The sequence below is a fragment of the Drosophila gunungcola genome, unplaced genomic scaffold (genome assembly GCF_025200985.1).
Source record: "Drosophila gunungcola strain Sukarami unplaced genomic scaffold, Dgunungcola_SK_2 000001F, whole genome shotgun sequence".
Lineage (NCBI taxonomy): Eukaryota > Metazoa > Arthropoda > Insecta > Diptera > Drosophilidae > Drosophila > Drosophila gunungcola.
This window is the reverse complement of record NW_026453197.1, coordinates 12,257,383-13,205,022: the sequence shown is the minus strand read 5'-3', so window position 1 is coordinate 13,205,022 and position 947,640 is coordinate 12,257,383. Positions and strand designations below refer to the sequence as shown.

At 39.8% G+C, this 947,640-nt stretch overlaps 88 protein-coding genes, 3 long non-coding RNA genes and 3 other non-coding genes across 214 annotated transcripts; 49 read left to right on the top strand and 45 right to left on the bottom strand.

Moving 5' to 3' along the window:
• Nucleotides 1–16,540: 16,540 nt before the first annotated feature.
• Nucleotides 16,541–16,680, top strand: LOC128263578 (U4 spliceosomal RNA). Its single transcript, XR_008268446.1, has one exon. It is a non-coding gene; the product is annotated as a U4 spliceosomal RNA (small nuclear RNA).
• A 1,115-nt stretch (nucleotides 16,681–17,795) lies between these two features.
• Nucleotides 17,796–17,919, bottom strand: LOC128263580 (U5 spliceosomal RNA). Its single transcript, XR_008268448.1, has one exon. It is a non-coding gene; the product is annotated as a U5 spliceosomal RNA (small nuclear RNA).
• A 1,092-nt stretch (nucleotides 17,920–19,011) lies between these two features.
• Nucleotides 19,012–19,208, top strand: LOC128263594 (U2 spliceosomal RNA). Its single transcript, XR_008268462.1, has one exon. It is a non-coding gene; the product is annotated as a U2 spliceosomal RNA (small nuclear RNA).
• A 3,586-nt stretch (nucleotides 19,209–22,794) lies between these two features.
• On the top strand, nucleotides 22,795–176,566 carry LOC128262927 (protein sickie). The gene is given in 17 exon segments (XM_052997512.1): nucleotides 22,795–22,877; nucleotides 30,525–32,246; nucleotides 64,251–64,421; nucleotides 95,932–96,308; nucleotides 120,948–121,078; nucleotides 122,032–122,140; nucleotides 122,725–123,882; nucleotides 123,884–124,246; nucleotides 139,562–140,118; nucleotides 140,185–140,329; nucleotides 140,693–140,995; nucleotides 143,289–143,659; nucleotides 144,270–144,421; nucleotides 171,930–173,785; nucleotides 174,620–174,875; nucleotides 174,938–175,417; nucleotides 175,475–176,566. Coding segments are annotated over 16 exon segments (8,145 nt in total). The 5' UTR covers nucleotides 22,795–22,877; nucleotides 30,525–30,650; the 3' UTR covers nucleotides 175,595–176,566.
• LOC128262928 (xenotropic and polytropic retrovirus receptor 1 homolog) lies at nucleotides 99,409–102,185 on the bottom strand. The gene is made up of 6 exons (XM_052997513.1): nucleotides 102,012–102,185; nucleotides 101,599–101,951; nucleotides 101,066–101,400; nucleotides 100,271–100,978; nucleotides 99,827–99,993; nucleotides 99,409–99,769 (listed from the first exon to the last, which is right to left on the bottom strand). Exons 1-6 carry the CDS (start codon nucleotides 102,078–102,080, stop codon nucleotides 99,455–99,457), a joined length of 1,947 nt encoding a protein of 648 aa, XP_052853473.1. The 5' UTR covers nucleotides 102,081–102,185; the 3' UTR covers nucleotides 99,409–99,454.
• Nucleotides 126,067–126,593, bottom strand: LOC128262929 (protein Turandot F). The gene is made up of 2 exons (XM_052997514.1): nucleotides 126,492–126,593; nucleotides 126,067–126,431 (listed from the first exon to the last, which is right to left on the bottom strand). Exons 1-2 carry the CDS (start codon nucleotides 126,512–126,514, stop codon nucleotides 126,077–126,079), a joined length of 378 nt encoding a protein of 125 aa, XP_052853474.1. The 5' UTR covers nucleotides 126,515–126,593; the 3' UTR covers nucleotides 126,067–126,076.
• A 418-nt stretch (nucleotides 176,567–176,984) lies between the features above and the next one.
• On the top strand, nucleotides 176,985–178,423 carry LOC128262402 (cytochrome c oxidase subunit 4 isoform 1, mitochondrial). 3 transcript variants are annotated; one of them, XM_052996640.1, is made up of 3 exons: nucleotides 176,985–177,050; nucleotides 177,682–178,106; nucleotides 178,168–178,423. In XM_052996640.1, the coding sequence occupies exons 2-3, from the start codon at nucleotides 177,695–177,697 to the stop codon at nucleotides 178,302–178,304; spliced, it is 549 nt and encodes a 182-aa protein (XP_052852600.1). In that variant the 5' UTR covers nucleotides 176,985–177,050; nucleotides 177,682–177,694; the 3' UTR covers nucleotides 178,305–178,423. The 3 variants fall into 3 exon arrangements, with proteins under 3 accessions (XP_052852600.1, XP_052852599.1, XP_052852601.1); XM_052996639.1 differs by having other exon boundaries at nucleotides 176,986–177,046; XM_052996641.1 differs by having other exon boundaries at nucleotides 177,017–177,100.
• Nucleotides 178,424–178,585: 162 nt separating this feature from the next.
• On the bottom strand, nucleotides 178,586–179,433 carry LOC128263501 (uncharacterized). The gene is made up of 4 exons (XM_052998581.1): nucleotides 179,240–179,433; nucleotides 179,067–179,174; nucleotides 178,859–179,011; nucleotides 178,586–178,796 (listed from the first exon to the last, which is right to left on the bottom strand). The coding sequence occupies exons 1-4, from the start codon at nucleotides 179,413–179,415 to the stop codon at nucleotides 178,586–178,588; spliced, it is 648 nt and encodes a 215-aa protein (XP_052854541.1). The 5' UTR covers nucleotides 179,416–179,433.
• A 1,179-nt stretch (nucleotides 179,434–180,612) lies between these two features.
• Nucleotides 180,613–181,285, bottom strand: LOC128262512 (uncharacterized). Its single transcript, XM_052996815.1, has 2 exons — nucleotides 181,075–181,285; nucleotides 180,613–181,017 (listed from the first exon to the last, which is right to left on the bottom strand). The coding sequence occupies exons 1-2, from the start codon at nucleotides 181,120–181,122 to the stop codon at nucleotides 180,688–180,690; spliced, it is 378 nt and encodes a 125-aa protein (XP_052852775.1). The 5' UTR covers nucleotides 181,123–181,285; the 3' UTR covers nucleotides 180,613–180,687.
• Nucleotides 181,286–181,408: 123 nt separating this feature from the next.
• LOC128262511 (uncharacterized) lies at nucleotides 181,409–182,793 on the top strand. The gene is made up of 2 exons (XM_052996814.1): nucleotides 181,409–181,563; nucleotides 181,643–182,793. The coding sequence occupies exons 1-2, from the start codon at nucleotides 181,534–181,536 to the stop codon at nucleotides 182,669–182,671; spliced, it is 1,059 nt and encodes a 352-aa protein (XP_052852774.1). The 5' UTR covers nucleotides 181,409–181,533; the 3' UTR covers nucleotides 182,672–182,793.
• A 401-nt stretch (nucleotides 182,794–183,194) lies between these two features.
• On the top strand, nucleotides 183,195–184,412 carry LOC128261370 (uncharacterized). The gene is made up of 6 exons (XM_052995035.1): nucleotides 183,195–183,327; nucleotides 183,386–183,412; nucleotides 183,473–183,628; nucleotides 183,694–183,825; nucleotides 183,881–184,054; nucleotides 184,110–184,412. Exons 1-6 carry the CDS (start codon nucleotides 183,277–183,279, stop codon nucleotides 184,344–184,346), a joined length of 777 nt encoding a protein of 258 aa, XP_052850995.1. The 5' UTR covers nucleotides 183,195–183,276; the 3' UTR covers nucleotides 184,347–184,412.
• An 8,329-nt stretch (nucleotides 184,413–192,741) lies between these two features.
• Nucleotides 192,742–193,482, bottom strand: LOC128261599 (uncharacterized). The gene is made up of 2 exons (XM_052995381.1): nucleotides 193,383–193,482; nucleotides 192,742–193,326 (listed from the first exon to the last, which is right to left on the bottom strand). Exons 1-2 carry the CDS (start codon nucleotides 193,437–193,439, stop codon nucleotides 192,781–192,783), a joined length of 603 nt encoding a protein of 200 aa, XP_052851341.1. The 5' UTR covers nucleotides 193,440–193,482; the 3' UTR covers nucleotides 192,742–192,780.
• Nucleotides 193,483–193,977: 495 nt separating this feature from the next.
• Nucleotides 193,978–195,374, bottom strand: LOC128261442 (uncharacterized). The gene is made up of 2 exons (XM_052995143.1): nucleotides 195,217–195,374; nucleotides 193,978–195,154 (listed from the first exon to the last, which is right to left on the bottom strand). The coding sequence occupies exons 1-2, from the start codon at nucleotides 195,292–195,294 to the stop codon at nucleotides 194,594–194,596; spliced, it is 639 nt and encodes a 212-aa protein (XP_052851103.1). The 5' UTR covers nucleotides 195,295–195,374; the 3' UTR covers nucleotides 193,978–194,593.
• Nucleotides 195,375–197,171: 1,797 nt separating this feature from the next.
• Nucleotides 197,172–244,123, bottom strand: LOC128261441 (uncharacterized). The gene is given in 6 exon segments (XM_052995141.1): nucleotides 197,172–197,974; nucleotides 198,343–199,149; nucleotides 199,702–199,956; nucleotides 199,958–200,306; nucleotides 229,961–229,997; nucleotides 243,672–244,123. Coding segments are annotated over 4 exon segments (1,773 nt in total). The 5' UTR covers nucleotides 200,144–200,306; nucleotides 229,961–229,997; nucleotides 243,672–244,123; the 3' UTR covers nucleotides 197,172–197,449.
• Nucleotides 244,124–251,461: 7,338 nt separating this feature from the next.
• Nucleotides 251,462–252,302, bottom strand: LOC128261589 (arylalkylamine N-acetyltransferase-like 2). Its single transcript, XM_052995365.1, is given in 2 exon segments — nucleotides 251,462–252,102; nucleotides 252,105–252,302. Coding segments are annotated over 2 exon segments (675 nt in total). The 5' UTR covers nucleotides 252,258–252,302; the 3' UTR covers nucleotides 251,462–251,580.
• A 1,121-nt stretch (nucleotides 252,303–253,423) lies between these two features.
• LOC128261463 (arylalkylamine N-acetyltransferase-like 2) lies at nucleotides 253,424–254,256 on the bottom strand. Its single transcript, XM_052995177.1, has one exon. It carries the CDS (start codon nucleotides 254,210–254,212, stop codon nucleotides 253,544–253,546), a length of 669 nt encoding a protein of 222 aa, XP_052851137.1. The 5' UTR covers nucleotides 254,213–254,256; the 3' UTR covers nucleotides 253,424–253,543.
• Nucleotides 254,257–255,867: 1,611 nt separating this feature from the next.
• Nucleotides 255,868–287,399, top strand: LOC128262478 (short neuropeptide F). Of its 2 annotated transcripts, XM_052996757.1 has the most exons (5): nucleotides 255,868–256,227; nucleotides 284,992–285,136; nucleotides 285,194–285,657; nucleotides 286,134–286,361; nucleotides 286,426–287,399. In XM_052996757.1, exons 2-5 carry the CDS (start codon nucleotides 285,028–285,030, stop codon nucleotides 286,471–286,473), a joined length of 849 nt encoding a protein of 282 aa, XP_052852717.1. In that variant the 5' UTR covers nucleotides 255,868–256,227; nucleotides 284,992–285,027; the 3' UTR covers nucleotides 286,474–287,399. The 2 variants fall into 2 exon arrangements, with proteins under 2 accessions (XP_052852717.1, XP_052852716.1); XM_052996756.1 differs by having other exon boundaries at nucleotides 284,992–285,657.
• A 2,244-nt stretch (nucleotides 287,400–289,643) lies between these two features.
• On the bottom strand, nucleotides 289,644–292,513 carry LOC128262060 (condensin complex subunit 2). The gene is made up of 3 exons (XM_052996089.1): nucleotides 291,953–292,513; nucleotides 290,347–291,888; nucleotides 289,644–290,218 (listed from the first exon to the last, which is right to left on the bottom strand). Exons 1-3 carry the CDS (start codon nucleotides 292,259–292,261, stop codon nucleotides 289,874–289,876), a joined length of 2,196 nt encoding a protein of 731 aa, XP_052852049.1. The 5' UTR covers nucleotides 292,262–292,513; the 3' UTR covers nucleotides 289,644–289,873.
• A 601-nt stretch (nucleotides 292,514–293,114) lies between these two features.
• LOC128261823 (ovarian-specific serine/threonine-protein kinase Lok) lies at nucleotides 293,115–296,116 on the top strand. Of its 2 annotated transcripts, none has more exons than XM_052995711.1 (6): nucleotides 293,115–293,721; nucleotides 293,811–293,968; nucleotides 294,409–294,517; nucleotides 294,597–295,037; nucleotides 295,102–295,336; nucleotides 295,396–296,116. In XM_052995711.1, the coding sequence occupies exons 1-6, from the start codon at nucleotides 293,535–293,537 to the stop codon at nucleotides 295,703–295,705; spliced, it is 1,440 nt and encodes a 479-aa protein (XP_052851671.1). In that variant the 5' UTR covers nucleotides 293,115–293,534; the 3' UTR covers nucleotides 295,706–296,116. The 2 variants fall into 2 exon arrangements, with proteins under 2 accessions (XP_052851671.1, XP_052851672.1); XM_052995712.1 differs by having other exon boundaries at nucleotides 293,120–293,670.
• On the bottom strand, nucleotides 296,099–297,944 carry LOC128261824 (protein valois). The gene is made up of 3 exons (XM_052995713.1): nucleotides 297,310–297,944; nucleotides 296,876–297,252; nucleotides 296,099–296,743 (listed from the first exon to the last, which is right to left on the bottom strand). Exons 1-3 carry the CDS (start codon nucleotides 297,847–297,849, stop codon nucleotides 296,548–296,550), a joined length of 1,113 nt encoding a protein of 370 aa, XP_052851673.1. The 5' UTR covers nucleotides 297,850–297,944; the 3' UTR covers nucleotides 296,099–296,547.
• Nucleotides 297,945–298,248: 304 nt separating this feature from the next.
• Nucleotides 298,249–305,818, top strand: LOC128262848 (alkaline ceramidase). Its single transcript, XM_052997400.1, has 5 exons — nucleotides 298,249–298,803; nucleotides 300,525–300,781; nucleotides 300,861–300,998; nucleotides 304,373–304,665; nucleotides 305,436–305,818. The coding sequence occupies exons 1-5, from the start codon at nucleotides 298,663–298,665 to the stop codon at nucleotides 305,504–305,506; spliced, it is 900 nt and encodes a 299-aa protein (XP_052853360.1). The 5' UTR covers nucleotides 298,249–298,662; the 3' UTR covers nucleotides 305,507–305,818.
• LOC128262843 (uncharacterized) lies at nucleotides 301,005–304,289 on the bottom strand. The gene is made up of 2 exons (XM_052997394.1): nucleotides 303,533–304,289; nucleotides 301,005–303,480 (listed from the first exon to the last, which is right to left on the bottom strand). The coding sequence occupies exons 1-2, from the start codon at nucleotides 303,895–303,897 to the stop codon at nucleotides 301,905–301,907; spliced, it is 1,941 nt and encodes a 646-aa protein (XP_052853354.1). The 5' UTR covers nucleotides 303,898–304,289; the 3' UTR covers nucleotides 301,005–301,904.
• Nucleotides 305,819–306,999: 1,181 nt separating the features above from the next.
• On the top strand, nucleotides 307,000–323,429 carry LOC128262842 (uncharacterized). Its single transcript, XM_052997393.1, is given in 6 exon segments — nucleotides 307,000–308,096; nucleotides 318,773–318,903; nucleotides 318,989–319,102; nucleotides 320,125–320,289; nucleotides 320,356–320,510; nucleotides 320,581–323,429. Coding segments are annotated over 6 exon segments (2,925 nt in total). The 5' UTR covers nucleotides 307,000–307,893; the 3' UTR covers nucleotides 322,738–323,429.
• A 1,384-nt stretch (nucleotides 323,430–324,813) lies between these two features.
• LOC128262849 (ubiquitin-conjugating enzyme E2Q-like protein CG4502) lies at nucleotides 324,814–335,887 on the top strand. The gene is made up of 5 exons (XM_052997401.1): nucleotides 324,814–325,110; nucleotides 333,847–334,342; nucleotides 334,454–334,577; nucleotides 334,741–335,090; nucleotides 335,163–335,887. The coding sequence occupies exons 2-5, from the start codon at nucleotides 334,014–334,016 to the stop codon at nucleotides 335,245–335,247; spliced, it is 888 nt and encodes a 295-aa protein (XP_052853361.1). The 5' UTR covers nucleotides 324,814–325,110; nucleotides 333,847–334,013; the 3' UTR covers nucleotides 335,248–335,887.
• Nucleotides 335,888–336,546: 659 nt separating this feature from the next.
• Nucleotides 336,547–341,820, top strand: LOC128262847 (uncharacterized). The gene is made up of 3 exons (XM_052997399.1): nucleotides 336,547–336,672; nucleotides 337,740–338,621; nucleotides 339,962–341,820. Exons 2-3 carry the CDS (start codon nucleotides 337,750–337,752, stop codon nucleotides 340,614–340,616), a joined length of 1,527 nt encoding a protein of 508 aa, XP_052853359.1. The 5' UTR covers nucleotides 336,547–336,672; nucleotides 337,740–337,749; the 3' UTR covers nucleotides 340,617–341,820.
• A 2,475-nt stretch (nucleotides 341,821–344,295) lies between these two features.
• Nucleotides 344,296–347,261, top strand: LOC128262844 (myeloid zinc finger 1). Its single transcript, XM_052997395.1, has 3 exons — nucleotides 344,296–344,716; nucleotides 345,132–345,932; nucleotides 345,997–347,261. The coding sequence occupies exons 2-3, from the start codon at nucleotides 345,137–345,139 to the stop codon at nucleotides 346,923–346,925; spliced, it is 1,725 nt and encodes a 574-aa protein (XP_052853355.1). The 5' UTR covers nucleotides 344,296–344,716; nucleotides 345,132–345,136; the 3' UTR covers nucleotides 346,926–347,261.
• LOC128262845 (calcium uptake protein 1 homolog, mitochondrial) lies at nucleotides 347,259–350,925 on the bottom strand. 3 transcript variants are annotated; one of them, XM_052997397.1, is made up of 8 exons: nucleotides 350,511–350,925; nucleotides 350,246–350,438; nucleotides 349,579–349,738; nucleotides 349,109–349,146; nucleotides 348,881–348,995; nucleotides 348,666–348,826; nucleotides 347,785–348,244; nucleotides 347,259–347,658 (listed from the first exon to the last, which is right to left on the bottom strand). In XM_052997397.1, the coding sequence occupies exons 1-8, from the start codon at nucleotides 350,801–350,803 to the stop codon at nucleotides 347,504–347,506; spliced, it is 1,575 nt and encodes a 524-aa protein (XP_052853357.1). In that variant the 5' UTR covers nucleotides 350,804–350,925; the 3' UTR covers nucleotides 347,259–347,503. The 3 variants fall into 3 exon arrangements, with proteins under 3 accessions (XP_052853357.1, XP_052853356.1, XP_052853358.1); XM_052997396.1 differs by lacking the exon at nucleotides 349,579–349,738 and adding an exon at nucleotides 349,251–349,413; XM_052997398.1 differs by lacking the exons at nucleotides 350,246–350,438; nucleotides 350,511–350,925 and adding an exon at nucleotides 349,251–349,413 and having other exon boundaries at nucleotides 349,579–349,713.
• A 774-nt stretch (nucleotides 350,926–351,699) lies between these two features.
• Nucleotides 351,700–379,601, top strand: LOC128262494 (protein FAM102A). 12 transcript variants are annotated; one of them, XM_052996791.1, is made up of 12 exons: nucleotides 351,700–351,884; nucleotides 352,479–352,556; nucleotides 370,187–370,375; nucleotides 370,436–370,705; nucleotides 370,774–371,085; nucleotides 371,147–371,382; nucleotides 372,076–372,365; nucleotides 372,431–372,513; nucleotides 374,217–375,446; nucleotides 376,706–377,290; nucleotides 378,060–378,265; nucleotides 378,333–379,601. In XM_052996791.1, the coding sequence occupies exons 4-12, from the start codon at nucleotides 370,530–370,532 to the stop codon at nucleotides 378,449–378,451; spliced, it is 3,237 nt and encodes a 1,078-aa protein (XP_052852751.1). In that variant the 5' UTR covers nucleotides 351,700–351,884; nucleotides 352,479–352,556; nucleotides 370,187–370,375; nucleotides 370,436–370,529; the 3' UTR covers nucleotides 378,452–379,601. The 12 variants fall into 12 exon arrangements, with proteins under 12 accessions (XP_052852751.1, XP_052852743.1, XP_052852749.1 ...); XM_052996783.1 differs by lacking the exons at nucleotides 352,479–352,556; nucleotides 376,706–377,290 and adding an exon at nucleotides 362,501–362,565; XM_052996789.1 differs by lacking the exon at nucleotides 374,217–375,446.
• Nucleotides 379,602–379,926: 325 nt separating this feature from the next.
• LOC128262496 (probable cytochrome P450 6t1) lies at nucleotides 379,927–381,756 on the bottom strand. Its single transcript, XM_052996792.1, has 2 exons — nucleotides 380,295–381,756; nucleotides 379,927–380,239 (listed from the first exon to the last, which is right to left on the bottom strand). Exons 1-2 carry the CDS (start codon nucleotides 381,588–381,590, stop codon nucleotides 379,958–379,960), a joined length of 1,578 nt encoding a protein of 525 aa, XP_052852752.1. The 5' UTR covers nucleotides 381,591–381,756; the 3' UTR covers nucleotides 379,927–379,957.
• Nucleotides 381,757–382,267: 511 nt separating this feature from the next.
• Nucleotides 382,268–400,699, bottom strand: LOC128262492 (probable basic-leucine zipper transcription factor Q). Of its 8 annotated transcripts, none has more exons than XM_052996775.1 (12): nucleotides 400,575–400,699; nucleotides 398,977–399,657; nucleotides 396,913–397,019; nucleotides 394,717–394,790; nucleotides 393,123–393,239; nucleotides 385,894–386,023; nucleotides 385,744–385,830; nucleotides 384,239–385,672; nucleotides 383,549–384,182; nucleotides 383,363–383,486; nucleotides 382,696–382,825; nucleotides 382,268–382,630 (listed from the first exon to the last, which is right to left on the bottom strand). In XM_052996775.1, exons 2-12 carry the CDS (start codon nucleotides 399,483–399,485, stop codon nucleotides 382,497–382,499), a joined length of 3,480 nt encoding a protein of 1,159 aa, XP_052852735.1. In that variant the 5' UTR covers nucleotides 399,486–399,657; nucleotides 400,575–400,699; the 3' UTR covers nucleotides 382,268–382,496. The 8 variants fall into 8 exon arrangements, with proteins under 8 accessions (XP_052852735.1, XP_052852736.1, XP_052852732.1 ...); XM_052996776.1 differs by having other exon boundaries at nucleotides 400,585–400,686; XM_052996772.1 differs by having other exon boundaries at nucleotides 400,279–400,655.
• LOC128262498 (gustatory and pheromone receptor 39a) lies at nucleotides 386,627–393,166 on the top strand. Of its 5 annotated transcripts, none has more exons than XM_052996799.1 (4): nucleotides 386,627–387,505; nucleotides 392,763–392,825; nucleotides 392,881–392,970; nucleotides 393,028–393,166. In XM_052996799.1, the coding sequence occupies exons 1-4, from the start codon at nucleotides 386,627–386,629 to the stop codon at nucleotides 393,112–393,114; spliced, it is 1,119 nt and encodes a 372-aa protein (XP_052852759.1). In that variant the 3' UTR covers nucleotides 393,115–393,166. The 5 variants fall into 5 exon arrangements, with proteins under 5 accessions (XP_052852759.1, XP_052852756.1, XP_052852755.1 ...); XM_052996796.1 differs by lacking the exon at nucleotides 386,627–387,505 and adding an exon at nucleotides 387,839–388,785; XM_052996795.1 differs by lacking the exon at nucleotides 386,627–387,505 and adding an exon at nucleotides 388,971–389,965.
• A 441-nt stretch (nucleotides 400,700–401,140) lies between the features above and the next one.
• On the top strand, nucleotides 401,141–410,322 carry LOC128262500 (activating transcription factor of chaperone). 2 transcript variants are annotated; one of them, XM_052996800.1, is made up of 5 exons: nucleotides 401,141–401,318; nucleotides 402,354–402,644; nucleotides 402,701–402,811; nucleotides 408,863–409,140; nucleotides 409,211–410,322. In XM_052996800.1, the coding sequence occupies exons 2-5, from the start codon at nucleotides 402,476–402,478 to the stop codon at nucleotides 409,793–409,795; spliced, it is 1,143 nt and encodes a 380-aa protein (XP_052852760.1). In that variant the 5' UTR covers nucleotides 401,141–401,318; nucleotides 402,354–402,475; the 3' UTR covers nucleotides 409,796–410,322. The 2 variants fall into 2 exon arrangements, with proteins under 2 accessions (XP_052852760.1, XP_052852761.1); XM_052996801.1 differs by lacking the exons at nucleotides 401,141–401,318; nucleotides 402,354–402,644; nucleotides 402,701–402,811 and adding an exon at nucleotides 405,580–406,981.
• A 10,923-nt stretch (nucleotides 410,323–421,245) lies between these two features.
• On the top strand, nucleotides 421,246–426,434 carry LOC128262497 (protein dimmed). Its single transcript, XM_052996794.1, has 3 exons — nucleotides 421,246–421,526; nucleotides 424,261–424,479; nucleotides 424,587–426,434. The coding sequence occupies exons 2-3, from the start codon at nucleotides 424,306–424,308 to the stop codon at nucleotides 425,670–425,672; spliced, it is 1,260 nt and encodes a 419-aa protein (XP_052852754.1). The 5' UTR covers nucleotides 421,246–421,526; nucleotides 424,261–424,305; the 3' UTR covers nucleotides 425,673–426,434.
• Nucleotides 426,435–428,882: 2,448 nt separating this feature from the next.
• LOC128262261 (CD63 antigen) lies at nucleotides 428,883–432,736 on the top strand. Its single transcript, XM_052996423.1, has 4 exons — nucleotides 428,883–429,023; nucleotides 431,161–431,272; nucleotides 431,732–432,310; nucleotides 432,367–432,736. The coding sequence occupies exons 2-4, from the start codon at nucleotides 431,210–431,212 to the stop codon at nucleotides 432,430–432,432; spliced, it is 708 nt and encodes a 235-aa protein (XP_052852383.1). The 5' UTR covers nucleotides 428,883–429,023; nucleotides 431,161–431,209; the 3' UTR covers nucleotides 432,433–432,736.
• Nucleotides 432,737–433,958: 1,222 nt separating this feature from the next.
• Nucleotides 433,959–439,563, top strand: LOC128262105 (dynein axonemal assembly factor 1 homolog). Its single transcript, XM_052996168.1, has 5 exons — nucleotides 433,959–434,148; nucleotides 434,207–434,676; nucleotides 434,744–434,808; nucleotides 434,894–434,979; nucleotides 435,048–439,563. Exons 1-5 carry the CDS (start codon nucleotides 434,013–434,015, stop codon nucleotides 439,385–439,387), a joined length of 5,097 nt encoding a protein of 1,698 aa, XP_052852128.1. The 5' UTR covers nucleotides 433,959–434,012; the 3' UTR covers nucleotides 439,388–439,563.
• An 818-nt stretch (nucleotides 439,564–440,381) lies between these two features.
• On the bottom strand, nucleotides 440,382–441,862 carry LOC128261781 (putative gustatory receptor 39b). Its single transcript, XM_052995643.1, has 3 exons — nucleotides 440,978–441,862; nucleotides 440,525–440,692; nucleotides 440,382–440,463 (listed from the first exon to the last, which is right to left on the bottom strand). Exons 1-3 carry the CDS (start codon nucleotides 441,860–441,862, stop codon nucleotides 440,407–440,409), a joined length of 1,110 nt encoding a protein of 369 aa, XP_052851603.1. The 3' UTR covers nucleotides 440,382–440,406.
• Nucleotides 441,863–442,498: 636 nt separating this feature from the next.
• On the top strand, nucleotides 442,499–446,638 carry LOC128262035 (cytosolic 10-formyltetrahydrofolate dehydrogenase). The gene is made up of 3 exons (XM_052996044.1): nucleotides 442,499–442,627; nucleotides 443,094–445,199; nucleotides 445,861–446,638. Exons 1-3 carry the CDS (start codon nucleotides 442,622–442,624, stop codon nucleotides 446,488–446,490), a joined length of 2,742 nt encoding a protein of 913 aa, XP_052852004.1. The 5' UTR covers nucleotides 442,499–442,621; the 3' UTR covers nucleotides 446,491–446,638.
• A 3,470-nt stretch (nucleotides 446,639–450,108) lies between these two features.
• Nucleotides 450,109–462,142, top strand: LOC128261807 (sodium/potassium-transporting ATPase subunit beta-2). Of its 2 annotated transcripts, none has more exons than XM_052995683.1 (8): nucleotides 450,109–450,302; nucleotides 452,420–452,906; nucleotides 458,023–458,163; nucleotides 458,373–458,492; nucleotides 458,937–459,103; nucleotides 459,169–459,279; nucleotides 459,345–459,510; nucleotides 460,157–462,142. In XM_052995683.1, exons 2-8 carry the CDS (start codon nucleotides 452,780–452,782, stop codon nucleotides 460,258–460,260), a joined length of 936 nt encoding a protein of 311 aa, XP_052851643.1. In that variant the 5' UTR covers nucleotides 450,109–450,302; nucleotides 452,420–452,779; the 3' UTR covers nucleotides 460,261–462,142. The 2 variants fall into 2 exon arrangements, with proteins under 2 accessions (XP_052851643.1, XP_052851644.1); XM_052995684.1 differs by lacking the exon at nucleotides 450,109–450,302 and adding an exon at nucleotides 451,476–451,864.
• A 2,586-nt stretch (nucleotides 462,143–464,728) lies between these two features.
• Nucleotides 464,729–472,678, bottom strand: LOC128261805 (UDP-GlcNAc:betaGal beta-1,3-N-acetylglucosaminyltransferase 9). 3 transcript variants are annotated; one of them, XM_052995677.1, is made up of 4 exons: nucleotides 471,996–472,678; nucleotides 466,906–467,572; nucleotides 466,580–466,846; nucleotides 464,729–466,161 (listed from the first exon to the last, which is right to left on the bottom strand). In XM_052995677.1, the coding sequence occupies exons 2-4, from the start codon at nucleotides 467,378–467,380 to the stop codon at nucleotides 465,092–465,094; spliced, it is 1,812 nt and encodes a 603-aa protein (XP_052851637.1). In that variant the 5' UTR covers nucleotides 467,381–467,572; nucleotides 471,996–472,678; the 3' UTR covers nucleotides 464,729–465,091. The 3 variants fall into 3 exon arrangements, with proteins under 3 accessions (XP_052851637.1, XP_052851638.1, XP_052851639.1); XM_052995678.1 differs by lacking the exon at nucleotides 471,996–472,678 and adding an exon at nucleotides 468,335–468,614; XM_052995679.1 differs by lacking the exon at nucleotides 471,996–472,678 and adding an exon at nucleotides 468,422–468,614.
• Nucleotides 472,679–473,017: 339 nt separating this feature from the next.
• On the top strand, nucleotides 473,018–474,261 carry LOC128261809 (beta-lactamase-like protein 2 homolog). The gene is made up of 2 exons (XM_052995685.1): nucleotides 473,018–473,178; nucleotides 473,237–474,261. The coding sequence occupies exon 2, from the start codon at nucleotides 473,254–473,256 to the stop codon at nucleotides 474,130–474,132; it is 879 nt and encodes a 292-aa protein (XP_052851645.1). The 5' UTR covers nucleotides 473,018–473,178; nucleotides 473,237–473,253; the 3' UTR covers nucleotides 474,133–474,261.
• Nucleotides 474,247–476,187, bottom strand: LOC128261806 (beta-1,3-galactosyltransferase 5). Of its 3 annotated transcripts, XM_052995681.1 has the most exons (4): nucleotides 475,989–476,187; nucleotides 475,639–475,904; nucleotides 475,463–475,588; nucleotides 474,248–475,388 (listed from the first exon to the last, which is right to left on the bottom strand). In XM_052995681.1, exons 2-4 carry the CDS (start codon nucleotides 475,862–475,864, stop codon nucleotides 474,445–474,447), a joined length of 1,296 nt encoding a protein of 431 aa, XP_052851641.1. In that variant the 5' UTR covers nucleotides 475,865–475,904; nucleotides 475,989–476,187; the 3' UTR covers nucleotides 474,248–474,444. The 3 variants fall into 3 exon arrangements, with proteins under 3 accessions (XP_052851642.1, XP_052851641.1, XP_052851640.1); XM_052995682.1 differs by lacking the exon at nucleotides 475,989–476,187 and having other exon boundaries at nucleotides 474,247–475,388; nucleotides 475,463–475,581; nucleotides 475,639–475,751; XM_052995680.1 differs by lacking the exon at nucleotides 475,989–476,187 and having other exon boundaries at nucleotides 475,639–475,975.
• Nucleotides 476,188–476,291: 104 nt separating this feature from the next.
• LOC128261804 (protein MON2 homolog) lies at nucleotides 476,292–483,607 on the top strand. The gene is made up of 13 exons (XM_052995676.1): nucleotides 476,292–476,598; nucleotides 476,886–477,017; nucleotides 477,083–477,643; nucleotides 478,082–478,653; nucleotides 478,712–479,142; nucleotides 479,204–479,919; nucleotides 479,983–480,321; nucleotides 480,383–481,036; nucleotides 481,149–481,336; nucleotides 481,514–481,676; nucleotides 481,740–482,662; nucleotides 482,739–482,821; nucleotides 482,876–483,607. The coding sequence occupies exons 1-13, from the start codon at nucleotides 476,464–476,466 to the stop codon at nucleotides 483,067–483,069; spliced, it is 5,091 nt and encodes a 1,696-aa protein (XP_052851636.1). The 5' UTR covers nucleotides 476,292–476,463; the 3' UTR covers nucleotides 483,070–483,607.
• Nucleotides 483,608–485,309: 1,702 nt separating this feature from the next.
• On the bottom strand, nucleotides 485,310–500,887 carry LOC128261810 (uncharacterized). The gene is made up of 8 exons (XM_052995686.1): nucleotides 500,791–500,887; nucleotides 499,149–499,367; nucleotides 498,179–499,066; nucleotides 495,827–495,941; nucleotides 494,385–494,545; nucleotides 494,207–494,314; nucleotides 493,934–494,137; nucleotides 485,310–493,312 (listed from the first exon to the last, which is right to left on the bottom strand). The coding sequence occupies exons 1-8, from the start codon at nucleotides 500,870–500,872 to the stop codon at nucleotides 493,176–493,178; spliced, it is 1,914 nt and encodes a 637-aa protein (XP_052851646.1). The 5' UTR covers nucleotides 500,873–500,887; the 3' UTR covers nucleotides 485,310–493,175.
• An 18,027-nt stretch (nucleotides 500,888–518,914) lies between these two features.
• Nucleotides 518,915–528,139, top strand: LOC128261803 (CD109 antigen). Of its 2 annotated transcripts, none has more exons than XM_052995673.1 (7): nucleotides 518,915–519,115; nucleotides 521,533–522,435; nucleotides 522,604–526,348; nucleotides 526,412–526,605; nucleotides 526,665–526,839; nucleotides 526,899–527,004; nucleotides 527,075–528,139. In XM_052995673.1, exons 2-7 carry the CDS (start codon nucleotides 521,546–521,548, stop codon nucleotides 527,284–527,286), a joined length of 5,322 nt encoding a protein of 1,773 aa, XP_052851633.1. In that variant the 5' UTR covers nucleotides 518,915–519,115; nucleotides 521,533–521,545; the 3' UTR covers nucleotides 527,287–528,139. The 2 variants fall into 2 exon arrangements, with proteins under 2 accessions (XP_052851633.1, XP_052851632.1); XM_052995672.1 differs by having other exon boundaries at nucleotides 521,528–522,435.
• A 238-nt stretch (nucleotides 528,140–528,377) lies between these two features.
• LOC128262991 (TBP-related factor) lies at nucleotides 528,378–529,415 on the bottom strand. Its single transcript, XM_052997612.1, has 2 exons — nucleotides 529,207–529,415; nucleotides 528,378–529,141 (listed from the first exon to the last, which is right to left on the bottom strand). The coding sequence occupies exons 1-2, from the start codon at nucleotides 529,362–529,364 to the stop codon at nucleotides 528,622–528,624; spliced, it is 678 nt and encodes a 225-aa protein (XP_052853572.1). The 5' UTR covers nucleotides 529,365–529,415; the 3' UTR covers nucleotides 528,378–528,621.
• A 721-nt stretch (nucleotides 529,416–530,136) lies between these two features.
• On the top strand, nucleotides 530,137–547,552 carry LOC128262968 (protein purity of essence). The gene is made up of 13 exons (XM_052997571.1): nucleotides 530,137–530,371; nucleotides 530,560–530,654; nucleotides 530,782–531,197; nucleotides 531,427–533,596; nucleotides 533,658–534,185; nucleotides 534,249–540,234; nucleotides 540,294–540,498; nucleotides 540,555–541,241; nucleotides 541,304–542,967; nucleotides 543,039–543,515; nucleotides 543,648–545,604; nucleotides 545,665–547,261; nucleotides 547,325–547,552. The coding sequence occupies exons 1-13, from the start codon at nucleotides 530,253–530,255 to the stop codon at nucleotides 547,405–547,407; spliced, it is 15,984 nt and encodes a 5,327-aa protein (XP_052853531.1). The 5' UTR covers nucleotides 530,137–530,252; the 3' UTR covers nucleotides 547,408–547,552.
• On the top strand, nucleotides 534,716–588,538 carry LOC128262990 (probable 39S ribosomal protein L24, mitochondrial). Its single transcript, XM_052997611.1, has 5 exons — nucleotides 534,716–534,725; nucleotides 587,460–587,593; nucleotides 587,709–587,862; nucleotides 587,926–588,315; nucleotides 588,379–588,538. Exons 2-5 carry the CDS (start codon nucleotides 587,510–587,512, stop codon nucleotides 588,492–588,494), a joined length of 744 nt encoding a protein of 247 aa, XP_052853571.1. The 5' UTR covers nucleotides 534,716–534,725; nucleotides 587,460–587,509; the 3' UTR covers nucleotides 588,495–588,538.
• Nucleotides 547,592–559,579, bottom strand: LOC128262969 (multiple epidermal growth factor-like domains protein 8). Its single transcript, XM_052997572.1, is given in 8 exon segments — nucleotides 547,592–550,157; nucleotides 550,726–552,487; nucleotides 552,489–553,145; nucleotides 553,210–555,612; nucleotides 556,071–557,993; nucleotides 558,128–558,202; nucleotides 558,204–558,545; nucleotides 558,946–559,579. Coding segments are annotated over 8 exon segments (8,748 nt in total). The 5' UTR covers nucleotides 559,348–559,579; the 3' UTR covers nucleotides 547,592–548,973.
• On the top strand, nucleotides 560,125–561,545 carry LOC128262983 (eukaryotic translation initiation factor 3 subunit I). The gene is made up of 3 exons (XM_052997602.1): nucleotides 560,125–560,214; nucleotides 560,393–560,882; nucleotides 560,938–561,545. Exons 1-3 carry the CDS (start codon nucleotides 560,212–560,214, stop codon nucleotides 561,423–561,425), a joined length of 981 nt encoding a protein of 326 aa, XP_052853562.1. The 5' UTR covers nucleotides 560,125–560,211; the 3' UTR covers nucleotides 561,426–561,545.
• On the bottom strand, nucleotides 561,516–562,252 carry LOC128262992 (DAZ-associated protein 2). The gene is made up of 2 exons (XM_052997613.1): nucleotides 562,079–562,252; nucleotides 561,516–562,020 (listed from the first exon to the last, which is right to left on the bottom strand). The coding sequence occupies exons 1-2, from the start codon at nucleotides 562,166–562,168 to the stop codon at nucleotides 561,640–561,642; spliced, it is 471 nt and encodes a 156-aa protein (XP_052853573.1). The 5' UTR covers nucleotides 562,169–562,252; the 3' UTR covers nucleotides 561,516–561,639.
• On the bottom strand, nucleotides 562,711–570,888 carry LOC128262970 (cilia- and flagella-associated protein 44). Its single transcript, XM_052997573.1, is given in 12 exon segments — nucleotides 562,711–563,359; nucleotides 563,421–563,744; nucleotides 563,806–564,030; nucleotides 564,572–564,994; nucleotides 565,054–566,046; nucleotides 566,280–566,907; nucleotides 567,254–567,361; nucleotides 567,414–568,058; nucleotides 568,579–569,626; nucleotides 569,629–570,391; nucleotides 570,450–570,612; nucleotides 570,668–570,888. Coding segments are annotated over 12 exon segments (6,006 nt in total). The 5' UTR covers nucleotides 570,766–570,888; the 3' UTR covers nucleotides 562,711–562,771.
• Nucleotides 570,983–573,812, bottom strand: LOC128262975 (SWI/SNF-related matrix-associated actin-dependent regulator of chromatin subfamily A-like protein 1). Its single transcript, XM_052997587.1, has 7 exons — nucleotides 572,979–573,812; nucleotides 572,426–572,916; nucleotides 572,218–572,368; nucleotides 571,985–572,149; nucleotides 571,640–571,922; nucleotides 571,385–571,579; nucleotides 570,983–571,323 (listed from the first exon to the last, which is right to left on the bottom strand). The coding sequence occupies exons 1-7, from the start codon at nucleotides 573,746–573,748 to the stop codon at nucleotides 571,108–571,110; spliced, it is 2,271 nt and encodes a 756-aa protein (XP_052853547.1). The 5' UTR covers nucleotides 573,749–573,812; the 3' UTR covers nucleotides 570,983–571,107.
• LOC128262988 (serine protease 1) lies at nucleotides 574,591–575,458 on the top strand. The gene is given in 2 exon segments (XM_052997607.1): nucleotides 574,591–575,345; nucleotides 575,347–575,458. Coding segments are annotated over 2 exon segments (798 nt in total). The 5' UTR covers nucleotides 574,591–574,611; the 3' UTR covers nucleotides 575,411–575,458.
• On the top strand, nucleotides 576,480–577,395 carry LOC128262986 (serine protease 1-like). The gene has a single exon (XM_052997605.1). It carries the CDS (start codon nucleotides 576,514–576,516, stop codon nucleotides 577,351–577,353), a length of 840 nt encoding a protein of 279 aa, XP_052853565.1. The 5' UTR covers nucleotides 576,480–576,513; the 3' UTR covers nucleotides 577,354–577,395.
• On the bottom strand, nucleotides 577,501–578,530 carry LOC128262994 (serine protease 1-like). The gene has a single exon (XM_052997615.1). It carries the CDS (start codon nucleotides 578,498–578,500, stop codon nucleotides 577,724–577,726), a length of 777 nt encoding a protein of 258 aa, XP_052853575.1. The 5' UTR covers nucleotides 578,501–578,530; the 3' UTR covers nucleotides 577,501–577,723.
• Nucleotides 580,553–581,394, top strand: LOC128262993 (serine protease 1). The gene has a single exon (XM_052997614.1). It carries the CDS (start codon nucleotides 580,579–580,581, stop codon nucleotides 581,359–581,361), a length of 783 nt encoding a protein of 260 aa, XP_052853574.1. The 5' UTR covers nucleotides 580,553–580,578; the 3' UTR covers nucleotides 581,362–581,394.
• Nucleotides 581,716–582,638, bottom strand: LOC128262987 (serine protease 1-like). The gene has a single exon (XM_052997606.1). The coding sequence runs from the start codon at nucleotides 582,631–582,633 to the stop codon at nucleotides 581,758–581,760; it is 876 nt and encodes a 291-aa protein (XP_052853566.1). The 5' UTR covers nucleotides 582,634–582,638; the 3' UTR covers nucleotides 581,716–581,757.
• LOC128262984 (F-box/LRR-repeat protein 15) lies at nucleotides 583,127–584,702 on the top strand. 2 transcript variants are annotated; one of them, XM_052997603.1, is made up of 2 exons: nucleotides 583,127–584,024; nucleotides 584,131–584,337. In XM_052997603.1, the coding sequence occupies exons 1-2, from the start codon at nucleotides 583,249–583,251 to the stop codon at nucleotides 584,312–584,314; spliced, it is 960 nt and encodes a 319-aa protein (XP_052853563.1). In that variant the 5' UTR covers nucleotides 583,127–583,248; the 3' UTR covers nucleotides 584,315–584,337. The 2 variants fall into 2 exon arrangements, with proteins under 2 accessions (XP_052853563.1, XP_052853564.1); XM_052997604.1 differs by lacking the exon at nucleotides 584,131–584,337 and adding an exon at nucleotides 584,344–584,702 and having other exon boundaries at nucleotides 583,130–584,024.
• Nucleotides 584,575–587,206, bottom strand: LOC128262980 (geranylgeranyl transferase type-1 subunit beta). Of its 2 annotated transcripts, XM_052997598.1 has the most exons (4): nucleotides 587,079–587,206; nucleotides 586,736–586,847; nucleotides 586,520–586,670; nucleotides 584,575–585,742 (listed from the first exon to the last, which is right to left on the bottom strand). In XM_052997598.1, exons 2-4 carry the CDS (start codon nucleotides 586,843–586,845, stop codon nucleotides 584,813–584,815), a joined length of 1,191 nt encoding a protein of 396 aa, XP_052853558.1. In that variant the 5' UTR covers nucleotides 586,846–586,847; nucleotides 587,079–587,206; the 3' UTR covers nucleotides 584,575–584,812. The 2 variants fall into 2 exon arrangements, with proteins under 2 accessions (XP_052853558.1, XP_052853557.1); XM_052997597.1 differs by lacking the exon at nucleotides 587,079–587,206 and having other exon boundaries at nucleotides 586,736–587,049.
• Nucleotides 588,539–588,561: 23 nt separating the features above from the next.
• On the bottom strand, nucleotides 588,562–590,216 carry LOC128262981 (uncharacterized). The gene is made up of 5 exons (XM_052997599.1): nucleotides 589,878–590,216; nucleotides 589,523–589,798; nucleotides 589,055–589,455; nucleotides 588,808–588,993; nucleotides 588,562–588,748 (listed from the first exon to the last, which is right to left on the bottom strand). The coding sequence occupies exons 1-5, from the start codon at nucleotides 589,974–589,976 to the stop codon at nucleotides 588,562–588,564; spliced, it is 1,149 nt and encodes a 382-aa protein (XP_052853559.1). The 5' UTR covers nucleotides 589,977–590,216.
• A 1,641-nt stretch (nucleotides 590,217–591,857) lies between these two features.
• Nucleotides 591,858–595,206, bottom strand: LOC128262971 (mucin-2). Of its 3 annotated transcripts, XM_052997575.1 has the most exons (3): nucleotides 595,121–595,206; nucleotides 592,534–595,048; nucleotides 591,858–592,482 (listed from the first exon to the last, which is right to left on the bottom strand). In XM_052997575.1, exons 1-3 carry the CDS (start codon nucleotides 595,146–595,148, stop codon nucleotides 591,945–591,947), a joined length of 3,081 nt encoding a protein of 1,026 aa, XP_052853535.1. In that variant the 5' UTR covers nucleotides 595,149–595,206; the 3' UTR covers nucleotides 591,858–591,944. The 3 variants fall into 3 exon arrangements, with proteins under 3 accessions (XP_052853535.1, XP_052853534.1, XP_052853536.1); XM_052997574.1 differs by having other exon boundaries at nucleotides 591,858–595,048; XM_052997576.1 differs by lacking the exon at nucleotides 595,121–595,206 and having other exon boundaries at nucleotides 592,534–594,664.
• A 1,136-nt stretch (nucleotides 595,207–596,342) lies between these two features.
• Nucleotides 596,343–600,091, top strand: LOC128262973 (P protein). The gene is made up of 7 exons (XM_052997577.1): nucleotides 596,343–596,692; nucleotides 597,180–597,593; nucleotides 597,655–597,827; nucleotides 597,939–598,281; nucleotides 598,343–598,731; nucleotides 598,796–599,122; nucleotides 599,180–600,091. Exons 1-7 carry the CDS (start codon nucleotides 596,467–596,469, stop codon nucleotides 599,852–599,854), a joined length of 2,547 nt encoding a protein of 848 aa, XP_052853537.1. The 5' UTR covers nucleotides 596,343–596,466; the 3' UTR covers nucleotides 599,855–600,091.
• A 669-nt stretch (nucleotides 600,092–600,760) lies between these two features.
• Nucleotides 600,761–622,236, top strand: LOC128262974 (P protein). Of its 7 annotated transcripts, none has more exons than XM_052997580.1 (12): nucleotides 605,406–605,528; nucleotides 607,546–608,119; nucleotides 617,569–617,675; nucleotides 618,435–618,579; nucleotides 618,657–618,717; nucleotides 618,781–618,919; nucleotides 619,057–619,961; nucleotides 620,385–620,714; nucleotides 620,778–621,125; nucleotides 621,327–621,474; nucleotides 621,537–621,630; nucleotides 621,698–622,236. In XM_052997580.1, the coding sequence occupies exons 2-12, from the start codon at nucleotides 608,043–608,045 to the stop codon at nucleotides 621,780–621,782; spliced, it is 2,439 nt and encodes an 812-aa protein (XP_052853540.1). In that variant the 5' UTR covers nucleotides 605,406–605,528; nucleotides 607,546–608,042; the 3' UTR covers nucleotides 621,783–622,236. The 7 variants fall into 7 exon arrangements, with proteins under 7 accessions (XP_052853538.1, XP_052853540.1, XP_052853539.1 ...); XM_052997579.1 differs by having other exon boundaries at nucleotides 605,406–605,544; XM_052997584.1 differs by having other exon boundaries at nucleotides 605,407–605,528; nucleotides 607,549–608,119.
• A 2,138-nt stretch (nucleotides 622,237–624,374) lies between these two features.
• LOC128262989 (uncharacterized) lies at nucleotides 624,375–627,065 on the top strand. Of its 2 annotated transcripts, none has more exons than XM_052997609.1 (4): nucleotides 624,375–624,529; nucleotides 625,262–625,363; nucleotides 626,173–626,259; nucleotides 626,320–627,065. In XM_052997609.1, the coding sequence occupies exons 2-4, from the start codon at nucleotides 625,297–625,299 to the stop codon at nucleotides 626,943–626,945; spliced, it is 780 nt and encodes a 259-aa protein (XP_052853569.1). In that variant the 5' UTR covers nucleotides 624,375–624,529; nucleotides 625,262–625,296; the 3' UTR covers nucleotides 626,946–627,065. The 2 variants fall into 2 exon arrangements, with proteins under 2 accessions (XP_052853569.1, XP_052853570.1); XM_052997610.1 differs by having other exon boundaries at nucleotides 624,426–624,554.
• Nucleotides 627,066–630,240: 3,175 nt separating this feature from the next.
• LOC128262979 (sialin) lies at nucleotides 630,241–644,508 on the bottom strand. Its single transcript, XM_052997595.1, has 7 exons — nucleotides 643,926–644,508; nucleotides 641,710–641,768; nucleotides 632,678–633,220; nucleotides 631,822–632,192; nucleotides 631,628–631,760; nucleotides 631,238–631,479; nucleotides 630,241–631,167 (listed from the first exon to the last, which is right to left on the bottom strand). Exons 2-7 carry the CDS (start codon nucleotides 641,747–641,749, stop codon nucleotides 630,988–630,990), a joined length of 1,509 nt encoding a protein of 502 aa, XP_052853555.1. The 5' UTR covers nucleotides 641,750–641,768; nucleotides 643,926–644,508; the 3' UTR covers nucleotides 630,241–630,987.
• Nucleotides 644,509–645,667: 1,159 nt separating this feature from the next.
• On the bottom strand, nucleotides 645,668–649,017 carry LOC128262982 (uncharacterized). 2 transcript variants are annotated; one of them, XM_052997600.1, is made up of 3 exons: nucleotides 648,888–649,017; nucleotides 646,728–647,052; nucleotides 645,668–646,533 (listed from the first exon to the last, which is right to left on the bottom strand). In XM_052997600.1, the coding sequence occupies exons 2-3, from the start codon at nucleotides 647,016–647,018 to the stop codon at nucleotides 645,784–645,786; spliced, it is 1,041 nt and encodes a 346-aa protein (XP_052853560.1). In that variant the 5' UTR covers nucleotides 647,019–647,052; nucleotides 648,888–649,017; the 3' UTR covers nucleotides 645,668–645,783. The 2 variants fall into 2 exon arrangements, with proteins under 2 accessions (XP_052853560.1, XP_052853561.1); XM_052997601.1 differs by lacking the exon at nucleotides 648,888–649,017 and having other exon boundaries at nucleotides 646,728–647,450.
• Nucleotides 649,018–652,268: 3,251 nt separating this feature from the next.
• LOC128262976 (serine/threonine-protein kinase RIO3) lies at nucleotides 652,269–654,713 on the bottom strand. Its single transcript, XM_052997588.1, has 3 exons — nucleotides 654,397–654,713; nucleotides 653,624–654,338; nucleotides 652,269–653,572 (listed from the first exon to the last, which is right to left on the bottom strand). Exons 2-3 carry the CDS (start codon nucleotides 654,335–654,337, stop codon nucleotides 652,454–652,456), a joined length of 1,833 nt encoding a protein of 610 aa, XP_052853548.1. The 5' UTR covers nucleotide 654,338; nucleotides 654,397–654,713; the 3' UTR covers nucleotides 652,269–652,453.
• A 459-nt stretch (nucleotides 654,714–655,172) lies between these two features.
• LOC128262977 (chorion transcription factor Cf2) lies at nucleotides 655,173–661,378 on the top strand. Of its 6 annotated transcripts, none has more exons than XM_052997593.1 (4): nucleotides 655,173–655,374; nucleotides 655,890–657,028; nucleotides 658,088–658,266; nucleotides 659,541–661,378. In XM_052997593.1, exons 2-4 carry the CDS (start codon nucleotides 656,001–656,003, stop codon nucleotides 659,714–659,716), a joined length of 1,383 nt encoding a protein of 460 aa, XP_052853553.1. In that variant the 5' UTR covers nucleotides 655,173–655,374; nucleotides 655,890–656,000; the 3' UTR covers nucleotides 659,717–661,378. The 6 variants fall into 6 exon arrangements, with proteins under 6 accessions (XP_052853553.1, XP_052853550.1, XP_052853552.1 ...); XM_052997590.1 differs by having other exon boundaries at nucleotides 655,743–657,028; XM_052997592.1 differs by having other exon boundaries at nucleotides 655,173–655,402.
• A 2,308-nt stretch (nucleotides 661,379–663,686) lies between these two features.
• LOC128261742 (probable G-protein coupled receptor 158) lies at nucleotides 663,687–690,679 on the bottom strand. 5 transcript variants are annotated; one of them, XM_052995581.1, is made up of 15 exons: nucleotides 690,385–690,679; nucleotides 688,363–688,777; nucleotides 674,981–675,999; nucleotides 669,243–669,482; nucleotides 669,124–669,182; nucleotides 668,564–668,683; nucleotides 668,409–668,489; nucleotides 668,001–668,349; nucleotides 667,722–667,790; nucleotides 667,262–667,663; nucleotides 666,698–666,892; nucleotides 665,456–665,637; nucleotides 664,605–664,716; nucleotides 664,203–664,223; nucleotides 663,687–663,884 (listed from the first exon to the last, which is right to left on the bottom strand). In XM_052995581.1, exons 3-15 carry the CDS (start codon nucleotides 675,821–675,823, stop codon nucleotides 663,687–663,689), a joined length of 2,871 nt encoding a protein of 956 aa, XP_052851541.1. In that variant the 5' UTR covers nucleotides 675,824–675,999; nucleotides 688,363–688,777; nucleotides 690,385–690,679. The 5 variants fall into 5 exon arrangements, with proteins under 5 accessions (XP_052851541.1, XP_052851543.1, XP_052851542.1 ...); XM_052995583.1 differs by having other exon boundaries at nucleotides 665,456–665,583; nucleotides 690,385–690,678; XM_052995582.1 differs by lacking the exon at nucleotides 664,203–664,223 and having other exon boundaries at nucleotides 690,385–690,678.
• Nucleotides 663,783–667,373, top strand: LOC128261744 (uncharacterized). The gene is made up of 3 exons (XR_008268283.1): nucleotides 663,783–664,730; nucleotides 665,424–666,949; nucleotides 667,240–667,373. It is a non-coding gene; the product is annotated as an uncharacterized LOC128261744 (long non-coding RNA).
• A 216-nt stretch (nucleotides 690,680–690,895) lies between the features above and the next one.
• On the bottom strand, nucleotides 690,896–692,914 carry LOC128262312 (vacuolar fusion protein MON1 homolog A). 2 transcript variants are annotated; one of them, XM_052996488.1, is made up of 3 exons: nucleotides 692,207–692,914; nucleotides 691,991–692,142; nucleotides 690,896–691,927 (listed from the first exon to the last, which is right to left on the bottom strand). In XM_052996488.1, exons 1-3 carry the CDS (start codon nucleotides 692,806–692,808, stop codon nucleotides 691,086–691,088), a joined length of 1,596 nt encoding a protein of 531 aa, XP_052852448.1. In that variant the 5' UTR covers nucleotides 692,809–692,914; the 3' UTR covers nucleotides 690,896–691,085. The 2 variants fall into 2 exon arrangements, with proteins under 2 accessions (XP_052852448.1, XP_052852447.1); XM_052996487.1 differs by having other exon boundaries at nucleotides 690,896–692,142.
• Nucleotides 692,915–693,196: 282 nt separating this feature from the next.
• On the top strand, nucleotides 693,197–694,215 carry LOC128263077 (28S ribosomal protein S2, mitochondrial). The gene is made up of 2 exons (XM_052997767.1): nucleotides 693,197–693,282; nucleotides 693,340–694,215. The coding sequence occupies exons 1-2, from the start codon at nucleotides 693,258–693,260 to the stop codon at nucleotides 694,110–694,112; spliced, it is 798 nt and encodes a 265-aa protein (XP_052853727.1). The 5' UTR covers nucleotides 693,197–693,257; the 3' UTR covers nucleotides 694,113–694,215.
• LOC128263076 (putative uncharacterized protein DDB_G0284695) lies at nucleotides 694,122–695,867 on the bottom strand. 2 transcript variants are annotated; one of them, XM_052997766.1, is made up of 2 exons: nucleotides 695,363–695,867; nucleotides 694,122–695,329 (listed from the first exon to the last, which is right to left on the bottom strand). In XM_052997766.1, exons 1-2 carry the CDS (start codon nucleotides 695,757–695,759, stop codon nucleotides 694,308–694,310), a joined length of 1,419 nt encoding a protein of 472 aa, XP_052853726.1. In that variant the 5' UTR covers nucleotides 695,760–695,867; the 3' UTR covers nucleotides 694,122–694,307. The 2 variants fall into 2 exon arrangements, with proteins under 2 accessions (XP_052853726.1, XP_052853725.1); XM_052997765.1 differs by having other exon boundaries at nucleotides 694,122–695,866.
• Nucleotides 695,868–696,135: 268 nt separating this feature from the next.
• On the top strand, nucleotides 696,136–703,071 carry LOC128263072 (eukaryotic translation initiation factor 4E-binding protein Mextli). 2 transcript variants are annotated; one of them, XM_052997756.1, is made up of 9 exons: nucleotides 696,136–696,231; nucleotides 697,362–697,938; nucleotides 698,354–698,672; nucleotides 698,763–698,834; nucleotides 699,163–699,223; nucleotides 699,614–700,106; nucleotides 700,258–700,660; nucleotides 700,745–700,863; nucleotides 702,158–703,071. In XM_052997756.1, the coding sequence occupies exons 2-9, from the start codon at nucleotides 697,537–697,539 to the stop codon at nucleotides 702,269–702,271; spliced, it is 1,983 nt and encodes a 660-aa protein (XP_052853716.1). In that variant the 5' UTR covers nucleotides 696,136–696,231; nucleotides 697,362–697,536; the 3' UTR covers nucleotides 702,272–703,071. The 2 variants fall into 2 exon arrangements, with proteins under 2 accessions (XP_052853716.1, XP_052853717.1); XM_052997757.1 differs by lacking the exon at nucleotides 696,136–696,231 and having other exon boundaries at nucleotides 699,614–699,966; nucleotides 700,033–700,106.
• Nucleotides 703,072–703,143: 72 nt separating this feature from the next.
• LOC128263075 (major facilitator superfamily domain-containing protein 1) lies at nucleotides 703,144–706,201 on the bottom strand. The gene is made up of 7 exons (XM_052997764.1): nucleotides 706,106–706,201; nucleotides 705,451–705,948; nucleotides 704,478–705,005; nucleotides 703,920–704,397; nucleotides 703,739–703,857; nucleotides 703,578–703,677; nucleotides 703,144–703,426 (listed from the first exon to the last, which is right to left on the bottom strand). The coding sequence occupies exons 2-7, from the start codon at nucleotides 705,656–705,658 to the stop codon at nucleotides 703,378–703,380; spliced, it is 1,482 nt and encodes a 493-aa protein (XP_052853724.1). The 5' UTR covers nucleotides 705,659–705,948; nucleotides 706,106–706,201; the 3' UTR covers nucleotides 703,144–703,377.
• Nucleotides 706,202–706,918: 717 nt separating this feature from the next.
• On the top strand, nucleotides 706,919–709,588 carry LOC128263074 (etoposide-induced protein 2.4 homolog). Of its 5 annotated transcripts, none has more exons than XM_052997758.1 (5): nucleotides 706,919–707,074; nucleotides 707,292–707,325; nucleotides 707,390–707,688; nucleotides 707,766–708,440; nucleotides 708,674–709,588. In XM_052997758.1, the coding sequence occupies exons 2-5, from the start codon at nucleotides 707,311–707,313 to the stop codon at nucleotides 709,182–709,184; spliced, it is 1,500 nt and encodes a 499-aa protein (XP_052853718.1). In that variant the 5' UTR covers nucleotides 706,919–707,074; nucleotides 707,292–707,310; the 3' UTR covers nucleotides 709,185–709,588. The 5 variants fall into 5 exon arrangements, with proteins under 5 accessions (XP_052853718.1, XP_052853723.1, XP_052853719.1 ...); XM_052997763.1 differs by having other exon boundaries at nucleotides 706,923–707,070; XM_052997759.1 differs by having other exon boundaries at nucleotides 706,930–707,074; nucleotides 707,140–707,325.
• A 550-nt stretch (nucleotides 709,589–710,138) lies between these two features.
• LOC128263071 (ionotropic receptor 25a) lies at nucleotides 710,139–714,930 on the top strand. Of its 2 annotated transcripts, XM_052997754.1 has the most exons (9): nucleotides 710,139–710,322; nucleotides 710,844–710,993; nucleotides 711,049–711,324; nucleotides 711,759–712,197; nucleotides 712,258–712,372; nucleotides 712,447–712,692; nucleotides 713,184–713,776; nucleotides 713,845–714,360; nucleotides 714,417–714,930. In XM_052997754.1, the coding sequence occupies exons 1-9, from the start codon at nucleotides 710,208–710,210 to the stop codon at nucleotides 714,808–714,810; spliced, it is 2,844 nt and encodes a 947-aa protein (XP_052853714.1). In that variant the 5' UTR covers nucleotides 710,139–710,207; the 3' UTR covers nucleotides 714,811–714,930. The 2 variants fall into 2 exon arrangements, with proteins under 2 accessions (XP_052853714.1, XP_052853715.1); XM_052997755.1 differs by lacking the exons at nucleotides 710,139–710,322; nucleotides 710,844–710,993; nucleotides 711,049–711,324 and having other exon boundaries at nucleotides 712,132–712,197; nucleotides 712,260–712,372.
• Nucleotides 714,931–715,155: 225 nt separating this feature from the next.
• LOC128261527 (protein farnesyltransferase/geranylgeranyltransferase type-1 subunit alpha) lies at nucleotides 715,156–717,147 on the top strand. Its single transcript, XM_052995263.1, has 3 exons — nucleotides 715,156–715,391; nucleotides 715,452–715,812; nucleotides 715,965–717,147. Exons 1-3 carry the CDS (start codon nucleotides 715,253–715,255, stop codon nucleotides 716,470–716,472), a joined length of 1,008 nt encoding a protein of 335 aa, XP_052851223.1. The 5' UTR covers nucleotides 715,156–715,252; the 3' UTR covers nucleotides 716,473–717,147.
• A 90-nt stretch (nucleotides 717,148–717,237) lies between these two features.
• On the bottom strand, nucleotides 717,238–724,739 carry LOC128261526 (uncharacterized). Its single transcript, XM_052995262.1, has 5 exons — nucleotides 723,420–724,739; nucleotides 720,598–720,701; nucleotides 719,586–719,702; nucleotides 719,052–719,527; nucleotides 717,238–718,738 (listed from the first exon to the last, which is right to left on the bottom strand). Exons 2-5 carry the CDS (start codon nucleotides 720,697–720,699, stop codon nucleotides 718,339–718,341), a joined length of 1,095 nt encoding a protein of 364 aa, XP_052851222.1. The 5' UTR covers nucleotides 720,700–720,701; nucleotides 723,420–724,739; the 3' UTR covers nucleotides 717,238–718,338.
• Nucleotides 724,740–728,520: 3,781 nt separating this feature from the next.
• On the top strand, nucleotides 728,521–731,334 carry LOC128261853 (probable ATP-dependent RNA helicase DHX35). The gene is made up of 5 exons (XM_052995760.1): nucleotides 728,521–728,715; nucleotides 728,780–728,871; nucleotides 728,939–729,032; nucleotides 729,088–730,835; nucleotides 731,193–731,334. Exons 1-4 carry the CDS (start codon nucleotides 728,587–728,589, stop codon nucleotides 730,807–730,809), a joined length of 2,037 nt encoding a protein of 678 aa, XP_052851720.1. The 5' UTR covers nucleotides 728,521–728,586; the 3' UTR covers nucleotides 730,810–730,835; nucleotides 731,193–731,334.
• On the bottom strand, nucleotides 731,143–734,455 carry LOC128261854 (short-chain dehydrogenase/reductase family 16C member 6). The gene is made up of 4 exons (XM_052995761.1): nucleotides 733,902–734,455; nucleotides 732,165–732,282; nucleotides 731,418–732,018; nucleotides 731,143–731,361 (listed from the first exon to the last, which is right to left on the bottom strand). The coding sequence occupies exons 1-4, from the start codon at nucleotides 734,055–734,057 to the stop codon at nucleotides 731,259–731,261; spliced, it is 978 nt and encodes a 325-aa protein (XP_052851721.1). The 5' UTR covers nucleotides 734,058–734,455; the 3' UTR covers nucleotides 731,143–731,258.
• Nucleotides 734,456–746,986: 12,531 nt separating this feature from the next.
• Nucleotides 746,987–752,964, top strand: LOC128261538 (uncharacterized). The gene is made up of 3 exons (XM_052995275.1): nucleotides 746,987–747,139; nucleotides 749,151–749,283; nucleotides 751,926–752,964. Exons 2-3 carry the CDS (start codon nucleotides 749,151–749,153, stop codon nucleotides 752,486–752,488), a joined length of 696 nt encoding a protein of 231 aa, XP_052851235.1. The 5' UTR covers nucleotides 746,987–747,139; the 3' UTR covers nucleotides 752,489–752,964.
• Nucleotides 752,557–755,101, bottom strand: LOC128261537 (U2 small nuclear ribonucleoprotein auxiliary factor 35 kDa subunit-related protein 2). Of its 2 annotated transcripts, none has more exons than XM_052995274.1 (5): nucleotides 755,037–755,101; nucleotides 754,160–754,978; nucleotides 753,590–753,693; nucleotides 753,312–753,468; nucleotides 752,557–753,254 (listed from the first exon to the last, which is right to left on the bottom strand). In XM_052995274.1, exons 1-5 carry the CDS (start codon nucleotides 755,048–755,050, stop codon nucleotides 752,975–752,977), a joined length of 1,374 nt encoding a protein of 457 aa, XP_052851234.1. In that variant the 5' UTR covers nucleotides 755,051–755,101; the 3' UTR covers nucleotides 752,557–752,974. The 2 variants fall into 2 exon arrangements, 1 of the variants encoding a protein (XP_052851234.1); XR_008268266.1 differs by having other exon boundaries at nucleotides 753,243–753,254; nucleotides 753,312–753,438; nucleotides 753,562–753,693.
• A 791-nt stretch (nucleotides 755,102–755,892) lies between these two features.
• Nucleotides 755,893–820,985, top strand: LOC128261960 (neural cell adhesion molecule 2). Its single transcript, XM_052995937.1, has 7 exons — nucleotides 755,893–756,338; nucleotides 816,565–816,759; nucleotides 817,500–817,610; nucleotides 817,699–817,836; nucleotides 817,917–818,069; nucleotides 819,020–819,511; nucleotides 819,725–820,985. The coding sequence occupies exons 1-7, from the start codon at nucleotides 756,296–756,298 to the stop codon at nucleotides 819,937–819,939; spliced, it is 1,347 nt and encodes a 448-aa protein (XP_052851897.1). The 5' UTR covers nucleotides 755,893–756,295; the 3' UTR covers nucleotides 819,940–820,985.
• Nucleotides 820,986–821,102: 117 nt separating this feature from the next.
• On the top strand, nucleotides 821,103–823,046 carry LOC128261303 (uncharacterized). Its single transcript, XM_052994924.1, has 2 exons — nucleotides 821,103–821,238; nucleotides 821,294–823,046. The coding sequence occupies exons 1-2, from the start codon at nucleotides 821,148–821,150 to the stop codon at nucleotides 822,940–822,942; spliced, it is 1,740 nt and encodes a 579-aa protein (XP_052850884.1). The 5' UTR covers nucleotides 821,103–821,147; the 3' UTR covers nucleotides 822,943–823,046.
• A 12,008-nt stretch (nucleotides 823,047–835,054) lies between these two features.
• On the bottom strand, nucleotides 835,055–866,493 carry LOC128262356 (uncharacterized). 2 transcript variants are annotated; one of them, XM_052996546.1, is made up of 6 exons: nucleotides 866,237–866,493; nucleotides 854,975–855,290; nucleotides 846,727–846,893; nucleotides 840,537–840,673; nucleotides 838,049–838,225; nucleotides 835,055–837,254 (listed from the first exon to the last, which is right to left on the bottom strand). In XM_052996546.1, exons 2-6 carry the CDS (start codon nucleotides 855,059–855,061, stop codon nucleotides 837,142–837,144), a joined length of 681 nt encoding a protein of 226 aa, XP_052852506.1. In that variant the 5' UTR covers nucleotides 855,062–855,290; nucleotides 866,237–866,493; the 3' UTR covers nucleotides 835,055–837,141. The 2 variants fall into 2 exon arrangements, with proteins under 2 accessions (XP_052852506.1, XP_052852507.1); XM_052996547.1 differs by lacking the exon at nucleotides 854,975–855,290 and having other exon boundaries at nucleotides 838,049–838,223.
• Nucleotides 859,869–860,465, top strand: LOC128262357 (transcription initiation factor TFIID subunit 12). Of its 3 annotated transcripts, none has more exons than XM_052996551.1 (2): nucleotides 859,869–860,077; nucleotides 860,150–860,465. In XM_052996551.1, exons 1-2 carry the CDS (start codon nucleotides 859,880–859,882, stop codon nucleotides 860,357–860,359), a joined length of 408 nt encoding a protein of 135 aa, XP_052852511.1. In that variant the 5' UTR covers nucleotides 859,869–859,879; the 3' UTR covers nucleotides 860,360–860,465. The 3 variants fall into 3 exon arrangements, with proteins under 3 accessions (XP_052852511.1, XP_052852509.1, XP_052852508.1); XM_052996549.1 differs by having other exon boundaries at nucleotides 860,147–860,465; XM_052996548.1 differs by having other exon boundaries at nucleotides 860,123–860,465.
• A 4,616-nt stretch (nucleotides 866,494–871,109) lies between the features above and the next one.
• On the top strand, nucleotides 871,110–872,887 carry LOC128263209 (protein ovarian tumor locus). The gene is made up of 2 exons (XM_052998039.1): nucleotides 871,110–871,243; nucleotides 871,294–872,887. Exons 1-2 carry the CDS (start codon nucleotides 871,198–871,200, stop codon nucleotides 872,844–872,846), a joined length of 1,599 nt encoding a protein of 532 aa, XP_052853999.1. The 5' UTR covers nucleotides 871,110–871,197; the 3' UTR covers nucleotides 872,847–872,887.
• A 308-nt stretch (nucleotides 872,888–873,195) lies between these two features.
• LOC128263220 (early boundary activity protein 3) lies at nucleotides 873,196–875,037 on the bottom strand. 2 transcript variants are annotated; one of them, XM_052998052.1, is made up of 2 exons: nucleotides 873,406–875,024; nucleotides 873,196–873,352 (listed from the first exon to the last, which is right to left on the bottom strand). In XM_052998052.1, the coding sequence occupies exons 1-2, from the start codon at nucleotides 874,481–874,483 to the stop codon at nucleotides 873,336–873,338; spliced, it is 1,095 nt and encodes a 364-aa protein (XP_052854012.1). In that variant the 5' UTR covers nucleotides 874,484–875,024; the 3' UTR covers nucleotides 873,196–873,335. The 2 variants fall into 2 exon arrangements, with proteins under 2 accessions (XP_052854012.1, XP_052854011.1); XM_052998051.1 differs by having other exon boundaries at nucleotides 873,344–875,037.
• A 2,741-nt stretch (nucleotides 875,038–877,778) lies between these two features.
• LOC128263500 (early boundary activity protein 1) lies at nucleotides 877,779–879,456 on the top strand. Its single transcript, XM_052998580.1, has 2 exons — nucleotides 877,779–877,826; nucleotides 878,306–879,456. Exons 1-2 carry the CDS (start codon nucleotides 877,779–877,781, stop codon nucleotides 879,401–879,403), a joined length of 1,146 nt encoding a protein of 381 aa, XP_052854540.1. The 3' UTR covers nucleotides 879,404–879,456.
• Nucleotides 879,457–880,373: 917 nt separating this feature from the next.
• On the top strand, nucleotides 880,374–898,324 carry LOC128263242 (uncharacterized). Of its 3 annotated transcripts, XR_008268420.1 has the most exons (4): nucleotides 880,374–880,476; nucleotides 880,536–881,515; nucleotides 881,593–881,919; nucleotides 897,395–898,324. It is a non-coding gene; the product is annotated as an uncharacterized LOC128263242 (long non-coding RNA). The 3 variants fall into 3 exon arrangements; XR_008268419.1 differs by having other exon boundaries at nucleotides 880,386–881,515; XR_008268421.1 differs by lacking the exon at nucleotides 897,395–898,324 and adding an exon at nucleotides 883,151–883,342 and having other exon boundaries at nucleotides 880,386–881,515.
• Nucleotides 898,325–907,057: 8,733 nt separating this feature from the next.
• LOC128263227 (trypsin-1) lies at nucleotides 907,058–909,229 on the bottom strand. The gene is made up of 3 exons (XM_052998109.1): nucleotides 908,972–909,229; nucleotides 908,107–908,498; nucleotides 907,058–907,514 (listed from the first exon to the last, which is right to left on the bottom strand). Exons 1-3 carry the CDS (start codon nucleotides 909,183–909,185, stop codon nucleotides 907,161–907,163), a joined length of 960 nt encoding a protein of 319 aa, XP_052854069.1. The 5' UTR covers nucleotides 909,186–909,229; the 3' UTR covers nucleotides 907,058–907,160.
• A 4,488-nt stretch (nucleotides 909,230–913,717) lies between these two features.
• Nucleotides 913,718–915,567, bottom strand: LOC128263222 (proline-rich protein HaeIII subfamily 1). Of its 50 annotated transcripts, XM_052998055.1 has the most exons (12): nucleotides 915,460–915,567; nucleotides 915,050–915,404; nucleotides 914,928–914,981; nucleotides 914,816–914,869; nucleotides 914,704–914,757; nucleotides 914,592–914,645; nucleotides 914,480–914,533; nucleotides 914,368–914,421; nucleotides 914,275–914,310; nucleotides 914,153–914,206; nucleotides 914,060–914,095; nucleotides 913,718–913,991 (listed from the first exon to the last, which is right to left on the bottom strand). In XM_052998055.1, exons 1-12 carry the CDS (start codon nucleotides 915,538–915,540, stop codon nucleotides 913,813–913,815), a joined length of 1,065 nt encoding a protein of 354 aa, XP_052854015.1. In that variant the 5' UTR covers nucleotides 915,541–915,567; the 3' UTR covers nucleotides 913,718–913,812. The 50 variants fall into 50 exon arrangements, with proteins under 50 accessions (XP_052854015.1, XP_052854016.1, XP_052854019.1 ...); XM_052998056.1 differs by lacking the exon at nucleotides 914,060–914,095; XM_052998059.1 differs by lacking the exon at nucleotides 914,368–914,421.
• Nucleotides 915,568–915,802: 235 nt separating this feature from the next.
• Nucleotides 915,803–916,555, bottom strand: LOC128263240 (uncharacterized). Its single transcript, XR_008268417.1, has 3 exons — nucleotides 916,450–916,555; nucleotides 916,287–916,380; nucleotides 915,803–916,198 (listed from the first exon to the last, which is right to left on the bottom strand). It is a non-coding gene; the product is annotated as an uncharacterized LOC128263240 (long non-coding RNA).
• Nucleotides 916,556–947,640: the final 31,085 nt, after the last annotated feature.

Genomic DNA, 947,640 nt, shown 5'->3' with positions numbered 1-947,640 from the left:
TATACACCAGTGGCCGACCCGGCAAATTCGAAAGTTTTTCACCCCCATTTCCGTTATTTCCGTTCTACCCCAAAATCAGCTGATCCCGAATTCACCACCTCGAGAGGTGAACTCCACAAAAGGAGCGCGTAGGAATAACAGTTATTGCTCTTAACCGGCGGCGTGTGGTGGTTTTAGCGGGTGGTTTCTGCGCTCGAGATTTCTAAGTTAAAATCTCTCGTCAGAATTACGTCCTTTAAATAAAATGTGGGCCCGTGCTCTGTGTTTTTAATCAACGCTTCAAGTGCAATGAGATTAAAGTGCGCCTCAGATTGTATGGAAGCCATTAAACGGTGAATGAGACGCCCAAGTGTTTTCGTGCTTTCGCCCGCGCTTTTCGCCATTTGTTGCGGTTCCTCAGCGTTTATGTGCCGCAATTCTCGCTGTGCCAAAATGGAATAGGACGAAGAGGCCCGAGAATGATTTAGTGCCCGATTGCTATCCGCGAATGCCGCAATTATGTTTTAATTGGCGCTAAATGGTTTACACACGCGCGCACGCACAAAAGGATTAGCAGCAGGAGTCAAAAGTTCGTTGTGAAAAAGGTGGGCCGTGATGTTGGTTTACGGCAGGTATTTAACATTGTTGATTTTGGCAAATTGGAAATATATTGAACAAATTGGCAGATGTGTATGAAGTGTGTTTAAAACAGAAAGCCAGTCAAACGGAATAACGAACATTTATAAAGATGGGGAAATGGTTTGGAAGCAACGAAAAATTCGATTTTTAGTAGTACATAAAGTACATATGTAGTGTTTATGAACGATAGCAATGTTTTTGTATTATTGCTTTTATTATTAAACAAATGCTAAAAATATATTCGAATTTATTTGAAATAAAACTAAATAAGGATGTTTGTGCACTTATGTTTTATACAAAATTTAAAACCCTACATATATTTTCAATTTCAATAAAATATTCTGATAAAAAGATAGCTTCTAAAAATATGGGCAGAATAAAAGTTTTTTTTTTGAAGATGAGAATTAAAAATACTTTCTACTGTCGCTATTTAATTGACGAATGCCGGGTACCATTTTTTTAAATCATATAAATGTAAAAAATAAACCAATTAAAGTAAACAAATTATAGAAAACAAATTAAAGGCACATTTTTAATTTAATTAAAATGTGCATACAGAAACTAACTTCGTTGAATTTACCACAATTTCCTAAGCAAAGAGAGAAAAGTTTATATTTTGTAACAAATATTTAATTTAATTTTATAGAGCACCTGCTTTTGTGGACTCTTCGCGCTTTGTTTCGTCGGTAGCGGAAACCTTAGTGCCTATAAAAATATTTACGAGTAAATATTACAGCCTCTGACCGGGGCCCTTTGACCCGGGGACTATCCAAACATATGTCTGAGCTCCCCGGGCTGCCTGTTTTATTTATGTGGCGGGCGTCAAAAAATTTGCCAGCGCATGAATCATCTGCCACCTTCAAAGGCCTCCATTCCGACCTGCCATTCCCGTCCCCGTCCTCCGATGAATCCACCTCATGTAATATGAACCAGCCCACGTGCATTGGGATGGGGGGCGAGATCCTGATGCGTTTGGCATAATAATGAAATAATAATGTCGCCTTTTGTTCGGCTGGAGGTGTCTCAATGTCTCTGGCAATAAATTAATGGGATCCGCACATAAAAACATAAAAAGCACCCTGCAGGTTGTGTTTTCTCCTCAATTTTGATTATGTGACACGCAGCTTCCTCATGTGGCAAGTACTACTTGCCTACCAGTCAACTTAAGGGGGGTGAGCTCGGGTTTTCCGTGATCTTATTTCCGGAGGGGTGCGGAATTCCTTAAAACATTGTCAGCTGTTGCCGCATCTTAGCAAAAACTAAATTACCATAAAGATGGCCAAGTGTTTGTCCTAAGACACGGCATGAAGGATCCGCTGATAAAATGCTAATCATGGCAACAATGTTGGCTTACTTGCCACTACAACATAAAAGTATCCATCCAAGTTGGGAATTTTTTTTATGATTTTTTCGGTGGTTGTTGGTTGGGCAGAAAAAAACTCCGTTAACAACTTTTGCACTTTCGCTTAACACAAGTTTTGCGTTTTTTTTGTTTACTTTTGTATTGGGTAGCATAACATAGTTGGGCAGCAAGGAGAATTTCCATTTTATTTAAGAACTTTATGCTTGTTTTCTCGTCTTCAAAACCAATGTTTGTATGTCCAAAGTGCTTATTAACTTGAAATGTTAATAATGTAAATTTAGTGTAATCAATATATAAAACCCATTTATTTCTTTAACTTGTGCTTTTAATGGAAAGCATATATAAAATAACCTTTTCAAATTATTTTATACTTAGTTCTAAACAAAAATTCTCCAATTTTAAAGAAAACATTTTTTTTTCTACAGTATGTCCAATGCAGAGCCTCGATAAAAGAAGTAGCTCACAAGGATTTTAGATTTTGAAGTAAAATAATTTCATAAACATTTTTCAATAACAAAGAAAGTGTAAAATAAGTTCGTGGTAAAAGAAGCAGAAACTCCATTTCCTTTTCCTCTCCTTTCCCTCCTTTGTGAAACATTTTTGATTAGCTTCAAGTTCAGAACAAGAAAAAGGGGCTGAGAGTTCGTGGACATCGAATGGGGGAGGGTAGGTGTTTTAATTTTTGTTTAAACTTGGTGGGGAAAACACCTTGGGGCATCTGCTTGGGTCGAGTGTCTCTTTGTGGCTTTGACAGCCTTTGTTTTTGGGCGGGTGTGTGTGTTTTGGAGGGCAGCATCATCATCATCATCATATATCCTTGTTAATTTGTCTAGAGGGTTGATTTTTTGGCCAGCGACTGGCGTTCATAAATCATTATAATGCATTTTGTTTGGGACAAGTTGTTACGGTCAAGTGCTGTGGTCATCCCAATAACGAATTCATCATCTTCATTATGTGTATTAATGGAAGATGATGGCGGGCAACAGACATTTATAACGAAGAAGTGGGAAACTTAATTTTTTTTATACAAAATTAAAACTAAATTTTTATTACTAAGTATTTTTTTTGCTCGTAAAAATTTTTTTTTAACATTTTAAATTTACTTTAAAAATTTTTACCATAAAAGCAATCTAAATGAAAAGGAAAAAAAATAATGGCAATATATTGAGAGTTATAAACCAGACTTTATAGTCTTATAACCGCATACAAAATTCAATCAAAAATCTAATTTATGCTCAATATTTTAAAATAATTGTTCGTGATAAAATATTTATTTGCAAATTGCTTTAATCTGATAAAATGGGGCGCCATGTCTACCCATAACCAAATATAGCAATAAAATGTGAAAATTTTCACGTATCAAACATTATTCACTTTTATTTTTGGGGAGTTGTGTGCTCAATTATTTATTAAAGTCGATGACTGTGCAGTGAAATCGTGGGGAGTGTCCGGGCTTACGGATAGGGCTTACAAAGGGGGAATCCCCGGACCAGCACCAACGCGCCAATTACAAGTGCAAATAGAAATCTGCTGCCAGCCACAATACCAGCATCATCGGGCTTCCTGTATTCCTGTATTCCCGTAATCCTGCTCGATAATACAGTCGTTGCACCCTTCGACACAAATCACATTAATTTTGTTCGTGCTCATTACGGACGAGCTGCTCGGCTTGACTGGTGTCGGGCGCACTTTCCACATTCCACTTTTCACTTGCCACTTTCACCCTGCCCATCCTGCCCCTTTTTTGCAAGGGGGGGCGCAACTCCCTTGGTGCAGCGCCGAATCCACCCCTCTAATATCATTTTGCAATTTGCACTTGGCAAATAAAGGAGTGAATGCTGTGGCAGATAAAAACGATTCTCTCCTTTGTTCTAGCCCCGGGGCAACAAATGTTTCCCAGCCAGCTCACAGCCCACAGCTCACAGCTCACAGCTGGCCAGGCTAACACATCTCCCAATAGCGTTTACATTTCAATGGACAATAGCTTCGACTCGGGCTCCCCAGAAAAACGCATGCCACACATTGTTAAATAAATTATCGCCTACGCTTTGGAGAGCCATCGATGAAATCGCTGCCATAGAGTCTGCCTTTTATGATACCCTTTAAGAAAAAGGTAGTTTGACTGACGAAATCTTTTCAGGAAAATTAAAAAAAATCGTTTCTTCTACATTTTAGAATCCTATATATTTTAAGTCTATTTAAAATATCGCATTCCTATTCAAATACAACTTTTAATCATTTTGTGATTAGAAAAATGGGTAGAACTTATAATAAAATTGTACTACCTTCTTAAACCTTTGATATTAAATTGCACATATTGTGTTTCTTTTTTATTCAAATTGTTTCAAAATCAAATTAAAAAGGCAAAATGTTGAATCAGTAAATCCAAAAACTACGGAAACACTTAATTCATTTCTTGAGAGTTTCATATGTTTTAAGCCCTTTTTCGTAAGGTATAACTGAAGTTGTTACAACTAAAGTTGAACTTGACACCCACAGCATGATTTTTAGACTGGTCCTTTCTCTTCAGTTCACTCCCTTTGCTCTGCCCGTTGTTGGGTGGTGGTGCAGCCAAGGTTGTGGGTGCGCATGGTTCCTTGTGGCTTGATTGACATGCCCCCATCTTGGCCAACCCACACACACACACACACACACTCGAACACATTCTCATTCACCCGATATGCTTTGTGACAAACAGCTGATTGCGTGTTCATCCTGTCTGACGTCTTGCATGTTCGTCTCGCTCATGATTTATGTTCGCAATTGAATTTCTTGACTTTTTCTTGGCCCAAGTCTGGGGGAAAGTTGGGGGTCACACGTGGCCACTGGAGTTGGCCAAAAGAAACGCAGCACAAATTAGCTCATTTTCCGCTACACTTGCCTCACGTGCTCGTTAGCATTTAGGTCCAGGCAAAGGAGCAGCAGGTCATTGACACTCGACTAGCATCTCCCTTATTCTTGGTCCTGGACTCCCCCGATTTGGTCTCGGGTTGGGCCACTGGTCAGCAGATGTTTGCATTCTGCACTACTCAAGTTCAGAGTTCTCCTAACAACACACTAGTAAAAAATCGTTAAAAGAAGTTTATTTGATAAACAACACGGAATTAAATACATACAATTTTAGAAAATGTTATATACGCTTTAGTTTATTCAATGCGGTAATAAGAAAATATAAGATATCTTTGAGGGAACATCCAAAAATAATGTTTAAGAGAACAATACCATTATTTTTTATATTGTCTTGGCTATTTAGTGTTATGTAAAACCAAAATATGGTATTTCAAATACTGTTAAATTTAAGAGGACATCTAAATATTTTTCGAAATGAAATGCAATTTTTTTTAAGCTTTCCATTTTTAATATTTAATTTTGCTTTTCTTCTTTATTCTTAAAACCTCATAACTTATAGATTTCATTACAAACAGTATGTGCATCATTCTTTCTACAATATTTTAGTAAAAATAAAAATAAATAGATAAATTCAGTTCTAAGAGTGTACATGGCTAGCCACATTCGAAAAAGGAGTGAGGAAACATCTCTTGTCACGTACTCCTGCCAGCTGATTGCCTCAAATTGTTTTCGCCCATTTTTTCGAACACATTTGACAGGCGTTTAACTGTGACAGGGTGAAAGGGGGTGGTCGTGTGTCAATGGAGGCAATGCCGAAAATTCTTTCTTTTCATTTAATATCCAACTAATATGAGTCAAAGTTCCCTGGCGCAATATCGCTAAAAGTTCTTTAAGGACTCCTCCTCTCGGCTTAACATGAGTTTGGTTACTTTTGTGTATATTTTTTGGGTTGCCTAGCAGTTTATCTGCTTGTTGACAGCTGCCCAAAGGGAATTAGTTATCAAAAGACGCATAAATCCATTTTCATTTTACAGAATACCCTGCTTAGTCTGGCTTCTATTTCTTTCTACTTGCTGTACTTGAATAAAATATGAGTGGAATTGAAATTCGAGATGCTAGACGCAAGCACACTAGCTATTTACTTTGGTCTCTCTTCAAAGTAAGAAAAAACTTTAAATGCGTTAAAATACATTTAGATGACTGAAACTTTTACTTAAAAGGTAATTTCTCATATATATAAATATACTTATAAATACATGAGTTAGAGTATTTTAAGCCAATAAAAAGCATCTTGTGATCTTTAAAAATTATTTCTAGATGTTCTATACATTTACCATAATTTTCTGCTTAGCTGGTAAGAGGAAAAACATTCCTGACCTTTTTTCTCATTTGCACTTTGAGTGACATTAATATTAAGGCCACAAGAGAGTGGAACAAAAAGTGCGTTCGTCCGTTGCTCAGGCGACTTTTATGGTCTGCTTGTTAATGCAAATAGCATGCCAAGTGTAATAAAATTATTTCCGCTATTGTTTAGCTTTGGTTATTAGCCCCACCCACAAGATTTGCCCCATCCGCCATCCTGTTTTCATTGGCACGCGATGGGAAAACGTTCTTGATTTAACTGCCTCGAGATAAGTTCTTAGTCTTTGTTTGGGTTTCTTGGCTGTTTTCCTGTTTTGATTTTTGGCTTGGGCACAAACAGGGATAAACATAAATTGAGGCAAGCCGTGGCATTGGCAGCTGCCCAGGACACAGGCCGAAAAGGCAGGACACGTGTTCGGATTCCAGTGGCATGTCAAGCTATGCCACGGGTCGCCGACTCACCAGGACCCCAGTAGCAGGACCAGGACCTGTGGCTACCCCTGTCCCATGTTGCCACATCGAGTATGTTTGCATTTTAAAATCCACCCTCGAAAAATCGTTTGCCAACTTCAATTTCAACCGCTGTCATTTGAAGCGAATGCTCCTCCTCTTAGTATTCCCAGAGGGCTGTAGAATGACAGTGGTATACATTTTATGCTATTTTGTTTATTGATTTCAATGGAAATAATCAAATTCTATGGTCCCTTTTTTTTAATGGACTTTAACTCTATAGAGCAAGCAAAGTTTTTTCCTATGCGACATATTTAAATATTAATTAATATTAGAAAAAAATATTATATTCAAAAATTAGTAAAGAAATTAAAAAAAATTGTCTATTGACGAAATTTTTGGCTTAAATTGAGATCTAGTTATAATATTCAGTTATAAATATAAATAATATAATGTTTTTGAAATTGAACAACGAATACTCAAAAAAAATGATGTGGCTGAATTTTTCGGTTTGATTTAATTTTAATTTTTTATTTTAGGGTCTTATAAAAATAACTTGCAAATTATTATAGAGCTTAAACCTTAAATTTATTTGTTTCTTTTTTTTATCTATCTTTTAATTTAGAGAATTGGACTAATTGTCACACTGTTTAAAAGCCTGATACCAATGCTCTGATGGGAATTGACAGCGTTTGTGTTTTTGTAACCCCATTTGGCCTCCATTTTGCGCGCATTTTGATTTCGTATTTTCCCACTGCACATTCCTATGGAAAAAGTGGGTTGAAGGAGCGGGAGCGGGAGGAGATGAGCCCACTTGTCCACCTGCGAATGGACAACAGCCAAACTTGAATTCGGATCGCTACATTCCGGATTTTGTATGTTTTTTCCATACGATTTTTTCCGTCTGCAGAGTTTCTATAATTTTGTTGCCTCGGTAGATTGTTGCTTTTCTTTCCCATTTTCTGTTTCCCTTCTTATGAAAAAAAATTCAATCAAAACACTACAAGCGTAAACAAGTGGGGTAACATTGGACTCGCATCCTGGCATATCCTTGCTCGCCAGCACTTCAATGTCAAGTGTTTTCTTTTCAATTTGAATTTTAGGTCGTTTTTGCCTTTTATTTGGAAATTTTAGCCCAAAATTTCAGTTTGGGGCCGTTATGCTTTTACGGTTATGCGTGCTTTATTCTTCTTGCTGTTTGCACACCTGTTTTGATACTCTTGAAACACTTTGGTTCACTTTGTTGGTTGAACAAGTTGTTTTTGGTTTGTTTTTATATTTTAAAGTGAGTTGAAAGAATATTGTTTTTTTTATAATGAATATTAGCTTTTGATTTCAGTAAGAAAATATTTTTCTCGAATCTTTTGTTTTTGCTGTATAAGGCTAGAGGGCATTGAACCTTCGTTAGTCAAGACATACGAGCTGCCTTTCACTTGAATTAAAAATCGCAGATGGCTCGTTACGGTCTTGCCAAGTTTAAACTGCCGAGCTGGCAACTTTGCTCTTTTGGCCCCACCCCAACTGGCCCAGAATCCCAAGCTTCATCTGCCTTATATTTCCGAGTAGCAGCTTGATACACCTAACAGCCGTGCTAAGTCCTTGCCGGATTAGGCTAAACGCCCCCTCATTCCGGACCAAGTATTTTCACGCGCTTCTGCGGCCTAAAAGTACGCAAAGCTACAATTACTTGCCGAAAAAATGTTGAGGATGGGTGAGATGAGGCATAGAGGGGAGAATGTGTGATGTCTTTTGATTTTCCTAAATGTTGTTTAACTTTCTTCTGACATTTTCCTTTTTAATCTATTGCGGAGGTTTTTTTTGGGTCTCAGATTGTGTTGGTAAATCAACTTTGCAAGTTGTATTATATTTTTGTTTAGAATACTTTAAAATATTAAATATATTAAGCATCTAGAAAATATTGTTACTAAGTGCATTGAAAACATCTATATGTAATAAGACAATTAACTTTTTAATTGCCTAAGAAACTTAATTATGTATATTAATGCAAAACAATTAAACATGATTTTATTTTAAATGTAATTCTTTACCATTTAAAATGGTTTTCAGTTTATTTTTTTTTATATTGCCATTTTATAATTTTAAAGTAATACCTGAAGTATTTTATTAAAACTGTGGCTTTTCAGTTACTGATACATAGAGAGTTTAAAACAATTTTGTATGATTTTTCTGCGCATTTCAACGACTTTAAGGTATCCAAACCCTGCCAGTTATTTGACTTTTTATTTTAGGTTTTTATTGCTGATTGTTTCACTTTTCTTTGGGATAACCATCAATTTTTATTGTTGTTACGGCCGCATTTCGTGTGTACTTGTTTGTTGGGTCTGTATTTTTGGATTTGTCTGGTTGTTCTCTCATTTATTGATTTTTTGTTTGAATTTTCCAATGCGAAGGAATTCTTTTGCGTTGCGTTTTTTTTTGGCAGTACTTGCGGCAATAACTGTGGCTGACAAATGATCTGAACTTTGTCAGAAAGTTATTTCTTTGCGGTTGTTCAGCTTGAAAGTTTATTTAATCTAATTAAATTGCTGCAGTGCAAACTGTAAACTTCATTAGGTTTTTAATTTTTGCTGTTTTCCTTTGCCCGTTTGTCAAATTTTCCGTCTGCAGCACAAGGACCAAGTTAATGTCCCTGAACAACAGTAAAGGATAATGGTTGGGGCTGCCAGCTGACTTGTGCAAATTGTCATAACTGTGGGGACTTTTTGTAATTAACATCGGCGTCTGCTTTTTCTTAACCTGTTGGGCTTTCTCCCATTACAACTGTTGCCAGTTTCTACACTTTCGTGTAGTTTCTCTGAATAAAGTTATTGTGACTGGGGTGCGAAGTTTTGTAACTTGTTGAGGAACCAAATGTGGCCAAAAAGATAATGGAAATGTTGTGCTGTCTCTAAACTGATGCAAGTGGGATTAAGTGGGGTTGAAAGTTTCTGAAGTGTAGGACAATAATTTAGGTAGTTGACTGTTCCTATTCATCCCTTTTTTATCAAATAGAATTTTATAAGCAATCGTGGGTTCATTTATTTTTAATCAGACTCCCTTTTGACACCTTTACAACATTTAAGCGCGCTAATCCGATTATCTCAAATTATGCAAGCTAATTAAAATTAAATTTCAGGTTAATGTAATGGAGTTTTTAATAAGCTTTAATAGGATTATTGTATAGTGTTCGTTTTTTTCAATCAGCTTACATTAGCTTACTCTTAAAGCTTACGAAACTTGCTATCAGTGGATTGTATTGTGCAATCACTAATAACATTATTTATTATTCAGTTTAACTATGATTAGCTGAACATTTGTTTGTCTTTTAATTTATAAACTTTATTGCATCAATCCACATTATTTAAGTGGTCATGGTAAATGGTATAAGCAATTACATTTTATTTTCCTTATAAATCGTTTTATTTGTTAACCTATCCAAAAAGGAGAGTAATCACCTACCTAAAATAATGTATTATTGGCTCTTATTATTGGGGGACTAAATTAAATTTAATTTAATTTATCGTTTGATAAAAAACAACTAACAGATAGTGTGAATGAAGTTCGTTTTCTTTGATGTCAATCAGGTAACTTTCAACTGAAATTTCCATATGGCTGCGCCATGCAAGCCGCAGTGTTTTAATTGAAAATAGTATCCTGTATGGTATATATTCCTCTGTAAGTTAGCGCCTCTCTGGGGCCTCCTTTGCGCCGCCATGGGGCACATTCAACCCGTTCAACCCGTTCAACTCGCCTCCTGCCACAGCTCTTTTCACTACTTTGTCATAATTTGCAACTGCTGCACTACATCGTAGTCCTTCTCCTCCTCCTGCACAAGTTGTTCTTATTAACTGCTCAGCCATTTGAGTTCTCCAGAGGAGTTAATAGACTGTGATGGGGCGCACAAGGAGGGGAGGTCCTAGGAAAAGGGACAGCTTGACTATGCAACTGCATATCCTTGCTGTTCGGCCGTGTCCTGGCCTGTTGTCCTTTGACTATGTCGCTGCATAATTTATGACTGCTTACTGGCTGGCTGGCATTCAAGCTGTTTTTTGTTAGCCAATAACACAGGGACAGGACCTCCGGGCGGAGCCTTAAATCAGTTGTAAATCGATTGATATATGGCCAGGTTATTTACACCAGTCCGAAACGAAACGGAACAAAACGAAACGACGGCTTTAAGTGCCCCAGGACGTGTTGGGGAATTTCCGCAGCTAACTCAATTATTGAACAATTTAATTTGGGCCTGCACTGCTTGACTTTCAGGGTCCGACTTCCTGTTGCTCTTGGCCATCTGAGTGTTTCGAGATTAACATGTCCTCAACACATTTGCGTGCACCCCACAAATATTCACACACATATTCACTATACATTTCTAATCCATAAGCAGCTAATAAATTTTGGTCATGCATCGTGTGGAGAGATTTTGGGCGGCGTTTTGCTTCCATATCCTGGCCTAAAAGGAACCCCCACTGGAGGGCAAACATTGATGTTGTTCTGGGCGTAATTAGTGAAATAGACTGGAACCACCAAACCACTCCGCAATTTATGATTAAAGTTGCCCCGTTTTCTGGCGCCGCCAATGAAATGCATCATTAATTTGAAAGCACTGCCAAGGGAGCGCTGCAATATTATTAATGGTGACTTGAACTTGATATATGACAAGTTTGATACATGAAATATTTTAATATATTGTAAAGTGGTTATGGGATAATAAGTCCTGTCTATTAAAAATTATTTAAGCATGTTCTTTACAATGATTTCTAAGTATTGTTGCCATATTTTGTGTAGTTAGTACACTAAATTCATTTATTGCAATATGGCAAAAAAAAGGAATTTAATTATTTTATAAGGCTTTTATTTAAGTAATATCTGAAAGTCTTTTATCAGTAAGTAATTTAGTGGAAGAACTCCAAGTAAAGTGTCCTTAAAACTTAAACTAGCTTATTATTTCCTTACTTAACCCAATTCTGAAAACTATTTCGCCATTAATATGGAATTAATATTATTGTGGAAAAAGCACACGGCAGTCAACAAGTTTTACTCTGCTTGACTTTTACGAGGCTAAAGAAAACGAAAGCATAACATCCACTTAACGATATAATTTCTCATAGCTTGTATTGGACGTAAATTTGGCCTGTCTACGCATAAAACTTAATGGGCATTACAAAATTACAGCTGTTGCACGCCCCTTGCCCTTTGCCCTTTGCTATGGATATTACTTTGTTTATCGTCCTTATTTTGTGTGTCAACATTTATGACGGCAACAAAACTCAATTAGCCATGTAAAAGCGATGCTGGTTGTTTAAGGCAATCCCAATACTTCAGTATAGCTTGGATACTGACTAATTAGTTATTTGAAGCGTATTAAACATGATGATGAATGCTTAAGAAGTTTAGTTGCACACCAACGGAATGACATTTCGACAGGGAAATGGTTTTGTGAAGGTTGAGGGCTTGTCTACAGCTTAGCGGAAAGTTTGCTTTTGGCTAACTTTGGATATATACTGCACGTACATTGTAAGGAGATACATTTTAAGAGATTTAAGTATATATTTGCTCACAGCAAAAGATAAAACTTTAGATTGAAAAGTTGTTGTTGGATTTAATCAGTTTATAAGTTACTTTCTTTAAGGACAGAATTTTTGCTGGTTAAACTAATTATGTTAAGAGCTTAATATTTTTTAGGTTTTCTAAGTCAACATAAAGCAATTGGTTTATATCATGTCATTGTTTGCATTTTTTGACATTCCTTAAGTTGGTCAAGGGACTTTAAGTTCTGAATTATTTAACGAATTAAACTGATTCAACTTAATTATTTTAAATAAACTTGAGCTTCCTTCGACTTAAACTGGTTTAAAAAATCATTTAAAAAATGTATTCGTAGATTGATTTTATTATTATTAATTTAAATTTAAGCCATCAAATGTCAAACCATTATCTCCCGAGAAAAAATCGTTATCCCCAGCATCGTTTAGCGAGTATCCGCTTCTAATTGCTTGAATACAACTGTATTCGAATGTCTTCTTAGAGTACATATTTGTGTGTGCGTGCTTATTTGTTTCTGCCAGTGCCTTTGGGCCATTGCTTGATTCTTTGTGCGTTTTCGGCTTATAAATTTAGTCAAAGCACGTAGCGTAAACTTGGCAATAAATCCGTAAGCCCAACCGTCCATGGACCCACCACCACCACCCAATATCGCCGACTTACATGCATCCCGCTGTGGAACACGTGGCGTATTAACAATATCGACATGAGTAAACAAATACCCAAGGGGGATCAGAGGAGAAGTCCTTAGATTGCTCGAAGTAATTTACACTTTTCCAACTTTACAAACTTTTCTCGCTCTCTCGCATTGCAGGAAACCCACAAAAAAAGGCGAAAAAGTGGAACGACAAGAGAAATTAACACAAATGCCTCATAAACTGGCATATCTTGATGAACAGGCAAGGGAACAGGAAAGGGAACCGGAAGAGCCACCCACCAGCTCAAGGACACGTGTTAAGTAGCCCTATCCATAGTCATTATCAGTTTGTAAACTGTGAGCAAACATGCCGAACCTCCATCACGTCGACTACAATCGAAAGTATTCCGCCACGGAAACGATTCAGGTAAGTTAAAGCTTAAGCTTTCCTTCTGCTCCGTCAATTTCCTTGCCATTTAAGTCGAATCGCCTGCTGGGCGGGCATTAAAAAAACACAACTTAAGTGCGATAATTAAAAATGAAACGAACAATTTACGAGTACGAGCTGAGGAGTCTGGCACGCGACCATAGTTGTGGGCGTTTCCAGCTCCAGCTATCTATTTGTCCTGGCGATTTTTCACACCCAAGACATCAGCAGGACCCAGGTCCGAATGTAGACTTTCTGTTTGACTTGCTCCTCGACTTGATTGATGTGCACTGCGTTTTGTTGTTTGAGCAGAGCTCAACAAATTAATTGAAGAGTTTTCGTGTTTTTTTCGGCAATGAAGTGTGGGCAATGGCAGTCCTGGGAGCAACCCCCAAGACACGCCCACTGTCCCGCTAATTGCTGTCATAAATTTTGAACTCAACTCGCTGGGAAACATTCTTTCGGCAAATTGTTCTGTTTTGGTCGACGGGGGAAAATGGCATTAAGGGGGTAGATACGCTATCACCGAAGGGTTTTGTGGGGCAACTGAGAAGATTGAGCAATTAGAAAAGGAAGTAACTTAATGGAAAGTGTTCTTGAGGGAAATAAAAATTGTCTTTACTTAATCCTTTGAAATACTGAATTCAGAAACGATATCTTTGTGGTACTTCTGTTGTATTTAATAAGATTATTTATTGTACTAATGAAGGTATTTTTGAAAGGGATTTAAGTAAAATTATGTCCATTAAGTTAAATGTTAAAATTTTGTAAGTACTTTACTACTATCTACACATATTTTTCAGTTAAAAAAAACTTTAAAACTTCAAAAATAATTATAAAAAGTTTAATCAAAGTAAGACTTGTCAAATTTAATCTTACAGCTCTAAAAATATTTAGGGGCTCGTGAAAGAGTATCTTTTATTCGACACAATATGACTCTTCAGCTACCAATTTGTTTTGGTTTGCATGTTGTCTCAGCCTTGGCTCTTCCCGCGACAACTTTCCCCGCACTTTCTCCCCTGTCACCCAGAATGAAAATCGCTAAAAACAACGTCGGGAAAGTCTGTACTGGCTGCTGTTGCTTTTTATTCCTCAGTTGCTTTTGTTTTGTGTTTTTCTTCGTGGAGAACGTGGCTTCCGGATTCCTTTGGTCCTGTGCTAAAGCGAGATGGACTTACCAGGAGAAAGAGAAGGGTGGACTTCGTCTCCGAAACTTGATTAAGTAGTTTCCGCGTGCTTTTATTTGCACAATAAAAACATAACGTTTTTTTTTTTTGTTTCGCTAGAGTTGCTTGTCTAGTATTAAAGTTGGGTGAAAAAAGCGCCAGAGCAAAATGTGTGAAGTGGACTTTTCCCGTGGAATTGCATCCCTCCGTTTTTCATGCTAGACGTGTTGGCTGTTGCTATTTAAGCCGCTATTTTTATGGCTTTCGCGTTGGAATGATAACGTTATGACTCCATTGTGACAAGTTGCGAACGTGGTTTAGTTAAAATGTCTGGTCATACGGGATCATCTGAAAGGATGGTTTGCTCTCACACATGAGATAAGCAGCACAAGTAAGCTACAAATAATGTAGGAGAGTGTGATATTTATTTTTTATTTTAAACATGTTAAAATAAATGCTAAAAGATCACTTATCTAGTTTCCTAAAATGATGCTGCAAAATATTATACAAGAAATTTCCTAGAGTTTAAAAAACCTTTATTTGATTTGCGAAATAAAAATTAAATAATTGTGTAAGATACATTAAAGATTTTAAAACAGTTAAAGGAGTTAGAGACTTTACTATCTAATGTGCTGATCACCCATTTCTTCCCGCCTAAATACCATTAACAGTTCTCTAATATTGCCTAACAGCCTGAATATTCACGAAATAGCGGCCATATGCCGTGTTACTATACCCGCAGACGACGCGGCCCATTAAAAATGATTACAGAAATGCCTTAGCACACCCTCCGAACGAATCTAATTTCACTTTTCGCCGCATATGCTGCCCGCTTGGAACTTGCCAGTTTTGGCAATTTCTTGTTTTTTTCCTCTTTTTTTTTTTGGCAAAACAAACAACATAAATATGGATTTCTCATTAAATGCCAAAGTTATGCCGGCACGTAGATGGAAATGCTGCGAGTCCTTTGAGTCCTGCGAGAGCGGCGCCTGCGCCTTCGACTTGTTTTGCTCTCCCCCAATGTCAATGTCGCGCTCTCTTAGCCTGGCCGCTTTCCTGGCTCTCTTTTTGGCCAAGTCACGTGCTGCCATTGAAGGAATTTCACTGCCGGCTGGGTCGTAAAGGAGAGAAGCCGGAAAAGATGGGGGCACGGGCTTTGGCTTGGCTTGGCTTTGGCACTACCACTTCTCTTAACACTCAGCCAGGACGCCAGGACAATGTGACGCATTTGTCATGAAACGGATTTCCGGTATTGTCGTCGCTGTCTCTGGATACCACTACCCACCCATCCACATCCCCACTTGGCTTTCCCTAGGAAAACTTGTTCAATTTTTTATGACAAAGCCGTGGAGGAGCAAAGAACGATGGAAAGTCGCAAAGAAAAAAGAAAAAAGTTTGTCGTGCCCGGCCGCAAAAGTGGCTATTTAGCATTTTAGAGTAGGCGAACATGACCTCAAGGAACCTTGTGCCCCCCATTCACCGCACTTCTCTGATTCATTGCCATTTGGGCCTCTGAATTTTTCATTAATTGTATTTAGAATGGTTCGCCGAAAAAACAAGAACAAGTGGAAATTTAAATGAGCAAATTGTGAAATAATTTTGGGTAATGGGTATCATTTTAAAGGCATTAAGATTACAATTAAAAGCTTATTTAAACTTAAATGTAAATGCAAAAGGTTAAATTGCTATTAACCTATTTAAAAAAAAATGCCTTTTTATAACAAAAAGGAATTATACTGATATATGTCTTGTGTTTAAATATAATAAGTATTTGACAAATATAATTAAATATAAATATTATACAATATCTTCAATTCCAAAATTATTTTATTTAATTTGAATAAATGTATCTGCCAAAATAATGTTTTTAACTGCATAGGATATATTTTACAGTACATGCAAAAGAACTCATAGGTTGTTTTCCCCGCTCTGAAAATACACCCTTAAAATGCATTCCTTTTGTTTTCGAAACAGTAGGTAAAAACTACTACTCAGGTTGGGTGTCCTTGAAAAGTATGCAACATTGCCCTATTTCACAATGCACCCTTTGCTATTTGCTTATAATTCCCAACTAGTTCTATCCTCTTTCGAGTGGTATAGGGATTGAATCGGTGTTAAAAGTTATCTTTGCGCAGAGGCGATATCGTAACCAATGAAGTTCTACTGAGGTGCGATTATTGCTAGTTGAAAACTTTAACCAATACCCCGCCATGGGGACGTGAAATACCGTCCACTACGGCAATTTTTGGGAGCCCGAGAGGGCCATTAATAATACATTAAAATATTAGTTTAATATACCCCTAAATGTAGAGTAGTTGAGCTCAGCATAATCTTGTCTTCCAGAGCTGTCCTTAAAATGTGTTAACCCGACACTAAAGGCAAATCTTGATGAGTCATAATCATTAAATGACCATATAACTAAGATACTTTGGATTAACTAAGTTCATTTTAAGAAGGACATGAAACCCACACAAATGGCAAATCATTGTGTAATTTGGCTCCAACCATTTATTTCAGGCCAAGCAAAGCCAGGGAAAAGGGTTCATGGACATTAGACAAATTAAACTTAATGTTAACTCCCATTTATAGCCTACTTCAGCCAAATTACAACAACCATTCCTGTGCATACCAATAATGCCTGTTGGTGTGTGAATGCGGGAAAATTTTCCAAATGTTCCTGACCGAAAATTACTGTCGCAATTTATGTTTATGTGACTGGAAACTTTTTCCTCCGGTTAGATTTTTGTGTTTTTATAGTTCAAGTTCGACAGGGGAAGGAAACCAGATAAACGGAAACCTTTAACTTCTATGTAAATTTACTACTTGGTTAGTTTTGGCTTTCGAAAAACTTCAACCGAGCCTTTTTGGTTTTTCCCTTAGCCAATTTAGAATTCAGATTTTCCGAGGCGTAACGTCGTTTTAACTCTAGAGACTGACGGCTGGCTTCTTTTCCTTTTTATGAACTAAGCAAATGTAATTCCGAAGCGACCCATGACCCCGAACATATTTCATCTTTTACGCTTAGTAGGCTAAGGCCTACTTTTTTGTCAATGCCGAGCATGTAGCACTGATTTGGATTGTTGGCCTTTTCTTGGATCGCCTCAATTTATGCGTTATTTATGCAAAACAATCCCGCATTGATGAAGATGCTTTCAAATAAAGCAGGGACCGACGATGAGTCCTGGGAAAAGCCAAGGAAGAGATAAAATAATTCAATTAAAATTTATGGGATTGGCAACAAGGAAGGTGTGTGCGAGCGTTCTGTTTTTGATACCATCTTTATTTGAAAGCAATTCCGTTTTTTTTTATTGAAAAGAAAATAAACAGTGTGCAAATACCCTTTCTAGCTATTGTTTTAAAATTTATTATTAATGCGCCCGGCAACTTAAGTCGCCAGGCCTTGCTAAAAATTCAGTTTAGACTCATTAGAGTGCTCCTCTCCACGGAAATCTTTAGTAAAAGGCGAAAGATTTATTCGACAATTGAAGAGAAACCAGAGTGATTGTACACCACGAAATATTCTGCCTCTACATTAAATATTGGCTAGAAATGGTTGAGAATTATTAGGGTTACTATTCACAATGTGTTGAAACTGAACAGTCAATTCACTGTTAGCTACCTGAAATAGCTGCGAAAAGGGAGGAAGTTAAATTTTACAGCTGCCACAGGTATAGTCGAGTAGTAGACTATATATATATATATATATATGTAAACTAGATTCCTTAAACTTTAAAAATCGAATATTCCCATATGTACACATACCATGTTAAAAAATCATGCCGATCGGACAACTATATATTTTTGCTGCCATAGGAACGATCTGGTAAAATAAGATAAATTTGGTTGTTTTCTAAGAATTATGAGTATTTAGTTTCCGAAAACATATACCGATCCATTCCTAGACTGCAAGGGTATTAAAACTTCGGCTTGTCGAATTTAGTTAATTTTATTAACAGTTAGTTTAAGCCAAATCGTAAAAGAAGGTATTGCATTTTAAAGTAAAATTGGAGTGAAGTATAAATAGGGTTAATAACTTTAGTTTTGGTTATCATATCGTAAAATTATATTTCGTTTCGCTGTGAATCAACCTATTTAAAACTAAGAACTCTATTAGAGGCACTTAATCAATATATTTCAAATTTAGAACTTTATTAGAGGAACTTAAACGTTTTTCACGATGAGGACTTATTTACTGATACTTGTTTTGGCCTTACTAATTTCAATACAAGCTATAAATGTACCTAGAGGTCGTAAAAGGTGCGGCACTTGGAGAGATAATTGTTATATTAACAGCCAGGGGATTTGTGTGAGTGCAAGCGGAGGACCATGTGGTTTTGACATTTTTATAAGAGAGTATAAATGATTCAAGCTGCAAAATAAAAATAATTAAACAAACAATTATATTGTTCTATTACTGTTGTCGACCAATTTGCGTTTGTTTTGGTGACAATAAATTAAATGTTAAAGAATGCTGAAAACATCCCCCAAAGTATACAGCAGTATTTTTGTATTTTTTCACCATTTGAAACGTTATAATTCACAACTGGTTCTGGCTTTATTCAAATGATTTTCTTTGGTTTGTGCTGCTATAGTTATCGCTTCTCGGCCTTATGGCTAAGATCAAAGTGTAGTATCTGTTCTTATCAGCTTAACATCTGATAGTTCCTCCATTGGAGGACAACAAATGTTAAACTGATTTTTGGAATCAGACGGAGTGCTAGGGGCTTGCTCCACCTCTGTCAGCGGGTTGGCCCGGTATTGCAGTACCGCCGGGATTTCGGCCCAACTGATTGATAAATGCAAATATAAGAAGGAAAACGGAACTATTAAGTTGTGAAATTCTGCTGTTCATAGTTGAAGTCAATTTCTATGTTGTATGCAAATTGTCTGCGAGAACAGATTTGTTTTAGCTGACATCACAACTGTGCTGTGATTTTGTTCTATTTTGGCGGGGCGGTGTAAGGGAAAATATTTTGCCGCACTCCGTTTGCAATTGTTAAGCTAAGTTAAATTAAATGGGTTTTATTGTTTGACTGACAGTAGTATACTGATTGCCTAAAGTTTAAAGCTTAAGTTCTTACTGACACTGACACCGATACTTTTTACTTTGCAAATATTAAAAGACATAAGTTAGAGAATAAACAAATTTATTGGATATACAATTTTATTTTTTCCAAACCAGTAGGACATTACCATTAATAAGTGTCTAAGTAAGTGCTTAAAAAGAGTTCACGTTCTTGTTTTAGTCATAATTTTTTATAAATTGTAATTTGTTAAAACGTTCTATCAGTACGCAGTACCGCCAGAATTTCGGCCCAACTGATTGATAAATTGTACTACTTGTGGAAGACATTTTCCTCAATTGAGTTGGGAAGTCCTTGCTGTTCATCATTGAAACCAATTCCTGTTAAACATGCAAATTCAAAGGATGTCTGTCAGGATAGTTTCCTGCTGACATTGCAAAGTGTCCTTGGCCTTGCTCTGTTTTGGCTACTTTTGGGCGGAGACAAGCTGCTTTTCAGTTTCAGTCTGTCGAAAATTGTTTTCCCGTTCGTCGTTGTCAAGTGATTTGGAAAATTGAATTGATTAATTGTTTTGTCAAATGTCGCCACTTGTCCTTGCTTGTGGACTGCGGATGGCTGGTTTAGCTGAATTGATTGCCCCCAATCTGAAAGTTCAAGAATCGAAATACTTTTTATTGCCAGCCGTAAGTTTTTTCCGCAACTAGTTAACTTTGACTTAAGATTAAGTCTGAGTACGGCTAGATTGTGGCCTTGAAGAGCTCTTTTAGTGGGCAACAAATGAGTGAATTCTTTATAATATGTTTTTATTCAATGTAAGGTTGAAAACAGTAAGAAACGCGTACAAAGAATAGGTTTTCAAACCAATCCAAAATAAGAAATGTAATTTAAGGAGGAATTCATTATAAATTGATTAAAAACATTGCAATGATTTTCAGCCCAACATACATTTGATAAATAATGAGTAAATGAACTTTTACGAGTATTTCCTAGCAGTCGCCATCTATGAGTGAGACCAAACTGAAAAATTCCCCTTTGTGAGCGGCAGTAATTTCCCAGCATGGGACAACAAAGGACAAGGTTTGAGTCCTTACTATACCAATATTTACTTTACTTTAAAAATTTTTCTCTCGCTTTTCCTGTAAAGGACGAATACAGGGAAAGTAGGAAAACTTACTAAAATGTATCCCAACGTTGGTACTTAAGCTCAGGTCACAACCGCGAAGCTAAGTTTGAGTTATTTCTTACAGCAAGAATCGTTTTATACTCCAGCAGTTTTATTCTTCACTTAAGTCTATTTAAAATTTGATTGGAATCTTATAGGAATTTGTTTGGACTACAGTGTAGTTTTATAAATAGATCCAATCATTTCATCTTGAGTTGCAGTTAGAAAGTGTCTTTTTAACAAAAGGGTTAAAACTACGATCTGACCATAGGGCCAAGTGTTATTTTTTTTAAGGGAAATACCACATTGCACCAATCCACTACATGCCACCTCTGCCACAGGTATTTTGGTAAAGGCAGTTTACTTGTTGAATTTAAACTGATGATACGATTTATGCAACTTATGTCACTATTGACTGAAAGAAAACTTATTACAAAGCTAATGAGGCTAAGGATTAATAAGGATTAGTAAAACATATTAAATATACTTATAGCGTACTTCCTAGATACATAACAAATTTAAAGGACTTACGCAGTGTAGATTGAATGCGTAATTAAAAGCCAACATTTAAAAAGAGTTGCAACTCTCTGAGTTTGGCCTTTACCTAGTGTTATCACCGCCCATTTTCAATTTCTTTCATCGTTTCCGGCTTTTCTGTTCTTTGCGAGGCTTTCTATCTGCGTTTTGCATAAATTTTCACTTTGTTTTTATCAAAGTCTGTCCTTAATTCTTCTACCCCTCGTTTTTTTAACTTGGCTTTTGTTTTGTCCATGTGCCTGAGATTTTTCTATTGAGATAATATTTTGTTGTCGCCGTTGCCTTGTTTTTTAATCCTTTACCCATTGACTGCGACAACGAAGGACCTTTTTTTGTTGTTTGTGTTGTCCTGCGTCCTGGTTGACTGCATACACGCGACGCGACGCGACGCGACTCGACGGACATTTTATAGTTATTGCTCCGAAATTCCCTAGATGGTTTCATCCATTTTCTATGTCGTTTTGGCTTTATTTTGTTTGAATGAATGTGCAGGTCCGTGCTATGGAAATTGGGGCTCTATTGTTTTATAGTCGCAACGGGGAGTTATCAGTGCATAGACATAGACACATGATGAACAAGTTATGGAGAAATGGGAGGGCAAAAGACTGAGAAGGGTGGAAAACAAAAATCATTTAAGGCTGTCTTTCTTCGGTTTTATGGAGGGCTTTTACTCGTGTATGGGACTAATCAAATTGGAGCTAAAAAAAGAATGAGATCTTAAAATTGCTGATTGGAAATGGGCAGGCCAAAAAGCCACACGAAGAGGTATATATATATATATATATTAGACACTTTATTCAAAAATTGACTTAATTAAAATATAAGAAGACTAGTAATGTAAACCATTTTTATGGCACTAATCACAGCATAAACTTTCAGCGCTAAAATTAAAACAAAATTTTTTAGAAATTTCTTAATAAATTATTTTTTTACAAATCTAAAACTGTAGGATGAAACAAAAAAGAAAGGCTTATTAAAATAATTAATTTTTGTGCTTAGGCCTGAAAGATTCCACATTTGTAACTGCCTGGTATGTCACAATCATAAAATAACTTTGATTTGAAACCTTTTAGGTAAAATAATAAATTTATAAAATCTTATGGCATTTTTAAAATACCCTTCACAAATTTTTAAATGTAAAAAAATATAAATAAGTATGTTCTAGAAAATACCTATGCTTACAACTTATTCGCATAAAAACTTCCTCTTGGAAACATTAACTAAATGCCTCATAAGGGACTTCCATCCCCGCCGAAGCGGTATTCATATCCTTGAACCCCTAAAAATAACTATCCCTTGGTGACATTTCCCCTGGCCGGCAGTGACGTCACGGATCAACCTGTTAAACCTGTGGCATTCAACGGTACGCAGAGCAAGGACCTAGCACAAGGCTAAAGGGGAGAAAATTTCCCCGAGACGAGAGAGGCAGCACAACCCTCGTCCTGAACTAATGGTGTTGGTGGTGGTGCATTGAACCGAAGCCGGCTAGCGGGCGGATATCCTCGAAGGCTAAGGTCAATTGCAACCGGCGAAGGGGAAAACCGGCAGCGCTTCCAGTGAGCGACAAATGTCCTTGGGAAATTTCCCTGTTCTTCTGTGTTTTTGGTCCTGCGAGTCCTTCGAAGTCCTGCCAGTGCTTTTTTGACTGTGGTGGCGCGCACTTCGTATTCATTGCTCGACGCACGCGTTCGCCATAATTTCACTTGGCCGCTTTTGCCGTCATTTTTACGTCATTTCGTGAGTTTGGGTCCTGGCCAAAGGGAACGCGGCATTCTTTAACAACTGTGGATTATCATAAAGAAATGTCTTCGTTATTTTCGACCCCCAACGACCTGCAAAAAAAGTGAAGAATTAACAAATATATGTGCAATCGTCAAGTGATTTGTTATGCAAACGTGGCAAGAAGTTCGCGGCACAGGCAACACTTTATGCATAGTAAATTAACCCCACTGCCAACCTCTGTTTAACCCTTTCCCCTGCCACCGCAAACATGTGAAACAAAAAGGGCGGCGAAAAAAATCATAAATGCCAGAACACACACTCGCCAGGATAAGCGAGTCAAAATAATCATAACCACCGCCACAGGACATTGTCTATGAATGTCGGTTGGCCATTTCGACAACGCCGTGACTTCCGTTTCCTGTTTTAATGTTTACTTTATGTCCTGCTCTCTCTCTCTGTCTAGTGTGAGTGTGTGTGTGTGTGTGTATGGATTTTTCAGCTAATGTAGGAGCCACGATATAATAGATAATAAAATGTAATGTCGTCTTTTTGGCTTAGGCCTCTCGTTTTAAGGAAGTCTCCTTTTTTGACATTTGGTGCGTGCCCTCGCTCGATTATTGCGCTTGTGGGCGTAATAAAAATCAGTCGCAGAAAATCTCTCGTTCGGCGAAAACGTTTCAAAGAAACACCAAGCCATTGTCATGCCTTAAATTAGATGGTATGATGTGCCATAATGAGGATCTCAAAGTGCGTGTAAGGGCGGATTTCTTGAGTCAAAGATATAGGGTGTATTAATTTGTAAGATTTTGGGGAGAGCCTACTGTGAAATGGATTTTACAAGGATTACGGATATCTTTATAGCCAGTTAATGCTAAACTTTATGCATTTGATTCTATTAAAAATCTTTCTATGGAAACAATCAAACAAAAGGGCGAATTAAATTTCCCATATATGTATCCTACATATTTGATTTGTGATTTTTAGGTAAGCCTACGTATTATTTCCTACGTATTATTTCCGTATGTTTAACTATGCAAACATATTTAAAATTCAATTGAAGTTTAATTCACTAGTTAAATTAGGTTCAGCTTGTGAGCTTTAAGGCTTGCGCATTATTTATTCATCCAAATTTTGTGTACACCAAAACACAGCGCTTTGATAGCTAAATTACCATTGATTCTAAAAAGATCATTTCAATTAATTCAAACAAATCCTCGAAAAAATCCATTCATATCCATCGGCATTTATTTTCTTCATGTGTGTTTCCCTTACTTATTATGCGTCAAATGCCGCCGAAAGTAGAAGTGCACACAAGAGTAAGACGTGTTTGTCTAATTTTCGGAAGCCAAAACTTCCGCGAACGTGTTGAGCAACATAAAATCAGCTTAAAGTTTATACAAACAATATGTTTTTCCAACATTTTAAGAAAGCGTTTACATACCGCTATACATTATTTATATACAATGCGTTTTAAAAGCACTTATTAGGAAAATATTTTTGATGAGAATAGTAAACAGTGAGTACAGAAAATAATAGGGCTTTAGGTGTCGCCAGAGCCACAAAATTTGGACTTATGTTAATTACTTCTAATAAAATGGTTCGAAAAATGAAACGTCATACAGATAACAGACTATAAGATGTAATAATCTGCTTGTTAAATCTGGTTGTTAAATCCCAAATCTATGTGTTTCATAGTTGTTGAGATCTTGAAGTTTATACGGACAGTACAGAAATATGGACTCATCCATTAATCTTGATCTAGAATATATGTTACATATTTTTCACGGTTAGCTTAAAACAGGATTTCAAATTTACATTTCAATTGACAACTTTTAGCTTACCATACATGTGAGAAAATGGGTCTAAAATTATTTATTTTGTTGGATTTTAAATTAAACATTTTTAATTGGTAGCCTCGTTAAAATTACCCATAAGATCTTATATAAATTTAGTTAAAAATGGATTATTTTTATCATTAAAGCTTTTCTTAAATTCATTTGTTGCTTCATTTTAAGGACATAGGAAACATACAAAACAGACTTGGCAAGTTGAAACTGCATTAAGGATGTGTAACGTGCTTTCCGCACATATGGAGACATGGAAGATGAATTCAATTTTCCACTCGTAGCAATTAAAGCCCCAACAGACCACCCAGCCCCCTCCCCTGACATGCGTTTGTGTCCCACTGTGTCTGATATGTGCTCCTCTCACTTCCGGCGTAACCGGAAGTACTCAAGCAGGCATGTAAAGGAAAAAGGGCAAACAAATCCAAAATAAACAAAAATCATGGATACAAAGAAAGAAAAAAAAAAACGAGTACAAGCAAAAGGACGAGCAAAAAAAAAAAGATGCTGTGTGTGAAAAAGAAATGCTTACGAAGCGGAAATTAAGACCCACTCCAGTGAAACGTGGCACGCCCCCGAAAACAAAGCTGCCAAAAGTTCGTAAACAAACACATGTCTCGACTGTCTGCTCCCGTTTACTCGCCCCAACACCAGCGATCCCCAAAAAACTCCACCGAACTGTGTGTAAACAATCCCAAACATATCACATTTTAATCCGATGTAGTGGAAAATTGCGCCATGCGAAACAAGACCCGAAACAGCCATGGAAAATTGTTTTCCTTGCACTGTGAAATCCTTAGGATTGATTGTACGCAATTTTTTGTGTCCTTAGCGGATTAGTGAAGACACGTAATAAGTTGGAAATGTCTTTTCCGCTTACGTAATTAAAAACACAGGGCGGCGAATTGAATGCGAACTGGTTGTTATCCTTGTTAGCTGCCTTCGTTGCGACCCATTTATGTTAATGGCCTTCGTGCACCTGGCCAAATCCTTACAAATGTCCCTCTTGCCATCCTCAAATTGAATAGTCCTCGTTGCGTCCGTCGTCGTATGGTGCTAATTTATGAGCTTGAGGCGTGACCATATGGTTGCACATCCGTCTGCAGGGACATTCGCCACCAGCTCCGCCTGTTTATTTGCTCAATTTATGAAGTTGAAATATGCTTTTGCTGTCCACGTCGACAATGACTCGGAAAATTGTCGAGGCGGGAGCATGGAAGTAACTTTAAATTAGTGTAAATGGTATGCGGTCTGGCTAATGAATATTCAAAAGGTTTTTTCGATTGTTATCAAGGGCGCAAGCGGTGGCTATTTCACTAATGGAGAAACAAATCGTCTTACACACCTAACAAAAGACGGGCAATTTTAGTTTGGAACTAGCTTTGTTATTTTCGGGACTATGAAATGTTTTAATTACGGATGATCTCAGAATAACAGCAGTATTTTAATTTTTGTATCATCTGCATCTGCTTTTAATATTAATAAAATATTGGAGTTAGTATATCCCAAAAATTTTTTTTTAAATAATAAGAAACATTTTTTGTTTCTAAAGTGTTATCTGAATATGTTACTTTTATAAAAATAACCTAAAAATCGATTAAGCCTTACAAAAGTTTTTTTTATTAAAACCCGAGTTCTTCTTTAAAATTTTTTTAAAAATGCATAATTCCTTTTTGCCATTTCCAATACTTAATAGACAACAGTTGTCCCTTTTAAATTCCTACAAGAATTCGATTTTATGCCAAGTGACAGTTCTCTCATAAATATTAATATATTTCCCAGCTAATTTCGATTGCAGCTGACGCTTATTAAAATGTTCTTGATAAATATTTATACATCATGGCTGAATTAGCACAGGGCCATTAAAATTCCGCTATGTTTACAGAATTTCGCAGGGTAAAGGAAACCAGAAGAAAATCTTGTTTTCATTTCCGCAGTTAGTTTGTTTTTTTTTTTTTCGTTTTTTCGTTTTCTCGTTTTTCTTTGCTTGCCCCCACCATAAATTGTCTATTGCTGTCATACTTTTAGGCATTTAATAAATTTTATGACTTTGCTGGCGCAGAGGGAAAATGAGTGCTTTGCTTCTATTTTTTAATAACATTCGACGTAGTCCCCGCTGTTTTTTCGCCTTTTTCTTCCTGTTCCTCGCCGTTGTCCGCCTGGGGATATACGCCTGTCTCCAGAAGACCCTCCTTCTGCCTTTTGCCATCCAACTTCCACTTCCACTTCCACTTCCACTTGTTCGAATTGCAAATATGGGTATTTATGTCCCGGGATTCCCCCCCTGGTTGCTCCCCGAAGTATGCAACAATCTTTTATATGAGTTTATTATGTATGCTTTTGCTTGAAACACACAATTTCCTCAAGCGATTTCCGTTTTCCCCCACTCAATGGGTCTTATTAAATTGCACAAGTCCCCAACGCCCCCCACGCCCCCTCATTATCCACCAAATGCCCCCCGTAGTTGGCTCGTTAAGTAACGAAAATATGATGACTGCTTGCAAATTGCGCTTTAATTGAATTGCACATAGATTCTGTTTTAGGGTTTTCGTTTCTTTTGTTTTTGCCCTCTAGCGTTGGGGTGTTGGTTTTGTGGTACTTTGCCACGCCTACCGCCCCCCAACTTTGCGGCATATTTCAAAAGTCTTTAGAAGTGTTTCAAACTGTCATACGCACTGTAGTTCGCTTTTTCCTCTTTCTTTGATTTTTTGTTACATGCTTTACCACTTTATAATACCCTATGTCAAAAAGTTTAGGTGCTAGAGTGACTTCAAATTATTAACCAAAGTGTTGGGTGTATTTTTGGATAATGCCGAGACTTAAGAAACTCTAAATTTATAATTAAAAAACGTTTTATTTAACTAGAACTTGTCAATATATTTATTTATTTTTCACTGGCCTTTTTAAAGAAAGCAACGAAATTAGTTGTTTTACATTTTAGAGTAAATATCAAAATATATAGTTGCATAATTATAAACTTTTGTAAGGGGATCGATTTTTTAAAACTTTTTTATAAATTGTTCTTATAAATTAAAAATCTAATAAAAGTACATTTTTTTTTAAACATTGCATTTTGCTTAGCTTATAATAGAAATAGACTTTATAATACATTGACTTTGTATTTTTTATAATTTCAATTTCAAGTTTTAAATGTTAAAATAATATATAATTTTCAAATAAAAACTATTTGATAGTGTATCTAAAGGGTTTTTGAAGGGGCTTCCACAACTAGTATTTATTTCTGCATCGCCGTACTTATACTTTTCTTTTCTGTTTGAATAACATTTTAGGTTTTGTTGGGCTTTTCGTACAACAAGAGCAACTGGATGAAAGAAAGAAAAGCGTGCACTTTTCTAAGTGGACTTTGTATGAAAAGGGAGTCGAGAAAAGTCGGAGGGGCGGCTGGTCAACTTACCAGCAAATCAAAAGCATTTCTAACCAACTTGGCAGCGAAGTTTGCACAGCGTGTTGGGCGCAGAAAGCTCCACTAAGGGAGCTGAGATTGAGTGCAAATAAAATGATGTCATGAAGTGGGTGGGTGGGCTAAAAGCGCCCCAATGCATGCTCCACTTTATTTCAGCTATCAACTCGTAAAGTTTGCGGCTTGATGGCCTAGAGCAAAATGTCTGGTTTCCCAGTGGGTGTAACTCGGGACTTGGGACACTTTTTTTTTCACTCCGCAGAGCTGGAAAAGCTGCAATTACAAGTTGAGAACTGAGGGCGGGCACAGTGCGCCCAGAACTCAATGCACAAATCATGACAAGTATTTTGTCAACTTTGACTGCTGCCAGCTGGAAGCAAAGCAAAAGCAGATGAAGTGCGAGTAACTTCAACCTCAAAGCAAAAGTGTTTAACTTTGAGTCCCGCCTTTCTTCCCGATGTCTTTCACTTTTTTCCTCCTCCTTTATGTGAGTAGTCATAGAAACTGAAAGTGTCAGGGATTAGGTGATTCCGAAGTAGTGCACTATCTTTGTGGCTTTGAGGTGGTTTTAAAGCTTCAGGGAATAGATAAAGTCTTTGATTTTAGAGTTGTATAAGTTCAAATGCTTAAAATATATTCAAAATTCAAAACAACTTGAAGTTGAGATAAGCTTACTTTTATTAACTTTTAAAGAGTAATTAAAGCTTTATAAATATTAAATATATTTATTATATTTAATTAAATTTTGTAAAACACAAGATGTCATTTAAGTTTCAAATCATTAAAAATGACTATCAGAATTGTAATTAAAACGGCTTAAATGGTTAAAAAGTCTACAGATTTCTTTCTTTCATCAGAAGTGGCATTACAATTATTCGCATTTATCACCAGTTAATTTGCATACTTTGTTCTAATCTGGATTAATCAACCTTGGAGTGATACAGGCACCCTCTTTGCCCGATCCCTTCTTTGGCACTAATTAACTTGATTCAGTATTCGAGACAACTGCCATTGCCTACTGTCATCTGCAATTCAATTAAAAATTAACATTTTAATTGCAAATTACTTTGTGTATACTTTATGGGGCGTCGCACCGACCGACACCGGCAGAGAAACTCCACTTAAGTGGAGTAACTTCTTTTATATGCCACCTGCAGTCTGAGAAGTGGCCGGAAACGGAAGAAGTGGCAGCAGGAGCTGGAAAAAGCAGCAGAAGCAGAAGCAGGAGCCATTTGGGACATCGGCTCATTTCAGGGCGTTTAATTTTATCATGCGCCAACAATTATGCAACTTGTTGGTTCACTGGCTCAAATGGCCAGGCGGTTTTCAATTTGTTGCCAATAAAACTTTTTCCATTTCGGTTTTCCCTCTCAGTTGTTTCCACATTGGCCAGGCAAAATTGCTCTTTTTTACTGCTGGTGCCTCGTCATAGTTCTGTGAGTGGGCTAAAATAAAAGAAATTAAAACTCTAGCTCGAAAAGTTTCGTGTTGGTTTTCCCACTGGAAACAATGGTGAGATAATCGCTTTTTGGTTAACAGCGATATGATATGTGCTTCAATTATTCCTGTTCACTACATGTTTACTAACCAAATCTGAGCGATTGTAGTGGAAAAGATATCTGCACTTGGCTGTTCAGCAATTCTTTTGTTCATTTCGCTTTCCACTTAATAAATTCATGTATCCATTTGCAGTCAATTTGTTATTGATATCTCCTTCATGCTTTCACTGAAGGTAAAACGAAACTTAATCAAATGTGAAACTTTAAGGAGCACTTGATATGCATTTTCGTATTGAATTTCCTTTTTTTCCATCCATCGCACATTCAATTTTACTCGAGTATTTTTAAATCAATGAAAAGAATACCTGTGATTTTGCAGGTATGAGGTTTAAATAAAAAACAAAAATTCTTTTAAAAAAATGTATAGCAAGAGGTGGAATTGTGTTTATTGATTTTAACAAAGCTAGATATATTTGGAAATATATGACGCTTCTAAGGTTTTATTCTGTAGCTTTATTGCAATAATTTAAGATAAAACGGAGTGTGCAGTAATTTAATGTGAATTGTTCACCTTTTTTTCATAACCCTTGAAGCGTGGGCTTTCCTGTTAATTGCTTTTGTAGACAAATTATAAAAACCTCGACTTTGGCATTGTTTTGGGGCTCCCGAAAACACTTCAAAAGCAGACAAAACCACGACGTAACCATGACCATGACTTTGTCCGCAAAAATAACCTTTTTTTCCCGACTCGCTGGGTCAGTTTTAATTTAACTTTGACATGCATCAGCTCAAAAATCCAATTACACACACAAATGCAAACAGAGAGACAGAGAGAGAGTCCCTTTTTTTTTGTTGTGAGACTAGAAAACCCATTAACGCCTTTTTGCCCACCATAAAGATGAAGATTTATGAAACCATTAATTTTGCCCCAGCGTGGAAGAAATGTATACAAAATTCTAAGTGAGTGAGTGAGTAAGTGAGTGAAAAGTGCTGAGCCCATGGAAGCAGCAATGAAATCCTAGAAATGTCCAGTCAGGCGGCGGGTAAACTGCGGTCGGGTTCGTCGACCAAGCCCGATCGCAATGCGAACGAGGAGAATCAACTGGGCGCCAAGCCCAAGGGCCAAAGAACTGACAATCAACAGAAATTGCTGCCACATGCCAACTACATGGAGCTGGAATTTCTGCCCACGGAACCCAGCACCACATCGAGCACGGCCTATCCGGATTTGCCAGTTAGCTATGCCACCTGCTTGGTGGGTCCACCGCCGTACAGGGAACCACCGCCACCCACACCACCGCCCCTTTCGCAAATGCCCTCGCGGCTGCTCCACTCCGCCCCCAATACGCCCAGTCGGGGCAAGGTCGTGCTCAGCAAAAAGGAGCGCAAGGAGCTGAGCAAGCAGCTGGGAATCGATGAGGCCTCCATCCTCAGTAGTAGTGCCCAATCGAGTCCCTATAAGGGACGTGTGAGTGAGCTGAAAAACTGCATAGCACGCGGCCTGTTTGCCACCTTGCATCGCGGTTCGCAGAAGTCCTTGCAACAGCAGGACGAACGACCCATTAGCCAAGAGATATCTCCTCCACCGCCGGCTCCGGAATCGGCAAATAATAATGAAGATGCCGCTGCTGACTACTCCGAAAAGCTAAAGAATCTGCCCGTAAGACAACGCAAGGCGGCCACTTCGCACATGGAGAACTATTGCCTCTTCGATCCGGTGGATTTTATCAACGAAAAGGCCATGAGATATCCCAGCTCCATTGTTCATGGCTTGAGGGATCCCCTCTTCAGTTCCAGACAGCATTTGGTTTGCGAGGATGAAGATGAGATGGTGCCGGAAGTCATTTACGACAACGAAGAACTGGAACTGGAGGAGACAATTATCATAGAGACCTCGGCCATGCCAGAGGCAGAATCCGAAGCAGAACCAAGGCCAAAGAGCCCACAGATCCTGGCCAGCTTTGATCACCACAACTACTTTATCATCGAACCAGGTGATTTCTCTCTGGACATTGGCATACCCAATCCCTATAGCAACGAGCAGTTGGTGAATGCCAAACTGGAGCAGCAGAATCTGGAGAAGCTCTTCGGCGAGCTGGAGCACACGACCAGCATGTCGAATAGCCAGGAGTCCAAGGACACGGAGACCACCTCCACTGCCCTGGTGGAATCATCGACATCCACAAATTCCGCTAGTTCCGCGGGCAGTTGCTCCCTGGCCAATCCCGCCCAGCAATCGATGAAAAAGAAGCTTACTTTCCTGAATCTATCGCCCTTTCGGAGTGGCAAAAAGTCCTGCGACAAGAACACCTATGAGCAGCAGAGGGCCATTTCCGAATTGGTCAGCACCGATCACATGCTGCACCTGCAGCAGTTGTTGCAGCAACAGCGAAGGGATCAGCGATCGCACACAGTGCCCACGGAGTCCAATTACGTGCTCTTCAATCCCGGCCCGGTGCCCAGTCGTCATGTCCAGTACAAGATACGGAAGCCACGACCCCTTTCAACACACAGCGATGCGGACAGTGGGTTTCTGTCGCCCTGCTCCCCCGACGAACTGAGGGCCAATCCGGCCATCCTGGTGCTGCAGCAGTGCGACAGTGTCCAGGGGTATTTGGAGGTGAGTTTGTAACAAATTTTATTAGAATATGTTAATCAATAAGTTATATTTGGGGAACATTTACATAATATCACTCAAAGATTTGTTAAACATTTGATATGAGTAATTTTTATATCCTTGCGGAGAGTTTTATAATTTTAGTCAAAACTTTAGTCAAAATGTAAATTCTTGACCAGACGATTTGATTTAGTTATGTTCGCTTTTTCGTTAAGTCTAAAAACACAAAACTATTATACAGCCGCAATTAATGTGACAAATCATAGTTTAGCCTCTCAAATTCTAAATACTTGTTTCATTCATTTGTTTTATTTCTTTATTTATACATCCAATCTAACTAAACGAGCTGAGTATTAAAATCCTTTGTTTTCTGACTGCACTTGTATGCTAGTATTACCTAAACGTTGTCTTCCTTAGGTAACCATCTTTTTCCAAAGCTTTTAAAAAGTACATTAAATCCATTTGCCAACAAAAAACCATCTTTAATACCTTTTAACTTTGAGCTTTTCCATAAGCACATCCAAGTTCCCTATTGCTCTATGCAAATCTAAAAAGTGCCACCGTAATGTAGACAACGATGGGGTCGCCTTATGACTAACTTTCATCCATTTCGCATCTAATCCTCTTACCGTAATGTGAATCGCAGCATTAAGCATTGGAAGCACCCCGCACAGCAGGTCACATCGACTTATCTGCTATATATGTATAATTTCGCATATCTTAAGCCGGTAATCATTGCGGGCTGTTTCCGATGTCGCACTTGTCGCCATTTGCCGGCTCACTTATCTTAACGAGCGAGCAACTTAACAAGTCTTATTATGCATCTTCAAACACCCCAGGGGAGGTGTTAGATTGTCCCTCACATCCTTTATAGTACAGCCTTGCCTCGCCAACCCCATGGCCCAAAAACCACCCGCAATTGTCAACCCCCACGGCTGGGTATAAATTATCAAAAAATACAGCCATTGCAGTGCATTTTCGAGGCACAGTGCATTGCGAATGATTTCCCCGGAATTTGAAATTCGGAATTCGGAATCGGGTGGGGTTTTCCGAGGACTTCCTTTGGTTCTGCTGGGCTGCATCTGGCTTTCCCAATTTCCCTTGCCCTCGCCCTCCATCTCTCTGTTGTTCCATTTGCCTCTGGGGAGCAATCAATCGTCGCGTTTTCGCTGCTCGCTTCATTAGTTTTTCCACCGCCGAACATTAGTTTGATTGTGTGCCCAAGCGAGGGGGACAGGTTGAATGAAAAGCGCGCGGGGAAAAGTCAGTAACAACAACCAACCAACAAACACCCAACCCACCCACACCAGCTGTGTGTGTGTTTCAATCTTAGCGACTCTTTTTTTAATGGAATTGAATTAAAATTCGTTGCCATGGTGTTGAGTGCTCGGTAGTGGGAGTACGTCACATAAGCTTTTCCCCTTTCCAATTTTCCCAGCCACAGGCATTTTCTATCATTTGCAAATTGGAATACGCGCTGTACATTTTCGCTTTGAGGCATGCCACCAATAAAGAAGCAAGAAACAACACAACCCTGAGCGATTGCTTCTAAATCTAAAGGAAACCCCTGGCGGCGATTTTTAGCTGTCTGGACCAACTAATGAAACGACGACAGGACATCAAGTGAAGCACACTTTTTGGCCCACTGGAGTGGCCTGCAAAGTGTCAAGTGCATTGCTTTTCATATCCTTGTGGGCGGTGGTGGTTGGTTGGTTGTTTGGCTGGTTGGTTGGGAAGATGGCTGGATAGATGGCCGGAGCTGCAAATGAAGGTTTGCTCCAAAAGGCCAGGAATGAGGGGGTGTCCTGCAGCAAATGGGATGTAAATTGATATGCGCCATGGCGGGTGGAGGTCCAGAACAGGATCAGCTGGCGGGGTCAAAGGTAAAATGCTGTCATTGCCTGCAGTGGATGTAGTTGAGAAGGGAAAATTAGTTCCATAAAAGACAGTTATGAAAATAGATTAAAAACGAAAATTTAGGAAAAATAGGTCATTCGAGAAGGTGGTATATATTGACCAGATAAAAGGATGACCTGGCAGAACAAATTTGAACAAAACAAAGAACATAAAGGTTTTAACAGAACAACACCTAAGAATTTATAAATAATAGAACAAATATGGAATACTAGGAAAAAGAATATTGTAAAATAAATAAAGTAGTTTAATATATATATTTCCATTACTTAGTATAGGTAATACTAAATTACATTTTATTAAGTTCTCAAGCTCTTTTAAAAAAGTTATTAAAATACACGTTTAAGTTTTAATAACAATATGACAATATTTTAGCCACCTCTTTTAAGAAAGTAAATAAAGTATAGATATATATTTTTTTTAAGTAATAAATATTACTTTTCTTGCTTACAATTCTTTATTATAATTTATGCAACACAACCCTAAAGCTACTCATTTGTTTTAAAATTTGTATTACCAGGAAAAACCTGAAGTTATAATGAAGTTCAAAACAATCTTTTTGATTATTTTTTGACCATTAGTCTTAATTAAAACAGAATAGTTCACTATATTGTCCTAACAAAAAAGGTATTCTTGATTATAAATTACACACCACAACCCTGAAGCATCTCATTTGTTCTCAAACTTTTTATCACCAGTGAAAACCAGAAGCTATAATCAAGATACCAACAGCTGCAGCATCAAGAGTCAAGTGTTGTAATTGTCTGCACAATTCTGCTTGCGGACTTAAACCACAGTTTTCCACTTCACATATTCCACCCCCATTGTTCGAGTCCACTATATCGCAGCACCGACTCCTCAACTCCAAATGCCACTTTCCATCAAAGTCAAAGCAAACAAAAACATTTTTGGAATTTATGCAAACGGCGGCTGGCGTTTGCATAACCATAAATTACTGTCCCATCCCCGTTTTTGCGCTTGTGGCGAATGGAAATGGGAATGGTCAATGGGTTTTTGGCCTAGGTCTACTAAGTTTGGCTACTGCCCATTTTGTCCAAAAATGTTTGCACTTTTAGCCCCTGCTTGAGCGAAAGTCTCAATTGCAAATTGCAAAACAGCAGCGAGGCATGCAATTTAGCACCCGCACCCTTGACGTTTTCCTCGAATTTTCCCGGAGTTTTCCGTAGAGAGCGAACTTGTCGCGAGGCGCTAAGCTGTCAACTGTCAGGCATAGTTGTGTGTCCTTGCCGCAGCGACAGGATGCTGCAACCAATAAGGGGGTGGCTCCCAAAAACCGTTTACCCTTTTGGGGAGGAAAAGTGGGTTGTTTTTCCGCGGGGGAGGATGCTTCATCCCGGTGACGGCCATTCGCAAGTCGCGTGTCGTGCGGCTACTTTATTTTACAGATCCCAAACACACACCCTGCCCTATCCTGTTTCCCCTCGAAAAACGCCTCTGATTAGTCCAATAAGTTGTAAAAAGTGTCGCTACGGCTGCTGCATTCCCTTGGTGATTATCAGATGTTCTGCCATCCCGGGGGTTGGGATTTCATTTCGATAACTTTTTGATTTATGACCGGCAATAAATGTTCAATGCATTTTATAATTATGTTGCGCCTGGAGCGACAAATGAACGGAAAATGCCATTGCCATATGTGCGAAATTGCACATAATTATGAATTGGATTTTTACTTATTTTGTTTTACTTCTTTTTTGCAGTAAAATTATGCTTCATTTTATGCAGCTCGTTAATGCACTGTTCAAAAAGGCATTAAAGTGCTCGCTACATGTTTTTATTAAAAGGGTGACATAAAATCAAATTGGTTTTAAAACCTAATTAGTATTGTGATGTCTTTGCAGAAGTACATATTTAAAATTTTTTAATTTAATATTGCAAAAGTTTTCATGATTGCAAATTGTATGAAGTACCTGGGAAAAAAATGTATATGCTTTTAGTAAAGCACAAAGTTTTAGCTTTAGTAATAAAAAATTCCGCAATGTTTTTTTATTAAAAGGGAAAAAGTGTGTTTTTACTATAATAATAATTAATTAATTGCAGAAAAGTATAAAAATGTTGAATAAGCAAATATAAGCTTTAGAAAATATGTTTTACACAGCAATGAAAAATACACAACATTACACAAAATTCCTCCATAAAAATCATCAGGATAAAAGCTGAATGCTGTAATAAAAAAACTCAGCTTTCAACTTATGGTGCTCACGTGAATCCATTTGCCATTCGCATTTCAGGCAACAGCGAATTAAAAAAAAAACCAAAAACAAAAGCCTGCATGCAAACAAAAAACGATAAATTATTTTCGCTTTTGCATTTAACAATTAAGCGAGCATGAATGTCCTCGATAAGGAACTGCAACTGCAACTGTCAATATTGTAAAAGCTGCATGTTTTCCCCAATGGACATTCCATTCCCCCACAAAATAAGGAGATTAAGCTGCAGTTTATAGAGAAAATATATTTTTATTTCATTCATAATTATATTGGCGAAGAAATGAAACAATTTTAATTTTTCTGTATTAATTCGGTGGGCAGTCGTTGCGTCCTTCGAGGAATTTTCCAGCTGGCGGCACTGAATTATTAATGCCAATGTTGGCTGCTCATGTGATGGCGACAGTCGGAGCAGTCGGACAAGGACAACGACTTCCTCATTCTTGCATTTTCCGGCTCGAAATGCGAAATGCCTGGCTTAAATGCACATTTCATAATTTTCCGGCACACTTAAAGTTTTCAATTTGCCGCACTATAAGCCACCAGTGTACCAGAGAATTGTCCTTTGCTGCAAGGGCTCGAATTTTCGTTTTCGTATCCATTTTATTTACATGGACGGCGGCTCCGTCGACGTCACTTAGTGGCCGCATGCGGGACATTAAAGGCTGTGGCAAAGGCAGAGGCAGAGGCAGTCAGCCAGGACGAGGAAGGCTCCTCCTAGCGCAGTCCGCACTCCGCACTGCACTGCAAAATGCAGCCCTGACAGCTAAATGCGTTGCACTTATGCTTAAAACATGTCAGGCCGTCCAGACAGCACTCAAACAGACGCAGAAAGAAGCTCTTCCTGGAGCGACTTACCCCCAATCACCCACCCACGCCAACTTTTAAATGATAGTTAGAGTAATAGACCGGCAGAAAATAGAACAGTAGCCGAAGATTAGGTTCTCAGGGGAAATGGGCTGTGCTGCAAATAGTTTAAGGATAATTAAGGAAAGTCCTAATTTATAAAAGTGAAATTGCTTAAAAGAATTTTTGTTGCTAAGGTCTTTTTTTATGTTTTTATTTTATTATAAAGCTTTAAAACGTATTTGCTTTGTACATTAAAATAATCAAAGCCATGAAACAATGAAGAAATGTTTTTATTCATGCAGAAGTTTTGTGTAGAGTATTTTATTTGTTACTTTATTTCTTTTAATTTCCGTTCAAAGGTATTGCAAATATAAATATAAAATACCTAAAATACAAATATATTTTTTTTGTTAAATTATTAAAAGCATACACATAGAAAAATTAAATAATTAAGCAGGTTATTTCATTATATGTTGGAATAAGCATTTTGCAGAACATTTTTAGAAATGTAATATTTGAAAAAATATGAACATTTGTTATCGTTTAGATATGCAAGCTGTAAAAGCAAACCTGATTTCAAATTCAAAGAAATACATAAAGAAAAGTGCTAACTAGTTTAAAAGTTGCTAAACTTTTGCGGCAATATATCCCAAACGACTTGAAACTGTGAGGTAAGCCAACAAGTTTTAAATTTAAAATTAAAATAACACCGTCTGGACGGCGACTAAGTTGCTTTCCGTTGGCCAAACAAAACATCAAGTCCTATGCATTATTTAACAATAATCGTGACAGATTTATAATGTCCCCAGATCCTGTTTTGCTTCCTGGTTTCCTATTCCCTATTTCTATTGCAAGAATGCATCAGACCAGCAATGTTGAAAAGGGAAAAGTTTCAGAGTTATTTTTTTTTTTTTCCATTTTTTTTTTTTTTTTACTTTTTTGCTTATGGGATAATCGCTAGAGCGGAGCTGGGAAAGTTTCCTGGGCCTCGTTCCGGCTGTTCTGGTTCTTTTGGAAGCTGTGAAAAATTATAGCCATAATTTTTGGCCACTAACCAGAATGGGCAGGCTTCCACGGAGGCTTGCAGTCGGCGCTTTGTTGGCGCTTTCGACCAGTTAATGCATATTTTAAACTGTTCTTGCCGTCTAGTTGCAGTGGGTAACTGAAATTGCGCATTTTTGGCTTATTGAGAAATTTATTTATTAAATTCTACTTCAAGTCTGAGGCTGCTTATGTTGTTGTTGTTTGTGCAACTAATTAAAAGTTTTTGGTTTTTTGCCCTTGGGTCGGCACAGCTTGCATTGGCGCTGGCGCCATAAGCCAGAGCTTGGCCTTCGAAAATATGCAATTAATTTACAAGTCAATGCAGCCAAGTATGCTGGGCACATAAAATAATTGCATTGTTTCTGGCATTTCTTGGCGAACAGCAAAAAGAATTCTCTCGTCGCAGTTATTTACATTTCTTTTGGCTCATGATGCCCTCTGTCTTCCTCATTTTTCCCTTTCAAGTTGTTGTATATTTGTGCACTTGAAAGGTAAGAAAACATGGCAAATAAATCTGTGCGAAATGCCGGGAAAGGAGTTTTCTCTTGTCTGTTTAATATATTTTTAAGCCAAAGAAACTCGAGAGTCAGAGATAAAATTACCTCGGCAAAAGAGCTTTGCTGACACACTTTACATATAAATGTAAATGGAAATAAACAGAAATGTCGGCAAATCTGTAAAGACTCAGAGATTCTTAAACATTAGTGATGATTGGTATTGGTAGGGGTAAGCACCACCGAAACATGTATAAATAATACAAACTACATAATTTTTTTTAGCTTAATCCTGTCATGGGAATATTTTCAATTAAACTCAAATAAATATTTAATTATGTTAAACATCATTTAAAATTCATTAAAATTTTCCTATTTGTCTATTATTCTCACATAGCTTCCTTAATAAGGGTTTCCCAACTTTGAATGAAAATAAGCAAGAAATATTTTCGCAAGTAAAGTGAAATGCAAAAAGATTCTTTTGTACCTTACCTTTTGCTCAGATTGTGAATCCGTTTCGGGTTTCTTGTCCAAATGGCTTACTTTGAATTTAAGTTCTTGCTTGGAAATGGCTGGCTTTTTGTGCAAATACTGATAGCATTAAATATTTATCATGGTGAGCTGTCAAATAGGAAGGGCAAAAGCAAATGTCTGAGATTTGTAGCTAATTAGAACAGACAACAACTCACAAAAATTGACAAGATGAATAGCCACAGACGTAACCTAGTGATAAGAGTTATAACAAGCAAATAACAACTGAAACTAAGGGTGGAGAAGGTGTAGGAGTATGAAATTTATGATGTGCACCCAGAATGTAGACAACACATATCCTGCAACAAGGGGGCTATCAATAACGATTTTTTCCCTGTCTCCCGCTGTTTTTGTGCTACTTTGGGGTTGCGACATAAATGCCATAAAACTAATGCCCAAATGTGTCCCCATGCAGAATCATTATGGGGAATAAAATATAAAAAAATTGTGGAAGGGATTTGGAGCCTTGAATACCCTTGAAATTTTATTTTAATTTAATTTCTTAATTAATTTCTTTGCTGATTACCAATAAGAAATTCCTATTTTAGTTTTTTTTGTAAATTGGTCTATTTAATTTAAAAAGGTTTGCTGTCAATATACAATTTATTACGATACAAATGGGGGATCTTTTGTGAGAAAAGAACTACCTAGTTTTTTTATTGCGCTAAGTTTTGACCCTTAAATACTCTTGGAAAACTGTTATATTTAAAGAATTCTAAATTATATTTTTGTATCTTTATACCAATACAATTGTACAATTTAAATTTAAATTGAAAACTTTTTGTTAAATTCTGTGCTCCTTTGAAATCGATATACCCCTTCATCTGTCAAAGGTTAGCCATATAGATACATTTGTGGGGACCCTTTGTGAGAAATTAATAACCTGGTTTTACTGTATTTTCTTTTTTGTTTTGCTGTTTGCTGATCCTGTTTTTTTTTTCGCCCCGGGGACGGAGTGCTGGATGTTGGCATAGGGTTTGGGTGTAGGTTTGGGGAGGATTTATTTGCCGGAAATAAATATTAGCCGCAGTCAAACACACTTAAGCCTACGCAGGCGACATCGCCGAGTCCTGTGTGCCATTTATAGTTTTACACAGGCTTAGAACTTGCTTTACACGCACGTACAGTTCGAAGGACCTCCATGATATATGGTATCAGAATGTGTGTGCGTTCCCAGGCGCGCTGATTCCCATAATTGATTTTGTATTGGCCTTCGGTAAGGGGATGTTGGCCAACCAACGTTGGACCCAAACTGCATATTGAATTTCAAAGACTTTTCTCAGTAAATGGAAACAATTCCCTCCCATCAATTACGCCCACTGAACAAGGGGGAAAATGGTGAAAGGGTGTTGAAATAAATTTTCAGCCAAGATTACACTCATCGACTGAACGTCAACTACAGTCAGCAGCGCCATATAAAATGCAATATGTGCGCCTCTATCATAATCAAATTGAACTAAATTTCATTTAAAAACTTTCAAACAGGAAAAGTTACCCTCTTGCTCATGATGTTTCTACCTGTAATAGACCTGCCATAGACAACTCCCTTTTCAGGACATTTGTGCTAGTCTAAGCTCAAAAATGATGCTGGGGTGCACATCCGGATAAAGAGGGCTGATTGAGCAAATTATTCTAGATGGAAATGGACAAAACATATGGGAAATATATGAAATACCTTATATTTCGGATGCGGAAAAGGGAACTTTTTAACTTAGGTTAAAATATTTTATATATATTTGAAAATTAAATACCTAATTTTAAGACCAGTTAAAATAAATTTTATTTTAAAACGCCACTTTCCAAATTTCCATTTAAAATGATAAATTACATAAGTTCTAAGCCAAATAGGATAGTATCCATCTTATGACTGTGGTTACTAATAGTTAAATGAAATGAAAAACGTATTAATTGCAAAAAGAAGGTAAAACAAAAATCTACCCTTTTGATGCATAAATTAAAATCAAATTTAGAAATAAGAAACTCTTATCTGAAATTTAAAATTTTTCAGAGCTGTCAGATCTGAGAAGATATGACAGATTAAAAATAATGACCTTTGAGCAGTATTAAACTACAATCTATCATTAGATCAGTCAAAGATCTTATCTTTTGAACAATATTAAACTACAATCTATCATTAGATCAGTGAAAGGATAACTCCTGAGTCCACCCTCGCGTTTGCAACCACCGAAATTCCCACCGCAAAATAAAGGGGACGAAACAACAAAGAGCAATCTGCGGAAATGGAGTTTGAGCATTGCAGACGGGCGGAAAAACAGAAGCCTCACCTAAGGCGGCAGCAAAATGTTGCACAGCACAGGTTGCCCGGCCAACAGGAACTGGAAAAGGAATAGGAACACAGGATCATGCGGACATATCAAGGTTGTCTGTTGCAGTTACCCTGGAGTCTAGGCCACTCACACACCCAACCACCCACCTTCTGGGGCTTATAGAGTGTTGAATCATTTGTTTTTATGTAGCTGGAACTCATCCCTTCGGATTCGCATCTTTTTCCTGGCGACCGTAAACTATATAAACAGGGGTTGTCCCCAGTCCTTTTCCGATTTCGAGCCTTAAACTTGATGTGGAAAGTATAACAAATATTTATGCTCTGAGCTGTGTTATTAGATTTTAATTTCTTCTTGCACCCATGGAAATGATTGCCCACCCTTGTCGAACCGAGTTCTTTCCGGATCGGATTCATCCTGCGTGCGAATGTTTCTGGCTTGTATTTGCATTTGCCTTTTGTATGTGGGTGTGGATGGCTCAATCCCCCTGGCAATAGCCTCCCCTCAATTTTCCGCCAGCATTGTTGTGAGGTGTCATGGCCAGTAATTGAGTTTCCGTCTCTCTGCTCATTTTGGCATTTGCTGATGCAACTTGCAAATATTTGACTAACTGCCTTCGTTAAACAACAAATTTTTTTATTTTCACTTTGGCAATGCAAATTTCTCCCCCAGCTGAACGTGATGAAAGTGTGGCTAGAGAGTGGGGCAGAGAAAGTTTTCCACCCTCGAGGGGGTTGTTCCCTGTGCAAAATGACGTTTACCAAATTACATTATTAGAAATTGATGGTTCAGTTTTTTTGGGACAAATTGAGGGGCGAGCTGGAATGCGGGTTTCGTCAGCACTTTCTGCCAAAGTGTTTCAAATGTTTTAACCAGTTTGGAAATGGGTTGTCACACTTTTAAGAGAGAGAGAGAGAGAGACGGTGGGGAAAAAAAGGGCCACGGGCCACGAGTAATGAGCTGGGTATTTTCTAACACCTCTGCGCATAGCTGAACTTCACTGCCACTGGCATTGCGAGAATTTTTAATAATATCCCCAAACCAACCGCATTTCAACTCAGTTTAGCCCTCCATTTTTCCAGCTTTCCGTCTGGCTTGGCCACATTTCAACTGTGCATAAGCAACAGCACCGTGCAACCTCATTTCAAATGTTTCGTGGTCGGGTTCCCCGGGTTTCACTAGCTTACGCATGCAAATGCAAGTTTTTAGCTCTCGGGGCGTCATTGAAAAATGCATTTGCTCCTTTTTCGTTTTGCTAAGCGGCCAGACCCTTTGGAATTTTTCTCACCCACTTTGCTGCTGCATTTACATATTTTTAAGATATTTGAAAAGACTGTTGACGGCGTAAATAATGATCCGAGCCGTAATAATATAAAAGATATTTATTTGGTTAAGGTATGCAGCTTAGCTAACGAGTTTATGGATGATCATTTATTAAGTGCTTTGTTATGACAGGAAATAAAATCTTGACATAAAGTAGATTAGAGAATTAAAGTAAGTTTTTGGATTTATATATTAATGTTTATGTTTAAACAGGTTATAAATACTTAATACTTAATACTTTAATACTTAAACACCTATGAAAATGGATCTAGCTTAGATTATAATCTATATAAAATATCTACACTGCCTTTTATTGATACAAAAACAGGCAATATTTATAACACTCTTTAAATAGATTTTTAAATGAATTCTTACTCAATGATTTAAATCAGATTTTCTGGAATATTTTAAGACTGCATAGCGGAAAAAGTATAAAACATTTTATGCAAACTCCTATCCCGATTTTGAAGGCATAACTGTCGCCGAGCTTGGCATAGATTTGCATGGCAATGAGGAGCGAGTGGGGCAGAAACGGATACGGATGCCATGGATATATAGATAGGAGTGGCCATATCGACTGGCGACATATTGCAAAAACTGACTGTGGCGTTTGGCATCCGTTCGAGTTCCGGTTTCATTTTGGGTCCTCGCTTCATTTTTTTCCCCGGACGGTGGCAATAAAAATGGAAACGCCCGGAGTGCAACGCCAGGAAGTTGAACTATTTCGAGTCCAGCTCGGTGTTCTGTCCGTTTGATAAGCCAAAAATGGGATGGGGATGGGATTGGCGATGGGGATGGGCATGGAGATCTTTTTGTATCCCCAACTCGGGAGTCGCAGGTGACACTGCTTTTGTTGGGTTAATTGTTTGCTTTTTTGCCATTTATCTAGCGGAAACAGACGAGTGACGAGGAGATTTCGAGCTGCCTGCCTCTTGCACACTATTAATCAAGTAGATTGGGCTTTTCCGAAATTCCCAGCGGATGCGGCTGGCTTGTTTATAATTAATGTGATGCGTGTGTCTGTGTGTTTGTTTCTGTTTTGCCGGCTCTATGTAAATTCCCCAGACGTGCTGTCCTGTCCTCCTGACTTCAGTATTCAGCTTTCAGCTTTTCTCCGCCTGCTAATGAAACGTCGTCAAGTTTTGATGGCTCCTTGGCTTCTTTTATGCCGGAGCAGGCCAATCTAACTTGCAGCTAAACTTAATAAACACTTTCGGCGAAAATTGCAAACTGCACCGACGAAAGTTTTTCATTAATCTTTGGCCCCTCAGCGAATTTGAAGTTTAATCTTTGCCGAACATTTCTTAGCTACACAGCTCGACGTCATTTAAACTGGGTCCGCCGCAATTAAATTGAATAAAGTTGGTACTATTTTGGCGGAGCAAGGGCCACCTGAGCTTCCCTGGAGTTTTCCGCTTGTCAAATTGATATTTGATTCATGACCAGGGCATTTGTCAAGTCATTCATCTTTCTCCAGACTGAACTCAACTTTTTCGCCACCTAAGTCCCCCACTTTTTGCTTCCTCAATTTTTCCGAGTGATGAATGGACAGTGTTAGCCGTTAAGGCAACCATTGAGCTTGTCTCGGTCGTGATTTCTAGCCTCTACAGTGCACTCCTTCAAGGCAGTCGATCTGAGTATATTAGCTATAGAAACATATTTAGATACCTGTTTGATATTTTTATTTCTTCAGTAAATTCTGTCATAGTTAAAATTTATGAAAAACTAAATTATAATATAAAAGTGTTCCCTTTTTCAGCATTTTTTTTTTTATGTGGATTTCAAATTCCATTCGCTTTTTTCAGATGTAACCTTACTTTTAATTTGATCTGGCAAACGGGCATAAGTCAATTTTATAAATGCTTTAAAATATTAAAAGTATTCAATTCACTAAAAGTTGAAGATAATATCCTTAACGACAAGGACAAACTTTTAAAGATTAATATTTTGAAATATTTATATATATACAAATTTTAAAATAAACACACAAAAGGACATGGACCCAACTATACCCCAAAAACTGTAGGGTATTTTTCGAGAGTCTCACTGCATTTGATTGCTTATGATTTCTTACTTTAGATAAATGGATATATTTCTCGTTGATTTCACTTAAGCTCAGGCCGCAAGCCCCAGAACATATTAGGCCGTCCAGAAAGGTCCCTTCGGGTCGTCACTTGTGCCTCCTCATCATCATCATCAGTGGGTCCTCCGAATCCTGTGACGATTCCGTGTTTGGTAACACGCGCACGTAATAAGCAAAAAATAAAGGGGCATGAATATAAAGAAAGAAGCAGAGTGGAATAAAAGTTTTTGTATGTAAAGGTTTACATTTCATTCCTGCACGATTTGTCAAGTCAGCGGAAATCGTGCGGGCCTATCAGCGTGGCACAAAATTGAAAAATTGCTTTGCGTGCGGACGAACTTATGAGAAAGTCATAAAAATGTTCTGCAACTTTTGCCTTGATTTGTGGTCGAGTCAAACGCAAACTTACCTAGGCAACAGTTATAACTTGGCCAACTAGCCGCAGGTGCCAACCGAAACGAATACGTACATACATATATCCCTCAGGAACCGAGGGACTTTTGCTTTGCAGCGGCCGGAGTGGGCTGCGCCTCCATGCCAAATTGTAGTGCAAATATTTTGTTGCCTTCCGCACTGGCACTTGAAATTGTTTGGGGTTAATTAAGGACGTTTTCGGTGCCAGTGTAAATACCCCTGGTTCCGCCAACCACACTCCAAACCCCTTTCATTACCCCAAAAAGTGCCTGGCAAATGGAAGTTAAAATAAACTTGTTTCCGATGATTCTGCTGGGAGTGTTTAGATTGTTGCTTGTTTGCGTTTTATTTATTTGGCTAAAAGCAACAGTGCCATGGCTTTAGACTTAGAAAGGGAGGGAATTCCCACTAATTGGTGATGTGCTGAAATTCCCGAAATTAACATGTATTTTTTTTTATTTTGGAAATATTTACATTTTTTTTGAAATAATCTTTATTGTTAAATATTTAAAACATTTGAATTTTAAAAATGGGTTATATTAAATACTTCAATGATATATTTATAATGCTTATCAACACACACCATTTAAAGCTAAACGATGTTTAAGCTACAGTTTTTACTTGGCAAATAAACGTGCAAGATTATTATCGCTCTTAAAGTGAGCATGCTATTATAATTTTGTCACAAAAAAAAAATTGCGTGCTGTACATAAATATTTCTAAAGTTAAGGGGACAAAGTTGTATGAAACTAAGACGCAAGGCTTTGCTTAATTTTTTTGAGTTGGAGTTGGATAAATATATAAACAGGCAAGAATGGCTGTCATATTTATTTTGAATCCCCCACAGCAGTGACATTAATAACATCATCTGATGAAACATAAAACTGCTTCCTTACATGTTTTCCTCACTCCCCAGCCCATATTCCCCAAGTGTTTGCCACAAATTTTGTCGCTGTTGTCCTGGTGCGTGTTAAAAAATAATTTCCCTAGATAATTTGACAGGACAGTGTCCTCACCCTAGAAACATGCCATCTCAAAAACCTCCGCCCATTTCCCTTGCTGTTTCAGCTAATAGCAGGCAAAGTTTGAGTTTGCCCAAAGTTTTGACAAAACTTCCTTTCGTTCGCTGGATTGTTATGTTTTTTTTTGGTTTGCTGTTGGTAAAACTTTGCCATGTTGTTGGTATTATTGTCAGAACTTGTTTTGATTTCATTGTTTATTTATTTAGATGTGAATGTACGTTGTGTGTTGATTTAATTGAGCCAAATGTGTTATGAGGCCATCAACTTAATTGTGGAGGCGGGGAAATGGGCAGGATCTCGTTCAGTTAATTATTTATTTTTCCATTCTGGGGGCAGTGAACAAAAAGCGGCTTATTTGTGCGGCACCCTAAAAGTATGCAGCGACAAAATATACAACATGCCAATTGACTGAGGGACCAAAAATAAGAGGGCGTATTAATTTAACATTTTGCGGCAGGCACAGCGCAAAATAATAAACAAAAAATATGCCATGTATCGCTTAAATTGTTTATACAACTGGAGAAATGTTTTTCCCGAAATTCCAGACCCACCACCCTCTCCTCTTCCGCCCTCCACCCCATTTAGTTTGACAGGCTTAAGCCCAGGAACGTGACCTGAACGGGCGGCACATTGTTTGCCTTAACTGTTGTTATTATTCCCTTTCAATATTTGCCAATGTGTGTGTGTGGGTGGCAGGTCCTAGCCAAATGAAACTGGTCTGGATATATGTATATAGTGTGTGTGTGTGTGTGTGTGTGTGTGTGTGTTTGACCCAAAGCTACGTCCGGTTCGGTTCTTTGTCCTTCTGCTTTTCGAAAAAGAGAGAGAGAGAACCAACAGCAAAACAGCAACAGGAAAAAATTGAAAATTGCGTTAAGCCCAACAGGACTGGCAGGAATATTTCTATTTTCCGGTGAAAACACCACACGCTCCACTCTGCGCCTATTTTTGTGTAAACAAGTGAGAGTGATTTATGCATAACGAACCGTCCTCCCACAACCGCTCAACCTGTCATTGGAATAACGCCCCGGCCGCCAAAATGCGTGGCTCCCAAAGCTCCAACTTCATGTCCTTGTTGACTCAGCCGAATGATTGTTTTCGAGTGTCTGGATTTGCGTCCTTTTAAGGCATAAGCATTAAACAAATATCTGACAATTTTGGGGGTCTGTTTGGATGGGCTTAATGCGTTCCCTTTGAAACAGAAATTTTATATCCTGAATTCGAAATGGGAATATTCCCTTAAAATGTTATTTTTAAGAGTGTGCCTCTAGAAATTTATTTTTAAAACCCAGCGATTTTTTTTTTCATTTTGTTTACTAATTATATAATCTAAAAATACACAAACTTTATTGCTGCTTAAAAGAATATTTACTAAACCCTCTTTTAATAGAAATGGCAAAATAATGCCACATAAAAAAAAAAACATTTATTTAGAAATATAAATTCAAGTCCTTCGCCCTGATGTAAATGCTTAATTAGCATTGCTATATACAGCCAACTCGAGTGTCGAATGTTTGCAAAAGCCGAAGAAGTTATTAGCCAATGGCAGACCTTAATGAGCCGTTTAAGCCCGGTCGCAAAATCCACTCCGCCAAAGGCCATATCAAAGGCAAATAAGCGCTCATTTTAAGCCAAACCACATCACATACTCAAGCTGGCACTCAAACTCGCACTCCCTCCAATATTCAGGACCCATGTAATGTAATCAAGTATCCACTCCATACATGGCCCCCAAATTAATTTAATACCAGGACAAAACAAAAAGGGAAAGCCAAAGGGGGATTGTGTGGGGGAAAAGAGTCGCCAGAGTCGGGAAACATTATAATAAAATTAATCTCCATTTGTTTGATGGGGTGGACGGCCAGTCTGGCTCGGGTCCCGCTTTATTAGCATCCAACGAGCTACTGGATCCAAAAAGTGGCAATTATTCATTTTATGAGCCCTCGCTGAACGTGGGGAAAGCATGTGAACCATAAAAATTAAAAATTAGCCCGTGGCAGCTCTAAGGGGATTATGTAACACGTAACGCATTCGGGAGAGTCAACAGGAGTAGAGCTGCTTGGCCATGGAAACAGTCACCCTTTCACCGACGTTAAAGTCAAGAAAATGAATATTTATGCGACACTCGGGGAAGTCCCACCCTTCCACTTCCAGTCCATTGTTATATGGCAAGCACATGTCAAAATTTTCACAGCTCAAAAGGGAAAACTGCTGCTGGCTCATAGGGCCTTAGAATTTCGGATCGAGGACTTAGGGGTAAGGTGACTCAAATTTTAATGGGTTTTGTCTTGGCCCCGGTCCAGTCAAGTTCGGGCGTCTATTCAAAAATTAAATCCAATTATCAGTTTAAAGACACTCGTTTGCACCGGGGATTGGAAAACTCATATGCATGTCGGGATTTTTGCCCGAGAGTATGGCATGAGCAGCCCAAGGTCCCAGGCCCAGCCAGTTTTGATGCAACAAAGTTTCGGTTTAATGATAAACTTTTGTTTGGGCCACACTCCCTGAGCCGCAAGATGTGCAGAATATGGTTTCCTCCTTCAGTCGGGCTGCAGTGAATTAAACTTGGAGATGTTAGGAGTTCGGGTTAAGCTTGTAAAACTAAACTTGAAAGGTTATTTCGCTTGGGTTCCTAACTAGAATTTGAAAGGTTTCGGAAAGTTCAGAAACGAAACTAGAAAGGTTATAGTGTCTGGTTGCTTAATGGGAGTTGAAAGGTCTGCGGGAGTTAGAGTTTCTGTCTGGTATTCAAAAGGTTAATTTGTTTGTGTTTCTGGTGCAAAGTTAAGGCAATATTTTATTTGTAAAATTGGGATTTTTCTTTATTTTGTAATATTCAACTAGTTTAATTTAATGTTTCAGTCATTTTTAAAGAAAAGTAGTGCCATTCACTCTTTAAAAATATATTCAAAAATCGCAATATATTTGAATACCATTTCTATTGTTACATTATCCTAATGCGATGATTGTTAAGGCTCAAAACTTAAACTCAATTTAAAGTTATAATCTTTTTCACATGTGTCCAAAAGTGGGAAAGTATCAAAAAGGCTGTATTTGACTGATTTGTTGCCATCCCCTGTCAAAAGGTGAAAACGACAAGGATCTATTTAAGGTAGCGAATAACTAAAAGATTTAGCCTGAGCCAGGAAGTAGGCAATGCCTTTTTTTCCCCTGTAAAAGGCCTGAAGAAAGGATTTACAATTTGTAAAATGGATTCAACAATTTGTAGTATGGGTGCAAATAGAAATACTTCTTGTTGTTGTTGCCTGACCCTCCCGAAAAATATTAGCATAAGTGCCCCGAATTCAGGACGAGTCTTGAATTTCTGGGCAGGTTGGAAATTCAAGAAATGTAAATAAAATCAACTGCGGAAGGACAAAAAGGGACAACAATGGAGGGCAGCAAAAAGCAGAAGGTGCCGCTCGACAGGAAAAATATCATTCTGAAAACGCTTGACAGCCACTTACACATGTCAAAAGCAACAACACCAAAGTGGATAAGACTAGGAAACCGAAAAAAAGAAAAGAAATGCCGAAAAAGAAATACAAAGAAAGGGGATAACGAGTGGAACGGATATTAGAGTATTAGACAGGAAGCTGGTGGACATGGTTGGCTGTTCGTTTCTCCATTTTAAGGCCAAAATGGTCGCCAGATGGCCAATGGACAAAGTTCCAAGTAGTAGCCTCTCTTTTGTTGCTCCTTTTTTTTTGGTTCTTTTTTTTGGTTCTTTTTTTTGGCAGACCAAAGGAATTTTCATGGCATTAACTACACTTGAAGCGTAAAATGAAGCCACGAAGCTCATGGCAAATGCAAGGAATTTCCTAATATTTACCAAGCCAAAGAGGAGCAGATTTCGTGGTAGATGTAAAGGGAATTCCACGTATTTTAAATCATGCCCTCCTTATTGCTGTTGATATTTGGCCTAAAGCCTTGGTAACTTAATCTGTTCGCGTCTTGAGTCTGTTACCGTTAATTAGCTTATTGTTTCATTTTCATATTTAAATGAACTTTAATTGGGTTTTCTCATTAAAATTCTAATTTTCATCGTCTTTTCTTTCATTTCAGGTAAGCCGATTTCGCGATTTTGTTTGTTTCCTCGATGTTGTCGATGTTAATAATTTGTAAGTGGATTAGAAACGTATCAAAAAAGCTTGGCAAGTTGGAGGAATGAAAGCATTAATTATGCATAAGTATCTAATCAAATTTTCTTAGTTGTTATAACTGAAATGAGTCGATAATGGCTTTTAATAATTAATTTTTCCTTATAATAGTTATGAAAAAAAACAATTTAAAGGGAAAAGTAAAGTTTATGACTTCAGCAGAAAGCAAATGGAATAAGCATATATCCAAAAATGCGCAGAACCAATCAAATTATATATTTTATGTTAAAAGAAATTTTTTATTTTTATTTTGCAAAGTTAGGCTTATAGAGATTCAATAAATATGATTACTTAATTAAACTAGGTCGAATATACTTAAAATGCCTTTAAAAATAGGGAGTCATACTTAAAGCTTTCTTATTTCGTTACGGCATAGTTAACCTCTGAACTGATGTCCCATTAATAGTCCCGATTTCATGATTCGCATGCGATTATTGTATCGTATGTGCATCAAAATCCCCTTTAAGCACCTAGAGACAAGCCGCTTTCATCGCCCTTTGTGCAGTGCGCATTACGGGCTCATTAAGCTCCACCGGCGTCCTCATTAAATTTATACACATTTAATTGACTTTATGACCAGACACGACCACGGAAGCCAAAGGAAATCGCTTGTCGTAGTGGCGCTTGTCGAGGCCATCGCATCCTAGTTAGCGCATCGTAAAAAACAGGCATATTAAAACACAAGCTCATGCATATATACTCGCCGTACACGTTATATGCTGCCACGATGCATATAGTTCACATGCTCACGCATAAAGGCTTAAATAATAAAGCCAGCTGCCTCAGAAGCGTGCTTTATGCTCATAATTATGTGACATCCGACGAGCTGCCGCATGAAAGTTTAAAAATACTGAGAGCCGAGGCGAAAAGACGAAGAAAAGGCCACATGACATTGTGTCAAACATTTTTCGACTGAAATTTACCTTATTCAGCAGGAATATGAGATATTTTATTACCCCTTTGCATTAGGTTTGAAAAATTAAAGGTAAATTATGTTGCATTGAAAGTAAACAAATTTTATATCTAACGGGCTAAGATTTTAAAATTATATTTTTTCTGTACTTAAGGCAATTTTTTTTATGTTTATTGTAACGTTAAATATATGAGCTTATAACTTATATTTTAACTTTTACTGAAAAAGTACTGGCATCAATTCTATATCTACACAGCTATTTATAAAGATTTTTATCATCCTTTTAAACTCCTATATACTCTATCAATGTAGTGCATTATATTCATGTTTTTGGCATGCCCTAGGTACCACAAAAGCGACCTGAGTGAAAAGGGCCTGAAACTGAAACTGTCATCACACTGGTCTGGGCCTTGCAACAATGTTGCCGGGCAACATGCAAATGCCTCATTGGCCGTAAAGTTAAGAGGGCTCTTTCTTACTTGTTCTTGCCCTCCTTTATGTTTTATTGATGTTCTCGGAATGGTATAATATGCTGTAATAATGTGTGATTTGTGGTTTATTCGTAATTTACGATGACGGCCCAAAGGGTGAGTAGTTCTTGAAGAGGTCTTAAGTTGTGTGCCCATAAACTTGTTTCGCAATGGTCCGCATAAAAACGTGACACAATATTTGGAAGTGTTCTTTCGAAAAAAAAACTATTTTGTGATTTAATTTAAAGACTTAGTGGCAAAATTAATTACGACGCGTTGTCACATGCTGAACCCTTTCCTTGAAAAATTATGAAATTATAACAACTCCTAACGAGAGACCATAAATTATGTCTCCGTGAGCTCAGCTGGCTGAAAATCCTCCCCCTTCTCGGGTTATATTTTCCGCATCCGTTGCTTCCGCATGTGATCAGTCAAAAGTTTTTCCAGCTTCGCACATTGGTTTTATGTTTTTCTCATTTTCTCTTAACCTCGCACGCGCTGCCTCTCTAATAACGAAGCAAGTTGCCCTTCGGTCGGTGCAGTGTTGCAATTAATTATGAAGCACGTTGACAGTTTTTTCTCTGTTCGGCCCTGCTCACAACTTGTCGCTATTTCATAATTTATTTTTAGCAGCGAGTTTCCCTATTTCGCCTTCGACATTTGGCGGCGTTGAACTTGACGCAATTTATTTTGTCAAAGATGCAGCGCCATCAGCCAGCAGACACGCCTAGTTGAGAGTGTGGCACATGTTTTTTTCTCGCCGGCTGTGTTACTTGTGTTATTTCTATAAATAAGCATAGTCAAATGAACTGGCACCTTGTTTTCCACTGGGGAATACCCAGTCATTGACTCATAGCACTGACTATTCTGGAAAAATGTTTATCAACTATTACTTGACGTTAGATTATATGCAAGCACATTAAATGCAAATATTAGCTTTCAAGCAAACTTTAATAAAACAAACAATTTATTTGACTTAAGCATATACTAATTATGTTTTAATAATGTTCGGTTGAACGATCAGAATACCGATATATCATCCGGAGTAAAAAAATTGTTAAATTAAGAAATAGTTTGAAACATTCATTTATTTTCTTTTCAAGAATTCAACGAAGTGCAAAAGATACACTTGCTTTTATAATCGTATTTTAAATGGTTCTAAAAAAACTAAACAAACTCTGATAGTTTTTGTATTAATTTGTGTTTAAATACTAGCAAATTTTGATTTAAAATTCTTTAATATTATTTCTTTGATAAAACACATTGGTAAAACATATAGGCAACCCAACATTCTATAGTTTCTCTTTAGCTTTTTCGGACCTTGAACTTTATATGAACAAAGTAATTTGTTTTCGAAACGATTTGCCCACTCTCAAGTTTGTTGACTTTCCCCTTTGATTCCCACTGCCTGTTTGCTTATTGGAGGAATTTTGGTTTTGAAGTGCCTCTTGTCAGCGTCCTATAAATAGCTCCAAATTCGGATGCCCCGAAATGCGCTTTGCCGCCCTTTTGTTTGTCTTTTGTGTTAATTAACATGAGTAGTTTACTTAATTAGGCGTAAACTCTTCGCGTTTTCCCTTTGTTTATGTCTGCAGTGGAAGGAACGCTGGTGGTGGTGGTGGTGGTGGTTTTTCACATATTTTAGATTCATAACTTGCAACACTTTAAGACCCGATAGATGACGCCGTTTTCACGCCACATTAACTGCAATTAGTCTTCATCAGTTGCCAACGTCAGCAGTCAGCAGTCAGCAAAAATGTGCTGTATTGACTTTGGCCAAGCCAGAGGGAAATTTGCAAAACAACTAACTAGGTGGAGGGCCAAAACATCCACAGGAACCAGTCACTTGAAGGGGCCACTTAGTTGCCATGTTGTTTTGAGGACTCCATTCCCCTGGATCCCGTGGATTCCCTGGCTCCTCAATTCCCGATCCGTACTGCCTGTTCCGTGTTGTGGTTCAATGTCGTGTGCTCCATCCTAGACGTCTCGTTGTTCTGCTCCCCAATCCTTGTCAACTGGCAAAATTGTTTGTAAAAATAGCGTGTGGCACTGGCATAAAGTTAGTGGGGCTGTGGCTGTGGTTGTGGCACTCTTTCCATTGGGTATGCTGGCTAAAAGAGTGGACAAGCTGCATATATTTAGATATTGTTGATGCATTGTCTGGGTTCAGTGGCGTTGAATGGAGGGGGTTCTCCGTTTAACAATTGCTTTTGATGTAGATGTAGACGAAGTGCTGTCAAGGTGGCATGAATTGTATGGAAAGTCTGGGGGGGGTCTCACGAGTGGCTTCCCATTAAATCGGTTGCATCGATAAACTTCAGCCTGGGTTAATCAGAAGTGGTCTGCGGCTGGTTGTCAAGTGGTGGTTTTAGAAAAAAATACAAAAGACAGCGACAAATTGGCAAAATGCTAATGTTATCGTTTTTGATGTTCGATAAGGGAAATCCCTTAGGAAATCTATTTTAACCTAACCATATTTAAATATATATTAAATATTTGATATTGTTTTTTTTTCTTAGCATTTTCAACTTATTCTATTGGTAAGCATTTAAGTAGTATTTATATAGTTTGTATACATTTATTTTTAAACAAAAAAACCATAAAATAGTTTAGTTCTATAAAACAGTTTACCATTATTGTTCGCCTAATATTAAATTGGGAACTGGATTCCTTTAAAAGTACCCTTTTTTTTGTTTTTCCCTTTTATGTTTATTTGGTTGTAATATGTAGATTTAGTTAAAAGAAATTTCAGCCAACTTTTATTTTGAAATCATGTCTACAATTTGTAAAGCCTTATTAAAATAAATCATATTATTCTTTAATTTGTTTGTATTTTTTGTGCAGCACACAAATCAAAATCATTGCAAACTCCCTTGCCAAACCTAGGATTTCGAATATGCTCGTTCACCTCTCTTATGACTTTGCATGTTTTGTGGTTGAAAAGGGAAAAACTGTTGCATGACTGGCACACAAGTTGTAGTTTTTCATTGTAGGGGCTGCAGCGCTAATTTCACCCCAGCTTGACAGTTGACTTAACAGAAAATTAAATAGCAGCGTTTAAGACGGAAAACTTTTAAAGTGCCTTGGCTTAAGCATAGAAAATGGAGCTGGGCATCCTTTGCTGACTTTCCATCTTGACTTTCACGTCTTGCCTTGTGTCCATGCTATCAATTTGCTGTTCGGAACATCCCCAGAAAGTATGCAAGGCATTATTTTCTTATTTTTTGTTTAACCATTTGCTTTGAGTCAACATGTTGTTGTTGCTGCTGCTGCTGCTCCCGTTGTAAAATGTAAATTAATTTTAACTTGACTTATTTGCATTGGCCACCATCTTCTCCACACCGGAGTTTCGCCACTGAAACTGAAAACTTTTCATCTTGAGTGATATTGTATTACAGGAACCCCACTAGCAACCCCATTTTCCGCCCGGTTTTCCCTGTTTTCCCTGCCTCATGAATATTTTCATTTTATTGTTTTTCATGCTACTGCATTTGATATGTTGGCATTGGCATTGCTGCTTTTCCATCGCTCACTTTGGCCCAAATCTAATTGTTTATTTTGTAATTTAAATTTGAGATTTTTTCCGAAATGGTTTGAGTAATTGAATTTTCGGTGAGTGTGCACAGATTTTCCATTTGACGATCGCATAATCCGGCAAGCAGTAACATTTCCGCTTTGCATGCATTTATTTTCGTATGTTTCGTCGAAATGTTGCCGGCCAGTTCGTAAATGTTGCTGGCATTCTACCAAAAATAGATTCCCCATCTGGAAGAGGGGCAAGATGCTCCCATTTCTCTCGGATTCTCAGTTCGTTGTTGATCGCGCCGCGTATCGGATGGGAAAAAGTTCTGTTCGGTTGGAAATAGAATTGAAAAGCGTGCCTAAAGTTTCCAACCGCCTTGGCTTCTTTTTAATGAATTAATTGCCCCTTCGTTTTTTGTTTAAAACGCATTCTGAGAAAATAGTGCACAAAATGGTTTAATCAAGTGAAATTTATGTGCTCCGGAAAATGCAGTTAATTAAGTGTATATAATAAAGTTCGCTCTGCGGTTGGCGGGGGCGGAAAATGCCTCTTTTCCACCACATGAAAGATAAATTATTGAACACTATATATGTTCGATTAAATGATAGTGCCACCAATAATAAATCAATTCTCGGAGTGCTGAGAGCTTACTGTTTATCAAAACAATTAAATTGAATTCACATTATAATGAACAAAATGCATGGTAATTGGTGTGGTTAATAAATTGCAAATTAAATAGTTTTCAGCCACTACTTGTGACAGTTAATGAAATGGGTCGTGGTGAATGTCAAACAATAAATTTTCCAAAGTTAAAAGCAAATTAACATTGTGCGTAAAAAGCTAAATTAATGTCAAACTACATTTAAATATTAATTGAAACTTAAATTGAATTAAACATCGTTTTCAAAATTAGTAAATTATTTAAATAGGTATTGGCAGTGAAATTAATAACACAAACATTTAAACTAAGAAATTTTTAAGAAATTCTTCTCCTTACTTAATCAATGAACCACAAATCATTTTTGAGGGTGAATACCTAATTGTATTATATATGTATTTAAATAATCCCCCACGCGTCTGCCGAAAATGGAGCATTTCAAGCTCCGACGAACTCGTTTCTAAAACCCAAACCCTTTTAACCCATCACCAATGAAGCCATTAGGCAACAATTTCTTTTTAGCCCCACTCATTTTCCCGTTTCCACTTAGCTCCTTAAACTCGCAGCCCTTTCGCACGCTGTGTACTTTGATTTTTCCCTCTTTCTGCCAAGCTGCTTTAAATTCGAACGTAAAAACAAGCTGTTAAAAGGAGGCACCCTTTTCGAAACATTTTTTCCTTTGCCTGTGGCAAACTTTGATTGTTTTCCACCCCGGGCAACTTTTCACCTTGTTGGGGCCTTCGTAGGCTCGTTGCTCGTTGCGTATGCGTAATATAAGCCTGATGCTTCTTGGGGGGGTCTTAAGCTTGCCCCATTCCCTTGACGTCAATTGCAGGTGACTCATGGCTGTTAGGTTGGCCCAAACACGCCATGGCCTTAACAGCTGTTAACACGGCCCTGCCATTCGTGTGGCATAATAATAAGCAGTTAAGCCCATTCCGCATTTTAGAGGTAATTAAATTAACGCCAAAAAGTTTTTCCTTTTGGTTTTCTTATATTTTTTAAGGGTGCCACAGTGTGGCAGGCGCATAATTAATTGAAAACATAATTAAAAATGTTTTCTACTTGGGCTGCAAGTTTTGGGTCAGCCATTTTGGCCATTATGAAATTGGGTTTTTTGTCGTAAGCTATTTTTAGTTGCCCACATATCGATTTCCATTGTGTTCCAGGATGCATTATGAAGGATGCGGAGGGTTTGGCTTGTCAATCCAACCCACGTGTCACTCACACTCTCACTCGAATTCGGATTCGAGCAATCCAACTCGCATCTGTGCCCAATTGCCCGAATGGCCATTGACTTGGCCGCAGTTGCCGGTTTTCGGTCCTTTCGTGTGTTTCCTGCGGTCCAAATGCGGTCATTCCGCCCTTCTCTTCCTGCCTGTGGTCATCCATTGCTGTTTTTTCTTCACTATGTGCAAATTTTATGCAAAATTAGGCAAGCAGCTGATGCGTCAGGCAATTAGTTTAATGTCTGTATAAAGCAGCTTTCATTGGATTTCCACCAGAAGAGGCTGGTCAAGCAGGTTAATGGTCGGGAAAACTACCAATAACGTTTTCCTGGTTTAATCAACAGCTGTCGATGTGTGAATCACGATAATTGCCTCAATAATGCACATTGATTTTAAGAGATGAAATTAATTGAAAGGCTTCTTAAATTGTCATCCCCCGCCATTCGGTTTTAAATGAATTGCCAAATTTTCAAGGCTTTCCTTAATAAAAAAGGTGTGTTTGTGTAGATAATCGAGTTTGTAAAATTAATTTTGTTTTTAATTCTTGTACCTTGTACGCTTAAATGATATTCAGTATAATAAGTAATCAGATTAAAATTTCTAATTTGTTATTTTTAGTGAAGTTTGATCTTCTAAGATTTTAATTTTAAAGTTTTTCCTTTATTGTAAATCTAAGGGAATCAAATGGTTAACATACTTTATTTTCCAAATATTTTCTGCTGAAACCTTACTTTATGGTATCACTCATTGACATATAAAAAATACATAAAACACTTATTAATAATCAATATCAATTTCGATGGCCCATGTATGTTATTTTTTGCTCCTCATCTGACCCGTAAATACTCCCTCGATGAGACTTTTTAGGACCAGCGACCCCCGTGCATCGCTAATTCGGGCACTTAGCCCCAGCTGGGATCTCCCCACCGAGGACCTTATCCAATTGCCATAAAAGTGCCGGCGGCACTTCAGCAAAACAGTGAGGCAAAAGTTTGGCCAACTTACCGGATGATATATATTTTTGTATATATATATTTTTGTTTTTTTCGGTTACGCTATTTTTTATTTGTAAAAGTTATTCCTTTATTTTTGGTTGGCATCTTTTAGTTTGTTGATTTGTTGGGGGGTGTGAGGATTCAGGCAACTGGGTCACATACATTTTTGATGAGTTGTCATTATTAAATGCGACAAGTCATCCCTTACCTCTCCTTTTTTTTTAACATCACTAAACGAAGGGGAGGGAAATTCTGCTTGCCTTCGCCTAAAAATATATTTATATATTTTATTTATGTGACAGTTGACAAGCGTTTCTGTCTCAACTTTTACTTTTTCCTTTCTCATTTCTTTTTTGCCTATCAGCAGAAATGCTGATTTTTCTGTTGCTCCCTCAGACGAGTTTTTGCAACTTTTGTTTTTCATTATTTGTTTTGCCTTGGGCTTCTCCTAGTTGTTATGGGTAATAAAAGAATTGAGGCAAAGCTTTCCATTAATTGTGTCACGAATTGTTATCAATTAGTGAACGAGACGCCAATATAGAAATACAAATAGCAATAGTCTGTTATTTGAGAGGTTCTATTCGAGCTTCTTTCACGAGTTTTTCTGCGTGGGCATTGGAAATTGCCCATAATCATTTTGGGCTCTATTTTATTCACTTGACACACCTACACAAATGGATGAATTGCGAGGGAGGGAGGGGTTTATATGGCGAAGACAAGGGTTTAGTTTATTGGCCTTTGTCGGCTATAATGTGTGGTGGGAAATGTGTCTGTGAAAATAAACGAAGGGAATTTGTTGCCGACCATTTGAGTGTCATAAAACATTTGAATTGCCTTTTTATTTAAAATTGTACATTCGAAATTGAAAAAAGCTCCCTGCGAAAAGTAATTGGCACTAGAGATGCAATTTATTGCATTATTTAAAACAACTACAACTCTTTTCTGCAAATGTTGTATGAACGTCTGCTATTTATGTAACACGCTTTACATTTTTCCTGATGCTATATTTTTTTTTATTAATAAATAAAATCAGTTTAGTCTAGATAAATTAAAAAGGAAATGAAATGAATATTTTAGTGTATCGGTCACAAAGATATTACTTGTGTCAAAACTAGTAGATTAAAAACTAAATTTAATGTTTGTTTTTATGGGGCTTTAAAACTTTTTAAGTAGGTATATAAATTGGAGTATCACTCAATGAATTCTTTATAGTTCATAAAAAATAAACGTGTATTTTGTGGTTTTTATATGTTGCAATCTGTAAACTCACTTTAAAGCATTTTAAATGTATTTATCGTTTAAAGACTGTTTTATGGTCCTTTCATGATTGACCCATCTTAAGTGATGTCATATTTTGTGCCCCATTCCGCCCCCCAACTCTTGGCAATGCCAACGAACTTGCCTTTGATATGAAACTCAGTTGATTGGGCACATCAACACATTTGCCCAATCAGTCCACTTGCCTTATATTTCAGCCAGATCCCCTTCCTTCCTGGCCAAATCAAAGTTGCCGGCCAAAAGGTGTCCAAGATTGTTTTGACATTACTTTCAAATGTCAATCGCCTGTGATTTGATTTCTTCTTTTGAGGCTTTCAATTGAGTTTGGGCAAATTGAGTTTCAGGTGGATGTGGAGGTGGAGATGGAGATGCCTGAAACTGTTGGGGTCAAATGCGATAAAAGCCGATAATACAATCGTATTTAATGAGGTTAGATGGGGATGGCAGCTACACAGCCGTACATTGGGGTAGATTTTGCTCAAGTTCCGAAGGGGAGATTTGGGAGCTCCATTATCAAAGAGCCTGACAACAGGTTGTCACTGGATGCCATTGAGCCTATTCGATTTTCCAGGGACAACGAATTTGAGATGCTTAATATTGAAAGCCCATTTACACAGCGTTTCATACATGTAGGGCATATTCTTTAAGGGCTTAAGTATATTTGACTGTTTATTATCATTTATTACTTCTTTTATAAACATATAATTTCTTTGGTTTTTTTTAAATATTTTTTTTATTTAATATTAATAAACTATACCCTTCTAAAGGCAAAATAAAATAAAAATTATATACATTTGCTATATTATATTATTGGAAAATTATGTATACAGTTACTGCTGTAATAACTCTAAGTTTATTTTAAAAATAAAATTGCCTTATCGTTTTCGTAACGCACTGTTATATAATCAACTTTTCAATACCGAACTGTGCTTAAATTGGGACGAGTGCTAGCAGCTTACACACCTGAATTCACATTTGGGGCTTTTGGCCCAATCCTTAAAGCGGCTTAAAGCGACTGTTTACTGCGAGATAACCCAAACTCAATGGTTCCCGGGCCACACATCGATGGAGTTATTTAACAGCCGGCAGACAACATTTACGGGCGTTCGATTTAACATAAATTTGAAGTGAAATTCCCACCACGCAACGCCAATCACCTGTCGCTTTCGCTACTGCCATGCAAATTCCAATAAACTAAAGTACCAAAGTCGCGACATTTTTTGATAAAGAACAGAGGCAGCAGGGAAAGCGACAGCAAGCCCTCGGGGGCGGTTATTTTTTGTGTTTTTTGTTTTTTGCACATTTCTGACAAGCCATAAAATTTTTATCAGCATTACTTTTATTCTGACATTTCACTGACATTTCACAGAAAGTAAAGTTAAGTACTCGGGGCCAAAGTTCAGCCAAGCCCACACCACTCAACCCCCGAAAAATGTTCACACACTAGATAAGAGACTTTCAGACGGTGGGCGTGGCTGGTTTTTCATTTCCTAAATGGCTGTTTGACCTTTTTCCGTACCCCACCGAAATTGATTTCCTGGACGATTTGTCAACCCCTTTTTCAGGCGCAAACTAAAATTTATCAGGCTAACAAAATTGCTTGGCCTACACAAATCTGAATTGTCGCTGACAAGGGTGTCAGCCCCAATTATGCATAAGCCTTACCTCCACCAAAAAAGCGGAAAAGTTGGGGGAGCAGACCGAAACCCGGACCCAAAAACCCATTTCCGGGAACGCGGGTTCAACGCCAACCGACCAATCGACCAACCTGTTGTTGGCAAAATGATTACGGTGGTGTTGCTGCTACTGTCAGTTTTGGGTGCCACTTTCATTTTCAATTAGTTTGCCCAAGTGGGCGTGTGATTTTCAACACGGAACTTCAAAAAATATAGAACAAAGCAAGTACAAACGCTGGTATAAAATAAATCGAATTAAAAATACCCATTAAAGTGGAGAGTCTGAGTGGAATATGCTAGTTAGTTAATGTAAATAACGTAGAACACAAATGGTTACAAAATTTGAAACAAGTCGACTTCGTCCAGATACAGGACTGTTCGTTTAAAATTCATTTCAGAATGTATTTAAAATTTATAAACCCTTCTAAATGCCAGTAACATCTTTCTCAAGAAAGCAATACACCCCAAAAAGTACCTGACATATTCAAAAGACGAGAAGTGTTTTTGAAAAGGGTGAAAGCGAAAACGTTGCCTAATGTTTTTTATTATTATTATTACCCGAGCTGGTTCCGTTCTGGCCCCGCTGATAAGGCTTAATGTGTTCGGCGCTCGGTGTTTCAATAAAACTTTATCATAATTGACATTTTAATGGGGATGGCAAAAAAAATAATAATACATTTTACAGCAAAGAACACACAATGTTTGGGGCATACTTACTTGCGGGCAACCGTTGGAAGTAATTTAATATTTATGAAACGGTCTGGAGAAAATAAAAAGTGTTGAGTGGGCTTACCCATAAACACGGCTGTGGTTGAAAGGTGCATAATGTGTGATAAGTACGCGAGTATAACAAATGGTTTCGGTTAGATGCTGGTGCTCTGGATTACTTTTATGGTCTTAAATTCATAATTTAAAGAATAATTCTATACTTTTGATATTCATTTGTTTTTGAATTGGTCGGTAAAAGTAAGCAAATGATGTATGACCTTTATAAATAAATATAACAATACTCCTTTCAAAATAAAAGTCTTAAATAACATTTATTTCTAATTTTTTTAATATAACATTTAATATAGTATAGTATAGTATAGTATAGTATAGTATAGTATAGTATAGTATAGTGTTCTATAAATGTATTATTTATTTCCACTGCCATAGAATTTATTATTTAACTCCATTCTTAAAGCCATTCTCCCATTCCGATTGATAAATGACTCTCTGTAAATGCAAACAAAATGTGTAAAAAAGTGTAAATAAAAAAAGTAATCAACTTCATCAATCAGTGAACCTTTTAGCTGAGAAAAAAATGCTGGGTCGCTGTGTGAGCTATCAAGGCTCCTGCGATAATATCAACGGCATCCTGACGCGTGACTATGCAGAGGTTTGTATAACAGACGAGACAGTCAACTAATGAAACTAAATTAATTAGCGAAAGAGTAGCTTTTTGCGCTCAGCAAAGCTAACTAAATTTAAGTTACAGTGCGAGTGTGTAAAGGGGAAAAATGTCGCTTCATAAACAAAAGTATCTCTTATATGCAGACACAGAGGGGAGTCCTTGCAGTATATGTGCTATAAGCCAGTGACACTGACATTCGCCCAGCTATTTTCCACTAACAAGTTTTCAGTTTATTGTTCAAAAAGCCAATGCCAAAGCCAAAGCCAAATCCCGAGCCTAAAGAAAACACCAGAACGAACTGAAAAATGTGAAAAAGTTGCATAGGCGAGCTCAAAGTCCTGGTCCAAGTCCATTGTTGTGTGTCTGGCCCTTTGAGATGTAAAGCCCGCTCGTAACTTGGTCGGAAATGGAATATGGCTAAACAGTAGAGGGCCAGAACCGAGGGACAATAACAGAATGGCAGCTAGACAAACAGAAGGCTGGCAAAAGATAGCAAAAGATAGCAAAAGTACAATGCAAGATATTTTTATTGCCAAGCAAGGCGAACATAAAATGTGTCGCATGCATATGCAGAGAAATCCGGGGGATGAGGACCACATTAGGATTACCAAGGGGGGGGTTACACAATAAAAACTATGTAAGGATGTGGCTAACGACGTGAGGGCAGCCAATGTCTGGCAAGCTAATAATGCCCTTGCCAAGAACAAAAAGGAAAGTTCAAATACCCTAAAGATCAGTAGTTAGGCAAAAGAAAGTGTACAAGATATGCTTTCATTTGAATCATGATTTAAGGATTTCTTTTCAGATTTTTTATTTTCAATTTTTTTCTGATATTGACTATGTTTATTTTTGACTATGGATATTTTTCTTTTTAATACTTTTACCAAAACAATTTAATTATTATTTTTTTAAATATGAAAACTGTTTTTAAATTGTTCTTATAAAATTTATTAAATTTTATCATCCAGCTTAACTGACCTAAGGCATCAAGAACTCAAATTACCCCATAAAGATCCTATTCCCATTGGCCATTATATATCAAAAAACTTGTAGTCATAGCAGTTAAATTTATGTAACCAAATCTAGCAAGACGGGCAGACAGATGAAGGATAGACCAGGCCAAGGACATTGCAAGACAATAAATGAAACTTTGCAGGACACTGCGGAGCATGGGAGATAGAAATAGGATAAGGATAGGGCCACTAGAACTGCCAAAGAAATAAAAAGGATTTTTCGTTTAGCCAAAATTGTTGCACAGATTTTCTTAACGACTTCCAAGGGCTCTTTTGGGGCGGAACTGTCTTCAATTTTAATTTGTTTGCTCAACTCCTTGTGCATATGTTGCTTTCGCCAAAGCGGGCAGGATGGCTAATGATTTCCTGATAACCAAATTGCGTAAGAGACTGCAATTTGTGCAGCACCAAGGGACAGCTGGGCTGCCTCGGCTCTTAATTACAATTTAGAATGGACCATTAGGCCGTCGTTTAGTAAACATTTAAATTCATATATTTAAATTACTTTTCAGATTTACACAGACTGGGCCAACTACTACTTGGAACGTGCCAAATCGAAGAGGAAAGTCACAGATCTATCGGCCGATTGTCGGGATGGCCTTCTTTTGGCCGAGGTCATCGAGGCGGTCACCAGCTTTAAGGTTCCCGATCTGGTCAAGAAGCCTAAAAATCAACAGCAAATGGTAAGTTTACGGAACTTTTTTGAACTTTAAGTCCAAATTTTGGTTATTTACTGCTTATCGATTTAACCTTTGGCCTAAATAAAAACCCTTCCAAACTTGATTAATTTGATTTAAAGGCATACCTTCCCAGTCCAATGCAGGAAAAGCTTCCATTAGACGATGACTAGCTGAACTCCTTTGGCATTTGCTCATTTTCCGCACCAACGAAATACCCTCGAAAACGTGAAAAAATCTAAGCGTTGATTATTTCATCCGAAAGCCTCATGAGTCACTCCCATTTTTTGCGTTAATTGTTTTTTACATGACAAAAAAAAAATGCGGTAGTGGTAATGGAAATGGAAAAACAGAGAGAAAGCGGCCAAAGCCAGACCATTATCCGGCATATGCAAATGCCGGCTCAACGTGAAAATATTCCACACACACACCGATCACACACACACACGTTAGTTCGAGTGTGGCGTGCATTTGAAAGGTAGATCCGTCATCCGCCGTGTTGTCCGTACCACGGGGCGTATGACAAACTTTTTCATCCGTGCTGCGGCGACAGCTCCCGCAATTCAGTTACGAGTTGGAAAATCATGATTTCCGCCGCACTAAGCAATTTGGCGCCAGGTGGTAGTTTCTCCGCCGGTACCTCTGATTGAATTGGGATGATGACAGCGATTTCGAAACTGCAGCAGCGATGCCTGCTGCACTTCACTGCATTTATGAAATTAAAATTAAAATTAAAAAGTTTGGCTTTAGGATGCCGCAAGGATCCTGCACAGCGGTGAAAATGTCGAGTATTTTTTTTTTTGTTCTTTTCTTTTACTTTTCTGTCTGCTACGTGAGAAGATTGCCAAAAAAAAATGCTTTCGCTAGGCTCTTTTACTCAGCTTAGAAACCAAAAAGGCTCCCCAAGGTTTCGCACCGAATCTGCGGCAAGTTCATTGCCGATATATAAACAGAGACTGAAAACGGGTCCATGAAATAAAAATTTATTTCAACTTTGTCAGTTTTTGGTTAGTTGACGTTTTGCATATTAAATAGTCGACGGGGACTGTGCGACACAAAGTCTTTGAGAAAATGATAAGCTCAGCTAAACGTGCGCCGTTGTGGCACGTGATGCAGCATGAGAAAATATAAGAATCGGAAAAACAAAAACCAAAAAACAAAAAAACGGGGGAAAAAATAGCTGACAAATTGCCAGCGAAACTTGCCCCCAAGTGGGCGTGGTCCCGTCGCGTTGACGTATGTGACATGGGCGCCAAATTGGGTTTATTTGAGATGAAGAAGCTCGGAGCCATGCAATGCATTGCACATTTCTCTATATATCTATATATTCAGTTGACGAGCAGGAGCTTGGACTAACAAACTCAATTTGCCAATTTGCCGCTCAAATATAGACGAATAAAAGAATGCCAAAAAATATATAACCAAAATTAGTAGGTAGAATGCGAAAATTTTGTGTTTTTCTCTGGCTGGGGAACGTTTATACGTTTAGGTGCTAGTTTACGATTGTATGGCGAACAAATTCATTCCGCTCCGAATGGAAATGCAAATAACTGCGGGCGGAACAGGAAAACATAAAAATATATTTGCATGCTAAAATGAAATTCAAAAATTTAATGCTCCTCTTTTGAAATGTAGCCACATTTGTCCAACGAATTGTCCAGGTGCAACTTCTTAAAGAGTCTAGTTGTTAATGAACTCTTTTGTTTTGATACTTTGTTCAATAAATTTCTTTAGATTTAATTTTTTTAATTTTACTGTTTTTTTATAACAAAAGCTTTAGATTTCTAATCGATAGTTCTGAGGCCTTTATCTAGTTATTTATTTATTGATTGTCGTTCTTATCCTAGCGGTACAATTTAAGTCTTATAAATAAACTTCAAATTCAATCTGTCTTAAATAAAATCAATAATCTCATTTTTTTTAACTCTGCTGTTAATTAGTTGAGTCAAAGTTTGTTTTAGTAAAAATAAAATAAAATAGTCAAAATATACAATTTAAAAAACTTTATATTTTATAAAGCAAAGATTTTAAATTGATGAACTCCGGAAAGAGGTAAAATTGCGATTGAGTTCAATTGTAATTCCCTGTTCAATCATTTTGCGTTGTGTGCCATTTTAATTTCAGCTTATTGTGTCTTTTGATTCCCCACAGATACTGCCTTTTCAACTTTATCTATTACCCAAAAGCGAGTGCCCCCAGTGGCCTAATACCTGTTTTACAACCCCCTTGTGAACCCCGCCACTGCATTCATATCCTGGCTCATAACAATGCCCATGCTCTATCCCATTTTATCGCACTATTCGTGTTTTCCATTTCAAAACCAGCAAACAATGCATTTGAAAATTTTCCCATTTTCAGGGCAGTGCTTTTTTGTTGCAAACCGGCGGCGACTTCTCTTCACTGCACCCTTCTTTCATTTCCCCATTTGTTTTTCATATTTGCATGGCGAAATGGGAAATCCACGTGGTAGCCAGGACGCAAACCAGGTGCAGCTCGGCCAAAAAACTGAAAACCTCAGGGGAAAGGACCAAAAAAGGGACGAACTGGGGAATCTGGCCAAGACACATTTGAACAAATTCAATAAAAACAAATAACACCGGGCTGAGTGCATTGAGTGCAGACTAAAGTAAATTTTATCAACTTTTAAATCAAATATTAAACTTTAGTTTGCGCTCTCCTTTCTTTTGGCGCGTGTTTCAGTCCAAACTTTGTAATAAACTTTTCTTGGTCTTTTCTTCACCATCTTTACCTTTTTGTTTTAGCTGCCAGCTACTTTTTGCCAGTGCAAACTTTACATGAGGGTTTTCATTGCCGTTTTTTTTCCCCTGCAACACGTAGTGCACATTTTTTTCGACTTTGCAACGTTTTTCTAATGAGTGACGACGAAGCAGGCAGCACCAGCAGCTGAAACAGCGAAAGGATCCGGACTAAAGTCAAATGTGGCTGGAACCACAGGCAAAAAAAAAGAAAAAAGAAATGGAAAACGAAACTCTTGAAAAATCAGCGAAACGTAAAAGTGTTCAAAGTCAACTTTGGCGCAAGCACTTGCCAACGCGTAGGAGAAAAACTGAAAGCCAAAGTTCTCAGGCATCCAAATTAAAGGCCGCAAAAATTGAGTTTAAGCACAAACGGGTTGAAAAGAAGGCTTAAAGTTTGCCAACATTGGAATGCAGTTTGAACTGCACTCTTGTTAATACGGTGGGGTTAACAGAGTCGTTAAAATATTTTTGCGAACGTCGATCTTGCAGTTTTTCACTGCCTTTTCCAGCCTATTACTCTAATTTTACAAATTAAAAAAAAAAATAGAATACCATAATAAATGTAAATACCATAATAAAGCTAGCAAAGTTAATTTAAATTCAAAGTACCTACCGCTTAGGCAATTGATTTAAAGTCAACCCAATAATTATATTTGCCTAAAACCACTTTGGGAGAATTTCCTGCTGGAGCAGGTTAGTAAAACCTAAAGTATTCTTTCGACTGCACTTCCACCACATTGTCCTTAAAGTCCTGTCTTCAGCTGAGTCATTGCCGTAACAAAGAGCAATTTGTGCAAATTTACTCAAATGAATTTTACTACGCTTCTAATTTTATTTCCACTCTCAAACTAAACAAAGGGAGCATGTGGAAGCTGCCAGTCGAAAAGGTAAAATGGTTAACGCTCCCTCTTTCTGCCATACATGAAGATTTTCCCAATCAAGTATGTAAATAACGTGCAGGCAAAGTCTTAAATGGGAAATTAAATCAAAATAAGCACATGCTGTGTCTTATATAATTGCCCGACTCGCTTCTTCTTTGTCCTTTGTCCTTTTCGTCCTGTCTTTTACAGGCCAAGAAACGCCTGTTGTAGCCAATTTGTAAAGCCATTCTGCCTGCATTGATTACGCTTTGCTGGAGTTGTTGTGGGTTTTTCCATAAGCTGCTTTCAGTTATAAGCAGAAGACAAACATGAATAACAACCTACAAGCCAATTATTATGTAATTAAACTAAAACAATAGCACAGTTTAATGCGCTTGACTGATTTGCCTTTCGAAGGAGTTATGCTTGCCATTGTTGTTTTTGATAAACGCCCAGATTTAAGTGCAATAAGTGAGTTTGAGGTTTTCTTTACAGGCTTAAAGGCACTTGAGTGCTTAAAAAGTTGAGTAAATATTAAGCGAAGAAAAACTATGCAGAAATAATTATTCGTGTGGTAATTTTAGATAGAAAATTTAAGCAGCTTAAGAGCTTTGCAGATTGATTTATTAAAAAAAAGGCGTTACTGATTTTTTTGAAAGCAGTTCTTAATCACCTTTATGGATCAACAAAGTTCCTTTTAAATTTCTAATGCGACTCCCAACAATATCTAGGCAAGACTCTTAAGCAGTCATCCAATTTTTATCTTTCCAAAAAATTACTGCTCCAATCAGTTTACACATCGGAGCCCACTTAAGTTAAATGCAAATGCATAAAAATTTCGTGCACAAGCCTTATTTCCACTCCACTCCAATCCCTTTTCCTAAACCTATTTCGTTGGCTTTTCCATCTGTTCACCTGTCGGGCATTTTCAATGTTCGCAGTTCAATGGAAAAGCTTACGTTTGCTTTATCTAAAATGAAATCTGCTTAGGTGGCTGGCAACTAAAGCAGGGTATACGATTTCCTCCCCCTTTTTCCATGTTTGCATCCAGGATGCAGCATCTGGCCTCAAATTGAAGTTCATTAATGCAGCAGACTTTGATTTATTTTTAGGGAAATTCCTCTCGTTGCCCAAATACCTTCTCTTTCGTTTTTCCAGCACCGTTTCCATGGTAAACAATACATAGTTTTTTTTTATGGCTACATTAAAGTTAACAATGCCACAAATTATGGTCGGGGGGCTAAGCTTTTTTTCTGTGTACATTTCAATTGTCTAAATTTAGTCGACTTCTCAGCTTGCACAATCTTCTGCAGTTTTTACGGGTTAAACAAACAAAATGAAAATCAACTGTTCCCTTTTACAATGTTTTGCAATTCACAATTGCTTGGCGGGGGAGAATAAAAAAAAAAAAAAAAAGAAATACAAAAAAGTTTTGTAACCACAAATCAGGCGGTAAAAACTTTCTGGGAGGCCCAACCAGGCACATTTTGCACGTGCAGCATCCATAAATTCCGGCACACAAATTAAGTTGCACGAGAAGAAAAGATTTGGAGGCGGGAAAATGTGGGTGGAAAACCGGGCGTGGCAGCCAATCAATGGGTGCGCCTTCTGTTGCATAAATTAGTCGCGGCACGTGATCCGGCCATCGGAAAACTTTCAAGTACAGTTGCCGCACAAAAACTTTAGTTACCCCGCCACTTCAATGGCAATTCTTTTCACTTAGAAATATTACAACTCTAATCCTGCTTTAAGCGGGTCCCATAAGCCAAGTTTCTGTTGGTCAACAGAACAAGTGCACTTGATTCGCTTTGAAAGTTTGTTTATCATACGCCATGTAAGCCAGGGGAAATGGCAAAATAAAGCCATCTCGAAAACTGTTTGGACCACAACATTATTTCATTAGTTTGTTCTCTTTCTCTGAAGTGCTCTTCCAGCAAATGGGAGGCATTAGGTGAAATAAACAAGTTGGTTACTGAAAGTTTTTTAATTGCGTTTGCTTGCTACCAAAAAAAACTTCAAAAATGTTAGACTTAATGTATATTTATATAATATAACAGAATAAATAAATAAGACAATTCATTTTTTCATGTGTTCAACTGAAATTTATTTTATGAAATTATGTTAATGTGTAATTTTTTATATTTGAGTAAAGCAAAATAATTATAAAAATGATCGAATCTTATTGCATTTAATGAGAGCTCAGATAAAACCTTATTTTGTATTATGTTTGCGTTAAGGGTATCCAACTGCAATGTTCCAAGTTCATTTCGATAAATTTTCTGTTTTTGTTTTTTTGGCTGTTCATTCGTCAAAGTTTCGCCAAAGCTTTCTAATTACAAATGTAAATCCCCCTTCGGTCGTGTGTGTTTCTGTGTGTTCGAGAACTTTGTTTAGCCTTTTCAGCAGCTCAAAGTGGGGGAATTAGGGGGCGGAGGCACTGGATACCCCAGTCTGGTACTTAACTGCGGTTGTGCCCCGTTAATTGTCATTGGGGAAGTCCAGACTCAGAGGCAAAGGATTGCGACTGGTCCGGGCATTAGCTCCACTGATAACTTGGACAGATGTTTGCTGGTTGTCGCCTGCTGGGCCAGTTGACATGGACATGGTCATGGACATGGACTGGAACTGGATGGTCTTTGGTCCGCAGTTCGTCTGGGCTTTGTTTTCGCTGCGGTTATGGTTTTTGGGTTCTCTGGCTTTGCGACTGGTTGTTTGGCCAACAAACAAAAGCGGAAGTGAATTACACTTCAATTGGCTGGCTAAGCTGCTCGAAGTTTGGACCGAGTCCAAAATGTGTGTAATGTGTGGAAATACATTTCTATTTTCGGTCTGTTTTTTTGAGCAACTCTTGCCAAGATTCACGCACTTAATTAGACACGGGGCCCCCAGAATCGTTATGGATGCGGCTGATGCTCCTCTAATTGCACTGGCTGCCTCCTCGAAAACGACTTCAAACAGCGGAACATAGCGTCGACCTCATTTCGAGTGCTCTGCAAGATGTTTTGTCTAAATTTAGACGGACATGCTGACTTCCAAAGGCCTCTACATACACTTGGCTGTCTTTGCTCTTTTGCTACAGGTTGACCCAGCCAGCATATTTATTTTCTTTTTCTTCACCCCGATTTCTTGCACTGTGGTCTGGTTTTTCCAAATTTATGAGCAGCGAACTTCTTGTTGACATCATTTTTTGGAGGCCACAGCGAGAAGTTCATTGCAATTTATCATCGATTTGGATTTTGTGGCCAAAGCCACCCACATGATTTAAGATTGTCATTGTTGGGGTTACAAAAGGGGATATTCACAATCTGCGGAACGATCTGGGATCGCAGCATGTCGCAATTGCTTGATGGTCTTGAGATGGCAGTATAATAGCGGGGAGATAAGATTCTATCATTCATTTTAAGAGGATTCGGCTAAGTAAGAACAGAGATTGATTTAATTTAAAAATTTCATCAAATTATAAAACTTACTTAATTAAGAATTCAACTAAGGCTTCCCAAAAATAACATAAGAAATATCCGCTTGTTTATAAAATGTATAAAATGAAGAAATAGGGTACAAAAGTACTTTTTAAAAGTGGCTGGTTCTGTTTAGGACTTCGAAATTTAAATTTAACTTAATTACCTCGTTTGATATGCTTGTTTAGGACTTCGAAATTTAAATTTAACTTAATTACCTCGTTTGATATGCTTAATGTATAAATTAATTAATAAAATCTTCTTTAAATATTATTCATTCACTTGTCTAGTCTTTGTCCTTAAACGTTATTTTATTTTCAAAGCACAAATCATAATGTTTGAATTTAATAATGCAACAACATAATGTAGTAATCAAACAAAATGTTGAATAATATAAAATTCAGTAGAGTATTTAAGAAAACCGAGTCAATTCATCTCTTTATTTCAATAGCACTTATTTTTTGGCGATGCGAACAGTTCGTGATCATCATATAGATTTATCGATTGCCACTTTTGCCATTCATTCGGTAGTGGTTGTGGTTTCTTTAAATGCCTGTTGACTCGCGGGTTCGTGGTGCCATGTAAATCACAACTCAAAAGAACGAAATGCACAGCTTGGCCTACTTCTTTATTTTGGCAGTGAGTTTTGGTTTTGTTCTTTGGGCATTGTCGTGCACGTTTTTGCAATTAAAATTTATGAAACTATTGAACTCGGCAATGTTCATTGGATGATACCCTCGAAATCATGTAGTTTATCTCGGGAAGTGTGGCATGTGGGACAGTCGAAGTTTACGAGCCCATTCAGGAGAACAAAAACAAGAGGTGATCCGTCAAGACAAAGGCAACGAGATGCTGCGCGTTATATGTACATACGTATCGGCTGCGTACCTCTTTGATGACTTATTGAAAATTCCATTTAAAATTTGTTTACTCATTGCAACCAGAACGATATGGCAGACAGTCCCGCACACCCCCACAACTGTCAAAAAAAGTAGAAATCAAAATTGAAGAACTGAAATGTGTTTATGTCTGGGCAAGGCAGCAACAACAAACACAATTTCAGGCAGTACAATATTTAGCCTGCAACATGTTGCCAAGCTGCTACTTAATAAAAATTGATGGTTTCGTTCACACGGTTGCGGACTTTCTATACATATTTATTAATATTAAAGAATGTTTCTAGAACGTGAAGACCTTAATTTGTAAAAATAAAATTACCATAAGCATACAATGATTTAAAACATACGAACTTATATAAATTTTTTAAATTTATAATCTAGATGATTTTCGGTTTCGCCCCACGCTCTATTAAAAAAAACCAAATTTAACGGAAAATCCAACAAACCCAAGTTTTTTATACGTACAACTTGTTAAAATTAATTTGAAAGTATATTACTATTTAATTGGGAAAAAAAACGCTAGTCTCTAGAAAGCCCGCCAAACAGTCAGCACTGTCAGAAAAACATTTCCATGCCCGGCAACATTTCCCAGTCGTCGTTTCTGTCTGTCAACACACGAAACCTGTCTGCAAAATGTTGCTGGGGACTTTTGGGCCTCACAGCTGTGCGATCAATGGGCAAACAAAACAAAAGGCAAAAACAGATGATACCCATCCAAAACAATCAAAACGTTTAACCGAAGTTCGAGCCGAAGTCGGCCGAAGAATCGTTCGCACGATCGATGATCTTTTGCCGGTTACGAGTTAGTAGAAAACCAACTGTTGCCGCAGTAAGTTGTGGTTTTTAACGGTTCAAAGTCTCATGTGTGTTATAAACGCGCTCAAAATAAAACACAAGACAGAGTTTACGCGGGATTTAAATAAATACGAGCGTATGAAATTGATTGCTAATTAAATGCATCTGATTGACCAATTAGAAGTGCTAAGTGTTCACAAAAAAAAAAATACAAATAAATAAAGTGCCTAAGCTCGAGTTTTCTGCCAGTGTAAATGCTGATTTCATGCAAATTTTGTGGGATGATTTCTCAAGCTTGAGAAAGAAAATTTCATTTGTTTAATTGCGAGCGTTGATTGCCTTAAATGTGCATATTGTACATACATATTTGTGCGCGAATTCCACAATAGATTATATCAATTAAAAATTTCGTTCAAGTGTCTTTTGCCTTGCTCCAATTAAACTCGAAAAGAGTCGAAATAACGAAACTTAAAAACAAACAAGAGAAACAAAAGCCATTTCGTGCCACCGACGTATGCAGGTCAAGTAACCTCAAGTAGCTAACCCAACAACAGCAGCCAAAAAAAAAAAAAACAAAAAAAAGTTGAAGAGGTAAATGAAAATGTTTGACCCATTCCCCCCTTGGTTTCCCCCTTTTTATGTCTGAGATATTTATCAATTTTACGTTAAATTAACATCAAATCAACATAAACAATGCGAGAGGAGTCATAAAAAAGAAGTCACCATACGGACACGCATGACACCCCCGTGTGTCAGTTTTGGAAAAGACCGGGCTAAAAAACTAATTATCATGACACAACTGTCAAAAGGTGAGGGAAATATAAAAAAGGAAAGGAAAACCACTGGCAGGCGCGATTGCCACTCCCCTTGTTAGCCTATCGTCCTGGATCTCTGCCTCCTGTTAGCCACGTCATTTTTATGACTTTCCCCCTTACTCTATGCTGTATACCTCCTTTCGGCTCACCTTTTCACCTACATCCATCCACATGTATACCATACCTACTATATAGGTAATTTTTTGGCCTTTTGTGGCTAGGCGTGTGCGGCAAATCTTCGGCTACGTGCCCATCTATTCCGGCTAAAATCGGGGCAAAAGGCACAGCTGCGCCGTATCAGTGGCGTAGTATTGGCCACGGGGGTTCAGCTGCAATCGGTGTGAATGAAGGTAGAACACCGCACAAAAGTAGCAAAAGGAATCGAAGTCAATAGGTCAATTGGAATTTCATGGATATTAATTGGGACCGGAAAATCTAGGGGAACACTGTGTTCGTTGGCCAATTGTGTCCTTTTTAAGAATCATTTAAAAACTCAATCACCAATTAAAAAAAAATGCGATACGTTGTATTTATAGACACGAAACTAATATTAAATTTCGTCTCCAAAGATACTGATAGTTTTAACCGAAACTAAAATTAAATTGCGTCGCCAATTTCGATACTTGAAATTTGGGCTAGATTTTTTGTTCAATAGTAATGTTAGACTGTTTTTTTTTGCTGCTAGGTTTCTTTTTTTTTTTTTAACATTTACCACTAATTTTATAATTTAGTTCATTTGAATTTATTTTTATCCCCCCTCAAAATCGAACACCCAAGCCACTGCCTCCAAAACCACTCTTAACGTACTCTCCATACATTAAATTACCTTTTCATTCCCATTTCTCCGTATTGTTGGCCAAGTTTATTGTCATTCTATTGCCTCTTATTGATGATGCCAATGGCTATGCTGGCGGTCGCTCCTCAGAGGTTGACAATAAAATGCCCATTCTAACTACAAATTACATAATTATTGCCATTGACCTTTGTTAACGCGGGGGGATTATTAAATTTCGTTGAACAAATCCCCCCGAGAGATCGACTTTTGGGTGGCTTTTTGGCCAGATTTCGTGTGCAGTTAACGTGATTTTGTAGAGCTACCCGCTGGGCTTGCTGGTCTTTCTGGGAACGGGAATCGAAAAGCCAATGGCTGGCTATCTGTCAAGATTGTCCGATTGCCGCTGTTTATTTTTGGGGGGCAGTGGGAGCCAAAGTTTGGGCCAACTAATGAGCTTTTATTTATCACTGACACTGCGATGAGCTTCGGCCACCGCCGGCCATTCATCATCCGTGGATGGCTAAGACTCGAGCTTAACTCTAAGCCTAAGCCACCAAATTGAGCGTTAAATCGAGCCCGACTTGCCACTGCATCGAACTGTCTCAGTGACTGGCAAGTTTATTAATTTAACAAGCTTTGGGCGGTGTGGCGAGTATTAAATTTAATTTTCCCTGGTAGTAAGGCCGTATTCTCCTTTTAGTGGGAAGCTAGTAGTCATACATATGTGCGGCATGGGCACAGCTGACAGCTGCTTGGCCAGACGGAATTAGGCTTTGTGTTTTTTGGCCTCTTGTCTAGCCGGATAAATGCTGAATTGAAGCCGCAGCCACGAGACAAACAACTGTTGCAACTGTGTGTCTGTGGACTTTGGCCCGCGGGCCAATGAAGTTGCAAAGTGGTAGAGTTGAAGTTGCTCTCGATGGTGAGTCATCGTGTGCGTCATGTGCCCCCAAACTGGCTGAGAAATTGGATTAATTGAGACTTCCAAAATGTACAAAACCAACAAGTGTGATCCAGCATACCAAAATGAAATTAGGGAGAAATTGAAATTAATCCAAGAGGAGATTTAAAGTTTGGAAATGCCATTTGTTATTAAACATAACTCGAACTATAAATTCTGTAAGTTAAGGAATTGATTTTACTTGTATCTCTTTGTCGATAACACTTTCTTGTCTTTTCAAATGCCCTTTTTATAGAAACAGCAATTTGCTTCTGCGAAATCCCAATTAAATGTATAATTCTTTGCCAAAAAGTTTATTGTAATTTAATTTTCAACCACATCATTTAAATCCAACATTTTCGTGCTTTCTTTCTCCATTTCCATTTAATCCAAAGAGAAATTTAAAGTGCCATCGAAGCGGAGAGAAGACAAAAAAAACCTCTTGCTAATCGTCGATGCGCATTGTCAAGTTAGTTACCCATTAATGCCAAAGGCGAAACTTGCTCACAACACGGACATGTCAGTTGGTTTTGTCTGTTTCCGATTTGCCACTCAATGGCATGGCAAATGGAATTCTGTGTCTCGCATTTAGCCAACCCCCCTCCTTGGTTCTCTAACAACTTCCGCAACACATTTGTCCAATTTGCAAACGGCAAACATCGCTTGGAGCCCGATTGTTCCCAATTATTGCTGGCACATGGTGGCTGGCAAAGGTGTGGAAAGTGTTTTTCAGGGCCATAAATTGTGTTTGCCAATTAGGTGGAGGGGCCCTAGACCTCAATTAGTGGGTGGCGAGTGGGTTAGTGGGTTGCTCTAATGCTGATTTTATGACAGCCTGTAAATAAATTACTTTTCTTGCACTTTTGGACTGTAATAATTAAGTTGACAATATATTTGGGAAATATTTTCATATTAACTCAGAAGTAATGCATTTATCATTATTAAGCACTGGATGTCTAAAGTATTTTGAACAATAACTGCTTTAATAAGTACTTGCAGTTTGGAGTATAGAAAATAATACTAATAACGAGTAATTACCTTAGGCTTGTTTTTTAAAACTCCTTTTTGAGTTTAGTTTTTCTTCTTTAAAATTATTTAATTGACCATTGAGTGTTTAATAACATCTGAATCATAGGTCATCTTTCTCGGAAATCTTAATTCTAAACTCCTTTGATATATGGCATTTTAAAACTTTATAAGGCTACGAAAAGCGTCCCATATTTCATGGAGATTTCACAGAGATACTACCCCGAACGTTCTTTTAATATCTCATCATTAACGCAGCCCATTAGTTGTGTCAACTGGCGCGCTTCCCTTGAAATAAATTTGGGAAAACGGCACGCGTTGCTCGACTCGACAATCGGCCGCATTAAACACAAAATAAATCCATCAACGCGTTCAGAACGGAAGGTTCAAAGAACCTTTTGCCGTCCCGACCAAATGTTAAATGTAAAACCGGTTCCCTCCCAGTTAACCAAAAGTGACTCACTTTGGCTGCAGTTTAGCGGTGGCGGTGGCGTTGGCCAGTGGTCATCCACATGGCCGGTCGGATGGCTCGCCCAGTGGTCTGCAGTCAAGGTCGCTGGTTTATTTGCGGTTTGTGTACTTTGCTTACCAAGTATCGTAGTCTGGTTAAAGGGCGTTAAGCTTTGTTTACGACGGACGGCGGTTGGCTTTGCGGCGTGCTAATTGTGGGGCATCAATAAAGAAAAACTTTCGTGGACCGCACAGCGCGAATTGGAGGTTGCCAATACAAAAGGTCTCACCGAAGGATTCGCGGAGTGCTCGCCGACACATAAAGAACGGAAATGGGCGCTACAAATTAGCACGACTCCGATTGTCTCGCCTTGGCTCTGGGCAGTGTGTGAACCAAAATCGGAAATACCCTGGAAGCCAGGGCTATGCATAAGGTATATTTGACTTTATAAACCATAGTTGATGACAAAATTGTACGTGAGGCATCTAAAACAACTCTTGCTTTTAGGAAAACCCTCAATAAATTGTATATAATTAAACTTAAAAATAAACTGCAATCAACAATCATAAACTGCAGTTAGCATAGAAATTAGAAAATTTGACCAAATTGTAAAAGTGTTTCTTTCAGAATTATATAAAACAATGTCAGTTATATATGTTTCATTTCTAAAAGAATTATATAAAAAAAAGTCAGTTAAATATATTCATTTCAATACAAGGGCTTTAAATACCAGAATTAATTTCATTGCTTAAGAATTTTTATCTAAGCTATTTGTTGAATTAAAACACAGAGAAACAATTAGTCGTTCCCCGTTTTTGGTTACCCTGTGGTATTTTCTGTGTGGCCACAACAAATTTCTTGACAAAAGTAAACAAATTATTTGATTTCATTTATTATGGTTTGCGGTTATTTTGTTTCGCTTTTTCGGTGGGCTTGTTAGAGGGCCCCTCGATAGTCGGCGAACTTCAGTCAACAGCAGTTTGGCCCTGTTTTTTTTTTTTGCTGGTACGCTAGAGGGCAAAATATTGGCAAACTTCGTGGGCGAAATTCACATTAATTATATAGGACTTTGTCGAGGAAGTTACTTTTTAGGTAGCTCAGCTAACCGGCAATCAAAATACGTTTAATAATAACTAGAAAGAATAAAATATAAACGTAGGCGAATTTTGACAGTGGCACAAAGATCAGATAAAATAGAAGGCTACAAAAAGGGCGGTAACTTTAACAGAAGCGAGTCGTAGACATTAAAGAACCAAATCTTAAGTGAATTTTGGTTGAAGGTTGGACTTGGAAGTCTATTTATATTTTTTTGCAAAGTAAATCTATTTTTTATATATTTAAAATCATTTGATTATTGCTACCCCTGTTCTCAGTTATTTTTGCGGTTTTAAATGATTATATTTAACTAAGTTAGCCCTTTCCAAGCTCCTTTCATTTTATATTCCTCTAATATAGTTCCCCTTTGTCTGTGTTATTGGCCAATTGGACTCCTCGATCCCACCTGAACAGAACCTAATGGCTTAATTAATTGCACGTGAATGATTTTCCCCGTCTTTAGAGCCCTTCAAAGGAGCTCGGCTCAATAGATAGCCGTCCACTCAATCAGCTCAAGATTAAACAATTGCTGCAGCACGTCATTTCCCTGCTATCCTTGCCACTCAAAGGCAAACCAAGTTGTGCACAGTCCCATTCATTAAGCCGAACTGACTTCAACTTCAACATCAAGTTCAACTCCAACTGCAATTTCAACTCAAAGTGCAATCAGCTCGTCGACGTGCCTTATCATTTATCGCCCTGGCTTGCATTTTATTGTTTGCCACTTTGGTTCACACTGTCACTCTGACCAGATACGATGGTTTTGTACTATTTTTTTTTGGTACGTGCAGATTTTATTTTATTTTATTTCTTTCGCGCTTCGTCTTTTGATTGAAGAAGCGCAGCGGAAATGTCAAGCAGCAGCATAAACACAAGCATAAATCTCAATGACGATGATGATCGTGCCGCAGATTACAATGCTGTTGATGATGATGATGATATGGGGACGTTGATGGCACACAGTCAAGCCACCCACATATGCAACCGCCTCCGGTTGCATGGCCATTTCCATTCCACATCCACATCCATCTGCATCTGAATCTGCATTTGCAGCTGCATATTGTGGTTTCAGTTTTCGCCTCTTTAGCATAAAATATTCGCCAGAGATTTGACAAAATCCAAGCGGCCACCCACGCAATTCTATGCGCGAATGGTGTGACACATTTTACAATTCGAGGAAAACTGAATTACGGGAACTGAGTAATTATAAATCATGGGGGATTGGCCGGAATATTGTTGTCTTTTTAATTTGGCCGGCTGCCCGAAAAATGACGTGGAACTTACAATTTAATATTGTTTTTCAAACAAAACGAAAAGTTGCATACTTATATAGATTAAATATAAACAATGACTTAAAGAAATACTTATTTATAAAGAAATAAGAATTACCATACCTTTAGAATAAAACATTTAAAGGCTTAAAATAACAATCAATCTATCATAAACTATAATTAACATAATTTTTAGAGGGTATGTTTTTCTTAATGTAGATTTATATTTTTAAAGAAATACATTTGTGAGAATTTCTATCTTTTTGGACAGCAAAAAATTAATTTAATCGTTTTCCAACCTGTTACAAGACAAAAAACCTATAATACTAATTGAGTAACAACCTTTCGAGTTGCATTCCTTAATGTCTGATTAATTTATTTAATTTACAAAGAATCTACCTTTCATTCTCTGTCTTCGGTTGCAAGGAAAATGAATTGCACGCAATCGAAATGTTGATTGAACACATTTTTAACACGACAACTCTTATTTCGTGCGAATTTAACAAGGAAGAAAGGTGCGTGCCCCACTCGCCGCACAGTCTGCCCCGCCTAAGAGCAACCACTCCTTATTTTCCCCGCCGAGTTGGTCACGCATTGTGCAACCATAAATCTTGTGGCAAAGGCGTTGAAAAATCGTAAGAAGTAAAAAGTTGAAAATGGCAACAGTTGGGCACCGAAGGCTGCGCCTTCCAGACGATTTTGGCCTGGCCCAAAGGCGCCTTCTTGCCATTGTTATGTCAGGTCCAACATGGGAAAAGGGTTTTCGCCGATTTGCATAGTCTGCATTCTTGTTTATGACTTCATTAGGTGAGTCGACGTCGACAAGTTTTCACTTTGAAGTGCTGGCATTCAAGTGCTGGCAATTAGCCACGCTTCATCGGTCGACAAATCAGTTCGTTGTTATGGTTATTACTTGTTTGCTCAAACGATTTCTAGCTGCTCTACTGTATGTATATGCAGTGCAGTTAGAGACATTCATTAAGATTGACAGGAAATCATAAGACTATAATTTGAGGCCTGGCTGCGCCGCGTTTGTTCGGGCTAATTGAATACTGCTGGGTGGGTTGAGAAAACTAATGCAGATTGGCAATTCGAAACCATAAACAAAACGTTTCTACAAATAGGGAAACTATATTCCATTGATGAAACTCAATCAGCGATTTAACATCTGCCTATTAGTAATCACTATTAAATATCTGGCACTCTCTAGAATCGTTGCCGTTTTACTGCATAAGTCAACAATTTCACTTATGCTCTGCAACTCCCCTGTCCGATAAAACCTAATTAAATTCACAATTGCTGAGTAGTTGGTTGCCTGGATTTTGGCAAATATTTGTCAGCTCGGCAAGTTGACAGCAGCAGCAAAAACCGCATCCCCAAACGAAATTTAAGCGATGGCACAGTAAATTATGTTTCGGCTTCAAGCAGCCAGTTGCAACTTCCTCATGTTCTCTAAACGTCTATGCACAGACAAAAATAGTCTTCCTCATACATTTTTTAAGCAATTGAATGGGGCTACGTATTTGGAATAATAAATAAGTTATAGTATATGATATTAAAGTATCAACAAAATATGACTCAATATGACTATTTCAATTTTTACTTAAGTAAAAAGACTGTTTTTATTTGCTCTTGTTTTTGTAAAGGAAAACTGGCATATTTAATAACATTACTTATTTTAATCTCTATTTTAATTTTTATCGATTTTATTGTTATGAGATACTTTTCAACATAAGAACGTCTTTTCTTCTGAGTGCATTCGTGCCGCCTCTCTGGATACACGACGTTAATATTGACATGACAAATAAATTGGCCTGGCTGAGAGTGAGTGAGTGAAAGGGGGAAGCTACTGATGCTGCTGCATGCGGTTTGCCTGCCAGGCAAACAAACCTCAAAATAGTTTGGCAAAATTATGCATTAATGTCGGCCAGGTCGGCCTCCATGCCACTGGGGGGTTGTACGTGCAAATAATGCAGGTAAATTTGTTGCTTTGGCCCGGCGCGGCCCAGACCAATCCAAATCCACATCCAAATCCAAATGTCGAACTCAGAGCTCTGGGTGGGGTCTTAGGCCATTGGCTAATTTCGCAGAGAGCGACTAAACTATGCAAAATTCTCGACAACCAGGTTGATGTCGACAGGTGCCAAAGGGCATTCATTTGTGTGCAGTTCTGTTCTAGCGGTGCAATTGTCTCTGGCTCTGTTTGTGCATGACAACCTCCGCCCGCGGCAGTGGCTCAGTCCCAATTATGTGGCAAGGGGGCTCCAAATCAAGCCACTGAAATAGCGGCAGTTTTTCAAAGTCTTCACGATATAGTTTCTGGTATATTGATTAACATGCCTCTATAAGATTAAGACTAATTACGGCATTTACAATCAGTTAGAATTACAGCACACCTTTACACAAGAGAATCTTGCTTCATTTTCAAAATCATATATTTTGAATATATGAAATTTAAAACAACAACATGGCTATCTAAGAAAAAAACAAAACATGTACAATTTAGTTAAATGAATTATAGGTATTTTAATTCAATTATCAGCTGCTGCATTTTGAAAGTTTAAACATTTTTTCGACCTTTTTTTTAATGTATTATCCAATTAGAAAGTTTAAAATGGTGGATATATTTCTGTTTCTATACATTTTTCATAAATTTAATAAAATAATTTGTGGATAATAAATGTTTTAATGGTTAGCCCATTAAAAGAGCGTCATTAAACCGTATCAAACAAGTTTTTCCTTTTAGAAATGTAACCATAATTAGATTTTTCTTTAATATATAACAACAACAATTTTTTAATGATGTCCCTTATGCTTTTAACGATCCCATAGTAATTTTGATAGCACCGCCCTTGGCTCGAAGCGTGTTTTCGCATGAGAATGTGTTTGTCTGTGAAACTGTTGACAACTACCGGGCACAAATGTTAATTGCATTTTCGGCAGTTGTCAAACATGACCAGAAAACGCGTGTACAAGGATTTTTCCATGCCCTCTAGTCATTTGAAGAGCTTTGCTTGCTAAACGCCATATTAAGCCGGGGAAAACGGGATTCCACTGACAATTTGCGTTGGCCATGAACTAGCCGTGGCCTTTAAATTGAATTGCCAGCTTTATGCAGCAAGATGCAATTGTCCAGGGAGCCATGGGAAAAAAGGAAAATAATTCATTCGGTCTGAGAACCATCACTCAATTTGTTGAGTTTATCTCTCAACTGACTGATGGTGGCACTAAAAAAGTTGTCAAATTGATGACTTTCCGGATCAACATCGAAGTGGGAATGCTCTGAACAAAATAATCTAAAAAATCAAAAATCATTTTTGATGAGAAAAAAATTGTGATTGCTATTATTAATTATTGTTTATATATTTTAAAATAATATACACTTCTGACCAAGGTGCTGTATTATGTAGTGAACTGAGTGGAACCAGCATTGCTACCTACTCATGCACTGCACATATATCTTCCATCCTCACATTTATAACCACAGATGCAGATATATATTCGCTGTATGCATATACATATATTTTTGCAGTTGCCACAACGCTTGACACTGACAATTGCACGTTGCGTGTTCAAGAGGAATGGACGCAGAGCCATGGTCGAGCTGCAAGACCGACCGACAGACAGTCAGACAGACAGACAGACAGACCCAACAACCAACAGTTGGACATGTTAACAGGAGCGAGAGCAACAACATCACAATAGCAACTGCAAAGTGTCAAAGTCAAATATGCAAAAAACCGAAGGGAGATGGTGGGGCGGGTTAAGAGCCAAGTTAAACAGTTGACAGACGAGAAATGTAAGCTTCAAGGATATGTCCAGCCGTGGAACCTGGGAATTTCGTTCAGGTATTATGGTACCTGCGAAAGATAGCTGTGCGTGATGGCCTCAATGGGAGCCACAAATCGTTAACATGACTTCCTGGAAAAAGTCTCAATAAAATCCAACCAGTGATTTGCATTGATCTTTCGTCGATCTATGAAATTACTGATTTAAGCACTGACTTATTATCTAACATCGTACTGCTAAGAGATTTATTTTCTAGATTTCTTTATCAAAACTATTTGTTGCCTTACTTTAAATTAAGTTTGATTTTTGACCTAAAAACAAAAACAGTATAGACTTATGATCGAAAAAAGGTCTTTTTTAATTGCTGACTTTAATATTTGAACAAAAAGTACCTTTTTCTCTGCCTTTCTAAGCACTACTAATTAATTTATTTAAGGAAAACAAGCCCTTTTTGAAGGAATTTCACCTAATCACCTTTTCATAAATGAAATTTAATCTCATGCGCAATTTTTGAATGAAATTACCAAACGAAATATAGTACGCCGCAGTAAACATTAAAACCGCATATCAATGCATAATTAAGTTGTCAACACAAACGTACAGTTATAGCTATAAAAATCTGAATTATGAAAATTACATTTAAAATAATTTTTTACACGCAATAATATATATAAAATTCTATCAAGCGATATAATATATTCTGCGTTCGCGTTGCGTGGTAAATTTTATTAATTTTGCATGCGTAAGTTCATTATGCATAACAAATAACAGCAACAAGGGGAGTTTGTGTTAAATGTAGCCTATAATTAAATATTGTGCACAGCGAGATGGCGAAATTGAGGAGGTTGGTGGAGGAGTAGGTGTGGGTTTCTGGGAGTAGTAGAACGCCTAACGCATTTTGACAGCGCAATTATTTAAACGCCGACGCTGACATCTCGCCGAGTGTTACATATATGTCATATTTCTGGCTGCTGCTCATTGGAGTCGGTTCCAAAGTACAAAAAACATTGGCTGTGACACACCTTGGTGTTCGTACTCCTATCTAAATCTCGCTCACTTTGCCCATAAATGCAAAATTACAAACGCCTTGGCTCCACCAACTCGGAGTTCTAACGATTGTCTCGATTGTTCGGCGTTATGGCAACCTTTGATTGCTGACCTGATTTTACAAATTGCTGATACGTTGCTCTAGATTGATTATTTAAAATCTTCTTGATTTAAAGTCATTTTATATCTAAACTGTATCTTAAAGTATAGTTAAAATAGGAATGCTGGTATACCATTGTACTTAAACAGTTTTCATTGTATAAATATTAATTTAAAAAATTTAATAAATAATAGTTTTACCTTATTTTCTAAGCAAAAACATTTTTTTCCTGCTTAGTCAGTTGTTATTAAAAAACATGCAATTGCCTTTAATCCAAATGAACTCCCAAAACCAGAAGACCTTTACCAAACTGAGCTACAATTTTACTGTCGTTTTGGGTAAATACATGTACTTATAAATTAGCAACTAAACTTTCATTGACTCGGCACCTAATTAACTCAAATTGACCACGCGTAGTTGATTTGTAGCTACATTTGTTGACTGTTGATTCGACGAGCCCATTTACCCAATTAGCCATAATTATCTGTGTTACCATCTCGCTCGAACCGAGACATTTTCTCCGGCCATAAGCTACAATTTGAGCTTTCCCAAATCACGACTTCCGTTTGCGTTGGCCCTGTCATTAGCATGAAATTAGAAACGTTTCAAGTGCTATTGGGCCTATTTTGGGCAAGGCTCTAACGGCATTGCCCAGTTTGCTGGCCAAGTGGCAAGTGTCAAGTTCAAGGCACAAAAGAACCGAAAACAAAAGAGCCAACCGCCGACAACAATTCATAAATAAGTGAGCGTATCGAATGCTGATTGATTTCTGGGCTTCGAATTGGCCTGGACACCTGCAAAGTGAAAGAAAAACAAAATAAAAGAAAAAAAAAAATCTGGAGAGAGGCCCGGGTAAATAAAAAAAAATATATGGGAAACGTAAATGAAATGCAAATAATACAATCGACTCGACTTGTCAACTGAAACCTCCAAACGATGACGTTGACACCTGTTCCAGCTTGTTTAGTTTCAATATTTCATTTGCTTGCACAGTCCATTTGTTTGTTTACATTTCAGTGTGTCCGCGTTGCTGTTGATGGAATCGCAAAAAATACTATATATATCTGTGTGTTTTTTTTTCACGGAGCCACAGAGACAGAGCCTCGGATTCACGCTTGGCTGCAGTTTTAGCACAACCAAAATGCTGGGAACGGATGTGCTATGTGCGATGTGACTATGGACTATGACATCGCAGCAGCCTAAAATATCATTTAATGAAAATATCAAATTCGGATTTTTATACCTGCCTCAGTCCATTTGTTTCGGGATTCTCCTACGTGAGCGGCAGTCAGGCAGAGGAGCTAAAACAAAATTTGAATTTTGGTAAATTTTATGCCCAACACGTTTTCACATTTCTCATTGGCCAAAGGCATTTCTTCGTTTGCTTATTTTTTGTCCGTCTTGCTGTGCCATTTTATTTATGTGCCTCATAAATACATCTCGCTCCTAAGAAAAAGATACAATTTGAAGTTGCCAGAAGTTGATTATCATGTTGAAGTACATTGCCTACCTCATTCCCGTCCTGTCACATGCTAATCAAATGAGTCTGGGGCCTGACAAATGGCACGTGTTCTGCCTTGGAGACTTCTCAAGAAGGTTTCCAGATTTTTTATAAAGATTTGGAGCTAATAGGCAACTTAAAAACAAAATAAAAATAGATATAATTAAGAAGTGTGAACTTCAAATGACAACCAAGTCAAGAAGCTAAAAGTTAATACAAAAAAAAAATTCTGTTTATTGTCTGAATTTACTTTCTCATGAAATAAAAGTCAGATATATAAACTTGTTACGATTCAATGGTATTAACAACTATAAATGAAATAATTGTTTATTGATTTTTCAAATTTTGTTTGTCCATATATATATTTCAATGCTTTTAATTGCATGTTATTTTAGCCTGTGATGCAAACAATTGATGGTTAAAAGACTTTATTTGTTTTACATTTTTATTTCACAGTCAGTTTCACTAATTAAAAAATGGCAAAACTATTTTTCACAAACAACTTCAAAAGGCTAATCCATTTACAAATTGCAGTGAGCTTTAAATCAAAATCTAATCGAGCATTGAGTTTGTGCGATGCTCGTGTGAGCTTAAACAATGCCCCCATGCATAAATAACTATACATACGTGAAAAAAACTAGCAAATCTCCGCACAATGTATTCATGTAAATAACACTGAAAAAGTGTAGGGGAACGTATCTAACAGATACACGCGCCATAAACTTCGAAAATCGTATGCTTCACGCCAGTGCCTCGTTTTCCCCTTTTAGCCACGTTGTTGCTGCAGATGAGCATGGCCATAAAATATCAATTTCGTTTTACAACAAACGCCAAAATCGAACGAAAACTTATGAGTCTCTCTCCGGGTAAAAAGAGATTCCAAACAGGATAAAATATCGAAATAAAATGTTCGCAAAGAAAAAAGAAGTAATTGAAAAATGCATTGCAGTAAAAATGAAGCAAAATATATTTGGTAATATATTCATGTATTTTTCTGGCGTTTTTCTATAGACGATATTTTGAACAACACTTGCGGCACATGCTGAAAATATATTATAGGTGATTTGGCAAAAAACTGAGAGACAATGGTGGGATCTATTTTGGAAATGCATGCATGTGATTGATGTTTGAAGTGGGAAAATCTTTTAGAACATGAAACAAATGAATGCGTGAATGGGCTTAAAATAAATGCAAGAAAACTTTATTTTTTTAAACTTATTAATAATTTGACAGATACTTTCAACGATCAAGCCCATAAATAAAAGTTGAAAAAATGATGAAGCAATCATGTTTCATTTGTCAGCGTATCCTCGTTTAAATTTCAATGGCTGTCACTATTTATCATCGATATGAAAGCAGCTCACGCTCTCAACATATATGTACATATTCCATATTTTTTTTCCATTACCATTTGTTTGGCGTTTCGAAAAGATTCTCGCTTTAAAGCTTAACACTTTTGCCACATCCATATTCTGCCATTCTGACCAAGCACTTTTCTCTTTCATTGCAGGTGAGTGTCGAGCTTGATGACGTTTCACCAACACGGTATTTGTATTGATTTTATATCTGTAAATTTGTAAAACAAACGAATCTTTGACTATTATGCAAACAATGCAAATTGCAGCTGGCACTGCTGTTCGTTCTCTGAACAAAATGAAATTTAAACTTAAAATGTTTGCATTCAACTCGTCGGTTGTGGAAAGTCAGCAACAAAACAAATGACTGGTTATTAATTATATGATTTTTGTGCGCCGTTTCATACATATTTATGGGCATATTTTGTGCTCAGTGATTACGCTAGCCAATTAGTGATTTTGAAAATGCTGCGACCTGGGCAAATATTTTCCAAATGACCCATCGATGCAGCCGGGTATGAAACAAACTCTGAACGCATATTGATATTTCTAATTAATTTTATAAATTTTTTGCTTTTGATTCTGGCCACACGTCGCAGCCAATTTGAGAGCCATGTTTTGCGGGGAATTTAGTTTTCATATTCGATAACCCACCATTTTGCCATAACATTAGCTTGCATTCCGTGTCAGTCGGTGTAAATATTTTGACGCAACTTGCAATTTCTCGCAATCTAAACATTCGCATCGCAGCGCGAGGATAAAAATGAAAACAGCTTAGGGCAGCATCCGTGTTGGCTGTTGCCTGTTAGCTGTGGATGTTGAATGTTCAATGTTGGTAGTTGCTTCTTGGCTGTTGGTTGTTGGGTGGCAGGACGCCAAAGTGGGAGTTCGGGGCGGAGGGCGATACTTCCACAGCATAACTTAAGGCGTAGCTAAGGCAATGGTGTTGCGACCCGACAGCCCAGAAAAGAAAAAAAATACAGAATTCACCCAATTGTGTGCCAATGGCAAATGCAGTACAAAGCGCTTAATACACTATGAGAAATTCATGAGCAAAAGATTAGGAAAGATTCGGCTAGGAAAAGAGCTATGTATCTGAAGCTGGTAAAAGCCTTGTAGTAAGAATATTCTAACTTTGTTTGTTTTAAATGAAACTGCATAATTAAAAAAAAGATAGTTAATGTTGAAAATTTAATTGTCAAATGCGGTGCCTGGTCATGTTTATCAGCTCATAAAAAACAAATAATTCGAAATCGAAGTTCTTGCTATAGACTTTGTCATACAAAAAGTTAATAATATAGTCAATGTAACATTTTTGTGATTTACCTACACAAAATTTCAAATTGCTAGCACATAAAATAGTAAAGCAATGTTGAAAAGGATTATTTGATTGCGAATATTCATAAATTTGTATTTAGTAATAAAAAATCACTAAATTATAATATAATATAAACTAATAATAATAGTAATATAACATTCGCAAAACGAATACTATTTAGAATTTAAAAGCAGTCAATACAACTATAAAGATAATTTGATTTTAATTAGGATATAAATTATGATTCTGGAATGAGCTGATTACTATGTCATATCATTTTGGGAGGAGAAAATATGACTTCTTAGCCTGATTTTCACAAGTGCAAGTTGCGAACACGTTCGCTGCGAATGCTCTTAGCCTTCGCTGCACTTTCTTCGGACGCCTATTGAAAGCAGCCTGAAGTGAAACGAAACGTGGAGCAGAGTGGAGCGGCACCTTAGCATACCATATCGCCGAGGCTAATCTTGGTGAAGGAGCAGGAGTAGGTAGGAGAACTAGGAGGAGGAGGCTTTGGACCCCGGGAACAGAGGTTCGACTCCACGGGCGGAAATTGAGGGGCTTGCGTGAGCAATTTGCCTGCTTATGCTTTCCTTTACCCCCCCCGCCCCCTTAGAAAACCCCACAACCCCAGGCTTATCATCATCTCGAGCTCAGACCCTCTTTATGCACATTTTATTTTTGTACTTTTTTACTGTATTTTTATTTAACTTGCGCTGGCAGTAAATAATCATAATACATATTTAAATTGTGACCGTGTATGCGAATAGAGTGGCGTGTGCTTACCTACGTTCCGCACTAGTTTTCCCTCTGACTTCCTTCCTGGGCATTTCCTGATATCGTCAACTCATGGCTGCAGTTTTATTAAGACGCCTCTTACACTCCTTCCCTTTTCGTTATCAATAATTTCATTTTCTTCTGCTACAGTTTCCCTCAGAAATAAAAGAAAAGAATGCCGGAGAAAATTGGCGGGGAGGGGAGCAGGAAACTTAAACTCAAATTGGCAGCGCCTCATCTTGGAAAATTTTTATCGCAATCAATTTAATGCGCCGAAGCACACGCACTTTGCTTAAGGTCGCTATAGAAACGATTTTGGAGTGGAAGTGGGAGTTGAAGTGGGTGGATTTCCTTGTGGAGAAGCCCTAAAAGTGATTTCGTTTGCTTGCTGAAAAGTTGCTACAAATGCTGCGAATACGCTGAAATCTTACTAAATATTTCAACACAGAGGAAAGTAACGATGTGGCTGCTGGCAAATTTATCGGAGTGGGGTGGCAATGGAGGATACAGCGGAGTTTTGTGTTGCGCAATTCAAGTGGGAGGTCCCTAGAGTCTTTAGAAAACCATACAAGTTTCTTATTAACTTTATTGATATGAACAGGAATTAAGTTACGTCGGAACACTTATTACTTTTGGCAGGATATTGTGTGTTTTACAACAATCAGTTTGGTTTTCTCTTCCTCATTTTACGCTAAAAGTGGTTTTTAAGCTGCCAAATTCAATACGATGTGCTTAAGATTATCATGAAGGTTAAGAAGCTAGCCGAGGAATAACAATTTAATATGATATTTAATAATAAATTAATTTTTTAGAAAATAAAATCAAACCTTTAATTTGCCCCTACCATAAGTTCAAAAAAGGATAAATAAATTATGCAACTAGTCGTTTTATCTTAGTACTTATTCTTCACTGAGTAGCTTCGATAGCCACTTTAACTTCAACAATTTAAATTTGGAAACTTGGGCAAAGTGTTTATATCCCATTGCAGCGGCGATTGCCGTTTTAACTTTCACTCGATTGCACTTGCCAAATTAAACTGGCTCTATCAACAAACAACTCCCCGGCACTTTCTACGCCTTTTCCTGTCTTCGGCACTCACATATGTCCGGCAATTTCAATTACATTTCTTCACTTCACTTCAATCAAATCGCATTTCGCTTTGGCCTTTTGCCTTTGGCCAACTCAGGGAGTCGAAAAAATAGTTTGTGCAGTACGCGTGTTGCACTTTCAGTCATTCGTAAATTGAATTTACAGTTCAGTCTTAGCTGGCCTTATTTCCTCGTCTCCCCCTGAACAATTTCCCTTTGATTTTTTATTTTATTTGTCGATTTCTTATCGCCCGTTTGCTAGACTAGTCGTGACTTTGGCGACAATTGTCCGAAATCGTTCTCGAATCCTGGTGGGTGTGAGTGAGCCGGCCACGAAGGACACTTGAAATTATTGAAATTGTTTTGCCATTTTGCGCTGCCCTGTTCCGCATTCCCAAATTCCCAATCGAGTGGGTGTCTGAATGCAATTGTCTGTCTGCTCATCATTGCCTTGGAATTTTCTCCATTTTGAGTGATTCGAAGAATTTGTGTGGATTTTGGTTATTGATTTCCGTCGAATGCCAAGATGTCTGCTCTGCAGCACAAGGATCTATCTATCTTGGCTTCAAAATGGGTGTGAGTGTGTGACTTTGAGCTTTTAATTAGTTACTAATTGGTTTAAGGGGGAGCTTTGAGTCTGCAAAAGGGATTGTTGAACTGAAAACTGACGTGGGAGTAGTTGAAGATCTCAAGAAGGGCAATTCTTGGCTTTAAACATGAGAACAGATAACTCTGTTTTTTCTCAAATCTGAGATTAATAGATTTAAGTTAACTATCAGCAGTGTATTTATAACAAACCAATATTTTTAGTCAAAGTTTGGAATGTTTGCAAGCCACGTATCAATATTTCAGCTAACAAAAAAGGCTTTAAGTTGTATAACTAAATTTAACTTATGTCATTATTGACATTTAAATATAAACCATTCAAATAAATCAAATCTAAAGTAATGTTTTAAAAATCATTTTTAATCACTTATTAAAAAAACAATTGAATGATCAATTTGCCAAGTGAATTCCCATTAAATAATTCAATTTTCGGCTGTCCCACCTGACAGATTCACAGATATAACAACCATATTGGGATTGTGGCCGAAATCGCAGACGAAAACACACATATATTCAGCTTTTTTTGTTGTATAATTCCTTTGGCCGGCGGTTAATTAAAAAAAGGGGCTTGGCCGCTGGGTTTTTGGGATGAGAAAGCAGACGCCCACGTTGATTTATCGCAGTAGGCTTTAAAGTGTATATAAATCAAACGAAATGAAAGGTACATATGTACAAGTAAAAATATATATATAAATATACCAAAATTAAATTAAATGACATATAGAGCGTTGGTATAAGTTGACTTCATTGGTGGCCACCGACATGTCCTGTTCTGGCCGGACAACTCTTTAGCACCATTAACAAAGGACTTTCCCTGCCGGCCGACCGTTCGATTCCGTTTGCCTTTTCATTTGCGTCGTCTTTGTTGACCACTCTTAATCCTTTGGCGGAGCGTGGAGCCTCCAGTCCGATGAATGGATGAAGGCGCACTGCATTCTGCGATAAATTCGCATTAAATGAGTGAAGGAAAGGACTTAAATGCGGACTCACTGGCCATGGCCACCACCAACAATGCGTCGACGAGTGCGATTCAGAAATTCTCTGCGCTTGGCACACAAACACAAAGATAGAAAAATCGAAGAATGTCAATAATGGCTGCTGCAGTTTCTGTCCAAGGACCTCGTCCTTTCCCGAGCCCCATTTTTCCCAACCATTTGGGCTTTAATGACGCTGCATCCTGCGACAATAAGCGTCACTTGGTCAGTTTGTTGTCTTCATTTTCGATCGCACAGAAGGCGAGTTGGAAAAAGTCCCCCATCATATCGTTACTTACTGTGCTTGCATTGCACAAGCGATGTGGAAAAGTAAATAAGTTTGAAGACTTTATTGCAAATTAAATGTTTACTTTGCTCAGCATTTGTTTGTTCTGGCATCAGATAATCAACTGTGCGTTTTCTGATTTATTCAATAAACATTAAAGGGTTTACGCAGCCTAAAAATATGAATTTGAAAAAAAAGAGAATTAGTTTATTGTTAAAATTTGTTTTCAAAAACTATTTATATATTTACAATACGTTAGTCAATACAATAAATGTTTTAAATTATTATATGAAAATTGTAATAGATGCATAAACATTTTTTTTGCTCAAAATATTATATTAATACTTTTTGAACCACTGTTCACCCATTCGGTGGAGAGGTCATTGATAAGACTCGCGCTCTCCATTGCAATTGACAACTTCAATGTGAACAATATTATTTGCATTTATTTTTGTTCGACTTTTCGTTTTTGCCACAAAAGAAGGGGGAGTGGGGTGGCCAGGAAAGGAGATTTCCCAATATTTTGTTGTTCAACCCGTTTGTGTCTGGGTATCTGAGTGGAGTGCAGTGGAGTGGAGCTCCTTACTCTGCGGCTTCATAGACTTTGCTGGAGTATCGCATCGGTTTCGCGAGTTCGCGATTTCATTGCACTGAAGTTGCGGTCTTTGCCTTCTTCTTCTGAGAGGCAACAGCTGCCGCATCTCGTTGCACTTTCTGCCCCCTCCTGCTGCCATCTATTGTGGTTTATTTGACTTTTGTTGCATATTACGTAAGTCGGGGTCTCAATGCTCTTTGCTGGCACCAACTACGCGATTCAATGGTTCTTAACTGTGCCACACACACCCGCGTTCTTGATTGGAGGCACCCGTGTCTGCACTCGAAATAAGTACTCACAACGGAAAAAGTAAAGAAAAAATATTAACTTTACTATTTTGAAAATAAAAGTTTTATTTACGATTTTAAACATTTTTTGTACGGAAGGCCCTGATTTAATTCTAACAGGGAACCTATGTTTCTCACACGTTTTGAGGGCTGTTTAGTTCTTAATACTATTTCACTTTGAAGAAATGGTAGTCTTAAATATATTTAAATTTGTAAAAATCGACTTTAAATTCTCATATATAGAGAAAAACATTTTTTGAGTGTACTAGGCTACCGTGGCTTTGTGGCTACTGTGGGCGGTGTTCATTGTGGAGCGTAGTAAATAAGTGCACCGCTCTGTTTGACACTTGCAGCTGTCAACGCGGTGCGTGATTGATCGAGCGATAGTACTTGGAAAAGGGGTTCCATGGTTCCATGGATAAAATGATGTCGTCAGGGCGAGAGCTAATGGAGGAGTTCCCCATTAACATGCCCCATAACAAATGGTCCGATCTGTTGGCTCAATCGCAGTTAGACAGTTTGATTAAACGCAGGGAAATACAGGAAGGAAAACGCGTTTCGTTGGCAAATGAACGTTGCATTTTTGGTTGCTTGATAAATACACCAAATTTATAATTTAAAAAAGAGAATCCTTCTGTATATGAGTATATTGTTCTTTATAATTGCAATAGTCTTGTTCTTTCATGCTTTACTCATTGATTACACAACAATTTGTTTGAGATTTCTTTACAATTTCCTAAACCCATTAGTGAGTTTCCAAAGTTTGTGTCCTTAAAAGTTGAGTCAAAACTCTTACCAATTAGTGCAACATTATAGTAGTTAAAGTTGGTTCGGATAACAGCAAAACTTCCATCGGCAACTACAAAAGTTAATGTGGCATTTGGAAGAAGGTATCTATCAGTAGATAAATACCCACCCATCGATAACGGGCAACAGATACAAATTGTAAGTACGTAAGTGGGAGCTCTCCTCTTTCCACAAATGGCCCCGATTTCCTTGAACAAAGAAGAGGAGGCAAAAATTAATGTAAATTTATTGTCTCAATTTATAATGCCATACAAATCGAGCTGAGTGAGCCTGGGCCAGGATACTTTGGCCAAAAATGAATGTTGACAGCAGCCAGAGACTGAGTACCAGTGGAAAGTATCTGGTAGATACGCGTTCTGACGCGGCATTGAACTTGAACTTATCTGCGATTGCAGTTTTTCAATTGTTTGCCAAAGTCATTGGGCGCAAAGTTGCTGCCATTTTGTCTCTCTCAGAAAGTTATTATAAAGTTTGCCATATAAGTTTGGCAGCCTTTTAAAGTTTGGCCTGCACAACCCCACTGTCATTTGGTTAGATAACTTTGGGCCCTTAGCAGCTTGCATGGGATCTCATCTCAGTTTCGACTTCTCGACTTCTCGACTCGACCAGCAAATTGAGTGCACACAGCCGGCAGACGTTTGTCATTTGTCTGCCGTCATGTCAGTTGTCAAGTTTGATTTTTCGACATTTGCCTCCCAGTTCTATTTTACTATATGCGATATGCTTTTTGTGTCTCTTAAATTGTTGCAGCCACTGTGACAAAGTGGGGGAAAAAAATATGAAATATAGTGCTCTACAATATACAAAAGACAAATTTGTGAAGCTTTTCGGCAGCGCGTTGATATTATTCTGTACAATCACAGATTGTGGGTATCTCAGCAAAGTGGTTTGTCGTGTCGCCGGTCAAGAAATGATTTTCGAAACTTGGTAAAACTTGAAGTTTTTCTTAGTTCAAGAAAACTTAGAGCAAGAGCTTCCTTCCTTACATTTTGTTGTGTTTGTTTTAAGAGTGAATTTAAAACAAACTGTCATGAGTGTTTTTAAATCTAAATTGACTTATAAGTTAAGCAAACTTATAAGTAATTAACTGCTAAGCTGTAAAATTGAATATAAATGTTAATATAAAAAAACATTGGTAAAAATGAGTTTTCATTTTTATTTTAAATTTTGAGATTGCCTTTGTAAATTTAAAAAAAAAGTTTAAGCCCCTAATGCAATCATTTTGTTAAACGAAAAGTCTGAAAAGTATACAACAAAGTATTCCAAAAAGACTCCTTTGTCCAAAACGACAATATATATTTTATTAAAGCATCTTCGTTCCCCAACTCCATACCGACTTCTATAAATTTAACAATTTTCAGATTAGCCCAAGCTTCTCCGTTCGTTAATCCCAGCCCAGAGTATCTTGAAGTCGTGATACCTGTCACTCTGGATTCTCCTGGTGTTGACAAATGGGAAAGGGTGCTGAAGAGGGGCAGTTGATGTCTGAACACTTTATCTTAATGTCAATTTTTTGTTTCGTTCGGCTTGGGTTTTGATTCGAAGGGGTTTTTTCAGGCCAGAGGTCGTGTGCGTGAAGCAGTTAGTGAACGACTGGAGAAATTAGCCATAAAAAACGCATTTGAACATCGGTCGTTGGTGGGGCGCCTCATTTGGGAGCCATGTCAAAATCACGACATCGCAGGCGCCCGGCGATAAAACAGCTCGAGGATTTACATTTATATTAGGCAGCTCAAAGAGCTGCGCCAATGAATCATCGCTGTACTTAAATAGCTTTAAGTGTTGGCATTTTCCGTGCTTTGATTTCATTTGCATTCTCCGCTCTTCTCCGTGTTCCTCTGCTAGTTTGACAACGTCAACTCGTGTCTGCATGTGCTGCGCAGTCAGTCGGTCGGCGGCTTGGAGAACATCACCACCAATGACATCTGTGCCGGTCGCCTGAAAGCCGTGCTCGCCCTTTTCTTCGCCCTGAGTCGCTTCAAGCAGCAGGCCAAGCAAACCAAGTCCATTGGCGTTGGCGTTGGCTGCGGCGTCGTTGGAGTGGGCTCCTCCGCGACTCTCACGGGCGGCTCCGTTCTGGGAATCGGAGTGGGCGGCGGTCTGAGGACCCCGGCATCTAGTCTGCACCAGGATAAAAACCAACAGGATCAGCAGCAGCAGCAGCAGCAAACGCCACAGCAATTGGCCCAATCGTTGGAGAACGGCAATGAGATGGTGAACCGGTAAGTGCATTTCGAAAAACATTTTATAAAGTTCACAGAACTTTTCTGGAAAAACCGCTGAAAATGAGCGGAAAAGTCTCAAAGTAGTTTTTCTAACCTCGCAACTCAGTAATTTTACTTATATTATACATTTTACATACCATACCCTTTATTGCACAGCGCCCTCTATCTTGACAAACTTTATGTAGCAGTCAGCTTTTTATCGGACGTGGTTTGTGTCCATGCTATAAATATTCTTTTCCACTCTTATACTGGTAGCACGTGTACGAACCATAGAGGGCGCTTTACATATTGAAAGAAAAACGTTTAACAAGAATATCCTTTAAAATTTAATAATTATATATTATTATTATTTATTAAATTTATTTGTATTATTTAGCTTGATTTTAAAAGTATTCCGAATGATATCACAGCTTAGTTAAAAATTCTTTTTAATTTGGCATTCAAGCCTTTCTCTTTCTCTTATCAAATAGTTTTATAACTGTCCAGCTAAATTAATAGACATACCTGCCCTTTCTCCAACAAGACAATACTCATTTTGAATTAACATACCAATTATTAAAGTACATCAATTACAAATAAAACCAAATCCCATTCAATACAAAATAATTCGAATTCAAATTAGCTGCCAGCACTTAATGAAACTCAACTAGCTTTCCCTGCCACTTTCAGCATTTACCTAACAAAAAAACCTCCCCCATCAATGCCGAAATCCTGGGCATGCCCCCCAAAATATTGCATATCCAATGTCAGGGATTTCCTTTGAATTTCGCTTAGACTGTCATAAGACATCCGGCACGCATTTCTTTGTGCGCTTTCTCAAAATTTCAAGCAAGTTTAATATGATTTATTGGTTTGTTTGCCGGAAATTACAGGCAGTTGGGTCCTGGTTTAGCTTACTTCTTTCGGAGGTGGAGAGGGTGTTCCACCTCACACCTCGACCAACAGATGTCATCGGGAAAATGGTTGGGAAAAACTCCAGAAAGGCAAACAAAATTGGCGTGCTACAAGTTTAAAGAGAGGAAAATCTCAGCTAAGGGGCAAAACTCCGCAAAGTGCTCTCTAGCGAAATTCAAAGCAAGAAGATGGCAAAATTAGAAAACTTTATTTGCCCAATGTCTGTTGGGAGGTCTTCGGTTTTGACTCCGGCTTGGGTTTTCCTTCGGTGAGCGCCGTGTTTGCAACCCTCGGGGAAATCCTCGGAGTTGCAGACAGGAAGCGGAAGCTTTTGTGTGGGGACCACCCATTCCATGCCCCCATCCCTCGAATCGGTCGTTTAACTGGGGGCACGGGCCACAATGTGTTGATGACTTTCACTGACTATGAAATTTAAATGCGTTACGGAAATGTTTTGCGTTCGCCTCTTGGTCGAGAGCAGACACATAAATTGCAAAGGATTTTTATGGTCGTCCTTGCGCCTAGTTTGTGGTAGGCTGCGCCATCAGGAGGGTGCAGCGGTCGGTTCATTTAAAGTTGCGCCATTAAACTTTCACTTGCGCGCCAGGCAGCGACCCTCCAGAGCGTTGTTTATAATGTCTGCGGTCTGTCGACCTAGACCCAGCTCAGGGATCCCCGCCAGCCACCCGGAACGGTGACAAAATAGCAACCCCAAAATGGTACACCTAAACGAAAATAGTAAGAAGTCAAGAACTTTACATGCGCTGCTATACAATTTCATTGTGGCTACTATTCTAAATTCTTTCCAGAATTCTTCACTTTATATGAATAAATATATTTTTATTTTTCTTATCCCATATTTTGACATAAACAGTTTCAAGCATTAAAAAACTATAACTTCTTTAAATAGTTTGATGATTCGAGAATAAAATCTATCAAGAAAGGTACAAAATCTTTTGGTCAGCCTTAATACTTTTTATAAATTATATCCTTAAAATATTTACTTCACTAACGTAAAACTTAAATATTAATTTTAGAATTTAGAATTAGAAAACAAAATAAAACTAAATCCGATTTCCATGTTTTTTGTTTGCCGTGTACCATTAGCGACATTCGTTGCCTAGAATTTTTCAAATGCAAAATTCAAAAGCATTTTAACGACGGCAGCTGCTGCTGAATTTTTCAGGCGGAGGTGGGATGGTTTGCTTTTGGGGAATTCCAATTTCATGGCACTTCACAAGTTTTCTATATTTTTTAAAACGCTGGCTGTGATTTGTTGAGGACAACCTGCTGGCAGGAGCAACATGTTGCACTGACGCACATAATTAAAATGGTAGGACATTGCCAAACTGCTGTAGAATCTCCTTAAATATTCCCAAGATTTCAGCAACAGCTGATGACGATACAACCCTTAGAGTGCAGAGCTCCCACCATTCACCATTTATAACTGCAAATTGCTTTGGCAGACATGCCAACAATATGTTGCCCCCACGGAAATGTATTTATAGCAGTTGTAAGCGAGCTTTCCTTCTGGAATTGGCTTGAAAGTAACCCCTGAAGATGGGGACATCCTTTAAAGGGGAGGAAATTCCCATGGATGTTGGCCCCCGAATCCACCCCCTGGATTGGGATAAATCCGCCCACGTGCGTGTGTTTCCTGTGGCCCTCTAATTCGCATGCATTTATGCGTGACCATGAACAAGGAGCCATCCCCCAGGACCGAATGTCCTGCCTCTCTGCTCCACCTAAAATGCACTCGTCCTGGTTGTGTGGCCACTCTTCACTGGCAGATTGTCAAGTCCCTTGGTCGCTCCGCTCCGATGTCCTTCCTTCTCTTGTTGTCCTCAGCCTCGTCTGGCTTAACTTTTGTTGTCCTGCGGGCTTGGTTTTTTCCACATGGTCTGCTCCTCTGTGCTGAATTTATAATTCCATTTGTGGTTTTAATTTCGTAAATGTGAGATTAATTTTATTCAATTTGTGTGCCCAGAGTGCGAAAAGGGGTGAGTGAAAGTCCTGGAAGCCTGTGTTTAGGTCTGGGCTTGACGCTTCATTGACTGTCAATTGTTGGCAATTGAAGCAGAGAGAAAGGAGACTGGGAAGTTAGGAAAGGAGTTCTGGGCAAGGCAATAAAGACATTTCTAGAGGATGAATTTAATTCTGGACACAGAAGGTAAGATACAAAATTTTTATATACAAAGTAATAGAAAGGAAAACCCCATTTAAGCACAAATCAAGTGAAAAGTTGCATCTTAGAAATACTTTTTATCCAGCTTGTCCATCGCCAAGTCATCTGAGCCATCCATCATATCCTCCAAAAATCTTTCCTCCTGCGGATCCAATCTGGTTACGAATATGTCCCGTGTGGCTCTAAATTGCCCGCAATTATACAAATGCTCATTCTCCAGGCGCAAAAAGTTCCAAACGAAGCGTCGCACTATCTCGCTAAAACACACAATCGATTTGGCATTGTAGGGAGCCACCAATTCCTGATGGACCAGAACAAACTCCAAGGTCCAAGCTAATCGCAACAGTGTGTTCTCCACAATCACAAGGTAGTAGAACCACTTAAATTAGAGGTTTTCATTAAATATTAATTTGTAAATAAAGAATTTAGGCCCTACCTTGGGATAGACTAGATTGTCACGCAGAAATAGGTTCTCGCCCTTCCACACTCTAAATAAACCAAAGTCCATTAGGAAATCCCATAGCAAAGAGTATATCGACGAAACAACGCATATCATTATATAGGCCCAAGTCCAGGGATTCTCTAAAAGATTACTGTACTTGCCTGGAATGAGATGTTAATAACATAATTAATTATTAATACTTCATATAACAAAGTTTATGTTTAGTACTAAACAGAAAATATATTAATAAATAAATTTTAGATTTCTTTATAATGAAATATTATTATAACATTTTGTATTACTCAAATTATTTTAAGAGTAAAAACTTAAACAACAAATCATATCCTGATTAAAAATCTTTTCGAAAAACTAGAGCATGTGTTTCCAAAAGGGATTTAATAAGGTTGCTTGTAAGGTTATTTCTTCTTTGCCACTCACCAATCGTTTCCATTTGGGCTGTTGAAACGATAACCTCCATCATGGCCAGGAAGTACTTTAGTGCATTTATCAGATAGTCCGTGGACTTGGATCCGCTGTCCCTGAATCGACGAAGACTCTGGCAAAATCGAAACCATGCGGGAAGGCAACGAATGACGGCCACCGCGTAGTCGGGCTCAAAGTCGAAGGCATCGCTCCGATCCAGAAAGTATCTTACATTGAACCTTATAAGATGATAGTGATCGACTAAGCAAATTACCAGCGAAGTAAACTGATCGGCCACCCAGAAGTCCACGAATTTCACAAAGAAAAATGGCGCCAAAAGAATGCGACCCAATGTGGTCATCAGCCAAATCCTGGCCGAGTAGAAAAAAATGGGTATGGGATTGAGGAACAGCACAACCGCAACTGCCAACTGGACAAGTGGTATGTAATACGGATCACTTATGAAGAACTCTTTGTGGAGCAAATAAAGCAAAACGCTTAGAGCGCTGAGGTATCCAAAGAAACCAACCATTTCCAAGGCTCGCATGGCACTCAATGCGTTCCTTCGCTCCACTTCGAAAATCAAAACATGGTCGATGCCCACTTTCTCGAAGACTTTTATATTGAGTACCAGACAAAAGCCAAAAGTCACACCTGCTATGGGTCCTCTAAACAGGCTGGCAAACATAAAACGAAACTCTGGGCTCAGATCAAGGCAAAAATCTGAAAAATAAGAAAATAATGTATTTTGTTTATCAAAAAAGCACTGGTTTAGGTATCAATTAATAATCCAACTGTGAAACCACCTACACGAGATCAGACAAATGATGGCGGTCACCACAAAAAGTCCGAGAAAGAGTCCTGCGCAGAAAACGTGACCGGGTGCAGTGGGTTGACCCAAGGGAGGTACTCGGAGTTTGGCCATCGCCTTGGATCGATCTCCATTGGCCAGGTACTCCGTATACAGATCCTCGACGGTGGTAATCATCCGATCGAGACGCGTGTCGATGGAGAAGGACGCCCTAATGACGAAACGCTCGTACCAAGAAAATCCAGCACCTGATTTTAGATTCTTGTCATACTTTTTGCATATCTTGCGAAAGGCTGTCATGTTTAGCGTCTGGTAATTCTGGAGCATAATAAGGCTAAGGTGGGGTATATTTTTGCATTAAAAACATGTTTTGTGTTATTAAAATGAGTTATGAGTTTTGGAGTTTTTATTTCCTAAGCTTTAATTTAAAGAATTCGCGTTTAATTTAAGTTGTACAAATTAAGACAGTATGCCAATTCGACTTTAGTTCCCTAGTGAATTTGTAAATTGTTGTTTAATTTAGGACAACTACCTTAGATAAAACTCGCTCATGGCCAGCCGAAGTTTGCTTTCTGGCGGCTTCTGACGGTTGTGCTCCAGCTGGCGGCTCCTCGACGAGATCGATGCCCGTGATGTCGACTGCGATCCTCGAGGATCCTGTTGACGACGGGCCAGGAGTGATAGCTGATAGTTCAGGCTGGCCAACTTGCGGTGCGCCTCCGCCTGTTTGTAGGCAAAGAAATCATTTACCTTGTTCAGCTCCTCATGGCAGGTTCTGAAAAAGAGCGCCTCAAAATCGTTGTAATAAGCGGCTATCACTGCACTATTTGCCCGGTTAGAATCAGGAGTTTTCTCCACGGCATTCAATATCATAAACTTCAGTTCCTTTGAAAAGCATTTCAAATGTTAATCATTTAGGTAGGATTTGCAATAAGTCAGAGTTACATTGTAGTTCATGTACTGATACCGCCATTCGGCTACCATAAGAGTCTCAAGGGTCTTGCCAAACTTCATTTTTATTCGTAAGGTTTTAGTTCTGATATTTTTGTAAGCTCAGATTATTTGACAATAAAGTCTACTTCTAATACGATCTGTAAATAAAATCTAGAAAAACGATGAAGTGTTGAATTCTATTCAAAGTAAAAATACCCCTTTGATCATTTGAGATTAGCCCTAAGGACTATCATTAATTTGCTCAATGCCCATATTATCTATACCTTAACCACTTTTTGGTACGAAAAGCAACCGCCCTTGAAATCTCTAATTGGGGATTTTTCATCCCTTTCGTGACGGAAAAGCGCTCTCTTTCCTTTTACCAGAATGTTCCACAGACAGGAAAAATTTGCTATTGTCCGCGGACAACCCACGCAAATTTTGACATGCGTTTCCCTTTCCTTTTCGTGAAGAGTTGACAATTTCGCTTTTGTTTCAGAGGACGATGTCCGCAGAATAACAGCTCCACCTCCTTAAACTTTTCTGGCTTTTCATGTTTTAGCTGGATATATATATTCCCTTTTTTTTGAGTTTTCCTGCGTTTGGGTGTATTATTTAAAATGAAGAGAAAGTCCAGGGAAATCCAGGGTGGCTAAGGGTTGGCCCTAGATTTGGCAACTCTTTAAGGTCGCTGGCATTGCTATCGACTCCCACAATTCGATTTCAGTTGCTAGCCATTAGTCATAAGAAAGGAAATTGGTAAGCGGCAAAATGTCGTCTACAGGCATTCCATGATGAGTAGTGGGTGGCCAAAAAGGACTCCCATCTCACCTTATACCTCAATCCTCAATCCTCATCATCAAAGCCGGCATTCATCTACCCCTCTGCGCCGCAATGTGAAAAATGTGAAACAATTGCAACGATGATTACTTTTTCCAACAGTTTCCCCCCTGTTGTTGTTGTTTGGTCGTAAAGGAAAATTGAATTGCCAATGGGCGGAGCATGAAGTTTGTCCTGCCCTCAGGGGACCTTTTCCTGGCGGGGGAGTTTTGGGTGGAAAAATAAGACACGGTCAGACCAAGATGAAAACAGGTAAACTCCATAATTATATGCTAAATACTCGGGTAATTAACTCCCCCGGGAACATTAACTATTTGAAGCACTTGATTAAGCTGATGACTAAGGCTTGAGAATATCCCAGGATGATGATGATTCAGGAAAACTAACCCAGTGAAAAGTGGTAGCATGTGCAAAATATAAAACCCAGCATCAGTGTCCTTCTGAAAAGGGGAAAAATGAGCTGCTGTCAGCAGTGTTGCCTTTACTCTTGATGCCCTCTAGTTGTAAAGATTAGTAGATTCTTACAAAGTAAGAATTCTTGTGAAAATTCGTATACAGGTCTTACTTTAGAAATACTTCCTAGAAAAACCCATAAATTTAAAAACAAATATATAAAATTGGTTATGAAACATAATATAGATCAGTTAAAATATAATATTATGTATATATTATTTTAATTGATTAATAAACCAGGACTTCCTATGATGAAAGTTTATCAGAAATAATTAAGTGCATTCTTTATTTTTAGCTTCTCTGTAAAAGTTTATTATTGGTATATTTTTAGTAAAACTAGAAAAATTTATGGTTGATCACGGGGTATATAAAAGTATTTTTACCAGATTTCATTTTTATGCTGCCTTCTAGCTGGACAACCATAACCAGAAGGCAAATAAAAATATTTGCATAGACGAACCGCCCGACAATTGGATAGACGGGCAAGTGAACAATAAGGAGGGTGGTATCAGGCTGCGGAATCCGGGGACAGAGTGTATAAAATGAAAAGTAAACATTGCAGTGTCCGCCGTTTGCCATTGAAATGATAAAGTGCCCGGCTGAGCTCCACTCCGCCCGTAGAGTTCCCCGGAGTCGGACAAAAGGCAATAAAATGCATGCTTAGTGTTTTTGGAGCAGGGGCTTAATGGCATTAGATGGGGAGGGGGGAAGGGGGGTTTCGAGTCAGTCTGGAGCTACATCTGGTTATAACCGTATGTTGTGTGTGTGGCAACTCAGGCGAAAAGGCTTTCATGCTTTTTGGATTTGTCCAAACAAAGATTTATTGGGTCTAGTTTTAGTTTTTTTTTTTCTTCAGAGTGCTAGCATAGAAGGTATAATGTTGTTTTGTAAAACTGATTGTAGTTGTTACAAGTTGAGGGGGGAAAGTCGAGGGAGAGTTTAAGATACTCTGGTTTATGTGACATTTTAACAGCACTTGAACTCCTTTTGATAAAACATTTATATATACTAGCTACCTTAGAAATATCATACAAAATACTTTGGATAACTTGAATTCATAACTTATCTTTCATTTAAATAACACTCACTCGATAAAACACACAATTAGTTGGTTCTCCTTGACTGTCTGATGACATTCCAAGATGATATATCTCTGCAATAAATTCAATTTGCTAATCAGCTTAAACTCGAATCTAGTTATTTCAAGGCTTGGCACCTTTTTTCCACTGTCTGCAACAACTTAATCGCAGGCAGCCACTTTCTTTGCCGCCCACTTCTTGTGAAAACACTAAATCCGAACTTCAATTATAGTTGCAAACCCCGGTGAACACTTTCAGTCTGAAACTCGTTTGGCCGTTCAATCATTGCGAATTCGGGGCTACATCGCACACGCCAGTAATTGCAATCATATTTCGACACGCTGCCCAGCATGCATTGGCCATAAACTTCAGGCCGATCAAAAAAAGAAAATACACAAAAAGTGTCAATATTAGTTATCTCACGCAAAACCGATGATTGTATACACTTTAGAAGGGAAATGCTAATCAAATCATTTTTTTTAGTTTTCCAAAACTTTATAAGCTATCAAACATTTTAAGTTACTTTTGTAGTATAAATTGTTTGCTCCTGATTGTTTAAATTTAAAGACATTATTAAATTAATTTTTTTTAAATTTAAAAATCTTAAAATTAGTTTCTTTATATATTTTATTTAAAATAGATTTTTAAATGTATATAAAATTTCTTCAAAACAATGTTTAGATAGTTTAGTTCAGTTCACCAGCTTTCAATTAAAGTATTTTTAAAGAGTTCGTTTGCATAAATGAAATTGGATGATTCTTTATAACAAACAAAAAATTTTTGTTTATATTGATTCATTTTTGAATGGTCTAAAAGATGGTTGGTTTTTCCTTTTTTAGGGTATAAGTAAAAACACCACAACCAAAGTCGTAAACTAGATCGAACGAGTGGAGTGTGTGCCTGATCGGCTTATCGTCAAACGAGTTTCCACGATTGAAATTAAGCTCAATGATTAAACAATTTTACTTTCTGAGAGGCCCCTCTGCCGCTGCCTCCACTCCAATCCTGCGACAGTTTATGTGACACGATACTATTTGCTATAATTGCTTACTTTGTTAAATTGCGGCGATTTGTTTGCTGGCCAACAATAACTTCGGGCAGCTTAATTGGTCTCGTTCGCCGTTCGGCTCACTTGACCCCCAGCAGCTGGGGCATGTGCATTGAACTTCAGTGGACTCCCTCCTCAGTTCGTCTAAAACCCCTCCTCCTCTTCAGAAGTGCAAGTGCCAAGTATTTTTAGACCAGCCAAATGCAGCAAATGCAGCTAAACAACAAGCAAACAACACAAACGTCTCCAGTGATTCAGTGCACTATGTGAAATACGATTAATTATGTAGAAATAGAATCTGCTTAAGATATAAAAATGTTTTAATTTATGTAACTTTCTTTTTTGTGAATATTCCTTAATTCAAACATTGACCCCAAAGCTAGAAATGCTTGACTAAAATATAGAGGTAAATTAAAGAAAATAGTCTATATTTTAATTTATTATATTACTGCCATTTAAAAGGCACATTTGCCGTTGAATGGATGTACTTTAAGACTTTACACCTTTTTTTTAGTGTAGCAATCCAACCGCTTTTACTTCGAACCTCAAACATGTTGCACTGTAAACTGTAAGTTGTCGACTCTTTCGTTGGATTACGGCTTTCTCTTTCTTTCTCAAACTTTCTCTCTTAAACATCCTTAATGGTTTTTAAGGAAATTCGTAAACAAATCAAAAAACAAATCTATTAAAAACTAAAAAACGATATCTTTTTAATTTAAAACTTAAATACAGAAAACTTTAATTTATCCATAAAACTCATATATATCATTATAATAAGGTAATTTATAATATAAAACTTATTAATCTTACAAAAAAAAATTTTAGAAAAACGTTTTTCAAAAATATAATTTAATTAAATGGTTTTACAATTTTTTGTCCGACATACACAACAGTTTAAGATAAGTGAAAATAATATTTTGTTGACCCTAGAAAATCAAGTGCTAAGAAAAGGCAATTTATAAAATAATGATGGGTTTTAAATATTGGTCTATTGGTTATTTAGTTGGTCTGACTTTATGTGGCAAAATATTGTGAGGGTGGATTTGAAGTCTCTGTGCATTATTGAGTATTTCTGGCAAAGAGAATTAAGAGAGCACGAGGTTGTTTGTGTGTTTTTCACCCGAATGGAAGGAAAAGAAAAACCCCGGCAAAAGCGAGTTTTTGAAGCTACCATAAACAGTCGGTCGCTTGATTTTGTTGCGTCGAGACGCGGATGTTTTGGTGCGGTTTTCGGATTGTTTTGTTTTATTTCGCCGGCTTTTGAACGGCGCGTGCCACTCGCAAAAATAAATGGCGGCAAATCAAAGAGTCTGTGAATAAAATTGATTAACGACAAGCATCGTTCAACAGTGCCAAAATAGAGTTGAAGTGCAAAGTGATAGATTTTCGTAGAATTTACAAAGTTCATATACAAAGTTCGTCCATGAAATTTTCAATGGGCTGTTGCATACTTTATGGCTTTAAAGGGCCCCCGTTAGCATTATCCTGAAACTCTTTAGCACCCTCCATAATTATCGCCTTATCGCGATGCCCACAAATTAAAAGGCTTACGGCAGACAATGACCAAGCCGAAATAAACCAAACCAAACAGAACCCAAAAAACTGTCAGTCCAGACGACTTTGTCTCCATGGACCGGCGGTCAGAATGTTTTATATATGCTAGATAAGAGTCCTGCTTCACTTAAATCCTATGGGAACAAAAAGTTTTTTGTAAATTAAACAAAAAAGTACAGTATTAATTATATTAATGAGACGACGCTAAGCTCGAATCCAAAAACTGAGTTTGTCAGGGGTTATGTGGTTGTCCTTCAATGCTGTGCATTATTTAATAGTTTTAAATAATTTATGTCGATACGTTTTTGCTTAATTTATGCAACTGACGAAGTACAGTAATATAACTGCTATAAACGGCTTTAAACATATTATAGTCATATAATCAATTGTTTTTATTGAGATCAATGCCAAATGAAATATGTTGCCATAGTTTCTGGCATTTTCCTTAAATAAACAAAATAAATTTACAATCAAATAGTGTTTTTCTAATCAAAGGTTTTCCAATGAAACACTGTAATGCAAGCCAAAACAATGTCAATAATTTATCCATATCCAATAAATAAATAAAAGTTAGATTTCATGCCCTTGGAATACAATCCCATCTGTTAACCACAACACAACGTGTTTTATAAGGGGTAAATTTTATCTGAATTTTTATCAGCCAATTTCACCCTAATTTACCACCTTTCCATGCCACTGACTTCAAAGTTGTCAGACAACTTAAAGAAAATGGGAGTTTTCTTTAATTTAGAGCCCACTGGTAATTAGTCGCAGACAATAGGAAGAGAAGCTAACCAAAATTGGGATCCCGAGGGGTGCTAATCTTCATTGTCATCGGCTGGGATCACAGATGCTGCAAAAGATGCAGGGCCTTGTGTCTGATGACTGGTTGTTAACCGGTTTTTTTTCGGGGCTTAAGGCGCGTGTCTTCAATTAATCACCGCCTCGAATTCAGAGCTTCTTGAAGCGTGTTCCCTTAGCTCTCTAATTTAATTTTATTCAAGTGGCAGCTGGGACCGAAAGGATTATGCTTCTCCGAACAAAGACAAGAAGATATGTGGATATGTTTGCCATATTTGGGATTCCAGCTAATTATGGCTACCACGAGTTGGGCCAACATGGCCAAAGATGCTCCGAAGGAAGCAGCTAAGTCGGGGATTTTCAATTTTCCAATCCTGTTCTGTACTTGACATCTGACAAACTGACAAACTGACAAGCGGGTAACAGGCAGCGTCAAAATCCTTATGTGGGGGAGCATTGAACTCGAACTGGCATCAGCAACCAACCCTCCTTCACAGAAGCCGAATCGAAATCAAAATCGAGTCCAAAGCCCCGCCAGAAATTCGAGATATCAGAAAGCAAGCTGTCAAATTACCAAACAAGTAAAATCAATTGTGGAGGGAACCAACCAGCGATGAATTCCCCTCAAAACATTGGCTAATGATAGGGGCATAATAACTCCAGGCTAAGCGTGTGAATAACTCGAGGTAGCTGACAGTTGAGGGAGAAATGTGTATTAATAGTTGATGGCAGCGTTACGCTAATGATTTAATTATGATAATGATAATGGCCAAGGGGCGGATAGTTGCAGAGCGGGTTAAAATACTTATGGTTACGATGACAATCAAGTTAGTTTCTGTGACGGGCTGTTGGCATCAACCTTGAATTGGCTTGAAGAATTACATCTTAAATGAGAAATAGAGAAAACTATTTATCTCTACATTACTGATTTTATGTGTAAATTAAAATATCTGATCTTTGTTGCTTATTTAAAAATTATTCAAACGCAATCTTAGCGCACCAAACTTTTCAAACTCAATACCGGCAATTACTTTGCCTTTTACTTTTGTAATAAACTATTCAAATTTCATGCAAATTGCTGAACAATTTATAAGCCTTATATGTGGGTTTTATGTTTGGATGAGTTGCATTCCTTTGTCATTTCATTTCGAAAGACCACCCAAGCCTTTCATTCAGAAATATTGATTATCTTTATGCGTTTCTTGTCGCCTTTTCAATTGGCCAGCCGAGCGGAGAATCAAGATCCCTGACAGCCTGCGGAAATGTCAATTGCAACTTCAAAAGACACTCGAACGATTATGAAATATTGATGTATATATTTTTCTGTGTTTCTCCGATTTAAATGCAAGAAGTGGGCCACACCTCGCACATTGATATTTAGGCGGCCCTTTCAAAAAGTTAATTGTTTCACTGGCAGCAAAATAGTTGGGCAAACAAATGTCATTTTGAGTTGCCCGAAAGCAGTGAAATACGTTTAAATCTGTTCACCCTACCCAACTTTGCCCTGCTTCCTGTCATTCCTCTTGCACCCATTCAATGCAAAATGCCGTGACAAATTGTTGATTTGCTTTGACATATAAAAAGAAAAACGCTTTTGTCTTCAGGTTTCCTTTTTGGATACCCAGTAGTTCGGTGGCGAAGAAGAAGGGAATCTTAGAATGACAGTAAAAAAATCTAGGTTAGGATAATAAATATTAAATATTCATTGTAGACTCTCAGCAAAAAAAGTGATAAACCTCTAGGTCCCAAACTTAAGAAAAGTAATAAAAATACAGCCTTTTTAGTTATTTAGTTTGCTAGTAAACTGTTTGCAACTATAAAAGCTTGAAATATTAGTTTGCTTTTAGTTGGTTACACCTTCTTTGGAAGGCAGTAAAAGAGATGGACTTCCTGTCCACAAAAGTGCAGTGCTCATAATTTGAAGAAACGAGGGTATCGCCAAGTTGGGACATTCTCAAATCTCCGCATTCGTTGACGCTTTTCCCTTTGTTTTCATTCGTTTTTCCACTTTGTATATTTAAGCGGAAGCTAAAAGACTCTTTCAAGTTGATTTCTGCTCCATAAACTTGTCTATTTTTGTTATGGTCCCCGCTGTTCGCTGGAGCGCAAAAGGCAACCCCCTATTTTCCCCATTTTCCCCCAAAAATCCCCTCTCATCTGGCGTTACGAAAATTTGGAGCAGCACGTGCATTTGCACGTTTTAAATTCGTTTCCCACTCTCCGATCCCGCCCCCTTCATTTTATGCCTTTGCCTTTGCCTTTTGTTTATATTTAGATGGAAGTATTTTTTTATGTCAGTTAAGAGGGGATTGCGGCGGCTTGGGGGCGGACTTTTTGCCATAAATCTCGCCTAGAATTTATTTGTTAAAGCCAAAGACGAAGTTCGGTTTGGTATGCACTGCATGTGCTTGTAGCGCCACGTTGGAGTTTCTAATGGGGGAGTTGTTCTAGTGGAGTGATTGAACGCTTGCATTGTTAGATTTATGTTTCGAGACGCTTCAGGACAAAGACTAGCCAAATGGGCTACAAAACCCGGTCCGTTCGGTCCGTCCGGATCAGTAACAACAATGGCAAACTTAAGCCATTTCGGAGACCCATTAATTTTATGTGTGAATTTCCTCTCAAAATTTCATTTTAACATAAAGGTATACCCGAAACTAGCTCAACAATTACCAACCGCGCTCGTCTCCATGGCTGGAAAACTATGTTCGTGACTATATCACTTCCTCTGGCAGTTATTGTATGCATACACTAAAAAAAAATACAGAACTAGATAATTTTTTTAATTAATTTAATTTCTTGGCATAGTCTTTGTTTCTTATTTTCTGATTACATTTGTTCAAAGGTTTTAGAAGATTTTTTTTCAGTTTTGATTAATTTGTTTGTTTTTAAAAATTAACAATATTTGGTGGCTAGAAATATATTTGTTTATAAATTTCTATATATTATCTGATAATTTTTTTAAGAAGATTTAAAAATTTTTGAGTTTTGTCATAATTTTTCACAGTGTTATTACATATATTGGCTATGTATGCGTGTCTTTCAACAACTTTTTGCCACTTCTTTTGCCGCATATTAAATTATTTTCCTTTGGCCAACTTGTGGGCACCATTGTACGTGACTAAACGTCAATTTCCAGTTCTGCCCCCCTCCGGGCACTATGCAAAATGCATTTCAAACACCGATTTTAATAATTCCTCGGAGCGCCCCTCGGGAGGCCTCTTATGTGTCGGCATAGATAAGACCTGGGTAAACGACTTGGCCACTTTTTATGCAGTGTGCGAAAAGTGCAATGCTCTGATAAGAACATCAGTTTGTCCTTCCTCTCCAAACTTTTCCTCAACTGTCGGCCGTCGGCCATCGGCATTTTAAGTAAGTCAAAAAAGTTGCGGTTCAAGTTTTGTACGTGATATTTCTCAAATCGAACGATTAGTTATCGTAGATTATGGGGGGTGGGAATGGAGAAAATCGGTTACAGAAGTGGAAATTATTGAATGGGCATTGTAATAAAAGTGTCAATGATGCTCAAGGGATTTTTGTCCACAGATTACTTTAGTTTACTTAGACGTCTATTAGAATTAAAGAGAAAATACAGTATTGTTTAATGAATAAATGCTTTTTGGTTTACATTTTTAACATTGATACCTGATTAACTCAACACTTTTTCCTTTACCTCTTCTTCGCCCACTAAAAACCCAGTCATCTTGGGTCAAAAGTCTTGTAAGCCCATCGTTTCCACTCCACAAATTTATTCAGCCTGCCAAGACTCCCCGTGTGCTATTCATGGATTTGTATAGATGCCCGCTTAACTTCCTGTTCCACATCTTCGCTTTGCCGAGCTCTTTGGGCCTAGACTTGAGTGACAAACAACAAACAGCAATTTGCAACAATTTATGGAAATTATGCAGTCAGTCGGGACGCAGTTGAGATTGAGTCGAGTGGTTTTCGGTCTGGCCTAGTCCGGGTTTTGAGCTGGGGTTCTGATTGTCGTAATTGTTGCTGTGACAGTGTGATTACGCAACCGCTGCAAAGTTTCAATAAATCAGAAAAATGTACCCATAAGTCAGTCAGTCGATGGAAAATAACTGACAATCCGCGTGTACACGTGTCGCCGGATCCCTTGTTACACTTATCGAATCGCATTCAGCCCTTTCTGCCCATTACATTTTACGACAAATTGATTAAGCATGAAGTTCGCACCCTCGCAACTTTGGGGTGCTGGCAAAAATATGACCACTTTGAGAGCATTTAGCAGGCACTTGAAAAATTCCTAAAAAAGGAAAGTACGAAGTGATCACAGTGGGTGGGCCCAACAGCCACCCACTCACGTGTCACGCACACGTGCGTATTATTTACACGCAATACATTTTTTTTCTGTTCGCTTTCCATCCTTGTAATTGAAGTTATTGATTTTCATGCCAAGCACCAGCAAAACAAAAAAAAAAAAAGAGCAGGGAATCTGCTCAATCTTGAGGCTCTACAATGCAAGTTGAACAATCTACCCCGTAATTTTTTTGGGTTATTCTCGATTAGCCGCATCGTCGGCAGTCATACATCAAAAACAAATGTCGGTCCGTCTGGTTCGGTTTGTCTTGCACGGAAGTTGCAAATATGTTCACTTAATTGCATTAAGTTTGTGCCCGTCGAACAAGCAACCCCCATTTATTTTTGGGTTAAGATCAAAGTGCTCCGCAAATATTTCGCTTTGGTCATCCCAAAATGGATTATTTTTTCCCTTTTCGTCCTGTATTTGACTTGGGGGCGTTGCGTCCAGACATTTGTCTGATTTCAGTCCATTTGTACTTGTATTCCAGCATCCCCCACTTAATTGCAAACTAATTACACAAAGTAAACAGTCCGTTCCGATATCTGAGCTTAGAATTAGTGTGAAAATGGTGTGTTTATGTAATTAAATGCGAGTAATGGAAAGAAGGAGACGGAAATCGAGTTCGGTTTAATATAGTGAGCAATATTTTTATAGATTCCCCTTAAGAACAGAGTTGTTAACGATAGAATTTAACGAACTGGAAACACAAAAATTCTTTATTTAATCTTTATACAAACTGACAGAATTCAAAAAGACATCATAAATTTCTAACAAAAAAGCCATAAAGTATACAACATTAAATCTCTAAATATACACAAATGAGTCTATTAAAAAGCCATTAATTATTTATCTCTGAATTATTAGTGTAAGCAAATATTTTCATATAAAACATATACAAATTGTATAAGCTGCCAAACAAATGATAAACTGCCAAGCGTAATGTGAGAAAGCAAGAAATAAAACCAAACCTACTTCAGTGCCAAAGTTGCATCTAAATGCCAAAATAAAATTAGTTAACGATAATCACCATCAACCCAAACACAAAAAATGGGCAATGCATCATCCTCATCGGCGAATGGTGGAAAAAGTTCACGGAAATGTCGCAGTCTGCCCAACTCACCGGATGTCAGAAGGTAACCAACGAATTGAACTTTCAGCTAATATATATAATGTATTTCTCCAGAAAAATGTCACTAATGAGTGTCATGATGCGTACAAAAAACATTCGAATTGAGCCAAGTGTCAGCACAATAAATCAAGTCAATCATCCAAGACTTCTGGTCTATCTTTATCTTTATCCCAAAAATGAAAACAAGGTTCCACCAAATTTACGATAATTTCTCAAGCTAAGCGAGTTATTTTTAGCTGGAATATCTTTCCGGGGGCTAATGGAAATGACATTTTGTGGTTCCCAAGATGTTTGCGGGCAAGTGCAAATTTTCCCAGCTCACTCCAGATTCATAATTAATGTCTGCGCAGTCTGCCCCGACTATATAGTCTATATCTTTGTGGGCTTCTCTCGCATGTACACATGTCTGGAGGTGCCGAAAGCGACACAGAAGATGACACGCAACTGTCTCGGGAAGTGTAGTACTATAGGACTTGGACCTCAATGAAATGCTGGCTGCCAGCCAGACGGCATCTAAATTCTACTGGAGCCATCAGTTTGTTGCCCTCCCCGCGAAACGAAAATTAATTGCATAATCCAGCGATCGCCTGAGTTCAGCTGCCTCAAATATCTATGTTATTCAAAAATTTCAAAGTGCATTTTTGATACACGAGCGCTGCAGGGACCCTTGGCCAACCCCCAGAAATAATCTTCAAACGGGAAACGCATGCCGAAAATCAACCACCGTATCTAAAAACCTTTCAGTTATGATGGAAACGGTGTGACATTCCCATTATGCTCCTTCTTTCAAAGTCAATAAATAAAACATTGGCGAAAGTTGCATAATTGAAACCGAGAGAGAAAATGCTTGGGAATCTCGGAGTGCGTAACGCCTGAGTGCTACTTTTCAGAAGTTTCGGTGCAACCCTTGGCCATTTCTATTTGTTTGAACAACCCCCGCACGTTGCATATGTGAGACTCGTCAAACAAATATGTATAAAACACAAAATGTTGTCAGCTGCATTTTGCTCTGGGTGTGAAGAAAATGTCTATTTTATGTAATGTTTGGTAACGCTATAAATATCGTCATTAGAGTGGCGGAATAAGTCCTCTGAATATGTATGTATCTAAAAGATGAAAGTAAACATCACAAAAATTTATGTATATTATTGCTTTCTGCAAAGCTAAAATTATTTATGTTGTTTCTTAATGTTGACTCTATTTATATTGTGAAAGTGGGCTAGTAAAGCAACATACAAATAAGTTTTAACTAATTTAATTTAATTTTTTAATAGAATTTAAGTTGTCTATAAGATATAAGGTAAATCTTTCAACTTTATTAAGATTAAAGAAGTTATTTAGCTTACAGTCATGTTGCTTGTAATCGAAATAATTTCTTAAAAAGAAAAAAAGTAACAAACAATTTGAATAGTCTCTTAGCCTGATTGAGATGAAGGTGGGTTTGAGAAACACATAAATTAAAAACATAACTTTAAAATAAAATAATATTTTATTGTTTAGTACTATCAAAGAATCAAATGAAATAAAATATCAAACAGGGAACTTCCCTTTTAAGAACTCATAAGAAATCAAGACTTAAAGCGGTTGTTCTCTTAAAAATGTGATATCCCTAGCTCAGTGGCATGGTAAATCCGTACTTATGTAGGCTACATCCCGAGTTGGATGTACTGGGACAAAGGAGTGGAAGTCGCCCCTTGAGCTGGCCAAGTGTGGAAGCTGTCGAAGTGGGTCTTTCTATAGAGACCTCCATTCTGCCCACTTGATGAGGGGGCGGGAGCTGGGCTGCCTGTTTTTACCGCCACTGTTTACTCGGCCACTCTCCATTTGCGGCTTGTTTACTAGGCGGCGTAAGCCAAGCCAACCTGCTGCATATTTAAAGATGTCAACCAGCCAGCAACAAAAGGTGGCAGGCCAACGATGACGACAGCCATTAGCAGGCCAAGAAACATCTTTCAGCTTGCCGATCTGGAGTGGGTAGGTGTATCTTAGCAGACGCTATTAATTGTTTCTTGTGGCAGCAGTAGCAGCTGCAGCTGAGAAAATGCGTCGTCGTCTCTGAGGTCTCGCAGAACAGAAGTTTTGCTGGCTCCGTCTAATAACTGAAAATCGTGACTTTATGTCTGCACTTGAAAACGGAGGCACAGAACACTGAGCACAATACCATGTAGTTCTGTTTCTTGTTTTGGGCCAGAAAGACAGGATATTCTCTAGGGGCGATGGAATGGGACACTATGTAGATGACGGTACACGACTTTTAAGAATGAACACGTTCTCCGGGCGTATCGCATTACCAACATTTCTGAGGGCGGAGACATTGTGACATGGCTTTCAGTTGTGCACAAAGCTGGTGTTGATTATGAGCTAAATGAAAGAGATATCTCCCCCAAGACTTTCATCAGCGAAAAACTACGCGGAGTTGAGCAAGTGTTTTTTAAAGTCAAGCAAATGGTTTAGGTGGAAAACAAACCAAAGGCTTGCATACCCATATAAAATTGCTTTCTTAGAAAGTGCACTTCCCTCTGATTTGTTTGTGATTTCATTAGAAGCAGAGGCAAACAAACATATCGAATCGGTTTTTATACTCTTTAGAATCCCTTGAAGCGTAAACATTCTACACTGACTCTGCCTGTGAATAGCTCTTTAATTTGATTCTGCACTCTGTTAGTTGGCCACTCCTTGGCCATATCAATGGTATATAATTATGCTTATTACCAGCCATTCAACACCTACTCGAAAAGGCCTCTGCAAAAGGTAAAAATAAAGCACTCCTAAGACGAAGTAACTTATTCTCGAGTGCCCCAAGTTGTGGTGGCTTCTTGGCCAGACCCACTCGCATAAATTGCAAACAGGCCTTGGTTGTTGATTTTTGGCCTGACAGGCAGGCACAGACGGTCCAAGTGGATGTATCCGATGGATGCGGTTTCGGTTCGGATAGCGGTTCCTCGGTGCTTTTTGCAGTAGCCAGCCAAATTGCTGTGCCAAATTTATGAAAATTCTCTGCGCTTAACGGCAAACCGCCACAACAACTGGAAATTCGGTTGGTTCAAGAGGTTTTTGGGTTAAGATGGATGTGAAAATTGGCTGAACTTATCTAACGTGAAGAGTCTTTAGAGGTGCAGTCATTTGAAGGAGGACCGCTTCTCTCTTTTTCTCTCTATATTGTTGTTAAATAACTCAAATGCCAAAGGGCCAAGCCGGATTTCGAGTTCTAACCATAACGGGCAAACTCCGTGCAATACTCTCATGTGTGTGCAATTCAATAATAAAAGCGAAAGATGCTGCATAAAAGGCAACAGGCAGACTCCCAAAATGGTCACAGCAGGCACAGCCAGCAGAGCCTTCTTATGTCCATACACGCAGCCTCACTCTCGTCTTAATTGCACTTGAAAAAATCGTACCTTTATTATAGCTTAAAATAGCTTCATAGCTTCAAAAAATCTTATAAGATATTGTATATATTTGGCACAGGATAATAGAAAGTTATCTAAGAGAAAGGAGCAAATCCGATTATGTCTCTTTAAATAATTAAGGAGTTACATCGTAAAAAAATCTCAAAATTTGAAAATATAATTTAAAAGCAGATTGTTAGACACTTAAGCCATGAGACTTTCAAGATATACCACTATGTAATCGGACGCCTGAAAGAAAAGTATTGGATTTAAAACTGCAGTCTTTTGGTCACTTTTCTGCAAAGACGGTTTTTTCGGATATTTAGAAAGGGGTTACATCATAAAAATGACAAAAAATCGACCCCAAATTAAAAACCAATTTTTAAACGCAGAGTTTTAGAGACTGAAGTCCCAATACAATAAAGATATGCCATTTTGAAATCGGATGTTTGCAAGAAAAGTTATGGAATTAAAACTGAAGGTTTTGGTACCTTTTTTAAAATGATTTTTTTCGGAATTTAATTAAGGAGTTATGTCGTAAAACTATCAACCCAAACTTTCAAAACAGAATTTAAATGCAAATTTTTAGAGGATTAACCCACAAGACTTTGAAGATATACAACTTTGAAATCGGATGCGTGAAATAGAAGTTATGGACTTAAAAACTGCAGTGTTTTGGTCACTTTTCTGCAAATACGATTTTTTCGGATATTTAGAAAGGGGTTACATCATAAAAATGACAAAAAATCGACCCGAAATTACAAACCAATTTTTAAACGCAGAGACTTTCAAAACAGAATTTAAATGCAAATTTTTAGAGGATTAACCCACAAGACTTTGAAGATATACAACTTTGAAATCGGATGCGTGAAATAGAAGTTATGGATTTAAAACTGCAGTCTTTTGGTCACTTTTCTGCAAAGACTGTTTTTTCGGATATTTAGAAAGGGGTTACATCATAAAAATGACAAAAAATTGACCCCAAATTAAAAACCAATTTTTAAACGCAGAGTTTTAGAGACTGAAGTCCCAAAACAATAAAGATATGCCATTTAGAAATCGGATGTTTGCAAGAAAAGTTATGGAATTAAAACTGAAGATTTTTGGTACCTTTTTTAAAATGATCTTTTTCGGAATTTAATTAAGGAGTTATGTCGTAAAAATATCAACTCAAACTTTCAAAACAGAATTTAAATGCAAATTTTTAGAGGATTAACCCACAAGACTTTGAAGATATACAACTTTGAAATCGGATGCTTGAAATCAAAGTTATGGATTTAGAACTGCAGGTTTTTGGTCACTTTTCTGCAAAGACGATTTTTTCGAATATTTAGAAAGGGTTACATCCTAAAAATGACAAAAAATCGGCCCGAAATTACAAACCAATTTTTAAACGCAGAGTTTTAGAGAGAGAACTAAGCGAGAAGACTTTTAAGATATGCCACTGCGAAATTGCATGCTTGAAAGAAAAGTTATGGATTTAGAATTGTGGGTTTTTGGGTACTTTTCTGCAATGATATTTTTCGGAAATTAATTAAGGAGTTATATTGTAAAAATAACATCTCAAAATTTTAAAGAATAATATAAATGCAGATTGTTAAAGACTTAGGCCAGAAAACTATCAAGATATACCACTTTGAAATCGAAAGTCTGAAAGAAAAGGTTTGAATTTGAAACTGTAGGTTTTTGGTCAATTTTCTGCAAGGACGATTATAAAAATAAAAGGAATTTGGAATTGTGACATTCAAAATATATTAGCTTAACTACAAAAGTTTATATTTTTAAATTTAAAATAGTGTTTGTTCTGTGGACATTTTTTTCCAAGTGCAGTGCTTGGCATTCCAGTGAGAGTCAGGTTTTCAGAAGCTGTTGCCATGACAAATGCAACTCAAGTGATACATTGTACACAAAGCAGCAGCGAAATGCAATGCAAGCTTATGGGCAGCCAGAATGGAGGCAGGATGGCAGGAGAGGAAGGACCTCAAACATATAAATACAGATGCCATCAACATTTCCCCCCGCTACACGGAAATGTTTAGTGACTGCTGGTCCAAAACTGCGTGGGCTTCTGAGTTTTGTGCAATAGCGGAGCTGTGTTCGGGGGGACAGAACACAGGTGAATGCCACCAAGAGGCATTGGCAGTGGCGGATTCAGCCATATACAGTGGCAGCTATTATGAGCAACACACACCCGTGGCCCATTCAGTCTGCCAGCAAAGGTCAAAGACATTTGGCAGCTGCTGTTTCTCGTTCTGCATCTGTGCAAATCTCCGCATCTCCGGCAACAAATCAAAAATGCGTACTAAAGACGTAAATTCAATTTGTACAAAGAGGGGGAAAAAGTGCGGAGGGAAAAATAAAGCAAATAAAGAGATGTCGAGGCACCCGGCGCATCACCTTTGACATGCGACACCTGAAAGAGGAGATGCAGCCAAAAGATACGAAATGCATTTCCCACTCATAACAAGCTGAACAGTAGTTTCCAGAGGATACGGATGGAGAGCAGGGGCTCCAGCGAAATATTCTGTGGGTGGGTGAATGTCAAACAAAACATACAGATCCATCATTAGGAAAATATAATAATATATAGGGGAATTCCCTTTTAGAGGACTTAAAAATCCAAAGCACAAATTCGATGGCAGTTAGGAGCTCTAAGTTTGAACAAACAAAACAAATTTATATATATTATGTATTTCAATAAATATTCTATTGTGTTTTCAAGACTTTCAAACTTCCAATGGAGAAAAATTAAAATTATTATATATTTGAACTATAGAAATGATATTTTTTGTATTTATAGTTTATATTGCCTTATTTAAAAACTTGGACATATTGAAGTATAAGAAGTATAAGTTCTTCGATTAAAAGTGCTTATTCATATTCCATATTCTTGTCTGCTTAATGTGCGCTCAAATATTTTTTTTTATAAATTTTTGAATTCCAACCTACCATTATATACAAGAGTCTACTTCCTTAAACCTCACACACTTACAATTCAAAGATACATCTGTGGAAAGGTACGCACCTCATATGGGCAAATCGACATCCTTTCAAAAATCGCACCGACAAAGGCGAACCAAACTGTGCAGACGTCTTGACGAACAATATAAAATGCAAATAAAATAATATGAAAGTAATTTTGTAAGATTTTGCCAAGTTTCGTTTGCTGTTTGTCTGCACGATGGCAAGGAAAAATGCCTTGACGACGAAGTAAAAGGTAGAGGAAGCATCCTTTAAAGTCTGGCATGCGTATTTAATTTGCAGTAGGAGCCACGGCAACTTCGTTTGTCTGTCAGCTTTGTTTTTATTGTCTGCTTTTTACTCATTTAATACAATTGTTACCAGTTCTCCGCCTTTTTCTGGCTGACTTATTAATGGCCAACAACAATTGTGTGGCGGCAGTAGAAGATACATTTGTATCTTAGGGCTTTGTCTGCCAGTTGGCTCGGTATCCCGCCCAGAACTTTATGTGCGCGACTTATTAAAAGTTAGTGCGTTTTGTATTTTTATACGCTTTTTTACTTCCCTCTTAATTTGCCTTCTTAATCAGTCATATGACTAATTGCGTAAACTTGAATGAAAAGCTCTGGAAAATTATTTTGTTTGTCTGGGTTGCAATTTATGTGGAATCCAAGAAAGGGAATACCTTATTAGAGCTGGACGCAGACTAATATTATTTGCAATGCCTAATTCTTATTAAATAACTTAAAAATTGCATAAATGCCAAACCTTGAGCAATTAAGAATGAAAATTTCTACTTACTTTTCTGAAGGCCAATTCAAAGCCCGTAAAATCTAAGCTTGTACTTTGCTTATGTCCGGCATAAATAATTGCATTAACAATGGCTACTTAACTACGCTTTTTACATGTCTGCAAACAAAAGTATCTTTGTCATATGACAATCAACGAGATATGCAAATTTATGAGCCCGATCATAAAAAAGTTAACTGCACTGTTGACTTTTAAAGTCGTTGTTGTTTCTCTTCGGGTTTTGTTCTTTTTTATTGCACCGAGGGGCTTGGCGGCAACAACAAGCCATACGTTCACTAATTTAAAAGCGTAAAATTATTTTTAAAAGTATCTTACAGATACTGTTATTGCAGTCCATGCCAATCTGCGATTGCGACTGCCTATAAATATTTACTGGGGAAGGGAGACGTGGGCGTCTGCCATTGAAACCATAAATGATTGCTTTTAAAAAACATATATTTGTACTTTTGTAATTCCCTGTGAGCTCTTATCATATTTTTATAATTCCCTGTGAATTCATACCATATTTTTGCTATTTTGTGCAGTTTAATATCTTTATGTGTTTTTTCCAATTGCAGACAAATTGCGCCCGCCTACGCAAAGGTCAATGGCGGCACTGCCATTCCACTGCCAGCCACCGTGATGGTGCAACGTCGTTGTCCGCCGGACAAAGTGCGTCCACTGCCGCCGACACCAAATCATACGCCATGTGAGTACTCGCAGGGTATGGGAAATTTATTAAAAAATATTTTAAGTCCTTAACCACCCCGGGTGCGTTTTTAGGGGAGGTGAGGGACCTCCCCCTTGTTTACCGGGAATAAACAAATTTCGGTCTCGGGGCACGGTAAACAACCCCCAGCGAGGAAAACAGGGACTGCACTTAGCCCTTTCAGATGCGTTCCCTGGGTGGGATTGTGACCGAGATTTTGCCATCGGAGGGGAGATCCTTACTCCGCAATCAAAGCTCTCTGGGGACCCCTTTTGGGGTTAGAATTCCGCATTCGCCTTTTCCAAAAAGGTGACGTTGATTTGTGGAAAAGGTAACTGAATTCATATTTTAATTAGGAGGCTGGAGAGTACTTAAAAAAGCAAGGAATTCAGAGTCTCACATATACAAAAGTTCCTTTTTTCAAACATAAAACCATAAGACAAGCCATTTTTAAATTAAAATAAATAATTTAGTTTCATATATAAACAATTTTAGTTATGTAAGTGAATGTTGGGGAAGTTTTACTTTTCTGATAGGTAATGTTTATTTTTCTTTTGTTAGATTTATAATTTATTAGTGGTCAAAAAGAGTGAGAATTTTCCAGTCTGTCTTGCATTTTTGACCCAATTTGTAAATGAGTGCCGCACAAAACGCTTTGTTGTGCTTGAGTCACGGTCTGTGGGCATATTTATAGAACATTTACACTCTCCTTAATGATTTATATTCCAAATATTTGGCTGGTCTCGGCGCAGGCATAAATCTCGAAGCAGAGACTCCACCCAATCTGTTATCAGCCTCACGCAAGGCAATTAATTAACTTTAACGTCCGCATTGCCCTTTTGCATTGATTTATAGGCTGACTCTTTCGGTTAAGTGGGCGCCGAAGATCGAGTGGACTTGCAGTTTCTTAAAGCAATCTGTAAACCTTGACTTTGCTCTTGTTTTTTTTTTAGCGATACCGGGCCTGGGAAAGAGCGGAAGTGATTTCAATTCGAGCCGTCCAAACAGTCCGCCCACCAGCAATCACACCATCCAGAGTCTCAAGAGCGGCAATAATAACAGGTAAGCAACACTCCACATTAATCGGTATTTATTATAATAATAAATTTTTTTTGTAAATGTAATAAATTTACCAAGGTACAAACCAACTAAAGTGTAAACTCATAGAAAAAATGGAACAGTTAAATCATATAACAATTTCATATTGAAATAACTAAAAGCCGCAATGGATGATTTACTACGTTTATTCCAGTAATAGGCAATACAGAATATTTCTTATTTAACTTGTTTATCAGTTCATTCCCTTTTTATTTAACGAGGAGTGAGAAATTTATAAAATGAAAATTTTTATAGTTACTAATTAAATACTAAAGAAATGGTTTTTGCTTATCAAAAATATTGTTGGTTCTTAAATGAAATCATACGCCCAAAATGTAAAACTTAGAAAAATCAAGGAATTATGGACTACAATTTATTAAATAAAATTTTAAACTACTCATGAACTTAATAATGTCCGTAAAATCATATAATCATACTTGGAGTACTTTGCAAGTGTATGCCACAATTTAATTATTTTATGTATTTAGTGTGGTTTTTGTTTTTTTTAGCTTTATAAACTGTAACTAACTATGATGTTATCCTTGCAGCCTGCGACCGCCGAGCGTGAAGAGTAGCCACCAGAGCGGCATTCCCTCGCCGAGCAGTCCGCAGACCGCTCCACAGAAGCACTCGATGCTGGACAAGCTGAAGCTGTTCAACAAGGAGAAGCAGCAGAATGCGGTGAACGCGGCGGCGGTGGCCAGCAAGTCCCAGATCCAGTCGAAGCGCACCTCCTCCTCCTCGGGCTTCAGCTCCGCCCGTTCGGAGCGATCCGACTCCAGCTTGAGTCTCAATGATGGCCATGGTTCGCAGCTAAAGCCACCCAGCATCAGTGTGAGTGCCCAGAAGCCGCAGCCCAAGACGAAGCAGTCCAAGCTGCTGGCTGCCCAACAGAAGAAGGAGCAGTCCAACAAGGCGGCCAAGCTGGACAAGAAGGAGAAGAGTCCGGCGAGGTCGCTGAACAAGGAGGAGTCGGGCAATGAGTCGCGCAGCTCAACCATGGGCAGAATGGGCAAGTCCTCGCTGGCCCGAGGAGTAGTTGCTGGGGCTGCAGAGAAGAATACACCCAAAACCGCCTCCAAGTCCTCGCTGCACTCCAAGTCGGACTCGAAGAGCTCCCTGAAGGCGCCCCAGCTGCTCCAGAGTCCCAGTGGTGCGGGTCTGCCCAAGCCCATAGCCGCCATCAAGGGCACCAGCAAGCTGCCCTCTTTGGGTGGCGGTGCGCCCACTGCAGAGCCGCAGCAAACGCCGCAGCTAATCAAACGTGAAACCAGCGACATATCCTCGAACATATCCATACCACAGCCAGCGGTGGTGGAGCCACCCGGCAGCACACATATCCTCCAGACGACGTCACCACCTCCACCGCCCTACTATGCGAATAGCCAGCCACCGAGCCACATATCATCGCATGGGTATCTGAGTGAGCCCAGTACTCCCAGTATATACGGCAGCAGTCGCTTAGCGCCGCCAAAGTCCGCTCTCAGTGCACCCCGGAAGCTGGAGTACAATGCCGGACCACATATCCTGGCCTCGCCGCCGCACCACCAGCAGCAACGACAGGGTTTGCCCCGACCGCTGGTCAACTCGGCCCCCAACACACCCACCGCTTCGCCGAGCAAGTTCCACACGATACCCTCGAAGATTGTGGGCACCATCTATGAGTCCAAGGAGGAGCAGCTGCCCCCAGCGCCACCTTCGTCCGCATGGCAGCTCCGTTCTGCCCATGCGGCCGCTGCTCAGGGGCTACAACTCGCACGTGACGCTGCCCACGAGGGGAGCACGCGGTGGCCACCACCACCACCCAAACCCACATCACCCGCACCAGTCGTATCTGGACTTCTGCGAGTCGGACATTGGCCAGGGCTACTGCAGTGATGGCGATGCCCTGCGCGTGGTCAGCTCCCCGGGGGCATCGCGGTTCCATGACATCGACAACGGATATCTTTCGGAGGGCAGCAGTGGACTCGGCGGACCGAGCAGCTCCGCCGGCGGAGGCATCTCCCACGGCAAACACTTCCTCAGCATGATGCGGGCACGCACCCAACTGCCCACCACCATCGAAGAACGGTGAGTAGCAGACTTTCCTATTACTATTTGTATTAATTTCGAATGATGGGGTTTTTGAATAGCTAATACACTGTTTTAAATGCCCAAACCCATTTTAAATGTAAGAATCTAGATATTTGTTTTGAATATCCCACCCTAAAAATAATATTTTTTTTTTCGTCTGCAACTTTATTTTTTATTGTGAACAAAAATTAGATAGTGATGTACTTTTTGCATTAGATTATAAACTATGAATAGCAACTTATGCTACAGTGCTATGCAATTTCTTGATATTTAAAAACACATACCTTTCTTCGTTTTCCTTCCTGCCAACAACCTAATTGTAATAAGCCTTGATTGGCTATGTGGTTCTTTTAGACAGCACTCACTTTCTCGCCAGTTGCCATGACTCATCCGAAATGTGCCTCTTATGGCAGAGTCGCCTTCACTGACACCAATGAGTCAATGAGTCAACCAGAAACTGCCGTTGCTCGAGTATCGCCTGGTTATCGCCTGGTATCGCTGGTCTTTCCAAGAAGATGAGCCCCGCTGTTGCGTTGTGTAAATGTGGCGTGGCTCTTTTGTCGCTTTTTGCGGGGGCAATAAAGCGGAATTTAAATGGAAGAATTGCCTGGTCGGCTACGACTTTGTCTTCAGGCCTCAGTGCACTTCAATGGTTTCGGGTGTCATTTCACTCAGCTGGCTTCAGTTTTATTCTAACAAGTTTTTCTTGCCAGAGCGCCACGCACAATTTGGACACACTTTTGGTGTCAGGGGCACATACTAAACATAACTGGCGTTCAGTCGAGGGCCTCTCATCAGCCTGTGAAGCAGTTAATTGCGATGGCAGCCACTTGACTGGCTTAACAACTTCCTGCAGGATACACAAGAGTATCCACTTCACCAGGGCGAGCCCAGATCCCCAGCTCAAATTCGCCAATTTGCATAAAATCCACTCGATGTCGACTGCCAGGTTTTCAGGCTCCAGGTTTCCAGGACCACACTCCTGCTGCGGCATGTCAAATGTCATTTACAAATTGTCAACGGCAGGCGACTTGACAATCGACAATGCTCACCTGTCAACAGGAAACGCTCCTCGCACAGGTATTGACTACCACTCTAGCAGAAAATCCCCATAGATACATATTCAGCCATCCATGGCCAACCCACTTGAGCCTCTTTGTTTAGAAAAGAATCGGAAAATTTAAAGACACTCTTACAATTTGGTTTAGGAATTTCTCAGAAATTTTCGTCAATAAGTTCAAGTTTATTTTAACTATATTTTACAAAAGTTGTCTTTCTATTGCAGGTAGTATATAAGTCGGAACGAGCCGGATCGGACGACTATAGCATATAGCTCCCATAGGAACAATCGGAAAAATAAATGAAAAAAAATTATAACTTTTCTGTTTTTTATTTTTTTGTTTAGTTCTTCGACATTTAGTAATGGTTAAATATTTCCGATTTACGGATTAAATTTCATCAAAGTCGGACGACTATATCATATAGCTCTCATAGGAACAATCGGAAAAATAAATGAAAAAAATTATAACTTTTCTGTTTTTTAATTTTTTGTTTAGTTCTTCGACATATAGCAATGGTTAAATATTTCAGAATTATGGTTTAAATTTTATCAAAATCGGACGTCTATATCATATAGCTCCCTTAGAAATAATAAAAATATATAAAATAACTATCAAATAATTGAGCTGCAAATCATCATAGCTTCAATGTTTTAAACATATACGAAAGTAAATCATAATTTTAATGTTTTCAAAAATGTTTAATTCTTGCAATAGCTGTTAATTTTATTATATATATATATATATACATATGTTTATAAATGTTCTCTTAATTGGCAACAGCCCTAGCAATGCCTTCCACAATTGAGGCTACAAAGGGAAGAAGCAAAGGTAATACCAGCCAGAATCCTCCCTGAGCGGGAACTCCATCCACAGTTTGGACTTTTTGTGCCCGATACCTCTGCACTACATTATTGGCATTTGCCCGTTCCTGATTTGTTTGCAGACGATTGTAGTATTTCTCATAGAACTCCACCAATGCAGGCAAATTTCGGCTTTTGGTGTTACTGTCGACTGAAGGGTTACCAAAGATTGCGAGCATTTGTCGAGCTTTAATCGTGAATTCAGCATTACTTTGGGCTTGTCCTGTTTGCAAAAGGCATCCAAAAACTATCACAAGGCAGCTAAAAATAGTTAAGATATTCCTAATTACTGGGCTTACAAGTACTTTGAGAAAAGCTTACCTTTGTTGAAATGCGGAACTCATATTGTTCCTTTGTGTTTTATTGTGTAAGAGTCGATCGAAACTGTATATGCTGCACTCAAACGCTTCAGTATTTATACTCAGAGGTACAATTGCCTGCCTTATCATATTCGGATTAATTTCTTGGAAAGTATTGTCTCTTATCAGCAGCATATAATAAGAAATATTTATATATTTTCTCGTTTGATGCAAGGTCAATTAAAATAAACTTGTAAAATACTCACAAAATGAATTTTAATTGATAGTTAAAATTTTATACCGTAATTTTCCCTTTGTATAAAAACAATATGAAACAATATTATAAAGGGAGTTAAATATCAGGGACCGTCACATAATCAATGAAGATAATGATTTCTAGGAACTGTTTTTGTTCTTCTACAATATATGTTTAAGATTCAATTAATTCCCGCAAAATGGACTCAATGTACAATCTTGATTCATATTTACTAAAACCATATATTTTCACGGAAATATTTCTCTTTATTTATTTTGAAAATAGATTTTTGAATTTGCTGCAGAGTCCAACCATTTTGAATATTTTCTAGATCTATTAGGAAAGTTATTTATCAGTCTAGTTTTAATTGAAATATGCCGACACTAAGTTTAGCGAGATAATTAGTCTCAAATTAGTGCACAAGAGCAGCTGTTCCTGCATAAAATATAATTCTAGAAGTTTGTTTTTTTCATTCCACCAAGAACTTGTCGGAATGGAGCTGCTGCCCACACATCAACGCATTTCATTAAAAAGCGCTTATGGACTGTGGATGGGAAATTGAGTAGAAATAGGACTGGCAGAGGACTTTCCACATTTTCATTAGCTTGCGGTTCTGTCAGCGCGTTTGATCTGTGAAATTAATGCAGTAGCATGGGCGAGCTGAGCGCTTGTAAATAGGAACAGCTGTCGCGAAGTTCAAAGGCATCGTCGACCAGCCATCCACCCCCAACCCCAGCCCATTAATAAAAAGAGAGTGACCCTGGAGCGACTTTTGAGCCTCGGTCACGTAGTGCAGTTGGAAAATATTTTGTAATTGAATTTTAATGCACGTCGCTTGGCTGGCAACCTGTCGCATTAGTGTCAGTGGCACTGCCACAGGATTCCACAGGATACGGACTGCCAACTGCCGGTGAGTCCTCGGGGGCAGGAGCTAATCAGTTGCGGCCCAGACACCTGCAGGACATAATTTCTCGAAGCCCAACAAGTGAACCGGTCTTATGACGCCTCAACATGCGTTGTCTAGCCATGAAAGTAAATCAAAATGCAGCAGGGCGCAAAAATATTTCCAGAGGGATACAGAAAAGGAGTAAAGTGTGGCGAAAGTGGCAAAGCAGACAGTTAGGTGCAAGCCAGACAGGATGTTTTGCAAAAGGGGGGAGATGAGAAGTTGGCCAACTGGACGCACATATGGCGGCATCCTTGGCATCCCGGCTCGGACTTTGCTGGCCATCGGAAATCCCAGCTACCTCCGTTTTATTTAATAAAGCATTTTTCAACTCATTTGATTTATGGCTCGGGCGTGCCGTTTTTACACTACTACCAGACATGGTAACTGAAAAATAACGTTTATTGCATTTCTCAGCAGAGAGACTGGTTTGCAGATAACGTTATAGTTTCTTAACCAATTTCACTTGAACAGAAACCAATTGTTAGAAACTATATTATTTTTGTATGATATTGATTATTAGGGTAAATTTTTTTTCAAATATAATACTCGGCAAACTTGCGAATAAATTTTATATAAATTACATTTATATCTAAAAATCTATTGAACCCTGCTTAAACACACATAGGGTGTATTAAAGAAATTTTTCGCATTTGTATAATTTTGAAAAACCACAGCGCCACGCACAAATTGAAAATAAATTTCGCACTCAACTCCCTCTCAAATCCGACGCACCACAACATAATGCCTGGAAATTGTTTTTATTAATTCAATCCGAAATTCAGTGAACCAAGGCCCGGGGACTAAAATTGTTTCCTGACCGGGCATTTCCACCTGTCTGTTGACCACTCGACTGTTCAATGACAAACTGACCCTCGGCTGCCTCGTTTTGATACGCTTTATTTGGGCCCAATTTTTTTTCGACACTTTTTTTAGTCGACCCTCGCTAGGGGTTGGGTGTCGAGATGGGTCAAATGAACCGAAAATTTTTGGGGTATTCAATTTGTTTGAACGTCCTTTCACATTAACGCTCGTGTGACGCATTTGAAACATATTTTATTTAGTTAAGTGGTTAAAAAGAGGTTTAATAAGGGGAAAACCCTAAATACGAAGATATTGGCTAACAATGGGCCTTTATGCATTCTGTTGGTATTATTGATTGGGCTTGTTAATCCTAGGATTTGTAGTTGAGTTTTGTAAATAATTACATCTGTTATATAAATTTATATTTTAAGCATATTTAATATCTTAGTTATATTTTTAAAACTAGATTGCCAAATTTTTGAAAATATACAATAATATTACATTCTCCCTACATGTATTCTACATTGTTTTTACATACATTTGGCATGGTTGTGATACTTACTAATATGGCAACGCTGGCACTGGTGTGTGCACTTGCTAACGAATGGAGCTTAAATATGGTAGCCGTATAATACATAACAATTAATTATCAGACAAATATAATATAATATCATAATATAATAAATGATAATAATACTTTTTTAATAGTCAATGTGTGTTTTGATATATGTATGTGATAAAATGTCTTACCTTAGAACTTAAATATTTAATATTTAAGTTACATAACTTACTTTTTTATTTTGATAATAAATTTTCTCTTGCGTTTATAGTAATCTTATCGCATAATATATATATATATGTTTGCTTTATGCAAAACGTTTATAAACAAATTTCCTGAATCGACAAATAAATTGCAACAGTTGCCAGGCTTAGCCAATCAAAACCAGTTGCAGTTTTCCGTATGCCAGAAAACCAAAGAGATAAAAATGCAACCGCTGTTGCTCCAAAGTCAACTATTTTTCTATTCAAAGCCACCCACGGCATGTGCCAAACAATTAAAAGCAACTCAAAGCGTGTGTCAAAGCAATCGTAAGCCTTTAAGCCATAACTGACCTTTCCACACAACCCATGCCTCAAACTAGCATTCACGTATATATACTTGTGTGTTTTTGTATCTTTTGCGGCTTAGACATGGCCAACAGCGGATGGAGCTCGGATTTTCGCTTAATTGTTTTCCAATAATTCTGCCATAGCCGCCAGCTACTTTTCTCAGTTATTATTAACGCTAGCATCATACACTTTTAATCATTATTCTAAATAAGATGGTAGGGATTTAAATGATTGATTGCCTTGGAAATTAAATTACAACTACTAATTCTGTTTTTATTGCCTTTTTAAAGATCTCAAATAAAAATTTGTTTTTTTGATAAGGTAAAGATATTTCATATAGGCTTGAAAATAAGTGCCAGCATCTTAAATGTGGTATTACCAAAATTTGTATAATTATTTTAACATGTCGAATCTCTTTGATTCTTTCCATCACCGAATATCCCATGATTTTAATTTATTTCACACAGCTGTGACCCTTCTACCCATTAAACCTAATATCTTCCCAGTGCAAATCGATGATTTACTGTCTGATTGGAATTCCCCTCCAAAGCACTGTTTTCGCAAACCATTCCACAAGATTAATGAGCTCCGGCAAAATAATGAAAAGCAATGAAAAGTTCTATGTGTGCATATGGTGCTTGGATATCGCTGTCAATTAGTGAATTTCCATCGTCGTCCACACGATTTTTAGCAACTTGCCAGCCAATCAAGTTTCGCTTTTCATTCAGCAAACACTTGTAAACATTTTTTAGTTTTTTTTTTTGGTATATTGCAATAGCATAACCAGCCCGCCCTTGGCTCAATTATTTTTGGAGTTTAAACCGGGCTGAAAAACGCCCAAACAGTGCGAAACGAGTTTCAATTTTTTTGACTCACAACTAAGAGAATTTGCGAATTTGGTTTTCGAACTTGACTTCTCTCTTAAGTTTAAGCGCACAGCTGTATCACACTCTCCAGCGAAATGAAATGTGGCTGAAAGACATTTGTTGCTTTGGCACGCCAGACTGTTTGGCTGAGAGTGGGTGGAAATGTGGGAGAGAACTACCACCGCAACCCACCCACTTGGCAGTCGGAAATTCCCTTGCTCTGCTCCTGGCCATGATTCATATCATATGGCAGGACTCAGGACTAAGCCGAGAGAGAGAACTGCGAGGAAAAAGGAAAATATAAGACCGCTTTTTATATGCACGTACTGGGGAAGCATAAACCCGAATAACTGTCGTCCTAAGAGAAAGGAATATGACGGTTTTATTAGTAGTTCATATCCTTTTGGCTTTTGGTAGCTGTAAATTATAGTGTTTTCTCTAGAAAATACAGAAACAATAATTTCTAGTTTTAAAAAATTTCTATATGAAACTTTATTTGTCTCTTATTTACTATTAATAGTCTTTTTATTCTTTGTTTTTAGAATATATATTATAAATAAATCCATTTAAGGTTAAAATAATTTAAATTGGCAAGTGCTTTTTTATATATTATTTATGCACTGAATAAAATCAGCAAATTCTCTATCTCTTTATTGAACGACTTTCCTAAGACAGCTCAATAAATTTCAATTGCAAAATGACAGCTTGAGAATCATGTAACGAAACTTTATCCAAACTTCCATTTCGGCAAACTTTTCTGCCCACCGCCACATCCGATTCCCCCTTTTCTCTGTTCTGGCCCGCCTTGGTAAATTATTGTGCCTCCGGGCTGCTTAACTATTAAACAAGTGCGTGGCCAAGAGAGCACAAAAAATACGCCCAAAGCGACAAATGCGAAACTTCGTAGTTGCAAACAGACAGGTATGCAGTATAGTCATACATAAGTGGCGGCCAGGTGGGCAGGTGTCTTGGATTCGACTGGCGTTGCATGTCACAAAACCTTTTACTTTCAACACAAAACGCCGACAGGCAGGAAGCACAGTTTCTCTTATTCCCGATGGTTCTCTTATTTCACTTCTCTTACGTTGGCAGTTCGAATTTTCCCTGCTTTTCGAACTTTGAGTTTTCCACGGCAGAACTGAAGAGCAACCCCAGAAACGCATTTGAACACTCGGGCTTTGCGGTTGCCACATTAAAATGCTTTGGCTAAAGCGGAAAAAAACAGCGGATTCGTTAAATTATCTAAATTTATTAATTACAATAAACGGTTCGATTTAATAAATATTAAATGAAAAGTTAACAATAAATTCAAGGAATTTTTGCTTAGAGCAGAACAAATATAAAGTGACTTCTGGCAAATATAGTAATTTTTTCAAATAAAAGAAAGTGTATTAAAATAAATTCCAAAAATATTGCCCTCGAAATAGAAATGTTCAAGTGAAGAACCAAGTGCGATTTATTTTTGAGTGCCGAAAAATCGAAACGGTTTCCCATGGGCTACAAGTATTTGAACACTTTTCGACGTGCGGATTTCAATGTTTTTGGAGTGAAAACTCTTTCAATATTTGCCGACATCAGATAAAGGTAAATTTGTTTAATTAACATGTCCCAATCTGGATCCAAATGGCAGAGCAGTGAGTGTCAACGACTGCCCCAGGGCATTAAACCCTCGGACCGACTATGACTCCTATTCCGAACTCCTGCCTTTGTTTACCCAGTCCTCGTGTGTGTGCTTTGAGTTTGTGTTCCTGTATTTGTCCTTCTGTTTGGGCTAGTCATATGCAAAGAGGGTCATAAAAAAGGGGTCCCGGGCACAGGTAAACAAACACGAGAGCTGGAGCTCGCTTACATTTTCCCACAAGTCACCCTAATCAATTTACTCGCTCTGTCTATCAACTGTCTATCAATATCAACGATAACTTCAAATGCTGGACATTTCATACCAACCTGCCCCAGAGCCCATAAATCTTAAAAGGGCAAAAGCTGGCAAAATATAAAACAGCAACAGGCAGTGTGTATCCTTTGGAGGACCTGCTTTTCCACCTCTCATCCCCCACAAATGGCTTAGCCAAATTGTTTCTGTGCTCGGCTTTAGCCGGAATTTACAATGAGCTAAGCGGCTTTGGAGGCACGACTGACTGCTGTCCGAGGAACACCCAGCAACCGCAGAGGGTTAAGCGGGCTAAGCGGGTTAAGCTCGTCCTGGCGCCATGTGGTTCTCAGAAGTCGGTGGTTTAAATTCCGAATCAGTTGCAAAACTGAACTGGAGTCAGTTAATATAGCATAAGCTAGGTAATTGGGGAGTGGCTTCTGTATACACTAGAACTTAGCTGAGATTAAAATGTTTGCTATTTTAATCTTTACTTTTGTTTGTAATTAAAACTAACTTTTTACTTTTACTTAACACAACACACACTTGTTGATTTTATATGATTGATTCTGTTAAAGCTTGCTTTTTAGTTTTAGTTTTCCTTCACTCAAGGGCAAATCTATATTTTAACTCTCCCTTTCATGTTAAATTTGGCTTTTTCAAATAAACAACAACGGAGGGACATGAACTCCTATCCTTTCTTAAAGCCCAGCAATCTGATACACTCTCCCCTTTCAACTTCGGGAAAGTGCAATGAACTTCGGAACTCGTTTGGGGGCTAAGTTTCCTTTAATTTGGTTTTCGCCGGCATTCCAACCCCCTGTGAAAGGTAAAATGGCACTTAATTTAATGTTAAATTTATGTAAGACAGTCGGAGGCTAATAAAAACGCCTCAAATGCCAGGCTGGCACATATAAAATTTTTATATCGGACAGCCCGGAGAGATTCACACCATTGTGCCAGGTGAAGGGGCGGGAAAGCACTGAAAGGAAGGAAGGACACAGGAATCGGGGAATCGGGTCGGAACAGGACGGGATGGCCCGAACGGCCCCATAAAATGGGCTAAACGAGTTGGCCTAAAAACGACAGAACTTTGCCGCAGTGGCAACTGTCAAGTGGCGAACCAAACAACAACAATACAACCGCAACGAAAACACACTTTGCATGATTTAGGGCCATAGAAAAAATTGCAATCTACCTTGCGAAGGAACCACCAAGAATCACCCATTTCCCACTTATCCTGCTTATCCCGCCGACTCACACATATTTGGCCAGTCAATTATGTGGTCCGAGGAGGTGTGTCCTTCCTATAGAAAATCGATGGCGAAATGTGATTAGCAACACAGAATTACATGCCATGGAAGTGGGCGATCGGGGTGGGCGTGGCATTTGCGTGTCCTCTTCCTGAAGTATCCAACTGACAAGCGAAGCGAACAAACTAACTAACTTAACAAATGAGTTTATTAATGAGCAAGCTAAGTAGCTTGATGGGGAAGTAGGTAAAATCAGTCTTTAAATACTTTACTGTATAATTAAAACTGAACAGGGTTGAACAGAGCTAAACCAAAAACAGCTTTAATTTGAATGGAAATGATTAATTCTTAGCTTCAGTTTTTGTAACTTCAATTTAAAAGCTAACTTTCCTCAGTCATTACTCTCTGTCTGGTCTCTTATAAACTTCGTATTTATCTTATTCCTTTACTTAATTGTTAAAGTCAAAGGGAATAGTCAACTTGGATTTGTCCCCCTAATTTCCGGCTTTCATCATGTTTCTCTCCTCGTTTTGCTTTGTCTCTTGTTTGTCTGTAATTTGTTGCTTTTTTAATTAAAATGTGCAACCAGAAACGCAACTCCCTTGTTTTTGAGCAAGCCGAGGAACAGGACTTTCCAGAGGACTTGAGCTAAGGTATGAAGTTTTGTTTAGCATATTAACAAAGTTTTGTGCCTAATTTAATTTGCATTCGTTTGTCGCTTCCATTTGAGGAATCTCTTGAACTTCAAAGTTGCTGGCCAGGAATTTTTATTTCGGCCAAAACTTGCTAAAAAAAAGTTGTGATCTGAGTGGTGTAGTGCTACCCAAGGTTTTAGCTCAACGAAGGCCGATTCGTTTTACCAACTGGACCCGTTTTCCTTGCGGCCATAATTTATGACCCACTGTAGTCGGTCGAGTATCGTAAAAGGCAAACAATTGCTTTGGGGAAATGCTCCCTGTCGGTTGCATAATTGATGTGGGCCTGCTCGTAAGAGTGTGCAATTCTTTTTGCTACCCAGTAATCGCTGGTTGCAGGGGTGAATCGAGTTGGATAATGGAATTGTGTCTACCAAAAAAATACAATCTCAACCATACAAGTATGTATGTGCTTTTTTCTTGTGATGTATATACAACTATTATAGTTCACAAACATAGGCATTTAGTTCTAATTGATAAGTGTGTAATTTAATTAATAAAATTTACAAATAAATTTAACAAAAAATAAGAAGGAAAGGTACACAAAATGATTATAAGATAAAAAAGAATCATAAACATTTATTAAAGATTTCTTTTACTAGTGTTACATTTTTATCTTAAATTCAAAATATATCTACTGAGCAGAAAACTCGTCTAAAAAGGATAGACACTTTTTGAAGCTGAGTTGCTGCTACCGCTTACTAAGTCCTCCATAATATCCTTGACACAGTCCACGCTTGTGCCTTGTTTCGAGTGCTGCCTGCTTTTAGGCGCCTTTTTGCCTTGTTTGCTGCCACTTGCAAGGCCATCGCGAAATAGAAACAAAATAAGCTGGGAGGAACTCGGCTGAAGGTTGCGTGCCAACTCATCTCGGATCGGCTCCTTTCCCCTGAAAACCAACCACCCACATTCCGGCCCACATGTTCGACACTTTTATTAATGCGCTTGTAACGCCCGTTAAGCTGTCAGAATTCCATTCATAGAACGCTATCGTGTTCGTGGAAGAATAGCGAAGGCAAAAAAGACTGTAGCATTGTTCTCTGTTTCCTGGGCTGATACTTTGTCGCCAGAGCTTGTTGATTTGCCTGCTGACAGTTTTAGTAAATAAAAAAGCTTGCCAAAGGATTGCAAGGATTTCAAGGATTTTAATTGAAATAAATAGCTATACTTGCAAATTTCAATAATTTGATTATACCCTATTTCAGGTATTTTTTTAAGTAATCATTTTCATTAACTTTTCCGCGCAGGAGTAACTACCACTTTGTTGCTAATTTCTTCCTGCTCATCATCATTAGTCACTTTCGCATGCAAACGCCTATAAACACAAAAATGCCTTCGTGAATTAGGGTCACTAATTTTTGTCAAGGCCCTAAATTGCACGCCTAATTATCTACATAAAAACCCATAGCACTTCAGCGAATTCAAGAGCCAACTGTCAATTAAAAGCGGCAATTACGCCAATGTGTTGCCACCTCTAAAGCAATCCCCTTTTTCGGAAACAGTGGCGCCCCGAGTCCTCTCATTTAAATTGAACACGTGCTTTTGGTCAGAGAATAAATTAGCGCGACTAAATTAAAATTTACACCAACACAAGCTACGAATTTAAATAGCCATACACTAAAGCGCAGAGACGACCGCTTGTTTATGGCTTTTCACTTTGTTTTCCCTGGTTGTCCCGGTTGCTTCTACGCTGCTGCCATGCAAATTACATTTTGTGCACGAAATTAGGAAACTCCAGTGGAATAAAATGGCCGAAAAATGGTAGAAAAATGGTAGAAGCCATGGAACAAGTGCGAGGCAGACATGCATGGAATTTCATTTTTGCACTCTCGCCTGGGGGGGCATTTATTTTTTGGCAAAATATATGCTCTATGTATTCGTGTGTGGGACCAAAAACTAAAGCATTTGTGCATTTACGTCGATACAAGAGCAAAACAACGGCAGGACGAAGCTCTGCCATGAAAGGATGCCATTTAGGAGATGGCACGACGTTTTCCCAGGCCAAGCGCAATGAACGATGACGATGTATTTTTAACATTAGTGGCTGACAGAGAGTCATGAGCGCGATGACGGGAAAAGCCATCTGCGTGTCGATTTCATCAAAACGAATGTTTACAAGAATAAAACAGCATAAAATACTTTAATACCGATTTTATTAAACATCTTTTTCAAGTGCTTAACTCTAAACTCTTTATAGTAAACCCTCTAATTTATATGTATTGATTTTATAGGAAACATATTCAGTGTTTAACGTAAAACTGTTTAAAGTACCCAATTTAAGTGTATACAATTTTGAACTGCACTTATTTCGTCTTCTCGAAGTTCATTCTTATCAACTGCAATTGACAAATATTACGCACTTAATCTGCCACTGGCAGGTTTTTTCGTAAATTTTGTACTCTAGCATAAGGTATTCTGATATTTTTAACGACTGAAAAAAATGTAGCAAAGTTTTTTCATTTCTGTAAGCAATTCAAGCCAAAGAAGTTTAAACTGTAATAATTAAAAATTGCAATTTCAAATCCTCTTATTTTATATTGTTCGAATATATACACAGCCTTGACTAACAGCACATTTAAAGTGTATAAAAACTTTGGCTGTCCAAAGCTAGCTTCCACTTCCAATTTTTTCCATTTCTTTCATTTCATATAATGGCTATAAATCCGCTTTCCGTTTGCTCCTTTCGAATTCCCTGCTTATGACGTCTGTTCCGGAATTGGTTAGCGTTTTGTGTGTGTGCCAGCTTTTTTTTTTGACTGCCCGCAAAAAAAATATATGCGCACTTTTTTGCAGAAGCCTGGCGGTAAAAAAAAAGGAAGCAAAATGCTTCCACTGCGAATGCTCCAGTGGCTTTGCGTCATTTGTTTCGCGTTTGCAATGCACAGAGAGTTCAATTGAAAACGGAATTTAAACTGAAAAGAGTAAATGAAGCTGTATGTATGCAAATCCTTAAATAAGTTTTAAATTGTCCGTTTGTGTAAAGATTTTGCTGGTCAATAAATACAATATAATTATAAACCTTGTATTGTCCCCTGAGAGAACAACATAAAAATACTATAAATGAACCAAAAACAACTTTTTCAAATATTGTGTTATTATTGTGTTACAAACAATTGAATTCAGTTAATATATTAATGCCAGCGTTTGCATTAAATAAAATTGAATTTAAGGTGGTGGCCACTCCACTTCGTGGCCTATCGATTTCATCCACTTGCGGTTCAGAAGGGATCGTGGGTCATTCCACCAGCTATATGGTGATAGGGCAATCGTTATTGATTTTTTCTCCCAGCTACCTTTACCCCACTTTTTTTTACACCCCCCCGACCCAGCTTATGCATATTGAGTGTGCGACAATTTATGAGCTTTATGTGTCACTTCTGATGCCACTTTCACTGGCATTTGCCGCCCACAGTTAACCCCCACAAACACCACATACATACATATTCACAGAGACAGAGACAGTCACGCATTCTTCGGGGGGCTGAAGACCCAACCCTCCTCGCAGCCAAATGGACGTCTCAGTTTCAGGGAAAATGTAATGTTGTTTTTCCCTCCAGTTTTCCAGAGGCCGTCTCTTTTGCTTTCGTATCGGGTTGGGCATATCTAAACTGTAATTGCTTGCCAGGGTGTAGTTGGGTTTTACGACCCAGACAGCTGTTTTTTCTTTTTTTCGCTTCTATTTCATTTAATGCTGCCTTAATCATAGCATACAATTCAGGATTTAGGCACTTTAGTCGCCTGGCAAAGCGCTGTGAAACGCAACACCAATTAGTTAATTTATTGGCTCGCTTTTCCCTTTGTTGTGAAATCAAATCCATCTAAATTGGTAGTTGTTTTAAATTGATATAATACCAGCAACAGAAGCCTCATGGAAATATTCGTTAGTGCAGCTTTGATAAAGTCTTTTGTTTGGCACTGCGTTTTGCATTGTGTCAGGACTTGAAACTTAACTATAAACATTTTTGTGCAAAATTGGGACTATTGATAACTGATTTTATTTTAATATTTGACCATTTATTTTTATTGTTCTATTAAATAAAAATAACCATTTCAAATATGGTTATATTTTCGCGGTTAAATAATATTGCATATACCTAAAATAGTTTTAATAACTTCATTGTACTTCATCGCGGTGAGGTTTTTAGTATTCATTGAAAGCCAACAAATTATTACTTCACTCAGTTTCCGAAATGTTAATTGAAGTATATCCTTATTGCAATTAATAAATAATCATTTATAAAATAAAAGAGAAAAAACGTGTTTCAATACAAATTTATTTGTTTATTTACTCAAAGACTCACTTGCGTATGCTATTAGTGCTTAGGGCAGAAAACAAACTGCACCAACAAGCTGCTTTCCACATAAATAAACAACATTATTTATTGGAGCACGGACACGCCCAATTAGTTTTGATATATGCGAGGCAAAGGAGACATGAGCAGTAGCCCAAGAATAAAGCAGCTTAGACATGCAATTTTCCGGCTGACTCTTGACTGTGAGGGATTCTTGCCCCAGCCGGAATATCTTTTGTCATTTTAATTGAAAATTGCAGCCGTTCCCCGAGACGTTCCCCCTGCTGTTCGCCGTAACACCTCTTTCGTTAGCCACTTGCCAATTGTATTTGCGGATTGTCTGTCAGCCATCTAGCTCAGGTCTTTTGTTCGCCTTTGTCACTGTCAGATTTCTTGACTTTTCATGGTTTGAATTCAGTTTGTTTGCCCGCTGATTTGGGCATTGTTTGAAAAATGTAGCCTTGAATGGAATTTTGATGCTTACATTATAAAATAATTTTGTGAAAGCCATTTAAAGCTTTAACATGCATAAATTATCCATGAAATTGATGGGGGAAGGGAAATTATAAAAGGGTCCTTGCGGCGTATACTTAACGTGTTCGCCGTTAACAGCTTCCTTTTAATCTGCTGCTTTTGCCCTTAATAAGCTGCTGTGCAATTAACGCCTCGTAATTAATGCTTATTCTTTTTTATTCATAATGAAAGGCAAAACATTCTCCTTATAACGGCCATTTTTCATTATTGCACATGGGACCTTGTTTAAATGCTTTTATCTCTGCACTAAAAGGGGTGTGATTTTAAATTTGCTTCCTTAAAAAGATTTTTTAACACAAAGTATTCACTCATTGTTGCAATAAAATAAATAACAATAAGTCTTCTAAAATCTGCGTTTAAGTTTTGGTCTTCCGTTTTTGGTCAATTTTTTCATAAACTTAAATTTTTTAATTTTATTCAATATTTTGGTTGTTACATAATATATGGCATTTTCTCTCCTTTGCAGTATTCGCAATAGTCGCGGCTCCTTGGACAGCATTGGAACCGCCGCGAACGGCAGCTCAGCGGCCAGTCAGGCCAGCTCCAGCGGCGGCTCCACCACCACCCACGCCCACAACAACAATAACAACAACAATAATAACGGAGGAGGCGGTAAAATGGATGGCAGTCCCCATCATCGACCAGGATCTCGAAATGGTCGTGACAACTGGGGCAAAATGCCAGAGCCGCTCAACGGCCAGAAGGCGGAAAAGTCAGAGAAATCCTCGCCATCGCGTCGCAGCATGGGGGGCGGTGGGAGTGGCAGCTCCTCCAAGCAGGGCTCCCCATCGTCCTCCTCGCGAACCAAGGGCGTACCGCCCAGCTTTGGCTATGTGAAGCGGGCCAATGGGAGTATAACCTCCACCGCCGAGCAACAGAACATCGCCATGATGATGGCCGCCGGCGGAGTGGCAGCCAATGGTCTGCCCTGCGGTCGTACCGCTCATGTTTCGGCGGTTCCAAGGACCTCCAGCGGTCGCAAAATCGCCGGGGGCACTCAAACCCTGCCCAATGACATGAACAGTGAGTACAAATTGGTCGTTGTACTCATATATGTACAAGGTTATTAATATTGGCAATTGTTTTCAGAGCTACCGCCGAATACTCAGCATCGGAGCTTTTCCTTGACCGGACCAACGGCCACCCAATTGAGTCAGTCCATCCGGGAGCGTTTGGCCACCGGATCTCACAGCCTGCCAAAACCAGGCAGTGACTTGCACGTATTTCAGCACAGGTAACAAATAATATACATGCAACTAGACTAAAAAATGGCCAAGTTAACGTTGCCTAAACAGAAGATAACTGTATATAGAATGCTTAAAAAATATAAAGAAATTATATGATTTTAAAAAAGATTGTTTCCTTAAACTATAAGATATAAATTAATACTTTCTTACTCTAACAATGTTTCATCTTTATGGCTCGTTTTCTGAAAACGAAAACGTGATTCAATTTTTTTTTAAAAAAGTCTATTAGAAAAGTATAATTTTATAATTGTAAGCAAATAAAAGTAGAATTTTTTAGAAAATTGTATTTAAGTTCTTTGTCCCCAAAATAAGTGTTTTGCAATATTTTTAATTGTTTAATTACTTTCTAGAATATCCAGCCGAGGAGGACCTCGTCACGATGGCTCGCTCTCTGACACGCAAACCTATGCGGAGGTTAAGCCGGAATATAGCTCATACGCCATGTGGCTGAAGCACAGCAATACGGCCGGAAGTCGATTGTCCGATGGCGAGTCCGTGGAGCAGCTGCAGATTGGGTCACCGGCGATGACCAGACACGGCCACAAGATGATCCACAATCGATCGGGACCACCGGGTCAGATGGCGGGTCAAATGTCGGGCAATGAGTCGCCCTATGTGCAAAGTCCACGCATGAACCGCAGCAACAGCATAAGGTTGGTACCTATGAGTACCTAAGTTTATATATTTTCCCCTCCTGCATGTATCTCTATTTGTATTTTTCTCTCTTCCCTCTGTAAACTTGGTTAACCTTGAAAAGCTACTTGAAAGAACGGACATACCAAGGTGACCATAAAGTTTCAACACGGTGTTTTGCATCTTACCCATAGAAACTTTTCCATACTTTGTCTTTTTTAAGCCATCACCACTTTTCTGTCACCAATTTGCATTTTACATGTTGCATGCTTATCACCCAAGACTCGCATATTTTTGTTTTTCAGTTTGTGTTTGCTTTAAAATGTAATTTTATGAACTTGCATATTTTGAAAGAGGATTTTATATAATGAACCACAGAAATTGTTTTGGGAAAGCATAGTTAGGAAGGTCTTTAAATAATAAATATCCAACATAAAGTAGAACTTAAATAATATTATAATATTGACCCTTTAGAAATGTTTCCAATTTTTTTCTACTAATGGAACGTAGCCCATGGTGCTTTATAACCTTTTTCGATTACCATACACGTACACGTTTTTTCATCCTGTCAGCTGTATTTTACTCGTTTGCTCTCCTTTAAGTATGCAAACAATTTTCGGTATTTCTGTTTTTCCCTGGGTAAAAGCCAAGCGAAGTCAGCTTCGGCTTGTAGCTTCCCTGTCGCCGGGACATATGCTTGTTTTTTCATGTGTCGCTGTGCATATTTTAAAGATTCACTTAAAACCAAAAAAGTTGGGTAGAACGACACGCCCAGATCGTTAAAGAGCAAAGTTCTCCGATGCCTAGGGCAAGTTGTCGCCCACGGACAATGCGAAAGCTCTTTGGGAAAACGAGTTGGGAAAAGCCAGCCAAAAAAAATACATACAAAAAACTGAAACGGCAAATCGAGATGGTAAGACATAAAAAAACAAAGAGTAGCCTGGTAGCCGGGAGGTGTTGTGGATGGCCAGATTATTATTTGACATGTCAATAGGTTTGTGGACCTCTGACAGGGGTGCAGATGAAATGAAGTTAAGTTTTTTGTGTGCCACGTCAGCGGGTTTTCAACGGTCAAGTGCTTCATTTAAAAGTGTACCACAGAGAAGCGGGAAAATTGGTTCCAGAAGTTGGAAAATGCCTGAAAGAGAAGCTACGAAAATTGGAAAAGTTTGACTAGAGTACAGAGCAGTTATAAAATTGTTATTAAAATTTGCAAAATATTTGCTAGTTTATTTAATGAATGCAGTATAGGAAAAATGTTATGTTGATAATCAAGATTTAACTTTACAACAAGACAAAAAGGCACAAAGTTGATAACTTGTTCCACAAATATTATTTTACTAAAATATAATCAATTGATGTTAAATATACATAGACAAAAATAAATTATGCCATTGAATTAGCCGAATAATCACACTGTTTCTGGCAGAAGTCCTCACTTTTCTATACAGATTTCCTAAACCTACTTTCTTCGTTTATATGAGCCAGACATCAATTATGCAATAGGAAGTGTGGAAAGGATTGTGTGAAGGGAAGTGGAAGGTGCCCTCGAAACCAGTTCGGTGGCTTGTTATCAAATTTTACAGTAGCATGCACACACCCAAAGTTTGTGGCAAATAGCCCCGGAGAAAAGCGACAGCCCTAACCACCGAAAGCAAACAACACAGTAACCACTCACACTGACAGGCGCACACATGACGTATACGTAATATTAGATTTGCATGCAAAATGCCATTAATGTCACAGTTATCAGAGCAGCGCAATTGGACAGGACAGGATGTGCCATCCACATCCACAACCACCCTTCCTGAATCCGATTTCTGTTTGTGGAGCGGTCATTGTGTGAGTCTCGAGAAATCTCTGCATTTTATGACAATTTGTCTGGGGACTTAAACGCAACGATGGCTCCAACCAGAACCCTTATCATTTGGATACACAGTAGCTCCGCCTTGTCCACATTCAATTTGTAACAGAATTAAACGGAAATGTGTGCTTTTGAGTCGGCCACAAGAGTTCAATGTTTATAATGGACTCATAAACTAGTCCATATTTACAAATCACACATATGCCAATTGAGATATTAAAACAAATAACTAAACGAAACAGTGAAACAATCTACTTTGGTCATTATTTAACTTTACGCAATTCACACTATGTACATTGCCTTCTTATGTGTTTATTTTGTATGCTTTCTCAATGACTTGTAATTGCAAACACATCTGCTTTTGAATCATTCACGCACTGAATTCAATATCGGGCGGGTATTCTGTCAAATCTGAAGCGCCACACGAGACTAATGAGATTCCATTTCAGATCCACGAAATCCGAGAAAATGTATCCCTCGATGCTGAGCCGTGGCGGCGATGTGGAAATCGAGCCGTACTACTGCCTGCCCGTCGGCACCAACGGCGTTCTCACGGCCCAAATGGCAGCTGCCATGGCGGCCCAATCGCAGGCGGCACAGGGAAATTCCGGAGTGGGCGTCAGTGTGGGGGGCGTGGCCTGGAGCCAGCCCACCTCGCCCACGCCCCTCAACCGCGGCCCCTTCACCACGGCCGCAGCGTCCTCGATTCTATCGCCCACCCATGGATCCTCTTCAGCCGCAGGACTCGTGGGTCCTGGCGGAGGAGCAGGCGGCGCAATGGTCGGACATCGGCTCACATATCCAAAGAAGAATGACGAAGGTGAGAAATGGCACAGCACTAACAAAAAAAGAAGAGAAAAGAGCTGATCAAATCTTTCAATGTTTTTCTTTTATGTTCCTCAAAAAAAAAAATTTGAAACAAAGTGTTACAATTGTTTTATACATAATAAAAAAAATCTGAAAATAAAATGGTTTGCTAAATATTTTACCATCAGTACCAATGTCAATCAATTTACATATTCAAACACGTTTATAAATTCTTAAGGCATAAAGAAATATGTTTTAAAATAAAATAGTTTGTCAAATATTTCACAATTAGTATCAGATATATCTAAAGCTTTTATATTACCTTGAAAACAAACTGTATTAAAAGATATTTTTAAATTTTAGTAAAGCATTTTAAATAATTAAAATATAAAAACACATATATTTTACATGATAAAATTTCTTGTTGAATATTTTAAAATCTCTACCAAATATGTGGCACGGCCGTGTATTTTCTGAACAACAAAAAGAACTTAAACAAGTTTTTCTTACAAGGGAATAATAGCTCTTCACCTACATTGTTCATAGGCTCTGTTTAAGTGCAGGTTTAAAAACGGATTAATGCAACTTTACCCATCCCGTTTTCGTTTCCGCTTCCGTTTCAGTTCACGGCAGTGCCGCCTCCTTGCTGTCCGGTGGCAGCTCCTTGTACGGAAACGCGGAGGAGCGCCAGGCCCACGAAATCCGGAGACTGAAGCGCGAACTGCAGGATGCCCGGGATCAGGTGCTCAGCCTGAGCAGCCAGCTGTCAACCAATGTGAGTAGCTCGACCTGGAAACGCTTAGTTTAAGTTCGGATGAATTGTGAGTGCATTCGAATCCATCTGCCCGACTGCACATGCTGCCAGAAAGTTAACCGCTGTCACTTTGGTGGAAAACCACGCATTTCGGTGAAAGAGTCTTAACGACAGGAAAAGGAACTTTTGGTGTCATGTTCTAGCACATGAAGCGTTTTAACTTGAAATCGTTTTATCATTTGGCCAGTTCCTTTCAATAATTTCTTAAATGTTTTAGCATTAGAAGAAATGATGACAAATTGGTCTAAATTAGAAATGTTTGGCATTTGGGCGACTAAGTGTATGAATTTACCGAATTTTAAATATAATTAAAGCTTTCTTTGTATGAAGAATGTTTAAACAAGTTTACACTAATTTTGGTGTTATTTGAAGCTAAAGTTCTAAATTCAAATCTATTATTTATACAAATGATTAGGTGCTGACCAAAAACATTTCTGAAAGGAAATAAACAAAGCCCCATTCACCATGACTTCTGATTTCCATTACAAACCGAAAAGCATAATATAAAATATTTTCAATTGCAATTGCCACTTGCCAAAACAACAACAGCCACCGGGCAATTTAATTTAACCTGAATAATTTACGAACAAAAAGGGAAATTCTTGCCCCTAATCTGGGCCACCACATCTTTTATAGTTCAACCTCATCGTCTGCATTGTGCCTGGCCATTAATTCAAGTGGTTATGCCGTGTACTTTGGGGCACAATTTATTTCGGTTCCCGCAGCTGTTGCAGCATTTTGCGCATTTTCATGGCCTACGTTCAGGGGCGGTGGCAATGCTGAAAAAATGTGGCAACTGTGTGCTCCACTCCGCCGCCTTCATTTCCTTTTTGCCCACAGAATGTTGTGCCAAAAGCTTTGCCGCTTTGTAAGATTCATTCGCTTCGCTTATCAGGCAGTCAGCTTGCATTCAACTTCTCAACTTTTTCCGCCAACTTGCCTTCCGTCATATCCCATTCGAGATGCTCAATACACAGAAATAAACGTCAGAATAAACTATAACTAATTCGAAATATTCCTTATAAACATATCTGCCTTTTGGGGCAAATCGTTAGGCTCATAATTTAAAACTATATATTTAACAGTTAAATAATAATAATCTATACAAATTATATTATTAAAATTTCACTAATATTATTAAAGTAGTTTATTCAACATTGAGATTGTATGAACTATACTAATAATAAATAAGGAATTTGATAGACATTTGAAAATAAGCAAACTTATAGCAATGTTCTCAGGATAACCCCACTAGTAATTAGTATTTAAAACTAAACAAGCAGTAATTAAATTTTCAGGGCAATATTTGTTATGCTTTTTTTTCCCAGTGTAAGGTTTCTAAGGCTTAGACCGTGACTGTCTATAAAATGCTATGTGTGCGTGTTGTCAACAAAAGTCAGGAAAAAGTCTGATAAACTTCCGCGGCAGACAAAAGTACTTGAGCAGAGTCTAACTTTTGCCTACTTTTGGGCGTCGCTCATTTTATATACCTCCATATGGGGCTAAAATTGATTTCATTTACAAATTTTCTTGCCAACAATTTTCATTACAAAACAAAACAAAGTTTAAATTGCATTCCGCGAAGGAAGGAGAGATTGAGGAGCCGTTGTACATTTTATGCCTTTCTACATTGTCGAACGCCATAAAGTATTTTATGGCCTTTCCCCCAAAGCCACCCACACCTTTCGCCATCAAATTTATCGGGGCCAGACAGGCAGACAGCATAAATCTTGTATTTTTCCACACTTTCCGCAGCCACTTGGTGGGTGTGGGAAAGTCTGGGCCCAAGGTCAAGGCGCACGTGTGAATTGCCAGAAATCGCCGTGATGGATTCGATAGCGATTTGATGGACGGAAACCTTAAGCTGATTGCAACTTTTACCAATTTCCCCGACCACTCGAGCGTGAGTCGTGTCATTTTTGCCGGCGGTGCGAAGAACTTTCCGCTGCCCAGCTGCCATAGAAGTGCAAACAATGTGGAAACACAGAATAATTGCAACTGGAGTTATGCCGCCTAGAATCTCTCCCAGCTGATATGGTCTGATATGCGGTCTGGATCCGAGTGGAGCTGCTTAAGTGGATTAGGTGCTTGGGTGGGGAAAATGTGGCCAGGGAAATGGGTCGCCTTGAGCATGATTTATCTGTGAGTGGGTTGAGCGGACTGAGGCACATTGGCCATAATGCGAAAACTTGAACTGGGATCGGAGCTGGCCTGGTCAAACTTTTCTTTTATTTAAATCGCACCTTAGATACGAAAATGACAAATTGCCATTATTTCTTTGCTGGTCAAAGAAAACTATATTTCTTGATCAATGTCTTATCTGTTGATGCTCTAGATAATTTACAATATTGTATTCTGAACATTTGATGGTTAAATTTGTATTGTTTTTTAGAATAACTTTAATCAAAGATTTTCTTAAATTATTTCAAAAAACTGAAACTTCGAATAACAAAAAATCAATTAGTTTTATTTCCTATGTGCTTTTGTTAACTTTCCTTTAGCTTAATTCAATTAAGTTAACAAATACTCCAGTGCTTATGCTTTAGAAAAAAGTTTTAAATTGCCTTAAAGTTTTTCTGGGATTTTTAAGTACAGTTTGGCTACTTCTTTGGCATTTCTGTCTCTTTATTCCCCCGCCCAATGTGGATTAAAAACTTTTTAATTGCCCATTGACTTTGATGTCGTTTTCTTTTAGCTTTCCCTGCCATTGTCTTGGCCAAAGTCTCCAGCGTTAATTAAATTTCTTAAATTTTTGCCTTTTGTTATAATGGCATAAATGCCGATATGTCGCTCCCGCACTTCCTCAGTCTGTCTATCGATCTATTTCCCATCCTGAGTTCCATTTCCCCGCCAGTCTGTCAGCAGTTTTGCCGCATATTATTTGCCAATGGCTTTTTTTTATTTATTACGAGTACGAACACGAGTATTTTTTATTGACAGACTCCCGTTGTGGAGGCTTCAACGTCATGAAATTTCACTTTGCGGTAGTTGGGAAAACTGAAGCCTCCACACACTGGCAGTTGGTTTGGTTTTTCGCATTTGTTCGAGGCAATTGAGATGTGGAAGGGGCACACGGCACTGAAAGTCTGACAATGCAGTTTGTGAACTTTTCGCAATGCTCTCGAGATGTGTGGTGTAGTGTGGGTAGTTCCAGGAGGAATTGGGAATAAATATTGGCACTATGGTCTTTATTTTTGGAACATTTGCTCATATCTTAAAGCGTGGCTGGGGATATGAATTGTGAGCTTTATTTGTTAGAATAAGTATTTCACAGTGCACACATTTTCAAATTGATTTATTAAGGTTTAAGTTTAAATTCAATTTAAATCTCTTTGTACTAAATGTTTTAAAAACGTCATATTCTTATTTATAAAATTAGTAAGTAATTTAATTTAAGCTCAAGATGATTAACTGAAGCCAGCTCTTTTTGCTTTATAAGCTTCTTTGTGATTCGCACTACTTTTTCCCAACTTTAAGTTGAGCCAAACCCCCCAGAGAACATCCCATTTTATGACCCACCTTATCAGACTAAGCTTTATGGTGGTTCATAATACGCTTTATTTAGACAGTCACATAAAACCCAAGCAGCTTATAAAACTTCCAACCTACATCAACTTTAAACAGCTTTCGGCGGAGTCGAACTCCATTCAGTTCGTGCCCCTTGCCACACTTTGGGTGTAGAAAAACCCCAATTGAGCAATCTTATCATTGGCCATAAATACTAAACCACAACAAAAACATCAAAACTATGGACGGGGATGGGGAAGGCAAAACGCCACGCAACGCGCCCATTTATCACGCACTCGAAATTGACCCAAGTGACCGGGGGCGAAACGGGGAAAACAGAACCGACTTCATCCATGCATGCCAATGTAATAGCATTAAAAGCGTGATAGTGCTCCTAAAAAACAAGCCTCCCTTCAACTAATCCCCCTCTACGACCCGGCGATAGGACAAAGAAGCATAACTATAAAACATTAGAGTGATCGCCTCGAGCGCCAAAACAAAAAAACACACACGCCAAATCACAGAGCAATGCCAGATGACTCTATCTGGCTGAGTCAATTTGAAAAACAGATAGCAGAGAGCTAAGAAGGTGTCTATGAATAGTAAGGAAGGGGTAAAATGCACATGCTAAGATGGAGAATGTTTTAAGTTTGTTGTACTGCTTTATTATTAAGTGGAAAATGCATATCATTTAGACTAGAAATAGGGACTCAATTAAATTACCTATAAAATAAATTATACAGAGCACATCTATTTACTAAAACCTATATTTAATAGAAGGGGTCTTTTTTATTTACCTATATTTCTATTTTAAATATAAAATTGTTGGGATTTGGGACTTTGTTAAATTACCTTTTTATAAAAATTATATAAAACCAAAGTATTCCTTTAAACCCATCTTAATTTAAGGTTATTTCTTAAGTTTTCTTTATTGCTGCCAAAAATAAGATCTCTTTTCTCCTTAGACATACTCACCTTTTAAGTGACCCTAAGCTACAAGCTGAGCAATCATCTAAATTGCTTAATGGGGGTAACGAAACTGATGTTGATTGTCTCAAGTAAAAAATCAGTCAGGGAATTCAGGTTCAGGCTTACTAGTATTTTAGTTTCCTATGTCTTAGCTTTACCTTTAAGTGGCCATTATGACTAATAAAACTAATGTATTGCTCTTTTTCTTTTAGGTAAGTGAACATTTTCATTGTCTATGCAATATATATATCAATTGGGTATGTACAACAATAATATAATAGAAGCGAATTCAACATTTAAGTGAGTAACATTTAAAAACCATTTATTTATATTAAAAGGGGTAGCCCATGTTAAATTCCATGTATATATTTCTTTAATTTGTCATGTTTATCCAAAGCATATTTATGCTTATAGCTGACACCCACTTGAGAATGAAATCAATTCTAGGCCGCTTTTTTCTAATAAACCATTTCGGATATAAGCCAATGACCTTACCCGAAAAACAGTTAAACTAATGCCAAGTCGGTAATTTATGCTGGGCTCAGCCAAAAGTCAGCGATAAATGTAGGGGAGGTTGCAAAGCCAATAATCCAGCTTCATCGCGATTGGGGATAATCAATCATTTTTTTAGCTGTCGCCCAACTAGACTCGTTAAACAAACCACCCAGCAAAGTTTTTACAACTTTATTATGTCCCAGTCCTTGTCGCTTGGCCTCCATGCAGAAGTACCATATAAAAGTGTTCAAGTGTGTGCAGACAGTTCTTTTCAGTGGCGCCGCGGAGTCTTGCGCCAAAAATAAACGACAGAGGCTGCTCAGTGTCCCCACCGGGCTGTCCTTCACTTTGGCCTTACAACCAGCCCCAAAACACAAAACACAAATTTGCAATTTTTTCCACTTTGTTGTTCGACGTCCTGGCCGCCAAGGAAGCTGCGTCTGTAATTTTTTCTTTCTGCATAGTTTTGCGCACATCTAAATAAGGAATAGTCGATGGGGCAGACGACTGACTGCGACGGGGTCCACATAAACATACGTATTTTCCGGCAGTGCCGCCACACTGGCGCCTGACTTTGGTCTGTGGCCATCCTGCAGGATATTCTGGATCAGAACATGCTGACAGGCGTAATCCCCTGCGCGGAGAGCGGTAGATTAGAAAGTTTTGAGTGTCTACATAAGTAAATATCTATAAACGTTGAGGATAAACGTTTACAATTAAAAGTAAAACATTTCTTTATAGAATTTATATGTCATGGAAGGTCTATTGAATAATTGAATGTACTCAAAAGGTATACGAAATGGAATAAAATGCAATTTTTTGCTTTGCAAGCTTATCATTTTTCAAGCCCTTGCTTAATAATTATATTTTTAATTCCTCTATTTTTCCATACAAGCATTTATTATAAAACCTTTCTTTCTCTGGAATAATATTACAAATTAATAATGACTATAAAATTTCTTTTGACGAAACAAAATACCAATAATAATTTGGATGCCCTTGGATTTTTGAAAATCCAATTATTTAATTTGATAATAATATTCTTTATTATTGACTTATCAGAAATATCCATATAATTATCAAAACCCTCTTTCAAATAATTGTAAAATTCTTTGTGTTCAGTTATACCGCCTTTATGTTACAATTCAGACCCAACATAATTATAGGAATTGAGTTTTTTCACACGCTGGATAAATATATAGGGTCCATTCTCGGGATGTGGCTTCCGCATCGCGTGATTACCTATGTCCTGTGTACCCTTCTGATGTAGCGGACCTGAAAACCGAGAGGCCCGGGTGCGCTCTACCCAACTTTAAGAGCATCCACCCCCCCGTTTTGTTTTCCGCCTCGATACTGTTATTTGTTTTGTCGCCGGCAAGTCGGCGTCAAATCGCAGCTGCTGCTGCCGCGCAGTCGACGTCGTCGCAGGAGCTCTTGCCAAAGGATTTTTGGAGTCGAGTCGAGTGTGCCATATTCAGTTCCGCATTTGAAGTCGAGGCATACGCACAAAAATCGGAGTTACAAGTTTTACAGGGTAGCCACTAGCAACATGTTGCCTCTGCAACTAGCAACATGCTGTTGATCGCGGTGCTCTTTTGCTCTCTCACTCTCTCCCCGGGGTTTCGTTCTCTCTTCCTGTTAAGATACCACAATTCTGTTAGGAAAACATTGTAGTTTTTACGTTTCTTATGGGCAAGCGTTGTAGTTTTCTGTGTTGTGTTTTAACATTTCTGTTAAAAAATCGCTCAGTTTTAAATGTTCTGTAAAGTGGCCGACTCTTTGCTGAGCACCGAAGTATCTGTATCTGTAGCCGCGCATTCGAGTATCTGACGGGTCGTTTCGAGCGGACGTATCTGCTAGTGCGCGATCGCAGGCGGCTGTTTACCCAACTGATTACCGAAGTGTTGCGTGAAGTGAAGATTTGTAAGAAATACAAAAGAATTACGCGAGCTAAAAAGGTTCATTGAGCAGAGCTGCTAAGCTATAAATAAATGGCTTAAGCCGAAGCCAATCGTGTTTGTGACGTGCAAAAACAAAATACGCCTTGAAACGAATTGAATGGATAAATAAATGTGTATTTCAAAACCGGTCAGCAAAAGTTCTCCCACAAAACTGCTGACACAGAAAGATAACAAAACGCAAGAGTTCACCTACAATTAACAACCAGTGAACGAGATAAAAACTGATAAGCAAATAAACAAGCATGTTGGCGCACAAATTAACCAGGCGGATGCTGTGTTGCCCCACAGTCGTGTTCATTGCCAGGGTACCCCATTTCCCAGGGTATCCCCTTCCCGGGGAGAGTGGCTATAAAGTTACCCGTCACTTGAGCCATGCAAAGTCAGCAGATTACCTTATGGGCACCGGGAAAGTCTGCCAAATCAGCTAGCTCATCACTTTCCGTCTATTTGTTTTCTTTTTTATCCACCAAAATAGCTACAAATTAAACGGGCTCCATGGAGATTTGCATACATACAAAGGTGCAGGGAGAAGTTGCAACAATGGCCAAAACATTTAATGGAGCGTGTCGAAATGAGTTGGGCAAATTGTTGAGTTCAGTTCTACATATGCAAGTGATGGAAAGGTTGAAACAGTGGCGTAGTGGCAAAAAAAAGGGGGTTGGCAATTAGTTTATAGACAAATAGATTAGATAGACATATTTCGACATAACTTGAGTAGCAATTTCACTGTAAACTTAAGACCTCATTAGATACCCTTTTGCCGAAAATTACTTTTATGATCTTTTTGAATGACTGATCATTTGTATGTTTGTCCCCCATAAAATCCCAATACCTACACACATTTTGATATCATCTAAAAAGTCCATTAGTGCAACCACCCTCTACAACGTTTACAAGCAATATCACTTTATGATCTCCAAGCCAGACCGTAAATCACCCTCTCAACCACGTCCATGTGCCGTGCAATTGAGCCGAACAGTAGCCTACACACAAATTGCACAAACATGTCAAAAAGGGGGAACCAAAAATACGGGGATAATAAAAGACTTTGTCTGCTGCATTGTGAAGTTTTATTGGGTTTGTTTTTTGCTCAATGTTGTTCAGATGCAGTTGCAGTTGCAGTTACGTAGCCAGAATTTATTCCCACTGAAAGTGGATTATTTTTGTTTTACCCATGGATTGCATTTCAAAACGCTGGTGGGAAATGCTTTACGACGTTGCCGAATTTCAGCCAAACAAATATGCCTTTGTCTTCATTGATTTTCCGCTAATGACTTCGGTTCAACAGCTCACAAGCCAAACAAAAATAAGCGAATTAGCTCTGACTGTACTGGCATATATTGTGTGTAGCATCATTTGGAATATAATCCAGGGAAAACATATGGGTTCTCTGTTTTCCGGGGCAGCTGTCCCAAATATGCAGAGGTGTCACTGTGTCACCCTCCCTCACGATTCCGCTTTTCGCGTTGCGTGCGTGGAAAGCGATCAATTAACATCGGGAAATGAAAGAGAAAGAAGGAAAATGCCACGGTTCCCATAATTCCAATCATCCCTATATCCTTCGCTTTGACGAAATTTGTAATAAATTCCTATTGTAGGGGAGTGTCTCCCCTTAGCAGAAACAATTTATGAGGCTTCACTTTCGTATGCCCCAAAAGAACCGTTAATATAACTGAGCGTATATTTTAATTGAAGGAATATTGCAATTAATTATGCACTTCTTCCAGCGATCTTTTGCCAGCATCCTTGATGAAGATTGATTTTACCAACTACGCTCTTGCCGGGCAAAAATTTTCATGCGCAGCTAATCAAAATTAGTCATGCCTGAAATTCGGAGGTGGAGTGTCTTGTGGGGGAAAAGAAAATTAGTTTTTAATTTGTAATTTTTCGCACACCAACAGGCGTCAACTTTGAAGTTGTTTTTTGATTTCTAATAGTCGTTTCTCTTTGAACTGCTTGGCCGGCGAGAAAGTGTGAAAATCGTCGAAGGAAAAACTGCTCGAGTTTTCCAGTTCAATTAGCCGCCTCGGATGACCGATCGCACAAGTCCATAACAATTTCCGGCCAAACGTTCCATGGGCAATCTGAGATACACATGTTCGCAGCTATCACGAAAGTATCCCAAGATCGTCGGCCTTTCCCTGCAGAAAGCCGACTTCCCCGATATTAAGGCTGCAATTTTGCTCACTTTTCCTTGATTGACTCTCTGGAAATGGCACTGTCTACTCCAATTTTGTTTGTCGAGAGTTGAGTTAAGTTGAGGAAGAGGAAAACGATGTCAAATGCCTTGCAACTCCACCGACTTGGATGGATGCCGCCAAACAGTCTGTCTCCATCTGCCAGTAAGTCGCCCTGTCGGGTGATTTGCATTTCACCGTGTTTGATGTAAATGCCACATAAATATTTGATCAGCCCGGTAAACAAACTTGCACATGTGTGCTCTGCACACAGGGCCAGCCCAGAAACACTTAAAGAAATGGGTAGCAAAAGTGGAATGAGGGTACTTAATTAATGGGCGAATTTTATGAGCTGGGACCTGTGTGTGACCCGCATCGATTTGCCTGTGCTACTGTGTTCATCCGCTACGGGCTAATGACCCTCGAAATCCCAGATGTCGGGACCTAGGGCGCATGTCTGGCATGCTTAAGTAGATTCCCATTGAGGCGCTACCTGATTTGCCCACCAGCGATTAAAGGGTTAAGGCTCTTCTTTGTCTCTCTTAATTGCCGAACAATATTGTAGTCCCGGAGAAATGATAATTATGAAAACGAACCAAGACGCGATTGCGGAGAGGAAACTATTAAAAAAGAAAATTGTCATGGGAAAATGAAACTGGCTTTAGTTAAGAAAGTAGACAAAGATAACATGAAAGATATAATTTGAAAACTAAACAATCTTACATATTTTATAATACTTTATAATTGTGAGAAATGCTTTAATATGTCTTTCGTTTCAGCAGAGTAAAAATTATAATTTCTACCTAAACCTCTAAAAAGTGTTCTTTAATATACATGATTAAAGTTTTTTTGTCTTTTGGTATCTCTGGAAAAATGTTAAACAATTTAAATGTCCCGTTACTAAACTCGGAACTAAACTTATCTGAAATCATTTTAAATTTCCAGAAAATACAGTTTAGATAGCTTTTAAGTAATTAAATTAAGGAAGACTTCTTTAGAATGTCCTAGTTTAGCGGTTATGTCTAAATGGAATCCCAGAGCAAAGTAAACAGAAGTATGATAGCATATTACCTAAATTGAATATTTAGTAAATACATACCTGAGTTAATTCATTTGCTGGCTGGATTCCCAAAGACCCTTGGGTAATATAATAATTACGTAAGTGCTGTTCAAACCTCTCTCATTGACCAAATTACCGAGTAGCCACAAGTCAGGGCTACTTTTTTGAATGTTTACCCTATCGTTGCACCTTTTGATGGCCGGCGTGTGCTTCCTAATTGGAGCTGCACCTTTGGCCATCATGTTGCAATCTGCAGCTGCCAGCAGGATGCAGCCGTCCTTGCGGCTGGCTGACACTCAATAAACAGGCATTAAAGTCGCCTTTTGTCTACTTTTTGTTCGCTCGCGCGAGAGGAGTGGCACCTTTGGAGATCGAGGAATGCGCTTCAGTCATTAATCAGCTGCAACTAATATTGTGGCAGCTGCCAGATGCAACCCATTCCATTCCATTCTCCCCCACCACATTTCTAATTGCAGTTGACAAACACTGAACCCATTGAGCGAGCATCAAACTCAGACTCGGCCCCGCCTGCTCCAGATCCACTTCATGATGGTTCTCGGAAGGGCCAACTCCCCAGCCCAGTTCTTATCTGGGGCTTCCATTTAGTGCTTGAGTTTCCACAGAAGGCGCTCCCTTTGGTTCTTGAAAATTTAATTATCATTCTGCCGGAATTATACTTGTTCTCCGCGAGGTAGATGGCTTGGATCAATTTAGTAAATTGAAACGATCGCTAGGCGGGGTGGAAAGCAAGGCATTGTTTCCTTTTTAAAACGATTTAATAAACGACCATTTAATTGACTTTCCTCACTTGATTTACTAACACCCAAGTATCAGCCATGTGAGTGGGAAAATGGATAAGCAGATGGCGTATCTGAAGACATCCATCAATATGTCCAGACCATGTTAATCGCATAGAAAGCATCGCGCAGACACCCGACTTCCACTTCGCTTTCAATCGAAAACTGGTAAATTTGCATAAGATCCAAAACAGAAAGAGAAACAGAAACGGACAAAAACAGGAGTCCATTGTGGAATCATAAAATAACGAGAAAATACCAGCAAGCGTCAAGAAATCTAATCAAAACGATAGCCCCTTGAAAATGGGAATCGAGTTGAATTGAGTTTCTGGTACACAAATCACGTCAGCAGACAATTTATCAGCGAGCCCTGGTCGGACTGGGCTGAATGCTTAAAGCAAATGAAATGCAATTGGAAATTTATTGGTTTGCATGGCGATAAGGCTGCGTCTGAATCCAAAATTTCGGCTTGGTTGGCTGTCCTGGGCAACTGGAGTTCCACTGGAGTTCCACTCGAGTTGCCCGTAATTACGACTTACAAGGCGAGTTCACATTCACATCTGTGGCCATCCACTTGATGGACAACTGGAATTATTGTATACACACAAAACAATGACGACAACTGCACATCAGACAGTGTCTTCATGTTGCATGCAACACTGCCGCCCCTGTTTTCCCCTGTTGATTATGCTGATGAGTTTTCCCTCTTTTTTTTTTGTATCTGAGGCCCCCATCTTCAGCACTAATAATAATAATGAAAAAGTTTTCCTCTCTCGTAGTTTTCGGGCTTTGCATTTTTCGGGCCACGGCTTGGGGTTAGGGGGTCGACTTTGTTTATGCCTGCCGAACATGCAGCCCCATGGACAATAATATAAAAGCCTGAGCTGCTGCTGGAGCAGAGTTCTATGCCTGCACCCACATTGTTACATTTTACAGGGGTCTCTAGTCAGTTTTTTTTTGTTATGTGCGTCTGCAGCAATTTTTATTAACTATATTTCTAAAAAAAGACAAAAAAAGAATCTTAAAAGCTAGTTTTACCTCCAATTTTGTCTGCCAGAGATAAGCACTTTTAATCACCGGTCATAAAGGAAGCATTATCTTGCAAAGTTGCTATCAACTCTCTGAAATTATATAATCGGATTTGCAAACACTTTCAACAACTAAGAGACTGCAGAGATAACTTAAAATTGCAGTCTTTTAATCTCATTAAGCGGATATTATGTGTGTGCCTAGCTTTTATCGTGTATTTTGCTTTTTTCTTTTTACATAGACTAGCTTTTTGCCCGACCAATCAGCTCGCTATAGACTGAAAACTTCGATTGAAAAAAGCCAGAATGGCTTTTATATTAATCGAATTGACCTTCGTTATGCAATGGCTGGCGATTTCCACCCCCCCATTGAATAGCAAACTCGAATGCTATTGCAGCATCTCGCGCCTCAAGTGACTCTTAATGAAATGCATTAGGTCTATATATAAACCTCTCTGACGCAAAAACTCATTTTCCCATTCGAGCACTGCTCTCGAGTTACATGGCTAATGTTGTTATATAGTCTACGATGTTGCACATCTTCCAGCGTTTGCGAGCAGACGAAGAGAAAAAAAAGGAAAACTTAAATTAGCCTCAATTGTTTATAATTTCCACAAAAGTGCTCATGCGGTTGTCAAGTGCGTCGAGTGAGGAAGTGGAGAACAACGGCCGGCGATCGTCGTGTCCCGGTCTTCTGGCCGATTAAGAAACTTAAAACTGCCAAACCGGTTTCGCGCTAAATCCACCCGCTGAAAAACCTCCAACAATACAGACAGCTGGCCCAGACTGCACAGAGGCAAAAGCCTTTAATTTGTTTCGATTTATCCAATAAATTTGGAGAATACCGAACTTATTACAGAGACTTTTAATTAATCGCATTATTTTTACATTCTCTTTAAAAGTCTTCTTTCTATATAATTTTAAAATATGCTTTAATTTAAATATTTTTAAATATAAAAAAAAATGTGAAAGAACTAAGAGTAATTTTCTTAAATATTACAAAACCTTTCATCTTTAAAATGCCATCTCTTAAATCATTAACAAGTTTCTGATTTATCTTAAAGTTTCATGCATACAGATTAAGCCTGAAAATCATACATTCAGTCAGCATTTTTTTTGGCAGTGTAAGATTTAAGCCCGTAACGGTGGCTTAGCCCCTTCTTTTATTTTCTGACCCTCTCACACAGCAGGTTTCGTGCCTAATTAATGCAGGCCAAAAAATAAATATATAAAAACTTTTAGTTTCGTAGATCTCCGGCGCTCCCTTTTTAAGCCTCTTTTTTTATTGTGTTATTTTTTTTTTTTTTTTGATTTTTTGCATAAATACATAAATTTTATAATTTTACGATCGGAGCTGAGTCGCGGCGATAACCGTTCGATGATAAGCCAGCCCGAGGCAAGTCGAATTTCGGTGGAAACAACTTTGGCAATTTAGGCGCCGCTGTCAACAGACACATTTTTCTAGTGCTTAATTTCATAAATTTGAAATAGGAGCCATAAAACACTTTAAAGGCGGGCATAAAATTGCTCTTTCCTAATTATTAACTTTTATGGTTTTTCTTTGTTGTCACGTTTCGTAACTTCAACACACCTTGAATGATCTAATGAAAGAACTTCTTGATCAGCCGAATGAAGTCAAATAAAGCGGCAAACTGAATGGCTCTCAAGTCGATTGATGTGTGGCCAAAAATTATTTTCAACCGCACACCTCGCACCTGTCAAAATCGCCGCCCCAACAGCACTGAGCTACTTAACTATGCAGTTGACAGCCCCAAGACAGCCTTTTGGTATTTGCGCACTTCACTTTTTGTTTTGGCTTTTTGTTCAACCCGTTTTCGCCATTGAACATTCAGAATATTTTGGATATTTGGTGCCTGACACAATTAGCCAACGAGTTTTTATTGCCCGCAAATTGCGTAGCTGGAAAAAAAAAATCGATCAACGGGGGGTTCCAATGTCAGCATCATCGGTATAAATAGTTTTTCAGGCGACCCCCAGAACATGTGTTGAGCTGATCTCTCGATGCCTCGGGGTATTCACGCTTTAATCGTCAACGTTTTATTTTGCAAACACAAACTTGGTTCCATTTCCTAAACACATTAATCAAATGAACCTCTTGGTCGCAGAGTTGTCAGTCAGTTGCTTATGTTTTAAGCGCTCTTTTTTGTGTGTTATATACTTTTTTCGCGTCCAAGTCTAAGGCAATTTCCTTTTGAGATTTCAACTGGCTGATAAGACAGACTCCGGCAGCCTCGTAGTCTAGACTCTGGAAGTAGGGCCCTTTTCACAGCTGCCTGCCCACAGGAAAAGCACAGAAATCTAGACAGTCTGCGACAGACACTCGCGATAAGTCTGAATGCCTCCCAAGCCGCGTTTTGCATTTCGGCGAAAGTTGTCAATGCTGTCAAAGGTGCGTTACAGATAAACCACAAATGCAAAAATGAGAAGAGAAAAAAATACAACGCCTTCCTCCGCTCAAAGAAAACCAGTCAGACTGAACTCTTGCCATTTAACCAGCCGCAAAGTTCAATTTTTATTTAGTTTTTAGCATAACAATAGATACCAAATGAACCATTAAATGCCAATGCAAGCTGCAATTGCATAAATTTCAATAGACAGAGAAAAAATGCAAACAATTAGACGCCCACATGACCCACAAAAGTCAAATTTCGAAAGAGGAAAAATCGCAATCATTTTTGATGCCCTGTGGGTGCTTGAAGTTATTGAATTTTGACAAAATTTGATTTATTTCTGTTCAAATTCGCTTTGTTGGAATTAATTTGCACGATTCGTGTTTGGGTTGATTGAATTTATTCACTGTGCCAGTTCATGCCAAACTGTTATCAGTGCTGCTAAAACTCTAGCCGCAGGGTGACTCACTCTAGAGTTTTACCACTTCTGTTTTTCTTGGGCCTTTGCATAGGTCATAAATATTGTACTTTGTCGCAAACTGACTGCAACATTGTGTATACATACACACATGTAGTGATTCACACTGTAATCTTCTGCAAAATCTACATTGAAAGCTTTGATTGATTGCGTTGATAGTTTGTGGGCAGAGGGGGAAAAGAGGTTCTGCAAACTTTGATTTGGGAAAAATGCTCTTCTTTGTATTGAAAATGGATTACCAAACCTTTTAAAATGTTTTTAAAGCTAGATTATATATTTATTAGAGTGTTGATTCTTATTGAAACTTCAAACCAGAATCATAAAGAACGTAATGATGCTTTCTTTTTTTATGAGTCTGCGATTTACAGCTAACTTATTAAATAAAACTAGTTTAACTACATTTTTTAGTAGATTTACTAAACCTAATTGTGATAAAAAAAAAGTTCTACTTAGTTCAGAGTGTTACTCCGATCGCTGAAGAGCGTTAATTTGTACTTAATTTCTTCATCCACATTGAGCAATTCCGAAATGATATACATTCCGTCACATCGCCACTCCAAGCCCGCAATTAAAGTTGCTCTTTATTAGAAGCCTCGAGCTGGGCTGAGTGAGAAGTGTGAGTCTGAGTGTAGCACACCATGAACTGCAATCAAAACAATTACAGCCAATTCACGCAGCGCTAAAAACAACAGCAACTGTCCGTAGCAGTCACTTCTCACTTCTAACTTCCCTATCGTCCAGTCACAGCTGCAAAAAAAAAACCTAAAATATATGAACAAAACAACAACAAAAAAAAAGAAAAAATCAACAACAATAAAGTAGAAACATTGAAACGTCGTTCGTATGTTGATGACATTAGAAAATGGTTGTTTATTGCATTTCCTTGTTATTGTTGCCGTTGTCAGCTAACCAGACGCTTGGCAAAAGTCCGGCAGTCATCGTCTGCTGGTGCTATATGTGGCCCCAGCTCCAGCTCCAGACCCATCTCCATCTCCATCCCCATCTGCAGACCCACAAGGAACCAGAACTCCTTCGTGCCGACTTCCAAGTGTCAACGAACCGAACCGAACCGAACCGACAAACCAATTGACAGCCAGTCCCAGCAATAGGAATTGGATTCTGAATGGAAATGGAAATGGGGAAGGGGAATGGGGAAAGGCTTTGGCATGGGATTTGGCGACTCCCATGGATCTCGGGATGCCACATGCTTATAGATATGTTTAAGTGCCCGTTTGCGTCAGTCGAATGTGTCAGGCAGATGATAAAACTTATAAAACAGCCAAAGTAAAATATGAGACTCACTCTTACTGAGAAAAGGGCATTCATTTTATTTTGTTTTTATTTACAAATTGTGACTTAAAAAGTGAAAAATGTTTCATATCTTCAAAAGTACTTATGAGAATAGAGTGTTTAATTATTGAAAGTGAAATTTGTAAATAAAATATGGCTTTTAAACAAACTAAAGTGATTTTAAGAATAAATCAACTAATACTGCGTAATTGAAATAAATCATTGCTTGGGATACAAGATATAAAGAAATAGATTTATTTTAAAAGGCAACTGCTAAGAGGTTTTATTGGAACCCTTTTACCAAACAACTTTCCATTTCCTTGGGACCCATATTTCCCACTCCAATTTACACCCACTCAAGGTTTCAACATATTGCCCGGTTTTGCCTTCATCGAAGTCATCGAATCCATTAGACTGCCCGCCATTGTGCTGCTCCATTAAGATGGGCAAAGGTGCGCGTTAGATTCGCTTTTATTCCATTTTTCTTTTGAATTTGAGGATGTCCATCAAAAACCCCGAGCAACGTGCGTCATGTGAAATAGATGCTAATTAGGCGCTAATGAGACAACTTGGCCATAGAAACGAACCGAATTTGAGGGACAGGCACGAGTGCGATTCAAACTTCAGAGAGAAAATGGGGAGTTATTAGAGTTATTAAAATTTCAGGGCGGGGCAGGCCGAGTTCATTGGACGAACGGCTTCAATTTATGAATCCCGGCTTCAATTAAAAATGATTGATGCAGTCTTATCTGCGACTTAAAAGTCCCAATGGGGGGCCCTAGCAATGAACAATCGACGTTTTATATTTCCCCGCTCATAAATGATAAACCTCGATTCAAATGCCGCAGCAATTAATCAATGTATGAAGTGTATGAAGTGAACGAAGTCCAGCATGAAAACCCACTGAGGAATAGCCTTAAATTTCGAGAGAAAATAGTAATAGAATAGCTGGAATAAAGATGTCGGCAGCCAGTGCCACAAATCGACCGCCACCGTCGCCGATATCGGCGCCCATATACGATGGCTATGCCACGATACGAGCCCGTGGCCTGACCCGATCGCGATCCATAAGGGCGGAGTCGGAGTCGGCGGGGTCACAGCCTCATCCTCCTCCTCCTGCACAGCCCAGTTTGCAAAAGGCGAGGCGTCAGCGGACCATTTCCCTGCGGAGCAACTATAGTTTGCCGGGCGGCCAGCCGGAGGAGATCTATGCCAGGGCCAAGCCCGTGAGAACTCCCACCATCGGGGACCTGGAGCCCATCTACACCAATCCCGCGGCCTTTCGCCCGCTGTCGGATGCCTCGAGTTCCTCGGGCGGAGGCAGTATGCCCTGTGATTATCAGAATGTGAAGAAAAACTCACGCTTCTCGCTGGACTCGCTGCAGAGCAGTGCTACGCCGAAGACGCCGGACTATAATACCGCTGGCGAGGAGGAGCCCATCTTCCTGTACACGGCACCGGAGAGTCCAAAACGGAGGCTGGACAGTGGGATCCGTAATTCCTATGACAGTTCCGATCGGGGATGCTATTCACCGTCGCCCAGGATGAGTTTCGATATGCAGGAGAGGGATTGCCCGCGTTTGAGACCGCCCACATTGCGGCACAATTCCGTGAGTTCGACGGGCAATCGGCGACCTTTGACCCTGTCCCTGAACGAAGCCTGTCCACGGTCACCCACTGGTCTGCCACCACCTGCGCCCGTGCGGCGGGAAAGTCTGTATGCCAAGCCAAAGATCTATGCCACGCCCATGCGACCGCCGACCAGCCCACGCCTCAATCTGTACGAGCTGCCCATCGTGACGCAGCGGAGCAGCAGTGCGGAGCTGCTGGAGCGGTCCGGCACCAGCCACAGTCTGGCCACCATCGACCAGGACGAGCTGCTGGTGATGCCCAGTGCCATGCCCATGCTGCCGAGTGCCGTGGACCGACGCTACCACACGCTGGGTCACATGCGGGTGAAGAGCATGGGCGCCGGACTGCATCGCAGCTTGGACGTGCCCACGGGCTCCATGCTGGACATGGCCACCGGTGGCCACTGGCGGCACAACCGCGGCGGCAACCAGTCCGCCGGCAACATCTACGCCTCCGCCGAGGCGGCTGTCAGCGACCTGAACCGCATGGCGCCCGAGTACATGGACCCGCTGGACTTCAAGATCGGATGCCAGACCACGTTGCGGAGCAAGCCGGTGATTCCCTGGTACGAGCTGGCCATTCGCAGGGACTTCAAGCGGCAGTCGTGTCCGCCGATCAGTGGCTCTGGAGTGGGCGGAATGGTCTGCGGATCGTTGACCTTGGCCGCTTCGCCGCAGGAGGAACTTGAACAGGTGATTTGGGAGTTTAGAATAATGCAATATTTAGTTTACTATTGAGCCTATTAAATAAATGTTTTTTAAATGTTTAAAATTAGATATTTTTTTTATTTGGCATTAGAGAAAATGTATTATTACGATTACAATCAAGGGGTAAACATTTTTATAAGTTAAACGAATTAAATAGGAATTATAAAGAGTATTAAAATGAAAAATGAAATCCTTTAAAATTAAAATGATCGATTCCCACCTTAGATTGCTGACTATACTGAAGTTTAATTTTTAAGTAAAAAAATCGTTTAACTGATTATGTATTTAAAAGTTGCCTTTTATTTTAAACAAAATGTAAACAGGTCCTCAAAAAATTGTAACTTTGTTAAGCTACTGGACTCTTTAAACTTAAGTAAAAGACATCCAAATGGTAGAGTAGGCCAGGCCTTCCTCCTCCTCCTTCTGACATTGCCTTGAAAGGCTGCAATGCAACTTTGGATTCAACAAATTCCATGTGGCTTGTGTCTGCGGTTATACGATAAATTTAATGTTGTGCGTGTTCTGTACCCGCTGATGTCTTCACCTGGCATTCCTATTCCTATTCCTCATCCGGCTTTGGCATTACGAATGCAGCTCATCGAAAATGGCCAAGAAATGCAGGAGCACTAGGAACCACGTTGTGGACAAGAACACTCGACAGCAACTTGTGACTAAAGTGGCCTTAGAATATCAGGTAAACCGAGTTCCATTCAGAGTTGCAGAGTTGCAGCAACTGTCAGTCGCCGTTAGATGCTTTTGTGCGCTGATTGATTTAATCAAAGTTGCATGAGGAGCCCGGCTACAAAGGCCTGTGGCACATTAAGCCTGCCCGGCTGAACAAAGTCTTTGCCATTAGGTTCACGTCCCATGGATTACAGTTTTAGTGGCACTGGGCTTTAGTCCCACGACGACAGCAGTCACATCTGTAGTTTCTGCAGTGGTGGCCCCTGCTGCTGATGACCAAAACCGATGACCTGATTTCGCAGAACATGCAATTGATATGTCCACGAATGAAATCAGCCATTCGATGGGGTCTGCCAAGCCATTGAAATGCCTGGCAGTAGAAATGGAAATATAACCGATGCACCATCGATATTGTTTTTAGACATCCACACCGGGATAAATGAGAATGGCATTTACTGTTTATCAAAGATCATATTTGAGACTTACAAGAAAACATATGTTAATAGTTTTAAGTGATATATGAAAGTGGGAAATATAAATTATTGCTTTCTAAATTATTCCTATTTAATATATTTTAATATCTGTTTCCATTAGTTGCGACATAAAAATGAGTTAACATATATAAAATAAATTTCAAATTAAAAATGTGATGTATTCATTCCAACTATTACTATTTAGAATAATCATCAGCATAATCGATTGGAAGCACTCAGTGATCTTAATTATACCCACAAATGTTGAATGAATTAAAGAGATATATACCCGTGTATATCACCGTATACCCTACTCATTCAGACAGACACTGCCAAAGCACTAAAGACAACAAAACCCAGAGACTTCGTCGCCAATTGCGGGTCCAATCAATGTCAACTTTCAAAACAAATAAAGTTGCCATTAATGCCGCACGCTGAGTACGTTTGTTTTTTCCCCAGTTCATTTTCCTCAGTCGTTTTTTTCTTTCGTTTTTTTTAATGTTTTTAGTAGTTTTTTGCTCATATTCGATTTGGCGCGTTTTTAAAGCGGTTTTTAAGCTTAGCCCCAGCGACGCCGCCGGCTGTTTTTAAGGCGTTTTTCATGTCCATTTCATGTTTATTTATGAGCGGCTCTAACAGCTGCCATTCCTCGACGGCAGTGTCGGCAATGGTAACCCGAGCTGGCCAAGAAGTCAACTATGGAAAGTGAAATTGTCAGATGGCGTGTGAACAAGCGCCGCCGACAGTTTGAGCAGCACTGATCCCCAATGGTCAGAGGTGATATCACAATTTTTATTGGGGAGTCAATGGGTTGAATGCCAGAAGTTGATTGCTTTTAATTGATTTAATTCACCGAGGTATTTTGTTTGTTATAATTTTTTTTGGAATTTACATATTTGGCAATTGGGCATTGTGATCGAGAACGAATTTGAGAATAACTAGACTGAAACATGATTGATGTGATTTTGATTATTCGAAGGGGCGAAAGGCTGCTTTTGTAATTAATGAGTGTAAATGGGCTTTTGTGGCCTGTTAAATTAATCTAATTGAGTATTTATTGTCACCTGACAACTTAAGTGAAATCGTTAAGGTTGGTTGATATTAAACTTAACATCTCAAGTGATATCTCCCACACAGTGACAAGACCATTTTCATAGAACTTGTAAACCAGTTCGGAGCTCATTATGTGGCAAGGACAGTTCGTCAACCGTTTGTGCCACTTTCAAAGCGCTGCGCCATGCATAATTAATAAATCTTTTGGCTGACAAAACGCCAACAAATTGGCAACTTCAGCTGGCCTCAAGCAACTTGTTGGCTTTTATCTATCGGGGATCGCTTATTAAAACAGTTGCTCTCTGATAAACGAGATGGCAAGCGGCGATTGTGGCGAGTGGCATGAGTGCACATGAAATATCTTTATATCTCGCAGATAATAATTGCCACTGCGGCACAGAGCCAACAAAGAAACTGGTTGACTAACTGGCTAACTGACTGACTGAATGTCCGAGTGTCTTTCCGAGTGTCTTTCTCAATTGCCAGCCAGACTTGCCTGGTTTTTCACATAGACAGTATATATTCGAACACGAATCCAAAATACTTCTCCGGTTTTCACTACAGCGGCTGCACCTGAGTTCGCCCCGTTCAATTTGTAAATAAATGATAATTATTTATTTATTTCACTAGGCAAGTCGGCAAATTATTCCGTGATGGGCACGTGTTTGGACTCTGTAGTTGGTTCATTTGTTCGTTCGCTTTTTTGTTGTGGCCCATTCGACCTGTCACAGGTGGCTGAGGCTCAAAACCAGTTTTGTACAAGTAGTTCTTCGACAGGGTTCCCAAAAGACCAACAGCCAACAGCCCAACGAACAGAAAAAAAAACAAAAACAAAATGCAGAACACAAAAACTTGTTTCCCAACCGCAAGACAAGCTGGAAAAGTAGAGAAAAACGATGGTGAAGGTTCGGAAACAAAGACGTGACCATGATGAAGCTGTCGGGGAAAAGGACGACTGAGTGTCGACTGAATATACACGTAGGCTGCCCGTCTCCCCGAGGAAATCAGCGGCTGGCAAAGTAAACTCAATTCGACTCAAGACCAGAATCAAAACAAACAACAATGGTCAAACAGAATCGAGCTGCAGAAAACCAGAAAACCAGAAACCCAGAAACCCAAACCCAAGTCCGAATCTTTGGTTGTCTCTTGTTTGATAAGCAACAAAGAGGGGCAATGTAAACAAGTTGAAATCTTTTAGCTGCGATGTTGATTTGAATGCTCCACACCAACAATATATTGTTATCATCGTCATCGTTGCATCTTCGTTGTCTCTGGTTGGACGTGCCTCTTGTGGCTTCCGGTCTTGAAAGAAATCAATAAAATATGAAAACAAAACACAAAAATCCGGCAAAGTAAAGGGGAACGGAGGGCCCTTGAATGGCCATTGATCGTGTCATGGGCAGCCAAAGCCAGTCATTGTTGTGATTGTCCCGACAGCATTTCATAAAGGAATCAACTGACAATCAGAACATCGGGGAATAAATTCAGAAGTAAAGATTTGGAAATGCCCGTTTGGGCTGATCCGATTGGAGTCTATAAACGAGCCATTAAATTATTATCTTTTGATTGGAGAGACATCAAAAAATGTCAAAGGGAGTTCCCAAAAAAATAACAAAAATAAGGTATTAAGTTGAAAGCAAAGTGAGGAATTTAATATCTTGCTTGTTTTGGCAATATTATAAATATCACAACAATTTAAGGGAAATACTGGATGATAAGCCAGTAATTTCTTATCCTAATATAAAATAAATGTTTCGGTTGGTGAGATAACTGAGTTAAAAACAAAGTGAATGATGTATACTTTTTTCCTAAAAAATATTAAGTTAAAAACAAATTGAGGAAAATTATATTTTGTATGTTGTAAAACCAATCATTAACGATAAGAGGGTAAACTCCTATCTTTAAAAAGATATACAAATCTGTTTGTTATTTGATTGCATTTTTAAAAATATTTCTTGTACCATACCCAATCTCAGCAATGCCATTTGCAATCAACTAATTTTGCAATATCTTTTTCTCTCTCTTTGCAGGTAAGTTCACATGCGGAAAAATTGGAAAACTGCGATGGGGTTGTCGTAAGTTTGTGGTGGTGGATACCATTAGCCAAATGGCATATTTATCTGGGTAGCATTAGTTTTCGACTTGAGCGAGACAGCGAGAGGTAGCGAATCAGCAATTGTACAAATAATGGAGCCAGCAATCTTGATCTTTCACCAGCCACTGGGACAGCGTCTTCCATTCTGGAGAAAAAGATATTTCGAAGTTGCAGCGGCGACTGCGGCGGCGGATCAAAGTGGACTCGGACTGTGGACTGTGTGGATGGCTTGATATCTTCGTTGTGGGCTTGCTGCCACTTCGCCACCGATCTCCCCACAGAGCTGTCCAAGATTCTTAATGATGATTTGCTATTTTTTCTCCGCCCGCGGCTCCAAGTCGCCTTGCCCAGGATCCTCGGTGTTTCGCTTTATTCAGCCACTTCGATGTGCGACTTTGTGTGCGCCAGAAACAATCAGAACGGATTAGTTTGTTGATCATTTTATTGTGTGGCAGGCCTCAGAATTCGATTGGCTTCGAGATGGAATTATTTTCGGCCTGGCACCGAAAAGGAGAATCGAATGAGAAATCGAATCCAAAAGTGGTTGAAAGGAATGCCAAACAGGAAATCATTCTTAATTAGGGAACACCAAATTTTACTTAAGTCCCCTTAAATAATTCCAGTTCTTTTTTAAATGTTAGCCAAGTGAAACGCGCGTTTAAAAATTGTTTTTTACTTAGCACACGCTATCTTATCTAGTTGAAGTGGCTAATTCTCCTGTGATAGTGATTGTGCAAGGCAACATTTTCTAATCTTAATCAGCAATCAAACAGTAGAGGCTTTTTCCATCATGGCAGAGTCACATAGGTCAGAGTCTTCAGCTTCGATCTTCATTAATTTTCCACTATCTGGAAAATTCAATCAACTTTGTAGAAAATATGTCCATAATTCAGCAAGGTTAAAGCCATCAGACCTGGCCGAAAACATCCCAGCTCCAACTGATTGCTGACCTTGGCAGGCCTTTCTCAATTAGTCATCGGGCATCCGCCCATCCTTGGAATGGGAAACTTTCACTGTTTTCTGGAGGTCAAGGAGGAGGAGAGGAAGCCCTCATCAATCATTAAATATTCCAATGCAAATTAGATGGAGGCACACGCCCACCTACTTGCATAATAAATCAGGAAACCATGTGACAACTGCTACAGTTTGCTTCTTTTGTGTAAACCCAACAAATGTCAAGAGTTGCAGTTGCAGGTTGCTGCTGCTGGTGTTGCTGCTGCTGTTGCTGCGGGGCATAAATCATTGGAAAGGTCAAAGTGCACACGCCTACGGCATGTTGCCGACACTAGCACCAACACCAACACCAGAACACCAAGAGGCAGGGAACAACACATGGTCGCCTGATGTCTGCAACAATTGTCAAGTGGGCAGCAGCAACAGTCGTTGCTGTTGCAGCATGATTTATGCACAGCAGCAACACAGGCGTACAATTTCGGTGGCTGGTTGAATTTATTGAATTTTTGTAGTGGACACGAACAGAGCGACCTACTTCAGTCACCCACAATCAAGCGCATTTAATCGAAGGCCAACGGTCTTATCAAGTTGTGCTGGCCATTATCAGTTGCCTATCAGCAACCAGCAATTCCACTGCTTAAACGCTGGTTTTTCAATAAGTTTCGGTTGGAAAAACTCTTTTTCTGGCTGCCATTGAACTTGAACTTTGTTTTGTGTCTGCAAATTGCCAGCGATAAATTCAGCAATGCATCACTGGCAGCAGCAACTCCCCCGTCCGCCAGCAACATTGACAGTCAAATTAAAGTTGGCAATTTCGTTGTTGGTTCTGTTGTTGCCTTAGCCATTTAGCATATGGCCCCTTGCACCGACTGCCGACTGCCGACTGCTGACTGCCGACTGCCGGTTTTATCCCCTTCTATTCGTCGTTGGCTTTTTTATTTCTGACTGCGTGTCGCTCGCAGCTGATGCATAACCGTTTTACGCTTCGTTGCCTTCAACGTGCAAATGAACTGCAGCAACAAGAGCAACAGCAGCAGCAACATCAGCAACATGAGCAACATCCACTACAGCAGCAACATCAAGCCCCCTTCTAAAGTCCAACTATTGCAGTTTGAGAGGCATTGGCTGGGGGTGTTTGGGGAAAACCAAACAAGCAACAGCGTTGTTCGTTTTAAATTCAATATCTCTTTTTTTCTGGTTGTTCTTTAATTTCCCTTCTCATTTTGCAATTTTTGGTTGCCTTTAATGTTTGACATTTTGTGTTTAAAGCGTATTAGTCTGAACACTAAGCTTTAGGAAGAAAAGTGAAGCGTAAATTATTTCAAGTAGCATTGTAAGCTTATTAAAAATATATCAGCTTAAATTCCATGACATAAAGAAGTACAAATTGGTTTACTTTAAATTGCAAGTATAAATACAATGAAAATTATGTTTATTATGTTAAAAAAGAAAAACCTTTTTGGTTTTTCCTAGAAATTTTATCAGCTAAAATTCCATGAAATAAAATTTTACAAATTGGTCTACTTTAAACTGCAAGTAAACACATAATTAAAATTGTTTCCACCATTAGTGGGTGGCAAACCAATCTTCTCTTTAAGCTCATGCCGCTTTGTATTTAAACCAATTTTTGCTACACAATGTTCTTGCCATTTACGGCTGCTACCGAAAGCTATCGAGGGTATAATTAAAATAAAATTAAATACTTATCGCAGTTGGTACAGGACCGGAAAATAGAAGCTCGCTTAATGCTATAAAACCAACATTAGCATTGGCATGCGGTTAGTTAGTTCATTGGACATTGGCGTGACCTCATCGAAATTATAAGCTACCGGGCAAAACACACACCCGATTGAAAAATGGAAAACAAATAGGGAGACATATACACACACTGTTGCTAATTATAATTGCTAGATTTGCCGCAAATCTGTATTTCTGGCCCTCCCTCGAATTCCCACTTGTTTATTGATAACCATCTAGCACGTTTCGCTATTTAATTTGCCGCTCATTTATGCAAATTGCGATGGCACGCTCTGCTTTTTTTCCAGATGGAAATCCGTCATCGCTGAGATGAGGTTTTCCTGAGTTCAGGGTCAGTGTGAGGCAATCTTTTCATGGACGTAGTTGAGTTCATGCCTGCCTCTTAAATAGCATCACTTGGAAGTGGTTGCCACTTTATGATCCAGCCGAAAAAGAAAATGGCTCGTTAATGCGGCTTAATTGTTGGGGCGTCGGTGGCTCACAATCCTGCAGGTGCCGACTTATCCTGTGTGTGTCACGTTACTCATACGCACCGTAATCAATTTTTATGCCCGCCGCTTACGTGAGTTGGCAGCCAAACGAATCAGTATGCAGATACGGAGAAAGTTGAAAGGGTTCGCCCCTTAGAGGGTTACTACGTGATTTTTAAATGTGAATGTGTTGGGTATTTGGCATAACACTTGTTGTGATCACGTTTGCAAATTCATAATTTAATTAGTCTGGTTCTGGTGCACTTGAAATTCGCGGCATGTCGCCCAATTTAATAACAATAAAAATGCCAAATTACTTGCTGAAGCATTTTACGATAAAAAGGGAAGTTTGCCTTTGAATTGATGGTCTCATCTACCCGGATTGAGCTCTTTCTTCATTACTTCCTTGGTAATTACACAACATCCGCCCTGAGTCACCACTTCTCGGCACTCTCCACTGAATTTCTCTAATGGCACTCATCAACTTGATGCACATATATATTCGTATAGATATTATGGCATTTACCCAGAGTTCTCTCTTCTTTATTTGTGGCCAGTCACGTTGGCTCATAAAAAATAAGCAACGATGGCGAAGTGCTGGCACAACAAAGCCCACGAAGTGACACAGGTTCTAAAGTTCACGCAGAGAAATGTGGGATTGTCTTGACTTAAATGAAATTAAAGTTACACAAATGTTATTATTTTAAAAAATAAAAAAATAAATAAATACTTCTAGAGCTTCATGTCACATATAATTTAATTTTGCTATCTTTTGCAATAAACTAATCGGTTAAAAACGTGCCTTAAAATGTAAAAACTTCTTTAAACAAATTTAATTTATAATTTTGTATGCCTAAATAGTATCTGTTAAAAAGATTTGTTTTAAGAAAATGCCTTAAAAATGTGAAAACTTCTTTAACATTTTAGTATACATTTTTGGCTAGATAGTGTAACTAATTATTTGATGTGTTTAAAGAGCATTAATTGTTCGAAGACTTCTTATTTCAATAATTATGGCTTTTCCCTTATGAATTGAAATGCAGGTCTGAGCACATAGAACTTTATGATGGACATATATATTTCACATAATCCAAGTCAATGTTCATTAGTGTCAAACTTTTGTTCTTAAAATGAACTTAGGCGTACTAGATATTTAACCATTGGGAAGTAGAAAATAGTTTACGTTCTCTGAGTGCACGTATCCCAGAGGAGAGACAGAAGCTTTTGGAAAAGTTCTTAAGACCCGGCTTAGAGCCCGGCTCCATGAGTCCGTGAGTCCGTGAGTCCATGAGTCATGTGGTCGAGGTGAGTTGCAAGTGGCGGGTGCAGCGCCTTGAATGCCAAACAGCCGCCTCACTTGGCCTCAGAATGCGAGGCACGAACGAGATGTGCTCAAAACGGGCGATGATGGATTGTACAGACAATAGAGCTGGCCTAACCCCCTTCTCCACTTCTCCTCCTCCATTTCAGGCCCATGTGGTGACCGCCTTCGAGCAGTCGCTGTCCAACATGACCAACCGACTGCAGCAACTGACGGCGACGGCGGAACGCAAGGACGGCGAGCTGACGGACATGCGCCAGACCATCGAGCTGCTGCGGAAGCAGTCCATCCAGGCGGGCCTGACAACGGCCCACATGCAGAGCATGGGTGTGCAGACGCAGGGTCAAGGTCAGGGGCAGGGTCAGGGGCAGGGGCAGGGTCAGGGTCAGGCGGGGTCAGACCAAAAGCCACCGCAGTCCGGCTCACAGCGCCCCATTAACCCCAATCCGAATGGCTCGATGACCGTGGGAATGCAGCGACAGCACAGCACCGACTCCATGTGCTCCCTGAACTCCATCAGCTCCGGCTGCTCGGCGGCGCAGGACAAGAACAAGGCCAACAAGAAGAAGGGCTGGTTGAGGAGCAGCTTCACCAAGGCCTTCTCCCGCAACGCCAAGATCTCGAAGACGAGTCGTCATGTGGGCCATCACCATCATCACGGCAACCACTCAGAGTTGGGTTCCGCATCCGGCAAGCTATCCCTGGCCAACGGTCATGGTGAGCCCTTGGGCCTGGCCTCCTTGGCCACCCAGCCGGCACCTCCGCTGCCCAACAGCAAGCAGAGCAGTCCCGCCAAAACGCTCACTCTGATCGACAATGCCAAGCCCATCGATGCCATCGAGCAGGAGGAGCTGCAGGTGGAGGACCTCAAGAAGCAGCTGCGCGAGAAGGACCTTGTGCTCACGGACATACGGCTGGAGGCTTTGAGCTCGGCCTCCCAGCTGGAGAGCCTCAAGGAGATGATGAACAAGATGCGGGCCGAGATGATGTCGCTAAAGCACAACAACGAGCGGCTCCAGAAGCTGGTGACCACGCGATCGCTGGCCGGATCGGAGGCCAGCTTGGGCCAGGCCATCAGTCCCAATGGCTCGGTGGCTGGCAGCTCCGAGGTATCCCGGAGATACTCCCTGGCGGATGGCAGCAATCGGCCGCCCATGGAACTGCCGGCTCGTCTCAGCGAGGAACTCGAACTGGAGGAGGAGTGCTTGCCGCCGGCTCCGGCCCCCGAACCTCCGCCACCGCCGGCTCCGAATGGCGTCGGTGCGGCGCCCTTGAGTCCCAGTACCCACATTGACCTGACGCCACCACCGCCCGCCCTGGAGGCCGCTCCGCTGGCCAGTCCCGTGCACATGGCCAGTGCCACCGAGGAGCTGGCCGATGTGTGTGATGGCAAGAAGATAGCCATTGCCTGCTATCTGGGCCAGCCGGAGGCCTTCGCCAAATACTGCGAGGAGCTGCAGGAGCTGGACGGCTTCTATGCCAATGGCCACGAGGCGGATGCGCAATCGCAGAGCGAGCGGAAATCGAACTATGCCAGCGCCAGCGCCAGCTGCAACGAGTTCGTCATCGCCTGCACCTACATATCCGGCAAGACGACGTGGCAGAACCTGGACTACGTGGTGCGCAAAACCTTCAAGGACTATGTGGCGCGCATCGATCCGGGCACCAATCTGGGCCTCAACACGGACTCCATCACCTCGTACCACCTGGGCGAGGCGAAGCGGGGTCCCGAGATGGGCTTCCCGGAGCTGCTGCCCTGCGGCTACATCGTGGGCAGTGTGCGCACCCTCTACATCTGCCTGCAGGGCGTGGGCAGCCTGGCCTTCGACAGCCTCATCCCGCGCAGCATCGTCCATCGGTACATCAGTCTGCTCACGGAGCACCGTCGCCTGATCCTCTGCGGCCCCAGTGGCACCGGCAAGTCCTACCTGGCCCGTCGACTGGCCGAGTTCCTGGTGGCCCGAGCGGCCAGGGGCAATCCCTCGGAGGCCATTGCCACGTTCAAGTAAGTCTCTTAAATATTGTCCGAAAGTTGAGTTTAGAATCAGCTGCTTTCTAAAGATTTATTAGTAACAGCTTCTCCTCGATTTGATTGACTCGTTTGAAAAAGCTCAGCTCGAGTAAAACAAACAAACAATAAATTTAAGCTCTCAAAAACAGTTTAATACTTGCTGGTCAGGCAAAGAAAAGCTTCTATTATAGTTCTTTAATATATTTATTGAAAACTTTTTGGATTAACACTTTAATCCTTTATTTTTTGTATTCGCGAGAATTCATTAGTTTAAATTAGTTCTATATATTATTAAAGGCGGGTGCGAATGCCAATAATGTACTAAACAAATGGAATAGTTAGAGTAAATATCTGACTATTGAATTCCACATTTTATGATCTACTACTTTTGACTAGTGTAAATATTAGACTATTGAATTCAAAATTTAATACATAATACTTAAATGAAATATTAAATCATAATGTGGGGAATATACGATTAAAAAAAGTTCTTTTTGATTTCAATTAATTTTATTTCAGTTAAATACAAATTAAATTTAAAGTTGCTTTATTTTAACATTTTCATATTTAAAGCAACTAAATACAGCAGTAGATATTGTCGGCATCTATCATAGAAAATAAATATAATAACAATGTAAATATATTCCGAAGTTTATTTCGAAATTTGCTAATTTTATGATTCCAATGAGTCCTTTATTTTAACCCATTCTAATGAATCCAAAATTTTTGTGAGCTGATATAGGCTGAGGGCTTTTCGAGCACAATCGTGCAGGGCTCTATCATCCACCTATTCTCTAAGTAAACTAACCCATCTTCCTGTTTCTCCAGTGTTGACCACAAATCCTCGAAGGATCTGCGTCAGTATCTGGGCCACATTGCCGAGCAGGCGGCCATTGCCAACGGCGCCTCGGAGCTTCCCTCTGTGATCATTCTGGACAACCTGCACCATGCCTCCGCCTTGGGCGATGTCTTCTCCTGTCTCCTGAGCGCCGGACCGGCCAACAAGCTGCCCTGCATCATTGGCACCATGTCGCAGGCCACGTGCAACACCACCAACCTGCAACTGCACCACAATTTCCGATGGGTAAGCGTTTGTAGGGTCTATCAAATAACTTAAAAATTAATTTATATATACTTATATGACAGGTACTCACGGCTAATCACATGGAGCCCGTGAAGGGATTCCTCGGTCGCTTCCTGAGACGTCGGCTCTTCCAGCTGGAGCTGCAGTCGCAGCATCCGCAGCCGGAACTGGCGGCAGTGCTGGCCTGGTTGCCTTCCGTGTGGCAGCACATCAATCGGTTTCTGGAGGTGCACAGCTCCAGCGATGTGACCATCGGTCCGAGGCTGTTCCTCGCCTGTCCGCTGGATCTGAAGGACTCGCAGGTGTGGTTCACGGACATCTGGAACTACCATCTATCGCCGTATCTGGTGGAGGCCGTTCGTGAGGGAGTCCAGCTCTATGGAAGACGGGGTGGCGCCTGGAACGATCCCTCCGCCTTCATCCGGAACTCCTATCCCTGGCCCTACGGTCCGGACTCGGTGCCCCCATTGCGACAGATCAATGCCGAGGATGTGGGACTCGAGGGCGTGGCCCTGACTAACGGGGAGCAACAGGATCCCTTGGTAGGTTAATGGTTGTTTTCCCCTAACTTTTAGCTAATAAAAAGAATTTATCTACAGCTCAACATGCTGATGCGGCTGCAGGAGGCGGCCAACTATTCGGAGGCTCAGGATCAGGAGTCCGATTGCGCCAGTCTGGACTCGAATGTCACGCCCGACAGTTCCGCCGGAGCCGAGTAGAAAGCCATATGATCGAACCACTTCACTACATGCCAAATTCAGATGGACTAACTGAGAGGAACGCGCTGGCCGAGAACTAATCCAGCATACTACTTTTCCCCGCACAAATGAGACTTCTTGCACTACTTTCGCGGCGAGGTTCAAAAGCAGTTCCAAGAGCTTTCCATTTGCACCGTTAAAACCAACCCATTTCTAACCACTCCCCCTGCCATCTAGAGTAAATTGCACTTTTTAGCGCACTTGTTAAAAATGCAAATTGTCCAAGCCCAACAAAAAAAACCTTATATCGAAGCACTACCAACCTAAAAATAAAATCTTGGCCCCAGCTGCGTTTCCAAAAGCCCAAACTTGAGAGAACAAACCTTAGCTAACATGAAATGTTAAAGAAAAGTAAATCCATAGAAAGGAAATTGTACATATATAGAACACAAACTAAATCCCCATATGCTTAAGTGTGTGAAACTGTCCGGCGGTTTAGACTTTTTATACCCTTTATCCAAGCCCAGAGCCGGCAGATCATATATAATTAAATTGCAACTAATATCTAACTCTATTGTAAATGTAGCTATAAGTTTTTGCTACTACCAATTTACATGATATGTATAGTTGAAGTTAATGGAAAAAGCTTTCACTTTAGTTTAATTATTTGCGTAATTATCATTAAATATTGTTACAAACATATTGCATATTTATAAAACACAATGAAGCAAAATACCATTTAAATATTTATTATGCCAAGCCGCGCTTAAACACAGGAATACGCGAAAGTGAATACGTAATGCCCCATCCTCGATAAAATAGCTAAATTACCGACACACCAGAACCCAATCGGAAGGTAAAAACATATACTACCAATACAAGCAGTAAAACTATATGATACGATAAAGCAAATTATGTGTCTCTGTCTAATTTAAATGTGTGCATTTATGAGATATGACATCAAATCAAAATAAAATATAATATCAAACATAACTTGAGGCTTATTTTCTTATCAGCGGAAAAAATTGATCTATTGAATGGGTTTTCAATCATTTTGTAAATCTTAACATTATCATTATTTTAAGGCATTCATCAGAAAACTTAAGGGGGAAATCTATACTTTCAATTTGAATAATCCGCCACTTATCGATATTTCTTCCCGACTACCGATATTTGTGAAGTGACTGGGGTCACAACTTCCACCGATTAGCTTATTTTTCTGGAATTTAATGTCGATAGTATCGTACGAATAAATAGCCAGATTTTCTAGCAAGATTTGCAAGAAAATTTGTTTAGATTAAAAACAATGATAAACAAACATTAAGTTCACTGACAATTTTATTTTTTAAATATTAAAACTATTAATGGTGTATTAAAATATACAAAATGGTATAGAAGTATATTTTTGATAGCCGGACGGTATATTTTATCGATAACACCACGGTCACACTGATTATTTAGCAGCGAGTCGAAGTAGGTAAAAGTGCAAAGAAAATAAGTTTAAATAGCGAAAACTGGATAAAATCAGTGAGCAAACGAATATAATTAGTGATAAGGCAGATGCACACGCCATGTTGTAATATAAAACCCCGCTGCCACCGGTTTACGAGCGGTTTTCCGACAATTTAAGCCGCCCACCGATTACACAACAACTGTGGTGGCAATGAAAAATGGGATAATTATGCGGATATAATGCCACCTACAGCACGAAATCGAGGAAAATAAACGACATTGAGATTTGCTAGAAGTTCTGAATAGCCGGCGCTTTATGGAAATGGATTTAATCAGTTATCACGTAGTCCTCCAGCTGTTACATAACCTCCAACTAACTGAGTTCTATATGTCCCATCGCAGACCCCGTGAGAAATTGGGTCTGGCTAACAAAGTTTTATATAAAGTCACACTTTTATATAACTCGAACGTAGTTAATTGATGGCCCTTATAAGTAAAATGATTAAAATTCACTTGTTTCTTGGTATTTGTTATTGGGAAATAGTGGTACGATTTATGCAAGTAGTGGTACGAGTCTTATCAACTTCATTGCAGACCCCTTGAGAAATTGACACAGAGACTTAAAAACTAACCGTAAACTATATCTTCAATTGCAGATCCCTTGAGAAAATGGCCCTGAGACTAATCAACAGCGCTGTGCTGCGCCAGCTGGCTTCCCAGCTGCCCAAGAGCGCCCAGGTGGGCAGTGTGGCCGGCGTCCACACCCTGGACAAGATCGGCAAGCGGGAGATCGTTGGCTACGGCTGGAACGGCACCGCCTGCTATGCAGATCGCGTGGACTACCCCATGCCCGCCGTCCGTTTCCGTGAGCCCAACAACGAGATCAACGCTCTGCGCACCAAGGAGCAGGGCGACTGGAAGAAGCTGAGCCCCGAGGAGATCAAGGCCCTGTACCGCGCCAGTTTCTGCCAGACCATCGCTGAGGTCCAGGCTGGAACCGGCGAGTGGAAGCTCCATCTGGGCGTTGCCCTGCTCTTCAGCGCCGCCGCCATCTGGGTGGCCGTCCTGATGAACCTCTTCGGTGAGTGCTTGTTGGATACTCCATAGTGGTATACCCTTGCTAATCAGTTCCTTCTTTGCAGTGTACGATGAGCTGCCCGTCACATTCGACGAGGAGCACCAGAAGGCCCAGCTGCAGCGCATCATCGACCTGGAAATGAACCCCGTCACCGGCTTGACCTCCAAGTGGGACTACGAGAACAAGAAGTGGAAGAACTAAGTCCGCTACCGTTTAATTATTCCGCTGTTGTGTGTGATTAAGTTAGCCGACTTCTATGTGTATTAAGTGGAAGCAAGATAGTCGAAATTAAAGTTATGGCTGCTGCCTAAACTAAACGATCTTGAATGTACCATCATGTTCAGTTCCTGAAAATCAGGCAATCAATCTTGGTGATCATTGGTAATGAAGTCCCTTATTCAGAAACAGTAAGAGACACTAAATATTATAAAACCCTTTATTAATAGTTTGCAAATCGTATGTTTATAGCTACAAACGTGCATCTACAAATTCGGTTCGGGTTTGTGTTTGTGATGCCTGGAGCGCCTGTGTTTTGAGGCTAGACCCTTTGATGTTTTCATTATCTCGTGTATTACGACCTCCAATGCATGGTAGGCATCTGGATTCATTTTAATTTTGTCCTTGAACTTTCGGTATATTTTCAAAGCTGCTGGTTTTAGTTCAGGCGTCAACTGGGATCTCTCTGCCTCGGTTCTAAAGTAAAGTCACGATTTAGTGGCATTGCTATAAATATAAAGATAATAGGTGCAACCTACATAGTACCCCTTTCTTTTACCGCCTTGATCACGCTCACGATTTTTTTAGCATTGCTAACAATTTTCTGGCTGTTATGGTCATGTCCTTTTTTCTCTTCCGAAGTGGTCCAGTCATGGAGCTCGTCCCTATCTTTTTGAGAAAGATGTTTTTGCCTTAAAGAGAAATGGTTCCTGGACTACGGGATAACTAAATTGAGGAATGCCGTACCTTTTTTCTTTCAGATCTTTGGGAGGAGAATCTCCCAGCGTTTTCTCGTTGCCCGTTCTGGCCTTGACGTAATTGGTGTCCTTTCCCGGATCCGAGTCTCGTTCATAGCTGAAAGACGTACAAAGACGTCGCAAGATTATGTATCCTTGAACATGAAAGGATCCAGTACTTACTGTTTGTACCAATCATATCCCTCATATGGAGGTCTATGGAGATTGTGGGGACGCTGGTGACGGCTTCGGTCATTCGGCGAGTGTTCCTGGTTGGCTCTGCAGTCCACGTAGACGAGGAGAAATAGCAGGCATCCGAGGATCGCCAAGTGATTAAGTCTTGATCCCATTACATTCATTTTTAATGTGACAACACAATTTAATATGGATAGGAAGTACGAATGGAACCAATCGATTTCTAGTGTCAGAGATTAGATTTAATCCATTGGAATGATATTCCATTTGTTAGTACAAATACCGTGCAGTCTTTTTTACATTTTTTTATTGAAAATATTTTGTTGCAACTAATACTCTGTAGTTAATATGATCTTTTTATTCGTTTATGTATTATTTAAAGTTTACTTTAAATTAAAATGATAAAATAGATTTATTCATACTTGCAATAAGCTCAATTGTATTGAATCTATTTTGTTGCAATTAAGCTTTGTATGACCACAACGTTCTTTTAAATTAGAATGGTTTAACAGATTCCAGTATCTAATCACCCAGTATTTATTTGGAAAGTGCAGAATTTTGTATTAACGAAAGTATTTTCTACTTAATGGAAATTTAAAACAATTGCTTAGTAACAAATACATTGAAAAACTGATTTGTAACTGAGGGAATTGTTTTCATGAAGTGTTTAGTGAGTAAAGGCTACCCGATGTATCAATAATGCATTCAGAACATTTAAAATGGCCAATTAATCAGTGATCCACAGATATACATAGATGGACAAGGTTTCCGCTTCCCATTGTTTGATGAAAACTGAGACATTTTTATATATACGTAGCTTTGTGAATGATTTTTGTAACGGGGCAACAGAGATCGCATGCAATTTCGACCTTGCCAACAGGTCTTCAGCGGCTTTCCTCTTCCATACAAAATATAAATATTAAAATATAAAAATTCCCATTCAATTTCTTTAGAATTTTATTTAGCAAAATAGCAAACCAAAAAGCGCATTGTAGGTAAAAGAACACAAAAACTATTACTTGGCAATATTTTTTTACAGTGACAAAAAAACTGCGTGTCATCGAATCAAATTCGTCATGTTTCAATTTCTGAGTAATACCGTATAGGGTGCCTCAATTTTTTTAGCCAAATTACCTACCAACAGAGACTTATTCAAAACCGCAGTGAAATTATGAAAATGGATCTTAAAATAATAAGGAAACAATTATTTACCATTTGAAAAAAGCTGTTTTTTATTAGGGTAAAAAATATAAAAATTCTTAAGACTTAAAAAAAAAAATTCTAAGGTAAATAAAAGTTTTTTAAATTTTGAAATTTTTTTTTATTTACTTACTATAATTCTCTCTTAAATGGAAAATCGATTGAACTCTTGACTCGTGTCCTGGATTTTGTTTTATTAGAATAATATAAGAAAATAAGTCACAAAGGCACGATTTTCAAGGGGTCATAAGAGCTGATGTGAAGGCGTCGTTCCAGTGGGCCCAATACTTCTCCGTCTTCAAATTGTGGAAGCCATCGTGGGCTCGAACGTGACGTAGACCTGGTCTATGTTTTCCTGGCTTGACAAATGGGTCTCCTGCATTTTCTGGAACTTTTACGGGTTGCTTGGTAGATTCAGTTATCGTGGACTCATCAGGTATGGTGGTTTCTGCGGTGGTCACTGTAGAAGTTTCCCCCGTCAATTCTGTGGTTGGTGCTGACTCAGTCGCAGTGACAGGGGTTTCCTGAGCCTCTAGACCGGCTACCAAGAAGAGAACAACTCCGATCTTGGAGACAAAGAATGTATGCGATTATGTGTGCAAAAAAGAGGAAATACCCCTCACCAGTTTAAGTTCAGGTATCGCCATATCAACGTCACACCTGATACACATACTTTGGCGAAACCAGCCGAGCCAATTGGGCAATGCCACCTTTTATAGTCGCTGCGCAGGTTGAATTGATTACAGCAGCTCGAAATCGATTGGATGGATGGGTTGCTGCCTGATTTTACGGCCAGAACGAATTCTCTTTGTGACCAACTGATAGTCGCCGATCTCTGTAAGCATGATGTGATGAACGCAGTCCGGGAAATTCCGGCCAGACGCATCCAACACCTGATGCCGAGCGGGTTTTTGCGAGAGAGAAAGAGAGAGAGTGCTGATGGCTCTGGGGCTTAGTTTAATTGTGGGCTTAGCTATTTCCATAATTGTGGGCGATTCTGGGGGACTATATAAGTCGGCTCCGACCGGCAGATACCAAGCAGTTCTCGCCTAGCCCTTGCCAGCTGCAGTTAATCGATAGAGATGTTCATCAAACTCCTGCTCATTAGCCAGGTGGGTGCCAGATCTTGACCAGACCACAACAGTTCATCAGCGTTACAATTTACTAATTATATATTTCACCCAATTCTAGCTTCTGGCGCTGAGCTATGCCCAGTTGTCGCTCGAGGAGGCTAAAAAACAAATCGATGCCTCAGTGTATAGTGACGAGGAGACCGGCGATGATGCAAATTTGGCGGAGCCACATAGTCCTCCTGGTTACCAGCCCCAACATCCACCCCAGTTCCCGCCCCATCATCCACCCCGGTACCAGCCCCAGGATCCGCATAACTACGAGCCCCATCATGATCCCCACAAGAAGGTGACGACCACAACGACCACTGCTCAGCCGGAAACCACCACGCCCAAGTTGGAGCAGGAAGGTGAGGGCACCGTTGCTCCCGACGATGGCTTGGCCCAGCTGGACGATGGCTTGCAGCAAAACAACGATGGATCTGCTCTGCCAGAGTCCACCACCACCACTCCGGAGCCGACCACCACAACCACCACCACGACGACTCCAAAGCCAACGACGACTCCAGAGCCAACGACAACGCCAGAGCCTACGACAACTCCCAAGCCTCATAAACACGAGCCACATCCCCATCCGTACCCCTACCCTCAGCTGTATCCCCATCCCTATCCGCAGCCGCACCCGCATCCCTATCCTTATCCCTATCCTGGACTTGTATTCACTCCATCGGGACCTAAACCTGCACCTCCGCCGGACGCTTCGGCCACTCCCAAAGGAGACAAGGAAAAGGAAAAGGACAGCCCCGAGCTGAGTGGATACCCCTCGTACCCGACCTTCAGATCGCCCTACTCCCCCTACCAGCCACCCGTTTTCCACCAGCCCCACAATTGGCCCAGCTTCCAGGGATACGGTCCTAGGCCCCAATTTGGACACCCTCACAATCACGACGATGATGAATCCGGCGAGGACACGCACAAGGACAAGTCCGGCGAAGACAACAAGGAGGAGGAGGAGGATGTGGCTCTGAAACCACCTGGATACGGCTATCCCCAGGTCTACCTCGTTCCCCGAAGACCAGTGATCACTGTACCCAGCTATCCGCGACCGGGTGGCGGATACGGTTCGTCCTACGGCTATGGACGCTACTAAATACTCCGTGCTTAACACTGTGAAAAAAAAACCTTGAGTCAAGAAAGTCATTGTTGAATTTATATTATTTCTTTGTTGAAATGTACTTCCTAACACATTATTAAATACTCTTTAAATTATAATTTCTGAGTTTTTACTTTTCTTGTGCAACTTAAAAAAAAATTAATTTAAAATAATATAAATAATGATTTATAAAGAATGAATGAAAAAGCTTAGCCGTTACACTTTTATTTGTGAAACTTCAGATTTTTCATATCATATCTAAGTTTGTTGATTAATTCATTGAGAAAGTGTTAGCCCTATAGTTTGTATTAACTTTGCTCCCAGTATTTCATGAGCTCGTTTCAAGATTAGATTCGGAAAAACGATTATGGCAAATTTGCGCATATGAGCGAATTAACTTATTGATTTCTGATTTCTAATTTCCTTGTCGTGTATTCCCCGGGCTGATAACCCCGGGCCCCGACTCTCTCACCTTGGTGATTTCCAGTCGGGCGGGTTGAGATCGTCGGTGCATTTAATTGCAGCGCATTCCACCCAGTCAACTCATAGTTCCGTCGATCGTCGGAAGCTCGAGACGTAAGTGGCTGTCGAGATCTGTCGAGATGTTGCCGCTCCAATTCGTTCTATTTGGCTGTCTATTCATCGCCCAGGGGGTGAGTTAAAGTCGACAGATTCTAGAATTTTTACTTCAATGCATCTGGAATCTTTCAGCTTTGCCACACGCTGCCACAGCCCAAGGTGAGTTGATTTGCTCTCGTATCTAAGGTTATATGCAAACGTAATGTTTCATATTTTCAGGCGAGAACTGCACGCGATACATCTAATATACCTACGCATCTGTTCAAGCCAGTAGGAGAAAAATCAAACAACGAAAAGATTTCCAATAGATCTTCCTTAAACGGAAATGGCACAACATTGGTAGATCCAGAGGATGATGGAGTGGAGTTTTTAGAGGTGATATATATATATATATATACATATACATATATATATTCCTGTTGCTTACTAATTTTCTTTAGAGAGGTAGCGGAGAAGTGGAAGAAGTAACCAGCTCTTATGAAGACGAAGACATCCGTTCCAACCGATTTCGACCTCCACCTCGACCATATTTTCCTCAGAACTCACAAGGGAATATTGGCCCTATTCGCAGAGTTGGTGTAATTATGTAATAGTAAAACCCGGTGATTCATGATTAAACTCTTTCAGCCGCCCCAATACGGGAATGGTTTCCTAACGGACTACAGTGAAGACCCCAGGGGACAATTTCGTGGAGGCAGCAGCTTAAACAATAGACCCTTCATAAATTCACCGAACTTCCCGAACCGCTTTGCTGAACCGCAATACGGCAGCCAGGACACACCATCGTGGGTATCTAGATCGGTAAGAACTGTATATCTTGTTCATTGCCCTTGTTAACTTATTGTCTCCTTTGCAGATCCCCATACCATTAGGTAACTCGATGATCCCTTTATTTTCTGGAGGTCCTAGTTCTTCCATGGGTCAGAGTGGCCCCAATGGTCGCAATGGTCCAATCAGTTCTGGAAGCTCTTCGAACAACTTTTACCGCACGGAGTCCTACAGCTACAGCTCCGATGGCAGAGGACCGCCACAGGTCGAGCGGAATGTCTACGATTCACGCGATGGACTCGGAGCTTCTTTCCGTAACTTTTAGCTAATCTCCATTCGAATAGCCTTTGGAAATAATCTAGAAAATAAAAAACTAAGCTCGTAATAGAAACGAATCGATTTTCCCCCTCTCACCACTTGCTGATGAGTGATGATTTTTGACTTCCCGTATCACTAGTTACTGGCGCTTTAATTTGCATAATCGTTGCTGACTATTTATAAACTTGCATTTGAAAGACTTCAAAAATTAGAATTTTGCATCTAAAATATGAATTGTGCATTATTTATTAAATAATCAATAAAATCATTGTGGTCTGAAAATCTTTGTTGGAGAAGGATGAAGCTGAAAATTGTAAAAAGTGTATTTATTTAGTCGAATTCTTTATAATTTGTTGTCACCAAATTTAATATCACTGTTTTGTGGGTTAAAAGTCGATTGGCACGATCTATTGATAGATAAAAGGAACACAAACATCAGTCAATCAAAGGAGGTACTTTGAATGTCTGTTTTCTTAAATTTTTAATTTAAATTTCATTCTAATTGTAATATCAGGTTCCGATGGACCTTGCCGAGAGTAAAAAATGCCTCATTTCCTACGTCATCCATACACTAAGTTGTAAACAAAAACAAGTCTGTTTAATAAAAAGTTAGTATTTGTGAGATCGGCATCAAATTACAATTTGCCTGTTCCGAACGTGAAACTACTTATACAAATAATGCCCTCTGGATTATTCATCTTTGTATTTGCATTGTCGGTAGGTGAAAACCATGTACTTTGTAATTTTTTAGTTGAATAGTACTTATATTCAGTTGGCATCCGCATCGCCAAAGGGCGACAGACATCGGAAATTTTTTAGGAATTTGGAAAGGGGTTACCTCATAAAAACTACAAAAAATCTATCCAATATTACAAACCAATTTTTTGATGCAGATTTTTAGAGACCAAAGCCACAAGACTTTTAAGATATACCACTTCAGAATGGGATATCTATAAGAAAAGTTATAGAATTATAACTGCAGCTTTTTGGCCGTTTTTTTGCAAAGTCATTTTTCGGAAATTTAGAAATGGGTTACCTTATAAAAACTACAAAAAATCGATCCAATATTACAAACCAATTTTTTGATGCAAATTTTTAGAGACCAAAGCCACAAGACTTTTAAGGTATACCACTTCAGAATGGGATATCTATAGGAAAAGTTATAGAATTAATCCTGCAGCTTTTTGGCGCTTTTTTGCAAAGTAATTTTTCGGAAATTTAGAAAGGGGTTACCTCATAAAAACTACAAAAAATCGATCCAATATTAAAAACCAATTTTTTGATGCAGATTTTTAGAGACCTAAAGCCACAAGACTTTTAAGGATATACCACTTCAGAATGGGATATCTATAAGAAAAGTTATAGAATTATAACAGCAGCTTTTTGGCCGCTTTTTCTGCAAAGTCATTTTTCGGAAATTTAGAAAGGGGTTACCTCATAAAAACTACAAAAAATCGATCCAATATTAAAAACCAATTTTTTGATGCAGATTTTTAGAGACTAAAGCCACAAGACTTTTAAGGTATACCACTTCAGAATGGGATAACTATAAGAAAAGTTATAGAATTATAACAGCAGCTTTTTGGCCGCTTTTCTGCAAAGTCATTTTTCAGAAATTTTGAAAGGGGTTACATCATAAAAATTACAAAAATTCAATCCAATATTACAAACCAATTTTTTGATGCAGATTTTTAAAAACCAAAGGCACAAGACTTTTAAGATATACCACTTCCGAACGGGATATCTATAAGAAAAGTTATAGAATTATAACTGCAGCTTTTTGGCCGCTTTTATTGCAAAGTCATTTTTCGGAAATTTAGAAAGGGGTTACCTCATAAAAACTACAAAAAATCGATCCAATATTACAAACCAATTTTTTGATGCAAATTTTTAGAGACGAAAGCCACAAGACTTTTAAGGTATACCACTTCAGAATGGGATATCTATAGGAAAAGTTATAGAATTAATCCTGCAGCTTTTTGGCGCTTTTTTTCAAAGTAATTTTTCGGAAATTTAGAAAGGGGTTACCTCATAAAAATTACAAAAATTCAATCCAATATTACAAACCAATTTTTTGATGCAGATTTTTAGAGACCAAAGCCACAAGACTTTTAAGATATACCACTTCAGAATGGGATATCTATAAGAAAAGTTATAGAATTATAACTGCAGCTTTTTGGCCGTTTTATTGCAAAGTCATTTTTCGGAAATTTAGAAAGGGGTTACCTCATAAAAACTACAAAAAATCGATCCAATATTACAAACCAATTTTTTGATGCAGATTTTTAGAGACCTAAAGCCACAAGACTTTTAAGATATACCACTTCCGAACGGGATATCTATAAGAAAAGTTATAGAATTATAACTGCAGCTTTTTGGCTGCTTTTTTGCAAAGTAATTTTTGGAAATTTAGAAAGGGGTTACATCATAAAAATTTACAAAAATCGATCCAATATTACAAACCAATTTTTTGATGCAGATTTTTAGAGACTAAAGCCACAAGACTTTTAAGGTATACCACTTCAGAATGGGATAACTATAAGAAAAGTTATAGAATTATAACAGCAGCTTTTTGGCCGCTTTTCTGCAAAGTCATTTTTCAGAAATTTTGAAAGGGGTTACATCATACAAATTTCAAAAAATCGATCCAATATTACAAACCAATTTTTTGATGCAGATTTTTAGAGACCAAAGCCACAAGACTTTTAAGGTATACCACCTCAGAATGGGATATCTATAAGAAAAGTTATAGAATTATAACTGCAGCTTTTTGGCCGTTTTTTGCAAAGTCATTTTTCGGAAATTTAGAAAGGGGTTACCTCATAAAAACTACAAAAGATCGATCCAATATTACAAACCAATTTTTTGATGCAGATTCTTAGAGACTAAAGCCACAAGACTTTTAAGATATACCACTTCCGAACGGGATATCTATAAGAAAAGTTATAGAATTATAACTGCAGCTTTTTGGCCGTTTTATTGCAAAGTCATTTTTCGGAAATTTAGAAAGGGGTTACCTCATAAAAACTACAAAAAATCGATCCAATATTACAAACCAATTTTTTGATGCAGATTTTTAGAGACTAAAGCCACAAGACTTTTAAGATATACCACTTCCGAACGGGATATCTATAAGAAAAGTTATAGAATTATAACTGCAGCTTTTTGGCTGCTTTTTTGCAAAGTAATTTTTTGGAAATTTAGAAAGGGGTTACCTCATAAAAACTACAAAAAATCGATCCAATATTACAAACCAATTTTTTGATGCAGATTTTTAGAGACTAAAGCCACAAGACTTTTAAGATATACCACTTCAGAATGGGATATCTATAAGAAAAGTTATAGAATTATAACTGCAGCTTTTTGGCCGCTTTTTTGCAAAGTCATTTTTCAGAAATTTGAAAGGGGTTACCTCATAAAACTACAAAAAATCTATCCAATATTACAAACCAATTTTTTGATGCAGATTTTTAGAGACCAAAGCCACAAGACTTTTAAGATATACCACTTCAGAATGGGATATCTATAAGAAAAGTTATAGAATTATAACAGCAGCTTTTTGGCCGCTTTTCTGCAAAGTCATTTTTTCAGAAATTTAGAAAGGGGTTACCTCATAAAAACTACAAAAAATCGATCCAATATTACAAACCAATTTTTTGATGCAGATTTTTAGAGACCAAAGCCACAAGACTTTTAAGGTATACCACTTCAGAATGGGATATCTATAAGAAAAGTTATAGAATTATAACTGCAGCTTTTTGGCGTTTTATTGCAAAGTCATTTTTCGGAAATTTAGAAAGGGGTTACCTCATAAAACTACAAAAATCGATCCAATATTACAAACCAATTTTTTGATGCAGATTTTTAGAGACTAAAGCCACAAGACTTTTAAGATATACCACTTCCGAATGGGATATCTATAAGAAAAGTTATAGAATTATAACTGCAGCTTTTTGGCCGCTTTTATTGCAAAGTCATTTTTCGGAAATTTAGAAAGGGGTTACCTCATAAAAACTACAAAAAATCGATCCAATATTACAAACCAATTTTTTGATGCAGATTTTAGAGACTAAAGCCACAAGACTTTTAAGATATACCACTTCCGAACGGGATATCTATAAGAAAAGTTATAGAATATAACTGCAGCTTTTTGGCCGCTTTTTTGCAAAGTAATTTTTTGGAAATTTAGAAAGGGGTTACATCATAAAAACTTACAAAAAATCGATCCAATATTACAAACCAATTTTTGATGCAGATTTTTAGAGACTAAAGCCACAAGACTTTTAAGATATACCACTTCAGAATGGGATATCTATAAGAAAAGTTATAGAATTATAACATGCAGCTTTTTGGCCGCTTTTTCTGCAAAGTCATTTTTTCAGGAAATTTAGAAAGGGGTTACATCATACAAATTTACAAAAAATCTATCCAATATTACAAACCAATTTTTTGATGCAGATTTTTAGAGACCAAAGCCACAAGACTTTTAAGGTATACCACCTTCAGAATGGGATATCTATAAGAAAAGTTATAGAATTATAACTGCAGCTTTTTGGCCGTTTTTTTGCAAAGTCATTTTTCGGAAATTTAGAAAGGGGTTACCTCATAAAAACTACAAAAATCGATCCAATATTACAAACCAATTTTTTGATGCAGATTCTTAGAGACTAAAGCCACAAGACTTTTAAGATATACCACTTCCGAACGGGATATCTATAAGAAAAGTTATAGAATTATAACTGCAGCTTTTTGGCCGTTTTATTGCAAAGTCATTTTTCGGAAATTTAGAAAGGGGTTACCTCATAAAAACTACAAAAAATCGATCCAATATTACAAACCAATTTTTTGATGCAGATTTTTAGAGACTAAAGCCACAAGACTTTTAAGATATACCACTTCCGAACGGGATATCTATAAGAAAAGTTATAGAATTATAACTGCAGCTTTTTGGCTGCTTTTTTGCAAAGTAATTTTTTGGAAATTTAGAAAGGGGTTACCTCATAAAAACTACAAAAAATCTGATCCAATATTACAAACCAATTTTTTGATGCAGATTTTTAGAGACCAAAGCCACAAGACTGTTAAGATATACCACTTCAGAATGGGATATCTATAAGAAAAGTTATAGAATTATAACTGCAGCTTTTTGGCCGCTTTTTTGCAAAGTGATTTTTCAGAAATTTAGAAAGGGGTTACCTCATAAAAACTACAAAAAATCTATCCAATATTAAAACCAATTTTTTGATGCAGATTTTTAGAGACTAAAGCCACAAGACTTTTAAGGTATACCACTTCAGAATGGGATAACTATAAGAAAAGTTATAGAATTATAACAGCAGCTTTTTGGCCGCTTTTCTGCAAAGTCATTTTTCGGAAATTTAGAAAGGGGTTACCTCATAAAAACTACAAAAAATCGATCCAATATTAAAAACCAATTTTTTGATGCAGATTTTTAGAGACTAAAGCCACAAGACTTTTAAGGTATACCACTTCAGAATGGGATAACTATAAGAAAAGTTATAGAATTATAACAGCAGCTTTTTGGCCGCTTTTCTGCAAAGTCATTTTTCAGAAATTTTGAAAGGGGTTACATCATAAAAATTACAAAAATTCAATCCAATATTACAAACCAATTTTTTGATGCAGATTTTTAAAAACCAAAGGCACAAGACTTTTAAGATATACCACTTCCGAACGGGATATCTATAAGAAAAGTTATAGAATTATAACTGCAGCTTTTTGGCCGTTTTATTGCAAAGTCATTTTTCGGAAATTTAGAAAGGGGTTACCTCATAAAAACTACAAAAAATCGATCCAATATTACAAACCAATTTTTTGATGCAAATTTTTAGAGACGAAAGCCACAAGACTTTTAAGGTATACCACTTCAGAATGGGATATCTATAGGAAAAGTTATAGAATTAATCCTGCAGCTTTTTGGCGCTTTTTTTCAAAGTAATTTTTCGGAAATTTAGAAAGGGGTTACCTCATAAAAATTACAAAAATTCAATCCAATATTACAAACCAATTTTTTGATGCAGATTTTTAGAGACCAAAGCCACAAGACTTTTAAGATATACCACTTCAGAATGGGATATCTATAAGAAAAGTTATAGAATTATAACTGCAGCTTTTTGGCGCTTTTTTTCAAAGTAATTTTTCGGAAATTTAGAAAGGGGTTACCTCATAAAAACTACAAAAAATCTATCCAATATTACAAACCAATTTTTTGATGCAGATTTTTAGAGACCAAAGCCACAAGACTTTTAAGATATACCACTTCAGAATGGGATATCTATAAGAAAAGTTATAGAATTATAACTGCAGCTTTTTGGCCGTTTTATTGCAAAGTCATTTTTCGGAAATTTAGAAAGGGGTTACCTCATAAAAACTACAAAAAATCGATCCAATATTACAAACCAATTTTTTGATGCAGATTTTTAGAGACTAAAGCCACAAGACTTTTAAGATATACCACTTCCGAACGGGATATCTATAAGAAAAGTTATAGAATTATAACTGCAGCTTTTTGGCTGCTTTTTTGCAAAGTAATTTTTTGGAAATTTAGAAAGGGGTTACATCATAAAAATTTCAAAAAATCGATCCAATATTACAAACCAATTTTTTGATGCAGATTTTTAGAGACTAAAGCCACAAGACTTTTAAGGTATACCACTTCAGAATGGGATAACTATAAGAAAAGTTATAGAATTATAACAGCAGCTTTTTGGCCGCTTTTCTGCAAAGTCATTTTTCAGAAATTTTGAAAGGGGTTACATCATACAAATTTCAAAAAATCGATCCAATATTACAAACCAATTTTTTGATGCAGATTTTTAGAGACCAAAGCCACAAGACTTTTAAGGTATACCACCTCAGAATGGGATATCTATAAGAAAAGTTATAGAATTATAACTGCAGCTTTTTGGCCGTTTTTTTGCAAAGTCATTTTTCGGAAATTTAGAAAGGGGTTACCTCATAAAAACTACAAAAGATCGATCCAATATTACAAACCAATTTTTTGATGCAGATTCTTAGAGACTAAAGCCACAAGACTTTTAAGATATACCACTTCCGAACGGGATATCTATAAGAAAAGTTATAGAATTATAACTGCAGCTTTTTGGCCGTTTTATTGCAAAGTCATTTTTCGGAAATTTAGAAAGGGGTTACCTCATAAAAACTACAAAAAATCGATCCAATATTACAAACCAATTTTTTGATGCAGATTTTTAGAGACTAAAGCCACAAGACTTTTAAGATATACCACTTCCGAACGGGATATCTATAAGAAAAGTTATAGAATTATAACTGCAGCTTTTTGGCTGCTTTTTTGCAAAGTAATTTTTTGGAAATTTAGAAAGGGGTTACCTCATAAAAACTACAAAAAATCTGTCCAATATTACAAACCAATTTTTTGATGCAGATTTTTAGAGACCAAAGCCACAAGACTGTTAAGATATACCACTTCAGAATGGGATATCTATAAGAAAAGTTATAGAATTATAACTGCAGCTTTTTGGCCGCTTTTTTGCAAAGTGATTTTTCAGAAATTTAGAAAGGGGTTACCTCATAAAAACTACAAAAAATCTATCCAATATTACAAACCAATTTTTTGATGCAGATTTTTAGAGACCAAAGCCACAAGACTTTTAAGATATACCACTTCAGAATGGGATATCTATAAGAAAAGTTATAGAATTATAACTGCAGCTTTTTGGCCGTTTTATTACAAAGTCATTTTTCGGAAATTTAGAAAGGGGTTACCTCATAAAAACTACAAAAAATCGATCCAATATTACAAACCAATTTTTTGATGCAGATTCTTAGAGACTAAAGCCACAAGACTTTTAAGATATACCACTTCCGAACGGGATATCTATAAGAAAAGTTATAGAATTATAACTGCAGCTTTTTGGCCGCTTTTTTGCAAAGTAATTTTTTGGAAATTTAGAAAGGGGTTACCTCATAAAAACTACAAAAAATCTATCCAATATTACAAACCAATTTTTTGATGCAGATTTTTAGAGACCAAGGTCACAAGACTTTTAAGATATACCACTTTAGAATGGGATATCTATAAGAAAAGTTATAGAATTATAACTGCAGCTTTTTGGCCGCTTTTTTGCAAAGTAATTTTTTGGAAATTTAGAAAGGGGTTACCTCATAAAAACTACAAAAAATCTATCCAATATTACAAACCAATTTTTTGATGCAGATTTTTAGAGACCAAGGCCACAAGACTTTTAAGATACACCACTTCAGAATGGGATATCTATAAGAAAAGTTATAGAATTATAACTGCAGCTTTTTGGCCGCTTTTTTGCAAAGTAATTTTTTGGAAATTTTGAAAGGGGTTACATCATAAAATTACAAAAAATGGACCCAATATTACAAACCAATTTTTATATTGCATATGTTTCAAATATATTGTTCAATTTTTAATTGAATAAATCAAAATTTGACAACTTATCTAATTTCTCGTAGACATCCTCCTCGTTCTTGAAGTCTTTGAACTGCTTAACTAAATCCGAATTCCTGGCCAACCGACTGTCCGACCATGTGCTCAAATAGTTCTGCACCTTCATCTCGATTGCTTTCAGAGTAGTTTCCAAGTTTAATTCCAGAATCTTCTCCAAGTCATCGACGCCATGCTGTATGAATAACTGGAGGACAACCTCGTCCGCCTCAGATTCGAATTCCCTGCTGTCTGCGATTTCCATTACACTTTGCATTTCCTCGAGAGCCTCCTCCAGGTTGCTCAGCTCCAAAGAGTCATCGAAATTCAGCGAATCCACGGCTGCAACCAATTCCTTAAGCTCCGTAAGAATAAGACTTTTTGTGTTTGGGGGTAAAATAAGTTCGGCCTCGTCTATAACCAGTTGAAATACATTTCTCAACTCTTCCAATGCCTCAGTTATCATTTGAAAGAGTTCGTTGGTTACCTCGAATTGTAACTGCCATCTGTTTGCTGGAGGTGCTGCGAACTGCGATTAAATTAAAACCTTAGTCCCAAGAAATGTTTAAAGTTAAATGATTTTACCGATGACTGCAGGGCAGCCAATGCAAATATAAAAGCCCAAGCTATTCTGTTAGCCATTGTCACCAAACTGTAGCGTACTTTACAAAAACATCTTGCTTTTATATTAATTCTCAACGTTGTGAATAAAAAACAGAACGCCTCCATAATAAATAGTCAGTGATCGTGAGATCGGCAGCAGACTGTATCATCAGTCTATATAATGGAAAAAAAAGAACGTAGTAAAGTCAAATATTTTGTATTCAATTTAAATATTTTTCGCTTTGATTTTCATTAATTGCGGATTTCAGTTATTTGTTTTATTATCTGTAACTGTAATTCAAATTTAAGCCATATCAAACTTAAATAAAATGCTTTCAAATCTAATAGGAACTATTTTAAATATAATATTTTCCACGCTAGATAGAATATTTTAATAGTTTAATATGCATTATATTTGATATTATGATTAAATTTTTTATTTAAATTTTAATATAACATTTTGAATTCAATAGTCAGATATTTAATTTGAGTATTTCATTTTTCTATCGGTGTAGAATTCGGTGAGCGTGATAAAAGCGTTTAGACAAATGCTGCCCCTTAGTATTTTATATTTCAATTTTGGAGGAAATCATATATTTTGTAATTATATAGGCGTATATTGCTTAGGTCATGTTTATATCTTTATTTCCCAAAGGTGATAGTTTCCGCATGTTACGCAAGTTTACAACTCCGCAGGATAATTCAAACATTAAAATAGTTTATAGTACAATAGTAAAACAAATAAAACTAAGCCCAAAAAAAATATCATAAAGAGAACTATAATTGTATAATTGCAATAATAATCTTAATTAATTGTGTTCAGTTTTGATTGTGGTTCGGAATCAAACGAAAACTAATGAGACAGATTAACTTAGGTTCATAGCTTTATAAAACATTGCGTTGTCAGAAGTTCCATATTAGCATTGGTAAAACCTAAAAACTTGTAAAACGAATTCAAAAGATAGGTTGTTTATTCTTTAAGTATTTGTTTAATTACTTAAAAACAAGCAAAAAATTTAACTTAAAAACTACAATATAAACAAATTATTTAAGTTTTCTTTTTCTAAAGAAAGTACATAAAAGTTCTTGCAATTTAAATCGAATTGTCTTAATGTATTATTCTGTTCAATAACTTGTTTTAAATATATTGTGTTGAGTTCTTAAATATTTAGGCTGCCATCCTAAGAGTTTTACTATAAAGTCGACCAAATCCCCCTGGACAAGCCCTGCATTAGAGCCTGGGCCAACTTGGTGTAGTCCATCAGATGGATCTCAGGAAGTTGGCCCTGGAGGTTTTGCGGGAACTCCAGGTAGGTCATGATCAGACTGTCCTCTGTTTCGGCGGACCATCGTGTAATGTTTGCGACCAATTGTGGCCTCTCCTGCCGACTTTGGCGCAAATATTTGGTCAGATGTATCTTGACCTTGCCGAAAAAATTGCGAATGGCAATCTTCTCGACCGGCAAAACTTCAACGAGCAGTTTATCCGGAGTTTTGTGGGACATCAAATCGCTGTTGATCCAGGCGAAGATGTAGTAGGCAGTGCTGTAGTAGTCTTCATTTCCCGCAATCAAGTCCAGTTCCTCGAAGTACTGCCTATCGATGGTTTCACTGGCATTCAGGTGCGGAAGTCTCTGGCGGGCATCCTCAATGGTGGAGTATAACACCTGATTGAAGAGTCTCTCCACCGCCTGTACTGTGGGTCCGGTCAGAGCCGCATATCGTTCTGGGATTTGGGCGGAATCAGCCAGAGCCTGGCAATGGCAATCGAAAAAAATCAATAAATGCGCTGTCTAATCAACTCGAAGTCACTCACCAGACAGATAAGACCGTAGAACAGCACCCAGCAAGTGATGCCGATAAGGAGCCTCGAACCGCGCTCTGATCTCGCCATGCTTCCGTGATCGCTGCTCAATGGAGACTGAGACTGATCCCCCAGAGCAAAGACCCCTGCCCAAACAATCTGACAATCGGTGCCCGCGATTTGGTTTCGTTTGTTTTATTAAGCGCAAGTAGAAAATATCTCAAGTATTGTATATTCGAATTTCGTAGAGTGAGCAAATTAATGGCCATTAATGTTCGTTCGTGTACGATTACCTAATTAAGCTAACTCGAAGAAAGATGCCGTCTTGCCCGAATGGCAGGTACAATTTGCATACACACGTATAACATTAACAATTATATTTTTAAATTACACATCTTAACATATACTTAAGTTATTTGTCGGCTACTGTAATTCCGCTTGACGCGATCGGTACAATCGGTATAATAAATGAGGATAAATGTAAAATGGCTTATAATTTAAACGAATAAGATGCGGAGGCTTTAATTTTTTTTAATAATTTGTACAATTAAAGATTCTTATTAAATTTCTTAATTCATCTCTTAACCGTGTAATACCAAAAAGCGAAAAAAGATATAAATATAAATTTCAAGGGCCCTGTTAATTAAAAGGGACTTTTTCTATCTAGCTGATCAATTAGTTATGAAATTAAATCATCGAGTATTATGATATCAATGTTATTTACTTCTGAAGAAAGAAAACAAATATTTTTCACGATTTACTTTATATAATAACTTACAACTAATTAATTTAGTTTTGTTTACAGCTGCAATAAATACTTATAATTTAGTTGTTTTACACTTATGTTCAGAATAACACGCTTTACCCTCGATTGTCAACAAATACACTGTAAATGCATTTGCCACAACCTGCTTAAAATAATTAAATTAACGTCCAAATTGACTCAGGAATTCAAGAAGTTTTAATTACCAATTACTTATACCTGCTTCTATAGCATTTTTTAACATTACGTATGAATATTCTTATAGTACGATTCTGGAAATTTAATCATTTAAAGTTTAAATCTGCATTTTGAAGTAACACACATAGGTACACATTGTTGCTATAGGACATCCACTGAAACACCGAGTTGCACATTGATATTACTTGATATTTGTATTTCCGAGTATATAGCTTTGTTATGTTGCAGCATTGTACTGATTTGGATTTCAAACATTTTTATTTTTCATAATTTTCATAATTGAGACCTGATAGCAGCCATTGTCAAAGTTCACACCAAAGTGGATTCTAACTCATTTTCTAATATTAATATTAATTTTGGTTTTTGTTTTTTATCTTTACAATAATTTTACGAGCTTTCAAGGTACATCTGACATTTAGGACTTTGGGGTAGCTGAGACCCCAATAGTCGATAACAAGTTACAAAATAATCTTCATAAAATGCAAAAATAAAATGTGTTTTTTTATTTTTCTTATGCTAATTAAAGTTATTAAATATTTTAAAAATAGCTAGTAATAGTTAGTATGAAAATATACTCATATATATTTATGATCAATTGTAAATTCTGTTATCTAGAAGACAGTCCATGGAGTAGAGCTTACAGCTAGGTTGAATATCAATAGAGAATTGAATATGTGTGTATAGTAGAACAGCTGAGAGAAGCTCTTAAATGTTGCGGAAAATATAATACTAGTAACATTTTGCTTAAAACTATGTATTTGTTCTTAACTATTATTTAATAATACCTTGAGTAAATTTTTGTAATATCCATTCTAGCCTATATTTCACCAACAATTCTGGGACTGACTGGAGCTACTCACCATTCAACTTTCGGGTTTTGGAAATATTGTCCTCGAGTACGATTTCCGTTTCTTATGTAAAATATGTGACTTACGGTTTTCAACCACATGTTGACGAAATTTTTCATACGCTTTTTGTTAAGTGAAGAAAAAATCATAGACAGAAACAAGTTTAAAAAATTATTTATTTGTTTGTGAAATTATGTGTAATGTTAAGTCGAAATGCAGTTCCGTTTTGTAAAACTAAAACTAAACTTAAGTAAATGCAAAGCTTACCAAAAACTAAGCACAGGATAATTGTCAAGGAAACAAATGTTACAAAAGAGAATCATGTTAAAGCAACTGAAGTAGACACAGTACAGTACAGTACAGAGACAGAGGAAGGAAATGTTTTCTTTTTTTTTTACTTTTTATCACAATTGCGTATGAAAAATTTCTTTAATTGCTAGAAGCCGCCACGCCCACCGCCCCCGCCGCTGGAACTGGCCAATCCCGCAGTCGACTGGCGGGGCACCAGGATGCGCGGCAAGGTCAACGACCTCTTGGGAAAGCCATGTCTGCCAGCCTGCGGCTCCTGGGCGGCCGCAGTCGAGGTCGTTGGCTCCGCACTCTCTCGACGAGGACGAGCTGCTCCCACACCCGTAGTCGCCGGAGAAACCTCCGCCTCCGGCTGACCTTTCACCTCCCCCTCCTCCACCTCCACCTCCACCTCCTCCTGCGCCGTTGACCTCTTCTGGGAGTCTCCCTCGTCCGACCGCTGCAAATGTCACGCATACGACTGCGCCGTCTGCGGCATCATGCCGCCGGAATAGCCGCCATCCAGGCCAGGTGCCCGCTCCACCAGGTTCTTGAGACGCCCCCGCAACTCCTCCAGACTCTTTGACTTCGCCTTGTTGATGCGCTTGTACTTCACGTCCTTCGGTTTCGTCACTGACCGATGGTTCAGCATAACCCGATTGTAGTTGGTGACCTAAAAATAGAAGTTTAAATTTAATAAAATAAAATTTAATATAATTTCCCTAATTGATTTAGAGAAATTATTATTGGCAAAACGTTGAATCTTACACCAACGTTTACATCATGAATTCATGCAAAAATTGGTCTAATTTAAAAATGTTTAGCCAGTAGATTAAAATTGTGATGACGAGTTCAAAGAGTTAAGACATTCCCAGTTTTGAGCAATAAAAATAAAGAATTTAGTTGTGGTTTTTTTCCGTTTTTTAAGGATTTAAAATATTTATTTTATCTATGCAAATCAGCGCCAATAAAAAACTTTTCTTTCTAAGTGACGCACGTAATATTAAAGAGCTTCGCAAACTTAAACTTTATTTTTATTACCTGATTTTTTCCATTGAGCGGTTCCGGCGGTTGAGATGCCGTTGGTGGTGGAGGAGATGGTGGCTGCAGCTGGGGAACCTTAACACTGAGCGTGGTGCAGGGTGAATCGTGGCTGGGCGATCGCTTGAGGGCTCCCAGTTGGCGTCGCGGAATGCTGGGACCGCCACCATCGACGGGCGATGACTCTTTGGCTTTGTCGACGGCCGAGGGACTGGCGGCATCTATCTGACCCTCGGTCGAGCTGGAGCTGAGCGCCTTGTCCGAGCGATTCTTAAACTTGTCCCGCTTCTCGGCCAGGTCCGTGGTGGGTTCGGGATCCTCCTCGACAGAGTAAACCGTTTCCAGGATGTCCGGACGCCGCAGGAAGCAGTTGTTCCGCCTGGCCGCTCCGTACTTGTTGTGATTCGTTTCGATCGCATCGGATATGGAGCGCACTATGGTGATGCCATCACTGCCCAGCACACCGCCACCCAATCCCCCCGCCCCACTGCTCTTCCGCCGCGTGCCCAAGGTCATCGGGCTGTCCGAATCGATGTCCTCCAGCACCACCGCCGAATCGGAGTCGTTCAGGGAGTCCAACTCATTGGCGTAGCTAGCCTCTATGGTCTCCAATCCGTGATCCACCAGACGAGAGGACAACGTGTCGATGATCTTCTGCTGGCGCTGGATAGTCAATTCCCGGTGGTTCAGCAGGCTGGCTATTTGCTTCTGCTTCCGCTTCAGTCGGGATTCCAATAGCAGGAGCTGTGAGGTGAGCGAGTTCATCTGGTCCGACTTCTCCTTCTGGTATCGGTAGTGCTGCTGGACCTGGGGGGAAATTAAAATTTTAAACAATTTTTAAAAGGATATTTAATTGTTTTTAGTTATTCCGGGGGCAAAAAAATTGCATTACTTTAAAATGTTCAATCATATAAACTGGCCAAATATTTTTGCTAGTCACACCGGTAGTAAAAAGAAGTTAACGGTACAAAATATAGCCAACCTATGCTTAATTTTCGAGTATCACATAATTTTAGATTATAACTAATCTAAAAATAGAAGAAAGTTTTTTTTTTATCAAAAACAAATTTTAAGCTTAACAAAAAGAAGTAAGCAACATCTTTAAGCTTATCAAAAAAATGTTGTCTTTTTAAAAATGAATTGAAATATTTAATAATAAAAATTTAAAAAAAATCTGTAAAATCTAACAATGGAAAGTTACACTTTTCACGATAGCTTGCAAAATAAATGGAAATTTCTTAAATGGAAATTTCACAAAATATATGTTTGCCTCAAAAATGATTAATTAAAAACCTAAGTTCTTTATAACAATTTTTCTTGTGAGCTGGTGAAAACCCTCATTAGTCTTTGGCTAATCACCTGCATGGCATACGCCTTGCGCCACTTCATGATGTGCTCCGTCTGGAATCGCACCTTGGAGCGCAGCTCCTCGATAATGGCCCTGGCCGTGTGGAGGTCCTTGGGGTCCTGGTTCATCATGTTCAGGCGCAAGTTGCTGGTGTGTATCGAAACGGGCACGGGCGGTGGCCATTGGAATTCCAGCGGTGGCTGGTTGACATCCGTCGGCAGGGAGCCCCTCGGCTGGGCGGTCTTGGTGGTTTTCGGCGTGGAGGGTAACGGTGCCGGCTCCACTGGGGCCACCACCACCACCACTACCACAACCACCTAATCCTCGACCCAGTGGCTCTGTTCCGACAGTGCCAGGATCAACCGATTGCGGAGCCTGAGGAGATTGCTTCTGTATGCTGCACGCCATGCTGCTTATGGTTTTGGCAAATTGTGTGGCCCGGCCGGCATACATTTGGCCGAGTTATATATAGGTATACGATGTGTCCGCAGCAGCGGCTATATCCTTGCCCGCCCGATGTGTGCTCACGCCGGGGCTATCTGCCCGGCCAGCATGCAAAACACGGCTGCTCCTCGACAAATAAATGTGCAGTGGCCCGGACTCGAGAACGTGTTGCCTGCAAGGATACGGAAGCAGAAGTGTTTTATTAATAGTCAATATTTACCCCTGGGGCGAAAAGAAAAACAGCAACTAATGGAAGAGGAAATTTCCTGCACATATTTACTTAACTAAAGCCTTTTTGAGTGATTTCTTAAGCACTTTATTGTCCAGTAGGCGATTTACTCATTTGCAGTTGAATAATTTTCCTAGATTTCAAGGGGAAAAATGTTTTCAACAATCCTTTGTTAAAAACTTAAATTACGCATTCGCCCAGTGGGCCCAGATGCGACACGTGCCACAATGCAAATTCCATTACAATGTCACGCAGCGAGCAGAACAGAAAATGGCATTATGCATAAAATGAATTACATAAAGCTATCATTAAAATTAAATTCGGGAAATTATATTCATGCCGCCCACTTTGCACTCCTTTAAGCAATCATATTTAGTGTTTTACGTACGCATTTTGATTTGAAATAAAGCTAAATGCGAAACTGACCGTAAAATTCTGTAACCTCTGGTTTGGTTTCGCAGATAAGAGTCGGGAATCCTTTTATTAGTTTTCTCTGTTTTGAGGGCGCTGACGTAAGGCCGAAAATTTATGAGCTTATTGCAATTGTGGCGTTTTCTGATAATAAACTGATTAGCTGGGCGGACTGATAGGATGATGTAATTTATATTTACAACTGAACTTGCAAAATGTGTAAACGAAAAACAGCATTAAATTGGAGTGAGAAATAACAAATATTTTAATGAGCCTAATGATTTCCCTGAATAAGCAATTAATGTTTTGATTAAAGATAACAATTATGTAATTACACTACTACTAATTAAACTACTTAGTGCCAGTTTAAGCCAGTTCAAGTGCATTCCAGTGCTTTAGACTCAAATGAGATTCGCAGAAGAGGTTCCACTCGCTGCGTTTCTAAAGCCCAGACAAATTTAAATTATCCATATAATCTGTTCCGTATCTTGGCCAAGAACAGAAACAAGAACGCAAGTCAGGAAAACGGAAAAAGAAAGAAAAAGAGAAAGAAAAAGACAACAAAAGCCACAGATGCAGAGGAAGACCCACATTTTTAGCATTTTCATTTAAAACATCTTTCAGCTTTAATTTGTGCAATTCATCAGCGGAGACAGAGCCACAAAGTCAGAATGCGGAATCGGTCGACTTCTGTTGAGGAACTGTGTGTGTGACTTGAGAACTTCCGTTTCCACTGGCATGAGGAATGCTGTTTGGCCAAGAACATGCAATGAAAAACTATTAACCAAATGCCAGACATGCAATTTGCAGTCGCATCCTCTTCAATGTTACCAAATAGCCCCATTTGCCGACTCATTCATCACACTTAATTGTGACAATTGCACATGGTCAGTGGGAAATCTCAAAGCTAACATTTTATTTCGCAAAATCCAATGCGGCTCTTCTGGACTTTTCAGGTAATGGGAATCATCAAAACTCACTCCTCATTTCGACATTCGATTTTTGACTTTTTTGGCAACTGATCTGCCAATTGTCTTAATTAAGAAGCTGGTCGATTGAAACTGCTTTTGACTCATCTGGCATCATTTCGACAAGGCTTTGCAGAGAATTCACTTGACAATGGCTATGCCTAAATTGAATTTGAATCAATAAAATTGCACAGAAGAAAATTTAGAAACTTGAATGTTGGATAGCTTAAGCACACACAACGATAATAAAATTAAATGCATCTTACGAGGAGTATAAAGCTCTTAATAAATACAAATACTATGTATATGCTTTTTTTGAGTTTTTAATATTTAAATCTTTTTTAATAGACCAATTCTTTGTCTGAAAGATTTGAAATGGTAATTAAGTGGTGTATAATTTTACTTTCATTGACACTTCAATCTAATCAGCGTTCGAAGAGTCTAGACCAATTAGAGATAACATAAAATGACTGCTTGATGCACATATCATGTTTAGTTTTCCCTTTTTGACAGTGCCATGCAATTTAATATCCTTGTTCTGCACGAGCTATTTTTAGAATGTATCGAATTGTTGAGGTTTTTCATTGAAATTCAATTATGGCAATCAATGTTAGTCCTCAGTCATATTCGATTACCACAGAAGGCCGGTAAATTGAATCCACAAGCGGACAGTTCCAGCTGGACACCTGACCCCTTTGGCAAAATGCGAATGCCAGATAGACATGGCCTTGCATCCTACTGGGCTATTTTGGGTAGACCAAATGTGAGGGCCCTGAGAAATTCATGGGGGTTTCGTGGCCCAGACAGTGGCCGTTGAATGTTTGCGGCCAAGGGGTAATTAATTATGCCAGTCCTACGGCTGGGGTCCGTTTTTCGTGCTCATTGTAGCCGGGCCCTGTATTTATGTGATGAACGTGATTTTTACACAGTTTTTACACAGTGCGTAGCAGCGTAGCAAGGCAAGTTGAACGGCAAACAGACAAATAAAGTGGCTCCAACGACAGCGAAAGTAAATAGCCCTCGCAACCCAGCCCCCATGACAGGAAATTCCACAAACACATACATGGCTCTTGACCAGCTTTTGGCCCTGAAAGGCTGGCTGCTCTTCGACTGTTTGTTTTGCCTTGACCAAGACCACCAAAACATGAAAGGACACTCTTAATGATGTTAAACGTCATCGCAGCCCTTCAGCACATACATAATGCCCCCCTTTTTGCAGTTTCTTTGGGGCAATGGGGCAATGGGGTTAACAAGGCAAGGAGACGACTTATATATTGCTTTGAAACTAGTAGCAAGTTGCTAAATTGGCTCTTCATTAGGTTAACACCTCGTTTCGCTAACGGAAACTATGCTCATTCGGGGCCTCTAGGGAAAAAAGTTTACAAACTATGTTTCACCACTGAAAAAATGCATTTATATATTAGTTTACATATTTTATATTTTTTCTATACAAAATTCCTATTGAAAATTTAATTAAATTTACAGATAAACTTTTTACATTTTTTTTAGATTTAATTACATTTGTTACATTTTTTATTATCATTATCATTATTAGCTGTGGTAAACCAAAAGAGTAGCTAATCATTTTATAGCTTTACATGTTTTTAATTAAATTAAATACAAGACCGCCAGGCTTTTAATCTTCAGGTGTATAAATTATCCAAAAATTTGCAGGTGTATTTTCATACACAGTTGCCCTCGAACTTTAGCAGATAATTCACATGCCACTGAAGTTGACTTTGTGCGAGAAATTGAGGGTCTTCTGCGCTACTTCCTGGCATGGGCTTCAATAAATTCCGAGCCATTTGCCTGGAATTGTGTTATTGTGTTTTCTTTCTTGAAATAACTATCTGTGAATTTTCGGGGTCTGGGACAGGTGGACAGGATACCGGGGAAACTTTCCACTTTTATAGATGAAACGTGACCGTAATAAGCCATTTTACACGCAAATTTCCCCTGCCCACTGGCCCCAGAGTGTTTCTCCAGCGAAACGCGAAAGTGCATTAAATATTTATCCAATCAATAAAGCATATTTCGCTGCCTTTCTGCCCCTCGCCTCCTCCATTACTTTTTTTACCCTGGCTGCTTTCATTCATTTCTCTTGAGTTACCTGCACCAGAGGATGTCGGCATGACTGGCATTATTTTCCTGTGTGCTTTTTTCCGCCCTTTATTATTTGCAATCTGAAGTTTTTCGCGGGTTGCTTGTTTACATTCTATATTCTTTTTTTTTTTGGCACACATTTTTCTCTCACTTTTTCCCTCAGAACGCATCAACGCTTCGTCTGCTTATCTCTTATCATATTCGTGTCTCAGAGGAAGCGCAATTTGTGAATAATTTACCGCGAGTGGCACACATTTTTCAAGTCCCACATGTTGCTTGTTAGCCGCTGTTTTGTTTGACTTTGTTGTTTGTTTGTTTGCCCGCTGTTCACATTATGCGTGAGTAGGTAAAATTGATTCGATTTAGCCAACTTCAAACAGACCTCCTACGCTCCGCAAAGTTGTTTGAAGGAGGCTTAAACTGGCAGCTGCTGCAAGGTGCATCGATTCATGTTCGATTTAACACTTGCAAAGCTGCTTTTAGTCAATTGACCATTAAGTGAGATTGTTTCAGCCATTGGCCCATCCTGTAGGGTAATCGCTATTACCGGTGTACTTTTCCTCATTTATTCCACATAATCGCGCTTAATGCTCAGCATTAATTAAATGGCTTCCAGCTCGCATTACCCTGCACGGCACTCTAGGACATGTATACATAGGGAGCAGGTTAATTTGAGGTAACTGCATTAAATTATAATTTGTAAAGCAGAATTTAAGTGGCCCTAAATAGCTTTTACACAATAGTAGTTAAGGTTAAACTTAAAAGCCTTCTTTAAGCTGTGTTATTTTAATTTTAAGTTGGTTGAAAAGTTTATCCATTTAAAAAAAGATTTAGGTAACAGTGAGGTGTTAAACAAAATTATTTTTAAATCTTTAAATAATGATACAAACATTTTCAGGTTGTAAGAAAACAACTAAATCAAATTAAAAATTAAAAAATTTCTATAAAGATAATTAGATATAACTCTTACTTTTTTAGGATAGCCAATACCCCGACATCAGTGCCATAGTGTGTGCTAAATGAAGCGACGCGATGTCAAAGTTAAACGACTGTAAGCTTTCTCCGTAATAATGTTAGGGCATCTCACTGCTGGATAGTTGCCCACCAGATTAACTAAAGCCTGCGATTTATCAGGACCCTCAGTTTGCCTCTATCATAATCTCGTCTCACTTTTCAGTTTGTCAGTTTGCTATTTGACCAGCTGTTGCTTTTTATGGCATTTTAATTCAATTTTAATAACAACGAAGCTGAAAAACAAAAAGCTTAAGGAATGCCTAATTAAAGACTTATTAGAGTATTTAATAAAATAAGCTTAACGGTTACACTTAAAATAAGTTATTGAACTAATATGTTTTAAAAATTAAACTAGTTACAGATAAGAAGAGGTTTTGATTTAATGAGCTCTAAAAATTTAAATTATTTAATGGGTTTCATAACCCTAAACTAGGTCTAAGCTTTGTCTAACGATCGAACTGCCTTCAGAATGATTCTTATGCACTGAATTGATTATAAGAAAATCGATGCCTATGTAACCATTAAATAAGCATTGACTCTCTTTAAATCATTTCCCAGTTTTCTCAAAAGCCACACAGCCAAATGAAACCAACAATTTCCATAAACCAATACATGTTTTAGCGAAAAACGGGATTCTTTTGGTGCACTTTAATATTTGTTGTTGTGCTATTTGCTTTTACTTTCCACTGATTGTTTTGCAGTCTTTTGTGCAGAACAATGGGTCCCCGATCGACATATGCCGGCACGTACATACATTTATTTGCAAAGTGGTCTGGGTTGGGTTGGTCCGTGGTCCGTGGTCCGTGAGTTGGCTTAAAGCTGTAAAGTTGCAACCATTTTCTGGGTGGGCGTGGTCAGGTGAAGGTATGGCAGGTAGAGGTATCCAACTGGGTGGCGAGTGCAATATATTCCTGTCAAGCTGTGCTCCACCCCGGGAACATCCCCCGCGGGCATAGTTCTCCGTCTCTGGCTTCTTCCATTCACGCCGCCTTCTTTGGTTGATTGGCGACTCCGAACTGGGCAGATGGCCACGTAGCTTTGACATTACATTGATTGACTTTTGATGTCTGTGCACTATGTGGGTCTAGGCTATCACTTTCTCCGCTTTCTGCCCGCCCGAATGGAAGTCTCCTATCTCCGATGCCATTAAATTCATACTGGCTGGCTTCCGCCAACGCTTGCAAGTTGGCTCACGTAAATATTCCTTTCGCATCTCTCGGGTATCTGTATTGTTATGGTTCACCAATAAAATATTTATTCTCAATTAGGCGCAGACCCCTGAAACCTGACGCTGAGCTACAAAAGATTACTTTTATATTTTTTTGACAAGAAAACTAACGTGTATATAAAATAAATTTGTAACTATGTGTTTATAAATTAAGAATTTAAATATTTTTTTGAGTGAAACAAAAAAGTGTTAATTTTTTTTATAAACAAGCAAATACTTAACAGTGTAGATAAAAGAGTTATAACATAAAAGCCCTTATAGGTTTATTTTAGAAAATGTTTTAATGAATTGTTACTTCAGTTTGAAGTTAATTGTGAATTTATTTGCATATTTAATTTTTAGAGGCAAATTTTCTTTGAAAGCTTTTAAGTGGTTAGGTGATCTTGGAGATATTTATACTCACAGATCGTTTATTTATGTGTAGGGATTTTTTCCTAGTGTAATACATTATAATTTAAGTGTAAGCTTAACTAATTTAAGTGTATTTTTCTGAAAGTACTTTTGGTTTTCTGTGAAGTGTGTTTATTGTTTCCACCCGATTCAGACCTACCCTGCCACTTCGGATCATCCGTGTTCATTGTCTATGCCTATTAGTCCTTTGGCAGTTCATTGGACACATACATTATGCAGCACACTCAAGGCTAATTGCGGGGAACGGATACCCATTTCGCTCACTCCAGTCCATTTTTGTTTTGTCGTCAGCAAAAGGTTGATTTTATTAACCGGGCTTAATTGCTTCATAAAAGCTTAGTGCTTTGTATTTTTCAACAGCCTAGAGAAGATTTCCCAAGGGGGGCGGAAAACGACCAGTTGACCTAGTTTCTTTCCACTATCTCTCACCTCCTCATCTTAGATACTTTTCCGAGCCACAAGCAAGGCAAGATGTTCAAGGCAAGTGACACTTGAGCAGTGAGCATTTCTTAATTTTCCATAGACTACTTGGGGGGGGGGGGGGGGGGGGGAGGGGGCGTGCAAAAGGATTATGGGCGTGGCGAGAGGAGAGCAATTGAGACTGTCCGGCACGTAATACCGCATCCTGGAATCAGGTGGATGGCGCCTCGAGTGGCATGCCACGCACGTATCCTGCGATGGAGCAGGTCCCTCGACCTGTTATTGTTATGCTGGCAGAATGTTTACTCCAGCCGCCTGGCTCAACAATCTGCTTCTGATGGTCAAAGGATATCAGCAACGAGGATAACGCGCCTGGCATGCTAAGCAATTGAAGCCTTTGTGCGGCACAAACATTAATTAGCCCACTTCTCCATAGCAATTCAAGTGTAATCAGGCCCAGAATGGTTGAAAATTGTCTGATTTGAATAAGAAGTACTTGGCATATTAGAGAAATTTGTATCAATTCAGAATAATTCAGAATATCAAAATATATCTTGAGAAATCACTAGGTTTTTGAAATCAATTTTAAAAGTCTTAAAGTATGCAATATATAACTAACAATATTTTTTTAATGCGGAAGTCCTATGGACTTATTACGAATGCAAAAGTTCCTATTTTATTGCACACTTTAAAGTGTCTTTAAAAGTAAATGTATTATTTATGAAATTACAAAAATGTTATATAATTCTATTCAGGGCCAGAAACAAATTAGAACTACTTGGCATATTAGAGAAATTGGAATAAATGCAGCACTTTAATTTAATTATAAATCCTTATATAGTCCTGAATCCCTTCCAAAGGATAATAACCCACTAATTTAGCCATTCCCGGGAAGTGTCTAATTTAGGTGACTAAACACTTTCCATTCAGCAAACTTTTTACGCTACTCATTTCAATGAAATCCTTTTATGGTGCTGTTCATTATGAACAGTGAGTTCCCCCATAAAGACTCAAAATATGCTCCCTCAAAGGTGACTATGGACTCAATTGTAGCTCAAAAATAAACTGCTCGTCATGGGGCGGGCAAAGTTGGCTACGCTTTCAGCTGATTAAGAACAAATTTGATATAAATAAGTGGTGAAAACAACTCGGCACAATTTAACGCTTTGTTGCGGTCAAGTAACTTTAGAATTCCAGTGAGTGAGCTTGGGCAGCTATAGCTGCAGAAACGTTCGTACCATCAAAAAGCAAGTAAATGAAAACAAGTGCGGAGTAATGAAAGAAAAAGCATGAAGACGCGTCGACATGAAAGGGAATTCTTCAGCGTGTTTTTAAGCCGATTTGGTTCTGCGGTGAGAGGAACCACAAAATGCTATAACAATTTTCAAGCTAATTTTTTTTTTTTTGCCTTCTGCCTACAGTTTGGCTCTACCAATGGCATTTTGATTAACTTGATGATGAGGCAGTCGTCGAAGAAGCGGATAATGACCTTGGATGCCATCCGTATTCCTTGTGGCCAGCTGGCTCACCTTCATCTTCGTCCCCAGTGTCATTTCCGATCTCCTGGCTGCGGTTAGATGGCCAACTTAATAAGCAAGTTATCCTCATGCCGAAGGTGGCTGCGGAAGCGGATTGCCGTTCAAGTTTGCGGCTCACTGCGCTTTTGGCAAAGCTCCGAGAGCCGAGCCAAGTTAATGCCTATATTTTACTCAACTTCAGGCCTTTAAGCAGCCACTCTGAGCGCCACGCCCACTAAGCCACTTAGGATTAGTGCTACACTTTTCAGCTGACGAGTGTCTTAATGTTCTCAAAGGAAAGTGGAAGCTTGGACAAGAGTGCTAAAATGTATCTGCATGGTTAGAAACTCTAAAATAGGTTTCAAATGATTTAATTGCTTAAATTTACTTTCGTTATAATTGTATGAATATACAATATATCTTACAACTTTCTAATTAATAAACTAATTAACAAATTAGCTTAAATAGCTTTAATAGCTTTAGTATTAAATCTTCTTACATTAATAAACATGGTTGTATCTTAAATTTTTATTGGACCATACAAAAACTTTCATTTAGAGTGGACCAAAATCATAATGTTTTATGACAAAAAAAAAAACATTTTACTGCTTGTAAGAAAAATATATAAACACAAGCTCTTTATAATATATTATTAAACATATGTTTAACTTTTACTTAATGTATTTATGTGGTCTCATATCGTAAATCGTTTTATTAGCGAATTCCTTTTCCTGCGCGTAATAAATTTACCATCCGCCAGTCTAATTTAAATTTCGTAACCGCCGTCATCTCGGAGAGCTCATTAAAGCCAACTGCTATTAGTTTGAACCACTTACAGCTCCACCGACATGCAGGCAACTTTCACAACGCACTCCGGGTGGCAAGTGAATCAGTCACAATCGATCGTGCCTCCAATAACTGACCGCTGGCATCATTGTTTGATGGCTTGATTGATTGAAGGCACGCGCTGTAATTGGCGACGTGTTTGCCCCGCTGAGGCTTACACGTTTTTCTGGCTGTTTATACCTAGTCTAATTTCTATTGGCTTTTGGACCACAGCAACTTCCGCTGTTAGCTAGTCAAACTTGGCGTTTAATGAGCTGACATTTGAATTTCAGTTTGGGGTGGAAGCGCTTGATTTATGCAGCGAGCCCGCATTGAAATGGAAATCGAAATTGTGTGACTCCATTCCGATTCAGTTGTTTTTTTTTAGCGAACCTTGAAAAATCTAACAAACGCAGCGAACTGTGATGGGATCTCCGCTGAACTCATTAATTCTGGGTGCCAGTTAAATAAATTCTAGTTAACGGCTGCATCGAGAGTTGTGAGCTTGGGAATTTAGCCAAAATGGAATCGTATGTTTCCCGTTCACCTTAGGGGTCCGTTTAATACAGTTATTGCTTAACTGTGTCAGGATCTGACTATTTATGGGTACTATAATTACATACTTTGCAAGCCTTCAAAGGTTATGCAAATCAAAATGTCATTCCTCTCCTTTCAAAGCTCCTGAAAAGCGGCACTTGCATATTAAAAAGTGACATCGGGGAGCTGAATACAAATATTAGTCTATCTTCAGAAAGGGAAAATTAAGCCATCTACCTCAGGATTTGCCTTCAAGGACACGTGCAAGGTCAGTAGGCAGGTGGGCCACAATATAGCATGCAGAATCGTTAGGCAGTCAGAGAGCCATGAAAAATAGTCGAGCACGAGGCAACACGGAAACAAATAAAAATCAACAGGATTAAATATGCAGCTCTACGTGGCCCTCTCTTAGTTTAGCCTTGTACCCTGTACACAGCCTCGGCTGTGGAGTCTGCGGCCAATCTGTTACTTTTTGTCAGGGCTTCCATGCGGCCAAAACCAAGTCCACCCCCTCCCCCTTCTCCTAGGCTCAAGTGTCCTTCGCACGTTTTACCTTCAGCTGGGACACTGGGCCGTAAATGCGACTGCCTCTGCTGTTTTTACACTCTCAGCCGCGCCCTGAAGTGGATTCAACAAGTCTGAGTGTGTGCGGCAGGGATTCGACTAGGAAATACTTCTCATTACCTCAAATACTATCATCTTATAAGAAAAGCGTAGCAAAATGTGTATTATGCATTTAAGAATTAAAGGTAAATCATTTGAATGGCATAATAACTATATTATAATAAATATTTGAATTAAAATGGGCACATAATGGTTTTATTTTGTTGCGAATAAAAAAACTTGAAACCGGATATGAATTAATAAAACTAATGGCTAAGCAAGGCCCTCTAAATAATTCTTTTAATTTTAGACAATTTGTTACAGCTTAATCATTTATTTGAATTTAATTGGATAAATTTCATACTTTTTAAACTGTTTCACTTTCATTAAAATGTATTACATCTAAGTTTGAAATAATTTAAAATGCTGATCAAATGGAAAGTAACAAAAATTGCAAATAAAAATAAAATACAAACCAGATAGGAGTGATTTAATTGAATATACAAGAAAATAACATTTATCAATTATAAAGCATGTACTAACTGTAACCATTTAAAAAATATAAATTTAAACTAAAAGCCTTTCTCTTAGGCCTGCAAACCTAAAACTCTATAATAAATCTCTCGTGGTTTTATTACTGTTCGTACGACCGCAGTTTTATCCTGTCTAAACTTCGGATGGTTGTTACATGGTAAAGCAAGTGCTTTTATGTTTTGCCGCGGACATCTCCCTCTTCCCAGGCAGATTTAAAAATTTATTTCCCACGATTGTCGGAAGCGGATGGCGAGAGTTTTGCACCACCAGACACCAAATGAGTTGGCACAGCCTCCGCCGTGTCATTTCCACTCTAAATAAAGGAGATTCGGTGTAGAAAGCTCTGGGACCCAATGAAAAATTTAAACTTTTACAATTAAACTAAAGGCGAATGGGAAGTTGGGGCAACAGCACAACATGTGTCGTATAAATTGGTCCTCCAGCTCTTAGCTTTGGATTGAAGCGCTTCCTGCGCATTAATTCAATTTTAGCCACATGCTACATTTCAATGTCGAAAATAGAACGTTTGCCAGCTGATCGAATTGCATAATTCAAGCGCTTTCCCTCTGTACATATTCCCCTAGTTTTGCCAACCAAATTGAAGCCATCGTTTGCCACGTGGCAAGGTTAAAAGACCAAGCCCCAAAAACGTACTGTTTTTGCACTTTGCTAAATAAGTGAGTTATTCGCTATTCCTTGCGTACCACATGACGTATGTGTAATAACAAGAGGGAGCAGGGGAAGTAAATTGCATTTGCTGAATAGTTAGAGCAGCATAGCTGCTGGAAATTGAAAATGTTGTTAGAGACTTAATTAAACCAGTCCGTTGTACCGTTCTTACGTGCAATAACAATAACTAATTGAACAAAGCCAGAGGGAATATTGAGATTTTATCTAAATTAATTAAATCAATTTTGTTTTAGCATTGTGCTAACCATTTTTAATTACAAGTTGTAAGACATAGCTTTAATGATTGCCTTTGCCTTTGTTATGCATCGGCAATCATTTCAGGCGTCCTTTAATGGACTTTGAAATCTCGCCAATCAGTTTTCCTGTTCATCACTTCGTCACTTGGATGCACAATACCTCACCAATTATCAGGAAATCCGAAGCAAATGATGAGGGAACAATCCCTGTGTCGAAAATTCCATTGTTTAGTTTTCATTTGTCCTATCATGTCAAGGGTATTGCTCAATCTTTGCCTTAAGAATGAGACAATGCAAAGAGTCCAAATTTTATGAAATTTTCGGACGATGCAAGGATTAGGACAACCTCTTAAATTCCTATCTTCAAATGGCAGTAATTGTTTTAAATTTTGTGTGCCTCGGGGTGTTCTGTGCTGTGGGCGCGGTTACGGGCAATTTAACACCTTGGATGCGCATTAAATTAACGGAAGGCCGAACCGCAGCGGCAAACCATTTCGAATATCAATCATACGGCCCGTTGACCAAGTGCAAAAATCGTTCAACGTGGCTGAACTCTGACCTGCCAGCCCGTGGCTTACACTGCCGGCTTTAACTCCCAATCCCATTTCCGCTGCTGACGCTGACAGCATAATTTACAGTTTTCAGCGGATTAATCGGAAAATGTGCAAAATGCTCTCGGCTACTTACAATTTCAATTTACTTCCAGTTAGTCCTCGCCGAGGGAAAGATTCCTGCAAGCAGACGAAGCAGAATTTACATAAATTTAATAAAAACGAATTTAATTGTGTCAGGACCCAACACTGCGGGCTGTGATGGCAGGAAACATCGTCAAAGGCATTGTCAAAAGTGTATAATGAAAATATGGGATAAAAATAACTGAAATGAAGCGACCGTGAAATGTCTCAAATGTTTGCAAAAAGGGGCGAAAGCGTTTAAATAGTTTGAAAATATTAAATCAAATAAATTGCAGCGTTCCGGCATCAATTGCAGTTACTTTTATAACCGGAAAATTTGTAAAGCTCCTGTGAAAACCGGATTGTTGTGTCGAGTCACAAGTCAGACTGTGCACAAATATTGGTTATGCTTGTGGTTGTGTGCCAGGAAACGCACCTTTTTAGCCAAGTTGCCACAAACAAGCACTTTTGAAATAAATCATGCAACCCACGCTCACCGGGCCAGGACTTTTCGTTGGCTTTCGGCATTGTTGTGACAGCTGGTTTTCCTTTAGTGCAGAAACACCTTCCCTAACTCCAGTATCCTGGCGAAAATCCTCCCATGCAAATTAGCCCTTTGTGAATGCAATGAAGCCAGCACTAGTCTAGCATACATTTTGGATTGTCCGCCTCTCGGACCATTTAACTTGATTGTTTTTGTTTGTTCTGTTTTGGTTTTTGGGTGCTGTTCATTGTTCAGTACAACTCAAATAGGATATAGGCACTCGCCATCACAAATCAGATTCTCAGCTTTTGCCCAATCGTATATAAGACTTGACTTGCAAATGATTCCCAGCACTTTGTTGATTTAATCTTAACATTCTCGCAGGCTGGCATAACAAAAGCTGCTTTTAGTCTTGAACTCGACTAAAATGCCTGAAGGCTTATGAAGGAGCACTTCCAGTGGTCTGAGGATGCTATGATTTATCTCAGCCCCCAAAGAGTTGAACTGAGAAAAGGCTGTGATTTATACAGCCGAGACCCCGAGGCGTCTGCTTACACAATCAAAATATTACCAAGACAACAAATGAATGTCAATAATGCCAATTCAGTGTTCTAATCATATTTGAAACCGAATACATCTTACAAACTAAACAATAAGGATGCGTTTGGCTTCCTCAGCCCTTCTGTTATTTAATACTTTGTCGCCTTACGACAGACAAATTGCACAACATTTCTACGCCTCTAGTGCTTTTGTGGGGAGGAATTGGCCAAAGCAATTTCGTTAGCAACTTGTCTTCTTCGAAGGAATTCGAGGACTTGGCTGAACTTTTGTATCCTTTGTTGTTTTGGCTTGGGGGCCAAGTTTTTGTTATACTCGGGGACCAAAGCAATTGGGATGCAAATGCAGCGGGGAAAGGCGAAACGAAAGGACAAGGAACGTGATAAATATCGTGAACAAAAAGCCACCGAACCCATAAGAGTGCCATCGACCGAATGCACACTTTATTGTGCAACACCATCCTTTTTCTATTTCACCTTCTCCTTTTCGAAATTTTTCACAAGTTAGCAAAAGAGCTGGTGAGATTTCTTATCCATGAAGACAATTTAAGTATCCTAAAAATTTCTATCAAATAAAAATCTCTGATTTATTTATATTTTTATAGCAGGATTTTGGATAAAAGCCTCAGTATTTAAAATAACTTAATGTTTTTCAAAGCCAATCTTATTTTATAATTTTTATTAGAGCTTTGTGTTCTTCTAATAGAAATCAAAGTTTTTTTTAACAGTCATTTAAGTATTATTAAACATATCTTAAAATCTCAAGAATTTGTCACTGCATGTTATAAATCTTATGCAAGGCATTCCGTATTCTGTTGCTAGCCCTTTATTTTCCCCAGATTGGTTTATTTTTTCCTACTCCCCAACGAGAGAAAACAAAAGACAAGCCAGCAAGGACAATGCCAGCCAGCGGGCTTTTGAGGGTTAACACTGATGAAGCAGACGAGGCTGTTGCATTGATGCATTGAGTAAGATGGCATTGGGGTGGCTCGGGCGGTACGGTTGAATGGCAAGGTCATTTCAAATGCTTCACAAGACACGAAAAGCGAAAGTAAAACAAAGTGCTCAGACTACACACTAGCTGCATAACAACATAGGTGATGCTTAGAACAAATAACGTAGGACATGCCATCGAACAACTAGGCGTATACATAACTGTGTTTCATGTTTTTGCTTTTCTTCGAATTTCTCCCCCAATTGAAGGCAAATAAGAAGGACAATCCCCCCAACTCTAAGAGAAGTAGTTTACGGGGGAAACTTTTCCAGACATTCGGAGAAAAAGTCTATTACACTGCCTAAACTATCTTATTTATTGCTGAATATTTTTTGAAAGTTTCTGCCCAGGCATAACACAATTCTCAGAGGCAAATAATACAAGTACAAGCAAATATTTGTTTCTCCTTTCCTTATTCTGAGAAATAAAATGAATGTGCCCATTAGGTTAAGCAAACAAACAGGTAGAGGAAAAAAAATATACTCTGGTATGTGTAACAATGTTGTCTGCCCGTCGTGTGAATTGAGATGGCAAACAGTGGCCACTATTGTTCGCCTAAATTATGCACTTGTCATTCTCATGGTATAGATTCCACTACTCCCATCTAAGAGTTTGCCAATGTTTTGTTTGCTCTGCTGTGTGAACTGGGGTTGCTCACTTGGGGGAATTCATCAAAAATGTTGTAAGCCTAGGAAAAGCCCAAAATATGATGTAAAATTCACACTGAACATCTCGTAGAATTACAAATTAAATTATAATAGCATTTGTTTTAAGTTATTTAACTAACAAAATAAAGTTACAGAACACCTTCAACTAGTTGGTTAAACCAAAACTATTTGTTTTCAACACACACATTACTTTAGATAGTTAATAAGTTACACCTTTTCGGTATCAAATTTTTCACAAGATACATTTTTGAAAGGCTAAAACTTTACTTTCACGCTCTTATACTGCAGTTTTTATTACTATTATATACCTTTTAAAGAAGAGTGTATTCATAAAATATATATACTTAATTGCAGCGAGCTTTCTCATCTTCAGCCAATTAAAGCGCCTCTTCTGCTCCGGTCATCATCATAGTCATTATCCAACTATTCGGACATTATTCGGTGGGCCTGGCCTGGCCCAGGACACAGGACTCCCCGGGAACCTATTAACGAGCCTGGCCAACAGGCTCCACAATCGTAAGTGCTTTCGGGGTTGAAGGTAGATGGTAGTAGATGGTCGATGGAATGCGGGCAACAGGAATTCCTGTGTAGCAATCAGCAGATTGTGTGACAGTCTGCCGTTCATTTCCCTATTTATTCAACAAGTTCCGCTGCGAGGCCCCGAAACTGTGGACACAGGATTCGGCCTTGGGGCGGCTGTTTTATGCGCCTATAATCACATATTTCAGCCCACTCGCCGGGCATCGATTTGTTTGGCATTTGTTGAATGCCTCAAGGATACGCATAGTGACTTGTGATCCCTTATTTTAGTAGCATTTATTTTGTCGCACATTTATAAATGGTGGGGGCCACACAAGGCGAGTCTGTGTGCGGCTAGCGAAGGACCCATAAAAGTCCTGTGAGCCCCTAAGTGCGTGTTTATTTGCCAAGGCAGGTCCTGCCTCCGTGTGAGTTTTTGGGACTGGCTTAAAGGTATTTGCCATTGCGGCGCACGTTATCGAAGGCATGCAGGCTTGTGGAAATGCTGAATGGAATTCCCGACATCCTTGTAATTGGGGCAAGGGTTTTACCAGCTTGTGTGTGTGTGTGTGGGGGTGTGTGTGTGTGTGTATGTGTGCATGACAAACTCATTTCATATTTATTAAATTTGCTGCGCTCGGGTTTTATTTTCATTTGGCACGTACCGAAAGTAAAATAAACATCGTGGCAAGTGTTGCTTTATATATTTCTTTGCCGTTTTGATACACTTTCTGGCACCGGCAAGAGTTCGAGCTTATTACGATTTTTCCTCGGAAATGCGAGATGATATGCGTATGCGTTTTTCCCCTCACTCAACATTGTTTTAATTTAGGTGAATATTCGTAATTCACAGTTGGAGGGAAAAGAATTTCCTGGCGAATATTTGTACATGTTTCACTAAAAACTTGATGGCCAGAGGATTCCCCCGGGCAACTTCGCTCTGTCTTTTGTGGCTTAAACTACATGAATATATAAATTGCAGCCATAACTCCCTGCCACGCCCATTCTCTGCCACAAAACTACGTAATTAAAAAGTTTTGCAAAGAGATTGCCGAGCCAAAAATGAGAGGGAAAAATCTTGTTTGCATATTTCTGCGTCAGCCAGAAATAATAATTAAAAACAAACCAACAAAGCGCCTGACCGGCTATAACGACTGTTATTAAACCAATTTATTGTTCGTACACTTTGGTTTATTTCCGACCTGCGGGTTTTGGCAACTGCGTAAACAAAAACGCACAAACAAGCGGTTGAAGTCTGTTAATTTGATCCCATAAAATATGTTCGAAAATAGTTTGCAACATATCGATTCATATGATTTGGGAATTGCAAAATGGGTCAATCAGTGGTTAACTGATGGAATTACGTGCAATATTCACCCAGTATTCGTTATGTTCTCAGGCAGATCAAGTCACAATCACGGCTCTGAAGTTTTTGTCTTGCCTTTTGCCTCTTTTTTTTTTGGTATCTCACCCTTTTTTAGTTTTCTTGGCCAACTGTGAACTTTGCGGGCATTTTATTGTTGTTGTGGGGCAGCTGCTTTTGGCTTATTATTTTGGTTGTTTTGCGGTCAGTTCATTCAACTCACAATTGCTTCTTTTTGGGAACGAAGAACGAGACCAGACTTGGTTTACAAAAGAAGAAAAAGCGGGAAAATCACTTTATCATGCCGTTGTCTGTTACACAATATTTATTTATTTACGAAAGCTGTTTCAATTTATTGCGTATCAACAAGGAGGCCAGTCATAAATCAAACTTTTGTTCACATTTCCGCTATATTTTCCATAAAGAATAATCTTGGTAAATGTGTCAAAACAATATACGAAATATTTGCATTCAGCAAAAGCAAACTAAAGCGCTGGCCAAACCAGTGGAACGCATCCAACCAGAAACCAAAGCCGAATCCAAACCAGAAGCAGAAGCAGAACGAGAACAAGCGGGCCAAAACAAGTGCAACAGGCAACATTCAGCCGGCAAATCGGGCCAAAAGCAGCAAAAGCTACAGCAACAGCAACAGCTGCTTTTCTCTGCTCCCCGTTTGTTGTCCGACTGACAATAAAAAGCGTAAGAATAACAACCGGCAACAGCCACAACAAAGAAAACAAACTCGTTGCACTCACTTAAGAGTTTCTCCTTCAAAAATCGGTGGCTTCCTTAGTGCGTAATCTTTATATTTACACTAAAGAAAAAATATGCTGTTCAACATCTTTAAAGCAATTAATTAATGGTTCTAAAAATGAACGAACACGTTTAAGATGTCTTTAGAAATTTCTTAGCGCTTAAGAATCGAAATTTAATAGAGCGTAATCTTTTAAGAGCGTGCATATATAATTTAAGTAGCTAATTACATAGGTCGACAGAATTTGACTTTAGCTAATTAACTGGAAAGAGGCGTTCCCAGTCGAGTATACAAAAAACAGTTTAACAACTGTGTACATTAGTAACTATTTGGTATGCAACTTAAAAGATTTAGCACACCAAGTACAATTTTTTGTAGCAACAAAATAATAATACAAATGTGTTGTTAGCTTTGGATTATTTAAAATACCTGGATGGTCGGCTAATTTCATGTTGTTAAAATAAATTAAAAAAAAAATTTATGAGTTAATATTTAAAGTGAGTAAAATTTTCTTCAAACTAAAGCTGAGATAACATAATCAACCAAACCAAACAAATAATCAATTAATTTATGTTCTGCTTTTAGCGTAATTTCCGAGTGTATCTTCCCACTGTTTTGCCACTTCTGTGGCTGTTGCGCAACAAGTTGGCTAAGTTGAATATGTTTTTTAAGGCCAAGTCCAAAAAGTCAAGCGACATGGAAGCAACGGTTTCGTCTGCTGGTTATTGTTGTTCAACCGCTTGGCTTCTAATGCAGTCGCAGTGGTCGGGAAATGGGGCTACCAGTAACAACCAGCTGGGAGTGGAGAAAAGAGGTAGTAGTAACAGGTGCCAAGAAAGGTGATGCCGGCGGGGAAAGGGTTTGGCTTGGCTTGGCTTGGCTTGAGGAGGCAACCCCACCTAAATGACTGAGCAACACAGTCAGTCGACAACGACAACGGAAGTGAGACTCCACTTATATGGAGCATTGGCCGAGTCAAAAGTGCATCCAGATTATATTTTACAGCTAAAAGCCGAAGGGGTTCAGTGGGGGCAAGGGATCCAAAAGTTTACTACGGATGCGTGAGTATCTCAAGTTGGCAAATGCAAAGAGCTTTGAGTGCTTTGTTCTCCAGCCAGTGAAATGTGTCGCCTTAAAACGTAAGACAGAAGCTGACATAATGCGATTGATATTTGATCATGGAGCTAACAATATAAGCGGGTACAAACTTCTAAGGTATTTTTAAACAGCTACTGGTATTTACAAATTTAATAGTTTCCAACATTTAATGTTATAATAAAAATGATTCTCATTAAAATATATTCAGGAAATAAATACAATTAAGTGAAAAAATAAATGGAAAGTTCATTTACTTTAAAAAACCATATTGAAGAAGACATAAATGACTTCATTTTCAGTCTGCGAAAAACGATTCCATTCCAGCCAAACTTGACTTAGCAAGCAATTGGCAGTAACCGGCCACAAAAGCGGCTTGTTTGCCACTTTTGTGTCGGATATTTGTGCTCTTCCAGCACTCAGAGTTTTTGGCCCGTTTTGCTCGACATGTCAGCAAATTTGCTTGCTGATTAGAGCGGCCAGATTGGCACTCCAGCTTTTGTCGTTTGGATTTTGGTGTTTGGTCTGGTGGCGTTTTTCGCCTTGACAGCCGGGAGTCTCCACAATTACACGGCACAAATGAACTGGGAATGGGTTTGAGGCTGAGGCTGAGGCACAATCAACAAATACAAGAGCCGACTGCCGGGGCTTGCACAACTTTGTGAGTTTGGAGCGGCGACACGAAGTGTTGCATAATCGAGACCGCCGTTGCAGAGACAAAAGTCAGAGCAGCAGTAACAATAAATACTGAACACTGAATGCTGAACTAAAGTGAAGTGAAGTACACCCACCAAGCGACAACCGGTTTGCGATCCGCTGCTCTCAAGTTGGCCAAATATAAACTACAAAATAAAGAAATATAAAATATATATATCGCTAAGCGCAAACTTCAATTGTGGCCGAAACGGCAGCCGCCAGGGGGCGCCACGCACGCAGTGGGCCAGCCAAAAGTTTAACTTAACCCACTGCCCTCGGTATGCTTTTCATTTTTCCATTTTTCCCAAGCCGCTTTCGAAAACGAACCAAGTTTTCAGCCATAATTATGCCATTTTGATACACTCACCCAGTTGTTGAAGTAAACAATGGCAAGGTAAGCTTGTAAAATATTGTCTAAAAATCTTTAATATTATAAAATTAATCTTAAAAGTCTTCACAAAAAATCTAGTAGAATAAACATTTTACAAAGCATTAGTTATTAAGACAGTACAACAAAAAAAACAATATAATAAACAGTAATTAAAAAACAATCATTACAGAACTTACAACATAATTTGCACTTCAAGGATTGTAATCATTATTTTAAAAATCGTATGAATTTGATTTATAAAATGGTTTTTATAAATAAAAGTAAAATCTAAGGAAAATCAGCTTTATTTGGGAAATCGATATATAAATGAATTTGTCATAATTTAATGAAGGTGCCAGTAATTTGATAATAATTGGCACAAAATCGTAAAGAGTGTTTCGAATTCGGATATAATTTAGCCATTTTCACCGGTGAGCCTCAGGTTTGTGCCGTTGTTTTGCGGCACGTTACACTTAACTTTGCCTATAAGCAAAACTCGTTTGGTGCTGCAAGTTTTTGCATTTTTTTGTTTTATATTTCTTGTATCTGCCGCAGCGTGTGGCAGTGGAGAGTGCGTGAGCTGGTAATCAGCCGAGCAATCCAGGCTATAAGAACCCAGGGGCCATGTTCTGAGCCTCATTCCTCCGCCGCTGCGGTTTCCCTGCCGGAAAATGCGAAAAAGGAAGATGAAACTTGAGACTTGAGACTTGGTCTTTTTCTAGGGCTGACTGTGGCAGCAACTTTTGCAACTTTCACAATTTGCGCTAAGTGCGTTTTGTGATTTGTGCGGGTAATGGGACAAAGGCGAAATACTATGCATAGCTGGCTAAACAAAAGTTCGGCTTGTCTGCGGTTAAACACTTGAGCACTTTCGAGTTCTCTCAATTAGAGAGGCTGATAGAGTACTTTGTCTAAAAGCTATTTAAAAACTACATTTGTTGACAAGTTCATGGGTGGCTAATGCAATTTTCTAGACTTGAAAGGAAAGGAAATAATAAACAACAAATTTTCGACTAAAAAATCTATTTAATAAACAATATTTGAGTAAAACCATCAATTTATAGAAAACAAGTTTCGTTTAATAGTAGAAACCACATTTATTTGGTATGAATTAGTATTTGACACTGAAAATTGAGTAGTCAATTGTCTTTAATATAGGTTTTTTTATATTCCTCACAGGGGAAGTAGCTTTCTCCAAAACTAATAACAAACAAAAAACAGTAGCTAGACATTTTATTCATTAAATAGCCTCTTAAGTAGGCAATTCTTTCTTTATATCTCATTGAGAGCGGCCAATCCAAGTGCTCTTAATTGCCGAGCATAAAAAAAAAACGTAGCTTTGGTCGGAGGGGCAATTAGAACAAGAAAAACTCATTTCATTGGGAAGAGGAGCAATTACTTTTTACTATATTGCAATCGTGGCTATGAGAAGTGCATTAGAAAGGCTTTCGCCACTTTTTTCACCATTTAGCCCGAATGGTCCAAGTCTTTTGATGGCCTCGTCAAGAGTTGGAAAAGCAAGCGAACTTCTTGCGGTAATTACCAATGAAAATAAAAGCGGAGTGTGTATATAAACAATAATAAAAAAACAAAACTTTTTATTGTCGTGTCATAATTGGGTTCCACCACTCGGTTTTCTTGGAATTCATTGTCAACCTCCCACCTCTTTGGGGGGTGTATTTTTTTTGGGGGGGGAGGATATGTTGTCCCAATGTTTCCGCTTATTAAACTGCCAGCAGTACAAATCATGGCAGCAATAGCAGAAAGGAAACTTTCAACACTTTCTTGAACACGCAAGCGACGTCATTAAAACACGCAAGTCACATCAACAAAATACGAAAAAAAAAAAAAAAAAAAAAAAAACAAACATACAATATAAATAAATAAAAGCATTGGCACTCAACTTTTATTACTTGTACTGCAGTTTGTCGCTACGTGGGCTTCATTAAAATGAATAAATAATTGTGGGTGGGCAACGTCGGCTGGGTCCAGGTATTTCGCACAATTTGTCAACTGGCCTGTAAGCCGCTTACGCAGGGCCAATAGACTGTTTCGGCTTTTGCAATTGCAATTAGTAAATGGTAAGTCCGGTGCGTTGCAATATCGTTTTGTCGCCATTTTACGTAAGGCATTACGACCTCTGGCTGTTACCTTGGTTTTTAATGCTTTCCTGCGTTCCCAGTTCCGTTTCATCGTCACACTTGGCCAAACACCCACCCACCGCCATAATATTTTGTAAAATATTTTCGCCGAAAAGTTGGGTACACTTTTAGACACTTTTGGTCACTTCACTGGACCGCCGACTGTCAGTTGCCTGTTGTTGATGTCTGATGTCTGATGTCAAACTCCTGGCCCTTGTCTGCCTAATGATTGTTGGTCCGGACTTCGGTCCTGGACCAGCTGTCATCTGGGGTGTCCGGCAAAGTTTTTCCTCGTTGACACTTTCATAAATTCTAATTACATATCAAAGCAAGTGTCATTTGCAGGCGCCCCCCAAACTGACATGAAAACAAAATTAACTATGTGAGCGAGGGATGTTATTTAATTTTTCATAATGCTTTCAGCTGAAAAAATGAGCTCGCGGAAAATGTCGCTGAATTATGAGCAGAGTTTTCTGTGTGTCTGCGCGGCTAATTAAATCGTGGCACCCCAGAATGCAATGCGATTACGCAAGAAGTTTCTTTTTTCTGGACGGGCTACCTTTTATGGTCAGTCGTCGACGATAAACGACCAGTCGATTAACATAATTTTTCTGTATTATTTCATTTGATGATTATTACGACTATTATTATGTTTGTGCCCGAGACGTGCGCACGTCGGTGAGTCTTGACCTCGCGTACGACTGGGCCAAAACCGGCTTTTTGCCTCTTGGCCATGGGCTAGAAATGTTTGCCAAAAATGGGAGAAAAGCAACAGCAACAGCAACAGCAACAGCGGCAACAACAGCAACCACTGCAAAACAAGACTAGTCTGGCTGTTCTTCTTCTGGCCATTGTTGATGCTTCTAATTTAATAATGTCGAACAGAGTGTTAACGGCCAGAAACAAGACACTCGAATTGCCCGCGCTATGTTATGCGATATCTTAAGAAGCCGACCAGTCGGAGCCAAATCTAATTATAGCTGTTCCAAAGGCAGTTGTTTTGCCCTTAAGCTGTTCAAACGCGCTCCAACACCTCAGTTTATTAAAAAATGTAAATATATATAATGGCTTTTGAACTTAGAATTAGGCTCGTTTGGCTTTGTTGTTCGATTTTGTATTGTTATGCGAAATTTATAAATTAATTATGTCTTACTATTTACAAAGTTGCTGAAACTGCTAGTGTTCTATTGATGATAAGGATATTTAAAAAATATATATATTTTAAAAATGTCAATTTTTTTTTAAAAAAGTTTTAATTTCAATCATTCTCCAATTACATATCCTTTATAATGTCACTATTTATTTATATATTTTATTTGATCTTTAACTACATTTAATAATGCCGTAAATTCTGTTTCACCATTTAATTCCAAGTTTGTAAAAAAGAGGTACTTTTGGTATTCGATTTTTGCCAGTCAAAAAATTAAATTCAATTTCTCAAAATTGTCATCCAACTTACAATTTTTTTGTTTACTTCATTTTTAATATAAACACTTCTATTATATAAATAATACTCCTGCAGAAGTTAGCTAGTTGTCTCCCTTGATATTTCCATTTACTTTCTTGCCTCAAACAATTCAATTATATGTAAATTTTTCTTTTCATAATAAAATATCGTGTTTTACTTGACTTAATTTGGAGTTTCTTTTATGTACATTTGGTACATTTCCGCTTTTCATGTGTCAATGGAAATAATTTGAATTTACTGCACACACAAAGACTGAAACGGCGGAAAGCAGCCACCCACACCCACGCCCACGCCCACACCACCGCCCACAGAAAGTGAACACTAAATGCCCCCAGCTGAGGTTCATATTTTGTATTTTCGCTAATTTGCAGTTGAATGGCGCTTAAATGCAGCTGCAGACTCAGAAGCCGCGGCAGATGTCAGGCTGCATTTGTGTGGAAAAGCGGAGGAAAAAGGGACGCCAGTTTCCCCCCACCATCACGGCACGTTGACGTGACAGTAATTAACATAATAATCCATTTTGTGGCCAAAGAAAGCCAGCGAAAGAACCTCGCCCGTCCGTTTCCTTTCTCGTTTCTCGTTTTTCCTTATCTTACGGACAGTGTTGAGTGTGCAGACTGGGCCTTCGCTGTGGGTTAACTAGCTGGGCGTCAGCGGGTTAAGAGCTGGCACAGCCGCACGACTCTGCTGTGGCCGGGCACGTTTTAATTTAATGCCTGCAACTTGCACTTAGCCAAATCAAATCCAATAAATTGCCAGCTGTCTATGCCAAGCATGGCAATTTCTAGCACAACAAAATGAGAAGAAAGGAACGATTTCTGACAGCCTCGAAACACTCATGTTCTGCCTTTTTACTAGGTCAATCGCAGACCCCCGGGCTGGGCTAAACAATTACGCCAGCTATATATTATATTTTCAGGCTGCACGCGCGGCGATGAGCACAATCAGTTTGAAGTTGACGAAGATGATGGGTCTCAAATGGGATGGTGTGGCATAGCCATCTGTTTGTTGGGAATAAGTGAAATTGCGTTTCACCAACTCGATTTCATCTTAATTCTGTTCCGATTTAATGACCAACAATTTGTTTCAATTAATTAATGGAGCTTCGACGAAGCCACAAATGGAAACATTTGGCTTTGTCACTTTGCATTTGAGACAGACGTCGCCACGTATCCATAAAAAATCCAGCTAAGCTGTCCCAATGGTTTTCGGTCCCCGAACGGCTTCCTGTGGCAAACAACTTTTGGCAGCCACTGTGGCGCCACAGTGCCTCATCGCTGCGATGACTGTGGGAAAAGTCTGCGCGGATAAATTGGACTGATGCTGTGGCGGCAGTTGCGGCATCTGTGGGTGCGTGTATCCCCATCTTCATCTCCGTCTCCATCTCTATCTCCGTTTTCATTTCCATCCGGGGCTGTGGGAAAGAAAACCGAAGACCGCTTTTCTGGCTGCTGCTGAGAAATATGAATTTTCATTTATATCTACCGAACGCCGAGTGCCGAATGCCGCTTCCGTCTTTAAATTGGCCAAATTAATAAGTGAGCCTGGCAGGGCCAAGGCCGCGAACCCAGGACAAAACATTCGCCACTCGAAACGTGGCGTTAATTGCCGGAACCCCCCGGAAAAGCGGGGGCTCGAGAAGGAAAACACTTGAAAAAGTTTTCACACTGCCAGAGCATAATTAAAAAACCCAAAGAGAAGAGAGCTAAAAGACAGGCCAACTGAATATCCATTAATTTTAAACAAACACTGGGCTTATCTTTAGGCTTTATTTAGTTAAAGCTGCTAATGGAAATATTTTTTCATTATTGTAACAGTGCTTTGCAATTCAAGAAATTTTATTTGATCACATTTTTCATAAAAATATGTGTGTAAGATGAACTACATTTATAAGTGTTACTTTTACCTGTAATATATTTCATTTATAAGAAGCAATATCTTTTTTAACAGTTTAAAATAATTGTTCTGTATTTTTTTGTATCGCAATCAATTTCTCTTACTGCCAGTTTTCCATTTTAATTTCTGCTGTTAGGCCCTAATTAAAGCACTTCCTCAACTTATGTTGCAGAAAAAAAGTAATGAAGAAAACTTTTGTGTAAAAGGGCTCGAGGCAGAATGCCTTTTCTGAAGTGAATTGTGCCTCCTGCCTTTATGCTCATCTCAAGTTTAATATGCCAGCAAATGAGGCTCAGATTTGGCTTAGCAACTACTTCAAGGGAACGCTTCAGCGACATAATAAAATGGCAATTTTCCTAAAGTAATTTTGTACCTGCAGTTTTCTTTGACAACTGTCAATCTGCCTATCAGCTGGGCTCTCACAAGGGTATGTCTGAGCAAGCCAAGTAATTGAGAAGCTGACAAGATGGCTTTAAGTCATCCAGCTGGCCCAGTTAAACCGCAACTCGAACACAAAGGGTCGACTCGAGGTGGGCCTGTCGATCTGCATAATGAAATTGCGGCATTATCTTGTACAGTTACGGGCCATGGCCATCCAAATTGCAGTCGGTAGCCAGCCGGTGAAAGAATTCGACTCCATTGGAAAGCGGATGCAGATGATGATGATGATGCTGCAGGGCAGAAGTAGAACCTGAGAAAATGATAGTATAGGATAGTCGATGTGACGCGGCATCTGCGATTGACTTGCTGACTTACTGACAGAATAACAGCCTGACTGGATGACTGAATGACTGACTAACTAACTGACTGACTGACTGGCTGACTGACTGACTGACTGAATGACTGACTGAATGACTGACTGACTGGACTGGACTGGTGGACTAGCAGGATGAATAATTGCGAAACTGCAGCTGAGCCCGCCAGCTCTCTTATGCAAATCAGCCCGACCATGGCCGTGGTCTAGTCGAGTCATTTTCGCCAGCAATTTGCCAGTAATTTTCACACATTTGGCCAACAGCTGCTTTCTCATTTGGCCAGCTCCACTCCATAACCAGAGGTGTTTCTGTTTTTTTCTTTTTTTTTTGAGGAATTTTTAGGGAACCCGGAACCTCCACCAAAACAATTACGTCAGTTGAGGCATGAGTCCTAATTAACTGGGCGTTGTCAGGACTCTTTGGGGGTGCTCTTTTGAAAGCACTCCCGCTCTAATTAATTTTAATTAAAACTCCTTACCAAAATTGACCAACGTGCACAACACAGCATAAAGGAAGACAAAATAGTAATAAGGGATTACATAAAAAGGATTCCTGATACTCTTCAAAAAAAGGCAACGTAAAGCTGCCCACAAAAAGGCTTACACAAAATATTAGTTTTAATAATTAAAATGGATTGAGATACTGAGCCAAATGTATTAAAATAAAGTATTTGAGTCCTGAAAAAAAATAATAATAAGCAAAAACAAAACACTAATTAATGTATATAAAAAACACATAAAATTATGTTTTGAGAGTTCTCAACTTACCAAACAAAAAAATAAAACCATTTTATAAGGGAACTTGATTGAACCAAACTTAAATAAACCAAAATAATTTTATGATGTCTGTGTCAGCCACATAAGGAACAACATAAAAAAAGTTTTAGCATTTTCAGCCTTATCATATTTTAATTAAGACTTCATGCTAAATTAAACAATTTTTACAAGCCATACAAAATGTAGGCAGCATTGTAAAGAAAGATATTTCCGTTTACAGAGAATCGTTGCTAAAATTGTTGATTACACCTTAATATTTTTACGAGTTGTGCATATGACATAAGAAAAGCAGATTCGTGAAGCGGCGCCTAAATATCGTAATCAGTATTTACGACTTTCTCTCCCAGACGCGAAGTAAATGACCCCACTCATCTGCCAAAAGAAAAACCTTTTCTTTATTGCATTTTTATGGCTGCCTGATTTTATTTTTAGTGCAAATGTGGCTATTGTTTCATTTGGTAACAAAAGAACAGACCCACTGACTCATGTTCGTGCCCATGTTGAAGTCCACGATGTTCGGGGCCAGTAATTAATCATAAAAATTGTTTGCACCTTGCCGTGGACAAACCGCAGACCAGCGTCGTTTTTCGACGAGGTCTGGTCACGTATGGCATTACGCACTTCCGTTTCCGGTCAATCTCTCCCTTTGGAGGGAGTTCGGCGGCGGCGATTCAGTTTGCTCACCCGCGCGCAAGCGAATAAAAAGATCAAAAAATCAAAAACTTTTTATTGCATTCTGCTTGCCTGCCGACTGCCTCGCTTCCGTTTTTTATATATATTTTGCACGCGCAAAATTTATTTACTGATTTATGGGGCGCAAAAGCCAACAACAGACACGCGGAGGGCGACCAACACGAATTTGCAGACTTGTCGACGCGACTTTCTGGCCACAGTCCACATTTAAATCTAAATCGCAGACCAAATCAAGAATCCAAGATAGCCTTGAATTTGGCTTGGGAAATACATTTTCAACTTTTATATTTTTACACTATTTCAAAATATAATTAGAACACACACATACAAATTTAAAAGCAACAAAAAACTACGATAATAAGTCATTTATTTATAGCCTAATTAAAAGTTATAGTTTTACAAATATTTAACCTTTAAAATTGTATTTACCTATTTATTTAAGAACCCATTTTCATGCCTATAAAAATAACATATTTTCGAACTTGAGAGACCACATACAACATAACCATAAATAACCCAATTAAGTGCAATTTGTCAACAATCACGTCCGATCAGAAGTGGTGAAAACGGCAAAAAGCCGCCAACCGCTTTCTGGCCAGCAATTTTCCCAATCTCTGCGGCCGTAAAGCTCGAAGCCAATTTTTATTTCATAAAGCCTCTTCACGATAATTTCTGTTTGGTGGCTGTTTGTGAATATTTCATACAATAAGCTTATTCTTTTTTAAATGGCATGCATTATTTAAGACGCCACTGTCAACATGCTGTCGACTGTCAAATGCAAAAAATGTCGAAACCCCAGACTTTTCCGTCATATATTGATTTTCTGCTTCATTTTTGATCGCCTGATGTGACATAAATAATATAAATGACACATTTGGCGATGCAATGCACCATATTTACATTACTTTTTGTTTTAGTTTCGATTTGACCCTTGGGTTTTTTTGGCTTGTGGTTTTGGGTGGGTAATCATGCAGAGTATAGCTTTATGATAATGACAGACCTTCGGCGGCTCCCCAACCAATTATGTCGAGGTGTTAGGCCGTCAAGCGGCATATATACCTAAATGTGCGGTTCAAGTCAAAATCCAAAGTAAAAAAATCCCCAGCCAAATCGCAGGGGCAAACAATAAAGTGTGTGTTTGTATTCAGCCAGCAAGTGACATGCAATTATTTATACATTAACGCTGGAAAGCGGTGCGTAAAGGTAAATATTTGCCACAAACTTTTGTCAAGTTGTAGATTGCGTATACGGTAAACAATTTGAAATACATTATCTGCTGGCGCTGGAGAAAGAGTTTTGCGGGGTGAATGTGGAAAAGCAATTATCGAAAGGGCCAAAAACATATATGGAACATGGAGGCAAAATGTATTTGGCTTTCGGAATTTCAAATCCAGGAACTCAAGAGCACGGCATTGTTCAATAATTTATCTGGCCTTTAATGTGGCCTGGTAAAATATGCAAGTCCTTAACCGCTTGCGGCAGGCACTCCTTCAATCGCTCACTCATTCAGTCAGTCAGTCAGTCAATCGGAAGGCCAACCCAATCGACAAGCCGTCGACAGGCGGGCTCAAAGATAAGGAAATCAGGAAGTTTTGCCCTCCCTCAGCAAAACTCTTCTGTCTACTTGTTGCGCTGGTAAACGATTTCCACTTGCTCACATGTGCCACCGCAAAATGCCTCGAGGTGTTTGGCAAAAAGTTTATGGAAAGCAGAAAAACCTCAGCTTCAGTGGTTCACGTTCGGCTGATTTTGGGAAACATTTGAATGGGGCCATAAAATCACTTAAGTGTGTTTTGCCGTACACGTTTCGTTGCGCCCATTTCAATATTTTTTTGTGGCATATTTACGGGCGTTGACGCCAGGATTTAAGGATCCCAGTCCCAAAAAGTGTGCAACATGGCCCGAATGGTAACCGAAAACCCATCAGATCAGACACATTGCTCATTTGCGGGGAAACAAAGGGCAAGGACGAGGGAAAATTCCGAAATGGTTATACCCACCATATGTGTATGGGCTTCGACTTCTCCGAGGGGAATTCTGTTCGTCTGCGAAACAACCATATTAAATTTGTTATAAATTAAGATTGATACCGATGCGTCCCTGGGGTCCTTTAGTGTGTGTGTATATATAAAAAAATATATATACATATTTTATTATTTTGTGGGGCTGAGCAACCCGTTATCATCTTTCCACTTACCTCCACTTCTTGGAAGCGTTTCCCGTCGTATCATTAACTGCAAAGAAATAGGATGAAAATGATTATTAGCTAAAGTAATCTCTTAAACTATGAATTTGAATAACGATGTGGTTGTGGCATAGTGGCTGGATGAAAAATGATTCTAACTGGAAAGTTCTTCGGCCATTGCCGCGCTTCCTAGAATTCTCTTCTAGAGGAAAACTAGGATGAACTTTAATCGACTGTCTAAGAATGAAAATCCTTTGTGGTTCAGTGAGTCCATCACAGTCTGCTAGCCACAGAGCCACGTTTTCAACTTGAATTAAGGATGCATGACCAGCATTTGACTTTCAAGGTTGGCAATGTAAGGAAAAATAACGAACAAGATAAAGAAGAGTTCATTATTATTCATTTATTAGCTTTTGCAAAAAATCTATATTTAAGACTCTTATCGTTAAAATACTACTAATTTTTGGTTAGTGTTAATGCATTACGAGGGCAAGAGTGAATAGATTTTAAATTTTATATATTAAGCTGATTATTATACACTTTGCAAAACATAGTTGCCATTGAAATAAAAATATAAATTCGATAAAATTCATGGAGAATTTACTGGTATCAGTACAAAAGCCAGAGTTCAAAAATGTTTTCATTAAAAAGTCGGTGCCATATTCTTCTCCTGCATATTCATGAGCCAACTTTTTCTTTGAAAGCCTGCCAACTGTCAGGAAAATGTTTTAATTTCCTGCGCAAACTTTTTCCACCTCCACTTTCCTAGACTGTACACTTAGCCCAATATCGGTGCCGATAATTCAGCCATTGCAGTTACAACTATGTAATTCACTTAATTTCGCACTCGAAAGTGGCCGGTGAAAATAAAACAACTTAAAAATGGTTTTTCTCCTTTTTTCCGCTTTGTTTATGGTCAACTGGCAACGAGTCGTGCAGTTCAGGGCCTGGGCCATCCAATGGCTTTTTAATTGACAGGCCTGGGAGCGTGGGAGGGCTCCACTCCAGCAGGGGAACTGGAGCCCAATAATAAAAACAACTTGAGCACCACCGACAGGGAGAAAAAAGGTCAAGCCAGGTAGGCTAACTGAAAAGCCATCGGACAGCTGCGTTGCATCGGCTTTTTGGCCGTTACCAACCGGGGATCTGCGATTTGGGACTGGCACTGGGCCTCGGCAGCTGGGAATTCACTCAGTCGTGGGGAACTCGACTTGATTAAAGATTTCACACTTGATTAGGCACTGGGGCCAACACTGTTGTTGCAGATCCAATTGCCAGTTTCAAGTTCGCTGCGGCCATTGTGGATGCTGTTTCTTTACTTTTCCCCATTTCCCTGCTGTGTGAGCCGAATTTTGTTTATTTTCGAACTTTAAATACTCAACTGCAATGCACAGAACAATGGCCATTTAACAATCGCTTATGTGCTTACCCAAATTGACACAGATCTGGGTTTTTTAATTTAAATTTTAAAAACTTATTCATTAAACAACACATTGCCGTAAATAAATTAGTATATGTTTGTCCCAAAAACTACAAATGTGTTGGTAGTTAAAAGAACAAAAAATGTAATTGAAATTTCACACTTTTATATATATTTTTATAATAAAACCATTTAAATATATTTAGTTTATTTTGCAATACAAATACAGACAATGGAAACTGCATTTTGCTTTAAACAATTCTTTTGCATCTACAATTAAAATCTTTAAATTACATTTTTAACTTTATATGGGAAAACTTTTGGGAAAGTAAATATTTTTAGCTTATAGAGATTGAGCCAACTGAAAATAATAAAACAATATTTTCTCAGTCAAAGCAATTTTCCTCAAAACCCATCCACCAACAAAAGATGAATAAAAAGAAGTATTTTTTTTATCTAAATCTGCCCCAATCCATTTCTTTACTTATCTCTATCAATCTCACTGCCCCGGCAGCGAAAAGAGAAAAAGACAGCCTGGACAAAGCCACACAAAAACGCTCTTCAAATATTTTATTTTATTCATAACAATAGCAATTTGAATAAACCAGCCCCCTGGCTATTTATCTGCCCGGTTTGAAGCCGAGGCAATGAAGAAAAAATGATGACCGCAAAGCAGAAAGCCAAAGCAACTACAATTAAAATGGGAAAATAAAACTCTGAATCGTGATTCGAGCCAGGCCATAACTGGGTCAAAACTCAGATGAGGGCGGACCCCTCGATTTGAATGGAAATCGCTCACTAAACTGAGGGTGAGGCTTCGGGAAACTAAGAGATCTCTCCGATGGAAATGGAAATGGGCCGGAAAAGAACTTTTCACACGGCTTCATGCACGCAGAATTGCAGGGTTAAGAGCACAGTTTTAATCAGGGTGGTAAAACTTCATTAATTTGCCGCCAACTTTTGCGGTGCACTTGACTAGGCTTCAAATAAATGCCATTACACCGGGCTTCTTGCAAACGAAAAAAGAACGTGCAAGTCGTGCTGGGCAATGGAAAGCCAACGAGGCGGTTGCATAAATAAATAATAAAACAAAAAACGTATAAAAATAAAAGTAACCCAAGCTGCCAGCAGCCGTTGCACATTTTATGCAAATATCGGCCAGCCGAAGAAAAAACTTTCGTTTCAACCTAAGCGTTAATAGGAAAGTGAGGGGCTCACACGGCAAAGAGGGTGGCTCGTGAGGAATTCAGGCTGGGCCACCACATGACCGCACAGTGCTAGACTGGAAGTCCTCAAATCCTCCGTCTTCTTTCCCTCCAACGCTCCTTGACTTGCCCTCTGGCCAATGCATATGCATGTATACACTGGCAATAAAATATTTCTTTCAATATTTCAAAAAATGTTTTCTTTTAAAGCCTTATGTATAATTCTTTTATTACGTAAAGGATTAAATTCTCAAACTAACCAACCAAAACAAAAAATCGTGTAAGTTCTGGTACGATTTAAATAATAAAAAAAATAATTACAAATTTAAAATTCTTTTTTCTTTGGCTTTTCACCAGGAAAAACTTTATGTATCTCGTAAGCTACACAAAATTAAGCCATTATTCAAGACTGATTAAAAGTTTCAATAAAAAAATGTCTTTTATTTTGCACAAATAATAATCGTTGAAATTGTTAGTATAGATTAAACCAACAACTTGTTTGTAGTTTCACAACTTTCTCTTTTATTGCCATATTTTCAACAACATTTCCCCCAGTGTATTCATGCTTTTTATGTTTATATGTAATGTTCACCGACTAACAATGAAACTGTTATGAGACCAGGGGTGCAATACATAAGCTTGTATTATTTTCATTTTTCAGTCTCTACGACACGTGAATGTGTAAGGTCTTGTATCTGTGGTCGAGCGTTTTGCGGTTTTTATGCCAAAACCCAGCATCTGAAATTGATTTTTCATATTTAATGCCAAAGTATTACAAGCTAGCAACGCCAAATGCAAGGGAAAAACAGCAACAGAATGGTAAATGTTTCATTTGCAATTTCCATTTAAAACAAAATTTAACTCAATTCTAGTGAAATTAAAATAGAATCTAATCTTTCTAAGTTCTTGAAATAAATTATTGATGCGAGAAATGGTAAGAAGTAAATTCATTTAGTTCAAACTCTAAAAAATGTATATTTAAAATTAACTTCAGCTTTCTTTCCAAAAAAAAGGAAAATCCCAACTAAAGAGCTTTTAGGGAAGGACCGACAGAATATTTAAAGTTGAATATTACAGCGGTGGGAAAAGTTAGCTTTTAAAACAATTAGTTTTCCCAGGAATCTAACATTTTTAGGAAAAGGGAAACTTTGTATGGAATTTCACGAGAAAGTAAACTATTTTTGGGTTGGTTATGGTTGACTTTCAAAAATTTAATGCAATTCAAAAATTATTGCAGAAATTCTAAGGAAAGCCATAGGTGGTAAAAACAACTAAAACTTTAAAATCAATTATTTCTTAAGGATTTTGGGAAGCACTACTCATCTTGCATAAAGCCAAAGGCCGACCTATGGCCTCCCGCGATATGTCAGCATTTGATTTCCATATTGACTGAAGGGAGAGAAGTAATAACAGTGGAGATACTGTGGCAGACAACAACCTCGCAAATGGAAACCAAATACAGCAGTGGATATATGTAGATGCGGCAATACAGACGTCGACGACGACTGGGGCATAAATACAAATGTAGATGTATCTGGCAGATACAATTGCTCGCTCGGCGATGCTGCGATCAACGGATATTGAAGTAGTTTTTTGTCGGTGCCGCTTATGCAAATTGTTTGGCGAATATACAACTAACTCGTCTCGCTTTTAATGCATTTATGCGGGTGAAGGGGGGTGTAGGGGGTTCAGCAATCATGACGGCGAATATATATGACTCCGGGGGCGATTATTCCGTTTTGCTTGACCGAAAGCGTAACGCGCACGCGTTCGTCCCCAAACTAAAAGTCTACTGCCAACGCGGGGGTGACGAACGAAACGCACGGGTGCAATGTTCGACGAGAGTTAGTCAAGCAGTCAATCAAACATCAAGCAAAAATCGGTCTCAGTCGCGGCAAAAAGCCGCAGACATTGGTTTTTCATTGCCAACTCATAGTCATCGTCATCATCATCATCATCATCGCAGTTGCATTCGCACTTGGCTGAAGAGCAGCATCTTTGATGTTCGGCTGTCATTCCATACGGCTTCCATCACAGTCAAGAACAGACCGCCTGCTAGTCCCAAGTCCTCTGCAAACCTCAAAAACCAATTCTATGCTTTGATTATCGCGCAATCCCAGTCGCCAGCTGCCGAGGGTTTCCCCAGAAGTTATTGTTTCTTCACGCCTAAATTGCCGGTCACTTTTGATATTCATTGGCGACTAATTGCTATATAACTATACATCAATTCAACTTTTAATTATAAACCTATATTTCTGCAAAGCATATTTGATTTTTAGTTTAGTATTTCCTTTGACTTTGGTTACAATTATCCATACGCGCTTAAAATTTCTAATATAATATATGAGAAGTAATCTTAACTTAAAATATAGATTTCCTTTATTTGTTTGTTGCTTCTTGCCTTTGACTTTCTTTAAAATAAATTAATGTTATTTGAATGATCAGTTTGTTGTCAATTAAATTCCAGTTCCTTTATAAAATCTCTGTTGAATATTAAGTATAAATTTTCTTTGATATTGTTTCTGACTACTTAGTGATATGGTTAGCCCTAAGCCCAAAATGATAATGTCAACCCACGTGGCCGGCTCACATTTCTGTGCCTGGAGCTTCACTTTCCGTCCTAACTGTAGATGTCATGTGTGGGTACTCAGCGCAACAACTTCGCCTCGTTGTATCTGTATCTTTTGTGGGCCTGGGATGTATCTGCTCATTGCACGGCTCGTAAAAAGCTCATTAAACAAAACGCTGCTGACAGACTAACTGACTGACTGACTGACTGGCTGTCAGGATTGAAGGCGCGGTATTTCGGGGGGATTTTAGAGATTCTCGTCAATGTAGAAAGAAGGAGGCAAAAAAAAATTAAAAAAAAAAAAAATGAAGAACAGCATATCAACGCACAGCTAACGAATGTAACTGTAACTCTCGGATTTCCGAATGCAAAGATACAGAAAAAAAAACAACAACAACAAAAGCGGCAAAGGCAACGGTTTGGCTGTCAAAATAATTACAAAGGCCGACATTGTAGCGACATGTAATTAACGTAAAATGCGTGCCCGAATCTGCTGTCGTGCCTTCTGCTATCTTTTCGAGCTCACGTGAAACGTATCTGAGAGATATGTGTTCCACATACGAGTATGAACGAGTACACAGGTGCTTAATGGGCCACTGTCATTTGTTTTTCCCCCGCCTGCTAAAACAAAAAATGAAGGGAAAGAACGAAAATTTGATTAACCCAAATACAAAAGAAAAACAGAAAAAAGAAAAGAAACCCGCGGCCAGTTTGAATCCGCTTGTCATACATTTGCCCTCTTTTCGCATCGGTTTTTCTCTTCCACCCAGCTGATGTCATTTTCATTCATCGTTTTATGGACCGTCTTATTCGTGTGCCTTCCATTTAATTGAACGCCTTGGTCGCTTGAGTGATCCATAAAGTTATTGCCTTTAACGTTTCCCGTACCAAAGCCTTTGGCTCAAGTTGGGCCATCAAACAAGGCGATAAACTTTAATGCTGTATGTTGCCGTGCCATTGAATGCATCTCAAAGTTGGCGTAGGTAAGGGCTGTCACTGTCCATAAGAAATGCGTAGTTTTGATGGACTTATCACGTGGTCTAGCCCTGAACTTCATGGCTTGTGATTACGTAAAATGCTCGGTTTTGTATTAGGTCGCTATTAATCGGATTATGATCTGGTAATGGCCATGTACTTGGCAGCTTTTGTAAGAAAATTATCAGACCTTGAGTGCGATTTTCTTGGAACACTCTGCTGCATGTGAGCGGAGTTCATGAAATATAGTTCAAAGGATTTTGTTAAAGTATCTCTTATGCTTGCTCATTTGGAAAACTAACTTTCCTTCAACAAAACTAGCTGAACAAGAAAATATTGTACACGTTTTTTTTTATAATTTAAGCTTTGTGTTCAAAGTAAAAGCAGTAAATTGAAAAAAAAACGTGTCGGTTATTATTTTGATTATTTTTTGCCAATAAATAAATAACATGAAACAAATATATTGTTTCCAAATTGATTTTGCTTTTCACTACTTTGAAAACAAAAGCCACCTGTTTTTTCTTCGGCTACAATTATTCATGTTAATTTGGTAGTTATAAAAAATAAAAAGAAATGTTAACTAAAAAACTGTAACTACATTTTTCTAAATTAAGTGGGGCTCTTGATAAGCTAAGGCATAAAGCAGAGCAGAATTAACTGAACATAGGATACTGAATGCATTTAAATTTCTGGCCCCAATTATCTGTTAGCCTTCATACACATGTTTTATGTACTTCCTGCCTTACGTTTTTGCTCATTACGAAACCTGTGCACTTGAAATGCTCCCGTTTCGCCCATTTATTGATAAAACAAAACTGAAATGTGTCATACGAATAATTAAAAGCTTTTAGATAGGGAAATGGGGGTGGGTGTTGTAATTTCAGCCAAGCGCAAACAAAACATAATTAGTATGTGTGGGCCCAATGCCATAGAGAACACTGCCTGTGCAGTAGCAGATACAAATGTATCTATGTATCTTTGCATGTCGTTGGCAGGCAAACACACAACAAAAAATGCTGGAAAACAATTGTAACCAAACATCGTAGCCAACATGCAGCCACGACAGCAGCAACATCCACCGACAACCCGAAACACGGCATAATGCGACACAAGGTTCCGCTAGAATGCCCATGGCCCATGGCCCAAAACCCATTCCCATTCCTATTCTCATTCCCAATTCCATTCCCAAGCCCCTGCACCTTCACGTGCCCCTGAGCCACCATTATTACCACCACCACCACCACCAGTACCACCCAATCCCTTACCAAAAACCAGCTGCTGCACTCCTATCTTTTTGGAGTTTTCAGGGAGAAAGGTTCTCGTTGTTGTTCGGCAATTGTTTGGCTGTTGCCAAACATTCAGCCAACGGCAGTCAGCAAATATCGAGAATACCAGCTTTTGGCCAAATGAACTGCAAGTGCAGGCACTCAACTTGGCTAGCAACTTGGCTCACGAGTTTGCCCACAGTCTGAACTGCCATTAGAAGGGGGTCTACTAACTAACGGCCAAATAGGAATCGCTTGTTTCCGAATTTTGTAACATCATTTGTAAATAAAGCCTTTATTATAGATATTGCGAAGCATTTATTTTGATTTATTAGTCATTATTACTATATTATTATATTTAATAAGAAATTCTGGTAAATATTCCAAAAATATCAAATATTCTGTAAAGTTGTAAAGTAAATAGTAACATTTAACCTTAATTTATAGAAGTAGTGTTCACATTTACAAGATAGAAACCTTGTCTTTATTGTTTTTTGTTTTTTAAATATTTGTTGATCATCTGCTTGCAATTAAATTTATTTAAAAACTTTTTTAAATATGCAAAGCTTTAGATTAATTTGGGTAATAATTTAGTCGTTTTTATTTGTATGTTCAACTAAAACATACCAAAACTTTTCAAGCAAAACTACTTCCAAAGTTATTCTAAAGTTTCATGCTCTTAAAAGACAACCTTCAGGTCGTTTTTGTATGTCATGCTTAAAAAAATGTTGAACAATAATTGAGGCATGCCACATATTGCATTCTTTAACACTTCTTCCAATTTGAAGAAAACACGAACACTAATTAATTTTATTGAGCAAACATGAATTTTGATTAGTTTCCGGAGTACCATAAGCATAACTATAATATAAATATTATATAACATTCCCTCCAGAGTGCTTGATTAGTTCACAGTCCATGGAAGACGTGCAACCGTTTTTCCGCTGGGAGGTCAACAGAATTGATATTGACGGATGGCCCTCTGGCAGCTGGAAAGCTCGGCTAAACTCAATCAAAGCGTGACAGAGTGCCAACTCCACGAGAATTGGATGACGGCTTATAGCTGCCTCACGCTTCAATAAAGTAAATTCACAGAAGGGTTAGTGCCCCTTCCGCCGAACTATTCCTGCTGGAGTTCACTTAATACAATTTTAAACAAGTTGTTATTCCTGCCCCTGCCCCTGACCCACCACCCGCAACCATTTAAGTGTGTTTACCTGATACACTTCATCCAGCCCGACACAGTCATAAGTTCTGAAGGAAATCGTGACAGGCAGTCAGTCAAGCGAAGCTCGAAAAACGTTTGATGGGACCCCACTTAACCCCCCAGGAAGCATTTGTTATTAAAAAGGGTTAACTCTGGCCTGTTGAGTTCACGCAAAGTAAATCCAACCAATGCCCGAGTTGGTCAACAGAATCAATAATAGATTTGTTAGTCTCTGAACCTGTCAATAAAAGACTTCATTGCTTTGAAGCTTTTGAAGTCTGGAATACCACTTTCTGTTGTCGTTGAAAGGGAAAATTGCTTTACCTGAACCATATCACATAACACAAATGTTTTATTTCTTGAACTCCAATATGCATATTATTCTATTTCTCAAAACAATGTATTAATAGTACAAAAAAAAGAAATAACTAAAACTGGCTTACAATAACAACAATAAATCCAGGAAATGTTTGTCTTTTCCTATAAGCCTGTACAAATTCTTCTAAATTATGCTCGTGAGCATATTACAATTTCGAAGAAAACTTCTTCTATCCCCGAAATCAATTCCCAGAGAACCAGGAAATATGAAGAAAAATTCGAATGTAAATTCCCTGGGATTAGCATAAGCGTGTCCGAAATGCTCTTTGTTGCCACCGAAATGGAATGGTGGAAAATTTATTGTGAAAACAGCAAAAAATTAATGAAGCATAACAAGGAATCTTGCGAGAACAAAACTTTTCGTGCTCATTGTTAAGCTTTTTGTTTGAGTTACAACTGAAATGGGCAGACCCAAAAAACGGGAATCATACGGTTGAAAAGGGAAGTTTGGGGATTCCACGCTGGCATCCCTTTCATGTTTATGCTCGGTGGCCAAACTGTTGCTTTCAGACATAACGATTATTTATGGCTTATCAATTTTGCAGGACACGTGCGAAGGCAAAAACAAAAAGGTCAGCGCCCACGAAAAAGTGCCCCCAGGGTGGGCAAAAATTCAATTAGCAGACTGCCTAATAAGATAGCCATTTTAATTGCTAGTAATAGGCAAAAAATTGCGCATACGCAGCATCCGCCGGAACGGAAGCATTTTACATATCGGCAGTTTAATGGTTTTTTGGCCTACATTTTAATTAAATTTCCCCGCTGGCCTTGTTTTAGCATACTTTGTGTGTCACAATTTCCCCGGCCCAGCCTTATTTTCCTCCGTTTGTCAACTCTTGTCCGGCAGTGTGGAAATACAACGATTCAAAGGACCTGCCAGCGGGGTCAGGAGATGAATCAAAGGTAAGACCCGCTGGCGTGCCAGGACAGCTTGTTTGCCTTGCTAATTAAAGTTGCGTAAAAGCAATACCATTGTTGTTGTGTCTTGCAAATACTTTGTGCAAATCATAGTGTCCAACCTCGGGCAGGTCCTAAGGAGTGACTAACATTGTTTACCCACCTGTTCTAGCTGCTAAAATGGAGGAGGGAATTCAACCCTGCGAACAAGACAATACTTTAATAATGCTAATTGGTCGACCTACCTGGGAAAAGTTTGTTCTAATAGATTTGTAACAGTTAATTACAGAGTGCTTTTGCGGATGAAGTGGAATGATTTGATAGGGGACTTAAATAGTAGTAGGTCTAGGCCAAGATAATTGCTTTAATTTTCTTGTATCCTTCAGCACACTCAAAATAAAACATCGATTTACGGATTCAAAAATTTTAGTATTTACCTGTTTTTAAACACAAAATTTCAATTAAAAAACCGAGTTTTAATATCTAAAGTTTGGCATAAATAATTGTTTACTCATTTTCCGAAATCAAAGACTTAAGCTTATTGAAAATTTTAAAAACTTCTCCAACTAATAATTTGTTCATATATTTAATAGCCAGAAATTATTAAATAAATTTAAAAATTTTATAATTTATTAGTTGTGATTTGATTTATTTGTACTCCTCTAAAATCACAGGTAACAAAATTTTTAAAATATTAAATTATTATTATTACTAGTGTACGAATTTCTTAAAATTAATTTTTCAGTTTACATTGCTGATGGAAATTTTGTTGACACATTTGCACATAGACTTTGAAATTTATAGACAGAGACTTTAATTAAAACGGAAATGAGAAGCAATACGGCATTTGACTGACATTGATACGCAATTTTACACAATCTTATCAAAAACAATGAACACATGGAAATCTCCTGTCTGGTCGATCTTGACATAGAGATTTTCTTCATTGACTTTAGCAATTTTCCCAGCTTATAATCAATTATTACCGTCATGGCCTTGATAAATGGCTACATTCCCAGAAGAGTTCGAACTGCCAGGTAGCGTTTCAATTAAATGATCATCAACAATGTTGACGTCATGCCAGACAAGCATGGAAATGAAAATAGGAAAATGAAAAAGTCAACACAATCGATTCAATAGCGGAAACGAAAGCAGGCTCAAGTCACACTATCGATGAGCAGCGACGTCTGCGTATACGTAATTTTTGAATTGACATTCGCTTCCTGACTCTTTCCCCGACTATTTATAGCCAATAGTGGCAGCTTTGTTGGTACTCTTCACCTCACTTGCGGCTGCTGCTCTTCTTTATTGTCACCCAACAGTTTTCAGCCATTATTTAAACGGCCCAAATGGAAGAGGAGCAGCTGTCTGGCTGGTTTTTGTGGATATCCCATTTTTTGGGACTTCCGGAAAGGTAAGGGACTTCAGTTTGAGTCCCAGCTGCCGAAAGATACCCAAAAATGGCCTGCAATTGGCTTGAGATTGGGTTTATGAAGATTATGGGATTGTAAGTGACAGAGTGTACCAAAACGTTTAGCTTATTGGCTTACCGATCAGGGAAAACGATATCTTATTGATGGTAAAATACTTGCTTTACTAAAAACTTCCAGGGCTATATTTGTTATATCTGTTGATAACCAAAAAAATACATACATTTTAGTAACATTTTACCTTGGTACTCAATCTAATGAGTTAAAAACGTTAATGTCTGTCATTAAGTTTTATTAACATTAATAAAATTTTCACTTCTTTAGGCACTAATAAGTCAATCCGCTTATAAAGGCTTGAAACTGAAATGTTTTGTTTATATTTATTTATGTATTTACACTGAAACAAATATGTAACATTTATCCATTCAATTTATAATAATAATCATTAAAAGGAAATCATAATAAAATCGAATTGTTTATTTTTTTTCGCTTTGTAACATAAAAAAATAAAAAAAAAAAAACAGCATTATGGCATATAACGCAACATAACAAACAAAAGGCACCCGTTAAGAGTCGTTCGACCAATAATATTTTATTGTTTATCTCTGTGAAAATCTCAGCTGGGTTTAAGTCTTAAGTCTATTTTAAATGAATTGAGCTTTCTTTGCTCTGGAAGGGTTAATCTTAGATGAATAAATAGGTTTGGGTGACAAACGCTTGAATTCTTGTCGCTGTGTATTCGCTCTGATATCCGCTTTCATCCGGGGCCCAGAGTGGCCCACTTCAAGCGACTGGCATGCAAATGGATTCGGACCAGGCCGCCCTTTTCCTACTCTTTGTCTGGTCTTTTGGGTCTTGGGTCTGGTCTGGTCTGGGCCCAGTTCCTTATCTGCCGCGCCCATCTGGCCCTGCCACTCGACGTCTGGAGTCGGATTCCCAGCGGAATGGCACAGGAATAGGAGTAGGAATTGGAGTCGGGAGTCGGGAGTCTGGAGTCTGGAGACTTGCAGAGGTATCAGGATGGAGTTGGAGCTGGGATGTTGCTGGGGCGTCGATGCATGTCTGCAGCGTTTGGCTTAACAAGTGATAAACTTGTCGCTTGTCCGCTTCAAGTCCTTGGCCATTTTATTATTCCCGCCTCTGTGGAGAGTGCTCTCGAGAAGCCATTACCCCCTCATTCTTTGCCATCCTAGTTTTTGCTGCAAGACGCTGTAAATAGTTAAGTACAAATTGCATGGCTAATTTGAGCTGTTGCATAAGGCTTACTAAGAGCTCACGCACACACAGAATCCAAACACACACTTCACTCAACTGCGTGTTGACAAGTTGACCGTTGAATTGGCCCGGAGAAGGTGTGAAGTGACAGAAGATTTGGCATGAGTAATGAGCGTTGCGAGTTGTGGCCATGAAGTAGGCAGGTTTATTAGCAACTGTCAAGAAATAATTTCCACAGGCACTGCAAATTTGCGGGCTGGGCCACATAATACAGAGCAGTACTTGGAGTCAAGGAACTTGGGCCCAAAACCAGAACTAACGGCTTTAAAAGTACTTTATACTTCTTGGAAATGATTCCACCTGTGAAATGGTTACATATTGACACAGTCTACGTACATTTAAGAATCTTAAACCATTTTACCTGCCATGGCTTAAAGCCCAAATTAACTCATAACAGAAACTTGCCTTTGCAAAAACTTTTTCGCAGCAAACACTTTTGAAAAGTTGGCAAAAAAGTAGCAACAAATTGCAAAGTTAAGAAATACCAAGAGGAATAACTAAAGGTAATAAAGTTGAAAGCCGAAATACTTTTCATTTCAACAGTCGGTTTTCTTACAAATTAAAATCTACAATTATACGAAATGCACAGAAATAATTTAGATAGTTAGTGAACTTACTAACGAACAGAAAATAACTATGATGTTTATATGAATTCAAATGTTTTTAAATTTATTTTTAGACATGCGAATTTATTTTTAAAATTTAAACTATAAATATTTTAGGTGATGAAGAAATTAAGCTCTATTCAATTATTAAACATTTAAGTTTTTTAAAGCGTTTCTTAAAAAAAAAGCTATACTTCTATTTGGAGCTCAGCTGTGTGTGCCTAAAAATTAAGTCAAAATCCTAATAGCTATTAGGCCGTAAGTTTTCAGCCCCGTAAACCCACTAATGCGATAAATATACACACCAAGCACAAAGCTACAATTAACGCAATTCGAAATGGTTCCACAAATAAAGACAGTTTACCCAGTTTCCCACACTAAAGTTTCCGTCGTACCCATAACCCAATTCGAAATGTAACCCTCTCTAATTATGATTTATTCCACATCTGGTCAACACCCCGACCTTAACGAAAGCCCAAAAGGCAATTGAAACTTACCAGCTGCAAATGTTTGTTTGCTTATTTACAGTTCCATTTGTATGCAGTGCGGGAGCAACTTTAACTTCATTTTAATGGTTATATTCACCGACATCGTTCGCTGGTTTGTTGATGTTGTTTTACCTGTTACCGTTCTACAAACGATTTCGAGCACAAACACAATCACTGCACTTTTTGGGGGGGAAAATTTAGCAAATATTTTGTTTACAAAACACGGCGGCGGTGGTGGTGGTAATTTAGATTAAAACTAACACAAATAAATAGGTTTTGGATTGAGTGTTGGCGGTAGGCAAAATTTCGACAAAATCTACACAACGCTCTAATTTAGCGAATTTGTTTAATGGAGCGCACTGAGGCTTTGTTTTCGATTTGTATTCAGTGGTGGTGGTTGGTTTGCCAGGCCAATAAAACTTAATTCAAAAATTGAGCGAGGCGGCAGCCGCACGCGAGGAAACTCGTTTAAAGACTGACGACAAGCTTTAAGTTCGCAGTAAGTTGCTCGCCGACAGCAACATCAGTTCGAATCGAACGTGTTGCATGTTGCTGCCGTGTGGGTGGGCCAGCTGTTGCTGCTGTACAAGTTGCTGCTGCTGTTGTTGCTGTTGCAGTTGCTGCGGGTCTTGTTGCTATTGCTAAAGCTATTGCTGTTGTTGCTGCTGCTGTTGCTATTGGTGTTGCTGCTGCTGTTGCTGTTGCTGTTGCTGCTGCAGTTGCTGTTGCTGCTGCTGCTTTTGCTGCTGCTGCTCGTGTTGCATGTGCCTCATATTAATTGCAGCGTTTACCCATCGCCCACGTCCACCCGGCGACTAAAACATACGACACACAGTTGCTGCCACAAATTGTCTTCTTTTTTTAACGCCTTTGCCACCACCAACGCCTACCAGGGAAAATCCCGCAGAATATGGCCAGCAAATAAAACGGAGCGCGTCCAGTTAGACAAGCACTCACCTTGTTAAAACCGAACCCAAAAACCTCTGGGTAACTGTTGGGTTTCCTTTAGCCTTTTATTTACATTTCAGCTGTGCGGCTAAAAAGGCGCATGATTAAGCAATAAATTCACACCAGGCCAAGACAAATGCTGTGCTTCTGGCTGCAACCTAATTGCACTGACGCAAAAATTGCAGCCAAATCTATACTTATACTATTTCTAAATTGTACATACAACACCTTTATCAATTTAAAACTAATGCCATAAATGTTGAATCAAAATAATTAAATAATTTCAAGATATGGAAATCATTAATTTTTAAAATTTAAAAAACAAACTTCGGTTTGTTGAAATAATATTGTTTTAAATAATTAATCACTTTGAGTTTTAAGCTTACAAGTTAAACCAATTTGATAAAACTAATAAATTTTAAGTAATATTATTCATCCGGGAATTTGATAGTAAAATTACACATATTTTTTCCAGCTGCATTTGCAATTGCAACTTTGGCGCGAATTCCCTGTGGGTGTATTGTTAAAGTTGCTAACGGTGTGTTTTTATTTATATAAAAAGTTTTCTTTTTGCTCCACTGCTTTCGGGCAGATTTTCTATTTGTATTTTCAATTGATTTGCATTTGAGTTATCCTGTTTCCCCCATTGAAGAGCGGAAGCCAACAACATCGAGCAAAAGCGTTGGAGAAAGGTATAAATATTATGATTATGGTTGGGATTGAGATGTAGGTAAATAATATGGCCAACGGTGTGAGTTCAACAGGTGCCTGAAGGCAGACGATAATAACAGTTCGGAAATGCAAAAAGGAAACATAATCCACTTGAGCGGAGGAGGGCTTAAATGCAATCCGGTATTAGGCAAGAACCGCGATTAAGGAAGTGTGCATAATAACGGATATAGCGACATCTTAGATGACGAAACAGTAAGTTATACGAAGAGTCAATGACACAAGCGCTCATTTAAATTTTTTTTATGCAATTTGTATAAAGCAGAACCAATATCTTAATTATAGCCAACATATCGAAAAACAATTAAGTCACAAACTCAAATCATTAAATTGGTTAAAATCGCTAAACTGAAATAGAGAATTAAGCCACAGGTGTCTAAAGGCATACTATTCAATTCAACGGTTCGATTTATGGGCTGATCAACTTTTTGCAAAATCATTTTTGGTCATTTTTAATTTTAAACATCAGACTTTCAGCACCGATAAACTTGGAAAATACACTATCAGCTTATTTTACATTAAAAACTCACTATACAAGCCCGCAACACCCCATTTAAGAACACTGCCGTAACGATTTATACTCGTTTCAATATTTACATTCTAAATGACTTCATTGCAAAGTCAAACAGATTAAATCTCTATTAGTTTTTAAATAAGCTCCGCCGTCGGCGCTTGGCTGGCGTCAATAGAACCCGACGAACCCGAACCCGAGAGCCAGAGAAACCGACCCCGGTCCAAAACAGACCCAAACCCAGGTCCAAACCCGACCCTGACCCCAAGGCGACTTTTGGGCACGCCAATAATGATGACGACGACGACTAAATCGACGACGCATTGTTTCCACTGCCGATCTTGTCCAGGTCTTGCTTTTCTGGCCCTGTGCCGATGATGACTTAATCGGTGATCGGAGTTTGTGGCTCGGTGGGCGTTATAATGATTTATTATGCCGATTGACCACGCACTGTAACAACAAACTTACTGGGACAAAATGGGAAGAAACCAGAATAGCTGACTGAAGTGATTTACAGTGAGATTGAAATACACGAAAGTGAAGTGATCATACACGAAAGAGTTTGGATGTGATGGATATGAAACTATTTTTTTTTTATTTAATACATACATATTTATTTATTTCTTTTTTGTATTTTTTTTTTAATACCGTTTTTGTATGTTTTTGTAAAGCTTAAAAAAATGACGTGGAAAGGCGTCTTAAAAGTTTTAAAAAATATTATGCTTGTGTATAAGCTAAAGTTATTTAGCTTTCAGCGAGAAGATCTAGAAAAATTTTGTATAAAATATTTATTTTTCGTAACTGCCGGAATAATGCGAAATAAGAATTTTAATCGAATACCATACCATTGTCTATATATATACATTTTTTTGATAAAAAGACTAAAGAATTAAAATTAAAGAATTAACTTAAATTATTTTCTAGTAATATTTTGTTGCACAAATTAAAGGAAAAAAAAAAACTCTTTGGGTGGAATGGCTTGTGTTGTTTTGGCTAACGAATCCTGAAATTCCAGTGAGTGGTGAGAAGGTATCTCACCTAGTACAAACAGATTATACAGCAGATGCGTAGAAATGCAAAAGGGGCGGCCAGCGAGGAAAACCAGTTGACTGACAGCCAGATTCCCGCTTGTCCCACTGCTTTACATTGCTCACTCAATGCTGTGGTTGAGTGGGTGACTGGGTGGCCAGATGGGTGGAAAAGTGGGTGGGTAAGGAAGCTGAAATGAGGCTCAGTCAGGTGTCCTTGCTGCCTGCGTACCGGCAGCCGGATGATATATCACAAACGCAGACGGGCGGCAGGTGTAGGCCGCATCACCCTCGTCATCTTTCTCATTAAGAGGCAGCCAGTCGTTTATTTATGCACTTGACTTGCGTGGCGCCTTGGGCAGCCCCCGGCAAATGGGGGCGTGGCTGTCAGAAAGGTTGGGAAAAGACGAGACCGGCTAAGAGCCTTAATGAGCATATCATATTTCACACATGTCCGCTCGGCTGCTTAAAACCATCGTCACCTTTTTTGAGCGCCCATTTAGCTTTGAGTGCAATCTGAAATTGTTTCTCGAGTGCACTCGTTGAGAAAGATGAAATCCAAAACTGACAAATGGTTCGGGCATGGAGGAGATTATTAACCCGCCAGGAGTCATTTAATATGCCCACCTAACGGCAGCCAAACATGCTCAACTGCCACTTTTTAGAGCCCTCGCTATGAGCTTGAAAAGCAGTCATAAAACTTCCAACGCATTTGAAGAGTAAAACTTTATAACATGCATTAGCCTGTGGTCCTGACTTCTTAAAATGATTCCAACTTTTCCAACAACAACATTAAATGGGTTTCCATGGCTGAAAAAGTTGATGAATAGTAAGAGGTTTGTTGATTTCAAAGTGAAGGAATAACTATTTTGGTGATCAATCAAACTTTAAATATAGTTTTATTCAGTGAACATTGTTTATTTCGTTTGTTTGTTAAACTAGTTGCATAGCAAATTTTAAAATGAATTTTTTCATTGTAAAAAATTATTGAAATAAATTAACAAAGTAAGCATGAACCAATTAAATAACAAAAATTCAATTTCATTCCATTCTCTTAATTTATTAATTAAGTTCAAATAATCTTATTTCAACTAAATTAAATATTATCATAATGGATTCAATTGGCGGAAGACCTTAATCAAATTCATATTTAAGCAACTTGATTACCCCCAGTAACCTTGAGCCAACTATTTGAGATGTAATTAAACTCAAAATGCTTAAAGTATAAGCAACTTCTGGAAACTGTGAGAAGATTAGAATAATAGAAGCAGTTCCAACCATAATTATACTTAGTTAATGTGAAAATCGTATTACAAGCGATTCATTAAATAGGTGGCAAAACAATTACACCGCTGGTAAAACCAGAAAATAAATTATTTCTCATGTTTGTAGCTAGGTTAAAGGTTTTCCGAAAAGGCTTCAAGCGTAGTCCCAGTTAATTGTGCATTAAGAGTGGTGTCAAAGGTGCAAGCAACTTGAATTGAGTTGTTACACTGCGTAAACCGATTCGAAAATATTCCACCAAGTTGCCAAACGAGACGAGACGAGACGAGACGAGACGGGCGTGCACATTAATTATGTTAATTGAACTGTGGCACTGTGGGAGAAATTTGGCGGGACGAAGACGAGAAATTAAGCCATCCTCCGCGAAACCACAGACACATAACTCATAATGCCATTTCCACATGAAGTCTGCCGAGGCATAACTCAGCTTACCTTCGCATCTCCGGCAGACATGTAGAACTTTGGGCGAGACTTCATTAAAAACTTGAGGCGGATAGTGGCCTGCATCGCTCTGGGACTGGAGACAATCGGAGGAGTTGGTCGACGGACCGGCGGTTGTAGGCCCAAGACCAAAAACAGACAAACTGCAGTCGTGCCTAATGACCACAAAAATAGCCAAATGCAGTTTAATTTATTACCCAAGAACTTCAAAGCTGCACTGCGATAAAAGGGGTTAAGGAAATGGCTTAATGGCTTAAAGAACCCAATACAATTTTATTTGTATTTTTAAGTACACCCAAAAAAACTAAAATATTTAAATTCTAAGTATTATTACTTCTATACTTTTTAGTTAAATTTTTTTTACCGTTGAGTATAAAACTGAAATCTTAGGCCTTATTTTTAAACCACATAGTATCAAACTATCGTGGTCTTAATTAAATACTGATCTTATTGAGAAATTTGTCATATCCAATAGTTTGAAATTCCTGTAACAAAAGTTTAGCGTCTATGACAATCATTTTTATAAATTGTGTATGTGTGAACATGACATACCCAACCAAAAATGTTTTTTTTCTTGTATTATTTTTTATTAATTTAAATTTATGAAAATCATCTAGTACGCTGGTTTTTAAAGTAATTAAAACAGGTAGTGTTTATCTAAATTAAAAAAAAAATAATAAATTTTACTAGTGTTTTTCTGCTTACGATTTTTTCTCTATGTCTGTTTATTGGAAGCGTAGTTAAAAAGGGAATTCTATAAGATTTTTTGGAGAGCGAGAGATGTATCTAAAATTGCCAAAATAATATAGATATTTCTTTTGTATTAAAAAGTTTAAAACAAGTTTCATTTGGTTATTAGACTTATAGACATTTCTTTTGTTTGACTACAATCTATTTTTGCATATAAATGTGCTTCAGCATTATATGTCAAATGTTCTTAATGAAGTCAAACAGAACTTTGAAACCTACCCATGCAACCTATTATTATTTACCTTCTGGGCAACCAAACGCAGGCTCTTAAGATTAGGGCTTTCCATCTTTTGGCCTCTTTGCCCACAAGAGCCCATGGAGGAAACCCTCCTTGGAGCAACAGTTGAGTGATTTATGAGGCGTATCTCCTCGAGATTTGGCCCCCTCCTGTGCGTTATCACTTAATTTGGAAATTACTCGCCAAATAGGACAACATATTGGCCGGGCCCCTATTTTCCCATCCTTTGCTGTGGCTTGTTTGACGTATCTGCAAATCGCATTAGCAGTCTGTTTAATTGCACAAAACGATTGCTCGTAGCACATAAATTATGCAGCTCCGGGCGAGATGAGGTGTTTGAAAGACCCACCTGATGAGGTGGGAGGAAGCTGCGTTCCTATTAATAGAACAAGGGCAGCTCAAGGCCAACTGCAATCAGCGGAATCAATCAAAAAGAGAAAAAAAGGGCACAAAAATAAAAGAAATTATATGAAAAGCAAAAATAAATGGAAAAGCAGACAGATCCTATATACTGGCATGTCCTCCCAGATGAGTTGCATTGTCGGGCGGTGAACAATGCATAATTACTGATAATGATTTAGCGCATTGTTCAGGTCGGAGTGGCTGGTGCTCGGGTCTATTGTTCTGCCGGGAGTCTAGGATGCTCACTTGCTGCCAGGTCCCCAATGATTGGGCTTAGTTTATGAGATAGATTCGCGAGATTCACGAAAGTCTCGCCTCCGCCGAAGAAGATTCTTTAAGCAGCTTAAGCAGGCGTCGATGACGATAAAATAATAAAAATTGATTTGCCCGTCATGTTTTGGCGATAAAATTTAACAACAGCATCGTCGGCGGCAGCAGTCGAGCGGAAAGCGGAAAGAGTCATGCGAAATTATCATTATCCACGGGGTCTTCTTCTTTGCCCAGCAGGAGCAGGATTGGCACGTAACGAGGCTTTGGCCTGTTGCACGGCTTGCAAATCATAGTTAACGATGTCCCCCATCCTGCATTTCCATGGGACGGATGGTACTGATGGTACTAATGGTACTGATGGCGCAACTCCAGATAAGTTTTCAATTTTTCACACCTTGCCGTGATTTTCAAGAGGTTGTCTGTGATCTCTGGCTAATTGAGCCTTCGGTCTATGGTCGTTGAATTGAAGTACTTAATTGATATGCGTCGGTTTTTAAGTGATTTTCGGTTTTCGGTAGTTGACTTAAGGTTGTGGCTAAGGCCTATGGTCGAACAATAAAATCAATGTGGGCTTAGGCTGTTCAAAAGAGCAGCACATTTAGCACTTCACCCACTATCGTTTCCTATTCAAATTAACGTCACTGATATTGGGATCTGCTTGGAAGCTTTTTTTATTATTATCAGAAAATAACCTTGAACATTTTTTTCTTTATAAATGTTCAATAGTTTTGCTTCAAATTTTGGCCCTTGCTCAGAAAAATATTATTATGAACCCATAAGTATTTATATTATGAGTTACAGCTTTTTGCAATTGCAAAATTAAAATTTGTTATTAATTTTAAGCAGAACTTTCGCGGTTTTTCCTCATTTTAAAACTTGCGCCCCTCGTAATCCCCACCGAGAATCACGACTCTTATATTTTTACTTATACTTAGACTTACTTCTATTTATGCTACATACAACACCTACTACAGACAAGACAAGAACCGTTCAAATAGCTTAATATGAAGCTAAGTTATCAGTAAGCTCCAACAACCCGAGACACACATCAGTGGTGAAAAATGAACACACCATACTAATATTTTATGTGCAACAAATATTGTATATACTATACTGTTTTAAATGAAAGCTCAAAGAGTATTAATATTAATTTCAATCAGATATATAACTGTTTAGTTTTAATTACATTTTTATTTAGAAAACAATAAAGAACTTTTTAACTATGAGCATCAACATTTTGGAACAAACTCATTTTAGAAAGATTTTTACCGCAAAATAAATCACTTCACTGCACTCTATTTTGTATGAAAAATATTCTCACAGTTTAATAGCCATTACTCGTAGCATTGTGTTAGGTTCTGCAGGGGTGAAAATGGGACGTCCTTGATCGTCCTTGTAGTCGGCGTAGGCGAGGGAGTAGATGCACTGCATCCCCAGGGCCTGCTTCTGGCGGGCGGAGAAGAAGCTCGTGCAGTGGGCCAACATTGCAGGGAATCCCTTGGATCTGCCGACATCCATCAAAGCGGCGGCAAGTCGCGATCCAATTCCTTTGCCCCTCATCGAAGCATCCACACAGGTGACTTTGGAGTAGAGCACTTTCGAGATGCCAAAGCGCTCAAAGATATTGGCCTCCCGTTCAACTTTGAACAGAATGACACGAATGCGACCAAAACCATTTTGTCGAGAGGTCTCCGCCTCAATGCGATGCTTTTCGATATCCTCGGGGAACTGGGCTTCGGCCAGGACGAATCCCACAAGTCGGCCACCGTCGTCCTCATCGAGGGCCACCAAGCAGGTGCCCTGAGCGATCACCGAAAGATTATTGTCGTCATTTCCGCCATTTTTTCCTCGTTCTGCCATTGAGATGCTATGCCGCTTAATTGACACAAGGGCTCCGAGGCAAGAAAGTCTTCTTTAAATAATGCCCTTACATTCTTATAGTCCTCTTTCCTCATAACGCGTATTATAACATTATCCGGTGTCTTAGAGGCCATTGCGAATCGGTCCCAATTTGCCAGGTGCTTTGTTTGACGGTTAAACAGCAACTGAATTCTGTGCAACCAGTTCTGTATAGTATTTAAAGCTTTTTAACACTATAACACAAACAAAACAACAAAATTAAAAAGAGGAAATTTAAATAATGTTTTACTTCTTATAACGAAATGGGATTAACTACCAAGGCTAAATATACAATTGAAATAAAAACTCCAAAATAAAAATGTTTTGCCATTAGTGGCTAGGGACTGGTTTATAATTTAATTTGTTAAACTAGTGTTATAAAAGTTTTATTAATGCCTCACACGCTGCAAAACAACTGTGATATCTTATCGGTTTGAATAAGCGACCGCTAAGTTGTGAAAAAAAATTATATCTGTGAGTTGCTTTTGTTACTTGGTTGAAAGAAGCAATGGCCTATTTTGGCCAGTAAACTAATTACTTTATTATTTGGCTGACAACACCATTTTTTTTTTTCATGATTATGCAAAGTTTGAAAACGTAAACGTAACATACGTATCGCTGATATAAAAAGAGGCTTTAGTCGTTCATTCATGCTGTAGGGACTTTATCTTAATGATACCAATGGTTGTTATTCAATGAAATAAATTCGTGTGATCATAAGGTAGAATATTTTTTTGTTGTCTATTGTCTTTTGAAGGATTTTTTGAAAGTTTATTCCTTATTTTACTCATATTATTATTATTATAATAAACATTTATGCTTGAACATATGTTTCACGGTGATATATGTGATTTAATTTTCTTAGTCAAGGACTTAGGACTAAACTAAATCTTTAACTTCTGTCAATGTGTATCACAACCCAAAAAAATCAGTTGCAATGCTCTTTAATGTTATCAGTCTAAATAAGCTATCATGCATTGTTCAATCAGCTATTAAATCAAGTGCTAACGCCAGTCCACTTAAGAGGCAATCAAAGCTACAAATCAAAAATGATGTATAATTACTAATATCTTTGCAGCGCAAAGAAACACATTTACAAGTCTATAGCATATATATATTTCCGATTAACATCACCAGGTAAGTCTTTATAAACAGGTCCGATAAGCCCTTCAGTGAATGGAAAAAAACCTAACAAATATGTAGTTTTCAGGCTATACAATAAATAGTAATAATAGTAATAATAAAAAACACACGAAACAACTTCTTATTTTAAATTGAAATCTTTAATCAAAAGTTCTGAGAATGCGGTCTTTGATATCAGAATAAGGGTCATTAGGTCACACAGTATCTTAAGATGGAATTTTTTTTTTAACCAACTCTCTCACAGTTTAATGGCCATAACTCGCGCCATTGTGTTGGGTGCTGCTGGCGTAAAAATCGGTCGCCCTTGATCGTCCTTGTAGTCGGCGTAGGTTAGCGAGTGGATACACTGCATCCCCAGAGCCTCCTTCTGGCGGGCGGAGAAGAAGCTCGTGCAGTAGGCCACCATTGCGGGGAATCCCTTGGATCTGCCCACATCCATCAAAGTGGCGGCGAGTCGTGACCCAAGTCCTTTGCCTCTCATCGAAGCATCCACACTGGTGATTTGGGAGTAGAGCACTTTCGAGATGCCAAAGCGCTCAAAGAGATTGGCCTCGCGTTCAATTTTAGACAGCAGGACGCAAATCCGACCCCAAGCATGCTTCTCTATGGCCTCCGCCTCAATGCGATGCTTTTCAATATCCTCGGGGTATTGGGCTCCGGCCAGGACGAAGCCCACAAGTCGTCCATCACTGTTCTCGTCCAGGGCCACCAAACAGGTGCCCTGAGCGATCATCGAAAGGTGATATTCGTCGTTATCCTTCTCGTTCTGCAGGTGAACGGTTTCTCCGCTGGACTGGCACAAGGGTTCTGATGAAAAAAAGTCATCCTTCATAAAGGCTTTCACATTTTTATAGTCCTCTTGCGTCATAATGCGTATGGTGATCCCATCCTTAGTGTTAGAGGCCATCGTAGCTTGCCCGTTGCTCTTTTGCTGGCAAAATATAAACTACATTGAAGGGCACCTTTTCTGTGCGTTTATATACCTTTCTTATCATTTTTCTTTTCAACACTAGTTAACAAAATATAAATATTGAAATGCTTATCAAAGTCCAGGGAGAGGAACTGAACTGAAAGATAACTTAAGGTTTTACCTATAACAATTTAATGTTTAATTTTTTTCTTGAACAAATCGGAAAAAATGACTGCCACTTAAATATGGCTAAGAGTAAAAAAAAATCCGTCAATCAGTGTTAATGCAGATAATGAGTAATCGTTCTTAAGTTATAGAAGTCTTGTCACATCGCAAACTAGGAAGCAAAACAATTCTGGCCCCTATAGCATTTTGAATTAGTTACTGATAAGAAGTTGATAACAACAATTGTTTTCATTATTTCCCAACAAATTTGTGTTTTGTGTCTTTTTCAGCTCTTTGTAATTTTTCTTATCAATCTATTTGTACACAAAAATACTTGACCAACGTTAATTTGTTTTGTATAAAGTTTCCCCTCTCGAATTTGTACCATTCCTATTGCATTTAAAATCGCCTAAGACTACAGCTTTGAGACTTTTTTGTGCTTATTTAATTTAAAGGTTCCACTTTCATAAAAACCAATCAATGTGACGTATACATAATATTTAAAAAGCAGATTGTTTTACATTTTAAGCGATTTCATTACTCATTAGAAGTCGAAATGTCAAAAATGATATGTAAATACAGCTGCAAAAGTGAAATTCGAGAGGGTACGACCCTGATGTGAGATTAAATCTGACTACAAATTTGACCGAACAAAGGCCAAAATGTACGACTATCTATGTCCTGCAATGCGTTAGGTGCTCCAGCGTAGGCGCCGCCTACCGATATGCGTGCGTAGGTGACCAGCACTACAACAACAAGCCACAAAAAAACTTGGCCAATTCCGAGACCAGCGAATGGCAGACAGCTTGCACAGCTTTAAATCAACGCGTCCCGACCCGCTGACGTCACTGCAACAACCACAGCCAGGACAACAACAGGTTATAAAGCTATAGTAAACTTGGGGATACCCACTACTTAGTATTCTGCTAAAAAAAATATAAAACGCGTCAGAGAGGGTTTTTATTTAAATCAATCAAATATGTGTGATAACTTTCTTTAAAATGGTTTTACTAGTTTTGATTTTAAAATATTTTTTATAAATTATTTATTTGGGTGCCATTGTGGCTAAATTTAGCTAGTTAGTCCACTTTTTTTTTGCTGAAGATTAATAATGTAATTAAAGACGTATAAAAAAAGTGACTAACAAAAACAACATTGTCTATATATACTCTGTAAAATTGGACAAGTTTGTACAATGTTACATTCCATTCCTCAATTATAATATACCCATTTTAATCTACGAATAAGAGGTATGGAAATTGCGTGGGCGGCAAAGTGTTCTCCATTAGTCAGGACTCAAACCTCCGTTAGCCGGTTAGAAAAAAAGCTTTTGATTGAAGAAGCAACAGGAGCAACCAGTTGAAGTTGAACTATATGCCGACATCGTCAACTTCGTGGCGTTTCGGGTCGGAATTCGGGTTTTACGGATTTTACTGCTGGCTATAAAACAAGTCGTTGGCCTCGTGGACGTTGCATTCGTTCGGCGCGCTTCGAAGGAATCTCAACTTTACCACCAACACCAATCAACCAACCTTGTAACGGCTAACCGTTAAAACAGTTTCAAAAAACACAGTTTTCAACTCCTTTTCGTGCGATATTGAGTTTCAAGTTATGTCAGTTGTCAGTCATTTAGTCAATTTCTAAAAGCAAAAAGCGTGGCATGCATTTGTGCGTGCTCATTGGCTGAAATTCCCAACATAATTGAAAAACTTTTTAAAGCATTTTTGAATGGAATCTTGAACGGTTTCAAAAGAAAATCGTAAAACAAAACAATAAAAAATAAAAGTTTAATTTCGATTGCTTAAGAAGTGAACGGTGAAGTGAACGCGTATTAATTTTGAGCACAGGTAAGTTTTTAAAAACAAGATTTTGGTAGTAGAGAAACAGAATGCATTGTTCTAAATTTTATAGAAATTTTTTTAAGTGAAAAGCAAACTAAAAGGTTTTTAACGAAGAAATTTTTAATTTCCTGCTTGATATTCAGCATTTAAAAAAATATGATACTCTTGTTACCATTATTTGTTAAAAAAAGCGTTTTATGTGATGCAGCTCTAAGGGCTGACAAAATTTTAGTCTTATATAAAGGGGCAGTAGTCATAAAGTATTCAAAGTGTTTTCCATTTTTCTACAATCGATATGCGCTTAATGTCAACACAAAGCCCCTGGCACCTATATCAAAACAACATCAGCTACTTTGTCAAACAAAACTCATAAAATATCAATAATTGTCAATCAATTGTTTTCCCCCGTCTGCGTTTTTGTAGGTTGGCATAAAAACTTTATTTAACTCTTTAATGCTGAAAAAAAATATTTGTGCAAGAAAATATTGCCTAAGCGGCTTTATGCCATTTTCCATGATCTGTGGTTCGATTATTTTAGCCACTTTTTTTTTCTTATTTTAATGGTTTTGTTGGGGTGCTAAAATCATTTTATAAAAGCAAAGGGTAACACAAACCTAGCCTGAAATATTTGTATCAAAGATCTTTAGCTAAGAGCGAACCAAAGCTAGCCCTTCAAAATTATCTGCAAATCATTGCAATGATAAGGGCATTTCCGCCAGCAAATAGATTTTTTTAGCTGCCAAGTAAGCAAAACAGTATCATTATCTTACGCAAAAAGAAACAACCACACACGGAACCTCAAATAAAGATTGCTGTCACTTGATAGAACCAAATTATAGAATTTGTGGGCGTGCCTCAGCATGGCGTTAACTTTAATGACATATGGCTTACAAAAAGCGGAAAAAGAAGTGAACACGCAGACAAAATTACACGGCAGGAGTCAACTAATTTAAATAGCTTTCAGCTTGGCAGATTGGGCACGCCCTCTTGTAGATGACAATCTGAACAGGGATTTCGAAAAGATGTGGAAAATATCCGGCTCTTGACTAATAGCATTAAAGAGGTGTAATCTCTGACATTTGTAAATAATAATAAATGAATAATCATACAAAAATGTATTCAAAGAGACACATTGTTTAATATTGATATTTTCAACCAACATGTGAATATTTAAATTACATTAATGGATATTTACAAGCTGCATTAAGTTTGCAGTAATGACAGCCATTTAAAACCTTGTTTATTTTTTAAATTAGTTTTATGGCACCAAAAAAATTAATTTATAATTATATGGACTCTTGTATATTTTGTTTGCTTAAATTAAATGTTATTTAAAATACTTCAACGTGAGATTTAAAAAAAAAAACAAAACTTTTGAAATATATGTAAGTCATTTATCTAAAATATTTAAACAGGTTTTGTTTTTAGAAACATATTTGCTGAAAAATCCATTGTTCGAAACTCTTAAACCAATTTTTCGTTTTTATTCTTGTTACATCAATATTTTGCATTGACGCAGTTCAGGACATTTAATATTCAGGAACTTACAACATAAATTGTCCTGAAAATTTGTCATTCATTCAAAATGAGATCCGAGTGTTTTTCCTTGTTTCAGTGGCCAATAAATGCAATCCCTTTAGAGCGAGATGTTTCTCAGTAACTTTTTAAATTATTCATTTGTTCGTTAGTTATTTAAGATCCTGCACTTTGGCTTGGCCAAAAATAGCGAACCAGTGACGTCAAGAGTTCACACTTTTAGCTATATGCACACACCTTGCAAAGTAAAGTTATTGGAACATTTGTCATTCATTTCCGCCTATCACACACATCCGTTGCCAACATTTGTTGGCCTAGTCAATTTGCATAAATAATACCAACAGGTGAGGCAGAGCCAGGCTCACCACAATAAAGCAACGGAAATTGCATTAATTAAACTGATGTGTATACATTTAGAATTAATTTTGACACATTTAGGGTAGGGTAGGGTAATTTAATTGCCTCAAAATTTGATGGCGGCAAATAATTTTTTAAATAAATATTTACTAAGCTTATAAGCAGGTGAGATGTAAACGGTGTTTACGATTTAGAAAACCAAATAATCTGTTTTAAAGTAAATACCTTTTGAATTTATGCATTGCATTATGTTTTCATTATAACAATTCCAATAAATATGGAATTAATACCGAGTTATATTTTTTCCCTGTGTGGTAATTTCCCCTGTCAAAAAATTTAATTTGAAGAAGATCGAATTTATTCAAATTTAATTGAAACCACATGTGTGTGTATAAGCAGTATTGATTTGAGTTGGCAGGTCAACAATAAAATTGTGGCTTGGACCGCGGGCGAAAACTGATTTACAAATGCCAGACAGAAGTGTCGGCCGGAGCAGAAGCCGTCGGCAAATGTTTTTCCTTGGCTTCCGGCCAATGTCAATGCCACAATTTGGGGCACCCACAAGCACGCAATCGCACAAACAGACCGAAACAAACGAAAACAATCAAATGAAGACGTTGACACAATAACATGGCCGCAAAGGAAAAAACAGGAGACATTTCCATTGCGTTGGTGGTTAGGTCAAATGAGGGCGGCACCTGTCAAATAATTTATCCTGCCTTGCCAAAAACCTAATTAGCTGCCCCATGCAATTTTCCACCAAATTAAACTGACAGCAAAAAGGCCCCCGGACACAAAAAAAGGGCAATGAATAATGAAATTAATACAAGAAGCAGGAATAGTTACACCTTTTATATCTCACTAGATTATGTTATTAAGCCTGTTTTATTTAATTGTTAAGCCTCTGACCGACAACAAATCCCAACATTGTTTTCGACAAAACCGAAAATGATAAAATATGCACAGATGACAGGTGGCAATCAACAGGTGCCAGCAGTTTACCTTTGAACTCCACCAGCCTCCCCCTAAAACATGCGACAAGGAGGACTCCTTTCAGCCACTCCTGGAAAGGTGTCATAAATTGTAAGCTCTTTATTACATTCTCGACTGGCTCCTGGCTGTCAGGATGTGCCGGCTGGGAAAAGGGTAAACGAATGGGCCAACACGAAAAAAGGGGGGTAAACTTCGGAGTGAATTATTCAACTTGATAGTGTGCAAACATTTGTAATGGATGGCCAAGTCTAGCTAGCCATGCTTCCTTTGGGTTGCTCAATTCTAAGGAACATTTAAGTTTTAAGCGTCTTCCAATTCATCTTTAACTTATTTCAATAAAAAAATCTCAAAAAAAAATGAATTATTCTTAGAAGCTAAAGTTTAATACACCGAAACATACCTCAAAAACAATAAATCAAATTGTTAAATCCAATCTTTCACTTCTGTCATTTAGGATTTAATGTAAAATTATTTTTTATATTTTTTTAAAGTTCAATTTTGTAATTATTTAAATTACACTGACATGAAAATCTTAAGGCCAATGTTAAATGGTCTTTGGTATATTTTCTTAATTTAAAAAAGGCTTATATATTTTTAAATACCTAAAATTTTTTAAAACCATATTCAATTTTATAAGTAAAACACTTCCTTAGGGCAACTGCGCAGACAGAGCTAGCTTAAATTTTGTCAACTGCATCACCAATGCCCACAGAAGGGAAAAGAATCATAAATATTTATTTTAAATGTGTGAAAAGAACGTAATCCCCTTAAGTCTTGTTCAAGGACTACTTCTAATGCACTTTATCAACAGGCAAATCCCGAATAAATAAATCTTGAGCACTCACAAAGCCCAAAAACAAACATCTCAACTATTTATTAACTGCACAATACGCAGCAAATTGGCTTATATCGCCTCCCACTGGCCACTCCCATTCCGGCCAAGCCTGAAATTAACCACTTTGCGTCCGAGCCAAGTAATTTGATGTCCTTTGTGTCTCATCCTTCGTTTCCGCCAGATGCCTTACAATTTCTTCGTTGGCTCTTCTTTGGTTTTTCCATGCCATTTGAATGTGATAAGCAAATATGGTGGTAGAGAATTGGCTAGAATTTGTGTCGCCTTTTTGGCTTCAAGATTGCTTGTCATATATCAGTGAACTTCTCTTATAAAAATAATCTAGTTGATGAAGTTCTATATTGGACGACACGTGGTCACGGTCAGGCATGCGATGATTATGATAATTGCTTAGTTGGTAAACTATTTTAATTGCCTGTACGTGGTCTCCTCTAGCATCTGGCCATTAAATCAGTTTGATGAGCCGACAACACGGCTCTCTTCAATCTTGATTGAAGTGTTGCGCCCACGGGAAAATGGGGGCTGACTTCACACGCCCATTTAAAACAACGACCGACACTAATGAGCTGTCGACAACGTGGCGTATACACAATGTGCAGCCAGCGACACAATCGAAGAGAGCACAGGCAATATGTTTCTATTTGCTGTTTATGGGCCACAGACTAACCATGATTTATTGGCTGCAGCCTCGCTAGTTTTCCGGTGGTCTGGATAGCCATCTGATTCATGGTAACATTCTGCAAGTGCAATACGTTGCATTTAATTTTTATATCTCATTGTGACAGCACATAGGAGCTCATCCCTAAAGCAATTACACCGAATTTTATGCAAATGAATAAACAAGCCAAAACAATATTTTACCGCTTAGAGTGATTGAAAATTCATATTTTCACTTTGCATTGTTGTCTGAACTCAAAGAATAATATTTGGTTTTAAATAAAATACAAATACAAATAAAAAAAGTGTTTAAATAAATATTTTTTGTTTTTTTTATTTTGTTATCACAAAAAAACAAGAGATAGATATAATATTATTATTTTTGACAGATTAGAAAATTTCAAGGGCTTCAAAATTCCAAAGACTTTAAATCGTTTAACTATTTTATAACACGTGTTTTTTAATAAAGCTTATGAAATTGTATTTCTTTTTTTTTATTTTTTTTAGAACTAAACAACATGGGAAATAGTTTACACCAAGTCTCTTAAAGTTAAGGCAAGAAATAATATACAAAATTCTAAATCCTTTACTTTATTTACCTACTTCCTTTTAAATTAGGTAAATCATTTAACTTAATAGGCTTTAAAGCATTTTTGCTTCCCCTTCTTCGCTAATGAGCCATAATTATTTAATGCCTTTGTCAACACAAAAGCCAAACACTTTTGGCCCTTCCGCGTGCTGCAACAAATCCATGAGTAATATACAGCATTTAAGTTTTTGAGCTCTGCTGCTCTAATTACACGCGACACGTGGAAAATGTGACCCAAGGGCAGGTTAGCCGGCTTTTAAAGGCTTGCCAAAGGGATATGAAAGTGGCGAAAACACGGAACAAAAACCGCTTCCAAGAACTTTACCGCCAAAAAAAAAGTGTCAACAAGTTGTATGGCCAAAGATTCAGAGGCACTCAAAATTAAATTCATTAGCTAATTAATTGCCCAGCTCGTTACGTTTCGAATGAGGAATTAGCAAAGGGCAAAAGTATTTATAAACAGCGAACTCAAATAAGCGTAGGACCCTCATAAATTGTTTTAGACAATTAGACTGCTGTCGGGCGCATTAGACGAGCCAGCCAAACGGATTGGCAAATTAATCATCAGGCTTGGTTTTTAATTCCTCTCAATTATTCAAATTGAAATCATCAAGTTGACATTTGAGTAAGCGCAAAAAATGAATCCAATTAGGCGGGCAAAATGGCGAGAAATCATATTTCCAGCATAAGCTTAAATTGGCCAACTAAACTTTTGTGATTTTAAGAAGAGAAAACGTTTGGTTATTTAAAACAATATGATGGAAAATTTGGCAAAAATGTCAAATCAATTAAAATATTTACTAAGAAAACAGTCAAATATATGTATAAGGCTATTTCAGATTGCAATATTTTAAGTGCAATAAGCCAGCTTTCCAACTATCGAACTTAATGCAGCAGCGGTTTTCCTTTTAGTCATTGCCATTTTGTCATAAAGCTGTTGAACAGAATAATCCAGTTTCATTAGTGCAACCCATGTTTGGCAGAATGCTACTATGGCTTTAATGAACTTTTCCAATGTCTGTCGTTTGCCATGTAACGAGCTCGCCAAAATTTTAATTTTGGTCTTTTCCAAGTAGCCTGTCAGTTGCCAAACTAAAGTACAAGTGCAGAAATCAATTTCCACAGAATTGTGAAGACTTTATGACACATTCGGCTTTGGGAACTTTATTATGAGCGAATACTAGAAACGCCTAGAGTTATGCAACGGATTTCCGTGCATCGGGTTCAGGGATTCCGAAGAACTACCTTCCATTCCCATGCAGTTGCTTTTCTAAAGTAGTGCAACACCTTCGGGGTTGTTGGCCCAGCCAGGCGGACACAACCGTAAATCAATCAGGAGCATCGGTATTTTTCAATATGAATCACAGCGTGTCCAGTTCCCGTCCTACGTTTCGCTATCATTGGGGAAAAAATAGCATTCCGTATCCACATCCATAGCTTCGAGTGCTTTGAACGAGTTCCAGCTGAGATTGATGCATATTCAGGATGCTTCCCGTGCTGCTCGCCATTAACACCCTGTTTTTCGCAATCCATCATGCGGCGGAAAAATTATTAAAAATATAATATATTGAATAAATACCAATCAAAATTTCAACATTGTTATGCTATGTTTTTTCAATAGATTGCAGATAGCTTAATCAAAGCAATATATTTTTTATGTACGTGAAAATGACCGTGTAAATTCTATTGTTTCAAATCATTGTCAAGTTATGTATGTACAAAATTTAATGCGTCACTTTTTGATGGAACAGAAAAAAGAACAAGTTAGCCAACTAAAAAATCTTGGTGTGGCCTGCAATTCTAAGAGAGAAAGCAATTTTGTCAAACAAGTGTCACTTAAATTGATTTGTTGAAATTGTTTACTTTTTACTTAAATGTTAACACTTTAATAGTATAGCGAAAATTACTATAAATATTAAAGTATATGGCTGCCAAGCAAAATCTGAAAATAGTAATTGATTAACTCAGTTTGATGGGAAAATCACGTGCTTTGCCCCCAAACAGTCAACAAAATTAAGTCGCCACTCGCGACTCGGATATAAAGAGAATGAATTCAGCTAGTAAATAGCGCCCTATCTAATCCAAAATGAGTTATCTGACTGTGGCTGGTCTGTGCAGTGAATTGCCCGATAAAGTAGCGATTATAACGTGTTTAATGTCCTGCTTCGAGGGAGTAATATATATGTGGTAGCGAGCGTTTCTCATATTAAAATGTACTGACTGCATGTAGCTGATATTAGATAGCAATTCGTTTATCGCACTAGTGACGTATGTACTTATCTATCTAGTGCAATCGTCGCCTGCACCAACCCAATTTATTTTCAATTGTTTCAAAACATTGGCTCTAAGCGAATTAGCAAAGTCCCATGACTTTTGCCTTGTGAAGACGGGAAATGTTTCAATTATTTTCTCATTAATTTTAAAACTTTTGCATATTTTCATTTGTGGCTGCGTTGGCTTTCAATTCAGTGAAATTTTCTTATATTTCTTTAGGCGCTCTTCCAACGGCAAAGCGCAGAATAACGGACAGTTAATATTTGTTTAAAATTTCTGTTTGATTGAATAGCTCATTAGATCTCGAATAAAAGCGTAATGAAGAGTTAAATGGAAAGGCCCAAGGCAGTTAAGCAAAAAGGTTCAAAAATGCGGTTGAGCTGCTTAGAGCCAATTAAATATTTTTCAAAAGCACTTCTGCATAATGTTTTACTGTAAATATTAGATATTTAAACAGGATAAAACCATGCCCATCTTTGGACACTTCATTTTAATCCCTGTAAGTATTGATTGGACGGCTTCAATTATTTTCGAATTCAATTATTTTTCAATTATAATTTTCGCGCGAAATATGCTTGTAATTCAATAAATGTCTTAAATATGCCAACGCGATTTTCAGCTATTTAATCACCAAAAATTTTATGATTTGTTTTCTTTTTATAACTTGAAGGCGTCTGACGTGGGCCCCTTCAAAAAAAAAAAAAATCAAGGCTTCGGTAACACTTGGCACAGTTTTTATTTAAATTTATTTCAAGCTGCGCTGAAAATGGTAAGTAGGTCTAGGAGAAATACATAAATCAGGCCAGGACAGACGAGACCAACTGCCTAACAGGGCCAGCTTCGTGTTCATTCAGACAAAATGCCCCACAAAAAGAGAACGTTATATAAATCAAATAACGAGCCCGGCATGAAGACCGTTCAGGCCGAAAAGCATTTCACAGGCACTTAACGAACTGAGACTGCCAAGTTTAACAAGGAATTAAGCAACGGCCAGGCTCGCAATCGAATAATTATTCTCACTCATATTAATTGCTCAGATGGGCTGGACCCATCATATGTACTAGCGATAATTATATGGACACCCAGCGTATGCGTAATATTTTCGCAAGCATTTATATCCGTGCCAGCTTTAAGATGCCCACCGGGGTGTTCAGGGCACTTCCCTGTTTACCCATATGAACTGGTGCGGGTAAGCGATCTCATATCCCTCTGTTTGCTGCATGATTGAAAGCAAACAATAAACAAGGACAAGACATATTTATTTACTCTTAATTCGGCGTCAGTATGTATTTCCCTCTTCCGCAATAAGCAATTTCCATTGCCGCCCGCGTGTTTTCCTTGCCATCCATGCACTTTTTGATGGACTCCTGGCGGCGTAAGAATGTTCATTTGAATACTGTAAACATACTTTGGCATTACGCTAAGCCGTCGGCTGTAGACTCGATTTACATTTGCATTTGCCAACGCATTAGGCGTCTTACACAGACAGCATGACTTGACTTAACCATGTTTGGAAATCCTATCAGAATATTAATTATTAGGATGCTGATAGATTTGTGTAATATCTTACAGCTTCTAATGATATCCTGAAAGGTTTGGTTATTTAGGCTGTCATATTTCTGTATTTTAAAAAAGTAACTAAAACTTACATAATACAATTTTTTCTGCTTATTTCGATCACTAAATTTATAATAAACCTATTTATTTTTGTATTTCCACAGATTCAAAATCCATTTGAAAAACAGCATATTTTCTGAAGTTTTGTTATTTGATTTTAGTCCTTAACTTACAAATAAAGAGTAAACTAAAACAATTTTTTTGAGAAACACACACGTTCTTTTGTAAAAAATCGTTTTTCTTTAAATGACCCTTCTTATAAAAACTATATAAATCTTTCAAGCTTAAAGTGCTATGAAATAATATTTAACATTTAATACAACATTTCAAAGCGCTTTCCAATCTCTGCTTTTTCCTGAATGTCAATTCAACCCATAGTCGAAATTCAACACCGAAATTCCAGCCTCAGTGAATGTTCACAGCTTAACAGCCACTTTAGAGAAGCTTAAAAGGCGGAGTGAAATAAATAAAGCCCATTGCACACTTATCCATAAACAAGTGTATGACATGACTATTCACGAATGGCTTTGCGTGTCACATAAAATGGCGTAAAGTGGCCATCAAAAAATTGACAGGACATTGAGAGGACGAGGGGCGAAAAGGAGCCTGGGGAGTTGGCCAACATGCCGCAGGAGAGCGTGGACATTAAAATTGAAAATTGAGAAAAACACACATTCTGCAAACCCTGCACCATTTGCAGCTGTGTTATAATATTTTACCATACATTAAATGTCATGTGGAATTTATGTTTTGTGGCATGTGCATAAATACTATGTAACAGGTCCCTCAGAATAAATAAAAGCATTAGGGAATTTTCTGTCGATTTCATCTACAAAGTGTATTTTATTTAATAACCAAAATGAGCATTATGTGCATTTGTTATCAATTATTGAATCATTTTAATTGAATGTGGGTAGCTCTGACAATTACTACTGGTTATGTTTAGTTCAGTTGGCCAATGTTGAATGCACCTAATTAAACACAGCCGTCTTCCAACCGAGACATTCAATTTGGCCAAGGAAATGGTGGCAACAGCGGCCAAAACAGAATTGGTCTATGGTTGTGGCCCATAAAGCCGCAGCCTTGGAATGGCTTTGTAAATACGTTAGCCAAACCGCAAAATGAGACCGCCGTGGAAAATAGAAGGAGCAGCATACGTATCATATAGGCCACAAAACGACCAGCTCTTTAAGTCACACACAATTCCCGCCCACACAACTCAATTCAAAATCGATATGTCTTTTGCAAGCCTCCGCCTGGCCTCATTGCCTATTTATCAATTCATTTTCGATTGGCACTGGATATAGTCCTGCAATTGATTGACGACCCCTGGCTGCATTCTTTATGAGCTCAAGCGGCGTTTTTCTGCCACAGGATAGTTATCGCGTTTCCCCCCGGTAATTACCGCAAAAGGTTAACGCAATCAGAGGCATTTATGTGTTATTTAGTCAAAGATAAAGGCTGTTTTGGGATAACAAGTACTTTGATTTAATTAGAGGCTTGGTATAAATATTTATAAGAAATTCCAACCAAAGTTCAACAGAGAGTAGTTAACATACCAACCGGCCTTTACATGGTAAATATTAGCTGCTCCATGTTTTGTGAATTAACAAAGGTATGGACTGCATACTCAAAAAGTAAATTACTAACAAATTTGATAAATTTATTTGTCGCCAGGGAATATTACCAAAAAAAAATTAAAATTTTTTTTTTATAAGCTTTTATTCAAACAAATAGTTTACAATTGAGTTTAGAGCAATTAGTGACAAAATAAAACTTTTAAGACTTTACATCACTTCAATTTTGTATCTTTACATATTTAATATAACTTATTTTAAAATTTTTTCATGGCATCTTTAAAAAAGATAAATTTTGTATTTAAAATTCATCCCTATCTATGCAATTAAATCTTACAACGTTGGCTCACTGCTTTCTGCACTGTATTTAAAATTAATAGTTAATATATGCCTGTTGAGAACTTGAAGGCTAGTTGATAATCAGCAACCAAGTAAGTCAAAGCCGAAAGTGAAGAATTTTCAATCCCTGCTCTTCAATATGCAGCATGCAACAGCTGCGCCACTTTAAGTTGCCGCATGCATCAAATATTTCATGGCCCAGTTTTTTTGGCGTTTGGCCCTCACCCATTGGTGTAGCCGCATTTTTATTTTTGAGTGGGTTCAAAGCCTTTAAACCCAACCAAACGTTGCGTAACCATCGGCAAAGCCATTGGGCCAAAATCTCTGTGCGAAAATGATTTCGCAGAATGAGTGGCATATGGGTTTATGACGGCTTTCTTGATAATTGCCTGTCGTTTTGCGACATGCAAATGCATTGCACAATTTCCTAATTACACGAAAATTTATACAGAATTGATCCCTTCGAGCATGCAGTTCACATTGTATTGAGTACTCGGAAATTTCAATTATAGTTTCAATGCAGGCGTCTTACAGGCTTCCAACCATAACAAGCATGGTCATAAATTGAGAACAGATTGCTTAAAGGCATGATATAATCATAGCTTGTCAGTTCAAGGAAACTCAAATTAAATTTCGTCAGAAGCCTGACCGCTCTAATTAAATCGGTATTAACTCCATTGATCGATAGGTTATTTCGAGTTGTATAAATTAATACACAGAAGTGTTTTAAGAACATATACACGGATAGTATACGCCGCCACTTTTTCATCTCCTTGGCAATGCACTCAAAGCCGAATGTTTTTTTGGGTCAGCCCCCGCTTTCGCTTTTCCGATTTTCCGCTTTTTCTTTTTTCCGTGACAGTTTCCGCGTGCTCATTGTGTGCACTCACTCACAACAATTGTCTGTGTGCTGCTCATTTCAAAGTGGGTGGTGTTTAATGGGCATATTAGCACTTGCCGGAGACTCAAGAAGCTCAGGAAGCTGACAAGCGGATTGTACTGCTCGGTGGGAAATCAAAAACTTGGCGAAAGGAGACCAAGCAAAGCACTGGCGCCCCCAAAAAGATATAATTACCAGAAGACAAAAGCGAGTGACAGAATCATTAGGAAAACCAAACACACTTCGCTGAAAAGTTTCTTTCCGCACTTTTAAAGTAAGCTTTTAGACTTTCATTTTAAAATCACTTCATAACTTTGGCAGGGAGACACCAAAGCGTGGCTTTAAATCATAACTTTAAGACTCAACATGGTTTAAATATTGTATTTAACAAATAAATAGAAAACCATATTATTTGACTACATTGTTTTAAAATCTACCACCTTACAATTATTCTGCCAATACAAATGAATATTAAGTTTTACTGGGCAATCATTTTGGCAAGTAGCAAGCAAGCTACTGCTTGTTCCAACTTGCAACAAAATCCCAGAACAAGTTCACATAAATATGGCCAACTTTCATCATTCTCTATGGTGAGACCCATTCAGGGTGTCACATGCGAAGCTCGACAAGCGCGTGTATAATCTTTCAGCCAGCGTTGTTCATCCATCTATCTTCAGTACCTGTTTTGCCTGTGCTACCTGTTCCAGAATGTCAGGCCAAGACAATTGCCATTGTTCACGTGTTGCGCTTGGAAAAGACACAGGAGGAGATGGGGAGGTCGACCTGGGACATTTTATTATTATGACGAGTGCAAAGCGTGTCAACAAACATGCAACAACGTACACACTTCGTCCAAGCGGTGTTTTTTCAGACCTTTATTAGCTATTTTGATACAATTTAAAGCTAAAACTATAGGGAAAAGCTATTCAGCCTTTTTTCAAACATATTTTCCATTTTTCTACCTATCCAATTAAGATTTAGAATTCTGATTAAAACAATTATATGTAAAATATAATATCATATATAAAGTTAAATGAATCGAGAGCTTATTTACCTATTAAAAAATTTATTTTTTAAATATATATAAGGAGAACGCAAAAGTCCCTATAAATATAGGTAAAAGAATCGAAAGCATATTGATCTTTTAAAATATTACTGTTTTTTTTTATAAAATGTATCTTGTTTATCAGGGGTTTTTTGAACGTTATTATTGGTAACACTTTTCTATTTACAATTTATTTAGCGGACAGAAAACATTGTAACATATTCACTGGTTATAAAAAATCTTCTCAAATTGTATCACTTTTATGTTTTTTTGTACTTCGTTTGTACACTTTTTTTCCGGAGTTGGCCATTTTTAGCCCCAAAATGTAGGCAACACTTGTGTGCAAATAACACACATTCACACTATCCCAGAGGCGCCCACTCGCACGGCTTGCTTCATAACGGTAATTCATTCGCATCACCAACAGCTGCTGCTATAAAGGGGCGGGAGGCGTGTCATATCGGTGGAAAGGGGGAAAAGTGAAGTGGGGGGGGGGCGTTGTTTAAGGATGGAAGTGGGTGGGCAGGTCAGGTCAGGCAAATGTGTCAGCAGTTTTAACTAACTGCATGTGTAATTTTAGCTGCATCCAATGTCCTGTCATCAGTTCAAGTCAACCATGGCGTATGTGCAATTTGTTAGTGATAAGCCAGCTTAGTGGAAGCCGAGCGCTTGCCACTTAATGACCTTGCCACGCCCCCTTCAACTCTTCGGTGCGGAGATAGCCACAAGCTTGCAGGAAATTTAATCATAGTTGACACTAATTTATAGGCTTGGCAGCACAAAATACTTGTTGCACACTTTCCGCCAGACGAAATTGAAGGGAAATTCTAATCAAAGGGTTGAAATCTCTTTTGCTTTTCGGCACTTTAAAAGCATATTTTTAGCTTTAACCTTACACATTTATCCGAAACGAAGCGAACGGAAAAAAAGAACGACCTGGTGTGGGTATATCGAATTTTAGAGACTTTAAAGCACGTTGAAATGAGCAGATATTGACCAGGTGAAGCAGGATATAACGAAGGACGAAAAAGAAGAAGTAGAAGTAGAAGAACAGGAGCAGGTGCTGAGGCAACATTTTGACTAATTGACCTACGGCCACCGGATGATGGCAGTGATAATCCAGCCCGAGTGCGAGTAGTTCCATGCGGACGTACGAACCCCAAGGCAACCTATTAATAAAGCCAGAGAAATTCTCACGCTTAATTAAGCTATCGATTTGTGGCTGAAAAAAATCAAAGAAGAAATAAACGAATTGAAGTTCGCCGGGGATTTGAAAGCGAAAACTGAAAGACAAATTGTGGCGAGTGCGAGCAAATGGGAATCAATCGATAGTGATTTTGTAAGTTAGCAGGAAACTTTTTCGCATGCCACCTAATCACTGTGAATGTGTAAAATGCAAGACTTAAATGAACTTTAAAGAACTTAAATAGGAACGCTGTAGCGGAAAATATAAATCCATAAAAAATAGCTTGCTTATCGGTTTTAAATAGACAAAATATTCTCATAAGCCATTTAAATTTTTTAAGTTTTGTAACTTGTATAGAAGCTAAAAATAAATTACCACTGCCAGGTTCAAAAATTGAAAATAGTTTTCAGTTCTGATTCTGATTACTGTTTTTAAGCATGTAAAGTGGAAATATAATCCTCCATTTACTAACATGGCAAAACTGATTTCCATGTAAATATCCGTGACATAGGCTGTTAAAATCATCATTGAATTGTTATACATACTATTAGAATATCTCTTTAGGTAATTATGAACTCAATTTAAAATCAGTGGCTTAAAAAATTATAAAGAAGGCTTTACAATTATTTTATAATGATACAAAAACAAAACTTTTTGTAATAAAATCAAGCAAATAAATAAATAGAAAAAAAATGTTAATCGAATTCAACTAAAACAAATTCCATTTTAGTATTTTACCTTCGTAATCAGTTACCAAACCAAATACATTAGGTGTAAGTGTACACAAAGAAGAGTTCCAAACTAAAGTAGCCAATCGTTTGAACCGAACGTCGATTGGGCAAACACAAATGCATTTTCACTCTTGTCTAGACACTTGTCGTGGCTTGGGTGTACAAAAAACACATGACAACCAACCACTTCTGATATCAATGGAAATGGGAAATAGAAAATGTGAGCCGAACCCAACTGAAAGTACTGTCCGCCCTGCTGTTATCCCACCTGTCAAAGGAGCCCCTATTTCAAACCACCTGCATTTCGTCCACTTGACCCTCGATGAATGCAAACAAATACGCAAAGTAATGGCCCGATTAGTGAACCGTAGTGCGGATGCCAATGACATTAGCCATTCAGCGATGCTAAGTTTAGATACTTTTGTCTGTGACAAAACTTTCAACTATGCATGAGAGCGGAATGGCGATCGCTTGCATGGATATGAGCTTATGTAAATGGCAAATGAAACCCATCCAGGGATCTGAACCCCTTTACATAATTTCAGGACGACCAGGACGGCGTGCACTTCTTCAAATGCAAAAGCTTATACAATTTATGGGTCTCAGCCAAATACAATTCCATTCCCTTCGATACACACAGCTCACGTTGAGTGCTCCTTGCAATTTGTTAATGAAATGCCTTTGAATGCTTACCCGTCGTTTACTTTGGCTGTGGCCCTCCAGACTACAGACTTATTAATTACATATATTGGTTGCGGAGCAAGTGCCCCCATCGATCAAAACGCTACAAAATTAATTTAATGAACACCAGCGTATTTGCGGTGCGGGTAACTTTTGGCTCAGGTGGCGAAACTGGTCTGAAATAAATGTTTGGAATTGAAGATGCCAACTGTTGTGAGCATTTAATGTGTCTAATCTAAGGACCCTTCACAGCACTCTGAAGTCCTCAAATAAATTGCTTAAGCTCAGATGAGTCATTAATTTGGCCAATGAGACAAAAGCCTTATGAACTTTGTAAAAGGACACATTTGACTTGTCACTATTGGGTTTAAGTAAACTTATAAGTTATTGTTTAAATTTGGAAAGTTTTAAACTTTTTTAGTTGTTTTAAAAATTTTAAATTTGAAATGAAAAAAAATTTTACCAATAAAAAATTTACTCACTTCTCGTTTTATTCTTAAGTTACTTAATTATTATTTAGGTATTTAAAAAAAAAACTTTTAGTACTTGGCCTTTAATAAGTCTAGCTTTATGGCAAGCTTTCATTTGAATAATTTTTTTTTTTTAATAAATGAGTTTGTACAACAAATTCCAACATAATTGGATTTTTTAAAAATATCTAGGATCAGTGTCTTTCTGTCTGATATAAAACATCTTTTGGATTACAAAACGAAAGTGTATCGCACTCTTAGCAAATTAGCTGAAGCCAACACGTTTAGAAATGAAAACCTTTGATACACTCAAGCAACAGATGGTCAGATATCTATATTCTTTCTCCAATTGCAAATGAAACCAAGTTGAAGTGGTAGAACAACTGCAACTGCAACTGCAAACAAGCTCTTACCGAACTGGCTACTGACAAACAACAGTCTCGGCTTTCAGTTTGCAATGGGAGACTGAACAGAAGACCAAAAGTGCCCTACTATCGAGGGCTTAGTGTGAAATTTGCTTAACTGAGGGGTAAGATGGAGAAAAATAGTTGTTGCAAGCGGCATAAGCCCGAGCCATTCACCTCTTAAGTCCGACTGCATGCCACATTACGGTTTACAATTCAACCAACTGACGCTACCCAATCGCCCACCCATCATCCCAGTTTTCAGTTTTCAGTTCCAAGTCCCCATTTTCCCATTTCCCACCATACCATTTGCCAACCATCTAGAATGGTTGACTGGTTGAGCGCCTCCATTGGGGGTAGACATTCGAGTGGCTCCAAATCCCCAGCAATTTGTCGCAACAACTCGCATTACATTACAAAACGATGTGCAAATAGAAGCGGCTACGAGAGCGGCAAACTAAAGGGATTTGCCATAATGGTTGCCCCAAAGTATCCTTGGGGTTTTTGGTCTGGGTTTTGCTTTTTGCTTTTCTCTACTTTGCTACTTTGCCGCCTTGCCACAGGCTCTCTCTATTTAATAACCCAACGAATTGGGCCGCCAGAAAAGGGGGCAAAAAGCTGTCGGAATCCGGCTTAGTTTGGCTTTAGTTAGTTGTCCCCGCTTCCATATTTAGCGGAGCATTTAGTTTCATATTGTAATTGCAGTTGTTTCCTGTCCCCTGAGTCCTTTTATTGGGCATAGCATCACCCATGCCAGCAAGCTGTCTTTCCGTTTTCACTTTGCATTGCTATTGTTTAAATTGTGTGTTTTTGACCAAGTTAGTTAGACAATTGCTGCCTTTGTGATTGCATTTTAATTAACGACCGGAATAGTTTAATCAAAAGTTGGGCAATTCCGGTGTATGGTCGTTTTATAAACTGAGTTTCCTTATTGGGTTTTTTGTTTCAAAGCGTGCTTTCAAAATAATGAATTGGCGGAAACTAAAAACCAATTTAGGTACTTCCATGAAATATTTATTGTTTATTTTAAATAATGATATCACTGGTAAAAGGAATTTGTATACATAACGAAAAAAACCAATATGCGCAACTATTTATGGATTTTGATAAAATATTTAAAGCTTAAGTCAACTTTAAGTACTGCCTTAAAAAATATTTTACGATATGGTATAGTATGCAGTATGCTAATATACTAAAAAGTCAAAGCGTAAAGCAATGAACCTTACGCATCTGATTTTTTATGGTTTCAGCATGTGACCTCCTTGGTGGGTCGTCAAGGCCATTTCATTGGCCCAGAAACAAACTTAAAGTCGTTCGCCACATAAATTGATTAGCCCGAAATGTGAGGGTACAATAAAATGGCTGCTAAGCTGCACATTAGCATCATTACAGGACAAAAACAGCAAATCTTAGGGCAAAGCAAAAAAATGGTAGACACCTCGTGGCTCTTTTGGGACTCATAAGTGGTGAACAAAACAAAAAACCAAGTACAGACCGTATGTTTGTCAACATAAAAAACACATTTGTGTCTGGGAAATGGTGAAATTGTGTATACTTCGTGCAGCATGCGATTCTTTCGTTTTTTGGTTGAGGCACGTGCCTGACGACATCACACCATATTTTTGGTCGGGACACTTGGGAGCTGTTCCATTTCCGCTAAACGGACTCTTTGGCCGGGAAAAATGCAAGGATTCCCATTTATAATTCACAAATTTGTATTAAAGGTTGAGCAGGCGAACGGAAACGGAAATCATCCGCTGGCGTCAGCTGTTTTCCTCGACGACGTCTTCAATTGTGTCGCCCCACAGCTGAATTATTTATGATTGTCCGGATGTGAAATGAATTGAAAGAGTTCATGCTAATTAGCCGGTCCAACGGCAAGTTGGGTGTGCGAACTGAACAACAATTTTAATTGCATTCCCCAAGTCTGGCCGCCACTACAAAAGTCAATTATGAAAGGCGTCTGAGTGTTTTAGCGAGTAAACGATTTTCAGATTCAAACTTATTCCGCCCCTTGACTTTTCAGGGGCAAAGGTCACGTGAAGAGTTCGTTCGTGACAATTGTTGAAAATATTTATTTGCTATATAATAATGTTAGGGTAGGAATATAATTATACAAATTTAGCAGGATCTTATTTGTTAAATTTACACTTTCCAATCTTATGATTTAAGCCAAATAAAAAAAGCTTAGTGATGTAAATGTATGTGCTATTGCTTCTAAATGCTGACCAGCACTTTCGTTGGCTGGCTCTTGACTAAAAGTTTTCTCTGCTTTGTAAATCCTCGGGGCAATGATAAACAAAGTTTTGATTTGCTGCCGTTTTGTTGCTTTGCTCATGCAAATTGTTGGCGACACTTAATTTTGTTTGCAAATACTTGTGCATATTTTTAGGACTGACGGACAACCAGTTCAAAATTGTTGAACAAGTTTAACTGTCGGAAAAAAGGGTCTTGAATGAAGGGTTTTTTTACAATTTAAATAAAAATAAATCTAAATCGTTTTTTCCGAAATGGAAAGTTTTAGAATATTTTGCAACAAAAAAAAACTTATACATAAAACCCAACAAGTATTTAGTTTAAAACTGTAAGCAACTTGATTAATTGTATTTTCGTCACCGATTTGCCGCAACTCACGCACGGTTATTCCCCCGACAAGTCACACCATAATTTGCCTTATCGTTTCCCAGCAGAGACCTTTTTTTAGCGCGGGCTTTCAGTGCGGAGTTATTTAATTAATTAACACAAACTGTCGCTTGTTTCACGCTTCAACGTGCAAACGATGTTAATGGGCTTTCAATTATGCCGAGGGAACCCCCGCCCCCCAAACGGAATGCAAAAGCCCAGTAAACTACGAAATAACAGTGGTCTTTGGCTGTCGAGGATGTTGCCCGATGGGATGGAAGGATCACACTGTGTGCCCAAGGATGTCCTCGCCTGCCAGTCAGCAGGGCAAGGAATAAAAACAACTTTTCACAAGCTGTCACAGGGATTTTGTCCATTTGATTGCGTGTGTAATTACAGTGGCACGCCCACTTGTCTTTCTAGCCAGTTCAATTTCAAGTTTTTGTCCAGCCCCATAAAGGAAAAAGGTCAAAGGCAAGTCGGGTACAAAAATGTAGGAAGGAAGAAAGTAGGGAAGAAAGGTACCGGCATTAAGCTGGTCGGACAAAGTGATTTGGAGTCTCACATCGAATCGGAATTGAAACAGCGAATTTGGACATTGACAAGACGAGTCCTTGAACAATACCAGCATTGACTTCAAAAGGACGCCTCGTCTTTTGCAATGACTTCACTCAAGCGTTGGACCAAAGTAAAACTGTTTTGACAAGCAATAAATATAATAAAGTATTTAAAATGTTTTGAATAGTTCGAAAGTTCTAACTTGTTAAAAAAAATATTGGCTTCAATAGTTTAAGAACAAAAAAGCAAGTCAATTTATTTCGAATTAAAAGTATAAATTAATATAAATACAATTGATTTTCAATGGCAACTATAGTTCACGCTTTTGTAAGCGTGATTTGTAAGTAATTAAATTTAATTAAATAGAAAATCGATTCGTTAAAAATTAAACCCTTTCTAAATATTGAATTGTTGACACAGTCAAACGTTTTCTCCACACTCCCTTTAATAATTCATAACACCTAATTGCCTAAATTAAGCAAATCATTCTACCACAAAAGCCTTTTTTGGCCAACAGTTCTGTGAATCCTTTTTGTCTCTTACAAGAAAGTGCTTAAAAATTTATGAAAGCTCAACTCTCATTAGCAAAGTCTGAAAATTTAAGCCACTAAGCTGATGCTTAAAACAAGACCACAAAAAAACAACTAACACTTGACTTGAGTCGCGCATTAGACTCGCAAGCCGCTTACACAATAATGAAAGCCTACTGTTCGGGGCATTCATTTGTAATTAGAGAATAAATTTCAATTTCACGCTTGCCACCACCAATGAGCAGCGAACAGTTTTCCGGGGAAAAGCCGAAAAACCCTCTAACCACCGCCCTTTTGTTAGGCAACATTTAACATTTAATACTGGGAGCGGAGCACGTGCCCCGACATTATGTTAATGCCAAATGAACAAACAACAGAAGTGGGCGGCGGAAAACAAAAAAAGGGGGCAGGGCAGGGCAGCTGGATGCTGCTCTATCTACGCTTTTCAATAAGTTGTCAACGGCGATTTATGACCATATTTTATGGCAAGCCAACAGCAAAAATAATGTGCTGATGGCCGATACGTGCAGGTGCAACAAATTATAGATGCGAATTTTGGTGCTATCTGCAATAGACAGGGCCCTTTAAATTTTAAACTGGTGTAACCGATTAATAATTGTAATTGACATTGTAACATAAATAACAATGTGCGACTACAAATGTATACCCATTACAAATTGTTGGCCTAGTCAAATAATTAACACCTGCATTTTTGATATCAAAATATGCCTTATGTCTTTTTTTGTTTTTGCTTTTTAAAAATGTATTATTAAATGTTGAGCCGTTAAAATTAATACAAACTTGTTTGATTCTTTATGAAATCATTAAAATGGTTTAGAAAATTATATATTATAGTATTTCCGGCTTAAATGCTATTTATATACACATTCCAGAAGTCTGAGTTTACGGTCTATCTTAAAAAAAAAACAAACAAAATTCAAGTGATTTGGTGATATATTCAACCCCATTCATTTCCTAATTGAATATTTTTGCCCACTAGTTCAAGAAACCACTCACTTACCAATTCTTGTTTTTATTCCTCTGCGGCTTAGACAGACTAGTAAGTAGAGTGTTTATAAATAAAACCATCATTGCCATTATGGCCATCATCAGCCAATATTATAAGTTCTTCTTTTGCTGCGTGCCACGAAGCCAAATGGCTGAGCCTTGGCAACACGGCCAGACTGGCAGTGGCAAATGCCCCTCGAGGGGCACATTTCACTGCCATTATTGGCACACTGGCTGCACTTTGTGGTGGTCCCAAGGCCTTGGGTCATTCGGCTCACCTGACGAGTGGGTGGCTGTAGAGGAAACTTTGGGATTAATAGCAACTTAACTTTGATTATGATGGATGGCCAGGAAAGATGAAACACCAACGTTTTCTAATAATATCTTCAAGTGCGAGCTTGGTTGTTTCAGGAAATACATATTGGTGACTAGGCAGCATTTTTATTATTATAAGTAGCAAGTTGATTTAGATCACCTATTTTGTTCTTGTTTGCATTTAGTCATAAAATTTTAATTCCATTTTATTTAAACAACTTCTCATACCCTAACCGTTTCATATTTTTAAAAACTAATTTTTTTGGCAGAATTCTTAGATTTATGTAGTATTAAATAAGTTATAATATAATATTAAGTGTTGAGTTTAATATTTAAAAATTCTTATAACAGATTATTACATAAAATCTACCGTTAAATGTAAATTTAAGTGCTAAATTGATTGTACAACCTTTTGAACCAGTTTCCCAACTAGTACTTTAAAATAACTTCAGTCACATACAAATCAATATTCTGTTATTACATTTTATTTAAAAAATCTTGGTTGCAACTTCTGTTTAAAACTCTTCAACTTTCAATGCTGCCAAATCAGTTGTTAAATCTTTGAAAGTGGCTGAAAAGATTTCCGCTAAATATAGAAAAAAAAGTCACTCCGATGAAATAACTGAAACAAAGTTTCTTTTTGCGCAACCTATGCTTAGTGTCGAAAAGTTTGCGTCTGTAAAATATATTATCTATTAAAGGTTATGAAGGTTGAGGGGCAATAAGTTTACAATCTGCACGCTTTGATAATGACAAAAACATGAGTAATATGTATGTTAAGCTGATATAATATATAAGCCCAAACACACATTTCACCACTGAATTGTTTTTCTAAAGCTTTAAAATGTTTTCCGCTTCAAAAGATTATGAGAGAAAAGGCCCGCAGAAAATGACATCAATTGCTGTGTAATCTTAGACATTCCCTGACTCTCACACGCAGCGGGGGCAACATGAATCTATATGTGTAATATAATTTGTTAGATTTTTCATAAGCCTGCCCATATATTTGCCCATTTTCGGGGCAGACATTTTGAAGTGGATATTGATGAATTTATATTGGATTTGGGTTGCCTTTTGTCGCTGTTTTTTGCCTCGCTTTGGGTTTGTTCTTTTGCACGGACTTAAAATTTGAGCTTAAGTGCTTATTTGTTGTTATTTGTAATTTGAGTTTTCGGTTGTGTGTGTGTGTGTTTTTTTTTTTGTTTGTTTTACTGACCAACATGCAGCAATTGATGACCCATGTGGTCTGCCGACTTTGACTCTCTGGTCATGGCTATTAATTTTTGGTCAAAGGTCCCTACTCACCTTCAGTTCCTCACTTCCACTCTGTTTGCTCGAAGATGTACGGCTTAAATCCTTGACTTGACACGTGGCCCGTTGTTATTCGCTTCGAGATTATGCAAAACATTTTAAATCAGAAGACCTACAACTTAAACGCATCATCAAGTACAAATACTGGCAAATTTGTCAGAATTCCCTTTTTTGGGTTGGCACTAAGAGCTGATAAAGCTGCTTATGTAAATCATTTCAAATGGATTGACCAGGAAAGGTCCTTTGAAAATGACTTTCAGTCAAAGTTTTGGGGGTTCTCCTTTTTTTGACAGAAGCGGTTAGAACAGGTGTTTTGGGATATGCATAAGTTAAAATTGTAAGTCTAATTTAAATCAAAAATATTTAATAAAATGATTTTAAATGATTTATTGTAGGGTGTTAATTTGTTTATCTATTAATAGTAACCTCCTAGTCGACACCTTAAAATGAAAACTTCAATTTCACTTTCTTATTTTATTTGCTTAACCCAAAATATATTGTTGTTAACGGCTGACCCAAGTGCTAAAAAAAAATCGACTTACAAATTGTGGGTGCAATCCAGAGACCCTCTTTTTTGCCACCCAATAAATATGAACTTCCAACACAAAAGTTAAGCCCCAATGGGACCGACACTTTTCACTTTTTTTTTGTCATCCTGCCTTGTTTGAATTCCTTTGTAATATCCGGGGTCCTGACCCAAATTCTCACACCTCACAAATACCACCGAGACAGCAGACGGCAGCCAATCAATCAATGCAAAAGCTTTGCAAATTCTTTAAAGACACTTTTTTTAATCAAATTTAAAGTCATTGTACTTTAAGGCCTAACTGCAGGTGTCACAAACAAGTGACGGAAAAGGCAAATTAGGAAAAACAAACCTCCCCTGGAGCAACAAAACGATTTGGGACAAGTGGAAAAGCGTAAACAAAAGAAGGCCAAGACAGCAATCGACTTTAGCCATTTCTATGCTAAACAACAAACCGAAAATTACATTTGTTTCCTGCTTCCGGCATCACGTAGCCGCACTGTAGTCTCCAAGTCCGCAGCTTTGAGTGTCTGGGAGTGTTGAGAGAAGTTTGGTCAAATTACCAACATCCTGTGGAGGAAAACAGTTTCCCAGTAAGTCCTGTCTGCAAGGTAAAGAGGTCAGGGACTGTCGGTATGGAAGGAGCTTTTATAAGAAGGAGAAAAAGGTGATAGCGATGCTTTATGATACTAATATTCTGTTGCAGTGCAATGTCTAGGCAGGACAAAATTGTTTACTTCTTATTACTCGAAGCTCAAGGTGATTTGCAATGCTTTGCATAACCTTTTTTCTCAATTTTACATTACCAATTCAATATCTTTTTTAGAGGTAGACTTTAGCTTAAGGCTTTTTCTTAAAGTAAAATAGACCATGAAAATATTTAGCAACCTGAATTCAATGGTTAATTAGATAACAGCCAAATTCTTTAAGTAAAATAGACCATTTAAATTTCTGGATTTAATGGTTAATAAAATAATGGCCATAAACTTCAAACACATTTTTTTTGAAGTTATTTAAATATTTAAGTAATAATCTTTGGCTTAAAGCTGTATTTAAGTTTTTTTTTAATGCTTAACTGAAATTTACAATTTGCCTAGAACTATGGTTTGAGTTATTAGCTTCCTTAGCTTAGTTTTTTTAGTAACTTTGTCACGCACATTTCGCTTCTATATTTCTCTGGCTATCAAATATTGATTTATTTTCTGAAAAAGTTTTTTTTTCTTCAAAAAGAAAAAAAAAAACATACATTTTCATAATTTGCCTTGCAGACACATAACAAATAAGTTAATTCTCAGGACGAAATGCGATAATGCCCGGGAAATTGTTTACTCCAGAGGACGCACCTAAGTTTATCTCAACTTTGACCCCACATTGTGCAAGTTTTGGCCCTGACAGTGCTGCTTTCCCATATATATACATATAAATTTGACCCATTCCTGCAACCTGTACGAATGGCAATAGCGTAGCCATATATTTTATTATTGTACCAGCAAAAACCAACTTCGGATAAACAAGAAAAAGGGGCAAAATTTAATCAACATGACTTTGTGGCTGTTATTTGCCTCTGGTTCGGAACAGTTCACTTGGCGCCTACACAATCTCACGCCTTTCACAATAGAATGCAAACATAAACCAGGCCGTGGGAAGTGAGTCTGTGCGAGGACTATTTGAAAGCACCAGCTGCGTCCGTCTGAATTTAATTAATGTCAGGGTGAAAAATACGAAAAAATTCTGATTCACATGGGAATATAAGGGGTTTTCATAAAGGGCTATTTTTAGAATGCAAGTACAATTGAAGTATTTTTAGCCTTAATTTAAAATGAGAATATGTTTTTAGAGAGAAAAAACTATTAAAGGATTTTTAAACTGTATTTAAAAGGAGCATATGCATGAAGACTCTAGATAAATTGGGCAATATATTAATCATTTTAATTCGTATATACAAAACATAATTTTTCATTAAATATGAATGCCAAATTTTCAAAGTAACAGCCAAATGTCAACCAATTTAATTTCATTAGCTATAAACATTTGTTGGGCACAAAAAACTAACCACATGGCTGGCCCAGGGCGAATATGTTTTTAGAGAGAAAAAACTATTAAAGGATTTTTAAACTGTATTTAAAAGGAGCATATGCATGAAGACTCTAGATAAATTGGGCAATATATTAATAATATTAATTTGTATATACAAAACATAATTTTTCATTAAATATGAATGCCAAATTTTCAAAGTAACAGCCAAATGTCAACCAATTTAATTTCATTAGCTATAAACATTTGTTGGGCACAAAAAACTAACCACATGGCTGGCCCAGGGCGAAAACAGAATTTCGGCCACAACAGGGCGTATGATTAACGCCCGAAAAGCCACAAAGTAGGCAGCACAAAAACCACAAAATGTCAGGCAGCAACATCGGCAGCAAAGTCTCATCAAATATGTTGATAAAACACAAAAGATTACAACCAAGCGGGGTCAGGGAAAGAGGCTCCTAGGTTCAGCACCAGACCAGAGCACGAAGGCCAGGACGAAGGCATCTAATGTGTTTGTCAAAACGTTTTAATGCCCTGTCTAGGGGATGGGGTCCCATAAAGCCAGCTATCTAGCCCCTTTTTTTTGGGCGATAGTTAAAGGCTGTGAGACGGCAGGCTTGTGGACAAGGGACCGACTGACCAGGCACAGATGACCTTTTTCGCACAGCGAAATAAAAATTGTTAAATAAAAGGCAAATAAAATTTGTGTGTCACACAAATAAGAGGGAAACATGAGCCTCGTCAAAGTCTCGACATGAGAAAAAAACAACCTGTTGTGTGTGTGTGTGTGTGGTGGTGTGTGTACTTGTGTGTGGATGCCCTTTGTATGGGTATGCGTGTGCGAAAGTCTGTGTTTCGGAGGCGTTAAATGTATTAGTTGGGCTATGCCCTAAAGGCTATTTAAACGTCGTCAATGTGTTTTTCACGCTTCGGTTCAGAAAATGTTTGGGGAAAAAACACACTACTCGACATAAAATTATCCTATTTAATGTAGATAAAAGTATTTGTTCTTATTTATACTACCAGCGAATATTTATTAACTTATAAATATTTACACAACCAGCTAATATTTTATAATCTTCAAAGACTTGAAATTGGAATTATAATTATCTATGGTAAATGATTTTGAATTCTGTTTATTATATTCTCAAATTTTGTATTCAATTATAATTGCATATTTCTTGGGTGTTATGTACAATATCTTGGGTCGAGACTATTCCATCTTATTTGTTGCCTAGTGTATTTGGATGAAGTGGGGTATTTATCTGGCCCTCGATGCTCAATAATGTGTTAATGGGATTGCTTATTATGTGTCAATCAAGCGTTATTCTCAAACCAATTTGGGATCCCGAAAATATTCTTGTTGTCATGTACCATTTATCGGTTGACACATTGTTTTTTAAAGCCTGCTAAACTGTGATCTGCCTTTCGGTGGCCCACGAACAAACGTCATATTCGAACGTAAATAGCATCATTATCTAGAAGATATCGCACAACTCATTCGTCATTCGTCAAAAAGCCAACAAGAAGGCACACCAGAGAGCAATGATAAATCACTTTCAATTTTGACAAACGTCCCAAATGTCGCGCAGTCGGGCACATTTCATCGACCAGGCACCCACTCGCAAACACAGACAGCTTCCGAATTTCCATACCGAGTGGTCGGTGGGACTCCGGCGGGCAATTGGCCAACGCTTCCGTCCAACAAATCACTCTCCGCCGGACATTTCCGAGATATCGTTGGCCAAAACGAGAGAAGGCAAGAAAAGGGGAAAGCGAAAGTCAATTCGATTAAGGCTTGGACAGACATCTGAAAAGATGGATGGCTGGCAACTGGGCAAATGGTAAATCATATCGCAGACATATTTATGCCATCAAGTTGAAATTCAAGGATAAGCAAATCTATTTTCTAAATGTTAAATTTGGAAAAAAAACACCCAAATTGTACATCAATTGTTCAATACAAAACTGAGCTCAAGAGTCAATTTCCTTCTTTAAAAGTCAACCTTTAATTCACACTGCGAATAAATAATTAAAATGACTTTTTTTTAACACTCGAATGATCTACTTATTAGCCATCATGGCTGCATTATTGTATGGAACGTGCCCCTCGCCTTAACTGCAATTCAATTTCCGGCTTGCCTTGCTGACATCACGTATACGCAGGCTATCACGTATACGACAAGTTGCATCGCCAGCCATCCACAGCCAGCTCCTAAGAAAATATTCCGCCAGCACTTAACGCTTCTTTTTTGCCGAAGCTGTTGCAAATGCTTAACTTTCCACTTCCGGCACAAAAAAAGTCAACAACAAAAGCTGAAATTTCAACCCCATTTGGGGGAAAGTGTCTGTTCCCGTTGAGCGACTGCTGTGCATAATATTGCATACTCATTTCAGGCTATTGTTCAGACACTCCTCGTTATAAGGACTTCACTGTAGGAATATTTTTTCTTGCTTTTGGGGCGCTGCCCTTAGGTGAGCCATCTATCTTCATCCTGACTGGATTCATCAAAACTCAACCCTTCAGTTGCATTTCCTTCTACCATTTTCTTCGTCCCTCGTCTGTGTTTCTTATAAATAATTCAATTGCCATTTTCCTGGTCTCATTCTTTTTGCTGTAAAATGAACATATGACGCCTGAAACGAATTACAATGAACGGAGGGTCTTACATTTGATATGAAATGCATGAGAGCCCTTTGCATTGTCTAGTCCACGTCTACGTTGCGAACAAAATAAATATTGCACTTCTATTGATTTTTTTTTTAGTTTTAAATAATGGGAATTCTATTTGCTTCTAGACCATTAGGCATGCCATTAACCCATGACATCATTTGGTAAAATATATAAATTTCTATGAAAAGAGGTGGCAACTAATGGTGGCATTGGCGCAGCTGTTGGGTTTTCCCGGTATCTAACCTTTCGATGGCTTTAACAATTTGCAACAAAAAAAAAGCATTGAAAAAGTTCGAATATGCGGCCATTCAGGTGCAGTCATGAATAATTTTAGTTCATAAATTGCTCTGCAGTGGACAAAGTAAATATTTCACTGGAAAAATACAAGTAAAGCAGCTTTAGATGTCATCGTTTGCTTACTTTTTTATGCATAGTGCAAATTTCCTAAAAAGTATATATTCAAAATACAAACTTTTACATTTCTTATTAAAATGTATAAAAAGTCTACTTATTGTGATTTTTGAAATTAATTGTTGTGTGAAATACTTTTTGTTTCTGGGTGACAAATGAAAATGAAAAGGATTCAACGCATTTGAAGGAAAAGAATCCCTACACTTTCAGTCAAACAAATAGCAATTAAGATGCCTTCCAGAAAACGCAAATATTTCGTGATATTATAACTTATGTACGATATTCTGCTTTATTTATTTTAATTCGTTTTCCGACATAACAGAGATTGGTGTTGCATTTATATTTTCATAAATTTAAACACGAAAATCGAAATAATTTAAATTAAAAATTGTAAACTATAATGTCAATTTTTTGCTACACTCAGATGCCATTTTTTTGAGAAAAGTCGAGAAAATAACAACACAGGTTTTCATATCAGATGGTAAACACAAAATCCTCTTCAATTCTCGTTGCTATTTCCTTGACCTCAACTGTATAGACCATATATATTCTTCTGTTTCTAATTTGTCATCTTTGCTCTCCTTTCTTACAGTTTCTCATCAAGGCAAGGCAACAGCGATAAGTAGAAATGTTTCATTTGAAGCCCCAACAGAGTCAAGGCTGTGGCGTGGTACTCATCTGCCTGGTGGCTCTCCAGATGCAGCAGCCCACCCAGGCGGAGCTGTCCCCGGTTCAAGGTGACCAACCAATGCAACCGTCAGCCGTTCAGCAATCCTCTAAAGACTCCTTTGTAGGCACTCCCCTGAGCAATCTATATGATAATCTGCTGCAGCGCGAATACGCCGGCCCGGTGGTCTTTCCCAATCATCAGGTGGAACGCAAGGCTCAGCGTTCCCCCTCATTGCGTCTCCGGTTTGGACGCAGTGATCCGGACATGCTGAACAACATTGTGGAGAAGCGTTGGTTCGGCGACGTCAACCAGAAGCCCATCAGGTCGCCCTCCCTGCGCCTGCGATTCGGCAGGCGGGACCCCAACTTGCCCCAGATGCGACGGACCGCCTACGATGACCTGCTGGAGCGCGAGCTCACCCTCAACAGCCAGCAACAGCAGCAGCAGCAACAGTTGGGCTCCGAGGGTGACTCCGATCTGGGTGCCGACTACGATGGTCTCTACGAGCGGGTGGTGCGGAAGCCACAGCGTCTTCGCTGGGGACGCAGTGTTCCCCAGTTCGGAGCAAACAATGCCGACAATGAACAGGTAAATCGTTTACCTCCCTACTCCCTGGGTCTATTTGTGTATAAAAAAGTCATATTTTTGGTTTTTAGAAAAAAGTTAGAATGGTAAATTATAGTACGACGTTTTATTCAATTTTTAAAGAGAACTATTGAACGGTTACACATGTTTGAAAAACAATACTCTCCAGTGAACTCTCAACTTTAGAAAGCGTTTCATCAAAGGCTTTTTCTTTGGTATCAATCTTCATCAGCAGATTACTTTCCATGGCTGTTAGAAGACTTTCTGTTATGTTGAGATTCTCCTCTTAGTTCAACTGGATGATTTTCTGTAAAGATTCCTGCAAGTCGATCTGCAAGCATAATTAAAAAATTTAGAAATGCCCAATTTACAGCGCAAACAAAATGATAATAATGCTTTGAGAAAAACCCCGCCGCTCATATTTGAATCGGTTTTTATTGAACAATTTTTAAGCACTCTTTTAATTTTATTTTTCCCAGATGGAACGCTCTCAGTTGTACAACTCAATATTGAACACGCAGAAAATGCGTCGCATGCTGATGGCCCTGCAGCAGTACGAGTTGCCCGAGAACGTGGCCAGCTATGCCAACGAGGAGGATACCGATGCGGATCTGGAGGAGAACACATCCGAGTTCCAGCGGGAGGCCCGTAAGCCAATGCGTTTGCGATGGGGTCGAAGCACTGGCAAAGCTCCCAACCAACAGAGGGTAGGCTTTAAAATTTACTCACAATTTTCCCAACTGATACAGAACTCTTTTTTTTTTAATGTAGCCCACTGCAGAGGAAACTTCATCGGTATCGCCCAAGACACAGAACTAAATTATTGAAAACAGCCAGGTGAAGGAACTGCAGGAGAATGGAAACAGTTATAGGAAATCGGAATCAAGCTACACGGTCAATATCCAATGCCAAAAAAGATACAGAAACATATAAAACGCAAGTCAGATAAAGTTTTTGAAAGCATTTTTGAGAGGCGCAGGGAGGATTGGGCATACATACTAACGAACATATAACTTATATATTATACACATATAATTAACCACTAATGTGTAACTTTTGGTTTTTAGCAACTATAAGAACAAAGCAAAACTTACATGAATATTTTTTTCGAAAACTTTAACAATGCGCAGGTAAAACAAGGTAAAACAACTTTATCGACTACGAGTTTATTAAACTTTTTATTAGTTAACAATTATTTAAATTTGAGTTTCACTTTAAAAATAATTCTATATATATTAAATAGTTTGATTACATTTTAAAAGTTACAACATTTGGAGTATGTATCATTAGCAACCCATCAAAATTGTAAAGCCTCCCTATTCCTTATATGCTCAATTAGCCACTTTTAAATTATTCAATGCCCCAAAAAACTTTTAGACTCAATGTATATACAAAAAAAAAAATTATAAAATCTTTTAAATTAGCGAAAATTTGTTATAATAACGCTAAAAAGCTATACAAAAACATTATTCTATTTGTGAAAAACTTCTTGATTTCTAAGCTTGTAAGCGAGTTTCGATTTAATGTTACGATGGAAGTGTTTGAAAAACATAGAGGCCCCCGGAAGCTGTATTACTGTAACACTTGTTATATTATGTGTGCTACAAATTATAAATATATGTATATCAACTATTATATTATACGACTATATATATATATATATATACGATGAACATTGTCTATTGAAATTTTATTGATGTATTTTAATAAAAGGAGAAACCAATTACAAAGCAAGCAAGCATAAAGCTGAATGTTGTTAGAACACTTTTGTATATTTAATTTACACCATCATTGAAATTATTGTTTACCAAACAAAAATATGACAAAGAAATTACAATTTGTGGTAAAATCCATATCCCGCTGACTGCAATTTTCCAAAGAAAATTGTCAAAACCGTTTCCTGCGATATATATCAGTATATACGCAAATATACCTTTTAATGAATGTTATATCATGAATGTAAATAAACGAGCAGGAATAATTACAAGCAAACATATTTTACTCGATCAATGCTACAAATAAATAACTCAGATGGAGTAAAAACCAAAATCTTTTATTCTTTTTATTTAAGAATTGGTTTTGAGTGGGAGAAATTTATAATAAATAAAAATACTTGGTTTTTAATCATTGATCATAAAAGTAATTTTTTATGGTATTATTAAATAGGTAATTAAAGTAATGTTTTTCATCATTTTTCCATTTTATTTTTAAAATTTTCTAACTTTTGATGAAGGTTTTCCGGCATACTGCTCACCGATCCACTGCAAACGGGTAACAATTATCAACTTGGTAGCCCCCGGAGTCGGCAAACTGTTGCCCATAATGAGATTAAGCAACAAATGTGAGGAAATTAAACCGAGACCAAACAAGAAACAAAAAACTCCGATGAGAATGGCAGCTGAGAACGGGTTGGAGAATTTTTATGGCCAAAGACAAATAATCCGCCAGGAGGCGAGGACATTTGGCCTCCCACCTGTTGTGTGATGACAGCCATTAACTTTATCCTCCAACCGCCCTATTCCACCAGGTAGTCCTTGTTGATGTTTGTTTTCATAATTAACTTTTCAACTCCTAATGTGTTAGCTGAAATTGTTCCAGTCCCTACATGAAACATATTATTCCAGTTAATTGCATGCAGCATTGAAAATTCAACACGAAAATGCACTTTATGAGGTATCATTGTTGTGGGAGGTAAAACCGCTTATTTTGCCTATATAAAGTTACCAAATTCAAAATGCATGCTCTCAAATTATTTTACAACAGTATCAGGTAATAAAGTCAACTTTAAAACGTAATCATTTTTTTTTAAATTGACAAACAAAGCCGGGGAAAATTATAACGCGGAAACTAATTTACAAATTTAAATGGCTAGCATATAAAATTAAACTTAAATAAATGACTTTAATAACAAATTGTTTATTTAAAAAATTTGAAAATTAAGTAAGTTAAGTCAAAACATATATTTTGAAAAAGTAATACCGCAGTTCACTGAACTTGATCTTTTAAAAGTTTTTTCGTTAATTTAGTTGGTAGCCTGAACACAGCAAAAAGAATTGAAATTCAGTTAGATTTAAAGCATTTGAAGGAAGGAAGAACATTTGGGCGAAACTTTGTTTTCTGTGTCATTTGCTAATGTCAAAAGTTTTGTGGATATGTCTTTGAATGATCCGCCTTGCTGGTGATGCTGTTTGGTCGCATATGTACAGAGTGAAATCAGTAAGACGCCCAACGTTACTAAGTATTAGGCAAATATTTATGCAAATAATATGCAATTACACACACACACGAAAGCGGCGCCTAAAAGCGCTCTGTAAACACCGAACTTTTTTAACAAACACAAACACACCGTCAGGCAACACACATATGTGTCTGTCCCATATGTACAGATGCACTGGAAAATCCTCTTCAGGGGGCGACAAAAACCACTTGCAACTAAAAAACTCTGCAAAAACACCTTGCCATTTTCATTCTCATTTCGCCCACATTTACACTACAAGAAACACCTTAAATAAAATAAATTGGAGTATTAAATTATTCCTACTTACACATCGTTTCATATATTTTTGAAAAATAGTTCAAACGCGAATTCTTCAGACTGTGAACTTTCAAGGTTCGTTTCATTTAACTGGCTAAAAGTTTCGGTTATTTGTTAAAATTGTTATTTTGAATTAAGGGCAAATAATCAAAACAATTTCTACCAGTGTGCACTGATACGTGTATGCAAATGAAAGAGCAACAGAAATGCAAAACAATGTCTGAGCCGCCAGCACAACATAAACAGTCAAAACTAATGCAAAAGTTATAATTCTTTAACTGGAAAAGAGTTGGCAGACGTTATGATGTTTGGAATACAGCACATATGTATAGTTAAAGCAAACGGAAGTCGGTTTAATATCTATTCGTTTAATCATAAATAATCTATGACATCCTTATTACTCTTAATAAACTCTTCAACAAATATTGCGTTAAGACATGAGAAGATTCTCTAAGATGCTGCGTTATGTTTTTTATTAATCATAGTTCACCAGAACCTTGTTTTGTTAAATTATAAAAATTCGATTCGACTGGGAAGTGGGTATTTCTTTGGGAATACTGATAAGAGTTACACCTACTGAGTTACAATAAAAGTTAAGAGATTGGGAGATAGCCGTGTGATAGTGGTGACTCAACAATGATAAAAGGCAACTTAAACGATAAATTGCATGATTATAACATGAAGTTATTCCAAAATTTGCCGGATGTGAAAGTCATCTAAGTCTTCTTGTTGAATAAGGCGCAGTTTCTGGTCGTTGGCCAAATGCAGAACTGCATAGAACGCCACCGACGGGGACAGCGAATCGGACATTTTGGTAGTTAACAGGTTGGGTAGCTTATTGTACACCTCGTGGAAACTTGCCACACCCTTTGCATAATGTTCGTCCTTTTTCGTTGGATGCGCGGGTATCGTCTCCTCGTTGACATCGGTTAGCAGTTGTTTTTGTATTAGGGAATTGCAGGACTTTTTCAGATTCTTCATGTCTATCACCTTGGCACGCTTTGCGAATGGAACAATCACTTTGGTAACCTAGAAATAATCAAGATTATATAAGTCAGATTAGTTTAAATTTTAATAAATATTTGTATGTTTTTGTTACAACATTTATAAAACTTAATTAAGATAAATAAAGATTTGGCATAGCTTGAATGACTTACCTGCGAAGGCGCACCCTCGAACTCTGTACCAATCTCGAAGACTGTGTTATTGCAGGTGGCATTCATCTGGGTGAGACCGATCTCGCCCGCGTCCACATCCATCATGCCCTCGGCCCCTTGCTCGGCGGCGATCGCCGCAATAACGCTCACGCTGGCGGGGACGGCATCGGTGAAATGCTCGTTATTGAATAGATCCTGATCGTTGTCCTCATCGTGATGGATGTCAGCTCCCATGTCGATGCCAAGATCTCCGCCCTCATCCGAATCAGGCTGTCCCGCACGCTGCGACAATTTTATGCTGGGCGCCGACTCGTATTTGAAGAAATAGTCCGGATCCAAATTGAACTTCGTGGGCAGAACCAGTTTGCGGGAGTCCCACTTCTTTTGAAAGTTCACACGGCGCTGCCTAATTGTGGTGTCCAGCGGTTGAAAGGCGTTCTCCGTCACTTTGCCGTATGCTACTGCCTTGGCCCTCCGATTGGCGTTCAGATGCGTCGACTTCTTGGACCGCGGATTGCGAACGGGCTGGGTATCCGCCTGGCCATTGGTCTGCGAAAATGTGCTCCGCGGCCGGGTGCGCTTGAACTTCCAGTGCGAGGGTCCGGCCCAGAACTGGGAGATCTGCTCCATTGGCCTGTATGAGTACTCCAGCTTGGAGCTGCCATCTATCGGTCGCAAATCATTGATGAACTCCGTTTGCTTGCGCAGTCGGCGACAATTATTGATCACCGTTTGCTCCTCGGTGGTGAGCTCTTCCAGCTCATTGGAGTCCACCTCCAGGACCAGCGGCGGTGGTCCATCCAAGTCCGGCATGGGCTCACACTCGGCATTGATGTCGAAGGCCATGGAGATCTCATTCACGCACATATCGTCGGCGTTGTCCAGTCCCTCGTCATCATCCTGCGTGGACTCGGTGGGCTTGTCGCTGGACGCCTTGGGATTAGGGGCACTTGTGATGATGTAGCCCGTGTGCAGCGGACGCAGATTCAATCTTTCAGCCTGAGGCAGAAGTTTGCGGAGCCAGGCGCAGCTAACAAGCGACTCAGCTGGCCACTGTTCCTTGTCTGCATTGAGCGTTGTGTGATCCTGGATCTCCTCAGCGCACGCTTCGCTGTCCCAGAATCTGTATGTGGTGCGCAGACGCAGCTCCGAGTCCAAACTGGGTAGAATATTGTGCATCAGGCGATTTGATGCGTTGATGGAGCCAACTGTAGAGTTTAGTTTGCCAAAGACAGGATCCTGCAACGGCGCCGTATCCAGACGGCTATTTAGTGTGTCCTTATTCTTGGTCACGGTGGACACATTTTTCTTCTGCCTCTTCGGCTTGGTAGGTGCTTGATTTTGGGCCAGCTCCCCTGCATCTTGTCCACCGCCAGCCGCCTGTTCACCCTGGGGGCCATCGTCATCCTCGGCTGCGTTTATTTGCTTATCCGTGAGAGTGCGGGCACTTAATCCAGCTGAAATGCGCATGGCATCCAGGTAGATGGAGTCCACACGCAGTCCGTATACCTTGGAAGAGGCCTCCAGCGAAGAGCCCGCTATCTGGAGAGGAACCAAAGGATTGAAGTGTGGTTTCTTACATACGTTTTGATGAGGGTAAACTCACCTTGAAGTTGCTCATCCGCTTGTGATGGTGGTCCAGCAAATTGGCCAGCGAATCGATGAGCGTAAGGCTCCAGGCGTTGTCCTTACTTAGCTTGTTGCCATTGTAGATCTCCAGGCAATTGCGGATGGTCTCGTTGTCCTCGATGGACTCCAGAGTGCTTTGGCGATGCTGCTGGAGGAGCGTGCGTCGGCGGGCTTCCCGCCTTTCCGCCTCATCGTCGTTCTGTGGGGTCATCATACGGGACATGCCTTCGTGGTAACTGCCCACCGCGGAACGACGGAGCGGAGTATCCAAACGCGGAAGGGTCATCTTCTATAAACAAAATTCCGGAACTGCTAGCCAGGCGAAATTAAGATTGCCGGACACGGGATTTTCTGGGCAACTGAATTGGTCGACACAAAAAGGCACTGGGTTTTCTATGGCAGGCAGGCAGCTTTAGTTCCCAATTTGACAGTTTGCGGCCAAAGTTTGTTTGTGATTTGTTGATTGTATTTTTCTATTTCTTATTCTGCGCTGGTATTAGTACTAGTTTACAGTTTCTTTCAAACGACGCCGCAATTTAGGGCTGCATAACGATTGTAATTTCAGTGCTGGAAAACATCAAAATGATGGCGAGTTGGCTGAAAAACATTAGCTATTATCATAATTAGAGGGTAAACATATTATATTTTTAGAGTGTAGCAACAAAAACAAGAAGTCATAAAGAAATAAAACTCCCGAAGCTTAATATGGATTTAATATTTTGCCATAAATAATTAAATTCAACATCTAAATATATTTGAAAATCAGGGCTGCACAAACTCTGGAAATTGAGTTGCTGGAACTAGAAACTAAAGAAATCAGGGCTGGAGGCTTTCAACATACGTTATGTTTCAAATGTATAAAACGCATTAGTGAAATGTATGTTTTTAAAATACAATTCCTACACATCAACATGAAGCAAAAAATTAATTGGCTTATGCGGATAAAGAATTATATTAAATCCATTTAAGTGTTTAACGGAATTCTCAATTCTTGTAATCTTTCTAGTTATTAAATAATATTTTGTTTTATTTCTTTGAACTACTGGGTATGTTTTCAGACTTATTATGCAGCTGCTCCCATAAATGTCGAATGAAAAATAAAAATAAACGAAAAGCGAATTCTTAAAACGATATTCGCGGGCATTTGGCAACACTGGCGCTGCTAGGCACTGCATCCCTGGAAGGCGGCAACTCTCACACACACAGTCGCAAAACTTTGAGTCCGTCGCGCAGTTCACATCCATGTCGTGGTTTTTGTTACTTTTCGTTGTTTTCGTCTGAGAAACTTAAAATAATCCTTTGCCAGCGCAGTGCGATCAGCTCGATGTAATCGAATAGCGTAAAGGAAACGCTCAACCGGCCTTAATTCAATAAGATAATTAGTTTTACCATCGTTCACATACTGTGGGTGTGTGTTAGCCTGAGCCTGTGTGGTGGTCGGAATAACTGGACATTCCGAATTTGCGCAGTTTCGGCGAAACTTAACGGGCTTCCAATTTCGAACTACGGAATTACGGAGTTTTGCGACGTAAGGAAATATAGGCAAATACGGAATAGACATGGCTCGCGACACTCAAGGAACCCAGGGAACCCAAAGTCAGGCCTCCAACATCTGGACCCAAGTGGAAAGCCAACCGATGGAGAAAATCGTCTGGGGACGATTGTACGGCAAAAATATTAAAATCAAATCGCTGGGTACGAGCTCAAAATACCGAATTCTTTATACGCATTCGTCCTTTTCTGTTGGTAACCGAATTTCCTGCCTGTTATGTGTTTTAAATTCTTTCCCCAATGCATTTTTTAGTAATGATGTTTCTATCTTGATCGGATTTTAGATCTCAACAATGACGAGTTCAGCGCAGGACGAGGCGAGACCAACGATTTGATTCTCACACTCAACGATTTGCCCGAAAAAATCCTGACGCGCATTTCCAAAGTGCATTTTATCATCAAGCGGGCAAATTGCGAGCTTACCAATCCAGTATACATACAGGTATTTGGGGGATCTTAAACTTGAATCAAAGATATATCATAACCTTATTAAGTTGATCAAACTTCAAATATATTTTTAAAATAATACAAAAAACTCCCGTTTATCAACTAACGTAGCTGTTTCTTAATTGTAAACTAGACTATTAAATGTTTAAAAAATACATATATCTAGTTGAGTGTAAAAAAATGTTTTTCTGATTTTTATTAATGTCACTTATATTTCCATAATCTCTTTAAGTCCTTATTTTGATTATTTTTAAATTTTAACACTTTAGTCCGAATTTAAACAATAATTCAAAATAATGTAAATTTGGCGAAAAACTTTACGAATCCGCTACTTTAATTTGTCAAATTTTTTTCTACCCCTACACGCCCATTTTGTCCTGAATTAAAAAGGGAAATCCCTAAACGTAACAACCTTTGTTTCCGCCCATTTCCCAGGATCTCTCACGCAACGGGACCTTTGTGAATAATGAAAAAATTGGAACAAACAAGATGCGAATCTTGAAGAACGACGATGTCATTTCCCTGTCCCACCCCACGTACAAAGGTAAGCGATCATCAAACAGGTATAAAAACCTGCAGAGATTCTCGTGTAATTCAATGTTTTGCACCTGCCTCCGTTGTAGCCTTTGTATTCAAGGATCTCAGTCCGAACGAGTCGATCGGCCTGCCTGAGGAGATTAACAAGACTTATTATGTTAACAAAAAGTTGGGATCTGGAGCTTACGGCTTGGTCCGTCTTGTATACGATACCCGCACTTGCCAGCAATATGCAATGAAGATCGTGAAGAAGAATATGCTGTCGGGCAGTGCGCGACCCAGTACAAATTTCAGCGATCCCGACCGGGTGCTAAATGAGGCCAAGATCATGAAGAATCTGTCCCATCCGTGCGTGGTTCGCATGCATGACATCGTGGACAAACCGGACTCGGTCTACATGGTGCTGGAGTTTATGCGGGGCGGTGACTTACTCAACCGGATCATCAACAACAAGCTGCTGAGCGAGGAGACTTCAAAGCTTTACTTTTACCAAATGTGCCATGCCGTAAAGTACCTTCATGATCGGGGTAAAACTATTTGTAATTATTTCGTTCCGATAAGCACTCCCCTAAATGATTTTTCATTTGTTAGGTATCACACATCGCGACTTGAAACCCGACAATGTGTTGCTAGAGACCAACGACGAGGAGACCCTGCTGAAGGTCTCCGATTTCGGGCTGAGCAAGTTTGTGCAGAAGGACTCGGTGATGCGGACGCTCTGCGGCACTCCACTCTATGTGGCACCTGAGGTACTGATAACAGGCGGTCGGGAGGCCTACACCAAAAAAGTAGACATCTGGAGCTTGGGCGTGGTGCTCTTTACTTGGTAAGGATATATAAACTATCATTGGGAATATGAAATATTAATTTACTGATTTGTTTCAGTCTGAGTGGCACACTGCCCTTTTCAGACGAGTACGGAACACCGGCAGCCCAGCAGATAAAGAAGGGCAGGTTTGCCTACGGACATTCTGCATGGAAGGGCGTCTCGCAGCGCGCCAAGCTGCTGATCAACCAAATGCTCATTGTGGATCCCGAAAGACGACCCTCAATCGATGACGTCCTGCAGTGCACCTGGCTGCGGGATGCGCAAGTGCTGCAGAAGGCGAAGAAACTGATGAAGCTGGAGGGCATGGAGATCGAGGAGGAGGAGAATAACTTTCTCGAACCGCCCACTAAGCGATCGCGACGTTAACTTGTGCTATTTAGATTCTATCGTTAATGCCTGATGGTCGAGGCGTGAAAAGGTTTTAATTTTCTGGGAAAATTAAGCGATAACATTTTTTTCCAAATCGCCGACACCGCCGCATTCGAGTGCATAGGCTACTCAAGTATTTTTTTGCGGTTGTTTATTTTTACGTGTTGTCTAGTGTAAGTTTCATCATGCCCAAATATTCCTGTTAAACTGCATTTATTTTTGGGCCTTGCATTCATAATTATTTTAAGCTTCTTATCTATCTGAAATCTGTCATTCCATTGGGATATAATTACTTTATATTTCCGGTAATTGTTAAGAAACTAAAAGTGGTATGCTTAAGAATTTAATTTGACTCTTCAACGAACCATTGAGCTTTTTGAAATAAAGCAATTGAATTTGTTTAAGTAATCATTTTTATTGTGTACATGTTTTAAAAATTAGGAAGTTTGGAAAATATCTATCATTTGCTATTCTTGATTGGGTACCATATTTTGAAACATGGCCATGGATAACTTTTTGATTGGGGTAGTATTAACAATTTTTTGTCACGTTCGATAGAAGCCCTTATAAAGTATTGAACAAAAAATAAGTATGTTTCTTTATTTTCCAAACAAATGGTTTAATATGAGCATACCTTTTTTACATTTGTATTTTCATCGTCAAGACAGTTAGTTGTACAATTATTTGAAAATCCCATATACGTCTATATACATTTATTAATAGTTATATATAAGTGTTGTATAAGCTAAAGTCATAGCACCTCAGTCAGGCCAAGCATAAAGAAAGCATATCATTAAAAAAAGGAAATGCAAAAAAATATTAAAAAAAAACTGGATCCCTTAAGCACACTTCTTTATCGAATGAGTCACCATTTTCCGGCCATGCCCGATGGTAATGAGGGTGCATTCGTCAGTCCAAACGGCATCAGTGGTGCGGGAATGGGTGTCCTGGTGCGTGTAGATGAACTCATGACCCGCCTGAACTTTGGCCACTTTCACTGAGGCAGGCAAATTGCTCGTGGCGGCCAGATGGGGCCTGGAAATATTACGATACATTAAAATTACTAAAGTTAACAACAAATCCTAAAGCAATTAACATGCCTCCGAAATTCGAAAGTTATTTTTTAACTATAACTATGGAAAAACTAGAACTTTTAAAATAACGTACCCATTTATTAAAAGTTGCGAGACATGTCCCTTGTCGAAGTACTCCCGAGATTCCACTAGTTTCCGTGGCACTCGGATGTCCACCGTATGAACCGTTCCATCATAGTCGCCAAGATAAATGTAATTGTCGCCCTCCAGCTCCGTGGAAGCGGCCCAGGCGGCGCAAGTGAAGCTCAGCAGATGGCTGGAGTCTGCGTAGAGGCACGTGGAAGACGGAGCCGCTGCCCGGACATCCCAAAGCAGGGCACTACCGCCGCGATCACAGGTCACAAACTTATCGGCCGAAGCCGAGGGCGTGCCCAGGCCAGTCAACTTATCCGTGTGCGAGGTGCGTGAATGGTAAGAGCTCTCCAGATCGGCACCCGAAAGATCCCAGACCTATAAGAGATAGTTTCTTATTTATTCCAATCTTCAAATCATTAATTTCATACTTACATTGAGAGTGCCATCAGCTGAGGCGGAGACGGCCCTTCTTGGATCAGCCTTGAAGACGTTCAGTTGACTGATGGGTGTGGGATGCGCGCCGGATTCACCCACGAGAAACAGGCAGTAGGGCGACTGCGGATTGCGCACCTTGGAGTAGGTGGACCAGGCCTGCAGGCGAGTATCTCCGAGAGCCACCAAAAGGACATTGTTTTCAGCGTATCGAACCAAATTCACCGTGTGATCCGCCTGCAGCTTGAAGTCGGCGTTGTCCACGGTCATGTGGTTTATATGGCTGCGTTCGTAGCCGAAGAACATGCCCCACCAGTGGCGTCCTTCGCGTCGATTGGTGGCCAGTGCCACATGGTTGTGCTCATTGATGGCAATACTGTCCCAGCAGTCGTGAAGTCGCGGCGAAAGGTTCTCCAGGCGAGCATTCAGATCCGCAACGTTGAGATTCGGGTACTCCAGGTTCCCCGCCAGCTCCAGAGCGGGCGGTGGTTGGTGGGTCACCGGAGTGCGGTAAACCTCTGAGCTGCGTTGCGGAAACATCTTCTTAGGGTCAATATTTAGGGAAAAAACAACTTATTTGAAAAACGGCGGAAAGAACACACAGCGTGCCGGCTAGGGAGGAGAAAAGCAAAGGACAGGGCTGGCTAACGATAGTTGGCGATGGTCAGTCGCCAGGGCTTCATACATTTGAAAACATCGTATTACTGTTATATGTCTTGGAGTTCTGCACTTAAATTGGGCTTTTCAAAATATAAAACCTAACATGGAATCTTTATGCTTTTTAAAATATACTTTAAAAAATATTTAAAAACTGTTTACGAATCTTTGATAACAAAGGGTTTAAGGGGTTTTATATTATAATAAACATCGATTATCTCTGCCAAACATCGATAAGAAAGATACTTTAAAAACATCGATGTTGGCATAATTGTTTTTCCACCTCTACGCAGTTGTTATTGTTTTGATTTATTACCTCGTCGGTCGTTGCGCGCTGGCACAGTTTTTAAAATAGTGCACTTCCTTGTGCGTCTCCGCAGTGCCCTAAACGTCGTATATTCTTTGTCTGTCCTGCCAAGAACTCAACATAGTATCCTTACATAACTGAAGATTAATTATTATTTTATTAGAGCAACGAGGATACTAAAACCAATTAACAAAGACACGCAAGTGCTGGCACACTGCGCTATTATGCAAATTGCAGGCGAAACAACAACAACAGCATTGCAGCTGGCCTAAGAAAAGAGAAGCAAATGCAAAAAGTGCCTTGGCAAACAGAGAAAACCACCCAAACCCATAGTAAACCAGCTGTGATTGTGATCTTTGCTTTCGGTTCTCCATACAGTGGGTGGCGAAATGGGCGGCGGTATGGGGGGCGGTGGGCTGCTGGACATTTACGCCATGGCCTGGGAGCATCTGAGACCCGGAAGTTCGCCCGTCGATTGGTGCGAGGGCAATTATTTGATTTCGTCCAATATCGCCGAGTTCGTGAACACGGTGCGTATGTGCAATTTATTTTAATATATTCACCGCTTCGCTCTAGTTAGTTAGCCTTGTTGTTGTTGTTGTCGTCACACACAAGCACACAATTCTTTCCTTTTATGTTAGGCCTTGACCTTTTTAGAGCGAGACCAACTGAATGTAAACAAAAGATGCTGTTAGCCACACTTCGTTTGCGAGAGGGAGATGAGGCGATATGGCAAATTCGCAGTGCGGCACTGCAGTTTTCTTATCGCAGTTAACCCCTGATGTAAATGGTACCGTTATACCTGACCGATCGATATGAAACTTGGTATGCGTGTGGGATTTAGAAAAACATAGGTCGATAATTAAATACCGGAATTTTAAAAATTTGGAACAATTGAATAAAATAGATATGTACGTAAATATATATACAATAAATGCAGCTTACAAAATTCTTTTTTAAAACTATAAAATTCAGTGGGCCTTATAAGTTTTAGAAGTTTCTCATTACAACAAGCTTTCCAACGAACGTAACTTGATATGTGACGGACTCACTTTCATTATGTCTTATAAATGGTAATCGGCATATGTTTACCTTAAACAGAAACGCAGTTTTAATAAACAAACAACTACGGAAAATGTGGATCAAAACAATGACGCTGCTACAACTTGGCTTATCTTATAGCCTAACAAATATTAATAAAATATTTATATAATGTTTAAATCTTTATTTATTCTTAAAAAAATTAACTGGCACATTTTATTATTTCCGATTTAAATGTTTTGACCCCCCTAGAAGAACAATTTTAATCTCAATTCCAAAAGGTTATCAGACCCCCTTATTTCACATTTCATTGACAACAATGCATACTGATGTCGTAACACTCATAATCTGACGATTCAAACAGAACGCATTATCATCATTTACTTGGGTATTCGGTCAATGGGAATAGAAAAGCCTTAAATAATTATGTAGAACAGCAATTCAAATGATTGGTGATACACCGGGGATGGACTTCCGCTTGCAAACGATAATGGAAATGGTCAACTTTTAATTGATTTTGTCGTCATGAGTAATTCTCTGTGAAGTGCAAGTCGTTTAAAACGCATTTGGCTTTGTTTTATTTGAGTTTACTCAACAAAAAGTTGTTCAAGTGGAGTGAATGACCTCCGATCTTAACACTCCGCTACACAATAAAGAAGCGGCACTTGTGATGAAATCAAAGCGAGACTTTACAATATAATATATGAACATACGACTCAGTCGTAAATATCTTTATAAATGGGAAATAAGAGTTAGTGCTTGTGTGGCTTAACCCATTTCCTTATCAATTGCTTTAATAGAATACAAATATGCAAATGTTGTTCCATCACCCTTTTAAATGTGAAAATTGCTCCACTTCTCGCTTTGCTGCCCACACAAAATAATTGCATTTAATTTAATTTGCTTAGAAATTTACGTGACAGAGTAATAATTGTTGCAGTGACACGTAAAAAATGGAAAGCAAACATAATTTATTAATAATAATGCCAACACAAAGAAAAATGGACATGGTTTTTAGATATACACAATGAAAAAATAAGCATTCGAAAATTATTTACCATTTTTAAAAGATTAATTTAAGATTAAGACTTCAATAAGGAAAACTAGTGTGTCGTTTAAAGATTTCCCAACTGTTATAAATAAGTTTTAATTAAATATAATTTACAAATACTATATATATATATATATAAAAATAATTTCTCTATTACAGTTTAGCAATTTTTTGTTTATCCTCCTTCCGCCCGTGCTGATAATGCTGTTCAAGGAGTACGGACGCTTCGTAACTCCCGGAATCCATGTGATCTGGGTGCTGCTCATTGTGGTGGGCCTAAGTTCAATGTATTTCCACGCTACGCTCAGCTTAATAGGACAACTGCTCGATGAACTGGCGATCCTGTGGGTTTTCATGGCCGCTTTTTCGCTTTTCTACCCAAAGCGCTATTATCCCAAGTTCGTGAAAAACGATCGGTGGGTGCAGAGTGAATATATATATATATATATATATATCTATCTAATTTCCCAACATTCGGTTTCCTTTGTTTTTCAGCAAAACCTTCAGTTGGCTCATGCTTTTGTCGGCGATCGCCGCAACGGGCTTGTCGTGGTGGAAGCCCATTGTTAATGCCTTTGTTCTTATGTTCATGAGTATACCGACCATGATAATGCTGTACACGGAGCTACAGAGGTGAGTTTGTCGTACCAACACTCTATAACTCATAAATTCGTGGGTCTTAACGATAAGCGTTGACTCTGATTTCCCGCTTGGTGACCCGAAATGAACTAAGTCCATAAATCATGTATCTATCATCACTCATCCTTATTATCGTGTGTGTGAGCGATTGTGTTTTATCGTTGGGAACAAGTGTACTAAGCTGAACTGAGTTGCTATTTCTATAGATTGTGAAACTATTTCAACGTTATCAGCATTTGCTTATTTAATTTAACTTTTTTGTCATACTCGGTAAAAGAACGAACACGAAAGGTGTTTCCCTGCACCAAGAACAGATGTTCTGGGGAAAGTGTCGGTTAATCAATCAAACATTTCAATCGATTTGAGTGTGTAATTAAGATAAGCCTGAAGTAGCCCCACTGCAGCAGTACTTTACCCAAGGGTTTATTGTTTATATTGGCGTAGGAAGCTAATGTGCCACTGAATAAGCCCCAGCGATTTATTACTGTCATAGAGTTGAGTAATTCATGACGTATTTGGGTTACATATAATATCCCATGGGATAGCTTGCATTTATTATTATTTCTTTGTACACCTAGAAGTGTAGCAGTTCTTTGACCCGAAAACACAATGTACAAATGTCTAAATGAACATAGTATAAACATAGTTGAATAAGTTTCAAAAATGTTGGCTTTAAATGCAAAAAAAAATACAAATCTTTGCAGTTATTGAAATTTTTTTAAAAATTGTAATAGAAACGTTATAGTATTTTTTAGAACTTAATGTTTTTACTTTTGATTAGTTCTGCTGCCAACATATACGAAAGAAAACAAACTTTTTTTGATGATCATTAAACAAATATATATTTAGTTTAAAGTAGCTGCAAAATAAATTTCGCTTATAAATAAAATATATTTTATGCTAATCCTCACTAGGTTCGTCTAAGCTGTCCTTGCATATGCAGTATTTTTTGGCATTCTTTTGATTTATGCACTTGGCATCGTTTCTGTACGAGTTCAGTCGACTCAGATCCTCCACTTTTATGGGAGACAACTTCCGGGTGCGATTGTTCCAACGGACAGTTGCCTCGAATAGAGGTTTCTTTGGCCGCGTCACGAAGGCAATGATGTACACATGTTCGTCCTTATCGGCTGGCTTAAGACCAGTAGACAGGATGTTCTTTCGGTCTGCTCTGTAGATTTTTGTCAAGGTGTAATCGTGGCAAAGTTCGGTAAGATTATGGCTCCTTAAATGCTTATTCATTCGCTGAACAATTACTTTGGCAATATTCTTCACATATGGAGCCTTTGTTATAGTTTTCGTGGGCTGACAACAGCACCATTTCTCCTCGATTCCAGCCATTTGGCAGGTGCGATTGAAAGGCAGTTCAAAGAACAGCGACTGACAGCTCTTGCACTGCCGGGCCTTGAAATTTTCGGGAAAATCATCCATGGATTTGCTATCCAGCTGGAGCAAATGCTGCAGGGTCATGTAGAGGTCATAATTGGAGGACAAGCGATTGCGGTTCGTCTTCAGATTCTTCACCAGATGGGGATATTTGCGTCGAAACCAGGGCGGTACATGGATAAACATCATGGGCAGGCGCTCCTCATAATACCCTGAGGCGGCACGTCTCAATGTATTATATCGATGGCCGTGATCACTCATCAGAATCACAATCGATTGCCTAAAGAGATTGGACTCCTCGAAGGACTTGAGATACTTCCGAAAGAGCTTGTCCAATGCCGTGGCACCCTCGTAGTAATCGTGGGTGAAGCTATTGCTCCACAGAAATCCAAACATTGGGGCTCTGCCCAGAAAACGATCGATGAACTGCTGGCCAAAGTCCCATACATAACTGAAGCTGAGACGGCGACCCACGCAGTAGGCAAATCCAAAGTCTTTGGTCACTTTAAACTGTCTTTCAATTGCCACAAGTAGAGGACGCAGATAGAAATCCGTTGGCTGCTCCACAAAGCCCGGTTTCAGATAGTTAAACGTAGAAATAGATTGGCAATCCTCTGCAAAAGCTGTCGTGTAATTGGCATTTTTGAAACGCTTCCAAATGAAATTCAGTGAGTCCAGGCAGCCCGGTTTACGGACATCGCAAACATCCTTGACGCCCTCTTCCGAATCTCCTGTCAGAACGGCCAGTAGATTGGGAAAGGTATTGTCGCCCACCTTGTTGTATCCCTGCATCTCGATCCATCCGGGTTGGCTAACGAACTCGTACACCAATGGCATTGCCCTTCGCAGGTTTATCCGCGAAGTCGAATCCAGTCCCATGATCAGGACACTTGGCTTGGGGTCCACACTTTGTTCCATCACAAAATCCTTGACATTCTCTTCGGGTAGATGATCCTCAACGAACGCTATGGCATCCGATTGCAAAAGCTCTCGATGGTTGCTCACATCCTTCACATAGCAGCTGGTGATCATAAAGTCCGTGTCATTCGGAACAAACTGATGTTGCGTAATGGGGAGACTAGCGAACTGACTGAGATTTCTTTTAACAAGTCTTCTAGTTTTACTATAATTTGTATACTTACTTATAGGTTTCATCGGGTTTCTTGTCGTAGTTATTCCGCGATATCTCTTGGTATTCGCACTGCAAAGTAGCGTTTCCCTTTGATTTGAGAATGGGTTTGGCCAGGTGCTCGTGTATATGCAACCTGTATTGATGTGTCTCGAAATCGAATTCACTTGTCACCATATCGCTGTCGTTGTGGCAATGTCTCATATTTAGCCTGTGAAAGTCACTCATTGTATCCCAGGTAAAGGGATCCACAAAGGGCATCTGGCATACCGGACTATTTACGTAATATTTATTCTCCCCCCGAACGTTGCTGTCAAGCCAATAGCATAGACATATTAGAACCAAAAACACTTGAAGATCCTTACAAATCCGATTCATGATTAAAACTAGCTGTTACACTTTCAGTTTTTAACTTAAAAGATTCGGTTCATAATTGTTTTTTAAACGTTTAGTTTACTTTAAGTGAAGAGTAAGGGTTATTTTTAAAATCTCTGTCCCCCTTAATTAGTCATACTTGGCCTAGTGACAAATGACTTTAGATATGGTTTTTTTTAGTGATGTTTGTAAATTTAAATATTGTACCTAAACAAACTACTGTTTTGAATACCTATATGGTTATTCGAAATTAAAACCTTTTTTTGTGTTTATCAGCAATAAATAAACAAATTTCTGTTTAAGAACAATAATTATTGTTTAATCATTGATGCTGATATTACAACTTTAGCTTTTTAAATGAATGATAATATAGTGTGTTTTTATTGTCATCAAAATACATTGAAATAAGAAGTGCAAATATACTTTATTAGTCACAACTCTGATATCTCTTTCTGCTGTTCATTCTAATCCCATTCAGAGTCAGCGACCAGAGGGTTTACCGCCTGGGTATCCGATCGACGACAGTCTGGGCTGTTGCCGTTTTCTGCTGGATTAATGATCGTGTTTTCTGCGAGGCCTGGTCGTCGATCAATTTTCCGTACCTGCACGGCTTCTGGCACATATTCATCTTCATCGCCGCGTACACGGTGCTGGTGCTGTTTGCCTATTTCTACGTGGAATCGGAACTGCCCCAGCGGCAGCCATTGCTAAAGTACTGGCCAAAGAACGAGTTCGAGTTCGGGATACCCTTCATATCGATCAGGAATCCAGGTAAGGCCCTGCGCAACACCATCTAAAGGCGATACTGGAGTGGAGAGAGAGAGAGCTGAGTGCTGAGGGCAGAGAAATGACCAAAGACCAAAGCGATAATATCGGAAATTTGCTTTAAAATCATAACCAAATATTGTAAAATTGCAGACATGTGGCGCACAACGTTTTTTATATAGTTAAAAACATTTTATTAGCCATAGATATATTTATATAGCAAAACGAATTGGATTCGCGGTTGTATCTGAAGAGATAAGTCTGTTAACGCATTAAGATTCGTTGCACCTGAATACTTAGGGCTATACCAAAAAATAGAAGAGCTTTGCTTAGTCCCCAGATGGACAATTGCTCAATGTAGCTAAAAAAAGACATATCCAAAAAAAAAGAAGGAATCCATATTAAAATTAGTATTTTACCTAGCCTTTCCAATGAGTTCAATCAAAGTCTTCTTAATTGTTCGTTGAGTATCTGTTACCATCAGACTGTGATAAGTTATGAACTAATTCATCCCATGACTTCCAGAACAAACAGTTCCTACGCTTTCCCCCAAAGACAAGCACTTTTATTAGGTTGTCAGTACCTGAATGTTACATTTCATTTGTGGCTAATGTTCTCTCCAATCTTTGCTTACTAACAACCTAACACACACTAATTCTTGATTAAAACGCTACTAACCACAACTAAACAATAAACTAAACTAAACAAAGTAGATCATTGCACGAAATATGATAAGATTTCAAATTATCCTAACCGCTGCCTTGCTGATCCCACAGATTCAAAAGATTGGCTCGACTACTGCAGTTTGTACATGCAGGATAATGACTACAAGTTCGGAAAAAACTAATGCAAGATTTCAGGTGATCAGGTTCCCTGAGTGGAGCCTTCTCCAAACATAGACATACACAGCGTGATATAAGTTAGTTTTGCAGAAAAATAAATACCTAAAAATGTACACAATTACCTAGCCGTTAAATAGCTTTTCCGCAGAAAAGCGGAAACCAAATTATTATAACCCACAATGTATAGCTGCCATAAATAGAGCGTTACGTTAGGAAATATGATTTACTTATGTCAACAAATGTACTGCATAAAAATATGCAATTTTAGTTATTCACAATAAATATTTGAAATAAATTCATAATTTGACTGTTTGTAATATTCTTATTTTTTCTTGTTTTTCTATTCTATTTTGTGGGTAAGTATATTCTTTTTATCCCAATCTAACCATATTTTGAAGCTGGAATCGAGTTAAATGTTGTTCCTATAATGAATAAAAATCAGTCAAATTTGGCCTGCATAATCGAGTTTGTTGGCCAAGGATTTCCTATGACTATTTGGTCATTTTCAAATTAGGAATGGCACTGGCCGGCCAGATCCTAGACATCGCTTTATAAATCGAACTTAATTGGTTTGCAAACTGTGATCGAATCAAGCCATTGGTTTGATTCAATTTGGTTTAATTTAATTACCTATGAAGACGTTGACAGGCGTTAAATGTTTGCAGACGGGTTGCAAACACATAAGTCCAATGAATAACGTGTAACATTTTTATTGATAAAAACATAATTAATTACACAAAAATTATATTTGATCCTGGCTTTTTGCAAAGTTTTTTAGTCCTAGCAAAATAAAAAACTTATTAATTGTTTTTATTTCAATTTCCGTTTATTTCGATTCAAAATAAAATTGAACCCGCGTGAAAGCGGATAGTCGATAACTTTTAGAGATGTCGGAACTAGTTCCGATAACTGTAGTATTAGATACCAGGGATTCAGTAGTTCCAGTTTAAAATTATTAAATTGCCATTTCAGTTAATAAATAGATTGGGTATTCCACAAACAATTAAATTGCTAATTTGTAAAAAATTCAACGAAAATGTTTAGCATTCGACTGAATGACGGCTTTTATTTAATTTTGGTTCGCTGTTGGATATTAGATATTGAAAAGTTTTTGACAAATTATAATATTCCTCTCAAGTGTATTTAATTGACAATAATGTGTATTTTGAGGTAGAAATAATTCCAATTTTTTTTAAATATCCAAAACAAAAATGCAGCTTTGAGTTAACGCACATCTTCCACTTGGTAAGGAGTTTTGTTTTTAGTTCCAGTGTAAGCTGACTTTAAGTTTCGGCAAGACTCAACAATTATGTGCTTCTCATTAGATCGCTTTGCTCATACAATTAATAGTAAAATTTTATTTATACCAAAATGCAAAGATGCAGCCGCAGTGTAACGGGTCTTAAATCAAACGAAAATAATCGATGTTGCCAGATTTTTGGAAACATCGATACTATCGAATAACCATCGTGTTATGTTCCACCTCTAATTGCTGTGTTGTTGCGTTTTGTTTTTGCTTGCGTGCGGTTGATCCGCGGATAGTTTTCGTAGAAAACTCGCAGAGAAAATGCAAACTGAGGCGAGATAAAGTAAAACTGCCCACCGACAGGCATTGAAAGTGTGAACAAAGCGAAGGAAAATCACCAAAAACAAGCTACCAACGACAACAATTAGCGAGCGAATAAATATCGTTGAATTTTCCGAAACAACAATATCAACAACAACGAAGGCAGCCACAACAAAAATTTAACTCAATTAAAAGAAAAGGCAACAACGGGAAATGCAATTGAAATGCAAAGAACATTTATGAAAAGTGCCGATGTATTTGCGTGGAAATGGAGCGATTTGTGATTGCAGCGTTTTTCTTGTCTTGTGTTTTCCGCTGCCAGAAAAGTGTGCGCAGGAAAATCGCTGACAATTCGTGAAGAGGGAAGCGAAAATTCGGTGGAAAATTCAATACAAAAACGCGGAAAACAAAAACACACGAAAAAATAATAGAAAGAGAGAGAAAGACAATAAATATCTTTTGTGTTTGTGTGGGTGTGTGCGTGTGCAATAGAAGAAGATCAAAGCAAAACGACAAAAACAACAATAACACACAGCTGACTTCCTCTCTCTTTTCTTCCTGCATACACTGTACAAAATATCATTGTAATCACATAAAATAATGCAAGTACCAGCAGTCACTTTAAAAACCAACAACGACTACTTCCAAACGCCTGCTTTTAAACTAGTCAACAAAAACATACAACTAAAAACAAATACTAAAAAACACATATCCCAAAATCGACAAAATAAAAATAATTAAAATTCGAATCAACAAAGTAATCTAGTAGCCGAAAGCAAACCCAAATTAAGTTGTTTAATTAAAATTAAAAAGTAATACATCACAATGGATTGGATCATCAACGATGAGATGGGCCTTACGGTGGGTCATGTGGTCGGCTGGGCAGCCGCCTCTGCAATGGTGATCGGGGGCGTGATCCCCTACGTTCCCCAATATATCGAGATCAAGAAGACGCAGGACGCGGAGGGATTCTCACTATATGTGTGCCTAGCCCTGCTGGTCGCCAACTCGCTGAGAATACTTTTCTGGTAAGCAATACAAAAATATTCTCATACTGTAACTGGCACAGAAAGTTTAAAATCAGACTCCTTAGGTCATCGAAAAGTTACCAAATTACTTGGAAACTGTAAAAACTGATAAATAATAAAAAACTTTTTTTTATCCAATAAAAAAACACTACATTTTCAAAAGAAGAAACCCAAACAAAAATGTTTTGTATAATGTAAATATGCAATTCTGGCAAAAATAGTAGTTTTCAGCAATAAATCAATCATGAAAGAAAACACGAATTTTTATTGCAGGTGCTTATTTCTTTTTGACTGCACAATGTACATCCTATTTTGTGCAGTATAATACAATCAAAGGAGAATAAACACCTGCAATGTTTTCCTTCATTTTTATATCTATTGTGGCGCCCAAATGATGTGTATTTGACAAGACTGCGTTCCCCTAGAATGGAATTGGCTTAAAAATAAAATATTTAAATTTCTGAATGGTATTATATTTTAGAAACATGTACACCCTGTAAGTCTAATACAAATTTTTAGGTGCCGGCAAGCTCTCTCTAAGTAAACGTCTTCCCATATTTATCTCGCCCACAATAGGATGACTAAACCCACCTCGTATCTTGGCTTATCTGGGGGTAATTCAAACCGCTTATCGCCCGGAATTCTCTCGCGGTCCGTCGCGACATTATACGATTCCTACCTCTTGAGAGCCCCTATCTGTGGTTAGCATTGTCATGATTTCTAGTCGATTTCGCAGACCTTAAAACTCCACAAATTGTCCAAGGACAATTGAACTGGTTTATCTTTATTGCGTTGATTGCGATATGATGTTTGGCATAATGTCACCGATAATCGCTATTTTCGTTGGGGTTTATGGCAATTATTGGAAGATTTATCAGACTATCATGCTGATTTGGGAATGATTCCGGGTGATTTGATAAGAGCTTTACTTTTAGCACGATCGGAATTTGTGTTTATGGTATTCGATATTAGCAATCAAAACGCTGAGTGTTCACAAACATCTTTCGATTTTCTACACCCATATTCCGTATTTTCAAGAATTTTAAAAGGTTTTAATATTGTAAAACGGGGGGGAAAAAATGGTGATTCACAATGTTTACAATACTGTAATGGATCTGTCTACCTCCCATGAAAAGGTGATTCATCATTTAGGAGAGTGAAAGATATAAATCAAAATTAATAAAATACATTTTTAATTCAATTAGAGTGAGTGTGCTTTCAAAATATGCCTGTGAAAGTGTTTCAGCAAGCCCAAATAAACAAAAATGTAATTGAGTGAGCCTAAACGTTATTGTTTATTAGGAACATACTTTGATATTTAGTCCAAAATATCTACTTATTGTGACTTTGTTCCAACGGAATTATACTGCTTGTGAGACTAGCAACTCCACCTTGCCTTTATAACCAGGGTCAACTACTTTTGCCCAGCTGGTTTCTGTATGTTTTCAGTTTGTTTGTGTTTACCCCGTTTAAAGCCGCTTCGGCTATGCGTTTTTTAAAAGCCAACGCTTCCTATAATAAATTATTAACAAGGCGATTGGAACGTGAACACAAAAAAATATAGAAGCAACTGGTGGCCCTCGTCTATAACGACGCCGTCAAATTGTCTGGCCTGGGTGGCAATCAATAAATTAATTATTTAGCTTGAAACTGTTGCTGGCGAGTAAAGTGAATCAGCTGTGCAACGAGGCTTTCCGCCCAATAGTCCCGATACAATATACTTTATATATAGATGTTTACCGGCTTGTGGAAAATTCTTTGTGGAGAGGCATTTTACTTTGACACGCGATTAGTTTTTCAATGGGTTTTGTGAACAAAAACAGCTTGGGGGTTAAGCAATACATTAGGAAATAGTTTTTGAGACCAGAACAATAAGGGGAAGTAAATTTATAATTATGCAGTGCATTCGGTAATTAGTATTTTCCTTTCGTTTTTTTTTTATGCAAAATAATTATTATTATTCTGACTAATCGCTGCGATATGGATAAACCACCCCTCAAACACCCACTCTCTCATTTATTGCCTTCCTTTAGTTAAGTGCAACTGGCAATTTGTGCAAAGCAAAATGCACGAAACACTTAAACTATTTAGTGGTTTTTTTTTTTTGTGCATTTCCAGTAATTGCCAGCAATTATATTTAACTGTTTAACGTGTTAAATATACAAATTTAAATTATCCATTACTCCCGGAGAAAAACTTTCCCCACAAAGAGACCTGAATAGTGATAGGAACAAAGTGAATGACACATACGAAGTCTTTATTGAAAATAATTGACATTGTGTCTGCCTTTGTTGTTGATCGTAAATATGCATATTTAACAAAGAATTAATCATTAAACCACAGTGTGGTATGCATAATTGTAAATAAGAACCGAAAGTTGTACCTATCGAATAAATAAGAATCGAATTCTTAATCTAGTCTTTTTGTATGAGCTCATTGGTTGAAATCATCATTTATTAATCATTGTGTCTGCTGGAAAACCGAATTAGCTATTGTGTTTTAAATGATACGAATAGTGTTTACTCTTGAGATAAGATGGTTGGAATTTTTTCAAGAGTTTTTTTCCTGGCATCATTCTTTATCTAAATAGTGATTAAATGTGTAAGCTTCTGGGAATCAATGTAAAAAGTACTTGAGACTAAGGTTTTATGGAATTTGTTACTGTTTAATAATTAGAAACTAAAAACTACTCAATTTTTTCTTGAATAAAATGAAGGCTCAAAAGCTTATATCTAATTTTGTTTATCTAAAACTTTTTTGATTTACTTAACTTTCAGTCCAGTTCCAAATAAAATGTATCTCAATGTAGGCGTTAAATCTAGTCGTAGAAAAATGAATCAGTTTGCCTATTAGCTGCTGACCAAATCACTGCGTATAAGGAATACATATAGCCCTGTATATTCACCAAACTAAAGCTTATTTAATTGCCAGAGTCAACAAAGCCGAGTCAAATTTCGCAAAAAGGTTTTCTCGCATAAAAAGCGCCAACAATATGACTCAATAAGTTGGTCAGGTCAGTAAGGCGTGACTAAACAAGTCTGCATTATAATTTACACTTTCGTTCCTAGCATATAACAATGGATGTGAATATAGTATACCAACTGTTAGCTCGGCTCAGGCACAGTCATATCTATATTTGTAATTCTCATGCCAACATTTGCTTTAATATTTACACAATTTGTCAGCCTGCCTGAATATACGAAGTTTTCGCACTTAACAAATTAACAAAATTGAGGCAACGTTCGACGGCAATTAAAATTTTACAGTACAGCCAAAAATCTGAATATTCATAATTTACTCTTCCATTTCAACAACAAACTCACATAAATTTTTGCAAAACGCTCGATGGCAATTAAAATAGTTGCCAACTATTTATATTACACAACTCAATCTGGCGGGGAAAGTGAAGGGTTAAGCTTGAGAACTTGGGGGTTCATTGAACTTATTTGAGCAATTTTATGGGTATCAACTTTTGGAGTACGAAAGCTTTAAAAGTTAGGCAATCAAGAAGGAAAAGTAATAACCTCGGAGGTTGCTGACTAATTGGATTCTTCAGTTTTCAAGTTACTCAGGAATTATGGCTAATGAATTTTGTTAACATCACTTTTTTACGAGTAACCCGAAACTTGGAATTAATATGATTTCAAAGAAATGTAATAATAGAGTTTAAAAAATATATTTCCTATCTACATTTGTTAAATACAAAATCTTAGTATGTAACTTTAGTAATTCTTAATGGCGAAACCCAATCGAATTTTGTAAATTTTCCAACGAATCAGGCGAGATAGTTAATTATTTTGAGTGGGATTTTTTTTACACAATAACTTCCCGTAGTGATAAGCGATTCGAATATACTTACTATATAGGGGCGGTTCTCTGTCTCTATCTGTAATGACACTTCCAATGCAATCTAGTTGCTGGTGAAATGCACCATTCCCAGTATATGTATGTTTATGATATTTGTGTAAGGCAAGCACACATCGTCTCTTACTTGAGGCTCCTCAAAAACGCTATTTCTTATCACTATTGTACAAAGGAGTGATTGTGTATGAAGATAACCCGAGTCCCATCATCACCCGCTTACTGTGTCTACTCCAACCAATTAATTTATTTACGTAAACACTTGTCGAAATAAGTCGCTCCCTAATACGTAATATGTTGGTATGACTGAAAGATAATGCAATTAAATAGATATGATTGTCTATATACCTATAATGTCACACGACTTCGCCCAATTATTTCCGTCATTTATAATTTGGTTATCAATAAATGGTCGAAAAACAAAGAAATTAAGACACTTTCAAATCTCATCTAAGGTTTTTTTTTAATAATTTATTTAGCATTCCCAACTTTCATTCACATTTATTTATACAAGCACTGGCCCACTTTCTATATTTAGTTATTAATAATCATTAGCATTCACTTGTCGGAAAAATGAAAAAAAAAAACTAATTTCTAAAGGCAAACCACTTTATTTTCTGGCCGAAGGTCAAGGTTTTTGGGCGGAAAGTTGGAGGTTTGGTATGTGGACTATTCCAATTAACTTTTGGAGGGTGGTTATCCTCCATATTTGCTGACCAACAAACCTTGCGTATTGCTCATAAATGTTTACGGTTTTGGTCTGCCGTTGTGTTGCTTATTTTCGCATCGCATGCAAATTAGATGTTGTTTTTTTTCTTATTTCAAATTTCTGAACCGGTTACGACCGCTAAAGTAGATGTTGCCGATAATGATGTTGTTCGCGGGGTTCTGGTTTTATATGTAGTTAATGTTTTTTTTTTTGGTTTCCCTTTTTGGCCCTGCTTATAAACGACAATGCACTTGACTTGTGGGCTCTGAAATGTGCCCTGGTTGCTTGGAAACTTAATTGAGGTTGCAGCGACTTGTGAAAGATTTATAATTTCGATGTGGAAGTTGTTTCGGCACGAGTTTGTTTGTCAACTTTTGAGAGCACTTGAAATTCAAGCAGAACTCGTTGTGAAGCTGTTGAAAAGCTTCAAAGTTTATGTAATCATTTTCTAAAGGGGGTTTTAGTTTCTTATTCTTTATTATTTTTTAGGCAAGTATTAGACTATTTTACAAAACTTAAATTATAAAATGCTATAGCACACAATTAACACTTTCGAATAGAGCAAATATTAACCTTTCTAACGCTTTTAAAAAGTTTTTCTGTTTCTAAGCGTTCTCTTGTTATACGAATGACAAAAATACAGTGTGCTTTAGAATTAGCGTGCTGCAAATCCTTTTATTGGCTTGCATAAACACTTAAGTTTTAACAGTAACTAAGCGGAGATAATGTCGGTCTTATGTTTTTTTGTTTTGTTAAAAGTTCTCAACTAGTCCCATTTATTGTACAATTAATCGTATTAATTGTGAGCTCATCAAGGCAACCGAAACTCTCTATTTAATTGTCTCAATTATCAGTTCAACGTTGGCCTCTCCCAAATGAATATGTGAACCCAGGGGTTATCTGCGGCATTACATAGTTTTCGAGCGGCCATTATATAGCAGCTCGTTACGTTTGGTATTTGGTACTGGGTTGCCTGCCGTTGCCAGCCCACATCTTAAACCGATTGGCATTATCTCAATCGCATTTGTTCCGTTTCGGGCCAAAGTTTTGAAGGCTGATAACCTGGGCGCGGTTTAAACCAAAGGTCAGGCGGCAAGGCAGTCTTATCGACCACCCCTTGCCATCAAAACTAAACGTATTTGTGGTTGAAGATTTCTACGTAATTAAAAAGAGAGCTCCACGGCATATCTCGTGCTGTGGGACAATCCCTAAATGTTTGCGTCACAGGTGCGGAAAGGACAGACAATTAAAACACACTCCACAACGTTAATCTTTTGCCTTTGTGTTGTGCTTTATGGCCGGAGACGTTGCCCTAATTGAATTTTAATGCCAAACCAGAGTCAGGTTCCGTTCGCAAAGGTTGTTACTTGGTTTTTTTTTTTGTACTTTTGCAACGAAACTGGAACGAAAGATGACGGAAAATTCAGATGGGAAGCACAAACTAATCGAAAAGTCTAAACAGTGCCGTCAATCGGTGTCCGTCCAATGTTTACGACAGCTTTGGCCCGCTGAATGAGCAATCACAATCACTGGCGTTGCCTCCAATGAGGCTTCTTTGCATGCGAAAAATGTGCGCCGTCGATTGACGCAAATGTTTGCACGAAGCCAACAGACTGAGATTTCAATTTCTCAATTAGAATAGATTTTTGCCGCACAGAGTTTGGGGGCAGAAGCAGAGATAATCTGTGCGCGGGCATTCTTTAAGAATATTAAATTTCATTGTAGTGGGCATTGCTTTAATGTTTAATGGGCATGAAAGCTAAGTTCATTGATTTTGTAAGTCCACGATGGCTAAATAATAAATAAATGTTTTTGGCAGTTTGTGTGGTAGTTCAACGGCTTTTTAGCTTAATTGGGCTATTTCAAATATGAACTTGCTGTAAATTTTAAGTCGCACAGATTCCTCAATAGCTTTTTTTAAAGATGTATAACTATAAAATTTTATGCTGTATAACAATGCGTATAACAGTTAATTTTAAGCTAAAAATTTACTAAGCTAGTAATGTTTGTACTTTAATATTGAGTCATTTAAGCTTCGTACTTTTATAATTTTTTTTTTTAATTAAGTACCGTATTTTTTTTATTTTTAATGCGACAGTTTATGCCAAAAACGAAAATAAAGCCCAAACTATCCCAATAATCTCTTAGCACCAACCCCCTTTCAAAAGTTTTCAACCACATATCGATTATATTTCACGCATAAGTTGACTTTGCAATGCGCCACTTAATTCCATACTCGGTTAAAAAACGCAACTGAAAAAGTTATAAAAAGCATTATCACACTTGGTTTGTCTTCGAGAAGCAGATGTGGCCGCCAAATGGCATACATATATTTCGGCAAGACTTTAAGACTTTGAAAACGTTTAAATTCCACCGACCGGCGTTGAAATTGCTGTAGGTCTGAGAATAAAAACGCAAAAAGCTCAACAAATTTTACTTTCTATCTGCAGAGTTATAAATATCCCGATATAATATATCTGCCATCGAATTGGGCTACAAATTTCCATGCTCATATGCAAATCAGCGAATTGTTTTGCTCCGCCTGAGTTCTGGGTTTCATTTTATTTTTCCTATTTTCAATTGTGGCCATTGCCTTGTGCCCTTTTTTCCACATTTTCTACCATGACTTTGTCTGCCATCTGTGCTCTTGACTCTGTTTCCGTCATCGTTTCCAGCTTTGACTTTTCTGGGGGGCATAGATTGGAGTGTTTTCCCCTGGCTAAAGCCACACACAGCGTTTCTGGGCGGCTAGCATCTTTTGTTTGCGTTTCGGCTTGGGGTTTTATAGACTTAGCGCCATGTGGAAGCGCTCAGCTCGCATTAATTTTCATTGAGCAAATCAAATGATGTAATAAAATATTTATTGTTCCATTTTCGGCGGGGTTTTCTACGAGTATAACAGTTTAAAATGAAATTTTGGGTGCTCTTAAAACAGCCTTCTTGTTCTTTGATTTTGTTTATGTTTTTTCCTGAGAATGTTTCAAGGTATTTTTGTAAAATAACAGATTATTGGATATAAAATACATTATATTTTTTCGGTAGACCTCTTATTACAGTTCCATCCTTGCTTTCAACTAACTTAACACATATATTTTTTCGGTTCATTGGCCATCCATCGACACTTTATCCTTTATCCCCAGCAAGGTTATTTTCGAGCAGCTAAGCCTAGCGCCCAAGAAAATCCATCTAGGTTTTAAATCGACCCAGTTATGGGCATTCATTATCATCAGAGGCGCGCGCAATCCATTCCATTCATTGCTCCATTCACTCAATGGCTAGTGGGTTAAATTATGCTTTGGTTGTTGGTTCCTTTTTCCCTGGGCTCATCAGGCGCCAACTTGTGTGTTTACACAATCTACAAACGTGGCCAACACACACTGACACGATGTGGTTCCGAAATAACCGGAATATACGGACCTAAGTACTTTCGGTTTCGTTAGTTAGAAGCCCTTCAGCAGTGAGACAATGATGAGGACTTTTGTCCACCCCGAGTGTAGCCTACTTACAGACCTCCATGCCAGTTTAACCAAATGAAATTTGTGTTAAGCGCAATGTGCCAGCCTTGGCTTAAACACAATCACAAACAGTTGTGGTCAATATTATAGAACAATATATATGTATATGTGGAAAACACTTAAAAAAAATGGAAATCAGTTATATTATTATATAAATGTATACGAAATTGACTTTTAGTCACCTTTTTAAGTACTTTTCAACCTCTAAACCTTTTCTGATTATTATAAAGTTGTATTATTAGGGAAAAAATCAATACATTAGGTATCTTAAATGTAAATCAATATTATATGATAACAAACTATCCTTAAATTCCTCAAAAATCAAATACAATATTTAAGTAAATAAAAAAAATCCTAGCTATATAATTGTGACATCAATTGTACATTAGGCAGACAAAAACTCACCCACACTTGAGTAAACATGGTGCTGAAGGCAACACAAAATTTTAATTACGTCTAGAACAGACAGAAAAGGTTAGTGCTGAACAAAGCACTCGCTCACACGTGTATAACAGCTTGCAAATTACTTGGCTACGTTTTGTGGACTTAATTTGCCAAACCCGCCGACAAATTCTATCAATAAAACTTTCATCAAGCCTAAGTGACATTTTCGGGACTTGGGCTCTATCCTACTAAGTGAAACTTTTGTGGCTATTTGAACAAATTGCCATTGAAAGTGAGCCGCCTAAATATGCAGGTGAAAAATGGGAAGTGTGGTTGGGGGCAAGTGCTATCCGGTAGTTGGAAAATTGTTTACATTGCAGGCTCATAGCACACCGCCAAATGTGGCAGAGTGTATGAATGTTTGTAATGCACGTATACAATTTTATCGATTTTTTACGACGTACTTTACACGTTGAAGCGTGCAAAATGTTATGCCAGTGGGTGGAAGGAGGTGACGGTGTGTTTTTGCCAATTTAAAAGGTAAAGCCAACCATTTCGGACTAGTGACGAATGGGGTTAGTTTACTTCTGTGCAGGAAAGTCAAGAGATGACTGCAAATTGGAATGTTTGCATTGAAAATGTTAGCATAGCACAAAATTACAGTTGTTAGACTAACTTAAAATCCATTAAATACGATTTTGTGAATTCCAGAGAGAGATGAGCTGAAGCCATCCAATTTTATAATTAAAGTTGAAAACTGTTGAACTCAACAAAATTTAGATTATGCTGTTTGTTAATTAGAAGCAAAACAAATTTCAGCTTAATTCAAAACAAACATTAAATTTTTAGCAAATAAAAGCAATATTCCCCTATGAATGTATAAACAGATATATGAAGTAATAAAATCAGCACACAAAACAAAAAAGGATGCAAGTATAAACAGTTAAATAAACAAATGTGAAATTCTTAAAGGAAAAGTAAAATTCAAATTCTCCCAAACAAAAAGACCATGTCTTTAATAAAAACCTGTTTTAGACTTTAAGACGATTTCAATTCAGCTAACGAAATCGAAATGCAAATGTATTTTGCCTGTCATTTAAAGGCGATTTATGTGGTGATTCGGTTGTAGCCATGGAATGGCATTGACTTGGCACACAGCTTGTAATTCAATTTCCATGCCATGCCAGAGCGACATGCCAAAGGCGTTGGGGGTGTAAATAACCCCCGAGAACCTATTTCCCCTTTACCCGCATTTTACTATCTGGTAATCGGAAGCAACGCGGAAATGTATGCTATCTGCTGTTGTGATTGCGAACGAAAGCTGCGGCTTTCAGTTAAAGATCTGGGCGCACGAATCGGCACCAGCGAAAAATGACAACAAATTGTTGCATTTTTTTTTTTAATAACACTTGGGAATGACTTTTTGTTGGCCAGCAGGACTTTCATCCAAACAAATCCCCAGCAAATCTGTGGACTTGCCTCTGGTTTGTTCGGCTTTTGTTTGGGTCCTTTGCCAAATGCCCAACACGTTTCACTCACTGTTGGTTGTTTGTGTTCGGGGACCCTTTTTCACCCACTTGGCATCTGTCAGATTTATGACAATGTCGCTTGACACTGTGCTGGGATTTCTCTCAACACCCCCCCTTCATCGCATTAAACATATATATACACTAAGCTCGACTGCAGCTCTCATAATCGATTTGGTTCGACAGTGAATTATACTGTTGGGCGCACATCAATCACTTGTTGGGCGCCATATAAGCACCTGTCAATTAGGAGTACTTAACGCTACAATGTGCAGCAAATTTGGACCAAGCCTGGGTGATTAATTATAATTCCATTTTAGTGCTTTTAAGCCCCGAGGAGTTTCTTTCGGACAAAGTATGTCCATTTTGAATAATAAATGGCTAATGTGTTTGTCTGTTTTATTCCCCAAGGACTATTAATGTTATATATATTATAAGGACCAGATCATTTATTATGCTTAAAAAAAATAAGGCGGTATAAGTATTAATGGTAAAATTATTTAGTTACTTTTGCATATAAGTATTTAGTTTATAATTAATTCTGTGAGTACTAATTATAGTTCCCCTTAATTGAAATCCCGATCAGAACACAGCCACATCTCGATAGTGCAAGTCAATTAAAATGTCATTTCACGTTGACCTTTGTAATTAACCTTAACCCATGTTTGCTCTGTTTTTCAGGTTCTCCAGCCGCTATGAGCTTCCACTGCTGGTGCAGAGTGTCGTGATGAACGTGACCATGTTCCTGATGATCCATCTGTGCGTGAAGGTGAAACGGATTAATGCCAATAACCGCGAGCACGCCCTGCGAGGTGAGTTCCATCAACCGTTTTAAAACTGTCACCTTGAGGACGATATAAACAAGTCAACATGTCGTTCCCCCTTTTTTTTTTCCAGGCGATGAACTGCATTTGCCCAAAGTGATGACGGACACGGACACGGGCGCCTCAGTGTCCACAGAAGCGGGCGGAAGCGTCCTGAAGCGAGTTCGCTCCCGACACTATCTAAATGGTGAGTTAAGTGATTCTTTGGGGTTTTGAACACATACATTTTCAGTAATGACGAGATAGAAGGGCAGAATAGTGTGACTAGTGATTTTATTTTAATATAAATTGTAAATTTAGCATTTTTTTTTTATAAATACAAAAAAATTCTTATAAAATAAACTTTAGAAGCAGAAGAACCCACAAACCAACATTACTTTCCGAATCAAGAGTATCAATAAAACCATATGCTCCACAAATTTGAACTAGAAACAAGCATTTCGCTCAATTCACAGCAATTTCCTCTATAAGTCTATGTTATAGATTGATATAAAGTAAAGCTCTGGGTAGAGAAGTTAGGGCATTGCAATTCCATTACCATTAGCGGAGTACAGATAGTTCCACCTCCTGTGCCGTTTTTATCATACTGTATCTTTATGAAGCGAAGCGCTCGTTCGCAGTCCGCATTTATTTCTTCTCGTCCATTACTTGTTATCAGTAAATAGAAAAACAAGAAACTGGGTTACGAGGATGGTTGGTGGTCTCTGGGCGGTAAATTGATCAATGAACCAGCGAGCAGAACCAATGTACACCCACCCACACACCGTCACGAGCTAATTATATTGGCACGCCTTGGGCTTCTTTGCACATTGCTTGTCGTAAATTGTGCAGCGCCTAAAAGCAGTCGGAGATAATGAAAATTGATTTCGAACTGGCTTGCCATCTGCAGTCGACCCTGATATGGGGCACTACTGCGGCTTTTGTCTTTAATGGATTTATAGAGTTGCAAATTGTTGGGTCATGACCCCTCAGCTTTCTTTCTGTACCTGAATAAAAGTTTATTCAACGGTTGGCTTGGCTTTTGTTGTAGCATTTGGGGGGAAATAAAAGAATAAAGTTTCTCTTTTAATGTCGATGGATGGATGTTTGTAAATTTCAACATGGCTTATACGAAGTTTACTGTAGCATATACAAAGTACATATAATGTAGCATGTTTGCGTATTTAGTCTTTTAACAACTGAATTATATAATTTTAATCTAATTAACAGATTTGGATTTCAAATACTTTTGGAGCTGGACAGACTTTCAATCGTATCTGGACTTTATGCTTGTCGTGTGGGCGGTAGGCGCCGCTATAACATATCTGATGCTGTCCGTGCATTGGTTCATGGAATCCATGGGCTTTGTGGCCGTCTTCACTGAGGCCATGTTAGGTGAGTCCCAATATTAAATCAAGCTATCCAACAATGTGTTAATAAAATTATTATTTATTTAAATAGGGGCGCCACAATTTTTGCGCAACTTTAAGAATAAATCAACATATGGAATGAGCATACACATGGTGATCATGTGGACGCTCGGTGATATGTTTAAGACTGGTTACTTTATTGTTAGGAAAGCACCATCGCAATTCTGGATCTGCGGCACGCTGCAGGCAAGTAACATATCATTACCCCTTATCTCTTTTACAAAGGATATTTATTATTATTACTTTTGAATTACAGGTCAGCTTGGACATAGCGATCCTGTCACAGGTGTGGTTCTACCGCAAGAATTCCAAGCCGCGCGACCTGCGACGCGGCGATTAGCAGTTTGCCCCCGAAGAACAGCAACAGCACATCCACAACCACGACCTACATACATCCCATTCCGAGGAGCATCAGCTTTCGTTGCCCGTCACAGTGAGCAGCAGCGGAGACGATCATCTGCTCACGGCTCGAGCGGATGATGAGCACTTCAAGGTGCTGGACTTTGGTCAGTGCCACGACAATCGTGCGTTTCAGTATCACAATAATAACAAGATGTTGCCCAGACCAGGAGGCAGTGGCAAGAGTAAGGATGACAGCAGCATGGCAGCTGCCTTGGAGGTCGTCATTGTCCATTCCCCGGCTTCCAAGGAGCAGAGACTGATTGGCGATCAGGAGGCGAGCGGCTGCTGTCGCCGCAAGCGAAACAATGCCACACAAACGCGATTGGAGAGCGGTAGTTGCTGCTGTGTAATCACCACCCACCATCATCACTGCCACTGCAGTCACCATAGGCATCATCACCATGATCGCTGTCACTATAGGAGCACAAAGAGACGAGCTCTGCTGCACCAGAAGAGGAGTCACCACCACCATAGTCATAGTCCGCAGCATCTGCAAATCAAGCAGTCGAATCACAAGCAAATGCTTCCATCCAGCAACAACAACAACAATAAGTCTTCCTTGGATTCCAGCGAAGAGGGGATGCATCATCAGGCCATAGCCATCGAAATCGATGCGGCCACAATGAGCGAGGATGGCGAGGAGAACAACAGCAGCACAGCCACCTCCAATTTTCCCTATAAAGTGGCCAGCGAGGGTGTGAAGCCCATTATAATGGCTCCTCTTCGGGAGCAGCATCGTCATAGGAGAGGTTCCCTAAATTCCAATACCACCATTGAAACCGATGAACTCTCCCACGACGACGATGATGACGATGTCCGGATGGGCTCGCACCATTTGCCAGAAGATGAGACCCATCTAACTCAGCCGGCCATCACGAATAGTTCCAGTAGCTCCACAAAAAGGGGTAAACCTGCCTCCGCTCCAGCGCGAAATGAATGTGTTAGGATCAAGAGAAAACGTTTTATAGCCGAAGCTGGGCAAGATTACTGCAGCAGTTGTTCGAGTTCCTGTTCCTGCAGCAGTTTGGATGAAGATCTGGACGCCCACCATGAAATGACCGTGTCAGCGGAGTGTCATCAATGTATTCCCGGTTCCCGGAGAGCAAGTTTCTGCTCATGTCACAATTCCAACTGCTGTTGTGGCACCTGTTCCCAGGAAGAGGAGGAGGAGGAGGAGGAGGAAGCCGATGATGAGGACGACGAGACCACAGGTCAGAGGGAGAGCTTTTGTACGGCTGTAGATCATACTATAACTCCATCGCAAGAGGGCGATGATATGCATAGTAGTACACTGACACCCCTCAGCACCCAGAGGTCTTCCTTCATGGAACAGGATCATGGAGATCACACAATGCGAAGTGATAATGGTGGAGGTAGCCTAACCGATGCAGATGCCTCCTCACTGAGCCAATCAGCGGAGTACTTCTCGCTGTCGTCCACCGCCGGAGGAGCTACATCCTTTCCCATCAAGGAAGAGGATAAAAAGGTAAAGCAGCTGGAGAGGAATGAGGCGAGGGATCTAAAGGAGAAGGAAGTGGAGCCACCGTCCTGCAAACACTGGAATCGCCAACCGCATGGCAAGCACAAACGTGGCTCTTCTCCCGTGGACAACTCCTTATGACGAAGTGTCTCGCTGGTCGCCTGGCCAGCAATCGATGTGAACGCCTTGCTGCAGCAGACCATCATGAAATCCGCCGTGCTGCAGGAGACGCCAGTGCGTAGGAAACCCACTGCCAAACAGGGTCAAGGGACGGCAGGAAGTAATGATTCCTCCACGGCCACATTAACAGCCAGCGTGGTGACGGTGGCCAAGTTTCCAGGACCCGGATTAGTCAGCACTGTCACCAGTTTGAACGGGTGTGGAACCACCTATAGCTACACAACCACCACGGCTGCATCCCAAAATCCTGCAGCACCCAGCAAGAGAAACACCAAGTACTCGCCCGTACCAAACTCCGAGGTCTACCAATGCGATCCACTGCAGCAGAGCTCGACGGAAATCATCTTATAACTCATACAAACATACCTCTGCCCCTTCAGCTATTATACTGTGCAAGGCCGTATAAAAGTCGAGGGTAAACTTCATTAGCAGGAAGGGATTATACAGAATCATAACACCAAAACTCGTGGAGTGGGATAACGAAAAACCAAAATTTATAAAGCTGTTCAATTTGTTGTTATTCGGGGGTAACAAAAACCAAGATGTGGATGTAGAAAATGCAGACCTAGTTTATACATATAGAACATAAAAATCCAATGTACATTATTTTTTATGTGAGATGCATCATAAAAGTAGCTTAAAATGTAAACTAGTTTCTAATCTTTAGTTTCGGACTATGTGAATTTAAAGAAAAGGGTTTCAGCTGGGGAAGGGACCAAGCCAGAGTTGACAAAGCCTTCAAGTTTTCCAAAATCCATGCAAAGACATATCCACTTTGTGCAATTTTCCAGCTAAGAAAACTTCCCTCAGCTCGGGCCTTAAACCTTGTTTAGATTTAACACTATAAATCGTCATTGTTTTTCGTCATTGTTAGTCAAATTCATTTTGTAGTCCTGTAAGTTCAATTTGTATAAAAACAACAAAATCAAACTTTAATCTCGATATTATTCCTTAAAGAATTTTTTATTTTATAATTTCCTAGCAGAATTTATTAGCTAAGATCTATAAAAATTGATACGATAATAAACGAACCGAAAGCAAAATTATTATTTCCTTTTCTTTTAATTTTCTTTATTTCCTCTTATATAGCACAATTCCTGATCGTTAGCTATATATATATATTGTTCTAGATTACGTATAACAACTACTAAGCAGACAAACATCTTCCTTGCAATTTTGAGATTCCGTTGAAAACGTACACACAATTTAAATATGAAAATTAAATTACTTATAAGCCACGTAAATATGTATTCAAAGTGCTTGAGAATATTTAAGAAATATTTAAAAATTACGCATAACCGAAAGGAAGGAAAATTACATTTGTTGATTAGTACGTAGCGGCTATTTTTGATTGTTTTCCTACTTCATGTGGGTTATTTAGTATCCTAAAAATAACTAATCTGTTGCAGATGCGCAGTATTATATTCTTTGTGAAACCATTATCATACTGTAACGAATTACTTACTTAAACAACAAATACTAATAATCAATTACAACTGTTATAAGAACGGCATTTGGAATGTAGAATCTTTTTCATAACCGAAATGGTTAATATACTCATATTACTGGTATTTATATAGACATATTCTTAAGTCAAGAAAAGCCATAAAAAGCAATAAAATGCAAACGACAAGAGGTAATATTATTATACTAATCGTACTTGTTTGCTACTGAATTTACTTTATTGGTGTTCTAGACATTTCTTAAACAAAATAAACGTAAAATATGCGATACAAATTACTGTGGTCTATGGTTTTTAATTGAGTTTCCGGAAGAACATTCTTAGAAAAATATTTTTGTATATCGATTTAGAAGTCAAAAGAATTGTTTATAGGTCTTATGAATCTTTCCGTTTTTTAATATTCGCAAGCTTGATAGTTGAACTTTTTAGAACCAAAATATCATCGGAAGGAATTTTTTTTTTATAATTTTTTTAAATATTTTAAAACCGATGTAGGAACGCGCGTTGGTTAAGTAGGTGAACTCGCTAAGAAGTATTGCTGTTAAGTAACAGAGCCCTGTTATGACCTGCTTACACTTGCTTATGCGTTTTTATCGGTTTGGGGCGTCACTTACAACAACAAACAAAACAGCTAGCACCCGAAGGCGGGAGAATATGGAATTTAATTTTATTATTTACAAGTCATTTGTTATTTTACATATTGGGTATTGGATGTATTCGGGGTTTCCCTTCCTTTATTTAAGATATACTGTTGCTTTCCCAGTGTTTTTAGTATTTCATTTACAAAATAAAAACAAAGAACCGCCATTTTATAACAGCCAAACATATTTACTCGAGTTTGCCAAGTGTGAACGGTATTTCTGCGTGATTGCGATAGCTCCGATAGCTCGCGCAAGTGTATCGAGGCTATTAAGTCGTTCGATGTCCAACAGCTGCACCGGCAGTGTCATTGCTGTATTACACCAGTTCTTCTCCTCTCTAACAGATTCTCTCCGCTCTCGCGGGCGAAAAGTGCAGTGAAAAGTGGCTCCCAGGAAATAAAATAATCCAAAAGTTAATTTGAATTTAAACTGCGAATGTTTATTACTTTTCGCTTAGCGCGCAATAAAAAAAATATATATACTTCGTAAAAACAATTGCGTTTGATTGGTTTTCCCATCGTTATTATTTGTATTTCTTTGCGAGTTGCAAAGGAAAATTAAGAATAAAAAGAAACGCTGATAAGCACGAAGAACAACAAAAACAGTTGCATTTGGCGCTTGGTAAGTGTGTGGGTGTTTGTTTGTGAGTGTCTTCTGTCTTGTTTTATCTCTCCTGCGCCCTTCTCCCCTTTTCCACCTTGTATACCGTTTTGTTTTTGGCCAATTAATAGCTTTTGACCTCTCACTCCCTCAAATAGAACTTTGTGTGTTTCTCAAGCTTCCCTTCTCTCTCTCCCCTTCGATTTTCAATTGAAGCATGTCAGTAGCAAACAAGCCTGTCAAATAAACGTGTGCGTTTTCATAGGTTTGTGCACATGTTTTTCTTGTTCTATTCATTGCACTTTAGCTTTCGACATTTCTTTTCCCATAGGGAAAAGAGAGGGATGCTAGTTCTGTCTTGCTCAGCCAATGCCAGCTTTTCATTGAACTTGAATACTGAACATTTTCAAGTGCTCTTTTTGTCGACTTTATACAGTACAAGTCGCTTTTCCAAGGTTGCAGTCATGGTCAAGATTCTATGTTTAAAGATGGCTTAAACTAAGCTTACCTTTTGGGGTTTTAAAACCCTAAAATATTATATTTTTTTAATGTTAAGTTCAATTCAGTCATGCTCATGCTTCCAAATTGATAATTGAAATTGCTTTCCCAAAAATTACTCTTGATTTTCTTTTCAAATTTTTTATCTTAAAACGAACCCGTTTACTTTTACGAGAAAAGGTGCTACGGTTTACTCAAAATGTATAATTTGTAATGAAAACTGGCAAATAGTTAGAACACCTGTCAGCTTTTTAAGGCTTTTCGTAATGGCAAAAACTCTATTGACTAATTTTATTTAATTGTTTACCTTTTAAAAGTCGGTCAATCTCATCTCATAAATCCCTTAACTTTCATACAGGCACATCATTCTTTTAAATCTTTAACAAGCCGCAAAGAAGAATAAAAAAAAAAAAAGGCCTCGAAAAAGTACAAAACAACTTTTCGGATTTTGTTGGTTGTTATTTGGCGTATTTGCCTTTATTGCCTGTGACAGTTTAGAAGAAGATGAAAGAAAATGCCAAAAAAAAAAAAGCTGAGTAAAGAGAGATTGTGAAAATAAATCTAAGCAAATGAATGGAAGCTCAACAACGGAAAATGCTCAAATTGTATTTACTGCTGACATTTTCACGCCCACCATATATAAATTCCTCAATGTACAGATGTACATATATACACCATATGTACATACATATATATGAAGCTAAGAAGTCGGAAAGGCTCCTCCACGTTGGTTGGTATTCATGAATGAAATCAGAGCCCCACTTTCTAACGAGAGTGAGGGAGAAAGGCTAAGCTTTGAAGATAGATAATATTCCCTGTCTTCTCTGTCTCCCGTCCTTTTATTCATCCCCCCTTTCGTTTATCTCCCCTTTCTTTATCGGCCCTTTCTGGGTTAGCACAGCAAGACAGGCGCCAAGGCGCTTTACATCCTCTTCCTCCTACAGTAGAAACTACGAAAAGTCGGACTTCAGTGAATAAAACAAGTTTTCTTGTAGATTTTGTAGGAAGTTAAAATATGAAATGGAATAGTCACTAAAAGTTCATTACCATTACAATTTAATTATACTTAACATCACTTCTTAATTTTGTGGTTTTTGAAACAAAAATATCTTCCGTTCAAATTCGGTTGAATCTCTTCAGTTTAAACTTGGTTTTAAAGGGTTTCTAAAGCACTTCCGAAAATGAATTTAAAAATGAAACCATTAAAAAGTATAACAATTTATATATTCAACGAATCATTAAGGATATGCTTTACTTATTCGTAATTTATAATGTAGTTTCTTTGTTTTTAAAAGGATTCTCTTGGGCAGTGCCCACTGTAATTGCTATCCTGGTCCGACCCACCGACATGTTGTGCATTTAAATCGCACTTGATCAACGAAGCTTATGGCGTGGGTGTGTGCACTTTGGCACATCAACTTTTTATAGGCCCGCCGAGTAGGCATTTTATTTTTACGGCTGAATTAATTTATAGATTTATCCCGGCACACGCATAAATTGATTATACATGGCCAGGGAAATAGAAGTCAAATTCAGGATAAGGAGCCATGGATCCCCCGTAAGACTCTATTAATAGAGTGTAAGAGCAAAGGGTCGCCGGCAATTAGATGAACTTTTCCTAGCTATCGTATGAATTTATGCATTTTACATGAGTGGGAGTGTTTGTGGCAGGTGATAAACAATTTCACAGAGCATAAACAATATGGCAGGTAGTAGCACTTAGCCTGTGTGTCCAGTCTGTCCGTTTTTTACGTCAGCAGTGCTATTCTCCTTAGAGAAATCATATATCCTAGGAGTTTTGGGACTAAAGATAGGAAGTAATTGCTACTAAATAATAAATATAAATTTACCACCTAATATACCAGTAAACAAATAAAAATATAGTGTATTTGTGCTATTGCAATCATTATTACCAATTTTGTTCAGCATACTTATCGAATGGTTATTGACCAGTTACAAAAAAATTAAGAAGACGTAACATTAGACAAGCAACGACTTACTTACTTATTATCTCCCTTTAAGCTTATCTCGTGTGCAATAACCGCTATACACAAAGTGCTTAACTTTGACACCCGACAAAAGCCAAATTGACAGGTCGCTTCACACATAAGCTATCGGCATGGACGCAGTTGCACTTTAAAAAATGTTTCAAATTTTTTTTTGTTTTTCTCTTTAAATTTGATATAAGAAGAGAAAAATTTTTAGCTTGAACATTTTTTTTTATTAATAACCAAAAAAAGCAAAAAAAAACTTGAAAATAAAATCAAAAAGTAAGATAATACAATATACATATTCGGTAATGGTTATTTCTAAGCGATGCAATAAATTTCCAAACTGATTACAGATCTGGTGATTTTTCTCTGTGTAACTCCTTGGACATCGACTAGACTGAACCGCAATTCAACCGCTAACGTCATGAAATGACGCGTGTATGTGAATCATGTCCCTGGCCCGATGTCCATGTCAAAGTCCACTTTTAACCCGCGAGATGTGGTTATTGTTGTTGTGGCTTATCATGTTTTTGCCTTTGTTGCTCTCTTGTCGAAAGCAATTTCATAAATGGCTTCCGTTTGGATGAAACACGCGCCACCAGTGAATTGGGGAAAATTATGGCGGAGTGGGGAAAAGAATGGGCTTAAGGTCTGGCCCGGCTTTTCATCTCGTGGCTGTCTCCCATTCCTTCAGGAGATGGTTGTCTAGGAGCCCTCTCTGTTAATATATCCATGCTTAGATATGCCTGTCGGAGTCTTAATAAATACATAAAAACATATGGTGCGAGAGCATGGAAGAAGTATTTATACCCTCTCCTGGAAGGTTATTATAATTCTTGGGATAAGGTTTTTAAAATGACAAAAAAAAACGTTCTATCGATTAAGTTTACTAACGTCCAAACTTCTTTTTTTTAGCTCGAACTTCCCCTAGCTCATTTGTTTTTTAATTCCGAATTTCATTAATATCAGAATATACATACATGAAAAATGTATTTAGAGTGTATTCCCAACTCCGGTGAGCTATTGAACCCTCTATATTCTTGCATGTATATTTGCTTCTTGTGTGCCAGTGCCATGTGTTATGACGCCACATCAAAAAAAAAAATGATAAACAGACTAACAGAGACATTTGCAAGGTCAGATGAGGGAGCTAAATCTTCGCTTTGGTATATGTATTTACTTTTTTGTACGACCATAACGGGGTCAAACCATCAGCATCAGTCACTGCCCCGTTAGTCAGTTAACGGAAATTATTGGATCTGAGCAGAGTCAATGAACCTTAGTTACTGAGTGACAAAGCATTTCGATTTGGTTAGCATACAACCAGGAAATAAAGGAGACAGATTGTTGTGCTGCTGACGCCTGACCTTGATTAATGCTGAATGCACATTTAAAAGCTTTATATACCGAGAGAAAAAAATAAGAGGAAAATAAAATCCGTACTTAATTCAATTTGCATGTGCACAAGAGTCCGAGCGAGGAATTGTTTATAAATAAATTAACAAAGCCGTAACAAGCGGTGACCCTCGGACTTCCATCTAGAACAATGCCAACAGTGGCAGAGCAGCTGTATAAGAGGAGTAAAAGTGGGAGGCAAAAGGATGTCTGTCTGTGTTGGGGGTTTAGCTATATACCAAACACATCCACTGATTTTTATTCGTCTCGATAATTTCAAGAGCTTGTGGTCTCCTACTTGGAAGATTTTGTGTTAAATAATTTTTTTGTGTTCTTAAAGTTTTCTCTAGTATTCAGCGTTTTGGTTTTCTGAAGATATCATAAGAGAAAATTACTCAATACATTTTGTAGGTCATTGCTTGCTGAAGCTGAACAAAGTTTAAATACCCACGAATTAGGACAGTAATGGGTTTTAAAAAGATGTCCACTGCAAAAAATTGGTGTACAAAATTGAAATATTGGTCTTAATTTTTTCTATTTCGTTCTTTGCTAGAGCAAATGGATTCAAATTTAGCTACTTTTAATTGTCATCACTGATGATAGGATAAGTGCAAGTGCAAAAGCTGAGAGAGAGGAGAAAAAGCTGAATGCCATGGCAACCACACTCGATGGGTGCGATGGTCACAAAGGGGGGAGGGAGGATGGGGGTTAATTCTCTGTGGGTGTGTTCTTTAGTAGGTGTTCGCTAATGGCTGAGAACAAAGAACTGTTGCAGGGGCCATTAGTCAGCATCTCTCTCGCCGTCTTTCCTCACCTCCCACAATTCCCTCTGAACAAATATTTCCGCATTGTTCAGCTGCTGCACCAAACAGTTGATTAACGATCTCTTTCTCTCAAGCGATCTGCACTTAAAGAAATTGTTCGATTAAAATTTTTAATGTTTATCGTAATAATACAACGATTAGCAAATTTAGTTTTGCACTTTTTTTGTTTCTTTAAAAATCGTGTATACCAATAGAAGTAATATTTTGTAATAAAAATTAAATAACCATTGTTGCAAAAATACATATATAGTTTTTAAAAAACCAGTAGAGAAAGCTTAAACCATTAATCCTTATTTATTTTAAAGGTGTTATATGTTACCCTGGTATTTGTTACTCTTTTATATTTTTAAATTACATTTAGAATTGCACGGCTAAAAAGTTTGTCCGGAACAAAAATCAATAAACAAACGCGCTAAGGATAGGAATGAACACAAGCATCCCCAGATTTTATTGTATAGCGACACAGTTCTCATTTCTTTTCTTAATTTCTGCATATTTGCATTTTCACCGTTCGTGCTATATTGCTTTCCCCCTTTTACTTTCGTGATTGCATTCAGAATTTTTGCATGCGACAGGCGAGAAAATTTGCATGCTATGAAACAACAATAAACATGAGCACAGTGTTTGTTCACGTATACATACATACATTGTGTATAAATGAGACTGGAAAATCAGCTTATATTAATTGTTTGGTTAAGTATTTGGCTTCTGTATATTTTCCCACGCTTTTAAATGTTATTTTGGTATTAAATTCTTGTGTGTCATTAAAAAGGATTAAAATCAGCTTAAGCTTTAACAATAAATGATTACCATATTAAAAATTTAATCTCTCAAAAGAAAACACGGAAATATATTTGACACCAAGTTGTGGGCCAGAAAACTACTAACCACTTTAATGGAAGAGGCCTTGCCCAACAAGTCTCCTGCTTTGGGAAACTCAATTAAAAATCTATTAATCTCAATCCCCAGAAGGGAACTTGAATGAGTGTCCGTCACCTGATTTAGCGACATTTTGCTGCTATCTATATTTGGATTTGCAAAAAAACATTGATTGAGATTGAGAGCCAGCCCGAAGGCTATTATTAAATATCTGTATGGGGTAGGTCAGTTGAAGTATGGGGAAAGTTCGTCTATGGATAGAGTAATTTGCCGCGGGTGTTGCTTTTACTTTGGCCATATCGATTTTCGTGGCGCCAGATAAGATTTATATTTGTGAATACAAAAACTTCAACCGCCGTAGTCAATTTGTCGCCCAGTCTGTTCGGATGCATTAGGGTGGTTCAATCAATATTAAATTCAAAATTAAATTGTATTCGTTTTAAGGATAAGATAAAAAGGTATTCTTTTAAATTTACATTTTTTTAATTAATCTGTAAGAAACGGGCATAATAATTCATTTTAAACCTAGTGTCTGCACTTTACTGCAGACAAGTCGAATCGCCCTAGTTTTTATAAATATTTCAAGAGTCTGTCTGCGTTTAAGGATGGAGAAATATGTCAACATTGTTGACATTTATTTGGTTAAATAAATGGCGCAAAAGCTGTAGAAATGTGAGCCGGGAGCCCGATAACATTTCCTATTCCCATCAACAACGTGACTTTTCTGCGCTTCTTTCCCTTCTACATTATTTGTGGAACTTGTTGGGTTTGGTTTTTCCTTTTTTTTCTTTTGGAAAAGATTCCAGTGGCGCCTTTGTTTCGGCCTCGGTCAGTTTAGTTTTTTCCTTTTAGTGGCCCTGGCTGAAAGCAAAAGTGCAAAAAATGTTGTCTGAAAATACTTTTAGTTGGGTACACAAGAGCGAGCTGCAGGGGAAGGAAATAGCTCATAACTGGACGGAAAAAGGAAAATACGTGGAGGACCTGAAATAGTTCGAACCTTAATGAACTCTTAATGAGGTTTTGGGTCAGTTGCGGGGAGTGGATTCCCTTACTTCAGTCAGGGTCATTAGTCAATCAATCATTCATAATTCGTTAGCTTATCAAGATTAGTAAAGAAGTTCGAAAGCCTAGACAATAGTGTAATAAATTTTAGTGAAGGAAAAAATTTCTTTTGGCTGGCAAATGAGCAAAGAATGAGCTCTAAAAGGAGGAAAACTTTCGTAGTAAATAATTCTTTATTAACTTGTCGGATGTGTGATTGCTTTTCCAAAAGAGGTACAAATATTTCATTAAGCTAACATATTATGATATGAACATAAGTTTAGTTTACAATACTTTGTAAGATTTTTGAAGCTTTTTTAAAAGCAAGAGAAACAAAATCGTAGCTAATATTTAGTTTACTTTGAAATTTCTGATTAATGCAATCGCGTAATTATATACATTAATATAGCAAATGAAGTAGGCCAATAACCTTTTACTAATGTTCAATTTGTTTGTGTACTCAGTAATGGGTATTGAATTAATATTGAAAGGATGAAGTGAAATGAAATTTGTACTCTACAACAACAAAAAATAAAACCTTATAAATAAAAGCCAAATAGGTTACAAATTTTTTTTCCAATCACCCAGAATTCATTAAATTTTTTTCTTGTCGCCTAATATTTGCCAACTTCCTGTGGGTTCCCTTGAACCAGTTTTATCTGATCTCTTGGCTCTCAGCTTAGGTTATACTTACTCCTCCTCCTGCAATAATAATAGTCCCTTAGTCCCACCTACGCTCATAAAAAGGTTCCGCCCACATCTGTTGTCCTTGGTCACCGAGTTCTGGTTTTGGCTTCAGTCCAGAGTGCCAGTAAGTGACCCCAGAAATCCCCTTTGAGAGCTCGTGTACTGGGGTCAAAGCTAATTATGCGCAAGGCAAACTTTTTGGCGACACCACAGTCAACACCTCGGACAATTCGATGGCATGGTGAAAGGGAAGTAGTGGGTGTTTCCTTGGCATCTACAGCTTTAAGAAAAAGAAATAAGTCGAGGAAGTGCTACTCCAAAGACTGTGTAAACTTTTGCCATAATACTTGGACGCCTCTAGTGTTTTGGCTCTTGCACAGAAACAAAAAGCAAAATACGTACATCCATTTCTATTTTACTTAAGAATTCCATTAACATTTTATTAACTGCTGGAAAAGTCGAAGTTTATATTTTAAATTTTATCAAATAAAGTGCTCTTAAACTGAACTAACTTCTTCCCAAACATTTTTTTTCCAATAGCAGCAACAATAACCTTTTTATTTTTCTAAAATATGATGTCAGATAAGATTTTTATGCATGTTACAACCATATTTTCCCCATGTGTAAGATGTTCCTCCCTCCAGCCTGTTAGAAATAAGTTTTTATGTCGCTCCTTATTCAAAAGCCGCCTTCATGGGTCGTTTTGTTTTTGGTCGCGGCGAGTATTTAACATATTTCGTTGGCGGGCTTGTTATTCACTTGAAAAAGTTTGCCAAGGATGTGTGTTTGTGCTTATGACTGCTAGACATGGTAAAGTATCTCCGGTTATTGTTGTGGTGTGGTTTACAAATGCGGGCGCTAGTTCAAGGTCGCGTTTTTGTGTTGGTAAGGGTCTACTAAAATATGAAAATTGCTGGGAGGGAATCAAATTCCAAGTAATAGCATCCTTAGCATGCGCAAGTATGTTAATTTTATAAGCTTGCCCCAAGCAAATGTTAATGTCGGCATTTCTTCTCTACCAATACACATACCATCTGCAAGTGGGTAAAACTTCAATAGCTTAAATGTTCATTGTAATGGGCAGGCTTTTGGGTCTCGCTTAAATTTGCTTTTTCAGCTAAACGCTTTAATTTTTATGGGCTGTTGTGCGCATAATATTGTCCGCTGGGCACAATATAGTGTGTATTCTTGCGTATCGATACATAAATCAATCATTGATTTTATCGCCGGTACCTAAACGTACAGATCAATTGTTTTATAATTAAAGAATCTTTAAATGTATGTGCTTTTGTTTAATCAACAGCACATATACTAATAAACCGTAATAAAACATTTAATGTTTTCTAAATCTCAAACTGTTTTTGAAAAATAACTTTTCACTATATACTTAAGCTTTTACTATGCTATTAATAACAAAATCATATAATTTTATATATTTTCAGCACCAATTCACTCACCCACATAGAACCAGAAACAATTTAAAGAAGAAGACTGAACAACCACGCCCACACACAATACTTGTAAACTAGTAAATCAAAAGCCACCGCTCAAAGAACTCGAAAATACCAAAAACCCAAATCCAAGTTAGACCAAGCTAATCCAGGCCAAGATGTCGTCACGTTCCAAGGAGAGAGTTGTCACTGCATTCCGCAAAATCTTCCACAAGTCCAGCAATAATAACAACAACCATAACAATAATAACATCAATAATAACAACAATGACAAGATTGATGGCGCCACTGGCAGCAGTCCGAACACAAACAATAACAATCACGATGGGGCTGCTGCCTGCTCGGCAGGAGGCGGGGCAATGGGCGGTGGAGCAGTGGGCGGCGGATCATCGGGATCATCTAGTGGCACCAAAAACGCAGTAGTCCGCATGGCAGCCGAGCAGGCTGTTTGGGACTCTCCAGGCAAGCGGCGACGACAAGATCACAAGTGAGCACCTACAAAAAAAAACAAATTGTGGTTTTAAAATCTCCGTTAAAAAACAAACATCCCATAATCTGTGTGGGTAGCTAACCCCAGAACTTGCAATCCTACTTACAGAGTGGCGCCGATGACGGGACGACAACTGGTGGCGGCGCCGGATCAGACCATTCGATCCCGCCGCCTCATGAAGGAATACCGCGAAATGGAGCGACTGCAGACCAAGGATGGCGCTGTCTTCACGGTTAGTCCTGGGTTAAAAGCAGATAGCGTTGGTCAATGGACTGTCAAGAATTATAAATTCTGTGAAGATCACATTTTCCTGCTTGAAAATTAAAATCTTATTGATCTGAAGGCAGCCGCTGCATCGTTTACAACCAGCTCATCAAATATATCCCAATTTACAGGTGGAACTCGTGAACGACAGTCTCTTCGAGTGGCACGTCCGACTGCACGTGATCGATCCCGACTCACCACTGGCCAAGGACATGGCCGAAATGGGTGTGCCGGCCATCCTGCTCCACCTGAGTTTCCCAGACAACTTTCCCTTCGCCCCGCCGTTCATGCGCGTGGTGGAGCCGCGCATCGAGAAGGGCTACGTGATGGAGGGCGGTGCCATCTGCATGGAACTCCTAACGCCCCGCGGATGGGCCAGTGCCTACACGGTAGAGGCGGTCATCATGCAATTTGCTGCCAGCGTTGTCAAGGGTCAGGGCAGAATTACACGAAAGCCAAAGAGTACAAAGGAGTTCACTCGGTAAGAGAATATAATTAAACTTGAAAATATACATATATGACACCGAAATAAACTATTTATTTTCGTTTGTAGCCGCCAAGCCGAAGAGTCGTTCCGTTCGCTGGTTAAGACACACGAAAAGTACGGATGGGTGACGCCCGCCCTGTCTGATGGCTAAGTGTCGGTTTCGGACCGCAAGAAAACTCAGCTTAGATGCTCTGCGTTTGCCAACACCCAACCAATGCAAATCAATATTCAGCCACCCAACAAAAGTCTCGATCATAGTAATCCATCAAGCCATCATCTATACATCTCTCTTCTTCTCTTGGTCAAAGTAACAAACGATTTCAATTGCAAACCATCCATAAAGCAACCGAAAAAACTTTTGAAAACACAAAAAAAAAAAAAAAAAACAAAAAATACGGAAGTAAAAACGCGCATCAAGCAACAAATTAGCTTAAAATGTAACTCTAGCTCGTAGTCATCAGTAAAAAGGAATTTTCGCCGATTACAAAGTGGATATCTAAGTATTATTAGTTGAGCAAAAACGAAAACCGAAGGACGGATGAGCAGCCACTTTCCAAACCATTTTCAATCGCCTAGCGCTATAAATTAAGTTACGTATCGTTTACAGAATCAATTAGTCTGATATCTTGGTTCGACTGTGTTATTATAATTTTTTGTGATTTTTGTTAAAGTTAAACAATGAAGAAACCAAAATTCAATAGCTGCGAACACATGTGTGTTTCTTATAAATTGGTTTTTCTCTTTAAGTTACACATAATAAATAAATATAACATGTGTCTATAATTGCATTATTAATGGAGGTATCCTTTTAATTTAAAATTTTATTATTATGCAAGAGCTTAGTTTGGATTTTTGTAAATCCGATAATAAGTGCAAAATATTCTCGTCCATCCGTTTGTTTCCATTGGATGACTATATACTAAAGCGTCTACGGAAATTCACTAATACTAAAAGGGGTGGTCAAAAGTATTTACACAAATTAAATGAAAAGATGGTAATAAATTTTGTAAATACCTTTTATATTTACAAAATTGCTTCTCATTATTAAAATTAACAGTTTTTTATCATAAAAATAAAGGAAATAACTCAACAAGATTTGTAAGCCGTTATTTGAATTTTCTTCTATGAAATCGCATTTATTTATAATGTTTAAAAGTTCTTTTTTTTATATAATTAAGTTTGAACATGTGTAAAAGCTGATTGGATTTCACCTTAGCAGCGAGTATATTTAAATTGCGCGCGCCCAGTGTTGAACAGCGATTGCGCACAGAGCTGCATGACGTGTGCCCCATGAGGCAAAAAATGCCGTTGGCTATATATCAGCTGATTGCCGAAAAACCAAGTGATATTAATAAAGGAAAACATGAAGCTACTTTACCATTAAATAATACTCTTGAGTTATGTATTTAATTACTTACCAAACCAATATAAATCAAGTTTCTTTATATTTTAATAGGCCATGCCCGGTATGTCATTCGGCTTGTTCGTGTATGTGGTCCCACGTATTTGGTCGCCTGCCAACACTATAAAAAAACTAAACGGGTAGCTGAAAATTACAATCACAGGACTCAATTTTGTAAGTATTTTAAGGCAATTGCACGTGTTTTGTGGGCATTTAAGGTAGTGCCAAGTGTTCTCCACGTTTTGGCGATGCTAAATCAGCAGTTATTTAAGACGGCTAATGGGTTTTAGGGCGTGAAAATTGCCTGCAAAAAGTTGACTCTCAGGGCACGCAGTTTGTGGGTGAAAAAAAATAGACAGTATCTCTGCCTGCGGCGGCAGAGACGCCGGCAGCGCTGCCGCAGCGCCCCGAAGTCCTGCGGAAAATCGGGAAATTCTCAGCCACCTTTGGCGGTCGGAAAATAGTGCAGAAATTGGTAATAGATGGCTATCTTGGGTCACCGGGGCGCTTGCACTGCGATCTTTCTAATAGGAACTAAAGGATATACTGGTGCGATTTTCGATTTTATATATGCAGTATCCTTAGAACCCATTTGAAATGCAATTCAAGATATTTGATTTATTTATCTTTCGATTCAACAGAGTTGTGGCCATTTGGTATTATTGCTCCATTGGCAGCTTAAAGTAGGGCTGCAATTTTTAATCAATCAATAAATCAATTTTTAATAATAATTAAACAGTTACAATATTATGATACACAATAAACAAATTTACGTATCAAACTAAAACTGTATAAATATTCCAGGTTCTAAAGAAGTGGTCCACAATAGGTTATTTTTATTAGATAGACTTTAATGTAATGTAATCATCAATTAAACCAAAGTTATAATGATTTCGAAGGGTTAATAAACTGCAATCTGACAAGATTACAAAAGTATAAATATAACAAAGGAACCCATTGTGATAGAATTACCTTTAAATGTTACAAAGCTTTGTTTGATTTAACCTACTGGTTCTAGCACAATTATTAAAATAACAGAGATTAATAGTTTAATAATTATTATTTTAACTTGCCTAAAATTGGTTCTAAACTACGGTTCCTAAACTAGTAGACTTGAAAAGTACAAATGCACAACGAAACTCTTGATATTGCATTACAGCTGATACCCAATTTAGCCATACCCTATGCAAGGGTATATAAATAACCCTATGAACCAAAAAGTAAACACTTGCTATTTTTAGATTGAAGGCAATGGAATCGGAGACGAAAGCCAGTGGCGAGGAGATGCAGCAGGAAGGCCCCTCGGCGGTGCCCATGGACACTCTGGACCCGCCGCCACCGAGTGCCAGCTCCAAGACCCTGAAACGCTGCCTAAGTGTACCCATAATCCGGACTCCGCCGGCGGGAAAAACGGGCAAGACCCCGATGACGACACGAGCAGCGGCAGCGGCTGCTCTGGCGGCCAAGGAGCACGAGCAGACGCCCAAGAAGAGCCAACCGGTGCTGGATATCCAGATGCCGAATGTCCCATCCATCGATTGCTTCGGCAAGAACATACACATACGATCGCAGCCCAATTCGAGGGAGGTTTCCCCGGCGCCCGTCTTCAATATATTCACTCCTCGAGCCCGGCGATATTCGGCCAGCTACAGCCCATTGACCACGGCGGCCAATGGAGCCACACTTTGCCTAACGCCCCGGGTTTCGCAGCTGAGGCAGGAGGAATGCGCGGATCTTAACAGCCGGGAGGTCAATCACGAGCGCGAAGTTCATCGGGAAATACAAATCTCGCAGAGCTGGGAGGACCTCACGCTGGTGGCCGAGAACTGGTCATGCAAATCGGACGAGTTCTCCAACCCCCTGCAGGTCAGTCTGCCACCCACGGGCAGCACCGGCTGCTCCAGTCCCAGTCCCACAAACAATCGCGCCGGCATGAGATTGCCCTACTCCCCGTCGCCCACGAGGCGCACATTTGCCACCAGGAGATCGATGTCCCCCATCGCCATGAGGCCATCTCAACTGGGTCCCGTCAAGCGGAAGTTCGAGCTGGACGACAATCCCACGCAGGGCAGCAACTGGAGTGTCTACTCTCCTCCGCCACTGAAAAAGATATTCACAGAAAGGTAAGACATTGGGAGCTCGACAAGCATCGATTGACTTATATTCAAGAAAGGGTTAGCTTAGTTAACATAACACAAAAATATAACATATATTAGGTTCATAAAAAAAATCATGGCTCAAAACCAGGACTGTAAAAGGAGTTATTTTAGATTCTAAAATTTAGACTTTAATTTTGGAAAGCCTACTGGCATTCTTAACTTTATGTTTACCAATTGGGCTAATTGTTTCTGAAACTGTGGTCCAGAGTTAATATATTTTAATTAATTTTTAAAATTCCCTGAATTTTATATACCTTGTGGATCTTTCACAAAAAAAGTCTATTTAAAATAAAAGATTCAAAGACCCTGCTTTAAATATTTAACATTAACAACTTGCCTCCCTAAACATAACATAACTTTTGAATTTAGTTTGCTAACCCATTTTTTTCTTGATTATTAATGAATTGTTTATGGTTATATAAACTGAACAGAATTTACTAGTTTTAACTTTCTTGGTTTTTCTAATTAAATAAATGAAAGTAGGATATTTTATGTGACAGATACTATTTACAAAAAAATATTTACGCTTCGACCTATTTGAATTACATTATTTTTAGCTATTGGGGTAATTAAACTCACGGCACGTTTTACAAAAGTTTATCTCATGCTTTTGTACGAGTATTTTTGATCAGGTTCCTAAAATAAGAAGATAAAAAACTTTATTTTTATGTTAAGCTTTTAGTGACCTAAAGCTTTTTATACTTGTTTTTGTTTCTTTTAAGAGCAACGACATTATTTACCTACAATACAGTTGGTCAGTTAAGAAAGTAAAGGCTTTTATCGCATTTTAAATCGCATTTAAAAATCGCTCCCGATAAGAAACTTTTAAAGCAGCAAATGTTGATAGGCACATATCAAAGCTATTTTTATGTTTACCTATTTACTTATTAAACAATTTTGTACCCAATTTTGTTTAATAGCTAAAATAATTACTTCAAACCTTATCTGAAAATAATATTTAGCTTTTCTGTGTCTAATTTACATTTCTAATTGTATAGTAGATGCCTTTATATTTTGCATAGGACTAAAAATAAATGCTATAAAGATTTGTTGTAACGAAGCTGTAATTAAAATGATATTAGAAATGCAATGAACATGAACAAGCAAATATTCAATAAGTTAAACACGAGTAAAATGAATTGCAAAATGTGTATTTGTGTGTGGGTCTATAAAATCTCAAAGAAATTCGTAAGAACATTTGCACATTTTCGCTGACATTTAAATAATGTTGTGGACTGCCCTATTCTCAAACAGAATTAAAATTAATTTCCGTACTCAAGTTAATATAACTCCATCTTTTTCAGTCGCGGCTCCTCACCGGTGTGCCAATCGCCCTCGTCGGTGTGTCCCAGTCCTGATTCCGGTACCTTTGATGGCCGGATAACACCCAAGTTGCTCATCTCGAAGCTGTGCACAAATAACACGGTGAGCGGAGGTGGTCTAAACAATAACAATAGCAGCAGCTCGGGCTGTCCGTCGCCCGTTTCCGCTTCGCCTGGAGGAGTGGGCAGTGGGCTCAATCTGGAGGCGGCCATGTGCCTCGTTTCCGGCGGAAGCCAGAGCCAAAGCATCGACGAGGGCATCTCGATACCAGAATCGGAGACGCTCACCTCCTGCCGCAGTCGCACCTCCTCCATACTGTCCACCGCATCGTCCAGCACTCAGGTGCTGGTCAACGACCTGGTCGATGATGCCACCCTAATGGACGATGCCAAAAGCGAGACTTCCTCCATCGGTGGATGTTCCACCATCAGCATAGAGTCATCCTCCTGCGACAGTGGTGCCAAAACAGCAGCCACTTTCCTCAATCGCTTGGTGGTCGATTCGGATGGTGGGGGTTCGCCGCTGGCCCAGAAGAGCTTCTATATCAACAAGCAGGGATTGTCGGGCGCCAAGAAGTTCGTCGTTAATCACGAAAGAACAGGAGCCACCGGCAAGGATGTGCCGCAAAAGCTTTAAGAATCGGGTGGAGTTTCGTACGCAATTTAGCTTAGCTTAGGGGTCGATTTTAGGGATGCTTAAATAATGAAATAATCTCAGGCGCCAAGAGTTCATCTTTGGTTCATTTTATGTAATTTACTTTGAAAACTATAGGAACTGCATTAACTTGTTAATTGTTCACGTGTAAGAAAGCGAAAAGAATAGCCATGCCTCTTGTCTTCCAAGAAACTTAAGTTGCAGAGTGTCAAAAGGATTTAAAAGCTACGTGAAGGTTATGCTCAATATTAAATTGCATTTCCAAAAATATTAAAGATGCAAAGAAAGATGAGAAACATAAAAAAAAAAACAGTTTTTCAAAAATGTACCTATACCCTAGGTACACAACATGTAAGCAATAATCGAAATGATGCCTTTGAAAAAACATTTCAAATCAAAAGTAATGTAAACAGCAAACATTTAAAATTTTAAAATGTTCTGTAGTATTCAAAGCAAAGTTTCCTTAAAAAGTCCAAAGATCAAAAAGCGGTACTATGATTTTTGTAAAAAAAAAATCGACCCAAAACACCCAATCACATGCACGCTTTAGTTGGGGTCTCTCATCGATCCCCCGACTTGCTAAATATTAGTCCGTAGCTTCGTTGTACATAGTTAAGTTGTTTGTCTCAAGTTCTAAACCATCTTGCATATCATCTATCAAAAACACACACTCTCTCGCCCTTTCATCCCTAGCAAACATTTGTTTTTAATGTGTTAGCCTAAGGTTTATAATATATAGCCAGAGTTTTTCCCCGATCCTTGTGTTATGATATGTTTTTCATTTACAATGTTTCGATTAAACAATCCCTTTTTTGTATCTAAGTTTAAAGTTAATACGCCCATATACCATATATGGTTACTTTAGTTTCGTTATTAGTCGCCGCCTCACCCTAGAATTAGCTACAAAAAAAACCCAATTTTGCCAAATATGTTTCCTCTATGTATGTAATCCAACATTATATTGCCTGTAATGTGATCCAATTTAATCGAGGCGATATCTGCGCGTATCCCTAATCACAAACTGATCTATATTTATATACGCATATAAAATATAGGTTTACAATTCGACTCTAGTTATGGTAAGCGAATTTACGTAGTTTCAGAAAAGTTATACTTAGAAACGATCCAAAACGAAAGAATTGCCTATTAAACATTTTTTCAATAGATCACAATTGTTTGTTTTTATTTTTTGATTGTCTTTTGGTGCAATGGAGGTTTGTACATTTGTCCTGATCGTACTTTCGTTATAGGAATCGAACCTTTAATTTGAACATATCAAAATATCATATTTAATAAAAACAATAAACAACATCTTAAAAATTGAAGATTTCGCATGCCTTTTTTTTAAATTTAAATTATTTCAGTATACAATTTAAGTTTCCTTATTTATATTACATCATCAATGAAATATTATACAACTGTTTTTTTATTTTAATGGAGTTTATGAAAAGCTTTCAAGAATTTGAAAACCTTTTTTTTAATTTAAAATCTTTTAGTATATAATTAAAGTTTTCCTATTTATTTACACCATCAAGAAAATATGATAAAACTAATTCTTTATTTAAAAGGAGTTTATAAATACTTTTCAATTTATTAAGATAACGAGTAGATACTAAGATAAAGACAATTACTATTTTGAAAAGTCCCAAGGTTAATAACAATATCTCCGAGCACTTAATCGTGCAACCATATACAAGCCTTTTATGTAAGGCACCTCCAAGCTTGAGTATGTATCCATCCATATATGTATGTATGCATACACAGGCGGTGAAAAGTTCGAACACCTGGAGACTGAGATGCCGAGCATTGCTCCCCATTTGCGAGCACCGACATACTGGTTCCCCACACAGATAGGATATAATAATGTGCATGGGTAGATACTGGAACCTCGCACATCGTACACGGACGCCAATCCCCCAGGCTGACATCGAGGTCCAAAAGCCAAAGACCGAGACCGAGACCGATAAGTCGATTCCACACGGACCAAGTCGAGTGGGCGTTCGTTCTGTTCACTTCATGCGACTGGACGTGTGTGTGGATCCAATATAAACGAGTTTATAGCGAACGAAATAAGTAAGCGGTGCAGTCACGATTGCCAATATTCCGAGTTCGAGACACCAAAGGGGAGCCTAGCCAAGCATTCAGAGCGGATCTGGGGATCTGGCTTGATGGCACCGGGGGCAGAACTCAACTACCCACGTTAATGGAATACAAATTAGAAGAAAACACGCTATCCTAGCCTTCAAAAGTGACACTTAAAATCAAGGGCTTACTTTTTGAATATCTAATAAGTTCTGAAAAATGTAAATCTAATTAATTCTAAATACATAAGAAAGAACAAAGGAAGTAGCCAACTAGATTTTTTCACCTATTTACCAATTACAATAATTTTTAAAGTGAATTCGTTTTCTTTTCATAAGGTAAGAATAAATATAAAAATAAATCTATTCTTATTACAAAGAAGGATCTCAGGGATCATAATTTAGAGCTGGCATATGGGCGTTTACTTTCAAATATTTTGGTGGCAGATGGTTCGTGATATGGAATCCAATTATTTTTTAGGACACACTAAAATCAATACTAAAAGAAACGCAACTGGTTTTGTTAAAAGCACTATCCCTTGAAATTAAAGAAAAAATTTAAGAAAGTTATATTTATTTAACAACGAAAAATGAAATCGAAAAACTTTCCTTCAATCATACATATATAAATTTCTGCTTATCTCCATAAAAAACGATCAAAATGTTTTCGAAAAAGCTTATCCTGAAAATGGGGAGTAAAAGAGCACCAGCCAATAATTAAGTCAATTATTGAAAAACATGTATGCATGTACATATGTAGATGTGTGGATATGTACATATGTATATAAAAGAAGGAAACCAACAACAATGCTAGATATAAAAAGAAAAGCAATTTCGAATTGCGAATAAAAATGAAGGCGCACGGTTTTACTTTGGCGCTGCTGCTCGGACGTCAATAAAATTTTTTTTTGGCGTCGACGCTGACGTCGGCGTCGCTGCTCTTAGAAGTGTTTGTTGTTGTTGCTTTTACGCTTTGGTCACGCTGCTCCCTTTTCCGCTGTTCCTCCCACCGCTCTCTCCACGCTTCCGTACTCCCACTCACCCACTCTCCTCAATCCACCTCTCTCCAGCTCTCATTTCGCCTCTCTGCAAGGGCGTAGGTAGGAATATAAAGAAGGGGAGCAGCTGCCCCCTTTTGAAATACAGTACCGTGCTTTTAACAAAATAAAAGAATAAATGTAAAAGATTTAAAAAAAATTGTTGGAGAGATTGAAACATTGGCTTCGGCTTATGTTCCAAAAGTGTAGTCCCCAAAAAGGACAAGATAATAACAGAAAATAGCGTGAACAATTTCGGAATATATTGACTGTCCCAACTAAAAGACCCCCTGCACTATAATTAAAAAATCAACATACTTTTTAATAGATTGGAATTTTTTAGATTGTCCCCTTTAATATGTAGTCCTTTCTTCCTTTCCCCCCTGACTTAAATCCTGGCTACGCCTTTGCCTGTCTGAGCAATCTTGAAAATCATGAGCTGTTGTCGTTGTTGTTGCTTCGCCTGTTGCTCTGCCTGTAATTGTTTTTGTTTTAGCCTTTGTTGTTGGGTCATTTTCTTTGTTTTTCGTATTTCGCGTGGCCCGAAGAAAAATCAAGTTAACACGCAAAAGGGGGAGGTGGGTTAAGGCTCACGTTCGTATACCAAAAAAAAAGCCTTAAGCGCCGCTCGTATTGTTGTTGTTCTCTGCTCGCTTCGCTGATTCACAGAGCGAGCAGCGCTGCCGCAGCGCAGTCAGCGTCGACGCCGACCGAAGCTCGACTTTTGCGGCGATTTGTTGTTTTTGTCGAGAGGTTGCTGCTCGGCAAGCCGCAAATCGCGAATCGCGAATCCAGTTTCTTCTTCACTTCTTCGCACGGCAGACGCAGCTTGAATCGCCATCGCCGAGCGCAGAAAACTTGCGGATAAAAGCGAAGAAAAGGAGTGCAGTGTTGCGGAGAGAGAAGAGTAGATTGCAGATTGCAGAAGAATTCATTGGATCGGAATCTCCTTGCTGATCATATGGTTCGTATGCGTTGGGGAGCATTACTTAATTTAACAGGATTGCCAAGGAATGTACAAACTACCAAATCATTTACAAGATGTAGTATAGACTAGATGAGACCTACACCAACTTTATGAATTATCCGAACCGTTCGGAGATTTAGTATACCAGATTGGTCAGCATCCTTAAGAGAGCACTAGCTTTAATTAGTACAATATTTAAAATTTATTTTAACCTTTAGCCAGTGTATCTAAATCTCTTTGCTGGTTATAAGTTTGAAATAGTAACACGGCAATTTAATTTGTATTAACGTTAACCACTGCGATAAGGGATTTTAATTATTATACACCAGAAAATCTATTAACAAAACTAAGGAATGGCGTTTATTTAAATTTCTACACAATTAACTTGTTAATTATATTACTATCCTTGCAGACAAAATGGAGCTGGCTCTAAAAAAGTCATCGTCCTGCGTGGAATGTTGCAATGATTGCACTCTTATGTCCTGCTGCTCTGCCACTGCCTGCTGCGACGCTAGCTGCGACGCCAGCTGCGGCTTAATTCCTCCCGATCCGGTCAGATATGAATACGAGGAACCTGAAGAGAACTTTGTCTCCATAGATGATGTGAAAATCAAGGGATTCCTTTGGAGAATCGGACAGCAACAGCAAGAAAAGGAGTTGGAACTAAAGAGAATAAAGGAACAGGAGAAAAGGGAGAAGGAAAGAAGGGAAGCAGAGGCGCGAAAATACCAGAAGGTAATCGAACTAGATGAAGAGGAGGTCCAACCCGGTTTGATCATCAGCGCAGCCAGGAGTTTAGCACACTGGAATTCTTCCATAAAAAGGATATCCCCAGATATCGAACTTATTCCCAGACAACAGCACAGGATTGTGGCAGAAATCGAACTAAGCGATAGTGATCAGGATCCAATTAGCGAAGGAGAGGAAGAGATCAATCTTCCATCGAACACTGTTAGTTGTGTTTTAAACGTGCAGGAGCAAACGGAAGGCCAGAGTCAGAATCCCCAGGAGCAGGTCATCATTGTGCATTCCGACCAAGAGGAGGAGCAAGAGCCAGAACCAGTGATCAGGAAGAAACCTTCGTCGTCGAGGAGATCAGCAAAGAAACGTCCATATGTCAACAGAAGGGGACGTCACCTGTTCGAGTGTCCTGACTGCGGGAAAAAAGTGCAATCCAATTACAATCTAAGACGTCACATGATGATACATACAGGTATCAAATATCGAACATTCAATAGAAAATATCAACTGATCTATTTTAATAATGTTTCTTTCAGGTGAGCGGCCTTTTCCATGCGATCTCTGCGATCGTCGTTTTCGGGAGTTTAGTGATCTTAAAAAGCACCGTCGAAGGCACTCACATGATCCTCGGTTCATCTGCATGATCTGTCACTTGGGCCAACCTTTGGAGCAGGATTCCACCAGGTGTGCGGATTGTGAGAGCAAGAATCTCATGGTTAAACCCCAGCCAGATGAGTTGGGCGACAGAACCATGGAGGAGAATGCAGAGAAAATGGAAGAAGACGAGGAGGAGGAAGAGGATGAGCCAGAGGATGAGGCACAGCCACAACCAGAAACACCGCCGACTTTGCTGGTCACTTTAATACCAGCTATTCAAACTCCGCCTGATAAGGTTACCCAAGCCATGCAGCCAAGTCGTCCACCACTTCCCCGCAGTTGCAGCAGTGCCAACTCATCATCTTCCTTGAGCAATGATGGAAATACATCGGGAAAGCCCATAAATCGCAGTCGCAGATGTTATCCCTGTCCTTTATGTCATCGTCCATTCGGAACTCGTCATAATCTTAAACGCCACTATATGATCCACACTGGAGAAAAGCCGTTTAGCTGCTCCAAGTGTAGAAAACCCTTTAGAGAGTGTTCCACTCTTAAGAAACACATGGTCACTCATGTCAGAGATCGCTGGTACAAGTGTCTTAGGTGTCCCTTAAAGTTCAGGGACTACCTGGAGTACGCTGATCACAAAACCAGTCATCTAGATCAGCTAAAGACTACTTCCAATTACGAAAGTGATGATGATGGCGAGAGTTCTATAGAAGACTGCCTGGAATGCTGCGAGTGTCATCAGAGATTTACGGAATTGGACGCTTATACGGCACATCTCAAGCAGCACGACTTGGAATTATACGGGATGAGTGTGGATGATGTGGTGGACGAGGAGCAAGACGAAGTAGATGTGGCATAGAGAGGGATTTTTTTTTGAATTTAACTCTATTAATTTTTATAACCCTTAATAGTCTTCAATTGATATAAGGAATATATCAATCAAAATCTATTATAATTGGATTGTAAATCCAAAAACTTTGTCAAAACATGGCTTTAAGCTATTAATCATCCTAAAACATTCCCCATACTAAGCAGCTATCATGCTACATTTAAAATAAGCCTTTTAAAGAATGTAACTCTAAAGAACTGAAACAAAAATGAAATCATTGATCAGGAGCCTTGGTCCAACATGTATTTGTTATGAAAACTTACTGAACTAAGCGATAAGCTCCCTGTTAAAGCGCCTTATCAATTGTATTTATTTATAAATATTATGATATATACTTTTATTAAAAAATTAAATTATTAAGTGCACAAGAGTGGGTGAAATATACAAAAGCAAATCTGCTTTGGAGTCCAACAATTAAAGAGATTGAGCTAAAATCGATTTATGAACACGTTAACTACAAAAATAAATAGTAAAGAGAAGGAGTAAGCGTAAAAAAAATGACTAAGATTGGGGCGCTTAGAGCGGGAGAATCCACAATGTAATGATCTTTAGATGTCAAGCAGTACGGGCTTGGTTTCCTTGGCACACTTGAACACCGATCGCATCATTTTAAGGAACCCAGTGTCTTTGGGTTTTTCCAATCCCCGCTGAACACGATTTTTCATAACCGAAATAAATTCCTTGTTGCTGAGTTGGTTGTCATCTAAAAGTGATTGGAATAATTTAGTTAAATAAAACAGAAAACATGAGTGTAAGTGCATCATTGTTAAATTAAATTTAACAATATAATTTTAGCTAGCTAAACTCTATTTTAAGATCCAAGACTTACTGTTCTCATCAAAGATGGTAAAAACCACATCCACCACATGATCGGAAAGATTGACCATGGCCACCGTTTTGGCCACATGCTGCAGTGTTTGCTGATCAATTGAAGCACCGGCAATGTGATAGAAAGTCAGAGCAGTATCCACGTCATTGATGTTGTTCAGAAAGTGAAAGAAATCCAGATAATCCTGTTTGGAGATTCCTTTCCCGTGATCCCTAAATCTCCTCTTAACTCTCTTCAATTTCTTTTGCTTCTTTTTCAAGGGATACCCAGCGTAGGCCAGAAGAAGTTCAGCGAAATCTGCTTCCGTTATATTGCCTTCATCGTTGGGTTCTTTTCTCTCAAATTCGAGGGACAAAATCTCCTTTTGCAATTGCTCCTGGAAATCCAGGAACTTTTCGATTGTCAGCTTTTCATCCATATTGGGGCCAAAGAAATATGTGATTAAAGCTGAATTTACACCCTGAAGAAAGGAAATCAAAATAAGATAATTAATATTTTAAATTGATTTCTATTTGAACATTAAACATTTAAACTTGTGTGCATGGGAGCAGGTGCATCGGTGGTATTACTACCGTAGGCAAAATGTGACTTAGTTTTAGTTAAGTGCGATTGTGTTTGAATGTTTCAAAATATATTCGAAAGTGCAAATAAAAGTTAATAAGCATTATCACACAAAGTACCTTTAAGGACTGTTAGTACGTCAAAAACAGAGGGAAGTTAAGATTTGATATGTACACAGTTTAGACAGCGTTCAATATATAGGGTCAAAGCCAAAAGACAGAGAATATACAAATATACAAAAAGTAAACGTTTTTAGTACGGCTCGAGGTACTCTCTTTTTTATGTTTTTTTTTTTTTTTAGGAAAAGAAAGGCTTATTACCTTAAAGGTGTTTCCTGTATTGGCGTGATCGCGATGCCGGGTTCCCATGCTAGTTTGCTGTCGCACTAAAGTGGCCACCATTTCGAATTCCTCACAGTCAACATCGCCGTCTCCATTTAAATCAAACATGCGGAAGGCAATCTCAAAGTGGCGACGGGAAACTGTAAAAAGAAACATGGTAATTTTACCACATTTATAGGAAAATATCGTATTACTTGAGAGCACTGTGAGCAGGAAAATGTAGTCGGAGAAGGTGATCAGTCCATAGGAGCCAAGTTTATAAAAAATGCTGTCCTTCTGAAGGTGAAGATTTAATTGGTCGCCGACAGACTGAAAATGCGAGAGAGAAATTAATGAATATGTAAATAAATAAATATTTTAAAAATATTTTTATTACAATATCAGCTATGGGTTCTGTTATTAAAAATATTTAATAATCTTACCTTAGGATCATAGCGACGATATTGGTCCAGGCCCAAGCCTAAAATAAATAAGCATTATTACAAGTCAAGAAGTACTCTTAAAAATGTTAGTATAAATAAGGACTTTCTATAGCTTTTCCCTATACTGTTTTCTGACACATACCATCTGGTTGCTTCATGCCAGGCGTCATACTGGTTAAAAAATCGGTCGGAGTCATGTAGACTTCATGACGATCGTCGGCCACGGGCACCTGGATGGTGGCAAAGTAACGAAACACTTTGTCCGGTGTGGAGAACTGCCGTATGCGGTTCTCGTACTCAATTATCTAAGGCAAACGACATTACTTTAGCTCACAAAGGTAGGAAATGTGAAAAACGAAATGAATTCCACTGAACTGAGGGTCACAAAATATAAAAAACCTAAAGCTAACTCAAATGTGTCAAAAAAATAAATATAAATCTAGACATGGGCATCTGGATGAGAGAATTACCATCTGGCTGCTTGATTCCCGGATATATGGAGCGTAGAAAATCCTCGGGAGTCATGCAGACAATCGTTTGCGTGGCATCCTGTAATCGCACGGTAGCAAAGTACCGGAAAATCTTGTCCGGCGTAGAGAATTGCCGTATACGGTTCTCATACTCAATGATCTTCGGGTGTATGAGTTGTGTTTTTTTTTTGTGTTTGATAGTGGGTAAAAACAAGACGGCACGAACATAAAAGTAAAAGAAACAAAGATTTTTTGCAAACGTAATATAATAAATTTAGAAATATATTGAAACTATTTTTTTTAGGGGTTTGCTCCGGTTTTCTCAGCTTTAAATGAAATTTGTTTAATAATTATTCTTTAATCCATTTATTTGCTTTGATAAAATGAACCAAAAAAATGTTTACTAAAAACTAGGCTAATTTAAGTATGACTTAAATTTGTATAAGGTTTGTCATGTTATTCTTATTATAAAAAAAATACTTATCAAAGCAATACATTTTTATACCGAACAATACATAACAAAAATTGTTATACATTTTTAACTAAGCTCAGAATAGAATTTATAGTGCACAGAACTAGACTTTGAAAACCGGATTAAAACCAAAATATACAGGACGTTTTACAGAGTTAAAGAAAGCAGGTTTATGTAGCGTCGTCAAGCTAATACCTTTCTCTCGCGGAAACCGACTTTCTCGCGGATCTTCTTTCCTCCATGCAGGTGCAAATCCGAGCCACCATCCTCATCTTCGCCATCTTCCGATTCGGAATCGGATGACTTATCCTCGCCATTAACGCCGGCCGCTGAAGAGGGATGTTGTCCAGCATCCGCGTCCACTTTTGGCATCAGTAGACGCTTTACTCTATAAATAGATTCCATAATCGTAAATTGTTCGGACTTTGCAAAAATACTTTATTGGTTAGTTTATACTCACTTGCCCCAATCCAGCACCGAAATCATGAACAAGCTAAGGATAAACATGTGAAAGTACTTTGTCACATTGGGCGTCTTTTCCTCCTTATGGCCGAAACGTTTATAGCCTCTAATTTGCGTCAGACTTAAATTGGCACTCGATTTGGTAAGATCCTGATCAAATTTATTGCTATTTTGGTTGCACAAAGTGGAGGCCAATGCGATTTGGGATGGTTTTTGGAGTATGTTGAAGGTCCTTGGCCTCGACAAAGCAGCCAAGGCCTGGCGCGTCACTAGGAACCGCAGCACAGACATTATCGTTGTCCTGTTTCTTTTGTTTTTATCTTTTCAAATAGATCTACTCGTTTTTATGCGCATTTTATGCGCAAATTTTTTAGTGTTACCGAATCCTGCAATCTGGATAATACCAACACTTGCAGGTGTGCAACGGCTGTTGTTTATGTTTGAAAACAAGTATTTTGAAACAGAACAAGCTAAAAAAAAATGTTCATACGATAACTGTTGATTAAACTGAAATAGAATTTTTTTTTCACTCGCAACAAATATTCAGATATAAAATATATTAGTAAATATACTAATACTCATAGAAAACAAGTCTTTTCCCACGTCTACGATAATACCATATTTCTAAGAAGATATCATTTTCTCACATCCAATCTAAGCTATGCATTTGCGGAATGACCCCAAAAATGTCAGAGTTATTAATATGATATTCCTGCATTTATTATTTATATTTTTTTTTATTTATTAAGAGGTGACCAGTAATTAAAATTACTAATTAGCGGCTAGGGCCTTCAGCTCAGGTTTACAAAATATATTATTTTATTGTATATTATAGTAATGTATGCTTATGGCCACCTAGATAGATAGATATGGTATGCCTGTAATGTTACTACTCGTTTAAGGAAATATTATAAAACGTTGAAAACTAATAATTTTGTATTTATATACAATTTATTTAATCTTTAGGCTGCCGTTGTAAGAAGTGCTTTCCATTGAACAAAATCCTTTTAGTATTAAAAACGATAAATGTTTACAAATCCAAACCTGAATATTTGTCAGAAGTACGAATATGTGCTAGTGGAATGCGGCTATTAGCAATATGGTTAGTATATTTACACCAAACTGAAGTAGTATATTTTAAGCTATAATGATTTGGTATTCATTAAATTCCTGATGGAGGCCACACTATTAGCTGTGGTCACACTGGTTCGGTCGTGGGTGGCGCATCATCGCGTTTCTGCTGCCAATTAAACAAGTGCAAAGAATACAGTAATTTCGCCAGTTGATTCAAGCAAATATATAGTATATCGTCTGGAGTTTGCAAAAACAAAAAGCGAACGCAGCCAGTCGTTGTTAGTGTGGCTGCTTTCTGGTAAGCAGCGTCTTTCAAGTGCGTGTTTAGTGTTGCTGTGTGTGCGTGTGAATGTGAGCCTTTTCACCAGAAAAATGTAAAACAAAAATCAAAAAGAGTGTTGCTTAAGCAATCAGGCATACAATTTGCACAGATGCATTGTTTCAAACGAATTTTGCTAAATGCGAAAAGCGGAGCCTAAAAAACTAATCTGAAATCGTTGTGTGGGGGAGGAGGTGGTTTTCATCTATCTATCTATCTCGTTCTTCCGTTCTTGACAAAGTGGAAGTGGAAAAACCAGCGACTACATCAACAAAAGCGTGTTTCTGAAATCTCACAATCGCAACTAGTTATACTCTTTAATTGCCAAGTTGTATTTCAATTATTGTAAAACAATTGTAGATATTTTCCAAAACACAAACTACGTACGACGCCCTTCGGAAAAACAGTTGTATTGGTGTGCATCTGCTGTTGTATTGGTGCTGCCACCTTTTTCGATTTTTATGGATTGTTTTCTATTTCATGACTGAAGTTTTTTAATTTTATTTAAGTGGCAAGTGTGTTAACGGTGTATCTAAAATTTAATTTTTTCTTGTGTCTCCGTCAAATAATCAGCTGTTTGCAACCTCAGCGCTTCCGCCCACTAAAAGAAAAACTCTCTGCGCAATTTGTTTGTCGCTTTTTAATTTAGAGGTAAGTCCTATCTAAAAAGTTAGAACGAAAACATCTAAACTTAATAAACTGCATTCAGGAAAATATACAAGATCACTTTAAAATGCAGACCTCTGAAAAAATTAAATAACTTTAAAAAATATATATAAATTACAGTTTTAATGAAACAAGAACCACGACTGATACAATTTTTTTCACATATTTCAAAAAATATTTCCTCAAATTTCCATAATATAAATTACTCTGCCATTCGAATCAAATTTTAGCCCCGCGAGTTCCTGGAAAAAATAATTTTTTTTTTAAATGAATAACACAATCTTTTTATTAAAATTTTTACGAGTTATTAAGAATTGAACAATTCGAGGAATTTATGTCAAAGATTAGTTAATGATATGCCAACAGCTCGGTGCCAAAAATTTGTTTAACTTAATATTACCTAAGGAAAGGACACAATAAAATATGTATACATACGTATTTATAAAAACTTATAAAAGCCAATAAATCCATAACTCCCTTCCTTGAACCTTGAATTTGTTATGCTGACAGATGAGGTTCGATTATGAAATTTTAACCGGCAAAAAAGATTCTTGAAAGGTACTAGGTATCACTCGTTAACATAACCAGTTCCGTCTTTGGTATCAAAGTATACATACATATATGTAAACTGCCATCTTCAGCGCGAATTTCAGGCTAATTTGATATGCTTCTGCATTCCAAAAACAAATCCAGCGTGGAATTTGCGATGGGGACACTTAATCCTCGCGCTTCGCCCTGTGAAATATGTTCAATGAACGAGTTGTCTAAAAATAGCAGACCATCGAGAAGGAAAGGCTTTGGCTGTGGCTTCGATTTAAGTCCTTCGAAGTCGGGACCGACTTGCCTTGGGCAACTGAGCTCGAAATGGGCAATTCAATTTGCCCCGTTGGTGGAATTTCAATTTCGCAGTCAAAACGGTTTGTCGAGTGCGAAAAATGTTTGCGATAATCAAATCAAATCAGCGCCAATGAGGTTAAACAGGGGAGGGCAACCCTGAATTGCTCGTTCAGAAATGACTTCGTCTGCTTCTCTAATGAGGATGCATTCAATTAAATTCAAATTTTTCACTTGCAAGTGGGCGCGCATAACCAGAAAAATGGGGAGTTTAGCAGATTAGGCTGTATATTTTATGCTTATAAAAGGAATCTTAATGGCCTATTTACTTACATTATTTTTTTGGGGAGATAATAATAGAATTATTTTACTTTACATGTCGAAAAGTGTTAAACATGAATGTTTCTGTCTATCTATCTATAAAAGAAGCTATTTATTTTTTTGCATAAATAAAGACATATTTTCATGTGTTTTTTCCAGTTCTGAAGCTACCCAATAAAACCCTAAGCTGTACTTCTATTTTGCCGGAAAAGATCAATTTATAGACTAAAACCGAGCATGGTCATTTCTAGCAATTTTATCGCTTAATTGTTTTTTACTCAAACACTGGAATCGCAAACGAGCGCTGCAATAGCAACACATACAGTAGGTTTTGGTATTAATTCTCGGTTTTTCATCTAATGAAAGGGGGAATCAAAGCACTTGGGGCAACCCAATTCCCAGGGCTAGTTAGGGAGAAGGAATGAGACAAACTGAATTGATAGAGGGAGATACTGGCCAGAGCTTGCTGAACCAGTCCGACAACATTTGGCGATTTGAATGTCGCTAAGAAGATGGAAAGCAAACCGAACAGTTCTCCTTGTTCCGCAGTGTATCTTAGTATCTTTTGCACTTCCACTGGGTTTATGCGAAGTCCACTTTATGGAATCATCTCCTAACAAACCATTTCATGTATTCACTTACCCCTGGAAGTCACGTACCCAAGAATTCATGAAAATCATAGCATAAACACAGTATTTGTATAGTTTTGCCTATTTTGTGTCTGTGCACTTCAAGTTCAAAGCTCTTTTTCGACAGTCGCTGAAAGAAACTTGAAAAAAAAAATCATAAACGAGGTACAGAGAAGAAAAAGAGAATTATATACATATAATAATGTATATTATACATTTTTTGAGGCTTTAACTTGCATGAGATTTGCTTTCTTTTCTTTGTTTTTCCTTTTGTGTTTTATTTTTTGCATTTTGTATACATTTAAAGAAAACGAGTAAATGGCTTTTTCTCGTGAAATGTTTATATAAAGCCAAAATAAAGTGGGAAATGTGGGGGCGTTAGGTTTCGTATGTTCACTTACCGCAGAAAAGAATTTGATGTTGATGAATAGAAAAATGGCAAGCCCATATTAAGGATTGGATTTCTTAGTTAAAGTGCTCACGTTTAGTATCCTAATCTATTTGAGATACTTGATTTAGTTGCTTAATGGCACGCGTATTCCTTCCGTCTCCTCGTTTCACATTTTTTTCTTATCAAGCCGACTCTCTCAGTAATCGTGTCGCCCATCATCATCATCCTCATTATGAACGCCTCAACGCAACTTGCATCATCTTTGGCTAGCATGTTGCAAAAGTGCTTCCGACTTCCGTATGAATGCTACACATTACATTTTCTGCTTTTCGCTTTGCACTGAGCTGCTCAAAGGCAAAACAAGTCACTTGGCTGGCATTTCCTTGCCATTAAAGAGGACGACAAACCACCCCAAACAATAACAACAACAACAACAACAACAAAAGCTTATTGATTTTCTACAACTTTGTGATGTGTTTAAACAGCATTTTAGTTCAGTTTGTTTGGCCATCGTGCTATGGGCGTCGTGTGCCGTCCACGCGTCAAACGAGCCTTTCCACTCCGAAGTGGGTCTAACCGGATGGTTGGATGGTTGGATGGATGGATGGATGGGGGATTATCGTGCAGGAGGAGGACAGACAGAAAGCGGGCAACATTCATAACATTCATTCACCTGTGGGCGACACGCCTCGTTTACTTCCAGGAATCGCTCGTGCCTAGTGGACAGGTGTATCAACTTTCGGAGGTTGACATGCAAATTACAAAATGAAAAACTTGAAAAGTGTTTGTGGTGGTGGATGTTCGTAGAGTGGAATGGATTTGTGTTTTTTTTTTTTGGGGGGTTTGTTAAAATCAATTATTTTGTTTGTAGGTCAAAATTCGTCATCCTCCCCATCTGATATTTTGGTTACGTTACGTTAGGTAATCCACCTCAAAGTTTACATCATGTGCTTTTTCCTGCGCCTTTTAAGGGTTCGCTGAACTTTAAAAAGAGACCGCTTACGCTGCTCTTCGAGTCAGACATCTGTCTGTTTCATTGTTTAACTGCACCCGAGTCCTACACTAATTTGCATATTTGGCAAACGCTGCGTTTTCTTCACGCCTTCGTGTACAATCAAAAGTAAAAGGGTGTGAGGTAATCAGTTAAATGCATTTAACTTAGAAATAGAACGCGATTCCAACCTTTTAAAGATATATTTTCATTATTAGCAAAAAACTGAAAAACTATTAAATGTAAGAATAGCATATTTTTGGTGCAATGTTATCATCCATTTTCATAACAATTCTTGTACAAATTAGAACATTTTTTTGAAATTTATACATATATGTGCAATGAGTCATTTTTAGGAAATAGCGAAGTGACTAACTTCCGCCAGACATTTTCTTTTAAACAACACTCGCAGATTATAGTAAAAGATAATAAACATTTGTCAAAATGTAGCTAAAAATATTTCCCCAACAAGACCTAATTAAAAAACCGATCAATCAAGGTCGAATTTAAACTAATTTTTTGGTTTCCAAATCAAAGAACTATTTAAACTTAAAACTCGATAAAATGAACCAATATTTCTTTCGACTGTGACTCTTTTCAGAAGCTTTTATCGGCATTTGCTTGTCCAGTTCCATGGTCTCCCTTCCTCTTTTGCTCACCAGCTAATTTGCATGTGATTTAAAATTCGAAATACAATTCATTGTGTTATTTCTGTCGTTCAGTGCTTTTGCACTCGCCAAAGCTGAAAACACGTTTTTATTTCGGTCTTGCTCTAATTATGTTAAAGTTTTAGGAATTCGCCTCGTTAAACAAAAAATATTCATAGGGTTGTTTCTTAAAACCAAATTCATAACGAGTAAATCAATGTTAATTTGCATGTCCCAGGTGCTTTTTTTTTCATTTTCTCCTTTGTCATGCTTTAAAATTCAAAGTTCGATTGTGCAGTTTATAAGCCAAGGTCACTTATATTTGTATTTTTGGATTAATTACTTTTTATGGTCTCTAATCTGCTGGGGTCTAGATTATTTGTTAAGAGTGCAATTAAACAATTTTCGTGTTTTGTTATCGATACGGGGAAAAGGCAGTTCGGGTTATCTTTTCCGTCTTTATCGGAGTAAAAATACTGTCATACATTCTACAGAATTGGACAATCTCAATAGCACTGGGCGCGGTTAGCCAGCCTGGTTATTATTATTATTATTTTATTGTCATTGTTTGATTTTAAGCTGTTTGCGCTATTTTAATTGCTCCCTTTGTTGTCCAGACTTATCTTATCTTAACTGGGTACACGGGAACATAAAGTGACTTTCTTGGAATAATTCATATGGCTGACTAAATGTTTTAAGTGCAAAAAGATATCGATAAGATCACCTTCCGATAAGTTTTGATAAGGCTTGTTAATTATATTTACTTATTTTTCGTGTGCCTATCCTTATTTTTGATTTATAAGAAAGTTAGTATGAAATATTTTTCAAGTTTGACTATGACAGATTTTATCAATGAAAAATACAAATATGTTGTTATGATTGATTGCTCTGATGTGAACATTTTCTTATTTTTTATTTATTCATTCATTAAAAGCCTATGTCTTATTATAATTGCAAAGATTTATGGAAGACAGCTAAATTATTCAAGAAAACTGTGGCAAGAACTCTCTCACTCTTTCTCAGCACCTTTGCTTCAGGTTAATTTCCACATATGAGACGTTGCCTTTTTAAGTGTGAGAAAAGCTGATTGGGTCTCTGCCCTAAAACAAGTTTCGTCCGCTTCTCATTATTAAGTCTTACCTCGCTTCTGTTTTGTTGTGGCAACTATTTAGCGGTACCCATTCTGTTTCCTTGTCCCTCGGTTTTGGAGGTTATTTCGTTTCAATTGCCCAATATTAAATTTTTCAAGCGTTAACTTCAAAAGGCAACCACAAAAGCTTACATCCACATAAATAGTCGTATAAGATTATGATAATTTTGGTTTGAGCAAATATTTCCTGTGTGTGGGACAAATATTAAAACTGGGTTTTGGTATATAAGGTTTAAAAAGTAAGTGAAAGAGTTCAATTAAATCTATTTAATATTATTTAAAAGGAAAATAAATACTAAACAAAAAAGCTATTGAAACCGAAACTTGTTTTAGTGTTCGAAAGAAACGTCGGGAGCAATGTTTTTACTTTGGTGGGCACAACATGAACGAAAATCGACGACATTCTTAAATTATTCGTATTTATTTTCTGGTTTCCCCCCACACATTGAACCGAAACTGAAGAGAATTGGGGAAAATCCCTATATCATGGCTGTTGGCCCCCAAATTCAGTAAATAACTGGAAGGGCGACAAGCTGGAGGATGGGGGCACGGTCACCCTTCACACCGGTTTACCTTCCACAACACCGACAGACGACTGTGTTGTTTCGGATGCTGTTGCAATTGCTGGTCGGCTGCAGGTTGCGATACTTTTTTTTTCCACTTTTTTAACGGGCATTGTCAGTTGACAATTTCAATTGTCTTTCGTGGGAACGTCGCAGTTTCTATTTGGTTAAACCAACAAAAATAAAACTAAAACCTAACAAAAGTTTTTATAAATTAAAGCGCTTCCTCATTTTGGGCTCGTCCACTTGGCGTTTTCCGATTGGAGGATGGATGGCTGACGCTGTGGGGCAGGCGAGAACTAATAGAAAAGCAGACAGACAAAACTTTTTACTTGGGTTTCATTTATTCATTTGTTCACCGCACAGTGGGCCAGAAAGTATATATTTGGTTCAAAAATTTGTCGGTTCCTTCCTTTTATAGTTAGAAAGCAGATTTTTTCTTGCTTTGAGAGAATTAGTAAAGGGATTTAATCAATTTTGATATAAATAATAACTACTTAACAAAAAAAAAATTTTTAATTCACAAAATTTGGTTACCATTTAAAGTTTTGGGTTGAATTTTTTAAAAGCGAAATCTTAAGCGACAGAACAAGTTTACATCGCCTCTTTTAAAAAGGAAATCTGTAGAAAGTTGTAAGTACAACAGCAACGACAGATATATAAAGAAAACCAAGGAGTAGAAACAATTGTCATTTTGACTGAGCTAAAAGCTACACTTAATTTGGTGTAAGATTTAAAAACTGAGTCAAACAAGAGACAAACACTACACGTTTAACGAAATTAATGAAAGTGCGCAGTAAGGTAAGCTGTTACACTTTCATTTGTTCAGTGGTTGAACGGCTGTTAACTTGCTTGCGATTTTAAAAATACCTCCCCTCGTTTAAACGTGCCATGGCTACATCGAGAAAAGCTCGACACTATTTATAGTTAACATTTTACCCAATAAGCTGACTCTTCTTTTGCTCTCACTTCATTTTCTGCTCTTTTGGCTTCGGTTTCGCTTCAAAGATTTACAATTTGATTTGCACTAATAATCAACATCGGTCCCTTTTCGTAGCTGTCAATTGTCCACAATCATATTAATTTCTTTTATTATATTTTATTTTTCCCAATAGCAGAAATATTTTGAAACTTCTTTTTGTGTTTCGAAGTTGTTTATTTTGTCCCACCTTCTTCATCGGATTTTTTCTGTGTCAATTCTTTCAACATCACTTTTGTTAATATTGATTGGCCTCATTAATTGCAATTGCAAATATTTGCTGACCCAACTTTTAGCGAATATTAATTTTGTCTCCAATTAAAGCAGATATTTTTGTAAGTGTTTAAAGCTGTTGATGGAATTTGGGTAACCTGATTTAATTTATGGTATCCAGTTGAACAGGGCAGGAGCAACCTTAATTTTTTTGAGCTTGCTTGAAATATAAAACGTATTGCCTGATGTTCCATCGAACTACCTTTTTTGATACCCTCTCATAAATTGGTTTGTTAGGGACCCAAACTATTTTAATTGTATGAACTACAAGTGTATATCAACGTCGGCTTGCTGAAAATATTTTGTAAACTGGTGTTATCGTTCAAGGGGCTTACATTGCGTTGTCATATTTATATTTATTTTGTCGTCTATGTCTTATGTGATCAGGTGTATCTGTGGTTTTTTGTGTGCGGCTATATCTTTGTTTTGGTCATCCATTTTCAAGTGCAAGTTTAAGGCGGTTTGAATAAATGGAAAATGTTTGATAATGTTCAATGTAACAGCCGTAAAAGTTATTATCAGCGGAACAACGATAAGAACAATACCTTTTTTGTAGATAGTAAGTGTAGGCAGGTAGTTTACATACTTTTGAACTATTACAATATGACCTTCAACTCAATTATAACGATAAACATGAAGATCGTTAAAGCAGTTGGCATTCCGAAAACAAAAACTTTCAAAACGAAAAGCAAATAAAGTGAAATTAAAAACCTTTGTGTCAGGCAACATATGCTTAAAGAGAATAGGGCCGATTAGACGAAACTTGCCAAAATAATTGAAAAAAATTTCATTTTACCTAATTTAATTTCTTTGAGCTGCCGAAAACTTTCAGCTAGATAGATCGATAACAATATATAATTTATATTTTCTTGATTCCTCTTGACACACTTTGAACTAACTTTAGTGAAATTAATTAAGTAAAACCTTTTGCCAGCCCATATTATCCTCAATTACTCAACAAAAAGTATTGCAGAATGTAGTAAAGTAAATGATTGACATAAACTTGTTATGTCATGGACGAGCTGACGAGAAGGGGGAAGCGTGAGGCATGTAAATGCATATACATATGTGTGTCAAGAAAGGCGACTAAGTGCCGGCTAGTCTAGCAAAGTCATCTAGACATGAGCTGAGATTAGGCATGTGTGCGGTCGCTTATTCAACTGACTGACTGGCTTTCAATGAAACGCTTACCGACCAAAATTCCCCGCTCTGCTCTCTCAGCCCCTTGGTCGCTTGGAGGCTGCCTCGTGGCGCAATTAGAATTTATCGCATTTGGTGTCGTTGCTGTTGTCAAGTTGCGGATTCAATCCGCTGTGGTAATAATATACAAACAGCCTATTTGTCTGTATATAAGTTTGATATACAAAGGGGTATATTGTCTTTGTAACAGGGTCAATCCGCATCGAGATAGTCTAAATTTTTGGCACTGCTTAACTAAAACAAAGAAGGTGTGTTGTAACGTGTTATGACACTTGGCACTAATTATTACCGGATATCTCTGGTTTTTTTGCCATGTTCTAGAATTATGTAAAGCCAAACAAATCTAACATGCTATAAATAAGAGTGGTTATTTAATCACTAACTGTATGTGAAGTTGTCAAAGCTTTTTTTTTTGAATGTGTGCAATTGTTTTGATTATAGTTTGATTGCTCTTAATGCCAGACAAACCACAAGTGGTTTATTATTAACTGCCTTTGAAGTATCAAGGGCATTCAATAATTTTCTAAAAATTTATTAAACAACAACGGATGAAATAAATCTAGACCCGGAACAATAAACAGTAATAAAAAATCCGTGCAAAGCAAGTAATTAAATGTTTAACGAAAAACAAAGGCAGAAATCTAACGTATTTTGCTTTTATTTATTATTTAACCCCCTTTTTCGTAACCACAACCAAATCTAATCTTTGGAATTCTGATGAGTTTGCCAAATACGTCAAGTTTTGCCAAATGTAAAAAGTAATCAGTTCAATAAAACTTGTATTAATTGAGAGGGAGAGAGATAGAGGGGACATATATACAAAGATGAAAAATAAGTTAAAATATATATAGGTATATACACATATCAAACCTCGCACGCGCGTATTCCAGTGCGAGTCATTGAATGTCGGTGCAAATGACTTCATTATCATCAACCATCACCATCGATGTGGACGAAGTTAGTGACAGATACTGATACGAACATATCTATCAGTGTTTCTGTATATACAGCTGCAAAACAAAAAAGTTTAATGCAAATTTTTGTTGAGAGTATGAAGGTAAATAGGATCGTTGGTTTACAAATTGACGTTCGTTTGATTCAATTTAAATTGTGTATGAGATGTGACATGTATTCAATAGTAGTCCTTATGTTTTAATTAAGAAATGAAAATATAAAGGTGAATAACAGTAAATAATAGTATAAAAACACCAATAATATAACCCAACGAATTCGTTTAAGGTACATGTAGTACTATTCATACTCAAAAAGTTGTGTGTTGTGATCTTATATTTGAATTGTTCTGCCTGAAATCATTACACATACAAGCTTTGAAGTTCATACTTATTTAAACCTGGTACTTGCTTAAAGACAAAGAGCCACATTTTTACATTACAATATACACACGTATATGGAATCTATATCTTTTTTAATACAAACACATATTTCCAACACATTCGCGAGTAAGGCAAAAACAAAGACGGTTTTTTTTATGGTGACATGATTTAAAAATGCATTACATCAACAACTTTTGTGAAAACTTTTTGTTGTTCCTTTTTTTCTGTACAAATGTGCGGATGACAGCGGAATACACTTGAGACAATTAGGAAACGCAACGAAAAATATATGACCATTTTCGCTTTGAGCTATATTACCTTATATTCATTCGGTTTTTGTACCTGTTTTTCGTCCAGTAAAAAAGGGTATCTGTGCAAAAATATACAAACTAAAAAAAATACAAAACATGTTGAATACAACGATGCGAAAACTATAAATATGTATAGTCTTTATAAAAAATTATTTATTATTAGGTTTTAAGAAATGGTTCTGCATTTTTGTCCATGAGGTGCCTATTATATTTAAATTGGAAATAATAAGCTTTTTTGGTTTTTTTAAATAATAACTGACTTCATTTTTACAACATGCTCATAAACAATTTCCCTTTTAATTGCAGGTAAGCTAAGTGAATAATTCAGTGTACGAACGTTAAACTTTACTGTATTAAGTAAAGGGTTAGGGGTAAGCATGATAAAAAAAACACACATTTATAGCTGCTATCGCAAGGTTATTTAAGGTTTAAACTCATTTAAGTATAGTCACACTTGTTCGATGAATTCAATTTAATCTAGAGCAGGGTTTAGTGCCGGTATTTTAAAAGTTATATCCATATACAATAGCTGTAATTGGAACTGGGCAAATAAGTATATTGACTTAAACCTTTTTTGTTATGACTACAAGGGCATACAAACTTCGGTTTGTCTGAGTTCGCTTTACATTCCGTGTTTGTTATTCTTTTTATCAATTTCACCTGAACTTATTGCATTTACCTAATTGTTTTTGAGTGCGGCGGAACATGTGCTGGCCATAAAAAAATATATTTTCCATTTGGTTCGACCATAAAACGTGGTCCCTGAGTCATACTTAGTCAACATGAACAACTAATCGCAACTGTCTGCTTATAATGATCGATTGTTTTTTTTATCTGGCTAGATTAGAGTGCGGCACTTAAATTGTACCATAATTTGTGTGTTGACATTAACCTTTAAATTTGGATTCATTGTGCTTTAAGAGGTTTTTTTTGTTGTCTAAATAAAAATAACTTAATAAAGGTTCCTAATAAAAATTGTGTATTTAAAAAAAAAACACTTTTTAGTTTTTTATTAAATACAATTTTTTTTTGAGAAAAACACTATTTTTAAATTTAAATGAGTTAGTAGAAAAGGTACAAAGGTATAGAAAAGGTATTAGAACATAAGCATTCTTATGCTTACTGATTGTAACTTTGAACTTAAGTTTATTTTTATATTCTGACTCACTTCCGCATGGTCCAGATTTCCGCGAACCTATGGCTTATCACTTTTTAAAAACCCAAACAAAAGTAAGCCCACATCCGGGGCACAAAGAAAAAGACTCATAAGTATGTGGCAATCCTTTCAAATGAACTCCCCTCACGCGTGTCCCTGTGTGCGCTTAGAATTCATTATATGCATAACTGTCAGTCGGTTTCTGGACTCAGTTTTCAGTACAGAAGGACCATTCAACTTTCAACGCATTCCAGAGGAAGCATCTCATTAAATTACAAACGTGCTCCGGCGTATTGAAAAACCTAGAAAAATAGAAGCCAGCAATTCAACTTGCATTTTCAGTCACGTATGCATGTGTATACAAACAAAAGGAAGGAAAAGGTGTATTGAAATACAAAAACGATTATTATTGTCAGTGGTTAGATCATGGCGCGAGATCACACCTACATACAGGGTACAATTTACATTTCGAATGTATTCTATTGCATATTTGTTATTTATGAAAGCTTTGACCTCCCTTGTTTTGTGGCGAATCCGAGACGGAAATAGCCTAGATTTTCTGGAAGTTAAAAGTGCAGCTGCAACAACCTATTTAAAGTTTCATCGATTTTTTGTAGTGGAAACACCATTAGCCCTAGCCATCAATTACAGAGCACTATTAAAAAAAAAACTACTGCCGGCGCCATCGTGGATTGGTCACGCAATGTGCATTCTTAATTTAGGAAAACCCAAGATAAATAACAGCTTATAAAAGCAACCGGAGAGACTCAATTACTTTTAAATATTTAATAAATTTTAAATCGCATTTTGAAAGGAGCTATATTAGTAGCTGTAATTACTTCAGTAGATTCTTTTTGAAAAAAAAAAAAACAATTAAAGTTGTTAAAACTAAATTTTTCTATTTTTAACCTCATACACAAAGACAATAAATAATTGATATCAGAAAACAAATAACGTTATTTACATTAGTTGAGAGTGCGCTCTTCTGGACTTTAGATTATGTGAACTGTGAGTATCTCCCGGTTATGTTGCTTTTACCCTGAACAAGCGATAAAGTTCGCTGTCTGAGCTCGCCTTTGCCCCAGAACTTGGTAAAGGGCTGATAGTCATTCAAAGAGCGACTTTTGTTTTTGTTGGTTTAATTATAGTCAACATAACATAATATGGCACAACAGATTAGGCTATATATGGTTTTTGATGTTATCATAAACGGAACTAGAATATAAAGTCTGGGTTTCCGTTTATTTCGGTAGTTGATAAGCTTTACTAGATGAGTCTGCCTGTATTTTCGTATATTTTTATTTATTTTCTTATGTTTAGGAACCTGAAAAGAACGTCCTTCATATATCGTTCTAGATATTTAAAATAAACCAAAAAGTACAGAGAACTGGCAATTTTAAGTAAAATACATGTCTGTTATGTTTTTTTTTTTACTTTTTTTTTATTGTTTGTACTCGCAGAATGATACTTTATTGACAAGGGTCAATGGAAGCCAGCTGGCATTCGGGTTTTGTTTGTTCTAAAGTATTTTGGTGATCATTGCGTCATTTTTGCGAATTTGCATTAAAAATGCGTCCGAGATATATTGTGTATTTTGATTTGAAATTATTTTGGGTTTTTACAATTTGCAATCGAAATTAAAACCAAATTTTATTTATTTAAGGCATTTTATAATTTTTAATGGCCGAAATATTAAATGCAAATAAGCATGTTCAAATTGCAATTCGATTGAGCAAACAAATTTTTCTTTGATAAACTATTCAAAAGCAATATATATGATTCAGAAAAAAAACACAGTTATGGAAATTACGTATCAACATGAAAATCGATGGCCATGATATCATTGATTTTTCTGGTTTTCATGGAAATTCAGATGAAAAAAATCTTTTGAGTGGTCGGGCCAAGTCATGGGAAATACCTGCCGCATTTATATTTGCTTCTGCTGTTTGGGGTGTTGTCCGGGTTTTTCCCCAATTTTCCTTGTGCTTAGATAGCAAAAAGCACAAACATTAAAATCGGCACTCAGTACATAAATATTTTGCGAAAATAAATGCTTGCCCACGTCATAAATTGGTTTATAACGGCAGCATTTGTTTATCATTCCATCACGATGACGTTGTCTTGCAATCTCTGCCTATATCTACATAAATTGGCATGCCGTCACTCTAATGTATCTATCAGATAATTCTGGCGCGGAATAATAAACATTCGTTTAATTTTCTGGCGTATTCCCGTAAACAACTGTGGGTTTCCACGCCGTATATCCATACACTTTGATACATTTTTGCGGTTATAAAAATGAAATAAATTTTTGTTTTGGATTCGGTAAGTATTTGCCGAAAGTAGCTAAAACCCATTCTGCATTCCTGATGAGAATTTTCTGAAATTTGTTGTTTATAGGGTCTTCACTAAGTTTGGAAAGGTAGTTTCCAAATCATAACCATTTTTTGTGGGTGCACAATTTGAAATGAAAACAAGTTAGCTCTGAAAACAGCTTACTTTTGCACAGCTGATAGTTTACCATCATTATATAACAAAAGTGCACATCTAATATCATATTCAAGTCACACCCAGTTCTCTCAGGTTCCGATCACAAATTTAGTAGTAGTAGATTTTACAATGCTTCAATGATGTCATCACCACAATTTATTTCCAGAATAATTGTCAGTTGCGTTGTTTAGTTTCGTTTGTCATTTCATTGTAGCTGATATTTGACAGTAAAACACTGTCACTGTGTCGCTCGCCAACATAAAAGTCACCTTGGTCACTCGTATAAGTTTCTTTTGTATGAAGTAGTATCAACATAATTGTTAAAATATTTTGACCTAGTTTAAAATCGGGATCGATCGACTGTGTACCATTATTGCAATAAACCCTTGAGAAGTTTTCTAAGCCATTAACTTTCCTGTCACGCAGGCCAGCCTCTTAACAATGTTTCCCTAACGAGCTGTGGCCCTCAAGGTGTTTTAGCGTAGCCTATTGCACTCAAGGTCAACTTTACTTTTAGCCATTCATATATTCCAATTAAGAGTTTTACTAAGAGTCCATTTAATTGCGAAAATGTAGTGAAAGTTTATCCCGCCTCCTGTTTCACATCTTTATACAAGTGGGCGACCATTAAGAGACCTTTGGCTCATTAGTGCCATTCTGCACATGGAAAATCCACCTAGGATGTACCTACTCCCACAGTTCTGTTACGCACTTACCCACTCCTTCACTTTCTCCGGTTGCTTTTTGTCATTAAGCTGGAAAAACTTAATTTTCTATCCCTAACTCTACGTTTTTCAAGCCCGTAGAGTATTCGCTTCTGGGAATTTATTGCAACTGCTTAAAACAGTGTGGGTAATTGTGTCAGCCTAATATCTTTATTAATCCTCAAAAAATAATTAAAAAGCTTCCCAGAAATGGTACTTTTAAGCTCGTGCATACACAAAGGGGTGCCAAATATTAAGCTGGCTTTAAGAAAAAGCAGCATTTGTTATATAATAATTTTATAATTAAATAAATAGCTCAACAAACTATAATAAATATAAATTTATTACAATAAGTTATAAATTGAAAGACTTGTGTGCCTTTAAAATGGTATATTCTATTGTTGCCTTTATGATGATGAGGCATACTAAATAGGGGTGACAAATATTAAGTTGGCTTTAAATTAAAACAATTGTTCATTCTTGTATACCCGACATCTCCAGTGACCAGTGCATTAAGTTACAAGTTAAAATACTTGTGTACTTTAAAATTTGAATAATTTACTGTCGACTTCACTTTGATGTGGCATATGTTGCCCCGAACTGCATCAAATCAGTATAAACTGAAAATCATTGTGTTTTTAAGAGCTCAAAATATTTCGAAAAAGATGAGAGGGCATCTGGGTACATTTTGCGGGTTCTGAGTCTCTAAGAGATTATGCCAGCCATAAAGAGAAAAGCTATAGACAACATGCAAAGTCACAGCGACATGTGTGCAACAGCTGCAAAAGTGCGATCCAAGCGGATGGGTAACGGAAATATAGCTTATTTGGTAGTCTGACACTTTGCGCCAAGTTGTCTAATTAAATACTCTTTTGTATCAAAATAATAAATAATATAAAAAAAATTTGTTCAAAGGCAAGGGTATGTAAATGTGTAATTGTTGCTCATAATATTTAATATATTAATTAAAGAGTATTATAATCAATTTAAAACATTTATAACATCATAGGGTGTTCAGACCAAATTGATTTTCAAGAATACAACCAATACTTCATAAATCCATTAGCACTTTTCGCTGATGGCAGGCTATTTTCGTCATTGTCGCAATTTGAAATGATTGTTATCGAAATGTCCCATCTGTTCGGTGCTGATAAGTAAAACAGATACAATCATTGTTTGATTCGTGATTTCGAGCAAGTTCGTGGGTGAAATGAAATGCCAGCTTAATTATGGGTATAAATATTCAAATGTTCTCATGAACTTGGTATCCAACCGAGGCACCCCACAAAAAAAAAACATATTTAGCTTTAATTGTAAACTGTAAGGGTAAAGAAAAGACAGCTAAAAGTGCAATGCAATTGTAATTACCAGAGAAATGCAGATGAAAAAGAATTACTAAGTGAATGCCGGTTCACTGAACGGATTTCTCTTTTTGAAGCTTGATACTTAAGGTTTTCTTCCTTGAATCTCATTGTAGACATCATCCGCCTACTGCAATAAATAGGCATTTAAGAGAAAAGACAAATATTAATACAACTGCGCGGTAATTAATAAATCACAATTTTCAACGCCTCCGCCGTGTCGAGCCCAATTTCTCCCACTCACCTCTAAATACTTTGTTTACAACGTGCCTTTTATCGAATGGCGCCAGCTGTTTGTGTTGATATTGCCGTTGCCGTTGCCGTTGTTACATGCACATTATGTATATTATGCATTGAATTGAATTTGCCAACTTTTGTGCGACGGAAAATTGAGGAACAGTCGCACCCAAGTTGAATCAAGAACTTGTATCTGCTGCTTATTTGCTATTTGCATGGGCTGCATATTTTGCAAGAGATATTTGCTAATTTTGCTTTCTCGCTTTCTCAGTCTGTCTATCGTGCTATATTGTTTTTTTGTTGCTGCGTCATTCTTAATAAATAGACACCTTGTCCGCTAAATATTTTTTTCCTCCCATGTGTGTGTTTGGGGATGATGCAAGGTAAAGGTCAATGTGAAATCATAATAGTTTCATTATTAGTTTGATAATTATTTTGTTTTTCCCCATTTTGGTTGTAAAAAACTGGTTTATAAAGTTTACAGATTGTTTTGAGTATGAAGACAAAGAATATAATTTTTTTAAATTTGTTTTTTAATTAAGCGAACTCAAATAAGTCTTATAGACTTTCTTAGTTGTAGTACAATTTTCGTGTCAGCTAGTGTATCTAACATTTGAGCTAAGGTTTATTAGAGTCTGATTGGAGAACAATTCAGTGATAAACTGGCAAATGTTTTCTCTGCAGGCAATTGCCAGCAAATTGGTTTTCTAATCGAATCAAAGCCAATCAACGAGTCCGCAGGTAAAAATTCCAATTTCACTTTGCCCCCCAGCCAAAAATCTAAGGCAACTCATTAAAAACCATTGAGAGTTTGTCTGAGCTTTTTCACTCAAAGCCAGGGAATAATGGATACAAATTTCCACAATGTGGAAATGAGCAATTGAGCAACTGACTAACTGCATAAAATCATCATTTGACTTGTGTAAAATTAGACAATTCGATTTGTCAGTTAGTGGGCCAGTGATTTCACATGTCAGTAAACCAACCAAGGAATAGGATTGATTTTAAACTTACGTTTGGGCAAAAGGATTGTTTTGGGGTGCGGCCTGGAAACCAAAAAAAAGTAAGGAAAGAAAGCCAAACCGAACCCAAATGTCGACTAAACAGTTTTTCCTAGAAAGCAATTTCCTCGGGGGCGTAACTGGGTTAAAGCTCTTTTGTGTTCTGATTGGTTTTTGGGAAGGTTTTTCCTGACGATGGGAAAGGCTAATGTGTGTAATATACCTAATAATGAAAACGCTATTATTATTAATATTGGGTAAAACAGGTTAATGACTGGACGATTCATCAGTTTTTAGTGTACTGACAATTATTTTACAAATTATGCTTTATTCACTTTTTTGTTAAGTGAAAATAATTATTATAAATGGGCACTTTGACATTAGGCTATAGAATAAAGTCGTTTCAAATAGCCAAACATATTTTCTCCCAGAGTCTCAGTGACCGATTAGTTAGTCATCAATCTAAAAATGAAAAAATTCGCACGACGTCAGTGACTAGAGATAAAACAGAACACAAATAAATTGCTAACAGAAAAAAAGAAAACCTGAGTATGTAATCGTTGAGTAATGCGTCACTGATTTGGTATAAATCAAGAAATCGCGTATAAAATCTTACGGAATAGTTTAGTAAATATTTGCATCAAGTGCCAAGTTTTCTGCTGTGGAGCGGCACTTCTGTCATGCGATTCCCCATTGCGTGTTGCCCCTTTAATTAGTTGAGTGCTATTAAGAAGTGTTTAATTATTCAATATGCACAAGAGGAAATTATGGTGTATAATTTTCTATATTATATCTGATTTGAAGAGTGATTTATGGAAGAAATCAATCACCGTATTTGCACAGCGAAGTGTGATTGAACTACGGTGGTTTTTGGGTAGCCTTTTTAATAAGTAAATAAATAAATAAAATAATGGTATTGAGTTTCTATTCAATACCTGTGATTTAAGTTGTTTACAATTTTTGTACTCACACATTCTCTCAAATAGCATTCATGTCAAACAATTTTGTGACCTTTGGTTTTCTTCTGCCTATTTTTCTTGCAGCTGGGAGTGTTGCATACCATACCGGACGCACCTCCTGCTCCACCAACTCCTCCAGCTCCACGACACATTGTCAACCCTGAAAATGGCAGTTAAGTAACCAGCCAAAAAAAAACACAACTGATAGAACTAAAACTAACAACAGAGTAACAAATAGTAAACCAAAAGAAAAGAAAACTACAACTATCAAAGGTAAATGGTAAGGTAAGAGTTTTTAGAACCGCAACTACTAACCTATCGATTGCTTCACAGGTCAATTAAAGGCGGTGCTGCGCAACCGCTGGTGACTTTCTCATCCATTCCGCGGTAGGACGGCAAAAGAACCCAGATTGTTGGACAGGAATTGATGACACTTCTCGGGCCTAGCGCCCCTGGCATGGCCTTTATGATGAAAAAGAAGAAGTACAAGTTCAACGTTGAAGTGCAGCTGCAGGATTTAGTCGAGGTGGCCCTGGTCAATGAGGTGTTGTTTGCCAAGATACGACTGCTCGATGGCGGATCGTTTCAGGAGTACAGTAGTCGGTAAGATTGCCTTACATTTGGGGTACAATTTGAACCATATAATAATTAAAATAAAATTATTTACACAGTGAGGAAGTGCGCAACCATCGGGTGGAGTGGAACCGCAGCTTTGAGTTTCCCTGCAAGATGAGCGCAAATGCATCGACCGGCGTTCTGGATCCCTGCCACCTGCGCATCTCGATACGCAAAGAGATGAAGGGCGGTCGCAGTTACTATAAGTTGGGTTTTATCGACCTCAATCTTGCCGAGTTCGCCGGTGCCGGCCTCACCTCGCGTCGCTTCCTGCTCGAGGGCTATGACTCGCGACATCGCCTGGACAACTCCATGCTGCGTGTGAGCATCAAGATGCACATGCTCAGCGGTGATATTCTCTTCAAGGCGTAAGTAGTTAAAAGGGAGTTCTTCATTTTGCCAGCAATTAAAATTTAATTGCCCTTGCAGACCAACACCGAACCTGAAGAGCAAGCAGAGCAAGCCGTCAATGGATGATTTGACCAATGCGGCCACTGGTGTGGGCCTTCAAACTCCGACGGCCAACGCTTTGCCCAGTATGGGCAGTGGCAGTGGCAGTGGCGGAGCCTCCATTCCCCTGGGCGGCAGTGGGGCCACCTTGGGCGGAGTTCCAACCACACAGTCGCTGCCGGGAACGCGGCCCGTCTCCACCACAAAAGAGGAGGGTGAGTAGTCGGGATTGGGGATTATTTATGGTATTTTGTAGCCAGAGTACAAGGGCTTAAATAGATTCGTTGACCTCCAAAAAGTAGATATTTGTACATATACTTATTATACCCGCGACAACAGCCAAGTTCCGTCTGTCCTGCAATATGAACAGAACAGAATCACAGGGCCTATAAGAGCCAAAAGTTGTTTTCTTTTCAAATTGTGGAGACATCCCTTTTTGTCCCATCAATCTGCAAGGGCCCGAGTTCAATAGACTAATAACCTTTTTGTTAAACTTCTTGGTTATATACAATGGGCAAAAAAGTGCAAAGTGTACTTAAACTTATTTTGCCTACTGCAAGTTTTTCAAACATCGTAAACATATGAATATAATACAACTGTTCCATGAATGTATTTCTTTACTGAGCATCTTTATCTCTCTTGTTTTTATTTCTTGTTTAACTCGAAACTACTCTAGAATGTATAAATGTAGACAATTTGTCTTGTTTTTATAATATGTGTCTATTGAAATTTTATAGAATGTATAAAGATTAAAATCAATTCTATGCCTTAACACAAATTTGTAGTGTATATTTCAATACTCTTTGAGTAATGAAAGTTCGGCTGAACATGAATAATATATTTTAAATTTAAAGGTAACAAAGTATCAAATTGCAATATCAATACTATATGAAGTGTTTCCTCTTCAGCAATTCTTGCAGAAATCGATAACCAGGCTTTGATAGCGGCCATCGTGACGGACTCCGGCTTGTCGGAGTCCTCGGAGTCGGCCGTAACGTTGACCACGGATAATCTTCAGCAACATGCCGCCGCCGCCGCTTCCAATGCCATTAATCCGGTGAACCAGGCGCTCCCGGGACCGGGAATCATTGGCAGCAACAACTACGGAACCACTGGAGTGGTAATCGGGTTTTCTGGAGGCGGCAACGCTACCCTAATGGAAATGGGTCATTCAAGGAATTCCAGTAATACTAGTCAAGTGGGTACATGGCCTAAGCATTTTTAGTACAAATACCTAATGTTCTTCGCCTTCATCCAAATCAGATGTCAAAAGGTTCGGGTTATAGTAGTTTTTCGCACAGTCAACATTCAAGGCAAAGTTCTGAGGGTGATTCGGGACATGCTAGGTAAGTCACCGAAACCAATTGAAATTATTATTATCTATTCTGTAAAAAAAGCCTTCTCTTATTTTCTTGTACAATTAATTTTGACATATTTTGCCAAAGATTCGTGTAAGATTTAACTAGTTTAAATAACATTTGCTATACTATAATGCTGAAATCTTTACATGCGTTATATATGCTAAAGCCGTACTTAACAACCTAATTTAATTGTGTCTAAAACTCCTATCTAACGCAAATACACTGAACGAATTAATACTTTACGCGACAAGTCTGTACTGACTTGAATAATGTAACCATTGCTCGTTTTCAAGTATACTAAAACACATATTAAATACTTTATCAACAACTTGAACAACCAAATATTCTACACCCACACAGAATACTGTTTAAGTTAGAACTTAAAAAACTCTATTTTATTGTTAAATTTATTATTATTTATTATTATTTTTGATTATGTAGTTACATTTTTTTTATCCCTTTATATATTTTAAATCTTAAATTTATTAATTTTAATTTTTGATCTTATAAGATCTGTTTAACATTTTTTCTAGTCCCTAAGTAAAATTTTAAAATTTCAAATTGTGTGTAAGTTAAACAAAAAACCTTTAAGGTATAATAATAGTTTAGGTGCTTAGCTGCTTCTAAGTGCTTACATTTTCTATAGGGACTTTCAATTTAATTTGTCAAGCCATTAAGACAAGCATTTAAGTGCTCAATGCAGCTACGTTCCCTTTTTGTTCAATTATCTTATGCTAATTTATTGTTAATACTGCATGGATTTGCTGGGCGGATGCTGCCATAACATTGCTTAGTTTAAGGTCAAAGTTGACAGTCACAAGTTGACAGGTCTCAATATCCTTGCTCCTCCCATGACCAGACTGACTGTCTGCCATTTGGTAGCCCTGCGAAATTGCATGTTGGCTGCAATTCAAAAATGAATGCTGCCAGTGATTAGAGGGGGTTTTTTTCCGCGTGGCGGGGCAGTAGGACTCCATATGAGAAATTGTTGTGACTTGGTCGCGCTTATATATATATATACACATATATATGTATGAATCTGATGACTTCATCAACCGACTGGCGTCATGAGGCGTGCGCAAAGGTCTTTTGCCCTGGCCGCCACAACTGGGCTTTTCGTTTTTGAAGTCAATTCTTGCTTTGACTTTTGGCCTTTTATGTGCCGTGGATTAGCTTTGCGTGAATGGAACTCAGAAAAGTATTTGGCTAATGTCGAGGTCACCAAAATGTCCCAAACAAGAATTAAAATATAACATCTCAATGTAAAATATTTGGGTTGGAGCACAGAATCTTGCATATTGTTTAGTTTGAATATAAAACAGTGGTTTTATTTGGTTATAAAAATATAACATAATTTAAATATGGTTGAGGTCACCAATATACTAAAAATCTAACATCTTTGTGTTTGAATTGGTTCTGTAATCTGGTCTTACGGTAGCTTTTACACCTTCTTAGTTTAATTATTATATACATTTTATGTTAACGTTAATCCAACTTATTGCTAAATATTATTATACAATTAATTTTGTTTTTCTTTCTTTTTTTAAACTAAATTTATGTTTTGTATATAACAAACTGGGGTATATGGCCAACTAACCAACTGCCCAAAAACTTCTCCAATAACACCAATTAAATTGAAAATCAATAAACGACTGCCTGCCTTCCAAATCGAAACCAACAAACTATAGCCGTTTTAGAAAATCCATTTCTCTACTTAATAGACTCAATCAGAGAGCAATTAATGCCATGAAATTGAATATACACCGCGGGCCAAAGGGTCCGGAGCAGCAGCTGCCCGCCGGTGTGCCAGTGGTGCACAAAAGCAGCCACCATGTCCAAACCACCCACCTCAGTCTAAGCACCACCATCGAGTATGTGAGCGAGGAGCAGCTCTTCCAGACTCCGAATGCCACCATGAGCACCTCTGGCGCGTTGGCCTTTGAGGATTTCCGCACCCCGATGGGCGAACTGGCCGGAGGTCCGCACTTCCATCCGCTGGGAGCGGCGGCACGGGCAGGCGAGGGTGCCACTCCCTGCTCCACCAACACCTACCGCAGGACCGGATCTCCGTCCCATGCCACACAGTATTACGACAGCGGCGAGGCCAGCGACACGGATGAGTATCTCAACGAGGACTCGGGCGACAATGACTCCGGGCTGGAGGAGAACTTCCATACGCCGCGGGTGGCCAAGATCAAGTCGATGGAGAATCTCTCTATACTGGAGATGGAGTTCCACAAGGCCTCCATGGAGCTGGACCGCAACTCGCCGCGCCGCCTCAAGCAGCTGGCCGAGCACGCCCAGATACCCAAGATGAAGTCGCTGAACAATCTCTGCTTCGACGAGTATGCAGAGCAATCGGTTCGCGAGGAGTTCCAGCGCATGCACGAGCAGTCGATGGAGGAGCGGATGCGGTTCCAGCAGCAGCACCACCAACTGCGAAAAAGCTCCACCGCCTCGAACGGATCGACGGCTAAGCTGTATGTGAAGCATCTGACCCACCAGAGCCAGCATCACATGAAGGTGGGCAATGCCAAGTTCATCGGTCAGGATGGTGAGAGTCCGCAGTCGTTGCACTATCCCATTCAGAAGATGCGATCGATGGGCACCATACCGGACATTGTGAGCGAACGGATCGAGGCGGACCCATTTCTCACGCCGACGACCGAGCGAAAACCGAATTTCCCGCGCCTCATCCAGTCGGCGGAGAAGCCGGCGCTGGGCAGCAGCTATGTAAATCGATTGCTCACCTACGACGTGGTCGACTCGCCGTCAATGTCGTTTATGTCGCGGACGCCCTTCCAGCGGGCCTATAGACGAAATATTCAGCCGGGCAACGCTTCTTCGACGCCACTGGGCAACCAGGAATCCTTCGTCGCCAGGCCACATTCCACGAATGCTGCCTACGAGCTAATGAGGTGCGTCGCGATTTGATTATCAACAAACGTTCAACCAACAAAAGATAAATCCCATAAAATGATTCCTATAACTACTAGTTTCATATTCAAAGCAACTAGAAAGCGAAGGGTTACTCGTTACTCGTTGAAAGTTTCTCGTTACTGTTTAAAGTGTGTTCCTAAATGTTTGGCTTAAGTCGCTGCTTAAGTCGCGACATATATAGTCCTAGAATTAGTCCTGGTCCTTGGTATTGGTCCACTACCCCACACAGACGTTATCCGTTTCCATTTAACATTTTCACCTGTTTTACGTTACTCGTTTGTTTTGTTTTGTTTTTGTTCCGATTTCTACTAATCATTAATTGTTTTTATTGAGTACTTTGGGTTTGAGTACTACTTACCACAAGGAAGCTGGTTACAAAGGATCTATAGCAAAATAAAAACTGTACAGCAATTATATTAATCAGGTTTTACGACGGCTAACTTACCTTACACAATTTTAAAGATCTAATCAAACTAATCTTAAAAATATAATAGCCGTAGAATAATTCCACTGACGCCATCTATTTAAAAATAAGAGTTGTTCAGTTACATAATTATATTCAAATGCCTAGTATATCAGAAAAGGATTCCTGTTTTCCATTATATCGTTATATAACGCTCAAAACAAAATTAGATGCTCTTACCTGCAGACTTATTAAACTGTTGATTGTATTACAATGGCATTAAAGCTTTTTCAAGCAGTAATTTTCATTATCAGGCTGTCCAAAAAATGTTGTGAAAAAATTCCTTTTTATTACATTTTTCCTTTTTTTTTATTTTTATATATACATATTGATATTCTAATTATACAACAATTTCCATTACCAGTTGTTCTGACCAAATATATAATTTGGCTTTCAAATTTTGGTTAAAACTGCTTGGTTAATACGATTTCTATTTCGATCATCCGCGAAAACAAAAACTCACACACTACACACATTTACATTGATTTACATTTCCAATATCAAACGCTCTGATATATATTACATATAAAACGCATAAATTGAAATCATTCGCTTCTTCTAAATAGTATAGAAAAAGTTAAAAAAAAAAAAAAAAAAAAACAAACACCAATATGTGGTGGCTTTTTATTTATTTTGTGGTTTTACAAAATACGTTGTTTCCAAATACCTGTTTTGAAAGTTATTATTTATTAAACCAGTGTGTCTATATTATATTGTTGTGTTGTTCTGTGTCTAAATAAAAAAATATTCGCATTTAACGACGCGTTCATCCAGAAGCTTCAGTGGAGTTCCTCGTCGACTCTTCGACGGCAATGGCAGCAGCCAGACCAGCGGTGCTGTGGCCAGCACCACCAACAGGCAGCAGCAGCAGCAGCAGCATCAGTCGGTTGCCGGAGGATCCAATTGTTACGTGGTCGGATCCAGTTCATCGCCATGCGGAACCCTGGCCAGTATACACTCGAATCACTCGGCCTCGTCCTCGAATGGCACCAACAGCAGCAGCAGCGGAGCACTTATTACCTTTCAATGCAATCCAGGAGGAAGTGGTCCGGACACTGTGGACGCACCACTCACCCACCAAATGCAGCAGCACCAGCAGCAGCAGACGACAGTGGGATCGCCCAATGGCCATGGCAACAGTCCCCGTACTGGCGATGCACTCAGCTCGATGGCCGCCAGTCCCACGGATGCGTGCAGCATCCGCTCCAATCCATCGGCCGCCTCGCTACTCCTCTCCACGTCGGCGGCCGCCGCAGAGGCTTCTGCCATGGCCTCGGCCACCACAATGTCCGTGACGGGTGCCACACTTTCGCCGCTGGCCACCACCCAAATCATTCGCCGCCCTAGCATCACCATGATGTGGGTTGACCTACAGTTCGCTCATGGGTTTCGAACTCTTTGCTTGTTCACTTTCGTACTGTTAGCTTTTGAGTTGTAATGCCAAATGTTTAAGAAACGTCCAGAAACTAGCGAATTTCCATCTCCTGCTAAAATTATGTGGTATTTAAATAATACAGATTTGGAATTATTTCCGCAGGAAGGAGGATAAGCTGATCTGCATTTTCTACGACCAACCCTAGTTATAAGTTTTTCTTTTTAAATAATGCTCATTTATTTATAATTTATGAATTACAAATATCTTATTTTTACGTTTATGTAATTATTTTCATTTAGAAAATTAGCGATTAATCTATTTGGGAAAAAATAAAGTTTGATTCATCCTGTTTTTCTGAATTTGATTTTTAATTTTCACAACAAATTGAATCAAATTACGAATTTTTAAATATTTATTCAAATCAAGAAAACCAAAAAGTTTTCTTAGTATTTTGATTTGATGACATTTGTTGATTTTGCGTCATACTCGTATATCAGCATATTCATTCCATAAATTAAAAAGCGCACAGTGTTTGGTTGGCATGCTATGACCAAAATGTACCCAAACTTTGTATTGTTCTGCCTCGTTTTTTTTTTTTGCCTGCGTTTCTGTTGTCCTGTTTTTATTGCAATTATTATACACACGCCAGAAGGTTTTATTCTTTAATGCACTTATATGTATAGTCTGTTTAATTATTGAATAAGTATATGGGCTTTAAGATTGTTAACAACCAAGATTATTATGTATCCACAGGAATCCCAGTTCCGGTTCGTTAGTTATAAGTGAAACAGGATCTCTAGATCGGACGAAAAGCAGCGGTGAGAAGCGCAAGAAAGGAGCGCTGGATGATGGGCCACGCGTTTCGGACAGAGTGGAGGAGACGCGGGTCAATCCAGACTTCTTGATTGATGAGATTTTGAAGGATACTAAGCTGGATCAGCTGGAGGAATCCGCAGAAAGTAAGTAGCTTAATGAGACTTGTCTAACAGTATTTAATAATAACTAATCCTTTTTTTGTTTATATAGCCTCAGGGCTTCAGCTGTACATCGCTCGCGATGGAACCGCCTCGTTGGGCGGACACGAGGTCAAGTCAAGCGTCCGAGCGGGTGCCCTCAAACAGGTCGTGATGCAGGATAGAAGATAGTAGTGTCCGGGACTCCTAAGTGTTTTTTAAAATGAATTAGAAGACTTACCGATCGAGTAAAAATAACAGAAAGTGTAACAACTAATCTTTAGTTTAGGAAATGCAAACATGTTTACTTGCAAACTAAAGTGAGAATACAAATACGCTATATATATGAGTATATAAATGTATGTCATGTCGAAACTACACTACTATGAATGTAATTAACGAGCTATATATATATATATGCTGCTAAAACAATATGCATAAACCTAGACGGGGCAATATTGCGTTCAACTCTGTCTTTATAAACATGACTAGGTGTTTTGGCAAGTGTTGTGGATCAGGTAAACAACCGCTAAGAATTAGGAAAACCAAAAATGAACTTCGTAATCCGGCACTTTAATTATGCATGGAAATAACACAATGAAAATCAATCTATATATGAGATACAAATTTAAATTCTAATTTTCAAAATTATGATTTCGATTTTTGCTTCCATCAATATGTCCAGCCTCAGGCATTAAAATATATACAGAAAAATAATCGAAACAAAATGCAAATTTTCCATACAAACAAAACTACATACTTCGGGATCGATCTGCTATACATGATGTTACATGCCATAACTAATACAAAGCTTCAAAATTCTAATCCCGATTTGTAGTAATCATCGAAATATAACGCATCAATCAAAATCAAAATAAGTTAAATAAATCAGCTAAAATAGTTTTACATTTACCCATTCAGTCTGTAATTTGCATTTTGATTTTGACAATTTTTATTACCATTCACAAAGAATTTTACATTATTAGCCTCATATACATCGTTGTACATTGCTAACTGGTATTCTTAGCTCGTAGTTAGTATTTTAAACTTTCGTAAATCGTTACGCAAATTGTGAAAATATTGCAAAAACCAATACAAGTTTCAATATTTCGATGTAAAATATATATTTTTGAGTTTATTATTTTTGTATAATCATCAGTTCAAAAGTAAGCAACGCGTTAGGTGTGAAAACAAAACATGCAATTAGTTATTAGCTATAGTTTTATGTTGATAATGTCTGTGTAAAATTGCTTTAGTTATTTTTCGATAATTTGTAAAAAAGAGGAGAATTCGAAGAACTCCAGGTTAGTTTTTTAAATTGTACATGAAACAACAACAAAAATACAAAAATAAAAACAATAGATAAATGTCGAATATTTCGAGTTGGTCAAATGCTGTTGATTATTAAGGCAAACACAAATATATTCCTAATTACTTGAAATTATGCAAATTAATTTAAAATATTCATTGAAATGAATTCTTCATTGCACTATTCGTGATCCTTGAAATTTAAACTTTATTAATGTACATTATCAACAACAGTTGACCAACTCAACTGACAAATTTGTGTGAAAATCTTTGAGCTGAACTTTAAAAAAAAGTTTTAAATACAAAAATAAAAAAAAAATATGTGACAAATTCAAATACCAATAAACAACATTAATATAGTTAAAAATTAAGATAAGTAGAACATTTATTTCAAAGAGGATTTCTAACAAAACGCAGGTAGGTTCCATTATGAGCAGCCAGGACAAAGGCCTTGGGATCGAATTTCATTACCGGCAAAGTCCTATCGCAGAGCTCGACCCGAAAGTTTTTCAGAATGTGCAACAGTCCAACTTTGATCTCCAACTGACCTAGTAGTGTCCCAATGCAGCCCCTGGGACCAGCGCCAAAGGGCAGATACGTCATGGGATGGTGCTGCTGTCGTTGCTCGGCCGAGAAGCGTTCCGGATCGAAGACATCGGGATTTGGCCAATACTAAAAGAATTCCAATTATAGAATATAGATTGATAAAAGTGTCTCTTCCTCTGACCTGTGCATTGCGATGCAGTCCCAATACTGATATGTATACGGGCATGCCTGCTCGCAATTTAAACGGCGAACCACAGTTCCACGATGAGAGATCGTAGCCTTCGCGGGAATTGCAGCATCGGTCCAGGAATGCCGTCGGCGGATATAGCCTTAGCACTTCGTCCACCACCTGTCGCAGGTATACCAAACCGGTGACCGTGTCGCAACTAAACTTCTGATCATTGGACTTTAAGGCCTCGTGAATCTCCTCCCGCAATCGGCTTTGAATCGCTGGCTTTTTGGCCAACTCATATAGGGCGAAGGTAATGGTAGACGATGAGGTGTCAAAGCCGGCCAAAAGCAGAAAAGAAGCCTGGGCCACAAAGAAATCCGGACGATGGACTATGCTCTCCGACGACTCGGTACGCTTTAGCTGCAGAAATATGTCGATCAAATCGTTGCGCTTTTCACCACTTTCCTCGCGTTGGGCCAGTACATAGTCCATGGACTGGCGCATAAAACGTTCATACTCATCCGAGTACAGATGAGTGCGAACCCGTCGCGATAATCGCGGAAAGAAGAACATGGTGAAGAGGTGCAACAGGCGCTTCGGTCGCGGATCGTTGACCTCGACGCACATGCGACGGAACTCCGCCTCCGGATTTTGCAGACTATGTGCCTCAATGCCAAAAGCCAGTGATGCAATAATGTCCGTGGTGAAGAGGGCGCACAATTGCTTGACCTCCAGCTCCACACTATCCCCTCCCATTAGCTTCTCCTCCATATGCTCCTCGAGCTTCTGTCCAATGCTCTCCAGAAGGCCGTACATCTGACGCACCTTTCCGACAGCAAAGAATGGTGCAAAGATCCTGTGCGTCTCGCGCCATGTCTCGTATTTGGAGAAGAACAGGTTCTGGGAACCCATTGTGTCGCACACGGGATCTGTGGTCTCAAAGCGGCTTGAGAACTGGCCAAAATCCTCCACCATGATGCGCTTGATCAGAGCCGGATCTCGAATGAGCAGCGCATGATTGTGCAGGACGTGGATTCCCACGAAGGCCCGGCCTTCAGCCTCCGCACTCTCGTAAAGCTCCCGGAACTGATCGCCAAAGCAGCACCCGCCACGCAACAGTTTCCACACATTTCCCACAAAGGGCGTGGCCGGGATAAAGGGAACGCCCAAACGTCGCCAGTGTCTAAAATGACGTCGTTGCCAAAGCCAAACGATCACCAATCCAAGTAGCAATCCACAGACGACCACCGGGAGGAGGACTATTAATCCAAAAGCCACAATAATACAAAATATTATTGCAATCATGGTTACGTGAAGACTGTCTGACTGCCTGACCACAACTGAATGAGTGCACTAAGCTCAATTATCGCACGCGACCGTATAGCCTATTAAATGAGCAAATTTTTCGCTCTCTCTTATAAAACACCCAACCAGTATTTCCCTATCGGTTTGTAAGTGCACGCTCCTTATCTTTCAGCCCTCAGGTAATCTTTTCAAGCCCACAGAACATAGAACACTAAACAAACAAATTTACACTCTCTTCTTTCTTTCAAATATTTGTTGCAGTTTCTTATCGATCAAGCCAATAACAATTAATGCGTAATTGATGTAAATAAAACAAGAATTAGGTACACTAGACATTGTCGAACTTTGAACTTCACTAATTATTAAAGCTACTTAAGCATGCTGTTTTAGAGGAAATTCCTCGCTTTCTAATTTTCATTAAACTCCACTCAAAACCCAGTTTCTGAACTTTACAATCAGAACAAGTATAACCTGACTATTTAATAGAGGATCAAAAAGAAATAAATATCGCAAGCGACCTTGTGTTGTAATTTCCATCAAAATAAAATATAAATTATAACATATTTGTATGACAAGAAATTAGACAATTTATTCAAATAGGTCGGTGGTGTATATAAAACCGTTTCGATTCCTGAAATTAAAAATGATTTAAAACGCTCAAAAAAAATATTCGCATGTCAAAAACTTGTAAAATCGTTAGTTTATTTTACGCTTAAGACAAAGATTGTAGGCACTAATTGCTGCTCTGCGTAACTATCCATTGCCGGCTGCCAATCTATAGTATAGTATAAAAATCTGCCTTCATTTTGCATTTTGTACAATTAGTGCTGCACAATTGGTTGAAGTTGTTTGTTAAAATAAAGATTGAATTAAATAAATTCATATCACGGGCAACAGCATCAACGGTTAGGGGCCATGTAAATTGGGGTGCTGGCCGCTTGAGTTCTGAAGGGCCTTGACCACCTCCTCCTGCAAAGTGCTGGGTGGCTCTGACACAATATCCGTGTGCATCGATAGGTACTTTAATTTATTCGTAACAGCTGAAAGTAAATGAATAAAGTAATTTACAAAACGGCTGATTTTGTTTGAAAGAAGATTTATATACCGGGACGCAGGTCAATAAGGGAACAATGCTGATCCACCCAAAGAAAGGCCGTGCGACGCAGCTCATCAAGACTGGCGCTCGAGACTGTGGACGTGTAAGAGGCAAGCAGAGGCTCCAGAATGAGACCCAACTGAAAGAACAATTTAAATTTAAATTTGTTCTTTTTCATATGTATATATTGTGTAAAAACTTCGAGAAATACACTTTGACTGTTCAAAGGGTGACGTAAACTACTCGCACTCGTTAAGAATTCAGTTTAAAGTAAAATATAATTTAATGTAATTTTAATTTGATTAATTCTCATTATGTTGTCTTATGTTATATAAAAAAAAAAACTTTTTTTTAAGCTCTAACACTGCATCTATAATCAAAACAAAATTTGAAATTTGTAGAAGGTAAATTTGTAAATGCAAATTTATCAAATATTTATTTATAATCAAATATATTTTTTAATAAAAGTGCAATACCATCCAAGAACCCTAAGATTTCTGATTTACTTTTATAAGGCTGTAGCAGAGGGTTTAACTTTTAGTAAAAAACACACAATTATTGAATTTCCTGTTCAAGCTTCTTTTTACTCAACATTCATCGCTGATTTTAACAAGTTTTTCCTGTCTTCCGACTTCTACCTTCTATAATCAAGCTTAACAATAAGTTTTCTACTTACAATCCAAAACTTCCAGTCGTTCATCGTGTTGTACCGCACAAAGATCTCGTACAGCTGCCGAACGTGCTCCGTGCCCTGCCTCGTTACAGGCGCCCCATTTGCAGGCAGTATGGAGTGAAGGTGCCTTTTAAAGAAAGAACAATTTAATGATTTATCAATAGATATAATATTTTCGGATTAGCCTACGTCAGGGAGTTGTTTAGCTCGTCCCGCTCCATTCGCAGCGCCTCAATCTTGTCCTTGAGCACATTGCGCTCCTGTCGCAGTTGCTTTATGTGGTCCGCTCCCTTCTGCAGCATGGCCGCCTTGCTCAGCTTGGCGTTGGGGTTCTGCTGCAGCTGTGGGATGAGCGCGTGCAGGGTGTCGAACCCGTTCTTGATGTTGTACCGCCGCTTCTGCTCGGCATGGATGTGGCCAGCCCGCCGCTGAGTGTCCCGCGGCTGGTACTTAAGGCTGGCTGTGGGCGACAGTGGCGAGTCCTGCGACTCGTGGAACGGCGAGTCCGGCGACAGGCTCAAACTGCTGCTGCCCAGGTTGGCCGTGGTCGGTCCAAAGCTTTGCATTTTGCCTGCTCCTCCTCCTCCGGGGGGACTGTGCATCGCCGGATTGATGGCCATGGGCAATGAGGCGGACTTCTTTGGTGAGTGTTGTTGTTGCGCTGCCACCGGCACCGACAGCGGCGTTGTGACATTGGCATACAGGGCCGGCGAAACATTGCTGCTGCTGTTGTTGTTGCTGTTGCTGGTGTTGCTGACTATGGCACTGGCGGAAGAAGAGTTCGCTGGCGAGCTGTTCGCCACGGCTGTTTGCAGGCGTGAATCTAAAAGTAAAAGAAATTTTAAGTCAATACACAGATCTAACTGATGAAAAACCTACTCGAAGTGAGCAACTGAGCCAGTGTGCTATTCAGCATGGGATCGCTGGTGGCCTGCTGCATTTGCTGCGTGACCAGCAGATTGCTGCAGCTGTGCGCGCTCAATGGAGAGCTTCCCGCTCCGGCTGCTGCCACCACCGACGTGTGCTGCTGGTGCATCGAATTGCTGCGCACCCGCGACTTGCCCTTCGCATGGTACTTGGGCACTGCAAAGGGTTGCTCATGGACGTGCTGCCGGCCATCGGGCAGCTTATTCAACGATACATTCAAGGGCAAGCTGTTGGAGCGATGGATTTCTTTTGGCAAAATGGTATTCGGCGACACCCAAGTGGCTGTGCTGACAGCAGTCTGCAGTTGCTGTTGCTGCTGTTGTTGCTGCTGTTGCTGCTGCTGCTGATGTTGCTGCAGCAAACTAGCCACAGTGGATTGCTGCGTGTTGGTAGCCTGCTGCTGGCGTGAAAGCTGCAAAAGTTGCTGAGTACTCAGTCCCAAGGGCAGCGACTGTTGCAACTGCAGTGGCTCCTGCTGCAGGTAACCCTGTTGTTGCTGCTGCTGCTGCTGCTGCGGCAGTCGGGGCACATTGAGAAAGGTTCCCGTCGAGGCGGACTTCTTGAACTGCGGATAGGGCTTGTAGCCAATGGAGTTGTATCCGCCATCGTTCAGCAATGACAAGACATCGGCATGCAGCGGTTCCACTTTGACATTCAGTTGCTGCTGATGCTGCTGCTGCTGATAGTTGTCCGTGTAGCTGCTCATGAAACTCTGGTTATTGAAGGCGTTTGTCTGCTGCGTCGGAAAGTGTTGCTGTTGCGTGAGCTGTTGCTGCTGCTGCTGCTGTTGTTGCTGCTGCTGTTGTTGCTGCTGCTGCTGTGGTGCCTGAAAGGCAGCCTGCAATACAACGCCGCCGACGACATGCTGCTGGTTCTTTTGCTGTTCGGCCAACATCTGCTGGTAGAGGTTCGTCTGGTGCAGCGTTGGCTGAGCCTTGTCGTAGTTGTGCGGCTCCCGCCGGAATGGACGCTGCGTGCTCTTGGCCACACGGCCATTGATCACGCACCTATTGCTGCTGTTGTCGCTGGTGCCACCGACAGAGCCAAAGTGCTTGCCGCCGTGCAGTCGGGCGGACATTGAGTTTGGATCACCGAGAAGCTGAGAATCGTTGGCGGATTGCTGTTGCACCTGTCGCGCCACGGAGAATCGTTGCTCCACCTCGCCGTAAGACATTGTATTAATGGGCGTGTTCAGCTCCAGCATGCTGGCGTCCACATTTCCGGCACCACTGTTGCTGCTGTTGACCACATCCATTATGCTGTCATTGCAGTAGAGGGTGTGCGGAGCGCCCACAATCGCCGACAGGCAGTATTCGTCGTTCTTGAGCATTTCAGCATCGGTACCCTCTTCCGGAACTGATGGCAAGCGTGTGCTGGGAATTAAGTCTGTAAAATATATCACAAAAAACTGTTACTACTCAAGCTCTTTTATAAAAGAACTACACAAATGCACAAACCTGAGAAGCTAATGTCGATGTCATCTAAATTCGGTTGCAGGGGCCCCAGACTGGGTTGTATGAAGTCAGCGATGCCAGCGCCGCGTGCTAATCATTGAAGAAAGTGTTATTCATGAGCTAAGCTAAGGCAATTTGTTCGGTATCACGCACCAATTTCCCGGGAATCAGGAAAAGGAAATGGAACATTTATGGCCGAGAACAAGGTGTCCGTTGTCCAATCGTCTGGCATCAAGTTCCTATCGTTTAGCGGCGACCATTCCAAAAAGTCCAACTCGCTTTTCTGCAAGAGAAGTGAAACATGCTGAGGGTTATCTTTTGATTTTAAAGGAAAGATAGTTGCCGATATTATGCTGGCCACTTAAATATATTAATCGCTGTCAGCCAATATGGTCATGTGGTCTGGTCAAATTTCAAAACGATGCTATGGCTAACCGATTAAATTGTAATTATCAACTGTCAGAGATCTGATCACCTGACGGTTTTGAATAATAAGTACAAGAAATTTTCAGAATAAAATTTCAAAAAGTCTAGGTTCTGTACGTATAAGCCCAATAAATAACAGAACAAAAAACGTTTCGACTCTGAAGCTTTTTATAATAATACAAATGCTATCTTGATATTAAAATTTTGCCTAAGTCCAGCGCTTTTATTTCAAAGGCATTTCAAAAATAAGTTATATTCACTTTGAATTTCGTATGCCTATTATCAAAGTCGTACAACAAAAATGACCCCTCATACTAGAGCATAAAAGCAATTATCATTTGCAATGCAAGTGGCTGAAAGATAGTGAAGCACAAAACCTGGCAATTAGTTTAATTGAAATATTGATGTTTAACATTTTGGTTAAATTGCCAGTTAGTTTTGTGAAATATTACCAATAGCAATGGGCAGAATGAGTCCGAAGTTTTTGTCTTTTCTGCGCTATCAACGCCTCTTGGGCCTCTCGGATTTGGACTTTTCCGATTCGTTGCAAAAGTATGGGCTTCATGGTACTTGGATTTCCTTTGCCACTCAGTTTCTGGTCGTTGGAGTTTTCGTGTCCGCTCTGGTGGCGGCACTGGCCGAATCCCTTTACTACATGGACACCAAGTCCGAGAGCGGCAACACGTATGACAACGCAGTGATACTGACCACCTCGGTGAGCCAGCTGCTGGCCAATTTGTGGTTCCGATCGCAGCAAGAGTCGCAGGTGACCCTGCTGAACCGCATACGCCAGTTGGGGCGACGTTTGCAATGGGATCGGCTGGCAATGCCCCATCCCCGCCTGTTGTACCGCATCTGGCTGGCTGTGTGCCTTTGCTATGGGATCCTGATGTTCGGTTTTGGCTTCCATTGGTTCAAGGACATGCAGCTGAGCCATGTCCTCACATTTCTGGGATTTGCAGCTCGTTGCATTTTGGCCAACTTCCAATTCACCTGCTACAGCGGCATGGTATTAGTTCTGCAAAGGCTACTGCGTGCCCAGGTGGATCAGTTGGAGGACCTGGTGTCCACCAACTCCATCTCACCGGCTAATCTAGCCTGCAGTTTGAGAGCCCACGATGAGATCCTGCTGCTTTGTCAACGGGAACTGATTGCCGTGTACGGCGGAGTCCTACTCTTTCTCTTCATGTACCAGGTCATGCAGTGTGTACTAATATTCTTCATCAGCCACTTGGAGGGATTCCATTCGGCCAGTGAAATGGGGCTCATCTTATGTTGGCTGGTGCCCATGCTCTTCTACCTCGTCCTACCTTTGGCCGTCAATGACGTACTTAATCAGGTGAGTATATGTAAACGCTTGGCCGTCGTTCCAATGAAAACAATTGGACTACGGTCTGGTGTCCCGACAATGTGACACTCTCTTAGAAAATTGGGTTAACATTACATCGGTTTTGGGTTACACATCCTATAGATATTTAGGAGGTGTTAAAGGTCAATACAAAATAACTACTAAGACTCATACGTTTCTACATACGAGGTATTATTATTATTTTTATTATTATTACCTATTTATCTTCCCAATGCTACAAGTGTTTGCCTATTAGTCATAATCCTATATTTAGAAGTTGAGTTCAAATCTGGCTAATCGTGGGTAGCCCACAAAAGTTGCCGTTTATCCGAGTTCATTGTAGAGCTAGACACTCAATCGCAATGGACGATTTCCAGTCGGGGGAACTGTGTGCCTACTATCGCCTGTGTCGATACCTGGGCATATTCTGCATCGACTATAATCCCACCAAGAAGAGGTTCCTATTGCGGCGCAGTCTCGTCTGCTACGCGGTGCACTTTGCCCTGCAGGCCTATTTGGTCGGCTGCATGGCTGTGATGGTCATATTCTGGGGCAATTCCTTCAAGAGGGAGTTGACCCAGACGGGTAACCACTTCGATCGGCTGGTGATGGTGACTGCATTGGGCATTCTGGTCATCCAGAATGCCTGGCTCATCTGGCTGCAGGCGCCGCATCTTCGGATCGTCCGGCAAATTGAATTCTATCGCCGGAAGCACTTGGCTGATGTGCGACTGCTGCTGCCCAAACGCCTGCTCTGGCTGATTATTTTCACCAATCTGGTCTACATGGCCAACTTCTTGAAGTCGTGTGTGTTCGAATGGCTGACGGATCATTCGCGACTCTTTGTTGTCACCACGCTGGGATTCCCTCTGCGATATCTGGTCACCAGTTTCACAATGGGCACATACTTTTGCATGGTGCACATTCTGCGCCTGGTGCTCAGCTGGAATCAGTCGCAGATCACTGCGATAATCGAACAATCCGGAGACATCAAGAAGAGCAGCGCCAATCTCCTTCGTTTGCGGGCATGTTTGGAGCTCCACGACCGCGTGGTGCTCCTCTGCAATGACGAGATCAGTCTCGTCTATGGATTCATCGCCTGGCTGTCGTGGTTGTTCGCCTCGCTGGATGTAACTGGCGTTATCTACCTGACCATGGTGATTCAAACTAAGAAGTCGCTTTGCTTGAACTTGGTAGCGGACATTGTGTGGCTTTCGCCAACTTTGATGACCTGTGCCGCTAGTTTCATGAGCAACAGCGTCGGCATTCAGGTATGTAAAAGGAACTGACCATAAGTTATAATTAAGGGGTTCCAAAAGCATAAAACTTTCGACCGTTTCCTGGTAGAAGCTTCTAATAGCAAGAAAGGACTTTAGCTTTTGGGTTCGCCTTCCCTTTTTTTATACATGTTATTTCGATCGCGTATCACAATTGATATCTTTATCTAAACACTTATTGATTATTTAATATTCAATGGGGCGGAGAAAGCGGCGGAACCCTTGGTGTTGCCCTTCTGACAGTTCGTGGTCATCCGCCATGACCCTCGGTGCCGAGCTGCGGGTGTATTTGCTGACGTTTAAGTGCCTCGGTCTGTTCTGCATTACACTGGAGTGTGACAGCGGCTTTAGGTCGTACGCATCTAGAACAGATGGCAAAATTTCGTTGATAGGATTGCTTTGCTCGCAATGCATTTCGCTAGTGGCTCTGGGCCATTTGGCATTTAGGCCTGGAGAATACAAGCTGCCCTTAAATGGTGATGTGGGAAATACGTATTTCTTGGCCAACTATGGATTAGCCTGCTTGACAATTGTCCTCATCCATCTGTACTTCTACGTACGTCGTAGCAGACTGACATCATTGGTATCCCTGCTGTTGCATCATAATCGCACCGATCTAGAGAATCGGCATGAAGGAGAGTTCGCCCGGGTGTACGCAGTGTATGCCAGCCAGGTGTTGCTCAGTGCGTTTGTACAGTTCAATTCCTTTGTCGACGCTGATGTTGAGCTTTGGAAGAAAGTGGTACTGAGCGCAATTTCCACCTACAGTTACATACTGATTGGTCTGGTCGTGTCCTTTCACTACTGTTTGGTACGCATTTCGGCCAGCTTGATGCTGCTCTACAACCAGGACCTGTCCCAGTTAGTGGACTGCAACCTGGTATTATCGGAGACATTGTGCGTGCTACGCCTGCGACAACGCAGTCGACTGCTATGGGTTTGCAGTCGGCGAATTAGCTCCGAATTTGGACTTATTATAGTGCTAATTATGGCGTTCCTACTCTTCTCAGCGCCAGCTGCTCCCTTCTTTCTGATAATCATAGCCTTTGAAATCGACGCAGGCAACATCGAAATGCAAATCCTATGGCATGGGCTGACCACCACGCTACTCTGGAATCTATCCATAATGGTGGCCATCCTGATGACACTACGCACCGACCTGGTGCGCAAAGAGGTGAGCTGAGATATTGACTTCTAACTTAATCTACCATATGCAAGGGGTTTAAGGGAAACAATATTTAACATTTAAAATTCTTTTTAAATAATAAATTAGAAATACACTCGAAGTACACAATAACAAAGTCTTTCTTAGTGAGCAAAATATATAGCTAAAAGTCATTATTCACTTTACTATCTAACAATATGCCAAGAAGTTATTATATGGCTACAATTTAATTCATTAAAAGCCCATGATGGGCAAATATTGTCCCAATGGTGTTGTTTTCATGGTTGACAAACCAAGTCCCTGAAGAGCTTCCATCAGACAATTATTATATTTTCAGTGAAAGTACTAAAAATACATATGTTATTAATGCAAGTGCATTAGTTATGTGTCGCGTACTCAATGTCACGCAACGCATTTGAGGAGTTGCGGGTTCAGCTGCGAACCCTTCGATGGCTGGGGGTCCTGCGGTTCAGCATCGACTTTGAGAAGTGCCTAGTGCGGGAAAATGGCATCGAGGAGCGCATTGCCTGGTTGTATTTGATCGGTGTTTTCGTGGTCACCTGCAGTTTGCTCAGCTACAGCTGGTACTATCCCCATCACTTTGTGATGGGCAAACACAACAGCACGGGCAATTGCTATGCCCTGATCAATGTCAGATGTTGTGCCATATTCACACTGCTGGTCTACATTCATCTCTATGTACGACGCTGTCGCTTCGCCAGTCTGCTTCAATCGATGTTGCGGTTTAACCAAATCGCAGAAAGTCGCAGTGGATCCTTAAGATTTGCTTTTCCCTATTACCTGCATCTGTCTCTATTTGTGTTTTGCATGCTGAACTATGGCCACGGATATTGGGCGGCAGCCGTTCGGTGGACCACAATGCCCATTTACCTGCTGCAGTACGGCTTTGCCTACCTCATTCTTGGCCAGGTTGTTGTCCTGTTCGCCGGTTTTCAACAGATTCTGCTCTCGATTTTGAAGTACTACAATGAGCTAATTCTCGAAAATTTAAAGACATGCAAGGAATGCCAGAGGTTTAATGAAATATTTCGCAAATACAACCAGGTGATGTGGCTAAGCTATGTCGAGATTAATTATAGTTTTGGCTTGCTGCTATTACCAATAACCGGATTAATTCTGCTGTTAACCCCCTCGGGACCATTTTACCTGGTGTCAACCATCTTTGAAGGGCGTTTTCGGCAGACCTGGCGTTTTGCCTTTATGTCGCTAACCGCCTTATTGTGGAGCGTTCCTTGGGTGGCATTGCTCGTTCTGGCCATGGGCACCAACGCTGTTCAGAAGGAGGTGAGTAGCTATCAATCTATCCTTTAAAAAGGATAAAACAGTAAGAAGGAAACACGCCCATTAGTGCACATGGAAACTCTTTTTAAGCCTTCTAAAAACGTCAATACCAACAATTTACAGAAGCTTCAATCAATTTTGTAACTACTTGAAAACTTAACACGTTCTAGATCGAAGTTTAACATTATATTTTGGTTTTTAGAAACAGAAGAAATAATATTAGTTACAATCCTTAACTATTTACTCTCCTAAAGCATACACTTTGAAGTCTCTTAAAAATGGTCCAATTAACAAATTGGTGGTTTATTTGAATATTTACCGAATATTTACTAGTTTTATTAAACATACAGATGATATGTTTCGCCAGTGTATAAGAGAATATGGGTCAACGGAAGGAGTGAGGCCTAATTTAATAGGTTTCTGTGCCACACAGCAGACCTAATCAATTACCGTGAAAATATTGATATCGGGTAAATCAACAATGAATTGTGACACCCATCCGATGGATTGGTTAGTTGGCAGCGGATGTCCAACTCGTCCGCAGAATGTCCAACGTGTGCCGGGACCTACGACTGTATCTCCGACTGCTGCACCTCCTGGGTCTGATGTGCTGGCATTTCGATCCGGATGGCTGTCAGCTAGTGAGCACGCCCCAAAAGGAGCGATATGCGTTGGTTTATGCGGTCTTCATTTTGGCCACTGCCACGGCATGCTTCACCTTTGCACACCTCCAGCCGGATCGCTTTCACATACCCGTTTACAACCGGACGGGAAATTTCTATGAGTCCGTAATCTTTCGCAGCACTTGTCTGGTGGTGATGCTGCTCTACGTAATTCTCTATGTACGACGGCACCGGCACAGGCAATTGGTTCAGCATCTCTTGCGATTGAACAGACGGTGCGTGGACAGGTCCACAGATCGCCAATTTCTGAACAACTTAATACTGTACGGCGTGTTGTCAGCGGTCTGTTTTGGCAACTATCTGTACGGTTATAGTCGTGCCGGATTGGCTGCCATTCCTTTGGCCCTAAGCATGGTGGTCCACATCTATGCCTATCTGGTACTCTGCCTGCTTTTGGTGTTCTTTGTGTGCCTCAAGCAGATTATGGCTGCTGGCCTGGCTTATTACAACCGGCAGTTGGGCCAGGGCGAACTGGTTGCGGGTCTTCAAGGCAGACAGCAGATCCTGGCAGTGTGTGGCGGTGAGCTAAACGAGTGTTTCGGCCTGCTCATGCTGCCCATTGTGGCGCTGGTGCTTCTGATGGCGCCATCGGGACCCTTCTATCTAATAAGCACCGTGCTGGAGGACATGTTCGCTCCGAACGAATGGCTGACAATGCTATTGATCTCCTCCACCTGGGATACACCCTGGATGATCATGTTGGTTCTCATGCTGCGTACAAATGGCATTACGGTGGAAGTGAGTTCGTTGCGAGAAGGGGTTAAGAACTTTAAGTAGTAGTGAAATATTATTGACACCAGACCTTGATCTCTATTTTGCAGGCAAATAAAACGGCAAAAATATTGGCCAAAGTACCTAGGACCGGTACTGGTTTGGATCGAATGGTAAACAGATTACAAAACCATTTCAGAAATATCATGACTAACAACTCTCCCTCAGATTGAGAAATTTCTATTAAAAAACCTTCGACAACAGCCCATTCTAACAGCCTATGGATTTTTCGCCCTGGATAAAAGCACTTTGTTTAAGGTAAAACCGTTCAAAACAAATAGACCTAATGCCTAATCATCTTTTATTTTTATATAGCTATTTACAGCAATATTCACGTATATGGTTATTCTGGTGCAGTTCAAGGAGATGGAGATTACTACAAAAACGACGAACAAATTTTGATCACTTACCGAATCGTACGTTAAGCAGCCCGTAGCCTTTGATCTATAGTTTCTGCGCCATTTTCTGTATTCAGCTTTGATTACGGCTGAATGACGTTTCCAGTACTTGCCTTCAAGAACAACAGTCTGTGTGGGGTAGAAAAGAAAGATATAGAGAGATGAGAGCGTGTATACTCCGAAACCTTGTTACTTTCCTAATCAAAAGCAAATATATAATGTATGTCCTAACTTAATTATGATTAATCTACATTCCCGCAGAGATAACGTAGGAGATGTATTATTCTTCATAACCGATTCTTATTCTCACTTTCCTTTGGAAGTACAAACTCAAAAACTGTAAAACAAATCTGTATTTTTACTTAAAATATATACCTAACTTTACGAATCATAAAAATAATAAAGAGATTTATGTGGTAAAATGGTGTATTAGAATAGAATTTAAAAGGTTATTGCTGAACTATATTTTGGCCATTTTTGATCGACTTTTTACAAGACTTTTGTCGCCTGTTACAAGCATTACAAAGCTATCTGTAGTAATCTACAAGTTCCAAGTTGTCAAACGATAAGTACACCGATTGAACGTTATGGTACTTAAATTGAATCTCAGTCTATAAATAAGAGTGCCCCGCCAATAGGTTAATGACAGCTAAAAATAACACCGAAACAGCCCCACCGCTCTTATCACGTGCAGCTGGAGAGGGTCCGGCGGAAAGAAGATGGTAGGACCACGGCAATCCCAGGGGTCCGAGGCATATCTCACCCTGGTCTTCAATGGCGCACGACAATCGCGCGACGATCACGTCGCAATCGAGTGATGTCTTCCTTGCAAGCCGCGTGAATCCACCAACCGATGTGGGGGTGCTACTTTCGACGCGCATAGTGAAGTGTTCTGGCGATAGCTTAATGAGGATATCTCTTGCAGGTAATTCCAAAATTTATGATGCCCTCAAGCATGGATGGTTCGATGTGGACTGATTGATGGCATACCGAGTGAACGGAATATTTAATCAATGACTAAGGCCACCGGCCAAGGAAATTCTAAATAGTATTCAATTTGGAGACATTTTCCAAAAAACTAAATACAAGTTATACTTTACTATTTTAATAATATTTTAAAGAATTAATCTTATAATTAGAAGTAGATGTTTCAGAGAATGCGTTGACTCCAATGTAAGCTTAGTTTAACCCACAAAAAACACAATATTTTTGGAATGTAAAGTATAAACTGTCAAAATTGTATAGTTTAAACACAGTTTTTTAACACTTAATTCAGTTTTAAAAACCTACATTTTTAAATATTAATTTTCTTTTTTTTTAATTTCAATAAGCTCATGAATTTAAGTACATCGATCTATAAAAAAAATAAAATAATGTGACTCAAAAAAAAATTGTACATAATGAATCAAAAACTTGTCATAATCTGTGATTTAATTATTTTAGTCTTTTCTTCTACTTGTTCCACTGACACAAAATACAATTTATTATGACATCAATAATTAAGTAAAGTTTCGAATTCTTTAATAGTCGTTAGTGTACACGCGTCCACTTATTCAACAGGACAACCACTTGTCAGTTGATATTTCGTAGTTTTGGCAGTACTTACTTGAGGATTACTATGTATGTCAACGTCCAGCGGCGATGCGAATTGACACACCGGGGTTCTGCGCTTTTGAATGACTGCAAAAATGGAAAAAACACACAAAACACTGTTTAGTACAAAAAAAAAGGCTGCCAAAGTGATAAGATTCTAGGGAGAGATAGATAGAGATAGTGAGTTCCCCAGAGATGACAAGAGTTGTTAGCAACACGTGTGACAGTCCCAATGGCTCTTCCCAAAAACCATTTATCTTGGAAAGCTGTGACGTAGCAGTAAGCAGTACAATTGTACAACAAAGCAATGAGCTCTTAAATCTTAACTGAATCATGTACACATTTAGGCACAAAGAGTACCGTGGAGAGAGTAAGCGCTTTGGAGGCGCTGAGATGCAATGTATATTTTAATTTCTTGGCAAAAATAAATTGATTAGTTGCCTTACATGCAACATAGCCTATAACAACCAATGGCTATAATTTTATATTTTAGAATTTTAGAATTCTTTATTTAAAATATTTGCTCTTTCATTTAGAAAGACGCCTCTATAAACGTCCGAATTTTTCCACACAGTTATAGCTTGATAAAATCGTTGTCTGCCAGGGAATTTCCAAAAATGTTGTCCCTAGATTTAGTTTGTCACTTTCAGCAACAGTACGATCGAAGAGATAGGAAAACAAACAGATCAAGACGGAATATGATCTTGCAAATTAATCGAATGCCAGTCAAAAGTCGTGTTAAGTCATTTAAATGAAAGTTTTGCACTACCCAAGTCACGATGAAAATGCAAACGTAATGTGTGCAGATAAAAATATTTAAAATAAAAATTGTAGATCCAAAATTTAATAGCTACTGACTGTCTCCCACATGTCTATGATTCTCAAAAGCTGTCAACGACCCTATCTCTTATTAGGATTATCTTATTGCCATAAACCGTAGAGCATATATGTAGATAATTGCAAAGATTAAAGTACTAATTGTGAGACAACAAGATATTTTTTTTTGTTTCTTATAAATAAACATAAAATTTTCCATTTGCCTTTGTCGCCGTTCCGTTGTCGTCGACGATCTAGAAGAGCTAAGAGATAATCGTCGCTTGTAATGCTGCGCTGCCCTCCTCCCACTCGCACAAATGATGTAACGGAAAATTTTAAAATAATATTATATCAGCAGTGAGAGCAAAATCAAAACGATTCGATTTGCTTTTATTGAAAATTCGTCATTCGCTTTAGCCTTTGACTAGGTGCTAATCATTGGGGCACTTGAGACCTGCAACTAAAGAGGCCAGTCACCAGCCACCAGCCACCGGGAATCATATGTTTCTAGCTTTTTATTAAGCGCCGGCAGGCCCAAAAACAAAATTTAATGGCATACAAATGAAATGACAATGGCCGACGGTCCATTCCCTGATAAGGGACGACAGCACAGACCATGATAAGAGGCCCGGAAAGTCGACGATGCCCGCCTGGCAACGTTAAGTCACCCAGTCGTACGACCACCCATCTATCCACCCATCCATTCAGCCAGACGGGGATCTCGTCTGGTATCTGCCACAAACCAGTTGACAACTTTCAGTCAACAATGGCCGAAAAGAGATGTTCATTTACTCCAGCAGCAAAAATTGTGTTTAAAAAAGCTTCTGTAGCCCTCTGATTCATTCTCAATTGTTTTTGGTTGGCGAGGCTTTCGGTCGTGTCGTGCTTTTCAAGGAAATAGACATCAAATTGGTTTATAATTTGTTTTGAACATTTTACCAATGCCTATCGCGGTCAATCGCGGGCCGACTGAATGCCAAAAGCATGTGGAAAACTTTTACCACGTGAAATTTCAACAGCCCTTTACTAAACTAACAATACGCGGTCTTATCGGATTTTGTGTAGAGTAGAACATGTTGATTTTTTTTTGGGAACATCTCATCAATGTTACTTTTAATTTAATATAATATTTAATTAGGAGTATCATTCCAGTTTATAAATTTTACTCTACTTATCTGCTACAGATCTTCCTAGTTCGTGACATACTCCTGACATAGCTATTAATGGTAAACAAAAATATAAACCCATTTAATTTTTAAGGTCAATCGCCCCTCATTTTGTCTTTGAACAACGTAAACAAAGAATGGAGCTTAACAAATTAAAAAAGTATGTATATATTCGAATATGTGCCTTAGAAGCACTTTTTTTTTTTACAGCTAAGAACATTACTTACATTGCATATGCCAGCAACGCCAGATGACATTGTTTAGACGAATTTTGTCCTTCCAACGTAGTCGAACTCCTTTGAAATGATTCCATTTGGGCGAGGTGAGTTTTTGACTGTAAATAAATAAAGTTGTATTGTAAAAACAATTGGCAAAATGTTAAGATAGAAATTTCCGATATTGAACAATGAAAACTAATGGAATTGCATTAGAATTTCTCTTTTCATAAATTACACTCCCTTCGACTATCTCTATTTTGATATCTGTCGGTGTGTCAATATCATCAATATATAATAAACAAATCGATTTGTTTATAAATATTAAAACAGTAAGCAGATTGCGGTCTAAAAATAGACGGACCCCTAACCCCAACCAGCTGCTATCTCTGTAAAATCTGCCTATATATGCACAACTATGTATCATATATATTGTCGCAATCCCGCTTTCCTAATTAACCCAGTGAAGTAGATTAGGTAGCATATTGTACTAGACTAAAGACAACTAATAAATACATATCAGTAGTGGGAATAGTAAACAGCAAGCCAACTTTACTTGATACTCGATATGTTGTCAGTGCTGATTTATTATTGTTATTGTTTTTACTATCGCCAGCTGATGATTCAGTAAGAATTATTAAACAAACATCAGGTAAATTCCGGACATTTGTTACTGTTCTCGATCAGAACCCTTGATATGAGAACTAATTAGCACAATCCAGCTCTCGAAAGCAGTTAAGCAACATTCCCATGTGGGGGTGGCCCCATCACTAAAGAACTTATTGATATCGCTTTATCTAGTGACGTAGTTGTTTGCCCATGAATAACTTCCCGTATTTGCCATTTATTGACACAGATCCAGTTTATCGCACTTATCGGTAATTTGTTTAGCTTCTACAAGAGAAGCTATTAGTCTGGTTTAGTCTTTAGTCTGGTTTTAATTTTAACCGCAGCTGGGAAAAAAAAAGTTTTTAGCTACCCTGACCCTTTAAAAAAAATACGTTTATACCGGTCAAAACGTAATAATCAAATCACAAAGTAATTTCTATATTTTAAAGGCGAATATTACCCCGCAGCGCAATACAACAATTAAAAAAACTAAAATATAACGGACCTGTATAAAAGTCGCATTTGAATTACTGTGGCTGATAAGGCTCTAAAACAAAACAATACGTTAAACCAAAAAAGAGATTGGCGGGGCAATATAGGGTTATAAATATATCGAACAGACGAACGTGCTGAATGAACGATGATGACTAAAGATCCCCGTATTCCAAATAAGGTATAACCTTGTTTTAGAGAAGCAACAAAAATCTTACAACCGTAAAATGTTACTAGTTTGAGTATAACTGCTCTTTATCCGAAACTTTTATTTGTAATATTGTATTTAGTAATATCACTATGCTTTAAGAAAACAAACTACGATTTTAAAATGAACTGCATTTCAAATTTGGGGAAAAAAATGGTTGTGTCTTGAGTTTTTACAGTACTCTCATTCAAAATTATTAGTTAATGTTTTGACGCGAGTATTTAATCTATGTACACCCTTAGGAAAAGACAAACTTCTTTTTCGTCAGCGAATTAATTTTAAGCTATTTGCTCAATCATTGCATTTATTTTCCCGCCACATAACTGGTCAGTCGGTTATCCCCCTTTTCGTACAGGTAAATGTTGCTGGCGACTTCAGAAATGTGCGCTTTGGAATCATTCTGATATCGCTGTGGCAACATTTTGATATTTTTTCCGTAATGATTGCGCTGGCGTTTGCAGAAATGGGAGAAGCACCACCACCCATAAAGAGGGGGGCTATGCAGGGTGGAGAAGGTGGTGGAGGTGGTGGACGGACAAGCGCGATTGAGGCAAAGTTGGGTCCAAAGTAACCCGAGCAGCGACGTCGCGTCGCAACATGTGCCGCGATTATGCGACCGAAGCGGTCCAAGCTTTTGGTTTGCTGGATTTTCGTTGGCCAGTTTTCGGCGTTATCACGCTCTAAACGCGTGACCAAGCGGGAAACTATATTTCATATTGGTTTGGTGTTGTGTTCGTTGTTCTTTGTTATACGGGTCTGCAACTCACCTGTATGCCAGATTCATGCACTTGAAGAGCTTGGTGAGGGAGGTCTCGATCTCCAAATGGGAGGTGACCATGCTCATGCTGTTCTCGTCGCCCTCCTGGTCCATTGGACTGAAGTTGGAAACCGTCTGGGGCACATAGAGCTGCACATCGCGACATGTGTTGGCCGGCTCGCCCGGCTTGCTAAGATCGGGATCCTCGGGATCGAGCATCTTCACCTCGCTATCGTCCTCGAGGTCGTCCTGCGCCTCCTCGGCCTCGAAGTGCGAGACCATGAACTGGCCAGAGTGGATGGATTCCCGTTCCGCTGCAGTGGACTCGGCAGATCCTCCTCCTGCTGCAGATCCATACTGCAGGTGCGGAAAGCTCTGGGGCAACTGTTGCTGATGTTGCTGCTGTTGCGGCTGCTGCAACTGGGGCAGCTGGTGCAGCTGGTGCAGCTGATGCTGCTGCTGGTGGTGGGGAAACATTTGGCTTGTGCGTTGATATCCCTCGTATTTATTCAGCATCATTTTCACCAGGTGCCGCCGTGGAGATGTCTATGCAAATATTTCACTCTTGAGCTGGAAACATTTATTTCGATGGCGACAAGGGGCACATTTAATGGTTTTTTAATGTCTCTGGCGTAGCTGTGGTACTTAAATGCTGGCCATTCTTTTGAATTGTTGGGGCTTTTCCATCGCTCTGTAAACGGTATCACGGTTCAAATGAGATGTAAGCTATTGAGATTGGTATTTTTTGTTTAGCGCGCTTAATAACACTCCCGAGATCTGGTATCTTAATTAAATTGCTAACTAAAGCGCTTCTTGTATGGGAAATCTTTGATTTGTTTACTTCAACGACACCTGCCCGATTGGCGCTTTTTTACGGAGCGGACTGGAGCTTCTCTAATGGCACACACGCCCCGCTTTTGCCGTTATATGCGTCACAAAGCACAATAATAACAATAATCGCGTACACACACGCGCGCAAAAGTGAGAGGTGGTGGTGGTGGTGTGGGGTATCTACGTCAGAGCGAGACGTCAGTAGAGGAAACGCAACTGTTAGAACGAAAAACGCACGCGGATCGGAGGGCGGATAATGGGACTTGCAGAAGGCAGCGCAGAACGAGCGGTTTCAGTCCACAAACGGAACTGATCGAAGAACGAAGCTGCGAGTACCGCAAAACCTGTGCGCCAAAACATTGAACAGCTGACGCGCTTTCCTCTCTCTGTCTCTCTCTCTTTCTCTCTCGCTGCTTATCAGCTTGAGAAATATAAGTTCTTATACATATACGATTATAGAGAGATGCCAGTGTTATTCTACCTCTTCCCGCTCCCTTTGTCTATCGATTGCATTTGACCTTGCCACGCAGATGATGCACTTGCACTTCTACGAGTAGCTTTGCGTTTGCACTTTTGACCTCTGTGCTCCGTTTCTGCTATTTTCCCTGCCCACTCACACGCATGCACGTACACGCACACACGAGCGCTTTGCGTTGGGGGCACATCTGCAGCTGCCCCCAAAAGCAAAAAGCTAGAAAACCGAGCTGCCCACACGACGAATTTGCAAACGACGACGCACACACGCGCACTTGTAAAGCTGATACGTAGTTAAATTACAATTTAGTACACATTAACTTAATGCGAGGAGCGAGCCCTCGCCCTCCCACCAGGGTTGTCAAGCGATCGGTTGATGTGATAAACAGCAGGGAATGCCTAAAAATTGACGTAATTTGACGCCGTTCTGAGCAGGTCAACGCGATTCTGAGCAGGCTCTCACAAATACAATTTTCAATTGAATTTAGCAATGTTTTGAGCACTATTGAGTTTTGGAAATATTAAAATTTTAATATCGGAAACTACACAAAAAAGTCTCCTGTTTTCTGTCAGGATAAATAATTGTACCTAGGTAACATTTTTTGATTCCTCATGTAATACCTGGGTATTTAAAGAACAAATTATTAAATACAACTTTTTGGTTCGCCAGTAAACAATGAAATAAAACAATAAATATGATAAACTGACAAAGCTGATAAATATTTATTGGCTTATAAAATCCAAACGAAACCATAGTTAATAAGTAAAAAGTCCCAACAGCCCCTAAATTTTAATTGCTTTCTCTCATAACTACTACTATCGATATGCAACCTATCGGCAGCCTCAAAAGTATCGCCTCACCTGCACATCTCCAACAACAGTCATTATCGTTCCAAATGAAACGCAAAAAGGTCCAAGTGTTATTTTCTCCAACGTTTTCGGCATTTATATTAACGTAAAGATGGCTCTATAGTTTGCGCGCAAGCAAAAACCAACAGCACCTTGGTGCCCAAAACACAACAAAATGGAAACGTATAAAAAAGCATCGTGAGTACACCTAAAAATCAAACGCTTGCTAATTTCGCAATGTCCCACGCACACTGCTGCACTTTGGCGTTGCAAATTCATTGTTGCTGCACGTGTGTGTGTGTGTGTGTATGCGAACGGCTTATATGGATTCTCGTTCAGCACTGTTAACGTGGCAAGTGCTTAATGCAAACAATCCAAGGCAATGGGGCATGCAACCAGGTAGAGAAATTGGCTGACGCAATCGCCGCCTGGAGTTGAGTAATGCGCGTTGCAAGTTGATAGGGGTAGCAACACGTGCGGATGTGGAATGACTCACCACAGTGAGGACTACCCCAAGCGGACCCACCCCATAGATGGACGTCTACAACTTGTACAGCAATTCTCTTTGTTTACTTTCAACGAAAAGTACCTGTTGATAGCTTTCGGTCTAAACTCACCCCTTAATCAAGAAGTAAAAGGGGTATCAAAGGTATTATACGTAAGTATATTCTTGATTAGGATCATCAGCCGAGTTTTTCGTATTAATGTTTTTTGAAACTGTAAATACTAGATTTTGTTAATCCCAAAAGGACGTGGTCAGTGACCTTTGGTAAATATGCCTTCATGTATGATTCCAAAATTAATTGACAGAAACTATTTTTTTTTTATTTCCGATTTGTCTATTGACACGCAAGGAACTTTGATCCTCATGAATAAGTACATCGCAAATTATTACCTACAAAAGATTTTCGAAGCAAAATTTAAAAATACAAATCATGTGATATTTGCTTGTACCTATTTAGGGATCGTAAATGAATATATCAAACCAGTCACGTTTTCCCTCAGAAATCTAAGGCTAATTTCAAATAAGATTTTCACATTAGATTTTCACCCCATTCTAAGAAAATTGCACAGAATTGTTGACTAAAGGGGTGGCGAAGTTTGCTTATCAGTATGACTTGCGTTTGATTTGCTTTCGATCGGGTGTTCATACAGTGCGATCCATATCGGCATTGTCGTATAATATTGCAGCCAAATAACTAATTTGATTATTTTTATTTTTCCTTTTTTTAGCGCCATCATGGCACCTTCACAACAACAAGATTCACAACAAAAACAACCATTATCATTCTTTGGACCGGACTTCACGATTTCAACAAAACACATATCTTTGACATCTGATTTTGATTCTGAATATGGACGCATCATTTCACCAAACCATGGAGAGTTTGCAGTTGCCCAAGGAGCTGTACTGGGACCTCAAGCTGGAGCCACAATCCCCAACATCGGCGTTGGGCTCCGAGCTGTTCTCGCTCACTGACTCAACAGATGCCGAGTGGCTCTATGACGATAACTTTGCAAATGGTCTGTGCTCCTTGCTGTCTCATTCCACAGATTTTACTAAAGTATCTTTGTTCCAGGCATTACTCTTATTGGCGATGAAGAAGCACTAAGCCTGAACGAGGCGGGCTCTCTCGAGCTGCTCAGCGACGAGGAGTTGGTTGTGGAGATCCTTGACTTCAAGGATGAAGGTAAGTCTAAGTTAGGCTGCTTATAATTTTTATCTTTCGTAACCCCTTTAAAATAAATATTTATGTAGAAAAAAAAATAAACAATGCCAGGTCATACCATTAAACTTTTTGCTAAGGTGTGAAGAAAATTAGCCATAAAATTGTAGCACGATAATACAATTTGGTCAACCATAATCTGTAACTTCTCAGTTTCTTGTCAAAATAGTATAATTGTGATTAAGCCAGACAATTATATTTTACAATTTTATCCATTAAAATACACCAACGTAACGCCAATTTTTTTAAAGAAATTTAAATGTTTATTAAATTCTAAACTTGATTATATTTTGACAAATACAAAAGGACAAATTTATCTTGCTGAAATTGTCTTTAAAGCTATATATGTCGTAAACTTGTATGAGAAAAAAATTCAAATAAATGTTTAATTTAAAAATTCGTTCAAAATAATTCACAAAATTAGTTTCTATAAAAATATGTATGTGCTTAAACTACTATATTGTTAAAATTTTAATTTTTAATTTAAAAGTCCACTCAAACCATTTCACAAAATTAGTTTAAGTATTAAAATCACTCAGAAATATCTCAAAGAGCTCTCTTATCGCCTAAAACAATATTTTAAAATATAAAACAAAACCAATCAAAAACAGAAAAAATTAAAAATGCATGTGAACTTTGAACGTCTGCGAATGGACTAGCAAAGACCCCTTATAAATAAGTCATAAGGGACAGGTTTTAATTTCTTCAAAAAACAACACAAATCGATTGTTAGTTTTGCAAAAACATTTTTTGTTTATATACCTGTTAATCGTAGAGTTTAATCTATTCCAGTCAAAGTATGTAACAGGATTTCTTCAAGAACCACTCCATTTCTATGTAATTATTATGCAATATTTTCGTTGTTACCAAAATTGTCCAGTACAACTCAAATTTATTGTATTTCGCAGAAGTATGTGACATAGAGAAAAAACTTTACCTATAGGGTATAAATTCGTATATTTTTGGCCAGTCCAGCTGATTCATAAAGGGGCACGAACATCAAATGGTTTTAAAGGAAAAATTCAGACAAGTGAAGTTGAGAAACCGGATTGAGGTTCGCTTTGTTTTCGTTAGCGTATTTGCTGACATTTTGGTCAGCTTATACTTATGTATGGACGTATTTTTGTTGTTTTCACCGCGCTTTTTGTTATTGTTTATCAACGTGGCCCACAAGCCAGCGTTGTAATGGCCAATTTCGAGGCAACAACAAAGACCGAGAGCGAGTGAAGGAGAGAGAATCAGTTTTTGATCACGCGTTAATCGAGTGATCGGCTGGACTCTTTAAAATTCGCTCTTTAGCAATCTCTTTCGAATCTTTGCTGGCGCTCAGCTGGTATTCTAAGGAATTCCATAGATAACAGCTGCTTGTTTGCTATTTCACGGGAGAATTCAAACAAATTTCCGCACGGCTGGTGTTCTCTCTTCTCTCGGCCGCTTAAATAATTTCGAATGGCTCGTTATATTGGATTGAAGGTTAAATGATATCGGGTCTGGTTTTGTTTGGAAGTAAACCAGAAATACGTCCTACAAGAAAGGTTCACGGATTTTATCCAATGCTGCGATCAATGAACCATTTGACGTTGTTATGTTCATCATCTTTCTGGTTTTTATTTTTTTGCAGGACAGGAAGCTTCTTTGTTTTAAAATTTAATTTTGTCCTGAGGACGTGCCCCTCATTTTGGCACAGACTTTATTTTTGAGGCTTGGCCAGGAAAAGTTATAAATAAATGTCTACCCACGACGAGATGGAACAAACCTTATTGAGCTGTGAAATATGACTTGTTATTGTGTTTATTATTAGGTGATTGCATTAAACATACATATTACACAACAGGTGTCGTTAGCAACAGTCGGGTTTTAATTCTATAAAGGTTACCCCTAGTTAACTGCACAATCCTGATTAGTGGTATCAATTTACTGAACAGAGGGTAAAATATTTAATTTATTCCACCTAACATTAAAACCACCCAACTCAGTGACTGAATTGCGATCGAGGGTGAGGGGTGACTGACTGATCATGTACTCATTGTAAACACTTGATAATACTATTTAAAAACACACACATTTAAAATGCATTTCTTCGGGAAACAGAAAGATAGAAAAAAACCGTGGTTCCATGTGCATTTTAGTTTTGAAACATTTTTCTAGAACACTCTAAGAAAAGTGCAAATTTATTAAAGGGTAATATGTTATATATTTAAAAAAAAACTTCTTAAATTGGTTGTTCTATTATCTTATATTAAAATCAGCTTAAATGTTACAAAAAATTAGTTGTAAACTTTTTTTGCACGCATTTCCGTGACATCAAAAAATTAAAAATGCAATAGTCGGCTCACATTGTGATCAGGATATTATAATTTTACCCTTCCATTTAAATATAATCGGCTGTAAGCAAATTGTAGACACAGATCGATAAAGTGAAAACGTAAGTTTGTTTAACTTTCACTCGACTATGGGGCAGTTAACGTTTATCGGCTAACCCTGGACCACTGTGCAGAGTCCGTTGGCTTGGGCTCGTACTGGAAACGCGCTGTGACCGCTCGCCTGCCTCTGCTGATAGCATCTCGCGCTGGAAATAAAGCAACAGATTGATCTTATTGCAGGGCCTCTCAGTGGGCCCAGCAGTATCTCTGCTCTCGGCGCTCGCAGCATTATCGTTCGCTCGTTCTGGGCTGGCAGCTGCTAGTTAGCCAAGCAAAAACCTTTCGCGCTCCGCGATCGCAACTCAGTACAAATCGTTACTCAGACGCGAGCGTTCGGATCGAAACTCGGCTTTGACTTCGATTGCCGCCCCCCGCCTGCCACCACCCAATCGTCTTTCTTCAACAACAGCCAGCGACCACAAAACAACACAAAGAAAACTCTGCCCAAAGCGAACTGAGACAATAACAAATAAGCTGAAAAGCAGCAACCACACAATCACACGTCTTGACGTTTTTGAAACGCTCAAAAAAGACAAACAGAGACAGTTGCAAAAATCGAGGGAAAATTGATTTAAATTAGTGTGTTATAACTTGTAGAACATTCGTTAAATGGTTTTAATGAACGAAATCTGGCGTGTCGTTAAGAATAAATCAAAGAAGTTTGTAATTTAAGCCAACGCCCCAGTCATAACCGAGTGAAAAGTGAATTGGCTGAGAGCCGTGAAGTGAAGGCCTTGTTGTGTTGGTGTATTGCCACCTAACTTTTGAAAACGGCGGCAAACAAAACGGCCAGAGTTCGCATAAGGCGACCATCGAGTGCAAACTACTATATGTAGCCAACCCCGGGAAAATAGACAAATCTACGAGAACGTCGCGAGCACCTGAAAATTGGAGTGCGAGCACCAAGGACATTGTTAGCATGATACCACACTGTGGATACCGTTACATGTGGAACCGTGAAATTGTGATAAATTCGCAAAAGTTGGTGAAACGACGCTAAGCAGCAGGCGTCCAAGTTGTCCGACCACGCCGACCATTTTGCGGCAGCAGTTGGATCCCACATTGGACAGAAAGAAAGTCAGAGGAACCGAAGGACAGATACACAAACGAAAGCCATAACTCAAATTCCTTCTTCATAAACTAAGAAAACTCTTCCGATTCAGTTGCCTTTTGCCACGAGGGCGAATGCTTTTGTGCACTTGAGTTGTTTCTTTTGCGTTTTGGTGGCATAAGTCGCGATTTAGGTTTAACTTTGAATTTAAACCGACACTTATCGGTATTTTGTTGTTCTATTTACTCGGCCTAAGTGCTGGACTTTGCTAAGACGGCTTTGACAGCACGTTCTCCAGCCATTCGATTGTACATTCAAAATTGACTCTGTGATTTTTTTACTTTTCTTTTGCAAATATTTTATTATACTTACCTAATATACGAAAATTGTTCATATCATTATTTACAAAGCGCATCTCGTTAACATAGCAATTTTAGGTTTTTATCTACATTTAGATTATTTTTCTTTGTTTAATATTTTAGTCTTGTGTTTCGTGACTTTTTTTATAATTAGTTTAGGTTAAGACATTTTTTGACCCCTCTTTTACTGCCTTTATCTGAACTCCATTGAAACTTTGACGACAATTCACCTTACATTCGACATTGTAACGATTCACTGCTGCCGCAAACATGAGCACATATATATTTATGCAAGCCTATGGTTAGTATTCCGCTATTATGATATAATTAATTCGAAAACATAACATTAAAATTGGGTTGTTCTTCTGTCTCTGTCTCACTTCAGACGACTTTCAGGTCGAGCCGGTTTATCATTAAATGGCTTTGTACTTCTTTCATTTTTTTTTACTGATCGTTTTTGGTTCAATATTTATAAAATTCATTTGCATATAATGACTGGACTTGGGCTGGCGTTACTGGCGTTTATTTGACTTTCGAGGAGCGATAATCTGAAAACTGATTTAAATCGAAAATGTATTTACGATTGATAAGCCTAGATACACAGATATGGTTCTCTATTTATAGAATTTTGATTCTTAGTAAATATTTTTGTATAAAGATCGTGTAAAATTTTTTTAAAATATTCAAAAACGACCCTGTATTTTAATTTAACATCAATATTCAATGGGAATTTTACATTAGTTTCCTTGTTATTCCCAGCAATCTTTCTATCATTGTGTTTTCCTAGGCAAACCAATCTAACTTAGACTGCACATTTATTTGTCTATAACGGCATTTGTGCGTCAAGGTTTTTGCTAATCATGTTCCCATTAAATATTAATGTATGTATATATATAATTCTTATTTTACGATTGCGCGTACTGGTGATATGTATATGTAGTTGCCTCTGTCCTTTTATTTGATAATTCGAATGGCAACATTGTTTGCTAGACTTAATCGGTCTGTTTGCTAGCTCTATGAAATTGAAGTAGGGCTAATACTTAGCCGACCTAAATGGTTTCTGTTCAATGTAGAACAAAATCATACTTATTAGTATATATAATAAGTGTAGAGGTCGCAATATTAATGGTTTCGTTTGTATAAATATTATTTCAAGGCCCTTTTCGACACTATTAAAAAAGTATACATTTGTTGGTCGCAAATTATAATTATGTTATTGAAATGTATTGAAAATCCGTGCTTTTGCACACCCTCCATTAGGGTTATTGCTACGCAAATCGGCACATTACTATTTTATATTCTAATAATAATAAACCAGGGCTAGGCATGGTAACAGCAACCGTTTAGAGTCGCATTTTTATGTAAATCAATTAACGCAGTTACAGTTTGCTCTGCTTTCATCGCTATCAAGCGCAGCTGTTGGCGATTGCTTTATAAATGGACGGTCAGACAGATCAGATCGATCGAGGCGAGCCGAGCCGAGCCGAAAAACGTGTTATGATAATGTAGAATCGATCTTGGGAGAGGTGAATGTTAGACTGGGCCCAGCCCAAGGTGTCGCTGGGTCAGCTTTTACAGGCCAAACAGGTGTTGCAACAATGCCTCCGGAAGGTTGCACTCTCATCGCATCTCCCTGCGATGGAAAACTTTGGTCTCACTGTGATTTGTCAGTCCATTTGTATCAAATAATCAAACCACCGATGTCGTCGAACTTTGTTCAATATATGCGTCGTCTCTGTAGCTCTCCAATAAAAACGAATTGAAAACAACTGCAAATCGAACGTGTATATTGAGGAAAATATGCCACAATCAATATGTAAATGTTTACTAGAGTTCTAAACGAGATGCGACCATTTGTTGCGTCCTTCACTTCAATGGAAATAAGTTTCAATTGAAAGTGGAAAAATATAGACAACAACAATTCGATTTGACAGAACTGAGGCGTAGATGTAGTTAATGAAGTCGGTGAAAAATGGAAGGGGAAGTGATAAAATAAGATTTAAAAATGAAAACGAAGACTATTGAATACACTTTTTATTAACTGGAATCCAATAAATGTAATATTTTATTGATATATTTACAAGTCTTCTAGAAGTCACTCAAAAAATAAACAAAATATCTTAGATAAATACACAATGTTAATCTTTACCTATAACCTATTTTTTCGTTATCTCTCCACTAGAATGTCTCCTGGACCAGAAGGCAAACCTGAACTGCATCGATTATGAGAGGATTAGCTATCAGCCCAACATCGATGTGGTCAGCCAGCCGATAATACCCACAAACAAAATACAATTCGCAGCGTCTTCACTCGTTTCTGCCGCCGATTACCAGCTCGGCGATCCCCCATCCCTCATTCTGCAGCAGTTGACGCCGCCGCAGTCTCCGCCCCAATTCGATGCTTACAAACAGCCAGTGGAATCGCCCCAGCCCGTGCTCGTCAAGGCCGAGCAGAAGGTGGTAAGTCATGAAATACAAATGCCTCCAGAAAACAATGTGTTTCCTAACAAAGCAAACTTTGTTCTTACAGCAATGCTATACTCCTGATGCCACAATTGCTGCGGCAGGTGCCGCCACGCCCTTTAACTTCAACAACTGGGTGGGCGGCAGCGAAATTGCCCGGGAGAACCAACTGGTCGATGATATCGTCAATATGCGTGCCAAGGAACTCGAGTTGACCACAAACTGGCAGCAGTTCAGCGACGACTGCGAATCTCAGGCCTCGTCCTCGCTGGACAGCAGGAGCACCGGCAGCGGAGTGGGCGGCAGCATTGCCGACGCGGATGAGGATTGGCTTCCGGAGCCCATCAGCAGTGGCGCCTCCTCGCCGGCCCACACGTCCGTGGATGATCAGTCGGTGGCCAAGGCGAAAAAGCGTACTCGCACATACGGGCGCGGTGTTGAGGATCGTAAGATCCGGAAAAAGGAACAGAACAAGAATGCGGCCACACGCTATCGCCAGAAGAAGAAGCTCGAAATGGAGAATGTCCTGGGCGAGGAACATGTGCTGTCCCAGGAAAACGATGAGCTTCGCCGCACTCTGAAGGAGCGTCGCAACGAGATGCGCTATCTGCGCCAGTTGATACGCGAGTTCTACCAGGAACGCAAGCGCTAGGCGCTAACTAAGTTTAAATGTCGTTTGCAAAGTTATTGTTATCGTTAAACCCCAAAGCTCTCCCATATTCCCACACAATGCTTCAATGTAACCCACACAACAACAATCACCAAGCAAACCCAAAGCCCAAGAAAAACAACCGAGTAAGCAGCCTGTCTTGGCCCTCACTTTTTGGCACTAATGACGAGTCTTCGCATTCCGAATTACCCCTTGCCAATGATGGCCAACGGCAAGTCAATATCCCAAGCAGCACAGGCCAGTTTGTCACCTTAAAGTGGCAACAGAATTTGCAATGTATAAAAAAAAAAACTTGATTGAAAACCTTTTTGAGTTGTATTTTTGTGAATCACCCTGTGATGCGGCTGCTGTACTAGATTGATTACGATCCTATTTTTTGCGGGCATTGGTAAGCATCTTGACAAATGTAAAAGTTCTTTTAATGATTTTTTTAATAACATATAATTAATTATACAGAATATTATTCAACATTTATCAGCAATAAATCAAAAGGGTTTTCAAAAGAAAAATCAGTAACGACATGATATTTTATTCGGTGATGGGTATGGATATGGCGGGAAAACAAAAGACTAGTTTAGTTAATTTGTGGAACATTTCGGCATTAGTCAGTATAAAAACTAAATAGGAATAATCAAACCAACTGTGAGCACAGGAATTAGAAAGAAAAAAAAAATTCCAACCTATAAAGTCAAATTTTCTGTTTCCCTTTCTCGAATGACTTTTGTTTACTTTATTAAATGGGAATGTAATAAACACGAGCTATCAAACTCAGTAGTGGGCATCTAATGTTCAAAGCATTTGAATATATCAGTTTGTTAATGTTTTTTTGTAAGTTATAGTGCACTAAATGGGATTGAAACTTTATATTTGTCCTTAGCATAGATGTCATCTCCCCTTGCATACTATTAAATCCTTTTCCTTGTTAAAAACTTTCCCTAATTAATTTGCAATCAACAAGTTTGTAAAAGCCAATCCGCTAGACGGGCACTTCTCCGTCCTTCTTCCGGATGGCAGAAAGGTACTCCACAATGTGGGACGTCAGCGAAGCTCCGCAGAGGAAGCTACTGCACTCCACCATGTGGATGTCCTGGATAATCGGATTATGATTATGTCGATGAATATATGAGGCGGCTATTATCGCCCACGTACGTACTTGACAAACTGCATTGAAATTAAATCAGAAAATGCCAATTAATGGCAAAATGGCACACAAAAACAAAGCAAATATCCACAGATGGAGATTGATATGGTCCAAATTGTTACACCGTGGTGTCCCTGAGAAAAGTGGAGAAGTGCGACACACGAAAACAATCCCTCACTGCTCAGATTTAGATTGGGATTGGGGTTGGGATATGGGAATCGGTATGGGTTGCTGCTCTGGGATTTGCTCGCCGGGACATTTTGACTGATGAGCCGGCGACGTGAGCCATACAACTGACTTGGCTTCAGTGGCTGGCCGCTTATTCTTTGGGTTTCACTACTAAACTAAATTTTCCACATCGTTAATTTATATTAATATGATTTCTGTGTCAACGGTCGATGCGCTTGCCGTCTAGAGCTCCGAGCTCCGAGCACCGAGCATCGAGCATCGAGCTCGATGTCGCCAATGTTGACTCCCGCCGTGTATGACAAGGCAGCCTCGTGGCTCGACGCCCATGGAGGTCGCCGTCGCAATATTTATCTAAATTGTTATTTTTCACACTCACGCAGTTCAATGAATTCGTGAAAATTACGTTTGGGACTTTGTGTTTGCTCGTCGCCAAAGCAAAAGCCAAAGCCAAAGCCAAAGCCAAAGCCATCCCCATCGGCTGGCTTCGATTCTTCAGGCGGAGTCCCCGAGCCGAGTGACTCTTTAAGCGCTTGGTTAAGTATATTGGCATAAAATTCAATTTTCCTCCTTTGTGTTAATCCTGTTATTAGCTGCCGTCCTGCCACTGAATCCTTTTCATGCGCGCCCCTTAAATGCCAACACAGCTCGGATGGAGCGCCAAAGTTGAGATGGTGGAAAATTTGAGTCTGCTGGCTGGGGCAATCACATTTTTTTGATGAATGCTGATCCTTCAGCAATTGCTACTCTCGAAAAAGGATGAACTTGGACCTGTTGTTAGGGGATAAGTGTATTGGGCCTACTCTTTAAAGAGGACTGATTCCTATTTAATTATTTGTTTAGCAAGCAAGATTTGATTTAGTTAAGCAACCTAAGTTTAACATAATTCTCGGATTTCGTAAAGACATAAACAAATTAAAAAGCTTAAGCATAGTATTTTTAAGGACACTAATCCAATCCATTTTCAGAGTATAAATCCTTTATGTTGATTCCATATCCAACGTATCCGTATCCATTTCATTTCAGAACACAAATCTGCATTTGTACAACGTCATTTGGAGAGCAAACCCATTTTGGAAATGTAAAATAAAACCGCTCGCCGCCACCAATCCCCATTGAAGTCGAGGAACTAGTGGAGAAAGAAATCAACGTCATCGTTAAATTTAATTAGGCATCAAATGACCGAACAGCCGAGCTAAATCAAAACCAAATGGCCTGAAAGTGACCCAAGTGCAGGCGAAATCCAACCCCCTGGCTCAAAGGGCGGTCGCAACACTTTAAAACACAATTAAAAGTCAAAACGTCATCGTAAATGGAAGCCAGTGGGCAACTCTCTAAGGGCCGAAGTGTCGCCAATGAGGCGCCACAGGGAAAGTCCTGTTCTGAATCGAAGGGATATGGTGGAGATGGTGGGCGGAGAACATGACACTCGCTTTACATAACATTTAACAAAATTATAATGAGGCATAGAATGAATGCTTATCGGGGAATGGGGGGATTGAGTTTAATCCCCCGGGCGAACGAATGTTAATGAGATTATGTGAGAAAAACATTTTATTTGTTTTAAAGACTCCAACGGATGTCATGTGGTCTATCTAATTGCCATCAGTGCGAGTCATAAGTGAGTCATCCCCACAAGATAACCGCATTAGGTATCCATTAGAATAAATGCAATTACCGCTAAACATAAGTAAAACAAAGGAAAAACTACATGTTAAGAAAACTCTAGAGTAGATTTACTTATAAAATTACCACGCAATACATAAATACAAAAGTGGTTTATCTCGGCGTGGCACAAAAGATTTCTTTAGATGTCCATAATTATAGAGCGGTCAAATGGAGGAAGTCGAAAGAGATGAATTTCTTTTGCTTCTGGATTCAATTTCATTGAAGAAAAATCCATTTGGCTCTTTTATATACATATATGATGTTTTCTTCCTTTGGTAACAACTTTCATTACAAGCTAATTTTATGAGCCAATCCATTTGTTTGATTTTCGTTTTCCCAATTTTTGTGTGGCCTTATCTAATCGCATTGAGTGCGAAAAAGTTACTGTACCTTCCTATCGCAGCCCGCACACACATTCGTGCTTACCCAATTTTCACACATTTTCTATTTTCATTTTCACCTTTTAGCTTACGGCCATAAAAATAAAGTTAAATAATATGTGAGGCCCAAGTCAAGCGGGATGCGATGCGGTCAAAATGCGGGCCATTTCAATTCAATTGTATTACTTATGTATTGTACACTTAACTCTTCGAAAGAGGAAACAAAGATGGTTGCAATGTGTGTTAAATTACCACACACTTAAAATGGTTGTTTTCAATTTGCAGATAGGAACACAATCTTTAGATGTTTGAGGTAAATATTTCCAATAAGCTTTAAACAAGTTCAATAGCAACAATGCAACGATTTTCCATCACTTTACTTAACCGCTTTCCTATATCTTCACAACTTGTCACCAGTGATGCCAGTGCATAACATTAAAAACAAAATAGTTTAACCAAAAAAAAAAAAACAAATAAACAATGAATGAATAGTGGCCATAAGACAAATATCTTTTAATTATTTGTAAAATGTTTGGGTTATATTTTTATTTAAAAAAATAATTTAAAAATTACTGAAATCCAAAAAACGGATTATAACGAGGTCTTCACCAATATATTAACAATATACTTGCAGTATTACAAAAATTAAAAAAAACGTCTGAAATGTTTGACATTTTTTACGGGGAAACCCTTTAAAATAAAATCAGATCTGATCGTATAAAATGGCATCACTGCTTGTCCCAGACAAAATCAAATGCAATTTCACGGCTATTTGAATGGGACAAAACAAAAAACATTCTCCACTTTTCCGATAATGAAATAAATGAGCGCAATTTTCAATTTGCCACGCAGATGAGCCACAAAACAGAGTTGAGCGGGCGCCATGAAGCGTTTGCAACAGAAACAGGCTGTGTTGCATGAACAAATTGCAACGTGGCTGCAGCGAAGCTTTAAGCCAAGTGCATACAGTCCGGAATTGGGGGGTGCAACAGGGTTGTGGAAGTACGCCATGAAGTACGCAGCATGCGCAACAATTAGCGGTATTTCGAGTCTTCACCCCCCGGCATATCTTTGGCATTTACACGTAACTCCCAGTGCCCCAGAGTACGTGACATTTTGGCAATGGCCGTTGCTAATTTGCAAGAGGTAAAAGTTGAAAAGGAGACAAACGGCAATCATGCATGAGTTTGTACACTGTACAATTTATGTTTATTTCGCCACCCATTTAATTGTAATAAATCGTAATCGAAGACAGATCCAGAAGATTTTTAAGTACAATTTTATACTACAACATGTAGATTATGTTTTTTATTGCTTTATTTATTTTTTCTAGATTAACATATTCGGAAAACATTTTTTATGAGACTTTAGAATAATAGTGCTTAATTTAAATTACACTAATTTACAAAATTAAAAGTATAACCATTACAATGCTATTTCGTTGTTTAAAATTTTAATATTGAGTAGTATTTTAAAATGGGCGTAGTATAGACACTAAAATGTCCTTAGACTTTTGCTTAAATCTTGCTTCACACCGAGAGAGGTTTCTAGCTATTCGATAATATTGCCATTTTTTCCCGTTTTCCTCAGTGTACCATGTACAGTTAGCAGGAATCTTGTCAGGCAATTGAAAGAGTTCGGGACGGCACTTGAAATTCCCCCTCTTTTTTCTGGGGAAGCTCCACAAATGTACATTTAATTAGCCAACAGCGAACCATTTCAGTTATCCCCTTACTCCAATTGCACGATTTGTTTTGCCAACTGAGCGTTTGAAAAGGCTTCAAACAACAACAAAAAAAAACAAAAAAAAAAAGGCAAACTGTCACCAGTCCTTCTTGCATCATCATCCCACTGATGAATAAACAGACAACGAATAAAACTTGCGGCACTTGAATCCTTAGCAAAATCAAAAACAATTAAAGTTTGTTCAAGTAAAACAACAAACAAAACTCATCAGCATGCCTCACACACACACACTGCCACACACACATATGTACACTCCCATTGCACGGTCATGTGTGTAAACATGATATATTTCCCTATTTTCCACCCACCGACCCACTTACCACTTACACACACACTCGCATAGTCACCGCTATGAACAGATAACGTTGCCTACTTTTGCGCGCTATTCGCCAACGCAAACAACTTTCTGCGTGTGACGTCGTCCGACGTTTGCTTCTCCGAACTTTCCCATACCCTACCCATTCCCATACCCATACTCATACCCTTCCCACAAGCACACTTCCTTCCTCCGCCAATCCACCGATAAATAAATTTGAACATTTGGTGTAAATGTAAATAGATTGTTCTCCCCTTACACCACTATAAAGCTAAGCAGTGGCTTACGCTTGTAACTTGTAACGGGGGGAAAACATTTGTTTAACCTTTGATATTGTAAAACATTATTTTTAGAACTAAGTTAACATCAAGTTACATCTCAGAAGTAATTAATAAAAATCAAAAAAAATATAGTTTAAGAAAACCCTCTCCCCTCGTTTACCCAAAAAAAACCGCCTACGCCACTGACCCTACGTGTGTGCGAGTGATTAAAGGGTGGCAATGTCTGGTGAGCTGGCAAAATCCGGGGGTGGTGATGGGGTGGTGAGGTGAAGAGGTGGAGAGGTGACGGGGGCCAAAGGGCGTCGCTCATTTGCGGCCTGGTCAAAGCGGCGCCATGCAGGCGCCCAAGTAAACTGAATCCTCCCAAGCCTTCGCATCGTAATCCTTGGTTGTGTGTAAAAATTAAAATATACATTTCCGTTGCCTTTTTTCATTTCAGTCCTTTTGATAGACACATGAAGAAGAAGAGCAGGAGGTTGATATTTTAATGATTATGAAGCTGTGATTCCGATGTCCTTGGCGCTCTTATGGAGTGTGAAAGTTTTACCAGTCAACTCTGTGTTTTTGTATGTAAATATGCTTTTCAATGTTTAAATTTTTATTATTTTTTAAAATTCTTGTAAGAAGAACGTTGCCGATGGCCAAAATTCCCAAAGCGTTGATTTATTTTCTTAAATTAAAAAAAAAAAAAACGTCTTTTGATCCTTTTTAGTTTTAACAGGTCTGAGACTTGTTGAAGTGTGGATGTTTTATTTAAAACCACATTTTTATGGCTTGTTGTTATTTTTAATTTTGTATATTTAGTGAAGTTTACCTAACAATTTAAAATTGGAATTGCTAGTGTAGATGTCTTAAGAAAAAATATACATTTACCATTTAATTAATAGACAAATAAGGAAACTCATTAACAGACCCAGAGGCCTGCCATCAATGCAAATGACATTCCATGGTTCCATAACATTCATTAAACAGACAATTTTTATCGCCAGCAAATCCTGGAGACTCGTAATCCGCCATCAATAACAATTATTCGTAGTGTCACTTTCCAAGGTGCAAATCGCAAACCATCAAAAGCAGATTTTAGACGTCATTACACGGCGTTAGTATCCATATACCTACCTCCAACTTTTCACCCCACTTGCCATTCTAGCCAGGACATTCCAATTAATAGCGCTTCATTGAACTTTTTCGCGTAATTTAAATGCTAATTTTTCATAGCAACCTTTTCGATGTGCTTTTTTCCCAAGCTCACCTGCAATGTGTTTATTCTTTTTTGTAAGTAAAGTTTGTTATTTGTATAATCACAAATCAGGCATAAGTTAAACTTTGATTACATTAAAATTGTAAAGCAGATGCAGTCGTGGCATCCAGCCTGCTCTCTTCCTTGCCATCATCCGCATGACGTATGCGTAATATTTACTTATGCGACATATTTTAAAGACTCGCCTCCAACTTTTTAATGACACCAATTAGCAACTCTTGAGCCACTGAAGCGACCCGCGATACGAGGGAGGGGAGGGGAGGAAATGGGGCCTTGGTAAATATGGCCAAGGAGAACCGTGTACTAAAAGCTGCCTTTCATACATGTTACATATCGGTCTGGCTCGTTAAATCAAAATGTGTGCTATAAATTCACTCGTTTCCCGTCGGCCACTGTGTAAATAATAATTATTTATTTATACTTTGTTTTCGCTTTTCAAGTGGGTGCCGAGACTTATTAACCAAGAAGTGGTTGTTAAAATATGCGTTTTTCTGAAAATCACGCCTTTGGCTTAAAGTAGTCTAATTGCAAAAAAAACATGTTCTGTTGCAAAAATTGATTTGAATGGGCATGTAAATAAATTCTCCTTAAACTAGAAAAAATGGGAAAGAGTGTTTATAGGCCAAAGCTACTGAAAACTAAGTTACAAACAAATTTTAAAAACAATGTTTCTTTCAAAACAATCAGAAAAAAATATCTAACCTGCTCATTAGTCGTTTGTGTAAATGTTTACTATTAACAGTGATAAATTTTTTATAAAAACTTTAGCCAAAATTGATTTACAGCCAAAAACGCACTCAGTTGAAAACCACTTAAAAGCCATCGAAAAAATATTCAACTCTCCTACTCTAAACCAATCTGACCCTGATATTTGGGAAAGGTCCCCCCTTACTTCCACAGAGTAAATATTACGAGGGCCGATTATGTGAGAAGTATATGTATGTGCATAAGACAATCTCGGCACTAGGAGCGTTTGCCATAATAAATGTAAATACGCCAACTGACTGACCAACCAACCCATTTGAAAAGTGCGGGGAGGGGGATTTTGGTCCTGGTGCGAATTGGTTGGGGGCTGTCAACAAGGCTTCTTGCGGTGATCAGCGGAGAAAGCGGTCCAGAATGTTGAGCAGCTGTCGAGGACGACAAGGTCTAGGATGCGGATTCGGATGCGGAGGTGGAGCTGGAGGACTCTTTTGCTATTGACATTTGACAAGTCGCACGGGATGATGGTTTGGCTTTGGCCCCAGAGGGCAGAGGCTGACGATGGATGCGGACCGGGGCACGCCTACTTAACGTTTTTTCCCTCGTTCGCAGCTTTGCTCCCTTTTTATTTATTATTGCCTTATAATATTTTCTCTTGTCTTTAGAATTTTTAAATAACCGCGGGTGCGATTTCCCTGCCCCGGCTAAGAACCGACTTAGATGCCTGATGACTTAGCTGACTGGTGGACTGGGAATAGACTCTCGTGATTAAATTTGTGTCCTAAACGTGTTAAGGTCGATCAGGGTGCCTCAATGGTGCCAGTCGTGTGTTGGAAACTTCCCATTTGATTGCATTAAAGACGTTGACTGCTGGGCCCGCGGACTGGATTGAATCAGGTTTGCGGTTGCCAGGATTGATGGTGGGGATGGTGGGGAAAAAAAAAGGAAATTCGAATTACATTTGTAAACTCATCTGCTATCTTAAGAAATTATGTCAAAGTATTTTTTTAACAGAAACTTGTAAGCTTATTAAATTAACTAACTGTAATCTTTATAAGATGTATTAAAAACAACACAAAAAATATCTATGGTCTTTTATTAATTTTATAGAAATAATATTTTTGAATGAGGTTCCAAAAATTGTACTCATTTTACAGGCAGGTTTACAGGCTATCACAGCAAACGATCAGTTAAATTTTTTGGCAAACTTTAATTTAAGACACTGCTTTATTAAATCAGAGAACAAAATTTCACTCTTATATAATGATTAAATTAGTTAATAATAACATACATTAGTTTCTATAACTGCTTTTTATTTACTTCAAATTGCTTGAAGTACAGAACTTATATTTTCCTCGCTAGGCTCTTACTTAATTTGCTAACTTTAATAGTTGAGAGCTTATAAATAAATGCGTTTGAGCATTTTGTTTGCCTGGGTTTTGTGCGAGACGAAACGTCGTGTGCAATGATCGGTTTAATAAGTCAAGGGGAAAATGGACAACCAACTGTTGGTGAGCAACACACAAGCTCCAAGGCAGCCACAAACGGCAAAAACTTTGCAGGATGGAAATAATCAAAAGGACCCTTTCCGAAGGATTGTAAGCTGCTTTCGGCTAAACCAGTTTGCACCCAGTGCAGTCGGCCGGCACTTGCCCTCCTTTCCCCAGCAGATCCATCTCCCCCTTTTTTTTTTCCTTCATGTTTATTATTTTCCTGTCTCGGCTCAAAGAGGTGGGAGACGCAATTGCTTACGCTACCATCGTGTGATTTACATAATGTCCTTGTCGACAACATGCTGCCTCTATTCTTTTTATACCCATCCCCAGTCAGTTGCCAGTTTAAAAATATTAACTGTCAATTTGTATTTGGCATTACTTGGCTGAAGGGGAATTTGTGGGCCGAGCTAAAATGGGAACATGGGACGTTAACCAAGGAATACTTAAGTTTATTTAGTTTCATGAGACTTTCCAGTAAATAAACTATGTTCCTAGAGGATGTAAACAAAGTATTTTAATAAAAAATCAATCAAATATTCAGTCCAATGTCTAGCAATTGTAAGTTAATATATGTTCAATTGAGAATCGAAGACTAATATTGCCTAACTAAGACTAAGAAATAATTCTATTCTATATTCTTTAGTGTCAAATACACCAAATACCAATCCTACTTCAAACATTCGATGTTCTTTTTGCGCGCAGTGCCCTACGCATCAAAGTTTATGGTTGACTTCTCTTGAATATTGCAACAATTATTAAAAACCCTTTGATCCAAATCAAACAAAAGATATAGTTGCTCATATATAAAGCCACATACACAAACATGGCGAAGAATGGGGGAAAACTGGCAACATTCGGATGGACAAAATAGGTTTTCTAGCAACATTTTATTATCTGTCGACAATAGTTTATCACGAGATAAAGCCCACCCGATAAGGGCCTAAGCACTGTGATAACACACAGCAACGAGAGCGTGGACAAACAGACGATAATAATAATAACAGTCTACAACTCAGTCACTCACTCAATCGGTTTGGTGACAAAGGAGCTGGCGACAGGACAGGCCGCAGTCGAATGCAGGCCGTTTGAGAGCAACATGCGTCACAGGGGCTAATCAGGCACCCACCCCCCATTTCACCCCATTCACCCATTTCTCCACATTCCACCCATTTCTCCGCCCCTCTTTCAATACCCCCCGTCTGGAGTTGGCCCGCAGCACGTGGTGTGCATGTCTAGGAACTCCGGAGCACAAGCCACCCCGTCGGGCGAATGCGGGCTGGGGGGGGTTGAAACTGCAACTATATGTGTGCTAGACTGGGACACCATGTACACCATGATAAGGACTTCGACTTGAAGCCCTTCCGGTTTCGATTCTGCCATTGAGTATATTGGTTTCATAGCTAGCAATGTTGAGAATACTTTAGTATCTTTTCACAAAACTTAACCTGACAATAAAGATCATTGTCACGAAGCTAATTTCATCTCAATGCTCTATGTTTTCTTCCAAAGAACAACAAATACCTTTTCGGTACATTGTAATCATAAAGAAACCAAATCTATAATAAAACAAAGGGTTTACACAAAAATAAAGCACTGTCTCTTTTTTATATAATTCTATATAAGTTCTTCTTCTGAGTACTGGGCATATAGTACATAAAAACTATAAAATATTTCAATCCTCAAGTATTAATTGGTCGACCCAACATAAGTTGAGCCTTTAATTTCAGGAGTGCCACCCCAATATGCCCACGCTCAATTGCCTAGAAAAGAAGGAAAAACAAATATAAAATGTGGAAAACTAACTCAGAAAACGACTCCGTTTTTTGCTGCTCCGAAGAAAAACAACTAACTTTTTTATATAATTCTATTTGAGTTTTTCTTCCGAGTACTAGTTAAATAGTACTTAAGAACTATAAAATATTTTAATCCTCAAGTATTAATTAGTGCCACCCCAAATATGCCTACGCCTGTTTGCCTAGAAAAGGCAGCAAAGACAAAAGTTAAATGTGGAAAACTCACTCGGAAAACGACTCGGCTTTTGAGCCCTTTCAGTTGCTCTCCATTCGCCAGTCGATTTCGACTCGGGCGTTTCGTGCGGGTGGAAGCTCCAGCCCCCTCTGGATGGGCTCTGCTGGGTGGACTTGTTGCTCGACTCGTGGCCCATCGGCCAGGCCTGTGATTCGTCTTTGGCCCGGACTCGGGTTGCCCGACATCGCCGCTTCGTTCCTGCAGCCATTCCACAAGTGGCCGTCATCCTCAGCGCTTCCGCGTTTCCGGTACTCGTAGTGCGCTCCGTTTCGTTACTTGCTTCAGTTGGCAAATTTATAAAAATAATATTCCACTGGTGCGGAAATCTACAAAAATCCCTAGTGTAAAAAAAATACAAAGAATGTGAAAAATTTATTGTGTTGATTTAGACAAGGATTAAGGTTGATAAACCAGATTGGAATACAATAAAGTAATACATATTCCAACCGGAAAAGTGTGAATGCTGTTTCAAAAGTGTTTTTGAGTGTTTAAAAAGTACTGACAATTCGTAAGTTAACAAATTTTAAAATGTGCGAAGTATTTAATATTTTTAAAATAAAGAAATGAATTATAAAGTGAAGATGCAATAAGACCAGTGTATTTTTATCTGAGATACAGGGCAATAAATGTATAATCAGAATCAGATATTATTGTTTTAAAGTATTTTAAGGGGTTTTAAGTGAAAGCTAATTTTCCTAAAATTTAAATAGATCATGCTGACAAGTATTACACAAATAAAATGACTTGAGCCTTATTGAGTCATACAAATCTATATTGAACGGAGTGTAACAATCTGAATTACTGAATTGACACAACGCAATACCTCGACAAAATCCCCAATACACTTGTCAAATGCAGTGCAGCGTTGTTTCAACCTTGCGTCCGCCCACACAGAAAAGGCAAACAAAAGCCCACAAAAGTATGCTTTATTTAGTAGAAAGCGTAATAAATATTACACAAGACCAGGTGCTGAATGCTGGCTACATAGCCAAGATCCTCAAACCCCTGTCCGCCGCCAGACAAAGGAGTGCAAATTTCAGTTAAGCCACCTGGAGAAAAAATTAAGACGTCCAACTCGTTGCTAGGATCGACATTAAAAGCGTTCGGGGGAAAAATAGGCGACCTATTTTGACTTCCATATTCTTTTCTAGGTCATTTCAGTTCTAAACCCCTTAAAAAAGAGTATAATTAGTTCTATACAAAAAAAAACAAATTATAAATTTACCAAATCCATTTGAAAATCATTTAAATAAAGAAATAACGTTACCTTTCTTCGTTTGGCAATAAGGAATGGGAAAAGGGTTTATTTTAGAGGGATATTTGTATATATATATTAAATTTTTTAATTGAATACCATATAAAGTTATTTTTGTTTATCTTCAGAATTAAAATTGCATTACATATATCTTATTAAAATTAATAGGGACAATTAACGAGATATTGAGATTGTTTTCAAAGCTTTTTATTCTAAAGCAGAAAGTGAACGAAAATCACTGTGGGTCGGTGTTATACAACTTACAAAGATTAAACAAACTATGTAATAGAATCTAATATGCTGGCTTCTAGAGGAAGATCCCTGCTGTGTTAAGCTTCGTCATTTTTCTTAACATTCCTTTAAGAGGCTCCAAAGAGTCTAGTGTCCAAGGAGCTGTTGTCGTTAAATAATAGCGACACTTTTGTTTCACTCAACGCCGACCGCGAAAGAAATGCACTGCAAAGTGCGCGTTTTCTATTACCACAAAGTCGATGTACATTTCCCATGCCGCGTATCCGTATCCTTTGGTCTGTGCCACGCTTTAAATGCTGCAACACGGTTCCGGGTCAAATGCTGGTGAGCCGAAGGGCATAACCATAACAACGACAACACCGCAAAAGCGTTTCATCGGTAAATGCTTTGCCCTCAGTTTTTTCTTAATACCCCTCACTAATGCAGTAAATATGGGTATATTACATTCGTGCAATGGTGTTCAGCAAGAAAAAGGATGCGTAAATACATTCTTGTAATGCCGACGCGATCATTCATATTTTCCAACTGATGGCAGAGCTCTTAAATATTAGTCGCATACCCAATCCCAAATATATTCCTTAAAAATATATTTGGGTCCCTGAGATCTCGATAATAACGGTTTGCTTCTACAAATTCATTATTCTCGAGTAAAAAAATTAAACTTTGAGTTGGACTTCTACTGTAACGACTGTGACTTGATTATTACTGCTTGCAGAGGGTATTAAAACTCAATGAAAGATACATTTTCAACTCTATAAAGTACATATTTTTGTAAAATCTTTAGTTGCAAATCCAAGAAAGGATTTCCATCGGCTTGTTTATCCGTTTCAACATAAAATAGTCTTTCTTCAGATTTAAGGATAAATGAAGGCATTTTCACGATACACTTATCTATATTGTAGGTAGTATATAAGTCTGACCATCAAATTGCCACATACGTGTATATTGATTTAATAAATTCGGTAAACTGTATCAATAGTAATTTAAGTTCCATTAGAAAATTGTGAGAATTCGTATTAACAATTTCCACATGTCGCAATAGGATTTGGTCAAATTAGTTAATTGATTGTAACTGCTTTGGATTGCCGAAGCTAGCTTCCTTTCTAGTTTTACTTGTTTTGCTGCCCGATTGATATGCAAACTTTATATTGGCCTTTATCTTTTATTCTTGGATGGCCGTTATCTTTGATCTTTAATCACAATTTGCTATCTGCGTTTAACATTACAGGTGTCACTTTAATTTGATTTGGTGACACATAAATAATATTACTTTTTCAAAATTATCTAATATGCAATATTGACATAACAATATCTAATGCAATATTTCAGTGCCACAACGAAATACTCGCTGGGAGCATACCAGTTTGAAAATAGTTTGTATTATGCATAATAAAACAAAAACAGCCCGGGAGAGATAAAAAATTAATGCTAATATAAAATTGTTTGCCAAGAAAATATATGGATGATTTTATAATATAATACTTTCTCATTCAGCCTAAGGGGTACATAAGAATATAATTTTAAATCAAAACACTATTTATTAATTTATTGTTACCTTAACAAAGTATTTGTTTTTTTTTATTATAGGCATATTTTATTTATTTTTATTTTTTGTAAATAGGAACAAGACCATAATCTTTTGGTATAAGAAAACTGAGAATTTTTTGTTGTAATCAAGTTCGGTTAAGCCTGTTCTGTTAAGCATAAACTTTACTATTTAAAATTGTTTTTATAGTGAAAACTTGTCGTATTCCGAATTATTTGGGAAGATTTAACAATCATGGATGCCTCGCAGCTCACGGAACTGATGAGCAGTCATGACTTCATGCAGTTGCAACATCAGTTGCATCACAACAACAACAACTACAACACAGACGGACACAATGGACTATCATCGGAGTCGGCGGAGGGCAGTTCAAGGCCAGTGCGCCGCGCCACCAGACGCACCTCACAGGTAGGTCGTAATCGTAATCGTAATCGTAATTGAAATCAAAATGGAAACCAGATGATGTGGTGAATGTAATAATTCCATTTTTATTTTTTTTATTTCCTTTTCCCCAGCTAAGCAATAACACCTACGATCTGGAGATGACGGACTCCAGTTCGCAAAGTGATGACACAAGTGGCGGTGGCGGCAGCAGCAATGGAGGCGGCAGTGCCACCAATACTGGCCAGGGATCGGGATCGGGGGTGCTGGGACAGGGGGGCGGGGGATCCCAAGGTCGCGGGCGGGGCCAGCAGGCCAACGCCAGTGCCTGCCCCTCGACCCTCAACCCGAACAGTGCCAACTCCAGCTCCTCCAATGCCAACTCGAACGCCAATCGACGGCGCAAGGGAGCTCTGAATGCAAAGGAACGGAATATGCGGCGACTGGAGTCCAACGAACGGGAGCGGATGCGGATGCACAGCCTCAACGATGCCTTCCAGTCGCTGCGCGAGGTCATTCCGCACGTGGAGATGGAGCGGCGGCTGTCCAAGATCGAAACCCTGACGCTGGCCAAGAACTACATCATCAATCTGACGCACATAATACTCTCCAAGCGGAATGAGGAGGCGGCTGCCTTGGAGTTGAACTCGGGTGGAGTGGGCGGAGTCCTGCTCTCCAATCTCACGGCGGAGGGTGGAGGGGTAGGAGGAGTAGGAGGAGGAGGAGCAGGAGTAGCGAACGGAGCCACGACGCTGTGCTTCGAGGATGCCCTGGCCAATGGAGGCGCCTTCGACTGTGCCCTCCTGGCGGCCACCGATGGCAGTCTGCTGAACGCCGCCGCCGTGAACGCCAGTCCCACGATGCAGAGCCTCCAGCAGCCACAGGCCCCGATGCACATGCAGACGCCGCTGGAGCAGCAGTCTAGTCACCTCCCTTCGCTTCCCCACCACCAGCAAACGATCCATGGCCATGGGGGCCACATGGGAGCCACCATGATGCAGTCACAACAGCAGCAGCAACAGCAGCAGCAGCAGCAGCAGCAACAGCAACAGCCGCCCACACTCATCCTCAATGGCAGTGCCTCAGTGAACGTGGGCGTTGGAATCGGGGTGGGAGTGGGCGTGGGTGTGGGTGTGGGTGTGGGCGTGGGGGTCAACAATGCCAACAGTTTTGCCGATATCAACGATAACTTCGACGAGCCATTCCGAGAGTTTCTCTAAGCAGTTTGGCCTGATCGTAAGGACAGTCACACATGTATAAATACAATAGAAGGGCTACAATTATATTATATTTAAGTGATTTTCGAGAGAACGATATTTATGGGCTTTTAAGATTTTATAAATAGACCTCTTCTTTGCAATAGACCTCATTGGTAAAAAATAGAATCTACAACCAGGGAATCTAAAGGAGTTGTTAAGCTTGTAAGCCGAGTTAAAAGATAACATACAGCCACTTGTTTTGAAAGGATTTTGCCCGTTAGCAGATAGATCTTTACACCTTACTTAAAGCCACTTATTTAATGTTTAGCCTACAGCCGGATTTATTTGTCAAAGTAGTAGTTTTATCTCATGAGGAGATTCAATTTTTTCTGTGTTTTCCAGCTTACTTGAGTGGAGAATTTTAAAAAATATTTAAAGTTTAAAACTTACTTACACTCTAGAGAAAGTAAGTTTCAGAAATTCCGTTCCCGAACTTTTTTTTTCTTTAAACAGAAATCTAGTTTTAGTTACGAATCTGTAACGAAACTTGAAATATCATCAGATATACGTATACATTAATTAAAAGATAAAATATATCCAAACTTAGGGTTCCATAAGACATAGGATTTAATGAAGTAAAATTAGTCAAAGTACATACATATATATGCACTATTAACCGCAGTTCAAATTCACGTCGAATTCATTGTAATATTTACATTTCATTTATACAAACATGGTTATATTAAAACAGAGGAAAAAACGCAAAGAACAGAAGAACTCTAATTAAGCTGAAAGCTAAAAGTTATATCTTTAGTTCGCAAGACAAATTAAAACATTTTTTGTTTAGAATTTTTAACTACTTAAATTGATTTTTTATCTTCTCTATGTTGTTTTTGAATATAATTATTTTGTTTTTAAAATATTAAGTCTGAATAACGTTTATGTTTGTATCATCCAAAGCCAATTTTATTTTTTAATCATTCGTATGCAATTTTATTAAATGCAACTGTTTTATGAAACAAAAGTAAATGTGAAATACTGTTGATTAAATGTTAAGTAAGTCGATCAAAAGAAAAGTGGTTTCCCTCAGCTAAGTTTTGTATTTCAGAGAGGTTCGTTATTCTTTGAGCTTACTTACATTCATTCGTATACCACTACATACTTACGCATATAATTGTCAGCAATAGCAACAAAAACAAGGAATCAATTACCGTTAACTAGCAGTCCTGGCGTCTGACTCTGAGGAATGACGGTCTACAAAGTGTCGCCCCCGATAAGTTAATTTACCACCCATGATCTTTTTAATGCACTTGAAATTTACCAAGGATATACGTATGTATGTATGTATGTGTGAATAGGCAACGGGAAAGGGGATGCGAGGGCGGTAGTGAAGAATTAACACACAAAACAATTAACACACCGAAACGTCGAATGGCTCACTGAAATTGGCACACTTCCGTTATGGCGCGCCATACCAAAAACACGTTGGGCGGGAAAAGGACACGGATATATCAAGGATACTAACGCTCGGACGGTAAACAGTAATAAAATAACGGTGCTCAGTGGGTGTCGAACTCGGGGGATAGAGTGTTTGTGCGTGTGTGTGTGTGAGTGTGAGTGAGTGTGTGTGTGTGAGTGAGGGATGGATGGGGATGATGTGGTCTTAGCAATAATTAAGTGAAAAATAGTAGTTGGGGTGGCTCTTTCCGCTCGGGTGTCGAGTTAAGCTTGTTGATTATGTTTGATTAGCGAGGATTTCGAATTTTGGGTTAGTTGGTTAAAATATTTAGCTTGAATACAGTTACAAACGCATAAATAGCAAATAAAATCTCCCAAATGGATCATATTATTTAAAAAAAAATCCAAAAACTAAAAACTAACTTGCTCTTCATTAAATATCTTTAAAAATATGTTTTAAACTATAGTTTATTTTAAATAATCAAATAATACCATAAACTATTTTTGTTTTAATTTCTTGTTCATTTTTTTTCTATATCATCAAAATAAATAACTCGACGAATTTTCTACATATAAAATATAAAATACAAGAAATAAATTTGCTATTGTTGATTTACGCTGTAGGCTTAATGTTAGTGGAACCTCTTGGGAGATTTTGACTCAAATATGTACATATGCAGATGTTTATAAAGCTAGGTGAAAACTCAAGAAAGAAATTATAGGGAATCGGCAATTAGGTAAAGACATCGAAAGTAGTGCTGGGTGGGGTCCATAGAGCAATATTCGTATTCGGACGGTTTTTACATCGAACAGAAGCAAATTGGTAAAGTCACGAGTTAGTCTAGTCAAATTCTGTTGCGCAAAATAAACCCAAATATAATCGTAATTAATGGAAAATGCAATATAGATGTTTAGCAAGTCCTTAGGTGTGTAATGTAAATGTTTTCCAACAGAAACAGTCTATTACAATATATTTAATGTTATACAAAAAACCCCAAATGAGCAAATATTAATGTAACAAAATACTAATTAAACATATTACTCGTACTGTAAATAATACTAAGATGGGACTATTTTGATGAGCATTTGTTGGGTACAAGCAAAGGAAATTATATTAATACATATTTATGAATTCAATGTAAAAAATATGCTATATGTTTACTAACTGTATACATTCTTAGGTGCAAAGCAAAGATTATTGAATAAAGTAATGAGTACATACAGACGTTAAATAAGTTTTTTATTTTTATTATTGGATAAAGGTTTTGTAAATGGAGAGATGTTCCGCAAACCTTGTCCTAAAAAAATGTTTTTAAATACCAATTAATTAACACTATATTATCTTTCTTACTTATTTTTGTATTATATTTGTTTGTTTAAAATACATATATATAATAAGACCCTTTGTTTCACTTGCCACCGTTCCACTTTCGAAACATACCTTACGATGCTTGGTGGTTTGAGTCAGCGATAAACTTTTATTAAAGCTCTATATATTGGTTTGAGACAGAGCTTACCTTCTATCAAAGTTATACACCATTAATGTGGTGAAATTTTTAGGTTGAACTAATTTTATTTTAAGAATTTAATATTTGTTTTATTAGGGACTTTGCATAAGTTCCAAAGAAATGCTTATTTAATAATAAGATTACAAATTGTATTAAGTCCCAATGTTTTACCTCTGCGTTACCATTTCCACTATGTTATTTGAAGCTCCCGTTTGAATTTAGGGCGGTTATTTAGTATTTACTCGTGAGTGGTGGAGAGCGTTTGGGGAGATGGCATTTCCCGCATCTGGTTACACTGAACTGACACTTTAAAAACAACCATCGAAAGTGTTGTTGTTCCGATAAGAGCGCGGGTGCGGATAAATCAAACAAAACAATAGTACAATAGTACCGGGATTTGAAACAGGTATATACACACTAAAGGGCATCAAACGTAATGAGAACTTAAAGGTGAATTGGTACAAAATTGGTACAGAATGTGGTAGCCAAATCTGAGAATGTGTATTCCAGGTAGAGAGATGAAAACAGAAAGCGACGGTGGAGGGGGTGGATGTGGATGTGCAGTTATTTCTTCTTTTCAGGTTCACGGCTTCCGCTCCACTTTGCCCACCTTTTGTTTTGTTTTTTTTTTTTTTGGATTCGAGTCGAGTGGAGTCTTACCTGAGATCTAGAACTCGGAGCGTGACTATATAGACATATAGTGTGTGTGAGTGCAACTGGGCAGCTTTAGTTTTGTGCCCATATAGTGGTCGTGTGGGCTTTGACGCTTGAGTTCGCTGCAGTTTGTTAACCCCACAGTGCTCCGATTCGCATTTAGATTTTCGACTCTAATAAGTTTCGGTTTCGGAAATGGCAAAAACGGACAGTAAAAGTCTGCCCCCGGTGTGTGGGAATTCCTGATTAACGGGTGGGATTCCGGAATTAGCCGATGGCACGCAACCAGGTGTACCATTTTACACACATGCATATCCATATCCGGATACGAGCCACGAAATGACGTCCAGCCCCAGTGACCCCAACCGGATCCTCCTTTTGAACAGTGGGGTATTCCCCCTTTTAGAACCTCTGGGTTAAAAAACACGAACATTTGCATATGTACATACATAGGTGGGAGCGAGAACAGCCGGGCTAGGCACAGTGGGCCAATATGCGTCAAAAAGTTATTTTAATTCTACGAGTTAAAGATGATTAAGTACATTCACATTATTACGAAGTTTTAAAAGTAACGTGTATATTTGTAAGCAGACATTTTGTCGATTTGAAATTGAAAGTCGTTTCTTAAGTGGCTAATTTGAATTGAAAAGCCAATGAATATTACATTTCTATGACAATGACAATGATCTATTGTGTTATCTAAATGAATTCAAGAGTTTTAAACCACTGTGCCCAAAAGCTTCGACAAATGGTTTATTGACCAGTTTATTGTCCTCCATTCGAGTGGTGAAAATATATTTGATTAGTCCTCATTCCTCGGTGCCACAGGTGCACATGTAAACTTTTTCACTGGACTTCTTTTATTGGTCTTTGCCTAATCAAACCGCCCTACTGGCCAGTGGCTATTAGCCACTTTTTCCACCGTTGACACAATTTCAAAACGATCGATTTTGTCGTGGCACTCTATTCTTGATGCCTTGCCATCGGTTAGATGTTATTATTATGCCCATAGAGGGGGAAAGGCTAGTGTTACTCCACTAATTGGAAATGCGACCTTTTCTAATTGAAGAGTTCAATCTGATCGGTTGGCTCATAATTTTATGAGCAAACGTATGGCAAAATATACTCAAGTTACATTACATTGGAAACTTGTCTACTTTAAATGCTGCTGACCATATATAGACAATGAACAACAAAATGATTATGAATGTTAGTTTTTAAGACGAAGCGACCAGATCTTCAACAGACCTGCATTATAGCATATTATAACCTTCGATTTACTGAAGAAAAGAAATAAGAACTCGCCAAAGACATTTCTAAAATTTATCGTAACATTAGATCTCTTCCTTTGCTTAACTTAATGTTCATGTCAATATCGATTTGTAAGACAGCGCGTTCTTAATGCAGGCCGTCCTTGTAACGAATGCTTGGAGCACAATTGCTTTCCCCTCGCCGCAAACCCATTAAAAGAAAATGTAATAACAAATAATAATGCGCCTAGAACTAGGCCACACGAGCACAATGCAGCCAAACGAAATGAAAATGGCAAAATTCTCCCGACGAATGAAAATGGGCCTTGCCTCAGAGCGTTGCATCCAAATCGCTTTGACGCGGAGAAGTGGGTGGCAGGTAGAGTTAATCCCCAGACAGACGGGCGGACGGGGCGTATACGTACTGGGGGCATTGAGAGACAGTGCCGTGCGTCGGTTAAGTGTGCTCTGATTTGGTGGTGGTGGGCTTGGTCAGAGCTCTCCTCGGAATTCACCTCGTATTACTGGTACTTTTTGAAAAAGAGTGTGCCTGAGGCTAACCATTTTATTGATTTATGGTCGCCGTTGTCCTGTCCCATTGATTATTACTTTGCTTCAACCCCTTTTTTGCCTTTACAGTCCGAACAAAGCAACCAGCGGGAAAGGAGGTAACACTTTTTGAAGCACAATGGCATCCGGCGGCTTGACATGTGTCAAATACTTGACATTCTTTTGCAATCTTCTCTTTGCGGTAAGTAAACAACTCAATTGTCGTAAATTTATGCCTAAGTATCAAAATAGTGGTTTAGATACCAATTCAAAATCTATTCTAAATTTGTTTAAAGTTTATAGCTTAATTTGTGTAATGTATCCCATATTAGCTCTGAAAAATGTTTTTAAATTTTAAACCGTCTTCTTAACTGCCTGTCAAGTTTTTAGTTCATTTAAATTAAAAAAGCTAGCAAAATGCCTTTTAAAAATGAAAATTCCCTAGAAAATGTTTACATACTTTTATATAAAATATTTGGTTTTGGGAGATATTTTAGAGTAAAGATATCTAGAGTAACTTTAACTTAAACTAACTTAACTTAACTTTGAAGAGTAGGAAAAAACGAAATTTCGAAACAAAAGAATTAAATATAAGAATATTTAAATGTATTTAAAATGTTTGTTTTTGATATTAATGGAAATCCCTGTTCCCCAACCTTAGCTTACCGGTCTTCTCATCTTTCTGGTGGGTGGCATGGTTCAACTGAACTATGCTCACTACTCGAACTTCGTTAGCGATCACATCTGGACCGCTCCCATTATACTGATGATTGTGGGAGCCGCCGTGGCCGTCATTTGCTTCTTGGGATGCTGCGGGGCCCTCAAGGAGAGCAGTTGCATGATACTGAGCTTCGCCATACTCGCCGTGGTGATCTTTCTGTTCGAGATCGGACTGGGCGCCGCCGGTTATATAAAGCATACCGGACTGCAGCAGCTGATGGAGGGTCAGTTCAATTCGACCATGAAGCACTACAAGGAGCGGGCCGACTACCGGGATGCTTGGTCCCTGCTGCAGACCGAGCTGGACTGCTGCGGCACCTATGGACCCAACGACTGGGAGATAATCCTGGCTAACAAAACCCTGCCGGCGGCGTGCTGCTCTATAATTAACTTGAGCGAGGCCAAGGAATGCACAGTGGTTCATGCCGCACAGCAGGGATGCTTGCAGAAACTTTTGGGAATCTTGGACTCGAAGACTTTAATCTTGGCCTCTGTGGTTTTGGCAGTGGCTGGTATTCAGGTGAGTCCATTAATCCATTCAAATCTTTTTTACTTAAAAAATATTTTATTCCACAGATGCTCACCATACTGTTCGCCTGCTGCCTCTTTCGTTCGTTTCGCAGGAGCTACGACCATGTTTAGATTGCGCAGCGAGGATCCCGTATGCCGCCTTTAAAGCGGGAACACCGATTTTCGTAGTTTGTAGTTGTCATACACATGCGAAGCATTCACATTGGCGTGTCTATATCGAACACAATCACGAAGCACTCAAACAGAACACAAATCACAAAGAACTCATCTGTTTCACTTGCCCATTGAAGGCTGATTAGTATATCTATAACTAGGGCATATACTCTCTTTTTCCTTAGTTCCCTAATTGCATCTAGGCAAACTAAATTTCTTGCCAGATTATATTCAATCTCATCAAAGGTTATGTTTTCCCTTATATTTTTAGCTTGGTTTCTGTATTTTGTATACCAAAATAATAAATAAAGACCAACACGTATACTCCCAAATTGATTTTTGTAAATTTGCTTAAACAAATATGTATAAATCCAAATCAAAATATTATTTATTCATACCCAAAATGCCAACATATCAAAATCATTCATATGTTTCAATATTTGGAACTTTTACATTCATCATTTGACAAAGTGCCCTTGTATCGATTTTATCAGTGTATAACTTTAACACCCATAAGAAGTATATATTTTATGTTTGTATGTACATATGTGGCCATTTCGCCCGTCGAAAACAAAACCACCAATTTTAGATTTCGCTTGAATCAATGATTACTTGTTTAAAGGAATTTGATAGCCAAGAAAAAAAAATCCCATTTAGACGGCCACTAAACAACTTTTTTTTAAATTTCACGTTTTGTATCTGTTCCGATTTTAAATTTCATCAATGAAATATATGAAAGTGAGAATGCAAAATTGCAGTATTTTTGTACTGACTAACATAACATTTTCACATAAAATGCAATTTTGGATAATCTTATTGTTTACAAATTTTTCCCCAAGATGTAGTGGTTTTGATTGCGTCCCTAAAAAAATCGAACCAATCTAGTATACACTCTAACCTTGAATAAAAATGACAACTCAAAGCATACTCAAAATGAAAATGATTGAAATCGAATTTACAATTTTGATATCGAATTACATTGCATTGTATAATTCTAAAGCAAATCTTGCATCTTAATCTTGAGGCTTTAAAAGTAGACGATCACAGAAAAATCCATTGAATCGATGTTAAACTTATTACACAGCAACATATTAGCAATACATATTATACATAATTGTCTACAAGCCTACAGCTGAATATTAATAATTACGTAACATTTGTAATATGTATTTGTATTCGTATTTGAAACTGTGTTTTAAAGAAATGTGCAGCACTGAGAAATTCTTAAATAAATGAACAATTTTAATTCAAACAATTTAAAGTCTATAATTGGATAAAAAAAAATATTATCTACCATGCGATAGGGTTGAAATTGTGTCTCCATTAGTTATGCATTAAATTTGTTTAAATTGCAAAACTAGAAAATACAAGCATTGGTTGCTATTAACAACGTGGGATTCCCAGTTTGTTTGTTCAATAACAAAATACAGTAGAAGTGTGCTATTCTGCAGTTGTATCAATAATTATTTACTTCTATTAAAATATAAATAATATATTTTTTCAGTAGTTTCGTTTTAGAACATATAAAATAAAATAAAATGTCACAAGGAACAGCACGCAGGGAGATAACCTGTCTAAATCGTATAACGCCCAAGAAATTAAAGGACCTGTGCAAGAAGAACAAGTTATATCAGACACCGCGTTTAAATGATGTTCTCTATTTGCACTATCAGGGTGAGTAAACAAAAGTCTCCTTAAATAAGTAGTAGAAATAATTAAATATTAATTTTAGGCTATCAGTCCATTGAGTGCTTGGAGGAGTACACGGAGCTCAAGTGTTTGTGGCTAGAGTGCAATGCAATTTCTGAAATTCAAGGATTGGAGCAATTGACAAAACTAAAGTGTCTTTTTCTCCAGAACAATCTGATCACGAAGATTGAGAATTTGGAGCCATGCCGCGAACTAGATACTTTAAATCTAAGCTCAAATCATATTCGCAAAATTCAAAACATTGGCACCGATATTTTGCCAGTTTTAAATACACTTAATATAGCTTCGAATTATTTGAAGGACAGCGATAGCCTTTCGGACTTAATTCATTGCAAGACCCTCTCTGTGCTGGATTTATCGAACAACCGCATTGATGACATATTAATTGTGAAAGTGTTTGAGCAGATGCCCGCCCTGAAAGTCCTGGTGTTGCAAGGAAACCCAGTTGTGTCCAGACTGCCCCAGTATCGCAAGACATTAATACTGGCCTGTGTAAGTGTTTAAAGTAGCAATATTGTATAAGCCATTGTATAACTATAAAGTTTGACTTTTCGAACAGAAAGAACTTACTTATTTGGATAGTCGTCCAGTTTTTCCACGCGATCGAGCATGTGCTGAGGCTTGGTAAGAATACCTTTTTTTTTAAGATTTACCAAATTTTAAAAATATCTAAATTAATAAGTTAATAATTTTTAATTCCGTTTTATAGGAAACAAGATGGCTACGAAGGTGAGCGCAGGGAAAACAATCGTTGGAACCGAGCTGAACATAGGAAAACACGTGAGAGCGTCAATTGTAAGTCGTTGCCATGGAAAATTGCACATCTTTTCTAAGCCATCATTTCCCACCAAAAACAATCCCAGGCACCATACGCATGCGCAATAGCCACCGTCCACCAGATCAGCAGGATCCGCTGCTGAGATCCAGTGACTCTGAGGATGACACATGTGCCGAAAAGACCCGCAAAAAGGTGGAGCTGGAAAACGGTGCTGTCGATGATTTGTGGGATGAGGTGTCGGGTGAACAGCCCAGCTCGGAGCACAGCTCCACCAGTTCTAGTTCGCCCGATGAAAATGACGCTGCAGGCTCTCAGGACGATCACATTGCTGAGGAATTGAGTAGTCGCACACGTAGGCCCCTTGAAGGACGTCCAAAGTGCCTGTATGAAAATGAATTGGAACCTGCGGAGGAAACCAAGGAAATGGTTAAAGAAGTAGAGCCTGAAAGTATAACAGCCAATGTCTCTGAGGATATTATTAAAACTAAACATTCCGACGATAAAGAAGTAAAAAATATCGTTTGTGTTCCAATACAAGAGGCCAAACTAGAAGAATTGAATATAAGAGAAGAACATATAGACAAGGATAACAGAAATGCTTTAGTAGAAGTTTGCCATACTGAAAAACCTCAGGAAAATGACGAAACATTCGGAAATACAGAGACACAAGTAAAAACTCCTGAGCAAGATAGTAAAACTAAGGCAGTTGAGATTCAAAACATTGAAGAAGATGTTTTAGACCTGCATAAAATAAAATTAGATACAGAGCTAGAAGTAAAAAGTCTTGAACAGGATAAGCTAGAAGAACTGAATATAAGAGAAGAAAATTCGGACAAGGATAAAAGAAATGCTTTAGTAAAAGATTGCAATACTGAAATACCTCAAGAAAATGACGAAACATTGGGAGGTACAGTGATAGAAGTAAAAACTCCTGAGCAAGACAGTGTAAATAAAGCAGCTGAGACTCAAAACATTGAAGATGATTTAGATCTGCATAACATAAAATTAAATACAGAGACAGAAGTAAAAACTCTTGAACAGATAAATGTCGCTAAAACTCAAAACGTTAAAGAAGGCATTCCAAATCAGCATTCAATAAACTCAAATGAAGATTTCACTACCCAAGGCGACAGCAGTTCGGAGCTAGAAAACACTGAGGATCTGGAACATACTTGCAAAGCTCTGACAATTGTGGCTAATAACGACGAACTAGGCCATGACCCAACAAGCAAAGAAATCAAAGAAAAATTAATTGAGAAAATGTACAAGAGCTTTGGAGATGATATTTACGAAAACCTCGACGACGAACCCCTCGAAATGCTGTTGAAAGGAACCACAACCAATTACCACCCAGAAGAAGGACTTTGTGGCGAGGACACCAAGACGCCGAGGGACTTTTACCAAGAAGTTGAGGAGCCGTCTTTCACACCGAAGACCAAAGAGCAACTAGACTTTGAGCTGGACTGTGCCATTGCCAATGACAAGTGTGCTCATGACTTGCAGGAGATGGGTAGCCAGTTGGAGGAGGATCTGGAGGAGCTCAGGCAGTCCACAGCGCTTTTAACAGGAGCTAAGAAGGTCGAATCCGTTCAAACAGATACAGAAACAGAAACAGATGAGGAGGACCTTACAACCCAGCAGGATTCAAAGTCTCATTTTCTAGCACAGCAATTCGATGAACGGCGTAAGCAAATGAAGTTAAGAGACGAAGCCAGAGCCAAGGCTAAAGCTAAAGCCGAAGAAGAATCCCAGAAAGATGCAGCTACAGACACGATTTTAAAGGACACTGTCGCAGATGCAGGGCAGGATCAATTGTTTGCCAAGATATTGGACGATGCAACGGATAATGTACCCAAGCGCATCTTTGGCTCTGGCTGTGATGCACCCAGTCAAGATTGGTCCAGCGAAGAGTGCATGCGTCAGTTGACTCTCGCCGAGGTGAATGACATCCTCAGGGAAGACGACAATGTGTTTACCCAACCCATAACGAATAAAACAAGCCTCGAAGAGGCTGAGGAAGTCTGCCTTCGAATGGACCAAAAGTTGGCCGCCGACGAGGAGGCTCTACGCAATTTGCTGCAGGAACTGGAGGATGAGGTTGAGGTCAAGTATGACATTGAAACGAAGGTGGAGTACGAGGAGGAAATCATCATCACCACAGAAGAACCCGATGTGGCCGATATTTGTACCTCCTTGCTGGACGACATCATTGTTGAGCTGACCTACAATGAGATGTTGCTGGCCAAGAAGCCCAAGAGTTTCGAGTTTGGTCCAATTGAATCCGACGAGGAATTCAGCTACTCTGCAGAGCCGCAGCTGGAGAAGTTGGTGCGCCCGGAACTGGAGGATCCGGCACGTGGTAAAAGCCTTCGCGAATGCCTGGATGTCTTTTCAGACTTTGTCAACTCGATGGCTGATCCCAAGTTGCCCTGTTTGCTGGGTCGTAATCCGTCCTCGGGTGTGGACAAAATTCGTGCCGCCCAGAACTTGTTGAAGTCAAAGAATCTAGAGGAAATTAACAAGGATACGGCTGAAAGCATGTACGCCCAGATAGCCAAGGAAAAGGAGAGGGTTAGCAGGCGCGTGGCTGCCTCCGCTAGCCGGTGTTTTAATCAACGAGACAAATATGAGGATACCCTGGAGGTGGTGGACAACAAACTGATGGTGGTGAAGAAGGACACAGGGGAGCTGGAAGAGCTGCCACCACCTCCAGCGTTAATCAGCGACACTGAGTCCGAGGACTACTACTCAGCCGAAGAGGTTACGCCTGGCAAAGGGGACATTCGACGTCCTTGGACAACCCCCTACAAGCCAAAACCTCGGAAATCCGAGGAACATCTTGTCTCTGAGGCCATGCAGCAATGTCGAATCGAATCCGACTCGGAAGACTCCAATCCAGACGATGCCAAAGAGAACCCTCCCGTTGAGGACGAATTCCATTCACTTGAAGCTATGACAACCTTCGGCAGCCTTGACTCTGAATTCTTTCAAAAGCTAGATCTTGAGAAAGTCACCGGAAACGATGATGCGGAATCGGCCATCGAGTGCATGCGAAGCTACAAAGAACTAAAAGCCTGCATGAAAGCCGGATCGATGGAGCATCAGCTGACCAGTGAGGAAAACGAGATGTTGCAGGAAATGCTTTCCAAGGACTCGGAACAAAACAAGCCCAAGTCGAACAATCCTCAAAGGGAAGAAGAGGATGACCTACTAAAGAAAATGGTTCAGCGCATGAAAGAGTTTGAAGAAAAAGAGCGTCAGCTGAAGCTGAAGCCAGAAGATGATCCCAAGGAGCTGGATCCTATCAAGTTATCCCAGGGTGGGTTTAAGGTTTTCGAAATTTCACAGGCGGATGTCGCTAGCATGGAAAATGAAGGTGATGGGATACTAGAAACTAAAGATTCAAAAGATGACATCAAAGTGGAACAAGTGAAGCCATCTCAGGTTGAGGAAAGTGGTGATCCATCAATTAAGACCCCAGATCAAATAGCCCCAAAGAACGCCCGTATTGACGATGATATTCAGTCTGATCCCTCAACGGATTACGAGTCCAGCGAAGAGGTAGTTGTGGTAGAGCCGCCAAAACTCCCCGAAGCAGTGCTCAAATCCTTCCTTTCTGACGGTTTTGAGGCAGACTTAAAAATGGTTCACGCCCTTGAAGAAGCCACTCGACGAAATCTTTATAGCCCTAATCCCAAAAGATTTCCGCAATCAACAGTGAATGAAGATCCCTTGCCAGGGAATGATTTGCAGGAAAAAGAACAGGAAACAACATTGCCAACCGATCAGTCCTCAAGTGCTAAGGCCAAGTGGGCCAGAATAGCGGCGAGATTGCCTGAGTTTCTTGATCCTGAGACGATCGCAATGTTGGATAAACAAGAGTTTGCTGAGACCGATGAATCTGAAGACGAAGAGGACGAAAACTTTATTACAGACTTAATTACCAGCTCAGTAACTGATACAGCGGCGATTGAAGAAGAAAAGCTTGGAAATGAAGAAAAACTAGTTGTAACAGAATATATAGGCGATGGAAACCCGGGTCAGTTAAAGGCCAATGAAATGAAAAGCCGTGAGGAAAAGCTCATATCTAATATTGGTATAAGAAACTTTAAAGGCGGAGCCGGAGACATGGCTACTGAAGATACAATAAAGGAGCAACCAACTGCAGTTGAAGAGATCTTAACTACATTTTCCAATGAAAATGAAAAACAAGCCTCAGCTAACACACCCAATCAAAATGCTCCAACTAAACCCTTTTTGATAGACTATTTTGAGGCTGGAGAACCAACCGTTGAAATTGAAAACTTTGGCGACACAGAATCTTTGAAAACGGAACAAATTCAGTGCAACCTTGAGATTCTAAGCGATGATGGAGACGTTGTGGTTGAAGAGGTCAAAGTCAGTGCTCAGGTGACCTTTAAATAGGATTAGCTCTCCTGATTGATTGTGTAAAATTGATGTAGAGTTGTAATATTTATAAAAATATTTATTGTTTCCCACTTTCTGTAAGTAAATCTATGAGCATTCCAAATATCACAGTCTTTATTTATTGCCCCACAATGATAAGGCGTGGAAAGTTCAATTTGTAGTCCGGTTCGAACCGCCTGCGTGGCTTTCATCTGAGGAAATTAATAAAAAATAGAAAACACTTGCAAAGCGATTAGACGGACTTCGGCTATAACGTTTGCCCCGGGTGGCTATCAAAATTGGCACATCTCAAACCACTCGAAACCGGATCGCCGCTAAGTGGTGCATCGTGGAAACCGGTTTGCTTTGTCGTTTGTTTGCCGGTTCCTAACGCAGGCCAATCGACGGGGTTATCACTTGGCTGCCACTGATTACAGTCCGCTTTCCTGTCTCTATCGGTATTACCAAGCGAAATGTATTTTATTGACAGGCCCCGAAAATTCAGCTCCACCGAACAGCTTCTAAGCGCGTGCTCAATGTGATTTGCTGTATTTTATAAATATTTCTGTGTATGCAACATAATCACGAACTCAATTGCATAATGAGGTTGTGAAATCCACGCTTATCAGTTGGCTTTTTTTGGACCCCCTGCAGCAAACTGATAAGAGCTTGAAAACGTCTGAGCTTTTTCGTCGGTGGTCGGATGTTATTATTTTTGGCAGGAAGGCAGGCACTTTCTTCTTTATTATATCAGTTCAAACATTAAAATTTCCATTGCACCCGTGAACCGTTGAATTTTGGGCTAATCACATCGAAAACTGGCGATAATTGGATTCGTTAAAAATTCGTTATAGCAACTTGCAATTTTTGCTCTATTTTCTTCCATTTTTTCACAATCTTTTCAAACTCTTTGGCTGTTATAACCCAGTTTATATAGAAAAAGCGGAAATGGATAAAAGTTTAAGTGCACTTTATGTCAACACAAAATACATAATACATAATTCGATATTGAAATCTAGAAAAAATAGCTTTTCAAACTAATAACTACTAAATTGCATGAGCACGATCATATAGGTAACTTTGGCAGCCAATATCTGAAAGCATAAATACGAATTAAAATGGTACTTGTTTCGTAATTTACTTATCATTACCGACCGACATTAGCAGCGAATTATCGATGTTCATAAAGCCCTCGGCATTGATGGCCAACGAATTTTGTTCCACTTGCATGATAAATTCTGAGAGCAGTTCATTATATGCTGGTTCCTTTGCGGGTGCAGGGTGGCAGGCCAAGTTCCTCAAATAACTGCCAATTATCACGTTCTAAAATCGAGGAAAACAAGTTCACACAAATGATTTTAGAAAGAGGTTAATAAAATAATTTTCATTTGTACATATAACCTTTTTTGCAATATTTTCTTTTAGTCAAAATAACCATACAATATTACCAAAAAAATACTTATAAAGAAATTTGATCATGTTTGAGTTAATTTTGTAACAATATTAAATATAAAGTATATGTTCTTGATCAGCATTAAGGTCTAGATTTAATTATACGTTTTTTCATGTAATCGAACTTGATAAAAACAATAAAGTCTTTTTACTAACCTGCCTTTTACAAAACTCTCCACCACGGCAAAAAATGAAAATCATGATGATGGAGGGTATATAGACTGCAAATGTTGCATAGAGGTATCTGTATTCATAGACCTCCGCCAGAACTTGCTGGGTCCAGTAAATGTTGACCGTACTGTCCAAAATCATGACCACATAAATGCAGACTATGGACCAGCCAAAAAGGCCATTGAAGTGGGTGAACAGATAGTAGAGCCCCATATGATTGTGTTTGAGGGCCAATAAAAATTCCAGGGAGCAAAGCTGATTGCAGTTACCATCCAGAATGCAGTTGCCGCCCTTCAGGTGGCAGTTGAGTACGTCCTGGAGTCGCTTTCCCAGCAGATTGACATGGTGACCCAAAATATCCACATAGAGCAGCATCAATACGCTTTGCATCCGAATGACAAGGATTGATAAGAGCGAGGGCCAGAAATATAGAAGACTATTGCTCACAGCAACATAGACGGAGGGCAGTATTGTCAGCAAAAGCCCAGCACCAAGTCCCAAAATTTTGGCATACGACTTCCAGTTCATGCCTTCAACTTGCATCTTAAGCTCGCACTGAAATCCCAACCGCAGACATTTAATTTCCATGCAGAATCTGTAGTAGTCATCGTAGTGAAATATCATCTGAAGCACGATGACAGTGACGCACACAATTTTAGCTGCGAAAACAATCACGTTGACCATCAGCGAAAGAAACAGTTCTCTTTTCTGAGGAAAATATATTGCAAGCCCAAAAGTAGCAATATTGAAAACAATCAAGAAAACCGAGTAAACTCTTTGTATAAACCGAGAGTTGGCAGAATTCTCTGACCAAGGCACAATGCCCAGGAAGGCAAAGTATTTGAGGTACGTTTGTAGGGAATACAGCATGCCGTAGGGTTGAACTTAAACTGGTTATAAAGTCTAGCTATAAAACCTACATATAGTTCTCAATTAGAGCAGCCAATTTGCTAATTAATCAGATTATTTGACTTATCAATTAATATTCTTCAGCAGCAACTATTAAATTAGAAGTCGAGAAAAGTGTTAAATCGCCCCTCTTTGCAATCAGTGGGTGCAATCTAGGTGCTAGATTATTAATGTAGATCACCGGAAAACGTGTCTAGTAATGGAAACCCCCCGAAAACCCCCTCTAAATTGTTTTCACTCTAAGAGTTTTAAACTCAACTTTTTGAAAAGTGTTCCCACACCTGGCAAACTTCAAATGGAAATAATAAATATGGTCCGGCCCTCTTGATCATGAAAAATCGACATGCACACCATATTTATTCCCCGAGTAATGTGCTGCACGCATTCCAAACTTAGCTTGATAAGAAATCTGATGTTTCTATAATTTAATTATGATATCTACGTAAAGTGAGCCAGCAACAACGCACGACAATGCAGCGGATTTGCTATATTTGTGTTTTTGTTTATAATCAGTTGATAACGATAATGAACGGCTCGTGTGCTGCCAAGGTATAAATACGACCCGGTTTGTTCACACGATTTCAGTTGATAGTTGGCCGGTTCAGCGAAAGGAAATCGAGGAAAACTGTGATACTTATACTAGTTTGTCAAGTGAATTTTAAAAAAGCTACAACAACGAAAAGTGTGGATTTAAAAAGTGCTGAACAAGTGTCACCAACCATGGCTGTTAGTATCAAAATAGAGTTCAATTAGAAGAATTTATTAACAACTTATTGCTAACAATAATAACAAATCAGTAAAGAGATCTTCAAATATTTTTATTAAATAAAATGTCTAGAAATATGTTTTCGAGAGTTGCCAGCACTAAAACTATTATTATACACTACTCTAATGAATAATAAAAATAAATTAAAAAAGGAAAAGTACATGTTAACATGAAAATTACCATTTTAATAAATTTAAAATAACAAGAGTTATTCGTTATCAGCTGTGTTGTCAATTGTGAATTTTTAAAAAATCAAAAGGTTTTTCCATCGAAAAGCTCAAAAATACATATTTCTAGCAAGTACACTTAAATTATCCTTAATTTACAAATATTTAAAAAACCAATTTCTTGAAATTCCAAGAAATCTAGACACCCATTAAAAATATCACTGCTAAGGTCTAAGGTCTAATTCACCAACTTTTTCAGCTAAAACTGAAAATAGCCATTATTGGGCAGAGCAACTTTGCCGCTGATGTTCTGGAGCTGTTGCTGGAGCGTTCGAATGTCCAGATTGTGGGCGTGTTCACAATTCCGGACAAGGGCAGTCGCGAGGACATCCTGGCCACCACTGCCGCCGCGCACAAGATACCTGTCTTCAAGTTTTCCGGCTGGCGCCGCAAGGGCGTGGCTCTGCCCGAGGTGCTGGAGCAGTACAAGTCGGTGGGCGCCAACCTGAACGTGCTGCCCTTCTGCTCCCAGTTCATTCCCATGGAGGTGATTGATGGGGCGCCGCTGGGCAGCATCTGCTATCATCCCTCCATCCTGCCACGCCATCGGGGAGCCAGTGCCATATCCTGGACCCTCATCGAGGGTGATGAGGTGGCCGGTTTCAGTATCTTCTGGGCGGATGACGGCCTGGACACTGGACCGCTGCTCCTCACGCGCCAGACGAACCTGGAGCCCACGGACACACTGGACACCATCTACAAGCGGTTCCTGTACCCCGAGGGCGTCAAGGCCATGGGCGTGGCCGTGGACATGGTGGCCAGTGGCACGGCTCCGAAGATAACCCAAACGGAGGTGGGGGCCACCTATGACCCGGCCATGTTCAAGGTGGAAAACCAGATGATCAATCTGCAGCAGTCGGCGGAGAGAATTTGGAACTTTGTCCGTGGCTTGGACTCAGTTCCCGGAGCAGTGGCCACTGTGATCGAAGCGGATGGCACGGAGGAGCAGGTTCGTCTGTTCGGCGCCCATCTGTACTCCGCTGGACCCGTCTCCAATGGCCAGCCACTGCGCTTGAAGGGTCTGACCAAGCCAGCTTGGATCCACAGTGCTGGTCTCCTCATCGAGGGCACCGATGGCGCCTTTGTCAACATTCGCCGGATCAAGCGGGGCTCCAAGGTGATCGGTGCCAGTGATTGGTTCAAGCAGGCGGATCAGCAGCCCATCACCGATTTCACGGATGATGAGCTGGCCAAGCGAACTCTGCTTGCCGGAATCTGGCAGGCCATACTCAAGGATGAAATCGAGGCTTCCACCGACTTTTTTGCAGCAGGCGCTGGCTCCATGGACGTAGTGCGTCTGGTGGAGGAGGTCAAGGAGGCCTTCGACGTTCCCCTGGAAAACGAGCAGGTCTTCATGGCGCCCGTATTCGAGGAGTTCTTCGGCCTGCTGGTGAGGATTATCCGCCAGGGAAGTGGCGGTGCCGCTGGCCAGCAGTTGGACTTTGAGGGATTCACATTGAGGGCCAACAAACGGGAGATCCGAGTGCCCACCCAGCTGTTCATCAATGGTGAGTTTGTGGATGCCGAGGGCAAGCGCACACTGGACATTGTCAATCCCACCGACGAGGAGGTGCTCTGCCAGGTGGCCTGTGCCACCGCCAACGATGTGGACAAGGCGGTGCAGGCGGCCCACTCCGCCTTCTACGGATCGTGGAAGCAGATCTCATCCAGACAGCGTGGCCAGCTGATGCTCAACCTGGCCGATCTGATGGAGCGGCACAAGGAGGAGCTGGCCACCATTGAGTCGGTGGACTCGGGTGCCGTTTACACGCTGGCCCTGAAGACCCACGTGGGCATGTCCATCGATGCGTGGCGCTACTTTGCCGGCTGCTGCGACAAGATCCAGGGCAGCACCATACCCGTCAATCCGGCCAGGCCCAACAATGTGCTGACCTTCACCCGCAAGGAGCCGATCGGGGTGTGTGGTCTGATCACGCCCTGGAACTACCCCCTGATGATGCTGTCCTGGAAAATGGCCGCCTGCATTGCCGCCGGAAACACCTGTCTGATCAAGCCGGCGCAGACCTGTCCCCTTACCGCTCTCAAGTTCGCCGAGCTGACTGTCCTGGCCGGATTTCCACCGGGCGTGATCAATGTCCTGCCCGGCAAGGGATCGGAGGCAGGTCAGGCTGTGGCCGACCATCAACTGGTGCGCAAGCTGGGCTTCACCGGCTCCACGCCCGTGGGCAAGCACATCATGAAGTCCTGCGCCGACTCCAATCTGAAGAAGTGCTCCTTGGAGCTGGGCGGCAAGAGTCCATTGATTGTCTTCGCCGACTGCGATATGGACAAGGCGGTCAAACATGTGAGTACTCCATTACTTGGAATTAAAGTTTCTCTTTAACAAAGTACAAAGTACAACTGGAATTCATCAGTTACGGAGTTAAATTAAATTTTTAATCGGCTTTATAAATATGTTAAGCTCAGTTAGTCAAACATATTGCTCATAATTACTATGTTTTATCCCATCCTTAAATTAAAATTCTTAGTGCAGATTTTTGTATACCAGAGTCCTACAGCAGAAATATAACAACAAAATACACCTAACAAACATAAAATACTCACAAATTCTAAAGCTTCACATTACTTTTTTCTTCAACTAAGATTTGATTCGCTTCTAAATACTGTTTAAAATGCAAGCCTTTAATTATAAACAATGTTTTAAATTTATCTATACCAGATATAGAGATATAAAAATATAACAAAAACAGTAACTCGCGAATTCGTAAGTTTTTTCTAGCAGTTAGCTTTCAAAAGGCACGATCTTAAACCATACTTGTTTACCTGATTTTTTTTTATCAATTTATTTTTAAAATGCAGAACACTGACTTGTGTACCCGATATTTTTATGAATTTATTTTTAAAAGGGAGATCTCTAGCACAACTATAAAAAATGTTGTTTTTAAACCTATTAAAATAATTATTATGAAATAACAATGTACTAATTGTGTACCTTTTCCAAACAGGGCATGTCTTCGGTGTTCTTCAACAAGGGAGAGAACTGCATCGCCGCTGGACGACTGTTCGTGGAGGATCGTATCCATGACGAGTTCGTGCGACGCGTCCTCAAGGACCTGCGCACCATGACCATTGGCGATCCGCTGAACCGGTCGACGGCCCACGGACCGCAGAACCACAAGGCGCACTTCGACAAGCTGCTGGACTTCTGCCAAAGGGGCGTGGCCGAGGGCGCCCAACTGGTGTACGGCGGATGCCGGGTGCCGAATCTCAAGGGCTACTTCTTCACGCCCACGGTATTCACGAACGTTACGGACGACATGTACATTGCGCAGGAGGAGTCCTTCGGACCGATCATGATAATCTCCAAGTTCAATGGCAGCGACGTGGACTCCCTATTCCAGCGGGCCAATCGAACGGAGTACGGCCTGGCCAGTGGCGTCTTCACCAAGGACATTGGCAAGGCCCTCAGCTTCGCCGATCGCATTGAGGCCGGCACCGTGTTCATCAACGTTTACAACAAGACGGACGTGGCCGCTCCCTTCGGTGGCTTCAAGCAGAGCGGCTATGGCAAGGACCTGGGTCAGGAAGCACTCAATGAGTACCTGAAGACCAAGTGTGTGACTGTGGAGTACTGAAATGGGATAAAGTGAGGTACGGAGAGGAGAAGAGCAACTGAATCGGGGAGGGGCCAAGCCCAAGAATGAAAAGACTTTATGTTTTGCCTAGCTCATAGTTATATGTTTGTGATGAAACCCTTATCTAATAAATACAACTAAATTGTCAGCTTCTGCATTGTTATTGACCCCACAAGCGATTGAGCAAGGTTTTGTTAACTTTTAGTTATCTAATGAATACATCTAAATAGTACTTACACTATGAGCTCACAGTCGATGGAGCACTACAATTTTTTTTGACAAGTTGGTTTAGTATTATTTAAAAGTCTCTTTCTTTTTATTTAACAATTTCATTTATGTACTATTTTATTATAATATCTATAAGACATTTTGGCACTTCTAACATAACCATATCGGTTTTAGCGACCTTTCAACTTAAACATTATGAGTAGAGTTCCCTGCTTTCGCATTAGCCTAACATTTATGAACTCACGATGAACTTCTACTTGTCAGGCACTTAAACTTTGGCATTTGTTCGAAAATTCGCAAGCAGACAGACAACTGAACAGCACTAAGGCACCAACAACAGCAGCAACGACAACGAAATGCGCCCCCAAAGACTTGCACCACCGACTTGGAACGCCACCACCCACCCACCGACGCATACCACCTCCACCATCAACCCCACTGAGCCAATCCCAATCTCAATCCCCACCGACAATTATAGTGCCTCTTCAAAGCTGCTCGGCGTGCAACTAAAGTGGGTCAACTTGATCTCCCTACTTTTTCAGTTTGTCTGATTTTTTTTTTGTTGTACTGGAAGTGGATAACTATACTTTTAGTGTTGTAACCTTATTGTAAATATGCTTATTGGGTATTGAATGTTTTTGTTTATAGATTTGCTTTAAAATTTTAGCAAGGAGGTTGCATTACCTAAACATCTTTCTATTTTCCAATATTGTAACCCTTTGTTTAAGTTTTGAATCAATATATATTTCTCTGTATATTTTATATCAGTTTCAGACGGTAAAAAATTTAAAGCCGGTACGAGAAAAGACTACAACATGAGCATGATTTTTGGGAGGATGTCAGTGGCAGATTTGAACATTCAAAGCAATCCAAGTCAGGTTAATAATTGTAGAAAGTGTTGTTTTAAAATACAATGCAACAAAATGTCTGTTCTTGGAAAGGAAAGGAAAGGAAAAAGGAAAACGCAGTTGTATAACTATTTGCGCGCAACTCCTAAGTCAGCTGAGGAATGACGTAATTTTAATTGAAGGCAGGGGAACTATTATAGGAGACTAAGTGCCCACCCATAAATCCTAAATGCTCAACCTCACCATATTGATCCTTCAACCTTCTCCTTTGCTTTTTTTCTCCATACTGGAGTTAAACACCCAAAACCTGTCACGAAGACAAAGTTTGGTGTGCTTTTTATATAATTTGGCAATAGGACCGGCTTTGGTTTGGAAAAAGAACTTTAGCCCAAACTCCACGTCAGAGAGAAAATAATCAATAAGTATTATATTACCAGAATAAAACGAGAGAATGAATCTTTCTTTCACTTTCTCTTCGAATCACTGCGCAAGACAAATGCGAATTCGCCGCATTTGAAAACTTGCCGCTGGAATTGTAGGTTTGCCGCCTTTGGCTTCTCAAATAACAATTGCCTCTGGGACTATTGATGAGCTTCTGCGCTGATTGAACTGTATTCGTGTCGTTAGACTTGCAAGAGCATAAAGACAGCGCATGAGCTATCTGCGGGGAAACGGTAGCTGTGCCATTTATTAGACCCTAGCAATACGAGCCGGCGCCAAAGAAAATTTGACAGTCACTGCTAGCAAGTAAAAATCTAAAAGTCATGGGCGTAGGGGACTGTGATTCACGACCCCAAGTATATACATTTGCATGCTCTTGATTATGAAAACGAGATCTTGATATATTTGATATTTTAAAACTAATATTTTTCACATTAATTAAGAACTTATATATTTGTAAGTCTGACCATCTGTTTCTAATCAAATTTTTGGCAGTGTTTAAACGATATGAACATACACCGTAGCGGGAATTTTATATTCTGTTACCAAGGTCTTAGTGTTCTTTTTTGTTTATAATGTTTTGCTTGATGTTTGTTGGTGACTTAACCAATCGTATTTGCCGTTGGTGACAAAGCATTAAACGTTGTGTTTACTGATAGCTTGAGTAATTGAGAGACTGCTCTTCTAGATTTAAGATTATGACGTTGCGAGTATCTCTCAGCAATTTTTTTCCCTCAACAACTGATAAAGTTTGCTGCCTGATCTTTTGTTGCCCCGAAGATGGCATAGGACTGATAAGAATTGTAAGAGCGACTATAATGTTTCATAGGCTTAATTATAGACTGAAATAACAATCTGGCACATTAGATTTGTGTATGAATGGTTTTTGGGGTTATCATGGACCAAAACAAACGAGCACAACAAGTTCGATTTGTCTGATGGAAAAAATAATCTAGTCGATTTGTGCAATTTAGTCAATACGAGCTTCGAGATCTCGGATACTTTCTATTTCACGGCGGAGAACTCGCGAATTGCTGTGGCACCCATAAAATGTGGTTTTAACTAAGGTTTAAGACTTTATTATTATTAAAATTAATTCAAAATTTGTTTTATTGAGATTTAAATTGATTTTTAACAAGTGGCTTAAATTTCCAATTCCAAATTACTTTTATTTGGAGCAAAAACGGTTTACAACTAATAAATAAATAAAATATTACCCATCCGCCCTGTTGACTTGCCACACACCGATAAAAAAAATCGTACTAAATCCAATTATTTTACTTTAATAAAATGCACTTAAGTCAAAAAAGAAACTATTTTCAATCTAATATTTTCCGCATTGTTTTAAATATTTTAATATTAAATAATGCCATTTAAAATGCGTTTTGTTTAATTTAATTATTTTAAATTTAATTTAAATAATAAATATACAATTTTAAATTCAATAGTCAGATATTTATTTATATTCTATTTTCTTATTAGTGTACATTATGACTATCAAGTGTGCTAGTTTAAAGTCTGTTTACATTTATTTATGCAACCAAATATGGACGGATAGAGATCATGCAGTTCTAAATGTTATCACCCAACTTAAAATCTTAAATTGGTTGGCCTATAATGAGTGCAGTGAAGTCGTTTAACGTTTGTATGCACCATGCCGCATTAAGGACTAGGCTGATAACCTGCAGCTAGCAAAGTGGGGCGCTCGCACAGTTTGACAGTCATTGGATGGAACTAACCTACCAGCAGAAGTGGCTGAAAGCTTGCACCACCCACTCTGCAATGTGGAACGAAGCTACCACCCACGGAGCCATCGAGCTATTAAGCTATCACAGCCAGCTATTCCAGCATAGCACTCAGCTGAGCAGAAAGCTCGGAGAAAAGTTTAGAAAGGGGTGGCGATTTTCCACCGCCCACCGTCCACCGCCCACCATCCACCGCTGCTTTCACGCAATTAACGGCACATACCGCTCGAGAGCGACGAAGTTTTCCGGAGCCGAAGACGATCCAAAAGCGAGCGAAAACCGAGCGAATGCGAATGCGAATGCCAAGCCGAAACCATTTGCCGATGGCCGATAGCCCAGCTGCAAGCTGCGGCAAATGTGGCACTATCATTGGCGTTTTAACTGTGGACGGTTGCTACTCGCTTTCGCTGGCGGATTAACGGCAAATAGATATACACACACACACATACATATATGTATATGCATCTGCATATATATCCTTATATCTGGAGCTATTATGTACAAGTCTGCGTAGAGGGGGAGCGTTCGAAGGCGAGAGAAAACCCATTCTGTATGTGTGCCATTGCAAAATCAGTCTTACGTCTACGTCTGCATTTCCCACGAATCGCTGGTTACATAAAAATCCCTTTTCCCAACGCATAAAAGTTCAACAAATAACGTAATCGATGTGTTCGGCTGACAGTGATTGCTGAAACAATCATCGAATAAAATTCAGTGCCAAATAATTAAATAAAACCGAAAATCGCGCTGTGCCAAGGAAACAGTTTTTCATTGATTACGTCGTCGTCGGCAATGAGGACACTGCGACAGCAGCAGCGCAAAATATCCTTGTAAAACTTATATACATACTGAAATTCGATTTTTTCTTAGCTGCCTGCAACGACAAAAATGGATCTATAAGAAAAGGACCCCAAAAACAAAAGAAATCAAAAAAATTAATTAAATAAAGTGTGCGTGTGTGTCTGTGTGTGTGAGTGAAATTAAATTTTAGCAGTGGAAGTGAATAATATAGTTTTTAAGCGTGCATATTTAGAAACTAGTTAAATTTAGAATGGTATTTAAATAAGCTAGCTTTGGTTCAAGGACGTATTTGCTGGTCTTATTGATTTTCGAAAATTAAAATCAACATCCAAATAACTTGGGGAAAATTGCACTGAGCTCCACAAAGGGAATGAAATGCCTATTTGTGTATCCCCAACCACAGCTATCTGCCTTTGTGTGTGAGCTGGGTGGGGGGTAGTGAGGGCATGGCGTTGCCTACTTTTGTGCGCTTTGCCCTTTACTAGGCTAGGCATTCCACCTACCAAACCACCCACCCACCAAGCCACCCAACCAACCCATCCACCCACCCATCAAGCAGCCAAAGGCAGCAAAGCCGTAGAAACAGAAATAGAAGCCGAGTCGAGTCGGGCGCGTTGCGCAATGAGTGCCGCGAAAAGACAGCGACGTCGGCAGAGCTGAAAAAAATGAAAGAAAGATATGTAAGTCAAGCCAAGCGAATTTGTGCGACGGGAATTTCCAGGCTGAAAAAAAAAAAAAAAATTTGAGGGAACGGAGGAAGGGGAAAAGTCCTGTGATAAGCGCACTGGCACATAATCAACATAATCGGGATCTGTGGCCCGGAGCTAAAATTATATTTATATATACATATATATATGTTTTGCCCCACTGTCCTTGCGAAAATTGTGTGTGGCTGCCATTTGGGCGTCAGCTGAACAGGGTTGCAAAACTGCAAGCCAATTCGCGGCGGTTTCTGGTATCGGATTTGTGCTGAGCCCAGCGGGTACACACTATGCCATGCCATACCGTCCTATCCCTCCGGGGATCTACCGACTACCATCCCCCCTTACTTCCCCACACCATAAAAAACTGTCATTAAGCTGGCGCCCAGCTGTCAACTTTCGTAGGGGTCCAACCCCCACCACCCAACAAAGGAAGGGAAAAAATAGCCTTCCAAGAAAAGATTCCAGTGGCGCTCTCTTCAACGCTCTTCGGCTCTCTTTGCGGCATCCCTGCGCATGTCCATGGCCGCTTGGTTTGGCTTGCCGATGCTTTTTTCCACACTTGAGATTACATAACAGTTGGCAGAGCGTATGGCTAAAATCGGCAGAGGTGACTACAATTCATTTTACGCTAGTGAGCTCATTTTCTTCTTAAAAATAAACTCTTAAAAATTTAATAATAAAAAAAAAAATAATGCTTAAATGCTTGAATAAACAGTAAATACGTCGGGCAGCAATGAAGGCTGCAAGTCTGGTTGTTTAGTATCACAATTTTCCTCAAGTATCCTTGTGGCTGCGCCGAATCGCGGCCAAGAACAAAAGCAATTTGGTAATAGGAAAAAAAAAACGAACTATGGCAAATGCCAATTGTGTGAAAGGCAAAGTTTACATAAGCAGGAAAAATAACTATGGATTGGTCTACGAAAATATGAACAAGAAAAAATCGTTTTGCATAGCAGAGAGTACTCTTACATAAATGAAAATCAATAAAAGCTCCGAAATACTTGCTGTTCCTTCGAAAACAAAAGCAAAGCGAAAAAGAAATGAAAAGAAAGGAAAATCACCGCGATAAATAAAATCAAATTTCACAAATTACCTAACAGGTGTCTTACCCCATCTATTACATATGCAAATTTCATATCAAATTTCTATTCCTCCTTTTCAGTTACGATACAAATTTAGCGCAAATCTTAACAAAATACTGTTAAAAACATTCCAACAAAAAAACCAAAAATGATGTACCAAAGCAGTTGATTAAGAAAAACTCACCCAAAAAAATAAAACAAAAATTAAACACCAAAAACATATATATAAATAAAAAGTATATATAATATATTAATATCCGATAAGCGTTCAAAACTTAAACGTAAACCTTAAGCTACAAAGAACTACACGTAGTTTAACAAAAACTAGCTTCATAGACAAGACACCCTCCTGCAACCCGAGTGACAAGACGAATAAGTAATTCAACCAAAACTAAAACCAAAACCAACAACAACCGCAGCAAGCAAATAAAAGCATTAAAATGGCCGATAAGAAAATTGGTGAATACTATTCACCGCCAGTTAAAATGGGCAAATGGGAGGGTTTCAAAAAATTCCTATGGAACAGTGAAACTAGCCAATGCCTTGGACGTACCGGTTCCAGTTGGGGTAAGTAAATACTTAAATATTCTAAATCTTAAGTAATCAAGGAGCTAGTCTAAATAGGTAACAAAAGGTTTCCTAGTTAATGATTTTAATTCATATTTCATTTTCATTACACAATATCTAAGTTCACTTGTCAATGAAACTTTTAAGTAATAGTTTACCAATGAAGTGCACTTGGGTTATTTTTTTTTTTATCAATTCAATAGTTTTGTCTTAAAAAAAAACAAATTGTTTTTTTTTTCAAGATATAAAATAGTTCTTTAGAAAGGCTCAATAGTTGATTGCGATAAAAAACATATTCAAAGGTCATTTCGGGGGAAACGTTTTTTTAAGGCGAAAAAACTTTAATCGCTTTTACAAGGTTACCAGTAATGTAGTTAATCTAAAAATGGAAATCAATAAAGTGCAAATGGGAACCTGCTAAAGTGCGTGTGTACTTCATTTGCTACTAACGACCGTTAAGTCACTTATTCCACTCTGAATTTGTATATTGATTGCTTGATAAAAACCTTGCAAGCCTATTCACTGCACGAGTTAAAACGTTTACTTTATGGGAACTCCTAAATACTGCTAATCATTAAATATCGTGAGAAAGTGTCATTCCTAAACAAAATTCGTCCTACTTTTTAAATGGACCCAATGCGAAATAAAAATAGTTATCCAATTTTTACGTAATTTTTTACGATATCGTTAAATAACTTCCTTATTGTCTTTTTTCGGGTTGAAAAAAGTTTTTTTTTGTTTTATATAACGGCGACTTTTATAAGAGGCATTCCAATTAAATTAAGTTCCAGAGTGTAAAACAGTAAATAGTATCCACTATTCTTCCCATAATTATTCCTGACTGTCTTATGCTTATGCTTAGTGAATATTTTATGATATTACACTTTAATGAGACATCATTAGGTTATTGATTGGTTTTAAACGGTAAACGTTAAATCTAACTTAAGTTGTATTCAAAGGAAAGTAAGGATTTTTAAATTTAAACTTTTTTTTTTTGTGACAAGAATTGTCAAAGTATAAAATTTCCAATACTTCTTTTAGGAGTTCCGTTCAATGGCTGTTGATGATATTTTCTTCTTTGCGTTACTAACAAATGACAGAGATTATATAATAGTAATAACCTCAGCAAAATTTGTGAAGCTAAAAAAGGTCAGCGTTCATTTTGTTTTTTTTTAGCTTATACGAATCATTTGGTTCTATTGGTCAGCTATCTGTCATTGATCTAACATTGTAGTCAAAACTAAATTGCCTATAACCCACTTATTTCTTAATGACAAAGCAACGCAAATGTGAAAACATACTTGTGGACATGCGATTCAGTTTCGTTGAATGTAGCACTCGACAAAAATCAATTCTAACCTCGTTGCACGAGTTTCTCTAGAGTCTAGAGCCAATAGCTTGGTAAAAATGGAGGTGCAAAAAAGGTGGGTGTTGTGGGTAGTTGGGTAGTTATGGGGTGCCACTGTGTGTAACCTACTTACAGGCAAACGTTTGTCTGCTTCTCCAGCTAAGCTGAGCGGGTATAGTTCTACTCCCTGTCCGCTGTCAAACAATTACTGGATTGACCTCTACCAAAGGCAGCTATACAAATTGACATTCTTGACAAACACAAACACTTCAATCAGAATTAAGACCAAATCTCTTCATTTTCTAACGAAATCTCAGTCCATTTATCAATTGCCACAATTAACATATAACCAATTTAAAAATGTATATGCATCTGGCACTCAATTATTGAAATCAACTTGCGGCGCACCAAACAAGGCTACCAGTAAGACAATTAAATGGAAAACGAAGCAATTTACACTGACACTCGAATGTTAGCCATCTATCTGCTAAATAATGCACTACAAGTTTTGACGAAAATTTACTTTTCTGCTAAAAATGTTAACCTTAAAGTGGATAGCACTGCAATTAGCAATCGAGTCTCAAGAGTTTTGCATAATGTTGCACTTGGAAAAAACGTACATTAGTTTTTGCATTAAGAGCATTTGATAGTGCACTTAAAGACTACATTGCAATTAAACAAGAAATGCATTACACTATATTGTATACCCAATTACCGTTTAGTAACATTTGCTAAAATTTTAAAGACAGTTTAACAATTTTTTTATAAAAGAAAATGTAATTAAAATTTTGTATTTAAAAAAATAACTCATTTTGATGTTTATGCACATGTTTTAAAAAATAGTTAACAAACAAAGTTCCTCGACTTTGTGTTTCTAAAATTTTTTTCAAATTTTGTACAATATAAAAATTTTTTCATAAACCATTCTTTTAAAAAACTGTCTAAGACTATCCATAAAAAATATACAAAGTATTTATAATTTAAAATGCTCGTTTTTAACGGATACACAATTTTAGTCAAATGTTTTAAATTAAAAACTTCCGATGCTCTTAATTGAAAGGCAATTAAGCATAGTAAAAAATATAATAGAATGAATGGCAATGAAGGCAAAAACACGCTTAGGCAAATTGATACATCACCTCCATGAAACCGATATTGATTAAATAAGACGGTACATTGCAATAACTCCATTTTAAAACATAGTGAAACATCGTAGGACCCACATTTTCAATGTCTATACCAACTTGTAAGCAGAAGAGGTTATTTCAAATTTTTTCGGGGCCCAATTTTTGTTGTAGCTTGTATTAAGTTGCAGGTAAATTACTTCATTAAAATTATATTATTATTTTTGTCTACAATTGCAATTTTTTTGACCGTAAACATACATACTACTGTATTTGTGCACGTAATATAAAATCATGCCAGTTTTCGCGCAGCATAGCCCGCGGCCTGATGAGTCCTCTTGCTGTTGACAGTTAAATATATTTTTTCATTCCTCTTGCTTTCTTTTGTGTTTTCTCATTTCCGCTGGTTATATTTACATTTTCCGCCTGTGTGCCACTTTTCTTGAGCGTGAACTTTTATGCCTGTTTGCATCCGTTACACGTATAGTACAAGAGTGTAACGTTATGCCGAGCATAAGACTGAAGACTGCAAATATTTTTGATAAGAGAGACTTAAAGACCTTAGCTTAAAGCTGAAGATTCTTGGGCTATAATGTCTGACCACACCCACTTGTCCGCAAAAATTTGTTAATAATAGACAACATTTTATAAGTTATGCTGAGTTTGTATTGAAAATGTCTAGCTGGCTTATACAGTTATCCATTTACTGGTGTATACCCATTTATTTTTAAATAATAGGGCACTAAGCGGCGGATGCGAGGTGACGGAAAACTCAATTTCGGCGTTCTTGTTTAATTTGGATGTCCTCTTACTTAACTATTCAAAAATGTGGCTAAATTGGAAAAATAAAGAGAAAGATTGAGAGAGAGAGAGGGGGGCATTAGGGCTGCTCTTCGCATGTTACAATTTGGTAGTCTAAAAAGCAGCGCTGTGGAAATGTCAAAGTTCACGAAATATAGACGACGGCAGGCAGCGCGGAAAAAGGGGAAAATTTTGGAAGCGGAGAGCTCAGTTGAGAGCGCAAGAGCGCGGGAGAGCATGGCGTATACGTAACAGTCCCAATTCGCTCCAGCTTGTCCTGGTCAGGTGCTTACACACACACGCACACACTCAAATAGAGACGCCACCAATTAATCGGAAAACTCAACGCATCAATTGGATTTTCCACAAAAAACAATAACTCTTCGCCTGGCAATCCAATGACAACGTAATTAAACATTCTCCAATCACAATATCAGCTTCCCAAAATTTCAATTAAATGTCCTTGGAAATCAAAAATGAAACTTGGTCTAAAGATTAAACTAAACTTTAAGCTACAGCTTCTGCTTTAAGAAAAACGTTAATTTAAACTAAACAGAAAATTTAATAATTACCTTATATATTGGTATTTACCTTCTAAGAATACCCACAGCCACTCCACAGATAAAATGCATGTCAGCCAAACGTAAAAATAGTGTCCTTTAAACTAACGTACGCTTGGCAAAATCAAGACCTTATTTAGAATTGAAAATGAAAGTCAGCGTACCATCGGGCGTTTACGTAATACGTATACGTAACGTACAACAAGCTGATGGCGCTCAAAGAAGCCAAAAATAAACCGTAAATTAGTTATGTATACACAGACAAACGCACACTGATTTGCAGATAGGCCAAAGGACGGCCAACCCGTCTCTTTCCATGGACATTATGTATTCATGGCCAAACTAGACCCACATCCATTGACATTATCGACATTAGCATTCGCATTAGATTTGCCACAAATTGAATCCTAGTACAACCAACTAATTACAAAAAAATGGGACCGTACAGAAATTTATTCTGTTCACCTTAAACCTGGTTTCTTAACAATTTAAATGGAAATTTCGAAATCTAATCTGAACCTAAAGAGCAAATGCACACAAAATTTAAATCTCTTTTAAATGCAGAGGCACTAATCGAAAGTTTGCTTTTGTTGCATTGCCATGCAAACATTAGTTGTATTTTCCTAACAAATTTTAATTAATTATGCAAAAAAACTATTTAAATGAAAGAATAATTTTAAAAATTAGCACAGAATATAAGTAAATTACAAAATGGAACCAGTATTAACTACCATGGATAATGATGGAAATCATTACATCATTTTAAACAAGTTGAATTACAATATGAAAACTTATTTCCGTCGACTGTCAATTTTGTATTGTCAACATTCTTTTCCCACGACACAAAACATTCACACAGTCAAATAATCTCCAGAATTTCACACGATTTAGTGGATAGATAAATTAATTCATTTGCTACGTAAAAACTTTTCAAGATGACGTTCGGGAAACCACGAGTGCCACACATCCCGTATGAACAATAAAATGAGAATTTATGTAGCTCATAAATCTCTATCTGCTAGCGTTTATATATATAGACTCAATGCAAAGTCAACCATAATTGTTATCTGAAATATACACAAATTTCATTAATTAAAATGCTATGGAGCGATTAGACAGACAAGATAAGAGAAATTATTTGTTTATACATTTTGTAATAGATACTGATATTTTATTTAGCATAATAATGAAGAGGATTAGAAATTTGTATTGATGTTACTAAAAATCCATACTATTGAGCAACGACTAATTCTGGAATATTTTTTTGTTCTTCATCTTTTTAGCGAAAATTCTTCTGTTCTACATAATATTTTATGCGGCGTTAACTGGATTCTTTGCTGCCATATTTACGGTGTTCTATCAAACGTTGGACAATGAGAAGCCCAAATGGATGCTTGACAATGGTTTGATTGGATCCAACCCAGGTTAGTAACATGGTCAACTAATCTTATCTTAACTAAATGTGCTTGTGCCCCAAAAAGTGTATTGGGCTTTAAACGCTTGACATGGTACAGTTGGAAAGTGCAACAAGTAAATTAATTTAATTAACTAATTGGATATGGATTCACGACGAAGACATAAAATCAATTAAATTTGTGGAAACTCTTTTCTTTTTCTTTTGTCTACACATCAGGTCTTGGCTTCCGACCCATGCCCCCAGAGGCGAATGTTGAGAGCACATTAGTTTGGTACGAAGCATCCAAGAAGGATAACTACAAATACTGGGTCGAGGAGACTTCAAAATTCCTGAAATGTAAGTAAATAAATTTAATTATTAATTATTTATTTATAGATGATATTTATATTTTTAAAAATGATTTTTTGAATATACTAGACTAATAGTTGAACTAAATATTTTTTGTTTTCTCAAACCAAAAAAAAAATAGTAAAACTATTTGGTAACGTTTTAAGAAAATTCATTTTGAATCGAACAAGATGCCTTAATATTATTCTAAGCATCTGCCTCAAAGCCTTATTTTTCTAATTGATTTTAATGTTGATTTTGTTTTAATTTTTTTTTTGATTTTTGATAACCGGTAATGAAAAGATCACAGTAAGTTAAATTTGGTTCTAGCAAAGAGCAAATCGAAAACCGTATTGCTACAATGTATACAACATATCCGAAAATGTAGGCTATAGCTTTCGCTTAAAAATTCAACGAGCCAGCTTCCCTAATAGAGTTTTATAATGTTCCCAGCATACGAGGATCTTGAGAAGCAGAACCAAGTGAACTGCAGCTTCGAGCATCCACCACCAGAAGACAAAGTATGCGGCATTGACATCTCGACCTTTGCCCCATGTACAGCTGACAGCCAATTTGGCTATAACGTGGCCAGACCCTGTATATTCCTTAAGTTGAATAAGGTAAACGACTAAGTGCACGGCATTAAATATAAAATAATCTTAACATGTTATTTAAATCTGTTTAGATCTACAACTGGGTGCCAGAAATTTACAACGATTCAAAGACCTTGCCAGAGCATATGCCCGAGGAACTGAAACAGCACATCAAGGAAAAGCAAAGCCTGCGACCCAATGAAGTAAGCTTGGAAGGCACATTAAATAAATCGAATTTTATATTCATTCTTACTTCTTTTGCTTTCAGACAAACGTAGTCTGGGTGTCGTGCGAGGGTGAGAATCCTGCCGATGTTGAGAACATTAAAGCACGTGATTACTATCCGCGCATGGGTTTCCCTCGTTACTATTTCCCCTTCAAAAACATTATGGGATACATACCGCCTATTGTTGCTGTTCAATTTACCGTTGAAAGTAAGTATTTGCCTGTCGTTTGAGCAGCTCAAAGTCCAAAAATATAAAATGCGAAGGTAGCAGTGCAAAAAGTGTAAAAAAGGTTTTAAATTAAGCTTAAGCTGTGGCCGAATTACGAATTTGGTCCCTATATTCCATTGTTATTATCTAAGCGGCACACTTAATTTAAACAATACCTGAGTTTCACGGTACAATAAATATTAACAATTGTTCCTATTGCAAGGAAGTCAGTACAAGAAAATCCTGTAAATGGAGTAGGAAGTGTGCCCTCTTTTTTCTTTGTTTTAAATTTAAACGGATTCAAAGCACTTTATCCGCCCTACAATTGTTTTAATAAATGGGTTACGAACAATGACTTAATTCCGCTTTATGAGTCCTGAAAATATTTGAACTTTGTTTTTAGGAAAATAACGACAACTTCCGAAAATAATTTAATCGCGAATGTAATTAGATACATTAATTAATTAATTAAAAAATTAATTTTTTTACTACCCCGAAGTATGCTAAGAAAAAAGGCCCGTCTTAAAATACTTTTGTGTTTCCTAAGATTTTTGATATTCGAAATATAAGTTTCTTAGCCTCCACTTGACCTTTTTCCAAAAAGAAAGCAATTATTCACATATGTGTTTCGTTACCTACTTTTTAGCCGGCGTTTTGATCAACATTGAGTGCAAAGCCTGGGCCCGCAACATCAACCACGACCGCTCAGACAGAAGAGGATCCGTTCACTTCGAGTTGATGGTTGATTAAGAGAAGCGTTAAGGACATGACAACGGTGCGGATGATCGGGATCGGGATCGGCAGTATCAAGGCAGCGGCCATCGAAGAATCTATGAGAGATTGAGTTAAATGAACAGAAAGAAGTATAGAAAAAATAAAACCGCAACAAAATCCACACACAAAACAGAAACATGAACAGTGTAGCAATGCATAAATGACTAGTTTAACGCAAAAAAAACATGCGAGATACAGCAACAACCAAAGAGAAAACTAAAAGAAATGAAGCTACAAGAAGAAAATGGAAAACTTAAAAATTACAGAAACTAGCGCGATAAAGCAAAATAAAAAAAAAGCTAAAACAAAATAAAAACCTACCCAACGCTAAATAAAGAACGCCCCACACAAGATCACACAAAAACCTTAATTTTTTAGGACAATTTTATTTAGTTACAAAATTTAGGCAGCAACTAAAAAATATGATTGGCAGGCCTCAAAAAATAGCGAAAAATATTATATTATCCGTAATAAACTTTTAAAACAAAAGCAAAAATAAAAAAATGTTCTTAAGAAATTTCTGATTGGTTTTTTAGTGTCATTTTTGGAACAGGAACAACAAGAAACATATAAACGACAAACAGCGCAGCGAAAAAAACTTTAAAATGCGAAACAGCAATTGTACTTAAAAATAACAAAAATGATTTGAACATAAAACAATTATATTTAAATAACAATGAAATATATATGTATATGTATTTATATATATATATATAAATTGTACAATTGGAGGACATATAAACAAATATATGTATGTTTATATATATATTTATCTTTATATCTACTCTTCTCTAGCCCCTTTCCCGTCAGCACCCATAAGAAAAAAACTCCTGAAGAGCAAAAAACATTGCTTAGAGTCCCAAAATATAATTTTGTTAAATTTGTTATAAATGTAAGCAGAGTGCAGCATTTTCCCCACATTAACAAAATAAAACAAAAGGCATTAAAAGCGCATAACACTTACTTGTTTAAACACTACATTAATAAAGCAACAACAACTTAAATTGTAGATTCTTAAATAAAATTAAACAAGATCTGCAGAAGGCAACTAAGGCGCGATAGTTAATAAACCACAATTATATAAAAAGGCATAATTGAAGGAAAACTAAAGAGCAAAACCAAGACATATTTGAAATTAATACTCTTCACTTATTATTGAAAACCCCAGATCCAATATCATTATTGGGTTGATCGCATGAAAATATTTTATTTAATGAAATATAATTGAAGCAAACATAACAAATAGCTGAAATAAGAGTAAAGAGGTTACGGTTACAATAAAAATGAAGAGCATACAAAATAAAAATATATTATGTATACAACACCAAACAACCCCAAAAATAATATAAATAAATCCAAGTTGTTTTAACTAAATAAAAAAAATCCGTTTCCATCTTATATGTTTTACAGCGAATCCAAGAGGTTAGTTTTCCGAAAACAATGGTGGCCCTCCCTCCTTTCAGCTTCTGATTGGAAGCCATTTATTCCGTCATGGAATAGATGATATTACAACTTTTTGTTTACTCATAAACAAACAGTTGACTCGACTCTGAATATGATATGCAAAATAAATATTTGAACCTCAAATAACTTAAAAGCAAAGCTGTCTATTTTCCCAAAAAAATAAAGAGCTCGCAGCCGGCATAACAAAAGCTTAATAATTATCCCTTTTTCCATCCACTTTAACTAGTGTAATTTCTAAGAGTAAAGTAAGGTGATGAGCCAGACGAAATGCTATAAAGTTTTGCCAAAAAAAAAAAGGAAAAACCAACTGCAGAAAATAAATCAATAAATAAAAGTATAATGGAAAATGTTATACATAAATATAAAAATATATGTATCATGAAAAAAGGAAAAACATTCTTTCATAAAATGAACTTGAAATAAAAAATTTAAAAACTATTTTTAACAGTGAAAAAGAGGACTCTGTTTGGACCAGAGATAGTGAAAAACCTAAATGTAGTCCATTTTCATTGCAAATTTAGTACCTACATTCCCATATTTTTTAAAAATTCTTTCTGGCATCGTCAAGTACATTTAGTTTTTATCCATTTTACTTTTTTTAAGTAGCATTCCTTAAAAAAATACTTCATAATCCAAAGGCACGCAGAATACTGTGAAGATGTAATACGAAAATTGTTTTCTAAAATCTTTGCTAGTGCATGTTTTCCTAAAACTAAGCTAAACAGATTATGGAATGAAGGTAATTAGTTAAGTAGTATAATAAAATGACAGCAAAAATTGTCATCATTGAAATCAACAAATTCCTGTTGGGAGATCATTTAAAATAAATTCTTGTAATGATCAGGTAACCGCGGGCAGATTTTCAATTGAATTGAGCTACCATCTAGACTTAATGGTTTATTTTTCATCTCAAGATTTTCACGCACAAAATTAGACTTCTATTTTATTTAGTTTTGTCCCGGCAAAGTGTGTTCCCCGAAAACCGCCGATAAATATTAATAGGTTATCTAGGGTAAAGAAAAAAGATCTTGTAAACAAAACAAATAAATATTTGCCATAACCAAATATATAATAAACATATAAAAAATGAAAAACTGCCAAGTAAATGTTTGACCCTATAGCTTACAAAAATTTAATTTGAACAGTCGCCTTAGTTCAATCTTAGATTGGTTTTGCCTGTCAGCGGTTGCCCGATACTCGCCAAATGATTCGAATCCGAAAGAACATAATTACTTTAAAGACTTTCTATTCTTCATTAGGCGGCAACTACTAGCACACAATTTAAATAAATTATATTTAACAAGCATATATATAAACTGCCATTTTTTATGTATGTAAAATAAAACATAAAGAAAAAATAAAAACCATTAAAATTGACATTTTTGTATGTAAACCGACAACCAATCCTTGATAGAAACGCAAGGCAACAACAAATAATGTTCAACAAATTTCAAAGAGATTTTTCAATGATTGTTTGAAGGACTTTGCATAATCACACTAATTTCCAAAAATCTTGAAAAACATTCGCTACGAAAAATAGCAAATCAGGCCGCAACCATTTTATCAAAAGAATTCCCTAATATGCATGTTTTTAAGATCTCCCACAGAAAAGAGTGACACACTGCGGCGTATGTACCAAACCAAAAGATGCAATGCAAAAAAGACAAATATGAAAATTATTTAAAGTACATTTGTTGACTTTTCTTTCATTTGCAATTGGTATAAATACTTACAAAATAAACAAAAAATTATGGCAAAATTAGTGGCATTAGAAAAATAAAATGAACTAGAAAAATAAAAAAATAAAAAGAAACTGTATTTAAAATAAGCTACATAGATCTAAGCAAGTATAACATAATGACATATATACTTATAAATATATGCAAATGTTATATACATTAATGGTAAATAAAATGAAGAAACAATGTAAAATTACATTTAAGTATGCATACATTTATGGGTTTTGATTTACCAACAAACACAATAGATTAAAAAGAAATAATTTAACTAAAACCATAACCCACAATACACGAGAAATTTGCAGAAGCTTAATAAATTTAGTTTATGAAGAATATAGTAAAAAAAAGCAGATTCTAATTCATAGTAGTAACTAATTATAAACACTAAAACAACAATAACATACTTTAGTTTGAAAATTTCTTAAATCTGAAGACAAGTTAAACAATAAAAAACATTGATTTTGTTGTCTATTTTAGAAATTAAAAAGTCTAAGAAGATTGCTTTAATTAACGTTTAAAAATAATTCTTCATAAAATCACAGGTAAACTAAAAATGTGGGTAACAAGATGAAAAACAAACACTGCTTTTTGTATTCTTTAAGTTTAACTATAAAAATATAAATATTAAAAAGATATAAAAAATATAAGCTGTAATATTAAATGGAACTTACGTCAAGAAGGAAAAAGAACAACAACAAAAAGCTACATAAAAAAATTGAAGAAAAATCCCAAAAATGAAGTCATGTACGAGTAACGAAAAATGAAATGTTTGAAAAATTTTACTGAATTCAATAAAAATATTATGTTGATATGGAATTAAGTAATTCCAAATAAACAAAAAACAAAGATTAAAAGTGTTTTATTTTTCTGTGTTTATTAAGAGCCCGTGGTTTTTTTTTTCCAAATTCTAAGATGTTTTGCCTTAGCAAAAAAAAAACTATGCCTTTAAATCTTTGCAGCAAGAGAGTTAAAACTTTTCATAAAGTCTCCTCCAATTCAAAAGGCACGAATGTTGTTTGTAGATTATTCCCAATATTTTTAAACCCTTTGTGGACTGCCTTAGAGTTTTTATGAGTAAACTATTCATGGTGATCCCTAAAAGCATGCTAAAATGGTACCGTAACTATAACAACCGATAAAGCAGCTTTGTTCACACCATCATAAATTAAAAGTCCCACAAAATAAACAATATTTAAGATTTAAAATAGATAACAATTTACGAACCCCAAAAATAGAGACAGTTTTTAATTCACTCGATATACATTAATTTATTTAGTGTTAAGATATAACCACAGTTATCGCTCAGTAATTATCATTTAAATAATGGCATTCAGAATGCTAAAATTAAACTACAAATCTTTTAAAATGTACTCGAATCGCTGTTGGACCGCATGCATATAGGCAGATGCTGGGATCGACAGCGAAATTTGTGATATTTCTAGGACTTAGAGACTATGCTAACTTTATAATCCTATATAGCTGCCTTTGCTAATCATTCTCTACTCGTATTACATATTACATATTTTTGCTCTGCTTCTCGACAGACCACCCTTCTCTAACACTGGATACTTCAAACCGGCAGACTAAACTCTAAACTTAAAATACTATTTACACTTGGTGGTCTGGTCCAGCAGCTTTTTCCACAGATCGAATTGTTCGTTCGACTTGATCATGTGCACGCTGATCGCGTTACGAATGTTGCACGGGTTGAATGAGATGCGTCGGTTGACGAACTCGTTCGCCTGCACCCGCTTGATATTCAGGCTCTTGGCCACAATACCGGTGGTGAACACGTCCTCCAGCTTTAGATACACGGTCTTCAGCGACCGTACGTAAAGCTCGTGCACAATGTCGCCGGTGAGCACGTAGGCAGGTCCGGTGGTGAAAGAAGGAAACACCCCGGCCGCGAACTGATCCACAGCCACATAATACTTGGACTTCTTATTGCGGATGGGCTTCCACTTCTTGGCCAGGCGGCCGTATATGGTTCGCTTGTCCTTATGCTTGTCGAGGAAGGTCAGCAGCTTGGGCACATTGATGAACATGTCGTCGTCCGTCTTGAGGATGTACTTGGCCTTCGGGCAGTGCAGATCTGCCCACTCCAGCGTCGAGATCGTCTTGAGGGTGAGGTTGTTGTACGAGTCTATGAAATTGCCCCGTATCAGATCTCCGTAGATGAAGTTCTCCTGGGTGAGCGCCTTGTTTAGGGTTTCATTGGTCCCGCGCCCCAAGACAAACGCCATGCCGACGTCCCTTCTGCTGCCGTAGTGCATCCACGTCTGCCGAATGGACATCCTGGCCGCATCATGAGACATTGCCGAGCTAATAAGCACAAGTAACTTGATGAACTCTCCGTCTCTTGGACAAATGCGCTCCGCATCGACTTCCTCGTCCAAATGTCCCGGCTCATAGAGCTGCTCGGTGGCCACGCCCTTCGAGGGATCCACTGGAGCATTGGGCGGCTCCTTGGCCACGATCTTGCTCTTTGTCGTTTTCGCAACGGGCACAGGTGGTCGGGCGGACTTTGGTGATGGAACTGCAGCCTCTTTCTTCGCCTCTTTGATCTCCTGGATCACCTTGGATTCGGCCTCCTGTTTTGCGGCTTCCATTTCCGGGCCCTCCAAAGGGCCATCCACCAAATTGAGTTGTGCCACATCCGGTTGATTGCCTTTATCTACAAAGCGAAAGCAAACAGTTAGTGTTTCCAATGTCGTTTGAACGTAATAGAAATACAAATAAAGAGGGAACTGAATTCTACTTGGGCCCATAAACGGCTGTTGGAAAGTAATACAATAGCATGAAATAACGTGCGATTGTTTACAACGCTTCCATAATGAAAGACGATACCTGTCTATATTAGCGAACGTCACATATTATTCGCCATTGCCATGGAGCAGTGCAAATGGGTGAGACGTCAGCGGGTCATGTGCAAACATGTGCAAATGTTTAACTTTTGTTGTATATAGGTATCTGTATCTGTATAAACAGATCATTAGGAACAACAATAAACAGGAATTGTGGAGTAGGGTTGTTTGGGTTACAATTAAATCAAGAAGGATAGATTAGCTAGACCTATATAGAGTAAAAATTACCCGTGTTTGGGTCTGTTCCGGTTGCCGGGACAGCAACTCCATTGCCCGTGCTGCTATTTGAGGTGATGTTCTTCAGAATCTTATCGGCATTCTCTATAAATTTCTGCAAATTGGAAGTGGGTATGAGGAGCTCCGCATCAGATAGCCCTGGCTGCACCTGCGATTGCGTTTGCTGCTGCTGTGGTGACTGGGCGGGAATCGCTTGTTTGACAACCAACGTGTCGCCAGAGCTGCTATTGTTGTTGTTCGTGCTGCTGTTGATGTTGCCTGCAGAAGATGCGAGTCATTAGCATAATTGCCACCAGAATGCCAGGACTTTCACTCACCAGTGATGCCATCAACGCTCTGGCCATACTGCTGCTCCTCCAGCAGCTCATCCGCCATGCCATTGGGCGTCTGCTCGGGGCCACCCACCTGGGGACTGGCGCCGGCAGAGCCACCGTCGAGCAGAGCATCCTCATCGATGGTGGGCAGCCGGTGCTGCGGATGCTTCTTGTGGATCTCGGCTGGCTGCTGCTGCGACTGTCTGTTGGTCGCTACTTTTGCCGCACTTTCTACCCCAGCTGGTGGGACATACTCCTTGTCCGTGTTATTGACTACCAGCACTTGTTCCATTGGCAGCCGACCGGGATGAACGCCAACTAGTTGTTGCGGTGGCGATGCCGCCGAATGCAGATGACTGGCTGTTAGGGTGCCCGTTGTCGAGTACGAGGCGTAGATGAAAATGGTAAGGATCACCACGATTAGGACTAAAAGGAAGCGCAGCATGCGCGTGTTGTGTAAATTGCCCACGGCCACCATGTTGGCTGTCTTGCCAAATCTCGCAAATCTTAGTCAGTCTAAGTCTCAGTTTCAGTCTGGACTCCGCTACACTTGTTCGTCGTTCGCTTTTTTCGTTTGATTTCGTTGATGGCTGATTCCCGCTTTCAAGCTGTGAGTATTTTGATAACGATGCCCTGGACGCTTGCAGGCCAGGCGACGATTGCGTTGCAACTGCAATGAAAACACCACGGAAATGTAAGTAAACAACTGATTCAGCTGGTTTGTTAAGTGCTTCCATACTGGGCTTAATGGGAATAGGAAGGTATATTTAGATAAAGATTGTGCGGTGTGAGGGATTCAAGTTATTTCTGCCGAGCTATTTCCTAAATGGTCAGGGGAAATACCCTTGGCTGATGAACAAACAATATTTTAAGCCCTTAGCGAAATGGTTTTCAACTTTAAAACAACATTAATTTATATTTACTTGATTCGTTTCTTTTCGACAAAATCCCCGAATCTGTATTTAACTATTTTGTATATTTCCAACTATTATAAAGGTACTTTGCAGTCGAGCCAATCCCTTTAAACTGTTTTGTTTTTTTCCAATGGAGAGATAAAATGCAAACATTTGCGTAGAGAGTAAGTAAGGTGGAGTAACCTACACAAAAAGATAACGTTTTTGTGTACTTTTAAAATTGTTTTAAAATGCAAACTTACAATGCTTTTACCTTAGAACATATGGTAACGTTTTTATTATTTTTTCTTGCATAATAATATTCACGGTATTTGTAACAAAACTATAAAATATGCAGGGAAGGTTATTTGCTCCAACTTTTAAATTATGAGCTATTTTGGACATTCTAAACTAGGTTTTCCTATTTTCCTTGGCCTGTATAATAATAACAAACTATTATTATTGCCTTTTGCGATTTATGAGTCATAAAGTTTGCAAAAGCTTTGCATTAGTTAAGAATTTAATATCTTAAGTACTACCTGAATGAACGATTTCGCTTCAAAAAAATCCGGGGCGAAACCCCTTACTGATTTTTATGGTAATGGGAATGACGAACGGGCAAGTACTTTTGAAGTTTCCGTGAGCTAATGAATTCCCTGAAGGCCGAGAACACGCACAGCATCCAGAATTGTCACGACATCGCTTTGGGCTCCGTCTCCACTTTGCATGCGGCTCAAATAAGTCAACAGCAGGGCAGACTTGACCCGATTTGGAGACTGAAGAGGCAGAACAGAAACTCAAACAAGGGGTAGACTCTTGACCAGTAGCGCCGAAACAACTTGACTTGTCGATTCCTAACCGGCTGGACGATAAGATTGCTTATCTGTCGATCCCATCTGGGAGTTTCAGGGTTTTCTTCGAAGCCAATAAATATTTAATCAGCACATTACTGGGCTGCCATCAAAATAAAACTACTAGGGTGGCTAGGAGGCTATGGAAATCAATAAAACTTTCGATTTGGTCCCTAACTGTCTTGAAGAGTCAATGAAAACACCCAGTGCGTCATCGGTGGCAGGTTTATTGTTTGCCGATTAGGTAGTTATTACAGATTACTATCACTAATTTTATCTTTATGAGGTCTAGCCGGGAAAGGTAAGTTATATGTCTCTTATCCTAATAGTTCGTAAAGCAAATCTAGCAAGCGCAATAACGAATAAATCCAGATTAACCCGTTCTGCTTTGCAACGCACTAAAAAGACAGTTCTGACATTATAAAGTTTATTTACTTTTGATCACCAACAACAAGCAAACTATTCTCTCAGATTTTTTCATAAAATTCTAGAATATAAGTATATTCACCATAGAAGTATATCTCCCACATTCAATCTGGCAAAACTGAAACTTTTTTTTTGCGCTTTAATTTAATTGGAAGTGCATACATGGAAATAATTACGTATATTGACCAATTAAGTTTTGTTATAACTACACTTGAAGCATGAGCTAGTTTTCTTGTTAAGATTAAAAAACGTTTTTTCTTGGAACAACTAACAATCATGCGTCACTTATCTAATTAAAGGTGAAGAAATGTCTTAGTCGCAATTGAGTGAAATAAAACCCAATCAAATCAAAAATGGTGTCCATATTGTAAGTTATTTTTAACAAAACATGATTTAAAAGATTTAATTTATCAAAAAGGACTCACACAACATTTGATTTATTTGTAACACAAAAACCCCTACGATAAAGCTGCGTTTGCTCGTAAAACTCCGAGCTGATAATACAATAACTAATTTCTGCGTATTTAAAAGAAGGAAATTTATTATTTCTATTTTTAAGCTGATAAGACTTTATAGATTGACATAAAACTGAAATTTAATTAAAAGAATTGAGCGAAATATTTAGTTAAATAATGAATGGTAATCAGCCAAATTCGATGACAAACTATGTATAATCGCCTTTTGGGAAGAGTTTTTATCAATGTGAGGCGAACCGGAAAGAATGGAATTTTTTCGGGGGGCTAATTCCGACAATGTCATATCGTGCTGTTTCTGCGCTTATCGTACAGCTGAACGGACGCACACAATATTAAAGCTAATAAGCGAAGTTCTATTTCTATTCGAAGCCGCAGCGTGACGTGCAGCTTATTGATAAGAGGTTACCCCTTTGTTTGCTCGTCAAGAGTGAAAGTGTGGCTTATCTACGCGATGAGATGACACAGTGACAGTGTATTGGGCAATTGAATTCTATAATCGTTTAGTTCAAGCAAATTTTTAATTGAAATTATCACAACCCGCTTCATATCAGATTGCTACTATAAATGTATATACTTTCATATGTATACGTTTTCTATATTAAAAACTTTTTTAAATCAGCTTTTAGCAACTCAAATAATTTTATTACCACTAAAAAACTTAAAAATTTATTGACAATAAAACTGGATTTTCTTTCATTTTCAAGAGTTTGAAAGTTATCAAAAGTAAAGCTTTATTTGTAACCCATTAATGAAAAGAATTATTTGGTATTGCTGAGATCTCACAATCGTGTATATTTCCGGTTGAAATTTCTAAAGGTTCTGTGTAATTAAAGAGAATTTATAATCCATCCGACTTAAAATTGTACAAGAAGTATTTCCTGTTCAATTTAAAGAACGCAGACTGTAATTGTTCTACATATTTCAGCCGTTAACTGATTTTAGTACTTTGTAATTGTGTGCGAAATCGCCAAAGAGCCGTGAAATTTGACAAGAACGCGTAATTTGATGATGTGTAACTCGAGTTCGGAAGAAAAAGCTCATAATGGCGAGGGGCAAACAGCGAGCGGATGTGGGGTCCAAACTTCCAATCTGGTTGGCGGTCGGTGGTATTTTTTTCGTGGCCCCGCTCTGAGTCTGCTAATAAGTACAATGAACCGCAGATAATCGCCGGTTAGGCGGCAAACGGGTTTTCGGGCGTCTCGAAACTATCTTCATCTCGAAATGCCCCGCTATCAATCACAGTTGCGGCCAGGAAGATTCAACTGGACACTGGAACGCGTTAATGAAAATTGAGTTCAGTTCGTTTCAGTCCTCAATCCAAAACTACGTTTCCCAAAGTTTTGTATTCATTTTTAACTTTGTCCTAAAAATTATCACTTTTTGCTATTTGAGGCTCAAGTTGAATACCCTCAAAACCTTCGGATGTGACCAAAAAATGAAAGCAGAAAGATATGCATCTTGGATTTGCATTAACACAAATAAATATTCATAGAAGCGAAGGGGGAAAAAGTAATCACCTGACTTTATCTTCAGACTTTTAAATCCTCTTTAGATGCGCATATTAATTTTATAATTATTATATTTTTAACTACTCTGATGATTAATGCCTAAACTCTATAAGCAATTAATTTTACAAATAACTGAAGTGAAAAGTTACTTCTTGAAGATTGAGATTTTAACAGTTGCTAAGCTGAACTATAAATTCATATTTCCTTAAAGAATTGCTTTAGTTTTTTCTGGATAAAACCTTTTTTGATAAATGAAATCTAAAAAACTGGCACAAAGTATTTACAGAATCGCTTACTGTTGGAGCGGAAACCCCGGAGCCTACCAATCTAAACATTTTTGTTCAAAAAGTGTTTGAAATCCGTAAAGAATTTTTGTCAAAGAGTTAGCTTTAGAGGGGCGCATTTGATAGATAAGAAGGGAGTTTATTAATAAACACCATAAAAATGTTAATGGTTGAAGCCCGCCAAGTATTTTATGGATCTGACAATGCTGGATTCTGAACAATCACGAATCAGAATGTTTTGTGTTTCATGGGGCGTTAATGACTGATAAAAAGAAATTCAAATACTAAAGGGTATTAAATTGATTTTTTATGTTCGTTTAATAATAGATTTGGGATCACAGAAGGGTTAATCATGAGTTTCCATAACCAATAAATAGAGGGGATACCAGGAAGATCGATCTGGCGGTTGGCTGGTGTTAATGAAACCTCCGAAAAAGCAATGGTGCAATGTACGGCCGTGGGATTTGGAAATGTGCGCTAATCGGTGGTGGTGGTTGCCCAAGCAAACATACATAATTGTGTGTTAATAAAATAACAAAAAAAGAAAAAAACCCTAGGCAACGCATCGTCATCGTTGCGTCGACGAGGTCTACCACGACTACTACTAGTCATCTCTGAAATCTTCGAAATCTCCCAATCTTCGGCGTAAACTTACCTCCTCAGCGTGGTTTTAGCTGCGTCTCTCTTCCACTTGCGATGGAATCGGAGATGGGGCTTTTGTTGTTGGACCAGGGTCAAGCATAATTACTTGCTGGCCTGCCTGCTGCTTATTTTTAGTGTTTATTTAACGTTAATAAATAATGCCTTTGTTGACAATTAACAAATGATGAATTGCCCTTGTTGCTGCTGTTGTTCTTGTTATTGGTGTTATCCTCTTGTCATTGTTGTTGTTGTTGTTTTTGGACCCTAGGCGCCACCACAAGACTGTGCTAGTGTGCGTGCGTGTGTGTGTGTGTGCCTTGGGGATTTTTTGCGTTTCTTTTAGTTATCTGAGTATTTTTGGTTTTAATCGTTTTTAATAACGCCAACCCGTTTCATTAGTCATGCGTAGCATGTTTTATAAATAAATAAGCATTAAAACACCTTGGCAAACCAGGCAATTTGTTGTTGCTCGTGGGCAGCGCACAGAGACTTTGATTTAATTTCGCGTTGCCTCTCGGATTTTAAATGTTTTCTATTATTGCAATCTGCGGTAGATGGAGCAATTTTATGACACTTTTAGGGGTTTCGTTTTGCACAATTTGCAGCGTTACAGCGGCCGCACGTATTCCAATTTTATCCCCTTTTCCATTACTCCCACTTGCAACCCGAATTTGTTCGCGATTAGCTCAACATTAATGCCAGTGTTACCAGATGGTCAAATTGCTTTTACCCCGAAAATGCAATCAAATTCTTACTAAAAAATACTCTCTATCCCCTAAAATTCAACATAAAATATGTTGTAATTTTAGAGCTCCATTTTCTAGAAAAACATCGTGATCCCAATATAAGTTATCCCAGCCCAAAAATGTAAATATTTAAATAATTCTCCAATTACAAACTTATCAATAATTTTAAATACAGGGTATATCCCTTTTTTAAAAGATTCTATTCCTTATTGATGATGATGGTCACCCGAAGTTAGTTAACAGAGCTGCATAACGTTTACCAGCACTGTAAACTGCAGGAGGAAACAGCTGTTTGATTTGTATTGGTATAAAAAGCGGCTTCCTTGATAAGAGCAAAGTTCATTATAATTACAGAACTAAGAAACACTTTATAAAACAAAAAGTAATAAGATTTAAAAAAATACGGAATTATTATCTCCCTAAAGTGTATAATTTTCTTGCTTAATTTATGTAAGTAGTTAAACAATATACTCTTTGCAAAGTTATACATCAACTATTGGCGCCTTAGATTTCGTGAACGAAGAAATGGCTCTTATTCCGGCTGTTACCCGACTCACCTCCTCCGTCATCCGGATCCTGGGGTGCAATCCCAGTCCCATGACGCTCCAGGGCACCAACACCTACCTATTGGGCAGCGGGAGGAGAAGAATCCTGATTGACACCGGCGACGAGGACGTGCCCCAGTACATTGAGCACCTAAATGACGTACTGCAGCAGGAAAAGGCCTCCATCGACACCATTTTGTTGACTCACTGGCACCACGACCACGTAGGCGGCGTCAAGAGCATTCTGGGCACCAAGTTGGCAGACAAGGATTGTAGGGTTTTCAAATTTGGGCGCACGGATGCTCAGGATGTGTGTCCCGAGATTCCGGCGCACATCGAACTCCATCCGCTGGCCCACAACCAGGAGTTCGCCACGGAGGGAGCGAATGTGCGGGTGGTGCACACGCCCGGACACACCACCGACCATGTGGTGCTGGCCATGAGCGAAGGCACACTCTTCAGCGGCGACTGCATCCTGGGCGAGGGCACCGCCGTCTTCGAGGATCTGTTCGAGTACATGAAGAGCCTGGAGAAGATATTGCACATCAAGCCGCAGCGCATCTTTCCGGGTCACGGCAATGTGATTGAGGAACCCATTGGCAAGATTGAGTACTACATAAACCATCGCAACCAGCGCGAGCAGCAAATCCTGCAGTACTTTGTTCAGCGTCCTAATGAAAACTTACAGGCCATGGACGTAGTGCGTGTGGTCTACAAGGAGACTCCAGAAAACCTTTGGCCCGCCGCCGCCTACAACGTGAACCACCATCTCAGTAAGCTGGAGAAGGAGGGAAAGCTGCGGCTCACCAAGTCGGAGGATGAAGAGTTCTATGTCTATCAACAAACCAGTACGCTCTAGATCGGGTTTTTGTCTTTTAAAGTCTTCCAGAATTTTGAATGTTCACATTACAGTTTCTGTGGGCTTAGCAATGTAAATATTTTGAGATTTTGTTAATATATGTTCTTAAAAAAATTATGTGCAAAACTATTGTAAATATTGTTCAATATCTGTCCTAAAAGTAATCAATAGATTTAAACTTTTAGGTCTTTTATTAACTAATCAGATAGATCTATCCCAGATCATCTACTTCTATTATAAATATAAAGATTAATTTTTATTGCAACCTCAAAACAATGGAAGACTGCCTGCTTAAATAAACAAGTTTTCTTTTCACTTTTTACCACATTTGACGGTGTCGTCTAGCAACATCTTCCAGAGCTTATACTGCTCGTTAGCTCGCACCATATGGATAGAGATCCTATCGCGAATGTGACATGCCTCGAACTTTGTGCGGGTGTTCGCGATCTGCTGTACGTTTATCCTCCGGATGTTCAGACTTCCCGCCACGATGCCCGTGGTGAAGACGTCCTCCAGCTTGAGGAAGGCTGTGTCCAGCGATCGCATATACAGGGCATGAACGATGTCTCCGGTGAGGAGGTAGGCCGGTCCAGTGGTGAAGTAGGGAAAGCTGTCCTTCGCATACTGAGCTTTGGTAATGTGATATTTTGACCACCTATTTCGAATGGGCTTCCAGTTCTCAGCACGCCGGCCGTAGATTGATCGACTGGCTTTGAGCGTGGATATAAGAGCCATTAGCTTGGGCACATTGATGAACATGTCGTCGTCCGTCTTGAGGATGTACTTGGCCATCGGGCAGTGCAGATCCACCCACTCCAGCAAGGAGATCGTCTTCAGGGTGAGATTGCTGTAGGAGTCTATAAAGTGACCCCTTATTAGATCGCGGTACATGAAATCCTCTCGATCGACGGCTTTGTTCAGGGTCTTGTTGGTGCCTCGTCCCAGGACGAATGCCATGCCAACATCCCTCCTGGTCCCGTAGTGCATCCACGTCTGCCGGATGGACATCCTGGTCGCACCATGATGAAGCGCTGAGGTGATCATGATCAACAATTTTGTAAATACTCCTCCCCGGGGACATATCCTTTCAATATCGATTTCATTCTCCTGGTGGCCATGCTCGTAAATGGTTCCTACCAGAGGCATTCGGACGGGTACTTCTGTTTCTATTGATAACAATTCCATTGATTTCCTCCCTAAAATGTGTTTCGAATCTAGAAACGTTTTCGAAAATCCCTTCTGCTGCGTGTCGTCATCTGGGAAAAACAATTTCTTTTAACTTCTACAAAACTTTTAAAACAAAAATACCAATATATTTAATTTTCCTTACTCAATGACTTGTCCTTTCTGGTTCCCATGCTTATGATTGAGGAAAATAAAGCTTCTGCATGAGTGCTTCGGTCACGAGAAATAAGTAAACCATCTTTTATATACTTTTGACTCTCACTACTGTTTTCTGAAAGTAAAGCATTTAAATATATTTAATTGTGTTTATTAAAAACTTACTTTTAGCCTCTTCTATACTTTCTGCGAAGGTACGTAGTGGCAGTCTCCTGCGAATCTTTCCCTGTGAACCAGGATTCTTGGACACCATATGAGTTACAATGAAATCGGGTTCTGAGGTTTTAAAAAAGTTAAGTTTGGCCATCGTTCTTGATTTTGAAAAGTACGAGATGACAGTAAAGCTGACAAGGATTAGGACTAGGATGCAGCGCAACAGTCGTCCTGCCATTGCTATAAGTTTCGTCTTTTTTTCCGGGAATTCGTCTGCGCTACGAGACGGATGTGACATAAAGTCATATTTATTAAATTCGGACAAATTTAGCAGTTAAAATAATGCACACTTGACAACTTACTTTTAAGTTCTGTCATTTTTAGAGGGCACTTCTCTTGGGATTTCCAAGAGTCCTTTGGCTCTTTATATTTTCCTGGTTTGGAGTTGAAGTGAACTAGGACCTACGACACCTTGCCGAAATCCTGATTAGCAAATTTTCATCTTCCCATTATCCTTATTTTGCGACTTCCTGCTAAAAACATATTTTTACCGTAATCGAAGTGTTTAAGCTCTGTTGGGGCCGCTGTTTATAGCAGCGCCGCCAATGTTAGCTAACATGGTCACCCCCAACACGATTACCAACACTGCACCGCGCACTGTGTACGTCAGCTGTCAAAACGAATCACAAATTTTCACGGCTTTTATTGTGCGCTTGCATTATTATTGCATTTCCCCGAGTTCCAAGTGGTTGCGCAGCATATGCGTGGATCGGTGGCGGTACTTAAATGTCGCACGCATCCGCAGCAGTGAGTGTCAAGTAACCAAATAGCCAGAACATGTCGTTTGTGGGCGTGGGTGTGGGTGGAGGCGGGTGCGGTGGCCAGGACGTGCACAAGTTCGTGGAGGCGCTGCAGGCGGACTTCAAGACCCTGTCGCTGGAGACCAAGAAGAAGTATCCTCAGATCAAGGAGGTGAGTCCTGCTGACGTGTGGTTCACGGCCCTGGGTTCTCGTTCTCTAATTGCGGCCACTTATCCACCGAGTGGTGGTGGTGGTGGTGGTGTGTCACCGTCACCCACCCACTTTGGTGGAAGGTCGGTGGGCGGCAGCGGGTGGTTTGCTTTGGTTCCACCTGTGCTTGTTCTACGCAATTATGAAATTGATAGTCCAACGCAAATGAAATTGATTTTATGACACTTCCACATTCGCCCATTAATTCGCCTTCGTTTCCAATTTCCAATCTCCCATTTCACAATCAGGCATGCGAGGAGGCCATTTCCAAGCTCTGCACCGCCGGCAGCAGCCAACAAAACTCGGTTTACTACACCGTCAACCAGATACTCTATCCCCTGGTGCAGGGATGCGAGACCAAGGACCTGAAGATCATCAAGGTGAAGTAGATCATCAAGTTATAAGTAGTCTATAACTTATATCCTTATATCCAACTTGTCCTTAGTTCTGCCTGGGCATGATGCAGCGGCTCATCACCCAGCAGGTGGTGGACCAGAAGGGCGCCCTCTACATCACCAACGCACTGTGGACGCTCATGGAGAACAACATTGAGGAGGTGAAGGTGCTGCAAACGGTGACCCTGCTGCTGACCACCAACACGGTGGTGCATGGCGACACCTTGGCAAAGGCCCTGGTTCTGTGCTTCCGCCTGCACTACACCAAGAATCCCACGATTGTGAATACAGCCGGAGCCACCATCCGTCAGCTGGTTTCGCTGGTCTTCGAGCGTGTCTATCTGGAGAAGGACTCGGTGTCCAGTATCCAGCAACAGCAGCAGCAGCACCAGCAGCAACCCAGTGGTTCGCCAGCCGAGCCGGAAGGAGGCGGCGGCGGTCAGGATGTACAGACCTTTGCCTCGGATGCGTTCCTTCTATTCCAGGACCTCGTCCAGCTGGTGAATGCGGAGCAGCCCTATTGGCTGGTGGGCATGACCGAGATGACGCGCACCTTCGGCCTGGAGCTGCTCGAGGCAGTGCTGACCAACTTCAGTGCCGTGTTCCACGAGGTAAACATAAATACAGACCTGTATTGATTTTCACGTTTGTTTATCTTCGATTGTTAGCTTTTTGTGCGCACTTAACGATAAAAACATAGATAGACTGCAGTCAGGAGTTAAATTCTTAACCAAATAAGCTACATGTTTAGCTTTGGCTTATTGATCCATTGCTTTTTTTAAAGAAAATTGGAATTTTTTTTTGTTCTATGATTAGTTACTAGGAAAATCTTTTGTTTATCCAATTTTCTTATTAAAACTTCCCACTCTTTATATAAAAATGGTTAGCAACTTCAAGAAATATTATAAATAAACTTTTTAAAGACACTTTTGCAATTGAAATGTTGTGATTAGAGTTATAATTATAAGTTGTTTAACTTGCCGCGCCAGGCTAATAAATTTCAAAATACAAATTACATAGAGTATTAACAGATAAATCCTATTTTCCAGAGTAACGACTTTCGATTGCTGCTTAAGGAGCGGGTCTGTGCCTTGGTCATAAAGCTCTTCTCGCCGAACGTCAAGCATCGCCAACTTCCGGCTCCGAGCAATGGCAACGCTCCTGTGCCGGCCGAGAAACCATATTTCCCCATCAGCATGCGATTGCTGCGCCTGGTGGCCATACTTATACAAAAATACCACACCATACTGGTGACTGAGTGCGAGATCTTCCTGTCGCTGATCATCAAGTTCTTGGATCCGGATAAGCCGGCCTGGCAGCGGGCCCTGGCCCTGGAGGTCATCCACAAGCTGGTCACGCGCTCCTCGCTGATTGCCTTCTTCTGCAAGTCGTACGACTTGAAGAACCATGCCACAAACATTGTGCACGATATGATTGCCGCCATGGGCAGCTATGTGCGATATTCGCTGATCAATGCATCGGCCATGCTGAATGGTCAGCAGAACGGAATGGCCAGTTCGTTGACGGCCTTGTCGGGCAACAATCAGTGTGGCTTCATGTTCCGCGGAGCCTATCTCCCTCTGGTCGCCACCTATGCTCCTGGCGTCTCCAAGGCGGTTTAGTGAGTATAAAAACTAATGGTAAAACTATTTAAACTTCAATATTATGTCTGCCTGCAGCTTGGAAATGCTGGACAAGCTGGATGCTCCGAATATACCCGACAGCTATGGCATCTCGGTGGGTCATGCCATTCTTCTGGACATAACCCGTTCGATTGGAGGCGTCATACAGCGCACCCCAGAGCTTCATCCCAGCCACAATACGGCCGTGATAACGGAGGAGGAGCACAAGCCTCTGTGCTTGCAGTTGGTGAACTCCAGCTGGTCTGGCCTTCTCAGCGCGTTCATTCCATTGGTGGAGACGTCCATTGACGAGGCCACCACGGAGAACATCCTCAAGGCCATGCAAAACTATGCAGCTCTATGCGGCATGCTGGAGCAGCTACAGCCGCGAGACGCCTTCATTTTGGCCATGTGTCGTGCCTCCTTTCCGCCCCACTACGCTATGTCCATATTTGCAAACACCACGCAGCCGGATGGTGAATTACGATGTGAGTATTTATTATTTAGTGCATATTTATGATTACTAACTTCACTGGTTTTTTATGGCAGGCCACAACCGCAGTGGCAGTCAGGATCTGAGTAGCCAATTCATCAACAACTGCAGTGGCGATGCGGGGGACTTCCGACCCCAGATAGTGGCCGTGGGCACGCCCCTGCCCTCCGCCTCGCTGCCACACAGTGTGATGCAGGCACCGGTGATGCTGACCAACAAGAATCTTCAGTGCATGCGGGCGATCCTCTTCCTGGCGCACAACAACGGCGGAATACTGGGCACCTCGTGGCACATGGTGCTGCAAACGCTGCAGCATCTAGTGTGGATCCTGGGCTTGAAACCCTCCACGGGAGGCAGTCTTCAGGCCATGCCAAAGCCGGCGGTGGAGACCAATGTGGGCATTCAGACGGCCGTGATGGCTGATCTGCCGGTTCTGTCACAAATGCTAAGCCAGCTGTTCGAGTCCAGTCAGTATCTGGACGATGTGGCTCTGCATCATTTGATTGATGCTCTGTGCAAGCTTTCCCACGAGGCCATGGAGCTGGCCTACGCCAATCGGGAGCCATCGCTCTTTGCGGTCGCCAAACTGCTGGAGACTGGTCTAGTGAACATGCCCCGGATCAAGGTGTTGTGGCGACCGCTCACCAATCACCTGCTAGAGGTGTGCCAGCATCGGCACATCCGCATGCGAGAGTGGGGCGTGGAGGCCATTACCTACCTCGTTAAGTCCGCACTTCAATTCAAGCACAAAACACCACTCAAGGAGAATATGGTGAGTGTGATTGGCTGTCTCTTAAGATATGCTGTTTTATTTAACTTTCTTTTTTTCTTCAAGGAACTACAAACCATGCTGCTGAGTCCGCTCTCTGAGCTGTCTACTGTTCTGCACGCAGATGTACGGCAACGGCAGCTGGACTGCGTCCTTCAGATCCTGAACACGGCCGGGGAGATTCTCTCCTTTGGCTGGCCGGCCATCATCGAGATCATCGGGGCTGTCAACGAGCACCATGGCGAGCCGTTGATTCGCACAGCATTCCAATGCCTGCAGTTGGTGATCACCGATTTCCTCACAGTGATGCCCTGGCGATGCCTGCCACTGTGCATCAGCACGGCGGCTAAATTTGGTTCCCAGACCCAGGAGCTGAACATCTCCTTAACGGCCATTGGTCTAATGGTAAGTGATGCTATGGAAGTAAAGCAATGTTTTTTGATTAAATGAGGTTTCTGTTTTGCAGTGGAATATTTCAGATTTCTTTAACCAGAACCAAGACAAGCTTATGTCCACTCAGCTGCAGGATGTGTCCATTCTGCCCGACTTTCCGGGCACCGTGAAGATGCCGCAGTTCGACAAGTTGTGGATGTGCTTGTACGCCAAGCTGGGCGAGCTGTGTGTGGATCTGCGTCCGGCGGTGCGTAAATCGGCCGGCCAGACGCTCTTCTCCACCATCTCCGCCCACGGTAGCCTGCTAAATCCGCCCACGTGGCAGGCACTGGTCTGGCAGGTTCTCTTCCCGCTGCTGGACAACGTGCGCGCCCTGAGCAGCTCGGCCAGCAACGAGAAGGTGGACGCCAGTGGCAATATTCTCATCCATCACTCGCGCAACACCGCCCAAAAGCAGTGGGCAGAGACGCAGGTGCTTACCCTGTCGGGCGTCTGCAGGGTGTTCAACACAAAGCGGGAGCTCCTCCAAATGCTGGGTGACTTTGAGCGGGCCTGGTCTCTCATCTTGGAGTTTATCCAGAATGCGGCCTTGAGCAAGAATGGGGAGGTCTCGCTGGCCGCCCTCAAGTCTCTGCAGGAGATCATGTACCACAATACCACGGAGCGAGCGGAGAGGTCTTTGAAAGATCCCCAGACGGCCCAGGAGCAGGACGAGGAAATCTGGACCGTGAGTAGTGCGGGCACTAAGCAGCGATCTCCGCCAACCTGGCTTTACTACAATTCGTTTACTGGCTTATGCTATCTATGCTAACAACTCATATTTGCTTGTTCGTATCCAGATTGCCTGGAATATTTGGCTGAGCATTGGCATGGAGAGCACCAAGATGTCCACATCGACCACAACGAAACTGCAGCAGCAAAACAGCAATGGCGCCGACAGTCAAGATGACTTTTACATTCCCAGTCAGGCCTTCCTCACCGCCCTAATCCAAATCTTCCCTGCCATCTTTCAGCATATTCAAGTCAAGTAAGTGGACCCAAATATATATTAGATCCATTCATAGCTGAAGAAAATCAAAACTAAAGCTTATTTAACTTGTGTATTTAAATGAAGTTATTCAGATAATGCAAATGGGATTTCAACAATGTTTTAAAATGCTATGTCAACTTATTCGACTTCGATTTAATGCTATTTAATTTGCAGATTTAGTGCGGCTGACTTTGACAAATTCTGCACGGTGCTAACGAATGCTGTGTGCATTCCCGTCCAGACGGATGCGGTGCCCTACATCATGTCCACAGTATCGGACACTCTGCTAACGCCGCTGCACGATGGCATTCTCGATTGCATGGAACTCATACAGAAGGCAAGAAATCCTGGTATCATCATAGTATTAATGTTAATATTATAATAATGATCATTTGAACAGGAGGCCACAAAGACGGACTCCCACATCAGCCAGCTCATTCCCGCCATTTTCCGGCAGCTGTTGATCTTCAGCAAGTTCGCCTGTGCCCCGCCCACATTCCAGCAGAGTGTGGAGCACAAATATGCCAAGTCCTCGGGCCACTATGCCAACAATGCCTCCGTTGAGGTGGTCAGCATGAACTACATACCGTTCGGGGAGAAGTCAATCAGTATTTGCGTGAAGCTCTACCAGACCACGGCCACCGAGGATCCGGTGGTGCAAGAGCAGATCCTGCACGACATCGTCAAGGCACTGCGCACGCCGCTGGCCATGAAGTACAAGTGTCTGTCGTCCAGCACTTGGAAGCTGGCCATCTCCAGTCTGATCAGCGTGCTGCACACTGGCCTCAAGGTGGCGCGAGCCAAGCCGCAACACTTTGCGAGCCTGTGGGACGATTTGGCCGACACACTGGACAAGTTTCTGTTCCCGGCCAGTGTGTGCACCATCGAGGATCGCGGCCTGGAGGAGATCGTGCTGGACGAGACGATCGATTGCCAGGTGATCGAGTTGCTGCGGGACGAGGTGCTGCCCCATGCCCACGAGATGCCGCACCAGTTCATCATGCAGATCGTGGTGCTGCTCAACAAGGGCTCCATTCACTCCGCCTCGGACACGAACATCTGCTACGAGTCGGACTGGAAGCTGCGCGAGATCTTTGCCAAAACGTGCTTTGAAACCCTGCTGCAGTTCTCGCTGCTGGAAGATCATGCCAACGCCAACAACAATCGCCTCAATGCCAATCTCTTGGCAGCCGGAGCTGCGGGAGCGGGTGGCAAGGACTTTGCTGGAAGACTAGCGGTCACCGCCCTGCTGCATCGCTTCCAAGAGGTGCTCAAGCGGTTCAACGATGATGAGCGGCAGAGCGGAAAGTGCCCGCTGCCCAGGTGAGATCTCTATTATTATTATATTAGATAACTTACTTTGTTGTTTACTAACTTATTTAATTAAAATGTTTTTCAGATTTCGACTGTCTGAGATATCATTTGTGCTCAAAGCCATTGCAACGCTGGTGGTGTCTATGAAAAAAGCGCCGGCATCAAAGGGTAAAGTGAACTCAACTTGATTAGCATTTATGCCTTTAATACCTTTTTCTGCAGTAAACAAGCCTGCTTGGGATCAGTTAATTGGGCTGTATCCATACCTGGTGGATTGCACCACAACCACGTCGCCGGAGGTTTCTCGATCGCTGCGCGAAGCACTGCTACAGTATACGGATCTGTTGCAGGCGCCACGCACCTGCGCAGGAAGCACCTCCAACGACAATGCAATACAATCGAATGGACAAGAGTGAAAGTATGCCTAGGCACAGAGACAAAGTCCACATCGAGGAACGGTGGGAGCTGTGCGATGTTTTTTCTTAGTTCTTTAAGTGCGAACCGTTTGAAAATATTTATTTTGTGCATAATTTATGAATGTTAATCTTAGCCCTTCCTCGCATAGATGTAACGACTAAGCATCTATGTACTTACATACATACCTAAACCTATATATATATATATTTATATATGTATTTGTAATAGTATTTTGTAGTTGAGCTATGAAGTATATAATTGGTCTAACCGGCGTTGTCGGGATAAACCCTTTAAAACGCCTGGCAGAGGGAAGAAACGCAGACAGCAGATTCCTTTAGTACCTTTTCGAGACGCAAAGACAAAGAAATATATTATCTGTAGCTATAAATATACGAAACCAACTATGAACTATTTGTGTAGCGCATTTTAAAGTACGGATTTGCGTGTTATCTAAATCAAATATTAACCATTAACCATGATGCAACCAACCAACTTTGTAGTGACGTTTTTAAATAAAGCAAAAATTATTATTACCAACTGATAAGCGTAGTTATTTATGACGTCAGATTGCCCAGTTGTTTTCTGTGCAACGGACGGATGCCTCGACAACAGGTTTATTTCGCCGCCTACCTGAGTACACACATCTTCTGTTGGGCCAATCCTTATCGCATCCGCAGTGAGCGATGAGCAGCCACCTTGAACCGCCTCTGACATGGAATTCTTTTCACTTGGCAACTGCTTTTTATGCTTGTGAAATGTGGTAACTGATTGCTCCCGCGATGGCTTAGTTTGTTTAGACCAAAAACTGTATGCGGCTACAAATATAGCATTATTTAAGTTGAACTGATAAAGAAAGTTAACCAAATTGTTCTTCTGCTAGACTTTAAAAATTTTAGAAGGATGGCAAAACATTATTGTGACATCTGAAGGTTTGTTTCTCTTGGAAATCAACTATAGATTTACACTTTCATATTGTAAACTGATTGGCCGCACAGGCTTTAATTTACATTTCCAAAAATGTTTTAAAATCGTCTACTATTTTAAATAAGGGCAAACTCTATATCAAATATTTCACCATATTTAAATATTAAATTCATTTAAAATACGAAGACTATAGGTGCTATAGAAACGATCGCTTCTAACTTTTAAATACAAACGACTTATTTTAACCAATATAATATTATTAATAAAATATTAACTTTCAAACACCTTAGGATAATTTGTCTAATTGAGAAATACCTCATATCTAAAACCTGAAATCCAACCTACCTTTTTGTTTCCTTTTGTGCTTGTAGGTCAGCGAAAGTGCAACGTTTTAATCTAAATAAAATTTTTATTTTAATTTGTTTTGTTTCATTTTTTTGTCGGTTTTCTGCTTTTGTTTTCATTTTAATCGGTATAATAAGTATAATAACATTTTTTGTTGTTCTTGTTTTCATTATTATTATTACTGTTAATGTTAATGTTTTTATAGTTTTTTTCTTTTCTTTTGGTTTTAATATTAGAATTAGGCAATCGAGTTTAATACTACCTTCGTTTTAAATATTATGCAACGAATTTTTGGGTTTTACTTTCTCATGATTTTTTTTGTTTATGAATTTTTAAATGTATATATTTAATAAACTCATTTCCGTTCTGGCTAGGCAACTTCTCGTGTGTCGGGCAGCCGCACACTCCGTTGCTGTCTCGTATGTTTTTTTTTTTTGATTTTTATTTATTTTTTTTGTTTTGTTTTATGTGCTTGTCAACTCTTTTGGTTTTAGGTTTTTAATTTTTTTTGTTTTTTTACTTAATGCCGTGGGCGCTTAATGTACAGTTGCCTTGTAAAAATGTACAATTCAAGCGCTTGCTTTAAAATATTTTTTTTGTGGTTTTTCGGTCTTTATTTGTTATTAATCTATATTAGCTGAAAGTTGGTTTTCAACTCTGCCCTATAAATCACTTTTAATAAATAGCCGCCGCCTTGGTTTCTTCTTCTGTTTGGTTTGGTTTAGCTATTTACTTGTTTAGCGCTTGTAATTAACATTTTTGTCGTGTCCTCATTATGTTTAACTTTTGTTTTAATTTTCATGGGCTTAGATATAATACAATTTGTTGTTTATCATACTGCACTAACGGTCTCGCGTGGATTGCATTTGTCAGCTTTCTCGGCTCGCTTTCATTTCATTTAATTTCATTTACTAACTGCCTTTTCTTTGGGAGATTTTTCAAGTTCTAACTGCCAGCGGCTGCAAATACCTTTTTCTCTTTTCTTTGATTTTGCTTAAACGTTTAACTGGTTTGTTGTTCTTGTTGTAATATTTAGTTAATGTTTTATGTGTGTGTATATGTATGCGTGTGTTTTACGGTTTAACAATAGTTTAGTTTTAGTTTTAGTTGTAGTTTAGTTACTAATTTAGTGTAGCACATCCGTGAGATGAGACGAAATTTGCGTGTTTAGATTCCAGGATTTAGGTTTGGTTTTGGTTTTGGGTTTGGGTTCGGGTTTCTTGGTTTCTCTTCTTTTGGTTTTCGATCTATAAAACTCTATTTATATATATATATATATGTAATGTATGTATATATAGTATGTATGTTTATAGTATGTTTTGTATGTATATTAATTCATTGGTTTAATTAGTATTTGTTAAACAAAAGTAACGCAAGAGATTTTATTTAGTGCTAAAAACAAGTGTATGCTTATGTAAGTATTCGGCCTCGGTTCAGTTTCAGTTTCCCTCAACTTTCTCCACCATTATAATTATATTTATATCATATAATGTCTATGTAAAGAGATGTTCGGTAGATAGGCGTAAAGAGCGCAGTTTTCATCTTATTGGAAATTCGTAAAGTTCGTTAGAAATCTGATGAAAGTTTCATTAAAGTTTTCATTTTGGTTTGTTTCTCAATTTATTCGATAAACTCTTTACATTAAATTACTTAGCTAAATTGTTGGGTTCTTTTCACCATCTTCTGCTTATGCTTTTTGTTTTCTTAGTTTTTTTTTGGGTTTTTTTTTGGATTTTTTTTGGATTTGTTTTTGCCATAGCCATACAAAATGTTGTGTTTTTTTTTAATGTTTAACGTTAAGTACATATACATGCTCGTACATATATGTAATCCTTTGGTTTTAGTTTAATGAACACTTTGTTGGGTTCAATTTCAATATTAGTTTAAAAAGTTAGTTATAGTTTTAAGATTAGCGTTGGTTTTACGTTTTCTTGGTTTGGTTTAGGTTTAGAAAAAGTTCTGCTTGTCGAAATAAATATAGTTAAGAAGCGCTGTGCCCTGTTGACTTATTTGTGATTTTTCTTCGGTCTAGATTTAGGTTTAGGTTTAGGTCTAGATCTAGTTTTAGCTTCGGTTTCCATAATTCATTATCTATGTATATGTATGTATATATGTAATTTATATAAATTGCTAAAAATCATAGTTCATCGATTAGTATTCTGAAACAGTTTTGTGTTTGCTCTAGTTGAAGACATTTCGCAGAGGCCGGTATCGGAACCAACTGGAATCCATCCCCGGAATTCTCTGGTATCGGTATCGCTATCTGGTATCTGGTATCGAGTTCTATTAGGCTATCATACGGCAAAGTCTGTGGAGGGGAGAGGCGGGGGCTGGCACTTAATTGATTTTCATTTCTAGCTCCCCTAAAGGCTTATGCGGTTAGCTATCCTATATCTGCTATATATGCTATATATGTAGCACATCGGGGAAGGATTCCATTCGCTTTCGCCGCCCTATGTGTGTGTTTTGTGTGACATTCGGTTACTAGCTTGGATTACAGAATATTTTACTGCTTTCGGTTCTTGGTTTTTATGGCGAGCAGTGTTTACCCGTAGTTCTTCTAACTGAGTTTATGTTTATGGAGTGGCTGATGTCACACCCCAATTTTAAGGCCAAGCCACACGTTTTGCTCAAAGTCGCCGATAAGGGAAATGATTTAAAAGATAAATTATTTCTTAATGTTTTGTTTTATTTCTACTGAAACCCTAAGGCAATTATTTGTTTTCCTACAGTGTCTCCTACAGTTTCAATTTTTTACACTACTCCGGGCGCCTGCGGAAAACAAAGTTAGGTTTTTACGGGTTCGGTTCGCCGGAATCTCAGCCTGGCCGGCTGTTGAATCCTCCTCCATCATATATCCTCATTTCCTTCTCTATCGGAAGCTAGCTCCATCTCCGAGCCGGAATTCATACAAAATGTGTGACTTGCCAGTGAAATTCGCCAAAAAAAAAGTATATTTTTGAATAAACATAAATTTGGCTCTGATTTCGCGTACAATGTGTTTTGGTTCTGCAAATGTTTTAAATGCCATAACAAGTGTTTGGAAATCGTTAGTTCCCATTGTGTATAGTTTATCTTTGGGGGCAACTAGCGTTTTACAGCTCCGAAACGCACTGTATGGGAATTCGAAGAGAGACAGTTGTGATTTAATATTCCAAGCTCTATAGCTTGTATATTCACTCCGTAAAAATAAAATAAAAAATCAAATCCCAAGGACCTTCCTGAATTTTGAACCTAACTTTTCAATTTAAGCTTTAACTAATTTTTGGTTTCCCCTTTTTTTTTTGGGAGAACCGATGTGAACCGTTTTTCAGGCTTATGTTTAGTCTTAGCTTTCGTTTCGGCTTGTGATTTTTTCCCTCAACATTTGGCTTACTCGACTAATTAAAAGTACGTGTAATTATTAATATTATTTATGTATATGTTATATATATAATATATATAAGGTTCCTTCTTGTAACTTAACTAGAGCTTCGTCTGATGTTCACATTTAGCTGCTCTACTCGTGAAGCGACTAACGCGTGAGAGTCAAAAGTGTGTGCCAAGAAATTCTGCTTTTGTTGATTATATTGTTCGATAGTTTAGCAACAATTGATGGGTAAACCATGGATGATCGGTAAATGAGATAGTGGAAAAGTTGAAATGGGAATTGTAATGTGGGAGTGCTGTGGAGGAGTCATATGTTCTATCTGAGGAGTTGTAGTTAGGATACACGATTTGTTTGTTGTCAGGCTTAGTTTGTCGTTTGTTTTCTGTACAAAAAGACATACAATACTGCGTATGTGGTTGTTTGTATATAAGTGTATATATTTTATAAGTATGTATAGTTTCCGTTTGTTGCATCCTTTTCGTTAGTATGTTGTATATATAGCATAGTCGACGAGTGTTCCGAAGTTGATTTTGGTTTGGTTTGCTTTAAAGTTAGTAACGTGTGTATGGTTTAGTTGTTCATGTTGTTGTGGGTAACATTACGTCATACAATATAGCAGTAAATAGGTATCGTAGCTGTTGTTGTTGTTCGTTTTCTTCTTCTTCTTCTTGTGGGTTTACTTTTCAGTTCAAATAGGTTCAAGGATGTCTGCTTTCTAAGGGGGTTTTTTGGTCGAAAGAGAGAAAGTTTTATGGGGAATCGGTCAAATGGAACCAAGCCCAGAAATAAAAAAAAAAAGAGGAGTCTAGAGATACAATGAAATGGTAGGGGATCAGTTTAATGTACAGTTATGCATAATAGATCAATTATAATATAAGTAGTAGTTGTTGTCATTAATAGTTGTTATACACAAATAAGCCACAAAAACTGTACAACAATTGTACATGAATAAAAAACTTATGCACGAGAATTTATCGACGGTTTCCAAAAAGTCTCCTCTCTAGGCTATTATTTACCTTTCCCTTCATCCTCTATTTTTGTATTTCATCGCATATGTATATAACTATGTAATCGAACATGCACACACACACACGTGATCTATATATATAGCAATTATATATATATATATTCTTTATTTATATATATAACAAGAACGTTTAGTTGTTAGTTTTTTTTTTGTTTATCAAGGGTTCTGTTTATTATGCTCATTTAGTTTACTATACAAATCGTCTTGTTTTTGCGTAATTTAACATAATTTTATTTCATTAATTTTCATCGTTTTGCTGAGAACACAGTTTACTATGTAAATATTTAAAGCTTTGGTGGCGGCTAAAAAATCAACAACGAAAAGTTCACGTAAATGAAAACATCAACTGAAAAAAAAGGTTACACAAATTTTTACATATACATATTTGTACATATATATATATACGATTTCTATATGATTACGAGTTAAGATGTGAATTGAAGACCGCTTTAGTTCTTAGTTCTTTCGCATTTCGCATTTCGATTTTTATACACATACATTATACATAAACAACCGAAATTAGCAACAACAGAAATGAATTAACAGAGCTTATGATTTCATTTATTTTTGTTTTTGTTTTTGTTCTTAGTGTGTTTTGATTTTGGTTTTTTAGTTTTTGTTTACCAAAAATGAGGCTAAGCAAATAGTACTGAACTTTACAAGTTTTGGCAGTACGCATCTGATTTATTTCCATCCTTCTTTTCCTCCTAAAATTATGCAATATACAATGTTCTCGCTTCCAACGCTTCGTCCCTAGGCTATCTTCCTTCCGTCATCAGCTACTAGTTGTGGTATTAATCCTTTAAAAATATACTCATAACGCGCTACTTAATTGTTTTAAAAGTTCATCTTCAGTTTGTCAATATATCATATACATATATTAACTAAGATTAATAAACAAAGTTCTTTCAATATCGTCGTTTTCAATCGCTTTCCCATTTCATCATGTTTCTCCATCTCCATCTCCATCTTCTGTCCTCTCAAATGTGGTTGCTGTTGTTGCCGCTTCGCTTCATCTGATTTCTTATTTTTTTTTTTTTTTAAGTTCCGTTTTGAACTAAAAACTAACCTCAAAATATGACTACCTAAAAAATCATAGTTGTATAAAGAGTCCTCTTGCTAGGAAAGAAGAGACAGAGCCTTGGCTTGCTTCTACAGTGAGTCAGGCAGAGACAGAAGAATTGCCTGCTTCTTCAGCGTTTCTCAATTGTTGTTTTTTTTTTTTTTGTTATGTACAATACTATATTCTGTTGTTCAGGTGGAGGGTGCGTGGGGGAGGGAGTGGCATGTGCGACTTTTTGTTTTGCTTTGGAGTTAACGCTTCACTTTAAGGTTAATTGCTAAAGTTCCTTTATGTTGCCATCGTTTATCCATATTCTCTTATTAGTGTTCGTTTAACTGCTATCACTTTCCATTTTAATATTATTTTAGATTTACTTCGGTTTCCATTTGTTTTTAATATTAATTGTTTGCTTTTGTTTTATCTTTCTTTAATAAAATACAATTTTGCTAAACAAAGTTCTGCAGTTTTGCTGGGGAAGGGATAATGGGATAGTGGAACAGGGGTACAGGAGGGTGTGGGATACACAACTTTTTCTCTTGTGACTGTTTTTCCATATTTCGGTTTCATTACCATTCTCGATTTTGCTAGTTTTATGTAGTTTAGTTAATGTAATGTGTTAATGCATTTTACTTTCTGTTACTGGTTTTTGCTCATATTTAAATGGTTTTACTTGTTATTCTTTATACGGTGTGTTCTGTCTTTTGCCTAGGAATTTTAATCATAATTTCTCCTTTTCTTTTTCCTGCAATAAAGAATAAATTGCGAAAATCACTTGAATTAGTTTTGGTGGTCTTGGGTTGTGGTTGCTCATGTTCTTGTGATTGGATTGGGGGTTTCAACAAGTAATTCGAAAAAAAAATAAGTCAAAGGAAAATGTCGAGTTCGGAAATAGATATTGATAGGGAGAGCGAATCAATTAATTAATCAATAAACTTGGCTATGCCTCAATACAAATTATAAATAAATAATAATCGTTTGTTAGTAGGAAAATTAGGCTACTGTTGGTTGTTGCTGTTGCAGATGCCGTAGATGCAGCTATTGCTGTTCAGATTGCTAATAGTTATTGTTACTATTTTGGTAAATTATTGCAGTGATTGTTGTTTTGAAGTTTTGTTGTTGTTGTTGTTGTTGATGTTAGTTGACGCTGGGCACATTTGGATCAGATTTGGTTAGTCAAGGCGGGTTCATGGAGATTTGATCGAGGGCGAGGTTTATTTTTGGGTTAGTTTTTTGGTTTTAAGTAGTGGTTTTTGGTTTTTTTTTTTTTTAATGATGATTGCAGAAAACAGTCAACCAATCAATTGATCGAATCAAGCGGCAGGTTCTCCCACATATACATATTCTGTTTTTTGTTTTAGGATTTCTCATTCAATTTAGTTTCAACTAGAGAGCGAACTTGATCAACTACTCAAAACAAATGTTGGTTTATTCGACAATAGTTATGGGAAAATAAGAAAAGAATGAAAGATACATTTGATTAGCTTTCCATGATTATCGGCTACGACGAATCACTCAAAGATACCAGAAGTCTAGAACAGCAAATCAAAAGTCAATCAGCAACGAAAAATGTTAAGAAATAAAACGAATATTCACTGGGGGATATTTCTCCCATTTCAGGCAGGCGCAGGCAAGCAGAAACCAGGATCTAAGAAAACAATAAATATGTAGATAGGACAGCACTACGTAAAAGATAGAGAAAATAATAAAAATGCAAATTGTTTGGTTTTGTTCTTTTTTTGTTTATTTTTTTTTATATTTTTTCTTTTTGTTTAATTTACAATTGTATTTTTTGTTGTTGTTTGTTTTATATTTCGGTAGAAATCAATCTCAAAACGCAAAAAATCATAATGGATAGTTGTAATCGGTAAAGAATAGCACAAGTGTTTAGATACTAGGATACAAAGAATCGAAATCATTCAAGTTTTCAAGTTTATACACGGCAAAATCAACAGAGGCGACAAAAAACAAAAAGTGCGCAAACTAGAGGTTTTTGGGGCTAAGGGGCTTTTGGGGCGGGGAAAATACTCTTTTGTGTACAATATACAAATAATTCTAATTATAATTCCAAATCAATGCGAAAGTGTTGAGCTACGATTTCTGTTTTCGTGTGTATGTTTGATTCACTGCCAAGAAATTAATAAGCTTATATAGTGATTTATAATATACATAAGTAACGATTAATTCTGTTTTGTATTCCTCCAAAGCAAAATAAAAACTTTTGCTTCGCTTACGGTGTTTTTGTGTTTTTTTTTTTTTTTTTAAATGTGGTTTTCTTTTTAATGTATATAATTAAACAATAAGTACTTAAAAAGAAAGTTGATAACATTTTCTTGTCGTATTCCTTTACATGATAATAATAATAATATTATGGACTGGACTTTAACATAAAAGAAAGGTTTCGTTTATGTGTAATTATTTTTCATTAAGTTTTGTTTGTAGTTTATTTTTTAAGCAACAGAGACAAGCACAGCAAAAAAAAACGATTTTTCGATTTGAATAAGGCAAAGAAATTAAAAGGCATATTTACGATGAATTAAATTTATCATATTTATATCTAGAGAACTACATATTGTGTTTTAACTCTCGGGTGTGTCGGTGTGAATGAGTTGTGTGTGTGTGCGTTCGTTTTGTGTTTCCGTTTCCGTTTTGTGTTTGTCAGAGTTTTGGGCGAAACAAATATACGGATCAGGAATATATTTGCATTCGTTTAGCACACATCGAAAAAGGTAGAAACCTAAAAGTTAAGCTTTTTGTGTTCACTCTCTTCATTTCACTTCTCTGGGTCTCGATATTTCATTATATTCCTTGCGACGCTCCAGGCACAATGGACTTCATTATAATACAAAATTAGCAAAAACTATATAATTTCTTAACCTTTAACTTTTCATTTTATTGCGTATCCGTCGCTTGCGTCAAACACAAAAATTCATTCATTTTCCTTATTTTTCTTTCCATTGTGGTAACTATTAGAAATTGTTAACTAAGAAAATTTCACTAATTGTTGTAGCTGCTGCACCTCCGTCCGTTTGTTTGTCCGTCCGTAAGTACGTTGCTTCTCCGTATCTGTATTTGTATCTGTATCTGTATCTGTATCTGTTATCCGTTTCCGTATGGTTATGTTGTTGTGTCTGGTCTGAACTCGCATTTGCATTCGCCTGCAGCTTCAACGTCTTTAATTTGCAGTATAAAACTAAAATTTCAACTTTTTTCCTCTTCTGCTGCGTTTCGGTTGTTGTTTTTTGTTTGTTTGTTTTTGTTTGTTTGCTGATGTTTAATATTATTTGGTGTTGACAGTTTATGTTGTTGGTTTTTTGTTTGTTGTGGTGTTGATTGGTTTGTAGGTTGGTTGGTGTGTTGGGTCGGAGAGTTGGCACACTTACTGTTCTTGGGGATCAGTATCACTCTCCTCCAGTTCGCTCTTGTTGCGTCGCTTCTCATAGATGAGAATGATGATGCACAGAATCAGCACCTCAGCACAGATGCCCAGGAAAGGCCACAAGGCGGCAAATTTGCCTACAGAGAAGGGAGAAATATATTTTAAAAGTGTTTTACTCTGGATAACCGGTTAAACAAGGTCGCAAATCTTCGTCTATTTTGGTTGCATTTTGCTAATGTTGGATTACTAACCTATCTAATTGAATTGTTACCCAAAATAATATTTAAGTCTAAAAGTTTTAGCTTTTTGAAAAAACAACCTTTCTATCAGGATTCACGTTAAAAATGTTTTTTTTTAGGAAATATTACGCAAAAAATAGCTTCGTATCAGTTTTGTTGTAGTTAAATAAAAGCGAGATGACTGAAAATTACATTTTGAAAAATACATTTTTATATTAGAATACAAATTTAAGAAATATAAAAACGATTTTAATTTTCTTATCAATTAAAATTGATTTTTATGTATCATTATAAGAATATTTGTTTTTAATGTCAATTTCTAACAATAAATATTTACATTTAATATCCGAAATCTAATAACTATAGACGGGCATGGCTGGCTCTAACAATTTAATTTGGATAAGCACTTTGTAGTCTAAACGATTATAGCCTACAGAATCGGACGAGGAATGGCGACCAAGGTTTTTCGGCGAACATTAATGGGAGCTTAGGGGGCACTCCCATCCGACGGAAACTTACCCTTAACACGCACAGTTGTGAAGTCGCTGGCAGGAGCAGTGCTGGTGCCGTTCACACCATAGTCATTGGCCGCATTGCGTCCAATGCATTTGTACTCGCCTCTGTCTTGCAATGTCACATTGTCCAGTGTCAGAATGGCGTTCGGGACATTGTTTTCTGGTTTAAGGACGAAGCGATCCGTTGAGTTTGTCAGCGTTACATTGCCTGAAGGGAAGGAATGCAACCGAGTTAAATTTTATTTCTTGCAGGGATGTTTGAAAAAGAAAAACTCACCAAAAGTCCATATCAACTGTGGTGCGGTACCCACAACGGTGCAAGTCACCGACATCTTTTCTCCCTCCACAACGGCTGTATTTGAAGGCACTCTTACAACAACGCGGGCTGCACACGATAAAGGGAATATCAATCAATTGGGACTTGTGGTTGCTGAAGACGTCTTACGACAACTTACCAATCACTTTGATTATCTTGGACTCTCCGTCGATCTCGCAACTGTAATCGCCATCGTCGTTTACATCCGTCTTGTCGATGATGAACTTTTTCTCGGCTGCGATTATCTTAAAGCGACCCTTTAGCGAAGGCACCTCCGTCACAGCGGTGCCGTTCTTTTTCCTGTTCGCCGAAAAAATAAGGACAGGGATTAGTTTGGTGACAAATGGTTTTGGGACTAGTACTAGTGTTGGTCTTCGCCCGGTAATCTTATCCAATAAAGCCGAACCAAATTTCACTTGAACTGGTAATGGATTCAATGGGTTTACCACTAAAAAAAAACCGTGAAAGTCTCCTACGATTCATTATTAGTTCCTAAAAACAAGTAAACCAATTTTATGTGAGTCGCCTCCTTTTAATCAGTTTTAATGTAAAGTTTTATAATAGTTATAAAACCTTTTACTTAATATGTATGCTGTAGTTAGTACTTGTTCTTTTTTTTCTCTGTAGGTATTTGCTAGCAAAAAAAAGTCATTTATCTAAATGAATTCTACAGTTATCGCCGAATAGCCCGGCTGCACCTACTTGAGGAACGAACTTTCTCCTGGCCTTCCGTCGTTCTCTACGCCTTTTGCCAATTATTCAAAGACTAATTCCAAAGCGAGGCACACGCAAAGTTTGGCCCTGGCCCCAGAACAAGAACAAGTACGAGTACGTGAACGTGAACGTGAACGAGCACGAGAACCAGGGACCCGGACAGGTCCCGGAATGAACAAAAGTGTCATTACCATTACCAGACCCTGCCGCAGAGCTCCGAGCTCCGGCTACCAAACACTAACCGGTCCCAGACAGGAAGGCACTTTTCAGTAACCACCGCCCCTCAAAAGTGCCAGCCAACAGACCCCACTCAACCGTACACATTCGCACAAATGGCACCTTATTTTGCTCTTGCAGAGGGTATGCTTATTATAAAGAAATCCTTCGCTTTTCAGAAAAGCTCCCTTTTAGCTATAAATAAACCGCCAAAAGAAATCAGATCGGAGTTCTTGAACTATCTGGGTTTTTGAATTAAATTTGTAGGGAGTTGCTACAGAATTCTACCTATGTTTGGGAAAAATAGATTCGACATCAGAAAAATACTTTTAAATATTAAATGTTGTCTATTGGCATTTATTGAGTGGACTTCACTTAGACATCTTGTCCTCCGATTAAAATTTTTTGCAGTGTGTTCGAGGCTTCGTTCTTGTTTCGGTTGCCAGGTTACGTCAGTCAGGCAGTCAGTTAGGCAGTCAGGCCAACATAATTAAGCAAAAGTGCTTAGCTGTGCCGTATTAAAATGATTGCTCTTATAACTACTAACTATGTGGGACACAGACACAAATATAGAGCCACCCTGCGTCTCTACATCGCCCCGGAATATTTTCGGTTTCTCTGAGTGTGAGGGGGTGATTCGTAATGACTTACCATATAAGAACGCTCGACGTATCTTCTTTCACGTTGCAGCTGAGAACCAGCGGCGTTTTGATGTCGTAAAATTTCATTTGATGCTCGATATTATCATAGTTTGGCACCAGCTTATCTGGAGATGGTATAGATACATAAAAAAGATTAGTCAAATATTGGCAGGGGCGGGATGGCATTCTAATGTTGGGATACGAGAAAACGTTTACATATAGAACTGCTTAAACAAAGTTTATTCTAATAACTTGTATGTAAAGATAAATATATTTGCTTAGAGGAATAAATTGAGAACGAGCTTAAAGTATGAGAGGTTTTGGTGGAGCTTTTTTGAGAGATATCTGAGGTTTTTGGTTTGGATATTTTTTTTTTGGCTGAGAGATGAGAGCTTGAAATTCGGTTTTGAATACTGACTAAATTGCTTAGAAGAGTAATGATGAATTAGCAACACACAAATCACTAATATCAAAACAAAGGTGGAGCAAAAAAAAAAAAAGAATATTCGTAAAACTAAAACTAAAACTAAAACTTAAGAATACGTATAAATAAAACAAAAGAGCATACAATTTGGTCAATCGAATTTTATTCATCTTTTCTGGTATAAATCACATTTTCGTACTATTTCGAAACTTGGACTGAAATCAAATAAACTTTATTTTACGCTGCATATGAATTAAGATTACTATGATTATTTACGTTTATGTTTGATTAGTTTGGTATGTATAGTTGATTAATTTATCGGTTAAGATAGCTGCAATATAAAATAGAGCAAAAGTAATTAAATTTATGTTTATCGATATACAAAATGCGATACATAGAACATTAAGATCGATTCTCGAACTATCGACAGCTCGATTGACAAGAAGCGCAAGCAAAAAAAGCAAGAAAGCGAGAGAAGGAGAATCAGCGGCACGCCACGTGTTGTTTTTTCCGCCTTATCTGGCAGTCTGATTGAATATAATCAGCTCGTAAGCCAAACGCTGCCAATTGTAAACTTTATGCGTCATCGCAAAACTGGCTGCCAATCAAATTCGAATCGGAATCGAAATCGCAATTGAAATCGAAATCGATGCACCTGCCATCTGTGTGTTCAACAATCAGAGTAAACAACCAAAGCGTTAAAAAGGAAGAACCAAAGAAAATCAAGACACACAAAAATATATGTGAAAATGTCAAGCAGATAAAACTTTTTGAAAATTATATATCACTAAACCTTTTTTAAGATTACAAATTTTAAACTAAGGTTTTTGAAATTCAAAAGGTTAAAAGTCACTTCATATTTACAACTATAATCTTGATATTTTTTTTTGTATAAAATAAAATCAAATTGACCCATAACATTTGTTGTGTACAGGAGGAAAAGACAATAAAAGTCTAAGAAAGCCAAAGGTAAAAACAAAGATGTAAAGACAATATAGGGCAACAAATGAAATCAAGATAAAGGTAATCGCAAAAGACAAAGAAAGAGCGGAAATGATACAAAAGTTCAGGCAAACAACTCAAGCTTAACTTAAAGGTGTGACCATATGTGAATATGTGGGTGTGTGGGGTGTGTATGTGTGTATGAGCGAGAGTGAGAGCGAGAGAGTCAACGGCGAGCTTGTCAAGGTCACATTGAGTGGGAGCGAGCGAGAAGGCGAGTTAGCTAGACGAGCGATTAACGTTTAATTAAAAACCAACAACACCAAAATTAGGCTAGCGAGGTTAATGCAATGGAAAGAGACGCAATGGAGAGAGCAAGCGAGCGGGCTAATGAGGAGAGAGCGAGAGGGTGGAGTGGGGTGGGGTGGGGCCGGAGCTTAGATCAGATGCAGTTCGAAAGAGACAGAGCGAGTGGGTGGGGTGGGCGAACACTTGACCCTGTTCCCATTTTTAATTTCGCCTATAGCCAATTGTAAAATCGAGAGATTTGAAATCGCTTTAAAAGTATGCTGTAAAAAATGTACTTTCAAGATATTTAAAACGTTAAACAAAATTATTTAATTAATTAGTTTTTGGGTTGAATTTCTATAATAAAAAACTTTTACATTAAGTGAAAGTATAAAAAATTATCTTTTATTTTATTGATAGTTTTTAATTCTCTATATAATTATAAAAAGTCACGCTGGGATTATCGATATCGTCAAAATATCAATATTCATAGCAATAATCAAAAGAATCATAAGAGCTATTGAAAATGGGAGCAAGGCTGTAGTTTTCGGTACGATAACAAATTACAATGGCAGTTTTGATCGGCGCGAGCGAGATAAAAGCCATAAAACGAACAACAACAAAGTGGGCATATACAAGTTGAACTTTAATAAGAGGTTTTTGTAAGTGTTTCATGTGTGTGTGTTTTTGTGTGTGTGTGTGGCTCACCCATCTTGACGGGCAAGAGCGTCTGGTGCTGCAGATGCACCTGATGCGCCTGGCCACCCATCAGCATGTGGCCACCAGCACCAGCACCCATAATTGGGGCACTGGCACCCGCAGGAACTCCACCACCACCATCAGGACCACCAACACCACCCATCATGGCCCTTGTGCTGGTGGCTACTGAAATGGTAGTCAGCTCACGTCCTGATCCCACCACTGGCGGCACATAGTGCGGTGCGTAGGTCTGGTAGCGCTCATTCTGGCCAGGATTGGGCCGTGGCGGCAGTGGCAACTGGAAGGCGTTCAGCGTGTGCTGCGCCTGCTGCTGCAACTGTTGCTGGTGGTGGGCATGGTGGTGCGCCGTCGTCAGGAGCAGGCTGGCCTCCGTGGCAGTGGCGCTGGCAGTGGGATTCGTCTGATTGTACAGTATAGTGGGTGGCTCTGGCGGCGCCACCGTGTGCTCCAGCTGATCGAAACGCGGTGGTGGAAAGTCCGGCGGTGTGGCCGAGTAAACGCGATGGATACCGCCACCGCCACCGCCGCCTCCCCCCGCCGAGGGATGCCAGGGCTGAGATCCAGAAAGGCTGACGTTTCCATAGCCCAAATGCGACTTGTGCTGCTTGTGTGACTGGTGGGGCAACTGTTGCTGCTGCTGTTGCTGCTGCTCCAGCCACGTTCGTGTGAAGAAGTCATCCGCCGAGTTCGGCGTCAGTTCGTCGATGGTTTGATATCCGGACTCGGTGGGTTCGCCCGTTCCCGCTCCTGCTCCCTTGGCATCCCGCACGTGCAGCATGTGGTAGGTGCTGTGGCGATGATTGCACTGATAGCGACCCTCGTGCACCTTGAGGGCATGCCGCACTCTCAAATGCGCCTCAATCTTGTGCTTCTCACCTTTAGCGGGAGCAACAGATGACCAGATGAGTGGTGGAATCTTCAACTCCTCCGGAATTAACTTCTTCGCCAAAATACTCACCCTCGATTGCACTTTCAGACAGAGCGTAGGCATGATCATCGCGCCCGTGCCGCAGATTGTGCCTTGTGATCGGCTCTCCGTTCTTGATCCAATGGATCTGCTCGGTGATCGGTATAATGCAGGTGATCGAGAAGGGCTGGCCCAAGTTCACATTGGACTCGCCATAGTAGACGACCGGCGGCGCCCCAAACTCTGTGGACTCCTCGCTCACGTCGTTGGCTGCTTCCACAACAGAAAGCGAACGTTGGTATAGGGTTCAAGGGTCACACAATCAACTTATAATTAGTCTAAGAAAGGTGCTGGTCAAACAAATAGAAATGGGGTACCGCAGACATCTCTATTGATTTGTAATCACTTAGACAGTTATTTATTTATTCCTGATATAACTTTTCACAGCATATTTTTTTTAGGAGTTTTGATTGATATGTAAATCCTTATAAGATCTCTGCGGCTCCACCTCTATGATTGCTTTAAAGCTAGTGATTGTTATGACATTTTTTTCGCAGTTTTGCTTCTTTTTCTAGTCTATAAAACTGCTGCGAAAAACATTATCGGAATCACCATTTTCAAGTAGTGTGACTAAATTCCGTTGACCAGTGTAAACGATTAAAAATTATAAAATCAAACAGAAATTTAACGCAAAAAAGGATAAACAAAAAACGATCATCAATACATCCTAATATTATAAATGTTTATGTGATGACTTATATTATATGTGTTTTTCCCGTTTATGGTATTTATTGAAAAGTTGCGATCGATTATTTGATTTCAGCGCCAAGTTGCAAACATATATATCAATGTTGAAATTTATCTAGTCGAAATGCTTATATGCTTTGGGCAATTTTCTTTATGGGGATTAGAGGAGGGAGGCTAATAAAACACATTTACACACAGAACACAAAAAAACACAACGGTTGAAAAATAAACTAACATAAATCGAAAATTTATTTACGTAATGGTGGAAATTAACACTAACTTATGTTTCGATATATATGGGGTTTTTCTTACTGCACTGATTGATTTATCGTAACTTAATCGATTATAGGCAAGGAAAAAGAGAGAGACAGTGGGCAATAGTGGGACCGAGATATTTGCATTGATGTGTATACATACACTACTTTTGTGCGATTCAAACCCCCCACACGATTAATAAATTGTTCTGAAAACCCCCCTACTAGCAAATCCTGAACACGCCCCTGTGTAAAAAATAAGTTTAAAGTTGTATACAATATTACTAATCAATTTGCCATTATCTGTATGATTTTAATTTCTAGGTGCCATTATGGAATTCTTACATTTTAATTCCATGTCATCATGAGATAATAAAATGTAGATTTTGAGATAGTCAAGACTATGACGTTAATGACTGAACAATGAAGTCAATTAGATTAAAATTTTTGTTGCTTATTTCTGAAACTGAATATTTTCTTAAAAACCTTGGTAATTTCGATTTCTTGGTTGCCTTTTGGTTCATTCTAATCAAAAGATAGTCAAAAACGATGACGTCAATTGGCCGAGACTGGTTTAAACTGCATCGGTGACGTCAATTTCGTCCAGTTTTAACTGCATAAGCCCACAGACACCTGCTGCGAAGCCTTGTGGCAATCCCATTATAACTTGTTGAGCTGTTATCGCCAAGTACCTTGTGATAACACACAGCAGCAGGGCCATAAATATTTGTGTAATTGTGTGTGCCCGGGGAGTGCGTGTATTTGCTCGTACATTTGCCCGTATATTTGCCGGATGTATTACAAAACGGACTGTCGAGCTTGATAAAAAAAGTAAACCGAACCGAACACAGCAACACGGAGCCAACTGAAGCATAAGCTCACAATCTTATCAGCTGATTAAAGCAGTTAGCAAGTGGTCGGACAATGTCTTTATCTTTATCCTTATCGCTGTCATGTCAACGCACATGCACACACTCTCGCACGTTTGCACATAACTGATGTTAAATTATGTTTACGTCTCCCTTGCCATCTGGCTGACGTTTTCCTTCTTTTATTCTGTCTCTCGCATTTAAATTAACCCTCTCTTAGCCAACAATACACTTCACTTCACATTTCAAAACTCCAAAAGATAAGATAGCCTGGATCAGGGAAAAGCCTACCATTAAAAAGTGTTATTGTTGGAAATGTTAAAAGTATTCGTTGTTTCTTTTTATATTTAAAAAATACTCATTTAACGGTGATTAACAAAGACTTTATTTTGAATAACAAGTTAATGATTAAATAAATAGAAGTTAATTTATTTATTTAAGTAGTAACTCGGTTTGGTAAACGTTTTGCAGAGTTTTTTAGATATATAAATTGGGCAAACAGAGGATTAAGCTCAGGGAAATGTATATTTCTCCGCACACGCATACACACGCAGCAAGTGAGAGGGAAAGAAAAGCGCGAGGAGAGCTACAACAATTTATTTTACAAACATGTTACATGCACGAGTCGAGCTGCCACCAAAGTCTAAAACGCCACCCTGCACCCTACCACCCAATTTTCCCCTACCAACGCCCGCCGAAAATGCTTTTGTCACGTTGGACAGCCCAACTACACGGCTAATGGGCGGGAGGGAGATGGGGCTACACAACACAACGGAACATATTGCAGCCGGCAGAAGCAGAAAGAAAGAGAAATAAATTAAGAGAGAGAGAGAGGAGACAACAGACAGCTGAACAATAATTTAAATTTATACAACACTGTCGCACATACATTCATTTGAATGTATTTAGGTAGATGTACCTCACAGGTGCCAGGGTTTCCTTATTAATATGTTATTCACATATATTTTCATAGAATACCTTCATTAAGTACATATTGTAAACTTACTACTAAAATAGTACCGAACGGCATTGCGTATGAAATGTTTATAAAGTGTGTAAGCAATGTTAGTTTTACTGTATTTATAAGACGTATACGTAATGTCGCTTGATTCCCAATATTTACATTACACATACGCAGCGTTGTCAATTTCATAATATTGATTAAGAAGTATAGTTGCATTTAAGATCAATATTTCTGTATTTTTCTGCTTTGGAGTATGCTTAAGGCATGTACGACATTTCCCTGTTTTTTTTTTTATTTTAGTATTACGCATACACAGTGTTGCCAGCTTGCGGTCAAAATGTATTGTCCTTTATGCACCAAAAACAAACCAAGAAACCTATAAAACTAAAAGTCTATTTCGATTCTGGTTAAGTTTTCGGAAAAACACCAAATGGTTTAAATGGCTTGCAGCCCTGGTGTTCATAGGCATACCTTAGCATTCTTTCCCCGGCCCTTATCCTTTCACCCATTTCTACGTTCGGCAAGCCCTAAACGCTTAACCGCTAGTTGCCGTTTTTGTTGCTTTCGGAGAACAAGAAATTTATGGTTTATTGCTTGTTCATCTAGCATAGTTTTAGTCGCATTCCTGCCTGCGCCATACAGAAGTGAGGACAAAACAAATGAATGCGGGCTGAGCGAACAAGAGCAAGAGCCGGCTGGGGCGTCTAAAAAAGCGCAAAACTAAAAGTTTATTTAATCAAATTTATGGGACTGCCTGTAGTCTGTGCAACGCCCCCTTCTCCCCGCACATAAAACGCCCCCTGCATCGCACACATGTGACATATTGCTAAAGGCATTTGCTTCTGTGTTTATGTGCGTACAAATTGGCAGGCGTTAATACATATTTATACGCATACACGACCAGAGGTACTTATGCATATATGGCTTTCAATATTTAATAAAATCCATATCTACAAAAATAAAACTTAATATTTAAATTTCAAATAAATTGAAAATATCATATTTTACAACGATTTCGAGAAAAATATGTGGTGTTCCCAGAATTTTGGCCGAGTCAGGCAAAGAATATTAGCTTATTACACTTGAACAACTTTGTTCTACACACACCTTCAGGCTTTTATTATTTTTTAATGAAGGCATTTTGGTTTCGAAAAAAACCACACCGAGAATAACAAATGATCAACTTGTTATTGTTTTTGCCAATACTGCTATTTAAATTTTCCCTGTGTTGTTGTCAAAATTATTATAGCCGAAAGCAATTAAAACAAAATTTACACAGAAAATTTGCAAAGCCCCGCCAAACGAACGCAAAGTGCACGAGAATTACACTAAACGAACGCAAAAAAAAACTAAGTATAAGAAAAATTAATTAACACCAAGCCAAAATTGTTATATGTATGTGGATGAATGTGTGGCTTTAGCTGTATATGTGTGTTATTTTTAGCAGGCGCTGCGCACGTGAAAGCACAGTTTTGGGTGCACTGGATAGCCACATCGTGCGCAAACTAATTTTAAAAAGGTTTGAGCGGCACAAGCACAACACCGAACAATTCGGAAACTTTATGAAAATCTGATTTACAACTTTCGCATGTGGAAAAAGTTGAAGCTCATTTGTATACAATTAAGAAAAATATAAATCTTTATGACTCAAGGCGTTGATATCCTGTAAAAGTTACGTTCCAAAAGCCTGCTGCAAATTTAAATTTTTACTGTCGACTGTGAACAAAAATATTTTAATCAAAATATTTATCTATTATAATAAATCTACTATTTACAATTAAATTTAAAACATAAGCATGTCTTTATAACATAAATAATAATTTTTACTTCATCTTTTGTTCGTTTATCATAGATAGAAGAGTAAATATTAGACTTTATATTAAAATGTCATGAAATAATTTATAGGCCTATAGTCTATTTTTTATATTCAAAATAATTATTAGATTCTTTTTAAGAGGGCACTCTTTTCAATTAGAAATGAAAAATCCAAGTCATTTGTAATGCTAATTGTTTTGGCCTCAGAAATCGCATGCCTCCATTCTGTTGGTTTATTCCCCAATTATATAATTGATTTTATTTTCGAATACGTTCAATACTTCAAGTGGCTGACTGATTGACTCAATTGCCGTATTGACGATCGATTGAGAGCGTCTGACCCGACCGGATTCACGAATCGATCCGGTCGATGGATCGATGGGTCAGTGAACGCAAGGCGAAGGCAATTGTTCTGTATGGAAAGTTCATTAACTAAATTGCATGAGAAATGCCAATTAAACGCAAAGGAACTCGGCTAAACTTGACAAACAACACACAGACTCACAGCTACATTTACACAGAGTCAGATACAGATACTCGTACTGCAATGCCAGCAAAACAAAGTAATTTAAATGACAACAGCAACAACGAACAGCAGCGATAGATAACGAAGGAATGTTGGCGAGGGGTGGGCTGGTTGGGGGAAGTGTCACTTTTAAAATGCGCCAACTAACCATTATGGTGATTATTATTATCATGCTTATCATAATCAGCAAGAGATTTATAAATAAATATTTAAATACGCAGCCGGGTTACGCGAGGAAAAGCTAACACAATGGAGGGGTGGTTTGGCAGGAGGTAGTCGTCATGTGTCTAGGTTCTGTTGGTAGAATACATGTCGTATTATATGGTAGAGTGTAGTGTGTTTGCTCTCCTGCCAGTGTGCGTGCTCTGGCTGCTGCTGTAAATTGAAATAAAAAATTGTTTGTCTATTTTAAAATTAGCGAAAGCTACCAAAACGAAAATGACGAGGCGCGCTCGTAGCTAACCGTGCGATATGTCTGTGTCCGCACCTCTTTCCTCATCCCCCACCACAAACAGACTATAGTATCCCGCTGAATGTGCATGTAAAAAACTTTGTGTAGCTTAACCCCACACAACAAAAGCAACAGTCGCGAAAAACAAGACCGCACGCAAAGTGCATCGCGGGTATAAAACAAAAAAGCAACAGCAACAGTTGCATTTGCAATTGCAGTTAACTTTTACTGCTGATAAATTGGCAGGACCTTCAGGGACACCGAGGGAAATAGTTGATTATTTCAAGTATGAATTAATAGATAATCAATATATTTAATTTGAGTTACGATGAAATTAAACCAAATTTCGAATTTGTAAGACCAGGCTGGAATAGCTTGTACTGAGGTTTATGTAGTATAAATACAAAATCAATTGGCACATGTGGAACTGAAAAGAACTTGAAAAATGTTCTTCACTCATTTATCTGTTGGCTTTCGGCCTCTGGGATTTCTTTTTTGTTTTCGGACAAATGCACATTAGACGTCTTTAAAGCAAACAAACATTAACAAAACACTTGTTTAACGTTTTCAAGTATGTAGAAATAACAGGGGAATATCTACGGATGGTGCCGTGAGTGTGCGTCTGCCTTCTGCCTTGTGTCTGTACATAAATATTTTATTTGCTTGCAGTTGGTGTGTCTAATTAAACGAAATAAACATAGGCTAAATTTAATTTCAGCCTCTCTAGTGGCGGTTTCTCTTGGCCGTGGAAAAGCCATACAAATCGAGGCGAACCCGGAACAAAGAAGTGTGGAATTTAGTATTGACTAGATGCATGGACATTTAAACATTTTATGGGGTGATACTAGGTGTGTTTTTAATCATTTTAAAACACTGACGAACGACTGGCTACTTATTTAGAGTTTTGGAATCTTTTACCAGGAATGTGTAGATGTATCCTTTTTATACATTCCATTCCAATAAAAAAACTTAGAAGTCAAAATAAAATTTGGCATTTGAGTCAAGTCAAAACGAAATGATTCCAACGTAAAATTCATAATAAAATCATTAGCTCTAAATCGATTTTTGTTGTTTATGCTTGTGTAATATATTTGGCTTGGTACTGTTTGACAGACACTGTCAGTGCGATCATTGTTTGGGAAAAAAAATCGTTGGGCTTTGCATACGTCACGGGCCATCAGAATTGATCAATAAATTGTTGGGCCCGCATACGTATGTATGTCTGCCAGTTTTGTTGAATATTTCATTTGAATGCCCTGCTTTCGTTTCGACTGAGGCATCATTCCCCTATGCTATTCTGCATCCCCGGACCCCTACATGCGGCATTTATGTCAATTATTATTGGCTTTGGCACAATTGGAAACGAAACGCAAATTGATGCGAGGAAAAGAAAACTAAATCGAGAAACTTGCAGATACAAATGTATCAGCGCACGTGTGGGCCGCCGAGCAGTTGCCAATTTATTTATGTATTTATGGTACTTGTAAAAAATATTACTGCCCGTACAGTGAATGCTGATGGATGTGGTAACGCTTTTTAATTGATCATTGTTGAAGCAATTGTTGTTATAGAAAATGACGCATTTCACTGCCTCTGCCAGGGCAGAAACGTCCTCAAATTCTTTGTATTCAATCAACACTGTTTTATTTTCGCTTTATGTGCGATTGTACTTTTGAACTTTAAGACAAAGGCGATGAGTGAGCGACAGTGAGAGTCAATGCCACAGGCGATAAAGCTGTTTTTGCAACGTCTTATCAATATTGTCGAGTAATAACTGGGGGTTTCGATATGAAACAAACGAAAAAACAATGCGGCATTCTCTTATAGCTTATAATAGCTTATTATGAAACCCAATCTGCTGCAGGGCATATTTTAGGCAAATATAAATTAGCTAAGATAAATACAGAATTTCCCGGTAAGGCTTTCGTTTTAAAATAATGAAACTAATTAGTTGTGTTAAAAAAACATCTGGTCCTTCTGAGAATATCAACTTAATCAGAGTATACTTAAATACTACACTTGGCAATAACTTTCATAAAGTTATACAGATTGTCCTTGAATCTGCAAATGGCATATTTGCAGATTCAATCATAAAATATCACAAAATCTTAACATGCTGGTAGGGATTTGCATTTACCATATTTTCTATATATTTAACCGATGGTTCGCACCCATCGTCACAATGGAAATGTTCATCTCTTTTTCGTCTGCACTCGGTTTCGTGGAAATAGCGACAACAATTCCCAGACAGTCACTCAAAAAAAGAAAATATTTGAGCAAAACAGAATAAAAAAAAGGAGGAATATATATGTGTATTCCACTCTGACTGGTCAAATGCCCCACACGGGGGGGCGGCTGATTGATTGGGCGGGAAAAGGGCTGGGGGTGGTGGCATTTTCTTTGGTGACGTTGCTGGCGACTTTTTGGTTTGGCATTGCTTTTTGTTGCCGCCGTTGAAAAGTCAAACACACAGCAACAACAAAAAAAGAAAGCCGTGGAGCATTTCTGGCAGACAGTGAGACATTCAAAATACACACATCCATATAATCTATAGGAAAATATATACAAATGTATACATACGGACCGGCACAGTGGGCCATACGCAATTGTCTTTAAGTGCGAATGAAAAAGAGAACAAAAGATGGAAAACGAACGAAAACTTGACATTTCGGAAGGAGAATATTTTGAGAGAAAATAGCGAGAGATTCAGCAGCGGTATGTATATTTTTATTGTTCTCACGCAGAAAAAAAATCAAGAATAACACTATATTTATTTTTAAATATAATACTTTGTCTATAACAAAGGCAAATATTGGAGCGCACATACAGACAAATAAGCACGGATATAGCCGGATGAAAGGTCTGCCAAATGTGTGAACTTTAAGCTTTTATCGGGAACCTGCTAATAAAAGAGCAACAACCATAAACTCGAGTGCGGTGAAGGTTTGGGAAAGGGGGGGCGCAACGATAAATAGATAAGGGCGTTTAAACACAACTTTGTTTTTGTGCTTGGCATCCCCGCCATTCCGCCCTCAATTAGCAGGAAAATGCATCACAGAATGGTGCACACGCATATTCATACACTGCGCGAAAAAAAAGTCCGCCTGAAAGTCAAGGTGGCGAAATTTGATTTACGGCTATTTAACTCCGCTATTGTGCGTCATAAAAATGAGAATTTTATTCTCATCTTGCGTCACTAGACCTTAATTAAATTGGCAACGGTTTTCGACGATGATACGCTTAAGGCACCTTTAAATATATTTATGTTTTTTTAAGCACATTTAATTTTGCATAAAAATTACAATTTAAATATGAATGCAAATTGAACAAAAAGAAGAAATTAAAATTCACCTTAAATTTAATAAAATCGTAAATTTTAGATATCTTAACACCTTATGTTTAATTGTGATTGTGTTTAAGATCAATAAGATCTTAGTTAAGCATAGACTAAGCAAATAACTAGTAATTTACATATGGGCTTATTTTTTTTCTGTGTACAAAACATACAGGCAATGCACATATATATATTTATGGACGTGCCCTGTTTAAGCAACCATTATCTGGCACGGACCGGAAACACAAGGCAACCTCTATATTGAAGAACAACAAGAACAAGAGTCAGAAGAACAGGCAGCAGAAGAAAAAGAAAAAATAACAAGTGAACGAGCAGTGCAAAATGTGCCACAACCAGTTGAAAAGAGACAGAGCCATAGAGTTTTCCACTGCAATCGCAGAATTCCAGACAATGTGCAATCAGAAATGGTGGAAGTGGGTGGAGGGGAAAGGGAAAAGGGGGTTTGGCGAAGGAAGTGCAAGCCAATGCCACGCCCACACTAAAGCACTGTTTTAGCACCATCGCAGTATAGAAAACAGAAACTGCCAGCCAAGCCCTTCTTTCTTTCACCGTGACGCCTTTCTCTCTGTATGTGCGGGTGGTCCTGAAAAACCATCCAACCACCCAACTACCGAACCCAACCCAATCCGAGACCAAACTGAACTGAACTAAACTGAAGCCAACGCCACACAACGATGACATTGAAAGGGAAATTACATTTCATGTTTATTGTCTTAATAAAAATAATGTTTTCGCAAAAGAGGCAAAACAGCCAGGTAGCCTGCCCACACTTCTTCCTCTCGTATCGCATAAATCATCTCGGATTCAATGCAAAATGCAGATACCACCCAAGACAATCTGTGCCTTTTGTAATGTATTTTTATAGAAAATGCAGTGAAAGCAACATTGAATTATTGTTAGCGGTTCAAGGAGCTAAAGCGAAAAACTCTTGAGATTTTGATCTGTAAAGGGGGGCATGATTTATGCCCAAAAAAGATATAGAAAATTAGTAGCACGGTTCATAGTAGGGATAAATGTTTCAATAAACGCACAAAATAAGAATACATATATAACAGAGCTCTTAAGTGATACAATAAATTATTTGAAATATAAGGGTTAAGAAGCAGCAAAGTCCTGCATGTCCCGCAATTTTAATTAAATATTTTACCCCCAATAAATATTTACTAATTTTTAAGTTATCCCACACGAACACTTCGTGCATAATTCAATTTTCTATTCTTTAGAAAACTAAAAAGAATATTTGTTTTTGTGCACTCATATATGAATGGTTACGACCACTTTTAAGCCCACTGTGCATCGGTCTCGTTTTACGCTCCTTGTTTGATTTAGCTTCCTTTTGCTGGGTGAGCCGAAATTTAAATATTTGACATTTATTAATATAATGAAAATGTCATTAAATAAACATGGCAAAATGAAACTGGTTAGCCGAATGTGCGCAGTCAACAGCCGAAATGAAAGCACTTGCCAAGGAATTTCACTTCCCCGTGTACTCCGCAAAACCAAAAAAAAAAAAAAAACAAAAACAAAAAAATTTGTGACAAAACCTAGGGAATTATTCGTAAGCTTCGGGGCTGAATGAGGGAAAACCAAGCATTATTGTTTAGCTCTTCGCACATTCGCCCACTGCATACGCACCTGAACAACACGTGGTTTTTACGCCACTAGCTGAAAATTGCTTTGAAGCGGCGTGGGGGAAAAGTTCGCCGGGGAAACAAAGGAATGCTTCTTTATATTGGCTTTTTGGGTTTCTGTCTGCTGCTCCCTCGCACCAAAACTCAAAGTGATTCATGTAGTGCAAACATATATATATGTATGTACAACTGTTTGCCCGCCGCCCACAATATCTCCCTGGAGGGAGCGCTTTTCTTTTATTTTCCCAGGCGGTTTTTCCTTCAATGTGTGCCTGGAAAGTTCTTTTATTTCAGATGCTTATTTACGTAAACATTGTGGAAAATCATTGAAAATATGGTACACTAAAGAGAAGGTGCCAAAAAATCACACACACACACAGGGCTAATAAAAACTAAGTAATGTATAATTAACGAAATAGAGATGCCCTTAAAATAAGCTATTTTCTATTAACCAGACACCTTATTTAAGCTGTTCAGAATTTTCACCTCCCTTTTTTTATCCTTTGATATCCATAATTAGCTGCCCAATCAATGCCCAAGAATAAATAATTGAATAAATCAATCACAGAACCTAATAAAGACATGAAGAAAATAACCTTAAATTATTTACGCCCAGCTTTTTAAACGTATCATCTGTGCTTTAAGCACGAATACCCTCAATCAACTATGAATAAATGCGAACATATGAACAAAAAAAAACTCAATTAATACACCTTGAATGTGAAAATAGCTGCATGGGGCTAAATAATGTACGAAACAAAACAAAACCAGCCAAACTGAACGGCGAAAAAAATCAAAATTCATGAACATACGTAGGTTTTGGTAGTGAGCCAGACAGACATTCGGCCGGACGGATAGATGTATGGAATAAAGTGAAATAGGTAAATGGATAGTATGCATAGAATAATAAATAGATAGAAACGACCGCCCGGGCAACATAGATGAAACCCCCAAGGAAGGTGGGAGGTGCTGGGTTGCTTAGTTCCAAAATGTAAACAAAATGCAGGCCACCGGTACGAATCGGGTACGTATCGGTAAATCGGTAAATTGTTTCGTTTCAGTCCGATTCGTTTCGGGTCGGCTGAAGTTAATATAAACAGGCAGGCAAAAGCAGAGACAGGCCGTAATTATTGGACCGCATGTAAAATCGCCTTAAAGCTAAACAAAAAGTCTTAAAGATTGCCCCTCACTTAAAACGAAATGAACTTGATACTCTTCTTCTCATTTGCCTGTTTTTCTTGTCGTTCGCTGCTGTTCTCTTTCAGCAATTGTGTGGAAAATTGAAAATCAAATGAATGCCGCCGCGCACTGGGAAAGGCGGCGGAAAACGTTCAAGGCAGAAGCGGCAGAGGGCAAACATAAGCAACAATATCGATATGGCAGCACAGCAATTCAATCCCAAGTCCAACCAAGCCAACAATATGAACTATGTATAAAAGGAACACGAAAATATCGAAGTCCGTTTAACCAAAGGCCAAAACAGTAGAATGCAGAAGAGACCTTGTCTAAAGTTAGAAAATAGGTGGGTGTGGGTGGTTGGCGCTTATTGCACTTTGAAAAGAGAATACACAAAGCCAGGTCAAGAAGAAATGTGGATTGTCCATTTTGTGGCTCTTTTCACAGCTGCGAACGTTGGCAAAATAACAGCTGGCTTTTTAATAGTAGGGGGCAAAGACTTCCATAGGATAATTGACTTTTCATTTTTCTAAAATAACACAGAATTCTGTATAAGCACGCAGTTGATAAGTTATTAAATCTCTTGTTCAATAATTTACATATTTATGGGTAAAATATTGACTCAACATAAATAAATTACTAAATAAAAATTGGCAAAAGTAATTAATAATTTTTGTTTATTAAATATAAAATTTAAAACAAGAGTTAGTTACGTCAAAAAATTTGAAAATTCTTAAATATTTGAAGTTTTTTTTGTTTAAAAACACTTTTTAAAATCCTTATTAAATTGGTAGCAAATAGACACAAATATTTCATTTGCCTAGGCTTACATAGCAAATCTGTGACATTCTCCTATTTATTATAAATTAATTTCTAAAAGAGTTGAAACGATTTCTCTGACATGTTCAATAAATTCATCATCGATTCGTGTCACCTCTTATTAATATTGTTTGCTTCCGTTTTTGTGGTCGGTGCCTGGCCTAAAGGTGAACTTGGCATGAGGAAAAGTCGGGTGGGAAAACCCTCGCCCAACATAAGTGGGAGTAGTTCTTCTTTAGGTGGCAGGGCAATTAGGGGGCGTGGGATAAGGTTGGCCAGTGTTTAGGGTTGGTGGGTAGTTAGCCACAAACAATCTGCTGTTTTTTATTAGTTCTCCTTCTTTTTTTTTCCCCCGCATTGTTTTGCTTTGTTCGGTTCGGTTGTGTTCTGTTTTGCAATTTCTGCTATCACAGCTGCAGTTCCCCCATACGTTTTCTATATGTTTTTTGTATTCCTTTATACTCGAGAGCTACGTATATGTACATATATGCAGATTTGAGGGGGATTTTGGGGGGACAACTTATAGGTTAAAAGAACCTTCTTTGTTTATCATTATGCTTATTGTAGGGGGATTGGCTATAATGTGGTTGGGGTTTGGGTTGTACTCACCAAGTGATTGAGCATTAATCGCTAAAAATATCGAGAGGAATGAAAGAGCGCCAGCCAAGAATTTTGCCTCCATCTTTGGTATTGATCCGTTGTTGTTGTTGGTTGTTAATTATTATGCTGCCGATGTGTGTTGTTGCTGGTGACTTGTTGTTGTTGTCGTTTTCGTTATTTCCTTGTCATTTGCATTTATTTTATATTTGTGAATTTACTCCGTTAAATGATTGATTAATTATATGTGGTTGTTGGTTGGTTGTTGTTGGTTGTGGTGTTTCTTTTTACTTTTCTTTTTTTTTGTACTTTAAGCTTAACTTACTAAATCATTATGGTAAATATTAATTTATAAATAGATCTTTAAATATATACGTTATTGGGGCTTAGTTATTTAATTTGATATTAGTTGATGCTGTTGATGTTGGTTGGTTTGTTTTGGATCTTCCGTTTGGTGTTTTGCTTGAATGCGAATTTTCTATTTAGTAATTAAACCAGTTTTTTTTTCTTCCAGCTTTTCTATTTTGTTCTTATTTCATGAAGCTATGTTCGCAAATAAAATGTTAAAGAAATTTTTCATTTTGCATTTATTTTCGTTTGAACGAAAACTTTTATGCGCTTCCTTTTCTTCTTCGTCTCTTTCTTTTTTTTTGTTGTGTCTTTCGTTCGGTTTTAATTTTATGCTTTTTGCAACAACAAAATAAATCAGTGAAAGGAAAAGAAAGAAAGCGACAGGGAGAGAGAGAGAGAGAGAGAAAAAACTTTTCAAAATACCTACACTGAAAAATGAAAAAGGTAAAAGAGGTGAAGGAGCGGAATCAAGGGTGCAACAAAATCATGAAGACCAAAATCAAAACGAAAGCCAAACGAACAACATTTAACAGTCAACTTAATACAATTTTCCAAATTGATATTTTTGTTATATTTATTTTATTGGTACTGCTGCCAAACACGTGCTGTGTTACTTGAGGGGTAAGGTGGTTCAGCCTGCTAATTTAACGTTAACTATCTCAGCTTTATTTTCACGCACATACGGAAAAGCTCTGACATACAACACTCATACACACTTATAAATATTTGTCCCAGTCCAAAAATTCTATTTTTTTTGCTGGCAAATCAGAAAAAAAGAAATTATGGCACGTTGACGACGACGAAAATACTATTTTTCTGGCTAGACACAGAGCGAGAGACAGAGAGAGATTCTTGAGACTGAGAGCAAATAATTATCTTTTACACAAGGAGCGCAACAATTTCTAGCTGCTTTTTAGCCAATGGACATTGTTGTTGCTAATTCCGCAAGGTAGTGGTCGTACTTATACTTGTTATTATTGTTGTTGTTGTACAACGGGAACACAAAAAGCGAATCTTGCCAAAACGAACGGGCCAAACGAGGCGAACGGAACAGAACAGAACAGAGCGAACGGAGCGAACGCGGCGAATTCAGCGAGCAGACTGAACCGAAAACACATGACCAACGGACGAGAGTAGCCTCCTCTTCCTCTGCCAGCGGCGCTGCTGCAGCGACGTCGACGCACAGTGATTTGGGTTCCGTTTGATATACACTCGTCAGCTTATCTTAATAGTTCAGTCGTTATCTTGACCAGGCCGATTACGACCGTTTCACAAAATGGCGAAAGAAGGGTACCTCAGACACCTGCACATATTCAGTGCGTTTGTAATTGGTGTCTTAAATTCTGTAATACTTGAACATATTTTTAACCGCTTTCAAATCGCCAAGAGTATAGGCGTTGATCACTCTATACAATTTTGTTCAGTAAGTATTTAGTATTATTAATTTTATTTCAATCACTTCATTAAAAAATTTGTACTATAAATTCCCCCTAAACAAAGAATTGGTGGTTTTCTCTTGAAAAAACAGTTTACGAACTGAATCAAACCACAAATTAGAATGCAATCAAGCAATGATTGTACGAAGATCGCCCCGTGACACTGTCTGAGTGTAATTACGGCCAATTAGTTGATGATCGAAGAAAAATAACAATCCGTTTGCTCACTGCATGACATGCGCTTAGTTACTGATAAGAGCAAGCTGCCCAGAGTTCTATTATTTCTTGAAATTCGTATTGCGGATGCGACGACAGAATAACTGTTTTCAGCCTTATCAAATGCGGGAGGACAAGTACTTATTAAGCAGTGCAGAGAAGTGGGAGATATAGTGTTGTCCAACTTTTAAAGAATGAGTAGACATATAGCTGTTAAAATTACTGCATGTTATATTGAATGCTAATAAAAAATAACAATTTAGTGACTATCTTAGTTTTTTTCTTGCCTTATTCAAAATACAAAAACAAAATAAGTAAACCTTTTATTTTAAAAATATACTGATATGCAAAAACAAACAAATAAAACAGGTTAAAATAAATTTTCAAAATTCTGGGAACAAAACAGTCTAACTGACAATGCTTAATCATAGTGCGGTGATTTTTTGTTTACCGCTAGACGACGTGCAGGCAGCAGCGGCCGATGTAGCGGCGTTGGAAATGTTTCCGTAACGTGTCACGAATCATACTCTCATTATATCGCATTAAGATAAAGCCCCAATGCAGTACTTTGTACAAATACATATTACCACCACCACCAACACCACCCCGGCCACATGATATAATATTATATTATAGCGAAGCATGGTCGACAACGACGTCAGATGTCCGCGGCCCAGTCACAGAGTCCCAAAGACCCAGACCGCCGTCCAAACTGACCGCTCTGGTCCGTTTGCCGTCCCGCTCGCACTGCTGAATTGGTTTCGGGCGGTTCTGTGCGGTTCGCACATGAAAATACATATTATCCATCTTTTCGGGCAGGGAACTTTGCTAATTCGGCATGGGTGTGTGGATCACGGGGATCAGGAAGAGCAGAGCAGGGGGTCGTCTCGTCGCATTTATTATTGGTTAGCCGTATTTATTTTTACAAATTTTGTGAGAACAAATGTGAAATCAGCTGTTTGCATTACCCGCTGAGCGTAACGATCAAGGGTGTATGTGTATCGTATTTGATGAGGTGTTTGCAACACACATATTAAATAATTTGCAATGCTAGCAGATTTAGATTTAAAGTCGAAAAGGTATATACCACTTTTGGGAGGCGTTTGCACAACTCAGAGATTGCAATAAAACAATGTACAGCTCAACAGTTTTCCTATCTATCTGTTTACCTATTTACCTGTATCTCTTTGATTTTAGTTAAGGATTATTTAATTTATTTTTAGTTTTTAATTTTTTTGAAGCTCTTGCGAATTTTAACGGGTTCGCATAATTAAACTTTCTTAAGATACAGTGATTTATGAAATTTGCTAGTTACCTAGTTAATTAATAGCGTTTGATCATTTAATTTAGTTTATAGTCGAAAAAACCTTTGAATCTTTATAATGAATTATCAATCGGTTTATTTATTCTTAGCTAAATTAAAAACGAATATCATTGCCCCAATAAGTATTTCACCTAGTTTGATAGCATATAGTTTCAAATTAAATAAATTAGTTTGTAACTTAGTTTCTTTTTCTGACTCGGTAACTGGGGTTTAGTAATCCAATAAGATAACTAGTACACAAAAGTGATTTCATCTCATTTTATGGATACTTGTTTCTTTATTTTCTTTTAAAATCAGATTTATGACAGAGTGAGAGCATCCTACACAAACTAGTTTCTAAAGCCGTGCTTTTAAGGGCGAAGGAGGTGGGCGCGGGGGGATTGTGTGCGGCATGTTATCGATTCGGAGGAGAAACAAAAAAACAATGCTATCGATTTGCTGCTGGCCTCGAGGTCAATCGAATACTAAATGCCATGGTAGTTGTAGTTGCTGTGTGGTGTGTGCGGGCATTTGTGCCAAAGTTCCTTCTTCTTTCGCGTTTTATTGGCAAACTTTGAGCATAAACACTTTGGAGACAAATTGCCCTAACCGCAAGTTAGGCAGCGGAATATAATAGAGCAGAATAGAGCAGCAGCATAACGTCATCGTCAGCCATGACTCAGTTTATTTGCTCTCTCTCACACTCACTCAAGCCACACAAAAAACAAAAAGCGGCACACTCACACAGACGATGCTGTTTTGAGCTAAGGCCAAGAATCGAACTTGGGATGCCATGCCGGACAAAAAAAAAAATTTCTAAATAAGCAAAAAAGTCATATTTCGGGCGGAGGTGAGGTGCCAATTAAGTTGCCTTAATTAAAAGGCTTAAAAAAATATGACTGAGCTCTATCACTATTGAATTCATGCGCTCAACGGAGAACTTGTCGTCTTCTTCTTTATTTGGCCAATAAAGTTTATTCAAATGCCTGTGTGTTTGTGTGGTCATTGATGGTAAAGTACAGTGAAGTCAGGCTTTGAACAAAACTTGCTTATATGAAGCTACAAAACCTTTTCAATTTCCTAGTTCAGAAAAGTTTGAAACTTGTTTTTAAAAAAGTGTAGTTTTTAAAAAATCGACAGGTTTTAGATAAAGCAATTTTAAAATTGCTAGTTCATATTTTTAAATTATATATATTATCTTATATCTTCGAGTTGTAATTTCTTAAAACCACAATACCTGAGACGCGCAAAATTTGCTTTGAAATTTAGTTAAGTACTTTGTTATTTGTTGTGAAGAAAATTATAATAAAGTCAAGAAAGCTTACAAGGCTAACTAAGTCTAATTAAAGTTGCAACTTTATAACCAAGAAAAATAAGTTGTAGCATCGACAACTTTCAACCCACTGTGCCTGCGGTCCGCGAAGTATGCAACGGAATTTTATTTTGCAAAAAGTATCAGAAAAGCCGCAATTAGAAGCGAGCTTGGTTTTGCAGAGCCGGGTTTATTAGCCAAGAGGCACTGTATCGATGTTGACGTTGGTGTGTCATGGCAGGCTGGATGACGTGATTGTCTCCTCTCTCTCTCTCTCACTGCTTTCTCCGTTAGCCCGCATATGATTAAAACGGCAAAACAAGATAAAACTCGTTGGAGCAAAGGAGCTGCTGTATTGTTTTTGTTGGTTGGATAGGCTTTACCAGTGGGTCAGTGTTGGAAAAGGGGGAAAGGGGCGGCAAAAAGGGGGTATTGTGGGAGGAAAAATATACGCATGACACTCCTTGCCGCCGCACTCACACTCTCATACAGATACACCAACACCAGCGGAGCACGCGACACATGCACACGAGGTCACTCACACAGGCGCACGGCCCTACTCCCCGCACACACCCACACACACTCGCACGCATTAAATGTTATTAGTTTATTTACAGTATTAACAATAAAGTGCTTCGAATGTAAAGTGTACATCGTTCATCACACTGGAGTATGAATATACGAAAGAGCATATGTATATGTATTTTTTAAAAACTTTTCGGAATAGCAATAGTAACGCGTTGGGTTTTTAGTTATTTTTTTGGAAGGGGGTGTCTTTTAATCTTTCTCTTTTTCGCCTTTCTTCTTTCTTTCTTTGCTTTTTAGCAGCGATGACGACAGCGTGCGCGGCTGCTCAGCTTTTTTGCCTTCAATAACATTTACACTTTGCACTATTTATGTAATAGTTTTTCAATCGGTGCGCGGTGTTTCATCTCATCACGATTTTCGGGCACTGGCTGGTGAGCACTTTGCCGCAGACTGGGTTACGAATTATGTACATTTTTCACATTTTTCCCCGATGATTTTTCTTTTGTGTTTTACAACCAAAGAAGAGAACAAACTACCAATACAGACGCACGCACTCTCGCACACACACTCAGCGAGCGAGGCACGCACCACACACACACACTCGCACACTTGTACACCGCTCAATGACGAAATTCCTTGCAGAACGTTGACAACTCTAGGTTCTAGCTCTCCCAGCTCCTATGCATGTGTGTGTGTGTGTGTGCGAGAGAGAGGGCACTGGTACTGGTACTGGTGTGCTTTTCGTCATAATTTTTGCGTTGGGCAACCCAGCACCTTTGACTTTTCGGCGACTTTTCACTTGGAAAATGCCCAAGCGGGCTCACACTTTCACCGCTGGCGCACGGGCTAAGGCTTAAACCGATCGACTTTGCACTCTTTTTTGCATTTACCTAGCACACAAAACACAAAAATTCGATTTTTTCCTCGCTGATATTTTCACGCGAATGACCTTACATCACATGCATACAATACACACACACACTGACAACTGAGGCGGTAGTATGACCAAAGCTGGCACTTGAATAATCGTACAAATTCTACGCGATATATACCAGAAAGTAGATCTGCGCCATTTTTCAACACTGGTCAAAGCTTTGACCATCTCTACAGATGCTCTATCCCTCTTTCTCGCAGGTTAGAGCTCCATTATAAATACCAAAAATACTCTAATAAAGAAATTTATGAAACTTAAAAAAATCTACAATTTACAAACATTTAACAATAATGAATCATTTAAAAATATGTTTCATTAAACCTTTTTAATATAACTCCTTATAACTCCTTAGCTATTAACTCTGGAGTGCGTAAAATTCAAGATATAAACGTTTTTATACAAAGAGTTGAAAAGTAAGGATGAAACAGCCGCGCGCAGACGGTATTGACAAAAATGAATTGAATGTCCATGCTCGACTGCAATCGCGGCCGTTATTTTCTCAGTTTTCTGGCCACAACTCGAATCTGGTATATTCCAAGCCGAGTGGTATGTTGCCACGCTCCGGGCACGGTCACACTGCATCAGTCATCAAAGCGGGTGTGGATCGCTGCTGGGTTTTATTTAATTTTTTTCGAATATTTGAGTTTGCGAGTTCGTTTTATTTACCTTTCTGTTGATTAATACAATGTGTGTGGCCTGCTGATCACCGAAAGCAGATCGATTTTGTTAACGAGGTGAGTAGAGTGGCGTTTTTTGGGCTGTTCCACTTGGCGACCCGCCCAATTCGTGTGTTTGGCTGTCTAAAAAATGCCTAAGCCAGTGTTATTGTGTTGTTGTTGGCACATGGGCGTTGACCGAAAATTGAAGAAGTGCTTCAAATATTGGCTTAAACTTTTCCAAATACTTGTTTTGTCGTTAGGAAATCAAATTGATAAAAGGGATGGAGTTCCTTAATACGTGCTTTTTCCTGTTTAAAGGCAATACGGGGAAGGCGTCTTAGCCACCTGCTACCCAATTGGATTCCGGCGTCTTTCTTTATTTTTTCTACTGTTAAGCTCTCGAATTTCGCCAACAGTTGCTCCTTTTACCGCCCAAAATGTCCTGCCTGCCGTTTCAATTGCACTTTTGCCCTCTCAACTCATTTTGAATGGGTCTTCTCGGCTAATTAATGCCCACTTTACTTACTACGCTTGTGGTGGTGCGCCCTTCTACACAGAGAGAAAAACAAATGGTAAATTATTAAAACATTTTCTTTTTCAATATTAAAGCTTATCTTAAAATACGAAATTAATTTTATTAACTAAAAAGTGGTGTTAATAATATATATTTTTTTCAAATTGAACTTTATCATTACGATAATAATTAACAAATGTGAAGATATTAACAAAGCAGAATTCTTGAACAATATTATAAAAACAATGTAAGCTGGTTTTTCTTTCTGTGTAGATGAGTGCGAAGGGTGGATTACAAGTCGCTGTTGTTGAAATTATTACGAGTTCGGTATTTGTTTTCATGCCGAGAGTAGTAGAGAGACCCCTATAGGCCAGTAACTTCTGCTGCTTCAGCGCACAGAGTATCTCTATCTCGTCCAGGCACATGTAGATACAGATACCTATGTCTATGGTCAGGTAGCGGCCGTTTTATTTGCGTGTTTCGCTCAGTTCCAGTGTGTTACTTTTTCTCCTTTCCTCGTCGGTAAATGCATTTCAAATGCATACACACTCCCTCCGTTCTGCAGTTTCATTTCACCTTATTCGGCTTTCTACAGTATGGTAGAAGTCGGTGCCCCATTGTTCTGCCTATTTGGTCCCTTTTGTATGGTTGCCTCAAAGTGTTGACTCTTTACCTAGCCCAAGCAGTTAATATCGGTGTAGGGAGGTTTTAGAGGTCCTTGCTCGAATGATGTATTCCCTGTCTCCCGGCTGATTGTGTGCTGATATGGCGGAGTCCTTAAATTATGTGCATTTTTTAAAGTTGCAAACATTCCACCACCGAAATTTGGCAAAAGTTATTATGAAGTTGGAATATAATGTAAAACACAAAAAAAACCGTTATCCACAACTTTTTGTAATAATATTCTTTAAACACAATTGGGTTAAATATAATATTCTTTCGAAGCTGGAATATTATTAGCAGTATGCATTAGTAAAATGTATTCCTCAATTTTAACTTTGAAAAATGCACTCGAAGTTCTCTGTTATTAAAATGTTGTTTAAAAATATAGATTTATATTCAAGCACTAATTATAAGACAGTCTTAAAAGCTTCACATCAATAATGATAACCTATTTAGAACTGTTTATAGGGAAATAATAATAAACATTTCATTGGGTGCATAATTCGGTTCGTCATCAAAGTGGTTTGTGGTGCATGGATTTCATAATCTCCTCCAAATCAACAATAAATTACAGAGGCATTAAAAACGCATTGGGCGGGAAAAGTTGGATGTCCCAAATCCCTGCCTGGCACACATCTCTCCGTCTAAGACTAATTGCACAGCCGCCCACTCGAATGACATTTTACTTAATGTTTGACATAGTTTCAATAGTGCCGACCGCCCCTGCACAAGATCTCCGTAAAGATTCGTTCATTGCTCCTGCCAGATCGAGTTTAGAGTCTATTAATACCTATGTCGGCGCCCTCATTAACGACTTGTTCGCAGCACGCGGAAATCAACCAACCAACAAATATCCTCGAACACGAGTTGCAGCCCATGGATTTGGGCATTAGGGTGTGTCGGTCATTAAAGCATAAAATGTGGAAAATCTATGTCAAATACCAATACAATAGCTTAATTTCAAAACAAAATATTTGTTAAATATTGTATTAGTTTCATTAGAATTAGGTTCATAAAAAAAATATCAGTTATATATAAATAAAATCACTATTTCTCGATTTTTTTGTTGCATCCAAGAAATTAATCAATATATTTTTTTTTTGATTAGATAAAAACAATTTTTTGTTCCATTTGAACAAACTTATTTCCTCGACAGAAAAAATTGTAGTTGAAAACAAAATTGATACACCCTGTTGGACAGGCATCAAACGACAGACAGAACACCCAAATCAGTGCCCTCTATTTATAGTATTTGGGAGATGCAGTTGTATTCAGTGGTTCTAATTCATTCACTTCTGACTTCTCCTCAGCGCAGACAAGCAGCAAAGATGTGGCACTTGCTGCGCGCCCTGCTCGTCATAGCCGCCGTTTTGGATGCACTGCAGCCGACGGTCGGACAGAGCGATACCTACTACAACCCGAATCCAGCTCAGCAGAATCCGCAGCAACCGCTGCAGCCCAACCAACAGTGGGGCAACAATCCCCAGCCGAATCAATATGGCAACAATGCCCAATATGGCAGCAATGCCCAGCCGAACCAATATGGCAATAATAATTTAAATAATGCCCAAACGAATCCCAACGATCGTCCGCCGTACAGGACCGACTCGGGAAGCTTCAACGATCTTACGGGGCAGAATGAGTTCGGTAAAACAGTGGGAGGAGGCTATCAGGACATCGAGGAGCCGAGTTTGACCCGAGGCAAGTCTTCCTACAACATCAAAGCCACCTTCCTGGAGTCGCTGCACTCGAGGGAGCCCACCTACTTCATCGTGGCCTCCCGAATGGTCAGACCTGGTCTAATCTACCAAGTGTCGGTGTCCATTCTGCAAGCTCAATACCCCATAACCGTTCATGCCAGCATTGCCTGCGATGGTGTTCAAATCAGCGGAGATTCCAAGGATGTAAAGGAGGGTGTGCCAGAGACGTTGCTCATGAGGATCCCACCCACCAGTGTGACTGGAAGATATAAACTCAGAGTGGAGGGCTTCTACCAAAACGTTTTTGGTGGCCTGGCTTTCCTCAACGAAACACGACTGGACTTCTCACAGCGATCCATGACGATATTTGTGCAGACCGACAAGCCGCTTTACATGCAAGGAGAAACGGTGAGGTTCAGGACCATTCCCATCACAACCGAACTCAAGGGGTTCGACAATCCAGTGGACGTGTACATGCTGGATCCAAACAGGCATATTCTGAAGCGCTGGCTCTCGCGGTAAGTGTCATTACTACATTTAATTGAACTAGTTTTAGAAATTAAATACATAATTGTATTGCATGCTTAAATAGAAGAATTACATAGGTTAATATGTAATAATTATATTCTCAACCATTTATTACTTAAAAATGATACGGATTTTCAACTTTTATTTATCAATCGTAGCCAATCGAACTTGGGTTCCGTTTCCCTGGAGTACAAACTGGCGGATCAGCCCAGCTTTGGCGAGTGGACCATCCGTGTGATTGCCCAGGGACAACAGGAGGAGAGTCACTTCACCGTGGAGGAGTATTACCAGACGCGCTTCGAAGTGAACGTTACCATGCCGGCGTACTTCTTTACCACGGATCAGTATATCTACGGCAGGGTGATGGCCAACTTCACCAGTGGTCTGCCAGTTAGAGGTAATCTCACTCTCAAGGCGACGATCCGGCCAATTGGGTACTTTAGCAACCAGGTGCTCAACGAGAAGTATCGCCTGGGGCGGTCGCCCTTGGAGCAAACCAATCGATACAATGAGCGATGGCGGTACAACAATGCCAACCAGAATCCTCAAATCCAGTACAATGTGCCCGGGCAGCTGCCCCAGGACGGAGCGGATCTCTCGCAGGATGTGCTGTACGGGAATCAGTATGTGGCGGAGCGACACTACCAGTTCGATGAGGAGTGGCCCTTCTGGGTGAGGAAACCGGAATACCACGACAGCTACGACACATGGGGTGGGACGTATCGGAAGACGCTGCCCTTCCTGCGCTACTTCAACGGAACCTTTGACTTTAAGTGGCCCTTGCGGGAGCTGGAGGGGCTAGTGCGCAATCTGGCCAACTCGGAGGTGCTGATAACGGCCACCGTGGGTGAAAAGTTCTACGACGAGATCATCAGTGGCTACGCCGTTGCCAGGGTGTATAACTCCAGTTTGCGAGTGGTGTTCCTGGGAGAATCCCCACAGGTCTTTAAGCCCGCCATGCCGTTCACAACTTATCTGGCGGTAGAGTACCACGATGGTTCGCCAATCGATGCGAATTTACTGCGCCAGGGTTTGATGGAGGTCACTGGCTTTGTGGAGAGTCGCAATGGCGGACGCAGGGATTGGCCCGCCCAGCGCTTGCAGATGTCCCAGCAGAGCGATGGCATCTGGGAAGTCAAGATCGACATTAGGAATGATCTCAACCTGGACGATCGGCCTCAATCGAGGGATTTCCTGAACGGCATACAGAACATGCGGCTGCAGGCTCTCTTCATTGATCCGCGAGGTGAACGCATTCAAACGGATCTTCTGTTGGTGTCCCATTTCTCACCGAGGAATCAGCACATCAAGGTAACCACCAGCACCGAAAAGCCTGTGGTTGGCGAGTACATCATTTTCCACATTCGCACGAATTTCTACCTCGAGGAGTTCAACTATCTCATCATGTCGAAGGGTGTTATTCTGGTCAATGATCGTGAGACCATCACGGAGGGTATCAAAACCATTGCTGTGGTACTGAGTTCCGAAATGGCACCCGTGGCCACCATGGTGGTGTGGAAGATTAACCAGCAGGGACAGGTGGTGGCGGATTCCCTAACGTTCCCAGTGAACGGCATCTCGCGCAACAACTTCACCGTGTACATCAACAATCGCAAGGCGAGAACTGGCGAGAAAGTGGAGGTGGCCATCTTTGGAGAGCCCGGATCCTATGTGGGTCTCTCTGGCATCGACAGTGCCTTCTACACGATGCAAGCGGGCAATGAACTGACCTACGCCAAGATCATCACCAAGATGTCGAACTTCGACGAGCAGACCAACGGCACATACAAGCACATTTGGTACTCCCACGAGGGCAACCCCGATGAGTTGGTCTACTTCCCCGCCTCGTCCTTCGGCATCGATGCGAATCGCACATTTGAGTACAGTGGCCTGATCGTGTTTACGGACGGTTATGTGCCCAGACGGCAGGACACCTGCAATCGCACCTTGGGTTTCGGTGAGTGCTTGAGTGGACGTTGCTATCGCCTCGAGAAACAGTGCAATGGAATGCCTGATTGTGACGATGGAACCGACGAGCTCAACTGCCATGTGAGGAATGACACCGAGCTATTGAGCTACAGAAAGTATCGATTCAATCGCGTGCTGCGTCACTACGAGAACGTGTGGCTGTGGAAGGATGTTAATATCGGACCCCATGGTCGATACATCTTCAATGTGGAGGTGCCCGATCGTCCCGCCTACTGGATGGTGAGTGCGTTCAGTGTGAGCCCATCCAAGGGTTTCGGCATGATCAACAAGGCCTTGGAGTACGTGGGCGTTCAGCCGTTCTTCATCAACGTGGAAATGCCGGAGGCGTGCAGACAGGGAGAGCAAGTGGGCATCCGTGTCACTGTGTTCAACTACATGACCACTCCGATCGAGGCCATTGTTGTGCTGCACGGCAGTCCGGACTACAAGTTTGTGCACGTGGAGGAGGATGGCATTGTGAGGTCCTATAACCCCCGGACCAGCTTTGGTGAGCACCAGTTCTTCATCTACTTGGAGGCGCAAGGCACCACGGTGGTCTATGTGCCAGTGGTGCCCCAGCGTCTGGGCAACGTGGACGTAACCCTGCACGTGGCCACATTGCTGGGAACAGACACTATTACCAGAACGTTGCATGTGGAGTCCGATGGCCTGCCACAGTATCGTCATCAATCCGTGCTTCTGGATCTTTCGAACCGCGCCTACGTCTTGGAGTACATGCACGTAAATGTAACCCAAACGCCAGAGATTCCCTACCAGGTGGATCGTTACTTTGTGTACGGCTCGAACAAGGCTAGAATATCGGTTGTGGGCGATGTGGTGGGTCCCATTTTCCCCACCATGCCCGTCAATGCCAGCTCCCTGCTGTACCTGCCCATGGAGTCGGGCGAGCAGAATGCCTTCAGTTTCGCCGCCAATCTCTACACGATTATGTACATGCGATTGATCAATCAGCGCAACAAAACCATGGAGAAGAATGCCTTCTATCACATGAACATTGGCTATCAACGGCAGTTGAGTTTTATGCGGCCCGATGGCAGTTTCTCGCTCTTCCGCTCCGATTGGAACAACTCGGATTCGTCCGTTTGGTTGACCAGCTACTGCCTGCGCGTCTTCCAGGAGGCCAGCTTCTACGAGTGGGAGAATTTCATTTGGATCGATGCCACCATTATAGAGAAGAACATGCGTTGGCTCCTGCAGCACCAGACGCCGCAGGGATCCTTCTACGAGGTCACTTGGCTGCCGGACAGAAAGATGAATCGCACCAACTTTGACAAGAACATCACGCTCACCTCTCATGTCCTCATCACTCTGGCCACTGTAAAGGATATCTCCGGCACTCTGGGATCCCGTGTGGCTTTGGCCACCCAACGAGCACTGGCCTACATAGAGAGGAATATGGACTACTTGAAACGCGTGGCCGAACCATATGATGTGGCCATTACAGCCTACGCCCTGCAGCTGTGCAACTCTCCCATTGCCGAGGAGGTGTTCACCATTTTGCGACGCCATGCCAGGACTATTGGTGATTTTATGTACTGGGGCAACCAGGAGATCCCACAACCCCCTCGAAAATTGGAGAATCAAAAGTGGTTCTCCCTACCCCGTCTGCCTTATGAATATGATTCCCTGAACATAGAGACCACCGCCTACGCGCTGTTGGTCTATGTGGCGCGTCGTGAGTTCTTCGTCGATCCCATTGTGAGGTGGCTCAACTCGCAGCGCTTGAACGACGGCGGATGGGCCTCCACCCAGGACACCAGTGCAGCACTCAAGGCTCTCGTGGAGTACACTGTGCGGTCGAGGCTGCGCGAGGTGTCTTCGCTGACCGTGGAAATTGAGGCTTCCTCGCAGGGTGGAAAAACGCAAACCCTTTACATTGATGACACCAATCTGGCGAAATTGCAAAGTATCGAGGTGGGAATTTTTTAATGATATTTATATACATACAAATTACATAATAAATCTTGGCCTTTTCAGATTCCAGACGCCTGGGGCACCATTAAGGTCCAGGCCAAGGGTGCTGGTTATGCCATCCTGCAGATGCACGTGCAGTACAATGTGGACATTGAGAAGTTCCAGACCAAGCCGCCAGTGCCAGCCTTTGGACTTCATACGAAGGCCATCTTCCATGGCAGGAATCAGTCGCACATTTCCTACGTGGCCTGTCAAAAGTGAGTACCGAGTAGTGCTTAAAATGTGAGACAATTTTAAAATGATTTTATTAAACTAGCTGGATAAACAGCGCCGAGTCGGAGCGCTCGGGCATGGCTGTTCTGGATGTGGCCATACCCACGGGCTATTGGATACAGCAGCAAAAATTGGACAGCTATGTGCTCAGCAATCGCGTCAGGAATTTGAGGAGAGCTCGCTACCTGGAACGAAAGATTGTCTTCTACTTTGACTATGTAAGAAACAAGTTAGCTAATTAATAATAAATGATTAACTTTTGATTCCTTTTCAACAGCTTGATAAAGAGGATATTTGTGTAAACTTCACCATAGAACGCTGGTATCCAGTGGCTAATATGTCGCGCTATCTGCCAGTGCGGATTTACGATTACTATGCACCAGGTAAGTGCAGTCTACAAAAATTCAAATTAAATATCAAAACTAAACCATATTTTCCCCATTGTGATTACAGAACGCTTTAACGAATCGATATTCGATGCCCTGCCCACGTATCTGCTGAACATCTGCGAAGTGTGCGGCAGTTCACAGTGTCCGTACTGTTCCATTTACAACATGGGCTGGCGCGCCTCCATGTCCATGTCCCTGCTCTTCTTCAGCGTGTTCATCTACCTGCTGCGGAGTCGCACGCACCTGGTCCTGAACATGATGCAACTGCTCACATAGGGATGCATGAATGATATCCACAAAGTCACCGTCGAAACACTTTGCTAAGATTTGTAGTGTTTTTGTTCATTAAGTGTGTGTTTATTTTGAAGTTTTTTGTTTTGAGTTGTAGTCTTTTTTGTTTGCCAACGAAATTGCATTCCGTCCAAAAATGCTGGTCAACATTTTGGTTTTATTTTTAGTTTTTTCTCTGTAGAACTCCAATAGACCCGCTGTAGAATCGAATGTACAAAACAGCAGTGAATCGTAATTTAACTTTTATTTTTATTGCTGAACAAAGAATCTTTTGCTGCACACAAAGCAGACCACATGTAGCCACCTAATGTAAGTTGTAAGTCAAAATGAACCATACTATGCCTTATCATAGAGCGGGCTCCAAGTGGGGAATCAAAAAAAAAAAAAAAACCAATGTGTCTTTCACAAAATGCCTTTAATAGATTTTAGAAATCATTAGCAAATGTATCTTGACAAAATTTTTGCATTACATTGCATATCAAATGGAAATTTATCTATTTTGTATTACCAAACTCTTGAATATTTTTAAACGAAATTAAGCGAAAAACGTTGAAGAAACCGTCCAATTAATTTATGCAAATAATGAATCTGCATAGCTTGTAAGTTTTATACTACTTATATACCCTCCACATGAACCACAATTAGTTTGTAAATTCTATACACAAATCTCACATAGCCATGTACATGAAGCTAAAAAGCGAGGAAGAAAGAAATACCCCGTCTGTATACAACTTTGATGAGTCCCTCCCTTACAATAAGAATCGAATCTCTTTATGAAGTAACATTTCTTTTCTTTTGTATTAAACGAAGCCTGAAAATAAATGAAAGTAATGTTTTACTGGTTGTCTTTTCTTTTATAATAACATTGAAACAACAAATGGTTTACAAATGGAAATTTACCTTTATTTGTTCTTTTTTATTAATATAACTAAATAAAGGTTGCAAAACCCAGACTTTAAAATAAAACTTAGTTTGACAATAAAGTTAAAAATTGGCTTGGGGTCGGATTATTCCCAAAAAACAATAAATAAAAAAATTTTTTTTTAAGCTTAAATACAAATATTTTTTATGTTCGCATGCATCAACAAATAATATTGGAACATATAATTCTTATGTAGCCGTATTTAAAATGTCAAATGAGTTATTTCCTTAATAACATAAGTTTAAATAAGAACAAATTCATTAAATTTAAAAAATTCCCAACTGAAGCTGATCTTTTTAGAAATTGGTGCTTAATAATGTTACATTTTTTGTCAAATAATATAATATAAGATCTACACTAACTAAAAGTAGAGATAACGTATGGATGCCAAGATCCTACTACGTCTTTCGAAAGCTGAGTAGGATGGGTGATATTGCCTCCAGGCAGTCCATGATGTCCTTGCGCGACTTGGCTCCGGTGAAGACAACCTTTCCGTTGACGAAAATCAGGAGAACAATGCGTGGCTTGACCATGCGGTAGATGAGGCCGGGGAACATCTCCGGCTCATAGGAACTGAACTGCCCGTGCACCTGATTGAGGTTCTCCAGGCGGATGGGGAATCGCAGGTCTACGGTGGCGACAATATTCTGCAGCTTGTACTCCATGAACTTGACGGGGAATCCCAGCTTCTGCAGGATGCGGGCAAACTTTCGGGATCCAATATCCGCCTCGATTTCGTTGCGAGCACCCGTGCAGATAATTTTGCCCGTCCGGAAGATCAATGCTGTGCACCTGGGCGAGTGCATCCGCATAATGACGCCTCGGAAGCGTTTGGGCGAGTATTCCGAATTCCTAGTCCGCGAGTTGATTGCCTTGAGGTCCAGTTCACAGTTCACCGAGAAGGTGGCCACAATATTCCTGCAAAATAAGAATTTATCAACTGGTTTCTAACGCAAGAGGATCCCCAAATGTCGTCAACCAACTGAAGTCTGATCTCGTGTTGTGCATCCGTGCTGGGTTCCACCACTGCCGCCGGTTGTTGGGGCTGCAGGGAGGCGTGGGGATTGATGCCCACATTGCTGGTCGCCGCCGCATTGTCACGATCCCGTTCAGCGTCCGCGATTTTAAAATGAAACTGCATTGCCAAAAATTATAAACAAATCCAACATGCGATCTGGCCAGTGTTGTCCTATGGAATTGAAGGAAAATGTTAAATATGCCGGCTTGGTATTTTTATTTTTCATACTGATAAAGCGTTATGCCCTTGTGAGGTGCACTGGAAAAAATTTAAGAACACCTGTTGATGTGATTCAATAAAATATATCAAAAATTGATAAAAATTTTTAACAATTTTAAAATTTATATAAATGTTATTATAGAATTTACCACAACAGAACATATTTAATTGTTATTTTACAAAGAAATATGGATAATCTTTTGTAGAAATAATCAATTATATAAATATCTGAATGGATCAAAAGTCAGTAGAAATGCCTAGGTAAAAAATACGGAGAAATGGATTTGTTAACAACCAATGGACAATGCATATATTTGGTGATTACTTTCATGTAGAAAAGAGCAAATACCCAGGCCTTTCAGTAATTCAAAAATATTTTCAGAAGTTTTTGGGCTGTTGAACTGCTAAAAATTTTAGCCAGTTTAATTTTTATGGACAATTTTACCAAACCGTTTATTAAATAGCCATGTTATATTATTTTTAGGTCACATTTTGTTGAATTAACTTTTTATTGATGATTTTTGTTACTTTACATATATCAGTAGCCTTTAAAATTCAAATCTAGTTTTCATAGCTTTCTTGTTTTAATCTGTGAAAACTAAAACACAAGACAAATAATTATTGACAACAAAGTTATTTAAAAAATAATAACGAGGTTTTTACAGTTTTCTTTAAGCAAAAAGTATGCTTGCCAGCCCTGGGCGCAAGGTACTTATCCGCTAATCCGATCTGGTCACACTGCTGACAGTAGGCCGAGTACTTTCAGGCGATTTGACGATAATTTAAACAATAATGTCGGCCCACAGCGGCGGAACGGATTGGAATTCTGTGGTAAAAGCTCTGCTACTCAACCGTACAGGAGCCTTAAACAAAAATGAAGTAGTTATTTTGCTAAAAGCAATCACTCGATGGTAAGTAAAGTTGATTTACATTTTTTCCCTACCCCCAAATGGCGCAGTGAAAAATATTTTGGGGACTGCAAGTGCAAAAAGTGACTTGCAAAATTAAATATGGCCGCCCCCAAGTGACGAAACAGCCAAAAGCTTTGAAAATTCTATAATTTCAAGAACTAACGCAATGATTTCATTACTTTTTCTAGCGAACATGATTTTTTCGAAGAGGAAAGTAATTTCACACAGTTTTACACGGCCTTTGCGGCCCTGGCGGCTGACAAACTTATGCAAATCAAGACGAGTAAGTGCACCCCTAATGATTTTTCGCCAAAGAAAACACAATGTTTGGCCAAGAAATGCGTGATTCATTCGCGTTCGTTTGCTATATATATATATGTATATATATAAATAATCTTTGTATTTTGCAGTTTGCCAGACGCAGATTTGTCAGCTGCACGATGCTACAGCGGTGCTCATCAAGTTCATCATCTACAGGCTGCCCAGGGTGTCCGTTTACGAGACCAAATGGCTCCTGGGCGCCCTCAAAATGCTTTGCGAGGGCCGGGAGAACGCTTCCTCCACGTCGGCGGCCTCCATTTTCGACTACAATGCAGTGGCCAATGTCCTGAAGAGCTGCAAGCATCCCGAGTCCACCAACAAAAGCATTCTGCCCAGCAGCAGCTCATCTGGCAGCGGTGCCAGCAACGACAAGGAGTCGCCCAAGTCGGAGATTAAGCGATCCCGGTCGGACCTCTCATCGGTCATATTGCAGCAACTGATAGCTCCTCTGGAGCCGGGCAAGATGACGTGGGTTCCACTCAGCGAGGAGGTCACCGACTGCACTGTAAGCTTAATAAATCAAAACATCAGTCTCGTTCTACATCCTTTCATAAAAAATGTGTATGCTCCTTACACTAATTTGTGGTTTATTGTGTTTGTGAGTAAGATATTCATTTTAAAAAGGTGGAAAAGCATACATAGCCTTTTAACAAGAAGTTGTAATTTCCTAATGTGAACAAGGCTGATCATCTATATTACATAAGAATCACCTTATTAAATGTTACCCCTTTCAGGACCAACTTCTTGCAGCCAATGTGGAGTACTTCCAGGAGCAAAATGGAGTTGATACCCTGCTGGACGTGTGTGTTGGCCTGCCCATACTGAATCGCTACCGCTCCAAATATATGGAGACCATCAATGGGGGCAAACCGTTGTATTTGCCTCTAACCCAAGTGGAGGCTACCACCGTAAAATCAAGCATGAATCACATGCTCACTGATCTCACCATTTTGAGTCAGGCCCATGCTTTGATTGTGCTGCAGCCACTGACTCCCAGCCGGATTGAACGGCTTTCGATGTGTGGCATTGCTGCGCTTTACAATGCTGTGCTGACTTCAATAGCCACCAGTGTGCTCGGAATGAGCCAGGCCGGCAGCTCGCAGAAGCAGCAGACTGCGTCCACTAGTCAGGGCAGTGGCGGCGGAGGCTCAAATGCTGGACAAACCAACAAGGACCACGACGACTTCGAGGAGCAAGCCTGCAGCATAGTGAACAAAGCTCTAGAGATCTACTCGTACATTGGCGATATGTTCAAGGCTTCGGCCAGGATTCATGTGTACCAGAACCATCTGTGCTATGGCAGCTGGCTGCTGATAAGCGGAATTCAAGGAGCGATGGGTGCCTCTGGAAGCGGTGGAACCAGCTCGGAGACTGCATCCAAATCGGCAACCAAAGCGGCCAAGACTGGCAGTGAGGCGGGTACCGCTCCCACCACACCCATAGCCAGGGTCAACCTATTCAAAGTCCAACAAGGATTCGGTGAGCTTAATGCAGCTATTGCCAATCACAGCATCAAACTGCTCTCAGAGTTAATTGAGGATCTGAAGATTGAGTCCGCCTGTGGACAGAGCCCCGAAACCGCCGAGCTGCCGGAGCCGGCGCAGTTCGACATCTTGCAGAACTACAGTTCGCTGGAGAGGATTGTGCGGGTGCTCAACACGGCCACGCTGCATCAGCTATTCACCTTTTTGGCCACGGTGGCTTATCGGAAGGCCTGTACGTTGAGGCGAGCCTCGGCCAAGGATCGCACGGAATGTGAACCCATTAGCTACTCAGATTCTACTACCTACTTTAACGATTCTCTCTCCTGCTCTGACAACTCGGAGGAGGATGACAGTGAGAGTTACCTGGGGCATTGGTTCAAGGAAACGCTTTCCCCAGAAACTCATGACGACAATGCCAATACATCCACGCAAGAGCGTGGTGAACAAAAGAGCGCCCTTGTTCCCAAGTTGGATGAGCCACATGAATATCTGGATTTGGCGGCCGATATCTTCAGTTTCCTGGACCAATTTCTGGCCAATCGTCACGCATACATGCAGCGCTATGTAAAGGCGGGAGTCAGTGATCAGCAAATGCTGTTAATGGCCAACATAATCAAGGATTTCGACCGAGATGTCATGCGAAATGAAAGCGAGCAGGTGTCCGGAAACGCCCCAGCAGCTAATGCAGGAGCAGGATCCTCTGCAGGGGCTTCTACAAAGTGGCAAACCTCGATGATTCGTTTTTCGGGGGCTGCCGGACGCTATATCCACAATTTAATCTCCACTTCGCTGCTCTCGGAGCAATTGCAGTCCAATCTACTGCAGCACTTGTCCATATCGCCCTGGTCCACCGATACCAACACCTGGCCCCTGCAGGTCTATCCGAGTACCTTGTCCGTACTCGTGCAAATCTTGTTGTTGAAGCCCACCCAAGAGAAGGAGGCAGCCTGTCTGTCCGTGTGGCATCGCCTCATCAACACTCTGGTTGAGGGAGTCTGCTCTTGGTCCGCTGCCAGTGATTCCGACTACGAAGACCTCAACATTGAGCATGCCCAACTGCTGCTTTTCCTGTTCCACTCTCTCAATCTGATGCAAAAGAAGTCTATCCTGCTTCTTACGGCCGGTGGAGTTATCCGTTGTGCCGAAGTTTGTCGAGGAATCAGCGGGGACCGACCCGTTAGGAACAGCCAAATGATGCTGCTGTCGCGCTTGCTTTTATTCTTGGAGTATCTTATGAAGCACTTGTACAATGCTCCCCCGGAATTGCTGGACCAGGTACGCTGGAATCTGTTCAGCGTGAGCAGCATGCCGGAAACCCAGAAGATCACGGATCTGCTCAACAGCCGTACCAAACTGAACTCCTATTGTCGACAGGACATCGAGGAAAAGTTCCGCAAGTCGGCCGGCGAATATGGATCTGGTAAGTGTTAAATAAAGTCAAAAAGGAAGTTCTATCATGTAAAACTTTGTCTCTATTACAGCGATTCGCCCAACTTTCTATTCCCTGGTAATGGGAGATCCCGAGAAACCCTATTGGGCACAAGAGTTCAAGTTGGATGGCTTGGCCTGGAACTTTATACTCTGCACGCCGGACAAGCTTAAGTATCCGCTGCTGGTGGATGCCCTCACTGACATACTCGCTATCGCCGACATGTCCATGTATTCCAAGGACAAGGAGAAGGAAGCGAGCATGCACAATCTGTGTGCCATGCAGTACTGCTTCAGCATCGCCTGGAAGCTGGTCTTGGGTCTGCCTCCCTCAACCTCTCATGTGGAATCTCTAAAGGTCGAGCGGTCACCCAACCTGCACTGCCTGATCTGGAGTATTCGCTGTCCCCTGGCCAGTTCGCACTACCTAATGGTTAACAGTCTGATCAAACAGGGAATGTATACCCAGTACGCCGAGACACTGTGGAATCAGGTCGGTGACATAGCTGCCGATATGAAATATAGTCTCAAGCAAACCATTCTTGGCGTGGAAGCGTTCAACAGTCAGATGAATGGCAATGGTAAGATATTAGTTTATTACTATTTTTAATACATATACAATAATTTTGTATCTCTTTTTGCAGGAACTCCCCGACTCTCCGATCTTATTCTTTTTGACTCTTTGGTGGCCCACATGCAGGCGGTGGCCTGGGCAAACAAGGAGGGATACAAGTGGCCGCGCAAAGAAACCGAAGACTCTTCCAGCGAACAGTCCTTTTCATCGGGTAATTTACCTTCCCTGTCCAACGTGGCGAAACTGTACTCGTCGAACGAGTCAATCGGAGACCTTATATCGTATCCAGAAGAGGAGGATAAGCTGCCCAGTGACCTGCAGAAACATAACCAACTGGTCAACGAGCTGATGCTAAAGCTAATGAGTTCTTACCGCCTGCTCTCGGTAATTGTGCGTGGCCAGATGCTGAAGCAGTTGTCCAGCTCGACACCGGAGCAAGCACTGAATTTGATTGTGCCCATTGTAAGCGATAAGCCGGCAATTATGTTGGAACTACATGCCGCATTTCTGAAACTCCTGCCCAATGAGGACAAACAACTGATAGCAAACGAGTGGCCGAAATGTCTGATGGTCAATGATTCCGCCTTTGATGGCAAACAGCATCCAGTGGAGCCTTACACCTTGAATGTGATAGATGCTCACATTACGGAGTTGACCCGAGGATCCAGTTACTCCACTCTGCACACATTGAAGCACTGTTTGAAGTCGATACTGCATTTGTTCGAGCTTTTGCTGCCACATTGCTCCGGCAACACTGAGATCGAGTCTCAGCTCAAGCTTTTGCTGATTGCCTCCATGCTGGACATGCGAACTGATTACCTGCAGGGACAAAGCGAACAGTGTCTGCGAGAGATCCTCAGCGGTTTGACCCTGGAAGCCCAGAAGCTGCTTCTCTATGAGCACATGATTGGATATTGCTACCGCATGCTTAAAGACTTTGCAGCCGATCTCCGGCAGCCACCGGCTGCAGCGACAGGAGGTGCGGCACCCCTAGATCAAGATCGGGTCATGTTTAACGAGTCCATGCTGTTTGCAGTGCTCAAGACCATGATCAAGATGCTTGAGAAGCCAGTTGCGGTGCAAGCCATGCGTCAGTTTTTCAAGGATCAGCATTCGGGTAGCCTCACCACACTGTTGCTCTCTTTCACCGGCACCAGTCTTCCCGTAAGCTATGCCCGCAAGATGCTGCAGTTTGTGGAACGCCTGTTCCAGCAATCATTGAAAGCCGACTCCCAGTTTCCGCATGAGGATCTGGTCGAGTGCTTCGCAGAGCTGGCCACAGTTGATGTGGCTCGTTTAAAGCTATGGCTGGCCCATATTATCTACGGACCGAATGTGAGCACGGAAGTGAGCACTTCCGAGGCCTTGGACACTACCTGCCGGATGCTCACCAGCATCCTGCAGCCATCGAGCAGCTCCAGCAGCAATGCCCAAACTCCCACGAACATGGCCACCGTTTCAGCGATGCCGAGTATCTCCGACCAGCTGGATGCCATGGACATTGACTACGACAGTGGAACTGCGGCGGGCGGCGGAGAAAGTGGCACCGCAGCAGGAGGAGCTGCAGCCAATACCTCGCAGATTCTGAGCTTGTGGCAAGCGGCACAACCGAATCCCTCGGAGGAGTCCTCACAAGCCTGCGACCACAGCGAGAGCGAGCGAAATGGAGCGCTCCTCTTGAGCTTTGTCAAGTCCTTGGTGAAAGATCAAAGCAAGGCGGCGCAGATAGCGCCACCATTGTTCCAGGCCTTGCTGCAACTGGGCCAGACATTAATCTCTCCACCCCAAGATGGCTGCGATTTTGCGGATGTTCTCCAGATAATGATCACCCTGGCCGATGCCAGTCCCGCCCGCGGTCATGTGGCCCTGTTTAATACCACACTCCTTTGGCTGGAGCTGGCCAAGCTGCAATTGCCGGACAAGCATTTAAAGCACGCGGAGAATGTAAGCGCCCAGCTGCGCTATCTTAGCGAACTCCTGCAAAGCATCGGCTATCGAGGCAGTCGGCAGCATGTTCCGCCGTGGGATGATGAGCTGCAGACCGATATTGATGATCTGTACGACGAGCTGGCCGAGGAGGGCGAGCAGGACTCGTTGCTGGACGACTCTGACGAGGACACGCTGAACAACAAGCTGTGCACCTTCTCGCAAACGCAGAAGGAGTTCATGAACCAGCACTGGTACCACTGCCACACCTGCAACATGATCAACACCGTTGGCGTGTGCTCTGTGTGCGCGAGGGTTTGCCATAAGGGACATGATGTGAGCTACGCCAAGTATGGCAATTTCTTCTGTGACTGCGGCGCCAAGGAGGATGGATCCTGTCAGGCGTTGAGCCGGCGCCTTGGCAGCAGTGAGGTCAGGGACTCAGCCGGAGTGAGTAGCTACCTATCCTCGCACATGAGCCTACTGGCCGGCAAGAAGCGGAGCAGCCCACCAGTTAGCCAGCCAGTAGCAGCACGAAAGGATTCCCTGACCAGCGAACGGATCGTGGTGCTGAGCAAGCTGTTGGAACCGTACCGTGAGACCCTCCAGCACCAGGATCAGTGGCTGCTCGTTGTCAGATGCATCCTGGAGTACTTTGATGTCCTGCTGCCGTCGATAAGGGAAAACTGCACCCTTTACTCCATTGTGGGGTGCCACAAGAGGGCAACGGCAGCCCTGGAGCGACTCCATCAGCTTGAGCAGAGCTTCCAGGTTACCGATCAGCTTATGTTCGCCACCTTGGGCTCCCAAGAGGGTGCCTTTGAAAACGTGCGGATGAACTACTCCGGCGACCAGGGTCAGACTATAAAGCACTTGATATCATCTGGCGTGGTGCGCCGCGTTGCGTTCTGTTGTCTGTCCTCGCCACACGGACGTCGCCAGCAGTTGGCTGTGTCGCATGAGAAGGGAAAGGTTACCATCCTGCAGCTCTCGGCGCTTCTCAAGCAGGCAGATGCCTCCAAGAGGAAGTTGACGCTAACCCAATTGAGTTCCGCACCCATTGCCTGCACTGTTCTCTCCCTGGCTGCAAATCCCTGCAATGAGGACTGCCTGGCTGTTTGTGGCTTGAAGGAGTGCCACGTGCTCACTTTTTCAAGCAGTGGCAGCACCAACGAACACATTGTGGTGAGTCCGCAACTGGAGAACGGAAACTACATCAAGAAGGCGGTGTGGTTGCCCGGCTCACAGACTCTACTGGCCATTGTCACCTCGGATTATGTGAAGATCTACGATCTGGCCGTGGATACTTATAGTCCGAAGTACTATTACCTGGTGGCCGTGGGCAAGATTAGAGATTGTACGTTTATGTACCAGGATGGCAACTACTACATGCTCAGTTTTGCCAGCAGTGGATACATCTATACCCAGCAGTTGGATCAACAAAGTCTGGCCATTCATGGAGATTTCTATGTGACCAACACCCTGGAGCTGAGTCACCAGCATATAAAGGATATCAGCGGTCAAGTGGGCGGCGGCGGAGTGTCCATCTATTATTCCCACACATTGCAGCTGCTCTTCTACAGCTACTCCTCCGGAAGGAGCTTCGTTTCGCCGCTCACCAATGTGAATAATGGCGTGAGGGGAATATACCACCTGGACACCAATTCGGCCAGCAAATCGGCCTCTAAGGGTCCACTCCAGCCTCTGGTCCAGTGGACAGAAGTGACGGGCCATCCCGGACTGGTGTACGCCAGCATGCAGACATCGAACAACCCGATTATATTGATGATCACCCCCGAACGGATTTACCTGCAAGAGATCAAGGCGCAGTCGGCCAAGTCGCGCATCATGGATGTAGTGGGCATTCGTCATGCGGTGGCCGGAGTGGAGAAGACCACGCTGCTGCTGCTCTGCGAGGACGGAAGCTTGAGGATCTTCTCGGCTCAGCCGGAACACACCAGCTTCTGGCTCTCGCCACAAGTTCAGCCATTTGGCAATCAGCTGTACTCGTCCACGCTGATGGCGAAGGGAGGAGTATGTGCCACTCCGAAGTCCAAGTCGAGTGCGGCAACTGGAAAGTTGAGCAACAGAAAGGCAAGTCAACAGCAGAAACAACTCACGGCCGGAGGTCTGCCCGTTTTCCCCATTGACTTCTTCGAGCACTGCAACATGCTGGCCGATGTGGAGTTCGGAGGCAACGATCTCCTCCAGATCTACAGCAAACAGAAGCTCAAGACGCGCCTCTTCTCCACGGGCATGTTTGTGGCCAGCACCCGGGCCAATGGCTTCACCCTGGAGGTGATAAACAACGATCCCAATGTGGTCATCGTGGGAATTCGGGTGTTGATTGGAACCCAGGATGTTCAGCGTGCTCCGCAGTCGGTGTCCATCCTGGGACGCACAGTTCCCACGCCGGTGAGGAGGGCCCGCTGGTTCGACATCCCCCTGACCCGGGACGAGATTTTCCAGTCGGACAAGCTGTTGAAAGTGGTATTCGCTAAATCCCAAGACCCGGAACATGTGACCCTACTGGACTGCATCGAGGTCTATGGCAAGTCCAAGGAGCTGGTGGGCTGGCCCGACGAGAGCGAGGACGTGACTGCACCGGGCACCAGTGTTCCGCCCGTGTCCTCCTCCCAGGCAAGTAGCGCCAACTTTGGAGAGGGTTTCAACTGTATTACTCAGCTGGATCGGATGGTCAATCACCTTCTGGAAGTAATGGACTGCGCGCTGCATTTGCTGGGCTCCGGAGTGCCGGCTAATATTCGTCAAAAGGCGGTGAAGACAGCGAGTGCCCTTCTGCTGCTGCCCACCCCCAATCCTGTCCAGACGCAGGCCCGCTATGTGCTGGCCACGCTCTACGGCAGCCGGGCATCGTATCACAACTATAAGGATGGAGTGCTGCTTCAGTTCGTGCATACAGAACTGCAAGCCCTGCAGCCAAAGCTTGAAAAACTGGAATCCCTGCAGGAGATCGATCCCGAGGCCTTCTACCGTCTTATTCTGCTGGTTCGTGGAATAGCCAATGCGCGTCCACAATCGCTGGCCAAGATTTGCGCGGAGAACAACTACGATATTGTGCCCACCCTCATGGGATTTGTCCTGGAGTTGCACAAGGTCACCCCGGCCCTGGACGAGCCCATGAACATTGTGAAGCGAGGCTTGTGCCAGGCAGAGACCATAGTCCATTGTCTGGTCGAGATTATGTACGGATTTGCTTTGGCCGATCCCGGCCAGGTTGGTCGCATGACCAAGTACTTTATCGACCTGCTCAAGCATGACGCCAGTGTGATCAGCCACAGCGCCAAGGAGGCGCTGATCCTGTTGCTGAGTCCGCGATTGAAACGGCGAAAGGTAGCCATAGTCACACCGCCCGCCTGTTCCACACCAACGCCATCGACATCCGCAATGCAGGCGCTGCAGGCGGTGGCCGCCTCGGCTGCCAGTGACATCATCGAGGAGGCAGCTGCCGTGGCCGTGGATGCCGCAGTCGGAGGTGGTGGACTGCCCGACCCCAATCCCGAGGCGGAAGCAGGAGTGGTGGGAGTCGGAGGAGTGGGCCAGCAGCAGATGCTCAACCTGGAGGCCTTCATGGGCGGCGGTTTCAATCGCCTGCTCGGCCTGCCCGAGGATGTCGACGACGAGGCCATCATGGACATTGCCATCGCCCTCAGCCTCGAACAGCACGGTGGCGAGGCCAACGCCTTGCAGTCTCTTCAGCAAGGATTGGCCAATCTGCAGGGCATCCGGCAAGCTGCAGCCATGGCAGCGGCGGCGAATGCTGCGGCCAGTGTCTCTGCCGGTGGATCCGATGACGACGAGGCATCAAATGTGGCCACCGATGGGTCCACATTGCGCACTTCACCTGCAGAACCGGCTGGCAGTGGTGGCTCGGAGAGTGGCGGCAGTGGAGTTGAGAGCATTGGCGGAACGTCGGCCAGAAGCAGCAACTTTGGCGACCATGCCAACGCTTCGCCTCCGCGACAGGGCTCCGCCAAGGATGATCAGGAGCAACCGGGTCCCAGCGACGTGGTTGGCTCCGCAACTGGAGCTGGCTTGAGTGCCATGAGCAGCAGTGAGGATAACGAAATCAACGAGGACGATAAGCTCAGCAAGCTACACGACCTAAGGTAAGTTTACTGGTTGATTAGAATATCAGGTTTTACTGAGCCTTTGTTTCCCTGCATAGGATTGCTGTGCTGGAGAGCATTATCCAACATCTGGGCACCTTTGATCTGTGCAATGGTCTGCAGGCCATACCGCTCATCCAGGTGATACTCATGCTAACTACCGATCTTAATGGCAACAATGAGCGGGATCAGCAAGTGCTGCAAGATCTGCTCACTGCCTTGGTGGACTATGTGGAAATTGGCAAGCGAGGAGCGGCCTCAAAAGTAAGTTAATTAATTATCATTCATAGACTTAAATATAACCATGCGTTTTATTGCAGATGGAGACCAAATGTCCTGGCAACGAGGTGCGCCTGGCACTGCTCTCCCTTTTCGGTGTGATGATGGGCAAGACCAAGTCAAAGCAGACGGGAACCACCTCGCCACCGCATCAGTTCAAGGACAACAGCTCCTTTGTGGCCAGTACCACGGCCAATGTGCTCAGCAAGAGTGGAGCGTTCGTTTACGCCCTGGAGGCATTGAACACGCTTCTGGTGCACTGGAAGAATGTGCTGGGAGATCCCTATGCAGCGGGTGGCGGAGCGGGAGCCTCGCAATCAGCCCAACCCAGTGGCAGCTCCGGAGTTCAGCTCTTGAAACCCATTAAACATGGCCCCAAACCTGACATATCCATACTGATTCCACACAACTATCTGAAGAACTACCCGGATATCTTCGAGTCATACGACGGCCTGCTTACGGAAATTATTGTGAGATTGCCCTACCAGATTCTTCGCTTAAGCAGCGCCCATCCGGACAACTACGACAGTGGATTCTGCGAGGCCATGACCTTTACGCTGTGCGAGTACATGATGCTCAACCTGAACACGCTGCTGCGGCGACAGGTGAGGAAGCTACTCATGTACATCTGCGGCAGCAAGGAAAAGTTCCGCATGTACCGCGACGGTCACTCCTTGGATGCGCACTTCCGGGTGGTCAAAAGAGTGTGCAACATTGTCAGCAGCAAGGTGAGTTTGAGTTTATTCTTTTTTTTCTAAAATACTAATGGTTTTATTTTGTTGCCTTGTAGACTGGCGCTCCCTACAACGCCAATCCTCCCCTGCTCACTTACGATGCACTCGTGGAGCTCACTGAGCACCTGCGCACCTGCCAAGAGATCAGCCAGATGCGCACCGGCAACTGGCAAAAGTTCTGCGTCGTCCATGAAGACGCTCTGGCCATGCTGATGGAAATCGCCTGTTACCAGTTGGATGACGGCGTGTCCCCCATTATCATCCAATTGCTGCAGGCTGCCGTTTGCAACTTGCCCGCTGCCAATGGATCAAAGCAGGCACAGCCGCTGCCTTCGACCTCGTCTGCATCTGGGAAACTGCGAACGGATCGTGAGAAGAGCGAGGACACAGACGCCTACTACTCCAAGTTTGATCCGACCCAGTGTGGGACATTTGTGCACCAGATCTTCAGGTACGCGTGCGACGCCCTGATCATCCGCTTTGTGAGGATCTTCCTGTTGGAGAACAACATCAGCCAGCTGAGATGGCAGGCGCACTCCTTCATGACCGGACTTTTTGAGCACGCCAACGAGCGTCAGCGCGAGAAGCTGCTAAACATTTTCTGGAACCTGTGGCCACTGGTGCCCACGTACGGCAGGAGGACCGCGCAGTTTGTGGACCTGCTGGGCTACCTCACACTGAGCACCAGGAGCATCACGGACCGTCTGCCGGAGTTTGTCACCCGCGCCGTGGATGTTCTCCGGCAGCAGAACGAGCTGCTTTGCAAGCATCCCAATGCTCCAATATACACCACCCTGGAGTCTATACTGCAAGTAAATGGCTACTATCTGGAATCGGAGCCGTGCTTGGTGTGCAACAATCCGGAGGTGCCGATGGCCAACATCAAGTTGCCATCAGTCAAGTCGGACTCTAAGTACACCACAACCACAATGATTTACAAACTGGTGCAGTGCCATACAATATCCAAGTTAATCGTGAGGATTGCCGACTTAAAGCGAACCAAAATGGTGCGAACCATTAATGTGTATTACAACAACCGCAGTGTGCAGGCCGTGGTGGAGCTCAAGAATCGGCCAGCATTGTGGCACAAGGCTCGTTCCGTATCCCTGCAATCCGCACAAACCGAACTGAAGATCGATTTTCCCCTGCCAATCACCGCATGCAATTTGATGATCGAGTTCGCTGACTTCTTTGAAACAGTGAGCGGATCCAGTGAGAATCTGCAGTGCCCCAGATGCAGTGCAGCAGTGCCGGCATATCCGGGAGTCTGCGGAAATTGCGGCGAGAATGTGTTCCAATGCCACAAATGTCGGGCCATCAACTACGACGAGAAGGATCCGTTCCTGTGCCACTCGTGTGGCTTCTGTAAATACGCCAAGTTCGATTTCAGCATGTATGCCCGCGTTTGCTGTGCCGTCGATCCCATCGAATCAGCCGAGGATCGGGTGAAGACAGTGTCGCTAATACACAGCTCTTTGGAGCGAGCTGATAGAATCTACCGCCAGTTGCTGACCAACAAACAAATGCTGGAGCTACTCATTCAAAAGGTGGCCGAGCACCGGAGCAGCGATCGCATGGTGGAGGACAACATGGCCAGCGTACACAGCACATCCCAAGTGAACAAGATCATTCAGCTGCTGGCCCAGAAATACTGCGTGGAGTCACGCACCAGTTTCGAGGAGCTCAGCAAGATTGTCCAGAAGGTCAAGGCATGTCGCAGGTATGTTTTTGCAGATTACTGAAATATTTTAATATTTTAAATATATATTTGAAATTAATTTACTTTACCAGCGAACTGGTGGCCTACGATCGTCAACAGCAGGACCAGCCGCCGGTCAATCCGGGCTCGACCACCGAGAATCCCACCACAAATCGCTGCTACGGCTGCGCCCTGGCCTCCACCGAGCAGTGTCTGACCCTGCTCCGGGCCATGGCCTACAACTACGATTGTCGCGTTGGCCTGTACAGTCAGGGACTGGTCAGTGAACTGGCCGAGCACAACCTACGTCGGGGCACTCCCCAGATCCAGGAGGAGGTGCGCAATCTCCTGGTTGTGCTGACCAAGGACAACGCCGAGGCATGCATGCATCTGCTGCAGCTGGTGACCATGCGGGTGAAGAACGCACTGATGGGATCGATTCCTCTCATCAGTTTGGAAGCAGCTGTGCACCAGGAGATGACGCTGCTGGAAGTTCTTCTCAGCCAGGATGATGTTTGCTGGGAGTACAAGCTGAAGGTCATCTTTGAGCTGTTCATCAGCAATTGCATGTGAGTTGGAAACCAATAGTGTACATAAAGGGATAAAATATGATCAATTTGTGATTATATTTTATATAAATAACGTTTGAATTATCAAAAATTTCCTTTAATATTATACTTATAAAATATCTGTCTTCGTAGGCTGCCTCGTGGTCCGGTGACGTCGGTGCTGCATCCCTGCCTGCGCATCATGCAGAATCTCATCTGTCCGGTGCTGCCGAGCAGCAAGCCCAATCAGAAGGTGGCCACCACGGATTTGTGCAGCATGAAGCTGCTCGAGGGAAACACGGTGGACTACAGGGCCTGGCTCAACTCTGATCGCAATCACGAGTACGCGGCATGGAGCAGTCGGATGCCAACTAATAGTCAAGCCAAGCAAAAGAATGCCAAGGATCAGGCCGTCGCCTCAGCAGCAGCGGGAACAGGCGTATCGGCTGCATCTGAAGCGCCGCCAAAGAGCAGAAAAGAGGTGCGAGCTGCCTTCCTGAGCGAAAAGTATGGGAAACGCTGGCGCGAGCGGGTGCTGGACAAGCAGCGGGTGATTAAGCCGCTCGTGTTCAATGCCAAGTGGATACAGCCGTTGCTGTTCAATGCGAACTCGCGATTTGGCCGCCAGCTGGCCTGCTCCTTGCTGAGCAGCTTGAGCAGGACCAACGAGCGCAGGCAGCAGTCTCTGAACATGCTCACCTCCTTCCTGAAGCATGTGGGCGAAGCGGGCGAGGCCAGTGCCGAGTATTTGATGCTGTACAAGAGCATGGCCACCGAACAGCCTTGGCTGCAGTATTTGGTGCTCAAGGGAGTACTTGGCCAAATCTCTCAGCTACTGGCTATTGAAATAAGCAAGGTGCATCGCATGGAGGAGCACTCGCTCTCATCGGACTTGTCCTTGGGTTACGCTCTGCGACAATATGTGGAGCTGCTGTGGCTACTCCTCGAGTGTCCGAACATCCGCAGGACCTACAAGACCCGCATGCTGGGTCCCGTCCTGGAGAGCTATCTGGCGCTAAGGAGCCTGGTGGTGCAGCGCACGCGTCTCATTGACGACGCCCAGGAGAAACTGCTCGAAATGCTGGAGGACATGACCAGCGGTACCGAGGAGGAGACACGTGCCTTCATGGAAATCCTCATCGACACCGTAGAGAAGACGCGCATGAACGACATCAAAACGCCGGTGTTTATCTTCGAGCGTCTGTACTCGATCATACATCCTGAGGAGCATGACGAAAGTGAGTTCTACATGACGTTGGAGAAGGATCCCCAGCAGGAGGACTTCCTGCAGGGCCGCATGTTGGGCAATCCATATCCCTCCAGTGAAATGGGATTGGGTCCACTGATGAGGGATGTCAAAAATAAGATCTGCACGGATTGCGAACTAATTGCCCTGCTGGAGGATGACAACGGCATGGAACTGCTGGTGAACAACAAGATCATTAGTCTGGATCTGCCCGTAAAGGATGTGTACAAAAAGGTATGGCTGGCCGAAGGAGGGGATCGAGATGCCATGAGGATCGTTTATCGGATGCGCGGTCTGCTGGGTGACGCCACCGAGGAGTTCGTCGAGACGCTCAACAATAAAAGCCAGGAGCAGGTGGACACCGAGCAGCTCTACCGCATGGCCAATGTGCTGGCCGATTGCAACGGACTGCGCGTAATGCTGGACCGGATTGGCAGTCTGCAGCGCATCTCGCGCAACCGAGAACTGATCCAGGTGCTGCTTAAGTTGTTCCTCATTTGCGTGAAGGTGCGACGCTGCCAAGAGGTACTCTGCCAGCCCGAAATTGGAGCCATCAATACGTTGCTTAAGGTGCTGCAAATGTGTCTGCAGTCGGAGAACGATTCGATTCAGTCGGCGGTCACCGAGCAGTTGCTGGAGATCATGGAGACGATACTCTCGAAGGCTGCCAGCGATACGTTGGACTCCTTCCTGCAGTTCTCGCTGACATTCGGTGGACCGGAGTATGTGAGCGCCCTAATATCCTGCACTGACTGCCCGAACGTCAGGAACAATCCCTCAGTGCTGCGCCATCTCATTCGCGTGCTGGCCGCTTTGGTCTATGGCAACGAGGTGAAGATGGCCCTACTCTGCGAGCACTTCAAGGTACTGTTTTTCTTCTTACACAAGTCGTTTCTGCTTATAAACTAATACTTGTTTTTACAGGACACTCTGAGCTTTAAACGCTTCGACAACGAGCGCACACCCGAAGAAGAGTTTAAGCTTGAACTCTTCTGCGTGCTGACTAATCAAATCGAGCACAACTGCATTGGCGGCACACTCAAGGACTACATTGTGAGCCTGGGCATTGTGGAGCGATCGCTAGCCTACATCACCGAGCATGCGCCCTGCGTCAAACCCACGCTCCTGCGTACCGACTCCGATGAGCTGAAAGAGTTCATCTCGCGACCGAGCTTGAAGTACATACTGCGTTTCCTTACCGGCCTCTCGAATCATCATGAGGCCACCCAGGTGGCCATCAGCAAGGACATCATACCCATCATTCATCGCCTGGAGCAGGTGTCCAGCGATGAGCACGTGGGCAGTCTAGCCGAGAACCTGCTGGAAGCCCTGTCCACGGATTCGGCCACAGCAGCGAGGGTGCAACAGGTGCGCGACTTTACCAGGGCCGAGAAGAAGCGACTGGCCATGGCCACGCGGGAGAAACAGCTGGACGCATTGGGAATGCGCACGAACGAGAAGGGCCAGGTGACGGCCAAGGGCTCCATCCTGCAGAAGATCGAAAAGCTGCGCGACGAGACCGGGCTGACGTGCTTCATTTGCCGTGAGGGCTACGCCTGCCAGCCGGACAAGGTGCTGGGCATTTACACGTTCACCAAGCGCTGCAACGTGGAGGAGTTCGAGCTGAAGTCGAGGAAGACCATTGGCTACACCACGGTCACCCACTTCAATGTGGTCCACGTGGACTGTCACACATCGGCCATCCGATTGACGCGAGGCCGGGACGAATGGGAGCGGGCTAGTCTGCAGAATGCCAACACCAGGTGCAATGGCCTGCTGCCTCTTTGGGGACCGGCCGTCGGAGAGGCCGCCTTCTCCGCTTGCATGACCCGGCACAGCAGCTACATGCAGGAGAGCACCCAGCGCTGCGACATCTCCTATCCAAGCAGCGTGCATGACTTGAAGCTGCTGCTGGTGCGGTTCGCCTGGGAGCGCAGCTTCCACGACGACGCCGGCGGCGGGGGTCCGCAGTCGAACATGCACTTTGTACCCTACCTGCTCTTCTACTCCGTCTACCTGCTGCTCTCCTCGCGATCGGCGGCCAGGGACAGCAAGACCCTGCTCACCTACTTGCAGGCGGCGCCCAACGAGAAGTGGCTGGAGTGCGGCTACGAGGTCGATGGTCCGCTGTACATGGCCACCATCTCGCTCTCGCTGCACAGCCGGGAGCTGTGGAACAAGCACAAGCTGGCGCATCTGAAGCGGATGCTGGCGGTGGCCCAGGCCCGCCACATATCGCCCTCGGTGCTGTGCAAGGCCCTGTTGGCGCCGGCGGATCGACAGGCCAAGGAGTACAGTGTATACAAGCCCTTCCTAATGATGTGGGCTTTGGTGGACTTGACCTACAACAGCCTGTTCAAGTCGGTGACCACGCCCAAGGAGGAGGACTGGCCGATATCCCTGTTCGACTACCTTCGCAAGAACGACGAGGCTTTGCTGAAGTCCACGGACGGCATCCTGCAGACCCTGACCGATGAGTTCCTGCCGTGCACTTCCTTTGGAGAATTCTGCGATGTGGCAGGTGGGTTTCGCTGAAAACTTTTAATTATAACACTTTATTTAATTACCTATTTTGATATTTTAGGCCTTCTGCATCTCATCGAGCAGCCGGACAGCTTTATCGAAGAAATCCTCGCAGCCCTGCCTTCAACCACAAGCTCTAGTTAAAATTCAATCGTGGTTTATAACCAACTAAATCGTAGAAAGCAATGGCTTGCTTACATATAAACTTACAGCATAAATATATATTTATCACATACAAATATTTAACCAATAAAATTATTCGTTTGCACAATGAATTTAAATACTAGAAGCCTGTTTTTATTTGGCTTAAAATGAAAGTCGGTCGATCTATGTTTATGTACCATAGGTTCATCTTTATTGCAAAAACAATTACAAATAATAAAAAAATAAGAATTATAAATATATTGCAAAATGGGACGAGGACGATTCGTTTAGTTTCTAAAAATACATCAGTTCTAAAAATTTAGCTAATTTTGTAAACTCATAATATACAAAAGTAGTACCACATATAAGGAGGGAATTTAAAACTAAATCGATATAGTGTGAATTTTCTTACAACCTTTTGGTTACTGAGATTAGTGTAGAGTTAGGAAAGATTCTGTAGGATTTTGTTCGTTTGTGATGTGCGCAGCTGGAGGAAAATATTGAAAGTATTTCAAAAATTTTCAAATCTCCAACCGCATTTGTGTCTGTGAGCTTTTGTTTTTGTGTAAACATAACGAGTGTGTGAAAAACTGGATTGTACATAAAAATAGTTGTTTGTTCTTAAAATAGTATAGGTACACAGGTGCGTAAGAGTGCGCAGTAGAGAGCTAACGAACTAATTGAGCAAATGCTAGCCACCAACAGGGAAGGAATATCGTAATACTTTATACAATACAATTATACTAGGTACGCGAGAATAGAAATCATATTGTACGTATCTAGAAAGAAACCTATTTGAGCGACTGAGACTGAGAATGACATCCACTTAAGTTTGGCATAACAAACGCCTAATTGCTATGACACATTCAGTATTCTATAATAATACGTATATCTGGATTTCTTTGTTTGTTTGTTTGTTTTTTTTTTGTTTCAATATGGCTATTAAATGTTCTTGTGCGACATTCGGTTTCTCGAAAAAATTGACATTCTTAAATGTATTTTACTGTATATCAAATTCCCTCTGCTGTATGCGTACTTTGACCTCACTTCTTTACTTTTCACTTGGTTATCTTCACTGACGGGTATGCCTTTTAACTTTTAACTATATTAAATAATCGCTACGTACTAGCCCAATGAAATTTCATATAAATCAGTCCGAAAATTTGTTCTGCGTTTAAATTATGTGAATGCTTTTAAATATCCTGTTGCAGATTCGAGACCCAATATTCCTCTATATAATATGCTTAAAACTAATATTTATCCATTTCCTGTATGTTTATCGTTTGATAGGTATAAACTTTATATATATAGACGATATCCTTTAACACCTCTTTTTGTTTTTTTTTTTTGTTTGTTTGTTTGCATATTTATGTACACATAGTATTTGTTATTTGCGTTATCTAAACGTTATGTACAAAAATTACCTACACTATTCATATACACCGATATCTAAACGAATGTCTTTACGTACTTCATACATACATGCACAGATAATTCACTAGGTTCTTCTTTTAGACACTGACGATGACTAACAACTAGTTTGTTCGTGCTGACAGAGATTGCAGTTTAAGCCGGATGATGGGCCACGTTCTGAACGCGTTGGGCGCGCATAAAGTGCCGGGCATTCAGGGGATATTGTCGGGAGTAGGAAATCAGGGTGGATCCCAACGCAATGCTCAACGGAGCTCGCGAGCGACCTGGCAGGCTTATGAACACCGTGCCCACAGCCGCCAAATTGTCAAACGTCGGCTCGATAGCCACCATCATGATACGCGAGCTCTGCTGTCGGCGACTGGTGGTATGGTGCATAACGGGATGGGATTCGCCCGTGGACTGCTCCTGCAGGAGCAGCGCTTGCCGGGCACGCTGTCGCATGGCACGGGCCGAGGAGGAGGAGGAGGAGGAGGACGTTGGCTGCGGACTGTCCACGTCCAGGCTGCCCGAGGCCAGGAAGATCTGGGCAAAGGGGCGCTTGGCCAGGTGCAGCATCTCCACAACATGCTGCCTTCTAGCCCTTCTCAGGTCCGCTGCCTGCTTCACCTTCCACACGATCACGCAGACGGCGAGGAAGAGGAAAAAGCAGGAGAAGAACACCGAGAAGAACACAAACAGATCGATGTGCAGTTGATCCTGGCGGAACACCACGGATCCGTAGCTGGGCTCAGGTCCGGAGCTCGCCCGCAGAGCGATAAAGAAGCGTGTGGCACTCAGATTGTGGGCATGTTGCGGCAGGGTGAGCACCAAACGATTCTTGAGCCCAAACAGGCGCAACAATGTGTTGCAATGATTAAGCGTTACATGTGTACTCAGATCCTTGGCGTGCTGATCCCTCACTATGAAGTTGTGACCGCCATGGCTCTTGCAGTCCTGCAGCTGGGGCACATAGTAGGTGTTGGCCCCGATTCTCTCGCCTCCACCTCCTCCTAGGCCGCCGCCGCCAATGCGACGCTCGGGGGAAAATAGCTTCTGGATCGTGGCATTGTCGTGTCTGGGCAGGGCCACATTAAGTGGATGCTCGCGCTTCATCTTCGGTCCCCAATTGTATCGATTGTCAAGGAAGATCTCGTGGTAGCCAGTCGTCTCATTCGTTTCCACAATAAAGGAGTCGTCCTGCGGCGACATGAAAACATCCAACTCGCCTTGCGTTACGTCGATTATAATGCGAATGTCCACATTCATGAACCGAGGCTGGATCACAAAGAACACCGTTTGGCCGGGCTTCAGGGCAGCTGGCTTCGATTTGCACTCCTCTGTGGTGAAGTAGATAGAAATAATATTCGACAATGCCATTTGGATTAAGGCTTAAGGTTAACAAATCATTCATTTTAGTTTAGTTTAATTAATTGAAACAATTGCGTTAAATATATTGAAAATTAATCAAAAGGCTAGGATTGGCAATCCCTAGGAATCTTTAAAATTAATATTAAGTTTAAGTGCATGCAATAAAGCCCAGTGCAATAACGACGACGAGCGAAATTGTTTTTTTTTAAGAAATAAACATTTAAATGAAACAAAAATTTCAAAGCAGTCTAGAGTGCTAACTTAAAAGTTGTAAAAAATATTTGATTTCAGATGATCCTGTACTACAATTTTGGTCACAGCTAAAACAAAACCAGCAAATGAGCATCTTTTTTTTTTACATAATTACTTACGATTTTTTAATAAAAAATATTAAAATAATTACTTTTAGAAAATATACTGATTGTTTAATACAGTTAGGCAATTTTCGTCTAAAAAATTTCAGAAAATGGCCTATTTTTTTCCAAAATGGGATAACCCTTTAATTTTAGCACATATTTTTAGTGAAATAGCACTTACCAATGGGCTTGGCATCGAAGCACATTCGCGACTCGACGGTTATCTGCTTGTAGCACTGGTGGCCATCCGTGGGGTTGCCGGCATAGGAGTCGCGGCACTTGGAGCACTGCACCATCCAGCAGAGCTGCGCCGAGTTCTTGCCACCACCGGCCGTGCAGGTGGCATCGCTTTCCGTGTTGTTGGCGCAGTTGCACTTCTCGCCGGTGACCGGATCGCATATGTTTCCATGTCCATGGCACTGGCAGGGCCGGCACTCCTTGTGCAGATCCTCGCTGCCGCGGAAGTAGCCAGTGAGGCAGCTATCGCAGCGATCCCCGTCCGTGTGATTGCCGCAACTCAGGCAAGTGGCATTGTAGGCCGGACCCTCGGGTAGAATCCTTTCCAGTTCGGAACGGGTCATGTTGAAAACGGCGGGATCTGCATCGTAGGCCACACAAACGTCACTGTGGCCGTGGCAGTAGTCCAGGCACGGCTGGCAGGCATGACCCTCGCGGGGATTGCCCACGAAGAGCGGCTGACACTTCTCGCACTGCTCGCCCATCGTGTTGTTGTGGCACTTGAGGCAAATGTCCAGCCGGCTGCTTGACTCACAGTTGGAGTGGCCATTGCACAAACACTGGATGCTGCAGTTGGCGCCCACGTAGCCAAAGTCGCACTGACACTGGTCCGGACTCACGCAGTTGCCACGGACGCATCCCTGACTGCAGACGGGCAGGCAGGCACCCTGCTCCTCGCGATATCCCTGGGCGCAGACGCACTTGTAGCCCACCGCCGTGTCCAGGTCGATGCACTGTTCCGACACAGCGTCGCAGTTGTGATGCCCATTGATGCATTCGTTCTCCGCCGGACACTGCACATAGTGCCAGGACACCACATCCGCATGGGTTAAGTGTGAATCATTTCGCCAGCTGGCATAGATAAGATCGCAAGTCGAGCCAGACGGATGTTCCTGCTTGTGCTCCAGTGCTCCCTCCGTGCAGATCCCATCGCCGTTGTGTCCCTCGCGGGCACACCACCCACAGTGGGCGTGCTCCAAGCAGCTGGAGCACTGCGTGTATACGTGACACGGTTCCGGACAGCGTTCCAGTTCGCTGGCCTCCAGCACCAAACCGCAAACGCCACCGGCGCAAAACAGCGGCTGGGAACTGGGCGTCAGGCACAAGTTCAGCATGGTGGACCACTTGCACTCCTGGCGATCCTGGGCGGGAGTTTGGCTCAGGCACAGGCTGCAGTTCTCGTGCGTGTGGCAGGGCGGCGGGCAGCTCTCGACCAGACGATATTGATTCTTTTCCACCAGCTCCTTGGCAATGCACTCCACGGTGCCCAGTTCGTTCCGGGCCCAGTTGCATTGCGGCTGCAGCATGCAGCTTTCGCAGCTCAGTTGGTAGCATTGCGGCAGCGGGCACAGGCCCAGAACGCCCACACTCAGTTCCTTGTTGCACCAGGCACTCCGCCAGCCGCAGTCCACGCCGGCCGGCACGCACCTGCCCCGAATGCCGCACTCGTCGCACCACTGACACACGGGAGCCACCTCCTGGTGCGTCGGCCAGGCGGCCAAACAGGCGCCGCAGGTGGCAAAGCTGGAGCAGTTCCGGCTCGCCATCCACTCGTCATCGCAGGCAGCCCCATTGTTGACCACCTTCGTGCCATTGGGATTGGCGCACGGAGTGCGGCCATGGCTGAAGCAGTGGCTGCTGTAGCTGTAGGTGTTCTGGATCGTGCAGTAGCTGCAGCCCATGTAGTGCCGGCACTGATGCTTTCCCGCTGCTCCACAACTGGCAAATGTCATCCGGCAATGCTATCCTGGTCACGTGACTGTGCGTCGAGCTGCCATCCCATCCGCCGATGACGAAGATCACACCCGTATCCGGATCGATGGCCATGTCCTCGGCGTAACTAGAGGCTGGCACACGACCAATGAGCTCCACGTCCTCAGTCAGTCGCACCCATTGATTGCAGGCGTACACATAGGCAATCAGCACATCCGTTCCATTGAAGGGCTGCGTCCGTCCGCCGTACAGGATCATGTAGTGCTCCGTGCTCACGGCCGAGTGGAAATAGCGAGCCCTGGGCAGCAGCGAGGCGGGTGAGTTCAGTTCCCTGAAGCTGGGCAGTTCCGTCCAGCTCAGCTTCTGCAGGTCCAGTGCATACAGACTGCTCTGCGGCTCCGTGGAGTAGCCTCCAAACAGGTAAACACTGTTCGTCTCCGGATGGTAGACAGCCGTGTGGCCATAAAGCACTGGCATTCGGGCACCCACAGCCGCCAGTTGCTGCCAGCGACCCGTGTCCAGGTTGAACTCCCATAATTCGAGAGGTCGCGACTTGTTCAGAGTCAATCCGCCAAGGAGAATTAGCGACTCGTGCTCCTGGTAACGCAAATGGGTGAGAGTATGGCCGGCTAAGGGAGGCGGAACATCAACCTGTAAGTAGAAATAATTATAGTTAATTTTACCCCTTTTATTTAATTTAGTTTATTATAATTACCTGATAGTCAGCTCCACTCGGTACCACCTCAATCTTGATCTGACTCCAGCGCTGGTTCTGTATGGAAAACATCCAAAAGTCATTTAGCAGTTGCGAGTTTGCACCGATTCCTCCATAGATATAGATGATTTGCTTTTTCACGTAAATCTCGGAGGCGTGGAAGTACCGGCCAAGCGGCATGCGATCCTCGGGGGTGGACGATTCCACTGTGACCTGCAGCCAGGTGCTGTTCTTCGTGTCGAATTGCCGAAAATCGTTGAGAGGTCCGTGGTTGGGCGAGTATCCGCCAAACATCCAAAGGGATCCCCTGCGATCCGCATTCACCGAGTGTCCAAATCGTGGTATGGTCTTTCTTAAGTGCTCCAGACTTTCACTCAGCAGCTGCGTGTTGAACAGTTCCGTCATTACCAGGTGGTTGCGCTGCACCAGAGTGCCGCAATCGGCGCCCGCATAGTTGGCATTGCTGCAGATACACCGGCCGTATTCCGTGTCGCAGAAGCCCTGCATCCTCTTGGCGTTGCAGTTGCTCGGACAGATCTCAATCTCGCAGTTGGCGCCCACATATCCGGCGGGGCAAACACACCGCTGCTGGGCATCGCATATGTGAGGCGGCAGACAACTTCCAGCCACACAGTTCATCACGGAGTAGAGGGCATTGAATCCGAAGTGTCGCCTTTCACTGCCCTGTTTGTAGTGAACCGTGACGTGGCTGGAGCGGGCCTCAATGATCCTGGCCGAACTGTAGGGGGCACAGACCACGGCCAGCAGTTGATTCTGCTGCGTGGCTCCGGTCAGATCCGGCAGACTGTCGTAGATGTACACCGCGTTCTCGTCACAGTCCATGGCCAGACTCTGCCACTGGAAGTCCAGCTGGAGGAGGGACTTGTCCGCCTGCAGCGTCTTCGGTTGCAGTATCCACAGGCACTCCTTCACCTCCAGGCTGGCGCCCCAGGGCGACCGATATGACTGGTAGGAGCCAATGGCACTCGTGCCAATATTGGTCAGAATGCCCCTGGATTCGCATTGGTAGTAGCATTTACCGCCACTTCTCGGGTCACCATAGTAGCCGGGGGCGCACAAGTCACAGTTGAGTCCCTGGGTGTTGTCCTTGCAGTAGCATTCGCCGTTGCTGACATTACACACGCCCAGATCTTGGTGGCCATGCCCGTTGCACTCGCACGGCAGGCATCCATGTGGAGCGGTGGCATTCCCATAGCTCCCCTGTCGACATCTCTCGCATTTCTCACCCTCCGACCAATCCTGGCACAGGTCACATTTCCCCAGTCTCTCGTGGCACGTCGAATGGTTATTACAGCCACAACTCAGACCACAATCGGCTCCGGTCCAGCCCAACGCACAGCGACAGGTGTAGTCCGGCGGTCCCGAGCAGTTGCCATTTTGGCACAGCTCATAGCAGGTCCTCACGCAGCTGAATTTGCCATCGCCCACATATCCCCGGCGACAGTGGCAATTGTAGCTGCCCTGGGTGTTGGTGCACTTGGCCTCCTTGTGGCAGTCGTGCAGGCCCAGTCCACACTCGTCGACATCCGGGCACTGGGCGTACGCCCACTCGGCATCGTGGTGCGAGGAACTGTTCAGGGCCAGTGAGCAGTTGCCAGCACTGTAGCTGAAGTCGCCCTGCATGCAGATGCCCTCGATCGGATTGTCGCGATCGAAGCACCAGCCACAGCTCAGGGTTCGCAGACAGGAGGAGCAGTTGCGGTGCTGCTCGCAGGACTTGCACTGCTGCTGCAGATAATGCGGCTGCTGCTGCTGCTGCTGGAGCTTCTGATCCGCCAGTTCTTGCGACTGGCGACTCACCACCTGGTCCATCCACTCGCGGCACATCCCAAACTGATACTCACTTGTGTACACGGAGAAACTGAAGCACTGGGCACTGGCCTCGCACCAAACGCATCGACCGCGCTCACCGAGACACTCCTGGCAGCCATGGCGTTCCCTGCACGACCTCGGACACTGCTCCACCGCCCGCACGCTGCTGTTGGACTTGCCTATCCGGCCACAACGCGCGTCCTCCGTCCACCACTCGCACTCGCCACTGCTGGCGCAGGCCTCGCAGCTCACGTAGTTGGTGCAGTTCGAGCACTGACTGGGCTGGCTGATCAGATAGGACCAGTGGAATGCCTCCGGAGCCTCCTTCCTGCACACCTCCGTCTCGTTCACGGATCGCAGGTGGCACACGCTGGTCAGGGGACACCAGGCACATGAGGCATCCGTGAGACAGTGCAGGCAGTTCGAGTACTGGGTGCACTTGCCGGAGTAGTAAGGCTCCAAGTACTCGAAGGTGAAGGCGTTTAGCTGGCCATTATGCAGGTGCTGCAGCTCCATCTTGGTCTTCTGATAGGCATTGTAAATTCCGTTGCCTCCGATTCGACGACGAGCCTGGAGAGGATTTGGACATAACAATTTAGTTAAGAAAGAATGAAGTTTCTTGAAAGCAGCATCGAAACAATTAAAGAGGTAAACCTACATTAACAATTAAGATTATCTATCCAGAGATAGTATGGCTGCCAAAACTACAATTATTTATAAATGTTGATTCCTACACTGCTAAAAAACTAAGTCAATTTATATATTATTTGCTTTGATTTTTAGTTATTTCATAGTCAATTTAGATACGTATTTTCATTTTATTTATTTTAAATATAGAAATTTAAAATTTTTTGTTTATATAAAAAAAATGAATAATTTTAAAACTAATGCTTTATTTACGATTCCAAATATTTAAATATTAAATCTTGTATTTTAATATGCATTGTATTTAATACTATGCATTTTTAATTCATTTAAGATTCAATAGCCAGATATTTATATTTACTACTACATGTCACTGTACGCACCTGGAAATCGATGGTGAAGGGCTGCTCTGTGGTGGGCAGCTGGACGTTGCTGCAGTAGCTCTGATTCGAGCTCTGCGTGGTGACATTGACCAGCTCGTCGAGGTAAAGGCCCAGGCCAGCGCGCAGCACGGCCGATGAGTAGCTGGTGCAGACCTGGATGGCCGAGTTGTTCCACTGATGTTGCGGCCGCACGAAACCCACCAGCCTGGCCAGCATCTCGCCCTCGAGTTTGTGCTCAAAGTAGGTGGTGAACGGCGGTGACGCAAAGTCCACCATGGTGGCATTCACAATACCCACGTAATCCGGCATGGTGAAGTTAATCGGGAAGTGGTACTTGATGTACGTGAGTCCCGGCCGTCGGTCGGTGCTGGTGCAGAGCGAAGGTCGGCGAATCTCGGTGCCTTTGTCGCCCCACCAGCCGGAACTGTCTCCACATATCCCGTAGTTGTCGTCCCGGTGGTGGCATTTTGCATTCTGCACACACCACGTGCACTCGTTTAATCCCAGTTTGCTGGCCACCGAAAATGCTGCTTTGTTTCCCGACGACTTTCCCCATTGAGATCCGTGAACCAAGCAGGAATGGCAATCGCCCAGGGAGGGACATATCCCTGGACACCTTGTGGTCTGCAGATTGGTGGTACAATTCGCTCCGATGGTGCGGCCGTAGCAACTACTATCTGCCGAGCACCAGCCGCATTCCGGATTCGACAGACAAGCGGTGTGCGAGGCGTGCAATCTGCAGGAAACCTCCGGATTGTAAAGCGTATTCTCCACCCGCAACACCTGCGGCAGTTCGTAGGCAAAAAGATCCGCATTCACGTTGCCATGGTAGCCGCCCACAATCAGCAGCGTGTGATTGCGACGCAGTGCCGCCGCTTGGGCGAAAACACCCTGTGGCTTCGGGTACAGACTGTCGTCGGCGGAAACCACCTGATTAATCCAAATGTGGCAGCTGAGATGGTACCAGTACATCTGGTTGTCGTAGCAAATCTCGTCCTTGTTGTGACGGTGCGTATAGCCACCAAAGACTACCATGTAGTTGCCCGAGATGGTGGCCGTGTGAAATGCCCGCTCCCTGGGTATATTGGTGTCCCTCAGCGCCGTTCGCGGGTATAAAATCTCCGTCCAGTGCATCTGGTCCAGCTGAAAGGCGTAAATTCGATCCGAGAGCTTAGAGAAGCGGGCCAAACTCGTCATGATTCCACCAAAAACGATTAGTGAATTGGTTGCCTTGTAATAGACCGTCGAATGCGCTGCCAGACGAACGTCTAACGTCTTTCCACCTCTTGGTTGCACCAACTCCCACTGCGAATCCTCGGAGAGGGGAAGTGGTATGCGGTAAACGCTGGATGAGAACTCTCCCGTCTCCAGACTACCACCGAATATATAGAGATACGCTCCAGCCGTATTCAGCGTATGCCTGGCCAAAGCCGGCGGCTTCACCTCCGACCTGATGGCCATCTGTTTCCACTTGCCGCCGCTTTCCGTGTTGTTGTACTGCCAGAGATCACTGTAGAAACTGCCGTTGGCATGTTTTCCACCGTAGATCACGAAACCGCCGGGCACTCGATCCGCTGCATGGCCATAGCGTCCATGGGGCTTGTGGTCAGTAACCTCTTCAAGAATGTCCTCCAGATACTCATTCAGCTCTTCGTCTGTCGAGTTGGCATTCACGATGGTCAAGGGCAGTGAGGAGCGTGTGCGACGCTGGTGGAGATTGGACTCCGCCAATGTGTACAGAATGTTCCGAAAGAAGCTCACGTCGCTGTTGAGACCCCAGAGCTTGGCTTCGTCCTCGTTTTTGTGCTGAAGCACGGCCTTAAGCAACGTGTGATCGATCTTTTGCGGGTGGTAGAAGTGACGGCGACTCTGCAGTGCAATTCCCCATTCATCTTCCCACTGGCTGGTGCTGAAACGATAAATCTAAATGTGGAAATACAAAATTAGTATTGAACCTAATTCTTAAAACATTGCCTTTATTAAAAAACTTAATATTGGGTAGAAAGAGCTTTGCAATTATCGAATATGTTTATCATGTTGGTACTAAAAAACTTTACCTGAAGCGTGCTTATAACGTTGTTTAGGTCATAGCCGCCGAAAACGTAGAGAGCATCCTCGTCTTCCATGTAAACTGGCGGTATGGGCAGCACGTGGCGTCATGCCCTCGGCGTCGGTGGCCAGCCAGCGCCAGCTGCTGCCGGCCGGATGGTCACTCAGATCGCACAGCCGGCCGCTGAATCCCCGCGAGCAGTGGCAGATGCTCTTCTGGCAGCGACCTCGTCCTTGGCTCTCGCCACAGCGCTGCGGACAGGCCTCGTCCTCGCAGTCGGGCCCCACCCACTCGCCGTGGCATACGCACTGGTGGCCCACACACTTTCCATGGTTGTGGCAGTTATTCAGACAGTTTGATATGTAGTAGGAGGCGCGAAAGCCATCCAGCACGTAGTTTGTGTCGCTGTACATTAGGATGAGCATCTGTGGGGGAAAGGTCAACTATGAGAAGGGAGCACGTAGAGGAGATATGGGCAGTAAATCTGAGGATAAGTTGAGTTTTAGTGTTTATTGCTTTAAGGACCTATTACGTTGTTAATTTCTTTATTTTTGATTTATTACATCAACGTCTACATAAAAAACGGATTGTTTGCTGTATATAAACAATTTTGCTATTGTTGCTAAAGAGTTTATATTTTCTATAAAGCAATGCTCCAAAAAATCTATAGGTTTCTCAGGACTATTTGATTGTATGAAACATACTATGTTCTATATTGGAAATCTAATCAAAAACCATATATCCTATATTTTCTATATTATCTACTTGAACACTTTGTTAAGATAAGGACAGATGAAAAGACTCTAAGCTTTGAAATCTACTTACACTACCGCTCCGGGCCACCAGTCGCTGGGGCTGCGTCCGCCCGCTGAAGCTGCCCAGCAGGGTCGAGTTGAAGGAGTCGCCGTCGTAGACGTAGATGTAGTCGTAGGAGCACTCGGTGCCCATGCTGTGGAAGGTCAACGTGATGAACTGGCTGTCGTTGCGCGCCTTGATGAGCCACTCGCAGTGCGAGTCCTGGGTGTAATTGAAGCCGGACGGGCCATCGGAGATGTCGCCGTAGGGCTCCGTGAACACCTTCCGGCTGCGATCGCATGGCACCGCTGGCGGGGAGTGTGCCTGATCCGATCGCAGCACTAGCGTCCAGAATGTCAAGGTTGCCAGCAACAACGATGCGTACATTTTCTGCATTTTAATCGCCTCACTTTTTATGCAAATTTTTGGCATCTATTATTTTGGTTGGCCGTTTTGGCTGTTCAATTGCGCTCCAGCCAGCGTCCACTGGCTCCTGCCATTGCACACGACTTTGCCGCTGGGCCTGGGCCACCAGCGGATCCGGTTTTGGCTGCGGGATGTTCGCTCAATTTTCAATTATTTTCGCCAGAAAATGGATGAAAATATTTCGATTTATTTACAGCGAGGGGGAAAGTGTTGGAAGGCGTTGGTGGTTCAGTGTTGAGCATCGATTATGGAAACAGTGCTGCGAGTGGCGAGCAAAACAAAACATCTGATTGGTACAAGGTGGCAGCGCCCGCAAGCCGACTGCTTGCATTTCCAATCCGTGGCGGAATTATTTAAATTTTAAATTTATTCTTAAGTGAAAGAAAAAAACGGACTTGATAAATCACAGTTTAACACTTAAAACTGCAAATTAGTGGTTCAAAGAATTATAAATTCGTCAGTCACCAAAATTTTCATTTGACTTCGCTGAGTCCCAACATTTCTGATACTTCTTTCAGGACGCCCGTTTAAGAAAACTCTCATTTCATCCTTTACTAGTTCATTGGATTCTTCATTAGCTGCAAAAAAACATTTAATTTTCCAAGGCTAAAATTGTATTCAATTTATTGACGGAATTCGTTTACTTCTTTACAATAACTTTTTCACAACAACGCTTTTAACCGACAGTGTGAAGATGGTAAAATTGTTGAACGGTATGGTGTGTACAATGTATTTGAAAAATCCCGTAGTATATTTCAAAGAAATCTTTTAACTCTACCGCGGTCACACTGCTCTTTTGGCGTGTACTGCTGCGTGGATGTTGTTGCAAAAATATTAGTTTTCTCGCAACAAATACGATTAAAATTCAAAATGGTGCGTGAATAGAAAAGTACTATAAAGGCCCCCTCAATCTCAAGGGTTCGCTCAATAGTTTTCCCGGAATTACAACGTTTTGCGGGGCCGTAAAAGTCGTGTGTGAATTCCGGGCTAAACATAACCTTAAAAGCGGTCTATATTATTGCTAAAAGTTCGTGCTATATCTTCCTTACAGCGTCCGTTGATGCTGCAGGGCCACGAGCGTTCCATAACGCAAATCAAATACAACCGAGAGGGCGACCTCCTCTTCTCCTGCTCCAAGGATCAGAAGCCCAATGTTTGGTACTCGCTAAACGGCGAGCGCCTAGGAACCTACGATGGTCACCAGGGAGCGGTCTGGTGCCTGGATGTGGACTGGGAGAGTCGCAAGCTCATCACTGGCGCCGGCGACATGACCACCAAGCTCTGGGACGTGGAGTACGGCACTATTATCGCCTCCATTCCGACCAAGTCGTCGGTGCGCACCAGCCACTTCAGCTTCTCGGGCAACCAGGCGGCCTACTCCACGGACAAGGCGATGGGTCAAAGCTGTGAGCTGTTCCTCATCGATGTGCGCAACGCCGACTCCTCGCTGTCGGAGCAGGAGCCCACTCTGCGCATCCCCATGACCGAGTCCAAGATCACCTCGATGCTGTGGGGTCCTCTGGATGAGACCATCATCACAGGTGGGATTTATCCTTACAATTTAAAGTGAAATCCACTAATAGTAATTGCTTCCAGGGCACGACAATGGCAACATTGCCATCTGGGACATCCGCAAGGGCCAGAAGGTTGTCGACTCCGGATCGGATCACACTGGCGGCATCAACGACATGCAACTGAGCAAGGATGGCACCATGTTCGTCACAGCGTCCAAGGACACCACCGCCAAGCTCTTCGACTCCGAGTCCCTCATGTGCCTGAAGACCTACAAGACGGAGCGACCCGTAAACTCGGCGGCCATCAGCCCCATTCTGGATCACGTGGTGCTGGGCGGCGGTCAGGATGCCATGGAGGTGACCACCACGTCCACGAAGGCTGGCAAGTTCGACTCGCGCTTCTTCCACCTGATCTACGAGGAGGAGTTCGCCCGGCTCAAGGGCCATTTCGGACCCATCAACAGTTTGGCCTTCCATCCGGACGGCAAGAGTTACGCCTCGGGCGGAGAAGACGGTTTCGTGCGTGTCCAGACATTCGATAGTACATACTTTGAGAACATCTTCGAGTAGTACGCACCCAGTAGTCTGTAGGAGGATCAGAGCCGGTGAACTGCTTCAACCCAACTTTTTCACCGGCGCCATGTTCGTTTGCTTAGGGAATTTTCAAATATACGCGAGGACGAAACGAAACTGATCGTATCGTTTATTATTCCATAATATTTAAAGGGGCCAACATTATTATATTCGAGTAAATGGTATCTGTGTGTGTGTGTGTGTGTGTAATCTAGAAAAAGGAACGCTTCTTTTGCTTGAGGACCACGGGCTGGCCCTGCATGGCCGCCCACTGGGCCGGAGTGGGCAGGCAGCCGGGCGGCGGAGGCGGAATGACGACATTGCCGGTGGCATTTGTCCTCACCTCGGCGCGCGAGTCCAAGTGGAGGACCTGGGCGGCAGCGGCTCCTGCCGAGGTACTGGGACCAGCTAATCCGTAGCCAGTGGCATGATGCATTCCGTAGTTGGGCTGTCCCCCGTTGAAGGGCATCTGCTGCTGCTGGTGGCTGATCATGCCGTAGTACTGATTCTGGCTGGGCGGAGCAGCTCCTCCCTGTGGATAACCGTAACCGCCACTCCGCTGGCTCTGCTCATAGGTTGGCGGAGGTGCTCGCTGAAAATCGGTCGATTTAAGTGTCTGCTTCTCCTTACTTGTCAAAATAACTTCATACCATGGCCAGGGCATCGCTGGCATTGCCATAATCGTATGCGGGAGGAGCACTTCCCTCATTTGGTGGACCCGATTTTGATGGCTTCGACATGATATTCCGTATTCAATTTATTTTCCCACTTTGTTTACTTGTTTACTTGCAATTTCTCTGATTCAGAAACAGGGTTATCAGGTGTTCTAAATTAGTGCTGACACAACGTATGCTTTTCCCGCCAGATCTGGCTATTTTTCAACACCCTATTTTAGCTAGCATCGAAAAAACGGATATTTTATTTAATTTTAGTTTATTAATTGCGAAACTTTAACATTTGTAAGAGGGTTTTTTCTCGCTGGTAGGAAAATTAATTTTAAATTAGAAACATAACTGGTTTTGCAGTTCATCATTAAATGACAAAAAAAATGTAAACCAATAAAGGTATGTATAACCTTAAGTCAGATTTCTATTGATATGCAATGTTGCTTTCGAAGAAGGTTATTATAATGAAAATACAGAACCTGTTTAAATATATATAGTTAAACTTGGTTCGTTACTTCTTATTAGTTAGTTACTTTTCTTGTTACTTTTTAGAATTGCTGTTCTGATCAAAGTTCTTTCAATTACAATCCCCAAATTAAATTTAAAAAATCACATAATTTTTTAAAAATGTATTTGAATTTGCCGAAATCTGAACAGTCCAATAAAAACCTACATCTACTAGAAGGGAAGTCCAGTACCGTGTCCCGGTTTTTTTGTGGCGATCCTCACCGACATTGGCGACTCGCAACTGGGCTGCTTGTACTGGCGCCGCTTGATCAGGTCCCGCTGGATGGAGCTGCCCAGTTTGCGGACCGCAACCGCCGTAACCCCGTCCAGCAGATTCTCCTGGGCATGCTGCAGCGTGCTCTTGATGAGCTGCTCCACGCCTATGGCTCGTGGATCAACCATCGGTTCACGCTCCAGCACGTCCACGATCATGCGAAGGGTATCGTCGGATTGGAACTCCTCCAGGGGCAGCACCTCGACCAGCTCCTTGAACATGTGGGCCACGATGAAGTGGGTGCGATTGACCACTTCGGCATCGCCCAGGTGGATGTGGGCGCAGAGCGAGTCCTTGGCATGATCGAAGATTCCGGAGATCAGTTCCTCGGTGTTCACGTCAGAGCGTTCGTAGTCAAAGACGGCCACCACCTCGTTGAAGAGCTTGCGCAGCTCCTCGCCGCTGATGTGGATGAAGTACTTCTTGGGCACAATCGTCTGCAGATGCTCCGTGATGCACTCGGCAATGCGATCCGTATAGCGACCCTAAAAACATATGGTGCACGGTTAGAGAGTATATAATGCTTAACTAGGGAATTCCCATCACCTGGAAACTGTAGGCTGCTTGACATAAATACAGCGATGACCTCTGGGCAAACTTTCGCACATTCTCCGGAGTGGTGTTCTTGCCAAAGAAACGATTGAAACTCTTCTGAACGATCGTCTGCACCCGGTCCATGATGAACTCATCGGGCATGGGTGGCAGCATATAGGCATCCACATTCAGGATGGCAGGGCACACAATGGGATCATCGTTGGGCATTATTTCGCTGGTCACCAGTGGTGGAGCGTTGGGATCCAACTCGAATTCATAGTTGATCTGCAGTGGTTTTGATTTCAGTCTCAAAGCACAAATCTCCCTCTCCAGGCACTATTAAGGATAGACATTTAAGAAATGTAAATTATAATCAACATAGGCGAACAGAACCCACTTCAATCTGCTCCAGCAGGGATTTCTCAATGCCCCTGAGCTTCTCAATGTCGTAGGACAGATTCAGCACTTTCGGATTGCTCCACTTTTCATAGTTGCGATTCTGGATGTCCAACAGAGTGCAAAGGATGTTCTTCTCCTCCCGCAGTACGGTCATTACGTTGACCTTTTCGGTGTTGTTCTGGGTCTCCAGGACCAGTTCCTCCTCGCAGCGAGAAAGTTCTTTCTAAAATAAAGGTTTTATTAATATAATATGTTATATATTTTTATGGGGAACATATAGTTGCGGTTCATAAATTGTGGTACAATATAAAGTGCTCAAAAATCAAAGCACAACTTTTCTGTTAATTTATTAAAGTGCTAGCTTACCAATAAATAAAATTTGGTTACAAAAAACTTTGATATTGTTACAGTATTTTACACAAATGTAAAACTGTAAATAATCCCTTGCAATTTGCTTTTTAAAATACTGTGGTAAATAATTTTATAACAACTTATACATATATATAAAATATATATACATTGAAATAAAAAAGTTTTCAAACCTGATACATTTTTCAAATTTGAAATTTGAAAACTTTTATGTATTTATATATTTTATAAACTTTAGAAATTATTATATCTATGTTTAATGGAAATATTTGCCCATTTAGTTTTTGGTAATAACTTCGCGGAAATATAAAAAAGTTTTTTAAAAGTTGCGTTTTGTTTTTCAAATGCTTATTCCATAAGCTGAAATAATACTATTATTTTAACTGCAGCCGTACCTGTTTCTCCAAAAGCTCCTTTTCCAGGGCCATTAGCTCATCCTCAGCATTGGTTTCCAGGTCGAAGATGTAGCGCCTTAGGACCTCCTCCTCCAACTCATCCAGATTGACAATGATGCCGAACTTCTTCATCATAGCCTGACGGATCTCCTCCTCGAGACGCGTGATCTCGAATCTCATGAACTTGATGTCCGTGTTCATGCGCCTCAAGTGGATGAAGTTGATGCGGTGCCAGCGCTTGGTGGCCAGCGTCTCGTCGCTGAGCTGATCCGCCCGGCGGCGCAGCTCCACCAGCATGTCGGCGTCGAAGAGAATGGCCTTGGACAAATCACGGTAATCGTCGCCCTCATAGAAATGCTGCAGTTGGTCCATGCGCAGGATGGCGCTGATATGCACCTTGTTGACCTCTTGCTGGCGATTGCGCTGAAAGCGGAAATGTGTTCGGTTACGGATGAGGTCAATCCCCAATGGAAGTTGCCTACCCTGAACTGCAAGAGGGCATTCTTCTCGCGCTGATACACCTCTTCGTGAAACTTCATCCTGATCTGCATTTCGGCGATTTCCCTGCGCTTGGTCTCCACATCCCGCTGAAGATCCCGCACATTTCGTTCCAGTTCGTGGCGTTCGGAGCGCATGGCAAAGGCCAGCTCGTATATGGATCGATCCAGGCCAAGGGGACAGGTGGCCTCGTCCAGACGGATGGTGGTCATGTCCAGGGAGTCGACACTCTTATTGTCCGCCTGCGCGTCCTCGCTGGAGGATGACGACGAGGACGAGGTGGAGGAGCTTTCGTCGTCACCCCTGGCCACCTTGGGCGGACGCCACTTCTTCTTGAAGATGCGACGCAGGAAGTCGAAGAACTTGTGACCCTTGACCGTGGTCGAGAAGAGCACCTGGACGGCGGTTATCTGCTCGCCCAGCTTGTCAATGTTGCGCCTCAGCTCGTCCAACTGCCTGTTCGTGGTATTGATGACCACCTGCAGCTCGTTCCGCGTGCTCATCGCCGTCTTGGCGTTCAGGAGCAACTGCGTCTCAATCTCCTCGCTGTCGCGCAGGATGTACAGCTCCTGATTCTGGCTATTCATGTAGGCGGTCATGAACTCGGCGTCCAGTTTCACATGGAAGCGTCGCACCTGCAGCTTGGCCAGCGCCTTATCGAACTGCTGCACTTCCTCGTCCACTTCCAGCCGGATGGCAGCCTGCTCCACAAGGAGGCGGCGCAGCCAGCGATGACGTGTCTCCATCATATAGGGCGCCTCGTTGTCCGCATTCGACTCGAAGTAGGCCGGATCGCTGATCGGCGGCAGCTTCAGCAACTCCTCGGTCAGCTCCGCATTGGGCAGGCTCTTCTCCAGCCTCGAGATCTGGAGCATCGTGAAGGCGCAATACTCGTGCAGTTCGGGCACATCCAAGCCGTGCATGCTGTAGAGGCTTACATTGGTCGTAGACCTCAATGGCATTTTTTGTTTAATCACCTAAACAAATAAATGTACATGGAAAACGATAATGAATATATTATATATAATGTATTTCTTAAATATTAGACCATAGCTCAAAGAATGTTTTAAACAAAAATTAAGGAACAGCAAAGCTATATTTCAATCTACTCTCCTCAAGAATATAGATGCTTTATAGGGTCGGATTTGACGGGATACTATAATACAGTCTGGTCATGCTGATCAAGAATATATATACTTTGGCCACCCACCTGATCCACGGTGTGCTCCAGAGTGAGGATGTCGTTGATCTCTACACCGCAGCCGGGAGTGTGGTGCTCGATGAGATTGAGTTCCGGATACTCTAGGTCCATGTCCGTTTGCTGCATCGGTTCCAGAGGCAGCCGATCCGGTTCAGGCAGGTAGCTATGAATCTTTTCCAGACGCGATCTCTTAGCGCTAATGAACTGCTCCAGTTCGGCTTTGCGGTCGCGCAGGTCCACCACCAACTGATTGAAGGCGTCCACCATCTCGAAGTACTGTTCGCGGCACTCCACGATCTCTATGTACTTCTGGGTGAGGGTCTCCTCCGATTTGGGCTCGTAGTCCGCCCCGATCTTGAGCTTAAAGTCGCCCATGTTGCGTTTAGCCTCCTCGATCTGGGCATCGTCATCCGGATGGTTGCGATTGGGGTCCGGTTTCTGGCGCTCCAGCTTGTCCCAGTCGAAGATGCGGCGCACCTCGAAAAGCTGACGTTTCCGGTAGCGATTCAGAAGGCGCATCATCTTCTTGCTAAAACGCGGCTCGATGCTCTTCGGATCCCGGCCGAAGAAGAAGAACTCCGGCGGAGGCTCTCCAATGGATTCGTCTGATCTCTCGTCCTCCACAAGGTCATGCAGTCTGTGAATGGTTTGCAGTTCGTTAAAAGGGGGTATTTAGTTTAAGACAAGGAGTTATTTTAAGTAAACTAAAAATATGTTATAAAGGGTTTGTATACAACTGGTGGTCTAGTGAATATTTTAAATATAAAGGTGCAGTTGCTCCAAAGTTTAAAGGTGGTCTAGTGAATATTTTAAATATAAAGGTGCAGTTGCTCCAAAGTTTAAATGAATATAAGGCTTACACTTCCGGTTGTTCTGCTACCCGATCCTCTCTATAAAGGCTGCTTGTCATGGATTTAATTGTTATATACATTTAGTTTGAAGCTGGCAGTGTCAAGAAGTGTTCCCACTAAATCCCCACTTACCCCATGTCGTGTTCCAGCTTCAGGCGCTCCTCTATGTCCTTCTTGATCTGCTCGTGCTCTTCGCCCAGAGCCTGTAGGCGAAACGTGGACACACCCGGAACTTTGGCACTGAAACATACACTTTATTACAACTAATTCAATCAGTAACCAATTAACTCACCGCAAGGGATTGACGGTGATGGGTATTTGGACTAGGTCCTTGAGGAAATGATTGTACAGCTTCGAATGACCCACCTGGGCGAATTCCAGGTCGTAGGCCAGATCCTCCCGCACATCATCCAGCTCTGCCTGCAGCTCATCTCGAATCTGCCGTGTGATGCGCTCGTCCAGCAGCAAATCGGTGTGCTTGGCCCTCAGACCCTCAGGCAGCTCATCATTCTGCCTGATGATGTCGAAGTAGACGTTCTGCAGCAATCCGATTTTGCTCAGGACATCGCGATCGTGCGCCTCGGCTGCTTCCTGTTGGCGTCGCAGCTCCGCGTTGATCTTCTCCTGTTCCAGCGACGGTGCCTCCTCGTCGATGTCCTCAATCTGTCTAACTTCAGCCGGCAGCGGTGGCAAGTTGTCCCGCCGCTTGTTCCTAACGATCTTCTGACCGCTCCACTTGTGCAGAAACACGTTGCCATCGTAGCCAACGCTCAGCAGATGCTCGCCATTGAAGCTGATGTCGATTTTTGGAATGGTGCCCTTCAGGCCATCGTGCATGGGATAGACCCGGTACTCGGAAAGGTCCGTAAAGTTATCCGGATTGATGCGATTGATTCGAATGCGTCCGTTGACGAGGCCAAAGATGATAAAGTCGTCGCTGGAAAGGCAGGGGTAAAAATTTTATATAGTAATAGTGAAATAATTATAACGATAATAACAATAATAATACAGCTCTGTAAATGTCCTATTATTAATATGTTCTTTGTGAAACCTACTTTAAAGATTAATCAATGTAGAATTTGTCATCATAAATTAAAATAGCCCTTAAAACAAAAAAAAAAAAACATCTAAATTTCATTTAAAAATATATTCTTAACAATGGAAAGCCATACCAACATAATTTTTAGGAAAACATGTTCTAAAAACACTCTTAAAAATACCTAACATTAAAAAATAGAAACATTTTCTATAATATAAAAAGTTATTTTTAAAATGCTAAAATTAGCCCTACAAAATAGAAATGTTATCTATAATATAGAAATATTCTCTAAAATAAAATAAATATAAATATATATTTTCTATAGGAAATCATTTTCTAAGATTTTGCACCTTGACCCTAAAATGTAACTAACCATTAAAAATTTAAAGTTTTTAGAGAATGATTGAAAAAAACTCACATAATGCAGTAGGAGTGTATCTCCATGTCATCCCCATCCGCTATGATGGTGGCATAGGAGGGCTCGGGAGCATCGAACTCCAGCTCGTAGATGTAGCCGGCATCGTAGCCAGCCATGGACACCCAGATGGTGTCCCGCACCGTGTAGCGCATCCAGATGATGGCATTGGGCACGGCCGGGATGTGAAGCGCCTCCTCCTCCTCGTCCGGTTCAGAGTCGGCCAGCGCCGACTCCATGTCGATCTGCAGGCCGGGATTGGCCTTCTTCAGCTTCTCGACCTCGTTCATCTTGCGCTCCCGCTTGCGTTCCTTCCGCTTCTTGGTGTTTTCCCGATTGATTTCCCTTCGGATGCGGCTCTTGATGGACGCAAATTTCGTACTGCGCATGCGCGACTCCTCTGTGATGTTGTAGGAGAGATGGGTCTCCTCTTGGGTGACCTCAGTGCGGATATTGTACTCGTACAGTTCTCCACTCTTGCAGCCCACCAGGACCACAGTGGGCGCCTGCTCGTGCCAGTAGAAGCAGTTCGGGATGGCGGCAAACTGGACGAAACCCACTGGATGCATGTCCACCAACTGATTTGCATCCCGGCCAAGCTGGTAGATGAATATGCTCTTGTCGGCGCTGCCGGTGAGGAGCAGTTTGCTGGTCCGGTTCACGGTGAGTCCGGTGATCGGGGATGTGTGTGCCTTGAAGGCTCTAACCCGCGTCATGGTTGGCCGCTCGCCGCTGAGGTCCAGATACAGTTGCCGCAGGATGCCGTCCTTGAAGGCGGCCACAATTTCCGTGCCCTTGACCGAGATCTGGGTGTCCAGCCAGAGCACATCGACTCCCTCTGCCGGGAACTGCTTCTCCAGGATCAGACGCTGCTCCTCGTACTGGTAGACAAACAGCTTGCCGCTCTCCGACATGCACAGAAAGTGCGGCGACACCGGTGACATCTGGGCGGTGAGCACCCGGCCGCCAATGCAGGAGTAGAGTTTCCTCGGCTTCTGGGGCACATCGTAGGTGTTGATGTCGCAGAACCATATCCCACCGTTTCCATCTGGGCATAGTGGGTGAAGTCGGACTCATCGAAGGGATGGATTTTCTGCATGCAGCGAAGCTCCACATCGGCGATCTTGAACTCGTAGATGGGATCGATCTCCACGAACAAATCATCCTCGGGCGGATCGGCCAAGTCCACTGTTTCCCAGTACCACACCCGAACGTAACCGTCCATGCCCACCGTGGTCACCTCACCGTTCTTCATGGTTATCCTGGTGATGGGCTTCGTGTGGCACGGCTTGCGACCCTTCCGGCAGATCTCGAACTTGATGAGTCCCGCCTGCCAGAGCAGCATGTTGCCCCAATCGCTACCAGAGATCACGTTCTCATCCGGCAGCATATACATGGCATAGATGTCGCTGAAGTCCGTCTTGCCAAAGCGGCCCAGATCCCCCTTCAATTTCAAGCCCGTAAAGGTGTGTGCCATCTTCCAGAACTTGATGTGGCTGAGGCCCGACGAGCAGAGCAGGATGGGATTGTGCTCCGAGAAATGCACGAACAGGATGTCGCTCTGGAAGGATTTGGCACGCAGCACCACCTCCGCTTGCTCCCAGCGCCAAATGGTGATCACGAAATCCGGATATGCCGCCTGCGAGGCAAACAACTCCCCGGTCTTGTTGTAAGATCCAGCCGTAAAACAAGTCTTGGCCGCATTCAGAAGCTTCACACGGACATTCAGCGAAGGATACTCGTAGATAAAAATCGTCGGCTTTGGCCCGTTCTCGCCCACCGTAAAGAGATCGGTGTAGTCCGGATGTTCGTTTTTCTAAAAATCCATAAATATTAAATAACACTTCATATTGTTAAGGAGAACAAAAACTCACCGCGATAAAACCAATTCCGCAGCCGTAGACTGTTTCCTGAAACGAAATCTCCTGACGCGAAATGCTAAAGTAATTGAGGAAGTTTCCCGAGCCAAAAACCAGGGTATCCGAGTCCACCAATACCAAATTGAAGAGTTTCTTGCAGTCGTAGCCAAACGAGTGTCTGCAACAGGAAAATACAACTTTAGAAGAATTCACTGGGTAACCAAAGTACTCACTCTACGGTGATGATGTCACGCGGAAAGGATATGTTTTCCTCGTTGTCCACATCCTCCTCTTCGCCCAGCAGCTCAGATTCCGGCTGCGTAGAGTCCATTATATCAATGTACCTTTCAGTTTACAAAACTTTTGCCAGTTGTGTATTTATTTATTTGATACAAATGAAAAGGTTTACTCCAGTGATTGTTTGCCTGTTGCCAGGGCACGGAACACCGGCTAGTTGGGAAGATTCGTCGGAACGTGGATCATGCGCAGATTGGGAGTTGTAGGTTTCTAGACTGCATTGTTTTATACCATCAGGTGTCTCACATAATAATGTTATAAGAGTAATTCTAAATAGATCCTGTGCGAATCAAGTTTATGTCTAAACATTTCATGTCTTCAACATTCTAAACAATTTATTTTAATTAACTAACAATGCAATATTTTATGTACTATGCTAAATATCTAAATCCAAAAAAGCCTCATCATCATCATCGTTAAAGAAGGCCGCCATATCCGATGCAGCATTGCTTTCTCTAGGTTTTTCGGTAATATTATTTGGTTCACTGGGCGCCTTGGCCGGAGCAGGCGAAAAGTATTGTTTTATAGAACCCTTTTCCGGATTTGAACAATTAGATTTGGCGGGCGAGAAGAATTCCTCAATTTTATGCGACTTTAAAATATATGAAGTTAGCAACAGATTTGCTTATTCAAATATTTACTATGTTTCTTACCGAAGTGGGGGCAGCTGTGTGCGTGGCCTTTTGAAGGTTCTCGGCAAAGATACCCACTTTACTGAGGACTTCCTGCTTGTTTTTCAGCATGCTCCAGATGGTATCGTCCGCGGTATTATGGGCCATCAAATAGCGACAAATCACCGGCTTTGTCTGGCCAATGCGGTGGGCACGACTTTCAGCCTGAGCCAGGGTCTAGAGGTCAGAAAAAGACATTAATGTGATAACCATGTTTTAATGTATATCCCAACTTACACTTGGATTCCAGTCCAGTTCAGCAAAAACGATCATCTCCGCTGCAGTAAGTGTGATCCCTGAATTGCAGGCTTTAAGGGAGAGCAGCGCAACCTTACAACTGCTCGTCTTCTGAAATGTATCCACAAAATCCGACCTCAAATCGCTCCGCGTCTGTCCATCGATGCGTATGTAGTGTACTCTTAATCCGCTTAGACAATCGCTAATGGCATCCATCATGACCCGATGATGTGCGAAAATTATAAACTTTTTCTGCTCCTTAACCAAGGTTTTTAGATAGGCACTACAAAGGGAATATATTATATAATATAATAATAATAACATAATATATTATAATATAATTACCACACGGCACGAGTTTTGACTTCAGCTGTGCGCGCATAAAAACGTAATAAAATCTCCTCCATGGTCCTGCCCTTGCTTGTTTTCAGTTCCTTGTTAAATACATCCAAGGATTCCTTTGTTTCTTCGTTGGTCCATACCAAGGCGGGATCCAGGACCACAGTTTCACTGTGGATGAACAGGTATAATTTGGAGTTCTAATCAAAAACTCTTCAATATTTGTGAACAAGACCAACCGATTCTTTTCAGCTAGCTGGGGTAGCACCTCCGCTTTTGTTCGCCTCAGCATATATTTTAGAGTAAGCATAACCTTGAGCTCCTCCAGATTTGATTGTCCGCTGGCATCCCAGCCAAACGTTGATTGCTTGCCATCACAGTACCGAGTGGCTGCAAAAATGTTAATCTTTAATAACTTAAGTCAAAGCAAATGTATCCCAAACGTACTAAACTCCTTGTAAGTCATAAATTTGCCATCGACTAGCTGGAGCTGCGTGAAGAGTTCTAAGGGTCGGGACAGAGCTGGAGTTCCGGACAGCAAGACCACTCGCCTAGCTTGATCCGTGAGCTTTTGGGCCGCCTTTGTGCAGTTGGCCTTGCTGTTCTTAAGCGTATGCGACTCATCGAAGATGATGAAACCGTATCTGCGCTGCTGCAGCATTGACAAGTGCCGCTCCATCATGTTGTAGCTGGTGATGAGCACCTGGGCCTCGCCCACATATTGCTGATTGTTGTTGAGCACTTGGACATAGTGGATGGGTACCTTGGGCAGCAGCTCCACAATGTGTTTGGCCCAACTGTCTCTCGTAGAGGCGGTGGTCACGATGAGCAGGGGCCAATCATCCTTGAAATAGTCGGCCACGGCCAGGGCCTGGTATGTTTTGCCCAAGCCCATTTCATCACAGATCATAATGCGACCTTTTTGGGCAATGGAAAAGCTGGAGATTCAAAGAACTTTAGTAACTATGCTGCTTTAAACGTTTCATAATTAAAAACTTACCAAACCCCATCCTGTTGAAAGGGCATCAGCTTATCCGCCAGCTTGGGTTCAATGGAAGCCAAAACACTTCTTTCCGAAACCAACGGCTTCTGCTGGCAGAGATCCAGCACCTTCTTTGGAATGCCGACCAAGTGGACATGTGGCCTTAGGTCCGCTGTGTGAGTCTGCAGGGATTGGTAGTCCGAGAGATCGAAGCTCCAGGTGCGGGTTTGATGTTCGTAGGACTTGGTGGGCATGTTTTTAAAAACCGCTATGAGCTTTTCATGATATCCGGACGTTTTGGCGGCAAACCGATGCGTGGTGATCATGTAGAGATTGCAGGTGATGGAGTTGCCGAGCACAATGCCCACTGGCTGTTCCTTTTCCGCAGCAAGTGCAAGTGTGGGCTTGCTTCTTCCATTCTCTCCGCCATTGGGCCGCTGGTAGGGATGTGCGGCTCCTCGGGACAATTCCCGGCTGGAGGTCTGTTTGATTGCCTTTAGGGCGTTCAGGAAGGACGAGCTCTTGTTGTCGCTGGACGAGCTGGAGGCAATCCGCTCGATCTTCTTCTGCGCTGCAGGCGGGGATCGGTAGAAGTTCAGTGGGGATTTGGCCAGCGGTTGATTGGGACTCGCATTTTGATTCCGGACCTGTTGCTGCGCATTTGTTGGCGGAGCAGTGGATGACTTTCCCGCGGATGTGGTGGCCAGCAGTTGGGACTTCTTGGCCTGCAGCTTGGCCAGCGCAATGCGCTTCTTTTCCGCAATTTCGGATGAACTGCAGGTGGACATGCTGCAACAGGAAAATTAACGAAATTTGGCGGAATAAATAAACAAATGCATGGCTTAGTGTGGCCAGATGTTTTCAGTTCAATGCTACCAAATTAAAATACCAAAACTAGGCGCGAAATTTGAAAATATTATATAAAACTTGTAAAGTGAACATTTTTGAATGGATCACAAGATTTTTAAATTAAAAACAAATTTAATTTACCACTTAATAAATAAGCTTAAACATAATTCTACTAGTTTTTTATTTTTAATGTATCAATTGACTTTGGAGTCATATTGTACAGCCTTCAATTGTTTGAAATTAGTTTACTAACTAAATAATAAAAATTGTCTTTTTTCTAGATTTCTAAATGTTTCCATTGGTCTTAAAATGCTTCGCTTTTTAATTTATTTCATTATTCATAATTTAATAAATAAATCTTACAAAATTTTAAAATATTCACTTTTTAAATTGGCATTACCTATTTGCATGCAGACAACATTGCAAAACCATCTATTTTGGGAGTAGTATGCCAAGGACAAATATTAAATTTCTTGATGAAATAATATAACTTTTCTCTAAAGTCTTGAGGTAAAACTAATCCAAAACTCAATTCAACGTTTCACTATCATGAGCTTTGTGTACCAGTAGTGTCGTAATCATTTCTTTAACTTTTCCATAGGCCAGACCCCTTAAAATTAAAATTTCAGCTATCTAGATGTTCTTAGGCTATCAATTCATTTCCATTCATATCAGCAGACGAAAAAGCGATGAACGTATTAAGATAGGATTGCACCGAGTGGGGGGCTACTTCAGACGCAGATAAGGAGGCGGAATAAAAGGGGATGGATGTCTGGAAGGGACCACAAGTGATCCATTCACCATGAAAGTGTTCGTAGTATTGGCTCTGGCTCTGGCCGCCGTTTCCGCTGAGACTGTCCAGCAGGTCCACCCCAAGGACCTGCCCAAGGACATCACGCTCAATGGTCGCATTGTGAACGGATATCCGGCCACGGAGGGCAAGGCGCCCTACACGGTCGGTCTGGGATTCAGCGGTAACGGCGGCTGGTGGTGCGGTGGCTCCATCATCGCCCACGACTGGGTGCTCACGGCCGCCCACTGCACCAACGGCGCCGGCCAGGTGACCATCTACTACGGAGCCACGTGGCGCACCAATGCCCAGTTCACCCACACCGTGGGCAGCGGCAACTTCATCCAGAACCGCAACTGGCCCAACCAGAACGGCAACGACATCGCCCTGATCCGCACCCCGCACGTGGACTTCTGGCACATGGTCAACAAGGTGGAGCTGCCCAGCTACAACAACCGCTACAACATGTACGCCAACTCGTGGGCCGTCGCCTGCGGCTGGGGACTGACCACAGCCGGATCCCAGCCCGACTGGATGCAGTGCGTCGACCTGCAGATCATCAGCAACTCGGAGTGCTCTCGCACCTACGGCACCCAGCCCGACGGCATCCTCTGTGTGTCCACCTCGGGCGGCAAGTCCACCTGCTCCGGCGACTCCGGTGGCCCCCTGGTGCTCCACGACGGCGGCCGCCTGGTGGGAGTCACCTCTTGGGTATCCGGTGCCGGATGTACCGCCGGCCTGCCTCCGGATTCACTCGCGTACCAATCAGCTGGATTGGATCCGCGACAACTCCGGCGTCGCTTATTACTAAGCTCGGTATTCGCCACCTTTTTTAAATAAATAAAATGCATACAAAATATTAATTGTTTTTTACAAAGTGGTCTTATACTATGAAAGTAAATGTTGGGCAATTTATAAAAGACTGCAAATCGAAGGTTGCTGTTTGAGGAGTATAAATAAAAAAGATTGAAGTAAAATTCAATAATTAAAAATAAATCATGAATATAAATTTAGAAAATCTATTCTATTTGATGACTAATTAGATATAATCGCAATGTCTTTGCTTTCAGACATTTTATTCGTAGTATAAGTAGTATCTATAGTTTAATACAAGTTTTTCGTGATTGGCCGAAAAATATATTTTAATTGAGCTATCCATTATTATTTAATAATGATAGAAGGAAGCCAGGTTCCGAGGTCTTTCTTCGTTTATTTTAGCTACCGACACTTAATTGGCACCATCATTAGTGACTTTATTGGTTAGTTTATTAGTGACTTTGTTGGTTACTTTATTGGCAACTTTATTGGCTACTTTATTCGCTACTTCATTGACGAGTTCATTGACGACTTCTTTAACGACATTTTTGGAGACTTTATTAGTGACTTCATTGCTGTTTTTACTGGAGCCTTTATTTAATAAATAAATATAATAATAATAATAAATATATGTAATAAATATATTTAAAAGTTTATTTTCCTTCTGAAATGTTCGCATTGCCAGTGACTGAATCCTTAATCTCTTTCCCGCTTCTGTTCGAGTGCGCCATTTTGTCTTGCTCGGGATGAATGAGTGGCTTATCAGGACTTATCAGCAGATCAGCTCCAAGTGGCCGTATGTCCACGGCGGTAGAGCCGCACAATCTTTTAATGAATGAGTCGTATCGAGTGGCCAGACATGAGCCGGAAAGAGTTGGTCTCGGATAGGTGCATCAGAGAGAGTGCCCAGTAATGACAGTGCCGAAAGTTGGAGGCGGGCGAAATGAACCTGATAAGATAGCCGCTCCGCAAGACCAAGTGGATTGAACTTTCGAGTGGCGAAAAGGAAGATCCGCACCGATATGATTAGGCGGTGGGGTATATAAATCACTGCCAAGGCGCATGCCATCCAGTTGTACTCAAGCAATTGTAATCAACATGAAGCTGTTCCTCACTGTCCTGGCCGTGGCCGTTGCCTGTGCCTCCGCCTCCGCTCTGCCCCAGAAGGTGCAGCCGGTGCCCCTGAAGGACGCCGTCGTGGGTCCCGGAGGAGCTGCCTCGATCGAGGGTCGCATCACCAATGGCTACGGCGCCTCCGAGGGCAAGGTGCCCTACATCGTGGGCCTGGGCTTCAGCAGCGGCGGCGGTGGCTGGTGGTGCGGTGGCTCGATCATCGGCCACAACTGGGTGGTGACGGCCGCCCACTGCACCCACGGCGCCGACTCCGTGACCATCTACTACGGAGCCCTGTGGCGTCTGCAGCCCCAGTACACCCACACCGTGGGCAGCGGCAGCTTCCGCCAGCACTCGCACTACAACACCAACAACCTGAACAACGACATCTCGCTGATCAACACCCCGCACGTGGACTTCTGGCACCTGGTCAACAAGGTGGAGCTGCCCAACGGCAACGAGCGCTACAACAACTTCGCCGGCTGGTGGGCCCTGGCCTCCGGATGGGGCAAGCCCTGCGACAACTGCGGCGTGTCCGACTACCTCAACTGCGTGGACTCCCAGATCATCGACCGCAGCGAGTGCGCCGGCGTCTACGGCACCGATGTGATCACCGACCACGTCATCTGCACCTCCACCCCCGGCGGCAGGTCCACCTGCTCCGGCGACTCCGGCGGTCCCCTGGTCCTCCACGACGGCAACAAGCTGGTCGGCGTCACCTCCTTCGTGGCCGCCAGCGGATGCACCTCGGGCCTGCCCGACGGCTTCACCCGCGTCACCAGCTACCTGGACTGGATCCGCGACCACACCGGCATCTCCTACTAAGCAGCTCTCTTTCGCTTTCGAAGTAAACTGTTTCGCATTTAACCGACGGTTGTTTTATGATTTCCTACCTATAAGAAATTGGACTAAGGGTAGTAGATCACACACGATGATTCATAGGTTGTCATTAAAGGGATAGAACATCAGAAGTTGGATCGTAAGAGATACCTTTATCGAGGGCCTTATCATTGTTCTGCAGGACTTAAGAAATATTCCTTCTATTTAAGGCTAGAAGGTACGTCCCTTTTTGACAACAATTCGAGTTTTAAATGGTTGTACGTTGGAAATAGTTTTTTTTTCCTATTTTCATAACCATTTTATGCCCGATCCCTACTTTACTCTAAACAATTAAAACCTGCAAGGGAATTGCTCTTCAAATGCCGGTGTGGTCGCGGATCCAGTCCAGGTGGTAGGTGACGCGCTGGAATCCAGCCGGAGCACCCCACTGGCAGCCGCTCGCGGAGACGAAGTTGCTGACTCCCACCAGCTTGCTGCCGTCGTGTGTGACCAGGGGACCGCCGGAGTCTCCTCCGCAGATGGACTTGCCGTCGACGTTGCGGGTGCAGATGATGTTGTCGCCCACGTTGCCGTAGGTCCAGCCGCACTCTTCGTTGTGGACGATCTGGAGGTCGACGCACTGCAGCCAGTCGGGCAGCGGGCTGCCGTCGTAGGTGCCGCCCCATCCGCAGGCCACGGCCCAGTACTCGTTGTAGTTGTTGTAGCGGTCGTTGTAGCTGGGCAGCTCCACCTTGTTGACCATGTGCCAGAAGTCCACGTGCGGGATGCGGATCAGGGCGATGTCGGCGTTGGAGTGCTTGATGAAGTTGCCGTTTCCGACGGTGTGGGTGAACTGGGCGTTGGTGCGCCAGGTGGCCCCGAAGTAGACGGTCACGGAGCCGGCGTCTCCGATGCAGTGCTCGGCGGTCAGGACCCAGTCGTGGGCGATGATGGAGCCACCGCACCACCAGCCTCCGCTGAAGCCGAGACCCACCGTGTAGGGGGCCTTGCCCTCGGGGGCGGCGTATCCGTTGGTGATGCGGCCCTCCATCTTGGTGGCCTTGGGCAGGTCCTTCACGAACACCTTCTCCTCGAAGGCGGCGGCCGAGGCCACGGCAAGGGCAAGGGCTAGAATAGCTAGGAACACCTTCATCTCGATGTCGACAACTGGCTTCTGTTCCAAGCAGGCGGTCTTTTATACGCCCTCCCAGAACCCAGTTCTCACTATCTTTATCTTAAAGTTTGATGGGCCTGTAAATATTCCTCGAGACTTCCATAAACGATGGCTTTGATAAGAGCGGAAAGGAGCTACTTAAATTGAAGTCTTTCTGGCGGATGAAACCAACTGAATATTTTATTATTTTCTATAAATAAATTTTATAAATAAATAAATTTTATAAGCTTATATAAAGCTAAGTGCTACAATTAAGTGAATTAATTGTATTACCTAGTATTTTTATTTTATCTATAGCTAATTTTTATAGTCCGTGCTGACTTTTCTGTCTAATCATAATTTTAAACACTCTTAAATTTACAACCATCTCTTAACATGAATAAATTTCAATATTAGTTGTTTGTCAACAAAAAAAAAACGTTTACGCTGATTGTATATAATTTAGCATTATTTGATTAGAAATTGTTTATACATGCATGTTGAGTTTTTGAACAGTGTTTGATTGTTTTTTACTGCTCATTGATAGGAATGCGTTTACCTTGCGTAAATGGATTTTCCCATTCAGATTCGAACTTAAAACAACATGTTGTCAAGGTAAACTATTGGCTGTTCCTTCTAAGGACTTTTATTATCTTTAAATTGAATTAACAGGTGAAGAATCACAAATAAATCAGCAAAACACAAACAAAAAAATAAAATCCAGACTAAGAGGCTCATGATATTCACTTCTCTTTTTCAAAATATGTTAACTTTCATAACTAAAAACAAGAATGAACAAAAATCATAATATACCTTTGAATATTGCTAGCAAACATATTTTACCTTGATAGATTCCTCTGGAAGTACTTTAGCAATTTTCTTTGGCTGATTTTTTCCGCAATTGTATTAATAAACACAATTTATTTCGATAAACATTTATTTTTTCGATCGTGATGGCTGGCCGATCTTATAATCACCGTTTTCGTGAAATATAAGTCCATTTCATTATTTCAAAATATATTAAAATAAATTTAAAAAAAAACAGCAAAGTTAAATTTTAAAATAATTTAAGGATTGTTCCGATGCAAAGGAAATAAGACTTTCGTTAAAATTTGAAATTGACTCTAATATTGATGCCGTTTAAGAATGAAGATACTTTATAGGGTAGGAAATGCTCCTTTACTGCTCTGCTTACTTTTGACTGAAAATATTATATCCTCTGCAAGGGTATAAATGCAGTAAGATATTTTCGATTTTCGATTCACTTTCATTTGTAATTAATCAGCATTTCACGTATCCTAATAAAAGTCTTACGCTCAATTGAATCCAAGGGATTTGTTTACTTTTCAGACATGTTGTCGATAAGATTAGGGCTTTGCGCATGTGGCGAAACCAAATCTTAACTTTCTAAATTTTATCAATATATATATATATTCAAACTTTCCATATTCTTATCAACAAAACTATGAGTTACATTTTGTGGTCGTATATTCTATAATCTATAATACTATATATTTTTATTTAGCATTTTAATAAATATCTCTGATTAAAGATAGTACCAGTCTAATCCTTAGACTTCTAATCTGTATTACAGGTGCTCACTTAAATTTGACATTTCCGTTAATGTCCTTATCAATAGATCGGTAACATACAACACTTTTGCACTAGACCTTACCCCTTCAGTATTCATTGCTTCTGCTGGCTGTTAATAATAATATAAATCTTATCGACAATGACAGTTTCAGTTTAAATGAGTTGTGCCAGTTTCGGTGCATTCTAATTAACTGCGATCACCATAAATAAGAAAGGTTTATAAGAATTGCTGCAATTACTGCTAAATCAAACTTATAATCTCCACCACCAATTATGGATTTTACCTGCTGTGATACAACTGTGTGGATTTATTGACCTTCTGGGTACCACCGAATTTGGTTCCTGTCCCACTCTTATCACTGACTTCATTTATGGGTCTCTCGAGGGATATTTACGAGCCCTGTTAAGCGGCAGATAGGACTCCGAACCGCGGATGCCTATAAAGGCGGCTACTCCGGGAACAGAAGCCAGTTGTCGACATCGAGATGAAGGTGTTCCTAGCTATTCTAGCCCTTGCCCTTGCCGTGGCCTCGGCCGCCGCCTTCGAGGAGAAGGTGTTCGTGAAGGACCTGCCCAAGGCCACCAAGATGGAGGGCCGCATCACCAACGGATACGCCGCCCCCGAGGGCAAGGCCCCCTACACGGTGGGTCTCGGCTTCAGCGGAGGCTGGTGGTGCGGTGGCTCCATCATCGCCCACGACTGGGTCCTGACCGCCGAGCACTGCATCGGAGACGCCGGCTCCGTGACCGTCTACTTCGGGGCCACCTGGCGCACCAACGCCCAGTTCACCCACACCGTCGGAAACGGCAACTTCATCAAGCACTCCAACGCCGACATCGCCCTGATCCGCATCCCGCACGTGGACTTCTGGCACATGGTCAACAAGGTGGAGCTGCCCAGCTACAACGACCGCTACAACAACTACAACGAGTACTGGGCCGTGGCCTGCGGATGGGGCGGCACCTACGACGGCAGCCCGCTGCCCGACTGGCTGCAGTGCGTCGACCTCCAGATCGTCCACAACGAAGAGTGCGGCTGGACCTACGGCAACGTGGGCGACAACATCATCTGCACCCGCAACGTCGACGGCAAGTCCATCTGCGGAGGAGACTCCGGCGGTCCCCTGGTCACACACGACGGCAGCAAGCTGGTGGGAGTCAGCAACTTCGTCTCCGCGAGCGGCTGCCAGTGGGGTGCTCCGGCTGGATTCCAGCGCGTCACCTACCACCTGGACTGGATCCGCGACCACACCGGCATTTCCTACTAACAGTCTTAAATAAATCGAGCATTTGAAGAGCAAGTCCCTTGCAGGTTTTAATTGTTTAGAGTAAAGTAGGGATCGGGAGTAAACTGATTATGAAAATAGGAAAAAAAAACTATTTCCAACGTACAACCATTTAAAACTCGAATTGTTGTCAAAAAGGGACGTACCTTCTAGCCTTAAATAGAAGGAATATTTCTTAAGTCCTGCAGAACAATGATAAGGCCCTCGATAAAGGTATCTCTTACGATCCAACTTCTGATGTTCTATCCCTTTAATGACAACCTATGAATCATCGTGTGTGATCTACTACCCTTAGTCCAATTTCTTATAGGTGGAAATTCATAAAACAACCGTCGGTTAAATGCGAAACAGTTTACTTCGAAAGCGAAAGAGAGCTGCTTAGTAGGAGATGCCGGTGTGGTCGCGGATCCAGTCCAGGTAGCTGGTGACGCGGGTGAAGCCGTCGGGCAGGCCCGAGGTGCATCCGCTGGCGGCCACGAAGGAGGTGACGCCGACCAGCTTGTTGCCGTCGTGGAGGACCAGGGGACCGCCGGAGTCGCCGGAGCAGGTGGACCTGCCGCCGGGGGTGGAGGTGCAGATGACGTGGTCGGTGATCACATCGGTGCCGTAGACGCCGGCGCACTCGCTGCGGTCGATGATCTGGGAGTCCACGCAGTTGAGGTAGTCGGACACGCCGCAGTTGTCGCAGGGCTTGCCCCATCCGGAGGCCAGGGCCCACCAGCAGGCGAAGTTGTTGTAGCGCTCGTTGCCGTTGGGCAGCTCCACCTTGTTGACCAGGTGCCAGAAGTCCACGTGCGGGGTGTTGATCAGCGAGATGTCGTTGTTCAGGTTGTTGGTGTTGTAGTGCGAGTGCTGGCGGAAGCTGCCGCTGCCCACGGTGTGGGTGTACTGGGGCTGCAGACGCCACAGGGCTCCGTAGTAGATGGTCACGGAGTCGGCGCCGTGGGTGCAGTGGGCGGCCGTCACCACCCAGTTGTGGCCGATGATCGAGCCACCGCACCACCAGCCACCGCCGCCGCTGCTGAAGCCCAGGCCCACGATGTAGGGCACCTTGCCCTCGGAGGCGCCGTAGCCATTGGTGATGCGACCCTCGATCGAGGCAGCTCCTCCGGGACCCACGACGGCGTCCTTCAGGGGCACCGGCTGCACCTTCTGGGGCAGAGCGGAGGCGGAGGCACAGGCAACGGCCACGGCCAGGACAGTGAGGAACAGCTTCATGTTGATTACAATTGCTTGAGTACAACTGGATGGCATGCGCCTTGGCAGTGATTTATATACCCCACCGCCTAATCATATCGGTGCGGATCTTCCTTTTCGCCACTCGAAAGTTCAATCCACTTGGTCTTGCGGAGCGGCTATCTTATCAGGTTCATTTCGCCCGCCTTCACCTTTCGGCACTGTCATTACTGGGCACTCTCCAATCCGTCCACCCATCCGGCTCAACATGATGGTGGGAGTCACCAACTTCGTCTTTGCCATCGGGTGATTAGATTTAAAAGGAACATCCCTCAAAGATGTTATAGGTGGAATACAGTGGGATAAAAGAAACGGGACTAGATCCTTTCCTAAAATCAATGTAAAAATATTCATTGATGCAGGGTTTGGTTGCATGGAACTATAAAAGAAGGGAATCGGGGTCACCAAGTTGAATTATCACTGAATTTTGAATTTTGTAGAAATACTGGTTAAAATACGCTAAAGAGTTGTTTTCGTCTAGAAGGGTCACACTAATAAGTTAGGTTTTTGTGTGAATGGCAAACAGCTGGTTGAATGCAAGTAAACAATACAATTACGTTCTCGCATTGCACCTGAGGATTGCGTTGGAAGTGCTCGGTTCGGAGAGCAGATCTCGTAATCGGACGCGGCAGCATGTGCACACTGCATCCCGAGGAGGAGGCCCATCTGGTGGCGATGGCCAGCGGCGGCTCCCAAACGAGGACACCCAGCCCAAGGCCACTCGTTTCCTTGTCCAATCCCGCACCACGGTCGCTGTTCGACGTCTGCTGGGATGATGTGCTTATCCCTCAGGTGGCCGTCTATCTGTCGCTCAAGGATCTCTTCAACCTGCGCTGCTGCTCGCGTACCGCGCTCCGCTTTGTGGAGGCTGCCCTGGAGAAGCGGCAGGAACTGCATCTCTCCGGGAACAACTCAAGCAATATCGATGTGGGCTTCCGAGTGCTGGCCCGCTGTTGCCGCCGGCTGGAGGTGCTCCACTTGGCCTGCTGCCGCTGGCTGACGGATGAGCTGCTCCTCCCCCTGCTGGCCAACAACAAGAAACGCCTGTGGGCCGTCAACCTGAACGAGTGCATCAACATCACGGCCCTCTCGCTCCAGCCCATCATCGTGGAGTGCAAGGATCTGCGCGTGCTTAAGCTGTCCAAGTGCCAGTGGCTGACCACTGGGGCCGTGGATGCTCTCACCCTGCACCAGAGCAAGCTGGTGGAGTTCGACATTTCGTATTGCGGAGCCATCGGAGAACGCTGCCTGATCATCTTCTTCCGGAAACTCAACAAACTTACCGTCCTTTCGCTGGCGAATACGCCTAGTGTGACCGACCAGGTGCTCATCCAGATCGGGAACTATTGCCGCGAGCTGGAGCACATCAACCTGATCGGCTGTGCGGCCATCTCCGACTATGGAGTGCAGTAAGTAATCCCTGGTCCCGTTCTCTGTAATCCCGTGCGTGCCTTGTGTCTGTGTGTTTCTGGGGAAACGAATCTGCATCTGCATCCGCATCTGCGTATTTTTCAGCGCTCTGACAGTGCACTGTCCGCGTCTCCAGACCCTGCTCATCCGCCGTTGTCCGCGGGTCACGGAACTCTCCTTGGCGCCGCTTCGCCAGCGGTGCCTCTTCATCGATAGACCACAGCAAGACGTGGGACACAACGCCTACAACCTGAACGACTTCTATCCCAGCGATTTTCTTGTTTACTAGCCTCCACTCCGTTCTCCCCTCTTCCGCAGCTCCCTCACCCAGAGCTGTCCACTGCTCCAGTCGCTGATGGTGCAGCGCTGTCCACTGGTCACGGAGCGCGTGCTGGCCCCACTCCGCGGACGAGTCCACATCGATCGACCCGGCATGGGCTACATGCCGACCATGCAACACCATCGCCTGTTCCTGCAGGTTTGAGATATTAAACCCCCTGATTCCGGGCCAATAAACTTTACCAAGGAGGCTTTCGAGGCTAGCCAATGTTTTCGCTGTAAATACATGCCTCGGCATGGGACGCTTTAATTTACCTTTAAGCTTAATTTTACACTTTGTTAACATTAATTTAGGCTGTACAATAAACATACTTAGTTAATCATCTTTCTCTCCAAAAGCTCAAGCTTTTCGCATTAAAATACAGGTAAAAAAGCGTGGCTAAAATGCGGCCAATCTAAATACAATAGTGTGCTTTAACATTCCCCTTGGACTTTGTGCGGATTCCCATCATTGTGCCGGAATCAACGGCGAACTAGAGGTAGTCGATGTGGTGGATTTCGCTTCGCCGCTCTTCGCCAGCTTTAATTGTTGCTCGAGCCCGGAGCTCAGACCGAGGTCTGCGTCGCCCCGACCATCTCCAGATCGCCACTGCTCGTGCAGGTGCTGCAGGTGGACGTAGGCGGCCATGGACATGTTCAAACTGGGATTCACGGGACTCAGACCGGGTTCTCCGGTGAAGGCCAGGCCGCAGAGGCCAAGGTATGTGTGAAAGGGATCTGGTGTGGCCTGCGGCCACTTGGCGAAACCACCAACTAACTTGTCCTGTGTGCTCAGGATGTATTCCCGATTCTTGGCGTAGTCCGTTAGCTCGAAGCTGTCCAGAATACAGAGTGAAGCACCAATCCAGAAGGAGTAACAGGTATCGACCGGCTTATTTGGGCGTCCCTGGAATCCATCCACCTGTCGGAAGATAAGCCAGCGCTTCATTCGCTCCTTCGTGGCTGCATCCAGGCGATGCAACTGACCACTTAGATGCAGTGCTGCCAAGGCACAGAACGTGGTGCCGCCATGGGCCTCGCCCTCCAGTTCCTGGCTAAAACCGTAATCGTACCGCAGGCTCCGAATGATGAACTGAAACATCGCCTCCTTGTTCACATCGCCCCAGTAGTCCAGCATGTAACAGATGGTGGCGGCGCAGTACACGAAACGCATATCATCCTCGCTGCCATCAATGCAGGCGCTGAAGCTGCCCTCCGCCTTCTGAACTGCCGCCACTCCGTTGACAATGCTCTTGCGGTCCAGGCGGGACAGATCGTCGCCCAGGGTGACCAGCACTGCCAGGCTGGTGTATGTCATAGCCAGGTGACCCCACTGATACTTCCGCATGCATTCCAAGATCTCGGCGTCCTCGCTTTTCGGCACCATGGCGCGGCAGCCCTGCAAAGAGTTCCAATTAGTTGATCTATCTATCTTAAAGTGGTTTTGCATGTTGCTCTGGCGGCGCTGATAAAGCATTGTTCGATAAAACCAAGGTGGCGGTGGGAGGGGTTGTTTTCTGGTGAATCAAGCTGCTGCGCAAATGGAGAACTCCCCTACAATTATGCATATTCGTACAGTGAAGGTCGAAATATTAGCAATTTGAATTCTAGTTTAGTATAAGGTGTTCCTTATAGAGATTCTTCTTGTTCTAAAAAACTTAAACAAAAAAATACCCACACTCATAAATCAAATTTAATGAATCGTTATACAAATTTTTATACTGAGCAATTAAATTGAGCAATAAATTTAGAACTGAGTCTTTGGTACTATTAAATCATCAGTCATTGTACATACCATGTGCAAGCAGGTATTTTGACATGGTGTGATGGGAAAATAAACGTGACCCCTTGGTCAAGTATTAAAAAACCATATGTACAAATCGTTAGTATCCTATGACGTTAATTTCCTCATTATTTAAAGCCATCAAAGGAGGTTTAAAGTGGCTGTAACCAGGAAGCTTGACAAAATAAACTTTGTTGCTGAATTTCGGAGAAGGAAATACGACTGCTCGCATATCAACTGGCTGGATAAACAACCAATATACTGGGGGATGGGACAAGGTCTGCCGCAGTGTCTGCTGCCACGCCACGTATATAAGATAAGGAGTTCGAATGGGATGTGTTTGTCTTGCCAACACGGTGTTTGTTCACCTGACAGACGTGAAATTATGCTCACCATGAAGCCACCGCAGTTTTTCTCATCGTCGCGTGGCACCACCAATCCGCCGTAGATCCAGTCGATGATGTCCTGTCTCATTTGAGGCGGCACCAGATGCAGGGAGTTGAGCACATCCAGGCCACAGACGGCGAAGAACACAATGGTGCTCCTGGGGCGGAAAAAAGGGAAATGATTATCCAGCTGGAAAGGATCATGACAGGACCACCCACTCACCTGGTGTTATCATGCGAGGCCATGCGAGCCGGCAGCAGATTGAGGAAGCGCAGCAGGTTCTTGGCGTGCTTGGAGAGCAGCACAGGCTCTGGATCGGCGTGGTCTTCCATATCTATGTGGTGGGACATATTGCTTGTTATTCTACGAACTTATGTCTGGGCAGGAACTGGGTTATCTGGGTGTGAGTGCTGTGATATGGATATGACTAAGCGCAGCGAGGCCCTTCTCGAATGGATGGATGGATGAGTTGGTGCTGCCCAGATCAGACGCTCTCCGTACGCGGGTGCGACTTCCAATGGAGCTGCACTGGCACGTGCCCACTTTTATATGGTCTAGCATTTACCTTTTGTTTATAATAAGCCGGTTTGCATCGCAATTTAGGGCTGCGGCGAACGATAAAAAAACCAGCAGCAGCACAAATATCAGCTGCTTCTTCTTCGTGTATTTGCCAATCACAGCGAAATCGTTTACACTGAGCATACGTTGGTTGTAAAAGAATTTGTTATCTATCTATATTTATTTAAATTGTAATAATATTTATATTGGTCAAAAATGTTTATACATAAAAATATTTAATGTTATTTTAAGATTTTTTGTAATGTCTTTTATGAAATTTGTACATATTAATATTTTTTGAATTAAATCGCCGCATAAACACTCAAAAAATTCTACAGCTGCTTTTCGTTGTGAATGGCTTTTCATTAGGTCCAAACAGCTGACAGCAGCCGCATTTAATTTCTTAGTTTTTGTTAATTGTTGAATTAATCTAACACAATGCGTATGACACAATTTTTGGCCAGCAAATTGAAGAACTTCTCCAATCTGCCCAAGGAATACATGGAGCGCAGCAAAAAGCAGGTAAGCCGAAAGTCCCTTTTCATTGAAGAACTTGCCCCGAGCGACTCACGTAACAGATCGTATGGGAAATGGAGCCGCATTTATGAACCCAAAAATGTTTATAAATTTTAAACAGGTGTACTGGCAAACGCCGAAGGAAGTTAATTACCTGCCCCGCACTGTGGAGCGGAAGCGCTTCCGATACACTACAAACCGTCCGTGGACAGGACACTTCCGGCAGCAGAATATGCCCGGAACAGTGCGTCGCAAGGTGCTGGTGGAACCAATTGGTAAGCATAAGGTCTATGATATACTTTAAAATCTGCTCAAACGTGTTTTGATTATCCCCATAGAGGACTGGAGCTTCTTCCGCGGCGATCGCATCGAAGTCCTGGTGGGCAAGGACAAGGGAAAGCAGGGAATCGTCACTCAGGTGATCCCCGAGCGCAACTGGGTCATTGTGGAGGGCCTCAACTGGCACTACCGCAAGGTGGGCGGTGAGAAGGAGTTTCCCGGCATCATAATCAAGTCCGAGGCACCGCTGCACGTCACCAAGGACATCCGTCTGGTGGATCCATCCGATCTGCAGGGCACCGACTTCGAGTGGCGCTTTACGGAAGAGGGCGAAAAGGTACGCGTGTCCATGCGATCGGGCAGGATCATACCCGTGCCAGAGACAAACAACCAGACGCACGATTACAAAACACCAAATGCCTATATCGAAAGGGAGAAGGATACGCCGGGTAAATTATATCACCATATATCAATACTTTTTATGTAATGCCATATGTTTCTGCCCACTTTAGGTGCTGTGGTGGGTGAAATCACCTTCCAGCCCAAGCTGTCCACCTTCGAGATGGACATCATGGAGGAAATGGGCATCAAGGAGGAACGCACGCCAGCCAAGAGCTATTGGTACTAATGCTATGCCTATTGTTTATTAAAGTAATGTACAAACAACCCACATTATTGAGCCAGTTAGTTTCTTGTCATTTGCGCACTGTGCCAAAGACCTCCTCGCGATGATCCCTTAGCGTCTTGGCCAATCTGCTAACGGCCTGCTCCGCCTTGTCAAAGTCGGGCCGCAGAGTGCTGTTGAAGGTCTCGTAGAGCCAAGTGCAGGATTTGGATATGTTCGACTCGTAGCTGGTAAAGACGCGACTTGTGTGTTCATATCTAAAAGGATTCACCTTACATTGGACAAGATTTCGCATGAGACTAGGATGATAACTCACCTCGCCTTATTGGCTATGTCTGTAATTAGATACGTATTACAGTGCTTGACGGCAACGACTTGGCGATGACTAATGTACTTCAGTTCCACATGCGGCAAAGCCAGCTGAGCCGCCTCTAAAGAGATCATGGAGGCATGGAGTAGACTTCGGCTGTCCAAAGCCCATTGCAGTTTCTGTTTGGGATCGCTAAAACGAGTTATCTACATGTCAATAATACAAGTCAAATAGTTATCATTAAGCAACCCACATCATCCTGCCCAGCTGTCGCCAATGCTTCAATGCTTGAGTGGAGGAGTTAGCAGCAGCTCGGAGCAGCAATCCACAGATCCACCATTGCTCCAGGGCGCTGCCCAGCTTATCCCTTGTATCCCGGGCCGTCTCCAACTGCTCATCTATGCTCTCCTCCAGTCGGGTCATGTAGGTTCCTCCGCTTATATACGCTATAATCCCATCCTGCCTCACATACAGCTCGTTCAACTCCGCATAGCTCTCGACCAGAGTCTTTAGACGCTGCTTGGTGTGTTCCAGCAGCTCTCCGTAGTAACGAATGCTGAGCAAATACAAGGCCGACTCGCTCAGGTTGGCAAAGAAGTCCTCGTGCATGGAAGCCTTTCGGGCATCGCCAATAACGCCCAGATTGTAGGCTAGCTATTAACGGAAGTTAATAATATACTACGGGAAATTTCATCACAGGCGGTAATGGCAGGTCGTTTACCTGGGCCAGGTCCTTTGTGGGTGTGTTGGCCACAATTGGGTCGCCCTGCCGGCCCGTTGTGTAATTCGGCAGGGTCAGCGTCTCCTCCTCCGTTTCCCGCTGACTCTCCCGCATCGGAGCCACACCCATGCCCATTCCCTCGAGTCCCAGCATCGCCTCGTGCTTGCCCTGAAGGTGTTCCACCCAGGCCTCGGCGGTGGCCATCCGCGGACCCGGACAGGTGCCCTCCAGTTTGCTGATCTTTTCGTCCAAGCGCACATACTGCTCGACAATGTTCTGGTAGCGCAAAGAAAGGCATATTGATTAAGATTAAGGCGTGAGGTGCGAAGGTGTGAAGGTGCTCAAGCACGATTACCAATACTCCAGCGGCGCCATTCTGACGAGGTTGCATTTCCGAGGTGACCTCCATGACTACAGGATTCGTCTGCGTATCCATTGAGGAGCCGCAGCCCATCGCTCAGGTACGAAGTGTCCGAAGTGCTGCACGAAGGTGGATCGTTCTGGGGGCGATGACATCTTCCGCCTCGAAACCTTTTCAGCTCGCCTGTCCAGCGCTGAATGAGCTTTCGTGGTTCTGTCATGTCCACTTATGAGGGAAAACACAATAACAAAATTATTTTTTTTGCGCGCTACCCACTGAGCAGGGCCAAACCAAATCCACCCCCGACCCATTTTGGGAAGGCTAGGGAATGAATCTGGCGTTACCCCCTTTGCCAGCACGTGTGTGTGTTCTTTAGAGTGGACTGGTACTCACAAATATTACGCATACGTCATGTATATCAACCTGATGTTAAAAAAATTTGACGCAATTCCGTATAATTTTTTTTATAAATGCTTATATATATTTATATTTTTTTATTCTTAATGTAAAAATCATTGATTTTTGTCAAACGAATTTTAAGCAATTCCTTTTAAATTAATTATAGTGTTCTAACTTTCTTGAGCTTTAAGGTTCACCCCGAAAACCTTTTGTGTGTCAACAACTTGTTATTTGCCTTGCTAGCTGTTTTTGTTGGTGTGTCCACCACACTTTGTTGGATTTGTGAATTGGCACACTGTGTATTTGTATTAACAAGTTAACAAAAAACAACAACAAAAAGGCAGCCATTAACATCTGCTCATTGTGTAGGAAATGTGCAAGCTCACCCGAATGAAGGACGAACTTTTAGTGGTAGTGTGGCGAAGTCCTCTATAAATTGGGTACTAATCGACTCGAAACATAATCCATCAGCAGGATAATAATCTAGATTTTGATAAATTACCAGCAAATTAAGGGTTGACTCTGGTGAGGAAAGGTAAACGCTTAGTGAGGTTGGAACACCTTTTGTAGGGAAATTTTGTCCTATTAAATTCATTACTTCCTTAATATAATATTTTTTATACTATAAAATATTTGGTATTGATTTTCTTTAAATTATTTTTTGATATTACCAAAACCTGTAGTATTATTTTTGGCAATGAGAAAGTTTTTGATTGAACACATTTATTGTTCTATGAAAGCAGTTTATCTTTAGATCAATTGATGGCTTTTAGCGGTTATGGCATTCAAGAAGAATTCTTTTGAAAAGTTAAACAGTTCTTGAGAATTTGATAAGCTCCATAAATTTCTAGCTTTTTTTCTCACTTAAATCCATTTTTTGTCACTGCCAGTTAGTGGCTGAACAAATTTAATATGGAGTGAGTTCCTAATCCCCTTGACAGTTGGTCATTAAACCTGTCCAAACGTGGTTTACCAACTTTTACGGGCTCTTGAGCAATCACGTAGAATACAAATAAGTAGATCGACCACATGTCGCATGGGCAATGGAGTGCACCGAAACGCGATGGCGTCAGAAAATAATGGGTCATGTGACTAAGTTTAAATAAGTAATAAACTGACCAAGTGGCGAAAAAAGGAGGTGTGCAAACTGCAAACTTGTTGATGTATGGCGCTTAAGTTTTTGTGGGAAAGCGAAGAAGGCGAGCAAAACATGGCAATCCAGAAAACACTGCAAGCGCCTGCGCCGTTCTGGAAATTAACGATGAGGAGAGCAGGAAATGGTAGCAGCATGAACAGCTCAATGGAATACGAGTCCTGCTGTAAATATTATATATACTCCATACCCTCCATCTACCCTTATCTGCAGGAAAGAGGTTTGTAAAAATACACCTTTTGTACAGCTTTACTGCATTTACAAATTTAACAATGTTAATAAAATATTATATTATCTTTAGGATTTTATATTTGCGTGTTTGAACAATTGGAAATTAACTTCGTAAACTTCTATTTAAAGTTTTAAGGCTTTTGTTTAATCAAAATCATTCAACAAATTCATAAATACATCATAATCATAAATAACAAACATTTAATTAAAGCAAAATACAATTTAACAATTTTTCAATTAAACTAATAACATATATATTTTAAAAACCTCTTACTTAATTATGAACGTGGACACAAGCATCTTCTGATAAGATCTTCCTGGTACTTCACACCCTTCAATAGGTTTTCGCAAATGTTTTCACATTCGTCGGATGTGGGGGTCACTACTGGTGGTCTTGGCCACTGAGGCCATGGCCACTGAGGATACGGCATGTTACCCGGTAACTGTGGCCACTGCGGGATATTCGGGCTGGGCTGCCAGGGCCACCAGGGGTTGGGGTAAGATGGGTAGGGGTACAACCAAGACCAGGGCGGGATCTGGCTGGGAGGTTGGGGCCGGCAGGGACAAGGACGACGCGTCGTGGTTATCGGACGAGGTGTTGTCCTGGTTGTCGTGGGTATGGTAATCGCTGGGGTTGTCGTACAAATCGTTGGAGTCGTTGTGGGACCAGGCGTTGGTGTTGTTTGTGAAGTACATGTCGGTGTTGTTGTAGTGCACATTGGAGTGGTACTTGTTGGGACACATGTGGATGCTGTAGTTGTGCATACTGAAGTGGTAGTTGTTGTTGGGGCAGACGTGGATACGGTTGTTGTACATCTTGGAGTTGTAGTAGTTGTTGGTGCACATGTGGATGCTGTTGTAGTGCACTTTGGAGTTGTAGTAGTTGTTGGGGCACACGTGGATACGGTTGTTGTACATCTTGGAGTAGTAGTAGTTGTTGGTACACATGTGGATGCTGTTGTAGTGCACTTTGGAGTAGTAGTAGTTGTTGGAGCACACGTGGATACGGTTGTTGTGCATCTTGGAGTAGTAGTAGTGGTTGGGGCACACGTGGATACGGTTGTTGTGCATCTCGGAGTTGTAATAGTGGTTGGTGCACATGTGGATGCTGTTGTAGTGCACTTTGGAGTGGTAGTTGTTGGGGTACACGTAGATGCTGTTGTTGTGCATACTGGAGTGGTAGTTGTTGGGGCACACGTGGATACGGTTGTTGTGCATCTTGGAGTAGTAGTAGTTGTTGGTGCACATGTGGATGCTGTTGTAGTGCACTTTGGAGTGGTAGTCGTTGGGGCACAGGTAGATGCTGTTGTTGTGCATTCTGGAGTGGTAGTTGTTGGCGCACACGTGGATACGGTTGTTGTGCATCTTGGAGTTGTAGTAATTGGTGGGGCACACGTGGATACGGTTGTTGTGCATCTTGGAGTAGTAGAAGTTGTTGGTGCACATGTGGATACGGTTGTTGTGCATCTTGGAGTAGTAGTAGTTGTTGGGGCACACGTGGATACGGTTGTTGTGCATCTTGGAGTTGTAGTAGTTGTTGGGGCACACGTGGACACGGTTGTTGTGCATCTTGGAGTAGTAGAAATTGTTGGTGCACATGTGGATACGGTTGTTGTGCATCTTGGAGTTGTAGTAGTTGTTGGGGCACACGTGGATACGGTTGTTGTGCATCTTGGAGTTGTAGTAGTTGTTGGGGCACACGTGGATACGGTTGTTGTGCATCTTGGAGTTGTAGTAGTTGTTGGTGCACATGTGGATGCTGTTGTAGTGCACTTTGGAGTGGTAGTTGTTGGGGTACACGTAGGTGCTGTTGTTGTGCGTACTGGAGTGGCAGTGGTTGGGGCACACGTGGATACGGTTGTTGTGCATCTTGGAGTAGTAGTTGTTGTTGGTGCACATGTGGATGCTGTTGTAGTGCACTTTGGAGTAGTAGTAGTTGTTGGGGCACACGTGGATAAGGTTGTTGTGCATCTTGGAGTTGTAGTAGTTGTTGGTGCACATGTGGATGCTGTTGTACTGCACTTTGGAGTGGTAGTTGTTGGAGTACACGTAGATGCTGTTGTTGTGCATACTGGAGTGGCAGTGGTTGGGGCACACGTGGATACGGTTGTTGTGCATCTTGGAGTTGTAGTAGTTGTTGGGGCACACGTGGATACGGTTGTTGTGCATCTTGGAGTCGTAGTAGTTGTTGGTGCACATGTGGATGCTGTTGTAGTGCACTTTGGAGTAGTAGTAGTGGTTGGGGCACAGGTAGATGCTGTTGTTGTGCATACTGGAGTGGTAGTTGTTGGCGCACACGTGGATACGGTTGTTGTGCATCTTGGAGTAGTAGTAGTGGTTGGTGCACATGTGGATGCTGTTGTAGTGCACTTTGGAGTGGTAGTCGTTGGGGCACAGGTAGATGCCGTTGTTGTGCATCTTTGAGTGGTAGTTGTTGGGGGACTTGTGGATGATGTTGTTGTGCAAACTGGGGTGGTAGTTGTTGGGGCACACGTCGTTACGGTTGTTGTGCATCTTGGAGTTGTTGTAGTAGTAGAGGTACAGGTAGATGCTGTTGTTGTGCATCTTTGAGTGGTAGTTGTTGGGAGACTTGTGGACGATGTTGTTGTGCATATTGGTGTGGTAGTTGTTGGGGCGCAGGTTGATGTTGTAGTTGTCGTAGTTGTTGGGGCGCATGTAGACGCAGTTGTGGTGCATTTTTGAGTGGTAGTTGTTGGAGCACAAGAGGAAGGTGTTGTAATAGGAGACATTGTGGTCGTGGTGCAAGTAGATGGTGTTGGGGTAGTGGAAGTCGCTGCAGTGGAAGTCGCTGTTGTACAGGAACTTGTAGTTTGAACGCTGCAGGGACATGTAGGAACCGCCGTAGAAGTTTCAACGGTACAGGTACTAGTAGGTAATGCAGTGGACGTTTCTTGGGTACTGGTACAACTTTGTGTAGTGATTTCAGTACACAACGGAGTTGTGTTGTCGGTGCATACCACTGTACTTGTGTCACTGGATGTATCGGTGGATGTGGCGGTGGATGTATCGGTACTGCTTGTAGTAGTTTGATCGGAGCAACCGCTATCCGTGGTCGTTATAGGCGCATCTGTAGTATCCGGAGTGGCTGGCGTGGTGGTGGTTCGTTTTGTGGTCCTTTTAGTGGTTCGAGTTGTGGTTCTTTTCGTCGTTGTGGTTCGTTTTGTGGTTGTGGTTCTTTTGGTGGTTGTTCTCGGTTTTTTAGTTGTGGTTGTATCCTCACAGACACACGGCTCCATCGGTTGGGGATCCCAGATTGTGTCACCATCATCTCCGGGTACTATTTCCTCCACGGGACCATCCTTTAGATTCTGCAAATCGAAATCTGCCTTTACCTCTGCAAACTGTATGAGCAGAATGCTCACTACAATAAAAGAGTGTTGTTATTTAAACATATACAGCGTTTCTGCTTAATTGAAATATGGATACTATTTACCAGTTATGCAGATGAGCGCTAATTTCATTTTGTTACTCCTTGCAATTTGCGATGATAGTCTTTAAGAGGGGCACTGCGTACGACTTTTATAGGTTTCATTTCTGCCGAAATTCAGTTTGCTCAAACCTTACATGTGTGCAAATATTTCTTTTGTGCATTTAACTTTTTATAAATAGGGCAAAAGTTGTATAAACAGGTTCACTTTTATGTTTGGGCAAGCTTACTAAAACAGCCGTTTTCGGCACGTTTCTTATGCATACAATTGTTAAATCAACCCACAGTTAACGGTCGTTGCAGGATGCAAATTTGGAGATTGACAGGAAATTTTCCACTGCATGGCACAATATGTTTCTTATCTACAAATTTACGGAAATCATAGCTCGTTTATAAAAAGAAAGGTCAATTAATGTTATCTCGTTTTTAAACATCAATACAGAAATCAAGAAATAATTTTATTATGTACGAAATAAGCAGAACAACACATTATTTCGATTTCATAAAGTTTTATGATGAATTATGAGTTGATTATTGCTCAAACTTGTTAAAAATATTTATTTTTACAATATTTTTTGCTCGGCAGTAATTTTTTTTATAACTTTTTCTATTATATATTTTATAATAATTCTAGACAACCCAAAACAATATTTCTTAGAGCCCGAAAAGTATGCAAAATATAGCTTTAAATAAATCAATTTCAAGAAAATATATTAAAACTCTAAAGTCTTATGATTTTGATTCAATATCAATAAGGGGCTACAAAACGTCGGTATCAACATCCACTGAAGTTTGAACAGCATTCCCTATACAAAAACATATATATACCAACCGCATGTCGTTTATGCATTTGAGTGCATTTAAACTCGTGGGTGTCAGAAATTAGTAGGTCAAGAAAATGCCTTTGAATAAGTCATAATCTGGCGAAGTGTAGACAATCGTGGGAGTGCAAACTGCAAACTTGTTGATGGGAATTGTTACCCCCGAATGAGGCGAGCAAAACATGGGAACTCGCAACAATATCTCGGCGCCTGCGCCATCCTGGAAATCGGCGACCATGCAGCCCCAACGAACTGAAGGTCGGCGAGGGAGGGCGTTAAGGGGCGTGTTCACTTTCAATATTGAAAGCAGCGCCGGCGGCTGAATGGAAACCGAAACCCCGCAACTGTTTCGCATCCGACTCGGATTTGTATTCGGTCGCTGAAGATTCCGCTCAGTCGCATTGTGCCTCGTGTGCGGCAAAGATGTCCGCTACTGTACCTCGCTGACTGACGCCCATTGCCACAATCTCTGGAAAAGCTCCCACGCTCTGCCCCCCAACTGCCCGTGCTACCTGCTGATTTTCGTAGACTATGGGTCTGCGGGATACCATTCGAAGTCTTCGGCCGGATAGTCCCGGCCGGAACAACTGCAGCATGGAGCTGCAGCACCGCAGTCCGAGGAGCGGCTGCCATCACAATCAGGTGGCCGCCGTTCAGGTCACCGAGCAGTCGCTACAAGTATGGCGCGCACTGCCCGCCGAAATCCGACATGATCCCAGCATGGCCAGTTTCCAGATGGAAAACGATCGCATCCATGGTGAGTCTTTGATCTTTCGGTTGACAATATGCTTAAATATTAGTTACCAACAACATTATTTAATTGCTTAAATATATCGAAATTTATATACATATCAAAAGAATTTCTTATAGTTGTTTTTAATAAATGTAATATTTTTAAAAATAGTTATAGTGTTGGAAAAATTGTATAAATAATTAGATTTATTTATTTATTTATTTATTATTTAATGTATTACTTTTATTCATTTTGAATATATGTAAATTAAAATAAATCGAATAAAAAGTCAGTTGAATTTTAGGAATTTATAATTTCAACTATTTCATTTCTTAATATAAACATTTTTGTTTTGCCGACACAAAATTCATGGTAAAATCATAGTATTTTATGACTGTTTCCCCAGTGTATACAAATCCATAGCGTTTAAATCAATAAACTGTCAAACAAGGCCATTCCCAGGCCTTAGCTTAGCTGGCTCATTAATAATTTAAATGCCATCCACTTGTAGGTTCCTCGGCAGGAGCCAGTGACGATGAGGATGAGGATGGCTATGATGAGGATGAGGATGAGAACAGGAAGAACGCCAGTCGGCTGCAGGACGAGCCAGCCTCCAGTTACGCTGGATCCGACTTCCTGGACATCAAGACCAGGCCGGGTGATGAGAACGCCACCGATGACGAGGGCACCACCCACTCCGACCACGACCACGAAGCGGCCAATGGCCCTGGCAATGCCAAGTCCCAGGCCCGCCGCATCCATCACAAATCCAAGCGCTCCAAGGAGCAGCGACAGCGGGACAAACTCTGGAAACGGGGTGGCCTGCTCCTCTTCTGGCTGCTGGCCGCCGTGGTGCTGATCTCGGTGGGTGAGAAGCATCTGCTGGAGAAGACCATCGATGTGCCGCAGGGCGAACAGGGAAAATGTGAGTATATATATATATAAATAAATACATTTTTTTAATGTCATATGTATACCTTTTTTAGTTTTTAAATTGCTGCAAAAACCCACGGGTGACTTTCGTTTGAAAATCCATGGCGCCTTCAGAGAGCTCTCCACGCTGAATGCCCCTGAAAATGAGACTTTGAGCTTTGGATTTCTGACTGTGCAGCCGCAGGTGTCCACTTACATTGGCAAGAATCGCAGCAAGGTGTTTCAGGTGGGTACAGTTTAAATATAATTATATTTTTTGGTTCCAAAATGTATTTAACACTTTTATAAAGGAGAGTCGGATCTAAATAGTAATTTTGTCAATATATATCCCTTGTAGGACATCCTTCCAGCTTGGCGTCTACCTCTGCTTCCCGAGGAGGAACTGGTACGTTCTCCGGCAGTGGCCAGTAATAGGACCTATCAAATGACCCAGGAACTGAACGATATCCTGGCCGAAAAGGAAAGCGAGTTCCGTTTGCATATCCACAGCGATGTGGAGACGGATTTGGCCATTGTTCTGAACTACAATCCCTTGATAGTGAATGCCAGGACAGGCAGCATTCTGGCTGGCCTAATCCTGCTGATCTTCTATGCCCTGTTGGTGTGGGAACTGTTTGAAAGGACCTTTGTGGCCATGATCTGCTCGATCCTTTCGGTTACAGCTCTTGCCTGCTTTAATGGTGGGTTATTAATCACAAATTCTTTATTTAATTTATTTATTTATCTATATTCCCCCTTCAGATCGTCCCAATATGGATGAGATTATCCAGTGGATGGACATGGAGCTACTGACTCTAATCTTTTGCATGATGCTGCTCATTCTGATATTGACAGAAACTGGTGTTTTTGACTACTTGGCCGTCTTTTGTTTCGAGATCTCGGGTGGCAAGATTTGGCCCATGATATATAGTCTCTGTTTGGTCACCTGTCTGGTGTCCAGTGTGCTGGACAATATGACAACTGTGCTGCTCCTGACCCCAGTGGCAATTCGATTGTGCGAGGTGATGCAGTTGGATCCACTGCCCGCCGTAATGGGCATAATAGTGCATGCCAATATCGGAGGAGCTTTAACACCCATCGGCGATCCCATCAGCATTATTGTCAGCACCAATCACTTTATTGTGGATAATGTAAGTCTTATGTTAGGACTGTGTTGAGGGGGATTAAAGTTGCATAAATTGTTGATCTTTTCAGGACGTTACCTTCCCCACCTTTGTGGCCCACACTTTCCCAGGTGTCCTGCTGGCCGTCGTCCAAAGTTGCCTCTATCTGCGCATTTACTATCGCAACATCGATGCACTGCGTCTCAATGAGCCCAAGGAGATGAGTGAACTGAGGAGGGAAATGAAGGTGTGGCAGAGGGCCCTTAATGCAGTGGGCTCCTGTTCCAAGGATGCGCAACTGGTGAGGGGAACTCTTTTGGGCAAAGTTAAGCAGCTAAAGAGGACCCTGAGAAGATTGCAAAAGGGTGTTGGATCCTCGGAGGTTTATACCAACACACTGGATGAACTGAAGCAGAAGGTAATAAAAGACTATGAAGCTATCAAAGAAACTCTGTAACCAGTGATCTCTTTTCAGTACCCCATCAAAAACAAAACGCTGCTATTGCAATCCGCTGGAGCCCTGATATTCGTAATAGTCTGCTTCTTCATTCAATCCGTGCCCCATTGGAGGACCCTGCCCCTTGGATGGGTGGCCCTGCTGGGCGTGATCCTGCTCCTGATCATCCTGAATCGCGATGACATGGAGCATCTCATGCACCGCATCGAATGGACCACCCTCCTCTTCTTTGCGGCCATGTTCGTGATGATGGAGTGCGTGGAGCGGTTGGGCATCTTCTCCTGCATCGGTGAGCTCACCGAGCATGTGATCCTTTCGGTTGGGAAGAGCCATCGTCTGGCCATGGCCATCTTTATGATATTATGGATGTCGGCGCTGGCATCCTCCATTTTGGACAGTATTCCAGTGGCCGCCATGATGGTGAAGTTGGTGACCTCACTGGTGGCCAAACCATCGCTGGGATTGCCCCTGCAGCCACTCGTTTGGGCTCTGACCTTGGGCGCTTCGATGGGCGGCAATGGAACGCTGTACGGAGCCTCAGCCAATGTCATTGCAGCCGGAATTGCCGAGCAACATGGCTATAAGCTCTCGTTCACCCGGTATTTGAGAACCGTTTTTCCCATGATGCTGGGACAGATCACCCTGATGACTGTCTATCTACTCGTGGCCCACGTCGTCTTTGAATGGCATTGAATCTCCCTCCGTAATATATCTCCTAGTCCAGTCCCTATTTGATAATATCTAATTATAGTTAATGGAAAATGTGTTTTTCAATTAATATCTAACATAGTTTGGTGTGACTTGTCCTTTTACATTCGCCTCTTGATGTTTTCGTTCTGTTGTGAAACATGTATAGCAAGAACACCTATATCTAAGCGTTTGTTTGTGATTGGCAAATGTATAAAAATATACAAATAATATGGAAGTACATATGCCTTCGCGTTTGTTCTAAAAATTTTGGCTGGACTGATGGAAATGAACACACTTTTCGGGGGCTTCTCAAGGCAGCATCTGTAGTGTCGTGTAAAATTGACTAATTTTAGATTTTATTGTTTGAGGTCAAAGTGGGGAAATTGTAAAAATTAATCAGGCGATAAATAGTGAATGTTCCGAGATTTCTTGCTTTGGCTCTCTTTAGTATTTTAGAAACAATAATTTTACTTTTATGACTTGGTTCAGTCTGAGAACCCTAAACTGCAACCTTTCAATTTCATAATTTTCCTATTTTTGCACTTATTCCAAAATGCACCTAGGAAGAAAACATAAACAACCATAAATAAATCTTGAGTCTTGCCATTGCCAAGTTCAGTGTTGACCACAATATCCGCGTATGAGAGTGCTTTGTATATAAGACCCAGTGTATTTAGTATAGAAAGACAAACGCTGGTCAATAAACGAGCACAAGACAAAATAGAATAGCAACAAGGGATTTTCTCGGGTGGTTGTTGGTGTTTATTTGCTCTGCTGCTGCTGCTGCTGCTGCTGCGCTTTCCACGCTTTCCACAGCGCTTGTTCCATAGGTAAATTGTATTTTAAGTTCTCAAACAAATGAGGGAATGGAGGAGGTGACCCGATGGGTCCGCCATGTGGTGAGGAGACTGCCAGCAGTTTTATGGCAGCCGCGAGAGGGAATGTCCGTCCCAGCGACTGACAGAATTTTAATTAATTTGCGCCAAGGAATAAAGTGAAAATTGGAAATTGGCTTAGACTTAGCAGTCTGCCCTTGTCGTCGCGCCCCGAAGGCCAATAAAGATGTGACAAGTGTACGAAAATTGCGAAAATTGTGTTGTTTTTTCGGTGTGCAAATCAAAATGACATCGCCGTATGGATATAGCAAGCCCACCTTTATGATAACCGACCACAGTCAGGATCCGTATCATTTGCAGCCGGGTGATGATGACGATGACCAGGATGAGGATGAGGAGCGACAATCCAAGCTGCAGGAGATCATCAGTTGGTTGCATCTGAATGCCAAGCATCGGAGCAAATGGTAAGTCAGACACATCAAGTATACGCCCCGGGTGGCTTATTTCTATATTAAGTATACGCCCGGGGGTGCCACTGGGAGTCAAAGTTTCTGTTGTTTATTTGTTTGCTTCCGTTTTCTCATTAGCCTGACATTTAATTGTGGTCGAGGAAAAGGTAGCCCCAAAACTTTTCTTTTGAATATTTCGCTAAGCTCCTTGGTAACGGTCCATCGGTCGCTTGTGTTTGTGTTCTGTTTTTTTTTTTAAAGAAATCAATTTGTGTACATTTTATGGAATTTAATGCGCTGGGAACGACAACAGATGTTTTCCATTGATATTGATTACAATTTATTTGTTTATTGATATTGGTCAGACTTAAACCTCGAATTCCTTGTAAGAACATAAATGTATAATGATAAATAAATGGCATATCAACACATGTGGTTAAAATAACAAGGGTGTTCACAAAATTTATAGTTTTATAAAAATATTTTTAAGGAATACATACATTTTTTTAAGGAATAATCCTCCATAATTCTTAGCTTTTAAAAACTTAGAAAAATATATTAAATAATTTTAAATATAAAGTTGCCTGCTAAAATGCTGTTTACATTAACTATTTTTCTGACATCTGTATGTTAGATACCCAGCTGAGTAATGGATGCGGTTTTTTAAGGGCTTATCCCTTTATATACATTTTTCCAGAAACTCAAATTGAAATTAATTCTGATTAAAAATAAATCTTGTTTTTGTTTTGTTAGGAAATATTTTTGTGGCTAAGCTTTCCTGCTAAGTTTGTTGTTTTCAGAAAATGGCTAAGGCAATCACAATAAGCTACTGCATGTCATTCAGCCTTTGTTGATCACAAGCATTCAGACTTTGAGTATATAATTCCAAGAATAGTTGGCAAAAACACATTTGCAGCTTAAGCCAATCTTTTGTTTAAGCATTTCGCTTCTGGGAACTATCATTCGATATATCTAGCTTGTTAATAATCAATAATGTAATACTAAAGTACAAAGAGACTGAGAAAATATTATTATAACAATGGAGAATAAATATTGACTTGCGTTTCGTTATATATTAATAGTGCTCGATTTCCGTTGACAAATATGTGATTCAGCAGCCTCCGCAGCTGTTCGTGATACCTAGACATTCGAGCTATTTTCCCTCTCTCATCTGGTCCATAAATAATGGCGCCACAAACAAGTGTCGCAGTCAAATTAATGCACACACTGCCACACAAATGGCTAAGCGTTATCAATGGAGTGGAAAGCTGGTGTAATGAGAATTACATACACAGTTGGATTTCAATTAAAAGTTCCGCCTTGTTAATTAACAATTAAAGGGAAAACTTAAGATTGTAAATCACTGAGTTCTCTGGATTATAACGCAGTTATAGAGAGCGTACTCTTAACTATACAGGGTGTTTTGAAGCTTTAAGAAACAAGGAACTGTTATAATAATAATAATAATAATAATAATAATAATAATAATAATAATAATAATAATAATAATAATAATAATAATAATAATAATAATAATAATAATAATAATAATAATAATAATAAATAATTTGTTTTATTTATTAATTCCAAATGCTCTTAATTTTTAAGTTTATATGAATAAAAAAAAAAATGTACTTTTAATATATATAAATACTTTCTGAGATACCCTGTTACCTTTTAGCAAATTGTTGACAAACAAACCTGATGCTAAATTAGTTATTTAAGCATTTGTTATTATTTACATAATTATTTTTTATGAGCGCAAGCTGGGCTTTCGTTGTCTTCGGTAAGTCTTGAGAAATTCTAGAAACTATGAATTAATGAATGCAAATAGGCTGTAGTTAATTTACACTTTTACAATGGCTATGTTAGTGGCTTTTCCAATAGCTCATGGCCATCAGATGGCCTTCTCAAATTGAAAGTTGAAATATTGTAGATATACAGAAAAGAGTTAAGAGTGAAAAGTTGAAGGCTGCTTAACGGCCTTGGCATTGACATATGAACACTTTGATGTGACTGGTCATTAATTTCGACCTTCTGTGGTACATTAGAAAAGTTTTTGTGTAGACTCTCTGCCACAAATAAACACGTGATCCCGCTAGGAACATTAAACCCAAGTTTGGTGGTGCCATCATGACATGAACTCAGTGTAAGTCGGTCTGCGGTGGGAAACATGTGTGTTGTTTACGGAAACTTGTCATAGTTCCACTGGTGAAAGGAGGTGCTGATACCTATGCCAGTACATGAGGGGTTCCACTCACAATTTTCCGGCAAACTGTAAATACTTTTCTGTTGCCAAGGGATGAGCTTAGTTTCGGCTTGCATATATGTAGTGTAAGCGTCTATGTGTATTTCTTTGGGGGCAAACCTTGGTGGCACAATTAAGTACAAATGGATGATGTATAAATTGTTATTATTATATGGGATTAACTTAATAATAGCTTAGCGGTGGCTAAGTTTTTTGGCCTTTTTCAAAGGGTTATTAAATTATAATTAGCTATTTTAAGTTTAAGATTATTTTATAAGCTGGGTGTGCATATTGGGCTTTGTATTATTTGTGATTATATTAAATTAAAATTAAAATATTGGACTTTTTTGCTCATTGTAGACCCGTTGTTTAAATAATAAAAAATACTATTATAGATTTAAATTCCTACCCAGCTGAGACTAATAGCTCCATAAAAATGTAATAAGACTTAACCCATATAATCTTATGTTGGCGGCACCCAATCCCAATCCCCTTATCGTTCAGATGGATAAGCAGTAGCAGCCTTGAGCCAAGACACAATTGTTATTGGAAAAAAGAACACAGAGAGCACACCTATTGCGCCTCACTCTGAATATAGCCGTTCATCAGAATTATTATTATCATCATCATCATCATCGTTCTATTGAAAGTGGGTGAGGAAAATTGCAAAATAAAAGAGCGTAAGTATTAGTCTTTAAAGCCGCTCAAATGTCAAACTGTCCGTGACGAGAACTAATATACACACGAGTTCACTTTGTGCTCCTGTGAGTGTGTTTGCCTGACGTTTCATTGTCAGTGGCATGGGTATAAGGTATAAGTTCGGGATTGCGAACCGAAATCGAGAAAATTGAGATGGGGCACATCAGAAGCTGTTTGCATGGCCCGTTTGATAAATTCGCCTTTTGTCTGCCCATACAGAAAATGTGGCACACAAACACATGCAAATCAGAACGCGCGTGGGCCGTCTATATAGTCGGAATTGGAAGCTTTACTGGGATTTATCATCTTTGGCCTATAAATAAACCAGCGGTCGGCCTTAAATTTGATAAAGCTGTTTTTTTTTTTTGTTTTGCAGATTTCACTTTCGTTTTGAGGAAGTCTCGAGAGCTTTCGACGAGATTCTCGACTTACTTTATTGCCATTTGCATAACTATTTTTAGGTTTTTTTACAAGTGTCTTAAATTAGTACTAATTGCTCGACTTGTTGCTGGTGGATGACTTTGCGAAAGCTAAACAACAAAAAATCTGGTAATTAATTTTATTATATTCTGATGCTTCAATTAGCAAGCTTCATTTGGAGTAAACAATTGATTAGACGAGTTGATTGAAATGTTAAATAAAGTCTGAATCACAAAAGATGTATCAGTCTTTAGTCTGAAAATAAAGTAGGTTTTGGTATATATGTAGGCCAACATTATTTTTAGTTGCTTTATATAAAGGCTTACATAAAAAAATAATTGTAATAATTAGGAACGCGAGGGAGTTGGCCTGCTCTACAATAAGTATCCTAAGGGAAATCATTGCTTACATGCAAATGTTAATGCAACACTCAAAGAAATAATATAATTATTATTATTATTTTTTTTTTTTTTTGGTTAAGAAAGTGACCTTGTTTTTGAACAAGTAAACAAATAAGCTAGCTTAGCTGCTTTTAAAATCCGAATGGGCCAAAACCAAGTTCAAGTTGTTGGCCATTGGAATACGACCATTTCCAGCGGCAACGAAGGCCCCAAAAGCAGAGGCATTCAACAGCTATTGAAAGCTTTGTGTTCCATTCAATTGCCGGCGATGCTTTCAATGCGCCATTCAACCGAAAACAGCTGCGACATCGGCGACGCACGAAGCAGTAACACCAGTATCGGTATCAGTAGGTATAGCTATACGACTTTAGCATCGGCAGAGGCATCGGCATCGGCATAGGAATCGGAAGCAGCATCGGAATCGCCAGTAACCGGCTGAAATAACTAGGAACGCGGCACTGAGCCCGCAGACTTATTCAGTTTACAACTTTCGCTTGAAACGGACGTGCGACTTTGTTTGTTCGGCAATCGCGTTCGAGTGGCAAACAATAGAGATTCAAATAAATAATAGTCAAATAACTAAGTGCACAAATAAAGCGCACAAAAAAGAAAAAAAAACCTTAAGTGAGCTTATCGTTTAGTAAGAAATAAAGATAAACTGTCTAAAAGTTCAGGGTTGTGTGGCTGCAGCAGGGAAAGATGAACAAGAGATATAAGCACATTTAATTATGGAAATTTTTCCTTTGTTCCACGGGCATTTGGACCCATCCAATTTCCAGTTTCTTATTACCTCAAGATAATTTTACTCATTAGGCGAGCCCAAAACAGACAGAAAGAGCAATTTCTTTGCATTAAGCGTTGGTAATTAGTCTGCTTCTGCTTCTGACTTTCTGAGTAATTGGCCAGCGTCTGGTGACCGCAATTCGAATACACAAGGATTCCCCAGGATTCTAGGTGGGAACAGCCCCATCTGGTGTTTACAAAATCATGATTAAACATTCAAAGGCGATGGCATGTGAGCAGGTCCTTCAAGAAAATTGGGGCTATCAGTGGTTGGCAAATATTTCATAATTTATGGATGAAATTCGGGGTCGCACCCTGCGGCCCAACCCAATCAATAATTGACCACTGACAGGCCACGCAAATAAGTAATATTCTTAGTAGGACAAATTGATTCATCAGTATAACATCATCGAACTGGCAAATACAAATGTAAACGGAAACGGAAACAGAAAATAATTTAGAAGAGCCCCCACAAAAGTAGGCAACACAAAAACGCAGACCCATACGTGTCTGTCTTTCATATTAGTTTTTAAAGCTTTGCAAACTTTTCTTGACACTCATTTTAAATATTTATACCATTCTAGATGTGCGTGTCCCAACACAACATATCCTATAATACATTTTTTCCCTGCCTCTAAGGCAAAACAACATTTATGAGCTGGAGCCAACACAAATGGCTTCTAAGGAAAACTCAAAAAAAATTTTAACTGATTGCTTCAGGCTTTTTTTTTTTTTTTGCAAACGGTCCGTCAGCCAGGATACGAAAAGTTTTACTGCCAAAACATTGAAAAGTCTGTAAATTAAGCCCTCGGGTTGGATTGTATTGGAGTTCTGAATGCATAATTATACTTGATTGAAAACAATTAGTAATTAGGAACACATAATATGAGAGTTCGTTTTACTGCCATGTGAAAATTCGGTGAGTGCCTCAAATTTTCATACAAAAGGAAGGACACTTTGAAAAATATTTGAACAAAATTTAAAATAACAAAAGACATAGAAATTAGATTTTATTATTTCACAAATAACAAAAATAACAGAAGAAACAATTTCTTTAAACTACATTTTAACAACAAAAAAAAATTTTGTAGTAAATTATTAAAGTAGGCTTTGACAGGAATTTGATATCATATTTATTTTTTTCCCATCCTCAACATAGAAGATAGATAGATGGCTTATCCACCTTGTTGACACATTTATGTAACAGCACACACTTATTTTTTGCCAAATATATAAATATCCCGCACCTAAACGATGACATATCTTTAAAGGCAATTTCCGCTTAACGCACAGTATATTTTCGGCTCCATTTTATGTTTTTTTTTTGGCGTAAAACATTCAACCAAATGAGACCTTGCCACATGTCTGTTTTGCATTTGACCCGTATTTTGGCCAAATCCCCCAGATGGCTTGCCATAATTTGAAATGTGTTTGGGCCGGGATTTTAATTATGCGCTCTTTCTAAATTGTTTAATGTATGAAAGCGTACTCCTACTAATTAGCAGCAAACACAATAATTAAATATAACTTAATACGCAGATATATAATGAACACATCGGAAATCAACCGATGGAACGTGCTCCATGAACGGCAGACGATGACGTACGTGATCATCCCTTGTCCCTTTCGATTGGGCTTTTTGATGTGCCAACTGATTTGGTTGATAGATGAAATGAGGCCATGAGCAAACTAAATGAATATTGATTCCCAATTAGGCTTCGGTTGAGCCTTGTCTGTCAGGCGACTATTTTCGTCACTCTGGACCCTTAATAATTAATCCCACTACTGCGTGACGCAACCATGAACTTTTGTGGCAGGCAGCTGTTATTTTTGTATTTTTCAATTTATTTACTACTAGAAGCCAACACTGCGTATGCGTGATTCGTTTATATGAAGCGAAGGCACAAAACCCTATACTACATCAAGATGTACAAGAGAAAGGCCTAAACCCAAACCCAATAAATTCTTGTGACTTGCGATAATAATTAGTATTAATAGATAAGGGTTCAAACAAATCAAAAGCTGAGAGTTGAAGTCAAAATCGGGTCTAGACATCAGCGGCTTAATTAATTTAACACGCTTCCGAATTCGGTCAAAATTGCTATAGTTCGGGTTCACGCTGCGCCCAATACCCCGCACCCGCCCACTGCCACCCACCAACCCCGCAACAACAACAACAACAACAACAACAACAACAGCAACATCAGCAGCAAGACGACGGACACCGGCACAGTGGGTCACAGTGCCGCATCAACGATATCGCGGCGCCACAGTGGGCGTGGCAGTGGCAGTGGGTGTGGCAGTGGCAGGGTACCCAGCATCCACAAGAAACGCAAGAACATCTGGCCATTCAAGATGCGGGTGAAGGTGACCAAGCGCCTGTGGCCCCACCGACAGGCGTCCACCAAGAGCGACAGATTCCCACAGCCAAAGTAAGTCAAAATGAGGAATTTGAGCCGATTTTAAATGTATTATATATCAAAAAGTTAAGTTAGCCTAATATATAAAAATAAATTTATAAATAATTCTTTTATTATTTTTTAGGGCTTTTAACGTTGTAATTTTAAGCTGATAAAATGCAACAAGCTAAAAGGGCAATATAAATAAATAATTTTCCAACTTAAAAGGGCTTAAATCGTTGTCACTTTAATCTCAGAAAATTCAACAAGTAAACCACAGAAGCAATGTTAAAATAAAAGGCTTTCTTTCTTGTCCGAGTTAAAGAAAACAAAAACTAATATTATTAATAAGTATCTGACTATTTATTACGTATTTTGAGAAGCAATTCACAAAATTGCTCTAATCCTATTAAAAACAATAGGTTTTCATTTAAGTCAAAAGGTAAAATATTAAACATCAATGGGATTATTTACAAAAAAATTAAAAGCAGCTTATAAATAAACCTAAAAATTAATTGAACCATTTTATTAAATAAATAATGTGTGAGAAGCTACTTATATTCCAAGAAATGAAAGCAATTGTTGCTACAGTCAAAAGAAAATCAATTTAATTCAATTCATGGAAACTATGTCCTCTAAAGTTGAGACTTTAAAAGATAGTTTAAAAAAATATTCAACCTCGCATCTTCACATATTAAATTTTTGGATTCTATTTGAATTTAATGTAGTTTAAAGATGTAATTTGTGAAGTCAAGCATTTTATAGTCGAATTTTTCCCTACATTTAGTCTTTTAAAGTAGAACTTTTTGTTATGGTTACGAGCTGGTATGAGTTTTATTCTCTGCTTGACTCAGTTGAAGTTTTCCTTTGAACCTTTCCCATTACAAGATTGCGATTTTCGAGCAAAGATGCCAAAGTTCATGAGCCGAAACATGTTTAGCCGAACATCTGCTAATGCCGGATTCCCATACTCGTATATTTATATGTTTATATGGGTTTCTTATGTCTCAGGCAAGGGCACGTGCCTTTAACTTCGCAGGAGATTGGAACGGACAGGATAGAAGGCAGTTCCGGTGTCCGTCTCGACCACAACATAAACATAAACATGTAATCGTGTACGAGTCTAATTTTCCCTTGGATGGCAGCAACATGTGTCGACCCAAAACGAGAAAAACAAAAACGAAATTAATGTCAGACATTTAATTTCCGTTTGCCTCGCAAACAAGGGACAAATGTGGGGAATCCTGTTTCCGTTGCCATTAATATTTCAATATAGAACACTTCAATGAATTGGAAAAGAAATTTGCAGGCATATTTTATAGAATCAGGTATTGGCATTCAGCAAAATCCATCAACCCATCCATCAATTGTGCTGCCAGGCGAGTCGTGCTTTTAGTGCTCAAAGTGTCCTGGCTACGTGACAGACATTTTTTGTTTATTTTTTGGAGTGAGCTAAAATGAAGAAGGCCTAAGACAAATACTAATTAATTTGTTTGTTGAAATGGGCGGCAGGAAAATCAACAAACCGAAAACCGACTTCTCCTTTCTGGCAAATTATTTTGCCATTAATTTCCAATTGGTTTGCCTGGTTATTGTTTTTTGGAAATAGACAAATGTTTTCAGCCAGAGCAAAACCAACTTGATGTATACTTAATTTTCAGTACGCGCATATCGCTCATCCGCCCTGTGAAATGGTAGCCGTTTTAAAGTAAGCCACTAACACCGCCACCCCGCCTCAAATGTGGGTCAGCCAAAAGTAAAAATTCTTTCACATAATGCGAATTGCGACGACGACCTCATCCACGCAGCCAAGGTCAAATTCTGGCCCAGTCTCAGTCGCCAATTCAGCATTCTTCTAAGCGCCTTCAAAATGTGATTATGAACCCGCCAGGATGTGTGTTTGTAAAAGTCGACGACAGCAAGGGCCATAAACATGGCACATGAATAATTAAAACATTTAATGCTAAGTTTGGGTTAAGGCCCTGCAGTTGACACTTGCCAAGTTGAAAGACAAAGGAAAGGTCGTAACAAAAAAATGTTTTAAGCCGTCAAAAAATAATTAATGCAGCTTGCTTTGGTTTTATGCACACATTTTTATAAAAGAAATAAATATATGTGTTTAAATATAATAACACTAAAAAATAAGTAAAAAGTAACCTTTAAAGACTAAAAATGGTTTAGAGGGTTTTTTTACATCAGTAATAAAAGCATATCTAATGAGACAAATATAAATATAAACAATTCAATCAGACATGTCTTAACTGCATTATACAATTTCTATAAATAATTATTTCTCAACAAAAGATTATTTTTTTACAAACCATCCTATAATCTGAATACTAATAAGATAAACAAAAGCCCTCGTGTATAAATAAAATATTCTATAACTGCATTTTGATTTACTCGATTATTACAAAGTAAACTTTAAGTATGTGGAAATTAATAATGCAAATGAATACCAGCTATGCCAGCAATTTGCATACGACACTCGGCTGCAAGCTGAACCTTTTGTGTGTGGGAATGGAAGCCCATTCCCTTTCCTCGTTTTCCACCCCCTACCCTACTACCATCCACTACTTAGCCCTGCCCTTGGCGAAATGGCCATTCTCAGTCACAGTTCGATTTATGGCGGCGTCGTCGAAACGTGTGACTATGAGCCCATTGAGAACGTGTGCCATTTGCCACTCTGCGAAGCAGCTGTATATTCTTCCAGGGCCCCAGCCCACGTCGGGCACTGTCGCGTTTTCAATTAATTAACTCACATTTTTCGAAATGGAAAAATACTCGTACCGTCGGCGAAAGATTTAACTTGCTAATCGAGGGCTGCCACCACCCCCCTCCTCACCCTGATTTAAAAATAAGACTTAAAGTCGCTCACATGCGACTCGCCAAACGCTGAGTGCTGAGCGGTTTCAGGCTTTCAATTTTCTCGAAATTAATGAAGCGTGTTGCATTGAAAGCGCCACATGAATGACATGCCCACTAGCGAAACGGGAAAGGGAGGAGATTGCACTGAGGGAAAAGCTTACTAAACCAAAATGTGATTTTACAACTGTATTTTAAATGCTTAAGTTATAAAATAATATAATAAGAGAATAAACGTGCTGATTATTAAAGGCTGACAGTTCAAAAATACTAATTTTTTATTGTTTTAAGATATTGAATGTTGATTGTTAAGGCCTATCACTCCTAAATATGAGATATAGAATAAGAATGTTGATCTTAATGTTCTGCTTAAAAGGCGTTTAAAAGAAGATTTTTCTGCAAGGCAATGTTAATATTTTCATTGCATACTTATAGACACCATTTTTATAGATTTTACTGCTGTTCTCTAAAACGGCATTGCATAATTAAAAAAATTAATTTTATTGTTGCAAGTAAAATCTAATGTTGATCCTTAAAAAGTTAAAATTGTAAATACAAAATTTTAAATGCTTTCTGAAACTAAATGTTTTCAGTTTTTGTCTAAAACATAATTTAACCTATACAAAATTTTGGCCTGTGCACATAAAATCCAAAGAGAAAAGTTAAAATGGGAAGCCAAAAAAAAATGGAAGGAGAACCGGCCAAATGACCGACTGGATGAAATTACGTTTTTTCGGGTCTGTAATTTCGTTATCAACATTGTCGCACAATGACCTATATAGGCACATCTATCCCGACTGCCTGTGTGTGCGTGAGTGTCTGTGTGAGTACGGCTTACTTAAGCAAGTTTGAGTTGATTTAATATATATCCCGGCATAAGAGGAAAGCCGTTTGATGAGCGCGTGTTCATTTAATTTGCCAAACGGAAAAAGTGCGTGCACTTTCAATTGCTTCGCCACTCACCCGCCTTAACTTTAATATAGCTTTGAAATATTTCCAGTTTGATAAGTTATTTTTAAAATTTTATTTTTGTCAAGCGATGAAGAACGAAAATAGTTCATAATTTATTTGACACATTATGGTTAACATCGCTAACTAAAATTTGAGGAAAATTTATTTAAATAAGCCAAACATACATTAGAATTCGAAACTAACAGATTTTGTTCTGTATTGAGTAGTCATAATTAAAATGAACTGACGAGTGATCGAAGTAATTGCCTTGTCATTTATACATGCAACAACAAAAAACAAAGTGCACTGTAATAAAAACTAAACAGTAAATCAGCACTCACGAGATCTACCCATTTTTTTGCAAATTTTTCTAGTCTTTTCTGGGTTAGTTAAATATATAAATATAACAAATGTTATCTTCACAATCAAATGCCCAACAAAATTATATGACTTTAATTTAAATTTGTAATTTAAGTGTGATACCTACCCTTCCACCTATAAAAATGCATTGCGAAATAATTTGCGGATTGAATAGCACTCTGTAAAAAAACCTAATTGCGCTTAGACGGGGCGTGCCTCATCGGCAATTAGGCATTATCCATTGGAAGTGCGCACATTACGCTTAACGTCGACAACTGGCGCTTCGTTTCCCTTCGATTTATGCTTCAATTTCGATTTCAATGCCATGGCTGTTGGCTGGCCGCCTTTCTGAAATGCGAAACCCCCGAGATCGGACTCTCTTTTCAATTAAATTGCATTTCACTCAGCCACGGCAAACACTTGTGGCAGCTTCGGTCAACACGGGCGATAAATGTATAGTGCTTTATTCTTCATGCTTGGAGACCTTTTTCATTAGCCGAGCTGCGAAATGGCTATCATTAGGTGGCTGGCGGTGTCAGATTGCAACTGTGGCCCTGGGCTGGCTTGATTTTCTAATCTAGGAGGGGAAAAGTATTGCATTACCTGCCGCATTATGCAAACTTGGCAAGCGCACACACCTGTGACGTCAGTGAGTCAGCAGTTGAGTTGGCCAAAAAAAGTAGATACTTTAAGCTTTAAATATTTTCTGCATATTCGACAAAATCTTTTCGTCTCGTTACGTTACGTTTTATGTGATATGCGTCTGCCAAAAGTTTTGACAGGCGCCAGCTCCCTCGGGTGCCTTTCAATTACTGCGATTTTGAACGAATACGTTTTGAATTTCGCATCACGTGGGCGCGTTCGGATTTGGCTCAATTTCTCAACGGTTGCCCACGAAATTTGCATGCGAATTGAAGGCACCCTTGAACTCCAAGGCCTCGCGAAGCATCCCCTGAATACGCCTTCAATTTAGGGGGTCTACGGGTGTTTCATAATTCGCAGCGCTCCTTAACAGAATAATTGAGCCACGGAGCAGCTGATTTCTCGCCAAATTTGAGAATAAGCCTATAATATACAGTATAGACTGCGAACGATGCGAGCTCATAGCTCATCTCGTGTCATAAAATCGTTTAAAACGAGCGGAACAAATTGATGAAAATTGTATCGGGTTGCGGCTTAAAATAGAATTTATAATTGGAACTATATGAAGTCCGATTAATGTACTGCATTTTTGCGGATATTAGTTTTTTTTTGTTTTAATTAAATGTTTTCTTTGCTCTATTTAATTGAATTCAGTAAACGATTCTTTGAAATATCAAAATAAATTATTTCTAACTGATGTTGCTTAATTTATTATGTTATTATATTTTTAACAGACTATTTTATTAACGAATTTACTAGTATATAGTTGAACAGAACTAATAGTGTTCAAACACCTTTATTTAGCCAAGCTATGATCAGCTGATTTTTCAATTGATGATGAGCATGCAATTTATGACATGCACATTTAAATTATGCTGTTAAAAATGGAATCTAAAAGAACTTGTTTTTTTTTAAGTGTTCTATGGTTCTTAACTCCTTAAAAATCTCAGCGTAGCGCAGCGCAAGATCAAAAGCATCGCAGAACAACTGTCAAATGTGATAAATCAAGTGTAATTGAAAGAAGTGCAAATAAGCCAACGCCAGCAGCAGCAACAACAATGACGGAAGAGAGTGGAAAAGTATACACTGAGCAAATGAGAGGGTGCACTCGGTGGAGCCGAAAATGAAGAACATATCGCCCCGCTGTGGTTGGGTAGAAGGTGGAATGGAAAAATGATATTTTCGAGTTAAACTGCACGAAAAAAAAGAATCTTAAGAAAAGTAATCAAAACAGTTTAAAACTTCAAAACTTTTTTCCATTTATATTCGGCTAAGTAAGTAGTTATTTAATTTGAGTATAATACATTATATTTTATATAATTTAAGGTGATTTGAAATTATTCTTTTATAAATTTTATTTGTTACAAAATATTTTACTAGATTTTAAACTTGAAAAAAAATAGTTTCACGTGGAGGACATAATATTTTTCCAAGTGTATAAACGATGGTTATGATCGGTCGAGTTTGTTGTGGGATTTTGAGTGCACTTGCAGTTGCCGCAGAGAAAGCATAAATGCGAATAATGAGCAAAGCGCGGTCAGCGCAAGATAACTGATGATGATGATGGAAAGCGAATGTGAATATCAGGAAATTTTATTTGAGCTCTTGTTTACCTTCTTCTTTGGCGCTCTGCTTCGCCGCTGCGACTGCGACGCTGCTGCGAGTGCGGCTGCATAAAAACCTACAAAATAGGGTAAAAAACTGCGGACGACAGTTAGTACCGCTTCAGCTTTCGACCGCATATATACGCCCGATCCAAGTCACGATCGGCGGCACGGCATTAAAGAATACAAAAAACCGAAAAGGGCACGCGACAATAAAAAGCGCAGTTGAACTGAAAAGCCATTCGCGCTGCAACAAGTGGTCAAGGCAACGCGATCCCGCTATTTAATTAAAGATCGGCTCTCTTGCTCGATTTTCCCCATTATCACAGCGGCGCAAAAATATGCGATTAACAAAGGAAAATTCACATTTTCCTCGGCTTTCGTATTAAAGCAATTCGCGTGTGTGCGTAAATGCAATTTACGTAATAGAACGTTTTTTTTTTGCGGATAAACTTGTCGAGTGTCACATTTTAATACCCGATCCCAAGACCCCTGAACTTTTGCGGTTTCCACTCCAAGGATGGCCTATAACTTTGGCAACAGCTCCGAGGACAACGCATACGACGACGAGTATGTGCCTTAAAATCAATTGTGTTCTAGCCTTACGTAGCTTGTCATCGCTTTTTTATGAATTTACCTCCGCTACAGAGAAAGAAATAAATAAGAACACAAGTTGACATTGAAACATTTGCCACAAAAATCGAGCTATGTAGAACTGCCTATTCAATATTGAGAACAATTTTCTTATATCAACAAATATATAAAAGTTTTCAAAATACATTTTTAATTATACTCATGTTTTTACCAAATTTGAGTTGTAGCTCAAAATTATACGTACATAGCAGATATATATATATATGTATATCTTGGTATGTTTTTAAAAATGATTAAACGCTTTTTATCTGTGTAGCACCCGAAGGAAAATCCGACAAATTGTCGGGAGCTTCAGTCGAGCGAAAAACTCGTTTGGCTCCTGCTAACGATAGCTCGACTACTCTATACAGGATATGCCTGTGTTTGTGGGTGTCCTTTCACTGTGGGCTGATGGGTGAATCAATCTTTGACACGGACACTTGTCTTCACTTCAGCTGATAAAAGCCGTGACATAAAGTTGCTGTTCAAGTATTAAGAGCCATCAACAAAATCATTTAATCATTGCGTTGAGGAGACAGCAGCTGCTTGAGGCTTTGCTTTTCTTTTCCTCTTAGGGGAAAATTCTCACAGACATTACTTTGTAAAATTGCAATTACTTTTGAAAGTAATTATGTTAAGGGCATGTTTTGATTAGCAGAAGTTAACGTTAATCAGTGGCAACAAGCTAGAAGCTGTTCAGGAATTTTGTTTAACTGTTCGAAGATTCATTGATTTATGAACAACGCTATATAAGTATTGATAGAACAATACATAATTTAAGATATTCGATGAATACAACTAACTAAAAATCCCACATGAGCTACAAGCTTTGTTCAATTAGGATTCCCAGAAGTCTTTTCCTTTGGCACACCCATCGACACTTGCCTTCATTTCACCTCATCACATGGGGCAATCAAAGATCTCATGACTAATGCACGAGCTGTGAAAACCAGAACTGTCTAATCTGAGTATGGCAATTGAGGCAAGTTCAAGCTGAAATGTCGGTTTCGCTATATGGCCGCTATATAAAAACAGAAATACAACGGTGTGCGTTCGGTCAAGAAAATCAGTGTCAGCATTACTTTGGCGGTCTTGTCTTTGTTTCTGATTTTGTTTCTGTCTTTGACATGACTACACCGCGTCCGTCCAGCAAGCAAGAGCTAATTGAAACTTAAGTAAATATAATTAATGACTTATTTCGAGCACTTTTCATCGTTCTAACGCAGGCCTAAGTAAATTTAGTCAAGCCGACTGAATTAAGATTTGTGTGCCCACTTGAATCAAGTGCACAAATTGCATTTATTTAGCTGGCACACGTGATACGATTCGCAATGCACTCCAAGTGCCTTCACCGAGGAACCTTCCCCCAATTCCCATTTAAATCTCCGAACAGACCTCAGCTGCTTGGGTCCCGGCAATTATGGCAAAGAGTCATTAAACTCGCATTTGAAATGGAAATGTAACTGAAAACAATATTTTATGGCCAGTACAAATAGACATCTTTCTTTGGTCTGATGAGTTTTCCTCTGATAACGACCTTAAAGCGAGTCTGACTTATATAGCTGGTCGTATGTCGTATCTGGCATTGCGCTTTAATTGAGTCCGGGTACCGCGATTCTTTGGCAAATCAACAAATCTGTATTTTGAAGATTGCTTCGGTCAGTTTGTGTGGAAATTAGAATAAGAATTGCTAGAATTTTAAGTTATCTTGTGGGCTACGTGACGCACGAAACGTTGCTTTTGGGTGCTCCATTATGATATATTCTATATTAGTAATCGGAACAAAGGCATTTATGAATGAATCATGAAATTTATTCATAAATAGACAACCATGATATTTTTATAATTTTATTATTGGACTTAAGACTTGAAATCCTTTTTTTCATTTATACCAATCAGTTTCTGCTTATCCTTTTTTCGCCACCTAACTCGCCAAATATATTTACTCAAATCTGATTTTATGGCCAGCTCCCTAAAAGCCATTTCAGATATGTTGTCAATCAGATTCCTTGCCAAGAAGATTTTTATTCACTTTCTTAACCACAAGTGAATTTCCACTTTATGTAGCATAAGCTGAGACCCTCGAGAAACCCTTTTAGGGTAAACAACTTCAATTTAAAGTCTTTATAAGAGTCAAATCAAATAAATACAAATTGTTGCACGCACGAGCTAAGGAAATAAAAACGAATAGGAGGAGAAAAATCAATATGGATGTGCTAAAAAATTTATTGAATGTTTTTGGCAGGGCGCTCGAGCCACGCCCACGCACCTGAACAAACAAATTCTAACACAAGTCTGGTAATCTTATTAAATCTTTATTCTCTACTTATTTTCTTCTCCTTTTCGGCGGTGCGTTTCATTGCTCCCCGATGTGTAACAAAAATCCTGCCCCATCTCGTCCTGCTCCTTCCACAAACACACATGCAGCGAAGTAACCGAAGGTGCCTTACAGGTCTGGCGAACTCTGCCGGAGCGCATTCGTCAGGATCCCAGTTTAGCGTCCTTTCGCCAGGAGCACGAACGTTTACACGGCGGTAAGTTGCGGCATTCTGGCCATCCTCCTGCACCCCGGATCACATAATTTCCATTTTTATGTATGGATGTTGCTACCTTTTTTATTGCCGTAATTATTGCTGTATTTTTTATTGCCATTTGCGTCGGCGTTGGCATTGACATTGGACAATGTCCGGGTTTTCTTCTGATTTGCATACCAAAAACTTAAGTCCAAGCTTATCTTCAATTGTTTTGATGGAAGCACTATTTGGGGATTGGCAAATTATAATTTTGGCAAGGTTCCCATAGTTTTCCGGCATATGTTGTTATTTTGAAAATTAAAGTAAGGGGCACATAGAAGTAAGGGGCACATAAATTGCCAATAAAAAGTTCAATCAAACTCAAAAAAAGGGGGTCATTCAACAGTATGTTTAAAAGTTGTTCCCAATTCCAAAGGTTAAATTTAGTGTCCGGAACCTTCGTCTTCCTAATGTGTCCTTTTGCGCATCCTTGTCTGCAGCCATCAGTCAGCTGGCGAATGTGTCCCCCAGCTCGCTCATGGCCATTTATGGGTATTTATAGCCTCCAGTCGATTACCGTGCGGCTGAGCCAATAAAATAATACCAACACGTGGCTGGGCCAAGTTAATTCAGTTGCCCGTCAGTTGTCCTTTCGCGAGCAGCGAATGAGTAAATTTTCGCACAAATATTTGCCAATTCCGGGGCAGGGTTAGGTCAACCAGCCAGAATAGGGGCATTGATTAACTATGGCTATTTTTAATGCATCTATTCCCATCGCAGATGTTGATCCCTTGCAAGCGGAGGAGGCGGAAGTTCGGGTGGAGAACGGACACCACGAGGAGACGGCCTTGGCCAACCAGGCTTTCACACAGATCGGGATAAATGTGACGAACGAGGCGGGTCAGGTGCGGGTGCTCGACGGCAGGTTCGTAGTTCTGTGCCTCTCGATTGTCAGTTACGTAATTAGTGCAACCAGTTTTCTGTGATTCCCCGTGTTTCCAGGGACCTGGAGAACAACAACGACGATCAGCACGACGAGGCCGAACCACATGCCAAAAGTTTGGTGGGTACATTGGTGTTCCAACTATCTGAGGAAATATTTACCATTATTCATGTGCTATTACAGATCCGAAAGTATCTTATCTGGTTCAAGATAGCCATCCTGCTGGTGGTCTGGTGCGTCTTCACCGCCTTCCTAATGTCCAACAACGAGCATGTGGATCAGCTGAGCCTCATAAGTGTTCCTAGGAATAGCTCACCCAGAGGTGCGAAATAACCTTTATTTTTACACCCTTGCAAAGGGGATATTAATTTTAGTGAAAAGTTTGCAATGGAGTGAAGGAGATATTTTTTGATCTGAGAGTCGATATTGATATTGATCAATTCCCCTTCCGTTTTTCAGTCTTTCCCATTGCAACCTCCAGTCTGCAGAGGATTGGCCTGGGCCTGCGAGGACCCTTCCGCTTGCAGGAGAACGAGCTGGCCATCAACGAGAGCGTTCCACTGCCGCTGCTCCAAGTGCAGGTGATGCGCAGCTACTTCGATGGCGAGGGCATGGAGATCTACATCGAGAATGCCAGCCAGTTGTGGCAACTGGACGTGGTCTATCCGGACCTGATCGATGCCACGCAGGACACCAAGAAGCAGCGAACCTTCGAGCTGAGTGCCATCGATCCCTTGTGGCTGGCGCAATCCAATCGCACGGAACTGAGCTTTGAGTTCACCAGCAGTATTGAGGGGGAGTTGCCATTGCAGCTGAATGTGGATGAGTCCCCCATCTACAAGCGGGATGGAGTCATCTACGCGGCAGTCGTCCTCTGCGGACTGTATGTGATGATCATCTGGGAGATTGTGAATCGAACCTTTGCCGCCATCATTGCCTCCACGCTGTCGGTGGGTATACTGGCTGCTCTGAACTCCCGACCCTCGATGGCCACCATCATGGGCTGGATCGATGTGGAGACGCTGCTGCTGCTCTTTGGCATGATGATCCTGGTGGCCATTCTGTCCGAGACGGGCGTCTTTGACTACCTGGCCGTGTATGCCTACAAGATCACCAACGGACATGTGTGGCCGCTCATCAATTGCCTGTGCCTGTTCACAGCGGTCCTATCGTCCTTCCTGGACAACGTAACCACCGTACTGCTGATGACCCCGGTGACGATACGACTCTGCGAGGTCATGTGCCTCAATCCGGTGCCCATACTCATGTGCATGGTCATCTACTCGAACATCGGCGGAGCACTGACTCCGGTGGGTGATCCGCCCAATGTCATCATTGCCTCGAATAGCTACATATCCAAAAATGTGAGTCTTTTCTTCTTTTCTAGTATTATTATTTTACCCGCTAGGGTTTTTCAAAATATTATTTCGGACTAAGCTTCTTTTGGATCTTAAAAATCGCAAAACAAAAAATATCCAATCACTAAACAAAAAATATCTAAAAAGCATCAAAAGCAAAAAGCATATTTAAATATATTTTATTTTTTTTTACTATTTTTTTGTTAGATTTTAATATGTGAAAATGTAATTTAAAGTTACTTTATATCACTGTTAACTGTTATTTATTTAAATCACATAGGACCAATAGACCAAACCGTACATTTTAATATGCATTGTATTTTAAACTTTGATTTTATGTTTAAACACCTTAGGAAGATATTCATATTTTAAGCAGAGTATGCATTTTGTTCACAAGGTTAAATATTATATAAATTATTTAATTTTCAGGGCGTCAACTTCGCTGTCTTCACGTTGCACATGTTGCCCGGAGTTCTCCTGGTAATGGTGCAGACCTATATCCAGTTGCGCTTCAAGTTCCGCAACATCAGTGATCTGCAGTTCAAGGATTCTCCGGAAGTGGAGGAACTGCGTCACGAGATCCACGTGTGGAAGCGAGCGGCGGCCAGTCTATCGGCCTATTCCAAGGACGAGGAACTGGTGCGTCAGACACTGATGAAGAAAGTGAACCGCTTGAAGAGAAGTCTTAAGAAACGCATGACGGCGGTTATAGAACCGGCACCCAATTACCAGCAAACTTTGGCCAATCTTCAAGCAAAGGTAATGGGTTTTTATTAAGATATGTCTCTTTTACATATTTATGTTTAATTTCAAATATTTCAGTACCCCATTCGCAACAAGCCGCTGCTGATCAAGTGCTCGGCTGCTTTGCTTTTTGTGATCAGTTTGTTCTTCCTGCATTCGGTTCCGGAACTGCAAAGATTATCCTTGGGTTGGACCGCTCTGCTGGGTGCCATATTCCTCATTATTCTGGCGGATATCGAGGACATGGAGGCCATACTGGCACGTGTGGAGTGGTCAACGCTGCTCTTTTTCGCAGCTCTATTTATACTTATGGAAGCCCTGACGGAGCTGGGTCTGATCGAGTGGATCGGCAACATGACCGAGGGCATTATCCTGGGCGTAGGCGAGGATCAACGTCTGATGGTGGCCATTTTGATAATACTTTGGGTGAGTTTTAAAAGTACAAAATACCTTAAAAGATACCTAATAATGGGAAATAAAAAAATCATTACAAAATGTTTTATTTAAAATGCAAACTATTAAGACTATACCTATCAAAGCTAATCATTCGTGTAATTAGCTTGCTAAACAGCTTACTAAACAGCTTAAATTGCATCAACATTTATATTTTAAACTTAATACTTGTAGGTATCTGCTGTGGCCTCGGCTTTTGTGGACAACATTCCACTGACCACAATGATGGTGAAGATCACCATATCATTGGCCCAGAATAGCACTCTGAATCTGCCCCTGCAGCCTTTGGTTTGGGCCCTGGCCTTGGGAGCCTGCTTGGGAGGTGAGTTTCGGGGGTCATCAACCTTTGAAGATTTATATTTACCAGTATTTTTCCCCTTCTAGGCAATGGCACTCTGATTGGTGCCTCTGCCAATGTGGTTTGTGCCGGAGTGGCTGAGCAGCATGGCTACAAGTTCACCTTCCTGCAATTCTTCAAGTAAGTTATTCGAAGGATATTCGAAAAAGACTGTCCATTAACTCGATACAATCTCTAATACCCACAGAGTTGGCTTTCCCATCATGATCGGCAGCATTATAGTCACCACGGGATATTTGCTCGTCTCGCACTCGCTGTTCGCGTGGCATTGATGAAGGGCCCCCCATCTAGGAGTTGACTGTGTCGATTCGCAACAAGGCGCACTTTACCTCGTTACCTAACGGACAGAAACTGTTCCAGATGCCACACCCACATCCACACCCACACCCACAACTACACCCATCGTGTTTTCGGAACCGAAAACAGCACCAAGCTAGAGAGGAACCAATTTCTTATGCGCTGGCCATAAGTGTTGGTTCTGAACCAAACAAAAACACAGAGAAACTGAAACGAAGAATATTACATAAAAATACATTTATTTTTACACATCGTTGTTAGTGTAGTGTGTAGTCTAAATACCAAAAAAAAAAAAAACAACAACAATTAAGAGAATTAAAATAAATATAAATTAATTATTTACAATTAATAATGTCGCTGAACTGTGAAACAATTGTTAAATGTTTAATGTATGAATACGAATCAAATAAAAACGAAACAACTAAACAATTTAATGCGTATATGTTTAGAGCAAAATAACGTTTTTTTTCTTTATATTTTTGATTTGATTGCCTGCTAATAAATAATAAGAAGTTATTAAATTTGATAAACACAAACATGTTTTATGTCTTTTTGTGTCAAGTGGACTTTTGTTGGTTTTTATAAGTGCGTTATTAAAAGAGTGTTAAAATGTTTGTTGCTTTGTGGAAAAGTCTTTTTTTAAATTTTTTTTTAACAATATTACCCGTGGCAAGAAATAATAAACAGTAAAATATTTAAGTGCCAAAAAGAATGCTTTAAAAAGTATGATAATAACAAAATTAAATTAAAAACTGCCTAAAAGCTGTCAATAATTCCTTATTAATATAACAAATGTACTTAATAAAATGTTCAGTTTAATAATACTTTCAGCAAAATTGGTTAAACTTAATGTTTAATTTGCTTTTTAATTCAACATTTTCTGTCGCTGCTGCTTATAATTGATTTTTTTAAGTCTGAAAGTTTGAAATATTTTTTTCTAAACATCGAAAATTAATGATCTTTAGTATGTCTCGCTTGTGAGCCATTCATATAAAGCTTGAAGGCTCTTGTTCATTTGTCAACATTTCAATTTTTCTTAGTTGATTTCTATACATTTTCATAGTCTTTGAATTGCAAAGCAAACAATTGAAAATGCGTTGAGGAGCCCAGAAAACTAACTGCATTGGCAATTATGCAGACAAAGTCTTGAAAATTATTTGCACTTCATGCATTGACCGCTTCAACTTGTTTATTTTTGGACAGGTCCTAAGTTGGTTTCTACACAATAAGAAAATAATTGTTAATACCATTTCGTAATGAAATTAGTTTTATAATCGGTTTTATTTTTAACCAAAAAAAACACGAAAAATTAAGTTCTGTTAATAATTGATATTGTTTTGAAAAAATATCAAAGTCATTTTACTTTATTATACAACTTAAATTTTTTTCTGTGCAGTCGCTTGAGACCAGACAAAGTCTATTACATAAATTCGTTTTTTTAGCATGTATGCAAATGTGTTGATTTTTATGCTTGGGCAATTAAACAAAATGTACGTAAAGTTACAACGTGCGTCTTAGTTAATTAGACTGCCTGTCGTTAAAGGGGGCGTGGGGAGTTAGTCTAAATGTCAACCCGACTGGAGTTATGGAAAATATGCATAAGATAAGATGGATGTGAAAACGGTCGTCTAGGTTCACTGGGTAGCATTTTCAGGTTTTTCTTTTCAAGTTAGGGCGTACGTCAAAAATATTTGACGTATCGGCAATTGCTGTTGCTTAAGGTAATTATGGGTGTAATGAACCTAAATTGGAGGTCAGCTTAGAGTACAAATATTCATATGTAAAACATTGTTTCCATGTTTTTCATTTGTCTTTTGTATAATTTGTATGTAATTAATTGATCCATTGATTTTATTTTTAAATATTTATGAAACTGCTTTAAGCTCTTTTCTCTTTTTTGAAATTCACTTGAACATAATACCCACTGTATGTAGGCGTCATTAAAGTTTAATCATCTTTTGTTTTATGAAAATCAAAAAACCAAAAAAATGCGACGGAGCCGCCCTGAAGCAACCTTTCACAATGCCGCAAAAATGTGCCAAAAAATAAAAGAAATTACAAAAAGCCAGGCCGCAGAAGGCAAGACCCAGGCAAAGTGCGCCAATTTGAGTCGGAGATGACTTTAATGGAGCAGATGCCAACAGCCGGTCTCAGTTTCAAGCGCGGCTCAATGGAAAGAGAGTGCTCAGCTACCGGACTCAAGTTACGTGATTTACTGTGCACTGAAGAAAATGCGTGCAGAATTAAAAAAAAAATTTATTTGTGTTGATTTATTTTCAATAAATTAAAACTTTTCAAATTTAAAATCAAATAAATTTATCGCCTTCCAAATAAAAAATGTTAAATACATATTGATTGATGATTTAAATTGATTTATTTATTACTTGTTTATTGATTAATTCTTACATTTTTATTTAATATGATTCAAATTGATTTATTTCAGGAACTCCTTATTACTTTAAATGAAACCATTTAACCTGACCATTGGAAAAACTGTATAGTTTATAACCAATTTGGTGTAAGTGTAAGTTTTTCCAGTGCACTGCCCAGCTTTCCGCTGAGAGCCAGACGGTGACTGAATTTTAGCGCGTGTTGCACGGCCAAAACCACTCTCCATTTCAGCTCAGTTGCCTTGCAGACGCGCATCGGACAAGTTGTCAATTGAAAAACCGTGGGGCACTCGCTGAGGAATTCGAATCGAATCGAATTGAACCGAAAATACGTTAGTTTAATTATGCCATTCGCATGTGCGTTGTGTTGATTTTTTGCCCAGAAACCGAAATTACACTACCCAAAATAGTAGCACACACATTTGAGTCCACTGCTAACTTTCATTTTTATGCGATCCGAAATTTTTGCGCGATGTTTGCCCAGTTTATTAACAGCACTTTAGGAAGTTAGCGTGTAAATGATTTTTACAGCAGTAAAATAAAAATGCCGAAAGAAGTCAGAAATCAATCAAAGCTAAAATGAGACAAGGCCAAACTGTAAAAGCCAAACAAAAATAAATAAACAATACTACCCACAAAAAAAAAAAAACCCAACCAAATGAAGACAAGGCAAGCTACGTAGTTACCTTTAAAAATAACAGCAACAATACGGAGCTCATTGAACAAAAGTGAGAGTGATTTCCAAACCGCTGTGTTGCTGCTGCTGCTGCTGTGGGTTTTTGTATTTACGCTTTTTTATTTAAGCCAGACCCATACACATCGGTGTGTGTTTGCATATCGCGTCGGAATCGAAATCGCGTAAACAAAAGCGGCTAACGAAAACTTGGCAACAGAAATATTTCAAATATTTATCCAAATGACGCACCTGCTGTCGGGCAACTGACCAACCTCAAGTCGCAATCGGGTTTTCTGAGTGTTGCGCAAACACAAGCTCGGAGTCGTTAAAAATTCTGCAAACTAGCAATCATATCTGTGGCATGAAGTAATCGCCTGTGTAATTGCAGTTTCTGTGGCTCCACATAAATGCTGACTGCTGGCCATGACTTGGCCAAAACAATGGGCCTTTGCTAGCCTCTGGCTGCCTTTGCTGATCGGCCTGCTCTACAGTAAGTTAATACCTCCAAAATCGGTCGAATTGGTTAGATCGATCGATCGATCGATCGATCGGTGCTTTATAACCGGTCCAACGACTTTAACCGATCCGGCGACAGTCTCTTTCGATCTCAAGTGGCTCTCACAGCAGACTTTGGCCAAGTCAGGCACCCTGAGCTCCAACTTGTTGCCGGTCTTTGTGTCAAGGTCGCCGGATCGCCGCAGATGTTGTTTGGCCTGTGGATCGTCTGTGGGTCTCACTGTCTACCCCGAAATGCGATTCGTTTTCGGTATTATGGCAGTGTGTATTAGAGTTACTTAATGGTTCTCGAGCAAAACGCTCGACGACCAAAGTACACAGAGTAAAGTTTTTCTGAGTCCATTCATTTGAATTTAAAAATAGTTACAATAGTAAAGCATAAAACCATGTTGGGACCCACAAAGTTTCAAAAATGACCCTGGTTTTTACTAGGAAAGTTTTCGTTTTAAAATGTTTTAAGCGGAAAGAATATTAAAATAATTTTTAAACTATGAATAATTATAATCATTTTTATATACATTTTTTATATGTTTTACATGGTTTTGTTTGCTCTGAGTTTTGAAATGACCTTCAAAGTGAAACGAAACCTAAGACCGTAGAAATTTAAAGCACACGCATTGTTAGTCATCTGTAAATCTGAAAACATAAGACATAAAAAGAGGTTACATAATACGCCCTGAAATAAACTGGTCTAAAATTTACATAAGTGCTGGGGCTTGGCCGGCTGAAAAAAGATAAAATCATTGGGCACACCAAGTAAATTAAATAATCGTATACTTTCAGCACAAAATGCCTCCGCTTTCATTGTGCCAAGGGAACTACCGTCCATATTATCCATAGTTTACTCCAATATACCACCGATTAAGAAGGGTAAGATGACGTATATTTTTATTGAAACATTTATCAATTACATTTTTTATGTTAAAACAGGAACGGATTCCCGTTTGGGCTTTGGTTTTCGACTGGGTCAGCATGCTGACTTTCAAGTGATGGTGGAACTGGGTCCGCAGAAGGAAACTCGACCCATCGGCGAACCCAAAGAGGATGATCAATCGTTCAACAAGCGCCAGGTGAGCCAAAGCGATCAAAAGGCCCTGGCGCGCCAACTTTACCGCCAGCAGGTGAAAAAGGAGGCCGAGAGATTAATGACCTCCACGGAGAAAAATGCGGCCAGCTGGCTAGAGACCTGGTCGAATGGCATGAAACCGCAAAAGCCCAAGTCAAAGGACCAGGCCAGAAGGCCGGTGAAAGAAGAAAGTTCGGTTGCCAGTCATACGCAACCGCAAGAACCCTCGAATGCCATGCAGCAGCTTCAGTTGCTCTACCAAATGGCCACCAGTTCCAGCTCCAGCTCCAGCACCACATCCACCACTACGGCTCCTCCTCCTCCAATCTTCACAGGTGGTTCCCTCAAATTAGGTGGTCCAAGTGGCTTCAAGCTTCCGCCACCGGCTCTCAGCCAGGATACAAATGTCCTGGGCAATCCTGGACCGCTCAAGAGCCAAAGTGAGATCACCAAGGAGCTAATGGATGTCAGTCTGGGAACAGACACTTAGGTTGTGCCCTTATCTAGTTACTAATTGAACACCATATACATGTGTATATGGGTGCTTAGCGAATATGTATGTAGTATGGCTTAGCTTTGTTTTTGTAAATAAAACTTATATATAAAGATATGTTAGCGGAGTGTTTTATTGAGCAGCCTACATGTAGGCAACAAAAAATTACATGTTAAATTCATTCATTTGTACAAGTAGAATGGTGTAAATGTAAAAAACTTCTCTGTAATAAAACATTGCTTAAAATCTCTTTGTCTACACAGGCAATTTATAAAGTACATTATTATATAGTACATTATTCTATCCTCGGAATTACAAACCAGATTAACGCAGATTTTTAAAGGCTTAACTTAAAAGTATATAAAGGAATACCTCTTCGAAATCGGATGTCTAGAAGAAAAGTTATGGAATTAGAACTGCAGGTTTTTGGTAACTTTTCGGCAAAGCCATTTTTCGGGAATTTAGAAAGGGGTAACATCATAAAAATGGGAAAAAAATCGATCGGCAACTACAAAGCAATTTTTTAATGCAGATTTTTAGAGGCTTAAACCACAAGTCTTTAAAGGTATACCTCTTCGAAATCGGATGTCTAGAAGAAAAGTTATGGAATTAGAACTGCAGGTTTTTGGTAGCTTTTCGGCCAAGCCATTTTTCGGGAATTTAGAAAGGGGTAACATCATAAAAATGAGAAAAAATCGATCGGCAATTACAAACCAATTTTTAATACAGATTTTTAGAGGCTTAAACCAGAAGTCTTTAAAGGTATACCTCTTCGAAATCGGATGTCTAGAAGAAAAGTTATGGAATTATAACTGCAGGTTTTTGGTAGCTTTTCGGCAAAGCCATTTTTCGGGAATTTAGAAAGGGGTAACATCATAAAAATGGGAAAAAAATCGATCCGCAATTAAAAACCAATTTGTAATGCAGATTTTTAGAGGCTTAAACCACAAGACTATAAAGGTATACCTCTTCGAAATCGGATGTCTAGAAGAAAAGTTATGGAATTATAACAGCATGTTTTTTGTAGCTTTTCGGCAAAGCCATTTTTCGGGAATTTAGAAAGGGGTAACATCATAAAAATGGGAAAAAAATCGATCGGCAATTACAAACCAATTTTTAATACAGATTTTTAGAGGCTTAAACCAGAAGTCTTTAAAGGTACACCTCTTCGAAATCGGATGTCTAGACGAAAAGTTATGGAATTATAACTGCAGGTTTTTGGAAGCTTTTCGGCAAAGCCATTTTTCGGGAATAAAAATGGGAAAAAAAATCGATCCGCAATTACAAACCAATTTTTTAATGCAGATTTTTAGAGGCTTAAACCACAAGTCTTTAAAGGTATACCTCTTCGAAATCGGATGTCTAGAAGAAAAGTTATGGAATTAGAATTGCAGGTTTTTGGTAGCTTTTCGGCAAATCCATTTTTCGGGAATTTAGAAAGGGGTAACATCATAAAAATGGGAAAAAATCGATCGGCAACTACAAAGCAATTTTTTAATGCAGATTTTTAGAGGCTTAAACCACAAGTCTTTAAAGGTATACCTCTTCGAAATCGGATGTCTAGAAGAAAAGTTATGGAATTAGAACTGCAGGTTTTTGGTAGCTTTTCGGCAAAGCCATTTTTCGGGAATTTAGAAAGGGGTAACATCATAAAAATGGGAAAAAAATCGATCCGCAATTAAAAACCAATTTGTAATGCAGATTTTTAGAGGCTTAAACCACAAGACTATAAAGGTATACCTCTTCGAAATCGGATGTCTAGAAGAAAAGTTATGGAATTAGAACTGCAGGTTTTTGGTAGCTTTTCGGCAAAGCCATTTTTCGGGAATTTAGAAAGGGGTAACATCATAAAAATGGGAAAAAAATCGATCCGCAATTACAAACCAATTTTTAATGTAGATTTTTAGAGGCTTAAACCAGAAGTCTTTAAAGGTATACCTCTTCGAAATCGGATGTCTAGAAGAAAAGTTATGGAATTATAACTGCAGGTTTTTGGTAGGTTTTCGGCAAAGCCATTTTTCGGGAATAAAAATGGGAAAAAAAAATCGATCCGCAACTACAAAGCAATTTTTAATGCAGATTTTTAGAGGCTTAAACCACAAGTCTTTAAAGGTATACCTCTTCGAAATCGGATGTCTAGAAGAAAAGTTATGGAATTAGAACTGCAGGTTTTTGGTAGCTTTTCGGCAAAGCCATTTTTCGGGAATTTAGAAAGGGGTAACATCATAAAAATGGGAAAAAAATCGATCCGCAATTACAAACCAATTTTTTAATGCAGATTTTTAGAGGCTTAAACCACAAGTCTTTAAAGGTATACCTCTTCGAAATCGGATGTCTAGAAGAAAAGTTATGGAATTAGAACTGCAGGTTTTTGGTAGCTTTTCGGCAAAGCCATTTTTCGGGAATTTAGAAAGGGGTAACATCATAAAAATGGGAAAAAAATCGATCCGCAATTACAAACCAATTTTTTAATGTAGATTTTTAGAGGCTTAAACCACAAGTCTTTAAAGGTATACCTCTTCGAAATCGGATGTCTAGAAGAAAAGTTATGGAATTAGAACTGCAGGTTTTTGGTAGCTTTTCGGCAAAGCCATTTTTCGGGAATTTAGAAAGGGGTAACATCATAAAAATGGGAAAAAAAATCGATCCGCAATTAAAAACCAATTTGTTATGCAGATTTTTAGAGGCTTAAACCACAAGACTATAAAGGTATACCTCTTCGAAATCGGATGTCTAGAAGAAAAGTTATGGTATTAGAACTGCAGGTTTTTGGTAGCTTTTCGGCAAAGCCATTTTTCGGGAATTTAGAAAGGGGTAACATCATAAAAATGGGAAAAAAATCGATCCGCAATTACAAACCAATTTTTTAATGCAGATTTTTAGAGGCTTAACTAACAAGTCTATAAAGGTATACCTCTTCGAAATCGGATGTCTGGAAGAAAAGTTATGGAATTAGAACTGCAGGTTTTTGGTAGCTTTTCGGCAAATCCATTTTTCGGGAATTTAGAAAGGGGTAACATCATAAAAATGGGAAAAAAAATCGATCCGCAATTAAAAACCAATTTTTAATGTAGATTTTTAGAGGCTTAAGCCACAAGCCTATAGAGGTATACCTCTTCGAAATCGGATGTCTAGAAGAACAGTTATGAAATTATAACTGCAGGTTTATGGTAACCTTTCTGCCACAAAACTTGTAATATCTACCCATTCTAAGATGGATATCTGAGAGAAAAGTTGTTACCTCTTACAATTTTACAATACCCCGGATAATTAAATTCCAATTTTAAAAGAGTTTCTTTTCTTTCTTTCTGAGTTACGCTTTATTGTGAACTTAGAGAATGTTTAAATTAATTACATAAATAATCAAGTATAGTACAAAGTTACACGTTTTACTCAACTTAGCTACACTATCGGTGTATCCGTATGTATTTCGCTACTTGCATAAGTATTTTGTTCATCTAAGCTAGACAATAGTTAGGGCTACTATATAAATTAAACGAAACAAATGGGGCGCAGCGGCTGATCAGGATATATGGTCCTTACACCAGCCAGCTGTGCGCTCTGTGGACATACAGAATACTATAAATCATTTAGGCTACATATTAATATATGCATACAGTTGCAGATGTAGGCGTTCTAAGCTCTAAAGTAAATATTACTTATAAATATAGTCAATTTCCATTAAGCAGACGGGTGCATCGGTGTACAGTGTTTGTTGGGGTTTTTTTATGTGTATGGGTATGAGATGTTTGTGTATGTTTTTTGTGTGAAATAACCTTGCAGTATCTATAAAAATAATGTCTTTCATTTCATGTTTTTCTCCATTTTGAGTGTCGTGTGGTTCTTCGTAACCAAATCCTGACCAAGTGGTTGACAAATGAAATCCTCCTAAATCTCAAAGGTGCAGTAGCAACTACTATAACTTGTGCGGATGATGTTGTTGTTGTTTGGTGGTGGGATATCTCCAACTGGGCTTTCATTTGCATCCCCTCATCAGGTGAAGTAGAAGCACCGACTGAGGCTCACTGGCAAAGCGGATTCACTTCCCGTTCTTGAGAGGCACACCCTCCTCCTGGGTGACATCGCTGATCTTGACGCGCTCTGGGGGATTGTTCCAAGGCTGCAGTTCACCCGAACCAAGAATGGCGAAGACCACGGCTCCCGAGATATAGGTCGCAGCCAGAATCCAGAACACAATTTGCCACGAATGGAAGGAATCCTGTTGTTTAAAGAAAAATATCATAATTATTAATTAAAATCTTGTTAATTGTTTTGCTAGATTTACTCACATCTTTGAAGGTGAGGGCTCCCACCATCCACGTGGAAAGGAAACCGCCAAAGGAAGACAATGTGTTGGCCATTCCAAAGATGGTTCCACCAAAGTTGGGTGCAATATCCAAACCATTGCCCAAATAACCAGCGGTCACTGCTCCATGGGCAAACAAAGCCAGCGAGAAGATCGTCACAGACCAGGTGGCATCATAGCCCAGGAACACCTGCACTATCATCAGCAGACCCGGAATCACCAGAGCTGTAATTGGGAAAGATAATAATTTTATTATTATTATTATTATAAATATAAAAATAAATTTCCCGGAATCACATAATATTCAAATTGCTATATCCTAGGAAAATGTTTTTTATTTTATTTCGTTATATATTATATATTTGGTACTTACCAAAAGTAGTGAATAGTTTCCTAGTAGCCGTCGTGCTCAGAGTGCCCTTCTTGCGCAAATAATCGGCCAGGTAGGAAGAAGCCACAGCCATCACGTATTTGCCCAAATAAGGCAGCGATGAGAACAATCCATTCTGCAGGAATCAAATATAATAAGTAAAAATACAAAAAAATATCTTATTAAATGTAACCCACCTGCTTGATGTCGAAGTGCAGGATCTTGGACATGAATGTGGGCAGCTGATTGACCACAGTGAAGAAACCAAAGACGGCCAGTCCGTGGCAGATGATGATGGCCCAGACGGCCGGAGAGCATAGCAGCTGGCCCCAGGGCACGTGACTCGGCCGCTTCTTGGAGGTGGTGGTGCCAATGGCCTCCTCGATCTCCCGCCTCTCCTCGGCAGAAATACGGGGATGGGTGGCAGGGGTCTCGTAGACAAAGGTGAACCAGGCCAGGGACCACAGCAGACCCACGGCTCCGGTCAAATAGAAGACACTGGCCCAGCCAGCAACGGAGATCAGGTAGCCGCAGATGGGCATGGTAATTGCAGCGCCAAGAGAGGAAGCTAAACGATAGATAATAAATACATGTTAGTATAGAAAATCATAGGTTAACTAAGCTAGAAAACCTCTTTTTAATGCGTTTTATATTTAGCAATTAATTAATTATGGAATCAAACTATTTTAGCAATCATTTGGCAAATGCATAAAAGTTTATAAGATTATTTATTTATTCGTACTGGGTTGTATCACCTGTATAAGTTCACTAAGAAATGTAAAAAGAAATCACTTCAACAAAATAAATCAATTAAGACAATAAACATTGCAAAATCTAATCAAATTTTTTAATTGGGATTGTGTGTTATCATTAAAGTACATTTAACCACTTACAGTAATATAAGGCAATATGATAAATGGTTATATTTTCTGAAGGTTAGAAAAAAAAAATAGTAACAACTAGAGGTGCTCCAACAAGTGTTAGTCTCGGGGAGATCTTTAAAAAAACTATTTTCCTAGTAGTGCCTTTAAGACCATAGAAACCCCTACTTACCCATCATGTTAGACATAAACTTGGATCGCTCCATGGGCGGAATCCAGACAGCAGCCACCGGGTGAATGGCTGGCCAGGAGGCGCCCAACATAAAGCCGAGCACCACTCGCACCACGATGAGCACCACGTAGTTGATGTGCGCCGCCAGCGGCGTGATCAGGGTGAGCAGACTGGCCCACAGCATGGAATGTCCAAAGACGCGGCGTCCACCGATCAGCTCCGCCAGACGACCACCTGGCAGCTCGGTGAGGATGTAGCCCCAGAAGAAGCAGCCCAGCACGAAGTTGGTCTGGTAGCTGTCCCACGGGAAGCGCTCCTCGTACACATCCACTCCATCCGGGGTTGCTGAACTCATGGAGCCATTTCCCGCCGTACTATTGCCCGACAATGTGTCATTTCCCGACACGGTGGCATTTCCCGCACTCGTCACATTCGGCCGGACCATGTCCACAATGGCAATGGTGAGATTCACTCGCAGGGCATAGTTCAGCATGAAGCCGAGTATGGTCAGCAGGTTCAACACTTGGCGGCATGACAGAAAGTCTGGAAGGGAAGAGAAGAGCAGTGCAACCGTTAATAATAAAATCCAATGCAAGGCCAATCATTGCTGCTAGCGAAGCTCTAAGTCGAAGCTCCATCGTCTGGGTCGTCGAAAGGTTAAGCACTTAAAATTCGGCTCTGGAATATTCCCAGAACGCCGAACATCAGGCGACCAGCGACTAAATAAACCCACCCAATTTCTGATAACAAAGCTTAACTTCATTAGAATGCTAGGTTTTTTAAAATATGTCAGAAAATTCTAAATAATAATAAAATTGCACAAATAATAGTCAAATTTGCACGTTTACCCAATTAATTAAGAAAACACTTAGGTCACCTTAAACTGTTGAAAAGGTTCTATAAATTCATAAAAAGCGAACACAAGTTTCGTTTATACCCATGTAAATCGTTATCAACTCTCTATAGCCCGCCCACTATATTATCTGATGTAATCGGTTGTTTTCATTACACGATGCAGCCCAGATAAACGCATTAATTACCCATATTAATGAGCCAATAAAATCGCAATGACAAAACTTAACTGTCGGTGTCAGGTGACCCCAATAGCATACAGAATGGGCAATGAATTTGATTTGAGGATCGCCAGCCTGTGGGTGCAGTGTGCAAATTCGTGGTAAGAAGAAGTAAAAAGCAGCTGAATCAGCTTTTTTTGTTGAAGTCAAATTTTCGAATTATGCGAAAATCATTAAGTGGTGGCCATAATCAGCCCCCAACTCCGCTTGTCATCCTTTTGGGCCGATTTTAAGTGGCAAAGTGCATTGCTCGAGCCGGGTTGAATTTCTCGCAAATCACTTATACAAATTTTGAGTGCCGTTGAACTCCATTGAACCCCCTTCATCATCAATTTTGGGGAAATGTCCGCAAGTGTCGGTGTAAATTTATAAGCCGGCCGATTATATTGTTGCCGCGAAATGGTCGGCTGGCGGAGATAAACTGGCTCCCAAACGACTTTCCCATCAAAATGCGCTATCAGCTGATGAAGCGACTATCGGGGCCAGTCTATCGGCTGTCTGGACGGGACACGCCCACCCCGCTGATTATTGCCCCAATATCATGTTAATGTCATGCAAAAAAAAAGGCCACTCGATTTGTCTAGACATCGACGAGCATCATCAAACGGGCCGGGCGGCACAACAATAAACCCAGACACTCAACTTGTATTCAAATTAGCACTCGAAAATAACCGAAACTGAACCATCAAAAAAGCGTTAAACAGAAAAATACAAATACCTAGTCATGATTGCTATAAATTCTCCATCCCATATAACCAGAAAAACGTGCCCGAAATACACAAAACGAAAAAAATGGTTAAAATATCGGCAAAGCTTCAACTTAGACCAGTTTCTCCCTTCAAATTATATAGGATCGTTTGGGATCGAATCCAGATTTGTATCAAAATCTTGGGAGATAGGTCTGTGATTAGCATTGACCGAAAGTGTACGTCAATTGGAAAGTTTAGATCATTTACAAACAGCGCTCTGCTAATTTCTGGGGCATGTCTTGACACCTGAAACCTCGAATCAATGCTGAAAAACGTGTCCCTCAATTAACGATAAGGATTTATTTATACGACTTCCACTTCCACAAAGGAAATACATTATATTAAATTATTAATTCTCATAAACTAGGAAGAATTGTATAAAGAGTTAAATTTTCTTTGCTTATCTGAAAAAAAACCTTATTTTTATAGACGCTCAATATATCCTTCCAGTTCATATTTAATGAATTAAAGACTGTAAAACAGACATTTGCATTTTATACAACAAAGATGTAAAACAGATCTAAACAATACATATGTCTAAGAAAATAAAAAACATTTTATAAGCAGATCTATGCTATTTGATCACAGTAATAATAGTATACTATTCAAGTTATTCCATATTACCAAATTAAATTCCCATTAGGCATACATTTTTGATGATAATTAAATTGAAAAGAATTTGTACACGAGCTCTAATTTGTCCAATTGAACTCATCAAGGGAACTCTAACTGATCTTACTCATCGGTTGAAAATTTGGAGTCTGTGATTCCTTCCAAGAACCTTAATGGTTAAAACTTGTTTGCCTCCGAGCAGAAAAGTTCTTGATTAATTGTCGCCTCGAACTGTTCTTTTTTGAGGAGTCTTTTGCTTACCGTCAAACTATTTTTGTTTTCTTTTATCTTTTTTAGCAATAAATTATGTGAAGGCCAAGCTTGATGTTTACAACAGAACAGAGGAGGAGGACAAGCAGAAAACCGGCTTAAAAAGCTCAAAATTATTTGAGTTTCACACTGCCGGGTCAACTTTATTTTGACATACTGTTCTCAGAATTTCGCTTGTCTCGTGCAAAAACGTATTTGAATTGGCCGTGTTTCCTTCACTCTTTTCCCACTGATCTTTAGCCTTTATTGGCTTTCGTTGATGCTCTACTTCACTTGAAACAAGTTCCCCCCAGTCCGCGACAACATAAAAATCCCATCAAAGAAAGGCAAAAACTTAAAAATAGCCGGCAAGTAATAAAACGAAATGAATACGAGCAAACGTGATACTTAAATTACTTTTTTTATGACTTTGGGCAACAAGTGAATCTGAGTTCGTTTGGGGGTTCATTGATTTCTCGGGGAAAATTTTAAATTTATTAGCAAAATTGAGGACTAATTAAGAAGCACTCGAAGGGATGATGAGTTTGTTTGAATGTGTTTTTGTTTATTTGAAATTATTTTCAAAAGACGCATATCCGGCACTTTTGGGTTGACGCAAAAGCAATTTTGAAAATATCTGGTACATTTTTAAGTGCATTTTGCCTGTTATTTTATTGTATCTATTTATCTGTGTATGTTTCGTTTGCCTTTACACTTTCGGATCTATTTATAATGCCTCTCTATCTCTCTATCTGTCTATCGAATTCGGGCACTGGGTACACACCCTCCGATAAAAGTCTCCCACTCTCGATGATTCTCTCTGCCGGTTCCTGACCTTCAAAATTTTTCACACAATCGATGGGGTACTGGGGTGCAGGGTGGGAGTGGTGGAGAAAGTAAACCCATGATATCGTCATCAGCCTCGACCGACTGATTTCTTTCTTTTTTTGGTGAGAAACGCATGTGATCAGCAGCGGGGCAAAATATCTGGTGGAATGTCCTCAATGGCCGTGTGGGCGTTTTGGTCTGGCCAAAAATTTTCCATCATCCACCGCTGACGTTCCTGTGAAATTCATACAAAAAGGCGAGCAAAGAAAGGCCCGCATCGACGTCACATTAATGCGCACTATTCTGTCAAGGTGCCAAGTCATTTTAAGTCATGGGATCTCGGCGGGCGCAACGTGGCGTATGAGTTATGGCGAAGGCGCGCCAACCACGAGCCCACTTTTCAGTTTCGATTTGTAGCCATTACTCCCACACAACCGATTTCTAGATGAAGTCCGTGATATGTGCAAGCATTTGAACTACACATCAAACAAACAAGGGGAAATGCAAAAAAAATGTATTTTGTTGGCCTGAGATGTCGATTTTGTGGAGTCGAGTCGTTCCATGTGATCACGTTTACAGTGGGCCTGAGGACTGCTTTGTCCTCGATTTTTATATTAGGCGGGGTATCTTGCGAAATGATCATTCAGACCTTCAGTTTAATATACGGAAATTGTACCACTAAGGTCATTTTTCGAATTCTGTCCATTTATAAATGTGATCGGTTTTGAGAGAATTTAGGAGAATTTCTCAGAGATTATGTGAAACATTTTAATTATTATTATAATTTCATTGGATTTAAAAATATGGTCGATTCCAAAAAGAATTTTTAGAGAATTTGTATTGTTTAAAATTAAATTAACTCTCCAAAATCAATTTTAAAAATTGTGCATTGAATCGTTAGGATCTGCATTTATAGAATGTTATTTTGGAAAGCTTTAAAATTTTTTTAAATTATTTTTTAAATCTTATGTTAATTTTAAAATTTTGTTTGATATAGATTTTAATATCGTTCCTAAAATGTATTAATCCAATCAAGCTAATTACATTGTTCCATTGTGCTTGTTTGTAATTGATTTGTGTATATGGTTTTGCTTCAATACTTTTTATAGACATTTAAGAACCACGAAACGCACTGTACTTGTGGCACTCGTGCACATATAGTACATCCATCTACTATATTTATATGTGTCGGATGGATGACATTGCCGCGTCGCCTTCTAGCGGCAATTATTGGCTTTGTTGTGCTGGCCAACTGCATTTCCGTTTTTAACTGATTTACGGAACTGGCCTCGTTCGAATCGAGTGGATTCTAATGCCAATAGCAAAATAGCAAAATGGCAAAATAGCAGTGACTGCCATAGCGATGTTGTTTGCTTTCGTGTGTTTGTCCGGGCAATTGCCTCGTTCCGTGGAACTGGTTCTACTTTAACAATAAGCAATAAGCTAATGCTAATTAATTGCTGAATTATTGTGGCAATTGTTGTTTGTTAAAGGCATACACACAGCCGCACTTATCACTTTTGTTGGGCGATTGCATTGTGATTTATTGGACATTCCCGGCCATCTCTCGAGGGTCTGGGCAACTCATTGTCCTAGTTTCATTCCTTTCATTGCGCTCGGAAATCTTCCATGGAAATTTACAATTGGGCCCTGCACTTGTGGCGCTTGCCGTCCAAAGTGCAATCGGTCTTAAGTACGAGGAACTTGTATAGATTTACAACCGAGTCCAGACTGATAAGTCCATGGAATGTCTGGCAATTACAGCTGCTTTGGTCAGAGTGGGCAGGAAATCAAAAACTTTTATTGACTTAGGTGGATGCAATGTACTGCGTATTCAGTCATAAAGTTGCCAAAGTAAACGTCATAAGAGCCCTTATCTGATTGCCAGTTTCCGAACCACTTTAATCCAGCATAAAGTACGACACTATGGCTGAGTCTGCTCATAAATGTATCTTGAAGCTGTCATTTCCTCCGGTCGTATCTCAGACATGCACGTGCCGGCTAATGAAGAGCTACAGGTTGTAAACAAGTTGTCTCAGACCCCAGGCATACGTATACATTAATAGCAGGCATTAAAATTGTATATATGTATATATATGCATAAAAGGGGGCTCGTCGGCAGGCGTTCAGTGGCCTTAGAAAATCATATTTTGGACCCATTAAATTGATCAACATCTATTTTGCAAACAGTCGAAAACTACTGCCTGAACTTTGGCACTCGAAAGCCATAAAGACTTGGACACGCGTTGCCTTGGTTAAGGACGGGACTATAAATAGGTTAATACGAAAATATTATTCCCAAAGCCACCATACAGTGTATGTATAAATATGATTTCAGAACCATCAATGGAGGCTTGTTGCGTCTCAGCTATTTCGATTATCGCTCAAACTGTCCGATTCGCAGGTCCATGGGGTCAAAGCCAGAATTATTTTCTACTGTCTGGGCTCGTTGACAATTGATAATTGACGGAATACTTGAAATTTCTGGTTTCTTATTAAATAACAGCAACAAAACAAAAACTATCAAAAAGTGTGCCATGTGCAGCGGAAGTACAACGAAAAACCTAAAATTATAAACAAACACTGTTCTCTAGCCATACAATTCCAGAAGGCAATATGTCAACAACTCCGAAAATTCCAAGAAATTAATTTACCTCAATTAAAAACAATTTGGTTTTTTATTACACAAAAACTTGACTTGACTTAATTAATGCATATTAAGCACACGGAGAGAACAATTGAACCTGTTGGGGAGTTTCTACAATGGAGTGCCAATTATGACAGTCATCAATAAGCTGGAGGGTCTAGTAAACACATCGCCATGAAGTGACAAAAGTTTAATAACAATTTATCGTGAGCGGAATGAGCGGAGCACATGCTCATTATTCATTACTTGTGGCGGAGCTTAGTTGTTTGACTAATTCCAGACGACGACCCAAAGTCTGTTGCCAAGGGTGAATAGCCCGGCGGATTCAAATGTGGACTTAAATCGGATTTCGGAGCGGGGAATTTCGCCAACGCGAACTGTAATAACAGGCAAACTAGAATATAGTGCAGGTTCTGTTATTTCTATTATTTATTTTAATGCGAATTTATTTAATTATTTTCTCATTTAAGGAAACATATATTTGTTGTGAAATAGCTTAATTCAATGTTGTTTGATGTTAAGTAAACTGAATATCCATATAAATACCGGAAATAGACCATTCAATTATAGCAAATTATATGATAAAACGCTTGTTAATTGCGAAAGAGCTTAAAATATCATATTAATAATTGTATATATATAATATGATGAATGATTTGTGCAAATGCAATCAATATAAATTGGGTAATTCTTGTTAAAAATACATTATTTCTGTGAGTCACACTAAAAAACAAAATGACTATATAGCTTATCCCCTTAGACCTTTACAACAAGTGTTATATTTTATTGAAGCCCCTGAATGACTTAAGCTCCTTGGATTATTTAAACAAAGCGCAATGTCAATAAACAATAAAAACCTATAAAAATCAATCATGAATCACGCCTGGCTGTGTTATTTTCGAGTAAAGTGTGGGCGTGAGTGTAAATTACACGATTCTGTAATGAATAGCAATACTCTAATCGATATGCATTTAATATTGTTTTCCATGTTAATTGATCTTGTAATTGTCTGGAGGGAAAACGTCTTTAATTAGCATACTCAAAGTCAGACGCTTCGCAACTCCCCCTAATTAGAGGGTATAAACTAGGGTAGCCAAAAGTGCGTTTGGGTCGTATTTATCACCATGATATTTTCATATTTTCCTGCTAATTGAACGCTTTAATTTTTGGTTAGAGCTCGGGTATTATCTATCATGCATGTTTGCTCACGGGGTCGACGAAATGTGCACTCCACCGGAACCCAAAATCCACCTCCATGTGGCCTGTCTGATTGTCGATTGTCTGCCTCTGAAGTGCTAAACAGCTCAAAAGTACGAATTAAATAGTAAACAGTCGGATGACCGTCGCCGATGGGCTATTAAAAATTCGCCACAACAACAATCGTTCAATTAATTACGAAATGTACTCAGAACTTAGACCATGAACTAAACTTTCCATACGTTGTGGCCATACGAATTGTTTGACAATTTCGAAGGGATGGGAAGGGGGGGGGGGGGGGGGGGTTGGTGTAGATCAACTAACGTGTTTAGTTAGCGTGACTGTGCTAATTTGTTTGCATAGTTGAATGCGTGGTACTCCTTGGAAATGTCATAACAATGGCGTCATGAGGTCGGCCAACTGCGCAGTCCAGCTGTCACAAGGCGTGGGTGTCCGCATCCGTATCCGTATCCGTATCGATGACACAGAACTCGACGAGGAGTGTCAGGTCAAGGATGGGATGGTATTGGGTCCTTGAACAACCCAATGGTGCCAATGATCGAGGCGTTGACAAGGTGTCAAGGGGTGTCGACAAATAAATATTTTATTATATTGTGATTGACACAATTGGGTCAGGTTTTTATCACAAAATAGTTTCGATATGGCCATTGGGTGCTACAAAAATCAGCACACTATTAAAATCCCTCATAAAGGTGACTTAAAGTATGATAATGTTTTTAAAATTGAAAAGTTAGGTTAATTTATTAAGTGTTCTTTTATGGACTGCCTACTTTTAGACACCCATTGTGTGATTAAAAGCATCCCCCTATAACTAGCTATTAACATATAAAAACTATTTATTAGCATCTGCATTTAATGAAAAGATGGACATTTAATATGTTTTTTTTTTAATATTTTATTTTACTTTTATTTTCAAACAATTGGATTGAATTGTAATTAAATTTTACCAATTGCCGTGTGTACTACCGAAAGTGCATAACTGTTTTTATTAATAGGAAATAAAATTGACCTCAAATAAACACAAATATTCACAAGGGACCAGCGGAAGAGCAGGAAAATCAATCAGCAATCAATTGAATCACACAGCACAATTGATTTGTAACCTCAATACAACTTGTCTGGTTGACATCAATCAAACTGGATCGAGGAGGAGTCAAATCGATTTGTTTATTTTAACCGAGTTTCAACTCAATTGGCCGTGAGGCATTTTGTCGATTTTCATAGCAAATGACCGTGACTCGCCCCATTTTTTAGTGGCGTCATGCGGTTTCTGGCCGTGTTATCATTGCGCGTCTAGAAACGCAGAAAAAGGGGGCTCGGCTGTGCGGTTTACGTTGCGGTTTACTGGGGACTTTGTTCTGGTATATTCGACTGGCTCACTAGCAGATTGATTTACGAATTTAAATACAGTGGTTATACAGAAACCCTTATTCTAAGTTTACCTCAAATTATTGAACTAATTATTCGTTGTAAAATTGTAAAAACTGGTTTAATTTACGTACTCTTTTTAACTACAGTGATAAAAATAAATATTTCAATTTGTTATTTTACAAATATGTACATATTTGCTAGCCAGAAATTTCATCAGTTTGTGTTAGAAACTTAGGGTTGGACCTTTTAAAAACCAACTGGGGATATCTACTTTTATCTACTTACTTCGCACTCTGTGCAGCCCTCCTTTCTCCGTGTTGGACATGACGTCTCTCTGTGCCGCTCTGCAAATGGAAATATACCAGAAGTTAGCGAAAATTCTTTAAATTAGAAATGAAATATCGCAATGCGATATGATATACATCGAGAATATAAGATATTAATAGTCGGCAAAGTTAATGAAACTTTTTCCGGAGTAACCCGCCAATGGTCTGGCTATCTAATCTTATCGCTGGTGTCTCGTGTTTGTACCTGAACGTGCCCACTAGAAGTATATATATGTATATTATATAGTGTCGTGTCTGTCCCATGACTCAAGGCAATTATATCAGAACAGAGCCGCCTGCCGGTACCGCTTGGCTCATTCATAACTATACCTGATTGCCCCTCCCCCGAAATTCGCTCCTGGCCCTCTTATCGCCGCTCCTTTATCGCGCCTGTCTGCGCCTTCAAATGCCGCCGCCCAGAAATCACAAATTCTAAATATAATGAGACGTGAACACACACGGTTGAGTGGCGTCCAAAAGAGCCGCTAACTTTGCTACTCCTAATTTAATATATTAATATAATATTTAATAAAACCTCGTAGGCTAATCAAATTTGAAGAAGTCCGGAATGTTAGTATAGTGATTCACCAGCAGCACTCCAGAAGAATATCAAATAAAAATGTAAGCCTAAAAGTAAATTTTCGTAACTTAAGTAATATATTTTAAAACAAAAAAAATTATCAAAGTATCTAATGTTTTAGGTGTATTAAAAAACCAAGACATTTTTTATAATTGATGATTTCTATATTAAAAAATCTTAACAAAAAATAATATTAGAATTTCGCCATTGCATTTTTTAGAAGAAGAAAATACACATAAGTAGTTTTCTACTAGTGTAAAATGTAATATTAGAATTTTAGTAGTGTATTTTTTTAACAATTATAACTAGTTTTTCCATCATTTCAGTGGCGTTTTGCTATCCACAAATTTTCACCGCCAAGTGCAATGGGCTGTCGCGCTATCGTTCTTTTGTTCGCTTCTGCTGGCGCCGCGATAAATTATGGAAACAGGGGTGGTGGAAATTCGTCAGCTATATGCGATTTGTTGCATGCTAATTATCGGCAGACACGTGCATGTGAGGCAGACAGCCCCTAGCGACATGTTATAGACTTAGTTCAATCAATTAACTGCGAGTTTATATAGCTTTTGGTCAATTTGTGGTGCAAATATTTGCTGGCGTCTTGGCAACAACAGCAAAAAAAAAACAATAACTATACCCGCATGTGTAAGGATATATGTGATGTGTATACCCGAAATTATTGTCCTTGCCGGAGACATTATTGGCCTGTGTGCATGTTGCCATGTTATTAGCCCAATGAAAAGCGGCATCTGTCAGTTAGTTGTGTGGGCAATGACTATATACGACTTCTATATGCTCACATGTCAGTACGTCATCTTCCGACAACCCGTATATATGGCAAACAAAATTGGACACTGCCGCAACGCGCGACTTTTCTCGCGGGGAGGTCAACCGCATCGGTGCGATTTGCTTACAAATAGAAGCAATTACACTTAGAATTTACCCATAATATTAGTCATATAAAAGCCTAGCCATAAAAGTGTGTATTTATAAATAAATAAATTGAAAAGCTCACTTTTGTTAAGACAACTAAGAATATGCCTTGTTGATTTACTTGATGTCTAAGCTAAACAGAATTTTATTTTTACCCCAAAGATTGTTATAATTAAAACTGTCTATTACAATATATAAACAAATATTAAAAAAAAATGTATTTGAGATTTAAATCAGTTATTTGTTAAGCCATGATTCACTTTATTGTTTTTCCTAATTTTAAATCACGATATCTTTAATGGGTTAACCACGAAACAATCACTTTGATATTTATGTCAACGTTGTAATACTTAGCCCTCAATTTATTCGCGCCTTAAGCACAAATTAGTTGTTTAGAATTAATCACTGCTGTAGAAAACTCACAAGTAATGCTACCAGCAACTTAAGAAACTTTTTTGTACAACAATCTTGTAATTCACTCTTTGAAATATATTAAATCACTTTTGAATTTTTTCTTTATATGACTAACTTGCTCTGCAATAATACTTATAATAAACATACATCTTAGATCTAATTAAACGCCATTTGGCTATAAATAATTGTAATTGTATCACACTCGAAACGGATTGTTAGTAATATTTGCATTAGATACTGCAACCCACCTTGCACTCGACGATAACCGCAGCGACAACTAACAAATGTTAGTTGTTTATGGCAAATTATATAATTTGTTCAGCACAAACCGATTAGCAATCTGTATCTGAATAATTGAATTGAACGCCGATTTGCATAGAACAACACACACCCAGCGAACGGAAACCGCGTGAGGACCGCAAAGAAACCGCACGTGTGTTGTTTATTTTCGTCTTTACTTATTTATTTTACTTTTTTTTTCGTCGGTTGATATTTCAAAACAGATTTCCGTTATATGAAGATCGGAAAGACAAGACAAGAGAACTACACACACTCCGGACAAAAACAGTTTTAGAGTAATGAACGGACAGCTGTTGATTATATACTTATATGTTTTAAAAACGAAACAAGATGAGTTTTCTGGCGCAAGCGCAGGCAATTCTAGAACTGAGACGAGCGGTTTCGAAATCGAAATCGAGTCGATGTTGCTGGTTGCTGCTTGATGTTGCTGCTGTGCGCTTTGTGTTGCTGCTGCTGCTGCTGCTGCTGCTGCTGCTGCTGTTGCTATTTTTTGTGTTCACTTCACTCGGAGCGTTGGAACTGAACTGAAAATGCGGCCGCTCGTCGGCTGCTTTTTCTTTCCTCCGGCCAAACGGTTCGCCGACAGCGACGCCGGCAGCTCAGTTGCCGTTGATGTTCCTGTTGGCGCTGCCGCTGCTGCTGCTGTTGCTGTTGCTGCTGCTGCTGCTGCTGCCGTTGCTGCTGCCGTTGCTGCTGCCGTTGCTGCCGCCGTCGCTGCTGACGTCCGTCGTTGTTGTTGTTCGTGGGATGCAAAATTCAAATTCTTGCGAGCCGTTTATTTTATTTTTATGCTGTACCTTATTGCTCGTCTTGTTTTTGCCCTCGCTTGCGTTCTTTGTTTCTTTCTCCTTTCCCTACTTTCTTTTGGCGCTGTCAGCCCGATTGTCCAGCTGCCATTATCCAGATGCGATCGGGCCAAATCACAACGGATAGTTAACCCCCTAACGGCGAAAATGTGCCGCGATTTGTCAAAGGTACTTTATCAGCGTTCAATTCGGCAGCAAAAAACTGCTGCCAAAGCAATGACTCTCTTACAAAGTTAGTACTCAGTTTTGCGCAGGAAGCTTTTGTTTTGACAGACATTTTGTTGATTAATAGCTCACTGTTGAGAGATTTATTTGTTTTAAAAACAGCTTAGATGCTAATAACAACATATAAATTCGGTTTGTAGATGTAATGAAATACTGTAGATTTTCTGAAACAGATATTACTTTGTTATTATGATTGAAGTAGGGCGCAGCTTTGGGCTTGGGAGTGCTCGGAACATACCCACTCAATTGAAATTACAGTATGCAAATTCCTGAACCCAATATGGTAAAATAAAATATAGAATGCTTAATTTGATTTACTTTACAATACATCACAAAAAAACAATAAACAAATAAATGGGAATACAATGGAGATAAGTTTTAAGCCATTTACAAATTTATTTAAAGGATCTTTTATTCATTCGTTGATTAAAAATTTAAAAGCAGGTATTTCTTGACAAACATTGAAGCAAATTTTATAAAAATAATTTTCACTTGCTTTTAAAAGATAAAAACATGTTCAAATTTTCCTAAATTCATGTTTAAAAATATCTTTTTAAAATACTTTGATTGCTTCCAACATTAAAAAATCGTACAATTAAGATTAAATAACAACAACTATTACCAATAATATGAATTCAATAAATTCATTTTTTTCAATATATCCTTGTTCTTTGAGGCATTAAAAACTCAAATCATTTTAATTTTTTGACATTTTTGCTGCCATAAAGCACCCTAGAATTGCCTATATTATAAAAAAGATAGAGGATGTTCCAAGTCAAATAGAGAAGCGGGTCCAGCGCTCCACGAGACTGGGACGCGGCGAGGCGCGGTATCGCTCGTCGAAGATGGGGCTGAACTTCTCGGGGAAGCGGTGCTGGAGGCACCGGATCACGGTGCCGGTCAGGTAGTAGCGCGGTGGCCAGCGGCACTCGCAGGGCGGGATGCAGGCTGTACAGTGGGCCTGGTTGGCGTTCCACTTGCTCATGGTGGTGGTCAGCACGGGTGGTAGGCATGTAAGGCGCCTCGGCAGCCGGATGTCCCGATCCGTCCAGTCGCATTCGCAGGGCGGGATGCAAGTCATGCACATGAGCTCCTCGGGCTCCACTTCCGTCGGCCCATCCACCGCCGCCACGCACTTGTACAAGTTACTTCGAGGAGCCATACCGATCAGCTCCTTGTACTTGCGCTCCTGCTCGCGCCTCAGCCACAGATAGAGCAGATCCCAGTGGTCCAGGTTGCGGGCTCGCTCCCGGAGGATCTGCATGCGTCGGTAAAGATCCGACCTGCGCACCTCATCATAGTTCATTCCGGTCTGCGTGTGGAACAGCAGGTACAGCTCGTTGGGCTTCTCGTCCGGCAGCGCCAGGCTGGAGGAGAACTTGGTCAGCTCGAAGTGGAATAGCATCCGAATGCCGTAGGCGATGTGCTTAATGTGCTCGAAGTCTTTGATATTCATTGCACACAGAGCTGCGGCGTCCAGCAGGAGCAGCTTTCTTCCAGAGATCATGTTCACTCGGAAGGTATTCTGTATTAAACAAAAAAATTAATCAGTTGTTTGATAGTTAAGGTATTTAAGCCTGTTACTCGTAGAGTAAAAGTGTATATTGTATTGTATTGTAAGAAATGAAATAATACTTTAACCATTTAAAGATCGTTAAACTCGTTAAATTCAAAAATTTACTATTATCAAATAGGCTTGAATCGTTTTGTATTACCCACCATATACTGATGATAGCCGTAGCCATTTATCCAGCGCCTAATGTCCATGTCATCCCACTCGAAGATCGAGGGCAGCGGCAGCTTGTCCACCACAATGGAGCACAGCTCTACAAGTGAGTCGGGGGATGTCCTGAACTGAATGGGTACATCATTCTTATCGTATTTGGGACAGCCCTGGAGATAATCATTCCGTCGGAATTTGGTGGATGCCATTTCCGTTTTGGGCTTGGCCCTCGTTTTCACCTTCTGTACCAGGAACTTGGTGTCCGCTATTCCGTACAGGTAAGGCATCTTGCATAAATTTAGATCACAATCTTCGTCGACCCTTTGTTTTGTTTGTGTAAAAAAAGTGGACAGAAAAATATAGTGTTTGCTCGGTTTTTATTTTGATGCCTTTCAAACACTTTTGAGATCTTAACTAATTGCCCTACCAAATCTAGGATATAAACTAGAGTATCATAAGCTCTAGTTTCCCACTAAGATTTCTATTTTAGCCAATTACGATTTATTTCGGACTGGCAATACCGCGTTAGAAGGGCTTCGTATTACCATTTTGCCACCACGTTTTGTGTACGATGTTAGTAAACAAGCCGGCAGAATCTGGAGAAATCTGAACACAGGCAGAACCAGGTAGATAGATGGCTACCTATACCTATATGTGTGTATAGGAACCCCTGTGGAAACATCTGTCCGTCAATCAGCACATGCCAAAAGTGAGTTATTGCCCAGGTAAGCGAGTGTAGATCGATTGTTTCGGATTATGTTATATCGGGATTGGATTGTCCCGGCGGCTCCTAACGGTCCTCCGTTTTAAGTTATCATATCTGCCCATGTGGTAATGTTGGTTGTCAAAACATGGTCAAGGGTAAACGCCTCCAGATCGCATACTCGTTCATTCGAAAATGTTTGCGGTTTATTAATGAGTACCGCGAATATACGCATGCATATTGAAAACGCTCGGGGGCACATGGGTCGCTGACTCATCGCCGATCCGTCGCGATCGTTTCGACCGTTTCGATCGTCTCGATCGTCTCACGTGACAGACATATTGGAGGTGATTTTTATGGAAACACGTTTTTGGCCATTTCGGCCATTTGTTGTACTCTCGCTGCTCGTTCGGCAATCAAGCAAAAGCCTAATAAACCTCATCAGGTTCATTTTGGCGAACGCTTACCTTCATTAGCATGTGCCTGTCAATTTTTATTATTATTTTTGCAACAGTTTTTCGCCTTAAATTGCGATGACACTTCGAACTGTTTTTTTTTTTTTTTTGGAAACATCAATTAAGCGTGTTTGTCAATGTGTTTATCACGAAATTTCGTTTTTTTTGCTTTTCGGAACAGAGCATCAGAGTGCCCTAGAAGATTATGAAGACGGCGTCAGAAAGGCCGGGGGCATAGTTGGCGACGTGATGGGCGTGGCCATGTGCCTAGTTTATAATTAACTCGGATCGTAGTTTCGTCCTGAGGGCAGAGAAATCGGTAATTATACGCCAGCAGCTTTGCTAGACAATTACAGTGAACACTCAAAGGCAAGGCAAATATTAAACTATAATTTTTAAAGCCACTAAAACAATTTTTTTTCGCTTTTCCTATAACGATAAAGATTGTTCGATCTTTAATTTTTTTCCAGAATTCATCGAAAGTGAATAAATTTTATGACCTACTAAATATTTTAACGTATCGGAATTAATGTATTAAAATTCTGTGCACAGTTTTAAAGATCAAACAACGAAAACAAAGTAATATTTACGATTGGTTAAAAATAGCAGTAAGCCATATAAATTAATTTCCCGCAATGTAGGTTAAGGTCTGCCAATGTTGTGTAATAAAATATATAAATAACAAAAACAATAAACTCCTTGCCACTGTTAAAGATTGATTGATTCTAGTTAGTTTAGAATTTGTTACCGATATGTGTACTCTTTCGACTACTGTACTTAAGAATGCTGAACTACTCCTTAGACCACAGTAGATTTCACTTTCGCTTAAGTCAGCGTTTATTTAACAACAAGTAGAAAAAAGGGGCGTGTAGATGCGCCACCATGAAAAATGAAAATTATATGACCATGTAAGGACAGCTACTGCCAACTACGATCGGACAATGTAATGGTAACAATAAATTAAGGTTCTATTTTTGTAGCTAACTTGAATTACATACCCGCGTTCCTCGGCAACCTGAAGCCGGTTGCCAGCAACTAGTTTACAAGTTAGACCTAAAATAGAAGATGCCGCTGTCCAAGTGCCCAAGTGTCCAAGTCAACCATCGGAAGAGTAGAGGAGGACGACAGACATGGCTTGACCAACTTGCGTACGTACACTAAAAAAAATAAAAAAGCTTCAAGTTTGAACAAAAAAGATGTAGACCTTTGTAAATGTTAGACTTAAATCGGTAATTGAACTTTGTTAATTGAAAAGAAAGAGCAGCAATTATTCATAACTACTAGCTCATTCACAAAAGTCAAATTATAACTGATTAATTCATAAAAATACTAAATTAAGTCAACGATCATCGATCACAGGGTGCCAAACCCGATAGAAATAATAAGATATCATATTCTTGACAAGCATTAAGATAAACGGTTGTTGTTATCTTAAAATTAAGTTATACAGTGTACACCATTTAAAGTAAACATGTCATTATGTAAAAAAAAAATTAAAAAATAAAAACAAAAATGTTTATTTAACACACAAGCGAGAAATGATTTAAAATTAGTTAGTTAATTGGTTCCGTTGGGAATTAATTTTTTTTGGTGTACGGCAGGAGGTCCAACATGAAAATTAATAATGCAAATAAATTGTTAACTTTAAACGCGCAAATTCCAGTCTGCGTGTGCGAAAGTGTGTGTTATGTAGCGGGGAGAAATGGATGGGTGGGACGAGGAGTGATGGTAGGGAGGTATGGTGGGGGAAGGGGAGAAGGTCTGGCGGCAGCGACCACTTGAGGTCAGTTCGATCACGATCGCGTTTGCAGAGACAGAGGCAGAAGGCAGCGACTGCGGCAGAGGCAGAGGCAGTGCAGCAGCCCCAAGATCACGACGAGCCTCCTCCGAAGTTTTCGGTCTCTGCCTCTTCCTTTTCGCACTGTCAAGTGGCGCGTGTGTGTTAGTGTTTGGCTACACATGAAGAAAATTCCCAAACCAACATTGTCAAAAGCAAATTTGAAAACTACAATTTTAATAATTATCCCCCATCAAGATTGTTTAAAGTGAATTTTAAAATTTCAATTAATTTATGGAGCTACACAGGAATTTAAGTATTTGAATTAAAGATCAGAAGAGTTTGCCGGTTGTCTTACAATTTGTAAAATATTTTTTCTCTGTGAGCCTAATTAATTTCATGCCTAGGTCAGCCCACTTTTTCATCCAAGGAGCGGGGACTGGACACTGATGTTTGGAATTCGAGCTGGAGCGCCTGATTACATGCCTGGCACATTTTAATTGATGATCCAAACGCAATGTCTGAGTTTATAGCTTTGTTTGGTATTTTTCTCTCTCTTTATTAAGCCTTTTTTGCTTACTTCATTCTGTCTTTCATTATGATTATTGCTTTGACTTGTTTTCGTGCTTTTTTTATGTGTCCCACAATGAAAGCTGGTTTCAAGTGCTCCTCCAGTTTCGAAATTCCCTGAAATTTGTATTATTTCTTAGAAATCTTTATTGGAGATATGAAACTTAAGAGACCATTTTGTTACAGATTGTTAGTGACTAATTGGGTTTTACCTATCGAACCATTTTTAATGCCAACCCACAGAGAAAAGAAAATTTTTTTAGTATTATAATATTGAACTTTCTTGTGAACTTGCAAAAATGTAGCCGTATCAAATAATCTTTGTTTTTGAAATAATTTTAAGTGCACTTTTAATACGTCTATTTGTTTCTTAGTGTTTGTGAAAAAAATAAATTTATTGTTCGATCCTAAATGCGAATGACACATTTATTTCAACACATACTTTTGTTTTTATTGGGAATAGGAAAATATACGAGTATGCATACATACATATGTACATACCTACTTATGAGTTTTATTTTTTACAGTTCTGTGTTGGTTGCTCCAACTCGTGGATTTCGTGCGTCTATTTTCAACTACCATCCCCACGCCCCTTTTGCGTCTTCGGCTCTTCTTCTGGCGCTTCTTTGCGTCACCATCGGACGAAGTCGGGCCCCCTTATGGCATCGATGTGTGGGTCCCCAACGTTACATATACCCGCACACTAATCGCCAGGCACATATGTACATACATACATATATGCATATATAATTGCATGCATATAGACACTCGTATCACAGTTTCAAGAGACGCTAATAGAAGATGCTTTTTCAGATCTGCTGTTGCCAACGTCAAATGTGCTGCTTTCAATCAGAAATCAAAAATAAATAATATTTTCCACTTGCAAGCGCAGCAAATAAATAACAAACAGTAGATGGACGCAGTGCTGCGTCTGCTGATGATCGAAAGAAAGTTCAACTTTGATTGACGACTGCACAACAAGAGCCAAAGCGAATCAGAGCAATTGAAATTGAACTCGAATTGAAACTAAGGTGACGGAAATGAGGATTTCAATACAGAAAACTTTTTAGATTTACTGATAATGTAACTATGTATATTTCTTCCTTAAACATGTTACATATGTAAAAACAAATAGTTTGGTGTTTAAAAAAAATTTAAAAAAAAAACTAAAACAAATTATTAAATTATAAGAACATATACATAATAAATAACTGTTGTTGAACTGTATAGAATTTATAGAAAAAAAAATAAGAATTATTTTCTTATCGGGTTAAGAAATCAAAAATAGATTTTACTTTGAGTGGTTAATGTAATATTCCGATTTTGTAATGCTTGCTATTATTTCTTCATAACACTTCAACTATTAAGTGGAATATATAGTGCTTTTAAAATTCCCCTTGTGATAAGGGAGGGTAGTCCGAAGCAGACTTTGAATCTAAAGCTCCACAGAACCTAACAAAAGCCATACACAATATATGTAAGTACGCACAGAACTACTCGCAACTGGATTCTGACGTCACACATGAACTACTATATTTCGCAAAGTCCAACCCGCTAACGCATCCAGACTATACAGATAGATGCGCCTAGTTCCGACAAGCCGACAAAACAGCGACGCGTGCACTGGGCATAGAATTTCTATACGTAATCATCTGATCAGAGATTCGATTGAACCGACAAATCTCCCAATTAATGGGAAAAACTGCGCACCAAATGGGTTCAATTGCCGGGTTAGCCGATTCGGAAGATGGGCGTGGCGTGTGTGGCCACTGAGGCCCGACATTTGCATTAATCTTAATTGATAAATAACAATTCAAGATCAAAGCTATTAGCAGAAATATCCGTAACAAGTAGAGTGCATCATATGCAAAGTGGAGGGCACGAGAAAAAGAGATCACTTACGGAATAAACTTGACACTTTCAATATGTTTTGAAGGTTATTAAAGATCAGTAGCCTTCAAAATATATATCCCAATTTGAACATTCTTATAAAATATATTGAAAATATAAACATTTTTTGTATCAATAACAATTTTGAGCGGAAATTAAACAACTTTATTCTTGTTTTAAAGGATCTTTTATAGTCAAAACTTTTGACTAATAGCATCATTATTTTTCCTTTGGAATTTGTAAAATAAAAGTAGAAGAATCGCTGCGACCAAATCGTTAATATCAATTAGAAACTAAATTAGAGACTGAGGCTTCACTTTTTAAGTTTTAATGTTTGGCAGTTTTGTTGATCTTTTCCTTGTCGTCAATATCGTTATGGATGCCATCGCTCTCCTGATCCTTATCTGTGTCGGTTTCGTTATCGTCATTATCCTGCGTTTGCTGCAGAGCCTTTTTGGCCTCACGGTCCTTCTGAGACTTCTCCCAGGCCAGCTCAAAGGGATACTCCAGGGGCTTCAGTTCGTCGGGACACTCCTCCTGGTTCGGAGCAGTGGCCTGATTGATGGAAGCTCCACGTGTGTGTATCTGCTCCAACTGGGCGGCATTGTGAACCTCAGCATTGAGTCCGGTAATGAACTCGAACAACTGCTCCTTGGTGTAGATGTTGGGCAGGCCGCGTCGCTCAAAGAAATTCACAATGTTGCCGCAATCCCTCATCAGAAACTCCAGGGCACTGGGATGCTTCGGCTCAACGCTTTGGGCTACGTCTATAAACCAACACTTACCCTCAAACCAGAGTATGTTATATTCGCTCATGTCGGCATGCACCAACTTTGCCTCATTGTACAATTTGTGCATGGCGGCCACAATTTCCTCGTAAGCGCAACTTAGTTCCGCGGCATTCAGCCTCGCATCCTTCAACTTGGGCGCCGCATTGTGATTGTCGCCGATGAACCGCATGACGAGCACGTGCTTCTTTAAAACAACCACATCAGGAACATTAAGGCCTATGGCCTGCATCCTCATCAGGTTATGCATCTCCTTCTCCGCCCACATGTTGATAATCACTCGGTGGTTCTGCTTGCTAAACCTATCCTTGAACCGATAGTCGTCCTTGATATACCGATCGCGCTGCTTGAACTCGTTGAGCGTTGTTTTGAAGATCTTGATGGCGCACTCCCGGGGGAGCAGATGCGCCGGCATCAGCACGCCGCCCTGATGACCATGCTCATTGGTGTCAGTGTAATTCGTGTCGGAATTGGCATGCAAGATGACCGCCTCTTTTCCCGTGGATATGATGCCGTTGATCTGCTCTAGTATCTGGTTGTTGATCAGCTTGTACAGCAGCAGGCGTGTGCTGGCATCCAAACCCATCTCGGCGGTGGCCACCTTTTCATGTTTATCTGAGCGACCACGTCGAGAGTGGGCTCTCAGTTGGTTGAAGACCTACAAAGTACTTGTTAGTCTTGATATTTTCTTTAGTTGGTCACCTCTCACCTTATTGGACAGCTTCATGTCAAAGCCAGCGGCATCGCCGGTGGGAAACTCCGGCGGAAAGGACATAACCCGCTGAGCATTGCGCACGGCGCACAGCTGCGGATCGTGCTTGGTGATCATCTCGCCCTCCTTGTTTACTTTGAAGCCACAGCGAGGAATAGACTCCAGCTGCCGTTCGTTGTCCTCAAACCGATCCCAGTCATGCTTTAATTGCTCCACCTCATCCTCCTCGTAGTCCTCCCCGACGGTGTCGTGCAAAAACTCAGCGTCGCCATCGCGTAGGAACTTATTGAGGGTAACCGTGACCTTGGACTGTTTGTTCTGCTGCCGTTCGATTCGACGCAGTTCTTCGTTGTACTCGTGATCGAACTGGGACTGCAGCAGTTGGGCAATCACTGCATCGCTGTCCTCTGGCAGCTGGTTACCCTCCGTCGGAATGCCACCGTCGGTGAGTAGAGCTGAGTAATCCTCCCACTCCTCGCTATCGCTTGGATTCCTCGCCGAACAGCTCGCCACATCGGAGTAGCTGACAGCTGGCGGGGATGAGGCTGCCGCCTCCCAAATGGAGGCTATCTCCTGCTCCGGTTTCTTAACCTTCTCCGTGTGGCGCTGTAGCTCCTTGTCGTGCAACTTGTGGGCATACTGCTCCGACATTATATCCGCCAGATTCACCGACTGCACTGGCTCGTTGCTTTTAACCCATGGAGACGACATTCTGCGAAATTGGACAGGTATTCAATACACTTGTAATATTGTGCCGTAATTCGACAAACCTTTTGGCACTTGGCTTGACAAGATCGAGATCTATATCGGTGGTAATTGTGGCAGTTAGCGGGCCAATAAACAAACAATCTTCGATCCTAGTCCTGACCAGCAGCTGGTTGCAGGCGGATTTGATGCGTCCGCGATGGAGGACAAGTGAAATTTAAGGCGCAATGGACGCCCAATTCGCCAGGAAGGCAGCTGTGGCTATTTTGCTGTAGTATTCCCTTGTATTTCGCCAATATATGTATTTTTCCAATGGTTGTGAAATTATAAGACGGGATGGATGGCAATTAGAGATGAGCGAAGTTCACGAAATTTATATCGCTTGAGCGCCAGTGTTGCCAGCCGAGGCAATCAAAACATTGACGATTGAAAATTATTTAATAAAATTAATTTGCTTCAAATAATTTATATTAACTGTTATAATAAGATGTTTTATAATTGTTTTCGACTTATAGTCAATATCAAAGGCAATTCGAATTTCACTGTTATTGTATAACTTTTAATAATTACAAATTTTTGCAATTATTTTTTTTTTTTAATTTTTTTCCTTTTTTATATTTAAGATAACGAATTTTCAGTAATGATTTCCATAGTTTGGCTTTGGTAGCTGCTGTATTTTTTTCTTCAACAACTATTTCATTTGTTGTTGAAATGTCTGCTTATTTTTATTTGTCCAAAAGCTGAATTTCGAGACCTATCGATATGGCAGTGTGCCCTCTTGCGGCCACAATCAGGGCTGCCAGATGACCAGTTTTAGAGCGGCGTTGCCATCCACCGTTCCGATGCCACTACTCGATACTTTTTGTTGTAGTTGTACATTTTTCGCCAAAAATAATAATAAAAGTGAAAAATTTTTTTTGTTAATATACGTTTTTTTTGTTGTACAAAGGAGAAAATGTTATTAAACTGATTGTCCGCCGCAGCGTTTTCGTGACCCCCGCTCCAAAAAAAGAAGAACAGAAACGGCCGCCAGCAACAACAAGGTGCAGTAAATATTCAGTGTGTGCGCTGGTAAGAAAGATGGAAACAAAACGAGAGACCGAAAAAGCAATCAAAATAGAATTCCGAATTTAGAATATGACAGACTGAAAAAAATTTTCAATTCGAACGCATTGTCGCTGCTGCTGCTGCTTCTTCTTCTTCTTCATCCACAGCCGCTGTGTGGGGGGACATTGGGGGTCAAATGCAGAAGATCAGAAGAAGATTTCTGATTTCCGATTGGATTTTTTGCTAACTTGCGATTGCCACTCGAATAAAACACACACACACATACACACGATATCACACACACAACGCAACCACAACCGCTTTTGGCCGCCTGTAATTATGGTTTTTTATTATTGTCCTGCAGCGGCTTTCGCCTTCTTTAACCGTCAATTGCTCCTGCTCCTGCCCACTAACAAAAAAAAAATAAAAACAAATTGAAAAAACATAAGAAAGAGCGAAACCTTCAACAGCCAGAGGAAGTGAAATGATAAAGTCCACAACGAATCCACAGGAACAGCGTCTGCCACGCCCCGAGGATCAGCCGCATCCGCCGCCGCCCCCTTCCTCCACCACCGCCGCCCCTGCCACGCCCACGCACCAAGTGGCCACCGTGATAGCCAACATGGACACCCTGAAGACCGCCTTTCTGCCCAATCTCAGCATGGACCCCAATGTGCACGTGACGGCGCACTATTGTCCCATGTGCCACCAGCAGTTCGAGCGGGCGCAACACGCCGCGGAACACATGCAGCTGTGCCACGGGATCACGCTGAACGCGCAGGGAGCCATCGCCTCCACGCTGGAGGGCGGTCATCCGTCACAGGGACCACCACAACAGCACCTCAAGCCCAGCCATGCCTGCTTCAATTGTGATGAGAAGTTCGGCAACACCGTCGACCTGGACGAACACCATCGGCTGGTCCACCAGGCCTCCGCCTTCCTGGCCCGCTGCCTCATGTGCAGCATCTATGGCATCCACTCGGCCACCCAGCAGCCCAACGAGTACAAGTGCACGCAGTGCGGCTCCATTTGCACCACCGCCATGCTGGCCGCCGGGCAGCAGGGCTTCATGGAGCAGCAGGAGGCGCCGGTGACGCCCGACGACCAGCTGCCGGCGATGGCGCCCCGTGATATGAGACTGACGCCCGAGGAGCAGCACCACCAGCAGCAGCAGCTGCAGGCAGAGCACCACCACCATCAACAGCAGCAGCAGCAGCAGGAACTGTTGGAGCAGCAGCAACGGGAGCTACAGGAGCAGGCGCAACAGCAGCAGCAGGTGCATCACCACCAGCAACAGGATCAGGATCTCGCCGGCGACCAGGTGGCGCTGAAGGTGCCCCCACTCACCGTCAAGCTGAACAAAAACGCCAATGGCGGCGGCGCCATTGTGGCCCATCCGCAGGTGATCATCAAGGAGGAGCCACTCAGCCTGAGCGACAGCGGCGATGTGGTCAACTCAGTGCCCGTCTATGCCATACAAGCGAATCCCGGGGTTCCCGCCCCGGCCGGTTCCGGTGTGCTCGTCGGCACGCAAACGGTGCCCGCCGATCTGGCGCACAAGATCCGGCACAAATGCCCCGACTGCCCGAAGACCTTCAAGACGCCCGGCACGCTGGCCATGCACCGCAAGATCCACACAGGCGAAGCAGAGTAAATCCATTTTATATGCATCCTACTGACTGGGTATTCCGGCAATGATAGCTATCGAATTAGGGATGTTTGAAGATAAGATAATCTACCAACATTAGAATATTCTTATAATTCCATGATAGTGCAGATATTTTAGGGATTAACTTGAATTAAAATTAAGCATTGATGAATAGAGTAGAAGGCTTTTTTTGAGATAATAATAATTCAAGATGTGATAAAGTATGCAAGTTTAGTTGATATTTTAGTCTTCTTAAAATTCCAATAGTTAGCAGATACTTAAAGATTTACTGAGTAACGGACATAAGATAAAAGCTATTCTTGAGATATTATAATAATTCAAGCTATGTTAGAAGTTATGAATAATTGTAAAATCTGTTTATCTAGTAGATAATTTAGGCGTAATTTTCTAATGTCTTATGTTATAAGTCTGTCCGATCTATTTTAGTAGATTAGTAAAATTTTAGCATTTGCGTAGATCCCTCAAAAATATTTGAGCTGTCCAAAGAATCAAAAGTAACTAATGTAAAGTAACTATAAATTCAGTTAAATAATGCAATATACATAAAAACTCTCTTGACTCATTTTGGACTCAAAGATCAAATTTTTTGTTCAGATTTGTATCACCTAAAAGTTAGTAAATCATTGCAGGAGTACCCGTTATTCATTTAAGGCCTTCCTAGCTCCAGCTCAAAGGGAACCATGGACTGATCTAATGGGCTTCCCTTTGGGTCTGAGGAGGTGCGATCGCCAAGCTAACCCTAATATTCTTACCACTTGTATATATTTTATTTTTGTTTTCCTTCGGGGCCAGCTGGGCGCATGGGCGCGCCCTCGAAGCTTTTGGGACGTGGCCCATGCGTTCGTGTGTCGTTTGTTTTGCAACTTATTTTAAATCGAGTGTTACTAATAATATAATTCGAATTTCTTTCTTTTCTCCCGCGCCCTCTCTCTCTCTCTCTATCTTTCTCTCTTCTACATTTCTGCGCGTTATTTTGTGAATATGAATATGTATAAATGTTAACTCTCGAATCTCCACTCTCCGAATCGCAACTCCGACAGCGCCACGCCCAAAGAACGCCCCTACACGTGCTCCTACTGCGGCAAGTCCTTCACTCAATCGAATACACTAAAACAGCACACTCGCATACACACAGGTGAGAAACCATTTAGATGTGGCTATTGTGGCAGGGCGTTCACTGTTAAGGATTACCTGAACAAACATTTAACGACTCACACGGGTGAGAAGCAATATTTTTCAAATCAATTCAGTCAGTCAATCAGCTCTCAATCAACTCAACCAATCAATCGACTTTTCAACCAATCAATCGATCAGTATATCACCTTCAGAGTGATGAGAAAAAAAGCAATACTCAAAAAAATAGAAACCTCTGTATGCAAGTCCATTTCCATTTGCCATACACAAACTCGCTCAATCTCAATCTATCAGTACCAATATAAATATCAATCTTTCACTTCTGCCAGCGCCGCTGCCGAAGCTCGATCACCAGACACGAGCCGCCGCAGCGCTTGCGCAGAAAAGCACGCAGAAAAAGGTGGCAAAAATTGGCAACTAATTAGCCAAGATCAGGATCTTGTTAGGATATCACTAGCTTACGAAATATATTTTAAAATAAAAAGGTAAAATAACTGAAATCTGCTCTGAAGCTGGTTGTAAACGATGCAGCAGTTGCATGTTAAGTACTAACGATGAAAGAGGCTTACAATTGAATGTTTTTAGATTAAAAGATCGCTAAGTTTTAAATAGCTTATCAATGAACAATTCACCCTTTAAATATCTGTTTTAGTTTTTTTAATAAAAATCGATGAACTTATGAAGCCTACGGTTCAAATAATTTTAAGCATTACATTTCGGCTTGTAAAATGCTTACAATAGAACTTGTCCTTTAAACCGCTTAAAATAAAATCAATTGTAAAAGATCATATCACTTTAAATTTTAGGGGTTAAAACCAAAAGTATAGTTTTTGCTTTACTTAAAGATATATAGATTTTCAGTAGGTGATTTACAGGGTCTTGAAATTTTGCCATCTTTTTCCGATAAGCAACAAATAACGAAACGTCTGAGTCACTGTTTACATAACCTCACAGAAGTAAGTAAATAATAAAACCACAATTATTATTTAGTAAGCTTGCTGTGAGGGTAGCAAAGCAATATGATAATCCAAATCCGTATCGCCCGCCGCCTCATCTCATTACGTAATAATATGTCTCGAATGCATTTTAACAACACCAACCAAGTATATATACACACATATATAATATATAATCTATAGATATAGTTTGATTACGTGCAAACCCTATTTGATATGCATACATATCCACTGTACCCACACATATCACCAACTCAGTCAATCAATCAAACCAAATCAATCAAATCAAATCAATCAAACCTTTTGGTACTGCACGCACCAAGCAAACTGGCGTTGTGCTAGCGACAAGTGCTAACAGAGTATCCCAACTTTCTCCGTTTCGCCGTTTTTGGCTGTTTTGCAGGAGAGAAGCCGTTTCATTGCGGGTACTGCGAGAAGTCCTTCAGCGTGAAGGACTACCTCACCAAGCACATACGGACGCACACCGGCGAGAAGCCGTACACCTGTCCGTACTGTGACAAGCGCTTCACGCAGCGCAGTGCCCTCACGGTGCACACGACCAAGCTGCATCCGCTCTAGGGCAGGCCGGGCGGTGGCCGCCAGATGCCCGTTGCTGCCCCAGCCGCTCCTCCTTCTGCTCCTCCTTCTGCACCTCCTCCTCCGCCGCCGTCGTCCGCCGACTCCGATTCAGATCCCAAGAAGCCATCGGCATAGGGGAGCGCCAGCGGAAACGGAAGTGGGAACGGAAACGGAAGCGGGATGGACAACGGGTTGAGCAACCCAAATGAAAGACCTTTTCAAAGACGAGAAACACCCACAATACATGGGCGTTAACTGAAGCGGATGCAACGCAACCAACGACTGGCAAATCTCTTCACAGTGCTGCTAGATTAAATTACTAAATTAGATACTTTCATTTCGGTTAACACGGAAAATAGAAACAAAGTTGTACTAAACTAGCGTACAGTTCGTAGAATGTTTAAGTTATTGCAATCGATTTTTGATTTTTATTATTATTTGGTTATGTAGATGTTTTGCAATTTTATTTTTATACACTCTATGTAAATCGTATATAATATTTTGTTATTCTATGAGATTTTATATGGTGACTCCTTAGCGCACACTCACTTACGCGCGGCGCTATACCCACAAGCCCAACAAAACACAACACACCACACACCCACACACACATTTATTATTTATAAAGAGAGAGAATATTTTTTACTCCTATACTTTGTGGCAATATTATTTTTAATACTTCCTGAACTTGTTTGTAAATGTTATTTAAAAGCAGCAAAACAAAGAAAGGTAAACTCATGTCTACGCGCAAAACTTAAATTATTTCTTAAATTATAAACTTATATTATTCGAACTCAAAACAACACAAAATTATTTATTCTACATGAAAACTTCTTTTCAAAATTTCAACTCATAGAGGAAATGGCGAAGAACCAATACGAAATTTAGTCATTTCTATTCTACTATTTGCACACGAGCAGGATCTCGTTTGTTTTGGCTTTAAAAATTTATTTACTTTTAATTAACTAAATGATTTAATCATTTTAGCTTGTTTTTATTGATGAATGTTAACCATTGTTTATTTTTTAAATTATTTAAGTTGAAAGCGCTGCTTTTGTTTGTTAAACTAAACTTAACAGTGAGATTGTATAAAACTAATGTAAAACAAAAAAAAAAACTAAGAAATTAATTTTACAAAATTTGCATTTTTAACGCAAGACAAAAAGTATTTAAGGCAAATCAAAATGAGAAATTTACGCTAAACGCAACACAGCTTTACGCGCCAAACTAGAAGATTAAACAAATTTAACATAACGATCTAAATAATTGATACTTTTGATAAAGAAGCTTGAAGTTGTTTTTGTAATATATATAAATATGGATTCATCATTTTTACGACTACTTAAAAGCGTTTTTTAAACCAGCAAATGATTACTTGCAAGAGTTGTACGTACTAAACCAACTAAAACTGTAGCAAAACCAAAACCAAAACCATGTACATTTTTATAACATAGTGTTATATAATTATAAAGTAAACAAATATATAAACATGTATCTAATATTAATGCATAATACACTCAAACAAATTGTCTACCTAATGGCACATAGCACAGCAACAAACGATGCGCAGCGCATGTAAAACCAAAATAAATTCTAAGTACTAAACTATTGTAATTCTTTAAGTTTTAAATAAACCGAGATGAGTTGACGATCAAAAGCAAACAGCTAAATCCAAGCTTAACTAACCGCAACAAGAAACGAAAGCAAATTAACTCAGCTGTAAGTGATTTCCAATGATTGAATGCCGGCATCACGAAACTAATCATGTTGAATACGATACGTACTAAATACCGACTAACTAATAGATCTTAGCCACGAATCCAAAAACGAAGCCAGACAACAGACACACAAACACAAACGTAAGCAAGTGAGTAAATAGAAATTAAATTGTAATTAAAGCGAAATTATTATTATTAAATATATAAATAGATATTACGACTATAAATGTATGTACTTGCAATCTAAATTTACGTGACAAAAACTAGCAAATATTCGAGCAATATTTCAATTTAAAATATATAAAAAGGATCTATATATACGAAATAAATTCCAACAATGTAGAAAGATTATATGTATATACAAAATTTAAAGGGTCGTTTGGAAGTTTCTTTTTCTTGGAAAAGGTATAATTAAAAAGCTTGTAGAAAATTTAAAATAATTTTGGCACCAAGGGTGTTTTTTCATTATATTAAAAGTACTTTAAAAATTTGAGAATTTTTCAAAACTGAATCTTGAAAAACGGGAATTTCCTTTAAATCATATGTACGTCCATAAGTCCCAAAAAAGTAAAAGGCCAAAGTGAATCATTTAGTTTAGTTTATTTAGTTTTGGTTTTCTCTTTTAATTACAATGAACGAATATTATGAACACTATCACACTTTCAAAATGTATTCTGTTTCTTTTCCAATCGTTTTTTTTTTTTTAGTTTCTTTTGCGTTGAGCCACTAATTTAGTTTGCCTCTCGTTTTTGGTTTTATTGTAATGCTGATTACACTCATATATATGTAAGTATATATATTTATATATAATATAAGTTATATGTTTATGTATATGCCATAAATATTTTTTTATTCACACACTTTTGATCAAACGCAACCAAAAGTTGGTTTTTACTTTTTTTTTATAATTATCATTTTCGGGTTTTGCTTTCTTCTTTTGTTTTAAATGCTCAATTTGTTGCATGCATGCTGTAAGTTTACCTAATTTAACCATTTGCCATGTTTTACTCGCTATATATTTGTTATAGTGTATATAGATATACTTTTTATAACCCTTATAAATGCCCATGTAACTGTACTATATGTTTTCTATGGACTTGTTTTCCCCCATCTTTTTTTATAACGAGCGTCTCCAAAATTTATTGCGTACATTTGAAATGTTTTCACTTTGTGTTTTTCAATACTCTAACACGAACTTCCTTTTAAGGGGATAAAGAATTTTAGATGCTCTGGGTTGGGTTCTGAAAATTACTGAGGAAATCTACTAGTAGTGTAATAATACTTGGGACACAATTTGTTCGGCTAATGTTTTAAAAAAAAAAGTTCTTAAGCCTCTAATAAGCATTTTCCTATGGCTTTCACTCTCGATCGGGAACTCAGTGTCTTGAAAGTGTAACAATTTGATTTCCTGTCTGCACTTCTTCCTCGTACATTGTGTATTTACAAAAAGTTTACCCCGTTCGGATTTTGGATGGGAATGAGTAGGAATTACAAGTATACAATATATAATACAAATATATTTTAGTTTGTAAGATTAGTAAGACGTAAATCGTACGATAGTTATGAGGGAATTACTAGTTTTAATGCCTATAAGCTCAAATTTACAACTGATTATTCACTGTTTTAAAACTGATTTTCGCTGTGTTTCCACTCTTTCAATATCTCTACCATTTGTAGAGAATTAGTAGATAGTGATTGGTTGGTTTCAAAACAATAGGCAAACAAATCGAGTGTTAGTAACTATCAAGGAACTTAGACGTAAACAAAAATTCGAGTCATAGGAATAGGATTATATATTTCTTTTAATGTTTGTGGATTTTTACCTACACAGGTGGGCTCTGTTTTACCGCTCTACCATTCGTTCAACTTTGATCTATCAGTGATCCTATCATCGAAATCAATCGAACGCAAGACTGAGAAAAATCAACAAAGTAAAATTGTCTAAAAATTTATCAAAATTTTATAAAACTTGACTGCTTTCAAGGTTCTTTACTTTTCGTTTCTTTAAAAATAAAGTAATGTTTGTTATTGTTTTTGTGTGTTTTTGTGTATGCATCTCTGTTGGTTTTTTTTTTTCTTTCCTTTCGAAATTAAAGTAATTCTTTTATTGTTTGTGTTGTTGCGCTATATAATAACTATTTCTCACATACATATACATATTATCTACATAACAACATGTATCGTACTGTTTAATACTTATATACACACTATCCTTGATGATCCTGCGATTGGAACGCCTTAGTCTGGGTTCCCTACTTTGAGTGCGAGACAACGGAGTGGGAGACCATCGAGTGGGAGAGCATTGAGTGGGACACGCCCGATATTTCCGCATAGGTGTCCGTGGGTCCTTCGGCACTGCAAACGGAGTCCTCGGGCGTTCGGGAAGGTTCCGCCTCGGTGATCTCGATGTCCTGGTGATGCTTGTTGCTGCGGTGTTTGGCACTAAGAGCCTGTGAAATTGGGATACACCTTAGTTACCTTTTACTCTCTATCATCCAAGAAACTCTAGTTATTTGTATATGTTTCGTGTGCAATCTGTTTTGGATTAGACATGAAGTGCTATCTATGGACGGACACATGCACACACGCAGACACACAAATTGGGTTTGGTTTTTGGGTTTTTATCGGGGGACTTGTGTCTAAGTTTATAGACAAACGTGCGAGAAGTTCTTTTAGTATCTTTTAGAGTTTAGTTTACAGTCACAACACAGATATTATTTATAGGGGTTAGATTTTAGGAATTCTAGTATGCGGCCGTCAGTTCTTACCTTATCCTTGCTGCCCTTTTTCTACATTCAACATTGGTGGTTAATGTTTTGTTTGGTTTGGTTGTGGTGGGATTCGATTATATTGTACATAGCCATGACAAAAACAATGATATTTATAGATGTATTAATATTAGTGGCAAACAATTCACATTGGGTGAGCAATAGAAATAGATAGCCGGAAACGGAAGCGGAAAGAGAGACTGGATAGAGAAAGATCTAGGGAGCTCGGGATGGGCAGCATAAGGTTTGGTTTCGGTTTGAAGAAATACAGCTATGTCGATCTGAGAAACAGAGTCCTACAGCCCGGTCCCCCAAAATGGCTTCGGTGATGTCATGTACAGTGAGCACTATGGCTGGTGGACTGACCACACTGCTACACCGGATGAGGTGACCGCGACTCACCTGCAGGGAGAAGCGACGGTGACCCGCCTTCCGTCCGCCACGTCGCTTACTGATGTGCGGATTGTCCTGCCTCAGAGTCTTGTTTTTCATAATCTCCAGTTGAGTGTACAGTCTGCAATCATCAAGGTAAATATATACAAGTGTGGGAAAAACAAGAAACAGAATACCGAGTGCCCTTGCAAAACCACGATGCAATCTTATTTTGACTCAAACTTAAAAAAAAACATTACCTAAGGCAATTTCAATATAATCAATCCTGTTACAATTTTATAAACCGCTTAAGTGACACATAAAAATTATAGTGTTCCTTTAGTGATACAAATATTGCAGTTTTTAATTTGATAAGGTTATCATTTACCTAAAAAATTATATTTTGGATCTTGTTTCTATAAAATAAAATATTTTAAAGGTTTTTAACCATACGTTCGGTTTAATGTAACTATTTAAGTTCAATAATGATAATTATAAATACTTATATATATATATATATGGAGACTATTCAGTTGTGAAACCTTCAGTAATGGTATATAATTATACTCTTTTTGAAGAAATTTCTTATCAATTGGTCTCAATAGCTTATATTTTTGATAAGTTCGAATGATTGTACAAAAGCGGGACAGTTATCCCTATGTTTATATAATTTTAAATTATTTATTGCTAAAAATTATTTTTGTTTGTCAACGTATGAATAACAAATTGATACTATCACTTTATTTCAAAGTTTCTTAGTCACCAACGAATTCACTTAAGATTCCCAGTGATTTATTCTAAATGGCTATGTAAATTCCTAACTAAAATCTTATTTGCAAGCATGTAAAGGCTCCCGGAACTTATGATCTCTTCATACGTACCTTTTAAGTTCGGCGCGTATGTCCTCGGGACTCATTTCGGATATGGTCAGCTCCCCGATGTCCGGATCGCCCAGACAGAGCCCGGCATATCCTCCGCCCAGCCGCTGGCCGGCGTCGTGCGACGTACCCTTGAAAGCATCCACAGGTAAACGTATTGATAGATCATACGCTAGCGAACGAACCTGCAAGCTATGAAGATGCAACAAACACCGCAAACCACACTCAGGAAGTAAAACGGAAAATGGAGAACGGAAACGGAAATGGAAATGGAACTCAGGGTAAAAGAGAGCGAAAACAGAACAGAATAGAATAGAATAGTCCTGTGCTGGAGGTCATGTATTTATGTATATTTATGTATGTGGAATGGCTGGTGCTTATTGGTTGTGAGTATGTCTGTTTTTGTGCTGGAAATGAAAAGTTAAACAAAATAATCAAAAAAGAAACTCAAACGTTGAAAAAGATGGACGTTAGCTATAAGAAAACTACTTAGACAGAGAATTTCAGTTAAAGATTATTCGGTTGAGAGACACAAAGACAGAGATAGTTGCAGTGAGGAGAATTTTGGAAACACTAGATTGGATTTCTCTTGGTATGCATATTTTGGATTTTGTAGGAAACCGATTTTTGTCATTTGTTTTTATAGTTGATGTTGTGTTGGAAAAATCATGCAAAAAACAATGCAAACCTTGCAAATAAAATAGCGTGCTAGTTAAGTTAAAGTGTAATAGTTTCAAGCATAAAGAATAGGAGCTAAAAACAGACTAGCATTCGGAGACAAAACGAGACACACTTGCAGCAACTTCATAGCTTGACTAAAGTTTCAATTCAATGTTAGCTTAATTCTAAAATTATGTTAATTTTCTCGATGAAACCAGAACAGTAACTAAAAATAACTATAACCAACTGAAAAATTCAATTATTTTAGCAAAAGCAAAAAAGCTTTTGGTTGGGTTTCCCCTTTTATAGTTTTTTAATTGTAGTGGCTAGTTATTAACAAAAATCGTTTCCTCAACCAATGTGAATACCAAATACGGATTTCGATGACAATTATGACGTCCACGCCACCGACAGACAGCACAAAGTGAACGGTAATGAATACTCTAAGCATATATATTTAAAGCCCGTCTAGGACTCAACGGCTCCCAACTAAATCACAATGTGTTCAACTAAAGAGCGCACTCAAAACCAAGGAAATCAAAGGAAAATAAGTAAATTAAAATGCTGCGAACTAATGTCGGTTACCTGCTTGTGCTGATACCACAGCTTTGGCACAAATATCAGACCCAAGGCGAAGCTGTTCGTCAGCTGGGAGCGGATGAAGAGGGCCAGCAGAATGGCGCTGGGACTCATTTCCGGCAGGTAGACAAAGCGCAGAAAGTAGAAGCTGGACGAGACCAGGAACTCCAGCGTCAGGGCGGTCACCAGAAATTGCCGTTCCTGTGCGGGGGCGAAAGGAAATAGTCGGTTAATTCATTTTAATGCCGTTTGCTTACAGTGAGTTTGCTTTTTATTTAACAAAAAACAGTAATTAGCCTTTTGCTTACTCTTTAATTGAAAAAATTTAGAAAATATACAGAATCAAAAAATAGGAATAAAATCTTAAAAAAGAAATCATTATATTGTGGATTAATCAGCCCTAGAATGTTAAGTGAATTTTTTTAATAAAGGCAAATATTAAAGAAAATACAAAAAAAAGAAACCAGATTGATTAAAATATATACATTTTTTTACTTTTACAAGCCATTGTTCCTAGACTTATATAGATCAAATTTTCTATATTTAAGCTTGTAAAGAAGTAAATCTTACCCGGAACTGGGTGTTGGCATTCCGACTGGCGATGGACAGGTGCAGCCCGAAGCACAGGATGAGCATCTCGCTGGTCTGCGTGACCAGCTCCCACTTGAGCGGGTGGCAGGTGTTCGTGTCCGCCTCCCTGAGACTCTCCAGCTGGGCGCTTTCCAGGAGGTCCAGCGACGAGGCCGTGAAGGCGGCCATGTAGCAGATGACGGCGAAGACCATGGTGCCCAGGTACTTGAGCAGATCCACGTCGCGCAGCACCCAGCGATGCGCCTTGCGGGTGCGAAAGTCCACCAAATGGCGGTACAGCTTCAGGATGATGGCCCCGTAGCAGGTGATGAAGCCCAGCTCGCGGAGCCACGGCTCCAGCAGACATCGTTCGGTGGAGGCGGGAAAGAAATGGACGGCAACCTGAAAGGGAATAAGTTATTTGGCAAAAGTTGGAAGGAACACTAAGGGAACCACTCACGGATGCATAAAGTAAAACAATGCCCAGCAGTATCGTTTCCAGCACTGTCCACATGCCCGAGGCTATGGCCTGAAAATATCATCATATTTGTAATTAGTACATTTTTTTTTTACTACTAAAAACTTTTAAAATTTAAAAATTACAAATTAGAATAGATAAATTTTTAAAATGCCCGCAAAACTCATAGAGTTTGTAATAAATGTATGAATTGTAAAATGTATGGTTCATACAGTTATTGCAATTTGATTTAGCTTTGATAGGTTATAAATTTAAATATACCTTGCACTTTCTCTGCCGGAAGACAATCACCCCGAGGACGACACAGCACAGGATGCAGGCGCCCAGGACGATGGCCACCAGGAGGCGCAGGCAGGCGTCCACATTGAGCACCTCCTCCTCCTGAAAGGTGAGGCAGACGCCGTTGTTGTCACAGTTCGAGCATCCGCCGGGACACGGGATGCAGGAGTAGTTGTCGTATCCCTCGGACAGCTCCACGCGATCGCCTCGGAATCCCTGGAGCGTGGAGTTGGGCAGGTAGTAGGATTCGCGGCACAAACAGGTGTACACATCCCTGGTGGCGGCGGGTTTGTTCTCGGTGAGCAGGCAGAAAGTCGTATTCCGATCGCAACTGAAAGGGATAATATTATATTTTGCAGATAAACAGATAAACTTTTGCAAATAACTCACCCATGTCGACGACCGAAAACTTCCTCCAGGCCATCGTTGCACACATCCTCGTCGGCGGCAATAAAGGCAGCCGCCACAACTCTATAAATGTTTACCATAAATTACAAGTTGTTCCCCCATCCGTTCAAACATCAATTCGATTTGATTTGACTCACTTGATCCTGTGCTCGCTGAAGGATATGCGAAATGGCCAGAGCCAGCGGCGCGTCAACAGGTTGCAGTCGCGAAACGGTGCCCCCCACTCCTGAGTGCCATCCGTGCTGTTCCAGGCCGCACTGTAAAACGGCAAAACAAAACATTTATGGGCAACTTTCCAAGCGCAATTTGGCTTATGCATATGAGTACAGTGTGTATGTGTGGTGATATGCATGGGAACTATTTAAATTAAGCGATGGATATCTTTTAAGTAAGTTCTAAAGCAACAGCTTGTTGATTTAAATTGGCTGTTTAATTTTAGAGGCTTTATTATCCTGATTTTATATGTTAAATGCTGTTATATAGTTAAAATACGTTGATTTCAGAAAATAAACCTAACTTAAACGATAATATTAATGCATTGCCATAAAAGGATTCCTAATTATTTTAAACTAGCTTGTCTAAAATAAAATAAAGCATGTAAATGATAATTATTTCACGAAATAGATTTTTGGGTGTCAAAGGAAATTAAATTCGTAAAAAGTTCTATAGGAAACACAAATTTCCAACGCAGACTTACCCCAACTCCCGCCAGTAGGAACCCAAATATGCCTTGTTGTGCACCTGATCCGGTGGTATCTGCAATAAGTAAAACAGCGATTAACGTGCATCCATTATCGCTGATTAGCGAGTGCGTACCGTAACGTTATCCCTGAATTTAACGACCACCGTGTGAATGCTGGGCGCTGCGATGGCGAATGCCAGGAGATTGTCGTCCTCGTTGAGGGCATAGCTGGCGATGCCATTGGCCCGGCGACTCACCTCCGCACGTGTCGGCTCATCGATGGTAATCGGCGTGTTGGCATTTGGGAATTTACTCGATAAAAATTCAATGAACTGGCGTGCGGCATCCTCGGCGATGTCTGTATAGTCGTAAAACTGCAAAATTCATAAAAAACCGTTTATAATTAATTTCTTTCAAATCATAAGTTAATCATTTTTATGCTTACTTTAGGATATGTCAAATAAATAAAATGTTTGGAAATTCATTGGCTAAAAATAAAGTATTTCAAAGAACTAAACTATATAAAACATAAAATAAACATATACCTCAAATAAATTGAATTAATAATTAATTAATTAGTAAGTAATTCAATTGACCCCTAAGCCTGTGGAAATCGTGTGATTTGTGAATCAAAATTTGGTATTCCGAAAAATTACGTATACGCATCGGCAGCCTCGTGATTTAAGCGACCAGGCTGGCATTCGGCATGGACATTTCCCTTGACTTGGGACCATTAATTATTAACCTGGCGCACAGGACACGTTTCTCGACAACACCTTTTGCCAAGGAGTACAAAAAGTTTGGTTCCGACTGGGAAATAATAGGATTTAATGCCCTCCCCAGGCTGTGCGACTGGAGAAATGTTTTTAATCCAAGTTTGTTCAGCTCTTAACCGACCAAATGTTTGTACATAATTTACACGTTACAAGAAGCTCTCGAGATCTACGCACAAAAGGCAGGTTGGCAAGGGAGGGGAAACTTTGATGACATCATTATGGCTTTGGGAAACAAAAGTAACCACAGGCTGAACCGAACAGAGGGGCGCGGGTCATGTTGTCTGCGGGCGGGTGAGTCATGTAGTTGGGCCGGCACTTTTGGCTTTTAAAACAAATATTTCCCATTAGCAGGGCTCCTGGTGATGAGCGACCAAATAAATTGCCAACAAGCAACAGCAATATACAAATGTTTGTGGATGCTCGCCAGTGTATGTGCTTGTTTTTTGTTGCTTTCTTTTGCATATGTGTATGCAAATATACCACCTAAATGAACATATCGAGGTAAAAGCAATCAGTGTAAGGTTCCAGGAGAAATCGCATGAGAACGGAGCCCACTACCAAATAAAGCTATGATGGAGCGTTCTAAACACTCGTAAATATCCGGTGTGACCATAATCATAAACCTTGGATATACACTCACATCTCGTCTAAAAGCATGGCCAAATAATGGGAATATTGGCACGCATGTTTGAGCTTAGTTAGCTTTTATCAAATTTGAATAGTATTAAGTTTCAACTACCTTTACCTATTTTGGCCATAACAAAACAATAACAACAGTTATTTGCTAAGTAGAAAAACAAAAAATTCAACAGTTATTTGCTCAATGGATATTTTTTTCTAGCGCATTTAAAAATAAAAAAAGGGCTCATGACTTTACATATTATGATAAAATAATGCCAACATCTTGTTTAATTTTTAAACTTTATAATTAAGGTTTTGTAGTTTTCGAAATTTAGAAATAAGCAAAGTTAACCAGGTTAAGTTTTCATAAAAATAATAGCTAATGGCTTTCTCGAAGAATAATTCATTATTTTATTCAATTGCAGTTTGTTTATTTAAGAATTTCATAATTTTCACTTTATATTTTTCTCAATTTAGAAATAAGCAGATAAAATTTCTTTTTCTTTCAGGATCCTTTCATTTTCTTTACAAAATGGCTGCAATCACACATATATCCTTACGCTCGCGCCCTTTATTTAGGGTATAAATGTATGTGTAAAACACTTGTAAATAGCGGCAGCAGCCACAAAAAACCCACCGAGTGTGTGTGCAATAAAACATGCATACTTATGCCAACATGGCCAGGACGAGTGTGTATGTGAGTGTGTGTGGGTGTGTGAGCAACTATGCCAAGAGCCTGGCCAAGACACACACATAAACACATACACATACACATACACATACACATACACATACACATACACATACACATACACATACACATACACATACACATACACATACACATACACATACACATACACATACGGCCAAATGAAATCAGTAAAGCGCGTTTTGCTGGCTTTTTAATGTCCACTCCCGCCTTTGCCGCATTTCCATCTGCATTTTCCGGCATTGGCATGTACAAAATTCCTACTTATGACCATAAAAATATTTACATGGCGTAACTGTATGCTTCCTCATTGTCATTTGCATGTATTTCCTTTTATTTTCTATGTTCTGTGCTTAATGAATAAAATATGTCAGGCAGTGCTTTCCTTTCCTTTTGGTTTATTTTTCCTTTTTTGTATCTGTCTTTGGCTCAACTGCTGTTGACACTCGGAAAATCCTGAACGCACACTGGCACACTCCGGCGATTACTGCCAGGCTTCACTGTACCCGCCTGCATTCATTACATTATTCAGGACGACAAGGCGAATGACATAAGCTGATTGCTGCGGAAGTTCCCAGTGTGTGTGTGTGTGTGTGTGTGCTTTATATATCGGATTAACATAAATGCTTCTGTTGAGTGGCAATGGTTTTTAAATTTATGTCTGCATAAACAATAAACGCAGAGCTGGCAGCTTTAATGTTAACCAAATCAGTTTGTAACGTAATTGGTTGCTTGGTGAACAGAAAAATTGTCAATTAATCCAAACGAACACATATTAATTGTGCAGTAATAAAAGATTATACTAATTGCTTGCTCTTTTCCATTTTTTAATTTTTAAATAACTGTATTGAGATTTCAAATGAGCTAATTAAGCTGATTCGTGAAACTTATTTCAATATTGATGACAAAAAACTAATAAATCAATTATAAATTTTAATGAAATGTTTAAAATATTGTAGAGTAGATATTGTTTATAAAACAATATTTTTCCTTAAGTTTTTAAATTGTTTACAACATTTTAAACATACCGTACAAGACCCTAAAGCATTTAAAAAATATATTTATCAGTGTTTCCTTTCCCAACCAGAAATGCGGATCATAAAATAAGCCCATTAAAGGTATTACAAAACTGACAACTTTAAATACGGGCTTAAAGTGGGCAACATTGGTTTTAAAGCAGCAATACGCGTGTCCAGCATCACAAACAAAAAAGAAAATATATAAAACAATTATTAATAACTTTGCAGCTTCAGCATTGTTAGCAAAGCAACACGCACACGCAGAAAAAGCGAAGCGAAAAAAGACAGGGCGGACACACTCCAGCTGGAAGCGAAAACGAACAACAGCAACATGGCAGCAGCAACAGCAACAGCAACAGCAACATCAGCAGCAACATGAGCAGCAACAGCAACAACAGCATTCGACAAGGCGCTCGCCGTTGACCGCAGGGCTTGAGAGAGGGAGTGAGGCGGGACGAGAGAGGGAGCGAGACGGGACGAAGGGGGGCCAGGTTGTGCCAGGATGCGGGGGGAACAGACACAATGGCCAGGATAATGCCCAAGTTGGCAGCTGTCAGCCGCTGTTGCTGTGCACCACATTTATTTATTATTATTTTATCTGGCCACACTCGAGATTCAAATCGCTCCGAGGATGCTACACATTCTTTTTTCCTGCTTTCCAGCTGCTGTGGTTTTCCCCGCCCTCGGCTCATTGTTTGTCTTCTAATTACACCAAGGTCCCGATTGCGTCAGAGGAAACTTAGTCGGGTAATCGATTCGTGCGCGTCATGTATTGGACTCTGTTTACACCGCCGGTCGACTCATTGAATATTTATACTCGATTCGCTAACCGGACTAAAAATAGCATCCCAAGGAAAGGGATGGCAAGCAGACGGTGGGAGAATACCCTGCCTACGAGGCCTGACTTAAAGTCTTGGGCTGCAATTGTCATGCAAATTCAATTAAAATATTGTGATGCACACACGGAAAGATATGTTAACTTTTTCAATTAATTCCATCTTTTGGGAAGTGTGAGGTTTATACAGATCTATAGAACGTTTACACAGTGAGAAGCTGATGTGATATATGTTGATAAAGGTGTTTGTTTATCAAGTAAAACTTTCTTAAAACAATAGCCTTTTAAGATTTTTGTTTAGCTGGTATGTCATATAAATTTAACATCAAATACTAAGAGTCTAAATAATATAAACCTTTTTTGCTTTTGAAATTTGTATTTTTGAAAACTTTTGTACTTTATTTAGAGTTAAATGAACATTTGAAATTATCTTTTCAATTATTAGTAATCTCAAAAGATTTAAGAAATTAAAACAAACTGAATTTTAGAAATGCCACTATAAAGCAAAGTATATTTATTAAGATATATATATATAAATTCATCTGATAATGATAAAAATCGGGCAATCTATGAATAAAATACATTTAAATTCCACTCAAAACCTACAGTTTTTCCAGTGATCTTATGGTTCAACGGTGTATGCTCTGCTCACTTCATTAGCATTTCTTAATTAACTCGTACAAGAGGCAGAATCATAAAGTAAAGGAACTAGGCGAGGAGATGGAGGCACCACATATGAGCTGCTGTCAACTCTTTCCAAAACCCCGCGGTTTCTGTGTTAAGGAACGCCCCTAAAAAGGAAAAAACTTTCCACCCACTTTCTACTTGCGTCAACCGTGGCGTATGCGTAATATTTTTTCCGACAATCAACAAGGTGCGGAGGAGGTAAAAACGGAAAAGAAGCACAGATTTGCGCAGAGATTTGTGTCAGCAGGAAAAAGCAGAGGATACCGAAAATGAAGGAGCACCCCGGACACATTATATGGGTTGCTATCTCAGCAATTTTATTGATTATTCGCCAGTGCAGCGTTGGCAATTTCGTAAATTGTCGTTAATTGTCTCTGGCTTGGATCGATGCGAAGTGCAGGCTGCACTCGTTCACACAAATGTCCAAATGTCAAAAGTTATGAAGGCTGCCGGAAGGTGAATCCCCCTCCAATCCGTTGAGTTAACGTTTGCATTTCTTTGATTGCTTTAAAAGTTCAGGCACTAAATTGTACGCTTGCTTATTTCTGCTGCTGCTCTTTGGAATTGCTTTTGATCTAAGTAGTCCTCGTGACTAAGTGCAAAGTTGAAACTTTTACCCATCCTCTTAGTTAGCAAATTATAAGGTGGCATACTTGAGCAGTTCCAAAGTCAAACAAAATGTGTACAATTTTCGAACTAGCGGCACAGTCGGAAAATCCCACTTAATTGAAGGGGTTGGAAAAGTACCTAAGTTATTTAAATTATGCACAACTTTACCTTTATTTGACCTTGAACCAAGCATGTTTTCTTTTAAAATTATGCAATAAATCACAATATAAAATAAATAAAAATTAATTAAGTTTCTATTGATTTGTTTAAGACAAAATAAAAAGTCTATATCCTAGAAAACGTTTCTTTCTTTTTAACTTGAACCCACTAAGTATCATTTTAGTAACATAAAACTGATTATATATGCTTACTTAAGTATAAACTAACTTGGTCTTCCAAAAACTGTAAAAAAAAATTTTTTCTAGACTTATTTATTTTGGAATATTTAACATTAAATTATTTATAAAATATTTGCTAGTACATTTGCAAATAGTATTAATAACATTCTACTAAAATTAATAAATGAGCAGTGGCTAAAAAAATACTAAGAGATAATTGATTGATAGCTATAATATGATGCAATAAAGTAGTTTGTATTATATTGACTACTTACCGGCTCGTCGGGTAGCGCTTCCAATACTTTGGGCTCGCACTTCTCCTCCGTTTTTTTGGCTTCACTGGATGGTGCTGCTGCGGCAGGTGGCGATGTTGCAGCGGCAACTGGCGATGTTGCCGCCGTGGCCGCCACAGTTGCTGGCGTTGTGGGGGTGGCACTCCGCTTACGCAACCGAAAACGCTCCGCCCGACTGAGGACGGACACAACGCTGACGGTGGGCGTTAGCTCGTCAAAGTCAAGGCCGGTTGCATCGTGGTGCAGGTGATACTGATACTCGTACTGGGGCTGGTGCAGGTGCAGGTTCTGCTGCTGGTACTGGTACTTGTGCCCCAGGGAGGCGTCGCCGGAGGCATCGCTACTTGGTTGCAGGTGGGCGCGCTTGTAGTAGGCCAAAAGAGCATCGCGCCTGCTCTCGCGTGAAAGGGAGAAGGGGGAGGGATGTGGCAGGCTGGGGGAGGCGCTGACGGTGGCAAGGCCGACTATCAAAAGCACCAGCAGCGAATAGAGTGTGTTTAATTGTGTGCTCCTACTGGGTTTTCTGCTGTTTTTGCTGGCTTTTCTATTAATGTTGCTACTGCTGATTATGTTGCTGCTGCTGCTGCTGCTGCTGATGTTGCTCTTAAAATTTGATGATGTTGCTGTTGCACTATTTGTTCGTTGGTTTTGTTGCTGCTTTGTCAGGTGGTCTCGATCTCTGTGGCTGCTGCAATTGCTTTGCTGAGTGCTCTGTACTTGAGTATTTGTTTGATTTTGGTGGCATTTCTTTTGATAGTAGTTGCTTTGCTGCATTGAACTCTGAGCGATTTCCGTTTTTGACTTTGTTGCTATGCACAGTTCCATATCACTGATGTTGTTGCTCGTTTTGTTTTTGTTTTTGTTTTGATTTTTGTTTTTGTATTTGTATTTGTTTTTCTTGTTGTGGTTTTTGTTATTTTTGTTGCGGTAGAAAAAGTTTCTCGTGGGAGTGGCAGCTTCGACAGGTGTAAACCGAAATTGTGGCACAGTAACGCGCTCATCTGCAAGAATTAGAAAAGTTTTTGCTTTTGTTTAGCTGCGGCTTAGTCGGAAAATAAATTAAAAGTTTGTTGAATATGACATGGCTTTGCCTTAAACTATGAAAGAACAATGCAACTTTACATACCCCATATAAGAGTGTAAATTTATCTCATTCGGAAGTTAGTCTTAAATTTACTCAGCTTAATTTAAAGTGAAATATACTATATATATGTATATGTGTCTATCATATATATACTTTTGTATATTACCCAGTAAAAGAGGAGAGAAGATCGATCTTTGTGACTTCAATCGCAAGACCATATATGTATAAAAAGGAAACTCAAAATTTATACCATTGAAAAATCAAATAAACAAAAATAAAACTAGGCAAAAATTTCGAATTACAAAGTAAACCCAATTAAATTGACTGTAAACGATTGCCATGACCGTTTCAATTACTCTTTAAATATTGGCGGTTACATATTGCGCATGCATGTTCAATTAATTTTGACTGCATTTGCTTAACAAATTTATGCTGATTGCCACAGCACCAAATAAAATGCCCACAGCCAAACTCTTGACCAGCGACCAAAATCAGGAGCTCGAACGCAAAACCCACACTGGCATTTGCACAAGGCCCCCACCAAATGACAATTTTTATAGCCGCACCAATTGGAAATTAATTGACAAACGTCCGCTAAAAGTGGATTTCCGAAATGCACGACAATCCAGTGAGAGGTAGTAAACTTTGAAATACTTTACTTCTTAATTTCTTTATTTTTGTAGTTGTTAGAAATATATTTAAGATTATACTACAGAAAAGAATGATTGATTAGCAGCAGTTGTACGTTATATTGTACTTGTTTCCGTTAAAATCCATTAATACAATGTGTAATTTATTAATGCTCTTTTTATTTAATTAATATTCCTCTTTGCACAAATTTATCAAAAATAAACTCTGCAAAGGTTAAATAAATGATTGAAAAAAGCTAAATAACCTTTCTTGTTTAATTTTGGTAATGCAACTAATTTGAAACATGAGTTCATTTCCTCTCTGCAATTAAATTTAATTGTCCAACTAAAAATAATTAAAATCCAATAAATAACTATAAGCTTAGACATAATTACGATTTCATTTAATAAAATTCAGTTGCAGCTGACTACTATTTTATCAAACTAAAACACAATTATTTGAAATGTGAATTCACTTCACTGTCTGCAATAAAATTTGATTGTCAATACTAAAAATATTTAAAATCCAATAAATAACTGAGAGCTTAGACATAATTATGGCTTTCATTTAATAAAATTCAGTTGCAGCTGACTACTATTTTATCAAAACATTGTGTGTATGGAAAAACTGAAGCACAATTTATGGTTTATGGGGACGGCCATCACGCTGTGCAGCATGAAGCTGCAATTAAATCGTTTTAAATTGCTCAGCTCAGACAAACTTGTGTGCAATTTTGTTCCACATTCCGCCACTCCCACAAAACGATGAAACCAGTGCAAAAATGGAATTTGCTTAGCTTAGTTACGAGTTCCCAAGGGGCTGGGCGTGGCATTTGCCTTTTGCTGCACTCAAGTGTCGCCCGGCGGTATGCTATAATTTTGTGTTTTTTTTTCTTCAATCGCTTCGCTCCCGCTGCTGCTGCCCTTGCCAATTTGCAATTCTGATTTATGAATTTGCCCTGATAGTGGAGGGGATATGTAGTGCGGCATTAGCCCGTGCCCGTCAATTCGCGATGACAGGCCGCAAATTGGCCAAACGGTTTTGGACGACTTCTGTGTGCTATGCGCTGGAGGGCAAACAGGTGTAAAACAATTTCCGCTAATTGAAATTAATTTTCATGGCTGAAACTGCAGGTAGGTAGGTGGTGAGTCTCTTTTTCGGAGATGGGTCCGGTTTTGGAGGGACGCGACAAAGGTGAAAGTCGGGAATAGTTGGCACATGCGCCATAAACAAGTTGTGATTACGTGATTTGGCCAGATGCCAGCAGCCAAGGGAAGACTAAGGACGAACGGAAAAAAATATATTCTCTTAGGTCCATTTAAGGCAAAATTTCTTGATTTACATATTTTGAATGGTTCTATTTAGCGAATATAACTTATTCATTTTGCTCTAGACTAGCTAACCAACAAATCGGTATAAGGAAAATGCTTTATAGTGTAATGTACTAAACTCCATTTATCGGTTGTGAAACAAATGTTAATGACTTCTCTAAACATCTAAGCTAGGCTGTCCAATTGAGTAACTTACAGGCAGAAAAAAAATAACTGAGATTTAAATATTAATTATTTTGAGAAAATAGACACATTGAAATCTAATACAAATTATTTAAATTAATTTTTCAAGTTTTAGCACTTAATAAATAATTTATTTGTAACTATTTAGGTCGTTAAACTTATCGATTGGGATGAAAAGGGTTAAAATGTTTAAAGTATAATAATCAAATATTTTGTGTTTTATTCCTTTGTTTTAGTAGACCTCTTGGTATAACCTTCGAGTATCACAGAATAAATAATGTTTTTAGAGCTATATATATTACTTTTAGTGTGGACAGGTACTAAACTGCAGCAATGCCAAGTTTTTTTCCAGTTTTGCCCTGTTTTTGCTGCCTGTTTTCTGCCTGGCTGGGTTCACCTGACCTCACCTTGACACTCACTCAACTGCAGCTAATGCGGTAAGGATGCGAGAATGTTCACATCTCTGAATGGGTGTATATGTATCTGTATCTGAATCCGAGTCCCGGCGAATGTCCCTGTGGGCCATTCTGTATTTCAATTAACCAGATTTCGGGTCTTCTGGCTGCCGTGTCGTGTTCATGTTCCACTTCCTGTCACCTGCTCGTTGCATGTTTGCAGTTACAACCCAATTGGCCAACTATCTTGACTTTGCTTTTGGGACTGTAGCAGAAATCAAACATCACAAATAACTAGTCGTTGGCAGGTGGGCCACATTTCAATCCCAAATTGGATTTGCTGAGTTTGCTGTCAGCCTCTATATATTTATCTTTACTATTCTGACAACTTCGGTATGCAAATTTTATGGGCAAACAACCGAGCGATATTTTATCATTTCCCAGCTGTTGAATATTTATATTTTCTGGCAATTATGTTTTTTCTGTTTGCAGAGCAATCAAAACCCTATTTTGTGTCGAAACTGCCTTTGTAATTTGTGGGAGAACATGGAAAGGTAAAAAGAGAGAAAGCCAACCATAAGAGGATTAAAATTAATTATTATTGGCTTAAACAATAAAGTTGTTTAAGTTTTCGGGACTTAGCAAATTTGAAATGGCAGATTTGGAATAATAAAATTTAAAACTATAATCAAATAAAACTAATAATGCTTGAAGAATGAAGTCGACTCAGATCAGCATCATATAGTAATAATAACATAGCAATAAAGATTAGCTTTTCCTAGCAAGACAAACAATGCATTGAAATTTTCGGGGATTATGTTGTAAAACAAAAGACATAATAAGAAAACCACTACATGTCAGCTCATACATTTGAGTGATGATGAATCCCGAGTTCCTAGGGCGTGTCTAAGGATGTAGTGTCCTTTGGGCCATGGCAACATAATGAGCTAAAAATAGCAAAAGACGGCCAGACGAGGTGCGAGCGAGACAGGGGCAGGCGGTGGAGGGCAGAGACAAGAGCGCTTTTCATTAGACAAATGTTATTTCGCACACACGCACAGAATGCGGGACAAAGCTCGGGCGTGAAACAATCAAACAATGCAACAAAACCGCACAACAACACACCACACACACACACACAAAAGGTTAACAATTAAACAATGAGAGAGCAACAAGCAAAGAAGGAGAGTCATAATAAGGAGTGCCACTGACAGGCTCGAGGACAAATTGTTCGCCGGTCTCGAACTCGAACTCGCACTCGCACCCGCAGCATTCCATTGTATTGTATCGCTGTACCGCTTTGCTTAAGTCAGCTCAAGCTGCTTTCCATCCACAGGACCACCCACAGGACATCCCAACCACCCCCACCTTCAACCCAAAAAAAAGAAAAACACCGAAAAGCCAAAAAATCAGACAACATCGCTTGAAATCGCTTCCCTTGTGCCTTTGTCGGGACATTTTCGGCTAAAAGCTTCGAGTGCCAGTCCCAAAACACTTTTCCAATTAGGCTTTTCTAGATAAATTCAGCCATTTATATGGATACATACTCTATGTAAATACAGTGGACACTGGCGTTTCAGCTATACACTTTTAAAATTCATAAGACCCAATTTTTCTTCTTAAATTTTATTTTTAACTTACATTAAGTTATGCAAATATTGACATGCACTGCAAATTTCAATGATAAATTTTTAATTTAATTTAAATTTATGTAAATTTGTGTTTGGTTACTTTTGCTAACCAACGATTTTATTTAATAATCCTTTTTGTAGTTACTGGTTACATTTGTTTAAATTTTATTACATATTTTGTTGCATTAGCTTAAATTTGGGGCACAAACCTTAATTAAAGAATACAATTTTTATGAACTATTAAGAAGTTCAAAAAAATCGTGCTCTTTTATTTTCATGTAAAATTTCAAATTCTCAGCAAACACTGTTTAATGACAGGGGAATAAAAAAAATTATAAGGAAGAGACAGCACTGTAATGGCTGCGCTATTTTTTGGCAATGGGGGAAAAGTGGGAGGAGTAGTAGGAGGGTGCCTGCAAAACCCTTACAAGGACGCGGACATTGTTGTACAACAATCATTTTAATCACTTTTCAGGGTCTGGCGCCGCACTTTGTTGTTCCTTAGCTCTTCTGCCGCATGGCCCACTTCTTCTTTTTTATTTTTTGGGAGAGTGTTTACATGCACAATTTACTCAAGTATCATTAAAGCATGACCTAAGAATCTCATTTTTGAATAGATTTTGTATATTGTTTGATGGCTATCTAACGATTTGATTGCTCATTTTTTATTAAACTACAAATGTGTATAATGGGAATTTTATTTCAACATTATATAAACCATTGTTAACATCTAGCGATTCCAAAAACATATTTCTTAAAATACCAAAGCAACTAAATTTGTAAAAAGTTAAAATATTAGTATTCATTAATTTTAAGTCAACTTAAAAACGCAACCGTTCTATACAAAAATAATTTTTTTATTTGTTTCTTTTTTCTCCAAATAAACAAGTATTTTTAGAATTTAAGAAATAAGCTAATATGTTGCCAATAATATCCAAAAATAATTTATAGCTGAACAGAAAGGTATAACCGACCCATCCAATTGCTCATCTTATAATAATGAATGATGCCTTAAATTAGTGAAAAACATCCATATGGAGGATAAACATATTTCAAATTGCGATTATTCATCATTATTTATGCCCCGGGCGGCTGTTCGTGGTATTTATATAAAAGTACAAGTATATATGCCCCATAGACAAGCGGCTTCTTGGTCGTAATCTACTTGGCCTACTTGGGCTAAGTGCGCTTTTAGATAAAGTCGCTACCGAGTCGGCTTGGCACGCACAGGCGTGGAAAGGAAAAGGGGCGGTGGCCAAGGGGTGGGCGGGGTCGCCGGCTAAGGTTCACTTCAAAATGTCGAAGGACCATGTGATTGCGGATGTGTGTGGGTGCGCCTAATGTTATGCTACGGCATAATTTGTTGCTTGAAGTGAAAAATTGTCAAGCACACTCAACGTTTATATACAGCAACAAAATTGAACTTTTCGAGGCCATAGCTTTTTATTAGCTTTGTTGTTGGCCGTAGCACAAAAGCCGTGGAAAAGGGGGGCGAAGAGGGCAGTGGACCCTATGAAATTAAATTACAATTTTTGGGATTCCCAAATTGTTAAAATGGAGTTGATTTCTTAAATAAATAAAATATTTTGATACAAATTTCTATTATTTATGGTTCATTAACACATATTTGTTTACTTATTTCAATTTATAATTATTTAAGGACTTTAGAAATGTAATAAGTCTACAATAATAGTATTATTGTGAAAATTAAGCCCAAATATTGTGTCCTCTCCTTAAGCTTATGCCGAAACCATTTCTATTTACTTATTGCATTGCAGGACAACGAGAAATGTAAGCAAATCTTAGATTCAATTAATTAGTATACTTGCTATACATTCCCAAGCTCCACTGTACAGTAGGTAGGAGTGCTCAAATTTGGTCACATCAAATACATAGTCGGCATATACATTTTCCTGTTTATTTCGCTTGGAAGAGCGTGAAAAAGTGTCGCCCAGATTGCTGTTTCGATTGCTATTTACAAACAACGCCTTTTCCCATTTTCGCTTTTTCACACAAAAGTTCAAATTTCACTTGATTTTATTTCGATTCATTCTATTTGTGCAGCCTGTCCCCGCATCCTGTGCCATTTTCCCGGACGGATCGTAGCTGTGTACAACATGCATCCAATATGTGGATCCAAAGTGCAGTCAGGCGGCAAACAGAACAGGGAAAATGAGTGGCAGGGGGTCCGGAAAAGTACGGGGAAATTCCCCATTCTCGAACCGATGTCATTTGAGGCTGAGCCGCCGTAGCCATGGCAATGTCAAGTGGGCGGTGGATGGCGATGGCGACAGCGATGTCTATGGCTATGGCCCGAACTAAAGGCCACATTTAATTGCATAAGAAATTGCAGTTCATAAATATCTTAGAGGCTCTTAAAGCAGCTCTAACGACCATTATTATGCAGGACAATGGGTGGCCGGATAATCCGACATCAATGACAATGCAGCCCAGATTGCGGAGGTGAATGGGTAAACAAGTTTGACTAGCTTCAAGTGTTGGCCAAGCATTTACGTTTTGTTTGAGTAGATTAAATTTATAGATTGCTTCAGCTAAGTGGGGTAACAGTTTAACAGCATTATTGGCAGCCAGAAAGTGCAGTCTGGCTTTAAGGTAGATAACTAATTTCGAGGCAGTTGTGTTAATTTTTATTATGACTTAATTCATGGATTATTGTCATATAAATATACTTGTAAGTTACAAAATTTTAATTGCCGCAATATATACCCAAAGGGAAAAATATAATTACTTGTTAGACAATGATTAAGATTGTTGTTTTTATTCAGAAAGGTTTGGTAATTGCCTTTTGCAATTTCTTTGAAATCTTTCTGTCATCCTTTTAAACATTTTCCGACCTATGCCAACATATTCCTTTAGCTATTTCCTTTTTACCTAATTAATGTTTATAAACGAAACTATTTAACTTCAACCTATCCAAACATTTTCATTCGGCCTGCATCGTTAACCTCTATTACATGCTACCAAATCTAAATCCATACAACATATAAATTACAATCTCTGGCTAATTAGTTCCCCTACTCAGCCAGACAGAGAAATGAATCCTTCGACTTCAGCCAACTTTTCTTCGCTCCCCTAATCTCTTTTTCTCCGGCTTTTGTTTTAAGATTTCCCTCCTTGGCGTGCAACAGGCATTCCATTGCTTTCATTTCCTTTCTCTACTCTGTATTCTCCCTGCCCTCTGACCCCAGATACCCGGATGAATCGGCGGCCAAGACAATAAAGCCAACTGCCGTCCGTGGGTCCAAACAAAGCAACAGCGACATGGCACCATATAAAAAGCGCCATAAAAAAACAGAATAAGGCGGAGACTAGCGCACATAAAACCGAACAATTGCCAAAAATCAAATGTGACAACTTTTACCAAAATTAAAATCGGCAGAAAAGAAGCCAAAGCAGCCAGTGGCCAAAGCGGGTAAGAAAACAGGACATAAAGGACTTGAAGGACATGAAATGTGGGAGGAGATTGGGGGTGATTCAGAGGGAGGAGAATAGAAGTCCGAATCATTGATGCCAAACGGAAATGTGCGCACTTTCAAGAAGTGCACTAAAAATGGCGACGAGCACTTCCGTTGATGGTTCGTCGGACCCTGGATGGGCACTGTTCTGGTCTCTGGCACACTGACTAGCTGACTGGCTAAGCAAAAAGGCCAGCAGAACTTCTTGGCGTCAATAAAACGTGTCTGTAAACAAGACAACTAATGTCGATGGGGAGGAGGGTGCCATAGCAAGGTGAAGCTTTCCCTTATTCATACAGAGAAAACTTAGTTTTTAACTATCAGGGGGTGGCTCAGAAATCCTTACATATTTTGTATCTAACGTTTAGGTTTCTAAAACAATGGAAAATAAAGTTGGGCTTTAATTTTAGATGAAACAAATGTTTTTTATTATTTAGAATTGAATTAATACTTATACCTTAATACTTATACTTTAATACTGTATGTAGTTAATTTTTTAGACACACTTATTAAAACAACACTTTCAGTTTTCGTACTAGTTTGGCACGGCAATATAAAAAGGCATATAACTTAATATTGTTTTGAGAACTAAAACTGAGGGAAATATATTTAAGAAATAGCTACCGAAATATTGCTAAATTGCTAAATTAAACCACTGTGGCATGTGGAATGGAAAATGAGACAGCGACTGACTGGCCTTAGCTGCCACCGAGCAGCACTTAAAAAAATAGAGAAAAAATCGAGGAAATGCCGGAATGGGGAAAACAAATGTTCGCATGAAAGTTGAATGATAGCTGGAAGCCAGACCAGACGGAAAATCAGGAACGCAGCACGAACACTAAAGAGGAATCGCAATTGCAGGCCACGTCCGAGAACAGAAGTGGACTGAAGAGAACCGAAGGGGTAAAGTGGTCGATGGCCAATGTTGTTGGGTATGTAAACAAGCGGCGTTTCTCACAAGTAATTCGAAATTGCATTTAAAGTGCCTTAAATGCTCGACAACAGACCGGGGCCTAATTAACGCCGCTTGTGTGCACAACATGGCGTATGATTAATATGGCTAGAAGCCAGTAATGAACTACCGCTTTGGCATCATCATCACGGGAATGGACATCCTTCCTGGACTTTTGGGCGGTGGCTAATTGCATAACAGCGGAACATCGGAACATCGGAAAAGCGGAAGAGCTGAACATCAGCTCCGGAACATTACGACCGGGTTCACTTGAGCAGAAACGAAGCGTTTGGCCTGGAAACAGGCAATAAAATTTGGTCAAAACGCCAAGGCATATAGATAAGCGTCAAACAGTTCACACATTTTCATACCACCCTTCGCTACATCGCTGGAAATGCGCTCAAGCGTGAATATTAAACGTTTGCTTAGAAATGTGAAGGCAACTGCCCGATATTGCCCGTTTCATCCCTCAACTTTTGTCCAGGCGACAGTGGGCCCACTGTTTGGACCAACTTTTCGCCTAGGCAAAAGTTCTGGCCAAAGGCAAAAGTTTGCCAGCGAAATAGGAATGGAAGTGGAAATGGCAATGTATAGCAGATATGTAAATACTCGTGCATGCAAACGGGAAGTTGCAGATAGCTTCGCTTTGGTTAAGCAACGAGCTGGAAGATCGCTGCCCAGCAATTAGACCAGTTCACTGCGAATTCAACTTGGGATTATGCCTTTTAAATATTCTAAAAGAATTTAACTAAATTTCATGAATCATTTTCCCTTAGCAAAAATTTACAAATAAGTAAATAATTTTCAAGACATAGCCTTTTTCAACTTGGCATCATCATAGGTAACTCAAATAAAAATGCTGCTTATTGTATAAATTTGGAAAGCATTATAAAACCCGTTGTGTTGAAATTAAATACAAGTTACAATATTGTTTCAACTGATCCGGTAACAAAACATTATTCTTTAACTTTTTGAAAACATTTATAGAGTAAAATTAAAGTCAACAATAAAATTATCAAATAAAATTTTTGACTTTCAATTAACAGTAAATGCGCAATAAATTATCTAAAGTATAATTTGGAACAAATGGATTGCAAAACATTAAATATAAGCGTTTGCTTGCTTCTTCGATTTTAATAGGCAAATGCCCTTAATTAAAATCGAGCAAGTTCTGAAAACTTTTTCCAAAAATACAACGCTAAGGACAACATTGCAGGGTGGCTGGTTTCCATATATATATAAATATGTATATACAAGCATACACAATCCCACTCGCATATCCATGCACACATTTGACTGCCCAAAATTGCTTTGCTTTGATATGAAACGGTGAGCTCGGCAGTTCGGTGCCCTGGCAATCCGGTTTTGATCTTCGCAGCGTAATAATTTCCCCTTCGAAATCCCTCTCCGTCCTGAGCTAATCACAGAACGTGTCCTTGAAAAGGACCTCCCTGCATTTCACAAGAAAAACATTATTAAATCCACCGATGCCAGTGGCAGACTCTTGACTCTTTAAATCGCAAATTGAGCTGCATACTCGTTTTGTGCATTAATATGCAAAGCACGCGGCACGTCATTAGTGGAGGCTCCTCACGAAAGGGGGTGGTGGACTTCCTCCTTATCCAGGGCTTCGGTATGGTTGTGGGTGTTGGTGAGTCCACATAATGAATTATGCCACGCCTAACGAGCACACAGCAGCCAGCCAGCGCAACCCGGCACAGAAATCCAATAAAAATTCAATAAATTCCCCACAATACCAGCCACAACTGCGGTTGAAATACTAGCTATTATGAAATGTACAAAGTTTAGTTGGAGCTTCTGAACATCTGAACACCAGATGGAATCAAACGATTATTTATTACTTCTCATGAGCTTAAAACCCATATCTAGGAGTTAAAATAGCAGTTTTAATGGTACTTTTTTAACATCATGATTTTTGACTTCAAATTTATAAAGCTTTTAGGTATAATATTTTTATTAAATGTAGAATTTTTAACAAATATAAAATTAGCAACTTCTTATAGAACCAACTGATAAATTAATAGAAATTCCATTCCCAAATATCTATAATTTTTACCTAACCTGTATGTTCTGAGTAAGCATACGAGAGGGAGGAAAAGTAAAAGAAATGGGCGTATGTTTAAGAGGTGTGTGGTTGAGTTAAGGAATTGCACGTGGAGCCGAGCGAGAACTAGTCCTGGCCTATTCCCTCAGAAACGACGACAAATAAAGCCAGCATATGTCCGAGTGGAAAGAAAATACAAAAAAATACACATAATTTACTTTTCAATTTTCTTTGCATTGTGGGAGGCGGCGGTGAAGGATTGGGAGTGGCAATGTCTGCGTGAGCGGAGCCTATAAATAGTCTGTGGGACTGGCAAATGCCAAAAGCGACAACCGGAAGTCGCAGGATCCCATGATATATGGCCTGGAATTATGGGGGTGTGGGCAAAAAAAACCGGGCTGCGTAAGAAACCAACTACTGAAGTGGGCAACAAATTGAAAACAAACAAAATAAAATAAATGACCAACCTTTTGGGTTGTCGTTGAAATATTACTCACATTAAAATATGTTTTATCAACCATATGTATATAGGTATAGCAATCTAGTGAGTTATGATAAATATAAAGGTCTGACTTCAATTTTATAATTATTTTTTATTTAGGAAACAATTATTTAACAATAAAAATAGAAGTGTTAAATATTTCTCAATTAGTTTAGTGGGATAGTGAGATTAGTTCTTATTAAAAAGCATACATATTAAACACAAAATTCCTATCTTTGAATATTTTATGGTCCAAGCATATATTTATAGTGAGATAAACAACAGCCAGTGTATGTTGTATCATACACCCAAACTATTAAGATTATATCTTCATCCACAAGCCATAAAGACCTTCAATCTTTTCCTCTTCGCTTTGACCGCTCAATATTAAATTTCATAAAAATTGTGCGTGCCTATTTTCGTACCCGACGCTCGGCCCACTTCCCTCCATCTGCTGCTCGTAATTAATTTACGACAAAAATAGGGTTAATATCGCCCAGAACTCTGGGTTATAGGGAAGCGATGGCCCAAGATGGCCCGACCTCCCGGCTCCATATCGAAGATTCCCCGCTCCTGTCAACACAGTCATCAACTGTCTGTCGCTCAAATTGCTGTCACTGCTGCGAGCATGGACGCGGATGAGGACGCGGATGGGGACGCGGATAAGGATGTGCACGAGGATGTGGATGCGGATGCGATGGCTGAGCGGTTGATGCGGTCGCGGACCTTTTTTCTTCCTTTTTCCAGATGCCTTCAGGCAAATGATGCCTATTTGATCGGGGCCAAAGGATAAACAAAACGAGTGAGCAACGCATAGCAGCAGTTGTCACTTCCAAATTTTAAATACCCCGTATTTAAATTCTATTCAGCTTAGCTCTTAAAAATGCAAAGGCCTTTAGAATTTAAAGCATAATATTATATTTTATGATAATTTTTTCAGCCTGACTTCTTAAGTATAGATCTGATTCTTTCGCTTCGATATGCCCAAAAAGCCAACAAGTAGTGGGTACAAAAAGAGAGGCTCGAAATGAAACGAGAAATCGTTAAAAGAAAAGAAAGCAGAGGCGAAGGCAAGGGCAAATGGTATAGCCCCTTCCAGGAGTCCAAAGTCAGTAAGACAGCGGCGACATACTAACCTAAAGTTATAGGGCCTGGGTCAGCAGTTGCCAGTTACGCCTTTTCCATGGTTAACCAATTCACTCTCGTCGCTCGCGTTCTCGCTGGCCGGGTGTATTTATTTTATGCCGCTTTCTATGTAAATTTTTATGAGCGCGCGCATCAAATAAAATTAATTCCAAAAATTGTTGTTGACTTTGTATCGCTTGGTATTTTGGTTGGTTGCAGTCGGATTTGGCGCGGGTTTATCGCGGGATTTTTATGCAGAGCGCTTTTTGTGGTAGTAGTTGTTCGCTGGTAAATTAAATTACGCGTCACACTCTTTTGATATTTTCGTATGTTGATTTTGGGTATTGATTTTGTTTAAATTGAAATTTGCTTTTTTGTTACAGATATCAAGTAGTTAGCCAGCCGACGTCAGTTGAATCAGGAAAACTGTATTGAGATTTTAAAATAATAAATATTAAATCTTCTTTTACGCTTCTATTATTCAATATAATGCAATTTGTCTCATCTTTTAACTATACATTTTGCAAGTACACAATGCCTTTCTCCTGCTGACAGAAACAAATTATTGTTTATGTTGCACGTTCAAGAGGTTAAACCATGCAATCAATATCTGGATATTTTTTACTGCCGCACTGCTGCTAAAAGTATGCAATCAAAAGTTTAAGGATTGCAATTTCTCTTCGAGTTTTGCAAAAACTTTTAAGGACAACATTTGAAGTGGACGAAAGAAAAATAAAATAGTTAGTCGAGATTGCCTTTGAGTGAAAGAAAAATAATCAAATATTTTTTTTGTCTAAGAAGTTCTAGTAATGGTGAAATATGCCGAAATCTCTAGACGGTATAATGAGAATTCCAAAGCTTAACTATTTTAATCGCTAAGTTCCTAGCTGAAATACTTATTGTGATGAAATACTATCTTGTGATGAAATTCCTAAGTAGGTTTTTTTTTTTAACATAAGCCTCAGTAATTTAAGATTTATTTATTTGAGTAGAATTTGTTTTTTTCTTTGTTTTAATTGGAAACAAAGTTCCTGCTTTTATCTTCACAATTTGTTTAAGAATTGCTTTAATATGTTTAAATATTTGAATGCTTTAAATTTAATATTTAAAAAAAACACACTTTTTGTAAGGGCATTTCAAACTGTTTTCATGATGTTACTTTTTAAAAAAAACTTTTCCCTCCTCATATTTTATTTTTAGCCAATTATGGAATTTGGCCAATTTAGCTGCAGTCCAAAAAAGTTGATTAAGGCCAAGGAGTGGAGGCCGAAAGAAGAGCCATAAAAAGTCCAAGGCGGTGAAACTTTTTCCGAGTTAAATAGAATCCTTCGCTTCTCTCGCATGCACCAACTCCTGCTGTTTTTTTCTTTTATTCCTTCCTTCTGTGCTACACGCGCTGCTTTCAAAATAACTCTAGGATACACAAAAAGACATCCTGTGGCCTCGAATGTGTCTCTGTGTGTGTGTGTGTGTGTGTGTTTGAGTGTCTCTGTATGTGTGTGTGTGTGTGTGTGAAAGGTGAAACTTTGGAACTCCTTGTTGTTGCTGCTCCTGCCGCTGTTGATAATTCAGGAGTACGAATTTGGCTCGAAAGGCGAACGGCAAATTAACGAGAAAACGAAACGAAACGAATACGAAAACGAAACTGGAATGCACGAGAAATGCGTATAAAAATATATATTTTGCTCATAAATTAAACGATTTGCACACTAAAAGCGGGGTAGACCAACACGCGCGCAAAACTAACGTAGCGGCGTCTCACACACATATATCCTGGCTGGATTTTGTCCTGTATATGGCTATGTGTGTGTGTGTGTGTGTGTGCCTATGTGTATTAATGCCGCCGCAGAGCTAAGCGCGCAAAAACCGACAGATACACGAGCATTTAACACCCAAAAAATGCGTGGCGCATGTTGGAAAAGCTGCTCCCTTCGAGCATGATACGCAAAGAAACGGCCCGCAACGCCTGAATTTTTCGCGTTTTTCCTTGGCTTATTTCACAAGCACGCGCTTTTCAGCATTTTTTCACATACTCTTCGGTTTAAGCAATTATTTCAATTTTTTGTCGGTTAGGAGGCACTGGTTCAACTTGGCTTTTTCCCGTGGCAGCGCCCACAATCGAAGCGTGTGCGTTCGCGTTTGTGTCCTGTACTCAATTGTAAATTCTCCGAGTTCCGCCAGCACCTTCACATCATAATCCTTGCCATTGTGTTGTCGCTGCGAGTGCGCGCGTTAAGTTGTTGATTCCGAAAAAGCTCTCTCTTCGTGTTCTTTCGCTCTCCAAAAGTTCTTTTTCTTTGAGTCCTCGCTTAGAGGATACCGGTGTTTATCCGGGACTCAAACCTTTACCAAGTACTTCTTTTATAATTTCTATCTGAGATATCCCTAATTTAATGATTATATTACTTTACTAAAAAAATTAAGCGTAAGAATATTTTACTAAAGGATATTTAGCGTGACTTGACAATTTCAACCCAATTATTTATGAAAATTTCTAAAATGGTTAACCATTTTACCCTCATCTATCTTTTTAGAAGCCATTAGTAAGTTTTTAGAATTTACTTAGAGCATTAAATTACAAATGTACATGCGTAATTATGGTATACAAGGATCAGTTAAAGAGACGCCGTCACAACTGCAGCACAACAACTTTGTCCTGGATTGGTTGGCAGAAGAGTAATATAAAAATAGTCATATATCTCACAATTCCCTAGAAATGCTCACTACAGCTCGCTTAGAATGTGGCATGGTTTCGTATAAAGTACACATCGTACTCCTTCTCGATCCACTTGATCAGCTTGTCCACGTACTTGATCACGGTGGCCTTGTCCACGACCGGTTCGAAAACGGCGTAAAGTTCGTAGGTTCCGGTGGCCCAGGCCAACACCACCTCGCGCTCCTTCACCTCGTAGATGAGCTTCAGTGGCCGAGATCCGTTGTGGATGCGGTGCAACAGGTCGCAGTAGATGGCCTCGAGGCGCTCCAGCTCCACGAGGGACTTGTACGGATGCCTAAGCGTGGGGCACAGCAATTGCGCCGTACTCTTCGGCTTGTACAGAAAGTGTCGCAGCTCGGGGATTCCCACAACCTGTTGGTAGAGTTTCGCATTAAACGGCTGCTTTAGCTCCTCGTTGATGGCCTCCAGGCAATGGTTTTTCCGCAGCTTTTCCGTTATCTTCGCCTTGGCCTCTGCCAGCGTGAAGAAGGCGTCTCTGTCCACGGATAGCAGCAGCAAACAGGCTTGGCAATCATTTGCCAGATACGAAACATGCGCGTGCAGATAGCCATTCATATCGAACTTGGGCAGGCAGATGGGTGACCAGTTCTCGGAGCTCTTAAACGACTCGGAGCACTCGACCAGATTGAAGATCATTCGCAAATCAGCCGGATGTATGGAGTACTTCTTCATGCGCACCAGAGCTATGAGTTTGTTATTGGCTATCAGCACTGCAAACACCAGGTTCTTGATCTTCGAGCAGTTGCTTTGAATAGCGCTGGTGATTTGCGATCGTATCGCTGTGGCCAATGGGAAGACGAGTATGGAGTTGGTCAGAAATGTAAAGATGTTGTTGGACACTAAAAGGAAAATATAGGGTAATTCATAGCAGATCTTCTTTTGCATTCTTCTAAGGACTTTACCCTTGGCACTACTGCTATCATTGGCCAGCAGGTTGTAAAACAATCGTTCGCTGCCCGAGAGCAGTCTCCTCAAATCGAAGTTTTTGCGCTTCTCGAAGATCTTCGTCATGTGTGAGTACGTCAAGATGGACAGTATTTGATTGTAGACATCCCTTGGAAAGGAAATAAAACCCCAATTAGTTGGCATTATTATCAGAGGTTGGAAAGATGACTCACCCCAGTTGCAGTTGTAGCTGCTGGACACTCATGTTGCTCCTGGTGGCGGCCACCAGGATGAGTGAGCTGCGCTGCATGAAGGCGAACTTGATGCCTGCCGCATGAATGGACGTGATGGCATCCTGGCCCAGTTGGACGAAGCTCACCAGTGCCTGGATGACACCAAATAGCGTGGCCAGCTTGTCCTCATTGCCGTGCAGCGAGAATATGGGTTTGCCCGCCTCGCTGAGAATGAAGATGTGCTTCTTTTGGCCCCGCCACAGACTGTCATGCTGATAGTCGTACTCCTCCTCCAATCCGCTAATGGAATCCTCGGTTTTGGCGCTCGTGGAGGTGCTCAGGGCCAGGGACTCCGCGGACGCAGCCAGTCCCTTCGTATGTTGTCCTGGCTCTGGACTGAGGGCACTGGTGTCCCGTGTGGCATCCAGACCATCCCTTAGCTCGGAGATAATACTATGGTTCTGCTGCTCGGCCTCCTGTTCGAAATCCGCCTCCTGATAGAGACTTGTCTCCGGTTCGATCGCATCCGGATCACCCTCTGCGTCCAAGTACTCGCTGGTGGAGTTCGTGTCCGATCTCATCGACGTCTGTTCTACTTCCATTTCGAATCTTCGTTATTTTAGTCGCTGGAACATTTCAATTTATATTGGCAAAATGCAAAATCACAAGTTTATAACTCAATCAGCGAAATGTTCCAGCTAGCTAGTGTTTTTCAACACTGGCGGTGGAAACAGATGATGAAACTAGCAGGGGTGTTCCAAAAAACTCTAGTTTGTTTGTTTTTATATATAAACTATCACAAGTTAAACTTAGTTTAATTAATATATATGTTGCACATTAACCCACCGTGCTCTCTCTGATACCTCTATATTTTCTTTAAGCTAAATTTAATTTTATTAAATTTTAATTTCCTGCCATCACAAAATTCCGCCAAACAGAAACCGCCTGAAATGTCTATAGACAGCGCTACACAACACTGGCCAGCAGCTGTTCCAACAAAACCAAAGAGAAGAAGAAGAACAGAGGTTATGAAAACACGAGCCGCTCCAAAATGTTGAGAAAATCGCTTAATAACCGTAAGTAATCAATAAAATCCAAGATGAAAATAAATTGTAAATGTTTCCCTTCGCCAGTGCCGCGTTTTGGCCAGATGTGCAGCCTGCCGCGACGCCTGCAGAGTACACAACCGGAGCAATCCGTCGAAACGGAGCCGGAAGACTTCGCCCTGGTCGAACAGCGGATACTGAAACATCCGGACTACTTCCAGGTGCACAACCTGTTCACCGTGCGCGACCTCTTCAACGCCCGCGTGCACTATGGCCACAAGGAGGGCTCTCTGGACGACCGGATGCGTCCGTATTTGTTCGGCAGTCGCCTGGGCCACCTGATCTTCGATCTGGACAAGACGGCGTCACACCTGCGCGATGCCCTGAACTTTGCCGCCCACATCGCTTTCCGGGACGGAATTATCCTGTTCTTCAATCGCAACGCAATGAACTCTCACCTTGTGGAGCAAAAGGCCCAAGAAGCCGGGGAGTTCTCGCACACACGCTTCTGGCGCGGCGGCATCTTCACCAATGCCAATGTACAATTCGATGCCGTCACCCGGCTACCCGATCTCTGTATCTTCCTAAACACCCAGAACAACGTGATGGCCCAGCACACGGCCGTGCGAGATGCCGCTAAGATGGCCATTCCCACAATTGGAGTTGTGGACAGCAATTGCAATCCCAATTTGATCACCTACCCAGTGCCCGGCAACGATGACTCCCCGGCAGCTGTGGAGCTCTACTGCAATCTGTTCAAGGAGGCCATTCTGCGTGGCAAGCGGGAACGTCGCCAGATCCTGGGCCTTCCGCCCCTGGACGAATCCCAGCTACGTCGCACTCGCACGCCCAAGAAATAGCCTTAAGTGTCAAGTTGATTTTCTGTATCAAGTTGATTTTGTTACATTTATCTGAATACAAATACCGATGTCCTTCGATCCAGGATGAAGAAGAAACTGCTGACCTTGGAGCGTAAATGTGTAGACTTGATGCAGGTGCCTTGCTAGTGGATAGTGGTTAAAACCCACGCTTTTGGTTAGTTTCCGTGATCAGTTTTAGGGCGGCAGCATGGTTCCACCCTTGACAAAGTTGTTGCTGTAGTGGCTGAAGAAAGAGGGATTGGAGTTGGAGCCCGTTGCATTGATGGCTGACCCACCGGGCCAGTAGTTATTCGTCTGCGGCGGCGTGTCTGGAGGCGGCGGCGGTGGCGCCAAATGCCCAATGACTGAGAGATCCGCCCCGCCCTTAATGGCACGCCCGGTGCCGAAGAACTTCTGCATCTGCTGCTTCTTGAAGTCGTGCGTCGATTGATAGCCATTCGGTGGCTTGTCCTTGGGCAACTCCCAGGAACCGACATTGGGCGACTTGCGCAAAAACAACTGGCTTTTTTCGTTCTTATTATCCTGCTGCACCCAACGCTCGGCGTGCTTCACCGTCAGCATCGCCTTGTGGGCGCCTATGTACTCCTCGGCCTTCTCCAGACGCTCCAGCTGCTGTTCGTCCAGCTGTTCACGCGGCAGCTTGCCCAAGCGCTGCACCGTTCGCTTCCAGTTGTGAAACTCGCGATTCTTGAACGGCTTCATTGCCATGCGGTACTCCTTCCACTGGCGCTGGCGCTCCTCCTTCGTGCCAGGCGGCGCATCTTCCAGGGGCAGCGGAGCCTCCGGCTTCTGGATCCACTGACCGTTGACCTGCACAAAGGTGCCGCTGCGCTTGGGCTTCTTGGAGGGCTGGGCCTCTCCGTTCGATTGCGAGTTGTTGCCATTGTTTGACGTCGGCGGCGGAGGGGGAGGCATTAGCTTGGAATCTTTGACTTTGTTGCCGCTATTATTCGACTTGAACTTCTTGTTACTATGTTGATTGTTTTGCTGCTGACCGCGCTCCTTGGGCACCAGGTTCCACAGGCTGGGGCACTTGGGCATGGGCGGTTGGATGGGTGGTGGTCGGTGTTGCGGCGACATCATGTCCTCCCAGAACGGAGGCGGTTGCAGCGGTCGCTGGTTCTGATTGCGTCTGGGTCCGGGACCACACGGTGGTCCACCGAAGCCCATTGGTCCCCCAGGACCCATGGGGTGACCTCCCATTGGCCCCCCATTACCCATGGGGTGACCTCCCATTGGCGGACCACAAGGACCCGGCCCAAAGTTGCCCCCAAATCCCATGTTCATCAGCTGCATGGGAAGAGGCGGGGGTCTGCTCAGGGGTGGATAGTTATTCCTGTCCTGGTAGTCGTTTCTCGGTCCTCCGCCTCCTTGGAAATTTCTGTTGTCATTGGACGACCATTGTTTACGTCCATTATTGTTATTATTATTATTGTTGTAATTAGCACTATTGTTGTTGCTACGTTGTGGTCCGCCTTTCGATTCCGGTTTCAGCGCCTCCTTGCACTTTTTCCAATCTGCAAACGACATTGGCAGCGGCTTCTTCGGCGTTTCATCCTTGCCGGATTCTTCAGTTGTTCCCGCAGAATCCACTGGTGCCGCCTCCACGTCCTCGTTTTCGGACATTTTCGAGCAACGGCCTTAAATTCCAGGAAAAAATTAATATTTTAAAAATTTCCTTGAATTCGTTTTACACAATTGGAGATGGCAGAAAATATTTCTTTATTTTGTGTTTGACGGGAATGGCAAGGTTTGCTATCGATATTTTTTGCGTCTTTTACCGAAATTTTTCCTGAAATATAACAAGTGTTCCTGATAACAAAATATTTTGTTTTAAACTAACTTTAATTTCAATTCCACTGATAATCTAGATTTGTTGGTTTAAGAATTGAATATAAATTGAATGGTTTTATTAAATTAAGTACAGAAAATTACCTTATAAACTGCTTGAACTGCTTGCCTTTACCGATAGATGAGGCTCATCTTTAGAAATTAACGCGTTCGATAATGTGGCAACGCTCCTCATTGAATGGCTTTTTTAGGCACGGTGGCAGCATCAAAACGATTTTAGTCGCAGTCGCAGAGATTTTGGTTTTTGGTAAGCTTTTGCAATTTAATTGAAATTATGCTGAAAAATGCACCGACTTAATGAGTTTTTCAAGCGGATCTTGCAACTGGCCATAACGGCGAAAAAGACTCGACGGGTAAAATCGAACAATTTGATCGGAAGTGCAAAGTCGGTCGCCAGTGAAACGCGTAGTTTGCCCCTTTTACATAGTGCCACCAAGAATTTTTCTCAATTTCACAGAGTTTTCTTTGTCGAAAACTTACTTAATTGATAAATATTTAAGCGCTAATCCCGATTTTAACTAACTTTTTATTCAACGCCCAAGAGGTTCCGACTGCGCTGCCTGCGTCGACGTCGGCAGCGGCCGTTCTTGTTGTTGCTATTCTCGACATATGATTCAATAGAGCGATCCTCTCTCTCTCTTTTGCGACCTCTCTCTTTCTCCTCCTCCCTCCCACGGACAATTTCAGTTTTTTGTAATATTTCTGTTAGCTGTTTTAGTAGATGTATTTGTTGCTATTGTTGTTTTTGTTGTTGCTGTAGCGGCTGTAAATGATATTTTAAAAAAATGTGCTAGCATGGAGCGAAAGTCGAACTGAAACAACAACCATTAGCCACACAAATGGTCGTCCGTTTGTTGTTCCCATTTATGCAAACAATTTTCATTCATTATTTATTTCGTTTTTGGAATTCTGCCCCGATTGACTCAGTCAAAAGTCGCAAGGCGCTCGTGGGTTAATTGGTCACTAAACTAAAGATAAATCTCTGCTAATGCCGCTTATCAAACGTGCACATTCATTAAGGCCAGAGATATAAGAGAGCTTTGCGTCGCAATACTAAAGATTCAGCCAGAAACGAGGCCAATCTCGATATCCTACAGACTAAGGGCTATACATTTAGTCTTACTTAATTGTGAAAATTATCCCAATTATGAGTTTTCATGTGTTAAAGTGTTGGCTTTTATATAGATTTGCCACTCAAAAAAGAACTTTGTAATTCTGTAACTCCAAATGACTTATAGAACACATTAAGTTTATTTACTCTTTAAGTTTAGTTGCTTGAACTTAATGGTTGATCGGTTGTATCAAATAAATTGCAGTTATTTTGGAATTTCAATTTTGTATAACCAACTAAAGTAATCTTAACTTTATTGCTTCCAGGGGGAGGTGCGGAAAAACGATTCTACGATTTCTTTTTCACCAATTCTTCAACAACATTCAAACGAACGAACAAATAACCAGACCTTATTAGCTGAAATCAGCGAAACCGGACGACAGGCAGGACAACCATTTAGACATCACTGAGAGACATTATTGAATCCAACGAATCCCAAAAATGGCCCACACACACCTGGGACGCGCCGTGAAAAACATCGAGGCGCCGCGCCCACTGAAGACACAGTCGCGATCGTCGCTGAAGAACAGCTACCTGGTGATTGAAGAGCTCATCCAGCTGATAGACAGCGTCACCGTGGGCCTGCAGTCGTGCAACACCACGCCGGACTCGATCACGCTGCTGTTGCACAACCTCCGGGTGCACGGACCGCAGCTGGAGGCGGTGTCCAAGGACACGCTGGACCGGGCCTTTGTCGTTTTCCGCAACGCTTCGCAGGACGAACGGCTGAACATAACGACGCGCCTCAAGCTCCTCGAGCTGATCGAGCTGCGCGCCAAGAGCTGGGACAATGACGACACAATCGCGTACTACAAGTCCAAGCAGCATATCTCCAACGTGGAGGTGAGTCTGTCACAGAAAAAGCATTAACTTAGCGCTAGGGTTAATTTATTATCTTGCTAACTATCTAATTTTGGGAAAATTAGCAAGTAGTTTTCAATTAGTTATCACATTTGATTAGATTTTTGTAATTAATTAATATTAAATTAATGAACTTCGTTTAGATGCCATCTTCAAATTAGTTCGAAATAATTAAACCTAATCCAATTAACGTTTTTTTTCACATTATTTATTATTCATATCATATCAAGTTAATTAAGATTACTAAAAGTGGTTGTAAACGATGCAGCGGCAGTATTCTTATATGTCATGAATGGTTTAGATGTTGTGTATTCTTTGTAAAAGGCAACCGATGCATCATTTACTATCAAACTTATCAAGAAATTGCATCAAATCTAATCACCATTCTCTCTTTTAGCTGCCCCCGCTGGAATATCAGTACGATGCCGGCGTGCAGCCTTTCAGCACCTCCCCCACATTCGGCGTCAGCGGCGGTGTTGGCGGAGTCAACGTTGGAGCCGCAGCCGCCGCTGCCGCCGTCTTCAATGCGGCATCTGCAGCCGCCGCCGCCCAAGCTGCGGCCATTGCGGCCGTGGGCTCACCCAACCAGCAGCATATGTTGCTGCCGCCCGGTGAGGTCATCCGCAATTCCGGAAAGTTCCCAAAGCCGACCAAGATCCCCGGCAAGACCTACTGCAAGGACGAGGTCGTGATCCGCAACGCTGACTCTGGAAAGGGTGAGTATTCCGAGGCTAAGAAGTGTCCTTGAACACTGATCTTTGAATATGAACTTGAAAATGTTTTCCACTAATCCCGTGGCCACAAAGTCATGGGCATCAAGGGGCGACGCGTGCACATGATCGAGGAACTTAGCGAAACCATAATATCGTTTCAAAGAGGTAACCCCCAGAAAGCTGGTTTCCAATTGTCCCCACTGCACCCGCATATCATTTGGCACGCTTATTGCATTCAATTGTTTGGTGGCTTGTACCAAGGTTAACTAAAAAGAAGAATCGCATGTCCAATGAAATTTCTTAAATCGACCTACTCCCATTTGCATTCACTAAGACACTACCATTATTATTTAAATGTCATTATATTTTTGTTTCGAAAATCTATAACCATTTTGTTATTTCAAATTTTATTGTTATATAAATCACATGTCATATTTATATATTTTAAATGTTTCACCCTGTTACAATTTATTAATGAATTTTTTTCTGTTAGTCAACCCGGGCGCCAAGGAGCGTTTAGTACAGATTACTGGTCCAGCTGAGGATAAAATTAAGTGAGTAATGTAAATTTATGGAAAAAATGCGTAGATGGGGCAGCCAAGCTAAATTTTTGTAAAACGCTTATTGGAATGATTTTTTTCAATTACTATCACATATTAAAATTAAATTAAAAAAAAGTAGTTATGTTCACTCTTTAAACTTCAAATAGGTTTATCACTTTAGAGCGCGTTTTTTAATAATTGTAACACAGCTTTTTTTTAGCTTATATATTTTTGTACTTGATTATAATTTTAAATGAATTTTTAAGAACTATTTATTGCACCGCGGCTGTACTATCGTAACCGATTTCGGTAAAACGGCAAAATTACTGCTAAAAATAGCAGTAAACTCCACGCAATTTCACCAGAACTCTTTTATTTATTTATGCCTTCTTTATACGACAGCTACGCCAAACAACTGATGGAGGACACCATCCGCCGTAACGCGTCGCCGGTGCGCCTGGAGCCCGCCCCCGCTGCCGGAGGATCTTGCTCCTCCCTGAACTCGTCCAACTCGGACGACGCCATCGTCCAGCCGCGCACTCCTAGCGGCAGCAGTTTGGCCAACCGGCTGAGCTTCAACTCGGCGCAGAACTTCATGACTGCCACCGCTGCCGCGCAGCAGATCTCGCAGCAGGTGCACCACCACACGCAGCAGCAGCAGCAGGTGCTCCACCAGACGCACCAGCACCAGCAGCAGCAGCAGCAAGTCGCCGCAGCAGCAGCAGCGGCACATGCTCAGGCGACAGCCGCTGCCGGTAAAGTCTTGCGTCCCAATCAGCAGCTGCTAATGCACTCATATTCCACAAACGATGCTTCCGTAGGTGAATACAAGTTCACGGTCAACGTGGGCCAGCACCTGATCAAGATCACCGGCGATTGCTGCGAACTAGTGCGCGTAAGTGAAGCTATCACTGAAATTAACTTTAAACTATATTAGCTAGAATATATAGTCATTCGATTTTAATAACCAACTTATTCCAAACTATAAGCAAATATAGGTTCAAAACCAGTCCAGTTATTTAAATTTTGTTCGTCTTATTTTCCAGGTGGCCAAACTAGTGCTCGATGACTACTTTAGCAGCTCAGAGTTTTTGGCCTCCATTGAGGCTGGCGCCGCCTTTGACGGCACTTCTCTGTTGAGCCCAGTGACCACGCCATCGACTCCGCTTCCCGGCGCCGGACCGCCACAATTTTTACTGCCTGGAACGGACAGCGGCATTGGACTGAACTACGCCGCCGGTTCGGCAGCAAACAATAATGGCGAGGGCGACGACGAGGTGTTTTCAGAGCCCAACAATACAGGATCGGCGGCTAACAATCAAAATGGACTGGCCAGGTCGCGTCGTAGCCACTTTTCGCGCAAGGAGTCCACACCGGAGACCAAGGGAGTTCGTGAGAAGTTTGACGTGGACGAGCTGGCAGGCCTTAATCCTTCGAAGAGCAATGCATGTAAGATTGAATCAGTTCTTTAGTTCTTAGTTTGAGTTAAATAAGTTTACTTTATTCCTTAATTACTTTAAATTACATCTACAGCACGCGTATCTTACGATATTGAGCACTTGATCTACTACTCTATGAGTCCGCACGCCTGGGCCTTGCCCCTCGACTGGCAAAAGATGCAGGAGACATCGCCCTCGATTCTGCGCAACAAGGTAATTCCGCCTTTCAATGGCTTAGTCGACTGTATAGCTTACTCTACGAACCTACCCGACTCCAACACCTTCACCACTGCACCTAACTCATCAGTAAAAACCAATCCGACTGAGCCCAAAGCCATAAATGTAATAACCTCCACCCCGACCACCAACATCATGAGCACCACCGTTGGAAGCGCTGCTGTCGAGGCAGCTGCAGACAATCTCATAACCGCCACTAACAAGCAATCAAAAGGGATCGTCGTCGAGCGCGAGACCCGTCGCCTTCCCAAGCCATCGGCCATGTCCGATCGGAATCTGTACAACAAGCAATTGCAAATCATATCCAATACCGTGGGTGCATCGGTGGCCCACCACGGAAAGAATCGTCCGGGTCAGCAAACATCCCAAGTGAAGGCAATTTTCCAACGCTACATCGAGGACGATGAATTTTCCATGGCCTTAAGCGAATCCGAATCGAATAATAACCAAGCTTTTTTCTAATTTTATTTTTTGATAACTTTATTTACGTAGCCGGAATACGTATCGAATATTATTGAATCTCGGCCACAGATAGGCTATTCCTTTTGAATCATCTCAAAACAGTATTATGATTTTATAATTTTCTATTCCAAACCACATAACTTGCCAAGTAGCATGAGAAATCTGATAGACAATGATTCGAATAAAAGTCATTATCATTATCATACAGTCATAAAGCAAAGGACATACCAACGAAACCAAACCAATTACCAAGTGAAACTATTCGCTAGTCTTAGACGTAACATTGAAATTAAAATGTATCTATAGGGAGAATCTGTGTTTTGGCTGTGAAACAGATTAAGTCTTCTCTAGAGTTAAACTTTAAACGCGGTTTGAACCGCTTAACCACTAACAAACAAACATTACATTCTCGAACTCACACCAACATTTACAAAGCTGTAATTAATGTTTTAATAAGACTTATAACAACTGTAACAAACCTAGTTTTAAGCGTTTTATCCCCAAACACATATTCAGTACGATTTATAAAAAAAATTCCAATAAACATTAGGGCTTTCAAAGTCCGAAACAAAGCTTGGTTGGGTTTAACTGATACTTCATACATTCTAATTTGTGTATAACCACCGAACAACCATAACATTGAATTGCTAACTCATCCAAAGCACGCCCACCAAACCACTCAAAATGGCTAACTTAGGCTAATCTGTTCCATATGTACATATGTTTGTCCAAGGTAAGCTCGACCCTATTATTGACCACCTGTAACCTTTTGCCATCTACTATAAAAATGTTTTTCGTTTGACAACAGGATCTGCAGGATGAGAGCCAGCGCTTCGATGGTGATAAATATCTGGCCAGCATTAAGACTGCCGTCAAGCGAGATATTGTGGCAGCCGATGATGTCGAGACCCTGGATGAATAACCCACCCACTTGAGTGGTCCAAACTGACAATATAAATAATACGCATACATTATCAGTGTCCGGGGCGGAGAGCTCAGCTCAGACAGAGCTAGACTATCCTTCAATGATTTTGGCCCTAGCCTCATCTAACAAACGCAAAAACAAAACGACCAAAAAAAAATATTGAAAAATCAAGCAACTCAATGCTAAACTAACCTTAGAAATTACCAACGACATAAATCAAAACTTTCAAAATAACTAGAAAATTCAACGAAGCTCTTAGTTAAGTTCAAGCGAAATGGGAAACGAACTTCCCAATATTTACTAATTTACAAAATGCAGCTAACTGAAAAGGCTCGAAACAGTCGTTGTTACGAAGCGGCCTTAACTTTAATGGCCAATTTTAAATGGAATGCATTTTTTAGTAACTCAATAGAGAATTACACATTTTTAGTTTGAAATTTGTTTCTCATCCTTCCCAAACTTTGTTTCTCCCAACCAAATAATTCTCAAAATGGAAAAAGAAATGTATTAATTCATCTCTGTGTTTATTATTATTTTATTATTCTTTTGTGACTTGCTTTGAATATCTTTTTTAAGATTTGAAATTGTATTTTGTTTTCTCTAGTCTATGCATCATAGAAATTTTTATTATATTTTTGTTAAATTCTAGTGGAAATGTAAGAAAACGAAATCCACACCAAAACTCTTTGAATTTCTCTTTATGCTTTAGTTAATTTATTTTATTTATTTTGTACAAATACAAATAGATTCTTCAAAAAGATATTTGCAAGGAAAATAAAATGGAATCAAGATCAAAACACTGCATATTTCACATCTACCAACTTTTACCCCAAACAACATGTCGGTTTCGTTATTTAATTTGGTGAATGTACATTTACATAATTTTATTCAACATATACAACAAAAAAATAAATATAACAATAGTTTACGGCTTGATATGTATCATAGAATATTGGCTAGGAGTTTAACCAATCGAACGACCACGACGATTGTGCGGTTAGCAGAGTGTGCTCCGTGTTGCATAACAAGTCAAGTTTAGAGAGATGGCGTTAACATCACAATTGGTTATTGGTTAGTAACAGACAATAATCGATCTAGCGCACTTAGTTGCCCAATAAAGGCCGTCGATTCACGAATGGGCACTGCATCGCGCTTTTGGCATGTACACAAAGCAAATACATTTAGAAAGAGAATGTTAATTAGTCAGGAGGGACTGATGTAGTGGTGTGTCATCAGATGTGGGGATAAGTGCACAACATCAAGACATCAATAGCATGCTCAACTCGACTCAATATTCACGTACATCGAGGTGTGATATGTGGCTCGCTGGGCGGGTGACATATTCAAGTTGCCCTGGTGTTTGCGGTTGTAGGCCCAAATCGCACAGGTGGCCAGGAGTGAGACTAAGAACAAAAAATTTACTGGTTTAATAACTGAGCTCATCAAACAAACAGTTAATCTTACTCAGCAGGAAGACCATGAAGAAGACCTGCAGCCAGAAGTGGCTGCCACCGCTGCTATCCACAATAATGCCCGCTGCAATGGTCACCAACGCTAATCCCAGATTCTGCACAGACTGGCAGCTGAAATAGGCACAACTAAGTTCTTAAATCGATCCCAAAAGTCAGCACATTAGTGAACTTACAAGCCATATGCCGTGCCCAGCTGATATTCGGGCACAATCAGCGAGACCAGAGGCCACAAGCTGGCAGCCAACATGGAATAGGACAAGCCCATGATGCTCATGCCAATGTACGGATCCCAGTGGGTGAAGGTCAGCAGGAAGTGGGCCAGCAGCGTGGATATGGTGGCGCAAAACACCCAGGTTACATTTCGTCCGACTTTGTCAATAACGAATCCAAACAGGGGCGATGCTATAGCAGATATCAGGTAGACAATCGAGTTGACCGTGTTCGCCTCATCCGGTGTCATGTGGAAATTGCTCACGAAGAAGGCCTGTCCCAAAGCCACAAAGGGAAAGATGGCCACATAGTAGGCCACGCAGACCACCGACACCATCCAAAAGTCCAGCTTAAAGGTGACTATGTCGCTCAGCTTGGCAATTTCCCCACCAGGATTATTATTACGCTTAAGAATGCGCTCCGCACGCTTGTCCATCCAGCCTAAACATTTAGTTTTTAGAAAATTAATTATAAATAATTGGTTTAAACACAAATTTAAAAGCATAAGGAACAGATCCTACCTAGAATCAAGGTGCAGACCAGGGACATCACACATGTCGAGGAGGCCAGGAACAGGGCTACTCCCAGACCCTTGTAGCCAGAGTAGGATTTTGATACGTATCCATATAGAGGTTGCATTATCCAAAAGTTCACGGTGCTGCCAAAGCGAGCCACCGATAACTGTAGTCCAAAGACCATATTCAGCTCCTTTCCCTTGAACCACAGCACCGCATAGCTGTTTTGGGCCACAGCCAGCGACTCAGCCCCGATGCCGAACACAAATCGTCCCACTATCATCAACCAGAAGTGACCCAGCACTCCGCCCGTGGCGAAGATCAGTTGGCCAACGAGCACGATCAGCATGTAGATAATGGTGCCCAGACGGATCCCGAACACCCGGTCGATAAGGAAGCCGCCCACAAAGCAGAGCACTATGTTTGGCCACGAGTAGATGGAGTAGATCAGGGTGAACTCGGTGGAGCTGAGATCCAGCTCCTTCTGGAACACATCCTGCAATGCGCCAGGATTATCGTAGCAAAAATAGGAACCTAAAAATAGAGTTAGTTTTGATTTATTGGTTTATTTAAGTTTTGGAATTCTAATTTAGCAAACGTCTAGTTTAATTTATATAAATACATTTTTTAAGTCAAAAGTATTCCAATTTAATTAAAAAACTAATATTTTGTTTTTTTTGTTTGTTTGTTAGCGACATTAACTAAAATATTAATTAAAAACGGATATCGCTTATTATATGTAATTTGATTACCTCAAAAAATCTTATTTCAGTTAAACTTATTATTTTTGAAGTTAACAATACAAATTATACTTTATTTTCCTTTTATAAGGTAAGCTAATTTAAGCCCAAGTGATACAAACATTTTTTTTCGAATGGATCATAGTTCACGATCTTTTTTAAAACTAAAGTTAACTTATGTATGTAAAGATCTTAACTTTCTTTGAGCTTCGGAAATGGTATAGTTATCATTGACTCACCAAAACCCAAGAGGCACATGAAGAGCAGGGCCAGGAATCGGTGGGGAGTGCTCGACGGATCGCAGCATCCTGCATCCTTTTGCGGACCGATGAGCGCAGTGTCCCGGGTACTGCGACGTCGCACCACAGGATGCACTTCATCATCGCCGCTGCTGCAACTGCTGCTGTTCGAGGTGTCCACGATGGGTTTGCGTTCCTCGCGTGACATTTTTTCCAGTTTATGTGCCGTCAGGACGTCGGAGGAATGACAGGAAATTTGAGTTGTGCGATGGTAATTGCTTTTTCTTGCTCCTCCTTTGGAATTCCTGCGGTGGGTGGTGGTCGGTTGCGGGTGGGTGGCGCCGGGCTGTGGCCCTACTGTTGTTGCTTATCACTAGACCACACCATTATTCCTTGTTGTTGTTGTTGCTGTTGCCTCAGTATATGTGCAGTATTGATTATTTCCACACACAAACGAATGAATACGGGAAAGTTGGAAGGGGGAATGTTTCGGTTAATCTGCAATAAAAAAGCCAAGATTGAAAATTGCATTCCACGCAGTACATTTTCCACGCACCCACACACAAGCAAAAAGGTAAATGTCACTTGGGTGGGTGTGTTTGTGTGGGTTTACTAGATAAACACGACAGATCTTGTCGCCCATTTGTTGACTAACGGTAAATGGGTAATCAATTAAGCGCGTGCAGTGTGTTGCGGCCTTAACTTTGGGTTGACACCTGATTTAAGGTTTTATTACGTTATTTGCGTATTGAAAACAGCTCAAGCGTTTGCCGATACATACACACATGTCAATAAATATGCATATGTAAACGCCGTATATCGACAAAAAGGGATTAAAAACCTAATGCCCCGTTATCGTAGACAACAAGTAACGTCACACACTAATTCATCACAAGTCCACGGTCTTATTTTGCATTATTTACGTTATATTTTTTTTAAATTGCGATTGTGGCGGGTTTGCGGTTCGAAAATATATTTACTTTTTATTATAGAGAAAACGTATTTGAATGATAAAGAATTAATTATGATAAACACGCAGAGTGCTGTCTACTATATTCAACAAGTTGAGGACTTACGGTTTATTTCGGTCCCCTGGCAGGAGAAGAATGCTTGGTCTTACCTGCTTTCCATACCTTTAGCTGTAGGGATGGAAGTAACGGCTTGTTTCAGTTATCGATGTATTGCTCACCTCTAAAAATCGTTGTAACGGTATACTTCTATCGCTACACCCTTAGAAAAAGAAAGTTTAAATTATTCTTAAAATTAACAATAAATAAACTATTAAAAGGATAATTTTAGTTTTCCTTTTTTTAAATAATAATAAACACCGTTTTTATTTAACAATTTAAATTTAAAAATATGAAAGCATAAGCTTTCTCTGGTAAAATAACGGTATATACAAATATTTACACAAATTTGAGCCTATCGATAGTTTACAACACTGCCTGCCTTCGCATCACTGGTGATGTGTTGATAAATGCCATTCGCGCATCAGGTGGCAACCGTGTGATTTTACACGAAGCAAAACAACTATTATTATTATTAAATTCAGCACAAAGTTCAATGGTTTTTAAGTCTGCACACTCACAATTCGATCAGGAAGCACTGGCATAGCGAAAAGTATGTAAGTGAAAGTTCTAGAAGGGCAAATTCAGCCGAATCACCAGGCACACTCGGTATTTTGTGCAGTGTAAGGGCGCCTGAAAATCCAACGACAATGTTGTCTTCGCCTCGCACAACGCAAATTTATTCAAAGACCCACTGCCACATTTTGATACGCTCTCGAGTAGCTTAACACGTTTCGTATGCTTGCATGTCCATTTCGTAATGCCCCCGAACAGGAACTAAGGTCTGTCCGAGATGGCGGCGATAAAGGTGAGATTCCCCCGCTGAAATCAAACAATGGTCCATTTTTAAATGCGTTGTAAACGTTCCGCAGAACATCACCCTGGGCATTCTGTACGGCCTGTGGGACAGCATACGTGGCATGACTCTGGTCCTGCACATCGACGACGAGGTGAACCGCCAGAATGCCGAGCAGGAGCACCGCCACCAGCTGCGTCGCACCGACAAGGATCGCTACGAGCGTGCAAGGAGATCTCCATCACCAGTCCCCAGTTCGGCGGCTGCCATGATCCGAGAGGAGTACGCCAAGCAGGCGGAGGAGAATGCCGATGAGCGGACGCTGGAGAAGATCCTGGGCAAGAAGACCGTCGTCCAGGAGCAGCAGCCCCAGGGGTAAGTGACACAAAGGCTGACCAATCTCTATATTTACCTATATTTATTGCGCATTTGATTTATTACCTACGGCGCAGGGAGAAGAAGATCGCCAAGAAGCTGTTCAAGTGCTGCATGCTCAACGGCGGTTTCACCTGGCTAAGCATCGTCCTGTTCGAGTCCGCCCTGCTGCCAACGCTCAAGTTCTGCCTGACCATCTTCTACGGAGCGCAGTCGGAGACCCTGCCCGTCGTCTGGGGCTGGCTGCATCCAATCCTGTCGCTGCTTTTCGGCATGATGTGGGTGCTGCCCATCTTCATGCTCTCCAAGATTGTGAGCTCGTTGTGGTTCGCGGACATAGCCAATGCCGCCTACCGCGTGAGGAAGGGTCGCCCGCAGCTGATCCCCGGCATCAGCAAACTAGTGGCCGACTTCCTGTTTAGTATGGTAGTGCAAATGCTGTTTCTGGTGCAGAGCATGCTGGTTAACCTAGTGCCCGTCAAGTATGTGGGTTCCTCGCTTTGCTTCGTCCACCTGTGCCTGCTCTACTCGCTGTACTCCTTCGAGTACAAGTGGTTCAACATGGGCTGGGAGCTGCACCGGCGTCTCACCTACATTGAGAAAAACTGGCCCTACTTCTTCGGCTTTGGCATACCGCTCACCGTACTGACGAACCTCTCCAGTTCGGTGATCGTCAGCAGCTGCATCTTCTCCATCTTCTTCCCCCTGTTCATACTCAGCGGCAACGAGGCGAAGCCCATTGTGGACACCACGTAAGTGTTTTTGATGTGGTAATACAGTCCAGCTTCACTAAATCGAATTTTTCAATGTCGAAATTAGTTTACCTCTTTGAACTTCAAACTATCTGTCTATTGTGCTCTTTGGTTTGACTATATATTTAGACTAAGTGTAATTTAATCCTCCCCTAAGCATAATTCGATTTAGAGAAGCCCGTCTGTACTTCAGCTATAAATATAAATAACTAAAAATTTGACTTCCGCCCCAGTGAGATCTCGCTGCGTCTCTTCTCGCCGGTGGTCTTCATATCGAATCTGTGCTTCGGCGGCAACCCGTGGAGCAAGGCCAACCGACTGAGTGCCATGCAGCGGCAGCAGTACGAGCTGCAGCAGCGCCAACGACTGCTCCAGCGGGATGAGCAGCTGCTGAAGCAGCGCAAGCAGCAATATGTGCAGCAGCAGCGCCTGCAGCAGGAGCAGCTAATGCGACGGGATCGAGATCGCTCACATTCGCGGTCACAGACGCCGCAGCTGGGACAGCCGCATCGCTATGCCCAGGCGCCCGTTTTCGATGCGGGCCGGGTGCGTGACTCCTCCGCCTCGTCCACGCACAGCTCCAACTCGCCGAGCATCAATAGCCACCGGCCACCGCCTTATTACGGGAGCTCGCTGCGCGGAGCCGCGCCCCTAGTGCCCATCCCGGTGCCCGGGGCACCGAGAGCGCCGCTCACCCCGCCCGTGATACGCCAGGAGTCGGGGCCCGATGACTGGAACTTGTGAGATTTATGCTTATATACACGCAACGTAGGCTTTAGCTATATATTATAATTCGATCTGTGTAATGTACGTACCATCTACCTATCTAACCATCGTGAACTGTGTAAGTTAAAGATAACTCTAGGTCTACGCATAATGACAATGTTCGCTAGTCGACACCGCCACCAACACAACGCCCCAATCGCATCGGGCATGACTATACATATATTTATATAGATAGAGTGGCTATATCTGAAATGCGGCTCGCGCAACTGCTGCATAATCGTTTAGATGTTTATTTTAGGCGGCGTTTTTTTCTTTAATTTTTGCTCGTAGGGTGCATTCTCTACACTAGAAATTATGTCGGGCGTAAAGTTCATTTAATGTATAACTAATCAAAAATAAAAATAATTTTGTACTTTCGTCAATTGTTGCTGTTTTGGGTTCTTTAATAGGCAGGCAGTTGATTAATTGTTATCAGTATGGTTTGTCTGGGATTGATTAGAAATGGTGTGAGTCAGAACAAATCTAATGCGAAGGGTGATTTAAATGTTTTTTGATTTTAGATTATATTTATGGAAGACTTTTTAATCAAAAACAAAATATTATTACCCATTATAACCCCATTTCTAGTGCCTCCCCCAACCGATTCCAATAATAATTTCATGTTGATGTGACAGTATAACAAGCTCTTCAAAAACCTTATAATAGCTCTCCCACCAAACCAATCCGCTTATTGTAACCGCCACCAATTAACGACAGAGTTCCAGCACGAACAATCGAACGAGGATATGTGTTCCATGTTTGGTTTTTGGGGTGATGGTGATGTGGGCTTGTGGGCGATTACCCACCAAATTGATTATCACCAAGGTAACACCCATGTGTCCACACATTGTCGGTGTTGAAAGTGAAATTGACAGTAACACTCTGGGTAGTATCCTTTCTTAAAAGCGTAATTTCCTCGACAGTCGCCATTTATTGTTCGTGCCGTGTGGTCACTTGTCAGCTCGTGAAATCCCGAATCGAAACCCCTATGTGATACTCATAATGATTTTGGTCGGACTAAAGGCTTTCAAAAATGTATGGCTGGTTGGATTTTTGTGGCTTTTAAGCGGCCCAAACAGGAAGATAGCTGCGCAAACTACTCAAAATATCAATGTCTGTAAGTGAAGACTCAATCGATTTGAAATATGGATAGCACATATGGGATACAAGTATTTGGAAATTATGGAATTTGTTTAATCAGGAGTAACATAGGTTGTGTACTCCTTGTAAGATTAAAAACAAACTTAAAAATTTAATCGAGGCTTAAATAAACATATTTTGTATAAGTACACAAAGTATGTGTGCTTAGAGTAAGAGCTTTTTTACAGTAGGACAAGGTTTGACTATTTTTATAAAATAACCAAATCAAAAATAGGAAAATATTTATATCCAAATTTTATCATTGTTCTTACATTTATTTTTAGGTGTTCTCAAAATAGTATTTTGTTCACAAACATTCTTTGCTCAGTGCACATTAAGTAAACTAATTAAGTAAAAACTAAGGGAAAAGATATTGGTGGGTGGATAAATTGGGTGGTGCCAGTCATAATAAGTTCTAGGGCAAATAAACAAACGCAATGCCACGTATTGCTTTTGGCCAATGCATTTTAACCCAACCAATCCAATCCTTTGGGATAGTGTTTATCAACGAGGTGGACAATGAACCAGCGGCCAAGGCGGTGGACGTGGTGGTTACCTACTTGAAGAAGAACATCCGATATGGCCTCTCGGTGCAGATGGATTCGATAGAGGCCAACAAATCGGATGCCAAGGTGCTGCTGGAAGCCAGTGAGTTTTGGTTGGAATAGTCCTTCGATTTTTATTTTATTAATTTCCCCTCCAGTTTGCAATAAGTATGCGACAAGTATTGAGAAGAAACAGACGCCCCATTTGATCCTGGACACCACTAAATCCGGAATAGCCTCGGAAACCGTGAAGAGTTTCACCCAGGCCCTGGGATTGCCCACCATTAGTGCCTCATATGGTCAGGAGGGCGATTTGAGGCAGTGGCGCGATTTGGATGAGGCCAAGCAGAAGTATCTACTGCAGGTAATGCCCCCGGCGGACATTATTCCCGAGGTTATCCGAAGTATTGTGAGGCATCTGAACATCACCAATGGTAAGAAAATATGAAAACTAAGAATTAATTAATTTAAATTCTTACAAAAGGTTTTTGGAAATAGAAAATCTTCCACAAATAGTATTATAACCATATTTTTATCCAACAAAACACAATTTTATTTTAATTTTAATGAATTATTAGACGAAGAAACCATTTTTATAAGTTTTATTAATTAGAATTTCTTAGAAATCATAAGTTCTTAGATATAAGTTTTTAGAACAGAAAAACGTTAACATCCTTATACATTATAATATTTAAATAGAAAATTATATTTAATATATATATTTATTTCTTTATTCTAACACTTTTAGTATTAATACAATTTTAGTATTTCAAATGTTTCCAATTCTGATTTACCCTTTTAAATTAAAGAATTTTACTAAGTTTTCGTTCAGCTTTCTACCATAAAAGTAATTATATATCTTGACCAGCTGCCATTCTGTACGATGAAACCTTCGTGATGGACCACAAGTACAAGTCCCTGCTGCAGAACATCCAAACCCGTCATGTGATCACCGCAATAGCCAAAGATGGAAACCGTGAACGCGAGGAGCAGATCGAAAAGCTTCGTAATCTGGACATTAATAACTTTTTTATTCTGGGCAATCTGCAATCGATTCGCATGGTATTGGAATCTGTGAAGCCGGCGTATTTTGAGCGTAACTTCGCCTGGCATGCAATCACTCAGAGCGAAGGAGAAATTAGTAGTCAGCGGGATAATGCGACCATCATGTTCTTGAAGCCCATGGCGTATACGCAATATAGGGACCGCTTGGGACTGCTACGAACCACCTATAATCTCATGGAGGAGCCGCAGTTGGCGTCTGCATTCTACTTTGATCTGGCACTCCGCAGTTTTCTTACCATTAAGTGAGTTTGCCTTAATTACATTTATATTTGTCCCTGCACTTATATATTTATTTTGAACAGAGAAATGCTACAATCGGGTGCCTGGCCAAAGGACATGGAATACCTGAATTGTGACGATTTTCAAGGCGGCAACACACCACCGAGAAACGTGGATCTGCGGGAGTACTTCACCAAGGTGGGCTTTCCCATTTGTACCACACAAATTATGGTTAATTAGTCACTTCAATGCTTTTTGTTCTCGTTCCACAGATAAGCGAGCCGACATCGTATGGAACCTTTGATCTTGTCACGCAACCCAGGCAGCCCTTCAACGGCTTTAGCTACATGAAATTCGAAATGGATATAAACGTGCTACAGATTCGTGGCGGCAGTTCCGTGAACAGCAAATCGATTGGCACCTGGGCAGCGGGTCTGGACTCGCCCCTCATTGTCAAGGATGAGGAGCAGATGAAGAATCTGACGGCGGACACGGTGTACCGCATCTTTACAGTAGTGGTGGGTCAAAACAAGGGCTTAGAACGGATTTGTTAAGAGTACTTAAATTCATCAAATGCAAATGCTGAGTTAGATCTGCATTCTTAACTGGCTAACCATTTTTTAGTTAACTAACTTTTTTAGATCGCTTTGAGCTTTTTGGGAACTAAGAATTATAGCGGTGATATTATAATACTTACTACATACGTAAAATAAAAATCTTAATAAAATTAAAAACACTTTCAATAAATTCAGAGAGTATGCTCTTTTAGTCACAAGTTTAAATTTCCCTTTTTATTTTTGGCAATTAACATTAATTATAAGGTCGGTTTTGAATAACCAAAAAAACAACTTGCTACAAATAGAAAAATTACTAACCTTTAAGTAAAATGATAAACACACAACATATATATATACTATATTTCAAATAAGTTAGATTTTCATATAAGGGTGGGTGGGTCAAATCACTTTCCTAAATAAATATTACAATTTTGTTTATATGTACTTCACAGCAAGCTCCCTTCATTATGCGCGATGAAACGGCACCGAAGGGATACAAAGGATACTGCATAGATCTCATCAACGAGATAGCTGATATTGTCCATTTCGATTACACCATCCAAGAAGTTGAGGATGGTAAATTTGGTAACATGGACGAGAAGGGCGAATGGAATGGCATTGTGAAAAAGCTGATTGACAAACAGGCTGATATTGGCCTTGGTAGCATGTCCGTGATGGCCGAAAGGGAGATTGTCATTGACTTTACGGTTCCCTATTACGATCTGGTGGGGATCACCATCATGATGCAGCGACCCAGTTCTCCCAGTTCGCTTTTTAAGTTCCTCACCGTTCTGGAGACGAATGTGTGGCTCTGCATCCTGGCTGCCTACTTCTTTACCAGCTTCCTCATGTGGGTCTTCGATCGCTGGAGTCCATATAGTTATCAGAATAATCGCGAGAAGTACAAGGACGACGAGGAGAAGCGGGAGTTCAATCTGAAGGAATGCCTGTGGTTCTGCATGACTTCGCTGACACCTCAAGGTGGTGGCGAGGCTCCCAAGAATCTCTCTGGACGTCTGGTGGCCGCCACTTGGTGGTTGTTTGGGTGTGTTATCATCTTAACATTTTATTTAGATATATATTTTGTGATTATTAAGTTTGTTTCTTCCTAAGCTTCATCATCATTGCCTCGTATACGGCCAATTTGGCTGCCTTTTTGACCGTCTCCCGTTTGGATACGCCCGTCGAAAGTTTGGATGACCTGGCCAAGCAGTACAAGATCCTATATGCTCCTTTGAACGGCTCATCGGCAATGACTTACTTCGAGCGAATGGCCAATATAGAGCAGATGTTCTATGAGATCTGGAAAGACCTGTCCCTTAATGACTCTTTGACTCCGTTGGAGCGTTCCAAGCTGGCCGTTTGGGATTATCCGGTGAGCGATAAGTACACCAAGATGTGGCAGGCCATGCAGGAGGCAGCTCTGCCTGCAACTCTCGATGAAGCGGTGGCCCGGGTGCGGAACTCTACAGCAGCCACGGGTTTCGCCTTCCTGGGCGATGCCACCGATATACGGTATCTGCAGTTGACCAACTGTGATCTCCAAGTGGTGGGTGAGGAGTTCTCCCGGAAACCCTATGCCATCGCCGTTCAGCAAGGCTCACATCTCAAGGATCAGTTCAATAACGCGTAGGTAGTCCCCGAAACATATTCCTATCCATGTCTTTAAATCCGTAATCTTAAAGAATCCTGACCCTGCTCAACAAACGACAACTGGAGAAGCTCAAGGAGAAGTGGTGGAAGAACGACGAAGCCCAGGCCAAGTGCGAGAAGCCGGAGGATCAATCGGATGGCATATCCATCCAGAACATTGGTGGTGTCTTCATTGTGATCTTTGTGGGCATTGGAATGGCATGTATCACTTTGGTCTTTGAGTACTGGTGGTATAGGTACCGCAAGAATCCCCGAATCATCGATGTGGCCGAGGCCAACGGGGATCGTTCGAATGTCAAGGATCATCCCGGCAAAATGGCAGACGGAGTAATCCTTGGCAATTCGGGCGAGAAGTTTGAAAAGTCGAATGCTGCACTGCGTCCACGCTTTAATCAGTATCCGGCCACTTTTAAGCCACGTTTCTAGGATAAATCTGTTGGCAATGAATCGAATATTATAGTAAATCGTGCACTGGGATGTCTATGTCTAGTATTTAAGCAACTTCAGACACTTTGTGCACTTTTATTCAAATCGTAATAAATGTTTTAAAAAGGTTTGGTTTCCATTTGGTTATTATAAAAAAGATTGAAATAGGGCCTAAGCTTCCAAAGGATATTAGCTTAAAATAATAACAACATTAACTTTAGTTTTTTGAATTTAAAATATTTATATTTTTAAAATTACTTAGGGTATTCAATTGGCTTTTTTAAAAGATGTTTAGTATTTAAAATGCAGTATAAGGTAAAGCGTTTTTGGTTATACTTTTTCTCCCACCATCTGGTCACACTATACCAAAGCACTGCCCAAAAAGTCAACATAAAATTCCATCTCCGCCCGCGCACATTAGTTTTGTTTTTAATTAACCGCGATGGGGGACAGTTCGGATGAGGAATACCTGGGCACGGAATGGATGCCATATAGCGAACGCTCCGACTGGAAGGATGTGAAGCCACTGGCCCAGGACGACGGCGCCAATCCGGTGGTATCCATTGCCTACAGTCAAAAGTGTGAGTAATGCAGGCGGCTTTATCTCTGAAAGTTACCATCTTTCTATATATACCCCCCAGTTCGCGAAGTTTTCGACTACATGAGGGCCGTAATCGCTCGGGGGGAGAAGAGCCAGCGTGCCTTGGACCTCACCACGGATGCACTGCGTCTCAATCCGGCCAATTACACGGTTTGGCAGTACCGACGCGACATCCTGCGCGAACTGAAGGCTGATTTAAATGCCGAACTAGACTACCTAAGCGAGGTGATCGGCCAAAACTCGAAGAACTATCAGGTGTGGCACCACCGACGCGTCATCGTCGAGATGCTGAACGATCCCAGCAACGAGCTGGAGCTCACGGAGAACGCCCTGGTCAACGATGGCGACGCCAAGAACTACCACGCCTGGCAGCATCGCCAGTGGGCCATTCGCAGCTTCAAGTGAGTGGGAACTTGGGAATACATTCCATGTTTTATATAACTATATATCTATTAAACTAATAATCAAGTAAAAGGCAAAGATTTACAGTCAATCAAGTTTTTGTTCAAGTTTAAGTATTTATTAACTCAATTTCATTATTTTGAATTTATAGACTCTATGACGACGAGCTGAGTTTTGTGGATCGTCTGATTTGCGAGGATCAGCGCAACAATTCGGCCTGGAATCAGCGCTTCTTTGTGATCAAGTACTTTGGATTCTCGCCGGATATGATCCAGCGGGAACTGTCGTACACGATGAACCGCATTCGCATAATCAAGAACAACGAAAGTGCCTGGAACTATTTGGTGGGTGTGATGCGGCAGGGCGACAATGGCAAGGCACAGCTTAATAGCTACCCTGAGGTGGTGGAGTTCGTGGAGGAGCTCTACCAGGCCGGCAACCGATCACCCTATTTGGTGGCCTTCCTCATCGATCTGTACCAGGAGCAGGCACTCCAGTTGAAGGTCGGCGATAGCGACCAGTTGGCCCGTAAGGTATACGGCCTATGCGATGACATGGCCAGCAAACACGATACGATCCGTCGGAAGTACTGGCATTATGTGGCCACCCATCTGAAAAACCAACTGAGCAAAGTCGAGGAGAAGCAGCAGCAGCAGTAGTACAGGTCAAAAAAATATTGTTTGCTTAGTTTTAAACCACTTTACGACGTACTTAGGCCTTCTTTATATATAAATAAAATTACATTTACCAGAATAGCAGTGTCTGGAGTGTCTAGAATGTTGCGAGACCCAAACTATACATTGCCACATGTCATCACGGGCAATCATCTTTTGTGTTTGCCGCATCTGTCCCGTTTTGTTTACCTAAGTGAGCTGTTGTGTTTGAACACGTAAATTTCATTAACAATGAGCAGATAATTTTAGCGCAGTGTGTACTCCACATGAGGCCATTCAGCAGTTGAAGTGAGCTCGTAAATTATGGAAATAATTTAATGCTTTTAATGCTTGCCTTTAGTTAGAGCTTCTGTTTGTGTGCAAATTAATGTGGGAATATTTGGGCAGCGTAACAAACACTTAAGAATATATATCACCATTTTCTAGAGCAAAACTTCTCTTTCCCTTCAGTTATCTTGGGTTAGATACTATTCGAATTTCTTATCTTGTTCGTCAGAGACAGGAAGAACCTTCAGTGTACTGTCTCAATATTGTTATTTATTTAAATTTGCTTCTTCAGTTTTTGTTTTTTTTTTTTCTCATTTGTTTTTAGTTCGAGTACATACAATATAGCAGTTGTAATATATAACTTTTTCATTAAATTTGATTTTCTTGCATATATTTTGAGATTCGGTTTTTGCATTTTTATAATAGAAAACCTCCACAGATGACTCCGATCTTGGCCGCACGGATGACGGTTGGACTTAAATCATCCATGGAGAGAGTGGGAATCGGGTTTGGGAGTACTTAAAATGAAGCAGAAGACATCTTTGGCGTGTTTTTTATTTTGTTTCTTTTTTTTTTTAGTTCAGCTAAATAGGAGCAAAATCATTGAGTACTCGTTTGCATAGTTTAATAAAATTTCGTAATAATAAAATATATATTTATTTTGTATTCTTGTTTGGTTTTCGCTTCGTTTCGTATATTTTTTTTTTTGGATTTGGGTATGTATATAAATTTGAAAAAAGCCTATAAATCCAAATTTACTTGGTACAAGACCATTTAAAATCAAAGCACTTCGTTTGGGTCATCAAAAGTATTCAATATTATTTGAAAAATATATATGTAGTATTCTGAAACGGGTTCTTTAAAAAAAGGAAAGTGTGCAAAGCTCTGTTCCGTGGCCCAAGCGAGAGATTTGTTGGTTTTTTCGGTAGCAAAGACCGTTGATTTGAGATTATCTTTCTGTTCAGAAATTTTGCGTGGCGAGCCAGAAGAGAGAAGTAGAATGTGTTTGTCTGTTTTGTTTGTTTAGTTCGTTTAACAATTTGATATATAGAGTTAATATATATAATAGTTTTAATAAATTGATGCGCTCCTCGTTTTTGCTTTGAGCCATTCTGTTTGTGTTTCTTGTTCGATCTTGGAGTTCATTTTTGTAAAAGCATTTTTAGCAAAAAATTAAAAATTCTCTCTGTATCCGGTTCCCGTTTAAAATTTCTGACTTCAGCGCGTTCTTGATCGATTTAAATCCCCCCATTTAAAGTTTAGTACTTGTCATCGAATCCTAAGCAATACCCATATAAAATAAATCCCTTGATTCCGGCCGAAAATTCGCGTTCTCCGATCGACGTCACCGCGTTTTTCTGTGTGGAGGAAGCTTCATATACCATCTATAAATATACTCGTACAGTTTCTTGGTTTTCTCGTTAATATAATTGTTTAAAAAATCAACGCCACTTGATGTGTGCCATGTCCTTCCTGTCTGTCCTAAAGAGTCCTAAGAGGTGCTTACAGCTTTAAGCATAAGTTAAGCGTTGGCGCAGCGCTTCGATCGATCGATCCCGTAACGCATCCCTAACCCAACCTGGCCTACTTGTCCTCCCCGATGCCCTCGTCGGTCGTGGTCTTGCGCTCCCTCGCCTCGTCCCCGCTGATATCACATTTTTCAGCCAACATATCCTCGATGCCCTCGTCCACCGTCTGGCTCTCGCCGGGCACATGTTTGCGCCGCAGCTTGGTCACCACCACGCACTCGCCCTGCGGCAACGGCGGAAACTTTCCGTAGGACGTGTTTCCAATGGTTCCCACGGTGCTGTCCTCGTAGCAGTCCGGTGTCATCCGCACCCGGCACGTCTCGAAGGCCTTCTCGTAGCCCAGCTTTGTGTACAAACTGCGGGACGCATCGTTCCCTGGACGTATCACTACGAAGGGCGTGTATCCTCGCTCGATCACCAGCTGGGTCAGCGACTTGGCCAGACGAATGCCATAACTGTGGGGAAATTTAAATATTGTAGACTTAGTAAATCAAGACTTAATAAACAGAGCCTTAAGAAATATCTGAAAATATTTGGCAAGATTACTTTAAAGACCTGAGTTCCCAAGACTTAGCTTAGGAAATAATTTTTTAGTTAGCTACGAAAGGTTTCGTAGACACCAAAGTGTTGCTTTTGCTTTAAATATTGTTTCAAGATATTTCTATGACACACCCCATCAAAGTTAAAAAACTTTCTGGGTCAGAGATGTTTGCATTTTGGCTCAAATTAACTTTTAATAAAGACCCACGTAATTGTAGCTCTACTAACCCCATACGCCTAAAGTCTGGACGTGTTTGCATTGAGAACATGGCGCCGTAATATGAGTGGACCATCCAGGCGGCTAGCTCCCCAGTTTCCTTGCGAAAAATGCCCAAGCCGGGCAGCTTGCGCACAAGGATGTCAAACAGCTGGACGCACTCGATTTCGTTGGCAGGATATAGATCATGGATGCCCTGCACGTTGTCCAGGTTCAGCAGACGCATCTCCGCATCCTCCGGCAGCGGCTCCAGCTCCAGGTCGGCGTTCAGCTTGTTGCACACGTAGATATCACCACTGAGTCGTTCCATCACACCGAACTTCGAGTAGAAGTCATCCAGGCGATTCATAATGGCGATGTGCGTAAAGTTCAGGTACATAGGCTTCTGCCAATCTATAAGTACATCTTCGGTGCGCATCATATCGACATGCTCGATGTGTGCGGATGGACAAAATATGCCAAGAGTTTGGTATATATTGTTGTGCGGCTATATAAATATTCAAAAATCAACTTTTGGACTCGAAAATAGTGTGTTCTGAACTCACCGCAAGCGTGCATCCTGGAAAATGGAGAACTATCGGTTTTTCGGGCCAATCCTTAGCAACATAAAACTTAAAATCCCAAATACGATCATTCAGGTACGTTTTTATGGTTTGATGAAACTGCAAGTAGAAGTTGACAAATTCAAATTTAGTAAGGTTAGCTTGTTTTAAATATTAAGGAACATAAACACCAAGTACGTTTTATGGAGCTGATGAAACTGAAAGAAAAGTAAATTAAAATTAAATAGGTTGTTGCTTAGTTTTAAAACTTTAACAGTCTCGATTAGGATGGGATTTTTTAAAATAATTTAGATTTCTGTTAGGTCTTTAAGACTTATGTAAATGGATATATGGCTACTCTCTTTTTCCATTTATTTATGTGGTTTAAATACTTTTTAATTACAATTAAGTGCATTAAAAAGCCAACGTTTATATTAAATTAATCGTGCTTAAAGTCGCAATTAATTAAATTAAATTACACCACTTAATTTATTTAAGCACTATCCATATTTAACAATTACAAAACGCATGTCGTAAAAGCATTTTCCCAGACGTTGGCTTCGCATTCCCAGAGCTGTTGGTATCCGCCCCGGAAAAAACTTGCTCGCTAAAAATCGAAACTTTAAGCAACTCCAGGGGTGGCCAAATCCTTGAGGCCGGTGCCAAGCCATAGATATAGCCAACAAAGGCAAAAAGGCACGTGATGTTCGAAACGGAATGGCATTAAAAATTGAACAAAAAATACAAGTGTAAACAGTGAAAACAGGTCAACAGAAAAAGTTGCGATCCCAGCTTTGAGGGTTTGGGATTGCATGACTTGTGGTCTCGGTCTCGGCAGTTGTAACGCCTTCTGACTGCCAAGCCCCCTACATTCTCCTCAAACTGCAGGTAATTGTTGGTAAATTATCTGAGAATCGGGCGTGGCAACTGGGGAATATCTTAGTGCCACAAATTTCACGGGAAATAAAGATGAAAAAAATAAAAGCAGTCATGTGTGCAAGCATTTGATACGCACCTTTAATGATTCCGGCAGATAGCGTTCTAAAGTTACCAAAATTTCTGGAAGCTCTGATTCATGCACCAAACGAAAGTGTTTACCTTCAGGAATGATTTCCATTTCTGTAACGAAAATAAAGCCAGGTTAACCTTTTGCGTAATGTTCATTGCCTAATGTATGAGCAGGTGTTTTAAAGGTAATGCTTGTATATTTAGAATCCCTATACGCCCATCAAGGTCTCACGTTTTGGCCTCTTTCAAGGCCAAAGCTCAACAACAGAAAAGTTGCAAAAGCAAAAGTCACACACTGTTTTCAAGAGAGGGAGCTAAAAGAACCGGGGCGCACACGTCCGGATGTTGAGGATGCTCAGCCGCAAATGGTTTGACGGAATATGGATTGGCTTTCCATTTCCATCGGGGCTAAGGCCCCTAGCTACTCAACCATTCAAATTGGTTGTGCATCGGAAGGACATTGGCAATTGAGCCAAATTAGCAGGAAAGTGCAATGCCAAAACAGGTAATCACCATCAAATTTCGCCCAATAATCAATTTAATTTGATTAACTAAATATTTCATTAATTAAGGTCTACTTTTGATGACATGATTGGTCTAAACTTAAATGATTTTTAATAGTGCTTAAGAAAACACAAACTACAATTTAAAAGCGACTCCTTTAGTTATTGAGCAATAAATTTTAGTTATTTACACGGTCTGAAAGTATTAAATACAAATTTAATGTCTTAATCTGTCATGCCAAATAGTTTTTTTCGACACACATTTTTTTGTGCGTTATTTCCGGAATATTTGCAATTTAATTTGTGTTTTCTTGTTTTTATCGCAAGATTGATAGCCGTAGTGATTGATTGACGAATGCGCCAAATATCATTATCCTTCACTCGTCCATGGCATGTGCCACTCCTCCTCAGCAAAAACCGCCCCACCCCGACAGGGGTTACTATGACTATTTATTGCAGTTATTTGTGTGCCCAAAACGAACGTAATAATGGGGCACATGCTGGCTGGAATTAGTATTAGTCATGTTGTACATAAGCCAAGGTGGCAGGCGGCAGTCCGTGAAAAGGGAAGCAGGAGCAGGGGGTCCTAGACTACTGGCCAAGATATGCCACGTATCCGCATCACGTCTGATTCGGCTCAGACGGTGCTAAACACTAGTGTCTCCCAGCAAAATCAATATCAGACCTGAGACTAAGCATTTGCTATTCCTGTTGATAAGAGCATTCTTCGCCCATAGAAAAAAACAAACTCGGGTGTGTCACTGTGGTCTCTAGTGATTTAAAATCACAATTCAAATTTGTTAGATATGCGTTCAAACATCCGTATTCTAAAAATACGTACTTCTTAACGAAAAACTTTAAATATTGTTAGGGCTAACAATTATTTGCCTAGATCAAATTTTGTAGTTTACTGCGGACATGAAGATTGCTTTTATCCAATAAAAGTAGATTCTTTATAATAAATTCAAACTTGATAACTTTAAATTTGCAAAATCGTAGTCACAATTGGAAATATTATTATTAGAATTGGAAATATAATTATTAATCAGTTGTATAACAAAGTTATTCTGGAATCCAATTAATGGTAAAAGTTTTGCTTTGTGCAACTTTCCTAGTTTCACTACAATAAATACAATACAATACAAATAATGCCGTTGACATTTCACAGCGACTTCCCCGCGTGGTTCGAAATGCAAAACAGACGCGACACCGCAGGTGCCGACATCGCCCCGAGAAAGTCCCAGTCGTATTCGCATTCCGATCCCGAGCCCTTTTCGGCCACAGACGGGTGTACTTCCCCGCCCAATACCGCCCACGCCTGCTCCTTTACCTGTGGCATGCTATCGCACTTGTCAGCCAATTTATTTCGGTTACGTTTGCTATTTTTTTTTTCGGACTAATTATTGAGTTGCCATATGGCAGCGATGCGTTAAATTTTAATACCCTGGCCGGAAGGGCATCATGAATTGGTCATGAGATGGCTTCCCTTGAATCCGGCTGGAAAGGGATCGGAATCAGGGTGAAACGCCCCGAAAGTGAAAGGAGCGGGGATGAATGTGTGTGTTTGCTAAATTCCAGGAATATGGAATTTGCAAGCAAAGAGGGATCGACAAATAAAGCAGGGAGATGCTCTGAATAAATTCCCATTTAAAGTATTCATCCTAGGAACTCAGGTAGGACGAACTTAAAAGGAATTGAAGAAAAAAAACTAAAAGAAGTACTTACAAAAAAGGAAAGTAGAGAGTACAGTGAAATCGAATCGGTCACAATTCTGAAGAAATATATGCATATTAAAGAACCAAACGTAAAGGTAATTGAAAGGACAATATATGAATGAACAAACGGGATTTATGTAGCTGGAGTAGTAGAATTATAATGACCATACAAATGAGGCAAGGTTAATAGCCATAATAGGTTTGCTTTTAAGGACAAATAAGTAAACAGAAGGAAAAAAATAATATTATTGTTGTGGTTTTTCAGGAAAACCTTATATGTAAATAGGAGAATCGAATAAATTACTAAAATGGATATTAAATACGAGGGTATTTTAAGATTCTTAAATTTATAAAGACTTTTTCTGTTTATTAATGATACGACGCCCATCGAATAACGAATTTCTAGGAACCCTTGGCGGCTGATTACAGATGCGATTTCTTGAGGCGCATCCACGCTAATTGACATGCACATGTGCATCTTTGGGAATGGCGCGCAGAAAAGTTAGCGACATGTTCTCTGTTCTCAATTAAAAACGAAAAATCAGATCCCAGAAATGTGCATAGGGCAACCCACAATTCCCACAATGTTTTTGCTTATGAAGTGCACTTACAAAAAATATTAATTCCGTTGACCTTGTGTGAATTTGAGGCTGCCTTGGCTGGTGGTGCGACTTCTGCTTTTGGTGGTTGTGGTGGTGGTGGTGCTGCTGCCTTTGCTTTTTTCTTTTGCGGTTTTCGATTTTATCCTCGAGGCGTGTCAGCTTTGCGTGTGCGATATTTATTTAGATTTATTTTAAACGCTCACCGAATTATTTGTGATTTATGTTTGGAAATTTATAAAAGAAATTGATTTCTTTTTCTAGTTATTTTTTTTTTGTTGGTTTTGAAAAAGTGCAGTATGAAAATAATTGTTGTTTATAAATTTATGTTTTTTTTTTTTTAATTTGCAAATCACAGATGTCTTTATTAGAAAAATGTAGTTATTATTTTAGGCTGCTTGTTTGGTTGATAGTTTTGCTTATCCCTTCTCTTGCGAAATTCTGGAAGTACTTCTTGTTTTCTTTTTGCTGCTTGGTTAGGCCTTTTTTGAATGGAGATGTCGGCAGGCTGTGATTGATTTTTCTGGTTCTTGTGCTGTCGATTGTTTGTTGAGTGGGCCTAACCCGATGGACGCGACTGTTGTAGTTGTCTCCGCCTGAATTAACAGTTATTTCGCTGTTCTCCTCCTCACCTTCTTTGCTCCTCTTTGCTCGTTTTAAGCCCCCGGTGCACCTCCACCACTGATGGCCTAACCAAACGGCGTCTGTTCGCTTTTTACCGTTAACGTCCAGGCGATTCTCTGCGCGTTTGTGTGTGTTTGGTGTGTGTGTGCTACGCGCGTGAGTGTGTGTGCATGGCGTTTGGGGGCGGCGGGGAAAAGGGGGGCGACTGCTTCAGAGTTTTGCAGCCGATTAATAATTCTCGGCTTTTCGTTTTCGAGACGCGTCTGTCGTTGCAATTTGTGTATTTTAACAGAAAATTGATTTTCTACAGCGGCCTGGCCTGATTTCAGCTTCCTCTTCGTCCTGTGTGTGGGTTGGTAAGTCCTGGCAGCGCTTTCAGTTTTGATTTACTTCAGTTTTTTGGCCACACACAACCAAGGACACTCACGCACACACACACACTCACTGGCACACGCACCCACAACGGTACACGCACAGTGGAATCGAATTTGAGTTCGAATAATTCGATTGCGGCTCTTTTTGGGAACTTTTTGCATCAACTGTGGACTGGACTGCTTGCTGTTGCTGTTGCTGCTGCTGATGCGTTGTTGCTGTCGCTCCAATTCGCTGTTGTTGCCTTCGCCTTGGATGGATTTTCCTCGGATTTCCTTGTGGTTTTCTGCTGGGTGTCCACTGCGAAAACCGAACTGAACTGACTGACTGACGACAACGAACTAATTTCGCAGCCCAAGGAGCAGCAGCTATGAAAACGCCGCAGCAGCAACAGCAGCAGATGTTGCTGCTTTCGCCGCAGTTTGTTGTTGTTGCTGCCACTGCCTCACAGTGGGGCGGTTTCCGAGGTTCTGGCAGGGTCTCGAAATGATTTGAATTTTTTGATTTTGTCCTTTAGCACGCTGCCCCAATTTTTAAAAAGATTCATCCTTGCACAAAGAGGATAAATTTCATACCAAATATGATTTTTAGTCGGATTTTATTAAATAAACTTTTAGAAAAATGTATTTTGTACATTCTCGAAAGAATTAAATATTAGCCAGTGCAATTTACCTTTTCGGTATTTGTAACCTAAATTATTCTTAACATATGAATTTCAGTATCCTAGGTACTTTTATATTTTTTGAGAACTACTGTGCAACGCTTGCAAAATCGAGAACGAAAGAAACTGCAACGTGGCAGCGACAACGTTATTTTTCGCTTTCGCTCTCACATTTCTCCATTTCTCACCCTATGTAATTCGCTCAACTCTCTCTCACGTGCACTTGCAAAAACAATTGCGTTCGAAAGAAAAGCAGTTGTTAATTGCTGTTTGAAGAAATTTTACAAGAGTAAAATAATTCTAAAAATATGAAATGATTTTAACCCCAGTAAAGTAAATAATTAATGGGTTTTATAAGGCAAAAAGTAATAATTGGTTCCTAAAGTTTTTAATACATGTGTATTTCTAAAATTTAATTGCTTTAAATCAATTAATTGAATTTCCCTGAGCTTGCATTCCTCAAAATTCTCTCAGTGCGCCTGCTCTTTGTGTTTGCTCGTCGTCCTTTTACCTCCCACCGCCGGCTATTGCAGTTGTGTTCGTGCTCTCCCGAGTCGGTGTTGCCATCCTCCTCTCTCTCGTCCAGTGGGAGAGGTACGAGAGCAAGCGAGAGCACGCCACTGCGACTGTCGGGCGAAAAAGCCGACCGCTTGACTCACTCCAACTCCTTGAAGCAAATGGATGAGGAGTTTGGCTTTTGTTTTGCACGTTGCCCAGCGGTAACTGTACACCGTGTACTCCGGATTGGGATATGCGTTTTCAAAACACATTAGGCGGCAAAACAACAAAAGCAAAACCGCTGGAAAATGGCCACGGCGTCAGCGCAATACGTATACGCCACGTAGCGCCGCCACTTTAGGAGCACGTGTCACACAAAGCCGGTCTCTCTCTCTCTCTTTGCAGGCTCTTCCATTTTCTCCCTCTCCTTTTTGCGGCTGCCTGTTGTTTTTGTTTACGCCGCTCAGCTGTGAGGACTAAAAAAATGTTGCTGCCGAAAAAATCCATTTTAATCGGCCGAATTCGGAGTGATATGCTATTGCGCTACCAACCGAAATCCGGTTGACTTGACCGGAAAGCCTTACGGCCGTCCAAGGTCGCGTGTGCAATTGACATTTTTATTGGCATTAAGTGGTGCAGGGACTAGTTTCGGTTTTAGTAGTTCCAGTAATTAAGGCAGACATGAAGACGCGCCAAAAAAACACGCCCGGAGTGCTAGAACTCCGAAGAACACTGAAAAAAAGCATGATTGTTATCAAAGAGAAAATCAAATGTCAAGAAATCCTAATAAACTTTTATAAAGCTCTCTACGATTTATTAGTAAGGTAGTTCGAACTTCGAAGGATAAATACTGAAAAAGGATGTTCCACTTTTTTTAGCATACTTTTGGACGAATGTTAAAGAGAATTTTAAATTCGTAAATTTTACCTCAAATCATAAAATTATAAATTCAGAAACCTGTAAATGTTTTTTTTTGTGTAGTTTGTGTGTGTTGCATTCGAGTTGCGACTTTGCCGCCATGCCACATGCAACATGAATCACGCAAATTCGAGGCACGCAAAGACAATGACGGCAGTCCTTCGCCCAGCCCGCCACGCCCCTTTTCGCACCACTTCGCTTGGTGTCGAGGACGCATAACTCCGGCGTTTGTAATCAGGGTCGTCATCGCGAAACTATAGTTATAATAGATACAAAATGTACCCTCACTGGCATTTCCAAGGAAACTTTGCTCGTAAAAGCCGGAATAACAGTTAGCATTCAGACCGCCCATCGGGGTCTATGGCATTTAGTCAGGTGCCTTTCGATTGGGGGAATTGGAATTAGGATCCCGGCAGTGAAGTGCCGACAGCCGAATGACAGTAAAACTCTGGCCTTGAGGCCATCTATTAAAATTTATATTCAACTGGAACCGAAACACCACAACAGACGAGATATACACTGTACGGAAATGTGGGATTTCCATAACCATACCATGTAAACTGATATCTATTTTACTGTTATTGCTTAAATGAGCTTCGAACGAAATTGAAATGATGTACAAATTGACTACATTATATTTATGTACAGACAAAAAAATATTTTTCTTTAATCTTTTTTTAGAATCTTTAATTCTAATTAACTGATGTGTCTGAAAACTTTTTGTTTAAACTAAAGATACTAAATATACTTAAAATTATAAGGGCATAGCTATGTAAAGAAGGTTTTAAATTGGCGAAATATAGAATAAGTAAATATATAAATAAAATACTAATTTTGCTGTGGTTCACTAACGTTTTTAAACTAAGAACATTTAAATTTAAAGTTTTAAACTGCAGTTTTATAATTTTGATAAAACACTTTTCTCAGTGCTATTCGTTTTAGGGGCTTTCCGCGAACGACGGTGTTGACAAACTGCTCGTCGAGTTTTTGGCTTCGACGACATTGCTTTCGCTTTGGCGACTTGGCGCCTCGTCCTTGGCATGAAGTTCGTCGCTGGCCTTTAATTAGCTTTACTCGGATTACTCATACGCCATGGGGTCTGGGTTGTGGGGCCGGGACTGTTTCCATTGTTTCAGTTTCAGCACTGGCATGCGGATGTGGTTGGTGTTGGTTGGTCAAACGTGCATGTCGGGCACGTGTTCGGGTTAAAGTTAAAGCGAGCGGTCTTAATGTCAGGGTCAATGCAGGGGTCTTGTATGTGGGGTTCGGGTTCGGGTCCGAGTCCGATTGGTTGAGGGGGTCCCTCTATATAATACCCACTGACGTTGCATAAATCAAAATATACAAAAAGGAAGCGAAACAAAAGTTCGGTTTACAATGTGTGTTTTGCTGCTCGAGAGAGATATAATATTTATTCAAAAGCAATTGGCCGGGCGCTTCTGTCGGCAACAGCTGCACACTCGGGGGACATATTTGACACACACACGTGGCTACCAAACGGCCATATAGTACATAATGAGTACTATAGCTTATGCAGATAATAAAAGTGGCCTTGCCACTGGCAATTAGAGTTATTTTCACTCGCAATAGGGGACATTGTCGGTGCTGCAACGTGCCCACAAATGGCCCAAACATGTGCATGAATAATACAGACGAACGTTATGGACAATACCTATTTTTGGGATGGAGGAATGGGAAACGAAGTCCGACTCTTCACACCAAAGTAACGTTTTTTCTGTTGTTACTATTAGTGGCAATAGGTAGTTGGTTATCGATAAATGCTGTTGTCTGAATTTGGCTTAAAAATCGTAAAAATGTTTTTATAAAATCAATAATTTCCAATACATGTCTTTATTTATAATTTAAATTTACTTTAAGAATGCCGTAACGGTCTTTATTGTTTGAATATATTTTTGAGTGTCATAACAATCAGCTTTTTAAAGGAAGCTGGCTTTTGGCAGTCGATATTTGCATGCGATATTCCGCCAAGAAAGTGTGACCAGTCGTTTCTTCGAGGCACTAAGGTATTTTTGGCGGAGAGAGCGGCGTTTCCAGCTGTTTGTTTAACTTCAAAACTGAACTCAACAATTATAAATTAATGAAAAAATGTCTACTTTTAAGCCGAAATTCTTAAAACCTGATACAGACGATGCAATTTCAGATAGTGTGGGCGGCGATCCGCAGTCCTCGGGCTTTGTGTTCAATGCCAATCATAATCTGGGACTTGTGGAGCAGGTTGGTTTATCGACTATACTTTCATTATTTGTGAAATTAAATACCTAAATTAAATGAATTCTAGAGAGAACGCTTGCCCATACGTCAGTACCGGGATCAAATTCTGTATTGTTTGGAAAAGCACCAGGTGGTAATTCTTGTGGGTGAAACGGGAAGGTTTGTATGGAGTTCTAGACGAACCAGAAAAGGCGCCTTAATTCTCACTATTTTCTGTGTTTTCCAGTGGCAAGAGCACCCAGGTTCCTCAGTATTTGTACGAATGGGGCTGGCACACCAAAGGACTCATAGGAATCACCGAACCCCGTCGTGTTTCCACTGTAAGAAGTACTAAATCACTTGTGTAATATTCCAAATTAAAGTCTTATTTTTCAGGTCACCCTGGCCAATCGAGTGGCTCAAGAACGCGGCGAACTAGTGGGCGACACAGTGGGCTATGTGGTGCGGTTCCTTGAAAGGATCACCTCGGAGACCAAGATCAAGTTCATGACCGAGGGCATCTTACTGCGTGAACTCCTCGCCGATCCCCTGCTCACTCAATATGGGGTGATCATAGTGGACGAAGCCCACGAGCGGAATATGCTCACCGACATGGTGCTGGGTCTGCTCAAGAAGATCCTGCGCAAACGCAGCGGCCTCAAGCTCATCATCTCGTCGGCCACCATAGATGCGGGCTTCTTCAGCGAGTTCTTCAGCTGGCCCGGATCGGGAGAGGTCAGTGTGAAACTCAGCATCGAAGGACGCATGCATGCTGTGAGTAATTTCTACCTCAACGAACCATGTGCCGACTATGTCAAGGAAACTGTGGAGACCGTCTGGAAGCTTCACCAAAAGGAACCACCCGGCGATATACTGGCCTTCCTAACAGGCCAGGAGGAAGTCCTGGAGGCACTGGATCTCCTACGAGAATACATAGCCAGTTCGGAGAAAGAGAACCTTAAGGTGCTGCCCATGTATGGCAGCATGTCGAGTACCGATCAATTGGCTGTGTTTTTTACCCCACCCAAGGGAGTGCGCAAGGTGGTGCTGGCCACGAACATCGCAGAGACCTCCATCACCATTCCGGGCATAGTTTATGTCATAGACTGTGGCTATGTCAAGGTTAAATGGTACAATCCCAATACCTGCAGCGACAGTTTGGTCGTAGTACCAGTCAGCAAGGCTTCGGCCATCCAAAGAGCAGGACGAGCGGGACGAATGCGTCCAGGAAAAGTCTACCGTTTGTACACCAAAGCGGACTTTGATGCACTAGCTCCACGCCAGCCACCGGAGATGCGACGCAGTGAAATGAGCGGAGCTGTACTCCAACTAAAGGCCTTGGGCATCGGGAATATACTACGCTTCGATTTTCCCTCGCCACCGCCGGCACAGAATCTGCTTTCTGCCTTGGAGGGACTCTTTGCCCTGGACGCCATTGATGAGCAGGGCAACCTGACCAAGCCGGTGGGCTATTTGCTAGCCGAGCTGCCCTTCAGCGCCATGCTGTCCAAGATGCTCTACGTTTCCGGACAGATGGGCTGCTCCGAGGAGATCATAACCATCATTGCAATGCTGCAAGTGCAATCTATATTCTCGCGACCAGTTTCTGCCGTTGCCCAGCAAAGTGGACGCATAGCTCATCGGCACTTCGAAGTGGCCGAAGGGGATTTCATTACCCTGTTGAACGTGTACACCGGTTTCGTGGAGGAGGGCATGACCAAGGAGTTCTGCGGCCAATACTACCTCATCTATAGAAATCTTAAAAGGGCACACGAGCTGAGGGAGCAACTCATCACTTTGGCTAGAAAGAAGTACGGCATTCCCATCTTTTCATGCAAAGGCGATGTGGAGAAGCTATGTAAGTGTATCACTGCTGGCTTCTTCACCCAGGTGGCTTATCTCCATCACTCTGGAGTTTATCGTCAAATCAGCAGTGGCACCGAACTGGCCATACATCCAAACTCCACGCTCTACACACTGCCCCAAGCGCAGTATGTGGTTTACGGGGAACTGCTCCAGACGACAAAGTTATTCATGAACCACATAACTGTGATCAAGAGGGAGTGGCTGACGGAGCTGGCTCCGCATTACTACCAGCAGACCACAGTGCGGGATTAGCAGGAAACGAAGCCTACGGGATAGAAGTAAGTTTTTTAGCTAGCAGTCTAATATCTAGTTCAAAGCATGTTCGCAAACGGATTTAAAATCGAATAGAGAACCTATTTAAAGCAAACTACTATTTAAAGCTCGTTTTATTGTCGAGAACGAACCTAGTTTTGATCCTTAACTATTGAGAAATATTTTAAAAGTCGATAGAAATAATTATTAAAATCTATATAAAGATATATCTATTAAAAAAAAGTGAACGTAGGATCTAGCTTTGGATTGTGATATCGTTTGCGAAGTTTTGGTCCAATGCTATGTTTGAAATAATTAACTGCTGCGTCAACAATTCGTTAAAACAATTCAATCGTTTAATTTAGTTTATTGTAACATTATAGATAAACGCCTCTTGATAACAACTTAAGCTTAAAGGATGTGATTCTGGGATTAGTCCCATTTGGAGGCTAGCCAGCGGCCACACGTCCTCGACCCTGGAACATCATCATGGACTCGGGTCCGCGGATGACACGTGACATCAGCTCCCAGCACATTTTGGCGGGCAAAAGACTGAAAAATAACGAGGTTAATAACCCAAGATATGGACATTTTATTAAACTACTCACCATTTAAGTGGCGTAAGCAGGCGAATTGAGTTGGGCAGGACGCACCACACCTCATTGCAGCGTACGGCGTTCTCGATACGATCCGCCACGTACTGCGGCTCCAGCATGGGCATCATTCGCGGACGAACGCCCGAAAACATGCCAGTGTTAATGTAGTACGGACAGATCAGACTCATTTGGATTTGATCATAGCCATGGGCCTTCAGATCCGTGAGCAGACTTTCGTGGAAGCCGATGCAGGCGTATTTGGTGGCCGCATAGTCACTGCAACCGTAGGTGCCCAGCATTCCGGTTACGGAGCCCACGGTCACAATATGACCACGATTATTCCGCATCATGTGGGGCAGAAACGCTTTAACCGTCCAGTAGTGCGATATTATATTTATGTTGTATGTGTTTTGGATGACGCGGTCATGCAGCTCCCAAAAGGGCTTGCAGCAGACGATTCCCGCATTGTTAATCAGTATGTCCACTGGACCCACTTCCTCGTTGACCTGGCTGGCCCGCTGGTAGATTTGCTCTCTATCCGAGATGTCAACCACATAGCCCTTGCAGTTGTCGTAACCATGCTTGGCCAACAGGTCCACCGTCGTCTTAATAGCTGAGCGGAAAAATTATTGTCAAATACTGTTCAGCTAATCAAATTGTAAATGTAACAGCTTTCACTAGTTACCGGGTTTTTTGACCCGCTCTGCAGAAGCTGTGACGAACCAATTAGCACGTTGGTGCGATTTTACAGTCGCCTACCTTCTTGATTGATATCCCAGATGACTATGCGGGCCTGAAGTTTGGCAAAGTTAAGCGCTATCAAGCGACCAACGCCTCCACCTCCGCCTGTGATGAGCACCACCTGGCCAGAGATGTCCTGTTGTCAATGGAAAGTTGTGATTTAATATGAAAATGATAAGTAACAGTAGATAAATATTTATAATTGTACATGTAAAAGCAGTTGTATGTTAGGACTGAGGGATTGCAGTTACTAATCCAAAAAAAAAATATAGATGCTGTTCACTACGATGCATTAGTCTCTCAATTCTATAAATTTCTAATTATAATTATAATAATAACATTAAAATATGTAGTAACAATAAATGTACTTTTGTTTTCTTTTTCTGTTATGATTACACCATTTTGCTTCATTTTGTAGTCATAAAGTGTAATATATGTAAGCAACCCTTTTTAGCATACGAAAATGGGTGCGACTGACTGGCTGCCTTATGATACTGCATTTAATATGACTTGGCCATTTTGCATAATTTGAAATTTTAATTTTGGCCAACGACTGTGTCTTGCAACACATGCTTAAAGTCATATGTCGCAAAGTATGTCTTCAACTTTTATTTCGTTGGACCCACAACAAAGTTCAATCAATTTCAGCAGAGTTCAATCCTCTACAACAGAGCATATTAGTTTACTAGTCATATTGCAGGGAAGGAAGCTTTTTCATGCTGTCTGCTAGGCAGATCACAACTTTTCCTTTTCAATTGTTTGTAATTTATATATATACTTTTCTATGCAATTTTTTTTTTTTTTTTTTTTTGGTGTGCGTGAAGCGTGCACTTTTGCAACGACAACAACAATGACTAAGGAAAAGGCAAAGTTTTTGGATGAGGAAAAACTTGTTGTCATACTAAGCTGCTTGCTGCTCATTGGACTGTCAAGTCACTGATATTTTTGCCCAGAAACTGAAGATGCGTTTAACCGTTTAATGGTAAACATTTGTCCATAAAAAATAAATAGCTTAAATTCAATGTCACCCTTGGGCTTCGGTTAATTGAAGACAAAGCTCCCATAAATCAAATACGCCTGTAAATATTTAAACAAATGTCTTAAGTGCTTTGTATCATAGGTAAAGTCTGCAGAAGCCAAAAATGTTAAATAGAAAGAGGGTTCATTCATGAAAAGCCAGCAAAGCGTGTGAACAATATTGTTTACCATCGAAGCATATCAAAACAAAGCAAAATGTTTGTTCAAACGCTTTTTTACGACAAGTTTTGAACGCTTGCAAATGAGGTTCGTTAAGTGAAACAAATAAATTGGAAAGTTTTTAGGTTTTGTGCTAAAGAAAACAAGACAGATTTATAGGCAAACAATGTGTTTTAATTAAATGACATATTTTTGGTTGGTTTCTGCTCGATTTTTGTAGACAGAGGGTATCATAAATTCGAGTCGAACACATTTTATTGTTTTGAAAAAAGCGAATATAATTTGTTTTCATTACCACAAAACTGCGCGTGGCTCATTAATGTTTGTGAAATTGCCAAAACTGACGGTCCGCAAAAGGGGAAAAAAAACAAAAGAAATGACTTTGAGGTAGCTCTACCTATGATTGATTTCAAGTGGTTTACTGGAAGCTGCTTTAAAAATATACCTATATGTATATTTTTTGTGGGTGTCTCTTAGATAATCAAAGTTGTCCCAGGGTCAATCGATGAAAGAAAGTCTATCAAGTTTCAATTTAAATTATGCACACTTCCGTTGTACCTTTAACTTTCTAAAACGCTGAGGCAGCAGGCTATAGTACACCGATTCCAGTATGTAGAATATAGATTTAAAGGTGAATACTATCAGGTCGAGGAAAAACTGATAGAAAGCTTTGAGCGGATGATCCATGTGCAAAAGTCCCGGCGAAGCAGTCATGTTGAAGGCTATTATTTCACGCCCTTGGCAATTAAGTTGGTCGGGCACACGTGCGCGGGAGTTTCGATTTGGGTTGGGATAATATGTACATATATTCCTTGCGCATGCGCGGCTTGAATGGCTGATTTGAAGGGCTGTGGCACAGGCACAGGCACAGTCACAGTCACACAAATGGCACTCGGCATGCACAATTTGATCACTTTTAATGGCGCTTAGCCTAGCATGTTAATGATCCCGATCCCGCACAAAATGCAAATGAAATTCGCTGGAATTTCTCTCTTCCTATTTGGCCGTCTCGGTTTTCGATTCGCACGAACTTTATGCTGGCCTCGAGCACTCACGTCCGCCCAAGCTGAAGTCACAATCCCCACTGAGCTGAAGCTGAACCAGCGTCTGGCGAAAAACCAAAACCAAAACCAAAACCTCAGGCCCGAATCAACGCGATGTTTCTATTTTGTTGCCTTTTTCCATTATTCGAGATTCACATTCACACAATGGCAGAAGAAATGGTCGGCGGCATTGGCAGCATAAACCGAATTTGAGCACTTTCTTAATTTGGCTTTTGCTCTTTCTAGCCAAGCAGCTGGTGGCCAACTCGACCTGTTTCCTCACTCATTTTATTGTTTTAGTCGCCTGGGTATTTGATTACGTTTTATGTTGATTTCGCTTTCATTCGTATGCTACATTGAATATTTTAGATAGTTAAAAACAGTCTAGTTCAGTTCTTTAAGATGATTTTGCTTAAACAATATCAAGAGAACTGAATAATAAAATGGGAGTGTAAATATCTTTACCTTTTTCTAAAGATATCAGTACATAAAGAATGTTTCTCATTATTATATATTTCATGTTTTCGTAACATTTAAATAAGGGCCTGTGTTTCAACTTGAAGTTTCAAAGTTTCAAAATCCAAAATTTGTATTTTATCTAACAAACTACTTTTATGCTTATTTCAATGATCCCCAAAAATATGCATAATTTTTATAAATACCTCGTAAAGTATGCAACGTCTTTTGAACAGTTAACTAACTTGGCTTAACTAAAACTACAAACTGCGTCTTAACTACAGCTACAAATAAAAACGAGATACATTGGCTGGATTGTAACGATAGCTTGTCAAGATCTATGATCAGCGTGCAAATACGAATAGAAAAGATTATGAATGGTTATTTAGCAAGATGGCTAACGTAAATTAGCATCAGTGAAAACGATCATTAAGAACTCTATATAGCATTTAGAAACTGGTTCTTTGGTACGAAGTCACTTAACTTAAATGCCCATTAATTCGTCAAAAATAAGTAAAGCAATGGCGACCATCAAACGCTCATACACTTATTCCTTTTCATAAACGTTGTATTGTATTCATCGCTTCAACATTTTAATAAATACAACATACACTTAACTAAATAAAAATGTTGAATTGGTTTTTCTTTTTATTTATTTGCTTTTGTAATTAACTTTACTGTAGAAGTTATTTCCTTAATATGTTTTTCTGTTTAACGATCACATTAACAGCTTTAACAGTTAAAAAAAATAGTGCCTATACTCATATTACCATTTCGATCACTTTATCACTTTTTAAGGCCCATTAAATACACCAACCTTAATATTTCCATTTAGACACTTTAGTTATATAAAAAAACATTTTATATTCGGGTTCTTCTTCATCTTGTTATTATTTATTTAACAAGTATAACAAGTAATCCTAATAAAATTAGATGATCGCCAGGAGAGGTAGCGACGTCACCTGCTTTATCGATACCGATTCCAATCAATTTCAGTCACGCGCAATCGTCACGCGGCCAACAAAACTACCGATATTTTAGCCAGGCGCCCAGAAACCCATAGAGCGATGCTTCGACCCTATCGATGCGAACAATCCGACGGATACACACAGTCGCACTCACAGACACATTTACACCCCGAACACACACAGATACACAGAAACAGATACAGATACAGATACAGATACACAGGGAGCTGATTCGGTTTCTGCTTCTTTTATTCGTCGCAACTTTGGTTGGTGGTTTGGTGAATGGTGCTGCCTGCACTTGGATTTTGCCGTACCATTGCCATACCGCTGTGGCCCCCGGAACCGTTGCTACAGTTTATTGGTCGGCAAGCGTTCGCCCAGTGCCTGCATTCGAACAGCGAGAAAGTCTAGAAAAAAACTTCAAAATTTGTGTTGGTCGAATGACACAAACCGCCCACCAGGCACTCAGCAATCGATAGATGGTGTTTGCCCTCATATAGTTGGATGGTGGCTCTTATTGGCTGCCGTCACAGCTGCTGCCGCTTCGCATTTCGTGCGCACACACACAAGGAAGCGATTGCCTCATGGACGCCGTGTATTGTTTATGTACCCTATCGCAGGGTATTACACATTTTGGTCACACCCATCCAGTTTAGTTCTACGTTTTTCTATTGCTTCGTTTTTAAAATACAACACGAAACTTTCTCTATTGTCTTCTTTTAATAACTTATACAAGCAGATTAGTTGAGAAAATCCTGCAGATCGGTCTACTATATCCTATAGATATTATGGGTTTGATTTAAGCATTTACCTTAACTTACATTATAGTAAATGACTCAAACTATTTTATTTTATTTATTTTATGAACTTCAAAAAAAATGTATCATATGCAAGTTCTTCTTAAAGAATAAAATAAAAACCTTTTCTTTACCACTTTTTGACAAAAGAAAACATAATTTTTTGCTGATTTGTATATGTGGTTTGACTTACATTTATTTAAAGATATATTATATAAAAGATTGGATGAATTCTTTATTTTAATTTTTTTCATATAAAATTATAAAAGGTAGTTTAAGGCTTTACAATATCTGTTACCTAAACATAAAGTGTGTTGTAGTTAAAATCTGGATAAATATTAATAAATTAAAAGTAAACGTAAGATACTTTTTAATGCCAGCAGCATATTATTTATCAGGAACATAACTTATTTTATATTTAACTCATAAAGGGTATATAAAGTGCGACTTGGCAAATAGAATTCCCTTTACTTTAGTGATTGCGGCCTGGCCGGTGTCAGCTGTTTACTGTGACTGGTGCGACAGGCGCAGACCAACCAGAAATGCTTTAAAGCGGGGATAAAGCCATTACAGGCCAAAGTGGCCGGAGTGGCCGTAGTGGCCCTTACCCAAGTGAAAGAACAGGGCAGAAACTGATGCTCCAAAAGCCGATCTGATGATGCACCATTCGATTAGTAGAATGTGGTCCCAGTAGAATCTGCAGAAGAACGAACCGAAAAACAGGTTAACAATCCTGTTGCCTCAATTATGTGGGTGGAGTTCGTATTTCATGTGGCATTGGCCATTGTTTGGCCATTGCATTCGATGATAGGTCCCGGGCCTATTGGCAATCACAATTGTAATTGGCCTCTTGTCTGATTGACTCGACGTTCCAACCCTTCCAACCCTTCCAACCCTTTGAAAAACCCCTTTGGATCGACATAATTTCTGAGCCACATATACACATACATATGTATGTATGTATATGTATGTGTTTTGCAGGGCTCACCTGTTGAGTCTTTTGGGGGCCTTGCGATGGGGCCCTGACTGGTGTTAGAAAAATGCGGCCAGCAGCAAACCGTTCTCGCTGACACAAACTTCTTGGCTCGCGCTCGCTCCTCGTTGGCTGGCATTAAAGTGACTTTTTTTCAAATAAAATTTTGTGTAGTGCGATTTGTTGTATCGCGCGTCCGTTAACAGGCGCCCAGGAAAAATAGCCAGCGGATTGCCGACATTTTTGCAGCCTCAGTTTTCTTTGGCTCATGTGGGTGCCGAGCGGGATGACTATAGTGTGACCGGCATTTTTTGCATGCGCCAGAGGGAGAAAGCAATAGTTCAGGGAAAAGCGTTATATTGGTTTGTGTCTCCGCTAGGGGATTCGGGTTCAGAAAGCTCTTTTTACTAGTAATTTAATGATGAATTACAATAGTTGTAATTATTATTACAAATATTTTATTGGGACTCGTGTGCTTTGTTATCTTTTAAATTTTCTGATTTTTTTCTTATGATGTGGAGACCTTTATAGATGTAGAGGGAACTCACATAAAAATACCCACAAAAAATATTTAAAAAAGAAGAAAATAATTTTTGTGTTTTTGATCGAAATTAATGAATTCCACGGGTAACAAAAACGGGGTAAAAAGAAATGATATATATGACCTTTAAAATAAAACGATTTTAACGAACAATATATATAAAAATTGGCCGGTTTTCTGAATAAAAATAAACTCCAATAATGCATAAATGACGTGGGTTTGTAGAAAGTTACGAAATCGATTATTCTAAAATATTCACGCAACTTGTTAAATTAGGTTATGACGCAGGTTTTTAGATAGGTAAAAAGAAAACCCCCCAGTTTGTGTTCCAATAAATGGGTTTTCATTGATTGTTTTGGCCTATGAATTTTTTACGAGGGAACTCCACACCCAAATACGGCCAAGCAGCTTATTAACTTAATATTTATTCAAGCAAATACAGAGGTCACGCGTTTTAACAACTGCAAATATTTAACGCATCTCGAAATTGATAAACCAAAATTTATAAACTGAAGCGTAGACCGAACTTTATGAATTGTATGTGTTAAGGTCAGGCGGCATAGATGATAAATAGTTCCATTAGCTATATTTTTTGGCTTTTCAAATAATCAGGGGCATTTGTGCTTATATGGGAAGTTGATATGATAGACAAATTGGCTTCCCAATGTATTTTTCATCGCTGTTGCGAAGGTATTTTTACAAATTTTCAAGACATTCTAGTCCGTTCCACTCCATCAAGCACCCTTACATTTGAATAATGTAAAATAAATAATTTAAGCAAACACACGCTTTTTATTAATTTATTATTATAATATACAAACTTATATGTATATTTGTCATTCAGACAGACAGTAAAATATTGATGCTTCATAAAATCAAAGCGTGAAATCAATTTAATTTAAATTTAATTTAAATTGGTTTATGTTTTTGATTTGTTTTGCCTTTGCATGGGATTACACATTTTTTCGGCTTCGGTATTATAAATATTAATGAAATACTGCTTGTGATATGTTTGATTCACTTGTGCCAAGTGTTTGATATATAAACCGATGAAGTTGGTTTCGTGTTTCCAACCAGTTCTGAAGATTTACACAAGACCGAAAATAAAAAAAAAAAGATTGATGTGGTGAGCTTGGATAATGAAAAATGTCAGTCATACTATGAGCAAAAGGTGCAATGAACCAAAGTGATAGAAAAAGTATAATACATGAAAATATTTCGTGTTGTTTTTTATTGATGGAACATTTTGCAAATGACCACGTTTTCGAGAATGATTGATTGGGTCATTAAGACATTAGGACTGATCTGTAGGAATATGTTTGTTGGTTTTAATGAAGTGATATAAATCAACATTAGAGGAATGTTCTTTTTATATTTGCTTGTTTTTGTTTCAGCTTAACAGATTACCCATCAATGAACCATAAGCGGTGAATCATGCAGATCATTTCTTGAGTATTGCTATACCATCGATACCTTTTCCGTATTATACCATCCACCTCTTGAACAACTTGACTACCGAATATAATGGATCGAAATATTTGGGTTCGTAGCGGAACCAGTCACATGCTGCTTAATGGTTCTGTCACGTACGAAGATGAAACTGCGGCAACGTCATCAAGTGGCTTATACATTCACTTTTTCGCATCCGCGTTATCGCCATCGCCGGGCCAAAAAACAAAAAAAAAAAAAAAACAACAAAGTTGCCGCGATTCAAGAAGTGCTCTTCATGGTACTGGTAACTCGAATCTCGTACCTCGTACCTCGCATTGGGTACGCAAATGTTGTTGTCGCTCCGCTCAAGGTTGAGGCAAACTGGTATCATCATCCACATCCACATCCACATCTATATCCACATGATTGTGGCCGGGTTGTTGTTTTATGTTGTTATTGTATTTTTTTTTTGTTTTTCGCCAGAGCCGCTAAACTGTTAAGAGCTGATGCGAGATTGTGGCTCAATGTGGTCGCCGCTTGGCACGAGTCGCCGTGGATTAATTAATATCCATGTCCATTTAGCCGCCGAAGATGTTCTTGGGGGTCGAAAAACAAAACAAACTAGAAGCCTTTCCCTTGTCACATAAATCTAGGAGGCCAGTTTTGTGCACTAATAAAAAACATTTAAACTATCCAAATGATAAATAAGGCACTCAACCTTACACATCGAATTTAGGAAGGGGTATTCAAATGGTTTCTAACAACGAAACATATTTGCCAGAAAATATATATTTAAATATAAATATAAAAATAAATCTTCTTCACATTAAAAATTATGAAAATGTAATCTGAAAATGCAGTGTAAAATTTTGAAGAGTGTGCTATTGCCCTTGAACTGATGTCAAAATCGGGCAGATCAAAAGCCAAACACACTTGGCTGATTCTGTGTGCGCCTAACATTATCTGCGTACATTATTGTAAACAATAAAAATGTTGTTAATGACTTGGCGGTATGCACTTAGCACTTCTTCAACGTTTTACATTTCAAACTGGCTCGTTTCTCGGTCTCCCCATTGGTGTTTATGATTTATGAACAATTTCTAAAGTGCACTTGTTTGACCGCAGACTAACAACAAGTTGGACAGGTCGTTGTTTGTGTTGTATTATTTTTGATTTTCAAAATGTAATAACAATTTGACTTGACTTGGCACGCATCTCCATTTTCTGGCTGCAATTGATGTGGACTGGTGTGGTGTGTTGTGTTTTGAAGTGGAGTGGAGTGGAGTGGAGTGGAGGGCAGTGCGTTGGCAGACATGTGACAAGATCTGACAAACGGCTGTGTTCCAGCCGCCGATGTTGCTTCTAATTCTGCTGACAGATGAGGTCGCCCCCAACGCAGTTGTGGCCTGTGTGCTGATGACTAAAGAAACGCAAAAATTAAAAAAAACCAGCCAACCCTGAAACTGTTTAGCGAACTGCAGCCCCCCAAAAGCACAGCAGCGGCAGCAGCATCCACATTGGAAACATCAGCAACATGAGCAACGTCAGCCGACGACCCATGAACTTTACACAACGCAAGTTGCTTTTTGGCCGGACGATGGGGTTAGGTGAGGTTGATGTTGTGGCTGCAACAAGTGCGTTGCAACAACCCGAGCTAGTAGCACGAAAAAAGGTACTTCTGGCTTCATAATAACTACTTTGGCTAGCCATATTTCAAATTGGATTTGAGGGAGGGAAGTTGCAGGATTGCCTGATGCCCTTAATTGAAAACAAGAATACCTGAACTTATTTAATGGGTTGAATCAAAAAGAAATCAAGCAATCAACCTTTAACAAAATAAAATTGGTTTACTCTTTTGCAGATTGCATTTTGGTATTAAGTTTAAAAAATAAAAATATAATACAAAATACATTTTGAACAGAAAGACATCCAAGTTAAGCCATAATTGCTTTAGGGCGTTAATAAATAACTTAAAATCTACAGCAATAGAAGCATTAAATTAATGAATCCATTTTGAAAGTAAAGGCTTTAGACAGCAGAGCTAGTTAACCATTTTTGGGCATGATTCGGTAAAATCACAATGACACTGCAAACCAATCTGCCTTTAGTTTACTAAAGAAAAGTTCGCGTTCGTTGCTCAAGTCTTTTGTTTTGGCGGTTCTCATCTGTTTCAGCGGCCAACCTGCGGAAAACTGTCTGACTAAGCGCTTCTGATTTATGACTTCAGCATGCGCTGGCCGCTTGGAACATATGCTCAATTGATTTCATAAGCATGACACCCCGGCTGGCAAACAAAAATTAACTTTTGCCTTATAAATATGCAACTTCCTCCACGACGCCGGCCACACTCGCAAAAAATGTTTGCTTTAAATTCCCTTAATTTACAATTCAATTTAATTTTATTAGAGAGGGATTAATATTTTCAAGAGTAAAAAAAAATAGAAATTTGCTGAAATTAACTGTTAAATAGTTACAATTTATGGCAATGGTGCAGAGATTTTTCCCTTGTAATGAAATACTTTAAAACCTTTATTTAAGATAAAATAAAAAATTTATAATACAAATTTTAATATATTTCTTTCTATCAGTATCAATTACAAATAAAATTTTTTTATAATTATGAAACGTCTTTTAAATAAAACTTCCTTGGAAAATAAAAAAACATTAATCAAATAGGAAAACAATTTAACTAATTTAATATTCAATTTTGTTTTTTTTTAGTTTTAGGCATTTTTATGAGATTAATTAATTTTTCCCAGTGTGCCTTCCAACGGACGGATAGGTGTATGATGATGATGTAAAAATTACAGCAAGAAAAAATATGAAAAACTGAATGTAAAACACACACACAAATTATGCAAAGCTGAGCTAGCTGTTGCCATTGCATATGTTCACCGGCCTGGGAGGCGATGGGCTTGGATTGGATGGATGGATGGGATGCGATGGGGTGGCTGGAGATGGAAATGGAAATTCTATGGAATCAGACATCCGCATCTGCCCCTGACTGACTGACTGACTGACTGACTGACTGACTGACTGACTGACTGACTGACTGACTGACTGACTGACTAACTGACTGACTGTCTGGGCTGGCCAGGGTGCACAATTCCGCACACACCCTCTTTTCAGCGTTTATATAATTTGTCAGATTTATGGCGCTGATTAGACAAATGGCGATTCTAAACGAACCAATGCGAGAGTCTCAGCCTCTTGTGCAATTAGCCCGCTGGTTGTTGTTTATGTTGCATTGTCTTCGGCGGCAGCAGCAGCAGCAGCAGCAGCAGCATCATTTAATATAACTAGATGTGGGCGGGAGGGCCGATGGGGGCGGGGCCGTGGCCAGAGACTCATTCATAAGCAGCACTTGGGATGCGAAGATTCTTGGCAATGTATGTGCGCCAAATGTGTGTCAAAGTTTGCTGTACTGCACTAAGCATTTTCGCAATCATCTCTTCGTTTCGTTTCGTTTGTTTGCCGGTGTCTCTGTTTTGAGTTTGTTTTTTTTTATTTTGATTTTTTTTTCGCATATGGAAAATTTTTGTCACGTTTTCCGTGACGAATTTAAAATGCGCCCGGGCACTTAATTCTTTTGTGTCACAACGAAGAGACCGTTTTTCGTCTTCACATTTTACACAGATGCGCTAAATTGCAGACATCAATCATTTTGATATTTTTTTTTTTTTTTATGATTCGCTCATTGCGTAATCCATACTTTTGGGGTATGGGTATAATATGGTATATGGGTATCTGGGTTCTTCTTCTTGGCTTCACACTTAGCGCCTGAATAAAAGGTTTCATGACTGCCGTTGATTTTGATTTTAATGCTGCTGATGCTGCTGCTGATGGTGAAGTTTGAAGTTGGCTCGAGAGTCGGCAAGGTCTTGATTAATTTGTTGCCAATCACTTTTCGTGTGGTGCGACAAAAGCCCCACACTCGGCCAAAACAGCCAACGCAAACACAGCATTTAAATTTCAACTAATGTGTAAATGAACAAGCGACGACGGCCTCTTGGGGTCACATTTGGCAACATTTCTCATCTGCCGATCGGGCAAAACCATTTAAAAAGTATTTTTTTTGTCCATTTTTTCCATTTTTTTTTTCCACATTTTTGTTTCACTTTTTTTGTTCGATTTGCCGCGGCCAATCTTCTTGGCCGTTAAAACAAGTTGCAATTACGCCCGGCAACCTTCACGCATTCCCCAGATGAGTTGATGCCCCAATGTTAATGATAGAAATTCTATGTGGCCAATTAAAAAACCGCAGGAAAACCAAGTAACTAAGCCAAAGTTCAATTCAATACAATTCGAAGCCAAAATCCAATCAAATCCCCTAATTCGAGCTAAGGTCAGCTCAGCCGCTGGCCATTCTTTGTATCTGTTTGTTTAAATAGATTGATTATTATTTTTGTTTGCTATTTGGGCTGGCTGTGCCATTGTTGCCGCCAACAATTTGCATCTTGATTGTGTGTATATTTCGCTTGGAACGCATCGCATTGAAGCGGAAGCTGCGCCGAGATCTGCTTCAGATTCGAGACTTGAGATCTGCTCGAGCTGTCGACGGGTGCTTCCGCGCTCAGGGCAATCTGATCTTGTTTAAAGTCTGGCTTTGTGTATTTCGTATTTCGTATGTGGTGTTTTGTATTTTCCTATTTTAGTTTAGCCGAACATCTTTTGATGTTTGTGCCTTAGATTATGGAAATGCGGCAGCAGGCAAACCCCATCTGCGCACCATCTGAAGCCTATTGTAGTTGCAAAAGGTTTTGTGTCTCAGCTCACCCACCGAAGGTCGAACATCGCATAAAACTGTCAATCTGATCGACTGGCTCACGCTGCGTATTAGTAATCTGCGTGAATAGCGAATCATCGTTTGGCGATGATTAAGCCCATTTTTACCCAGAACACAGCGATGCACAGCGGCTTTTGAACCCCACAAGGTCAGCGACAGGAAGTGCAGGAAACTGAGGCAAAAAACCCGAAATCGAAACACGATTCAAGGGCGAAAATGTGTAATGTGCAACAAGTGGAAAGGAAACAAAATCATCGACACAGCGGATGCAGCAGATGCAAAATGTGGAGGGCAAAACACATCAACTGGGAACTGCGGATGTTGCAAGCACCAAGAAGATTTACCTTCGAAACGCTAAACAATGAGGTGTTAAATGTTTTCGTGGTGCAAATCGTTTTCCTGGAATTTTGTAAAACACCTATGCTTTTACAGCTTGTTTTTTGCGTTTTTTTACCCTGTAACTTTATCCAAGAAAATAAACTTTCTGCAGAATTATAAGAATATTAAAATAAATTATTTTTAAAATATCATAAAAGTTTTGCTTTTTATTTTTTTTTAAGGATCTTAAGGATTGAATTAAAAATAAAATAAAAATATATTTTTTGTATATATTTTGTATGATATTTATTTTAATAGCCAAAAAAAAGACACCATTCAAATCGCATATTATAATGATATAAAAATAATTTTAATTAGCTTCCTGAATAGTTATTTTAATTTTATTTCCCTAAGTACATTATTTTTGGAAAAAAATAAACAATAAATTTGAGTTGACTACATCTTTTACAAATTACTGCCACTTAAGTGCTTTATATTAATTGGCTAAAAGTGACTTGTCTATTTGAATATTTCTTTGGAGACATCGCTGTTTTAGGCGGCAATAAAACTAATTAAATAACACTTCAAGTCCGAGATCATGTGACGCAACGTTTTACCTGCTTTAGAGCCAACTTTGATCTCCGCGTGATCTTCGATCTGGATTTCATAAAAAAGGCATTTTTTGAACTTCCTTAATCAGCACATCCTTGAACTACGTCATTTTGCCTTCGGGGAAGTCGGCAAATTGAAAGTTTCCCAATCGGTTGGGTATTTTTTTTTCTTTTTTTGCAATATGAACTTAACACTCGCCAGCTAAATATGTAATTAATTTGAGGCTAGTGTTAATCTGTTGGCCCAACACAATTCACGGCTCTTCGGGTCCAAACCTTTTGCACATGGCGCCCCCAAGGCAAGTGACTGCGGCTCTATTAATAAGGCTAATTAAAATATGCAAGGGAGGGGCAAAAAAACGGGGGGGAAGACCCAGGCCGAGAGACAGAAGCGGGAATTGGAGCTCGGCCACGCCTTTTGTGATCGAATCCGCTTTCAAAATTAGTTCGCTATTAAACACAGGCACTAAATGGCAAACAAAAGTGCCACCCAAACAACGCGTCTTCATGGTCAATTAGCAGTCAACAGAAATATGACAGAAACAGAAATAAACGTAAGAAAAGAGTGGCGACAAGTCGAGTCGAGTCGAGTCAAAAGAGCGGTGTGCAGGTTGAACATTTGCGCTATCCAAGAGTCACGGGTTCAAATCCAGTCAAAATGTCAAGTTGATGATGGCAATTAAACAGGATTAGCGACTTGAACTTGCCCCCCACGATTTCGAATGACGCATTGCGACAGATTTGATTTTGTATCTCAATCTTAATAGCGGCAAGGGAAGGGGCGGTGCGGTGGATTCACTCGCCCAATCACACTTAATATATTACATAATCAAGCGATCAATTTGCATATTTATGAGCGAAAATAAAAAGCAAACATAAAACTTTTTAAGAACAATCTCAGATCCGGCTGGCACCGCCAGCCACTCGCGAGGTTTTTTTTTTGGGGGGTCCAAATGAAAACGCGGGGGTGTTTATGGGCAGCCGACGATCCTTTCCCCCAAATCACCGCCAGTTCATTCACATGGCAATTAAAAACTGAAACAGAAACAGAAACAGAGTTTGTAAATGGCAGAAGACGAAACCCATCGAACCGCTTTTGAATTTTGGTTTTTCGAACGCGTGCGTGGGGCAGAGCGCGGAAGCCAAATCATCAGCGCTTAAATGGCATTTCGAAAGGCTTTTCAAGATCAAGGCCTGAAAAAGAAGACAAACACTTCATCAAAAATTGATATATGAAGCTGGCCGTTGAGATGGATGCCAGCGCGGCGAGCCAGAAAAAATGTATATTTCGAAATAAAACACACATACTCGTACAAACTCTCGGAGCTCGAGTTTCTAGTGCCTGGCACTCGAACAACAACTACTTAATGGATCGGCGGACTATAAAAATTATCAAACTATAGTTTAAGCCCCGAACAATAGATCGAGAAGTTGCTTTAAATAAAAAGTAAATAAATAAGAGGACTGAAAAAATCAAAAAAGAACGAAGGGGCGCACATAAATATTTATAGACAAAAGTTGTCGTTGTCTAAAGATGTTCTGAGCAGCTCATCTCGTTGTTTCTGTTCTCTGTAGTTTTGTTTTTGTTTTTCTATATTGCCTGGCTGTATATTGCCGTTGTTAAAGCTTCGCTGCAGCAGCAGAAGTTGCGGTCAACGTCGCCGTCGACAGCGCAGTCGCAGCTTTTCAAAGCTGCACGAGATGTTGTTGGTGGGCAGCCAGCGCGGCATCGACTATAAAACAGTTTGCTGCTGCCAATTGACTTTTGTTTTCGTTTGCGTCTGGTCTCGTCTGGTTGTCTGCTTGGACAATTCGGCGACTACAGTATAGAAACCGTGTGCTGTGCAGTGTTATTCCAAATAGCAAGCAAAGGTAAGCAGCAGAGCCCATCGCGTCCAAGGATATATACAGTGTGCTATATATATGTACGATATGCGATATGTTTGTGTGTGCGGACAATCGAAGGACTACCATAAGTGCAAAAGCCGTAATGTGTCAATAAACAACCATAAATTGTACAAAAAAAAATTAAATTGAGTGCTGTGAGCTGTTCAAGGATATGGAAACCTAATTTAAAAAAAAACCTCGCTCAGAACTGGCAAGACCTGAATCGAAGAGAACTAAAGGCGATAGAGGATTTAAAAAGAAACGAGTTCGTTGCTTAAGTCTTTCGTTTGATGCCTATCACAGAAAAAGTTCGCTGCCTAAGTCTTTTGTTTACGACCTGACTTAGAACAAGTTCGCTACCCAAGTCTTTTGTTTAAGAACTTTCTTAGAGAGAGTTCGTTGCTCAAGTCTCTGGGAACTTACGTAGAAAAAAAAAGAGTTTACAAATACATTTGTTTTAAAACTTTTATAGACAAAGTTCGCTGCCTAAGTCTTTCGTTTAAGAACTTTGAGAGGTCGTCAAGAAAGAAGTCTTTCATTTTATAATTTAGCATTAAAAAATAAAAATAAAATTATTTCTGAATATAACTCACACAAAATACAGTTTGCGCAATGGTGTACATGAAATTTTCCATCACCCATAACCAGTCAAAGAAAAACCCGAAAAGCGAAACAGTCGATAATGCATAAAGCCCACTTGGCCTGTAATTTGCCCGCTGGCATCAAAGGGCACTGAGCTCTCCGTAGGTGTATAATTAAATGCCTCATCAGCTGGTCAGCTCGGCTGATTGATTAACATGCATGAAACAAGAAATGGACAAAGCGCTGATGGACAAGTTACAAAACGCAACAAATGAACAAACAAATGAGAAAGAAAACAAAAAAAGTAGCCACCAAAAAGTAGCCACAGCAAAAAAAAACATAAATATTTCTCAATGCAGCAAACGCGTTTGAACTCTTCACTTTGGAAATGTCGCTGACGAAAATGAAATCAATACGAAATCCACTTTTCATTATGTATTGTTACCAAATTAGGCGCTGACCGCTGATAAGCGGCGGATCATTAATGATTTATAGTTGCCAAATCGGCGGACAGCAGGCGATCAAATAAACACTGGCGATAAAGATAAACAACACGGACAAGCAATCGACGCCCGGATCAAATCCAATTAATATGCAACAATTTCAAGCTGCGCGGACATTGAGCTCCGGTTAATGCTAATCCGACGCGAATTGCATTTGCATAAGGAGGAAGAAACGACTTTAAGCCGGGGCTTTTAATTAAAATGCTCGGCGACGTGGAAGGTTCTAGCCGAAGACACGCAGCGTCTGAAAAGCAGGCGATAAAAAGTCAATAAAACCAGTTAAGGTCAGGCAATGCTGCTTGTGTAATCAACATGTTTGCTGCTGTTGCTGCTGCTGCTGCAGATGTTAAATACATTTTTATTTATGAATAATGTGACGTGCTGACGATGCCGATGCCGATCACGTTGCCTCCGCTGCGCCACAATAAAAATGAAAATGAAAATAAAATAATAAAGTCTCAAGTGTCGTCGGTCGTCGATCGTTGATCGTTGATCGTCGATCGCCGATGGTTTGGCGTTTGGTAGTCACTGTGGCACTGTGTCAGTGGCCGCCGGGGGCAACCGGTTGCGCATCCTTGACATAAAAAGCGATCTCGATCTCGATCTCGCACCAGAGACCAGCTTACATCTTCGTAGCGAGCTGGAAATTTATACGAAATTGCGTATACGCAATGGCCTGCGAGGTGGCAAACCAAAAGGGCGCGGCGTCTTTATCGCCCCGATAATCGTGTACAAATTTATGTTAATGACAACGTGTTAACAATTTGCATATCTATATCTGTAGTTGTACCTGTTTCTGAACCTGTGACTTGCCAAATCGCACATTGAATGGCATTTTGTCTTACCAAATGTTTTGCCCACGCTCACGCTTCTGTTTCTCTTCTCTTTATATTTTCATATTTGGCCTGCAGATGAAAGTCACACTGGCATTAGCGACTTTCTGCGTGGTGGCAGCCTGCAGCCATGCGGCCAGAACCACCACAACCACAGCGACCAAGCCGGGTCGCTTCCTCTCACTGCCCGTGCCCGCCAAGTGCGCTAGCCGTAAGTATTCCTAATCCCAACTTCCAACTACCTGGCCCAATCATTAACCCATCCATTCCCACAATGGCGAAAAGTAAAAGTGTCGAATGCGGCGAGAATATTAAGCGGTTGGTGTACTGTCGCTTCGGTTGCCAAGTTTGCACTTGAATTCGTTTGGCAATGCGACGTGTGGGTGTAACCACAACAGACGGGGGATTTTGCTGAAGGTCGCTGACGTGAGCGCCAGCTTTATAGTCGTCTTTGGTTTTAATTCACTTTCTTTGGCCGCCTTTTTCGTAAACAAATTCGATTTACCAGATAGAAATAAAGCAAAAAAAAGTTTAATTCAATGGTACCAAATCTGTTAAAAAGAAACATTTTATTTTGTGATTAATTTTCTTTAAACAGATGAATAAGTTGTATTCAAAAAATTTCAAGAAAATCAAAAAACTAAAAGTTATCTTAAAAAGTTAAAAAAAACTATTAATTTCCCTGTAAAGGTTTGATATTTTCTCATAATTTAAAAGACTAACTTGTAATTTAATTAATAGATTATAAAAAATTAAGCTAACCGGAACTTGAGATCATTAAGTATCAAAAAGTGTTGAAAACTGGTTATTTTCCAATCGTATAATTATATTAACAAAAAAATGAAGTTGTTATTTCGGCTTAGGCTAGATATTAACTCTCAATTTGCCAAATCAAAAGGGGGTTAAGTTTTAAATAGTTCAGTTGAAGTGGGTTTTCCTCATTTATTCTAGCGATGATTGACGCTGCAAGTCATCGCCTGAGATTACAAACATTTGAAAACGGGTGAAACGCCTGAACAATAGCATCATCGCTGCATATCCGGTACACTAATGAACACTTTGCAGTTATTGCTAATTAGGCAAGCCCTAACTCACACCAGCACCAGCGCACTGCCACACACTTATGGCCAACACACACTTAGAGATAGAGAGAGACAGAGACTACTAAGCCGAGCCGTTAAACATGCAACTTAATTTTCGGGGCGTCACCGAGTTGCATTTCCAGTTTTGATTTTTTTGAGCCCGGTGCGCCGTTTTAGATCTTTCATCTCTTAGTAATTTCCAGTTATACAAGCGCAACTTTTTTAGGTCTCCCAATAGTTAAATCACCTGATTAACTATTCAGATTTAATTACCTTTTGTAGACAACTCTCTCAGGCGTGCAGTCGCCCGATAATTAAGATTCGAAAACGGTTTGGTTTTTCTAAGTCACTGCTGAAAGATGCCAATCGCAAACCAGGGGGGGGGGAATGCAGTCGCAGTTGGCGGATTATTATGCAAGTTTTGGTTAGGAAAATGTAAATACGTTGCCAAGATGAGTTTTAGCCATATTATCGCCTTGACCCGCACACAAAAGGGCCAATAAATGTGGGGAAATTGCAAGAGGCAGCAACAGCAGAAGCAGCGGCAGCAAAATAAATAATAATGTGCAAACAATGGCAAATAAGGCCATTGGACTTAAGCCGATTTGACGCGAAGTGTGTATTGGGGCGGGGGCGGGGGCGTGGCAAGGGGGCAGTTGCAAAAGTGGCTTAAAGCGCGGCTAATGACGCGTGCCAGCTGTGGCAACAGGCGGGTTTTTTTTCTCCCCATTTTAGGGGCGTTACCCGCGGGCGGACATATCGCACATTGCGAAGACCGACTTCGACTTCCAAAGAGGCAGCTAATCAAATGGAAGCTGGCAGCTCGCTCAGGCGAAACAAGTTCGAGGATGGAGCTGTTAGGCGGGGGTTCCCATTGTTCCTCACGGCGGACAAACAAACCGACGAAGAAAACAAAAAAAAAATAAACTAAAAAAAAAAAAAACGGCGAACCTTTTGACACCAGCCAAGACAAAAGGAAAGCGGCAGGCGGCGGGCGCAAAAAGAAGCATGCTGCATAAATTGCGGAGATTGCGTAACCCGCCGCCACCGGGGAAGTTGTGTAAGGCCTGGGGCAACGATTTTTTTTTTTTTTTTTTTTTTTTTTTTTTTTTGCATTTTTGGCATTAATACTTGCTTTCGGGTTCGTTTGCGCCTTTTTTTTCATTTTTTGTTGTCTGCCCATTATGGGGCAGGCTAGGAGACATTGCACTGGGTCTCGAACTGAAGATGAGGCTGCAGTCGCGCGGAGAACCGGTTCCACTGGCCACACCCACACTGTGAAAAATATATATATTTAATCGTTATTGTAAACTATTTCTATAAGCAAGAAATAATTGTTCCAATTTAAAGTGTTTGTTCTGGAAATAAAACTTTTTTTTGTTTTAGTTCCAACTTTTTTAAGAAAACAATTTTTTTTGAAGATTTTTTGTGTTATAAATTTGTAAAATTGTCTGCTAGCTTCAAGTTAAGTATATAAAGTTCTTTCAACGTCGAATTAGGAAACATTCAGTTATTGAGTTCAACTAAACTAAATTATTCGGTAAGAAAAAGAAAGCCCTAATCGGTGTTATTTCAAAATAAATGGTATACAATAATTATTTTTGGCACATCATTTTTGTTAAAGCCATTTTTAAATGGTCTTAAGGATGTGAAATTTAAAAAAAATCCTTATTGTAAGCAAAAGTTAAGCCATAAATAACCAAATTTTCTCTCTATGCACTTTAAAACGTACCCCCCACATTAACCCAACTTTCTCTTTCTCGACCCACAGGTCCCAAGGAGTTCTCCTACCGCGGCAAAAACATGTTCCTAACCACCCACGTGCCCGCCCTGGCCAACAAGAAGGTCGACTGGCTGGATGGCCGCAATCTGTGCCGCGAGTACTGCATGGATTTGGTCGCTTTGGAGACCCAAGAGAAGAACAACCTGATCTTCCGCGTGATCCAGCAGAACGATGTGCCGTACATCTGGACGGCCGGACGTATCTGTGACTTTGCCGGCTGCGAGAATCGTCCGGATCTGGAGCCCAAGACCGTCTACGGATGGTTCTGGTCCGCAACCCGCGAGAAGATCCAGGCCACCAACCGCATCCCACAGGGCTGGGGCTACAACCCCTGGTCGCAGACCGGACACAAGAAGCGCCCGCAGCCGGACAACGCCGAGTATGACATCAACCAGACCAAGGAACAGTGCCTGTCCGTGCTGAACAACGTGTACAACGATGGCATCGCCTGGCACGACGTGGCCTGCTACCACGAGAAGCCCGTCATCTGCGAGGACAACGAGGAGCTGCTGCGCTATGTGGCGGCCACGAATCCCGGAATCCGTCTATAAGGCGGCACGCTGGGCGTTCGCTGTTTGCCTAATTTTAAAGCTACTTATTATAATATTCCTTAAACGAGTTTTTGTATCATTTTTGTTTGTATGTGTACGACGAAAACGGAAGAAAGCAAGACAAATAGACTTTAGAATTTACAAATTTCCGATCTTACCACCTATAATACTGTCATCAAATCCCCAACCCCCAAATCCCAGCACCCAGTGTCACTTTCCCTTTTCTCGTTTCAAAACTGCCAATTTTACGCGTAGAATTCTATTCCGTTGTAATCAATTGAGTCGTTTTCGGACCGCACTTGAAACTATTTATAAGCAATCTTAAATTGCGAGTGTATCTCTGTCCCTCTGATTTCCATCCTAGCAAGAAATTCGGAATCTCTTTAGTATTTTGTTTGAGACACTCACTCATGTTTTGCGCACAAAGAGATTGAATTAAATTTTGTAAAGATCCCATTAAACAAACCTTAAATGAATACTTGGCTTTTATTGGCGATGGTTTTGTTGATATCTGTTTGATCTTCGATCTTCATGGGATGATCCCGATGAGCTGCGATCTCTTTTAGAGCATTTACCACGGTTCGATCGGGCTGACCATTTATCACTTCTCGATCTGGAATTGAACTCCGTCTGATGGGAGTTTTTGAGATCCTGTCTTGTTCCAGAGTTCCTAATGCTGTTGCTTAAGTCTTTGGAGTTTTCCAGCTCCATCTCAGGGCTCTCGGACCAGCGCCAGTTCCTACCACGCTCATTGTGGTCATCCCAACTAAAAGAAGGTAAATTAAATATTACTGCCAAACAACAGTTTAATATAAAGGCTTACCTAGGAGTCTTGGCCGTGGGAGTTTGGTTAGAGCGTCGTTCACTTCTTGGAGTCGTCGTATTTTCCAGATCCGTATTGAACAGATTGTTCGGATTGCGAAATATATGCAGATAGCCGCAGCCGTTACCTTTGGGACATTTACGTGTTAAGGACAAACCTTTAAAAAGCCACAGATTGTGATAAGGAAAATGGGATTATAACAAACATATCGGTTAGGCAAGTGAGTGAGTTTTGGTTTGACAAAGGATACGGCTCTTCTTGGCATGCAGTTCACGTACCGCACACTGCGCCACGCCAGGTTTTCAGATTGGAGAACTCCACGCTCAGGCGCTTGGAGGCATAGAATCGACCCTGAAGACTGGTAAAAGCGCGAAGGGCAGATCTGAAAATAAAATAGGAAGTAAACTAAGGTAAAATATTTGTAATGAGACAAGGTATTTTAATTTGTAGGGCCTGTATTAGAAAAGATTGTATATACATTTAAAGATTTCTAACATTTTAGATAGACGAAATGTTTTCTTTGGTTACTTAAATCTTCTTTAAATTTGTGTAAGCTGAGAAGTAATTGATAAATAATAATAGTCTTAAGTCCTTAATTATGTTTAAAATAATATATTAATACGGTGAAGGAATATTTAAAAAAAAAACGGACAACACAAAGACAATAAAATTTGAATAGACATACGCTAAAAATAAAAATTAAATGCAATTACTTTCATATAAAAATGTTGGAAACTAGGCTTCATTAGGCAATAATTTGAACACCCGAATTATTTGCATACAAACAATTGTAATTAAAATTTTATAATTAATTTAATGGGAATCATAGTAAAAATTCCCAGACAAACCGTTCGTTTGTGTATTCCACGAAGACATTTCCCCTCAGATGTTCGAGCGTATTGCGCACAGTTCGGAAGTTGACGATTTGGCCAAACTTCTTCAGTTCCTCGACGGCATCGTCGAAGAACTCGTCGTAGTCGCTGCGCAGATCCTGTTCGGTCAGCTCCAAGTGCTCCTCCGCGGAGGCGTACTCTTTGTGTGTCCGCTGTTCCCGCAGCATGGAGTGGTTGAAAAAGTGCCGAATGAGCAGGATCCTGGCCAGCATGGGCCGTCGGTGGTTGAAGGTGCAGGCATGACCGTAACGGCAGCAGTTGGTGCGACTGAAGAATTCGCAGGGTCGTTCCCCCGGTTGGGTTTCCATCACGCGGAGCAGGTGCTTTGGTGGCTTCTCCACGCGTGGGTTGTTCAGGTACTCGGCCATGCTCTCCATCATGGCATCGAATTCGGCGGCAGCCTTGGCGGCTTTGCGGAGCTCCTCCTCGCGCTGCTTCCTTTGTGCTTCCTCCCGTTCCGCCCGCTCTTTGGCCTGTTCCCGCTGCAGTCGCTCCACTTCCTCCTGCTCCTTGCGTCTTTTGGCCTCGTCTATGCGGAACTGCCGCTGGGCGATGGCCTCGCAACGCAGCCAGCACTCCTCCGCATCCTGGTGCTCCCGTTCGGCCACAAGGCGCTGAAACTCCTCCATTTCCTGCTGTTTCTGCAGCCATTTCTGGTAACCCGGCTCCAAAAGTCTCAAATTTTGTGCCTCCTCCTCCAATTTGTCGCGTTCTTTTGCATGTTTTTGGCGGCGTCGCTTCCTCTGCTGCTTCTTGACTGACTTTCTCCTTGCCCTATACCGTAATAAACAATAATTTAATAAAATTTGTTAGTTACTAAACAATTATTTACCTTTTTTCCGGCATTTTTGCAGAATCAAAACATTGGAATTCAGCGAGCAGTTAGAACGAAGTTATGAGCGTATGCCTAAAAAATACCAAAACAAGTATTTCAAAATACCATAACATACCAAAGTTGTAGAAATAGGGTGGTCCACACAATACCGAAGTTGTAAAATAGGGGAGGGTGCACAATAATAAACAATATTTAAAAAACCTTTGTTTTAAATTCCAAACACTCTTAATTGGTAATTTAAAACTTTTTGAAGGGTTAAGAAAAAACTGTTCTGAAATAAACCGTTAAATATATTTTTAGAACTTTAAAAAAAATAATGAAGTAAATTTTAGATATAAAGTTTTCTTTTTCTAAACCAGTTATTCGTATTTGTACACTTTGCAATAAGCTTAATGTGCTTTTAAGAGTGACTTTTTTATACATTTTAAAGTTGAGATGAGCTTGAATTAACAGTTTATATATTAACACCAAGTTTCGGCAACAACTTTAGGGTAATAAGCTTACTTGCCTTAAAAGTGTTCTAACAATGTTGTCACTGTGCTGTGATGTGCTTTAATTTAAATAACAGTTCTTATTATAACACCAAGTTTCGAGAATAACATTACATGAGTAAGATAACTTGTCTTGAACTTGTACTACTGTTATCATTGTTTTATAAACCAACTATAAAGCATTATGGCATCCCCTTTTAAAACGCCATGTGGTGCGGTGAGCTTTCTATTCCGAGCTTTCACCCCAAGCTCTTCCCCTCATTTTCGAGCTTGGCTTGGCTTTGTTGCGGCAACATTGAATCTGGCCGAGAATGTTGCTATTGCCGAATGCAAACAAAAAAAATTCAGTGATTCAGAGAAGCTCGTGATTGTTGGTTCACTTCGTGAAGAGCCTTTCTCCTGGCTTTCTCCCGCTCGCCATCTCGCCATCTCGCTCTCGCCGGCTAAGCGGGTCGTGAGTTCTCTCTCTCGGATCCGAACCCGGAATTTGAACTCCGGCTCGGGCTCCGTCGCCGGATCGCCGTGCTTACCTCAACTCAACTCAACTCAACTCAACTGAATTTAACTGGCAACGCAACACAAATATTTGAAACTGCTAAACTAAGCCAAAACAATTGAAGTGGAATTCTCGCGGCACAATTTGATATTAGATAAATGAAATAATTCACGCCTCCGGCACTTTGTACGTGTAAACAGGTCACAGGAATTTCAACACACACATTCCGATAGCAATAATAGAATTTCATAATCGAAGTGGTCCTCGCAATGCGACTAATTGGATTTATTTTAAATTTGGCAGCCCTAACAGGTGAGTGGCTCCAGCACAGAGAAGAATAAATAATATTGGTAATATTTTAATTTATAAGTTTAGTGATAAAACAATTATAATCATCTGCTCTTAGGTCAGAAGGTGCTGATATGTTTTTATACATAACTTTTAAATGATAAGAAAATTCAAATAATAGGAATTGCTAGGTATTGCTATTACCTAAACTTCTTCATGAACAGCTTCTTCTTCTCCTAGGAAGTACCTTTATTTATTCTTGAAAAATAAGATTTAAAATTTGATATTTGAAGATATAAATAATTTTTAGCAAGAGTAATGACCCCATTTTTGGTTCCAGTGTGACATTGGTTGAGGTGACTGAGGTTCTGCAGGGGTGATAGTAAGGTGCAGATGCCCTCTTCCGAGTTACGTTCTGCGTTTTATTTTCGGTCTCATGGACAGCGTTTATTATGTTGTTGGCTCGCCGTCGGACAGTTACGAGCTTCAGTTTCATTCATAATGTGGTTGTTTTTGTTCCTCTGCAGCCCGGCCGTCTTCTTCCTCATTTTGTCGTTACGTATTTATCAATATTTGCCTTCGGTATTTAGTTTTCTAGCTCAAGTGTCTCGTGGCTAATAGAAAATCGATGGTGGCACATTGTTGCACATTTCGCTGTGCTTATAAGTAAAGTATCTCAAGATACGAGAGTATCTCGCAGCTTGGCAGCCCTTTTGCAACTATTTTTTTGAAGTCGCTGTCAGTCAACGATGTTTGCCCCGAGTCTTTCGATCAATTTCCACTGCCTAAAAGCGGTCTGAGGGGGTGTTAAGTCCCTCTTGAATGGCATTTTCATGGCCTGCTGCCACATGCCTCTGATTTTCCATAGGGCCATTTGCCATGGTCCTCGTCTCCGGCCGACACTTCAATCTGCATGCTCCACATTTATGTGGCGCTGCGTTTTCGGCTCCTCTTCTGCCCGACTTTCTTTGATTTCCATCCAGCCACTCTTTTGCTTGGCATCGTCCTTTTCTCCCCATTTTAAACACCCCGCCTTGGTCCTTGCAAATATTTAATTTAAGCCTGCTGACATCTCTCGTCGAAGGGTATCAGCATTTTGTGTTGCTCTTTGTAGGGAAATAAACGATTTGCAAACAATAACATATAATCAAGCCATATCTAGATATCGATGGCTTGTATTCAACAAAAAATTTCTTTTGCTAGAATGATAAATCTATAAAAATAAATACTTTAAACATGTGTATTAATCGTTGCATTATTTATGATGATACTGAATTTATATTACTTACAATTTTTTTTTTTGATTTATTTATATAATTATGTATCATGGTGCTACAATTCAAGTTAAGTACACCTTGCACAAAATCAAATTTTTGTTTAAATAATTATTTTTTTGATACTTAAAAGTCGTGAGAGAGTGAATCTAAAATTCGCCAACTAGCTGAACTTTGTCCTTCTCCCTAGTATAAAGGCTGCACTTGCAGTTGCTTTTATCCTTCGTAACTGGATCCTTGTGCGCCTGACTCCGTTTATTTCTGTTGCTGTGCCCCACTTGCGGTTTTGTTTAATTACGCATATTACTCCGCTTTTCGCCACCAGTGTCCCTTCCCATGCAATCCCACCCTTTGGTCCGCCAGTGCCCTGCCCGGTTGCTGTTTCTGTCGCTGCGGTCATTTACTGACGGGGACGAGTGTCTTTGGTCGGATCTCTTGAGGCTTGTCAACGGCAGTGAGAATTTCCGGAGACGGTCGGGTCGAGTTGCTCTGCGGTTGTGGGGCACTTCCGCCCTGGGGGCTTTGGATTCGGATTGTCAAGTGACCAACAGACTCGATTTGACCAACTGGCTTTGGGGGTGACAGAGCTCGCAGCAAACCGATGCCAAATCGGGCTGGTTAATTACTTTGCTAAGTGCTGCTGCTTTCATCGGCCCGAAAGTCCTCTGTCCTCCGTCGTTCGTCTCGAATTTATCATATTTACCCAGTAAATTCCACAAATTAAAATCAATATGAAGCCTGCAGCGGGGGCAATCATTAATTAAACAAGCGGCAGGCTGCCGCTGCTGCCGCTGCTGCTAATGAGGTGAAGTGTCGAAAGCAACGCCCCGCCTGAAAAAGCGTCCCATTACTTTCGGACGGCACTGTGCGCCGGCCTCTGCGGGTGGGTGTCCACTTTTAATTGAGGGAAAGGTCAGCGTCGCATCGATTTTAATGCAAAACGAGCCGACAACAAAACAGCGGCACTAGACCTTCTGCAGATAATGTCGGGGGAATTTATAACAATTACCTAGTTTTGGCTTTGCGTTTTGTAATTTATTAGTTTCGGCTCTTGGGTGTTGAATACTAAATTATTTGCAGCTATAAATATTTAAATCTATGAGTATTGTTTGACCCTTAAAGTATATTTATAATCTTTATTATCTATATAGTCTAGAAATCTAAATACGATAATCTGCTTAGTTCGAAAAAATTAAAAAAAATAATTTTATTTAAGGGTCAGAAATATTTGTTTGGCAAATGTTTTAAATGCTGTTAAATTCCCCGAACCCTTACTAAATAAAAAACAGCATGAGAATCTCTTTTCGTCCAATGTGCAGTTGCGTTAGTGGGGAGAAGGTTTAAGGGCCGAAAGGGGTGTTAGTTGTAGGCGTAGATACATGCCCACGCATGGTTCGGCGCTGGCGATTCAATTTAGTTTGCCACTTAACCCCAGAGTGCCCCACGCGGCGGTTGGTTCGCCACCTTTAACTCTCGCGTTGCCCGGAGGGCGGACGCAGTGCAGAACATGATAAATTGCCACTTGACTTTGCATATTTGCGCTGTCAACGGGTCGTGAAAAGGGTGATGAAGGAGATGAAGTTCGGGGAGAAAAAAATGATACACTAAAATAAATGCTGTTTTATAATCTTATAATTAAAAAAAAATAGTTAAGTCAAAGAAAAAGTCTTCAAACCTATATTTTTGGTTTGCTTCCTAGGAAACATATAAAAGGCCAATTTCTTTTTTTTTTGTGAGTAAACAAATTATATAGTATTTAAAAAGTTGAAAAACTTGCTTAAAATTTCGATTACCTTTCCATATTCAAATTATTTAAAAAAATAAAATGAAATATTTAATTTGAATGTTTTCTTGAGCTCGATTATAATAATTATTATGCCGTAAATTTTAATGGTAGTTTTTGGATAAATTATAAACATTAACTTTATTTTTTTTAAGTGCATCTCTGCATCATCGGCAGCTACAAAACGGTCTCCCAACTCACTCGCTCTCACTTTACTGTTGTCTATTGAATTTGTTCAACTTTTGCCCGGCGACCGAACTTTGACTTGTCCTGAAGTTTTTCTTGTGTGAAAGTGGTGCAGAGAAACAAACTCATCAGCCTTGACACCATTTAAGTTTTTGGGAAACCAGCGGGAAGTCAGTAACGAACCACGTAGCCAGGAACTGGCCATTGTTTTGTGGATCGGGTGTTTCATTTATCTGACACTTGCAAAAGTGTCCTGTCATTCTTACCACCAGTTTTCCGACCACCGCCCACCATCCACTACCCACTGCCACGTCATGTGACCATTTTCCATTTTCGCCTTCATTTTGCATGCATGATTTTGGCTGTCTTCTTTTTTGTGTCACTTTCTGTGTGCCACAAGTATTCGTTTTGTTATTATTTTTAAAATCCGACAAGCACTCCACGTAGAGTGGCTGTCAGGTGGTGTTGAGTTCTGCATTTTAGTGTGCCACTGACACCACGTCCCCCGCTTCGCCACCCAATTTTTTTTGCCGGGAATCATGACGTGAATAATTACAACAGCCAGTGGGCCCGAAGGTCGGAGGAAAACTCAATTTGTTAACACCCGAAATGTGTTGGATCTGAACCAAATTCTGTGATTCTTCGGAAGGGTTTCTGGGCAGTAAACTGCAGTTAATTGGGATTTAAATTGGAACAACAGTTACAGGGCCCAAAAAACATTAGTTACACAGATAAAAAATTGGATGAAAAATGGCTGCAAAAAAATTATACTTTGTACTATCAGTTACTTGTATAGAGAAATGATTGTTATATGATTTCATGTTAACTAAAGTAACTATACTTAAATATAACATAATTGTAGTTAATATATATTTTTTCTTTGTATAGTATTTTCAATGTGAAAATAGATATGATTTTAAACCTAACTCAATTATTTACAAAAATATTTCTATACAAAGTTGCAATTAACTTTATTTCTATTTAAAATCTTTGAGGTCTTGTTACACATGTTTTGCTCTGATTATGTTTAAGTGACAAAACAAATAAATGTCAAGTGGAAGTCATGCATTTGAACAAATCTATTCAAAAGATTTGAGCTAGAAAAAAGGAAAACCTAAGATAAGAGCTTTTTATGTTTTGTACCTTTTAGAAAATCCATTTACGCAGCAGTTATAGAAATTCCACTGAAAATACCCGAGTAACCGCTGCAATTTGTGCAGACATTCATTATTTAGCTGGCACTGGTATGCTGGGGTTGACAAATTCGAGTGCATCACACCGAGAGCGTCGAGCACTTTGACATTCCAACAAATTGCTGTGGCAATTACAACGCACCGAGTCAAATGTCCAGAAATCATTGCACTTGTCGCAGTAAAAGGCGAGAGTGACAGAGAAATAAATGTGCAGCATTTGCTGTGCGTTCAATTTGGATGGTGTCGCGCTGTTTTGTTTATGATTTAATCAAATGCTCATTAATTAAAAGCTTTTCAGCCTTTGTGCTTCTTTTTTCCCTTCTCAGAAAACCACAAAAGGGGCGATGATGATGTTTCAATTTATCATCAATTAACCTCTGACCCCCGACGGCAGAGTTAAACAATAGAAATGATATGAAAGGCAGTCAGTCAAGCCCGGGGTGGTAAGCTGCAAAAAAAAAGAAAAAAAAACAAATTACTAAGGGGCAATGGGAAACCATTCAATGCAGCCATTGTGCTGCTCGGGGTGTAACCGGTGTGATATTATTTAATTAAATGTTTAAAAGATATGGGCTTATACCTACCATAAAACACATGCCGATTTACGGGCGAGTTTAATTGATGTTTATGCATGGCCCCATTGAAATGAATTGCCCAAACACAATCGCTTCGATATACAGAGCCGCAAAAAGTATTGGCAAAAAATCGTTAATAATAATCGATTTGTGTGTGTTGTTTTCAATCAATGCAAATAAATAAACAGGATGGGCGTGTGCAAGGGCATTGCACGCATCCATTCGCCACGGAATCCGCAATTTAATCGCTGTTTTATGGCTCTCTGTCCGACATTGGTTTTCCATTTTTTGTTCTTCCGTTTTTATTTTATCAATTGTGTTTGCACTGATTTATTTATTTAACGGTGGAAAAATTATAACTAAATGCTGCTGAAAAAGCCGTAAACAAATTGCTGCAAAACGATCACTCTGTCAATACATCTAAAAATGAATTTATTGCGGTCAACGAATAAGAACACAATTTGTTGTGTGGCAAAAACGATGCCTCTTTATACTAATGGCAAATGTGTTTCATTTGTTTTAGGCCTTAAAACATCACATTTGGTTTCAATTAAATGTTTATAGCAAATATATTTTAAAATTGAAAGAAGGCAACGCCTTTTGTGTGGTTCAAAGCAAATACCTTTTGAAGCATAACTTACCAAACTGATTCAGCGGCAGTTTCCACTTTGCATTTTCCGCCAGCGGCTGCAAAAAAAAAGGCATTTTAAACTCTGCGGCCAATTTATGTGGCGGCTGCGATTCGCCATGAATACAAAAAGCACAGAGCCTGTACTTATGTGTATGCATATGTGATAAAAGGCAGAGCGACTCATAAAAAATGCACCACATAATGCCGCATGACCCGGTCGAGGCACGCCCACATACATCCACGTATACGTACATAGTAACCACCAGTCCCCCGGAAAAAAGTGAATGAAATAAATGCGCGTATTGTCTGACAACAAGGACCAAAAAAAAAAAAAGAAATCGTATAACCAACCAAGGAAATAAAACGCAAAAGAACAGAAACAGCAACAGAAGCTGATGAAGAAAAACTCCAAACCGACCGACAGTTATTATAGCGAAGTCTGCCAGACAAGTGTGTGTGTGGGTGTGGTTGGGTGGTTGGGTGGCCTAGTGGGTGGCACTGTGTCTGTGTGCCAGTGATGCTAACCTAGTTTATGACAGAGTTTAAATTATCCCTTTGTTTTTGCCACAGTGTTTTTTTCCGCTCCACAAACAAAGCCAAAACGCAGGACTTCGGGCCTTGGAAACAGACCAGGGAAAAAAAAAACAAAAACTGTGTGTGTTAGCGGTTTCTTTTGCATGTGTGTGCGTTAATGGCGATTCTACCATCAAGAAATTGCATATTAATCAACTGACGGCAGGCAGGCGCTAACAAACCGGGAGTTTCAGGTGGTTATGGGGCATTATTACCCTGCAGATATGATGGTTTTTAAGTTTTGCAAAAATAATTTGCAATGGATTCATTCCCATACTTTTAGTCACCTTTGTAAGTGATTTTAAAACCCTCGTGATCTCCTAGGCACTCCCGTTTTTTTTTAATATTTACAATTAAATTCTTTATCTCACAATGACTTTTTTAATTTTATTTGTTGCCTGAGTGTTTATAATGTTTTTATAAATATTTAAATTAATAGCTTTAAGTAGCTTTACAGCTTAACAAATTTCATTCCTAAATATTTCGAATATACCCCATTTCAAAAAGGGTATACCCCTTCATGTATAAAAACGTTATGTACATTTAATGACACACCGAATCGTGTGGCGCATTTGTGGCTTATGAGTGAGAAGAAGCTTGGAATTCGGTGGGTGGATTCACTAATGGTGTCTTTAACGAAGGCCAAAGAGATTTCGCAACTGTTTTTTTTTTCCCTCAGCTTTAGTTGCTCTCGGCCATATGACAGGTCTTTATGGCCACGCAATAAACACAAATTGACTGTCATATGTGCGCTTTGTGAAACGAGCTGGGAAAGTCAGAAAGCTTACCAATTTGTTCCGCAACGAGTGTGTGTCCATCGCAAGCCGGTCAGTGTGCGCCTACGAGGACACAGGGCATTAATCTGCTGTCCTTGGGGAGTGTTGGCCACACGAGGAGAGAAGCCACTGCCACACCATCCGCACCACTGACAATTGAATTTATTGAGCTGAAGTCTATCAATCAGTAAATACGAAGCCGCCTGAGCCCGCCTATCCGGCGGAGTCTTATAATGACATGCCCGTAGGAAGTTTGCCCTCAGCAATTGTAAATTGATATTGTTTCGCACAATGAATCTATTTACATTTTTCAACACTTGTATAAATATTTTAAATTCATTTATTTCCAATCTGCCACTTACTTGCTTTAAAAATTGCTTGCTATTCTTTTAAGCCTTTATTTAAAATTTTTTTTAAGTTTTAAAGCTGAAAGCTTAAGCGAGAGTCAGAAAATGTATATTATCTAGACAATTTTTTAACTATCTGAAATGTTTTAGAGAAACTTATTACTATAATTTTCAACTATCTTACATATTCCAAAAATTTGTGACCTTGTATTAAATCCTTAACATATCTAATATGCTTATTTAAAATTGATGATGTGAAGAAAATTACTGAACATTTACGTAATGATCGTCCTGCATATTTTATTCCATTGTACAAAACATAAATAATAAATAAGACTACGTAAGCTACCCAACACAAAATATGTTCATCCAATTAGGGGACTATTGAGGAAATTCACCCACTGTGCGGAAAAGGATAATGGCACGTGTGTGAAACCCAGTGAAAAGTGAGGCTAAATTATGGCCAAATGGGAACAATCTCGTTAGGAGGGCCCGAAATAGTATGTATTGCACCTTATGTAGAACAAAAGCATAAACAGACGCCTTAAGTGTCTTGCTAAGTTATGCATAAAGGGGTAAAGGTCAAGGGATTGGACCGATGAAAACCATTTGGGGGACGGCCATCATAACTGGCAGTGCACTTGCTTGCTGCCAACAAAGTTGTGGAGCGGGCATTAAATGTTTAATGAATTGCATTAGCCGGCGAGTGGACCGAAGTTTAGTCTAATTAAATGTGGTCCCCAACTTTGGCAACGACTCGAGGACTCGAGAGTTGGCCACGCCCCACTCCGGCAATTTGTCACTCTTAATGACTTGTCAGCGGGCGCCTGGGCGAACATGTTGCTGCACTGCGTCCTCGTACTCCTCCTCAATCTGCTGCCCACGAAAACTCCTTTCATCGACTTGAGAACCTAATGTAATTGAAAAGTTTCCAGGGCAACCGAACAGTCGGTGGTTGGGTGGCTGGTTTTGATGGTGCTGCAGCTTGGCCAGCTGACTTCTTCTGGGGCAGCGTGGTCAATGCAGCGCAAATGGAGCGTGGCCATGCCATGAAACAACAGCACGTCCTGGCCAAATTCAATTTGTCAGAAAGATGCTGTCACGGAGGAAACACTGAATGCTTGCTTAATTCATTTGCCTGGCTAAGGGGAAAATATCATTTGTTAGTTGCACGTGAACAGTTAATAAACGCCATGACAAATGCATCGAAGTCTGCCCGAGTGCGTGCTGCAATTACAGCACTCTACTTTGTGCGGTTTGGCCATCATTATGACTTATTGTTGCCAGCGTGTGTTTACATGGCGTATGAGCAACGGAAATGAGTCGAAATGCGAATGAAACAGTCGACGAATTGATGGGCGAAAAAGAGCTAAGGTAATAGCAAGAAACATATACAATGTGTGCTAGTGGTAGGAAAAAATTACGTTTTGAACTGCAAAATTGTTTGTCATAAGGACGAGAAACTGAGCCTTCATTTGTTACCAATTTAAGAATAAAACACATTTTACCTGTATGATAGTTTTAATAGAAAAAGATTGCAGTCTTACAATAATTATTTAATATTTGTTAACATCTATTCATTAATTAATTTGAGGTTTTCTTTAAATGTGTTAAACAAATAAATTTAATTATGTGAACTTGGTTTTTATGATTTTATTAATGTGCGTTGAAAATAGGAGTTTTTCTGAGTGCTCCCACCCATTGCCCGGAAAAAGATGCACTTGATTTATATGCCACTTGGCAGGTCCTTGCCTTAATAGCAGCTCTCGAGAGCAAAACGGATTTTGATGGCTACACGTCGCCAGTTCGCCAGTTCTCCAGCTCGCACCACTAAAGATCAATTTCGGTGCAATTTAAAAATGCATTTAACTCCGCCCAAAAGGCCAACGCAACCCAACCCACCCACTCCGAGCTCATAAAACTATTGAGGCGTCCCAGCAGAAGAGCTCAAGTGAGTTACGCTACGCAGCAGCCCAAAACGAGTTGGGAAAAAACCTTTCAAACTTCTTATGACTTTTGCGAGAAGCAGAAAAAACTTTTGGCTGTTGAATAACAATAAGCTGTGAAATGGGGAAACACTTCAGTCTGGGCCTGCGAAGTTGTAGGACGGGGAGGAGGAAGCGGGTGTCCTGGCAAATGGCTTGGCAGATAAGAGCAGGTAGCTCTGCAAATGGCAATGCGCTTATCTGGCCAGGTCCACACACTCACACATTTGAGGGGGGAATTCGGTAAGGGGATATTACTTAGTGGTGCGAAAGCGAACGAGCGACCTAGGTTGGCTATAAGTTATAACCTCCACGCAGGAAGACATATTATGAGTTATAACTAGTGTCTAAGGCTGCCATTTTTCTGCTAATATATGAGCAAAAGGTGTTAAGATGAAAATGAATATGGGATTAATTTGTATGAAAGGACATTAGCAAATTAACAATTTAACACATGTCTTGTTGGGTAAATGATAGGTTTAAAGCAGAGATAACAAGTCGTAAACAAGATTTCATCTTTGACACCTAATTATTTGTATATATAGATGAAAAAAATTAATTAAATTACAAAAAGGTATATTAAATAAAAAAAATAAAAACAACTACAAGCGAGATGCTAAAATATGGGTTTGCTCTCAAAAAGTATTTAAGGTTCTTCATTTAACACTAAAACCATCAATATAGTAAATTGCTTCAATTAAACGTTGACCTATGAAAACCTATTGCTAAATAATTTCCAAATTGTTCAAGAGTTTATTTTGAAAAGCTTCGACACACCTATAATCAATGCATTTTTACGCCAGTATTACCATTAAGTTGTCGAATGATTTATGTTTTCAAATCGTGTCGGTCAAGGTTGATTGCGACATTTGCTGAGAACTTCTGGCATTCGTATTATGGCAATGCTTGTAATTAGACAACTGGAAACAGGCCACGAGCAATGTAAAAAAAGAAAAGCTAGCAAATGAAATTTACATTTCACTCTAATCCTTTGGCCCGCCTGTCATTTACACTCACAGGATGGCCAAATGGCCAAACGGCCGGCTGGAATGAAAGGCTAGGAGCTGGCTTGCCTTGGCATTGCATTCGTTCTCTACGTTTGTGCGTTGTACATTTTCATTTTCAACACAAAGGTTTGTTTTATTACCCCGAGGACACGAAAAAGACTTTGTAACTTACAAGCCAAATAACAAGTTGGCCCGGAGAAAGGGAAGGGAAAATAAGAGAAAGAGAAGGAGTTGGGCCAGGTTTGTTGCAGTTGTTAAACTTGGATTTGATAATAAAATTACTTGTGCCCTGCTGTTGCTCTGCTCCTGTGATATACCCTGCCCAGTTGTTTTGCTCTTGGGAAAGTCCGTAAGTCCAAGTTGGCCCAGTTTGCATCGTGACTTTGTAATGAGTATGCGCTGCGTGACTTGAACCCATTCCAGTTTAACCAAGGCTCCACTTCCCAAAGCCTGGCAAGAAAATCAATCGAACTTGAGGCGGAGGACTCTCTAAATCAAACATGAAGCATCAGGATATGCAATTAGTGGCATTATGTTTGAGTCTCTAATGCACTGCCACTGCCACAGTTCTCCCACGCCTCACTTAATCTTGGCCATTATGCAGAGTGTGTCGGCGATGTGTGTGCTTGCCATTCGGCTAATGAACTGGCTATTTCATCTGGATCCTCCGTCCGGCTCAAAGTCCACTCGAGGTGCTCAAGGATCTGTTAATGGATTCCCCGCCAGCGAAAGGTCAACTGTAAGCCGGTGAGACCGTGTCGAGAACTCGAGGGGAACTCAAGTGTCTAACTACACGAACAAGAAATAAGGAATTAATCAGGATTAATTAATTCGATTTTAAGACATGGGTTAATACAAGTTTGGCTCTATACTCATTGCTTATTAAATACAAATATAAACTAACATTTAATAAAAAATCAGCGATAGTTTCTGAAGAGTGGCCTTTCTTAGGTTTAATTTCATAAGGTAATTTTCATGCTGTGATTGTACTTGCTGGTTGATGTTCACTTCGTTATGGTCACATGATGGAAATTTGACTTTACCAACTCTAAAATCTATGTCATTTATCAGTGTTTTAAGTTGTAGCTTTTAATGTTCACCCATTTGAGTTCGGAAATTTCATCATTTGCACCTCGTTGCCCAAGTTTGCAACAACATTAATAATCGCAAAAGGTTTCCCCTTGCAAGTACTTGGCCAAACTCTTGCCATTTGCCGAAGGCATGTTGCTGTGAACCGTATGCAAAGGACATTCGGATGCTTGTTCAATCAATAAACGACTCTCCAAAAGACAGCAAATGCGTTTAATGTGTCCAGCATTGGGCAGGGCGACTACATACTCTACTTTTTGAAGGCGACCATTGGACTACACATCGATTGGTTAAGTGTTTCATGGGCAGATGATTGAGTCGCTTGTTGTTGCGGCAGTAGGACAAAGGCGTCCTTCTACCTGGACTAGTGTGCATGTCCTGCATGTCCTGTATGTCCTTCGATTGAAGGAAAATTCGTGCGGGTCCTTTGCTTAGGCCAGGCGCGTTGTTTGCCCAGCCAGAGGGTGACAACTCACTTAAAATCGCTCGGGGCGCAACGTCAGGGGCAGGTCCTTCCAATCTGGACACCATCTCTCGGCTTTTTGTGACGCCGAACATGCAGATGTCGCCTGCTTAATGCCCGGTGCTTTGTCAACCTGCTGGTAACAGTGACGCAGTTGGTTGCGAAAAAGAAGCAATCTTTCGGAAAGGGTGCCATGGATAGGGATCCATGGAGTGCACTTAAAGCATTGTAGTCTCATCCGCTTTAAGGGTGGCCCGGTGGATGTACCCATTGGATGCCCCTCAGCCCCTTGTCTATGCATGCAATTTTCACTTTACCCGAATGCGTGTGCACGCTGTGAAATATGCACACGCTTAAATTGTTAATCATACGCAGCGTGGACCGTCGCAACTTCCAGTCGCGCTCAACCAATTCCGCAGAGAGCTGCTCTGGAGTCCGAGTGTAAGGCTAGCACTCAGAGAAATTATGGCAACGAAAACAGCTACTTCTTTATGAACCAAAAAGAAAAGAAGAAGAAATTTCGGGTTTAAAGTGCTTGCAGTTACACTTTTAAGACAAAGCGAAATATGGTTTACAATTTTTAGTTGCCTTCCTAAGTTGCAAGACATTAAAAATAAATAAAAAAATTATATTTCCTGTAAAAGATGGTCTTTTTTCATTGCTTAAAATCATAAAACTTCAGCTTACTTTGGGCCACATAATGGCTGTAATCTCGGCCCAATTATTAGCATTTTGTGAGCTGCTTTTTGGGCCGCTTTGATGTTTCCGCAAGTTGTCGAGGCGACTTTTAGCCTGTGGCTAATGAGCTGCCTTTGGGCAACTTGTTTGCTTCTCTGCGGTGGTGCGCTATCAAAGTCCTAGTTAATGTCATTATCATGCCTGATTACAGTAATTACTGGCCAAAGTGGCCCGCCAGAGTTCATTGCACCGCAAATTGAGCGCTATGTCAGCTCAAAGCTGTCTAGACGTACAATGGCAAGTCAAGTTAATTGCCAAACAAAGACTTTAGTACGTAAAAAGACAAAGGAATTAGCGAATTGATAGTTTTGGATGGGCATTGAACTCACTAAACAATTCATAGTATCAGAATGGAATATTATATTTGGGCATAAAGTTATTGAAAAGTAAGTAATCCCTTACTTTCCGCACTACTTCATTTGAGATTTAAGCAAGTAATCCTCTTTTGCGCCAACTCAAATTTAATTAAGTTCAACTTGAAAATCCCCTTTGGTTGAAGACGTCTTCATTATGATTGCTAAGCGGTTTGTCTTGTTTTGAAATATTCACAGTCTTAAGGCCTCGGGTGGACATCAAATAACGATCCCACATAATAGAATATTAACATGCAAGCATACACAATTTTGGTCGACTAATTAGTGCCAAAGTACTACTATTACAGCTTTAGTATGTTGGCGGGCTGTCTTGTTAGAAGACTTGAATGCAAGCCTTATTGATTTCACACTCTACTATGCACGAATACCACAAGCAAAATTCCTAATTATTGACAGGATTTGTTCATTTATGCGGGTTTGCCTTAACCGAACTCGTATTTAATTACATTTTGATAAGATATCAAATGTGTTCGACTGAAAATTTACGTATATGCATATTTGGTTAATTGCTTAGATATAGCTAGGCGCAAATATTATTTAAAAAAATTTGGTATTATTTTTTTCACGATATTTTTGTTTATTAGTTGATATTCATACTTATTCATACTTAAATTTTATTCACATGCATATAAAGTATATTTATTTCCCAATCTATAACATTTTTTGTCTTTTGTGTCTTGCAATTTTATGTGTATTTATTTATTCCATTTACACATAAGTAATTTTTATAATTAAAGCATTTTTACCTTCTTTTTGAGGGTGTTTAATGCTTAATTATTCACGAGTTGAGCAGGAAAAAAGCTGTAGTCTGTGCCTAAGGATTCGGCAATACAAAAAATGGTGTTATTTTTTTTTTGTTTCGTTAAGCGATTTTCTTAACTTTGTGTGTTAACTTTTTTGCGCGGTCGGGTTTTTGTGGCAAATTTACACGCGCAGGTGTGAAATGTAAATGCGCCGAAGTTGCGCTCAGTTGAGTACAGTTGAGTTGAGTCGACTGCCAGACACACACGCAGCACACATTTGGTGTTCGCGCTGCGCGAACTTTAATTACTTTGGCCAAAGTTAAAGGCGTGTGCAAGTTCTCGTATAACTTTTTAATTAGTTGCCTGCCATCACATTTGCCTTCAAAGCAATCAGCGCGTCAGCAATTGGCACCAGCACGTCCTGCAGTCACTGGGTCGGTGGTGCTCGGTGGTGTTCGGTGGTGTTCGGTGGTGTTCGGTGGTGCCAGAGGTCAGGGGTCAAAGGGTGTGGTAAACCAGCTAAACGGCTGTCCTCCGCAGAACTTCCAGTTTACATCATGTTAACATGCAAACGAAAGTGCAATGGAAAATTATTATGTAGTCTTTTGATGGCTGACAGCTCTGGCTGTCTTGACATAGCCACATTTGTCAACAAAATATATAATTTAGGTTTAGATTTAACGACTTAATTACTGTTTAGCTTTAAAAATCCTCTTATCTTGATTGAAAAATTTTAATATTCATTAAAATGAGTTCTACATTTCGCAATTATTTTGAGGAAATTGTTTTTTAATATATATACGAGAATATAAAAAAAAAATAATTTTTAATCCAAATACAGTAAGCTTTTTTGATTAACTCACTTTATTTCGTTTTGACTCTATAGTTCTGTCATAACAATATTTTCAGGAAGAAAATGTCTTACATAATTGGTGGTGCCACAGAAGTCACTAGGGTTTTTAAACCAGTAAAAAAGTTGCGTAAAAGTAACAACAAAATATTTGCAATTTAGAAGTTTATTGGAAATGTTATGCTATCCGACTGTGATTTACATATAAGTAATAAATGTCTTTAGCTACAGCCTTTTTCATAAAACAATATAACAACCAAGCTGTCTGCACTGCCGCAGAAACACCTCCGATCCCTTGTTGCCAATAAAATGTGGCTCTGTCTCTTCTGAGTGACAGATGCACCAGCATGATGACATTGTGTACGCCAATGGCGGCAATATGCGTGATTTATTTATACAGTACTGACACTGACACAGCCAACCACCCAGTTATGACCGGGCTTCTTAATCAAGCTTGCGTAATGCAAAGCCCCCACTTGGCGCCCACTTCCTCGGTCTTAATCAGTTGCGGTTATGAGATGGCCGACGGGCCATGATATGTAAACCCAACGAAAGCTGCCTAATTTGTAGCTGCCGTCTATGTGGTGCATTATTGGATTACTGCCTGAGGGGGCGTGGCATCAGAAGAGAAGCAGGGAGGCGGTGCGTTTCGGTGGGTTTCGTGTCTGAAGTGAATATAAATAAGCCTTAACTCGCTACCCATCCGGATCCGGAGCACGAGCCACGCAATTGCGAATGTTTTATGCAATTCAGCGTAAAACAAATCACATACGCAGCACATGAAAGCTCAATGGGAAAGCAATTGAAGGTTCCGGCAAAATAACGATGGAGGTAAATACCCTTTGTAAACGTGCTCAAGGAATTTAAATTAAGGTACCCCAAAAGTTTAATACCAAAGTCCTATTAGCTTAGTGTATATAATATAACACATGTTGTGTTGATTTCAATTAAATACTAGTTGTTCTTAGAGAAATGCATACAAAGTATGCTTTTAAAATAAATGGAAAAAGGGAAATAAAGTTAGTTGTATCTAAGAAATAAATTATAGTGCTTTAAAAAAAGACTTACAAAATTACATTTAGTTACAAAAAAATTGAGAAAAGAGTATCGCAATGATTGTCAAGTTTAGTTTACTAAGCGAGTCCTGTGCGAGTGCGTACGTGTGTGAGGGCGAGTCAATCAATCAGCCATTCAAGCCATTTAGTCAGTCAATCAATCAGAGCGCCGGCATTGAACGTGCGCGTCATTCTAATCGAGAAGCATTTTTTAATGCGCCCCTTAAAATGTTTTAGAGAGTTGCGTTGCGCAGACCAACACGGCGTATAATCAATATTGAATAGTAAGTTCAATGAAACTACATAAGTTCATGCAACAAATAAGTATAAGTATATGTGTAGGCAACTAACTTTGAACGAGAGTTTACCACTTTAGTTGCAGTCAATTAGAATAATTTCTAAGATAATTATGCGAATTTGACTAAATTTTAAATGAAATATTTCAACATAATTTAACTTTTGTTTGCTGACAGCTTATATGAAATGAGAATTATAGTTGAAGCTGGTAAATTTTCCTGTATACTTATCAACTGTGTCGGACATATTTGCCAGGCAAATGGTAGCTGTTAGGATAACGAAATCTTTATGTGCGAATTATGAAGCAATTTGCAAGGCCCCAAAGTCAAATCCTTGCTCGAAAACAGACTCCAGGCACTGTCCTCTGGCATCTTCTGGTGAATATTCCTGCCGCAAAGTGCCCGGCAAACATATAAAAGTGTCCCACAAACGAGATATGCGATATGCACATTGCACAAGCCTCTGAATTGTTCCATTGAAATAGAAAAAAGTAATAGAAAAAGCATTATAAGATTATCCTCACGTTCTAAAAGAAATACTCTTAAGAGATTGGGCTCTCTTGACAAACACTGTAATAAAAGAAATTGTAGGGTTTCAGTGTTCTTAAAAGGGAAGTTGGAAAAATGTTCTTCGATACTTAAATACTTAAATACTGAAAGCTATTTAAATTGCACACCATGCTTAAAAATGTTACTTTAATAAATTGGTACAGTATTTTATTGTCTGTGCATAAATAACTAGAAGCTGTTAACAAAAAATCATTTTGAGTGATGGAACAATTAAAACAGCTTCAAATTTAATAAAATAACATGCATATTCCCGTCTAAATTTGGTTACCTTGAATGCTTTACTTTCAACGCAAACTAAAAGGCTTACAATCTATTTTGGTTCATTTTTATTGAGTATGTGAGAAAGGGTATTATTGGTGCGAAATAAGTTGAATGTCAGCAGCAGATCTGAGATGGTGAAAGGCCACAGAGCCCCAGGATCGGAGGGGACGGTAGCAATTGAAATGGCATTAACATTTAGCAAACGGCATTGGCATAAGATAGCAAAATGCCAGAGACGCAGCTGCACTTGGCCAAAATCAAACAATTTCGTTGAGCGTCTGCGAAAATTGCACGTCTGCAGCAACTCGCATTGAACTGCAGTCAGGGACTGTTGGAATCGGTTTAAACTCGAGTTTTAGTTGCCAGTCGAGAGTTAGCTGCACGTTTCGATTCGTTCCGTTGGATTTCATTTGATTTGCCGCCTCAATTGCGCACTTTTGTGCGGTCCAAGTCAAAAAGTCGATAGCAATGGCAATGGCAATGTCGATGGCAATAGCAATGGCTCAAACAATTCCTCTTTGCTCCGCACAATCACTCGAATATTGAGTTTTAATTTCCGGCACCTTTTTGCTGCTGTGCCGACATCTGCCACCGCAGGATATTAAAAATGAGTTGCATTTTTCTGTCCCGCCATTAGAATTTTTGCACTCCATTTGCATTGCAATGTAGTGGGATTCTGCCCATCTCAAGTGACTCTAATGAACTCAAAGACACTCTAAGGCTCTACGGAATTTATTCAAGTTTGCAGTACAGTAAATAACTGGCACATTGCATTGCATCACCACAGTCTGCAGGTAATGCCAAACTTCCGGCCATAGCATCGTACTCCTGCCATTTTGCATGCCACTTCATTAAGGGCGGTCTGTTCCGTGGGTACTACCTACATATTTCGGGCGGGACTCGTAGTACCGGAAAAGGGTTTCGCAAAACCATCAAGCCTGTGGCCAGGGCAACTGACCGAAAACCATTATTAAAGTCGAGCAGCTTAAAAATATGCATGGCAGGGCGGCAACCACAGCACAAAATCGCACAAAAACAGCACACAATGGGTGCAGCTTTGGGCCAACGCTGCGTATACGTAACATATTGCTCTCCGGCCATTTAAATGTATTTATGCAAACAGCAGCCACAACAGCGGGGCGTTGACTGCCGAGCATAGAAGAGCAGACAACCCACTCAGCAAATTGTCAAAAGCTGCTTACTGTTTTCCATATTGTAAGGGAGCAGTTGCTAAAAGGACAGTTGGATTAGCATGAAAGGCTTTAGCAGGAGCGGAAATTGAAGAGAGATAAGTAAAAGTAGTTGGTATACTAAATAAGTAAGTTAACCCTTGTTCTTAAATACAACATTTAGTTTAAATTTAAATTTATTGCATCATTTAAAAATAATTTTAGTCAATACTTCTATTTTGTTGATGAAAAGGCCTGAAAATCAGAATATATTTTAGTAAAAGTTAAACAAATTACCAGCGATGTCACAGAATCTTTTAACCTTATTTAAAAAAAAATTTAATTTCCAAAACCGCTTTTATTTTGTTCTTAATGATTTAGATGTGAAGGATTTTAAAAATAACAAAAAGTGTACATAAAACACCCCTTTTTTTAATAAGATATAAAAAATTATCTTTATTTTTAAAAAAATTACGCCCTAAGCGTAAAATAATATTGAATATTTTAAATACCAAACAGGCTTATAAATAAACGACAGCGTAATTAGCCCTGACAGTAATGCTAATAAGGTGCGATAAGCTGTGTTTCCAATACAGATATATATATATGGGACATGTGCCACATGGATTCTGGGCTGAGGAGCGATGGAGCGTTGTGGCAGGCCAACAAGGAGTTGCTGCTTAGTGAGCTCGAAAGTGTGCAACAGCTTGGAAATAGTTGCCCGCCGTACACGCGGCGTATGCGCAACGCTTTGTCAACTTGTTGTTGAGTTGTCGCTGTCGTTCTGTGACTAATGGCGTGTCTCTTTTTCCTTTCTCCTTTTTCCCTTCTCCTATCTCCATTCTCATTTCAGCTTTCTCCCTGATCCAATCCCGTACTCCTCTGCTTCTCGATGTCACTCCACTTCCGAGACATCGCCTGCAACAAATGCTGCAAATGAGCTGACAGAGGTTATGATAGTGCACATACTGCCATAACTTGGGTCAAACTATCTCGTGATGGGCACTGCTAGTGACTGGGTGCGGTTCCTTTGGCCCCATTAACCATCAACCGTCAGGGGTTCAATTAAAGTGCCAGCCATTAGTGCTCGGACGGGCATTTACATGATGGCTTCGCGTTCGCTTAATGGCTTATGCGTCGCCTTAGCACTCACTTCATTTTCATTCCCATTTCCGTTTCCATTTGGCCCTGCATTCTCATTTAATTACGCAAAAACGCAGTGCACACCTACAGCTCGTGCATTATTAGACACTTTCCACTCGCACAATGTGTGCCCCCAACAAAGTAGAAAGAGTTGCCCATTCATTTGCGTACAACAACGGAGCGAGAAAATATGCAGAGGCGTGTTTGGTAAAGTTACAAAAGTCATATATTGCCCGGGCTTGGCACAGTGGTTTTTGGTGATTGGAAAAAATCATAGCCAGGTCAAAAGAAAAGTATGATTTATATTAGCGTATATTATGACACAGAAAACACTAGAATTAAGAGTATGCATACTAAGTAAATGCAACAATATATAATTAGTATTTATTTAAAATAATATATCATTTATTTTTTAATTTTTGAAATTAATGTTAAGTGGAATAAGAACAAGTTTCTGTGATACCTTATTTTAACTTGCTCTTGAAATTTGGTCGAAAATGATTTTTGTAAAACCCCTTATTAAATTTAATTATACTTACCCAATAATCTTGCTCTACTGTTTTGTGGGCTAGGCACTGGAGCTTCTTGCATTATTGTTTTGTTTATGTTTTTTAAGCATCTGATATATTGGCAAAGTTTTCGCCATGTCTCGAGTGCCAGCCCCACCCATGCAAATGAAGCAACTTTGTGAACACTACTCCATTGTGACCACGACCACTCAGCTCGGCTCTTTTTCGCAAAGCATTTTCCGGAAGACTCCGCTTTGTCGCCGGAACAGACACCGGGGTGTTGTCCACTAATTGCCTAAAATATTTAAACTTGTAATGCCCCAACGTGCCGCCCTTCGTGTGTGCTGGCTATTTTAAATTTGATTGTGCAGGTAAATATTTGCAGAACAAACTGCCTGCGGGAAATGGGGGTAGCGAGCATGTTGGCTGCGGTTTCCACGGTTTTCACGGTTTGTTTGAGCGCACTGCTTTCGTTTTTATTGCATTTTGCCGTCTGACATCGCCCTGGTATTGCGTACAAAGTGGCTTAGCATTTGGTCCTGGCCCATTTCTGCCATTTACCAACAAATGCGTTTTTGGGCTCTATCTCAGAGTTGCAGAAGGGCTAAAGCCCAAAAATGCAGCAAAGAGCAAAACAAAAAATCAATAAAATCAACAACCAAATATTTTGTGCATTTGCCACTGTAGAGCAAAAATAAAATATGCAAAAGCCAACGAGGTGGCGCAAATGCGGTGGATTTATTTTTACGTAGGGCAACAGGCTCAGGTGCGGCTATCCTGACTAAAAATTATTCAACAAAAGAACTTCCTGAATGAATTTATGCCAGCGAATCAGGTAACCCACATACGGAAATAGAAATTTACGTTAGAATACGCAGTACAACTATTTGAAAATGTTTTTTTTTATAAATGGAGAAGAAAATTTTACTCTTAATTGTTTTAAATGTATAAATACAAAACTTTAAAGCTTAGAGAAAAAAATATGCATAAATTTAAAAAAAAAAATTCCATGTTAAAGAATACTAAAATCTAGAATAAAATCAAAGAACATATAAATTTCTTGATATTCTTTAACCCAGTATTGCATTGTACAAAAATTAAACCAACATAAACTCAGAAAAATACCCATAATTAACGCCTGCGGCAAAAAAATATTTTCCCACATCCTCGTTAAAAGATGCTGTACAAGAAAATTTGGAAAAGGAGTTAACAAAATGTTATTTACTCTCTAAAAGTCGTTAAAGAAAATGAATAATATGTTTTTTTACAGTTTAATAAAGTTTAATTTGAATACTATATTCAAGTTTGTATTCATATTTATAAGTTCGTTTTTAAATGCATTTAAAATTGTTTGAAATTCTCTTAGTGGAGTCCACTCCCCATTGTGTTGTTAAGGTTTTTTTAGGGTAATGTTTTAGATTTTTATGGGCAAAACTTGCTGAGTTTAACCCGCAGTCACACATAGATATGCATATTTGGATTTATTTATTTTATTTTCGCCATGTTTTCCGACTAAACGCGATTTTTACGCTCGAAACGGGGCGCAGTTAAATGGGCCAAGCGGCTTTTACCGCGTTTGATGTATGAACAAATCGAATCTAACATGGATAAAAATTTATGCGAGTTTTATCAAGTGTTTACGTGGCAGGAAAAAATAGAGCGAGCGTTTGCATGCAAATCCTGAGCTCCTCCGTCATGTAGCACGTTACGTATACGCACCGGCTGTCAAATGAATTTAAATTTAAATTTAAATTTAGAGGCTTGTCAGTTGCCTGTCGGGCTTGCTCAAGTGATGCTTATTGTTTTTAAACAAAACGCCCACTCGAAAGCGGCTTACCAAATGTGTAAAGTGCGTACGAGTATTTAAAAAGGCTCTGGGCCCTTGGTAAATATCTAAGGAGCCCAACTCGGCAACTTTGGCAACTGACAGGCACAAAATGGATGGGGTTGGTGTGGGTTGAAAAGTGGGCGTGGGCGTTGACGCACGTGTGTGTTATTTAAACTTGTGCTTAACTTTTTCAGAGCCCTCTCTCAAGGTGTCAATTAAATGCTTATTAAGCCATAACCAAGGCTTAAAGCTTCTGCTGGCACACCTTCGTCTAAAATGGCTTAAAAACTTTTCCGCGATTAGCGCGCCATAAGTAATTTTGAATACAAAACATAAATTGCGAAACAATTTTAATGAATTTCTGTTGAACAACCAGAGTGCTGATCACTCTTATTTCAGGCTAATTAAAGCCAACAAACGTGCGCAGCCCGATTCGATTTTGGTAACATTTTCACTGTTCTACCACAACGAAAGCGGTTCGCCATGTTTGTTGTTTCACATGCTCGACTCCATTAACAATATGTTTTTCTTCAACGGCGCACAGAGAGGGACATGTCGCTTCAGTTTTGCGTCTGTAGGATGCTGATGTTGCTGCTGTGCCGTTGCTGTTGCTACAGTTGCTGCTGTTGCCGTGTTTGTGGTTGCCTGCAACACCATCCGATCCGCCCACCAAGCCTTCAAGCCAACGGCGACATGTGCCTAGCCAAGCAGGAGCCTCAAAAAATGTGTATTCGTTTGGAAAATTAAAAAAAAATTAAATGTGTTTATATTTACAGGCAGCGCCTCACGAAACGAGGCCAAACCAGCGCTCTCAGGCACATAAAATATGCAAAAATAAATCTCTACTTTTTTGGCTTTAAAAGGCCCAACTGAAGTTTCCTTTAATTGGATATAGTAACTTTATAAATCAAAATTTATTACTTGGATATTAATAAATAAAGTGTTTTTTCATTTCATTTATTCATTCATTTTTTTTCACATTTTTATGGTACAATAGCGATATGATTTCTTATTTGTTACGACACCTATGCATGAAAAATACAGTTTAAGGCTATAAAATAAAGTTATGAAAAAGTGTCCATGAATAAGTTTATAATAATAATATGTTTATAAGTTGAAAATAGTAACCCTATTAAATCCCTCGATAATCCCATTGAATTCATTGGCTTGGTTTTAGACTAACTGGTATCAGCCATGTATTTAACAGTTCACCAACATCGAATGGCTGCCGTTTTCTGGTTCAACTGCCAATGGCTATTGGGCCAATTTAATGGAGCTCGTATGTTGAGATTTTTGGACCCGGCCAAAGTTGCCGCCGGCCATGTTTACTGTTGCTTTTGGCTGGTACGATTTAGCGCCTGGCGCCTGGTAACATTATACCCTAGGCCCAGACACACAGGACATCGCAGGACATCGCAGGCTTAAGGAGATAAAGCAAAGACCACAGCCAGACTCTCAATTTATGCGGCCAAGCGAATTTCTGTTGCCAAGTGTTGGGGCCACACTTTAAGGCCGCTCTGAGGATTGCGGGCCAAGTTATATTGTTGCAGCTCGTTGGGATACTGGATACTGCCTTTTCATTTAAATTTGGGCGCATATTTTATTGCAAAATGCATTTCAGGCCGACACACTTGGCTGGGCCGAGGGACATGAGAATGCGGAGTGGCTGCAATTACGCTCAAGTGCGTTTAGCCGTTTTATTGCAATTGCAATTTTCATTCCCAGTCCCCAGTCCCCATACATATCTAAATATTTGTACCCTGTCAAAGGAGGCTTAACTAAGTGCGACCGAGTTTTGCTTAATGCGCATTCAATATCAAACAAAGATGCCTGCATGTGCCAGAGTGTTTTGGTTGCCAAGTTCTTGATAAGACGGAACCAGTAGTCTTCGGTTTCCTCCATCCGTTATGCAGGAAGTGCGCCATGGTAGCCATAAATTTTTCGCCTTTTTCTGCATAAATAGTACTTTTGTGCAGCTTTATGGCTTGGGGAGGGCAGGATCAGGCGGATTCGGAATCAGGATGTGGCATTGCAGTGGCAAATGCGCTTCAGGAAATTGCGTAACTCGAGAGCCGAGCATTTTTGGGCGAAAACTTGACTGGGAATCGGGTTACGTCCACAGGAAAGTGTTCGTTTCGGTTGCATAATAATGGAAGTGTGTCTGAATTCAAAATCAATACATCTTGGCAAAACAAATTATTTCATGTCTTTCGGTATTATTGGCAAAGCGTAAGAGGGAACTTCTAAGACATATTATATTTCTTTGTTCCACTTTTGACCATTGTTCTTTGAGTAATCGTTTCTAATTTCAAACTTGGCAGCAGCTTACAAAAGCCAGATGACAGCCATCATAAAGTTTTGCAAAGTACTGAACACTGTGTAGTTTGGCCAATACCCTAAACTATAATTGCAAATTGTGTATGGGCACACACACACACTCTGTGTGTGCTGTTTTTTTTAATTAGAGACATTTTTCGACATTTCATTAAGCAAGAAACAGAAAAATTGTCAACCCCGTTTTGCTTTTAGTGTAGGCAATGTGCCAAGTGCATTGCAAGTTTACTCCCCAGTCACAGCAGACACTAAAAAGTTCACTTTTGAGAACTTTTAACGAAGAGTCGAGGAGATGGAAGCCTGAAAAGGACATGGCGAAGGAGTTTACTTAAACTGCAATAGGATCCTTGGGTTTCTCCATACAAAAAGACATACACGAACCTGAAGTTTGTTGTGAAAAATGTTTGGCTATTTTTACCCCGTCTGCCTTTGTGATCAACTTAATTAAATTCATTTAACTAACGCTCGCATCACGTATACGCCCTGACGACCGTGCAATTAGTTTCTGCCATAGATGATAGATTGCGAAAGTTTTGGAAACTACTTAGGAGCCGATATATTAACGAACTATTAGCCAGGCATTGAGCAGATAGCTGCTAATTTAAATATCCTGTGGTTTTGCATGGCAACCGCAAAAGAAAACAGTAAAACAGAAGCGGAAGAAGCAGATTCAGCAGTCAACAAAACCAACCTCCGATGGCAAAGTCTAATTAAAATACATAGTAGTTGGAAAGTTTTCTCCCTCCGGAGTTTTCCCCTTTCTCTTTTATTTTTATTGTGATTTTTCGTGTATAAAATCAATAGACGGCGTTTAATCAAATTCTACTTGAAAGAAAACGAGTTCGAGAGGGAAAACCTTGGCGCAATCAAAGCCTTTAGCTGCTTGAGACCACGCCCCATCGCCTAGATCAGAGTAGCAATTTTGTTAATAAAACGGCAGTGTTGCAAACTCGAATCTGGCAATAAAATGGATGCTTTGAAGAGGAAAAGTGAATCTGATAAACGAGTACGATTTTTGGTTGTTTAGGTAACTAGATTCCCATCTATATTGAAATTAACATTCAATAAAAATAACCCAGATTAGGTCACGAAAAATTATTTCTTGGCTTGCTCATACTAAAGACATTTACAAATATCACACGTAAGTATCACAGATAAAAGCCATTAAGAACACAACTTTAAACGGTTGGAAATGCCAATAAATGCATTTAATTGCCATGCCAGTAGTTTATTTCATTTAACTTCAAAGCACATATCTCGATCTCACAAAACATTCCAATTTACGAGTATTTGAGGGCAAACGTTTTGCAAACGTTGCTAAATTTGCCGGCAATTTCCTTATTGAAGTTGCATTGTATTAAGTTTGACAAATTGCCAGACGATTGGTTTAATAGCTGGCTGAGCAGGCGACAAAGACTGTGGCCAAAGGACTCGCATTTGGATTTGGCTTTGGCTCTGCATTTGGCTTGGGGACGTGTCTGTAATTGGGGTCACGAAGTGCATATCAACAGAGGACATTGTCGGGACGTCGCCATTTTGTCAGCAGCAACGTGGCGCGCATAAACTCTTGGACAAGTTATGCGCCTCTGGAGAATGTGCAACAATGCCCCAGCAATATCCCAGAGATCTACAGAGACAAAATGGCATTTTTCCACTACACAGATAATATTAAATACTTGGTTTGGCATAGAGATTTAAGATATAATATAACTAAGGACAAGTTATGCGCCTCTGGAGAATGTGCAACAATGTTGTTATTGTTATTGAAACCTCGAATTTGGCATATAACATAATTTAAATATTATTACAGGACATAGTGCCAATTTATTAAAGCATAATTTCTGTTTCGCTTTAGGTGACCAGTAATTGTATGAATACTCCACTTAAGATCATGGTTTTTTACATTTCAAAAACACAACTTTATGAATATTCATTATTCCATTAAGTTGATTAGTAATTTCTAACGACGTAGGACTTGTTCAAAATAATCGAAAAACGATGGGCACATAAAGTTTCAATTATATATTACTAAAAATATACACATTGGTTCAATCATTTTCTCCCAGTTTCTAATATTTCTCCCGGTGCAGCCAAGGTCCTCACCCAAAACCAAATCCTGAGCCGTTGTAATAAACTTTGTTTATAACGCGTCGCCGGCTGGATTGTGCAAACATGCAAACGTCGAGGGAAATGCATAGCTGAGATCGCCCAGCCAATGCAGGCGGAAAGGATGCTCGGCTGCCAAGGAAGCGGAAGTCGAATGCACTGCACACTATCGGGGTGGTATGTCCTGCCACTCCCCCTTTTTTCCGCCCGCCCATCACGAATTTTCCCTTCGAGTTGTGCGGGCGTCGAAATGCGCATTTTGTTGCGCTGGCTGCGCTTGTTTAACGCATTTTAACTTTGATTAATGACTGACGGCCGGGAGCCAAGGGTACTGGGATGCCAGGATGCCTGGATCCAGGCGAAATGTTTGCATTTGGCGCTGCTCTCTATTCACAATCATGATTTGAGCCAACAAATTGAATTTCAGTTAACGTTTCAGCATTTTGATATGTTAAAAGCATTTTCTACTTAAGCCATCAAATGATTTGCATGAATAAATGGGAATATCTGTCTGCCGTATTGATAAATTTGTGGTGATTTTTATGTTTGACCCGTGAAATCAATCTTAATCGATGTCTAAGGGCATGATGACATTTGGGAATTGGCTTATTTATTACAGCAATATATACTTAGGAGGTTAAAAAGGTCATTGCTTGTTAGATTTATTGCCTTCCGCATATTAATTCAGGCGTGTCCTATTAATCCCTAATGAATTGTACCTCGTACTTAAAGAATTTTTTATCGCTTTAAATTCTTCGCTTTGGTTGAGGACCCAATCCTAATCTAACAACAAGCGAAACCATTTTTTCATTCAACTCGTTGACCAACCCAGACATTTCCATAGCCATTGAGAGGTGGAGTTTGCTGCTCGACTGTTTTCCGAGCAATTAATTTCATTATTTTTCATCTGGTTGCATAATTTTCATGAATGGCAAATCGAGTCGCTGGACGAGCTATCAGCGGGAATTCCCCTCTTTTAAACAGGACAAGAATGAAGAAAGGAAAAACTGCGCGGCGCATGCTGTGCAAATTGTTAGCGCTGATTTATTATTTATTGCTTTGGTTTTGGCCCCTGATTTATTCCTGGATGATAAGGGGAAAGAGGGAGAGGAGTGGGTCAGATTAAATCCTTGGCTCCTTTGTTCGGTTTTCCCAGAACTTTCTTTGTAATTTAACGTTTTACTATCAAAACATTGAATCGGGTCAAGCAATTAAATGATTTATGTCATTTATTATGGTTCTGTTGAGAGAAAAAGTGATATCTCAAAAACATTTAATTAAATTTAATTTTCATCTCTAACAATTTATTAAAATCAACTTTAATAAACCTTAAAGTAAAAAATGATAAATGCCATTAAATGATTAAAAATTTGACACGTTTTATTAATTCTTTTTTAAAATCCGTTAGAATTAATTAATTTTTTTTAGTCATGATTTTTAGATATCAACACTAATGTCCAACGCAAGGCCTGCCAAATCAATTTAAGCCTCTAGGCATTGCAATTTTGTTGCCAATTGTTCACTCTTGCCCTCCCCATAAGTCGCTGCGGATTTGCATTAAACATGCAACAAAAGCTGTTTAAATAACTAATAATTATCTTGTCGGCTTTCACAGAGCCTCAATGTCATTTGCTGCCACTCTGCGCACTCTCCCGTTCTCTATTTATATGTATAAGCCGCTTAGTTGAAATTAATTAACATTAACAGCCGCAAAAAAACAGGAGAAACACGAACTAAGCATCGCCTAGCAGCCCGTTTAAATATTTATTGTGCGCCTCCTCTGCTCGTGGTCGTTTATTTAATGGCATTGTAAGCCCAATCAGTTATTTATTTATACTCCTTTTTTAATGTATGGCATTTGGTTGAACTCTAACCATAATCGGGACATGCGGGTAATTGCAATAAACACGGTGTTTGTATGTTATATTTATTCTAATTTGATAGGCTTTGTGCAAATATTTGCATTAAATCTGTCTAGATTGTTAATTAAATAAGCTCTCTTTGTGGGCAATACAATTGCTTTTCCATATGAAATATGCATATTATTATGAAAAAAACACCTAATTGCATTATAGTGACAAGTTAACTACCGAGTGTCATAAGCAACTACAAAAAAATAAAAGTGTAAAATCAAGTTTGATTTGTAATTGTATTGTTTATGCGTTAATAAGTTATTTGTTATTTGTATGCAATCAGAAAATGTCAAAAAGCTATTTAATTAATGACACAATTTTTTTTAGACATCTGTTAATAGCTTCACAATGCTAAAAACATCAATAATCAATAATGTGGAGGGGAACGTTACTTTAACCAATTTTTAAATTTTACCAAAACTAAAACTCAAAAGTTGCCTAATATTTTTATAAAAAGAATATCTAAGTAAACTTAGTAGTTAAGCAGCTGTTTCTTCATGACCTCAACCACCACCTATCTTTTGTTTCACCCATCGACACCACTAAACTTTTAAACTCCTCTCAAATAGCATTTTCTTTTCGTTCGAACATCACAATGTTCATATATTTCCATGAGTAGCACAAAGCACACTTATGTCTAGCATTCGATGGCAAACTTGGGGTCCCGGCGTTTTAGTACCGCCCGCGGTCCAAAAGAACTATGAGAAGATGAAGATGCCCGCTGCGCTGCGATGCTCCGCTTAATCAGCACTGACTGCGCCACATAACTCAGATATACATAGTACAGGCGAAATATAGCGCAGAAACAACCAGGAAAAAAAGCCAGCCATGGTCAACGCCTCCGTTTGAAAAGAATAGTGTTATCCTGGCTGGAGACAAAGAAGAACCCTGCCCGCTGTTGCTTTTCCGCCGCTGTGCACTTTAATTTTAAAACAAATGCTGGCAAGCTCCACACGAATTTCAGCACAGTTAGTCAAGCGAGATGGAAACAGAGATTTAGAACATGAAGGTTTAGAGGATGCACCAGAAAAATATATTTCAAAATCAAGATTTCTTCAACAAATCGCAAAAGCTTGTTTATATTAAAGATATTTTTTTTTTTTATCACACCAATAAAAAAAAATGTTTCTAATTAAATGAAAATAGAAAAAATGGTTTTAGTCTTACCGAAACTAAGAATTAAAAATAAAATAATGTTAACAAAACGAGTAAAATGCACAGAATTTTGAATTAAATTTTGTTATAATGAAAAAGGTGTCTCCCTCACCGCAACATAAATCGCATTATGACCATTTTAAGATTAATTCGTTCTTGCGGTTAACATTTCCGCATTTAGTAATCGACTTTTCTCCTCAGTGAAGTGGCCAGAGAGAATAGCAAGTAAGCAGCCAGGCGTGCCAAAATTACAGTTGCAATCAAATCTTAAAGCAACCGCAAGTGCAGGCCACATCTACAGAGCTGTCTCTCAGAAAATTAACCACAACAACTTGCAGCACTGGCACACATTTCGACACAACCGCACACACACTTCAACACAACCGCACACACGCACACACACTCACGAATGGGGATCTTGTATTGCAGGATAGTATAGCAATAGCTGCGGTTTGTTAGGCAACTTATTAGATTAGCAGGGAAAGCAGTGTCACCCCTTCTCGTTTCTCGATTGGATGCAACAGGCATTCTGCTTGACCATCGAGCTGTGCCACCACAAACAGCTGTCAGTCAGGCCCTGACATGTCCTTTGGTAAATATGATTAAAGTGCGCCCCCTTTCCATTGACAAAATTTAAAGTACCCGCACTCAGGCTAATGACTTGTTCTGCTGGCAAAAGACGAGAGGGGTATGTGTAGCTGGACGGGAATGATGGATGCACATATAAAAACCTCTTTTAGTTGAAGCCAGCTAAAGCCCTGTCCAGCAATAGATGACGAATGGCGCTGGCCATGGACATCCGAGTCCGTTTGCGCATCTCTCGGAGGCAGCGTAAAAAAGCATGCTATGGAATTTTATTTATGCCACTTTTGGGGCTGCATGTCACATCTGCACAAAGGACCATTGTCGGTTGCGGGTTCTACAAAAGGCATGTCTCTCGGGGGATGACAATGGTTCGACTAGGTAGATACCTAGTACTTATTTTTAATAAACAAAATAATACCATTATAGTCTGAAATCTATTATACAACTTAAAAAATCAAATTATTGTGAAAATCCATTTTACTTAAGAGTATACATATGAAAAATCCTTTATTAAGTCATTTTTACCCTAAGAGTTGGTTATACTATTTATTTCCTATTATCAGTGCAAGCCAATATAGTCTCATTGACAATTTAAAAAACTATAAAATATATTGTTATAAGGAAAGTTATGATGAAAAATGGCAAAATCTAGAATTACACATTTTGCATTCGTTATTAAAACAGCAATATGTTTTAGGAAATCCAAGTTTCAAAATAAATTAAATTTTAAAAAGTGGACTAAGCTTATTAAATAACTCCGAATCTATCTGAAAAGAAAAATAATTGTTAAATATTAAACAGTACATCAGCAATTTTACTAAAAATCCAACCTGACTTCTATTCACCAAAAATCCCATATGCAGAAATATACGTTACTAATTTGAAAGATGAATTAGATTTCCAGCATTCGGAGATTTGCAGCTTTGCAGTTTTGTTGTTCGGGGCCAAGGGGATCGGAGAACTATAAATTTCATTTGTCACAGCAAATCCCCAGAGCGGCTTACAATGAAGTTCATTTCGCAGGCAACGGGGCGAACGGGAAAGACATTTTTACGTAGTTTGTGGCAAAGTCAAAAACAGCATAATGCATGCGAGTACAATCACATACACATTGTCTGGGTGGGACAGCTGACACAATGGCCACAGAGAACAATTTAGATATTTTCTAAAGATTTAAGCGCTTCACAAGCGCCTCAGAGGAGGATATGGGACGAGTTCAAAAGCTGTCGTCAGCTCCAGCAACATAGCTCTTTGGTCCTGGTCGCTTGTCTATTTGTTTGCCATTTAAATAAGCATACTTCCCCGGGAAGTAAAAAGGCGGAAATAAATATGGAAAAAGTAAAATACATGCATATTCATGTGACTAACCACAGAAGCTCGACATTATTACTTATGTTTATTTGTTGTTTGTCTGTTGCAGGTACGTACGAACATGGAGGCCAAAGGTATACCTCCATGGAGGTATCCACTGCAGTGGCACCTAAGTGGCTCACTCTGGTATTTGCATACGAAGGCCGATGTATCTGTTGCTCGGTGCATGTGTGCATGTGTGCCAGCCCTTAAGTGTCTTAAGTTCCGGGTAAGTGGGAACTTTTTCTGAATTCCAGCAAGTAGTGCGTCGAGTGGTTGTCCGTGTTGCTGGGAAACGTATTTGTATTCGGGTCCGCAGACGAATGCCTCACACACAATTGTGACCCCAATTGGCGCCCAGCTTGTGGGTGAAAATGGAGCGGAAGCTCAAAGGTTCCCCCAAGTATGTTTTCATATGCTCCAAATGTGTGAATAAATTAAATTTACTTCTTGGCTTTAAGGTGTTGTGGCTTGGCTTGGGATTATGCAAGTCAAATGGCAGCCACTCAGGCGGAAGGATGTCACAACAATTTTGAAAAGAAAATAGAGCTTTGATTGCTTTTATATAAATATTCAGATACCAGAAGGTTCGCATGGAAAGGCAGGTCAACAGAGATAGTTAAATTTGTGAATATCTTGCCGATGTTAGAAAATGAAAAAAATCGAAGCATGATTGAACCATTTGTTATATTTTAAAATCAAACAGTCTGTGCGCTTTTAAGATTTTATTTTAATCGAATTTACTTAGGAAGTCAAAAAAATCATTAGGATTTTAAAATCATTTATCAAGTTTTTTAATATTATTTATTTATGCAGTCAATAAGTAATTAATTAGTAACAATTTGGATTAATTACTAACAATTGGATTAATTAAAAATAAATTATGTTGTTGCATACTCTAACGCACATTTTAAAGTAATTTCAGAACAATAATTATTTAATGCTTGTTAAGTCTTATGATGATGAGCTAATTTCCTTGGTCGTGAGTCCGCACCACGTACGTAATTAACCCACTTGCACGGAAAAGTGCACCGCTGGCGCATTGCATACCACTGTGGCATGGCGGTGGCCACAAAAAAAGCGCCAAAAATCCGCAAACGGCGTGCAAAAATTTGCTTCGCTTTTAATGGCGCACAGGGCCGAGTGTGTGCGTTCATAAGAGCCTTAACTGACCAGCCCAAGCAGATACGCACCCACACTCATCCAATACAGCGAGTGGAAGGATCGACCCTGGCCAACGCTTTAAAAAGCCATTTCGGTTTGCTTTACCCAATATTTTTTTTTCAATTTTGTTTTCGGAATCCTTGCCATGCCCAGAATGGATGGCACATCGTTTAAAGCGGCCACAGCAGCTGGAAAAAAATCGTTGGGCGGATTATAAAACACTTAAACGATTTTAAGCGCAATTATGTTGGCAGGAGCACGTAGCCAACCGCCCTTTCCGTTTCATTTTTGAGCACATCCCAAGGGGTTTTCTCATTAGGTTTTCAATTTAAAGGTGCTAGTGCTCTTCTACACTAGTTAAAGGAACAAAAAAATTATATATATATTTTTATAAAAACAAGAGGGTGCCGGAGAAGTGCTGGGGGGCAGAAAACCTGGAACATCAGGAGTTGCAAACTCGGACTGCAGTACAACAATTAGAACGGCAGCTTACCGGAAAAAAGTTTGCATTTCATTTATGTTCGTTGGGATTTATTTACGTACAAAAAGTCCGTACCGGGGTCGGCCTGGCCAGAACTAGTTCTGGTCAACGTTTCTTAGAAGACACCCCAGGTTGTGGATGGTGGAACGGCATCCGCTGCCAAGTTCGCTCCATTGTTGTTACAATAAACTTCCGGCCTTAAATTTCAATTGCCTGTCCGTGTATAGGTGGAAAACGAAATGGGCGACCGTTCGCCAAGTTATCCTTAGCAATGGCTTCTGACATTAATTAGGCCAAACATGTTGAAACAGAATAGCACTCCCACTCCGCAATCCTCCGCAGCATCCGCCCGCTGATAATGGCAACGGTAAAGTTTTCGGCCATCTGCAGGTGCATAAAGGACCTGGCCCGGAGCATCCTTTTCAATGCTCCGCTGGCTGCTTGGCAGCGTGTTTATTATGCAATTTGGTGAAAGGCCGAAAGTGCAGAGCACACGAAAGTTGGCCCCATCCGCTCTTTAAATCAGTTGAAATGTGAGATTAGTAGATGTATATGAACGGTTTAATTATTATTTAACGTGTATAATTCCAAATTCATCTATTCATAAAGGAACACCCAAAAAAACAAAAGTACCTACATTTGTAATTTTTTCGTTAACTTATATTTATTTTCAAGATTTTGGATTTTTATTTAATTAAAATCGGAAGTTTTAGGTATATACAGAACATAATAGTCGTGTATTACCTAGTTTTTAAAAAATATTAACGAATATCTCAGTTTATTTCTAAAGAAAAACAAAAATCATTTTTATCAAAGTTAAGTTTTGTACTTAAATTCTAATATTTTATACTATTGTATTTTTGTTAGTATTAAAGTATTTCTTTAAAATTGTGTATTTATAATTCTAAACCTGTTTAAAATTTATTGTGAAATGAAATAATAACATATGTAGTTTTTAAAAAGCATGTTATTGTATGGTACATATGCTAAGAACTTTCATTACGTTCCACTCCTCTTCGGCTTCTTGACCCTTAAATCGGTTTGAGTTGAACAGTCTGTCATCTCACGGGAACTCCATACTTTCCAGTCTGTCTTCGGCTTTACGGCCCGCTGAGTCATCGCTTCTTTGTGAACTTCCTGAAAGACCGGTTCGTCATCTTGATTTTTGCAAAACCAGGACTTCCACCAGGAGTTACCGCTGGTAGCCTCAGCTTGTTTCACAGTGGCGTTCGGGTTATAATTTTTCTTTTCCACACGTTTCTTTGCGATTGCAACCTTGGGAGACACTCGCTTTCGGCCATGACTTGGGGTTTTGGTCCTTACGACCTTCGAGGATATGTTCTTGGCGGGTTGAAATTTTGGAGATTTCTTTCCAACACACTTTTTCATCGGTCCGCGAGGTCTGGGAAATTCATCGCAACTTAATTTTTCATCCTCGATGAGCCCTCTTTTTGTCGTGAATTGCTTGGATTTACTTCTAGATCCGGAAGGACCAGCTTTTTCTTCCATACCGCAATCCGTTTTGTGGAAACTTAAAAATTTAAAAACGTATCAAAAGAAGACACTGTAAAACAAATTTTAAACCTTTTCTAGACCTATATTGATTGAAAAATATGTGTGACCGGATTGGGTGTAAAAATTAAACTGAAAAATAACAGGAAAGCTATAAAAAACATGAAAAACAAATGACTTTAGGGTCATAGCCAGTTTGATGTTGCAAATTGAATTAATTTTTTTTAAAAAGAATTAGTTTTATTATAAAAGAAACATTTCTTTTGTTGACATGGCATTTGAAATAGCATTGGGGGTCAATAAAAAGTAAAATAGAAATGAAAATGAACAAGTGCACAGCTGCCATTTGTATACTCTGTATAAATTGTTCTATATTTTCCTTTTCGTTTTAAAAATAAAATGCCAAAGAGAATGTTTCTAAAGTTGTGTTTCTCGCCATTTGGCCAAATGCATTAATTTGCGGTCAAACGGTGGCAAATTTGACAGGGATTTCGCACGGCAATTTATTGCATGTCCTCTTACGAGTTTGCTTTTTTTGCTCTGCACGAGCGCCGCTAACTTTATATAAAGGCGGAAAGTTCACACTTCCTTTGGCTACAACTTTGTCCACTGCCGCAGATTTCTGTTGCTGTGTATGTTGTTGAAGTTTTGTGCAAATAAAGGCGCTATTTGCTATTTGCACTTGCACCAGTGCTAAATATATTTCAAACAAAAGCCAAGCAAACAGCTGACAAGGGCAACAACGAATTTTCTGGCGGAAGGAAGTTCAACTTAAATAACGGATATTGGCTTAAATAAACAATGGCGTTGCTCTCTTTCTCCATTCCCTCTGACTATATTTCTTTCTCTTTCCTGCGAATTGGCAGTATGGGAGTGGTAAAGCGGAAGTCGTCTGCCCGCCATTTTGCGGTTGGGGCGGCAAAAGTAAACTCTTCTGGAATTATGGCTGCTCGGTGTGCAACAGCTGTGCTCTGCCAACTTCTTCTACCGCCTTAATTGCCGCTTAATTAGCATAGTTTCATACACACACATATCCTCCATGGGCTCCAATCTGGCCTGAGCCTGATTGTCTTTTGGCAAAGAAAAAAAATAAGCCTGCCGTTGACATGGGTCCCTGGCTGTGACGTGCCATTGATGGAATTTAACAACTGGGCAAATATTTGACAACCGCATGGCTGACTGCCTCCTGCTTCAGCCTTTTGGCCTCCATTGGCCAGTCCCTGAACAAATCAGTCACTGGCGCGTGAGAGGACGAAAATTGACTGGATTTCGGTGAGTGCCCTTTATGCATTCATACAGGGAAAATCTCTACCATTGCCCTCCAGGTCATTCAATATTAGTGTTACGTACCCAATTTATGATGGGCTGCAATCGTGGAGGGAGCCTTGAAAAGTTTTTGATTCAACAATATATATATATATATAGTAAAAGGTGTTTAAGCAATTTTAATAGTATACTACGTACCAAAAACTTGTCAACTATGAACTTAATTGCTATAAAAAATAATATTTTACTGTAAAATATTTTCACAGATTGAATTTAACTTAAACCATATATTAAATATATAATTACCACTATAGTTTGATCGTTTGGCAATGAAAAACTATCAAAATAGAAATTCAAAACAATTTTTGAAACTTATTTACTTTTAAGTCACAAAAGCTTAACTTTTATTTCGCAGGTGTAGCCGTGGATAACATTCACTTTTTTAACGAGCATTTACCTACTATTTGAAAACTTCAGTTCTAAGTATGGCTAGATAAACAAATACAAAACGGAACCTAAAAGTTTCTCCTGCGCAAAAGGAAGTTAGCTACTTATAACGTAATTCCCATCTCACTTCCGCTGTGAGCAAGTCACAGAGCATTCAAATTATTTTCACACCGAACGACTGTGATAGCGACAATGTTTGCACAGACTGGTGAAAGGAAAAAAACATGGAAATGGCAGTGAAAAATTGTACAGAGAATGTACGTACAATAATGGAGGTCCTGCAGCCAGGAGGATGTGGTTAGGTAGTCTAAACGAATGCCCAACCGACGCTAAAAGGATAAGAGCATTAGGGCATTTACTTTGCAATTGCGATTGCAATGCGAATCGGGTCGGACCGGGCAGGAAATCAGGCCAGAGCGCATTAATACTTGTATATATAGAGGGCCTAGAGAGGTATCGGCAATGGAAGCCACTAGGACCACCCAACAAGGACATGCACATGTACAAGGACTCGACCAGAAGCTGTTGCTGTTGTTGCCGACACAAAAGCGCAACAAACAAGCAACAGCCTCGGGGCTGCTGGGCGGCAAATGCAACGACAAAGGACGAGCACATTGCACTCCGGACCCACTTAATCCTACCCATTGTGTTAGCCTTATTATGACGCCCAACGTACGAGAGTTTGGCCCCCACAGCAAGTTCAATTTTTAAAGAAATAAAAGGAAAACCAAAAGAAGAATGCTGGCAAAGCCTTGATGATAGTTTTATGCTTTATCAGCAGCGTCGTCGCCAAAGCTGGAAAAACTTGTTTGTTTTTCCTACGCTTCGCCTCCTGTAATGAACGGCATTGTCTGCCCTGTTTGTCTGCTGCTGGAAAAGGGGGTGTGTCATAGAGGGGGTGGAAAAAAGTCAGCCGCGTGTGTTAAGGTTACATTTTGTTCGCTGCTCGCGACGAGACGGCGCCAGTCGACCCTCAAAAGCACCGAAAGCAGCAGAGCCAGGAAAAGCAACCTCTTGGCATTGGCCATTTGCCGGAACATTTTTGGCACGCATTGGCGAATCGATAATATCGCAATGAAGTCATGTAGCTAAAATTAAAACATATTTAAAGCCATCTCGAGTGTGGGCAGAGCTTGAAAAGAGGTCCTTGAATATGAATGAGTACTTATATCAGGTCTTTTCCCTTGAGGCGTGAAATTCATAAGAGCCATAATAAAATCCACATTTTGTTGTAAGAAAAAACATTTCCATTATATGACAAGGGTCTGACATTTTCTATGAAATAATATAAGCAGAGAATGCTTTTAAATATATTTAAACGTTTCTTGTGGATAAAAATGTATTACAAAATTGTGCAAGAAAAAAATTTCTTGCTAGTTTAAAAGCAAATATTCAAATATTAATTTAATACATATTTAATATTTACATCTTTTAAAGCCAGCATTTCAAATGACTGCCAATATATAGGTACTTGCAAAATACCGCCAAGCATAATTCAATTTATTTTCGAAAATTATTAAAAGTGATATAACTCTGCTGGTAATTTTTTAATAATATCACTTAATGCGAATTAAAGCTCTTTTGTGAATAGCTTAATGACTGATGCAACGATTACCTGGTGTTAAATTGTCTTTATCGGAATTAATTAAAAGTCATTTTTCGAACTTAAATCAAAGCCGGGTCAGACAGTACATTTCAGCTTAAATTGGCTTGAATGCACAAGCAATTAAATAATTAACATTATGAGGTCAGTGTTTGGGATAGCTTTAATAAATGAGCTGGCAATCAACAGAACACTCAATCAATTTGCACAAACGAAACCTAATTATGCTGGGCCAAAATTGAATGCTAATAAATCAATTTAATGTCGAAGAACACGCCACATGGCCAAACGTTAAACGTCTTTAGTTCATTTTAGCTGTTCAAAGTTAAGTTTTCTAGGTCACGTCCAGAGCGCCATATTTTTTCCCAATACTTTTTGTGAGCGGCTTCCCGTTTCGGCAGACAAATGGCGTCGCAGTTTCGTGGCGCCAGTTTTTGTTGTCCTTGTTGTTGTGACCACCGCCACCACCGCCAATCGCTTCCACATTCAGGACTTGGGGATCCACCTCGAAACCCCGCTGCTTGTCACTGCCAATTTTTACTGCAGCCATTCCTTTGCCAGCCTGGCTGGGTATAAATCCAGCGGCCCGTTATCGGGTGCTATACCCCGCCTGCAGGGGGATGGGGACTCAGATCAGCTCAGGACCAGGAGATCTTTATTGATTTCCCATGCCATCGCTCCTTTTCAGGCATTAAAGTTGCAGCCGGCGAAAGCAGCAGCAGCAGCAGCAGCAGCACTGAAACACGGATAGTTATAGTTATAGTTCTGTTTACAGTCCCCGAATCCATCAACAGCTGTCAAATTGCTGGGGCCATTTATGGCTTTATGTTGGCTGGGGCGAGTTGCCTGGAATGTTTTTATGGCTCACAATGTTAACAACTACAGGGAGCTTAAAACTAAAACAGGAAATATGAAATTTTAAAGTTTAAAGTTCCTTGAAAAGCTGAATTTATTGGCAATTAAAAAGCAGCATTCTTTTAATTTAGTTATTTATTTTATTTTTTTAGTTTGCTTATATCAAACATTAACAGAATCGATTGCTTTGCCTCTAAGACTTACTTTTATTCTTTCTTAAAAAAACAAGCTATTGTTATTGAGAATAAAGTGAAGTGTTGTTTCGGCAATTAGGCAAAAAATGGTATTCATTTTTACAAAAGAAAAGGCAACTATTTGCGTAATGTTTTATTTAGCGTACTTTATTTAGCTCCGTACAAGTTATTTGCTTTTGTAAAAATACTCACACCGATGACTTAGGTAAGCCATTTGCTTGATTATATTTTATTTAGGCCATGTAGTGAGTTTACTTACTCTCGTTCTGGGTAATATTTTTCCGCTTTCACTTGGCCAAGTCCTTTCAGTCCGTTCAATTACCAGCAGAGACAAGTGCATCCTTGGCTGTCGGTTCTAGTTCTTCCCATCAATTGACATCTGGAGCCCGGTTATTGATGGCTTTTATTGCCAGGCACGATTCATTTGTTGCGGATGCGGTGGCAAATGCGGAGAATCCCTTCATTTCGTGGCACATTGCACCGCGCCAATAGCTCGCCGTCAATCACATTTCCTTTGTTACAAATCCGCTGGCAAAGCGCGTTGGCAGCAAGTCATGTTAAATTACGTGCAATTAAAATCTAATGCACACCAGGATGTGTGGGTGTTTCGCTACGGAGATACTCGTACATTGACGGATGGCGGGATTGATGCTCCATTGGATGCCGGAGGGGAGCCATAGCTATCGACATCGTTGCGGTAATTAATAAGCTACGACCGGGTCACGGGTCGTATGCTTTATGGGCCACAGCTGCAGCTGCTCGGCTAAACTATTTATGTAGCAATTGAGTTCAATTAGTGAGCAGCCACCCCACGGCTGAGCCCCCCCAAAATGATGCCGTAAAACTGAAAATTTAATCACCAGCGAATGGCACTTGGATCCATGCGAATGTGCTGGCAGTGCTGCACAAAAGCACACAATTAAGCTACGGCTTAAACCGAAAATGCAAAACGAGCGGCAACTAAAACGAATATAGCAACTGAAACTGAAGCATCAAGTGGATAAGCAAAGCTCATTTACCTCGAAATGTTAACCATAAACGCAACTATTTTGGCATCTCATTTGCACTGTTTTTGTTTGAGTATCCGTGTGAGTGTGAGAGAGTATATTTCAGCATTAGTGTGTGCATAAGTGTGCGTGTGGGACAGGCGACAAACAGGCGACGACGCTGCTATGGCGGCAATGTCAGCTAGACAACCGGAAATACAACGGCAACTTCCGTGTCGACGACGCCGAGTTGATCTCTATGCGAATTCTGCCTGTCACGAGTGCTACTCTCTATGTGAGTGTGAGTGTATCTGCCTTGGTATTGGTTTCTTTCGGGTGTGTGCGAGTGTGTGGTGTGGCTGGGGGAGTACTTTGGCTATGCGTTTCGCCTATTTGTCACACCACTTTATTTGTCTGCCAAAAAAGTCACTTAACAGTGAAACCAGAATTCAGAAAATCAACTTTATAGTTTTCTTCATTTGGGTTTTAATAAAATTGTTTGGAATTTCATAGATTTGTGTTAAATACTAGTAAGTTTTTATAATTTGAAATCAATATTAAACTTTATGTCAGTACTGACAAAATAGATTATTTTCATTTTTGGAAATATTTTACTTGACTTAAAACAATATTGAAAAGCGACTTAATTAGATTTCATTTATAGAAAAATTATGAAATCTATTTTAATAATAATATAATACCGACAAGATATTTAACAGCTCTGACATGCCTTGTTTAATTCCTAAGTAGGTTTAATATATATAAATGATATCAATAAATTGGCACTTCAGACAATTGGAATCAATATTGGGGCCCAAGTGGCTGCACAAAAACCAATATCAAATTGTTAAAACGATATACTACTTTGTCATTGTCTTTCATATGCTGAATGACACTGGCAAATTGAACTTTAAACTGTTTTTCACGTGAAAATTATTAAGTCATGGACGCAATTTTGCTGGATTTATGGTTGAAGTCATTTTCATAAGTCATGAAGAGAGCTAGGCAGCTGCCAAGGATAAAGTGTAGGCCACTCATATTGCGTTTAAGATGGAACACGTGCCTGTCTGCCAGCCAGCCATGCGGATGCGGATGCTCCGACCTGAAGGCGTGACACACTCACACTCACACACACACATACGTACAGACTGGGGAGCAGAGACCACTTTTTTGGCTTGCAGCTCTGTCTAGCATATTGGTTGATTTATGTGGCAATAAGCAGATGCAACCTGCGCAGAAAAAAGATGGCGTCAAGGGGCAACTAAGGAACGTGCAGCGCGTAACTGATATGCAACGATTAGCACCCACACACACACACAGGAAATGCAATTGGTTTGGAGTTTCCGAAAATTACGAGTACAAACTGGAGATCTGCTGCAGTTGGGATATTGATTTTCGGCGGGCCCTAAGAAAACTATAACTCATTGCAACACATGTTTGCCGGGGCAACTTTTCAACCACAGCCATTCAGCTCCCTCTCCCCAAAGTCCTTGTCAATGTTTTTCTTTCTTTTGTTTAGAGTGGATGAGAGGGGTACTACCAACTTATCCATTCACCGCAGCCTTTGAACTTTTGCCTTGGCAGTACAAATTCGTAAACTTTGGTGGCAAAAACCGCAATCTGACATTTTGCCAAATTCGATGGTTTTTGCGGCTGTCCGTTATATTATATATAAACAAACAGTTTGGAAGCCTTAAATGGCTGCGCCATTTATTAAAGGTGCTTTGAACTTATTTCTTTTAAAAGGTACAGCTTTTTATAGTATAAACTACTGTAGAGAAATATTCAAGGTACTTTTCGGGAAACATGAAGACAAGAGGTCTAAGTTAGGTATAATGTAGATGTGTCAATTAAATTTTAAGGAGTATTGAGTTTTGGCCAAATCATTTAATTTATTGTAATTTATTGCCTTCATTATTATTTATTTTAAAAAATAATGACAGGCTGAGAACTAATTTGGTTTCTGATTGAAGTAACAGGAATTGTAGGTGTGCTTATTGAATTAATTTATTGCAAAACTATTTGATAGGCTTCTTAAAGTGTTTGATATTTATTTTATTTAAATTTTTCATGTTTAAGAAATAAATATACATTGCGGTCAATCCATTTCGGTTTACCCTAAGTAACACAGCATTTGGCATTGCTCCAATGACCGTCAGAAAATTATTATTTATCATCATATATACATGGGCATTAACTTCATAGCCAAACGGCAATAAGCCTACATCAAGAGCTGAATTAAATATGAAATCACCCGATTGAAATGTCAATTTTGGGCATTTGAATTTGAAGTCGGCCAGCAGCTAATAAATATTAAAGTTGTTGCCAGCGACATTATTTCAATTGCTGAAATTGAGACAAAGTTGTTGGCTCTGGAGTTTGGGTGGAATGTTGAGGGGATGGGACAACCGTAAGCAGCTTACCGAGGGGTGTTATGGAACTGGTTCGTCAAGCAGAGCCATAACAATGTTGCAGCTGGAAATAATAGTTGGGCATAAAAAGGATTAGGCGGGACACATTGTTCCAGGCGGAGCTCCGTGCCAGGAAGTCGTAGTAAGGTAATAGAGCGAGCAGCAAGTCCTCAAAGCACAGGGGGCTTAGCCTCAGTGCTCGGTACTGGGTTCTGGGTTCTCGGTTCTCGGTAGTCTGCGGATAGAGGAACTGACAGGACGACTGATGCATGATGACAAGTTCGCAAAAGTCACCAGAGTTATTCGCTTTCCTTGGGGAATTGGACAACACAAAGTTGTTAAGGTACAGCAGAAAACTTTTACATTAATTTTACGACTAGTTTAAAGTCAATTAAAATGTACCCCTCCTTTTTTGTTAATTACAAAGCTAAGTCTTAAATTAATCCTTTAATGGGGTGCTCTAAGAAAATATTTTTTGGTTATTATGTTCAAAGGTAGCAAACACCAAAAACAAGGGAACATACAGATAAGTTTTGTGATACTTTAAGAACACTCTCGATGTATACAAAAATATAAGAAGTTCATAAAGATATTTAAATTTACTTTTATATTACGTTTTGCATTTTTAATTAAAAACCTTAATAGCATAATCAATTTATGAAAAGCTAGAAGAAATCAATAATAAATTTTAAATTAGGTATATATATTTAAAGTTGCCCGGCTATTTTCCCTAGGATTCTGGTATTCTGTAAAATGAAACAAAGAGATTTTTTGAAAAAAGTTGGACCTAGAAATAACATTATTCCTATATGATTATGTATCTCAATTATTTTGTAATTTATTTAACTGTAAGATTTTCTTTGTTTGAATAATGAAATCCAATTTATTAAAATAAATTTTTTTCTTTGAGTGGCGGAAGTCCAAGCATGAGCTTCTAATAAAGTGGCACTGATTTGCCCATCGGGCTAGTTTCCGAAATCTCGTTTTGCCTGTTCGTAGAAAAGGATTTGAGCGGGTCAAGTGACCAGGTTTAAGCCAATTCCCAGTGGCCATGAGAAACGAAGGAAAAAAAATTGTGCAATTGGCGGAGCGAGGTCAAGCCAAAGGCAAGAAAGACAAGACTAAATAACCCAACTATGTTTGAGTCGGGGCAGCCAAGTGAAATGCGAAAGCTGATAACGGCATTAAAGGGTTAAGCTGCTGTTGCTGCGAGTGCAAGTTCAAAGTTCGCCATCTTCTTCGTTTTTGCTTTTCCAAGTGACATTGAATGGTCATCAACTCTGTGGGCTTAGCTTTGATTTACAGCGACGCTTTGACTCCTGAAAAGTGCTGTGCAAGGGTTGCGAACTTAAACGCCTCGATGCGACGATATGATGAGGCCTCGATGAGAACGAGCCTCTTGATATTCTCTTGACCTACCATTCTGGCTTCCTGGCCCATTCTATTTGGCCATGCCGAGCACGTTTCCTTGCCTTTGATTAAAATTGATGTGCTTCGGGGCTTTGTCCGAAAATTTCGCATGCCGTTTATAGTCAAACATAATTTGACCTAAGCCAAGGCATAAGCAAATGTGACAGGCTCCAGTCGGCCATAAAAGCCTCCTCAGCCTGCACACAGTCATCGACCATAGACATACCAGGTCGGGCTTGAGTCGGTAATTGAATGAAATAGCAAAAACTCACGCACACAGGAAAATGTTCATTTAAATGCATGGCATATGTGGGCACGGAGGCGGTGGCCAGAATGTCGACCAAACGCCGGCACGACAACGACACCAAGCCAAGTTGAGCACATAAAAAATTTAAACTCAAATAAAATTAAATCGAAATTAGCACAAGACTGACAGGCATCTAACCAGCAAAAAGTCGCAAGAACAGTGGAGTGGTTGGCAAAATTTTGACACTCACTCTAGGTTTATAGCAGTTTGAACCTTAATATTAAAAAAAAAATAGAATTTAAGTGTTTGATAGTAGTTTGGCACTATTAACGTTTTTATTTTAACTAAATTCAATGGACTTCTATACTTTAATTAAGTGTTGCATACTTTAATAACCCTTTATAATTATTTTTTGAAAGCAATGAAACCTTTAAAGAATTAGACATTCTTTAAAGCAACCTTCTTATTTCAAAAAACTCTTTTCTATTTATGTTTATAATTTGTAAAAATTAGTCCACTGTTTTGTGGCATTTTTATGGCACATAAAAGTTCGCACAACTGTCGCCGAGGCCACTAAACGTCATCATTGCAATGGATTAGCCTTAATGCGACTGTAATTTAGCACTGCTCCCGTACTAGTGGTCCTGGTCGTAAAAAAATGCATCTGCAACGGGCCATAAAGTCGCGACAAGTCGTGCCAGCGGCTCATTTGCATATAGCCAACGTCAGGGCATATAGCCATGGCAGTAGCAGAGTCCTTAATCGCAGTGCCTGTATCTGGCACACGGTCAAGGAAATGCCCTTATTTTTTTGCCCGAACTGAATTACTTTTAGCGCATTCTTGTGCTCTAACTGCCGTGTGCAGTGGCAACAGGCACCGGCAAGGACAGCCGCCCACAGAAGTACCCAAGGACAACAAGGACTAACAACTTGCTGGTGGCTCGCCTGTTGACATTAGAAATTGAGCAACCAAAAATGTGTAAACAAGTTTGTTTGGCCCAAGTGTTACGCATTGGTCTTCTGGCTGAGGTCCGGAGTCTTTCGTGCTTCGTCCTGGGCTATCGATGTCGGAGTCGTTATGGTCCTGCTCTTGACAGCTCTCAATGCCCGACACTTGGCCAGCGTGTATGAAAAGTTTTCAAAAATTATGTTCAGCACAAAACAAAATGGTGTTTTCTTTGTCCGTCCAGCTACGAGTATTTGCCAGAAGGCAACAACATGCCTCGAATAAACTGGACAAATTGCCGAGCAGGAAGAAGCACATAAATCAGGACATGACCAAGTGACCAATTAGTATCTAACCGCAAGGAATACCTTAAATTTTAAGAAAATGAACGTTTTCTGCTTTTCGAAAAATGTGACTGGCAAAAAAGCAATCAATTACATGACCACAACCGAACAGGGGAAGGAACTATCTTTCATGATACAGGCATTGAAAATTCAATTGATTTACTTACAAGAATACGAGATCTATGAATGGGTAAATTTATTGCTGGTGTTTCGAGCGACGGAAATATAGTCAATAAAACGTTTAATCATTTAAGAAGACTATTTCTCGATGCCTTTTTTTCTGCCACTTGTTTAGTGTTACATATTTTGCCCCATAGCTAAGGACAAGCTTCATTCTTCACTTCGCCTCTCTTTATGATGTCAGCAATTTAAGCTGCCAGAGGAATTAGCCCGAGCATGCACAATGGCAAAATGGCATCGAGTTTTCGAATTGTGTCAAGTTGATGTTATGCGAATGCCAGAATGGTAACTGCCGGCAAAGTGCAATTAGAAGCAGCAAGTTGTCGTGACAATTGCAGGCATCAGTGGAGCAATTTTCTGGCAACGTAGTCTCACATGTACATGCTCCATTTAGGCCGACACAAGGACGAAGTTTCAGCCGAAAACTGTGACTGAGTTAAAGCCTCCTCTTCACTATTCTTAAAATTTAAATTCTGCAGCATTTTAAACATGCTACAAACATTTAAATGTCCTGTCAATTGCCTTTTTCTAACCGACATTGTTCACACTACACTAAAAATTACGCATACGCCGCGTTTGCAGGGCTGTCACTTCAATTAGCGAATGCGGTGCACAACATACGTTGTTTACTAAAAACAAACATCACAGGGACATCGCTAGAGCCAAATGCTCCATGATTTATTTAAAATGTTGATTATTTCTGTTTAGCAATTGGAACTCTGGACCAAAACCATCATCATTGTCCTTCCGTTGCGATTTGCAAAAACAGACACCAATTGATTATGAATGCAACCCTAATTGCAAGTGTAATTGCATGCCGAAATTTTATTTGGCTGATATGCATAACTATGCGCTGGCATAATGCGCCCATCAAAAACGATCGCTAATTGGAAACGAACAACTAAACAAGTTCATTGAAGGTTGCTGACAGATGGGGTATCAAGTGGTTGCCCTTGTTTTGCCGTATCATTAAATTAATTTTGGAAGTGAAAATTTATTGCAGTAGTATTTTAAGTTAACATCTTCTTTACTTGAGAAAAGACAGCTTAGCTTTTTATCTAATAGGTTATACTATTTTGGTTAGAAGTACCTTACAAATAGAAAGTTTATGCAAAATTAATTATAAAGTTTAGATGTTTATACGAAATGTTAAAACTTACAAATTACTTAGACCTCTAACACATTATTAACTTAATTAAATCTTGAGTGCAAGTTCACGAATATAGTAATTAGTTTAATATCTAATTGTTTATACCATTTTGGTTAAAAGTACCATATGTAAAAAAGGTTTAAACATAATTAATTATAAAATTTAGAGAGAGCTTACAAACAACTTTGACTTTCAAAACATTATTTACTAAATTAATTATTGGGTAAAAGTTCATGAATATAGTAATTATAAGAGGTATGCATTACTTTCCCTACTTGCTTGTTTATTTATACCTACATTATACAGATTTGAAATAGAATTTCACATGTTGACACTGTAATTGGTCCCATTTGAGAGCTTTTGCGCATTTGCATAGCCATTCAAAAGCAAAGCAACTGTTAATTAAAACTACTCTAAGTAAACCAAAGAAATCCCAACAGTACGACAACCAGGGTAAATATGTGCAAATTCGATGCTTTGAAGTTTACCCTGGCAAATTCCAAAGAGTGTGTGAGAATTAAATTTGGCAAACTTTGCCTTTGAAATTCCTAAAAAGGCAACTGAAATTATTGAACTAAATAATTTTAAGTTTAAAAAAAACTGGCTAGCACCTGGTGCTGAAAGTTTTAGCTTTAACTTTTCCGTTCCAGCTATTTCAATTAGCCCTCCGCTTATGCAATTTACATCAAACTCAAACATTTGCATAATCCAATCAATGCCACGAATCGAATCGAATGAAATGCAATTTGCACATAATTGCATTGACTTTTGTGGGCGCATTGACAGAATGTAGCAATTTATGTCAATTGAAATCGATTGGCTATGCTGATCGAACAAAAGGTTACATTGATCGATGGCCAGTCGGCAATAATAAATTCCTTTCCCGCACACATTAGCAAACACTTCAACCTGAACTCCTTTGTTGACCGCATTTTGGCTTGGCGACTCGAGTCTCGAGTTTCGAGTCCCTCGCATAATTTGTGCCTGTCATGTTGCGAGTTGATTAACAATTGTTGGCCAGAATATCAGCCAGGTGACTTGTGATTTATGCCCCTAGTCGTATCTATTGGTTGTATCTACTTTGCCTGCTCTCACGTGTTGTTGCCAACGACTAAGGCTTAGCGGTTTGGGGTTCTAATGGACCGAGGGGTCAGTTCGCCCGCAAGTTGTGAATTCAATTTTCGTACACCACACTGTCTGTTAGCACTGTGCTGTGCTGGCTATGATATCAATCATACGCACTGTTTGCTGCAAAACGTTTAGCCATGAATCAGCCAAAATGCTGAAGGCAGCAGAGCAAAGGGCCACCGACCAATATTTGCAGTAAACTAAATTGCTTTTACTCTTGCCTCCGCCACATGCATGTTAATAAATGTTCGCACCTACCTACACTTGCATTTATAAATGCACATACCCAGTGTGTGTAGTTGCATGTCAAAAAGCACTTAGAGCATCCTGTACGTTCGTACGTGTGAGTCCTGCAGTCAGAGTTGTACTTGTGCTGGTAGTTGCCGTTTCTGTCGCTTTGGCAACTGCCAGCTCAAACATTTTGCGTACGCCACTCAGCAAGTAATTACATAACAACAAACCGAAAAGTGAAACAATTTGCGGGTACCACACACTTTTAAATACGCTAGGGAGAATGCAAAATTATAATGGTATTTCAAAAAATTTGCTCAATTTTCACAGAAGGGATTTTTACACAATAACATCTATGAGCGGTGCTACAGAAATCTCTAGGGTTGTAACAAATGAACTTAAAGATTATAAATAATTATTGCATACTTTAAGATACCTCTGCTTTATACAGAGCCCAACATTTTATTTGTTGTTTATATGGTATAGAAATTTATACTAAAAATATTAAATTCATGTTACTTTTCTATGTCCTTGCTCTTACTAAGCATTTACTCTTTTTAACTTTTACATTAGAGCTCTACCCATTTCATATGGCAACATAAATTCAGAACAATAGCAATATGCCCTTTTAGAGTAAAGCAACTGACTGCTTTCTATGAAAGTAGGTAGGAACACTGTAATTATCAGACTCAGTTGCAGGAATCTGGGTATTTTTTGGAAGATGAGAATGCACTGTTGGCTGACTTTTCTAAGCCCTTTGCCGGCGACGACGGCTTTTGGAATCTTTTGAAGAGTCGCGGACTTGCAACACGAGACTTACGAAGCCCATTTTGCGCTGCAACATTGCGGACCATCTAGCCGAATTGAAATTTTGCCCGATGTTGCAAATGCAGTTCCAGCGAAAGTCGGCTTTTAAGTTTATTAGAGGGAGTGAAACAGGGCTACGCAAAAATATTTTACGTAATTAAAACTTGGCTGGTGCTGACGTTGCAAGCGAAGGTGTTTTTTTTTTTTTGTTGCCCAACTACTGGCGGTGCAACAACTGGGGGAAACCGGGAAATCCGAGGAACAGGCGGAGTGTGTTGCGTAAGCCAAATTTTTTGCATGGGTTTTTGCCATCCCATTGTCTGGAGTAAAACAAAGAGCGACCACAAAACTAGTGCAACAAACAATAACCGGCAAAAAACAACAACAACAACAACAACATCAGTGGCGAACATTACATCACTGGAGCAACAAGAAGTGTGCTGTGGCAACAAAAACACAGACCATATGCCACAGTCTGCGGCTTGTTTGTGTGTGTATGTGTGTGTGCACGCCGAAAACTACTAAAAACAATGATGGCTTTTTGTGCGGCTAAAAACAGGTTTATTTGACCGGCTAATGTGGGCGAACTTTAAAGTTATAATTTCGCAATGACATTTTAAATGCAAATGTTGCACAATTTATGTCGCATCAGCTGGCCATTTGCATACAAAAATGCATTTTACAATTTATGGCCAAACACTTGCGGTTAATTTGTGTAGTTAATAAATCAGATTTTATTGTATTCCTCTATGGACAACACTGACCATAAAACCAATTGACATAATTGCATTTGAATGAGGCACGAAATGGTCATGTTAGAAGCTTTATATTTTGAAAATGTAATCCTCATGAGAAATAAACTTAAAAAAAGACAATAAAGCTTCCGTACCAAACAAATTCTATACTTTAAATTTATGAAATCTGCTTAAACTATTACGCCTTGTGCAGGGTGTTAATTTAAGTAAATAAAACGATTTTCTTGTAGGTCTAGATTGCATATATCAAATAACCAGCCAACGGAGCTCGTATCCGGTATCAACTTGTCTTCGACTTGGCCAACAATGGCACTTGGTGGCAAGCTGGGGACTTGACTTGGCCTTCTGCAACAGCGCTTTCAGAACAAAAGTTTCGGGGGCCCCACTCGATCCACTCAGCCTAAAACGAGGACTCAGGCACAGGCATCGGCACAGGCAACGGCTCTGGTGAAACTCAATAAAAGAAATATTTTTGTTAGCTCACATAAAGTACTTTCATAGTTGGATGAACTGAAACTCTTGCATGGCGCAATGGCTGGCCAAAGTTATAATAGTTTTTCAAGCAAAGCAAATGCAATTCTACTTTTGGGAAAAGTTCGCTCAATAGACCAGATTCCCGCCGCTCCATTCGACGAGTGGACTTTTGGCCAACAAACAAATGGAGAATATGCGGGACTCCACTCCAGCATCGAACAATCGGAATTCGAAAAGTAGCTCACACAAATTGCTGCGACACTGCTGATAAAACTTGCTCGGCCCCTTGAAGAAAAACTTTTGTCAATATTTGAATGCTTAAATTGCCAGCCAAGAGCTTCGTAAATATGTACTAGACTCGACTCGCAAAATATTTATATTTTAATTATAATATGGACTGCTGACCGCATAGACTGACCGCAATCCACAGCTTTGTGCATTTTAGAAACGAGCTCTGAAAGGAAATTGGAAGTGGCAGCTATGTAATTATTTATTATGCAGAAACCGCAAACAAATATTAAAAAGATAAAGCCATAATATAAAATTCGTAATTAAGTTAGCTTTAGAATTTAATAGTTTAGCTAAGCAACTTGAAATACTCGACCCATTTAAGTAACTTAAGTCAGTGAAAATAAGAAAAGTAAGCCAAATAAGCATACCCATTTTAGATGATAATCTCAGTGCCTGCCACACGGCGTATGCTTAATGTCGTCTCACTACTGCAAGCGATTTAAAAATAACAGCATACTTTCGAGCGCTTACCTGCGTCAAACTTTTTCCGCCTGGCATTGTTGGGACTTACGTTCACTTGTATTTGCCTTAAATGCCAACACCTGCTACAGTTTGAAGTGGATCAGCGGCAGGAGGCTCACAAAGTTGGCTTTTACAAGGAGAAAAACTTGTAAAAATATCCCAGGGCCAACAAAAAGGTCCTGGCCGAAGGACACCAAGATTATGCGGTGTATATTACGCAACGAAAACAATGCATCAAAGCCTCGCCCTTGGCCAGCGTTAAATTGTAATTAATCTTGGAGTAAATACGCGGGTAATTATGACAGTGTGCGTGCTGTAATCAGTTGGCTTTTGTTGGGCATAAATTAAAAATAAACTCAATTAATTATGTAAATATTGTCTCAGCAGTCTGCTGACTCCGCAACTTGCTTATTTAATGGCCTTTCGCCTGAAGTGTGTCGGTGTCGTCCCGATGCTAAGGGCAGGAATTCAAAAATTTATAGAAAAGCAGCAGGGAGAAGTGAAAAGTGAAAAACAACTGTCTATGGCTGTCTTGTTTGCATATCTACGTAACATATATGTATGCCATGCAACGTGCGCCATTTTCCTTTGTCAGGTGAAATGTGTGACTATGTGTCTTTGTGTGTGTTTGTGTGCCTTCTGCTTACGCCATCTTTCTTGCTCAATTTGTAAAACAATTTTGCATACAAATTGCAACAGCAGCGCTGAGCTTGACATGCAGCACCCAAGCGGAGGACCTGCCTGTCAGGATATATACGAGTATTCTATAAAAATGCAACACAGGCGAGAAGGCAAAGGAAAGCGTGGCAAACATGCATGACAATGCATGACTAAAGTAATGAATTACTTAAGTCCCTCGCCCACTGCACACAACAAGACATATGGTCCCCGATCCGGAGCCGTATCCAGATTCAGATTCAGTTGTGGGTTATAAAACCCCCATATCCACACCCCCAAAAAAAAGAAATGGAACAAAAAATGGAGAACACGAAAAAGGTCGTGCCGTTCGGTGATGAGATGTGAATTTGTGTGCATTTGTTTGCTCGATTTGAAATGAGCGACAAGCGTCTCGCTTTTAATGCAACTGCAACTGCATCTGCATCCTTTTGCCGGAATGATTGAGAGAGTGCTGCGCATTTGCATTTGCATTTTCAAATCAGAGACCATGATCAAGACGAATTGGTAGCAGTTTATTTGCAAAGTCATGCCATTCACGCCGTAAATCAGTGGAAAGTGAGTTCAGTGCATTTACTATGCATTACACGAAGGGCAAATTCAATGCAAAAGCCCTAATGGCAAGTGAATCAAGTAACAGTTGGATGGCAATCATTGTTGGTTACTTGATAAATCATTGATCTTGCCAAATGAACCATTGAGGGCTTATATGGTAATAGACCAAATCTTCATGTTGATTGGACTTAACATTTGATATGTTGGAGTATTGTATACATTTTAGCATTTATTATGATTTTAAAATCATTTGCAGTAAAAAAGTTACATAATGGCAGTTAATCTGATTGCAGAAGAAAATGTGAACTTTTAAATATCATATCGATTCCCATCACAGTCATTGAATTTGAGTTAATAAATACAAATTTATTCGAAAAAAGGGACACAACAGTAAAATTACTGAAATAACAATTTACATCCGGTAAAGCGTTAAATTTCAACAGAAAATCAGTTTACTTTTCATTTTCAAACAGAGATAAACCAATAAGTTCCATCACAAATAGGTCTGGTTAAGCGGTAGTAATGACTTTTATCAATCAGTAGCTGTCCATCCACAAAAAAAAACAGTTATTTAATCGCAGATTTTTCACAATAATTTAATTTATAAAAAAAATCTCGAAACTCATTTTAAAGCGGTCTCCTCTTCGGTGAATTATTTTTAATGGCTCTTTCGCCATGCCACTCACCTGGTAATAAATGCACTCATTATGGCGTCGTAATTAGCTGCAGCTTAAGTGCCTGTAATGCCGTTTCCCAACCCGTCCACCACAGCTCGCAAATGAACCCCAAAACCGTCAAAGGTATTCTCTTATTTTCCTTTGTGCAGCCACGGCGCACTTGTATATATAAAATATAAATAGAATTTAACGTGCATATCAGGCAAATTTGCCGCTGCGGTCTGGGTCACAAATTAAAGTCTCAAGTCGAGCGCAATCTCTACGCACCTGCAGCAACTATGTTTATGCGCGCTCATCTGCTTGGGAACACGGCTTAACTGCCTAACTAAAAAACCCCTGCTGAGCTCACCTCATTGCCCGTGGAAAATATTGTCGCATTTTTCAATATGCTCCCGGCTCCCTGCTCCCGGCTGCCAGCATCCTTTTTTCAGCTTCCACCGCTGCACAAAAACTTGTTAAGTGTGTGGTTAGCCATGGCCCGTATGCGTGGGCGGGTGCGGGCTTAGTGTTGTGATGAAAAATTCAATTTGTTACACTCTTTATGTTGGCTTTAGCTGCTCATAACACACAAAGCACACGCCGTTAAAAGCTTAGATAGTGTTGTGACTACATATACTAAATAATTGTATGTATATAGTTTGAGCTGGAGCAGCAACAACCAGTTTTGGCTGAGATTCTAATAGTTTACAGCATAAATTAATGAAGCTCGCATTTTACAGTGAACCTAAGGTTGTCTTAAAAGGTGTGCTTGACGCTTGGCAAGAGCGTATTTTATTCCCATTTAAATAGACATTTTCTCACTTTATGAACAATTTTAATTGGAAACCGAACGACGATACGATTCCTAAAAATAAAACATACAAGAATTGAAGAATTTAATAAAATGGGCCAAACTTTGACTAGCTACTCATTTCAACAAATAAAAGTAGAAATATAAACTTATTTTTTTTAGTTGCTTTATGTAATCACCCTAAATCACTGTGCCAAAAGTGTAGGTAAACTCCATTTCATTAAACTTCAGGTAAAATTTCATTAAAATAAAAGCCACTTCAAGCCTCTATCAGAGGATTTAAGCCCAAATTCCAGAAACGAGTGCTCAGCTTGACTAAACTATTTAAATGCCAGCACCATGGATCCAATTCCCTCAACCGCTCCCCACAAGTTAAAATACTTAGGTGAATTTTTGCAATTGCGAATGCGCACTTAAGTTTAATTAAAAGAGCATTAATTGTAGCCGGCGACTGGAGTTCGCAGCAAGAAAATCCGCGGTTATAAATTGCAATGGGGCCGAGTCAGTGGGAGACTTCTACCTCAGCTATCTGCACCCGCAACTATGCCGTGAAACTAAGAAACTCGAAGAACAATTTGCGTGCCTCATGCACGCACCTGAATTTATAGCAACAGTATTGTTGTTACTCCGGATTAAGAGTGCCTCTTGCATGCAAATGAAATATGCAGCTAAGTGGCGCGGCTCAGTTTCCTAAGCGGGTTAATCGCCCATAAGTCGGGAAACTTGCCTTCAACTTCGAGGCGTATAAATTGAAAGGACGGGCAGGGTAAACAGGATGTTTGGCTGGGCAAAGGGAAATGGCCGGGTCCGACGGTTTGTTCACATTCAAATTAAATTAGCAACCATGTTGTTGGTTTAACTTTGCGGTAATTGTCGGGAAATAACCGAAATTAGCGAGGAGATTGACCAGCTATCAAGTGAAAGAGAAAGGGTTACCTAACACACATTAAGTGCGTTAGGTATGTGTTTTAATTATTTCAAGAATTAAACTAACTAAGCATTAAAATGAAATATATAAAGCATATATCAAAAATATTCTTTAAGACCACTTTCACACTTTTATTCTCCAATTTGTAATCTAAATGTAGGAAATAACTAACACATCACACTTAAAATAGATAGAGTACATGATTTACGTGGGATCTATTAAACTTCCTCAACTTATTATTACTTTCTTATTAAATATATTATTTTAAATGACACTTTTTTTTATTTTATTATAGTTGCACTTAAAAATTCAATAAAACTTCAGCTAATAATCAAAGAAAATTAAGCATTAAAATTATTGTGTAAAAAACATATCAAAAATATTTCTTGAGACCATTTTCATAATAACATTCTGCGGTGTTCAATCTAAATGTGGAAATTGGTCGAACAATGACATCATGGCACCTTTTATCCACAGTTCAGTGTTCGAATCGGGACAGTCGTAAAAATAACAATGCATTGGCATTGGCATTCCGGTTTCTTTGCTTATTATGTTGGCATACCTCCGGGTAAGATCCCTTATTGTCCGCACAAATGTCCCGCAATTTGTTGGCAAAGCAAAAACAACTCGAGTGGATCGGCGAACTGACAAGTTTTTCTCGTGGCGCACTAAAAATGAAGACACTAAAGGCGGCGATGTTGCCGCTGCTGCCGCCGCTGTAATGTGGCATGTAGGAAACGTGGAGCAATGGCATCAAGTAAGTAATACAATAGAAAAAGCAACTCTCGCGTACGCGTGTGTAAAACTTTATTTTTACGACAAAGTGCAAGCGGCAAAGTTGTTAGCAAAGGACTGAAAAGGACTGGAAGGCAACAACCAGAGTGGAGCCATAGTTACCGAAGTTGTTGTCGCCCAGCAGTTGGATTTTAATTTTTAGCAGCGACATGAGAGACAAAGTTTTAACTAAAAATTGCATGCCAGCAACTTTGGAGCGGGGGGGGGGAAATTTGATTTTTATTTTTACAGCCCCGGACTCCAGTGGCACGTCGCACGCTGCGTATACGCAATGTGCGCCCAACAGTTTCAATTACAACTTCATGAGGTGCGCCAGAGCGAGGCAATCCAATAAGAGTGCTTCGCCATGTCGTTTCTGCGACGCGGATGACGTTATCCTTGCCGAGGATAATTAGCAGCGACACTTGATGCCACGATTAATGCAATTTGATGGACCATGATTAATGCGTCGCCTGTCGTGTTGCAACTTTTCGCGAAATTTGCTTAACAAATGATCTAAGCTCTCTGCGAAACAGTACCAAAATAATGTATTCAAGTTTGTCGTGGGGGTGAAAAAGTGAAAGCGAGACCGTGGAGTCAAATGACAAAGAAAAGAAAATGTTTTCTTGATGACTGTCTAGATATGGGCCATGAATAATGACATAAATTACTTGTTACAACTTGTTATGAGTTCCTGTTATATTCTTTATAATATTCAAAGGTTTGATTTATTTCTGTCTCTTCTGAAGGACAAAAGAAGCAAACAATGGTGCATTTTCTTTTATACTTACCTGTCCATTTTCCTTACAACTTAAATAGTTGAGTTTTTATGCCATTTCCCTTAAAGAATATTTTATATTTCATTGACACAAATCCCGAACGCAACTGACAGTGAGCCACTGTTTGCAGATTTGTCTATTAAGTGTGTAAAATATTTAAGTAGCTTTAAACTTTTTATGGAGTGTTGCGACAACGTCAGTTTTCTCCTCCCAAGTAGAAAGTAAAGTTTGTCAAACTTTTGTTTCAAAAGTCAAAGGCGCAGCATGTTGATGAATGAGTTGAAAGCCGAATCATGGGCAGGCAGGTCCTGCCAGCTGGAACTGGACCAGTGGCTAGTGCCGCACCCGCATCCTTGGGCCCTTGGTTCTTATCGCCCGACAGTTGCAAATTTATATGCGCCGGCTTCCTCAAAGGCCAGCAAAGAGCTGAGAGCTGTGAGCTGGGAGAATTATGTATAAGCTGCCAGGCATTTAAAAACGCATAAATGTATTTTCCGGCGCGCACTCACATAACGGAAAATTTATGAACTGCAGTTCCAGAATGCTGGCGGAAAGCAGGAAAAAAATTAATTGCCATACTGGAACAAGAGCATGGCCAAAGTGTCAGCTGGAAAACTATTAAAAAGGCATCTTCGCCCCGGCCATTCAAGGTGAAGCACCAACAACTGGACCAAGTTTTCCCACCACCTGCACTTCCGCACCTGCAACTGCAGATGGGAAAGCAAAACCGAGAGAGCCAACCTGACTTCCTGTTTTTCCTGTTGGCCAGACCAAAGCCAGGATCCAAAAACCAAGACGTGGCTCGTTCAGTTGCCCAAAATGCGGAAACGTCCATTTTATAGCGGAAATATATTCTTGTGCGGAGACGCGCTGATGATTTATGTATGTTTTGGCATTACGTGCTCTGTGTGCCATTGGTATTAAATTCCTGGGCAGGATGTTTCAAAATGGTCACCAGGTATTTGCCCTGACGCTTAAAAATGTACTTTTCCATCGTCGTTCGTCTGTGTCTGGCTTTTGATAAAAAGTTAACCATCGCAAAAAAAACCCTGACAGAAATAGGTTAAGCTCGAACAAATGCTGCAATTATTTGCCCGCTTTTATTTGCCCGCATTTTCCTTTAGGCCTGTGATGGGGAAAAGCCGCGCATAATTCAGGTTAAGTGCGCTTCATATGCGTTTATGCTGACATTAAAACACATTGAACGGATTGTAGGACTTTTCACTGGCTGTTCACCCTGTTCTCCTCAGTACAGTTGCAAAATGAAAACTTTTTTATTGAAGTTGAAGGCATGCGTGCGTACTGGCTAAAGCAAACGAAAAAAAATTTAAAAAAATAATAACAAACTTTTTGTGCCTGTGCAAATGCAAAACAAAAATGTCGCACAAAGAGGAAAACTTGCATCATTTCGAGGCAAGTAAAAAGTAGAAGCCGGGTCCCCAGTCCGCCCATTAAGCATTGGAAAATAATTAAAAAGTTTTTCGTCGAGCTAATGGAAATTGAATTGCAGGACCGTCTTAAACAAGGACGGAAAATTTCATTAAAATTCCGGATGAATAATTTAAAAACAAATGCAAAATTGCTACCCATTTATTTTTGAATGGAAGCGATAAATGCAAAGTGGAGTGATAATTTGTACTCCATTTGAAACTAAATTCTTTTTACTTGTGCATGGAATTTTATGCCACTTAAATAACGTTTATGACTTTATAAAAATACCTGCTCCTCATAAAAGAGTATAACTTTTTTTGTGATGTTTGGGTGATAAATAAAGGTAATGTTTTCACGTTTCTGCGATAATAAAGCTGCCATAAATATTTAAACGGACACTAGAATTGAATGTTTAGTTTGGTCAGCGCTGAACAAAACTATTTAGACAAAATATAAAAGCCGCAGCGGTTTGTATAATTGTTGGGAAACACCAAAAAAAACCGGCTTTAAATGGGGTTAACCTGGCCGCAAATATGGCGCTGAATAATACATTTCTTTTAACGGAATTTCCAGGTTAACACTTTACAATATTCCACACGCATGCAGGAACTCACCCGCACTCCTGACAGGACCAGTCGGCATTGCACGTCAGTTCACAGGACGTCGCCCACGCGCTGCATGCTTGGTTGCATTTTTTGGCAGCTCGCACGTGTTACCGCTCAACAGCTACATTTGCCCTTCAGAAAGGCACACCCTCCCCGTCAACCTACCGCCCACCGCCATCTGCAGTTTTTCCTCCGCTTTTTTCCCCGCTCACAAGTGCACACGAGTGCACGGCATAATGCATTTATAAAGGCCGCCGAACCAGTCAGATAATTTCATTTCGCTCCTGTGGGAATGCCATTTCCGATTTACCACTAACCGTTTGTTTCTCTCGCACTTGGCACTTGGCACTGCTTTACATTTTACATTTTACGTTTACCATTTACTTTTGCACTGCCACTGGCTCTGGTTCTGGTTCTGGGTCTGGTCCGTCGTATTTATTTTATTTTTCCGTGACGTTGTCATTACGCTCGCATGTGCTTGTGCTGCGACTTTGGTTGGCACATGAAATTTTATGACGACTCTTGTGCCGCCCTTCTAGCCCAGATATCATTGTCGGTGACAGGGAACAGCAACAGGTGCCGCAACGCTTTACACAGAAAAAAATATCTTGGTTTTTTTATTTAATACAACAAAAATGAAAACTTATGAAAGTATATATTTTTAATAAATTTAACCATGGGGGAAATTTTGATTTATATGAAGTAAATTTTGTAAGAATTTCTTATGCATAAAGCTTTTTCTAAAAATATTAAAACCTACTTCAAGGTCTCAAATAATTTAATGTTTCTTATTGTTGACAGTATTAAAAGCTTTAATACTTTCAAATTTATTTTGTTATTAATTTTGAAACATGTTTTTTTTTGAAAATTATTATTTTTTTTAAGTAATGAATAGGTTACTAACTATATTGGAGTGGCAAAAGTTATGAAATTTGCCTACAGAAAAGCACACAATTTTTTTTTTCTCAGTGTAACCATCTTCCCTTTCCGACGAGCAGTCAACGCTCGCGTTTTAACAGACAGACGCAACAGAGACAGTGATGTTGGCGTCTGCAGGTGAGCGCAAACAATGCAAATATTTGTACGCATCCATAAGTATATAGCACACATATAGTGCCGGGTGTATAAGTTGTTTCAAAAGCGCGATAAAAAGCAATGTCGCCTATTGTTTGGCAAGTCTGGCTGATGTCAGCATTGATTCGTTAAGTTATCAGAAAACTTTAAGGAAAAAACAAAAATATATCTTTGCTAAAGGGATGCTTTAAAATTAAAGACTTACATCTTTAGAAAACAAGTATTCTTAAAATTTAAATATTTTTAAAAACAGCATAATATATGCTAATTGCAAGAACATAGTTCATAAACTTTTCTTTCAATTGTGAGACCCCAATTAAAATACCCAGCTAGAATACGTTTGCCCACATTTTAAATCATTTCAATGCAAACTTGAACTATGCTAATTAATACTAGCAAAGTTTTCACAGGCGGAACCTAATTGCGAACATCTTTGCTCCAGATGCATTGTTAATAATGTTCCACTAAAATGACGCTTGGCTTGCTCCTTGCTCCTGGCTGCGGTTTCTTGTACTTGGCTCCTCTTTTGCCACCCAAAATGTATATGCGAGTATTTCATTATGTAGCTGTATAATTTCAATATGTCCGTACTGCTGCCAATAAAATTTGCACAAGCAGAAAAAGGCAATGTAAAAGTTTTTGCCAACGAAATGAACGACGCAATCATGTGGCCCTCGCCCCCAGCCCAAACCCCTTCGTGTTTCGCAGTTTTTGTTTTTATTCCATCTTTGCCACTTTGGGCTTTCAACAAACTTTATTAAAAAGTATGCAAGAAATTTTTTGCATCTACACATTGCCCGAATACCCAAAGGGCTCCAAAGGCATCCGGTTCTGGCTGAAGTTTGGACCTGCCAGCCTTAAGTTTTTCAGGAGGAATCCTTTCTCTCTTCTACTCAGCCTCTGCCTCTGCATCAGCCTGAGCCTCAGATTGACATGAATTGGCGAAATGAAATTGCAATTTCTTGTGATAAATTTCAATGAACATTTTGCAAAGGCGCAAACAAGAAGTGAAAGTCTGAGCTGTGGCACAAAAATTCGCTCCGTTGAGTGCAGTTTGCTGTATGTTAGCAGCCGGTTAGCAAATAAAAAATTGCCCACATAAATTGCCTGCCAACTGATTTATGCCAAATAAATAAAAACTCTCTCAAACAGTTATGGGTTGGAAATTAGTAATATTTTGTGTTTAATGTTGCAAACATAACTTTGCATCATGCTCATGTCCACTATGTAGCTAACCTTTGACACAACTTTGTTTTCACTTTATTAAGTATGCTTTCTGCAATAATATAAAATTGCTGCTAATATTAATGAATTAATTTCTATATGCTTCTTTCATTTTAAATATACTTCTTGTGAAGTAGCATTGAATTACAAGGTTTAGGTTATTGGTTTAAAAAATAACTTACAAGTGTTATTTTAAATGTTATGATGCATTTATCATGCATTCGTATAATACAATATCCTTTCACTTTTTTGAACCTGTGTTCTCTTTTTTTATGCTGCAATGACATAAATAAACTGCTAGTTTCATGAATTATGCATGTGAATCATTTTCCATTTTCCTGTTTAAAGATTAATGTGCGTCGACATACATACATTTTAAGATATATGCTATAATGTTAAGTAAATAAAATGCACCGAGAAGCTTGCATTTATATGCAATTGCAGGTCTTAACTTTTAAGTTAACATTTTAAATAGTGACCGCAATTAACGAGCCATCACACGGTGTCCTTTGGCACCTGTTTTGCCATTTCAGCTGTCGTCTGGGGCAATCACCATGAGAGTCTTTCGCTCAGTCCCGCGGAGCACAGCGTGGTGCGATATACAAACGAATCGCTCATCGTCCAGTGCCGCAGTCCCAATAAGGATGTGAAACTGCATTGGAAATCGCCGAGAGGCGAAATTATACGCGAGCACAAAGGACGCATTCACATTGAGCAAACATCGCCAGGTAAGGATCTGATCGGTTGGGTTGGGATGGGATGCAATGGGATGAGCTAGATAGAAGAGAGGGAAACACTGCGGTGGAACGCATACCTGGGGCAGGAGGTCAGGGGTCAGGGGTCAGGGAGCAAGTGTATACAAGGCCACTAGCACAACAAACGCAATTAATTGCATTCTTTGTTGCTAAATACCCAGTGAGGCAACATCATTGAATAGATTGGGCTGAACTTTTACAGTAAAGGAAATAATTACTTATGTATACATTCATTTATAATTGTATTGTATTATTTATATTTATTTATTTTCCTTAATTTAATAGAATGTTCAAATATAGATTAAAAATAATGTACTCCTTTTAGATACAAATTTATAAAAAAAATTTAATAAGAAATATTTATAATATAAAAACATATATTCCTTAATAGACTGCTTCATAAATGTTAAAGTTTCCTGAAATATTATTTTAAGCATTAGTTTAGGAAATTTTCAGAAGAGTTTTATATATTAAACGAAGAGAATAAGGAAAGGAATTGTTTCAAGTTAAATATTGGAAAAGAAAAAGAAAGTATTTTTGTTTAATGGGGTAACAAATATTCAATTCTTTTTATACAGTACTACCATGCTTTTGCTCGTCGCTTTGTTTGGCGAACCCCGTTTAACCTTTTTCTATGTATTCCTTGCTCAATTTCCCATTTTCCATTTCTTTTTACTCACCGTCGCATTCGCTTGTTTATTTTCCCTGCACAGAACAATTGAAAATCGTTTTCGCCCACATCGCACTGGCCGACAAGGGCAATTGGACCTGCGAAGCTCCTGATGAAGGTCTGCATAGTAAATCCTTCGATTTGATTGTGTACCGTAAGTGCTGGAATCGCCCGGAGGTCGTAGGTCAGTCATTAATATTGCATTGTTTTCTCGCCCCACTCACCGTCGCTGGTATGGCCAGAGAAAATTACATTCACGGAAAATGCCACCGTGATGACCGTTAAGGAGGGCGACAAGGCCACCATCTTGTGCGAGGTGAAGGGCGAGCCCCAGCCGAATGTTACCTGGCACTTCAACGGACAGCCCATCAGCACCGGCGGTAATGAGCATTTTGCATGAAGCCTCCTTTGGCAAATGGTACCACAATGTCTGCCCTTTTCCACTCCATTCCATGTGCAGCGGCTGACGACTCCAAGTTCCGCATCCTGGGCGATGGTTTGCTCATCAACAAGGTAACACAGAACGACACCGGCGAGTACGCGTGCCGAGCTTACCAAGTCAACTCGATTGCTTCCGATATGCAGGAGCGCACAGTTTTGATGAAAATCGAACGTGAGTGTGATTTATGATTACCAACAAAAAAACTGGTAGACATTGGGGCAAAATATATATTTACAAAATCGTTTATCTTCTTCAAATTAAATGTATTTTTGTATGTATTATATTTTAAGTTAATGTAATCGCTGAAACATATTATATTTTTCTTCAAAATATCTCAACTGTTAATAACATTTTAATTGTAAAACATTTTATTTTCTTTAAATTGAATTTATCAGATAATAATTTGTAATTCTCCAGAAATTTTTGCCATTTGCCATTTTACTTGCCTAACTTCCAAATTTTTATTTTTATTTTGTGCTTATATAGTTTTATATAGTAAGAACTTACATTTATGTTCAATTTATGTAACACTTTTGGCCTTACCCAGTTCCACTGTGCAATATGGGTTGTCCTGTCGAAATGACTTGAGTACCGTTTTGTTTTTTTTTCCAATGCTTGGGTGTTCTAAATTTTGAGTTTGCGTTTAGTATGCGACGCACCGAGCGGTAAATAGTTTTTGAGCACGAAAAATGTTGGAATTACATTCGCGGCATGCGAGCCGCTTTTGATGTATCCCGATGTCGGCCGGTGTTCCTGATGTCCTGATGTGTGGCCAGTGGGAGTTGGAGTGGGAGTGGGCGTGGCGCACATGCAGCTAATGGCTTAACTTGGCCGAGTCCTGATTTATGGTTAGCGGACATGGTTTTTCCATTTCCATGGCATACCTTTGAGCGCCGCACTTTTGAGCTGTCAGTTTGTCAGCTGTCAGCCGAGGGGATTGCAGTTTTACTGCAGTGCCGAATTGTTGGTTAATTCATTAATTGATTTTCGAAAATGGAACATTATTTCTTGTAATACCTGGTTTCAGACATTTTCATTTTTTTAACGACATTTTCATTTTAATAAAAACTAAATCTATAGTAAGTATAAAAAGTGTTATTAATTCCTTGATTTTCCAACAGACAAGCCCGTTTGGACGAAGACGCCCTTTGTGAGCCTGCAATATGCCTACATCAACGGCACTGCGACCCTCGTATGCGAATCCCAGGCGGAACCGCCGGCCAATTTCACATGGTACCGCAAACACAACAAGCTGCACAGCAACAACAAGCTCTACACCATCGAGTCGGACAGCTACTGGTCCAGCTTGACCATCCACGTGCTGAACGCCAGCGCCTTTGACAATTACAGGTGCCGTGCTGGGAATCATCTGGGGATCATCGAGAGGACCACGCGATTGGAGCAGGGCGACAAGCCACCTCCTCCGTCTAACTTTCAGCTGCGCGGCTACAACTCGAACACCTTTGACGTCGTTTTGAGTGCGCCGCGGGGTCAGGACCGCAGACCCATGGACGTCAACGGATTCCGCATCGAGTACATGACCGAAATGGAGTTCAAGTCGGACGCCGGCAAGTGGACCAATGCCAGGCGGAAGGACTTTCCCTTCGAGGAGGGTGAGTTTAGTTCCATGCTACATCTTAATGCTATTTATTCTATGTTATTAATTTTTTTTAATTTACTTAGCCTCAAAAAAAGTAGTATACAAAAAAGAAGTATTTTATGCTATAAATAAGAAAATGAGCTTGTTGGATAAACTTAGCTCACCATAAAATATTATATTTGAGTAAATAAACAAATGCCAAGGAATAACTTTGTATATATTTCAGGGGCAACGTTCCTTTTGACAAACCTAGAGCCGGATACGGGCTACCTGGTGAGGGCGGCATCTCGCAATCTGGCCGGCTTTAGTGACTTTACCAAGGTGGAGAAGTACAGGACGCTGTCCCTGGAACCGCGATCCTCCTCGGCGATTACCCAGACCACGACTCTCCTTCTGGGACTGATGGTACTACTGGGCCTAATGCGGCCTAGCCTTGGGTGAATCTGAATCTGCAGGCGGATGAAAGATGAAGGATGGAGGATGAAGGATGACGGGTGATGCACCTAGCGGAACCAGGAACCAAAAACCAGGCCCTCAAAACCCCATGTGCTTTGTATAGCTTTAAGGCGTGTCCACCATGACACTAGTTCTGTCTGATTTGCTTGGTCTAAGTAATTGGGTTACTCTTAAGTTCAGTGCGTTTGATATACCCTAAACCAGTGTTACGGTTAAGTTTACTAAGAGTTTCTTTTAAGCTTTTAATGCTTCGATTTCAAAGATATTTATGGAAAACTTATAGGTTTATTTATATATTTATACAACTCCTCATAGCGGTTTAAGAAATTCAACGGTTAGCTGGCCTTGGCTTCTTTAAAATGATGCAAGCCCAAAGCTTTGCTCAAGTTTTCTCTTTGTGAAAATTGTTAGTTAAGTCACGACAGGAATATTATAGCTATGATATGATTTATCTCGAATTGGATGTTTTTCCTGCTAAACTTAAGCCTTGTATCTTTGTTGCCAAATTTTTAAGATAAAATCAGAAATTTGCCAAAATAAATTAGTGTTCGTGCACTCTAGAAGAGTAAATATCTATCCACGCATAGACCATTCAACCTTTTCAACTAAACTAAATACCATTTTAAAAATCTCGGAAACCATTAAACGCATAAAACAATAAACAAAAATACAAAAGAGCTTAACAACAGCATTTGAAAGTTTTAAAATACACTTTATCTGTGACTATTAAAGTCAAAAGCCAAAAAGTACATTTTTACATGTACATTTTCAGGGCTTTAAATAAACGATAACATTTGTATGTAAAACTAAGCATGACCCTTTTACCACAATGCAAAGGGAAAGCAAAAACCGTAGCCAAATACAAATCAAACATTTATATTTTACAAAACTAGTTTATACCCAATAAAAAAATATTTTAAGCCAATGTGGGACAAATATAATCCAAAAGATCTAGCCAAAGATAAAATATTTTGTCGTTTTCGTTTGCCAATTGTGTGTGAGCCGAAATAAAAGTTATTATGTATATCAAAGCAGAATTTGTTCTATTTATAATTTTTTATTAAAGATCATCATATTTAAATTAAGTGAATTTTTTAAACGACAAATTTAAAAACAAATGGATTTCAGTTGGCCTAGTAAAAGTGGTTTTTTAAAGTAAACACACAAAATTTTGTATTATAATTTTCTAAAAAATGGGCAAAAAATTTAATTATTATAGTAAAAACTCAAAGCAACCGCTAGAAGAGCAGATGCAGAGCAATTGCCATTTCAATACAGAGTTGGGTACGTAAAATCTGATTATTTGTTCTAAAAAACATTTAGAAGATTTATATCCCAGATTCAAATCGAATTCATATGCGCTACATAAAAACCCTGATCCGAGTGCAAAACTCCATACACAGGAGATTCCATCGGAGAAGCTCTGGAAATTTGCTGGCCAGGCCACTTCGTAGTGCAGCTGGTAGCTCCTATACGGATTGTAAGGAATCGGATGAAGCAGAGGGGGAACTAAAAAAGTGTCATGACCAGAAAAAAGAGCTCCCCTACGATGCCTCTAAGCCATTTGGGAAACCAGAGTGCCCCTCGAATGATAAACCAGTGAAATCTTCCTGCCTGTGCAATAAACCAACAGAAAAAAGTGCGGACAAGAGCTGCCATTTGAGGCCGGAACCCGTTAAAACCGCAAGCCGTGATGAAAATAAGAGCCAGCGGCGCAGCTGCGTTTGCTTCCAAAAGCCCGTGGCCACAGAAATTCCGAACAGTGATCCGCTGAGAAAAACCCGAGAAACTTGGCCCCAGACACATCAAAGGGTAACAGAAAAGCCTAAAACTCACAGAACTTGCCGCTGTTGCTCGAGACCCATTATCGTGGTTCCCTCTGGGGAAGGAACGAAGAAATTCCATGAGGCAACTCAACAAGCTGCCCCCCAAAAATCATCACGTAATTCGAGACTCGCTACCCAGGATCACACCAAATCACAAAATTCGACACACGTTAACCAGGCCAACTCCAAAACCCGGTTGCCAGATCACAAAATAGCGCAAAATTCTGCAGAAAATAATCAGGTTTGCTTTCATTCGTCAGAGGATACCCATTGTTCGAGGAAACCACCGCCGTGTACAAACTGTCCTGCTATTTCCGATATAACCAAGCAGTTGAGTGAAATGAACCGAAGACTGGAGGGTCTTCAGAGCAATGAGTTGAGTGACATTCGTCACCAGGTGGATAGCCTCAATGCCAATGTCCAGTCGCTGACCGAAAAGTGTGAGGAGAAGAAAAAGCTGGAGAAGAAGACCTCGAGCATCTGCCAGTTTTGTCGGGGGCAGAAGTTGCCCCTGCTCAACAGCTTCCACGGCCAGCTGATGGAGTTGATTGGCGATCGCAGTCTTACGGATCTGGTGATGTCCATATTCCTGCGAGCAGACAACGTCTACCACGTGAACTTGAGGGAACTGAGCTCGGGCCGTGCCCTGGGCTGCTTCCTCGTCACCGATGCCGGCATCGAGGAGGCCATCCAGTTGGACCTCTTCAAGGACATACTCACCTTCAGTGTGATCGATGTGCGGAATACCATCAAGCCAAAGAACTGCGCCCTGGGCATATCCTTTGAGTTCCATCATGCAGATCGCCAGAGCGGTGGTTGCGACTCCAAGGCTCGTGGCAGTTGCATGGTGGGTAGGCCCTATGTGGCCAGGGTTCTCTGTCTTCCTTTGAGGAAGTTAAAGTACGTGTATTCTGTGCCGCAAGCACCTAGAAAAGAAACGGAGAATAGATCCAGCAAACTCGCCAGTTCCCCAAAAGTACAAATTCAATCAAGACCTGGCTTATATCAAAACAAATCCAAGTCCAGTATCAGACAGACTTTAAATGAAATCGCCCTCATCAATGATCAATTCATTTTATCCGATGACGAAGACAAATATCCATTGAGTCAACTGGAAACGACCTCGCTGTCAGACCTAGATTGCCGTATTCATCATAACTAAAAGAAAGATCAGCCAAACGTTTTTACTTTTAATAAACAACGAATATTACCCTCTAAATAGCACAAAAGAAAATAACTTGATATTTTTCAAGATATTGCTTATGATTTGGAGAAGCCCTTTAAATTATTATTTTACATTTTAAGTACAAAAAAAAATTAATATTTCAGATTGTTTTCATTTAAGTTTGGACATTTTCTTTTCAGAGCATATCTTCAAAATTTTTGAAAGGTCAAAGGAATTTTAATGGTAAACAGGAAATGAAAATACAGACAAACTAAACGGAAATATTGCCCATGTCGCCTCATGAAACATAGGCAATATCTGATTTGTGGCAGCTACCTTTACCTTATGCTGCACATGAATTTTCCACAGCCGGCGGACCTCATGTCAAACTGTTCATTTTGGGCCAAAAGTCCGATCCCGGTTTGTCAATCAGCCACGTCAACTGGGGCTCAAATTGAGGCCCGCATATGCGTCCGATGGGCTGCAACTTGAGGGGTTTTTTGGGGGCACGAAATGGGAGTAGTGCGTTGACAACCGCATAAATCAGTTGAATGCCAAACGTCGGATTCGGATGCGGATGGGGATGCGGATGCGGATGCGGATGCTGATACCGATATGCACTGCTGCGTCAGCGGCAACGTGCGGCATATTGTGCCTAGTGACTTTTATTGTCCAACCACGCGTTAAATGTTTTTCTGTGTACGCACAGACATGGCTGCCCCTCATCATCAGCAGAACAGCGAAACCATTGACATTTGACATTTGGCCTTATTCCTTTTGCCTTTTGCCATTTGCAATGAGCAATGAGCGTTTGCGTTATTTAGTGTGCAAATAGGCGCGGCTCAAAACAATCTGCCCGCTTTTTAATTGCAAAAGAGGCAGCGATTTCTCGTTCAAAGGGTTGCCTTCCCCCATTGGCTTATGGAACCACCACCAGCTCGGAATACCAGCACTTTAAGTCAACAGTTTGAGTCATGACAGCTGAACGCTGGAAAATAAAAATACAGTGGAAAGAACAGCATTCGGCCATTTTAGGCCTTCGATCGCCCCAAGTGGGTCAGTTTCGCACGAGCTTTTCGAGCAAATCAACGCTGGGCCCCAGTTTATTTTCCCCATCCGTCGGCGGAATCCTCTCGGAGCCATCTGCATTCCAACTCGATGGGGGGTTAGACCATTCGGGCAATGCAATTTCCATGTCAGCGCATAGTTTTCCTTTTTTTGCACATATCTGCCCCGTTTCATTTGGCTTATCGAAAGTTTGGCACTCAACTCTTTTCACAACACACATGGGGTTCAGGCCTTAAATTGAAATCAAGCGATTTATTTTTGTGAACAACGAAACACAGTGATATTCCTGTTTTTAAGTAATTAATTACTTTTAATTTTTATGCTGATTTATATGTTCATTTGAAATTCTTAAATAATTCGATTTTGTGAAAAAAACGGGAATATAATCTATTTTAAAACTGGTATTATTTGCAGTTCTTTCGTAGTTACTCGCATGGCAAATGTATATATTTAGCTGGCAACAATAATCCTTTTCCATTTTCGAGTAATCAGAATTAACGAAGGCAGCATTGCCGATGGCAATGCAAAGATTTAACAACATTTACCTAGCCATAAATACACACCTAACACGTTTGTAATCGGGCTGGCTGCCTTGCGTCATTAGGAATTCCATCAGTGCTTCATTATCCCCCCCACAATTTCTCCACTTGGTTTTCCCCGTTTTTCTGCTCCTCGAAGTTCCTTGGCCACGGGGCGGATGAGAATGTGAATGGGAATGCGAATGGGGATGTGGATGTGGATGAATGCTTTGTAGCGAGCGACTGCACGCCGTGTCAATAAATGAGCGCAAAGCATTAAATTGTAATTTTTTAATTACACATACAAAAGATTTAATGACTGCGGTGGTAATAACACACAACAGACGGCTGTCACGCCCTCTGGCCCCATACATCCGGAGAAAAGCGGGATAGTAAGATTAAACAAGTTCTTATTTGAAAGTAACATATTTCATTTAAACTAAAAATTAAAAATATTTTTAATTGCTTAACAAATACAAAAATTGGAGACTTCAATATTTTTCCTCTTACAACTTTATTTTTCCATATTTAAAATACGAATAAATATATAAATGCTAATTTAAAGTCTAAAGCAAATTGAATTAAAATTTATTTATTATAACTTCTGCAGTAAAACGTTAAAAAAATAATGTCTATATTAAATGTATTATTAATCAATTAATTCAAAGTGTGGACTTACCATATTCTTTCTCTGGGTGTTTGCAGCGCTTAATTACATAAAGCTGAGCGGTAGAAGATAGCCTTCACAGACTACGGCGATGGCGAGTGTAAAATCGAGATAATAAGAAAATGGCGAAAATTAAATTGTTCTTCTGTGCGCGCCAAGTGACCAATTAAAGCGAGCATCTTTTGCTGGAGCCAGAGCCCCCAGGGGCTTATATCCTTTGCTGCCCAGCTCCTTGTACTCCGGCTTATTAGCCACCGAGATTTGTTTGACGACATGCCGACCGTCTTCTCCGTTTGCTTAGCCATAAAAATCATTTTCCGCTTTCTAATGATGCCGCAGAAATGCCAAGGCGGCCAACTAAATTAAAGCCGGCGGCCTTTCAACAGTCGGCAGTCAGAAGTCGCGATATATACACCGCCCGTCCAGAGATGGAGTCGTAAATAAAAGTTGCTCCGCAAACTAACTAATATGCCAGAGTCGGGGCCCACAAATCTTATATAAAGTAAATGCATCGGTACAGCTGCTGCTGCCCTTAGCCGCCGGCGTTTTCTGCTGGTTTCACTTGCTGTTGTTGAATGTTTTCGTGTGTTTGCTGTTTGCTGTTTGCTATTTGTTGCCAACACACTAATTACCGCAATTAATTATGCTGCCTGCGGAACGAAGTCCGCCCAAAGTAGGACTAAAACTGGGAGCAGAAAAAGGGGACCAAAGCGAAACCATTACAATTCCCCATTGTTGGCCTGCTTTTTGACTGGAACTTTAACATGGGTTTACGGTGTTTTTTTTGTGCCTCTGCGCACATTTCAAGCACTTTTTGGCCTTTGTCTCAAAGCGCATATCAAATGATTTGGTTCGAATGCACAGGCGTATGCTGCAGAGCAGCAATTTAAATCGTTAAGCCAAATTATTTTAACAACATTGAACACACAGCATGTGTTGATACTGAAAAACAATTAGGAGATTAAATAAAGCAGTTAAAAGCAACAATTGTGAACTAATAAGGGTGGCAGGTTTGTATACAAAAGTATAAGGCAATTAAAATAAATTAATTTTTAAAAATTGACTGGGTAAAACTACCTAAGATTTAATTTATTTTCTGGCTACGAATATTTAAGGAAGACATTATGTCATAAATAATTTTAAAATGATTTTAAATGTGTGTACTAAATAGCGTACAAATTAATTTATTTCAAAATTAAATGTATTTAAATTTGTACGTAAAAATGCATATGTAAAAATTTAAATTAAAGCCCCTTAAAATCAACTTTAAGTCAAAAAAAAAAAAATTAATTAGAAGAAGGTTTTACTTGTACGTGCTGTGAACACTTTACAAATTCTATAGGTTTCTGTGCAGCTTACACCAGACTAAAATCTTTTAAAAAATAGAAGAGATATACATGTTGATACTTAAATTCCACTGAATGCAGAGTGTTTTTCGACTAACAGGGATTTAAATAAAGTGTCCATTTGCCCTGTGCTGAAACACCAAGCTACCATTAAGCAAATCAAAAGCTGTCATTGAGAAACAATTTCGCACTCCTTGAGCAAATGGCAAAACATGTACGAAAATTGAAAATTATGTTCGAAATGCACTCAGCAACAGATGGAGTTCGAGTTCCATGGGTGGCAAATAAGGATTCGCAGGGGTAGAAGGTTGCTGCATCTGTGCCACGTTTGTTTCTGTCAACGCAATGAAGTGAAACATTTTGTATTCATGCATACAAACAGTATATGCGAGGCTGTAGTTTGGTTTGTGCGAATGCCGTGGCAACAAACACACTAAAGTATACTATATAACCTACAGAAGCTAGCACCTTAAGCCAGCCACTTCATATTGTAAATTTGGTAGAAAATATTTTTAGTGTCGCCAGGATTTCCTGTTTCCATCGTTGTCCTGGCAGGAACTGCCATTGTCGCCTCTCCCATCCCGAGCACTCAGCTCTTCGCTTTGTGGATAAAAGTGCTGCTCCTGCTCCGAATCATGCAATACTGCAATCCTGCCCGCTTGGCACCTGTTTGCCCGGGCACCTTTTGTGGTCCCCCGGTATCCTGGAGTGCTTTTGTATGCATCCTAATGCAATCCTTGTTACTGCGTTTGTTTGATTGCTTCCGCATTTGCCTACAGTGTGATGGCTCCGATTTGTTCGCCTTAATTAGTGACAATTATAAGTCAGTCAGTCGGTCAGTTGGTATATGAAGCAGCAGTATAATGCGTTATTTGTATTATTATTTATTATCTGAATTTTTTAATACTTCATGAAAAAAATTATTTTTTCTTATAAAAAAATGAACATACTTTAACTTTAGTTTTGTGTAAAATCACTTTGACACAAACTTGTCAATTTGAATACTAATTTTCAAACCATACTAATTTTAGAATAAGAGAATATTTTATCAGGATAATAGAAGCATAGTTATAAAAAACCAATAATAAATAAATTTAATTGTTCATTTAATACAAATTGTCCTCAAAATATGAATAGTTTAGTTTAGGAAAACTCTTTCTTCTAAAATCCTAAAATATGAATATATTATTTTAATCGAAATAAATTAAAGAACATTTACGTTATTTTAATCAAATTTTTATCACCCAAAACAACGGTTTGTAATCAATGTGTCTCTGGAAATATAAGTATTAGTATAAGAAAAAACATTTAACTTTCCCAGTTAATATGACAAACTTTAATTGGCCTGTACTAAACTGCAGAAATTTGTGCGCCGAGTTTCCACTCTTGTTGCACACTCATAGCTCCATCCGAGTCCTATTTACACAGCACATAAACAAGCTGCACGACCAGCTGCACTTGACTAAACAATACACAACTTATAGTCGAATATCCTGGCACAAAGGACTTCAGCTTCGCGCTGAGGGACTCTAGATTCGATTTCGAGCCAGCCGGCACTCGAATGGAAGCCCAAACTCCGAGGTCGGACGAGGATCTGGATATATGTTTTTCGGGCAAGTGGGTAGAAAACAACAATAAGCGAAAGTTACAAGACGTTGCCGGCGATGGGGAAATCCCTGCTTGGCTGCACAGAATTTGGCCGAGTTGTCGCTCAAGCACGCAGCCAATCAATATCAATCGCAATTCAATTTCAATTTCAACTTCAAGCCAGAAGTCAGCGGATCCCGTCGTCTGGCTTTGGCGATTTGAGAAATAGCAGAGTGCACTTTGCGCCGAGTTGCCAGTAAATTACTTTAGGGAGATTTGTGTGTATGTGCTGGAAAGCGGAGCAGCTGCAGCCAGATTCAGGAAGTCCCCGATTTTTAGCCCTATCAGGCGCCAATGTTTCCGTAAATTTGCCCAAGATTTGTAGCCGCCAAACGAATTTGCCCCTGATTAATGCCGCAAATGCATTTTCACCCCTCAAAGAGATGAATAAGAAGGATCCGCGCAGGTGGAGCAACAGCAAAAGCAACAGGCAGCTGATTATTAATGGTCCTCGAAAGTCTTTTGCCAGACTGACATGCAAATTGCAAAACTTGCAGGGAACTTTTGCCACCAAAAACTAAAGGACTGTACAAGAAGCCGACACATAAAGACGGCTCATAAAAACTACTACCGCCAGGAAGTCAAACAAATAGCTGAAAAAGGTCCTGGATGGGTAAGAAAAGAGCCAAGCAAATAGAATTCCCTGCAGAATGAGTGAAAAAAAAACTATAAAGAAAACTAAACAAATGGCACAACAATGAAATGAAAGACAACTTGAGACACAATCCATGGACAAATTAGTTTAAAGAAGGGAGACTTCAGTCAATAAATTATTACCCAATAGAATAGTTGGCATTCTTCTAAAATACAAAATACATATTAAATAGTTGCAGCTTTAAAAGTGATAAAAACACATAAACACATAAAATTTTTTAAACTTAAAACTAAGTTAGGGAAAATTTAAAGACAAATTTCGGTTTGTTTAAAGAAAACAATAAATAGTTCTAAATATCGTAAAATGGTGTTAAGCAAACACTCAAATCCTTTTGGCCAGGCAAATTAATATTTTTCAAAAAGTCTACATACAAGAGGAACTGTTGCTATGGCTTTTGCATTTCAACTAAAATGGTATTTTCACGGAAAATGCTTGTTGCTCAATTAGGCAATGCCTCATTTCAATTTATCTTTTCCCTTTTATCTTTTTCAATATTAGTTCGACCCATAAGATTTATCTCACGCCGAGCAAGCTTAACTGGCCACAAAAATAGTTTGTCAGAAAAATTCCAACAACTTTGGTAGTTTTGCATTTCCTTGCAAACGTTGGTAAAGATTTTTGTACCATTTTTGTATTTGTATTTTTGCCTTTTTTTCACTCACTTTCCCGCAAAATTGTTGAAAAATGTTTTGCCATGCAAATGTTTGTAAATCAAGCGGAAACAGAATTACGAGAATTACTTCCTGGTCTTCCTGTTAGCCAATTCATAAAAAACAAAACCAAACATGGGCGTGCTTAAGAGGGAATGCAAATTAAAAAAATTAGTCATAATAAAAGGCTGCTGGCTTTCTTGAAAATAAATTATATGTTATGATATCCTAAGACTCTATAATAATACAAATAATTTATGAAACCAACATTAATGTTATTGATTTAGTTTACAAAGTTTATAGCAAGGTTTATTACAAGGTCAAAAATTAAAAAATATTATTTAAAAATTATAATATTTAGAATAAAAGGCATTAGATCCTTGAAATACCTAATTTCGCTGTCCCATGATCTCATTGCAAATGAAAAATGACGTGTTGAATGCTCAAAGTTCATCTAGTTCCTCCTCTTTTACCCGCCCTAAGTTCATAGGGGTATGGAGATCAGGAGTTGGAACGACCAGGAAAACAGAGGTGGAGGCTAATGTGCCGCATTGAATTGTAGGAGTTAGCATGTGCCCGGCGGGCCAGGATGTTTTCCTTTTTTTCGCAGTTTGACCCTCATTTGTTTGCTTGTTGCGGTTCCCATTGCCGTTCATGTTTTGAACTTTAGCAGGTGTTTGAACTTAGGTGTATTTGTGCCGTAGGATGTACAGCTCATTCAGGAGAGCCATGCAAATATGAGGGATATCGAGTGGGCGGACGTGTGAGTGCCGACTCTAAGCGAAAAATGATTTGAAAATGTGCCAGTCGAAAGGCCAAAAAAGTATAGTTAGCATATGACAATTTTATAGAATATTTTGGGCATTCTGTTTCAAATTAAAATTTGGAACTTTGGCTATGGAATAAACATGTTCAGCACACCCCATATTTTACGAAGGAATCAAATTGGGAATTATAATTACCCACGTTCAGTGCTTAATAAATATTTTAAATTGTAACAAACAACGATAACTAAAACTAAAGATGTTTTAAGTCTTAAAAATTTTAAAGTAATAATTTTACGCGGATCAACAGGCGACAATTTAGGTCGAACATTTGTGTTCAATTTTTAACGACTCAGCAAATCAATCTTTTAGAATATACCCTTGTTGTAAAAATAATGTTTTTTTTTTCTAAAATATTAATTATAATATGAATAATAATTATATTTGAATTGGCGCAAAAGAAGAGCGCCTTCTAGCGGTAATATTTCGAAGCTAGCATTATCCCTAGACTTACATTTTACGAAAAGCATGTAAATATTTCGTCCCTGTTCGCTAAAAGCCAATTGCCATTTGTTGTCGAGCGACATCTGGCGGGAATATAGAACAAACTTTCATTCAGACACGAACCTCACTCAGCTGACAAAAGCTAACTGCTGTAAATACGAAATTTAATAAAACCTAACGGAAATTTGAAAAAATTAATTAAAAAATCAAAACCTTGAAACCTGAAAACCTTTTTTAAAAATTTGTTTATATGAAAAAATATATAGGCTTAAGTTCAACTTTTTATAACTAAGCTAAGCACTTCCTTATAATCCAACGTGACTCATAGTAATTACATTCAAATTTCCATCGCTGATTGTAATAATTAGCCAATCAAATGCTAATTTGTTACACAAATAGAACGTACAACTATACAATCAACCATTATCTCACCAACACGCTGATAAGCTCCCTTGAAGGTTGTCACGAGGACAGGGTCAGTTGATTGACAGGACCACGAAAGGACATTCGACGGTCTAATTACAGTTGGCACCGAGGCGGCATTAAAGCCGTCAGGTGTGCGGAATGTTTGCGGTGGCCAACGAAAAATGATGGAAAACGCTATGCTGAACCACTAACCGGCTGATTCAAGTCGATTTTGAGGTTAAGCTACAAGTGCTTAAATTCAGTTTTAAATTACAAGCCAGCAGAACGCTGTGTGTGCCTTGGCTTTGACGCAACACACGACTTGGAGAACCACAATTGAATTATAAAGTTTATCGCATGCAATTCGCACAAAAAACAGCACGAATGCATTTTTAACGGGCATCGCGCCACCCACTTCGCCCACTTTGTGCGGCATTCCTTTGTGCATTCCTAAGCGAACAAGCGAAACGAGTCTGGAACGTTTGTGCCAGCAATGCCAGAAGTGGTTCTTAGCTTTGGCAAAATTGTTTCCAGTTGTTGTGATACAATGATAGAAGGATTCCCAGGAGCACATCGAAATAAAATCGAAGTACTTGAGATTGCTCTGTGAAACGTGGACTTTAATTAATGACTTTAAGACTTTCCGTAATCAGTGTACTTTAATGATTAGCCATCAACATGGCAGTTTTATTACGTATACGCCATGTGTGCCGTTTAAGTGCTCACGGAAGTATTTAACCGTCATTGCCACGAAAATAATCTTTTTAAATTTGTGGGTATTCCGCTGACTTTAAAGACGGACTCTTGAAAATCTTTGAATTTAATAAGACAGCGGCGAAACAAAACATCTCGAGGTCAGTGCTCGATTTCCATTCTAATTTGAAGACCCCAAGAGCAATTGTGGCCGTCTGAGACGGATTTTGGCCGTGCTTATTTGTACAATAGCCTCGACGTTTGTCTTAAAGACCGCAGTTGGCAGGGGACCAACCACAGATACAAAGGCCACAGACACAAGCACAGACTCACTCTCGAAATTGTCATTTCGCCCGACTACGTTATTCAATTATGCAAAAGCAGCAACAATGCGTACGCTAACATGAAAATTATGCTTTTAATTTTTGAAAGGGGATGGGGTGGTGGGTGGCAAAAAAAACAACTTTCTGGGTTCCAAACAAAATTTACCAACCATGGCTTTGCGGAAAACCTGCAGTTCATAACTTTTTCTATAGACTCTCGATTTCGAAGTCCTATATCTTTAAAGTATTGTAAATTAAGTCTCTTAAGTTTCTGTATTTAAATCGTGATTCCCAATTTCAGGTACATTTTTGTGATTTCTATCCCTACCTTTAAATATCAGGAATGTGGTGCAAAAAAGAACACACCCAACGCACTCACCTCAAATAGATATAGAACCAAAAACACTGAGTGTCGAACAGTGGGACAAATTCAATAGCTGTTAACGTAAATCATTATTTTGAAACACCTTTGTAAATATCTATCCAAATATTTTATTTGTAAAATATAACTCCACCTTTTGAATAATTAAAATGGGTCGAGATTTGCCAACAAAAATGCTTTTTTTGTTTATGTTTTTTTAATTTAGTAAGTTGTCTTAGACCTGCTTCACTGTGACTGCTGCTTTTGGTTGGCCATCTAACCAGCAAACCGGCATCAGCTGGCTAGTAAGTGCCCAGGACATAGTCCAGGACAACGGTAGAGAGAAATTGTGGAGTGGCAATGGAGACAGGGGTAGCGGCACATAATCAAGAGGGTTTTTGTGTGAGCCACGGATCCGGGGCACCAGCAGCGGGCAACGCACTAAATCGGATTACCCCAGAATTATCCTTGTTGGCATTTATTTTGGCTTTGACGCACACAGATCCACATCCACGGATAAATACATAGTGGGTGCTGGGATCCGCTGGCAGCGACAAGTTGTTTGCTGGCCACTCAACTTCAGTCCGCCTTTGGAAACCCCTCTTGGCACCCCCGAAACAACACACACATCAAAAGGAAACACACACATACAAACAAAAAAGAAACGAGAGAAAATAAAAATAATGTCAACTTCCGTTTTGCTTGGCCAACTTTTGACGCCATCCCCTCCTGTTGTTTTAACTGCTCGCTTCTGTTGTGCTTTGTTTTTGTTTACTTTGAATTGCAAATTTTTGTTCGGGCTCTTTTACTTTTTATTTTCACTTCATTGCGGAGCATAATGAGTCGCGAGTGCTGCCACAGCTACGGCATGCGTGCCCCATTGTCATTTAGCAACTTACACACAGGGAAATAAAGGCGCAATGGTTTAAAAAGTTATCCCAGATAAAGGTACAAAGGCTGTAAATTGATATAAAATAACTCTACATTTTTAGAGACAAACAACAACTCTTTTTTGGCGTTTAATTGAATTTTTAAGTAATAGGGTCATACATTTTAAAAAGAAAAAACAAGCAAGAAAATAATTTTGCAAAAAAACATGAAGACAGCATAAAAACTTTCAGTGTGTACTTGAAGATCAACTTTAAAATTTTAAAAATTGTGTTGTTGTTTACAGAACAAGATATTTAATTTGGGTGATTTTATCAGTTAACAAATAAGCAAAATAGTTTACTTTTAATTTTTAAAAATTACTATATGTATATAAAATTTAAATGCATAAATCTACTTGTACATTTTGTTTTTAGGAAACACAATGCCTATCAGTATTTTTACCAAAGCCTTGTTGCCTAAAAGAACTGGCTTGCTACCCCACTTTTTCGCACTGCACCTGATGAAGTACGCATTCAAACGTGGCACGAAGTACATAGCTCAACCAGAAGGCCCATGCCGCACGGGCGCCACGTAAATCTATTAACACCTCACGTCCGACTAAGGGATAAGCCCGCAGTAGCCAGAAAGCCGGACCAAAACCACAGTCAATGCCATCGAGCAAGGTGTTCAAGTGTGTGCGGTAAATGAAGCATTTTGGCCAAAACGGCACGTACTGGCAAAGGCTTCAGCCCCTTACTTTTCGCAGCCCCGTCCCCCCGTCTCCCGACTTTGCCACATCAAAAGGCAATCGCTGCCGTAACTTTTCCAACTAATTTACATAGAGCTCTGTGCCCGACGCCGAACCTACGTGACCATGCAATTTGCATAGGCCCCATGTCCCTGCTGCAACTCTTAGGCCAAGTTCGTGGCGCTAACCTAGGGATAAGCTGGAGCTTTTCCCCCGTTGAACAGTGCGTTTAAAATAAACAAGATGCTGTCTTTTTGCCACTTGGCACCAGTTTAAGATTGATTAAGACGTATCTATTGTCGAACACGTTGGCTTGTCCTCAATCTCTTGGCACGTAGCTCAGCACCTCCTGGAGTCCCTTAAGCTAAGCCATTTTATACAGCAGGTCAGAGGGTATGTGAAGTATATACGAACTTGAGATGGCAAAATATCGATATTCTTAACTATACCCTGGAAAGGGCATACTTGAGATTTAATAACTAACTAACTATCGCAGGGCTATAGATTTTCAAAGATTAAAAAAGATTGTATTATTTGAATTTAAATCTTACAGCTAATTTAATAGAATAAAATGTTTAACAAAATAAAATGTAAAAAAAATGTTTTAATACTCCCTAATCAGCATTGAAGAGGACTAACCAACCCACGAGTGAGATTTCCCAGTTCCCTTCGAGGATTCAACCGGCAGCAATCTTCCATCTTTATGTGTTCTTACTTTTGTATCGTTCGCTCGGGTGTTCGTGATAAAATCACATCTATAAACATTAATCGCTCTTTTATGAAGTGTAATAAATTCTGGGTTACACGTTTGGCCGCAATTTAACTCTCTCGGCCCTTTTTCAGAGCTTTAAGCCCAGGCCCAAAAACACGAAACAAACTCAAGTCATGGCTTTAGTTTCTCTAAAAATAGCTTTATTCATATTTGATTGGTACCCAGTTTGGTAATTAGTTTCGGTTTTTAGTTTCTTGTTGCTAGTGTGTGAGTTTTTGAGTTACTTCTCAGTGGCATTTAGTTTCAAACAACATGAACAAACATTTAATAAATACATTTAGATAATTCTTATATGAATATCATATAACAATCACGGCTTGTTGATGGAATACCTATTTAAACGATCTAAGCAATATACATTCATATACAGGTAAATAATTATCAATATTATATAGTAAACATACTATTTTAGAACTATCTTCTCTAAAGACGTGTAAATTTGTTTGGTGTTTGATTTATGCCTAAAATCGAAAAAGTAAATAAAAATTATTAAATAATCTGTACTACGTTTCGATAATAATGAGATAATCATCTGAACTTTATTCTGCTTTATATATATATGTGTGCTTTTGGGCTGCAAGTATTTACAAATATTTGCCAGCTACTTGACCCATTGTGTTTGGGGCGTTCTAACAGAGTTTTTACATTTTCATTGTCATTTCAGCGATCCAACAATTGTTGAGAGCCCATGCATAGTTGATCAGCTCTTTCTTGTTTACACAGCAAATTGATTTACAATGTAAAACAATTTCAGCTCACTTCCTGCCATTTAAATTGGTACACAAAAAATATTCTCCAATTATTTGCCATTAAATATGCGGCGCATGGCCAAAAGTATGTGCACTCCAAATGAAAAATGCATTTAAATGGAAATTTGTTTTTGATTTTAATAAAAACAACTTATGAACTCTCCATTTGTGGAACTGCGGCTGTGTAAAAGCATATTTTAATTAGTAAAAACATAATTGTGCAGTTTTAATGCGATTTAAATGGGACCGAAACACAAAACCTCATAATTATTCATTTTGGCCGTGCAATAATTTTATTTGCTTTTACATTCCATTTTCGGCATTATCGGCAAACAAAAGGTTTGTAAATGGGAAAGGGTAAAAATGCTGTCCTTAATTTCATTGTTACATTTTTGGTCTCATCTATTTTATTTTAAATAAAAATACCTTTTACGCTTTAATTGTTTGGATAATATATGTTTGTGTTTAAATCTAACAAATGTTACAAAACAGTCCTTTATGCTGAAATAAATATTTATTGGTTGCTTAAATATTAACAAGGTTGGCTGATTGAAATTCTTTGTTCGCTCCTACACTCACAAAATTTATTATTATCATTTAAGAATGGGATATTAATTTGTTGTTAAACCTTGTTTTTTAAACAGATTTATTTATTGGTCACACGTTGCTCTTTTGTTGTTCGATTATTGGTTATTGGTTTTTGTTTAGGTACTGTGCAGAGTTCACTTTGAAAACCGTGAAATGAACAAACGGAAACCTAGAGACATTTCATTTACACATCTATTTGGTTAGATACATACACTTCTGTTTGAGTAACATGTTTGTTATTGCTTCTGTTTAGCACTTGCCTGGCCAGGCTTTTAACTTAATTACGAAGGCTACATCGTTTTGAACTACCACTAAACTGCCATTTGCTCCCAGCACCCGTCGATCCCTCGGCCCAGCCTCTGTCTAATCTTAATGTTAACTCAAGGGTTATACCATTTCCGGATCATGTGTGTGTGTGTGTGTGGTTTTTGCTTGGGCCTATACATTGATACAGTTCACTGGCCTAAAAAGTCCCAACTGGCTCCATTCCCCTATTTAAACGTCTCTATATATAGTATATATCCATATCCGTAGTGTGTGTAATTGGTAATATTGTATATGCAGCATAATTAACTTTGATTATACACATGTCATGGCAGGAGAAGAACATCGACCATCGACCATCGACCATGGAACATCGAACATCGCCTCCCCGGCACCGCCATTGACTTTTGATTATGTTACAATGCTAATTGAGTGTTCCGCTCCTCGACTTAAGATCTAGAATTTCCACTACGGGTATGCAGCAGGCTCAGCTTAGGCGCTAGTAATTGATATAAGTAGTGGGTGCGTGCGATGACTGGCCATTGGCCATTCCATTGGGCATTTGGGCTTAGTCCAACTTAGACTACACACTGTCCGCCTGCTCTCAGAGATAGTTGGGCCTGGAGACGCAGCAGAGCAGGCTCATGTTCTTGCAGATGTAGTTCTGGCGCCTCTTGGCCTGCCAGGGTCCGGTTGTGTCCAGGGCCGCGTTGCGTTCTGCAAACAGCACATGAAAGAGTAAACAGTACGCTTGATTATTTAATGAGTTTGGGGGGTAGGCAAATACCATATGTGAGTACGACACTGAGAAAAAATCAGAGAAGTTTAACTAAAACGCCAGGCTTTGTCCTTAATTTGCTGTCAAATTTCTACAGAATCCATTTTGGTATCTTGGCAGTAAATTTGCCTATACTTATACCTATTATATTTCAGATAGGCAAAAATGTTATTTTACCAGAAAACTCTAGTTATAAATGACGAGAGGAATATTTAGAATATAATCATTTACACATTTATACAGTTTCCAAAGTGCTACACATAGTAAATTAGTTTATTTAAAAAAATGTAAAAAGATGCCAGTGACACAACTGAGTTAAGACAAAAATATAATATAAATATATATAAAATATAATACAAAAATAATAATTTCGTCTAAAAGGTCAAATTGTAAAATATAAAAAAACCATTCGTGATAATCTTCAACAACTATGGAATTATTACAGTCTGTATTGATCTTTATTAAAACAATAGTATAGCACTTAATTTAAAGATATTAAAATTAATAAATGTAAATTAGACGCTAATAAGCCAAAAATAATATTTTTCAAATAAAATGGTGATAAGCCTTTGCCCTGCTGCTATAGACCTAAATAGCCAGTCCAGTTTTTGTGCGCAACACTGCCCTTTTAGCTGTGCCCTACAATTTTGTTTTCTGACGGACCTTGGCCAAATACCAAAGTGCACGGCAATGGCATTATGGGAACGGGAGCCTGCGCACTTGGAGCACTCACCCAAGTACGCCTCGTGCTGCGGCATGTACTCCTGCATCTCGGAGAGGAGCACGGCGATGTCCTGGGAGTCTTTGGTGATGCTGCATAATTCCTCCTCGTTGAAGTCGGGCGTAAACTGTTTGCACAATAATATCTGGCTGATGACATTGCCCAGGTTCGAGGGCCCGGCTCGGTTCTCTGCAAAAAGAAGGAAAGGAAGAGAAAGTCAAAGGATAAATCAGAGTCAAGTGAAAAGCTACCACAAAGTCCAGGTGCAGCAGGGTCAAACTCATGTTGGCACAACATTTTCCCCTAGCTTGGCACTAAAATAAACCATTTTGTTTAACTTGGCCACAGCCACAGGAAGCCGACTTTATTCGTTTCATTCATTTTTATGCAAACATTTTCCTTTGACGTTTGTGTTCCCCTCGTTTTTATTTATTTCCGTTCTTTGACTGCTTCATTGGCTTTGGCATTTTTATTTGTGACGCGCTTTGATGTCTGTCTTTTTGTCTCAAATAAACTTTTGGCTTTAACTTTGCCTAATTTAATGATCACAAGTTGAAAAGTGTATTTCAAAAAATATATGAAAAAAGTTATGTCAATTATTTAACTTCCTTATACCCAATCTATCCTAAGACTTTCCATATTTGTGTCTATTTCTTTTTTTTTTAAAGTGCCTTAGTTGTTTCCATGTTTGCCTTTTGATTGATTGATGCTGCAATCAATTTCCGATCGCCCATCAATCTTCATCAGGCATAGTCGAATTAATTACTTAGCAAAACTTGCTGAGCGGCATGCATCAATGCATTGCTATCTATTCGATCATCCAATGCGGCGTATACGCAATATTCATATTTCATCGCTTTGCGAGAATGCAAACCAATATTTGCTAGCCATTTATATTTAGGGTATCAGCTGTGTTAGGGAGTATGCTTAACTTATTACAGAGAAACGTATTTAAAATTTAAGATATATTTCCCAACCAATTATAATTTTATTTTAATTATTTTCCATTTGTTTAATAATTACTTTATTTATTTCATTTGAGGGTATGGAAAAGTCCTTGCATTTATCTTCCATTTTTGTTTATATCCTGAAAGGCAATAACTTTTTCGCCAGCATGGCAATAATTAAAGGACCACATAAAGCTGCCATCGGAGCCACGCATGCCATCAACACCCACTATCTCTCTGTCCTGTCAATTTTGCGTATATTTTGGTTTGCAATTATAACAGCCACACACAAAAAAGCGGGGCTCCAATTTTTGAATTTTTTATTGCTTATTCTGCGTTGATGGCGTTTTCATTGCACTGCAGATATTGTTTATTTCGCCGGTTGGGCGCGGGTGCGCTGTAAATTCGTTGCACCAACAATGCCGCATCCAAGGGCCCAAAGCCAGAGACTGTGGCTCTGCAAATATTTACGGCCCATTCCGCAATTTTCCGGGTGTGTTGACAGTGAGAAGCCAGTGCCAGCGCAGTGGTTGTAATTTAAAAATTTATGATCAGCAATTGGCATTTGCGTTCGCATTTATATTCTCCGGCAATTTCCATGGTCAGCCTGGCGACAAATCAGTTCGAAGTTTGGCCCTGCATATTTTTGCGCTCGCACGTGCACATTAAACATGGCAAAAGAATGGCCATCACAGCCAGGACCAGTACCAGGTCCAGTACCAGGACCAGGACCAGGAGCAGGACCTGCACACACAGAATCGCAACTACAGCACCAAGCATGCCAAACAATTGTTGAACGTGCACCGAGTGTCTGTTCGCTGAGTGACTGAATGCCGCCCTGAATGGCAATGTCAAAGAAACGGCATCCTCGTTAAGTCTCACTCGGAATGCAAGGAAATAGTTGTGCAGTTGGAGTCTTTAAAGTTTCGAGAGGTTCAAGTGATTGCACATTTTGTTTTCATAATTTATGTATAAATTAAATGTAGGTTCGTCTTTTTTGAAATTCTGCCATTATAAAAATCTAATTTATCTTTTAGTTCTTTTTTAACAAAAGTGGGGATCTAAATACGATATATTTAAATAATGGCACAAAGTCCAGATTAATTATAAAATAATTTTTAATGTTCCGATATTATGCTTTGGGTGTATGACAATTCTTCCATTATAAAATGTAAATGAAATTGCATGAAATTTCGCTTGTACTGATAAAAAATTTATAGAACCTTCATATTTTTAGTGTACATCCCATTTTATTTAGTCTGCTTGTTAAAATAACTCGAATAACAATTTAAGGTATATATATATAAAAGTTCTACACATTAAACCAAATGTGAAGTATGAGTACGACTGTGTACTGAAACCGCAATTGTTTCGCGCACTTTAAACAAATCACAATATTTGAAACGGACCCAACTCCATTTGCCAAAGTCCTTGTCTGAATTTGACTTTTGCTGGCAACCGCAATTTTGAAATGACCCGCAATCGGCATGGCGACAGCTGAAACATGGTCCCAGTTGGCAGGGAATTGTGCGTTGGTGTTGCATTAAACTTACCATAATAGCCGGACATATCCATTGGCACGACTTGTATGAGACGATAACTTTTCACAAGTTCACGTAGGAACAACTGGGCCATGTAGAACAGGAGCACCAAGTGCGGGTTGTCGGTGAGGATGCCATCGGCCATGGCGCTGCAAAAATAAACCAGGTAAGGGTAAAAAACAATGAGAGCAATGCAAGGTAACATGAAAATCCGGTGTGGAATATTGCAGAGCTGGAATGCCGCATTGTGGGGGCCGCATTTGTGGCAGGCCAAATTGCATGCGGAAATTGTGAAATGAAATTTATATGATTTTATGACATTTCTTTGGGTCGAGTGTGGAGGCCATAAACTGGCGACAAACTAATTCATTTCCACCCGATTGTTAAATCTGGATTCAGCTGTTCTGGTCGAAATAACAGGAATATTTTTTTGAAACGCAAAACTAGTTTTTCTGTAAATTTAAAATATATTGTTTGATGCTTTAAACTTTCCTTATTTTCCCATAAAATCGAAAATTGCAAGACATCTGTTGGAAATTTCGAAATAATGTATTAAAAACGTAATATGCAAAGTTATAATTTTCATTTTTTTGTTATCGTATTTTCAATCAAGGTATACAGTTTACGTTCAAGCCCAAATAGTATCATTACAATTTCAACAGCTGCAAATAAGCATACCAAATTAAATTCTAATGCCATGATCAGCAGCAAAATGACATTTTAATTCTACAAAATTACCATTATGAAAACAAATTATTTAAATTCACAAATTACTCTGTAAGATTTGCAGCAGTATAATCCATTTAGAAAACACTCAGAATTTACAGTTGGTACGCAAATTGCTGCTTAGTTGACATTAATTTCAGTTTTAGCACAGACGGGGCAATTATGAGGGGATCCGGGGGCAGTTGCGGAATGGGACGCAAATATAAATTGCCATAAACATATTTGCAGCTACACAGGAATAAATTCAATTTGTAAATTGCTTTTGCATTGCCTAAACTCTACGGAGCTGGAAATGAAAAATGTGTATTTTGGCAAGGAGGGGAGGTCCTGAAAGTGTTGCCGCGTCTTCTGATTTCACCCTCCATGGCTGGCATTAAAGCAAATAAATTGCGAATTAATCTTTCCCAAGGTGTATCTGAAACGGAGTGTGAGTTTAAGAGGATTCACCTTAAAGCGATTTAGATTTGGGCTCCGTGCCTAAGCGAATGTTAGTGTTGGAGGGGTTCCATTTAGCTTGGAGTCTAGAATATTTTTGCTTACATAAATATTGAGTATACGATTAGGGGTAGATGCCTTTCTAGGTACTTTTAACATAAAATAATAATATCACAAGGATTATTTGATCTCTGATTTGTTGGCTAATACTTTTCAAGAATAAAAGACAACCAATCTGTAATACAAATTCGTTTTTAACATCTGTACAATTTGAAGGACCCCCAATAAATGTATACAAATTAGCTAGAATGTTTAATGCACAATCATCCAGTTATGACCCACATTAATATTTTATTATCACACATTAGGATCGGTACCAATACGAGGAGAAGAGCTGGTCTTTAATGCTCAAATCGTAATCAAATTAATGCTAAGCGATTTCCTTGAAAAACTGCAAGTTGTAAATGGCAGAGAGCAATGTTTTAATGACTTCCCTCTCCTTTCATCCCATCTTTTCTTGATTGTGGTGCGCGGACATTAACGTGGGTCATTTTCGCCAGCACCACACCCAGAAAATCGTAATAATAAGTTTGGAGCAACGAAACAAAATCTGCAAAGCATCCAAAAACCCACCAAACACAAAAAAAGGAAAGGAAAGACGAATAAAGAGCGAAGGGCAAACATAACAGAAGGCGGAAAAAAGCCGAAAAAATGGTCCAGACCGTTGTCAGCAGCTGCTCTTGATTACAGCTCTCGGACGTTATATTCATTTATAGCAAATAACAGTGAAATATTTTTTATTCCCCCGCTAGACCCAAGGGAAAATTGTATAAAATGGGAAAGGGACTGGCGTTCATAAAACGCGTTTATCAGGGTCGCCGCCCAATCGAAGTTATTAACTGCAGCTGTATATAGAGCTGTTAAAATTGCCACACTTTACGAGACGGAGAATTCCTTAAAATTTCTGACGCTACGTGACGAGCGCTCAACCTAATTGCGTAACTTTACCCACTTCCTTGCCGGCGCTGTCTTCAATAATTTGCTGTCATTTTCACAAACATGACCACAGAATATCGTCTTGTAGCCTGGACATCCGGGGACCGGCATCAAGTGTCGAAATGATGAACGAAGTAGCCGGCGGCGACAATAAAACAATGCAGTAGCAAAGGCAGCGCAGCAAGTACTATGGTATTCAGAGAATTTTTACAATAAAAGACTTTCGTTTAAAGTTATTAAATTGTTATACTACTTTTTTACTACTTTTTTACTAAATAAATAATTTAAAAGCAGCAACTTAAATACTTCCATTGCATATAAATAAAAATTAAAAAATATCTCGTTATTAAAGCGCAATTATTTTGATACATTTTTTATATTTACACATTTACAAAAATAAGTACTTTAGTTTAAGAGCAAAAATTTGAAGTTAACTATCTATACCTTTAACTTGTTAATCGAAATCAAACAATATATTTGACATATTTTACAAATAAAATAAATTCGTTTAAAAATTAATCCCTATTAAAGAACGAAAAATATTTCCCTGATTTTTCCACAGTGTTGTGGCAACAGCAGTTGCAGGAAACATAAAATTTCCGACACAGCCGCAGACATCGACGACGTCTATGAGATTGGCTTTGGGTTTGGCTTGGGCTTTGATGGGGCTGTCCCCGGAGGTCAGAATCCTTGTGTTATTGTGTTTTCCGTGCAGCGAAGGACGAAGGACGAAGGAAGAAGGAGTATTATTTGCAGCGGAAATGCGTTTAAGCCAACATGACTTGGGATGGGTTTTTCGGGTGGGTGGATGGCGAAAACGGCGGAATGGGAGCAAGCCCAGCACCCCGAGGACTCTGTTGACTAACTTGCTGTCAAAACAGGAGGAACCGAGTAGCTTACACAAAGGCAGCGCCAGTAATTTAGCAACGACAAACAACTGCACATAACTACAAGGCAAACAGTAAGCGCAAAAGTAAGCGCAGGCAAATAGACAGATGGATAGATAACATGAACACAAACGCAAACTCGGCGAAATGGACCGAACGTCGCCTCCAAGGATATATGTGCCATATAAGCTACACGGCGAGAAATTATAAAGTTAAGGGCACCTTATTTAAGACTAATTTGGGATTTATTAGATAATATTCCACTGACATTTTAAATTATTAGTATATATAATTTTTAATAAAAGTATAAGTAGCATGGCAAGTTTTTTCGTGTTGAGGTAGGCTTAATGTATTAAAAAAGTACTTAAAACCTTACTTAGAACTCGTATGGAATTTAATAATATTCCAGTTCACATTTAACTATCCTTTTGGTATTGATTTTTTCTTTGCGTGCATCTTCAGTACATGTATAAGTGCGAGTTGGACAAACAAACGGGCAAACAACTATCAGTCACTCAAGGCAGTTGGCAAAGTGCTGCCGCCATCTGAGAACGGGAGTGGAAATGGCAATGGGTGTGTAGGTGGAAATGGAAATGCGTATGACTCTACGTAGGTAGTCTAGTTGGCACCCCCTCGAAGAGGTGGGAAAAGCACTTGCGCGGTTTGGGTGCCCACAAGGTATTACAACTTTGTCGTCTTGTTTGGCCAAGGAAACCACAAAAGTTGGGGCTAATTGGTAACTATATTTGCTTTAAAAGCCAACTTTTGTGGGCCATGTTTGAGTTGTTATTATAAATGTTTAGTTAGTGGTGATCTAGCACAAACAGTAAAATATGAAAAATTTTAACAAGCTAAAAATAAATAATAATATCATTAATATTTGCTTAATAATTTTTGTGTGGAATATGCAAATCCCAAAACAATTATCTTTAAATTTATAATTGTGGTTGGTTTAAATTCAGTCTAACAAAACAATTAGTTTTAAATATACAATTGTGGTAAGTTTAAATTCTGTCTTAAAATTCTCTTAATGGTAATGGTAAATTCAAGGTAAGAATCTTTTAAAACTTTACCCTTAGTAGTTATTTGCAATTGTAATTTGTTTTAAAAGCTCCGACTAATATTTCCTTTCTATTATCGGAAGGTTTCTCCTGTTCTTCTTGCCAGAGAGTGCCATATTGATGGCAAAATAAGCGACTTAGAGAATTTTCGCTCTTTTTGTGTCCTAACTTTGTTTACTTTCTCCTTTTTGCCACAGTACTATCGACTAATTGTGACTTTGGCTGTCTCACATGGGTCATGCATGTGCTTACAAAACATAAAACAGCAACAAACAACAAACAACGAAACTCTGTCAGAAAGTTTGGCTCTGTCATTGTCAAGTTGCGCTTGAAGTTTTTCCCATCCCATTTCAGGATTTTCCATTTGTCTTGCTCATTTTGCGAGCATACTTTTTGCTTTATTGAACTTTTACTTTCAATTTAACTTTGAGTCCTCGAGCAGTCTGCTTTCTTCTTGGTGCTAATTCATTGTCGTCACTCATACGCCATGTGCGCCCATTTGCAAACGGTGCAGCACAGCTCTCTGGGAGAGCAGTGAAAGTGAGGATGCCGGCGAGTCGTTCATTTGTGTCAATAAAGCAGAAATTAATTGAAATCTCCCCGTTGCTGTTGATGTCTCTGGCCTGCCGCCAGCCAATCATCAATTCAACTGTCTCTGGGTCTCTGGTTCCGCTTTTTCTGTTTTCATTCCTTTCATTCTCCTGCACTTTTGCCCACTCGAATATGTGTGGACAAAATGCTGATGCTGATGCGGATGCTCGTCTCGTTATATTGACATTTCTCCACTCCAGAGTGACATTTAAAGCGTCTGCTCGATAATAAATCACATTGTCATGTGCCAGCGTGGTGTGCTTTAAAAGTTCTTTTTGGCAAACAAAAAATTTGACAGATTCTATGGGTTGTGTGTCAAAAATTACAAATATTGTATGTATTGTGTATGAATTCCCTCTCAAGATGTTTGTTAAAAAAAAAAATGAACAGGAGGCGTTGCCGCATTTGGGGTGCGATAATGGCACATGTGTGGCATCCACAAGGGATTTCACATTTGAAACATTTTGGGGGCATAAATCAATAAATTGAAGTCGGCAAACAGACAGGCCCCGAAAGTCAACTGGGACGTTAAAGTTTTCTGCCTTTCCAGCTGACATGGGGCTGAGCTCTCGAGAGTAAAATCATTTCGTATTGATGGGAACTTCTACCACGTCGTTCATTGCCAAACAAAATGATTTTCAACCACATTTGTGTAGTTTTTCCTTACTGTTTGTTTTTTGTTTTTGTTTTTTTGTGTTCTCAAACAAATGAGAAAAACAAATGCACTCACACTCGGACAGGTCCTTTCATCAGGTTTAATGAAAAAAAATTACCCAATATGCTGTGTGCGGCCTGAGGCAGCTCGAAAAAATGTTATTAACTTTTGCCTTTTCGGGTGGAGAGGAAGTGGAGTGGAGTGCTCTGATAAATTATGCAGCACTTTGAAATTGAATTTCAAACTCAGCCACTAACTCATTTTGAGAGCATTCCAAGGGTCTTCAATCCGAGTCCAACAAATTGTTATTTATGTCATCCCCTCCACCCGCTTTTTCCCTTCCCAATTTGACTGCAATTAGATTTGCATACATTTCCATAAAGAAGGGACAGACACATAAAGGAAATGCCCCAAATGTCACACACACGTTGCTGTTTATGTTTATGTTAATGCTATCTATCCCTTTGGGGTCTTCCGCTTGGGTACACTGCAGAAAATTGATTAAAGCCGTGTACAACTTGTGGACATGCCAATTCTGCATATTTAATGTGGTTTACATTGTAATTAAAGTCTTTTAAATTAAATACATTTTTTTTATGATTTCTCTTGTATTTTTGAAAAAGGTTTGAAAATTCCCATTTGATTACTGGTCTTGTTAGACCATGTTAAAACATGTATTTACAAAATATATGTTTTAAATTTTTAAGGTAAGACTTAAGTCTTGAAGAATTTTAACATTGTATATACCATCATACTTTCAAAAATACTTTTGATTTGAGCATATTTAGGTTAATCGTTAAAACTTCTTCCAGTGCAGCTGTGAGAATGAAGAGAAAGTGATGCTGACTCACCTCTTGACCTGGGGCATCAGGATCTGGGCGGTGTGCTTGAGTGCCTCCACACAGGTGCGTCGCAGCTTGCGGATCTTCTCGCGGAGCTCGGGGCAATCCTTGGCCTGGCCCACGTGTATCAGCATGTCCCGGAATAGCGCCACATGGCTGTTGATCTCCATGATGAGCTGAAATCAAACGGAGAGCGGGAAATTCGTATCAGGGTCATCGGCATCATCGGCAGGCATCTGATGCTTAATTTATGCGAAAGCTCTATTTGGCCGGGCATATAGCACATTAAATATTTTAATTTATGCACAACCCCATCCGACGACCGCAGGCAACAGCAACAGCAGCAGCAGCAGCCTAAGTATATATTTGTTTGCCCTGGCTCCTCGTTGGCCCTTCAAATTTCTGGGAAATTCTCTGGCCAGATAAAATTGAGGCTGCTGCTCCGCCGGATTCTGCTGTTGCTGTTGCCGTTTTACGGCTCATTGCCGTAATGGAGGCGGCAAATGAATCGAGCAATCGAGACCTAATTCCTTTGCCGCCGCCATCACCATCACCATCGCCTTTTGCCTGAGGCCGAATCAGGTTCATAAAAATTAAAATGCCTAAAATGCAAAGGATTATTTGAGCTCATTTTTATGGCTTTCGTGTGCGTTAGCTCTTTTCGAGAGGAAGAAGGGTCAAGCTGTTGCTGAAAAGTATATTAAGTCAATTATTATTGACTGTACTCCCTGTTCTTGGCTTAAAGTTAATTTTGTATAACAAATTTTGTGGGCTTTTAAAGAATGCTTAAATATGTAAATTAAAATTGTCATTTAGAATTCTGAAGTATTCTTAAATTAAAAAGTCTGTTACTTAAGCTAGGCTTAAATTTACAAATTTTGGTATAAAATATTTAAAAAAAATTATAAAAATATGTATGTATATGTATGTATGTAAATATGTATGTAATTCCAGAATGCAAATTTGACATAATTCGCATAATGCACTTTTTTTTAATTTTATTATTTTGTTAATTTGATAAATATTTACTATTCAGTTTGGTAGATAAGAACGCCATGTTTTAAAGTTTGAAAAGATAATTAAATGATAAGCTAGTTTTAATTGATGATAAAAGAATTATTTTATGAATTATGAGAACTATTGCTTTGCAGTTTTTATATATAATAGGATTTCACACCCTTTAATAACTCATTAGTAGCCAAACCTTGTTAAAAAAACTGTGACTTATTAAAACCAGTTGAAAAAGAACATTTTCTTATAATCGCTCTATTTTTAATGAACTTTTATTATTATTTTGCCACCTCTGAAAGGTTAATTTTACAGTCAGTAATAAGCTTAATTTTCCGCATTATTTCCACACACACGCACACATACGACAGTCAATGCCGCAAATCCAACCTACACACATGCGAGAGGCACGTTTATATATTAATGGTTGACTTTGGCCCGCCCCCGTCCCCCCGAAATTCCCGCCCCCATCTGGTCGCGCACTTCATTTAAAACGCGGCGTATGCGTAATTTTAATAATCCTCGAAAGTCTGAAACGCCCCCGGGCAAACGCAAAGTGAATTCTGTGGCCTGACTCAATTTGGAACCGACAGCTGTGCGACTGTGCCGATGAAGCACTATGAGGGGAGGCTGGAAGATTTACAGCTTTATGAAAGATATGCATGATTAGTCATATTGATGGCATCGGCTTGACAATGCCACAGACAGGGCCAAAAACGAGGCGGCACAGAAGGGCGGGGCACTTAGCCAAATTGCTTATTGAAAGTGCTGCTGCGAGTACGACATTTCCCAGAAAACTTTACCCAAAATGTAGGGGGGAAATGTGGGTGGTCCGGGGGCGGTATCATGGTTTTGTAATCATTCCTCTTGGCCTGCGCCTAGGCAAAACTTTTCCACCATCAGCTGTTGCTGCCCTCCTCTCGGTGGCAAATTTATTGGATTCATTGTTTTTGGAACCCAGCTTTGTTTGCCGGTTGGTTGTGATATTGACAGGAACAAGGCAAAGTCGATACGGTATGCGGGTTAATTTTAAACAAAAAATCAAATTCAGTCCTCTATTGAAAAGGGCTTTGAATAAGGGTTTCTTAAGGGTTACACAATCAAATTGTTTTATGCCGTGTGGGCGAAATGAAGTCATGGTGTAAATAAATAAAAAGAACATAATTTGTACAAGTAATAGATGGTTCTTGGGCTTATTTACAATATTATTTAAAAATATAAAAATTTTGTGTTTTGGCTGGCATTTTTCAATGCTTGTTTTATTTTTAACCTGGCTTTTAAAAAGAAAATTATAAAGTGACAATATTTTGATTTACCAAGTAATTTCATCCTCTAAACTTTTATTAAATTCTAAACTACTGAAGAAATATTACAGTATGTGGCATTGTCATTTTAAAAAATTTAATTTTATTTTCATTCACACTCTTTATTATGTACGACCTGAATATAAGAGACCCACAATGTTTCATTAAATACTTTAATAAGACATAGCTCATTGGGGACCCCACAAAATCCTGTCTCGGTTGCTGCCTAATTATTTGGGTTCTTTTCACCTGTCCGCAAAGGACAGTGACTCCCATAAAACACTACCAAGTGGGACCCAAACAGGCACAGGTATAAGCTCATAAAATCCACACGCATAAATTTTATATGTCGCTCAAATCTCGGCAGATATAAAGAGACAAAGCAGGACAGGGGGGGGTTTATTGCAAAAAGTTCATGCAGCTCATGCAAATCCCAAACGTAAACGCCTGTCGTCTTCGTCCTGGGCAATAGGTCCTTGGGCTGGCATGAAAAGGGACAGCCAAGGGAAGTGCTAAACCAGAGTCAAGTCCTTGCGCAAAAACAAAAAATATTAGTATGAATGCGGAAAAACCCCGAGAACATTTGCGAAATTACCTGACCACACACACACAAGTTTTTGTATGAAAAAGACTCATTAATATAAGGCTGAGGTATACATTCAATTCCCCCGGCGCACTTGGCGCTCCATTCGGTCAGTAATGAGAGCAGAGCCTAATGGCAATGCCACCTAAAAACTGTGCTACAAAAGATGTGCCGCCACATGATGTAACATGTAGAATAATAATTCCGAGTGCAGGAATTATTCCCCCCTTCCCGAGCCATATGCATATTCATGTGGAACTGGACTACTGGCCATGTTGTTTTATTGTTCTTCTACTGGCAACCACTTTGAACTACTTTTGCACCAACTGTTGAGGCGGAAAATTGAAAAACATGAATTTAGTGCAACAAAAGCAACCGAAAGCAAACGCGTTCTACATGCCACATTCCATATGCTACATGCACCGAAAATTAAGTCTCTTGACTCTCTTAGCCTTTTCATTAAAATATCGTAAAGCAATTCATTTTTCAAACAGAATTAAAATCATGCTACATACACCGAAAATTAAAGATTTTGACTTTCTTAACCTTTTCATTACAAATATTGTAGAGAAAATAAATTTTCAACCAGCACTTAAATCATTTAATTGAATGCACTGCATTTATATTCTGCTGAATAAACGTAAAATCTATAATATATTTAAGGCATAAAGAAGCATTAATATTATTATTTTAGAATTTTATTCCTAGTGCACATACGTGCTGTGGTTGCCGTGAGGAATACTCGTTCCCAATCCCACACTCGTTGGCAAAATGTGTAAATCAGCAAAAACGCAAATGCCACAACGCCAAGAAAAAGACGAAGAACGCCCGCGGGGTGGGAGATGAGTTAAGATGGGTGGTGTGGGTGGCAGGGGTGCAGTGGCGACCGGGGAAAGAAAGCAACTAACATACAAAAGAAAACGACGACAAGTAAAACTGAATCTAGACAAAGTGAAAGCGGAAATTAAAATTGCAATACAAAAGAGGGGAACCGACAAAGACAAAGACAGACAGCGTTCGTAATGAAGAGTGTGTGTGGGCGTTAGAATGTGCAAGAGTGTGTGTTCTGGGTGTGTGTTTACATTAAGAATGCATTTGCCCACGGCCATGGAATGATAGTGTCCACTGCCTTACATAACTTTAAGATCCACTCTTAACAATGTATGAGCACAAAAAGGCTTTAAATTTTCTTAAAATAATTATTGTGCGTGTGTAGTGCATATAAACATTATTTACCAGTTATTTCTTTGTGTTAAGCCCAGGTTAAGAAATTCTATTTAAAACATTTGTATTTTAAGGGTCCTCAGTATATCCCCTACCCTAAACTGCAATTAAAGAGTCCTAGCTAAGACTATAGGAATTTCTCCTCTTGCATTTAATACCAACATGAGATGGTCTCCTTTTAGCTAATAAATATAACGCACCATTTGCAACACGAGCTGCAAAAAGTATGATAACGGGCTGCTGCTAATGCGCTTTTCACATTCTTTTCCACATCTGTTGATGTCCAGCAACAGCCACGCCCACAAGGAACAATTGCCAGGCTGGGAGCAAAACTAACAGAGTGCACTGCCAAAACGCATTAGCCACCGAACCAACCAGTAGAACTGTAGAATAATTACAATCGATCTGCCAGGGGGTCGGGGGTGCTTTGCAGGCAATCGCAGGAAGCGGCCAACTAGCCAACTGTCCATTCAACAGTCGACAGGCAGTCGACCTTTAACCCATCGCCCCCACCCGTCAACTCCTCTGTCAGTCAAACAAAGGTTCGTTACAGTGTATGAATGTCGGACATCGTTTTGAAATCGGCTTACAGAGGAAAAAATGTTTACAGCAATTTAAGATTTTTTTAAAACCAATTAAAACCATAATGATTTATTTAAATAAAAAACTGTCTTTCAAACAACATAATGCCGTTTTTTATTTTTTATTTAGTATGAAAATACTTTTTAAAAAAGCCTTCTGCAATTTTTTGAAACTCAACATAAAAAAAGATAATATATTTTAGTGACATATTTAAAAACGTAAGTTTAATTTTTTTAATGTTTCCCAGACATTACCTTTCCTTTGTTGTTAAGGTTATTTCCCTCAGTGTTCTACCAACTCGACAGCAACTTGCAGCAGGAGGCAGCAGCAAAAACATCACAATGCCGCAGATGTGCAACACACACGGTCAATATCGAATGGACCCATGTGCGATGCGTCCAGGGGCGTGTTGGTGTTAGCCACAAAGCCCCACTCGGCCAGCAGCGGCAATAAAAGAAGAGTGTCTAGGGCAACCATCGAATCGCAGCTGCGGTAAAGTGACGCTGATGAGAGCTCCTGACCCCCTGACCCCCAACCTTCAACTCCAGCTGCCGCAGAAAGCAATTTGGATTGGACTGACTGACCCTGCTTAGATCACACGCAGTTCTCTGAGGTCGCGGATTTGGCTACCATCAATGCGTAATTGGATTTCTATGGAAAGATTTAATTTGCCAACTCTTCTGAAATTTCTTATCGAATACTTTGTGTTTTGTAAAAACCAGAAGATTCTATTTATAGATACAAATATACCATATACATTTAAAACCATTGCTGAAAAAATTTAATTTTGATTAACCTTAACTCACAAAACTATAAAGTTTTTTATAAGGATTTGAAATTGCCACGTTCGCCATCACATTTTTAATTACAATTGTAAAGGCAGAGGCAATGATTTCGTTTTTAAAAAAAAAATTCATTAGGAATCTTATACCAACCTCTATCTACATTGAACCTTATTTTAACATTCAAAATGTAAGCTTCAATCTTTAATCTTTAATTTTTGTTTTCCTTTTCAAGCCCATCATTTCTATTTCGAAAGAAAACTGCCATCCAGGCAGCAATTGCATCGAGCAATCGGGTCATTTGTGTAAGTGATAACAAAAGCTTGTAATCCGCAAAATCGATAAGATGCTTTGCCAGGACGAGACGGGCTTTTATTTGTTCCTTGACGTGGAGTGGGCACATAGTGGTCTCAATGGCCACCGATTACGGCGATGGGATTGGGTGGCAGCGATGAGGAAGAGGCAGGAGCCAAATGGTCGGAGTGTGTGCTGAGCTGCTCGGTTTACATTATCAATCAAGCTGACTGACAATCGACGGATACCTTTCGGCCATATTGAGAGTGACACAAGGCGGAGAATCTGGCTGGGTCTTGTGTGTCCAGAGGACCTTGAACACGATCCTTTGTTTAGGCACGGCTTTTTATTGCGCAACTTTCTGTCCCAAATTCATGTGGCCTTCAAACCCACACTCACACACAAGCTCACACACACGATTGCAGGAGAGACAAATGTTCGCCGCTAAAGTTAAGTACAAGTTTTCAGCTTTTTATTGAGGTTCTGTGGCCAGCCCGCAATGCCAAGAGCCCAATGACAGGGTCGACTAAATGTCTACACAAACATGCCATACATTAGTCCAAATTTAATGAAGACATATTGGCGGCTGTTGAGTGTGGGAGTGCTCGTTTAATGAAAATTGGTTGTAGTTCTTTTTTGGCACGCACTTTTCCCGCTACCGCCTGGAAAACTGCAGTGGCCAAACCCGAAATTATTATTTCCACTCTAGTCCTGGACAGCGAGCCATTTTTCTTGAACGAAAACGGGGGGACCGTGAAGACTTTTCTCATCAACGCCAGTCACTCTGCCCTTTTACGCTCTTTTTTTTTAGCAAAAACATGCTTATGCACTAAAAAAAATATATAAGCAATAATATTCTATAAAACATGGACGTACAAATACTTTTTAAAAATAAGCATATTTAGCTCGAAAATCTATTGTACTATTTATTATTTAGGCAATTTAATTCTGGTTTAATCTTATTTCTTTTAATAAAACGTAATCTACCTATAATTTTTCAATATTAAGTTAACTTAGCTTACTTTAATTTGTTCGATTTTTGGGCTCAAAACAAAAAATAATAAAGGAACTAAAACAGTTTCTAGAATTTTAGAGTTTGGCCAAAAGGCTCGTATTATTACATTTAAACTATGAAAAAGTTGGAGAATATGTTTCCCAGTGCTGGAGGTGTAGTTTGGGGTGGGCGTGGCTCCGTGCGTGCCCTGTGAAAGGAGAGCTGCCTCGTATAAAAGTGCTTCATTACTTTGCGCAACAGCTCGCGAGAATATAATGAATGGCAATAAACGTGTTTCACATTTTCCTTTTCGCTGCCACTCTGGCCGCTTTTTCCAATTTTTAAACAAAAAACATTTTCATTTTGCTGCTAGACATCTTTAGTGAATGGTCAAGAGAAAAATCCATGTCCAGTTTTTCTCCATCCACTGGCACTTAGTGCAATCCTTTCAATAATTTGATATCAGCTGTGGTTGGTCTGCTTTTAACTAACTTCCTTAACATGCCTGCCATAAACATGTTTTCCACTCAATCCTACTTTTAAATCCTGGACCGGATGCACTGCGAAAATGGGAGATAACTTTCCCTTTATTGAATACCATGTCAAATGTTTCATTACTCACAATGCATTTCCGGTAGCACTTTTTTCGGCGCCAGCTTAAGGTGGCTTTGAAGTCTAAAGCTCCTTTTCGCAATTTTCCAACGGATTAAACTGTGCACTTGGAATTGGGATTCATTAGTGCTTTTCTGTTATTGAGGAAACACGAATCGGCACTTTTTTGAAAAGGTCACACAGTCGCTAGCCAAGCTCTTAGAAATTGGAAGTGCAAAAGAATTCTTTGGACAAAATAAATGCAATTTGGCATTCGTTTGAGTTTTGCAAGCTTGGGAACAAGCAAAACTGGTTTCTGTTTTAGCTTTCGTTTAGCCTTAGAAATGCAATCAACCGTTTAAGGAATCCAAATTTATTGATGCCATCAGAAAGCGTTGAAAAAGTTATTTTTGATGCCAATGTGATCTATAATGAAGTGGAAGATATTGCACGTTTTTTTAGGTTTTTAAATCATTTTAAAGCACCTTTAAAATTATTTAATAATGATTACCATTTTTCTTTGTTGGACTTTCACTTTAGCTTGTTTATGTTGAAAGTTAGGAAGAGATAGCATAAAGCGATCCAATCAAATTTTCGAGTCTAGGTTTAGTTGGTGATGCGAAGTGTTAAAAGTGTTATTACTTATATAATATTATCGAGTCTATTTTAAATTGAAAGACATTTATCAAAAATGTATAGTTTCCAAAATAAGGCGTAAATGACACTAATTAAATTAATAAAATAAAATTAGCATTCCTTAAAAATAGTATAAATATTTTCAAAATTATATAAACCTTTATCTTTGACTTGGTGGTAAGTGGTGCTTGGCTTTTATTAATTAATAATATAGCTGACTCTAATTTACAAATATATATTGAGAAGGCCTTCAACTTACCGTATTCAGGTTGGTGATCTTGTCCAGCTCCACGGCCGTACTGCCGCGATGGTGGTGCAGATGGTGCAGATGGTGAGTTGTCAACATGTTGCTCGCGTGGCGGTTGCTGCCGTTGGTGTTGCTCTTGCTGTTGTTGCTGCGGTGCCGGCTGTCGTTGCTGTTGCTGTTGCTGCCGCATTCAATCGAACATGGCTCACGGGTCACTGGGTGTATTCTATTCGTCCTCGGACTCGCGGCGAGCCATTTAGACAGCAAATGCAGATGGATGCACTTAGCTTCGCTTATTTCCAATCACATCACCTGGATGCCTGACCATCTGCGAAAGCCGAACAAATGACGTAGAGTGAGATTGAGTGCGATTGAATTCGAATTGCATATATGCAAAACCGGGCGACACCGGAACGCGTTGACACGCTTTTCCGGAAACCGGGAATTGGGGAAATGGTAGGTGAACAATTCGGCTGCGGCATCGCCGCTGTCCGGCACGTCAACCCACCATCGCCACAATCGATTCAGTCGGGGATTTTAGATTGCATTTTGCTGCCACACCGATCGATTTTCGTTTGTGGCCCCTCCTTTTTTTCAGCCCCCAGCAAGAAACAACAATCGCCACGGATGCGACAGTTGGCAACCGCTGCTGGCATTTTCGGCGTTAACAGTTCACTTGGCTTTGAGTGGCGGAATTGGCTACTACGTGGCCACAAACTTGTATCCACTTAACCACTGCCCTCAGCACCCTTCGATTCGCACAAATAAACAAGCAGTCAACAAAGGTCGAGCACGAGTCAAGCGAAATGAAATTATATTCAACTACTGGTGCAGCAGCAATATGCAAGACTATGGACGCTATAGTTCAGCAACGAGGGTTGTCTGAAAAGTCATACGTATTTAGAGAATATTATTTTCATATTTTTGATTTGAAAGTTCTATATATATTAGATTTACTCATATATTTAAGTTATTATATATGTTTCTAATAGTTTTGTTATACTAGTTACTTGAACATATTAATAGCTTTTAAATGTTTTATTTTACTTAAATATAATTACCCCTTATATGTTAAAGCTTGCACTTTATTAGTTAACTAGCTACCCCCGCCGCCTTCTGACCTTGGCTAGCCCTACTACTCCACAAAACGATGAAATTGCATTAAAAGGAAAACAACTGAGCATAACTGAGCCAGCTGCATCAGCTGAAAGTCTGAAAGCCAGCGCAGAAAAGCAATGCAAACAAATAACGTAGTCTAAGACCCAAGGTAAATTGTTTGCAATGGCGAGGAGATGAGACACCGAGGAGCGCAGAGATGAAGATGCCTGCCTGCAGTCCTTGTTTGACTTCAAGTCGAACAAATAGCTTTAAATAGGCTTCAGGCAAGAGTTTTGAATACATTTCTGGGAGTATCAAGTGAATTGGCATTAAAAGAAAAGAGAACCTGAATAATATAATTACTTTCCATTAAATCGAATATATTACTCACGGATCAATGCATTAAAGAAATTTTATTTATTCGAAAATAACATGAAAAATATTAATTAAAACAGCCCCAAATAAGTATTCATAAGATCTGGATAAATCATAAGATATACATATATATCTTTCTTTCTAATTTTCTAAAGCAATTATTAATGGACCATTTAACTGAGGCCGCTGTGATAATTTCAGAGCGGAAACAAAATTAATTTCCTGTTGGAAAATTAAATTATCACACCTTCTGGCTCACAAAAGGGGCTTTGTCAAGCTGTGAGGCAACTAAATGTGATTCCACATTTATGCCTGGCCCACCGTAAATGCAACTGATAAGAGGTGTGTGATTGTTGGCTTAAAGTCGCACTTTTGCCGGAAGGATCCGCATTGTTTGCCATCGAGCGTGGAAGAACGAGCTGCGTGCTGGGCACGGAAAAGCGCCTCATTAAGTCACGGCGCGTTGCAAAATATGCCGCGAAAGGATTAAGCGACAATGCTGGCGACAAAATGGCGCGCCGCCTACTAAAAGGATTTCATCTCCTTGCCCTCGAATTTTCCTTATTCAAATGTTCATTCCTGTTGCTGCCGCTTGCTTCGCCGGCTAAGTGTAATTAAAAACTTAAATGGAGAAAGAAATGAAATGCGTTGCTTTTTGCATTTATGAAACATTAACGCAAATCTGAGTCAGACGAAGTTCTGTTTAATTGTCCGTGTATGTCTTGTCCGATTCAAATCAATTTCTGCCACTGTGCCGTATACGCAATACTCAAGGCGTTTACTGCGCGCGGCGAAAAGCGTAGCGGCGTGGGATATCCGCTACAACAGAATGCCATAATCATGTGAAATAAAACCATTCTTAATGGCAGCCAGCCAGCGAAAGAGAGTGCATGTTCTCGCTGGCTGGGAATTAGCCCCTCAGTCTCGACACTCTGCCAGACATGGCAGAAACTCATTAGCTTTATTACACAGACACATTCTCCGGATAACAGGCTGAATCCACAACCACCACAGGCCCAAGCATTCGTATTAACTATTCATGTCACCACACACATTCTCAACAGCTCACACTTTTGCCAAAGACATTTGAATAATTTTGACATGTGTGTGATTAATTCAAACATTTTTGGTAACTAAAGCTGCCATTTTTTATGTGAGTGGACACCAAATTAGCACTTCATAAGCACCAACTGGTTGAGTAGCGAACCATTCTTGTTACGAATATAATATGTGAAATTTGAGCTTGAGTTTAGAATGTTTAGACACTTAAAGCAAACTATTTATGGGAGAATCTTTATAATATCCAACAAAATCTTTTTATAATCAAGTTCATGGTCAAATACTCGAAAACTAGCTTTGAAAGTTTATGCGAAATAGTTGGTGTGTCTCTACCTAGTACAAGTTTTTGAAAAGTTTTGAAGGCAAAGGCTATAAACAAATAAGTAGTATAGGAAGGAATTTAACGTACCGGGAAACTATTTTAATAAAATTTAAGGCTATATAAATTAAGTTTTTCTGTAAAGAAAACGTCTTTCAAATAGTTTAGAAAATACAAAAATTATGCTTTATATATACACAATTTAATACTAGACTTTAAATCTGAAAAAAGGCAACTAAATTTCTCATTAGACTGAGTTCCTTGTTTTTCGTGTGCCCAACGACAGTTAACCTTTGTGAGCCAGCCAAGTTCTATTCAAGTCCCCACAATGACTGCCTGATTGGGGCTTGGGCGATTAAAGACCCTGACAAAGTGAAATTTATGGCACTCAGCCCACTTACAGCTAAACGACAAGCGCTTTTTGCTCTCGCTCTGTGCATAAGGCCACCAAGTAAAATATGAAACAGAAATCAGCCAGCGACAATGAGCGGACAGGAGCAGAAAAGTGCACACAGCAAATAAAAGCGGCGATATAAAAGAGTCGCATGCCGGAAACGTCAAACGACAGTCGGCAGTGGGAAAAGTGGTAGAGAGTGGTTAAATGGGGGAATGTGAAAAAAGTGGAAAAAGTGGAAAAAAGGGGGCTCAGAGCCTAATGCCAATGCCAAACACCGGATGCGGATGTGTGACACATGGGCAAGGGGCGACCTCCCCCGCCGACTGGCAACATACGCACAATGTCATTGTCGCTGGCCTTAAGTAGGCGACTTTATTAAGCCGAGGACACCGAGGAGCACCTCCAAAGTGTGCAGAGAGCAGCACAACCAAATGACACACAGTTTTAGAATGACTCAAATGGGTATAGTGGAACTACAAACATAAAGCATCATTACATACATGATTAGCATTATTATGGAAATATATGTTTAGATATATAAACTAACTTATAGCTAAGATCAAAGTGGACAGCATTTTAAAATTGTTAAACAACTTCCTATTGAAAGTAAAAAATTAAGAGTAAAGTAAAAATAAAATATATTTTACAAGTCTTTGATAAATTTCTTTGCAATTGCATTTTTAAGCTGATGATTTGACATTTTTTCTTTTGTGGTATTATTTATTTCGGAAGTGTTTATTGTATATTGATATTGAGTATTTTAAAATAAATTGACCTGTTCTCATTATTACAAAACTAAAAGTATAATTGTTTACTTTTGAATTCATGGCATATTAGCATTGTTTTGTGTATATAAAATACTGCCATAAAATCAGTTTACAGAAGTGGCTTGAGCTGCCGCCCAACCTGCAATTCCCAAGATGGCTGTATATTTTCTGCGCTTTACTTAAGTAAAATTCCCACTGTGCCTTGGTCGGCATATTAGGCCGAAAGTACAGGACACCTGAGCACGTGTGGGTGGTCGGCTGTTGTTTTAAACGTCCTTGCCCCGACCCACCTGGCATAAAATTAAGCCACGGCGACACTCTTGTCGCCTGGCCGCGTCTTGGGCTTAAAGCAAAGGTCGTTTACGGCTACACGGCCACAATTTGTTGCTTTTTGATATTTATTTTGACGCGTCGCATGGAAAATGAAAAGCGCAGAGCCGAGCCACGACATAAATCAAAAGCACAAGACGTAGGAAAAAGCCGAAGGAAAAGCCGCAGCGGAAAAGGGAAACGCTGCGGCAACAATGGTAAGCATTCAGGTGCAGAGAGTGCGACTTAAACTGGTTATTTATGGCTGGGCCAAGGGCGAAGAGTTGAGTCTGGGCCGCGCAGCTGGGATTCCCCGAATCAAAGTGAAAGAATAAGAAAGTTCAAGGGGCCATGCCACCCGATAGTTTACGCAAATCGCAAAGGTTTCCTTTTCAATTTTAAATCGTGAAGCTCTTTAATATTTTTTTTTTTTTAAATTTTCTTAAAAGCGTTACGAATCCAAAATCCCTTTATGCACTGGAAAGTAGGCCATGGCTTACGCCCTGGCTCCTTATAATTTTCAACTTGTTATAGTCATTTTCTAGCCCAGTGGACCTAGCATAATCAGGAAGTAAACCAAAATCAATTGAAGCATGGAGAGAAAGAACAAGGAGCCACGGTCATTTGGCCTAAATGGAAATGGGGACGACAGCGATAAATCGTCGGGTAACGAGAGTCCTTTTTCGACCAGATCGTCGAGCAGCTCCAGCGACACCAGCAGCGACAGTTCCGTCGAGAAGGAGCCGTCCAGCGAAGCGGAGAGTCTCTGCATTCCGAGCGGAAGCTATGATGTGAGTAACTGCTGACCAATTAGGACATATTAATCCCCCAATCAGATTATCACCAAGGCCCACCTGCAGCAGTTTGTGCAGAAAACCGACGCAAACGCCTCGCTGGACGATCAGGGCTGTGACTTGATGGCCAAAATAGCCGATGCCTTCGTTAATGACGTCTCCATGCGCATGGTCAAGTTGGCCAAGCACCGAAAAAGCCGTGTGGGCCTTCTGGACCTGGAGTTCGTCCTCAAACGCGAGTACAACATGGAGTTTCCCAACGAACATAATGCCAATTAATAATGTAAAGCCTTGGAATTAGTGCATATTTTCATTATTTTAAACAAATCATTGTAAGGTCTTTTGATGTATATACTTTTCAAAATAAAAAAAACTGTTAATAATATGTCTAAAAAGCATTTAATAATAATAATTATTATTTTAGAGTCAAGCGTGAATACAACACGGACTTTCCCAATTTATTACTTTTTGCCCCACAGCTTGAAAAACAATATTAAAAATATAAAAGAAAGTACTCAAAAAATAAAGGGTATTCTTATGGCAAATATAATAAAACAATGTGAAGCCTAAAAGAAGATAAATGTTGGATGTACATTCAGGTATCAAATAAGGGTGATGGAAAATTGCAAACCGGATCATGATTAAGCAATTAATAAATTCAATAGCCGCTGTCGAGAGCCCAAAATGCTTTCAATAGCTCCTACAAAACGGTCATCATGGTCTCGTCCTCTTGACTCGCCTTTCAGCCGGGAATTACTCAACATAAAGTTAAAGTGCCATAAAAATGCCAGAGCACATAATGCCACACTCACACAGTTGCTGGAAAAACACTCACATGCCACCAGTTACACACATGAACAAACACTGGGTTCCTTTTCAGGTCCTTTGCTTAAAAAAAAAGAGAAAGCTAAGGCGGAAATTTCGAGAACGATTTTTTGTTTCATATTTATCGTCCTGTGCCCGAAGAATAAAGAATACTTTTTCGCTGACCATGGCCATGGGCAAATTGAGGCAACGGAAAAAAGGCATAATTCTGATGCTTTTCTCTCCGACTCTTTAACAATGTTGTATTTATGTATTCGCAAGATGATATTTATTTAAATAAAAACCAAAAAGACTTTACTATATTCGGTAGTGTCGATTTTCATTTGGAATTTATTATGACTAGCTGAATTGAATATAAATTAACAATTGAAAGGCGATTGTGAAAAATATTTATTTGGTGTTTTATCTGATAAAGAACAAAAATTAAAACTAAACAAATCTATTTTCATTCAAATCCAATAACAGTGACATTCAATGGATAATCCAAAACAAATGGAATTCATGAAAAATATGTTAAAACAAGAACTTAAAGCTAAAATGCTTTTATTCCGTTGTTCTTTGTCCTCTTGGATTGGTAAAAGATTAAATGTATAATTAAAAGCAGCTGAATCATAACAGATAATAAGAATGATATTGATTATTATTCATGTTCAAATTTGTTGCATTAAAGTTGATGCTAATGGGTTGATTATGCTATAGGATTTATAAATAATTGAAGATAAATATACATAATTTAATTGATGTTTTAATAGAAGAAAGGACACAAGCTTGCTAGGATGTATATATACTTATTTTAAAGAAATTCAAGACTGTCAGTTGCATAGCAAACTTGGTAAAAATAGAATCTGTCGATGTTTGCCAAGGTCTATGATATTAATTCCCCGATTGATTATAACCCAAAATAGAAAATATTTCATTACATTTGGAGCCGCCCTCGAGGCAACCGCAAACGTTCGCAATCATAATCCAGGAACGACACATTGGGGCGCATTTAAACTGATTTCATATTGGATCAGTGGTTGTTTTCAACTGTGTGGGTAAGTATCCGTGTGTGTGTGTGTGTGTCACCAATACAACCGCAAGTCAGGAGGATATTCGTTTGCCGTATGTCTTGGCACGCACGCAGGAACATTGAAGCCGACGAGGATTTTGGGTAGACAAAATTATAATGAATTTGTCGTGCATACATTCCCCTTGATGCGTGACTCTCTACCACGCCCCCTCCATTGCGCCAACTCCATTCCGGCCCGATTTGGCTTAGTTCCGAGAAGATAAGCAGTTAAGTGACTTTGTCCCGACATCCCGACATCGGAACATGGACTGTCGACGGTTTGGAAATCGTGCCCATGAAACAAATACCAGTTCTCGATGGTGTTACGGATGATGTTGTTGTTGAATAAATTGAATTAAAGTGAAATCAGTCGCCGCTGGCCGCAATAAATTAATGAAAATGTAATAGCCAGTAGCTAGGCGACAGAATAAAATATGAGGCATGGGCAAAAGTGCGGCAGCCAAATTGAGTTATCAGCATAAATCAAAGGCAGTATTTGTATAATCATTGGTCCAGCCGCCTGACCAAACTTGTAAATTAATTTGGATTAAGCTCCCTAATGGGTAAATAAATGCAGCCGCCGCCTTTGCAGCTTAAAAGTTTACGGCAGCGAAAATTCCTTTTTAATTAAATTCAAGTGTTGGACGAGCTTTTCTGCATGTCAAACGCGTGGAAAAGGAAACTTCCGCTTTCGCCCGCCTATGAGCGAGTCATTTTCAAAGAAATTCTCAAGTTATTCATGGCAACTTTGGGGGCTGGGGAAAAACTTGAGCTGAGTGATATGTTACCAAAGAGTTGTCGCTGGGCCTGGCCAAAAAAAAATTCTTCTCTGGTTTCGGGCCAAGGTCAATGGGTTGCTGCATTCGAAACCTTTAGCCTAGAAGCGTTTTTGGCACAGGACCAGAATAAAGAGAGCAATCAAAGCCACTTGATTACCATTTGTGGAGTTGCCCAACTCACTTGCCGATGAATCAAGTTAATGAACTAACTGAATTGGAAAAGTTTTCAACTTTTTGACTTCGGCTTAAGGATACGAGTATTTGACGTTATCCTTGATGGTTTGACTTTTGCAATAATAAGAAAACACTTGGGCTGAACCCGAAATTAAATTCAGTAAATTTTAAGTGCCTTTTATGTGTTTTCAACTTGAATTACATATTAATATTTATCTTAATCATAATCTGGTGGAGTTGAGTCCCAAGTTTTCAGAAAGTTCTCAAAGTCGTTTAAGTTAATTAAAATATAATTTTAATTTTAATCATGTAATTGACTCATCAAGCTAATGAAGTTTATTTAAATGCAATTCATCAGGTTATAAAAGGATTTCACTTCAGTAGAGTAACTTTAAATATAAATAAAAACCTTACCAAGGTTTTTTCTTTAACAACTTCCTTTAATCCCGGCGGTGTCATTTACGACTTAAGCATCCACCTCTGATATAAAACCATAATACATGTTCTAACGCTTTTTATAAGTTTGTCACGTCCAATTTCCGCTGCGTCACCTCCGATAGCTTCGATGAGGAGTATTTAGTTTAATACATTGCCATAAATTTAATGCATACTCAAATTACACTTTAAATCACAAATCCAGCGCATTTCGACCAGCTCAATGATGGCCAATCCCAGACGTTTTTGAAATGGCGCTTAAATCTGCTTTTATGACCCCAATGGCAAAGTCAACTTAATGCCAAGCTGAGGGCTGAAAAAACACCCCTTACGGCCGTACAGAAATGTTTGGCCAATTTATTAATGCAAGTAAGGGACATTAAATTGAAGCCTAACATGAATAAAATTGTGATAAATACACATTTAATGGTACACAAATGTGATTTGAAAATATATTAAAACTAATTGCACTGCAATGTGCGATTGTGACAAACTGTCATCTGTCACGGAAATTGAAGTGTTTGCGTAGCAAATTAGGGACATTGGCAAAGCGAATGCGGCTTCTTGGCAGTAACCCCATTACCACTAAGTGCCATTGCAGCCGGGCCAAGAAAAATTACCTGCTCCAGTGGATGGTGGAGGGGGGAGCGGACCAGGTGCGCACTGTGGAGTGTTTGCATCAAATTTTCGAAAGGCTTCTTCTGATTCGTTCTAAGGATGCAATCAATCTTACGAAGCCATCGAACGAGCTTTTGAAAACAAACATCGCTGATTTACAATAGAGCAAATACCAATAAGAAAGTACACAGCAAAACATCTTCAGTTTAAGCCTTTAAATGTAATAATTTGCTATTGCTCTGTGTATTTGACTGAACTGAAAGTCTCAAAATCGGCGTTTGAATTAAAATTAAATTAAAATAAAAAGCGGAAAATGACTCAATTTAAAATGCGTTTAATTTTTATTGAAATAGTTTTCTCTATTGAATCGAAACTGTAAAAGATTTAATAGTGCTATTCGAAATTAATTAATTTAATATTTACCATTGGGAAATTTTTTTGGACAAACCAAATTTCTTAGACACGGAAATAATAGAGCAATTGTTTTGATATTAAAAAAATATATATATTTTTTGTTTGCTTACTCTATTTGGATACTTAACAACCGTGAATATAATTTTGTAAATGTTTTAAAGTAAAATACTAAATTAGCCCAAGATTAAAATTAAAAATAAATAACTGTGGCAAAAAGCCTACTGGCTTTCTTGTTTAGTTAATCCTTTACCAATGTTACCCCCCCACTTCGAGCGCATAGAGCCCATGGTACTTCATGGCTTGTGTTTGCATTTGCATTTCATTAAAACACAGGCAGGTAAACAAGTTGCCGACCATGGCACTCACTCACTCACTTTGGCGCGGCTCAACCTCAACCCCAACCTGTGAACGACCGTACTCGCGACTACGACTACGACTACGACTAAGGCGGATGATGATGGCGGTGATGATGACGCTACTAGGATGAAAATGAGCATGAGGATGGGGACTACGGGCACTGGTAGCGTGCTGTTGTTTCAGCTTTCAGCTGCTGGCATTGAGGGCCGAATGACAGTAGGTCTATACTGCCCTCAAGGAGCAAACGGGGGGCGTGGCAAGTGCACTGCAATTGCAGCCGAGTGGATTTCAAGGTGCCCACTGATTGCACGCGGAACGTGACACGCCCACGGGCATTACAATAAGTATACGCCCGGTGTGTTTCAATTAGTTTGCGTTACGGCCGAATAAACACGTTAAAAGTGCGTGTAAACAAACAGCGAATGGGGAAAGGGGAAAGGGAAGGGGGTAGGGGCATGAAAATACCAAAAGATAATGACGCCATGTCCGAGGGCAAACAATAAAAGCGTCGCCCAAATTGGGCTGCCATATCAAACGGACCTGACCACCTTGTTCGGCCGGCAAACAAACAAACTGTCACTTGTCACTGGCGACCCTCCGGCCCGTTTTTATTTTCCCCCGTGAAGTAAAGGGAAACGGCGGCATCTGGCCAGATAATTTTCTTTGTTTTCCGCCAATTTTTTTTCATTTTTTATCCACCAGTTTTCCGCCTATTTTATCACGTTTTTGCCTCTTTTTTTATTTTGTATCCCCTGTTTACTTCTCACGGGCTCGGGAACTCAGCAGACAGGTAGCAATATGCAAATCAAACAGAGGGGAAATGGCGTTGACAAACGCCGCAGAAAAAATAAGCATGAGAGCAGGAAGAGGAAAGTCACATCCATCGGCATGGAATTCACGTGCATCCCAAGTGCCCCAGGGAAATTCGAGCCGCAGCAGAAAGAACTTCCCTAATGCAATCCGTCCTGAATTCCGGCTTATGACAGCTCGAATGTCGAACTCCGTGTTGGCTCGTTTCGCTTCTGGTGAAATTTAAATACGTCACAGGTCTGATCTGATTTGAATTTATTTAATTTGCATTTGTTTAGGAGTTCCAGGCTTTTCATCGACTTGTTTCGATGCCCTGCCTTAATATTTATGTTCTATTTCGTATAGTTATTTCATTTCATCTAATTGATTGGGTTAATAGAAAAAATAGGGTTTTATGTTTTGGAATTTAAATACTTATTCTTCAGCAATGTCGAATGTTGGTATTTGGAAAGCCAGACTTCGATTAAACTGATTAATGCAAAAGGAGCTATAAGTAAATGTACAAAATATCTTGATAAATAAATAAAACAAAAACTTTATTAATTGCAATTTCTTGTTGCTGTTTGTCACTCTGCTTTCTAAACTATTTTATTAGTTTTGTTATTAGCGTGATAGTAAATAATATTTACTGTTAATATAAATTTGTCAAATTTTATTTTTGCTTAACATCTTCTATGCAGTAAATAGGCTTACATTGAAGTTCCTTCCCAGTGTGATTATGGCTTTTCACATAGTGATCGAGCAACGTCGATTGCCCAGTTTAATTATTGACACATTATCTGATTGTCAGCTCACGCACGAAAGCCGCAACAGGGACCACTGACCATTATTCAGTCAATGCAGGCAGTAGGACTGGCCGTATCGCGTATACGCCATGTGGCTCGAATCGAAAACCGAACACAACTCGCTTCACATGCGCGCGCTTTGTGGGGCGCGTGCTCTCGCCTCGACGTCTGTTGTTGGACTAAAATCCAGAACACCTACTAGTCAGAGGCTGATGCTGTTGGCCAACTCAAACGCTAACATACGCTCGGCAGCAACAGCTGCTCTGTTAACTGTTTTGAGCGCTCTCCTGGCCATTCATTCATAATTGTTTTGAGTGGAATTGTGTGTTGGCCTGATGTTTATTTCTCCCCTGCGGGAATACAGAGAAAAAGTGAGACATTGAAATGTTTTTGAGGGCTTTAAGTTCTGAGAACCTTTAACATTTGTGGCTAAAAATGGTAAAATTGTCCTTATCTTAATTTATATTGTGTGATAAGTGCTATTTACAGATTTTAAGATACATAATAATTTGTCTAAAATTTTATTTAACATTTTAAATTTAAAAAAAAACGAATTATATTTAAAATGCTGAATAATTGATAGAAAGGTTTCTTACCATTGAAAGGACTGTAAATCCTTAACATATATACGCTTGCTGAATTAAAAAAGTGTAAGAATTGTAGCAAATTTTAAAATTATAATAAACGGTTAAACTTTCTTAAATATTTCATCATAAGTACATTCACAAATTTGCATATTTTAACAATGTTTCTTATCTTTGAATTCATAAATAGTTTGATCATCAAAACAAGCAAATAAAAGCATTACAGTTCTCAAATTGGCTAAGATTCAGTTAAGTTATAAGCATTGGATTTGGAACTGGAATTGGAAAGTCAAAAATGATATGCAAAGCTGGGCTTGGCAATGTAACTGATATTGTTATGTATTTTTCTCTGTGCCAGATTGTTTTGTTGGCAGGGCGAAAAATCAATTTGGCTAAGCCGAATGCGACGCTGGGGAGCAACTGAGTTAGCGTCATTCCCGCCACGTGCCTCGCAAATGTTAATGAGCCTGCGTGCCATAGTCTTTATTTTTATTATGCCCCACTACGATTTCTATGAATACATGGCCGTGCGCACTTATATATGTACAATGAACATGTATATGCAAAAAAGGGAAATGTTGACCTTTCCCGCGCTGTCAATGCTGGCCAGAAAAACATAACAAACAAATGCGCGTGAAATGTCAAAATCACTGTCAGCCAGGCCAGCAGGAAAAGAGTGGAAAATGGGAAAAATGGGAAGAATGGGAATAGGAAGTGGAAACTGCGAAAGAAAGATGACGACGCATAAGCGAAAAACAAGCAAAATGCTATGGGCGAGGGCAATCAAGAAAATTTTCTCCAGCAAATAGCATGGCAAATACAAATACAAACACCAGCAACAACCACAGCCAACTCAAGTGGTTGCATGTGGAGATTGTGGGTGTTGTGGGGCTGAAGCACGAGTCGATGATGAGGTAGCCCATAAAGACACATGCTAGCCAGCAGCAGCCTTAACAAGGCTCAAGTGAATTATAAAAAATAAATGCTCCAGTGAATTGGACTCTTTGAAACCCGATATGCGGCAGTTGCCACCACAACCTCAAAGCTGATTTATTATTATTGTCTTTTCGATTTTTTTAATCTTATCAAAAAACACAGTTTAATCATTAAAAAACATGCGCAAGTAAAATTACTTTTTAGTTTTTAATTAGACTCAATAAAGGTTTTGAACTACTTTACTAATAGGTTAAAAAAATTTTAATTTTGATATATTTATTTCTGTTTATATTAAGCATTTATTTGTATTATGTTTTACTTAAATAAACTATTCGCAAAAAAATTAAATAATGGTAATAGGTTATTAAAAAAGGTTTATACCTTATATATAATCAAAAGATTCTTTATCTACTCATGTTTCAACGCATGTAATTTAAACCTCAAAGAAAGTCAAATCCAAGGCTTCAGCCGAACAATAAGAAATATATTGTCTGAATGCACTTTAAAAGTAAATAAAAAAGTTATTGATAATAAGGTCACGCACTGCTTAAACTCGAAGTGTTCTTTGGTTGAAGTCCAGTGGAGAAGTGGCTGTATTTGTGGACTGGAACAGAATAATCCATTTTTATTTTTCGTAGCAATTGCCGGGGGCAAGTGAAAACCGCTGGTAGCTTGTGTGCGGTTTTGTTCGTTCTTCGTTTTATCGTGTGGCCAACAGTTTGTGTGCTGACATTTCGAAGCATAACGCCAGGAAACTAGATACCGAATGTTTAGGGCTTAGAGCCCAGTGCAACAAACTCAGAATTAGCCGCAAGTGGGGCCCTCCTGCTGTGGCACATGTGGCAAGAGCAATTGCTTCTACTTGGAATGCAACGTTCTGTAGCCACACTTTGTCAATTTGTCGTCACCCCGCCACCCCGAAAGGTAAACTTGCTGGTGGAAAAATAATGTACAACCTTTGCGGTGCCTGACTTTTATTTCCCCATTAAAGGCAACTTTTTAATTAGTTAAAGTTTATCGGAAAATTTGCATGAGCAAACTTTGTCTGGCGCAACGCTGCGTATACTTCTCATTTGCCGTCTATCCGAATTGCATTGTGTGCAGAAATCAATGGAATTCTCATTCAAACGATATATAAAGAAATCGAGACCTTACTCGCATGGCATAACAATGATTTAAACGAAGGCTTAGCAAAAGTCTCAAAGCTGTCACAAGCAAATTATTTTTGCCACTGGAGTGCATCATTAAAAGGAGGTCAATTTACGCAACAGCGCATAACAATGCTGCAGTCGAAATCATTCAGTTTACTTTAATTTTCTTCCACAAGTCAGAGTTAGCCTTGGCTTTGGTCGTAAGTCCCAATTAATTGCATGCAACTGGGCAACTTAAAGCCCCCGGTCTTCAAGTGCTTTGCATTTAGAGGGTCTGCGCTTGCTTTGGGGGGATATTCGCACATTTATGTGGCACTGCTAGATCCGATGTAAATGTAAATGCGATGCAGGCGACAAAATGCGCTTCACTGCGCTCCCTATTCCTTCCATTTTCGGGGGGGGTTTTATTTTATTTTTTTGGTTCTGAGCTCTAATGAGCATTTAAGCTTGCGGCTTGCGTTTTTTTTTATTTTCCTACTGCTGTTGCATTTGCATAAATTTGGAATTTTCAAATGGCCCGGGTAGAAAACAAATTTCTGCTTTTAAGTTAATTGATTTGCATTCTAAATGAATTTCGAACAAAGCAGCGTTAATTTTTGGCTGTCGTACGCTCTCCATTCAGTTTTTATTTGGCATCCAAAACCATTTCTGGCCAATGTCAGACAAACAAATCCCCCAGTGTTTTCCTTTTGATTTTTTGATTAGTTTTTCATTGATTTATGGGCCATGCCTTATTGAATTCGAACCGCCCATGTCCCTGGCCTCAAATTGCACGCACTTTAATCTGACCAAATGTTTGTGCTCCCTTCGTTGCCAATTTTGGTTTTCGTTTTGGTTTTTCGCCTCTTACTTCGCTGCCTGTTTGTTTGTATCTCATTCTGGGCCATTTAATGCGTATACGCAATATCTGGAGGAATTTCTTGTTGGCCACAACGGAAGCGCTAAGGCAAACATAAAAACAAACAGCACTCTTAATCGTGTATAAATGTTTATGCTCGTGTGTTGGCATAGTTTTATGTCTCAACTGAAGCGTTTGCCAGGCAAATAAAAATAATCAGCAAGTCAATATCCCGATGAGCAGCGGAAGAAACGCTTAAATCTTCTGCCTGTCTATTTTCGTGCACTTCATTATCGAGTTTGTTTCATTTCTTCTTAGCCCGGTCTGATGATGATGAAGTGTTTCGGTTTGCGGAATCAATCCATTATTACTTAATAATGGAAAAGCGCTTAGTTAATTGTGCATCACACATGGTAACCGTTTGGTAGAAATTGATTGCGACACGTGCAGAAATCGAATTATGCCCACACACCATTCACTCGATTATTTCCGACTCTCAATTAATTACCAACCTGGTAAAGAGTCAAATGATTGTGTATTTATTGATTGGACCGCTTTGCAACAAGCCTGCTATTGCAGGCTTACCTTAGTTATTTATTAGTGCGTTTATGTTCTATAAATATTTTTGTCGTTTTTAATGGCCCACTCCTCAGCTCAATAAATCAATGTCCATCTTAGATGCCATTTCGTTTACATTTTTTTTACTTGCCACAAGGTTGTTTGTCATTAATCAACAGAACATACATATACATTTGTATTTTGGGGAACGGTTTTGAGCGTGCATTTTAAAAACGTTTAGAGACAAAACAAATTATTTAATTTTCATATTTATTATTTAAGCTTCAATGTTTTTATGTATGGTATGGGATGCAAACTTTAATGCAAGTTAGAAAGCCCCATTCTTAAATCATCAAAGAACTTTAACGATAACGATAACTTTGACAATAAAATTATTAAAGGGTATACATAAAATCTGCGTCTGAAGCGATTCATAACCAAAATTTTGAAGGCGATTTCTTGAGATTGAGCCTCACATTTAACAGACATAGATACACTTCGGTTGGCCTCCGATATCTCCATTTTGTGAGATTAAATCTTTACTTTGCTTTCTTTTTTCCTTGAAAATGTGATCGCAGTGTTGCCACAAAACTGACTGACTTCCGATTAAAAGTAATTTTGTATTCAATTCCACTGTTCCTATTTCAACGTTTGCCAATGGAAGTCTGTTAACCGACGATCTGGCAACGTCAACCTTACCAGCCACGCGGTTTTGGCAAGTTTTCTGTTTTTGCTTATTGGCTGCATTTTGAATTGAAAAATAATTGTTAATCTTTGAAAGCAACATTTACATTTACTTAGCATGATGTCCGGAAGCTTAAAGCGATCCGTCTCTCTTGGCAGTAAAAGTAAGTCAATTTATTAATCTGCTGTGGCCTTAAAATAATATTCCTGATAGCCGCCTCCGATTCGATGGATCGGTTTCTGGAGCGGCACTTTCTCTTCCGGAAGCACATTGTGTTGGACGCCTCCAGCTTGTTCCGCGCGATTGCCGAGCAGGTGTACGACACCCAGATGCTGCACCACGAGGTGCGCATGGAGTGCGTTCGCTATATGTTCCGTAAGAGGGGCTCCTTCCGGAATTATGTGGAGGCGGACTACGACGAGTACCTGTTAAAGCTGGAGAAGCCCAGGACGGCGGGCACCTTGCTCGAACTGCGCGTCTTGTGCCACCTGTACCGCCGCAATGTCGTCCTCCACAAACCCTTCGATCTGGGCCAGCTGCTCATCTTCGGCGATAGTTACCCGGAGACCCTACGGATTTTCGTGGACCGTCAGGGACACTTTGACTCCGTACTGACCATGTCGGAGATTGAGACGGCTGCCGTTTGCCAGGCCGTGGCCTTCAAGATGCTCTACGAGCGGGTCTTTCGCCTGCCGGACGTCAGTCTCGCCGTGGAATGGATGCTCTACCCGGAGACCTTCAAGTGGGGCACCGACCTGGAGTTCGATCCGCGGGGCAATGTCATCCGTTTGGTGTGCAGCAACGGCCGGAGCTACCAGCTGGATCGCCCCGAGCACACATGCTGCGTCCTGAAGAACTACGAGAAGTGCCCGTTCCACAATCAGAAGCTAGAGCTCCACGAGGGTAACTTTCGCTCCATGCCCGTGTCCTGCATGCGGCGCATATTCGAACAGAATTGCCTGCCCTTCTGCTTCACGGTAGCCAAGTCATTGAATCCCTATATGTATCGCAATGTGGAGCTCAGCTGCCTGATTGCAGCTCGTCGTGAGGCGAAAGCCCTGAATATCTACACCGGCGACTACAACTTCAAAGTGGGAGCCAAGTGCCAAGTAGTGTTGGAAGCGAACATGCACTGCGAGCTGAGCATTTGCCATATCCAGGCCATCGATAAGGACAACTCTGTATGCGAGGTGTTCGTCGAGGGCCAGGGTAAACTTCTGACCGTGCCCTACAATAGCCTTCATCCCCTGCCGCCAAGTGAGTTCAAGCCTTGGGATCGGGATCCCAAAAGACGACCCAAGCTGCCAGGTCTCCTCAAAATGAGCACCATGAAGCGCCAGTTTCTGCAGATGGAGAACGCATCCAATTCAAAGTTTCGTTGCAAGGACAACAAGCCACATCAGAACTTCAAAAACGTGGCTTCGGCTGACAATAAGATATCGGAAATGTTGCCAACCCAATATCCACCACTGATTCGACCACCACCTGTACATGATAATCAATTGGTATCTTTACCCGAACCAATGCCAACGGCCATTCGCCGTCCAGTTTTTGTACCGCCTCCTTTTGTGCCTCCTGGATTGATGCAACCTGACCAGAGATTTATGCAGCTCCATCGTCTGATGATTCGTCCACCCGGTCCCGTCTTTTTTATAGCCCCACCAGGGTCTAGTCCTCCGCCTGGAATGCTGCCCGTTCTCATCGGCAATTCGCCCTTGATGATCCAGCCTGCTAATGATACTCAGCCGCCTCCTGCAGAGTTTTAAATTTGTTATACATTTTACTCAACAGTACTTTTTTTCAATCACCATTAGTTATCCATTTCCAAACAAATAACTTCCAAATGCATGCATGTTTATAAACTTAAATTAATGATTTAATTTTAATGTCATTTAAAGTTCTTTAATAAATAATAAATAAGCTAATGTTGGTCAAAGCTAATTTTTATAAGTTTTTAAATGTTCTTTTATATAATAGAGCACAGTTTATTTCCATTTCAAATAAACACATATATCAATTAAGTAATCAAAAGCTTAATGATAAAATATATACTTTGGATAAGATGATAGAATGGATATAAATGAAAGGCAAGCTGGATAAATAAAATATAATATCTCAATAATATTAATTTGAAAAACAGTTTTAGTTTTTAATTTCGAGCAATAATTTACTGATTTCCTATAGTATACATTTTGTAAGTTTAATACTTTATAAGTAACTTAACTGGCTATATATATAAATCGAATTCGAAGTGTTTATCCGATCAATTGAGCTCGTCTCCGGAGGTGGCGTCCACGGCCGATCGAACTTCGCCGGACAGGCGACTTTGCAAGTTCTTGTTGATGTTTTCCACCATGTCGAAGGCATCGATGATCATCTGGGCCTCGCCCTGGGCCCTTTCGCTCATCTGCTCCAGACTTTTGCGCAGCTCCTTGTGCTCGCCGGTGGAGTCGCGCTGCTCGGCCTTCTGGTACAGACTGGTGCGGGCGAAGAGGGCGGTGGAGGTGCCGTGCTCCGGATGCTTGTCCAGATCCTCGGGCAGGGGAAAGTCAATGTCGAAGGGGAACCGGCGCAGCTCCTCGAACTTGGCCGTCTGGACCTCTTTGTCCTGGCCATAGCTGATGACCACGGCCTGCAGGACGACGTCGCTGGCCGGGGGCTGGATGTAGGCGATCACATCCTTGAAGAGATTCTCCTTGCGCCACACCGTCTGCCTGTACTGCACCACTTGGTAGACCACCGTCTCCGGCTCCGGGCTGTACTGCACCAGCATCCAGGTGTCGTCGGTCATGGCCTCCGGTTCGGTGGCCAAGTTGTCGTCGAAGGCGAGGTCAAAGCTGCGCGCCTTCAGGTGCAGCAGCATCTTCTCCATGTAATCCCGCTGCTCGTAGGCGTACAACACATGGGCAATGCATCCGGGAGCCAGGCTCACCAGGGGATTGCCCTTCAGCTCGGGCTTGGTGCTCATCCACATCACTTTTTTGGGGGAGACCAGTTTCTGGACGAGTCGATCGCCTCCTCCCGCCTCCTCGCTTTCGGTGTACTGCACCAACAGTTGCTGGGCACTGGCATCCTCGCGCTCCTCCCTGCTCATGGAGAGCAGGGCGGCGTCCACCAGACGCCTCTCGTCCGCTGCCAGGATCAGCTTGGCCTCCACCACCATGCCATTGACCCGGAACTCCACGAAGCGGCTCATGTACTTGTCCGAAACATCGGATTCCAGCAGCTCCATGGAGTGGAGCACGCAGAGCCGTCTCCGGCCATTCGGTTTCCCACTTGTCATCGAGCCATCGTCCACTTCGGCCAGGAACCAGGACAACCGAGTGGCTGCCAAAGGACCATTGGCATTGGCGGCACAATTAGCGGAGTCATCCAGTCCACTGTCGTTGCTGATGTTGCTCATGATAATGTCGGTTTATTGTAGAGTATGTATTATCTTCAAAGTTAATTTTATTTTTTAAATAAAATTTAAGTCTTAAAGATAAACTCTTTTGTCTTGATGGTTTGGATATGTTGATTGCTGCAATGTTCTTGGCAAACTAATGACTTTTCGCCCGCGGCCAGATATTTTATAGGTCCTAACATATTCTACCTGCTTTAAATATATATCTTTCCTGGACTTTTATGATCTATACCAGCTGCCTGGGAGGAGGGATTAATACAAGGGCTGGGATTATTCTGATTGAGAATTACCTGCTGATTGTGCGGATTTTCCCAATATGCAGCTGTTGAGTAAGTGGCCATAAATGCGAATTGCAAATGGGCCACTTGAGCTATTTTTTGCAATTCTAAACGCGTACCTGTTTATAAACATTTGCTGCATATTTGGGAATGAGTAATATATGCTTGCCTTTGAAAAGTAAATATAATATTTTGGATTCGATTGGATTCTTAAAAAAAATAAAATAATGAGCTATGAATTAGTTAGTATGAATCTACTAATAGTTTATAATAAACCTTTAGAATAAAGAAGAGTCTCCTAACTTTTATAGTATATAATGAAGATACAACAATTTTGTTTATTAACATTACACAAAAAATTTCAAAATTTTACAAAAAGTATAAATTAGAATTAGCAAATGGCCCTTAAAAAGTTTTAAGGCGTAGGAAAAGGTTTCTTTTTGAAAGAAAATCACATTTCAAAAGTAAATTAAAAACATAGTTTTCAAAAGTTATGGCGAGTATCACAATGCCTTACTAGTTTGGACTCATTTTCCTTACTCTCCTGCTCCTGGCCAGAAACTATGCGAAGGAACAAACTGGACGTCTGGCCCGGTTCACTAAAATCCGTGATTGAAAAGTGATGGTTACTTCTCATGGAAAGCAAGTGACTGCCGGTGACTGCTCCTTGGCCAATACGAACACTCTGTCCGGGACTTCCGCGCCAATGGAGGGACACCATGGATAGTTCCGAGCATCCAAGGCGCTGATCGGATGGTTGCTTGGCCAATTTGAGGGCGTTGGTCAGGGAAAAGAAGCGACCTGCTTGTCCGGCAGGAACTCCCAGCACTCGAGTGGAAAACTCAATGGCCCTTGTTTTGGCCGCATCCCTATCCGGATGAATGTCGCCCCCACGTTCGCGTGGACAAAGGATGTCGGGGCTAATGCCCAGTGGGCAGTCCCTGGGATCGTGCTCCCTGTGCTTGTCCAGCTCGCAGAACGTGTGGATGTCCTCGAACAATCCCAGGGCAATGGCTTCGTTGATGGCCCTTCCATTGGCCAGCAGGCAGCCCAGTACGGTACCCGAGGCCATTTCACGGATGTTTATGTGGTAGATGTTTTCCGGATGCCGGAGTATGGTCAGCACCACGTCGTTGAAGGATCTCGGTCCAATAAGGTAAAATAGCTCATTTAGCAAGCTATCCAGAACGGGCAGATTGCCGTTGCCACAAAATTGGCACCCACATGGTGTCGGATCTGTGGGTTTAGTGTCCCTAAAAGATGCATTGGAGGCGTAAATCTCGCTTATTGTGGATTTCCTTGCCAAACTACAAGGCCGCTCATCTCGCCTCCTTAAATCATGGTGGATATCCGTCATTTTGAGCTCCGATTGCGTTGAAGTGGTTCTAAAACCGCGCTGGGCTTTCGAGCAATTGCATTGAATTTTCTGTTCATTACCCGAAACAGATTCCCTTTTCATTATGGTGACTTTTTTGTTTCCATCCTCCTCCTTACAAGGACTCGATTCCAGGTCCTTGGGCTTTATAAAATATTTAACTAATTCCGCCAGTAGTCCACCAATTGCGTTAGTTTTCTCATCTTGTTCATTGCCAGACTTCCTGGATTTAGTGAAAAGCTGCATGAACTGTTCGATCAAGGACTGATATACCTCGTTTTCCACAGTTTGCTTTGATTGCGATTGTTGTGGACTTCTGTTTGTATCCAAACAGGATGTTGAGGAAACTCTTCTTGTTTGAGGAGTTTCGTTTTTAGCTTTTGCTGCCAATTCAACAAATCTATCGAGTAAAGTGTCAACCTCTTCTTGCTTTAAATTTTGGTTTGTAGGATTTACACAGTAAGGTGACCTTTGGGTTTTATTTTCTTCCGAAATCTTTCTGGAATGGCCACAAATTAATTCTTCGCTTTTGGGTTTTAAGAACACACGATTGAACTGTTGCAAAAAATTATCCGTATCCTCTAAGCTTTGCGTTGGATAGGGCTTTTTACTATTATTTCGGCAATTGGCTTTGTAATCATTATCATTCAAATCGCACTGTGTAGAGATTGCCTTTCGGTCATATTTACAACACTGGCTGGCATTGGGTTTTCCTATAACTGTTCTAGAATTTTCATCGTTACTACAACTGCATTGTGTAGCAATGGGTTTTTGGGTATAATTTCGGCACCTTATTTGATCGGAGCTTTCAGGCTTTAGGCAAATTTTGATAAATTCTTTGGAAAAGTCACTGCACTCGCAATCATCCTCATCATTTTTCTGTGTTGTTTGATAGCGGTTTGCAGGTTTTCTTGGCAATTCACAATCCTTTGGTTGGGCCTTGAAGATGAGCCTACAGTCAGCGGGTTTTCTATCCTGGGCTTTCCATGATTTCATAGATCCTTGCAGATCTTTCAGAGATTTCTCCTGTTTCCTCAGCTTTGTTTCCAGTTCCACTACCCTATCGAGAATTTTGGTGGAGTTTGAAGGCTCTGAAATCTTATAATCAAGGGGGTTTTCATATTGTGTCTGCTTATCTTCTTTATACGAAGTAACTATCACTGTATCAGTTGTACTTTGATGCATTTTAATTGTAAATTCGGTAGAAAGGGGAAGGCCTCTTTTCACCACAATCATGGGACGCTTAAAGAAACTTTTTCGCAATAAACTATCAGACTTCGGAGCTTTTTCATCGTTATATTTCGGCTTATTGGGGGCAGTGTATTGTTTAGTTTCTTCTGGAACGATAATTTCCGTTTGGGTTTGGCTATTCTTAAGGTCCAATGACAAAAATGGAATCGATTGTGTTTGGGCATCTTGAAGTTTTGGCCGAGATTGTGTCGATGCATCTCGGCTGATCCTACAATCCAGCTGGTTTCCATTGGAATAAGGTTGGATTGCCGTTTGTGTGGCCATGTCCTGGGTGGAAACGGTTTGGGTTGATTCCGATTCCGACACGATGGCCATTTCTTGATCCTGAAAGCACGAGGGTTTTTCTACCGAGCAGCTGCAAGCTCTTCCCGCAGGTAGCCGACGACTACTAATGTCCGACCTGCAGGTCATCAAATCCGTACCAGAAGCATCTGCAAGGGTAATAAAAGGATTTAATGGCACATCTGAAAAACTACCTGAAAGCGTTGGCTTGGTGGTATATAAGAGCGTGACTTATTAGTAACCATTCAGTTTACAATTGGACAACAAGCTGAACTATGGTGAGTTGTAGAGAAAATTTCGAAATATCTTATGGAATATAATAATTTTCAAGAAAAACACCATTCTTAAAGTTAACTCATAAGAAATGTTTACAAATATAAAAATAAAACATTTTATATAAACACCATTCTTAAAAGTTAATTCATAAGAAACATTTTATATAAACACCTATACAAAATATCTAGATTTAAGTAAATACTGGAAGATGAGCACAGCTTATATATTTAGATAAACATAAACTTGCCTTATGTCATTTAAAATATTAAGGAAAATATTAGTTTGCCTTGGGTAATTGTTCCTTAATATATAGAGTATAATAATATCAAATTGATATTCACAATAATGATGCCCTTACAGATTAATCGTCGCCAGCGTTTGGAATTCGCCCTGACCCTTTTGCCCTACGATCCTGAGACGGTGCAGCTGTCCGAGAAGCAGAAAAAGGTGGAGCAGATCATCGCCCGCCTGCGGACGGATCACTCATTTTCGGAGGAGGAGAGCGACGATGGCAAGATGCGGCGTCTGCAGGAAGCCAATGAGTTTGCCGACAGCGCCATGCGGCACATCGAAATGTCGGACAGTGGCAAACTGAGCACCCTGGAAACCCTGACCCTGGCTGCTGAGAAGCTGCTGCGATCGCAGCGATCGGAGGATTTCGAAGACATTGTGCAGGATGTGGAGAATGCGCAGCTTATGAGGAGCACCATCCTGGCGGTGAATGAGGCCCGGATGAAGCTCATCCAGCAGTGGGAGCGCAGCAAGCGCAAGGCCCTGGATCTCCTCACCATCGAGATCGAGAAGGTGCAGGAAATGGACCAGGAGCAGGAGCAGGCACATGAGATGGAACGAGAGCGGGTGCAGGAGCAGGATCAGGAGCAGAGTTCGGAGCCCTTCGACGTGTTCCGCCATGGAACCGATGAGCACAACACCTCGACGCCAAAAACCAACGACGGGGAGCTCGGATTGGATGATGACGATGACGAGGATTATGTGCCAGCTGGCGAGGAACCATTGACGAATAAGAGGAAGCGCATCAAGAAACCCGTGACATCCACGCCGAATGCCAAGCGTCCGTGTCCGGGCTTCGAGTTCGACCAGAACAGCGAATCGCCCATGGTGATGATCGGTCCCAATGGCACCGAAGTATCCCGCGTCAGCCTGAGCGCCATCAACTGGGACATGACCGGCCCCTCGATTACCCGCAAGTTGCTCTGCGAGATCTTCGACCGGGACACCTTGGCCCACCACACGTTGTCCGGAAAACCATCTCCGGCCTTCAGGGACTGCGCCCGTCCCAGCAAACAGCAGCTCGATCCTCTCAAGGTTGCCGACTTGGTCTACCTGATGACCAACAGTCTGGACATGACGCCGCGCGAAGTTCGCACCGCAATCACCACGAAGTGTGCGGATGAGAACAAGATGCTACGGTCGCGATTGCAGCGCAGGTCCAAGTAGGATGCTTCTTAGGAGAATTCCAGAACATGTCTTTAACTTAAAGAATTCATAGAGGTTTCCTTGGGGGATCCTGACTGATTCTTCTTGGTTTCCACGAGGATTGCTTGAAGATTTCCTTTTGTTTATTTGGATAGCAAGTTTGGATTTCAGAGAATATCTAAAATCTTTTTAGTATTTACTTGGCCATTTGTTGCCGATTGTAAAATAAGACCCGGCACAGCCGAAAATAGCCAGTGCTCTTATAATCAAATAAAGTTACCCATTTTCTTACCCACATCTTGACTGGATTCGAATGAGCGGGTCAGGGAATCATCGCTTCTGGTCTCCTTGGGAAAATCCTCGCATCTGAAACACAAATTCTAATTGCAGAATAGGAAAACGACAAAGTGTAGCCAATTCTTACCTTTTCAATAGCAACAAAAATTTGTTATAAAGCTGTTTGTTCTTAACCTGGTGAGCCACCGATCTCTCGTCGCCGAATTTTCTCATTTCTTATTGAGCTTAACAGATAATTTGTAATATGTGCAAAATAGTAGAAGTTTGATGATCGCAAACTAGAGCTGAGAAACTATCGATGGCACTATCGAGGTATCGAGTTTTTACACCATGAGCCACCATCGATAGTTTTTTGTCGCTATCGATGGTGCTGGCCATTTTTTCTTACATCACTTAACTTTGCAAAAAATACGAGGCTTGGTTGCAGAGTTTTGGATAGGAAATATGCAAAAAATAAAATATTAAACTCTTTAAAAAAAAAAACCTTCTAGAATAACTTAAATTGGAGGTGATGGCTGTAGTTTTGAGTACTATTGCAAAAAATATGTACTATATATGATATATATATTCGAGTTTGCTTATGAATTTAACTTGTATAAAGAACCGCACAAAAAACGGTACTATCGATAGTATCGATTTTTCGCTCCCAAAACATTGAAAATATCGAATGGGACCGCAATCGATAGTTTCCCAGCTCTACCTCAAACGAACTTATTTTCTTTTATTTCACAAACATTTAAATTATGGGGCTATGCATGTGTGGCTTCCCAAAAATAAATCTGCAATCAATGTCGAAGGTTTGGACTAAGATCGACTTCTCAGATACGAAGCATTATTTATTCGCTTTATCAACTAGTCAATACAACTTGGAAGCTCACAATATTCAAGGGCCATTTTTCACACATGCACCCAAGACGATGAAATTGATGAGTAATTCCTGCAGCACAAGAAATTCGTGTCGGAAAATAAATGGAATAATCAATTTTCGCTTGTCGCTCTGACCAAATCGTGTCAATGTTTTGAGAACGTCTCTTTTTATTGTGCCCATGTATGTATGTATGTTTGTAAATATTGTATTTCTTTTTCCCATGTGATGTACAACATTTCGATATGCAAATGCTTTGGGAAAAGGCAGACTGATTTAAATATATTTATGTGTGATGCCAGCCAGCGATGTAAACATTCCATACATATACATATATGTATATAGTTTTCCCTCCTCTGGGCCACAAACCGCAAAGACAGGGGCTCAAGTAAACTCTGCCTTTCGAATTTGCGGCGAGGAAATTGTATAAAAATGTAATTCCCAAACATTTGAACGAAATGACGAAAGGGGGGGAATAGGAAAAGGAATAGGAACAGGAATAGGAATAGACGACCCAAAAGTATAACAAATAAACTCGGTAGCGATTCCTTGGAGCGTTCATCAAAGCAAAATTGATATCAATCATACGCACACAACCGCCCTCACAATCGTATCTCCGTCTATCTGATGGCAAATTGAAACATTATATAAAGAATTGGCCCGGCCAGCCCACAAACTACCCATTCGGCAAATTGCCCTTAAAAATAAAACACCATTAAGGAGAGCCACAAGAAAAAGTGTATTAAATTTAAAGGAATTTCCACGAGTTATTCTTAGTTGTCGTCCGTTTTTGTTTGGCAAAAAAAACTGAAAAGGGAAGGGAAAACCTTCAATGGATTTTCCTCCTCTTTGGCTTCAACTTTAAAGGTGAAGAAACAAAACAAAGGCAGCAAAATGAAAACAAAGCCGCCGCGGCCAGGCGTGACATTGCTGGAAATGTATGCGGCGGAAAATGAAGTCATTACTCGAAGGTAAGTCTCAGCTGAAAACTTCCCCTTCCCCATTCCCCCCACAGCTCGAACCAAAAATCAAAGTCACACTCCCGCAGATCCCGCAGACTTAGCTTTGCCGTTTACCCTTTCGGAAAACCCTAGTTTTTTTGCTGGTTTTCCTCTGGCGAAGTGTCAACGGCAGTCGTGCGTCTCCATTCCAGCGCCACAGCCACGCATCGCATCCTTTGGATGTCCTGCTCCTGCTACTGCTCCTGTTCCTCTGACGATGATGATGACGATGACTCCACCCAACCGCTTGTCGCACAATAAAAGTAGCAATAAGAAACACAAGTAACGATGATGCCAAGGATCTGGATGGAGACATGAATATCCTGTCGGTAGTCGCTAGTCGGTAATGGAATAAATCAAAACTGACGGAGAAGGTAAATATGGAATTTATTTTCAAGTTTTGTATAATCGCATGATAAACATCAAAATGTTTGTGTTTTTACATTTACATTTTTTACACTATATCATAGTTTTAAAAAGTTTAAAAAAGTTAACTTAAACTTGTTCTGTGTGTACATTTTATTCAGAAACTTTAACTTTTACATTAATACATTACCTTTGGGCAACATTAAAATTGAACAATTTTTACATTTACTGGAGAGTTAGGAAACTTGATACTAACACCACTCACTTATTATTAAGGTTATTTTATTAATGATTACTGTTGGGGTAGGTAAAATACCAAAAACTATAAAATTAAAAAAAAAATTAATATACCCCGTTGAGTACAGGATATGGGCAGGATAAACTCCCCTTTAGACCAGCCACCGCCATCTGCCCTTCGATTTGGTCCAACCGAGCTGACAATGACATTTACACTTCAGCTGCTGCTTCGCTTGGATTTCTTGCAGATGATGAATGAGCGAACGCAACGCTGACGCCTGTTGTGCTCGGTTAAGTCAAAGTTTTTCAGCATTTAGCTCATTAAGCAAACAATAGTTATTATCGCCATTGGCTTGAGTGGTTGGAGCGTAGAGCTTGACGATGACACTCCAGTCTCTTAATTAACTGTAGCAGAAATTATTAACGCTGAAGGCGAGGTAGGAAAGTCCAACTAGACAAAATTGAATTTGTTCTTTCTGGACTTTCAGCTAAGGATTTGCCTTTTTCCCGAAAAAGGTCAATTAGGCGGCTCTTTATTTTCAGGGGAGGCCGCCAAATGAAAATTTGAATAATGCAAATGCTTTGTTGTAGGCGCTCCGCTCCTGTGGCTTGTTGCATGCCCCCAGTAACTGCATCAAATGCACTGAGAAAAAATTGGCGAGAAGGCATTAGATTCTTTCAAGACTTTATAGATTTTAACAAAAATAATAAAGAATCTGGTAGAAAGTAAATTAGGGATAGTTAAGTTAAAAAGATTTTAATTTTTTGTAATAAAACTATAAACATTGGTTAATAATTACTTAAAATGTATAAATTATTTTAAATTTTGTAGCCTGTATGCGTCATAATAATTATTGAGCAACTATATATATATCTGGCCTACATAAGCTCTAAATAAGTTGGTACCAATCCAACTTGATTGACTATCTGTAAGTGATTTAGCTGTGTATCTCCTCATACACTGCCTTTGGCAATGTGCCATCATCGGCTTGTCGTTTTCAGTTATTCTAGCGCCGCCGGTTCCGGTGCCTTCACACAACAATGCCCCCAAAAACCGACCGACAACGAGCGCAGAGTTAATTGAATTGTGTTTACTCTATGGGACCAGGACATAGTCGCCTCGTCAGTCGGGCTCCGTGTTATTTTGGGACTCCTTTTTGACGAGCAGCCACAAAGGATTGCGATGAAAGTCATTCCAGGCGACTTGCATGCCGGCAAGTCAACTTTTCCATTTGCATCCGTTGCTTAGTGGCTGCTAAGTGAAATATTGTTCGAAATTTTCGGAACATGGAATCAGTTGTGAGCAGGAGAGTTAGCCATGCCTACAAAGTATAAACTCGATTTCATTAAAAGTTGAGTTTTGTTACCTTTCAAGACAAAAGAGACGAATAAATTAAGTTTATGCAGCGGAAATTCAGGTAGATTTGTTTCAACTAAAAGGCAAACTTTCGTTTTATATATTTGCCTTTTGCAATAATAAACTATTTATATATTAGTTTATTATTGCAAAAGGCAAAGGCGAAAACTCTTTATAATTAAACATTAATGTTAATTCACAACAACGTTTGGCATAAACCATGCAAATGGTAGCAAAGTTTTGAGTCGAGTTTCTGAATAATAAATACGCCAATGTGAGTCTGAACAAAAGCAAAGTTAGCCAGCTAATTGTGATGATAATTAGCGTAATTGGTGGGCAGGTAAGCTGTTGTCCGCCCAAATCTGATCAGCTGCCTCGACAAAAGACAAACTAAACTCAGGGAACTGGAGTTTACCCCAAACGATGCTGGTTTCAATTACGGAATTTTATGATGTCTATGGCCACGAATGTAAAGGCGTTCGTAGCTTGCTAATGCGTCAAGTAGCCGCAGGAAATTTCCCCGCCAGGAGAAAGTGATTTCAAGCCTGTGCGAAATGCAAAAGTTTCGCCAAGTGCGCAGTGCGCAGATAAAAAGTTTCGATTATAATAGAAATTTCTGGACGCCGGCAAAACGGGAAATGAGAAATGGTTGGTTTTAGGGCCATGCTACATTTAATTTCAAAAGGGGGAATTGTTTCAAATAGTTGTTTAACAGTACAAAGATGCTGGTACAAAATACAAATCGTTTAAAACTTGGGGAAAAACAAATTTAGATTTAATCATAGGCAAACTTTATATAGGCGGTAAACTTTATGTCATAATAATACATTTAAATGACGTGATATTTAAATGTTATATTAATTTAAATAGCTTTAAACTTTATGTAATAATAACACATTCAAAGAATGTGATATTTAAATGTTAGTGTGAAATAACTTCTGTAAACTAAAATAGCTCATAAGCCTCGTGGTCGTTAACAGAGCATAACAAACACAGCTGTTTTATTTCACTCAATTCGCACTGTAGCCAACAGGGCCACGTTAACATCGCTCAAGACTATCGCAGATATTCGCTGATGGCTAAATCGTCTTTACTGTCGTTGACGTTATATGACAAACAAACGCTTTATATTGCCGCTGCATTGTTTGAACACAAAGTTCATTTGCTGCTTGGCATTGTCTGCAAATGGGACGTGTTCATTAAGTTAACTACGCTTTTACTCACAGCGGGGAACAATAAAAAATAGTTCGGAATACTTTGTGGACCTTTGATATATGGCAATACAATTGCGCTGAGCCACCAACAAGCGAATGACGACAATTTGCTGGCTGCTGTAAATTAAAGCTCAATGTCAATTGGATTGCTGGGGCGCACAGGAGTTGGATTTTTCTTTTATTCAAGGGAGACAGTCTCGCCCACATATGGAAACCCATTAACGACAGCGCTACTCAACATAATGACAAAACTTTTACACGTGCAGCGAACAAAGTTTGGGTAATCATTTTAATTTTTACGATCTGCTGATGGAGAAACAAAAACTAACCCAAAACTGAAGTCTTATACAGGGAAAAATATCATTAACAAGTGTTTCTGTTATTCTAAAGTAGCGAACACACTATAACAATTTTTTAACTTCCGTTTATGTTTAGTCATTTAATCATTATTCATGTTAGTCGTTTAAATCTTTAAAGACCATTAAAACTGTTATTTTATTTTCTGTGTACATTTCTGGGATGCTCCTTCCATTGCAGATCCTTTGTTTCCTTCCTTTTCCCGCTGATTGTCCTTGGGTGTGTGTGTGTGTGTGTGTAAATAACATTTAGAGACTTACTTTTAATGCCGCCCTGACAGGTTTATTGCTGTGAGTGTGCGAGTGTGTTCAATAGCTTGGGACACCGCATGATTATGCGAAAATTACGCATACGCCGCATACGCCACGTGCGATTGCTCACATTTGAAGTGCTAAGACCACCTTTGGTAGCTGTGGGAAATGTTGCGAAAATTGAGCGCGACTTTATCAATATTTTTACATGTTTTCATGCATTATTAATGCATTTAATTTGTCTGAAAAGGCGAAACACTCAAAAACTGTCGACTAACGAGCACAGTGGGATAGATTGCAAAAGCTGCCAGCTTAAAAAATACAAATAAATAAATTAAAGAGTACAAAATTATTAAATTCAATTATTGCCATCCACTTAACTATAATTAAACATACTTTAAATTTCCATTATATCCAAAAACATACCAAATATTTAATAAATTAAAAAAATAATACAAATTGTTGATAATTTAATTAAAACCTTATGAAATCTACGAAGTGTCTATATTTATCCCATTGCCAGAGGCAAATGAATGTTTTTACGAGGTACCCAAGACAAGATGTCCTATGAGGAATACACAATCATAAAAAACACATCAGAAACCAATTTTTATGAATACTTGCGTAAATGAAAATCAATAAAATACGCACAACTCGTGTATGTTTTCAAATATTAAACTGACACACGAAAGACAACATCTTCAAATCGGCAAGGAGGATGGGATGTAGCTCCATCCGACAGGAAGGGAAATAAGGGAAAAACAAGACGGAAGCGGCATTTAAACACTTTCCGTACCCAAAGACAGGCGATGTTAAATGAAGCGCAAAATGGGCGCAACAATAAGTCCAAATGTGTCTCCGAATTGTTTGGCAATGTAATCAATAAGGGGCGACCTGACATATTTGAATAACGAAAGAAGACAGAAAGCCCAAAGGCCCAGGGGGTGTTCTATAGATTTAGAGGGCCATAACGAAGGAAAACGACAACATTTGAGCCTGATGGAATGCATTGATATGTGAAATGATTTGACGTTTGATTTGTAAATGAAATTAAAAGGGCGGTGCAAATGCCAGCAAAACGGAGAGACAAGAAAGCAAACAGTGATAAATGAATTCATTTAAATAATTTATGCCTGCTCAAGTGACACATTTTTTATGCAAAACGTTTGATATCAACGTAATTTATTGCACTGACCTTAACAAACTCATTTTAGACATGGGTCTAAGCAAATATTCTGCCCACCATTTTAGATATATTACCTTAAAACTATTAATGCAAGTTATTTGTTTTTTATTATATTTCCCTGGCACTTAAATACAAAGATTTAAATCCCTTTCAGTTTAATGTTGACGTATGTCTTGTCAAGGCTACATAAATTGATTGATCTCCTCCTAAATGACCTTAAATATATTTGCATTTGGCCAGGTCACGACTCAGTGGGCCCTTTCTCTGTCAGCTTTATCGAGTGTTGGAATGCGAAGCATACTTTCTTTTTCAAGTTCAACTGAATAAACTTTTTGTCTGGGTCGATTTAAGTGCCAACTCGTGACCGTGAAAATCAAAAGAAATTTACCATGTCTGGTATTTACACTGAGTACATTGCATCGATACAAATCATTGCAGTGCACTGCATTTGCAATTCCTGCTGCTGATGGCAGCCAAAAATTTATGTGATTTTTATTTGCTTGAACTTTTTGGCCATGAACGCGGCAGGATGCGGCGTGGGCAGATGTGTTTGTGCAGCAAATGAGGCGTGCAGCCGGGGGCAGGAAGCTGCTCGGTTTAACTCCGCCCGGATACTTGACTTTTATGGCTCTCGGCTGCAATCACCTGCGCTCCTTGCGCTTCATTAGCCATTAATTTGGGCGGCTGCACACAAAAACGACTGCTCAACGTGGGGGCCTGGACCATGTAACACTAAATCGCGGCCTGCCTCGCATGCTTGGCTTAGCTTCGACGGGGAAATCGCACCGCATAAGCAGAAAATTCTGGGGCGACATGGCCCAGATGTGCAGCAGGAAGTCTCCGGGAATCCAGCTTGCCTGGCAAAAACTTCTCGCATATTTTTGTCGAAGACAGTCGAAAGTGAGGCACAGTGGCTCATGGCCAAAATGGGAAATATTTCAGTTATAAGTTACGAGGTCGTTTATGGTTCGAAAATCTTATATTGCACTTTGAAGCGGTGCTAAAAAAGCTTAAGACATTAAGGTGCCATTTTCATTCGTGCAAGTCTTTAGTAAAATCATTAAAAACATCGTTGACAGTTTTTTGGTAACGCTATCGCTGGAATTAATTGATTTTTGAACTTAATAATCTTTTAGCTTATTCTTTAGTAAAATTTTCGTTAGGTTTTTATAATAACGAAATGCATTTTATTTCCCACATGTTTTTATAAATAAACATAAATAATATAAAACAAAAAAAAAAACGAAATAACTCTTTTATTTATCGCTCAGACAATTAGTGTCGATTTAAAAAAAAAAGAGCTTTAATTTCGAAGCAGTTTTTTGATTGCCTTCATAAGAATATTCGATTATATACTTCGTAAAATAAAAAGGGGACGTAAAAACCCCTTGCAAAAACAAACCCTACCAGTGTAATCGACTTCTGACAGCCGAAACAACATAACTCAAGGTCTGTTAGACAAAAAAGGAAACCAATTTCTCCAGCAAAGCGCCAAATAATCTATTAGGTTTGGAATAACACATATTCAGCGACGGGAAATAGACAAGAATACCGTAGCAAAAACGTCAAATTGCAGACAAAAACAACTCCAAGAAACTTGAGAGCAACAGTGGCATATAACAGGCGGGTGCAGGGAGCAATTTCGGGAGAAAGAGGTGGCGACAGCAACGACGTGTTGTCAGCATCGAAATGGAAAAGAGAGTCGGTCTGAGGACAAGCAAAACACATCCCACTACAGGCATTTGTGGCACTACGACAAGAAATGTTTAAACAAAAAAAACAAAGTAAAAACTGTTCGTTGCGCTCGAACAACACGTCGTATACGCTGAATCGAAAGTTCTGAGGAGATTTGCGCGAGAAGCCAGCAGCAAAATTAGTTTTTCCCGGCCAAAGTGCGGCCCAAAGTTTGGTCAAAACGAAATGGGCAGACAGACAGGCCCTTGAGCTGACACAGATACGCTTACTGATCGATTCCGATTCGAACTCAATATCCGTCCAAATGTACACAAAAAATGTCCCAGCACTGCAGGGCTTGAAGCTCTCTTGCGGCTTTTTCCTTGCTATTTTTTCTGATGACATCCTGTTTAGATGCCACGGTATGATATATGATGATATAAAGGAATTTCGGCAATTTATTGAGCCAATAAAAACTTTCTGACGAGGTTATTCACAAAGAAACTTGATAGAAATCAGGGCAGAATTTCTCACTAGCTTGGCAAAAGCAAATATTTTTATATCGTTGCAATAGTCCAATGGGGAAAAGAAGGGTTTTTTTTAATTTCCCAAAGAAATTAATTATTGTTGATGAAGAAGCTTTAAAGGCAAACCAAAAGCAACTGTAAAACACCAATGGAAAAATAAGTATAAAAGAAAAAAATACATTTTAAAGATTTTTAAATAATTTACGAAATAAAGATTTTTGAAAACAAATTTCGGTACTTCTAAAATTTTTTCTTGTTGTTTTTAAAAGCAAAAATAAACCAAAGGCAAAAGGAATACCGAATAGTTACTTGTAAATTAAAAAAGGATGATTATTTCATTAAACCCATTTTCACAAAATGTACAAACAATTCAGATTTGTCTTGGCCAAATGCACCACAATATTTGCATGCAAATGGCTAATTAATATTAATTACATCAGCGACCTGTGGCAGCGACGAGTATGCAAGAAATTCGAATTATTATGCATACGCCCCGTTGAGCGAACGTTGGTATTAGCTGCCAGCCGCATTCACGACACCAGCTTAGGCGAATGGCTCGTGTGCCTGCCGCGGCTGCCTTGAGTTGCTACTTAGTTTAGCATAAAATTTTAATTTTAATTGCTAGCATGTGCGTGGCAGTAAGGCCGATGGGTTGACAGGCCACACGCGCCACACGCCACGTCCTGCCACGTCGTCTGCAACCCCTCCCATTAATTAAGCTTTTAATTAAACTTTTCGTCGTATTATGCGAGTGCGTTAAGTTGATTAACCTGGAACCATCTCCAAGGTGTCAATGTTTAATGCATCAGGGGTTGTATAGCCTCCGCTCCCAACTACGGGCATTTTTTTTATGAATTTTTCATCGCCAGCACACACAGGACATCATCGGCAAGCTGAGCTGAAGCCAAGTTTTCTGGGGAGAGATAGGGGGGGCGGGGGCTCTTCCGTATAATTTCCATGTGCATATCGATCGACTTCGCAACGGATTTTATGGCAATCAAGAGAGGTGTCAGCGACTATTTTCCTTCTCGGATATGGATGAAGATAAAGCTCCTTTGTTCGAAATGTCAGGGACAGAACAGAGGGTTAAAACAATAAAGGTGTCCGGCGAAATTAAATTGAACTCTTATGGGTCCATTGCAAAACATCAATCACTCTCGAAACTGTCAATTAAAAAGGAAAATGCAAAAATTAAATTAGAAAATTGGGGTTTTCTGGGAATTCACATAATTAAAATGCAGGAACTTAAAAACTTTAAATACTTGTGCTATGCATAGCATTTTAATTATTAAAAAAACGATTTGACATTAAACCTCTTGCGGCCTTCAATCGCTCAAACAATTTTAAGTTGACACATTAATTTGACCCAACACTTTGAAGTCACCTTTTAATACACCCTTGGGTGATTTTTGGACAGCCTTTTACGCTGCTCTATACTTTAGAAAGCGGCTTAGAACCCTTTACTAGGTTTAATGGCCGCTATTTTGCCCTAATGGCTGCTGACAGCTTATTAAAATGCCAAAGTTTTAAACCTTTGTTATGTTTTCAACTCATTGCCGGACACTTTTCAGTCCACAACTACATTAACACTGCGGGATTGTTTGGGCTGCAGTTAATCAACATGCAACCATAATTTATTCAACTCAATCAACGCACTCGTTCGCTCAGAAAATATCACGCATACGCCATGCTAGCCTTGGGCAAAAGAAACCCTCGTTTGGGTTAATTTCTTTTGCATTTTTGTGTGTGCGGGAATTACGAATTGCACAAAGGAGCTTAAAAAAAGTTAAAATGGTTATTCATGATTGACTTTTGTATGCGCTTAAAGAGGCAACAAATACAGTTAGTTGAAGCCATTTGGCTTAAACTGAAACTGAATAAAATATTTTATTGTTTTTCATGCTGGGCATTGCATTTGTTTTTGGCATCTGCTGAAAGAGACGCTTATGAATTTTGCTAGCTCGGAGATTTAATTTAACAGAACAATAACCATACGGTTTCGCTTAAATATAAAAAATGGAATCCCTGTAGACAGCAAGCTTTTAGTAATAAAACAATTTAAATTTTTTATATGTTTACACGGGGGTCTTTTTTCAATGTCAAAAACATGTTGCAAGCTTTTAAAGCAAAATTGAAAATAATTTAATGATGAGCCAGACAGATACGTTTTTTTTTTGCGATCCAACGACAAGCTGCGCTTGCATTTGCAATTACCCATGCCCAATAAATGTCAGCGGGCATGTAATCGGCTTGTAAAGTGTTGCATTTTCAGTGCTCATTTCATTTTTCAATTTGCCAGCCGGCTCCCGGTCTTAATTAAAGGTTAAAACGATGACAGCTATAATACATCAATTAGTGGCACCAATTTAAGTGTGATTAATGTAAATAAATAAAAGTGTACGGGGGTGAGCATTGATTAAAATTAAATCCCGGTGCACAATGCCGGCACAGGGTCGCATAATTCAATGGCAGCCACAATTTATGCAATCCCGCTTAAACGCCACTTGATAACATTTGCATTGCAAACCAAAGGGGGCGTGGTCGAATCAGCAAATGCAAAAATGCAGCGGAAACGGAAGCTTAGCCTGCAGTACTCTGAAAGCCCCGGGCGCATTTATCTTTTGCTCAAACATTTTGCCTCTTTCCGTTCCCCCAAAACTTTTCTGCGGTTCTTGCTCGGCTTTTGCTATCCTCTTCTTCCTTTTTTTGCAAACATTTGCTCCTCTTTGTTGACTGCAGACTGGGTTTTTTTTTAGGGGAGTTTAAGGTTTATGTCGCCTCGGCTTAATTGGCACGCCCTCTTCAAATGGATTGTGTATGCAATCGTTTCTGGCTTTTTATGCGATGAGACACTGTCGGTGGAATTGAATCATAAAAGTGTTGCAAATGACACGGCAAATTAAGAGCAGCTGTCGCATCCGTCGCCCTCTCCATAAAAGACAACCAGTTTATTATTTATGGGTGTGGAATGAAGGGACCTTTCCTTCCATCTGCGCCTGGTTAGCATATTGCGTAGTTTCTCCGCTTTTTTGTTTTATGAGCGAACCAGAGTTTGGAAAACCATCAACTGCAGTAATGAACTACTATACTATATATCCAGAGATACCCAGCCCTTTTGCGCGCTGGTGCGTAAGTGCTGCTGGCCGTAAAAAATGAAATGCCATCTCCGCCTCTGCCTCTGCCTCTGCCTCTGCCCCTGATATATGCACAAGTGTTTGCGTATGCATGTGGATGAGATGAGGGGTGTTGAACAAAGTAACACGCTGCTCGACATTTGCCTTGATATATCGAAGTCAACAGCCAGGGGGACGAGAGTGTCCTTAAGGCAGCTGCGCCTGCACTAAAACAGTTGAAATTTATTTACCCCCCTTCCGCACGTGGTTTAGTGAAGTTTTGGGAGATGGAAGGATATGTTGATGATGGATGTGGCTGAGCTTAAATGTTGCAGTTGCAGGATAAAAGATGCACAGGATTTGTGACTTTTTGTTTTGGGGAATTCTGATTTTCCTGGCTGTTTATTTAAATAATATGAATAGTACCTTATTAAAAGCAAATGGAATGAGGCAAGTTTGTGTTATTAGGGAATAGTAAATTAACTATTCTTATTTAGCCTTAAACAATTTTGAAAGTTTATTGCAAAAATATTTAAATACAAGTGTCAACGGTAGATTATTTCCTAGTAAAACACTAATTGCTTTCGTAATTTTTTCGCTGCATTCATTTTTGGAATATTAATTAAGGCCCTGTCTCTGGTCAAAGCTATGCACTGGCGATGACAAGATATTTTGAGTGGGAAATGCTTCTGGTTATAACCACAACAGTCACAAAGTGGCCCCACACACACTACGTCGACTAAGAGTTTTGGCACGTTTTTGTGGTAGGTACAAATCCCATTCACAGACTTCCTGGAAAAGGAAAAGGAGGTCGACTGTAGGTGGTCCAGTGGGTGTGGGATGTGATTCTGGGCGAGAGGTGGCCCGAGTGGGTGTATTTAAATGATTTCATTAGAGACGCGCGTACTGGAGTATCCCGGGAGTAGCATCGCATGTAACGCATTACCTTAACTCATTTATCACCGCATTTAACAGCCCAAACCAAACCCTGGACCAAAACCCCAATCTGGTGTGTAATCGAGCGCCGAGATGAAATCGCTTTGTGTGACTGCCATACGTAAATAAGAAGGGTTCAAGTCCTGCGCCCAGGATTCGCCTTTTGTGCATGCCCTAGCGAAATTTGTTAATTTCATTTGCCCAGTTTGCACAGGATTCGCTTTCGCTTTTCGTGTTTGTTTCTGGCCAGGGGCCCCAAGCCCTTTGTTTGCCCCTTTTCTGGCCCGCTTTTGGCCCAGTCTTTGCTCTTTTGTTTGCTCTGTGCGGGCAGAGCTCACTTGTAATTATGTTTGTCCTTTAATTGTGCTCATTATGCGTGTGCTGATTAGGCCATGCCCCAAGTGGCTCAATTAATGTGCATGCCACTATGCAAAAAATCCCCACAGAGCCTGAGCACACGGTTGTGCACACTCAGCTAAATATATGTATTCTCAAAGGCAACTAATCCGTGTCGTAAAATCATTTTGAGCTGTTTTTAAATCGCAATAAAATCAGTTTCAAATACAAATCTCTTTGAAGTATAAAATCATTTTTACAACTTGAAAACAATTATAAAAGTACATGTATAAATTTCGGAGTAATTTTAATTTAATTGAAATATTATTACATTCTTAACTTTCTTCCCGGAAAATTTATAGCACTGTTAAATATGGACTTAAAAATTTCAAAATATTTTACATTTTTTAGTCCATAAAATACCCGCTTTATTCGAAAATATTTTTTTATGTGTGTTTCATTGGGTTACACGCATTCAAGATTCATTCCAGGTAATATTTTTTCTTGCTCTCCTTAAACGCATTTAAGATTCCTTCCAGATAATATTTTTTCTTGCTCTCCTTAAATTCCTCTAAGTTTATTTGCCAAGAAAATGATATTTACTTCAGCCCATAGGAATCCCTGTCTGCTGGCCACTTTGCCAGAGGGACAATACTTTGGGCAAACAGAATAAGACAGGGCGAAAACCCTTTTGGCACACAAAAGTGGCAAAATAATTGGAAATATGCTCGATGGAAATGTTTGCCTGGACATGAGCTGTCCAAAAAGTGAAAAGCAAATGGGCAAAATCAACACAATTATTAACTGAGCAGGGGGAAAAGGTGAAATGCAATTCAGGTCAGGGCTCAACATTTTTTCCCTTGCCAAAGTGAACAATTGCTCTATGAAAAGGGTTCGCCAGGTTCACTTCCTTTGTCACTCATAATTGTATTGTTCGAAATAATACACAGGAATTGTATACGATATTTTTGAAGGCTTTATGGAATTTAATTAGCTTTTATTAGGTTATACCGAGACTTGTTATATCTGCATATACCTATATTCAAACTTTTGCTTTGAACATCAAAAAGAGTAAGTCAATTTAAATGCAAAATTTTACTTATTTTCATCTTTTAGTGTCCGTGCTCTACAATTTTCGTCTATATCACGCTCAACTGAAGTCAAATAGGCTGGCAATAAAAAATCTTGCCTCTTAATCAAATATTCAAAGTACAACAATCAGCCAGAAGGAGTATGAATAATGAGGTTATCGGCCTTCCGCCCGGCATTGAACAGCGTTTTGGCAGACAAAGCCAGACTGCCGGCAGTTAGCTTATACATGTACGAGTATATGTATTTCGGCACAAATTGCTGGCAAATATGTGTACAACATAAATAAGTTTTGCTTCGACTTTTGGGCAGGCCCGAAAGGCAGCTCAAGTGCGCCGGCAAATGTATGCAACAATAAAAATTTGGCGCGCTTGTAATGAGCATTTTTATGGCGATTGGCCGGTCAGCTCGGGGTCGAAGTTGAGGCCGGTCAACGGGGCGTATGAATAAACGAAACAGGCATTTAGCATGCCAACGACGTGGGACGTCGGTCTAGCTGGGGTCTTAATTTTTTGCTCTGAGTTTTCAAGTTTCCCTGGCAGCGGGATTAGGCGATAAGCTGGCCAAAAGATTTCCGTTCTTTACCTCCGCATTAAAAACTCATTTTGCGAAACTTTCAAGGGCCACTCCGAAGAGGATCAAACGAGGCACGAAAGCGAAAGTCCCAGTCAATCGGCTTAATTTGTCACCACCATCGACCAAGGAATATTTTTTAGACAAAAAATTAAAAAACAAAGAGGGAGAAGAAAAATCAAATGTCTGGCTTTCTGGCGTCAGCCAATAATGATTAAATATTTTTAATTGCAACGCCAACGCAGGTCCTATAGGATTATGTCAGCTCATTAGCGTCACTTCTCATGGCATTTTCCCTGACATTTTAGTGCCCCTGGCAGTGGCATGATTAGCTGTCCCAGCATATGGGTTTTCGGGCGGATGGGTGGGGCTGCAAATTAGCATGTGACTGACTGCCATTTACGCGTTTTTAAGCACCGCCTAAGTCGGACCACTCCACCCAGAAAAAAAGGGAAAAAGCATTTGGGCCAGGGAGACGGGTTAGCTGTCATGTCGCATTTGGCTGATGCTCGTACCCATTTGGCTGCTGACATCCACAGCCATGAATGCGCTTTCCCAGCGAACCCTTCATCCCAAAAAGCAGACACCCAGACAGACAGACAGACGGACAACCAAAAAGGGCGACAGGTCACAAGCACTCTTTATCTCAACAGCGGCATTTGAATACGCTTTAAAAAATATGGACAAAAATTTGTAAAATAAACGAAATATGCAATAGTGGGAACCAGATTTATTACTAACTTTTTATATATATTATAAATTCTGTGAAAAAAAACGTGAAAAGAAAAAACAATCAAACTACAAATTTTGAGAGGAATAAAAGCTTTAATTTTTTTCTAATATATAGATAGATTGGTAGTTATTTTTAAACTTTAAACTTCTTCAAATCTCTATTTTTATTTTAATCGTAAAAGGGCATTTAAATTTAAACTATGCTGGAGTTTATATTTTCTTTACATTTTCCTGAATAACTTTCCCTTTTGGTTCTTCTCGTTTTTCTCCTTTTCCGGGCAGTATGCGTTGACTAATTTAATTTGCTTTTACTTGGAACAGAGACAGAAAACAGGCGACGTTGCCGCGTAATTTATTTCACCGCTAATTTGTATAAATTTTTCCTGCAGTCGCATTGGGACGACTTGCTCCCATCGAAAAAAAAATAAATGCCCAGTGAATACCTGTCCGTTCTAATGGCCGTTGTTTATGTAGTTCCAGTCGGCCCCATTCCAGTAGGGAATTTTATGCTTATAATTAAGTGTCTCGTTGGTCGCCTTATTAGACGTACAAGCGATTTACTGCCTTAAAGCTATAAGCTTTTTGACCTTTGTTATATATAGTGGTTCAAGTTTCTAGGTGGCTTCCAAATTATATTAAATTATTTTAATGAAAAAGTCAGCGTGCATGTGTTGCAACTGATAAAGCCAGGAGCTCTGCAATAGCTTACCAAAGACGAATAAAATGACGTTCAGTCCGATTATTTCATATAATATAATTTGCTTTCGTCACCCGAGTGACCCGAGTCTACTGTTGGAAAAGTCCGTGGTGTGGGCTAAGTCGTCGGTCTTGGCAATTAATCTGTCTCTGCGAAGAGTGCCGATTTATGACCGCATTGTTTCCATATGCACCAATTCAGGAGGAGCCTTACTTAGAGAATAGTAAATGTTCTTTGATTTTTCAGATTTAACTAAGATATTGGCAAAGTCATCGATTGTTTTGGTTTAAAAAAAAATTACCAATGCAATATAAAATTTATATTGCATAATAACTAATTATAATTAAAATAAAACAAAAATAAACTAAATTAAATTTTATTGTAATCAATTAAATTTTAATGGTATTTTACATGTAGAATAGAATTACTTACATTTTACGTGTCTCGAGAACGTATTAAGCTGGTCTTTGAGCTCCGCAAAAGCTTTTAAACTGTTTTAATACTTAGATGGCGCCAAAAATATTTAAAATCGTTGGCATTATGTTTAACGATTTAATTTATAATGTACGCAATTAATTTTTTTTTTTAAATCGTGATCTATCAAAATTAATTACTAAAAAAGAAATAATTTCTGACTCTATAAAGTACATATATTCCTGATCAAAATCGATAGACGTCCGTCTGTCCCAATTATACTTATACCACTCTTATATTAAAATATATTTTAGCATTGAGCCCAACCAGTCTAGACGGGGTTGAAAAAGCTGTTTTCATTTATAGTTCCTGTTTTGATACTTAGATGGCGCTTAAGCTCGTCTGTTTGAAGAGTAACGTTAAGCGTTTTGTTTTTGTCTGCTCATTCTTACTTATTACAAAGGCTGTATGTAAATATTTATTATTATTTAATTAAAGTAAAATTATTTACAAATTAAAAAACATTGAACTATTAAAAAAAAAAACTAAAAAAAAACAAACCCCCAGTTTATTTACCCTTGCAGCAATTGCTAAAATTAAATATTCTTTAAAACATCTTATGTTAGGTAAATATATATTTAAAAACATTGAATCTATGATGATTTTCAACTCACTTCGTTTCCGATTTTAAAAAATTAAAAGCGTAATTTTGAATTATTAAATCATTAATACATCCCCATCCATAATTAAGAAATTCTCTTATATTTTTTCTACCTTTTTTTTTTTGCAGCTCACAGCAGATACCCAAATAAATTGAGAGCTTCTGATTAAAAGGCCTTTCAGCTAACCAGCCAGAAGCCTGGGATCTATTATACCATCGCCGGCTGTTAAAGGCAAGTGGAGCCGGGTGACACGTGTTAAGAAATTCCCCACATGCACATGCACATGGCACATGGCAACTGGCAACTGGCAACTGGCCGGCAGTTGAAATGCCACACAGCAGCAAAATGGACAGCGGACCGGGGTCTCATGCATATGCACAACATGGGAGATCCTCGGACCCGACCAGAGACCCTTTTACTTGTTTCATAACAAATGACTAACAACATGGCCGAGCGACTGGCCAGAGCTAGATAAACAGCCCCAGCTGCAAAGGCACAAGAGAAATGCATGCCGTCGTACTTGTATCTGCATCTCTGGATCTGAATCTGGATCTGGAGTTGGGCATCAGTGGATCTGCACAGCGGGCCGATTAGTCGAAATGATGATCAAAGTGCTGAAGCCTGGGATTGGGAGCAAGGGGCATCCACATCTACATCCACAACCACATACACAATCCAAATCCAGATCCATTGATTGCGTGTGGCAAACAAACGCCACAGCGGGCCACTTTGGATCGGCAGGAAGCGCCTTTTGGGGCGCTTATCGAGATCGTTGTTATCTTCTGCAAAATCGCCCAGTGGTCAGTAGTTCGAATAGAGATTCGAGACTCGAGACTTGCCACTATCGATTCGCCGGCTTAATATTCAATTTGTGCCAGCGTTTGTTGACTATGCCCACACCAGCCAGGATGCCATGTATTTGTATATTGAAAATTGCCTCCAACCCGCTGGCGGCTTAACTATCCACCTCACTTTCCCTCGGCAGTAAATGCCAAAATCCTCGATCATAGTCTGCAACCATCAGCCGTTGCAGAGAGAAAAATTATATAAATAATAGATTAAACCAGTGGTGCGTTTTTTTTATTATTAAAATACTGTTTTTTAAAGACTCAAAGTCTTAACGCTAAATCAACAAACAAAAATTGTAATAAAATGCATAGAGGCTTATTTTCAATCGCGCTGTGAAGATTTAAAATCTTGCTTACCTAGGCACTTTATGAAATTTATTAAGAAACAATCTTGATTATTGACATATTTCTGTTTACAGTATTTTTAACGATAAAATAATAGCACGAGTTTATGAGTTATTCAAAGCTAACAGCTAAGTGCATTTTTATTTATTTTATTTTAATTCTTTTCAACCTAAAAGTTGGGCGTCGTTAATGAATCGTTATAAACATCCAAAGCTATACATTAAAAAGTCTTAAAAGAATTTGTAAAAAAAACTCTTATATGCTATTTTCACTTAAATTTTAATATTAATTATTTATCTCTACAGTTTTAATAGTTAATGTTATAACCAAAATTCCACAAATCTCCACTTCTTAGCCATATTTTGTGACAGTGTGGCCAAGCAATCAGCGGCCAACGGCAGGCACGTAGCTCGGCTTCCGCGCCGCGCAACTTGTTGCTGTAACACTTCATTTATTTTGATAACCATAAGATTGCCAATAAAAATTGCCTGCTCAGCCGATGCTCTAGTCCGCTATGGTGCCCCCTCCTGCAGCATCCTGGATCCCCCATCCACCGGACAACCCTTAGCCTGTACCTGCTTAATTGAAATTGCCACTGTCTGGCGGGGGAAGGAGAGTGCCGCCTGTCTTGCGGCCAGATTTGTAACGCATTTCCATTTTGGCGGTCAGTGTCAGTGGAGGAGCGCTCCGAAGTTGACAACTGATACGATATGGTTCAGGGCCATGGATTAGGCCGGCCAGGGAAAATCCACTTAAATATTATCACGCGACTGGTTGTCATTTTATTTTATAAGACTTTTGCCAAGTCAGATAATTTTATCTCTAAAATATATATTTATAAAAGCCTGAGATGGCTCTAGATAAATTCCATTTAATGGTGTTAAAAAGCTCAAGAAATTGTTTTGTTGCTAAAGAATAATTTAGCAAAATGTAGTCGGAAGATGTAAAAGGTAAAAAACTAGAAGGATCTACTAAATTGCTTTTAAGAACTTATAGAAAAACAAATTTATTTGCAAGATACTTGCGTTACAGACTTTAACCAAAATATTCCTAAGTTTAGAATACTGTTGATATGGTTTTGGGATTAGAATAGAAATACAAGAATAGAGGAACCCGTTACAACTCGAAGGTGATCGAAAGTAAGCACTGCTGCCAGTGCCGCAAATCACTGGAGTTAAGAGAGTGTTGTGCAGTGTTTGGGCCCCAGTGACATGGTCGTAAGATAGCGTTTATGTACGATACTCAGCCTTTTGGCTCACTTCGATACTGCTCCTTTTAAGGCCAAGCTTACATCCATGGCCTGCAGCTGTGTCAATGCCTTGGCATTGTTTTCTTTTTGGCTTTTCGTTGGGGGACCAGCAACAACACCAGCACCCCTTCACCCAGTGACTTTGGCTGAGATCATCGTCATGCCATCCGCCACATTTTGTTGGCAATTTTTCAGTCACTGATTCGTTGGTCGTTCACTTCGTGTGACTTAGTTTTCTGCACGAGGTCATCATTTTCCATTTCCCCCACCCCCCCTGCGATGGTCTGGGAAAGCGGGAAAGAGGTGAAGTTTCTGCGGTTGGCCCGCCCGCAACTACTCGACTGTCGACTGTTGACTGTCGACTATCTACTTATCTATCCATCTGAATGGCCGACCATCCCACTATCCGACGACTGTCTCTGAAATGTTTGCCTTGCCTCGGTTTGTGCCTTTTTGTCTTCTGCTGGGCATTTTTATCTATTGCCGCGCACGTCGGGTCACATTAACGGGGCTTTCTCAACGCTCGAGTTCTGCGATTTGACTTCCCCAACTCAACTCAACTTACCTGCCGGCTAAGGTACTATTCTGATTCTGATTCTGATTCTGATTGTGATTCTAATTCTGATTCTCTGCCAGGAAAACAAACAATTAAAGTCATAAAACTTGTGGCCAAAGATTTGCAATTGTTAATGCGGTAAGCGCTCGCCGCACTTGTTGTTCCCGAGTCGAGGGAACTCAGCTATCCGGCCCTTTGTAATTTCATTGTGCGGTTATACAATCGCGATGGATGGCTGTGACAGCATGCGAAAGAAGATTGGTTCGGAGATTCTATAAATAATGGCTAAAAATTGCCAGCCGGGTGGGATACAAATTTGGCTGGACTATGAGAAATGGTATTCATTTATCATATTTTAAGAGTACCCGGCAATGCTGCTTTTAAGTCTGCTTTTTTTGGTAGTTTTGGATACCTAAAATAGATGGCACTTTTAAAAATCTTGGAAATTTTAAAAGGTCTAGTCGAGTTTGTCGTGGACCTTTAACCAATTTAAAATAATTTAAACTAAGTTAATTGGTGGTAGTTTGTGGACCTTTAATTTAAGTTTGTTGTGGACCTCTTACAAATTTTATGAATTAAAATCTGATGTAGTGGATGAAGTTTTTGTGCTTTTAATTTGAGTTTGTCGTGAACCTTTAATAAATCTTAAGAAATTAAAACTGAGTTAATTGATTGTTTGTTCATAAAGTTAGGCAACAGTTGAATTTCATATTCAGCTCAACCAAAGCTTCCTAAAGCACCCTAAATCCATCACAATATACCTGTAGTATTATTAAACACCCTACAACTCCGTTTTGCAACCCAGTAACTAGAACTGATTTACACCACTCACCTTGTGAGTGGAACCATATTCTGCAATACCCATTTGAGCAACCGTTGAGCATAATAAACAAATTAAAATGTAAATCATTGTGAGTCGGCCACTAATTCTCGTTAATTCGTGTTGCGAATTATTGAAATTCTCCCCGGATTTTCGCTTTCGAAACCGCAGGTCTTAGGTCCGCAGAATCGGAGTCCACCGAGTGTAACTTGTTATTTGCAGTAATTAATTTTAAGGCAAGAGTGCTAATTAATTCGGAGAGCAAAGCGGCGCAAATGTGCAGATGAAGGCGTTGGAGGCATGGCGCAAATTGTAGACCAACATCCGACCGTCGAATGCCACATCCATCCAGTGGTTTGCCAAGTCGGCAATTAGCTGCCAGTTGTGGCCGAAACTGAAGCCAAGGCAATTTCCTACGAATTTGGAAGAAGATCGCGCCACAGGAAGCTTACATAACTGTTTTGAGCGCTGAGCGGCGATTCTTTTGTAGATTTCCTCGGCATCGGACTGATGCAATGTCCACCTAGACATAAAAAGAGCCATCTGCCGTCGTTTCCCCCATTTTTCTGCCCCTTTTCGAGTGAGGACTGCGGACTGCGGACTGAGCCAATAGTAACGCCTACCAATACGTTTAATTATAGTGCCCGACCCGCCAAGAATCGCGACCAGGGCCGTCCAAACATGACGCACGTATAGAAAACATATTTCAAACTAAACAAACTCATCAGAATGGACACAAAATAAAAAAGGGAAAGAATAAAAAAAATGAAGAACCCGCTGGGACGCGTGCAAAATTAAAAGTAAAGCGAGAAAAATGTAGACAACGCGTCAGTCCCGGCCAGCCCAGTGAATTCTTCCAGGGGAGCTCTGATTAGCTCCATACGCATACACTCTGCCCCAAGGTCACTGGGATGACGTCACCTTGGTAAGAGTAAAGGCAAAGCCATAAAATCGAAGGGGAAAACAATGCTTTCTTAGAATTCCGTGTAAAGAAATCAGTCAAGCGTTTTTCGGCTTAACAAACTAAAGCTCAAATCGTTTTTTTATGTGCCTTGTTCGATCAGGTTTTTATATGTACATATGTTAGAGTTACAAATAAAGAAACAAATTAATCTTTACTACACACTACAAAATATTCATTTGTGATGTACTGAAACCATTTTAACTCTTATAAAATTAAGCATAAACAATGCTTAATGCAAATTCAATTCAATAAAAGCAATACAAAATAAAAGCTTATTATTAGATGGCCATACATACCTAAAACATTTATTATATATGGGGATATAAGGTATTTATTTTTGAATTATTTATTTATTATTTTGAACATTAATCATTAAAAGACATAGGATATCGGATATCTTACATTCGGCCAGACTTATTATGTTCTCTTTAGATATAAATAAAATCTACAAATATTCTTTTTTTTCAGTGCGTCAAAACTAATGGCTAATTTGTCAGGGGTTACTTATATGGCTTAGGCCTCAGCCAAAGAAGTGAATGAGCCGCGACAAGAAGATACTGCTGATGCCCACGCTGGCCATTTGTTAATGCATATTCTATTCTGGTTTAGCGCCTCATCAAATTTCTAATTTATGAGCTGGAGTTTCTCAGGCCGGGCATGGAATGGCATGGGCATTCAGCCCTTGGGCACTTGAATGGCCGACGGCAATTTAGCAATTATAAAATGATTAATTTTTGTGCATTTTCTCAACACCTTCCACTTAGCGGCCGCTAACCAAACCTGAGCCCCCGGCCAAACTTGGAGCCCGAAATGAGTCCGCGAGTTAAGAGAAGCGGATCTGCGGGCTGAGGGATGAGGGCCGGGCGTTAAAGCCCAACTACTGTCGATTAAAGTGCCGCTGGCCCGTTGCCGTGTAGGGTATCATTAGGCCAGGCAAAACAATTTAAAATAACTACAGCAACTAGCATAATAATGTTAAGAAGAAAGAAGCAGCCAGCGCAGCCCAGAAACGGGCGATGCCATAGACAATTTTCATAATGGACAGAAATAAATCTGCAAAGCAGAAGCAACAGCAGCTGCAGCGTCGCTACCCTGGGAAACTGATCGCACGGCACAACTTAATTAATAAACTAATGAGCAGTTTGCAGCCAAGTCATCCTCGGACCCCAATCCCCAATCCCCAGTTCGCGAGATTATCTACATAAAGTAGTCCCGGTCGCGGACGTGCATCGTGCTCGGATATGGCTAAAACCCAGCCTATTTGCTAAGAGATCAGCCAGAAATTAAAATAAATGTGCAACGTGCAAAAATGCCAAAGACCCCAACCGAAAGTAAAACTGGAACGTGTTCAGCGCCAAAATACAGCGAAACGAAACAAAAAGTAACAGGCACAAAAAACTGATTTATGCATATGAGAACGGGACGGACTGTATGTGAAAACCCCAATGAGTTAGTTAGTTTTGCAAAATGATTTCATTTTGAAATTTTGCGTAAGTGACAAAAATAGATTTTTAATATGCACTGACCTATTTAGGCTGCCCATTATACCCTTGCGAGGGGTATTTAAATTTCAGTCAGAAATTTGCAACGCAACGAAGAAGACATTTTAGACCCTATAAGCTATATATTTTCTTCATTAATAATAGAGAGCTACGCTGTTAATTTTATTCAATATATAAACTTTGGCTTGCCGATTTTAGCTTCTTTCCATTTTCTCATCTACTTCTATTTGATTTGAACATCTATTTTTGTAATATAGTTTATTAATTTTTTTTAGTAGCTTCGTTAGATTCGTACACATTGAATACTTGAATTTTTAACGACACTTTTAGTAAATTTCTAATGCCTTGAGTTTTCCATTAAAAATATATATACTCAATAAAAATGTTCTATTAAAAAGTACTACTTGATGTATTGAAAGAAAGACATGGAATTCCAATAAAAAGAATTTCGATAACTAAAGTCAATAAAAAATATGAAATTATTTTATTTACGACCCGGAGAACATATTCAGTATTTACCGACTAATAAACTTTTTAATTTTTAAATTTTTCAATAATACAAGCACTCACGTTTTATTCACAATTTACGCTTACCCATTTTTAAGCATAAAAATGTTTGAACACTTTGAGTCCTCTTCCGGCCTGCCATAAACTCTATTTGAAAAAACTTTTCACACATCTCCAGTCAGGTCGTAAAACGAAAAACCCCCACAAAACCATTTCTTGAACGAGGGGTTCTATTAAGCTAAGCGATCTTCTAATGGCGATCTGGCGAAAGCCTCTCGCTCTCAGGATTGTCGCATTCTTGGCGGCATTTATGCCAACTTATAAACATGGCCAAATGAAGTGGAATGTTTCCAAGCGTAGACTCGCAACTAAACGGCTTAAACAGCCGTAATTATAGAGCCATTATTTAGGAGGCATCAGCGGCCAGGTCGGACGAGAATGCGACTTAGACAAATGAGATTAGGCACCGCAAAGGCCAAAAATAAAAGTGAGCTCTGACACGACCGACAGTGCAAGTAAAGGCTGCAGGTTCTGCCAGTAAATCATTTTGTTTTCACTCTGCTTGCTGCCGCAGTTTAATTATCACGAGCCGAGATTTCGTCTGTCCTGCAGCTCGTAAATTGTGGCGAAAACAAGACGCGGCTGACGGCTGCTGCGGCCACATATTTCTGCAGCCCCGTGTAAATTGAAAAAGAGTTGAAAAACTATTCAAATCAATGAAAACTGATAGCCCCAGGGCCGTGGCGGCCAAGTCATGATTAACATGGGCTTAGTTCGCGTTGGCCCTAGCCTAAGAAGTACTAAAGTACTTGCCACACCACTGAAAGAAATCAGACATTTCTTAGTAAGGAAATGGTTCTAAAATTTGAGGCAATAACACAGTATGTTAAAGGAATTACTGACATTTTCAAAAGAAATGTTAAAATATCTATCGGTTAACCCGTTTATTATAAGTTTAAGTTTTTAAATCTATGTCGCAATATAATTTTCAATATAATGCATTAAAAACCTATTATTGCATTTACAGTTTAAATATTTATTAATAAATCATATGGAGTGAAAAAACTTGTATTGCTCTTACAATAACTAATACTGGTTTAATGAACATTAGCCTGTTGTTTTTTTTTTTTTTAAACATGAATAATGCCATGACTAATGAAAAGTTATATTTTCTGGGAGTATTATGTGACAAGTTTAGCAATTTCTTTCACTGTGGGATGCTCCAAAGATGGCACCATGTACCATTTAAGCGACAACCCAACACTTGACCAGCCCCAGAGCCAGTCATGCTGAGACCTGGAACCTAGAACCAGGCGAAATGTATCATTAACAAGTCACGACAAATTCACAGGCCGGCCAAGTCGGAGCGGACGTTTGAAAACCTACGAGCAGAGCCAAATTTGGTAAGACCTCGACATCGGTCGGGCATTAGATAAACTGCGATCCCGACTGGCCGGTACTTCGACTTGAACTACAACTCCAAGTCCGAGTCCAGTGAATCTAGCATCAAGTGCCAGGAACGCGGACAGGTTGGCCATTTCCCTGGCTGCCACAGCATCGCCACAGCATCGCATCTAGTGATCGCCGGCGGCGGCTGCTTTGAACGGGGACCCACCGCCACGTTCAGGTGTGAAGAAATCTAAAATGCAAACACCAAATGGCCAACAATGCTCCTTCTATCCGCAGTCCATTTGTAGTTGCTCCCCTGGGCGCTGCCAAAAAGCAACTGAAAGCCACAGATTGAAACGGAAAGCGATCGCTTGAGGATCGGAGGATCAGAGGATCGGAGAGGATGTGCGTCCATGTCCAACTAACCCATCCCCATACCCCATCCCAGTTCCAATCGCAGTCGCATGAATTATTTATTTCGATTGTCTGTGCGCTGCATTATTTTTAGAGTGGCCATAAAGCCGGGCGATTTATGATCGGCGGTCAGGAGCCGTTCAAATTATCGCAGGGTATGCAAAATTTATTAACAAACATAAAAATTGCCCGAGAATTTATTTCATCTTAATTCAATTTAACAACTTAAACAGCCATAAAGTGTTCACATAGTAAATCAATGGCCACTCTATGCAGATGCGCTGCCCAGTCCTGTCCACATGCATCATCATCATAATCATAATCAAGGTGCCGTGGACTAGGGTCTCCGTACTCCATATTCCATACTCCATACACCATACTCCATACTCCATACTCCATGCTCCTTCTCTAGTCCCCAACTTGCTGAATTTATGAGCTGCGCATGAAAATGAGTCAAAACAAATTATGCCGCTCGCAGGTATTAGCCAACTTGGGCCTGATTGACAGCGACTGCAGTTCGACTGGACCTGTGGTTGGTTTTCCTTTTGCTTCGTTTTTTTTTTTTGAGCCGAGGCCGCGCAGCGATTATGATGTGAACGCTGCCAAAAAGATTTCCATCAGCGGCACAACAATTTCGAGGCATTAATCATGGCCGTCAAGTACGAGGGTGGGTCCAAGTCGAAGTCCAATGGAGTTCTACCCAAAAAGTGCCACAAGGTGGAGCACAGCCGAAGGAATGTTCCACGTTCGATTGCGATCTCCGCCGGATGCGACAGGCATTTAAATCGTACGCAGAAAGGATTATGAAGACGTTATTATGGGAAGCTAAGCATTTCGAGTTCGCGATTCGTGCATAAATCAAATGGTTTTGACTCATCAAATATTAATACTTGCTTTTCAAACTTTTAAAACATTTAAAGAAAGAATCAAATTAAAAGAGTAGATTTTAATCAAAAAATGTTGAAATATTCTGGACAAGTTTAAGTTTTTAGTGTAAAAGATGTAGAAATTTTCAAATCCAATGACTAAATGACTTGAAGTTTTTACAGTATAAGAAGTAGAGCTTTCAAAGCAAAATAGTTGGACAAATGCATTAAGTCTACAATTTTTTTTAACACATTTGTACAAAATATAAATCATTTTAATAATTTGCTATACTTGAAAAATTCATATCTTAAATTAAAAATCAACAACACATTTTCAAAGCATATGATGGTTTTATTTGATGTGAATTTCATATCAATAATTTAGAATAATTTAGGAATGAGGCAAGTAAATGACTTCGTTTTTAGAGTATGATCTAGCTCTGGCAGTAGCAACCGTCGGCGGTGTTCTTCTGGATCCAGTCCAAGAACTTGCTGACCCTGGCGTAGACACCGGGGGCATTCTTCTGGGCACACCCGTAGCCAAAGGACACCACGCCGGCGAGCTTGTAGCGACCCTCGTTGACGATCAGGGGACCACCACTGTCTCCCTGACAGGCGTCCTTGCCACCCTGCTGCACCAGTCCTGCGCAGAGCATCACCTCGGCGATCTTGTCCTTGTAGCGCGTCTGGCGACACTGGGCGTTGCTGATGACGGGCACATTAACCTCCTGCAGGTAGTTGGAGGTCACTCCGCCCTCCTTGATCAGACCCCAACCAGCGACCACAGCCTGGAAAAAAATTTAAATTCATAAATATAGTTTTAAAAAAAATATCAAAATACCAGATTTAAGCACTTAAAGTTTTAAAATTTGACAGATTCAGAACACGGTTTAGTATCACCAAGAATATAATCATTGCGTTTTTTAAAACTCGCAGTGGCTTATTTACTTTTAAAGACAGATTGATGTCTAAAACCTCTAGCTCAGTACATTAAGTTTAATTACATTCAAGAGTTTTTTAATCTTTAAGAATGGTTGTCTTAAACTCTAATGTTGTATTACGAAGCACTAGGAGTTTTAATATTGTGTTCTTAAAAACAAAGTGATTTATTTATTTATATAAGCCGATTGCTTTTTAAAACCTTTAACCCTGCGAAATGGGTTTATTTACTTTTAAGAGCTTCAGCCATATATCTTCGAGATTGGTTGTCTAAAGAACTTAAAAATCTCTGCCTTAGTCTTTGATAGCCCTAGCGTATAACTTTTAAATATCAATATTCTTTAAGGAGCCGTAAATACCTAATTTATGGCGCGGTCGTAAACTTCTATTCCGGCATATAATAAAACATAATATTTGAAATAAATCAACCCATGTACTCACGGTCTTGCCATCGAAGTTGTGATTGGCGTCGGGCAGGCAGACTGGACGCATGTTTCCAGTCAGTGGGACGGGGGACTCCAGCTTCAGAAGGGCCACATCGTTGACAATCCGGTTGGGATCGTAGTTCGGATGGACAGTGGTCTGCACCACCTTGCGCACGATGCCAGGATCCCGGGAGGATCTGTCGATCTGAAGCAGGCGAATGGTGATCTGGTCCCGGTTTCCATGCACACAATGGGCAGCGGTCAGCACATAGCGATCGTTGATCAGGGAGCCGCCGCAGAAGAGACGCGGGTAGTGACGACCCTTGACCAACTGGGCGGTCCACGGATATTTGTTGGAGCGCACCTGCTGGCCGCCCACAATTCGGTTGACATTCGGGGTGCCGCAGACTGAAAAGTTTAATTAAAATAAAAAAATTAAATATTTTATGTGAGCTTAAAAGGTTCAAAATTAAATTTTCTATATGATTTGATATTTGTAAGCATCTATGAATGTTTTCCTGTTCCTGTTTTAATTTAACATACATACATTACTTTGGCTTTTGGAGAAATCAGAACTAATCTCAAATGTCAAAATGTTATCAAAAGTGTCCTGTACCAAAAGTTTTTTGTGTAAAAATTTTAAATTAAACTTTTTGGTTATGGAATCTATTTTGCTAGCTTGATTATTTCTGAAAATTAAAGCTTTAAACATTGCATATTTAGTATTGATTATAAATAAGTCTTTCTCATTCTCTGATAATTATATAAACTTAGTTAGCTTTGAGATGGCTTATATTTCCTGCTTAGGTCGTTGTAAAGATTTTTAATTTAAACCTTAAAAAAATCTTATTGACTTCTCGACATGGTTTCTTTGTACTCACAGCAGTTCTGCTTGGTGGTGCACTGATTGCGATTCTTCACTGGTCGGGACTTGGCAGCTTTTAGGGCCTGGTCTGCAGGATCGGCGACATCGACCACATCGACGACATCGGCGAACTGCTGGGCGAGGGTCTGGTGGGGATTTTGGTACTGGTACTGGGCCAATGTGAGGCCGATGCCCAGCAGCAGGAGCGGCAGGGCCAGGTAACTGCGCATCTTGTCCGGAGTTTGCTTCTGAGGAAAGTGACAGAGTGGTTTGCCAAACGCCGGCTACTTATAGGCCCCCAAACGATCGAAATGGAGATGGAGGTCGCGATCAACTCGATCGCTTTTTTAATAAAACTAAAAATATGAATGTTTTATTGTGCTTGTATAAGCAGCGTGCGCATCTTTCTTTCCTTAGCTTTTTTCTTTCTTTCTCCGCTTTCTTTGTTTGGCAGCGCCTTATTTGCATAACACTTTATAGCGCCGAACACACGCTCACCTTGCGGTTCTCAAGCGTTGAGGGTTTTGTATTTTTGGCTCTGTAAAAATCATCGTTTTCATCCAGAACAACTTGCCAAAAGGGCAAATAAACTTTTTAATATCATTTAAATTATACACTTACGGAAGGTTTCCGAACATGTGTGGCGAAAAAAGTGGGTTATTGGGAACGAGCGAATTGGGAAGTTGGAATATTTGTTAAAAGGCAAAACTGAAAACTAGCAAAATCATCCAATGACTTGTTTTCTTGTTTTGGGAGGTTTTTACAAACAACTACATATTTGGCTTCCTTTTTTTTCTTTTATTATTTGGGAATAAACAAAAACTAATTGATGACTTTATTCAAAAGTTATAAAACAGACTTTTAAATAAAATGATTTTAAACTAGTAGTGGTTTATAATTATCCATGTGTGAAAAGATATTATTTTATAACTTTAAAATATTAAGCTTTGCATGTGAAAAGCAAATTAATTAAATATTTCAGTTTATTAACAATTTTATACTTTTTAAAAACTTAAGTTGGCAAACCAAAATTTCTCTACCCAAGGGTATTTTAAATTCGCCAAACCTTCGTTCGATTTTCGTTTATAGGTTTGCATATTCATGAAAGTGGAGCAAATTGAAGCGAGTTCACCACTTTTCAGCCCGCCACCCGTCGCTTTTTTTAATGGACTTTTAATGCGATTCTGGAGAGGCTTAGGCATCGTCATCGTCAACGGCATCGTCATCATCATCGACAGCGCCTCTGACCCCATGGATCTGGAGCTGGCCAAAATAAACTCGGGCACTGAGTTGGCGAATTCTGGCTGGCCCACTCGAGTGTCTCTTTCAGCGCGCCACTCGATCGCATTGCGATCTGACCGGCATTGTAGCATAAATATCCTTTAAGTGCCGGTTATCCGGTATCATCATTAACCGGAGGCAAACGCCCGCTTTCACGCTGCTGCAGCCGGGAATAATTTATAAGGCTTTGCTTGTGCGATGGGGGTTTGCTTTTCGGCATAATTTACAATACAAAACGCAACCAGAGCCAGGGACAAGTTATTCCTCCAGCTCCTGCTGCCGGCTCCTCGATCATATTTCTTTGTGTGGAATGTCGTCTGCGTGGTCGCCCGCCCTCCTCTTGATTCTTATTCCTGAACTTGGATTGGCTTCGAAATTGATTCGCCCGGGGCCCATCCATCGTCCATCCAAACGCCCAAAAAATATAAATTAATAATAGCAGCGCGTTGAAAAATTGCGTGCTGCTTGAAATTATGCAACATGTGGCACTTACATACCTCCATTTAAAAAATAAATTATGCAAGAACACAAACGGGTAGGGAATAATTAAGTTTGAGATTTAGGTATTGTGGCTGGTGGCCTACTATGACATTCATAAATCTGCCAAAAACCCATTAAAAATGATACATTTAGGAACTGTCCCAGAAATGTGTAAAAAACGGTCTGCTACACATATCCAAGTCGCAAAAAGCTAATAGCTTAATATTTACATTAGCAGCTTCATTTGTTACGGCTTGTTTCGTTTAGCTTCCCCACACATAAATAACTTTTACTCTTATGCAAATCTTAAATGCAAATGTAGGCAGCTTTAGAAATTTGTTTCTTTTCGCAAAATTAGCATACTTTATAAAAGTCGATCTTGTAGTGCCACAAGCGTGGTCCAAACTCATTAGTTAAAGGCACAACTTAATCATAGAAAGCATCGGAGATACATATGCAAATGCAACTTACGTCTAATTGTTGCAATTGTAATTGCCAGAAAACAGAACAATGCAAAGATTGCAGAACAAAGACAAACGGATTTCAACATGGTCATTATGCTTTCAGCAGGGGAAATTCCAGAATTTTCTCCCGCCTCCCCCCGGTGGGCGTGGCTGAGTGACAAACACGCAGCAGGAATCGCTTATACACATAGATGCAGATCATTGAACCAGACTGGCGAACTGGCGAACAAACCAAAAGACCGAGGATGCCAAACTCTAACCCAAGTTAGAAAGGTTGAATGGCATGCCATTCACTTGCTTTTCGCCCGGTGGCAGTTGCCCGTCAGAGTCACTCAGTCAGTCACTCATAAATTTGCATAAGAACTGAATTGCATTGCATTATCTAAGCGACAGTTGCAGTTGCAACTAGAAACTGGCAAATGGAAACTTACAGCTTGCAGTTGCTGCTGCAGTTGTTGCCGCACTTATCTTGGCGGTAGAAACAATCACGGCAAAGGCAAAGAATTTAATTATTGTGTGTGGCGACGACGACGACTCCAGCTGGGAAGAAGTCAGAGAAAGATGTCGAGTGAGAATAAGAGAGAGCCCAGAATTGATTGTACACTTTAAGAAAATACTACAGAAAAAAAAAAGTTATTAAAGAAAATAATATATAGTATTAGTAGTATAGTAGAAAAGTAGAAAGTAGAAGTAGAAATTATTTGAAAATAAAATTGAAATGATAAGAATCTAAAAATTTATTTAAGTAAACATAAAATCTGGAAACTAACAAAAGTAATTATCATAATCAAAAAATTCAAATTAGATTGGTAAGTCTATATAATTTTTAACAAAAAAATGTTCTTATTTCATAAATGATATTTGCTGAACAGTTTCCATTTTTTAACTCATTGAATTACTAATTTTATGATTAGTATCATAATCTTAATTAGTATGGATGTTTAATAAAAATAGAAGTCAATTTTAGAATTTGTTGAATTCGCACAATTTAATTAACAAATATAAAATATTTTTTTTAGTTTTCTTTTTGCAAAATAATATTTAGCTACAATATTTCTGTTAAAAAATAAATATGTTTATGAATTTTATGAAAACTTATAAATGGAACACATTTTTAGAATATAAAATGTTTTTATAGTAACCTAATCCTTAATAATATATCAGAGCTTTAAATTACTATTTTTATAAAGTATTTCTGAAAGCAAGAATATATTTTGTTTTGTGTACAGTCTGGCAGACATCTGTCTTTGAATTCTCAGACTGACTTGGAGTCTGCTTTGTTGGCTCGCCTGATGTACTGCATTTGATAACTGCCAGCAATGAAGTCTTAGACCCTTAGATAATGAAAAGGAAGCTAGTCTCGAGACTGGTGCACTGTAATTCAAATTAGTAACAGGCCGGCACGAAAAAAATAGAAGTGAAGTGAAGTGAAGAGAAGAGAAGAGAAGAGAAGAGAAGAGAAGAGAAGGGACGAGCGGTCTGGAAGACTCGTCTCTGGCTACCGGAGAATCGGCCCCTGCAGTGCCAACTGGCAACATCTTCTTCCTCAATGACATTAATTCATTTCGTATGCAAAGCAATCAGTGGACTCCTCTCCTCGAGAACCCGCTCGTCCGCTTGGCAATTAGAAAAGAGTTGGAAAATTGTATGCGGCTCCAGCTCGGACTATGACTTTGACTACGACTTCGTCTCGGAGTCTGAGTCTGAGTCTGGCTGGGGTCTGACTTTTCCGGCTGGCACTGCGCACTGATTTGCATTGCACGATTCTCAACTTAATTTAACATAAAGTAAACAAGCGCAGTTAACAAGCCAAATACAAGCCATGAGCGTGCGGGTGCCGGCCGCCGCAGCAGCATCCAGAATCTGCCTCGGCCTCGGCTTCAGGTTCAGATTCAGACTCAGATTCAGATTCTGACTGGGCAACCTCTACATCTGCATTTCGCAATCCCTCAGCCTGCCAAGGGTCTCAGTGCCAGGCCGACTATACCCATCCACATATGCCCTCCGCTTCGGAAACTGCTGTCGTGTGACGTGTTGTGAAAATTCTAAAATATTTCGCCCCTGCCGGCCCAGCTTTCTCACAAGTCAACGCCAAACGCGAGACACTTTAAAAGCGCACAGTGGTCTGGGGGTCTACGAAAGGTAACGGCTTGAAAGTTATAAATATTTACATTCATTAAGTGTTCCCTTCCATAATATATGTATAAAATCATAAATAAATACCTCTTACAATATGAATTTTTAGTTTTTGGTTGAATGAATTGGCATCTGAAAAAATACTTATTTTATCCAGAAAAAAAAGTTTCATGATTTTATTAAATTTTCCATAAAATATTAGCTTTAATTTAGGACAACCAAATAGTTATATTCAAGAAATATTATATATTTGGCTTACGTCCAGTTAAAACTTTGATGGTAAGTGGGAAGCTTTCTTGTAACTATAAACTAATAAATTTATAAATTCAAAATTTAAATAAACTTCTTATTACCAGCCAGTCATTTATATTACAATCAATCTTACTAAAAAAACATTCAAATATTTTACATCTTTATTACAAAGAGTAACATTTACATTTCGCGCAAAAACAGCAAATTTAATTTAATATTTATATCTTTTTTTCAAGTTCTATGTTTAGACCTTACGTCGGTTTCTTTTTATTGTTATATCATTGATATTAACATTCTCCGGTCCAGATGGATATTGGCCGGGTTTTGAGGGTATTCCTGGAGGAGCGGGTAACTTTGGACGTGGTTTTGTGGGAACCACCGGTACCGGTCCTGGTGGATATCCGCCTGGTGGTGGGGGAACTCCTAAAGGATGGTTTGGGAGATTAATGTACTTTGTCCTATAAAAAGGATCTATTTATATGGATACTTACCAGTTGGTGGATATCCGCCTGGTGGTGGGGGAACTCCTAAAGGATGGTTTGTTATTTGTCCTATAAAAAGCATCTATTTATACGGATACTTACCAATTGGTGGTTGTGGTCCATTTGGTGGATATCCGCCTGGTGGTGGGGGAACTCCTAAAGGATGGTTTGGGAGATTAATGTACTTTGTCCTATAAAAAGGATCTATTTATATGGATACTTACCAGTTGGTGGATATCCGCCTGGTGGTGGGGGAACTCCTAAAGGATGGTTTGTTATTTGTCCTATAAAAAGCATCTATTTATACGGATACTTACCAATTGGTGGTTGTGGTCCATTTGGTGGGTATCCGCCTGGTGGTGGGGGAACTCCTAAAGGATGGTTTGTTATTTTGTCCTATAAAAAGGATATATTTATATGGATACTTACCAATTGGTGGATATGGTCCATTTGGTGGATATCCGCCTGGTGGTGGGGGAACTCCTAAAGGATGGTTTGTTATTTTGTCCTATAAAAAGGATATATTTATATGGATACTTACCAATTGGTGGATATGGTCCATTTGGTGGATATACACCTGGTGGTGGGGGAACTCCTAAAGGATGGTTTGTTATTTTGTCCTATAAAAAGGATATATTTATATGGATACTTACCAATTGGTGGATATGGTCCATTTGGTGGATATCCGCCTGGTGGTGGGGGAACTCCTAAAGGATGGTTTGTTATTTTGTCCTATAAAAAGGATATATTTATATGGATACTTACCAATTGGTGGATATGGTCCATTTGGTGGATATCCGCCTGGTGGTGGGGGAACTCCTAAAGGATGGTTTGTTATTTTGTCCTATAAAAAGGATATATTTATATGGATACTTACCAATTGGTGGATATGGTCCATTTGGTGGATATACACCTGGTGGTGGGGGAACTCCTAAAGGATGGTTTGGGAGATTAATGTATTTTGTCCTATAAAAAGGTTCTATTTATATGGATCCTTACCAATTGGTGGATATGGTCCATTTGGTGGATATTTTCCATTTGGTGGAGGGTTTGGATATGTTCCATTTAGTGGGTACCATGGATATGGGAGCGGATATGGATATGGGTATAGATATGGGTATGGATGGGGATATAAGACAGGATTTATGTGACCTCCAATTGGAGCAGCAGTAGGTGAGCGTGTGGGTTCAGGGCGTGGACGTGGTCCCGGGCGTGGTCCCGGGCGTGGTGGTGGTTTCGGGGGTAAAAAAGGGAGGAATATATCGGGTATATAGGCAAAATGATCAAACGGAATTTTATTTGGCGATCGGGGTCTCAGAGGTTCCGGATTAGATCCGTTTAGTTTATTAAGCAGCTTAAAAAGTACAAAAATTATTATAGGAAGTTATGTAAACGTAACTTGCTCTTACCATAGAATCATCATTTTCAATACAGTTCTTACGTGGCACTAAGACAAAAAAAACTACTACCAAAAGACTCCATTTGGACATTTCGTGTAGTTTGTGCTACGGGAAAATCTACAATGACACAGAAACCTTTTATTTTACTAAGCTTTGATTTCTTAGCAGAACTAATTTTTAAAATGTCAATTGATTATCAACGTCTAAAAAGAATGTTACGCTTTAGTTGAGATATATGACCATCAAATGACCTTTGAGCACTTGAAATCAATTGTAATCTGCTCTAATTTAGTTAGTCCTGGAGGTTGATACACTTTCCAAAGGTTTTCTTTATTTTAACAGAATTCCGTTACATTTTTTGGCTAGCATTTTTATTTCTCAAGTTTTAATTATAGCCTTCACTTTGGATCTTTTCCTATAACTATAGTAATTACATTTTGATTCTGCGCTCCAAAGCCTGGAGATGGAGCCACCGGTGCAACTGGCGGTTCAGGTAATCCGGCAGGAGATCTTACTTTGTGTTTTGCATTAAGAATATTTAAATTCACCGGTGCAGATTTTCCCCCGGATGAAGGAGGATATGGATATGGGTATGGACTTCCTTTTGGTGGATACCTTCCGGTGGGTGGATAATATCCGTTTGGTGGATAGTATCCTTGTGGTGGATAATATCCGTGAGGTGGATATTGAGGATACGGTTGCATTGGGTAGGGGTAAGGATAGTACACATACTTTACAGCGGGTGGAGCTGCAGGTTAAAATTAGGGGTTTAAATGTTGTATGTTTTGTTGTAAGTCACCAATTTTCCAAAGAAATTTTCTGGTCAACCTTCTTACCTCGAAAGCGCAATCCATTGTCATGCATACTCTTAGCTTTGGTGGAGCTGTTTCTTTCCAAATCGGGTAATTCCTTTAGCAACTTTGAAGCCAACTGAATCATCCATTTAGAGTAGAAAAGATCTTTCATTAACTTGGATACATAGACTTAAGTTAATCTTACGGTAGAAGTTTTATTTTCTAGTCCTTGCCTGGCTGGCACTATAAAAAATAATATAATTAAATGATTCCACTTCCACATTTCGAGATATAATTTCTTTTGCTAAAACTGAAATTACCCCAGAAAGAAATTTATTAGAATCTATGCAATAATTGATTTTCCACCGACTTACTAGTAGAACGAATATACTTATAATTTATATATTAATGTAAACCTTAAATTTAGTGCATGAAATTTTAAATGTTTGAGAATATATTTTGAGAAAATGGGATTTTTAATGCTGCAATGACAGCATTTTAATCAGTGGTCCTCTTTGAAAAATTTTTACTTGAGTATGTATAACATTATTTGATAATAACAGTTTGGTAAAACAAAAAAATTGCTTGTCTTATGTGTGAAAATTATTATTCTAATTCGGCTTGTGGAAACTTTAACCACTGTGCAGCATCGTGAAGAGTTTATTAAAAGCCTCGACAACAGCGGCCGTCCCTACACAAAATCCTTTGTAAGGTAATTGCTCATTTGAGTTATAAACACGCACACACGCGCTGTTGGGCATCACATAGCCAATCCCCAATCCCCGATTCCCGATCCCGGATCCCCAATCCCCGCGAGATGGCAATCGGGGCTGCCCAGAAAGGGATTGTGGATTGTGGCCAACGTCCCCGCTTTGCATGTCTAACAATTGTTCTTCTAATTGCGTTTATGGCCAGGCGAGAGAACTGGCCGGACGCAGTGCACCCGAGGCCCCCAAAAAACCCCCTTCCTGCTGCCTTGTAAACGCAATCGGACAAGATAATCTCGGCATCGCAGCGTGCGCAATGATTTGCCGGGTGTGGAGCCCCAAAAAGGGCTTACCCCATGGTCTGGATGTGGTCAGCAGTATGGAGTCCTATTCCACCTCTCCAAACTTCCACCGCTTCTATGCGGCATGGCATGCGGCTTGCATTTGGGTGCAACAAATTGCCGCAACGCATCTGCCAGACACTGAATTGAGTTGAGTCCTTCAAATTGGCACTGGCACTGGCACTGGCGTTGGGGGAGAAATGCATTACATATCGCATTTATGGGGCTGCTTATTAAGTGGTGCAACAAATTGACAGCTCCAAAGAGCCTCCAGAGCAGTTTCAACATCAATTACCCACAGCGATTCGCAGAAGAAACCGCATGGCGATAGCCGACCAACACTTCATTAAAAGTAAATAAGGTGTCCATGAGATATTGTGATAAGTCGGCGGACGAGGGAGTTGTTCTGCCCATAGACAAACTGATCAAAGTTTAGGGCACACCGGATAGGCCCTTGAGTTCTGATCTTTAATTGTACTTAATGACTGCAAATACTTTGAACCTTGAAGGTTGCAAACTTATCGGGATTGCTTCGGCTAGGTTTTTGAGAAATTTGAACTTAAATCGGACAGAAAGGGTATATAGTTTACATAATTATAATCGTTACGATAATTATAATCTGTTCAAAAGGCCAAACTTATATTCTTTTGATAGAAATATGCTGATACATACAAAATATCTTTGAAAGTTCAAATGCAAAACAAAAATATATATTAAAAATATATATATTTTAAAAAATTTTATTAATTAAGTATTTCTCAAATATTTGAAATATTTATTATTTATTTATATATAATATGTGAAATACTTATATAACTAAAATATTTGTTTATTTGGGTATTTGATGTTTATGTATTAAAATATTATTCAATAAACAAAGGCTTAGTATTAAAGAAGTGAAGTTATAATGTATCTTATGCTTTCTAGAAATTGTTCTTTAAAATTGTCTGAAGATCCAAATGCTCCGATATGTAGAAGAAGCGCAATATCATCTCATGCTCACCTATGAAAGCCCTCGACAGTTCCTAAGCCCCAGGTAAAGGCAGCAAATAGTTCGTGCAATTGCCAGTTATGGCCGAGAGTGCAAAAAAAAGGCGCGCGTCAAATGCTGCAATAAAAAAAAAGACAAGGCGAATAGCCTCCAGATGTGGACCGCAGGTTACAATAACAATCTGACTGTGTGTGTATGTGTGTGTGTGGAAAATTGAAGCCCAGCTCTAATGATAACTGCTGGAACTTTAAAGGCGCGAGATTGCGGAAATTTTGCGACTGCCAGCGGATGGCTCGGCGGTTCTAGAACTTCGCAACGGCAAAGGCAACGGCAACGACAACGACGACAAGTGTCAAGTGAAGCTTAGATAAATTTCAAAAGGGCAACAACATGGACGGTCCGTGAGGAGGAAGCTGGCGACGATTACTTGCCAGCTGGCAAACAAGAGATACACTTTAAAAATAAAATATAAAACATGCCTCTTTGGGAAATTACCAATTAACTAACAGACAAAGATACCCCAAGGATGAAACTATCTTCTTTGGTAATCCCATTTTAAACTAAGTAATTATTTTCAAAATTCGTTTTAAAAGTTTTTATGTCTATCAAATAATAATAAGGTTAAATACAAAACAAAATTATTTGTTTAGCCAATCCATCAAAATTATGTATATGTTGTTTGCCTTGAGAAAAAGTTAAATACGTATAAGTTTTATACTTTAATAAAAAATGTATTTGTTTGACAATCTTTCAAAATTTGGATATTGAAAGTTTTGGACTATTCCAGCATTCAAAAAAAGTTAAATATTTTTAAATCAAAGTTAAATGATTAAATTATATTGTTCAAGATAAAATAATGTCTAGTTTTCGCCAAAGTTCGTAAGGTTTTCTTTTAATTTGTAAATAATTAGACTGTGCTTAGACTAGAAAAATGCTTTTAAAACTCAAAAGAATTGAGTGTTGATTGTAAGCGAGAGATATTGTCTTCAAAAGTAAGGAAAGCAATTAGATATTTTTTGGTTTACATTTTTCGGTTAAGTGTTAGGTTGAAGTGTCTTTGAATGAAATGAAATGAAATGGCCGGACACGAAGGCCAGGCATCACCTTGCCATGCCGCACAAGTAGCCAGCAGGCAGAAGTGCATCCTCTGGGCCTCAGCCTCATCCTCATCCTCATCCCATCCCCATCATCCTCCTCCAAATCTACTGAGTGGCATGCCATGACTGCCTCCGCTTCCTGCTTGTTCTGCTCGTATTTGAACTTCCAGACACGCTTTTGGCCCTTAACATTTTTGACCGTCATTTTGCCGATATAAATTCTTTAGCATCTCTTCGACTGCTGCTGCTGCTGCTGTTTATGTTTATGCTTATGTTCTTTTCTTTCTTTCTGGCGGAGAGGGAAAACGCCTCGGGTTGCACTTTCTTCGTCGTGCCAGCAAAAGTGTAGATCAGCGCGAAATCTAATTTATGCAATGTACTAGAACATACAACATGTTGCACGATGATGAAAATGCGGCAGCCAGCCAGCAATATTTTTTATTAAAACACAAAAAGAGCAAAAAATGAAAAAAAGAAGCGACAGAAAAGAAGCAAGAGTGCAGCGGCAAGACAATCGAGCAACGACAACAACGACGCATGTTTTATGACTCTCATTGTCATTTATGCAAATTAGGAAACGGCAATGGCTCAGAAGGAGCTTGTGCTGCTGCTGCAGGAGCAACAAAAGCCAAAGATCCGAAGATCGGAAGATCGGAAGATCCATGGCCACTTCTAAGCAGCGGCGCAAATTTCCCACCAAAACCGGGCTGCCTGCCTCGTGGCCTGAACTTTTTGTGTCATGGCCTAGGATCCCCCCAGCCCCAACCCAAAAGACTCCGCTTCGATGATTATGAGCAACATGTTTTATGATATCTGGCGGTGATTTATTATCATTTGATTTAAAAAGCAGTGGACAGGACGCACATCAATACCTGTGCCTGGTCATAGTCTCGCGGAGACAAGGCGTTATTTATAGTTTTGGCCGATACCGGGATCGGGACCTTCCCTGGCCACCGATGAGGATACAACCTGGAGCCTGTAGCCTGGAACCTAGAACCTGGAACCACCATCCTGGCTGTATTTCATGCTTATTATAGAAATGTGCGCTTTTATGAGCGCGCCCAGCATGTTAAAGGTGGAGAGAGCCTTTTGGCGATTTTAATTAGCCAACCCAGCCGACTGATCTTATTCAGCCATGTGAACCGCTGGGCAGCTAATTAGCTCCATGCTGCGATCGCATTTGGAACAGTTACAGTTGGATAGTGGGTTCGTCTAATTAGCTCTTGGGGAGTTCGGGTTCAGTAGATACCAGACTGTAAGTCCAGTCTAGACTGAAAGTCATCATAGCAATGAGTAAGAAAGTTTTGCCATATAACAGAATTGAGCTTTGTGGCATTATTGGGCTTACAAGTATAAACATTTTTAAAACAGGTCTTAAATTGTTGTCATAAAGTATTGTTTCTGCAAATTAGTCAGACTTTCAGAAACTTAAAAAAACCCTGCATACTTTCAGGATTAAAGGGAATTAAGTGCTCTTCTTTGAAATTGTTAATATTATAACTTTAAGGAAGCATTATTAAAATATTTAAGCTAATTGAGTTCATTACAAGCTTGTTAAAGTAAATGCATTTAAATTTAATAGACTCTAACGATGGCTCCCTTTCCAGGTTTACGATGTCCATTAGACACCTGAAGGCACATATGCTTAAAGTTAGCTTAAAGTCGAAATCGTGTAGAAGAGACTATTCAAATGAGGGTTTTCAAATCAGCGAAACAACTAAATCAACTGCAATCTGCATACTCTTCTGATTTTTTATGCCCTTCGTGCTGGCAGACGTCCGTTTTTACGGGCTTTTCGGGGCCTGTCGACCCTTTGTTTTCGCATTTTAATGCGAACATAAAAGCTAATACCTGGGAGGCTAGCACTCATTAGGCCGTTGATTAGCCTGCCCAACTTGGCTCAGGAGCAGCTGGAGACTTGTTCTATGGCTCTGGTCAAAGTACTGATTTGAAAATCTCATTGGATTTCAGTTCCGTTTGCATAAATAACCGCTAGCCAATTGCACTATTTCACAATCAGCAAACAGTGACGAGATCGATGAAATCGCCTACGTGCCAGGTTATCTGGCATCATCCCACTCTGAAGTTGATGTGCTCATCTTCTTGGCGTTGAAACACGCCACTATAAATAGATTCCCTTGATGCGGCGTTTGCTTAATTTGCTTTAATAATTTATTACCTACCTTCACATACAATCTTTAACGATGCACTTGCCACAAGTGGGTAGGGTGAGAAGACTTGAGACTATGATACGCCAATCTATTACTTACTGAGAAAAATCATACTTTATATTTGGCATCAATAAATAGTTGTTGTCCTGACATTTCAATAATGTAATTCATTGCACGATCAATATGAATAGGTATTTTAAGGACGATTTAATGAATAGAAAATGAAGACTTTTTATAAATATTTATCCAATATATAACATTTTAAATTAAGACTTATTATTCTAAAAAACAGTTTTAAATATACTTTTAAAACAATAAAACGATGAATATGAAGACATTCTTTAATGACGATTTAAATAAATTATTTATATTACATATTATGTTATTTTTTTATTTAAGATCCTTTTCTAAAACAATAAAACTATGAATATGAACAGATATTTTAACAACGTTTTAATGAAACTAGTAATATTTCTCCGTGTGTGATTTGGCAAGCGCAACATTGAACTTCGGGCGTACAACTTATTAAACCGATGTGTTTTGTATTCTTCCAATGATTCCAGCCATTTGCATTTACATGCAATTAAATGCCCATTCACGTGCCAGACGGCAACAAAGGCAACATCAATTGCTGGCTGCCTATGACATCAACAGTAAATCTTCCTCCCAGCGACTTTTGCATCATCCGTGTTATGGGTATGGGCCAAAGCCTTCCAAAAACCCAAAAAGAAAACCTAAAACCTAAAAAAAAGAGGGACTTATTGCCGTTGTCCGTTAGCCACCAAATCGGCTTAACTGCCGCCTACTCCCAGGCCAGAATTGGCGTTGCCCGTGGCGAGTCTCTTTTCAATTGCAAATTTAATTCAATCATTGACTATAATTTGGCACACTCAAGGCAACAGGAAGGTACTGCAGTCTGCCGTCTGCCGTCTAAAGTCTGGTGTGCGCGTTTAACAGTTAAATGTTGCTGCGGCGTTTGCATTTAACACGCGCAAATTGCTGCTGCAACAACTGGTAAGGAATGGCAAGGGTAAATGCAGACCCAGCTCAAGACATGGCCACCATTAGAAATTCTAATTTTCGCAACAACACAACAACTGCAACAATAGCCTGGGTAACTGCAATCATCCGGACTTGCGAGTCACCCACAATCGAAGGGGATAGCACAACCGATTGCCGCAGAAGAAGATGCAGATGAAGGTGGCAAATATGTAAGTCACGTTGCCCATTTCGAGTTGTTTTGGGTCGGGCTTTGTTTGGTGTTGCCATTGACAACGAAGTAGCAGCAATAGCAACAGCAATAGCAACAACAACAGCAACAGCAATGCTGTACTAGTATGTTGCTGATGCCGCCGTAAACAATTGCGATAAAAAAGCGTGCGAATTTCTCACGAACATTTTGTGTATAGACCAGGCCGTATACCCAGGCTTCTCTCCTCCGTTTTGGCTCTTAGCCAGCCACCTATATTGCCATGGCCAATGCCACTGCCAAAGACAGAGACTCGTCTCCGATTCGCCTGGCGCATGTTCTGGCGACGGCGGTATTTGTGCTTTGATTGCCCAAATCCAACACAGCCCAAGCTGCGACAGCGACAAGCAACTACAGTCGGGAAAAAATAAAACTTAGTTTTATAGACGTACTAAATTATAAACGAATTACAATTTCAGAAAATTATTTTTAAGTACTAGCCTATGAATTAAATGTAAAAATAAATGTTCAATAAAAATATGCAAGTTCTTTAGGAATTACTAACGTTTTCTAAAAACAAGATCGAATTTTTGGGGTTTTTGGAGCACTTCTATAAAACATACACAAAAACATAGACGATCCTTGATATTAAAAAAAAAAATTAAACGAAGCTCGTAACTGTAACAAAATGTTGTAGTAAAAATAAATAATTAGTTTTCTCATTTTAGAAACTACTTAAGGCTTACTTTTTGAAAAAAAAACGCATAAGAGTGTTTATTAATTATTTAAGTTCATTGAACAGATATTGAGATCAAGGAAAGAACCCACAATAAGCTTTAATAATGATGGGAGGTCTACCAATCGCTTTTTATTAATACGAAATTAAATTTCTCAATGCTTGATTCTGAGTTTCAATTGATAATACGGATTTCTTTGTAAAATAGTGAACATAACTAATTTATTCAAGAAGAAGAAGAATTTAGATATATTTACAAACCATCAACTCTGAATTAAAGCCCTGAAAGGTATTTGTTAACTTAAAGCGTAGTTTTTTTTGAGTGCAATAGCATCCAAACATCCAGGCTTGTGACCTCAACAAGTTTTTCCTTAAGTGGGCTGTGGGTCAAGCCATGGCCGGCATTTTTGTGTGGCACTAATGATTTTGGCATGGTACAATTGATTGATTGCTTGATTGAGTGCATTGAACCGCGTCGATTTTGTCGGCGGGCAAAGGTCAATTGGTTTGTCAGCGGGTGCGGTGACAACTTGGCCATGTTTTGGCTTCATAACAAACAGAGGACAGGGAACATCGAACAGCAAAGAGCAGAGCCTCACGTCTGGGAAATTGTCCAACAGTTGGCTTTATTATTTCGATTGCAGAATCTACACATATACTTGTGGCCAGATTCCTAGGCACGTAGCAGCACTTTGGTTTCGTCTGCAGACTGCTGCTGCTGCTGCTGCAAGTTGCAGCTTCTTCCCAGTGCTGTGTGTTGTTGTGTCTGCAGCACCACTTCTAATGATCCGATCCCAGCGAGGTCGTTCAGCCAGCCAGCCATCCAGCCATCCAGCCATCCAGCCAGCTAACAACAGAGATCTGCAACTTTTTGCAAACTCTCCTGACTGCCAGCAATTCTTCTCTGGTTTCTTTTCTTTTCTCTGCTCTTGCAGTTGTTTTTTTTTTCTTCTGTTTTGCCCCCATGCCTTGTCCATGCTTATTTTCTATTACTGCTTTTTCCACTTAAGGCCATTGCACTTTTTACGTGCATGCCATGGAGGGCCATTGCCGTTGCTGTTGTTGTTGTTGCTGTTGCAGTTGCAGTTGTTGTTGCTGTTGTTGCTGTTGTTGCTGCTGTTGCCAATGTTGCAGTTGCTGGCTGTACGTGCAAAGGTTGTGAAAATGCTCTGAGACTGTGAGGCTGTGTGTGGAAAAGCTGGTAACAAATTTTGCGTCATGCTTGGAAAAAATGAAATGGAGCGAAAAAATGTTGAGCTGGACAAAGTCAAAGCCTCCACTTGGATTGCTGCTTCTGCTGCTACTGCTACTGCTGCTGCTGCTGCTGTTGTGCCAGGGAAATATGGGACTTTTTAGGTTCGTTGACTTTGAACATTGTATTGGCATTGTTCTTCTCACTTTATTATTTGCTTTGGCCAGTTCGCGTGCAGTAGGCACAAGAACACAGCATAGGACAGCTCAGCAGCCAGAACAAAGCGCATATAATTCATAGCAGCCGGCAGCAGAAGCAGCAGCAGAAGCAGAAGCACCATGCCCAGGCTGACCCTTTCATTAGACGCAGACTGGCCAACTTTATGCATCCTGCGCGTTGATTTCCATTTAAACGACAGCGTTAGAGAAACAGAAGCCAGGCCAAACTGGCTTCCTTGATGCTATCCACGTCGTGGAGTGTAGTCGCAACGAAAAGCGAAAGAACCCATTAAAATAGCTGCAACTGTAGCAAATGCAGCTCCTCGACTTGCCAGCAGCAGCAGCAGCAGCAGAAGTAACGCGGTAGGTTGTTGTCACATGGGCCAGGCACTTTGATTTGCAGTGGCGACCCAGGCGGACACGACCGGTGACAACTTTGACCACCGGGCCAGGAACCAACCAGAGATACCAACAAGGCCAGATCGGGCCGCGGACTTTGCCTCCGAGTGAGCACTCCAGCTGGGCTTGTGTTGGAAATAAACTTTCAGCAAAAAAGTCTTGGCTTTCAATTTATTTGTCGACTGGGTCAAAATATATTAGGAGTTTCTTACTTTACAGAGTAATACATATTTATATTAAAATAAGGAAATCCATTACAAAAAATATTGTTATAGGCTTAATAAAGTTGGGTATTTAATTTCATTACTTACGTTTAATATTTTTTGGAATTTTATAAGCACAAATAAGTAACGATTCTAATAAAAAAAATAATTGCAATTTTTTAATAAAAAAAAATAATGGGTTTTCAAATGTATTAGCTTTAGACATTAAAACATTCAAAAGGCCTGTACTTAACACATATTTGATAAAATCGACTTTTATTTTACTTTTGTCTAAAAATGTATTTTGCACTTTGTACTGTTATATCAACATAAAAATTTAAAGTAACACCCCTTTTGTTTTGGGTGTTTACTAAACAACATTTACCTTATCATTAGTTGTCTTAGCTAGCAGTTGGGTCACACTAACAAATAAATAAGATTGTTTGGAAGCCCGGAAGCTTTTCCCAAGCGATTCGGCGCAGGCGAACTAACCAGAATTGGGACGTACTTTTATGCCGAGGCACGTACCGAGTACTTGGTCACTCGGTTCGTGCTGGGCGCAAAAAAGAAAGCAGATTCGGGGCTAAAAAGCTGCCACTTGCAATACGGCATCTGCGTGCAGCAATTAGTGGCAAATTGCATGGGAAAATTCTATCGGAAAATATGCAAAGATGTGCGCGGGCGAGCCCCAAGGCCTTTGAAAATCAAAAGACTTAAGACACGAACTTGCTCGCCAGCCAACGCATCAGGCTGAATTCTTAACAGTAAACTGAGCTGGAGCTGAAGCTAAAGCTGGAGATGTAGCTGAGGCTAGGGCTAAGGCTAGCTGCCACCACTTGCCGACTCAGCCAGTGGAAAATTTCAATAACGAATCACTATGATTACCATTTAACCGGGGATGGCCAAGAAGACGGCCAACTTTTTGGCATTAAATTGGTAAATGGTGGTCACAAAACAACGAGGTGATCAACTAAACCACACTCATGTATTGAAGTAATTTGCTTAGTGGAAAAAGTTTGGCATAATTTTATAAAATAACATATTTGTGTGGTATAAATAATGAATTTATTGCTTAAGTACTACTGCCAAAATTAAATGTTTGACTACTTTTTTAAATACTTTTAAGTGTAATTAAAATTCAATAGTTGACACACTTTAACTAGAACTGAATTTGTTAAGTCAGTCCCCCAAACTAATCTACCCTCATTAGCAACCAAATCAATGGGTGCTACGAACGGTGGGCGACTAGTTTACTTCCTTGTTTTGCGATTGCTTGGCCAAAAACAAAACTAAGAAAAAACAAAATCGAAACCTTAACCTTAAACTTGCAATCAGAGGCCCCCTCAGCTGGTCTCTTGCATTTGTAAATTTGTTGAAAGTCACAACAGCGGGGAGATGGTCAAAACAAGAGTTGCATGCATGCAGAGCCTTTGACGTAATGGCCAGAAACAGAAACAACAACAACCACAGCAACATCGCAGCACAAGAGTTCATTACTCCACTTAGGAGAGACTAGCGATGGCCACAGCTGCACAAAGTTGAACATTTCGCCAATCCGACCGACCGACACGAATGCGCAGAGGTCGCTGAGCCATCACCATCATCATCATCTTGGTCTTTGTTGTGAGCCCTTCCCTTCTATTCAACTCTTGCTGTTTCTGTTTCTGTGTCTGTTTCTGATTCGGTTTTCCTAGGAAGCTGCCAGCAGATGAATGTGCCCAACTCTTACGGGCTGACTGAAGTGGGCGGTCAAGGAAGTTGTCGGTTTTCGTAAATACTTAACATTTGCCAATATGCTAAACGGGTTTCATTTTCTATTTTTTGTTTCTTTTTGCTTTTTTTTTTTTTTGGGGTCTTCTATTTCTATAGTTGGCCTTAAGGTTAAGGGGAAATCATTTCGAAGGAAGATGTTCATCGAGTGGTGGCAACCTGTGCAAGTAAATTGCCAGTGCCAGCGGCCCACGTAATTGGTCGGGCTTTTGGGCAATTGTTATGAACATGTCAAAGTTAACGACTCCGACCGTCAGCTGGTCAAAGTGTTAAGTGGCCGAGCAGAAGGAGGTGTTGCTGCGATCTTTCTCTCTGGAAAGTGGCTGCCATCTGCCATCTGGAAACTGGCATCTAGTGAGGAGCTGCAACTTTGAGGCTTTGTAAATAACAATTTATCTTCTTAATAGCATTAAATTGCAACATCAAAAGCATGTGGGCACGACTGGCTGGCCTTTAGAATAATGCCAGACGTTGATATGCCCTACGGGCTGTTCCACTTAATCGCTAGATGGGAAAAAGTCTGGATAATTGAAAGGATTTGATGGGCTGAATTTGGCTAGATAGTTGATTGAATTGTTGGTGAATCACCTATGGAACATTGTGTCATCTCATACTAAACAATTTTATTAAATCATGGCCTGAGAGTTTTCAAGTTATGAACAGCTAATAATATTTAAATATACAGAGCGGTAAAACCTCTTTGATCGAATTTCTGGCTTGGTCTTCATTTTTAAAAAAGACTATCTAATAAATCTTAAAATAAAACCAATGCTATATTTCCTTTTTCAGATCACAAGCTTATACCCTTTTACAGAACGCTCAATGCAGCTGCATAAAAAATGGGGTTTGATACATCTTAATAAACGTGATGCCATTTAATTAATGCGAATGCTTATCGAGCTTTGACCGATTGGTACAAATAACCTTAGACATGTACTTAATGAGTAAAACCAGTTAACGTTGATATTCGGCGCCAGCTTAAGGTTTTTTAATGGCATTACAATTCATAAATCGTTGTTTGATTTGCGTTTATTGTTTTGATTTGCGATTAGAACCCAAAGATGATTATGCCAATGGCGTCATCATACACACATCATACGTTCTTTGGCCTGCAAACGTGACATGCTCTTTGGTTTTGGTTTTTTTTGTTTTAGTTAGTACTCAATTAAATAAAATAGGTATAGCCAAGCAACTGAAAAAAGTCAGTTTGGCTTGTGACAGGCTCTTCTGCCCGCCCCTCCATTTCCATGTGTGCGGAACGAAACGGGGCGTGGCCGGGGGCAGGCCTGGGTCTGCTGCATCATGCTGCATGCCCCCCATCCACTCACCCAATGCGCCATGCCAATTGCGAAGTGAGCAAAACTTTCAAACACCTCTTGCTATTAATAGAAGCTAATATTATTAATGGCTGGCCAGCCAACTGCTGACAGTCTATCCACTGCACTGTGGAGGTGATCGCCAATCAATTAATTGTTGGACTTATTTTAGAATATATATGGGCTTAAAATTATGTTTTTAATTCGGCAGTTCAAATACAGTTTTTCTTTTGTTGAGCTACAGTAGCAAGAGTTTTTACATTATTTTGGAAAACAGTGAAAGTCAATAAAATTACAATACTAAAGGAGTTCAAAATCGAAGGTATGTTGAAAACGATTAAATACAACATTTATATTTAATACGATTTCTGGGCATACTAAAATTTGCTTCTGACTTCTATTGTAGTTGAATCTCACTTATCCAAATGGCATTGATGGTATTCGTATCAAAATATATATTTAATTAAAATGACCACGTAAATTACTATCAATAAAACAAACATTTAATTCAAATCCATATGTACCCAATTAACAACCCTTTTGAAAGGGGGGAACTTATGAATTAGTAATTGAATTACCTTTTTCCGCCTCGATTCCACAGTAACTTGGAACAATTGAAATGCAAACTAGCTGGCGTCCAACTGGTAGCTGGCCAACTGACAGCAGCAGGTGCAGGCCAAGTGGGCACCATGAGCTCATCAGTGGCACGCACGCGTCGGACGAACGACCTTGACGAGGGAGCGAGGGGGTGGTGTTGGTGGTGGGGTGCAGTGCAGTGCAATAAATGACACGCGTCCCCAGCATCAGAGATCGGCATATTAAATTGCAATTAACAGGTAATTACGTTTAAGTGTTATTGCGCAGGCAGTGTGCGGATTGGCTGGCTTTCGGCTGAGGTTGATGAAAGACCATCTTTGTGCATTTGCAATGCCTGTTCCATTTCTCCCCCGACGCCTCGAAATATCTCCCAAATGCATTCGACTCAGTGCCCAAGGTATCGACTAGTGGGGCACATGTCAAATTGATTTGTTGCGGCTTTTTCCTAGCATGCACTCAATGAGCTGTGACAGGGAAAACCTTTTCAACTCAACCGATCTGTGCAACATTCGTGTACAAATGTCGGATGCAAGTCAGCGGAAATTCTCAATTCGCCAAATCCGACTAGGGGTGGTCTCGAAAATTTATGTGCAACGTTCGGCTTAAAGTCGCTCAACTATCAAATTTTTATCTACTTGTTTAACATGGCTTTTAAATGTTTACTACCAGTAATAAGCAGGAAAATAATAACCAATTTACCCATTTTAAGGAATATATTTTTACTTTATTATTATTATTAGTTCAATTATATCTTTACCAAATTCACTACTTTATTGTCACCTAAAACTTAGTAGAGCGCATTTAATGGTCACAGTTTGCTAACTCAACTGCTCCAGTTACACTTGTACCTAAATGCCCTGAAAATGTTTTCGCTTTTTGAGCAATTCAGTTTTAAAATTTCACCCAACCCAACATGCAATGTTTATTTCGTTAATTGCCACGTGCACTACCCTGTGATTAAAAGTCAAAAAGAAATGATGGGCTTTGTAAATAGAAAAAAAAATTTACAAAATATAAAATACAAGTTTTTCAACAGAAAACGATATAAGATATTTGTATAAAAAATACTATATGATTATTTAATAAGTTAAACCTTTGAGGGGTACTTTAATAGTGCAGCATATTGCACTCTAATTTGCAGTTTTTAACTGCAGTTGGCTGGGCAAAAGCCTAAGAATTATCTACGCTAAATTATCGCGGCTTTTGCCGCTCACTGAAGTTCTTGCTTTCATTTGTCGGCTTTTATTCTCCGAGATCTGATGTTCCCCATTGTTTCAGGCCCGACACTTTTCTCGCCACTTGGCCGTAACATCTCATCGCCTTTTTCCCGAGGCAACGGTGCTTTCTGTTGCACCTGAGTGCGTTTAGATAAATATTTTCGTTATGACAGGAAATATGCAGTGAAACAAGCGCCAGGAAATTTCTCGAAAAGTCCATTTTGCACCATGACATGTTCGCCAGTGGAGATTTATTTCCAATAAAAGTATTTACAACATTTTTATGGCTGCAGCAATGACAGAAGCAACTACGAAAAATCAGCGAGCATAATAAAAAGTGCAAATAATGATATAAATTGTAGAGAGACATGGTCAAGCGCAAATTTCATGCACTGTTGACCGTTGGCTTTGTTGGCCCAACGACCTTGAAAATATTTTGCAAACAAAATATTGTATATTTTGGCAAATTAGCAAATGCAAATACTATTATGGCTAACAACGAAAATTTGTCATTGATACGAGTATCCGTGTCAACTAAATTATGGAGTGTATAATAAGGGGGAACTTATTTATAAATTGGCAAATTTAATATTCACATAAAATACATATATTTTTAACTGAATTCATAGAAGGTATGAAATAAATCTTAGAATTCTAGGTTTGAGCTTATCAACTGGCAATTCATTTTTAGGTAGTAATTATTCATAAATCAATTCCTAGAAGGTTTAAAAAAATTCTGCCCATTCTAGCTTGTTTAATTTTTTCCAATTTTGGCATATTTCAGGGTCCATCGATTCTATTTGGCAAACACATGTTAAAAAGGTATCTTCCATTGTTGTGAATTATGCAAAACAAATCGCATTTACTGAGCTTTAAAAAGGCATTTAATTTTCATTCAGCCATGTTAGCATTATACTAACTGCTGATGGCATTTTTAATTAGACACTAACTAAACGTATGCCACCTGTCGCCAGTCGATGTGAGCTTAGCATAAGTATCTAGCACCCGTACTTGGCTGGATGTGGATGTGGATGCCCAAGACCCCCTCATTGGGCAGAAGGCTAGCAGGTTGCCTGTGGATGGGCAGCTTCATTAGCATCGAGATTTTGCTTTATGGAATAGCGCTCACATAAAAATTGATTGCCGCAAACAAAAGCCACACAACGCGAAGCAACTTTTCGCAATATATGACGCCGGCATGGAGATATATATGGCCATATATTTAATTATTGCCTACAATGTAAGAGTATGTATGCTTTTGGTTCGCCCCTCTTGACCCCCTCCACTTATCTTAGTTTAGATATATTATACTGGCTGATCCCACATCCTTAGTTTTTATCCTCAAGTATCATTTGTTTTCCATAAACCAAAGCACTAGTTAACATTATGCACTTTTTCGGTTAATCGCTTAAAAAAGATGTCAATTGTGACTGGACAGCAATGACTCAAACAACACACATAAATAACTATTTAAATTGTTTACAAATTGCTGGTTTTAGAGTCTAATAGACATATTGATGTGACAGGCAATGTAAACATTTTTAACAGCATTTTCTTCCGAATAATGTTAGATTACTTATTGTGAATTATTAATCCTTAAAAACAGCAAATAAGGATAATTAGACGATGGCTTTAAAAAAGCGGCAACATTTTCTGTACACCATGAATCATCATCGCTAATGTTAATGGATTTTTAATAATATTACGAAATTACGGAGTACTTTTTCCACCTCCGGTTTTAAAGTTCATTGTGCTCAATCCAGAGAAAATTTTCGGCTATCCGACGATCACGTGCTGAAGCTCGGCGTTACGCAATCTAAATGGTATATATGCTGAGCCGACTGACTGATCGGTTAATTGACGGATCTGTGCTACACGATCTGACTGTCCAGTCAAGTCCAATCCACGCCCATGTCCGCGTATCCATGTAAAAAAAGGCTGAGCTCATGTCGAAACAGCCGCCGAGCAAACTCGCTAAACGTTCGTATGTGAGCGGAATATTGAGACCGCAAGTCGGTAGCGGCGGACATTTTTACGATGATTTAATGAGCTGGGACCGGGAAAAAAATCCGCATCTGGCACTGGCACTTCGACGCGTAACACGGGATTTCGAGCGGCCTAGAAGTGGCACAGTTTCTACTTTAATGTATTTTATTGGCGCTTGGGGCGCTGCCGAGAGCACAAATCAAATCGAATCTAACTGGAGTGCTAAGAGTGCCATAGAAAAACAAACAACATTATTCTCTGCTTCGATTTGGCCAAACAAAACCCCATTAATCGATAATCAAGAGACCCATTCAAAATGCCTCCATTGATGGCTTGTGGTTCTGAACGTATTTTTTTCTTTATATGAATGTACCAATGCCGTGGCTATTGTACTTCTTTGATAAACGTTATAAGCTTTGTTAAGCATTTCTCAAAGAACGTGGCAATATTAACAAGTTTTTGTTTAGTCTAATATATGTAAAATGTAATGATTAAATGTCGACCTAAATCATTTGATTATACATATAAAGATGTTTAAGTTTAAGAAACGCGAGACTCTTTTTATTATATTTAACAAGTTGAATTAAAAAAAATCTTTTTATAAATTTATAAACTGTTTAACAGTATTTACATAATTAATTTATAGTTTTTGTTTAATAATAATTTCATTTAAATAAAATACGCTTTTGTTGAAAGGGTATAACAAATTCGACGGCGGAATCTAGCCTTCGATAGCTTTTATCGTTTTTTTTCGTTTTGGCACTTATGGCTTATGAATAATGATTCATAACTGTGGGCTGTGCTCTGCACCGCTCCCTGTTGGTCTGATGTTCGATTCTTGAATTCAATGTACATGTCGTTGCTATCGTGTTCTTACAAATCGCGTGCTGATCGAGCACTTGCTACCCCGCACTCCTGGCATTTTGTTCCTGCTTCGCCCTGTGTTTGACAAGAGCGCTACACACGATTTTAATGATTCCCTGCGGTCTGTGGCTATAGCTCCAATAAGAATTATGACTTTTTCAATGTGATTTCATTAATTTTGTCTTCTGTACCACCGTGTCTCTTCTCCGACTGCCTCGCTGCGTGGACCGAATCTCCGCTGTTGGTGTTGATGGCGACTTTTACTTGGAGCCCCTCTGGCCATCGCTTTTGGATTTCTAATTTTGGCTTAGCTTTGCGGCGAGTAAGCGTGTGCCAGTTCCTTGAACTCACGCCAACAACAGGGCAACTTAATTAACTTTCAATCACTTTTCAAGTTCTGAAAAGTGTATTTCACCTCTGTCCGTTGAAGGGTCGTTGCATAATGGTAGTCAGAATAAATAAGCCTGAAGCAATTAGGTGTTTATAACTTAAATCCGATTTTTTTTTCTATCTCACTATGGAATTTTATATTGGATTATTATTAATTGTTTTAAAAACATAACTTTTACCATGGTTAAACTTTACTTATACGCTGATAAAAAAAATAGAATAGTATATTAAAATATATGCTATATTAATAAGGTTTTAATTAATATTAATTAATAATTTATTATTTTTAATTATTAATTTTATATATCAAAATAAGTTGATCAATGATTTACTACATTTTTTACCATTGTGGTTATCTATAAAAGTGAGTGACAAATTATCGTGTCTTAATAAATGGGTTAAAAAAATATTTAACAAGTCCATTCTGTTTTGCTTTAATCTAATTGGCTTTAGTCTTTCGAAGATCGCTAAATCTACATTGGATCTAAGCCAGATTTGGCATGATAAATGCTGCTTCTGTTCCAACAAATTCCATTTGAATCCGACAACGATCTGTGAGTGGCACTTGAATGCGATCCCAGTGACTGCAAAACTGTGCCGCCGATTAAGCCGCTGATCTCATTGTTGGCCACAAAAAGCAGGCGTGCAGAATTCCGCTCAAGATCCGAGTTCTTCGACTTCCCCTTAAAGGAAATACGCTGATTTGAGTGAGTAGTTCGCTTCGTTTGGTGTGGTGTCTTCGCTTTGTTCAAATTGCGCTTGACTGATTTTAATAGCCCACTTGTGCTATAGGTTATTAATCAAAGAGGCAACTCGCGTCTTTCCCTTTATTGTATTTTAATTATCTGGAATCACGGCCATGTTTGGTATGATGTCACCCCATCCAGCCGGCTAATTTGTCACTCATCAGAGCGGCCAAGCAAATCAATGCCATTGACCACAATCCGTCTAAACACCTACTCTTCGGCCGTCTTCATCGCCGCCTTCTCATCTCCATTTCTATCGCAGGCTCGATGGGACTCCACTCCACTCCACTTTACTCCACTCCGGTTGATTTTGATGCCACGTCCATAAACTGGGCGCTTGTTTGTTGGTTTTTAATTGGCAGCACCATAATCTATCATTAATTTTGCCATAAATTGTTTCCATCAATGCGAGGGCTGCCGATCCGGTTGCCTTGCCCCGATCGTATTATTTATTTTTATTTTTCTATAAAGCGTTCTTTTTATCTGCGTTTGCAAGATTTATGCGCGCGGCTATAAAATAATATGCTGCCATGGCAACGCCATCCGCAGACGATTCGCAGACGGGGTGCGGATAAGGCAAGGTGCTCCTCGGATCCGCATCCTTTGGGCCAATACCAATGCCAATGCCAATGCCACTGCCAACTATTTAGCCGGCTAAAAATAGCGCCCAGCACACACATACCGTAGCAATTGCAATCACTCAGTTTGTTGCTTAAGTCTTTTGTTTTATTTCTGTTTGCATTTTTCAGTGTCAGGCCGCGGCTGCTGGAAAGGAAGAGCCCAATCGACTGGGGATCGCCTCCTCACCGCCTCGCTGAAAGTGAGTTATGCAGTCAACAGTTCATAGAAAATATCTCCCTAGTCTACTGGTCTAAAAGCTCAACCAGAAAAACCTCTTGCTCCTGGCTTTATATATTTCATCACAATTTTAGGTATTCTCCCCAGTGTCGTGCCATTTTGCTTTGATTAATCATTTGAAAACAATTCTTACGCTTAATGATTTGGTTCACAAAAACAAAAGAAAATTTTCATCATTGTTTTTATTGTTTCAAATTTTTTGTTGGATATTTCAAACTTTTGTCGGTCAATAAAAGTATTTTTTTCTAGATAAGTTTGGATTAATTGAATATCAAAAACATTAAAGAAATTACAAATTTTTATATTTATTTAAAATTTGTAATTAAAATATATATAATATATATAAGAGATGTTTACAAATCAAGAATAAATTCTTGGACTGTTTACAAATAGTTTTGGCAAAAACAATTGAAACTGATGATTTTTAAAGTGGATGGTATATAAAAAAAATAATGAATAATCTCTCAGCCTGTTCCCAACAATTTTGTCCAAGTAAATATTTGTCTATGACTATGGTCTTTCTCGAAGTGTATGATATGTGCCCTCTCGTGTATGAGAGGACGCTTTGATCGATTTATAGTCGAATAGGATCTCCATATTGTGGCTTTCACCGGCACGCCTGGCCATCAAACGCGGAAGACCGGCAGTCTGGCGAAGATTTCAATAAAACAACGCCAATGGGCTAAACGGGGTATTGGGCATGGGTAGTCATGACGAGCCTGCACCACCGAACCACCACCGAAGCACCACCAATGCACCACCGGACCTACTGGCCGTGCCATTCACATACACATTTTGTAATAAAATTAATGACACGTCATTACCTTAATATTGTTGTTACAATGTGAGCCGCAAGTACTCTCGCACTCACATCGTGTATGGGCCATGGCCATGGACAGGGTAAACTTGGTATCATGGACACGGAGCTGATGGGTGAACCTGAACCTGAAACAGAATCTGAAACTGAACCGTTACCAGCCGGTCCAGTGCTGGAGGGTGAAAAAATTTCTTCATTCTTTTGGGGCCGACCAGCACCCGTCATTAGTTCTAAAGCATTTAGCGTTTAAATTGATAAACAACATTTACATGCAAATTGCGGTAATTTAACGATAACATCTTTCTGAGTGGCCAGGAGGGGCAGAAAGCCGAGGCAGAAACGGTTCTCAGGCCTGCTAATGAGCCTGCACTTAATGCCTGCCCAGGGCGGGTAAATGGTAAATGGTAATTGAATATTAACCCGAAATCCCTGGCGGAAGATCTCCTCAAGCTCTTGACAAATTTGCGCGGGTCAATGGGCCATGGTTGTGGGGGAAAATCGAAGGATAGTGGCATATATACTATATGTGAGATCGGCACGCCATGTTGTCGCTGTGATGTGGCGGCTTAAATGCCAATAGTCGCTCCTCATTGATGCCCCGGAATTCGTGTAATTGCCCTTGGACTGGAGGTGGGTCTGCAGGAATCCGCCTTTGTGACAAGGACTGTGACAGCCAGATAAACGTTAATTGATGGTGCGTGATTCCACTGTATGTGTGTTTTGTTAGTGGTCTTCGTGAAGGTACAGGCTGGCTTCTTGGTTGAACAACTGCCCCAAAAGCCCTTCTTCAGTTACCCACCCACTCAGCACACACCGATGCAAAAAAAAGCCACGGGGCACTTCCTGGTTGCACTCGGCTCACAAAATTACACAATTGCAATGCGCATTTACTTATGCAAATTGCACACATTTCCCGAGACGATGAGCAAAATATTAAAATATTTTTATGACTTAATAAAACATTTTTTATTAAATTCGAGCAGCCAGCGGAGCGGGCATTTCGAATGCAAATTGCATGCAGCAGCAACTGCAGAGCAGCGATCGCCTGCGGGCCAAGGCTTTGGCTTTAGAATTTGAAATATCTTTGAACTGCAACTGCCAATCGTGCATGAAGTCGGACGGTGAGCCGCAGCCTTAGCCACTGCCCCGCCCCCTTGCCACCCCCGCCCCCTCCCCCTGGATGTCCGGCTGAGGCAGCAAAAGTAAATGTTTAAAACATAGCGCCGTGCACTTTTCTCTCAAGGCAAGCGTATAATTTAAATTTAAAATAAATAATAAAAGTAAGATGATGCAACCGGAGTTGGGTAACAAGGCACTGGGCATCTCCTGCAGTAGCTGCTAAAATGGATTTTAAATTGCTATTTAATGTGGTTTTATTACTTTTACTGTGTTAATTTGGAAAATTAGTGTCAATCATTTGTGCCATAGATCCAGTATTAAATATCTATTTGTTAGGTGCTAAACAGTTTGATTTAATGTTTTTCACCAGTATTTAATGTATATTTAAAAGAAGAATAATTTAATTTCATGTGTTAATGGTATTAAAATTTTGTTTTTTTTTTTTGATTTTCATTTTAGCAATAATTTATTATTTTATTAAAATATAATAATTTAAGCTTTAACTAAATATGACAAAATAAATAAATTGTTCATCAAATTTAATTGTATACACTTTAGTTTTTATAAATCAAAAAACCAGCTCCACTTAGCTTGTGAAATTAAATTTTGTATACCTATTTAATCAACCTGCTGTTCAGATCATATATCATAACAAAAAAACGGATATAGCCCCAGGGGAAAGAGTTCAATTTCCTCGGTGCTCCCTTTTTGCCAAACCAAGTCCATATGCCCCGAATTTAAAGGTTCGCGATGCTTTACAGGGCGCAGGCCACATAAATTCAGAATCCAGATTGGTCGCCTGCTGCTGCTTTCATTTCGACAGGAAGAGCGATCCAGAATTGAATGCAATTCGGAGTCAATCCGCAATGATCCCGCTGAGCGATTCGGGGATCGGAAATGTTGGGAGGCAGGTATAGCACATAAATCTGGGAAAACATGTGCGTGTGACGGAGCCACCAACAAGGCGATGGTCAGTTTGGTTGCGTGCCGTCCATAAGGCGTGGCATCCGATGCGAGAATTTCATCGGGTTTCGAGGCATTTCAATCTAATTAGACGAAATGCCAAAGATGCTCAATTGGCGCCTGAGTGCTTGTGACCAAATCGAGCAGCTTGATCTGATTAGGCGTTCGAATCGATCGAATGGATCGCCGTTCTAATGTCCAAAGTCGTCCGACTTGGGCATGGTAAGCAAGATGCAACAATTTGTAGCCAGTTGGCCATAAATGGGATCTGCTGTAACGGTAACACTTCGTCGGCCTGGCCAACTGTGATTTTCATTTCAATTGAGTTATCCCCGCAACTGGTCAGACTTGAGCGGCTAATTTGCGGTTGGCGTTAATGAAAAAAAAAAAAAAAAACGACAAACAGCTGGCCACCCACTCGCCCATAAACCACTTACCCCGACTTTGGCCCCCAAGCGGACGGCCTCACTTTTTGGCCATGTCGGCAGCAGCTGGCTAATATAAATGTACCGGCTAACGGTACCTGAAGCGACAATATATCTATGGTATCCAGATCGCGAAAAAGAGTACTCGGTTGAGGTCTCGAATATTTGGTACCCATATTTTCCAACATTCAAACATTTTTAAGACCTGACAATTATTTAAGTGTTACTTATTATGATCCTTATTATTTTTATTAATTTTGATCAATAAAAAAGCCAAATTGCAGTAACTTTCTTTTAGATATTTAAATAAGCTGTTATTTACCTTTTTCTTGAACCAATACATCTTTATGATTCAGGCATTTATTTTGGAATACTATTAGTCAATTTATGAAAAGTAGAACACAAAAAAAGACCTAAAAACAAGCATAACTATGCATTTGGACTTATCAGAATATCAAACGTAGAACAATGCCAGTACTTAAAATGGAATACGATTTACTAGAAGAAAAAAAGCTAAGCCTTCGGGATAACCACCATTAGATTCTCTGCAGAATCATACACATCAGAGCAATTTTCGAATTCTTCACACTAGTGCCGCGTTTGCAAGCTGATCCAGGGTTCATTATACCCGCGTATCCTAAGGATATCGGGCACCGAAGAAGCCTCTGGCTGGCTGTGATAGCAGCAACAGTTGTTTATTTACTGGGATGCCGGGAACAGAGATTCTGAGGAGGAGGCACCGTGTGCAGCCAGATAAAATCATTGACGAGTGGCAGTTGCCGCGTATCCGTATCACGATCGCCCAGAAATGTGCTCGCACAGGGGATTATACACTGGGAAATTTGTTGGTATCAAAAGATTAAAAAAGTGAGCATCACAAACTGTTAATGGTTTAAAACAGTATCACGTTATCACATATATATTTTATGTGAATTACTGAAAACCTGGAAATGTTTTGCAATTCCGTAATAAAGTTTAACAGTTATGTAAATTATTGTTGTACAAATTAGACAACTGCCACGGAAATCGGAAAAATTGACCAGGAAATACACTGACAAACACGTATCTTATTTGTTGACATCTTCTTTAACATTTTCCCTCAATGAAGAGCAGTGCACTTGACTTTGACTCCAGTTTCAGCGGCGGGCTGTGCTGGGAGCTCTGGCCTGTCCACACATTGCACTAATTATGTGGCCGTGGAGGAATCTAGCGGTTCTGGTGTAATTTTTTCGTAGTTGCCAGCCATTTCCGTGGGCGATGAGCTGCTATTTTGAGTTTTTTTTTTTTGTTTTTTTTTTTTTTTTTGGGGAGATTCGTAGCTGCGTGATCCAGGAGATGGAGATGGAAATGGAGATAGAGATGGAGATCAGCCGTGGCCATAAATTAGAAGTATGTCATTTGGCGGCTACTGCAGCAGAAAGAGATCCAGAATCGGCATTCGACTGTAATTTCATGCCCAACTCGGGGGAAGTCGCCGACCCACTCTATGGATATCCAATTTCGTAATAAAGCATAACGAATTATATGCACTCGACTTGCTTTTGCTTTATTTCAACTGACTGCCTTTTTCTCTTTCCAGTTAACGGTTTTGGCTGGTTTGCCCGTTTGGGACTTAAGCGTTGAGCCGGTAGAAATTGCATGCTGCAAACATTGCTTTTTTCCCCCTTTTTGCATTTTATGCATTTTTGAAGCGGGCAGCCAGCAGCCCAAGAACTCTCATCGAATATGCGATTTATGCGGCAATTTGTAAACGAAAATGGCTCTTGCCAAGAATTATTATTGTCCATCATGAAAGGGGAGAGCTATGAGCTATGAGCTAAGAGCTAAGGAGCTAAGCCGCAGAAGGCAATTGGCGGAGTTGAAGAGGCTCTTAGCGGCATTTAGCAAATGTTACGAATTTATACCCATTGCATACCATAAAAACACAACTATTTTGCCGTTTCCCCCTAAACTGAACGGAACCTATCCTTAATTTCTTGGCCAAGCGTTTACCCATTTGATCTGGATGAGACCGCCAAGAGATTTGTGTTTGATTTCCTAAAGAAAATGGAAGAGATGAGCGGTCACTTGACTTGTGCTCAAGGGAAATGCTTAATAGGTTTCAGCAACGTTATATTCAAACCATATTTAAAGTTTGTAAAATGCATTTAAAGTTTAATCTAATATTTTTCTCATCAATTAAAATATTTTAATAAAAAATCGCGCAGATTGATGATATGATTTGGTATCTTGTTTAAATATTAAATATAAAATGTGGAATTCAACAGTCAGTTATTTTTTTTTACTAATCCATTTTTTTATCAGCTTACTACTAAAACATATATTATTTCAATTGTTGCAAATTAAGTGGAACTCCCTTTGGGTATTTTATGTAGATGCAGATAACCATAACTATTTACCCCGTCTGTCAGAGCAAACATATCTCATATTTCACAACGGACAATTGCAACTAAAGCGAGAGCAGATCCTCGGGGCTGCTTCTCAGCTTTTCAGTCGTGTGCCGAGTCTGGGGCGCTTTTATATTTCCAAAGTGGCAAAAAACGCATAAAATTCGCAAAATGGGAAGCCTTGAACTTGACCCGGCCAAAAGGCAGAAGCGGCAATAACAATAACACAGAAGATGAAAATAAAAAAACCAAAGCCAGAGAAAGAGAAAGAGAAGGAAAACAGTCGGCAAGCGAAATCGAAGCGCTGACATTGACGCCCTGGCCTGTGGATCTCCGGATCTGATCCGGCCTGCTTTTGAGGTCTGTGAGCAGCCCAGTCAGCCGTGTAAGAGGTTCAAGTTGAGGACCAAAGAGCACAGCTTGAAATGTTATTACATGCGAACCCACAAAACCAAAAAAAATAAAACAAAAACAAAACCAAAAAAACAAAAAAAACAATGAAAAAGGGTAAAAAATTAAACCTTTTGACACAGGCGACGCTTGGATGGGCACAAAACGAAGCTGGGCTGTGGTTGTTGTTGCCAACATGTGGATGCTGCCAATTACTTGTTGCAAGCCATCAACATCAAGCGATTTTGCCAGGGCAAAAGTGGAAGTAGGAGTAGATGTACAAGTAGAAGTAGAAGTAGAAGTGAAGCCACCAACTCGTTGGCGGTGTTGGTGGTGTTGATAGCCATCTTCTTCAGCTTAATTTAGCATGTCTGCGCGGCTCAACACTTTTCGCAGCCGCAGCCGCAGTCATCTCCGATCTCCGAACGCCGATCGGCGATCCCCATGCCCATCACTATGGTCGCCGCTCCAAGTTGGAGTCGAAGTTCCATTCCCATTCCCAATCCCATTCCCTAGACGGACGTGCCCATTTGGCAACTTGATAATCTCTTTCTTAAGCGCTGCCAGCGCCAATCACTCAGAACCCTTGGCGAACACTCTATTCCAGCTCTGGGTCCAGCTTGAGGTCCATTCCTCATCTTCAAACGTGAGCGCTGTGTTCCTCTTTTCTGTAATTGTCTTAAATCAATCACAGAAAAGTGTTATTATGACAGCGTTATTAATCGTGACAGCGCACTCTGCAAATTGCCCCGTACCATCGGGCCTCAACGGTCAGTTTTGCGGACGAAAGCCACACTATGCCATACCTAATGATTTGAACTTGGACCGACATTAGTGCATAATGCAGGGATTCAGGATTGAGCATTGTGGATGGAGGATGGAGAATGGAGGACCTCCCCCTTTTCCGGACCTTCCTCCACATGCGGCCCACGCGGCGAATGCCATTAAATGCAAATTATTTTCATTTCTGTGCCAATTGCTGTGCTACTTTTCAGCTTTCATCGTCTCCGATTGCCACAACGTTCCCAGTTCCATTTTTTTTTTTGTTCGATGGTCCGTTCCTGTTCGTGCGCATCATCAAAAGCAAATCATCAGCCAAAATAGAAATGCCATTCCACGTACACACCGCTACCTCCAGCCAAAAGAAATTTCTTCGTAGTTTTATTGATTTTCCATGTTCTACAATTGGCCCGACTGAAGTTACAGTGGTTTAGTATCGAGAAATGAGGCATTAAATTCTTTAAATTTCAATAATGTCTTAATATTTCGCATTACAAATTACTTTAATTCAAATCGAAATTCAAAAACTGTTCAATGCTTAATTTCCTAAGGTCGTTTTAATACTCTAAAGCTTAAGCCAATTTTCCAAGAAACTTATTTTGGTATGATACTCAACATTTTAACATATCAATCACAAAAAATGGCATTAAATTTTTAAAATAAGGGTTAGTCCAAAAGCTTCTACAAAACGTCTAAAAAGCTTTAAATAAATTATGAATGCTTAAAGAATGTGTTTTCGAAAATAAATTAGGAAAATCACAATGATTTATAATAAACTTAATATATTGTTTGCTAAAACGTACATACAAATTGTTGTACAAAATATAATCTTACTATTTAAAATATATATTTTTGCAATTCAAGGTTCGTATAACATTATTACACCAATTTAACAGAATTTGCCAGGTTTTGGTGCCCTCAAATTTATTGATCCCACTGTACCTTGGTATAGTACGTCCATCATAATTGCGGTGCTGCTCGTTCTGTGCATCTGATTAGAATTACAGAGCCAGGAGAACTGGCTAGGAAATGTGATTGCGGCTGGCAGGAAATTGAGGTCAGTGTTATGATTGTTTTGCGGATGAGTTTTCTGCCTTTGTTTCTTCGGCATATTTCTGCAATTTGCGCTAAATTGGTAGAGGCCGACAAACCGAACTCTGGTTGGGCATTCATAGAGGGGTTAGCCCAGGCGGAGCACTCAACCCGCATCAATGTCCATTGAAACCGCCACTCGAGGCCAGATCAAACAAACTGGGCTCATTAGAAATGACTTGGCCGAAGCATGGAAGTTTTTAGCACCCATGTTTTTGGCTACCAAGCGTGCAAGCCTAAAAAATGTGTGGGCGTGGCCGATGAGGTAAGACAGGCGCTTCTTAAGCTATTCGCGCCTCTTGGCAGCGTAAATGACGGCAGAAATATTTTCTAACCACCGATGCTGTTTCTGCTGCAAACCTGGCCAGAAGCCTTCGCTGATTTATTATTTGCGTGCGTTATTTGGCTCACACACACTCACGCCCCAGCCGTAGATCAAGCTTGAGCTGCTCCACCGTCTTCAAAGTCTTTTCAGTCTTTTTAGCCTTCTTAGCCGTTTCAGTCTTGGCCAACTTGGCCACGAGCAGGGGCACACACACACACATTCCAGTTGACAGTTCATTTGCCTATGTGATTTGCTGGCTGGAGTCTGCACCTCCAAAAGGGGCAAAAGGAAAAAGAAAGGCTGGCATACGCAATTTATGACTGGCACTGGTAGCTGCAACTGCAATTCAAACTCAAACTCCAACTGCCACTGCCACTGCAACTTGCTTTTCTAATTAGCATTTACAAATGGCTGCCGTTTGAGAAGCCCTTCGGTGGCTTTGGTGGCTCATTAGGAACTCGAGTGCTGACAGTCGGCCAAGTGGAGTTGCTAATTTGTCACTGAATGCTATTTGCACAGGCACGGCCAAATGTTTGCACGTCCCAAGGGCCAGGCATTTATGCTAATAGAAGTGCTTTGCCAACAGTTTGAAATGCGCTGACTGTCAAACTGGGGGCTTAATGGAACGTTAAAAGTTAATATTAATTGTCTCTAATCCGACTTTTAAATCGTTTTGAGTTTAAGTTAAAAATAAAAACTTTAATTTAATTTTATTCAAATCTTAAAGCACCTAGAAAAAATTTTGATAGCAGGGTTAACACGAATTCTAGTTTAATGTGAAGTCTAAATTTATAAAAGGAATTAAAACCCTAAAACTAAATGTAGATATGTAATTATTAAGGTTTTCTAAAAACCCTTCTTGTTGGTTATTAATCTTGTTTTAATTATAATTTGGTTGATCTGCCATTTTAATAAGCATACAAATTTCTTAAAATCATTAGCTAAACATTACTTGATATTTTGCTAATGAGAGCTACTTATGACTGTTTATTAATTTCTACATATTATCCATTAGCACAAGTTAATAGGTATAATTTGTTAAGCCTGACTAAATTTCGGATTTATTTCACACTCTTTCTCTTAAGCAACTTAATTATGTGAAAAAGTTTTGAACCTCTATTGATCCCTAATCGAAAAACAATCTGAACAAAGTACTTAAGGGCAGCACATTCCTTGGCACTTTTTGCCGAACCATTTAATGGTTTAAGCCACTCAAAGCTGGGCCATCAGCCGCAAATTAACCAATCACTTAACATTCAAATGCCAGTCTGGAGCACACGTGTGCCAAGGACCCTTAACGTGGGCAGGGGACTGAGATCCGAGCTGTCATCTCTGGCGACTTTGAGTCGTCTGCCTAATCAGCATCTGGGGAACTGAGCGCTGCTAGGATGGGTGCGGCCTGTAGATTCTCCTCCCAGCAATCGGATCGTATGTGTGCTTACAATTTTTAATGGCTTTCGGATCGCTGAGCTTCGCTCTGGCCAAGAACTCACTTGCCTCTTTGGCAATTGGCCAAAACTAAGACGACACTTAGGCAGTCAAATGACCGATGAGCAGCCGCAACTGGTTTCCATGGTTTTTGCCGCTGGATCAGAGAATCTATGAGTTCTTCCATTTAATATTCAGTCATGAATTTGCAGTTATGTGTGAACGAGCAGTTGCCTGGAGACGTTATTGCTTGGCTGCACTCGAATTGATTTGGCAGCAGGAGATGAAAGTATGTCAATGGCTTAATTGGCTGTCTCTGGTGGGTGTTCGATCAATCATTTCGCTGAGCTACCGTTAGCCGGTACACAATTCACCTGGCAGACGGACCGATAAAGCACCTTTGTACCGATCTTACAGTCAGGTTTAAAGCAAAAAGCGTACCCCAATTTACAACCAAATAAGCTTAAGGCGGAAATACAATTTTGTACCTAAGAAATATTAAACGGATTTTGGTAATTTGATACTTTGAAAGTTTTCCGGTAGAGATTTCTAATAAATAGTAATAGTAGAAAATACACTCACACTGAATTCTAGAGCAAAAATTTTGAACAGAGTTAATATTTTTTTATTAATTGCAATAAGTTGCAAAATAGATTCTTAATTTTAAACATGTTTTTAATATACAATATTGTTTTTCAATATAGAAAAATTAAAAATAATTTTATTACAAAAATATATATTTCAAAGTATCAAAGTTAGACCTGTTTTATATTCCTTAAATATTCCGTCAATTAATTGATAACGTATTATAGCTTTATATTCAATTTTTTTTATTCCACATTAAGTTTAAAAGCAAAATAAGGAAAATATGATACCATTCAACAAGTTTATATTTATCAAATTTGACTTTCCCGTCTTATTAAATGAATACAAATACATAGATTAACAATTTTATTAAAAATATCTTAAGTAAATATATATGTTTTTAAGTGTAGGCAAGATCGAGGGCCATCATCAATTTGTCTGTTTCTTTGTTTAGGCCAGAGAACACTGCTGGCCGAAGGCCTTGTGGCAGCTTAGCTAGTGCAGACCCTTCATTAAAGCTACTTAAACTGCGGCTACCTAGGAAGAGGTTTAAGAGACGGCCCATCTTTAATTGGCAGTCGACATGCAACAGTTTCATCCTTCAATGTTAACTGTAAAACCCAGGGCCGTTGTAAACAAATCAATTTGGCATTGCATTCGCAATGCTGCACGGAAGAAATGAAAAGCAAAGGACCACACTGGACCTAGCAACCTGGGAGCAGCCGGGATTTACCTGGAATTCAATTAAGCCGCCCCAAATGGATCCTGCGTGAATCGAACCAGCCCCCAGCACTGCCACGCACCGATCTCAGTGTAACTGCGAACCCATAATTAAAAAATGTTAGCTCTGGTTGAAATTAATTTTGAATATATGCTGGCACTTGACTTGGACATGGCCGCTTTTGAAGCCGAGCCGCCGCGCAAATTGCCTAGCCGAGGCATCAACTTCTGGCCATGGGAACTCTGAACAGAGGTTCCCAGTGCCAGAAACCCAGAGATGAGATGAGATGAGATAGGATGGAATGGGATGGGTTGGGATGAGTTGGGATGAGTTGGCCTGACGCGCGGATTAAGTTGAGCATTCAAATTGAAACTGACATCTTGGCCAGAGCCTCTTCACTGGCACCACTTCCACTTGCACTTCACACCGCCAGTTGCTTGTCAACGCACCTCGCACCACCGCTCAGCTCATCATCAGCAGCCAGGTCCTTGGCCACTTAGATGGCCATAAAGAAACGAAAAAGAATCCCTGGAAATTAGTTACATTGTCTGCGCCAATAAAACACAGTGCCAAAGTCGTAAAAGCAAGCTCTGCAGATGGGGTTCCTTAATTCCATACCTGCCTGCCCAACTTCAATGCCAAATCCATAATTAAATGCACATAAAAATAGTGGGGCCCGCGATGGTTGCAAAATATTTGCAAACGGCGCTAATTCAATTAGACAAAAGGCACTCAACAGGCGCAAATGAGAGCCAAGTGTTGTTTGCTGTTTAGTGGCTACTGTTTGGTTTTGTGGTTGCGCTTGCATTTGACTAATAGCTACGTGGAGGTGTAGGAAGTGGTTCGGCGGTTATGCAACCAGGTCAACAATGGCACGATCCGCCAAGCTCTGACTATGATGAACACCTTGTCCGAACGCCCAGACAATCCATCAACTGACTGCGCATAAGAGCTGCGAAAATAGTTACCTTTCCGGGGGAGCACTTAGTGGCTTGCGAAATTCGTTTTCCAAAGTTCCTAGAAAGATTTCATGATGGCTCAGCTCCAAATTGTTGCACTCAAATTAGTGCACACTTATATTTAATATTTAAAATTGCTCTGTTCCGTCTTTTGTGCAATTATCTTCATTTCGGTTTAACAGGTTTTGTTGGCAAGTGATGCCTCATCATTCGGAGTTGTTTAGAGATGATTGCATAAAAAAAGAAATCACTATGGATTTCGATTGAAAAATTAAATTAATTTTGTTCTGTATTTATACAGTTAAACTAAATTATTTAAATAGTAACGTTTTAATTTATTACAACGCCGTTTCGAAATAATAAATTATTTTTAAAACGGGTGACTCAATAAATAAATTATATAGTACGCTAAAAATT

Excerpts from the sequence above, each read along its gene's own strand:
- LOC128262928 (XM_052997513.1), bottom strand. The coding sequence starts at position 102,080 with ATGAAGTTTGGCAAGACCCTTGAGACTCTTATGGTAGCCGAATGGCGG. Across the intron at positions 99,994-100,270 it reads AGCCCAAATGGAAACGATTG|GCAAGTACAGTAATCTTTTA; the intron begins GTGAGTGGCAAA and ends ATCTCATTCCAG. Across the intron at positions 99,770-99,826 it reads ACAATCTAGTCTATCCCAAG|TGGTTCTACTACCTTGTGAT; the intron begins GTAGGGCCTAAA and ends CTCTAATTTAAG.
- LOC128262929 (XM_052997514.1), bottom strand. The coding sequence starts at position 126,514 with ATGAGTTCCGCATTTCAACAAAG. Across the intron at positions 126,432-126,491 it reads AGTTCCGCATTTCAACAAAG|CTGCCTTGTGATAGTTTTTG; the intron begins GTAAGCTTTTCT and ends AACTATTTTTAG.
- LOC128262402 (XM_052996640.1), top strand. The coding sequence starts at position 177,695 with ATGGCCCTGAGACTAATCAACAGCGCTGTGCTGCGCCAGCTGGCTTCC. Across the intron at positions 178,107-178,167 it reads CGTCCTGATGAACCTCTTCG|TGTACGATGAGCTGCCCGTC; the intron begins GTGAGTGCTTGT and ends CCTTCTTTGCAG.
- LOC128263501 (XM_052998581.1), bottom strand. The coding sequence starts at position 179,415 with ATGAATGTAATGGGATCAAGACTTAATCACTTGGCGATCCTCGGATGC. Across the intron at positions 179,175-179,239 it reads GGATATGATTGGTACAAACA|CTATGAACGAGACTCGGATC; the intron begins GTAAGTACTGGA and ends TACGTCTTTCAG. Across the intron at positions 178,797-178,858 it reads GTAAAAGAAAGGGGTACTAT|AACCGAGGCAGAGAGATCCC; the intron begins GTAGGTTGCACC and ends ACTTTACTTTAG.
- LOC128262512 (XM_052996815.1), bottom strand. The coding sequence starts at position 181,122 with ATGTGTATCAGGTGTGACGTTGATATGGCGATACCTGAACTTAAACTG. Across the intron at positions 181,018-181,074 it reads CGATACCTGAACTTAAACTG|ATCGGAGTTGTTCTCTTCTT; the intron begins GTGAGGGGTATT and ends TTTGTCTCCAAG.
- LOC128262511 (XM_052996814.1), top strand. The coding sequence starts at position 181,534 with ATGTTCATCAAACTCCTGCTCATTAGCCAG. Across the intron at positions 181,564-181,642 it reads AACTCCTGCTCATTAGCCAG|CTTCTGGCGCTGAGCTATGC; the intron begins GTGGGTGCCAGA and ends ACCCAATTCTAG.
- LOC128261370 (XM_052995035.1), top strand. The coding sequence starts at position 183,277 with ATGTTGCCGCTCCAATTCGTTCTATTTGGCTGTCTATTCATCGCCCAG. Across the intron at positions 183,328-183,385 it reads GTCTATTCATCGCCCAGGGG|CTTTGCCACACGCTGCCACA; the intron begins GTGAGTTAAAGT and ends GGAATCTTTCAG. Across the intron at positions 183,629-183,693 it reads ATGGAGTGGAGTTTTTAGAG|AGAGGTAGCGGAGAAGTGGA; the intron begins GTGATATATATA and ends AATTTTCTTTAG.
- LOC128261599 (XM_052995381.1), bottom strand. The coding sequence starts at position 193,439 with ATGGCTAACAGAATAGCTTGGGCTTTTATATTTGCATTGGCTGCCCTG. Across the intron at positions 193,327-193,382 it reads TGGCTGCCCTGCAGTCATCG|TTCGCAGCACCTCCAGCAAA; the intron begins GTAAAATCATTT and ends ATTTAATCGCAG.
- LOC128261442 (XM_052995143.1), bottom strand. The coding sequence starts at position 195,294 with ATGGCGAGATCAGAGCGCGGTTCGAGGCTCCTTATCGGCATCACTTGC. Across the intron at positions 195,155-195,216 it reads TCTACGGTCTTATCTGTCTG|GCTCTGGCTGATTCCGCCCA; the intron begins GTGAGTGACTTC and ends TGCCATTGCCAG.
- LOC128261463 (XM_052995177.1), bottom strand. The coding sequence starts at position 254,212 with ATGGCCTCTAACACTAAGGATGGGATCACCATACGCATTATGACGCAA.
- LOC128262478 (XM_052996756.1), top strand. The coding sequence starts at position 285,028 with ATGTTTCATTTGAAGCCCCAACAGAGTCAAGGCTGTGGCGTGGTACTC. Across the intron at positions 285,658-286,133 it reads ACAATGCCGACAATGAACAG|ATGGAACGCTCTCAGTTGTA; the intron begins GTAAATCGTTTA and ends TATTTTTCCCAG. Across the intron at positions 286,362-286,425 it reads AAGCTCCCAACCAACAGAGG|CCCACTGCAGAGGAAACTTC; the intron begins GTAGGCTTTAAA and ends TTTTTAATGTAG.
- LOC128262060 (XM_052996089.1), bottom strand. The coding sequence starts at position 292,261 with ATGACCCTTCCGCGTTTGGATACTCCGCTCCGTCGTTCCGCGGTGGGC. Across the intron at positions 291,889-291,952 it reads AGCGGATGAGCAACTTCAAG|ATAGCGGGCTCTTCGCTGGA; the intron begins GTGAGTTTACCC and ends GTTCCTCTCCAG. Across the intron at positions 290,219-290,346 it reads TCGAGGGTGCGCCTTCGCAG|GTTACCAAAGTGATTGTTCC; the intron begins GTAAGTCATTCA and ends GATTATTTCTAG.
- LOC128261823 (XM_052995711.1), top strand. The coding sequence starts at position 293,535 with ATGGCTCGCGACACTCAAGGAACCCAGGGAACCCAAAGTCAGGCCTCC. Across the intron at positions 293,722-293,810 it reads GCATTCGTCCTTTTCTGTTG|ATCTCAACAATGACGAGTTC; the intron begins GTAACCGAATTT and ends ATCGGATTTTAG. Across the intron at positions 295,038-295,101 it reads AAAGTACCTTCATGATCGGG|GTATCACACATCGCGACTTG; the intron begins GTAAAACTATTT and ends TTCATTTGTTAG.
- LOC128261824 (XM_052995713.1), bottom strand. The coding sequence starts at position 297,849 with ATGTTTCCGCAACGCAGCTCAGAGGTTTACCGCACTCCGGTGACCCAC. Across the intron at positions 297,253-297,309 it reads CAGCTGATGGCACTCTCAAT|GTCTGGGATCTTTCGGGTGC; the intron begins GTAAGTATGAAA and ends TATCTCTTATAG. Across the intron at positions 296,744-296,875 it reads TCGCAACTTTTAATAAATGG|GCCCCATCTGGCCGCCACGA; the intron begins GTACGTTATTTT and ends TAATATTTCCAG.
- LOC128262848 (XM_052997400.1), top strand. The coding sequence starts at position 298,663 with ATGGGCGGCGGTATGGGGGGCGGTGGGCTGCTGGACATTTACGCCATG. Across the intron at positions 300,782-300,860 it reads AAGTTCGTGAAAAACGATCG|CAAAACCTTCAGTTGGCTCA; the intron begins GTGGGTGCAGAG and ends TTTGTTTTTCAG. Across the intron at positions 300,999-304,372 it reads CTGTACACGGAGCTACAGAG|AGTCAGCGACCAGAGGGTTT; the intron begins GTGAGTTTGTCG and ends AATCCCATTCAG.
- LOC128262843 (XM_052997394.1), bottom strand. The coding sequence starts at position 303,897 with ATGAATCGGATTTGTAAGGATCTTCAAGTGTTTTTGGTTCTAATATGT. Across the intron at positions 303,481-303,532 it reads AAACCCGATGAAACCTATAA|TCAGTTCGCTAGTCTCCCCA; the intron begins GTAAGTATACAA and ends AAGAAATCTCAG.
- LOC128262849 (XM_052997401.1), top strand. The coding sequence starts at position 334,014 with ATGTCGTCACGTTCCAAGGAGAGAGTTGTCACTGCATTCCGCAAAATC. Across the intron at positions 334,578-334,740 it reads AGGATGGCGCTGTCTTCACG|GTGGAACTCGTGAACGACAG; the intron begins GTTAGTCCTGGG and ends CCCAATTTACAG. Across the intron at positions 335,091-335,162 it reads AGTACAAAGGAGTTCACTCG|CCGCCAAGCCGAAGAGTCGT; the intron begins GTAAGAGAATAT and ends TTTCGTTTGTAG.
- LOC128262847 (XM_052997399.1), top strand. The coding sequence starts at position 337,750 with ATGGAATCGGAGACGAAAGCCAGTGGCGAGGAGATGCAGCAGGAAGGC. Across the intron at positions 338,622-339,961 it reads AAAAAGATATTCACAGAAAG|TCGCGGCTCCTCACCGGTGT; the intron begins GTAAGACATTGG and ends CATCTTTTTCAG.
- LOC128262844 (XM_052997395.1), top strand. The coding sequence starts at position 345,137 with ATGGAGCTGGCTCTAAAAAAGTCATCGTCCTGCGTGGAATGTTGCAAT. Across the intron at positions 345,933-345,996 it reads TCACATGATGATACATACAG|GTGAGCGGCCTTTTCCATGC; the intron begins GTATCAAATATC and ends TGTTTCTTTCAG.
- LOC128262845 (XM_052997396.1), bottom strand. The coding sequence starts at position 350,803 with ATGTCTGTGCTGCGGTTCCTAGTGACGCGCCAGGCCTTGGCTGCTTTG. Across the intron at positions 348,996-349,108 it reads ATCGTCGCTATGATCCTAAG|TCTGTCGGCGACCAATTAAA; the intron begins GTAAGATTATTA and ends TCGCATTTTCAG. Across the intron at positions 348,827-348,880 it reads CCTGCTCACAGTGCTCTCAA|TTTCCCGTCGCCACTTTGAG; the intron begins GTAATACGATAT and ends TTCTTTTTACAG.
- LOC128262494 (XM_052996791.1), top strand. The coding sequence starts at position 370,530 with ATGACACTTCTCGGGCCTAGCGCCCCTGGCATGGCCTTTATGATGAAA. Across the intron at positions 371,086-371,146 it reads GGTGATATTCTCTTCAAGGC|ACCAACACCGAACCTGAAGA; the intron begins GTAAGTAGTTAA and ends TTGCCCTTGCAG. Across the intron at positions 377,291-378,059 it reads CGCCCTAGCATCACCATGAT|GAATCCCAGTTCCGGTTCGT; the intron begins GTGGGTTGACCT and ends ATGTATCCACAG.
- LOC128262496 (XM_052996792.1), bottom strand. The coding sequence starts at position 381,590 with ATGATTGCAATAATATTTTGTATTATTGTGGCTTTTGGATTAATAGTC. Across the intron at positions 380,240-380,294 it reads GACTGCATCGCAATGCACAG|TATTGGCCAAATCCCGATGT; the intron begins GTCAGAGGAAGA and ends GAATTCTTTTAG.
- LOC128262498 (XM_052996795.1), top strand. The coding sequence starts at position 388,988 with ATGGGGCGGAGAAAGCGGCGGAACCCTTGGTGTTGCCCTTCTGACAGT. Across the intron at positions 392,826-392,880 it reads GTACTGGTTTGGATCGAATG|ATTGAGAAATTTCTATTAAA; the intron begins GTAAACAGATTA and ends ACTCTCCCTCAG. Across the intron at positions 392,971-393,027 it reads ATAAAAGCACTTTGTTTAAG|CTATTTACAGCAATATTCAC; the intron begins GTAAAACCGTTC and ends ATTTTTATATAG.
- LOC128262492 (XM_052996775.1), bottom strand. The coding sequence starts at position 399,485 with ATGATGCTGAATAAATACGAGGGATATCAACGCACAAGCCAAATGTTT. Across the intron at positions 393,240-394,716 it reads ACATACATAGTAATCCTCAA|ACTGTTGTTCTTGAAGGCAA; the intron begins GTAAGTACTGCC and ends TACCCCACACAG. Across the intron at positions 382,631-382,695 it reads CCTTATTGACCTGCGTCCCG|CTGTTACGAATAAATTAAAG; the intron begins GTATATAAATCT and ends ATTTACTTTCAG.
- LOC128262500 (XM_052996800.1), top strand. The coding sequence starts at position 402,476 with ATGGACGCATCATTTCACCAAACCATGGAGAGTTTGCAGTTGCCCAAG. Across the intron at positions 402,812-408,862 it reads CCTTGACTTCAAGGATGAAG|AATGTCTCCTGGACCAGAAG; the intron begins GTAAGTCTAAGT and ends TCTCTCCACTAG. Across the intron at positions 409,141-409,210 it reads TCAAGGCCGAGCAGAAGGTG|CAATGCTATACTCCTGATGC; the intron begins GTAAGTCATGAA and ends TTGTTCTTACAG.
- LOC128262497 (XM_052996794.1), top strand. The coding sequence starts at position 424,306 with ATGGATGCCTCGCAGCTCACGGAACTGATGAGCAGTCATGACTTCATG. Across the intron at positions 424,480-424,586 it reads CCACCAGACGCACCTCACAG|CTAAGCAATAACACCTACGA; the intron begins GTAGGTCGTAAT and ends CCTTTTCCCCAG.
- LOC128262261 (XM_052996423.1), top strand. The coding sequence starts at position 431,210 with ATGGCATCCGGCGGCTTGACATGTGTCAAATACTTGACATTCTTTTGC. Across the intron at positions 431,273-431,731 it reads TTTGCAATCTTCTCTTTGCG|CTTACCGGTCTTCTCATCTT; the intron begins GTAAGTAAACAA and ends CCCCAACCTTAG. Across the intron at positions 432,311-432,366 it reads TGGCAGTGGCTGGTATTCAG|ATGCTCACCATACTGTTCGC; the intron begins GTGAGTCCATTA and ends TTTATTCCACAG.
- LOC128262105 (XM_052996168.1), top strand. The coding sequence starts at position 434,013 with ATGTCACAAGGAACAGCACGCAGGGAGATAACCTGTCTAAATCGTATA. Across the intron at positions 434,677-434,743 it reads AGACATTAATACTGGCCTGT|AAAGAACTTACTTATTTGGA; the intron begins GTAAGTGTTTAA and ends CTTTTCGAACAG. Across the intron at positions 434,980-435,047 it reads AACACGTGAGAGCGTCAATT|GCACCATACGCATGCGCAAT; the intron begins GTAAGTCGTTGC and ends AAACAATCCCAG.
- LOC128261781 (XM_052995643.1), bottom strand. The coding sequence starts at position 441,862 with ATGCTGTATTCCCTACAAACGTACCTCAAATACTTTGCCTTCCTGGGC. Across the intron at positions 440,693-440,977 it reads GAGAGTTTTGTAAAAGGCAG|AACGTGATAATTGGCAGTTA; the intron begins GTTAGTAAAAAG and ends CCTCGATTTTAG. Across the intron at positions 440,464-440,524 it reads ATAATTCGCTGCTAATGTCG|ATATTGGCTGCCAAAGTTAC; the intron begins GTCGGTAATGAT and ends TTATGCTTTCAG.
- LOC128262035 (XM_052996044.1), top strand. Across the intron at positions 445,200-445,860 it reads TGGACAAGGCGGTCAAACAT|GGCATGTCTTCGGTGTTCTT; the intron begins GTGAGTACTCCA and ends TTTTCCAAACAG.
- LOC128261807 (XM_052995683.1), top strand. The coding sequence starts at position 452,780 with ATGGCCGATAAGAAAATTGGTGAATACTATTCACCGCCAGTTAAAATG. Across the intron at positions 458,164-458,372 it reads TTTGATTGGATCCAACCCAG|GTCTTGGCTTCCGACCCATG; the intron begins GTTAGTAACATG and ends TCTACACATCAG. Across the intron at positions 459,104-459,168 it reads TATTCCTTAAGTTGAATAAG|ATCTACAACTGGGTGCCAGA; the intron begins GTAAACGACTAA and ends AAATCTGTTTAG.
- LOC128261805 (XM_052995677.1), bottom strand. The coding sequence starts at position 467,380 with ATGGTGGCCGTGGGCAATTTACACAACACGCGCATGCTGCGCTTCCTT. Across the intron at positions 466,847-466,905 it reads GAGCGTTGATGGCATCACTG|GCAACATCAACAGCAGCACG; the intron begins GTGAGTGAAAGT and ends CATCTTCTGCAG. Across the intron at positions 466,162-466,579 it reads CGGAACAGACCCAAACACGG|ATAAAGGCAATCAACCGGAT; the intron begins GTAATTTTTACT and ends TTCGCTTTGTAG.
- LOC128261809 (XM_052995685.1), top strand. The coding sequence starts at position 473,254 with ATGGCTCTTATTCCGGCTGTTACCCGACTCACCTCCTCCGTCATCCGG.
- LOC128261806 (XM_052995680.1), bottom strand. The coding sequence starts at position 475,924 with ATGTCACATCCGTCTCGTAGCGCAGACGAATTCCCGGAAAAAAAGACG. Across the intron at positions 475,589-475,638 it reads AAGTATAGAAGAGGCTAAAA|AAAACAGTAGTGAGAGTCAA; the intron begins GTAAGTTTTTAA and ends CTTTACTTTCAG. Across the intron at positions 475,389-475,462 it reads CAGAAAGGACAAGTCATTGA|ATGACGACACGCAGCAGAAG; the intron begins GTAAGGAAAATT and ends TGTTTTTCCCAG.
- LOC128261804 (XM_052995676.1), top strand. The coding sequence starts at position 476,464 with ATGTCGTTTGTGGGCGTGGGTGTGGGTGGAGGCGGGTGCGGTGGCCAG. Across the intron at positions 477,644-478,081 it reads TCAGTGCCGTGTTCCACGAG|AGTAACGACTTTCGATTGCT; the intron begins GTAAACATAAAT and ends CCTATTTTCCAG. Across the intron at positions 479,920-479,982 it reads CACCACTCAAGGAGAATATG|GAACTACAAACCATGCTGCT; the intron begins GTGAGTGTGATT and ends TTTTTCTTCAAG.
- LOC128261810 (XM_052995686.1), bottom strand. The coding sequence starts at position 500,872 with ATGTACGAGCAAATACACGCACTCCCCGGGCACACACAATTACACAAA. Across the intron at positions 499,368-500,790 it reads CTGCTGTGTGTTATCACAAG|CCAACGACGTGAGCGAGGAG; the intron begins GTACTTGGCGAT and ends TTGTGGAAGCAG. Across the intron at positions 494,315-494,384 it reads CAAGATAATCAAAGTGATTG|CCCGCGTTGTTGTAAGAGTG; the intron begins GTAAGTTGTCGT and ends TATCGTGTGCAG.
- LOC128261803 (XM_052995673.1), top strand. The coding sequence starts at position 521,546 with ATGTGGCACTTGCTGCGCGCCCTGCTCGTCATAGCCGCCGTTTTGGAT. Across the intron at positions 526,606-526,664 it reads TCCTACGTGGCCTGTCAAAA|CTGGATAAACAGCGCCGAGT; the intron begins GTGAGTACCGAG and ends TTATTAAACTAG. Across the intron at positions 527,005-527,074 it reads TTACGATTACTATGCACCAG|AACGCTTTAACGAATCGATA; the intron begins GTAAGTGCAGTC and ends TTGTGATTACAG.
- LOC128262991 (XM_052997612.1), bottom strand. The coding sequence starts at position 529,364 with ATGCAGTTTCATTTTAAAATCGCGGACGCTGAACGGGATCGTGACAAT. Across the intron at positions 529,142-529,206 it reads CAACACGAGATCAGACTTCA|GAATATTGTGGCCACCTTCT; the intron begins GTTGGTTGACGA and ends CTTATTTTGCAG.
- LOC128262968 (XM_052997571.1), top strand. The coding sequence starts at position 530,253 with ATGTCGGCCCACAGCGGCGGAACGGATTGGAATTCTGTGGTAAAAGCT. Across the intron at positions 531,198-531,426 it reads AGGAGGTCACCGACTGCACT|GACCAACTTCTTGCAGCCAA; the intron begins GTAAGCTTAATA and ends TACCCCTTTCAG. Across the intron at positions 540,499-540,554 it reads AGCGAGGAGCGGCCTCAAAA|ATGGAGACCAAATGTCCTGG; the intron begins GTAAGTTAATTA and ends GTTTTATTGCAG.
- LOC128262983 (XM_052997602.1), top strand. Across the intron at positions 560,883-560,937 it reads GGATGAGACCATCATCACAG|GGCACGACAATGGCAACATT; the intron begins GTGGGATTTATC and ends AATTGCTTCCAG.
- LOC128262992 (XM_052997613.1), bottom strand. The coding sequence starts at position 562,168 with ATGTCGAAGCCATCAAAATCGGGTCCACCAAATGAGGGAAGTGCTCCT. Across the intron at positions 562,021-562,078 it reads CCAGCGATGCCCTGGCCATG|CGAGCACCTCCGCCAACCTA; the intron begins GTATGAAGTTAT and ends ACCGATTTTCAG.
- LOC128262975 (XM_052997587.1), bottom strand. The coding sequence starts at position 573,748 with ATGTCCACCTGCAGTTCATCCGAAATTGCGGAAAAGAAGCGCATTGCG. Across the intron at positions 572,150-572,217 it reads CAGCTAGCTGAAAAGAATCG|TGAAACTGTGGTCCTGGATC; the intron begins GTTGGTCTTGTT and ends GTTCATCCACAG. Across the intron at positions 571,923-571,984 it reads GTCAAAACTCGTGCCGTGTG|TGCCTATCTAAAAACCTTGG; the intron begins GTAATTATATTA and ends TTCCCTTTGTAG.
- LOC128262986 (XM_052997605.1), top strand. The coding sequence starts at position 576,514 with ATGAAGCTGTTCCTCACTGTCCTGGCCGTGGCCGTTGCCTGTGCCTCC.
- LOC128262994 (XM_052997615.1), bottom strand. The coding sequence starts at position 578,500 with ATGAAGGTGTTCCTAGCTATTCTAGCCCTTGCCCTTGCCGTGGCCTCG.
- LOC128262993 (XM_052997614.1), top strand. The coding sequence starts at position 580,579 with ATGAAGGTGTTCCTAGCTATTCTAGCCCTTGCCCTTGCCGTGGCCTCG.
- LOC128262987 (XM_052997606.1), bottom strand. The coding sequence starts at position 582,633 with ATGCCATCCAGTTGTACTCAAGCAATTGTAATCAACATGAAGCTGTTC.
- LOC128262984 (XM_052997603.1), top strand. The coding sequence starts at position 583,249 with ATGTGCACACTGCATCCCGAGGAGGAGGCCCATCTGGTGGCGATGGCC. Across the intron at positions 584,025-584,130 it reads ATCTCCGACTATGGAGTGCA|CGCTCTGACAGTGCACTGTC; the intron begins GTAAGTAATCCC and ends CGTATTTTTCAG.
- LOC128262980 (XM_052997597.1), bottom strand. The coding sequence starts at position 586,863 with ATGTCCCACCACATAGATATGGAAGACCACGCCGATCCAGAGCCTGTG. Across the intron at positions 586,671-586,735 it reads GCCTCGCATGATAACACCAG|GAGCACCATTGTGTTCTTCG; the intron begins GTGAGTGGGTGG and ends TTTCCGCCCCAG. Across the intron at positions 585,743-586,519 it reads AAAACTGCGGTGGCTTCATG|GGCTGCCGCGCCATGGTGCC; the intron begins GTGAGCATAATT and ends AACTCTTTGCAG.
- LOC128262990 (XM_052997611.1), top strand. The coding sequence starts at position 587,510 with ATGCGTATGACACAATTTTTGGCCAGCAAATTGAAGAACTTCTCCAAT. Across the intron at positions 587,594-587,708 it reads TGGAGCGCAGCAAAAAGCAG|GTGTACTGGCAAACGCCGAA; the intron begins GTAAGCCGAAAG and ends AATTTTAAACAG. Across the intron at positions 588,316-588,378 it reads AAGGGAGAAGGATACGCCGG|GTGCTGTGGTGGGTGAAATC; the intron begins GTAAATTATATC and ends TGCCCACTTTAG.
- LOC128262981 (XM_052997599.1), bottom strand. The coding sequence starts at position 589,976 with ATGGGCTGCGGCTCCTCAATGGATACGCAGACGAATCCTGTAGTCATG. Across the intron at positions 589,799-589,877 it reads ATGGCGCCGCTGGAGTATTG|AACATTGTCGAGCAGTATGT; the intron begins GTAATCGTGCTT and ends TTGCGCTACCAG. Across the intron at positions 588,994-589,054 it reads CGACAGCTGGGCAGGATGAT|CGATCCCAAACAGAAACTGC; the intron begins GTGGGTTGCTTA and ends AACTCGTTTTAG.
- LOC128262971 (XM_052997574.1), bottom strand. The coding sequence starts at position 595,148 with ATGAAATTAGCGCTCATCTGCATAACTG. Across the intron at positions 595,049-595,120 it reads AGCGCTCATCTGCATAACTG|TGAGCATTCTGCTCATACAG; the intron begins GTAAATAGTATC and ends CTTTTATTGTAG.
- LOC128262973 (XM_052997577.1), top strand. The coding sequence starts at position 596,467 with ATGGGTCTGCGGGATACCATTCGAAGTCTTCGGCCGGATAGTCCCGGC. Across the intron at positions 596,693-597,179 it reads GGAAAACGATCGCATCCATG|GTTCCTCGGCAGGAGCCAGT; the intron begins GTGAGTCTTTGA and ends ATCCACTTGTAG. Across the intron at positions 598,282-598,342 it reads AGCTCTTGCCTGCTTTAATG|ATCGTCCCAATATGGATGAG; the intron begins GTGGGTTATTAA and ends TTCCCCCTTCAG.
- LOC128262974 (XM_052997578.1), top strand. The coding sequence starts at position 600,973 with ATGACATCGCCGTATGGATATAGCAAGCCCACCTTTATGATAACCGAC. Across the intron at positions 617,676-618,434 it reads GCACGAACGTTTACACGGCG|ATGTTGATCCCTTGCAAGCG; the intron begins GTAAGTTGCGGC and ends TTCCCATCGCAG. Across the intron at positions 618,718-618,780 it reads AACCACATGCCAAAAGTTTG|ATCCGAAAGTATCTTATCTG; the intron begins GTGGGTACATTG and ends GTGCTATTACAG.
- LOC128262989 (XM_052997609.1), top strand. The coding sequence starts at position 625,297 with ATGACTTGGCCAAAACAATGGGCCTTTGCTAGCCTCTGGCTGCCTTTG. Across the intron at positions 625,364-626,172 it reads GCTGATCGGCCTGCTCTACA|CACAAAATGCCTCCGCTTTC; the intron begins GTAAGTTAATAC and ends GTATACTTTCAG. Across the intron at positions 626,260-626,319 it reads TATACCACCGATTAAGAAGG|GAACGGATTCCCGTTTGGGC; the intron begins GTAAGATGACGT and ends ATGTTAAAACAG.
- LOC128262979 (XM_052997595.1), bottom strand. The coding sequence starts at position 641,749 with ATGTCCAACACGGAGAAAGGAGGGCTGCACAGAGTGCGAA. Across the intron at positions 633,221-641,709 it reads AGGGCTGCACAGAGTGCGAA|ACTTTCTGTCATGCCGCCAA; the intron begins GTAAGTAGATAA and ends CTTCCCTTCCAG. Across the intron at positions 631,761-631,821 it reads TGCACTTCGACATCAAGCAG|AATGGATTGTTCTCATCGCT; the intron begins GTGGGTTACATT and ends TGATTCCTGCAG.
- LOC128262982 (XM_052997600.1), bottom strand. The coding sequence starts at position 647,018 with ATGCCTTACCTGTACGGAATAGCGGACACCAAGTTCCTGGTACAGAAG. Across the intron at positions 646,534-646,727 it reads ACGGCTATCATCAGTATATG|AATACCTTCCGAGTGAACAT; the intron begins GTGGGTAATACA and ends TGTTTAATACAG.
- LOC128262976 (XM_052997588.1), bottom strand. The coding sequence starts at position 654,337 with ATGTCGTCTCCATGGGTTAAAAGCAACGAGCCAGTGCAGTCGGTGAAT. Across the intron at positions 653,573-653,623 it reads ACATGAAGCTGTCCAATAAG|GTCTTCAACCAACTGAGAGC; the intron begins GTGAGAGGTGAC and ends AGTACTTTGTAG.
- LOC128262977 (XM_052997590.1), top strand. The coding sequence starts at position 655,863 with ATGATAAAGTCCACAACGAATCCACAGGAACAGCGTCTGCCACGCCCC. Across the intron at positions 657,029-658,087 it reads ATCCACACAGGCGAAGCAGA|CGCCACGCCCAAAGAACGCC; the intron begins GTAAATCCATTT and ends CAACTCCGACAG. Across the intron at positions 658,267-659,540 it reads ACATTTAACGACTCACACGG|GAGAGAAGCCGTTTCATTGC; the intron begins GTGAGAAGCAAT and ends GCTGTTTTGCAG.
- LOC128261742 (XM_052995581.1), bottom strand. The coding sequence starts at position 675,823 with ATGGAACTGTGCATAGCAACAAAGTCAAAAACGGAAATCGCTCAGAGT. Across the intron at positions 667,791-668,000 it reads TCCGGCAGAGAAAGTGCAAG|GCCATAGCCTCGGGCATGTG; the intron begins GTATATTTAAAT and ends TGATATTTTCAG. Across the intron at positions 664,717-665,455 it reads ATACGCGCCGAACTTAAAAG|ACTGTACACTCAACTGGAGA; the intron begins GTACGTATGAAG and ends TGATGATTGCAG.
- LOC128262312 (XM_052996487.1), bottom strand. The coding sequence starts at position 692,808 with ATGGAAGTAGAACAGACGTCGATGAGATCGGACACGAACTCCACCAGC. Across the intron at positions 692,143-692,206 it reads CAGCTACAACTGCAACTGGG|GGATGTCTACAATCAAATAC; the intron begins GTGAGTCATCTT and ends TTCCTTTCCAAG.
- LOC128263077 (XM_052997767.1), top strand. The coding sequence starts at position 693,258 with ATGTTGAGAAAATCGCTTAATAACC. Across the intron at positions 693,283-693,339 it reads GAGAAAATCGCTTAATAACC|TGCCGCGTTTTGGCCAGATG; the intron begins GTAAGTAATCAA and ends TCCCTTCGCCAG.
- LOC128263076 (XM_052997765.1), bottom strand. The coding sequence starts at position 695,759 with ATGTCCGAAAACGAGGACGTGGAGGCGGCACCAGTGGATTCTGCGGGA.
- LOC128263072 (XM_052997756.1), top strand. The coding sequence starts at position 697,537 with ATGGCCCACACACACCTGGGACGCGCCGTGAAAAACATCGAGGCGCCG. Across the intron at positions 698,673-698,762 it reads CAACGCTGACTCTGGAAAGG|TCATGGGCATCAAGGGGCGA; the intron begins GTGAGTATTCCG and ends GTGGCCACAAAG. Across the intron at positions 700,107-700,257 it reads ATTGCTGCGAACTAGTGCGC|GTGGCCAAACTAGTGCTCGA; the intron begins GTAAGTGAAGCT and ends CTTATTTTCCAG.
- LOC128263075 (XM_052997764.1), bottom strand. The coding sequence starts at position 705,658 with ATGTCACGCGAGGAACGCAAACCCATCGTGGACACCTCGAACAGCAGC. Across the intron at positions 704,398-704,477 it reads GGTCTGCACCTTGATTCTAG|GCTGGATGGACAAGCGTGCG; the intron begins GTAGGATCTGTT and ends CTAAATGTTTAG. Across the intron at positions 703,427-703,577 it reads GCCACATATCACACCTCGAT|CGCGATGCAGTGCCCATTCG; the intron begins GTACGTGAATAT and ends ACATGCCAAAAG.
- LOC128263074 (XM_052997758.1), top strand. Across the intron at positions 707,689-707,765 it reads CAGGAGCAGCAGCCCCAGGG|GGAGAAGAAGATCGCCAAGA; the intron begins GTAAGTGACACA and ends CCTACGGCGCAG. Across the intron at positions 708,441-708,673 it reads AAGCCCATTGTGGACACCAC|TGAGATCTCGCTGCGTCTCT; the intron begins GTAAGTGTTTTT and ends CTTCCGCCCCAG.
- LOC128263071 (XM_052997754.1), top strand. The coding sequence starts at position 710,208 with ATGATTTTGGTCGGACTAAAGGCTTTCAAAAATGTATGGCTGGTTGGA. Across the intron at positions 710,323-710,843 it reads TACTCAAAATATCAATGTCT|TGTTTATCAACGAGGTGGAC; the intron begins GTAAGTGAAGAC and ends CCTTTGGGATAG. Across the intron at positions 714,361-714,416 it reads AAGGATCAGTTCAATAACGC|AATCCTGACCCTGCTCAACA; the intron begins GTAGGTAGTCCC and ends GTAATCTTAAAG.
- LOC128261527 (XM_052995263.1), top strand. The coding sequence starts at position 715,253 with ATGGGGGACAGTTCGGATGAGGAATACCTGGGCACGGAATGGATGCCA. Across the intron at positions 715,392-715,451 it reads CATTGCCTACAGTCAAAAGT|TTCGCGAAGTTTTCGACTAC; the intron begins GTGAGTAATGCA and ends TATACCCCCCAG. Across the intron at positions 715,813-715,964 it reads TGGGCCATTCGCAGCTTCAA|ACTCTATGACGACGAGCTGA; the intron begins GTGAGTGGGAAC and ends TTGAATTTATAG.
- LOC128261526 (XM_052995262.1), bottom strand. The coding sequence starts at position 720,699 with ATGGAAATCATTCCTGAAGGTAAACACTTTCGTTTGGTGCATGAATCA. Across the intron at positions 719,528-719,585 it reads TTCCAGGATGCACGCTTGCG|CCGCACAACAATATATACCA; the intron begins GTGAGTTCAGAA and ends ATATTTATATAG. Across the intron at positions 718,739-719,051 it reads CCAGACTTTAGGCGTATGGG|TTATGGCATTCGTCTGGCCA; the intron begins GTTAGTAGAGCT and ends ATTTCCCCACAG.
- LOC128261853 (XM_052995760.1), top strand. The coding sequence starts at position 728,587 with ATGTCTACTTTTAAGCCGAAATTCTTAAAACCTGATACAGACGATGCA. Across the intron at positions 728,716-728,779 it reads ATCTGGGACTTGTGGAGCAG|AGAGAACGCTTGCCCATACG; the intron begins GTTGGTTTATCG and ends AATGAATTCTAG. Across the intron at positions 729,033-729,087 it reads AACCCCGTCGTGTTTCCACT|GTCACCCTGGCCAATCGAGT; the intron begins GTAAGAAGTACT and ends CTTATTTTTCAG.
- LOC128261854 (XM_052995761.1), bottom strand. The coding sequence starts at position 734,057 with ATGACTGCTTCGCCGGGACTTTTGCACATGGATCATCCGCTCAAAGCT. Across the intron at positions 732,283-733,901 it reads AGCGTTTTAGAAAGTTAAAG|GACATCTCTGGCCAGGTGGT; the intron begins GTACAACGGAAG and ends CATTGACAACAG. Across the intron at positions 732,019-732,164 it reads CTGGGATATCAATCAAGAAG|CTATTAAGACGACGGTGGAC; the intron begins GTAGGCGACTGT and ends TTTTCCGCTCAG.
- LOC128261538 (XM_052995275.1), top strand. The coding sequence starts at position 749,151 with ATGAAAGTCACACTGGCATTAGCGACTTTCTGCGTGGTGGCAGCCTGC. Across the intron at positions 749,284-751,925 it reads GCCCGCCAAGTGCGCTAGCC|GTCCCAAGGAGTTCTCCTAC; the intron begins GTAAGTATTCCT and ends CTCGACCCACAG.
- LOC128261537 (XM_052995274.1), bottom strand. Across the intron at positions 753,694-754,159 it reads GTGGAATACACAAACGAACG|ATCTGCCCTTCGCGCTTTTA; the intron begins GTTTGTCTGGGA and ends TTTTATTTTCAG. Across the intron at positions 753,469-753,589 it reads CTGGCGTGGCGCAGTGTGCG|GTTTGTCCTTAACACGTAAA; the intron begins GTACGTGAACTG and ends GGCTTTTTAAAG.
- LOC128261960 (XM_052995937.1), top strand. The coding sequence starts at position 756,296 with ATGCGACTAATTGGATTTATTTTAAATTTGGCAGCCCTAACAG. Across the intron at positions 756,339-816,564 it reads AAATTTGGCAGCCCTAACAG|CTGTCGTCTGGGGCAATCAC; the intron begins GTGAGTGGCTCC and ends TTGCCATTTCAG. Across the intron at positions 817,611-817,698 it reads CTTCGATTTGATTGTGTACC|AGAAAATTACATTCACGGAA; the intron begins GTAAGTGCTGGA and ends TGGTATGGCCAG.
- LOC128261303 (XM_052994924.1), top strand. The coding sequence starts at position 821,148 with ATGGGCAAAAAATTTAATTATTATAGTAAAAACTCAAAGCAACCGCTA. Across the intron at positions 821,239-821,293 it reads CCATTTCAATACAGAGTTGG|ATTCAAATCGAATTCATATG; the intron begins GTACGTAAAATC and ends TTTATATCCCAG.
- LOC128262356 (XM_052996546.1), bottom strand. The coding sequence starts at position 855,061 with ATGTTGACAACTCACCATCTGCACCATCTGCACCACCATCGCGGCAGT. Across the intron at positions 840,674-846,726 it reads CTGATGCCCCAGGTCAAGAG|CGCCATGGCCGATGGCATCC; the intron begins GTGAGTCAGCAT and ends TTATTTTTGCAG. Across the intron at positions 837,255-838,048 it reads GCAGCACGAGGCGTACTTGG|AACGCAACGCGGCCCTGGAC; the intron begins GTGAGTGCTCCA and ends TGCTGTTTGCAG.
- LOC128262357 (XM_052996548.1), top strand. The coding sequence starts at position 859,880 with ATGGAGAGAAAGAACAAGGAGCCACGGTCATTTGGCCTAAATGGAAAT. Across the intron at positions 860,078-860,122 it reads TTCCGAGCGGAAGCTATGAT|ATTATCACCAAGGCCCACCT; the intron begins GTGAGTAACTGC and ends TCCCCCAATCAG.
- LOC128263209 (XM_052998039.1), top strand. The coding sequence starts at position 871,198 with ATGATGTCCGGAAGCTTAAAGCGATCCGTCTCTCTTGGCAGTAAAA. Across the intron at positions 871,244-871,293 it reads CGTCTCTCTTGGCAGTAAAA|CCGCCTCCGATTCGATGGAT; the intron begins GTAAGTCAATTT and ends TATTCCTGATAG.
- LOC128263220 (XM_052998051.1), bottom strand. The coding sequence starts at position 874,483 with ATGAGCAACATCAGCAACGACAGTGGACTGGATGACTCCGCTAATTGT.
- LOC128263500 (XM_052998580.1), top strand. The coding sequence starts at position 877,779 with ATGTCCGACCTGCAGGTCATCAAATCCGTACCAGAAGCATCTGCAAGG. Across the intron at positions 877,827-878,305 it reads TACCAGAAGCATCTGCAAGG|ATTAATCGTCGCCAGCGTTT; the intron begins GTAATAAAAGGA and ends ATGCCCTTACAG.
- LOC128263227 (XM_052998109.1), bottom strand. The coding sequence starts at position 909,185 with ATGCGCAGTTACCTGGCCCTGCCGCTCCTGCTGCTGGGCATCGGCCTC. Across the intron at positions 908,499-908,971 it reads CACCACCAAGCAGAACTGCT|TCTGCGGCACCCCGAATGTC; the intron begins GTGAGTACAAAG and ends TAAACTTTTCAG. Across the intron at positions 907,515-908,106 it reads ACAACTTCGATGGCAAGACC|GCTGTGGTCGCTGGTTGGGG; the intron begins GTGAGTACATGG and ends ATTTTTTTCCAG.
- LOC128263222 (XM_052998055.1), bottom strand. The coding sequence starts at position 915,540 with ATGTCCAAATGGAGTCTTTTGGTAGTAGTTTTTTTTGTCTTAGTGCCA. Across the intron at positions 914,870-914,927 it reads TGGACCATATCCACCAATTG|GAGTTCCCCCACCACCAGGC; the intron begins GTAAGTATCCAT and ends ACCATCCTTTAG. Across the intron at positions 914,422-914,479 it reads TGGACCATATCCACCAATTG|GAGTTCCCCCACCACCAGGC; the intron begins GTAAGTATCCAT and ends ACCATCCTTTAG.